The sequence below is a fragment of the Euleptes europaea genome, chromosome 9, assembly GCF_029931775.1.
Source record: "Euleptes europaea isolate rEulEur1 chromosome 9, rEulEur1.hap1, whole genome shotgun sequence".
Classification (NCBI taxonomy): Eukaryota; Metazoa; Chordata; class Lepidosauria; order Squamata; family Sphaerodactylidae; genus Euleptes; species Euleptes europaea.
Window position 1 is genome coordinate 6,208,786 of NC_079320.1, and position 1,153,433 is coordinate 7,362,218.

Sequence of the window (1,153,433 nt, forward strand, 5' to 3'; positions counted from 1 at the left end):
CTTTGCCCGGCATATTACACTGGTACGTTGGTACACCCTCTCAAAGGCTCAGTAAATCTTCTGAGGAACACAGCATCAAGACAACTTTTTTTTTCTTCCCTTGCTTTTGTGAAAGGGCTGGGAGACAGGGTGTCGCAGAGCACTCTAATAAATGATCTTGGAAGCTAAGCAGGGTCAGCCCTGGTTAGGACTTAGATGGGAGACCACCCAGGAAGTCCTTAACCACTTAACCTTGTTGACACCCCTCATTAAAGCAGGGCTCACGGGGCCCTTCCATAGGATAAGGTGCATCCAAAATGTCATAGAGTCATAGAACAGAATCATAGAATCATAGGGCAAAAATGCATGGTCACTTTAGCCTCCTTTATTCCCTGTTTCAGCCAGGTTTTAGCCAGGATCAAACTCATGTTCAGCGAAACGTGTGCGTTTGATCCTGGCTGAATCCTGGCTGAAACAGGGAATAAACGAGACTAAAGCGACCATGCGTTTTCGCCCATAGAGTTGGAAGGGACCACCAGTGTCATCTAGTCAAACCCCCTGCACAATGCAGGAAATTAACAACTACATCCCCCCCACACTCCCAGTGACCTCTACTCCTGCTCAGAAGATGCCCAAGATGCCCTCCCTTTCATGATAACCAAAGAGAATGAAGGTCCCCCCCCGAAAATTGTTGTAAATATGGTTAATTATGAATTAATTAGTAGCTTTTATGGAGGCAATTAAAAATAGCAGTACGATCACAGCTAAAGAGTGTTGATGGATTAATTGGCTCTCTGTTGCTCTTTCCATTGCGAGTGACATATGACAAAGTCCTGCTAAAGTAACTGAAGACTTTTTATACAGGCAAATGAAGAGCTGGGAAGGGGCCGTGGCTCAGAGGTAGACCATCTGCTGGGCATGCAGAAGGTCCCGGGTTCAATCCCCAGCATCTCTAGTTAAGGTAGTTGGTGATGTGAAAGAGGTCAGCCTGAGACCCTGGAGAGCGACTACCAGTCTGAATAGACAATACTGACCATGACTGACCAAGGGTCTGATTCAGTGGAAGGCAGCTTCTTGTGTGTAGCTGGTTCTCACTGAATTGACCATCTGATATCTCCTCTGTAGCATTTTCGACTGTGGGGGAGGACAGTCAAGCATTTGAATATGACTTCAGAAAAAAATCCCCCTCCAATACACAGAAAACAAGAATGTCAGAGAGAAGGTTAGGGTCAAACCATTCTCCTTGAAGTGCTAACTTTCTACGAGGAAGGAATTTTTTTGTATTGAGCAGCAGCTGCTTATTACATTTGTAGCCTCCTCCAAGAAGACCAGGCAGCGGCTCTTCTCTCCTTCTGATTTTCCTCACAACCATTGTGGGAGGTGGCTGGCCCAGGTTAGCCTGAAGCAAGGTTGCTACACAGAGGCAGGCAATGGCAAACCACCTCTGTCTCTTCTCTTGAAAACCCTTTGAGGTTGTAATCACTTAGTTGTGACTTGATGGCATTTTGCGCGTGCTAGAGAGATTGGATCATGCAACACAGCTGCTTAGAAGGACCCCAGCATGTTCTTAGGTGGCTGGTGGGTCTTCCAGCATGGCTGAGCACCTGGGCAAGAGCTGAACAGAACAGGACTTTCCAGCCTCATCCCCTCACACCGTAGCATACTAATCTCCCTGAAATGAAGACGAAGACAAAGAAGAAGAAGAAGAAGAAGAAGAAGAAGAAGAAGAAGAGTTGGTTTTTGTACCCCAGTTTTCTCTACCTAAAGGAGTCTCAAACCGGCTTACAATTTCCTTCCCTTCCTCTCCTCCAACAGACAGCTTGTGAGGTATGTGGGGCTGAGAGAGTTCAGAGAGAACTTTGACTACCCCAAGGTCACCAAGGGGGTCCCCCTATCTGCCCATTGGAATAAAGCCATTAAAAACACATTTGCAGCTTTCCACGGCTCCAGGGGGGGCATTTTTGGAGGTAGAGGTCCCAAACCTTCAGTGAAGCTTAAGGGGACCCTTCTTGCAAGAACCCCCAATTTTTGTTAAGATTGGGTCATGGGGCCTCGAGTTATGAGGCCCGGAAGGGGTCCCCCCATCAGCCCATTGGAATAAAGCTATTAAAAGGGATGTACTAAAATGAATGACAAGTCAGCCCTTTGGAAGCAATGGGAGAGGCTGCCCAGCCCATTGAAGAAATGGGAGAGGGGAATGTCGGTTGACTTGCATTGACTCCACTGAAATACATTACAGGGGATGTATCAAAACGAATGACAGGCTAGCCCATTTGAAACAACAGGAGTGGCTGCACAGCCCATTGGAAACAATAGGAACCAGCCAGAGAGAGACTCACTGACCCACAGTTAACTCCACACAAAGTTGGCAACCGGTGAAAACAGAAAGCACAGTGCCACACAGAGGCAATCAAGCCCACCCCCCAGCAGAACAGGTAAACCCACCCCCCTTTGGCTTCCCCCCTCACACACACATACACACACACACACACACACACACACAGAATCTCCCCCCCCCCCACATACACACACACAGGAAAAAAATTATAGAGAATTATAGAGAAAAACCCCCAAATGGGTCTTACTGTGGATGTCTTCTTCTCTTCCATCAGGAGCAGGGACTGGGAGTCAGGACTCAGGAGTAATCCAATATGATTCTAGCAGACTCACACACACATACTCTCTGGCCATTTATGCACGGGAGGTTTTGCCTTGGATTTGCCGCTCTCTAGATGCACATTAAGTATTGCCTCTCCCATTCATTCCAATAGGTGGATGGGGGGGACCCCATAACTCGGGATTAATTGCCTTTTAGTCAGATCCCCAGGCTGGGGTAATGGTATGGCCCAACTGCAGAGGCAACCAGACCCCCGGGCCGGGGTAATGGTATGGCCAACGCGAATGTGTTTTTAAAGGCTGTATTCCAATGGGCAGATGGGTGGGGGGACCCCTTCCGGGCCCCATAATTCGGGACCCCCTGACCCAATCTTCACAAAACTTGGGGGTTCTTGCAAGAAGGGTCCCCTCAAGCTACACTGAAAGTGTGGGACCTCTACCTCCAAAAATGCCCCCTCCGGAGCCCTGAAAGCCATGAATGTGTAATGGCTTTATTGCAATGGGCAGATGGGGGGACCTCTTCTGGGCCCCATAACTCGGGACCCCCTGACCCAATCTTCACAAAACTTGGGGGTTCTTGCAAGAAGGGTCCCTTCAAGCTACACTGAAGGTTTGGGACCTCTACCTCCAAACAAGCCCCCCCCCCAGAACCGCAGAAAGGTGCGGATATGCACACGCACCCCCCCCCCCCGGGGATCTCTCTCTTTCTCTCCCTAGGCCACGCAGCAGCTGGGCTCATGCACTCAACCGCGATTGATTGGCCAGAAGAAGACTCGGCTTGGCCACCATTGGCCGCAGGAGAATGCTGCTAGTTGCTTACTAACTAACGGTCATGCTGCTGATTTGGAGCCCCCGAATTTGCAGAATTTATTCAGCGTTTGCCCGAACTCGCTGAATTCGGCTCCTTGTTTTCCCGCCTTTTTTTAAAAAAAAATTTGGATCTATCTGAACCGGAAACCGACGAATCGGGAGAAATTCGGCTGTTTTTCGGTTCGGGACGAACTGAATCAACAGCCCTAATAACATGAGGGCAAATCAGGAACCTACAGCAGGAAGGGGGAATTGGTCAAAATCACACCTCCCCTTCGTCAACTGGGAATTGAGTCAGCATCCAATCCAGGGTGTGGAACGAACAGAAGTCCAAACTGATTTCAGAATACCAGAGCATTTTAATCATGCAGAGTGTTTCATATTTTAGGACATTCAAGGCACTTCAAAGTGCTCCAGTGGATGCACGGTTAATCCACTCCCCAAAATAGCTCAGATTGCAAAGAACAGGCACTCAGCAGGGGTCAAATTGGCACAGAAGGATTTTGAGGGCAAACTCAGATGGAGGGACAGTTGGCAGAAACTTCAAGGAGAGTTCTAGAGGGCAAATTCATTGCAATTCTTGTTTAGAGAATATCATCAACTTGCTACACAACTGGCAATCAACATTCACTCCCCCCCCCCTTTCCTTTGGTCCTGTTTCATAATTGCTGGCCAACACACTTGAAACTGTCTTCTTATACTTAGGGCTCTTCCAGGAAACATGTACAATCAAGGTACAGTATACATTTCATTTTTCTTTATACACATGTTGAGTAATCCTCATGTTACAGTCAACACATGTATACCTGAGCTTGTGATTTTAACCCCACATTTATCCAGGGACTGGCTTCTAGTTTCGTTTGTAAAGTACACACCCACTGGCATATAAATGCAGGGTGCACATGATTTCACTGTCACATGCAAACAGGGCTTCTGACTCAGGCCTGCTAAAATTCCTAGTAAAATCACGTCTATTCAGTGGGGCTTACCCCCAAGAAAGTGTTCTTAGGAGTGCATTGTAGGTCAGTCAAGGCTAGGACTGTCTCCGTAGATGTCCTTTACTTCAGGTTGGATCCCAGCAATTGGCAATTTCCACTGATTTCCTCCTTCCTTTCCCCCTTAACACATAGTTAAATTGTGGAACTCCCTGCCCCAGGATGTGATGGCTGACAACTTGGAAGGCTTTAAGAGGGGAGTGGACACAGTCATGGAGGAGAGGGCTATCCATTGCTACTAGTCAAAATGAATAGTAGTCATGATGCATACTTATTCTCTCTGGTATCAGAGGAGCATGCCTATTACATTAGGTGCTCTGAAACACGGGCAGGATGCTGCTGCAGTCATCTTGTTTGTGGGCTTCCTAGAGGCACCTGGTTGGCCACGGACTGCTGGACTTGATGGGCCTTTGTCTGTTCCAGCATAGCTCTTCGTGTGTCTTTATGTTCCTGTTGTAGACTCCTTCCATGTCATTCCTAAGGGTCCCCTATTTCTCAGCAGTAGCATTTTGTAGAGTTCAATGGACTGCAGTGGAAAAGGGGAGGCAGGAAAGTTCTGTTCCAGTGATGGAAAATTTAGCTGGGAACCAACCCACCAGCTGAAACTTTAACTAGAGATGCTGCGATTAGAACTTGTGATCTTCTGTGTGCCAAGCAGATGCTCTGCCACTGAGCCACAGCCCACTTCCCAGTCAATTTGATCAATCTTACTAAGTGATTAACCAGTATATGCTGGAAGTGAAAAGGATTTGAATCTTCCTTGCAGACTGTATATTCAACTGGCTTAATAGTGAAGCAGTGATACACAGTTACGCGTCTGCTTGCCCTCCCATTCCAATAATAATATTTAAAAACCAGTTCTGTTCAGGATATTTACTGATTTCTTTGTTTATTCCTTTAAATTATATCTCTGCATTATGATAGCAGTGCCTCTCAATGTGGCAAACAACTGAAGAAGGCATTTAAATATGTATCAAAGCACATATATTAAAACAGTGGAATCTTCAAAAACGGAACGAACAATTAAGCAATAAAACAAAGTAAGCTGCCACGAAAATTATAAAATGCAAGTTAAAAAAAAACAGATGGTAACAGTACAAATTTATAGCAATAGATTAAAAATACATTAGTAAGCAGTACAAAACGGAGAAACATTTGCAGCCTTTAAAACGGATATGAAAGCAGAAGATTTAACAATGGCACTCCGACGTGGAATATCACATTAAGCACTCAATTCTTGGGTGTGTAAAAATGTCTTAATCCAGCATCTAAAGTTTAATGAGGAAGGTGCCAGTTGAATTATGGCATGGAAGGAGTTCCAGAATTGTGGTGCCACCACACAAAAGGCTCTCTCCTTTGTACCACCTGCTTCACCGCTGAGTTTAGGGATGTGAGCACCATGACCTTTTGTGATGCTTGGGCAATCTCATAACTAAGGTTGCCTGACAAGAGGGCTGGGGGCAGGGACATGGGAGAATGACATCACTGACACAGCTACATCACTTTTAGGTACAACCTGGAAGTGACAAGGAATTGCTGGAAACCCTATGATTTTACCATAGAGTTTTTGGTGATTCCTAGAACGACCCATTGTCACTTCTGGGCAGTACCTGGAAGTGAGGTAGAGATATTGGTGACATCACTGTTTATACATTTTTCTACCACCACTAGCCTGATCTCGTCAAGTCTCGGAAGCTAAGCAGGTTTGACCCTGGTTAGTATTTGGATGGGAGGCCACCAGGGAAGTCCAGGATTGCTATGCAAAGGCAAGCAATAGCAAACCTCCTCTGTTTGTCTCTTGCCTTGCAAGCCCTATGGGGTTGCCATAAGTCAGCTGCAACTTGACAGCACTTTCCACCACCATAGAACAGGTAAAAGGTAAAGGTAGTCCCCTGTGCAAACACTGGGTCATTACTGACCCATAAGATGACGTCACATCGCTACATTTCCTAGGCAGACTATGTTTATGGGTTGGTTTGCCAGTGCCTTCCCCAGTCATCTTCCCTTTACCCCCAGCAAGCTGGATACTCATTTTACTGACCTCAGAAGGATGGAAGGCTGAGTCAACCTTGAGCCGGCTACCTGAAACCAACTCCCATCGGGATTGAAAGGTCGTGAGCAGAGCTTGGACTGTAGTACTGCAGCTGATCACTCTGTGTCACAGGGCTCCTCTAGAAAACATAGAACCACAGAACCACCACAGAACAACACCTTCATTTTTAACACTATGTTGTTTCAGTGCAAACTTTATCCCCAGTGAAATATGAGGATAGGTTATGCTATTAAAAGCTTCACCTGAAAAGTTTTTTGAAATGCACATGCAAATATTAGTCTGAAACAAATTCGTTCTGATCCACTTTCCATGGCAATTACTGCACGGTGCGCACATGATTAAATTTCCAGCTTGCAATAAGCCATATTTAATATTTAATGTACATTTTCCAGCCTGCCAAAATAGGGCTTAATAGATTGTAGATGAAGCTGTCATGAAATGCCACTGTGTTAAGGGGTGGGAAACGGTCCCTACCTCTGGGAATTTTGCCAATCAGTTTGACTGACATAATAGTTCTGGGCAAGTCCTCAGTAGGTGCAGAAGTGGATGAATGCAATTCCATTTACGCTATCTTAATAAATTCAGCCTGTATTCTGTAAGCACAGATATACATCCTTGGCTGCTATTGGGGGGAAAATCCCAAACACTGATTCTTCACCTGAGTGCATTTGCAAGCGAATTTTCCACAGCCCAGTTATCTCTGCCTGGTACATAGGGTTGCCAGCTCTGGGTTAGGAAATACCTGGAGATTTTGGGGTGGAGCCTGGGGAGGGAGGGGTTTGGGAAGGGGCCCGACCTCAGTTGGAAGAAGAAGAAGAAGAAGAGGAGAAGAAGAAGAAGAAGAAGAAGAAGAAGAAGAAGAAGAAGAAGAAGAAGAGGAGGAGGAGGAGGAGGAGGAGTTGGTTTTTATATGCCGTCTTTCTCTCCCACTTAAGGAAGAATCAAACCGGTTTACAATCTCCTTCCCTTCCCCTCCCCACAACACACTATAAGGTAGGTGAGGCTGAGAGCTTTAACAGAGCTGTGACAATCACAGAGTCACCATGGATGGTGCACCTTGGTGAATCTTTCATACCTTTTCATGACATGATAGCCATGTTTAAATATCTGAAGGGATGCCATGTTAATGAGGGAACGAGCTTGTTCTCTGTTGCTTCAGAGACTAGGACACAGAGTAATGGATTTAAACTAAGAGAAAAGCGATTCCACCTAAACATTAGGAAGACCTTTCTGACGGTGACAGCGGTTCGACGGTGGAATGTGCTGCCTCGGAGGGTGGTGGAGTCCCCGTCTTTGGAAGTCTTTAAGCAGAAGTTTGATTGCCATCTGTTGGGAGCTCTTTGATTGTGGGATCCTGCATGGCAAGGGGGTGGACTGGATGGCCCTTGTGGTCTCTTCCAACCTTGTGTGATTTTGTGATTTTTTTCTTTGCAAGTAGCTTCCACCTCAGGCCTCATACACACTGGGAGTGGCTGGAAAGAATATCCTGCATCCCTCAGCAACTGGCTGTACCTCCTTGGGTGGGCCAAATCTGAAAATCACCGATCTATGACAAACTCGCTTGGGATTTCTGGCAACTGGATTCTCCCAATATTTCTGTAAACCCAAGGTTACTGAGCGGGCATTGTTCAGTTGCAAAGAGAATAATTTCCCCTACACCTTCATCACAGTTGGCATTGCTTAAAAAGCCAATAAAATTATTCCATAATCCATTTCTCGCTCTTGGCTTAAACTTTGTTTATTTGGTGTCCCGCTGCTGTTCTGTCTTTGATAGCATCCTTCATTCTGCGCTGTTGTTTTGCTTCTCTGTTTTGTTTGAAACAGACAGCTAAATTCAGGGGACCTGGATCCAGGTGTGCCATTATCACCGCTTAAAAACCAAAATAAAATTTAAACAGGGCAATCAATACGGCTCAGCCTGCAGATATATTTGAGGCAATTTAGGTGAAATGTAAAAGTATTAACCAGGTAAAAAACCGACAAGTTTTTTTAAAAAATCTGAGCCTTTGGTCATTACCACACCAAGTATGTACAACATTTATAGAAATGTGTTATCTTTGTTTGTTCGCACCTGAAACCTTGGAAATGATTTGGGCTTGGAAATGATTTGGAAGAGTCAAATGTCTGTGTTTTCAAAAAATGCTTATATGATGATGTCTTTCCTTACCCTGTTCCAAAAATGACAATCTAAGATTCTTGGTACAAAACTGGAATACCCTTATGCTACAAAATCAGCAAACTACAAATAAACATAAACCAAAAAGGTGCAATGTATGCATACATCAAAAAGTATCACAACCACAAAGTATATGTCAGTAACATGTATTCAAAGACAGAGCAATACACAAATATACATCACATACTATAGAAATATTAAGACTGACACATGGTGTTTTCTTAATCTCTTGCAGGCGATATGAACAATGAATACATCAAAAAAGAAAGGTAAGTGGAAGAAATAGTAGTTCATATGGCTTGAAGCTTGTATATTATTCTTTTCCTTTTCCAAAGGAGAAAACTTCAAAGAAGAGAAGAGAAGACGGCCTGCCTGCCTCTTTTAAAGACGGTTTGCATTGCTCATAATGAGCTAATCTTTTTCAATTATCCAACATAAGCATTCTTATAGATTCATCATATAGTCAGAGTCATATCACTATCGCTTCCATCTTGGTGAAGTAAATCTTCTTATTTCCTCACCCCCTCCAGCTACCCTCCCTGCTCCTCCTAGAGCTTTGCCGATGATCAGCTGTTTTTCCCAATAGCGGTGGTCTTCTGGGGCTGCTTTTTTTTCTCAGCTGCCCCAGTGAGGCTCCTGACATCATCACGTAGGTGATGCCCATGGCTTCCCCTCCCTTCCCCCACCTGCTTCCGCCCACCCACAGCTGAGAGTGGGCAGGTAACAGGAATAATGGGCGGTAGATTGCCCACCATGAGTGGGCAGTTGGGAACCCTATGAATTGGTTCAAATAATTCCTTGCAGATTGGGCTCAAAGGGTTGTGGTTGGAGACCAGTTGTCATCACTCTGGGGACCTATCCTGTGGGGTTCCAGAGGGCACAGTTCTATCCCCCATGTTCTTCGATCTCTATGATTTGCCCTTAGCACAAATCATTCATAGTTTTTGGTTGCTGGTTGGTTCCAGATTTCTCCAAGCCATATCCTGTTGTATTGTTGATTGAATGGCCCATCCTCTTAATTGCAGTGACTCACTCAGAGTAATCTGCCTTGATACCCAGAGAGAAAAGTGGACTATAAATAATGTAAATAAATAAAATGAATAAAAATTGTTTTTCTAATTCTGTAATTTAATTCCAAAAATGTAATTCTCTTCAAGTCTTATGACCCATTTATGCCTATTTGAAAGCTACACAGGACAGCATCTCTGGGGGTGGGTGGGAAACTAGTCTTGTTTTTGAACAACAACAACAACAACAAAAAGGAGGGGTTGTCTTACATTCACATGCAAGTTACAGATATATCCAGTAATACCCTTTTTATATATAACATTTTGAGGAGGTGGAGATCATCTTACTTTCAGAGTTGTCGTCCTTTTGAGAACCGACGTGGTGTATTGGTTAGGAGCGGTGGACTCTAATCTGGAGAACAGGGTTTGATTCACCACTCCTCCACATGAGTGGTGAATTCTAATCTGATGAACCGGGCTGGTTTCCCCACTTCTACACAAGAAGCCATCTGGGTGACCTTGGGCTAGTCACAGTTCTCTCTGAACTCTCTCTGCCCCACCTCCCTCATAAGGTGTCTGTTGTGGGGAGAGGAAGGGAAGGAGATTGTAAACTGCTTAAATTCTCCTTAAAAGATAAAGTTGGCATATAAAAACCAATTCTTCTTCTTCTTGAAAATGTTTTATTTTATTCAGTTGGTACCCTGCCCTCTTCTGGGTGGGGCTTGTCGATCTTCCAGAATTAAAACTCATCTCCAGGCAACAAGGATCATTTCCTCTGGAGAATATGGCTGCTTTGGAGGGTAGACTCTGTGGAATTATACCCCACTGGTGTCCCTCCCCTCCCCAAATACCTCCCTCCCCAGGCTCCACCCCCCCAAATCTCCAGATATTTCTCAACCCTGAGTTGGCAACGCTACTTCACACACACACACACACACACACACACACCTCAGTTTTTTAAATCAAAATTCATTTCAAGCACTTAAGGTAAGCTGCTTCACATCTGTGCCACAACCACATATTTTTAAAATTATAATCTGCCTTTCCTATGGAGACTCATGGTCCATTAGAAAACTAGAAAACCATGCTTAAAAGGCTGATATAATATATACAAAATATTAAAATGTGAACAGTGACATTAAAAACTGTAGAATGCACCCAGTAAACTGCTGATGGTTTTCACTGGTGTCAAGGCTATAAACCTATCATCCTTTTATAAAAATCCTTGCCCAAACAATTCATTTCTACATGTTCTGCAGACCAATAAAAGGGTGGGAACCTGGCTGACCTCCTCAAGCAAGGCATTCTGCCATGCGGGAACCACAAGACAGGAAGCTCAGCCATGAGCAGCTGCTGATCTTGCCCTTCAGAAGGTTTGGCTCAGGTGAGCAAAGCTGTCTCAGTGGAGCTTATCGAGAGAGGCGGTCCTGCAGATAAATGTGAGACCTCAGCCATGAAGAACTTCATAAGAGGAAACAGCCAGCACCTTGAACTGAACCCCAAAGTTAACCAGTAGTCAATGAAGTGACTACAACATTGTTGTTATATGCATACTCTGCCTAGCTCCCGACAGTAAACGAGCTGCAGCATTCTGTTGGTATTTCTGAGTTGTCTTCAAGGGCAGACCCATGATGAGCGCATTACAGTGGTCTAGCCTCGAGGTTACCATGACATGGATTCACATGGATAGCTGAGCTAAGGGAAGCATTTATACCATTAATGTGAGCTACACCAAGAATCCTCTCCATGGGAAAGCAGTCTTGTCCAGAAAGGGCAGATGAGAGACCAGATAATTGGCCTCAACATTTTCCAATGATTTTTTTTTAAGTAATGGAGGAATAACCTCCTCCTTTAAGTGGCTGAGGGAAAACACATTGAGTTATTGTTTTACAATGACCATTAGAGGTTCATTATTCTGCTTCTTACAGGATTTCAGTGACCAGGATGGAGTAGCAGTAGTGGCCATCACAGACACCAAGATGTTGTCTAAGTCCAATTCAGTAACTGTGTTGGAGTGTGTTTCCAGGGGGTAGCTGTATTGGTCCACAGTAAAAGAGCAAGATTTGAGTCCAGTAGGATATTAATATGATGATGATGATGATGGTGATCAAGAAGAAGAAGAGGAGGAGGAGGAGGAGGAGGAGGAGGAGTTGGAGTTGGTTTTTATATGCCAACTTTCTCTACCACTTAAGGAAGAATCAAACCAACTCACAAACACCTACCCTTTCACTCCACACAAGAAACACCCTGTGAGGTGGGTGGTGCTGAGAGAGCTCTTAAAGGACTGTGACTAGCCCAAGGTCACCCAGATGGCTTCATGTGGAGGAATGGGGAAACCATCACGGTTCACCAGATTAGAGTCCCCTGCTCATGTGGAGGAGTGGGGAATCAAACCTGGATCTCCACCGCTCCTAACCACTGCTCTTAACCACTACACTACGCTGAAGGGAGTTTTGACTCTTGAAAGTTTATACTCTGGAAAATCTCTTTGGTCTTCAAGGTGCTACTGGGTTCCAGTCTTGGTCTATGCTGAAGCGATGCCTAAATGAATAGCGCACAAGACATTTTACTAAGCTATATGACAGCCAGCATCCCACTTGAAGTGTATTTGAGAGATTTTGTCCGTGGAAGACGAAAAGAAAAGAAAAATGTGCAATGTATCATAACTAATCGTCAGTTCCTCAAAATGTAAGGAGTCGAACCATGGAGCCAGCAAGAGCCAGAATACTCTAAATCTGGACTGTCAAAACATATGACTCATAGGCTGGATCCATAGGGTTGCCAGGTCCCTCCCTGTGACTGGCAGGAGGTTTTTGGGGCAGAGCCTGAGGGAGGGCAGGGTTTGGAGAGGGGATGGATTTCAATGTCATAGAGTCCAATTGCCAAAGCAGCCATTCTCTCCAGGCAAACTGATCTCTGTCATCTGTTGTAATAAAGTTGTAGTAACAGGAGATCTCCAGCTAGTACCTGGTGGTTGTGGTATGAACTACTCACTCAAACTGTACAGTTAAGCTGCAAAAATAAACAGTAGTTGGCTCTGCAGACTGTGATATATTGTAATAAAACATCAAACAATCATTTAAACGATGTAACAGAACACAGTGAAACAGTGAAAAAGTGACGGACAATGACAATGTTGTATACAAAAATGGGCCAAAACAAGCAACAAGTACAAGACAAGTGAAAATGGCGCAAGCAAACAAACGCAACAGTGAAGAGTCACAATAATTTCAAAATGTTCATGATAAGGAACAATGTCCAATAAAGTCAGCTTGGCTCTTGGATGGGTGCTTGCGCAGTCAGACAACTCGGAGGAAATGCCTTTCCAGATATACAGCAGCGCTTTCGTCACCAAAAGTGACTTCTTCAGCCTGATTGTAAAATGCAAAATTAACTATAGAAATTTCTTATAGACTCCTAAAAGTTATATACAGACATGTTACCTTTGAATATTTTCACTTGTCTTGTACTTGTTGCTTGTTTGGGCCCATTTTTGTATACAACATTGTCATTGTCCGTCACTTTTTCACTGTTTCACTGTGTTCTGTTACATCGTTTAAATGATTGTTTTATGTTTTATTACAATATATCACAGTTTGCAGTACCTGGTGGTTGGCAACCCTATGGATCCAGCCCCTTGAGAGCTCTTATTCAGCCCCCGAGCCAGCCACGGCAGCCACCCACCCCTAGTCCTAATCTGGTCTGGTGAGGCATGACCCGCATGACCAAGTGATACTTTTGTCATATCCGGCCCTCGTAACAAATGAGTTCAACACCCCTACCCTAAACAGAGAAAAACATTTGTTCACCCTTGTCCTATTAATTAATTTGTGTGTTTTTATCCAAAGCAGGTTCAAGAAGAAGAAGAAAGGTTGGTTTTTATATGCTGACTTTCTCTACCACTTAAGGAAGAATTACAGTGGTTTACAATCACCTTCCCTTCCTCTCCCCACATCAGACACTTTGTGAGGTATGTGGGGCTGAGAGAGTTCAGAGAACTGTGCCTAGTCCAAGGTCACCAAGCTGGCTTCATGTGTAGGAGCGGGGAAACCAACCTGGTTCAACAGATTAGCGTCCCCCACTCATGTGGAGGAGTGGGGAATCAAACCCGGTTCTCCAGATTAAAGAATCATAAAGAGATTGCTTCAAATTCAAATTGAACCTTGGTGAACATGACTGTAATCAGAGCCCTTATCTGGATGGCCCAGTCTAGCCATGAGATCATGGAAGCTAAGCAGGGTCGGCCCTGGTTAGTAATCGGATGGGAGACCACCAAGGAAGTCCAGGGCTGCTGAACAGAGGCAGGAAATGGCAAACCAAACCACCTCTGTTCATCTCTTGCCATGGAACCCTGTGGGGTTGCTATAAATCAGCTTTGACTTGATAGCACTTTTCATCACCACCAGATCCCAAAAGGATCAAACTGCACATTACAAAGAGGTTCTAGCAGAGGTCTGCCCAATGTGAGCATCCCACAACACCCCCAAATCTAAGGGTAGGGTTGCCAGGTCCCTCTTTGCCACTGGCAGGAGGTTTTGGGGGCGGAGCCTGAGGAGGGCAGGGTTTGAGGAGGGGAGGGACTTCAATGCCATTGAGTCCAATTGCCACAGTGGTCATTTTCTCCAGTGGAACTGATCTCTATTGGCTGGAGATCAGTTGTAACAGCAGGAGATCTCCAGCAACTACCTGGAGGGTGGTTTTTTTCTTCTTCTCTGCAATACCCCTATATGTCCTGAAACCCTTGCCAGAATGGTGCCATGGGACGTAACTTACAAAAATAGCAGTTTTGGAATTCTTGGAACTTACGTAATGAAACAAAAGCTTTTGTTGTATATTCTACCAGTAATATCAACCCTTTTATTGGTTTTAACACGATATTGAGTGCACTGGCCAAATTTGCAAAAGCTAGCATCTGGCTACTTTAATAAGCATGCATTCTGATTACCAGATGTCATAAATTCCATTTTATTTCTAAAAGTCCTAGAATTAGTAATGTACTGTCTCGCTGAGAACCACATTGATTTACCCTGTTCCGGCAAGAAGACTCATCAATTTTGAAACACGTGTTACATTTAAGGCCTCCTAATATATATATATATATAAGCGCTTAATGCAGTTATTTTTATCTTTGTGCCATTGTTTGAAACAGATAGCTTTTTGGACTGTGAGAATCAAAACAATAAATGTGCCAGTCCGCAGTTAACAGCTGCATTGATTAAAGAGGCAGGCGGAAAGCTGCAATCAGCTGATCAATTGGTTGAAGCCGTCAAAATGAATGCCCAAATCAATGGGAAAGGGCTTAAATTTTAAGAGAGCATTTGCTGTGATTGAGAGAAAGGGTTTTTAAAAAGATCATTAATGTGGACATCCTGAGAAACTCACCCAATACAATGGAAGGACAAAGGATGTTTACCCGAAATCTTGAGGAAAGTACAACTTCAACACGGCATCTGATCTGTCTTCATTACAACCAAGGTTTAAGATCCTCACTTGAGTCACCAGTTCAATCTAGTACATTCTCTCTCTCTCTCTCTCTCTCTCTCTCTCTCTCTCTCTCTCTCTCTCTCTCTCTCTCTCTCTCTCTCTCAACATGAACATGAACATAAGAAAGGCCATGCTGGATCAGACCTAGGCCCATCAAGTCCAGCAGTCTGTTCACACAGTGGCCAACCAGGGGCCTCTGGGAAGCCCACAAACAAGACGACTGCAGCAGCACCGTCCTGCCTACGTTCCAAGCACCTCATAGAATAGGCATGCTCCTCTGATCCTGGAGAGAATAGGTATGCATCGTGACTGGTATCCATTTTGACTAGAAGCCATGGCTAGTCCTATCCTCCATGACCATGTCTGTCTACTCCCCTCTTAAAGCCTTCCAAGTTGGCAGCCATCACTACATCCTGGGGCAGGGCCTTCCAAAATTTAACTATGCATACCTTAACTCTCTCTCCCCCTCATTTTATCCACACAACAATCCTGTGAGGTAGGTTATGCTTAGAGAGAATGGGTGGCAACCTGAGAGAAAGCCTTCTGGGTCACAGCACGGAAACTCTGGAACTCCTCTGTCCGCTTCAGTTGCTGTCTTCCATGACTGGGTAAAGATATTTTTGTTCCATCTGGCATTCCCTCGGTCATTCCCGTGGTTTATAGAGAAAATGGCCACTTTGGCAATTGGACTCTATGGCATTGAAGTTCCTCCCCAAACCCTTTTCAGGCTCCACCCCAAAAACCTCCCACCAGTTGCAAAGAGGGACCTGGCAACCGTATGATGAGGGCAGAAAAAGGGGAGTATAAACTTTGTTAATAATAAAAAATAGATAATGGTTAAAATGAAAATAACCAATCTCATTTGGAACCATTTACATTACCTTCAAACAGTCCCGCAGACAGGAGATTGCTTTTCTTCCTGCCTGAAATGTACTCCCCGTTAAAAGTCATAATGAGTTCCTGAATTACGGGGGATGCTAGATTGAAAATGTGTGCCAATAAAAACATACGTGGAATGAAATAACACTTAGTTATATTGAGGAGGTTAATGGAAGAGGGAAAATGCATGGAGCACTCAGTCTCGTTTGTGGTAATTTCAATTATTTTTGGTCCCGTAGGCCCTAATATTAATTTATAAGACATTTTTGTCTCCTTAAAGCGGTTAAGTCGGTGGATGTCGGCATGATAAAAATAAGCGTTCTAGCTTTATTTATGTTTCTGGAGAGGGGGGTGGGAACCTTGCAAAATTATCCATTCCCATTTTTTCATTTCTTGGTGCCGAATAAGAACGGGAAGTTGTGCCACAAAACACAAAGAAAATTCTGAGTAGTCGTAGAAGGTCACAGAGAGAGAGCACAGCTGCAGGGACAATCATGTAGGACACAACAACAATCCTTCATTCTATCTAACTGAGAAAACTCAAAGATGTTTTTTTAAAAAAAAACTCTAAAATCTTTTTACCACAAAACAGCTGGAAATTTCCAGATGGATGGTGAGATTCACAGTTGTATCTGTCTGTCTGTCTGTCTGTCTGTCTGTCTGTCTGTCTATCTATCGGTTGCCAGGTCGCTTGGATCCATTGCCCAGCCTAGGAGCAGGGATTGCATGTGCGTGCGGCCGCGCTGATGCAATCATGTCACTTCCGGTTTAAACCCGGAAGCACCATATCATGCCGGACCTTTTACCACTCAAAACCCCAGGTTTTATTTTTGCCCCAGCTCCACCCCAAAAGCCTCCCACCAGAGGAGAAGGGGGGCCTGGCAAACCTCATCTACCTACCTACCTACCTACCTACCTACCAACCTATCTATCTATCTATCTATCTATCCATCCATCCATCCATCCATCCATCCATCCATCCATCCATCCACTTCATTTTTATCCCACCTTTCCCCTCAATAGAGACCCAAAATTGCTTACATGATTCTCCTCTCTTCCATGTAACCTCACAACAACCCTGTGAGGTATGGCAGCTAGAGAGTGTGTGACTGGCCCAGGGTCACCCAACTAGCTTTTGTGGAACAATGGGGATTCAAACCTGGGTCTTCCACATCCTAATCTAACTGCTATACCGCAGTGGCTCTCAATGACACACATACTGCAACATAGTAATAAATGCTACACACTACAAAACCCATAATGCATCATGGCTATGAGTGAAGAGTGCATTCGTAAATGTATAATTTTCACAATGGGAAGAGGTCATATGACATCTGATGGACTCCATGTTACCAATCTGGATATGTAGATCATAGTTCAACCTTAGGGTTGCTAGAAGCCTTTTAATGGCAGGCAATTGCCCCCCAATTAACAGGCTCCCCCCCACCTGTCGTTCCTTAGCTGGTTGGTGGGGGAAGCAGTCCAGCTAAAGGGACATCCCTGTCTCTTCCGGGTTTGATGGGGATGCTCTAACACAGGGGTGTCAAACATATGGCCCGCGGGCCAGATCCGGCCCCTGAAGGGCTTTAATCCGGCCCGCGAGCCAAGGCAGCCAGCCCCCCCTTGTCCCCCTTCCCTTTATGAGTTTCCTTGGGCCGCGGACCAGCCAGCAACGTCCTCCCTTCCTTTCCAGCCTCAGCAACTCTGTGTGTCCACCCACCCACGTACCCCACCCTATCTTTCCCAGGCGCAGCGAGCCCAGCAGGCCCACCCTCACCACCCTGCCTCCCTTTCCCCGGGTGCAGAGAGGGCTGAGCTGCCCGGCGTGTCTTCCCTACCCCATCAAACTTGCCTTGCCCAGGCACAGCGAGGGCCAAGAGGCCCAGCTCACCCATCTTCGCCTCCCTTTCCACGAGTGCAGCAAGGGCCAAGCGGCCCGGCGCGCCCATCCTCCCCTCCCCGCCTCCCTTTCCCTGGGCGCAATGAGGGCCAAGCGGCCCGGCACACCTCCCCTCACCACCCCAACTTGCCTTGCCCAGCGCGCCCACCCTGGCCACCCCCCCTTGCCTTGCCCAGCATGCCCACCCTCGCCACCCCAACTTGCCTTGCCCAGCGCGCCCACCCTGGCCATCCCACTTCCCTTTCCCGAGTGCAGTGAGTGCCCAGCAGCCCGGTGCTCCCACCCTTTCCGGCCCATCCTGCCTTTCCAGGGTGCCGCGAGGGCCAAGTGGCTCCACACGGCCACACACCGACCCTGCCTTTCCTGGGTGTAGTGAGCCTCGAGTGTGTGCAACCACCCAGCCACCTCGCCCCGTCTTTCCCGAGCACAGCGAGGCCAGAGCGGCCTGGCGTGCCCAGCCACCCAGCCACCCGTGTTCCCTTCTGTGTGCAGCAGGGCTGCAATGCCCTGCGAGCCCACTGCGAGCTCACTAGCCAAGGCAGCCACCACCACTCAGCTTAAAATGTGGGGAAAAAAGGAATGGAGGGACTTGAGATCCTAACTTGATAGAAGACACAGGCATTTTATGGTATGTATGTACGTATGTACGTATGTATGTATGTATGTATTTGTTACGCATAGTCGGCCCGACCAAGTGACATTTATGTTATATCCGGCCCTCCCCACAAATGAGTTCGACACCCTTGCTCTAACACATTCCTACAAAATCTTGATGATTTGATTAGAATTTGGGGGGGGGGCATGCTAGAACGTCCCCGTCACTGCGGGATTTACCCTGGAGGGGACATTACTGTGCGCTTGTGAATCACCACTCCCACTGAAGCTCCTGCCGGTGCCAAGGGGAGACCTGGCAACTCCATTCATCCTACACTTCGTATTGGTACTTTGGTCTGTCTATAAATTCTAATCTCACATGATCAGGTGAAATACTACTTAGTATCCTGCTTCTCTCAAACAATCCTTGTTCCTGTTCCGGTATGGGCACCCGAATATTGTTGGAAGTGAAGGACTTTGTGCTGTCTCTTAACCCCAGACTTTAGAGGGGGGCTACAAGAGAGTCAAAGAGATAGATAGGTCAGGACACTGAAGATCTTTTCTTCTACTGCTCTGAAGCTATCCCTTTGATGTGTAGACTGCTACTATCAGGGAAAACTTCATTCCTTTCGCTTTCACATCTCCTCTGCCCACTCCACCCTCTTCTCCATCTTGACACCATGACAGCAGGACATGGATTCTGCATCTCCATCCATCCTAGTTAGTTAGTCTATATTAGAAACCTATCTCTAGCCTATCCTGTTTAGAATGGAATTGCTCACAATAAAGGGAGCATATTAATTTGCAAAGGCTCCCTGTGTAATTTGGTTGAATAGCAACACACAAATCAGATGACACTTTGCTGTGTGTATGTCAAGGTTGCCAACCTCCAGGTAGTGCAGGAATCTTAGGCTATAATTACTACAACACAAATGAGTGAAACATCAAAGTGTAATCAATGCATACAATAGTGGAAAGGGACAAACATACAACTATGTACAATGGTATTTCAATAGTCCACAAAGTTATGTATAAATGTGTTTTTTTCAATAGTCCATAAGGGTACATAGATCCAAGAAGATTCCAATAGCTGGTCACAAGAACTCAGCAGATGTGTAAAAGACTATTATGAAAGGAAGACGATCGTTTCATTCTTCATCAGTTCCATTCAATTCATGCAGTTCAAAAGGTACTGTTAGCCGAATTGCTCCTTTATATGGGGAAATTAGCTGAGCAATCGGTAACTATGTATTTTTATAGCGGTCTCGCACTCAACTATACCAGAATCCGTTTAATGAGACGTTTGAATAAAGACAGAGACTAGGAGTTCCAAATTAAACAGTGTTTATGTATTCAAGCATTCAAATGGTGCATTACAAGCATACAAGAAGTTAGTAAATTAAAGGCAGTAGTACAGGGACATTTGCCAATTTGGCAGGATATCGTTGACCCAATATTTACCTTATTTAGATGAGGTGTTGTCCAACTCACGCAGGCTACAAACAGATTGAAAAGGAAGACCGAGATGGGGGTAGGGGTTCCCGTGGGCTTGACCAGCAAGGCAGGAGCGTGGTAAGGCTCGCGAAACCAAACCAACAGAGTAACGGCAAAGGTGCCAGGAAAGACCTAAGGTGACTAGAATGGGCCAGGGGTATCCCAGTTATACTATTTTCTGGGGGCGGGAAGAGGGGTTTGACCCCTCCCAGGTTCCCAGGTGGCAAAAAGGTGAAAAAAAGGATTAAGCTGTGTCTACCGGGGCAGGGTAGTGAGAATTTGGAAATCTATTATAATTCCAATGGCTTTCACAACCCGAGATGGTCAGGAATCTCTCTGCTGATGTGATTTACATTCAGGAACAATAGGTGTGCTCTGTGCAAATGTCCTGGGGTCTCTGCAGCTGGGCAGGAGAGATGACTCATCTGGATATCAGGATTACTGCTAACGACCCATTGAGCAACGGAGGAAGTTGGGAGGGGGAGCAGCTCGCATTGAGTACGTGGCTGTCAGCTCTCTGCGAAATGGCTGCTACTGGAACAGAGGTTTTACAGGAACATGGCTCCTCTCAGGCTCACAAGAAACGGCCCTTTGCATCTGGTTCCTAATGGCTGGTTGCCTGGGCTGGCGAGAGCGGCTGTGTTAGTTTCAAATGAGCCGCGCCGCGACCGCCCAGTTGCGTTTGGGGCAGGCGCGCGGCTGGAAAGCAGTCAGTGCGCTTGCATACCGGGTTGCCAGGTCCAGTCCTGGAGATTTAGGCAGGCCCGTATGCTACCCTTTGTGTATCAGTTGTGGAACTGTTACATTTGCAATGACTTCTGTTTATTCCAACTATATCCTCTATAGATTTTAAGTCATATGGACTATTACATTTGCCAATGGATATAGTTATAAGATTTATCCCTAAGGGGAAGAAATTAATTTTTGAACCTTGTGTCTACCTTTTGAACTGCATGAATAGTCTCAAGAAGCATATCTGTGGAAGAAAGGGAGGTTGGCACCCCCTTTCATGGACTTACCTATAATACTGTTATTTGTTTGTAACAAGGCATAGTCCTCTCTTTGGTGTTACTTTTAAGGCAATAATTAACAACACATGTTTTTGCCTACATACTATCAGTGGTAGATATGTTATTAAATACCACTACTTTATAATCATTGTGTCTAGCTTGTGAAGTGCTGTTTCTAGTTTGCTGAGTATCCTACAGCACGCTAACCTTTGTTTACCACACCACCTGGAGGTTGGCAACTGTAAATAGGCAAGGCCTGGTCTGAGCCCTGCAAAGCCATACATAGCCACCGCCGGCAACCAATATAATAAGTGAAAAGTGAACCTAAAGCACAGGCTTTTTCCTTATGGGGTCATGTTAAGATAACTATACAATACAATAAGGAATTGTCAACAAATTCACAACTCCCCCCAACATTACAATGTTCTAGTGGTGTGGGGAGCATCTGGCAAATAGCTCCAAACCCTGCAGTCAAATTTTCCGTGTTACATTTAAGCAAACATTTACGTCCACTTGGAGTTATGTGAACTAATAACCAAATGAGCCGAGAGCGATGGAAACGGCTTTGGAAGAAAGTTGGGACAAGGTCAGCGTGTCCCAAGATGTTGCTTGGGACTGTTTGCGCTGCTGGCAGGGGGGGGGGGAATAGACCCTAACAGGAAATTTTTAAATCTTCATGGTACTTTGCACTTTTGTTGAAACTACTCAAATTCTGAAGTAATGGGAGGTGCCCTCCTAGGCTTGCCAGCTCTGGGTTGGGAAATACCTGGAGATTTTGGGGGTGGAGCCTGAGGAGGGGGGGCTTGAGGAGGGGAGGGACTTCAGTGGGGTATAATGCCATAAAGCCCACCTTCCAAACTGTCCATTTTCTCCAGGGGAATTGATCTCTGTCGCCTGGAGCTCAGTTGTAATAGCAGGAGATCTCCAGCTACCACCTGGAGTCTGGCAACCCTAATTCAGAGAGAGGGCCCATCTAGAATCTTTCTCCCTGATGTGGTGGGGATTTTGTTGTTGTGTTTTGATATAAAGAGTATTGAATATTTGAGCAGCCCAAGTGGGGACTGGAGATCTTTCCCTTTTACGATTGATCTCCAGATGATCAGTTCCCCTGGATAAAATGGCTGCTTTGTTGGGTAGGCTCTACCCTGCTGAGGTCCCTCCTCTCTCCAAATGCTGCCTTTCCCCGGGCTCCACCTCCAAATCGCCTGGAATTTGCCAAGCCAGCGTTGTCAACCCTAAGCCAGCATTGTATAGTGGTTAAGGGGGGTGGTTTGGAGAGGTGGGCTCTAATCTGGAGAACAAGGTTTGATTCCCCCCTCCTCCACATGAGCGGCGGACACTAATCTGGTGAACCGGGTTGGTTTCCTACACCTCCACATAAAGCCAGCTGGGTGACCTTGGGCTAGTCACAGCTCTCTTAGAGCTCTCTCAGCCCCACCTACCTCACAGGGAGTCTGTTGTGGGGAGGGGAAGGGAAGGTGATTTTGATTCTTCCTTAAGTGGTAGAGAAAGTTGGCATGTAAAAACAAATTCTTCTTTTTCCCCCAAAGTGGTCCACCCAGCAACAAACTGACCATGTCTGTGAAAATTCAGCCTCGATTTGCAAAGGAACAGGAAAGCATTCGGAGTTCTGCCAGGCTGATCTGATCCTGTGAGGGTTAACAGTAAGACAGACTCCATATTGACTGGTGGGAAACAGCCTGGTCCAGTTGCTGACAGGAGCAGGTTGACATGGATCAGTAGCCTTGAAGAAGGTCAGCTGTCCTCGGGCTGCAAAAATACTTTAAATACCACCAGAGGTTGGGGATGTGAACGTTGAGAGGAATTCCTAGAGAAGGAGCAGAAGAAAGTTCCCGGCTAGGGGGAGGAGAACAGCGTTTTAACCTTCAGGACTTGCAAAGAGGTTAAGAAAATATCTCAGTATGCCAAATGTCCCTTTTTAAAAAAAGGAATGATATCTGTGTTGGGTTTTTTTTTTAATTTTGATGTTTTGCTTTCTTAAGAGTGTTCAAAAAGCAGAGGAGGAGGAGGAGAAACAAGTTCTTGAGAAGACATTTACAGTAACAAACAAGCAAGCAACTATCAGAATTCCTCTTAGTAAACCAAGGCTGTTGATGTTTCCATATATATGGCACTGAAAGATGTGTATGACAAGGCTACCAACTAGGGTTGCCGACCTCCAGGTACTAACTGGAGATCTCCCGCTACTACAACTGATCTCCAGCCGACTGAGATCAGTTCACCTGGAGAAAATGGGCGCTTTGGCCATTGGACTCTATGGCGTTGAAGTCCCTCCCCTCCCCAAACCACGCCCTCCTCGGGCTCCACCCCCAAAATCTCCAGCCGCTTGCGAAGAGGGACCTGGCAACCCTATTCTGCGCAGAGATTTCAGCTGGGCTGAGCTCAGTGGAGAGGGAAGAGTCAGGTTAACAGAGGAATGGGAGGACCCAGACATTGCGAGGGCTGGCAGAGAGGTCATTTCTAATGGACAGAAAACTCATGCAGCACTGAGTCAGAAAGGGGGTGAACTTGAGTCCAAGTACCCATGCATAAATGACCCATGAGTGTCTATAGATGTAGTGTGGACAGAAATGTAGAAATTCACGTATTTGTTTGTTTGTTCCCTTTGGCACTGTTGTGTTCTTTTCCTTCTCCAAGCTGATCTCTGTCTCCTTTTCTTTAACATGAGACACGGGCTAAAACTCGAACTCCTGCCTTTATCATTTGTCTCTGCAATCACAACAGCTAGAAATGTTAACAGCGGATCATGCCCTTCAGGCGACAGAGGTGGCAAGCTGCTGACTCCAACACCTTTCTTTTAAAACCCCCGCATTGATTCACATGTTCTTGTGTGACAAGTTCTTAAGTTGCAGCTTCGGTAATTGGCTGCCAAGGTCAGGAAGACTTTTTTTCATCCTCTGGGAGGCGCTCTTCTGATGTTTGAAACACCGGGGATTTCCACAGCTGGAGGTGGCACAATGCCCCTGGCCACTGCCAGATGTACAACTCATGGAGCGAAGATCTTAGAGATCTATTTTTAACTTACTGTTTCACTGATTTTTTGAGGGTGGGGAGGAAGAAAACATGCTGGCAAACAGGAAAGGAACATCAGGTCAAGAACATGCTGACCTCGGTCGTGACAATAAAGGGAATATCAAATCCCTGAGCATGGAGGGATATAAGTATATAAGATACTTTAAATTGAAGCCCACCCTAAGAGGTGGTATTTCAGGGACAGCACTTCCTAGATTTGTCGACTTTTGGATGAGACTCAGCACATCTTTTGCAATATTTCCTTTGTTTATGAGTAGAGCACAAGTAGAGGACAAATTAGACCCAAGTATAGACTATAAGGAATGGTTTGAGTATGGGTTACCAGGTCCCCCGGGCCACCAATGGGGTACGGGGGGGGGCGGTAGGGTTCCCAGCTCCAGGTTGGGGAACTCCTGGACATTGGGGGGTGGAGCCTGGGGAGGGCAGGGACAAGAAGAAGATCCGGTTTTTATATGCTGACTTTCTCTCCCACTTAAGGAAGAATCAAACCGGCTTACAATCACATTTCCTTCCCCTCCCCACAACAGGCACCCTGTGAGTAGGGTTGCCAGGTCCCTCTTTGCCACCAGCAGGAGGTTTTTGGGGTGGAGCCTGAGGAGGGTGGGCTTTGGGGAGGGACTTCAATGCCATAGGATCCAATTGCCAAAGTGGACATTTTCTCCAGGTGAACTGATCTCTGTTGGCTGGAGATCAGTTGTAACAGAGGAGATCTCCAGCTAGTACCTGGAGGCTGGCAACCCTACCTGTGAGGTAGGTGGGACTGAGAGAGCTGTGACTAGCCCAGGGTCACCCAGCTGGCTTTATGTGTAGGAGTGGGGAAACAAATCCACTTCACCAGATTAGCCTCCGCCGCTCATGTGGAGGAGTGGGGGTCTCAAACCCAGTTCTCCAGATCAGAGTCCACCGATCCAAACCACCGCACTTCACCACTTCACCACACTGGCTCAGTGGGGTACAATGCTCTACAGTCCACCCTCCAAAGCATCCATTTTCTTCAGGGGAACTGATCTACATCACCTGATTACCTGTATTTTTACAGAGGTAGCAGTGATGGAAATGACTCCTGCCAGCCCCCTGTGCGCTGGTGACCTGAAATGCATCCACATTTTTTGTGGTCTCTGCCACCATCAATCTACCCTTCAGAAAAACTTATCAGGAGATCAGCTAGATTTGATTCCAGTAGCATCTTAGAGACCGACAAGATTTCTGGGGTACAAGCTTTTGCGAGGCAACGCTCCCTTCATCAGATGTGAAGGGTGCTTTGGTTCTTGAAAGCCTCTACTCCAAAAACCTTGTCAGTCTCTAAAGTGCTACTGGACACAAATCTAGCTCTTCTGCTTCAGACCAACATGGTTACCCTCCGAAACTAGTCCACCGCTGTATGGCTGTGGTTCTATTTTTTCCCCCCAATTGCTAATCCTGAGAAAAGCAAACAGGTTTGAGGGGCGTATCATTGCAGGACTGGGTTTGCATTCCAGGGGGATCAGCTGCCTTTTATTTAAAAAGAGAGAGAGAGAAGAAATTAAGCAAAGCATTAAACTCAATATGTACACATCTCCAATTTTCCCCATTGTGCAAATCTCTGCTTTAAACCTGGTTTTATCATACTTTTTGAAAGGCAGTGAGGAGATGGCACGCTAATCCTTCGGTACACAGCCGAGGTCACACAAAGGATATGTTCATTGAGCTGTAACTGTCTCACCCCTTATTTAAGAAAAGCTCAAATATTTGCTTGAACCTATCAGATATTTTTTAAAAAAGCATTTAAAAGAGCAGCTTAATATTTTTTTAAATAATTTTTTTATGTTTTTAAAACAACATAAAATAAAATGTACAAAAGACACAACGTACACACCTTATACAAATAATTAATGCTCCATACCTGCAACAAGACCCTCATCTACTGCTATTTGGAATGAATCTAAATCATTCTGTACCTTCTTGCATTATCCTAATAGCTTGTCTATAAATCTTAAGAAAACATAATCCTTTAACAGGAAGGAGATAGACAGATGAGTTACAATATTTAATTATAATTATTTAATTGTATACTGTCTCTCATTGAGCATAATATAAAAATGATTAGCACATCGTGACGATGATGATTAAATCTAATAATATATATTTTTGTCCATCAAAATGGTAACTTATATACAGTATAATATCTTGTATTACATATAATTAGGGTTGCAAGTTCCCTCTTCACCACCGGTGGGAGGTTTTTGGGGCGGAGACTGAGGAGGGTGAGGTTTGGGGAGGGGAGGGTCTTCAGTACCATAGAGTCCAATTGCCAAAGTGGCCATTTTCTCCAGGGGAGATGATCTCTGTTGGCTGGAGATCAGTTGTAACAGCAGATCTCCAGCTAGTACCTGGAGGTTGGCAACTGTAAGTGTGATAGAAATGCTGCATCAAAACAAATACTCTTTGAAGTGTACTGTGTTTGGACAGTTAATATTTTCTTTGGGTGGGAAGGGAGCGGGACGTTTAACACTGTATGTCTAAACTGAGAAAAATAAACATTCACCTAAGGGGAAAAAAAGAAAGATGCATAAATTCCTTTTCACCTCAGATCACGGGGCTATTGAATAAGACTTTAATGTGGCATTGGTGGCCACCGCAAATTAAAAACAGTACCAAAAGGGGGGGCATTTGCTGTGCTAACCTGAATTTTCTTCCTAATCTCATTGCAAGAGTTTGAAATAACATATGCTAAAGCGATCTGCTTCTGGCAATTTGAAATCAGTTCTCTGAAGTTCCAGTCCTAGGGCCGTGATTTCAGCTGGCCAAACCCATTTGTGGTCGATATCTCTGCATTTCATCTGCAGCTGGAGGATGCAAAATGTTTCCTTGGAAAGTTCTCTGGACACCAATTTCAGATTTCTCATGACACACGAGCCCGGGGTTTGATTTCAAATGGCGTTCAAAGCGAAACGCTTGGGGCCGCGGCTTGCAAAAGCTTTCTAAAAACCAAAGGTCAAGTTCTGGTGTTTACGCCATTTGAAATCCTATCATGTGCGGCATGATCTCCAGCAAGTTGACTTGGCCGTATGTTACACTGAGGCTTACGATTAGGGTTGCCAACTTCCAGGTACTAGCTGGAGATCTCTTGCTATTGCAATTGATCTCCAGCCAATAGAGATCAGTTCACCTGGAGAAAATGGCTGCTTTGGCAATAGGACTCCAGGGCATTGAAGTCCCTCCCCTCCCCAAACCCCGCCCTCCTTAGACTCCACCCCAAAAACCTCCCACTGGTGGCAAAGAGCGACCTGGCAACCCTAGCCTGGAGACTTCCCAGAATAACAACTGATCTCCAGATGGCATACATCACTAATTCTATGTGTCTATATTCGAGTCCAGTAGCATCTTAGAAACGAACAAGATTTTCAACAGGATTTGAAAAGTACCTGACAAAGGAAGCTTTGACTTTTAAAAGCTTGTATCCTGACAACCTTGTTCGTCTCTAGTCCAGCTTTTCTACTCCAGACCAACAAGGCTACCATCCGAAACTAAGAGATTAACCATTCCACACTGCAACATCTTGCCGATAGAAGCTAGGAGAAGGAGGAGGAGGAGGAGGAGGAGAAGTTGGTTTTTATATGCCGACTTTCTCTACAATTTAAGGAAGAATCAAACTGGCTTACAAGCACCTTCCCCTCCCCACAACAGACACCCTGTGAGGTAGGTGGAGCTGAGAGAGTGTGACTAGCCCAAGGTCTCCCAGCTGGCTTCATGTGTAAGAATGGGGAAACAAATCCAGTTCACCAGATTAGCCTTTGCCACTCATGTGGAGGAGTGGGGAATCGAACCCAGTTCTCCAGATCAGACTCCACCACTCCAAACCATCGCTCATAACCACTACACCAAGCTGATTCTCATAACAGAATAAACAGGATAAGAAAGGGAATTTATCTCTTTTTCATGTCTAATAACATAAGAGGTGAGGGCACCTTTGATTAGCAAAATCATGGGATTTTAATCCCTTCCTCCCCCCCCCCCAAAAAAAACCCCATGGTGTCAATCCTCATCAGTCCTCCATGGCTGCTAATGTCATTTGAAAAACTCTTGGACAATCTAATCACTTTGTTTTCAGACTCATCTAGTCAGATCCAGATATGCTTAGGAAGAAAATAAGTACAGTCGACAGACACGGTGTGGACACAAACAGCTTGAAAAATCACTTTAATGTTACTGGGGGAAATTGTGCCCCGGGAGATATTTCTTCAAAATTAAACCACACAATAAGTGACAAGGTGATAACAAAATATCAAATGTCAGCCATGGGATTCTCATAGCTGAAAGCTGCAGAGAGTTGGATCCGAAACAAACAGCTATTTACTCACAGTTTCAAACCCACTGATTTTGCTGGCTATTATTTTTTATAACGTTTTTTGTTGTTGATGCCAACCAGAAACTGGAACTTAGCAGACACCCAGGTGCAGTAAAGGAGATCAGCACCATACAGATGGAGGGGGAGGGGCTGTGGAGGGGCCGTGGCTCAGTGGTAGAGCATCTTCTTGGCATGCAGAATGTCCCAGGTTCAATCCCCAGCATCTCTAATTAAAGGGACTAGGCAGGTAGGTGATGTGAAAGACCTCAGCCTGAGACCCTGGAGAGCCGCTGCCAGTCTGAGTAGACAATACTGACTTTGATGGGCCAAGGGTCTGATTCAGTATAAGGCGGCTTCATGTGTTCATGTGTTCATGTTTGATGTGAGATACTCTTCCTCATTTTATGCTATGGACTTCACAGAAAAGGAGATGCATCTTTTTTTATGCAGATAGGGATGAGAATCCCCCTTGTGGGACATCCACATGTACCAGAAGTGGCCAAAGAATGAGAAGAACTCTGAATTCTGCTCAAGAAAGTGTCCATGGGCTTAAAAACAGAGCCATTCCAGTTCCACCCAAAACTTTTGGAATCTGGAATGGACAAAGGGAGTCATGGGAATGGGAAATACAATTTCCCCCATGCTGTCTCCTGACCACGCTTGCTTCTTTCTATTTCAGGAATGACCCTGAGCCCCAAGAAACCAAGAAAATATTGGATATAGTTTACTGGTCACAGTGCTGGACAGCGAGTCCTGGGTTCAATCCCTGGTCAATCATGAAGCTTGCTATGTGACCTGAGGGCAGTCACACTCTTTCTGCCAAATTCACATGGCAGGGGTATTTGAAGGATAAAATGGATAAAAACCACTTCTGGGTTTTCCCCAGAAGTGATATAGTGATGCAGCCAATGTCACTGTTTTTATAAGGGGGTCCTGAGATAGATAGACAAATAGGAGTGGGAAGAATTTTGCACTTTTTCCTTAAAGGTGGGGTAACATACTGGTCGCTGCAATGCAATTGTCTTCTAGCTGGTCTGTCTCAAATGCTGCTCATATCTTCTTCTGTTCTTCTATTCCATTTCTCACCCTCATTTCTTCTAATTCTGGATGAAGGGTGTTATTTGCCCACATCTTCCCAGTTGGGTGCTTGAAGTCTGCTTCCTAAATCTAAAGGCATGTGACCTTTCCTCTGCTTAATAATTAAAGGGCCATTGTTGAATTTTTTATTGTCTGCATTGTTGCAGTTATAAAAAAAAACCAAATTGAACAGCTGTCCTGATTAGGGGAATACGTAAAATATAGATTAGGGGAAATGTTCTAGTGTGAACATGTTGGCATGAAAGAGAGTCAAGTGAGCAATTGAGTATGATGGCTTTAGACTACTATATAGAAGGCTGGGTGAGGTCAGTATTTTTTTAAGCAGCAGCACAGTATCTATTTGTGTCTGAGTATTTTTAAATGCTAAGCTTTTATTGTTAGGAAGACACACAAATTTTCCCATGACTAGATTATGGAATTGTTTTTGTAAGAATGTTAAGTGCCAGCGTCATATTTTGTAAGAATGTTAAATACTAGAACTCCAGGGCATCCAATGAAGCTGATGGGCAGCAGTTTCAGGATGGACAAAAGGAAATCCCTCTTTATGCAGCGAGTGATTAAAATGTGGAATTTGCTGCCAAAGGAAGTAGAGATGGCCACAGGCATAGACGGCTTTAAAGGGGGATTAGACAGGGCCATGCAGGAGAGGTCTATCGGTGATTAAAGGGAACCTCCACGTTCAGAAGCAGTAAACCTCTGAATTCCAGAGGAGGCAACACCAGGGGAGTGCCTCGGCCTCTACGCCCTGTTGTTGGACCTCCAGAGTAACTGGTTGGCTACTGTGTGAGAACAGGATGCTGGACTAGATGGACCGCTGGTCTGATCCAGCAGGGCTCTTCTTTTTTTCCGTATGTTCTTATGCTGATGTGCTAGATTGGACCAAATGTCCATCAAGTCCAGCATTCTGTTTTGCACAGTGGTCAACAAGATGCCCCCAGAAAGGCTATCAACAAGGGCAGAGAAGCCAAAGCCCTCCCCAGCTGTTGCTCACAGTACCGGCCTTCAGAGGGTGACTGCCCCTGAATGTTTCCCATGTTGGCAGGCAACCTCCTACCCAAGCCTCTGGCTAGGGATTCCAGCCTCCAGGTGGGACCTGGGGATCCCCTGGAATTACAGCTCAGCTCCAGACTACAGAAATCAGTTCCCCCGCAGGAAATGGATGCTTGGGAGGGTAGACTCTATGGCTTGGAACCCCACTGGGATCCCTGTCCTCTCCCTTGGAGGCATGGGTTCGTATCTAGGGTTGCCGGGTCCCTCTTCGCCCCCAGTGGGAGGTTTTTGGGGTGGAGCCTGAGGAGGGTGGGGTTTGGGGAGGGACAAAGTGGCCAATTTCTCCAGGGGAACTGGACTTTATCAGCTGGAGTTCAATTGTAATAGCAGGATATCTCCAGCTAGTACCTGGAGGCTGGCAACCCTATCTCCATCGGACCGAGATACAGCTCCAGCTTCAAAACATCACTGATGTCATTGAGCAGGGCAACAACAGCCAGGCCTCCTTCTGATGTGCTTCAATGAGGCTCCACTCACAAGACGCACTAGTGTACATCGTTAACTACTCTTTCAATTATGTTTCCTTTTAAAATATTAACATGCAATTTGTACTGGCTAGATGGACATCTGACAGCTATGCTGATTCCGTGAATCTAGGCAGACCGTAAGATCGAGGGCAGGAAGGAGTGAGCAAGTGGTCGGCTCACATGACCCATTCTTACATGCCCAGGGCAATGCCGATAAGAACAAGAAGAAGAAGAAGAAGAAGAAGAAGAAGAAGAAGAAGAAGAAGAAGAAGAAGAAGAAGAAGAAGAAGAAGAAGAAGAAGAAGAAGAGTTGGTTTTTATATGTTGACTTTCTCTACCTTTAAGGAGACTCACACCGGCTTACAATCACCTTCCCTTCCCCTCCCCACAACAGACACCCTGTGAGGTAGGTGAGGCTGAGAGATTGTGACTAGCACAAGGTAACTCCGCTGGCTTCATGTGTAGGAATGGGAAAACAAATCCAGTTCACCAGATTAGCCTCCGCCACTCATGTGGAGAAGTGAAGAATCAAACACGGTTCTCCAGATCAGAGCCCACCGCTCCAAATTACCATTCTACACCACGCTGGCTCACTTGGAGGTCAGGAAGGAATTTTCCTCCAGGCCAGGGATCTTGGAGGTTTTTTGCCTTCTTCTGAGGTCCCTTCCAGCTCCATGTTTCTATATTTCTGCTAAAGAGCAATTTTAAAATAGGCCGAAGGATTTATGATGAGCTGGAAATAAATTTCATTTTTATTTCACTTTCCTTTTCTGGCAGACTTACAATGGAGCACCTCAGCAGGCACACAAAGCCAGAATGGTAAAGCCATGGTCAGCCCCATCAGGACTTATTTGGCTGCCAGCTTGTGAGCATGCCTGTCCAATTTTTACTTGAAAAGTAGCACACTTTATTCTGCAGCGCTGGGATAACAACTTTTGTCCGTGAGGATGTGAATCACAGCAGCTCTGCCATAAAATTCCAATGGGATGACCCATTCAGTTAGCAATAACCATCCAAAGAGTTAATTATAATTAGCTTTTTCTGGAGCAAATGACCTAAGGGGCACCATGTACCAGGCAAAGGTATCTTCTCCATCTGCCTGTATGTTCTTTTATGACTTCGTAGTACTGACTCACTGATACAGTTTTATAAATCAAATTATAACTAGGTTTGTACATTGGCTTGGGTCCATATAGTCCAAGCTCTTGAGTGTGAAGCCGGCTCACAAACAAGCTGCGATTTTCCATTCTGTGCAGATGAAATTATTTGAAAGTGGAGAACCTGTTAGATCATTCCAGCAAGTTCCAGACTGCAAATCCTATTTAATCAAAGAAGAAGGAGAGGAAGAAGAGTTGGTTTTTATATCCTGATTTTCTCTACCTTTAAGGAGTCTCAAACTGGCTTACAACTGCCTTCCCTTTCTCTCCCCACAACAGACACCTTGTGAGGTAGGTGGGACTGAGAGAGTTCTGAGAGAACTGTGACTAGCCCAAGGCCACGCAGCAGGCTTTATGTGGAGGAGTGGGGAATCTAATCTGGATCATTAGATTATAGTCTTCCACTCACGTGAAGAAGTAGGGAATCAAACTCGGTTCTCCAGACTAGAGTCCACTGCTTTCAACCACTACACCACCCTGGCTAGAGTTGGAAGAGACCTCCAAGGTCATCTAGTCCAACCTCCTGCACAATGCAGGAAATTCTCAACTGCCTCCCCCCTCCCACATCCATGGCTCAGTGGCTGAGCATCCGCTTAGCACACAGAAGGTCCCAGGTTCAACCCTCAGCATCTCCAGTTGAAAGGACCAGCTGCTGCCAGCCTAAGTAGACAATACTAACCTTGCTGGATCAGTGGTCTGATTTGGGGTAAGGCAGCCTCGTGTGATTGTGGCCATTTATGCTTGGTAATTAGCAGTGTTCCAGGCTGAAGTGCCCTACATATTTTTTTTATTTCTTCATGCTGAACCGTCATTCCAGACCTCACTGCGAAGCCCGCGCATACCTGCTTCGCATTTCTTAAGAACCCCTTTAACATGACCCTTTGTATTTGCTCCATTCCCGCATCAAAGCATTCACTGAAGGAAGCATGAAGAATCACAGCCGTGGTTTAGCTAGGCAAATGACTCTTCCTCATGGCTATGCAAACAAAGGAACGAAGGAGCAGGCGAGTGGGGGGTAGAATTTGTTTGACTTTCTGCTCTTGTATCGGGACTGTGAATAGCCATTTTAAAGGTCAGATTTTAAAAATCAGCATTGCGCGAGGAGCAGAATCGACCCTGCATAAATGGCCTACGTGTACTTCTGCAAACCCCATCTCATCTTATTCAGCTGCCTGCCATGTTATCAGCTCCTACCTGGATTCTCCACCCGCCTGAATTTTCCACCCACCAGCACCGTCTTCAGTTCACCTCTATTCCTGCCTCCATTCCATATTTCTCATGCTCGGTTTGCGCCTATCTATGCGACTGCTGATGAAACATCCCAGATTGTCTCACTCTTCCAGCAGAACACAAAGAGTTCCAACTTTGTCCGTTTCGTTTCTTCGAACCGAACATATTCATTTGTAAGATGGCGCAATGACCCTCCAGATTAGGCTGCACTTACGCTCTTGCGCAACTGCGTCAAATGTATTCCAAAGGCCGTTATTATGTGCTTACAGTTTTGTGTGACACGTGTAAAAACAACAGCTTGTGCATTGCATTGAATACCTCTAATTCGAAGTCTGTCACGGCGGTAGCCAAACTTGTATAACATGCCACCAAGATTGTGTTCATGTGGTTTGAAAGATTGTGCATAGAGGGAGAAAATAATGTCAACAAGGAGGAAGCCAAAACAAACATGCCTTTACCATGGAGAGGGTCACACCGATTGGCATACACATCCCCAAACATACCAGTTGCTTGTGCTAATGTTATTCCAACTCTTGTGAGTTCTGAAAGTCAATTTTTTCTCCTGTGTGTAGAAGTATGGAGGAGCGTTCCAGCAGTCTAGTGAAAAACTGGGGTGATAGCAAATTTGCAATGAATTTTGGATGTTTTGGGTTCTTGGTCATGTCAGGGAGATGGAGTCCCATGAATACATACAGTCATAGAATCATACAGTTGGAAGGGGCCATACAGGCTATCTAGTCCAACCCCCTGCTCAATGCAGGATCAGCCTACAGCATCCCTGACTAGTGCTTGTCCAGCCTCTGCTTAAAGACTGCCAGTGAGGGGGAGCTCAACACCTCCCTAGGTAGCCGATTCCACTGTCAAACAACTCTTAATGTAACACCCCCTAATATTCAGTTGGTATCTTTCCACCCACAATTTAAACCCATTATTGTGAGTCCTATCCTCTGCTGTCAACAGGAAAAGCTCTCTGCTCTTCTCTAAGTGACATTCTTTCAAATACTTAAAGAGATCAATCCTGTCCCCCCTCAATCTCCTCTTTTCCAGACTGACAGAATCATGCCATCGGTCCATCTAGAATCATAGAAGGGACCACCAGGGTAAACTAGTCCAACCCCTTGCACAATGCCAGAAATTCACAACTACCTCCCCCCCACACCCCCAGTGACCCATACTCCATGCCCAGAAGATGGCCAAGATGCCCTCCCTTTCATCATCTGCCTAAGGTCATAGAATCAGCATTGCTGACAGATGGCCATCTAGCCTCTGCTTAAAAACATCCAAGGAATGAGAGCTCACCCCCTCCCAAGGAAGCCTGTTCCACTGAGGAACCGCTCTAACAATTAGAAAATTCTTCCTACTGTCTAGACGGAAACTCTTTTCATTTACTTTCAACCCACTGGTTCTGGTCCAATCTTCTGGGGCAACAGAAAACAACTCAGCACCCTCCTCTATATGACAGCCCTTCAAGTACTTGAAGATGGTTATCATTTCCCCTCTCAATCTTCTCCTCTTCAGGCTAAACATACCCAGCTCCTTTAATCTTTCCTCATAGGACTTGGTCTCCAGACTCCTCACCATCTTTGTTGCCCTCCTCTGGACATGTTCCAGCTTGTCTACATCTTTCTTAAATTGTGGTGCCCAAAACTGAACACAGTTCTGTAGGTGAGGTCTAAACAGAGCAGAGTAAAGAGATACCATCACGTCGCATGATCTGGACACTATACATACGTTGATGCAGCCCAAGACCGCATTTGCCTTTTTAGCTACCGCATCACACTGCTGAGTCATGTTCAGTGTTTTGTCTACTAAGACCCCAAGATCCTTTTCACACACACTACTGCTAAGACAAGTCTCCCCTATCCTATAATTAAGCATTTGATTTTCCTACCTAAATGCAGAAGTTTACATTTATCTCTGTTGAAATGCATTTTATTAGTTTTAGCCCAATTCTTCAGCCTGTCAAGATCATCCTGAATCTTGGCTCTGTCTTCTACCATATTTGCTACCCCTCCCAATTTAGTATCCTCTGCAAATTTAATAAGCATCCCCTCTATTCCTTCATCCAAATCCGTTATAAAGGTGTTGAATAACACAGGGCCCAGGACAGATCCCTGAGACAGTGTGATCAGTATTGTCTACTCAGACAGGCAGCACCTTTCCAGGGTCTCGGGCAGAGGTCTTTCACATCACCAACTACTTGGTCCTTTTAACTGGAGATGCCAGGGATTGAACCTGGGACCTTCTGCATGCCAAACAGATGTTCTACTACTGAGCCACAGCTCCTCCCTGAAGCTGCCTTCTACTGGATCAGGCCTATCAGTCAAGGACACTCTTGTCAACTCTGATTAGTTAATGGCTCTCCAGGGTCTCAGGTTGATGGCTTCCACATCACCTCCAACTTGATCCTTTTCACTGGAGATGCTGAACATTGAACCACGGACCTCCTGGTGTTGGGTACAAAGGAGAAGCTCCACCACCGATCCTCTCTCTGAGTCAGGATGCAGAGGAGGAACTTCAAGAAACAAAAATGCACACCTTCATTCCAGTCTATTCCTCTACAATGTTCACCCTAAAGCTACACGTATCTACTGGATAAATCCAGTCTAAATTAAGCAGGAAGGTTGAGGGTTATATCTCTTCTTGTTTCATATCTGCTCCTTAAGATCTTTTGGAAATTTTAAAAGACTGAAATTAGGATTCTTGGATTTAGCCTATCTGTAAGAAACCACAACCAATTGCAAGGAGACTGTTGTGCTTCTCAGACAAATGCCCAAAGCATGGTTTAGTGGTTAAAAGCGGTGGTTTGGAGCAGTGGACTCTGATCTGGAGAACCGGGTTTGATTCCCCACTCCTCTGCATGAGCGGCGGAGGCTAATCTGGTGAACTGGATTTGTTTCCCCACTCCTACACACAAAGCCAGCTGGGTGACCTTGGGCTAGTCACACTCTCTTAGCCTCACCTACCTCACAGGGTGTCTGTTGTGGGGAGGGGAAGGGAAGGTGATTGTAAGCCGGTTTGAATCTCCCTTAAGTGGTAGAGAAAGTCGGCATATAGAAACCAAGCTAAAATATCACTATAGAAATGTTGTTGAACAATGTAATTTTTTTAAAAAAAATTCTGCAATATCATTTCCACTAATTAGGTAGCTGTCTGTTGGATACTTACTGTCACAAGCTTCTAGTTAAACTTTCCTGAACTTTTGAGTTTACTCTTCTGGGGATCAGAACAAGAGTCACATTTACTTTAGCCATCTGTTTCTAACAGCAACCAGCCACTGAAATTTTATAGGCAGGGGGTGATGATGAGAGATGCACGGGCAACTTGTTCTGAAGTCACTGGGGGCTTACATGTGCTTTCTTTGATTTGGGTATATAGGACAGACCAAGAAAGGGATCTTGGGGTGGTAGTGGATAGCTCGATGAAGATGTCAACCCAGTGTGCGGCTGCTGTGAAAAAGGCAAAATCCATGTTGGCCATAATTAGACGACGAATCGAGAATAAAACTGCTGCTATCATACTGCCCTTGTACAAATCTATGGTGAGACCACACTTGGAATGCAGCTCGGGTCATAGCACATAAAAAAGGATATTGCAGAGCTTGAGAAGGTGCAGAAATGAGCAACCAAAATGATTAGGTGACTAGAGCAACTGCCCTATGAGGAATGGTTAAAACAAGGCTGTTTAGCTTGGAAAGAAAGCAGTTAAGGGGAGACATGCATGGTATGGAGAGAGTGGACAGGAAGAACCTTTTCTCCCTCTCTCATAATACTAGAACACAGGGTCATCTGTGAGAGATTCAAAACAGATAAAAGGAAGTATTTCTTCATACAACACATAGTTAAATTGTGGGACTACCTGCCCCAGGATGTGGTGATGGCTGCCACCTTGGAAGGCTTTAAGAGGGGAGTGAACATGTTCATGGAGGAGAGGGGCTGTCGATTCGGTTTGTCCGAACCGAAAAAACAGCCAAATTTCCCCTAATTTGGCGGTTTCTAGTTCGGATGGAACCGAATTCAAGAAAGGCGGGAAAACGACGAGCCGAATTTGGTGAGTTCAAGTGGACACCGGATAAATTCGGCAAATTCGGAGGCTCAGAATCAGCATCATAACCATCAGTTAGTAAGCAGCATTCTCCAGTGGCCAATCGGTGGCCAAGCTGGGTCTTCTTCTGGCCAATCAGTCACAGTTGAGTGGGTGAGCCCAGCTGCTGCACGGCCAGGGGAGAGAGTTTGTGTGAGAGAGAGATCCCCGTGGGGGGGTGCGTGTGCACATTCGCTCCTTTCCGCGGCTCCGGGGGGGGGGGCATTTTTGGAGGTAGACGTTCCAAACTTTAAGCGTAGCTTCAGGGGGGCCTTCTTGCAAGACCCCCCATGTTTTGTGAAAATTGGATCAGGGGGCTGAGATATGGGGCCCGGTAGGGCCCCCCTCCTTAATGTGCATCTTTATTATATTTTACAGCACACTCGTGCCTTTCCACGGCTCTGGGGGGGCATTTTTTGAGCTAGATGGCCCCCCCGATCCAATTTTCACAAAACTTGGGGAGTCTTGCAAGAAGGGCCCCCTGAAGCTACGCTGAAAGTTTGGAATGTCTGCCTCCAAAAATGCCCCCCCAGAGCCGCAGAAAGGTGCAAATGTGTTTTTAATGGCTTTATTCAGCCGAATTTTTCCCCGAACTGAAATCTCGCGCCGGATTCCATGGAACCGAAGCGGGGGAGTTCGGACTTTGGCATTTGCTGGATCAAAACGGGCTGGATTTTGCTGGATCCGAATTTTACCGAATGTTTTCCCCAACAGCCCTAGAGAGGGGTATTCATGGCTACTAGTCAAAATGGATACTAGTCATGATGCATATCTATTGTATCCAGGATCAGAGGAACATGCCTATTGTGTTATGTGCTTTGGAACACAGGCAGGACAATGCTGCTGCAGTCGTCTTGTTTGTGGGCTTCTTAGAGGCCCCTGGTTGGCCACTGTGTGAACAGACTGCTGGACTTGATGGACCTTGGTCTGATCCAGCATGGCTTTGCTTATGTTCTTACATTCTTAATGTTTATCTCCATACTGTGAAAAGTTGGACCTGCTGAGTTCTGCAGATTAAAAGGCAGCTAAAGGTAGAAGACCAGGGCAGACTGTTTTCCCCCTAAGACAGCTGGTCACCCCACAAGTACTTTACAGAAAGGGTAAACTTGCTTTTGGGGGAAGAAAGAGTCTTGTATCCCATGTGAACTGCAAAGTCATAACTGTCTGCCGTTCTTTCGTCGACAGAAACGTCATAGCTTATGAGTCATTCCCCGAAGGCAGGCGTTTTTCTCCTCTGATCAGTCTTAATATTAGTCTTTATATCTCCATTTAAACATCGTAACATTTGCTGTTTGCAAAGTGATTTTATCTGCATGTGGAACAGGTACATGATGCTTTTTTAAAGAAAGAAGAAAGCCAAAGAAGTATCCAGTCTTTCTGGATTTCTATTATATATAGCAAAAAAATATTTTTGTTTGTCCTCTAGCCTTTATCCAGTTTAAGAAAAGGAACATGTAGCTCTTTGAAAATAGATTCAATAGTCTCGCAGACTGAATTTTTTAAAGGCTCGGGGCTCCTTGTTCCAAAAAATGTATAATCTTATGCAGAGTCACTCTAGTGTATGTCTGCTGAGATCATGGTGTTATCCTCTTATGCTGTAGTATCATACTGGCACATGAGTGCAAGATTCTTCTTGTGTATAGAGGCAGTGTTGTGTAGTGGTTAAGTACTGGCCTTGAATCTGGGAAATCAGATCCCCACTGTGAAGACAGAAGAACCGTTTGTTCTTTGCTGCTTTAATATAATCCATTTTGTTGTTGTGGATTTTTTTAATATGCCGACTTTCTCTACCACTTAAAGCAGAATCAAACCCACTTACAATCACCTTCCCTTCCCCCTCCCCACAACAGACACCCTGTGAGGTAGTTGAGGATGAGAGAGAGTTACTAGCACAAGATCACCCAGCTGGCTTCACATGTAGGAGTGGGGAAACAAATCCAGTTCACCAGATTAGCCTGCGCCGCTCATGTGGAGGAGTGGGGAATCAAACCCGGTTCTCCAGATCAGAGTCCACCGCTCCAAATAAGCCAAATACCCATACTGATAAATATGCACAATTGCACAGGCCCATTGCAACCATTCATGGGAAATTGAGTTTTCCCGCGATTCTTTGGAGAGGAAGTGGCCATTTCAGACTATGAAAAGTAAGTACTTTTAAAATTCTCCTGGGGGCATTTTTTAAGGTAGCACCACCAAATTCACAGTATAGCTTCAAGGGACTCTCCTTGCATGAACCCCAAAGTTTGGTGAAGATTGGGACAGGCGTTCCAATTGTAAACTGCTTCTCTATGGAAGAGGGGGTGATCCCTTCGGGACTCCATAAAATTAGACCCCCTGTCCCAATCTTCACCAAACTCATGCAAGGTGAGTCCCTTGAAGTTACCCTGCAACTTTGGGAACTCTACCTCAAAAAATGTTTTCCCCAGAGCTCATTAAAAAATTTCCCATAGGGGAAAGCCAAAGCAGAAAAAAGCCAAATACCTATTTGGCTGATTCAGCGATCCGCTATCTGGCTTTGGCTTTATTCCCAGTATTAATATTCTGCTTTAATTAAACCTGAAATAAGCAAAAAAAAAAGGCCTTTTGGACTTTATTTTCAGTTCGGGTTTATTGATATGCACGACTGTAGTGTGGACCATTCTGATGTAGCAATGTGGGGCAAACTGAGAGTTGCCTGGCAACTGATAGGAGGGAAGTGTGTGGGGTTATGGAGGCTGCGATGTTGGCTGCAGCATCACACCACTTCTGGCTTCATAGGTAGCATTAAGAATCAGTGGAAACTCTCTTGTTAAAGCCACAGAGTTTCTGGTAATTCCTAGAGCTACCTTTTGTCTCTTCCAGGTTCTGCTAGGAATCACCAGGAACTCGGTGGCCAGAACTTCCTGAAGGAGATGAGCCCTTATTATTCTTTTTAATGTTTCTTCTGGGGTGCTGCCCCCCACAACCCTCGCACCTGTCAGACTGGCTTACAATCACCCAGCTCTCCAGGTAGGGTTGCCATGTCCCTCTTTGCCACCGGCAGGAGGTTTTTGGGGTGGAGCTTAAGGGGCTGGGGTTTGGGGAGAGGAGGGACTTCAATGCCATAGAGTCCAATTGCTAAAGCGACCATTTTATGCAGGTGAACTGATCTCTATTGGCTGGAGATCAGTTGTAATAGCAGGAGATCTCCAGCTAGAACCTGGAGGTTGGCAACCCTATCTCCAGGAAATCTTCCCACCCTGAGCTGGCAACCCTAGAACTTCTCATCTGTGCTGTTCCCTGTTCCAAGCATGGGAAAACATTTGTGACTAGAGTGATACCCATGAAATGGTGGGAATACATGTGGAAACTAAACCCTAGAGAAAGTTTGTAGCTGAGTGGGTGGGTAGGAGTTCCCACTTCCCTTCCCAGTAAGCATCATGTCTTCTTTTTTTCCCATGAGCCTGGCTTCCTCCCGTCAGTTCCTTGTCCCTCTGGCTTCTGGTAAGGTTGTAGCATTGCCAACCTCCAGGTACTAGCTGGAGATCTCCTGCTATTACAACTGATCTCCATCCGATAGAGATCAGTTCCCTGGAGAAAATGGCTGCTTTGGCAATTGGACTCTATGGCATTGAAATCCCTCCCCAAACCCTGCCCTCCTCAGACCCTGCCCCAAAAAACCTCCCGTCGTTGGTGAAGAGGGACCTGGCAACCCTATAAGGTAGCCAACTCCAGGCTTCGAAATTCCTGGAGATTTCAGGAGGTGGAGCCTGGGAAGAGGTGGGACCTCAACAGGGTTTAATGTCAAAGAGTCTACTTTCCAAAGCATCTATTTTCTCCAGTGGGACTTTTATTTCCGTCACCCAGAGAGCAGTTGGAATTCCAGATCTATGGGCCCCACCTGGAGGTTGGCAGCCCTAATTTAGTCCTGGTGAGAGCTTGCTCATATTTATTAGGGCTGACAATTCTCAAATTTGCTCTTGAGCTGCTTGACAGCACATGGGTAGGGTTGCCAGCTCCTAGTTTGGAAATACCTGGAGATTTGGGGGGTGGATCCTGAGGAGGGCAGGGTTTGGGGTGGGGAGAGACTTCCATGGGGTATAATGCCACAGAATCCACCTTCCAAAGTGGCCATTTTCTCCAGGTGAACTGATCTGTCACCTGGAGATCATTTGAAATAGTGGGAGATCTCCAGCCACCACCTGGAGGTTGGCAACCCTACAGCATCCTTCCTATCACTCTGGTGTCATAGCAATTGCATCAAAACCTCTTGGTGGCAGCATGCCAGTGTATGAATTACTCTTTTACACTGAGCACCACCAACAGGGGATTTGGCCTCAACAAGTCTTCACTGGTGCAGCTATTAGAATATGATGAGTTGTATTAGAGTGCCACCAAGTGACCACCCAGAGCATTTGCAATCTTGTTATCTAATCCACCCACCACCCTATACTTTTATGCAGAAACTTGAAAAGTATGTAAGGGAACTCTGTTACCTGCCCCCCATCATCCAGAGTCAACCTTCCCTAAATTTAACTCCTCTTCCTTCTGATACCATCATCTTTCTTCTCTCTCTTCCCCCCTTTGCAAAAAGAACAGTTAAAAATGCCTTGTTCACTGCTAGTATAGAAGAAATGCCAACCATTTCATTATTTTTTTCTGTGCAAGGGAGTTAATACTGATTAATAGCCTTTCATTCAGGGTTGCCAGGTCCCCCCTGGCCACTGGCAAGAGATGGAAGGGGGGGTAGGGTTGCCAGAGCCAGGCTGGGAAACGCCTGGAGATTTGGGGATGGAGCCTGGAGAGGACAGAGATCTCAGTGGGGTACAATGCCACAGAGTCCACCCTCCAGAGCACCTGTTTTCTCCAGGGGACCTGAGCTCTGTAGTCTGGAGATAAACAGTAACTCCAGGGGATTCCCAGGTCCCACCTTAGGATTGCCAGGTCCCTCTTTGCCATCTGTGAGAGGTTTTGGGGGTGGAGGCTGAGGAGGGTGGGGTTTGTGGAGGGGAGGGACTTCAGTGGAGGGAAGGGACTTTGGTGCCGTAGAGTCCAATTGCCAAAGCGGCCATTTTCTCCAGGCGAACTGATCTCTATCGTCTGGAGATCGGTTGTAATAGAAGGAGATCTCCAGCTAATACCTGGAGGTTGTGCAAAAAAACCATTAAGTTAAGAATATCAGTATGCAACCACTGATTAATTTATATGCAATTTTACTACTCTTGAGGTACTATCTTAATTATACAATAGAAACCAGATAATCCTTCATACAAAATAATGAAACAGTGGGTGATGTAAACAATAGCAAGATGACTGTTTTACTATTTGCAAGACTATTGGACAACGTATACACGCAGAAAGATTCCCCTACTCCTAGAGAGATCCTATGCTGTCAAAGTCCCATATAGTCCTGTGGACCAAACTTCCAATAGTGTTGTAATTATTGTGTGATTTGCCAAGGACAGATTTCTTCCAGCTGCGTGGATCCTACACACCGCAAAACACCAAGATGCACTTGCCAAGGAAATGCACTTGCTTCTGTTACCAGCTGACTGTTGCTGGCCAATCAGACACACGCCTTTTTAGAAATATTGCTGCTAGAACCAGCTATGCATTTCTAAATACTTGGGCAAAAGCCCCTTTATGACAAGGCCCTAAGGTGGCTGAAAGGTGGGATGCTACTACTACTACTACTAATAATAATAATAATTTTATTTGTATGCTGCCCTCCCCTGGCAAGCCAGGCTCAGGTCTGATAACATCATATAAATACAAACATTACAAATATTACAAATATTATTATTACAATTATTATTACAATTATTACAATTATTGTGGTGACACTGTAGGGTTTTCAAAGCAAGAGATGTTCAAAGGTGGTTTGCCATTGCCTGCATCCACATTAATTAATAAATAAACAAATCAAATTAAGAGCTCTTTTGACATCAATTTAAAATAGCATTGCCCGGTATATAAGTTTCCTACTGCAAATATAGAATTTTAGAATTCCAGACTCTGTGATCTTTTCCTGACAGCACCACCTTTTTAAAGTCAGAGGGCATAAGGGAAAGCGCAAAGATCTTCTGTGAAAGAGACAATAGGCTTTGATGAACATAGCAGGACAGAAGCAACGGGAGACTCCGACGCAGTTTCTGCAGAACGTAGGTAACTCCCAATACAGCACTTATATAGATGATGTTCCATGATTGGCATGAGAAGAGAATGGCTGTGACGAAGGAACCATAAAAGCAGTATTTTTATGGCAATTGAGAACTTCTGGAAGCTCAAAAAAACCCGGTCTTTGATGGTCTTGATGAATGGGAATAAGAATCTCAGCCGTGCCCCTTTGGATAAAAGCCATCAATCGTGGTAATAGCTACGTAATGCTTAGTAAAGTTGAAGAATTACCAGAATACCTCCCCCCCCCCATCGCTCAAATAAAACACTTTGTAAAGTTCTTGTATACACTTAGCTGGGGCAAGTAAGAGGATGAATACAGATAGGTACAAAATTGTAGCTTACTATGAAAAAGGAGGAGGAGGAGGAGTTGGTTTTTATATGCCGACTTTCTCTTCCACTAAAGGGAGAGTCAAACCTTCCCTTCCCCATGACAGACAACCTGTGAGGTAGGTGGGGCTGAGAGAGCTCTAAGAGAACTGTGACTAGGCCAAGGTCACCCACCTGGTGTCGTGTGGAGGAGTGGGGAAACCAACTTGGTTCAACAGATTAGCGTCCGCCACTCATGTGGAGGAATGGTGAGCGTAGCAGCATTTGATAAGTAGATCTGACCCTCCCATTCCCTTCTTTGGGAAATGCTTTTGGGACCTAAGAACAATCTCATTATTTTTACTTTCTTCTTTAGGAATTCAGATGGTTTTCTCATCCCTTCAGTTTTGAGTGTCTACAAGGGTCTTTTGAGATGGCAGAAGATAATGAATAGGGTTGTTAAACTCCAGGTGGTGGCTGGAGATATCCCACTATTGCAACTGATATCCAGATAACACAGATCATCAGTTCATCTGGAGAAAATGTCTGCTTTGGAAGGTGGACTCTATGGCATTATACCCCACTGAACTCCCTCCCCACCCCAAACCCCGCTGTCCTCAGGCTCCACCCCAAAAACCTTCCACCGGGGGTGAAAAGGGACCTTGCACTCCCATGTATGGGTGGGGAGGGTCAGTGGCAGTGGGCCCCACCAGAAGCTCTAGGCCCTGGCAACTGCCCCACCGTAAGGTATGTTGACGATAGGGTTGCCCACCTCCAGGTGCTAGTGGAGATCTCCTGCTATAACAACTGATCTCCAGCCGATAGAGATCAGTTTCTGGAGAAAATGGCCGCTTTGGCAATTGGAGTCTATGACATTGAAGTCCCTCCCCTCTTCAAATCCCACCTTCCTCAGGTTCTTCCCCCACATTCTCCAGGTATTTCCAAATATGGAGCTGGCAACCCTACACCAACCCTGCACTGGACATTCTATCCATGAGCTCCCATGTATCTTGCCTTTTCCAAAGCGGGTGTGTGCCCCCTACCCCCCAGATTTAGATCAGTGTAGGTGAGAAGGGGGTTAAGGCCTTCTTCTTTCCTTACCTGAACATCCCTTGGAACTGTTATCGGCTTCAGAGTCCTCTTCACTATCTGTATAAGGACCTGGGTGTTTACTCCAAGAAGGCAAGTAGCAAATTGCTGGTACTATTTCAGTACAAGAAAATGGAACAGGGAGGACATAGAAGTCTCCTTCCTGTGGTTTAAGGAGGTTTAATATTTCTCTGGCTTGTTAGTTTGGAGGGTAGTTATGGTTGCCAACCTCCAGGTGGGGCCTGGTAATCTCCCAGAATTACAACTAATTTCCAGACTACAGAGATCAGTTCCCCTGGAGGAAATGGCAGCTTTGGAGGGTGGACTCAGGGCATTATACCTGCCTGAGGTCCCTCCTCTCTCTAAACTCCCCCTTTCCTAAGCTGCACCACCAGGAATTTCCCAACCCAATGTCGACAACTGTAAAGGCAGCATTATATTTGAAGGGGTGAGGGCAATGAGAACGGCATCCAAAGTCTACTTTACAACCTCCTTGTCAAAAGAGATGCTTAACCAGCGTGGAAAATGTTTAAAACCCTTAATTCTACAAAGGTCATTATACTCCTTTGTAGAACAGGAGATACCGTCACCTGGTGGGAAAATGTTGTCGTGCTAAAGTTGACGTGCCAGAGGTGTTAAAGTTTGGTTTTTGCTGTAAGCTTTTGATAAACTTTGATCAATCTTACCTAAGATGCCAGTTTCAGCCAAGACTTGGGCTAGAGACAAAACCACTGGGGGGACAACATTAATCACTTGCCATTTAAACTGTTAATTGTAGAAAACCAGAAGTGCTCAGCTGCTCTGGTATATGCAAACAAACATCCCTCCACCCACATCACGGTCCCAATTGAGGGAAGTTTTCCTGGATTATCAATATATGGATGTGTTGCTGCCGTTCTTTTCATACATTATTTTTAGAGTTACCATTTAAAGCCTGTTGATAGTAAATAGAAACAACTCACAATGTCATTTTCCCTCGGCTGTTGTGGTCTATTCACATGGAAAATATAGTCGACTGAAAATGTTACAAGTAGTTGAATGTTAGCAAACGTCTAACAGAGGGGCGGGGGTGGGAGAACCTTTGCTCCCAGGAGCAAATCTGTTCTTAATTGCCTATTCCAGCAAAGGTATTGTTCGCTTATCTAAATATCAAGATTATTCTGGTGGGAAACTTCTTCCATTTTCTTTCTGATCTGTTAAAGATGAAAGGTACAGTAACTAAAGCCATTAATCTTTCCAAGTGGTACATTGCCACCCTAAACCAATATGATTAATCCTCTGGGTTTATAAAAGAAATATTTCCAGAATCTAGGGCTGCCAGTTCCAGGTTGGGAAATTTGTAGTGATTTGGGGGTTGAGCCTGGGTAGGGTTGCCAGGTCCCTCTTCACCACCAATGGGTGGTGGGCGGAGCCTGAGGAGGGCGGGGTTGGGAGAGGTGATGGGACTTCAATGCCATAGAGTCCAACTGGCAGAACAACCATTTTCTCCAGGTGAACTGATCTCCATCAGCTGGAGATCAGTTTTAATAGCAGATCTCCAGCTAGTACCCGGACGTTGGTAGCCCTAAGCCTGGGGAGGGATGGGATCTCAGCAGAGTATAATTCTATACCACCTACCCCCCAAAGAGGCCATTTTCTCCAGGGGAACTGGTCTCTGTATTCTGGAGGTTAATTATAATGCCAGGAGATCTCCAGGCCTCACCTTACAGTTGCCAGCTCCAGGCTGGGAAATACTTGGGCATTTTCAGGGTGGAGCCTTCGGAGGGAGGGGTTTGGAGAGGGGAGGGACTTCAGCGGGGTACAATACTGTAGAATCTGCCTTCCAAAGCGGCCATTTTCTCCAGAGGAGCCTGGGAAGGGTGGAGTTTGGGAAGGGGTGGGACCTCAGCCAGGTACAATGCCCTAGAGTCCAGGCATTTTCTCTAGAGGAACTGATCTTTGTTGTCTGGAGGTCAGTTGAGATACCAGGAGACCTCCGGGCACCACCTGGAGGTTGGAAACCCTGCCCTTTTGGCCTGGCTTTTTTTAAGGATCTGGAGGCAGTGACTCTGTCCCAATACCACCTTTCATCCCCAAATACCAATTACTTGGCTGAATACAATTGGATTCATCAGACCACTTGCCTGGTTGGTCACTCCGAGAGCAGGGAATTTTTCTTTCTTTCTGTGGCTAAGAGCGGACCTTTAATTAGTTCAGAGAACGATGTGTGCTTGTCCAGTGACTGCGAAGAGAGCTCCTGAATGCTTAATTCTTTGCAGAGGCCTTTTTAGCCAGGTAATGAGGGGCAGGGGTGGTCCGGAGACATTACTTTCCCATTTGTCTGAGATGGGAAGGCTTGCTAATTAGTAGCAAGGGACAATCTTTTGAACCTTTCTTTCACTGCAATGGGACATCGGGGGCATTCGTTGAACGTTCACATCTGGTGCATTAAGGATGATGGTTTTTGTGTAACGGCCCTGAAATTCGGCAACATTAAATACTGCAGGACAGGTGAAATGACACTGCAGGGTTTTTTTAGCAACACATTTTTTTTAATTCATCGAAAGCCTTGCATCACAAGAGAGAGGGAGGGAAAGGTAATGCTTTTGCAGATTCTCAGTGTGAAATATTAGTACAAGCCATTAAACAGGCAAATCACATGTCTAGAAATGTCAGTGACCTTCTGGATTAAGTCTAGAGTTTTCAGTCCTTTTAGTAGGGATGCCAGGTCCCTCTTCGCCACCGGTGGGAGGTTTTTGGGGTGGAGCTTGAAGAGGGTGGGGTTTAGGGAGGGGAGGGACTTCAATGCCCTAGAGTCCAATGGCCAAAGCGGCCATTTTCTCTAGGGGAACTGAACTCTATCAGCTGGAGATCAGTTATAATAGTGGGAGATCTCCAGCTATTACCTGGAGGTTGGCAACCCTACCTTTTAGGAATGGGAAGAGGAGCCAGAAAATCCTTCAAAAAAGGCATATAAGAAGCATAGGGCTGGGGGGGGGAGAAGGTTAGAGGAGATTGGAGGCATTTATCTTGGATCAAGCTCAACAATAGATGTTCCTGTACTTAAACTATAAGCATACCATATAGCACTGCCTCCTCTCATACAAACCTACCCACTCACTCTGGTCATCTTTGGAGACCCTGCTTCGGTTGCCCCAACCATCTGAAGCTAGACAGGTGGCAACCCAAAAAAGGGCCTTCTCGGTTGTGGCACCAAACCTGGGGGTTCAAGCGCTGCAAACCCCCGAGAAAATTTTGAAATTTGACCAATTACAGGGACATTTTCAGGCCATATGAAATGGGTATTAGAGCATATTCTAAAGTCTATGAAATCTATCAACTGGCGCTATTCTAAAGTCAATATTAAGTACTTCCAATCATTGGCTTATGATTCTATCACTAAAAAACTCCATCAATTTTGTTGGAAATTCACTCATTAAAAAAATTTGCTTTAGGGGCCCCTCCGGGATTAGGAGCCCTGAAGCTTAAGCTTCATTAGTTTCACAGTAGATCTGCCTCTGCTCCTGACTTTCCTATTTCTGCGGGTAACATTCTTCCACATGTTCTTCTCCTGAGGTGAGTCCCCCCCCCTACACTGAGTTATTTGGCCCTCCTCCTCCTCTTGCCCTCCCAAGAGGTTTTCAAGAGTTTGGTCCATGAACTCCTCCCCCTCTTTTATACTCTGCAGTGTAGACAAGCGTGCCTCAAGTCCCCTCATTTTCTCCTCCAGTAAAGCCACCAACTTACACTTACTGCCTGTGTAATTGCAGTTACCCTCGAGTAGGAAAACAAAAATTCCACAAACCTTACACGTCACTGCCTCCGCTCTCTCACCAGCCATTCCGCTTTGATTCATTGCAGACACGGTATGGTTCCTTGCACAATCCCTCAATGATAACCCTAAAAAAAAGCTTCCAACTCCCGGTTTCAGAGTACACTACAAATACAAACTTTGTTTCAAGGCCCCCAGACATGACCCCCAGGCTAAGAGCCACAGGCCAAGAGCCCTTGTGCGCTCGCCCTTCGGCTCGCGCCAAACGCTTGCGCCTCTGGGAAGCAGAGCCTGTTTAAATACTCTCAGCCCCACCCCTCAGCAATCAACAGCACAGCAAGCCATAGCAGTGGTCCAGAGGAAGGAGGGGAAGAAGAGAAGGCCCAATGGAAGAATTTGAGAGGGGGATAATGAAGAAGAAGAGTTGGTTTTTATATGCTGACTTGGTCTACCACTTAAGGGAGATTCAAACCGGCTTACAATCACCTTCCCTTCCCCTCCCCACAACAGACACCCTGTGAGGTAGGTGGAGCTGAGAGAGCTGTGACTAGCCCAAGGTCACCCAGCTGGATTCATGTGTAGGAGTAGGGAAACCAATCTGGTTCACCAGATTAGCCTCCACCACTTGTGTGGAGGAGTGGGGAATCAAACTCAGTTCTCCAGATCAGAATCCACCGCTCCAAACCACTACACCATGCTGGCTAGGTGGTGTAGAAGTGATGCTGAGCCCCACAACTCAGTAGAACCCACAAGCCCCACAACCATGCTTTGCATGGACAAAGTTCCAGGTTCAAGTCTTGATGCAGTCTATTAAAGCACTTCAGACAGCCAAGCTGGGAAAAGAATGTCAGATTCTCAGCCCTGTACCATCAAATTCTGGGAGATTTTTTGGACAGTTCTTGGAGAGGGTGGAGTTTCAGGAGAATGTGAGCACTTCTGAGCAATGCTCTAGGAATTCCCCCAATCTCTATGGTGAAGACCATAGAGACCAGGGGAAATTCCTAGAGCGCCACCATCAATGTCTTTTCGTTCCCCTTTTTGTCTTCTGTTCTTCAAATTTTCAAGGGTGGAGGGTTGATGACAGCAGGCAAATGGCACACCCAGGCAGATCCCGAGTATCTAAGACCTGGAAGAGGAACTGCTACTTCTTTCTGGGAAGGGTTGCCAACCCCCGGGTGGTGCCTGGAGATCTCCCAGAATTACAGCTGAGTTCCAGATGACAAAGATTGTCCCCCTAGAGAAAATGGCCACTTTGGGGACCGGACTCTATGGCATTGTACCTCACTCTCCCCTCCCCAAATTGTGCCCTCCCCAGAATCCAACCCCAAATCTCCAGGAATTTCACAGTCCAGAGTTGGCAACCGTAGTGCTGGGCCAAATGAAGGAATGGTCTGGCTCAGTTTTAGGCACCTTTGTATGTTAATTTGGGTGGGGGGAGCCAACTAAATCTGCCGTTGCAGTCATCTAGGGATAATAAGTTCAGTTTCAGTGTTCACAAGGGATCAGAGAATGCCAAAAGAATTCCCTCTACAGCTCCTTTAAAAACAAATAAGCAAAAACATCAGAACAATTCCAACAGTAATTCCTGGGATGCGTGTACTGAATTGGAGGTTTCTGTAAAGTCAGAGCCATCTAGCAGAACATAATTAATATTTTTACCTCAATTTCTCTTACAATTTAAGGTCCATTCATTCTCTTCTGAAAGATACAAAGCCTGTTTTCGTAAACAGAAGCAGCTGAGTCTCTTTTCTTCTCCCTGGGTCCTATGGATTCCTTTAAACAATGTTTGCTGAATAATTTAAATGTGCTTTTTTGTAAAGCTCTTGTAGAACTAAATTCATACTTTTTTTAAAAAAAGGTTTTTGCTTGAGGTTCCTCTGGAATTTCCACAAGTGCTCTGTCTTGTGTGTGGGTTGTAATTTGGGCAGCATTCATTATAAATGCAAACTACTATGGCTGTCATTCAGCTATGTACAGGTGGCCGTTAGCATACAAACCAACTGTCCTTATTTAACGCAGAAACAACAGAAAAGGGAAAAATTGGCAAAACAAGATAGTTGGGACAAAAATGGTCTTCCCAATGTCACAGATATCCCTTTGGAGATCTGACAACTCTCCCCATTTTCAGTTGGATGAAAGACTAGCCAGCTCTTGTAACTGGGCAGCTACCAATGCATAGTTGTCTTAAGGTGAGATATGGTTGCCAACCTCCAGCTGGTGGCGGGAGATCTCCTGGGATTACCACTGATCTCCAAGTGATAGAGATCAGTTCCCCTGGACAAAATGGTCGCTTTGGAAGGTAGACTCTATGGCATTATATCCTACTGAGGTCCCTCCCCTCCTCAAACCCCACCCTCCCCAGGCTCCACCCCCCAAAATCTCCAGGTATTTCCCAACCCCGAACTGGCAACCCTAAGTTGAGAGTTGTCAGATTTCCCCCAATGGGATGTCTGTGACGCCAATCCTGCCTGAAAACTAAAGAAATGAAATAAATGGAACATCAGTATTGGTTAGAATCAATGTGCTTATACACTGCCTCTCTCTCTGAATCCAAGGTGATTCAAAATAAGAAAAAAATTAAGATACACTAAAAATAAAAAAAGGCAGTGGCGACTGATGAAATCACTAGAGGAACCATGCTGTGGAACATCTCATCCTTGGTCCACGGATGTTGTGCCAACTTAGTGCTCTTTAAAGGTTCTGTGATGACCACACCCTCACCCAGATTTGTCCTTTCGAGCAGCAAGGGATTAACTCGCGAGTCTAGGCTTCTCCTCACCTGATCAACTGGGGAATCTGCAGCCCTGGGTTCTTCATTGGTGATTGATGAAGGCATTGAGGAGATGTTTGGGCTTCTCCTCACTGGATCATCTGGAGAATCGGCAGTCCTGGGCTCTTCGTAGCAGCATTGGTGACTGATGAAGGCATTTCTTTCTCCTGTCCTGAGAAGTCATTTTTCCTTCTACTCTGACACTAACATGTGAAGTTACCAAGACTGGATCCACACAATGTTGGATGTTGTGCTATTATAATTCAGCTCCAAGATATTCTTGTCCACACTGGAAAATCTACCCTGCCCTAGACAGCCCTGTTTGGCTGATTTTGTCCGATCTTGGAAGCTAAGCAGGGTCAGACCTGGACCTTTTCCAGGAGAAAATGGAGGGAGGGTTAGGGAATGTACCAGCATCATGCAAGCACTCTCCCCATCACTTCCAGTAAAACCCAGAAGTGATTTCATGGGCACTCTAAGACTTAAAAAAAAACCCTCTGGTTTTTACCATAGATTTTTTGTAAATCCTAGAGTGCCCGGTGACATCACTTCCTATTTTTACCAGAAGTGACATTATAACACCAGTATAACACTGGAACATCAGGCCTCTATGCTCCCAGGGGTTGCCAGCTGCAGCTTAGCAACCCTAGAACTTGTAACACTTAGATAAGTCCTCAGTTGTGGGGCAGCTGTAGAGAATCTTTGTCTGCATATCCTAGTGCAGTTCCCTCCTGAATGTGATCCACAGATGGACAAACTGAAGAGGGCACTCTCAGTCCATTGTAGATATTTTTGGAGCCAGCAACAGACAACATGTTAGCAGTTTCATTAATGTAAATACTAACTCAGGGCATGTTTAGTCCATTTGAACTCTAGGGGGAATAGTAATGCATTCTCTCTGAAGTTCAGAGTTTATCGAATGCTCCTCTTGTTTTCCTTGCCTCTTGCTGACCCTCCCCTCTGCTTGTAAATTAGTTAATATATCCTGAAGGCCTAGGGTTGCCAGTCTCCTGATGGTGACTGGTAGGGTTGCCAACCTCCAGGTAGAACCAGGAGATCTCCTGCTATTACAACTAATCTCCAGCCGATAGGTATCAGTTCACCTGGAGAAAATGGCTGCCTTTGGCAATTGGACTTTATGGCATTGAACTCTCTCCCCTCCTCAAACCCCGCCCTTCTCAGGCTCCGCACCCAAAAACCTCCCGCTGGTTGTGAAGAGGGACCTGGCAACCCTAGTGACTGGAGATCTCCTGTAGGGTGCAAGGTTCCTCTTCACCATCAGCGGGAGACTTTTGGGGCGGGGCCTGAGGAGGGCAGAGTTTGGGGAGGGGAGGGACTTCAATGCCATAGAGTCCAATTGCCAAGCGGCCATTTTCTTCAGGGGAACTGATCTCTATCGGCTGGAGATCAGTTGTAATAGCAGATCTCCAGCTAGTACCTTGAGGTTGGCAACCCTACTAATAATTGGCCTGATTCAGGATACAGCAGCTTCATTTGCTAGCTAGAAAGCCAGTGAACAAAGAGGTGGTTGAGTTTTCCTTCCTGCTTGAGAGCCAGTATCGTGTAGTGGTTAAGAGCAGTGGTCTGGAACGGTGGACTCTGATCTGGAGAACCAGGTTTGATTCCCCACTCTTCCACGTAAGTGGCAGATGCTAATCTGGTGAACAGGATTTGTTTCCCCACTCCTACACATGAAGCCAGCTGGGTGACCTTGGGCTAGTCACACTCTCTCAGCCCCACCTATCTCACAGGGTGTCTGTTGTGGGGAGGGGAAGGGGATTGTAAGCTGGTTTGATTCTGCCTTAAGTGGTAGAGAAAGTTGGCATATAAAAACCAACTCCTACTCCTCCTGTTCCTCTTCTTCTTGCATTGATTTTTTTTAAATGCAAAATAGGATTGCCAGGCCAGGCAGCCAGTGGGAGACCAGGTGGGGACATGGGGGTACTCCCATCAGTCCCTTTGGTGTTCCATACTGACATCAGTCCCCTCTAGGAATCACTGAAAACTCTGCGGTAAAACCATAGCGTTTGGGGCAATTCCTGGAGAGGTTGCCAACTTGGAAGGCTTTAAGAGGGGACTGGACATGTTCATGGAGGAAAGGGGTATTCGTGGCTACTAGTTAAAATAGATACTAGTCATGATGCATACCTATCCTCTCCAGGACCAGAGGAGTATGCCTATTATCTTGGGTGAGGTGGAACACAGGCAGGATGGTGCTGCTGCAGTCGTCTTGTTTGTGGGCTTCCTAGAGGCACCTGGTTGGCCACTGTGCAAACACACTGCTGGACTTGATGGGCCTGGGTCTGATCCAGCAGGGCTTTTCTTATATTCTTAGGTGCGACATCACTTCCAGATTTTCCCAGAAGGGATGTCACACCATTGCTGAGGGCAATTAAAAAAATCTTTCCCAACTTGTGGCACTCCATTGGCCAGCAGGAGAAAGAAAACAAACTAAAAATTTATGTCAGCAATGGTGTGACATCACTTCTGTGCCACCCCTCTCTAGGATTTGCCAGAAACTATGTGGTAAAACCACAGCAGACTCACAGCAGCCCTAATACAAAGGAGCATTCCAATCAGGACCGCCCAACCCCCGCCATGTCTAGCATTGCAGTCCATTCTGTCCTTCCCCTTAGGGTTGCCAGGTCCCTCCTCACCACCGATGGGAGGTTTTTGGGGCGGAGCCTGAAGAGGGCAGGGTTTGAGGAGGGGAGAGACTTCCATGCCATAGAGTTCAATTGCCAAAGCAGCTATTTTCTCTAGGCGAACTGATCTCTATCAATTGTAATAGCACCCAGTTGTAGTAGGACATCAGTTGTAATAGCAGGAGAAATCCAGCTAGTAGCTGGAGGTTGGCAACCCTAATTCTCCTGCTTCTTGACAACTCAAATCTCTCACTCACTATGCTGCTCATGTTTCAACTCATGGGCCTCCTCTGACTTTTCAATAACCATCCCGATTGTTTACATCCTCATGGAAATAGCTCAACAGATGGGACGCAGCTGGATTGGCCTCAGCTTTCTTCTGAGATCAGACTAATGGTCCCCTGGGTCATTCTTGTTACCTTATGGGCAATGTGACATTTCCTTCTGGCAGTTCTGAAGGTCATCCTATTCCATTATCCACATGTCAGCAGAGAACACTCTGCTGACTCAACCCACCCTGTCTTCTCTTTCCTTCCCCTTGGACTTGAAAGCACTTAGCAGAGGAGGGTGTCTCTCCCAGATTCTTTGGTTTAACCCCCTAGTGCAAATGCATGTTCTTCTCCTGTTCACACTTCCCTCAGAGCTCCTGCCTTCATTCTATAGCTACCCTTAGGGCTGCCAGCTCTGCACTGGGAAATACCTGGAGATTTTGAGGGTAGGGTTTGGAGAGGGGCAGGACTTCAATGGGATATAATGCCATAGAGTTAGGGTTGCCAGATCCCTCTTCACCACCGACGGGAGGTTTTTAGGGTGGAGCCTGAGGAAGGGAGGGGTTTTTTTGGCGGGGGGGACTTCAATGCCATAGTGTCCAATTGCCAAAGCGGCCATTTTCTCCAGGGGAAGTGATCTCTATCGGCTGGAGATCAGTTCTAATAGCAGGAGATCTCCAGCTTGTACCTGGTGGTTGGCAACGCTACATAGCGTTCACCTTCAAAAGTGGCCATTTTCTCCAGGTTAACTGATCTTTGTCGCCTGCAGATCAGTTGTAATAGCAGGAGATCTCCTGCTACCACCTGTAGGTTAGCAACCGTAGCTATCATCCTCAAGTTCCACACGCTAGGGTTGCAAGCTGTGGATAGGAAAATTCCTGGAGATTTGGGGACATTGCCGAGGGAAGGCAAAGTTTGGGGCGGGAGCTCAGCAGGGATTTGATGCAACAGAGGCTACCCGCTAGGGTTGCCAACCTCCAGGGGGGACCTGGCAACCCTAATAGTTTAAAATAAAGTTATTGAAATGTGCCGTTTCTTCAGGGTGTTGGAGGTGTTACAGGCTTTGACATATTTGGGCATATAAACTACTGTATTAACGTTGTACATGTGCAGAATTGTTTAATGTAAAACCCTAACAGCTCATAAAAGCCCATTTAAAAAGATACAAGCCTGAGCATTCTTGGCCAAGGACAAATGTGACAAGCCAGAACAATGCTTGCACCTTATCCTTGAAAGACGTAAATGTCACAGAGCTCAATGCTTGTCCTTTCTCCTTGAAGGATCTAGAATACTGTTAGCATTCTATCCTTGAAGTGTTATGCAGGAATGCCACTAGTATTCCTGTACTAAAAGGACATCACCTTCACAAACGTCTGTCCTACATTAAATTACATTGAAGCAATTCAGTAAAAAGACTCATTTTTATGTGAGTAAAGTAGTTGAGTCCTGCTTAGTGGGTGACTAACTGAATAAGATAACATACCACTTCTCAGGAAGTGGTCGATTCTAAGAGTATAGTCATCTGAAATGCACTGACCCGCTTCAGAAGCTAATCTGGTGAACTGGATTTGTTTCCCCACTCCTACATGTGAAGTCAGCTGGGTGACCTTGGGCTAGTCACACTCTCTCAGCCTCACCTACCTCACAGGGTATCTGTTGTGGGGAGGGGGAGGGAAGGTGATTGTAAGCCGGTTTGATTCTTCCTTATGCGGTAGAGAAAGTCGGCATATAAAACCCAACTATTCTTCTTAATGATAAATTTAGCAGTTTCTCTAAATTCCCAGCTTTCATTTTTAAAAGAACAAGTCTCCAGCCCCCTTCCTTTACACAGAGATGCCTTTTCCCTTATATCTGCAATATATCCATATAAGCGTGTGCCAAAAAGTAAGGGTGGCCGGGTGCTGAGACTCCACCGGTGACAGCAATACCCTTCCTCGAAAATCCTGATTCCTGCCAGTGGAAAAGAAGGACCTGGTAATCCTACTTATGCTACTTAATACAGGGGTGTCAAACTCAATTGTTACAAGGGCCGGATATGACATTAATGTCACTTGGTTGGGCTGGGCCATGCCTAGCCAGCCAGCCAGGCTATATTGAGAGTGGTGAGAGTGGCTGCCTCGGCTCTATTGTGGGCTGGATAAGAGCTCTCAAGGGGTCCTGGCAGATCTCTAGCTTAGAAGGATCACCAGTCTTAGAGATCTGCCAGGACCCTTAAATGCCCCCCAGGCCTGATGTTCCCCACCCCTGCCGTAGGGTGTACCCTTAGGGTTGCCAACTCTGATTTGGTAAATACCCGAAGAATTTGGGGGGTTGAGCCTGAGGAGAGTGGGGTTTGGGAAGGTCTCTTGCCTTTGAACGTCTCTTGCCTTGAAAACGCTATGGGGTCACCATAAGTCAGTTGCGAGTTGACGGCACTTTCCACTACCACGTTGCAGAGCTGATGTGGAGCCCACTGTGGGCTGGTGTCCATTTTCATATATCAAGCAGCAAGCGTTTCCCCATAAGGACTGAAATGCTTGAGGGCCCAATCATGCTGGTTGGAATAATGAACTGTCAGCTCACCCGACAGGGTGAATCGAAAAGGTAAAGTGACATAATCAAGAAGGACAGAATAGATAATGTGCAACTCATTGCCAAAACCCTACCAAGGCCCCGGCACAAGTGAAGTCGGGACGTCCTTCACCAAGGTTTAAAAACAAAGCTTGTCATCAAAAATCAACACCATTCTCAAATTAGATACGTAAAGATTTAAATGAGGATTTGCAAATTAGCGATTCAAATAGGAAATTGTTGTTAAAGGAGTAAGCAAGCAAATAGTCAAACGTCTAACTATTTTGCAGGAATAAGGTTATAGCAAGGATTTCATGTCTTCCAAAAGATGGGAACATGTCTGCTGGCATACTTACTCCTAACATTTAAATTAAACAATATAACTTAAACAGGCCAGGCACAGACAAAAACACATATCCTGGGTGGGTCCTCTTTTAATGGGTAGCTTGTGATAGGCTCCATGCTTTGACCCTTGGTCCAAGAGCTGAGGTTGCCAACCTCCAGGAAGGGCCTGGTATTTCCTGGAATTACAACTGATCTCCAGGCTATAGAGATCCATTCCCCTGCAGAAAATGGCTGCTTTGGAGGGTGGACTCTATGCCATTATACCCCATCTTTAGGAATCTTCCTATCTGGGGTTGGCAACCCTACTCCTAATGTCGGTTTATGGGAAACGGCAGCAGAGGGAACTTATGATCTTTGTGGTCTGGCTGTGGGCCTTCTTGGGTCCTTGGTCAGGCACTGCAGGAAACAGGCCAATGGATTGTATCCTGACTAAACTTCCCAGAGGCAGAACAGAACTTGCCTGCCTTCCCAGTCTAACAGTGGCCCACTGATGAGAACATGACAAGCCCTGCTGGATCAGACCAAGGCCCATCAAGTCCAGCAGTCTGTTCACACAGTGGCCAACCAGGTGCCTCTAGGAAGCCCACAAACAAGACAACTGCAGCAGCATTACCCTGCCTGCGTTCCACAGCCCCTCATATAATAGGCATTCTGCTCTGATCCTGGAGAGAATAGTAGGGTTGCTAACCTCCAGGTAATAGCTGGAGATCTCCTGCTATTACAACTGATCTCCAGCCAACAGAGATCAGTTCACCCAGAGAAAATGGTCGCTCTGGCAATTGGACTGTATGGCATTGAATTCCCTCCCCTCCTCATGTAACGAGCACGGATTCTGCCCGTAACTCCAGAGAACTGTGAACTGAAAATAACTCAAGGCTTTTGCTCTTGGCTGCTATCCACAGTATCACAATCCTCCCCGTTTTATCAAATTAGAAAAGGCTGTCCCCTTCTCCAAGTTTTTTGATAATACAATATTATTTCTCAGACCATAGGTCCTTTGTTTCTCTGTTCAGGTAACCAGCAAATGAACTGACACCTGTGTGAATCTTTCTGCTTTTTATTGAAAAAGGGAAAGATTTGTTTTATTAAACAAGACAGTATAAAATAGAGAACTAAAATTATTGAACTTATACAGAATGTAATTAAGCAGGCAAGTACAATAAATTCTCCTAACATTATTTTAATGCATACTAAAACTAGTTGTCTGTTAGAATAAATCAGAATTCAATCTCTTATTCATTGCTCTTAAGGAATGTCAAATAAGCCAAAAGGATCCTAATATCTTACCAAGCAAGGGTCCTTCAATCTCTGATAGCTGAGCTTCAGTCCAAGGAAAATCTGATTTGGTCCTCAGACTCATGCATAGTTATAGAGAAAACATATCTATCTGATCAATCTTTGAAGTCACTTATCACAATCATGTGACTATTTCTAAGTGCCTGGTTGGCTATTGTAATAAGGAAAATCAGCACAAACACATCTGTTCACTTTATCACATGATGAATACATTTCTGAAATAGCTAGATAGAAGACCATAAGCTATCTCATCAAAATAACCTTTCAAAAACTTTCCCAAACTTTCCCAAAAATGTTCCCAGATTACATCAGCTAAAAACTTTCCCAAGCCTAAAACTGCAAGCAAAGGATGACATAGCTACAGGTGTCTCCTTATGCTGGGGATGAGAACATTGCTACTGCGACACTCAAACCCCACCCTCCTTAAGCTCTGCCCCCAAAACCTCCCACCAATAGTGAAGAGGGACCTGGCAACCCTAGAGAATAGGTATGCATCATGACTAGTATCAATTTTGACTAGTAGCCATGAATAGCCCTCTTCTCTATGAACATGTCCACTCCCCTCTTAAAGCCTTCCAAGTTGGCAGCCATCACCACATCCTGATCTCCTGGAGGACAAGAAACCCTAAGGAATGTCACGACGGAGATCTATAATAGGAGGGTAGGAAATGGCTGATTCAGTCTGCATCCAACCCATTGGCCTCATCCAGTAGGTCTTTTCTTGAATTCTTACAAGCTGGGAGACCTAAATGTATCTCAGAGCAAGGATGCAGGCTATATGCATCATACTATACTGAATGAGGACCACATTTCAATTAGATGTTCCCAAGCCCTCACGGGCTCAGTTCATGCTGTGATTGCATTAGCTGAACAGTCAAGGGTTGGCCCCCATCCCAATACCTCAAACATGTCCACTGTAGCAGCGCCACCTCTGTGCATGAGCAGAAATACTTTCTGACTTGAGTGTAGGATGTAGGGGAGATATGATAGAGGTCTATAAAATTATTCATGGTAAGGAGAGAGTAGACAGGGAGATGCTTTTTTCCCTCTCTCGTAATACCAGAACGCGGGGTCATCTGCTGAAGCTGGAGGGTGAGAGATTCAAAACAAAGAGAAACTGCTGAATTACAGTTGATATTCAAACTAAAGTCAATGCATTTACCCGGGCTGAATAAAGACCTTGCATTCATGGCTCCTTACCAATGCTGATTTCTCCGCACCCATCTCTCCCCTGGACATCACAGACTCTTCTGCACACCACACCTCATCCCATCACGCCTGCTATTCACATTGACATACTGTTAACATTTACATACTAATGCTTGTCTGAATTCACTCTCCTCTACTTAAAGACAGATGGATTCACATTCTAGCTGTATCTGAAGAAGTGAGCTGTGGCTCACGAAAGCTCATACCCTACCAGAAAATATTTTTGTTAGTCTTTAAGGTGCTACTGGACTCTTGCCCTTTTCTACTAAATAAAAGGAAGTATTTCTTTACACAATGCATAGTTAAATTGTGGAACTCCCTACCCCAGGATGTAGTGATGGCTGCCAACTTGGAAGGCTTTAAGAGGGGAGTGGACACATTCATGGGGGCTATCCATGGCTACTAGTCAAAAGGAATACTAGTCATGACGCATACCTATTCTCTCCAGGATCAGAGAAGCATGCCTATTATATTGGGTGTTGTGGAACATGGGCAGGGTAATGCTGCTGTGTTCATCTTGTTTGTGGGCTTCCTAGAGGCACCTGGTTGGCCACTGTGTGAACAGACTGCTGGACTTGATTTTTGGTCTGATCCAGCATGGCTTTCCTTATGTTCTTATGTTAACCCTTTCCTGCTATTCCATAATAATGGGAGTTGAAGACTACAAAAGACAGTCTTCAGGATAGAAGGCCTGGCTGATGAAGCAGAGTCCTCTGATTTCCCCTTTTCCTTAAGGAGCATCACTGTGATAAGACTGTTGGAGCCACAGGTAGGGAATCAGGCCCTCTCATTTGATTTTATCAACTGCTGAACCGACACTGTGGCTAATAAAACCGAGGCATGAGATAGCTTCCACTTAACTTGAGGGACCCATTTATAAGCAGGCTTAAATCGCCAAGAATGTCACATCTGAGCATCGCTTCAAGCCACTCCTTAATCCTGATTATCTACAAATATACTGCGGTTGCAACCGTTAACATTCTGCATTTGTAGCTGGGGATTGTTTCCTCTTCAGTTTCTATGGGGAGAAAAAGAAGCCAGCCCAGCCTTTGCGCAAGCCATTAATAACATTCTCCCCTGTAGCAGATCGTTCCTTAGTTTAGGATCAGAAGCCGTATGTTTTCCCATCGTTCATCTGCAAAGCTGAGAATGGGTTCCAGAGGTACCCATCAATAATATTTTGGCATGTTGGTGACGCCGTACTCCGGCTAGGGGGATTGTCTCCCTTAATTGTGCTATTTATCCTTGGCAATGTCGGAGAGTACTTCTCTCTTACTTCCACGAAGCCAACCAAGGGACAAGATTGATCGTGCCCTATCATACATTCTCATTACCTGACTGGAGAATTGTATTTATTTTGGGATTACGGCTGGGTCTCATCTGTCTCCGCGGCTGGTTGATAAGTAGCCATTTCATCTTTTTTTTCCCCCTTCTGCAATGTCCTCGAGATCAGGAAGCAAACCCCTGAGATGACATGAAATGATGCAGCAAGAAATGGCTTCTCGGATGTTCCCCGAAGAGATTCTAGGTAAGGAATTCCCCCTGGACATCAAAAAGAAAAAAATAATTTGTGTTCCTCTGTTAGGACCTGTTTCCGGCTAAATATTTGGAAGAACTTTCTGACAGAGTGGTTCCTTAGTAGAACAGGCTTCCTCGGGAGTTGGTGGGCTCTCCTCCTTTGGAGGTTTTTAAGCAGAGGCTAGATTGCTTCTGACAGCAATGCTGATTCTGTGAAATTAGGCAGATCATGAGAGGGAAGGCAGGAAGGGTTGAATCAGTGCTTGGCTCTCGTGGCCCTTTCTTACATGCCCAGAGCAATGTTGATCACCACTTTGGGGTCAAGAAGCAATTTTCCTTCAGGCCAGATTGGCCAGGGATCCCGGAGGTTTTCTTTGGCCATTTTCTGGGCATGGAGTAGGGGTTACTGTGTGTGGTGGGGGGGAGGTAGTTGTGAATTTCCTGCATTGTGCAGGAGGCTGGACTAGATGACCCTAGAGGTACCTTTCAACTCTATGATTCTATGTTTCTGTGACCTGTCCTGGGCTATTGGATGGAACTTCCATCACAAAGAAGGATCCACATGCAGGCCATGTCACACCTGTGGCTTTAAGAAAATTCCTTAAAGATTTTATATGCCGACTTTCTCTACCATTTAAGAGGGAATCAAACCGGCTTACAATCACCTTCCCTTCCCCTCCCCACAACAGACACCCTGTGAGGTAGTTGGGGCTGAGAGAGTGTGACTCGCCCTAAGTCACCCAACTGGCTTCATGTGTAGGAGTGGGGAAACAAATCCAGTTCACCAGATTAGCTTCCACCGCTCATGTGGAGGAGTGGGGAATCAAACCTGGTTCTCCATATCAGAGTCCACCGCTCCAAACCACCACTCTTTACCACTATAGTCTCTTTCCCCTGGCCCTAAGGTGTGCCTGGCTGAACAATGGGGCCAGCTAATCCCCACTGGGTCACCCTAAGGTAATTCAATCAGCGCTCTGAGCAGATCATTACTTACTGCACCTATCCCTGCATTCAATCAGTATTCAGGAGAATAGTCCAGGCATTCTCTTGGGTCCTGATGACTCATCAAACCTCTTCCATCTTTTTGTGTGAGCCCTAGAAAAGCAATCAATTTATTTGTCTCTGGCTTTCCTGTCAGCTTGCCTCATACTGCCTCAGGCACATTTTGGGATATAAATATTGGTCCTTTGGCCATTCATTGTGTGTGTGTGTGTGTGTGTGTGTGTTCTGGATCTGTGCACACACACACACTTGTGTGTGGGCTCTTTCCTTTGCTCCTGGAAACACTGGTCATTTTCCTCTTCAGCACTGCTTTTCCTGGACGACCCTTCAAGACTGGTAACTGTCACACTACCCTGAAACCCTATCCAACGTCCTTCGTTTTCTCTTAGTCAGCTCTTGTATGCTTTGTGTGCATATGTTCATTGCATAAAATATATCTCTTTCTTCTATTTTTATTCTTTAATAAAACCATATATTAATTATACAACTGCCTGCTCATTTGCAAGTTTTCACCCAGGATTATCCTGGTATGCATAGGTTATCGATCCCTGGTATACATTGGTTATCTCTCACTCTGCCTTCAACTAATTTCCCCAAACTAAAGTGAAGACTACCTACTTAGGGTAACAAAGCAGGATCAGCCCTGGTTAGTACTTGGATGGGAGACCATCAAGGAAATCCAGGGTTACTACCCGGAGTTAGGCAATGTCAAACCACCTCTGATTGTCTCCTGCTTTGAAAAACCTACAGGGTCGCCCTGAGTCCTCTGCAACTTGGCAGCCCTTTCCACACATATCTATGGGTATGTTGCACTGACTTGCATTGAAAGCGCCCTGTTGCTGTCTTAAGGAACAGCTCTACATCACATGCAAATAAAGCCACTTACCAGTTCCCCAGCAGCTCCTGCACTACTTTGATATTTAATCCACTTTGACAGAAAGGCAGTCTTCGTGTCCAAGTCATTTGGAATAGGGAGACAAAAGACAGAAGGGCATCAGGACTGAAGAGGGAAGGATGTGCTCTTTCTTGCCTGGCTGTGCTCTTGAGGGCCAACCAGTCGAAAGTCAGGTTTCCAAGATGGAGGCATGCCGAAGCTATCCAGAGAAATTAGGACCAAAAGAGACAAGCAAAGAAGAAGGTCGGGGTCCTGGGTAACTGGAATCCACTCAGCAAGGGAGCTGTTTAGGATGGTTCAAATTCTGGCTGCAAGGTAAAATAACACAGGCAGGCCACCATCCAATAAATGACAATATCTGAATGAATTATCTAATTGTTGCAATAACACTTAACAATGAATACTGTAATAAATGCTGAAAAGACCAAAAAGGTTCACAAGATCAAAATATCACCTTTCAAAACACAAGTAAATACATACAATCCTATCACAACTAACTCATCACAAAAACATGAAGAGGAATAACGTTTAAAAATGAAAGTGATGTTATATAGTCCTGTTGCTGAAAGTACATAGTGGAGTACTCAGATGAAAAGCACATCACAGAAGACACCCAACAGAAGCAGAAGACAGTCTTCTAGAAGCAATCCATTTCATCATCTGACTTCTTCAGTTCCAAATAGTTTCTAATATATACGTGCTAAATCTTGCCACAGTAGCCCATAGCTTACACGCAGCACTCACAGTCATGTGACTCATTTACTCCTTGGTCATTTAGAGATCAATTGTAATAGCAGGAGATCACCAGGTACCACCTGGAGTTTGGCTACCCTACATTGTATGGCTGAGGTCCCTCCCCTTCCCAAACCCTGCCCTCCCCAGACTCTACCCCCAAATCTCCAAGTTTTTCCTCAACCCAGAGTTGACACCCCTAAGACTCCAGATATCAGTCTCCCTGGACAAAATGACAGCTTTAGAGGCCAACCAGTATGGCATTGCATCTCCACTGAGTTCCCTCTTCTCCTCAAAGTCCACCTTCTCCCAGGCACCATCCCCAAATCCGCAGGAATTTACCATACTGGAGGTGGCAACCCTACAATGAGAATGTTTATTCTCAGCAAAGGAGCTGCATAGAATCAGGGTGCAGGAATAAGGAAGACAATGAAGGTTTTTTTTCATATGTGGTGAGGTTGCATAAGGGCATCAGTCTTTTGGAAATAGGTTGTAAAAATTATGTCAATTGGTTTGAGGAAACAAATTTCATTTAAGCCCGAAACCTTATTGTTGAACTATCTTCCCGAACTACCAACAGATAGTAGCATTACATATGTTAACTGCAGCTAGAATGGTCTTTGCTAGGCAGTGGAAGCAGAAAACCTCCCCTAAGATACATGATTAGTTGTCAAAAATAAAAGAAGAATATATTTTAGTAAAGCCAACCGCTTACCAAAAATAATGATATTAATAGTCTAGAGCTGTTATGGACAAGAACCATTCAAAGAATGGAAATGTCCATTTTATAATAAGATATAGTTTCGGTTAAGTGCGAAGGGACTACTGATCCAGGGTTGTAAAGTATTTTATGTGACTTTATGTGATTATGTGACTATTTGTTTTTATCTATATATTTACTGTTGACTGTTCATTTTTATTAATAAATGTTTTAAAAAACAATCAGGGTGCAGGCCACAACTTTGGTGGTTCCACTCTGTTTCAATCACCTTGGTAATTCACTCCCTTGCCTGTGAGGCCTAGAATCCCTGTGAACATCTCCGAATGCCGCATTTGGCATGTTAAGCTATGTGTGTGAGCATCAAATGGATGATGTTCAGATAACTCTTGGTGACGGCCGCATTTTGAGCTGTTGGCTGCTGAAACGTGGGTAATTTTGCACCCGATAGAAAAATGAATCAATTTCTTGTAAAATGCTGCCCCGCTCCCCGGTTTTATGGCCAAGAATGAGTCACGGGGCACTTAGGGAATTAAACTCTAAGTGAGCTAAGCCATTCACAAATCGATGCTTTGCGCGGCCCTCCTGTGACCAACAGAATGACAAACCTACAGGGAGGGGAGAAAGCAGCCAGGCCCTTTTCCTTTAGCTAAATATGAATGTGAGGGGGGGGGGTGTAAACTCTCCAATGTAGAAAAGAAAAGAAAAAATACCCCAGATGTTGAAATTACATATTATCACACAATGCTTACAAATTAACATATGTCTGTAAAGTAATACAAATAACATATATTCTTTAGGCTTCACAATATTACCATGTTAAACAATGTTCATAAAACATAGAGTCATAGAATCACAGAGTTGGAAGGGGCCATACATGGCCACTGTGGCAATTGGACTCAATGGCATTGAAGTCCCTCCCCTCTCCAAACCCCACCCTCCTCAGACTCCACCCCCAAAATCACCAGGTATTTCCCAATCCAGAGCTGGCAACCCTACCTACTACCTGATCCTTTAAACTGGAGATGCCATGAATTGAACCTGGAGCCTTCTGCATGCCAAACAGATGCTCCACCACTGAGCCAAAGCTCGTCACATGAAGCTACCTTATACTGAATCAGGCTTTCAGTCCATCAAGGTCAGTATTGTCTACTCAGACTGGCAGAGGCCCTCCAGGGTCTCAGACTGAGGTCTTTCGCATCATCTACCACTTGATCCTTTAATTTGATTCTTCCTTTAATGGTGCAGCTCCTAGCCAATAGGCTGTGAGCTAACCACAATGAACTGCTGGGTAGAATTACCATTTGATCATTTTAGCTGGAGATGGCAGGGATTGAACCTCAGATTGTCTGTGTGCCAAGCAAATGCTCCAACACTGAGCCACAGCCCCTCCCTATAGACAATGCTCATTTTAGTGGGCCAATGGTCTGAGGGGCTGTGGCTCAGTGGTAGAGTATCTGCTTGGCATGCAGAAGGTCCCAAGTTCAATCCCCAGCATCTCCAATTAAAGGGACTAGGCAAGTAGGTGATGTGAAAGACCTCTGCCTGAGACCCTGGAGATCTGCTGCCAGTCTGAGTAGACAATACTGACTTTGATGGACCAAGGGTCTGATTCAGTATAAGGCAGCTTCATGTGTTCATGTGTTCATGTCATTCAGTACAAGATAACGTCGTGCATTCAATCAACTTCATGTTCAACAAGTTTTTCTACTCAGTGTCATTTAGCCAAACCCCACACTACATATCTTGATCTCACATGGATTTCATCCCTGCAGATCCCATGATCTTAAGCATAACCTCTTGGGTGGTCAAAGGTGACCCTTCCTCCCTGTTACATCAGCAAAAAAAGCTGGTTGGATCCACTCCATTCAATTAAAAATATCATTTGAGTGAGTTGTTTATTTATAAAATGCCTTCTTATCGGACACCTGATTGAGGCAGCTCAGAAGATAAAAATGAGATAAAAACGTTAAATCAAACAATTAGAAACCTAGCCAATAAACCAAAAAACTGCAGAGCATAAATGCATATTAAAACTTGAAGCATAAAATCACATAATGCGGAGCATCATTATGAGATGCCTGGGAATATGGTTTTTTTAAAAGGATAAGATAGAATAAGGCAAATGGGGACTCTTATCTGTTTGCAAAATGGATAAGGATACATTTGCTGTTACAGTTTGGGTAAACCTTGGCATACCCATGCCTGAATCGGTCTCAGAATAGGGTCAGCATATTCATCTGCCAGCAGTAAACAATCTTTTGAACAATGTTCCTATCTAAGTGTAACGTTTCCATTCAATGGCAGTAAAACACAATTTTCCAATTCTCTGAAAAGCACAACGGTGTTTAGGAAGTACACGATTAAAGGGGAAAGACACAAACCAGCCGAAATTGGTCTTCAATGGGAAAGGCTGATACGTTTAGCCCTGTTTCCCTTGGCACAAGACCCTATCAGCACTCGAAATAGAATTGTTGAAGTTGCGGGAAAGGCAAAAGACCAATTCACATTGCAAAACTGTTCCATGTACTTGGGTGCGCAGAGCTACCTTGGCTGGACTGAGCTGAATATTCGCAACCTTTCGGTGTTTGCCTTGAAATATGCATTTAATTATGATGGTAACAACTCATAATAAAAACAGCAGATGAACATAAATATCCTGCTGGAGTGTAGAAGGTACAACGGGACCTTCTTTCTTATTGATCCTATGTTTACTTTGGCTGTTTGAGAAAGGGTAGTTGGTACCAACATACAATGGCTGCCATCGGGCAGGGCCAAAACACAACATGCTTGAAGGCTGCACAGATTGTTGGGAAGTTCCTAAGTGTCTTCCTAAAATGGCGGCAGCCGCTTCTGAATAGGTGTTTCGTCTAACAGTTACATGTGGGCCATACAGCTGCCTTATGTTGAATCAGACAATTGATTTATCATTGTCAGTACTGTCTACTCAGACTAGGGTTGCCAAACTCCTGATGGAGCCTGGAGATCTCCCAGAATTGCAAAAGGATCTCCAGACAACACAGATAAGCAGCTCTGGAGAAAATGGCTGTTTTGTAGGGTAGACTCTATGGCATTATACCACACTGAAGTACCTCCCCTTCCCAAACTCCACCCTCCCCAGGCTGCACTCCAAATCTTCAGGAATTTCCCAACTTAGGGTTGCCAAACTCAGGTACTAGCTGGAGATCTCCTGCTATTACCACTGACCTCCAGCCGACAGAGATCAGTTCACCTGGAGAAAATGCCACTTAGGCAATTGGACTCTATGGCATTGAAGTCCCTCCCCCAAACCCTCCTCAGGCTCCGCCCCCAAAATCTCCCGCTGATGGTGAAGAGGGACCTGGCAACCCTATCCCAACTGGTGCGAAGAGGGACCTGGCAACCCTACCTGGCAAAAATGGCTGCTTTGGAGGGCAGGCTCTGTGGCATTGTACCCTGCTTTGTTTCCTCCTTGGGCTCCACCCCCAAATCTCCAGGAATTCCCCAACCCTAAGTTGGCAACCCTACCACAAATAGGAGGCTGGCTTCCCTGCACCACCAGCTGCAGCTGTGATTCCACGAGCCGAAACAAGGTTGTGAGTATATTACAAATGTTAACAAGAGCCCCCGGCTTCCTTTCTCTCCTGAATGAATGAGTAACTGAGCAGACATCAGATGGGGCATTCTTTTCGCAGGAGGTGAATCCCGGTGCGAGTGAGTATATGCTTGTCTTTGAAGTTCACACACTGGGGGAAAAGAACCTCTCCGCAACATCAGATTCAAGCTTAGGGCACCCTCTTGTGTCTGTATTCCATAAATGCATGCCAGGCTTCATTTTATGACCACTCTTTTAAAAAAAATCATTTAGCTATTCTTGATGGACTTGTTTGAAAAGTCTCCCTTTTCCAGAACTCAGCAAGTCCTGATTTGAGTCATGAGATAAGACAAGATACTTAGGAATTAGTGTTTTTGATAATTATTATTTGACATTATTAATTAGGGTTACCAGCTCTGGGTAGGAAAAATTCTGGCGATTTGGAACTGGAGCCCTGGGAGGGCAGGGTTGGTAGAGAGGAGGAACCTCAGCAAGGTACAACACCATATAATCCACCTTCCAAAGCTGCCATTTTCTCCAGGGGCACAGATCTCAGTAGTCTGGAGATCAGTTGTAATGCCAGGAGATCTTCAGGTCCCACCTGGAGGTTGGCAACCCTGTGACAAATATATGTCCCTATATTTGTATCATAATGGTTTGGATGGAAATGTTTTAATTGCTTTGAACAGGGGACACATATGTGCATGCACACCCCACACACGCCACATCACAAATTGGGGAGGGGAAGAACCTCAGCAGGGTGTAACACCATACAGTCAATCCTCCAAAGGAGCCATTTTCCCAAGGAAATTGACCTCTGTAGTCCGAAGATCAGTTGTTGGCTCCACCTGGAAGATGGCAACCATCCAAATTAACTTCACAGGGTTGTTGTTGTGAGGATAAAATGGAGGAGAGAGAGAGAGACTGAGGTATGCCAGTTTGGGTCTCTATGAAGAAATGCATTTTTCTTTGGAGTTTGGAGCTGAGCCAAACCTTCACATGGAATTTGAAAACATTTTCCATTCTCTCTTGCAGAGAACAGGTGGGATGGAGGAAGTCACTTCAATTGCTTTCCAGACTCATCTTAGCCACCCTTTTAGAAATGCTAATAGGACTAGCAAGAGATAGAGGGATGGTCACCGAGAACATTTCTTTTGGTGGCAAATGACTTCCTGTGAACTGTCCTTTATTTGGTAACCAAAATCTGATTTCAAGAGATGGTCACAGTGTGGGGAAATGAAGCCACTACTAGGGGCAATCTTCAGTTTGAGAGCAGGTTTTCGTGTGTGTGTGTGTGTGGCGGGTGATACCAGAGGCAGTCGAAGTCATGACCAAGGCAGCTGTTATGAAGAAGATGGCTCATGCACACAGGTGAGGAGTCTTCTTCAGAAGAAGCCTAGTCAGCAGCTGTTAAAACTGGTGATTTTAGTTGGAGGGTATATCCCTCCGGATGGGACTGGGTGAGCCCCGTCTTTTAAATGACCCTTCTGCTATCCAGATTACTCCACTGAAGGGTGATGGATAGTTTGTTCAGACCAAGTTGGCTCCGATTACACAACCCCTACTTCAAAAGAGCCCCAACTATGGGGCCCTAACAAAACCAGTCAAAGACAGAAAAATGGGGGAAAGCAAAGCCGAAAAGCCAAATATCTATTCAGCTTTTTGGGAACCGCCTATTCAGCTTCGGATAGATTTCTATGTTTTGGTATTTGGCCGAAACAAAACCCGAATATTGCCGAAATGGCTAATTTCAGGTTCATTTTTAGTTCGGGTATATTGGTATGCACAGCCCTAACTGGGATCCCTTGCTCAATCTGGTGCTGTGCTGAGAGTATGCGTGTGGACATTTTCTTTTTCATAAATACTTTCTTACTGCTAATGTTGGTAGCAGTTCTCTATACCACATTAGACCTCCATAGCTCCAGGCACACTATTTTAAAAAGGAGTGCCAAGAGGAAGGGCAGTCAGTTGGCCAGTGGCTACTCCCACAGCAGAGCACAGGGCAGTCAGTTGTCCCCGTGGTAACCAGATTCTGGATAAAGGGAGACACAGAGATGAGGCCTCTGGACATTGAAGGGAAGCGGGGAGCCCTGGTCCTTTCAGTGGGCCACTCAATTGCATGGGCATATTGCAAACACTCATGGGAAACTGAGTTTTCCCATGATTCTTGGGTACATGCAAGGAGAGTCCCTTGAAACTACCCCAAAAATTTGGGACTCTACCTCCAAAAATGCCCCCATAGGAGCTTTGAAAAATATCCCAATAGACTACAATGGACCCAATTTTTTTCAGTAAATCTGGAAATAAAGCCGACATACCCCTTTACCAGTATGGGTATCTGGCTTATTCCTGGTTTACAAGAAAAAAATCAGGCCCAATAAACCCGAATCCAAAGTTTACCATTGTTGGGTTTTTTTTGCACAACCCTATAAGACATGCGTAGATCACCACAGAGCAAAGCAAAAATGGTTTTTATTCCGAACTGCCTTTTAGTTGCATGCAGACTTATGCTGATCTTCCTGATAAATGAATCAAAACACATGCAATTAATTGATTACACTGTCTTTACCCCAATGACAGCCCATTTGCTTACACTTTGACTCACATTTACAGCGTTTCCTTCTCTGCTCCCTTTCCTAGGCGTGGAAAAGCAGTTTTCAGATGGGTGATGGATGGCCCGCGGAATGGAAAAAGCTTTTCCCAGCTCCTCTTAGATGCCACACAGCCTTCCCGCCTTTCATCTGGGCATATTGCCGAAACCCTTTATTTCAACACCACTCAGTAGTGTTCCCAAGGGAGGAAGAGATCCATCAACCCCTTATCGATCTTGATGCTGTCAGCATAATTTCCTCATATTGATTTTCCTTTTGTGCGCCAGCCCTACCGTTGCAGGGTTGAAAACCCTGCCGGCTCGTTCAAGGGAGTGACAACGTTGCAAAAGGCCACAAGGTCGGCAGGCAATTCACAAATACAGAGAAGAGGCGACGACCGGGATTGAGTGCCGTTTTTGACAAACATCTTGCTTCTTTTCCTCAGCGGCACTCAAGATATTGAAAAGCAAGACTCAACACCTAGGGTTGCCAGCTCTGGGTTGGGAAATACCTGGAAATTTTGGGGGTACAGCCTGAGGAGGGCAGAGTTTGGGGAGGGGAGGAACTTCAATGCCATAGAGTCCAATTGCCCAAGCAGCCATTTTCTCCAGGCGAACTGATCTCTATCGGCTGGAGATCAGTTATAATAGCAGGAGATCTCCAGCTAGTACCTGGAAGCTGGCAGCCCTAAGCTCCCAACATTACAAAACTTCAGTTATCAGATGAAGGGGGGGCTGATTCAGATCAGGACTGTGGCACCAGGAAAACATGGGTTTAAGCCTTCCTCCCAGTCTGTTTTCTGAATCTAAAACTTTCCCTGTTGACACTATTGAGGCAAAGAAATTGGTTCCCACATCAGTAGCTGTATTTGTATCCCAACTGGATAAAGAGAGATGGGTCTAAATTGTTCTAAATTGGGAAAATTGATTAGAACATAAGAACCCTGCTGGATCAGACCAGTGGTCCATCTAATCCAGCATTCTGTCTCACACAGTGGTCAGCCAGTTGTCCTGTGGATGGCTAGGCTTGCTAGATGCTGGTTAATGGCAGGCAATTGCCTGCCAATGAACAGGCCTGCCTGCCGCCCCTCAGCTGGCCAGTGGGGAAAACAGGCCAGCTAAAGGGGGAAATAATCTCCATACATGCACAGCAGGGCTTGGCACGATAATGTCCCTTCTGAGGTAAACCCGGAAGTGATGGGGACGCTCTAGCATGTCCCTCAAAAAATCTCTATGGAAACCACTTCCTGGTTTGATGGGGATGCTCTAGCACATTCCTCCAAAAACAGTATGGTTTCCATAGAGCTTTTTTAGGGATGTGCTAGAGCAGTGGTTCCCAACCTGTGGGTCGCGACCCCCAAGGGGGTCGCAAAGTGTTTTCTGGGGGGTCATCGCCACGTAACCCAGTAACGGCCCCCTTTTGTGTCCTTCCGCAAAGGTTTTCCCCAGACCATTCCACAACCGCCCAGCTCCTCCGCCACCCGAAAAACACGGCTGGGCTCTTTTTGACTCACTCACACACACACACACACACACACACCCGCCCTGTCTCCAGCTGAAGCGCCAGGCCACCCGAAAAGCTCTGCTCTGCTCGCAGCCGCCCTCCGGGCTCATCTACCGCGCCTGCCCCGGCGCATGAGAAACTCCCGCTCTGTTCTGTTCTGCTGGCGAGCGAGCGCCCGACCTCACCTCTGACCTCAAGTGATTGATCGTTCTCTTGTTATGCGGATGACGCAGGCTGATGGGCTTGACGTTCTAAATTGTGTGTGTGTGTGTGTGTTCAGTGCCGTCAAGTCATTTCAGACTCATGGCGACCTTATGACTCACAACTTCTTTGCCTGCCCTCAATTGCATCTGCCAAGGTTTCCTCGTGGAAAACTTGACCATTCGATTATTATATATATATATATATATTTGCTACCATGAAGCTCTGATACGAACCCTTCAGTTGTGCTTGAACAATTATAGTAGTCAGGCCACCGTTCAAATTTGACTTCACTGGCCTTGTGTGTGTTAAGTGCCATCAAGTTGCTTCTGACTCATGGCGACCCTATGAATCAATGTCTTCCAAAATGTCCTATCTTTGACAGCCTTGCTCAGGTCTTGCAAATTGAAAGCTGTGGCTTCCTTTATTGAGTCAATCCATCTCTTGCTGGGTCTTCCTTTTTTCCTGCTGCCCTCAGCTTTGCCTAGCATGATTGTCAAAACAAAGGTAAGAAACAGACTAAATGTTGAGGATTACATGAGGTTGGCTTTAACAAACACTCAGCCATGAATTTTGAAGCTGGTTACAAGCACAACCATCGCATTAAATATTAATTAATTATTTAATGAAATTAGTTAATTAAATATTACGTTGGAATTATATTCTGAAAAATCTATTTTTAATGTGTTTTCTTTATCCTATTGAAAATGTCATTTTATGGCTTTATGCAAATGTGGCGGGGTCGCAGGTTATTTGGCAATTGTAAAAGGGGGTCGCGACTCAAAAAAGGTTGGGAACCACTGTGCTAAAGCATTCCCATTGCTTTCAGGTTTACCCTGGAAGGGACATTATTGTGTGTGCATGCTGCATGCTCGCAAATCAACCCCCGCTCCACCGACGCTCCCGCCAAGGGGAAGGGGAGACCTGGCAATCCTATGGAGGACCAACAAACAGGGCATAGAAGCTGAGGCCATCCCAAGAGAAGGTCTGCAGCACGCTGAATCCTGAAAAGCCCGACTATTTTTGGTTCTTGTAGGTTATCCGGGATGTGTAACCGTGGTCTTGGTATTTTCTTTCCTGACATTTCGCCAGCAGCTGTGGCAGGCATCTTCAGAGGAGTAACACTGAAGGACAGTGTCTCAGTGACTATTTTGTTCAAGCTATTTTGAGAAGGGGCTATCCGGTTTTGTTGGGATTTTCCTTTTCTGTATTTGGACACTAACCTGGTGAACCGGGTTGGTTTCCCCACTCCTCCACATGAAGCCAGCTTGGTGACCTTGGTTTGATTCTTCCTTAAGTGGTAGAGAAAGTCAGCATATATAAACCAAGTAGTTGCTAAGTAGTGTTAGGCAATGGCAAACCACCTCCAAATGTCTCTTGCCTTGAAAACCCTACAGGGCCACCATAAATCAACTGTGACTTGACGGCACTTTCCTCCACCACCACATATCACAGGGGAAGATCACTAATGGTGGACCAACTGTGCTTTACGGAAGCCTGTTCCCCCCATTTGTAGATCTCCTCATTGAAGTACCATTGATCAGTTCGAAGTAATACCAGGGTACTCTGGAATGCAGCCTGAAAGCCTCTGCCGTAACCCATGAACATTATGCATTCGTCGTTCATTTAAACCGAGGAAATTAACCGCCCAGAGCAGGGTTTATAATGATAAGTTATAACTGTGTTTGTTTGCAGTCTGCTGGCATTCAGCTCGTAGGCCAATATGGCTTTAACATTAAAACCGATAAGGAAGAACTCCTGGAGGGCGCTGATAGGAATCGGCAGATTTGTTTCTTGCCGGCCACCTAATCAGGATTTGCCAGCCGGGTAGAAATGTCTGTGCAGTTGGACATAAATACGTGCGAGAGCAGAAAGATTTTTGGTTAATTCCCAAGGAGGCGTGGGACTCGCTGGGGCCACCGTTGCTGTGGCAACCGACCCTGACAAGCTACCAGACGAGTTAATTTTAGGAAATCAACTACTTCAGAAAGGTGTTAAGTAAACACTCGGATAATGTCTTGAAATTATGTCAAACTTTTGCTTCTTCGCTTTTCAAAAAACCCTGCCTAGTTAACACAAAACTCGCGCTAGCTCATGTTCAGTTGGGATTATACCGTGTGAGTCAAGTTGTAGACTAGTAGGGGTTCCAACTCTGGGCTGGAAAATTCCTGGAGATTTGGGAGGGAAGAATTTGGATAAGGGAGGTACTTCAGTGTGGTATAATGCTATAGAGTCCACCCTCCAAAGCAGCCATTTCCTCCAGGGTAATTGATCTCTGTCATGAGGAGATGGGGGAGGGGATGTGGCTCAGTGGTAGAGCATCTCCTTGGCATGCAGAAGGTCCCAGGTTCAATCCCTGGCATCTCCAGTTAAAGGGACTAGGCAGGTAGGTGATGTGAAAGACCTCTGCCTGAGACCCTGGAGAGCCGCTGCCAGTCTGAGTAAACAGTACTGACTTTGATGGACCAAGGGTCCAATTCAGTATAAGGAAGCTTCATGTGTAACTCTTGGGGAGGGGCTGTGGCTCAGTGGTAGAGCATCTGCTTGGCATGCAGAGGGTCTCAGGTTCAATCCCCGGCATCTCCAGTTAAAGGGACCAGGCAGTAGGTGATGTGAAAGACCTCTGCCTGAGATCCTGGAGAGATGCTGCCAGTCTGAGTAGACAGTATTGACTTTGATGGACCAAGGGTCTGATTCCATATAAGGCAGCTTCATGTGCTCATGTGAGATCAGTTGTAATCCTGGGAGATTTCCAAACCCCATCTGGAGGTTGGCAACCCTATGACTAGTACACCAGATATACATCACCACTCAGTTTGGACATCATTCCCAAGCCATGGGGGGTTCTCAATAGCCAAATCATGTCTCGGTAATGACATTCTAATTGAGCCACAGTGCTGGAATCATGCAGTGATGACATATACCTGGTACCGGCCTATGACTCAGCTCCTCCCAGTGGAACAGTAGCTTCAGCAAGTACTCTTTCAACTGTGCACCGTGTGCCTTCCTCTCTTAATACATTCTGATTCTCTCCTCCCTGATTCTTGGCAATCATAGGTTGTGATGACACAGGGGTGGACCGGATGGAAAAAGCAGCTCTCGAAAAAGGCCCCATACCTAGGGCTGCCAACCGCCAGGTGGTGGCTGGAGATCTCCTGCTATTACAACTGATCTCCAGCCAATAGAGATCAGTTCCCCTGGAGAAAATGGCTGCTTTGGCAATTGGACTCTATGGCATTGAAGTCCCTCCCATCCCTAAACTCTGCCCTCCTCAGGCTCCACCCCAAATAAATTCCCACCAGTGGCGAAGAGGGACCTGGCAACCTTACCCATACCCAGCCCATCCAGGTTCCATCCCCCCACCAAAGGAGGGAGGGAGAAGAAGCTGGGATGGTCCCTTGCCACATGAGTGAGGCCAGTCTGGGCCGGTCTTGGTGCAGTAGTGTAGTGGTTAAGAGCGGCAGACTCTAATCTGGAGAACCCGGTTCAATTCCCCATTCCTCCACATGAGCGGCAGACTCTAATCTGGAGAACCAGATTCCTTTCCCCACTCCTCCACATGAAGCCTGCTGGGTGACCTTGGGCTGGTCACAATTCTCTCCCAACTCTCTCAGCTCCGCCTACTTAGGGTTTCCAGCTCCGGGTTGGGAAATTCCTGGAGATTTTGATGGTAGAGTCTGAGGAGGGCGGGCTTTGGAGAGGGGAGGGACTTAGATGCCATAGAGTCCAATGCCAAAGTGGCCATTTTCTCCATCTCCAACTTTTATTGCCTGGAGATCAGTTGTAATAGCGGGAGATCTCCAGCCACCACCTGGAGGTTTGAAACCCTGCACCTACCTCACAAGGTGCCTGTTGTGAGGAGGGGAAGGGAAAGTGATTGTAAGCAGGTTGAGGAAAGGCTGGGCGAGTTGGGAATGTTTAGTCTGGAGAAGAGGAGGTTGAGGGCTACATGATTGCTCTCTTTAAGTATTTGAAGGGCTGTCACTTAGAGGAAGCAGGGAGTTGTTCCTGTTGGCAGCAGAGGATAGGACTCGAAAGAATGGGTTTAAATTGTGGGAGGAAAGGTACCGGCTGGATATTAGGAAAACATTTTTTTACAGTAAGAGTTATTCGACAGTGGAATCAGCTACCTCAGGAGGTGGTGATCTCCCCCTCACTGGCAGTCTTTAAGCAGAGGCTGGATAAGAACTTGCCAGTTCTTTAAGCAGAGGCTGGATGCTCTAGGCTGATCCTGCAATGAGCAGGGGGTTGGACTAGATGGCATGTATGGCCCCTTCCAACTCTATGATGCTATGATTCTATGAGATTCCTTAAAGGTAGAGAAAAATTGGGCTAACACAACTGTTCTTCTTCTTCTTCCTGAGATCTTGGAAGCTAAGAAGAAGAAGAGTTGGTTTTTATATGCCGATTTTCTCTAACTTTTAAGGGGAATCAAACCAGCTTACAATCTCCTTCCCTTCCCCTCCCCACAACAGACACCCTGTGAGGTAGGTGAGGCTGAAAGTGCTCCAAGAGAACTGTGACTGGCCCAAGGTCACTCAACTGGCTTCATGTGTAGGAGTGGGAAACCAATCTGGTTCACCAGATTACAGTCCGCTGCTCATGTGGAGGAGTGGGGAATCAAACCCTGTTCTCCAGAATAGAGTCCACCACTCTTAACCTCTACGCCACACTGGTTCCCATGCTGGTACTTGGATGGGAGACCACCACGGAAGTCCAGGGTTACTATGTAGAGGCAGGCAATGGCAAACCTCCCCTGAACGTCTCTTGCCTTGAAAACCCTATATGGTCACCATAAGTCAGCTGAAACTTGATGGCACTTTCCACCACCACCACCACCAATGCTGAAAAATTCCCTGGCCATTCTCCAGCTAAGGGGCCACCACAGAAAGGTCCTTGTCTGTGCTCACCTCCAACCCTTTCTTCAGAAAGTAAGGGCAGACCACAGGGTTTTTCCGATGCTGCCTGATTTATTTTCTCCTTTGGTAGAGCAGCAGCAACTATATTTTCTCGCACTAGGGGCACCGTCATCCATGTTCTCTATTGTCAAGACTCCCGTTTCTCTCTCAAATGTCTTTCAAACCACTTCCCTAATCTACAGTGCTCAGGAATGAGCACCGTGTTTTAGCTGCAGCAACACTTTGACATTTTCCTTCCCATTTTATCGCCCATTATTCTTTCAAGCTCCCAATTTGTCGGGTGTTTTTTTTTTTTTTAACCATCTCCTTAAAACCTTTTCTTTAAATTGGCAAATGTACTTTTCTTTCTTGTTGGGATAATGGCTTGACAACCTCCCCCTCCCTAAAAAAAATATGTTGATAGGCTTTTTAAAAATAAGACCTCTGTGTGTTAAAATACCAATTCTTACTCCTCTCCGATATTCACCAGAATTGCTTCAGGCAACAGTTTAAAGAGGACTGCTTTGTGGATATTCCCCCTGGTTCTTTCTAAATATATCAGTGCTCAAAAGCCTGAAGTATTCCCAGGATCACAATCTGCCCACATAGCCAACTCCAAAAGGGAAGCTGTGCTTGGCTCTTGCACAAGAAATAACACCAAACAGCCCTGTATAAATTAAAATCCAGAGTTGTCGTGTACCCTCTGGGAGCAGGAGATCTCCCGCCCCTAGCAAGCCTTGCCAACTGGCTGGAGGGAGAAAAAATGCCTCTCTAGGTATCTCCAGAAACTCTATGGTAAAAATTAATTATCCCACTGTGCCAATCATCTCTGGGGGTTTTGCACCCTCCAGGTGGGGCCCAACATTTTCACTGATTTATATCTGATCTCCAGACTACAGAGATCAGTCCCCCCGGCAGAAAATGGCTGCTTTGAAGGGTGGGCCCCCTGGTATCATATCCCCACCCCTCTAGGGTGGTGGCTGGAGATCTCTTGCTATTACAACTGATCTCCAGCTGATAGAGATCAGTTCCCCTGGAGAAAATGGCTGCTTTGGCAAGCTGACTCTATGGCATTGAAGTCCCTCCCCTCCCCAACCCCCGCCCTCCTCTGGCTCCACAACCCAAAATCTCCAGGTATTTCCCAACCTGGTGCTGGCAACTCTAAGTCTAGGGTTGCCAACCTCCTATACTAATTTCTGTAAACCTCCAGGTACTAGCTGGAGATCTCCTGCTTTACAACTGATCTCCAGCCCAAAGGGTCACGCACAGTTAAAATCGACAAGGTAAAATAGCTAATAGTGTACAGTAAGCTCTCCGCTTAATTCTAATACTCTTGTCTGCGATGGCATCGGGAAATGCGATCTTTTCACATAATGATGCGGAGCGGAGAGGAGAGACTGGAAGCGATTGAAGGTAGCTCAGGTGCCTGACTCTTGATAGGAAGGATGGATTGCCAAACACAAGAGAGCAGCAGCGTGGGCAGGAGACGTGCGAGGAAAGCCAATTGCATCTGGAACGCATGGCACTGAGCCCCACCGGGTCATGGTTAACTAGCCATTAGAACCAGATAATGTCATCTCACTACGACAGGCATGGAGTTATTGGACTGTTTCCTGCTGGCTTGTGATGAAAAATAATTTTAGCCACATAGTGGGGGATGGCAATGGTAACCCAACATAGTTACCTCTTATTCTGCAGGAAACATATTCCAAGCAGAGACCATTAACAAGATGTTTCCTCACCAGTGGGATGAGCTCCTGTGAGTTCGTAGCTCAGTGAGTGGCCTGAAAACCAGTCTGGTCCAATGGAATGGGTGGACTCTGGTGGAGTGGCGGACTCTGATCTGGACAGCCGGGTTTGATTTCCCACTCCTCCACTTGAGCGGCAGATGCTAATGTAGAGAACTGGGTTGGTTTCCCCGCTCCTCCACATGAAGCCAGCTGGGTGACCTTGGGCTAGTCACAGTTCTCTTAGAGCTCTCTCAGCCTCACCTAACTCACAGGGTGTCTGTTGTAGACAGGGGAAGGGAAGGTGATTGTAAGCCAGTTTGATTTTTCCTTAAGTGGTAAAAAAAATCAGTATATAAAAATAAATTCTTATTCTTACTCTTATTCTTCCTGGCCCAAGGTCACCCAGTAAGCTTCCATGGCACGAGTGGGGATATGGACCTGGGAAAGCTAACAGCTTAACCACTACCCCATCTGGCACTCACTAGACTTCTACCATAGAATTTTCACCCAAATATCGGAGCATCCGCAGGTCACTGGCAACATGATGTCATCACTTCCAATGCAAGAAGGAAGTGACGTTGACACATCACCAGCAACAGAGGCGATGTTTGCTGCTGGTAAGTTCCCCCCAAACCCCGCCGGTTGCCAGGGGGTACCTTGCAACAATAAATGCAATATGGGTTTAAATTGGCTGATTAATGGGCTCACCCAGGAAAAGAAAGACAGTTAATGGATTTACAAGAAGAACCTCTTTGGCTGACAGCCCTAATCAGGGCACGCCTGTAAAATCCTTTTGTCTAACAATTGTACAGCTCATAGGCAGGAATGCAGACAGTGAATGTTGAGAGACTCACTTTGACCAAGTTTCTAATTCTCTTGAGCGCATCACCCGTAACACGAGAGAGGGGAGGGAAATGTGCTCAGAGCAAAATAATTGGTGGATGACTAATTCCTTCCTTGACATGGTGTGTTTTGCTCAGTGGGTTTCCTCAACAGGTGGTATTAAACTTGGCGTCAGCAGAGAGAGAGAGAGAGAGAGAGAGAGAGAGAGAGAGAGAGAGAGAGAGAGAGAGAGAGAGAGAGAGAGAGAGAGACTCTCATTCTTCGTCAGAGTCAACAATTCTCATGCACATGAAAACCAGGGCAACTGATTTTGAATCAGGTGGTTTTGTTGGTGATTTATTGAGTATTTTTCCATGCAATTCTTACTGAGATAACTTAGGGTCAAACAATGCGGAAACTGAGATGCTGAGACGTTTAATGCAAAAACCTCTGGCTGAAATGATCTGGGTTGAATTCCTCATTGACACATGAATTTACCTTTGTGTTGCTGTTCTGTGGTTGATTCAAATATCAGGCCAAGCACTTGTTATCTTTATTTAACACTCTGATGACCCACAGGTCATGGACAGAACTAGTCTTGCAAATATCATCTTAGATTTCCATCCCTGCATAGAAGCCACTGCCGCCATGACTTTAGCCACAGCCAAAGTAATACCAGAATCAGTGTCAGCTAGCAGGGAAGACACAGAAGAAAGGGAAGCATTGGGAAGAAGAAGAAGAGGAGGAGGCGGAGGAGGCGGAGGAGGAGTTGGTTCCTCCTTCCTTACTTACCTCCTCCCTTACTTAAAGGTAAAGGTAGTCCCCTGTGCAAGCACCGGATCATTCCTGACCCATAGAGTCACATCCGGACATTTACTAGACAGACTATGTTTACGGGGTGGTTTGCCCTTGCCTTCCCCAGCCATCTACACATTACCCCCAGCTAGCTGGGTACTCATTTTACCGACCTCGGAAGGATGGGAGGCTGAGTCAACCTTGAGCTGGCTACTTGAAACCGACTCCCATCGGTATCAAACTCAGGTCGTGAGTAGAGCTTTTGAATGCAGTACTTCAGCTTACCACTCTGTGCCACAGGGCTCCCACTTCCCTTACTTACCTGCCTCTAAATTAATTCCATGCTGCCCCAATTCTCCACAGCCCAGAGAATTGGAGAGGCATGGATTTCTCTCTGATCCTGTTTTCGGGTGTGGGTTTATTAACCTTAAATTTCCCCAAAAAAATCTGGGTTTTCCGGGGGGGTTGAAATATTTCGGGTTTCTTAAACCCGAACCCCAAAAATACTGATATTTTTTTGCACACCCCTACCTGTCACTTATGATAAATGTTAGTGTGTTTCTTGGGTTGGAGTGGTACTGTAGACCAGGGTTACCTAACCCTTTTAAGCCTGCAGGCACCTTTGGAATTCTCACATAGCGTAGTAGGCACAGCAACAAAACGACTGCCACAAACTGGTGGCAGCAGGTGGCAGAGCCAGCCACACAACAACGGCTGCAGCTTAAATTCATTCACACAGTGAAGACCCTTGTGCTATAGTGGCAGCTGCTGCTAAAGCAACATTTTCAAAAATCTGCACTGCTCATCAAATCTCCAGCGGCCAATGAGAAGCCTTGTAGGGCAAAAGCCCTGCTTGGCCCTGCCAACTTTCTAAAAACAGTTGATGGACACCAAGAAAAGTGTTGGCAGGCAATGTGGTACCCATGGGCACTACGTTGGGAACCCCATTATAAAATGAGAGCACCAGTTTGAAGCTGCCCCAGACTTGGTAGGATTCTAGTGGAGAAGCTTCATGTCCAGAAACTTTCCTGTACCTTACAATATACATTTTTCATTACAAGAGACCTGGACTGATGATGAGTTAATCTTAGATGGTTTTTATTCATTTACATTTTTCAAGCCTTGCTCATCTGTTGCCAAAGACTGAAAAAATAGAGACAGACAAGAAAAAGAAATTTAATAAACACAAAGAGGTATATTTCTGGGTTCTCTAAATGTCTTCTTTAAAGAGAGAGAGAGAGAGAGAGAAAGAGAGAGCGGAGCTCATAAACCTGGAAAAGATGCACCAGGGGAAAAAAAATCTTGCCTGAAGACAGATAAGGAAGATGAAATGATAAAGACGGAGCCAAGCTGTTAAACTAATTTAGCAAAGGAAAGAGTGAAAGAATCAAGAGACTAGCTTTTATCAGGGTGGGCTGTTCTGCCTGCACAATTTGCCCGGAGCGTGGCTGACCTTTAAAATTACATCTACACCCAAATGTTGTTCTGTGTTGCTATTTTGCCGGCTCTGTTTATCAAGCTGCTCTCTTTCTGTTTACCGTAGGCTTTGCGGAAGCAATTATACGGGAGATGAACAACGGCGGATGAAATTGGCATGAAGTAGTAGGAAAGAGCAAGGAGAGACAATTGGGCAACCACCAAGCTGGGGGAGGGATGGATTTTACACTAGGGACGGGCTTGAAGGTCTCAGCCCTGCCGTTTCCACCTGGACAATTGTCATTTCAATTTTGCACTTCCTTTGTTCCAATCAAATCCAAAGATTCTTTGTTTTTATGACATTTTTGGTTGTCTTTCACTGAACTTTCACCCTATAACGTACACATTTTTCAACATTATTTGCACATTGGTAAATCAGGATGGTAAGTTTTACATATCAATGGGGTCTGTTACCGTGGTGTAATGGTTAGGAGTGGCAGTCTCTAATCTAGGGAACCAAGTTTGATACCCCACTCCTCCACATGAGTGTCGGACTCTCATGTGAACCAGGTTGGTTTCCCCACTCCTCCACACGAAGCCTGCTGAGTGATCTTGGGCCCGTCACTTTTCTCTCCGAACTCTCTCAGCCCCACCTACCTCACAATATGCCTGTTGGGGGGAGGGAGGAAGGGAAGGCGATTATAAGCCACGTTGAGACTCCTTAAAGGTCAAGAAAAGCAGAGTATAAAAACCAACTTTTCTTCTTCTGTATGTATGAACACTGTATATGTTGAAAATACAAATTGTGCATAATGTAAAGATCCCCAAAGCTATTGAAAAAAGGTAATATATAAGAAATTACGTGTCAATGGCAAACACTGACATGTTAGCATTTGGTCAAAACTCTATGGTTTAACCATAGTTTTGCCTGAATGATAGAGCATAATTACCTCCTGCAGACTTAGGAGAGCAATCCTAAAACGGTCTCCTCAGAATCCCGCTCTGATTTATTCAGTGGACTTCCCAGGAAAGTGTTTTAGGACTAAACTGTTCAGCTATTTCAAGCCAGGGTCTTGGTTAATTCTTCCCTGGAAAGGAATATATGCAGATTAGCAGGGATGTGTTCTCCCCTCTGGGAAAAGAGTGCAACCTTACAGGCGTACCCTTCCGGAAAGAAAATATGCCAAGTGAATTTCAAAGTAGCGAAAATAATACCAAACCACCCTAGTCAAAGTTTCACTCTCTTCCAACCTCTTGACAGGCACATTGGTGGAAATGATCATTAAAAGCAATCCCCTGCATGCATTTGATGTGGCGTACATAGAGGCCTGAAGCAAAAGCAACATGAAGATGGATGAGTTTGTTAAAAGGGAAAGCAGGATTGAGGTATTGTGAGGGCAGAAAATGAATAGCGCTTTCTCGTCCCTAGGAAACAGCCACAAATACCACTTTCCTTAACGACTTGGGTCATTAGTAGCTCACCGGCTGCTGGAAAATAATGGCAGCCTGGTAGTAGGTGGACTGATAATGAAACTTGACCAAAGACCCAATGTTCCTCCCAAAAACAGTAACAAAATCCAGGTGATACCTTTTATCAGTGGTGGAAAGGGTTGTCATGTTGCAGCCGACTTAAGGAGACCCCATATGGTTTTCAAGGCAAGAGACATAGAAGTGGTTTTCCACTGCTCCCCCCCCCCCCGGACTTCCTTGGTGGTTTCCCATACAAGCATCAACCAGGGCCAACCCTGATATCTGATAAAATCAGTCTAGCCTGAGCCATCCAGGTCAGGGTAATACCTTTACATAAGAACATAACAATATAAGAAAAACCATGCTGGATCAGACCAAGGCCCATCAAGTCCAGCAGTCCATTCACACAGTGGCCAACCAGGTGCCTCTAGGAAGCCCACAAACAAGACCACTGCAACAGCATTGTCCTGCCTGTGTTCCACAATACCCATTAGGCATGATCCTCTGATCCTGGAGAGAATGGGCATGCCTCATGGCTAGTACTCATGTTGACTAATAGCCATGGATAGCCCTATCCTCCATGAACATGTCCAATCCCCTCTTAAAGCCTTCCAAGTTGGAAGCCATCACCACATCCTGGGGCAGGGAGTTCCACAATTTAACTACGGTTTAACGCAACAATTTAACTTTGGTAAGGCCAACCAAATTGACCCAAATTGATCACTGTTGGTCCTCTGCCTACAACCATTATGGACACACCTCCACAATGGGAAACCATTAGTATCAGTAGTAGGTTGGAATTGGATTGCCATTTTTAACCAACTTGTAAAATGTTTTTAATTCTACATTTTAATCCTGTGTTTTAATTCATATGATATTGTATCATATGTATTGACTGTTGGAAGATGCCCTGAGCCCGACTAGATTGGGAAAGGACGGGGTATCAATAAAATAACTCTGCTTGGACACCAGCAGCCATCTAAGGCAGTGGCCCCCCAAGCAAATTTTCCTGCAATCTGATCATTTTGCCCCTGCCCCGTAGACCAGATCAGACTTCCAGTTGCCTATTAGAACTCCACAAGTTCCGACTTAAATATATGTGTCCAAAAACCAAGAGATAGTCCAAATAAAGAAAGTCATTGGTTGAATTTCCTTTCTCCATCTGGAAGCTTTCCAAGCCACTGACAGGCTCGTTCACTTTAAATTAATTGCACCAATATTGTACAACATCTCGCTTTGGTTAATTATTTATCAAGGCAACATTTAAGAAATGTGTAATAATCTGTCAAGGGTGAACTGTGGTATCTCAGCCTCCTGGAGAGTTTCCGGTAGGGCAGTGACCTCCGCTTGCCTCCACAAGCTTTGGATAATGATAGCAATAGTATTCACTATCATTTGCTGGAGAGCCAGCATGGTGTAGTGGTTAAGAGTGGAAGTTTGGAGCAGTGGACTCTGATTTGGCGAACCGGCTTTGATTCCCCACTCCTCCACATGAGTGGTGGAGGCTAATCTGGTGAACTGGATTTGCTTCCCCATTCCTATATATGAAGCCAGCTGGGTGACCTTGGGCTAGTCACACTCTCCCAGCCCCACCTACCTCACAGGGTGTCTGTTGGGGGGGATAGGGAAGGCACTTGTAAGCCAGTTTGATTCTTCCTTGTGTGGTAGAGAAAGTAGGAATATAAAAACCAACTCTTCTTCTTCTTCTTCTTTTATTTTCATTGTACCTCAAGTTTTGTCGGTGCATTCCTTTTCCCTTAACCACTAAACCACACTAGGGAACCAGCATGGTGTAGTAGTTAAGAGTGGTGGTTTGGAGCAATGGACTCTGATCTGGAGAACTGGGTTTGATACCCACTCCTCCACATGAGCAGTGGACTCTAATCTGGTGAACGGGGTTGGTTTCCTTGCTCCTCCACATAAAGCCAACTGGGTGACCTTGGGCTAGTCATAGCTCTCTTAGAGCTCTCTCAGCCCCACCTACCTCACAGGGTATCTGTTGTGGGAAGGGGAAGGGATGGTGATTGTAAGCAAATTTTATTCTTCCTTAAGTGGTTGAGAAAGCCAGCATATAAAAACCAACTCTTCTTCTTCTTCTTCTTGAACACTTGAACACATGAAGCTGTCTTATACTGAATCAGTCCATCAGGATCCATCAAAGTCAGTATTGTCTACTCAGAACGGCAGCGGCTCTCCAGGGTCTCAGGCAGAGGTCTTTCACATAACCTACTTGCCTAGTCCCTTTAACTGGAGATGCCAGGGATTGAACCTGGGACCTTTTGCATGCCAAGCAGATGCTCTACCACTGAGCCACAGCCTCACACAGAAATTTTATTACAGTCAATGACCAGCACAAGTAAAATAGGTAAGTTACCAATTTACAGTAGTCTAAAAAACATCTGAATAAAACATGCTGGTTCATTAGTTAGTATAATGAATAACCACTTGGTAAGAAAAGGAGAGCACATATAATATAACTGTTTGCCTTCATTTTCAAAACTGCTGGTTAGCACAGCCTCTCCTCCATCGTATGTCAATTGCAGCGGCACAGAATCTAGCAACTGAATATGTTATATCTGAGTTGACATCTTGTAGCAGGGATGACATATGGAACTGTCCATACTGGCTGGAAGATTTATAAATAAGTGGTGAGATGAACCTTTCTCTGATAGCTGTATAATATTGACAATGAAAAAGAACATGTTCAAGGGTTTCTATGTATCCAGAACTACAGGGGCATTTTCTCTCCTCATATGGCATCTTTCTGTAGCGGCCTTCCTGGATGGCTGACGGGAGGGCTTGGCATCTGGCCAGGGTGAAAGCTCTTCGATGTTTTGGAATTTCAAGTCTGCTTAGATACTCCATGGGAGTAGTAAGGTATCTGCAGGGTTCACTGATAATGAAGTTTGGTGTTATGGCAAGATCTGTTTGACGCTCTGTGTCGATTATACGTTGTTTAATTGTTGCCTTAGCCAGATCATAGCCCATGTTGGTTAGTACCTGCAGTGTAAAGCCTAATGTAGACATTTTATCTGTCACCGCTCGTTTCCATGAGGATTGGAAATCATCCTTAATAATTAAAGGAGCAAGGCCTCGAGGTTGGCAGGATAGCCTGAGCCAGATGTTAATTGCGGCCATCCATATTCTGGCCTCAACTCGTGTAAGGCCTGTTTCAAGGCGTAAAGTGGCATTGGAAACATATTTTGGACTTGCAAGGTTGATCTCAGGAACTTAGATTGCACACGTTCTAGCGATGATATATTAGCACAAGGTCCTAGTTGTGTGCCATAAAGAAGCTGAGCAATCGACTTGGCTTCAAACAATTTGAGGGCAGCCGGGATGTAGTGGCCACCTTTGGACCACCACCTCCTCCTCCTCCTCCTCCTCCTCCTCCTCCTCCTCTTCTTCTCCTTCTCCTTCTCCTTCTCCTTCTCCTTCTCCTTCTCCTTCTCCTTCTCCTTCTCCTTCTCCTTCTCCTTCTCCTCTTTGAGTAACTGTGCATTTGGAGGAAATGAAGCAGGAGCTTTGAAGACCTGAGCTGAGTTACAACGCCACCATCCACGGCTGGCCAAGGGAGAGAACGCAAGGAGAGACTGGTGAATGAACTTCCATTCCGTAGATCCCCACCAAAGCTTCCAGGACTTATATGACCCTATCAGCCTATATTTAAATTTTTTCACCTCAGTGTGCATCACTTTATACTGCCTGACCCTAAACCTAATCTACATAGTTACCCATTCTGGAGAGATCCTCTTGGACCTATCTGCTTGGGATCATCCTGAATAATTTGCCCATTTTCAGTAATTGCATATAAATACAGGAAGCGGCTTTCCACAGAAGACCATTCACCCATGAAGTTCGGTACAGTCTTGACTGGCAGGGTCTCAAGCATGGAAATGTTCGGGAGCTACCCGAGAGCCTTGTAATGAGAGTTAAAGTCCAGGGGAGAGTCTGTGGATTAAAATGCATGCAGAATGGAGCTCCGTGCCACAAAGCCGTTCCCTCTCTCCACCGCATTAAAACATTTAAAGCAGTTAATATTAAACAGCCCACCACTTTTACAATTTTAAAAGCTGATATCCCTAAGGCATCGGCAGGAGGAATAAGCTGTCAAAGCAGTTCCAATTGTGTGTGTGTTTTTAAAAAAAACTAATTACATCCGTGTTTCCCACAAATCGGTTTTCTAATCAAACGGTGTTTCTGTGGCGTAGGGTGCATATAAAAATCTAAACAGCTATTCACCTGCTGGAAAATCCCATTAGCCCCAAAAGAAAAGGCAAACAAGCAGAGCTGAACTGAATGAATCTGCAAATTTCCTCCCAATGTGTTTTGACTCTCCTGGTTGGAAAATAATTAATGCTTCGGGCACCCGGAATGGAAGATCTACGGAATGGAAGATCGAGAGAGCCCTGTTCAGTTCAGGCCTACGAAACTCCCAAAGTGGGGCTGAAGACCGGGGTTGCCAGGAGGAGCTTGACAACCAGTAGTAGGGTTGGGGGTGAGGACATGGGAAGCATGTAATGCCGCTGACACTGCCGACGTCCCTACATCACTTCCTGATTGTCCATGGGGAGCTCTAAGAATTGCCAAAAACTCTATGGTCACTTCATAGAAATGAGCCCCTTGGTGCAGAGTGGTCAGCTGCAGTACTGCAGTCAAAGCTCTGCTCATGACCTGAGTTCAATCCCGATGGTTTCAGGTAGCTGGCTCAAGGCTCCCCAAACCCTGCCCTCCTCAGGCTCTGCCCCAAAACCTCCCGCCAGTGGCAAAGAGGGACCTGGCAACCCTAAGTGATGGCTAAAGGTACAGATGGCTTTAGAAGTGGATTAGACATTCATGCAGGAGAGGGGCTTCAATGCCGTAGAGTCTAATTGCCAAAGCGACCATTTTCTCCAGGTAAACTGATCTCTATCGACTGGAGATCAGTTGTAATAGCAAGAGATCTCCAGCTAGTACCTGGAGGTTGGCACCCCTAACAATGATGGACTACTAGGGTTACCAGGTCCCTCTTTCTCACCGGCAGGAGGTTTTTGGGGCGGAGCCTGAGGAGGGCGGGGTTTGGGGAGGGGAGGGACTTTAATGCCGGCTCAGAGTCCAATTGCCAAAGTGGCCATTTTCTCCAGGTGAACTGATCTCTATTGGCTAGAGATCAGTTGTAATAGCAGGAGATCTCCAGCTAGTACCTGGATGTTGGCAAACAAAGCTACCAATTGAATTACAGAGATCGAGAGAGCCCATAAATTTCAGAAATAACAGTTGGGGCTGACCCTGAAGTTCTGGGATAAAAGCCAAGGAGATGTGAAGGAAAGAACTGTTTAGTCGAGAACATCCCTCACCATCTACCTAACATTGTTAGAGGTTATCATAATTCATTGCCAGTTTTTATGGCTTAATTTCAGCCTTTCCTTCACAAAATTAACTGGCTACGGCAATTAGTGTAAAAAGCAAGTGATTAAAACACCCTGTTAATGCATCTCATGGCTTCAAACGATGGATCGTTTTCAATATTTGGCTCATCTCTTGACCCCCCCTAGCTTCTTATTGGTCAAATACCCAATTAGACCAAGTTGCTTGGACCGATTGATCCGGCGTCTAACTAAAACAGATGTTAACGCAGGCATTTCCGAAGTGCTGGAACGTCACGCCTAGGAGACCGAGGCATGATTCATATCTTACCTCTGCCTGAACTCGTTCCGTGGCCTCCAGCAAGCTAAGCGCTCTCTGCTTCAGCAATCCCATCTGCAAGGGGAGGGGGAGTGATAACATTACTGACCTATCTTGCGGGATTACTATAAGGATTATGGAGATGATTGCAGAGAATGCTTTAAGCCCTTTTAAGTGTTCAGATATAATGCTAAGTATCAGTATGTCCTGCACAGTAAAGTTTTGACCTTTTGAAACCCTATACAGATCGGTCACATTCGAATCCAGTAGCACCTTAGAGACCAACAAGCTTTTCAAGATATAAGCTTTTAAGAGTCAAAGCTTTGACTCTTGAGCGTTTATACCCTGAAAATCTTGCTGGTCTCTAAGGTGCTACTGGACTTGAATTTAGCTGTTCTACTCCAGACCGACCCAGCTACCCTCTGAAACTCCCTATATGGATTGGGAACTGCACCCATTTTTTCCACCATGATTTCTAGGGTTGCTGCCTTCCAGGTACTCAAAATCTGACACAGAAAAACTAAACATCAAGCTTTCTTCAGTTGCGCTTCATGGAGTCAGCGTTTGTATCCTAGGTAGGAACCTATGAAAGACGGTTGTGAAAGGATTCTTCAATATGTAATAAGGAACAAGAAAAATAGGTCCATGAAGCGGAACTGAAGAAAGTTTGAAACGGCCGTCTTCCTCTTCACCCCTGGATCTTCCCGTTGTTGGAGAAGAATACTTACCCATAACCTATACTGAGAAAAGAAATATATTTATTAGTCTTAAGGACTGAACATTAGGAACAACAAGAGATTATTTTTGTATGCGTATTGAGCATAGTTAAGTGTTGTTGTTGAATGAATGAATGAATGAATGAATGAATGAATGAATGAATGAATGAATGAAACCTTTAATGGCATAAGTAATATTACAATTGTTACAGAAGGTACATTAAGGTATAAAAACATAGGCCAGTAAATTCCAAAAATAGAAATTACAAACTTTGGGCTTTTTGAACTTTCATCACTTCCACTAGAAAATTGGCAACATCTACAGTAACCTCCGGATCGGAGTCATTTAATAAAAATTGACGTTTTGCTTGGGTAGATAGGTGATACTTGGAAAGAAGCCAATTTTTTAACCATTTCCCATGGGGTGTTTCATATAGAGGGCAGACCAACAGAATATGATCAATTGAATCCAGGGAATAGGTATCACAGGGACAAGTTTTTTTCCTGGATTGGTATTTGTTGATACCTTCCATATAGCATCCTTGAAGGAAAGGCATTAACCCTAGCGAGAGAGAAGGCTCTGAGGAGGGGTGGGATGTCCAGAGTGTGAAAATAATGGGGAATATTGTTGGTTAAATTCTTGAGACCCAACATTGCTGGGGAGCAGACCAAGGGTTGAGTGCAGAGTAACGTCTGATTCTCCATATCCAAGAAACACTGTTTAACAATTTTGAAAATATGGGCCTCAGTAGTTAAAGCCAGGTGTTCCACGGAGACTCCAGATGATCTTATTTTAGACAGAATTAGACAATCCCAGGAGGTATTATGAAGTTCTTTTAGCAGCAGAGACATCAGAGAACCACGCTCTGTTCTAAAAAACAGTTTAAGCCAATAACGAATGGTTAGCAGCCATGCCTTGGTTTCACACAAGCTTTGACCAAGTTCAGAGGTAATAGCATAATAAGAGACACAGCGAGGGAGACAAGTGTTGCTGTTGTGGTTTGTGTATAATATAGTTGTGTGTCTTATTTTGCAACCTTTTGATGTTGAGTTTTTCTGTGTCAGATATTGAATAACTGTTTGTGCACACAGAAGTATCGACTTTGTATCACTAGCATGACTTCCAGGTACTAGCTGTACATTTTCCCACTATTATGACTGGTCTCCAGCCAACAGAGATCAGTTCCCCTGGAGGAAATGGCCACTTTGGCAATTGGACTCTATAGCATTGAAGTCCCTCCCCTCCCCAAACCCCGCCCTCCTCAGGCTCCACTCCAAAAACCTCCCATCAGTGGTGAAGAGGGACTTGGCAACCCTAATGATCTCTCATTTCAGGGCATATTTATCTATCCCATCACCCCCGATAGCTAGTTAATATGTATACTAATTGTACACATAAGCTTTAAGATATTGTATCCTGTCTGCCCAGGAATTTCCACTTTGATCAGGTATCCAGGCCCTAAGGGCCTTTTCATTAGGGTTGCCAACCTCCAGGTACTAGCTGTGTTACAACCAATTTCCAGCTGATAGAAATTAGTTCACCTGGAGTCAATGGCCGCATTGGCAAAAAGTCCCTCCCCTCCCCAAACCCTGCCCTCCTCAGACTCCACCCCAAAAATCTCCAGGTGTTTCTCAACCCAGAGCTGGCCACCATATTGTTCATAGATGTTTGCTGATCATATACATGACAATGTCGTTTAATGGTTAGAGTGCTGCCCTAGGATCTCAGAGATCAGCATTTAGAACTTTATGAACCTTCCTGACCACCACAGTCGTCTTCGGAGGGCCTGGGTAGGGTCGCCAACTCAGGGTTCGGAAATACCTGGAGATTTTGGGGGTGGAGCCTGATGAGGGCAGGGTTTGTGGAGGGGAGGGCCTTCAATAGGGTTTAATGCCATAGATCCCTTCTTCCAAGCAGCCATTTTCTCCAGGCGAACTGATCTCTATCACCTGGAGATCAGTTGTAATAGCAGGAGATCTCCAGCCACCACCTGGAGGTTGGCAACCCTACCCAGCCTTCTGAGATTAGGCAGATGGCAACCCGGGGAGGGCCTTCTCGGTCATGGCCTCAAAGCTCTGGAACTTTCTCCCCAGGGAGATTTGTCTGTCCCCTTCCGTTACCGTCTTCCCCCAGCAGGCGAAGACTGTTTTGTTTCGTTTGGCATTCCCTCAACGATGCCTCCTTCCTAACCAGCACTTTAATCACGGGTTTTGAATGTATTTTAACAGGTTTTTAAAATTGCGTTAATGATTTTGGGAGGATTGGTCTTAATGGTTTTAAAGTGTGATTTTATCATCTCTGTTTTAAATTGTTAGCCACCTTGGTGGCTCTTGTGAGAGAGGTGGGATACAAATTTTGTAAATAATGATAATAATAATAATAAAATAATAATAATGATAATGAAACAATGACAATGACGACGATGATAAATCTTCCCCTCTGTCGTGAAGCTCCCTGGGTGATCTTCTGCCAGCCACCATTTCAACTAACCTACCTCTCAGGGTTGCCCTAGGGATAAAAATGGGGAGAGAGAGCTATGAACACCACCCTGAGATCTTTGGAGCAAAGACATACTAAAAATGCATAAATGGATGTACTTGGGTTTTAAAAAATTTATTTTTATTATTTTCAAAGGAATAGAGGGGTAAACATAAAATAAAAGGGATGAGGAGGAAATAGGGTATTAGAAGAAGAAGAAGAGTTGGTTTTTATGTGCCAACTTTCTCTACCACTTAAGGAAGAATCAAACCAGCTTACAATCACCTTCCCTTCCCTTCCCACAACAGACACCCTGTGAGGTAGGTGGGGCTGAGAGAGCTGTGACTAGCCCAAGGTCACCCAGCTGGCTTCATGTGGAGGAGTGGGGAAACAAATCCAGTTCACCAGATTAGCCTCTGCCGCTCATGTGGAGGAGTGGGGAATCAATCCCGGTGCTCCACAACAGACTCCACTCCAAACCACCGCTCTTGACCACTACACCACTACACGATAGTGCTTCATAAATATTATTACTACTACACTATCACTACTACACCACCACCAATATTATTACTACACCACTGCACAATAGTGCTTCATAAATGTTATATCTACTATTCAGTTATTTAGGAGAATTAAAAAGAAAAATATATACATATGTATGTATGTATACACTGGGTGGAAATATACACTCTAAAATGTGATACATTGGCAGCCCATTCCTGAGCCCAGTGGGACACAGGGACGGCGCTGTTGCGGAGCCTCCGAAGAGGTTTGGAGGCTGGCATGAGCAGGAAAAAAGGCCATTTAATACTTTTTAAAAAAAAATTGGGGGGAGGGGAGCCCCATAGACTAAAGTGATGCTGTGCCAACAAAAACCTAGTGCAGCACCACTGAGACATGAGGGGGCGTTCCTGGCCTCAAAGGGGTCAATAAGCTGCCTACTGGCTGCTCTGCCCTCCAGAACGCCCCAGGAATGCGCTGGGACAATAGCATGCAGACTTGTGCCAGCAGGACGCCAGCGGGAGGCCGAGCCGGTGTCCCAGGGCCGCACTGCCGCGGCAGTCCACAAAGGCCAGTGTGAGCACCCCAACGCCAGAGTCCGTGCCAGTCTTGGCGGCGCAAGGGGCTCGGGCGCCGGCACAAGTAGCACAGACACCAGTGCATCCACTTGCACACCTGCTATGGACTTTTGGCCCTGGGTCTCCAGAATGGGCTTTTATTCTCTATATTTCTATTACACTAAACAAGAATGAATTAAACAGCAAATTTTGATATTAACCATATTCAACTCCTTGTGACTTATACTGTTTTTACATAAGCATAATACAGCCTCCCAAACAGATGTACTTATTGAGCATCAAGTAATTATTTGCATGTGTGAATTGGGCATCACAAATCGATAGAGATAAGTGGATTTCTCTCAGTGTGTTCCTTTATGGCTCACTCTTTACTGTAAACACACTCCTTAATTCTGGAAAATTTCTTAAACACTTTCCGGAATTGGGGCATGCAAAGTTTGCTGCTGTTTTCATATCTTTCCGCTGGTTTGTAATCTCTTCCATTTGGTGAAAATGTAGACTCAGTGTGCGGCAGCAGCAAAAAGAGGCAAACTCCATGGTGGGGGTTATTAGGAAAGGAACTGAAAGTGAAATGGCCATTGTACTGTCCATTTGTAATGCTGCATACAGTGCTCAAAAAGGATATTACAATGGTAGAAAAAGTATAGAAGAGGTCAATAAAGATGGTCAAGGCATTGGAACACCAAAGAGGCGAAACAGTCTAGGGACTTTTCTGTATAGAAAAACAAAACAAACAAAAGCTGACTAAGGGAGAAATAATAGAGGTTTATAAAATTATGGGGTGGAGAGTGGAGAGAGGAGAAAGAGGGAACTTTTGCTCCTTTTTCTGCAAATCCTGAGCTTGAAACAAAACTCTTTGCAAAACCTCAGCTTCTCTGCTAGCTATCTGAAACAGAGTTGCTGTGAGTGTACAATGAAGTAGGGTTGTCAACCACCAGGTGGTAGCTGGAGATCTCTTGGAGTTACAACTAATCTCCAGGTGGCAGAGATCAGTTCACCTGGAGATTCCACCACTTTGGAAGGTGGAATCTATGGCATTATGCCAGTTTGAAGTCCTTCCCCTCCTCAAACCATGCCCTCCTCAGGCACCACCCTCCTGCTATCCCAACTGATCTCCAGCCGAGAGAGATCAGTTCACCTGGAGAAAATGGCCACTTTGGCAATTGGACTCTATGGCATTGAAGTCCCTCCCCTTTCCAAAACCCTGCCCTCCTTAGGCTCCACCCCAAAAACCTCCCACCGGTGGGGAAGAGGGACCTGGCAACCCTAGAAGATATAAACCACCCCACTCAAAACTTGTTGGTATGTATTCTCTTTCCACGGAATTCAGTCTGGTTTCAATTTAACAGGCTTCTTTGCAGAAGGACATTCTGGTTCACTTCATAGGCCTGCCACATTTCCACTGATTTTACCAAATCTGGGCTTAACCCTTTGCAACCAATCCAAATGATGAGATATCCACATTGGGGGAGGAGCTGTGGTTAAGTGGTCGAGAATCTGCTTGGCACCCAGAAGGTTGCAGGTTCAATCCCCGGCATCTCCAGCTAAAAGGATCAGGTAGTAAGTGGTGTGAAAGGCCTCTCTCTGAGATTTTGGACAGCCAGTCAGAATAGACAATGCCGACCTTGAAAGACCAATGGTCTTACTACAGTATCCCTGCCTCAGCTCCACCCCAAAAACCTCCCACTGGAAGAGAGGACCTGGCAACCCTACTGGTCCAGGACTAGGGTTGTCAACCTCCAGGTGGTGGCTGGAAATCTCCTGTGATTACAACTGATCTCCTGGCGACAGAGGTCGGTTCACCTGGAGGAAATGGATGCTTTGGAATGTGGATTCTATGGCATTATATTCAGTGAAGAACTCCCCTCCCCAAACCCCACCCTCCTAAGGCTCCACTCCCAAAATCTCCAGGTATTTCCCAACACAGAGCTGGCAACCCTATTGAGTACAGCTGGACATATTTCGGGCCAGGGATCATTAGTAAGTTGTTTTCTGTCTAGCGCAGCACTCTATGGTTAAGAAGTATAGTTGTTAGGTTATTAAGCTTTTGTGAGGCTATCAGGCATGCTTGTTTCTGCTTGTCCATCTGATATACTGATTGATGCTCCATCATGAACACCTCCGGGCTTTGTCCTTTCTTCTTCTCTTCCACTGATGAAGAAGAAAGACTCCATCTGGAAGACCCCATCTGCTGCTTTGAGTGCTGATCTATTTGTAAATAGTTCTTAATAAATACAGCTGTACGCAGTTATGTCTGGAGGCTGTAATTATCATTTTCTTTGTCATCCTTGTCTGTTTACCAAGCACAAGATGTGCCCTGCTGTACCAGACCAGAGGTCCATCTCGCTCAGCATCCTAACTGTAGCCAATCAGATGCTTCTGGGGACCCCACAAGCAAGGCATGAAGGGGGCTATGACCTATCGATAGGGTTGCCAACCTCCAGGTACTAGGTGGAGATCTCCTGCTATTGCAACTGATCTCCAGCTGATAGGGATCAGTTCACCTGGAGAAAATGGACGCTTTGGTAATTGGACTCTATGGTATTGAAGTCTCTCCCCTCCCCAAACCCTGCCCTCCTCAGGCTATGCCCCAAAAATCTCCAGGTATTTCTGAACCCGGAGCTGGCAACCCTACCTACCAACATGTGATATTTGTCCCGAATATTGGGTATAGTTTATATTTCCTGAACTTTGAGGTTCCATTTACTGTAGCTGTTGAAAAAGCTATCCTTAGAGTTGCCACCTCCAGGTTGGGAAATCCCTGGAGATTGGGGGGTGGAGCCTGAGGAGGGTTGGGTTTGGGGAAGGGAGGGGCTGCAATGCCATAGAATCTACCTTCCACAGTGGCCATGTTATCCAGGTGAACTGATCTCTGTTGCCTGGAGACCACTTGCAATCTCAGGCAATCTCCAGCCGCCACCTGGAGGTTGGCAACCCTATTCATCAATTTGCCTAACCCTGGTTGAAAATAATCCCAGCAATCAAAGATCAAGGTCACTGTTCAGACTTTAATTTTGGAGAACCCCCAAAGTAATCACAGTAATACCACGAGCTCATTAATCTATCATTGACAGGGGTGTAAGGATTAATTAGAGTCTGAACAGTATAGACTTAAATGACTTCTGTCTTTGCAGTCATTCTAACTGAGAAGCTTAGCAGAACATCTGCTTGGGCTTTGAGCTAAGGCACCATTAATTGCCAGCCAGCCAATCACGGGAAAAGCAGAGCAACCATCAGTCCTGTGAAGTCATTGCAGAGGAGAGTCTCCACCTGAAGATGACTCCAATATTAATTAGAAATAATTAATATTATTATTAGGATAGGCAATTGGTGGCCTGAAGACTCAATTGTACCCCTAGAGCAGGGGTGTCAAACATATGGCCCAAAGGCTGGGTCTGGCCTGTGAGGCACCCCCCCCCCCCGATCTGGGCTGGCGAGGCATGGCTAGGCCCGACCAAATCACATTTATATCATAGCCAGCCTCTGTAACAAATGAGTTCAACCCCCCCGCCCTAGAGGTTTCCTATATTCATCTTGACACTCTCTCCCACTCAGATGAACACAGGCAGATTGGAGTACAATGCTAAGGTGTGTAAGAAAACGCTCAGAAGGTCTTTCCATTTGCCCTCATCCCGGGTCATAGAGAGGTGAATGAGACAATATTCCTGTTGTTTTAGCTTTTGCTCAATACAAAAAATTGGGTGCTAACAACAATGAATTGACAACTCAGAGTTCATAACTCTGTTAGGGTACCCATAGGTTGGGGAAGGCCTAAAGCATTGCTCATGTGTTTGGAATATTATAATTTTCCAACATATGTAGAAGAAGAAGAAGTTGTTTTTTATATGTCTACTTTCTCTACTTTTAAAGGAGAATCAAACCAATTTATAATCTCCTTCCCTTCCTCTCCCCACAACAGACACCTTATGAGGTAGGTGGGGCTGAGAGAGTTTGGAGATAACTGTGACTGGCCCAAGGTCACCCAGCTGGCTTCATGTGTAGGAGTGGGGAAACCAACCCAGTTCACCAGATCAGAGTCTGCTGCTCATGTGGAGGAGTGGGGGATCAAACCTGGTTCTCCAGATTAGAGTCCACCACTCCTAACCACTACACTACACTGGCTGTACATATGAAGCTGCCTTATACCGAATCAGACTATTGGTCCATCATGGTCAACATCGCCTATTCAGACTGGCAGCGGCTCTCCAGGGTCTCATACAGAGGTCCTTCTTGCTATCACCACCTGATACTTTTAACTGGAGATGCCAAGGGATTAAATTTGGGACTTTTTGCATGCCAAGCACACATTCTACCACTGTGCCCTAAGCAACACCAAGAGAACTGAATTATGTGCCAATAAGGGTAGGTCTGAGTATAGAAACCATCCATTTTTTAAAAAAATCAGGAACTATTTGAGTTTTTAAAGCTTTTCTCTTATGAATGATCGCCCACCATGATGGCCGCCTCCGGGCTTGGATGGAAGTTCTAGTTAGCAGTGATGACCAGAAGCCATGACGGATCATTGAGCTAGTACATTGTCTGTCTTCTTCTCAGTTGGGGGATATAAATATCTCTCTCTCCAATTTGTTCTCTGCTGTAAGGATCTATGAGTGGAGAGTGAAATGAAATTTCAACTTTTAAGGTGCCGAATGTTAAACAAAGGGCTCTCTTGAGGAGAGTAACTCTTGGTTAAGCATCCATGAAAAAGCTGCAAGTTACGATTATATCTTATTAAGGACAGCTGTAGTGAACTCCAAGGGTTAATTAATAATGCTAAGATCTTTATGCAATTACCTCTCAGAAATATTTCCTTCTGAGTGTGATAGGTCTTGAACAGATACTGGTAGAAGGGTGATCACTGAAAGGCTGCACAGATTTATTTGTAAAATGATTTATGCATCCTCCTATTCATTTATAAAGTTGCACCCAAACACTCAACAGAAGCTCACGAGATGGCTTTCAACTTATAATTAAAAGTAACCATTTAATACTTAAAATGAATAAACATCATGAAAGCAAATGAATATGAGTAAACACCATGGACTCTAATCTGGAGAACTGGGTTTGATTCCCCACTCCTCCACATGAAGCCAGCTTGGGCTAGTCACAGCTCTCTCTGAGCTCTCTCAGCCCCACCTACCTCACAGGGTAGGATATTGGGGTCTTAGTAGACCAAACACTGAACATGAGTCAGCAGTGTGATGCTGTAACTAAAAAGGCAAATGCAGTCTTGGGCTGCATCAACAGAAGTATAGTGTCCAGATCACGCGAAGTGATGGTATCACTTTACTCTGCTCTGGTTAGACCTCAGCTAGAGTACTGTGTTCAGTTTGTTGCACCACAATTTAAGAAAGATGTAGACAAGCTGGAACGTGTCCAGAGAAGGGCAACAAAGACGGTGAGGGGTCTGGAGACCAAGTCCTATGAGGAAAGGTTGAAGGAGCTGGGTATGTTTAGCCTGAAGAGGAGAAGACTGAGAGGGGATATGATAACCATGTTCAAATACTTGAGGGGCTGTCATATAGAGGAGGGTGCCGAGTTGTTTTCTGTTGCTCAGGAAGGTCGTACCAGAACCAACGGGTTGAAATTAAAAGAGTTTCCGTCTAGACATTAGGAAGAATTTTCTAAGTTAGAGTGGTTCCTCAGTGGAACAGGCTTTCTTGGGAGGTGGTAAGCTCTCCTTCCCTGGAGGTTTTTAAGAAGAGGATAGATGGCCATCTGTCAGCAATGCTGATTCTGTGACCTTAGGCAGATGATGAGAGGGAGGGCATCTTGGCCATCTTCTGGTCACTAGGGGTGTGGAGGGGGGAGGTAGTTGTGAATTTCCTGCATTGTGCAGGGGGTTGGACTTGATGGCCCTGGTGGTCCCTTCCATCTCTAGGATTCGATTATTCTAGGGTGTCTGTTGTGGGGAAGGGAAGGAGATTGTAAGCCGGTTTGATTCTTCCTTAAGTGGTAGAGAAAGTTGGCATATAAAAACCAACTCTTCTTCTTCAAACACATAATCTCCCAGGGAACCAGAAGACAATGATCGGTGACAATCATAATGTCAATCAATCCAGGCCATAAAAGCGTTTCAAAAGTCAGGAGCATGAAAAACCATGAAATCAACCAAAGTCACTTTGAGGGAGAAGAGAGAGACAAACTGAAACACAATTCATGCAAAAGGTTTTGGGGAAAGATATGTGGTTTCACCTGGGCTGAAGTGTAAGGAACCCTAGAATTTTGCCATCCATCAAGTTCTTCTTCAGAGGTCCTGTTCTTTGTTCATTTCTCTCCACCTCAGATGACCCATGAATCTGTCCCATACGGAATCAGACCTTTGGTCCATCAAGGTCAGTATTCAGACTGGCAGCAGCTCTCCAGGGTCTCAGGCAGAGATCTTTACATCGACTACTACGTGGACCTTTTTGCTGGAGATGCCAGGGATTAAACCTGCAATGTTCTGCATGCCAAGCAGAGGCTCTACCACTGAGCGATGACCCTCCCACCTGCATGGGACACATGGTCTTCAACCATACCTTCCACCTCTTTCACTTCTCTTTGGCCTATACACTGAGCCCAGCATGCGCTGCTCCAACCATCTGCAATAGGGTTGCCAACCTCCAGGTAGTAGCTGGAGATCTCCTGCTATTACAACTGATCTCCAGCCAATAGAGATCAGTTCACCTGGAGAAAATGGCTGCTTTGGCAACTGGACTCTATGGCACTGACCCTGCTTAGCTTCCAAGTCCTGACGAGGTTCACAATAACCCTGTGAGGTACGTTAGGCTGAGAGTGTGCGACTGGCCCAAGGTCACCTAGTGAGGTTCTATGGCAGAGTAGGGATTCAAACCTGGGTCTTCCAGATCGTAGTCCAAACTTTAACCACTACACCACACTGGCTCTCTGGAAGGAAACCTCTCTCTCAAATAGACAAGTCATGGCAGTACTTCAGAAGCAACTGTAAGCCTAACAGATGGTCTGTTAGCTTTTCGTCCCCGCTTTCCTGTGGCGTGAAAATTAAAATAATGTTTCCTGAGTACCTGCCAGGATTTTGAAGCCAACAAAGACAGACACCACTATTTGCGCCGTTGTATCTGCAAACTCTGATCAGGGGACCACAGGATTAGATGGCATCGTCACTGTATCCCAGGAACTCCAAGAGGGCGTGCATCTGGTTTCCCCTGCCCCAACATCCCCATATGTCTTTTATTTTCTAAATGATACATTTAACGGTTCGCTTGCAACTGACAAGTGGATTTTGTGTCCAAATACTCCAACTTCAAGGAAGTTTGCCGCAGCGTGTCTCTTTCTCGAACGGCGAGCCATATGCTTGCACATCGCAAAGCGCTAATTAAACTAAATAGGCCTAAGCGCTTTTTATTTTTATTTTTTTTTAAAAAAAGACTCCACTGTATGCCATTATCAAAAGGCAAATATCATGCTGGCAAAGAGCTGTAATAGGCCGCGCCATCTGCATTTCAAATGTCCGCCGCCCACGCAGAAATCTTCTGACTTTGACAACACCGTTTAACCTTTCGGGCAGAATGCGGCACGTCGGCACCTTGACACCACCGTGGTGATGCTCAGCGGTTGCCGAAGTCGCTGAGGTTCATCCGCCAAAGTACCGGCTGCCAGATTACACTAATCGAAAATTGCATGACTCAAAATTGAAACGTCCTTGAAGAGCTGGGGAAAGAGAGTGATTGGGGGGGGGGGAGTCCAAATAAATGTGCCTGATTTCCCCTCCCGGTCCTCAACTCCCCACGCTATACTTAGGAGCGGGCAGCCTATCTTTAAAATGCTCGAGCATATGGGGGAACCCTCATCAAAACAAAAGTGTCCGCTGAATGAATGAGGCTGCAGTAGTTTAAAAAAAACACCCGAAGTTATGTGTAGAACTGTCATCGTTCCCCTAGCTGTCTATTCCTCGCTTTGGGGGATGCATTTTAAAAATTTAACAGCTGTCAGGATGAAAGTACCAAAATCTCTGAAGATCATGTTTGCAGGTGACTTGCAGGTGAAAATCAATTGCATCCTCCCCCCAAAAAAAGCAGTTGCTGCACATAATTGGCTAATTGCTCCTTTATCTATCTCAGGAAACCAAGGAAGATAGTTGAGGCTGTTTAAAGACTAGAGTAAAAATGCACAGGGTTGGTGGAAAGTAGGGTTGCCAGTTCAGGGTTGGGAAATACCTGGAGATTTGCGGGGTGGAGCCTGAAGAGGGCAAGGTTTGGAGAGGGGAGGGACTTCAATGCCATAGAGTGCACTTTCCAAAGTGGCCATTTTCTCCAGGGGAACTGATCTCTGTTGCCTGGAGATCAGTTGTAATTGCAGGAGATCTCCAGCCACCACCTGGAGGTTGGCAACCCTAATGGAAGGCAAGGAGGGGACTTTGCCAAACGCTGCCAAAGACTGTATGGCAGGGGTCCCCAATGGTTTTGAGTCTGCAGGCACCTTGGGAATTTGGAGAGGGAGAGCAACCCTAATTCATGAAATCCTGTGATTCAGCATGACTGTTCAGCCAACAGGGCTTTAACCATCTCCCAGCTCACTTTTTAATTCTCCCAGCTCAGGTGTAAAGGATCTGAGATTCTATCACACAATTTAAGTTTATTTGGGTGGAATTTAATGCAATTTTTATATGGTGTTGCCTATTGTCTCTAGAGCCAGCATGGTGTAGTGGTTGAAATATCGAACTAGGATCTGGAAAACCCAGTTTCGAATCCCTGCTCTGCTGTGGAAACTTGCTGTGTGACACTCTCAGCCTCGGCCCTGGTCAATATTTGGATGGGAGACCTCCAAAGAATACCAGGGGATTGACACGGAGGCAGGGAATGGCAAACCACCTCTGAACATCTCTAGCCGTGAAAACCCTACAGGGTCATGATAAATCAGCTGTGACTTTATGGCAAAAAAATATTGTTGTCTCTCCCCACTTTTCTAAATCTTCAGTATGGGAGATGGGTTCTAAGTTCAGATAGGATGCTTGAAACCAGACAAAGGTCATTTATGCATGGGAGTTTAACTGAGCATCATTGCTTGCTGGACGCACACTTTCCTGTTGGGAGTCTTTGCACTAGCAGTCTCCGAGCTCAATTCAAGTCCCCGCCCCTTTAAACGCTGATTTGTAATTGGCTTACTTTGTAGAACTTATTGCGAGAGAAAGTTCCCCACCCCAAACTGCGTAAAAAAGCATTTTAAGAACCAAAACATGGAGCAATCTGAAAGGGGGGGGAGAAATCCATGCCTCAGTTTTAAAAAGCCTTTCTTCTGCTCAGAGAGAGTTCAGAGGAAGCAGGAAGCATTTGAATCCCCGCCTCTTTACACGTTGCTTTATAATTGGCTGTGAGAGAAACCAAGCTTGTGTGTCCCGTTCTTTGCCTTCTGCATGGGGATTTCACCCAGGCTGAGCTCAGGGGAGAGGGAAGAGTCAAGTTATCAGAGGAATGGGAAATCCTGCAATTTGCAAGGGTTGGCAGCGAGGTCATCTTTAATGGACGGAAAACCCGTGCATAACTCCAAGGAACAACCGAGGCAGACGGGGGGCGAACTTGAGTGAAGGTACCCATGCATAAATGACCAAAGAAAGAAAGGTCTTACTTTTCTTGATGTATGCTCCCATTCATTTCCCCCTCCCCACAGCTTTCCCTTCTCTTACAGTGATTGTGAAGTGGGTGAATCCTTCCATCCAAGTAGGGTTGCCAACCTCCAGGTACTAGCTGGAGATCTCCTGCTATTACAACTGATCTCCAGCCAATAGAGATCAGTTCACCTGGAGAAAATGCCCGCTTTGGCAATTGGATTCTATGGCATCGAAGTCCCTCCCCAAACCCCGCCCCCCTCAGACTCTGCCCAAAAAATCTCTCACCAGTGGCGAAGAGGGACCTGGCAACCCTATGGATTGTGTGGCATAATACCTCACTGAAATCCCTCCCCTCCCCATACCCCACCCTCCTCAGACTCCACCCCAAAAACCTTCTGTTGGCGAAGAGGGACCTGGCAACCCTAATCTGAGACTTGCTTGCTATAAATGATTCATTGCACACTTTTGTCAACCTTATTAGTGCTTCTGGAATCCAGGTAAATGTCAAGCCATCCCCGTTAATCCCACATCCAAGGCAGCTCAGAATGAAACTTCATTCAGAAACAGCATGTTTGATCTCCGGGAAGATCTGTGTTGCTGGCATGTTTTATTTTGATGGGTTAGTGGCAATGCCTAACCTTCAAATGCACGGCAGCCCATTTTCCATAACGAAGGAAGTCCCAGGGGCCTGCTTTGTGGGTTAGATTCAAGATGATAAGGCAGATGAATCTTTTGTGCGAGCCAGCACAGTACTTTTTAATTTTCTTATATTTACAGCTAAGACCAGTGCGCCAGATTTTGTTTTCCCCATCACTCCATGAAACAAACGTGCAGTACTCAACAAATTATCCTCCCCCATAAGTAGGGTTGCCAACCTCCAGGTGGTGGCTGGAGATCTGCTATTACTACTGATCTCCAAGCAACAAAGATCAGCTCACCTGGAGGAAACAGATGCTTTGGAAAGTGGACTCTGTTATGTATGCATTTGTGTGTGTGATGGAATCAAGGAGAAAGCTCCGTGTAATTGCATCAGGGGAAACCCTGGGCAGCTTGGAGTTCCCCAAGGGTCCTGAACTGTATGCTCCCATTGTCTGCTGGGGTTCCCACCCCCAATCAAGGTTGTGGGGGGAGTGGCCGCAGGCGGCCAGGTGGGCATATAAGCAGGGGTCTGGGCACTGTATTTTAGTTCTGTTCTCGTTCACCTAATAAAGTGGTTGCCATTGGAACTCCGTCTCTGTTCTCATGTGTTTCCCCCACGTGGACTTAACAGACTCAATGGCATTATACCCCATTGAAGCCCCTCCCCTCCCCATACCCTGCTCTTCTCAGGCTCCACCTCCCCAAATCTCCAGGTATTTCCAAACTGGAGCTGGCAACTAAGATTGCCAGGTCCCTCTTCGCCACCAGCAGGAGGTTTTTGGGGCAGAGCCTACATTAGCAAGGGGGATTAGGAGGGGAGGGACTTAAATGCCATAGAGTCCAATTGCCAAAGTGGGCATTTTCTCCAGTGGAACTGATCTCTGTTGGCTGGAGATCAGTTGTAATAGCAGGGGACCTCCAGCTAGTACCTAGAGGTTGGCAACCCTACTGGCAACCCTATCCATAAGTAGGGGTGCCAGGCCTCTCACCTTCCCACTGATAGCTGGTGTGGGGGTGGGGAGAGGTCAAGTTGCAGCCAAATTATGGCAACCCCATAGAGTTTGCTAGCCAAAAGATGTTCAGAGGTGGTTTGCCATTGCCTACCTCTGCACAGCAACCCTGGAATATCTTGGTAGTCTCCCATCCAAATACTAACCAGGGCCAACGCTGCTTAGCTTCCAAGGTCTGGGGAGACTGGGCCAACCTGGGCTATCCAGGCCAGGATCACTGCTTGCTACTGTAATAAAAAATAAAATAACAATACAAATGTTTTCAGCCTCAGGGCCAGAATGTCACTTCTCGATACAACCTGGAAGTGACAATGGGTAGCTCTAGGAATCACCAGAAATTCAGTGGTTTAACTGAAGAGTTTCTAGCAATTCCTACTGAAGCGGGTCGTGCTGTTCAAGTGACCAGGCTCTTAGAATGGACCACTTCCTAAGAAGTGATATGTTATCTATTCAGGCAGTCATCGAGTAACCAGGACTCAACGACTTTGCCTACTTTTAAAAAGCAAGTCTTTTTATTGATATGCTTCCAGTATATTGTTGTTCAGGGTTGTACCCAGAAGTGACATAGTGACATCTGTGGCATCGCTCATGTCACAGGCCTCTCATGTTCCTGCCTCCAAACCCTCTCACTGTTTGCCGGGCTCAGCCCAGCAACCCTACCCATAAGACCAAACAGTCTCCCTGGTAACCTCCCCAGAGTTGGGAAGACAGTAAGGATGGTGGATTCGACCATATGTTACACAGGCAGCAGATTTTCATGCAGAAAAGGTCCCCTGCAACAATGCAGAGGACCTTCCCTCCCCCAGGAAGAGCAGGGTGCTTTATGCCCCTTCCTGCTCTTTAATCCACACTTCCTGCCAGTCTCCAAAACGCTGGGAGGCCAGATGGGAGTATGCATTTATCGATCAATCAGACAGGGTATGATCTTGGCTCGTTTGTCCCTCCGACCATCCATGGCCCCAGGCAACTGTTCCACCGCGCCCAGACTGATACCGGCATGAGCTATGTCAACAACATATGCTCATTTGGCGGAGGAAAGGGAGACGAGCATGAAAAAGAAATCTCTGCTCTGTGCCTTCTCAAGAGAAAGGCTGAGCCTTCCAAGAACATAGAACTAGAGTTGTAGAATGTGTCAGACAGTGAAATGTTTTCATTCTCAGTTCTATTCCATTTCTAGAAATAGCCGCCGTGATCATCTCGAGAGGACCCATGATTTGTGTATGGTCACAGTTCCAGATTTTGGGGGTCCGGAGGCAACATTTCCCCCCACTAGGGAAGCTACCCTGCCTTGTCCAGAATACCTAGGGTTGCCAACCTCCAGGTAATAGTTGGAGATCTCCCGCTATTACAGTTGGTCTCCAGCCGATAGAGATCAGTTCCCCTGGATAAAATAGCCACTTTGGCAACTGGACTCTATGGCATTGAAGTCCCTCCCGTCCCCAAACCCCACCCTCCTCAGGCTTTGCCCCCCAAATCTCCAGGTATTTCCCAACCCAGAGCTGGCAACCCTAATTCTGAGAGATCTCCAGGCCCCACCTGAAAGTTGGCTCTGGGTCAGGGAAATACCTGGAGATTTGGGGTGGAGCCTGAGGAGGGTGGGGTTTGGGGGAAGGGAGGGACTTCAATGCCACAGAGTCCAGTTGCCAAAGCAGCCATTTTCTCCAGGGGAACTGATCTCTATTGGCTGGAGATCAGTTGTAATAGCAGGAGATTACGAGCTAGTACCTGGAGGTTGGCAACCCTATTGGCAAGCCTCATTGAAGCAATCTGCTGGCAGGGAGCACGCTGCTTGTTTTGAGCCCAGATCTGCTCCCACGTAGATAACGCAGGCTCCTGATCTGTCCAGTTGCCACATATTCTGCCGAAAGAATGTGGGAGGAGAACCCCTCGCTGCATTTAAGTCCAGGAGCTGCTAAGACACAGATGTTCTTTTGATCCACCAACTCCCCTTTCTCAATGTCCAAAGGAAGAAAGGAAATAAATAAATAAAATAAACCCAGGGGATTCAGACAGCAAGGAACGAACGCGGCCAAACTCCCCTTTTAAAAAGAGCATGTTGCAGGATGGCCGGGTTAATTATGGATTGAGTGAGTTTCCTGCTTCGCTGGGAAATTCAAGGCCAGTTTATAGAGTTAGCATTTGATACTGGCCCTTTGATATTCTCCCCCCCCCCCTTCTGTTCACTCAGGGCACCTTGGCCCTCTTCTTCAGTTACGAAGTAACACCCGGGGTCTGCTGGGAATAGCCTGGCACACGCAAGCATAAAAATTGCACTCAGAGCCTCCAAAGGGGATTGTTCTTCAGCTGGAAATGCTAGAACTTGACACAAGTGCTATTCAGAGGAGACATAGGGGGCATCTTCATGGGAGCAGCTGCCGATTCAGACCTCCGCCGACCTCCCGTGGAAGCAAATCTGTTGGTTTACTTCAGCCAAAGTTGGAGGACAAATCGAACGCAGCGTGAACGGCAGAAGGAAAACCTGCAGCAGAGTAAGGGGAGAAAAAGACACCCATTGCTCTGTCTTGGCTGCCAACCTCCAGGTGGGGCCTGGAGATGTCCTGGAATCACAACTCCTGACTACAGAGATCAGCTCCCCTGGAGAAAATGGTGGACTCTGTGGCATTATAACCCACTGAGATCTCTCCCTAAATCCAAAATTCCCAGGAATTTCCCAACCTGGAATTGGCAACCTTAGCTGTGACAGAGAGGCCATTTTGGCAAAGATTTCCGTCAAACAAAGCAGCATCTCATTATCAGGGGTTGTCGAGTACTCTGTCTGGAAAGTGAGGGTCAATAGTTTGCTAGTGGAATATCCTTTTGTCATGCCAAAGGTCCCATATGTGTGTGTGTGTGTGCGTGCGTGTGTGTGTGTGTGTTAAGTGCCGTCAAGTCGCTTCCGACTCATGTCGACCCTATGAATCAGTGTCCTCCAAAATGTCCTATCTTTGACAGCCTTGCTCAGATCTTGCAGACTCAGGGCTATGGCTTCCTTTATTGACTCAATCCATCTCTTGTTTGGTCTTCCTCTTTTCCTGCTGCCCTCAACTTTTCCTAGCATGACTGTCTTTTCCAGTGACTCTTGTCTTCTCATAATGTGACCAAAGTACGACAGCCCCAGTTTAGTCATTTTAGCAACTAGGGTCTCTATCGGCTGGAGATCAGTTGTAATAGCAGGAGATCTCCAGCTAGTACCTGGAGGTTGGCAACCCTACCCATATTTGAAACCCAGTATCTCCACTTAACAGAATTAGGCAGTAGAAACTGAAGTTTTGGAGGGGGATATTTTGCCTGCTGCTCTCATTTTCTGATTGGTTGCCAACTCCAGATTAGGAAATTCCTGGATATTTGGGGATGGAGCCTGGGGAGGGCAGGTTTTTGGGAAAGGAGGGGCCTCAGCAGGATATCTGTCATCTAGAGGTCAATTCGCATTCTAGGAGATCCCCAGGCATCTCCTGCAGGTTGGCAGCCTGGCCAAGACCATCCCACTTTTATACACTGAGGCCCTAATTAGGGACCTTCATCAGCTTTCAGCTCTAAACCTTGGGAAATTGCATCCATCTTACCAGGAAATCATGAGGACCAGAACGCCATTGCAAAGTTTGGAGGTAGCTAGGTATAAAAATGTACTCATTTTATTTATTTTTCCATATTTCTATTTCTCAGTTTTCCCCTTGTTTGCCTAACCCTGCTTGTTCTTAGAATAGACCAGGGGTTCCCAACCTTCTGGTTAAAACAGCATCTGGAAAACATGGGCAAAACGCGCAGGGAGATGGAGGCGACCTCTGACAGGTGGATAAGGCATGCATAATCAAAAGGAGGCCCCCAAACAGTCGGCGGGCGAGACCGCAGGAAAACGGCCTTTCATAAAAGGCCTAAGGCAGAGTTTTGTTTAACTAAATACTTTTGTATGAGTCTATGCTGGGAGCAAATTTGGTTAATTTTTTAAAAGGTTGTACTAAAGGAAAGACAGTAAATGCTGTTGCTTGGGGATACATTTTGTGGCAATTTACTTGCATTAGATTTGGTCGCGTAAGGCTAATGGAGATTTAAGACCCAGATAGGAACATGACTCTTACAGAGGACTACATAAAATTGCATTGGCTCTTATCTTCTTGCTAGAATCTGCTTGCCTTTATGGCAATGGACAGCATCTGATTTTATCTTTCCTTGTATACAAATGTCATAAAGCTTATCTCCATATTTCCAGGAATGTGCTTCTCCTGTAAATACTGCAAGAGACAACATTGTTTTATTTGCAATTTCTGTAATAACGCAACATCCCATGCTTCTAAAAGCCTCACGTCACCTGCAAACCAAAGGCAGAGGCTTACTTTTCTCTCCGTGGTATACCAGTTCAATTTTGCAAATGTAGCCTGAAGGCTGTGAACAGATAAAAAAAACGAATCAATAACCGCTGGCAGGGATGGTAAATTAGCAAGACTGTCAATTGCATGGCTGTGTTGCTTGGGAGATCGAATGGAATTAATACCAGGATCGCTTTCTCTCCTTGGGAAAGTCCTGCCCCTCCAGAAATGTATCTATGCTGCTGTGGATTGCAATGTTAACAAAGACTTATGCCTGTGGAATTCCCCTCACCTTTTCTAAGCTGAGCTGGAGGAAGGCACAGACCAGCCCAAATACTGTGTCACTGCCTAAACCATGTTCCCTTCACTCTTCACTGCGCTCTTGGTTATTGTCCTGTTTTGCAGCTGGCAGGCAGAAGACTCCCTGAGGCAGGTAAAAGTCAGGGCAGTCAGCTGTCTTGATATCCTGAGGCACACCTGGAGCAGCTGCAAGTCTTGGGTGGTGGCCTATAGTCTAGTTATGAAGTTAAACCAGAAGAACCACTGTGTAGGCAACTGAGAACCATCTCCATCAAGGCCACAACAGGGTCATAGGCTTTGCTGGAGAGCCAGGATGGTGTAGTGGTTAAGAGCAGTGGTTTGGAGCTGTGGACTTTAATCTGGAGAACCGGGTTTGATTCCCCAGTCCTTATGAAGCCTGCTGGGTGACTTTGGGCCGGTCACAATTATCTCAGAACTCTCTCAGCCTCACCTACCTCACAATAGGGCTGTCGATTCGGTTCGTCCCGAACCGAAAAACAGCCGAATTTCCCCCAATTCGGCTGTTTTTCGGTTCGGGACAAACCAAACTCAAAAAAGGTGGGGAAAGGGGAGCCGAATTCGCTGACTTCGGGGGTTCGGTGAATAAATTCAGCAGATTCGGGGTTCCCCCCGCACCTTCACGGGGCTTCCATGAAGGGGGGGCCTTTAAACAGATCTGCACCTCCCAGCTGGAGGCGCAGATCTATTCCACACCCCCCCGCGCACCTTCAGGGGGATCCCCTGAAGGCGCGCGGGGGGGCCTTTAAATACCGTATATACCCGTGTATAAGCCGACCCGCGTATAAGCCGAGGTGCCTAATTTCTCCCCCAAAATGGGGGAAGATTAGGCACCCGCGTATAAGCCGAGGGTCGGCTTATAACCCCTCCCCCCCGCAGGCTTACCTTCTGGGCTCCTGGCGGCGGGAAGCGGCGGATCCGGCGGAGTGGCCGCTCCTGGTGGCGGGAAGTGGCGCGGGTGGCGGAGCGGCCTCCCTGCAGCCGCAGGGGGCCACTGGAGGCTGCTCCCGGCCGGGAATAGGCGACGGGGGCGGCTAAGCGGTCTCCCTGCAGCCACAGGGGGCCTTTGGAGGCCGCTCCCGGCTGAGGAAAGGTGGCGGCGGTAAGTTCCCCCCTCCCTCCTCCCTCCTCCCTCCTTCCTCCTCCCTCCTCCCTCCCCCCTCTACCGTATTGACCCACGTATAAGCCGAGTTTGGCTTTTTCAGCCCTTTTTTGGGCTGAAAAACTCAGCTTATACGCGAGTATATACGGTAGACCACCCCGCGCGCCTTCAGGGGGCTTCCCTGAAGGCGCGCGGGGGGGCGAATTTCCCCCCAAACTCCAGATCTCACCCTAATTTTGGGGATCCGAAGCGGGGGAGTTCGGACTTTGGCACGGCCCAAATCAAAACGGGCCGAATTTTGCCGAATCCGAATTTTACCGATTTTTTTTTTCAACAGCCCTACCTCACAAGTTGTCTGTTGTGGGGAGAGGAAGGGAAAGCGATTGTAATCCGGCTTGATTCTCCTTAAAAGGTAGAGAAAATCGGCATATAAAAACCAACTCTTCTTAAAAAAAACTCTTCTTTTTCTTCTAGTAACAACTTCACAACTCTAGGATTGTGCTAATTTGTTCTAGTTAGGTTCTATTCCTCCTTACATGGGTCTTCTGCTCAGGAGGGATAAGTGGGTCTGTGGTAGGAGCACCTGTTTGACATCCAGAAGGTCACAGGTTCAATCCCCGGTCTCTCCAGTCAAAAGGACCAAGTTAGTCACCCAGCTGGTTTTATGTGGAGGAGTGGGGAAAGTCATCCACCTGTCCGCCTGGGCAGCCACTGCCAGTCTGAGTAGATAATACTGACCTTGATGGGCCTCATTCAGTAAAAAGCAGCTTCATGTATTCTCATGTATTCTTCAACTGTTCTCTCAAACAGGAGCAGATTATACCCATAGCCACTGTCAGCTGTACTACAGAAGAGTTGGTTTTTATATGCCAACTTTCTCTACCACTTAAGGAAGAATCAAACCAGCTTACAATCACCGTCCCTTCCCCTCCCTACAAAACACCACCTGTTAGGTGGGGCTGAGAGAGATCTAAGAGAACTGTGATTAGCCCAAGGTCACCCAGCTGGCTTCATATAGAGGAGTGGGGAAACCAACCCAATTCACTAGATTAGCATTTGCCGCTCCTGTGGAGGAGTGGGGAATCAAACCCATTTCTCCAGATTAGAGTCCACTGCTCCAAACCACCGCTCTTAACCACTACACCACATTCGCTCTCATGTCAGGGCCGAGGCTGAGAGTGTATGACTGGCCCAAGGTCATCCAGCAAATTTCCATGGCAGAATGGGGATTTGAACCTGGGTGTCCCAAATCTTAGTCCGACCCCTTAACCACTACACCATGCTGGGTACCACAAATGCTAGCCAAACCACAAATGCTAGCCAAACATTGCCTATAAAAACGAGAGCAATTTCAGGCTGAGCATGGGGGTTTCCACCCATGGCTATCTTTTAACCTACCTAACTCAGTCACTGTTGAAGGGTTTCTCTCATTTAGGACAGAGAATTCTCAAGCATCCCACCCGTTTTCGATTTGCTTCCCTCCATTCTGCCAATTTTCTAATTTTCCATCTTGCAATTTATGTTTTTTAAAGCACAGCCAGTTTCCTACAGCCCTCCAATGAGCCACGGCAGGAGAGATTTCTGTCATTATCATGCAAGCAAATAAATTAGCATCCCAACAAACTGCTCTGAAAGCCGAAAGGCAGGAGCAAAATGGGGGTCACGGCTGAAGGCAATCATTTGCTTTTAAACGGATAAGAGATCCTGCAGGGAATTGATAGCGGCTTAGAATGTGTGTGACACCAGAGTAATAAATCAGAAAGGAGGCAAAAAGCAGCAAATTGCCCAATCCACTGACGAAGGTTTGTCCCCCCTCCTTCCCCAGACATTTGATATAAAAAATACAGCAAGCAAAGGACCTGGTATTAAAAAAGGTTTTATTTCCACTGCAGTAGAACACTTTAGTGTTTCCAAGTGTTATCTAAACACATAAGTCAATGGCTCTTCTTCAAGCGCCACAGTTAGTCCTTCACATCCTAACAAAAACTGGATCGGCCTCTGGTCAAAAGTGCAAGCCGGGCTCCCATTTCATAGCTGTCGCATTGCAGTTCGGAAGAATGAGCACCACCGGTCTGCAGCACTGAACAAAAACCAAGGTACATGTACTCATGATTAATTTCCTGGTTGGCAGATGTGGGCCTCGAGGCTGTCTAGAAGTCAGAGCCTCTGGCCATTTATGCATGACTGTTTCCTCACTAGGGTTGTCAACCTCCAGGTACTAGCTGGAGATCTGTGTAGACATTAGGAAGAATTTTCTAACAGTTAGAGCGGTTCCTCAGTGGAACAGGCTTCCTCGGGAGGTGGTAAGCTCTCCTTCTCTGGAGGTTTTTAAGCAGAGGCTAGATGGCCATCTGTCAGCAATGCTGATTCTATGATCTTAGGCAGATCATGAGAGGGAGGGCATCTTGGCCATCTTCTGGGCATGGAGTAGGGGTCACTGGGGGTGGGGGGGAGGTAGTTGTGAATTTCCTGCATTGTGTAGGGGGTTGGACTAGATGACTCTGGTGGTCCCTTCCAACTCTATGATTCTATCTCCTGCTATTACAACTGATCTTCTGCTATTACAACTATATCCTGCTATTATAACTGATCTCCAGCCAATAGAGATCAATGCACCTGGAGAAAATGGTTGCTTTGGACATTGGACTGTATGACATTGAAGTCCCTCCCCTCTCTAAACCCCGCCCTCCTCAGCCTCTGCCCCCAAAAACTCCCACCAGTGGAGAAGAGGGACCTGGCAACCCTAGTAATCTGCCTTGAGCCCCATTGAGAAAGGCGGACTATCAACAACATAATTAAAATTAAATCAATGTGGTGTGGGTCTGTAGTCCTTAAAGAGGACAGCAAAGTAATTGTGCCTTCTGGTAATGCCTTGGGGAAATCACTGTCAAATGGTGTCATCTTTTTCCAGCTTTTGGTCTCTGAAATAGGTAATCGGGGTTTTCCAAAAAGCCAAAAGAAATGAAAAGAGAAGTAATTATGAAAGAAACCTAGCAATATGTTTGGGCAATGGGTTCAGCAAATTCACACTGCTGAAACATCAAAGACGATGTTTTATCTATGGTATCTCATTAACATAAAATCTGTCTGAATGGTGTGGAAAACCTTTTTTTTTAATCTGGGTGCAACATTTCTGGCATCAAATTCTATAACTTATTAAATTACAGGCTATGTGATTCTCTTAGATGCCATTGGAATGTTATCTGCTTCTGTCAAAGAAATTGTTAACAAGTCCTACTGTGAACTGATATTGGATTTATTAATGTCTGCAAAAATCTATCTCCTCTATAAATGAGGGAACTGGATGAAACCTGGGGTTCCTTCAGTTAGAAAATGGATTTCCCAGTCACAAAACTAGAAAGCATGGCTACATTTGGGGGGGGGGGACTTTACAAATGTTTTGAGCTGTAGAGACCTCATTATTTTAGGTGAAAAATGAAGATGGGTCCCAATTCAAAGAGATGGTTATTACTTTTAAGGCCCTACATGGTTTGGGGACCCTCATACTGAAGAGGAGAAGACTGAGAGGTGATATGATAACCATCTTCAAGTACTTGAAGGGCTGTTATATAGAGGATGGTGCAGAGTTGTTTTCTGTTGCCCCAAAGGTTGGACCAGAACCAATGGGTTGAAATTAAATCAAAAGAGTTTCTATGTAGACATTAGGAAGAACTTTCTAACAGTTAGAGCGGTTCCTCAGTGGAACAGGCTTCCTCGGGAGGTGGTAAGCTCTCCTTCCTTGGAGGTTTTTAAGCAGAGGCTAGATGGCCATCTGTCAGCAATGCTGATTCTATGACCTCAGGCAGATCATGAGAGAGAGGGCATCTTGGCCATTTTTTGGGGATGGAGTAGGAGTTACTGGGTATGTGTGTGGGGGAGGTACTTGTGAATTTCCTGCATTGTGCAGGGGGTTGGAACTTGGACTAGATAATAGTAGTAGCAGAAGATCACCAGCTACTATCTAGTCCCATTGTCCATTGCTGTTCAGAGCTGCAGCAGTAGAATTTTTTTATAATGCAACCTTGTGTGCTTACCAGAATTTCTTACCAGAAATGGTAAAGGGTACCTCAAGAAATCAGCAGAAACTGTAAGGTAAAACCACAGAGTTTCCAGCGATTGTTAGAGCTACTTTCAGGGGTAGCTCTAGGGGTTACCAGAAACTCTATGGTTTTAGCATAGAGTTTTGACTGATTCCTAGAGCTACCTTTTGTCACTTCTGGTAAGAACTTCTGATAAGTACACGAGGCTGCTTTTTTAAAAGAAATCCTCCTGTGACACTGTATCTCCTCCACCCACCACATACACACACAACTTTTGTGCTGGTTGCTAGAAACTGCCCGGGAAACCTATCTTAAGAACATAAGAACATAAGAAAGGCCCTGCTGGATCAGACCAAGGCCCATCAAGTCCAGCAGTCTGTTCACACAGTGGCCAACCAGGTGCCTTTAGGAAGCCACAAACAAGACGACTGCAGCAGCACCATCCTGCCTGTGTTCCACCACACCCAAAATAATAGCCATGCTCCTCTGATACTAGAGAGAATAGGTATGCAGCATGACCAGTATCCATTCTAACTAATAACCATGAATACCCCTCTCCTCCATGAATATGTCCACTCCCCTCTTAAAGCCCTCCAAGCTGGCAGCCATCACCACATCCTGGGTCAGGGAGTTTCACAATTTAACTATGCTGTGTGAAAAAATATTTACTTTTATCTGTTTTGAATCTCTCGCTCTCCAGCTTTAGCAGATGACCCCGTGTTCTAGTATTATGGGAGAGGGAGAAAAACCTCTCCCTGTCCACTCTCTCCAAACCATGCATAATTTTATAGACCTCTATCATGTCTCCTCTCAGCCACCTTCTTTCCAAGCTAAACAGCCCTAAGCGTCCTAACCGCTCCCCATAGGACAGTTGCTCTAGTCCCTTAATCATTTTGGTTGCTCTTTTCTGCACCTTCTCAAGCTCTGTAATATCCTTTTTTAGGTGTGGTGACCAGAACTGTACACAGTATTCCAATTGTGGTCTCACCATAGATTTGTACAAGGGCAGTATGATATCAGCAGTTTTATTCTCTATTCCTCGTCTAATTATGGCCAGCATGGAATTTGCCTTTTTTACAGCAGCCGCACACTGGGTTGAAATCTTCATTGAGCTATCCACTACCGCCCCAAGATCCCTTTCTGGGTCTGTCGCTGCCAGCACAGATCCCATCAGTGTATATGTGAAGTTGGGATTTTTTGCCCCAATATGCATCACTTTACACTTGCTCACATTGAATTTCATTTGCCATTTTAATGCCCATTCTTCCAGTACGCAGAGATCCTTCTGGAGCTCTTCACAGTCCGATTTTGTTTTAACCACCCTAAATAATTTGGTGTCATCTACAAACTTGGCTACTTCACTGTTTAACCCCAACTCCAGGTCATTGATGAACAGGTTGAAAAGCACTGGTCCCAACACAGATCCCTGAGGTACCCCACTGCTCACATCCCGCCATTGTGAGAACTGACCATTGATTCCTACTCTCTGCTTCCTATTTTTCAGCCAGCTCTCAATCCATAAGAGGACTTGTCCTCTTAGCCCATGACTATGCTTAGCAGTCTTTGGTGGGGGACTTTGTCAAAAGCTTTTTGGAAATCCAAATGCACAATATCCACAGGCTCATTCCTGTCCACATGCTTATTGACGCTATCAAAAAACTCTAATAGGTTAGTGAGACAGGACCTACCCTTACAGAAGCCATGTTGGGTTTTGCCCAGCAGACCTTGCCCTTCTATATGCTTGACAATTCTATCATTAATAATGCTTTGCACCAATTTACCCAGAACAGACGTTAAGCTAACTGGCCTGTAATTTCCTGGGTCCCCCCTGGAACCTTTTTTATAAATGGGTGTTACATTGGCCATTCTCCAGTCTTCTGGTACAGAGGCTGATCGAAGGGACATATTAAATATATTTGTTAGAAGTTCAGTAATTTCCTATCTGAGTTCTTGAAGAACTCTAGGATGAATACCGTCTGGTCCCTGTGACTTGTTAGTTTGCAGTTTGTCTAGACGTTCTAGGACTTCCTGCCTTGTTACCACTATTTGCCTCAGTTCCTCATTTTCCCCTCTCCAAAATCTCTGTTCAGAGAAGGAATCTGCCCTGTATCTTCAACAGTGAAGACAGATGAGAAGAATTCATTTAGTTTTTCAGCAATCGCTTTATCCTCCCTTAGAGTTCCTTTACTCCCATTGTCATCCAGTGGTCCAACTGCTTCCCTAGCTGGTTTCCTACTCCTAATATACTTAAAGAATTTCTTATTGTTTGTTTTGATGTGTTTAGCAATAAGCCCCTCAAAATCTTTTTTTGCAGTTCTAATTATCTGCTTGCATTTCCTTTGTGCAAGTTTGTGTTTGCTTCTGTTCGCCTTGTTTGGGCAAACTTTCCAGTCTCTGAAGGAAGACTTTCTCTCTCTCTAATTGCTTCCTTCACCTTACCCGTTAGCCATGGTGGTGACCTCTTGGACTTATCACTACCTTTCCTGACCTGCGGTATACAAGCTAGCTGAGCCTCTAGTAATGTGGACTTGAGTAACCCCCAAGCCTTTTCAAGATATTTAACCCTCTTAACTGATCCTTTCAACTTCCTCTTTACCAGTTTTCTCATTTTAGAGAAGTTCCCTCTTTTAAAGTCAAAGGTAATTGTATGAGATTTCCCAGTCACTTTCCCACTTACATCTAAATTAAATTTGATGGCCATTGTGATCACTATTGCCAACTGGCTCAACTACATCCACATCCCGCACTAAGTCACCGGCAGCACCACAGAGTATTAAATCCAGGATTGCTTCCCCTCTGGTTGGGTCTATGACCAACTGTTCGAGGGCACAGTCATTTAGGATGCTGGAGAATATCTTTGCTGGAGAATATAGAAGACAAACACATCAGAAGAACAGCCGAATCTATAATGGAGGATATCACATTTTGCAGTTTAGCTGGGAGTTTCCCAACATCTACTTGACAAATGCCACTTAAGCCCTGGGCAGCCATTAGAGACGGGGTTCTGAACAGAGCAGCCTAAAATCAACTCATCACATTGATTTTTTTTGTCTCTGAATCTCTGCCTTAAAGCATAGCTCAGCTGAGGACATAAAGTTTTAATTGCCGTATATTAAAAAACTCAAATTTATAGAACTCTCTGGACATCCCTAGCCAGTGGAGTCAGAGTGGGGAAGGGAATCCTACTTAGCATTCACAGGCTCATATTCTCGAGTTCGATGCCAAATCCTGACCTGTTAGCTTACTTCTGGGAATCAGACGCTTTTGGAATGTGCTGGATACAATTGTACCTTTGCTGTTCTGTGTTAGCCCTGAAAGAATTTTGCGCCTTTTGAAAATTTTATGTCCTTCTGTTTGTTCGCGATGCTTTCAACTTTACCGCCATCAGCACATTGCAGGCTGGCTTGTCTATTCAGCAAAGTCATTCCTGGAAAGAGGCAAAGGTCAGAAATCAAGAGACTGAAATACGGGAGCTCTTTGCGTCCCTCAAGAAGAACAGAAATCTCTCAGCCTAGGTGAGCAGGAACATTTTTTGCTTGCAGGTCTTTAAATACTTCCAGTCTGATTGATTTTCACATTACCATGTTGGTGTAGTGGTTAAGAGTGGTGGACTCTAATCTGGAGAACCGGGGTTGATCCCCCCCCTCCACATGAGTGGCAGACTCTAATCTAGAGAACCATGTTCAATTCCCCACTCCTCCACATGAAGCCAGCTGGGTGACTGACCTTGGGCTAGTCACAGTTCTCTCAGAACTCTCTCAGCCCCCCCCAGCCCCCCTGTTATGGGGGGAAAGGAAGGAATGGCGATTTTCAGCCGCTTTGAGACTCCTTATGGTAGAGAAAACTGGGGTATAAAAACCAACTCTTCTTTTTAAATGTACCCCACCTTTTCGGCTCAAGTTTGAAGATTTCTGCAATCTAAAGAGCCTTTTTCCACCTTGTGATTCTTCTGATGGAAGGTGAACCAGGTAAGCTGAAGGAAGGCGCCTTAGGCTACAGGAAGGTTACTTTGAGGATGAATGGATCCACCCCGGGTTGCCAGCTTCTCCTGCTATTACAACTGATCTCCAGCCGATAGAGATCAGTTCCCCTGGAGAAAATGGCAGCTTTGGCAACTGGACTCTATGGCATTGAAGTCCCTCCCCTCCCCAAACCCCACCCTCCTCATGCTCCACCCCCAAAACCTCCCGCCAGTGGTGAAGAGGTACCTGGCAACCCTAGATCCACCTCAGTATCCATGCTTACTGAATGCAATTGGTATTGACTTTGGGAGGTATTGTTTGGCAATGGTTTGTTGTGATATGGGGAAATGTTCATCATCAAATAAACCACAGCATACTGTGGGTGGGGAAGAGAGATTCCCCCCCCCACTGCGGCACGTACGTAGCTCGAACTGTGGCACTTTCACATGATTAGGAAATTTCCCTACGATTAGGAAATTAAGGGCACGTTGACAGTGTGCATTAATAAGCAAGCATTCCCTGCCCTTTGCCCCCTGATATAAAAATACCTCTCCATTTTCTCAAAGGCAGGGTGACATTGACTGAACACTGCCACAAAGGCTATATAAGCATAAGCTACAGATCAGGAACAGTGTCTGTTGTTTTTGGAAGCCAAGGTAGTAATTAGAGACAAATGCAAAATGTCAACCATATTTTCATTAAAAACAACAACAATATAAACCTGCAGCATTGTTTCAAAACACACATCTTCACTGAACTGCTAAAATCGAGCAACTGTTCCGTCATTTATTGATATGGCACATAGCCAGACAAGATTCTTTCCTGTGCTTTTTCTATGGTGCAGCAGCCAGTGATGGGCGCTCCCACGTGGTGAAATGTGATAGACTCCACAATGAGAATAAACTGGAGTCTGGCAGAGAGCCAGCATGGTGTAGCGGTTAAGAGTGGTGGTTGGTTTGGAACAGTGGACTCTGATCTGGAGAACCGGGTTTGATTCCCTACTTCTCCACATGAAGCCTGCTGGGTGACCTTGGGCTAGTCACTTCTCTCATAGAGCTCTCTCAGCCCCACCTACCTCCCAGGGTGTCTGTTGTGGGGAGGGGAAGGTAAGGTGATTGTAAGCTGGTTTGAGCCTTCCTTAAGCGGCAGAGAAAGTCGGCTCCCTACTGAGTCCTATCGGGGGGGGGGTGATCTCGAAAGGTGGTGCTGAAGGATTCCTGCTCTGCCCCTTGGTCATTGGTCTGTGGGGTTCAGCAGGGTTCCATCTTATCTCCCCCCACCCCACCTGCTATTTAATAACTTCTCCCAGTGGCTTCAGATAGATATCAGGAGGTTTAGCTTGCAGTGTCACCAATAGGTACACATGAATACATGAAGCTGCCTTATCCTCAATTAGACAGGTTCTACGTTATCACAAAAAACAAACTCCTCTCATCACAATGCCTTGACCTGAGTGGCCCAGGCTAGCCCAATCTCATCATATCCAGAAGCTAAACAGGGTTGATCCCGGTTAGCACTTGGATGGGAGACCACCAAGAAGGTCCAGATTTGCTGTGCAGAGGCATACTATGGCAAACAACCTCGGTTCGTTTCTTGCCTTGAAAACTCTGTGGGGTCACCAGCATTTGGCTGCAACTTGATGGGACACAATTATTATGCCCTGTCTAGATGTCTCAGGCTAGCCCAATCTTATCTGATTTCAAAAACTAAGCAAGGTTGGCCAGGGTAAGTGTTTGGATGGGAGATCACCAAGGAAGTCCACAGTTGCTACACAGAGGCAGGCAATGGAACACCACCTCTGAACGTCTCTTGTCTTGATTACCCCATGACGGGGTCACCATAAGTCAGTTGCAACTTGATGGCACTTTACACCATGCATCCATCATCATAATAAACAAGCCATGGAAATCTTCATGAGCTACCAGTAGAATCTTTTCAACAGATACATACAAAATTCGAAGGGAAAAGGAGGCTGGCAGGAAAAGCATCAAGTGTATGTAAATAGAGCGATCATTGTATAAGAACATAAGGAAAGCCATGCTGGATCAGACCTAGGCCCATCAAGTCCAGCAGTCTGTTCACACAGTGGACAACCAGGGGCCTCTAGGAAGCCCACAAGCAAGATGGCTGCATCAGCAGCATCCTGCCTGTGTTCCACAGCACCTAATAGAATAGGCATGGTCTTCTGATCCTGGAGAGAACAGGTATGCATCATGACTAATATTCATTTTGACTAGTAGCCATGGAGAGGGCTATCCTCCATGAACATGTCCACTCCCCTCTTAAAGCCTTCCAAGTTGGCAGCCATCACCACATCCTGGGGCAGGGAGTTCCACAATTTAACTGTGTCTGGTCTGTCTGCTAAGCTCTGGGTGGAACAACCGAATGCTCCATTTTCATTTTAAAAAACCAGCGCCTGCGCACAAATCTTTAGCTATACAGAGTGGAATGAAAAGAAGAAGAAGCCGTGAACATCGGCTCTATTTGAATTTCATCCACACATCCCATCATAACTCTTCAGGTCTAGGTGGGAGAGACATGAAAGGCTGTCGAAGAGTTGCTGTTGAGATGCATCGAGAGCACTGAAGATGTGCAGAGAGCAAAGGAGCACATGAACGCCTGAAATGGCTTTCTTTTGAAAGTCCCTCCTGCTGTTGTGTTCCCTGTCCTATGCTTGTGAAGGTTTTTCTTTCCTTTCACAGAATCTACGATGGGTGGGGGGAGAGGAATCTTCTCCATATCCCCCCACCTTTTCCCCAGCCAGGCCTTGAAAAGGTTGCTTGGGCCTCAATCACACAATGAATAACTTCATTACCACTCTGGTGACATTAACCGCATCAAAGCTTTGCCTTTGGAGACGTGTGCATTTTTCACCTTTGTAAATAGAATCAAAAGAGGGAGAAGTGGTTGATGTCTCCGATGGAGGCAAGCATGCTCACAGAGAAATGCAGGCAGAGTTGGGATCAATCACAGATTGGAAGAATAAGGAGAAGATGGGGAGGCGGGGTTTGTCCACACAGAATGGCTATTATTTCTTCCCCTGGCAACTGTCTCATAGCAAAAGAAGAGAGACAAACCCAGGAACCAAACCCTGTAACAGACCTAACTTTGTCCCTGTATACACTCAAGGAGTAATATTTCAGGGTCTAAAAACATAGGGTTGCCAACCTCCAGGTACTAGCTGGAGATCTCCTGTTATTGCAACTGATCTCCAGCCAATAGAGATCAGTTCCCCTGGAGAAAATGGCCGCTTTGGCAATTGGACTCTATGGCATTGAAGTCCCTCCCCTCCTCAAACCCCGCCCTTCTCAGGCTTTGCCCCCAAAACCTCCCACCAGTGGCGAAGAGGGACCTGGCAACCCTATAATAACATCAGATAAGCTATCTCAGGATCATTCAATTTAATATATGTCACTGTGAATTTAGGCAGATCGGGGGGGGCAGGAAAGGTGTCTGTGTTTGGCTCTCGTGGTCCTTTCTTACATGCCCAGGGTAATGCTGATAGCCATCTTGGGGTCAGGAATTATTTTCCTCCAGGCCAGATCATCCAGGGATCCTGAAGCGTTCCCCCCCCCCACATCTTCTGGGCATGGAGTAGGGGTCACTGGGGTTGTGTGGGGGAGGTAGTTGTGAATTTCCTGCATTGTGCAGGGGGTTGGACTAGATGACCCTGGTGGTCCCTTCCAACTCTATGATTCTATGATCATGTCCCCTTCTACTATTTACATTGGACAATTGAGTTGGCCCCTATGTGAGAGAAACAATGGACACAAATCTGATATCATACATTGCAGTATTCAGGAACCAGTCAGGGAAAATTTTAATCTTCCTGAACATATTGTGGCAGATCCAAAAGTTTAAAAAAATCAAAAACAGGAAAATACCTTCAAAGAGATTATACAGTGTAAATATGCTTAATTAGAACTCATTGAGAAACTACACAACTTCTATCATCCTGGCTTAAACTGAGACTGGGATTTCCTTATTATCATATATTCTAATTAAAGAAAACATTCCCAAATCATCTGTTAAGGAATGCTACATACCATTCCTGATATCTGATTGCTGACTGTAAAAACCTTGCAACTGATTCAATTATTTTTGGATTTTGTGTGGTTATAAAATAGGATGTCCTAATTTCATCAGAAAGCCATGAGAACATAAGAATAGAAGAAAAGCCCTGCTGGATCAGACCAAGGCCCATCAAGTCCAGCAGTCTGTTCACACAGTGGCCAACCAGGTGCCTCTAAGAAGCCCCCAAACAAGACATCATTCCCTGCTTACACACAGTGGGTCAATGAATTGGAATTGGCTGCAAGCATTAAAAGAACAATTAAAAAGGATGTGAATCAAGTGATTCTATTTCACCATTCCCGCAAGGGCAAACTCTATTCAAAAATTGGATTTATTTTGAAATCTTCCATATAAAGTTCTATAGATTGTCTATTTGGCCAAGGTTCCCAACTCAAGGGGGACATCTATTACTTGCATGGCTTCTAAGCTCCTGCATTTCTATGTCTAAGAGTCTGCTCTTGATCACACCAAACGCTGACTTTTCTGTGAGGCAATACAGGGAAGCGCGTTAGTCTTTAAGGTGCCACTGGACTGCAGTTTTATTTTTCCACAACAGACTAGCACAACCACTCCCTCTGGAACCCCTCAATTACACAGCCACGCCGATCTGCGCTTGCACAGCGGCAGCAAAACCAATCTGAGAGATCAGTGAATACAAGCCGAGGCACCATCTTCTTTGGCACTCCAGGCAGTGAAGGGGAGAGAAAGTGACAGTTGAGGGCATATTCTTGTAAAAGGAAGTGTCAGTGTCTTGCGATGTGGCAGAGTGGCTCACAGTTTCTTCGCTGGGAGTAAAGCTGCAATTCCTGACCTCTCGGCTGGGAATCTGTGAGCGTTTTGCAGGAGAATCTGCTTTATTAATCCAGCAGGCTTTTTCTTTAAGGCCACCATAGCAATTATCACTTTCGCTAAGGTGCTACTGGTCTAGGGTTGCCAGGTTCCCCTTTGCCACGGAGGGAGCTTCGGAGGGAGCTTCGGAGGGAGGGGCAGATAAGAACATAAGAAAAGCCATGCTGGATCAGACCAAGGTCCATCAAGTCCAGCAGTCTGGTCATACAGTGGCCAAACAGGTGCCTCTAGGAAGCCCACAAGCAAGACGACTGCAGCAGCACCATCCTGCCTGTGTTCCACATCCCCTAATACAATAGGCATGCTCCTCTGATCCTGGAGAGAATAGGTATGCATCATGACTAGTATCCATCTTTACTAGGAGTCATGAATAGCCCTCTCTTCCATGAACATGTCCACTCCCCTCTTAAAGCCTTCTAAGTTGGCAGCCATCACCACATCCTGGGGCAGGGAGTTCCACAATTTAACTATGCATCCACTCATGCAAAAATGTCCCCTCCAGGTTTACCCTGGAAGCGATGGGGACACTCTAGCACATCCCTCCCCCCCAAAAAAAACCTCTATGGAAACCATAGAGTTTTTGGAGGAATGTGCTAGAGCGGTTTCTAGATCAAAATGAGCCTGAACTCTACCTAGAAGCTAAAATGACCAAACTGAGGCTATCATCACATTATGAGAAGAAAAGACTCACTGGAAAAGACAATCATGCTAGGAAGTTGAAGGCAGCAGGAAAACAGGAAGACCCAACATGAGATGGGTTGACTCAATCAAAGAAGCCACGGCCCTCAGTTTGCAAGACCCGAGCAAGGCTGTCAACGACAGGACATTTTGGATGGCATTAATGCATAGAGTCGCCATAATTCAGAAGTGACCTATCAGCACTTAACACACACACAAGTCTCCACTAATGGGATACATAATCAGGATAGCCTGATCTCATTACATCTAGGAAAGTAAGCAGCGTCAGCTCTGGTTAGTACTTGAATGGAAGTCCACCAAGGATCACTACTCAGAGGCAGTCAATGGCAAACCACCTCTGAATGACTTTTGCCTTGGAAAACCTACGAGGCTGCTGTAAGTCAGCTGTTACTTTTTGGCCAATAAAGGGGGGGGGTAGGATGTGTTTTTTCCTCCAGGCCTGATGGCAACACTGGGGACAGTCCTTTGATATTGTTTTCCCGTCTGCAAATTGCCAAATGAATTTTTACTCTGCTAGCTTGGTGGGTGATTCAGAATTGCTGAGAAAGGAAGAAGAAGCAGAAGCAGAAAAGTTTGTTTTTATATGCCAACTTTCTCTACCACTTAAGGAAGGCTCAAACCAGCTTACAATCACCTTGCCTTCCTCTCCCCACAACAGACACCCTGTGAGGTAGGTGGGGCTGAGAGAGTGTGACTAGGCCAAGGTCACCCAGCTGGCTTCATGTGAAGGAGTGGGGAAACAAATGCAGTTCACCAGATTAGCCTCCGCCACTCATTTGGGGGAGTGGGGAATCAAACCCGGTTCTCCAGATCAGAGTCTGCCACTCCAAACCACTGCTCTTAACCACTACAACCATGTCTGTCCTTGCTCTAGACTTTCCACTTCAGAAGCAGCATGAAAGAGATGCACCTGGCCACTCTTACATGTCTTATTGTGTAACCAGATCCCTGCCCCTCCACCTTTTCTTGATACAAAATGCATTAGAGCTGCCCTAGTTTCACTGAATGTTGTATTTGCTGCCTTGAGCAATGCAGGCTGGTGATGCCTGAGATTCTTGTAATCATTTAACAGCACTGAGACATGGGGATTTGCTCGGGCTTATGTGTAACAATGCCAAAATGTGCCTCCACGATGCGGCAGACGGGGAGATTCTCTATGGTTAACTCTTCACAGTCTGATTCGAGTCCAGTAGCACCTTGGAGACAACAAAACTTTGGGGGGTGTAAGCTTTTGAGAATCAAAGCTCCCTCTGTCAGAGAGCTTTGACTCTTAAAAGCTTATACCCCAGCTTTTTGGTCTCTAAGGCGCTACTGGACACAAATCCAGCTGTTTTACTGCAGACCAACATGGATACCCACTGAAATGATCTTGTGAGGGTAGGTTAGGTGGAGAGATTGTGTCCCCTGGCCAGCTTCCATGCTTGATTGAGGGACTCAAACACAGTAGTCATAAGAACATAAGAAAGGCCATTCTGGATCAGACCAAGGCCCATCAAGTCCAGTAGTTTGTTCACACAGTGGCCAACCAGGTGCCTCTAGGAAGCCCACAAGCGAGACGACTGCAGCAGCATTGTCCTGCCTGTGTTCCACAGCACCTAATATAATAGGAGTGGTCCTCTGCTACTGGAGAGAATAGGTATGCATCATGACTAGTATCCATTTTGACTAGCAGCCATAAATAGCCCTTTCCTCCATGAACATGTCCACTCCCCTCTTAAAGCCTTCCAAGTTGGCAGCCATCACCACATTCTAGGGCAGGGAGTTCCACAATGTAACTTTGTCCTGAATCGCAGTCCTGAATCTTAGTACGACACTCTAACCCAGTGATCCCCAACGTGGGATCCATGGGCACCATGGTGCCTGACAACCTTTTTTATGCTGCTCGCCAAGTGTTTTTAGGAAGTGGGTGGGTCCAGGTAGGGTTTCTGATTGATTATTGAAGATTGGATTGGTTGTGCAGATTTTTTAAAAAATGTTACTCTGGCTACAACTGCCACCACAGCCAAGGATCTACACTGTGTCACTGAAGTTTAACAGTGGCAATCATTTTGTGGCTGGCTCTGCCTCTTGTGGCAGCCATATTTGTCACTGCGCCCACTGTGCCATGTCTGAATTACAAATGTTCCTGGGGTCTCAAAAAGGCTGAGGACCCCTGCTCTAACCAGTACATTGCTTTCGGAGTGCTTCCTGGGCTGCAGTGCGACCTCTGCTTTCCATACCTGTTCTTGTGTGCATCCTTCTCAGCATCCATCTCCCCCCAAGATAATAGAATAGTTGCTTACCATGGCTAAGAAATGGTGTGTGTGTGTGGGGGGGGGGGGGTTAAGTGCAGTCAAGTCGCTTCTGACTCATGGCGACCCTAGGAATCAATGTCCTCCAAAGTGTCCTATCCTTAACGGCCTTGCTCAGGTCTTGCAAATTGAGGGCTGTGGCTTCCTTTATTGAGTCAATCCATCTCTTGTTGGGTCTTCCTCTTTTCCTGCTGCCCTCAACTTTTCCTAGCATGATTGTCTTTTCCAGTGACTCCTGTCTTCTCATAATGTGACCAAAGTACAATAGCCTCAGTTTAGTCATTTTAGCTTTTAGGGTCAGTTCAGGCTTGATTTTATCTAAAACCCACTGATTTGGGGGTTTTTTTTTGGGGGGGGGGGGTCCAGGGAATCTGTAACACTCCTCCAGCACCACATTTCAAAGGAATCTACTGTCTTCCTCTCAGCTTTCTTCATTGTCCAGCTTTCACACCCATACATAGTAATAGGGAATACGTTGGCATGCATTAACTTGGTCTTGGTTGCCAGTGACACATCCTTACACTTAAGAATCTTTTCTAGCTCCTTCATGGCTGGGGCGGGGTGGGGGAAGGAAAAAAAAACCCAAATTACTATTTTCCCACCATTGGGATATTACATGCAAAATGACAAGGTAACAAACAGCTCCTACAATTGCTGCGATTGTCTCTTTTTGTTGTTCAAGATTCCTTTATTTGGGGAAGAGCTACAAAGAGTTTTGTGTATTATGTTTGATAGGAGTGCAGTTCAGAAGCAGGGTTTTTTTCTCCATCTTCATTCTAGGATCAAACTGAGTATTTTTTCCCTGTGAAAAGCCAATCCTTCCTGACCTGTCTTTGAAATACAGAATGCCGGTACGCTGTCTGTCGCCCTCGTTCCTCTTTCTCACCTCAGTTGTCAAGCAGCCATATTAAAAAATTCAATGTGCCCTTCTATTTTCCATAGCCTCCACTTCTATTATGATGATGGAAAGGGTTGCTGTGTGGAATAAATTATACACCACAGCCATTGTTCCGGCTTCGCTCAGTAGCAAAACTGGGCTCAGAGTCTAGTAATGAATTTTAGAATAAAGAAATTCTCCCCCAATATGTGCAAACTCTTGACACTTTCAGCTCGGCCTCTGATTCTTGACTGTATGACAGTTTCCAGAGACAGGATGAATTCCCTTCCAGGGCAAACAACAAGATTACGGATGTGTCAGGAAGCATTTCACACCACCGTTGATGGTCAGTGGAGATTTGTGTTCAAGGTAAGGCCCTTGCCTATAACAAAAGAGGATAGATCAATGGCCTGGATCCGCAGAATGCTTTCAGAGACCGGCCCAGTGTCCTATCATTGATTTACTTATTTAACACGATGGGTAGCCGTGTCATGTTAGTCTGTCTGTAGTAGAAAAGAATATGATAGATTTACAAATTAGTGGCATGTCTGCACAGAGCCAAAGTTTCTAGTCCAGAATGGAAAAAAGATCTGAGTAGGCCAAAGTCCTCTGGGGTCCTTTTGAAACAGCAAGTGAACAATCTCAAAGGTAAGCAAAGGCAAGCAAAATCAATCTGAGAGCTGAGGTGGATAGAAGCAAGGAAAGAAGAAGAGGAAGAGTTTGCAAGACTTCAGGAGAAGTACTGGATCACTCCTACTCCTGGGACCTTAGCAAGCACAAACTTAAATGTTTCGGAGTTCCATAGTGAAGCTGGCTGTGCCCATTCCTGAATCAGCTTTTTTTCCTGCTGATTTGGATGCTCCAATCAAGGTCAGAGATCGGCACCATCTAAGACAGCAATCTTCAAAATACTGAAACCAGATCATGAATTCATGCTTATGGATCCCTTGCAAGCCGTTAATCTAGACATACTTCCTAACAATTTAAAGTGCAAAAGAAATACCCGTGCTCATTAGCTATTATTGGCCAACAACTCTGTGTATGCACACCATCTCTGATAGCCACCCCCCATTTCATAGATTCAGAAGCAGAGGTTCTCAGGTCTCCACAGAGAATAAAAGAAGATTATTTATAGAAGATTTATTAAAAGATTTATTTATAGTTATTTTTATTTTTATGCCCCCCTTCTCCATAGAAAACCATGGAGGAGGGGGTTGAACCCTTCAGGGGGGCATAGAAATAGAACCCCTGTCCCAAACCTTACCAAAATTTGGGGTTCATGCAAGGAGAGTCCCCTGCAACGACGTTGTGAATTTGGTGACTCTACCTCAAAAAATGCCCCCCCAAAGATCTCATTAAAAAAAAATCACATAGGGAAAATCCTGGGGAAAGCCAAAGTTGATTGGCTATCTGGCTTAGGCTTGTTTCCCAGTTTTAACATTTGGCTTAAATTAAACCCCCCAAAAAGGCCTTTTGGGGGTTTGTTTTCAGCTCAGGTTTACTGATATGCACTGTCCTAGTTCAGATACACACTCAGAGCCAATAGTATATGAGAGATGTTAAATGCACACTGCAGCAAACCTCTGCTAACTTTCTCAGGTCCTTAGCCTGGAAAAAAGGAACACCCGTCAGAGGTGCACCACACAGTACTCAGCTCAAACCCAACCTCTTTCTGACTATATATTACTCTTCCTACACACTTGACACTGAGAGACACTGTCCTTCAGTGTTACTCCTCTGAAGATGCCTGCCACAGCTGCTGGCGAAACGTCAGGAAAGAAAATTCCAAGACCACGGTTACACAGCCCGGATAACATACAAGAACCAATGAACTCTGACCGTGAAAGCCTTCGACAATTTGTGGCCCAATGAAACTCTTGCCAGGTATGCATTAAACTTTCTGTCTTTCTGCCCTTTGGGGACTGCAGAAAACTGGGAGGAGGGGTATTTGTGGTTTGATTTTTTCATATATTTATACCCTGCCTTTCTCCAGGGCTTTAATGGTGGCAAACTCAGTCCCAACAGGCACATATTGCACTAACAATCAATGAAACAGCAACACCAAATGCAGCAAGCGAGCCCCAAATGACGACAATAAAATATCCCAGGCAACTGCCCCATAAAGCTGCCTCAAGTCACAACACACTCGGATAAAAACCAATGTGCAGGCATTCCTAAGAATGGGGGAGTGGAGCTCCTCTGGAGAACTGATCCATAAAATGGCTCCCGTGACCCAAAATACCACAGAACAGGCTGAGGAGGAACAGACCAATCGGTGAGGGCACAGTGAGAAGGAGGTGACAGGAAAACCATAACTGGCAGATGGCTTCCTAATGAGAGATGGAAGAAGAAGAAGAAGAAGAAGAAGAAGAAGAAGAAGAAGAAGAAGAAGAAGAAGAAGAAGAAGAAGAAGAAGAAGAAGAAGAAGAAGAAGAAGAAGAAGAAGAAGTAGTCTTATATCTCTTTTTGTGTGCCATGGAATAATATTGGCCAATTATTTTCCAAGCATGATTTAACTAGCTATGAAAAGATCCAATTTACTGGAGGTTCAATTTTCAGAAGATGGTATTCTCAACTAAAACCATCTGATCAACATCAGTCAGGAAACACAAACTAGAACTATCAGAAATCTGATAAAAGGACTGATGATCAGTTCTCACAGTAACCTCTAAGTCCAATCAAATGAGAGAGACGTTATCAGCAAAGAGCCCGCATTCTAGCTAATTTGAACATCAGAGTCAACAGTGGGCTCAGACCTAGGTATTAATCAGTCACGAATCCCCTTAAATAGTTGTGCTGGATTGGATTCAGTCAATGCAATGGGAGCAGAGAAGAAAATCTGCCACTTTATAGGCCTGCAAATAGCCTCTCCGACATATTCTGACTTCCACTAATGATCCTCAAGTGATCTTCCAACCTTCTCCAAATTTTTTAACTCACTAATAAACTATGGAGCCAGGGCTCTACTGGAAAGGGGAAAGAGGACATGATTAGGGAACAACCTTGTCTTTTGCACCTTGTAAACATTCTGTGCTGAAACCAGAACTTCCCAGGTCTGCCAAAACTCTCAAAATTCTGCAAAGCAATCTAGAAACCAATTTGATTCAGAAGTCTCTGGGGACAATCCTTTCTGGTCCTCCACCTTTGTGGTGGGAAGGAGGCATAATGACAACCCTGGATAATCTGCTGACAGGTTTTTCAGCTCTAAGTCCCTATTGAGAAGGTATAGTGTAGTGGTTAAGAGTGGTTGCTTGGAGTGGTGGACTGATCTGGAGAACCGGGTTTGATTCCCCACTCCTCCACATGAGCGGGGGCCGCTAATCTGGTGAACCAGATTGGTTTCCCACTCCTACACATGAAGCCAGCTGGGTGACCTTGCGCTAGTCACAGTTCTCTTAAGAGCTCTCTCAGCCCCATCTCTTAAGAGCTCTCTCAGCCTCACAAGGTGTCTGTTGTGGGGAGGGGAAGGGAAGGTGATTGTAAGCCGGTTTGATTCTGGCTCAAGTGGTAGAGAAAGTCAGCATATAAAAAACCAACTCTTCTTCTCTTCTTCTTCTCTCTTCTTGTTTGTAGAACAATAAGTCCCCCATACAATCTTTGTCATGAGAAAATGAAGAAGAGAAAGAAGAGGAGTTGGTTTTTATATGACAACTTTCTCTACCTTTTAAGGAGAATCAAACCAGCTTACAATCGCCTTCCCTTCCTCTCCCCACAACAGACACCCTGGGAGGTAGGTGGGGAGAAGAAGAAGAAGAAGAAGAAGAAGAAGAGTTGGTTTTTATATGCCGATTTACTCTACCACATAAGGAAGAATCAAACCTGCTTACAATCCCCTCCCCCTCCCCAAAATGATACCCTGTGAGGTAGGTGGGGCTGAGAGAGTGTGACTACTAGCCCAAGGTCACCCAGCTGGCCTTACGTGTAGGAATGGAGAAACAAATCCAGTTCACCAGATTAGCCTCTGCTGCTCATTTGGAGGAGTGGGGAGTCAAACTTGGTTCTCCAGATCAGTGTCTACCCCTCCAAACCACCGCTTTTAACCACACCATGCTGGCTGCCTATATGGCTTCTTATCTGTTGCATACCTTCAAACAAAAAGAGTTCATAGAGAACTGTGGCTAGCTCAAGGTCATCCAACTGCCTTCATGTGTAGGTTGTGGGAAAACCAACCTGGTTCACCAGATTAAAGTCCACCACCCATGTGGAGGAGTGGGGAACCAAACCCAGTTCTCCAGATTAGAGTCCACTGCTCCTAACCACTACACCATACTGGATGAGTTGTCAAAGACCTGGCAAGCCTTATCCAACAGTTGGAGGCTGTGTTAATCTTTGTGACACACAGACCAGCTTTGGCTCAACCCCACAAGAGCTAAACGCAGAGAAGCTCATCAACATGGGCAGAAAGGAGTTGTGCACATCCTGATTGTTTAAAATGATATCATGCCCAGCGATTAGGCAAAAGATTCTGCCTCCTCAAAAGCAAGCAAAGGTTGAAATCCCCAAAATTCTGCTCAGTCTTTCCTTCCTTTGGAGCAGTGGACTCTAATCTGGGGGAACAGGTTCGATTCCCCACTCCTTTACACGAGCGGCGGATGCTAATCTGGTGAACTGGGTTGGTTTCCCCATTCCTACACATGAATCCAGCTGGGTGACCTTGGGCTAGGCACTGTTCTTTCAGAACTGTCTCAGCCCCACCTACCTCACAAGGGTGTCTGTTGTGGGGAGGGGAAGGGAAGGTGATTGTAAGCCAGTTTGATTCTTCCTTAAGTGGTAGAGAAAGTCAGCATATAAAAACCAATTCTTCTTCTTCTTTCAGGTCATTGCTTTCCTTCTTTTGCCTGTTCTGTTGTATCTGCTATTTTCCTGCGTTCATTTTTTTTTTTAAAAAAATTCCTATCTGTTGCATACCTTCAAACAAAAATCCTGGGCATGTTTTCATCAAAAAGATCTTCCTCCTCCCAACCCTACATTTCTGTTTGAGAATGGTGCCCTGTCTAATCCTATTTCTCTTCACGCGTCCATTCATCTCTGGAATAATTTCCCTTTGCTTGGAACTGTTATTCCTGTATCCTTTGTCATATTTTTTGTTCTGCTAAAGGCTTTGACGCTTAAAACCCCATTTTTTCAACCTGCAATAAAAAAACAACAAGAGCAAAGGAATAAAGAACAGAGGAAAATGCGTTATTTTTCTAAACAAAGAGATGTGTCTTCACTCCCCCCACCAGAGAAGTGCCACAAAAGAGAGAAAAAAATACACTTATTCAAATAGAGGAGCTGGTATAAATAAAACTAAACTGCATAGTCCATTCTCATTGTATTAGCCAATGGTTTGCAGAATGTCTTGACATTGAATTGGTGGAGAAGCATAAGAGAGGAGAGAACCAGATCTTGGATTTTAGTCCCTAACTCATAACACTAAAGATTTGTGGGTAATAAGAACATAAGGAAAGCCATGCTGGATCAGACGGATCCAGCCATGCTGGATCCTTTCATCTGTTTTGAATCTCTTGCCCTCCAGCTTCAGCTGATCACCCCGCTTCCTAGTATTATGAGGCAGAAAAGCGTCTCCCTGTCCACTCTCTCCATACCAGCCATAATTTTATAGACCTCTATCATGTCTCCCCTTAGCCACCTTCTTTCTAAGCTAAACAGCCCTAAGTGCTTTAACCACTCCTGAAAGGGCATTTGCTCTACCCCCCTAATCCCTTTGGTTGCTCTTTTCTGCACCTTCATCAATGGTGATTCCTAGTGATAGGTTCTGGACAATACTTCCCTACCTTCCATCCTAGTCTTCTGGTTGGTTGGATACCCTATACAAATTATTCAAGGTCAATCCAGTCCAAATTTTAAGTGTTCTTTAGATAACTTCCTGCAGCAGTAAGTGTACTGGAATTTCTGAGAGACTACATATCCCAAGAGCATCTGACCTGGAAATGGTTGCCTTTTCCTTACAGCGGGAGGGAGGGGGAGAAAAGGGGAGGGAAAATACAGAGAGGTGGTCTGAGAGAAATCTGCCACCAGGAACAGGTGAAAGAGAGAGAGCTGAAAGCTCAACTGTGAGGGCTGTAATTTACAATAAAGAACTTCTTGGAGTCCTGCCATAAAATGAAGCTCAAGGTAGATATAGGGTTGCCAGCTTCCAGAAGGTGGCTGGAGATCTCCTGGGATTACAATTGATCTCCAGGTGACATAAATCAGTTCCCCTGGAGCAAATGCCCACTTTGGAAGGTAGATTGTATGGCATTATACCCCACTGAAGTCTTTCCCTTCCCCACATCCCTCCCTCCTCAGGCTCCATCTACAAAATCTTCATGTATTTCCAAACCCTAGGTAGAGACTTTGCTTAAACCTGACTGTGTTAGGAAAGCCCAGGGAAGAAGGGCCTGGAACAACTGAATTCTTATTACTTTACTGGCAAGTACATAAGGCTTGGTTAAAGGCTCACAGTGAAACTCAACTATTGTTCTCCACCCCCATTTAGATTAAGCTTTCCTGCTTACTTACCATACTGAACACATGAAGCTGCCTTATACTGAATCAGACCATTGGTCCATCAAAGTCATTCTTGTCTACTCAGATTGACAGCAGCTCTCCCGGGTCTCAGTCAGAGGTCTTCCACTTCACCTACAACCTGATCCTTTCAACTGGAGATGCAGGGATTGAAGCTTAGACCTTCTGCATGCCAAACAGATGCTTTGCTACTGAGCCACAGTTCTTGTTGTTACAACCACATGTCAGTGCAGTTGCTGGAAACCAAAAGGATTCAGAAAGAAGACGCTAGCCCTGTATTGCCTTCAGTACTTGCCTCGAGTCTTGTTTGTACAGCCACACTACTAATTTGTATTGTCATTATAAAAGTTGATGCTTTCTTGTTCTGACTTGTCTAATCCACTTTATGCTTAGCACACTAATATGGACTCCAAACCAGGTCTGGAATACATTGACACGGGGCGAAAACGCACAGTCCCTTTAGCCTCCTTTATTCCCTGTTTCAGCCAGGATTCAGCCAGGATCGAACGCACGTTCGGCAAAACGCATGCATTCGATCCTGGCTGAATCCTGGCTGAAACAGGGAATAAAGGAGGCTAAAGCGACCATGTGTTTTCGCCCTTATAATCTACTGTTCTTGGGAGTTTGCACAAGGAGCTGTCCATTGTCCTGATTTGCTCAATCCAGCTATGGGTCATCTTTCTGTTACATTTTTAGCCCACCACATAAACACATGCACATGAATCTACCTTATACCGAATGACAGCAATGGCCCATCATAGTCAGTACTGTCTACTTAGACTGGCAGTGGCTCTCCAGAGTTTTGAGAAGAGGTCTTTCACATCGCCTACTACCTGATCCTTTTTACTGGAGATGCCAGGGATTGAATCTGGGACCTTCTGAATTCCAAGCAGATGTTCTACCACTGAGCCACAGCCTCTCCAAGAAGCTTGGAATGGGGTACACAGTTATTCCCTCTTCATTTTATCCATGCAACGACCCTGTGAGGTAGATTAGGCTGCAAAACCATGAATGTATTCACCATGCCCAAACATGTTCCAGGAGCCAGGCGTGGTGAAGTGGTTAAGAGCAGAGGACTCTAATCTGGAGAACAGGGTTTGACTCCCCACACCTGCACATGAAGCCTGATGGGTGACCTTGGGCTAGTCACATTTCTCTCTGAACTCTCTCAGGCCCACCTACCTCACAAGGTGTCTGTTGTGGGGAGAGGAAGGGAAGGTGATTGTAAGCCAGTTTGAGACTCCTTTCAGTAGCAAAAAGTGGGGTATAAAAACCAACTCTCCTCCTCCTCCTCCTCCTTCTTCTCTCCCAGAACCTCTCTCACACATTCAAAGGACAGTAACACATTCAAAGGTTTACAAGGGTGATTTGTCCTATCTTCAGACTTGTGCTTCTGGCTGTCACTTCAAATCCCTCTAACCCAGTCAGAAGTTGGCAAGAAATCCTGTAGAACAGCACTCTACTTCATCTGTGCCTTGGGCTACTATCTGGTATTCTGCCATTCTTCCAAGAAGCTCAGTGAAGAGTACATTGTTCTTCTCTAGTTCATTTTGTCCTCAGAAAAACTCTGTAAGACATGTGAGTTAAGGGGAGGGGTCATGGCTTAGAGGCAGAGCATTGACATGGCATGCAGAAGGTCCCAGGTTTAATCCCCGGCATCTCCAGTTAAAAGGACCAGGCAGTAGGTGACACAAAGGACCTCTGCCTGAGTCCCTGGAGAGCTGCTGCCAGTCTGAGTAGACAAAACTGATCTTGATGGACTAATGGTCTGATACAGTTTAGGGCAGCTTCATGTATGTTCATGTATGTTTGGCTGAGAGAGAATGATTGTCCAAAGGGCAGTTTCCTATCTGAGTGGAAATCTCAACTTTGGTTTCCCAAGTCCATATTCAAGGCTCTAATCACTATGCAATACTAGCTTTGAGAATTTATGCCACCCTGTGACATCTAGGAGGCCTTGAATTACTCTTGAAGCTTTGCCAGGCTTGAAGCTTTGCTTGAAGCTTTGCCAGAATCAATCACGGAATGCCAATTGCCAGAACAATGGTACCCAACTCTCCCGTTTAGGATTTTGTCTGATCAGAAAAGTTTCCTGATGGTGTGAAAAGCTCAAGACATGCTGAGGCTTTTACTGAGCTGTATTACTATATCAGGGAGTGAAAGAAAATGTTCAGTCCTTTTAAGCAGTTGGTTAGACTGCTTCCATGTTCAAAGGCTGTTCTGAATACCAGATGCTGGAGAACAATGATTGGTGGGGGCCATGCCTCTATGCCCTGTGAAGGAGAAGGTGGAGGAGAATAGTTGGTTTTTATACCTCACTTTTTTTAACTTTAAGGAGTCTTAAAGTGGCTTACAATCACCTTCCCTTCCCCTCCTCACAACAGACACTTTGTGAGGTAGGTGGGGCTGAGAGAGTTCAGAGAGAACAGTGACTAGTCCAAGATTGCCCAGCAGGCTTCATGTGGAGGGGTGGGGGAACCAATCTGGTTCATCAGATTAGCCTCCGCCACTCATGTGGAGGAGTGGGGAATCAAACCCGGTTTTCCAGATTAGAGTCCACTACTCTTAACCACTACAGTACACTGGGAATTGTTTCTTGAGGGAAACAATTAACAACAACAGCCGCAGCAAAGAATCATAAAGAGATTGCTTCAAGTGATTCTCTCCAGTCTAAAAAAGGTTACCACACATCAGACCTCACTGACTCCCTTAGATACTTAATGGGTCACCACTGGAACTTTGATCTGACCCTGCAAGGCAATTGTTGCGTTCTCAACCTTCGAAATAAAATCTTCATGCAAACCAATATAATACATACCTTAGATATTCCCTATAGAAATGACTTCAAAGATGTCCACATGATTGCTCAGAAAAATTGTTTCCTGCTTAATATAATAATGTGGTTTTGGTTGAAGGAGCAAAATAGAAATATAGGTATTATATTGAATGTCTCATCCCTGCTGTTCTGATATGAAAACTCTTATTTCAGTTCTTGACTCTAACCCATGATCCTTTATTTCTGTGTCCCTCTTCTTTTTCCTAGCATTCAATGTTTTCCAGTCAAATGCATGCTTTGGAGAGGGGCTGTGGCTCAGTGGAAGAGCCTCTGTTTTGCATGCAGAAGGCCCCAGGTTCAATCCCTGGCATCTCCAGTTAAACAGGACCAGGCAGTAGGTAATGTGAAAGACCTCCACCTGAGACCCTGGAGAGCCACTGCCAGTCAGAGTAGACAAAACTGATCTTGATGGACCAAGGGTCTGATTCAATATAGGACAACTTTTTGTTTCCAGGAAGGAGCTGTGGCTCAGTGGTAGAGCCTCTGCTTTGCATGCAGAAGGTCCCAGGTTCAGTCCCTGGCATCTCCTTCTAAAAGGACCATGCGGTAGGTGATGTGAAAGACCTCAGTTTGGGACCTTAGAGCAGGGGTGTCAAACATACGGCCTGTGGGCCAGATGCGGCCCCTTGAGAGCTTTTATCTGGCCCGTGAACCAGCCGAGGCAGCCACCCCTCCCCCACTCTCAATCTGGGCTGGCGAGACATGGCCCAGCCTGACCAGGTGATATTGATCTCATAGCTGGCCCTCACAACAATTAAGTGTGACACCCCTGCCCTAGAGAGCTGCTGCCAGTCTGAGTAGACAATACTGACCTTGAGGGACCAATGATCTGATTCAGTATAAGGCAGCTTCATGTGTGTTCACATGCATCTGTATTATTATTTGAACCTCAATTAATCAACATAAGATATATATTAACTGCATAAATGCATGTAGTCATTGAATATAAAAAAATTACAAAATACAAACAAATTTACAAAACCAATAGCAAAAAAAACCCCTACCCTAGAAAACTGAAGCCATTGGCAGAAATACAAATAAATAGAAACGAAATCAGGAACATTTGCTTTTCTCAATGGAAAGACTGAGATTGCGGCTCAGAATCAAAATCCCTGCTTTGCACTGCCATGTTACACTTGAGTAAAAGTGACGTGAACTACAACACAAGCCAAATGAGCAGGCAGCTCAGGCAGAACACCTGAGATAATTATTTAATGTGAACACATGAAGCTGCCTTATACTAAATCAGACCCTTGGTCCATCAAAGTCCGTATTGTCTACTCAGACAGGCAGCAGCGCTCCAGGGTCTCAGGCAGAGGACTTTCCCATCACCTACTTGCCTAGTCCCTTTAACTGGAGATTGAACCTTCTGGGACCTTTTGCATGCCAAGCAGATGCTCTACCACTGAGCCACAGCCCCTCCCCAAATACATGCATTCTCAAGAAATGCCTTAGGAGAGGGCAGTAGCCTCATCGTGCATTACAAAGAAGGTCATCCCTTCTAAAATATAACATCATTAAGAATCTAACATGTTTAAGGTGCCCTTGAAGTAAGGTTGCCAAGAGCCCTGGAAGAAGAATATCCTATCCCTTTAACAGAAGTTTAGTGTGCGGAAATAGGTAGCTGAACTGCATGGAGGTGAATAACATCATTTGGCAAATGTGTGTGTAAAATGCTGTCAAGTCAAAGCCAACTTATGGCAACCCAGTAGGTTTTTCTAGGCAAGAGATTAACATAGGCTTCTGTAAAGATAGGTCCTGTTTCACTAACCTTTTAGAGTTTTTTAAAAGTGTCAATAAGCATGTGGAATATTGTGTACAGTTCTGGTCACCAGACCTCAAAAAGGATATTGCAGAGCTTGAGAAGATGCAGCAAAGAACAACCAAAATGATCAGGGGGCTACAGCAACTGCCCTATAAGGAGTGGTTAAAAATGTTTAGGGCTGTTTAGCTTGGAAAGAAGGTGGTTAAAGGGAGACATGATAGAGGCCTATAAAATTATGCATTGTATGGAGAGAGTGGACAGGGAGAAGCTTTTCTCCCTCTCTCATAATACTAGAACACTGGGTCATCTGTTGTAGCTGGAGGGTGAGAGATTTAAAACAGATAAAAGGAAGTATTTCTTCACACAACACATAGTTAAATTGTGGAACTCCCTGCCCCAGGATGTGGTGATGGCTGCCAACTTGGAAGGCTTTAAGAGGTAAGTGGACATGTTCATAGAGGAGAGGGGTATTCATAGCTACTAGTAAAAATGGTTACTAGTCATGATGCATATCTATTCTCACCAGGATCAGAGGAGCATGCCTATTAAATAAGGTGCTTTGGAACACAGGCAGGACAATGGTGCTGTATTTATCTTGTTTTGGGCCACTTGTTTTGGGCTTCCTAGAGGCCACTGTGTGAACAGACTGCTGGACTTGATGGACCTTGGTCTGATCCAGCATGACCTTTCTTATGTTTTTATGTTCTTAAGAGGTCATTTGCCATTTCCTTCCTCTGCATAATGACCCTGGACTTCCTTGGTTGTATCCCACAACAACTCTTCTTCCTCCAGTGCATAATGGTTGATTTTGCACAAAACCCCAAATGCAGGAAATGCTTTCAGCGTGACAATAAACTCAATGAACTGATTTTTCCTCCGCCTGTACACTGCAATCCACATTGTCATCGACCTCATTTACATGTCAATACGATGTTGTCCAACGGGGAAATTTCCCTCAGCAGATGATAATTATAATAATTAAAGTGTGACTAGCTATGCCATGGTTGCAATTAGCCCCTTGATAACCAATTCAGTCTGCCGTGCTGATATGGCAAATGGCTGGACTGTCAATAATTTGTTCTGCTGAATGGTGGAAGTCATAATGCTACTATTACTCTAGTGATGGCCATACGTACATGCTGTGCCTGTCTCACTGGTGGTGGAAAGTACCGTCCAGTTGCAGCTGACCTATGGCAACCCTGTAGAGTTTTCAAGGCCAGAGACAAACAGAGGTAGTTTGTCATTGCCTGCCTCAACTGGAGACTTCCTTGGTGGTCTACCAACCAAGTACTAACCAGAAGTGACCTGGCTTGGCTTTCAAGATCTAATGAGAGCAGGCTAGCCTGGGCCATTGAGGTCAGGGAACCTGCTTTAGTAGGTTCAGATGAATTGAGATAGTTGCTGCTAAATCCAGTTTATATTATTCTTATACTTATATTATCCTTTTAAAAATGGGGAGCAGAGAAGGAGGATGCTGAAATTATATGTATCAGGAAATGAAATCTATCACAAAGATTATTAATAGTTCACATATATTATTGATAATCTTTGTGATATACTGTATTGAAAAGGTGTTAAAGGGGGGAACATTTAAATACGTTATGGATAGATGATAATAACATGTGAACTCAATTTTCAATATTCGGGAAGTATTTTTAGAAATGTATAACAGTAATCACCATTGCAAGCTTTTAAAATCTATTCTATTGCATTGTAATTCATTTTATAATATTGTTTAGGGTTGTGTATATTGATAAACCCAAACTGAAAATGAAACCAAAAAAGGCCTTTTTGCCTTCTTTTGGTTTTAATTTCACCCAGATAAACTGGGGATCAAGCCTAAGCTGGATAGCCAATTGCCGAATCAGCCAAATACGTATTCAGCTTTTTTGGGCTTTGGCTTTCCCCAAGCTTTTTCCTATGGGAATTTTTTTGATGAGCTCAAGGTGGGGGAGCAATGAGCATTTTTCGAGGTAGAGTCACCAAATTCGCAGTGTAACTGCAAGGGACTCTCCTTGCATGAAGTTTGGTAAAGATAGCTTTGTGCGGGCCCATTGCCAGCATTCATGGGAAACTGAGTTTTCCCACAATTCTTGGGTACGGATGCAGCCATAACAGACTATGAAGAATAAGAATTTTTAACATTCTCTGGGGGGGGGGGATTTTTCAAGGTAGAGCCACCAAATTCACAGTGTAGCTGCAAGGGACTCTCTTTGCATGAACCGCAAAGTTTGGTAAAGTTTGGGACTGGGGTCCAATTTTATGGGGTCCCAAAGGTGTTGATCCCCTCCTCCATAGAAAAGCATTGTAAACTTTACCATGCTTTCCTATTAAGAATGGGAGTGACTCCTTCAGGGGCCTATAAAATTGGACCCCCTTTTCCAAACTTTAACAAACTTTGGGGTTCATGCAAGGAGAGTCCTTTGCAAATACCCTGAAAATTTGGTTACTCTACCTTGAAACCCCCCCCCCCCAGGCTCCTAAAAATAAAATTCCATATATACTATAATGGACCCAATTTTTGTCGGGAAACCTAGAAATAGAGCCAAATATCCATTTACCAGTATAAGTATTCGGCTTATTTTGGGTTTACTGAAAAAAATCGAACCCAATAAACCCAAATCCAAAATTTACCATTTCCCCCCCCCCAGCCCTAATTATTATTGTGTTTATCAAGTATTGCCTAGGGTATCTTATGACTTATGTTAAGAATATGTTAAGATTTATTATAATGATAATCATCATTTAACTCTAATTCTTATATCACTATTTATGGCTCATAATTGCTGTCATCATCATATATTGTTGATTGTTTATTATATAATTGTTCATTATATTATACGTATGCCTTTTCTTTTCTTTTTCTTTTGATGCAATTGTAATTGTTGTTGAGATATGGTTTCTACTTTTCTTTTTTTCGCCTTCTGTTCATATTTTTTAATCCTTTTTTAAAAAGAATGTTATTGTTTGATTGCTCGCTGCAAGGATTATAAGGCATGCAGTCTGAACCCTCCCACCACCACCACTTGACACACAAAAAAACTCAAGCAGATGAATGGAAACATGATTGCATTTCCCTAATCTTCTCTCTTCACTGCCCTTGAAACACAGCACTGTTTGCCGGCCACACATTGTCAACAGTTTAGAAAAGCATTGCAGAGAAACCAAGTTGATTGCAATAACAAATCCCTGTTCTTTTTTTAAATAAGAACCAGACTGGCAAGCTCAGGGTGGCTGCAGAGGATGTCCAAACCTACCGGAGCCGATACAACAATTCTGTCAATCTGTCCAGGCAGAGCCCAACAACAAAAGAGGAATACTTTGTCATCGCCGAAGTCCGCTACGCCTGCAGCCTTTTCACTCTCCCTAACAAATCACATTTTTATGGTTACCTGACCATGAGGCTGAGTAATACGGCGAGGATAATGATTAATTGATTATCTGTACAGTGCCATCAACGTCTGCGGTGCTTTACGGAGCGAAGAAGACGCCGTCTGTGTCCCAAAGAGGCTTACAGTCTGAATTGCAACCCAGAGAAGTGGGAAACGAAGAGGCAGGTGAAACGAGGGTAGCAAAGAGGAGCGAGGGAATATATATGGACCGAGGCTTGTTTTCAGGAGAGACAAGAGACCAGAAGCTGAAATGTGTCCCTAAAAGAGGAGGTCAAGAAGAATTTGGAAGGAATGTGTTGGAATGAGGTTCCAGGCAGAAGGTACAGACCTGGGCATCTCCTGGAATTATAATACATCTCCAGACTACAGATATCAGTTCCCCTGGATAAAATGGATGCTTTGAAGGGTAGAATGGGGTTGCCAGCTCTGGGTTGGGAAATACCTGAAGATTTGGGGCATGGACCCTGAGGAGGGCAGGGTTTGGGGAGGGACTTCAGTGGGGTATAATGCCATAGAGTCCACCTTCCAAACTTGCCATTTTCTCCAGGTGAACTGATCTCTGTCCCCTGGAGATCAGTTGTAATAGTGGGAGATCTCCAGCCATCACCTGGAGGTTGGCAACTTGGTAGTGAACTCTATGGCATTATACCCCACTGAGGTCCCTGTCCTCCCCAGGCTCCATCCCCAAATCTCCAAGAGTTTCTCAACCTGGATCTGGCAACCCTACCCCCTGGATATTTGGATTTTTTTTTACAGTAAGAAGAAGAAAAGTTGGTTTTTATACTCCGATTTTCACTACCTTTTTTAGGAGACTCAAACCAGCTTACAATTGCATTTCCTTCCTCTCCCCACAACAGACATCTTGTGAGGTCAGTGGGGCTGAGAGAGTTCTGAGAGAATTGTGACCGGCCCAAAGTCACCAAGCAGGCTTAATAAGGACTGGGGAATCCCAGTTTGCATCTGCAACATGGAGGAAAAATTGAGAACAGAATTCCCAAGGATGAGTAGTCCTATTTAAGTTGGGGCTGCAGTGTTCAGGGAGAGGTAAATTTAAACTCCCCATCTTCAACCCATTCCCGGTGGCATTTTTCCTGATCTTAAATTGCCTCAGGGGACACCTATTTTCTCTGTTAAGAAAACTTACAAGAGCTGATGACTACATATAGGTTTGTCCACTGGATCTAATAGCTACTCTGCATGGTTGCTCCTAATCCAAAAATGCAGGGGGGGGGCACTTAAATCTCCTCTCTTCATGGATTTCAGACCCAAACCGAACTGGGCCTGTGTAATCCTGGGAAGCAGAATTTCCAGAATACATCTGATTGCAAATCTTTGTGAACTTTGCAACATGCAAATTGACCCTCAAAAAGAACCATGTTTCTCCCTTTATCACATGAACACACGAAGCTGCCTTCCACTGACTCAGACCCTCGGTCCATCAAAGTTAGTATTTTCTACTCAGACCAGCAGCAGCTCTCCAGGATCTCAGGCAGAGGTCTTTCACATCACCTACTTGCCTAGTCCCTTTAACTGGAGATGCCGGGGATTGAACCTGGGACCTTCTGCATGCCAAGCAGATGCTCTACCATTGAGCCATGGCTTCCCACTTGTATGTCAGAGGTTCCCAGAAACCAGTTCTTACTTTCTGGGAGATCCTTTGTCTGGGTACCTTATAAGTAGGATTGCCAATCTCCAGGTGGTGGCAGGAGATCTGCCATAGAGTCCAATTGCCAATGTGGCCATTTTCTCCAGGGGAACTGATCTCTATTGGCTGGAGATCAGTTATAATAGCAGATCTCCAGCGAGTACCTGGAGGTTGGCAACCCTACCGATCCAAATTGGCTGCCGTTTCCAGTTCAGAAACCACTGGGAGATCCAGATCTCCTGTTATCACACCCTTCTTCATTCCATTTAACTGCTGAAAAGAGACGAGGCCTGTTTGCTGCCCGAAGCATATTTGAAGAATACATTTCGGTGCAGGGCCTATCCAATTACTATTGTCGCAATCCTCTCTTGGCCGTTTGAACTACCCAAACAAGCAGTAATAACTCGTAGCCTGACATGAGAGGACATATGTTGGTCTGCACATCCCGGATGCAGCTGAGGGCTGGGGGAGGAAAGCCAAAGGCTGATGTCCAACCTGAAGCTTAATCTAAAATTCTCCCCAGGCGACGTCTGTGCTGATGTAGGCTTATCCTCCAGATCTGCATTTTGGAGTCTGGCGCAGAGCATCTGCTGCTGCTGCTGCGGTTCCAGCCCACATCTGTTATGCACATAGATCCTCCCCCTCATAACTGCAAGGCCCATCTGTCCAAAGGCCAGCCACAACCCAGGTGTTAAACAAGCATAGTGGAGAGTCAAGATGTTCTTTCAAAGGAGCTCTGCAGAAGAGTGGTAAAAAGGCAGAACTGGTTTCTGGCAATATCGGAAGCTACAGTTCTAATGCTGGTGTGTGGGGGTAGGGATGCCAGCCTCCAGGTGGGGCCTGGAGATCTCCTGGGATTAGAACTGATCTCCAGATGATAGAGATCTGTTCCCCTGGAGAAAATGGCCGCTTTGGCAATTGGGCTCTGTGGCATTGAAGTCCCTCCCCTCTCCAAACCCTGCCCCCCCTCTAGCTCCAACCCCCCCCCCCAAAAAATCTCCAGGTATTTCCTATCCCAGAGTTGCCAACCCTACCTGGAGATCTCCCAGCAATTACAACTGAGATCCATAGGGTTGCCAGGTCCCCTCCCCTCCCCTGCCCACATGCACACGCGATCACCGCTCCAGAGCAGCTGGGTGGATTGGCGGGCAATTTCCCTTTAAAACCCCCCACCTGGCAGCCCTAGATGTCCAGGCAACAGAGATCGGTTCCCCTGGAGAAAATGGCCGCTTTGGCAATTGGACTCATTGAAGTCCCTCGTCTCCCCAAACCCAGCCCTCCTCCGGCCCTTCCAGTCCAATCATCTTTCTCTGACATCAGCCAAAAAGAATATATATATATATATATATATATATATATATATATATATATATATATATATATATATATATATATATATCATGAAACAGTCTAGAAGCCGATGTATTGTTTGTTATTTATTTACTTCATTTTGACCCCACCTTTCTCCCTGGTGAAGACCCCAGGTGGCTTTCATCATTCTCCTCTCCTCCATTTTCTCCTCACAACAACCCTGTCAGGTAGGTTAGGCTGAGAGTGTGTTACTGGCATAAGGTCACCCCAGGTTGGTTTCCCCACTCCTACACATGAACCCAGCTGGTTGACCTTGGGCAAGTCACAGCTCTTAGATCTCTCTCAGCCCCACCTACCTCACAGGGTGTCTGTTGTGGGGAGGAGAAGGGAAGGTGATTGTAAGCCGGTTTGATTCTTCCTTAAGTGGTAGAGAAAGTCGGCATATAAAAACCAACTTCTTCTCCTTCTTCTTCTTAAGCTAGGGTTCTTCCTGAGGTGATAACTTTCCATGTGGAGGGATTGTTGTAACAGACATGAATCTTCCATGTTCCTAAGGACAAGTAACTAGGTCTCAGGCTAACCTGCAGCATCTGTGAAGATAAAATGGGCTAACCAGCATGGAGTGGTGGTTAAGAGCAACGGATGCTATCAGAAATATTACAAAAAGATATTCAAAGACCAAATAAAGACAAATGGAATTCCTTCTATGAATATATCAAAATTAAAAAATAACAATAAAATCTTAGGAGTTATATGAAAACTAAAATGGACGATCAAATGTATTATGTTAATAAATGACTGTAATATTGAACCTTATAAGGGGGTAGAACCATGCATTCTTTTTTTAATGTTAAATACTGTTTAACCGATGGTTTTCCCTTTCCGTTTTTTCCCCCTGTAACCCTATTTAATACTGAAAACTAATAAAAATATTTATATATATAAAAAAAAAGAGCAACGGACGCTAATCTGGAGAACCGGTTTGGTTTCCCCACTCCGTCACATGAAGCCATCTGGGTGACCTTAGGCTAGTCACAGCTCTCTTAAGAGCTCTCTCAGCCCCACCTACCTCACAAGGTGTCTGTTGTGGGGAGGGGAAGGGAAGGTGATTGTAAGCCGGTTTGACTCTCCTTGAAAGGTAGAGGAAGTCGGCATATAAAAACCAACTCATCTTCTTCTTCTAACCTTGTGTTTGTCAGAAAAGGGGGTGGGACATACCTATGACAAATACATTTTCAGATGCTCATCGCTGCACGGATTCGTGCTGGCTCCTGCCAGATGTCATCTGTCTTATCAGCTCTGTCACCGCTGTCATAGACGTTCCCCGCCTCGGCGCAGGGACTGAGCCGACGGCATTAATGCAGGCTGATAAAATCAGCACCTCCTCCCTCCGTTTTCCAGAAACGTCGCTTGTCTTACTCTAGCTCGTTGCTCAGTACGTTGATCCATTATACAGCTTGATTGGACGTAAGTGCTTTTTGCCCGATCCCAGCTTCAGCCAGAAGACAACTATTGAAAGTCCTCGTCTCCGATGACGAGACGCAATATTTCTGCTCCAGCCAAAATCCATTCATTTCTGGCTAGCGTTGGTGTTTGTCAGGCCCCAGAAATGCATCGCAGTTTGCTAACAGCTGAAACGACCGTCGATCCCGGCATCTGCGGCATAAGCCGCTTTATGAAAAGGTCCACCAAATAATCCCGCTAAGAGTTTTTCTTATTTGCTCACTCTTTGCCTTCTGATTCCTTCTGACCTTTTCCCCACGCTGCTAATTATCAGCATGCCTTTTTCTTTCGAGCCGGAGTGATGCTTCTCTGTGCTGTTATAGACTTCGGTTGACAGGCAGCTGACGGTCTCCCAGCGCTATTAAGACGTTCCCTTTGAAAACATGACCTCATCATGAACAATTTCAAATACTTTTTCTTTTCTTTTCTTTTTTGCTAGCTTTTCCTGTTTCAAAGCAAAGAAAAAAACCTTTCCGCGGGAGGCATTAGGTAATGCTTGACAGGAAAGATAGGCCCAGTGTGGTGTAGTGGTTGAGAGCGGTGGTTTGGAGTGGTGGAGTCTGATCTGGAGTAGGGGGTTGGATTCCCCACTCCTCCACATGAGCGACAGAGGCTGATCTGGTGAACTGGATTTGTTTCCTCACTCCTACACACGAAGCCAGCTGGGTGACCTTGGGCTAGTCACACTCTCTCAGCCCCACTTACCTCACAGGGTGCCTGTTGTGGGGAGGGGAAAGGAAGGTGATTGTAAGCTGATTTGATTCTTCCTTAAGTGGTAAAGAAAGTCGGCATATAAAAATTAACCCTTCTTCTTCTTCCTCCTCCCCCTCCTCCTCAGGAGGTGGTAAGCTCTCCTTCCCTGAAGGTTTTTAAGCAGAGGCTAGATGGCCATCTGTCAGCAATGCTGATTCTATGAACTTAGGCAGATTATGAGAGGGAGGGCACCTTGGCCATCTTCTGGGCATGGAGTATGGGTCACTAGGGGTGTGGGGGGTAGGTAGGTGTGAATTTCCTGCATTGTGCAGGGGGTTGGACTAGATGACCCTGATGGTGCCTTCCAACTCTACGATTCTATGAAATGTATTGAGGATTCTCATCATTCGCCCCGTTTTGAGCATTTAGTGAAAAACACACTTCCATACTTCATTTAATGATGAGTTGTTTCCATAAAATGCCCAGAGCTTTAAATCATCTCAGACTCTGAGGACTGTTTCAAATATCCTGGGATTGCACATGTGTTTACTTAAGGAGGATCATTATAGCAAATGTAGCATGTGATATAAATGTGCATATCACAGCAGGGACGGATTGGCTCTGGTGTAGATCTGATAGGAACGGCAGAAGGACGCGATACCAGCAGCACTCGCAGAAATCGTCAGTGGAAACAGGAGGTGCCAAAATGAGGATTTTCGAGGATGGCATTTATGCGCCTCCCACTTCAAAGGCTGGTTGCTTCATTTTACTGGAATAACAAACCCAAATCTCTCAGTCAATCACTTTCTTTCCTTGTGGTTTATTCATGCCGTTCTCAGGAAAGAACTGACCTGATGACAATGTAAATGGTGCTATCTGCGAACCTCGTAAAATCTGTTTATTACAGTGATATCAAATATAAGCTTGTTGAAATAACACAGTTACTTTAAAAAAAGGCTTAATGTTCCATCTTTCCTTTGCAGATGATATCAGCAGCAGGTGCGGAACTGAGTGAAGAAGACACAACCTTACAAGTATGGAAGCTTAAACCTTTTTTATTATTATTATTATTTTTTGCTGTCGAGTCACAGCTGACTTATGGTGACCCCTAGTGGGGGGGTTTTCAAGGCAAGAGTTATTCAGCAGTGATTTGCCACTGCCTACCTCCACGTCATGACCCTGGTATTCCTTGGAGGTCTCCCATTCAAATACTAACCAGGGCCGAACCTGCTTAGCTTCCAAGATTTGAGGAGATCAGGCTAGCCTGGGCTATCCAGGTCAGGGCAAATGGGATAGTATTAATAGGGTCTTTTAGAAGAGCATGTGTTGAAAATATTGCCCCCACAGGTGTTTACAATATGCAATATGACTTGGGGATAGGGTCACCAAATCTGGGTTGGATAATTCCTGGAGATTTGGAGGTGGAGACTGGGGAGGACGGCATTTAGGGAGGGGAAGGACCTCAGCAGGGTATAATGCCATAGAGGTAACCCTCCTCTCCAGGATCAGAGTAGCACGCCTATTATATTATGTGCTTTGGAACACAGGCAAGGTAATGCTGCTGCAGTCATCTTGTTTGTGGGCTTCCTAGAGGCACCTGGATGGCCACTGTGTGAACAGACTGCTGGACTTGAGGGGCCTGGGTCTGATCCAGCAGGGCCATTCTTATGTTCTTATGTTCAAAGCAGCCATTTTCTCCAGGGAAACTTATCTCTATAGTCTGGAGATCAGTGGTAATTCTGGGAGATCTCCAAGCCCCACCTAGGGATGCCAGCCTCCAGGTGGGACCTGGGAATCCCCTGGAATTACAGCTTTTTTCCAAACTACAGAAATCAGTTCCTCTGGGGAAAATGGCTGCTTTGGAGGGTGGACTATGGCATTGTATCCCACTAAGGTCCCTGTACTCCCCAGGCTCCATACTCAAATCTCCAGGAATTTCCCAATCTGGATCTGGCAACTCTACCCTCCATTCCCTGCCAATGGCCAGGAAGGACCTGGCAACCCAGGCCTCACCTGGATGTCGGCAACTCTACTGGGAAGCAGTGTTAGGGTTGCCATTTCCAGGCTGGGAAATACCTGGAGATTTGGGGGGTGGAGCCTGAGGAGGGTGGGGTCTGGGTAGGTGAGGGACTTCATTGGGATATAATGCCATAGAGTCCAATTGCCAAAGCAGCCATTTTCTCCAGGTGAACAGATCTCTGTCACCTGGAGATCAGTTGTAATAGTGGGAGATCTCCAGCCACCACCTAGAGGTTGGCAGCCCTAACCATGAGCCCTGGTGAAGTGAGACAGCCAACACTGACTCCACAAAGTTATATCGGCAACCTTGTTTAGCAAAGAGAAAAAGGACATTGGTTCTTGTAGGTTATCCGGGCTGTGTAACCGTGGTCTTGGTATTTTCTTTCCTTACGTTTCGCCAGCAGCTGTGGCACGCATCTTCAGAGGAGTAACACTGAAGGACAGTGTCTCTCAGTGTCAAGTTGGTAGAAAAAGGACAATTTGCCTGCCTTAGTTTGGATTAGGCACAAGTGCTAGACAGCAAACAGCAAACACCCCCTGGAACCTACTTCTTATTTGCACATGCTAATCACTTTCATTTGCATACATATCTGCAAAGAAGGCATCTTCCCCATTACAGCCGATCACATTCCTCATTAACTTAAGTAAATACCCCCTTTCTCCAATTTGCAAACACGGCGGAAAGCTAAATTCAACGTTGGGTTATGTAAGCAGACATCCCGGTTCTCTGTGGAATTTTTACTGTGCCAGCATGGGCCACCTAAAATGGAGTGGATGGAAAAAGATATCATGTATTCACAATGAACTCAAAGTAAATCTTTTAGAAACCTCATTTCTCAAGGCTGCCCTGGGCCTTTGTTTTGCAAGTACTGGAAAGCTGAACAGCTGTCGGCTAAGGAAAAGAAGGGCTGGATAGAGAAATATCATTTCCTGGAGGGACAAAATAGTGGTTGAATTTCCATTTGGCTCCGGCGGTTCTCTTTTTGAATCCACACGACCTGGAAATAATTTGTAAAATATTTAAAAAGAGGCAGATGGGTTCAGGCCTCCTTAGGAGGGTTGTTAGCTCCAGGTTAGGAAATACCTGGAGATTTTTGGGGTGGAGCCTGAGGAGGGCAGGGTTTGTGGAGGGGAGGGACTTCAATGCCATAGAGTCCAATTGCCAAAGTGGCCATTTTCACTAAGGGTCTGTCACCTAGGGTTGCCAACCTCTAGGTACTAGCTGGAGATCTCCTGCTATTCCAACTGATCTCCAGCCGACAGAGATCAGTTCACCTGGAGAAAATGGCTGCTTTGGCAATTGGACTCTATGGCATTGAAGTCCCTCCCCTCCCCAAACCCCACCCTCCTCAGGCTCTACCCCGAAAATCTCCAGGTATTTCCCAACCTCGAGCTGGCATCATCGGTGTAGCAGGAGGCAGAGCCAACCACACAATGTCAGGGAGGTTATGCATAATTCTAATAATAACTCTTCACACTTCGAGCCGAATCACTGTTCAAGAGGATGCTTTTGTACAGATGGCTCAGGATGGCCCAGGCTCGACTGATCACATCAGGTCTCAGAAGCTAAGCAGGGTCAGGATGGGAGACCACAAAAGAGGTCCATGGTGCTATGCAGAGATGGGGAAGGCAAACCACTTCTGTTCACCTCTTTTGAAGAAGAGTTGGTTTTTACACCCCAATTTTCCCTACCTTTAAGGAGTCTCAAAGCGGCTTACAATTGCCTTCCCTTCCCCTCCCCACAACAGACACCTTGTGAGGTAGGTGGGCTGAGAGAGTTCAGAGAGAGCAGTGACTAATAGGTTGCCAACCTCCAGGTGGTAGCTGGTGAACTCCCGTTATTAAAACTGATCTGCAGGTGATAGAAATTAGTTCCCCTGGAGAAAACGGCCACTTTGGCAATTGGACTCTATGGAATTGAAGTCCCTCCCCTTTCCAAATCGCGCTCTCCTCAGGCTCCCCCCCCCCCAAAAAAAAATCTCCAGGTATTTCCCAACCCAGAGCTGGCAACCCAAGTGACTAGCCCCAGGTCACCCAGCAGGCTTCATGTGGAGGAGTGGGGAATTGAACCTGGTTCTCCAGATTACAGTCCACTGCTCACGTGGAGGAGTTTGGAATCAAACTTGGTTCTCAAGGTTAGAGTCCACCTCTCTTAACCACTACACCATGCTGGCTCTCTTGCAAACCCCATGAGGAGTTGCTGTAAGTTAGCTGTGACTTGACAGCCCCTAATTATTGCCGTGACTTGGATAGCTCAGGGTTGGTCCTGGATAGTACTGGAATGGGAGACCACCCAGGAAGTCCAGGGATGCTATGCAGAGACAGACAACGTCAAACCACCTGTGTTGGCCTTGAAACCGCTATGGGGTTGCTGTAAGTCGGCTGCGACTTGACAGAACTTTATATGCACACCTTGGGAGCCAGCATGGTGTAGTGGCTAAGAGCAGTGAACTCTGATCTGGAGAACCAGGTTTGATTCCCCACTCCTCCACATGAGTGGCAGACGCCAATCTGGTGAACTGGATTTGTTTCCCCATTCCTACACATGAAGCCAGCTGGGTGACCTTGGGCTAGTCTCAGTTTTCTCAGAACTCTCTCAGCCTCACCCAACCCACAGGGTGTCTGTTGTGGGGAGGGGAGGGGAGGGGAAGCCGGTTTGAGTCTTCCTTAAGTGGTGGAGAAAGTCGGCATATAAAACTGGATCTTCTTCTTCTCCTTCTTCTCCTTCTTCTCCTTCTCCTCCTCCTTCTCCTTCTCCTCCTCCTCCTCCTCCTCCTTCTCCTTCTCCTCCTCCTCCTCCTCCTCCTTCTTCTTCTCCTCCTCCTCCTTCTTTTCCTTCTCCTTCTCCTTCTTCTTCTTGTCTACCACATCCATTGCAGTGATTTCTTGCATATGTAATTATGCAAGATTACAGTGTGCCATATACTAATGATACATTTCCTTGACTTCAGCAATGCAGATTCTTTTCCTCTTCCATCAATAGGAGGTGGGCAATCCTTCCTGTCTAGCAAACATTCTATGCCTTTTCTTTCTTTTTTTTCTTCTTTTTTTCTTTTTTGTAAACTCTGATATATTATTTTAAACAAGAGGAAAGAAATGTCAATTAAGGTAAACTGCTTCTGGGAGAGCGGCCGCAAACGTCAAACCATTTGGGTGTAAGCCGATGTGCAAGAACGAAAAAGAAGAAAGAAACTACCCACCCTTAATTGGTTGCTAGCTTTGCTCAAGACATATGGCTATTGAATTCATATCTGAAACTAAACCGCTATCTGAGGAACGCTACCTAGCAACACGCTTCCTAAAGACCATTCAAATGGAGGAGGTGTTTGTCATTATTTTGCTCTGTCCTCACAGTTACAAAACATTATTGGGCTGAATGACCCTGGGCACATTCCTTTAACTGGCAGGAAGCACTATTGAATCCTAAAGCAGCTTCCTTCTGAAATCATGACTCATATAATCTAGATTTTCTAGAGCTTCATCCTGTTTGAAGAAGAAGAGTTGGTTTTTATATGCCGTCATTCTCTACCACTTAAGGAAGACTCAGACCAGCTTACAATCACCTTCCCTTCCCCTCCCTACAACAGACACCCTGTGAGGTAGGTGGGGCTGAGAGAGCTGTGACTAGCCCAAGGTTCCCCAGCTGGCTTCATGTATGTGTGTGTGTGTAAAGTGCCTTCAAGTCGCAGCCGACTTTTAGCGACCCCTTTTGGGGTTTTCATGGCAAGAGACTAACAGAGGTGGTTTGCCAGTGCCTTCCTCTGCACAGCAACCCTGGTATTCCTTGGTGGTCTCCCATCCAAATACTAACCAGGGCTGACCCTGCTTAGCTTCTGAGATCTGATGAGATCAGGCTAGCCTGAGCCGCTTCATGTGTAGGAGTGGGGAAACAAATCCAGTTCACCAGAGTAGAGTCTGCCGCTCAAGTGGAGGAGTAGGTAATCAAACCCTATTCTTCAGATCACAGCCCACCGCTCCAAACCACCGCTTTTAACCACTACACCACACTGGCTCTCTTGCAAATCTCTCTGTCCTCCATGCATGTATTTCCACATGCTATATTAGGAGGGGCCCTGACCTGGATAGCCCAGGCTAGCCTGATCTCGTCAGACCTCAGAAGCTAAGCAGGGTCATCCCTGGCAAGTATTTGGATGAGAGTCCTCCAAGGAATACCAGGGTGGTGACATGGAGGCGGGCAACAGCAAACCACCTCCAAAGGTCTCCTGCCTTGAAAACCCCACCAGGGGTTGCCATAAGTCAGATGTGACTTGACTGCAAAAAACAAACAGACAGACAGACAGACGTTGAGAGGCATCTATAATTTTATCCTGACATCTAGCAACCATAGATCCCTTTGGCCATCCAGTTCAGTGCAATGAGGTGGGAAATGGAGCTCTTGCGGTAGGCAAGTCACTATGGAATAGGGTTGCCAGCCTCCAGGTGGAGACTGGAGATTTTCCAGAATTACAATTTATCCCCAGATGACAGAGATCAGTTTTCCTGGAGAAAATGGCTGCTTTGGTGGGTGGACTCTATGGCATTATATCACATTGAGGTCCCTCCTCTTCCCAAACATCACCCTCTCCGAGAGCCAGCATGGTATAGTGGTTAATAGCAGTGTTCAGTTTTGGGCACCGCCATTTAAGAAAGATGTAGACAAGCTGGAACGTGTCCAGAGGAGGGCAACAAAGATGGTGAGGGGTCTGGAGACCAAGTCCTATGAGGAAAGGTTGAAGGAGCTGGGTATGTTTAGCCTGAAGAGGAGAAGACTGAGAGGTGATATGATAACCATCTTCAAGTACTTGAAGGCTGTCATATAGAGGAGGGTGCCAAGTTGTTTTCTGTTGCTCCAGAAGGTCAGACCAGAACCAACAGGTTGAAATTAAATCAAAAGAGTTTCTGTCCAGACATCAGGAAGAACTTTCTAACAGTTACAGCGGTTCCTGAGTGGAACAGGCTTCCTCGGGAGGTGGTGAGCTCTCCTTCCTTGGCGGTTTTTAAGCAGAGGCAGGATGGCCATCTGTCAGCAATGCTGATTCTATTACCTTAGGCAGATTATAAGAGGGAGGGCATCTTGGCCATTTTCTGGGGATGGAGTAGGAGTTACTGGGTATGTGTGTGGGGGAGGTAGTTGTGAATTTCCTGCATTGTGAAAGGGGTTGTACTAGATGACAGTCGTGGTCCCTTCCAACTCTATGATTCTATGAAGTCCCAGGTTCAATCCCTGGCATCTCCAGTCAAAATGATCTGGTAGTAGGTGATGTGAAAGATCTTTATTGGAAATCCAGGAGAGCTGATTTCTGTCTGAATCGACTCTATTGACCTTGATGGACCAATGGTCTGATTCAGTATAAGACAGCATCTTATATGCATATATGTAAGATTACTCCATTTTTATCCCACTGTTACTCCAATCAGCTCTAGGCGGCAAACTAGGGTTGCCAGCTTTGAGTTAGGAAATTCCTGGAGATTTGGGGTAGAGCCTGGGAAAGGGGGATAGGGAGGGGCCTCAGTGGGGTCTAATGCTGTAGAGTCCACCCTCCCAAGCAGCCCTTTTCTCCAGGCAAACTGACCTCTGTAGTTTGCAGATCTGTCGTACTTCGAGGAGACCTCCAGGCCCCACCTCCACAGTCCTATGGGATGGATTATGTCAAGAGAGGGTGATCCATTTGGATCAACCAGTGAACTTCATAGCCAAGGAGAGACTTGAACTCAGGTCTTTCAGAGGTGAGTGCAACCCACAAACTGCTCTGTTGCATCTGCTGCCAGAAGGACTAATAATCTGCCCGAGGGCAAGGCAGAATTACCTGGACATAGTCTTTCAAAGTCATTTAGATGGGCGAGTAACCATAGCCGCTGTGACATGATGTACTCTCCTTCTGAAACAACAGGGGCTGTTTGAATATCTTTAGTTTCTCTGCTCCCAACTGTTGGGGGGGGGAGAACACTTCAAAGAACAAGCCCCCTCGCCTAAAGCATTAAGATCTAAAAACTTGCTGAAGAACATGGTTCCAATTCCCAAGCTAGACAGAGATCAAAAAACAGAGCTTCCCCAGTTCTCCTTTACAATAAAGCTAATCACATTAGACACTTCACAAGTAATAAATCTTTCATTTCCATTTCACTTTGATTCCCCCCCCCCTTTTTTTTCTGGTTTCAGCTGCAATGAGAAGCGGTTTGCACACACTCCGTTGCAGGCAAGCGGCTGCAGAGTACACATTTGGGACCGGTTTATACCTTGTGTAATAGCAACATTACATCTAGAGCCATTTGAAAATACCACCAATTCAGCCAGGGAGTGTGCAGGGTATTTTGAAGCGGAACATGGCACTCAGCCTCCAACTGGCAACTCTCTTGAACTCCTGGGAATGGATGCCGATTTCGCCACTCTGGCATCTTTGTATTAAACCTAGTTTAGACAGAAATGGGGTGGTGAAATGCAGAGGCGCTCGCGAATTGTGTCTCTGAACACGAGCACATGAAGATGCCTTTTACTGAATCAAACCTTTGGTTCATCGAATTCCATCTCATCTACTCAGACTTACAGCTACTCTCCAAGGTCTCAGGTACTTAGGGTTGCCAGCCTCCAGGTAGTAGCTGGAGATCTCCTGCTATTGCAACTAGGGTTGCCAGGTCCCTCTTTGCCACCGGCGGGAGGTTTTTGGGGCGAAGCCTCATTAGGACGGGGTTTGGGGAGGGGAGGGACTTCAATGCCATAGAGACTAATTGTAACCTGGCAGTGGCCCTCTACCAGACTGTGTACCTGGCCACCCCAAAAAGATACGTGTCACCACCGTTCCAGACAGGCAGCAAGCCCCAGACGCTAAAGGGGAGAGCTCACGCACTGTCCCGCGAGACAGGCACTAAGGATCCACAGGCAGGACGGCCCCTCCAAGTGAACCAAAGAGAATCCATTTTCCTGCAAACCCATTTGAGTGTCCAGCAGATGCCATTTCGCAAGGAACAACTAGACACGTAGCCAGCCCCCGCCCTCCATCTGCATGACTAATGATCCATCGGAAGCCCCCGAGGTATCAGCACCAAGAGATCGCACCTCAGGCAACCAGGAAGTGACTCACCCCAGACGCAGCTGTTCGTGCCTTTGTGTCAAACTCAATAAACCCATCAACGATTGTCTCCCGGGTCTCCTGGAATTGCGCAAAGTCCATAGGTTCGAGTTAGCCCGTCTAAATCACCCATCACCCCACCGTAGCAGCCGATCATTAACAGTATTGTCTGCCTTTGTTCACCACGGGAACCACAAGATGGTAAGCCCACCATCCCCCAGCCCCGAAAGAGAATAACTGGGGTCGCTTTCAAGCCATAAGCCAGGGGTGGGGAACCTTTTTTCTGCCAAGGGCCATTTGAATATTTATAACATCATTCGGGGGCCATACAAAATTATCAACTTAAAAATTAGTCTGCTATGTTTGGTCAAACATTTAGCCAAGAGGCATGACCAGAGACAGCTCTGAGAGTCTGCCACATAGAGCGACTCGCTTTTGAGCTCTGCTGTCCCCAGCTGGGCCCAAGAGATTCAGGCAGGGCAGCATCCTTCTGAGCTAGAGATCTACCAGGACCCATGAAGGGCCAGACCAAATGATTTCGAGGGCCTTATACGGCCCCCGGGCCTGACGTTCCCCACCCCTGCCATAAGCTATCTTTCTTTTACCCCTCTCATACTTGCTGTCACTCTGTTGGTGTGGGTTTTGCACAGCCCAGCCAATATACTCCCCCGACTTGCTGGTCAAGCCATGGGAATCCCCTTCCCTGTCTCCCTCTTCCTTACTAATCGCACGGAACCAAGGACATCTCCGCTACTAGATCAGGTGTAGCAATACCCCTCTTCAAAGGGAAAACTGCCACATTTGCAAACGTCTCTGTACTCCTACCTTTATTTCCTAGACTCTGGGAGTGTGTTGTGTACGTGTTATTGGATTGCTTGTGCACATATTTTAAAGTAAACTCCTTGAAAGAAACCATTGCTTCCACCTCTTGTTTGAATCTTGGAACGGACTCCCGTAAACAAAGGTTAGATCCCGAGGTTATGCCCCTTGCCGGTTATTGATTTGCTAATTTCCCCATATAAATATTCATAACCGAGCATTTTGGCTAACACAATGGCCCAAGCGGCCATTTTCTCTATCGGCTGGAGATCAGTTGTAATAGCAGGAGATCTCCAGCTAGTACCTGGAGGTTGGTAACCCTAACTACAACTGCTCTTCAGCCAACAGAGATCAGTTCACCTGGAGAAAATGGCCGCTTTGGCAATTGGACTCTATTGGACCCCTCCCCAAACCCCGCCCTCCTCAGGCTCCACCCCAAAAACTTCCCACCGGTGGCAAAGAGGGACCTGGCAAGCCTAATCCCATGCCCGTCTCCCCTTCTTAAATATTCACCCCAGACACTTTTTTTAAAAAGTCATCGGGGTGAGGGGTGGGAAATCATGGATCATGTAGTCCTGTCTACAGTATACAGTCCAGGGTTTACATGCATAATATATGAACAGGTCCTTTGTTACAGGGGTGGGGGAAATCCACCCAAAAAATCAACATGATAAAAAGGAGCGCACAGTTGCAGATCTTTCTAGCCGTGCACCAAATAAAAGTGACAGAGAAATGGTTAGCCTCAGTGTACACATCAAGGCAGGCTTTTTGCGTCTGTCCCGAGGGAAGTGCTTATTCCCAGAAACATTGGGCATTTTGCTCTGTTTCTCAGTGTTTCCAAACCCCCCTTCCTTTAAAACATCAGTCTCAAAGTGAATGAAAGAAAACTCAAAATCTCTCGGCTGAATTAAATGCTCTGTGACATCCAGCGATAAAATTCAGGCATCTACACAGAGGGGCAGCATTTGCATTTAATTTCTTTGCTTTTTAACATAAAAGCAAAAAAAAAATCTCCTTGAATTAATAGCAGCCAGCATTTGTGTTTTCATTGGTCGCCTTTTTTTGGCAGGTCTCTAACAGACGGCATAGAAACGGCAGAGATACTTTTCTTTATGCTATAATTGCTATGCCTTGGCAGGAAGGGAAGGCTAAGAAAACTCGCACAGAATGAGAAAAAGGGAATTTCCTGAAACGTTTGAGCAAAGCTGGAGAATTTCAAGTGGGCATTCCAAATGCAATCCGAAAAAATTCATCGCAAAGTTCTTCAATGATGCCTCTAATATGATCAAGATTGAGGGGATGGCTCAGTGTCCAAGGATCCGCAAGTTAATCTTAATTAATCTCCAGTTAAGTATCAGGGAGTAGATGATGTGAAAGATCCCAATCTCAGACCCTTAATACCTGCTGCCAATCTGAGTTAGCATTGCCAGCCCATCCCCCCCAGCAAGGGATTAGGGTTGCCAGGTCCCTCTTCTCCTCCGGCGGGAGGTTTTTGGGGTGGAGCCTGAGGAGGGTGGAGTTTGGGGAGGGGAGGGACTTCAATGCCATAGAGTCCAGTTGCCTAAGCGACCGTTTTGTCCAGGTGATCTCTATCAGCTGGAGATCAGTTGTAATAGCAGGTGATCTCCAACTAGTACCTGGAGGATGGCAACCCTACTACTGGGGGTAAATAAAGGTGCTATTGGCTTCCTGTCTTGAAAACCTCCAGACTAACAAAGACTACAGTCAACAATAGCCATGCAGATTAGCTTTGGATTTCACACATTAACAGATCACTTCAGGATACAATGGTTCCATATTAACACACCACACCCTCATTAGCACATTATCTTAATACTTACAGGACAATGGTTAGCACATTATCTTTGTTATTTTTTGCAGGACAATGATTCAGCTCAAACCCAACCCCTTTCTGACTATATATTACTCTTCCTACACACTTGACACTGAGAGACACTGTCCTTCAGCGTTACTCTTCTGAAGATGCCGGCCACAGCTGCTGGCGAAACGTCAGGAAAGAAAATACCAAGACCACGGTCACACAGCCCAGATAACCTACGAGAACCAAAGGCTTACAAACCTTGGAGAGAACACACACAAGCTTCCCCCCACCACGCACACAAAGATAACCAAACTGGCACCCCTGCTGAGTAATTCTTGAATAAAATATTGTCCTCAGTGTAGGAATGAAAAACCCTTGCCTCTTGATGTACAGAAAGACTCTCAGCCTTGAGCCCTACAGGTTAGATCACAGTTTATCTCAAGGGCAATTCTTAACTGCAGTTTGCCACAGCAATTACTTCAGCAGCTCTTAAAACATAGTCTAGAGAGTGGTGCATTTTCCGTTGGTCTCGAAGTCTGCAATGAAAATATTATTATTTTCTGAAGGTCTGGGGCGGGAGGGGGGTTTCTGGCAGTTTCCCCTGCATGCTGAAAATAGCGCTGCCTACATTTTAAAGCTTAAGCATCCAGCGCGTGCACATGGGAACAGAAACTCAAAAGAGTGGCAGGGATGGCGAACAGAACAAAACAGGGACAGGGTTCACAGCGGGAAGCACATCGGTATGGGTATAAGATCACTGGGAGATCACAGAGGCCCTCCTGACTGTCCCGCCAATCAAAGTAGCTTGCCTAGTAGTAGGATTGCCAACCTCCAGGTGGTGGCTGGAGATCTCCCGCTATTATAACTGATCTCCAGACAATAGAAATCAGTTCCCCTGGAGAAAATGGCCACTTTGGCAATTGGACTCTATGGCAGAGAAATCCCTCCCCTCTCCAAACCTCGGCCTCCTCAGGCACCACCCCAAAAAATGTCCAGGTATTTCCCAACTTGGAGCTGGCAACCTACCTGGTGGGCACATGAGAGAGGGCCTTTTTGGTGGCAGCCCCATGATTTATGGAACAACCTCCCCAGGGAGGTGCACCTGACCCCTTCATTGCTGATCTTCAGGACTCTGTTGAAGACAGTTTTATTTAGGACTGCATTTGACAGATTTACTTTTATTATTGGCAGTCCTAATCAGAGTTTTTAAGTGGTGAATTTTAATGTATTATTATCGTTGTTGTTTTATTCATATGGTTTTTATTGTGTTGTTTTTTAAAATCTTTTTATTCAAATTGTAAGCCGCCTCAAGTTCTGGAAGGAAGAAAGGCGGCTCATAAATGTTTTCAATAAATAAATAATGAATAAATATGGGACTGGGAGTAGACTTGTGCATTTCTTTTGTTCTGCAATCTTTGTAGAAATGGGGTGTTTTGTAATTATCATAATGAATATTAAAATGAAAAAAGTTCCCTATCTGAACAGCCAATACCCCCCCCCAATATTTCATTTTGTTTTGCTTTCTTTAGTTTCTCCTTCGAATGGTTTCACTTTTACTAGGCAAACAACATTTTCCTAATGAGGGCATAGACAGAAGAAGAAGAGTTGGTTTTTATATGCCAACTTTCTCTACCACTTCAGGGAGACTCAAACCGGCTTACAATCATGTTCCCTTCCCCTCCCCACAACAGACTCCCTGTGAGGTAGGTGAGGCTGAGAGAGCTCTGAGAGAACAGTGACTAGCCCAGGGTCACCCAGCTGGCTTCATGTGTAGGAGTGGGGAGACCAACGCGGTTCACCCGATTAGCCTCCGCCACTCATGTGGAGGAGTGGGGAATCAAACCCGGTCCTCCAGATCAGAGTCCACCACTCAAAACCACTGCTCTTAACCACTACACCAGGCTGGACAGAGCTGAGGCAGCTGGCCTATTTCTGCCCACTGGCTAGCAGAGGGTCAGTGGGCAGCCTGGTGAGTTGGCGGGCAATTGGGAACTTAGTTAGAGCTGAGGTAGCTGTGCTGAGAGTCAAAGCAGGAGACAGAGCTGCTAGAGAGTTGTTGCTGACCCCGTCCTCTGCTCCCAGCACCCACCCACCCTCACTCACTATCCTCTCCCACAGCAACCTCATCGACTGCTCTCCAGCAGCTTAGGAAAAACAAAATTCAGCACTCACCTCTCTAGCAGCGCTGCCTCCTGCTCTGACTCTCAGCGCAGCTGCCTCAGCTCTGAGCAGTTCCCAGAGTCCGCCAAACACTGATGGCAGTATCAACTAACAGTATTACTAGATGTACAGTAACTGTCTTTTAACCGTATTGTAAAGGGCACCTTTTAATATTTCCATTCCTTTTGCATTGTGATTTTATGCCAATAAAGGAATGATGGTTGGAGTAGGTTTCCAATTGCCCACCAACTAGCGTTGCCAACCATCAGGTACTAGCTGGAGATCTCCTGCTATTACAACTGACCTCCTAATGATGGAGATCAGTTCACCTGGAGAAAATGGCTGCTTTGGCAATTGGACTCTATGGCATTGAAGTCCCTCCCCTCCCCAAACCCCGCCCTCCTCAGGCTCTGCCCCCAAACCTCCCACTGATTACAAAGAGGGACCTGTCAATCCTACCGCCAACTCACCGAGCTGCCCGCTGACCCTCCGCTAGCCGGCTGGCAGAAGTAGGCCAGCTGGGACAGGGGGTGGCAATCTGCACATGCCACGCATGCATACCACGCTACTGGTGACGCTCTAGCAATCTCCCCCAAAAGTCTATGAGTCAAGTGCTTGGTGTAGGGTTGCCAGGCTGAGGGTTGGGGACAAGGACATGGTGGGGGGTGGAGTCATCACCATGATGACATCACTTCTGGAGGAAAACTGGAAGTAAGGTGGGTAGCTCTAGGAATTGCCAGAAATTCTGTGGTAAAACTAGAGAGTCCTACCATTTCTGGGGTTTCCCTGTATGTGACGTCATCACGACAGCGATGCGGCTGGGTTTGTAAACAATTTCCCCCTGCCAGCGCTTGGAGCAGCGGCAGGAAACAGGAGCTTGAAGTGAAGAATCCCCCACCACAACTGAAGGTTTGGTAGCCCTAGTTTTGTGCTTTGCTCTGAGCAAAATGTTTGTTTTCCTTCTTCATCCTTCCTGAATAGCCTGATCATCTGTTGAGCTTATTTTTCTCTCGCTCTGCCTCAGACTTTGAGGCTTCAAGCTGGGCAGCCGTTCCAACTGTGATTTGCAAAACATTAAAGCAAACACGCAGGAGGGGGGGAAGGATAATGTGGACAAAGTACGGCTGCGCTGAAATGAGGTGAGCCTTCTCGGGATCCAAAAGGGGAGCTTCCAGAGCCCCGAAACGTTTTCCGACAGATGTTCCTGCCCAAATTGTTTTCAATTGGTTTTTGCTCCTCTTTGGCGCTCCTCTAAGCAGCAGCTTCTGGGACGTTTTTCTTTAAAGAACTTCTTGTTATCTACGCAATCCAGCCAGTCAGGGGTCTTTTTGTCTACACAATCCATCCATTCTGTGGTCTTGTTGTCTACACAATCAGCCAGTCAGGGGTCTTGTTATCTACATGACCCGGCAAATCAAGGGTCATGTAGTCATAAGAATATAAGAACATAAGAAGAGCCCTGCTGGATCAAACCAGTGGTCCATCTAATCCAGCATCCTGTCTCACACAGTGGCCAACCAGCTCTTCTAGAGGTCCAACAACAGGGCACAAAGGCCAAGGTACTCAGAACTCAGAAACACCTTTATTGGCATAAACATCATAAATTACATAAGGGTCAGTGGTCAAAGGCAAATCTCCTCCTAGTAGCATAATAAAGAAAGTTCGCAACCAAGTCAATAATAATCCTATTCTTTGTTACAATATATTTACGGGTTTTAGGCCAAGGTAAAAAGGTAGTCCCCTGTGCAAGCACCGGGTCATTCCTGACCCATGGGGTCTTTGTCAATTCTCTCTACTCTGTGCATACTTTTAAAAACCTTGATCGTATCCCCTCTTGGTACTCTCTTTTCTAAACTGAGAAGTCTCAGACTCTTCAGCCTTTCCTCATAGGGAAGATGCTCCAACCCCTTAGAGCCAGCGTGGTGTAGTGGTTAAGAGCAGTGGTTTGGAGTGGTTTCCCCACTCCTCCACATGACGCCTGCTGGGTGACAGCTCTCTCGGCCCCACCTACCTCAGTGGGTGTCTATTGTGGGGAGGGGAAGGGAAGGAAATTGTAAGACGGTTTGATTCTTCCTTAAGTGATAAATCACAGTGGGTAGCCATGTTAGTCTGTCTGCAGTAGTAGAAAAGGGCAAGAGTCCAGTAGCACCTTAAAGACTAACAAAAATATTTTCTGGTAGGGTATGAGCTTTCGTGAGCCACAGCTCACTTCTTCAGATACTTTTTTGTTAGTCTTTAAGTTAGTCTTTTTGTTAGTCTTTAAGGTGCTACTGGACTCTTGCCCTTTTCTACTACTTAAGTGATAAAGTTGGCATATAAAAACCAACTCCTACTCCTCTCTTCTTCTTCTTCTTCTTCTTCTTCTTTTTCTTCTTCTTCTTCTTCTTCGTTGTCTGATGTTACTTCACTGGCAATTAGCTTCAGTTACAAGATAGTATCACTCAATCAGAGCATTGATGACCATTCCTTGTTCCCGTATATGAACGGGAGAGAATTTTACCCTCTTTTGGCAGGTCTCCTGGTGGCAGTTTTTCAAGGGAAGTGACGTTTTTTCACGAAACACTCCACCCTCCAATATGGCTCAGCCCTAAGACAACAAGAGCTGTGATCCGTTGACATGAATAGGAAAACCACACTAAGGTCCATAACTGGAGGGTGATTTATTTTATGGCTGCATTTCCATCTGCGCAACCTAAGGATATAGATAGTCTTCTTGGCAGGCTCCTGTCATAAAATCTCTGCTTGCTCAGAGGAAGAAGGCCCCTGCCAAAGGGGACTGAAATTAGCAAACAATTAACAGTCCTTTTTTTCCCTTTTCAAAATCAGTCAAGCTAAATTATCTGCCACTAGAGGAACTATCCTTAATGGGGTTTTGTTTTCGTTTTGCTTTTGGAGATCGGAAACGTCATCTGTCTAGAGAACAGGAAGACTTTAATGCCACAGAACCCCATCTAGGAAATAAATCTGATAACGGGATGCAATTATAAAGCCAACATTGATTGCTATGCATAAAACGCCTGCTCCATAACCAAATGTGGTTTCTAGTCTCTTGTCTTTCCTTTAGCATGCAAAACAACGATTATCATATAATTTAGGTGTCTGTTGTGGGGAGAGGAAGGGAAGGTGATTGTAAGCTGCTTTTAGACTCCTTAAAGTTAGATGAAAGATATAAAAAACAACTCTTCTTCTTTGTTCATTTATTTACTTCCTTCATACCCAGCCTTCCCTCTCAGTGGAGACCCAAAATGGCTTTCATCGCCCTCCTCCGTTTTTTTAACAAGTTTTATTAATTTTACATATAAACGGTAATACAAAGAAAAGAAGACAAAAATAAAAAAGGGGGGAAGGGGAAGGGGGGAGGGATACCCCCACTTTTTCTAACATCCTAATTGAGTTACAGATATATTCCCTTTTTCTGGTCATAGTCAATCTAAAGACATTTATGCATACATATTTGCTTGAGTTTAAGGTTAACCTCCATCAAACATTGGTTTAATTAACATTTATTCCCCACTAAACCAGTTTTGTGTTGTTCAAGAACTTTCTTTTTTTTCTGCCCTATAGTTACTTATGAGTTTTTCTTACTCTTTTTTATTCCCTTGTTCTCCCTTATCCTCTCTGGTTTCTATGTAATATTATGCATCAAGGGTTTATCGTTTCATCGTTCACAACCTTTCAGGAATATATAAAAGGGTTCCCAATGTTTTTGATGGTATTGGTATGTTCTGTCTTTTAGAAGATCGGTGAGTCTTGCCATATTGGCATATTCGCTCGATTTTTCCAGCCAGGTTGTAGTGTCTGGGATACAATCAGATTTCCATGTTGTCACTATTACTATTCTTGCCGCTGTTACTAGATACTCCATTTTTATCCTCACAATAACCCTGTGAGGAAGGTCAGGCTGAGAGTGAGGGAGAGGCTGTGGCTCAGTGGTAGAGCATCTGCTTGGCCTGCAGAAGGTCCCAGGTTCAGTCCCTGGCATCTCCAGTTAAAGAGACTAGGCAGGTAGGTGATGTGAAAGACCCCACCTGAGACTCCAGAGAGCAGCTGCCGGTCTGAGTAGACAATAATGACTTTAATAGACTGATTCAGTATAAAGCAGCTTCATGTGTTTTTCATGTGTGTGCGATTGGTCCAACTTCACCCAGCAGAGTAGGGATTCGAACCTGGGCCGATCCTTATCTGGCATTCTAACCACTATCACACTCCATGCCTGCACCAGGCACTGGTCTCAGGACAGTGGCCATGCCCTGTGGAATGGTGACATCAGAAGCCCCTGCCATTGCCTACTGCTAAGGGCACGAAGTCCTAAAATGCCGTTTCATCATGGTCCCAATAGGGATGACACTGCTGGAAAGATGTGTGTGTGCTTCTATCCCTGAGACCGTACACATCCAGTCCACAGGGTTAAACAAACAAGGAATTAATATTTTTTAAATTGGGGGGCATTTAAACCCCCAATATTTTTTTTAACTTTTCAGATTTTTCTGCAAACCTGAGGAGTACCTCAAGTTTGCAGAAAAATCTGTTTAGCATCGGTGTGGCCCTGATCTGCGGATTTAGGTATCCGCAGATGGGGGGCCACATGTCGCTATTAGATATATAGATAACAACAGAGACAACTGTGTTGGGTAGATCTGCCCTTTTTACACAAAGCTAAACAGAGCAGGCCATTTCCATGTTAGCACCTGCTACCCTTCTCCCCCATAAATTTAAATGGATAATTTTAAAGATCTGCCCAGCACTCTGTCAGCAACTTCAGTCAATGAGATGTACTGGTTAATTTGATGCACAAAATGTTATTTATGTATAGAGCACCCTCATTCTGTTCCACAACATTCCCAATGATGCCAAGCATTTCATAAGTTAAGAAAGTCATGATTAAATCCCATTAAGATTCAATAAGCGCCATATAGGTTAATTAAATCATTACAGATATATTCATTGTTTGGAGCTTCTTCTGTTGTGGCTATCATTGCCAGCCTGGTGATGGAAGAAATTGAGAACTTTGAGCTACATCAATCTTCTCCCTAGATTACTAAAGTTGTATGAAATTGAAGACAAATTGGAGAGAAGAAGGAAGGGAGGGAGGGAGGGAGAATTGCTTTATAGCATGTACAACATGTTCTCCCCTAGAGACTATGAAAAGGAAATCTATAAATTGAACATGAAGTAATTTCTTGCAGTTGTGTTTGGCTGTCTCTCTGCTTTAATATGTGAGTACTTGTGAGAGGGAGGGCATCTTGGGCATCTTCTGGGCATGGAGCAGGGGTCACCTTCAGCTAGTTGGTCACCCATTGGTGCCTGCTTGGTTGGTGAACCAGCCTTGGATTTCACGGTAGTGGTGCAACAGTTAAGAGAGGTGGACCCTAATCTGGAGACCCGGGGTTGATTCCCCACTCCTCCACATGAGCAGCAAACTCTAATCTGGAGAACCAAGCTTGATTCTCCACTCCTACACATGAAGCTTGCTGGATGACCTTGGGCTAGTCACAGTTCTCACCGAACTCCCTCAGCCCCACCTACCTCACAAAGTGTCTGTTGTGGGGAGAGGAAGGGAAGGCGATTGTAAGCTGCTTTGAGATTCCTTTCAGTAGAGAAAACCGAGGTATAAAAACCAACTGTTCATCTTCTTCTAATTTTGCTTAAAGTGTCACAGGCTGGGAATCAGAGCCTTGGACCGCTAAAAAGTTAATGTTCTTTAATGGCTCTGGTTGCTTCTTCAATGAAAGGTCAGTGTTTGGAGGTGTGCTGGTGGTAGCTCCATGTTCCGGAATAAGATACTCGCTAGAATTTGGAGACTGCATCACCTCTCCTGGCTGAGGGCAGGAGAGCAATGTGTAAGGATGTGTGGAGAAACAGCAGTTTGAAATTTTGGAGAGATCTGTGAGTTTGTTGAAAGAGGAACACTTTGGAATACAAAGTCAGTCTCTCTCTCTCTCTCTCTCTCTCTCTCTCTCTCTCTCTCTCTCTCTCTCTGGCATTTGATCTGGGTTAGTCGATTTACTGCCTTGTAAGAGTATGTTCAGCCCTGACCTGGATGGCCTCGGATAGCCTGATTTCATCAGATCTCAGAAGCTAAGCATGGCTGGCCATGATGATTACTTAGAATGGAGACCACCAAGTAAGTCCAGGGTTCCTATGCGGAGGCTGGCAATGGCAAACCACCTCTGAATATCTCTTTCCTTGAAAACCCCATGGGGTCACCATAAGCCAGCTGCAGCTTGACAGCACATTCTACCATCAAGAGCAGGGGTGTCAAACATTCAGCCTGGGGGCCGGATCTGGCCCGTTGGGAGCTCTTATCTGGCCCGTGAGCCAGCCGAGGCAGCCACCACCACTCCCAGTCCTGACCAAGTGACATTTATGTCATATCCGGCCCTCGTAACCAATGGGTTTGACATTCCTGATTAGGAGTATGTTTTTGTCTTCATGTTTTCCTGCTCATTCTGGTAAATCAGAAAAGACAGCATCAAATCAATGGGTATCTTATGGCACCTTAAAGAGTAATCCTGAAAAGCTAAGTAGTTTTCATTCTAAGTTAAGCTTTCCTGGAGATACATGTATTGGGTCCTTGCTAGGAATTCCGTTTTGGGGTTTTGGTGTGTGTGTGTGTGTGTGTGTGTGCGTGTGTGTGTGTGTGTGTGTGAGAGAGAGAGAGAGAGAGAGAGAGAGAGAGAGAGGCAGAAGAACCAAGAATTCCTCATACATTACACCTTTTAACCAGCTTGTCAAAACCGATTAGATTGCCAGTTGCTGCTGTGATAAATGGTCTCAGTACTTTTCTTGATTTCTTTGGAATTTTACATAATTATATCTCACTTTGCATACCCTGCATTTCTTGACCCTTTAGTCCTGCCGTTCACAATTTGTTTTCTTTATAACCTCGTATATAAATTTCCAACTAGCGAGAACCCATTTGTTGCAGGTGAGAAAGTGGGGTTTTGCTCAGGACAGCTGGAATAAGTTCCAAAACATCTTTCAAAATCAGGCCAACTCAAGAGGCATCAATCCAGAAATCCGCAGCATTTATAGAAGTCAGATTTTAATGCTCAAAGTTTGCCATTGGAGGAAAGTGCTGTATTTTCCTCTTTTTCAAGGTTGAATGTGTTTCCGTTACCTTCTGGAAACATATTTGGCCCTTTGAACAACGTAGCTAACATTCATTCCTGTTTGCACAACCACTGCTGGAAACTGGCTTTAGAACTGCTTCTCCCTAGAGCTTCAGAATCTTATTGATCCCTGACTCAGCCGGGGAAATTTTCACATCCCAACCCCCCTGTTTGGCTCGTCTCGATATTCATGACAATTCAAATGATTTGACACCGCATGCTTCCCGATTAAATGGTTTTATTTCCTTGGAGATGTTACAAGCCTACTGTTTCCCCCCACAAGCATTTATACCGTGCCAGAGATGGTTTTCCCTGCGTGAGTGCATTGTGCGCCTACGTCTCCCGTACCTGAAAATTCAACACAACCATCGAAATGAATGCTCAATCACTCATTGTCGCTCTCCACGGAGCTTTTTGCTGCTGCAAACGTCCCATCAAAATGCCGAGAGGAATCCAAACAGCAGAAACAAAGAACCGCTAACCAGGGTCAAGAAAACTGGAGCAGGACTCGAACGAAAAACAAGATTAAAAGATATTCCTGGCAGGGATGCACCATGGGATGTCACCACACGGACCAGAATAAACAAGTTGTTTAGCATGGGGGGGGGGGGAGAATGTCGACCACACACAGTCATGGGAATCACAGCAAAGCACCCGCCTTTCTAAGGATCTGAAGCATAAAGATGGGTTTTGTGATGCTCTGGAGGAACAGATTCCCTCTTTTCTGGCTAGTGAAACTCAAACTACTTCAATGTGTTGTACCGCCATCGTCTCCCCAAAAGACCCTATAGTGTCAAGCCTGTCCAAGTCTGGGGGTGGGGGGGCATCAATTTTTTTAAAGTTCAACATTCATTCTATAAATCTGTTTATTTGTTTGTCATATTTCTAACCCGCCTTCCCCATCCGCAGCCTCTAAAACCGAACAAAAATTAATAACATCTGCCTGAGACCTTGGAGAGCCGCTGTTGGTCTGAGTAGACAATACTGACTTTGATGGATTCTGATTCAGTATAAGGCAGCTTCATGTGTTCAACACCCATAAAGCATCCATAGAACAATTATATGAAACCCTAAGGTGTCAAATCATTAAATTAAAAATCAGAACCAAAGATGGCATGCCAGTGCCCCTTGTGCTGATTGTTAGAGTTGCCAGGTCCCTCTTCGCCACTGGCAGGAGGCTTTTGGGGTGGAGCCTATAAGGGTGGGGTTTGGGGAGGGGAGGGACTTCAATGCCATAGAGTCCAATTGCCAACGCAGCCATTTTCTCCAGGTGAACTGATCTCAATTGTCAGTTGTAATAGCAGGGGATCTCCTGCCACCACCTGGGAGGGGAGGAACTTCAATGCCTTAGAGCCCAATTGCCAAAGCAGCCATTTTCTCCAGGGGAACTGATCTCTCTCTGCTGGAGAACAGTTGTAATGGCAGGAGATCTCCAGCTAGTACCTGGAGGTTGGCAACCCTAATTGTAGCTCTGGTGCAGGAAATGTACTTGTTTTTTTCTTCTTCTCAATATACAGAATCCTGTTTTAGGCCTGGTTTTGCTAATTAACTTTGTTCCTTTCTGGTGGGTTCTGCCCTTGCTCAGCAGGCAAATAAGATTTGAAATTCTACAGCTCGGAAAGCGATGCATTTTGCTGCAAAGACCGCTTCAATGCACTGACATGGAGCCTCTTATGGCAGGATTAGTGGAGGAAATTGTACGCATTTAAGCCCCTCGCAACCTAGAGCAAAAGTTGTTTATGCTTTCCATTATAATCCGCCATATTAGCATCACCCTGCTGTTCTAGCGAATCCTCCGCTGCTCTGTGTCCCTTTATTATGCTGTTGTTGTTTTTCCCCCCACCGTGGCAATAGTTTAAAAGGGGTCAAACTGCCAACTATATGTACTATTCAAAAGCCGGAACTGTCTCGACGTTTTGAGCATAAGCTGAAAATGAGCAAAATAATTGTGGCTTCCACTAAATGAACCAAATGGGTGAGTAATGAAGACAATATAAAGTAAAAAACCTATAAGCAGATGCCCTCTAAGGCTTATTGTTAGCTACTCAGTAAGCAGAAAAGAAATCATTTCTGAGATGCTTTGGGAAAGAATTCATATCTACCAAATGGGCTATTAGTGGATCCTGGAACTGTGCCAACGGGAGAAGTGTGCCTGAATATATAGAATCACATAATAGAATGGAATCATAGAATCTTAGAGTTGGAAGGAACCACCAGGCTCATCTAGTCCAACCCCCTGCACAATGCAGGAAATTCACAACTATCTCCCCACACACACACCTCCAGTGACCCCTACTCCATGCCCAGAAGATGGCCAAGGTGCCCTCCCTCTCATGATCCACCTAAGGTCACAGAATCAGCATTGCTGACAGATGGCCATCTAACCTCTTCTTAAAAACCTCCAGGGAAGGACAGCTGACCACCTCCCAAGGAAGCCTGTTCCACTGAGCAACCGCTCTGGCTGCTAGAAAATTCTTCCTAATGTCTAGACAGATACATAAAAATATGCCTATAGACAAGCTGTTTTTTGCATTGTTTCTGCCTGAACGTTTCAACGTCTATTTGCACTTCTCATCCAGTGTCTGGTCCTAACACGTACCCACCTGCTGGATCTTTCTGAAACATTTGGGATGTGATACAGGTGACACCCAGGCCTGAAAGGCCCAGGCCCTAAAAAAAGGTTCAGGCCCTCATACTGGATGAAGGTTTCATTAAGCTCAAAAGGCCTGACTGTAGTAACATTTAGATTGTGTCTATAGCGTTCACAGGTAACAAGAGGAACAGCTGGAGTTTCAACACTGATAAGAACACGTCAAGCCCAGGTCAACCTTGTACAAAGTGACAGGGAGTTACTTAATGACGTAAAGTTGGTCGGAACACACCTCTTGTTAGAAAGTGGACCTCCTCCAAGGATGGCTGCGCAATCGCAGTGGGAGTTTAATTATACCAGATAGTGAGCTGAACGCATGCTTGGATAATAATGAGTAGACATGCCAATTAGTAATGTGCTTTCCAAATATGTATAATGGAAGGAGGAAATGAGATGCTATACCTGGTTTGTGATTGGGAGTGACGGGGTGTAGGGCTGTTGATTCGGTTCGGCCCGAACTGAAAAACAGCCGAATTTCCCCTGATTCGGTGGTTTTTAGTTCGGGACGAACCGAACACAAAAATGGAGGGCAACCGGGGAGCCGAATTCAGCGAGTTCGGGAGTTCACGAATAAATCCGGCCAATTCGGGGCGGCAGTAAGCAGCATAACCGTCAGTAAGCAGCATTCTCCTCCCCCGGCCAATTGGTGGCCAAGCTGGGTCTTCTTCTGGCCAATCAGTCAGTATTGAGTACTGGAGGAATCAGCTGATGTGCGGCCCGGCCGGGGAGAGAGAGAGAGAGGGAAATCCTCATGTGTGTGTGGGGGGGTGCTTGTGCACATTCTCTCCTTTCTGTGGCTGCAGGGGGCGTATTTTTGGGGGTACAGACACAAAACTTTCAGCAGAGATTCAGACAAGCCTTCTTAAGAGACCACCCAAGTTTTGTAAACATTGGGTCAGGGGGGCCCGAGATATGGGCTCCCCCCTTTTCCCTTCCCCCCTTTTCCATTTACGTGGCTGCAGGGGGCGCTTTTTTGGGGATACAGCCCCCAAACTTTCAGCATAGCTTCAGACAATCCTTCTTAAGATACCACCCAAGTTTTGTAAAGCTGGGTTCAGTGGGGGCAGAAATATTGGCTCCCCCCTTTTCTCTTTCCGTGGCTGCAGGGGGCGCATTTTTGGGGGTGCAGATCCCAAACTTTGAGCGGAGCTTTAGACAAGCCTTCTTAAGAGACCACCCAAGTTTTGTAAACATTGGGTCAGGGGGTCCTGAGATATTGGCTTTCCCCTTTCCCCTTTTCCCTATTGGGATGAATGGGATCCTGTATGCATCTCCAGAGCAAAACGTCCCGTGTTTAAATGGAATCGTCTTGGATTACCCAGTCCTCCCCAGCCCCTCCTGATGGAACAGAAGACAGCCACAGTAAGACCCCTTTGGGGGCTTTAATCTATAATTTTTCTCCTGTGTGTGTGGGGGGGGGGAAGCAGAGTCTGTGTGTGTGTGGGGAGGGAGCAGTTTCTGTGGGTGGGGGGAAGCCAAAGGGGGCTTTTGCCGGTTCTGCCTGGGGGTGTGTTTCCCCTCGAGTCTCTCTCTCCCTGGTTTGAGGGGGGGTTTCAGTTGTGTGTCTTCAGGTTTTCCCTCATTCATAAGAGCGGTTAGGTCTATTTGGATGCTTGCTCAAAACTGGTTTTCAAATGGTGACTTAAAGAATGCATTTGGAGTCCCATGCAAAAGGGGAAATTCCACCCCTCCTGCTCATTATGCATAGCTAGCTGCCTCTGTCCCTTTCCATGGTTTGCAAACTCCCAGGTGTCAGGTGTTGTTTTGCACAGTTGCAAAGGTGTTGCTTACAAGGTTGTGTTGTTTTGCAGTCGTGTTGCAATGCTTTGCAAACTTCTCAGCTGTTTTTCAGGGCTGGGAGCTTTGTGCGTGGGCAGCAAGCTCTGCTCAGACATGCACATTAAGGGTGGGGGGACCCCTTTTGGGGCCCATATCTCAGCCCCCCCTGACCCAATCTTTACAAAACTTGGGGGGTCTTTCAAGAAATGTCCTTTGAAGCTCCGCTGAAAGTTTGGGACCTCTACCCCCAAAACGCCCCCCCCAGAGCCGCGGAAAGGCGCGGTTGTGTTTTTAATGGCTTTATTCGGCCGAATTTTTTTCCCGAACTTTGAATTCCCGCCGAATTGCACGTACCCGAAGCAGGGGAGTTCAGACTTCGGCATATCCCGAATCTAAACAGGCCGAATTCAGCCGAATCCGAACTATACCGATTTTTTTTTTATTCAACAGCCCTAACGGGGTGCTTCTCTCTTCAACAGCCCCTTGAGCTGGTAAATGTCCCTGTGCAAGCACCAGGCCATTCCTGACCCATGGGGTAATGTCACATGCCAACATTTCCTAGGCAGACTTTGTTTACAGGGTGGTTTGTCAGTGCCTTCCTCAGTCATCTTCCCTTTACCCTCAACAAGCTGGGTACTCATTTTACCAACCTCGGAAGGATGGAAGACTGAGTCTACTTTGAGCCGGCTACCTGAAACCAACTTCTGTTGGGCTCGAACTCAGGTCGTGAGCAGAGCTTGGACTGCAGTACTGCAGCTTACCTCTCTGCACCACGGGGCTCCTTGAGCTGAGGAGGGGCGCCTTATTTGTATGCACAGAAATAAATGTGGGGTTTTTTTTCTTTCACCCTCCTGGTGTGTGGTTATTGGCTCAACAGCACCAGGATCAAACCTGTTGATGGTAACACAGGCAAGGTTGGAAGCTCTGGTTTGGGAAATATCTGGAGATTTAGGGAGTGGAGCCTAGGGAGGGCAGTGTTTGGGGAGGGGAGGGACCTCAGCAGGGTATAATGCCAGAGAGTCCACATCCAAAGCAGCCAATTTCCCCAGGTGAGCTGATCTTGGTGACGTGATGATCAATTGTAATAGCAGGAGATCTCCGGGTGCCACGTGGAGGTTGGCAAGCCTAGATACAAGGTCATTACCAGATGTCTGATCCTGACCTGTCTTTGTGAACATTAATATATGGCACTAACAGGAAATGCTTATTTGTATCCAAGGTGTGGAAACTCTTCCAGATGTTTTCCTGGATGGACATACAGCAGATTCACTAAAGCAATGGCCGGTTTCAGGAAAGCTGCCCAACTTACAAAATGAAAACATCTTGGACCGCAGAATTCCCCAGGAATTCTTCTTTGAACTGATTTCAGGGGCAACTCCAGAAACAGGCCATTAACATGGAAACGTCTAGCCTTATTAACTCTGCCAGTAAAGCCAAGGATGCATTAAGAATACCTCTATTTAAAGCTCTGAATGTCAGTGAGCAAACAAACAGGCACATTTAGCAGCAAGCCAAAAGCCATTGTTGTAAATCCACAAAGAAACTCTTTGAGCTTCCAAGTAAACAACAGAAACATCTGCCAACTCAGGGGAGTGGAGCGATCATCTAATCTGAAGGGACACATTGCTGAAGAGTTTCCCAGTTTCTCTGTAGTGACAAAAAGGCACTTAAGACACAGACAGTACCGCACTCAGAAGCAAGTCACATTTTATTCAACAGGGTTAACTTCCAGGTAAGTGTCCTTAAGATCCCAGCCTTAATAGTGCGCTCCTAGGCACAATTACTTCATGCTAGCCTCATTGCAGTCGATGGATTTAAACGGGACTATCTCCGATTCATTTGAAATGTGGTGTTGGAGGAGAGATTTACAGATAACCCGGACCCCCAAAAAGACAAATAAGTGGATTCTAGATCAAATCAGACTCACGCGGGGGGGCGGGGGGTGGGGGGGGCGGCAGGAGGCACGAATCCAGAAAACACAAGCAAAACGTGCAGAAATGCGAGAGGAAGAGAGTGAGGTGACCTCTGATGCAAACATGGGAAAATGCAAACATAATCAAAGCAAAGCCCCAAAGCAGTCAGCGAGGTGACCCCAAGGAATCAGCCATGCTAAAGTTGCCAACTTCTGAGCCTAGTAACAGTAGACTCAAGGCCCAAGCAATTGATGCATAAATGGCCAGAGAGTAGATTGAGAAGCTGTGAGCAATATACACATGCTCTTAGGTGCACCTGATGTGAAGGAAGACAGAATCCCTGTACTTGTAACCATTGTATAGAAGAGGATATTTCAGCTCGTGTGGTTTTGTTCTTTCCTGTCTAGTGAGCAACCCAAATTCCCAGAACAAATCTCCTGTCAATGATGCAGGGTCCCTGTCTTCCTTCACATCTGATTACCTCACATACCCAGGTTGAAGGACACTGGAAGAAATATTGAAGGTTGAAGTTTGCCGGACATGAGTAATGTGTTTTTATCCCCTGTTCTGGAAGGAGTTGAACTCCCTTTAAAGGAGCAGGTTCATAGCTTGGGGTGCTGGTGGACCTGGGCCTAGGGTTGCCAGCTCTGGATCGGGAAATACCTGGAGATTTTGGGGATGGAGTTTTAGGAGGATGGGGTTTAGAGAAGGGAGGGACTTCAATGTCACAGAGTCCAATTGCCAAAGTGGCCATTTTCTCCAGGGGAACTGATTTCTATTGCCTGGAGATAAGTTGTAATAGCGGGAGATCTCCAGCCACCACCTGGAGGTTGGCAACCCTACCTGGGCCTCCTGCTAGAGAATCAGGTGACAGCTGTGGCCAGGGATGCCTTTCAGCAGCTTTGGTTGGTGAGGCAGCTGCTGACCTTCCTGGGCAGAAAAGATCTTGCTACTATGGTGGGTGTCTGGTAACATCTAAACTAGATGACTGCCATGCACTCTAGGTGGGACTGCCCTTGACGACTGTACAGAAGCTACACTTGGTGCAGAATGCAGCAGCCGGAGGGTTGACTGGAGTGAGCTGAAGAGACCATATCCCTGCAGTCTTGTTCCATCTACACTGGTTTCCAATTTGCTACCAGGCTCAAGTTGCTGGTATTGGCCTTTAAAGACCTTATGACCTGGGACCAGCATACCTTAAAGACCACCTTTTTCCATGTGAACCTACCTATTCACTTATGGTCATCCTCAGAGGCCCAGCTTTGGTTGCCCCTGCCATCTGAGACTAAATGGGTAGGGTTGCCAGGTCCCTCTTCACCATCGGTGGGAGGTTTTGGGGTCAGAGCCTGAGGAGGGTGGGGTTTGGGGAGTGGAGGGACTCCAATGCCATGGAGTTCAGTGGCCAAAAAGGCCATTTTCTCCAGGGGAACTGGTCTCTATTGGCTGGAGATCAGTTATAATAGTGGGGGATCTCCAGCCACCACATGGCGGTTGGCAGCCCTATTAATGGGTGGCATTCTGAGAAAGGGCCTTCTCTGTCATGGCACCAAAACTTTGGAACCCCCCAACCCGGGAGATTCATCTGTCTCCCTCTATTGGAGTCTTTCACTAGCAGATGAATACTTTTTTGTTTTGTCTGTCATACCTCCTATAATGGTTGTTGGCCCTCCTTCTAGGGTTGCCTGTTTATTGCCTGTTAATTGAATTTTATATTTTAAACTGTATTTTAATCAGGGTTGCCAGGTTCCTTTTTGCTACCGGTGGGAGGTTTTGGGGGCGGAGCCTGAGGAGGGTGGAGTTTGGGGAGGGGAGGGACTTCAATGCCATAGAATCCACCTTCCAAAGCGGCCATTTTCTCCAGGTGAACTGATCTCTGTCGGCTGGAGATCAGTTGTAATAGCAGGAGATCTCCAGCTAGTACCTGGAGGTTGGCAACCCTAATTTTAATTGGTTAAATTGTTTTTATGTTTGCCACCTTGTGGACCCTGATCAGGTGGAAAGGTAGCATTAAAATGTGCTAAATGAATAAATAAAATACTCCCTAAAGGTAATGGGGGTGGGGACATAATCCTTCTGGAATGATTACAGTTTAAAACAAAATAAACCATGGGCTTTTACGCATGCTCCTTTTCCTCGCATCTAACCTCCTGTTTCTTTTGGGGGTGGGGTTTCCAGCTCTTCATGTGTTTTGCTCCCTCTAGTGGTCAATTCGATATAAAGTTGATTTTTATCAAGCGCAAAAAGCTGCTGATTTATGGAGAAACACTTCATTTAAAGTTATGTGGTGTCGATTTGACCATCTGAGGGAGCGAAACGTGCAGAACTGGGGAAAAATCTCAAAGGACAGGAAGTTAGACGCGAGGAAATGGAGAAAGCGTAAAAGCCCCTTGAGGCAAGACCGGGGATAAATTGAGAGTCACAGTTGTTCTGTATTAGTGTTGAATGTTCCAGTCAGCCTTTAAGCTAGGCATTGATTTCATAGCAGAGGTCATTTTGCAGGTTGTTTCAAATCAATATGTGAGATTCAGTACTCTGCATCTCTGCAGTTCCTGGCCATGGCAACCTCTCTTCACTGCCAGTTCTTCCTCTCATACCCCTCTCAAACAGCTTTTTTCCTTTTGTCATCGTTTTCTAGGACATATTCTATCCCAAAAATCCCTTCCTGGACCTTTTGCTACCTTGGCTCTGTGTCTTCTCAGACCCCTGCTTCTTCTGACCTTCCCTGACCCTTCTCCCTCTCTGAGGTCAGAATTGCTCAGCCAATCACAGCCAAGAGTGCGGCCTGCCTGCCCCAACCCGCTGTGACATTAGCATCCCTTAGCCAATCAGTGCGAGAGACTTCCTTACTGCTTCCACCACAATGACATTACAGTATTGACTAATCTAACTCTGGATTAAGAAATGCCTGGAGATTTGGGGGTAGAGTCTGGAGATAGGATTGCCAGGTCCCTCTTTGCCACTAGCAGGAGGTTTTTGGGGTGGAGCCTGAGGAGGGCAGGATTTGGGAAGGGGAGGGGCTTCAATGCCATAGAGTCCAATTGCCAAAGCAGCCATTTTCTCCAGTTGATCTCTAGCAACTGGAGATCAGTTGTAATAGCAGGAGCTCTCCAGCTAGTTCTTGGAGGTTGGCAACTCTAGCTGGGGAAAGTGATTCACATGTGCAGGTCAGGAAACCATACAGTTTGGGGAGGGTATGGCTAGAATGTTCTGCACGATGCCAGAACTTCCAAGGTAAGCCTAGAAGTGATGGTATCGGGCCATGAGTGTGCATGCATAGGGGGATTGCTCTCCCCTTTCTACTTCTGCCCACTGATCATCAGCTGGTCAGCAGGTAGCACAGTTGATTGGCGGGCAATTGCTTGCCACAACCGGACAGTTGGGAACCCTACCTGGGGACAATATAGTTTGAGGGAGAGCTCAGCAGAGGATAATGCCATAGAGTCCAAAACTGTCCATTTATCCAAGGGAACGGATCTATGCTGTCTGGAGATCAGTTGTCATTCCAGGAGAACTCCCCATTTGGATATTGGCAACCCTGGTGATCTATATTTCCAGTTGAAACCAATGGAAAAGAACTAGAAAGCCCGTGTTAATATATGTAACACAAAGGACTGCAGCTTTTCAAATGAAAATGAAACAAAGGAGATTGCACAACCCTAATACTTAAGGTTGCCAGCTCTGACTTGGGGTATACTTAAAGATTTTGGGGGTGGAGGTTAGGGAGGGCAGGGTTTGGGGAAGGGAGGGAGCTCAGCACACATGAACACATGAAGCTGCCTTCTACTGAATCAGACAAGTTGATTGTGGGATCCTGCATGGCAGGGGGTTGGACTGGATGGCCCTTGTGATCTCTTCCAACCTTATGAACTTGTGAACTTGAGACCCTTGGTCCACCAAAGTCAGTATTGTCTATTCAGACCGGCAGCAGCTCTCCAGGGTCTCAGACAGAGGTCTTTCACGTTACCTACTTGCCTAGTCCCTTTAAGTGGAGATGCCGGGGATTGAACCTGGGACCTTCTGCATGCCAAGCAGAGGCTCTACCACTGAGCCACGGCACCTTTTCAGAGTATAATGCCATGGAGTCCACCCTCTAAAGCAGCCATTTTCTCCAGGGGAACTGATCTTGGTTGTCTGGAGATCGATCGTAATAGCTGGAGATGTCCAGGTGCCACCTGGAGGCTGGTAACCCTACTACTGATGTTTCAGCAACCAGGATGCAAACCCAGGGATGCATACCCCCCCCCGCCCCCCACCGCCATTCAGGTCTTTAGGCCTACCAATTTCTTAATTCACTCCCTAGATCTGACAAAGCCAAAGAATGCCCCTGCCACACTGACCCAGCTAGTCTGTAACGTACCACAGTTCCTTTTGTCTGATCTGAATAGGGAGCCCTCATTGCTGTGCGGGCCTTTTGTTTCCCCTGCCTTCTCATTATCCAGAGAAATAAAAGCATCAATTGGCTAGTCTGCCATCCCTGGGAGTTGAGACTCCAGCAGGTTCCTTTAGTTCAGAGAGCTGGAAGTTTGCTCTGATCTGTGCCAAGAAAAGGGGCAGGATGGGGGGGGGACAGCTAGAACAGAAACCATGTGGGAGATGGAACTAGCCAGCAACTCTGCTGTATGCTGGAGCATCATATATTATGCAATAATGTCCCCGCCCACTGCTCATGCTCTTTTGGCGATACTAAGCTGAAGCATTCTGGAAACCTCTGAAATGCTCACTGTGGGCCACAGAATAAAGACAAAAGGCAGGCAGCCATTCCATCGAATCATAGGAAATCAAAAGGGTGCCTAGGCCAACTTCCTTGCTGTCTCCTAGATCTCCCTCTTAGGGTTGTCAACTTCCTGGTGGGGCCTGGCGGTCCCCAGAAGAAGAAGAAGAGTAGGTTTTTATATGCCAACTTTCTCTACCACTTAAGGAAGAATCAAACCGGCTTACAATCACCTTCCCCTCCCCACAACAGACACCCTGGGAGGTAGGTGGGGCTAAAAGAGCTTGAAGAGAGCTGTGACTAGCCCAAGGTCACCCAGCTGGCTTCACGTATAGGAGTCGCTTCCAACTCATGGCGACCCTATGAATCAAAGTCCTCCAAAATGTCCTATCTTTGATAGTCTTGCTCAGATCATACAAATTGATGGCCATGGCTTCCTTTATAGAGTCACTCCATCTCTTGTTGGGCCTTCCTCTTTTCCTGTTGCCCTCAACTTTTCCTAGCATGACTGTCTTTTCCAGTGACTCTCATCTTCTCATAATGTGACCAAAATACGATAGCCTCAGTTTAGTCATTTTAGCTTCTCGGGTCAGTTCAGGCTTGATTTGATCTAGAACCCACTGATTTGTTTTTTTTTTTTTTTTGGTGCTCCAGGGTATCCGTAACACTCTCCTCCAACACCACTTTTCAAAGCAATCTACTTTCTTCCTATCAGCTTTCTTCAGTGTCCAGCTTTCACATCCATACATGGTCTTAGGGAATACAATGGCATGAATTCCCTACCATGTCTTAGCACATCTGTTTTGATGGGTAGGACTGCCCACACATGGTGGGGGGAGGTGGCTGGAGATCCCTCACAATGACAACTAATATCCAGATGACAGAGATTAGGTCCTCCAGAGAAAACGGCTGCTTCAGATATGCCAGTATCTCCTGATATATCTTACTTCTGATGCCAACATCCCATGAACACATGAAACTGCCTTCTACTGAATCAGACCCTTGGTCCATCAAAGTCAGTATTGTCTACTCAGACCGGCAGCAGCTCTCCAGGGTCTCAGGCAGAGGCCTTTCACACCACCTACTTGCCTAGTCCCTTTAACTGGAGATGCCGGGGATTGAACCTGGGACCTTCTGCATGGAAAGCAAATTCTCTGTCACTGAGCCATGGCCCCTCTCCTTCTCTCCTGCATCCTAGCAAGGAACCATGCCCTCTTCCTCTCTAGCAGGGCCACCCCCAGAGGTTTTCCCAGACTTTAGTTGTCATACTTTGAAAAGAGCAGATCAAAACAGGTTAACAGGAAAGCGTTCGCCCAGCACGAGAAACGGCAGGGATAAATAATTAACGATACAAATAAAGAAAAGAGATCAATAATGGCCTCTTGAGCAATAATCCATCAAACAGACGCTCTGGATGGCAATCATGAAAGTGTTTTTTTATTGAATAAAATGGAGAGACCTAGACAACTGAGTAACAAAAATATTATAAAATGGTCCATGATCAATAAATGCAAGATAAATGACAGCCAAAGGACTATGCAACGTGTGAATCGCATTGATCTACACAGGCTACAAAGTGGAACACAACTTCCATAAAAGCCTCTGGCTTACACCTTCCTAAATTGATCAATCCAGCCAGCGTGGTATAGCGGTTAAGAGCAGCAAACTCTAATCTGGAGAGCCGGGTTTGATTCCCCACTCCTCCACATGAGCGGCAGATTCTAATCTGATGAACCAGGTTGGTTTCCTCACCCCTCCACATGAAGCCTGCTGAGTGACCTGGGGCTAGTCACAGTTCTCTCAGAACTCTCTCAGCCCCACCTACCACACAAGGTGTCTGTTGTGGGGAGGGGGAGGGAAGGTGATTTTAAGCCCATTTGATTCTCTTTAAAAGGCAGAGAAAATTGGCATATAAAAGCCAACTCTTCTTCTTCTTCTTCTTCTTCTTCTTCTTCTTCTTCTTCACCATAGTCCACTTTCCAAAGCTGCCATTTTCTCCAGGAGAACTGATCTCTGTTGCCTGGAGATGAGTTGTAACAGCGAGAGATCTCCAGGCACCACCTGGAGGTTGGCAACCCTATTTACAAATGCTGTCTAGGTAACCTGGGCATGGGGATATTCCAAGAGATCTTGGCTAACAAATAAGAGTCTCTCCAGAGGTAGATAAAACAAAGCCTTTATTTATTAACTGTGTCTTATTATTCTTTTCTCTGCCCTTTGTCTCTACCGTTGTGCTGTCGCATTTCTTGAATATTCCCAGACATTGCACATATCTTCTTCTGCCTCGCTGAGTTATTCTTCCTGTCTGGTCTCTTTGCTGTCATATGCTTTTCCACCCACACTGAGACAGGCTCGCTTCCTCCAGCCTTGTATGTTCATTCAGCTGCCCAATCCCTAAACAGCACATGAAATCAATGAGGAGCCACCGTCTCTGACAGAAGAAGAAGAAGAAGAAGAAGAGTTTGTTTTTATATGCCAACTTTCTCAACCTTTTAAGGAGTATCAAACTGGTTTGCAAACTCCTTCCCTTCCTCTCCCCACAACAGACACCCTGTGAGGTAGGTGTGGCAGACAGAGTTCAGAGAGAACTGTGACTAGCCTGATGTTATCCAACAGGCTTCATGTGGAGGAGTGGAGGATAGAACCTGGTTCTCCGGATTAGATTCCGCCACATGTGGAGGAGAGGGGAATCAAACCCAGTTCTCCAGAGTCCACAGCTCATAACCACTACGTCACACTGGCTCTTTCCGACTTTTAGCAAGGTTAGCATTGATTTTCTGATCCCATTCTAGAGTTGACAGCCTCTGGGGTGGGGGGTTATATAGTTGTACCTCCTTTAGTCCTAATCCCACATTTTGGGGGAAGGTGAGAACTAGGGCTGTCAAAAAAAAAAATTCGGTACAGTTCGGATTCGGCCGAATTTGGCCCTTGTGGGTTCGGTACGTGCTGAAGTCTGAACTCCCCCACTTCGGATCCGTTCAATTCGGCGGGAATTCAAAGTTCGGGAAAAAAATTCGGCCGAATAAAGCCATTAAAAACACAATCGCGCCTTTCCGCGGCTCTGGGGGGAGGCATTTTTGGGCTTAGAGGTCCCAAACTTTCAGCAGAGCTTCAAAGGACGTATATTGAAAGACTCCCCAAGTTTTTTAAAGATTGGGTCAGGGGGAGCTGAGATATGGGCCCTGAAAGGGGTCCCCCCCACCCTTAATGTGCATCTCTCAGCAGAGCTTGCCGCCCACGCACAAAGCTCCCAGCCCCGACAAACAGCTGATGAGAGCAAGGGCGGGGCAGGTGCTAAGACAAGCACGCAATGCAACACCTTTGCAACAGTGCAAAGCAACACCTGACACCTGGGAGTTTGCATACCATGGAAAGGGACAGAGGCAGCTAGCTATGCATAATGAGCAGGAGGGGGTGGAATTTCTCCTTTTGCATTGGACTTGGGACCAGGAAGATGCATTCTTTAAGTCACCATTTGAAAACCAGTTTTGAGCAAGCATCAAAATAACCTAACTGATCTTATGAATGAGGGAAAACCTGAAGAATAAAAATGAACCCCCCCCTCAAACCAGGGAGAGAGAGACTGGAGGGGGAACACACACCCCAGGCAGAACTGGCAAAAGCCCTTTTTGGCTTCCCCCCCCACACCCACAGAAACTGCTCCCTCCCCACACACACACACAGACTCTGCTTTCCCCCCCCCACACACACAGAAAAGAAAAATTATAGATTAAAGCCCCCAAAGGGGTCTTACTGTGGCTGTCTTCTGTTCCAGCAGGAGGGGCTGGGAGGCTGGGTAATCCAATATGATTCCATTTGTATCCAATATAAGATCCATATGTATGCATCTCTCGAGGGTGATCCATTCATCCCAATAGGGAAAAGGGGAAAGCCCATATCTCGGGGGGCCCTGACCCAATGTTTACAAAACTTGGGTGGTCTCTTAAAAAGCCTTGTCTGAAGCTCCGCTGAAAGTTTGGGGTCGGCACACCCAAAAATGCGCCCCCTGCAGCCATGGAAAGAGAAAAGGGGGGGAGCCGATATTTCAGCCCCCACTGAACCCATCTTTACAAAACTTGGGTGGTCTCTTAAGAGGGATTGTATGAAGCTATGATAAAAGTTTGGGGGCTGCACCCCCAAAAAAGCGCCCCCTGCAGCCACGAAAATGGAAAAGGGGGGAGAGGAAAAAGGGGTGGAGCCCATATCTCGGGACCCCCTGACCCAATGTTTACAAAACTTGGGGGGTATCTTAAGAAGCCTTGTCTGATGCTCCACTGAAAGTTTGGGGTCGGCACACCCAAAAGTGCACCCTCTGCAGCCATGGAAAGAAAAAGGGGGGAGCCCATATCTCGGGACCCCCTGACCCAATGTTTACAAAACTTGGGTGGTCTCTTAAGAAAACTTGTCTGAATAGCCCCTGAAAGTTTGGGGTCTGTACCCCAAAAAATGCACCCCCTGCAGCCACGGAAAGGAGTGAATGTGCACAAGCACCCCCTCACACACACATGAGGATTTCGCTCTCTCTATCTCTTTCCCCGGCCGGCCGCACATCAGCTGATTCCTCCAGTACTCAATCCTGACTGATTGGCCAGAAGAAGACCCAGCTTGGCCACCGATTGGCCGGGGGAGGAGAATGCTGCTTACTGAAGGCTATGCTGCTTACTGACGGCCCCGAATTGGCCGAATTTATTTGCGAACTCCCGAACTCGCTGAATTCGCCCCCCCCCCGGTTGCCCGCCAGTTTTGAGTTCAGTTCCTCCCGAACTAAAAACCGCCGAATCAAGGGAAATTCGGCTGATTTTCAGTTCGGGCCGAACCAAATTGACAGCCCTAGTGTGAACCAGAGCCGCATAATGGTTATTCATTGATGCATGAACAGCATTCTGCACATGCTCAAAGATACTTAGTCAAGTTGTACATAGGCAAGTTGAAGCAAGGTGGCTTGCAATTAACGATTAAAATCAGACTGGGTGAAACCAGGTATTATTTTTCTGCGCCAGGTCCCCTCCCACATTCCCATTTACCTCTGAGGCAATTTCACATGGTAAACAGAGAAGGCAACCACAAAATTGTATCAGTCTCATTCACATGTTCTGCCTAATGTTCTGCCCACTTGTCCCTACAAACATTGAAGAGAAGAGAACCCAACATATTTCTAACAGGCATTGCTCCGATATGCCACCTGTTGCTAAGGGCCATTATTCAGATACGTACATGGAGGTATGGACTGGTTTTCAGGTCTCACTAGGATCCCTCGTCTCATTTTCATATTATCCTGAATCTTGCTTGTCCCTTCAAAGTAAAGGCCACCCACAGGCTGTCCTTTGCACTTGCCCCTGCTTCCTTTTACAAGAAGACTTCAAAGTATCTTCACTTTGCACCTTTGAAGTCCATTCCAGCGTGGTCTCTAAGAAGTCCACTCTCAAAGCTGCCAAGGTACAGATTTATTGCAGCTCAAAAGGAAATCATTTCTGCAGATAAAAGGGCAAATGAAGGTATGGCAAGCCAATTAAGCCACAATTAATGATTCAGAAACTGAAGTGAACTCACAATCTGAGCTGCGGCTTCTCCCGGAGAGAAAAGGAACAGTCGGCAGCCGGGGTCCTCATTAACCACAGGGGGTCGGAGAGGCCAAAGGCGTCTGCTTGGTGATTTCACTGAAGTGAGTAAGGACACAGTTAGAGCTGAATAAGGTAGGGTTTCTTTCAAAGGGGTGAGCTCAGCGCTTGTGTTCTTGAGAAGTCACCATGTTGAAAACACTGTTTAAGAGACATGCAGTCAAGAGGAACTGTATCCTCAGTTCTTACACATAAACCTATTAAGTTGAGGGAGGGTTGCCAGGTCCCTCTTTGCCACTGGCGGGAGGTTTTTGGGGAGGAGCCTGAGGAGGGTGGGGTTTGGGGAGGGGAGGGACATCAGTGCCATAGAGTCCAATTGCCCAAGCCGCCATTCCCTCCAGGGGAACTGATCTCTAGCGGCTTGAGATCAGTTGTAATAGCCGGAGATCTCCAGCTAGTACCCGGAGGTTGGCAACCTTGAGGGAAGTTTCCAGATGAATCTACTTCATCCTTAACTGATCAGGATGTGGCTTTAAAAGGGGATTAGACTAGGGTTGTTCCGATGTTTGTCCTCAGGATGTAAGATTCCAGATATAATGGGGCAAAGAGCAACTAGGGGTACAGGAAAAGGGAGAGAGAGCTGAAAGGAGGAAATATCCATTTGCTGGGGAACAGTGCGGCAAAACTTGTGGTAGAGGTAGGGTTGCCAGTTCCCTCTTCGCCACCAGTGGGAGGATTTGGGGGCAGAGCCTGAGGAGGGCAGGGTTTGTGGAATGGAGGGACTTCAATGCCATACAGTGCAGTTGCCAAAGCGGCCGTTTTCTCCAGGGGAACTCTATCGGCTGGAGATCAGTTGTAATAGCAGGAGATCGCCAGCTACTACCTGGAGGTTGCCAACTCTAGGTGGAGGGTAAGGAAGAAGTATCTTGAGAGTATAGTCACAGACAGGCTGAGCTTTCTCTGCAATATATACCCAGAAGCAGAAGATCACCACATTTCCATGTGCTTGCAAGGAAGCATGCGTGTGCAATTCATAATTACATTACACCCTGAATGTATTTAACTAAGGTCCTTTTTTGTGTCAATATACACAACTGAAGTACAGTTGGAAGGAAGGGAGGGAGGGAGGGAAGAAGGAACAGACTTTGGAAAGGCCTGGCATTATTAGCATGTAGGAGAAAACCCTTCTTTATACAGGGGAATTCAGCTTCTGAAGCATTTGCAACTCATCCCAGGTGAGTTCTGGTTACTTGGTAGGAGAGAGGGAGAAAAGCATATGCTCTGCACATGCTTAAAGACACTCTTTCTTTATTATGAATGTGTATGTTCAGCAGGTGGATGAAAGTGCTGTCAAGTTACAGCCCACTTATGGTGGCCCTGTAGGGTTTTCAAGGCAAGGGACGTTCAGAGCTGGTTTGCCATTACCTGCCTCTACTTCACGATCCCAGATCTAGTACTAAATTATGCTTGGTTTCAACTAAAGTTCTCAGTAGAACAAAATGAATGATTTTCCCCAAGCACATTAAAAAGGTGCAAGAACCGAATCCTTCCTGACCCATGGGGTGATGTCACATCTTGACGTTTACTAGGCAGACTTTTGTTTATGGGGTGGTTTGCCAGTGCCTTCCCCAGTCATCTTCCCTTTACCTCAGCAAGCTGGGGACTCATTTTACCAACCTAGGAAGGATGGAAGGCTGAGTCCACCTTGAGCCGGCTACCTGAAACCGACTTCCATCAGGATCAAACTCAGGTCATGAGCAGAGCTTGGACTGCAGTACTGCAGCTTACCACTCTGCGCCACGAGGCCCAAGCACATTACATATTTTCATGTTCTCCTTGTAAAGCTACTGGTAGTTCTCATTTGGCATATAGTTAAAACGTTCTTTCAGTCTTGCAATATTTTTAAAAAATCTTTCTACAGAAGGTCCCTCATTTCCCACTATAAGGCTAAAAGCCAAATAAACAGGAGTCCTTTTGCTTAAAGAATTGGCGGTACTTGTCCCAAGTTCCTGCTGACTTTTCTTCCCAGACCTCTTCAAGTTGTTTATTTAACGGTCTTGCCTTTCATCCCTCTGCTGGTTTTATTGCAGGACACCGTGAGAGTCTCTCAAGTGTTCCCGAAAAGCAGAGATTTACTCTGTCATTTCTTTCTTCTTTGGCTACTCGCCCCATCCCTAGTCCCAGATGAGGTTTCCATTACATTAAAAATCTGCTTAGCTACCCAAAATCATTGTAGATGCAGCTTCCCCCACACACTATGCCGTTTTCTACTTCCTAGGTATGAAACAACATCCACCTGCCTATTTTCAAGACACTTCCTTCTTTCCATCAAATCTTTTTGCTTCCATCAGCATTAGGGTTCCCAGCTCCAGGTTGGAAAATTCCTTGATATTTGAGCTGGGAGCCTGGAGAGAGAAAGCAGCAGGGTATAATGCTACAGAGTCCAAACCAGCCATTTTCTCCAGGGGAAATTGGACTCTGTTGTCTTGGAGATCAGTTGTAATTCCGAGAGACCTCCAGGCCCCAACTGGAGGCTGGCAACCCTACCACCATCCCAAATTCAGTGGTCACTGCTCAAGATGTCCACCTCCTGGTCCCTTTGTAAGGCTCTGAAGAGACAGGGGAGAAGAGAGCCTGAGGAGGGTAGGGTACCTTGCCCTAGAGTCCACACTCCAAAGCAGCCACTTTCTCCAGAGGAACAGGTTGTAATTCTTGGAGGAGAAGAAGAAGAAGAGTTGGTTTTTATATGCCAATTTTCTCTACCACTTAAGGAAAAATCAAACCGGCTTCCAATCACCTTCCCTTCCTCTCTCCACAACAGACACCGTGTGAGGTAGGTGGGGCTGAAAGAGTTCGGAGAGAACTGTGACTAGCTCAAGGTCACCCAGCTGGCTTCATGTGGAGGAGTGGGGAAACCAACCCGGTTCACAAGATTACCATCCAACGTTCATGTGGAGGAGTGGGGAATCAAATACAGTTCTCCCGATTAGAGTCCACCACTCCAAACCACCGTTCTTAACCACCACACCACACTGGCTTTTGAGGTTGGCAACCCTACTGGCAGTGGCTTTTCGTGGGGTTATTTTTCAGCTCTGAAAGCTGCTAAACTGGAGATGCTAGTGGGTGAATCTGGGGATTTCTGCATTTCTAATACACAAAGCCACTCTGAATCCGGCCTTGGCTTGGGAGGGCAGGGTAGAAATTTAAATAAATAAATAAATAAATAAATTGTTCACTGGCTGAAGTCCAACACTGCAGGTGAATTTCAGAAGAACCTTGAAAAAGATGTAACATAAAGCACCCTGACTGGAGTTTAGTGTCCTTCATACATTGACTACAATGTCACTTAAATGAATAGTATTTGCTGCACAGTTACGTATTTCCAGTGGGACCTTGGATAGCAAATAAGTTGTTTGCCCACCCGTTAAGAATATTAATCTGACAGATCGATGGCATTCTAATAACATCAGAATGCAACATTGTGTGTGTGTAAAGAGAGCCAGCATGGTGTAGTGGTTAAGAACGGTGGTTTGGAGCGGTGGACTCTAATGTGGAGAACCAGGTTTGATTCCCCATTCCTCCACATGAGCAGCGGAGGCTAATCTGGAGAACCGGGTTTGTTTCCCCACTCCTCCACATGAAGCCAGCTGGGTGACCTTGGGCTAGTCAAAGCTCTCTTAGAGCTGTCTCAGCCCCACCTACCTCACAGGGTGTCTGTTGTGGGGAGGGGAAGGGAACATGATTGTAAGCCGGTTTGATTCTCCCTTAAGTGGAAGAGAAAATCAGCATATAAAAACCCTCCCTGAATCCAACATTAAGGAAGAGGGAATATTGTCCACAAACCACACAAACTCACAGTGAACCCACTGCAAATAGTCTTAAAGAACAAGCTTGGAATTGGCAAACCGAGGAAGCTTCATTTAGAAGTGTGGAAAAGATTAGATTGCTGGCATATATAAACACACACATGAATACATGAAGTTGCTTTATACTGCACCAGACCATCAGTCCACCAAGGTGGCTCAGTGGTACAGCATCTGCTTGGCATGCAGAAGGTCCCAGGTTCAACCCCCAGCATCTCCAGCTAAAAGGATCTGGTTGTAGATGTTGGGAAAGACCTCTGCTTGAGACCCTGGAGAGCTGCTGCCAGTCTGAGTAGACGATACTGATTTTGGTGGACCGGTGGTCTGATTCAGTATTAAGGCAGCTTCATGTGTTCAAGGTCAGTATTGTCTACTCAGACTCTCCAGAGTCTGAGTCGGACTTGTTTATTTACAATCACTGGCTCACCGATTAATTTACTTACTGTCTATTGGATTGGCTGACAAACAGCAAGTGGTGATGACAAGTCAGTGGAGGGGGGCACTAGGACTCTGCCCAGGCTACACTATGGGGAAGGCCGTGGCTAAGCGACAGAGCATTTGCTTTGCATGCAGAAGGTCCCAGGTTCAATTCCCTGGCATCTTCAGTTGAAAGGACCAGTCAGTATGAGATTTGAAAGACTTCAGCCTGTGACCCTTGAGAGCCGCTTCTAGTCAGAGTAGACAGTACTGAACTTGATGGACTGATAAGTCTGATTCAGTATAAGGCAGCTTCATGGGTTCATGTATAGCCAGTGTGGTGTAGTGGTTAAGAGCAGTGGTTTGGAGTGGTAGACTCTGATCTGGAGAACTGGGTTTGATTCCTCACTCCTCCACATGAGAGGCGCACTTTAATCTGGTGAACCGGGTTGGTTTCCCCACTCCTACACATGAAGCTAGCTGGGTGACCTTGGGCAAGTCATAGTTCTTTCTAAACTCTCTCAGCCGCACCTACCTCACAAGGTGACTGTTGTGGGGAGGGGAAGGGAAGGAGTTTGCAAGCTGGTTTAATGCTCCTTAAAAGGTCAAGAAAATCAGCATAGAAAAACCAACTCTTCTTCTCCTTCTTCACAACTTGTGATCCATCTTTTGGTTTATTTGCATTTTGTCAGCCAAACAGACCTCCTCGAGGTTCTTTGGCAAGAGGAGAAATTTCTCTGCATTTCATTACAGCAAATCAATTCTTCTTTGCTTCTTGGGTGTGTTTAATTGCCTCTATAAACTAATTTACATGTTACTTAAACAGGCCACAGAGCTGCTTTAGAGCACCATTGCTAATGTGGGAATTTTGTGGCATGGGATGACTACAGAATCCCAGTGTTCAGCAAGAACATGAAATCCCACTTCTCCCAGTGTTGCTGGGACACGCCACGTGAATTGCATCAATGAGAAAAAGTCATGCGTGCATGGCGTGCTGGATTTACAAAGTTTGAAAGGAGACAGCATGAAGAGGAACCCAAATTCAGCAGGTCTTGTGAAAGAACCCAATCAAGCTGCTGCTATGCTTAGCTACACTGTCAGTCAACACCAGTGACCATGGGTGGGTGAGAGCTAGCATAATGTGGTGTAGCGGTTAATAGTGGCAGACTCTGATCTGGAGTCCCCCTTCCTCCACATGAGTCCCCATACACAAATTGGGGACTAATCAGTTCCAAAGATTAACATCTTGTGCACAAGACTTTACTTGCTCTGGTTAGACCTCACCTAGAGTATTGTGTTCAGTTCTGGCCACCACAGTTTAAGAAGGATGTAGGCAAGCTGGAACCTGTCCAGAGGAGGGCAACAAAGATGGTGAGGGGTCTGGAGACCAAGTCCTATGAGGAAAGGTTGGAGGAGCTGGGTATGTTTAGCCTGAAGAGGAGAAGACTGAGAGGGGATATGATAACCCTCTTCAAGTACTTAAAGGTCTGTCATATGGAGGATGGTGCCGAGTTGTTTTCTGTTGCTCAAGAAGGTCGGTCCAGAAACAACGGGTTGAAAGTAAATCAAAAGAGTTTCCGTGTAGACATTAGGAAGAACTTTTTAACAGTGCGGTTCCTCAGTGGAACAGGCTTCTTCAGGAGGTGGTGGGCTCTCCTTCACAGGAGGTTTTTAAGCAAAGGCTAGATGGCCATCTGTCAGTAATGCTGATTCTATGACCTTAGGCAGATCATGAGATGGAGGCAGGAAAGTTTGCATCAGTGCTTGGCTCTCATGGCCTTTTCTTACATGCCCAGGGTAGTGCCAATCACCACTTTAGGGTCAGGGAGCAATTTTCTTCCAGGCCAGATTGGCCAGAGATCCTGGGGGGTGTTTTTTGTTTGTTTGTTTGTTTGTTTGTTTGTTTTTTGCCATCTTCTGGACATGGAGTTGGGGTCACTGGGATGTGAGTTGGGGGGGGTAGTTGTGAATTTCCTGCATCGTGCAGGGGGTTGGACTAGATGACCCTGGTGGTCCCTTCCAGCTCTATGATTCTATTAAAAAAAAATTAGGACTGTAGCTTTAAAATGACTCAGCAATGTAGCAGTATTCCCGAGTCATCTTGTGTTTTCTAAGTATTTATAATGACACCTTCATGGGCTAGAAGAAGGTGTGGAGGTTTTCTAACAGGGACACAACAGCAAATGAGTTTATGTTTTACCTGCTGCTTTTGTCCCAATTAATTTCACCATGGGGTTGCAGCTTCCCTGTCCTCTTGTTTGACACTTGCTATTTCAAGAATGCCTGTAAGCGAGATTCTCCAGCATGAAAAAGCCAGCCTGATCCAGGAGGCTTGTAAAAACACTGCGGCTCAAGAATCTCAGCTGCCACTTCTAACAAAGTATAAGGTCTCTCTCTTTCCATTTCCTCATGCAATTGTTAATATAAGGACTTGGAGCAGGTTTTATAGTCCATTTTTCCATTTTCTGGAATGGTCTGCTCGTTAGAAACCCAGAGGGTAGAAAAAGAAGGGGAGAAAAGTAGATTTTGGACTCATGAGCATAGATGGGGCAGCTATCACCAGCTGTGAGAAGGAATGAGCTTGCCCAAGACAGTGTGCAGAGTAGGGTTGCCAACCTATAGGTGGGGCCTGGAGATCTCCAGGAATTGCAGCTGATCTCCAATATTGTAGACATCAGTTCCCCTGGAGAAAATGGTTGCTCTGGAGGATGGGATTCTTTGGCATTACACTTCTATGAGCTCCCACCCCAAATCCTACCCTCCCCAGGTTTCACCACCCCTCCCAAATCTCCAGGAATTTCCCAAACTGGAGCTGGCAACCCTTACAGCAGTGCAGAGGAAGAGAGAAGCAGACATCCCTGTGAAGAAAGCAAATTGAGCAACGCAGGTCACAATGAGACCTGATGTAGGGAAATGGGAAGGCCTTGAAATGCAGCAGCGCTGGTATCCCTGACAGGGGCCATCTCAGGGGCTGTGGCTCAGTGGAAGAGCTTCTGCTTTGCATACAGAAGGTCCCAGCTTCAATTCCCAGCATCTCCAGTTAAAGGACCAGGCAGTAGGTGACATGAAAGACCTCTAGCTGAGACCCTGGAGAGTTGCTGCCGGTCTGAGTAAAAAAGACTGACCTTGATGGACTGAGGGTCTGAGTCAGTTTAAGGCAGCTTTATAAATATTATAAAATTATGCACAGGGTGGGGAGAGTTGACTTTTCATCCATCTCTCTCACACACAAAAACTTGAGTCACAGTTCACTTCTTCAGGCCGTGAGCTGTGTCTCACAAAAGCTCATGCCCTATCAGAAATTGTGTTAGTGTTTAAGGTGCTACTGAACTCTTGCTCCTTTCTAAGTTCAATTTGTTTGGTGGTTATTATTGTTGTTGTTGATTTACAGAAGAAGAAGAAGAAGAAGAAGAAGAAGAAGAAGAAGAAGAGTTGGTTTTTATATGCCGACTTTCTCTACTGCTTAAGGGAGAATCAAACCGGCTTACAATAGCCTTCCCTCCCCCCCCACAACAGACATCCTGTGAGGTAGGTGGGGCTGAGAGAGCTCTAAGAGAGCTGTCACTAGCCCAAGGTCACCCAGCTGGTGTTATGTGGAGGAGTGGGGAAATAAACCCATTTCACCAGATCAGACTCCAACGCTCCAAACCACTGCTCTTAACCACTACACCACACTGGCTTTCCCCATTGCATCCCCATTATTTGCAGGCCATCCGATGTTCCCCTGCTGTGAATGACAATGGAGAGGGTGCATAAGCTTGGCCTTCACACTCCATTGGAGATTCACCATTGGACTCAAAAGGAGCCAGTGAAGGCTCTAATTAAAGGAAGCCGGGAGGAGAGCAGAAACAAAAGGTCATCGTCAGGTTCCCAATAAGGACAAGAATACTTCTGTTTGTGGTCAGCTGTTTTGTGGAGGCAGGAACGAAGGCAAGCCAGCATTGTGATCCAATTACACTAATTCAAACAATCTTTCTCCTAATAACTATCTGGCTTTGTAATCATGTTGCCAGCGTCAACAACTCTGTTCAGAAAACAGGGAATTCCCCCAGAGCAGGGGAACTGTCAAAGCCTCAAGCTTCTCAAGTGGATAATTAGTCAGATCTAAAGTTGCACATAGATGCAAAAGGAAAGTCCGAAGCTGTTCGACGCATATAATAGGAACATGGAATGTGAGAAGCATGAATCAGGGTAAGCTTGAAATTGTTAAACAAGAAATGGAACGTAAGGACATTTCAGTCCTGGGAGTAAATGAATTAAAGTGGACTGGATTAGGACATTTTCAATCGGAAAATTACAAAGTGTTTTATTCAGGGAATGACAAAAAGAGAAGAAACGGAATTGCTTTAAAAGTGAGGCAAGATGTAGCAAAGGCAGTCAGGAGCTATAATGCAAAGTCTGACCGAATAATATCAATCAGACTTCAGGGAAAGCCTATCAACATAAGCATCCTTCAAGTTTATGCCCCAACTACAGTTTTTATGCCAGTGTTCAGGAAGAAATTGATCACACACCTAAACAAGATATGCTGATAATCATAGGTGATTGGAACGCAAAAGTAGGAAACAAAGCAGAATCAAATGTTGTTGGCAGATTTGGGCTAAGAGCACGGAATGAAGCAGGAGAACAACTCATAGAATTCTGTGAAGACAACAATATGTTCATTGCAAACACATGTTTCAGGCAACCACATAGACGATTGTATACATGGACATCACCAGACTGCCAGTATAGGAATCAAATAGATTATATAATTGGAAGCAGAAGATGGAGAAGCTCTATTCTCTCAGCCAAAACAAGACCAGGAGCCGACTGCGGTACAGATCATGAATTGTTAATATCAAAAATCCAGATAAAGCTTTAGAAAAATACCAAAACATTCATAGCATTAAAATACAATCTAAGCAATATTCCGGAAGAGTTTAAAGACCATGTAAGGAACAGATTTGCATTACTGAGTTCAAGTGAATATAAACCTGAAGAACTATGGGTGGTAACTAGAGATATTATCAAGGAAGAATGTGCAAAGACTATTCCTGTAGCCAAAAGAAAAGAAAAACCTCGATGGATGTCTGAGAAAACTCTTTAAATTGCCAGAGATAGACGAGAAGCAAAAGTAGAAGGTGACAGAAATAGACTCAGAAGTCTAAGTGCAACGTTCCAGCGACTCTCATGTAGAGACAAAGAGACCTATTATAATAACCAGTGTAAAGAAATAGAAGAGAACAACAAAAAAGGAAGAACAAGAGATCTGTTCCACAAGATCCAAGAAATCAAAGGGAAATTCAAAGCACGGTTAGGCATGCTGCAAGATCAGCATGGAAATACATTAACTCAACAGGACAAAATAAAGAAAAGGTGGGAGCAATACACTGAAGACCTATACAGAAGAGATGAAGGGATAAAAGATTATTTCCAAGAAGAATCTTTTGAAGAAGAACCTACAGTTTTAGAAAGTGAAGTGAAAGCTGCATTGAGAGCAATCAGGAGAAACAAATCACAAGGAGCAGATGGGATATCAATAGAGCTATTCCAAGCCACAGAAACAGAGCATCAAAATCTTGACAAGAATATGCCAACAGATATGGAAAACAAAACAGACTGGAAACGATCCATTTACATTCCAATTCCCAAGAAAGGAGACACCAAAGATTGCAGCAACTATCGGACCATCGCATTAATTTCTCACGCAAGTAAAGTGATGCTCAAAATCTTACAGCAAAGGCTGCTACCATATATGGAACGAGAAATGCCTGATGTTCAAGCTGTTTTCAGAAAAGGAAGAGGCACTAGAGATCATATTGCAAATATACGCTGGATACTGGAGCATACGAGAGAATTTCAGAAGAAAATCAGCTTGTGTTTCATAGATTACAGCAAAGCTTTTGACTGTGTGGATCATGAAAAGCTATGGCTGGTTTTAAAGGAAATGGGTGTGCCACTATATCTGATCGTTTTAATGAGCAACCTGTACTCTGGACAAGAGGCCACAGTTAGAACAGAATATGGAGAAACGGAATGGTTTCCAATTGGCAAAGGTGTCAGACAAGGATGTATTTTAACTCCCTATCTCTTCAATCTATATGCAGAACATATAATTAGGAAAGCTGGATTAGATTTAAATGAAGGTGGAGTGAAAATTGGAGGGAGGAACATTAATAATTTGAGATATGCCGATGACACTACATTATTGGCAGAAAATAGTGAAGATTTGAAACGACTACTGCTAAAAGTTAAAAGAGAAAGTGCCAAAGTAGGACTACAGCTGAACATCAAGAAAACAAAAGTAATTACTACAGGAGAATTACACAACTTTAAGGTTGACAATGAGGAAATTGAAATTGTTCAAGACTTTCTATTCCTTGGCTCCACCATCAACCAAAAGGGAGACTGCAGCCAAGAAATCAGAAGGAGATTGAGACTGGGAAGGGCAGCCATGAAGGAGCTAGAAAATATTTTGAAGTGTAAGGATGTGTCACTGGCCACCAAGACTAGATTAATTCATGCCATCCCTATTACTGTGTAAGGGTGTGAAAGCTGGACGGTGAAGAAAGCTGATAGGAAGAAAATAGATTCCTTTGAAATGTGGTGTTGGAGGAGAGTGTTACGGATTCCGTGGACTGCCAAAAAAACAAATCAGTGGGTTATAGATCAAATCAAGCCTGAACTGACCCTAGAAGCTAAAATGACTAAACTGAGGCTGTTGTACTTTGGTCACGTCATGAGACGACAAGAGTCACTGGAAAAGACAGTCATGCTAGGAAAAGTTGAGGGCAGCAGGAAAAGAGGAAGACCCAACAAGAGATGAACTGACTCAATAAAGGAAGCCACAGCCTTCAATTTGCAAGATCTAAGCAAGGCTGTCAAAGACAAGACATTTTGGAGGACTTTGATTCATAGGGTCGCCATGAGTCGGAAGCGACTTGACAGCACTTAACACACACACAAAGTTGCACAATTTCCAAGAGGCTTTTTCACGGGTTAGTTGGCCACCTATTTACAGGATTGGGGGGGGAGTCCTCGCACTTTTGGCACTTGCTTCCAGAAAGGGTGACCCAGTGCAAACACTGACTCCTGGAAGAAGATGAAGACGAAGACGAAGAAGAAGAAGAAGAAGAGGAGGAGGAGGAGGAGGAGGAGGAAGAAGAGGAGGAGGAGTTGGGTTTTATACCTCACTTTTCTCTACCTTTAAGGGAGTCTCAAAACAGCTTACAATCACTTTCCCTTTCCCACAACAGGCACCCTGTGAGGCTGAGAGATTTCGGAGAGAACTGTGACTAGCCCTGGGTCACTCAGCAGGCTGCACGTGGAGGAAAGAGGAAACCAACCCGGTTCACCAGATTAGTCCACAGCTCATGTGGAGGAGAGCGGAATCAAATCTGGTTCTCCAGATTAGAGTCCTCTACTCTTAACCACTACACCATGCTGGCTCTCATGCTGGATTGTGAGGAAGAAGGAATATCTGGGGATATTTTAGGGAGACCAGAAACAAGGTCTGGCAAGATAAAGCCCACCAGCCGGATCCCACAGGCTGGTTCCAGCAGCAGATCTGGGCTTTCAACCAGCAAAGCCTAGGTACAGGTGAAGACAGAGTTCCATCAAAGGATCCTATTTCCTAGCATGCCAGGAGCAAAAACCAAAAATCCATGTAATGCCTTTTTTATTAGGGCCAACTTCAATTACACAAATCAGTGTGCAAGCTTTAATGTTCGACAGAGCTCTTCATCATGCTAGACATTACTGGACAGAAACATTTTTATGGGGGGGAGCAGTTTTCTCATGTCATACCTTTAAGATCTCCCTGCCAGTATTTGGTGTTGATGCTCCTGTGCTAGTGAGGATAGTCAGAAGCAGGAATCCAGCACCTTGGACAGATCACAGGGACTGATGACTTGTTGCAACGCACACTTACTGTAAAAAAAACAACAACCTAATATCCCGCTTGTACATTTCTGCCCATAATTTAAACCCATTACTGTGAGTCCTGTCCTCTGCTGCCAACAGAAACAGCTCCCAGCCCTCCTCTAAGTGAGAGCCCTTCAAATACTTAAAGAGAGCAATCCTGTCCCCCTTCAACCGCCTCTTCTCCAGACTGAACATTCCCAACTCCCTCAGTGGGGTTGCCAACCTCCGGGTACTAGCTGGAGATCTCCTGCTATTACAACTGATCTCTAGCCAATAGAGATCAGTTCACCTGAAGAAAATGGCCACTTTGGCAATTGGACTCTATGGAACTGAAGTCCCTCCCCAAACCCCGCCCTACTCTGTCTCTGTCTCCGTCTTCAAAACCTCTCACCAGTGGCGAAGAAGGACCTGGCACCCCTATCCCTCAGCCTTTCCTCGTAGGGCTTGGTCTCCAGGCCCCTGATCATCCTTGTCACTCTCCTCTGTTCGATTCTGTCCACATCCTTTTTGAAGTGAGGCCTCCAGAACTGCACACAAGCCCCCAGGTGCGGCCTGACCAATGCAGTGTACAGGCGAACTATGACATCTTGCGATTTGGATGTTATGCCTCTGTTGATGCACCCCAAGATCACATTAGCCTTTTTTGTCACTGCATCACAATGGCTGCTCATATTTAACTTACAGTCTACCCATACCCCAAGATCTTGTTCACACACACAAGCTACCCAGGAGTATGGGTTGGATCCAACCCATCACTCTGAATATTTTTTCTTGGTCTTAATAAAAGATATTGTGTGGCTTTTCTTTGGGCGTTTGGCTTTGGGTACCAGCATAAATCCCACAAAAAAAAGCCATAATAAAAAGTAAAATCAGCCATCAAGTCACAACCGACTGACGGCAACCCCATCAAGGCCCCATCAAAGATGAGCAGAGGTCTCTTGACTCAAAAGTCAATGGATTTTTGAACAAACCTTTCATTTTCAGTAAACGTTTAATTGATAGGTGGTGGTGATAGTTTCATGTATGGCATAGTGTCAGGTATTGTTATTTCTGATGTAGATTAACTGTATTAAATTGATTTTCTTTCTGTTTCTTTTGAAAATTGCTTTGAGCCCATTTTGGAAAGGTAGCATCTAAATATTTGCCATAAATAAACACTGGAGAGAATTAAGCATCTCTTTTCCCTTCAAAGCTCTCCGCAAAATCAGTCTTTTCTGTGAAACCCTGGACTCAGATCCTCTCCACTATTAAAACAAAGGATTCAATCCCGCAAGGTTTTCTAGCAGAGAACATAAGGTTTTCTAGCAAGGTTTTCTAGTGGAGAAAAGAAGGCTCCCTTCAACCACCAAAAAAGCTATGCTGGAGATCATAGGATCTGCATGTGCAAATATCTTAGAGGACAGGTGGTGTAGTAGGAGGGGGAATTGAGAGACATTGAATGAAGAAGCTGATTGGATCCAACCCACCACTCTGAATAATTTTTCTTGGTCTTAATAAAATATATTACATGGCTTTTCTTTTAGGATTTGGCTTTGGGGTAACAGCAATCAATGTCCACAGGGACATGGTTTGAACCCCACAAAAGGGCCATTTTGACACGCTTATTCCTGCTGTTGTGCCATGACTCTTCCAATGCAAGGGTAATCAAATACACTTTGAAACCAAAAAAGAAATTTTATTTATTTATTTATTTACTTACCTCATTTATGCCCCACCTTTCTCCCCAATGAGGAGCCCCGTGGCACAGAGTGGTAAGCTGCAGTACTGCAGTCAAAAGCTCTGCTCATGACCTGAGTTCGATCTCAACGGATGTCAGTTTCAGGTAACCGGCTCAAGGTTGACTCAGCCTTCCATCCTTCCGAGGTTGCTCAAATGAGTCCCCAGCTTGCTGGGGGTAAAATGTAGATGACTGGGGAAGGCACTGGCTAACCACCCCGTAAATAGAGTCTGCCTAGTAAACATCAGGATGTGATGTCACCCCATGGGTCAGGAATACCTGGTGCTTGCACAGTGAACTACCTTTACCTTTTACGTTTCTCCCCAATGGGGGTCCAAAGGGGTTTCCATCATTCCCCTCTCCTCCTTTTTTTATCCTCACAACAACCCTGTGAGGTAGTTTAGCGTGTGCCTGGCCCAAGGTCACACAGCCAGCTTCTGTGGCAGAGTGGGGATTCGAACTTGTGCCCCCCAGTTCCTAGTCTGACACCATAATCATCACACACACACACACACACACACACACAAAAATAACATTGGCTCAATCACATGTGTAAAGATTTCTTCTTTGCAGTGCAGTATCAAACCAACTTGGTAATGTAGAAGGGAGACAACGGATCAAATGAACAGAAGGCTCCAGAAGCCGCGAGCGGTGCTTGCTCCAAGATTAATTTTAGAAATTCTCTGAAACTATGAGAAGTAGGAGTGGAAGGCAGCGAAGGGGGAGAGTCTGGAACAAAAAAGGGAAAGGACACAGAGACTGCTCTTTGCGACAGAAAGCGGCACCGAACTGGATAAATTAATGGTCTAACAGTGTAAGGCAGCTATATATGTTCACAGATTTCACAGGGGGGAGGAGGTGTAAGAGCATGAGTTGAAAGATTTTATATCAATCTGTCTTGAGAAAAATAGAGAGAGGAACAGAAAGAGAGAGGGAGAGAAAAGCATTATGAGCACCAAGGAGGAAAGAAGTTTGTAAAAGGAAGTCATATGTGCTTTTTGAGCGCGTGACTAGTAAACAGGACCAATTAATTCTTACTAAAATCAGTCATTTGAACCACAATCCAGTCATAGTTCAACTCTTTTAAATCTCATGGGTTTTGGTTGGAGAAATGTATGCACACTTGAGTGGGATCATGCCGGGTTTTCACTGGCAAAAAATGAAGGGGGTCTCTTTTGACCCCCCCCCCAAAAAAAGTCCTTGTTGGAAATTGTACAGGACACAGAATGTGATAAGAAGAGGAATCAGACCTGTCATAAGCCAAAGAGCTGGCCAAATGCCATCTATCGCATTGAATCCTAGGATCGTGCCAATGAAAATCAGTTGAGGGAACTTAATGATTATGCAATGGTATCACTGCATCTCAAGCGCAGGTGAGTGTTTAGAAAGGGGAGCCAGGAGAGGTGATAATGAATTGGGCAAATGAGACATTGGGAGACAATTGGGTGGTGGCAGCAGAGTCTTGTGAAATGTTTGTTGGAAGGGGGATAATCACATCACGGAAATCACGAGAATCAGCTGCTCTGTATTCTGATCATCAGGCGCTGATGATATAATTGTGTTATAATGAAAAGTGTTCCGTTGATTATTCCGCAGAGAACGTCTTTGCAGATAATATTCAAATGTGCTTTAATCTGGCGTCGTTTCAAAGAGAATGCAAACACAACGAGAACAGCTGGGCGGTGATATTAAAAAAACTGTCTGAAGCAACAGCCTGATTTCCACCCATTAACTCTGCAAAGTCCTTTTTACAGTTTGCACACATGACACAAACCCCAGCGTACTTGTGGCTGTGTGTAATAATAGCTTGTTATGCAATTGGAAACTCACAGCCCTTCTGGAATGCCGTTGTTTTCATTCTTCTGCTGCCTAGCATTTCCTCCTCAAGTGGCCAAAATCTGCACTGACACAATCAGACATGAAAATTCAAATCTGTTGCGAAAGGAAGACAAACGCTGGCCAAAAAAAAGTACTTTGCTACTTGTATAAATTATGTGTCACTGGCAACCAAGATCAAGGTAATTCAGGCCATCATATTCCCTATTACTATGTATGGCTGTGAAAGCTGGACAATAAAGACAGCTGATAAGAAGAAAGTTGATTCCTTTGGAATGAGGTGTTGGAGGAGAGTGTTACGGATACCCTGGACTGCCCAAAAAAAAAAAAAACCACACAAATCAGTGGGTTCTAGATCCAATCGAGCCTGAATTGACCCTAGATGCTAAACTGAGGCTGTTGTACTTTGGTCACATTATGAGAAGACAAGAGTCACTGGAAAAGGCAATCGTGCTAGGAAAGGTTGAAGGCAGCAGGAAAAGAGGAAGACCCAACAAGAGATGGATGGACTCCATAAAGGACGCCACAGCCCTCAATTTGCAAGATATGAGCAAGGCTGTCAAAGATAGGACATTTTGGAGTACTTTCATTCATAGGGTCGCCATGAGTCGGAAGGAACTTGATGGCACTTAACACACACACACATTTTGCGTTACAAAGACCTATATCTTATATGGCTTCCTAGACAGGGTAATATGTGCAGCCAATTGATGGTACATCCTATTTATATTTTTAATTTCAGTTCTTTTCCTAATACTAGAATTTATCAGCCCATCATACAAAATGAGCATCCCATTTTAGGGATCAGGTCCCTCCTCCTCAGCCTGATGGCTCCAGTTTTGAGACTAGGATTGCCAACCTCCAGGTACTAGCTGGAGATCTCCTGCTGTTACAACTGATCTCCAGCCAATAGAGATCAGTTCACCTGCAGAAAATGACTGCTTGGCAATAGGACTCTACAGCATTGAAGTCCTTCCCCTCCCCAAACCCCACCCTCCTCAGGCTCTGCCCCAGAAACCTGCCACTGGAGCGACCTGGAAACCCTACTTGAGACCTTCAATCTTCATTACAGCGCAGGAGCGGTGAACACAAGAGCAGGACGGCTTTAACAGGTCCCTGACTTGTGTAGACTTCTTACACAGCCTCCGATGAATCAGAGTTACTATAAACATTTGTTACTGAGTGAGACATCAGGTATTGATGAAATAACATTTGGAAGTATTTTTATCTCAATCCAGAGCACACTGTGCCAGAATTAGTTTTCACCCATTTGTACTTCCCAAATATTAATAGGGAGAGTTGCCCTTTAAGCTTCCCTCATTTTAAAACATTCCTGGCTTTGTCCATTTTGTTCTTTTAGTATTTAACAAATTGTGCTAGGAAGTGTGTGAAGGTCAAATTCTGTCAAGAAATGGAAAGCTTGTAGAGAAGGAGGCTGAACTGGAACTACAGAATCGCTGGCTTAACTCTCTTCCGTGTCCCATCGATTCTTACCAGAAAAGCATCTCCCCCCATCCTGAGAATTAATTGGAGGAATCTGTGTTGCATTCTTTTTCCTCCTTTTTTTTGGCTGTCAAGTCGAAGCTGACTTATGGCGACCCAGTAAGGTTGTCAAGACAAGAGATGTTTGGAGATGGTTTGCCGTTGCCTGCCTCCGCATAGCAATCCTGGATTGCCTTGGTGGTCTCCCATCCAAGTGCTAACCAAGGCTGACCCTGCTTACCTAGGGTTTTCAAAGCAAGAGACATTCAGAGGTGGTTTGCCACTGCCTGCCTCTGTGTAACAACCCTGGTCTTCCTTGGTGGTCTCCCATCCAAAGACTGACCAGGGCCGACCCCACTTAACTTCCAAGATCTGACAACATCATGCTAGCCTGGGTGAAGCAAAAATAAGTGCAGAGGCAACTTACCTTATTTTTTGGCCAGCATTCTTTCTGCTTACTCCAATCGGTGTTTCATATCCTCCTGTGTTCAAGGTACGGGACCATATGATAGAATATACTGTTCAAATAGCAGGCTTTCAGAAAAAGATCACACTTAAAGAACTATTGCAGTGGGTTCTTCAACTGCAGTTATGTCAGCAGAAAGAAAACTCTCATGTCCTGCTCTAGCTTTGGTTTTGATGTTTCTTGAGCATCCATTTGATATCTATTTGCTTTTATTATTGAAAACTACAAATAATACAAACACATAACCATACATCACAAAATTACTGCAATATTTACAATACTCAGAGACATCCACCATTTTCTTTTTTCTCTATCCTACATGCAGCTACTTAAATATGTTCCAGTCCTTCCTCTCTAACTCCATCCAATGAACTGTACTTAATCCAGCACTGGGTGAAAGAAGTATAGTTATTACTAAAATGATTTGTGGGTATTTCTTTCATTCCTACATGTATTTGTAAGCTATGACCTTAACCATTAACACCAACTGTGATATTCTGTGTAACTATTCTTTTCTCTTTGGTAGGGTTGCCAGGTCCCCATTGGCCACCAGCGGGGGATGGGGGGGTCGGATTGCCAGATCTAGGTTGGGAAACTCCTGGAGATTTGGGAATGGAGCCTAGGGAGGACGGGGACCTCAGTGGGTACAAGACCATACAGTCCACCCTACAAAGCAACCCTTTTCTCCAGGGGAACTGATCTCTGTAGTCTGGAGATCCAGTAGTTTGACTTCAGCTTCTCCTATGAATGGGTCCAGATCATCAGAGACCATTTTCTTTATATTTGTAGAAAACTACTCCTCAAGTTGGCTTAGGATCACAGTGGCCATTTTTGCATGGTAATTAGCAGCGCATTCCAGGCTGAATTGCCCTGCATTTTTTTTTTAATTTTACACACTGAACCGTCATTTTGGAAGTGACTGTGAAGCTGGCGCATATCTGCTTTGCATTAGTAAAGAGCCTATTTAATGCAACCTTTGGTTTTTGCCAGGAAGAATCCCCCTCAAGGAAATATGCAAAACTACAGAGGCGTGTTAGTTATGCACATGATAATGGATATGCAAACAGGTACAAAGGAGCAGGCGAGTGGGGAGGTGGAATTTCTCCTTTTGCGTCAGGACCATGAATAGGCATTTTTAAAGTCACACCAGCTCACAGCAGCAATCTCTACCACCATAGGGTTGCCAATTCAGGGTTGGGAAATACCTGGAGATTTTGGGAGTGGAGCCTAGGGAGGGTGGGATTTGGGGAAGGAAGGGATCAGCAGGGTATAATGCCATAGAGCCCATCTTCGAAAGCAGCCTTGTTCTCCATGGGATCTGATGTCTGAAGAGCAATTGTAATAGCAGGAGATCCCCAGGTGTCACCTGGAGGTTGGCAACCCTACAGCTTTCTCTCAGCTGCTGTTGGGTCAGGGTGGCTTCAGTGAGGGGGGGAGACCCAGGCCATCAGCCCACCCTGACTTTCCCCAGGAGCCTTAACAGCCAATCCACCTTGGATTGGGAAAGTAGATGAATTAAAAGACCTATTGAAAGCCAACTGGAAATCTTTTTTAAGCCTCACAACAGTGTTGCCTCATGACTTGAGCCAAGACATTGGGAATGACTGCCGTGTCCATTCAGTGTATGCCCAACAATGCTCCTTGGCTTCGGTCCCTCCCCTGTGGTACCTCAGTCAGTGTCTCTTCTCCCTGATGCTGATGGTTCCTGCAGTTATTGCTTCATCCAAGAGCCTCAACTGCCCTTCCCTTGGAACTTTCTGGAACTCTGACCTCTGTCTTGTGCTGCTGCTTCAATGGCTGCTTCCTTTACCCAGGGCCATGGTAGAAAAGGGCAAGAGTCCAGTAGCACCTTAAAGACTAACAAAAATATTTTCTGGTAGGGTACGAGCTTTCGTGAGCCGTGGCTCACGAAAGCTCATACCCTACCAGAAAATATTTTTGTTAGTCTTTAAGGTGCTACTGGACTCTTGCCCTTTTCTACTACTGCAGACAGACTAACCCACTGTGAATTATCACCAGGGCCATGGTGGCAGAATTCCAGAGAGGTGCTGGATACCTTCCTGAGCTAACAATTCAGTAAGAAAAAATACCTCTCTACTATTTTTTTCTAACTGATGCTAAGGAATAGGGATGCCAGCCTCCAGGTGAGACCTGGGCAGCTCCTAGAATCCTGCTTTTCTTTACTCAAAGTTGTTTACAGTACGAGAAAGACAGCCACCATGACCCATCATATGGATAGAACAAGTCTGTCATCTACAGGGACTGGAGGAGGAAAAGAAGTTGGTTTTTATACTCCACTTTTCTCTACCTGCAAGGAGACTCAGATTGTTTTACAATTGCCTTGCCTTCCTCTCCCCACTACAGACACCTTGGGCAGTAGGTGGGGCTGAGAGAGTCCTGAGAGAATTGTGATAAGCCCAACATCACCCAGCTGGCTTCATGTGTACGACTGGGGAATCAAATCCAGTTCTCCTGATCGGAGTCCACCGCTCTTAACCACTACACCATGCAGGAGAGCAGAAGGTGAGAGCTCCATCCTCGGTGGGAACAGTCTCTCCCCAAAGGCTATCTACTGTTGTTGAAACAGTTAAACCTATCAGGAACAGGAGACTGGGATTAGGGTTGGAGGGAAAGTCTTGAGCGCTAGATAGTATATATAGCAGGCGATCTCAACCTTCTTAAGCCTGTGGGCACCTTAGAATCCAGACACTGGATGGTGGGCACCAAATGGCTTCCACTAATGTTGCCAGGTCCCCCTGGCCACCAGTGGGGGATGGGGGAGTAGGGTTGCCAGATTCAGGTTGAAAAACTCCTGGAGACTTGGGGACAGAGTCTAAGGAGGACATGGACCTCAGTGGGGTACAATGACATACCGTCCACCCTTCAAAGCATCCATTTTTGATCTCTGTAGTCTGGAGATGAGCTGTAATTCCAGGGGATCCCCAGGTCTCACCTGGAGGTTGGCATCCCTAGCTGCCGCAAGAGGCAGAGCCAACCGCAAAATGGCTGCCACAAGAAATGGAGCCAACCACAAAATGCCAGGGAATGAGATCATGTATAACTTGAATAGGAACTCTTGAACATTTCAGGCAGCACCTCTATTTAACAGGATGACTTTTTAAATGAGCATATTGCTTACAAATATTTTCTTGCATACTCACAGCTTGTCTTCAGTCATACAATGCAGATTCTTGTGCTGAGGTGGCAGTTGCTGCAGAAAGAACTTTTTGAAAATTTGCACTGCCAGTTCAATCTCCAATGGCCGATCATAAGCCCAGCTGGGCAAACGCCTCACCTGGTCCCACCTGCTTTCTAAAAAGTACCTGGTGGGCACCAGGAAAGGTGTCTGCTAGCAAAAGAACCCTATTGTATAGAATCATGGGATGGTGTTACATGAATCTGGCAGTGGGGCATGCATGCCAATTTCCATTACCCCACTCCAAATTTCACCATTCAGCCTAAGAAAAAGAGTAATAAAACACCCCCAATCCTCATTGCACCATTCGCATTCAGGGCTAGATGAGAAAAACCACAGAACTTTTAACATTACATTCTCGCTATTCCAAACTGGGGCAGAAAAAATGACACATCAACTTAGGGTGGTCAAAGGTAAAGCCAAAACATCAGATTTCTATGAAACATGGCATGATTTTACTTCATACACTAATCAGAAAGACATTCAGCAACTATTGAATCACTTTCTCAGATTATGTAAAAAGGAATTAAATCCAAAATATATACAGTTTTAAAAAAATAAATCCCCAATGCCATTAATTAATTACTTTCTTATCAGTAATTGTAAGATAAAATGGAAAATGTGTTAAATACTAAGTCCTCCATCAACGATCTGATTCAGCTTTATATATTTGGGGGGGGGGTTTGTTATGTTGTTTCTATGTTTGTGTTTTAAAAGGTTTTTGTTATTCTTGTTGATTTGGGTGATTGTCTTCTATTTGGATTTTTAAAAAATTCACAGCTGATTTATGGTGACCCTGAATGAAGAGAACTTCAGAGGTGGTTTGCAATTATGTGCCCTCAGATAGCAGCTGTGGACTTCCTGGTTGTCTCCCATCCAAATACTATGTTAGCCAAATTGCTCGGTTATGAATATTTATATGGGGAAATTAGCATTCAATAACCGGCTATGGGCATGACCTTCAGGATCTAACCTGTGTCTACGGGAGTCCAAACCGTGATTCAAAGAATGAAGCGGTCAATGGATTTTAGTTTCAAAGGTTTATTTATTAATGGTATGTGCGCAAATGCTCGAATAACATGCTCACAACAACACAGAGATCCTAGGAAATAAAAAGTGTAGGTTTAGAGAAGTTTGCCCATGTGGCAGGCACTTTGATGATGGGGTAATACTGCACCTGTCCTGAAGCGGAGTTGTCTTGGGTTCCGTGGGCTAAGATACTGGGAAAGAGGGGTGAGGAAGAGGAATTCCCGGAGACTCGACCAGCAAGGCGGGAGGGGAGTGTGGTCAGGCTGTGCAAAACCCAAACCAACAGAGTAGTGGCAAATAAGCCAGGGAAAGACCTAAGGTAAGGTATGGATTGTGGGGACCCCAGATATACTCTTTACCGGGGGTGGGGTAATGAGATTACCCTCTCACGGTTCCCATTGTAAACAAAAGGTGACAAAAGGACTAATGGTCAGCTGCCGGGGTGAGGCGAGGGGACAATTGAGAAAACTATCCTATCTCCATTGATTTCCGCAATTCCAGGAGAATCGGGAGTTGCTTACAGATGAGATTAATGATCTAACACAAAGATGCGCATAGCCAGAGGAACGATTTTCATTGGTACCTCGGTGCCTTCCGATGGGCACTTAATCCTGCTGATGAAGCTGGGAGGGGGGGAGTGCTTGTGGTGGCTACGGCTTGACAGCTCCCTGCTAGATGGCTTCTGCTGAAACGAGGCATACAAGAAAATGGGTTCCCTCTGGTTCACCAGAGGGGTTGACCTGGCCGTCGTTCCTTGACCGCCAGTTTTGCGTGATGAAGTGAAGTGGGTCGTGCTGTTCAGATGACAGGCTCTTAGAATGTTTCACTTACTGAGAAGTGAAGTTATCTTATTCAGCCAGTCATTGATTAAGCAGGACTCAACAACTTTACTTACTTTTAAAAAACAAGTCTTTTTATTGATATACTTCTAGTAAAATATGTAAATGCAGATTATCAAGTCTTTAACACTTCTATAAAAACTCTTGTAAAAATACAATGTATATATGTAGTTACAATGTATGCAGTAAAAGCAAGCGAGTCTTACATACTATTCAATTTCAAAATCCAACTTCTAAAATATAACAGTCAAATTATTCTGATTCAGTTCAAAGTATCTAATTCACAAAGTCTAAAGTAAAGTATTTAAACCATACATACCAATCAGCTTTTTCTGAGAGCCTTTTGGAAGGTTCTAAATCTCTGGGCTAACTGTATTTGTATTTATACTGTTTCTAGACTCATTAAGAGTGAAGAGAAATCTTTTATCCCCACTTTCTTATCCATCAAGAGGGATACCTTTTATTCCCTCTTATCAGATATCAGGAGCAGTGCAGAAATGGCTTAGTAGCAGCTGCTCATGTCCTTATGTCTATATATGGACTTCCTTTCCTTTCAGTCCACTTAGCTTAAAGTATAAACACTCATTTCTGAGTTACATGATCACATTATATACATAATTTTTATACCATCCTCTTCGTTAGGACAATACGCATTAAATGAGACTACTTAGAAATCTGTAGCACAACATTTAACTATATAACTCATAAAACACAATTATAGCTTACATTGTCTCCTGCAAAGTGACATTGTTTACTTTGGTCAGTTGCATAGCCTTGAGCGAGATTACAGAAGAGCAAGAGCATTATTACTCATATCTTTGAGAGAACTTTAATGCCTTTAAGCTATAAAAAGCACAGTTTAAGCTATTAATGCACTCTTAGTACATTAAGATATCTTGAGACCTTGAGAAGGGCAAAAGTGTTCTGCTTTTGAGATTCTGACATCTGGCAGCTGAGTCAGAAAGGTGATTTTGGTCACATCTTATTGATAGATAAGGAAAGGTGCTTTGCTCGTCCTCTTCAAGGACAAAACCAGAGTGACATAATTAGTTAGCTCTTGATAGAGCTGACCTTGAGAGAATTCTGTCAGCCTGTCAGCATTACACAGACTTTCATTATACATTACACAAACCTCTGCAGTGGCTCAGTTTGCATGATGTGTTTAAGCTCTACATGGAATTACATGGAATTAATTCTGCACATGTTCACAGAATACCGTGACAGAAGAGGCTCCCTTTCCACTGTGACTTGGGCTTGCTGCTTGGTCTGGAAAGGCGGAGGCATGCATCTGCCGGGTTTGCCATGACCAGTTTGGGAGATTGGCAACCCGTTTGGTTACAATTAACGGGGGCCGACCCTGCTTAGCTGCCAAGTGCTGACAAGATTGGGCTAGCTTGGGCCATGCAGGTCAGGGCCAGAGATCATTCATGTTGCAACAGACCACTACAGGAGAAATCCCCTAAGTCTTTCTCTGTCACCTTCTGCGATTTCTCTCAGGCTTTGATGTGCAATACATGTATGGTGGCAGTATAATCCTCCTGGACTGTGGGTTGGAGCACCTTTATTTTCCAACAGTACCTTCAATATCAAGAGGGCAGTTTGGGCTCCTAACACCGTCATTCATTATTTTGGTCTTTTAAAATGCAATTAATTTGCTTTACACCACTGATAAGGAGTTTTAAACCACCGTGGGTTCCCATCTGGGCAAAAAAATGAGGACTGAATAACTATTGTCCTGGGTTTATGCTCTCTCTGGAATGTTTGCTGGGTGTTAGAAGCAGCCAATGAGGGAGCACCATGAAATAAAGGCTGGGGTTCCAGAATGTGCAAAGGGAATGGTGGTAACGGTAGGAAGACACTGAGGCTGGGAGAAGAGAAACTGAGTGAGGTACCAAAATTTCCAGTCAACGCAGGCCCTGGGAGGGGGTGTAGCCAAGGAACGTTGCCGGGCAGGAAAAGAGCAGTTAAACCCAATCTTTTGGTTCAGTCAAGGGGCCACAACTTTATTAGTTCTTAAAAGTCTTCAGTGGGCTAGAAGTCAATCTGTTTGTCTGTTGCCCAACCCCTAATATGGTAGTCTTTCTGCACATTGCAGAGTGTACAGGCCCATCTCATGTGTAGGATGCCTCAGAGTTCACCTTCCTTTCCTTTCCTACATTATTCCTTTCACCTGGGACTAATTTAAAAATTTTTTCCTGTGCTACTGCCATTTTCCTTGGCAAATTTCTCCATTTGAGATCATTATTTTTATCTCAAGGTGTGTGTGTAAAGTTGCCATCAAGTCACAGCTGACTCATGGTGACCCCATAAGGTTCTCAAGGCAAGAGATGTCCAGAGGTGGTTTGCCATTGCCAGCCTCTGCACAGCAACCCTGGACTTCCTTGGTGGTCTCCCATCCAAGTTCTAACCAGGGCTGACCCTGCTTAGCTTTCAAGTTTGGACTAGTCTGGACCATCCAGGTCAGGGCAGAGATGAGCTGAGGTGGTTTGCCATTGCCTGCTTCTGCATAGCAAGCCTGGATTACCTTCATGGTCTTCCATCCAAGTACTAACAAGGACCAACCCTGCTTAGCTTCTAAGATGTGATGCAGGCTGCAGGATAGAATCATTGAGTTGGAAGGTACCACCAAGGTCATCTAGTCCAACCCCCTGCACAATGCAAGAAATTAACAACTACCTCCCCCCACATCCCCAGTTACCCCAACCCTCCCCCTCCATGCAGGATCCCACAATCAAAGCACTCCAGACAGATGGCCATCTAGCCTCTGCTTAAAGACCTCCAAAGACAGGGACTCCACCACCCTCCGAGGCAGCACATTCCACCGTCGAACAGTCCTCACCGTCAGAAAGTTCTTCCTAATGTTTAGGTGGAATCACTTTTCTATTAGTTTAAATCCATTACTCGGTGTCCTAGTCTCTGGAGCAACAGAGAACCAGCAAGTTTCCTCATCAACATGACATCCCCTCAAATATTGAAACATGGCTATCATGACTCCCCTCAACCTTCTCTTCTCCAAACTAAACAAACCTAACTCCCTAAGTCTCTCCTCATAGGGCATGGATTCCAGACCTTTGACCATTCTGGTCGCCCTCCTCTGGACACACTCCAACTTGTCAACATCCTTCTTAAATTGTGGAGCCCAAAACTGGACACAGTATTCCAAGTGAGGTCTGACCAATGCAGAACACAGTGGTAATATTACTTCCCTTAATCTAGAGACAATACTCCTATTCATGCAGCACAGAATTGCATTGGCCTTCTTAGCCACCATATCACACTGTTGACTCATGTTCAGTTTAAGGTCCACTAAGACTCCCAGATCTCTTTCACGTGTACTGTTGTCAAGCCAACTCCCATCCTGTACCTGTGCCTTATGTTGTTTCTGCCTAGGTGAAGTACTTTACACTTCTCCCTATTGAAATCCATTTTATTGCTTATGGCCCAGCTCTCCAGTCTATTGAGGTCATTCTGAATTCTGACTCTATCCTCCGGGGTATTAACTACCCGTCCTAACTTGGTGTCATCTGCAAATGTGATTAGCATGCTCTCTATTCCATCATCCAAGTCATTTATAAAAATATTAAATAGGACCGCTCCCAGGACAGACCCCTGTGCTACCCCACTGGTCACTCCTCTCCAGGATGAAGTTGTGCACCCTTTGGGTTCGGTTGGTCAACCAATTCCCAATCCACCTAACAGTAGCAGTGTCCAGCCCACATTTTACTAGCTTTTTTTCAAGAAGATCATGAAGGACTTTATCAATGGCTTTACTGAAATCAAGGTACACTACATCTACAGCATTCCCTTCATCTACCACACTTGTCACTCTTTCAAAAAGAGATATGAGATTAGTTTGGCATGACCTGTTTTTGAGAAACCCATGTTGACTGTCAGTGATCACGGCATTTCTTTCTAACTGCTTACAGACCGTCTGTTTAATTATCTGCTCTAGTATTTTACCTGGTATTGATGTCAGGGCTGACTGGGCGATAATTGTTTGGGATTTCTCTCCCCCCCCCTTTTAAAGATGGGGACCATATTTGCCCTCCTCCAGTCTGCTGGAACTTCTCCTGTTCTCCAGGAATTCTCAAAGATTATTGCCAGTGGTTCTGAAATCACTTGAGCCAGTTGTTTTAACACCCTTGGATGCAGTTCGTCCATCCCCGGAGACTTGAATTCATTAAGAGTAGCCACTTTTCCTGTACTATCTCAGTGTCTATACTATGCTGTAATTCCCCTATTGCATCCTCTGCTCCATTATTCCCAGGTTGAGCACTATTCCCCTTTTGGGAGAAGACTGAGACAAAAAAGGTGTTAAGTAATTCTGCCTTTTCTGCCTCCCGTAAATAACTCACCATCCTCTCCACACAATGACCCAATCGTTACCTTGATCTTCTTTTTTTTTTATGGACATAACCAAAAAACCCTTTTTTTTGTTTGTTTCAACTTCCCTGGCTAGCCGGATCTTGCAAGATCTGATAGGTTTGGCCACACAGGTCAGGGCTGCTAAGGCAACAGCAAGTTCTGTATGCAGAACTGATTGCAGTAGAGAACCCAGTAGGACTACTCTTTAAATGTGATGTTCATCTGAAGGTCTGTTATTTGACTGTTGTGTGATTTGGTCCTACAGAGAATAGAGAGGGTAATGAGTAAACAAAATGCCAGCCAAAGCAGATGGTAAGTGGCTTCCACTTGATTTATCTTCACTGAAATGCAACATCCCCCCTCCTCCAGCTATCTAAGGGTGGGGATAGATGCTTTGACTATTTTCCCCTGTGACTCAGGAAAATGGGGGGTGGGATACATGTGTGTGGCCTTCACATGTGCACCTCCTGATGCAGGTTGTAGGATCTTGTAAATACATATATGCACATTGAGGTGGGAAGCAATAATTGTTGTATATTTAGAGCTATAGGATGCTTTAGAGCACCTAGAAGAATCCCTGAAACCATGGCAACTGTTTATTTCCACAAGAGGAGGGCAATTAAAATTCTCCAGAGAGCCTGGAGAAACAGGAATTGGATGTCTGCTTGGAGATAGCCCTTTGGGCTTACCTGCCAAAGGGAGAAGATGGATCACTTCACAGTCATACAAACCTGATAAGGGGTATGGAGATGTGGGCTACGTGCCCGGTAGCCTGATTGGAAGAGTTTGGGGCATCTCCCACAAGGGACAAGATTCCTAACTGTGGATTGTGGGGAGGTGTCCATCAAAGCAGGCAGAAAGGGTTAAAAGGTGGAATCTTCCTTTCTTCTTTGTTCAAATACTTCGCCCAGATGCAGTGACCAAATACTGGGAGTCAAATCCCTCTGCAAAGAGGGCAGTAGGGAGGTTGGGGGTGTGTGTGTTTGCTCCACCTCAGGTTATCTGCCATGTATTGTAATTTAGCTGGACTTATGTGTTTTTATTCTTTTCTTTCCTTAGACCTGTACTCACTAGGCATGACAGCTATTTTTCATGTTTGTGTTCTGGTTTAGTCTTTAGTAATAAAGTTTCTTTTCTGTTCATTAATGCACACTGTGATTGAAATCCTACCCACACACTTCAATTACTTATACATGCTTAGACCTTCCCTTGTAATTTCTTGGGAGTACTTCATTCTGCAAAGGGAAGTACTGCCTACATTTGGAAAAAAGCCTCGTATGTAAAAACCCTGGTGGATTGGGGAGGGATTTATTATAGGATTAAATTTGACAGAAAAGCAAAAACAAACAAACAAACAAAAACAGAACTCAATCTCTTATCCGAACAAAGATAAATTCTCCATTAAACACATGGCCCTGGTGTAGGGCAGCCAACTCTGGTTTGGGAAATTCCTGAAGATCTGGGTTGCAGGCTAGAGTGGGTAGTCTTTGGGGAGGGACGTCAGTGGGGTATAATGACATAGTGTTCACCCTCCAAAGCAGCCGTTTTCACCTGGCAACCTGATCTCTGTAGTCTGGAGATCTGTTGTAATTTTGGGAGATTCTTAGGCCCCCACCCAGAGGTTAAAAAAACCTAAACTGGTGAAGGAGTCCAAATGTGAAAGAAATAGCATCAACTGCCCAGGAAGTCCACAAGGGCCAGAAACCCTGGCCAAATAGGGAAAATAATAATGAACACTAGGACTATAGTTCATTACAGTGTTGAAGTGTTAATAAGTAAAAACATGGAAATCTTCAGTTTTGTTTGCAGCCTAGTAAAATTGGCATGAATGATGAAAGGACAGGATTACAAATCAGTATTGATAATTCATTTTCCCCATCAAATCACAGCTGAGTTATCGTGGAGTTTTCAAGGCAAGAGATGTTCAGAGGTGGTTTTAAGGCTGTTGATTGGTTCGGGCCGAACCGAAAAAGAGCCGAATTTCCCCCGATTTGGCTATTTTTTGGTTCGGACGAACCGAACTAAAAAAAGGCGGGAAACGGGGGAGCCAAATTTGCCGAATTCAGGGGTTCGGTGAATAAATTCGGCAGATTCGGGGGGCGCGCCTTCATGGGGCTTCCATGAAGGTGTGGGGAGGGGGCCCTTTAAACAGGTCTGCGCCTCCCAGCTGGGAGGCGCAGATCTGTTTAAAGGGCCCCCTGCCAGCCCTGCCGGGAGTCCCGGCAGGGCTGGGGGGGTCTGGAAACCCTCTGCGCTGCCTGCGCAGACAGCGCAGAGGGGCTTGCCAGCCCCCCGCCAGCCCTGCCGAAGTCCCGGCAGGGCTGGGGGGGGCTTTAAATAGATGTGTGCCTCTCGGCCAGGAGGCACAAATCTGTTTAAAGGGCCTCCCGTGCGCCTTCAGGGAATTCCCCTGAAGGCGCGCGGGGGGCCGAATTTTCCCCCGAACTCCGGATCCCCCTGAATTTCTGGGGATTCAAAGCGGGGGAGTTCGGACTTCGGCACGGCCCGAATAAAAACAGGCCGAATTTTGCCAAAGCCGAACTATACCGAATTTTTTTTCAACAGCCCTAGGTGGTTTGCCTTTGCCTGCCTCTGTGTGATGAACCTGGTATTTCTTGGAGGTCTGCCATCCAAATACTTGCCAGGATCGACCCTGCTGAGATCTGATGAGATCAGGCTAGCCTGGGCAGATAATACATAGGTCAGGGAATACCTAGCTTCCTGGACCAGATGTAATATTGGGACCACTGTATGGTAAGGCACCATGTTTGGAGAAGGGCACAATTGTTCTGATTTTTTTAAAAAAGATTATTTTTTTAAAAAAATAGCATTGATTCTTGTAGGTTATCCAGGCTGTGTAACCGTGGTCTTGGTATTTTCTTTCCTGACGTTTCTCCAGCAGCTGTGGCCGGCATCTTCAGAGGAGTAACACTGAAGAGACACTGTCCTTCAGTGTTACTCCTCTGAAGATACCGGCCACAGCTGCTGGCAAAACGTCAGGAAAGAAAATACCAAGACCACGGTTACACAGCCCGGATAACCTACAAGAACCAATGAACTCTGACCGTGAAAGCCTTCGTCAATAGCATTGAGTTGGAATTCAATACTAGGGCAGACACCAGAGTGGCTTCGGAAGCAATTAGTCAATAAGGATCTTGCAAACAACTGAGTGATTCAGAGAAGTAAAAATGGGTTTATCAGTTGACGACTCATCTTAATTTTCACCTTTATAATATACAGATTTTTTATTTTGCAGATAATCTGAAAAATCGCAAGAAGCCTGAAGAACCAGGAAAGAGTGGTGCAAAGGAAACAGGAAAAGGTGAGGGCCAGAAGGGTCTGTTAACTCTCCCATGACCATATATTTATTTTCCTTTTATTTTATGAGATTGGTAACTCGGCCTTTCCTGACCAATGTCGGGTTCACGGCTGCTTACATCTAAATAAAATAAAATTCAATGAAAATACAAGACACAACATATCATACCAATAAAAATTCCATTAAAACCTATAGTAAATCTTCAAAAAAACACATTTTTTTGTTAAAAAATTGGTTAACATTAGTACCGATGACGTTGCAGCCAGGAGGAAAAATGGAACAGGTAAATGCAAAGGTGGAGCAGGGAAGCCAGCCGTGATGAACCATCACTACCCTCAAGCATAGACCTGGTGGAACATCTCTATCTTAAAGGCCCTGCGGAATTGAGCTAAGTCCTGCAGGGCCAGGGTCTCATTCGAAAGAGAGTTCCATGAGGACAACTGGAGGAGGGCCTGTAGCTCAGTTTGGGGAACCTTTTTTCACCGGCCATACAAAATTATTAACTCAAAAATTAGCCAACCAAGCCCCAAGCAGGCAGCTCCCCAAGATGACCCCCCCTCAGTGGGGCCAAGCAGGCAGGCATCCAGCTGGTGGTGCACTCACCCACCTGGTGGCACAGGATGATCTGTTGTACCAGCGAGGCATAGCTGTACAGCCGCCCACTGGAGTTGCTCCTGCTCCGCTTGGTTGGGGCCAGATTCTACAGCCAGCTCCTGCTACCTCCGCCAGCAGGGATGAAATGATGACACACTGGCTAAGAACTCCCCATCCCCATGCATTCTGGGCCTGCCTCCTTTAACCCCTCCATTGTCTCCACTTCCACCCCAGCTCTCTGGTAGTACAGAGGGAATATGTTTCTCCATGGCCCAGGTGGGAAAGGGTTAATACAGTTTCTCGGGTGGTCCTAGCAGGTAGGGCTGTCGATTCGGCTCCATCCGAACCAAAAAACAGCCGAATTTCCCCCAATTCGGCGGTTTCCAGTTCGGATGGAACCGAATTCAAAAAAAGGCGGGAAACGACGAGCCAAATTCGGCAAGTTCGGGGCAATCATTGAATAAATTTGGCAACTTCGGGGGCTCCAAATCAGCAGCATAACCGTCACTTAGTAAGCAAATAGCAGCAAATAGCAACATTCCCATGGCCAATGGTGGCCAAGCTGGGTCTTCTCCTGGCCAATCAGAACAGGGATTCTCCCTTTTTTGAATTTGCCAGGACAAGAGTAAAAAAATTCCCATCCTCCTGCCCCCACTCGAGTCTGGAATTTCTTCCATTTTGGTGGTACTGCTCCGTCCTGACTGAGAGATCCCGATTAATCCCGATTCCTGCTTACTGGAATAGGACTGGATTGGGTTTACTTCTCGTCCCTGCTCCTGCTGGAAGACATCCACACAGTTTGATTTGGGGGGTTTTCCTCTATGTGTGTGTGTGTGGAGGTGTATGGGGAGGGAAGTAGATTCTCTCTGTGGGGGGCAGTTTCTGTGGGTGGGGGGGAAGCCAAAGGGGGATTTCCAGTTGTGCTGGTGGGGCCTTGTGTTGTTGACCGCTTGCCTCTGCGGGAGTAAGCATTGTGCTTTTTTTCTGCCCATGGCCAGTGGCCAGTCCTTGCCTGGAGTTGAGCCGGCCCGTGCGGTGGTGCACTTGTGTGAGTCTCTCCCTCTGCTCGCCAACCGTCCTGCTTCCTCCTTGGGTCGTGTAGGTGCTTTCTGCTTTGAGCCGAGCTATGCATATGCATAGCTAGCGCACCTCTCTGTTCCTTTCCATGGTTGCTCACGTGTTGCTTTGCATTGCAATGGTTAGCAAACTACCTCCACAAAGAGCCCCCCCCTGGAGCCTCGGGAAGCCATGAATGTGGATTTCAGGGCAGGATGCGAAAGCAGATCAGCAAACTGGAAGTTATCCACCAAACTACACAGCTCTCCTACAAGCAGCTGCAGAAGGGGCTGATCACCCCTCCCCTTTTCTCTTCTTGTTCGTGTGTTTCTCTATCTTTGACTGTACAAGGTGGGGTTACCTACTCGGCTTACCCCAGGGGTAAAAATTGGAAAGCAGGATGTGGGAACGTTCAAGGGTGGCGCTACTGTACAGCCACCGAGAAGGTGGATGCAAGGCAGCGCTGCCGCCCAGAGAGAACCACCAATTACAGTGTGTTTAAGAGGCTCTGACACACAAGATCTTGGAACAAAAGCTGGAGCAAAAAGAGAAACTTCTGCTGGAAGTCCCTCTGACCCACTGTCTCTCTGGTTTCTGGTCTGCCATCCCGCTTTGGTCGAGTCCCTGCCCGAAGTACAGGGTCTCAGAATAGTGAGGCTTTTTTGAAAATGCCAGGGAGCTCCTGGACGACCTTCTTCCAAGTTCAAGGGTGCCCCCTCTCCCCCCAAACAACCATAGCCTTGGAGAGTCAATCACCTGTCTGTCTCTTTAAAACTGTTGCCACCTCTTTAAGTGAAGCGCTGCGCTCTGAGCACCTGTCAGAACACTGAGAGTAGTCAGGTACCCAATGTGCCTCAGGGTTTGAGAATTTACATATGCCAAACCCTCTAGGGCAGGCCAAGCCGATTTTGCATTTTGCTGGCTTTGCTCTAGCGGAAGCATGCCTAGTTGTGCACATACAGCTATGTATGCATTTCTTTGTTTTCTTGGTTGTATTCTTTAACTCTCAAAGTGGAGTTGCCTCTTCGACATTCCCCGGGAAAAATTGGAGGCGGGAAGGAGGTAGCTGCTGGTGCCGTACAGCTGCCAGAGATGCGGGAACAGCGTGATGCTCTGTGCAGCGGACCTACGTGTCTGTGGCATTTGTGCTGGCCCTACGACAACAATATGTGGGCACCGCCCAGAGCTCGCCGATGTCTTGGACTGCCATCCCGCCCCTTGGGAGGACCCGTGCCAGTTGGCTGGGTCCCAAATGCAGTGTGGAGCTCACAAACCCCGGAGCCTCTGGCAAGACTCCTTTGCTTATCATGGCAAACCCCCTCTTGTTCCCCTGGCACCCTAATTCATGGAACGTTACAGAAAGAACTGCCTCTTCGAACTCTCTCACCTGTCTGCTTGCAATGCAGCAGTCCGAGCCCCACCCAGAGCACCACAGGCATAACTCTCCCAGCATGCTTAGAGGGTTGGCAATTTGCATATACCAGCCCCTCTGTGGCAACCTTATGTAAAATTGCTCCCACCCCCTCGGACTGATTTCCCCATGTCAACTCCATGGAAAGCCACGAATGTGTTCGTAATTGCTTCATTCCAATGGGCAGATTGGGGGGGGACCCCTTCCGGGTCCCCATAAGTCGGGACCCCCTGACCCAAACTTTACAAAACTTGGGGGTTCTTGCAAGAAGGGTCCCCTCAAGCTACGCTGAAATTTTGGGACCTCTATCTCCAAGAATGCCACCCCGCCCCACAGGTGCGCGTGGCCTCTTGGGAGGAGGAGGACATGACGGGAGCTCGGGGGGAGCTCGGGGCCCTCCTAATCAGCTCTCTTACCCGTTGCTTCCATCAAAGTCAGTAAGAGGGAGCGTGGGAGCGATTTACATGGGCTGCCAAAGCATGCTGGTTATAATACAGAGGTGCACACATGCTGCTGTCCTCTGCCATGGCGACGCTGGCTCTGCCATGACCCACAGGCTTCATACGAGGAACCCTGCATTTAGACTTTCAGTTATGGACTTTTCTTTCTTTCCTTGTTAGTGCACCTGGTGTTGTTTACTGAAGGGCACTGAAGATTTTGTGAACTGTGTTTGTAATTGTTTGGTTACTTGAAGTTGTATAGGTTGTGCTGTTATATTAAATGTTTTGGTGTTCTCCTGTAGGCAATTTCACATCTGTCCACAAGGAGTGCTGTCATTGTACTGAATTTAGAAAAAAAAACCTTATCCTCTAGTGGGGATTTGTGTCACCGGGGTTGTGCAGGGTTACAAAGGGGGAAAAACTGAGGATGCATGAGGTGAGCACATGCTTGTGCCCACATCTCCTCGGGGCCTGTCTTTGAAGGTTTGGGTGGAGCGCTCTTTCCCGTAATAAAGAATTCAGCAGCCTCACAAAGAAGCATCAGGTCACATCCTGTCATGAGTCAGCCTGCAGAGACCTCCTCAAGATGAAGAGGAAATAGAAGCCAGAACAGAGGGACATCCTCAGGCAGAAGTCCCACAGGAACAACCACAGGGCCTACAGCCTGCCAGAGTAGAGGATCAGCCAAAGTCAGGAGATGACTCACCATGCCTGCAGCCTGCCAGCTCAAGGACTCCAGCTGGACCTGACACCTTGCAACATGCAGTGTCTCCAGAGGCCTCGCAAAGGCCACTGGAGCAGAGAAGAAAACAGGTTCGTCTGGCAATGCAGCAGAGACGGCAAAGTGCTAGACTGAAGGCTTTACAGAGGAACCTCCCCAGTAGCAGTGATGAGGAAGAGCAGGGCTGAAGCACCACCTGTGAACTCAGCCTCATCAGCATCAGCTGGCTCTGCTACAGCAGCAGGGGAAGGGATTTAAGCCGTCAGTTAGGCTTGGCTGTTGTGCAAGCAACATGTCACCAACCTCTTTGTGTACCGGCCTTGTTTCCCTGCTATCCTTTGGATTCCTGGTATCCTGACTTCTTGGACTGGCTCTGACTTCCCTTGGACTTGGACTTGGACTTCCCTTGCCTGTATTGCTATCTCGGACTCTGCCTTCACTGTGAATGACCTTGGACTGTTCTCCAGACTACCCTTACAGCTTACAGCCCTCGCTCCTTGCCTGCACCACGACACATCCCCAATTGATTTGGCCCTTTGGAACTGTCTCCCCTTCCCAAACCCATAACGCCAAGTGGCAGGGGGACCACCAAGTGTCTCACGTCCAGGTGACTTCCCAGCTCCGCCATCACTCACACAGCCCCTTGGACTCATCATCATCATCACCATAACCCAGTGCCCAGTGCCCACACCAAATCTCACACTGATGCAGCCGCACCCCCACACCCCAGAAACCCTCTCACTGTCTGAGTGAGGCCTTCCTTCCGTGGGGGAAACGTGGGTTTGTGTGCCTTTCCGCCATGCGTGGCTACTATTGGGCTTCTCTGTCTGTTTGTGGGGGGCAGGGCGGGGAAGGTAGCCTAGCCACCTTCCTGCGAACCACTTTGCTGGCAGTGGGGAAGACCTTGTGAGTGACTGAGTTGACTGATTTAGGAACTGTGGTGAACCTCACTTGCTTCCTTGCGTTGAGGTTGTCCCCGTTGGCAATTCTTCTGCTTCTAGGTAGCTGCTTCTTTTGTGATGCTGTCTGTTGTGTAACTTTGTGTAAGGCAGGCTGTGGTAGTACACTAAAGTGGGATAGGAAACTTGTACTGTGGTGATCTTTGCTTGCTTCCTATTGAGGCCCATGTGTGAGAGACGTATATCAAATCATGTGCAACAATGTAAACATTTTTAGAACTTTTTTAACAAAACTAACTCTCTTACAACAGTTGCACAATATCAATTTTTTTCAAACTGTTGAACAATATTAACTGTTTAAAAACTGTGTTAGAAGACAGGCCATTTTTAATAAAAACACAAGAACAGTCAACTTCCGCTGCTTTCTGCCTCTGTGGGAAGAAATAGAGAAAGATGGGCTCGGATTAGTTGCAATAAAACAAGATTTCCAGTTTTTGGAGTGTGTCTGGTACTTCTTTAGTGTGTGTCTGGGAAGTTCTGCATTACCTAACCAGCTGTCATACCCGTTGCTTCCATCAGAGCTGACACAGGAAACTCAATCCGAGGGGGCGTGGGAGCGATTTACATGGGCTGCCAAAGCATGACGGTTATAATACAGAGGCACATGGTTCATAATCATCACCATCCCGTTAGGGGTAAAATATTGGGAGGAGCCCAGTGCTCCCGAGGGGGATCGAGCTCAAGGTCTCCTTCCTTTTAACCTGGGGTCTCCCCGCCAATGGGGGGACCTCTCCCTTATTTGTACAAAGATAGAACACCCTTAAACATCAGAAAATAAATACACAGACATGTTTGCATGGAGGGTCTCGTTTTCAAAGAGACAGAGCTGATTTCTAAGTCTCCCGGCTCTGCCACAGAGGGGCTGGTGTATGCAAATTGCTGGTTCCTAAGCATGCTGGGATTATTGTACCTTTAAGCGTTCTGGGCGGTGCTCAGAGCGCAGCTTTGCGACTTGACAGGTAGGAGAGATAAGAGAGAGGTTTTTTTAAACCTGCTGTGGAGTGGGATCTTTGGGGGGAGATGAGGGGGCAACCATATTATGCAAAGGGGTACTGCCGAAGGCTCCGGTGTCTGCAAGCTCCACGGCTACATTCTGACCCAGCCAACTGGCATGGGTCCAAGGGAGCGGGACGACCGTCCAAAACCTCAGCGATCCAAGGGCAGACAAGTCCCACCTTTGTAGAAAAGCTCCAGGGACTCCTCCTGATGGCCCATGTTCGCACAGGCTGTACAAAAGCCTGCTGAAATCTCCCACCCTACTTTTTCCAAGGGGTTTGGCCCTGCTGGATCAGACCAAGGCCCATCAAGTCCAGCAGTCTGTTCACACAGGGGCCAACCAGGTGCCTCCAGGAAGCCCACAAACAAGATGACTGCAGCAGCACCATCCTGCCTGTGTTCCACTGCACCCAAAATAATAGGTGTGCTCCTCTGATCCTGGAGAGAACAGGTATGCAGTATGACCAGTATCCATTCTAACTAATAGCCATGAATACCCCTTTCCTCCATGAACATGTCCATCCCCTCTTAAAGCCTTCCAAGTTGGCAGCCATCACCACATCCTGGGGCAGGGAGTTCCATGATTTAACTATGTGTTGTGTGAAAAATACTTCCTTTTATCTGTTTTGAATCTCTCACCCTCCAGCTTCAACAGATGACCTCACGTTCCAGTATTATGGGAGAGGGAGAAAAACTTCTCCCTGTCCACTCTCTCCAAACCATGCATAATTTTATAGACCTCTATCATGTCACCCCTTAGCTGCCTTCTTTCCAAGCTAAACAGCCCTAAGCGTTTTAACCGCTCCCCATAGGACAGTTGCTCTAGTCCCTAATCATTTTGGTTGCTTCGTCCAGTGTAGTGTAATAGTTAATAGCAATGGACTCTAATCTGGAGAACCGGGTTTGATTCCTGGCTCCTCCACTCTAACCTGGTGAACTGGTTTTGTTTCCCCACTCCTACACATGAAGCCTGCTGGGTGATCTTGGGGTAGTCACAGTTGACTCCGAACTCTCACAGACCCACCTACCTCACAAGGTGACTTTTAGGGGGAGAGGAAGAGAAAGTGATGGTAAGCCAGTTTGAGGCTCCTTAAAGGTACAGAAAATGGAGTATTAAAAAACAACTCTTCTGCCTCTTCAATCTTGGAGAAATGAGAGCAGCCTTTGGAGGGCTATCCCAGGTATACCAACATCGGCAAGGTGGTGGGTCAACAGGTCATAGTCAACTGTGTCAAACACTGTTGTAAGGTCTAATAATAATAGAGGTGCCGGCCCGCCTCAATCCTACACACAGAGGGATGGGCAGGAAACAGTCATGTTGGTGAGGAGCAAAGTGAGGAGGAAGGTTTCCAATCTCCTTAGGTCCAGGGGGGGTCCAAAAACATAAGAAGAGTCCTGCTGGATCAGACCAGTAGTCCATCTAGCCCAGCCTCCTTCTTCACACAGCAGCCAACCAGTTCCCCTGGAAGGCCAAACACACAGGGCATAGAGGCTGAGGCTATCCCACTGATGTTGCCTTCTGGCACTGGAATTCCAAGTCTGTGAATGTGGAGAGTGCCTTTAGTCACCATGGCTTAGAAACATTGATAGAATTTCTCTCCCATCAAGCTGTTTTACACCCTTTCAAGCTATATATGCTTGTGGTCATCAAAACATCCACTGGAAGTGAATTCCACAGTTTAATTATTCTTCAAGGAAATCCTGATTCTATTTCCAAAACTTCACTGGATGTAATGCGACAGAGGGAGAAAAAGCTGTCTTTTTTCTCTACCCGTGCATAATTTTATATAATTCTATCATGCCCCCCCCCCACTTTGGCCATCTTTTTTGTTGACTAAAATGTCCCAGATAGGGGTGTGCATATGGTAAACCTGAACGGAAAAAGTGTTGTTTAACTGTAGCTGAAAATCAGTTTCCCTGAGTACGGTCTCAGCTGGGGAGGGTGGATTATAAATGTAGTAACATAAATAAAAAATACAAAATAAATCCAGATCCCAAAAAAGCTGAAAAAATCAGATTTTTCGAGATCCTTTTGCGATCTCTAGCTACAGCACAGGAAATAAATTCCCTGATAAAATGTTTCTTTGTTTGTTTGTTTGTTCGTACTGGATTTCATGCGGATTTAAACATTACTTTTTTCTCAATTAAAGGCTATGGGAAATCTTTCTGGGGGCTCTGGGGGGGCGTTGTTTTTAAGGAAGAAGCACCAAGTTGGCATCCTAGCTACTAGTGAATCTCCTTAGAAGAACCACCAAGACTGGTAAATATTGGGTAAGGGGTCATATGGAGAAAGTATTCGGATCAATAAAATTGGACACCCCCCAAACTAATATTTAGGAGTTTATAGGGTTCGTCTAAGGAGAGATACCACCACCTGTGCAGCCAATTTGGTGCCCTTTACTTAAAAATGTGCCCCACCCCAAACCCTAAAAAGACAAAGTATGTGTTAAGTGCCGTCAAGTCATTTTAGCTTCTAGGGTCAGTCCAGGCTTGATTTGATCTATAACCCACTGATTTGTTTTTGTTTGGTTTTTTTGGTGGTCCACGGTATCTGTAACACTCTCCTCCAACACCACATTTCAAAAGAATTTACTTTCTTCCTATCAGCTTTCTTCAATGTCCAGCTTTTGAACTCATACATAGTAATAGGGAATGTGATGACATGAATTAACTTGATCTTGGTGGCCAGTGACCCATCCTTACACTTTTCAAGCTCCTTCATGGCTGCCCTTCCCAATCTCAATCTTCTTCTGATTTCTTGGCTGCAGTCTCCCTTTTGATTGATGAGGGAGCCAAGGAATAGAAACTCTTCAACAATTTCAATTTCCTCATTGTCAACCTTAAAGTTGTGTAATTCTCCTGTAGTAATTACTTTTGTTTTCTTGATGTTCAGTTGTAGTCCTGCTTTGGCACTTCCTCTTTTAACTTTCAACAGTAGAGGTTCAAATCTTCACTAGTTTCTGCCAGTAACATAGTATCATCGACATATCTCAAATTGTTAATGTTCCTCCCTCCAATTTTCACTCCACTTTCATCTGAATCTAATCCAGCTTTCCTAATGATATGTTCTGGATATAGACTGAAGAAGCAGGGAGATAATACATCCTTGTCTAACACTTTTGCCAATTGGAAACCATTCTGTTGCTCCATATTCTGTTCTAACTGTGGCCTCTTGTCCAGAGTACAGGGTGTGCATCAAAACGATCAGATGTAGTGGCACATCCAGTTCCTTTAAAATCAGCCATAGCTTTTCATGATCCACACAGTCAAAAGTTTTGCTGTAATCTATGAAACATAAGCTGATTTTCTTCTGAAATGCTCTCATATGCTCCAGTAACCAGCGTATATTTGCAATATGATCTCTAGTGCCTCTTCCTTTTCTGAATTCAGCTTGAACATCAGGTATTTCTCGTTCCATATATGGTAACCGCCTTTGCTGTAAGATTTTGAGCATCACTTTACTTGCGTGAGAAATTAATATGATGGTCTGATAGTTGCTGCAATTTTTGATGTCTCCTTTCTTGGGAATTGGGGTGTAAACTGATCATTTCCAGTCTGTGGGCCATTGTTTTGTTTTCCATATCTGTTAGTATATTCTTGTCGAGATTTTGATGGACTCCATTTCTGTGGTTTGGAATAACTCTATTGATATCCCAGCTGCTCCTAGTGATTTGTTTCTCCCAGTTGTTCTCAGTGCAGCTTTCATTTCACTTTCTAAAACTGTAGGTTCTTCTTCAAAAGATTCTTCTTGGAAGGAATCTATCCTTTCATCTCTTCTGTACAGTTCTTCAGTGTGTTTTTCCTTCCTTTCTTTATTTTGTCCTCTTTAGTTAATGTATTTTCATGTTGATCATTCAGCATGCCTAACCATGCTTTAAATATCCCTTTGATTTCTTGGATCTTGTGGAACAGATCTCTTGTTCTTCCTTTTTTGTGGTTCTCTTCTATTTCTTTACACTGGTTATTATAATAGTTCTCTTTGTCTCTACATGTGAGTCACCGGAACATTGCACTTAGACTTTTGATTCTGTTTCTATCACCTACTTTTGCTTCTCATCTATCTTTGGCAATTTTAAGAGTTTCCTCAGACATCCATCGAGGCTTCTCATTTCTTTTGGCTACAGGAATAGTCTTTGCACATTCTTCCTTGATAATATCTCTAGTTTCCACCCACAGTTCTTGTGGTTTATATTCATTTGAACTAACAGCCTATTCCTGAAAAGTTGGTGTGCGGAGTCGGTGGGGAAGAGGCGCAGCGGCACCTCTTCCTAAGCCGATTCACGCATGCCACAGGAACAAAAAGCCAAAAGCCCCATTGAAAACAGCGAGGCTGAGCCGCTAAATAGCAGGCGCAGCACCACCGTTCCCGCCACCGGCATAACCGGCTGGACCAGGAAAGGAGGCCGCCAAACAGGCAGCTCCTTCCCCCAGAAAGCCCCCAGAATGCCTCCCTGCACCGATGCAGCCTCTGTAGGCCATTGCCGGCACCATGGAGAGGCCGCACCAGCAGAGGGGCAAGGCGCGGTCCCATGGTACTCGCCCGCTGGTGGGACTGGCCTCATTGCCAGCGTAAGTACATGTAATCATGCAATTACACGTACTTATGCTAGTGGCGAGGTCACACAGCCTCCTATAAAGTTTCTGCCCAATTCTGAGGAATGGGCTGTAAGTATTGCAAATCTGTTCTTTACATGGTCTTTAAAATCTTCAGGAATATTGCTTAGATTGTATTTTGTGCTATGAATGTTTTGGTGTTTTTCTTAAGCTATATCTTGATTTTTAAAGAGTTTCCTCAGACTTCCATTGAGGATTTTCATTTTTTTTTGGCTAAAGGAATAGTCTTTGCACATTCTTCTTTGATAATATCTCTTGTTTCCACCCATAGTTCTTGTGGTTTACATTCACTTGAACTCAGTAATGCAAATCTGTTTTTTACATGGTCTTTAATCTTCAGGAATATTGCTTAGATTGTATTTTGGTGCTGTGAGTATTTTGGTGTTTTTCTTAAGCATTATCTTGAGTTTCTATCATAACAAATCATGATCTGCACCACAGGTGGCTCCTGGTCTTGTTTTTGCCAAGAACTTCTCCATCTTCTGCTTCCAATTATATAATCTATTTGATTTCTATACTGGCTGTCTGCTGATGTCCATATATACAATTGTCTGTTTGGTTGCCTGAAACATGTGTTTGCTATGAACAAATTGTCTTCAGAGAATTCTGCGAGGCATTCTCCTGCTTCATTCCGTGCTCCTAGCCCAAATCTGCCAACAGCATTTGATTCTGCTTTGTTTCCTACTTTTGTGTTCCAGTCACCTATGATTATCAGCATCTCTTGTTTAGGTGTGTGATCAATTTCTTCCTGAACACTGTAGCTGGGGCATAAACTTGAATGATGCTTATGTTGATAGGCCTTCCCTGAAGTCTGATTGATATTATTCCATCAGACTGCCTTTGCTACATCTTGCCTTACTATTAAAGCAACTCTGCTTCTTCTCTTTTTGTCATTCCTTTAGTAAAACATTTTGTGATTTTCTGATTGAAAATGTCCTAATCCAGTCCACTTTAGTTCACTTACTCCCAGGATTGAAATGTTTAAATGTTCCATTTCTTGTTTTACAATTTCAAGTTTACCATGATTCATGCTTCTCACATTCCATGTTCCTAGTATATGCATCAAGCAGCTTTGGACTTCTCTTTTGCATTCACTCACATCATCTACTGAACGTCCTTTCAGCTTTAGTCCAATCACATCATTAAGAACAGCGCTACTCATACTTGTCCTCTGCTCTCCACCAGTAGCTGATTGAGTGCCATCCAACCTGGGGGTCCCATCTTCCAGGACTATATCTTTTTTCTATTTTGGATTGTTTCATGATAGGGTTTTCAAGGTCAGAAGTGGTTTACTGGTTTCTTCTTCTGTGCAGTACTAACTGTGAAGGAAAAGCACCCTGCTTTCCTTCTATGAAACACTGGTTCAGGCTTCAGGCCTGGTATTCTCTGATATTAACCTTTGGAGCATTGAACATTGAGGGGCCTGGAATAACAAGCGGGCTCCTCACAGATCACAGTGGAATGTACTTTCGTTTTTAGAAGTACTCCTTAAAGGTCTCAAGGTTGGAGATAAACAGCTGCCCTGATTTTACAGCCATCGGGGGCAGCACCAACGATTTATCTCCTTGACAACGAATGGGCCCATTAAGCGTTATCTCTCAGTTGAGTCTTCCCAGGTGTCCCGCATAACTGCAGAATGCGGGTCAGCGGTAACACTCGTGACTGAGAGATGACCTGACAAATTAATTCAGGGCTGATTGGGATTCTCGCCATTTTATTGGCTAAGATGGCCATAGGCCGCTAAGATGGAGGGAATAAAATGAGCCCTGTTTGGACTTAGAAGCATGGAGGCTTTTGGGATGCGCGGGCGCATCCTGGAGTCTTTCATCACCTTTTGCTTTGTCCCATAGAACGAATCTATGCTTGACTGAGGAGACCAGCATGCTGACACCCAGATGCTAACTCGTGGACTGTGGTAACTCTTTTGCATCTCCAAAAGCTTTGCCAATTTGCCTGATTGCCTAAACCTAAGCCAATTGCCTTTCTGATGAAATGTGTAGTTAGATTATTGAAGCTTTCTTGTTTTATATGCTAACCTGCCTCACGTTTGTCTTTCTGTAACGAGCACAAACTTTTGAATAAACTTCTAGTTTATTATATTTGATGTGTCTAGTGGTTTCTGTGGTTTTCCCAAGCCTGAATCCTAGTGCCTAGACTGGCTTTGCCCATGCTATCTTTTGTGTAAACCTTTTGGACAGTGTGAACCACTCTGACCAAGTCTCAGCTTGGCAGAGAGACTCACCCTGTATTTGGAGCTTGGTAAGGGTTGCTCTGAGCCCTTTGCCTGGAGGCTCAACCTTTTGATTCAGAGCTGGTGGCAGCGATCCGTTCAGCTCAAGGCGGAAGCCTGGAGTTGAACGTTTTGTTTTGTAAATTACCCCAAACCTAAACAAAGTGAGCCCAGCTGGTGGAGACCGGTTGGCGCTCTCTTTTTGACATGGTGGCGTAGCGGTTGGATTCGAACTGGGAACCCAGAGATTGCTTTACACCTATTTTGTGCTGAGGATTACAGTGTGAGGTGGCTGGCAAGTGTTTGTTATTTTGTGAGGTGTGAGTTAGGAATTTGGCAATGGCAACAGGTAGGCTGTCTTTTGAAAACCAGAATGAGAGCAGCCTAACGACGGTTGACCAGACTGGTCTTTTGGACACTTCCTACCGGATGGGGGAAGAGGGGGGAGAACCCCAGAGACCTTTACTTGACAGAAAGGGACGAATTATTAAACCTCTGACTGAAGTAGGATTGCGAGACCTCGTGGAGCTCTCGGAGGATGAGTGGGACCTAGTAAGGCCAGACCCACAACCGTGTTGGAAGCCTATCAGTGGTGAGCCGGCAGTACGCTCTAAACAACCTGCCCCCCCAACTGTTGGGAATTTGGCAACGACTACTCGACCTGGCAGCTCGACCCAGCTTGCGGCTATGGAGGAAGAACTCCGAAGTGCCCAGCAGAGAGAGGAGGAGATGTGGCAGGAGATGAGACGGAAATGGGAGAGAGAGTGGGGCCAACCAAGGAAGCCGACGGCAGCTTTTTACAGCTCTGCAAACCACCTCGGTGAGTCTGGGGAAAGGAGGGGAGAGCCAGAAAGAGCGAAGTCCCCAAACATCCACCCTCGAGACCGAGAGGCAAGGAGATGGGAGCTGGAATGCTGTGTGCCCCGGGATCCAAAGCTGACGACTTACAGCCCGGAAGACTACATTGGTGAGGTTGGGGAAAGGGGGGAAAAGACTTTTCGAGCTAATTCCCCAGTACCCCCACCCCGAGACTCAGAGGAGAGGGGAAGGTCCAGGCAAAGAGACTGGGAGAGACGGGAGGAAGAGCAGAGGAAGTTTTCCCTGTGGGACACCCGAGAGAGATCCCGTCCCCTCGAACCTAGAGCCAAGCCAGAAGTCCCCTACAGCAGCCCATCCCCAGCGGAGCGGAAGTTTACCTGGCAGGGAGATGGTAGGGCAGGCGAGCTGACGGACCACAGACCCCTAAGGCAGCGGCAGCAGAGCCGGGAGAGGAGGAGAAGCAAGTGGAGAGATTACTATACCTCCGATGAGGAAGAAGACTTTTCCCCGCACCGTGGCCGAGGCCAGAAAGATCCCCTCGCTACATGGCGAGCCAATAGACATTTGCTACCGCCATACTCAGAGTCTTGTGATCTTTTGGCATATTTTTCACTTTTCGAATTGGCATGTCTGGATTTTAATATCCCGACTAATCATTGGATGAGAGTTTTGAGGGCCCAGATATCGGGGAGCCTACTTGACTTGATGGGGAACCTCCCCCTTAGCGTGAGTAATGATTATATGGCATTTAAGAAGCTAGCTCAGCAGCACTTCGCTTTGTCTGCTGAATCCTATCGTAGAGCCTTTAGAAAGATTGACCGAAATACCACTGAGGGCTACCCAGCCATTGCGTCCCGTTTGAATCGCAATTTTGAAAGGTGGCTAGCCTCAGAGAACATCCATACTTTCCAAGACTTGAAAGAGCTTATGCTTCTGGAACAATTTTTTCGGCTTCTCCCGGAGGATCTAGTGGCCCTTGTCAAGGATAAAAGCCCAGGGACTTTGACCAGTGCAGCTAGTTGTGCAGAGCAGCTGCAATTGAACAGGCAGAAGGGCTTTGGAAAACCAAGTAGCATGGGAGGGCAGCCACGAAACCCTGCTCCAACTCAGAGTAAGAAGTCGGGAGGGGAAGAGAGACGTGGGGGAAAGCCAGCAGAAACCTCCCCTACAGCTACAGTACATCCCCATGTGTCCATCGAGTCTGGCCTATGCTTCTTCTGTAAGAAGAAAGGGCACAAAAGACAGGACTGCCCGGCATTAAAGGAGAGGGAGAAGAAAAAATCAACCCCCCCCACTCCTGCTCCAAGAGTGCGGCTTGTGACTACAACTCAGCAGCCTGCAGCTGAAAATTGGGAAGAGGAAATCAGCATAACTGAGGGTGAGCCAGCGGCGGCAGTTTCAACTCCTCCAGCCGGAATGCAGACAGCCGGGAGGGAGCCGAGAGAAGCAGCCCCAGCCCAGCCTGATGCAAGCCTGCAGCCTGTGAGGATGGCCTTCATCGACCCGAGGCAACCCTGCTGGTCCAATATGACTTTTAGCTGCGAACTTCAGGTGAATAATAAAAAAGTGTTAGGGCTAAGAGACACCGGTTCAGAAATAAGCAGTATAAATGAGAATTTGTTAGAACCGGGACAGTTGAAAGAGGGACAACAAATGTGGGTGACCCCTTATGCCAGTGATCCAATTTCAATGAGGGTTGCTTTTGTAAAAATTGCTTATAAAGATGTGAATGAGGTTATGCCTGTCTTAGTCCACTCAAACAATTGTGGGCATCAGTGTCTTGTGGGAAATGATGTAGCATATAAGCAATATTTGATTGATAAAATGAATTTTGAAAAGGAGGAAGAGGGGGAAGGGGAAATTCCTTTACCTGTCTTGATTGCTAAGCCTCTCTTGCCAGAGAGCAGCTCCATGAATTCCTCCCCTTCCGATGTAAATGAGCCTGAAAGTGAGGGAAAGGGACCAGGAGAGCCTTTGCCTCTCACAATAGAAAATGTTAACTTTGCAAATGAGCAGCAACAAGATGAGACTCTTGAAAGGTGCCGAGAACAGGCCCAGACAGAGCCAAGGGCCTCTGGAGACAGAAGGGTACGCTTTTATTTTGAAAATGAGTTGCTCTATAGAGAATTTCATCCCAAGGACTTAGCTCCTGAATGTGCCCCTAGAAAACAGTTAGTTGTGCCAAAATCTCAGAGAGGCAGTGTGCTTCAGATGGCACATGAGTGTGCTTTTAGTGGGCATTTTGGAGTGAAAAGGACTTTAGAGAAGATCTCCAGACAGTTCTATTGGCCGGATGTGTATGAGGATGTTAAAAATTATGTGAGAACTTGTGATGTGTGCCAAAGGGTGGGGTATGAGCGAGATCATGCCAGGTACCCCTTGCAACCCTCTGTTATAGAGGGAGAACCTTTGAACACCCTTAAGAGGTACCATGAGCGAGCTCCTGGCATGTTTGCAGTAAAAGCTGAGCTGGAGGAACAGCCTTTTAATCTGCTTTCAGACTGCCAGCAACCTGGTGGGTTGAGTGAGCTAATGTTAAGCCCTGCTCTGAGTGTTTCACAGGCTGAACAGTTGTATGGTGTCTTGAGCAAGTTTGAAACAACTTTTTCTAGTTTACCGGGAAAGACCAGCATGGCTAAACATGCGATTGATACTGGAACTGCAGCTCCATTAGCTGTACATCCCTATAGAGTGTCCCCTCAGCAAGGGAAAGCCATTGCAGAGGAAGTAAAAGCTATGCTGGAGATGGGGGTGATTAGGCCAAGTAATTCCCCCTGGTGTTCCCCTGTGGTGTTGGTGAATAAACCTGATGGTTCTATTAGATTTTGTGTAGACTATAGGAAGCTGAATGCTGTGACAGTGGCAGACCATTTCCCAATGCCACGGATAGATGACTTGATTGAAAGGTTGGGGCGGGCCCAGTATGTCAGCTGTATAGATTTGACCAAAGGGTACTGGCAGATCCCTGTGGAGCCCGAGTCCATTCAGAAAACTGCTTTCTCTACTCCTATGGGACTCTATGAGTTTGTTACTCTCCCTTTTGGTCTTCGAAATGCCCCGGCGACCTTTCAAAGGTTAATTAATTCCCTGTTAAATGGTCTTAATGAGTTCTCCTGTGCGTACCTAGATGATGTGGCGATCTATAGCGACAGTTGGGAAGAACATTTGGTTCATTTGGAAAAGGTTTTGGAGAGACTGAAGTCTGCAGGCCTAACTGTGAAAGCCCCAAAGTGTCAATTTGGGCTAGGATCTGTTCAATATTTGGGCTATATCGTTGGCAAGGGCCTGATTCAGCCTCTAGAGGCCAAGGTGCAAAGTATCCAAGAGTGGCCTAGGCCCAAAACCAAACGTCAATTGCAGGCCTTCCTGGGCCTTATAGGATTTTACAGGAGGTTTATAGCCCACTTCTCTACCCTGGCCACTCCGCTGACGGAGTTATGTAGAAAAAGACAACCCATTAGGCTCGTTTGGACTGAGGAGTGTCAAACAGCATTTGCTGCGTTAAAGCAGGCTCTTTTGCAATCACAGGTGCTAATTGCCCCTGATCCTAATGAACAGTTTGTAGTCCAGACGGATGCGTCTGATTTTGGCCTTGGAGCTGCCCTGCTTCAGAAGGATCCTCAGGGAGAACTGAGGCCTGTGGTATTTTTGAGCAAAAAGTTGCTGCCACGAGAAAGGAACCTGGCAGTTATTGAACGGGAGTGTTTAGCTATTTTTTGGGCATTGAATAAATTGAGACCTTACCTATGGGGACAGCAATTTGAATTGCAAACGGATCACTCACCCTTATGCTGGCTGGATAGGGTTAAAAATACCAACCAAAAACTTTTGAGGTGGAGCCTTGCTTTGCAAGATTTTGATTTTAAAATAGTTCACATCAAAGGGAGGGACAACAAGGTTGCTGATCACCTCTCTCGAGCTTATGTGGACTCTGATTTGGTTTAGGTTAAGCTGTTTTAACCCTGTTTTCTCTTCTGTATTTGTGTAGTTATTGGGATATAGCCATTTTTGCACAATGCTGCTAGTAAAACCTAATCTACCTCATATATGTTTAGTTTCTGTATTAAACTGTGTAGGTTGTTGTGTGATTTTAATTGATTATGGTAGATTAGTTTTATGGTAAGATAAAAATAAGCGAACCGCGTATTTTCATCTCCCCGAAGGGAAGGATGTGAAGGAAAAGCACCCTGCTTTCCTTCTATGAAACACTGGTTCAGGCTTCAGGCCTGGTATTCTCTGATATTAACCTTTGGAGCATTGAACATTGAGGGGCCTGGAATAACAAGCGGGCTCCTCACAGATCACAGTGGAATGTACTTTCGTTTTTAGAAGTACTCCTTAAAGGTCTCAAGGTTGGAGATAAACAGCTGCCCTGATTTTACAGCCATCGGGGGCAGCACCAACGATTTATCTCCTTGACAACGAATGGACCCATTAAGCGTTATCTCTCAGTTGAGTCTTCCCAGGTGTCCCGCATAACTGCAGAATGCGGGTCAGCGGTAACACTCGTGACTGAGAGATGACCTGACAAATTAATTCAGGGCTGATTGGGATTCTCGCCATTTTATTGGCTAAGATGGCCATAGGCCGCTAAGATGGAGGGAATAAAATGAGCCCTGTTTGGACTTAGAAGCATGGAGGCTTTTGGGATGCGCGGGCGCATCCTGGAGTCTTTCATCACCTTTTGCTTTGTCCCATAGAACGAATCTATGCTTGACTGAGGAGACCAGCATGCTGACACCCAGATGCTAACTCGTGGACTGTGGTAACTCTTTTGCATCTCCAAAAGCTTTGCCAATTTGCCTGATTGCCTAAACCTAAGCCAATTGCCTTTCTGATGAAATGTGTAGTTAGATTATTGAAGCTTTCTTGTTTTATATGCTAACCTGCCTCACGTTTGTCTTTCTGTAACGAGCACAAACTTTTGAATAAACTTCTAGTTTATTATATTTGATGTGTCTAGTGGTTTCTGTGGTTTTCCCAAGCCTGAATCCTAGTGCCTAGACTGGCTTTGCCCATGCTATCTTTTGTGTAAACCTTTTGGACAGTGTGAACCACTCTGACCAAGTCTCAGCTTGGCAGAGAGACTCACCCTGTATTTGGAGCTTGGTAAGGGTTGCTCTGAGCCCTTTGCCTGGAGGCTCAACCTTTTGATTCAGAGCTGGTGGCAGCGATCCGTTCAGCTCAAGGCGGAAGCCTGGAGTTGAACGTTTTGTTTTGTAAATTACCCCAACCTAAACAAAGTGAGCCCAGCTGGTGGAGACCGGTTGGCGCTCTCTTCTTGACACTAACCAGGGTTAGCTGTAGTGGCACTGCCGTTGTCTACGAAAGATCATCTGCCAGTGTCACCTTCCACTACTGCTGCTGCCCAGTAGCTAACCTTCAAGGATTCCTCTGCTCCCATCCCCATTGAAACTGCCTGTACTCTTCTGTGGATGTGGCCATTGATCCTTTAAGGGGGTGGATGCATCTTCATCTGGTTTCTCAGCTGAGACCATTCCGTCTTGAGTGACTCTGCTAGGAGTTTAGTCTCTTGGCTGAAAAGTAGGATTCAGAGAGTAGGAATCAATGGTCAGTTCTCTCAATGGAGGGATGTGAGCAGTGGGTTACCTCAGGGATCTGTGTTGGGACCAGTGCTTTTTAACCTGTTAATGACCTGGAGTTGGGGGTGAACACCAAGGTGGCCAAGTTTGCAGATGACACCCAATTATTTAGGGTGGTTAAAACAAAATCGAACTGTGAAGAGCTGTAAAAGGATCCCTACAAATTGGAAACATGGGCATTAAAATGGCAAATGAGATTCAGTGTGAGCAAGTGTGACGTGATGCACATTGGGACAAAAAATCCCAGCTTCACATAGACACTGATGGGATCTGTGCGGAAAGTGATAGATCAAGAAAAGGATCTTGGGGTGGTAGTGGATCACTCAATGAAGATGTCAACCCAGTATGTGGCTGCTATGAAAAAGGTAAATTCCATGCTGGCCATAATTACACGAGGAATTGAGAATAAAACTGCTGATATCATCCTGCCCTTGTACAAATATATGGTGAGACCACCCTTGGAATACTGTGTACAGTTCTGGTAACCACACCTAAGAAAGGATATTGCAGAGCTTGAGAAGTGGCAGAAAAGAGCAACCAAAATGATCAGGGAACTAGAGCAGCTGCCCTATGAGGAACGGTTAAAATGCTTAGGGCTGTTTAGCTTGGAAAGAAGGCGGTTAAGGGGAAATATGACAGAGGTAATTAAAATTATGCATGGTTTGGAGAGAGGGGACAGGGAGAAGCTTTTCTCCCTTTCTCATAATACTAGAACACGGGGTCATCTGCTGAAGCTGGAGGGTGAGAGTTTCAAAACTGATAAAAGGAAGTATTTCTTCACACAACACATAGTTAAATTGTGGAACTCGCTGCCCCAGGATGTAGTGATGGTTACCAACTTGAAAGGCTTTAAAAGGGGAGTGGACATGTTCATGGAGGAGAGGGCTATTCATGGCAACTAGTTAAAATGGATATTTGCCATGATTCATACCTATTCTCTCCAGGATCAGATGAGCATGCCTATTATGTGAGGTGCAATGAACCACAGACAGGAGAATGCTGCTGCAGTCATTTTGTTTGTGGGCTTCCTAGAGGCACCCGGGTGGCCACTGTGTGAACAGACTGCTGGACTTGATGGGACTTGGACTGATCCAGGGTGGCTTTTCTTATGTTCTTCATCAAGATTGGAAAGAAAAAAAAACACCACCTTCTTCTATTGGGCAATTGGGCAAGATGGATTTTATTCTCTTAATTTTAGTTTTTTAATTGTGCGGGCAACTGCTTTTAGATTTTGCCTTTCCTGGTTGCTGGCTTACTATCATTTTTATTGCATTTTATATCTTTATTTAATAGGGTGATGGTGGAAAGTGCCATCAAGTTGCAGACAATTTATTGTGACCCTATATGGTTTTGAAGGCAACAGATATTCAGAGGAGGTTTGCCATTAACTGTCTCTGCATTGTGACCCTGGGTTTCCTTTGTGGTCTCCCATCCAAGTATGAACCAGGGCCATTCCTGCTTAGCTTCTGAGATCTGATGAGATCAGGCTAGCCTGGCCCATCTAGATCAGGCTTCAATGGATGGGGAGTGATATATTCTTTTTTAAAAAAAAATCACATTTATCTTTATAGGTAGATCATGTGCAAAAGGGGAAAGTGCAGCATTATACTAAGTAAATGAGATCAAATAGTGATAACAATAGCAGAATTTTCTCTCTTTTGCTTTCAAGGAAAGGATAGGTGGGAGGAACTTAAAACACATTTTATGCATCCCATCAAGCAAAAGTTGATCTACTTGGCAGTCCTGCTTCTGTTTCTTCTTGCCGTGGTGCTTATCATTCTTTGTAAGTTGAACTCAACCAGCAAAGAAGAGTTTTGGGAGTTGCACTGGTTGGCTTTATCTCAATGTGTACCTAAACACTCTTAGTAAAGAGTAAGTCCCATTAAACTCACTGCCACAGAACAGGTGTTGCAAGCAAGTAGGCAGGCAGGCAGGGAAGGCAGGATCCCCCACCCCCCTGAGTCTTTAGGGGGCCCCACTTGTTTTTTTCTGGCTCTTGCAGAGCTGAGGAGAGTTCATAGTGATTTAAAACTGGGGAGAGAAATGTATTTCTGTCTGCTGCAGCGACAAACATCCAGCCAACTACACTGTGCCATCCTATATGGTCACTGTGACTTCTTTACTCAGTGCCATTTCACAAGTGTACCTCTGTGGCTTCTCAGAAGCATTTGATGTCAAACTAGGAAGAGGCACTGAGGCTCATGTGCCAGGAATGCACAGATTCCCCCCCCCCGACCCCAGTGATCAGACCCCTGCTCCAACACTGTGTGGTTGGAGGTTGAGCGTAGGTTATATGGATGGATGGATTGAGTGATGGGTTGGAGAAAGTTATGTTCTTTGAAAAGTCGTCAACCAAATGCAGCCCTAGCACCATTCACACCATCCCTCCTGACATAGGCACACTAGGTCTGAACCATGTTTCTTCTTCTTTTCTCATTATTAGATTTAGTGAGACTGAGAACTGTAACTGAAAAATATAGAGCTGCGACAAAAATCCATAGATTTATTCAGCGCTACAATAAGACCTTGCAAAAGAGTAAACGTAAGTCAGTTCATTGGAATGCAGAAGACCCCTTCCCTGATCCATGGTGTCCCTTTTCCCCAAAGGAAACTAATTTGCAGCATTATTTGGGGGAAAGTGAGGGGGTGGTTGGGCTGCAGTGAAGAGCCCTCTAGGCCAACCCCCTTCTCAGAGTAGGAAATCCAGTCGAGAGTCTTCCTGACAAATGGCTGCCTGGCCTATGCCTGAAGGCTTGTAGTGAGGAACAGCCTACCACCATCCTAGGGAATTGTCTCCATTGCTGCACTTCTCTTCCCATCAGGAAATTTCTCTTAATGGTCAGCTACAATGTACCCTCAGTAACTGAAGCCTAATAGATCTCTTCTGGTCCTTTGGAGCAATAGAGAGCAAATCTTGATGTTCTTACTGAGCTTTGGTGACTCTATCAAAGTCTTCCAACAGATTAATGAAATGTCTTTAATAAGTAATCTTTGATGAGTCTGGTTCTCCAACCTGCTGATACTCTCAGTTAAAGGTGCAAGCACCGGGTCATTACTGACCCATGGGGTGATGTCACATCACAGAGTTTACTAGACAGACTATGTTTACAGGGTAGTTTGACAGTGCCTTCCCCAGTCATCTACTCTTTCGTTTCTTGTAGGTTATCCGGGCTGTGTGACCGTGGTCTTGGTATTTTCTTTCCTGACGTTTTGCCAGCAGCTGTGGCAGGCATCTTCAGAGGAGTAACACTGAAGGACAGTGTCACTCAGTGTCAAGTGTGTAGGAAGAGTAATGTCCTGGGTTGCCCTCCCGCCCGGGCTCCCGGGCCATACCAGCCTCCCCAGCCCCCGGCAGCAACGCCCAAGAGGGAAGGGAAGGGCTCGGGGAACCCCACTTACCTGGGAAGGAAGCGGGAGGGGCGGCATGCCGAGGCGGGCCCGAGCCTCCCCCCCCCGCACCTCGGCGAATGGGCCAGATGCCCCCGCAGCCGCCGACGGCCCCGCGCATCAGCTGGGGAGCGGGAGGAGAGGCACGGACGGACCCCGCCCAGTAACCAGCGCGGGGCGGCAGCCACGGCGCTACGGAGGGCCCGGGCCGGCCAGAGAGCCGGGATCCTGGAAAACTCCCGAAACCCCACCCATCAGCTAGCCGGCGGGGGAAGGGCCACAGGAGTTGGAGGCCCCAGGGCGGCGAACGGGCCAATGTGGCTCCCGGCCCAGAGACTGAGGGGAGTCGGCGGAGGAGAGGGGGAACAGAGTGGGCACGGGGGAGGAGAACTGGGGGAGAAGTTCCCCCCGAGCACGACCGGCTCAGGGTGGGCGGAAGAGCCAGGGCAGGGCAGAGACGAGGGCCGCGCCCGCAGGAGGGATTCTCCGGCGGAGGAGGGAAGAGGAAAGTGGGAGGAGTCATTTGTAGCCTCGGGTTGAGGCGGATGGGATGGAACACAGGTGGTGGCGGGGTATAAAGCAGCATGGGTGGAGGCCAATGAGGATGGCTGGCATATCACACTCTCTGCTTACGGAGAGCGAGCAAGCTGGCCAGCTCAGGGGAGGAAGGGTCGTCCTCCTCCTCTGAGTGGTCTGAGGCCGAGGAAACCCTACCTGCCCAGAGTGGGGTTCAGTCAGGCGGTGCCTCAACAGGGGAAGTCCCACCCAAAGGGGCCGCAGCCCCGGCCGGGATGCGACAAATAATATATAGTCAGAAGGGGGTTGGGTTTGAGCTGAGTCATTGTCCTGCAAAGTATTAAAGATAATGTGCTAATCAATTGTCCTGTAAGTATCAAGATAATGTGCTAATGAGGGTGTGGTATCAGCACATTATCTTGATACAGGACAATGATTAGGACATTTCCTTTAATACTTTGCAGGACAATGACTCAGCTAAAACCCAACCCCCTTCTGACTATATATTACTCTTCCTACACCCTTGACACTGAGAGACACTGTCCTCCAGTGTTACTCCTCTGAAGATGCCTGCCACAGCTGCTGGCAAAATGTCAGGAAAGAAAATACCAAGACCACGGTTACACAGCCCGGATAACCTACAAGAACCAATGAACTCTGACAGTGAAAGCCTTCGACAATACATCTACTCTTTATCCCCCAACAAGCTGGGTACTCATTTTTACCAACCTCAGAAGGATGGAAGGCTGAGTCAACCTTGAACCAGCTATTTGAAATCAACTTCAGTCAGGATTGAACTCTGGTCACGAGCAGAGTTTTTGACTGCAGTACTTCAGCTTACCACTCTGCACTGCGGGGCTTGCTATCAGCTACCCCACGTTTAGCCAGTAATGTTTAACCAGTTTCCTAATAGAGAGCCAGCATTGTGTAATGGTTAGGAGCACTGGACTCTAATCTGGTGAACTGGCTTGGATTCCTCACGCCTACGCATGCAGCCTGCTGGGTGACCTTGGGCTAGTCACACTTCTTTCCAAACTCTCTCAGCCCTCCCTATTTTTCAAGGTGTCTGTTGTGTGGAGAGGAAGGGAAGGAGATTGTAAAATGGATTGATTCTCCATACAAAATTAAGAAGACTTGGAGGGACCTTTCCTATGCAATGTGAAACAGCAACAAAAACAAACACATACTTTCATCATACTGGACAATAATGGTTATTGTCCCAAGTCAGCATGATAATTCTATAAGGACTAGCTAGCACTCTCCCAGTGACTCTTGTCTTCTCATAACTTCACCAAAGTATGGTATCTTCAGTTTAGTCCTCTTAGCTTTTAGGGAGATTTGATCTTGAACTCACTGATTTTGTCTTTTTGGTGGTCCAGGGTATTTGTAAAACACTCCTCCTTACTCTTAAAAATCCTTTCTAGCTTCTTCGTAGCTGCCATTCCCAGTCCCAATCTCCTGATTTCTTGGCTGCAATCTCCCTTTTGGTTGATGATGGAGCCAAGGAATAGAAAATCTGGAACACTTTCAATTTCTTCATCATCGACCTTAAAGTTGTGTAATTCCCCAGTTGTCATTACTTTTGTCTTCTTGGTGTTCCGCTGCAATCCTGTTTTGGCACTTTCTGCTTTAACCTTCACAGGAGTTGTTTCATGTTTTTGCTATTTTCTGCCAGTAATGTGGTGTCATCTGCATATCTCAAATTGTTAATTCTGCCAATTTGCCCTCCACCTTCACCTAAATCTAATCCAGGTTTCCTTATGATAATCCTTGTCTGACACCTTTGTCAACTAGAAACCATTCAATTTCTCCTTATTCTGCACTAACAGTAGCCTCTTCTCCAGAGTACTGCTTATGCATCAAGAGAATCAAATGTTGTGGCACACCCATTTGTTTTACAAACAGTCATAGTTTTTCATGACCCACACAGTCAAAAGCTTTGCTGCAATCTATGAAACACAAGCTGATTTTCTTCAGAAATTCTCTTGTGTGGTTCAGTAACCACTGTAAATTTGCAATATGATATCTAGTGCATATTGCTTTTCTGAAGTGAGCTTGGACATGTGGCATTTCTTATCTCATATATGGCAACACTCTTTGTTGTAAGATTTTGAGCATCATATTACATGTGTGAGAAAGTAATATGATGTTGCAGTTGTTGATGTCTCCTTTTAGGAACTGGAATGTATATTGAGCATTTCCAGTGTGGGCAAATTGTTCTGTTTTCCATATTTGTAGGCGTAACCTTGTTATGATTTGGATGGACACCACATCTGTGGCTTGGAATACCTCTACTAATGTGTGATTTATTTGAATTTACATCATTTTTGCTTTGATAAAATAATTTAAAAAATTGAATGAAGAAAAAAACAGTTCCCAAGGTTAACAGTCACCCTACAGCCAGGCTGTTGTACTCTGTATCATCTCCTTGCTTTCACCCAGGCTCTTGCTCTGCTTTCTCAGCTGATGTTCACTGCCCAATGCCCAGTTTTGGTGACTCCTACCTCAAATCCCCTTTCTTGCAGGGCTATATCCTGATGTACGGAGGCCACCCAGGCTTGGGGCAGTTGCTGCCCCAAGGCCAGGGATGCCCCCTTCTTGGTCCAGTGGAGTCTTGTGTCTCTACCAACCATGGACAGGTCCACCTTGGTGCCTTCTCTCCTCCTGGTAGGTCCTAGCCAGCTGCTTCCTTCCTCTCTCCTTCCACTGGGGCCTCTTCATCCTCCCTCTCCTGGAGATGCCCAGTCCCTTTTTCCGTGCACCTACTCCTGAGTAGGTCTTCTCCCCCAAGAAGAAGTTTACCCTTGAGTAGTGCTTTACATGTGGAACTAGTGATGGGTTCCCTCATCCTATCTGCTTCTCCCAGCCCTAAATAAAACACACATACATGGGCTTTGCTGTGTAGATGGTATATTGCTTAAGGGATCTCCTGTGTGAACAGCAAGGTCCGTGATTTAGGGAAGGAAGGGCAGATTTTGGCTTCTGACTCTCTACAGGGAAGCAAAAGGGTTCCCTTGGGAACACCCACAGGATGGAAGCTCAGCCTCTTGCTTCCCTCTGGTATTCAAACCACTAAAGCTTAAAATGGTGACTCTCTGCATAGTCCCATTATAGGTTTCTATGCTTGGTCACAACAGATGGTAAGAGAAGCCCATTGCAGATGATGTAACAAGGGAAAAATCAACACACATGGAAGGGAAACAGCACTGCCCCCTGCTTCTATGTATGTAGCCCCCGACACATACACACACACACACACGCATGCATGTTGTCCATTCACATATATAGGCCTAGTACACAGACTGTCATTTGTCCAGGGCTAGGATGTTGGGAACTTTCGATGTCTGTCTGTGATCCTCTTGACTTGGATTGTTGCAACTCTTTTAGCAGTTCAAACCATTAAGGGGGCTGAAGCTTCCGTGGGTCAGCTGGATTTCCTGTTATCGAGAAACAGAGATGTGCAAAAGTCAATCGGTAAGTGATACAGAAGAATCTGCAGGCAAAAAACTTAGGGTTGCCTAGCCTGGGTTGGGAAATTCCTGGAGATCTGGGGGTGGAGCCTTGAGGAAGGCAGTGTTTGGGATGGGAGGGAGCTCAGCAGGGTATAGGGTCAACCTTCCAAAGCAGTCATTTTCTCCAAGGGAAGTGATCTCTGTCATCTGGAGCTCAGTTGTAATTCTGGGAGATCAACATGTCCCACCTGGAGGTTGACAGCCCTACAAGAAACCCACTCTGAAATCCCTCCTGCTGTGCAAAGCCCTTTTCTAACCAACTCTTCCGTGACACCATCCATCCTCTCCTGATCGATGGCCACCAGAAGGCAATTGGAGAGTGGAAATGGCTGTGGAACAAGCCAGCTGAGTAGACCCTGTGGTTGTACAAGCCAGCACTGCAGGGGTCACTCAGCTCAGCAGTACAAGCAATAGGTATGAGCCCACCCATTGCTTCTTCCTAAGAACTGGCAGCAGCGCAGGAAATGACACACATCTCCAAAGGTATTAATAATATTCATTAATGCAGGAATGGAAGACTGAGTTTCCAAAGTAAACCTTAAAAGTTCATCTGCATAAAGAATAATTTTTAATTCCAAAGAATTATGAACAAAGCCATGAATATTATCACTTTGCCTGATGTCACAAGCCAGAGGTAGGGCTGTTGATTTGGTTCGTCTGAACTGAACAAACAGCCGAATTTCCCCCGATTCGGGGGTTTTCAGTTCGGATGGAACCGAACTCAAAAAAGGTGGGAAAAGGACGCGCCGAATTCGGCAAGTTCCGGCAATTGCTGGATAAATTCAGCAGGTTCGGCGTTCCCGGAACCTTTAAGGACCCGCCTTTAAGGACCCCCCCGCCCAATTTCCCGGGACTCCCAGAAAACCAGTCAGGGGGGTCTTTAAACTGCTCTGCGCTGCCTGGGCAGGCAGTGTGGAGCAGTTTAAACCCCCACCACCCGCCTTCCCAGGACTCCCGGGAAGGGGGACCCAGGCAGCGGAGCATCTTCCCCCTACCGCCCGGGAAGCTGGGTGGTGGTGGGGATTTAAACTGCTTCGCTGCCTGGGTCCCGACGCTCAGCTCGGAACCCAAGAAACCAGGCAGGGGGGGTCTTTAAACCGAATTTGTTCAGGAATGCTGAATTTCCCGCCGAATTCGGCATTCCCAAACAGAGGGGGCTCGGAATTAGGCCGAACCAGACCCAAGTCAGGCCGGGTTCAGCTGAATCCGAACCGGCCCGAATTTTTTTTTCAACAGCCCTAGCCAGAGGTTCTAGACATACATCAAAAATAAGAGGAGAAAGAGGGCAACCATTTATAGCAGTAGAGGGAAGGGTGCAGAAAATATGCCATTGGTCAGTACTCTAGATGTGGGACAAGAGGAAGACCTCATTTAGTCCATGTAATGAAGATAAATTTCCAGTATATTTTGTCCAAACATATTCAGCATCAAGTTTGGCAACTTGATAAGATCTCATACTATTTAAAGCAATCAAATCAGTGACCAGCCAAAAAAGATCCGAGACTTGCCTGCCTCATAGAAATTCTACCTGGACTATGTCTACCAAAGTTGTTACAACCTTTTGAAGTCTGTTAACAAGACTTCAGTTAGTATCTTAGCATCTACATTCCTCAAAGAAATAGGTGGGAAATTTGCAAACACCATGGTCATTGCCAGGTTTTGAAATCACAGAAATATATGCATGATAGAACAACAACGGCAATGAGCCAACCTCAAAAATCTCATTATACAACTGATATAGTTTTGGAACTAAACCATCTGGAAAAGGCATCTGGTCTTGGACATTTGCCCATATTTGTACTCATTATCCCTGCCTTAATTTCACCCATGCGCAAAGCTTCAGCAAGAAGCTGTTGCTAAATAATATCTCAGCAGGGAAGTTCAAGGTGAGAGAAAAACGTGTCCACATCTTTTTCTGAGATTTCTTTGCCTTTACTATACAATACAGAATAAAAGTTATAAGACTATGAATTGATTTCAATAGAGGCAGTACATACTGTATTCTTCTCATGTTTGATCAAAGGAATACAGTTCTGTCACCACAGTCCCCACCATAGTGCGGTATCGCAACCAAACTCACCTGGATTTTCTACCAGTAGGTCATTAAAAAACACACAACTTAAAGCTAAATAAGGCTTTGTTGAAGAAAGTTAGAAAAGCTATTAAAAACAAGGCATACAGTTTGATGGCAGTATGATACACAAAAATAACAAAGCTATCTCACTGGAGTCCAAACACAGCAAAATTGGTTCTAAAAGCAAATAGTTTGCAGAATGTCTTTCTGCAGCTAGGAGGGGAAATGATGAAGGGATCCAGGTTCTTTTCACTAGTGACACTTCCGGAGAAAGCCTAACTCCTGATCTCTACAAGAAATCATGGGGCTGTATCCACAGAACTTTCCAGGGTGTGGGTGAGTTCCCCCTTCCCATCCATACTAGATTCCCAGCTGAAACACCAGAACTAATTTAGCTAGCCTGAAAATCTGTCCTTGAAAAGAGGCCTCTGCAGAAGGACAGAAAATACTTCAGGCTGGAAAAATTACACCTATCTTTCTGCAGGGGCAGCACACACAGTCCTCCTTGACAAGTTCTTATTCTTTTGCCCAAAGGTAGCAATGGGTAGCTCCAGAATTTACAGTGATTCCTAGAGCTACCATTGTCTCTTCCAGGTTTACTGCAGAGTAAAATTCTGAAATTTGACAGAATGTCTCCTCCTGCCCCTCCTCATTTGAAATTTTCTTCATTATCAAAAGGGACTAGATTGAAATGGGCTCCAAATAAAGAGAATTTCTTTGAATAACTCGTTATCTAGTGAAATACCAGCATATAATTTGCACATTCGAGCTGGCTTCTACTAACCCTTTTTCTTGTTGACTTTCTCCCCCTTTTCATCTGCGGTCCTGACTTCACTGGAAGATGGCGTCATTGCGTTGGTAAAGGATGACTGGGTACCATTTGGTGGACACCTCTATAAAGTTCATCAAGTGGGAAGAAACTTTCAACAAAACAAGAAGTTTTGTGAGGATAAAAAAACCATGATGCCTGAAGTTCACTCTCTTGCTGAGCAGGTGAGAATAAAAAATAATCACACTAAAAGGCAGGAATAAAGCTTTACAAGATTACAATTTTGTAAGGCAATCTTTTGCTTGCTTACCAAGTTTAGTTATTTTCCCTATTTGCCTGCCTTGGGATATCCTACAGCTGCCTGTTTCTGTTTTGCCTGAATTTCAAGAGTTAAATGTAAGCTCTCCCATAATGAAGGTACTCAGTGCAGCCGGTGACGAAGAAGGACCTGGCAACCCTATTTACCATGGTTGACAGGAACAAATAACTTCCATTTCAGAAAAGGAAAATTTTATCCACCCCCCCCCCCCAGATATAAGTTAATAAATAATACCATGAGTAAAAGCCACCAGAGGAACAGCAAAAGGCTGCAGCATCTGACCCTAGAAAATATCAAATTGGACTGAATGCAGTCCTCTTTCCCTAGGTCTAACTGATCTCTGTGATGATCTGGGAAGTTCCAGGATTGTTGTTCAGGCTGTCTCCATCTGGGATTACCTTTGGCTCCATCTGGCTGGTCCCCTCTCCTCATACCTGGTGCTAGTGTGTCACTCCTTCAGAGTCCCCCAAAACCTCAAGCCTGTCTCCATGGGTTTCAAGCATGCCGGCGCCTCTAAAGCATGGCAGAATCTCCTCTCCAGAGTGGCTACCTCACTCTCCTAAGGAGGCCTTCCTCTTCCCATAAACCCTCCATTCCATTCACAGTGTGAGTTCCACAGGGAAGGTGAAGACTGGGAGATTATAGTAACCTTTAGGATTCCAGAAGTCGGCACTGCTTGTTCGCTGTCAGGACATTCCCTTCCGGCCAATCTCTCCTTTGGGTTGGCTGCATTACCATGCAAACAGCTTTGCTGCTGCAAATTCTGCAGCTTTGAATTTGGGGGTGGTGGTGGTGGTGGTGGTATTGTATCTAGAACCTGAGTGGAATTTAGATTCCCAGCAAAATTTATTGTAAATCTTACTCAGGCACAACGACGTCTGCATTATTCAGTAATGCTGCAATTTCCTTTTTAAATGGAATAAAAATAAGACTTCTTCAGGGGAATCTGATGCTATTGCAGTAGTCCTTTGGCTACAGAATTTATGCAATAACAACAGATTCCCCTGAAGAAGCCCCCTGGGAAAAACACATAGGGAATTTTTATTCTGAGCAATAAAAAAAATTTTCACCTATTTTGCACCATTGGCCTTAGCCTTGTTTTTATTTCCGGTTACTGTTGCGGCCCTTTTATTAATTTTTTTCTTTTTAAACCACTAGAATTAACATAAATGAAAGTAACATTCCTTCTTCTGGTTTGCCTTAAGGACGGGAAGAAATAAAAATAGCATATAATTCATTTACTTTGCTTCATTTCTACCCCAATTTTCACCTCAATGAAGATTCAAAGTGGCTTACAATGTCCTCTCCTCCTCCACTGTATCCTCACAGCATGGGTTTCTCAAGAACAAGTCATGTCAGACTAATCTTATCTCAAAATATTGTCGAGAGACACTGTCCTTCAGTGTTACTCCTCTGAAGATGCCTGCCTCAGCTGCTGGCGAAACGTCAGGAAAGAAAATACCAAGACCACGGTTACACAGCACGGATAACCTACAAGAACTAATAATCTTATCTCCTTTTTTGAGCAGGTTACTACCTTGCTGGATCAGGATAATGTTGTAAACATAGTTTATCTAGATTTCAGTAAGGCTTTTGATAAGGTTCCCCATAATATTCTTGTTGACAAATTGGGAAAATGTGGTTTAGATCCTGTTACTGTTAGGTGGATATGTAATTGGTTGACAGATGACACCCAAAGAGTGCTTGTTAATGGTTACTCTTCCACTTGGTGAGAAGTGACTAGTGGAGTGCCTCAGGGAGCTGTCCTGGGCCCTGTGTTTTCAATATCTGCAAAAATGATTTGGATTAAAGAATAGAGTGGATGCTTATTAAATTTGCAGATGATACTAAGTTGGGAGGGGTAGCAAATACAGTAGAAGACAGAGCCAAGATACAGGATGATCTTGACAGGCTGGAGAATTAGGCTAAAACCAATAAAATGCATTTCAACAGAGATAATTGTAAAGTTCTGCATTTAGGTAGGAAAAATCCAATGCAAAATTATAGGATGGGGGAGACCTGTCTCAGCAGTAGTGTGTGTGAAAAGGATCTTGGGGTCTTAGTAGATGAAACACTGAACATGAGTCAGCAGTGTGACGCAGTAGCTAAAAAGGCAAATGCAATCTTGGGCTACATCAACAGAAGTATATTTTCCAGATCACGTGAAGTGATGGTATCGCTTTACTCTGCTCTGGTTAGACCTCAACTAGAGTATTGTGTTCAGTTTTGGGCACCACAATTTCAGAAAGATGTAGACAAGCTGGAACGTGTCCAGAGGAGGGCAACAAGGATGGTGAGGGGTCTGGAGACCAAGTCCTATGAGGAAAGGTTGAAGGAGCTGGGTATGTTTAGACTGAAGAGGAGAAGACTGAGAGGGGATATGATAACCATCTTCAGGTAATTGAAGGGCTGTCATATAGAGGAGGGTGCCAAGTTGTTTTCTGTTGCCCAAGAAGGTCAGACCAGAACCAACGGGTTGAAATTAAATCAAAAGAGTTTCTGTCTAGAGATTAGGAAGAAATTTCTAACAGAGTGGAAAAGGCTTCCTCAGGAGGTGGTAAGTGCTCCTTCCCTATAAGTTTTTAAGCAGAGGCTGGATGGCCATCTGTCAGCAATGCTGACTTTATGACCTTGAGTTTATGAGAGGGAGGGCCCTTTGGCCATCTTCTGGGCATGGAGTCACTGGGTGTGTGGGGGGAGGTAATTGTGAATTTCCTGCATTGTGCAGGGGGTTGGACTAGATTACCCTGGTGGAACCATCTAACTCTATGATTCTATGAACCTTGAGAGGTAGGTTAGTCTGAGAATTTGTGACCGGTCCACCAAGTCTCCGTGGCAGAGAGGGGATTTGAACCTTGGTCTCCCAGATTGTAGTCCATCACTGTTACCACTGCTCCCATTCACAGCTCTTGGAGGTGGAAATGGCTTTTTTTTAAAAAAAAACTCTTTACACGAAGATTTCTTTCAATGGATTTTCAAAAGATGTTATGCTTGAGTTTTTTTTTTTTTGTTTTTTTTTTTTTCAAAAATAGGTAAAGCCTGCGTGGAACAACGTAATGCCAGCCCAGAAGGATCACAGGCCTGTTCTTGTACCTCTGCTCTAATTAAACTGAGATGTGTCAACATTGGCCATGAATGTAACTTGTTTGTTATGCCTGCAAGCCCCCAACTCCCCCTCTTGTATGCAGAGCTTGAATGAACCTTCACAGGTTGATTAAACCCCATGTCCACTAGGTTCAGATGCAGAGTCTCCACAAACTGGAGTCTGTTTGGCCCAAAAAACAGAATTCTAAGCTATGATTTAGCCTAGGTTTAGAGTTCTGGCTTGCTGAGAGGAACACCCTCCAATGTCCTTAGTGGCTTGCATTTGTACATGATGACAACCTGGAGCTTGATCAAACTGGGAAGTGTTCACCAGCTCAAAGCACAAGAAGCATAGGAAGGTTGAAATATGAGAGAAGCACATGAGCCCAGCAAAGAAGATGTGTTGGTGCCAGATGTCGAGAAACCTGTTCCATTAGAGCTGGGAAACATGTTTTAGTGAAGCCTTTATATGCCTTGGGAAACACTTTGAGAAGAGAATGCAGGCCCTCATCCTACGTGTGGCAATTGTGTTTTCACAGGAGTTTCTGGCGGAAGAAATCTTTATTAGACGGTATGCTGTCTGGCTTGGAATTACAAAGACAAATCAGAATCGCTGGCGATGGTTAAGTGGTGAGATAGCAAAAAAGTTGTGAGTTTCTGAACAAATTACCCTATGTGCTGCATTTCTCTAATTTTCTTAGAAATATCTTTCATTATGATTTCCCAAAGGTTTCTACTGAGAACTCATCACATTTGCATGCACTGAAGCTAAAACACAGATCAGGATTTGGTGTCCATAAAAACTGGGATTTCCTTTTGAAGTGTCTAGGAAGCCATATAAGATATGTCTTTTGTAATGCAAAATATCTGTGTGTGTGTGTGTTAAGTGCCATCAAGTCGCTTCCGACTCATGGCGACCCTATGAATCAAAGTCCTCCAAAATGTCCTATCTTTGACAGCCTTGCTCAGATCTTGCAAATTGAGGGCTGTGGCTTCCTTTATGGAGTCCATCCATCTCTTGTTGGGTCTTCCTCTTTTCCTGCTGCCCTCAACCTTTCCTAGCATGGCTGTCTTTTCCAGTGACTTGTCTTCTCATGATATGACCAAAATACGATAGCCTCAGTTTAGTCATTTTAGCTTCTAGGGTCAGTCCAGGCTTGATTTGATCTATAAGCCACTGGTTTGTTTGTTTTTTGGCAGTCCACAGTATCTATAACTCTCCTCTGTTAGCCAAAATGCTCAGTTATGAATATTTATATAGGGGAATTAACGTTCAATAACCGGCAATGGGCATAACCTGAAGGATCTAACCTGTGTCTACGGGAGTCCAAACTGTGGTTCAAAGAATAAAGCAGAGTCAATGGTTTTAGTTTGAAAGATTTACTTGTTACTTGTATGTACACAAATACATAATAGCATGTACACACCAACATACAGAGCCTAGGAAATAAAGAGAGTAGTATAGAGACGTTTGCCAATGTGGCAGGCCCTCTGAAGACGGGAAATACTGCACCTGTACAGAAGTGGAGATGTCCAGGATCTGTGAGCTAAGATACTGGGAAAGAGGGAAGAGGAAGAGGGGTTTCCAGGACCAGCGAGGCTGCGCAAAACCCAAACCAACAGAGCAACAGCGAGTATGCTTGTGGTTCCCGTGTGAGACAGCACCACATTTCAAAGGAATCTATTTTCTTCCTATCAGCTTTCTAAAATGTCGAGTTTTCACACCCATACATAGTATTAGGGAATATGATGCCATGAATTAATCTAATCCTGGTGGCCAGTGACATATCCTTACACTTCAAAAAAAATTCCAGCTCCTTCATGGCTGCCCTTCCCTCTTGTCTCAGTCACCTTCTGATTTCTTGACTGCCATCTCCCTTTTGGTTGATGGTGGAGCCAAGGAATAGAAAGTCTTGAACAATTTCAATTTCCTCATTGTCAACCTTAAAGTTGTGTAATTCTCCTGTAGTCATTACTTTTTTTTTTTTTTTTTTTTTTGATGGTCAGCTGCAGTCCTGCTTTGGCACTTTCTCTTTTAACTTTCAGCAGTAGTTGTTTCAAGTCTTCACTATTTTTTGCCAATAATGGAGTGTCATCGGCATCTCAAATTGTTAATGTTTCTCCCTTCACTTTTCACTTGTGAGAAAAAGTCTGGAGAAGTTGTTCGTTTGGTAGAAAAATATATGAATAACAGTTCCTGTGTGGTATATAGTAGAGTGTTTGCAGCTTCCTGAGTGTGGGGCTCACAGAAAAAGAAGAGTTGATTTTTATACCCCGCTTTCTCTACCATTAAGGAGTCTCAAAGTGACTTACAATCGCCTTCCCTTCCCCTCCCCACAACAGACACCTTGTGAGTTAGCTGGAGCTATGAGCCACTCCGGCTCATAGAAGTGCTCAAAGACAGGATCTGAGTAGGTGGTGTTAATTGTGTTGTAAGGGTGGGTGAGTGAAAAGTAGAATTCAGAGGGGGTTGTCTAACTTACACCTCACCTACTACCATAAGCAAATAATAGTCGGAATATTTGGCAACAACATGAATAGGATTGCCAAGTGCCTGGTGGCGGCGGGTAAAATCCCACCAATCCACGGGGCTGCCCACTGGCCACCTGAGGGTGCGTTGTAGGCGCATTGCAGGCTGAAGAAAAGTTCCCGCCGGTGGAGCAGCTGGCCCTGGTAAGCCTAAACATGAACTGGAACTTTACAACGGTGCCTGACTAAAACACACAGTGTCCTGTACAAGGAAAAAAAGGAGAAATAAGCCACTTGTTTAATTGAGATTAAAAACATCTCTTTATTTCACAAACAGATCTTTAGTGTCATCCCTTTAACCCCACCTATGTGCTGACCGGTCTTTCATACTACTGCCAGAACAGGAATAGATAAACACTCGATTGATTTATTGATTAAGTGGGATAGAGAGGGAGTTGGTGAGGCGGAGGCCTCTGGTGGCAGAGGAAACCTAGTTATAAGAAAAGGAGAGGAACGTGAGATCTCCCTTTCTAACTTCCCAGAAAGCAAAAGCACCACACCCTGCTTCAAGTGTTGCCTTGGCCATGAACTTACTAATAGGATGTATGCCAAACCTTTAAAGACCATCCCTGTCTGCAGTATAGTGGTAAGAATACTGGCCTATCCTATTAAAATCATTTAAAGATGCATATCCTATTAAAATCATTTAAAGATGCATATGAGTTTAAAAACACATTTTAAATAAATGGGCAAACACAAATGATGCAGGACAAATAGGAAAAAAGAAGTTGTCCAGGACTTAGGTCCTCTGCTTAGTGCCCACATCTACCTCAGGAACAGCTTGCCACACTTGAATGCCCTAGAAACCTTGCACTCTATTGACAAACCACTTCCCTTCCTTTCATGCCCTTTTAGTACTGTGTTCAAGTGGGGCTTAATGTGGTTATGGAGAACAGAATGATGACTTTCAAAGTAATAAGACATTTGTTTTAAATAATAAATAATAATAATAAATAATAATAAGACATTTATTTTAAAAATGTCCATCAAGTAAGCTGTTCAGCAATAGATAAAGCAAGGTGACAAAGAAGAAGTGCATAAAAGAGCCAGTGCAGGGAAGTGGTTAAAAGTGCTGGAGCCTAATCTGGTCTACCGGGTTCAATTACCCACTCCTACACATGAAACCTGATGGGTGACCTTGGGCTAGTCACAGTTCTCGCTGAACTTTTTCAGCCTCACCTATCTCACAAGGTGCCTGTTATGGGGGGGAGGCTATTATAAGATGAGACTCCTTAAAGGTAAAGAAAAGAGTTTATAAAAAATAAATTCTTCTTCATACACATGATTCACAGTCCCTCAGCAATTCATACCCTGAGTGATATTATTCTCACTGATATTATACCCTGATGCTGATATTAACATATTTTAAAGACCAAAGAAATCCCTTCTGTGCAAATTTAATATTTTGGATGAGGGTAAGCCAATTTAATTGTGCTTGTCGTGTAAACTAATTCCCTGTAACAAAACATGGAAGTGTGTTTTTAATTCTTTTTTTCTTATGAAAGTAGGGAAAAATATGAACAAAGTATTGTAAAAATTTCTGTAATGATGTGTGTGTACTGAATGATAGAATCATAGAGTTGGAAATGGCCATACAGGCCATCTAGTCCAACCCTGTGCTCAATGCAGGATCAGAGTAAAGCATCCTTGACAAGTGTTTGTCTAGCTGCTGCTTGAAGGCTGCCAGTAATGGGGGAGCTCACCATCTCCCTAGGTAGTGGATGCTAGTGCTGAAATATTCTTCATCTGTAATTTAACTCACTATTGAGAGACCTACCCTCTGTGCCAACAGGAACAGCTCTCTGCCCTCCTCTAAATGGCAGCCATTCAAATACTTCAAGAGAGCAATCCTGTCCCCTCTCAACCTCCTCTTCTCCAGATTGAACATTCCCAACTCCCTCAGCCTTTCCTCACAGGGCTTGTCTCCAGGCCCCTGATCATCCTCACCACTCTCCTCTGCACCTGCGCTATTCTGTCCACATCCCTTTTGAAGTGAGGCCCACAGAACTGCACACAGCACTCCAGATGCAGCCTGATCAATGTGCTGTACAGTAAGGGACGAATTCGTTCAGGCTTCCACGGATTACCAAGTTGTCCTCCAGATGCTCACAGACTGACCCCTTTAAAATATCCTCCAATATCTTCCCTGGGACAGAGGTCAGACTGACTGGTGTGTAGTTTCCTGGGTCATCACTCCTCACCTTTTTGAAGATTGGCATAACACCTACCGTCTTCCAGTCTTGTGGCAAATCTCCCATCCTCCAAGAAGTCTTGAAGGTGATGGACAATGTGTTGTGTATGTATTTAGTAGGGTAGTAAGCAAGGGGAGACTTAGGAGCTTGAGTTCCGCACGAAGAATCCTAAACCCTGCTCGCCCTATTGGCTAAGCAAACGGATCCTATTGGCCCTAAGCCAGCATGTCCCATTGGTCACCAAGAGGGTATTCCCCCCCCCATCACAGATCGGGGGGGAGTGGCCGCAGGCGGCCAGGGGGGCATATAAGCAGGGCACGTTCAGTGTGTAAGTTAGTTCTGTGCTGAAATCAAATAAAGCTGTGTTGTTGAACTCCTCTGATCTCGTGAATCCTTCCCACGCGGACTTAACGAATGGCTCTGCAATCTCTCTAGAAAGTTCTTTGAGCACTCTCAGATACAAACTGTCCTGGGGGATTTGTACTCATCCTATGCAGCCAGGTGCTTCTCAACAACCTCTCTGTCCATATCAAGCAGCAGCTCAGACGCCGTGCCTTGCCTATTCCCATCTCTAGATGAGCCTGCTTTCTTCTTCAGAGAAAAAACTGAGGAAAAATAGATGTTGAGCCTTTGTGCTTTCTCTCTTTCCTTTCAGAGTTTCTCCCTTTTCACTGAACAATGAAAATGTTTGCTCCTCACATATCAGAAGAAGTTTTCTTGTTGTAGCAAGCCTCCCTGGCCAGGCTCAACTCACTTTGAGCTTTGGCCTCTATTATGGCTGACCTAAAGTGTGTAGCAACACACAGACACTCTTCCAAGTTTTGGAGGGTATGCCCTTCCCTCCATTTCTTGAACATTTCCCTTTTCTTCCTTAGCTCATCATAAGAGTTCTCTGTTCATCCACATTGGCTTCTTGCATCCCTGACCATGTTTTTTTCTCATTGTAAGAGTGGCAGCTGGAGCTTGCATGGGTTGTTATTTTCAGAGAACCCACCCTTCACTCTCTGTTTTCTCTTCCAGAATTCTTGCCCATGGAATGACTCTCACCATGCCTTTGATCAGGTTAATTAAAGTCTGCCCTACTAAAATCTAACATAAACATCTAGCTACGAACTTCCTTTGTCCTCCGCTGCAAAAGCAATTCTAGGAGGGCATGGTCAGTCCCCCCTATAGTCCCTACTACCTTCACACCGTCTACCAATTCTTGTCTGTTGGTTAATATTGTCAAGTATGGTGAGGCCCCTCGTAGCTTCCTCCACCATTTGAAAAGGAAGTTGTCATCCAAGCAGGTCAGGAAGTTGCATGGCTATGGATGCTTAGCCGAGTTTGTCTCCCAGCACATATTAGGGAAACACTTGTCAGGGATGCTCTAGGATAATCCTGTATTAAGCAGGGGATTGGACTAGATGGTCTGTCTGGCCCCTTCCTACTTTATGATTCTATGATTCTATTCTATGAAATTGAGGTCACCCATAACTACAAGGTCATGTTGTCTGGATACTCTGTCAAGCTGCTCAAAGAGGGCAGCATCCACCTCCTAATAGTGGTCAGGCAGTTTGTAGCAGATTCCAGCCACAATACTATTTGTCCTTCCTTCCCTTATCCTCTCCCAGATACTTTCCACTGAACTGTCTCCCTCCTCCTCCAGTATTTCCTGTCAAGCAAATCCTCTCCTCACGTATAGCGCCACTCCGCCTCCTATTAGACCCTTATTACATGATCTACACAGCAGAAAAGTAAACATCCATCCATCATTTATTCATAATTGGTGTCTTCACTTTGCAGGTACTGGGCTCATGGTAAACCAGTTAACGAAAAAGGTCGTAACTGTATAGACTTTCATGTGTGCATCAAAAGAGAAAGGCCACACTGCTGGAATGATGTTTTCTGCCACGAAAGAAAACGTACTATGTGTAGGATGAAACCTGATCCACGATGGCTCTGAATGACAGTGTTAAAGTGACTTACAATCTCCATGCAAGCAAAGGATGTGGATCATGCCCCATGAAGCAATGGAATTGCAGTCACCACCCCACTCCTATGGATAAGGAGTGAAGCAGACCACAACACACCAAACACAGCACTTCAAAGACGTAGCCACAGAAAATGTGTGAGTTTTGTCTGCTTGCCATTGCAAAGGATAAATATAGAATATAGATCAACCTTTGTGTCTTGTCTTTGACTTTCTGAAATCTGGCTGATTCCACAGATTTTCTGATTAATAAGAAGGGCTTCCCATACAAGGGTTGGCCCACATTGGGGGGAAAGCCAACAGGAGCTGAGAAGCACCTTGTTCGGGCAGATTCATTGCAAAGGGCTTCTGATTATCCACATGGGAATGGGGTAGACATGAAAAAGGATAGTAAATAAATAAATTTATTTAATACAGTCCAACACCAATAAAAATAGAATCAATATAATAATTCAAACTTCCAGTATATCAAATAGCTTATAAGAAAAGAAACATTTAAAATTGTAAATTCACAGAATCAATATAATAATTCAAACTTCCAGTATATCAAATAGCTTATAAGAAAAGAAACATTTAAAATTGTAAATTCACATTATCTGTATAAAAATTATAGCTAAAAAGCCTATATGTGACTTACCCAAGTTTTCCTAGTCTTATAGGCTATTCATCCAAATTTAGCAACTTTAAAAGTGATCTCTTGATTCTTATCTGCTAGCATAACTGAGAGAAGAGTCCTTCTATTTTTACCGAGATGGCGGGAAATTATGGGGATAATCAGAGTTTCCCTAATATCACTATAGATCTTACAATCAAAAATGATATGCTCTAGGGTCTCAATATTCCCATCTCCACATATGCATACCCATTCTGTAGATGGTAATCTATATCTACCCTCAAGAAATGCTGAGGGCAGCATATCATACCATAATAAGGTAAAAATCCTTTTATGATCAGGGTTATCTAAATGTTTGTGGAAGAAAAAAGAGGGGAATAAAACTCAACCTTAAAATGGAAGCTTGATATATATATAAATACTGAAAATATAATTTATTCGAAGTGCTATGTAAAGGTTAAAAATATTTAAAATCATTAAAATAGCACAATGGCAATATCTAGAATTGATACCTGTAACCACATACCAAATGCATTTTGGCCAATTGGGTCTTCATCAGTGGTTAATTAAAACCCATGTTAAGCCTGCACACATTTACAGAAATAAATAAATACATACATATACAAACAGTTCAAATCAAACCAGGCATGTATATAGGTTGTCTGAAAAGATAAAATAATAATGGGTTAGTTTCTATCTTAAAGAGCCCATTATATAAGTCTTCAAAGAGATGTTTGAAAAATACTTACAAAATCTTTTACTAATTACTCAAACATCTGTTCAGATTGGTTCTAGTTGTAATACTGTAAAACATAATTAAACAGATTGGAAACCTCCGTTCAATTTTTAATCTAACTTGAATAATTCCTTTTCTATATATATTAAATACACCAAAGTATAAACACATACCTGGTTTGTATACATCTCTCATATACAATGTGTGCAGTTATCAACCTCATAGAGCAGTGTCAAACTGGTGATCCTATCCCACTCTAAATAGCGTTAAAAGGGTGATGTAAGCTCTATGACTCAGCACATCTGTAATTGGGTGATGCAATCACGCTGTGTCTCAATGGTTACAACTGATCCTGTACACTCAAGCCAAGGGATTTTACAAGTAGATCACAATGCTGTAAAGCTTGAAAAAGTCCCTTAAAGACAAAGATTAAAGACAAATCTTCATTTAAGCCTTTTCGAGGCTACCGTATGTTAGCCAAATTTCTCAGTTATGAACCATAAAATGGGGGAATAGCAAATCAATAACTGGCAAAGGTGAAACTAAGTGGGATATAACCTATGTATACCAGAGTCCGTCTCATGACCCCCAAAATAAGGCGGAGGCAATGGATGTCGTTTAAAAGGTTTTTACTCAATTATATTTATACGCATACAAGCAAAACAGACTTTCGCAACATACATACAGAGCCTAGGGAATAAAGGTGGTAAAAGCAGAATGTTTCCCAATGTGGCAGGGTCCCTTTAAAGATGGGGCGATAGATGTCTGATCCTGAAGACAACGTCCTGGGTTCCTTACAGCAGAGACAAGGGAGAAGAGGGCAAGGGGGGGTTCCTGTGACTTGACCAGCAAGGAGGGAGGGATGCATGGTTGGGCAGCACTTACCCAAACCGACAGAGTAACAGTAAGTATGCAAAGGGGGTATAGAAAGGAGCTGATTAGTGTGTCCTGGCATCCCCAGCTATACCCTTGTGGTTCCCGGAGTGAACAAAGACCTTGATGATCAGCTGAAAGGTGGGGTAATGGGCAATTTAGACAGGCTAAACTAAACCTAAACCATTGACTAAGCACATTCCGGGAGAGTCGGGAGACTGGTAGATGGGACAATCTGGTCTGAAACAAAGGTTTGCGCAGCTGCGCCCGGGTGACTCAGTCGCTTGACGCCAGAGGTGCGATCTCATGCCACGGTTATCTCGATTGCTTCCGAGGGGGCATTAATTATGTAGATGGAGGAGATGGCATATAACCCCAGTGATGATATCTAAAATGAATAGTGGAGATATGGGATTATGTTGGAAATGTGGAAAGGAAAGAGGTACATATATGCATGTATGGTGGTTTTGCAAAAAGATTTAAAAAATTTGGACAAAAGTACTGAGGGAAACGAATAATTTGATCAATGATAGAGTAAAAAGAAAGCCAGTATTCTGTTTATTGGGAATACCACCAAAAAATATGAGTGATAATGATAGGGTTATCTGCCAATATAGTTTTGCTGCTGCAAGAACTGTGATAGCCAAAGTTTGGACGCAAGTGAATAAACCTTCAATTAACATCTGGAGAGAGAAATTATGGATGTATATGAGGATGGCCAAATTAACGGAATTCCTACATGGGAAAGATATGGAAGAGTTTAAACAAACATGGTCTAAGGCCGCCTCATATTGGGATAAGTTGGCAAAAATGGATTTTACAGTTTTAATTAATGAGTTATAGAAATTATAGTAATTTTATATCTTTGTGTTATTAAAATAAAAACTGTTTAGACACTTCTTCGGAAGTTGGGTGAAGGGTCACTTTTTTGGTGGGTGGAGGGGGAAGGGGTATCTTTTTGAATTTTAGAATTTAGTAATCAAGATTGTATTAACTAAGGTATATAGATACCCTTCAGTATTTTGTATTTTATTTTATTATTTTTTTGCTTGTATTTTTATGTTAATTTTGTTGTATTTGATTTTGTTTATCTTTTGTTATAAAAATCAATAAAAATTTAAATTAAAAAAATTATGTAGATGGAGGGTGGGGTGGGATGCCTGCATGTCTGGTTGTCCCTTGTGAAAATGGCAGCTGGTGGAGACTCGGTCTGGGCACAGAGAAAATGGATTCCCTCTGGTTCTCCCTTGTCCGTTTCCCTCAATAGTACGGGAGCCTCTGTCCATAGCGTCTGGCCTTGACTCCCGCCTGGGGATAGCGGTGACATGTGTCTCTTTGGCACAGTGTGGGAAATGGCAACCATTTGGCTACAAGTCCCCCCCTTGGTGCCTGGAGACTTCCGTCGAAAGGGCACCACTGTAAGCTCTAGTCCCATGATAATCCCATAAGACTTCAGCAGACAGACAGTCCAAAGTGAGTTGATTTATTGGAAAATCCACAGGTAACAGAAGCTAGGAGTCAAATGGACACTAGTGAAAACCATGGGTACAGTACAAGGCATATATGGAAGAGCAAAGGGCAAATCGGGGTAGATCTGGATACCAAGGCAACCCCCCTCCCCGGAGCTGTCGGGGAGCTAGGAGCATTCCCACAGAGAGCAGTCTAAACACACTGTTTAGAGGGCACAGAGCTGGCCTTGGCCCGCACCTGGAGAAACCACAACATTCCTTTCTCAGACCATGTCTGACAACCACACACATCGGTTGCAGCGGGCTTGATTGAAGTTCTACAGTTGGTGCAGGATTCACAATGTGCAAGTCAAGGGTGCTGGGAACCACGTCTACTAGACTAAAACCCTGGTCAGATTAAATGGCAGCGTACGGAGACTAGGAGACATCCTTGAGAGAGAGGGAGTATGCAATAGACATTTGCATTATAGAGTCCAAACAGTAAAACAACGAGTTCAAATAAATGCAATAAAAGCAAACTTAAAGCTTGAATGAACAAACTATACTAACCTAATACATGATAAAAACTATTTTAAAGTTCCCGCTGGTATATTTTCCACAATAAACTAGTGGCACTCCCGCTAGAGTCCTTGGGTGCTCGTGACATTGCCTTTGGAGGAGGGCTGGAGCTTGGCGGTTTCTTTGGGGGCCATCGGCTTGGATCGGCACCTTCCGTCTCTAGTGGGGCGGCTCGGGCTGGCTCGTGCATTTTCACTTTCGGTCTTCAGCTCCCTTCACCTTCCTCAGGGCTAACATGGGAGGGTCAGTCCGAGGGGGCATAGGAGGTGATCTACATACTTTGCAAGGCATGCTGGTGCTTAAGGCAGAGGCGGTGATGGACGTGTGTAGGTGCAAATTTAAATACCTTAAGCCTGTGGCACTTATACCGAAGTTATCATTGCGTTCCACAGAACATCACAGAAAAGAAACATTGAGGAGGTAGTCAGGTGCCCACTTTGGTTAGAAGATAGTCATTGAGCAATGCTTCTCACCAAACATTGAAGCAAAATCATGACTTATTCCAAAAAACCCCACGTGTTGGCTATGTATAGCCCCCGCGGATGCAGACCCAACAACAGTCTTGTGGCTTGCTGATTGCATGGGCATTTTCCTCAGTTCGGATAAGCCATCCCGTTCAGGGAGAAAAATTGAAAAAAGGAGCTTAGTACTCCGGAAGGGGACTGAGTGAAAGTCCTCCTCCTTTTAACCTGAGCCTTCCCTACCACAAGGGGACCTCTCCTTTACTGGTTCAAAAAATAAAATAAAATACACAATTAACAATAAGTCCAAACTCCCCCAATTCGGATCCATGGAATTCGGCACAAGATTCGGAGTTCGGGGGGAAATTCAGCTGAATGAAGCCATTAAAAACCCATTCGGGTTAAATAACAATATTGGTGATTAGGTTATATGTGACAATGGGTATATAATGGTTATTAGGAATAAACATAAAATTATAAATAATTATATACCAGTCTAGTAAGAATAGATAATTTTCAATATAAAGGAGTGACTAGATTATGAATAGGTTAGAGGAAGCTGGGGCGGGGGGAGAGTCCAAACTATTAGATGTATTTAACAATGAAGGTATACATTAAGCTATATATTGCTATTTACTAACATATGGAAAGATAAGCTTTTTGAAATACCGTATACGATGGATTGTGTTATTATGGAAAAAACAATAAAAGTAATTTAAAAAAAAACACATTCGGGGCTTTCCATGGCTCCGGGGGGGGGGCATGTTTGTAGAGGTCCCAAACTTTCAGCGTGGCTTCAGGGGACCCTTCTTGCAAGAATCCCCAAGTTTGGTGACGATTGGGTCAGGAAGTCCTGAGTTATGGGGCTTGTAAGGGGTCCCCCCCTCCACCCATTGGAATGAATAGAAATAAATAGCCCATTCGGACTCAGAGTTTGCAAAACCATGCAAAGCAACATGTGACGTGACCTTGGGAGTTTGCAAACCATGGAAAGGAATGAAGGCGTGCTAGCTATGCTTAAGGAGCAGGTGGGGGTGGAATTTCCTCTTTTGCATCAGACTCTGGACTCGGAGTCGGGAGGGACTAGTCTCTGCACCGAGCAAATGCATTGTTTCAGTCACAATTCGAAAACCAGTTTTGAGCAAACAACAGAATAGACCATGCAAAAATGGCCCCAGACTATTTTCTGCCCTGCTCCTTTAGTCAAGGTGGAGGGAAGCCCCCACTTATGCAAACGACCCCTCCAAATGTGAGAAATGTTGTGTGCACCCCTTTTCTCTTTCTCTTTTGTATGTTTCTACTCTTTGACTTTCCAAGATGGGGTTGCCTATTCGGCATTCCCCGGGAAAAATTGGGAAGCGGGATGTAGAAACGTTCCCGGCTGGCGTTGCTGTACAGCCACCAAGAAGGAAGTGCAGCCTCAACAAGTTTGAATGCAGCGCACGGCCAGCCCAGGGCACTCGTCACAGGATCCGAGAACGGATCCAGCGAGAAGAAACTCCTGCTGAATCCAACTTCATTTCCCCGACTAAGTGTCTCCCTGGTTTTGGGCTTAACATCTCACCAGAGTGGGTCCCTGCCCGAAGAACAGGGTCCTGAGATAGCGAGGCTGTTGGAAAAGTGGTAAGGAGCCCCCAAGTAGCCTCCTTCCAAGATCATGGTGGCCGCCTCCTCCCCCAAAACAACATGCCCTTGGAAAGTCAATCTCCGGTCTGTACCTTTAAAACCTCTGCGACCTCTTTAAATGGATTGGAAACACCGCGATCTGACACCTGTCGGAATGCTGCAAGCATTAAAAGGTACCCAGCATGCCCCTGGCATCGAAAGATTTGCATATGTCCAACCCTCTAGGGCAGACCGGGCCAAATGCTTAAAGATACAATTATCCCAGCATGCTTAGGAACCGGCAACTTGCATACAACACCAGCCTCTCTGTGGCAGAGCCGGGAGACTTTGAAATCAGCTGTGTCTCTTGAAAAACGAGACCCTTGTTAAAAAAGTTGACATTTAAAACAAAAAATTGAAAAAAATATATGGTTGTGTGAAGTTGATCTACTATTAGTACAAACAGTTTAAATGGTTACAATGTAAAAAAGTTGAAATGCTTGCACAGTTTTCTAATAATTTCACATGGATGTTTATTTTTCTATAAAGTTTCAACGATTTCACAGTTTATTAAAAGGTTTGTATTTTACATTGCTTGTATTGTGGTTGATGGGGGGAAGAGGTCCAAACCCACACAGTGCAGCCCGCCTTACACAAAGCTAAACACCAGACAGCATCACAAACAAAGCAGCTACCTAGAAGCAGAGGAATAACCAATGAGCGACAGACCACAATGGGAATCAAGCACAGATCACCAAACTTCACCTGTTACCTCGGTCTCAACTCCTCCCCCACATCCATCAAAGTAGTCCGCAGGGAGCTGGCAAGCAGCAAACCCCCCACCCCCAGAAACAGGCAGAAAACCCAACAGTGGTTACAAATGCCCAGAACAGCACACAAAGCCATGTTTTCCCCTTGGAAAGAAGGCCTGCAGACTTGGCCAACCTGAGAAATCAGCAGTGGCTGAACATGGACTGACCCAAACATGACACAGGGTCTTATTCCAAGACACTGAAAGACTGGACAATTCTACCAACTATTTTGTCAGATTGCACAGAGAAGCCATTGAAATTCATAAACATCAGCACAACTTTAACAGAAAAGAAGAGATTTTAAGAATGAATAAGGCTTGGCTTCCTGTCCTGAAAACCTCCAGACTAACAAAGACTACAGTCCACAGTAGCCATGTGGATTAGATTTGGATACCACATGTTAACAGATCACTTCAGGATACATGGTTCCACATTAACATACCACACCCTCATTAGCACATTATCTTGATACTTACAGGACAATGATTATAGCATATTACCTTTAATACTTTGCAGGACAATGACTCAGCTCAAACCCAACCCCCTTCTGACTATATATTACTCTTCTTACACACTTGACACTGAGAGACACTGTCCTTCAATGTTACTCCTCTGAAGATGCCTGCCACAGCTGCTGGTGAAACATCAGGAAAAAAAATACCAAGACCACGGTCACACAGCCAGCATAGCCTACAAGAACTGATGAACTTTTCAGAAGCCTTACTGAAATCTAGATAAACTATGTCTACAGCACTCCAGCAAGGTAGTAACTTTCACCTTCTCTTCCCCTTCCCACAACCGACATCTTGTGAGGTAGGCGAGACTGAGACAGTTTGGAGCAAACTGTGACTGGCCCAAGTTCGCCCAACAGGCTTCATGTGGAGGTATGGGGAATCAAACCCAGTTCTCCAGATTAGAGTCCACCACTCTTAAGCACCACTCTTAACCACTACACCACCGTTTATTATATGTCCCATCTAGGGTTGCCAACCTCCAGGTGATAGCTGGAGATCTCCCACTATTACAACTGATTTCCAAGCAATATAAATCAATTCACCTGGAGAAAATGGCCGCTTTGGATGGTGGATTCTATGGCATTATACCCCATCAAAGTCCCTCCCCTCCCCAAACCCCACCTTCCTCAGGTTCCACTCCCAAAACCTCCAAGTATTTCCCAACCCGGAGCTGGCAACCCTAGTCCCATCATTCCTAAAGTAAGTGTAGTGGTTAAGAGCGGTGGTTTGGAGCGGTGGTTTGGACTGGTGGACTCTTATCTGGAGAACCAGGTTTGATTCCCCACTCCTCCACATGAGCGGCGGAGGCTAATCTGGTGAACTGGATTTGTTTCCCCACTCCTACACACGAAGCCAGCTGCGTGACCTTGGGCAAGTCACAGTACTATTAAGAGCTCTCTCAGCCCCACCTACCTCATAGGATGTCTGTCGTGGGGAGGGAAAGGGAAGGTGATTGCAAGTTGGTTTGAGTCTCCCTTAAGTGGTAGAGAAAGTCGGCATATAAAAACCAACTCTTCTTCTTCTTTCTTCTATATTTACACGTGTAATGGCAGAAAAAACTCAGGAACCAACGTTAAAACATTTATAAAAATAAGCAGAAATGCAGGACTCTGCCCCCCATGTTTTACTAATTTTTTAATCTGTATATTAAAACAGTCCCTGACCTAGATGGTATCCCAGGTTAGCCCTATGTCTAGAGCTGTTGAAAAAAAATATTCGGTAAAATTCGGATTCGGCAAAATTCAGCCCTTTTTGATTCGGGAAATGCCGAAGTCTGAACTCCCCTGATTCGGATCCGTGGAATTCGGCACCAAGTCCCGAGTTTGGGGGAAAATTCGGCAGAAAAAAGCCATTAAAAACACATTCACGTTTTTCCACGTCTCCAGGGGGGCATTTTTGGAGGTAGAGATCCCAAAATTTCAACGTAGCTTGAGGGGGCCCTTCTTGCAAGAACCCCAAAGTTTTGTAAAAATTGGGTCATGGGGTCCCGAGATATGGGGCCCGGAAGGGGTCCCCCCCAAAATCGTCCACAGGAATAAAGGCATTAAAAACACATTCGCGCCTTTCCGCAGCTGGGGTTGCATGTTTGGAGGTAGAGGTCCCAAACTCTCAGCGTACTTTGAGGAGACCCTTCTTGCAAGAACCCCCAAGTTTGGTGAAGATTGGGTCAGGGGCCCCCGAGTTATGGGGTCCGGAAGGGGTCCCCCCATCTGCCCATTGGAATAAAGCCATTAAAAGGGATGTACTAAAATGAATGACAAGTCAGCCCATTGGAAGCAATGGAGAGGCTGCCCAGCCCATTGAAGATATTGGGAGAGGGGAATGTCAGTTGACTTGCATTGACTCCACTGAAATACATTACAGGGGATGTATTAAAACGAATGACAGGCTAGCCCATTTGAAACAACAGGAGCAGCTGCACAGCCCATTGGAAACAATAGGAACCAGCCAGAGAGAGACTCACTGACCCACAGTTAACTCCACACAAAGTTGGCAACCGGTGAAAACAGTAGAAAGCACAGTCCCACACAGAGGGAATCAAGCCCACCCCCCAGCAGAACAGGTAAACCCACCCCCCTTTGGCTTCCCCCCCCTCTCTCTCTCTCTCTCACACACACACACACACAGAATCTCCCCCCCCCACATACACAGGAAAAAAATTATAGAGAATTATAGAGAAAAGCCCCCAAATGGGTCTTACTGTGGATGTCTTCTTCTCTTCTATCAGGAGCAGAGACTGGGAGGACTCAGGAGTAATCCTATCCAATACGATTCTAGCAGACTCACACATACATACTCTCTGGCACGGAAGGTTTTGCCTTGGATTTGCCGCTCTCTAGATGCACATTAAAGATTGCCTGCTCCCATTCATTCCAATAGGTGGATTGGGGAGGACCCCATAACTCGGGATTAATTGCCTTTTAGTCAGACCCCCGGGCCAGGGTAATGGTACGGCCCAACTGCCGAGGCAACCAGACCCCCAGGCTGGGGTAATGGTACGGCCCAACTGCTGAGGCAACCAGACCCCCAGGCCGGGGTAATGGTAAGGCCCAACTTGAATGTGTTTTTAAAGGCTGTAATGGGCAGATGGGGGGGACCCCTTCCGGGCCCCATAACATGGGACCCCTGCCCCAATCATCACCAAACTTGGGGGTTCTTGCAAGAAGGGTCACCTCAAGCTACGCTGAAAGTTTGGGGCCTCTACCTCCAAAAATGCCCCCGGAGCCGCGGAAAGGTGCAAATGTGTTTTTAAATGCCTTTATTCCTGTGGTCGATTTTGGGGGGACCCCTTCTGGGCCCCATATCTCGGGACCCCCTGCCACAATCATTACTAAACGTGGGGGTTCTTGCAAGAAGGGTCAGATCAAGCTACGCTGAATGTTTGGGGCCTTTACCTCCAAAAATGTCCCCCCCTGGAGCCGTGGAAAGGTGCGAATGTGTTTTTAATGCCTTTTATTCCTGTGGGCAATTTGGGGGGGGGGCCCATCCAGGCCCCATAACTCAGGATTCCCTGCCCCAATCGTCACCAAACGTGGGGGTTCTTGCAAGAATGGTCACCTCAAGCTACGCTGAAAGTTTGGGACCTCTACCTCCGAACATGCCCCCCCCCAGAGCCGCAGAAAGGTGTGAATGTGTTTTTAATGCCTTTATGGTTATGCTGCTGATTCGGAGCCCCTGAATTTGCTGGATTTATTCGGCGATCACCCCAAACTCGCTGAATTCGGCTCATTGTTTTCAGCAAATTCGGCTCATTGTTTTCCTTTTTTTAATTCGGTTCCCTCCAAACTAGAAACCGCCGAATCGGGGAAAATTTGAATGTTTTTCGGTTTGGGACGAACCTAATCGACAGCCCTACCTATGTCATCAGATTGTGGAAGCAAAACAGGGTCAGGTCTGGTTAGTACTTGGATGGGAGGCCACCAAGGAAATCCAGGGTTGCTCTGCAGAAGTAGGAAATGGCAAAACACCTCTGTCCTCTTGCCTTGAAAACGCCATAAGGGGTCACCATAAATCAACTGTGACTTGATGGCACTTTCCACCATCACCCTATGAAAACAGAATACAAGAAGAAGAAGAGCTGGTTTTTATACCCCGCTTTTCTCTACCTTTTAAGGAGTCTCAAAGCAACTTATAATTGCCTTCCCTTCCCCTCCCCACAAAAGGCACCTTGTGAGGTTGGTGGGGCTGAGAGATTTCGGAGAGGACTGTGACTAGCCCAAGGTCACCCAGCTGGCTTCATGTGACAGAGTGAGGAAGCCAACCTGGCTCACCAAATTAGAGTCCACCGCCCATGTGGAGGAGTGGGGAATCAATCCCAGTTCTCCAGATTAGAGTCTGCCGTTCTTAACCACTACGCCACGCTGGCTCTCTTCAAGGGCCATGTCATGGGGGTGTGGAGTGGGATGCCCATTTCAGAAATGCAGTATTGTGAGATTCCATACCATGTCCCTACTAGCTGCAGCCTGACATCTGCCATAGTCCTGGCAATGAAATGCAAATCATATCATCTGGCAGGCAATAAAAAATCTGCATGTTCTCTCTGGCTCATCAGTTTCTGAAGTGGTCCTCACTGTCGAATAAGCTAACCACCCTCAGAATAAATACAAACCATTCCATTAAAGTGTAATGATACTTAGCGCTTTAGAGAGTTCCAACTGCTTCACGAGGATGATCTGAGTAAACAAGCCAGTGAGAAGGATCGGTGTATTTACCTGCATCTTGCGGAGGGGGGAGGGGGCTGAAGTCAGGGAGGGGATGTTGTCCCCTGGACATTAAGCCAGGGGTGTCAAACATAAGGCCCGCAGGCCAGATCTGGCCCTTTGAGAGCTGTTATCCAGCCCACGAGCCAATTAGGTTTGCCAACCTCCAGGTACTAGTTGGAGATCTCCTGCTATAACAGCTGATCTCCAGCTGACAGAGATTAGTTCACCTGGAGAAAATGGCCACTTTGGCAATTGGACTCTATGGCATTGAAGTCCCTCCCCTCCCCAAACTCTACCTTTCTCAGGCTCTGCCCCCAAAACCCCCACTGGTGGCAAAGAGGGTCCTGGCAATCCTAGAGCCAATCAAGGCAGCCACCCACCTATCCACTCTCGATCTGGGCTGGCAAGGCATGGCCCGGCACGAGCAAGTGACATTTATGTCATATCTGGCCCTCGTAACAATTGAGTTCGACACCCCTGCATTAAATGATTCAATTTCTCTGCTCATCCTCCCTTCTTGCCTTCATCTGGGATGCTTGATCAAAGACTTCCCAGTAGGGTTGCCAACCTCCAGGCGATGGCTGGAGATCTCCTACTATAACAACTGATCCCCAGTTGACAGAGATCAGTTCCCCTGGAGAAAATGGCCACTTTGGCAATAGGACTCTATGGCACTGAAGTCCCCCCCTCCCCAAACCCCCCCCTCCTCAGGCTCCACCCCAAAAACATCCTACTGGTGGGAAGGAGGGACCTGGCAACCCAACTTCCCAGACCTGGGCCAGGGCCGGGGTCAGCATACCCCAAGTTGGGACATCTGCCAGGGCCCAGGGCTATGGGCAGGGCCTGCTGCCACTCCCCCCATCTACATGCCTCCTCTGTCACTTGCTCATGTGCCTTTTCCCCAGTTGCTCACAACTGCTCCATCTCCTGGGCTCCTATGTCAGGAGAATGTAGAATTCAAAAAGGGACAGACAAGGATGTCCCCTTTCTCCTTTACTTTTTATTTTGGTGTTGGAGTTTCTGTGTTGTAAAATTCGGGAATCGAAGGAGATAAAAGGTCTAAAAATAAGTAAACAAGAGTTTAAAATGAGGGCATTTGTTATTGATTTTGGATGATCCAAATCAATCAGCAAATGAATTGAAAGAGATATTAGATTTTTATGGTAAAGTTTCAGGTTTCAAAATCAATCAAGAAAAAACTCAAAACGATCTTCAAGAATGTTCCTGGTTTAGAGCAACAACAATTTATTGATGTAACAGGTTGGCAAAAAGCGAGTAAAGTGAAGTACTTGGGAATTTGGATTTCAATGAAAAATGCGGAACTGATTACAAATAATTATGTTAAACTGTGGGAAGAAATAAAGAGGGATATGATGATTTGGACAAATAAGAACTTATCCTTAATAGGTCGTATTTCTACAGTGCAAATGAATATATTGCCAAGATTGTTATTTCTGTTTCAAAATCTTCCGATTGTATCCCAAGTAAAATACTTTGATACCTGGAAAAAAGACTTTATGAATTTCATTTGGCAAGGCAATAAACCAAGGATAGCTTATAAATACTTGACTGACTTAAAAGAGAGAGGTGGACTTGCACTTCCTAATTTTAAACTGTATGCTGAAGCGGCTGCTTTCGTATGGTTGAAAGACTGGATGGACTTAAAAAATACACAACTACTAGATTTAGAAGGTTTTGATAACAGAAGTGGTTGGCATGGTTATCTGTGGTATAATAAAGTGAAATCTCATGCATCATTTCAGCAATTTGGTCAAATCGTCCCTTTATAGAATATGGACTAGATATAAACATTTACTAGAAGCAAGAACTCCACTATGGGTTTCATCACAGGAAATATTAACTTTACGTCCATTAAGACCTGCTCAGTTTTAACTTACCAAGATCTTCTGAGATGGGAAGGTACGAAGTGTTCACTTAAAGAGTATGAAGAAGTTAAAGATGTACTATCGTGGTTCCAGTATTACCAAATAAACTCTGTTTATCTACAAGATTTGAAAACTGGATTTTCTAAAACAAAATCAACTTTACAGAAACTTACTGGATACAAACAATCATCTTATATCCAAGATGTACAAGCTGTTATTAGAACTATATACTGAACAAGAACGAATAAAACCTACCATGATCAGTTGAGCACAAATGTTGGGTCATGATATACTCTTGCAGAAAAGAAAAGGTTAGCTGTTAATTAATCGCTTGGTCAGAACTGCAGACTCACTAAGAGGTGTTTTCAGGTGAGGCAGCCTGCAGAACTGCCTGCACCTGGACATTGTCATGATGGCTGACCGATTAACTACTAGGGTAAGGCACGGCCTTGCATTCCAGAAAGGGGAGAGGTTAACTAGCACCAGCTGGGGCCCATCTTGTTCCCTCCACCAAAAGCAGTTTTCAAAGTGTAACTATTTTACTGCTCCAAAATCCTAATAACACAAAACTCATAGGCCTCCCAGGCCTGAATCAAAGAAATAACACACTCCAAGAAATTGAGAGGCCTCAACTTCTTGACAATCTAGTCCAACCCTCTGCACAATGTAAGAAATTTAAAACTATCTCCCCCACTACACCCCCCAGTGACCCATACTCCATGGTCAGAAGGATAAGGAAAAAACCCTCCAGGATATCTGGCCAATCTGGCCTGGAGGGAAATTGCTTCCTGACCCCAAAGTGGTGATTGGCACTACCCTGGGCATGCAGAAAGGGCCATGAGAGCCAAACACTGATGAAAGCCTTCCTGCCTTCCCTCTCATGATCTGCCTACCTTTAAAGAATCAGCATTGTTGACAGATGACCATCTAGTCTCTACTTAAAAACCTCCAAGGAAGGAGAGCCCAACACCTCCCGAGGAAGCATGTTCCACTGAGGAACTGCTCTGTCAGAAAGTTCTTCCTAATGTTTAACCGAAAACTCTTTTGATTTAATTTCAACCTGTTGGTTCTTGTCTAACTTTCTAGGGCAACAGAAAACAACTCTGCACCATCCTCTATATGACAGCCTTCAAGTACTTGAAGATGGTTATCTTATCACCTCTCAGTCATCATACTGTTCATGCGTACTGGATGGGAGACATTCTTCTGGGTAGCAGTGTGTGTGAACAAGATCTTGGGGTACAAGTGGACCGTAAGTTAAATATGATAAGGCAGTGTGACACAGCGACAAAAAAAGTGAATACAATCTTGGGGTGTATCAACAGAGGCACAACATCCAGATTGCAAGATGTTATAGTTCCGCTGTACACAGCATTGTTCAGGCCATACCTGGAGTATTGTGTGCATGTCTGGAGGCCCCAATTCAAAACGGATGTGGACAGAATGTTTGGAGAAGAGGAGGTTGAGGGGGGACAGAATTGCTCTCTTTTAAGTATTTGAAGGGCTGCCACTTAGAGGAGGGCAGGGAGCTGTTCCTGTTGGCAGCAGAGGGTAGGACTCCCAATAATGGGTTTAAATTGCAGGCGGAGAGGTACCGGCTGGATATTAGGGGGAAAAAATTTATAGTAAGAGTTGGTTGACAGTGGAATCAGCTTCCTAGGGAGGTGGTGAGCTCCCCCTCCCTGGAAGTCTTTTAAGCAGAGGCTGGACAAGCACTTGTCAGGGATGCTCTATGCTGATCCTGCATTGAGCAGGGGGTTGGACTAGATGGCCTGTATGGCCCCTTCCAGTTCTATGACTCTATGATTCTATTCTACCACTGAAGAAGTCCAGGGTTTCAGAAGACTTGTTTCAAAAAGGCTGTGGACAGAATGGAGTGGATGCAGAGGAGAGTGACAAGGATGATCAGGGGCCTGGAGACCAATCCCTATTAGGAAAGGCTGACGGAGTTGGGAATGTTCAGTCTGGAGAAGAGGAGGTTGAGGGGGGACAGGATTGGTCTCTTTAAGCATTTGCAGGGCTGCCACTTAGAAGAGAGCAGGGAGCTGTTCCTGTTGGCAGCAGAGGATAGGACTCACAAGAATGGGTTTAAATTGCAGGTGGAAAGGTACCGGCTGGACATTAGGGAAATTTATTTTTTACAATAAGCATTGTTCAACAGTGGAATCAGCTACCTAGGGAGGTGGTAAGTGCCACCTCACTGGTAGTTTTCAAGCAGAGGCTGGTCAAACCCTTGTCAGGGGTGCTCTAGGCTGCTCCTGCATGGACCAGGGGATGGGGCTAGATGGCCTGTATGGCTCCTTCCAACTCTACAAGCTTTTTAAAGAGTTGAGAAATAAAAAAGACTCATTTAGGAAGTGGAAGGAGGGCCTTATAACCAAAGAGGAATATAAACAAATAACTAGTGCTTGTAGGGAGAGTGTTAGGAAAGCTAAAGCTCAGTATGAACTTAGGCTAGCGAGAGATGCTAAATGCAACAAAAAAGGGTTCTTTTCCTATGTACAGAGTAAGAGTAAGAACAAGGACAAGATAAGCCCATTGCGTGGACCAGAAAGTGAAATTGTAACAGGAGATGAAGAGAGGGCAGAACTCCTCAATTCCTACTTTTCCTCAGTTTTTTCTTGTGAGGGAAGTGGTGCTCAAGATGGCATAAACAGAACATGTGATGAGGGAAGGGATTTGCAGCCTAGAATTGGCATTGGGATAGTGCACAAACACCTGGTTTCTTTAAATGAAACAAAATCCTCTGGGCCAGATAAATTGCACCCAAGGGTACTCAAAGAACTTGCAGATGTAATTTCAGAACCTCTGTCCATTATTTTTGAAAAGTCTTAGCAAACAGGGGAGGTGCCAGAAGACTGGAGATGGGCAAATGTTGTCCCCATCTTCAAGAAGGGGAAAAAGGAGGATCCAGGTAACTACCGACCCATCAGCTTGACTTCTATACCAGAAAAAGTGTTCGAACAAATCATCAAACAGTCCGTCCTTGAGCATTTAGAAAGGATGGATCTGATCACTAAGAGCCAGCATGGGTTTCTCAAGAATAAGTCATGTCAGACTAATCTTATCTCCTTTTTTGAGAAAGTTACTACCTTGCTGGATCAGGGGAATGCTGTAGACATAGTTTATCTAGATTTCAGTAAGGCTTTTGATAAGGTTCCACATAGTATTCTAGTTGACAAACTGGGAAAATGTGGGTTAGATCCTATTATTGTTAGATGGATCTGCAACTGGTTGACAGATCGTACCCAAAGAGTGCTAGTTAATGGTTCCTCATTTACTTGGAGAGAAGTGACTAGTGGAGTTCCTCAGGGATCTGTGCTGGGCCCTGTGTTGTTCAACATCTTTTTAAATGATTTGGATGAAGGGATAGAGGGGATGCTTATTAAATTTGCAGATGATACTAAATTGAGAGGGGTAGCAAATACAGTAGAAGACAGAGCCAAGATGGAGGATGATCTTGACAGGCTGGAGAAATGGCGAGAACTAATAAAATGCACTTCAACAAAGACAAATGTAAAGTTCTGAATTTAGATAGGAAAAATCAAATGCATAATTATAGGATGGGGGAGACCTGTTTGAGCAGTAGTGTGTGTGAAAAGGATCTTGGGGTTTTAGTAGACCAAACACTGAACATGAGTCAGCAGTGTGATGCTGTAACTAAAAAGGCAAATAAAGTCTTGGGCTGCATCAACAATAGTATAGTGTCCAGATCACGCGAAGTGATGGTATCGCTTTACTCTGTTCTGGTTAGACCTCACCTAGAGTACTGTGTTCAGTTTTGGGCACCACAATTTAAGAAAGGTGTAGACAAGCTGGAACGTGTCCAGAGAAGGGCAACAAAGATGGTGAGGGGTCTGGAGACCAAGTCCTGTGAGGAAAGGTTGAAGGAGCTGGGTATGTTTAGCCTGAAGAGGAGAAGACTGAGAGGGGATATGATAACCATGTTCAAGTACTTGAAGGGCTGTCATATAGAGGAGGGTGCCGAATTGTTTTCTGTTGCTCAAGAAGGTTGGACCAGAACCAACGGGTTGAAATTAAATCAAAAGAGTTTCCGTCTAGACATTAGGAAGAATTTTCTAACTGTTAGAGCGGTTCCTCAGTGGAACAGGCTTCCTCGGCAGGTGGTAAGCTCTCCTTCCCTGGAGGTTTTTAAGAAGAGGTTAGATGGCCATCTGTCAGCAATGCTGATTCTGTGACCTTAGGCAGATGATGAGAGGGAGGGCATCTTGGCCATCTTCTGGTCACTAGGGGTGTGGAGGTGGGAGGTAGTTGTGAATTTCCTGCATTGTGCAGGGGGTTGGACTTGATGGCCCTGGTGGTCCCTTCCAACTCTATGATTCTATGATTCTAAGTCTATGAGATTTGAACCTGGGCCTTCCCACTCCTAGCCCTACACCCTTACTACTCCACTATCAATTGTTTGTTTATACATTGGATTTCTAGGCCACCCTCCCTGACCTAATCAGGCTCAGGACAGCTGCTGTACTTGATCCATTATGTGAAGAAAGAATGACAGTGTGGGAAGGGGGGGGGAGAATAGTGTTGACATAGCCATGTGTTCTTTATCAGTTTCATAGAATAGAATATGACACATATATATATGACTGAAGGATCTTGTGTGACTAAGGGATGCTCAGCATATTTGGCATTTCTCCGGAGAAACAGCACCCTGATTTATGCATCTGTTTATTTTTTATTTTGGTTGCATCTCTGTATGGTTACTGCCATCCTATTCATTAGATTTTCTGGCAACTCGTGACAGGCCTCACCGACATGTTACATAAACACGCATGCATGGCCAAGGAGTGTGGGCAGAAGCTTTCTACGTTTCTGGAGTCTGTGGGTACATCTACAGAGCATTCAGGGTTTTTAAAACCCATTTTACATTTTAAAAGCCATTTCTGGTTGTTCTATTCCCCCCATCACCAACAAACCTGGAGCGAAAAGAAGAGTGAGTTACTTATATGAACGTATGCAGATGCCTTATACATCAGTCCACCTGTGTGTGTGTTAAGTGCTGTCAAGTCGCTTCCGACTCATGTCCTCCAAAACGTCCTATCCTTAACAGCCTTGCTCAGGTCTTGCAAATCAAGGGCCGTGGCTTCCTTTATAAAGTCAATCCATCTCTTGTTGGGGCTTCCTCTTTTCCTGCTGCCTTCAACTTTCCCTAGCATGATTGTCTTTTCCAGTGACTCTCGTCTTCTCATAATGTGTCCTAAGTACGATAGCCTCAGTTGAGTCATTTTAGCTTCTAGGGTCAGTTCAGTCTTGATTTGATCTATAACCCACTGATTTGTTTGTTTGGCAGTCCACGGTATCCATAACACTTTCCTCCGACACCACATTTCAAAGGAGTCTACTTTCTTCCTATCAGCTTTCTTCATTGTCCAGCTTTCACACCCATACATAGTAATTGAGAACACGAATTAATTTGACCTTGGTTGCCAGTGATACATCCTTACACTTAAGAATCTTTTCTAGCCCCTTCATGGCTGCCCTTCCCAGTCTCAATCTCCTTCTGATTTCTTGGCTGCAGTCTCCGTTTCGGTTGATGATGGAGCCAAGGAATAGAAAGTCTTGAACAACTTCAATTTCCTCATTGTCAACCTTAAAGTTGAGTAATTCTCCTGTAGTCATTTTGTCTTTGTGATGTTCCTCTGTAGTCCTGCTTTGGCACTTTCTCTTTTAACTTTCAGCAGAAGTCATTTCAAGTCTTCGCTATTTTCTGCCAGTAATGTAGTATCATCGGCATATCTCAAATTGTTAATGTTCCTCCCCGCAATTTTCACTCCACCTTCATCTAAATCTAAACCAGCTTTCCTAATTATATGTTCTGCATACAGATTGAAGCGCTAGGGAGATAAAATACATCCCTGTCTAACACCTTTGTCAGTTGGAAACTAATCAGTCCACCTACATCGGGACTTATTTCCTCTGACTGGATCTCAGACAGAGAATGGTCTTTCTCAACACCTGTCCAATGAAGCTGTTTAATAGGAGATGCCATGAATTGCATCTGGGACCTTCTTCATGCAAAACAGAGATTCTTCCTCTGATCCACAGCTCCTCCCCCATTTATGGAAATAAGCCCCTTATTTTGTTCACTGCTCTTCGTCCCACCAGTGTTTTCCACCATCTTGTTTCCTACCAAGCATCAGAGCCCAACTATTGGTTGCTGACTTATATATGGCTTTTGCTAAAACATCCAAGGCATAACATACAGAATGGGTACTGTAAATGAAAGGTATTATGTATGTACACTATGTATGTATGTATGTATGCATGCATGCATGTATGTATGTATGTATGTATGTATGTATTGTGCAGCGGGTTGAACTAGATGACCCTGGTGGTCCCTTCCAACTCTATGATTCTATGATTCTATGTATGTGTTATATTTGTATCCTGCCCTTCGCAGCTAAAGCCGGGCTCAGGGTGGCTAACAGTATACAATTATTGCAATTAAAATCATTCAGGTAGGAACATAAGAAGAAGAAGAGTTGGTTTTTATATGCCGACATTCTCTATCACTTAAGGAAGAATCAAACCAGCTTACAATCGCCTTCCCCTCCCCACAACAAACACCCTGTGAGGTAGGTGGGGCTGAGAGAGTGTGACTAGCCCAAGGTCACCTAGCTGGCTTCATATGTAGGAGTGGGGAAACAAATCCAGTTCACCAGTTTAGCATCCGCCACTCATGTGGAGGAGTTCTCCAGATTAGAGTCCACCGCACCAGACCACTGCTCTTAAACACTACACCACTCTACAACATAAGAACCATGCTCGTTCTAACAGCACTTTACACACATACACGCACACACATACATACACACACAAGCAACTTCCTGGCTAATTAGCAGCAAACCTCTCCAGCCTGGGACGTTGTTTGACAACAATGGGCTGCCAAGTTGGTGCGCTCAAACACCTGCCACTTCCGCTCACTTCTTGTTGCCAACAGGAAGCTGCTTTTTTCAGCAGTGTAGTTGTATACTTGTCAACCTATTCCTGTTTCTTCAGTGGGTTGCTACTCCATATTCCGTCCTAATGCTGCAGTGCCATATAGCATAAGCAGCTTTTCCCATGTGCGCGTTCTCAACCACCAGACTGAGTTCCGCTCACCCTCGTTCCTTGCTTCACCGCTTTTCCGCTTGACAGGCAATTGTTTAAAGGGACTGCTAAATCAGCCACAAGTCGTATACATCAATCATACCTAAGCGCTCTGTTGTTGTGTTTTTTAAAAAAGTGCCGTTCAGCTTTCATCTAAAGAGTCCTTAGCAATGTTAATGGCTGCCAATCTGTTTGGATCAGCAGTGTTTTCACGCATGCACAGTACTGGGAAGGAAAAGTTGCCAAGCTGTTTGGCAGAACCAGGTTTGATTCCCCACTCCTCCACATGAGCTGAGGAGGCTAATCTGATGAACTCGGTTTTTTCCTCCACTCTTCCACATGAAGCCAGCTGGGTGACCTTGGGCTAGTCACAGCTCTCTTAGAGCTCTCTCAGCCCCAACTATCTCTCAGGGTGTCTGTTGTGGGGAGCGGAAGGGAAGGTGATTGTAAACTGGTTTGATTCTTCCTTAAGTGGTAGAGAAAGCATATAAAAACCAACTCTTCTTCTCCAATTTATCATTTTGCACATCAGCATGCAGAAGCTTTTATCATGATTCTGCAGAAGTGGGATTGCGTTGCAGGCAACCATACCTCCGACACCAGTTACCCGTATAATGCTTGTCAGTGCTTTTTTTCATCCAGCCCCTTCCCAAAAGCTGCAACAAAACATTTCAAGGAGTCTCTTTGGGGAAGATGTCTTAACTTTCAGCTAATCACTTGTTGCTCTTCACTGGGCCCCAGTAAGCTCATGAAGAAAGCCTGTCTCTACACATAATAATACCCAGGAAGTCGCAGTTTGTATAGACAGCTCTTTATGCAATGGAAATGGTCTCCTTTTTATCTTGTCAGTGAGAGATTGAACAATTCCCCACATTTCCTCCCCCATGTTTACATAGATTCTCATTTTGGTCAATATGTATTTGTTTAGTTGACAATCAATATAAGGATTCATGCAGTCATTTTTAAAAGCTGGAATCTCTCCCCCTGCTTAGTTTTGCTTTGATGAACATGATCGCTAAGTTTTCTGCTGATCAATGAATCCTGACAAATGCCATCGGTGCCCAGGGTACAGTGTGTATGCCCCTTTCCTTGCTTTGAGGACAGAAGGGAACATGTTACAACGTGTACAAATCTATGTTGAGACCACCCTTGGAATACTGTGTACAGTTCTGGCCACCACAACTAAAAAAGGATATTGCAGAGCTTGAGAAGGTGCAGAAAAGAGCAACCAAAATGATCAGGGGACTAGAGCAACTACCCTATGAGAAGCAGTTAAAACACTTAGGGCTGCTTAGCTTAGAATGAAGGTGGTTAAAGGGAGATATAATAGAGGTCTATAAAATTAGGCATGGTGTGGAGAAAGTGGACAGGGAGAAGCATTTCTCCCTCTCTCATAATACAAGAACGCAGGGTCATCTGCTGAAGCTGGATGGTGAGAGATTCAAAACAGATAAAAGTATTTCTTCTCACAGCACATGGTTAAATTGTGGGACTCCCTGCCCCAGGATACGGTGATGGCTGCCACCTTGGAAGGCTTTAAGAGGGGAGTGGACATGCTCATGAAGGATAGGGCTATCCATGGCTACTTGTCAAAATGAATATTAGTCATGATGCCTACATATCCTTTCAAGTATTAGAGGACATGCCTATTATATTAGGTGCTTTGGAACAGAGGCAGGATAATGCTGCTGCCGTCGTCTTGTTTGTGGGCTTCCTTGAGGTACCTGGTTGGCCACTGTGTGAACAGCCTGTTGGACTTGATGGGCCTTATGTTCTTAAGATGGACTCAACCTGTATTCAGAATTAAGAACAGACTCACGGGATCACATCGAGACCCATCACGTCTAGTATTAGAGAGCCATGTTCGAATCCCCACTCTGCCATGCAAGCTTGCTGGGTGACCTTTGGCTAGTCACATGTTCTCCACCAAGTCTATCTCACAGGGTTGTTGTGAGGATAAAATGGAGGAGAGGAGAATGATGTAAGCTGCTTTGGTCTGTATGGGGTAGAAAGGTGTGATATAAATCAAGTAAATAAATAAATAAATATTCAGTTTCCAAAAGTGAACAGAACTCTGGGTGGTGAATCAAATTAAAGGGTTCAATGCATCCAGCTTTTCCACTGGTGAAAAAGGCAGCAGGGATTACCTTTTGGACACCCAAAAACTATAATGGGAATCATGGGACCTACATGGACAAAGCCCATGTGGGATGGGCGGGGGGCGCTGCAGGAAGAAAAAGAATGGAGCAAGATTCAATGAGAAAGCTTGCTGGATCCAACCCCATAGCTTTCTCCTGATGGTTGCTGGTGTCTGGTCTTTGAAAGAATATTGTGCCTGGACATAGAAATTCCTAGCAGCTATCACAGCTCTGGCTATCTCTCTTCCATGAAGCTTGAGAGGGATGGATAAACTCTGGGATTCTTTGCTGGGTCCTTTTCTCTTTAAAGTTTAAACCCTCTGAGAATTCTGAAGTAGGAGCTCATCAAGGTCAGGAACCCGCATCCTAATGAGAATTTTGCAAGATGGCCAGATTCTCATTGGAACTCACAACAGGAAAACTGCATCCCCATAAGTGCCTTAAAAAAACCTTTCTGCTTGCCAGGAAATGTGGTGTGTGCCTTTAATTAACCCCATCTATCCCATGCTGTGCCCTTGTCCAGGTGTCTTAATGCATTTGCTCTCCCGCTGAAGCTAATTGGAAGAGATGCAGGATTTATTCTATATTCAGAGGCACAATCTGTGCCGGGCATTTGGCTCGCCCTCCCAGTATTCTGTACCCTTCAAGAAGATAAAGTCGTTCAGTTAGCCTAATGTAAAGCCAAACAGTGATAAGAGTCTCGGCACTGGGCACAATCCAGGGAAAGCTCTGCAAGAGATCAAACGTGGTGTAGTGGTTAAGAGCAGCGGACTCTAATCTGGAGACCTGAGTTCTATTCCCCATTCCTCCATATGAGTGGCAGGCTTTAATCTAGTGAACCGGGTTTGATTCCCCACTCCTTCACTTGAGTGGTGAACTCTAATCTAGTGAAATGGGTTTGATTCCCCATTCCTCCACATGAGTGGCAAACTCTAATCTGGAGAACCGGGTTTGATTCTCCATTCCTCCACTTGAGTCAGCCCTCTGAAGCTGCCATTTTCTCCAGGGAAGCTGATCTTTGTAATCTGGAGATCGTTTATAATTCTGGGATAATTCCAGGCCCCACATGGTGGTTGGCAACCCTATATCTCCTGGGAGGTAATATGTTATGGAAGACACCAGCTGTGATGTGTGACATTCCTGCCTTTTAAAGTTGATGGGATTTAGCAACAGTTCTACCAGCAGGGGTTTGCATTCCCTTTTCAAACCAGATGAGCTGCAGACCACTCCTAGGTGCAAATATTACTCATACCTCACCAATTTATTGTTGTATCTGTTTTGAATCTCTCACCCTCCAGCTTCAGCAGATTACTCCACATTCTAGTATAATGAGAGAGGGAGAAATGCTTCTTCCTGTCCACTCTCTCCAAACCATGCATAATTTTATAGACCCCTATCATGTCTCCCCTCAGCTGCCTTCTTTCCAAGCTAAACAGCCCTAAGCATCTTAACCGCTCCCCATAGGACAGTTGCTCTAGTCCCCTAATCATTTTAGTTGCTCTTTTCTGCACCTTCTCAAGCTCTGCAATATCCTTTTTTAGATGTCGTAACCAGAACTGTACACAGTATTCCAAGTGTGGTATCACCATAGATTTGTACAAGGGCAGTATGATAGCAGCAGTTTTATTCTCTATTCCTTGTCTAATTATGGCCAGCATGGAATTGGCTGAACTGAACAAGGAAAATGTCTTCTCTATCCAGTTTTCTCTGCATGTGCCAGTGGACGAATTCAAGAATCGGTGCTGTCAATAAGATATATGGCCCAAATTAAAGATGGTAAAGATTATGGCCCAAAGGGGGAGAAATGGCTTCTGAATGCATATTGCAAGCAATAAACACGAAGAGCTGATTTGAAAGCGGACTCGGGGCAAAAAAACCAAGGAAGTGAATTATTAATTATCGCCTTCGTTTCCTATTTTACAAAGCTAGTAGCAAGACTGACTGGTGGTTACTTTAGCTTTTATGGGCTTTATAGAGTTGCCAACATAAGACAGAGGAGCTGGACTTCAAATCCCCAAAGGAAACCAGGAAGTTGCTGCAAACACAGAAGACAAGGACAAATCTCGTTATGAGAACAATTAGTGTGAAATTACCAAGCCTGTGTTCATCGTTCTATAATTAAAGACCTTTCAGTGCTTCCAATTTAAGCACCAACATTGAATTAGCAGTCAAAAGTTCACTCTGGGCTAAAATTTGTAATACAAGGTTTCAGTCCAGAAGCCGTTACAACTTTTTTCTTTCTTTCTTTCCCAATTTAACTTACGTGTGTGATTTACTAATTAAAATTGACTGCATGTTTAAATGGAAGTGAGGTGGAAAGTTATTCCATTATATAAAATAATTGCTTGGTTATTTCTCTCCTTGTTTAAACTCTGAAATTGCATGGCCCATTCTCGACAGTGATTGTTCTTAAGGAGTGGTAATTACACGGACATTATGCTGGTAATATGTACAATTCAAGAATCTTAGAAGGTGCCCCACCGTACCTCTGGCTGTGACTGATTTTTTTCCCCAAGGGCCACAATCAATTATTCTAGAATCACAGTCCTTACATTCTGAGATGTATTTCTTTAATTTCTTTTCTAGACTGTTTCATGGTGGAAAGTGCTGTCAAGTCTGAGTAGACTTATGGTGACCCCAGAGGGTTTTCAAAGTAAGAGATGAACAGAGGTGGTTTGCCATTGACTACCTCTGAATAGCAAACCTTTTAGTCTCCCATCCAAGTACTAACCAGGGCCAACCTTGCTTAGCTTCCATCATCCAATGAGTCAGGGCTTGCCAGGTCTCTCTTCACCACCTGCAGGAGGTTTTTGGGGAAGAGCCTGAGGAGGGCAGAGTTTGGGGAGGGGAGGGACTTCAATGCCATGGAGCCCAATTGCCAAAGCGGCCGTTTTCTCCAGGGGAACTGATCTCTATTGGCTGGAGATCAGTTGAAATAGCAGAAGATCTCCAGGTAGTACCTGGAGGTTGGCAACCCTAGCTACCCATGTCAGGCCCAGTTTATTTAGGCAATTTGTATCCCACATTTGTGTTTTTGAAAAGCAACTAAGCATGGCTTACAATTGTAATCAATATCCAGAGGCATTTTTTCTTGAATCCAGAGACAAAATTATAAAACCTCATTATAAAATATATAGCATTTATCACAACAGAAACAATCATAAACACCGAATCATAAAGATCAAATCAGCAGCTGTTTTTTTAAAAAGACAGCGTAAAAATGGTATTCACTCCACATCAAAGGTTTTCTGGACAGGCATAGAGCCGGCTGAAAGGGGGAGGGGGAGGGGTGTGATATGCATGCGTGCACATGCAGGTTAGGGTTGCCAACCTCCAGGTAATAGCTGGAGATCTCCTGCTATTACAACTGATCTCCAGCCGACAGAGATCAGTTCAACTGGAGAAAATGGCCACTTTGTCCATTGGACTCTATGGTATTGAAGCTACTCCCCTCCCCAGATGGTGGCTGTAGATCTCCCAGTGTTACAACTGATCTCCAGGCGACAGAGACCAGTTCACCTGGAGAAAATGGCTGCTTTGGAAGGTGAATTCTATGGCATTATACCCCATTGAATCACTCCCCTCCCCAAACTCCACCCTCTTCCTCAAGCTCCACCCCCAAAATCTCCAGGTATTGCCTAACCTGGAGCTGGCAACCCTACTACGCACCTCCTCTTCTTCGAAGGAAGTAGGGCTACACCAACCTCCTCCATCACATCCAGGACAAGACCACCATGTTATCCCCTCGTGGGCTTTACTTCCTGGTGTGCAGAATTGGCTCAGCTATGACTTGAAGGGCCAGGAACACCCAACCCTTCAAGATCCTCTGCTGTAGATTTATAACATTTTTGATAAATGTTTTAAGGAAACAGCTCTTTAATAAACAGTTTCAGTGCTCCATTACTATACCATCACTATAAATAACAGCAATGGTGTAAGGGTTGCATATCAAAATCGGCTGTGTAATAATTCATTGTGAACAGACAGGGATATTTCTGGAAATGAGCACAACCTAGTTTTATTGTATTTTTAAAGCAGGTGTCCCCAACCTTTTTGAGCCTGCCGGCACATTTGGAATTCTGGCCAAGTGCAGTGGGCACAGCAACAAATCGGCTGCCACAAAATGGCTGCCGCAGGAGGTGGAACCAGCCACAAAATGATTGGCACAGCTTGCCTTCTATCACATGGTGAAGACCCTTGTGCTATGGTGGCAGCTGATGCCAAAGCAACATTTTTTAAAATATCTGCAAAACCAATCAAAGTTCCAACAGTCAATCAGAAGCCTTGCTGGGCAAAAGCCCTACCTGGCTCAACCCTATGGTTGCCAGGTTCCTCTTTGCCATCGGTGGGAGATTTTGGGGGTGGAGGCAGAGGAGGGCAGGGTTTGTGGTGAGCAACTTCAATGCCATAGAGTCTAATAGCCAAAGTGTCCATTTTCTCCAAGCAAACTGCTCTATCCACTGGAGATCAGCTGTAATAACAGATCTCCAGCTAGTACCTGGAGGTTGGCAACCCTACCCAACCCACTTCCAAAAAAAAAAAAAACACTTGTCAGGAGCCAGAAAAGGTGTTGGCAGGCACCATGGCGTCCACAGTCGCCACGTTGGGGATCCCTGTTTTAAAGTGAACCCTTCTTCTTTACCATTCTTTGGGCATTGCTGATAGTATCTTAATCAAGGGGACCATGTTTACGTTCATTTTCAGTTCCTGGATTTCTTTGCTTCCTTTCTCTGCCATCTAGAGTGCATGGAGAAAAGTCACCATTTTGACCCTCAGAATTAAAACGTGTCACCAACCTGTTGCAAGACACTTTAATTTAGGTGAAAGCAATCTTTCAGGCTTTGCAACATTCCAAATACAAAATCCAACTAATCCAGGGGAATTAATAGCAAGAGGGAACTGTTAGACATGCACCTCATGACTTTTAACTTCATGGATAATACTTAAAATATATTGTTATTGCAATTGCATCGCCGATGTCACCTTCTTGAGAATTCTCTCCCTGTTTGACATTCTGACAACAGTCCCCTCGGCAACCTGCGTGACTGAGAAAGCAGATAATAAAATATTTAACAAAATAATTTTAGACCGGTCTCTTTCATTGGTGACTTATCAACATCAGCTTGGATTTGTGCTTGCTAGATAGTCTCTTTCCTCTTCGGGGAAAGATTCCATTTGCACAAGGGTCTTTTGAAACCCATTGATCTAGATTAAATGGAAGTGCTATCAAAGAAGAAGCATACTATGCAGCACAGACTCTCTAGTGCACATAGAATTTATTCATAGGATCCAGGCTGTCATCTGCATCAGGCTGGGAATGCTGCTTTATGTAGTTGTATTGTTTTTCACATCTGATTGTTTTGATGCGCAACCTGTACTCTGGACAAGAGGCCACGGTTAGGACAGAATATGGAGAAACAGAATGGTTTCCAATTGGCAAAGGTTAGACAAGGATGTACTTTATCTCCCTAACTCTTCAATCTATATGCAGAACATATAATTAGGAAAGCTGGATTAGATTTAGATGAAGGTGGAGTTTAAATTGAAGGGAGGAACATTAACAATTTGAGATACGCTGATGATACTACATTACTGGCAGAAAATAATGAAGACTTGAAATGACTACTGCTGAAAGTTAAAAGAGAAAGGGCCAAAGCAGGACTACAGCTGAACATCAAGAAAACAAAAAGAATGACTACAGGAGAATTACTCAACTTCAAGGTTGACAATGAAGAAACTGAAATTGTTAAAGACTTTCTATTCCTTGGCCCCATCATCAACCAAAAGGGAGACTGCAGCCAAGAAATCAGAAGGAGATTGAGGCTGGGAAGGGCAGCCATGAAGGAGCTAGAAAAGATTCTTAAATGTAAGGATATGCCACTGGCCACCAAAATCAAGTTAATTCATGCCATTTTATTCCCTATTACTATGTAGGGGTGTGAAAGCTGGACAATGAAGAAAGCTGATAGGAAGAAAGTCAATTCCTTTGAAATGTACTGTTGGAGGAGAGTGTTATGGATACTGTGGACTGCCCCCCCCCAAAAAATCAGTGGGTTATAGATCAAATAAGACTGAACTGACCCTAGAAGCTAAAATGCCTAAACTGAGGCTATTGTACTTTGGTCACATTATGAGAAGACAAGAGTCACTAGAAAAGACAATCATGCTAGGAAAAGTTGATGGCAGCAGGACAAGAGGAAGACCAAGAAGAAATGGATTGACTCAATAAAGGAAGCCACAGCCCTCAATTTGAAAGATCTGAGCAAGGTTGTTAAAGATAGGATGTTTTGGAGGACATTGATTCATAGGGTTGCCATGAGTCGGAAGCGACTTGATGGCACTTAACACACACATTGTTTTTCAATGTAACCCAAAAGGTGTAAGGCACAACACCACACAATGGGCTGGATCCAGACCAAATTGGTAATTTCCACCAATTCTTTCTTCCTGCTGTTTGCAATGTTTCTCTATGGAGTGGGGCGGCCCCTTCCAGACTGATAAAATTGGACCCCCTCAACCACATCTGTTAAGTCTCTTGCCATGAAAACCCCAAAAGGGGTCGCCATAAGTCGGCTGTGACTTGAAGGCACTTTACACACACACAATCTTCACCAAACTTTAAGGGTCGTGCAAGGAGAGTCCCTTCAAGCATGCTGCAAGTTTGGGGACTCTACCTACAAAAATGCCCCCCCCCCCCCAGCCCAACCGGAAAAGCCGAATAATTCGGCTCAGCTGATTCAAGTGTTTGTTTTCCGGTAAACCAAAGCTGAAAATAAGCCGAAATGGCGATTTTCTGCTTTATTTTTGGCTCGGATTTACTGATATGCACAGCCCTCCAGTGAACTTACTGGCTAATTAGGCAGGGAACTGTTCATCAATTCTTGCAACCCAGAATTTCAACATTATTAAAGGTAAAGGTAGTTCCCTGTGCAAGCACCGGGTTAATTATAACCAAATGCTGTCAAGTTACAACTGACTTGTGGCGACTTTCACATGGGGTTTTCAAGGCAAGAGATGAGATGGTTTGCCATTGCCTGCATAGCTTCTGAGATATGACTGGATTGGACTCAGCTGGGGCATCCAGGTCAAGGCAAGAGACAAACAGAAGTTGTTTGCCATTGCCTGCCCCTGCATAGCAATCATGGACTTCCTTGCAAGTCTCCTAGCAAAGTACTGACCAGGGCTGACCCTACTTAGCTTCTGAGATCTGATGAGATCAGGCTAGCCTGAGCCATCCAGGTCCGGGCAGATGAGCAGAGGCGGTTTGCCATTGCCTGCCTCTGCATAGCAGCCCTAGTCTCTCTTGCTAGTCTGCCATCCAAGTCCTAACCACAGCCAAACCTACTTAGCTTCCAAGCGCTTGGACTAAGCTGGACTGTTTGCCAAGTTCAACACAGACCCAAACTGAATCCAAGATACCAGATCCTGTAAATTGACCCACAACTTAGGCTTCTGGCTGCATCCTTGGCAACATAACAGCACCATTCCTGGGGAGCTGGTTTTTGCCTGAGGAAAAAGAAGTACCATTGAATAAACTGCACAGATCTTGCATAGCAAACAAAGAAGCAGAAAATCCATCTGCCTGTAACTGTATTTGAAGCCAGTTGAAGCTAAAATACCATATTGGGAGCATTTGCTGATTGCTTAACCCAAACACCCTCTGCATTCCCACCAGAATGGGAACAAGCATGGAGCATAAACAGCGGCCAAGAACGGCGTAGTGGTAGAGATTACTTCCTCTTTAAAGGATTCATCTGTCTCCATTAGACTCTTCCAACCACAGTTTAAGTTATTAGCAAGGAAGCACCAGGCAAATGAGCTTCAGTCCAAAACTGAGAGGCTATGAAAAGAAACACACTCTTCCCCCCAACAAGACTTCAGTGCGTGTATCCTAGGGTTGCCAGCTCCGGCTTGGGAAATACCTAGAGGTTTTTGGGGCAGAGCCTGAGGAGGGAGGGGTTTGGGGAGGGGAGGGACTTCTATGCCACAGAGTCCAATTGCCAAATCAGCCATTTTCTCCAGGTGAATTGATCTCTATCGGCTGGAAATCAGTTGTAATAGCGGGAGATCTCCAGCTATTACCTGGAGGTTGGCAACCCTAGTGTATCCGCTTCTAGCATAAGGGGGGGAGGAATCCCCTGGAAACTTCTGGGACCAGCACGGGTCACCTGCCTTGTTAAGTCGCGCGGGCGATACACGAAGAACGGAGACGGAGTTCCAACAGCAAACGCTTTATTAAGAACAGGCAGAACAGAACTAACTGCAGTGACCAGACCCCTGCTTACATGCCCGCTTGGCCACCTGTGGCCACTCCCCCCACAACCGTGATTGGAGGGGAAAACCCCAGTAGCCAATGGGAACATACAGTTCAGGAGCCTTGGGGAACTCCAAGCTGCCCAGGGTTTCCCCTGATGCAGTTACAAGGAGCTTCAGTCCCTTGATTCAATCACACACACAAAATCAGTAGGAATTGTTTCCCTTTAACCCAATCAGTACATACACAATATGCCTGCTTAGCCTTTCATCCTAGGATGGATCTTACAGGCCTCCATGAGGACTAGAATTAGGGTTGCCAGCTCTGGTTTGGGAAATTCCTGGAGATTTGGGGGCGGCACCTGGAGCAGGAGGAATTTAGGAAGGGGAAGAAGCTCAGAGGGGATATGATTGCATAGAGTCTATGCTCCAAAGCTGCTACTTCCTCCAATGTTAGGGCACTCTGACAGCCCTAGGCTCCCCTGGTATGCCTGGCAAGGTTTACAGGACTGGAGCAGTGTGCATGGATGGAACACTGCTGTACAGCCAGAGGCAAACGGGGTCTGCTGGCATCCATCTTGTGTGCCAAGCTACAGAGCCGACTGGGCAAATTCAGGCTTGTTTGCCTGTTTCCCCTTGAGAGGACACTGGGTGTAACCTAGAGACAAAAGCCTAACTTCTTCAGCATGTGTTTAGCACTCTCCTGCAGCAGAGAAGGAACACCTCAGTAATCTCATCAGAGAAAGGACTCCATTCAGAGAATCGGGATGGACACAGATAAACTCATCAAGTTGCTAGCTGACTCACCCTCTCCTTCCCCTGACAGAACTCACCCTCATCTGAAAATCTATAGCAAATACTCAGGGATACTTAGCCCAAAGTACCTAGGCATTATTTCTGATCCTGTCTCACCTCCTGTCGTTTCAAAATAAACTCCTTAACTCATAAAGAGCAATCATACCTTTTGTCCACTGGCAATGACAGGCTATTACCAGACATTGCCAGGCATAGGGCCGACCCTGCTTAGCCTCTGAGATCTGAGGAGATCGGGCTAGCCTGGGCCATCCAAGTCAGAGGGCCATTATATTACAATTCTGGAATATTCCATCCTCCACGTAAAAGCTGCATTGTCCTAGGCACTCAGTCACAAAAGAAGAAGAAGAAGAGTTGGTTTTTATATGCCAACTTTCTCTACCAGTTAAGGGAGACTCAAACCGGCTTACAGTCACCTTCCCTTCCCCGCCCCACAACAGACACCCTGTGAGGTAGGTGGGGCTATGAGAGCTCTAATAGAGCTGTAACTTGCCCAAGGTAACCCAGCTGGCTTCGCTTGTAGGAGTGGGGAAACCAACCCGGTTCACCAGATTAGCCTTCACCGCTCTTGTGGAGGAGTGGGGAATCAAACCCAGTTCTCCAGATCAGAGTCCTCCGCTCCAAACCACCGCTCTTAACTACTACACCACGCTGGCTCTTAACCACTACACCACGTCAGCAGCCTGAGTCCAGATTGCTCGAGGCTAGAAAGCTGACCATTTGCTATATTGACCAGACAAAGGCCTAGGTCCAGGTACCTCTGCCAAGCCTGGCTAACCTGTTGCCTGCATACCTCCTGCCAGTTGCTGGGCCTGATCTTACACACCCGTATTCCTTTCTGCAACTGATCAGTTTTCTACAGCCTCAGTACGTCCAGCCCATATGTTGCTAGCAGATAAGGGTGAAAAAAAGGAGAATGGTAATTAACCCAGTGTACACAGTTGTGTCCTGAGAGCTAGGTTTACTGAGAACAATAAACACAAAGATGCCGGCAACGGAAAAGCAGCTATGCAATCTTCTGGGGCCAGCTCTTCCCCATTAGTGACAGGGATGCAGGGGGGACGGGGACAGGACATGACTCACTTCAGAGATGTTCATGTCTCCCAAATGTCATGCAGACACATGCAGAATGGATGAAGTGTGAGCTGAACTTGATGTATGAACGTAGCCGCCTACCTGGCCTGTCCCTTATAACCTGTGTGGAAGGAGGGTTGCTGGACTCTGATGCCGCAAACAAGAACTAAATGAATTACAAAGCACGGTTTCACGGCCTGTGTCCTGATTAGGGCTGCCAACCTCCAGGTGGCACCAGGAGATCTCCCGTTATCACAGTTCTAGCAAAATCTATTCCCCTGGAGAAAACGGCTGCTTTGGAGGGTAGACTCTATGGAATTATACCCTGGGGAGGTCCCTCCCCTCTCCAAACCCCACCCTCCCCAGGCTCCACCCCCAAATCTTCAGGCATTTCCCAGTCCAGAGCTGGCAACCCTAGTCCTAATTAGGCAACATTTGGGAAGCTGTGGATCAGTGTGCATCTTGAACACACCAAGCTGCTGTATATTGAGTCAGACAATTGGTCTATTAAGGTTTGTATTGTCTACTCTGACTGGCAGCCGTTCTACAGGGTTTCAGATAGAGGACTTTCACATCACCAGCTATCTGATCCTTTTCGCTGAAGCTGCCAAGAGTTGGACTTGAAAGGGATAAATAGTAAGGAATTAGATGTAGATCTGAAGGAATTGCTTTATTTTTAGCCACCAAAGAGCCAATCTACTTTTTACACTAAACAGAACGCTCCCCCGCATGTTCATATCACCTCTCTGAATCCTGGCCCATATCAGTACATCTGTGTAGGTGTCTTCTTGCTAAATGATGCTTAATTTAACGTTGTTTAGGATGGGAAAAGGCTAAGTAAAAACCTTATGTAAAAACAGGAGGAGGAATTTGCCTCTTACTTTGGGCTTTCTTTTTCTTTGCTGCATTTTCCTTCTTTGATTTGTGAATAATTTGTTTTAACTGTCAATAATTGTGAATAATTTTGCAACTATGATAGTGACTGGGAAAAAAACAACTGCAAGCAAAAGCACACCATTGATTTCATCCCCAATCATGTGAAGTCACTATTTGTACAACTGGGGTTTTATTTATTTCTGAGTTTCTTTTAAATTATTTCACAATAGCAGATTGTTCTATATGCCCTTTGGAAGAGTGGAAGGGGAACGCTGTTTCCAATAGTCCATACATCAAGATCCACTTTGAAATAATGTTTTGTTTCTTAGAAATCCTTAGAATTTCAACTATATATCATTAGGGTTGCGAACTGCCAGGTACTAGCTGGAGACCTCCTGCTATTACAACTGATCCCCAGCTGATAAAGATCAGTTCACCTGGAGAAAATGGCCACTTTGGCAGTTGGACTCTGTGGCATTGAAGTCCCTCCCCTCCCCAAACCCCACCCTCCTCAGGCTCTGCCCCAAAAATCTCCTGCTGGTGGCTAAGAGGGACCTGGCAACCCTGCATATCATGGATGCCCAAACAGACAAATAAGCATGTTCCACATCAAATTGTGCCTGTACTCTCCCTAAAAGCTAAAATGACTAAACTGTGTTATATGGATTTATGATTATGGCATTGTAATTATGCCAATAAAGGTTTGTGTCTGTTTTTGTGTGTGACTTAACTGTGGCTATCATACTCTGATCACATCATGAGGAGACAAAACTCAATGGAAAAGACAATAATGCTCGGCAAAGTGGAAAGCAGCAGAAAAAGAGGAAGACCCAACAAGAGATGGATTGACTCCATTAAGGAAGCCACTGCCCAGAGTTTTCAAGACCTGAGCAAGGATGTTAATGATACAATGTTTCAAAGGTCATTAATTCACAGGGTCACCTTAAGTTGGAAGTAACTTAATGGCACTTAATGGGGAGGGGGCATGGCTCAGTGGTAGAGCATCTGCTTGGCATGCAGAACGTCCCAGGTTCACTCCCCGGCATCTCCAGTTAAAGGGACTAGGCAAGTAGGTGATGTGAAAGACCGCTACCTGAGACCTTGGAGAGCTGCTGCCGGTCAATAGACAAGTAGACAATACTGACTTTGATGGAGCAAAGGTCTGATTCAGTATAAGGCAGCTTCGTGTGTTCAAGATCTAAGAAGGCCTTGCTGCTATTTGGTGGGATCTGATGAAACATGAACAGAATTTATTGTGGATATTTTTATCCTACCTTTCCTCCAAAAAGCTCAGAGAAGTACACATGGTTCTCCCCTCTTCTGTTTTATCCTTACAACAATCCTGTGAGGTAGATCAGACCAAGAGAGTAACTGCACCAAGGTCACCAAGGTCACTAACACTTGGTTCTCCCAAATACTGATCCAATATTCTAACCACACATGAAGCTGCCTTATACTGACTCAGACCATTGGTCCATCAAGGTCAATCTTGCCTACTCAGACTGTCAGTGGCTCTCCAGTTAAAGTTGCCAACCTCCAGGTGGTGGCTGGAGATCTCCCACTATTACAATTGATCTCCAGGTGACAAAGACCAGTTCCCCTGGAGAAAATGGCCGCTTTGTCCATTGGACTCTATGGCATTAAATTCCTTCCCTTCTCCAAACCCCACCCTCCTCAAGCTCCACCCCCAAAATTTCCAGGTAATTCCCAACCCGGAGCTGGCAACCCTGTCACCAATGTGTCAGGCAGAGATCTTTCACATCACCTACTGCCACCGTGGTGTAGTGTTTAAACGATGGACTCTAATCTGGAGAACAGGGTTTGAGTCCCTACTCCTCCACATGCACAGCGGACTCTAATCTGGTGAAATGGGTTGGTTTTCCCATTCCAACATATGAAGATGAGCATGCCTATTATATTAGGTGCTTTGGAACATAGGCAGGACAATGCTGCTGCAGTCATCTTGTTTGTGGGTTTCCTAGAGGCACCTGCTTGGCCACTGTGTGAACAGACTGCTGGATTTGATGGACCTTAGTCTGATCCAGCATGGCCTTTCTTATGTTTTTATGTTCTTATGAAGCCAGCTGGATGACCTTGAGCTAGTTATAATATTCACCAAACTCTCTCAGCCCCACCTACCTCACAAGGTGTCTGTTGGGAAGAGAAGGGAAGAAGATTGTAAACTGGTTTGATTCTCCTTAAAAGGTATAGAAAGTTGGCATATAAAAACCAACTCTTCTTCTTCGATTGAGCCCCATGGAGCGCACTGCAACTTACTTTTGAACAAACATGGATAAGATCAGGCTTGAATCTTTTCTTTCAGATGCCAGATCTTCTTAGAGTTATCATTCTGATCACTTCTGGAATTTCATTAAAATGTATAATGATATAGATTTCAGAGGGAGGCTAGAGATAAAAGAGTGGAGAAATTAGAATTTTTTTTATTGTTCAAAGGATATCTACTGCTTCTAAAGCCTTTGGAAAAGAAGAAGAAAATGTTGGAATTATTTTATCTGATACCCTGGAATGTTTTAAGGGTTATCTTTTCTTGATCCAGATTCCCAGAGGCATGCTACCTGCAAACACAAATGTACAACGCACAAAAATAAGGAAATTATGAGCCATTAAAGTGCAATATACTTTCGCCCCTTTCATCAAGCCCACCACTAAACCTCCAAGGTCAAACTTCGCAGGGGGTAGAAAGTCAGTTACGGCACAGAGACTTTGATGGGAGATGAATCTTTCAGTTATGAGGCTCAGTTCTGCTCTGAGGCCTCCACTGGCTTGCAAGTATGTGCATTCAGAAGGCCAACTAATTGAAATCCATATGCAAATGTGCCTTAATATATTGTCGAAGGCTTAATATATTGCCGAAGCCCAGATAACCCACAAGAACCAACAAATGTGCCTTGTTTATTAACCTGAGAATTTGGTCTGTCTTTTAGATCTGAATTTTGTGTGTGTGTGTGCGGTCAAGTTGCAGCCAATTTATGGTGACCCCAGGAAGGGGCTTCCAAGGCAAGTGAGAAGCAGAGGTGGTTTGCCATTAGGGAAACAAAAACTGTGCACCTGTCTGCAACCATTATGCTTATGTACCTATCTGAAACCACAGAAAAAGAGTAAATTGTCACAAGGTCATTCTTGCCTTGTCCCCACCCTGTCATTCCCTGAGCAAGGTAAACTCCCCTGGTGACTGAGAAGAAGGTTGTCACCACCTCTTAGACTTGGTATCCCATTAAAACAATACCTGGGACCCATGGGCGGATGGGTCTTCCTCTTCCTCTGATTAGAATGTTAGACTAGGATTTTAGATAGGGATGGCAGGGGAAGGAAAAATGGACCTGGAAAAGAACCCTAACCCTCCTTCCCCAAAAGGGAGGGAGGGAGAAGCTGCCTGGCCTGCCCCCAAGTCCTCTATAGCCCCACGTTCCCAAAGGAGGGAAGAAGAAAAGAAGAGTTGGTTTTTATATGCCGACCTTCTCTACCACTTAAGGAAGAATCAGATTGGCCTACAATCACCTTCCCTTCCCCTCCCCACAACAGGCACCCTATGAGGTTAGGGTTGCCAACCTCCAGGTACTAGCTGGAGATCTCCTGCTATTACAACTCATCTCCAGCCGATAGAGATCAGTTCACCCGGAGAAAATGGCTGCTTGGGCAATTGGGCTCTATGGCATTGAAGTCCCTCCCCTCCCAAACCCCGCCCTCCTCTGGCTCCGCCCCTAAAACCTCCCACCAGTGGCAAAGAGGGACCTGGCAACCCTATGTGAGGTAGGTGGGGCTGAGAGAGCTCTAAGAGAGCTGTGACTAGCCCAAGGTCATCCTTCTGGCTTTATGTGGAGGAGTGGGGAAACCAACCCGGTTCACCAGATTAGCATCTGCCCCCCCAAACCACCGCTCTTAACCACTACACCATGCTGAGAGGGAGGAAGGAAGAGGCAGCCTGCCCGCCTATCAGGCCCCATGCACCACCTTTGGTGGCTCACTGGGAAAATCCTGAAGAGATTTACCACGAAACCTAAGCAAGTTTACTATGTCTGCTTTACACATTGCATGCTTTGGTGTATGCTTGCTACAAGATGCATTTTTAAAATGAGAAAAGCAAGAGAAGAAGAAGAAGAACAGTAATATGTAAGCTTCATGTGACATGCAAATGCTTGTAAAGAAATTATGGTTTTTTCCCCCAAAGAAATAAATAGCAGTCTTGGAAATATTTGGTTGTGCGTGTGAGATGGGTGGGAGAAGAAGAGTTGGTTTTTATATGCCAACTTTCTCTACCACTTAAGGAAGAATCCAACTGGCTTACAATCACCTTCCCCTCCCCACAACAGACACCCTTGTGAGGTGAGTGGGGCTGAGAGAGGCTCTAAGAGAGCTGTGACTAGCCCAAGGTCACCCAGCTGGCTTCACGTAGAGGAGCGGGGAATAAAACTGGGTTCACCAGAATAGCTTCCGCATCTCATGTGGAAGGGTGGGGGATCAAACCCAGTTCTCCAGATCAGAGTCCACTGCTCCAAACCACGTATTTAACCCCTTCCCTGGAAGCTGCTTTTCAGCTGACAGCCCTTTTCCTGAGCTCCATTCCCCTCTCCCCATGAGTTTCTAGATGGCATTACAAGGCTAAATACTTGTGAGTTTCTTGGGGAGTGTGCTGCCTGGATGTCAACTGGTTGTAGCCAAATAAGTACGTGGACTTAGCCTTATGCACACAAAAGGGCAGCCGTGTTTGCTTGCCATAGCAAAATCAAACAAAAGTCCAGTGACCCTTTAAAGACTAACAGCATTTATTTCGAGATGAACTTCTGTGAGTCACAGTTCATTTCTCATAGTGAAAGAAATGCTGGCGGTCTTTAAGGTGCCACTGGACTTTTATTTTGTTAACCTTATCTGATCCTGCCTTTTCAGGTTTGCCTTTTTTCCTCTTTTTATGCTAATGTCTGCTCTAGCATTTGGTTTAACCATAGAGTTTTGGCTGAATGCTAGATTGGCCCTTGCCCCCCACCACCCAGTGGGAACTTGGCAACCCTATCTTCTATCTACCCATCCAGGCCAAGATCTACCTTGTTCATTGGAGAAGCACCAGTAGTTTATAGGCCTCTCCAGAGGGAGAGAGCTGCTTCATAAATTTCAAAGAAGTGGGAAGCAACCCATTGCTTCTGTTTCTTTTTTATCTTGCTTTTGCTGTAACACATAAAATGGTGACCCACATAACTCACTTGCAGTGAGATCTGTGAAGTCCAGATACCCTTTGGATTCTCACTGTGGGGGAGATGCAGGGGAAAAAATAACTCTCAGCAATTAAAGATTAGCAAATTCATCTCTGATGGCTAAAAAAAAGTATCATCCCACAAAATAGAAGATTATACTCTGTGCTTGTGTAGATGGAAAACTGGCAAAGAAAATGAAGGAAATGAATACAAATATTTCAACTAGAATCAATCCAAAACAAATAACATTTATGGGCATCTTCTCTATTTTAGAGCTGGGGTTCACCCGAACACATGAACACATGGAGCTGCCTTATATTGAACCAGACCCTTGGTCCATCAAAGTCAGTAGTGTCTACTCAGACCGGCAGCGGCTCTCCAGGGTCTCAGGCTGAGGTCTTTCACATCACCTACCTGCCTAGTCCCTTTAACTGGAGATGCTGGGGATTGAACCTGGGATGTTCTGCATGCCAAGCAGATGCTCCACCACTGAGCCATGGCCTGGTGCCCACAAACACCTTTCCTGGTGCCCACCACATATTGTTAGAAGGTGGGTGGGGCCAGGAGGGGCTGTTGTCCAGCAGGGCTTCTGATTGGCCACTGGAGATCTAATACATTTCAGTGGCACCTGCCTCCGCAGTGTTGGTTTCATTCTCTTACTCCTCTTTCCCAGAGTATTTTTTATTTTTAAATTAAAACGTCCCCTGCACTTTGGTTTCCACAGCGTTGCCTCTTGTGGCAGCCATGATGCAGTGGAGCCAACCACCATGTGTCAGAATTCCAAAGGTGCCCACCAGCGGACTAAAGGTTGGGGACCTCTGCTTTAGAGAATACACATGACCCTCAAAGTTGCTTTATTCTGAATCATACCCTTGGTCCATTGAAGTCAGTACTGTCTACTCAGACCGGCAGGAGCGATGGACTCTGATCTGGAGAACCGGGTTTGATTCCCCACTCCTCCACATGAGCCCTGCTGGGTGACCTTGGGTTAGTCACAGCTCTCTTAGAGCTCTCTCAACCCACCCACCTCACAGGGTGTCTGTTGTGGGGAGGGGAAGGGAAGGTGATTGTAAGCCGGTTTGAGTCTTCCTTAAGTGGCAGAGAAAGTCAGCATATAAAAACCAACTCTCCTTCTCCTCTCTCTCCAGGAGCTCTCCAAGGTCTCAGGCAGAGGTCTTTCATATCATGTACTACTTGCGCCTTTTAATTGGAGACACTGAAGATTGAACTGGGACCTTCTGCATACCAAGCAGATGCTCTACCACTGAACCACAGATGTAACCTAATAGGATAAGATAGTGTTTCTGTGTTACCCTAATAAGATAGTGTTTCTTTTGGTATGTAAATACTTAGTGTGTGTTTTATTTCTGTGTTTTAATGTGGGGTGTTATGTGTGTGTCGCTGTGGGGTAAAATGCAGGCCTGTAGAGTAAGAAAGACAGGTGACTGAAGTATGATTGGATGGTAGCTGTACCACGGGGGGGGGGGGGAGTTGACTGCTTTTTTCAGAAAGGCTTTGTGTGTGTGAGGGGAAAACAGAGCTGAGTGGGTTGAAGTGCTGTGAGAGAAACCTGTGTTCTGCATGGAAGTTATTAGCCTAAGTGGCAAGTTAGGAAATTAAGCTTTGTGGACATTATTAGCTTAATTAACAAGTGAGAAAATAAGCCTTTGTGGCTAGGTTTAACGAAGGAGCTTTGGAGCAGTGGTTCCCAAACCTTTTGATTCATGGAGCACTTTTCAGGAGAGAAATTCGTCACGGAGCACTAATTTTCACCTAGCACCTGTACACTAAACTGAATGACAGTAGTATTTTTCATTCCAATCTCTTCACAGAGCACTAGGAGATGTTATGCGGAGCACCAAGTGCTCCATGGTGCACAGTTTGGGAACCAATGCTTTAGAGAAAGAAGAACTGTGCCTATCAGAAACCATTATGCTTATGAACTTTACTAAAACAGTTATACTATTATATTTATAAATAAACTCTTAATTTTAAAGGAAACAACTACTTTCTTTAGAGTAAAGGACCCCCCTTTACCTCAGAGTCATCCCTATACATTGACTGTCCTTCCATTCTACCAAATACAACGAAGCCATCCTATTCTTTGGTTCCAACTAAGAACGTTAAGGCAAGAGCCTTTGGTGGTTCCAAAAATAACATTAAGGAGGTAAAGGAGGCAGCATAACACCTGTCACCTCAGAATACTACAGAGAGGTGCTTTTACAGGAATTATAGGAATTGGGGAGGGGCTGTGGCTCAGTGGTGGAGCATCTGCTTGGCATGCAGAAAGTGCCAGGTTCAATCCCTGGCATCTCCAGTTAAAGGCACTAGGCAAACAGGTGATGTGGAAGGCCTCTGCCTGTGACCCTGGAGAGCTGCCGCCGGTCTGAGTAGACAGTACTGACCTTAATGGACCAAGGGTCTGATTCAGTATAAGGCAGCTTCATGTGTTCATGGCACTCACTATAGGGCCATGGCTCAGTGGTAGAGAATCTGCTTGGCATGCAGAAGGTCCCAGGTTCAATCAATGGCATCTCCAGTTAAAGGGACTAGGCAAGTAGGTAATGTGAAAGACCTCTGCCTGAGACCCTGGAGAGCTGCTGCCGATCTGAGTAGACAATACCAACTTTGATGGACCAAGGGTCTGATTCTGTATAAGGCAGCTTCATGTGTTCATACAAAGTTTCCAAATCAAAATACACAGTATCCAGGAAGGATTGAGGTCTGGAGACTCTCACTTCAGAAATCAAGCACTGTACTGATACTAATGTTGTGGTACCATCACCCATTTGTATTATATGTTTGCCTTCTGTGCCTCCCAAGGTATCCCCTAAATGAATCTTGCATGCAATTAATTTGGAGTCCAGAATCTACAGCTTTGGGCTCCATTTATTATCGGTATGGTCTTCAGTGGCATATCCATGAGCCTGAAATGAACTATGTTTTTGAGCAAACGAGACAGTCTCTTATTGAGATGTATGCCAGCTGAAATTGCGAGGGCACACCACGACGTTACTAATGTGCCACTCAGGTGCCCTTCTGTGTAAGTAATATTCGGATTCGGTTGGGTTGGGCCATTTCCCTGTCCTTGAATAATCAAGCACTAAGTAGCGAATTAATCTTTCCTTTTCTCCTTTTGGATTGCAGTTTGTCCTTTGAAGTTGCATAGCCCAATGGTTTTTTCCTGTCCACGCATCTGCATTTGGACAGTCATATTAAATGAAATGATGTGTTTGTGTCTCTCGGTATAGTACAGAGAGTCCTAATAATGCCGGGTGCTTTTTAAGTGTTCTAGATGTTTCACTTAACACTATCTTGTTGTATACATACACCAACCAGGCTGCGTGGGCAAGTATTATCATCCCTCTGTTGCAGATGGGGCAGGGGTGGGGTTAAAAGACAGATGGCTTCCCTCAGGTAGGCTTGCCAACTTTGGGTTGGGAAATTCCTGGAGGTTTGGGAGTGGAGTCTGGGGAGGGCAGAGTTTGGTGAGGGGAGGAATGTGATGCCATAGAGTCCACCATAGAATCACAGAGTTGGAAGGAGTCATACAGGCCATCTAGTCCAATACCCTGCTTAATGCAGGATCAGCGTAGAACATCCCTAACAAGTGTTCATCCAGCCTTTGCTTAAAGACTGCCAGTGAGGGGGAGCTCACCACCTCCCTAGGTAGCTGATTCCACCATCAAACAACTGCAAAAAAAATATGTTTTCCTGATATCCAGCCAGTACCTTTCTGCCCGCTGTGTGAACAGACTGCTGGACTTGATGGGCCTTGGTCTGATCCAGCAGGGCTTTTCTTACATTCTCTCCAGGATCAGAGGAGCAGGCCTATTACATTAGGTGCTGTGGAATACAGGTAGGCTATTGTTGCTGCAGTCGTCTTGTTCGTGGGCTTCCTAGAGGCACCCGGTTGGCCACTGTGTGAACAGACTGCTGGACTTGATGGAACTTGGTCTGATCCAGCAGGGCCTTTCTTATGTTCTTAAAGTACATGGGACTTATGCTCTAGTAAGTTTGCTCTGCAATGCATCGTCCTATGCATGCTTACTTAGATGTAAGCCCATCAAGCAGGCCATTCCACCTAGTAGGAGCCACAACAGAGAATGTCTGGATACAGACAGCATTGCTCATACCAATCTGCAACCTTCAGAAGGCTTTGCTCAGATGAGCAGGGCAGGTGGAGCGTAGGAGAGGTGATCTTGCAGTACACCTGAACACACGAAGCTGCCTTATACAGAATCAGACCCTCAGTTCATCGAAGTCAGTATTGTCTACTCAGACTGGCAGCAGCTCTCCAGGGTCTCAGGCAGGGGTCTTTCACATCACCTACCTGCCTAGTCCCTTTAACTGGTGATGCCATTGATTGAACCTGGGACCTTCTGCATGTCAAGCAGATGCTCTGCCACTGAGCCACAGCCCCTCCCAGCTCCTAGGTGAAGAAGTGATTTGGAACATATGTAATGCAAAGCTGCCTTATCCTGAATCACACCATGATCCACTCAGCTCTGTACTGTCTATTAGCAGATTAACAAAATCTCAGGCGGGGATCTTTTAAAGCTCTGCTTCCTAATATCCATTTGATCTGGAGATGTTGGGTGTTGAATGCAGAACCTTGTGCCTGCAAAGCAGATGCTTTTGCTATTGAGCTTCTTCTGCTTACCTTGGAATAAGCACCACTGAACTCAGAGAGACTTACTTTTGAATAACCATGTATAGGAAGTGGCTGAAATCTTAGAGATCTTTATGTGAAAATCAGCTCCATTAGCCCTGACCTGGATGGCCCAGGCCAGCCAATCAGATCTTGGAAGCTAAGCAGGGTCAGGCCTGGTTAGTACTTGGATGGGAGACCACCGAGGAAGTCCAGGGTTGCTATGCAGAGGCAGGCAATGCCAAGCCACCTCTGTTTGTTTCTTGCCTTGAAAACCCCATGAAGGGTTGCCATAAGTTGTCTGTGAATTAATAGCACTTTCCACCACCAAGATAAATGAGCTCTAACCTGGACGGCCCAGGCTAGCCCAATCTCGTCAGATCTCAGAAGCTAAGCAGGGTCGGCCCTGGTTAGTACTTGGATGGGAGACCACCAAGGAAGACCAGGGTTGCTATGCAGAGGCAGTCAATGGCAAACCAGTTCTCTTCATCTCTTGCCTTGAAAACCGGACGAGGGGTTGCCATAAGTCAGCTGCAACTTAACTGCACTTTCCACCACCGAGCTCCATTAAAATAAATGGTACAGTCCCCCAAGTAGGATGTCAATCCTGTTCCTTAACAAACCACACACACACACACATAAATCCAAATAGGTACTGAGTGTGTTTTTAAGAGTGGAAAGCGGTGTGCCCAGGGCATGTTCCCTGAATATATTCCAGATGTCTTAAGCAACATCACTAATAGTAAACAAAGGTGGGTCTTGTATATATTTGAAGGACCACCCACTCAATGGGGAAAAAGAAACAACAAACCTCAACCAAAGAAAAACAAAAGGATGCCTGACGCTCTGGAGAAACAGAATTACTAATATAAAGGGCTACAAATATATTCTCTAACTGGAGAAATTTTTCTTTTGCAGGCTCCACCGTATAAGAGAAATAACACTATCTGCTTTCAGCAATTCTAAATTCAGCTTCCTATAAGGGATTCAGATTGCAAATGAGGGGTGGAAGTTTCTGGGGGGGGGGTTCTCCCCCCCCCCCGAATAAAACTACATCTGATACTTGCCTTCCAGCTATTGCACACACAAACTAAGCCAAGGCCTCGGTTGCTCTGAGTGACAGGCAGTTCAGAATCCGACAAGCGTTACCAGGGTCCCAGAATGCCAAACCTCAGCTTGTTGACGGCTCCTGGTACAATGGCTCGTTTTAAATGACTCGTGGGGGCTGATTGCTAGAATGTCACCCGCTGGGCTGTTGATACTAACACTTGTCACTCTGAGGTATAGAGACCTACAGGGGGATGGTTGTAAATGAGACAAGAATGGACTTGATTAAGTGACAGGCTGCAAAGGCTGAGGGGTTATGCCTGGGCCAGGGCCACAGAACTTGAGAACAGTAAGTAAATGCTCACATAGTGTAGTGGTTAAGAGTGGTGGTTTGGAGTATTGGACTCTGATCTGGAGAACCGGGTTTGATTCCCTGCTCCTTCACGTGAGCAGTGGCGGCTAATCTGGTGAACTGGATTTGTTTTCCCCATCCTACACATGAAGCCAGCTGGGTGACCTTGGGCAAGTTACAGCTCTCTCATCCCCACCTACCTCACAGGCTGTCTGTTGTAGGGAGGGGAAGGGAAGGTGATTGTAAGCAGGTCTGAGTCTTCCTTAAGTGGTGGAGAAAGTCAGTATATAAAAAACAACTTTTCTTCTTCTTCATGAATGAATAGTCCTCAACTTTTTTTAAAAAAAAGTCCTTCGTTTTAAGTCAATGAGAAAAAAAATGGTTTTCTGAGTAGAGAGTCTTTTTATAGTATAATGGAAACCCCACCTTCAGTCTGAAATCAAAACCCAAACTGATCAGTCTATGAAAGAGGTTAAGGGGAGATAGGATAGAGACCTATAAAACTCTGCATGGTGTAGAGAGAGTGGACAGGGAGAAGCTTTTCTCCCTCTCTTATATTAGAATGTGGAGTCATCTGCTGAAGCTGGAGGGTGAGAGATTCAAATCAGATAAAAAGAAGCATTTCTTCACACTTTGCATAGTTAAATTGTAGAACTCCCTGCCCCAGGATGTGGTGATGGCTGCCAACTTGGAAGGCTTTAAAAGGGGAGTGGACATGTTCATGGAGGAGAGGGCTATCCATGGCTACTAGTCAAAATGGATGCTAGTCATGATAGATACCCATTCTCTCCAGGATCAGAGGAGCAGGCCGAATATATTAGGTGCTGTGGAACACAGGCAGGGTGGTGCTGCTGCAGTCGTCTTGTTTGGGGACTTCCAGGAGGCACCTGGTTGGCCACTGTGTGAACAGACTGCTGGACTTGATGGGCCTCGTTCTGATCCAGCAAGGCTTTTCTTATGTTTCCACATAGTATTCTAGTTGACAAATTGGGAAAATGCGGTTTAGATCCTATTATTGTTAAGTGGATCTGCAACTGGTTGACAGATCGTACCCAAAGAGTGCTAGTTAATGTTTCCTCACCCACTTGGAGAGAAGTGACTAGTGGAGTTCCTCAGGGATATGTGCTGGGCCCTGTGTTGTTCAACATCTTTATAAATGATTTGGATTAAGGAATAGAGGGGATGCTTATTAAATTTGCAGAGGATACTAAATTGGGAGGGGTAGCAAATATGGTAGAAGACAGAGCCAAGATGCAGGATGATCTTGACAGGCTGGAGAAGTGGGCTAGAACTAATAAAATGCACTTCAACAAAGACAAATGTAAAGTTCTGCATTTAGGTAGGAAAAATCAAATGCATAATTATAGGATGGGGGAGACTTGTCTGAGCAGTAGTGTGTGTGAAAAGGATCTTGGGGTCTTAGTAGACCAAACACTGAACATGAGTCAGCAGTGTGATGCAGTAGCTAAAAAGGCAAATGCAGTCTTGGGCTGCATCAACAGAAGTATAGTGTCCAGATCACGCAAAGTGATGGTATCGCTTTACTTCACTCTGGTTAGACCTCAACTAGAGTACTGTGTTCAGTTTTGGGCACCACAATTTAAAAAAGATGTAGACAAGCTGGAACTTGTCCAGGGAGGGCAACAAAGATGGTGAGGGGCCTGGAGACCAAGTCCTATGAGGAAAGGTTGAAGGAGCTGGGTATGTTTAGCCTGAAGAGAAGACTGAGAGGGGTTATGATAACCATGTTCAAGTACTTGAGGGGCTGTCATATTGAGGATGGTGCTGAGTTGTTTTCTGTTGCCCCAGAAGGTCGGACCAGAACCCAACGGGTTGAAATTAAATCAAAAGAGTTTGCGTCTAGACATTAGGAAGATTTTTCTAACAGTCGGAGCAGTTCCTCCGTGGAACAGGCTTCCTCGGAAGGTGGTAAGCTCTCCTTCCCTGGAGGTTTTTAAGAAGAGGTTAGAAGGCCATCTGTCAGCAATGCTGATTCTGTGACCTAAGGCAGATGATGAGAGGGAGGGCATCTTGGCCATCTTCTGGTCACTAGGGGTGTGGAGGTGGGAGGTAGTTGTGAATTTCCTGCATTGTGCAGGGGGTTGGACTTGATGACCCTGGTGGTCCCTTCCAACTCTATGATTCTATGTTTTTAGGAACACCGAACACCAAGGAACAGAAACATGGTGACATTCAGGAACAGCTGGAGAACATTTCAGCCTCTCAGGACATGAAGTCACTATATCCAACAATAAAAAAAGTTTGACAGAAAGCTACAATTCGATAGGACCTTTTGGAGGAAATTTCATAGGGTCACCATAGGTCGGAAGCAACTTGGCCCTTAACACACACACAGTTTGAAAATGCTCAAAACGCAGGGAGGTTGGACTAAATGACCCTCAAGGTCCCTTCCAGGTCTATGTTTGTATGTAAAAGGAAGGTTCTGCAGATAGGGTTGCTAGGTCCCACTTTGACACTGGTGGGAGGTTTTTGGGGCACAGCCTGAGGAGGCTGGGGTTTGGGGAGGGGAGGGACTTCAATGCCATAGAATCCAATTGCCAAAGTGGCCATTTTGTACAGGTGAACTGATCTCTATCAGCTGGAGATCAGTTGTAACAGTAGGAGATCTCCAGCTAGTACCTGGAGGTTGGCAACCCTATCTGCAGAGGATAACAGCAAACCACCTCTGCTCCTCACTTGCCTGGAAAACCCCTTGTTGGGGTTGCCGCAAGCTGGTTGTGACTTGATGGCTCTTATGTACGTATGTGATCCATGTACAAGAGTGAATTCAAAGAACTGTTGGGAGTTGAGCAAAAGTCCAACACTCTGTCGCGACTGATAGGTCTTTTCAGGAATTGTAACTTGCAATAGCAAAACTCTGTGGTAGAAAAAAGTCTTCTTAAGGCGGTAATAAATGCTTAAGTCCCCTCATCTTTCCCCACTCATTCCAAAATGCAACCTGTGTGCTGTTAACGTGTTTTGCTAAATTGGCTGACTTGAGGTTTCAAAGCTTTTCTGGCAATCTCTGGCAACCTGTGCAAACTGGTAAACCCCAATAAGCAGTATTCCAAGTTAAGCTCAATACCAATGGCTTGGCTGACGTTACTACAAAATCTAGAAATGCTTCCTGGTTAGAATTTTTTTTCTTGCGTCATGGTAATCATAGAAGATTCACATCAGGAAGGGCATCATTTTGTGGACAAAGAACAATATAATTGCCATCATCATGTTCTCTGGGAGTTGGAAAAGGCACGAATGATCTCTGGCTTCCGAAACACGATAAAGAAAATGTTGCTTTCTCAATCATTCTCTTTGCAGACACAGCAATGATATTAGCTTAAGCTCTCAAGGAAGAAAGCTGCCTGGTAGCTAACAAGCAAAAGTATTTTGTTTCAATTTCACCAAGGCAGTTAATAGTAATCAAAGGACATCAGGCATTGTTTCTAAATAGGCCTGATCATAATGGAGAGAGACACTGTTCTATGTGCTGCTTATTTTTCTTCTCCCTTAGCCCATGGCCGCTGGCAGACTGGAAAAAAACCCTCCCACTACAACTTTAGAATCATTTAAGGAATTCAATCAGACAGGTTAGTTTGACAGGGGTTCCTGAAAGCCATACAAAAGGTTTGGTTTCCAGAAATCCTGACCTCATGCATTCAGAGGGATCTGCCATAAACAACTAAGGGGAAATGACACAAGGTACATAGACATATTTAAATAGGGTCCATAAAAGTCACCTTTGACTAGGGACAGAATGACAATAAATGTTTTCGGGAAAGGAGGAATACCGTAATCCAACTCAACTGACAACTCAATTTGCTGATCATGGTCCTTTTGTTTGGGTCGTGCCTCTTAAAAGCTTGTTCAGAAACAGAGTTTTTTTCCATAAGATAATTTCCGTCAAATTTGAAATCTTGTAGTAACACAGTGAAAGTGTCCAGAATGTGCATTTTAGCCCATTTTCAGTCACCATTTGTGGTTAGGAAGCCTTGGCGTATTGTGTGCAGTTCTGGCGGCCTCACTTCAAAAATGATGTGGACAGAATCGAACTGGTACAGAGAAGAGCGACGAGGATGATCAGGGGCTTGGAGACCATGCCCCATGAGGAAAGGCTGAGGGAGTTGGGAGTGTTTAGTCTGGAGAAGAGGAGGTTGAGGAGGGACATGGTTGCTCTCTTTAAGCATTTGAAGGGCTGTCACTTAGAGGAAGGCAGGGAACTGTTCCTGTTGGCGGCAGAGGATAGGACTCGCAATAATGGGTTTAAATCAGTATAGCCCGATCTCATCAGATCTCGGAAGCTAAGCAGGGTCAGCCCCGGTTAGTGTTTGGATGGGAGACCACCAAGGAATACCAGGGTCGCTATGCAGAGGCAGGCACTGGCAAACCACCTCTGTTAGTCTCTTGCTTTGAAAACCCTATGGGGTCGCCATAAGTCGGCTGTGGCTTGAGGGCACTTTACACCCAAACAGAAAGTTCTGCAGTAAGAGTAACCGCAGTCAGGTCAGCAGAAGGTTTGGGAAGAGGAATGGACACTTCAGATGTTGAAAGCCCATCCTTGAATGGTCAGCATCCCCCATCTTTCTAGTGCATCAACCAGTGAAAAATGCCCACTCTCCAACACAGGCAAGAGTTATCTTCCTTCTAAATGTCAGGAGAGGGCCTCTTCGGCTCCTCTGAGGTGTTATGACTTTCTCACGGCTTCTCGCAGCTGCCTCGCTTTGTTGTTCTAACAGACACTTTATCTCGTGCATTCCTCTCCCGTGGGAAACTGAGTTACTATGCCAACCTGCCATATCAGCTATGCTAATATATATTACTGATTTGCGCCAGCCAGCCATTCTTGGCTTAGTTAGTTTGAAAGCACTGTTAACCCGTTTGATTTTTCCAATAAAGTCAACTTGCCTTAGGACTACCTGTCTGGGTTGTTGCTTTTGGGGATTCTTCGGGCCAAGGGCTTACACTAAATTTCTACTGCTCCGTCACCTTTGTGATTTTGATACATTTTAAATTAGGCTTTTCCTGCCATTGCCTCTAAGGATGTTTTCCAAGAGGCACACACACATACAAACATGTGCGTGTATTCAACTGGATTATAGTAGTAACTGGGTCACCAACCTCCAGTTGGGACCTGGGTATCTCCCAGAAGACAACTGTTCTCCAGATGACAGAGGTCAGTTCCCCTGGAGAAAATGGCTGATTTGTAGGGCGGATGCTACACATGAAGCTGCCTTATACTGAATCAGACCCTTGGTCCATCAAAGTCAGTATTGTCTACTCAGACCAGCAGCAGCTCCCCAGGGTCTCAGGCAGAAAAGGGTCTTTCACATCACCTACTTGCCTAGTCCCTTTAACTGGAGATGCCAGGGATTGAACCTGGGACCTTCTGCATGCCAAGCAGATTCTCTACCACTGAGCCACGCCCCCTCCCCCTCTATGGCATTATAATCAGCTGAACTCCCTCCCCTCCCCAGCCTCCACCCCCAAATCTCCAGGAATTACCCAACCCAGAGGTGACAGGCATAGTGGTACATTAAGATAAAATAAAATGTATTCCAACACACAATTTGATAAATCTTTAATGTGCTTCCAGCACCCTGTTTAATTGTGCACTACAGACTACGAAGACTACACCTCTGGACATTTAATACTATCCCATCTAAGTACACTTATGTAGGTGCAGCATCTGCCTGATGATTCTGACAACCAAGATGTCGCTCAACTTAACATAGCCATCAACGGTACCATTCAATGCAGCTGGATAGCCCGATCCTTTACACACTTTTATGCCATGCACATCTGTATATGCATGCATGCAGAAACACACACATTTACATTCCTTCTTGCAAACATAATTATATTCCCACACACATTGACTTGTATGTTTATACACAAGGAAACCCTAACCAACCCCCTCATAAAGGGGTGCCAACTATGGTTTAAGAAATCCCTGGAGATTTTTGGGGTGCAGCCTGAAGAGGGCGGCGCTTGAGGAAAAGAGAGACCTCATTGTGGCATAATGCCATACAGCCTACCTCCAAAGGAGCCTAGCCATTTTCTCCAGGGGAAGTAGGGATGATGTCTGCCGAGGCTCATCGGCGGCAGCAGAGAGAGTGACATTGTGTGGCTGGCTTCTTGCAGCCTCCACGGATATTCACCTGGTGAAGTACTGAAACTCGGGTGGACACTCCCCCGGTGAAGAATCTTATTCTCCTCTCTTGTTTGCTTGTGGTTTGACTGTTACACACGTTGTTGAGCTGTCCTGTCAGGTTGTGGTTGAGTTGTCTTGTCAGGCTATAGAACATACATGGCCCTGTGTGTCTATAGTAGTAGAAAAGTGCAAGAGTCCAGTAGCACCTTAAAGACTAACAAAAATATTTTCTGGTAGGGTATGAGCTTTTGTGAGCCACGGCTCACTTCTTCAGATACAGCTAGAATGTGAATCCATCTGTCTTTAAGTAGAGGAGAGTGAATTCAGACAAGCATTAGTATGTAAATGTGAATAGCAGGCGTGATGGGATGAGGTGTGGTGTGCAGAAGAGTCTGTGATGTCCAGGGGAGAGATGGGTGTGGAGAAATCAGCATTGGTCATGAGCCATGAATGCAAGGTCTTTATTCAAAGGGAGATTGGAAAGAGAAACTGTTGAAGTACAGTTGATATTCAAACTGAAGTCAATGCATTTACCTGGGCTGAATAAAGACCTTGCATTCATGGCTCATGACCAATGCTGATTTCTCCACATCTATCTATCTATCTATCTATCTATCTATCTATCTATCTATCTATCTATCTAGTTTGATATTCAAACAAAAGTCGATGCATTTACCTGGGCTGAATAAAGACCTTGCATTCATGGCTCATTACCAATGCTGATTTCTCCACACCCATCTCTCCCCTGGACATCACAGACTCTTCTGCACACCACACCTAATCCCATCACGCCTGCTATTCACATGTACATACTGTTAACATTTACATACGAATGCTTGTCTGAATTCACTCTCCTCTACTTAAAGACAGATGGATTCACCTTCTAGCTGTATCTGAAGAAGTGAGCCGTGGCTCACGAAAGCTCATACCCTGCCAGAAAATATTTTTGTTAGTCTTTAAGGTGCTACTGGACTCTTGCCCTTTTCTACTACTGGTATCTGAAGAAGTGAGCTGTGGCTCACGAAAGCTCATACCCTGCCAGAAAATATTTTTGTTGGTCTTTAAGGTGCTACTGGACTCTTGCCCTTTTCTACTACTGGTATCTGAAGAAGTGAGCCGTGGCTCACGAAAGCTCCTACCCTACCTGAAAATATTCTTTTCGTCTTTAAGGTGCTACTGGACTCTTGCCCTTTTCTACTACTGGTATCTGAAGAAGTGAGCCGTGGCTCACGAAAGCTCCTACCCTACCTGAAAATATTCTTTTCGTCTTTAAGGTGCTACTGGACTCTTGCCCTTTTCTACTACTGGTATCTGAAGAAGTGAGCCGTGGCTCACGAAAGCTCCTACCCTACCTGAAAATATTCTTTTCGTCTTTAAGGTGCTACTGGACTCTTGCCCTTTTCTACTACTGGTATCTGAAGAAGTGAGCCGTGGCTCACGAAAGCTCACACCCTGCCAGAAAATATTTTTGTTAGTCTTTAAGGTGCTACTGGACTCTTGCCCTACTGCAGACAGACTAACACGGCTGCCCACTGTGAATTATCACCGTGTGCCTATGTTCATTTAATATCAGTACCGTTGCCCCTTGCTTTGTACAGCGGTCTTCGCCGCTGAAGCACCCTTTCCATTGGGCGACCCACCCGGAGACCGGCCACGCTACCCTCGGGCCCAATGTGGCGGGGGGCGTGGCCACCTCCCTCCCCGGCCCGCGCGGCCGCTGCTTAGCAACGCCGTTCCCACAACCGCCCAGCAACGGCCGCAACGGCCGCAGCAACGGCCGCACCTGCGCAGTGGCCGCCCCCCCCCCCAAGCACCCTCAGGCCGCCGTCCCTCGGCAGGGAATCGCGTGCCGCCGCCGCCGCCAGCCTCGCGCCGCCGCCACTGCGCAGGCGCGCTCCGGGGCCGGCCGGCGCCTTCTCCTCTCGCCTCAGCCGCGGCCTCCCTCCTCGCGGGAGGCGGGGCCGGAGGCGGGGAAGGGAGGCGGGGAGCGAGGCAGGCTGAGCCCCGGCGTCCGTCCGCCGCTCCTTCGGGGTGCCACAGCCGAGCAGGAGGGAGGCGGCGGCTCTCGGACCCACCCGCCCGCCCACCCACCGTGCTGAGGTGAGGCCAGGGCGCAGCATCCTCCCCCCCCGTAGCCTCCCCTCCCCCCTCCATCCCTTCTCTCCATCCCCCCTTCATCGCCTCCCCCCAGTCTCCCCCTCCCCCCTCGCGACGCCCCCCGCCCTAGCCTCCCCCCACCCCACCCTCCCCATCCCATCTGTCACCTTCCCTCTCCCCCCCTCCATCCCTTCCCTTTGTGTCAAGCCCTTCTTCTCCATCTTCGCCTCTCCTCTTTGCCAGACCACCCCCCCCCGCCCCCCAAATCCCTTCACCCAACAGCAGGCGAGCCTGTTCGGAGGATCTTGTGCGCTGCTCCCTGGGAGACCCGCATCCCGCCATCCATCCATCTGTGCGGGTCGTCTCCACCCCCCCCCCCCATTGCACACACGGTCTGTCTGTCTCACACACACACGCACCCGCGTGCTTTTTGCAGAGAGGGTTTTTTTTGCAGGCGGAGAATTCTTCAACAGACACCCCCTTCCATTTCCCCACCCCCCCATTTTCCCACCCACCCCCCCAGACAAAACCGAAAAGGCTTGCTTTGACTAAGTGTCATTCCTCCCCCCCCCCATTGTATTGTGCACTGGAGAGATGTAAAGGATGATGTTTGGGGGGGGGGGGAGAGATTTGTGCGCCTGCAATCTGGTTCTTGCATCCTAGTTGGGTCTGATGTACTCTTGGAGAGTCTGCCTTCTTCAGGCATTGCTGTTTGCTGTGGATGTTAATTTTTTTCTCTTTGTTTTGTTTAAAGCTCCTCTCTGTTTGCAGGGTTCCCCCCCCCCCCGCTACATTTGCAGCATCTCTTTCTGTTTCTGATTGTCTCAATGAGCGACCTCGGGAGTCGCGTGGCCAATCCGGCTTTTAACGCCCGCTCCCTTTAGGCCTCTTCTCATTGCCGAGCAAATCCATTGCTGGGCTTAATGTCTAATATTGGGTGGAGAAACCGGCCTGAGAGGATTTGGTTCCTTTCAAGACGTTTTGATTGGGAAAGGAGAACTTTAGGTTGTGATGATGGTCATAACAGCTGCATTCATCTCCAGCTGTTTTGGGCATGATGCCCTGGTCGGAGTACAAGCAATGGGGTGATAGGTGTGGAAATTTGGGCATGGGAATTCCACGATAGAAGGGTGTGGGTACGAAGCTGCTGTCCACCAAAGTATTCTCTGGACAAGGTTTGACTCTGCACTTCAAGGCTTGTGTTGACTACTCTGCAAAGTGACTCTATTAAAAAAGGTTTGAAAAAGAAGTTCTTGATTATTATTTTTTGAGTTCTGAGCTTAATACGCATCATAGCCTGCTTTTTGGATAGGCGTGGCTGCTGTTGACATCTCTTAGGTGGAGAAGGGTGTTGAGGGGATGTTGGACCCAGCTAAGAATTCACTTCTTAGCTGTGGGCTGTGTACGCTTAATACTGCCTCCCCCACCAGTGTATGGTCAAGATGGTGACATTTAGAGATGTATTGATAGGTAATTCCCGGCATTTTTTTTTGGAACATTTCCTATTAAACTCTTAAGAAGTTTATTTTGTATTTTGCCCACCTGGATGCGCGTTGTGGGATTTTGACATTTGCCAAATACTGTATAATTGACAGTGCCAAGCATATGAGCATTATTGCTGACACGTATTTCATAGATTATTCTAACTTGTCAAAAATCTTGCTGGCATTCTCTGTTGTCTGTTCGACAGTGGAAGGTAGAAAGATGGAATACAATGAAGTATTTTTTTTAAAGATGACTATAGATTTTTTGCTTTATTATCAGTAATAATGAGTAAATGCCTAATAAAGGTTATGATGATGATGAGTAATAATGGGGCAAGGCAGTCTAACTATTTAAAATAAATGTATACCACCATTCGTGATTATAATCCTGAAAAAGATACTTGAGTATTTTTTGAGTATATGTCTCAAAAACACACATATACACAAATTGAGAGGACTACACGTGAACTCTAAACATATGAAGCGTGCTTTATTAATAAGGTTTCCTACGCTATATCCCCAGTATATGCACCAACTGGTTGTATGGATCTTATTGGCTTATTGTTAATTTAATTGGGTTTTTATTGTGTTATGTTTTATGGAGTTTTGTGAAATGATGTAGTTATGAATAAGATTGTTAACTGCTCTGAGCCCGGTTTTGGCTGGGAGGACAGCGAGTTATAAATAGAATAAAATAAATAAATAAAGGTCCTAATACTATATTCACATACTTGACTCATGGATGTCAATAAATTTTTTTGGCATGAAGGGGTGTTCAGGAATGGGGTACATTGGATCTGCATTGGATGGTACCATTGATGGCCATGTAAACTTCTTGGTGTCAGAATTGTCAGGCAGAATTGCAGCCCTTATTTAGGTCTACTTGGAGAGATGAAATAATATTAAATGTGAAACATGCCATCAGTCCATGAAAAGTTGACAGTGCATTCCTAAGGAGAGTTACTCTAAGCCCATTCATTTCAATGCACTGTGAGTTACTTAAGAGATCTATTGTGTGTCCTTTATGGGTAAGTGGTTTCAGCGGGAGTGTGTATGTACCAAAACAACTTTCAAGTTCAATGTTTTTGTAGGACAAAATAAATATATTTTTTGTTACTTAAGCCTATCAAGATGTTGGTAAGATGATTCTCTGTTTGATCCCGTTATTATCCCCCCCCCCAGATATGTCTTTAAACAAGTACTGAAGGGAAATACATGGGGAAAATATTTATTCAGAGCCTAGTTAGGAATACAGTGGTAAAAGCTAATGTAGTGTTCACATCAAACTTATTAGAAACACCACACTGGTATGTCTGTATGTCACTGTGTGCCAGCTATGGTAGTCAGGCAGCCATCTGTTGGCTGTCCCACCACTCAGGGTGGCCCGTCTGGCATCGATCAGAGCCAGGGCCTTTTTTTACTGCGGCTCCCACTCTGTGGAATGGGCTCCAGTAGAGGTGAGGGCAGCCCTCTCCTTGAAGATCTTCAAGAGGCACTACTAGGCCTGCCTGCTTTCCAGGGCTTTCGAGGAGGCATGAATGGCAGGCGTCTTTTAAGGGAGGGGAGGGGGAGAGATTTGGGGCTGGTTATTTTATCTTGGTTTTAGCTGGAATGTTTTACCTATTATTGTAATCTGCCCTGAACTAAGAGGAAAGGTGAGATATAAATGTTTTAACAAATATAATTCCTATAGTAAGGTTTACTTCTGTTGAAATCAGCCAGATGGCTTCCAAATGTGTTCAGGGCTGAACTCTCACAGCTAATTTCCTGTTGTGTGGATGACAGGGTACCAAAAAAGTGCTTTATGTTGGAATGTATGATATAGAATTTGGGTAAGTAGACAAATGGGGGTGGAAGTTAAAGAATGATTTTAGATTTATTTGATGCTGTAGTAAATACTGCATAAGTGCAGATGTGCAGTATCTGGCTCATTATTTACGTCTTCTTTTGGGTGTTTTGGAAGAACAGTATGGAGTAAAAAAAAATTATTAGTGTCCGCACTCCAGTTATTGAGAGCGGATGGCAATGAACTGAGTAACTTACAAGGGATAGCTTAAGAGTGGATGCTTTGGAAGCTTACTCTATTTTGCTGTGACCTTGGCTAGTTTCTCATTGAACTTGGCTGTGCTTTTGGTCTCTATTATGAAATGGCCTATGGCAGTATCTGTTTCTAACCAGCTCTGAGCTAAAATAGTCTGTTGAACTTATGAGCACCTTGTGAACATGGTATTCTTTGTGAACTGTCTGTGAAGTTTCTTACCTCTGATAAGGCACCTTCCTTTCACATTAAGATGAACAAACTGGTAGATGTAAAGATCTAAAAACAAGTCCCCTGCTAGGTATAGGTCTGCCTTTGTCTACAGCTTGCAAAATATATCATATTTTATTTCTTCATTATATGTGTGTTTGTCACTTGCTGCTGAGAAACGTCCATTGACAGCCCTCTGATTTTATAAAGAGGTGAAGGTTAAACAGTTTTTGCACGAAGTAATTGGCGAGCCACCAAATCCCTTTTAATAACATCATATACCATGGAAAGAAGATCTAGAGAGAGATATTCTTCTCCATTGCACTGCCTGTCCCTGTCTTTTAAAATCTCTTTGGAATTAGATTCCTCAGTTCGTCTAGGGCCTAGACTCTAGGCAGCTTCTTCTATCACTGAGCTGTTCTTGGGATACTTTGTTGTAAAAATGGGTACTTGCCTGTTTGCTTTTTGATGTCCCTGCAAGATGACATATATGCTACAATATTTCTATAACACTTTCCAGCATAAATATTCCCAAACTGGTGTACATACAACTGATAAAACAACTAAAACATCATCAAAGAAAAGAACTTTGTGAGTTGGGGCTGGGTCCAGCCATGACAGAGGGATTTCCCTCTCCTTCACGTTTACATGCTGTCAGTGATCTTCCCCAGTCACTATTTACGTAGGAACATAAGAAAAACCATGCTGGATCAGACCAAGGCCCATCAAGTCCAGCAGTCTGTTCACACAGGGGCCAACCAGGCGCCTCCATGAAGCCCACAAACAAGGTAACATAGTTAAATTGCGGAACTCCCTGCCCCAGGATGTGGTGATGGCTGCCAACTTGGAAGGCTTTAAGAGGGGAGTGGACATGTTCATGGAGGAGAGGGCTAGTCATGATGCATGCATCATCAGAGGAGCATGCCTTTAGGTGCTGTGGAACATAGGCAGGATAATGCTGCTGCAGTCACTCATCCTGTTTGTGGGCTTCCTAGAGGCACCTGGTTGGCCGCTGTGTGAACAGACTGCTGGACTTGATGGGCCTTGGTCTGATCCAGCAGGGCCTTTCTTATGTTCTTAACTTTGCTGTTTAATACCTTGCAGCCAGTGATGAATGGAAAATTTTCTACAGAACATTTCTTAGAGATAACATATTTTTAAAAAACTTGATCTTCTAGGGGCATTAGAGAGAGAGAGAGTTGTATGTCTTGTCCTGTATGAACCATGTTAAAAGAACATTGAGACTGTCCCCTACCAAATATTTTACTGCCTCTGCTTCTGGCTCTTGGGGGGGACTTTTTTGAGATATTTATAGAGCACTTAAAATTAATAAAATATAGGAAAATTTTGTTTATGAAATATGGTAGATCAGATCCTCATCAATTTAAGACATTGGAAAAGCTTCTGATTCAGATTTATCTGAATAACTCACATTGCTGCTCACAGCAGGTAATTTTTTTTGTTTTTGTCCAGATACAAGCCCATGCTTGGACTCAACCCTTCCCCTCCCTTTGAGGCCCCAAAGCCAGGGTACTTACCTGATCTGTGGCCATTTGTCAGACTTCAGTAGCAGAGTGTACCGAGTTATTATAGGCATATTCCGCCAAAGGCAGCAGGTCGACCCAATTGGGTAATTCACAAAACAGCGCATGTAACATTCTACTACAGCGTTAACCCTTTCGGTCTGCCCATCTGTCTGCGGGTGATAGGCCGAAGACAAGCCCTATTGCACACCCACAAGTCCTAAAAATGCTTTCCAAAACTTTGACATGAAAACGGACCCCCTGTCACTCACGACCTTCCGTGGGAAGCCGTGTAATCCGAAGACCTGGTGCACAAATAAGCGAGCCAGTTTGTGTGCAGAGGGCATTCCCTCGCACGGGATGAACTTGTTTCGAGAAGAGATCCGTGATCACCCACAGAACCGTCTTCCCCTGGCTAGATGGGAGGTCAGTTATGAAATCCATCCTGATTACCTGCCAGGGTGCCTCTGGAGTCTCTAGGGGCTTTAACAATCCAGGAGATTTCCCCATTAAGCGCTTGCTCGTTGCACACACGGGACAAGATTTAATGAATACATCGATGTCCTGGCGCATTCCTGGCCACCAGAACTGCCTTCTTGCTAGGTGCAAGGTCTTCACGAACCCGAAATGCCCCCCCCGTTTTGGAACTGTGGCTCCATTCCAACACCTCCTGCCACAGCTCCAGGGGGACGTAGTGTTTATCCTTGTGGGTATCATTCCCGTCCATTACCTGGGATGGGAGAGATTTATCCCCCCGCTCCCGCTGAAGAGCCTCCCCCCACCTTCGTCTGACGGCCTCTGGGAGGCCCTCCGGGACTGCCAAGTATCGGGGGGGTAGAGGCAGCCGACTCCTGAGGGGAGATTGGGACCGGCTCCTCCGCCCTGTCTCCCCGCTCTCGCTGAGAGGTTTCCCTCTCCTCCCCTTTGACTGTGCCTGGAGGATCCCCTGGGACCGCCGGGGAGTCTGGGACTGACTCTCTCGCTGCTGCGCGGGTTTGGGCTCTGGTTAGAACTCCTGCGCTACTCCCCTCCGGAGTTAAGCCCAGGTGTTCTCGGGATCCCACCTGCCGTTCGACTCTACATTCATATTGCAGCATCTGGGACAGCCCGTCGGCCAGACAGTTTTCCTTCCCGGGCTTGTGTTTAATGGTGAAGCAGAACTTGGAAAAAAAGTCTGCCAAGCGCAGCTGTTTAGCCGATAGCTTCCGCTGACCCAATATAGCCTCAAGATTCCGGTGGTCGGTCCAGACCTCAAAAGGTTCAGCCGCCCCTTCCAGGAACTGCCGGCAGATCGTAAGGGCATGCTTAATAGCCATGGCTTCCTTTTCCCCAATCGGCCAGTTTAGCTCCGGGCCGGAGAATTTCATTGAGAAATAGGCACAGGGTCTAAGCACCCCTTGGTCATTCCTCTGAAGGAGCGCACCTCCCATTGCCTTCTCCGAGGCATCTACTTGAAGGGTGAATGGCTTAGAACAATCTGAGTGAGCCAGAATGGGCTCGGAGATAAAGCGCCTCTTCAGAGTCTCAAATGCCTCCTGACACCGGTCGGTCCAAGGTACTTGGTATTGCGCAAAGGTAGCTTCCTGCCCCCTCCCCTTGGTTTTAAGCAGATCGGTGATTGGCAAGGCTATTTTGGCAAAGTCCTGGATAAAACCTCTATAAAAATTTGTGAACCCCAAGAACTGCTGAACCTGCTTGCGAGTTCTGGGGGGGTTCCCACTCCCAGACCGCCTGAACCTCCTCAGGGTCCATAATCAAACCATGGGGGGATACAACATATCCGAGAAAAGACAACTGGCTCTGGTTGAATGCACATTTTGACAGCTTGGCATACAAATGATAGTCCCTTAAACGACGCAAAACCTCCCGCACCAAATCCCGGTGTTCCTCGGGGTCCCTGGAGTAGATCAGAATATCGTCCAGATAAACGATCACCCCTTTAAACAGTAGATCATGTAGGATCTCATTAATTAATTGCATGAAGCATGACGGTACCCCAGATAGACCGAACGGCATGACCATAAATTCAAATAACCCATAACAACAAGAAAAGGCCGTCTTCGCTTCATCCCCCTCCTTAATCTGGACCCAGTAGTAAGCTTCCGCCAGGTCAAGTTTCGAGAACGCACAGCCCTCCTGGAGAACACTCAGGAGGTCCGGGATTAAGGGAATGGGATAGGTGTTAGTCTCAGTAATCGCGTTAAGCCCCCTATAGTCTACACACAGTCTGAGATCAGAGGTCCCCTTTTTCTTCACGAGGAAGCAGGAAGAAGAGAACGCGGCTTTGGACAGCCGTATGAACCCCCGCGCCAAGTTCTTGTCAAAGAATTCTCGCAGCACCGCTTTCTCTTGGGGGCTCATGGGATAAACTCAGGGTTTAGACGGCTTGATGTCCTTAAGCAGTTCTACGGCACAGTCCGTCATGTGGTGAGGAGGTAACAAGTCACAGTCCATCCCCTCAAACACTTCCGCGAAGTCACTATACTCTGGGGGCAGCGTGTGCGCCTCAATTGTAGCTGCATCCCCTCCTTCGCCTCTGTTCCCAGTCGATGCTCGGGTTGTGTCCCGCCAGCCAGTTGCTACCGAGAACCACTGGGTAGGAGATCTTAGGCACTACCATGAAGTGGATCTGTTCCCAGTGGTCTCCCACCCCCAACAACACCTTGCGAGAGCGCAAATGGACCGCGCCCCCCCCCCCCCCGCAGATCACTCCCATCCATTTGATGGAAATGCAAGGGCTGGTCCAGTTCTTGAGTCCCAACCTTCAGGCGTTCCACTACAGCCTGATCAATCAAGGTCTGGGAACACCCGGAGTCCAGTATAGTAATGACATAGTAATGACAGCCACAGGTTCCCCTCCCTGGGGGTTCTGCAACACAACAGGCAGCAGCGGCGTTTCCCCCTGGTCACTCACCCTACTCGGAGCCGGTTTGGTTTCTTCCGAGGGTGCCCTCCGTGACTGCTCTCTCACAGAAGGCCGTCCTCTTTTTTTGCCGGCGAGGGATCTCTGGAGCGATCCTGAGGGCTAAGGCTGCTCAGATCATATGCCGGTTCCACTTGCAGGGCCGCCGTCCCGCGCCGGCTGGCAGTCCCCTCTGCTTTTTTCCGGTCTAGGGTCCGGGGTGGTGTAATCTCCCGTTCTCGGGTTGCTCGGTGGCCTGACCCCTCCGCCGATGCTCTGTTGCAACTTGCCGCGAAATGGCCCATCCTCCCACACTGGAGACATGCTCCTTCCTTGACACAGCGCACCCTTTCCAGGCTGAAGCCCCCTCGGTTCCTTCCGTCTCTCCGCAGTTCAGCTGCATTGCCCCCTTTGGCGGGTGTCGCGGGGGGTACCTTTGACGGGCGATCCTTGGAAAACTGGAGGGTCAGCTTGCGAATTTCCACCAAGGCCGCCAGTTTAATCCAGTCCTCTACCGACTCTGGATCTCCCAGGGTTAAACGGCCGTCCAGCACTTCCCAATGCAGTCCTTCGCGGAAGTGCTGGACCTTGGTGGCCTCACTCCATTCCCTTATCTTGCAGGATAGGGATTGAAAATCCTGGGGGTACTCACTTACAGAGTGGGGCCCCTGCTTCAAACGACGCATGGCAATCTTTGCCTTCTCCCCCTTATGAGGGTCCTTGAAGCGGTGACGCAAAGCAGACAAAGTCATTCAGGGACTTCAAGACCCTGGGCATAGTCTCTGCCACCGTCACTGCCCATTCAACCACCTCCTTTTCTAGTAGGCTGATCACGTACCTGACCCTGGCTTCCTCCAAGGGAAAGGTCTCTCCTTGATCCTTCATGAACCCGGACACTTGGAATAGGAAATGGGCTAGCTGAGTGCTGGATCTGTCGAAGGATACTTTCAGCTCCCTGGCAGTAGGGCGCCTGGGTAGGGGCGCCTCGCTACAGACGGGTGGTTCTGCGGCAGGCAGGGAACTGGCTTGTGGTTGCTGCGAGGGTTGTCCGAGCTCTCTCACTACCCCCAAAACTGCGGTCAAATCCCTCTGCAGAGCGTTCAGCTGCGCCTGCAGGTCCCGGTTCTGTAGGGTTAACCTCTGATTCTGGTCGCGTAGCAGGGTAGTTTCCTCTGTGGCAATGACTGCTGGGGTGGTCAGAGTGTGGATGATTGAGGGTCCCTCTAACCATTCTCTAGGTACGATCTCTCGGTCCCACTCTCCCCCTTCACCGTACCAGGCGGTTAGCGGTCCCCGGTAGAAACCGCCACAAGGGTCCGACGCCACCTGTTCGTTGGCCCCGACCCTCCGTCGTTGCTCCGCTAGCGTGGGCAAGGAGGTCCACTTTGGCATCCTAGGGAAGTCGGTACACCCGGGCGGACGCTGCTCCGGGGTCACTTCCTCCATACCAAAATCAATAAGGAGGGCTGCTCCTCGTTCGTCGCTCTGGCGGAGGGCTTCCCCCGTAAGGAGCGAGTGTGTGGATCGCGCAGACATACTAACATCAGCTATTTACTAAACACAAAAATAAAAAAGAAGGCTAAGAAATTTTGGGATTCTGACCTACTGTCAGACTTCAGTACCTCGTTGCATCTCAGCAATAGTAAACTTCACTCCAGACGTTGCAGAGAGTTTAAAGTTTTATTAAGAAAACAAATGGGTTCAGTAGGTCTATACAAACCTAAGGCCAGGATACAGACGGGGGAAATACAGGCCATCTTTATAGGGGACACACACTAAAATTGACTACACGTAATCTTTGAAATGCAAAACATCAGGGTTCTTTCAAGCTTCTAGAGGTGCCAGGTTTCTGGCAGAATTGAAACCTTGAGATCAGAGTTGATTTACAATTACAATAGGAAGGCTTTCGCACCTTCCTCCCAAACTGAAGAGACTTTCCCACGAGACGGGGGGGGGAAGGACATGGAGCTTGCTATCCGGGGCCCGACTGGGTGCCCTCCCTGACCCCATTGAAGGAAAGGCTCCAGATGACAGGCTGCTTGCTAAAGGCAGACAGGAGTATCTACAGGAGCCAGCCATCAGATGATAGAAGAGGGGCACCTGGGCCAGGGAAACAGGAGAGGCTGGGCCAGGTGTAGGGACTATTGGTTGAATCGGGAGGGGTGGATGATTGGCTCCTGAAGGACTGAGGAGGCAGGAATAAGACCAGAGAGGGAAATTAAAGATTGACTTCACAGACAGGCTGAGGAGGAAGGAAGCAGCGCAGCACCAGAGAGGGAGGCAGTGTGCTTGCTCCAGGGGAGGGAAGGCGAGTCCTGCGCTGCTCAGCTGGCACCCTACCTTCCCCAGATCTGAGGCCTAAGGAGCGCCAATATGAAGGGCATGACAGAAGAAAGGGTGGATGGTGACCAGCATGGTGTAGTGGTTAAGAGTGGTGATTTGGAGCGGTGGACTCTAATCTGGAGAACCAGGTTTAATTTCCCACTCCTCCACATGAGCGGCAGAGGCTAATCTGGTGAACTGGATTGGTTTCCCCACTCCTCCACATGAAGCCTGCTGGGTGACCTTGGGCTAGTCACAGCTCTCTTAGAGCTCTCTCAGCTCCACCTACCTCACAGTGTGTCTGTTGTGGGGAGGGGAAGGGAAGCAGGTTGTAAGCCAGTTTGATTCTTCCTGAAGTGGTAGAGAAAGTCGGCATATAATAACCAACTCTTCTTCTTTTTGTGGTAGGAGGTGCTCAAAGTTTTCAAAATTAGGAAAGTTTCAAAATCAAGTTACATGTGCTGCATACCACATGGTGCTCCTAGACTAGATGGAGTTATTTACTTATCCGATCTTCCCAATAGTTATTTAGAAGTCTTATATCCTAAAAGTTAGGATTACATTGGTTCAGTTTACTGATCACAGCTATTTTCAGGGTAGTTGGTAGTGATTCAGCTTGTCTTCTCTGCAGGTCACTGGGTACCTGGCTTATAACAGGGGCTGGTGGTAAATGCTCTGCAAATATTACTTCTGCTGTTCCATCCAGAGTGTTAGGATTTGTACACTGGTATGCGCATGGTAACTAGCTCATGGGATTATATCCCAGTAAGACTTATTTAATGCTGATGGGCTGCCGGGAAGCGACTTAACCGTGAACATGACAAAAGTTACATTTTTAGCTGAGGTTTGTGTGCTGGTTGCTAACTCATGTATCTGGGAAGTTTGCTGCTTGCTTGCATGACTGCAGGATGAGCATCGAAGTGGGAAAGTATCCAACCTGTATGTATGTTAGACGTATGTATGAATCTTTAGGAAACCCAGCATTGGAAGCAGCGTTTCCTTGCTTGGAAACACAACAGGATAAGTGAATTTCCCCCCTTTTCCATTTACATCCCTCTGGTAGAGAGAGGGAAAAATGCAGAGGCTAGTGTCTCCTTTCAGAAGTTTCTGTTGCTCTTTTCTGTTGCAAGGAGGCATAGAGGGAACTCAAGAGTTGCCTCTTCATTACAGTTCTGAAGCAAAAGCATAGGAATTCAACAATTAATTTCCAGAATTGTTATCCTAATCAGATGTAAGAAACTTCCTAAGACATAGGTCAGAGGGTTTAAAAACAACAACAGTGGGTTTCTTTCACATGAACATGCAAAACTCTGTTATTCTAACAAGGTTCATCTTGTTCAGCATTGTCTGCTCTTACTGGCAGTCGCTCCCCAGTGCTTGAGAACCAGTGTGGTGTAGTGGTTAAGAGCAGTGGTTGATTGGTGGACTCTGATCTGGAGAACCGTGTGTGATTCCCCACTCCTCCACATGAGTGGCAGAGGCTAATCTGGTGAACTGGATTTGTTTCCACACTCCTGCACATGAAGCCAGCTGGGTGACCTTGGGCTACTCACACTCTTTCAGCTCCACCTACCTCACAGGGTGTCTGTTGTGGGGAGGGGAAGGGAAGGTGATTGTTAGCCGGTCCTTAAGTGGTAGAGAAAGTCGGTGTATAAAAACCAACTCTTCTTCTTCCCAATCTCATAATCTGAAAATGCTTGGTACTATAATTACATTTTGGAAATAAATAGCAATAGGGGAAAATTGCGGTGTAACACAAATCTCCTCTTTTGTCATCTTTTTTTCTTCAGAGGCCAGTTATAAGCACTTTCACAAAATCTGTCATGTGAAAGGGAGTGTAGTGTTTTGATAATACCTGATGTATTTGGATTTTCCGAAAAAATGCTCATTACTAATCATCATGAATATCAAAAGAGGTGCAGGTTTCTGCTGAGAACAATATCAATACAATAAAAAGTTGACTATATTATCATATTAAATGGTTTCTCTGGCACTGCAATAGACATTTCCTTCTACAATGTTTGTAAATACTTTTGAAATTAGCAAGTGGTAAATCAAGGAAATTTGCAAATGGTGAATCAGTTCAAAGAACTCTCTTAATAGTGGTTTGGTGAGTTCTATCCAGAAAGGTTTAGTTGAGCTACTGTAGGTAACAACTGTGCTCTTTGCAAAGGATTCATGCTATCAAGTATGAACGCAATAAAACACTTTGAGGAGAAGAGTGAAAATTACTTGTAATTTGATTCAAATGAGATTACCTTGATGCTTGACTGACTCTGGGAAGTATCTTATCCATTTTGAGGGTATGCACCTATCTAAGGTAATGTTGACTTAAATTTTTAAGTCACTATAGCTAATTGATCAATATATAAAATAATCCTTTTTTTACATACCCTGTTTCTTCTCATCCCATGTAACACTGTTATGTTATAGGGCATCTTTTTCCTGTTTTAAGGCTGGACTTACTAAGGTAATGATGAGTTAAACACTAACCTTTTGTGCTTTACAGCTGAACCTTAAGACCCTGATGCTGTTCTGGTGCCCCTAGTTGGTATCCTCTGTTTGCTTAGCAGAGAGGAAACGTGTGGTAAAGACCTCACTCCATGGTGCAGAGAGCACAGCAATTGCACTGTCTGTAGGAAGTATTTCTTCACACAACGCATAATTAAATTGTGGAACTCCATACCCCCAGATGTGGTGATGGCTTCCAACTTGGAAGGCTTTAAGAGGGGAGTGGACATGTTCTTGGAGGATAGGGCTATTCATTGCTACTAGTAAAAATGAATACTCGTCACTATGCATAGCTATTCTCTCCAGGATCAGAGGAGCGTGCCTATTATATTAGGTGCCGTGGAACACAGGCAGGATAATGCTACTGCAGTCGTCTTGTTTGTGGGCTTCCTAGAGGTCCCTGGTTGGCCACTGTGTGAACAGACTGCTGGACTTGATGGGCCTTGGTCTGATTCATCATGGCTTTTCTTATGTTTTCTCCAGGATCAGAGGAGTGTGCCTATTCTATGAAGTGCTGTGGAACACAGGCAGGACAATGCTGCTGCAGTCGTCTTGCTAGTGGGCTTGCTAGAGGCACCTGGTTGGCCACTGTGTGAACAGACTGCTGGACTTGATGGGTCTTAGTCGGTTCCAGCATGGCTTTTCTTACGTTCTTATGTTGGGTGGGTGGGAAGAAACTCAGAGCACCAGCTTTTTGCTGTGTAAGGAAAATACAGGCCTAGGACAGCAATAAGGAAAGATACAACTTCACATTTGCTAATGGCATTCCTATCTGTTCCCCAGTAGTCCATTAGGGAAAGGCAACCATGTATACACATGATGCATGACTTTCACTCCCATCAAGGAAGCTGGCAAGAAGACAACGCCCAGCTTTTCGCCAGGAACAGGCCAAGCAAGCAGCAAAACAGAAGGGCTGAACTAGACCCTGAACTCTCACCCTTGGGAGCCATCCTCTAAGTGCATAATCAACCAGCCACACAAGAACAAGACATGACACAGAGCAGTGGTATTCACTTCACGGCTTTCAGAGAGCCACACTGACAATTTACCATCAACCAAAAGAACAACATTTACTTCTATTCTTGGCATGAGGCCAGTGCCTCTGGGAGGGTTGCAGCTTACCAGTTCCTCTGACAATGGCTGTTTCAAAGTGGAAACTGCCTGCCAACCGCATGCCCAACTGGGCAAGGACCTTGCCCCCTTTTCCCAAAACCTGGAGCAGGTGTCACATTCGGGAGCAGTGTTCAGAAGAGCCATGGGTGGCATGTTAAAGATCCACAAGTCAATCCTGAGTCATTGAGTGAGTATATCACTGGCATAGGGTATTAGGATGCCACCCTGGCATTGATAAAAGCCATACATCCCTGGGCTGAGATGGGCAGTAGAAAGACACAGTCATAGCATACCCAAAGTTTCTGATTAAAATCCCAGGAAGCCCAGAAAGGAGTCCCATGTACAGCTAAGATCTCGTCCCCTATAAACATAGCTACTTGGGGTGGACCATTGGTTCTGATTAGCTGGCTCACCTGCCCATCATTTTGGTCATGCATCATCTCCCTGCTGCACTGAAGGGGGTTCAGTAGCGTTGCCTGCTCCCACTCTTCCCAGCAACTGTTGTGCTCGGTCTGTATCCCAACCCCTGTCATGTAGGCATCATGGCTTCCTGGATGCAAGCAGTGATCTTGGGGAGTGTACAGTCAGAGGATCCTTCTATACTTTGCAAGAGCATGCTGCTGCAACTACTGGAGCACCCCCTGCCAGCATGAGTTGCATCCTGAAGTATGAACGGGGTGGGAACCAATCTGTATCTACCAAATCTCAAACATGCAGAGACGTAGCTATAATGCAATCCATGCATTAATTGAACAGCATCAGATGTGCTGGCAGCAAGGTAGGTGGGTGAGTTTTTCTGATCTCTTATTCCAGTAAGGCATATTTATCCTGTATATTTATCCTGACACTGCAGAACCACAGGTACAGTTGTCCCTGTCCCATAGTGTGGAAAGAGAGAACTATTCACACTGTGCTGAGCTCCTTGGAAGAAGAGCCATATTAAAATGTGCTGGATATGTGGTCATTCAACACCCAGCTGGGGAAGCAGAGGCTCTCCTTTGGTGTCTCTGTCCTTAAGGTGGGGACTCAAAGCATCATTAGATCCACAATCAGTAGATTAATCCACAGCTGAGCATAACAGAATCAACACTCTGCCGTAAAAAATGCTGTCAGTACTTTCCTCAGGTACTCAAGGCCGCCTTATACAGTTCTGCATTACATAATATTTGAATTTGTATCAACACGGGTGCCTTCCTGTGCATCCACAGAATAAGAGTGTCTACTGGAATGGCCTGAGAATGGGCCATAGCTGGTTCTGTTTGTTTGCAGGGGGGAATAAACCAGCAGACTCTAATCAGAAGGGTCACTTACCAGATGGGAACATACAAAGAGAAAGTCCTGGAGGTGCTTCTTCAGATAGTTCCTGAGGCCAGCAGTCGAGAGATGAGCCAGGTCTCTCCCTCAACTTATCCGGGCTCTACACAGCCGGCACTGTGTCAGCTGGGGGTCATCCATCCTCTGGAAGTGCTTCCAGAGGATGAAGGTTTAGGGGCACCAACCTTGACTAGCAGCTGCGGGCACCTCTGGAGCTGCCTGCCATGAGGAGCTCGGGGCAAGAAAACCTTTGTGGCAACCATGAAATGTCTAAACTTTCAAATAAAATGAGTAAAAATTTAATTGGGTTATTACATGGTTCCAAAGAGAATACCTTTCCAATTAAAATATTTGAGCAGTTTAGTTTGGAAAGATGGGGGGGGGGGGGAGCGCAGAGAGGGGAAAAAAAAACACCTAGTTTTTTTCCCCCTTGCTTGTAGGAGGGAAAATATCCCCTGTTTAAGTTGAATATGTTTGGAACCTCGATGTTGTGTATCCTTATGGGTTGGAAGCAGATTATTCTGTGATGGCTGCAGTGTATGTGGGAGCAGTCAAGACTATCCCTCTGCATTCTTTTCAGCCACACTTCGCTGGTAGAACAGGGAATTTTGTTTAATTACCCCTTCTTACATGCATGGCTTTTTCTCCACGCAGATTCTTTACTTTTTGCCACCCGCAGGGGATTGCTGTGCAAAGTTAAAGGTGAGAAAAATCTGCCTATGGCACTGCATGAGATAAAACCAACCATCCCCAACCAGCTTTTCCACTGGTGAGACAGAGAGGCGGGGATCCAAAGGGGATCCCTTTTTGATCACCAGGAAAGTTATGCTGGGGATTTTGATACCCACATAGTGGTGTAGTGGTTAAGAGCGGTGGTTTGGAGCGGTGGACTCTGATCTGGAGAACCGGGTTTGATTCCCCACTCCTCCACACGAGTGACAGAGGCTGATCTGGTGAACTGAATTTGTTTCCCCAATCCTACACATGAAACCAGCTGTGTGACCTTGGGCTAGTAACAGCTCTCTTAGAGCTCTCTCAGCCCCACCTACCTCACAGGGTGTCTGTTGCGGGGAAGGGAAGGTGATTGTAAGCTGGTTTTATTCTTCCTTAAGTGTTAGAGAAAGTCGGCATATAAAAATCCTCCTCCTCCTCCTCCAAAAACCGTGTGAGGCAAACTTTAATGGAAAAACTGGCTGGATCCAACCCAATGGCTTTAAATTCTAGTAATCCAGACACCCTGTTTTATAAAGCTGTATGGTGGCTATATGGCTGTCAAAGATAGGACATTTTGGAGGACTTTCATTCATAGGGCCGCCATGAGTCGGAAGCGACTTGACGGCACTTAACACACACACACACACACACACACACACACATATGGTGGCAAGTCATTTTCTGACTTATGAGTTGCTTTTGTTGTCTTTTTGTGAAAATTATGTTGGCTTGTTTATGTGACTGTTCTTGCAGGTGGTTTCTGATAATTGTATGCTGTGTACCTCTGACCTGTTTATTGGAGTGGTTGTATGCTGCTGAATCTAAATCCCGACGGTTCCCTCTGGTCTGCTGTGAAGACCTCATTCATCTCATCATGGTGTGCTCTTTTGCTTGGCCACTTCTGCTATGGGCCGCGTGGTTGAGGAATGTTCAGTTTAAATTGGGATCTTAGTTAGTAAAGCAGTCGTGGCTGCGCTGGTAATTAAGAATGAATCACTTTGGAAAGCTTTAAATACTGAGAGAGTCTTTTAATTGGACTTGGAGCCAGCACAGAGAGATGAGAAAGGAAAATATGACTTTGAAATAAAGTGGGAAGCTGTTTGACAAGAGAGCGTTTTTGTATTCCTTTTGGCAGCTTCCTTCGGAAGAGGTGTTATTTGGCTGCCGTATATAGTGTTGGATAGGAATTTCTCTGAAGCCAGTGACTTAAGTTTTTTGGGTTTTTTGTTGTTTTTTTTTGCTTTACTGACAACACACAGCTTGGCTCATTTGCTGGAGATAACTAGACTGTGCTAGTACTACATTATTTCTTTTACGGGTGTAAGCCTTGGACTGCAAATGTGTTGCTTAGAGACAAAATCAATTTGTTAGGCACTTTCGGTTGATGGGGAGGGAAAACTGTCTGGATTAACAAATAAATGCGTCTGTAAATTGGGAAAAAAATAAACAGGAGTTTTGCGGTTCCTTAAAGATTTAACACAATTTAAATCTACCCTAAGGTTTTAAAGACTAAAGCCTGTTTCTTCAGATGCTGTGAAGTTAATCGCCATAGTATTTGAAGAAGTGGGCTATAGTTCACAAAAATTTATGGCGGAATAAAGTTTTGTTAATTGTTAAGGGGCAATGAGATGCCTGCTGATATTTTCTGCAGCTGACTAACACAGTACCCCTGTCTTATTGGCAGTACATTGCATATCGCATGGGTATCGAATTCCTCTAAGTCTTGTAAGTTTTGATGTGACATTGATACATGATACATTGATACATGAGAGTTTTACCTGGGGCTCGATGCTCGCATGTCCCACACTTTTCTGTTGTGAATGCTAAAAATGCTAGGCACCAGCACAGTCATCTGCTTAAGTCCTGAAGTGTGAGTCTCTGCCCCTTGAAAACTCTGCTTAGTAATTGGCTATAGTGCTTACTGTGAGAAAACCACCCAGTTCCCCTCTTTCCCTCCTCAAAACCCAAGTGCTGTGTTAAAAAGTATATCACAAAAATGAGCTTGTTTAAAGGAATGGAATGAAGGGGGGAACCCAAACGTCATTTTAAAACCCATTTTTTTGTGACAAATCTACTCAGAAAGAACTCCGGCTGGGAGACAAAAAATCCAGAAGCATTTGAGTCCCCGCCCCTTCAAACTACTCTGTAATTGGCTGTAGTGCTTACTGTAAAAAAAAAAGTCACACACCCCAGCTCCCCTGTCCCACGCTTTGGCTTATGCATGGAGAGGAGTACAATTTGACCCAGGCTGATCTCAGGATAGATTGAAGAATCGGAATTTAACAACAACGGGAAGACCTTGGATTTGTGAAGTCTGGCTGCGGGGTCATCTCTAGGAGACGGAAAACTCATGCATAACTCCAAGGAACAACCAAGTCAGTCTGGGAGCGAACACGAGTCCAAGTACCCATGCATAATGGACCTTTGGTATCTCATTTTTACAGAACTGGCAAAATTTTGGTCTTGAGACTTTGTTGATGTTCATGAATCTGGAAAGTATAATAATGATGCTTCAGGCATGCAGGTGGACAAACACTGTGGGTTACTGATTGTTCCAATGGTATATATCATTTATATTTTTTTCAGTATCATGAAGTCAGCAGGCCATTAGAGGATCTTTGGAATAAAATTATTAGGATCACTGGTATTTTATTGTTTGCTCTGCCTGGCAGTAGCTCTCCCTGCTGAGAATCAGTTAACTGAAGAAGCCACAGACAGAACCTGGAACTGTCTGCATCCAAAGCATCATGTGCTCTGCCACCAAGCTTCTTTCCCCCTCTCCCAAAATAGAGGTAGTCAATCTTTTTGATATAATGAAAAATATTTGGAGCTTACCCCACCCCCTGACATTTTACTAAGTTTTCCTGTCCTAGAAATAGAAATGAAGGCATCAGCTAAGCAGAGCAGGAAAAAAATCCTGTGAAATAAAACTTTTTTTAAAAAAAACAGAGAAGCCTAGAGCAAATCTTTTTGTGATGGTTTCCTGAGTCTTCTAGGGGATGCACAAACTGCTCTTCAGCAGTTACCAGTAGCTCACATACTAGCTGTTAGAGACCCTGGTTGTAGGAAGGGTGCATTGAAGGATGTGTTGACAAGTACTACTGGGTATTACAGGATCAAGCAGAGGTTAATCTGTTTCTCTGTTGTTGTTTTAAGGAGTTTTATTCAACAGCAGTGAGCGCTTTTTGTGACATCTTGGTGCATTTCTTCACAGTTTGGTTTCCCAGAAGACGTGTGGGTCGCATACTGCACATATATATATGCAGTGTGTGTGTGTGTGTGTGTGTGTATATATATATATATATATATATATATATATATATATATATATATATATATATATATATATATATATATATATATATATATATATGCAGACTTATATATTGACAATTCTTCACCTTCAACCCAGCACTGTTCCTCATGAGACTATACCGTTGCTTCTATATGGGCTTGCAGAGCTACGTTTTAATGAATATTACTCGTAGTAGCTGCTCCATGTTCTTCCTTGGAAAATAATAAATTCACTTTTTTTAAAGAGTGGAGTACAGGTTGAGTATCCTTTATCCAGACATCAGATACTCTGACTGATCCAAAACTGGACCTTTTGAGCTGTCCTACAGGCATTACTCACAGGGCCTCAGCAGTACCATTGATGGTTCAATGTACACAAAATTATTAAAAAATACTGTTTAAAATTAGAAGTAGAGTTGGTTTTTATGTGCCGACTTTATCACTTCAGGAAGAATCAAACTGGCTTACAATCACCTTCCCTTCCCCTCCCCACAACAGACACCCTGTGAGGTAGGTGGGGCTGAGAGAGCTCTAAGAGACCTGTGACTAGCCCAAGGTCACCCAGCTGGGTTCATGTGGAGGAGTGGGGAAACCAACCTGGTTCACCAGATTAGTGTCTGCCGCGCATGTGGAGGAGTGGGGAATCAAACCCTGTTCTGCAGATTAGAGTCCACTGTTCCAAAACACCGCTCTTAACCACTACACCATGCTGGCTCTCAAATTACATTCAGGCTAGGTGTATAAAGTGTATATAAAACGTATATATAGACTTGGGTGCCATCCCCAAGATATCTCATTATGTATATGCAAAAATTCCAAAATATGGAAAGATCCAAAATACAGACCACTTCTAGTTCCAAGCAGTCCGGATAAGGGATACTCAGCCTGTATAACAAACTGCAAGGGCACCAGTAAACATAAGGGAATAACTCATGTTATTGTTGAGGGGAAAAAACTAAATAAGAAATACCTCTAATAATGTGTGCTGTCAAATCGCAACTGACTAATGGGGACCTCAGGACCATGGAGCGTCCAAGGCAAGAGATGAACAGAGGTGATTTGCCATTGCCTTCCTCTGCATCACAACCACCGTTGTCTTTGGTGGTCTCCTGTCCAAGTACTAATCATGGCTGACTCTGCTTAGCTTCCGAGCTCTGACGAGATGGGGCTAGGTTGGGCTATCAGGCTTCTCAACAAATGCCTCCACAAAGACAAAAAACAAATGGTTTGTAAAAGGTTGCTCCCTTCCCTCTCCCTTCTACTGTATAGCTATCAGTCAAAATCAGCAGGAGGTAGTTTCTGTGTGTCATAATAGGTAAATCTTTCAGAGCAGATGCATCATTATGCAGAGGCATGAACAGAATGAATACACACTTGTACCTAAAACTGCTTAAATTAAGCTACTGGGGAGACAAAAACTTGGTATTGACAATATTCACACTTGCTACAGACATTGCCTGGCTGGCTTAGAACACATAATCCAGGTACCTTGACTATGTGGGAGCTGCCACAAAGCCAAGCGAAGCTTTAGGGCAAGCAGAGGGAGTGACACTGTGACTCTTTCCCATGTAACAGGGAAACTAGCAGCTCATTCTTGAGCCTTGTGTCGGCCGGGGACAGCGTATCTGAGGCACTGCTGCGGTGCGTCCAAAGAGGTTTCCTGGCTGCTGCAAGGCTTTAAAAAGCCTTTTTAAAAGGATAACAATGAAAATGGGGCTTTTATCCCCCATAGGAAACAGCAATGCTGCTCCGGGAAAACCTGGCGCAGCAATGCTGCTGCTGGAGGGGGCTTTCCTGGGCTGGAGAGGCTTTGGAAATTGACTACTGTCAGTTCTGCCCCCAGGGAACACCCCGGGAATCCCCCCCCCCACACTGGTGCTGCATATCTCTTCCAGGATTTAGGTCCCAGAGAGACACTGGTGTCAGAGGAGCGGCGTGCAGCTCTGCGGCATCCAGGGGCCGATGGAACACCCCACCACCAGAGTAAGTGCCTCTCATTCCATAAGAGGCGATTTATGCTGGTGGCAGGGTCACACTGCCTCCAGAGAACTTTCAGCCCCCCACTGAAAGTGCACTGTTGGTCATCTTCCATGGGGAGGAGCTGCGTTGTGGGCTCCTTGCCTGTGCTCCAGGGCTTTTTGTGCTGTCTAGCAGTGTAGTAAGAAGAAGAAGAGTTGGTTTTTAGATACAGACTTTCTCTCCCTTTTTTAAGGAGAATCAAACTGGTTTAACAATCACCTTCCCTTCCTCTCCCCACAACAGACACCTTGTGAGGTAGGTGGGACTGAGAGAGTTCAGAGAGAACTGTGACTGGCCCAAGGTCGTGGAGTTGGCTTCATGCGTAGGAGTGGGGAATAGTGGTGGAAAATGTCGTCAAGTCGCAGCTAAGTTAAGGTGACCCCAGAGGGATTTCAAGGCAAGAGACAAACAGAGGTGGTTTGCCATTGCCTGTCTCTGTGTAGAGACCCAGTGTTTCCTTGATGGTCTCCCATTCAAGGGCTAAATTCAGGGCAGCATAGTGTTGCCTACTCCAAGAAGTCTCTGTGGTATAAGAGCAGCATTCTCTTAAAGATTGCATTCTTAAAAAACAACACCTCTTATCAGATACCACCAATTACAATAATTTCAGAGGGTAGCCATGTTGGTCTGCATTAGAACAGCTACATACTAGTCCAGTAGCACCTTAGAGTCTGACAAGATTTTCGGGGTATAAACTCTTAAGACTCAATGCATTCTGACAAAGGGAGCTTTGATTTTTTTGAAATCTCATGCCCCCCAAAAATCTTGTCGGTCTCTCTAAGGTGCTACTGCACTCATATCTAGCTTCCCGTAACCAGTATTTATAAACACGGGCAAAAGTCATTAACTAATTCATCTAAAGAATCAGAGTTGGAAGTGACCACCAAGGTCATCTAGTCCAACCCCCTGCACAATGGGAAAAACTCCTCCAGGATCCCTGGCCAATCTGGCCCAGAGGAAAATTGCTTCCTGACCCCAAAGTGGTGATTGGCACTACCCCGGGCATGTAAGAATGGACCCCGAGAGCCAAATATTGGAAAATATTGTAGTTTAACCTGCTGTTTGTTTTCAAGGCTGAGATACTTAAGCCAGCCTTTTCGGATACTGAAATGAGATTCTGCTCAGTGCACAGAGCGATGAATACATCCTCTGTCACCAATTTGTAACTGAACGCCGCGTAAAACAGCAACACATGTTCGCAGTTCTTAGAATTGTGCTTATATTGAGCAAAAGACTTTAATTAGTAATTTCTAACTTTGAAGAATAGCAGTATGTATTGTACAGATGCTACAAGGAAGTGGGAGTTTGGAATTATGCTAATCTCTGTGATTCAATGAAGAGAGTACATATGTACTAAAGCTGTTTCCTCTGCTAGTTTTTCTTCCTTCCAACCCTCACTGCAAAAAGCAATGAATAAATGTGTGCTGAAAACAAGCCCAACTTATCTTTAGCCAATACTTGTAGGCAGGATTCTGCCTGAAGCAAATTTTCACAATTTTGCCTCACCCCTCTGTCTCTATAGCCCACTTGCTAGCATACAGTTACTGTAGCAACGCCATCGAGGTTGGGGGGCGGGGGGAACCTCTCAGTGAATGGCCTGAAGTGCAGTGATCATGATCAGACCACACAGGAACCCTTGGGAGTTTCTACAATGCAAGTGTTGCTGGGCAGGATAGAATCATTTTAAAAAGCAAGGAAACATTGCTATGTGAACATCCTGGGGTCAGTGGTAGACCTGGCCATTTAAGTGCTGAAAGGATGTAGGGTAGATGTAATGGCTATTCATTGGCAAGGTTTTTTTTTACAGTTCTGTACGACCTCTCTGTAAACAAAAAAATACACTAAAAAAAATCCCCAAAGGAATCGTGTTATTTGTTCTGTCCTGACTTCTCATCGTTTTTCCATCAGCATAAAATTCTTATACTTAGCACATAAGGACATAAGAAAAGCCACCCTGGATCAGACCAGGGTCCATCAAGTCCAGCGGTCTGTTCACACAGTGACCAACCAGGTGCCTCTAGGAAGCCCACAAGCAAGACAACAGCAGCAGCATTCTCCTGCATATGTTCCACAGCACCTCATATAATAGGCATGCTCCTCTGATCCTGGAGTGAATAGGTATACATCATGACTAGTATCCATTTTTACTAGTTGCCATGAATACTCCTCTCCCCCATGAACATGTCCACTCCCCTCTTAAAGTCTTCCAAGTTGGCAGCCGTCACCACATCCTGGGACAGGGAGTTCCACAATTTAATTATGCATTTTGTGAAAAAATATTCCTTTTATCTGTTTTGAATCTGTCACCCTCCAGCAGATGACCCCGCAGTCTAGTATTATGAGAGAGGGAGAAAAGCTTCTCCCTGTCCACACACTCTATACCATGCATAATTTTATACACCTCTATCATGTCTCCCATTAACCTCCTTGCCCTTAGTGGATCTGTATCCTCATCACTTCTTACTATCTTCTGCATGCTCTATGCAATGCCTGTTGTTTGCCTCCTTATAATCTCTTCTACTCCTTCTGGTCTTCCATGCGGTGTGTATTGTTCAAACAGCCACCTCTTCAAGTTACCTTCCTCCCCCTTCTATGCCCAGCAAAACTGCTCCGGTTTGGAGCGGTGGAGTCTGATCTGGAGAACCGGGTTTGATTCCCCACTCCTCCACATGAACGGTGGAGGCTAATCTGGTGAACTAGATTTGTTTCCCCACTCCTTGGGTGACCTTGGGCAAGTCATGCTCTCTCAGCTTCACCCACCTCACAGGGTGTCTGTTGTGGGGAGGGGAAGGGAAGACGATTGTAAGCCAGTTTGATTGTGTTTTAAGTGGTAGAGAAAGTCGGCATATAAAAACCAACTCTTCTTCTTTGTCGTCGTCTTCATCTTCTTCGCCATTAATGTTCAATTCTTCTCTTGCTGTCAACTACCAACAAATCCTTCCCATCCACTACCCATTTCTCCTTCTAGACTGGAAGCTCCCTTTGCTTACTAGACAAAACCCCTTGGGAAGAAGGGGAGTGGTTCTGTTTCACATGTAACATATTGGGTTAACTGTTCTGTGGTTGCAGTTAATTGAAAAAAGAAGGCTATACGTTTTGGGCATGGTGGTGGTGGTCGAGCTGTCATTTCCATAGGGAAGAGAAGCCAGAGAACCAGTACAAAACAAGAGATTGCATACACTGTGGCCTGGGTGCACTTAGAGCCCCGCGCCTCTACGACGCTGGAGGGAGTGTGGTGGAACTGATGCCCCCCATATTTCCTCCCTCCTTTGTAGGGGTGTGGCAAGAAAAGGCAGGCTGAGTGAGCTGCTGAGCCCCACTCTGCTGCAGAGCTGGACGGACAGTGGTGGAGCTGGTACCAGCTTGCTCTTCCTCGCTTCTTCCTTTCTTCAGGGAAAATGGGCAGGGTGATCCTGGGGACAGTGCTTTGGGTGCCCCCAACTCCCCCTGCTTTCTGGCACCCTAGGCAATTGCCTAGGTCCACCCAGTGGGTAGGCTGCCCTGTCCAGACTTCATCTAGGACTTGCCCAACCCTACAGAAGAGCTCTTCCCTCATGTCTCCATCTCGTAACACTTCACTGAAGTCATGAACACACATGAAGCTGCCTGGGTATATGCGTTTTCTAGTTCACTGGTTCTAGATTGTCATGCTCTGACCTCTGTGTCTCTTAAGCCTGTCACAAATTAAATAGAATGAATGAGGGACTCACAAGCAACTTGCGGGACAGGATATGCAATCCCTGTGCTCGGCCCCTCTTTCTCCCACCCTACTGCTTTCACTTTCTCCTCATTTCCCCCTTTGGATCCTTCTGCCCTCCTTCCCTCAACCCTTCTCCTGCGGTTCTGTCCCTCTTTCCTTGGCAGCTGTGATCTTGCGAGATCTTAATCAGCTTGTTTTTTTGTGCAGGTGCAGGCAGTGCATTCCCAGTTTTGGGGTTTTAAAAAACGCTCACCACTTTATTTTTTCTGTATAACTGGATTTGTAGAAAAATCTGCCACATCAGTACATGGTCCCACTGTGTGGATTTTTTAAATCCACCAGACCATATTCAGCAATAGATATAAAGTCTTTTAAGACTTGTAGATAGTGTGATGAACCAGTGGCTCTACAATGCAGAAATACCGAGAGAGGCTAGATCAGTGGTGGCGAACCTATGGCACGCATGCCAAAGGGAGCACTCAGAGCCCTCTCTGTGGGCACGCGCTCCATCACCCCAGCACAGCGTTTGCCTGAATTCATTAGTAGAAAGCCAGAGGGATGCGGGGCTGGGCTGCTCCCCTCCCCCTTTCCATGTGTGCCTGAGGGCATTTCTCACATCACCCGCCCTACTGCCCAGCAGCCCAATGGGATGCGCTTCCTCCCTCCCCGTCACATGCGGCAGGGCGGCTCACATGCCAGGTGGCTCACATGCGGCGTGAGGGTGCGGCGCGGACGGCAGCCTGTTGAGTCTGTGGCAAAGGTTATTCCCGTGGTGGGGTTGGAGAGGAGCTAGGTTGGAGGGGAGCATAGCTCACAGCGTGGCATAGCTGGAGGGGAGCAGAGCGCTCGGGCTTTGTGGCGCCTCCCACCTTTCAGTGAAATCCCCTACTAAAAGAAGAACACCCACTTACCCAGCATGTAATTAACCTGTGGAACTCCTTGCCACAGGAGGTGGTGATGGCATCTAGCCTAGATACCCTTAAGAGGGAATTGGACAAATTTCTGGAGGAAAAGTCCATCATGGGTTACTAACCCTGATGGGTATGTGCTACCTCCTTATTATAGATGTGGGCCACTAAACTAAAACCTCAGTATTCAGGTTAAATTGCCGTGTTTGCACTTTGCGATAAATAAGTGGGTTTTGGGTTGCAGTTTGGGCACTCGGTCTCTAAAAGGTTCGCCATCACTGGGCTAGATAGAAGCCCATGAAAATATGCAGAAGAAAATCACTACAGCTCAATCCTATGCATGTTTACTTGAAAGTAAGTTCAGTTCTAGTCAATGAAGCTTGCTACCAAGTAAGTGTATAGTGGATTGCACCATTAATCTCAACTCAGTCTTGTCTTGATGCACTTCTTTCCACAGTCACCACCACGAGATTTTCATTAGCCACTTTGTTTTGATAGTTTTATCTCTGAGCAATTTTGTATTTCTTGACATAGCAATTCAGTCACTGGCTTCCTCGAGAGAAGAAAGAACATCTTTTTCATAAACTGGAGTTCTGGTGAATGAGACTCCAGACAACTGCGAATACCATAGCAGCTTAAGCAACTGGCTGGGGACAATTTCCAGACCGATAACTACCAGTTTGTATCTACCTATGTTTCCTCTCCACTTCCTATTATTTTAGTGTGGCAAGTTTGGCAGAACTGTGTTTCAGCAGATCTGCAAAATTTTCTTTTATGTTTTGACACAGATAAATATATACATTTTCCTGCAATCACAATAAATCTATTCTAGAAATTCCTGTTTTCTGTTGCTAAAAAAGAGGAGCTTATAAATATCAATTAGGGAGTATAAAATATGGCCCTTTCACGGGCTCTGCTTTATAGTCCTCTTTCCACCTGAGGTGAGGTGGGTGGACTCAAAATATAGGTCCCATTGACTTGCACCCATTGAACCTACAACCCTTCACCTGGTATTAACCCACCAAAATTTTAGCATTAAGCCAAAACTTTTTTAAATTCTTCCTGTGTTTTTTACCTTTTTATGGATGCTGCCATTCTTTCCTTTGAATATATACGGTATATACTGCTGTTTATGTCTCTGACATCCTGCTCCTTATATCTGATGGATTTTTAATGCTGAATCGTAGTATTACTGTGCTTGTTTTCACTCATATCGCTGAACCTTGTAGATTGCCTTGGGTAAATTTGTTTTGAAAAGAGCTATAAAATGTTTATTTTTTAAAAAGAAAATTAACAAACAGAAACTCAGAACACTGCACAGAGAATACTGCACAAAGCATATCATGGAAGAACTTCTGCATGAATTTAAAAGGCTTGGGTGCAACATGGGATGAAATTGGAACTCTGACTCTGAAAAGAAGACAGGCAAGGAGGGACCTGTGAGAAACTTCCTCACTGGAAAATTTCCTCACTGGTCCCTTTTTTGTCTTCTGGCTTCTGATACCTGCTCCCAGTCAGTGTGGTGTAGTGGTTAGGAGCAGTGGAATCTAATCTGGGGAATCGTTCCTACACATAAAGCCAGCTGCGGGACCTTGGGCCAGTCACAGTTCTCTCTGAACTCTCTCAGCCCACCAACCTCACAAGGTGTCTCTTGTGCAGAGGGGAAGGGAAGAAGATTGTAAGTTGGTTTGATTCTTCTTAAAAGGTAGAGAAAGTCAGCATATAAAAATCAACTCCTCCTCCTTCTATACCCTTTCCTCTCACTGCCTGCCTTGGAGGGTCCTACCACTGTACTGGATGACCTTTGATGTACCTTCCATCTATGTTTCTGTATTAGCTTCTATAAAGTGAGGTTGGTTGAATTTCGAGTATGAACCATCTCTGTTACAACGCCGTATTAAAAACTTTTAATAAAATCATTGTCTGGTGAGGAGCTGTGAATTTACATTACACAGGGAATAAAACTTGCACATTTGCTTTGAACTTACCTCTCTAAACCTGACCAGGAGCCCCTTCAAAGGGTGTTCTCTTACACATATACACTTGTGATTTGGTTTGGTTTCATATTCCTGCAAGTCGTGGAGTGGTTAGTGTGGACAATGATACAGCATTTGTGTTGCATATATTTCGTGGCTACCCTTGAGCAGGCAATCAAAATCCTCACCACCATAGTGATTTTTATTTATATTTACATTCTAGCCATCTTTTCTCCCTCTACAGTTACAGCTACCTTCTGGGTCTTGCGAGCCGTTATTATTGGGAGCAAATTTTAAAGCTGAAAGGAACCACTGTAGATTCAGATCTGAAATTACGTGTTCTTAGAATGATAGAATTGGAAGGGACCACCAGAGTCATCCAGTCCAACCCCCTGCACAATGTAGAAAATTCACGACTACCTCCCCCACACATCCCAGTGACCCCTACTCCATGCCCAGAAGATGGCCAAAATGTCTTCCCTCTCATGATCTGCCTAAGGTCATAGAATCAGCATTGCTGACAGATGGCCATCTAGCCTCTGCTTAAGAACCTCCAGGGAAGGAGAGGTCACCACCTCCCGAGAAAGCCTGTTCCACTGAGGAACCGCTCTAACTGTTAGAAAATTCTTCCTAATGTTTAGCCAAAAACTCTTTTGATTTAACTTCAACCTGTTAAACCTTCTGGGGCAACAGAAAAAAAAACTCAGCAGCACCATCCTCTATATAACAGCCCTTCAAGTACTTGAAGATGGTTATCATAATACCTCTCAGTCGTCTCCTCTCCAGGCTAAACATACCCAGCTCCTTTAACCTTTCCTCATAGGACTTGGTCTCCAGACCCTTCACCATCTTTGTTGCCCTCTGCTGGACACGTTCCAGCTTTACTTTACTTAGAGCTATGTACAACATTGTCAGTTTTAACTGTTTATTGTACACTGTTTAACTGTTTATTGTTTATTGTTTAACTGTTTATCGTACTACATGTGTTGAACAGAAGTTGAGAATGGTCTGCAGGGGTATCAATGGAACCTCATTTATTGCTATGTTTGCCAACCTCCAGGTGGGGCCTGAAGATCTCAACATAAGAACATAAGAAAGGCCCTGCTGGATCAGACCAAGGCCCATCAAGTCCAGCAGTCTGTTCACACAGTGGCCAACCAGGTGCCTCTAGGAAGCCACTAACAAGACCAGTGCAGCAGCACCATCCTGCCTGTGTTCCACCGCACCCAAAATAATAGGCATGTCCTCTGATACTAGAGAGAATAGTTATGCAGCATGACTAGTATCCATTCTAACTAACAGCCATGAATACCTCTCTCCTCCATGAATATGTCCACTCCCCTCTTAAAGTCCTCCAAGCTGGCAGCCATCACCACATCCTGGGGCAGGGAGTTCCACAATTTAACTATGCGTTGTGTGAAAAAATACTTCCTTTTATCTGTTTTGAATCTCTCACCCTCCAGCTTTAGCAGATGACCTCGTGTTCTAGTATTATGGGAACTGGAATTACAATTGATGACCAGACTATAGATTATTTAATTATAATTATATTATAATTACAATTATAATTCTCCTGGAATTACAATTGATGACCAGACTATAGAGATCTGTTCCCCTGGAAGAAATGGCTTTTTGGGAAGGTGGGCTCTATGATGTTATACCCTGCTGAGGTCCTACCCAAACCCTGTGTTCCCCATACTCCACCCCCAAATCTCCAGGAATTTCCCAACCCAGAGTTGGCAACCCTCGTTATTGCTTATACTAATCTATAGAGCACATTATACTATTTGTCTTTAATGTATTACCAGCACCATTTTTTGTCTGAAGCACAGCAGCATTTTGTAGCAGATCACCATAAATGCAGGTTTGAACTCCCCCATGCTGTAGCCAGGGTTATTCTTAGATCTTTTTACTGTTTTGTGATCAACTGGCTGAATTTACCAGACTATTCTGTCTTGTGTTCAAAAAATAAGGGCTCAGTAGTCGCTCCATGAATATGAAAGTGTGCAGCTGTTCCTGTGGAGGTACATGAGATTATTTGGAGCTAGTCTCATATGTTATTTGTAAATGTGTTATTTTTTCTAAGTGGCTAGGACCAAGCAGAGAGCCAGCGTGGTGTAGTGATTAAGGATCTGGGAAACCCAGGTTCAAATCCCCACTCTACCCATGGAATCTTGCTGGGTGACCTTGGGCCAGACACCCACTCTCCTGTATAACAGCCAACTCATGCCATTAATAGGCCTGCTATTGCTTAAATAAATAGTTTTCTTCTGTCTCCTACATAAAGTTGCCTTTGTACAAAGCAAGGGCTTTGCAGATCAAGACAGTCAAACATATTGTTTTATTGTTATAGAAAGAAGGAAGAAGAGAAGAGTAGTAGTAGTTGGTTTTTATATGCTGACTTTCTCTACCACTTAAGGAAGAATCAAACCAACTTACAATCGCCTTCCCTTCCCCACAACAGACACCCTGTGAGGTAGGTGGGGCTGAGAGAGCTGCGACTAGCCCAAGGTCACCCAGCTGGCCTTATGTGTAGGAGTGGGGAAACCAATGCGGTTCACCAGATTAGCATCCGCCACTCATGTGAAGTGGGGAATCGAACCTGGTTCTCCAGATTAGAGATCACTTCTCCAAATCACCGCTCTTAATCACCACACCACACTGGCTTTCATGCCCCTGGTATTCCTTGGAGGTCTCCCATCCAAATACTTGCCAGGGTCGAGGATGAGAGTGTGTGACTGGCCCAAGGCCACCCAGCAAGTTTCCACTGCTGACTGGGGTTTCGAACCTGGCTTTCCCAGATCCTAGTCCAACACCTTAACCAGTACACCACTATTGGTCTCCCGCAACCATGCTTACGAGGAAAATAATTTGAGTAACTGAATGCTACTACTCTCTGTCTCATTTCATAACCCCACATTAGCATAGTAAACACTTTTAAGTGCCTTTTTATTGTAGGTTCCGCACTGCAGAGTGTTTCTGCAGCTCAGATTTTAGGGAACATGAAAGTCTCTGTCTGTAAAATTGCTTCTCTTGCCTGTGATGTATTTCGTGGAAATCGTCTGTCACTGAATATCAAAGCAATTTGGGGGCAGGGGTGCTGCTTGTCAACTCTGATTGTTGGATACTAAAAATTAATTTGTATGCATGTAATCGTTCAAAAATGAATATATTTTAGTATGTCCCTGCTGTTTCATTAGGTAAGCTTTTTTTTTTTTTTTGGTTAACAAATTTACTTTGAATGAAGTTACCTTATCCAAGAAGAAAGTTGGAGGTAAATGCAGCGAATAATAGAATTACCTCACTTGTCTATTGAAGCACATAACCTTAGTTTCTTTCATTTCTGCTTAGACATACAGCAGCAGCACTGTTGGCTCCATTTAACATGAAGGATGAATATTTTTTTGGGGGGGGGGCAGCAAGCCTTGAACAATGTTAGGAATTGCTCAAGTCAAACACACTTGCCTTAGCACGTCCCCTTCAAACATTTCCACAGTTCAATGACCGAGCATGAAACAAAATCAATTCCATTTTTAATGGTTCTCTGTATTTTGGCTCTTGCTTATTTGGTGGCGCTGCCTTGATTGAGCGACCAGTGGCAGTTGTATGTATTACATTACAGAAAAGACAAAAATAAAGAAGATATGCTTTTAAGATCAGATTTCATTAGCAGAAAAAATATATAGCAGGGGTCCCAAACATTTTTGAGCCTGCAGGCACCTTTGAAATTCTGGCATAATGTGTAGGGCACAGCCACAAAATGGCTGCCTCATTAGGCGGAGCCAGCCACAAAGTGGCTGATTCAGCTTAACTCCAGTCACACCCGGGCGAGGTGTGTGGTGGGGCTCAGTCGCTGCCTCTTGTTGGGTTGGCTGGTGGGTGGGTGGGTGAGTGGGTGGGTGAACTGGGCCTGTTGGACTAGGCCCCCCAGAAGGGGAGTGGACTGTACCACCCTGGGCTGAAGGAGATCCAATGCCCGTGGCTCTAAGGTGATGATGATAATAATAATTAGTACTTTTTCCCCTTTATGGAAGTCCACTTCCCAGATTTTGGCTGTTATCTAGGATATGCTTCGAAATCTGTATTCCCCTCCCCTAAACAAACAAAACCCCTCTTATAGTGGATGGGCTGATATTGTAGACTTAACTTTCAAACACTTTACAATCCACCCTTAGTGTTTTTGGTGAATGTTGTTAATATTGGGGTGTTTCTGCATGATTGTTCATTACTTTTTGTAAGCTGCTTTGCACCTCTGTGATTAGAGAAGGTTGAAAAATATTCTAGGTAAATATTTATACCGACTTCATTTATCATGGCATTCAAATGTACCTAGGTGTAGATTGTTTCATATTTCTCCTCCGCTAACAAATATTCTGTTTTCGGTATTTTTGTCTTAATGAGAAATAGAAATATGAAGTGACTGCACCTCTTACATTCTCTGATACTCCTCTTTAAGGAGAATAGAGTCACAAATATGATCTAAAGAGCAGGAATATCAGCAAACATGTGGCTGAGCCCTTTAACCTTGCTTGCCATTCTATCAAGGATCTCAGAGTGGTTCTTCATTTAAATTAACTTGGCTAGATGGATGGAATGTTAGGTGGTAGAACAATCATGTTTAACAAGATATAACAAATGAAGGCCTTAGCAGGGACTGTGTATTTTCTTCACATAAATCAGATGGAATAAATTAAAGTATATGAATTTCATAGGAAGATTCAAATAAGTGCCCTTACTTTCTGTTTGTTCCATTTTATGAAGCAGGCTGTAGCCTGTGAAAGTTTACGTGCTTAAAATGTTTGTCATAAAGGTACTACAAACAGCAAATCTTTTTGCTTCTTAGATAAATAAGATCTGAACTTGGCTCAAAACTTGAATTTGACCAGCGAATATAGTATATTTCAATATTTTCCCCCTACTCTCTCTCCCTCCCCCCACCCCGTTCAAGACCCAGATGAATTGGATGAATTGCCATTGGCATTTTGCTGACCTAATCAGCTAATTTTATTCCGCTGCGTAGAATTTTTTAATTGAGAAGTTTGCCATGTGGTTTGAGCTGTGGTCCAACTACCATTAAACTACCGGACTATTAAAATTGTTAATATTCTCCTTACTGTGTCCAGCTGGCTCTGATGACAAAAAACGGGGGGGGGGATGGGGTTGGAACAGTTCCACTGCCGTGCTTGGCCTTGGCAAAATCAAGTTTAGCTTTCTGTAGACTTGCAGCACATTTCAGCTTTAGCAGATGGGCTTGATTACAATTCAAGCCTTGAGAACTTTCTCAGCATTTACAACCTAATCTCAGCAGGTGTAACCATTTTAGTAAAATGTTTTCTGAACTTGGCTCTTTTTAAAGATAAGATGGAATTCCCATAAGAAACATTTAATACTTCCATGAACCAACAGTGCCCTTTCCCTCTGATTTATCATAGAATCATAGAGTTAGAAGGGACCACCAGGGTCATCTAGTCCAACCCCTTGCATAATGCAGGAAAATCACAACTACCTCCCTCCCACACTCCCCGTGACCCCTATTCCATGCCCAGAAGATGGGGAAAAAACCCTCCAGGATCCCTGGCCAATCTGTCCTGGAGGAAAATTGCTTCCAAGTAGTGATTGGCATTACCCTGGGCATGTAAGAAAGGGCCGCGAGAGCCAAACGCTGATGCAGCCCTTCCTGCCCTCCTTCTCATGATCTGCCTAAATTCACAGAATCAGCATTGCTGTCACATAGTCATCTAGTCTCTGCTTAAAAACCTTCAAAGAAGGAGAGCCCACCATATAACCAGGAAGGATAAATACCAATATATTAGTGGTAGGCCTCACATATCTAGTGATTTTGTCCATATCTTCAAGCTGCACAAACAGCAAGTGTCCATAAATGCAGGACAGATAGACACACAGATATGTGCAGCTCAAATGTGTGCTGTTTAGGCATATTCAGGTTAGGACCAAAATCTGGATAACAAGTTACATATTTGTATCAAAAGGGAAGTTATTTAACAGGATCTATACCAGGGGCCCCTAGCAGTGGTTTGGAGAGGTGGAGTCTAATCTGGAGAACCGGGTTTGATTCTCCACTCCTCCACATGAGTGGCAGAGGCTAATCTGGTGAGCTGGATTTGTTTCCCCACTCCTACACACACATGCAGCTGAGTGACCTTGGGCAAGTTACAGCTCTCTTAGAGCTCTCAGCCCCACCTACCTCACAGGGTGTCTGTCGTGGGGAGGGGAAGGGAAGGTGATTGTAAGCCGGTTTGAGTCTCCCTTAAGTGGTAGACAGAGTCAGCATATAAAAACCAACTCTTCTTCTTTGAGCCCATGGGCACCTTTGGAATTCTGACACAGGGTGGTAGGCGCAACAAAAGAATGACCACCACAGGAGGTGGTGCCAGTCATAAATAACACACAGAAGAAGCCCAAGTGCATTGGGCAAGGAGAGTAATTGAAGACAAATACACTGACAAGTGGAGCAAAAGAGAATAAAAGCCATTTTTTCAGTGGCAGCTAATGCTGAAAGAGTGTTATTTTAATCTACACAGCCAATCAGAAGTCCTGCTGGGCAGGAGCTCCCTCTGGCTACACCCACTTTCTGAAAATACTTGGTGGGTGCCAGGAAAGGTGTTGGACACCGTGGCACCCATGGGCACCACTTTGGGGATGTCTGACCTATACTGTTATATATGGAGCAAGAAAATTAGTTTGTCTGGTGAGGTATTGTGGATCTGTGGTTCTGCTTTTGTCGAAACTGAATTAAAAGAAGAGTGGGTTTTTATATGCCGACTTTCTCTACCACTTAAGGGAAAATCAAACCAGCTTACAATCACCTTCCCTTCCCCTCCCTACAACAGACACCCTGTGAGGTAGGTGGGGCTGAGAGAGTGTGAGTAGCCCAAGGTCACCCATCTGGCTTTGTGTGGAGGAGTGGGGAAACAAATTCAGTTCACCAGATTAGCCTCCACTGCTCATGTGGAGGAGTGGGGAATCAAACCCGGTTCTCCAGATCAGAATCCACTGCTCCAAACCACCGCTCTTAACCACTATACCAGGGGTGTCAGACAGGCGGCCCATGGGTCGGATCCGGCCCGAGCCAAGGCTCATGCCCCCTGCCCTGCCGCCCTTTGTCGAATGTGGCCAGTCCCCGCGGGGGCCAGGCGAGCCACTGCTGCTCTTGTCCCTTTTCGGGAGCAACCGCCCTCTCCGCCATCCCCACAGCCGACCTCGTCTCTTCCCGGGCACAGCTGCCCTCTCCACCGCCCTCCCCTCCCTTCCGCCCTTGTCCCTTCATGGGGCGTAGCCAGGCCCCCATGGGGGACAGGCGAGTCCCCCTGCCGCTCTCCCCGCTGCCCTTGTCCCTTCCCGGGCACAGCCGCCCTCTTCGCCACCCTCCCCTCTTCTCTCCCTCTCCCTCTCCCTCCCCCCCTCTCTCTCCCCCCTGTCTCCCTTTCTCCCTTTCTCTCTCCCTTTCTCTCTTATTTGTTTCACTCTTTCTGTTTCTGTCTCTTCCTCCCTTTCTGGACACTACCACCCTGTCCAGATCTTGGCTGGCGAGTCCGCTGCGAGCTCGCCAGCCATGGCAGCTGCCCCACCCCACCGCAGTTTTAAAATGATTGCGAGGGACTAGAAATATTAACTTTATAAATATAAATATATAAATATTAACTTTATAGAGGACACAGGCAAAGCCAATTAATGATATCATTTTTTACTTAATTTTTTATTTAAAATACAAACATTCTTAAAACATTGGTTCTTGTAGGTTATCTGGGCTGTGTTTGATTTTATTCTTAAAACAATAACATTATAAAAGAAAAGAAAATGCTGTAAGAATTTTATTGTTTTAACTTGTTTGTATTTTAAGTAAAAAAAACAATATCAATAATTGATGTTGTCTGTGTCTTCTATAAAGTTTGTATCTCCTGTACCTGGCATTACATTTTATTTATTTATTTATTTGTTACGCGTCTTTGGCCCGACCAAGAGACATTTATGTTATATCCAGCCTTCCTCACAAATGAGTTCGACTCCCCTGCACTACACCATGCTGACTCTTTTTACATTTTAGTAAACACATTTTAGTTTCTTCGCTCTTCCTCTGTGTATGGTACAGGGACTATAGCTTTGATGTATGTGATAACTAATATTAATAGTGCAATTAGGATTGCTAACTGGAGGATGGGAAATTTATGGAGATTTGTGGGAGGGGGTGAATCCTGGGGAAGTGAGGTGCCTCAGCAGAGCATAATGGCATAGAGTCCACTCTCCGAAGCAGCCATTTTCTCCAGGGGACTGATTTCTGCACTCTGGAGAACAGTTGTAATTCTGGGAGATCTTAAGCCCCCACCTTGCAGGTTGGCAGCACTAAGTACAATCCTCTTTGTATGGGCGTTAGGTAAATATTTCATCTTCCTCACTGTCAAATTCTTACTTGGGTAGAAATCAGTGAAAGTTTGGCGGAGGTCCCGAGTGGTGAAATGCTAACATAAAGGCAGCGGTGTGTGTCCTGCTTTAGCAGAGATACTACTTCTAAAGCTGGATCTTTGACCTTTTTTTGTGTAGACTTGTTTTTTTGCAGACCATGATAAAATGGAATCAAATGCCGTTATTGAGCATCATAAGCTAGCAATTCCTTCACAGGTTGCGTTGAAGAAAAAGGGAGGTTTTTTTCTTGCTTTCTTGAGAGCTGTGTGGGGTATGAATGTGACAAGTTTGTGATTGAAAAGTTGAATCAACTCCTTGAAAGAAACGGAGAATATAGACACAATAAATCTCTCGGTATCTGTAATTGTGCCTATGATTCAGTACATTGAACATATTAGTCTATTGTTTTGTATCTGTTCTCTTGGAACAAAGATATTACAGTGTACCGTGTCTCAGACACTTTCCCCCCATTCTTTGTCCTTCAGTGTTTCTGTCGTGACTTTTAACAGCTTCAGTAGATATAGTTCTTAAACTGGTTCTATGCGCTTGCAAGTCATTTCTTTTACAGAAGTTCAGCTGGTTGAACACAAGCTTTGTTTTTAACTTTGCTAATTTTATTCCAATCAATCCTTGAACCCATGCAATGGGGAGTGATATTTTGTGTGACTAGTCATATTGCTGGTGAAAATTTGGCCACCAATATGACTGCTGGCTACCAAGCTAAAGTTCAAGGACTAAGCTGTGATTTCTGCTGCTGTGCTGGCTGGCCGTTGAAATGCAAATTTGGGTGGGGGACCATACACACACACACACACACACACACACACACAAAGCTGGCTTATACCGAATCTGACCATTGGTCCATCAAGATCAGTATTGTCTACTGGCTCTCCAGGGTCTCAGGTAGAGGTTTTTCACATCATCTACTACCTGGTCTGTTCAACTGGAGATGCTGTCAAGATCATTCTGGTTACCCGGGACATGCTTTAATACGAAACGGAATTTAGAAAAGATCTCAGCCCAGCGCATCTGTTTGGCGTTGAGTTTGCGATTTCCCTGCAGAGCTTCAAGGTTTTTATGGTCTGTCCACACTTCAAAAGGGGTGTCAGCACACTCCCAAAAATGTCTCCATACAGTTAAGGCGTACTTAATGGCAGCCGCCTCTTTCTCCCATATGGGCCAATTGAGTTCTGACTAAGAAAACCTTTTGGAAAAATAAGCGCAGGGTTGAAGCTGTCCCTCTGCTCCCCTTTGAAGCAGCGCCTCACCCATTGCCACATTAGAAGCATCTACTTGAACTACAAAAGGCTGATCACAGTCGGGGTGTTTGAGAATGGGTTCTGAAGTAAAAAGGACCTTTAAAGTCTGAAAAGCCCTTTCACAATTGGGGGACCAGTCCAACCGGCGGAGGGTTGGGTTGCTGTGGCGCCCTTCCCCTTAGTTTTCAACAGGTCTGTGATAGGCAGAACCATTTGGGCAAAGTCCTTGATGAACCCTCTATAGAAATTCGCAAACCCCAGGAACTGCTGTAGCTGTTTACCGGTGGGTGCTTCCCATTCCAGAAGCGCTTGAACCTTGGCGGGGTCCATAGCCAGACCATCATGTAAGATGATGTATCCCAAAAAACTCAATTTATCCTGGTGAAATTCACACTTAGCCAGTTTGGCAAACAAATTATTGTCCCGCAGCCGTTTCAGTACCTCCTTTACCAGTTTAACATATTCCTCATAGGTTTTGGTATAGATGAGAATGTCATCTAGATAGACGACCACCCCTTTGGACAGCAGGTCATGTAACACTTCATTTATCATTTGCATAAAGACACTAGGGCCCCCCGAAAGCCCGAATGGCATGACTAAATTTTCGAACATTCCAAAACAGCTGGAAAAGGCCGTCTTCCACTCGTCACCATGTTGAATCCGTACTCGATAATAAGCCTCGACTAGGTCCAGTTTAGTGAAGACCCGTCCCTCCTTCAGTTGGCTTAAGAAGTCTGGAATCAATGGAAGGGGGTAGGCATTAGTCTGAGTCAATGCATTGAGTCTACGGAAGTCGATACAAAGTCAGAGGTCACCCGTCTTTTTCCGCACGAAGAAAGAGGGGGCTGAACAAGGCGCTGTGGAGGGTTGGATGAAACCCTGCTCTAAGTTCTTATTAAAAAACTCTCTTAGCATGGACTTCTCCTTGGGACTCACAAGATACACCTTGCCTTTAGGTAACTGAATGTCCCCCACCAACTCAATGGCACAGTCCCTTTTCCTGTGTGCGTGGGGGGTAAGACATCGCAATTCCCTCCATCAAACACGTCGACAAAGTCCTGAGGTCATACAACTGCACCATCCAGCTGGCTGCCTCGCCTTCCAGCAGCGAACCCACGTACTGGACCCAGCTTTCCTCGGACGGAAATGTACTCCCTTGCTCCCTCATAATTCCGTCCACTTGGATTAAAAAGTAGGGCAGTTTCTCACTGGAACAGTCAAATTTGGCCCTCAGGTCCCGCTGGAAAGCCGGCAGCTGTGGTACAGGTGGTTGAAATGGTGGCGGCGGCGGAGGAGGCGGTAACAGTTGTTGAGGGAGTCCCGGGGGGGCGGTTGCCCAGGCAACGCCAGCTGTACTGGAACGTCGCCGCCATTGGGAGGTCTCGGGACATCATCTGGGGGGCGCGTTCGCCTCCACTCCTCCAACTCTTCCCACAAAGTCTTGACTACACTCTGCAACCCCGACAGTTGCTCCAACAGGTCCTGATTTTGCTGCAGGAGCCGCATGTAGTCTCCTTCCTCCGCTTGCCAGCGTGGTGATTGCCACACTCCGGTGCCCCAGTACGAGGGCTCCTCACGATCCCTCGAGCCCCCAGTTTGGGGATCGAAACGAGAGTCCATGAACGGAAGGGACCCCCAGTCCCCCTCCGGCAGCACTGACCCCATTCTGTACCGGCGTCGGGTGGTCACCTGCGAGGGTCTCCATGGGGTGGGAGATCCGAGAAGGACCCGGGAGCGAATGTCCGGCTGGCTGGGCAGTGGTTCCACAAACGGCCTTAGTGGGACCATTTCCTTCTCCACCGGCTCTTTCGGATCCGGCACCACGTTCTCGGTTTTGTCCTTCTCGGACTTTTTGTCGTCCGAGTTCCGAGGCTCAGTCTCATTGCCGCTCATAGTGGCAGGGCAGAGCTTTCCACTGAGCAACGCGAAAACTATGGGATTGCCAACTTAATGTCAAGATCATAAGCCCATCTCTGGTTCCTTCCCAAGGATCCACTCACAGCTCGAAGTCTGAAGTAAAACTCTTTATTAGAAAGACTAACAGGTACAGACTAAAGTCATGACAGCTCAGAGGCTTGGAATGTTGGCAATGTCCCTCAAGGGGAGCTGTAGGGTTTAAAAGCATGTCCAGGATACTCGCCTGACATTGCCAGGCAACTCTGATCAGGTTCTCACGGGCAAATACACGAGCAAAGACATAACAATAACCAGGTGCTGAAACAGCATAACATTCTGGGAAAACACTCTGAGAAACAGAATCAGGCCAAGAAATGACAGATGCCAGGGATTGCATGCAAAGCAGATGTTCTGCCCCTAGAGTTGCCAGTCACCAGGTGGTGGCTGGTTATCTCCTAGAATTACAACTGATCTCCAAGTGACATAGATCAGTTCACCTGAAGAAAATGGCCACTTTGAAAGGTAGACTCTATGGCATTGTCCCCCATTGAAGTCCCTCCCCTCCCCAAACCCCGCCCTCCTCAGGCTCCACTCCCAAAATCTCCAGTTATTTCCCAACCTGGAGCTGGCAACTCTATCTGCCACTGATCCCCAGCTAGCTAGTCCTGTGGCTGCTAACCATTATACTTTCATATACATTCAAGTATTAGAAGGAAAGTCCTGGAAAGTAATTTCATTCCCGTGCCTTCCAAGCACTGGCTTGTCCCAAAAGTATGTAGTTGCTTAAGAGAGAAAATTCCCAGAGTTTTTTTTAAAGAGAGTTTCTGCAGTAGTTGAGATAATGCTTTGTGTTGATTTTTAGGGTTTGGGCTCAACAGAACTTAATTTGCTTATGAATGCTGTTGATGATACATGTTTTCTGACATCTACCAGTAGGTGACTTAAAAAAAATAACAGTAGAAAGCCATAGCTGATATTTGTCTGAACTACTTCTTTGTATTTTCACTTAGAATCATGAGTTCAAATAAATTAATAAGCAAACAAATAAATAAAGAGTTGGAAGGGGCCATATAGGCCATCTAGTCCAACGCCCACTTACAACCACATGTCTTCAGTAATGGGTGCCACTTGTGAGTGTGTGTGTGTGTTAAGTGCTGTCAAGTTGCTTCTGACTCATCATGACCCTAGGAATCAATGTCCTCCAAAATGTCCTATCATTAACAGTCTTACTCAGGTCTTGCAAATGGAGGGCCGTGGCTTCTTTTATAGAGTCAATCCATCTCATCTTGGGTCTGGCTCTTTTCCTGCTGCCTTCCACTTTTCCTTGCCTTATTGTCTTCTCATAATGTGACCACAGTATGTTAGCCCTAGTTGAGTCATTTTGGTTTTTAGGGCTAGTTCGTGCTTGATTTGATCAAGAACCCACTTATTTGTGTGGGTTTTTTTTTTTTTTTGGGTGGTCCACAGTATCTGTAACATTTTCTTCCACCACCACATTTCAAAGGAAATCTACTTCCTGTCAGCTTTCTTCATTGTCCAGCTTTCATGCCCATACATAGTAATAGGGAATACCATGGCATGAATTTACTTACTTGATCTTGGTTTCCAGTGACAGATCCTTCATTTGCAAGACCTCAGAGCAGAACTCTTACCGAAGAACCTGGTGCTCCCATCTTCAAGTACTTGAAGGGCTGTCATATAGAGGATGGTGCCGAGGGAGGGCATCTTGGCCATCTTCTGGGCCAAGTAGGGGTCACTGGGGGTGTGGCGGGAAAGTAATTGTGAATTTCCTGCATTGTGCAGGGGGTTGGACTAGATGACCCTGGTGGTCCCTTCCAACTCTATGATTCTGTGCTCTGTTATGCCAGGATCCAAGTATGTATGATCATGCCTGATACTGGTAGTCTAAAATTGCAATGCAGGGGAGAAGAGGCCACACTTAGTTGACTACCAGAAAACATTTTAGGAAATGTTGGAAACCTTATTTAGTACTTGGAATCATCTGCAAGTAATTCGTGTCTCTCTATTAGCCTGATTCCTGTGCCCAAAGTCCCACTGGGCAAAGCTTGGAGGAAATAAATGCTGGCTTGTCGACAAAGGCCATCTTGCTGCCAAACCAGAGTGGTCTAATATGGGTTAGAATGCTGGCACTGCAGTCTGACATCTGGCACCATTCCTAGTTTGGATAAAATACTACCAGAGGTTTTAAAAAACGTCTTGGCCCTTTTGCCAGTTGTTGACTCATTCAAGAAGAAGAGTTGGTTTTTATATGCTGACTTTCTCTACCACTTAAGGGAGAATCAAACCAGCTTACAATTGCCTTCCCTTCCCTTCCCTTCCTCACAACAGACACCCTGTGAGGTAGGTGCGGCTAACAGAGTGTTTCTAGCTCAAGGTAACAGCTGGCTTCATGTATAGGAGTGGGGAAACAAATCCAGTTCACCAGATTAGCCTCCACTGCTCATGTGGAAGAGTGGGGAATCAAACCCGATTCTACAGATTAGAATCCACCACTCCAAACCACTGCTCTTAACCACTACACCATGCTGACTCTTCAGTGTTTCCTCAAGCCTCCTAATTGAATCTACCATACCTGGCTCTGGTTGAAAGGTATTTCAAGGCTAAAAGGGCTAGATTTGAGTCCAGATTCCATCTGATGAAGGGAGCTTTGACTCTGGAAGCCTGAAAATCTTGTTGGTCTCTCGGGTGCTACAGGACTTGAATCTAATCGTTCTATTGCAGACCACTACAGCTGCCCTCTGAAGACTAAAATGGACAGCTAGAGCGCTCACCCTGGCCGAGATATTTGCTAAGGATTTCTTTGACAGTTTGAAGCACCACATCTTCTCATGGTAGAATAATTCCTGCACTTTGATTTCTTTTGGGGTCAGGGCCCTTGTTATGGTCACCATTTTGAAACAGAATGGGTTTCAGAAATGGGGACTGTCTTCTTGGACTTGCTAGCAGCATATAATGCTGCTTGGCAGCCAAGTCTTATTAAAATGATCAAAGTGCAGCCTTGGTAAGCTGTCAGATTTCTGGAGCTGCTACCAGGGAGTTGGTCCAAATGGGGGGGAAATCCTACTACAACAGTAGTTTGGACTCTTTTTTTTATGAGAACCAACCAAAATAGCACAAAATAGCGAGCACAAGATCCCTTCATCAGACTGAGTGTTAAGTACAAAAAGAAGGGAGAGAATTCGCTGCAGGCTATGTTGGCAGAGCTCAAAAGTCTGCTGTTTATGGCTTTTCAGAAATGGGGACCAGGCGTTGCAAAATAAATTGGGTTACATGGAGCTGGCTGCAAATCAGATTTCAAAATTCCTCGGGGGCTCCTGGGTTGAAGAAGCGAAAATGGAGTCTCACCACTTTGAAAACGCAGCAGTTCATCAGGTCCCCCCTCTCAGCACTATTTGAAACACTTGCGTTCCTGTAAGGATGAGAACAACTATAGATGACACACTAGTTGGCTTGTCACTAGAAGCCAAATTGGGCAGCGTTCTCTGGTGGGGTAATGGCAAGTAACCTCATAGAGTCCCATTTGGAAATCATTCTCTTCCAGTTGTAAAATCGCATTCTTGAATGGGATTGAAATGTGCTATTTCTTCAAAAGGGCAACAAATTTATAAGTAAGAAAAAAAGCCAAAAGAGAAAGGGAAAAAAACCCTCCCCAAACCAGTAGCACAGTATCTTTTTATTAGGACCAACAAATATATCCCAAACTGGTGATATTATCATGATATTTATTGCCTTGGATCCAGCACTAGGGTTGCCAGCTCTGGGTTGGGAAACTCCTGGAGATTTGGGGGTGGGGCCTAGGGACAGTAGTAGGAGTGTCCTCAGCTGGGTATAATGCTATATAGTTCAGCCTCCAAAGCATCCATTTTCTCCAGGGGAACTGATCTCTGTCATCCGGGCTTCAGTTGTAATTCCAAATCTCCAGGCCCCCTTGGACATTGGCAATTCTAAGCAATGTGTCAATGCCAGCAGACCTGAGGGCCATAAGCAGGTAGCACAGCCAAATAGCAGTCCGAGGGTCAATATCAAAAGCGAAGTCCAAATGCCAAGTCAAAGTCTGTTCCAAGGTCAAGGCCACAAGAGTCTCAGGAGCAATCAGAGAACCCCAAGAACACAGGGTAGTAGTAACAAGTTGTTCCCACTACAGCCTGGATGCCAGCGTCTGCTTAAATAAGCCTAAGAGGTGCCAGCAACGGTTCCTCAGACTCAGCATTCTCTGCTCGAGGGAGCTCATTATTCTCATCGCTGTCAGCTGGCAGTGCTCTTAATAGTGCTTGTAACCTAGCACTCCTACGCTCATTTAAGAGAAGGTCTGTACCTTCTCCACTGCTGATGCTGGACACAGGTGAGTCCCCTGCCCTGGGTGGTGGTAGGCACGGCGGGGGGCATTCATCCATCTGTGCCTGCTCAGCTTGTTGCTGTTCCTCTCTTACACTGCCTTCTGCTTCAAGGTCCTCTTCATCTGAAGAAGCCTCAGCAGGCTGCCCCATGACACAATGCATAAGTGGGAAACATAAACAGATTTAGCACAGTTCTGATCTCCTTCAACACCAAGTGCTTTTCTCAGTATGTATTATGGTGGCTAGAAATTGGTTGCACAAGATTTTGAGCAAGTGGAAACACAGGTGAGGTTATGCTAAGTCTGATTTGGTCTTTTTGGCTTGCATAGGAGGTCTAGCACAAGTCAGAATTTTACACTGGAGCCAGCCCATTATATCTACACTACATTTGTTGTATTTTTGTGTTGGGTTCCAATGATTCGTTCTGTTCATCTGTGCTGGAACTCCATTATTTCCAAGGGAAACAGGAGAAAAGAAACGTCTTGGTTTCCATGCTGGTATTGGATAGCGAAAGAGAGCCCTGTGGTGCAGAGGGGTAAGGTGCAGTACTGCAGTCAAAGCTCTGCTCACGACCTGAGTTCGATCCTGACGGAAGTCGGATTCAGGTAGCTGGCTGAACTTTGACTCAGCCTTCCATCCTTCTGAGGTCGGTTAAATGAGTACCCAGCTTGCTTGGGGGTAAAGTGTAGATGACTGGGGAAGGCAATGGCAAACCACCCTGTAAACATAGTCTGCCTAGTAAACGTTGAGATGTGACATCACCCCATGGCTCAGTAATGACCTGATGCTTGCACGGGAGACTACCTTTACCTATTGGATAGCAAACTGGACCTGTGTATGTGATGGCATTTTGCATTTATTTCTAGCAAAGGCTTTATTGTGGGCTGGTTACCTGTACTTCAGCAAGCAACCAATCTGAAAAAAAGAGGTGTGGATTATTCATATTTGGCAGCAGAAACTAACATTCTTGTGCTTTGCATTAGGTGTACAAAAGGATCAAACTACAACTTGCAGAAAGAGACAAATTTAATCCCTTACTGAGAACTTCTGCTTGACACATGGTGTGCGTATCTTCTGTTAAACCAGCCGGTTGTAATTAGATCGCATTTCAGAGCAGCATTACTAACAGGCGCAGTGCCGGTTAGCCTAATTATCAAGAACTGATGGGGTGAAACTTGCAGAGCTATGTGTATATTGTAGCATAATGTTACAATTTAAATTTGATTTGAAGTTATTTCTATCCCACACCAAAGAGAAGGCAGCATCAGACATCAAGGAATTACTGCATTGCCTTGCTTTTAGTTAGTTTTCGTCACTTGTGAGAGAGATAATGGAGAAATGTCTGCAGCCAACTTAAAGATGAAACATTTTCAACATTTGTTCTAAGAAGAACACAGCTCTTTGGTCCTGACCTGGACGGCCCAGGCTAGCCCAGTCTCATCAGCTCTTGAAAGCCAAGCAGGGTTAGCCCTGGTTAGTACCTGGATAGGAGACCACAAAGGAAGTCCAGGGTCACTATGCAGAGGCCGGCGATGGCAAACCACCTTTGTTAGTATCTTGCCTTAAAAACTCCACAGGGCAGCCATAAGCCATCTGTGACATGACTGCACTTTCCACTACCACCACGGTTCTTTTGGTATTTTGTGTGTGTGTGTGTGTGTGTGTGTGTGTGTATACCGTGCGAAGAGCAACATGTGAAAAAGATGGCAGTGCCTAATGCTGAGGTGAGCCTAACAGGGCCCAGCTGCATCGCTGAGGACAACAGCAGTGCCTTGGATGGCCTTCAGCTCGCCTTCCACTCTCCTTCCACTCCAGAGGCTTGCACAGTGGCCACTGCCATTGGACAGAAATTATTCTGGCAAGGCCACTCTTCTTCCTCCCTGCCCCCCCCCCCAATCTGGGTGCAATAATAGTGGTGGCTTCCATGGAAAAGCAAGACCTGCTATTTTCATAGAATCATAGAGTTGGAAGGAGCCATACAGGCCATTTAGTCCAACCCCCTGCTTAATGCAGGATCAGCCTAGACTAGAGCATCCCTGACAAATGCTCGTCCAGCCTCTGTTTAAAGACTGCCAGTGAGGGGGAGCTCACTGCTTCCCTGGGTAGCTGATTCCACTGTCGAACAACTCTTACTGTAAAAAAAAGTTTCCTAATATCTAGCCAGTACCTTTCTGCCTGCAATTTATACCCATTCTTGCAAGTCCTATCCTCTGTTGACAACATGAACAGCTCCCTGCCCTCCTCTAAGTGACAGCCCTTCAAATACTTAAAGAGAGCAATCATGTCCCCCCTCAACCTCCTCTTCTCCAGACTAAATATTCCCAACTCCCTCGGCCTTTCCTCATAGGGCTTGGTGTTTAGGCCCCTGATCAATATAGGGTTGCCAACCTCCAGGTGGTAGCTGGAGATCTCTGCTGTTACAGCTGACCTCCAGGCGACAGAGATCAGTTCCGCTGGAGAAAATGGCCACTTTGGAAGGTGGAGTCTATGGCATTTAGTGCCATTGAAGTCCCCCCTCTCCACAAACCCTATCTTCCTCAGGTTTCACCCCCAAAATCTCCAGGTATTCCCAACTCCGAGCTGGCAACCCTGTTGGTATAAGCTGCCAAGATACAATGAAATAGCTTCTTGCTATAAGATAGAAACATCTCCTTTCCCAATAATTTGTTTTTTCCCCTCTCCTAAGGCTTGTACGGTAAAGACGTTATCTCAAGTCCAATTTCATGGCTCTGCAGAAGTGTTATAACTCTGTGGTTTCATTCCGTACCTCCCTGCTCTCTGACAGTTTTCCTTTTAGCACTTGTATCGAGCCCTCGAGTTTTCAAATGATCACCTGAGACCAGTGTTCCATTTGGCTCCAGGCAAATGGGTTAGAATATCGCCATACACACTACTTATTTTAGGCTGCCTGAAAACAAAATGATAGACTTCAGAGATTCCTTGCTTCATTTTTATGAGTGTGGGCATGCATTTTATATGAAGGTTTGGCTATTTTTAGAAATGTGTCGCTATCTATTATCTACAGCTTTTACACCATTTCCAGTGCGACCCTATCTGATAAAACCATTGTTTAATGAATATTCAATTTCTATGTAACTGTAATTGAGCAATGCCATAGAAGTGTTTATTTGCTTGGGTAAGTTGAAGATCGATATCGGTATGTGAACAAACATATTCACCTAGTGGAATGTTGCCGCTTTGAGTGAAATTAACACTTTTTAATGCATTGCCATGATTACTGGATAAAATAGCCGTTGGAGACAGGAGTACGCTTTGACTACTTGGTTGAAATATCTTTAGCTAGAGAAGTTATTGAGATTTCGAGTCTTCCAAGTATGTTCGGATAACAATGTGTATGTAGGTGAAAGTTAGCAGTTCTTTCAGGAATGTTCATATTCTGTCATTGATGAACTTCTGAGAAACTTCCAATCTGCTGGATGATCATCTTTCCAATTATAGTTGGGGATGGGGAGAAGCCAAGCCTTTGCATTTAAAAAAAGCAAATAACTTTTGGCTCTTAGTTTGCTCTCAGCTATTCTTCTATCCTTTCTCTCCTCTCCTCATCAGAGAAAACGGATACCTTTAGGAAGTACTGCCCACTCCTAACAGCCGGATGCAATTTCACCTCCCAAAGCTATCCAAGTCTCTCTCTGATTATGGCTGGAGGAAGGGTCGCTTGCTGGTGTGGGAAAACAAAAAACAAAAACAGGACAGCCGAAGAAACTAGGGGCACTGGGGTAAAGTGGCACACCTGTTGTCGTGGCTTCCAAGTGGCTACTTATGCCACAAACCGGTCCAAGGAATCCCTTGGCCAATATGCAGGAGATCATAGCATGCAAATATATGTGGAATGAGTGTGATGTTTCCCCAAGACAACCCACTGCCACCGAGGTCTTTGCACCTCAGTATCCTCTGTCCTAGCATATTCACAGGGAAGAAGGAGGAGGAGGGTTTTTTATATGCAAACTTTCTCTCCCACTTAAGGAAGAATCAATCCAGTTTATAATCACCTTCCCTTCCCGTCCCCACAACAGACACCCTGTGAGGTAGGTGGGGCTGAGAGAGCTGTGACTCGGCCAAGGCCACCTCGCTGGCTTCATGTGTAGGAGTGGGGAAACAAATCCAGTCCACCAGTTTGGCCTCCACCGCTCATGTGGAGGAGAGGGGAATCGAACCTGGTTCTCCAGGTTAGAGTCCACTGCTCTAAACAACCGCTCTTAACCGCCACACCACGCTGGCTTGAGAGAATCCATTGTTTGATATCAAGCCAGAGTTTCTCTATTAAGGCATTCACCGCCCCAGAATCTTGCAAGAGGAAGTAGCCTGGCTGCCGTAAGACCTCTGGTGCACATTAATCATGGTTCTTGGTTGTGACCCTTCAAGGCTCCTCATACCCAGGCAATAAGTAATGACCCATCTCTTCAGGGCAATAATGGCCATGTATGTAGGGCTGTGTCTCTCGCGGTCACCCCCGCCGACTGCTCTGATTATGCATGCTTTCCCTGATCGTTAGAGATCGCCTCGCTCTCCCTGCATGTTTTGCCCACATTTTCTGGATGCTATTTTAGCAGGAATCTGGAAGACAAGGGCAAAATGTGTGGGGAGAGGGAGGTGACCTCTGACAGTCGGGAAAGGAATGTATAATAAAGAAGAAGCACTGGAGCAGTGGGTGGGGGTGACTACGGAGAAGAAGCCCTGCATAAATGGCCAATCTCTCAAAGTAACTTCTCAAAATTTACCTTTTAATACAGACGTCACTGGAACCCTGACCCATTGTGGGCAGGCCTTAGTCATACCTACTGCTCATTTAACCCCTTCATCTCAACCAGATCTCTTCCTATTATGTCATCTGGGGGCACCCCTTATTAGTACCCATCATAAAGGAAGTTTGGAATCACCCAGTGGTAGCTCAGCTCTTGACATTCTGTGAGAGGCATGGTCCTAAAATTTGGCCCATTGGAGGTGCAGATCCTAATATCACACCAATGTTGCTCAGTAGCACTATTTTGCTTACCTGTTCCCTGATAAATCAAGGTGCTTAAAGGGAGGGGGTCCCTCGAGTTCCTCCATTTTGTAGTTGCTTCTGGTTTTGAAGCTTTCTTCACTACTGACGTGAGGCTGCAGGAATCCATCTTGAAGACAGGCAGACCATGATCTATCTTCTCCCATTGCAAATTCCCTCTTTCCTCAACACATTTCTTTTCATTCCTCTTTCTTAGCTTCATCGTCCCTGACTTCCAGCTGGCCAGACTTACACCCTGTTGACCCCCAAAGCGCCCCTCTTACATGGCTCAGGAATCCTTCCTTCTGTTCCCCTAAATCCATTCACCATTCATTCCTTCACATTTTCTGGTCCTCTTTTTGGACAACCCTGCACCTTGTTAGTTTTTCCGCAGACAGCCACATGGGAGGAACACAATTTTTGGGCACTACTTTAGAATAACTGCAGTTGAACTCTAGGATTTGCCAAGTGAACTCTTGATTGGCTTGTTAACTCTAAATTCCTACTATATTGATCACTGGAACAATTCTGTTTTACTGCCTCATGTTGCTACTGTTCAGAACGCGGGATCCTCTGCTGAAGCTGGAGGGTGAGAGATTCAAAACTGATAAAAGGAAGTATTTCTTCACACAACACATAGTTAAATTGTGAAACTCCCTGCCTCAGGATGTGGTGATGGCTGCCAACTTGGAAGGCTTTAAGAGGGGAGTGGATATGTTCATGGAGTAAAGGGCTATCCATGGCTACTAGTAAAAATGGATACTAGTCATGGCGACACATACCTATTCTCTCCAGTATCAGAAGAGCATGCCTATTATATTAGGTGCTTTGGAGCCCAGGCAGGACAATGCTGCTGCAGTCATCTTGTTTGTGGGCTTCCTAGGGGCACCTGGTTGGCCACTGTGTGAACAGACTGCTGGACTTGATGGGCCTTGGTCTGATCCAGCATGGACTTTCTTATGTTCTTATGTACCATCTTACGTTTCTTTGCTACAATAATGCCACTTCGTTGGTTAAGAATCTGTCTTCCCCTCACCCTTGGGAGAGTTATTTTTGCAAAAACTGGAGCTATGTATACAACAGACCTTTAAAAAATCCCCCAGGATCTTGTTCTACATTGGTTGAGAATGCTCACCTGTGTATTCCCTGTCGTGGGGGCCAATTTGGGTAACAGGGGAAAAAAAGCTACTCTTGCAAGGAGGAAATCTGAAAACCACCAGGTTAGGGACTTGTAGTTGAAGTAAAGCTATGTGGCAAAACCAGTCAAGAGCTTTTAAAAAATATAATGCATGGCAGTATTAGGTATTTTACAACTACATTTATAGTAAAATCCCTAGCTCACAGACCGTTTTTCCCTACTAAGGCAAGTCTTAGTTGCTATGGTACCTCATGTTAATTTTGCAGCTGTATTGAGAAATTATGTGTGCTTAGCCTGCTAGCTGCAGGACATTCACAATGTGCCTTCCTGCGGAAGAAAATAGGAACAGTTGCAAGTTCTCTTAGGCAGATTTGCAATTTGAACTTATTGTGGGGATAACTTTTTTTTTCTTGGGTGCCCTGTTGGAGTTGAGTTTGTGCCCCCAGCAGGTTGGATCCACCAGACTTTTTCCATGGACAGAAGGGATTTCTCTCTGTGGAACGTGATTTCCCCACCTCTCCTCTTCTGCTGCAGACCAAATCGCCTCATGAAATTATCTTGGGGTGACAAGGAACCTGGAGGGGGGGGGACATAATTGGAGGTTTACCATGGGGAGTCAATAAAAAATGCCTCCTCATGATGTGAGGAACCTCTACTGTGACTCCAAGCTAGAATTTTAAAAGAAATATTGCTTCAGTTTCCTATTCATAATGGTCAACATTATTTCTGAAATTTAGCCACGCTGATAAAATGTACCAGATTTTTTATATTTAAGAATGCAAGTAGAAGGTCTGGGTATTAATTAACGTCGATCCCTTCTAAGTCACAGCACTGTCTCTTGTACCTTCTTGTCCCCTTGATGTGTGACACAACTAAAAAGATCCTCTCTGTTGAGCCACATTTACTCTTTAAAAAAAAGATGTGAGATAGGTTGTGCATGCACAGTGATTATAGGTGCTTTTATGAGTGCCCCCTCCCTGCATTTTTAATCCCGTTAAAGCAAGTTTTTATAACTTTATCAGTGTCAGCTCTAAAACCAAAGTATGCTTGTATGGGTTTCTGTATTCATTGTCAATTAGCTGGCAGGGGTGAGGTGAAATTGTCTAGTCTGTGAATAGAATCATATAATACTAATAATAAATAATACATAGATAGGTAATAATACTTAGAATAATACATTCCCTTTACTTAAGTGCTGCCACCTTGCTATCATTGGTTTAAGAAGCCATTTTTTACTGTGGCTTCTTTTCTGATTTCTACAATCCAAATAGATGGCCCTATACAGTTGATTGTTTCAATTTATGCTGCGTAATCTGCTTTGAGAATCAGTGAGAAGGGTAGATTATGAATAACATAAACAAACAAACATGGAACAGAGGAATCATTTCAGAGAATTAAGTAAGATCAGAGATTGACTTACCGGTAATCTTGGATGTATGGGTTTTTACACTTCTGTCACCTGCAATCTCAAACCTTGAGGGGATCAATTCTGTTGACGATATTTTCGTTTCTTTACTACACAGTTTGTGTTTTGTATTTTTTACTTCCCTCCCCCGACTTGCCAGAGGACAAAAATTGATATATGTGCTAAGGTAGCATAGGGTGCAGCAATTAGCTTGTGGAGATTTACGGCGTTTATACTTTTAAATTTCATAAATATGCCAAATAGTGCAAGCTTAAATGATAAATGACGAACAGTGCATTTTATTTTTGTCTAAAACAGTAAAGTGAGTTCACATTTGATAGGAAAGTCAGTGCTATATTAAACTTGACTTGTCCTGCACTTGTATTAAAAATGGCTTTAACATTTCTAGTAATGTCACATCTCTAAATATGTTAATGCAGTACTTAATAGCAAAACTACAAGTTCCCTTAGAAATGGATACCTAGATAGTGGAAGAGAAAAAAAAAACCCCCCTCATTCTTCAGTGCATAACATTGAATGAATTGCTGTTTCGTTTGCAATCAAGGGACTCAACAATGTGGATTTCTTAGCCAGTCACCTCTCATGGAAGTATTTTTCCTGTTTCAGACCCCTTATGCACCCCCAAATCCATTCTTGAAGGCAGGGGGGCCTTGAGAATGGTGTGGGATGTAGTGCAAGATGTTCAAAGAAGGAATCTGTGGCAAATCACCACCTCTCCCGTCTTTTTGTTCAAGAGAAAGTGTATTCTACTCCCTCAAAGTCTTGGTTGCTAACTTCATTGCGCTTGTGGAGGAAGGCAGAGTAGAAATGTTTGAAATAAACCCATCACAAGAACACAAGAAGCTGCCTTCTACTGAATCAGACCCTGGGTCCATCGAAGTCAGAATTGTCTACTCAGCGGCTCTCCAGGGTCTCAGACAGAGAGGTCTTTCACATCACCCTTTAACTCGAGATGCCAGGGATTGAACCTGGGACCTTCTGCATGCCAAGCGGATGCTCGACCACTGAGCCACAGCCCCTCCCATCCTTTGGATGGTTGGACACAAGCGATGGGGCCTGTGTGCTCAGTCCTCCCCTCTAAAACTCATTCCCTTTCAGCTTTGGGGAGGGTCCATGGCTCAGTGGTAGAGCATCTGCTTGGCACGCAGCAGGTCCTAGGTTCAATCCCCGACTGAGACCCTGGACAGCCACTGCCAGTCTGTGTAGACAGTACTGAAGGTCAGATTTAGTATAAGGGCTGAAGGTCAGATTTAGTATAAGGCAACTTGATGTGATGCCAAACTCAGCCGCATGCCATAGTTTGCTTTGTCATTTGGGATTGTGCTTTCCCCCCTCAAACCAAATTGAAAAGGGTTTCCAGTTCTGATGTGGAGGTCAGTTTTAGGCGTAGTTGACTGACTTGGATAAGGAGGCATACTGAAATGGAAGGTGCACATGCAGGGGTAGGATGAGTGGCTGTATGGATCTGCAGGTTGTTTCTCATCCTCCAAACCATGTTTGAAGCCAGCGTGGTGTAGTGGTTAAGAGCGGTGGTTTGGAGTGGTAGACTCTAATCTGGAGAACCAGGTTTGATTTCCCACTCCTCCGCATGAGCGGCGGAGGCTAATCTGGTGAACTAGGTTCACTCCTCCACATGAAGTCTGTTGGGTGACCTTGGGCTAGTCACAGCTCTCTTCGAGTTCTCTCAGCCCCACCTACCTCACAGGATGTCTGTTGTGGGGAGAGGAAGGGAAGGTGGTTTTAAGCTGGTTTGATTCTTTCTTAAGTGGTCAAGAAAGTTGGCATAAAAACCAACTCTTCCTCCTCCATATCTGAATCCTGCTGCAGTACAACTGAACTCTGCCAGTAGCACATTGTCTATGGAGCTTTTCTGTCTGAAATACCGGATGCAAGATAATTTCTGGACCTCAGCCATTAAGTCTGTGGTAATGATCTTGTGTTAACATCTGTAACTTATGTAGAAACACTTGCAGCATTCGTTAAGGGAATCTTTTAAAACAGTTACCTTTCTCTAATAGTTGCTTGTGTATACAGAGATTTATCCACATCTGTATAGGTAGATGGGTATTTAGGTAGATGTGTTGCTGGCAACCAAGATCAAGTTAATTCATGCCATGGTATTCCCCATTACTATGTATGGCTAGGAAAGTTGGACAGTGAAGAAAGCTGACAGGAAGAAAATGGATTCCTTTGAAATGTGGTGGAATAGAGTGTGACGGATACCATGGACCACCAAAAAAATAAATCAGTGGGTTCTAGATCAAATCAAGCATGTCCCTAGAACTGAGGCTATCATACTTTGATCATATTATGAGAAGTTTTGCTGCTTTGCTCCATTCACAGTGTGTTCTGAAATTCTGTTTTCATGTCACTGCAATGAACATTCTGCTCAAACTATTTGTTTCCAGACTTTCTGTCTGCACCCAGCACTTTCTGCCATTCCTCATCTACTGAGGAACCCCTGCGTGGAATCTCAGCATGCTGCAGCAGGAAGATTCTGGTGCCCGTCTGGGGGGCACACTTAGTTGCTGTGGGGAACAGTTCATGCTGTCTGCATTTTGCTGTGACCTCCAGTGGGTGGGCCTACAACATACCCAATGCTGTCTCGTAGGCAAAGTTGTGCACCATTGTTGACCTTCAGATCGACGAATTCATGGAAAGTTACTCTGGAACCAGTTTTTCCCCAAGCACAAACTGCTGCCAAATATTGAAATAACTTCTCTCTGTTCAAATACTTGTGCATTTGCTAATATTAATGCGACTCTCTGTCATTTTTTGTTTTGTTTGATGTGGTTTCCTGTATTACCCATATGCTCGCGGTATATGCTTTGCTGACCACTTTCTCTGTCTATGTTAATTTGGTTTTGACTGTAGGATTAGTATCCCTGTAGTGAAAGCTGCTGTTGTCCAGCAAATTCTGCCAGGAGGACCCCCCCTTGTTATACTAAATTTGTCCTGCATTTATTGTGGTCAGCACATTTTCTATGGTGCTGGAGGCAGAGAGCTTAGCAACTGTTTGTTGACTTATTTCAAAGAACGGTTGTTGCAGTCTAGACAGTATTAGTGGGCTGAAGTAATGCTGTCCTGATTATACCATTAGGGTGACAAACAGAAAGCAAAATAAGACAAAGCCCTTGCAAAGTAGAAAAGTATGCATTTAGGACAATTTGCAGGAGAAAGGTACTGGCTTCCCTTGAGAGCATTTTATTCTCAACATAATGTTGCTAATAAGCAAAGATGATTGGGTCAGCTGGCACTGCTTAAGCCATGGAGCAGTGGTGGCCAGCTACCTTGGTAAGTGTGCCACAATCCCATTACAGTGTTCTGTACAGAGCCAGCATGGTGTAGTGGTTAGGAGTGGTGGACTGGAGAGTCCGGTTTGATTCCCCACTCTTCCACATGAGCAGCGGACTCTAATCTGGTGAACCGGGTTAGTTTCTCCACTCCTCCACATGAAACCTGCTGGGTGATGACCACCTCCTCCTTCTGCTTCTGCTTCTTCTTCTTCTGCTGCTGCTGCTATGTCCATACATGGAGTGCCTCCTCCACATGCTTTGCTCTTTTCTGTGGTTAAGTTTTTCTTTTAAAAAATTCATTGAACCAGGCAGAAGTTCAGCAAAGAAGAGCCTGAGAAAGATGTGCAACTGGCTCTGCCTTTGCTAGTGCTGAAGGGTTTTCCCCGCTATCTAGGAGAGCTTCAAACTCCTGCTCTCTGTGCCACAAGCTGGCCATCTGTGTTATCGCGTAGTCCATGTGAAACATGAAATAGACTCAAGCATTTGATGAAGTTGGATTTGTGGCACTTGCATCTACAAATAACTGTGTTCATCATTTACTGACCCTGGGCTTAGAGCCCAGCCTTTCCTAGTACTTGGGCTCCTTTTATCTTGCAAGTAGTTGGGACTTGTTTCCTACCTGAGTGCTGGTTTGGAAAATGGGTGTTTGTGAAAATGAAAATATGGTCCATGTACTGAATAACCATAGACAGTTCTCGCATGCATGACAATTAAGGTCAGACCAGTTTATAAATAGTGTTGGAAGCTTAAAACAGCTTTTTCGGTGTTGTATTGTTTGAGGGGGAAGAGTCACCAAAATAAAATAAAAAGATAGAGAATAATTTTAGAATCTGTCAACTAGTGCATAATGAAAAGATACCAAATATGTTTGAGAATGGATTCAAGGTCATAACACAAAGAATATAGGAAGCAGTGAGCTGTGCCGTGCTTTAACTGTTGCTATGGAGTTTTTTGTCACTGAGTTCTGTGTTCGTGCAAGGGACTGTAGGCATAGGCAAAGGAAGGAAGGCTATCTCAAATGAATAGAACACAAATGCATTGGAGGATGGTGTATATGCAAGGTGGTCTGATCTTATTTGTTTGGAATTGGGGAAAAATAGGTCGGGCCAAATTATATCCCCATTTTTAATTGTGACCATTTTTTTGTGTGGCCATTTTTATTGTGACCAAACCTTTCCCCTCTTCAACATTAACATAGAATCATAGAGTTGGAGGGGCCATACTGGCCTGTCAACCAACTTGGGTGCTCCTGAATTTTGGGACAAGGAGAAAAAGCTTTCTGTCCATTCTGTCTACCCCATGTATTTATTTATAAACCTCTATCATGTCCTACCCCCCAGTCATCTCTTTTCTAAATTGGCAACCTGTCTCTTTAAACAATACGTATCAAACAGCCATGCTTACCAACTCCTGTACCAACGAGGTGGATTAGTTCTTGTAGGTTATCCGGGCTGTGTAAGAGTGGTCTTGGTATTTTCTTTCCTGACGTTTCGCCAGCAACTGTGGCAGGCATCATCAGAGGAGTAACACTGAAGGACAGTGCCCTTCAGTGTTACTCCTCTGAAGATGCCTGCCACAGCTGCTGGCGAAACGTCAGGAAAGAAAATACCAAGACCACGGTTACACAGCCCGGATAACCTACAAGAACCAATGAACTCTGACGGTGAAAGCCTTTGACGAGGTGGATTAGATTTTTTAGTATTATTTCAAAAGTTAACAAAAACCCATCATTCATTTTCTGAACGCTTTAGAGGTATTTCTGATAGGGGGGAGGATTTGACCAGCCAACAGGAGACCAACTTCTGCACTTTTTCCAGTTCTGAGCGGCTAAGCCAATGGCGATGTTTCCCCTGTGCTCAGATGTGGGGAGTCACTTGGTCCTTCCGGGGCTGTGAGATAACCCTCGAGCTCATTACAGAGAGATGTGCCACCAGGATTCGCTTCATCTGGTTTGGCCCATTAATTAGTGATGATGGTTGTTACAAGACGATGTCTTGCTTAGCCATACTTGTCTAAGGGGAGAAGCTGGAAATCCCTTGGGCTCCCTGTGACAGAAAAAAAAGTACGTGAGTTTTGGGCTGCTTTAGGCACACAGAAAGTGGCAATAGCAAAATGAGGAGGAGGGAGAGAGAACTCCAACAGTTCTATTTCATATTTAGCCGTGGGAATTCTAAGTACTTTTCTCGTTCTACACCATGATCTTCTGGGAGAGATCAACTGAGAACGAAATCTAGACTCACTGATCAGGAGCCCAAACACTTATTTTGTTTACTTATTTAAGGGATTTTTATTCCACTTCTTCTGTAGCTAACACCATTAATCAATAAATACAGTATCCTGTAAAAACAGTAAACATCTTAAACAGATAAATACTGCAAGGAGGAGGAGGAGGAGGAGGGGGTTGGTTTTTATATGCCGACCTTCTCTACCACTTAAGGAAGAATCAAACCGGCTTACAATCACCTTCTGTTCCCCTCCCCACAACAGACACCTTGTGAGCTAGGTGGGGCTGAGAAGAGAGCTCTAAGAGAGCTGTGACTAGCCCAAGGTCACCCAGCTGGTTTCATGTGGAGGAGTGGAAGAATCAAACCCGGTTCTCTAGATCAGAGTCCACCGCTCCAAACCACCACTCTTAACCACTACATCACACTGTCATAGCCTAACTTCCAAAGCTGTCGTTATCTCCAGGGGATCTGATTTTTTTGTAGTAGTAAAATCAGTTGTAATTCTGGGAGAACTCCCAAGGCCCGCCTGGAGGGTGACAACTGTAACTGGCTGCAGCAGGTACGGTATGCTGAAACGCAAAGTGAACAAGGAATTGCCTTATACATCCTGCTCACTGTGCTCCTTTGATATATTTAAAATCCTATGTTGGCGTTTCTCTTCTCGGAAGCAGACATGCAGTCTGTCTCTGTCCTGAGTGTTTGCATGTCTCCTCCCAGTGGGAGACCTGCTAGTTCTTTCGGGCAATTCCGAGGAGTGGAGGCCCCGGAAGTCCTTCCCCTACTGTGTTCTGTGATACCTGGAGCCACTACTTGGAGTAACGGCAGAGAGTTATTCTCAAAGTAACACATCTCCCTATCTAAATAGATGTATTCACTTACATTTTTAATCAGCCCTCTGTCTGAAGAGCCAGGGCTAGTAATCATTAAGAACAATTTAATTACTTTTAGATATATTTTTTTTACAATTACTATTCATAGTTTGAAATCAGCCTGACATGAAAAAAAGCCCCAGCTTATCTCTGCCTCACAGTTTCATGGTGGTGGAAAGTGCTTTCAAGTCACAGCCAGCTTACAGCAACCCCGGAGGGTTTTCAAGAGAAGAGACGAGCAGAGGTGGTTTGAGTGTTTGCCAAATACTAACCAGGTCTGACCCTGCTTAGCTTCTGAGGTCAGGCTAGCCTGGGCCATCCAGGTCAGGGCCTCAGATTCTTACCCATATAAGAATGAGGTAGGTGAGGCTGAGAGTGTGTGACTAGCCAAAGGTCACCCAGCAGTCTTCATGTGTAGAGGTGGGGAAACCAACCCGGTTCTCCAGATTAGTGTCCGCCGCTCATGGGGAGGAGTGGGGAATCGAACCCGGTAATCCAGATCAGAGTCCACCGCTCCAAACCACTGCTCTTAACCGCTACACCATGCTGGCTCTCTTTGGAAGCAAGAGTCTTTGGAAGCAAAGCTCTATATCAGTGTGGTGCTCATGGGCGCCATGATGCCCGCCAATACCCTTCCTGGCTCCTGCCAAGTATTTTTATAAAGTGGGTGAGGCCAGGTGGGGCTTTTGTCCAGCAAGACTTCTGATTGGCTATCGGAGATTTGCTTGGCATTGATCTGCATTTGTGTTAACATTAATTAAAAGGCATTTGATTGAAGACCGAGATAAAGGGAGGTAGTTCTTTTGTGTCCAAAAGACAGAGAGGTTGTGTATCAGTGCTTCAGAATGCTCTTGTCTTTAAAAAAAACATTGTGGTATTTACAAAGCCACATACATCAGAGTAGCTGTCATGAAGCTGACTAGAAATGCAGAAGTGTGAATCCTTGGGGACTTCTGGGCTAGAAGACCTTTCTCTCTGCATCTACGGTGATGCTTTTTGGCACGATTTTGCAAAGCATGGGCTTGTATTGTCATTTCGGGTCACGGTGATCGCCAAGTGCGGTAAATGGGGAGGGACATTAAAATCAATGTGCTATTCAGCTACTGTTAGAGAAAAGAAGAGCAGCTCTGTTGGTGTAACTCTTGTTCGGGTGGCTTGATCTAAGGTGACTGCTGTAGTGCTGTAATGCACGGCCAATTTAATTGCAAATCATATCTGAGATGCATAAGTAACAGCAGCTCACAGTTCAGGAAAACACCCTGTTTGATGGGGGTTTGGAAAGTGCTGTACCTGATCACCATTGTTTACATCAAATATTCAGTGCAAGTGACTTCTAAAGACCATGGGGGTGGGGGGAAGCAATCCTGGGGACTGGTGGAGCCTGAAAGCTATGTGTGATGGGTGCTGTCGTAAGAAAAGGAATTGTGGGCGAGTGAGTAAAAAACTTGGCTAGATCCAAGCCATGGTTTAGAACCCTAAATTAGAATCCATCAGCAACTCACAGATTATTGAGCAGCCTTCATTTGGACGTCACAGGAAAACAAAGTTTAATTAAACCATGGTTTAATTAAACTATGTTTTCCTGTGGTATCTAAACACAGAGATTATGGTTTCTGCCTCACTTTATTGGGTGCTCCCTCTCTAGATATTTTTCAAAAATAGCCAGAGGGTCTTGATGCCAGCTTGTCCTCCTTTCCATGGATTGGCACGTATTGACGTCTATGGAAATGGATGATATGATAGCCAACTGGCTTTCCCTTGATGTACTGACACAGCTTATGCTCGCATCCTTGAATTGCTGTGCTGGCACAGGTCCCATTGAAGAGCACATGGGAAAACTCTTGTAGTGGTTTTCGTGGACTGGGCTGTAACTTGGTTTATTGGTGATTATTGCGTTGTGAAATTGAGTCCTTAGTTTGCTCCATAAAACAAGAATAGCAGGGAAATCTCAGTAAACTTCCACATGCTCCTCTCCCGATTCCCTCTACCAACCTTAGTTAGACCAGCTGTGCGATTTGGTTGTGGTTCGGTTAAAATCATTAAGTGGATAGCTCTAGTCTCAGGTTTAACCCTTCATTGCTCAATATCAACCATCTGCTTCCCACTGTTAATATTATGGTTTCTAGGGGCTGAATATGCTACTGGCGGTCTGCTCTTCTATATGCCTCTTATTTCCTCCAAAAACTAGATCACAAATTTTGCGTCTAATTTGGGGTGCTAATTGAAATCTGTGCTTAATTTTTTTGAATGGAACTGCGACAGTATGGTCTGTTTTTCATTTAGTACTTTTTTAGCCTACCCTCCCTCCAAGGCGTTCAAAGTGACATACGTTATTCTACAGCCAGTGTGGTGTAATGGTAAAGAATAGTGGTTTGGAGCGGTGGACTCTGATCTGGAAAACCGGGTTTGATTCCCCACTCCTCCACATGAGCGGCGGAGGCTAATCTGGTGAACTGGATTTGTTCCCCCACTCCTACACATGAAGCCAGCTGGGTCACTTTAGGCTAGTCACACTCTCTCAGCCCCAACTACCTCACAGGGTGTCTGTTGTGGGGAGGGGAAGGGGAGGTGATTGTAAGCTGGTTTGATTCTTCCTTAAGTGGTAGAGAAAGTCAGCATATGAAAACCAACTCTTCCTCTTCTTCTTCCTCTTCCATGCAAAACGCAGTGCAGGAACAGGCTTTGTGGAAGTGACCTGGGCAGCAGCATCAAGAGACAGGCAGATGTGCTTGTTGGAGGTATGTTGACTTGGAGAGCTCCTCTAGGCTATTCCTTGACACAAAGATTGAATGGACATAAGTCTGACATCAGAAACCACAACGTTCAGAAACCAGTGGGAGAACATTTTAACCTTCCAGGACATTCAGTTGCTGATTTAAGAGTAGCAGTTCTCTTACAAAGGGATTTCAAAGGGAGATTAGAAAGAGAAACTGCTAAATTGCAACTAAGCATGAAGCTCAAGACTATGAATTCTCCTGGACTTAATAGAGATCTGGGATTCCTGTCTCATTACCAGTGCTGATTTCTCCACGCCTACTGTGTGTGTGTTAAGTGCCATCAAGTCACTTCCAACTCATGGCGACCCTATGAATCAGTGTCCTCCAAAATGTCCTATCTTTGATAACCTTGCTCAGATCTTGCAAATTGAGGGTTGTGGCTTCCTTTATTGAGTCAATCCATCTCTTGTTGGGTCTTCCTCTTGGGTCTTCCACGCCTACTACCCCTGTGCATATCACACCTAATCCAATTACACCTGCTAATGTCATTTACTTGCTTTTGACATTTACATTGCCATTGTGTGTCTAATTCACTCGTCTTTACTTAAGAATAGTTGGAGTCACATTCTAGCTGTATCTGAAGAAGCGAGCTGTGGCTCACGAAAGCTCGTACCCTGCCAGGAATTTTGTTAGTCTTTAAGGTGCTACTGGACTCCTACTCTTTTCTACTGTTAGTGACAAACTAACATGGGCTACCCATTGTGATCTATCTCCTTGACACAGTAAGCTCTGGAGACTTTTCTCACGGGCAGACTTGCTTTGGGGGTCAGGTGCTGCCGCCTGCTATTTGTAGCTGAATGTTGGCATGCCAAGATATAAGCAAATCAGCTGGCGGAGAAGGCTCCCAGCTGCAGGTCTTTACTTCCCATGGCAGGCTGGAACATCTTTTCGCCATTTGCTCTGTTCAGAAATTTGAGCTGAGTCCTGCCGTTTTGACCAGCAGACTTGCAGTAGAGAACATTGAGATGATGTCTGATAAAGCATTGTAAATAACAAAGGAAGGAAGCTAGCAATTCTAACAAAGTTTTGCCCTCTCCGTTACAAAACCTAATCAGGGCCTCGATCGCTTGGGACAAGTTCTAGGTGGCATCAGCTGTTCCAGGGCGCATATCGGGGAAAAAGCAAAACAGCCTGTGGAAAACAACACACTCTTTGTGTAACTGTGAGTCAGGATCACAGAAAGTTAGAGTTGTCTCAGCAGGGTCAAAACTGCTTTTTTCCCACGTGGGTCCCAGATCCCCCCCCCCATCTTGTGTATTCATCTTAAAAAGGACATAACCTCTTCTGGTTTGAGGGAGCGTGAACTCATTTTTTAGAAGTTCACTACAGGAGAGAAGATGCTAGAGATTGAACCTGGAACTTTATGCATACAAAGCAGAAGTGCCAAAACAGCTGCAGGGTGTTTGTGCGTGCAGCTATTTTGTTACTTGAGAAGTTGGGGGGGGGGCAAGAGCATGTCAGCCCCCCTGCTGTGTGCCTTATCAGGATTGAGCCCTAGTGACATTTTTAATTACTTTAAAATGATACATTAACTTGTTCTATGAAGAAATGAAGGGGTTAATTGCAGTAAAAAAGCATAGATCATTGCCACTAAAGAGGATTAATTTTTGAATTAAGTAATTCGCTATACTGAATTGTTTAGTGTGATCTAATATGATACTGTATTGGGGAAGGGCTGTAGCTCAGTAGCAGAGCATCTGCTTGGCACGCAGAAGGTCCCAGGTTCAATCCCCGGCATCTCCAGTTAAAGGGACTAGGCAAATAGGTGATGTGAAAGACCTCTGCCTGAGACCATGGAGAGCCGCTGCCGGTCTGATTAGACAATACTGACTTTGATAGACCAAGGGTCTGATTCAGTATAAGGCAGCTTCATGTGTTCATGTACTCCTGATCTTCGTGTTTCAAATTCCAAAAATTTCTTGAGAGAATCTGACCATTTCTCAATTGCAGCCGCAGTGCTATTACCAAAAACGTTTAGTAGGGGAGAGGTCTTGTGAAATGGCACAGGGATGTATGGCCTAAGATTAGAAATTGGACATTGTTTTCCCAGCTTCAAGCTGCCTGCTCAAAACTGACATCAGTATTAAACAGAATATTTTTTTGGTCATGAACTCATGTGTAGTTGTGCTCCACTGAGTAAAATACCCTGTACAGGTTTCTGCCCTTACAGCTCCTTCCCATGTCCAACCACTTTGATGGGCAGCTTCCTAGCTCTCTCCTTTTTTTCCTGTGCTGCTGCCATTTTCCCTGGCAGTGTTTGCCATTTTCTTAGAAAAATACCCTTGCAACCCCATCAACATACCACTGTAGCAGACAACCATAAACTGAGGGATTTTTTTGGGTGGGTGGATGGGGGTGTCTAGTTTTACAGTAGAATGGGAAAGGGAAAGCTCCACTCACTAAGTTAGGAAAATGTGGAGAAAAAGCAGAGGAAAGCAATCCTCTGGGAAGCAGACTTGTGAGAGTGGTTTAGCTGGAATGGGGTGGCAACGGACAAAAAACAGAGCAAGCACAAAATACAGGGCAAGCATTTCATGCAGAAATGGCCTGAAGGTTCCTTAGATGGTACATGGTTTAGGCCAGGGGTCCCCAACATAGTGCCCAAGGCACTGTGGCGCCCACCAACACCTTTTCTGGTGCCTGCTGAGTGTTTTTAGGAAGTGGGTGGGGCCAGGCAGGGCTTTTGTCCAGCAAGTCTTCTGATTATCAGAGATTTGATTGGCTGTAACATTTTTTAAAAAGTTGCTTTGGCAGCAGCTGCCACCACAACACAAGGGTCTACACTGTGTTACTAAAGTTAAGATGTGGCAATCATTTTGTGGCTGGCTCCACCTACTGTGGCAGCCATTTTGTGTCTGTGTCCACTGTGCCTTGTCAAAATTCCAAATGTACCCACAGGCTCCAAAAAGTTGGCGACCCCTGTTTTAGCCTCTTCCTCCTGGGAGCAGAGACCTTGTAGTATCCTGGGCATGAGAGTCCTGGGGAAGATGTAAGAGAGGGCTTATTTCCAGTGTGCTACTAATGTTTTGATAGAGGGACTAAGCAAGCTTGATAACAACCTCTCTATGGAATTTAATGTTTGCTAGCTAGGGCAGTTTGGGGCTGGAGATGTTTTCCTTGAAGCACATTCTTGGGTGAAAGATCAGCTTTTTAGTTGAATTGATTTTGGCTGTTTTTGCAGAGTTTCGTCTAATATTTGCTGTGTCACAATTAATAAGGGCCTCGGCTTCCATAACTGAAGTTGGCTTTCCTTTCCTTTCCTTCTTTCTTTTCACTTGAGACAGTGCTCAGACATCTGGCAGCTTAAAAGTTTTTAACAACCAATGAAGGCACACCATGCCATAGCTGTGCCATCCTAAGAAGAGTTGCACCCTTCTAAGCTCATTGACGTTAATGGACTTAAAAGGAAGTAACTGCTTAGGATGGTATTGTAAGAATACTATATTGTTTTGAGAATAGATGGATGAGTTTCAGTGCAATGCCAAGCAAAGCATTCATTGGTTCATACTGATGTTGCAAGAACAAACACCAGCCTTGAAATGTTTGTATCATCAATAACATTTTTCATAAATTAGAGTTTCAGCTGTCTTTATTGTATGACACTTTTCAGCACCATTTATAAAGCTTCTGACAGAACTCTTTTTCAATGTATTGGATCAAGGGAGGGTATTCTTTCCACCAACACATGTAGCTGCATTTGAAGAACTGCTGCTTTACTTGTATTCAAAAATAACAATACTAGATCAAATAGCCTTTGCTATGAAGAAAGGCAGTAGTAACTTTTCTGACCTATATTTGTGAAGGAGTACTACTATTTGGGATACTATATAAGCTAAAAAAAAATCTCTTCTTCACAGAGATGACTTTTTTCTCCCTCCAGCCAACATGTCATGTAATGATGCAGCCAACGTCTCACCTGCTTATAGGATTCATCTGTTTGAAGTAGTCGGATACCTCATGTTGCATTGGCAGTATTCTGGGATGAGGCTGTGACACATTCTTTATAGAAGACATTGTGTGTCTTACATGCTATCAAGTTGCTTCCGATTTATGGCTGCCCTATGAATTAATGACCTCCAAAATGTTCCTATCATTAACATCCTTGCTCAGGTCTTGCAAACTGAGGGCATGGCTTCCCTGGTGGAGTCAATCCATCTCTTGTTGGGTCTTCCTCTTCCTACTGCCTTCAACTTTTACTAGCATCACTGTCTTTCACACTGAGTCTTGTCTTCTCATGACAAGAAGTTATTATAATCCCACAATTCTTCAATTTTCATCTCTCCAAAAAGTCCAAGAAACCAGAAATTTGGGCTTCAAAAATCTCCCAATAGTCTATTTCTGGGACCCTTTCTTTACAGCAGGCGTGTTCAGAGTACAGCAAATAAAAGGCCAATATTATCCCCTTTTGGATATAAAGTGGACTAAGAAACATCAGACTTTTGGATTCCTTTGTGTACCAGGATAAAAAAAAGGATATAGCTTGGAGAAACCTCTAGCTATTTTCAGATTATCATTATGCAGCTGCCAGCTGTTCAAAGGTGCAGAAGAGTTGGTTTTTATATGCCGACTTTCTCTACCACTTAAGGGAGAATCAAACTGGCCTTCCCTTCCCCTCCTCCCAACAGACACCCTGTGAGGTAGGTGGGGCTGAGAGAGCATGACTTGCCCAAGGTCACCCAGCTGGCTTCGTGTAGGAGTGGGGAATCAGGAGTGGGGAAACAAATCCAGTTCCCCAGATTAGCTTCCACCGCTCATGTGGAAGAGTGGGAAATCAAACCCGATTCTCCAGATAAGAGTCCACCGCTCCAAGCCACCGCTCTTAACCACTACACCATGCTGTCTGTCTGCTGAGGGGTGCATGTATTTGGCTAGGATTTGGCATGATAGCCAGTGCCCTCAAGTTCTGTCCTCCAGGCCAAGTTTGCCCCCATCTGCTGTTTAACTTTGTATGGTTGTGATTGACCGCCCAGAACTGTCCTGAGTCTCTTCGGTCAGGGTATATGAGCAAAAGAGTTCTCGCCGCCTTGGAAGGAGAACTGAGGCGCATTCTTTGAGAAAGGCAGCATCCTGCCTGTTCCTTATGTCCTACTGCTTTAAGTAGCAAGGGATGAGCACCAGCACCAGGTTATGGGAAAGTCTGCCCTATGAGTTGCATTCTGCTACCTTTTTCTCAGTCTTGCCCAGTTCTTCTCTTTACTGCAGCCCCTGTCCAAATTGCCTTGCATCCATGCAGGTCCCCCAGAAGAGCCTTGTGGTCAGGGGGGACCCATCCAAACCCCCAGAATAGCCTTGCGGTCATGGGGGCCCCCTCCTTTTTTCATCAGCAGAAGAGGTGTTTGGATCCAGCTCTATGCATCTTATAGTTAGGATTCATTTAAAAATATTCTAGGAAAAAACAGAACTTTTCAACCAAGAGGAAAATTGGCCAGGGGGATATAGAACTTAGAAAGGAAAATCACAGAGTAGTTTCTAGATAACTCACAGCCTACACTGACTTTCCCCACCTTACCATTAAGATGCACCATGCATTCCAAAGTGTGTAGATGAAAGCTGACAAAAGTTCCTTGTTGCCAGCCTGTAATTTATGGACCCTGTGAAAGAGGGAGGTTGATCAAAAAGTAGCAGCTTCTTGAACACCAGCTGGTTTGGCTCACATTTTGCTTGCCTGTTGTAAGAAGGGAACCAGTCGTTTGGCAGGAAGATAGGGTTGCATGCGAGCAGCAAAGGCCAGTTCACCAGGTCGTTGCATACACATTAACCTGCCCACTTTGTCGTTACTTCTTTGCCACTTTCCGCCACCAATTGTATAAATGACAAATGTGCAAGAATGGTCATATCACTGTAATTCTTTTTAAACAAGTGTTACCATTTGTTGTTCGTCTGCGTCTGTCTGATCACTGTTAGTGGCTTCTGATAAGTCTGGATCTTCAGCAGTTCAGACAGGTGCATTTCCCCCCAGCCCTGTAGGAGTTGTTCTTCCCCCACCCGCGGTGCTATTTAATTATCTGACCCAACCATCCATGACTTGAGGGGTGGGGACCATTTTCGCAAAAGTAGCAGCCGGATGGAAAGAAATGAAACTCGACAACTATGGTGATTGTGCATCTGTAGAGATGTTCAGCATGATATCCGAGTTCATGGAATCATAGAATCATAGAGTTGGAAGGGACCAACAGGGTCATCTAGTCCAACCCCCTGCACAATGCAGGAAATTCACAACTACCTCCTCCACACACACCCAGTGACCCTACTCCATGCCCAGAAGATGGCCAAGATGCCCTCCCTCTCATGATCTGCCTAAGATCATAGAATCAGCATTGCTGACAGATGGCCACCTAGCCTCTGCTTAAAAACGTCCAGGGAAGGAATGAGTTGGGTGAAGGCAATTTGCAAACGGAAGCTTGGCTCATGAGGGGTTGTTGACGGCTGATTTATGGTAATCCTATGGGGTTTTGAGGCAAGAGATGTTCTGAGGTGGTTTTGCCATTGCCTGTCTCTACATCACAACACTGGACTCCCTTGGTGGTCTCCTATCCAAGTGCTAGCCAGGGTCAACCCTGCTTAGCTTTTGAGATCAGGCTAGCCTGGGCTATCCAGGTCAGGGCATGAGTGATTGTAGCTGTCAAAAAATGTTTGGTTGCCTGCCAAACATGTTCACTGCGTAGTTCTTGGCATCCCCATGCAAAAACCCCTTGGCCGAGGGGGTATCTATGACTGTTTTTTTTTATGGTGCACTTTTAGGATAAGGTACAGTTCTGAAAGTAGGCTGCAAAGGTTTTCTGGGAAGTTTGCACCAAAGATATCAAACTGGAAGGAAATTACCCTAAGATGGACCATCAGATATTGAAGATGTTATGTATTATCTTCTCCCCTGTGGGGATAAATGTACACGGTCATTGACAGATAGGACTTACGTGATCTGTCCTAGCTCATGAGATGGAGTTTTGGTTTGCAGAGATCCTTACCGAAACAACCTTTTTCATAGCTGATAGTCTTTCCTCTTTCAACTAGAAGCAAAGTAGCATAAACAAATATAGACACATAAAGCTGCATTACATTGCATCAGACCATTGGTCTTTTCAAGGTAAACATTGCCAGCAGCACTCCAGGGACTCAGGTGGAGATGTTTCACATCATCTACTACCTGATTCTTTTAACTGTGGATTCTGGGGTGGCTCCAAACCACCTCTTTTAACCACTACACCGCACTGGAAGGACTCTGAATCACCCTGACTTGTTTGAGCAACTATATTGGCTATCCACTGGAGATTTCTGTGGATGGAAGGGGTTTCTGTCTGACTGCAGCCCAAACGAACCCCCTGAAATGCTGCTCCAAGGGGATGGCATGGGGCAAGAGTTTCAACTGCTTGGAGGAAAAAGTCTTTCCCCCTTAACAGAGACTGAAGGAATGTGATTTACCAAGTGTGGTGATTTACCTCCAGCCTGGAGAGCCAGCGTGGTGTAGTGATTGAGCAGAGGTTTGGAGCAGTGGACTCTGATCTGGAGAACCGGGTTTGATTCCCCACTCCTCCACATGAGCAGTGGATGCTAATCTGGTGAACTGGGTTTGTTTCCCCACTCCTACACATGAAGAGAGCAATCGGGAGAAACAAATCACCAGGAGCAGATGGGATATCAATAGAGCTATTCCAAGCCACAGAAACGGAGTCCATCAAAATCTTGACAAGAATATGCCAACAGATATGGAAAACAAAGCAATGGCCCACAGACTGGACATGATCCATTTACATTCCAATTCCCAAGAAAGGAGACATCAAAGATTGCAGCAACTATCGGACCATCGCATTAATTTCTCACACAAGTAAAGTGATGCTCAAAATCTTACAGCAAAGGCTGTTATATATGGAACGAGAAATTCCTGATGTTCAAGCTGGTTTCAGAAAAGGAAGAGGCACTAGAGATCATATTGCAAATATACGCTGGATACTGGAGCATATGAGAGAATTTCAGAAGAAAATCAGCTTGTGTTTCATAGATTACAGCAAAGCTTTTGACTGTGTGGATCACAAAAAGCTATGGCTGGTTTGAAAGGAAATGGGTGTGCCTCTACTTCTGATCATTTTGATGTGCAACCTGTACTCTGGACAAGAGGCCACAGTTAGAACAGAATATGGAGAAACGGAATGGTTTCCAATTGGCAAAGGTGTCAGACAAGGATGTATTTTATCTCCCTATCGCTTCAATCTATATGCAGAACATATAATTAGGAAAGCTAGATTATATTTAGATGAAGGTGGTGTGAAAATTGGAGGGAGGAACATTAATAATTTGAGATATGCTGATGACACTACATTATTGGGAGAAAATAGTGACGATTTGAAACGACTACTGCTGAAAGTTAAAAGAGAAAGTGCCAAAGCAGGACTACAGCTGAACATCAAGAAAACAAAAGTAATGACTACAGGAGAATTACACAACTTTAAGGTTGACAATGAGGAAATTGAAATTGTTCAAGACTTTCTATTCCTTGGCTCCACCATCAACCAAAAGGGAGACTGCAGCCAAGAAATCCGAAGGAGATTGAGACTAGGAAGGGCAGCCATGAAAGAGCTAGAAAATATTTTGAAGTGTAAGGATGTGTCACTGGCCACCAAGACTAGATTAATTCATGCCATTGTATTTCCTATTAGTATATATGGGTGTGAAAGCTGGACAGTGAAGAAAGCTGATAGGAAGAAAATAGATTCCTTTGAAATGTGTTGGAGGAGAGCGTTACGGATACCGTGGACTGCCAAAAAAACAAATCAGTGGGTTATAGATCAAATCAAGCCTGAACTGACCCTAGAAGCTAAAATGACTAAACTGAGGCTATCATATTTTGGTCACATCATGAGACAACAAGAGTCACTGGAAAAGACAGTCATGCTAGGAAAAGTTGAGGGCAGCAGGAAAAGAGGAAGACCCAACAAGAGATGAATGGACTCAACAAAGGAAGTCACAGCCCTCAATTTGCAAGATTTGAACAAGGCTGTCAAAGATAGGACATTTTGGAGGACTTTGATTCATAGGGTCGCCATGAGTCGGAAGCGACTTGACGGCACTTAACACAACACACACACACACATGAAGCCAGCTGGGTGACCGTGGGCCAGGGTGTCTGTTGTTGGGAGGGGAAGGGAAGGTGATTGTAAGCCGATTTAATTCTTCCTTAAGTGGGAGAGAAAGTCGGCATTAAAAACAAAACAAAAAAACCCAACCCCAAAACCAAACCAAGAAAGCTTCAACTGCACATCTCCACACATCTCTGTTTTCTTTAGCCCTGCTGGCTACACACATGGGGTGGGGCAGAAGCCTGCTTTGGTAGGAAGGGAAATCAGTGAACTGCCCCCCCCCCCAGTCCATTGAAATTATCTGTAGAATACAAGGCTTAATCTGTACTGTTAGTCCTTTTGGTTTGGCTAAAGGTTCTGACTTTCTTACAATTATGATAATTCTGCAAATTTACTTGGAGTGCACATTGTACTATCTGGGGGATAGCTCTGAAATGCTGTATTACAGCAACTTTCTCTCCCCCCCTTCCTCCCAATTATGCTTTGTTCTCCTTCTTGAACTCTACCTGTAATTAAAATACAAAAGCATTTGAGAACTAATTCTGGACATCATTTTTCTGTTATGCACAGCAATTATCAGAAATATGGTGAACATATCCTGTAGTGATACATGCTTAATGTTTTTTTTCTCCATTGTTCCTTTCATTTTCTAAGCTTTTCAAAACAAAAACCTTTTAAGGCTTTTTTGCAATTAATCACCATGGCTCTCTTATCAAGTACAGTATGTATCTTATGCACTAGAAATATGAGGCCCAGGAACATCTGAAGGTGAAGAGCAACTGTAATATTATTTGAAATAATGTAATATTATCAAAACCTCTTTATTATTTTATTTCTTTGCACTTATCACAATATTGCATTGAACACATGAATACATGAAGCTGCCTTATACTGAATCAGACCCTTGGTCCACCAAAGTCAGTATTGTCTACTCAGACCGGCAGCAGCTCTCCAGGGTCTCAGGCGGAGGTCTTTCACATCACCTACTTGCCTGGTCCCTTTAACTGGAGATGCTGGGGATTGAACCTGGGACCTTCTGAGCCACGGCTCCTCCCTGTGCTAATTCATAAAACAAAATACTTACTGTTCCATCCTAGTTACAGGGCTACTCAGCTAAATACTGTGGCGGGAATATCTTTACAGAGCCCTAGGATGGAGCCCAGCCCGAGAAGGTGGATCTTTCACCATTTCCAGCTCAGAATGGAGATTAGATGCTTTCCTGAAAGGGGTGCCATTGCCAAATGTGAGCTAATGGGGCCTGATATAGTAATTACTGGAGGAAATTCAATCTGTTATTGGAATCCATTCTGCTAGCTATGCTTGAACTGCAGAGCCAATACTGCTGGTTTGTGATATGCATTCCCCTCGCTCTTGGGGATTACGGAGAGTGCATTCAGAGAAGTGTAATAGACCCCTTCTCTATCAAATGGATTGTACGAAGAGCTTCACAGGTGATTTCTTCAAAAACCTTCAAGCGCTTTTCTAACTCCAATAGGGAAGGAAGCTGTAGGCATTTATTCAGAAGTGTGTTCCACTGGATTGTGAAGTAATTGAGTTTGTTGGAAAGAATTATGAAAACAACTAAATGTCAGGAGAAAGGCGTTGGAAAAATCAGAGCTCCAAAGGTTTTTCTTCGCAGTTGGCAAACAGATGTTTACCCAACTCTTCGTTTCTTTTAATGTCTTCTGCCAGCTTCTCTGATGTTCGCTTAATGCATGTAGCAAAGCTTTTCTTGCAGCAAACCTACACAATGTGTGACCCAATTCCTGTTTCTGCAGCCTGCTTGGTCCTCCAGTACATATGTGTGTGTGTGTAGAGCTCATGGCATGCAGCCGTGCATGGTTAGTGGAGTTGCATTAAGCTTGTTACTTACCCTTTATGTTGTGAATATTTCTTTTGCAGATCGTCATGGTAAAATTAGAACCTAAGAGGGTAAAGAGGATAAACTCATCTGAAACATGTTGGTCCTGATTTTTATTCTCTACCAAAACTGTGAATATATAGTAATTCTTTATTTACCCTGACTTAAAGCTGTCTGTGTTGTGTGTGTTATGGCGTGGTGTAGTGGTTAGGAGCAGTGGACTCTAATCTGGAGAACCGGGTTTGATTCCCCGCTCCTCTACATGAGCGGCGGACTCTAATCTGGTGAACCGGGTTGGTTTCCCCACTCCTCCACATGAAGCCAGCTTGGAGACCTTGGGCTAGTCACAGTTCTCTCTGAACTCTCTCAGCCCCACCTACCTCACAGGGTGTTTGTTGTGGGGAGGGGAAGGGAAGGAGACTGTAAGCCTGTTTGATTCTTCCTTAAGTGGTAGAGAAAGATGGTATATAAAAACCAACTCTCCTCCTCATTCTTCTGGCATCCTCTGTGCTTATGGTTTTATTGCCACCCCCTCTTTCCACCATCACAATCTTAACAATTATTGTATCCTTGGCCAGTGCTCACTAAGTAACTTCTAACATTAAAAAAATAAACTAGTTTGTCATCCAAACTACGACTCAGCCCTAGCAACACTAGCAAAGTCAGTGACTGCTTGAGTTGTATGCTGCTTTTAATGTGCAGGTTATATCCTGTCAGGGATGAACCACACAGCAGCTCTCAAGTGTTCTCCTTTACTCCCCCCCCCCGCTGAAGTTAATGGCAGCTATTCAGAATGTGAAGGGGTCGCTGGGTAATTATTTGCCGTTAAATCTGCTTCTTGCACCTAATGACCCTGGCACTGAGAACTGGACTTGCTCCTTGTTCAGTACATTGTGTCCTGCCAGGCTCGATATACCTGGTTCTTTCAGCCTGTTGCTTCAGAGTTGTCACTGCTTTTTACACTGAAGTTCCGTGGGGGGTGGACTTCTCCAAAGAAGCAGCAAAAAAGAAGTGACCTAAAGGGCATCTGCTAATCTTTGTAATAACTGTAAAAAACTCAATGCCTCCTGAGAGTAGGGAGATTCGTGTAGATAAGAAATCAAGGGTATATATTTGTGTGAATATGACGGGGCCCTGCAAAATGGGTTGTCACAAATGCTGGTCATGAAATAGTTAATGCGATCTTGGGGTGCATCAACAGAGGCACCCCATCCAAATCGCGAGATGTCATAGTGCCACTGTACTTGGCATTGGTCAGGCCGCACCTGGAGAATTGTGTGCAGTTCTGGAGGCCTCACTTCAAAAAGGATGTGGACAGAATGGAGCGGGTGCAAAGGAGAGCGACGAGGATGATCAGGGGCCTGGAGACCAAGCCCTATGCGGAAAGGCTGAGGGAGTTGGGCATGTTCAGCCTGGAGAAGAGTAGGTTGAGGGGGGACATGATATTACACCAGTTGAAACACAGTGCATTTTTTAAAAAAAATTTATGCACACAGTGCATTTATTGAAGCAACGTTATGATGCAGCCCTATTTCCATAGTAAAAATGGTCTCCTGAGCCATTCTGTTTTGCATAGTTTGTGAAAAGCCAGGCACCTGGGAGCCTTCCTCAGGCAGGCCATTCCACGAAGTGGCGGCCACCAGAGAGACGACACGTTTATGGGCAGTAGTTGATCTTTCCTGTCTGTAGCGTGGCACCTCCACAAGACCCTGCTCAGATAAGCAGAGTTGTCGTGCAAGGACACAGATAGAGAGGTGGTCTTGCAGATATGAGGGTCCAAGGCCATGAGCCAGTTCTTTTCTGCAACAAGGAAACAACAGTGCAATTGCTCATTTGATGACTTCACTCTATTTGCCAATACACATTCTCATGAAAGTGCAACGATTTGGCATCATTGCACGTTCCTCTGAGGGCATGCTAGTAGCGCCCCTGTTTAACTATATTGTTCAGTCTGTGGTTGGAGAAGAACTGACGAAGCACGAACTCCGTGTGGGTGTGAAACTGCTGCACTGAGCTGGCTGTGCTGTTTAGTTTCTCCAAGCTGTCTCAGCACTGATGCCTTAAGTCTACCAAAGAACAGAAACTTTCATATATCAAGCTATAGACTATAGCTTGTCACACATTCATTTTTCTGTATTTGAAGTGCAACTGCTAATTGAGAGTGTATAGCTTTAACAAGTTGTATGAACTCCCTTGTTGTTTATTGAATTGCTTATGCTGTGCTTGGGTGAGAATGTGTATTGGCAAATAGAGTTAAGTCGTCAAATGAGCCATTGTGAAGGTATATTTTTTTTTCTACAACCAGTTCTTTTCTAGCCAAATGATTTCCTGTAAGCACATTTGTTGGAAAGCTTATTGATACTATACTGTTTGGGTGGGGATAGTAAGGATGTGTCACTGGCAACCAAGATCAAGTTAATTCATGCCATTGTATTCCCTATTACTATGTATGGATGTGAAAGCTGGACAATGAAGAAAGCTGATAGGAAGAAAGTAGATTCCTTTGAACTGTGGTGTTGGAGGAGAGTATTATGGGTACCGTTTACTGCCAAAAAAACAAAACTAAATCAGTGGGTTATATATCAAATCAAGCCTGAACTGACCCTAGAAGCTAAAATGACTCAACTGAGGCTAACATACTTTGGTCACATTATGAGAAGACAAGAGTCACTAGAAAAGACGATCATGCTAGGAAAAGTGGAAGACAGCAGAAAAAGAGGAAGACCCAATAAGAGATGGATTGACTATAATGGAAGCCACAGCCCTCAATTTGGAAGACCTGAGCAAGACCTGTTAAAGATAGGACGTTTTGGAGGACATTGATTCATAGGGTCACCATGTGTCGGAAATGACTTCATGGCACTTAACACACACGGGATAGTTCTTGAAGTGATGGTATTGTGGTCCCACTTTGAAGGGTGTGTGGGTGGGATGGGGTGGAACTAGTTGGGTGGGTGGGTGGAGGTGGGCTGGGTGGAACTAGTTGGAATCACTGAGGGATATTTTGTTTATTTAAAACCAATTTAAACCAGTTTTTCGCTGGAATAGGATTTAAAATGCCATACCAAAAAAGAAAGAAAGATAACAGCTAACAGAGCCATTTCTTTACATTTCCATGAGCCACTATGAGAATGCTGGTTAAAAATCCTTTTTACCTTCCTTGGAACTTATAGAAATGATGGAGGCAACAAAACTTAAAGTATGTAATAAATTATGTCAAAAATGTGTCGTTTAAATGGTACGGTGTATGGTACAAAGCAACCCTCCAATCAATCTGCCTCATCTATTTCCATTTCCTTCTATGGATAAAAAATTATTCTTGCCTCTTCTGTCATCTTGGGTTATATTAGCAAGATCTCCTGGGGGCTGCGCAGTTTGTCAGTGAAGATGGCAGGCGCTTCTGCCGGAAGGGTGCTTCCTTGATATCTTTTTGCCTTTTCATTTTTCTCTGTATCTCTTTCTCGAGCTTTTTTGTGTATGTCCTTTTAACCTTTGGCTTCCCTCCCAATCATACTTTTTACTTCTTTGTGGTTTCTGCACACTGCTAGGCTTTGCGCCCGTGCAGAGAAACAGTTTGGAAAGTTGTAGAGCTAGGTTTCAGGCGCAAAAAATTCTCTCCTGTCAGATGCAGTTCTGACTATGCATGCCCATGGAGGAGGAGTCAGGCTTTCCCCCTTAGTTTTCTTTCATCCATCCCTGTTGTAGCTACATCAGTGAAAGGCTCTCAGCTTGTTGGTACTGATATTTGTTGCCAGTGAATTTCTATTTTTCCCATATGTGTTTGAGAAGAACATTACTAAGGGCGAAAACGCATGGTCGCTTTAGCCTCCTTTATTCCGTTTAAGCCAGGATTCAGCTAGGATCGAACGCACGTTTGGCGAAACGCATGCATTTGATCCTGGCTGGAACAGGGAATACAGGAGGCTAAAGCGACCATGTGTTTTCACCCTAAGACTGTACACTGCTTAGCAAAATGCCTTATTAATTACTCTTAAAACATGCAATTTGAAACATTACTTGACTTCTTTGTGTTGCATTGTGTAAATTGCAATAGTTGATCATTGTACCTTGAAAAAAATCTAAGCCGATTAGTAGAATATTTGTTTAACATTGATTGCAAAGTTTAATAAGTGCTTTTTTGGGTAGAATATTATTTTCTTCTCCCAGTCGGATGGAGATTTAATTAGAAATGTTAGTTTAGGCTTATTTGTATAATTGAATAGAACAAACAAAAGGGGAATAAAAAACTTAACCTTAACTAGACAAAGAACCTAAAGGTTGAGCTGAATATTATAACAAAATACTAATATTATTTATGAATCAGTGTACACTGAATTTAAAACACTGGGACTTACAATATAGAAGGTAAAAATTAATGTTTTGAGTATCAATCGGCAGACTTTAATTCTTTCTAATTAAGGTATAAACAAAGATGATATTGATGAGCGTTAAACTTTCTCTTTTTTCTTCCCCACCCCCTATTCAGGTTATTACTTTACAGCACACCTTTATTTGTATTTCTGGATGTGTTTCTAAAATATGTGAATGTATAATTGACCACTGAAGAAGGCCACATAGGCCAAAACATGTTTGGGCAATTTATTGGTCATTTACATTGATTGTTGAATCATTTATGTTGGGAAATCAGCAGCTATTTTTATATATTATTTTAATTGATCAGCCTGTATATTTAAGGCCCCGTGTTTTTAATTCAGTGTACACTGCATAATAAATAATATTAGTATTTTGTTATAATTTTCAGCTCAACTTTTAGGTTCTTTATTTGCATAATTGTAATGCTTGAAAGTGACCTCAAAGGGCAGATAATGCAGTCTGTGTTGTGTTTTGAGAATAAGGGCAAAAATATGCTTGGTTTGGAAACTGCTGTGTCCCCAAATTAAATGCTGAAGTAATGAAGGGTCAGAGGGAAGATTTGCAGGAGATGGCTGGTAGGAATGAGAAGTGCTTGTCTGTCTCCTGCAAAATGTAATCCCATATCAGTCTTTCCCTTGTTCATGCCTGCTTTTGTTTTTCAGAGACTGGCTGGGAGGGGAAAAAGCAAACAACTTTAAAGTGTTTTGGGAGGTATAGCTGCCAGAGGAAAACAGGTGCAAAAAGAGCTGAAGAGAGAGCCAGCATGGTGCAGTGGTTAAGAGCAGCGGACTCTAATCTGAAGGACTAGGTTTGATTTCCCACTCCTCCACATGCAGCCTGCTGGGTTACCTTGGGCTAGTCACAGTTCTGTCAGAGCTCTCTCAGCCCCACCTACCTCACAGGGTGTCTGTTGTGGGGAGAGAAAGGGAAGGCGATTGTAAGCTGCTTTGAGACGCCTTTCAGTAGATAAAAGGGTGTGTGTGCAAAAACCAACTCTTCTTCTACCCCTGCCCCTTTACCTTGTGAGGAAAGCACAGTACTGGAGACCCCATGTTTTCCCTATCACGTGTGGTTCTGCCTGAAGCATTGCTGTACAGCTTCTGTGCTGGTTTGTTAGTTACCTTGTGCTTTCCTGTACCCATTGCCTACTCTGTGTTCAAAGGAAGTACAGCATGATTATTCATTCTGTTGCAGTCCTACTGTGATTTGTGTCTCTCTTTGTGTGTTAAGTGCCGCCAAGTCGCTTCCAACTCATGGCAACCCTATGAATTAATGACCTCTAAAACATCCTATCATTAACAGCCCTGCTCAGGCCTTGCAAACTGAGGTCCGTGGCTTCCTTGTCTTCATATTGGGTCTTCCTCTTTTCCTGCTGTCTTCAACGTTTCCTTGCATTATTGTCTTTTCCAGTAAGTCTCGTCTTCTTATAATGTGACCAAAATATGATAACCTCAGTTTAGTCATTTTAGCTTGTAGGGAGAGTTCAAGTGTGATTTGATCTAGAACCCACTTATTTGTCTTTTGGTGATCCATGGTATCCATAAAACTCTCCTCTATCACCACACTTCAAAGGAATCTACTTTCTTACTGTCAATTTTCTTCATTGTCCAGCTTTCACACCCATACATAGTAACGGGAAATACTGTGGAATTAATGCTCTTGTACATCAGCAACAAGCCTTTACACTTAAGGATCCTTTCTAGCTTCCTTCACGGCTGCCCTTCCCAGTCTTAATCTCCTTCTGATTCCTTGGTTTCAGTCTCCCTTTTGGTTGATAAGGGAACCAAAGGATAGAAAATCTTTAACAATTGCAGTTTCTTCATCATCAGCCTTAAGTTTGTGTAAAACCATAGTCGTCATTACTTTTGTCTTCTTGATGTTCAGCTGTAATCCATCTTTGTCACTTTCTGCTTTAACCTTCATCAGAAGTCATTTCAAGTCTTCACTGTTTTCTGCCAATATTGTGGTGTCATCTGCATATCTCAAATTGTTAATGTTCCTTCTGCCAATTTTCACTCCACGTTCATCTAAATAAGATCAGGTTCTCCTTGTGTTATGTTCTGCATATAGATTGATGACATAGGGAGAGAAAATATATCCTTGTCTGAAATCTTTGCCAGTTGGAAACCATTCTGTTTCTCCATATTCTGTCCTTAACAGTAGCCCCTTGAACAGAGTATAGGTTGCACATCAAAACAAATCTTTTGTGATCTACATAGTCAAATCCTCTGCTGAGAGCTACTTTCAGGGCATACTGCACCATTTTTCTTGGTCTCGCTAAATGTGATTGGAGAGAAACTGTCCAAATAGCACTGCTGATTAGGACAGAGTGAAATAGGAGGGTGGTATATAAACATACTTAACTTTGCTTTTTGAGAGCACCTTTAACTTGTTACATCAGCCTTTACTCACATGCACGATGATATAAATAAGCCTGTTCTTTCTCTTAAGCCATTTCATTTTCCAGTTAGAGTCAAACTGTACGGCACAAAAGCTGTAATGCATTAGAAAACTATTTAATGAAATAAGCCTGTAGTGTAAACTTTGTTCAAAATTAAATTAAATTTGTATTATAAATTTGTATGATTTCACAAGTTCACGAGAGAGAGAGAGAGAGAGAGAGAGAGAGAGAGAGAGAGAGAGAGAGAGAGAGAGAGAGAGAGAGAGAGAGAGAGAGAGAGAGAGAGAGAATAGAATGTTAAAAGGCTAAAATTTAATTGGCTTTGGTGCACAACAGCCAGAGACCAGCCATCTTTGTGGCTCTGTAGTTTATCTGCCTGCTACATTTTTATCTTGCTCTTCTTCCAAGTGTCTTCTCCATTTTGCCCTCACAAGACTCATCATTCTGGGCATCACACTTAAAGAGACAAATTGGAACACATTCGGAAGAGAGCAATGAGTTCTAGAAAGAGTTCTGGAAAGCAAGTTGTATAAGGAAAGGCTGAGAGAAGTGGGTATGTTTAGTGTTGAGAAGGCTGAGTTTTCAAATACCTGAGGGTTTGCCGCAGGGAAAAAGAAAGACTTGTTCTCTGCTGCATCATATGGCAAAGCTAGGTCTACTTGCTCCAAGTCATAGGAGGTTAGGCTTCAGTTGAACGTTAGGAAAAACTACTTAATGGTGATAGTCGTCTGACAATGGAACTAATTACCAGTCAAACCAAGCAGAGGCGGGGCAGCCATCTGTTGAGGATTCTTTAGCTCTGGATTTCTTGCACTGAGTAATGGGATTGTACATACGGCCCCTTCCAGTTCTGTGATCTCACTGGTGGTCAGTCACAATTGTGTGTGTGCATGTGTGTGTAAGTGTCGTCAAGTCCCTTCCGACTTCTAGGATGTACAAGCTTTTATTGTTGCTATATACAGAACAAGAAAGAATCAAGCCAACAATGATTACCTGGGCACAAACAATTGGTCATTCTATTTCCTTGAAAAGTTGGGAAAGACTTTGGTCAAGAGACATGAAAAAGTTTCTTTCCCAATCGATAAGGGAAAATATCTATAAAATGATTTACAGATGGTACTTGACACCGAAAAAATTGTCTGCAATGTACAGTACAATGTCACCAAATTGTTGGAAGTGTCAGGATAAAGTTGGCTGTTTTCACCATGTTTGGTGGCTTTGTGATAAAGCTAAAAACTTTTGGGATATGATATACAATGAGCTAAGGTTAATTCTACAACAAAATATCCCCAAAACCTCAGAGATGATGTTGTTAAGAATTATACCAGACCATATTATAACACAACAAACCTTTTTACTCTATGCCACCACAGCTGCGAGAATGGTCTATGCAGCTAAATGGAAAATGACTGAAATACCGGACAAAACTGATTGGATTCATAAAATGTTTGAACTAGCAGAAATGGCAAAATTGACTGAGTTAGTAAATCAAAAAGACAATGATGAATTTGTTAAGGAATGGGAGGCGTGGATTGTTTATTGTAAAAATGAACTTAATGTGCAAAATGTTAAAGGTTATGACTTAAGACTAATTCAACTTGTTATAAGTTAAGTTAATTTCCTTGTTTTTTCTTTCTTTCCTTTTTTAATAACTGTAGAAGGTTTTATAATTTTTTTATAAAGAATTAGAAAATAATTGCTAAGAGGATTACGAAGATAAGTTAGAGATAGAAGAAGGAAGAGGGGAAGTCAAAGTAGGGGAAGATGATTGTTATATATATGTTAGATTTAATTGAGAATTAGAAAAGATTGAAAGGCAATGTTAATTGATTGTATGGAATGTATGAAAAAACAATAAAAACATTTTTTTTAATTTTTTTAAAAAGTCCCTTCCGACTCATGGCGAACCCATGAATTAGTGTCCTCCAAAACATCTTCTCCTAAACAGTCTTGCTCAGATCTTGCAAATTGAGGGCCGTGGCTTCCTTTATAGAGTCAATCTATCTCTTGTTGGGTCTTCCTCTTTTCCTAGCATGATTGTCTTTCCTTACCATCTGCAAAGTCCAACACCAGAGTCACACTTACTTGTGCATGTCACAAACTTGCCAAAGCTACGTAGATCTAGCTCTGGATCTGGATGGGTCACTTCTGGGAGAACCCTGTGTATGAATCTTGCATTTCACATAAGGACACAATACAAATGTAATAATAGTAATAATAGTAAAATGTTTCAGCAAAATAGCTTTGGCCCATAATTTGGTGATCTGTTTTTGATGGGGAAATCAGAGGAAAAAAATATTTTCAACATTATACTTTGCAACTTTACACTTTGATGGCAAAATATCCCACTGTTGTCATTTATACACTCACCAAGCTCTCCAGCTTTCATTTAGTTTTTTGTTTCAAGGCTCTGTCATTACTTTCTGAGAGACTGGCCTCAGAAGTAGGGTGGTTTTTTTTTTACTATATTTTTACTTGGCATTTGGAATTAAGTTGTCCTCTTGAAATAGGACAATGTAGTGAATTGACCCAATCCCTTTCCTATTTTTTTATGACCTCTAAAATATAATTGGGAATTTTTTTTTGGGTGGGGAAGGGGTTGCACGTGGCTTCTATGCAGCCTCTGAAATGAACTTGCTGTCTCTTGCCTTGAGGAGTCCTGGAGTTATTAAGCCTTTTGTGTTTCTCCCTGGGGAAGAAGGGACAAACAAATTGAGAGATTGTTTGGAGCAGAAAATGGATGGTAGATAAAGAGTTATGCATTTACCACGATGCCCTTCCTCATAATTGGGCTTCATGAAGCTACACACCATTATAAAACAAAACATCACAACATTGGTAGATAGTCCATCAAGTTGCAGTCAGTGTTGTTTGAATTTTTACTGGGTCAAGGAAAATAAGTGTAGTCTTGGGCCATTCACAGTAGCTAGTTATCAGCTACCTAATTCCTCCCTTTACACTGAAAACCTCAAGGGAAGGAAGAAGCATGTTCCACTGAGGAATGGCTCTAATTCTTCCTAATGTCTAGACGGACAGTCTTTTGATTTAATTTCAACCCGTTGGTTCTGCCCGACCTTCTGGGGCAACAGAAAACAACTTGGCACCATCCTCTATAGGACAGCCTTTTAAGTGCTTGAAAATAGTTATATCACATCAAGATAAACCCTGTCAATAGTTTATTGCACATTTTTATAGAAATGTTTATTGTACCTGAGACCTTTTGTGTGTGTGTGTGTGTTTGTTCATGTGTACACTATACCTAGTGAGTTGTCATTTGTGAACCCCTTAATGCTACTTACACTGCTGAGTAACACTGTTCATAACCAATTTTTCATGGTAGCATCCAATTAAAATTCTCATATGACTATGGTTCCTGCTTAAAGTCTTAACGGATTTGTCTTTCTTCTAGGGAGCATGACGTCTGCAACTTCACCTATCATTTTAAAATGGGACCCCAAAAGTTTGGAAATCCGGACCCTTACTGTAGAGAGGCTACTGGAGCCACTAGTTACACAGGTAAATTGCTCAGCACCATGATATCTGCTTCTTTGATTGTTTTGGTATGTTTTCTTATAACTTTATATAATGAACATTGTGGTATAGTGCAGTTACTGCTTTCCTGGCTCGTGAGTAAAACATTTAAGGGAGATCAGTTGATAATCTTTTTGGACGACTGGCACTGCGTATTTTGCAAAGTTCTTCTTTGGTACATTTTGCTATTGGAATATAAGATGATAGGGTATATATTCTTCAAGTTGCATGTTTCATAAGACATCTTTTATCTTAGTTTCATTGCAAGGGATTTCTCCACTTTGTTCAGCAACATGGGGTCATTTCACCACACCTGCCATAACTGAACATGTGTTTAAAAATGTAGATGATGATGAAAGCACCAGAAGGGCAGGGAATTTGAAAGGCTTTAAGAGGGGAGTGGACATGTTCATGGAGGAGAGGGTTATTCATGGCAACTAGTAAAAATGGATATTAGTCATGATGCATATCTATTCTCTCCAGGATTAGAGGAGCACGCCTATTATATTAGGTGCTTTGCAACACAGGCAGGATAATGCTGCTGCAGTCGTCTTGTTTGTGGGCTTCTTAGAGGCCCCTGGTTGGCCACTGTGTGAACAGACTGCTGGACTTGATGGGCCTTGGTGTGATCCAGTATGGCTTTTCTTATGTTCTTATGTTCTTTCCAGAATCAGAGGAGCAGGCCTATTATATTAGATGCTATGGAAAACAGGCAGGACAATGCTGCTGCAGTCGTCTTGTTTGTGGACTTCCTGGCGGTACCTGGTCAGCCACTGTGTGAACAGACTGCTAGACTTGATGGATCTTGGTCTGATCCAGCATGGCCTTTCTTATGTTCTTATGAATCTGTTTTATAGGCTAGTTGAACATTAATGATGATGGTTACACACTTAGAGAGTTCAGTATTGTGATTGGTTTCTGGTGGTTATATATTTTCAGCTGTTAAGTAGGTCATTGTCTCATAAGAAGAGTCCTGCTGGATCAGAGGTCCGTCTAGTCCAGCATCCTGTCTCAAACAGTGGCCAACCACTCCCTCTGGAGGTTCAGCAACAGGGCACGGAGGCCAAGCCTCCCTGATGTTGCCTCCTGCCATGGGATTCAGTGGTTGACTGCCTCTGAATGTCATCGTGGCTAGTAGCCACTGGTAGACCTGTCCTTTATGAATCTGGCTAATCCCCTTCTAATGCTGCCAATGCTTGTCACCATCACTACATCCTCTGTCAGCAAATTCCACATTTTAGTCACTCTCTGTGTAAAGAAGTATTTCCTTTAACTTTATTGTCTCCCTTTCAGTTGAAATTTAGATCATAAGCTTATTGGGCAAAGACCTGTCTTTCAGCTTATGTTTAAGTGTAAAATGTCATGTATATTAATAGTATCACTAATTCCTGGATTCTTAAAAGACATTCGCAATGTAGAAGAAAAAAAACACTGTGCCTCCCGAAACGCCCAAAGCATTAGAATAAATACACTCCTGCTTCTTTCAAGGTTGCCTTTACCCCAAATAAGTATTTTCTTCCCTTACTGTCTAGGAGCTTAAATCTGTAGCTGTGTTTAACCTTGGTACTGGCCTATTACGCAACCTTGAAATAAATGAGAAGTCTAATGGCTATTGCTGTTAAAGGTACACTTCTTTCTTTATCGGCCTAGCATTTGTGCTCTGTAGACCTCTTGTCAGCAGTACAGCACAAAATGACATTACAGCATTATCGCAGAAGTGTATCTCGCACACACAGGTACAAAATAAGCCGGCCCAGAATGAGAAAGTACTAGGAGACGAATGCACTCTTATTGGATAACACATTTTAAACGCTTATCTTTATGCACTGATATCCATGACCTGCTCCATTCAAGTGATATTTGCAAGCAAACCATAAGCTGGGTGATTGCTCATAGGGAGGGTAATTGACGAGACACAAACTGTATCCTACCTCTCACTTCTCAGACTGTGGAAATTGCCGTCCTTTTGGCTGTAGTTTTATACAGTGCAGAGCACAAAACAAGATGCTCAAAAACAAAGAGAACTTGCTTACAGCTAATTATTATATAATTGAATTTACTGAGTGATTGCAAAAAAATCCTTGGGATTAAATTGCACTCCTCCCTCCCAAATGCGGCTGTGAGAACAGTTCAGATTTGCAGCAGTGGTTTGTCATTAGAATATCCTTTCTAAATGGAGGAATTGTTATTTTGAACTTCAGTGATTTAATTTTGTCTAATAGTTATGAAGGTTTATTCACTGATGCTGCCTTTCTGTAGCTCTTAAATTAGATAGTCATTTTAAGAACGCCATTAGGAAAACATAACAAAATAGGATTGGTGAATGTTCATCAAGAAGATGAAAATGCAAAGTCCCTGCCTTTGGCGGGATGGGAAATGAAAATTTCCATTCTAAATAAATACCATTGGCAGTTCATTTTGCTTATTCATTGGGAGCCGGGTCAAGGAAAGAAATAATGTTCTATTTTTCAAGCATGCCTCATCCTTACTGCCCAGATGTCATTGGTTTAACTTGTAATATAGATAATTCATATATATGAAACAGATCACGGTGCTTCAACAGCAGATATTGTCCAGTGATTAGAATACTGGATTTGGATGTGGAAAACCTGAATAGCCCCAGACTAACCTCGTCAGACCTTGGAAGTTAAGTAGGGTTGGCCATGGTTAATACTTGGATGGGAGATCACCTAAGAAGATTGTGCAGAGGAAGGCAATGGCACACCACCTCTGCTCATCTCTTGTCTTGAAAACCACATGGGGGATTGCCATAAATCTGTTGCATCTTGATAGCACTTAATTATTAGATTTAACTTCGATTGTTATTTAAGTTGGATTGATCTGTGGACTAATTCTGAATGGCCACCTTAAGGGGACAGTTTGGGGATGCACCTTTGAAGTGTCACTATTATGCACGGCTAGGCTAGGAGTTCCATTTAGAAGAAGAAGAGTTGGTTTTTATATGCCGATTTTCTCTACCTTTTAAGGAAAATCAACCTGGCTTACAATTTTCTTCCCTTCCTCTCCCCACAACACACACCCTGTGAGCTAGGTACGGCTGAGAAAGTTTGGAGAGAACTGTGACTAGCCCAAGGTCACCCAGCTGGAATCATGTGTAGGAGCAGGGAAACCAATCCAGTTCACCAAATTAGCCTCTGCCCCTCATGTGGAGGACTGGGGAATCAAACCCGGTTCTCCAGATCAGAGTCCACCGCTCCAAGCCACTATACCACGCTGGTGTAGTGAAATGAAAAGCATCTCATTTACAATGAACTCTGAGGCTTTGGGAAGGGAGCTTTTGCCATCATATGGTTAAAAAAATGGTGTGTGTTGGGGAGGGGTGAGTAGTTAAACAGCTTCTTCCTGAACGGTAGTTCACTGGGGTTTAGGAGTTGTCCATCCATCATCTATCTATCCATCTACCCGTCCCTCCCTCTCTCTTAGAAATCACAACTCTCTCACTCCTAGGACTCAGGAGCTTCCATGGGGCTGCTCATTGTTCTCTGGCGCCATTAAAAAAAAAAAAAAACTTTGGAGGAATTAGCACAACTGTATTAGAGCTATGATTTAGAGTCCAAGAGTTGGATCTGAACTCGACTTGAATTATGTGATTTTCTTAACACTTCCATGAGAAGTTTAACATACTTTTGGACATACGTGTACAAATCATCTTGTCCCATTAACATTTTGAGCTATAGGAAGCTTGTGACATCAACAGGCAGTGCCAAAGCACAGTGAATACTTGTGAGGACCTGGGGAAGAGCTGTGGCTCAGTGGTAGAGCATCTCCTTGGAATGCAGAATGTCCCAGATTCAATCCCTGGCATCTCCAGTTTAAAAAGGATCAGGTAGTAGGTGATGTGAAAGACCTTTATTAGAAATCCTGGAGAGCCGCTGCCAGTCTAAGTAGACAATACTGACTTTGATGGACCAATGGTCTGATTCAGTATAAAGCAGCTTCATGTGTCCATATGATGTCAGAGAGAAGAAGTCTAGTCTCACCTGGATGGAATCCAAAATGGAGTGGTAAGGCTTCCATTCTGCTCACAGAAATTCCTTCCATCACTGGAGCTCTGCCACTGGTTTCAAGCCACAACCTTAGTCCTTGAACCTCAACCAGGAATGACTTTCCTAACCCAGCTGGTTTAAACTTTAGGCCAGGGGTGGGGAATCTTTTTTCCGCCAAGGGTCTTTTGGATATTTATAACATCATTCGTGGGCCATACAAAATTGTCAGCTTAAAAATTAGCCAACCAGCTGCCCCAGATGACCCCCCCTCCCCGGCGTGGGGAAGCAGGCAGGCATCCAACCAGTGGCGCACTCGCCCACCTGGTGGCCCAGGATGGTCTGTTGCACCAGCCAGGCGTAGCCATCCAGCCGCATGCCGGAGTTGCTCCTGCTCCACATAGTTGGGGCCAGATTCTACAGCCGGCTCCTGCTACCTCCGCCTGCAGGGATGAAATGAGGATGCACTGGCTAAGAACTCCCACCCCACGCGCATTCTGGCCCTGCCCCCTTTAACCCCTCCATTGTTGCCACTTCTGCCCCCAGCCCTCTTGTAGTACAGAGGGAATATGTTTCTCCATGGCCTGGGGGGGGGGGAAAGGATTAACACAGTTTCTTGGGCGGTCCTAGCAGCTCCAAGGCTAACAACTCTTCTGCAAGGGGGGGGGAAGGTTCCCTTTCTTGGCAAAACAAACATCTGCCTTGAATAGAGGCTAATCCTGTCCGCAGGAGGGGGCAGATCACCAGTCTTAGGTCTTTCTGAACTAGAGATCTGCCAGGACCCATGAAGGGCCAGACCAAATGATTTCGCGGGCCTTAAATGGCCCCCGGGCCTGACGTTCCCCACCCCTGCTTTAGGCCATACAAAAAGCTGCTTTAGAAGCACTAGAATTGCTTTTGCTGAATTGGGCACAGCTATAGCTTCAACACCAGTAGGAAGAACATAATGCAGAAATTATCTGTGGCATTGAAAGAAGCAAGTCTTGAGCACAATCCCTTCCCGGATTCACATTTGATTAGCCTGCACTTTCTTATTAGAATCTTGAATGTGTATTTGAAGTACAGTGTTCTTCTCTTAGTGATTTTGAGGGTTTTCCCCCTAGTGTTTATGTGGCCGTGCAGATGTCTGAAGAGTGATTCCAAATTGCTAAATGGTTGGAAAAGTAGAAGACATGGTGTGTGCATTGCCAATCCTTGATTTCTAGGAACATACAAATAGTTTAATGGACCTTAATGATATGTGAATTTGAAGATTAAAAGAATAAGAATTTAAGAATAATAGATTAAAGTAGATAACTTATGACAGTGAAGACAACTTATGACAATGAAGACAATAAGATATAGAGTATAAAACATAACTAGAGAGCTAGCAATAATTTTTTATTACCGATATAGCCTTTGCAATTGAAAGCGGAAGCCTTATGTATATGTATGCATATCTCTTGTTTGTTTTTTCTTTTTTTATGTTTATGTATTGCAATAAAAATATATTTTTAAAAATAAATAGTTTAATGGACCAACTTGTGTTTTGTACTGTGTATTACGTTTGAAGGTATAATTTCAAGCATAACATGTGGTAGATCAAGTGAAAACGTCAGCCCATTTTTAAGAACATTCCTTTTTATCAAAATGCTGTCCATAATATGTTAATCACATACAATTAAAATATGGAAATTTAATATGGTTCATGATGTACTTCCAATTTGGCCTTTGGTGCTGAGCAAATTTTCCACCCCTAATTTAGTACAGGAGACTGTGTCTTCTCTATGATTCACCAAGATCCCTGGTGTAACAGGATTTCACTCTGACAAGGAATTTAAGTCCTAATTTTTTGGAGCTTGACATCGCAGCTAAGGCTTCTAAGCTAAGGGGCATAAGCCACAGCAAATGGAATGTAGAGTACTGGGCAGAGCATTTCTTTGTGGATTATTATACCGGTTTGGAAGGAACTGAGTTAACTACATACTCACCTCATTCCAACCACAGGGTGAGGACAGAGTCACATAATGGTCATGCTGAAAGAGGCGGTATAATAAAGAGGGTCTCAAAGTGTTCCCCATTTTGATTAACAAGAGGGGAACCCCTCAGGAACAGCAAGGGACAGGAATTCCTGTGGCCCCCCCATCAGTTTTTCCCCTCCTTTCTTGCTCCATTCCGTTCCTCCTCTTTTCTGTAGAACAATGCTGAGGCTACTGGCTATCATATAAGGTGACAGGTAATCTTCAAAAGAGTTTGTTGCCCTCTTCCAATCATCAGGCACTAGGTGGGTCACCTGATGCCTGGGAAAGGGCTCTTTAAGCATGGCAGAAAATCCAAAGAAGGATTTATTTGAAAAGTGGGCCTTTGGTTTTCAGGGCTGCCATCACAACAGTAAATCTCACTTGAAATCTCTTAAGGCCTTCATGCAAGATCTCAGTTTTCCAAAGGTTCATTCTGGGGGGATTTTCTTTCCCTTTATCTTTTTCTCCAGACCTGAGGGTTGCCCTCAAATTGTAAAATCCTCTATTGTAACCCAGGGTTACAGGTGTTTTTTTAATATACACGGAGGGTGTTTGGATGTCCCTGTTAAATTACTCTTTCACTATGGTACTTTAGTTTCCTAAGTTGTTATGCTTACCGCAGGAACATAGAGTTGGATGGTCCCCCAAAGGTCAAGGTCATCTAGTCCAACCCCGTGAGGCCTGAGGCTGATTGTGCTTATCCTTCTCTCCTGGTAGTGTTTGAGGGAAGTCAGATAAAAGATACAAGATCTCATAAGAACATAAGAAAGGCCCTGCTGGATTAGACCATAGCCCATCAAGTCCAGCAGTCTGTTCACACAGTGGCCAACCGGGTGCCTCTAGGAAGCCCTCAAACAAGACAACTGCAGCAGCACCATCCTACCTTATGTTCTTATGTGTTCCACAGCACCTTATATATTCACCATGCTTCTCTGATCCTAGAGAGAATAGACATGCATTGTGACTAGTATCCATTTTTACTAGTAGCCATGAATACCCTTCTCTCTTGCAGCAAGGAACTCAATTTCTTATTGCAGTCTGTGTTTTCATATTTTTAACACCATTCCTCTTTTACTTAAAGCTTTTCCAATTTTTTTGACTTACCTCCAGTTTTCCTCAGGGGTGCAGGAACATCTCCAGCTATCTGTGCATGGTCCCACAATGTGAATGTTTTGATCTGCTTCCTGGGGCTGACTTGACGGGTAATATTTCAGAATAACATCAAGTATAATTGTGGGAAATATTGCACCGTTCTAGATTCCTAGCAGGAGGAACCCCAAGGGTGTAGGTAATTCAGTACAATATATTATCTTAAGATTCTTCTTGTAACAATGATATGCTCTACTTCATCTCAATGGATTTTTTTGCATTACAAGCTTCCTTGTCACTATTGCTGCTTTATAATGCCTGAATATCTGAAACTTTGCAGGAAGATTTAGCCATCATATCTTCCTGCACCTCTGTCTACATCACTTTATCAGTGACCAGAGGTAGCAGGACTATCCAATTACTAGCATAATCTCTTCAGGATCCTGCTGACATTTTCAAGGGACAAAATATAAGACAGGAGTCTCTGATAACTAATGCAATAAATCAGGCATTAGACCGCTGCTCTTAGGCACTATTGGATCTTAATTGTAGTCTTGGAGTCTCACATCTGAATAGAGGGGTGTGTATAGGCAAAGACTCAATATGGTACAACATGGTAGAGCATCTGCTTGGCATGCAGAAGGTCCCAGGTTCAATCCCCGGCATCTCCAGTTAAAGGGACTAGGCCAGTAGATGATGTGAAAGACCTCTGCCTGAGACCCTGGAGAGCCGCTGCCGGTCTGAGTAGACAATACTGACTTAGGTGGACTAAGGGTCTGATTCAGTCTAAGGCAGCTTCATGTATTCATGTCTTTGACTGGGAAGATTTGTTCAGATCTCTGCTCAGCAGTGAAGCTCACTGTTACCTTAAGGGTAACCTCAAGGCAGCGTGGTTAAGAGCGGTGGACTGTAATCTGGAGAACTGGGTTCGATTCCCCGCTCCTCCACCTGAGGTCTGCTGGGTGACCTTGGGCCATTTACAGTTCTCTCAGAACTCTCTCAGCTCATACAGAGGAAGGCAATGGCAAACTACCTCCAAATGTCTCTTGCCATGAAAACCCAACGGGGTAGCCATAAGTTGGCTGCAACTTGATGGCACGCACACACAGATTAATGAGAAGGGGGGAGAAGGCGATCTTCTGAACTCTTTGGAGGAGGGATGAGATAAAAATGGAAATAATCCACTGATGTTTAAAAAAAATAATCATCCAGTAGACCAACTTGTTTACCTATTGTCTTGAGATAGAATATCCTGTATCTGCATGATCTGTCTCTCTCTAGACAAGAGATTCCAAAATATCGTTAGCATGTTAGTCTTTTATATTAAATAAGAGCATTTCTATTACACACTGATGTAATTTGCTTAATGACATGGGCTGTTTAATGTTAGAAGTGGAAAAGCTAACTAGTCATCTCTGTTGTAAAAGGGATAAGCCAATTACCAGCGCTTGCTTTTGAGCTTAATCAAATTAATTTGCTTACACAGAGTGTTTTGGAAACAGTTATGTGTTTCTATTCTACTACAATGACTTGGAACACAGAGTTTGTTTCAAATACTTTAGAACAAGCCCTGATTTAATTCATTTCCCTTCTCCCTCTTAAAAACCTCTTGTGAGCTGCTTTTGACAACGAGACCCACTGCTCAGATTTAAAAAAAAAACCCACAACCTTCACATATTGAGGGAAGGAAAGGAAAATTAGTCTGTTATTTTATCTTTCGTTGCCTGCATTTATGGCTATTATTCTCGTATTTTCCCTTTTAATGCAAAGGAGAGCGTTCAGGCTTGCTTGTATTGCCAGTTGTAATAATAATAATATAACAATAATAACAATAACAATAATACATCCCACCCTCCCCAGGCAAAGCCAGGCTTAGGTTGGCTCACATCATAAATTAAAATACAGTATTAAGTATACGAGGATCTTCAGGATTTACATAGCAGCTCTCTGAGTTGCCTTGGCATGAAAAGAGTTCTCTGAGGTTTTGCTTTGGTATTGTATATAATGGTTGTTATCAGCATGAATGTTACCTGCACTAGTGTTTAGTATAACAATGGCAGGGGCCAGCTGAATGAAAACAGGTAATTTCACTGTTAAATGATGTTACTCAGTACACACCACGTTGGCAAATGTATCTTTCCTCCAGAGGCTAATTTGCAGACAGTGTAGTCAACACTGGAACAGCTCAAGTGAAATTTCCTTGCTGGCTGCTAACTTTCAATCTCCATGATCTTAGGTGGCACCTGCCCAACACCTGAAGAATAAACTCTCTGAGGCTGGCATTTCCTTGAGAGTCTGGTGGCTGATCATAGTGATGAGTGAACACCACCCAAGTCAATTCAAAACGGTCCTGGCAATTGCAAGCAACAGTGGAGCATGCTTAGGAAAGCTTTCCAAATTTTCTTGGAGGTTTCCTGTGTGCCTGTAAGCGCTTTGGGACACTTGCACGGCTGCTGCGACTCCAGAGGTGGCACTGGCGGTTGCTATTCCAGATGGAGGAATGGAGTTTGTTTTTCTCTTCTCGTAGAATCATAAAGTTGGAAGGGGTCATACAGGCCATCAAGTCCAATGGCCTGCTGAATGCAGGATCAACCTAGAGCAGAGGTTCCCAAACTTTTTGAGTCATGGAGCACTTTTCAGGAGATAAATTTGTCATGGAGCACTATTTTTCACCTAGCACCCATATACTGAACCGATTGACAGTAGTATTTTTCTTTCCAGTCTCCTCATGGAGCACTAGGAGATGTTTCGCGGAGCACCAAGTGCTCCGTGGAGCACAGTTTGAAAACCTCTGGCCTAGAGCATCCCTGACAAGTGTTCGTCTGGCCGCTGCTTGAAGACTGCCAGTGAGGGGGTGCTCACCACCTCAACTTCAATCTTAATAATTTTTCTAACGTTTTGAACACTTCTCTCCCCAATATCTTTACCACTGGACAGGACCACCAAAGATGAATCCAGAGGGGGCAGCCTGCTGATTGCTTTCTCAGCGGGTGCTGGATTTAGCTCCATCTAATGTTTAGCAGCACTTCCCTCTGCAATGCTGGAAAGTAGATTTAAGCAGATTGTGTGTGGGGGTGGGGAAGTAGTTCTGAGTTTCCTGCATTGTGCAGTGGGTTGGACTAGATGACTCTGGTGATCCCTTCCAACTCTATGATTCCTCACACAAAAAGATTGTGTTGGGTGAGATGGAAACAACGGAACATATGTTCTTGAGATGTCCTTATTACAGGGAGGTTAGATTAAAAAATTTAAAGCTTCTGTTAGATAGGATTTCTGATGAAACTGATGAAATTAACTAGATTTTCTGTTACCTGATAAAAACCATCAGATATTGTGTCAAGTAGCCAAATTCTGCTTTTTGATAAGCAGGATTCGGGAAAAAGAAAATAAAACCATTGTAGGTTAAACGGCCTTAAAGAGTAGAAGGTTGCATTTTTTAAAGTTTAAACTGCTGTTTTCCTTTTTTTTTTTTTTTGGCAATACTGGTCAATGACCATAATAATGGTCTAATCTAATGACCATAATAATGATATAATGTTTTAGGTTATATTTTTAAACTGTTGAAGTTTGTATAATTTTAAAGAATTTTAGATATTATGACCTATGTTGATTTTAATGTCGTTCCTCGCCCTGAGCCCAGCTTTGGCCGGGGAGGGCGGATTATAAATCAAGTAAATAAATAAATAAAAGTTCCAGACTCTTTAGCCTTTCCTCATAGGAAATATGCTCCAACCCCTCTATCATCTTGGTTGCCGTCTTCTGTGCTTTTTCTGGCTCCATAATATTATTTTTGAGATATGCCAAATCTTAGCAAAGTAATGCTGCTTGAGTTCTTGGCCCTTATAGTATCCTTCTAGTTTTTATTATATATTATTATTTATTAGCTTATGTTTTTACCCCACTCTCTTCCCAGCCAAAGATCTATAAATTTAACTGTAACCTGTTAAAAACATTTTTTAATTAAGATTTCTTTGCTGTGTTAATCCAGGTTTAGCAGAATTCAATCCCTAACAAAGGGTGTATCTGCATTGAACCTAAAGTGGTGTAACAATAGTTTGGTCTTCCTCAGGAATCCTAGCAATTATACTTCTGTGTATGCTAACTAGGTTCAAGAGAGAATTACTGGCTCCCCAGCCAATACCCACTATTCTTTGGGAGGAAGCAGAAATAGCTAGTAGTGTAGCATAGATTTATAAATATGCCCAGAGAAGATAGCCTGGCAGAATCACTTACCGTATTTTTCGCTCCATAAGACGGACTTTTTTCCTCAAAAGTGAGGGGAAATGTCTGTACGTGTTATGGAGTGAATGTGCGGACAGAGCCGGCTGGGCGCGCTGGAATGACACGAGCCGGCTCTGTGCGCCCCGCTCAGGCGCGCCCCACCGGCTCTGTGCGCCCCGCCCGCCTCCCAGTTGGCCGTCGGGGTGGGGAAAGCCGGCTTGCGTCGTTCCAGCGCCCCGATGGCCAGCTGGCAGGCGGGCGGGGCAAACAGAGACGGCTGGGCGCGCTGGAACGACGCAAGCAGGCTCTGGCGCCCCGCTTGCCTCCCAGCTGGGAGGCGGGCGGGGTGCACAGAGCCGGCTCGCGTCGTTCCAGCACGACGCGCACGCGCCCAGCCGGTTCTGTGCGGCCCCGCCCACCTCCCAGCTGGCCATCGGGGCGGGGAACGCCAGCTCGCGCCGTCCCGACGTGCACACGCCCAGCTGGCATTCGCTCCATAAGACAAGTTTTTAGAGGAGGAAAACAAGATTTTTTCTTGTTTTCCTCCTCTAAAAACTAGGTGCGTCTTATGGAGCGGTGCGTCCTATGGAGCGAAAAATATGGTATATGATTTCGAGCTAGCGTGTCTGCTTTCAAATATTTATGAAGGAAATGTGCTGCAGCTGTTGATTTTCTTAAAATATTGTGTTTGTTGAAATCAAATCAACAAACTGGAGTTTTTGCAATCATTTAATCATCTGAACCGTCAAGGCACCAACCTTTAGTGAGAGATCTCCCATCTGGTTTAGCTGCTCTGAAAATGAAAGCAAATGAAGAAAACATTGAGGCTCAATCTGATTGCAGCATTAGCAGATACAAGGAACACAATTACATACGAGCTTGGTATGCTTAATTTTCCGTATTCAGTCTCATGAATTAATTATCAATATCAACAAACTAGGGAGCAGAGGTCAACATCTTGCACCGATCACCAGAGATATCTGGTAGATCGGCAAAACATTTTTAGAATTTTAAACTCATTTTGAAGTAAGTGTTCTAGAGCCAAGCATACAACCAATCCTTCACTGTACTTTCTAACCCCATTCTGTAGAGGTCAGTGAAGAACTGTAAGTTCACTTGTAAACGTTCGTGGACAAGGAAAACTCTGGTCAGGTTTTGCGGTGCCAGTCAGTGGGTTGAGCTGGGCCCCGTACCATGAGTCAATGGAAAGCACAATCATGCTAGGAAAAGTTGAAGGCAGCAGGAAAAGAGGAAAACCCAGCATGAGATGGATCAAGACAATCAAGAAAGCCATGGCCCTCATTTTACAAGACCTGAGCAAACGGTTAAGGATAGCACATTTCGGAGATCATTAATTCATAGGGTCACCATAGGTTGGAGGCAATTTGATGGCACTTAAAACACACACACACACACACACACACACACACACACAGTTATTTAATATTAATAGTTATATTATTGTAAGTGTGCATTTGGTGGAGTGGCACACAGGGTATATAGGAAGCATGTGGCTCTTCTGGCTGATGATAAATGTAAATGTGGCACTAATATTTCAATAATTCCTGTATATTCTGTATCTGTGGGAGGGAAGGTGGCATGGTATAGCCTGATCCCAGAAGCTAAGCAGGGTCAGTACTTGGGAAACCACGAAGTTAGGGTCTGCAGAAGAAGGCAATGGCCAACCACTTCTCCTTCTCAGTTCCCTTGAAAGCTGCTTGCTGGGGTTGACGGCACTTATGTACGGTACATATACTGTATATGTATACAACATGGTTTCAAGATTTGTGGTTGCTGAAGTTTGATTAATTGTGTATATGATTAATATTATCATGACACACATAACAGTATGTGTGTTTCGTGATAATGTAGTGTTGAACAGTTCAGTATTTTCAATATTTAACTTGATATCCAGGTATTTAAGTAGCCATTTTATGTTTCTCTGCAAATAATGTTTTACTGCATAATTTGTTTTCTCTTTTCAACTTTTATTTTTTTCCCTGCATGCAGATAACAAAAACTATATAGCCTGGTATACTGGAGGTCTGTTTGTCTAGTATCAGGAATATTCCTAACTTTGCTGGTAGGAATGTTCATACCTTTACATTTGATAAATCTGCCAGAACAGTACAATAGCATACGCTAACTAAGTTATAGATCACATATTTTATGTCAGTTTGGGTTTGGTAAGTAAGTATTTCAATTGTTTTCCCAAATTTCTGCTCCCAATTATTTCCATGGCTTCAAAATTAAAATACAGTATTCTACATGTATGCATGTTTGGGATGATTTGCCTATAATCCACATAAGAGTCATCCTTCCCACCCAGCTGATAATATTTGTAGGTTAGCCAGTTCTAAAGGTATTTATGATTTCAGTGGATATGGCTGTTTCAGTTGGCTTAACCTATGTTCATTATAATGTTGATGTATGCTAGTTGCAAGCTATCAAACTGTATTCCGAAACCATTTTTGTCAGTTGTTTCAACATAAAGGTATGAGCAAATGTTTTGATGTAGAAAAGCCTGTCAAGGAAAAAAATATCTCTCTTTCTGCCGTGCCCGTATCTGTATCTGTTGGGGAAAACCCTTGGAATGTGATGTATGATTTGTCAGGGATTACTTTTTTGGGAGCTGCCTTTGAGAAGCGTGGTGTATTGCTTTTAATTTGAGCTGTTTGTGGCCTCTTTACACTTTCCTCAGAGTATAAGCAGAGCCAGTTTTCCCCCCTTCCACTTGCCCATGAATTTTACATATACCTCCTGGTTGTTTCAGAGCTCTTTGGCAGACTTGTGGCCCCAGGAATGAGGTCACATTTTGACTTTTCATTCAGTGGCCTCAGATTACTTTCTAAAAATCTACAGCTGCTCTCGGTGTGCTTATTTTGCAGGGATCTCAAACATTCTGCTGTGGACCCCAGTGAAGAACTCTTCTGAGTCTTCTCAAAGTTGAATATATATCTCTTTCCCTCACTGAGCCATTTGTGTGTGTAAAGTGCTGCCAAGTCTCAGCTGATTTATGGCTGCCCCTCATGGGGTTTTCAAGGGAAGAGACATCAGAGGTGGTTTGCCTTTGCCTACCTCTGTGTAGCAACCCGCCTGGACTTCCTTGGTGGTCTTCATGAACAAACACATGAAACTGCCTTATACTGAATCAAACCCTTGGTCCATTAAAGTCAGTATTGTCTACTCAGACTGGCAGCGGCTCTCCAGGGTCTCAGGCTGAGGTCTTTCACATCACCTACTTGTCTGGTCCCTTTAACTGGAGATGCCGGGGATTGAACCTGGGACCTTCTACATGCCAAGCAGACGCTCTACCATTGAGCCACAGCTGCTTCCTTGCAGTCCAAGTATTAACCAGGGCGAAACCTGCTTAACTTCTGAGATCTAACAAGATTGGGCTAGCTTTAACCATCCAGGACAAGGATCCATAGTTACCGATTCGTAGTCACAGCTTTCCAAAACATTTGGTATATGTCTGAGTAGCAGAGATGTTTTGTTTTTTTGGGGGGAGGATTCAGCCTTTCATTGTGATAATTAAAGAAGAGCTTTTAAATGGAACAGCTGGAAGAAAAGGGAACATCAAGCTGTAAAAACTCCAGTACTGTGGAGAAACTTTCAAAAGAGTGTTGGGATCTTTTTTGAGAAATCATCGCTCTTGGTTCACATAGCTGAAGCACAAGAGGATAATATATGCTCATAGAACCTAAAAACATGACAACATAAGAAAGGGCATGCTGGATCAGACCAAGGCCCATCATGTCCAGCAGTCTGTTCACACAATGGCCAACCAGGTGCCTCTAGCAAGCACACAAATAAGACAACTGCAGCCACGTTATCCTGCCTGTGTTCCACAGCACCTAATATAATGGGTAGGGCTGTCGATTCGGTTCGGCCCGAACCGAAAAACAGCCGAATTTCCCCTGATTCGGCGGTTTTTAGTTCGGGACGAACCGAACTAAAAAATGGCGGGAAAACGGGGGAGCCGAATTCAGCGAGTTCGGGAGTTCACAAATAAATTCGGCAAATTCGGGGCGCAGCAGCATAACCATCAGTAAGCAGCATTCTCCCCCAGCCAATCGGTGGCCAAGCTGGGTCTTCTTCTGGCCAATCAGTCAGGATTGAGTACTAGAGGAATCAGCTGCTGCGTGGCCCGGCCGGGGGGAGAAAGAGAGAGAAATTCTCGTGGGTGTGTGTGTGCACATTCGCTCCTTTCCGTGGCTGCAGGGGGCGCATTTTTGGGGGTAGAGACCCCAAACCTTCAGCAGAGCTTCAGACGAGCCTTCTTAAGAGACCCCCCAAGTTTTGTAAACATTGGGTCAGGGGGTCCCGAGATATGGGCTCCACCCCTTTTCCCTCCCCCTTTTCCATTTCCGTGGCTGCAGGGGGTGCTTTTTTGGGGGTGCAGCCCCCAAACTTTCAGCATAGCTTCAGACAAGCCTTCTTAAGAGACCCCCAAGTTTTGTAAAGATGGGTTCAGTGGGGGCAGAAATATGGGCTCCCCCTTTTCTCTTTCTGTGGCTGCAGGGGCGCATTTTTTGGGGTGCAACTCCCAAACATTCAGCATAGCTTCAGACGAGCCTTCTTAAGAGACCCCCCAAGTTTTGTAAACATTGGGTCAGGGGGTCCCGAGATATGGCCTTTTCCTTTTCCCTATTGGGATGAATGGATCACCCGATCCTGTATTAATCTCCAGAGTGGCAAATCCAAGGCAAGACCTCCCATGCTTAAATAGAATCGTATTGGATTACCCATTCCTCCCAGCCCCTCCTGATGGAACAGAAGACAGCCACAGTAAGATCCCTTTGGGGGCTTCAATCTATAATTTTTCTCCTGTGTGTGTGTGTGTGTGGGGGGGGGGAGCAGAGTCTCTGTGTGTGTAGAGGGAGCAGTTTCTGTGGGTGGGGGGGAAGCCAAAGGGGGCTTTCGCCCGTTCTGCCTGGGGTGTGTGTGCCCCCTCGAGTCTCTATTTTGATGCTTGCTCAAAACTGGTTTTCAAATGGTGACTTAAAGAATGCATTTTCCTGGTCCCGACTTGAGTCCGATGCAAAAGGGGAAATTCCACCCCCTCCTGCTCATTATGCATAGCTAGCTGCCTCTGTCCCTTTCCATGGTTTGCAAACTCCCAGGTGTCAGGTGTTGCTTTGCATGGTTGCAAACGTGTTGCTTTGCATGATTGTGTTGCTTTGCAGTTGTGTTGCTTTGCAAACTTCTTCGCACCTGCCCCGCCCTTGCTCCGCGCAGCTCAGCTGTTTGTCGGGGCTGGGAGCTTTGTGCGTGGGTGGCAAGCTCTGCTCAGAGATGCACATTAAGGGTGGGGGGACCCTTTCGGGACCCATATCTCAGCCCCCTGACCCAATCTTTACAAAACTTGGGGGGTCTGGCAAGAAGGGTCCTTTGAAGCTCTGCTGAAAGTTTGGGACCTCTACCCCAAAAGATGCCCCCACGGAGCCGCGGAAAGGTGCGGTTGTGTTTTTTTAATGGCTTTATTCGGCCGAATTTTTTCCACAAACTTTGAATTCGCGCTAAATTGCACGGACCCGAAGTGGGGGAGTTCGGACTTCGGCATATCCCGAATCCAGACAGGCTGAATTCGGCTGAATCTGAACTATACCGAATTTTTTTTCAACAGCCCTAATAATGGGCATGCTCCTCTGATCCTGAATAGTGCCTTTAATTTTAAATGAGCAAAAACCCAAGTGGTGCCAGCCACGAAATAAGTACAGCTTATTTCATCGTCATGACAGTAATAATAATGTCATAGTCGGGAAACGCCAGCTGCCACTGCAGGGTGCCACACCCTGGTGTCGGTTTTTATTTGTGGCTGCCCTTCTTGCACAGGCTGCTCACTGGACCTTAATTACATCCTAGCGGGGGTAGGCTGTTGTCGCAAAACCCCAAAAGGAGTCTTGCAACACCTTTAGAGACTTGACATACTTTTATCGTGAGCTTTCTGGGGATGCAATGAAGTCAGAAAATATGTCACTACATACGCACGACTGGAGAACCCTCAAGACTCGTGGGGGGATGGGATGCCCATCCTTACCAGGCTGGCCTGCCCACCTGCTGTGGCACAGCCTCCACCTGCCTGGCTCATGCAGAGGTGGCAGCTCCTGCTGCTCCCTCTCCCCCTCTTGCCTGCAGCATAGTCGCCTCTGCCTGACTGGTTGCTCATGATGGTGGGCACCCACTCTTCCTGCCAGCGTGATGTAGTGGTTAGGAGCAGTGGATTCTAATCTGGAGAACTGGGTTGGTTTCCCCAGTCCTCCACCTGAGTGGTGGACTCAAATCTGGAGAACTGAGTTTGAATCCCCACTCCTTCGCATGAGCGGCAGACTCTAATCTGGAGAACTGGGTTTGATTCCCCTTTCCTCCACATAAACAGTGGACTCTAATCTGGAGAACCGGGTTGGTTTCCCCACTCCTACACATTAAGCTAGCTGGGTGACTTTGGGCTAGTCACAGTTCTCTCTGTATTCTCTCAGCCCCACCTACGTTACAAGGTGTCTGTTGTGGGGAGAGGAAGGGAAGACAATGGTAAGCTGGTTTGATTCTCCTTAAAAAAGAGAGAAAGTTGATATATAAATACCAATTCTTCTTCTTCTCCTTCTCCTTCTCTTCCTCCTTCCGTCTGCAGCACCGCCACTGCCATCTCCCTGTCTTATGTGGCCAGAGGTTCCCCCCCCCCCCACAGGGTTTTCCAAAGTTCTCTTGCCTTGAAAAACCTACAGGGCCAACTGTGACTTGATGGCACTTTACAGACACACATGACATGCATACTTTTAATACGAAGCTTATTGGCGTGGACTATTTCACCCCCTGGTATTAAAGCTGTAAACACAGATCTCTCTACCTTTTTAAGGTACAAACTGAAACAATCTTGACTGGGACAAAATATTTAAATTCTTTGCCTTTTAAAACCTCTGTTACTTAATTTTTAATATTTTGGTTTTTGTACAATTTAGCCGTATAATAGGGATTGCATATAGAGCTAGATTTCAAGGTACCTCCCCCGATGTGAGGCATATTACAAATATTCTCCTGTGCTTTATCCTGGCAAAACAATGGCTTTGGAAAAAAAAGTACATACGATATGCTTCATGCTTTTGTGTTTTTAAAGTCTGGTATTATTTTGGAACTGTGGTGCTTTTCTTGATTTCGGGATTATCTACATTAACTACAGATGCTATTGAGATGCTCCTACTTAGGTCTCCGTTCCCAGTTGTCTTTCAAGACAGAGGTGTAAAATGTCGCATAGTTTCTTTCCTCACTGCTTGACATGCAAGTTAAAAACCTTGAAATGAAAACCAAAACATTGGTTTGGTTTTCTCAGAGTTGCCTAGTGTCAGTACATGGGTGAATCAAATCCAGAACAGGCAAGTTTCCCACTATTTAAAAACAATCAGCTGCATTATAATTGATAGCCTGCTTGCACTGTTGGCAGGTGAAGAAAGCAGTCTCGGAGGATCAGAAAGTGGGCTGCTATCTATGTGCCTCCTCCTGCTGTTCTACCTACCAATAATTCTTTTCTCTAGAACAATTTGCCCGAATATTGGCTGGGTCAAATGATGTGGATTGTAGTAAGGTCAGATCCAAAGAGGATGTTACTCTGACCAGGACTGATGGATCCAGAATCCAAATAAGACTGCCAAACAGCTTAAGTCAACTCATTTGGAAATGAATTTAACTTCGAGGCCAATATTATTAGGGATGGTCCTTAAAGTTCTTAAACCAGAAGGCACAGGAGAGACCTGATTTAGAATCAAGGTCATTAAAGCAAGCATGGGTGCTGCTCAGGTAGGGTGGCCAACCTTCACGGGGTGGCTGGAGATCTCCTGCTATTACAACTGATCTCCAGCCCATAGAGATCAATTCCTCTGGGGAAAAAATGACCACTTGGGCAATTGGACTCTATGGCATTTTAAAAAATATTTTATTGATTTTTTATAATTAAACAAAAAGTAAAAATAAAAAAAACTAAAATAAAATCATAATACAAACAAAAACAGAAACCATAAAAATACAAAATCACAAAAAGAGCACTTTTACAACCAATAAATTTACATTGTATAATATAATTTGTAAAATATATAGTGCCCTAATATCCACCACCCACCTTACCTGTGTACCCACCACCCTTGGACTTCCGGAGAAGTGTTTTGACAGTGTTTAAGAATCTATTATTATTTCTAATTTTTTTTAAAAAAACATTAATCTATAATTCATTAACTATACTTGTAAAATTCATTTTCGCCAATTTATCCCAATATGCAGCGGCCTTTAATCATGTTTTTTTAAACTCTTCCATATCTTTACCATGTAAAGAATCTGTAAGTTCGGCCATCCGCATATACATCCATAGTTTTTCTCTCCAATCTTTAATTGAAGGTTTATTTACTTGCTTTCACTTTTTGGCAATTATAATTCTAGCTGCCGCAAAACTATATTGACATATGACTCTATCACATTTATCTAAATTTTTTTTGGGATACCCAATAAACAGAAAGCAGGATCTTTTTTTATTTTTGTACTAATCAAATTGTTAGTTTCCTTTAAGATTAATCTCCAAAATCTCTTAATTTTTTTACAAAACCACCAAGCATGTAAAAATGTACCGTTTTCAGTTCCGCACTTCCAACATAAACCTTTATCATCTTTTTTCATTTTACTTAACAATACTGGGGTTATATACCATCTATAAAACATTTTATGTAAATTTCTCTTATTTCATTAGTGATGGTAAATTTATATTCCTTCTTCCACAGGAGATCAATAATATAACCTAGCTCCCTCATCCATTTCACCATCACTGGTTTAATCCTTTCGTGTTCTAGATTCATTTCTATCAACAATTTATAGACTCTTCCTATCATCCCTTTATTTCCCTTGGTTAATATAATTTCAAATTTAGATTTATTTTGATTAAACCCCGTCAAATTATCCTTATTAAATATATCTCTTAATTTATAATACATAAACCAATCTTTGATTTTAAGCTCTTCTCTACTTTTCAACATCCAAACCCCTTCTTTGCATTCTATAATTTCCCTATAAATATCAATATCCAAATTTAAGTACACACCTCTCTTCATAAAAGCTTCTACAGGGTTAATCCAGCCAGGGGTTTTACTTTCCAAAAATCCTTTATATTTCTTCCACGTTTGAAGTAGGCCAACTCTGATAATATGGAAATTAAATTCTTTATTTACTTTCTCCTTTTCATACCATAAGTATGTGTGCCACCCAAAACGTAAATTAAATCCCTCTAATTCTAATAATTTTGGATTCTCTAATAGAATCCAATTTTTTAACCAGGTGAAGCAAGCTGCCTGATAATACATTCTCAAATCTGGTAATCCCAGCCCTCCTGTTTCTTTCAATTCCACTAAATTGTTATATGCTATCCTATGTCTTTCTTTACCCCATAAACATTTTAAAATATCTTTCTTCCAATTTTTAAATATTTGTGCACCTTTCAATACTGGTAGATTTTGAAATAAAAATAGTATCTTAGGCAATATAATCATTTTAATAACTGAAATTCGCCCCCACAATGATAATGGTATTTTTTCCAAATTTTTTAAATCTTTTACTATCTGTTGCCATTGTTTTGTATAATTATTGTGAAATAAATTAAGATTGTTGGGTGATATCCGTATGCCTAAATATTTTATTTTATGTTCAATATTAAATCCTGTCTTTTTAATCAATATTTGTTGTTGTGAGAGAGACATATTTTTAACCAATATCTTAGTTTTATTTTTATTTACTTTAAAACCTGAAAGCTTTCCATAAACCTCCAAGATTTTATTCCAGTTATCAATTTGCTCAATAGGATCCGTCAAAAAACTTACAAGATCATCTGCATATGCTTTAACTTTATAATGATTTCTCCCAATTTGAATACCAACTACTTCCTCAGTTTGTGTGATCTTTTTTAATAACAATTCTGATACTAAAATAAACAACAAAGGGGAAAGAGGACATCCTTGTCTCGTTCCCTTTTGAATTTCAATCTGTGATGATAACATTCCATTTATCAGCAAATTAGCTGTTTGGTAAGTATATACATTCTTTATAGCAGTCTTAAAATTCATCCCAAAATTCATAAATTCTAATATTTTAATCATAAACTGCCAATTCACGTTGTCAAACTCTTTTTCAGCATCTAAGAATACCATGGCTACCGGAGTTGTATCCTGTTCTGCATATTCTAAAAGATCTATTACCACTCTCACATTTTGACTGATCAATCTTCCTGGTAAAAATCCTGCTTGATCTTCATGTATAATTTGATTTAATACCCTTTTCAATCTAGCTGCTCAGATTGCTACGAATAGTTTATAATCACTATTCAATAACGAAATCGGTCTATAATTTTTTACTTCTAACAAATCTGAGTTCATTTTAGGTATTAAAACTATATTTGCTTGTTTCCAAGTTTGAGGAATAGGCCCATTTGACAGAAAGGCCCATTTGACATAGATGGTGCTGATGTTATGGTTGATACAGATGCTCTGCGTGGCTGGGGAAGCTGTACCTGTAGCTTTGACTCTTTGAGAAATTCCCTGGCGTGCTTCTCTTTCTTTTCTCCCATTGATCTTAACGGCTGGACAAGATCCAATTTGTAATCCACAAAAGGAAGGGGGGGGCAGAGTTTCTTGTTTAAATCATCAACTTGGAAATATTTAAGTCAGATAAAAAGATTTAGCTTGGAGAGGATACTTTCACTTCAACTTCATCAGTGTTTATAGTTCATGTCAGTACAGCTACTATCTTATTTTTTGAACAGTCTTCCAATGCTGACAGTAACTTTTAAACTGCGTTACACCACTGGCGAAAAGCCAGAAGTCAATGAGAGTCACTTAATGAAGTTATAGACAACTCAGAGTTTATCTTCTGTGAAATTTTTTTTGCCAAACACCCCAGTTTTAATTCTTATGAAAAGTGAAAGTTATTTAAAAGTGAAACTTGCTTTTCTCAGTCGGAGTCTTCCACCACGTCTCCTGGCTACTGCTGTGAAAATGGCGCCGGCACCTTGGCTGAGCCCATCAGAGCGACCACCGCCGATTTCTCGGCGGCTATCGCTCAAATGACGGGCCGCCCGCCAGCTCCCGTTCCAGCATCCCCTCTTCCTCCAAGGGGTGCCGCTTGCCCGGTGTTTGGGGGCCAGATTTTTAGCCCCCAGGCAGCTTCATGCCGGAGTGCGATCCTCGCACTGCCAGCGGTGTCTCCGTCCGACCCCGGAAGTCGACTCTATGGCATTGAAGTCCCTCCCCACCCCAAACCTCACCCTCCTCAGGCTCCACCCCCAAAATCTCCAGGTATTTCCCAACCTGGAGCTGGCAACTCTATGCTCAGGGTATGTGTCAGAGCCGAAATTGGATGTTGTGATTAGATTCAAGACTTCCATGAAACTTAAAGTAAAAGAAATATATGTATTAATTAAGCTAACAACACATCAGAAAAATGGTGATACAATGAGCCTAGATGAGCTATGGTTACGAACTGTAAATAAAATGGAAAATCTTATAATCAAGGGTGAGAAAGGACAATGTGCTGCGATGACAGTCTTGCTGTTTTATAGAGGACTAAACCATGTATTTGGTGTGGTAGTATGAATGAGGATATTAAAATAAGCTGTAATCTAGACATTTGGTTAATTTTTTTTAAGTTTACATGTATATATATTGCATTTTTAATTATGAAGATTGCTGTATGGTTTTTTGTTTGTTTTATTTTTCTGTTGTCTATTTTATTGAATAAATAATTTTAAAAAAAGACTTCCATGAAACGTTCCTTTGGGTCAGTATGAAGAAATGTGAATGTTGAGCCAATTGTTTTCCCTTCCCAATGTTCCCCCTGAAAAACCACTGATGAGAGTCAGTGCACCATGCAGAATAGTAGGCCATGTGTAGCAATGAGGGGAATTCAGTCTCCTTCCTTCCTTTCTCTCTTCCTCTCTCTCTCTTTCTCTCTCTCCCTCTTTCCCTCTCACCTTGGAGCCAGCCCTTGGAGTACCAGTCTTGTACAAGGAAATTGTCATGTGGCAGCTGGAGTAGAGGCAGGCCCATATATTAGAGGAGGCATATGGAGGTGCACATACATAGAAGCAAAGTTGTGGCTTAGTTGTGGTTCATGTTTTTCTTGTATAGAGACCAGAGGAGGAAGCGTGAGGTGAAGCACAGAGCTGATGCACTCGTGCATTTATGATTCTTGACGTCTTTTCATTTAGTGACTTGCAACTGCATTATGATCTGCTTCAGCTGGCAAGCAGAATTGTGTTCAAGGCAATGCTAAATCCCTGTCATATCTCCTGTACATATAGGCCTGTACAAATTTACCCCTTTGGCAATCAGGCCTTGGGCAGGGGAGCTTTAGGTGGTCCCCTGCTGCCCTGCCTCTGATCATGGAGGGAAGTGCTGAGGTTTTCCAAATAGGGAACTTTGGTTCAAGGCCAGGTTCCTAATTAGGCAGACATCTGCAAAGATAGATATTTAGCCAACATCATCTTCTCTTCTCCCTCCCCCAGTTAGCCTTCCGATTCACACACCATGAAATGCACCAGGTAGTACAGTTGCTGCTGCAGCACAACAAAGTGCTCTTTCATCTTGGAATTCTGGGGGACAAATACAATCGTCGGGCATTACTGTTTTCAGGTTACAAACATCTTATGGTGTCCTTTGTTCCCTGACTCTGATCCTGAGTTTAAAATCCGCACAGCATTCCTCTTATGAATTCAGCAAGACTGTCTCTCTGATTTCGGCCCTTCCATATGTAGCGTGCAAATTATTTATCTCGCAGCACCAGAGAGATTGCACTGAAAGTTTCCTCAGAAACTTTGCTTCTGAAACAATAGCAGCCTCTCTTTGCTTTATCATGCAGAAAAAGTTACTCCTCTCTCTTTGGCTTTTGATAATACAATAAATATTCTTTTGGACCATGAGTCCTGTTTTTTGAGCAGCCCACAACTGGATTGACACAATAAAGGAAGCCACAGCCTTCAATTTGCAAGATCTGAGCAAGGCTGTCAAAGATAGGACATTTTGGAGGACTTTCATTCATAGGGTCGCCATGAGTCGGAAGCGACTTGACGGCACTTAACACACACACACACACAACTGACCAAAATACCTGTAGAATCTATTATATTTTATATTTTATTAATTAAAGAACAGATTCTTTTTTGAATTAGGCAAGACATTAAAAATAAAGACATAAGATAATTAACCCAACAGATAGAATTGGCATGCTAATACGATTAGAATTCCTAACAATATTATTACATATCATCACTGGTTATAATAGTTAAAACAAATCAGTTTTTAGCCCTTTGTTTCTACTTTTAGGGATTATCAAATAAATCCCCAAAATATCCAATCTCACCAGGAGATCTTACTTCTTCAATCTCTGCATTCTGAGACTTCAATCCAAAGAAATAAAATAATCAATCTTATCATTCTCTAAAGTTGATTCTCACAATTGTGTGATTATTACTAAAATATCTGTTTGGTTACTTCTGATAAGAGATAACAGCACAGATGCTGCCCATCCAGAAAGCAGACTGAAGAGAGGGAAGGGAGGACAAACAAACAAAACAGAAGAGTTTTTAGGGCTTGTATTTTACTGCTTCCTCTGTTATCTCTAGAGACTCTTTGAAATCAAGTAAACTTGCCATTCGCGCTGTGCTGTGGACTGTAGACAGGAGGAAGGTAATGGAGGTATTACAGAACAGGAATACATTTAAGTGCCATCTTGGTTTAAGGATGTTTTATTACTTAAAGGAGGTATTGCAATGCCTTTTAAATTAGGGGATGTAGGCATTCAGACAGATGTTCTCTTTGTAAAGATCCCTCTTTCTCTCTGATGGGAGGGACAAAAAAGATGCTCTTGAGTATACGGTTACACATAAAGCTGAGATTGCCCAGAAGTTTTATCAAAATCTGATGCTATGTGATAGATTTTTTTTCTCTTGCTGCTGCACTCCTAATATTACAACCTTCCAGCTAAACTATTCATGCCGTTACCTTGGTGAATTTTGGGCAGCCCCTGTAATAAAAGCCAATAATAGATGTAAGCAGGCTTGTGACAGTTTGACAGCATCTCAGTGGATCTGAGCGACCCAGCCGACTTACATCTTAGAGTACAATTTTTGGAAGGAGCTTGGGTGCGTTTGCAATTAGGCAGACATCTGCAAATAGGCATATTTAGGCAGGACCAGAAACCGATTCCTTCCCCCTTTTTCAACCTGTTGTGTGTGTGTAAAGTGCCGTCAAGTCGCAGCCGACTTATGGCGACCCCTTTTTGGGGTTTTCATGGCAAGAGACTAACAGAGGTGGTTTGCCAGTGCCTTCCTCTGCACAGCAGCCCTGGACTTCCTTGGTGGTCTCCCATCCAAATACTAACCAGGGCCGACCCTGCTTAGCTTCTGAGATCTGATGAGATCAGGCTAGCCTTGGCCATCCAGGTCAGAGTTTTCAACCTGTTACATACTACTTTTTAGCCTTCAGGCTTCATTAGCTGCACACAGCTGCCATAACCCGCATCAGATGGGATTGTTGCTATATCATGAAGGATCCTTATTTGATTTGGTATTTTTTGGTTTGGGCAGCAGGGAAGCACTTTCCCAAATCTTTCTGCAGTGAGGTTAAGCCAGTGAGCCGGTGTGGCATAGGGATGAGACAAAGCTAGGAATCTGTTCAAAACGTTCTTCTATTCTATTCTGAACTTATTAAGCAGCCTTTGGTATGCCATGCTCTGTGAGTTGAGGATAGGCAGTGTGGTAATAACAAGAAGAGGAAGATGAAGAAGAGGGGAAAAAAGGAAGTGTTGGTTTTTATGTACCGTCTTTCTCTACCTAAGTGGAAGAATCAAACCAGTTTACAATCACCTTCCCTTCCCCTCCCCACAGCAGACACCCTGTGATGTAGGTGGGGCTGAGAGAGCTCTAAGAGAGCTGTGACTAGTCCAAGGTCACCCAGCTTGCTTCATGTGTAGGAATGGGGAAACAAATCCGGTTCACCAGATTAGCATCCACCGCTCATATGGAGGAGTGGGGAACCAAACCACCATACCACGCTGGCTCGAGATGCGATTTTGCAAATATGAGTGTCCAAGGCCGTGAAGGGCTTTGTATAAGATAGCCAATACTTTAAATTGAGCCCAGTGGATGGGCAGCTAGTGGAGTGACTGTTGAATAGGAATAATACACATGCTCCTTCTAGCTTCCGATATTAGCCGAGCTGAGGCATTCTCCACCAGCTGGAGTTTCCAAATTGAATTTAAGGGGAGACCAAACATAGTGTGTGTTACAGTAATCTTAGTTTCAATGTTACCACAGCATGGATCCAGGTGGCCAGATAAGCTGAATCAAGATAAGGGGCCATTTTTCAAGCTAGTTTGAGTTGGAACAAAGGCTTTTTAAGCAACTGTTAACTTGCTTTTCCAGAAATAATGTTGGATCCAGTATGACCCTGAGGCTCTAAACTGAGTCGGCAAGGTTCAGCTGAATCCCATTGAAAGTGGGGAGCATAACATTTTCCACTGAAAACTTTTTCTGCCCGGAAGTGACATCACATCATCCCTAATGGCTGCTCCCCCCTACCCCCATTCTCCCACAGGTTGCCAGTCCAGGCCATGCGTGGCACAGTGGTTAAGAGCGGTGGACTCTGACCTGGTGAACTGGGTTCAATTCCCCAGTCCTTCACATGAAGCCTGCTGCGTGACCTTGGGCTAGTCACAGCTCTCTCAGAACTCTCTCAGCCCCATTGACCCCACAAGGTGTCTAATGTGCGGAGGGGAAGGGAAGATGATTGTAAGCCACTTTGAGACTCCTTAAAGGCCTCAGTTTATCTGGGAGGGGCCGTGGCTCAGTGGTAGAGCATCTGCTTGGCATGCAGAATGTCCCAGGTTAAATCCCTGCATCTCCAGGTAAAGAGGCTAGGCCCCTTTAACTGGATGTGAAATACCTCTAATGTGATGTGAAAGACCTCTACCTGAGACCTGGAGAGCCACTGCCAGTCTGAGTAGACAATACTGACTTTGATGGACAGTAGACAATACTGACTTTGATAAGGCAGCTTCATGTGTTCATGTGTAGAAAAAAGCAGAGTACAAAAACCAACTCTTCTTCTTCCTGCTCCTCCAAATATTGGCAGAAGGGTGCCTAGGGTAATATGAGCAAGAGAAGAAATGGAGGCAAATATAATGTGATGACTTCGTGCAGCTGTAGTTGCATATATATATTAAATATTTTGGTAGGGAAGTCACACATCACATTGTCTGTGCCTCTTTTGTGGGTTTAATGGTCTCAGGATGTTGGGCTAGCCACTACCGAATGCTTTGTATAAAGGAGAAGATAAATTCATGGTGAGTCTAGCTAGGGCTGTCACTATCTAATTGCTTCCCAGGAGCATCTGGCCGGTCACTCTTGGTGGCAGAGCAAAGGACTTGACGGAAATGATTGACTTGTGGGCTGCTACATGGATGTGACTAGTTTGTATAATACAGCTTGAAGTTCTGCCATTTCCTGCATGCTGTTTCCAGCTGAGCTCCAGCTGGTCGCCAGCTCTCTCACACGATTCTTGTCCTAGCAAGGACACTCTGGAGGAAAAAAACAAACAAACTCTCTCTCTCTCTCTCTCTCTCTCTCTCTCTCTCTCAATTGTATAAGGGTTTGTGTGTATGTAGCCTTTAGTGTATTACACTTCTTGGCTTTCGATTTGATCCTTGTTCACACAATCATTTTTGTCACAGTGGCAATAAAACTTGAGGATGTGAGGAGGTATTTTGGTAGGAGCTCTTAAGTGAGATGAGAGCACAGCCACTGATTGCCATTTACTTTGCAATTTATACCCAGTCCGGTGAAAGCTGATAATGCCTTGAGAGACATATCTTGGTGAACTTTTGGAAACATGTACTGAGCCAGCCCTTGGGAGGATGCAAGCTCAGCATTTTCTAGGGTTGCCAGGTCCCTCTTCACCACCGGCAGGAGGTTTTTGGGGCAGAGCCTGAGGAGGGTGGGGTTTGGGCAGGGACTTCAATGCCATAGAGTCCAGATGATTCACAAGAATTGGTGGCCACCTATCAGAATAAATGGCAAGCTGCAGTTTTATTTATTGATAAAAAAAATCCCACTCTATCCCTGCCAAAGCAGGGCTCAGAGCAGGTTGCATCATTGTAAAAAACATAATAATTCATAAAAGACACATTAATAATTTCACAGTTAAAAACTTCTGACTCTAAAACTAACGCTAAAACCTGACGACCCCCATTTCAGTGACACAGTGGTCAGTAGCCAGCCTAAAATGGAGGCAGTCAGGAATCCCCTACCAGATAAAATTGCCATAGGTACCATAGGAGGGCAAAGGGAAGCCAGCTATGATGGAAACTATTGCTGCCCCCAACCATAGGCCTGCTTTAACATCTCTCATTACCATGCAAAAAATGTGTTTGTGAACCAATCGTATATTTGCAAAGCTGCTTTTGGTTAGAACTTGAGCTTGTTTGGTCCATCTTAAGAACAAGGTTTTTTTTTTCTTTTAACAAAAATAACTTGCAGCTTGGTCTCTACTGATAATTTTTAATAAGACACAGGAGAATTCTAAGGGCTGATGATTCCTTGGACATCTTTGCTCTTCTGAATATTTCAATAGGTTAAAAGGACTATGATGAGAACTGTGCCCCCCCCCCTCCTGGGGCATAATGGAAATGAAGGATGAGAAATAAATGTAGCAAGTAATTTAATATTCCTTCTCCACAGAAGGTGTCTATTTTGTGCAAAACAGGGATGATTTTTATAAGGTCTTACAGACTATGTAATACGCAGAGTGTAACTTGTAACTAGGGTTGCCAACCTCCGGGTAATAGCTGGAGATTTCCTTCTGTTACAACTGATCTCTAGCCTACAGAGATCAGTTCACCTGGAGAAAGTGGCTGCTTTGGCCATTGGACTCTATGGCATTGAAGTCCCTCCCCTCCCCAAACGCCACCCTTCTCAGGCTCCTCCCCAAAAACCTCCCACCGGTGGCGAAGAGGGACCTGGCAACCCTACTTGTAACTTGAATTGGCTGCCCCTCAACAACTTGTCATGCAGACGCGTCCTCTTATTAATACTGTTCTGCTCTTCAAAACCCTTGCCGGCTCTGCTCACCATCTGTTAGCCCTAATAGATTTTTCACTAATAGATTTTTTCGCAGCTCAATTAACCAAGCAGTAGACACATTTTACTGGCTCTTTGATGATGTGATGAAATATTCTGATGGACGTATTATGTTCGAGCCGCATTTATCAGTCCCTTGAGACTCGCTGGCGAGGCGCGGGGAGAACAGAATGTGTGCGCCATGGAGCAGTCATGCTAAGGGGTAGCCGAAGTTCCATTGGGAGTGAAAACTCCGAGGTCATCAAATCTAACAAAATAGCGCAAAGGCATCAAACGCAGGGGTGGGGGGAAATGCTACTGGGGAAACGTTAAGCAATGGAAGGATGCAGCCAGTATCAAAGAGAGAAGAGTCATAGTAGACCATACACCGAACATGAGTCAGCAGTGTGATGCGGTAACTAAAAAGGCAAATGCAGTTTTGGGCTGCATCAACATAAATATCGGGTCCAGATCATGGAAAGTGATGGTATCACGTTACCCTGCTCTGGTTAGACCTCACTTGGAGTATGGTGTTCAGTTTGGGCACCGCAGTTTAAGAAGGATGTTGACAAGCTGGAACGTGTCCAAAGGAGGGCAACAAAGATATGGGGGGTCTGGAGACCAAGTCCTATGAGGAAAGGTTGAAGGAGTTGGGTACATTTGGCCTTGAGAGGAGAAAACTGAGAGGGGATATGATAACCATCTTCAAGTATTTGAAGGGCTGTCATATAGAGGAGGGTGCCGAGTTGTTTTCTGTTGCCCCAGAAGGTCGGACCAGAATTAACGGGTTGAAATTAAATCAGAAGAGTTTCTGGCTAAACATAAGTGTGTGTGAAAAGGATCTTGGGGTCTTAGTAGACTGAACACTGATCATGAGTCACCAGTGTGATGTGGTAGCTAAAAAGGCAAATGAGATCTTGGGCTGTATCAACAGAAGTATAGTGTCCAAATCACACGAAGTGATGGTATCACTTTACTCTGCTCTGATTAGGCCTCACCTAGAGTACTGTGTTCAGTTTTGGGCACCACAATTTAAAAAGGATGTAGACAAGCTGGAACATGTCCAGAGGAGGGCAACAAAGATGGTGACAGGTCTGGAGACCAAGCCCTATGAGAAAGGTTGAAGGAGCTGGGTATGTTTAGCCTGGAGAGGGCTGGGAGGTGACATGATCGCTGTCTTCAAGTATTTGAAGGGCGGTCATGTAGAGGTTTTCTGTTGCCCCAGAAGATCGAACCAGAATGAGTGGGTAGAAATTAAATCAAGTTTTCGGCTAAACATTAGGAAGAACTTCCTGACAGAGCGGGTCCTCAGTGGAACAGGCATCCTCAGAATGCTGAATATGTTAATTTAGGCAGGTCATGAAAAAGAGGGCAGGAAGGGATGAGCCAGTGTTCAGCTCTCGTTGTCCTTTGTTACAAGCCCAGGAAAATGCTGATCTCCACTTTGGGATCAGGAAGGAATTTTCCTCCAGGCCAGATTGGCCAGTGATCCTGGAGATTTTTTGCTTTCCTCCCTCTAGTGCATAAACATTTCTGATTTAGAAGAAGCTTGGATACTAAAGAGACATTCAGGATGAAAGGATCATAATATGGTTTAGAGGCTGCTGAAATAATTCTGTGTGGTGGTGCCTTCTGATTAAAAAAAAGACAAAGATTTGTCAATGCAAATCAGTGGTCACTTCATGATTTAAGAAGCTTGGCATGTCTAAATCCCTACTTATTGGTGGAGAGCATCTCCTCTCTCACCTGATGTTGATTAAAAATCTGAATGGCTCTTTGTCGACTTAGAATGATGCTCCAGGAAATTGTGTGAATTGATTTTCCAGGTTGATCTAATGCAGCCTAGAATTCTAGTTCTGGGTTCTCATTTGCAAATTAATTAAATCCTTTTATTGTTTGTAACTGAGAATAGAAGTCTTCATTATTGAAATAAAGCTCACTGTTATTAACGTTGAAGCTTATGTTTTAGGTGTAATGCCCAAGAGTCTGGTAAATGTAGATTTAAAGTTTGCTATTTTACTAAGCTCTGGTGACCTTTGCTTGTTGGAAAGATCCCTCTGGAATGTCCACGAATCAGCTTTTTGCATGGAAGTTAGCTTAAACTGAGGTGAAAAGTTCAGGCTAGTAGTGATCTTGCATGTGTTGAACATGATTTCTGGAATCAGCAGTTAAATCATAATTTCATATACAATCATATACATAACTTCATTATGGTACAATTAACAGTTACCTTCTCCTTGGTGCGAACTAAGTTGTGTTAGCATGTAAAGTACGCATGCAAGTGCACATGCGAGCAATACATTTTTCCTCCCTTGCCAAGGGCAGAAGCAGGTAGTGATGGTTTGCTTCAGCTAGATTCGTGCCCAGTAGCACCTAGAGACCAACAAGATTTTTGGGATATGAGCTTTCGAGAGTCAAAGCTCCCTTCCTCATATTCAGGTAAGGAGTGGAGATCTCTGGGTCCTTATATCCCACTCAGAAGTTGGGAAGGGTATTGCAGACCAACATGGCTACCCTCTGAAACTATCTTCATGGGTTTGCTTCGCAGTCATAAGAATATAAGAAAGGCCATGCTGGATCAGACCAAGGTCCATCAAGTCCAGAAATCCGTTCACACAGTGGCCAACCATGTGCCTCTAGGAAGCCCACAAACAAGATGACTGCAGCCGCATTATCCTGCCTGTGTTTCAAAGCACCTAATAGAATAGGCATGCTCCTCTGATCCTGGAGAGAATAGGTATGCATCATGACTAGTAGCCATTTTGACAAGTAGTCATGGATAGCCCTCTCCTCCATGAACATGTCCACTCCCTTCTTAAAGCCTTCCAAGTTGGCAGTCAGTCATTGATAAATCAAGGTGTGTGCTAACAAATGTATGCATGGTTTGAGATATCCTCAGCCAGATTACAAGCGCTGTGGGTGGGTTCAAAAAACCCATGGTGCTCCTGTTGATGTCACTAGAAGTGTCATGGGTTCCAGAAGCTCCTATCCCTCAACCCAATGTACTTGCTGTTGTACTGGGACTACAGCTAGCTGGCTAGGATAAAGGAAGAATCTTCTTGACGTGGGACTAGGGTTTGCAGCTCGGATTGGGAAATACCTGGAGATTTTGGGGGCAGAGCCTGAGGAGGGGGGTTAGGGAGGGGAGGGACTTCAATGCCATAGAGTCTAATTGCCAAAGTGGCCATTTTCTCCAGGTGAACTGATTTCTATCGCCTGGAGATCAGTTGTAATAGCAGGAGATTTCCAGCCACCACCTGGAGGTTACACACATATACATAAAGTACCATTGATGCACTGAACATAATGGTTTATGTGGTTCTTGAAACCAAATAAACCATTATGTTCAGTGCATCAGTGGTACTTTATGTATATGTGTGTTTCAGGTACCACTCCCCTTTTGGTATTGTATACCACCTGGAGGTTGGCAACCCTACGTGGGACCTTTGCTTGTTCCATGATCTTTTGAGGCATGTGGTGCATGCTGGGAAATGTGGTGCTCAGGGCACCTGCTGTTAGGACATCACCAAATCAGGCATCCTGAACACTTCACTCCCTGCCCCCAGTGCTGAACTGCTGGGGGAAGGAGTATGTTGTTGCCATCACAGCACAGCAACAGGTAAGAGCGAGAGTGGTAGAAGCTGGAGGCGGGGAGTTTTTCTCTGGCTCAGCTGGCTTGCTCACTCACAGCAGTTGCTTGCCCATGTGGGTAGCTCATCCACCCCAAAAGGGGAGAGGGCTGCCGCCCCACTGCGGAGGCCACTTGCCTGCACGGCCAACTTGCTCACAGCAGCAGCTGCATCCTATTCTAGTATGCACCTAAAAGAAGAAGAGTTGGTTTTTATATTCCGACTTTCTGTACCACTTAAGGGAGAATCAAACCAGCTTACAATCACCTTTCCCTTTCCCTCCCCACAACAGACACCCTGTGAGGTAGGTGGGGCTGAGAGAGCTCTAAGAGAGCTATGATTAGCCCAAGGTCACCCAGCTGGCTTCATTCGTAGGAGCGGGGAAGCCAACCCGGTTCACCAGATTAGAGTCCACTGCTCCAATCCACCACTCTTAACCACTGCACCGTGCTGGCACTCAGAGACCACTACACCGTGCTGGCACTCAGAGACGTTTTTACTATGTTGGCCATTAAAAAGGTAAAGGTCCCCTGTGCAAGCACCGGGTCATTCCTGACCCATGGGGTGACGTCACATCCCGATGTTTCCAAGGCAGACTTTGTTTGCGGGGTGGTTTGCCAGTGCCTTTCCCAATCGTATTCCCTTTACCCCCAGCAAGCTGGGTACTCATTTTACTGACCTCAGAAGGATGGAAGGCTGAGTCAACCTTGAGCCAGCTACCTGAAACTGACTTCCGTTGGGATCAAACTCAGGTTGAGAGCAGAGCTTTTGACTGCAGTACTGCAGTTTAACACTCTGCGCCATGGGGCTGCTATGTTGGCCATTGCTTGTTGTCAAAATCACATGGTACTTGCTTTCACTTATATTTTCAATTCTACATGAATTGTGATTCTCTCCCCCGCCCCTGCAGTTAAAAGAGGAGGACTGAAGAGATCTGATATGGTTTAGTGTTTAGGTGGTCCCATGCTCTTCCTTGGAGGTTGGAGGCTAATGTTGGGTTCTGAGATATTGAAGATCACTGTCATTGGCAAAATACTGCACTAGTACATTAGGTTAGCCTGGAGAAGAGACGACTGAGAGGTGATGTGATAAACATCTTCAAGTAGTTGAAGAACTGTCATATAGAGGATGGTGCGGAGTTGTTTTCTATTGCCCCGGAAGGTCAGACCAGAGCCAACTGGTTGAAATTAAATCAAGTTTCCGGCTAAACATTTGGAAGAACTTTCTGACAGCTAGAGCGGTTCCTCAGTGGAACAGGCTTCCTCAGGAGGTGGTGAGCTCTCTCCTTCCCTGGAGGTTTTAAAGCAGAGGCTAGATGGCCCTCTATCAGCAGTGCTGATTTTGTGAACTTAGGCAGATCATGAGAGGGAGGGCAGGAAGGGTTGTGTCAGAAAGTATGGCTCTCGTGGCCCTTTTTACATGCCCAGGGAAATGCTGATCTTCACTTTGGGGTCAGGAAGCAGTCTTCCTCCAGGCCAGATTGGCCAGGGATCCTGACGGATTTTTGTAGCCATCTTCTGGGCATGGAGTAGGGGTCACTGGAGATGTGTGTGGGGGGGAGTAGTTGTGAATTTTCTGCATTGTGCAGTGGGTTGGACTAGATGTCCCTGGTAAAAAGGTAAAGGTCCCCTGTGCAAGCACCGGGTCATTCCTAACCCATGGGGTGATGTCACATCCCGACATTTCCTAGGCAGACTTTGTTTATGGGGTGGCTTGCCAGTGCCTTCCCCAATCGTCTTCCCTTTACCTCCAGCAAGCTGGGTACTCGTTTTACCGACCTCGGAAGGATGGAAGGCTGAGTCAACCTTGAGCCGGCTACCTGAAACCAACTTCCGTCGGGATCGAACTCAGGTCGTGAGCAGAGCTTTTGACTGCAGTACTGCAGCTTAACACTCTGTGCCACGGGGCTCCTAGATGTCCCTGGTGGTCCCTTCCAAATCCCTGGTGGTCCCTTCCAAATCTATGATTCTATGAGTTTGTTAAAACAAGAGAGGGACACTGAATAAGTATTTAATGTGGCTGGTTGTTGTGCATGTGAATGAAGCATATAAACAATGTACTAGGGAGAGGGTGAAGCGTACACAAATACAGTAGGCCTTCAAAAAAGAGACACAATTAATTAGAAGATGTTCACGAACACAAAGAAATATGGAGTACTGGCTGCATTTCTCAGTTGTACTGAAGACAGTCAACAGAGTTTTAAATAAGATAGTTAAATAATCGAGTGTGTTAATAACCTGTCTTCAAGGAGAACACATGGTAAACTGGGACTGGCTGCATATTGCTTAATTAGCTCAATTAAACACCTGTCCAATTACTTCCAGCTCAGCAAAAAAAGCGAAAAGAAAAGCAGATTTAGTAACTAAAAATATGACAACTTTCAAAAGAAATGCAATAACCTGGAGTGCAGATTGTAATAGCTATGTATCTGAAACAAAATTAAAGATACATCTATTTGTTTTTGTTTTTTGGACCAATGGGGTATCCAAAGCATATAACAGCAAATGGAAAGTGGAGTTAGAATGGTGGATCCAAAGGCAGGAGAGCAGTGCTGGGGAGGAGCAAGAAAGTAGGGTGATAAGGAGAGGTGTAGCATACAAAAGGATTGTGGATGGCATGCATCACATGAACCGTCTTTATGTCTAAAATGTGCATGAGCCTGGTTGCCTGAGACTGTGGTTGCCAACATCCAGGCGGGGCCTGGTGATCTCCCAGAATTATCACTGATGTCAGAGATCAGCTCCCCTGGAGAAAATTGCTGCTTCGAAGGGCAGACTGTATTTCATTATACCCCAAAGTTCCTCCTCAGGCTCAACCCCCCCCCCCCGCCAATACTCAAGAACAGTAGGTCTTGACTATTACCAGGATGGCTTTTTATCCTGTTTGCCGTGATTGGCAATTAGCCCCCTACCTGCCTCGCTCCAACTTGGCCACAATGATCCATGAAAAGGTCACCTCCAGGCTGGATTACTGTAACTCGCTCTACGTAGGGCTGCTCCTACAACTGCTCTGTGGTACAGAAAGCGGCTGTGCAGGTCCTAACAAGGAACCCTTGGAGAGTATCTGTTCAGTCTATTCCCCCACAGTTGCATTGGTTGCCAATATGCTTCCGGATCAGGTTCAAGGTGCTGGTTTTAACCTTTAAAGCTCTTGATGTTCTGCAACCCTCATAACTGTGGGACCTGGGAGGGGCCGTGGCTCAATGATAGAGCATCTGCTTGGCAGGCAGAAGGACCTAGGCATCTCCAGGTAAAGGGACTAGGCAAGTAGGTGATGTGATGTGAAACACCTCTGCCTGAGACCCTGGAGTGCCGCTGCTGGTCTGAATAGACAATATTGACTTCGATGGGCCAAGGGACTGATTCAGTAGAAGGCAGCTTCATGTGTTCATGTGAGCACCGCTATGTCCCCCAAAGGATACATTGCTATAGTTCTCAAAATCTACTGGATGACTCTGGCCCGAGAACAGTCTGATTGTCCTTGACCAGAGCCAGTGCCTTTTCAACCATGGCCCCTGCCTGGTGGAACTCTCTGTCTGAGGAGACCAGGGCCTTGTGAGATCTGGCCTGGTTCCGCAAGGCCTGCAAGACGGAGATATTCTGCCAAGGCACATGGTTGAGGACTTTTGGCTGCTACATTACATCTACTGGTCACCAGGCAGAGCCCTCCCCTCTTCTATATGCTCCTCTCAGTCCCCCTCCCCACTTACTTTGTGGAGGGTTTGTTGTTCACGAGAGTCAGCTCTGCTGGGAGGTTAGGGCATCACTTTATTATTTGTATTATGTTACGGATTTTAATCTATTTTAAATGCTCCGTTTTTAAATGTATATTGACTTGTTGTTATTTGCCCCAAGCCCCACTGTAGTGGGGGACAGGCGGGATTAAAATATATACCAACTTGGCATAGTCAACCCTTCGTCAAACCCGTCTGTTCTCTTGTCCCCCTCCCTTCATGCATAGCTTGATAACTGAAGGCTTTCACGGCAAACCATAGTTTGCAGATTACATATGACCATGACTTTGTTTTTCAGGGGGACATACTTTTCTTCCAGTCCAAGAAACAGATATCTTCAAACAAACAAACAAACAAACAAAAACCCACGAATCTAATAAACCAGACGTAAAATGAAAAGAAATATTGGACGAAAGAAGAAAACACATTCCCGTACATTCATTTTAAAAATGACTGTTCTAAGTGCTCTCTGATGTGATCTGTTTTGGGACGAATTGGTCCACCGGCACCTGGTTTCCTCTCTGTCCCCCACCAACAGTTACAACTTGGGATGTTTGATCTTCTTTGTGTAAGAATATTTGAAAGTGGCCTTGAAAAGAAGAGAAGTGGAAAAGAAGGGGTGGAGTGTTGGCATCTACAGACCCTTTCCCCAGTATATCAGTTAAAAAACAAGATATTGAAGCCTTGAATAAAACTTGCATGCTTTCCACGCTGTGCTTTTATTTATATTCCCCCCCCAAAAAAAGCAATGAGAGCTCTGAAAAGCAATGCTTGGGGGGACGCTATTAATATAATCAGTCAGGCAACAAGGTAGTGCATTCGAGTGGAAGGGTGGCATTATATCCAGAAAGGATAAAGGCCTTACACTCAAATGTCAGGGCTGTCTTTTATTCAGGTCATTGGATGTTTCCCGGAGCTCAATGATAAATCAGAAAAGAGGAAAAATGATACAGTCATTTACATTTGGTAGTAAATAGCACTGCAAATGAAAATGTCCTGTTTGTTGAATGCAGAGAGATATGCTGAATGGTATCGCAAAAGCCATTGCGGTAATACTATTGTAAATTAGGAAATATCTGTCCTTTTTAGTTCCATCTGCTTTCTTTCTTTAGCTTTTATCTCTGGGCTGATTCTCACAACTTGATGGAGTAGCAGTGTTCAGACATGCTCTCCCCCACCACTGCAATGTCCCATAGGAGCATAAGAAGCATCTACCCATGATGACCTAATGCCGTCAAATAATGATGACTTTTGTTGTTGTTGCAAAATCATATGCTTTGTGTCTCTGCGCTTTGGGTAGGTATAATTTTGATAGGAATTCTACAGTTAACACGAAAGATGCACAATTATGTATAAATTGGGGTTTTTCGTTTGCAAGTTTAGATTTTTTTTACAGCTTATATTGATGCCCCTTTCAAACTATATTTGAGAACAACTAGATTGCATCTAGAGTGTATAAATTAGTAGATGTTTCGGACTGAAGCATCTACTTGCAATGAATTACCATGGCAGCACACGGGGAAAAACAACAATTTATACTAATTGTATTCTGGGGTATTTTACTAAAGGTAAAGGTAGTAAAGCACTGGGTTATTACTGACCCATGGGGTGATGGCACATCCCAACTAGGCAGACTATGGTTTGCCGTTGCCTTCCCCAGTCATCTACACTTTACCCCCAGCAATCTGGGTACTCATTTTTCCAACTTTGGAAGGATGGAAGGCTGAGTCAACCTTTATGCTACCTGAAATTGACCTTCGTTGGGATCGAACTCAGGTCGTGAGCAAAGCTTTTGACTGCAGTACTGCAGCTTACCACTCTGCACCATGGGACTCTGGGGCATATTATTACCCTAAGCCAAATTCCAGTGTGAAGCAGATGTTTTTGATTATCAGGAGGAGTCATCACGAGAGACTATGTCACTCTGTCGTATTTGAAATACTCCCTTGTGCAGTTTTTTCTTCTTCTTTTTTTTTGGAGGGGGACTCATTTCCCAAGTATTTAATAGGCTTCTTTAAAAAACAAAAACAACCCCTCCCCCCAAAACCCCCAAAACTGCCCTACAGTCAAAATCAGTACATTTCTGAGGTTGTTTAATACCCCAGTATGTCTCTCTGTGTGTGCATTTTTGCATTTACTTATTTGTATCCCAATTTTCTCCCGAAATGACCTGAAGTGGCTTACAAGACAAATGCATAAACCAGTGCACATCAAATATACAACACAAATACACCTCAGTCAGTCTTTGGTTTATGGGCTGGCTGAGTCACCAGGCCTAAAGGCCAAGAGCCCTCAAGCTTTATAAAGGCACCTGAGATTAAAAGAGAATAAAGCAGTCCTCAGCAAAGATGTAACATGGCCAGCAAAGATGCTCCTCCTCTTCCTTCCTTCCCTTCCTTCAGAAAGATAATTACAGTTGGTAAGTGGCTGTCCTTTGGGGATATTGTTCACTAAGAACAAGTCAGCATCGTTTAATGTGCTATTCCCTATTCTGCAGCAACCAAGGAGGCTCTTCTAGTGACACACTTTTACCACATTCCCAAAGCAAGAGAGTATACTCTTTGTTCACTCTTTGACCTGTTCTTTATTGGTGTAGACTTTCATATTTTCCCTAATGGATGTACAGAAATGAAGGAACTTCTGGATTTGTTTATGTGGATTTGTAATGAAGTCACAGAGGCGGGAAAGAACATTTGTGGAGGGCCCACTGCATTGGTTTCACTTGGAAATCCTAAGGAAGAAGAAGAGTTGGTTTTTATACCCCACTTTTTCTCTGCCTTTAAGGAGTCTCAAAGCAGCTTCCAATCACTTTCCCTTCCCCTCCCCACAACAGACACCTTGTGAGGTAGGTGAGGCTGAGAGAGTTCAGAGAGAATAGTGACTAGCTCGAGGTCACCCAGCAGGCTTCATGTGGTGGAGTGGAGAAAAAAACCCGGTTCTCCAGATTAGAGTCTGCTACTCTTAACTTCTACACCACGCTGGAGCCATATAGTACTTCTAGGACAGTCATCTGTTCAGCAGAATGCATTTGAACAATTGGTGGTTATTTGTATTTACTGGTCTGTGCTCTCACCTCTGCTCCCCTTCCTGATCTACCTGCTCTCGTGCAGGTACGTCAGGATTGTTCTTCAAAACAGGTTGTAGCATACGGACTTCTCCAAGCTGACACTGTTTATGCAGGGCTTTTAGTGCTGTCAATCTGTGAACTCTCCCAATTTTATAATTAGCATGCATACAGAGCGAGGTTATGGCTGTCAGGTTCTTCTGTTTACAAGTACCTCTCACCCAAGGCTAGAACCCACAGCATTATCTGTTCATCACATAGATGTGATGAAACCGACATAGATGTGATGAAACAGGCTTCCTCGGGAGGTTGTAAGCTCTCCTTCCCTGGAGGTTTTTAAGAAGAGGTTAGATGGCCATCTGTCAGCAATGCTGATTCTGTGACCTTAGGCAGATGATGAGAGGGAGGGCATCTTGGCCATCTTCTGGTCACTAGGGGTGTGGAGGGGGGAGGTAGTTGTGAATTTCCTGCATGGTGCAGGGGGTTGGACTTGATGGCCCTGGTGGTCCCTTCCAACTCTGTGATTCTATGATTCTGTGTCAATGGCACCCTTTGCTCAAGGTGCTGTCAAGAAATTATTCATTAAGACCAAAAGGCACCTGCATTATCCCTTTTCTGCTTTTTGAGACGTGCTCTGGACTCTCCCTCTGAGTTTAGCAAAAGCTAAGCAAGGTTAGCTGTCTTCCAAAAGGAGTTGAATACACCCACATTACTTTATAATCATGTTTGTCCTTTGAGTGCCTTGTTGTTTGAGTGTTCAAAGTCAGTTAGAGAAGATAAACATATTATTTAAAATAATGTACTTCCTAATTTGTCTTTTTGCAATTTAGGCCCATTCAAGTGTGGTGTAGTGGTTAAGAGCGGTGGACTCTAATCTGGTGAATTGGGTTGGTTTCCCCACTCCTGCACATGATGCCAGCTGGGTGACCTTTGGCTAGTCACACACTCTCAGCCCCATCTACCTCACAGCGTGTCTGTTGTTGGGAGGGAAAGAAAAGACAATTGTAAGCCACTGAGTCTCCTTAAAGGTAGAGAAAAGCGGGGTATAAAAACCAACTCTGCTTAAAGCATGGTTTTCTGAATACAGCCATGGTGTGTGTGTGTGGGGTGGTGGTGGTGATTCTTTCTGGGATCTAACACATTACTTTAGGAATACCCACAACAATATCTCCATGGGATCATTGTCTTTTTTGATGCCATGTCCTAAGCACTCTATAAGCATCTGTAATGCCACATGGTTCTTTGGATTCTGACCTCTGTCTTTTAAAATTCTCTTTCCGTAGCACAGAGATCTATCTCCATAGCACAGAGAATTATGCATTATAGAGTATTTGTAGATACCCCTTAATCCTGAGATGCTGACTTCTTTAAGCAGTCAGGTCTTTGAACATATAAGGAGAGCTTTTATTTCCTTAGAGAGAAACATACAGTCTACCTCAGTTCTCCCTGAAAGTAACTTTCTACAGACTTGGAAGGGGAAAAATACCCCGCATCTCAATAATTCTTTTTAGTTTTAACTTAAAAGGGGATAGACTAGGATTAATTTTTGACTGCTTCCCAAGTTTTACATCAGTGAATCCTCATGTTGCTGCAAGAGAAAAAACATTCTATACGGTTATGCCAAGAGGAAGCATGATTTATACTAGTATAAAAATATTTTCTTCTATTCACCATAGTTGGCTTCAAGACAGATTATGAAACCCTGGTTTGGTGAAAGTCTGCAAACTTTGGTTTGAGCTAACTGCGTGCAGGTAACACTTCATTGTGATTATCTCCATAAATGGAAGGGGAAGTAAGACAGAATCTACATAGCACACCTGATCTAATAGCAGTAGTTCAGGCCTTGACAAATTTTCTTTGGATCTAGAAGCTAGTCCCCCTTTCCCAAATAAGGCCTATTTCACACTTCAGGGTTGTTTTAATGATCACACTTTCTAATTATTCTCCCCACAGAATCTAATTCCAGCCTCTTTTCACAGTTTCTGGTAATATTATTAATCTGGGACAAAAATATTGTACTGTATAGATTAATAAATGGTCAACCGGGTTGTCCTTACAACAAAACGTGAAGCTTTTTGAAGAACTGCCGAGATCCCTCTCAAGTAAGGTCCAGGGGTTAATTTACAAATGCTTACTTATTTTAGAAATAAGAGCCATTAAGGCAGCTAACAAATTAAAAACATAATAAAATCACATTTTAAAAACAACAAAAACACACAATTAAAAGCAGAGCTAAACTATATATGAAAACATACAAAAACATTAAAAACATACAAAAATACATACAAAAACATTAAAAAGCACTTTTTCAGCTTTCAGGATGGTACACTTTAATGACCACGTTTTCTAATTATTCTCCCCATAGAACCTAATTCCAGCCTCTTTTCACAGTTTCTGGTAATTTTATTAATCTGGGAACAAAAATATTGTAGTGTGTAGATAAATATAAGGGCAACCTGGGTTGTCGTTACAACAAAATGTGAAACTTTCTGAAGAACTGCAGGGATTCATCTCAAGTAGGATCCAGGGGTTAATCTACAAATACTTATTTTAGAAAATAAGAGCTGCTAAGGCAGCTAACAAATTTAAAACATACATAATAAAATGACATTTTAAAACCAACAAAAACACGTAATTAAAAGCAGAGCTAAACTTAGGGTTGTCAGCTCCTGGTTGGGAAATATCTGGAGATTTTGGGGCGGAGCCTAAGGCAGCGGGGTTTGGAGAGGGGAGGGACTTCAATGCCATAGAGTCCAGTTGCCAAAGCGGCCATTTTCTCTAGGTGAACTGATCTCTATCAGCTGGATCAGGAGATCTCCAGCCACCACCTGGAGGTTGGCAACCCTAGCTAAACCACATACAAAAATATAACAATCTCTCTCTCTCTCTCTCTCTCTCTCTCTCATGCGCACGTACACACACACAAATTAGGATCTCATTGAAGCCACTCTAAAGATACAAACCTCATCAGGTCTCTAAGTTCCATTACCTGATTTGTTTTAATGCATTATGAATGTTACATTATGCCTTTTAATTCCATAAATCCTTGCACCTAACAATGAGGATTAGACAGAACTCCCTGAAGCTAACAGACCCCCCCCCCCCCACTCATATTATAGCTGGAGAGGGGAAGGGATTATAGCAGTCAAGTAGGGATGCTGCAGATTTCACTTTCATTGACACAATTGTTTGACAATTGAACTTAACCTGTTCAAACCTGCAATTGGGAAGGAGTACAATGAAGCAGCCTGCCGAAAAGCCACAAACATTTGTTAGATGGTTGAACTGATCATAAAATCAGCTCTCGTTTGAGACCAGTGAACAGGACATAAACCCAACCAGCAGGTGTTCCTTACAACCAAGGAAGAGAACTGAACAAGAACTGTTGGGAGCAGCAGTAGCCAAGCAAAAAGAGACAATAACAAACAAAAGGTTTGCATTTGTCAAATACTACACTGAAATTTCTAGGCACCAGATTTTGTCAAGCCCGGGGTAGCCCAATCCCATCAGATCTCCGAAGCTAAGCAGAGTTGGCCCTGGTTAGTATTTGGATGGGAGACCACCAAGGAACCCAGGGTTGCTATGCAGAGGCAGGCAATGGCAAACCACCTTTGAATGCCTCTTGCCTTGAAAATCCTATGGGGTTTTCTATAAGTTGGCTGTAACATGATGGGGGAGAAAACAAAACACCAAGAACAAAGAAACCTGCAGCATGGGAAGGGGTGGTGGCTCAATGAGAGAATATCTGCTTTGCATGCAGAAGGCCCCAGGTTCAATCTCTGGCATTTCCAGATAAAAATGTCAAGTAGTAGATGATGTGAAAGAGGCCTGAGACCCCGGAGAGCTGCTGCCAGTCCGAGTAGACAGTACTGACTTTGATGGACCGACGGTCAGATTCAGTACAAGGCAGCTTCATGTGTTCACTTTAAGCTACAGCAATGATGGTACACCTGAACCAGATCAAAATATATTAATATTTCTTAATTCCTCCCCCCCCCCCCCAGAAAAAAGCACTGGTGAGTCTTCCTGTCCTCAGACTGGAATTTGGTAGAAAAGCAACATTTAGTTTCAGGCTTTGGGTAAAGGATAGCATCTAGGATGATGAAAAACAAAACAAAACTAGAAGGCATATTTTGTGTGCCATTGAAAACACACTTCTTAAAAGTAAAGCCATAATATCGCACAGGCTTATTCTCTTGTATTATTCCATTATTTAAAGCAGGGGTCCTCAAACTAAGGCCCGAGGGCCGGATCCGGCCCCCGGAGGGCTTTTGTCCGGCCCGGGGACCAAGGAAGCCAGTCCCCCCTTACCCCCCTCCCCAGAGCTTTTCTGGGCTTCCTGGCTGTGTACGCACAACTGGAAGCCTCCCTCCTGCCCCAGTCGCCCCCTTCCCTGTTCCCTCTCCAGCCCAAAACCCCTTTCCTGGGCACACAAGGCATCTTGCTGCTTCGCGTGCCGCCCGGTCGCCCCCTTCCCCCTCTCCCTCCCAGGCCCAAAACCTCCTTTCCTGGGTGCGCGAGGCGTCTTGCTGCCTCACATGCTGCCCAGTCGCCCCCTTCCTGTCCTGGCGTTCCTGTTTTGGCCACAGTTGGCAGCGTTCTCACGGCTCGGGGCTCTCTCTCCTCCTGGGGGTATCCTTGTGGCCTGAAGGTAATTGTAGGGGCCCCTTGGGGGGGGGGCTGGGCATATCTCCAGGGAGAAGAAAAAGACTTGTGGCCATTTATGCACAGGAGGTTTTGCCTTGGATTTGCCGCTCTCCAGATGCACATTTTCCCCATCCGAATTCTCAGAACTCAAAAGTAAATCCCCCCCCCACCCCAGGGGAGAGTTTGGAGAATTCGGATGGGGAAAATGTGCATCTGGAGAGCGGCAAATCCAAGGCAAACCCTTCCATGAATAAATGGCCTTGGTTTTTACATGCCAACTTTCTCTACCACTAAAGGGAGACTCAAATTGCCTTACAATCCCCTTCCCATACCCTCCCACAACAGACTCCCTGTGAGGCAGGTGGGGCTGAGAGAGCGCTAACAGAGCTGTAACTTGCCCAAGGTCAGCCAGCTGGCTTCGTGAGTAGGGGTGGGGAAACCAACCAGGTTCACCAGATTAGCCTCCGCTTCTCACGTGGAGGAGTGGGGAATCAAACCCGGTTCTCTAGAGTCCCCGCTCCCAACCACCACTCTTAACCACTACAGGGGGAATGACCGGGCTTGTAAGGAGGATGCTTTTCCGGAGAGCCCCCTTGCGCCGCCGCCTCCTCCCCCGAAACAGTCCGGCCCCCAACAGTGTTTGAGGGACAGTGAACTGGCCCCCTGTTTAAAAAGTTTGAGGACCCCTGATTTAAAACATGTTTACTTATTAAAACAAAAACATCAATTTAAATGGAAAAAGAAAAGAAACAATAGCATCTTTTAATGTTTTCAAAGTAGGGGGCCTCCAGTGTGGTTCCCGTGGGTGCCATGGCTCCTGCTGACATCTTTTCTGGTGCTCACAAGTGTTTTTAGAAAGTGAGCCAGGCCAGGTGGGGCTTTTGCCCACATTTGATTGGCTCTGCAGGTTTTTAAATATGTTCCTTTGGCAGCAGCTGCCACCACAACACAAGGATCTTCACTGAGCGACTGATGGTAAGCTGTGGCAGCCATTTTGAGGCTGGTTCCACCTCCTGTGGCCACCATTTTGTGGCTGTGGCCGCCATGCTGTATCAGAATTCCAAAAGTTTCCCTTCTCTTAGCAGACTCTTCTCGGGAGATAACCATCCAAGTAGCTAAATACTGTCTCCGGATGTGTTGGATACGTAAACGGCTGACTGAGATCAATAATCCTATTCCATAGATGGCGCTACCTCCCCTTTTACTTAAATGTATTATTATTAGTATTGTTAATCTGCTATTAATACTCTTAATCTAACTTTAATTTCATTGCCTTTTACTTATATATGGATCTGATTCTGTATCAAAATAAATATTGATTGATTGAGTGAATTCCAAAAGTGCCTGCAGGCTGAAAAAGGTTGGGTACCCCTGGTTCAAAGAATAATGAACAGTAAGAGAAGTGTAGTGGAGCAAAACAGGCATGGTATAGCCCGATCTCATTAGATCTCTGAACCTAATCAGCATCGGTACTTGGATGGGACCACCAAGGAAGACTCTGTAGTGGAAGACAATGACAAACCCCCTGGGCTTCTCACTTGTCTTGAAAGCCCATTGTTGGTGTTTCCATAGGTAAGTTGCAACTTGACAGCACTTATGTATGCAATGGAAGTGGAAAACTTTGTTGAAACAAACAAACAAAAAACATATTCCCTCTGGGTCTCCATTATAATTGATAGTAATTTTTTTTTACCGTAAAGTCACAGCTGATTTATGGTGACCCCTTAGGGTTTTCAAGGGAAGAGATGTTTGAATGGAGCCAGTGAGGTGTAGTGGTTAAAAGCGGTGGTTTGGAGCGGTGGACTCTGACCTGGAGAACCGGGTTTGATTCCCCACTCCTCCATATGAGCAGCAGACACTAATCTGGTGAACTGGTTTGTTTCCCCACTCCTAAACACGAAGCCAGCTGGGTGACCTTGGGCCAATCACGCTCTCTCAGCCTCACCTACCTCACAGGGTGTCTGTTGTGGGGAGTGGAAGGGAAGGTGATTGTAAGCCGGTTTGATTCTTTCTTAAGTGGTAGAGAAAGTTGGCATAATAGAAACCAACTCTTCTTCTTCTGCTTCTTCTTCAAAAGTGGTTTGCCATTGCCTTCCTCTGTGTCATGACCCTGATATTCCTTGGAACTCTCCCATCCAACTACTACCCAGGGTCAGGGCTGAAAGTGTGTAACTGGCCCAAGGTAACCCAGCAAGTGGGGATTTGAACCTGAGTTTCCCAAGTCCTAGTCTAACACCTTAACCACTACACCATGCTGGCTCTCCATGTAGTAATTTTAAATGAGTGTTAATTTATCATGATGGTTCAATGTCTTTCCTGATCCTTCAGACTATCCTGTTTGTTCTTCTTCAGAGGGCAGGTGCTGACTGTAGTTTGCCAGTTCAGGAAGGTAGACTATAGTTTGCCTGGACCAGGAAATCAGGGAAAGAATAGGCGTGTGCTATCCTTTATTCCAACCCTGTTGGCAAACTGTTTTGGTCACTACGTCTAAACTGGGCCTGAAAATAAAAAATCCCAGACTTTTAAAAAGCAATTCATTTTTGCTAAAGATTGGAAACCTCTAATATATCTTAGAAAATATCTGTCATTATATATGTTTGTGCTGTGTAAGTATCTACATGCCATATTACAGCTACTGCTTAGAAAACTACCCTCAGTTTCAATGCAGCATTTGCCATATTGTCATGGGAATTGTGTGAGCTGCTCTTAAAAAGACATGCTCAGTCATGGTTTGAGGCACACAACTAATACAGTGCAGTCCTAAAGAGAGTTACTCCTCTAAGCCCATTCATTTACAATAGGCTTAAACCGCAGAAACTCTCCTTAGGATTGCACTGATAGTGTGGGTGTTTGGACCACATTGTTGTCTCTGTAGTTTAGAAGATATGTTAAAGAAAATTGCAGTAATTATGGCTACAACCATTTTCCAAAGCATTCTAGCTCTTTTACAGTCTCTACATGTAACACAAGCCACCTTTATCATCTTTGCACTATTAATATCTATTATCGTCAGCTGTATATATCTTGTGCCATTTCTAACATGATGAATGCCATTGTACTTTCATTTTTATAATTTTCCTGCAATATTTAGAGTTATTGAGAACATTTAGGAAATACAATAACAACTAAGTAGAAACAAAATAGGCAACCCTAATTTGGGACTTCATCTCGTAAACCTGTATTAGATTTGGTCATAAGATTGATGCTATTTCATTTTTCGTTCCAACAAAATGCAATACATAGATTAGAAATCAATTTTGATTAATCTTTGTGGGTTTTTTCTGAAATTATGTATTTACGGATATACTCTACCTCCTTTTTGACATAACAGAAAAGAAAATACCTTATTTGAAAACATTGACAGCATACTCTTATTTCCCCAATAGTAGAGATGTTACCAAAAGAGAGATGCTATTCTTATTTAAAAACAACAACAAAATATAAACTAACCGCCCTTAACGGTCTATACAATTTCTGTATCTGAAAATTATACATATGTTGAACCAAGTTAAACAACTCATTGTTAAGTACTGAAAGGAGCAGTGATATAGAATTTTAATTCCTGTATTCATCCTCATCGTCTAATACAATGTTACCAATGACATGAATTAATTAAGAGGGGTCATTTCCCTCTGTGATAAGCAAGTGACCGGAATTTTGTAGTCTGTAATTGGAAGGCCTGAAAGCAAATACTGCATTGCATCTTACAACCCTTGATTTCATTTCATTCTTTTTTTTAGTTATTTAAATATTTCCCTTGCCACAGTGCCCTAGGAAGTTTACAGAATATAAACATACACATTTCAAAGTTATGTAATAATTGTTATTATGTAATTACTAGTATCTTGCTTTTCTTTCCGTTGGGAATACAAATCATCTTAACAATACAAAAGAACAGAAATGCAATTTCTGTCCTTCAGTGTTACTCCTCTGAAGATGCCTGCCACAGCTGCTGGCGAAACGCCAGGAAAGAAAATACCAAGACCACGGTTACACAGCCTGGATAACCCACAAGAACCAAAGAAATGCAATTATCTATAAAGAACGATAAACCAAATCTGGGCACTGAATGGGGATGCCAACGATAGCATTTGCTCTCCCTTTCATAGAATCATAGAGTTGGAAGGGACCACCAGGGTCATCTAGCCCAACCCCCTGCACAACTACCTCCCCCCCACACACACCCAGTGACCTCTACTCCATGCCTAGAAGATGGCAATGATGGCCAAGATGCCCTCCCTCTCATGATCTACCTCCCTCTCATGATCTACCTAAGCATTGCTGACAGATGGCCAACTAGCCTCTGCTTAAAAACCTCCAGGGAAGGAGCACTTACCACCTACCGAGGAAGCCTGTTCCACTGAGGAACATGCTCCCTCTATTCTTGAAACGTCACAACAAGGGAAGGTAATGGTGAGCTGCCACCATGGTCCATACCACAGCATTGCTATCATTAGCAGTAAGTTAACTGCAACTCCTTCAACAGTTCAGTTTGAGTTTCTTCATTTTGACCTGATTCTGGGCACTAAATCTCATTTTGTGGTCAGTTCCGCTTAAGGTTATCAGGACGTGCCGGGCAACCACTGGGAGCTATTGGAGGGCAGAGACATGGGGGTGTACACCATAGCATGTGCTCTGATGTCACTTCCAGGAAAATCAGAAGGTAGCTCTAGGAATCACTGGCACCTCTTTAGTTTTACCCTAGAGTTTCCGGTGAGTCATAGAGCTAATCTATCATCACTTACGGGTAAAACCTGGAAGTGACACCATGGCACATGCACCACTTGACATTTTCACTTATTTTATTCCTGCCACCACTCTGAGCAGTGGCTGGCAGCACGTTTTATCGATGGGAGGCCTCCCACCATAGTGGGAGGCCTAGCAACCCTAATTGGGAGCCGGAGTGGTGGAGTGGTTAGCGGCGGTCTCTAATCTGGAGAACTGGGCTTGATTCCCCACTCCTCCACACGAGTGGTGGATGCTAATCTAGTGAACCAGGTTGGTTTCCTCAATCTTGCACATGAAGCCAGCTGGGTGGCCTTAGGCTAGTCACACTCTCTCAGCGCCACCTACCTCACAGGGTTGTGGGGAGGGGAAGGTGATTTTAAGCCGCTTTGATTCTTCCTTAAGTGATCAACTCAGCATATAAAAACCAACTCCTCCTCCTCCTCCTCCTCCTCCTCCTCCTCCTCCTCCTCCTCCTCCTCCTCCTCCTCTTCTTCTTCTTCTTCTTCTTCTTCTTCTTCTTCTTCTTCTTCTTCTTCTTCTTCTTCCCAGTGACTGAAAAAGAGTAGGAATTCAGTGTCTTCTGGGCTAATTCCCCGCCCCCCCTGCTCTTGTACAAACCCCAGATCGTATGGTGAATCTATCTCTCCTACCCTCTTCTCTGCTGTTTACAGGTAAATGCAGTGATACCTGTGGTTGGAATCTTGAACTGCTTTTGTTCCTCTTTTGTACTTGATATAGCACACAAGGCAGGTATCAGTGCAGTGTATGAAAGCTGCAAACAACTGCTTTTCTTTGTTTCAGCTGTTGCTAGTGCAGGCTGAAAACGTTGTCCATTGTGTAAAGCTGCAAGCCACCCGACATTTGCAAGTCATTGAATGTCTGTTATTGGTGACATTATACTTTTAGTGCTGTTTAGTGCCTGATCCCCTTTGTCCTCTTGCTTGAACTGCACACAGCGTGTTGTCATTGGGAGAATTGTTTTTAGCTGCATGCCAAATAGCTTCGAGAATTGCTGTAATTTATTCTGTGTGGTGATGGAAGGACAAATAAAAAATGTGCGTTTTTGTACAGCAGCAAAAAAAAAATGTAGAGCTTTTTCAACTGGGTGTATAGTTTATGTAATTCAGATTAGAGGATTCTTCTTTTTCTTCCTAAATTTGTTTAGCTAAAATATTGCCTATTGTGTGGGTTTTGTGTGAATCCTCGCTAATGATGCACCGATAAGCGTTTTCTGTTTTCTTCAGTTTTTATGCACAGCTTGGAAAGCTATTTCCATCCTGCTGATTTTTTTCTTCCTTTGGCAAATGTATCACTTTCATTTGTCTTCTTTATGCCATTTTTACTCCATTTTAACAGGTATCACATTCAGTGCCACTGGTTGCATGAAATTTCTTTTAAAAAAGCTAAGGAAACAAGGGGTTTCCCACAGTTTCCTTCCAAGTGGAGAAATTTCCCTCCAAGTGTAGAGAAACGATAAAAAAGAAGCCTGCATTTAAAATAATATTATATGGGAAAGGTTGTGGCACAGTGGCAGAGCATCTGCTTTGCATACATCTGCTTGGGATCTCCATTTAAAAGGACCAGGCAGTAGATGATATGAAAGACCTCTGCCAGAGGCCCTGGAGAACAGCTGCCATCCAGAGAAGACAATATAGCCCTTTAAGGTCCAAGGGTCTGATTCAGTACAAAACAGCTTCATGCTTACAGTTAACAGGAAAAATTCAGCAATGTTCCTTATATATACATAGCACCACAGCCACTCACCAGATTATCTATTTATTTAGGCAATGTATGTGCCACCTTTCTGGAGACGTGCTCAAGGTGGCTCATGAAGTAAAAACAAGACAATAAAATCATTTAAAAAGTTGGAACCATAAAAAAAGAATCATAGAAACATAGAGTTGGAAGGGGCCATACAGGCCATATAGTCCCACCCCCTGCTCAATGCAGGATCAGCCTAGTGCATCCCTGACAAGTGCTTGACCAGCCTCTGCTTAAAGACTACCAGTGAGGGGGAGCTCACCACCTCCCTAGAAAGTGGATTCCACTGTTGAACAACTTTTATTGTAAAACAAAACAAAACACCCACACCTAATATCCAGCTGGGACCTCTCTGTCCGCAATTTATACCTATTCTTGTGAGTCCTACCCTCTGCTGCCCACAGGAACAGCTCCCTGCCCTCCTCTAAGTGACAGCCCTTCAAATACTTAAAAAGAGTAATTATGTCCCCCCTCAATCTCCTCTTCTCTGGACTAAACATTCCCAACTCCCTCGGCCTTTCCTTGTAGGGCTCTGTCTCCAGGCCCCTGATCATCCTCGTTGCTCTCCTCTGCACTCGCTCGATTCTGTCCACATTCTTTTTGAAGTGAGGCCTCCAGAACTGCGCACAATACTCCAGGTGCGGCCTGACCAATTCAGTGTACAGTGGAATTATGGCATCTTGCGATGTGGATGTTATGCCTCTGTTAATGCATTCCAAGAACAGCCAGCAGTCTAAAATGATATTCATAAGACAGTCTTCAGGCTAAAAGGAGCTTAAAAAGATGGAACCCATCAGTTAAAAGCCTGGGTAAAAAGAAATGTTTTGGGCTAGCACCCAAAGAGCAGTGAGGTAAGCACCTCAAGTGGGGAGCATTCAAAAGGTGAGGGGTCACCACTGAAAAAGCCGTCTTTGTTCACTGCCTGCCTCACCTCTGCTGGTGAGGAATAGAGATCTTGGACTGGGGAAGGGGATTTTAACTGATGGGCTGGACAGAATGGGAGGAGGTAGTCTTTGAAGTACTTATTTGAAAAATTACGAGGTGAGAGATTCAAAACGGATAAAAGGAAGTTTTTTTAACACATAGTTAAATTGTGGAACTCCCACCCCAGGATGTGGTGATGGCTGCCAACTTGGAAGGCTTTAAGAGAGGAGTGGACATGTTCATGGCGGAGAAGGGTATTCATGGCTACTAGTCAAAATGGCTACTAGTCATGATGCATCCCTATTCTCTCCATGATCAGAGGAGCATGCCAAATATATTAGGTGCTGTGGAACACAGGCAGGATGGTGCTGCTGCAGTCGTCTTGTTTGTGGGCTTCCTAGAGGCCCCTGGTTGGCCACTGTGTGAACAGACTGCTGGATTTGATGGACCTTAGTCTGATCCAGCAGAGGTTTTCTTATGTTCTTATGAGGGGATGAAGTGAGTTGGGTGTCTGTGGAGGTTTTGGCTGCACATGTTTGCCATGATGTGTGTGGGCAAGCAGGATAGCAAACCCTTATGTAGAAACTACTTTTTTCTGCACTTTATTGCATGAAAGCATGGGAGATTTCGTTATCAGCAATTAAGGTTGCCTAATTTTATTATCAGACCCCCTAATTGTGATTGTGTTGTCTCATGAGGCCTTCCAAGCATAGCCTTGTTTCCCTTCTCACGGGTGACTTTCTTGAACACATTAGGCTGAGAATGGAGATATATCTTTTTGCTTGTGTGTGGGGTAAAGTAGTGTGCTTGAACAGGTCTTACCGTTAACAGACTCAATGCAATTAAGAGAGAATTAATGGGAATTTCCAAATTATCTCTTATTCATACCTGATAAATTGAAGGGCTGATAAATTGTTAGGCTGAGAAAGACTGGTCCAAGGTCACCAAGTGAGCTTCAATGACACGAGTGGGGATTTGAACCTGGGTCTCCCAGATCCTAGCCAAATACTCCTAACCACTACACCACACTGGATTTGTGATGCCACCCTCCTCCGAAAAAAAGTGTGTGGTCATCTAATGTCCTAGGTTTTTCTGTATTTTTTCTATAAACCTTTGATTTTCTTCCAAGCTGAGTGGATAATATGAAACATGATGTACTACCGTATATACTCGCGTATAAGCCGAGTTTTTCAGCCCAAAAAAAGGGCTGAAAAAGCCGGCCTCGGCTTATACACGGGTCAATACGGTAGAGGGGGGAAGGAGGAGGGAGGAGGGAGGGGGGAACTTACCACCGCCATCTTTTCCAGGCCGGGAGCGGCCTCCAGAGCCCCCCTGCGGCCGCAGGGAGGGCGCTCCGCCGCCCCCGCCGCCTTCTCCCGGCCGGGAGAAGCCTCTAGAGGCCTACTGCGGCCGCGGGGAGGGCGCTCCGCCGCCCCCGCCGCCTTCTCCCAGCCGGGAGCGGCCTTCAGAGGCCTGCTGCGGCCATGGGGAGGGCGCTCCGCCGCCTCCGCCGCCTTCTCCCGGCCGGGAGAAGCCTCTAGAGGCCTACTGCGGCCGCGGGGAGGGCGCTCCGCCGCCCCCGCCGCCTTCTCCCAGCCGGGAGCGGCCTTCAGAGGCCTGCTGCGGCCGCGGGGAGGGCGCTCCGCCGCCTCCGCCGCCTTCTCCCGGCCGGGAGCGGCCTTCAGAGGCCTGCTGCGGCCGCGGGGAGGGCGCTCCGCCGCCCCCGCCGCCTTCTCCCGGCCGGGAGCGGCCTTCAGAGGCCTGCTGCGGCCGCGGGGAGGGCGCTCCGCCGCCCCCGCCGCCTTCTCCCGGCCGGGAGCGGCCTTCAGAGGCCTACTGCGGCCGCGGGGAGGGCGCTCCGCCGCCCCCGCCGGATCCGCCGCTTCCCGCCCCAGGAGCCCAGAAAGTAAGTCTTGGGGGGGGAGGGGTTATAAGCCGACCCTCGGCTTATACGCGGGTGCCTAATTTTTCCCCATTTTTGGGGAGAAATTAGGCACCTCGGCTTATACGCGGGTCGGCTTGTACACGGGTATATACGGTATGTGGGGTTTTTTTTGACGGTCAATTGAAGATGAGAACCATTCTGATACTTCCAGAAGTCTTGAGACATGAATCTTGTGTGAGCATGTTTTAGAAATAGTTCCTGCAACATTTGAGTTGTGGTTTTAAAACACCTTTTTTATTTCTACTTTCAAGGTGACGACCCTGGTGAACACAAGTAACAAAGGGCCATCTGGTAAAAAGAAAGGCCGGTCTAAGAAAGCTCACGTGCTAGCTGCGTCGGTTGAACAAGCCACTCAGAACTTTTTGGAAAAGGGAGAACAGATCGCCAAGGAGAGCCAGGACCTCAAAGACGAGTTGGTGGCTGCTGTGGAGGATGTGCGTAAGCAAGGTAGGCAGAAGCGTCTGGGAGGAAAAATGTGGGATGATTGATGGGAGTTTTACCAGAGGTTTGTTGCTGGCTGGACCCACACTTTCCTGTTGGGAATCTCTGCACCAGCAGTCTCCAAGTTCAAATGAAGTCCCGCCCCTTTAAATCCTGCTTTGTAATTGGCTTACTTTGCAGTGCTCACTGTGAGAGAAAATCCCCCCTAAACACAATTGCCGCAAAAAAAACATTTTAAGAACAACAACAACAACAACAACAAAAAGAGCAATCTGAAAGGGGGGGAGAAATCCAACCTTCAGTTTTAAAAAGTCTTTCTTTTGCTCAGAAAGAGCTCCCAGGAAGCATCTGAATCCCAGCCTCTTTACACGCTGCTTTGTAATTCCTGTGAGAGAAAGCAAGCTTCTGTGCCCCGTGCTTTGCCTTCTGCACGGAGATTTCAGCAGGGCTGAGCTCAGGGGAGAGGGAGGAGTCTGATTAACAGAGGAATGGGAAGACCTGGACATTGCGAGGGCTGTCAGCGAGGTCATCTCTAATGGAGGGAAAACTCATGCAAAATTCCAAGCAACAACTGAGACAGACAGGGGGGTGAATGTGAGTCCAAGTACCCACGCATAAATGACCTACCGTATATACCCGTGTATAAGCCGAGGTACCAAAAATGGGGAAAAATTAGGCACCCGCGTATAAGCCGACGCCTTCCTGCAGCTGCAAGAGGCCCCCCCAGGGCGCTCCTGGCGGTGGGAAGTGGTGCGGGCCCGGCGAGGGCGGCGGCTCGGCCTCCCTGCGGCCACAGGAGGCCTTTGGAAGCAGCGGATCCGGTGGGGGCGGCCTTCCTGCAGCTGCAGGAGGCCCCCCCAGGCTGCTCCCGGCTGGGAAAAGGCGGCGGGGCGGCGGTAAGTTCCCCCCTCCCTCCTCCCTCCCCCCTCTACCGTATTGACCCACATATAAGCCGAGTTCGGCTTTTTCAGCCCTTTTTTTGGGCTGAAAAACTCGGCTTATACGCGAGTATATACGGTATGTCTCCGGGATAATAACTATTTCATTAGCACGATTTATATCGAGTGCTCTCTGATGTTTATATATAGTGCAAGAGCCATTCAATTTCCACACAAGTGCACACTAATGATTCTTTAGTGTGAACTAATGATTCTTGTTTCAGTTCCTTGAGCTGCTACCAGCTCTTGTTGCCTGGACGTCCCTTAGTCAGGAGAAGGAACTTGAAATCGTATTGTTAGCAGAGCTTTGTGCTCATCCAAAAAAACAGAGTCTTTCTTGGTAAACGGCACCTCTTGAAATCTTTAATTAGGCTGTTGTTTCATGTGGCTCCACTTAAAAAATACTTCTTCTTAGTTGGGGGGGGGGGGCAGGAAAGCACTGATTAGGCCAGTCACATTATTCCCCCCCCCCCCGCAATAAATCAGTCATCACCGCAGTCCTGCGTCTGTATGATGGGAGAAAGTTTTTTAACTGATTGCTTCAACTATCAGCCAAAGTACACTCTTTGATGAAGGATTATTTTCTTATCTGGAACTGCAGTAATTACTTTGATAACCAGTCCTAAAACGATACAACTTTTCTGTGTAGGTATAATTAAATCACACGAGCGTAGTTAAATTGTGGAACTCCCTGCCTCAGGATTGGTGATGGCCGCCAACTTGGAGGGTTTTAAGAGGGGAGTGAACATGTTCATGGAGGAGAGGGCTATTTGTTGCTACTAGTCAAATGGATATTAGTCATGATGCCTACCTATTCTCTCTAGAATCAGAGGAGCATGCCTGTTGTATTAGGTGCTGTGTGTGTGTGTGTGTGTGTGTGTGTGTGTGTATATATATATATCATTTATTGCTCATTAACAAAGTCATAAGTATATACATATAGCACATAGATGCCTAAAATGTATAAAATACATGAAGTGTATAAAGCTTATAATAAAATTATACATGTTCAACAAAATCTCTTAAGCCAAATGCCAGTGTCATTTACCGAGATAGTTATAAAACCATTACCTGAGTTAAATATTTGGTAACCTGATGGATTTTCTCACTATCCACCTTTAACAGTGCATTCCTGAGAGGAATGCCTGCGCTGGGCTTTGGAGGCAACGCTGCTGCTCTGCCTCCAAAGGATTTTTCAGCCCCGCCAAAATCTCCTCCCAGCGTCAAAAATCCATGCAACCCTCTTAGATACACCACATAAAACTAACGCCGGCGTTTATTGGCCGGACGTTGGCACGGCGCCATCCTGTCCACCGCAGGGCTTTCAACCTGGAGGCTCAGGAATGCGCTGTCAATCTGATAAGAGAAAAGGAACAATCCAGGGTTCAGAGGGAAGGTTGTACTTTATTAAGATAGTTGTGATCCACCTAGTTCTCTCCTTGTTCCAATTTTTGCAGAATAAAAGTAAGTGCCTTATGGTTTCTATTTTGCTGGTTCCACAATCACACAGGCTTCTCGGCCTTTTGGCTAAGATCAAGGGTAGTATTAGGGGCTGTGGAGCACAGACAAGATGCTGCTGTAGTTGTCTTGTTTGTGGGCTTCCTAGAGGCCTCTGGTTGGCCACTGTGTGAACAGACTGCTGGACTTGATAGGCCTTGGTCTGATCCAGCAGGGCCTTTCTTATGTTCTTATTTATTGAGTCTTATGAAGGCTGCTGCCTGGAACAGGCTGGGAAGTAGAAAATGGCTCTGAAGCAGACCACACTGAGTGCCCTTTGTGGTGCTACAAACCAGCACTTCAGGGGCCAGGGAACTCAGTGGCACCAAGCATAGATGTTGCTTCAACCTTTGCCTTGTCCTACAAAATGGCAATTTCCGTGGCTCTCCTTTCTCCTGGTCCTCAACTGCCCTCTAGGACAGTGGCCCATTGGGAAATTTCCCTGTTAAGTTACATGGCCAGTCCACCCCTGGCTGATATGATGGCGTGAAGATGTATAACATTTAGTGGAGTGAGCTGGTCCTACAGAGTGGCTGAACATCTGCTGTCTCATGAAACCCTTATGCTCAAACTGAGGGCCGGTTCATGTGTCTAAGGTATCTTTTGTCCCCCTTTGCTTCAAAGTCCAATACAGGAAACATGGCACCTCATATAAAGTTTGGACCTTCCAATTACCTAGTCACACCCACACCAGTGCAAAATAAATACAGAGAGATACAAGGTGGCCCAAGACTAGATAGTGAGATGTTTTCAAAGTTCACAGCATTAACTGTAGTGCAGAGGTGAGCCTTTTTACAGTTCCTGTAGAGATGCTGAGGATTGAATCTGGGACCTTAGAACAAAAGAAAAATCATGCTGGATCTGACCAAGGCCCATCAAGTCCAGCAGTCTGTTCACACAGAGGCCAACCAGGTGTCTCTAGGAAGCCCATGTCACTGGCATGATATGCGGATGAGTGGATATATTGTTCTTCATTACTTGGATTGGGGGGGGGGGAACACTGTATCATGACAGAAGGAGAAGGAGAAGAGTTGGTTTTTATATGCCGACTTTCTCTACCACTTCAGGGAGAATCAAACCGGCTTACAATCACCTTCCCTTCCCCTCCCCACAACAGACACCCTGTGAGGTAGGTGAGGCTGAGAGTGTGTGACTAGCCCAAGGTCCCCCAGCTGGCTTCATGTGTAGGAGTGGGGAAACAAATCCAGTTCACCAGATTAGTCTCCTGCTCATGTGGAGGAGTGGGGGATAAACGATCAGAGTCCACCACTCCAAACCACCGCTCTTAACCAATACACCACGCTGGTGCAACTTTTCTTTAGTGATGCTCTTAACCCCTTTCTGGTTAAGCTTTTCTGGTTCTAGGACAGACATCCAGGATGGGCAGAGCCAGCATATGTCAGCACAACAGTATGATAGCTCAGCCACAACAATAGCTCATTTTCTACTTTGCTCGCAATGCCATTTTCTGTCACTAGATAACAGTAGTTTCAGAAGGTAGTCTTGGTCTGCAGTTAGATTTGAGGCCAGTAGCCCCTTAATCTAGATGTCCACAGTTCCCTAAGCTTTACACTTCTCCAGATGAGAGCTCTTCTCCCACGAATGGAATTCCACAGAGCCATGATGGGATGGGGGTGGAGGGAAGAAACAGTTGTGGTTGTTTGTAACTAAAGTTCAAGAGTCTCTCTGTTCATTCGCGGAGCCCACCTGCCTTCCTCACTGTAAATGTTATTAATGTTAAATGTTATTAATGTTTCTCGGGAAACAATTGAGTGGGTCTGGCACTGTCGTCCCCCCCCCCATTTGCTTATCTGAGTTGCTTGACATCAAAACTTTCAAGTCAAGGAGAGGTGAAGGTGTGCCTCATGCTTCAGATCTCTAAAAGAGTTCACAAACTGGGCTACACAGAGAGCCCGAGTGGTATAGTGGTTAGGAGCAGTGGACTCTGATTTGGAGAACCGGGTTTGATTCCCTACTCTTCCGCATGAGCGGCAGACACCAATCTGGTGAATCGGGTTGGTTTCCCCACTCCTTCACATGAAGCCAGCTGGGTGACCTTGGGCTAGGCACAGTTCTCTCAGAACTCTCTCAGCCCCACCTACCTCACAAGGTGTTTGTTGTGAAGAGAGGAAGGGAAGGAGATTGTAAACCAGTTTGATTCTCCTTAAAAGGCAGAGAAAATCGGCATTTAAAAACCAGCTGTTCCTCCTCCTCCTCCTCCTCTTCTTCTTCTTCTCCTCCTCCTCCTCCTCCTCCTCCTCATCATCATCATCAATAGGTCCCACATGAGAGCCAGTCTAGTGTTGTGGCTAGTGTGTTGGACTAGGATCTGGGAGTAAAGTAAAGGTTCCCTGTGCAAGCACCGGATCATTCCTGACCCATGGGGTGACATCACATCCCAACGTTTACTAGGCAGACTTTGTTTATGGGGTGGTTTGCCAGTGCCTACCCCAGTCATCTTCCCTTTACCCCAGCAAACTGGGTACTCATCTGGGAGATGCAGGTTCAAATCCCACCTCTGCTATGAAGCTTACTGGGTGACCTTGAGCCAGTCAGTTTCTCAGCCTAAGCAACTTCATAGGATTGTTGTGGAAATAAAATGGAAGAGCAGAGACTGAGCTGTTTAGATGAAGGGTGCAATGAACACGCACTTAATAATAACAAATGTTACTGCACAACTTGGAAGTACCGTGGTGACAGGTACGTGAAACACTGCTTTCCTGTACCCAGCTTATCTTACACTGGAAATATATCTTTATCTATCAAAGAGCTGTTCACAGCAAGAATTCCTGACACATCTTCCTTCTTCCTGGTAATTTGTATTGAAAAGCTCTGAATATCAAAGTAGAGGCATTATTAAATTTAGTTGCGTGATCTCTGGCTGCTTGCGATGATGTACCCTTAAACGCTCATCACATTTTGTTGGGGGAAATATTCATAACCCGTTCCATAGTATTTGCTACCACTTCCAATTGTTATTCAGGCTTGCTGGTCCCCATTCTGTGAAATATAGCGCACTAAATGTCACTCTATGCAAATGTTCCATTGTTAGTCCTCTCAGGCCCTCTCAAAATCCATTAATTATCTTTCAGCTCTCAGAAAACAAGGATTGTGAAAGGCATTAAATTCCCTGCTTTGGGATGATATGAAGCACTTATGATGAATGAGTAGATGCTGCGTAGGATCCTGAGGAGTGATGGAGATATAGCTCTGGGTTTGCCTTTTTTGGAACTGTATTATGCTTAGCAAACAGGGGGAAAAGCTGTTGTGATGAGGGAGAAGCAAAACTCACAGCTGCCTCTTACAACTTAATCATCTTGTTACTCTCCTTCAGTGTAATCGGTCTGCCGCGGTGTATATTTTTGTGTTCACTAAATTAGCTCTATAACTTTCACATTGGCTTTTGTTTTTCTATCTATGGCCCTGTCTCTTCGGCTACCTCCCATCTATCCACACCATTCTCTTCGGCTCCTTATCTGACCTCCATTGCTTTTACCAAATTTCGATGGGCTTTTTCAACAGCTCGTTTTAATGCCTTTCCGCCAGCCTTGCTCTGCGGGAGATTCCAGCATTTACCTTTGGAGTCCAGGTTGTGCCCCTGTAATTCTGATGTTGAGACAATTACCCATATTTTATTGTATTGTGAATTTTATCAGGATGTCAGAAATAGGCTGACTTTGCCCTTGTTGACCAGAGTTTTTAGACATTCGGATGATTTTATTATTAAATATTTACTTGATGATAAAGATGCCAACATTTCCTACACAGTGGCAAAGTTTTGTTACATTGCCACTAGAGTACGAAGAGCTCGGGTTAGCGTATCAAAATTGTAATCCTGGCTCTGTATTGATTAATTTTAACAATGTTTATCTGCTGGTCAAATGACCGTAAATAAAAAAAATACACACCATTCTTCCATAAAGACTTTTCCATGGCGCATAAGGCATTGCTAAACTTCCATGGGTGGTTGAAAAAAACAAAAACAAACCTATGAAGCTCCTATTGAGTTTTTCAATGTTACAGATAAGGTTCAATTGGTATATTATACTTTCCCCCCCTTCTAAGGTAGTTAGAGTTTATCATATGTATTAGTACTAAATTACGGTTCTGAGGACCTATAATATTTTCAAGTATGTTGTTGTGCCTAATATCTACAGATGAATGTCTGGGTTTCTACTTGGCAGATCAGAGGAGTTTGTAGCAGTGACTCATTCACTATGGGAAAGTATTAATATATAAGTGCCTTCCATCACAGTCATCCAGGCATTATTTCACTGTAATTGGGACTGGCTTTGAATATGATGCAGAAGCTTCAGTGTATGCAGAATGCCACAAGAGAGACAGATGCCACTTAACAGAAATCAGGTCTCTTTGGTGCTATAACTATGGATGTGTGTTTGGATTCTCGCTGGTCCAAATATATTTTCTGAATTATTTGGGTTTCCGGATAGCATTTGGGATTTTTCAGGATACCGGTAAAGAGGTCCCAAAAATTATGGAAATATTTGGGTATATCTGGGGCCAGGATTTTAAGGCTCCTATAATGATTTTTCTTTGATTTTACAGTGTGCCTCTATCAGTGTCTTCTTGCCAGTTTTTGGTATTGGTCTGTCAGGTTGGTTTTGCTTGGAATCTCTGGTTCAGAATTGGCTGGGTTGGTCTTGCAACAGTGTCTGTTGATTACATTGTTTGTCTTGGATTCTCTGGTTTGACATTGGCTCTCTTGGGGTTCTTTGGAGGTTACCGCACTTGTATTCCCAGCGATCTATTAAGATCTACTTAGCCTTCGACAATATTTTGATCTATTAAGAGTTTGAAAATATTATAAAAAATACTGTTCACACTTTCATTGTATTCCCACCAATGTATTAAGAATTTGTTTGGCCCCTTTAGCTGTGAAGACGTTTTCCAACCATTTATAAGCTGTGGTATCCAACAACCCTTTTAAAGCGATGTTTTTTACAACATTTTCAAACTCTTAATACATCACTGGGAATACAAAGTGCGGTAACCCCCTTGGTTTTGTTTGCATTGGAGGCTTTTGGCAGTGGCTTCCCCCCCCCCCCCAGCAAATGTTTTGCTGACACCACTGTTAGGCTCCCTCCCACCCACATAAGTATCTTTGGTTATACTACAGTAGTATATTTCATAATGGGTGAACCTATTGCATCACAGTGATTTAAATTGTGATTTAACGGTTAGAGGAAGGATAGAGATTAGCAATGTTAAAGTATGCACCTTGTTTAGAAGAAGAAGAGTTGGTTTTTATACCCCGCTTTTCTCTGTCTTTAAGGAGTCTCAAGCAGCTTACAAATGCCTTCCCTTCCCCCCCCCACAACAGATACCTTGTGGGTAGGTGGGGCTGAGAGAATTCAGAGAGAACTGTGATTAGCCCAAGGTCACCCAGCAGGCTTCATGTGGAGGAGCGGGGAATCAAACCTCCAGATCAGAGTCCTCCGCTCTTAACCACTACACCACGTTGGCTCTCTTAGACTACTGCTGGTTTCCTATTGAAGTTAGTATCTCTTGGAGCACAGTGATTTCACCCAGATGTCAGTTCTGCTGAGTTATGTGGGACTTGCTCTGTGGCAAGTGTGTATAGGATTGCAGCCTCAAGTGCTTAATTGTATGCAGTCAGTTTTCAGTCCAACTGCAGTTTTTTTCTTTCTGTCTTGTGTTCCCTCCCATTACTCTTTCTAAGAAACACATGCCCTCTGAGACCTCAGTGGCCATTAGAAATCAACTGTATTTGCTCCATATGATGGGGTTCTACTTAGCATAGTCCTTTAAGGACACATTGCATTATTTCATATTATTGAAGGACAGACCATGAATTGTTTGGTTTTCCCCCACCCTTGTCTGTTTCAAGGGAGAACATGTTGAACATTAGCTTCTTTTGGGTCTCTTCACTGTTTTTTTAATTTTTTTAAAAAAGTTCTAAGACATAGAATGAACTGAGAATAAAGAGGTACCCTTGCTTGTCTTGAGAAGTTGATGTTCTTTTTATAGCTTTTGGTTTAACAATCCACCAGACTATCAAAAATGTTTTGTCATTTCCAAGCTGATAAATTTAGCATAATCTCTCCCCCCTCTCTCTCCCTCCCCTCCCTCTCTCTCTCTCTCTCTCGTATTCTGATCAGTGTCTTCCATTCTGTCCTTTCCATTGTATTTACAAACAGCTTAAACTGCCCTCTCTCTGACTTCTGTTTTACCAGGGTTTCACCGGCTTTGCTCAAAAAACTTCCATCTCTCTCATTACTTCCCTAAATTCTGCCCTCTGACAATGCATTTAAAACCTTGCTCATTTATGTAAATCCAGCCACATAGTTAATATATTTCATGATAATATGCCAATCAACAGTTGAAGACCTTGAAGAGAGAGAGAAGCCAATGTTTATGTTAAGGGGTATCAGGATATCTGTTCACCTGGGGCTTATGAGTGCTCTAAGAGGACATGGTAAAGCTTCAAATCCATTTCAGAGACAACCCTACAATCTTTCTGATCTGTTGGTACCCACATGTATTGCTAGCAGACTTCGTCTTAGACCCTGGAATTGACAGATGCTTGGGGTAGCTTTGAAGACAACAGGGACAGTTCGAACTACCTGCTTCCCTGTATTAAATATTTGGGCTACAAAACCAAGCAGAAGAGCAGATAGCCATCCTTTTCCAACACTGATGGTGGTGGTTAGTAGTCTTGGGAAATGGGGTAGTTGATCTTTCCTATAAAGTAGCCTGAGAACATCCTTCTCCTTCTTCCTTTCAACAAGTAATTGACATGGATATATAATAATTTGACTGTATGGTATTGTGCTAGCTGTTTGCCTCACTCTTTTGACAGCATTCCGTTTGTGAATCATTTATGCATAATACATCTTCTGATAAGAGAAGGTTATCTATATTGCAGTAGCATAAGCTGCCAGGGAATTTTGATTTTTGTCAGCAGCAAAATGTCAAGTATTAAAATTTTACCGGGAATCAAGATTAGGTCAGTGTTTGTTATAATCCATGAAGCTTCATGTGTTTTCTTTTTAATCTAACACCATTTATTTTCAATGGATAAGCAGAAGAAAATAGATGCAGCTGTCACGGAATTTGGTGTTTGGAGATGACTACATGAATCACAAGATTGTATACACATATATTATTTATTTATTTACATTATTTATAGTCTGCTTTTCTCACCTGGACTTAAGGTGGATTAGACAGAGTGAGTCAATACAGTTGATGGACGAGACATTCAGTAAACAATACAATGGGATAAGGCTTGTAGAACCAACCAGAAGTCTAAAAACAGAAGCAAAGCATAAGTATTAACATGACACATTAAATAATGCAAAATTACATAGTATGATCCTAGTTTCAACAAGGTATACACAATGGACCATAGACCTACTACAAGCATACCTTGGAGATATTGTGGGTTTGGTTCCAGACCACCACAATAAAGTGAATATCGCAATAAAGCGAGTCACACAGATTTTTTGTTTTCCCAGTGCATATGAAAGTTATGTTTATAGTATTGTGAGCTCTTGACCCATCGAACCAGAAATCACCACAGAGACAATCAGATTCCAAGCAGATGGCTTTACTGGTCAAATAGGCAATACAGTGCATTGAAGGCAAGATGACAGCTATGGTTTGTCTTGCCCGTTATTTGGAAATATAAGGCAGAGAAACGGCGGGAGATTACAAAGCATAAACAGAGCATTATTTCCCAGGAGTGGCGTCCCCAGGTATGTGTAGCCATCCTTGAAGTCTGGACGGTTCAGCAGAGAAACGAAAGGAAACATCTAAACCGAGATAACAGCCTGACATCCTGCTCCCCTTAAGGCCCCCTCCCATCCGGCAAGGGGGCTGGTCTGTCCGGGTAGGTATTGTGAAAAGCGTTGACGAGTTTGGGGGCGGAGACAACCCGTGCGCGAACCCATTCGTCATAGGCAGGGGGGAAGTGTTTCCAGCGGATCAGGTATTGCAAGGCCCCGTAGTGTATGCAGGAATCCAGGATTTTGGAGACTTCGAAATGTTCTTCCCCCCCCCACCATTATGGGCTGTTCAGGAGGCGGCTCCGGGTGCCATTGTGGGGAAGCAACAGGGGGCTTTAGAAGGCTGATATGGAAAACGGGGTGCACACGCCTCAGAGTTTTGGGGAGAGACAGTTCCACCGTGACAGGATTTATGAGGCGGATGATGGGAAATGGGCCAATGTATTTAGCATTGAGCTTATGGCACGGACGGGTGGAGCGCAGGTTCTTGGTGGAAAGGTATACCAAGTTACCCACTTGCAGTTCCCTACCGGGGGAACGATGCTTGTCAGCCTGCGCCTTGTATTTGCGCTTGGCTCGGTCTACGTTGCTAACCAGCCAGGGCCATGTTGTACGGAGGGTGTGTGCCCAAGAGGCAATGTCGGCATCCCCCTCCCCCTCTGATCCTTCTATTGGGGTGATAGGACCGAAGTCCTGTCCATACACCGCATAAAACGGGCTGAAACCTGTGGACAGATGTACAGCATTATTGTAGGCATATTCTGCAAAAGGCAACAGTTCCACCCAGTCATCTTGGTGGTAATTGAGATAACAGCGCAAATAGCATTCAAGTACAGCATTGACACGTTCGGTTTGACCATCCGTTTGGGGATGGTATGCACTAGACAACCCCTGCTCCACCCCCACCAATTTGAGAAAAGCTTTCCAAAACTTAGCAACGAAACTACTTCCGCGGTCGCAGATTATCTTGCGCGGAAACGAATGTAGTCTAAAGACATGTAGGCGGGCCAACTTCTGAGCGGAGGGGATCCCCGCACATGGAACCAAATGTATTTGCTTAGAAAATAAGTCAGTGATAACCCATAACACAGTTTTTCCCCCGCTGAGAGGGAGATCCATCATAAAATCCATAGCAATCACTTCCCAGGGTTTGCTGGGTATTTCAAGTGGTTGCAGTAGTCCTGGGGCTTGCCTTGAGATCGTTTGACTGTGGCGCAAACAGGACAGCTGCGAATAAAAGAGTCAATGTCAGAACGCATTCCCCCCCACCAAAATTGTCTGCGCAACAGGTGAAGGGTCTTAAGGAACCCAAAGTGTCCAGCTGTTTTTACTCCATGAGCCAAGTGTAAGACGTCTTTTCGGAGCGCTTTGGGTACATATAATTTCGAGTCTTTGTACCAAGAGCCTCCTTTTTCGATTACACCAGGAGGCAGGGTTTGAGCAGAGCGTTCCATAAGGCATTGTTCCCGAAGGGAATTTAAGAAAGACTCGGAGACGGGAACCCCCCCTTAATTACGGTGGTAGTAGGAGCAGTTATGGGGGTTGACGAGGGGGGAGCGCTTACATGCGGTGGTGTGCAGACTGCAGGCGGCTGGGCGGCCGGTTGGGTTGGAGGAGCTGGAACGCCGGCTATCGTGTGCTTCCGTTGTGGGGGCAGCTGGGCGGCCGGTAGGGCTGGAGGAGCTTGCGCGCCGGCTGTCGTGTGTTTCCACTGGGGCAGCGTTTGGGATCGGGTTTGTACAGCCAGTACGGGCAGGGCTTCTCTTTGCGCGGGCGTAAATAAAGAGTCTGTTGGCCGATCGAGTTTCGCCGGGTATTGAGGCAACCGGGAGAGAGCATCTGCGAGAACGTTTTGTTTTCCCGGGACATGCTTCAGGACAAAACGAAACTGAGCAAAGAATTCCGCCCAACTCTGTTGTTTCGCAGATAACTTATGGGTTCCTGTGAGGGCAGCTAGATTTTTGTGATTGGTCCAAACTTCGAAGGGGACTTTAGACCCTTCCAGGAATTGTCGCCATAGAGTAAGTGCATGGTGAACAGCTGAGGCTTCTTTCTCCCAAATGGGCCAGTTCAATTGGGAGTGCGCAAATTTCTTTGAGAAGTAAGCGCAGGGGTGAAGGAGACCATCTGGTCCTCTTTGGAGCAGGGCCCCTCCCATAGCTACGTCGGAGGCATCGACTTGTACAATGAACATTCGATTTGGGTCTGGGTGCCGTAGCACAGGTTCTGACGTGAAAAGGCGTTTGAGGGCTACAAAGGCGGTCTGGCATTGATCAGTCCACAGTATCTTAGCGGAGGGTAACGTAGCAGAGCTTCCTTTACCTTTGGTTTTCAGAAGGTCGGTGATGGGCAGCGCTATTTGGGCGAAGTTAGGGATAAATCCGCGGTAGAAATTAGCAAAGCCCAGAAACTGTTGTACTTGCTTGCGGTTGGAGGGAGGAGTCCAATCGAGGACGGATTGGACCTTGGTCGGGTCCATGCTAAGGCCATGGTGGGAGATTATATATCCCAAGAAAGTTATTTTGCTCTGGTGAAATTCGCATTTAGCCAACTTTGCAAAGAGTTGGTGATTGCGCAGGCGGTGCAGAACTTCTCGGACCAAAGTGACGTGTTCATCCATGGTTTTTGAATAAATAAGAATGTCATCCAAATAAACTACCACCCCGCGGTACAGTAAATCATGGAGGATTTCGTTGATGAGTTGCATGAAGACCCCCGGGGCACCTTTTAACCCGAAGGGCATCACAAGGAATTCAAACATTCCAAAACAGCTAGAGAAGGCAGTGAGGGGTTCGTCCCCCTCGCGGATACGGACGCGGTAGTAGGCTTCTACTAGGTCCAATTTGGAGAATATACGTCCCTCTTGTAGCTGCCCCCAAATATCTGAAATTAGCGGTATAGGATAGGCGTTGGCTTGAGTAACTGCATTGAGTTTTCGGAAGTCAATGCAGAGGCGCAGGTCGCCCTCCTTTTTTCCGACGAAAAACGCGGGGGCTGAGTTGGGAGCATTCGATGGGCGAATGAACCCTCTGGCAAGGTTTTTGTCCAAAAAGTCCCGTAGTACAGTGCGCTCGAAAGCGCTCATAGGGTAAATCTTACTCTTGGTTAATGTGCAGTCCTTCACCACCTCAATTGCACAGTCAGTGGCTCGGTGGGGGGGTAAGGCATCACATTCTTTAATGTTAAAGACATCCGCAAAGTCCTGGTATACATCAGGTAGGGACGGCGGTGATGGGATATCGGAGATTAATGCCGGAGCGGGTGGAGACAGCACCGCAACTTGCTGTCGGTGCTGGTCGCATTTGGGGTTGGCAAAGGAGATAGTGTTCGTCTCCCAGTCTATACTGGGACTATGACCTTTAATCCAGTTAATTCCCAGGACCACTTCAAATCGGATAGGGGCTATGGTAAAGTCTATTTGCTCCCAGTGGGAGCCAATACCCATCGCCACCCCTGTAGTGCGATGATCAACTGGGCCCCCCTTGAAATGGCTTCCGTCCATTTGGGCAAATTGGACGGGGGCTGGTAAAGCCTCGGACTTGACTTTGAGTGCTGCAAATGTGGCCTCATTGATTAGAATGCGACCGCAACCGGAGTTAATGAGTGCCTTAACGGGTAGTTGGGGACCACCTTTATAGTGTTGTAAAACTGCGTCCACATAAACGGTGGTTTCTACTTCCTTCACTTTAGTGGGAGCTTTCGGTTTAGCAGGAGATTCTGCAGAGGTCTGTGGAGACGCTCCACTCACCACAGACCGGAGCCGTTTTTTGACAAATCAAGGGGGGATTCCAGGTTTAAAGCTGGAGGATTCCATGGGTTCTCTTCGTCAGAAGAAGGAGAGTTGTCCCCCAATGGGGCATTTGTAATCCGGGACCCGGCGGGGTCATTCGATGTAGGAAGGATAGATGAGTCCTCAACGTGAAGTGCAGAGGGTGTGGGTCTTCCCGGCGCTGCGCTGCGGGTGGCCGCGGTGCCTCTGCGTTGAGGTCGTCCTCTAGCTCGGGCTGCCATGCTGGGATGAAAGAGTTCAGGGCGATGTGGGCAGACTGCCGCAAAGTGGCCCAGTTCCCCACAAGTGAGGCAAGCACCTCTTTGAAACCGGGTTTCGCGATCCTGGGGTGGACGCGTGGGTTTCCGTGGATTGGGGGGCGGTGCCTTGGGCTGGGGTTTTTGGACGCTTTTCTCCTTGTTTCTTTGGCGGACAAGGGAAATAAAGCGCCGGCGGCTTTCCACCTCTTCGGCTAATAGAATCCAATCCTCGAGGGTGTCGGGATCACCCCGCATATACGACCAGTTCAGAATGTCAGGGTGTAAGGCTTCCCTGAAATGGTGAATTAGGGTGGCTTCGGGCCAGCCCACAATTCTGCTTGCTAGTCTCTGAAATTCATCGGCAAACTCTCGAACTGGAGTAGAGCCCTGTCTTAGTTGTAGAAGCTCCGCTTTGGCTCGTTCCCCCAGAAAGGGGTCCTCAAACCTCCTCTGTAAGGCAGTCATGAAATTGTTGAGGGAACGGATAGAGCGGGATCGGGTGTCGAACTGGAGGACCATCCAGTCGGCTGCTTTACCTGTCAAAAGGGAAGCCACATAGCGAACCCGGCTGTCCTCTGTAGGGAAGAACTGTCCTTGTTCTCGCATATAGCTGTCTACCTGATGCAAGAAACAGGGCAGGGTTTCGAGAGATCCATCGTAAGTAGTTTTCAACTTGAGTTGTTTCCAAGGACTGGGCATGGGTTGGCCCGGTTGCACGGGTGCCCTGGGTGCAGATAAAACGGGACCTCCGGGAACCGGGGGTTGAACAGGCACATTAGCGGGTGGCTGGGCTGGCACTCCCTGAACCGGTACTGCGGCCCCCTGTGGAACGGGTTGTGCCGGGGTTGTCAGGGCCTGCTGTAACTGCCTGTTGTCCTGAAGCAAGCGTTCCATTAGCTCCTGGAGTTGATCTACACGGCCAGATAGCTCTCGATTCTGAGCTCGTAACAGGTGAACGTCCTCACCCGGGGCACCTGTACGATGAGGTTTGCTTGTCCGAAACCTTGTGGCCCATTGAGAACTGTCCCCATACAAGTCCTCTTCCTCAGACTCCTCGGAGTCTTGGCGTCGTTCCACGAGGCGGCGAGCGCGTTGGGTCGTGCGCAACGGGGCAAATACCGGGGAAAACGACAGACCCAATGGAGGACCGCTCCTTCCGGAGTCTTTGGGGCGGCCACGAGTCCGCGCCCGATCTGCAGCCAACTGCAGTTCTTTATCCCTTGCGGCTTGAGCCTCGGCTTCCGCCTTAGCCGCTTCAGCAGCTTCCCTATCTGCGAGAGCTTGTGCGCTTTCAAGTCTCAGAGCGGCAGCTGCGGTAATGTGTGGTAAAAGTTCCGTTTCCAGGAGCGTGAGTAGGGGGTCGGGCTCCCCACCTAGCAATGGTTGCACTCGGACCGCGACCGCGGGTGCATCGGCCCCGAACGTCAAGGTCAAACGTTGAGCCAAGGTGGCTATCGTGGTATCCTTTGTACAATCCGCAAAGAGGAGGGCCGTCTGGATAGCGACCCTCTTGGCTTCAGCTTGACAGTCAGCTGCATTGGGTACCAAAGAAAAACCTGCCGGTGCGGCTCCCGCCATGGTACCTTCCCCCAAGGCGACAGGACGCGTTAGAGCCGTGGATGAGAGAGTCTCACGGGCAATAAGCTTATCCAATAAACCGGTTAGTATTTGTAAGTCCTCAGTTGCCAGCCGGGCATCATCCAGCAACTGATCAAAATCCTGGAGGTCTAAACGAGCATGTATCCTCCGACGTTAACATCCAGAGAACCCTCACTAGAGATTGCCACTGTGTCTGGACCAGTCCACTCAAGCGGCAAACCTCTGAATTAGTCCTAAAGAGTTCAGCTACTATGTCCCGTAGAAGGGTAGGATCCTCTGATGAGGACTGCAGGGTTCCAAGAAAAAGTAGTCACGGTTCACTCGGAGAGCGCCCTCCTAGCTCCCATCCGAGTGGCAGGCGAACCCTCCCGGGCTCCAGCCTGACTAAAGAATCGATGAAGAAGAGTGGGAGATAGCTGTCATAATGTGAGCTCTTGACCCATCGAAACAGAAATCACCACAGAGACAATCAGATTCCAAGCAGATGGCTTTACTGGTCAAATAGGCAATACAGTGCATTGAAGGCAAGATGACAGCTATGGTTTGTCTTGCCCGTTATTTGGAAATATAAGGCAGAGAAACGGCGGGAGATTACAAAGCATAAACAGAGCATTATTTCCCAGGAGTGGCGTTCCCAGGCTTTGGTATGTGTAGCCGTCCTTGAAGTCTGGACGGTTCAGCAGAGAAATGAAAGAAAACATCTAAACCGAGATAACAGCCTGACAAGTATACTGTAGTCTATTAACTGCCCATTCCTGACCTTTTGGGGCTGGGGACAGCAGGGCCAAGGCGCCGCCACGGTGCCTCCAAACTTGTTTCCCGGCCGCCAAAAGGCTTCAAGAAGCCTTTCGGAGGTTTTTTAAATGGGGCAAAATGCCCCATTAAGAACAGCGCTGCTGTGCCTACAAAAAAAGCAGATGCAGCAATGCTGTTTGTCCCTCTGGCGTGCTGCGCTGAAAGAGGACAGGAAGCTTCCTATTGGCAGCTCCGCCCCCAGCACACCCCGGGAACACACCCTGGGATGCCTGCGCGGGGCTTTGTGCAGGTGGGATGCCAGCGGAAGGCCCAGCTGATGTACCTGGGTGGCGCTGCTGCAGCAGCGTCGAGAGACTGGCATCCAGGCCTCCCCCCCCCGGTCTTGGGCCCATCCTGGCTGGCGCAAGTAATGCCGGTGCAGGTTGCCTGAATGCCAGCGCCGCCACTTCCTGGCCTCCAAAGGACTTTCGTCCTGGAGGCTCAGGAATGGGCTGTAAGTCAGCAGTAGCATTATGTCTAAAAAATGTACTGTAATAATAATGAAAATGTTTGAGATATTGCTAGAATCAACAAAATGTGACGCTCAAATCACAGCTGTCTTGTAGTGACCCCTCAAGGGGTTTAAAAGGCAAGAGATGTTCAGAAGTGGTTTGCCATTGCCGGCCACTTAATAGCAACCCTGGTCTTCCTTGGTGGTCTCCCATCCAAGGACTAACCCTGGCTGACCCTGCTTAGCTTGCGAGCTCCGCCGAGCTAGTCAGAGCTATTCAGTGTGCTCTGCCTCCTGTTAAGCCACCAATACATACTTTCAATTACTTAGTGAATCCTGTGAGCACAAGGGCTCTGATGTGGAGTTCTACCTCTGGCCATAGTTTCCCCATTGCTCAAGTACCAGTAGATTAAAGGGTGTTGTGTGTGTACAGGAGAGTTGAATGCTGAGCTGGGTGAGGATCTTGTTGTCCTTTGCCATGTATGTTGTCCTTGGCCATGTGGAACTGTGGCTTAGGAACATGGGCTACCTGTGGCCAATAGCCAAACAAGTGCTCCACAGAGAAGGAAAGAAAGGCTCACAGCCTGTGATAGGATGTCTTAGTATGAGAGTATTGTTCCTTTGAAGATGTTTCTAGCAGGTGTCTTGGCAGAACTAGACATTCTTGATATTATAGAGCAAAATGAGTATTGAACTACCGCCAGGAAAAAAAAGAAAGAAAGGAAATTGCTATTGTGCCTAGGATGCAGGTGTGGTATATTATCCTGACTCCACAAAATAGGATCTATAATCCTCTTAAGCAGCAAAATGAAAGTAATATTCTAAATGATATAATAAACAAATCTGCTTGTGCAGGATGCTAGGGACGGCGTGTTCTTTTCCCCCCCTGTTGTAGAAGTGCTTCTGTTATGTCATATTTGAGGTTAGTACATTTATATCTCCTTTTCAGTCCTGGAACATAAAATCAATGCGTTTGATTCAACTTTATTAGACGGCGATTCATATTTTCCCCATTTTTTGGTGAATTGCTATCAAGAACACCTTTGTAGGGCTGTATACAATCCATTAACACTTTGAGCTGTTTTAATGTAAGATTTGCCAATAAACATTTTCAACATTTTTATTGCATTTCCTTTCCAACGTGGAGGTACAACATTACATGGCTCTAATGTTGAAAAGGAAAACAATATGTGTAAGGACTAATTAGGCTTCTACTGAAAGTGCATGTTTGGCCAAGTAGAGATGATGAAATTGTGGCACTTTGGGCCTGTGGTCTTTCCAGATGTTTTCATCCAGTTTGTCTTGGAACAGCCTTTCTTCATTTCTTCATTTTTGCTGTTGACCCACTTTGTGATTTATTACATCCTGCCAGTGTGTGTGTGTGTGTGTGTGTGTGTGTGTGTGTGTGTGTGAAGTTCATGTTGAATTTCATGTTGGGTCTTCCTCTTTTCTTGCTGCCTTCCACTTTTCCTGGCATTATTGTCTTTTCCAGGGACTCTTGTCTTATAACATGACCAAAGTACAATAGCTTCAGTTTGGTCACTTTAGCTTCTAGAGAGAGTTCAAGTTTGATTTGATCTAGAAAGCACGGGTTTATCTTTTTTTGGTCTTTTGGTACTCTGCAGTATACTAATAATAGTTTCAAGGGTATAAGCTTGACTCTAGAGGAGCTAAACTTTTAAGATAGTCAGTACTAAGCCATTGACTGAATTCAGATGAATGTTTAAAATATCTTCCCAAACTGAATCACCTGACTATAGTGGAATTAGTAAAACAGTGGTGTGTAAAAGAGGGAGGGTGATAGCACCAATGTGAGAGATTCGGGAGGAAATAAGAAAGGATGGAGATGAGGTGAAAAGCCAAGGACCTGAGCAGATTGTATTATGGAACGGTGTAATGGATATTGTTCTTTCTGGGCTGCTGAAGAAGAAGAGTTAGTTTTTATATGCTGACTTTCTCTACCACTTAAGGAAGAATTAAACCGGCTTACAATCACCTTCCCTTCCCCTCCCTATATCAGACACCCTGTGAAATGGGTGGGGCGGAGAGATTGTGACTAGCCCAAGGTCACCCAGCTGGCTTCATGTGTAGGAGTGGGGAAACCAATCCAGAGTCCACCGCTCCAAACCACCACTCTTAACCACTACACCACGCTGGCTGGAGGAAACTGTTTGGAACATGCTACTCTAAATTATTCTTTATTCTGCTAGTTCCATTTTGCCAGGGCAACTCTTTGGTTGCCTGACTGTGCTCCACTCATTCCCTTGTTCCTGTTAATGTGTCAGTCTTTGATCTCTTCCTGTACATCTGAATGAAGCCGTCTGAGCAGAGCTATAGGTTTCACTTCAGTATCATGTACAATACTCAGTACTCTTGATACAAACCTAAAAAAAGTGGCTAAATCACTAAACAATTAACAATTTATAACAACTAAGCTTTGTAATAATTTTATTCATGGTGTACCGTATATACTCGAGTATAAGCCGACTCGAGTATAAGCCGAGGTGCCTAATTTCACCCCAAAAATGGGGAAAAATTAGGCACCCGCGTATAAACCGAGGGGGAAATGCACCCCTCCCCCCCCGCAGGCTTACCTGACCGGGCTCCAGGCGCGCAGGCAGGCGGCGGCAGCCCCCTCCCTGCGCACAGGAGGCCTTGCAGGGTCAGCTGGCAAGCGGGAGGACTGGACTGGTTGAGGTGGGGGGGTGGGGGGGAAGAAACCGCCACCGCCCAGCAGAAGGCGGGGTGGGGTGGGGGTGAAAAAACTGCCGCCGCGCAGAAGGCGCAATCGCGCAAAAGGCGCATTCGGGTGGGGTGGGGGGTTAGAAACCGCTGTCTCCGCCGCGCAGAAGGCGCAATCGGGTGGGGTGGGGAAGAAGCAACCACCACCGCCGCGCAGAAGGCGCAATCGGATGGGGTGGGGGGTAGAAGGCGGGACAGCCAGCCCATCAGCTGGCCGGCAGGAGCGCGCTGGGAGAGGGCCCGGCAGGCGAATTACCGTATTGACCCGAGTATAAGCCGAGGTGAGTTTTTTAAGCCAAAAATCATGGCTAAAAAACTCGGCTTATACTCGAGTATATACGGTAAGTAACTGTGCAGATTTTATCTTTCAAGTACAATGAAAACAACTGATTATTTTCATTCTGTGGAAGATTGGTCTACATGTCCTACGAAGGACTTTGCTCTGACTTTCCTTGCTTCAGAGTGAATTAGAGACATTATTTCAGTCTACTTCAGTGTTGCCTATTCTTGTTCTGTTACTTTCAAATCAATTGGAAGCAGCTATTAATAAAATTGTATAATGGTGCATTGAAGAAGAAAAAACGTCTGCTTGTAGTTATGTCCCTTTTCTGGGAGAACAAACTATGAGTGGTGTAGTGGTTAGTATGTTGGGTTAAAGGTAGTCCCCTGTGCAAGCACCGGGCCATTACTGACCCATGGGGGGACGTCATATCCTGATGTTTACTTGGCAGACTTTGTCTATGGGGTGTTTTGCCATCGCCTTCCTCAGTCATCTGTGCTTTTCCCCCAGCAAGCTGGGTCCTCATTTTACTGACCTCGGAAGGATGGAAAGCTGAGACAACCTTGAGCTGGCTACCTGAAACCAACCTCCATCAGGATTGAACTCAAGTCATGACTAGAGCTTAGACTGCAGTACTGCAGCTTACCATTCTGCGCCACGTCCTATAATATTCAGGTTCGAATTCCCACATTGCTATGAAGCTGGACAACATTCAAGTCCAGTAGCACTTTAAAGATCAGCAAATTATCTAGGGAATTTCATTGTACTTGAAAGCTTTTGTGAGTCAGTGAAGGGAGCTCATGAAAGCTTATAAGCTGGGAAATTTAATGGGTCTTTGAGATACTGCTGGACTCGAACGTTTTCTACTGCTCCAGACTAACACGGGTACACACCGGATACTATGGAATAGTCATTTTGTCTGAGCCTAAATTACTTCACAAGGATAAATGAGGGTAAAATGGGGAAGAGAGAAGGATACACACTACCTTGAGCTCTTTGAGTGAAGGACAGGATAAATGTGTACTAGTAGGTAGATTGATATTAAAAATTTAAAGGTCCCCTGTGCAAGCACCGGGTCACTCCTGACCCATGGGGTGACATCACATCCCGACGTTTACTAGGCAGACTTCTTTACAGGCTAGTTTGCTAGTGCCTTCCCCAGTCATGTTCCCTTTACCCCCAGCAAGCTGGGTTCTCATTTTACCGACTTCCGTTGGAATCAAACTCAGGTCAGGAGCAGAGCTTTTGACTGCAGTACTGCAGCTTACCACTCTGCGCCACGAGGCTCTTCAGATTGATATTAGAGGTTTAAATAGATTCATGATAGGAGAAGATACTTTTTTGTGGTACAGTACCGACTGTCTCTGATTGTTTGAGATTTGCAAACTTTTTAGTCACATAGGACTATTAATACAAAAAATGTTTAAAGTTCATTAAAATTAATTATATAGTTTACATAATGCTACTGCACAACTTCTCTGAGACCTAAGGAAGACGCCTTGATCACACATCTAACGGACATTTTGAAAACTAGTGTTTAATATGTAGGTCATCAGTATTTGTATTTCTGTCTGTTGGTCTAATGTGTTTTTATCCCAGAGTTTATTCTTGTATATTTTTTCAGGAGAAGTACAGGCCAATGCTGTTAGAGAGCTGGATTTGGGACTGGGAGATCTGTATTCATGTTCAGTTTCAGTCTTAGATTTGTGGGATAGCTTTGCTAAGCCTCATTCTCAGTCTACTCTCTGTAAAGTAGGAATAATTTTCTTCACTGAATTAATGTATGGATGAAGGAGTAAAGATTGGGATGCTTTTCTGCGTATGACGTGTGCTAGTTAAATTATTGTGAACTTGGATTTCTGGTGGGCTGATAGGTTTGTAAGAAATGATATGGTTGTAAGAAATTGTCAGTTGCTGAACCACTTACCATATGCATGTCTTCCTCAAAAAGATCTCAGTCTTCTGTGCGATTTAGAGCATAGTAAGTAGCCTATTAAGGGAAGGCAGCATGGTATGGCCTGATCTCGTTAGATCTTGGAAGCTAAGCAGGGTCAGTACTTGAAACTGAGACCTCCAAGGAAGACTCTGCAGAGGAAAGCAATGGCAAAACACCTCTGGTAAATTATTTTCCTAGAAAACCACACTAGGAGCCTCTATACGTCGGCTGTGACTTGATAGCACTTTACACACACACACAAAGTAGCCTATTGAGTAGCTAGAATACTTTGTAGACATATTTTTTTTAGGAGGAACCTGCCAGCATTTTTCTGAATCTTACTTTTGTATCTCTCACAGCGCCCTGGCACGTAGGAATTCAACATTTGGTACATTGTCTAGCATATAAAGTCAAGAGAAAAACATTAATATCTTATTTTTTTTCTAGGTCAAGCTACTAGATTTAGGGTTGGGGTGATTTGAGAACAGTTCTGCTTTTCCTGTTCTCCTGCCCAGCCGCATTTCAGCTGCCTCTCTTCCAAATTCATACTCACCAAAGTCGATGCACAGCATTCTCATTGCCCAGATTGTGTCATTAGTTGTCTCCGCCATCATATTCCTTTTTATCCAGCAAAGACGCTTCTTGTACTTATTGACCATCTAGGAAAGGTCACATTTATTTCATCTGCTAATTTGCTTTTCTCAGCAAGACCAAACCTGTAGCTCATGCAGGGCGAACTAACCCAAGGACCTGATACAGACTCAGCGTTTCAAAGGCAAGGAAAAAGAAATCAAGTCTTCCTTCATTTTGACAAGTTCTCTCAGACTGCTTGAATGCGAGCCACTTCAGACTTCTCCAGATCTGTCATAGTAAAGAACTGAGAATCTAAAAAGAAGGATGTCAGTGTTGCTTTCTGTGGATGCAGGCATTGAAGAAATTTCAGTGGGTAATGGAAAGGAGGGTAGTATTAATAATAAAGAGATCAGAATAATAACAATAGAAGTAGTAGTAGTAGTAACAACAACAACAACATTTCTTACATGGAAAGGCTAAAGAACATGGAACTTTTAAGTTTACTGAAAAGACAATCAGGGTTATCCAAAATACTAGAACACGGAGAGACCCATTGATGGGCAATAGATTCAGGATGGATGGAAATAAGTACTTCTTCATTGAATGTTATTAAATTGAGGAATTTGCTGAGTTGGAGGTAGTGGTGGCCATTAGCACGGCTTGAAAGGGAATTAGATCCATGGATAATAGGTCCCTCATTAGGTACTATGCGTAATGACTAAAGGGAGCTTCTATATCTAGAGTAAGTAAACCTCTGAATCCCAGTTCAAGGGGAGACCTTGGCCTCTATGCCCTGTTTGTTGGCCATCCAGGGCAACTGCTCAGCCACTGTGTGAAACATGATGTTGGAGTAGAAGAACCACTGGTCCAGTCCAGTAGGGCTCTTCTTATGTTCCAATGAAGCACAGCAAGATTGACATCTACTGTTTGGTTATCTCCTCAAGTGAAACAGCCAACCTTCCATGTTACCAAGAACTGGTGGTAGAAAGTGCCATCAAGTTGCAGCCAACATATGGTGACTTCCCATAGGGTTTTCAAGACAAGAGACAAACAGAGGTGGTTTGCCATTGCCTGCCTCTGCGTAGCCAACCTGGACTTCCTTGGTGGTCTCCCATCCAAAAGCTATTCCTACTTTAAATGAAATACAATTCTCTTGTAGCTGTTGATTGGCTGCTGCTTGCAACACGATGCTTGAACAACATAGACCCCTATCCTGATGCAGCAGGACAACTCTTATATTTTTATTGCCACTTGCATGGCTCTTCTTTCAGTTTCTAGGCCAGGATGTTAAAACAAATTGTCCTCGTTGTGTTCATAGCATTTTTAAAGACAATCAGAAAAGCAGAGAGAGCAGGAAGAGGAAGGAGGCTATACAAAGGTAAAGGGAGAGACAGAAATTTATGGTAAAATATATCCATATTGACCTTGTGTTTGAACAGTGGTAAAGTCAGAAGACAACTGTGTGGGTAATAGCACAATCTGAAGTGGAATACAATTGAATGTGGTCGAGCTGTACAAGCATAATGAAGAGCATGGTTAGGATGATAGCCAAGACTCAACAAAAATTGTGCCGTTACCGCAAGGTGACATTTGTAAGGTGTCGTACATCAGTGTGATAGTTTTGTGGCCTGAATGGCTGTCAAGTTGCACATTCTTCTCCAGCTTCACCAGGGAAAGACGGTAGTTACGATAATTAAAATCCATACGTTTAATGGCCTGTGCATTATGTGAAGCTGGGGGCGATTGCATCTAAAAATGTTTAACGGCCTTAGGAAAATCCAATATGCTATATAATGTTTAAGTGACATTGATGTTGTTTTTGTGATCCCGAAGCTACTCAGTCATTACTGGCTCCTTTAAAACAAAACAAAAAAAGATACTCAACCGTAAGTGTAACGGGCCATTGTGGAAAGGAATGATGCGATGCCGCTATTGCCCGCTTTCATAAACATTATAGCACTAACGAGCCGCATGGGATAAATACTTGGAAGCTATTTAAAGTACATTAATGGCACTATTTGGAATTTAGAAAGTTAGAGTGGGAGTGTGACTCATTGTCAGAAGAATTGCTAATCACTGTTATTTACGGTGGTAGTGTACCTTGAGCTTCATTGAACATAAAGTGTTGGTGACGTTTGGCGCTGCTAAAGCTGACAGGTATGGGAGGATATCACTCTTCCTCTCTCTCTCTCTCTCTCCCCCTCCCCATGCCCTGTCAGTCACCTTGGGTGGAAGATGAGAACTATAGACAGTCCCTATATACACACATGGACTGCCAAAAAAAACAAATCAGTGGAAGCCTGAACTGACCCTAGAAGCTAAAATGACTAAACTGAGGTTATTGTATTTTGGTCACATCATGAGAAGACAAGAGTCACTGGAAAAGTCAGTCATGCTAGGAAAAGTTGAGGGCAGCAGGAAAAGAGGAAGACCCAACAAGAGATGAACTGACTCAATAAAGGAAGTCACAGCCCTCAATTTGCAATATCTGAGCAAGGCTGTCAAAGATAGGACATTTTGGAGGACTTTCATTCATAGGGTCGCCATGAGTCGGAAGCGACTTGACGGCACTTAACACACACATACACACACATACCCCCCCAACATCCTGGAAACATAACATTTATATCATTATGGGACTGGGTGGGGGAGAATTTGGATGGTGGACAAATAGTGAATTAAGGCAAAAGGGGTATCTGCTTTGCATTTGTATCTTGTCCTTCCTGTGAGGAGCTTTGAATGGTATATATGGTTTTATCCTAACAGTACTCCTCCATTTCCACATTTTTATATTTTTAAACTTACAATTAACAATAACAAAAACAAAATAACATAACATGACATCACACGTAACAAACATTATTTTAGCCATTACCAATCTACCATCCCTGAAAGGTATTTGAATCTGTAATAACATACATGTTGATTATACCCTATTTAATCCTTTATTACATGAATTTGTTATCTTCTTATCTGAAATGTTTTTATTAGTAACAAAAGTATAGTTCCACTTATTTAATCTCACAACATACATGTTGATTATATCCTATTTAAGCCTGTTTTACATGCATTATTATATCCTTACAGTACTCCTCGATGGGAGGTTAGGTACAGACAGAATAAGTGGGCCTTGTCAAGAAGTTGAGGTCCCTCAAATTCTTGGATTGTGTTATTTCCTTGGTTCAGGCCTAGGAGGCCTATGAGTTTTGTGCTGTTAGGATTTTGGAGCAGTAAAATAGTTACACTTTGAAAACTGCTTTTGTGGAGGGAGCAAGGTAGGCCCCAGCTGGTGCTCGTTAAAACCTTTCTCTCCCCTTTCTGGAATGCAAGGCCGGGCGTGTCACAGTAATTAATCGGTCAGCCATTATCTTAATGTTTGTAATGACATTCAGGTGTAGGGGGTTTCTGCAGGCTCCACCACCTGAATGCATTAATTAGTGATGCAATATTCTGACCAAGCAATAACCACAAATCACTTTCATTTTCTGATTGGCCTTCTATGAGCTCATGCCTTTGAGAAAATGAATATAGAGACAGCCCAGTCTTGAGAAAACTATGCACGCTTTGGGGTGCACAGTAGGAAGGCTGTGCTGGCTGCATCACAACCCATTTGATTTTGGCCCTACAGGGAAACTCTGGTCAACTTGACCTGCTTGGAGAAACCTTTTGGACAACCTTTTGAAACTTTTGAATGCTGGAAGCATCTTTGGAACTTGGTAACTATAAACCTGATGCAAGAAACCTTTGCCAATCCTTTTGAATTTAAAAGGCTTTTGAGTGTATTAATTAGCTAAGCTAAATAGTTTATTATTTTCTTGCTTAACACTTCATGACTTTTTCTTTCCGGTAAACCAGCTTGAATCTTATAAATAAATTGTTAGCCTTTAAATGGCTTGTGTCTGTGATTTTGGGATTCCAAGCCTAAATTCTAAGTGCCTTGTTTGAGTGTAAAAACCACCTACCAAAAGAACCTAAGACATTTTGGGAGTGTAATCTTTCCCTGGCAGGCCTCTACCTTGCAGGGTAAGCGTTGCACTTAACTTTTGAAGCTTGGCAGGGGTTACTCTGGACCCCGTGCCTGGAGGCTTAACTTTTGGTCCAAAGTTGGTGGCAGCTACTGATTAAACTGGGGGTGGAGACCCGGAGTTTTTGGGAAACTTTTGACCAAACCAAAGCAGCTCCAGCTGGTGGAGGCTGGTTGGAGCTCTTTGACAGGCCTAACCTTCTTGGCTGAGTGGCTTTCTGTTATTTATTTGCTTGTTTGTTTATTTTGGTGGTGGAGAGTACCATCAAGTTGCAGCCAATTTATGGCTACCCTGTAGGGTTTTCAAGGCAAGAGACATTCAGAGGTGGTTTGGCATTACCTGCTCTTGCATAGCGACTCCGAACTTCCCTGGTGGTCTCCTATCCAAGAACTAACCAGGGCTTGTATGCTGATGTAAATGCCTAATAAAGGTAATGATGATGAACTAACCAGGGCCAATCCTCTGCTTAAAGACTGCCAGAGAGGGGGAGCTCACCACCTCCCTAGGCAGCTGGTTCCTCTACTAAAACTCCACTCTCCTCTGCACCTGCTCCATTCTGGCCACATCCTTTTTGAAGTGAGAACTGCACACAGGACTCCCGGTGTGGCCTGACCAATGGTATAGTGGAAATGCAGTGAGCAGCGGAAATAAATTCAGCCATCCTGTGGTAGATAACATAAAACAGCTGCCAGAACAGAACTTATAAAAGGGTACATTGAGAAATGTAAGATGAATCCCTCTTTTAAAAGAGAAATAAGAGAATGAGAGGAATCAGTGGCTTTATCTAAAAAAGTGAATTTTGGGGAAAGAAATCCCCCTCCTCATAACACCACTAATATTTTCTCCTCTCTCCCCCAACTGGCTTTTGTCCTTTAGTCCATCCATTCTGGAGCATATTCTTGGGCTGGTTTTAAGGGTCATTGTGGTTAATTTAGAGTGCCCCATTTTTCTACACACCTGAGGAGTCCCCCTGAGTATGTTGAGGCCCCTCCCCTTGCCTCTGGGTGGCTCCATTTTATGGCTTTCATCTGCCACATAGGGGTCAATCATCTGAGCTATTAGATATAGATATGTTTATCTCTACCTTCCCCTTGTGAGCATTATGGCTGGATCATGGTTCCTGTCCAAATCTCCCTGTTCTAAATCCAGCACCATCCAATGCACCACATTCTTAGTTATTAATGCTCTTAATTCAGCATGTTCCTCCCTGATCTCGTTCTTGAAATGATCTGTCTCTCCAACCCCCAAGTATTCAGTCCTTGGAAACCCCAGTTATTTATCAGATTGTATTTTGCAAAGTCTAACATCCTGCTGCAATATTTATTTTAATTTATTAATGCAGGGTTTCCAAGAATAGATTGAAAACATAAATATTATGAGAAGAAGCTTTTCACAAAGGGGGTGGTGTGCACGCGTGTGCATATATCATGCAGTAAAATTTGGCAAGGTGGTGAAGGAAAACAAGGGTTAGGTCAAATATTATCAATATATTTACTGTACTAGGGAAATGAGTGATCCATTTGAAAATGTCAGGCTGCTCGGCGCCAGCCTTTTGCCTCCTAATCTGGAGAACCGTGTTTGATTCCCCACTCCCCCACATATGAGCGGCAGTCTCTAATCTGGTGTACAAGGTTGCTTGCCCCACTCCTCCACATGAAGCCAGCTGGGTGACCTTGGGCTAGTCACAGCTGTTAGAACTCTCTGAGCCCCACCAGGTAATAGGGTGTCTGTTGTGGTGAGGGGAAGAGAAGAAGACTGTAAGCCGGTGGTAGAGAAAACCAACTCCTCCTCCTCCTCCTCCTCCTCCTCTTCCTCTTCCTCTTCCTTCTCCTTCTCCTTCTCCTCTCTAAAGAGGCTATTCCACCAGGCAGGGGCCAGGGCAGACAAAGCCCTGGCCCTGGTTGAGGCCAGCCAGACACTCCTTGGGCCAGGGACCACCAAAAGATTGTTATTAGCTGAACAAAGAGTCCTTTGGGGAACATACCAGGAGATGTGGTCCCGCAGATATGAAGGTCCCAGACCGTGTAAGGCTTTAAAGGAAATAACCAGCACCTTGAATCTGATGCGATATTCCAGCTGGAGCCAGTGCAGCTGTTTAAGCACTGGCGTGATATGAGCCCACAACGAGGACCCTGTAAGAAGCCTCACCGCAGCATTTTGTACCAGCTGGAGTTTTTGAGTCAGCCTCAAGGGCAGCCCTACATAGAGCAAGTTACAGTAGTCTAGCCTGGAGGTGACCGTTGCATGGATCACTGTAGCTAAGTCAGGGCAGGAGAGGTAAGGCACCAGCTGCCGGGCCTGGCAGAGATGGAAAAAAGCCGACCGGGCCTCAGCTGTGTCCTGAGCCTCCACAGATAAGGAGGCATCCAAGTTCACACCCAGGCTCCTGACAGCGGGCATAGGTGTTAGTGGTATGCCGTCAAGAGCCGGGAGTCGGCACCCCGCTCCAAGGCCGCCCTGGCTGAGCACAGGACCTCCGTCTTCGATGGATTCAACTTCAGCCGGCTTTGCCTCAACCACCCAGTCACGGCATCCAAGCACCTGGCCAGTGTGTCCGGGGCAGAGTCCAGATGGGTGTCATCTGGTACTGATGACATCCCAGCCCGAAACTCTGGACAAGCTGGGCAAGAGGACGCATGTAGATGTTAAATAACATAGGGGAGAGGATTGCACCTTGCGACACCCCACACATTAAAGGACGCCGCTGTGACACCTCTTCCCCAGCATGGCTTTTCTTATGTTCTTAAGGAAAGGGGAAAGCTAGGGGACCTACTTGCGAGTAAACTTATATGGGTTGAGGAGCAATGGCACAATAGCAGGGTATGAGAAAGAAGAGCGAGAACACTCACATGGGGGCAATACCCAACAGGGAGGAGGTGGCAACTTAACAGAGGAAGGAACAACCGGGGAATAGAAAACACCAGAGGAGAGGGGTGTGGGAAGAAGGAGGTAAAGTGATTGGTGATGGGAGAGGATTGAGAGCCAGTGTGATATAGTGGTTAGGAGCGGTGGACTCTAATCTGGAGAACCGGGTATGATTCCCCACTCCTCCATATGAGCAGCAGACTCTAATCTGGTGAACTGGATTTGTTTCCCCACTCCTACATGTGAAGCAAGCTGGGTGACCTTGGGCTGGTCACAGTTCTCTCTGAACTCTCTCAGCCTCACCTACCTCACAAGGTGTCTGCTGTGGGGAGAAGAAGGGAAGGTGATTGTAAGCCAGTTTGAGACCCCTTAAAGGTAGAGATAATTGGGGTAAAAAACCAACTCTTCTTCTAAATACTCCAAGCAGGCGCCAGCCAGAGAGGAGATGGGAGTGTCTCAGCCCTGGAGCCTGAGCTGCCAGAGAGAGAGAGCATTATCGAAAAAAGCGAGGTACACTCTAGGAGGTTACAGAGCTGCAAAGGAGTGTGACTCCAATCTCTCTGCCCCCTCTGAGGCTGGTAGGAAGACAGTAGGTGCAATGGGGCTACGGAGGCCAAGAGGGACAACATGGCTGAAGAGAGCGAGCCTTACAGAAAATGCTAAGTCCATCCATGGAATCCACTTGGAAGTCCCACCCTGCTCTGAGGCAGAAGAACTCTGTTCTGAGGAAATAGAAAATGCTGCTGCAGTCATCTTGTTTTTGGGCTTCCTAGAGCCACCTGGTTGGCCACTGTGTGAACAGACTGCTGGACTTGATGGGCCTTGGTCAGATTCAGCATGCTCTTTCTTATGTTCTTAAGATTCCGATCACGCTTGCTTAGGTGACCCCCTCCAATTACTTTACTGAATTAATTACGGCTAAATTAAAGCTGATTCATTTTGGCGAGACCAGTGCCAACCTGACAGCTTTCAAAAGTACCAGATCAATAGTATGTCTTTAAATCAGCATGCCAGCTCTTCAACAAGAATGAACTTCTGGTGGTACAGAAATCTAGCTCATAATTCGTGTGGAGTCTTTCAAGTTTCCGAAACGAGATTAGTGAATCATACTTGGAAACTGGAGGCCCTAGTCCATAGCTGCTTCTACCATAATGTATATTGTGGCTTGGGGTGTATTAAAATGGGGATGTTAGCAATCAAAACATCTGCAAAGGAGAATTAATCATGGATGTAATAGAGCTATTGAGCTAGGAATAATGACCCGTTCAATCCGGTGACTGTTTCTCGACTTTTAACAGCATAACCATAAGCATCCTCATTCTTTGTTCCACGTTATCAGCCAAACACCCTTAGGGACTGTGATGGAAACTATGAATGCATCACCTTTTAGAGATCACTGCTTGAATGTTCTGTGGCTCAGTGGAAGAGCCTCTGCTTTTCATTCATGCAGAAGGTCCCTGGTTCAATCCCTGGCATCTACAGTTAAAAAGGACCAGATCCTGTTAAAAACTTCTACCTGAGACCCTGGATAGAAGAAGAAGAGTTGGTTTTTATATGCCAATTTTCTCTACCTTTTAAGGAGAATCAAACCAGCTTACAATCTCCTTCCCTTCCCCACAACAGACACCTTGTAAGGTAGGTGGGGCTGAGAGATTGAGAGAGAACAGTGACTGGCCCAAGGTCACCCAGCTGGCTTCATGTGGAGGAACAGGAAACCAACCCAGTTCACCAGTGGGGAATGAAACCCAGTTCTCCAGATTGGAGTCCACCACTCTTAATCACTACACCACACTGCCAGTTTGAGTAGACAATATTTACTTTGACGGACCAATGGTCTGATTCGGTACAAGGCAGCTTCCTGTGCATGTGGGGTTTAATTTTGTTCATGAACCACTTCTTTGCCTACAAAAGGGGAGTCTATGTACCAGTCTGAACACTGAGAACAACAGGGACATTTTTTAGTCACAACTTTTCTAAGGTTTGCTGTTCTCTAAGAGGGGAGTAGACATGTTTATGGAGGAGAGGGGTATTCATGGCTACTAGTAAAAATGGATGCTAGTCATGATGCATACCTATTCTCTCCAGGGTCAGATGAACATGCCTATTAGGTGCTTTGAAACACAGGCTGGAAAATGCTGCTGCAGTTGTCTTGTTTGTGGGATTCCTAGAGGCCCCTGGTTGCCCACTGTGTGAACAGACTGCTGGACTTAATGGACCTTGGTCTGATCCAGCTGATAGCATACGGGCCTGCCTAAAAACTCCTGGACTAGACCTGGCAACCCGCTATGCAAGCACATGACTACTTCCCAGCCGTGCGCCCGCTCCAAACGCTACTGGGCGGTCGCTGCGTGGTCCGTTTGAAACTGACACGGCCGCTCTTGCGAGCTCCGTGCAGCCAGCAGCTAGGAAACAGAAGCAAGGGCCATCTCCATTGAGCCAGAGAGACTCCATGTTCCTGTGCAACTACTGACCAGACCGCAGCCATGTCATGAGAAGCAGGCTGTCACATAGTCATTGCCAACCCCCCCTCTTGCAACATCCACCGCTTAATGGGCCATCAGCAGCAATCCAGATATCATGATGAGTCATTCCTCCAACCCAGCCGCAGCGACCCCAGGACGTTTGCACAGATCGCTCCCATTGTTCCTGAATGCTAATCTCGTCAGCAGAGAAGTTCCAGTTCATCACGGGTTGCAAAAGCCATCGGAATCAGAATAGATTTCCAAATTCTCACTACTCCACCCTGGTAGCCACAGATTAAGTCTGTTGTCACCTTTTTGCCACCTGGGAACCTAGGAGGGGTGAAACCCCCCTCCCTGCCCCCAGAAAAACAGTATAACTGGGGTGCTCCCAGCCCATTCGCTCTCTCCCCTCTCCCTTGGGCCTTCCCGTCCATACTGCCTGGCACTCTTATAGAGTGGATGTTCATGCTTGGACACATAGCCCCCCCCCCGTCCCCTTATTATCCCCCAAATCTGCATGGAATTCAGGACGGACAACTACTCTGCAAGAGAGGTGCAGTATATTTCCTCCTCTGCCTGCCACATGGCAAACGTCTCTGTACTCCTCTCTTTTATATCCTAGCCTCTCTGTATGTTTGTGTTGCACCATTTGAATGCTTGAATACATAAACACTATTTAATTCGGAATTCCTTGTCTCTGTATTCAACGTCTCATTAAAACAGATTCTGGTATAGTTGAGTGCGAACCCGCTATAAAAATACATAGTTACCAATTGCTCAGCTAATTTCCCCGTATAAAGGAGCAATTCGGCTAACACAGCATTGCCTTTCTTATCTTATAAAATCAACACATTTGTACTCTTCCATTTACAAAATTCTGTCTTAGCTCTGCCTATGCTGTCTTGTGCTCCTTATGCAGAAGAAAAGAGAAATTCAGGTAACTGGGACAGTTTCTGGCTTTCACAGGTTGGAACAGAGCTGAACTAACATGGCCTTTGCGCCAGCTCAGTTAAGAAATTGCCATCCAACGAGGAATAATTGGCCATGCTGTTGTCATTGCAACCTGATGTCGTTGTGCTGTGTATTGCATTTTCATGAATTGTGGCTGGCTACGGCACAGTTGATGTGAGGTGGTAAAGTCTGAGTGCAGAACAGGACACGATGGTGGCGAGAAGAGCTTATGGCCACCGGAGGGCTAGGAATGAAATTGGTGTGACAAGGAATTAAGGCAAAGCACGCAGTGAGGATTGTAGTCTGCCTTGGGAACAGTGGTGTAGGGGAAATGGCAGCCTTTTGGTTTGAATAGGAAGTTTTGGGAACTATGACACATCTATGACAAAAATATTATTTAGTTATATGATTAAAATTACATTTTTGGGGAGCCCACATAGGCACTGGGATATGGTCATCTTTAAAAAACAAACAAACAAACAAACAAACAAGCAAGGATAGATATATACAGATAGTGAATTTCTCTTGCATTTATACCGGTAACCTTTTCTTGCTGTATAATTGCAGATCAATATATCCTAATATTTCATTACGTTCAACAATAGAGTGGTTCCTCAGTGGAACAGGCTTCCTCAGGAGGTGGTGTGCTCTCCTTCCCTGGAGGTTTTAAAGCAGGGGCTAGATGGTCATCTGTCAGCAATGCTGATTCTATGATCTTAGGCAGATCATGAGAGGGAGGCCATCTTGGCCATCTTCTGGGCACGGAGTGGGGGTCACTGGGGATATGGGGGGGGCAGGCAGTTGTGAATTTCCTGCATTGTGCAGGGAGTTGGACTAGATGACCCTGGTGGTCCCTTCCAACTGTATGATTCTATTCTACGATTTCACATAAACAGTTAATCATTTTCCCCCTCTGAAGGTATGGCATATAGATTAAAAGATAACTAAGGGATGTTGATAGTTTTTGTGTGTGTGTTTTAGATCTAAGAGATTCACTCTTTTCTTTTGAAGTGTGGTTCTAAATATGGCCAACAAGGGAAAATAACAACAACCCCCCTCCCCCCCAACCTCTTGAAACATTTGTGGCTTTATTTAAATTCCCCCAGCAAATTCAGAGATAACAATAATTACGCTTAAAAACGGAGTAAAGGTAAAAGGTAAAGGTCCCCTGTGGAAGCACCGGGTCATTCCTGACCCATGGGGTGATGTCACATCCCGACGTTTCCAAGGCAGACTTTGTTTGCGGGGTGGTTTGCCAGTGCCTTCCCAAGTCATCTTCCCTTTACCCCCAGCAAGCTGGGTACTCATTTCACCGACCTCGGAAGGATGGAAGGCTGAGTCAACCTTGAGCTGGTTACCTGAAACTGACTTTCGTCGGGATCGAACTCAGATCATGAGCAGAGCTTTTGACTGCAGTACTGCAGCTTAACACTGCGCCAGCAGCCGCAGCAGCCGCTGCCGCCCAGGCGAGCCAGGCAACCATGGTCACGGCGCACACCTCCCATCCTGCCTCCTGCAGCGAGTGGATCGCCTGCCTGGATAAAAGGCCTTTGGAGCATTCCAGCGAAGATGTAGACATTATATTCACCCGGCTAAAAGAAGTGAAAGCTTTCGAGAAGTTTCATCCAAACCTACTCCAGCAAATATGTCTCTGTGGCTATTATGAGAACTTGGAAAAGGGAATTACACACGGAATAAGAGGACAAGTCCTCTTATGGATCGAGAGCTGGCTGGAAAATAGGAAGCAGAGAGTAGGAATCAATGGTCAGTTCTCACAGTGGCGGGATGTGAGCAGTGGGGTGCCTCAGGGATCTGTGTTGGGACCGGAGCTTTTCAACCTGTTCATCAATGACCTGGAGTTGGGGTTAAACAGTGAAGTAGCCAAGTTTGCAGATGACACCAAATTATTTAGGGTGGTTAAAACAAAATCGGACTGTGAAGAGCTCCAGAAGGATCTCTGCATACTAGAAGAATGGGCATTAAAATGGCAAATAAGATTCAATGTGAGTAAGTGTAAAGTGATGCATATTGGGACAAAAAATCCCAACTTCACATATACGCTGATGGGATCTGTGCTTGCAGCAACAGACCAAGAAAGGGACCTTGGGGTGGTAGTGGATAGCTCAATGAAGATGTCAACCCAGTGTGTGGCTGCTGTAAAAAAGGCAAATTCCATGCTGGCCATAATTAGACGAGAAATAGTGAATAAAACTGCTGATATCATACTGCCCTTGTACAAATCTATGGTGAGACCACACTTGGAATACTGTGTACAGTTCTGGTCACCACACCTAAAAAAGGATATTACAGAGCTTGAGAAGGTGCAGAAAAGAGCAACCAAAATGATTAAGGGACTAGAGCAACTGTCTTATGGGGAGCGGTTAAGACGCTTAGGGCTGTTTAGCTTGGAAAGAAGGCGGCTGAGGGGAGACATGATAGAGGTCTATAAAATTATGCATGGTTTGGAGAGAGTGGACAGGGAGAAGTTTTTCTCCCTCTCCTCTCCCATAATACTAGAACACGGGGTCATCTGCTAAAGCTGCAGGGTGAGAGATTCAAAACAGATAAAAGGAAGTATTTTTTCACACAAAGCATAGTTAAATTGTGGAACTTCCTGGCCCAGGATGTGGTGATGGCTGCCAGCTTGGAGGGCTTTAAGAGGGGACATATTCATGGAGGAGAGGGGTATTCATGGCTGTTAGTTAGAATGGATACTAGTCATGCTGCATACCTATTCTCTCTAGTATCAGAGGAGCATGCTTATTATTTTGGGTGCGGTGGAACACAGGCAGGATGGTGCTGCTGCACTCGTCTTGTTAGTGGCTTCCTAGAGGCACCTGGTTGGCCACTGTGTGAACAGACTGCTGGACTTGATGGGCCTTGGTCTAATCCAGCAGGGCCTTTCTTATGTTCTTATTATTCCGTCAAGGTGATATTAGAACAAATTGGTATGCTGTGCTGGCAGGATCTTTGGATGTGAAAGTTTCTGATACAAGCAACCACCAGGATGCTGTGACCATCTGTACCTTGGGAATAGGGACTGCTTTTGGAGAGTCAATCTTGGATAACACCCCTCGCCATGCAACTATCGTTACAAGGGAGAATAGCGAACTGTTTCGAATTGAACAAAAAGATTTCAAGGTGCTGTGGGAGATTCCAAAATTAGAGCAAAGTACAATTCCTCATGGGACTTCTTGTGCAAGGAGGCATAGAAATTTGGCAGCCCCTCGCCCGAAGGTGCTTGGCCGGTGGATGGCCTATGCTTTTATGTGCTGATTATCCCTAAATTGTACATTATCGTGTTTTAGTTCCCACCTGTGCATAAATTGTACTGTTTGTACATTGTGTCTCTCCTTCAATATATGTGCATATGATTTGTTAAAGACACCATTGAACTGAATCTTGCTTGCTTTATTGCTTGTTTGATATGTCACCTGGTTATATCAAAATTAGTATTAATGATTGATTTGTCCAAGTTAAATCTCTTTCCTAGATAATTTTTGAGAGTAAGCTGGTGGTTGATTAAAAATAGCAACAACATTAAAAAAAACAAAAACACTGCGCCATGGGGCTTCTTAAAAAAAAGTTGCTTGTAGTTGAATTTCAAATGACTCGTCTATTGTCAAGTTTATTTCTATTTCCATTTGTGCCGTTTTTTTACTGAAATGTACTTTAGCTATAAAACTGCAGACATCAGATTGGCTTGGTGAGTCCGTTTTCTGTTATGTTTCTCATGCAGAAACACGCGGACAGGCACGGCTCCATTTCAGAACAGTGTGTGACTCTGAAGTGTGCTGTGAAATGCTTTTAATGTAATTTTATTACAGTACTTAACAGAAGAACACCGGAATATTAAAAATTGAATTAATTAAGGCATAGAAATGTCAGGCAGGAATGTTTGGCATTTGGGGTATTTGATATCAATTTCATTCTCCAAATGTACAAATAATCTTCACAACGGTACATTGACCTATCTCCAGTTGATATTGAATACTATAGCAACAAAATGTAACGTGTTGTCTCCTTGAATAGGGAGGCTGATATTGTTCATAACTTGAGGTGGTTGTGAAGAATATTTTTGTATGTATGAATTTCCTATGAGTATTTTGGAGGTCTTTTATCAACTAAATGAGAGCAAAAAATCAACAATCCACCTTTGCTTTCATGATGACCACGTTGAACCAAACTGTGAGGATCAAATTAATTGAGTTCTGGGGATACCTGTGGGTGGGAAAGCAGTTGGGAAAGGGTTGAAAAACAACCTGAAGGGAAAAGGTTAATCCCTAAAGGGACACTAAAAATCTTGTTTGTCCTGTTGTGCCTAGAAAACGCTATCCAGATTAGGTCAGATCACAGGAAGGTACTTCTCATGCTTGGTATGAAGACTTTAAAAAGGTAAAGGCAGTCCTTTGGGGATTAGACAGCGAGTTTTGTCTAAGTCAGGACAACAAAACTAGTTAAATTTATTTATTTGTTTTCATAGTCACAGGGGACAGTGCTGGCCACTTAGCCAGTGTTATTTGGTCAGTTGGTCACGTGATATTCTGCTGCATTCCAAGAAGCAGCAGTTAAACTGCCCTCCGAGTAGTTGAGAGAGATGGGCTATGTAGAAACACTTCTTCCTCAAGTTATGAGCGACATGACAGTTGTTATTTTGTATCCCATGTTTACCCTCCCTATAATAAGTAAACATAAACTCACAGTAAATACAGAAACAAAAACCATGGGGCACATAAACCACGGATTCCGATGTCTGTACACTAATGCACAGAGTATGGGAAGCAAGCAGGAAGAACTTGAAGCCCTAATACAGGAAGGGGATTTTGACCTAATAGGCATTACTGAAAGTTGGTGGGATGTCACTCATGATTGGAATATTAAGATTGAGGGGTACAACTTGTTTAAAAGGGATAGATTGATAAGGAAGGGGGGAGGAGTAGCATTGTATGTCAATGATGTGTACACTTGTGAAAAAGTACCGTATTATTCGCTCCATAGGACACACCTGACCATAAGACGCACCTAGTTTTTAGAGGAGGAAAACAAGAAAAAATCATGTTTTCCTCCTCTTATGGAGTGAATGCCAGCTGGGCGCGTGCACGTCGGTACGTCGCGAGCCGGCGTTCCCCGCCCCGATGACCAGCTGGGAGGCGGGCGGGGCTGCACAGAGCCGTGCGTGTGCGTCGGGACGGCATGAGGCGGCGTTCCCAGCCCTGACGGCCAGCTGGGAGGCAGGCGGGGCCGCACAGAGCCGTGCGTGCGCATCGGGACGGCGATAGCCGGCGTTCCCCACCCAGACGGCCAGCTGGGAGGCAGGCAGGGCCACACAGAGCTGGCTGGGCGTGTGTGCGTCGGGCTGGTGTGAACCGGCGCACGCGCCCAGCTGGCTCTGTGCGCCCCGCCCGCCTCCCAGCTGGCCATCTGGGCGGGGAACGCTTGCTCGCGCCGTCCCGATGCGCACGCGCAGCTCTGTGCGGCCCTGCCCGCCTCCCAGCTGGCCGTCGGGGCAGGGAACGCCGGCTCGCGCCGTCCCGACGCTCATGCGCCCAGCTGGCATTCGCTCCATAAGACGCAGACATTTCCCCTCACTTTTGAGGAAAAAAGTGCGTCTTATGGAGCGAAAAATACGGTACATGAATCTGAGCATGGTAGTGCAGTCGAGACTCTATGGGTAAACATAAAAGGAATAAGAAATAATCGTGATATTCTCGTGGAGGTCTGCTATCGACCGCCAAACCAGGCAGAGGACTTGGATGGGATGCTCCTAGACCAGATCACAAAGTTCTCAAAGAGACGGAACATGGTGGTCATGGGAGATTTTAATTACCCGGATATCTGTTGGAAGTCCAACGCTGCTAAAAATGCAAGATCCAATAAATTCCTGACTTGTCTTACTGACAACTTCCTATTCCAGAAGGTGGATAGGGAAACAAGGGGGTCTGCTATCTTAGACTTGATTCTCACCAACAGGGAAGAACTGGTCGATGAGGTTAAAGTAATAGGCACCCTGGGTAGTAGTGACCACATACTCCTGGAATTTACAATCTTGGGGAGAGGAAAACCTGTACATAGTCAGACATGTAGGTTGGACTTCAAAAGAGCAAAGTCTAACAGACTTAAACTTATGCTAGGTAGAATCCCATGGTCAGAAATACTTAAGGAGAAGGGAGTTCAAGAAGGGTGGGCATTTCTTAAAAATAAAATACTGAAGGCGCAATTCCAAACCATTCCTATGAGAAGGAAAAATGGGAGGAGCCTAAAGAGGCCAGGGTGGCTCCATAAACAGCTTTTTAAAGAAATAAAAAAGACTAATTTAGGAAGTGGAAGGAGGGCCTTATAACCAAAGAGGAATATAAGCAAATAACTAGTGCTTGTAGGGAGAGTGTTAGGAAAGCTAAAGCTCAGTATGAACTTAGGCTAGCGAGAGATGCTAAACGCAACAAAAAAGGGTTCTTTTCCTATGTACAGAGTAAGAGTAAGAACAAGGACAAGATAAGCCCACTGCGTGGACCGGAAAGTGAAATTGTAACAGGAGATGAAGAGAGGGCAGAACTCCTCAATTCCTACTTTTCCTCAGTTTTTTCTTGTGAGGGAAGTGGTGCTCAACATGGCATAAACCGAACACGTGATGAGGGAAGGGATTTGCAGCCTAGAATTGGCATTGGGGTAGTGCACAAACACCTGGTTTCTTTAAATGAAACAAAATCCTCTGGGCCAGATGAATTGCACCCAAGGGTACTCAAAGAACTTGCAGATGTAATTTTGGAACCTCTGACCATTATTTTTGAAAGTCTTGGCAAACAGGTGAGGTGCCAGAATACTAGAGGCGGGCAAATGTCCCCATCTTCAAGAAGGGGAAAAAGGAGGATCCGGGTAACTACCGACCCATCAGCTTGACTTCTATACCAGGAAAAGTGTTCGAACAAATCATCAAACAGTCCGTCCTTGAGCATTTCGAAAGGATGGATCTGATCACTAAGAGCCAGCATGGGTTTCTCAAGAATAAGTCATGTCAGACTAATCTTATCTCCTTATTTCCCAAACTCGGGACCACAGAAAAAATTCGGCAGGTTCGGGATCCCCCGAAACTGCCTTTTCCCGCCTTTAACCCGGCGGGGGACAGGATTGCCTTCACTTCCCCCCAATATCCCGGGCGATCCTGGCCCCGGGATCGCCTTCCCTCCCCCCCAATCTCCCCCCCAATCTCTGCAGAGCAGTTCAAAGCCCCCCCGTCCCCTTCCCGGGGCTCCTGGGAAAGCAGGCGGGGGTCTTTGAACTGCTCCGTGCTGCCATGGCTGGCAGGTGGAGCAGTTCAAAGCCCCCCCGCCCCCTTCCCGAGGCTCCCGGGAAAGCGGGCATGGGGTGCTTTGAACTGCTCTGCGCTGCGCGGAGCAGTTCAAAGAGAAGAGTCACCCGCCTGCTGTTCAGAGAGCCCCAGGAAGGAGGGCCAGTTATTCAGCCGCATTTTCCCCCCAAACTCAAATCTCAAGCCGGATTCCATGGAACCAAAGCGGGGGAGTTCGGACTTCGGCATCTCCCGTATCAAAACGGGCTGGCTTTGGCCGGATCCGAATTGTATCGAATTTTGTTTTCAACAGCCCTAGTGTGAACCATAATCCACAAGATCACGATCTTTTCGCATTTAAACTCAACAAGTCCCCTGTGCAAGCACTGAGTCATTACTGACCCATGAGGTGATATCACATCCCAACGTTTCCTAAGCAGACTATGTTTATGGGGTGGTTTGTCATTGCCTTCCCCAGTTGTTACAAGCTGGGTACTCATTTTATTGACCTTGGAAGGATGGAAGGCTGAGTCAACCTTGAGCCGGCTTCCTGAAACCGACTTCCATTGGGATCAAACTCAGGTCAGGAGTAGAGCTTTTGACTGCAGTACTGCAGCTTACCACTCTGCGCCATGGGGCTGTAGTGCCCTGTTTATTAGGGCTGCCAACTAGAGGTGTGCATTCGGTAAGCCCGAACTGGAAGAACCCCCCGAAAAATACCTTTTTGGTATTTGGGGGGGGGGTTACGGGTTAAAATTGGTGGCAATAAAGGGGAGCTATTTTTTTCTGCATTATTTGGGGCTGCTTTGTTCTCACCGCCATTTTTTCCCCTGTTGGGCACAAATATTGCCCAAAAAATGGCTAGTGCTGCCGACCAGTATTGTTTTCATATTTCTTTGTGGGCTGCTATGGACATTTATCAGTCCAAGAGCTCGAATCAGTGAGCCCATCCCTTGGAGTTCTCTTCAAGGGCAAGATGGTAGATCGCGACTGATCAGTCCATCTGCCAAACGTAGACTGCCTTCTTGCAAATGCTTTGTACCTCAGTGGCTCAAGGCAGTTCATAAGACCAGGATGCTGGTGACAAAATTAACCACACTTAATATCCAACTTCAATATGTCCCCCCAATATGGAATTATTTAGCATCTTGCCTGATCATCTTTTTTGTTTCTCTCTGTGCTTGTGTTGTCCTTTAGGTGAAACAATGAGAATTGCCTCGTCCGAGTTTGCCGATGATCCCTGCTCCTCCGTCAAGCGCGGCACCATGGTCCGAGCAGCCCGCGCTCTGCTGTCAGCTGTCACCCGCTTGCTCATCCTGGCCGACATGGCAGATGTCATGAGACTTCTGTCTCACCTGAAAATTGTAAGATTTCTTAAATTTGCTACCCTCTGGTTATTTGCTTGACTGTGTGACATATGCTACAAAGAAAGGGAGAATTAGCTGGTTCTCCAGTGGTGTATATTAACAATGAGGCATATATGTGTAGATATGTGGTTATGTGTTACTGTTCGGTGGAAACTCTCATATTGCAAGAGCCCCGTCAGGCTTAATAGTAGTAGTTTATTGTTACGGTCATAGACCAGCACAATCAGGCTCAATATCATTTCCCCCCCTATATACGGAGAGGAAGACAGCTCTTTAAACAGAAGGTAGCCCTTCCTCCCAAAGTTCAGAAAGTAAGTTTTATGATTGGGAAGGGGAAAAAAAAACTGATGTGAACTGTGTGGGGTCCTCCGTGCATACAAATGTGTTGCACAGGCATTCTAGAAGTGTCCCATTGAACAAATAAAATTTGGAAACATCCCATTGAACATACAAATATTGGTTGACCATTTTTCAGTGGTCAACGGGGATTCTTGCAAAGCAACTCCATTTTGAGTTGAGGATGCTTTCCCTTCATTATATGCGTGTGTGCGCGCACACACACACAGGAGAATTACTCAACTTTAAGGTTGACAATGAGGAAACTGAAATTGTTCAAGACTTTCTACACCTTGGCTCCATCATCAACCAAAGAGGAGACTGCAGCCAAGAAATCAGAAGGAGGCTGAGACTGGGAAGGGCAGCCATGAAAAGATTCTTAAGTGTAAGGATGTGTCACTGGCAACCAAGAGCAAGTTAATTCATGCCATCGTGATCCCAATTACTGTGTATGGGTGTGAAAGCTGGACAATGAAGAAAGGTGATAGGAAGAAAGTAGATTCCTTTGAAATGTGGTGTTGGAGGGGAATGTTATGGATACCGTGGACCACCAAAAACAAACAAACAAATCAGTGGGTTATAGATTTAATCAAGCCTGAACTGACCCTAGAGGCTAAAATGGCTAAACTGAGGCTATCATTTAGTCACATTATGAGAAGCTCTGACACACTCTCTCCCAGGGAGACTTGTCTGTCCTATTCTGTTGGCAACTTCCATCTGACACTATTCTTAAAGACCAAGCTGGGTTAAAGTTTCACAAGTGGATTTTAGAATATGCAGATATCATGTCTAAGGTGTTTGTTTATTTATTTTTGAATCTCTGCCATATTTTGCACTGACACGTCCATAGATCCCAGTGTATATTGGTTGCTGGGTACCACTTGAAAAGGCAGCCTGGGCTGCTTTCTGGTGTTGTCTTACTGTTGTATGAGAATACATATTGATCATGTGTGTGCCGTGAAAAGGACACATGGCCAGATTTGGCCTTGCGTAGCTTATATGTAGTGGATGCAGACAAGTATCGGTCTGCACCTTCGCACATTTTCCAGGCAACCCTGTCATATGCAGACGCTGTAGACTACCTCCCTCGTGTGGTAGACTTGAATCATTGCAGTTTCTTATTTGTTATGAGATTGAGTACATCTAAATGCTGGAACTTTGATTGGAGCTAGAAACAGCGAGCGCTTAATGAATCATCACAGATGGGGGAAAAAACACATGCTAGCCACAGAGGAATTATAGAACAGCAAAAGATTTACTGTGGGTTTTTATTTGGTTTGCCGCTGCCTGCTTTCGCGCCTGCAGAGGCATATAACAAAATGCTTTATAATTGGAACTAACCAGAGTAATGATTGATTTTTTCCCCATTCTTCTTCATATCTACGTGTTGCAGATCAATTGGAAGGGGGGGGAGGAAGATCTGTTTGTGCAAACAGGATTGAGCAGAATGTTTTCAAAATCTGGCCTCTTTTCTTGATCTGTGAATTTAGGCAGTTCATGAGAAGGCAGGAAGGGTTGTGTCAGTGTTTGGCTCTCGTGACCCTTTCTTACATGCCCAGGGAAATGCCTATCACCACATTGGGGTCAGGAAGCAATTTTCCTCCTGGCAAGATTGGCCAGGGGTCCTGGAGGGGTTTTTTTTGGCCATCTTCTGGGCATAGAGCAGGGGTCACTAGGGGTGTGGGGGAAGAGGTAGTTGGGAGATTCCTGCATTGTGCAGGGGGTTGGACTAGATGACCCTGGTGGTCCCTTCTAACTCTGATTCTATGATTGTAAAGGCATGAATGTGCCACCCTTCTCTTTCCTTCTTGTCCTCAAATTGCTGTGCAACATTGTTCCTCAGGCCATGGTGCACGACAACTTTTATCTTGAAGGGAGAGGCATGTAGGCAAATTTGAATTCTCCCAAATTAGGTTTTATAATGGAAAATGCCAGATCCTTTCCTGCAGGGAAGATGTCCATCCCTGCATTAACAAATGCAGTGCTGTCCTGTTAAAATGTCAGCACATTACCCCATAAATATGTGCATAGTAAGTAACGTGTGCCTTGAATGTGTGACAGCGATTTCCACTTCGTAAGGCACACCAGCCTGATTTGGGTGACATGGCAGACTTGAGGTGGCAGACTTTTCGGACTCAGCAGTTGTTTGCAACTTTGCAAAGCTCTCTTTAGCCGGTGCACATGGAGTCCCCACTTGTTCAATGAACATACAGGGAAGAAGAACAGGAGTGAGTGCCCTGCCGCTGTCTCCATGCAATTGCTTGGTTGTCTGCAGGGACAATTGTGTGGAATAAGAAGAAGAGTTGACTTTTATATGTCAATTTTCTGTACCTTTTAAGGAGAATCAAACCAGCTTACAATCATCTCTGCCCCCCCTCCCAGCAGGCACCTTGTGAGGCAGGTGGGGCTGAGAGAGTTCAGAGAGAACTGTGACTAGCCCAAGGTCACCCAGCTGGTTTCATGTGGAGGAGTGGGGAAACAAACTCCGTTCACCAGATTAGCCTCCGCCGCTCATGTGGAGGAGTGGGGAATCAAACCTGGTTCTCCAGATTAGAGTCTGCCAGTCCTAACCACTACACCATGCTGGCCACCCAAACTCTCCCTCCCAAGGACTAGCCACGCTGGCTTTGGAATGTCACTGACCATGGGGAGGGAGAGTTCGTGCGGCCGGGAGGATCTTGGGGAGGCAAGGGGCGGCGCAAGCATGCTCCCTCCCTCCCCACCTGTTCAGTCAATGTGTGGGGCCATCACATGCACTGGGCTCCTCTTTCAGATGTTTGAATGAGGTGATGACACTGCATGAGGAGGTGAAATGTCAGCACAGTGAACGTTGCAGAGTCCAACTTTCAAAATGCGTCTGCGATCCTTTCATCGGTTTACAGGCATCACAGAACAAAATAAGGTTGCCAGCGCCTCTTAATGAGGGGTGGGATATTTTGCATGGTGTAGTGGTTCAGAGTTGTGGACTCTAATCTGGAGAACCGGGTTTGATTCCCCACTCCTCCACATAGAGCTTGCTGGGTGACCCTGGGCCAGTCACTGTTCTCTGAAATCTCTCGGCCCCATCTAATCCACATGATGTCCGTTGTGGGGAGAGAAAGGGAAGGCAATTGTAAGCTACTTTGAGACTCCTTAAAGGCAGAGAAAATCGGGGTATAAAAACCATCTCTTTTCTTCTCCTCCTCCTCCTCCTTGTCCTCCTCCTTCATCTTCCGCTTCTCCTCCTTCTCCTTCTCCTCCTCCCATCACAATTTTGTTTCAAGACCATAAAACGCAGTTAAGTATTGGCAGAGGAGGTCTGCTTTGTGAGACCCTGTAGAAATTCAAAGTATTGGAAGTGGGTCCCTTTGCCACTGAGTCATGGCACCTCCCCGAACGTACTCTCTAACTTCTGTGTATGACCCGGGAAATAGTTCTAGTGACCCTTTCTTCACTGTAGAACTAGATTCAAGTCCAGTAGCACCTTAGCAACCAATGAGATTTTTGGTGTCTAAGCTTTTGAGGGTCAAAGCTCCCTTCGTCAGATACAAGTAGGAATGGAGATCCCCGAGCACTTATATTCCAGTCAGAAAGTGAGAGGGGTGTTGCAAAGAAGGGAGTCACGATGCAGAGGTACAGTGCGATCCTTGTTGGTCTCTAAGGTGCTACTGGACTTGAATCTAGATTTTCTACTGCAGACCAGCAGAGCTACCATCTGTAACTTTGTTCATGGTATTTGTTTAAATTAATTTTCTATTACATTCAAGAATCTGAAAGCTTAATTGGATATTTCTGCCATGATCAATTTTAAGTAAATTCAGAATCCTTTATTGTGAGATTGGTGGCATTCTTCATGCTCATGTTGCCTTAAGCCAGGGCTGGGGAACGTCCGGCCCAGGGGCCATATGCGGCCCCCGAGGACATTTTCAGTGGCCCTCGGGAGCTCCAGGGCCCAGCCGCGGAGGCGCAACACAGCGCTGCCCTCCCCGAGGGTCTTCCTGGGGCCGCAGCTTGCGGGGGTGCTGCGGCGCCCTTTGGACCGCCTCTCGTCAACTGTTGGTCGGTGAGAGGAGGGGGGAGGGGGAGGGATGCTTCCTCCAAGGCTGCCCCCTACAGTTGTGGCGTGTAGGAATGCCGCGGCACACTGTAAGCCCCTCGAGACCGGTGGCTCCCAGCAGCGGAACATACGCGCGGGAGCCAATCGGGCTTGGAGGGCCTTTTGTGAACTCAGGGTGGGGAGGTGGGAGGGCATGGAGGCTGGGTCCTGGACTCGAGGGGCTGTGTGTGCTGCCATGTGTGTGTGTGTTGGAGGAGGAGGCGGGGATCCTGGGGCCTGGTTGCGCGGGGCTGGCGGGTGTGTGTGTGTGTGTGTGTGTGTGTGGGGAGGCTTTTCTCTCTTTTCTTCCTCTTTTTCTGTCACTATTTCTCCTTTCTCCCCCTCTCTCCCTCGTTTCTTTCTTTGTCTGTCTCCTTCCGTCCTTCCCCCCCCTCCATTTCTCTGTTTTCCTTCCTTCCTCCCTTCCTTCCCTGCAGATCAGCTGCTGGCTGCGCCCCCCTGGCGACTCGTTTGCTTGGGGCCCACCGCTGGCTGCCCTCCCGCCTGGGAGTGGGGAGGGCGGGGGGAGTGGGGGTGCCCTCCAGGCCTTCTCTGCATGGCCTCCCCTGTGGTTGCCAACCTCCAGGTGGTGGCTGGAGACCTGGCAACCCTAGCCTCTCCCCCCCCCCCCGCGCCGGGAGATCTACACTTGGTTATGGCCCCCGAATGATGTTATAAATGAGCAAATGGCCCTTGGCAGGAAAAAGGTTCCCCACCCCTGCCTTAAGCATTTGGGGAGGGGCTGTGGCTCAGTGGTAGAGCATCTGCTTGGCATGCAGAAGGTCCCAGGTTCAATCCCCGGCATCTCCAGTTAAAGGGACTAGGAAAGCAGGTGATGTAAAAGACCCCTGCCTGAGACCCTGGAGAGCTGTTGCCGGTCTGAGCAGACAATACTGACTTTGATGGACCTTTTGATGGTCTGATTCAGCATAAGGCAGCTTTATGTGTTCATGTGATAAATCATCAGTGTGTGTGTGTGAATATGTAGAAACAATATGAGCCCACTTTCTGCAAAAATCCTTCAGCTATGGCACTGACCACAAATGATTTTGGTTCCTGCTTTAACTGGATCACATCCCACAGGGCTTCCTCTTTTAATGTATTCTTAATTTTGTCCTGGTAGTAATATTGCATGATAACTCAGTCTGTCTCAAAAACAACTTCTAAGTAAATGTCATAGCTTCACAATCCTTTGTCCAAATACTTGCTACATCATTTGTTTGCTTTTCCAAGAGAGACGTCTTCATCTGTCATTCATCTTCCATATGCTGTACATTTAGCCTCTATATGATTAGCACTTCATGCACATGTGACTTATTAGTTTTCAGCCAGATGTGGGCCATCAACCTTGTGGCAGGACTGTTATGGTGTAGCTAAAAGAGAATTCTTAAATAATTTTGAATTTTCTCCCATGCCATTAAATCAGTCACACCCAATTGTTGTGTTCTATAAAAAAGAAAATATGTGCAGTAACTTTCCCAGGGAAGTTATGTACATTTAGAATTACTTGATATTCTGGAAAAAAACTGGATAATTTTTTGGGTTGGGTAAAAGATTTGTAGCGGTGTTGCTGCCAGGTGGCCAATTCAGGAATATTCATATGGTTTTGGGAATTCCATGTGTCCATAAAAAATTGTGTGTCTAAATATTTTAAGTTCTCCATTGTATTCAATACAAACTTCACCCATGTTCCGTTTATATTCCCTTAGCTGTAACTTTTAAAATTTTTCATTTAAGCTAGTTTTGTGGGGTTAAAGAAGCAGAAGATGCAGTAGAGGGATTACAGCATAGTATAGACACTGGGATAGTACGGGAATACCTGGCTACTCTTAATGAATTAAAGTCTCCTGGGCCAGATGAACTGCATCCAAGGGTGTTAAAAGAACTGGCCGAATTGATCTCAGAACCATTGGCAATAATCTTTGAGAATTCCTGGAGAACAGATATGGTACCCATCTTCAAAAAGGGGACAAAAGAAATCCCAAACAATTATTGGGTGATATCAGCGTGATATCAATACCAGGAAGGATACTAGAGGGCGGGCGGGCGGGTCTTTAAACTGATCTGTGCTGCCAGCCTTGGCAGCGGGGATCAGTTTAAAGACCCACCCACCCGCTTTCCTGGGAGCCCCGAGAAGGCGGATGGGTGGGTCTTTAAACTGATCCGCACTACCAGCTTTATTCAGCCAAATTTATTCGGGGACGTCGAATTCCTTGCCGAATCCCACAAATCCGAATAGGGGGAGTTCGGACTTCGGCATTTCCCGAATAAAAATGGGCCTAATTTTGCTGAATCCGAATTTTACTGAATTTTTTTCAACAGCCCTACCACAAACTAAACATGAGTCAACAGTGTGATATGGCGGATAAGAAGGCCAATGCAATTCTGGGCTGCATCAATAGGAGTATTGTGTCTTGATCAAGGGAAGTAATACTACCACTGTATTCTGCATTGGTCAGACCTCACTTGGAATACTGTGTCTAGTTTTGGGCTCCACAATTTAAGAAGGATGTTGACAAGCTGGAGCGTTTCCAGAGGAGGGCGACCAGAATGGTCAAAGGTCTGGAATCTATGTCCTATGAGGAGAGACTTAAGGAGCTGGGTTTGTGTAGTCTGGAGAAGAGAAGGTTAAGGGTTGACATGATAGCCATGTTTAAATATTTGAAGGGATGCCATGTTGACAGGGGAACTAGCTTGTTCTCAGTTGCTCCTGATACTAGGACATGGAGTAATGGATTTAAACTAATATAAAAGCGATTCCACCTAAACATTAGGAAGAACTTTCTGACTTTGAGGGCTGTTCGATGGTGGAATGCCCTGCCTCGAAGGGTGGTGAAATCCCCTTCTTTGGAGGTCTTTAAGCAGAGGCTGGATGGCCATCTGTTGGGAGAGCTTTGATTGTGGGATCCTGCATGGCAGGGGGTTGGACTGGATGGCCCTTGTGGTCTCTTCCAACCTTGTGATCTTGTGGGGTTTGTTTTGTTGTTGCAAAAATCCTCTGAGTAGTAATAAGAATTAGAATAAGAGTTGGTTTTTATATGCCAACTTTCTCTACCACTTAAGGAAGAATCAGACTGGCTTACAATCTCCTTCCCTTCCCCTCCCAACAACAGACACCCTGTGAGGTAGGTGAGGCTGAGAGAGTGAGACTAGCCCAAGGTCACCCAGCTGGCCTTATGTGTAGGAGTGGGGAAACAAATCCAGTTCTCCAGATTAGCCTCTGCCACTCATGTAGAGGAGTGGGGAATCCAATCCGGTTCTCCAGATCAGAGTTTTCTGCACTTAACCACCAAACCCTGCCGGCTCTCTCTGGAGATGAAGGATAGTGACAGGTAGTGGCTTAATATTTAAATTTGCCATGTACATTATTACAAAGTTTAAAATTTCACCCTTAGTTTGCTCAGACCTCAGATGTAACCTTTATTTCCATTTATTAGCAGGTATGTCTATATAGCAAGGCTTGTAGACAGGACAGATATAACCATTTTAATTAGAATGCCTAGGGCCTTCCCATTCAAGGTCCCCATTTCTGGCTGTTAATGTTCGTTTCTGCCTCAGAGGCTTTTCAGTTAATTTCCTAATTCTGCCTTTGGGATGGCGGTAGTGTGCCTGCACCCTTGGGCCCCACTTGGTTTTCATCTTTCTTTGTTGCGTATGTCAATGAACTGTGCAACTTTGTCCTCCCCCCCCCCCATCGGTTTAAATATCAGTATCTGGCTCAGGATCCCCATGAGTATCCATGTATTTTAAGTCTGTAACTGCTGGCAAAATTCTCCTGTCTCAATAATAATGTAAGTATCTTCTGTTAGAAGGCTCATTTGAAGGGCTGTCACTGAGAGGAGGGCCGGGAGCTGTTCCTGTTGGCAGCAGAGGAGAGGACTTGCAATAATGGGTTTAAATTGCAGGCGGAAAGGTACTGGCTGGATATTAGGATTATTTTTTTACAGTAATAGTTGTTGGATAGGGGAACCAGCTACCTAGGGAGGTGTTGAGCTCCCCCTCACTGGCAGTCTTCAAGCAGAGGGTGGACAATCACTTGTCAGGGATTCTCTAGGCTGATCCTGCATTGATCAGGGGGTTGGACTAGATGACCTGTATGGCCCCTTCCGACTCTATGATTACGAAATTAGAAAATAGTGCAAATGAAAAAAAGTATCAAATGCAATAATTCAAATTATCAGATAGCTGAAGGTTACCTAAGCCATTCCTTATTCATGACTTTTATAAGGTCATCATTTCACTGTTCCCTAAAAGATACACAATCATAGCAGTAAATGTGATGAATTTGAATTATTTGAAGGGCTGTCGCTTAGAGGGGGGCAGGGAGCTGTTCCTGTTGGCAGAAGAGGATAGGACTCACAATAACAGGTTTAAATTGAGGGCAGAGTGGTACCGGCTGGATATTAAGGGGGGAAATGTTTACAGTAAGAGTTGTTCGAACGTGGAATCAGCTACCTAGGGAGGTGGTGAGCTCCCCCTCTCTGGCAGTCTTCAAGCAGTGGCTGGACAAGCACTTGTCAGGGATGCTCTAGGCCAGTGGTGGCAAACCTATGACACAGTGCCAGAGGGGGCACGCAGAGCCCTCTCTGTTGGCACACGCGCCATCGCCCCAGCACATCTAGAGAGTTGCGAATCCAAGGCAAAACCTCCCGTGCATTCTGGCCATTTGGTCCCTCCCCTCGCCCACCGGCTGTGCTAAGACCCTGTGGGATCCGTCCGGGCCTGCCTCCCGCCTTCCTTCCCCCCCTGCTTCCCGGAGCCTCCCGATGGGCCTCCGAGCGGCTCTGGAGCAGCAGCAGCAGGCAGCGGCGGTGAGGTGGGTATGGAGTGGCGAAGCCAGGGGCTGCTGCTCCCGCTGCTGCTGGCCAACGTCCGCGGCTTCCCGGCGGCCGAGCTGCTGCCGCTGCAGCGCGCCTACGCCTACACGCTGGAGCAATACAAGGGCGAGGGCTGGAAGGAGAGCATCCACGCCCTGGAGGCCAGTCTGCGCCTCCACTGCCTGGTGCACGACAGCGAGGTGCACTGCAACCAGGAATGCGCTGGCAGCGGCAACAAGGCGCTGGCGGAGCCCTGGCTCGGGGAGCCGGCCTTTGGAGAGCCGGGCCCCGGCGCCGCGCCAAATGAGGGGCTGGCTGAGCTGGAGCTCTTCAGACGCGTCCTGTGGCATGCCTCCTGCCTACGGCACTGCAAGTGCGGCCTGCCTGTCTTCCAGCTCCGCTACCCGCCAGCCGCGACTTCCAGCGACGCACCCATTACCTGTACCTGCACTACGCGCTCTATAAGGTGAGGGGCGCACCCCCCGGAGATCATCCGGCCTCGCAATCCTGTGCAGAGCGACTCCGCTAGCATGGAATGAAGTGGGGATGTTAATGTATGAGTTGTTTTTTCTAAACTAAAACCTCAGTATTCAGGTTAAATTGCCATGTTGGCACTTTGTGATAACTAAGTTGGTTTTGGGTTGCAGTTTGGGCACTCGGTCTCTAAAAGGTTCGCCATCACTGCTCTAGGCTGATCCTGAATTGAGCAGGGGGTTGGACTAGATGGCCTCTATGGTCCCTTCCATCCAACTCTATGATTCTGTCTGTCTGTCTGTCTGTCTGTCTGTCTGTCTGTCTGTCTATCTATCTATCTATCTATCTATCTATCTATCTATCTATCTATCTATCTATCTATCTATCTATCTATCTATCTATCTATTTATCCAATCATTTGTTAATTTAGCCATCTCTTCTTCCAAGGATCTCATGGCAGCATATATCATTCTCTCTACCATTTTATTCTCATAACAGTCGTGTGAGGTAGATTTAGGCTGAAAGAGAGATTGAGCAGCCCAGCCCACACCAAATTTTCCTCATGTTATGGGGGTCTGGAATACATCAGGTCCTGCTGAGACCGATATGTCATATTAACTGCACCATCTGGATATATATTGTTGCTTGTTACTGATTTTACGGGCCTGGTTTTAACCATTGTTTTAACTGTTTTATTGTGTTTTTATGATATAACTTAGGTTTATGTGAGTTACCCTGAGCCTGGCTTCTGATGGTGAGGGTGGGTTATAAATGTAATAAAATAAATAATTAAGGTCACTCAGCAAGCTTCATGGCTATATCTTTCACACATGCTGACTAACGTTCTTTCAATCCAGTTTAGCAATCCTTCTCAAGTGTGTTTTGCCGTTTCACACAGCAAAATCCACTTGCAAAGTGCATTGAAAGTGCATTATTCAGAGGGTGTGAAAACAGCTATTATGTGGGGGTCTCCCAGATCCTAGTCTGACACTAGAACCGCTGCATCACATTTCTCAGATGAGGATATCTTGCCTGATTAAGCATTCATTTATGGGCTTTTCCTCATTCTCATTTTCCTCGCTTGTATGTTCCTGTTTTTCTGCTCCCCCCCCCCCCCCCGTTCTGCACATGTATTGCTCCCTGTGATGGTCAATTTGATATTACATCAGTTTATTTCTGGCCTATCTCCCTGCATGTTTAAACTTAATTTTTTTATGCCAGGCATAAACCGATGTAATATTGAATCGACCACTAGAGGGAGAAAAACCCATGCGGAACAGAAAAAAACACACACCCAAAGAAGTAGGAGTTTACAAGTGAGGAAAATAAGAATGTGGAAAAGCCCTAGGTTTCCTCAGAAGTTGGTATTGTCAGGGGAATGTTGAGTGGTCTGGAGTATTCAGTTATTGTCCTGCAGAAACCAGTCGTTAATTGTGGCCGGGGTGCATGGGGCCTTGGAGAGTCACAGAAGAAAGAGTCTTGAATAGGATTTCCGGGAGTACCCATGAAAATTGGGCTACTTCCTTTTTTTAAATTGTTTTATTGTTTTATTAAAAAAAATACATACAATTCATGCACATCACACACTTCTTAAATCCCATATCCATGACAAGATCCTCCTCAAGCGACAAACAGAGCGGGAACAATACATTCTGTATCAATTAATGCATTTCTTATCAATCTGAACTCACAGTATATTCTTTGCTATAACAAATGCTTAAACATTTACTCTCTAACTTACATTTAATCTAATTTATTTTTCTTCATTTGTAATTATATTACCTTAAAACATTCCTGGATATGCTGATAATTCCGTATCAAATCTACTGTTATATATTTATCAAACTCTCTAATGGTAATTAAGATATAAATGAGTATATATATTTATGTATATCTTTTTATATTATATTGTATATATATTATAATATATTAATATATTAAAATAACATTTTTCTATCTATGTATTATTTTTGATAAATAATCAAAATATAACTCCCAATTCTTTTGAAATTCTTCCATCAATCTTCTATTCACAATATTAGTCAATTTGGCTGCTTCCTTGAGCGCTGACATCTCAATTGCACATAGCCTGATTGTGATTTTCTGGTTTGATATTAAAGGCGAGTTCCCTTTTCACCTCTGACTGATGGTACCATGATGGTTTTTGAGGGCATAAAAACGTGTCTCCTGGGGAGGGGGGTGGGGGCTTTGGCGTAAAAAATGTCCTTCAGCCTTGAGTAGTGACATGACAGGAAAATATCTTCAGTGAGTATGTGTTGAGTTTTATCAGTCTGCTGACAAGTCCTATACTTTGTTCTCACTGGTGACATATATGGAGTCTCAGACTAGTAGCAACATCTTATTTCCATTTTGGGTGGAGATATTTAGCCCCCCCCCCCTCGGATTTGAAAACTCTGGCTTAGATTCAGGTAGTGTTTTTCAGTTCTTAAAGGTGAACATTTTGCTGTTTTGACAGGATTGTCTTGCAAAGTGTCATTGTTGCCAGCTGGTCTAGTGGTTAAGAGTGGTGGTTAGGAGCGGTGAATTCAAATCTGGTGAACCGGGTTGGTTTCCCCACTCCTCCACATGAAGCCAGCTGGGTGACCTTGGGCTAGTCACAGTTCTCTCTGAACTCTCTCAGCCCCACCTACCTCACAAGGTGTCTGTTGTGGGAAGGGGAAGGGAAGATGATTGTAGGCCGGTTTGATTCTTCTTTAAGTGGTAGAGAGAGTCGGCATATAAAAACCAACTCTTCTTCTTCATCATCATCATCATCATCATCATCATCATTGGTGGGAAGGATGTTTTTGCAAGCAGATGGAATTAAAATATTGAAATACTTTTTATTCTTGTCGTGATCCCCTGCTTTCACATAAACCACTGCGAGATAGTAATTTGCCATGACAGTTTTATTTGTTACTGTTATGACTATATTTGCAATGCCAGCTTGATGGCAAACCTCAGAATTTCCTCTTTTGTACAGTGAATCTGAACAACTGTGGTGGGTGTTTTTCTGCTTGATGGTGTGCTTGTCTGTTTGTGACAACTCCTAGCTTTTGGAATAGATTGTGTAGAAGCACAAGAATAAAATAAAATAAAAAAAATGAAGGTTCACAGTCACTAATACATCGGTACTGCTGCTCTTCATGTTGTACCTGCTGTGTTCTTTTGTATTTGAAAACTGGTGAATCATGTACCATGTGGTGGAGCACAGGGAGGTAGTTCTTTGCCTTTCCCTTCATTTACAGTATCGACTCCATATGTTACGGGGTGCAAGCAGGTGTATCCTAAGACCAGGAGCAAAATCATGCTGTCATCCTGCTTTTTTGGCAACCAAAATTAGCTTTTGGGAATCAGAACTCCACACAGAGATTTTTAAAATGTAAAACGAGTCTCCTTTGGGCAGGAGCTTCTTAGCTGAGCATAATCTAGATGCCGTGGAGGGGGCCTGACAGCTTCCTGCCTTCCTCTGAGGTCACATTGGCAGCAATTTCAAATAAGAGGGAAGGCTCTTAGCAGTAACAGGATGAGGGCAGAATAGCCTGGCGGCTTTCTACTTTCCCCCTGTGGTTGCGCTAACAACAATTGGAAGTGGGATACAAGGGCTTTTCTCAGTGGAAGTGAATCAAACGACGATGGAAAGTAGTACTTATCTATTTATCTACTGGGGAGGGGCTGTGGCTCAGTGGTAGAGCAACTCCTTGGCATGCAGAAGGTCCCAGGTTCAATCCCCGGCATCTCCAGTGAAAGGGACTAGGCAAGTAGGTGATGTGAAAGACCTCTGCCTAAGACCCTGGACAGCTGCTGCCGGTCTGAGTAGACAATACTGACTTTGATGGACCAAGGGTCTGATTCAGTATAAGGCAGCTTCAAGGGTACTTCCTGCCCTCTCTCTGATGGCCTAATTGGAAGCAATTAGAATCACAAAATCTAATTTTACTGGTATTTGCAGCAATCAAGGCATTTGCAAACTTGAAATAATCTTTTGAGACAGACTAGAGGCTTCTTTTACCCAGTGCAAGGTGTATATATATTCATGATAGACATCAGCCAGGTTTGTGAGGGAATTTAACACCCATTCAGTTAATCTCTCACTACAGTCCCAGGAAGCCTAAAAAATGTGGGCTCCCTCTTAATTAGGCTGCTTCACTAACTATATAGCTAAAGCATGAACAATGTCACAATTCAGGGCTTGGATCCAAATAGCTGTTTTAGGTGTGCCCAGGGACTTGGGCATGTCCAGCTGGCACAACTTAATATACGTTCTTTCTTTCTCTTCTCTTCCCCCCTTCCTGCTATCCTATGTTATAGGTAGAAGAAGCGCTAGAAGCTGTGAAGAATGCCACAAATGAGCAAGACCTTGCAAATCGCTTCAAGGAATTTGGGAAAGAGATGGTGAAGCTGAACTATGTCGCTGCAAGAAGGCAACAGGTAAGTATGTGGGGAAATAATGGCCTTTTATGCACAGGTTGTTTCCATTTCTGTCAAGCCCCGAGTAGTTTGGGGCTTTGTTTTCCGGTAGCCGGCTCTAGGTTGACTCAGCCTTCCATCCTTCTGAAGTCGGTAAAACGAGTACCCAGCTTGCTGGGGTAAAGGGAAGATGACTGGGGAAGGCACTGGCAAACCACCCCGTAAACACAGTCTGCCTAGTAAATGCCGGGATGTGACGTCACCCCATGGGTCAGGAATGACCCGGTGCTTCCACAGGGGACTACCTTTACCTTTTAAGTGCTGATATGTGTTGGGATATGTGATAACAATGAAGCCTTATGAAGGAATTTTAGTTATTGCATTTTAATCCTACCTTTCTTTGGTTGCGTAACTTAAGGTGGTATACACAGGATTCCCAGGAGACCTCCCATGCTGGTACTCGCCAGACTCAGACTTGCTTAGCATCCACCTATCCTCATCCTGCCCTTCCTCCAGGGAACTCAGGGTGGTTCATCAAAAACACATACATGTATGGTTCTTCCCTCCTCCCTTTTAGTCTCGCAACAAACCTGTGGGGTAGGCTATGCTGAGGGAAAATGGCATGCCCAGCAAGAAAATGGCTGGCTAGAAATGAGTTCCTAGGTCTTCTTAGTTAGACGCTCTAACTGTTGAAACTTTCTCAGGGGGAAAAGTGGTTGTGACACATACAGTTAATGCAATTAAAATATGTATATAAATAAAAGCGACAACATTCTGTGTACGGAATCAGTATTTTAAAGAATTCCTTTTAAGAATCCTGTGTATTCAGTGTTTCTTTCTTTAATTGGTCATTCCAGGCTTTGATCGCAGTAGAGGGTTTGCCTTTTAAAAAAATGGGTCACATGTAATTATAAAAAGCTTTTTGCAGTGTTTATGGGCACAAGACATTATCTGCTAGGCTACTAAAATAAATATATATTCTTTTAATGAGGAACCAGAATCCCTTATGTGTACACAGTGACTTTGATCATCTAATGATGGCGTTGTCAGGGGGTGGGGAGTCCTGCTCCCCACCAGTGGCTTGTCTCCTCTTCCTCTTGTTGGCCTCTTTCCCACACAGTCTGGAGCGGGTACCCAGCAAACTCCTTACCTGTCCCCTCCCAAGTCCTTTCAGAGACGATTCTGCAATTTCAGCCGGCCTCCTTGCTGTTCCTTGTCTCTCATGAAGCAGACAAGTCCCCCTTGTAAGCGAGAAACGGGGTTGTTGGTACTTCAGGGACCAGCCCCTCTGAGCCCCACCCAAAGGTGTCCTTGGCTGTAAAATGGGCAGGGGCTCTTTAAAGAGGCAGCAGCCTTTCTCTTACCCTATGGCCACTCCTGGTTGAGGATAGGGAGATCCCCAGTCTCAAAAAAACTTTTTAAAATTTCCCTTTCTGTGAAGGAAACAAATTCAGGAGTGTTGCAAAACAGCCCACAACCGCACTTCCAATGTTTGAAAGAGCTGGGGAATTTATCCGGCTGACCCAGATACCAAGTTAGAAAAAGAAGAGTTGGTTTTATATGCCAACTTTCTCTACCAGCTGGCTTCATGTGGCGGAGTGGGGAATCAAACCCGGTTCTCCCGATTAGAGTCCACCACTCCTAACCACCGCTCTTAATCACTTCACCACGCTGGTTTACTGGACCTTATGGAGAAATTCACTTCTCTCGCCTTAGCCTACCACCCCTGCTGGAGATAACAATCTTTCACTGCCCGCAGAAGCTTGTATAACTGTGCCTGTAATTGTGGAACCCTTCTAAACTGATTGACTTCAATGGATTTAGAAGGATTAGTATTGCACTGTGAATTCCCCCCCTTCGAGTCTTTAAACAGACACACACCTCTCTTCTCCATGTAGAGGGAAAAAAACCCAGACTTTTTCTGACCACCTGCTATGATTTACAGTGAAAGTAATGACACATTTTAGGAGTCCAACCTGTTATGTGAATTCATATCTAGGCAAAACTGTGACTAGCCCAAGGTCACCCAGCTGGCTTCATGTGTAGAAGTGGGGAAACAAATCCAATTCACCAGATTAGCCTCCGCCACTCATGTGGAGGAGTGGGGAATCAAACCCGGTTTTCCAGATCAGACGCCACCGCTCCAAACCACTGCTCTTAACCACTATACCATGCTGGCTCTAGAAGAGGTACAACACACCACAGGTAACTTGGTGAAGCTTACAGCTTTGTAATGCGTCACCTGGGTGACGCATTACAAAGCTGTAAGCTTTTCCAAGTGTCGAGGAACGCCTCCAGCCTCCGCTGGGCGGGTACCTCGTTTATTTAGAGGTGGTCAAAAGGTTCCCAAAACAAAACCACTGCGCTCAGGCGTCTCTCTTGAACTCAGTGAATTCTGCTGCTACCAGTCCCTGTCCAAAGATTAGCTTCCAGGCAAAGGCCAAGGACAACCCCCGCCAGCTATTCCCAAATGAAGTGTAACACTCTCTCTGCAAGGTAGAGGCCCTGCTAGGGGAGAATTAGCACCAGCAAAAGTTTACACCAGGTAGGTGGTTAACGACAAAAAGGCACTTCTCAGATTTAGTCTTGGGACCCACAGAATTACAAGACACGCCAATTAATAAGCATAAGGTTTATTCAAAGGTTGTGCTCGTTACAGAAAAAAAATAAGTTCGTGAAGCCTTTAGCACACTGGTTCCCAACTGGGGGTCCACGGACCGAACAAAAAAGTCCTAGTGGTCCCTGGACAAAAAAAGGTTGGGAACCACTGCTTTAGCACAAAACAAGAAAGCTTATGGTTTCTAACTACACAGTTTAGTTCAAGCAGTTTGGCATGGCACTTAGATTCAAGAGTTACATATTACCATAGGTTCAGAGTTTTCAAGAAGCTTGTTTCAGCATTCAGAGTTCCATCAGTCAAAAGGGTCCCCTAGGGCAAAAGAATCACAAAGGGTGATGAAGATTAGGACACGGCCAGCGTGTCCCAACGTCCATGTTTTCTGATTGAACATGGTTCATATTTATCCTCTCAATCTCAAAAGCCAATGGCCAGTTAGCCTATGAGAGAGCGAGGAGGCCAATAAACCCAAAATTAATTGTCATGTCATCGCTTTCCTCTTTGTTGTAACCGAGTGTCAAGGGGCAAGTGGCGTTCTGCAGAAATGCAAGGCACCTGGACACGTAGAGATAAGGATGAGCTGGCAGATTTGTAACCAAGGATACTGATAGCCCTTAATGACCTTCCATTAAGGGGGTATGGGAGTATACTGGCCGCAGCTGGAATTGCCAGGCCGCGACCTTCAAATGCATTCTCCAAACTGAAAGTAACCTCTCAAGCTGTAAATTGTGAGAGGCCTGTTTGTGCTGTATCAGACCTCAGAGTTTAATATCAGAATGCAGTAGGCCAAGAGGCCTGAACCATAAAATTGCAACCTAAAGAAAATTAGGGATACATTTTCTTTACACCAAGTTACCTGTGGTGTGATGTATCCATTTTATGCCGCCCAGCGGTACTCGGAGGAAAAGCAGGGCACGACTCAGATAAGCAGATCTTTTTTTAGGTATCCTCCAAGTGTTTTGAACAAAGATGATACAAATTCTGTAATGACTTATGCTTATTTATTTATTTTTTAAAAAATAATAACAGCAGCAACAACTTCTTGCAGGAACTGAAGGACCCCCACTGTCGGGATGAGATGGCGGCTGCACGTGGCGCCCTGAAGAAGAACGCCACCATGCTGTACACTGCCTCACAAGCTTTCCTCCGCCACCCTGACGTGGCAGCAACTAGAGCCAACAGGGATTACGTTTTCAAGCAAGTCCAGGAAGCGATCGCTGGCATCTCGAATGCTGCTCAAGCCACCTCGCCCACTGATGAAAATAAGGGGCACACTGGCATCGGGGAGCTTGCTGCCGCATTGAATGAATTCGATGTAAGTTTGTTCTTTGTCTGGTCTTGTCTTGTCTTGTCTTGTCTTGTCTTTCCTTCCTTCCTTCCTTCCTTCCTTCCTTCCTTCCTTCCTTCCTTCCTTCCTTCCTTCCTTCCTTCCTTCCTTCCTTCCTTCCTTCCTTCCTTCCTTGAAAAAAAAGTGGAAAGGGTTGGAGTGCCTTCAAACGAGTCCTTTTTTACTATTTGCCAGTTCCAAACACAGGAACCTCAAAAATTATATTGTATTTTGCCCAGAAATTGGGCAGCTTGTCTTAGCATTTTTTTAAAATGCCGCCTGTTGAATGTAAACAGCACTGAATAAGAAAGAACAACAAAACAATCACATTAAACCAGCAACAATTTACATCGAGGTTCAACTCGTTGGCTTATCAGGGCCCTTCCAGTGACAACTCTAAGTACATTAAAACCAGCAGGTGCCATAGCAAGGTCAGCGAGTTCATCTTAAAGGCCTCCCAGACTAGAAACACCTTCGTCTTAGTCTAGAAGGCCTGTGGGGGGGGGGGGATACCTCTTTCACCTCCAGTGGGAGATCATGCCAAAGGGGGGAACTTCTGAAAAGGCCCTCCCAATGAGTCTTCTCATGAAACTGCCTTATTCTGAGTCATACCATCAGTCCATCAAGGTCAATATTGTCTACTCAGACTGGTAGCAGGGTCTCAGGTGGAGATCTTTCACATCATCTGCTACCTGATCCTTTAACTGGAGATGCCGGGGATTGAACCTGGGACCTTCTGCATGCCAAGGAAGTGCTGTACCACCGAGCCATGGCCCCTCCGCAACCAACCTAATCTTGCTTGCTTGCTTGTTTGATTCCTAGAGGAAGGCACCGTCTTTGGTTCTCAAAGCTCTATCAGGTTGACGTGGGCGGAGACAGGGCAGCAGGTGCTTTGCAGCCAAGCTGTTAAGGACTTGAAAGGGCATTACCAGCATCCTGAGTCGAGCATAAGAGCTGATTGGCAGCTGATAGAACACCAGCTTGATACATTTTTTATGGCTGGTATTTCCTGTTTCTCCATAAACACAGGCATCCAGACCTAACCCTAAGCTGTGTATCTGTTTGTTCAGGGGGTGTGTTATTTCATCTACAATAGTTTGGACACCAATTTCTCTATCAGTTTTACCTAGGGTTGCCAGCTCCTGATTGGGAAATACCTGGAGATTTTTTTGGGGTGGAGCCTGAGGAGGGTGGGGTTTGGAGAGGGGAGAGATTTCAATGTGGTATAATGCCATAGAGTCCACTGTCCAAAGCAGCCATTTTCTCCTGGTAATCTGATCTCTGTTGCCTGGAGATCAGTTGTAATAGCGGGAGATCTCAAGCCACCACCTGGAGGCTGGCAACCCTAGTTTTACCCCAGTTCCCCAGTGCTTCCATTTTCTGTGGATTGAGTTATGTTATATGGATTTGCTCCAAAATAGCAAGAGAACTAGCGTGTGACCATTTTGTTTTAATGTATAATTATTGCTGGAATTCTGAAAATTATAGTTCTTGCAGTCAATGCTAATATTGGGCTGTTGTTGGCTTGGGCGTTGATCAATAAATCTTGCTTCTGCAGCTGTTGAATCAGCAAAATCGTGCCAGATACCAGTTTTAAAAGGGATAAGCAGTCCAAATAAATCTGGACATGTTAATTACATTAGACAGGCAAATTTAAAGTTTAAGTGCAGTATTGATTTGATTTTGAAGCAAAATGCATACGGATAGATAAGATACCTTGTCAGCTAGATATCATAGTTGCAGTTTAAGAGAAACCTAAGAAGAGGCCTTTGGTCATTAGGTAGCAGTTTTCCCCTTTTTGCTTGATACAGATAAGGTTGCCAGCTCTGGGAAATACCTGGATATTTTGGAGGTGGAGTCTGGGGAGGGTGGGGTTGTGGGGGGGGGGGGAGGAACCTTAGCAAGTTTCAGTGCCATAGAGTCTGCCCTCTGAAGCAGCCATTTTCTCAAGGGGGGCTGATCTCTCTTGTCTGGAGATCCGTTGTAACAGCGGGAGCTCTCCAGGCCCCACCTGGATGTTAGCAACCCTAGATACAACCCTGTTACTAATTCTTTTTAACAGTTAAATGATTTTGTGCATGTGTGTGTTATGTGGCTGGTATTTAATTCTTATAAATGTGGTTTTTATTACCATATATACTCGGGTATAAGCCGACCCGAGTATAAGCCGACCCCCCAAATTTGAGGCCAGAAAAGGGAATTTCTTATTGACCCGCGTATAAGCCGAAGGTCAATAAGAAATTCCCTTTACCGGTAATGCTGCACTCTAAAATGGTGGCCGCCATTTTAGAGCACAGGGACGATCTCGCCCCTGCCCTCGGTCGCCCTCCCGCCGGCCTCCCGGGCCCTCCAGACCCACCCCGACCCCAGTGCCATCCAAGGGGGGGAGGGGGAAGAGCCCCTGAACCCCCTACTCACCAGGAGAGGCGGCGAATTGGCCCGGAGGAGGCCCACGGATCAACTGGAGGCCCGCGGATCAGCTGTAGAGAAGGAGGACCAGCCCGGGTGAGGTGGGGAGGAAGAAACCGCCGCTGCCGCTGCACAGCAGAAGGCGTGGTGCGGTGGGGGTGGGCGGGGGGGGGAATCAGCTGGCCGGTGGGAGCGCGCTGGGGGGGTGGAGGTGAATCAGCTGGCCGGCGGGAGCGCAATTCAGGCGGCTCTGAAGGAGAAACCGCCCAATTAGCGTATTGATCCGTGTATAAGCCGAGTTGGGATTTTTCAGCCTTTTTTGGGGGCTGAAAAACTCGGCTTATACACGAGTATATACGGTATATTGATTTCCCATAAAACTGGTACCAATTTGTTGCTGACACAGGGGATACGACAATTGTACACTTTTATTTAACCAACCTTGAACTGAACTGTCATTAAGAGTGGAGAAACCAACCCGATTCACCAGATTAGCATCCGCCGCTCATGTGGAGGAGTGGGGGAATCAAACCCTGTTCTCCAGATCAGAGTCCACTGCTCCAGACCACCGCTCTTAACCACTACACCACGCTGGGACAAGGGATGGAGAAGGGTGGGACAGTAACAGCAAGGGAAGACCAGCCCGGAGGAAGTCCAGCCAGGGCAGATCTGCAGAGTCCCGTTCCCCCCCCCCCTGCGCCGCGAATACACTAGTCTTTCATTGGCAAGTTTTCCCCCCAGGAAAAGCACATCACCAGCCCCCTAAGGCCTGCAATGGGGGTGGGCATTTAAACAAAAAAAGAGAGGGGGGGCTTAGGACAACCTCCAACCAGCCATAATCCAAATGCCCTCCATGGAGTGGGGGCAGTCCTCTCCAAAGGCCACCCCACTCTGCAAAACTGACCAAATAATCAGCCCCTAAGAAGAGGGTGCGAGGGGGATGGTGGAAATCTGATTCACAGCCATATTGTATTAAGGAGGCATTCATGAGATTCCCCCCTCCCATTTTGCAAAGTTTAATTTTAGAGATAGAATGGAAAAATAAGAAAATAAGCGGGGAGCCTCTCCCTCCGCCACCACCCCCACCAGCGATCGCTGCAATGGCTATGTATGGGTTTGTTTGTTTTTGACACACTTCCATCAGCATTCCCCCTGCTGCCGTCTGGGTCGCACGTTTCAATCCCCAAGAGGAGGGGTTGGAGTGAGGATAGCGGGAGGAGGAGTGGCAGAGAGACAAGAACAGGGGCAGGGGGGTTAAGAGAGATAAACCCGAAAGTAGAGTGATTCATGATTTTTGCCTTAATTACCTTTGCTTTGGGTCCAAGGCAAAGTTAAAGTTCATGATAAAACAAATTCTGAGAAATGCGGAACAAGAGAATGGCGGCCGCGAAGTGACTGCTGAGGGATGAGAAAGTCATGAAGAACGCAAGAACATAAGAAAAACCCTGCTTGATCAGTCCAAGGCCCATCAAATCCAGCAGTCTGTTCACACAGTGGCCAACCGGGTGCCTCTGGGAAGCCCACAAACAAGATGACTGCAGCAGCATTAAGAAGTCGAAAGAAGCCGTGGAGCAGTCCCATGGGGATCGCACAGCTAATAACCAAGCATAAATGGCCAAATCTCCTTTTTTTGGTATCTGACAAATGGAGCTTTGACTCTAAAAAAAATAGACCCTGGAAATCTTGCTGGTCTTTAAGGTGCTATTGGACTCAAATCTAGCTCATGACTGTGGGTGAAGAAGAAGAGTTGGCTTTTATATGCCGACTTTCTCTCCCACTTAAGGAAGACTCAAACTGGCTTACAATCACCTTCCTTTCCCCTCCCCACAACAGACACCCTGTGAGGTAGGTGGGGCTGAGAGAGCTGTGACTAGCCCAAGGACACCCAGCAGGCTTCATGTGAAGGAGTGGGGAATCAAACCCAGTTCTCCAGATCAGGGTCCACCACTCCAAACCACCGCTCTTAACCACAGCACCACGCTGACAAGATCTTCTACATATTTAACTTATTTGCAAAAGATCTAAATCGATGGGGTAAACTCCCTAAAGTGATGTTAGAAAAGAGCAAGAGTCCAGTAGCACCTTAAAGGCTAACAAAATTTCTGGCAGAGTATGCCCTTTTGTGGGTCACAGTTCACTTCTTCACATACCTCAGTTATCTGTACCCCAGGTATCTGTAGGTGAGCCGTGACTCACCAAAGCTCACACCTTGCCAGAAGTGTTGCTAGTCTTTAAGGTACGACTGGACTCTTGGCTCTTTTCTACTGCTGCAGACAAACTAACACAGCTGTCCATCGTGACCTAAAGTGATGTTAGTTCATGTTGCAGAAGTAGACTCCCTCCTCCCCTATATGAGCCCTGTGTTTCCAATTGAGGCAGCACACATTTTAACCACACCAGAATCACCTGATGTTTGTCAGTGTTGAGCTGATGCTGTCCAGAAAGGACTGCATGGAACTCCACCAAGGGACATTGCGCAATGTGTTGAAAAACACAATGACTAATGGGGTAAGCTATCCTGCCCTGGACTTTCAGCATACTGTGTGCTCCCATAGGACTATTCATGCATCCTTCTCGCTGCAGGTAACAGTTTCTTTCTCACTTTCTCATCAGCTTGATAAACATCACTTTATCTGTGCATCAGTATGTGTAAATGTGCGTGCTTTGTACATTTTAAAAAAAGTTGTCAGACTTTTTTTCTGAAGAGGGAAATGATAGTTCATATACAAACATGAGTGAATGAATAGCCTTCCATTTAACAACCACAGTTTCCCCTTTGGTGTCTTGTTCCCTGTAGTGGTTAAGAGCGGTGGTTTGGAGCAGTGGACTCTAACCTGGAGAACCGGGTTTGATTCCCCACTCCTCCACTTGACTGGCGGAGGCTAATCTGGTGAACCAGTTGGTTTCCCCACTCCTCACATGAAGCTAGCTGGATGACCTTGTGCTAGTCACTGCTCTCTTAGAGCTCTCTGAGCCCCACCTACCTCACAGGGTGTCTGTTGTGGGGAGGGGGAGGGGGAGGGAAGGTGATTGTAAGCCGGTTTGATTCTTCCTAAAGTGGCTGAGAAAGTTGGCATATAAAAACCCACTTTTCTTCTTCCTCCTCCTCCTCTTCTTCCCCCCCGCCCATCCTGGAAATATTTCCCGAAGTAGCCTTCTGACTAATCTTTGCGCTGCCTTTTCCCTTGAGACCGAATGCTGCTTTTCCATAGTCTTACTGAATGCCTGTTTTCCCTAAGGTTGCTCCAGAATCAGTTTGTGCACCTGTGTGCTGGCAGACCAATATAATGTGAAGTTTGCATTACAGGCGTTTCAGATGAAGGTCAAAAGAGACCTTCTGGAATAAAGCAAGGAGAACACTGCTGCAGATGAATAAGACACAACTCCAGCTTCTTCTACCAACAGGCATAATGTTTGAAAGCTGCAGAGAAAATAGATTTCTAAAGAGGTGAAACTTCACTGAACAGCACAGAACAAAGGCCTGCCTTGTAGCTGAACTTGGGTGATACATCTCGTGAACATTTGAGCAGTCATCTCTGAATAATTTCCGCAAAGTCATTGTAACATTTGATGTGTCAATCTTAGCCGGATATATAATCATATATATCATATATATAATCAGTTGGTCTTGGAGGATCATTTGTGTGGACATCCAAGACGTCTAAGATTGATGTGTGTAGCTTGGTTTTCTGATAGCAAGTTTAGACATTTTCTCGCTCATTCTGAACTCTGCTCAAAACATTATGCTTTCTCATGTTCTATATGTTGTCCTTTCGCTGTCTAACTTAATTAAGGTTTGTGTTTAATTATTGTAGGGTTTTTTTAGATTAATGTAAGTTAGTTTTTACGTAACTAATTTTTAATAGTACTATCGGGTGTTGTGTGGCGTTAGACACCTTTTAAAGATTAATGATTGTTTGGGTACTTAGTAATGTGTTCTTTTACCACTTTAGAACAGCGGGCTATTTTAAGGAGGTGCCATGGGTTAAGTAGGTGATCAATGAGTAAAAGCAGTCAAGTTCCATTAATTAATGTCCTCCAAAAATGTCCAATCATCAACCATCTTGCTCAGATCTTGCAATGTGAGGGCCGCAGCTTCCTTTATTGAGTCACTCCCTTTGATGGGGCTTTGGCGTAAAACATGAGTGCAAAACTGGAGGGCTGAAAGGCACAAGTATCATCTTCTAAATGAAGCACAAAATTATTGCAGCTGTAAACAGAGAGGTACATTTTTTAAACATATGTAGGGATGATAAGAACATAAGAAAGGCTGTGCTGGATCAGACCCAGGCCCATCAAGTCCAGCAGTCTGTTCACACAGTGGCCAATCTGGTGCCTCTAGGAAGCCCACAAGCAAGATGACTGCAGCAGCACCATCCAGCCTGTGTTCCACAGCACCTAATATAATAGGTGTGCTCCTCTGATCCTGGAGAGAACAGGTATGCATCATGACTAGTAGCCATTTTTACTAGTAGCCATGAATACCCCTCTCCTCCATGAACATGTCCGCTACCCTGTTAAAGCCTTCCAAGTTGGCAGCCATCGCCACATCCTGAGGCAGGGAGTTCCACAATTGAGCTATGCGTCATGTGAAGAAATACTTCCTTTTGTCTGTTTAGAATCTCTCACCCTCTAGCTTCAGCAGATGACCCTGCATTCTAGTATGAGAGAGGGAGAAAAGCTTCTCCCTGTCCACTCTCTCCATACCACACATAATTCTGTAGACCTCTATCATGTCCAAAGCATGTGACTTGGATACAGGAAAGGTGTTGGTGACAGTGTTGCCCAACAGAGAGATTCTGGGATATATCTTTAATGAATATATTCCCTTTTCCTGTTTCCGTTTTCAGATCAGCTTCATTACTGTGACTCTGAGGTATATGAATGTATATGAAAATCTTCCCCTTCTCAGAACTATGTAAAAGTCCCCTTTGATTTCCAGCAGCTGACCCATTACCTGTCTTGTACCGATCTAGCCACAGTAATCCATGCGACAGTCACCTCTGGGCTGGCAGATCAGGATCAAGGTTCTGGTGTTAACCTTTAAAGTCCAGAACGATCTGGGACCATCATATCTGCGGGGCCACCTCTCCTATATGTGATCTTGGGGTGCATCAACAGAGGCATAACATCCAAATTGCAAGATGTCATAGTCCCGCTGTACACTGCATTGGTCAGGCCGCATCTGGAGTACTGTGTGCAGTTCTGGAGGCCTCACTTCAAAAACGTCTTGGACAGAATTGGGTGGGTGTAGAGGAGTTACGAGGATGATCGGGGGCCTGGAGACCGCGCCCTACGAGGAAAGGCTGAAGGAGTTGGGAATGTTCAGTCTGGAGGAGAGGAGGTTGAGGGGGGACAGGATTGCTCTCTTTAAGTGTTTGAAGGGCTGTCACTTAGAGGAGGACAGGGAGCTGTTCCTGTTGGCAGCAGAGGATAGAACTCACAACAGGTTTAAATTGTGTGTGAAAAGGTACTGGCTGGATATTAGGAATGCATTTTTTTACAGTAAGAGTTGGTCAACAGTGGAATCAGCTACCTAGGGAGGGAGGTTGCGAGCTCCCCCGCTCTGGCAGTCTTTAAGTAGAGGCTGGACAAGCACTTGTCAGAGATGCTCTAGTCTGATCTTGCATTGAGTAGGGGGTTGGACTAGATGGCCTGTATGGTCCCTTCCAACCCTGTGATTCTATGATTTCTATATATCCCTCAGAGAGCACTACACTCTACTGGAACAAATCTTTTAGCTGTCCCTGGCCCTAAAATTGTCTGGCTTTCCTCAACCAGAGCCAGGGCTTTTTTGGCCCTGGCCCTAGCCTGGTGGAACTCTCTGTCTAATGAGACTCGTGCCCTACGGGACTTAGCCCAGTTCCGCAGGGCCTGTAAGACAGAGATGTTCCACCAGGCTTATGGTTGAGGAAAACAACGGAATTACATCTTAGTCTGGCCTCCCTTCCCTTCCCGTTTCCTTTTTCCTCTCTCTGCTTTCCCTTCCTTTCCCTTCCTTCCCAGCGTGTAGTGGTTAAGAGTGGTAGTTTGGAGCAGTGGACTCTAATCTGGAGAACCGGGTTTGATTCCTCATTCCTCCACATGAGCGGCGGAGGCTAATCTGGTGAACCGGGTTGGTTTCTCCACTCCTCCGCATGAAGCCAGCTGGGTGACCTTGGAGATCTTCCCCTTGCTTGCCTTTACCTTCCCTATTTTGTGTTCTTCCTATCCCGGAGCCCTCCTGTCTCCATCCTTTCTCCTTTCTTCTCCCCCCCATCCCCTCGGACTGAGTGACATGGTGTTGGTTACTGGTGGACGGCCACCCTGCTATAACACCCCCCCCCCAAAGGTGAAGTGCTATTAGGTGCCATCTGTATTGAACTTGTATTAACATCATTATGATTTAAATTTGTTTTAAATCTTGTATTATATTTGTATGCATACACAAAGTTAATCGCCCTGAGCCCAGCTTGCTGGGGACGGGTGGAGTATAAATACAATATATTATTTATTATTATTATGTTTAAAATGGGAACATGAGAGCTTTCCTGACCTCTTCAGTCAGGCTATTCCACGGCTACTACAGAGACGGATCATTTCACAAGACTGTTGTCCCCGCCCCAGAAATTAGTCTGATTTGGTTTGAAAATTATTCAGGAATAGAGAAACACACAGCTATGTGTAACGTGTGTCGTTTAGCCCTTTGGCACAGACTTTTGCTTCACTGAGAACTTTCAAACGTTCCTGGAGGTGTTTTATTTCTTATGTCATCCTGACATCTAGTGGACAATATGCAGAAGCATTTCTTTTCTGAATTGGGAGTAAAACTTTAGGATTCAGACAGTTTAGGGTTTGGGATATGCTTGTTCTCAATTAGTCTAAACACTTTTGTTAGGGCAGCAACACCTTTGGCGAGCCTGCCCTTGCCTCGGACTTTCATGAGGAAGTTAGTCATTTCATGGGGCAAGGGGTGTGTATGTCTGAAACCATTCACCCGGTAACTTCAGTTAACATTTTGTCTTCCTCATTCCTCATTAATTTGAAGCTGTTAGACCTTAATAGAGAATTGATAGAACTTCATAAACAATTCATAGTGCTCTATTGTATGGGGTTCTGTCTCACTGAAGGGCTGGAACTTTGTAATAGCGACTGGGGTTGCTTCAGCAGGGGTCTTTCCCCATGTTTTGCTTCTAAATTTGATGCTGTTTTGGGGAGCATCCACCCAACATTATTCTCTAATCCTCCACTTTCCAGATTTTTCCTGTCCCCAGTACACTCTATCTGAAACTGGGTCTTTTTCTACACTTGATTGGCCTTACTGCAACACTGTTTTGAGGTGCATCCGTGTCACGTAATCCTCTATTTGTCCTGCTGCTACTTCCCCGTACTATGGTGAAACTATTTCCAAACTGTTATGATATCTTGTCTTTGGACAGTTTGCAGTCAAAGTGCCTTTCAGCGCCATGTGAATGGGACGGTTTGAATTTTTATGCAGGTCCAAGTTATACTGGCAGCATTTTCCTTGACTCAGCCTCCCCCACAAGAGCTTTTTGGAGTGCTTTAAAAAAACAAATCAAACAAACAAGAATTGCTAGATTGCTGTAGCTGTTTCACATGGTAATGATTGATCACCATTACCCACTAGTCCCCAATGTTTGCTCCTAGGGGCTCAACTCACTACACAACCAGACCAGGATTTGGGAACGAGGTACTTTAATCAGTGGTATTAAAAACTGATGATGGCATAAAAGTGAATAATATTTTTAATACTGTAAGCCAGACATATTTGTGGAGAGGTGGCCTGGAAATAACCTTAATAAATTTATACAGCAAAAGTTTTGAAATGATCTCTAGAGCTAGTTTGGTGTGGTGATTAGCGTGTTCTGGGAAACATATGTTCAAATCCCCCCTCTTCCATAGGGTTGCCAGCCTCCTGGTGGGGCTTGGAGATCTCCTAGAATTACAGCTGCTCTCCAGACAACAGAGCTCAGTTCCCCTGGAGAAAAGGGCTGCTCTGGAGAGTGGACTGTATAAGAATATACTCCACTCAGTTCCCTCTCCTCTCCTAACCCCGTCCTCTTCACGCTCCACCCCCACATCTCCAGGAATTTTCGACCCAGAGTTGGCCACCCTACGAAACTCTTTGGAGGACTTTGGGGCTACTCACATGCCGTCAGCTTAGCCTATATCACAGGACTGTTGTGAGGATGAAAAGGGAAAGAGAGAACGAGGTACATTGCCTCAAGCTCCTTGGAGGATGGGTGAGATACAAAAGTGCAAGGTAGATTAAACAAAACTAGGACTTTTAATGTATTAAAGCCAGCGTGGTGTAGTGGTTAAGAGTGGTGGTTTGGAGCAGTGGACTCTGATCTGGAGAACCAGATTGTTTTCCCCACTCCTCCACATGAAGCCAGCTGGGTGACCTTGAGCTAGTCACAGCTCTCTTAGAGCACTCTCAGCCGCACCTAACTCACAGGGTGTCTGTTGTGGGGAGGGGAAGGGAAGGTGATTGTAAGCTGGTTCGATTCTTCTTTCAGTGATGGAGAAAGTCAGCATATAAAAACCAACTTTTTCTTCTTCTTCCTCTTCCACTTCTATTCCTTCTCCTCCTCTGAAGGGAAGCCCTGAGGAGGTTTTCACACCCACACACCCATTTGCATGCCCAAAAGGGTTTCATTTGAAATGAAATGTCTGGCAACAGTTTGCTCAAGCTTCACAGTTATGATTGCCAACTTGTGATTTGTGTACAAAACCATCCGCAAGCCTCCGTTTCCCCTTTTCTGGCAGTCCCCAAACCTACACTGATGCACTGCGGCAGCCAAATAAATAATAATAATTTTAAAAGACACGCCATTGTCAATCCTGGTTCTCAGCACTGCAGATGTAGCCATCAATTCCCCTGTCTTTGTTGTATGGGAACTGTCGCCTTAAAAAAGCATGATGACTGGCAAAAAAACCTGCAACACGAAATAGAATATATCATCTGCAAATCAGCCAGCAAAAATAATGCATGCCTTTATATTTCCACTGCACTTATCCATGGCAGTTCAACAAAATAATAATCTTAAACTGTTGCTAGATATTTCAACTGGGGGGGGGGGAATCTCCACACTTGCATATTTCTACTGTGTTTCAAAAAGCATTACAATTAGGGACTACATGCTTCAAAGGACACAATCCCATAAGAACATAAGAAAGGCCATGCTGGATCAGACCCAGGCCCATCAAGTCCAGCAGTCTGTTCACACAGTGGCCAACCAGGTGCCTCAAGGAAGCCCACAAACAAGAAGACTGCAGCAGCATTATTTTGCCTGTGTTCCAAAGCACCTAATACAATAGGCATGCTCCTCTGATCCTGGAGAGGACAGGTATGCACCATGACTAGTATCTATTTTGACTAGTAGCCATGGATAGTGTTTTCTGTTTGAATTCCTCCCCCACTTCTCATAAGAACATAAGACATGCCCAGCTGGATCAGACCCACACCCACAAACAAGACAACTGCAGCAGCATTGTCCTGCCTGTGTTCCACAGCACCTAATACAATAGGAATGCTCCTCTGATCCCACTCGAATCCTGGCACTCAAGTAGTTGCATCATGTTGGTCACTGCAATGTTGAGTAGGCCTAGCTTAGGCATTGTCTCCTGGGTTCCTTGGCACTGGGCATTGCTTGGCATTAGCTTGGACATTGTTCACTGGGTTCCTTTGCGCCTTTTGTGGTTGAGTTCTGTGCCTGTTCCAGCACTCGAGTGAGTATGGCTGGCTTGAAGTCAGCAGTTAGTTAATTATTCAAACTTTTTTATTTATTTATTTATCTATCTATTTATTTATTTTTGGCTTTTATCGCACCCTCTATCCCACTGAAGTCAGGCTCAGGGCAACTGTTGAAACATCGTAAAATACAATAAAATAATTAAACACACACACACACATTCACAATTCAAATCAGTTTTGAATTAAAACCAACAATTCCAGCCTAAAATCAAGAGGCACTCAGTTTTAGCACACAGGACCCCACCTCTCAGCTGGAGGGGAAAAAAAAGTGTTTCCACAAAGGTGGCTAACAACATATTAAAAATAATTAAAATGACAACAACATGGAAATCTCAAGAACTATTTAAACAGCAGAAGATACCAAAAAAAGCCAACAATTCAGCAAGGACAATTTAAAACAACAAATAAAACATAGAAAACTTGAAACCATCGTATCTTTTTTCCCCATCTTGAACTTTCCCTCCTAACCTCACTCTATCAGCCTCTTCCCTGGAGAACTGTGGCCCAGTTGCACAGTGGCAGATGCCAGACCCAGTTGCGTGACTGGGAACCCACAAGGACATGTGAAAGGTACCTGAAAGGAAGGGAGGGAAGGGAAGGTGATTGTAAGCTGGGTTGATTCTTCCTTAAGTGGTAGATAAAGTCAGATAGAAACCAACTCCTCCTCCTCCTCCTCCTCCTCTTCTACTTCTTCTCCCCCCCCCCACTCCTCTACATAAAGCCTGCTGGGTGACCTTGAGCCAGTCACAGTTCCCTCCAAGCTCTCTCAGCCCCACCTACCTCACAAGGTGCCTGTTGTGGGGAGGGGAAGGGAAGGTAGTTGTAAGCCACTTTGGGACTCCTTGAAGGTAAAAAAAAGTGGGGTATAAAAAACAACTTTTCTTCAAAACTCATAGGCAAAAAATCTTGTTGGTCTCTACTGTGCTACCAGACTCAAATCTACCTGTTCTTAATTAGGGACTCATCCAAAGGGTCAAGAATAGCCAAAGAGACACTTGTTATGGCATTGGGGTTTACATGGGGCTGCTGGTTTTTCAAATGCATCTAGGATGGCCATAATTTTTAAAAAATCAAATCTGTGTCAGCCATGCTATCACAGGGACACATTTTCCATTACTTTGTCTTTGGCAGCTATGATCTTTAGGACAATTAATCATAATCTGAATTATGCTGTCAGCCTTTGATTTATGACTTTAATGGCTTTTGATTAATTACGAATGTAAATGAATTGGAACACTTTATATTAGTCATTCACTAACCGACTGAAAGTGAGTGGCAGGAAGGTTAAGGGGTGGCCATTTTCTCATTTTGGGTTACTTCATGGTAAGAATGTTCTTTTGAAAATCGTACACTTTTTTTTTTTAATGATGACTAAGAACTACGTGTTTCTGCCTTAACAGAAGTAAGCCTGGCAGTCTCTTTGCTTGCCTCTCTGATTTTTTTCCTCTTTTAAATGTAGAAACCACCTACTCATAGTGGCGTGAGCGAGACAAGAATACAAAAGGATCAATCGTGTTGCTAGCTCACTTTTTTCCAAATAGATTCAAATGGAAGCTGCAGTCTTTCGAAGCTGTGTTTGTGGGAATATTTTATCCGTTGGCATGACCATTTAAATTTGGCTCACCTGTTGAGCTGCAGTGGCAGAAACTTCAAAAACAGCTCATGTTGTATGTGTGGGGCTCTTCCCTGGCTACATGCACCTAGAAGAAGAAGAAGAGTTGGCTTTTATACCCCACTTTTTCTCTACCATTAAGGAGTCTCAGAGCGCCTTACAGTCGCCTTCCCTTCCCCACAATAGACACCTTGTAAGGTAGGTCGGACTGAGAGAGTTCAGAGAGAACTGTGACTAGCCCAAGGTCACCCAGTAGGCTTCACAAGGAGGTGTGGGGAATCGAACCTGGTCATCCAGATTAGAGTCCGCCACTCGTGGAGAAAAGCAGAATCAAACCTGGCTCTCCAGATTTCAGTCTGCCGCTCTTAATCACTACACCATGCTGGCTCTCTACACCCCTTTGCTTTGTAGGACTGCAGCCTTTATTTCCTTTGGATTTTAGCAAGGAAATAATAATGCAAATAGCTAAGCAGGGTCGGTACTTGGATGGGAGGCCACCAAGAAAGGCTCTGCAAGACGGTGGCAAAACCACCTCCACTTCTCATTTATCTTGAAATCCCCTTGCTGGGGATTGCTATAAACCAGCTATGACTTGACAGTGCTTAAGTATATAGTAATGCAAATCCTAAGCCAATGATGCAAGTCTAAGCCATTGAAGAAGTTGGTGATTTACTCTCTCTCTCTCTCTCTCTCTCTCTCTCTGTGTGTGTGTGTGTGTGTGTGCGCGTGCGTGTGTGGAGATTGCCATTTAACCATGTGTTTTTGTAAACTTGATGCCGCTGCTGTCCCTTCAGAAAACTAAGCATGTGTTCTGAAAGTGTCATTTGCCAGGTTTGTATGAGTAATTGGAAAACCTGTGTGAAAACGTAAGAACATAAGAAAGGCCATGCAGTCTGTTCACACAGTGGCCAACCAGGCACACAGATGCCTCCAGGAAGCCCACAAACAAGACGACTGCAGCAGCATTGTCCTGCCCATGTTCCACAGCACCTAATATAACGGACATGCTCCTCTGATCCTGGAGAGAATAGGTATGCATCATGACTAGTATCCGTTTTGACTAGTAGTCATGGATTACCCTCTCCTCCATGAACAGGTCTACTCCTCTCTTAAAGCCTTCCAAGTTGGCAGCCATCACCACATCCTATAGTGCTCCAATGAATATGCCATTTAAAGTGGTCCTGGGCCAAGCAAAGGTAGCAATTGGGGTTTATTTTCTCACATTAAAATGTTAAAGACACTGTTTCAAATGTCATATCCATTTGTGAGCTATGAAGTTTCATTTAGGGTTAAGAACATAAGAACATAAGAAAGGCCCTGCTGGATCAGACCAAGGCCCATCAAGTCCAGCAGTCTGTTCACACAGTGGCCAACCAGGTGCCTCTAGGAAGCCACTAACAAGACCAGTGCAGCAGCACCATCCTGCCTGTGTTCCACCGCACCTAAAATAATAGGCATGCTCCTCTGATACTAGAGAGAATAGGTATGCAGCATGACTACCGTAGTATCCATTCTAACTAACAGCCATGAATACCCCTCTCCTCCATGAATATGTCCACTCCCCTCTTAAAGCCCTCCAAGCTGGGAGCCATCACCACATCCTGGGGCAGGGAGTTCCACAATTTAACTATGCGTTGTGTGAAAAAATACTTCCTTTTATCTGTTTTGAATCTCTCACCCTCCAGCTTTAGCAGATGACCCCGTGTTCTAGTATTATGGGAGAGGGAGAAAAACCTCTCCCTGTCCACTCTCTCCAAACCATGCATAATTTTATAGACCTCTATCATGTCTCCCCTCAGCCACCTTCTTTCCAAGCTAAACAGCCCTAAGCATCTTAACCGCTCCCCATAGGACAGTTGCTCTAGTCCCCTAATCATTTTGGTTGCTCTTTTTTTCTGGTTAAAATATCCCAGTTATTCTTACAGATCAGTCAGTAGAGTTGCCTGCTACAGATTGGGAAATTCCTGAAGATTTTGGAGGTGGAACCTGGGGAGTATGGGATTGGGGGGGGGGCACCTCAGCATAGTATAATGCCATGGAATCCAACCTCCAAAGCATCCATTTTCACCTTTGGAGCTTTTGTGAAGTCCCACCTGGCCCTGCACATGCATAAGCCCATGAGTGCCCGCACAGAAGACCACTTGATGAACATTGGTGATGGGAAAGGAACTCAAGTTGCCAGGCTTCCGCCGTGGCAGAAGACCTCCCAGTGGCAACCAGCTCTTCCTGCTGCTGCTCTTTCAAAGCAGCAAGATATTTTTTTAAAGCCAGTCTTGCTTGCTGTGGTTTGTCCATAGAGTTTCCAGCGATGCCTAGAGCGAAATCACATAATTTCCAGTTTTCCCTGGAAGTGACATCACACCACACACAATGCTGGTGCCCCCCTCCCCCATTTCCCTACCCCTCATCTCCTGGCAGTTGCCTGACCTCAGCTGGCAACCCTAGGTGGAACATTGGCCTTGGTACCAAACCGATTAATGTGCTTCTAACCACATGTTGATGTATCTTTTCTTGGAGATATATGCCTTCTTCTCGTTCTTTGTTGAAAACGGTGTTCTAGATGTTCCTCCTTTGTTTTAGAAAAGAGCAAGAGTCCAGTAGCACCTTAAAGACTAACAAAATTTCTGGCAGGGTTATGAGCTTTCGTGAGCCACAGCTCACTTCTTCAGATACAGCTAGAATGTGAGTCCATCTCTATCCTTAAGTAGAGATGAGTGAATTCAGACACACAATGGCAATGTAAATGTCAAAAGGAAGTAGATGACATTAGCAGGCGTAATTGGATTAGGTGTGATATGCAGAGGGGTAGTAGGCTTTGTTTTATTTGTACTACTTTGTTTTATTTGCATCTCTCCATAATGTACCTTCGGTCTAATGTACAAGTTGTAGGTGTACACAGAGGGTTGCATGCTGCTTCTGCACACAGCTCTGTCTTGCCTCGGTCACAACCTGTGCTGGTTTGAGGTGGTGCAAGGCAGGAACGAGCAAAATTCCCCCCCCCTTGTCTTTTTTCAGCTGCCACCTTGACTACCATGACTTAGAAAATAACCCAGGGATGACCTAAAACCACTTATCATTGAGACTGAGGATTCTATAGAGTGAGACATGCACCGTTTGTGATCCTGTTTTGCTGCTTGTATTGCAAATCAAATTTCAGGTGGCTGCGGGAAGCATTAATGTGTAGATAGAAAGGTCCTTAATGTTGTAAGCTCCGGAAATGAAGGAAATTGTTCCCTCCCAAAACACACATTGTACAAGGTCATCTTTCCTAGTGCTTCTTTAACTGTTAATGGATCACTCTTACACGTCGGACAGCAAGTGCGATTAGAAACTCGTGACACAGAGTCTAATCTGTTTTTAAGGGCCATTCAATTCAGTAATCTGGTTTTGAGAGAGTTTCTTTCCTGCTCAAAATCTTCTAAGATAATCTAATCCTTATTGTTGGCATGATGACCTCTCCTCCTGCGAGGCTGTAGAACTGGCTCGAAGGAAGCTTTTAAGTGTTTTTTCCCTGTCATAATCATGACCTTAAGATAAATAAAAAAAAATAGTTGCTTTTTGCTGCCCTTCACCTTTTTAGTGAATCACAGGCCCGATAAACATTTGGCATTGTTTTAATACCATCAACACCACTTTATAGAGTAATATAAACAAAAGAATTACAGATACCGTGGGCTGCCAAAAAAAAAAAAAATCAGTGGGTTATAGATTAAATCAAGCCTGAACTTAGAAGCTAAAATGACTTTGGACACATTATGAGAAGAGAAGAGTCACTGGAAAAGACCATCATGCTAGGAAAAGTTGAAGGCAGCAGGAAAGAGGAAGACCCAACAGGAGATGGAATGACTCTATAAAGGAAGCCACAACCCTCAATTTACAAGACCTGAGCAAGGCTGTTAAGGATAGGACATTTTGGAGGACACTAATTCATAGGGTAGCCATAAGTCAGAAGCAACTTGATGGCAATTAACACACACACAAACAAAAGAGTAATGCAAGGAAAAATAATACAGGGTCTGACCCTAGGAGGTTACATTTTGAAGGAGAAAAGTATCCTGTCGTAGATCCCGAGTCCTCAACCATTTTGAGCCATTGGGTGCCTTTAGAAGGCTGACACAACATGGAGAGCACAGCCACAAAATGGCAACCGCATGAGGTGGACCTAGCCACAAAATGGATGCCACAGGTTGTTTTCGGTCACACAGTGAACATCCCTGTGCTGTGGTGGCAGCTGTAGTATCATAGAGTTGGAAGGGACCACCAGGGTCATCTAGTCCAATCTCCTGCACAATGCAGGAAATTCACAACAACCTCCCTCCACACACCCAGTGACCCCTACTCCATGCCCAGAAGATGGCCAAGATGCCCTCCTTCTCATCATCTGCCTAAGTTCACAGAATCAGCATTGCTGACAAATGGCCATCTAGCCTCTGCTTAAAAACCTCCAGGGAAGGAGCACTTACCACCTCCCGAGGAAGTCTGTTCCAATGAGGAACCGCTCTAACTGTTAGAAAATTCTTCCTAATGTCTAGACGGAAACTCTTTTGATTTAATTTCAACCTGTTGGTTCTGGTCCAACCTTCTGGGACAACAGAGAACAACTCGGCATCATCCTCTATATCAGTGATGGCAAAACTTTTAGAGACCGAGTGCCCAAACTGCAACCCAAAACCCACTTATTTATGGCAAAGTGCCAACACAGCAATTTAACCTGAATACTGAGGTTTCCTCCCAGCTGGGCGGCGGGGAGTCCAGGGAAGGGGGGGCGGGGGTTACTCCCAGCTGGGTGGCAGCGAGTCCAGGGAAGGCAGACATGATGGCTGCTCAACTTACCTGCGGGTGCCCACAGAGAGGGCTTGGCGTGCCAAGTCCGGCACACGTGCCATAGGTTCGCCAACACGGCTCTATATGACAGCCCTTCAAGTACTTGTAGCCAAAGCAACATTTTTAAATATCGGTACAACCAATCAAATCTCAAGTTACCTTGCTTGGCATAGGCTCCACCTGGCCCTGTCCTCATTCGAACAATACTTGGCAGGCTCCAAGAAACCTGTTGGTGGGCTCCGTTGGGGATCCTTATCCTCGATGTTCTGGGAAGGGGTGTCCGATGGTAAGGGAGAGGCCACTCAAGGAACCAGAAGGCTTTGCACTGCTGAGGGTGGCAGAGTTGGAAGTCGTAAGCAGTGGCAGGTCTACTATGAAACTTAAGCTTCAGGGCCCCTTAATCCTGGAGGGGCCCTGAAGCAATTTTTTTTAAATGAATGAATTTTTCATCAAAATCGATGGAGTTTTTTTAAGTGTTTGTTATTAAAATAAGGCTATTTTAGTGATAGAATCATAAGCCAATGGGTTGAAGTAATATTGACCTTAGAATGTGGCCTCAAAATGCCCCTGTAATAGGTCAAATTTTCTCAGAGGGCTTGCAGCGCCCCAACCCCCAGCTGTATGGGCTCACTGAGCTCGTCAGAATCTATTAATAGCCTACATTTTGGCAGCTGGATCCTAAAATTCTTCGTTGGTGCACATTTTAACAGATTAATAGCTCAGCCCTTAGGTTAGAGCCAATCAGAACCATAAAAAGACATCTGAATTCTCAATTCAGGGTGCACTCGTCTCTTTATCCTAACAAGTCCCCTCTGATGACCATCTACCTTTCTATTAAAGAATGAACCAATACATCTGCCATAGAACAACCCCATTGAAGAAGATAACAGCAGTTACTCAGACCTTGTTGCTGGTGGGAAGGGGCTCACTTTATGGCCCATTTTCAAGGACTCCACCCCACCACCCTCTTCTCCGCCATTTGGGCCCTGAAGTCCTTGCAAGGGCAGCAAGACCGTTTAGACCTTGTTGGATGTTGTCCAATGGTTGCTGGTTACGAAGGAGCCCCCATAACAGTTCAAGCTTTAGGGTCCCAAAAATGTCGGTCCGCCACTGGTCCTAGGCAGGGGTTTTATGGAATAAGGACAGAAAGAGAGTAAGAGATCACAACATGGAGAATTTGAGTGGTAAGGAGAAGGAGTTGGTGATTAAGAATCAGAGCAGGAGGTTGATGGGGTGAACAGGGGGATGGAAAATACTGATGATGGTCTCAGTGAAGTTTTGGGCAGAGGTGTTAAGGGCCGATGTGTCTCAAAGGAAGGTCAAAGAAAAAAAGTTTCAGTAGACAAAATGGAAGATGATCAGAAGAACTGAGGGGACGGCGTAGATTTTTACAGTTCAGTACCCACCATATATGACAGGCCATAGAACCTTTGAACTATCAGCACAGCCTGCCGTACATGGTAGGGCCAAAGGGGGTCTGTCCATCCTCGTTTCTGCACAATTAGCCGCACATAGTGAGTTGGTATCAAGCTATAGAAACTTTGCCATCTGTATTAATTTCCTTTAATCTAAGAAACTTTTTATTCGTTAACAAAGGATCTTTGGGAAGGCTTAGAGAGGTTCATAGAAAATCTAACAATGCAACATTCAGCATTCTCACTTGTTATGGGGGGGGGGTTAACGCGAGAATGGGCGGCAATGATCAATCATTATATGCCAGCTACCATTTGTGTGATCCAAGTCTGGAGAACTCGGATGGCTTGCCTAGTAGGTCATTTAAAGACACTAAGCACAACCTTGCAGGACTTCACCTAGTATAGTAAGAAGTTATAGAACACAGAGCAAAGGGGAGAGGCACATAAATAAAACCAGCTGGGCGGATAGTGATAAGATAGTGATTTGATATGATTGGTTCTTGACATATGCATCCCAATGTTTGCCAAATGTTCAAAATTTGGGTCTCAGCAAAAATGTAACAGTCATCATCATTATTTTTTGTTTTTATTTTTATTTTTGCTTGAAGGTCACCTTTTATGTTTTTCAGAATTTAGCACTTTCTTGATCTCTCTTGAGATGTTTCATGACAATGAGTACATAGGTCTCGGCATTTCAGAGTTCCATAAATATCTCAAGACTTTAGAAGATCAATGATGTTAGCTAATGAAGGAGTTACAAGTGTAACTATTTTTATAAAGGTGAATTTTCTACGTCACCTTTGAAGGAGGGGCGGTGGCTCAGTGGTACAGCATCTGCTTGGCATGCAGAAGGTCCCAGGTTCAATCCTTGGTATCTCCAGTTAAAGGGACTAGGCAAGTAGGTGATGTGAAAGACCTCTGCCTGAGACCCTGGAGAGCTGCTGCCAGTCTGAGTAGACAATACTGACTTTGATAGACCAAGGATCTGATTCAGTAGAAGGCATCTTCATGTGTTCATGTGAGTCCTGCAGTCCTCATAAATGACAATTAAAATGGAAGCTTGCACTTATCACCTCTTTGTTTTCTCTTTGTTTTCTCCCTCCCCCCCCCCAGAACAAGATCATTTTAGACCCCATGACGTTCAGTGAAGCCCGATTCCGACCATCTCTCGAAGAGAGGTTGGAGAGCATCATCAGTGGAGCGGCGCTCATGGCAGACTCTTCCTGCACCCGCGATGACCGGCGTGAGAGAATCGTCGCAGAGTGCAACGCTGTCCGACAGGCCCTCCAGGATCTGCTTAGTGAATACATGAATAATGTAAGTCGAATTCCACTTTCTGTTTCTTTTTCCCTCCGTGGATTGGTCAGTCATTCTGTGGATGCAATGAAAGGTTTATGTGTTTTGTGAAGCGTTTGTAGTTCTGACTCTCTCCCCCTCCGCCGGCATTTAGCAGATTATTTGAAGTTCCGATGCCTTTAATATCAGTGTTTCCATAATTTGGCGGGGGCACAGAAGATTCCTCTGTTGATGTGATGGGGGTTTGGCCTTGAGCGCTGCCTGGATTCTCACTTGCAAATAGGGTTGCCAACTCAGGGTTGAAAAATCCTTGGAGATTTTGAGGGGGGTGGGTCCTAGTGAGGGTGGGGTTTGGAGAAGGGAGGGATCTCAGCAGGGTATAATACCCTAGACTCCACCTTCCAAAGCAGCCCTTTTCTCCAGAGGAACTGATCCCTGTTGTCTGGAGATCAGTTGGAATCCTGGGAAATCTCCATGCCCAACCTGGAGGTTGGCAACTCTAACAAAAGACCATTATAGCTATAACAAATTACGGTATCGACACAACTATTGCACAGTCTTTTATCTTTCTCTAAAAAAGGGTGGTGGGGATAAATAACCTCTCGCTTCCCCCAGCACCATTTTAGAATGCTGTCTTGCTGATAGATGCACGAGTGGTTCTGTTTTTTTTTCTTAACTAGAAAACACCTTGCAGAATTATTGCATATTTCCAGCAACCTCATATGCCGTTATGAAAATGGTATACTTTGCTATAAGTGTGCGTGTGGACGTCAGGTAAAACGTAAGCAACTGTCTTATATTCTGCTGTCTTCATGACTTTTGTAAAAAGGCAGGGTACAGCCCTGATAAATAAATTAATCTTATTAACACACCCACAGTTGCAAGTCACATGGGGGGGCGTGTTCTAGGCTTGTGCATGGGAAGAAGTCAGGCAACCTTAATGGATGGATTGCTGTATGTTTGCTGACAGTCTAATTGGAACTAATAAGCAAATGTGACTTGTGTGGGTTCCCTGGAGCTGCTGAGTAATCTCTACCATTATATTGTGCACACAAATTAAATATTTGAAATACCTTAAATGCAGTGATTAGAATTTCCACCACAGTCTTTGCTAACAAAGGACCCATTATTTTATATTGTCACAGTCTTAACTGTACAACATGATGGATAATTTCCCCCCGCCTTCCTAAACAGTATATCGCAGCAAGATACCCTTAGATTTACCCAATAGTTGGCCACTTTACACTGTTGTCTGCATCCCAGGAATACATGGCATAAGGACCTCTACCAGTCTTTTTTAGCATTTGGTGTATTTCAATATAATGAAGACACAGTAGGCCTGTTGTCAAATAATATGTTCTACTTGACGTTCCTCATCACTAACGTTATATGACCTCTTTCCAGATGTTGCCATAGTTTTCTTTCAGTGTTCTAAAGATCTCTTTTGGGGGATGCTTTTTAACTATACATATCATACCATTCCATGCCCTTGATAAACAAGAATAATAACTTGTGTCTTTCAGTTTTGTAGTATACTGAAATGAATCGTCCCGGCGATTGGTGATAAAATGCATCACAAAATGATCTTTCTTTGTCCCCTTCAAGTTTCCATATTCCTATAGCAGGATATAAACACCCATAAAAAGGACAAGTTGTTTATCTTATCCTTTGTGAAAACCCATAACGTGTAACTTAAAGAAAATGAGGTGTTTTGACATCCTGTTGCTTTATTTAGTGTCTTGAAGGAACTATATTTCAATACATCAGGTGGCTTTTACCATTCAGCCAAGAGGAGTTAACTTTAAGGGATCTTTCTTTCCCAAGTAGAGAATTAAAGAGGCAGAAATGGCTTGCTATGTTTTATCAGGTGACAGTTAAGATGTTATTTGAGTGCAAATGACAATAAAAAGTAGCTGCTGGTTTATCTTGAGGTGAGAACTCTAAACCGAGTGAATCAAAGAACAGGTGATGATAATGCGCCGTATACCTTTTTGGCCTCGTTGCCTGTACAGTCTTGTCTTATGGAGTTATGGCTTTCTCAGTGGAAGTGCTAAAAGGCCTTTACAAAGATAGCTCAAGAGCTGATGGATTATTGTCTTCTTTTTACTTAACAGTGTCTGGTTTTTTTATGTGCAAACCTGTATGATAGCAGAAGACATTTGCCCTTTATGAAATGTTGTTTATTTTATTTGTTGATGCTACTTCCAGAGAAGCCTTTACAATTTAAACCTTTAGCATATAAATGTCTGTGTACTTTTACTAACTGTGCTAAATCTCACATAAGAGCTGCCAGTGAGCATTTTCTTTTTTAAATACAGCTTTTCCACTGCAGTTGCCGTTCTACCCATGGTGGACTTGAACTAGCAACAATTAATACTGGGGTAGCCACAATCATCACATACATTTCAGGCATTAGGTGCTGACTTAACAAGGGTATCAATCAGTCAAGACAGCATTTTATTATCCAGAACAATATGCAATAATAGTGGAAACATTTGTTTTCACATGCTTTTGTAAACCTCTGTAGTTTTAGAAAAGCCTGGAGCCGTACTTGTCACTTCCTAAATATTTTAAAGACAATTTTAATTAACTTGTAAATTATTTTCAAATGGGATCATTCCCCCCAGCAAAATCTAGATTTTACAAAAATCTAAACTCTGTCGTAGTATTCACAGTCTAAATAACCTGTTTGGTCTACAATTAAGTAAGTCTGAGATTGTTTTAAACGAATCCTAGCATTTTAACTGGTATTCTGTTTGCTTAACTTAAATGAGCTGTTTTCTTTAAACAAAATCATTCTCTCTAAATCCTTTACATAGCATCTCATAATACTAAAATTTTATATATATATATATATATATATATATATATATATATATATATATATATATATATATATATATATATATATATGAATTCAAGATGTCATGAACAGCAGAAATAAGTTGTCACAAGACACACAAATGTAAGCTGTATTTAAATAAGTGATTGGAAAGAACAGGGAAATATTCCAAAAAGAAATATGTTCAGTATGGACTGTCTTTTTAAAAAAATGAACAGAATCATTAAGATAAATTGGGAAGTTGGGATTAAGAAAAAAAATCAGTTGTCATGATGATAATGTATCCAAAGTGTCGATCAGCATTACCCTGGGCATGTAAGAAATGGCCACGAGAGCCAAACACCAATGCAACCCTTCCTGCCCTCCCTCTCATGACCTGCCTAAGTTCACAGAATCAGCATTGTTGACAGGTGGTTATCTAGCCTCTGCTTAAAAACCTCCAAAGAAGGAAGTTCTTAAATGTCACGCCTTTGGTCGTTCATGCATGGGTACTTTCACTCACGTTTGCCCCCGGTCTGTCTTAGTTGTTCATTGGAGTTATGCATGAGTTGTCCATCCATTAGTGATGACCTTGCTGCCAGCCGTCGCAATGTCCAGGTCTTCCCATTCCTCTGTTAACCCGACTCTTCCCTCTCCCCTGAGCAAAGCCCGGGTGAAATCCCCATGCATAAGGCAAAGTGTGGGGCACGCAAGCTCGGTTTCTTTCACAGCCAGTTACAAAACAGCATGTCCAGAGTTCTTTCTGAACAGAAGAAAATATTTTTAAAACCAAGGGTTGGATTTCTCCCCCCCTCCTTTCAGATTGCTCCATTGTTTGTTTGTTTTTTGTTCTTAAAATGCTTTTTTACAAGACAATTGGGTTGGGGGAAAATTTTTCTCTCACAGTAAGCATTACAAGTAAGCCAATTACAAAGCAGCATTTCAAGGGGCGGGGACTTGATTTGAGCTTGGAGACTGCTGGTGCATAGACTTCCAACAGGAAAGTGTGGGTCCAGTGAGCAACGAACCTCAGGTAAAACTCACGTGCACAAATGACCTTTGATTACCTGCCCCCCCAACACAGGTAATATTGGCATAATTTATGCACATGACTATTTCAGTTAAGTTTTTAGCATAACAGTTAATCTGCCCTTTGCAAAGTGGTACATTTTCATCTTGCATTTGTAAAGTACAAAAATCATAGAGTGTTGAATAGTTTTGTTCTATATAGAAGTATAAGGGGGAAAATAAGTTTTCCTTTTTTCCGCAGTTAACAGTAAGTGAAAGAGACAGTGTTTTACTGAACACTTAGTGGCAGCTGATCTAGAGGGCAGAACCTGTAATAAGAAAAAAGTTGATGGAAAATGCAAATCTGTGAACTCGCAAGACAGTCCCCAGAACCATATTTAACAGATCTGGCTGAGCCTCGTGCTTGAAAGTGGAGGGTGTTGTTGTTGTTTTTGTACTCCAGAATCATACAAGGTTAATCTGTGTGACAGTAAGCAGTAAATTACATTCATGAGATGGCAAAATGTCCATAGTTGTCTCCAAGTCAGTCATCAGTGATTGGTGGTTGAGGTGGATTGCTGAGTCATCGGGATTCTCTAGTTTAGTTACAGCAACCCAGACAGGCTAATATATCAACTGATCACAGTGCTGTGCTGCTTGCTTTGGAAAATTACACTATTAAAGGAATATGCTAACAATTTGAAAATGATAAAACCAAACTACTTTTTGATAAACCAGCAAAGGTTTTGTGACAGGTTAATGTCATAATGCTAATTACACTCCTGTTTCTCAATACAATTGACTCTATTGGTTGGAAGAAATGGGCTTTCTGGTGGATTTCTCCTTTATTTTATACTTTAAAGTAGGCGAATCATTGGAAGAAGAGTGTTAAACTATGTTTTCTTAGAACAGATAATAGAAATCCAAAATAAGTTGATTCACTGTCATTGATCACATTTTTAAGATTGTTCTCTCTATGTGTTTGAGAATGTGCCTACTGCTGCTAAAGGAAGAAATAATATTTCCTCCTGAATATTTTGTGATGAAACCCACACCATATATATGGGAATCATGAAGGCAAATCATTTTTGTAGCCCGTAACTTACGCAATTAATTCTAACTCAGTTATCATTTAAAATTGCATTATCAGACATATTTATACAATTTAAAAGTATAAATGACTTAATATTCTCCAATCCAGGTTGCAAACCCACCACTACTTAAGCGAACTGCAAAGTGTTGTATCCTATGCTGCCTTAGCACATGTAGCTTTGTTTTTGTCATGCGAGTCTTTGTCATCCCTGCCCCAGGATGTGGTGATGGCTGCCAACTTGGAAGGCATTAAGAGGGGAGTGGACATGTTCATGGAGGAGAGGGCTATTCATGGCTACTAGTAAAAATGGATTCTAGCGATGTTGCATACTATTCTCTCCAGGATCAGAGGAGCATGCCTATTACATTAGGTTCTGTGGAACACAGGCAGGACAATGCTGCTGCAGTTGTCTTGTTTGTGGGCTTCCTAGAGGCACCTGGTTGGCCACTGTGTGAACAGATTGCTGGACTTGATGAGCCTTGGTATGATCCAGCATGGCTTTTCTTATGTTCTTATGAGAAGTGGGGGAGGAATTCAAACAGAAAACACTATTTTTGTAGGTAACCAATGGCCAGAAACAAGCGGACAAGCGGATACCAAATTAGATCTTGTAAAACACTGGGTTGGAGCTAACCATCTTTTCCACTGGTGAAAAAGGTTATGTTAGTGATGATGGGTACTGTCTTAGAAAGCCATACAGGATGAAGTGTCTAGTCAGGAGGGGGAATTGGTTGAGTTTGAGTAAGAAAGCTGGCTAAATCCAACCCACTAAACAATTCAGTAGTATATTACCTAACAAATTATATCATATTAATTGTCAATGAAATTAGTCCCATTTAAACAATCAATACATCTTTGAAAATACTGCTTCGGAACTTGACAAAGGGAGCTTTGACTCTTGAAAGTTTACACCCTGAAAATCTTGTTGGTCTACTGTTGGTCGAATCTAGCTGTTTGAAAATATTGTCTATGTATATGTCTGCAGCTTGCACAGGAATTATCAGTATACCATATTGTAGACTGGGGGGGGGCATTCCTCCGTCTCTTTGTGCTTTTTCTCCTGGCCTCCACAGCTATCCGTACAAGTCATAACCGTTGCTGCCCAAACGCTCGTATGGGCAGACGTCCCTGAGCAATTTTTGAATGCCGTTATTTACAGTGAATTGCTTGCAACTCTGGCTATCCTGTTTTGGGCATGTCTTCATTGTTCCAGTCCCGAACGCTGGGTTGACGTCTTCCAGTAAGCACCGCTCAGAGGAGCAGTGTGGAACCCTGAGGAGAGCCGATCAAGCCTCTTAACAATTTGTTCCAATTTTTTGCTTCAACGGCCTCATTCCCTCCAGCGTTTTGTTGAAACGTTCAGCCAGTTTCCCACTCATGGACGGGGAGCCTGGAGCTTCCCCTGACTTAATATTTGAACAGACAGCATATTTCTTTCGGGAGGGAGGTGTGCTGTTTTTGGCGGTGGCAATTTTTTGAAGATCGTTTTGCCGGTTCACCTTGTGGGGATGACCTTTAAGGCCCCCCCCCCCAAAAAAATTAGTTTTGGCTTTTTTGTCCGGCTTCTCTGCCTGCTTCCAGGACGGGAGAATTTCAGCTGACAGATGGCAAACATGGTTGGAGAGGGGGAAATCACTGAAGGAGATAAATAAAATCTTTTGGATTTGGATACAGACTGTCTGGACATAGAGGGAGCTTTTCTCATGCCTAGTGTGTCCAGGCTGTTCTCTATGGCAGGAGGTCTCCCACAGGGAGCTCTTTTCACTTGCCGCTGCTGTGAGCAGCAGTGGGAGAGAGAAAATATGATGCCATTAATGTTGCTATGTCACTGCTTGGGAAACTTGAAAGTGTCACAGGGTAGCTCTAGAAATTGCTGGAAAATCTATGGTTTTGTTGTTTTGAATTGTGGCCCTATAGGATCAGCTACTGTTTGATTCCTATTCTTGCACGCCATGTACGGACAACACAGGCAGCTTATTTAATCTTTGTTTTTAAGCAGCGTTTTTTGAGTCATGGAGCACTTTTCAGGAGAGAAATTCTTCACGGAGCTTTAATTTTCACCTAGCACCTATATACTAAACCGAATGACAGTAGTATTTTTCTTTCCAATCTCTTCACAGAGCATTAGGAGATGTTTCGCGGAGCACCAAGTGTTCCGTGGAGCAGAGTTTGGGAACCACTGCTTTAAAGCATAGCTGATGTGATTCTCACTATGTTGTTTTGAGGACTCCAGACGGCAAAGACCATAGATTTTCTATTTATGGAGAAACCTAGATGGGTAACCTTTATCTTCATGGATGGAAAAAAATAGGTTGATAAATTATTTTGAGTGGGAAATCAGCTGAGGAAGGTAAGGCCTTTAGCAGATCCTTTTCCATTTCTTTACTCAAGCTCACCACCTCCTATGTTTGCTTTCCCTTTAATCTGAGAGACTATTCCATGCATCTCACTTGGAATCTAGTAGGTTAGTCCTAAACAACATAATTCTGGGATACAGTGGGTTAAGCCCTTTGACTTCAACCATTTTAGTTATATATAGATACCTAGTTTCCTAGTTGTGTGTAGATAGAAATTTGATGATAACTTCCATATGTTATGCATTTAGTATGGGGAACACTGTTGTTCTATCCATGTTTCCTGCTGCAGTTGCAGTGTGCAGAGTTGCCCTTAAAGTACACTTAGTTTAAAGAGAGAGACCATTAACTGTTTACCTGGACAGCCAGAAGAGGGCATACTTGCATCCTGTATTAACTTTCTGCCTAATTGAAATATCTGTATTCTGCAGTTGTACAGCCACAATAAAAGGTGAAATTTAATAATAATAAACAAAATGCAGAGCTTATTTATATGAAGTACGGAATCGTGAACAAGAGGCTGAGTTCTGAAGGCTTCTCCGGCACATAATAAAGACGTGAGCCATCCTACAAAAGGTTAGATTCACACGTCCACCCTCTTTTCTGTTATTTAACATAAGGGCATGTAGTGTTTGGGGGAAGCATTTTAGACCAGACAAACGGCTGGCTGTGTCCTGAGATCTTATGTGCAGCAGTTTGCTATCTTTAGGTGCACAGAATGCTGAGAAGGTGATGAAAATGTGTTCACAAGAGCATAATAAAAAGATAAAACTTTAGAAGACAGTGATTACCTTGCATACAAAGCTTATCCTGGATGTCGAGCAGATTGCTTCACAATGCAGTTCTTAACCTAAATGGAAAATGATTACATTTTATGGGGAGGGAAACCTCTCGACATTTTTGTATTTGTGGCTGAAAAATGCAGCCACGTTTGTGAACAGCCTCCGTTTCTGCAGCCTTTTGCTTCTCACAACAATCATAAAGTCAAAGTGAATCCCTCTTGGTAAGGGTTGCCAGTCTCCAGGTGGGGCCTGGAGATCTCCTAGAATTAAAACTGGTCTCCAGACCACAGAGATCAGTTCCTCTGGAGGGAAGGGCTGCTCTGAAGGAGGGACTCTAGGACATTATAACGTGCTGAGGTTCCTCCCTTCCCCTAACCACACCCTCCCCAGACTACACCCTCAAATCTCCAGGAATTTCACAACTGGGAGTTGGCAACCCAACTTACGATGCATTTCCGCGTTGGTCCATTCTGAAGCAGCAAGAGGCTGGATCCAAACACCAGTCCCACAACACTTTTAAAACAGGCTTTCTATTTTAATGCTCTCTGTGCTGGATGTACATCAAATCCAATTTGATTCCTTTCATTTATTTGCCATGCAAACATTAAAAAATAAATGTCGTTTGACTATGTTCTTTATCCCAGCATGCAGAGAAATGCAGCCATCACAGGGAAGACAGTTAGCTGTCAATATAGCCACAAATAACATCAGTGTAAGATGTAGCCTGTCACAATAATGCCATTATCCTCAGTAAATCACTGGATGAGCTGGCAGGCCAGTCAGGAAGACTTTGCTTGAATCCTGTGTGATGTTTCCTGGACATTTTATTTTTGCCCTTGTCTAGAAAGTAGCTTGTACATTACCCTGCGTTATCGCTGCACAACAGTTCCCCCTATGGGATAAAAAGAGGGGTAAAACACTCTAAATGAAGTTGAGCCAGTTGAGACAGAAGCTCTTGAGATAGAAGTAAGTTATTTGAGGTCGCAGACAGACGTTTTACCTCAACATTTTCTCTCTGTTGAAAAATCCAGAGCCTCATTATGTGTGCAAACATTTAAAGTATGAACACACATGAAGCTGCCTTCTACTGAATTAGTCCATCAAAGTCAGTATTGTCTATTCAGACAGGCAGCGGCTCTCCAGGGTCTCAGGCAGAGAAAGGTCTTTCACATCACCTACTTGCCTAGTCCCTTTAACTGGAGATGCCAGGGATTGAACCTGGGACCTTCTGTATGCTGAGCAGATGCTCTACCACTGAGCCACAGCCCCTCCCCTATGGTTATGCGCTCCAGGTTGGGGAATTCCTAGAGATTTGGGGACAGAGCCTGGGGAGGGGGCTCAGCAGGTTTGTGTTGCCATAGAAGATGCCATAGTCTTAATAGAAGCTACTCCCTGTAGTCTGGAGATCAGCTGCAATTCTGGGAAATCTCCAGGGCCCATCTGGAACTTGGCAACCCTACCTTAAGGTGTTCAGAACCTTTTCTAGGCCCTTTAATACATCAGCCGCCACTGAACCCACAGACACCAAGATCAAGGAACTAAACCCAATGCCAGTTCCTTTCGGACATAACATCATAATGCAGTCATGTGCATTATTATTGTTTATTAATTTTACCAGATTTCGTTTGCCGTTTATAACCCAGTAAAACAACTTGGTTTTCTCAATTGACGATTGGTGCATTTATCCTTGTGAGTCATGGTTGGATCATTATAGAGATCTATTTGTATTGTAAAGCAGGGAATCACTTGCGGTTCTTCCCTTGTTTGTGCTTGTGCGGTCAGAAACATCCATTAAATGACGAATGCCAACTAGATTGCACTGCCTACTTTTTGTTCCTTCACAGCCCCAGTGGCATGTATTGACAGACAGATCAAAATAACTACGGTAAATACAAGAAAAGGTGCTTTTATGGGCAGACACTGAAGGCACCTAGAGATCATATAAGAGTTGGCCCTTTGGATGCCTAATGCCAAATATTGTGAAGTTAGGGTAGTGAATCCAAGGTCAGAGGGGTGGATCGTACCATCCCACTGAGTGAAGCTTATTAATTTATGAATCAAATATTTATGCCCCACCTTTCCTTTAGAAGAAGAAGAGTTGGTTTTTATACCCCAATTTTCTCGGCCTTTAAGGAGTCTCAAACCAGCTTACAACCGCCTTCCCTTCCTCACCCTACCACAGACACCATGTGAGTATCTGTGGGGCTGAGAGTGTTCTAGCCCAAGGTCACCCAGCAGGCTTCATGTGGAGAAGTGGGGAATCAAACCTGTTTTACCAGATTAGAGTTCGTCACTCATGTGGAGGAGTGGGAAATCAAACCCGGTTCTCCAGATCAGAGTCTGCCACTCATGAGGAGGAGTGGGGAATCAAACCCATTTCTCCAGATGAGAGCCCACCACTCTTAACCACTACACCACGCTGGCTCAACTCTGAAGGTTTTCTCAAATCAAAGGAGCCTTTCCTCCAAATTAAGTGCTTAAATTGGGTGAAGGCTGTACAGAGGACATTGGATCCACCCCATTGTAACAGGTACGTAAAATCTTTGGAACTGATCTTGTGCTAGAGGTGGTTTGGCTTAGGTATAAGGCATCTCATAAGGGAATCCTTACAGTTGTCATTCTGCCCCAAGCAGTGTACGTCAGAGATGCTGAGAACGAAGGACTTCATCTTTTAATCTCTCTCTCTCTCTCTCTCTCTCTCTCTCTCTCTCTCTCTCTCTCTCTCTCTCTCTCTCTCTCTCTCTCTGCAGTATGATTGGACAATTGTGGTGCAATGTGAAATCAAAGAGCTTCAGCAGTCTTCTTTGTCTTTTAAAATGGACGTTGATTGAATTTTTTTTAACACTATCTAGAATTCCTTGGGGCACAATGCGCGGTAATGTGGTTACTGCGAGGCTTTCAGATTCATTGTCAAATAGTATTTTTAATCCAGGGATGAGATAAATTAGATTTTAATTGGGTTTTAAGGCTAAGCCGAATAAGAAGATGAGGTGGAATTAACCAGGGAGTCATTAATACAATAAAATCCCTGGTTTCTTTAGGCTATTGCGTTAAAGACCACGCCATATATCACTGATAGGAGATGTCATGCAAGGGTAGGGAGAGAAAAGATTGATCTTGATAGGCAGAGCAGAGGTTCAAATATAATCATGTTACCTTGAACAATGGAAATCCCAGGAAATCGGCCAACCCACGTTAGTTATATTACAGCATTTTGGAGACAACAAAATTGAATTTCACAGAGCAGATAAGGGGCCATTCAAGCGGAGAATTAGTTTTTTTTTTAATTTCTAAGAGGAAAAAGGCAAAACAAATTACTGCTTACTATGAGACGATAGTAACATTAGCCTATTTATCTCACTTATTAACAGGCTTATGATGTTTTCTAACAGTGCAGAATTTAATTTTCATTACGGACATGACCTTTTTCCTAATGATCACATTTTTTCCTCTCATTTCAATTTGTTTTTACAGAGACATGTTCAGATATCTGAAATTTAATTAAGGCTGTAAAACTCAAAAACACCAAATTTGCTCCATATTCCATTAGTCAAGCTAAAAACATATGTATTAACTATTACAGTTAAGTAATGCTTCACATGCAAAAAAAAAAAATGGTGCTGACCAACATAAGCTTATGGAAGACATTCCTTTTAATTAGGGATCCTTTTGGATTTCTCATTCCAACAGTTTCAACTGTCGTTCAGTTTTGCATTTGAATTAAGAAGAAGAGTTGGTTTTTAAACCCTACTTTTCTTGACATTTAAGGAGTCTCAAAGCGGCTTACAATCACCTTCTCCCCCCCCACACAACAGACACAGGTGGGTGGGGCTGAGAGAGTTCAGAGTTTACTGTGACTAGCCCGAGGTCACCCGACAGGCTTCATGTGAAGGAGTGGGGAAACAAACACGGTTCACCAGATTAGAGTTCGCTGCTCATGGGGAGGAGTGGGGAATCAAACCAGGTTCATCAAATCAGAGTCTGCCACTCATGGGGAGGAGTCGGGAATCGAACCAGGTTCTCCAGTTTAGAGTCCTTAATGGATTATATGTATCTGACCGTGCTGTTCTATCACTTACTTCTATTTTAGGCTTCATTGCCATGTGATTGTGAGGGCCGTATTGATGTGCAACCTTGAGCTCAGAAGCAAAGGGCTGCAGATATCAGATTATGTTAGTATAATGGTGGAGTTGCTGTGACCTGGATGGCCCAACATAACCTGATCTCATCAGATCTTGGAAGCTAAGCAGGGTCAGCCATAGATGAGAGACCTCCAAGGAATACCGGAGTTGTGGAGGCAGGCAATGGCAAACCACCTCTGAATGCCTCTTGCCTTGAAAACCCCATGAGGTGTCTCCATAAGTCAGCTGCAACTTGACAGCATTTGTGTGTGTGTGTTAAGTGCCCTCAAGTCACTTTACAACCCTATGAATTAATGACCTCCAAAACGTCGGTTAACAGCCTTGCTCTGGTCTGTGTCACCTTGTCGAAGATCTCCATGGATCAAGGTCCCACAGCATTCCTGAATAATGCTAAACAACCTTGGCATAATTTGCCAAGTGACTTCTTCTCTACAGATGATTTATTTTATTTATTTATTTTTTAATCCCTCCCTTTCCCCAACCGGACTCCAGCTCAGGGCGGCTAACAACATTTAAAATATACAATTAAAATGGATAACCTATACAACGTTTAGGTTAACAATTAAAATCCTGACCAAATATAAATACAAGACAGCACCCCCATTAAATTAATACCAATTAAGCTTACCAGGTCCACCCTCTCCTCCAGCAGGAGGTTTTTGGGGTGAAGGTGAGGTAAGATTGTGTGCACGGCCGCACCGATGCAATTGCATCACTTCCGGTTTACACCCGTTTGAGTGGTAAAAGGCCCCTTGCGATGCATTTACACCTAGAAGTGCCACATCGCAAGGGGCCTTTTACCACTCAGACTGGGGGGCCTAACACACTCAGTATATACAACGGTTATAAAACCGTGTTATCCATGTTAGATTGCACCTCATGCCTCCCGTATTGGCCCGGAAACGCATTGGAAGCGTCAAATTTCCGTGTTTTCCAAAAACGCTTATTCCACGGGGTATTTCCTCATGTCGTTTTAAAGACGGCAATTCAAAGGGTGCGTTCAGTCGCAGACGCTATTGTTTTCTCCGCCCCTTTGTTGCCAACACCCAATGCAAAGCCTTCCCCCTCCCCTCCCGTCTGCGTCCACCAATCATTTGCTTTGCAGCAGGACTCTTTTCATTTGCAATAACAGGGAGCTCGGCTACCAGCCCCGGCCGCCCCAGCAGAAGCCGGGCTCCAAGCCCCACTGCCCACCTTCTCTCTGGCTTCTTTCACCAGCCCCAAACTCCTGTGGCTGCAGGAGGATCCCGAGCCGCCCTTGCTGGGGCTTGAGCCTTTCGGATGTCCCCGGACTGCTGCTCCATTTCTCAGAGCACTGGGGAGACTTTTGCTTTGCCACAACTGCTGGGGGGTGGGATTGCGTGGAGGGGAGAGGAGGCAAAGTCTGAGCCCTCTCACACTTTGGGCATCGTGCATCAGTTAACCGCCCCCCCCCCGTTAAAAAAAGTGCGGCTGTTTCCGAGCCCCCCCCCCCCCAGAAACACACACACACAATTTCAGGGTTTTTTGCCTGAAGCCTGCTTGTGTGGGGGTTGGGGGTTATGGGTGCTTTCTTTTTGTTTAATTTTTTTTGTTTTTATTTTAAAAAGGCGCCTCTAGGCAGAGGCGGGGAAGGAACTTGGGGAACTGGGAAAGCCGGCTGCCTTCCTTCTTGGGAATCCAGCCAATCACAGCGTTCCATCGCACTAACGCTGGTGCACATGCGTACAAACAAAAAAAAGGGAGGGGGAGGCGAGGGCACCCATTTGATGCAATGCTCCCCCGTGCTCCTCCCCTACACTGTTTGCAAGTGCGAATGGGAAATTAAATGTCTTTGAAGCTTTGCCAATTGGCACAGTGCGATCAAGAATTACCAATACGCTTCCAAAACTTACAGCCTGAACACGATGATAATATGCAGTAAGTTCTGGGTGCGTTAGGCCCCTGGGAGTTTGAGTCGTAAACGGCCCCTTGCGATGCGGCGCTTCTGGGTGTTAACTGGAAGTGAAGTGGCATCATGGGCAGGCCCGCGTGCAAGCGTTGCCTGCCAACTCTCAGCTGGTCAGCAGGTAGCCAGGTGGATTGGCGGGCGTTTGCCTGCCACCACCTGGCACTTGGCAATTCTAATAATAATAGTGGGTAGAACAATCAGGGAGGAGACGAAAAAGGGGGAGAGGGGAAAGGGAAAAAGGTGGAGGGGAAAACAAAAGAGGAAAGAGGAGGGGAAGGAAGGGACAGGACGGATTCAGCTCAGCTCCCCCCCACCCATAGACCTTGAGCGCATACCATGGAAATGTAGTTGTAATTATTTGTTTCTTAGATACATAGTCTGCCATATCACGAGGACTCAAAGTGGGTCATTACAAATATGCAAGGGGAAAAAAAGTGTTAGCATGCTTGATTTTGTAGTCGATAGACTCCAAATTGAAGAGTTAGTTGTTTTCTTGGCCTGCTCTGAGTATATAACAAGAGTAGACTGTATCAAAGAGATCCACATGTTTCCATTGTAGAGGTAACAGACAATAAAACTTGAAGTCTCATTAGCTTGGAATGACCCAGCTGCATTTTTTTGCATTGGGGTCATTTCTTTACTAATGAGCCACTAAGCCAGATGGCTAACCCCTCAGTAGTCCAACCGCATTAGTGTGATTTAGATCTTTAGGCAAATTACTTCAGGTTGGGGGAGAAAAGCCAGTCCTAGCAGTGCAAAAAGAACTTTAATTGCAAGCGAACAAAACAAAGTGCCATTGAAAGACTCCTTCATAGGGAACAGGGATGGGTACTTTTCTCAACTACTCAACCCTGTGGAGATACATAGCACAATAAAATTGGTGCCCCATAGGCCAGGGTTTTCTACTGGTCACCAGAGCTTCTTGAATAATGCCATTCTATGGCAGTTTTGCAAATGGTCCACAAATCCGAAAACGGCTCCATGTGTTGTGCTTACCAGTTGTGTATATTACTCTTTGTGGTGTTTTCATGGAGTGTTTTCCTGTTAATCATAGTGTAGTGTTTCCTAATGAACATACCACAGGGTATAGATTTTCTCAAGGCCTAATCAGAGATTTGGATCAAGCTGTAGAAGCAAGATTCGAGTCCAGTCGCACTTTAAAAGCCAACACGGTTTTACGTGGCATAGGCTTTCGAGAGTCAAAGCTCGCTTTGACAGCTTTGACTCTCGAAAGCTTACACGCTATCAAATCTTGTTGGTCTTTAAAGTGCTACTGAACTCGATTCTTGCTTTTCCACTACAGACCGACATGGCTACCCAACTGAAACTGTGATCAATCTATGAAAGTGTGTGTTTGTGTTAAGTGCCATCAAGTTACTTCTAACTTACGGCGACCCTATGAATTAACGTCCTCCAAAATGCTCAGGTCTTGCAAACTGAGGGCTGTGGTGTCCTTGATTTGAGTCCATCCATCTCCTGTTGGATCTTCCTTTTTTCCTGCTGCCCTCAACTTTTCCTAGCGCGATTGTCTTTTCCCGTGATTCTTGTCTTCTCATAATGTGACCAAAGTACAATAGCCTCAGTTTAATCATTTGAGCTTCTAGGGAAAGTTCAGGCTTTATTTGATCTAGAACCTACTTAAGAACATAAGAAAAACCTTGCTGGATCAGACCAAGGCCCATCAAGTCGAGCAGTCTGTTCACACAGTGGCCAACCAGGTGCCTCTAGGAAGCCCACAAACAAGACGACTGCAGCAGCATTATACTGCCTGTGTGGCACAGCAACTAATAGAATAGGCATGCTCCTCTGATGCTGGAGAGAATAGGTATGCATCATGACTAGTATCCATTTTGACTAGTATCCATGAATAGCCCTCTCCTCCATGAACATGTCCCCTCTTAAAGACTTCCAAGTTGGCAACCATCACCACATTCTGGGGCAGGGAGTTACACAGTTTAACTATGTATTGTCTTTTTGATGATCCATGGTATCCGTAAAACTCTCCTGTAATCGTCTAATGAGTATATCTGAATGAATCATGTAGTTTTTAACATGCTACAAGATTCTCTTGGCTTTGCTGTAGCAGATTAACTTGGATGCCACTCTGGGATTTGCAGCTGTTTTAAAGGTAAAGGTAGTCCCCTGTGCAAGCACCGGGTCATTACTGACCCATGGGGTGACATCACATCCTGACATTTACTAGGCAGACTGTGTTTACGTGCCATTGCCTTGCCCAGTTGTATACACTTTCCTCCGAGCAGGCTGGGTACTCATTTTACTGACCTTGGAAGGATGGAAGGCTGAGTCAGCCTTGAGCTGGCTACCATACCACCACTCATTAGGATCATTCATGGTCTTCAGGATGTTTTGCATGCTTGCATAGTTGGCTGGAAGGATTATTCAGAAGGTTTGGACACATGAACCACTGATAATAAATCTTTTAAATACATAAATACCCGAAACCGACATTTTAAATAAATACATTATTGAAACTACTTCCATCGGGATCAAACTCAGGTTCTAAGCAGAGCTTGAACTGCAGTATTGCAGGTTACGACTCTGCACCTCAAGGCTGTTGGAAAGGTGTCTTACCTTCTTTAAAATCACTAATTTACTTTGGTTTTTTGGTTTTTTGGTTTGTTTTTGTAAAAGACAAGTGTGAAGGAGGAATACTTATTGCTCTTAGTCACTTTCCTTTTTGTCCGGGCAGTCCTTTCAGCTTCCTGGTGGTTGTCATAACTGAGCCAACACCTGACATCACCACCACTCATCAGGATCAGTCATGGCCTTCAGACTGTTCTGCACGCTTGCAGGGTTGGCTGGAAGGATTATCCAGAAAGATTTGGATGCATAAAAATCACTGATGAGACACATTTTAAATAAAGGTATTCCTTACATCGTTCATGCACCTTTTTTGACAGTGTAGGTAAGGTTATAGCAATCAGCAGTTCACTCTTTAAAAAAAAAAAAAAAATTCTGTGGTCAAAGGGAGAAAATTTCTTGTTCACAAAAGTGTCAAACTGCTCTGCAGGCCAGACAATATGAGCTATTCATCCTTTGCTTTTTCAAGTGCGGAATAAAATCAGGTCTTTCAGCATTTTAATAGAACCAGAAACTTCAAGTTAACATGCTTTAAGTTACTAATGATTCTTACCGAGAATTTGGATCCAGGGTATAGACTGTGCAGTATGAAACTTATATTGGACATTCCTGGGGGAAGTTTTTGCATTTAAAAAATCTACAGGGCTGAATATCTCTGTATGTAGTATGTCAGGGCAAAAAAGCTAAGCTTAACCCTGTTCCTGGACACATTCGTTGTTTTTACACAGCGGTCCCCCCAAAAAAATTCCATGTCATAATGTAGCTTGAAGTCACAGAGCTCAGGATAATATTTTCTACTTCATCTTGCTGATTAATTTAAATCTTCTATCTCGGGAATATAGCAATTGAGCTCCTTTGCTTATGGACAGATTTCTCTGGTTTTATCTTGGTTGGGATTAATTGTGCCTTAACTCATGGGGGGAAGGAAGGCATCATGGGACAGCCCAATCTTGTCAGATCTTGGGAGCTAAGCAGTTGGATGGGAGGCCACCAAGGAAGACTCTGAAGAGGAACAGATTGGAAAACCACCTCTGATTCTCACTTGCCTTGAAAACCCCTTGCTGGGGTCGGTTGCAGTTGCCAGCACTTTCGTACATAATTATGTTTTAACTGTTGCAATATGTTGTGAGGTGCTCCAAACCCGGCATTGTCGGGAAGGGGCGGGATATAAACCAGATAAATACAATACAATAAAAATAAAATAAAATAGGGCTTTGTACTGACCGTCTTCCATTGAATCTCATAGAACTTCAAGGAACAGAACCATAATTCCTTTCCATTTCTCAGTGTCTGCAGGGATTGGGGTTGAATTCCCATAGGCACATGTTTCTGACATCTTGAGGATTAGGGATGCTCTGAAAAGCACACTTTGTGCTTCAACATGAATGCAGCCAAACAGAGTAATAGCATAAGTGTGGCACACAACTGACCAGCAAAGACTTATGACACCACAAACTGATGTGAGAAAAGGTCTGTATGGTGAGCGCTGGATGCATTGGAGGAATGGGAGAGACCTAGAATGGTCATTTGGGGAGGGGCTGTGGCTCAGTGGTAGGTCATTTGCTTGACCTGAAGAGGGTCCCAGGTTCCATCCCCAGCATCTCCCACTAAAAGAATTAGGTAGTAGGTGATGTGCAAAACCTCTATCTGAGACCCTGGAGAGCCAGGGTAGGCAATACTGACCTTGATGGACCAAGGGTCTGATTCAGTATAAGGTGGCTTCATGTGCGTCCATGCATGCATTCACTTCTTTGCACTGAGCTGACTGCAAGCCGTTCTTGCCAGATGCTTTAGTTTCAGTTTAAGATCCTTTACAGAGACTGGTTTTCTTTTGGGAAAGTTTGCTTTCCCCCTTATTTCTCTGTTAAGGGAGTAGGTGCTGGTTTTCATACTTTAAAAAACCAAAAACACTACAACAACTAGCTTTTGGATGGGTATTGAAAACAGATATCTTGGTGTTAGGTTTGTAAATTGCTTTGTATGTGTTTCAGCAGCTAAAAAAACAAAAACTTATACATTCATAAGATAATGGGACAGAAATTACCTTCACTTTAAAATCCAGTGGCTTAGTTGAAGATCTTGCTGCTTATAGTCTTTCCATCCACAAACATCCTAGGATACTCCCCTCCTAGTTGTTCAGGTCTTACTTCAGCATTTATTTAAATTTAGGTGGGCAGCATGCTCCAAGTCTTCCATAATGAAAAATACCCATAACAGCATATAATGAAAATAGTGCTATAAATTCCTTTAAGACATTATAATATAATTGACTTCAAATGAAGAAGGGCAGAACTGCTGATGTTTGCATGTAATTTTAATTTCTTTTTTTTTAATGTAAGAGAATCAAGTTGGGGTTCCTACTGACCCTCTGGGGGGAGGAACTTTTAACAACTGAAATATTACATCTGACCTGTTGCTGTCTGTTATCTGTAGAGCCGTTGTCATTTTTCTGACTCCATTCAAGATATTATGACACATTAAAAGAGCAATTGTAAGCATGTCTACTCGGAATTAAGTTCAGGGTCATTCTATGGGACTTACTACTGGGACAGTGTCCTTAGGACATGTTCTCTGGAGGCCAGGCCTACTTTTATTGTTTCCCATGGTGGGTAAACCTGTTGTCCGGAGGCCTGGTTTACCAACACTAATTCATTTGGTGGGTAGACCTGCTGTCCAGATACCAGGTCTACCTCCTCTGATTACAATGGCAGATGTTGTCCTTAGGCCAGGTCTACCTCAATTGCTTTCCAAGTGACAACGTCAACCTGGAACATAATGCACGAAGGATGCAGTGAGACACAGATGATGCTTGGATATGAAATGCAGTCTGAGCTTTCATATTATCTTTCACTTTTGGAGGAGAGAGTGTTCCTTTTGCTCATGAGACCAGGTAAAGGTACATTGCTTGTTTGTGCACCATGCTGCTCTCTTATTCATATCATAGAATAAGAGAGCACTTACACACGCTGGCAAGAAGGTGACACCTCCTCCAATAATCTTTCAGCCCGTTTTTCAGGAACAGGCTGTAGGAGTCCCAACTATAACCATGGAACCCAAATGTGCTTTGCTCTCCGCAAGTCTTCTGCAGTCCAGACTATTTTCTTTCTGCAGCACTCAGCTTGGAAAATGTCCACCTAATTTCCTAAAGATTTTAGCTTGTTTGCACCGGGCTTTAACTCGATAGTAAATCTGGCCCTGTTATGCCTCATTTATCAGCAAAAGCATGGAGAGAAGCAGAGCGATGTGTCTCTCATTTACCGCTGTCAAAGTGATCTATTTTCTCACATCTTGGATACTACAGAATAGCTCGGGTTGCACATATTGCACAGGGCAAACGTGTCAGAATAAACGCCTCGGCAAACAAACATGGGTGTCAGGCACAACACACCTTAAATGTGGGGAGTTTCTTCCCCTCTCAGCATGGTATATGGGAGCTGAGCTGTCAAGCAGAATAACGGGAACAGTCATTTTTTACCTGTTGTTTGAGATAGGATCAGAGGAGGGCCATTTATGCATGGGAGGTTTTGCCTTGGATTAGAAGACATGAAGCTGCCTTATACTGAATCAGAAATTGGTCCATCAAAGTCAGTATTGTCTACTCAGACCAGCAGTGGCTCTCCAGGGTCTCAGGCAGAGGTCTTTCACATCACCTACTTGCCTAGTCCCTTTAAGTGGAGATGCCGGGGATTGAACCTGGGATGCCAAGCAGATGATGTACAAACTGAGCCACAGCCCCTCCCTAGAAGAACAGTTGGTTTTTACACCCCACTTTTCTCTACCTTTAAGGAGTCTCAAAGTGGCTTATGATCACCTTCCTTTCTCCTCCCCACAACAGACACCTTGTGAAGTAGGTGGGGCTGAGAGAGTTCAGAGAGAACTGTGACTGGCCCAAGGTCACCCAGCAGGCTTCATGTGGAGGAGTGGGGAATCAAACCCGGCTCTCCAGATTAGAGTCTGCAGCTCTTAACCACTATGCCGCACTGGCTGATTTACCACTCTGTAGATGCAAATTTTTCCCATCTGAGTTCTTGAAACTCAAAAATAAGCCCCTATGCAGAGTTTTGAGAATTCGGTTGGGGGGAAAAATGTGCATCTACAGAGCAGCAAGACAAAACCTTCAATACAGAAATGGCCAGGAGAGGAGCCATGCAAGAGCCTTTCCTGGCAATGTACCAAGGCAGCACAGAAGAATTATCAGTCTGTGGTCTGGTCACATTTGGAATTCTGGTCACTTTGTCTTAAAAAGAATGTTGTTGTTCTGGAAAAATCCAATCACAGCTCAACACAGTGATCTGAAGAGCGGAGTGCCTTCCCTGTGAAAAGAAGACAGAGCATTGGAGGGTTTTTTTAAAAAAAGTTTAGGCGGAAAAAAAAACTAAGGTGGGGGTGAGATAGGCATTTATATAATTATGCATGGTACAGAGAAAATGGAGAGTGAGGACTTTCCCCCTCTCCGCCCTCAAAGACTGGAATTCAGAGTTACCCAAGAAAGTTGATAACTAGTAAGTTCAGGACAAAGGATAGGAACTGGATTTTCATATGGCATTTAATTAAGCTGCAGAACTCACTGCCACGTGATGAAATGATGATCAGTCTGACTCAGTATAAGGCACACCTCCGCCAATGGTGAAGAGGGACCTGCCAACCCTAATCTGAATATCATGGAAACAGCTATGTGTGTGTTCATTGATTTGCACAAAGGTCCTCATTTTGGTGGCATCTCCTGAGTTCATGTTTTGACATAGGTTTGAAAGATTCCAGCAGATGCATGAACACCCTTCCTGAAATGACAACAGCGTTGGAAACTGCACCCCCTCCCACTTGTTATTTTGTGCATCAGCAAATGGCTTTTTATAGGTTTATACCGAAAACATGCCTTTGTGGGACGTCAAGCTGCGGGGGCATTCAGAGTATGGGTTGTTGCACGCCCATCCGGTCGCTCGAATGACAGGTTTCATCATCTTCCTCTGTACCGTCCTGTTGCCTCCACGCAAGCCGTCTTACTGAAACTTGGATCCAGCCACTCTCACCTTCTCTTCAGCTGTGGCGAAACACCGCCCACTCCCTCGCATTTTTCTTTCTCTTGACATTTAACTCGCCTGCTGCCATCTGCCATTTTGAATTGGCAGTTGCTGCATGACAGTTGCATCCAGACTGAGCTGAGAATCATGCAATGCTTTGCTGTGCTTTTATCCTGTATTTGTGGGGAATTTGCTCAAAAAACGAATATGGGTCTGGTGTGTGCCTCTCCTGTTGTATTATTAGTATTGTTGCAAATATTTTTTTTAGTGTATGCCACCTATGGAAATGGATGATTGATGATCTTTTTTTCAGAACAGGTCACCTGTTTATTTGTTTATTTAAAACATTAACTAGCTGCCTTGATTCTTTGATTTCGCCTTGATTCTTTGATTCTTCCTTAAGTGGTAGAGAAAGTCAGCATATAAAAACCAACTCTTCTTCTTCTTCTTCTTTCTTCTTCTCCTCCCTTCTCCCTCCCTCCTCCCTCCTCCCCCACAGGCACTGCCCTCAAATCTCTAGGGATTTTCCAGGTTAGTGTTCCAACCCTCTACTCAAGAGACACCCCCCCAAAAAAAAAACTGGTTCTGCAAATAGGAGCTGGCATGAAGCATACTTGGTGGTGGTGGGGTGGTGGCAGTAACAGCCACAAATTGTGGTTGGTAGCAAACCCTAGCAAATTTGTGAACCCCTCATTACAGGCAATGCAGATGCTGACTTCCAGTTGCAAACTTTTGACAGCTCTTATTACATTTGAATGTTTTACTTTGAATGAATGTCATGGCTACATCTTCCGCACGTCTTTTGTTCTATAAATGGCTTTGTATTCAATCTCTATGGCACTGACAGGTATTGATGTACTTTGTCAAGGAAGAAATATCTTCTGCAAGTAGGACTAAAAATTCAATGATTTTCAGCACCCTTTCTGAAGATAATAAAGTAATTTGTCTTCACTTGGGGATTACCGTCAAACCTTGAAGGTGGTGTGTGTGTGGGGGAGAAAACCACTTCAAATTAAAGGGAGTAGTTTTTAAAGGATAACAATTGTATTAATTTGCTCCCCTCCCCCCATGCTTCACAATAATTCTTTAATTGACTTTAATGGGTTGGTTCTCCAGTTAGAAATATTTGCAACCCCACATTTATTATACTGTACGTATGATTTTCGGTTTGATCCATTACTCAGTCGAGTCGCATTGTACAGCTTTGAGCCCAGTCTCTGGTGTTCAGCAACTGCAACCCCCCGCCCCCAGGCGTGCATGTCCCAATTCTCATGCAACAACTTTGCAGTTGCAATACCCTCTCAACAAAGAGTAACAAGCCTTATTTTGTGTCCAGGAGTTGGTGACATGAAGAAGGAGGAGGAGGAGGAGGAAGAGGAGGAGGAGTTGGAGTTGGAGTTGGTTTTTATATGCTAACTTTCTCTACCACTTAAGGGAGAATCAAATCACGGCTTACAATCACCTTCCCTTCTGCTCCCCACAACAGTCACCCTGTGAGGTAGGTAGGGCTGAGAGAGTTCAGAGAGAACTGTGACTGGCCCAAGGCCACCCAGCTGGCTTCATGTGGAGGAGTGGGGAAACACACCCAGGTCACCAGATTAGCCTCCGCCGCTCATGTGGAGGAGCGGGGAATCAAACCCGTTTCTCCAGATCAGACTCCACCGCTCCAATCCACTGCTGTTAACCACTACACCATGCTGGCTCTTAACCACTACTCCATGAGTAGACAGTGATCCATGCAACCAGTTCAAAAGGTGGCCATTTGATTTATTAATTTATTTTTTTACATACATGTCATCTTCTGGTCTTTGGCTGCTATTTTACTGTGGAAGGAGAACACAGCACAGAAATGTCAGGCACTCATGCAGGTCTAATTCTGCTCCACAGTATATGTGTGTGTGTTATAAAGTAAGTACCTTGCCCTTACATCCTTTGAGTTCTGTAGTGTACCCAGCATCCACTCTGTGTGCCATTTATAGCACAGGCAGATTGCCCACCTAGGAACTACCAGCTAGACCATAAGGGGCACGTTTCCATAACAGATGCTCCAAAAGGGTTGCCATCTTAGAGTGTCATGGGGGGTGGGGAAGCAGGTTGTAGCATCTTAGGCCCTTGAAAGTCTTGAAAGTGTCACAATATTATTTCCCCCCTTTTGTTAACAATTCCTCATTTTTATGTTTTCTGTCTCTTTATAGTTGTTGGTATGTGGCAGTTACTGGGTTACAACGAGTTTTCTTTTACAACAGGTTCCTGGGCTGCATGCCATATTCCCATTGCTAACTTTGTTTTATCATTCTGCTCTGCATTTTTTAAAAGGTTTTTGCACAGTAAGGGGAGAGGGTTATAATGAAGGAGCCTTCCCATCTGCAAGTGCTAACTAGCGCCTTGTGTTAACACCAAACCTGTTAGCGGAAGGGTATTGAGCTTACAGGGGCGGAAAGAGTCCTTGCCATTCTTTTTTGTTGGATTACATCATTTGCTACATTAAGTTCATTAGGAATATTCAGTAGCAAATAAAGGCCAAGGGAAATGGACCATTTTTCTTAATGAGTGATGAATGGTGTGGAGGCCATTTATTTCATTAGGATGAATAGCTAATAAAACCACAAATTAGTTTCTTTGACAACCTGTTAAAAATGTGTGGCACTGAGGTTTTGTTGTTGTTGTTCAAGTGCATGCATATATTTGGGGGAAATCGCTGTAGATGAATGCAACTCAAAATTATTGAAGCACACACACATACGCATATAAGATTTTCTAGGTAACATCCCTAATAGCTCATACTGGCCTGACCTTGTCAGAGCTTAGAAGCTAAGCAGGGTCAGTACTTGGATTGGAGACTACCAAGGAAGACCACCAAGGACTCTCCTCCTCCTCCTCTAAGGGAGCTGTGACTAGCCCAAGGTTACCGAGCTGGCTTCATGTGGATAATTGGGGAAACTAACCTGATTCACCAGATTAGTGTCTGCCGCTCATGTGGAGGAGTGGGGAATCAAACCCAGTTCTCCAGATTAAAGTCCATTGTTCCAAACCACCACTCTTAACCACTATACCACGCTGACTCTCTGGGAGCCCTGACAATTATGGGTTGATATATTGTGGGCTTTGTCCTCAATATTCTTTACCATGTGATATGAATATCCACATCAGCTGTTTCTCAGAATCTTGTTTCCAGAGTATGGCCTGGCTCAGTTTATTGTTGACCTCCGATGATGCTGGCTCAGAGTGTTTTTCTTCCATGATCTTTCACTGGGTACTGCTCATCCTTAGAGATAATTTGGATCATAAGAAAACACAAGTTCAGCTGCAACGCAACTGTCCTGTCAGCTCTGAGTCTGTGGAATAAAATCAGGTTTTTTTAAATTAATCGAAGCTCGGAAAGCTTGTCATCACCTGACATTTTTTGTGTATGTAAGTCATAGAAGAGACCACCAGGGTCATCTAGTCCAACCCCTTGCACAATGCAGGAAATTCACAACTACCTCCCCCCCCCATACTCCCAGTGACCCCTACTCCATGCCCAGAAGATGGCCAAGATGCCCTTCCTCTCATCATCTGCTTAAGGTAATAGAATCAGCATTGCTGACAGAGGGCCATCTAGCCTCTACTTAAAAACCTCCCGAGGAAGCCTGTTCCACAGAGGAGCCGGTCTGACTGTTAGAAAATTCTTCCTAATATCTCGATGGTAACTCTTTTGATTTAATTTCAATCCATTGATTCTAGTCCGGCCTTCTGGGGCAACAGAAAACAATCCGGCACCCTCCTCTCTATGACAGCCCTGAAGTCTGAAGGAGGAAGTCTGGATGTGCTTTCCAAATGCCATTAATCCTCACAGGTGTAAAAAGGTTACAAACTAGATAGTCCTACCTGCTTAAATTCAGGTCCCTTGTTTGTCAAAACCTGCCTTCCTTAATGTCACCAGCAGTAATGGACAGCAGAGACTTGTGATCTGGGTGATTGGAGGGGCATGTTAACCTGTTCCCTTAGGGAAAGTCAAGCAGAAAAATAAGAGTATGCGTCAAGGGGATATACTAGCTTATGTGTCCCAAACCTTTGGTATTTGCAGGTGCCTTGACATTTGTTGCTATAGGAGAAGGGTTTTTTCCCCTCCTCATCAAGGGCACAAAAAACCTTTTTAGTTCTTATTCGTCAAGCTTCTTGCAATATATCCCAGCGGCATCATCTTTTATAGACCCAGAGGATGAGGTTCATTTTTTTTTTTGCACATCATTTACATGGAGATTAGGGAGGGTCTGTGGCTCAGTGGTAGAGCATCTGCTTCGCATGCAGAAGGTCCCAGGTTCAATCCCTGGCATCTCCAGTTAAAGGAACTAGGTGATGTGAAAGACCTCTGCCTGAGACCCTGGAGAGCCGCTTCCAGACTGAGTAGACAATACTGACTTTGATGAACCACTGCTTTGTTTTGGGTTTTTTTTTTTTTTTTTTTGGTATGTTTTTGGCGGTCCAGGGTATCTGTAACACTCTCTTCCAATGCCACATTTCAAAGGAATCTACTTTCTTCCTATCAGTTTTCTTCATTGTTCAGCTTTCATACCCATACATAGTAATAGAGAATATGATGGCATGAATTAACTTGATCTTGGTTACCAGTGACACATCCTTTTCTAGCTCCTTCATGGCTGCCCCTCCCAGTCTCAATCTCCTTCTGATTTCCTGGCTGCAGTCTCCCATTTGGTTGATGATGAAGCCAAGGAATAGACAGTCTCAAACAATTTTAATTTCCTCATTGTGACCTTAAAGTTGAGCAATTCTCCTGTAGTCATTACTTTTGTCTTTTTGATGTTCAGCTGTAGTCCTGCTTTGGCACTTTCTCCTTTAACTTTCAGCAGTAGTTGTTTCAAGTCTTCACTATTTTCTGCCAGTAATATAGTATCATCGGCTTATCTTAAAATGTTAATGTTCATTTATTAGAATGTTTATAGTCTAACACTCCTGCACACAAGGTGGTTCACAAGAATGTAAGAAATGATTTTTAAAAATCCAGCCATTCAATACTAAAAGATCACTTAAAGCACAGTAACAAGAAAGTAGATAGCTCAGTTAAATCACCCATCAAAACCACTCACCATATACTGTAAAGGTTAAAAGTCTTTTTGAAAAGGAAGGCTTTAGGGCATTGGTGGGGGAGAGGAGCTGTCAGAGGTTGTCTATCTTAGCTCTACAGGGAGTGGTTCCATAAGGAAGCTGCAGCTACAGAAAATATCCTGTTCTTTGCCAATACTGATTTAACCTCACAGTGAGAAGGACCACTCAATGATGCTCATTTCTGAGATCTCAGTAGGACAGTTCGTTCACTCAGAGAGGGGTAATCATCCGGTACGTGGATCCTAAGTCATGAAAACCTGTCTATGTTCACACTAGAACTTTGAATTGGCTCCAGAAGGAAATTCTGCAGCTGCTGTAGTATCGGCTGAATGTGATCTCAGCAATTTACCCCAAAGAAAAAGTGGAAGAGCCGTATTTTCCGGCGTACAAGACGACTGGGCGTATAAGACGACCCCCCATTTTTACAGTTAAAATATAGAGTTTGGGATTGTCCCGAGTCCGCGACCTAGGGCCGGCCCTCGGGACTGCGCCCCAACCCCGCGGCCGCCCCCAGACCTCCTGGAGCGGCCCAACCCGAGTCCGCGGCCTGGGGCCGGCCCTCGGGACTGCGCTCCAACTCCGCGGCCACCCCCGGTCCTCCTGGGGCGGCTCAACCCCCGGGGAAACAACACCACTTACCGGGGAGGGAGAAAGAGGGGGCGGGGGCGGCTGGACGAGCTGGCAGCGCGCCGGGAGGCGGGGCTGGCGGGAGGAACAGGAGGAGGCCGGGGACCGACCTCCCGGCATGGAAGAGTGTGTGCCGACCCGGCCCGGCAGGAGCAAATCCTGGAGGCGAGGCAGGGAGGGAGCCTCCCCGGGCAGCGGGAGCCCCGCAGCCAGAGACGCTGGCTGTAGCCAAGGCTCAGCCCCGGGCTCCGGCGGGAGGGTGGGAGCCCGAAGCGGCGGGACGTGGCTCTCGGGGGGAGTCGGTGAGGGGAGAAGGCAGCGGGGAAGAAGAGGGGGACGGGGGCGAGAGTAAGGGCCCTCGAGAAGGGTGAGGCTAAAGGCGAGGGGAGGACTGAGCTGACGGCCCGCGGAGGGCGGGGCTAAAGGAGGGTTTGGAGGGGAGGGAAACCCATAAAGACAGAAGCTGAAGCGGAGGCCGGGGAGGAAAGGGGGCATGTTGGGTGTGCTAGGCGGCAGCCAAAACACCCTGTGCCGGGAGAAGAGAGTGGCCACCCCAGCCCCGGCCAGCCGGCCAGCCAGCCGCCTGCCTGCCTTGCACTGCCGCTGGAGCGCAGCCGAGCACCTCCCTCCGTGCACCCCAGCGTGCCTGGCTCTGACTCCGAGCCGGGCAGTGAGCGCCCTCGCCAGGCTCGCCTCCCCTCCCTCCTCCAGCGGACATGGACAGAGCGGAGGCGGCTCCCCAGGCAGATTCTCCAGTCTGGCTCGGAATTCAGCATCCGGCGTATAAGACGACACCCGGCGTATAAGACGACCCCCGACTTTTGAGAAGATTTTCCTGGGTTAAAAAGTAGTCTTATACGCCAGAAAATACAGTACTTGAAATGTCATGTTGGTCATTTATGCATGGGGGTTTTCCCTGAGGTTTGTTGCTGGCTGGACCCACAGTTTCCTGTTGGGAATCTATGCACCAGCAGTCTCCAAGCTCAAATCAAGTCCCCGCCCCTTTAAATGCTGTTTTTTAATTGGCTTACTTGTAGTGCTTACTGTGAGAGAAAATTCCACCCCCCCCAAACCCAAACCCAATCACCACATAAAAAAGCATTTTAAGAACAACAACAACAAAAATGCAGCAATCTGAAAGGGGGGGCAAGAAATCCAAGCTTGCTTGTGCTCAGAAAGAGCTCTGAGGAAGCAGGAAGTATTTCACTCCCCACCTCTGGACATGCTGCTTTGTAATTGGCAGTGAGCAAAACCAAGCTTGTGTGTTCCGCACTTTACCTTATGCATGGGGATTTCACCCAGGCTGAGCTCAGGGGAGAGGGAAGAACTGGGTTAATAGAGGAATGGGAAGTCCCGGGATCTGTGAGGGCTGGCAGCGAGGCCATCTCTAATGAAGGGAAAACTCATGCATCACTCCAAGGAACAACTGAGACAGACTGGGGGTGAACATGAGTGCAAGTACCCATGCATAAACGACTGTTGTCTTCAATGGTAGTCCAACACAGAACACATTTTGGTTACAGACTTATCCTCCCCGTTCTCCCTGACAAGGTTAATAGCAGCCCATGTACCAAGCTAGAACAAGCTGAGTTTTCATTGTACTACAGCAATCATCTAGTTAGGTCTCAGTAAATTCTCCCAGATACATCCTCTTATCTACAGTCAACTTATGTAACAGAGTGATCTTCCTTTTAAAGGGGCTGGTGTTAACCCCACATCAAAGTAGGATGGGATTTTCCTCGAGTTGTAGCATCCCAACCTCTTCTGGTGGATTGATCGCTGACCATGTAAATAACAGACATTGCTACACAGTCTGCCAAAAACATTTTAAACCACATGCAAAGTCTTTCCCCACAAACCTGGCAAGGCATAGAATGCCTCATACCTACTCGAGAGGTGCACACTAATAAACTCTCTGGCATCACCAAAAGATCCAGCAAAAAAGAGACTCGTCCCAGGACATCACTGTCCCTGGACCAATGTGGGCTGGTGGTACTTGGTCCAATGAGAGCACTTCACCTTCATCACACCCTAGCCAGGAGATGGCTGTCAAGTAAACATTTCAGACCCCAATCAGTCAACGTTGAGGAGGTAAATGCTAATGCCTCTCTTCCCCAATAACTGGGGCATCTGCTTGGCATGCAGAAGGTCCCAGGTTCAACCCCCAGCATTCTCCAGTTTAAGAACATAAGAAAGGCCATGCTGGATCAGACCAAGGCCCACAAAGTCCAGCTGTCTGTTCACACAGTGGCCAACCAGGGGCCTTTAGGAAGCCCACAAACAAGACGACTTCAGCAGCATTATTCTGCCCGTGTTTCACAGCACCTAAGATAATAGGCCTGCTCCTCTGATCCTGGACAGAATAGGTATGCATCATGACTAATAGCCATTTTTATGAGTAGCCATAAATAGCCCTCTCTCTCTCTTTTTTAAATTTTTATTATATTTTCCAACAGAAAAAATACAACAGAAAAAAAGAAAATATATATATATATAACAATATAGAAAACTATGTAATAAGAATGACATATATGTAAAAATTTTAAGAAATAAAAAACCCAAAATACATTCTTTACAATCTTATTACCTTTGCTCTACCATTTTAATTCCCACCGCCCTCCACCAGTGTACCCTTAATCCCTCCCACCACTGTGTTGAACTTCTGGAGAAGTGTCTAAGCAGTTTATTAATTCAATATTTTAACAATAATCTAGACTACTAAAAATTGAATCTACAACTCGTTCACTATATTAATAAAATTCGTTTTTGCCAGCTTGTCCCAATATGCGAAGGCTTTTGACCACATCATTTAAAATTTTTCCACATCCTTCCCATGAAAACCTCCAGACTAACAAAGACTACAGTCCACAATAGCCATGCGGATTAGCCTTGGATTCCACATGTTAACAGATCACTTCAGGATACAATGGTTCCACATTAACATACCACACCCTCATTAGCACATTATCTTGATACTTACAGGACAATGATTTACACATTACCTTTAATACTTTGCAGGACGACTCAGCTCAACCCAACCCCCTTCTGACTATATATTACTCTTCCTACACACTTGACACTGAGAGACAAGGTCCTTCAGTGTTACTCCTCTGAAGATGCCTGCCACAGCTGCTGGCGAAACGTCAGGAAAGAAAATACCAAGACCACAGTTACACAGCCCGGATAACCTACAAGAACCAAAGAATATGGGGTGGTTAGCTGGCTGGCTAGGTGTGTCCTGGTTTTCAGAAGTTGTATTGCTGTTTGGAGTCAGCTTTCTCCCTGCCTGCCTCCTATCATTTCAGCCGGTGTACTTATAAATAAAACATATTACAGAAACACCGGTTTCAGTAATCAGACTTCACTTCACACTTCCTGAGTTCAATCAGTACCTGTGCTGGATTTCAGAACAAGACAGAAATTTATATGGAGTACAAGAGTCCTGTGAACTAATTCTAGCAGTGCATTCTTGCACGGAAAGATTCATTTCTTAAGTTTATGGTGTGTATCTGTTGCCCTAGCTTGGCTGTGGTAGTCGAAGGCATATGCAGATTTGTGCATCTTTCCTAAATTTACAACACTTGGAAAAAAAGATAATTACCTTTGAAAATTTAAAGATAAGATGTGTTAATTAGTTTTTGAATAACAACTGTTTAAACATTGAACTGTGCATATATCAGCCATTTACTCCTCTCTGTGGTTTAACATGTCTAATATTTGACCTCTGAAGATTGGTTTCTGAGCATATGTTGAACATCTTTCTTTTTCCCCCCCAATATCCATGCCTTAGGCTGTGTTTAGAGTTCACTCATATTGAAAAACAAAACAAAACTAGTCAGTCATTTTTTTTACAGTATCATTATATAGTCCTTTATCCATCTGCATTTTGCTATTAAATGAATGACATGGAATCTTTAGCAGCAGATATGTGATATCCATTATCTTGTCCTTGCCTTTGAGAAAGCTCATCGGGGGGGGGGGGAGGGGAGAAGGGATGAGAAGAAATGAAATTATGTTGTGAATAAGCAAAGGTGCTTTTGCAGGTATAGATGGAGGGTGCACAGAAATAGCTGTAAATAAATTGAAGGGTGTGTAAACCAGTGAGGGAACTTTCTCAACTTTACTTGGCTTGCTCCTGTATGTCAAGGATTTAGCTTCTGTGATGCATAGGGTTGCCAGGTCCCTCTTCGCCACCAGCAGGAGGTTTTTGGGGTGGAGCCTGAGGAGGGTGGGGTTTGGGGAGGGGAGGGACTTCAATGTCATAGAGTCCAATTGCCAAAGCGGCCATTTTCTCCAGGTGAACTGATCTCTGTCTGCTGGAGATCAGTTGTAATAGCAGGAGATCTCCAGCTAGTACCTGGAGGCTGGCAACCCTAGTGATGCATGACCTGGTAATTTGAGATCAGAATACCACAATGCACCCCATCCCTTTTGAAGCATGCTTGGAAACTGTGTCTGGTTCACAGTTCAGTAGCTAGACTTTTAACTAGTGCCCATCATAGAATTCTATGACACTTTAAAAACACCATCTGGTTTCTAGGGTGAACTCAGAGGATTGTTTTTGACCTTTGAAGTCCTTTATGGGGTTTATTCAGGAGTATACTGGGTGGGGGCACTCCTCATATGCTCCTCCCTGTGCCTTAGGGTTATCTAGGGTAATGAGACAGCAGGGGAAAGTCTGCTGCAGTACAAGACTGTGTGTTGAGTCAGTGGGGGGAAAGTCATGGTAAATGATAAAGGGGACTGGATGGAACCGCTGTGCTCCTGTGCTCCTGACTCTGTGAAACTACCAGATAAGCACCAAATGTTGACGTGTCACAGCATGGAACTAGGATAAAAGTTCATTCCCCAGTACAATCAGGGCTCAGTCTTTATGCTTGTTAAGGCGGCTGAGCCGCAGCTGCAATAAAACTGTTTTCTCGACTAATGGTCTCAGGTCTCTCTCCTCCACGAACCCCCGTTTTGCCGCAACAGTAACCTTGCCATCAGAAGGGCATTGAGAGGTAACCAGACCAGGGCCTTTTCTGTGGTGGCACCTTTGTTAAGGAAATTCCTTTTAGAAGATCTCTCAGATCAGATGGTGTTCAAGAAGTCCTTTCAAGCCTAGGCTAAACTGAATTTGTGGACCATATTAAGTGTGATGGTTTGGGATTGTATTTGGATTTTAGTGCTTCTGACTTAAAGAGATTTATGCAATATTTTGTATAGCTTTTCAGTGAGAACCTGCCAGTGAAATAATGGATTTAGAGCTGGGATGTCAGTGGTTATTTTCCATTTGCGAGTGTGTTGGGGGGGGGGGGGAGAAGAGAACTGGTCAATGGGCTCATTATATTTTGATGTGCTTTAGACTGGGGCATTATCTCTCTTTCTAACATAAATCTGGATAATCTAACATAAATCTGGAGTATTCATGCTCATTTTTATTCAGTTTAATAGGGGCACATAATTTGTTTTGTCATGAACATTTATCTGTAAGGTAGTAGATATGCTTTTATGATATGATATCACAATTCTGCTTCACCTGTCCCGATAAAGCCTCTAATTACTGGGGTCTAGTTGGAGATGCTTGGGAGAAAGAGGGAGGGAAAGCCGTTCTGAGGGCACAGAATGCAAGACATGTGCATTGTAGGATGGGACTTTAAGGCAAGCGGATTTCCTCCATTGATCTCTGTGTTTGTCCTCGGGTTCCATAATCCCTCGCGCTTTGTCCTCCTTCCTAGACTCACCAGCCCCCCTGTAGCCAAACTGAGAGAACTCCCTAGGGACAGCCAGCTTGGTGTAGTGGTTACGAGCGGTGGTTTGGAGTGGTAGAACTAATCTGGAGAACCGGGTTTGATTCCCCACTCCTCCACATGAAGCCAGCTGGGTGACCTTGGGCTAGTCACACACTCTCAGCCCCACATACCTCACAGGGTGTCTGTTGTGGGGAGCGGAAGGGAAGGTGATTGTAAGCTGGTTTGATTCTTCCTTAAGTGGTAGAGAAAGTTGGCATATAAAAACCAACTCCTCTTCTTCTTGTCCTCAATGTATTGCTTGAGTTTCTTATTCTTCTCTGCAGCCCCTGCATCACCATTCCAACTGATGTATATCTGACGGCTTCCCTGCAGATACATATATTCAAGCTGAGCATTTAAAACAGAGAAATGCAGACTCTCTTTTGGCCTTTTGGAAAAAAAAAAGTATGCTAAACATTAGTTAGCAGTAGTGAAGAGAATACATTTGATTGCCGCAATTAAAGCAATTTGATTCCATCAAGTCGGGACACTTTCTGTAATACGATTAAAATCACACTGGCATGCATTCAACCCTTTTACACTTCAGCAGTGTACAATATGGCTTGAAAATCTAGCAGGAGACTGACAAATTCTGTCTTGCGAGGAGGAATAAAAGGTAAGCGCAATTAATCTGTTCTTTTGAGTCCCGGGCAAGTAATGTACTCCAACAAATTTCAGCTTTTTGTTTCTGTGCAGTCTTTGAATGCTGCTCAGTTTTGCTGGTGTAACTTTGTTCCAAGGCCAAAAAAAAAAAGTTTTTTTTTAATCCTAAGGTTATTTTAATTCAGTTTCTTTTGAGAGCTTAGTCATTGCTGTTCACACAGGGCTTGTTAAAAGAGATTTAGGTGACAGCTTCCTCTGATCTGTCTCTTAAGAACATAAGAAAGACCCTGCTGGATCAGACCAAGGCCCATCAAGTCCAGCAGTCTATTCACACAGTGGCCAACCAGGTGCTTCTAGGAAGCCACTAACAAGAGGAGTGCAGCAGCACCATCCTGCCTGTGTTCCACTGCACCCAAAATAATAGGCATGCTCCTCTGATACTAGAGAGAATAGGTATGCAGCATGTCTAGTATCCATTCTAACTAACAGCAATGAATACCCCTCTCCTCCATGAATATGTCCACTCCCCTCTTAAAGCCCTCCAAGCTGGCAGCCATCATCACATCCTGGGGCAGGGAGTTCCACAATCTTGTTTACCTTCTAATCATTCCCCTGATCCAGAAACTTTACCATGGGGGAAGATGGTGTTCAAATCCAGAGTTTGATGCAAATTGTATTGGAGATAGCAAAAGCCCACTTCCACCCCCTTTCTCTTTGCTCTGTAACCCTGAGAGTGGTATTGGATACATGATTAGACCCTGACAAGGGTTTAAGAGTACAATTCTCAAAGACATTGCCTTGTGCTGTTGCCAGTGTCCAAACCCAACCAGCATCTCTATGGGTAGAATGTGAGGCACTGTGCAAGCAGAGAAGTTTATCTAGGACCATTTTGTGAGTGTGGGGCTCTGATTGAGAAGCAGGACCATATTTGCATGGACACATGTCTAAGGTTCTCATGTAGCGGACCCCATGCGGAGTCAACCTTCATATCAGTGGCTGATGGTAGACTGATTTGAAAAGTGGAGCTGTTTTCAAGGCCTGCCTTTTCAGGGGAGCAGGAGGCATAAGCTAAATGCACAAGCTGATTGTGGTCAGTTGCTTTGACGTGAGCACCAAGCTCTCATCTCTGATGAAGGACTGTCAGAAGACACTGTTGTTCTGAATACAACTAAGGAAAAAAAATACTGTGTCAAATATTTAAGCTAGAAACACATTAATGCTTCTCCGAGTGCAGGGCTGCCTGTCAAGATGATGACAAGGCAGATTTCTCAGTCTGTGAGGCCAAGAGTCACTGTACAATAGCCAAGCCGACTTACAGCACAGTCCACAAGGGGAGCTGAAAGCACTGAGGAGATGGCATGACCCCAGCGCTGGCATAAATGCCCCTTGCACTGCCGCAAGGGGCATTTTTGATGGTGCCGAGGCACTTACCACAGTGCCAGGGAGCGCCACATCAGTGCCACACATGGGCACCGACACAGCTGCATGCATTGGTGCACCTCCAGCCAAGGGCTTGCACCAGCACCAAAGGGGGCATGCCTAGGGGCGGGACTGGCATTAGTCACCTCCCTGAGACCTTTTGGCATGGGAATGCCCACATTTGCCAGCGCTAACTTATGCCAGCAAAAACATAGGCACAGCCTGTCATGAGTCAGCCTGAGGAGGCTTCCTCGGAGGAAGCAGCAGACAGTGGAAGGGAAGAACCACAGCAGGCAGAGTAGGCACGGACGGATGAATGTTCCCCAGACCTACAACCATCCAAAGCAGGGAACTCACCTGCGTTCAACGGCAGCCCTCCACAGCCTCTGGAGCAGTGATGCTGAAAGTGCAGATCATTCCTACTTGAGAGTAGAAGGAGTGCTAGGTTGCAAGCGCAACAAAGAGCACTGTCAGCTGACAGTGATGAGGCTAATGAGCCTCCTCCAGTAAGGAGTGCTGAGTCAGAGGAACCAGGTATTCCTGGTTCCTCCTAGCTTATTTAAGCAAATGCTGGCATCCAGGTGGGTGTGGGGACAACTTGTGCTACCATGTTGTGCGCGGCTTTACCTAGTTCTGAACTCTGTGCCTATGACCCTGGACTGAATGCTGACTATTCTTTTGGACTACGTTTTTACTACTTGGAACTGAACTCTACAGATAAGGCAGCTTTGACTTTGGACCACTCTTGACCCTGCTTCCCTTCCTCTGGCCCTGGGGCTTGACACAGCCCATTGAGCTTCATGCAGCGATTCCATTGGGTTTTGGGGAATGTCCCTGTTGGGTAGCTGGCCATGGTGCAGCAAGCTGATTAGGAGGTGTTTTGGCTACACCATCCCCGGCCATGGAGCATCTTACCCCCTACTCAGGATTGTGCTTCCCGTCTAGGTTGTATACAAAGCAAGTGTCAAAGGATGGAACACACAGTCCTGAGCAGATTAGCTCCAGTCAAAACAAGATCTCACTGTAAGGGCACACTGCAGGGTCCAACAGAGCAGATAACTAGCTATTGTGGTGTAGTGTTTAAGAGCAGTGGTTTGGAGCAGTGAACTCCGGGTTTGATTCCCCACTCCTTCACATGAACGGTGGAGGCTAAACTGGATTTGTTTCCCCACTCCTATACATGAAGCCAGCTGGGTGACCCTGGGCCAGCCACAGTTTTAGTAAGAACTCTCTCAGCCCCACCTACCTCACAGGGTGTCTGTTGTGGGGAGGGGAAGGGAAGGTGATTGTAAGCTGGTTTGATTCTTCCTTAAGTGGTAGAGAAAGTCGGCATATAAAAACCAACTCTTCTTCTTTTTCAGTCTGAGAATCAGTGATGATTGTAGAAGAGGAATATCCTCCCTCTCTGCAATTCCCCTCCCTTCCCATATAGGCAAGGGTGACCTCTTGTCTTTTAAAAAAAGAATTATTTTTTTTAAATAAAGCACATACAACTGTCATATAACACACACTCCTAAACTTCATGTCTGTAACAAGATCCTCCAGTAAACAATAGAACAGTCCTAATACAATCTATGCCATCTAACATTATTCTTTAAATCTGTGCAAACACTCACTTCTTTAATTAGACATATGTATCAACAATTATTCTCCAGCCTATATTTGGTCTAAGTTATTTGCCTTATTTAAAATTAAGTAGACTTAAAATATTAATACCAACAGTCAATGTTCTTATGCTATCATTAAAACCAGATATTTCTTCATATCACATCTACTGTCTAATATTGTTTCTATTCATAACAACCTATAGATTACAGCCTCTCTCTCTCTCTCTCTCTCTCTCTCTCTCTCTCTCTCTCCTCTCTCTCTCTCCCCCTTTCTTAAATCGTAATTAAGTTTTCCATTATGCATTGGATACATTAAAAACAAACAAAAAAACCCTTTTTATCATGAGTTCTATAATGGTTATTGAAATAAGAGACACTTCCTCATGCACACAGGATGTGCTGTTAGTTTTTAACTCTATTTTTAAAATCTGAATTGGGGACACTAGTTGTAGTGTAAACTTTCTAAACAAATTGACCTCAGGGGAAGTACAGTGAGTGAGCCCAGGGGATATCAGAAGCTTTGGAGAAATAGGGTCGTCCTTATACAGTCCTTGATCTTGTCTAGCTAAACTCTGTAAAGCTTTTCAGCCCCAAAAGCCAATAATGCAATTCACATTGAGGCTTTTGAGAACAGTATTGTCTGGGTTATCTTTTTTTTTCCTTTCCTTTTTTTAAAGCTAGTGCAAAATATATATTTTTTGTATAATGCAAATACATTTCGCTTAGGTGTAGGGGAGAACCTTGGGGGAGATTGCCATATATTTAAAAGGCCGAGTAATAAAAATCTCAAGGGGAAAATAGCAAATGAAATACCAAAGCTTACAGCTGTGTTGGTTTAATGACAACAGGGGCTGAGAGGTTTTGCAGTTTTGTTAGACTAACATATAGCTATCCCCCCCCCAGCCCCGCTCATGAGATCTCTCTTCTCTCTGGGCTTCTATTGTTTGCTAAACTCAGTCAAAGCGGCAGTAAGTATTCCTGACGCAGACAAAAAAATAATTTAAAAAATCAATTTTAGCTTTTAAAATAATTTTCAGGGAACTGGTGTTTGGGACATAATGTATATATGTACAAACACTATGAGCTCTGCAAAGTTACATTCCAAATAGCATATCTGTGTTTTTGTTTTTGTTTTTCTTGTTGGTCTTTTGCGTGTGTGTTGCATCACTATTTTTGATCTAAATGAGCCATATTTGTTACAGGAAAATGTCTATTAGTCTGGGCTTCACCTTGAAGAAGAAGAGTTGGTTTTTGTATGCTGACTTTCTCTGCTACCTAAGGAAGACTCAGACCGGCTTACAATCACCTTCCTTTACCCTCCCCACAACAGGCACCCTATGAGGTAGGGCTGAGAGAGCTGTGACTAGCCCAAGGTCACCCAGCTGGCTTCTTGTGTAGGAGTGGGGAAACAAATCCAGTTCACTAGATTAGCATTCACCGCTCATGTGGAGGAGTGGGGAATCAAACCCGGTTCTCCGGATCAGACTCCACAGCTCCAAACCACTGTTTTTTCAGCCCATTCCTGAGCCACGCTGGCAGCTGCGCCCAAAGCCCTTTGGAGGCTGGTGACGGCCCACGCCGGCACAAGGGACCACAGCGCCAGCGTCTGGGAGGCGCATGCCGGTGTTTGTGGCCCCAGTGCCGGCATACTGGGCCGGATGCCGGTCTCCTGCCGCTAAGGTGGCAGCGCCAGGACCGAATGCTGGCAGAGCCTGCCGCCGGCATCCGGACACAGGCAAAGGCCGCGGCAGTGACCTGGGAGGCGTTCCCGGGGCGTTATGGCATCCCGGGAGGCGTTCCTGGGGCGTAACGGTATCCCGGGAGGTGTTCCTGGGGCGTTACAGCAACAGCCAGGGATGGGGCCGCCATTACGGCTCGGAAACATCCCCTTCCCCCGCCCCAATATACACCACCTTTTAGGTGGCGTATCTCCTGTGCAACCCTATGAGGGTTGCATGTTTTTTTTGTGCCGGGTGGAGGTTTCAGCCGGGCCGTTGCCTCCTAAGCCCGGTGCATGCATTCCTCTCAGGAATGCATTGTTTACCACTACACCATGCTGGCTCTGCACTGAATAAAAACATTATTGAGATAAGATTTCTTTTAGGACCCTTCCTTTCTGGGCCTCATTTATTCACTATTCCCATGATGATCCAACTCCCTAGCAAAGCTCAAATATTTTGACTGCATTTTATTTCTTGCAGCCAGGAGGCTTTCGTTTGCATTTGGAGATCGACCTAACTATTATTTCAAATATTGTAAATAGCATGTAATCACTCTCTTTCAGCTTGGCTATTATCCCCCGCACATACACACCTCCAAATGGTGAAATGACATTATTAAAAGAAATGCTCAGGCATTCTGTTATCACCTCTCATTCTGTTCCTCCTCCTTCTCTGTGTTTGGCATATTCACTTTGTGTGCATATGTGGGGACTGATTCTTTTTTACCCCTCAGTTATATTTTAGGAATTGTGAACTTGTTTGTAGAAATAATCACGATGGAAGCCAAACTTGCTGGCAGCAATGACAACTCATGAGTGAAATTCCCTGCGTGTGTTCCTTTGTAAATCATCCTTCACACTAATTCTAAACACATTTACTTGGAAATCCCATTGGATTCAACAGGACTGACTTTCAAGGAAGAGCCAGCGAACGTTGTCGGTGTGGTGAAACAATGTCGACCTCATCTGTGCTTCAATTCATTGTTGCAAATCCTTTTGTCTGTATATTTCTCGGCCCAGAGCTGCTGAAGACAGTGTCCCATTTTCTAGATTTATTTATTTATATATATATTTTCAAATTTATAGCCCGCCCTCATCCCCAGCAAGCCAGGCTCAGGGCGGGTAACAATAATTAAAATACATAAAATCATCAAGTATAATTAAAACATCAATACCTCAATAAAATATCAATAAAACCTTGTAATACACTCATATACAGGTGGCCTTAAATTTACCTAGGTGCCACCGTATAACAAAATATCAGCAGACCAACCCCCCATAGATGTTAAGAGGCAGGGGGAGGGATGGAGAGGCCAGTAATGATGGATCCTCTCGCGGCTGCCCTCAGTTATCGGCCTGACGAAATAGCTCCGTTTTACAGGCCCTGCAGAACTTAAGGTCCTGCAGGGCCCTGATGTCATTAGGAAGAACATTCCACCAGGCCGGGGCCAGAGCCGAAAAAGCCCTGGCCCTTGTTGAGGACAGCCTCACATTCTTCGGGCCGGGGACCACCAGTAGATGAAGAGCAAACCAAGAGCTTGCCTTCTTTCTCTCCTTTTGTGCACAAACTGTGCTCCTCCCTTCAAAACAGTCTTACCTTAACCATGTTTAACACTAGCCAAACTGCTCTGTGATCATTTTCAAACTCTGATCCCACACCCTGAAATTGGAATGATGCTTAGCATTATCTATGGTCAAACCCAATCAAAATTTATCCTTACCCACGGCCAAGACCATCAGAGAGTGATGACTGAGGAAGGAGTCTGAGATTCCACAGCCTGCCTCTCCCCACCCCCCCAATCACAGTGAAGATATTAGGGTGGGATAAGGGAGAAATGGGGAAGGATCTTGGAAGCTAAGCAGGGTCAGTACCTGGATGGGAGACTGCCAAGGAAGGCTCTGCAGAGGAAGGCAATGGCCAGCCACGTCTGCTTCTTGGTTGCCTGAAGAAGAAGGAGGAGGAGGAAGAGGAGGTTTTGATATGCTGACTTTCTCTACCACTTAAGGAAGAATCAAACCGGCTTACAATCACCTTCTATCCTCCTCCCCACAACAGACACCCTGTGAGGTAGGTGGGGCTGTGAGAGCTGGCAATCAGTATCCCTCTGATTGCCAGCCATCGGCTGGCAGCCCTAAGTTGGTATTGGGTGTTGCCTGCCGGCTTGCCTCACCACTGTTTATGTCTCAGCTGAGCTCCTGTGGTCCTGCCAGCCCTGCTGAGGCCCAGAGGAAGAAATGGGTGTAGCATATGCCCAGTGTCCCATCCATGACCCATGTGGCCACCAGATGGGTCTAAGCAAAGCACTTTCAAAGCACCCTGGGTGACTTGGTTTTCTTTTGGCTGCACAGGAGGAGTAAATAGGCCTTGTTTGGAGAAACAAAAAGGCATGGTGTTGTGATTTGGACAGGTCATGTAGTCCACTGTGGGCTGAGAGTTGGTTGGAGAGTCTTCGCACATAGTGCTTAGGATTGGAACCTTTGTGATCTGTTTGAGATTTGGGGAGAATAATAGAGTTGGAAGGGAGCATGGGGGTCATCTAGTCCAACCCCCTGCACAATGCAGAAAATTCACAACTGTCTCCTCCCCCCACACCCCCAGTGACCCCACACCCTGAAGATAGGAGGAAATAACCCTTCAGAATCCCTGGCCAATCTGGCCTGGAGGAAAAATTGGTTCCTGACCCCAAAATGGTGACCAACATTTCCCTGGGCATGTAAGAAAGGGCCACGAGAGCCAAACACTGACACATCCCTTCCTGCCCTCCCTCTCATGATCTGCCTAAATTCACAGAATCAGCATTGCTGTCAGATGGCCATCTAGCCTCTGCTTAAAAACCTCCAAAGAAGGAGAGCCCACCACCTCCCGAGGAAGCCCATTCCCCGAGAAACCACTCTGTCAGAAAGTTCTTCATTAAACACGGAAACTATTTCTCAAAGTCTGCAGTTGATTTTACTGCTTTTCATTATACTTTGCTGTATCTAATACTTTGTTTTTTGAGCTCTTTAAGTTTTTCTTTGAAATATAGATGGAAGCTCTTGTTCTGAAATTGCCATCCTGCTCTCTATAATCAAGACCTTGTCTGTCATGCTTGCTCACAACCAAGTTTTATTAACCCTGGAGTGAATTTAGTGTTCGGCTCTGACTGTGGGCTACCTGACATGCTGTATATAACAGAAATGAAAAGCACTTGATATATGGTCGAAGGGTAATAGACTTCTCTCACCCAGACTGATAAGTCATTACTAGTGCTTGCATTCAATAAATCACAATTTGCTCCTACACTGCAACCCTCGAGTGGGTGGTGAAGGGAAAGTTCATCTTGTTTCTTTAAACATTTGCCTGTCTTGCATTATCATATGAAAGAGAAGGGGAAATGAAGCAAAATGTTAATAGAATTATTGTGAGCTCGATACCAAAGTCAAAAGGCATATGGAAACGTTGATCTCACTTTTATGCTCCTTCCTATTGATCTATTTCATGTGAGAGTGTGAAAGTTGGAAAAATGATACATCACCCTTGATTGGGTAGGGACAGTGATATAATTTATTTCTCTTTCCCCTGCTATGGAATAATAAGAGGTGGTTTTTATATTCAGACTTTCTCAACGACTTAATGAAGAATCAAACCGACTGGCAATCACCTTCCCTCCCACTCCCCACAACAGAAACCCTGTGAGATAGGTGGGGCTGAGAGAGCTCGAGGAGACCTGTGACTAGCCCAAGGTCACCCAGCTGGCTTCATGTGTATGCGTGGGGAAGCCAACCTGGTTCACCAGATTAGCGTCCGCCACTCATGTGGAGTGGGGAATCAAACCCAGTTCTCCAGATTAGAGTCCACTGCTCCACACCACCACTCTTAAGCACTACACCACGCTGGCTCTCAACACACTACAGCGACATGTATGATAGAAAGCTGTTGGAATGGCTGGCAGTTTGTATATGGCAAAGTTACAAAGATGCGTCCCATTTGCTTCACAGTGGATGTTCCTGTGTCAGCAACCTTGGGTGGAACCACACCTAGTCAGGCACTGAAGGGCTTAGCAAAATGGTGGTGGTTATTAGATAATTTCCATGGACCTGCATCTTGTATACTCACCCATGTTCCGCAGACCTCAACTTCTTGCCATTGAGATGTGTTGCTTACATTCTGCTGCTTATCTCCATGTACTTCAGGTTTCTCCGTCATTCTTCTGTGTTTAATTATTAAATGCCATTTAGGCATGGGAGGTTTTGCCTTGGATTTGCCGATCTCTAGATGCACATTTTTCGGATCTGAATTCTCAAATCTGCATGGGCGCTTATTTTTGAGCTTTGAGCATTCAGATGGGGAAAATGTGCATCTAGAGAGCAGGAAATCCAAGGCAAAACCTTCCATGCATAAATGGCCAAAGAGTCACAATTACAGGGTAAACATACTTCAACCCCCCCCCCCAATGAATCCAGTTATTTTTATAATGGATATGTGGATATTTCATATTTCTTTCCTCTTTTGTATTTATTATTTAACTGCAATCTATTTGTCGTTGCTGTTAACAACATCACTTCTCCACTTTTTACTAATGACAAATGCCTAAATATTATGGGAGAAAAATTGTAACAGAAAATGATGCAAAAAATAAAGAATGCAGTTTGCTTAGTGGGAGAAGCAAAATCAAAACGGGGAATCGGAGGACGAAACAGCAGGGAGGAGAAATTTAAAACCATCCGTAGCCTATCCCCCTATTTTCACCATCCAGGCACACATTTATACTTCTATTAAATTACAGCACTTGCTAACTTTGTGGAGAAAGCTCTGCAAAAAAATTGGATGTGTAAACTTGGCCTGTCAGTGTATATCACTGTATTATTCTAAGTCAGACAGAGACCATTGCTTCGTTATCATCAGGGAATGGAGAAGAGTGAGGTCAATGCCAAATCTATACCTAGTTGGTGCCTGGCCAATTGTTTCTGCAAAGTTTTGCTAGAATTGATTCCACTGTTCTCTGTAAAATAGTGTTCCAACAGACAGTCACATAGCCAAAAGAGTGCAGCATTTAAGCATTCTGCAGGGTTAACTGCAGTAAGAAGTGGAAGTTAATGCTGATTCCACAGAGAGTGTTATCTAGGGGCGACCTTTAGATGGCAGTTAGCTACTGTTGAACGGTATTGACAAATCAGGCTAGATCAACACAATTAGTTTTGAATACATTTAACTAATTGTTCTTTAAATTAGATTCTAAAAGAGTTGGACTGTAAGCATTTTTGAGGGGGGGGGGAATACCAGGGCAGGAACTGCTGGATTGCTGTCAGTTCAGTTGCTTAATTTTAGACTGTTATCTGTTAAAGTTTACCCATAACGGAGGATCAATTGAACATTTGGCTGTGTGAACAGCAGAGCGGAAGGCAAATCTAGATACGTCGTGGTTGTGATATGGTATGTGATAAGATAATCAAATTTTCATCATGCTACACACTAGATCTTTAAGTTACAGAGTTTTGGGACTTGCTTTACAAGGAGTTCTTATTAGGAATTTGTGTTTAAAAGATCCAAGGCAACAGGAGAGAGAATGGGGATTATATGAAATTTCACATGGCACACCACTCTGAGTCTTTCTTTCTTTCTTTCTTTCTTTCTTTCTTTCTTTCTTTCTTTCTTTCTTTCTTTCTTTCTTTCTTTCTTTCTTTCTTTCTTTCTCTGAAGTAAGTGTATGACATTAGTGACAAATGAACCACTATGTTGTGGGATAATTCCCCCCCCCCCATTCAGTTAGATGATTCTCATTCTCAGAACACTGTGCAGCATGTTCTGTGAGAAGGAGGAGGAGGAGAAGAAGAAGAGTTGGTTTTTATATGCCAACTTTCTCTACCACTTAAGGAAGATTCAAACCGGCTTACAATCACCTTCTCTTCCCCTCCCCACAACAGACACCCTGAGAGGTAGGTGGGGGCTCAGAGAGCTGTGACTAGCCCAAGGTCACCCAGCTGGCATCATGTGTAGGAGTGGGGAAACCAACCCGATTCATCAGATTAGCCTCCACCGCTCATGTGGAGGAGTGGGGAATCAAACCCAGTTCTCCAGATTAGAGTCCACCGCTCTTAACCAGCATGGTGCCATGCTTGAGAGCTGCCGACTAATCTGGTGACCTGGGTTTGATTCCCCACTCCTCCCCATGAGTGTTGGACGCTAATCTGGTGAACCGGGTTGGCTTCCCCACTCCTACACATGAAGCCGGCTGGATGATCTTGAGCTAGTCACAGTTCTCTTCGAGCTCTCTCAGCCCTACCCACCTCACAAGGTGTCTATTGGGAGAGGAACGGAAGGAGATTGTAAACTGGTTTGAGACTCCTTAAAAAAGTTAGACAAAGCTGGCATATAAAACCCAACTCTTCTTCTACTTGCTCTTCTTCTTCCTCTCCTATGGTCACATCCCTCTTCTGCATCCGTCACATTCATCTCGCCTCACCTTTTAAAGTTCTCCATGCTAATCCACGTTTAATAAATAAACCAATCCCTGTTTTTTCTCATTACAACACTGCCTTTGACTTGCATTCTTTCAGATCTAACACTCTTGGCTGACCCAACACATCCGAGGTGGGCTTTCAAAGATGATGTTTCCTCTGCAGCCTCCCCAGGTTGCAGTATCATGAGAGGCCATGATAGAAACATGCCACTCCAGTTTCCTCCTTTTGTGTTGCTGCCCCACCACTGATTTGGGACCCCAAGCAAATGCCCGGCTTGCTTGTTCAGTGAACTGTAGGGTTGCCAACCTCCAGGTATTAGCTGTAGATCTCCTGCTATTACACCTGATCTCCAGCTGATAGAGATCAGTTCCCCTGGAGAAAATGACTGGTTTGGCAATTTGTCTCTAAGGCATTAAAGTCCCTCCCCTCCCCAAACCCCACCCTCCTCAGGCTCCACCCCCAAAATCTCCAGGTATTTCCCATCCCGGAGCTGGCAACCCTAGTGAGCTGGCCTAGCCTGCGTCTGTCTCCTTTAATGTCTTCCACCCTTTCCCCACGACTACCCCAAATATTAAGAGTTCCCTTGCAGAAATCCTTCATGTTGCCACTTCCCTCACTCCTGCAGATCCCTACAGAAAGTCACCTGTGCCATGAAGGCCTCGATTGGGCTCCAGGAACACTCATCCCTAAGGGAAACAAAGTAACTTTGTATCTGCATTTGATCATGTTGTCCCTTCATTTGCTCATGTCTGTTCCTTGTGGCCCTCCCTCCCTTTCTTTCTTGCATTAACTCTGCTGCAAAAAAAGGAGAGAGAGTATAAATTGCAAGTTTATTGTGATGTGTACCTGTTTTGTGTGTGTGTCTGTTTTGCTTATGTTGCTCCGTAATGAGCCGTATACACTGACATTCGTGTTTGAATGCAAGAATGAATACATGCAATTATCTGTCGGGCATGAAAACTGCCAGCATGTTTTCTTCCTGCTTCCTGTCCATTTGTGTTGCCATTAAACATTATTTCGGGAACTTAAAAACAAGCACACAAACAAAACATGTGCAGATCTGTCAAAGGCAGCCATACCACATTTAGCCTCGAAGTGCTTCCTGACAGTTCCACCAGTCTGTCTGAAAGAGGCAGAGCAAGGGAGAGAGGAGGCAATAAAAGTGAAGTGGGAAGACGCGAGTAATAGAAACCAGTAATGAAATGGCATGCATTCATTACACTGCAATTGAGAATGAGGGCATTCCACTTTAGCTTGTTGTGGTACTGTTAACCGAGACAAATAATGGAAATTGCTACCACAAGAGAATCAGTTATTGTTTAGGCATTAGGTAGCTCAGGGGTCGGCAAACTCATTAGTCAAAAGAGCCAAATATCAACAGTACAACGAGTGAGATTTCTTTTGAGAGCCAAATTTCTTAAACTTAAACTATATAGGTAGGTACACTGTTTATTAACTTAATAAACTTTAATTAAAGTTTTAAGTCTTAATTAAACTATAGGTACACTGAATAAAACTTGATATCATACTTAATAGTGATCTTATTTATTGATAAAAATTAAATTGTAAGTCCCTGCCATTTCCCCCTCCCCATCTGGAGTCCTCATCTGGAGGCCTGGTCTACCGCCATAAAAACCTATTGGTAGACCTGGCCTCCGGCTGAGTCCCATTGGGAGGCCAGGTCTACCCATTGGCTTTCTTGGCAGTAGACCTGGCCTCCGGAGGCCCATAAAAGCCAATTGGTAGACCTGGCCTCTGAAGAGGACTTTCCCCCCCTCCTCGGAGTCCAGGTCTACCACCAAGAAAGCTAGTGTGAAGACATGGCCTCCCAATGGGACTCAGCCGGAGGCCAGGTCTACCAAAGAAAGCCCGCCCCGCCCAACAGCTGATAGGTGGGCGGGGGTGGCAAGAACTGCTGAGCCGCTCGCCCAGCAATCGCGCGGCTAGAGGGGAGGGGAGGCTTTAGCCTCCCAACCATTGAGGGCAAGGGAAAGGGGGACCTGGCCATTCTCCACGGCAGGGGGGGGGAGAGACAGCGCACCCGCTCGCCTGCTCTCTCTCTCTCTCTCTCTCTCTCTCTCTCTCTCAGGTGCGCCGGCTCCGCAGCCCAGCTGCCGGCGCGAGCGGGCGCGAGATCAGGGGCTCCGAAGCAAGTTCGGAGAGCCGCACTCAATGGGCCAAAGAGCCGCATGCGGCTCGGGAGCCGCAGTTTGCAGACTCCTGAGCTAGCTGTCTGCTGGTTAATTCATAGTGTTGCCATAAGTTGGAAGCGACTTGATGGCACTTAACACGCATGCAGGTGCTGGCAAGAGAGGACATGTGTAAAGACTTTCCAGAAAGTGAAGAAGAAGAAAGTGAAGAAAAAGAGCCACTTTCCTTAATCGAGGGGAAGAAGAGGAGGAGGAAGACAGCGGTGTACTCTGATCTGGTGAACCGGGTTTGATTCCCCACTCCTCCACATGAAGCCAGCTAGATGACCTTGGACTAGTCACAACTCTCTCAGCCCCACCTACCTCACAGAGTGTCTGTTGTGGGGAGGGGAAGGGAAGGTGATTGTAAGCCGGTTTGGTTTTTCCTTAAGTGGTAGAGAAAATCAGCATATAAAAACCAACCCTCCTCCTCCTTCTTCCCCCAGTGGGTTTGATGGCTACCCTGAGGTTCTTTGGCCTTTATTTTTATAAGAAATTATACCTTACAGCTAGGGTTGCCAAGCCCAGTGAGGGCATGGGTTGGGTCTCTATGTAACTTCTGCAGAAATCACATATGTGACCTAGGGTAGCTCTAGGAATCACTGGAAACTCTATGATTTTACCATAGAGTTTCCGGCGATTCCTGGAACTACCCTATGTTACACCTCCAGGTTTGTGAAGTTGGTGATGATGATTTTTAAAAACTTTTCTCTTGCTGCTGAGAGCTATGCCAGGCAAGGAGGGATCCCAGCAGATCTCCCACCATAGCAGGAAGCCTGGGAACCCTTCTTTCAGCTTAAACCTTGCTAACACTTATTTCCATATGTTTGTTGCACTACTATGAGTTTAGCAGGCCTTTCTCCAGTATACAGCTTGCTTAACATTTCTTGCTTCATTCATTCTTGTGCCAACCTTTAAAGCCAGCTTAGAAAAAGGGGGAATTAACTTGCCTGTATACACACCGTTGCATACTTGACCTTTAGGGTTGCCAACTTCCAGGTGGTGGCTGGAGATCTCCTGGGATTACAAGTGAGCTCCAGGCAACAGAGATAATTTCACCTATAGAAAACGGTCACTTTGGAAGGTGGACTCTATGGCATTATTCCCCTCCCCTCCCCAAACCCTGCCCCTCAAAATCTCCAGGTATTTTAGGGTTGCCAGGTCCCTCTTCACCACTGGCGGAAGGTTTTGGGGGTGGAGTCTGAGGAGGGTGGGGTTTGGGGAGGGGAGGGACTTCAATTCCATAGAGTCCAATTGCCAAAGCAGCTATTTTCTCCAGGTGAACTGATCTGTATCGGCTGGAGATCAGTTGGAATAGCAGGAGATCTCCAGCTACTACCTGGAGGCTGGAAACCCTAAGGTATTTCCCATCCTGGAGCTTGCAACCCTACTGACCTTTCATAAGAAGGACATCCAAACAAGCAAATGAATATCTTCTCTGGAACTGGTTCTTCGGCATCTGAAGTTCCTTTGTAGGTAGCAGGGGTGGAATCATTTAACTGAAACTTGAATTTGGCATCTTGTTCTACCTCTGTGTGGCCACCCTCTCCCATTTTCTTATCGTTCTACTTTGATATGAGCTATTCACTAGGATTCCTCCTCCCCCCTTTATACTTTCAATTTTGCATGATGCTCATTGTTCTAGCAGTGGTGAAAATGACAATGCTTTTGTGATTTGCGCATCAAAAGAATACCCCACTTTCCTTTGTGTCTGACCTTTTAACGGGGGGAGTTTTGCGCTGCCTTACTGGACAATGACAGCTGAATGGCAAAGGGAAATCTAATCAGAAGGCAAGTACAATGTTGAAAGTAACTTCAAAGATATGATTAAACATGTTTATAACAATTGCTTTCAAAGGATTTTCATTTCTAGTTGTGTTTGAAGAATGTAGCCTTTAATGAAGTAAAATAAATTACACACTGGCTCCATTCAGCAAATGAGCACTTTTCTTCTTCCTAACTACCATTTATCTTCAGCTCCATTCACTGTAAAACATTCCAGCATTTCTTTAAATGTAGGTATTCGCCCTCCAAGCGCACATCTCATCTTCCCTTCTCTTTACACTAACACAATGGGCCTGATTATAATACTTTCATTAGATTATCAGACAGGAAAAAAAGGGGACATTTTTTTAGTTCCTTAATTAGATTTTAATCAAGGGAGAGGGAAAAATAATGCAAGACCAGTGTTCTATAACTGAAATGAGACCTTATTGCCAGCACTTTTTTTAAAGAGAACAAAAAACAAAAAAGGAAGAAGAAAAAACTGATGTAAACTATGTAGAACTAGAACAGGGATCCCCAACATGGTGTCCATGAGACCATGGCACCCGCCAATAACTTTTCTTGCACCCACCGAGTGTTTTTTAGGAAGTGCGTGGAGCCAGGTAGGGCTTTTGCCCAGCAAGGCTTCTGATTGACTATTGGAGATTCAATTGCCTGTGCAGATTTTTTTAAAAAATATATTGTTTTGACAGCAGCTACCAGCACAGCACAAAGGTCTACACTGTGTTACTGAAGTTAAGATGTGGCAATCATTTTGTGTCTGGTTCCACCTACTGCAGCAGCCATTTTGTGGCAGCCATTTTGTTGCTGTACCCACCGTGCCGGGTCAGAATTCTAAATGTGCCCACAGGCTCAAAAAGGTCTTGGCCGGGGAGAGTGGGGTAGTAAGTTGAAATAATGAATAAAAAGGTTCAAGACCCCTGAACTAGAGTGAGGCAAGTACGAGAAAGTTAAGCCCTGTGGATTTATATCTGTGCCCCCATAATTCATTGTAACCTACTAGGGCTCTGATCAAACAATAGGCATTTCTTCAAATATATCAAGAATAGGAAACTGGCTAAGGAGGCAGTTGGACTTTCACTTGAGAAAGGAATTAAAGGATTGCTTAAGGAAGATGGGGAGATAGCAGAGAACCTCCAGGTAAATAAATCCATAAATAATATATGTAATTTGTCACAAAAACTGTCCTCTGTCCCAGAGGACTGGAAATTAGCAAATGTCACCCCAATTTTTAAAGGGGTCCAGAGACTATCTAAATAATGACAGGCCAGTTAGCCTAAGATCTGTTCCAGGTAAATTTATAAAACAACAACAAAACAAACAAAAACCTGTCATTATGGACAGGAGGTACAGTCCATTCTAGCACTCAGTACTTTCCCACTTCATTACCACCTAATTCAGCTCCTTGTCTTGACTGGCCCTTGGAGTTCAGGGATCCACATCTTCATGCTGTTTAGTTATCCTATGGATCAGAATACATACGATTTTTCAGTGCTTTCAGTGCTGGAAGGATCTTATTTCCTGACTCTTCTATTAATTACAGTAAATGTTTTGTCTTGAGGATCCAAAGCGAGGCCAGCAGTTTCTCTTAAGCAGTAAAATTTCAAATGTAAGCCAAAAACAAACAGAAGGAAACAAAATCCACCAGTCATTTGTGTGTGTGTGTGTGTGGAAAGAAAACACCTCTGTTGGTTCTTGTAGGTTATCCGGGCTGTGTAACCGTGGTCTTGGAATTTTCTTTCCTGGAAAGAAAGGAAAGAAAATTCCAAGACCACGGTTACACAGCCCGGATAACCTACAAGAACCAATGAACTCTGACCGTGAAAGCCTCCGACAAAACACCTCTGTTATTTTCTTCAGGTTTGTGAAGCAGAAGCAGTTGGTTTGTGAGGTTAAGAGGCAATTTGAGGAAGGGTATTCTGAGGCTTCTCAATTACGTGATATTGATTAGCAAAGCTGGAGATATTAAGAATTAATTAAAATGGTGCGAGTAGATTGTTTTGGAAATCCAGTCAATTGGTTCTGGTCTAGTTTTGTTCCCTGTTAGGACTGCATTTGTTACTCCATGCACATGGGTCTCCTTTTATTGGGGGAAATTAGGTGGAGACTGATAGAGCTTTTGCAAGAGGCTAGCGTGGGGATCTTTTAAACCAATTTATACGCCAGATGAGCAAACCAATAGAAAAAAATCCCAATAAAGAAGCTTTTTATTAGTTTTAAGGATTTTATTAAAAGTAATCACATTCGTTGCACATTCACACAAAATTCCCAGCACGTACAAAGCTAGGAAAGCAAAGGTTTGAGGGGGTGGTCACAAGGATAAAAAGGGTCCCAGGGGGTTATAATTACCTGATCAGGAGAATTAAGTCCAGAATGGCAGCTGCAAGAGGGGAAGGGGGGAAGAGGAACTGCATGTAATGCAGGGCTCACGTTGTTGGGTCCAAGGGAAAAGAGCCAGCAATTTTACTGTGGCCAATGGGGCTATATTTATAACCCTAAATGTAGCTGGAGGCTATGCCTAGTAATGGCTGGGAATGGCTGGTCATTTGACAATAGGTAGAATTGAGGCACCCCGTTATACATTTGTGAGAGAAAATTGTAGGTGGATTTGTCAATACTGTTCTCAATTAATCCCTCCTCTAGGAGATCAACTATGTCCTTCTTGATACTTTTGGAAGGATTGGCAGCACATCTTGCATAATGAGCTGTATTGTTCAATTGTCTGTACGCCTCTTTAACATAGTCTTCCCTACCCCATACGACTATTGCCCCTCCCTTATCTGCTGGTTTGAAAATGATGTCATTACGTTTTGATAACTGTTGCAAAGTTAATTTTTCAGTTCTATTAAGACTGTGCCAAACATAAGTTTCTGTCTGCTCTATTGTTTATTTCTTCTAGAACTAGATCTTGCAAAACAAAGATCCTTGGGTTGTTGGTAGTCGGGTTAAAAGTAGATTTAGGCTTCGAAGATACATTATCTTTCTGTATATTAATACATTTATCCTCTTTTTGAAAATAATCTGCTAATCTGATTTTTCTAAATAATTGTTGAATTTCTGACAGTACATGAATGAAGTTAAGGGGTGGTGTTTGGACAAAAGATAGACCTTTTCTCAAAACTGCAAGCTCTTTAGGTGTGAGCATAACATTAGAGTGGTGTTGGAGGAGTTAAGGATACCGCGGACTGCCAAAAAACAAAAACAATCAGTGGGTTCTAGATCAAATCAAGCCTGAACTGACCCTAGAAGCTAAAATGACTAAAGTGAGGCGATCATATTTTGGTCACATTATGAGAAGACAAGAGTCACTAGAAAAGACAGTCATGCTAGGAAAAGTTGAGGGCAGCACGAAAAGAGGAAGACCCAACAAGAGATGGATTGACTCAATAAAGGAAGCCACAGCCCACAATTTGCAAGATCTGAGCAAGGCTGTCAAAGATAGGACATTTTGGAGGACATTGACTCATAGGGTTGCTATGAGTTAGAAGTGACTTGAGGGCACTTAATACACACATACATAACATTAAAGAGATTTACCACCTGTGGGTTTTCTGGTACTTTCTCCTGTGATGGGGTTTATGTTCCAGAGACAATACAAATGTCTAGTCATTGCCAGTGACAAAGGCTTGATTGCTCGAGATTGATTAAGAGGGTGCCATGAATAGACACAGGAGGTAAGGCCATCAGAAATGATGTCTGGATCCTTGAGAATTAAGTACCCAAGCATTGAGTTATAGAATTGGAAATTAAGGTGGGGTCTGAGAAGGTGAGTCAGAGACGCTGGGCTGGCTACAGGACACGATTAGGTCCATTTGAATGGAGTTGATGAGATCTGGCAGGATGTTTGCGATCGACTGCAGGGAAACTATAGGAATGCAGAAGGACCGTAGCTCAGTGGTAGAGCATCTGCTTGGCATGCAGAAGGTCCCAGGTTCAATCCCAGTTAAAGGGACTAGGCAAGTAGGTGATGTGAAAGACCTCTGCCTGAGACCCTGGAGAGCTGCTGCCTGTCTGAGTAGACAATACTGACTTTGATTGAACAAGGGTCTGATTCAGTATAAGGCAGCTTCATGTGTTCATGTGTGTTCAGAATGCTTATCCATTGTCTCTTTGTTTGCCTTCAACGTCTTCTTGGGGAAAGCATGGTAAAGCAAGTCATGGTAAAGCCCAGTCAGCTTGCTGCAGCATTGGCACAAACAAGATGGATGCCAGGAGACCCCTTTTGTCTCTGGCTGCACAGCATACTGTTCCATCCCTTGCACACTAGCTCCATTCCCAAATACCTTGGGGGTGTGCCAGGGCAGCCTAGGGCCTATTAGGATATCATAACACATTCATAATGCTTACCGTTCATAAGGCTGAGGGAAATGAAGGGAATAAAAAACCAAGGGAAGGCCAGATAAATGCACTGAGGGGGAACTGATGTGACCAGGTATGCCTGGAACATTCGAAAACAAGATAATATTGGGAGGTTATAATACATTTCTTTGGTGTGTCTCTTGGGGCTGTTCCGCATGCCGGCCTTACGCCTGATTTTTTTCCTGTGGTTGATCTCCAAGGTTTGAGATTGTCTTGGCTATGAATGCTCCACACCACCTACCCTTCCCTGTATTTTCCTGCAGCCTTCTAATGCAGTAAATTCATTTTTAGTCTGGTTGAATACTCATGAGATATTTGGAAAGAAGGCGATATACATTTAAATTCAGCCATATAAATAACTCCACACAGTGGTTGATCTACAAACATTATTTTACTGGTCGGCCTGATGACTTATAATAATTGCTTATGGCCTGGGATTTGGTTAGCTTTTAAATCTTTCTTGGCCCCATTGACAGGAGATGATTCTAACTAATAGCGGCCAGCCAAGAAGCAATTTATAAGCCTGCTTTAAATTCTAGTTTAAGATGATAAACTTAAGTGGCGGACTGGATATTATGGGAGGAGATGTTCCTTCAGGTTCCCTGGTCCCATGCCATTTAGAGCCTTAAAGGAAAGAACCAGAGTTTTTGATTATACCCAGAAACCGATGAGTACCACGCCCCCCACACATTGGGTCATTATCAGTCCAATCCTATATTTAGTTACTCCAGCAACTCTAGACTTAGGCTGGGGTGGGGGGACAAAGCAAAACTTTGCATAGGATTGGACTTCGTATCAGCAGGGATGAGAGAGAGAGACAGGGCTGTTGTTCAGTTTTCTATACTTGAGCCAGCATGAAGTAGTGTTTAAGAGTGGTGGTTTGGAGCAGTGGACTCTGATCTGGAGAGCCAGGTCTGATTCCCCACACCTCCACATGAATGGCGGACACTCATCTGGTTTACTGGGTTGGTTTCCTCACTCCTTCACATAAGGCCAGCTGGGTGACCTTGGGCTAGTCACAGCTTTCTCAGCCCCACCTACCTCTCAGGGTGTCCATTGTGGGGAGGGGAAGGGAAGGTGATTGTGGATGGGTTTGATTCTCCTTTAAGTGGTAGAGAAAGTCAGAATATAAAAACTTCTTCTTCTTCCGCCTCCGCCTCCTCCACCTTCTTTCCCTGGCTTCTTAACACTGGAATTGAAAGATTTCTGCAGTTTGTTCACAGTATCATCCCAGTTAAGTTTATGCTATGACTACAACCAGGGAGGCATACATACTTACGCAGTAGGGTTGCTATAAGCCATATGCCCATTGCTAGGGTTGCCAACCTTCAGATGGGGCCTGGAGATCTCCTGCTTTTACATCTCCAGACTACAGAGATCAGTTCCCTTGAGGAAAAAGCTGCTTTGAATGGTGGGCTGTATGGCCCTGAACCATGCTGAGGACCCTCCCCAAACCCCGCCCTCTCCAGGCTCCACTCCCAAAATCTCCAGCTATTTCACAACCCAGAGCTGGCAACCATACCCACTCGGCAGGACATGTACTGCCCTCAGTGGGCCTTGGCTTCCAGCATTACAGCAGCCAGCAGGGGAAAGAAGGAAACAAAAAATTAGTGTCAGTGAAACCACTTTTCTCTAGGAATCATTAGTTTAACCATAAGGTGCTTGGCAATTCCTCGAAAGGTGTGATGTCACTTCCGGGTTTCCCGGGTCTCCCCAGAATTAACATCACACTTTTTCTGACAGCTGTCCCTCAGTGGTCCCACTGGGGTTGCCAGATGGTAGCTGGAGAAAACAGCTGGAGAAAACTCCTGTTATCTCCAAGTGACAGAGGTCAGTTCAACTGGAGAAAACAGCTGCTTTGGAAGGTGGATTCTATGGCATTATAACCCATTGAAGCCCCTCCCCTCCCCAAAACCCTGCCCTTCTCAGGCTCCACCTCCAAAATCTCCAGGTATTTCCTGGGAAACCCTAGGTCCCATCAGCCTACTTTCCCCCCACCCATTCCCAACATGCCGTTGCTTCCCTAAAAAATGTTTGTGTGCAATGAATATGTCTCTAGGGTTAGAGAACCCCTTCTCACCACATTCAGAAGAACCTCCTGCATTTCTCCTTATGGGATCACTTCATTAGTTTTCCTGTAGCTTGGGGTTGCCAACCTCCAGCTACTAGCTGGAGATCTCCTATTACAATTGACCTCCAGCCGATAGAGATCACTTCCCCTGGAGAGAATGGCTGCTTTGGCAACTGGACTGTATGGCATTGAAATCTCTCCCTTCCCCAAACCCCACCCTCCTCAGGCTCCGCCCCAGAAAGCTCCCTCCAGTGGCAAAGAGGGACCTGGTAACTCTACTGCTGGCTGTAGCACAGCCAACTTCAGTGTGCACTTCATGTTAACTTACTCAAGCAAGGCTACACTACAAATAGGAAGAGAAGTCTTAACTCCCTCGGGGTGAATGACTGTTCTGATTAAGTGTAGATACACAAGAAATGCCAATTAAAACTTTAACTGGATAGTCAGCATAACGAATCAAAGTTTGTATCTCTAGTTAAAGAGGAAAAAAACCTTTCCCAACGATTGTTGTAGAAACCAAGGTTGATTGGGGGGGGGGGTCCAAATGTTATTGCTTTTGTTCAGACTCAGTCAGGAACCTTCATTTCATATTGTTATATTGTCTCCTAAATATTGTTTCTGAGTACCTTTTGGGTAGAGAGGGCAGCTGAAAACTGTAATAATTATTAGCTCTAAAATGATACTCTTCCCTGCTTTCCGGAGTTTGACAAAAACATGGAAAGTAATATAGAAGTCATAAAGGCCCACTGGAAATATGGTTCTCTCCTCATGCTCTTCCTCTCAGATATCAGTAATCTTCATAGTGCCATGTTAGGTGGGAAGTTTCATACTACAAAGATACATACACATGAACACATGAAACTGCCTTCTACTGGTCCATCGAAGTCAGTATTGTCTACTCAGACTGGCAGCGGCTCTCCAGGATCTCAGGCCGAGGTCTTTTGCATCACCTACTTGCTTAGTCCCATTGACTGGAGATGCCTGGGATTGAACCTGGGACCTTCTGCATGCCAAGCAGGTGCTCTACCACTGAGCCACAGCCCTCCCGGTACTTGACCACCCCTGTCTGAGGCATATCACTTGAATGAAGTGGCTTAATCCAAGGAGAAGTCTCATCTTACACACAAGAATGCAGAAATAGAGGAAATGTCACAGGGATCCTCCATACAGACATGTGCACCACATTCCCTCTTTTTAATCTTACAGCATAGAGTCATAGAGTTGGAAGGGGCCATAGAGGCCATCTAGTCCAACCCACTGCTCAATGCAGGATCAGCCTAGAGCATCCCTGACAAGTGCTTGTCCAGCCTCTGCTTAAAGACTGCCAGTTAGGGGGAGCTCACCACCTCCCTAGGTAGCCGATTCCACTGTCGAACAACTCTTACTGTAAAAAAACACACAAAAAAACCCCAATATCCAGCTGATACCTTTTCTGACCGCAATTTAAACCCACTAGAAGAAGAAGAGTTGTTTTTTATATGCCGACTTCTTCAATCACCTTCCCTTCCCCTCCGCACAACAGATACCCTGTGAGGTAGGTGGGGCTGAGAGAGCTCTAAGGGAACTGTAACTAGCCCAAGATCACCAACTAGCTTCATGTGTAGGAGTGGGGAAACCAACCTGGTTCACCAGATTAGTGTCTGCTGCTCATGTGGAGGAGTGGGGAATCAAACCCTGTTTTCCAGATTAGAGTCCACCACTCTTATACACCATGCTGGCTCTCGAAAGGGAAATAATGGGGCAGACATTGTTTGGAAGGCACCATTGCTCCCTCACAGGCCATGTCTCCATAGGGCTTCTGAGACCGGCCACTGGGCATATCCCAGGCCTGGCTAAGGTCTTCAAGGAGGAGGCCAGGGAGGACAGGCCAACTCTGGCTCCCACCTCAGAAGGAGTAGAACTAGAGGGGAGGTGGAATAGGGTGGTATCCAACCCCCACCCCTCTTTGTGTGAAGCCAAGGGAAGGAACTTAGCCAAACTGGGCCCTGGGGTATGATAGACGAGGCCTGGCTTCCTGCTCCCAACAACCATTCATTTGGGTGGAGAAGGCAAGCAAAGATCCTCCAAAAGTTTTGAGTATGGGATTGCCTGTTCCGTTGAAGTGAACAGAGAAATGGTTGTGTGTATATGGGGGATACATATTGGCCTCTGGATTGGGTCAATTCCCGTTCTCTGAATCTGGGATGTGCGTGCTGCCATTCCCTCATGGGAAACATCTGTACTCCATCATCGAATAAGTGCCTTGAAGACCAAGTTTGTAAGTTGCATTTGCCTGGGGAAGCATAATTTAAATTACTGTTTTATCTGAATAAGGCCAGCTGTAATAATATTTCTAATGGGAAAAAAAACACTGAAAAAATAATTTAGCAGAGATGATTTTGAGAAACAATGTGACTTATTTATCACTGGGAACTACTGCATTTCAAAATGAGTTCTGGGGGGGGGGAAACCCACATTGGAACCTACTTTTAAACCCGTTTCCTCATTAATTTTCAATTTGTAATGTACATTGTGAAGAAGCGTTTTAAATCATCTGGGGATGGCTCATAATAGATTTATCTCTTGTGCTCCAATATTCCTTTAACTGCAATAAAATGAATAGGCACACAAATGGGAAACACACACACACATAACATACACATATAAATAACTTGCTGATTATAGGACCTTTTTAAAGCTAATGGAATTAAATAGGCGGAGAAAAATATGTTGTAGACAATATGTAAGGTGTGAAAGGATGTAACCCAAGCTGGGAAACAAAACAAAACAAGATAATACATCTGTTGTGTTTTCTGTTAGAGACATACATAGTTATTAATTCAGAGTGTTTCTCTTGGGGGGGGGGGAGAAATTTAAACTTCAGTTTCAGTTTATGTTTGTTTAAATGTTTAAACATAATGTTTTACATGCATAGCTTAGGGGAAAAAAAGAGTTTCACAGTATGCAATTGCTCTGTGACTTCAGTACCCCCAACTTTCTCTGCGTTGTGCCCATTTAGCCATGTCTTGATGTTTGTCTCCGAAGAAGTGCTTTTGGAGTGATTTTGCCAGGAGTGTACTCATGAACCTTTTGATTTGGGAACAGTTCACTTGTGGGATTTTCTGGAGTAAGCCCATACACCAGAAACAGCTGGGAATGTGTGTTATACTTGTAATGAAATCCTTACTGAAAGAGTACTTGGGTGGAATGTGCTACTGCAGGATATCTAATTACAACTTGTAAATAAGCCTTTTGTTGCCTGGATCAAACCTTCTCCCATTCATGTCATAAGCAGTTAAGTTTTAGAATATTAATTTTTCATCTCAGGAATGCTTTCCCTCCCCTGCACACATGAAGCTTCCTTATACTGAATCAGACCCTTGGTCAATCAAGGTCAATATTGGCTGCTCAGACTGGCAGCGGCTCTCCATGGTATCAAAAAGAGGACTTTCACATCACCTACTTGCCTAGTCCCTTTAACTGGAGATGCCGGGGATTGAACCTGGGACCTTCTGCATGCCAAACAGATGCTGTACGACTGAGCCACGCCCCCTCCCTCCAAAGGACACAGCATGAACACATGAAGCTGCCTTCTACTGAATCAGACCCTTGGTCCATCAAAGTCAGGATTGTCTGCTAAGACCAGCAGCGGCTCTCCAGGGTCTCAGGCAGAGAGGTCTTTCACATTACCTACTTGCCTAGTCCCTTTAACTGGAGATGCCGGGGATTGAACCTGGGACCTTCTGCACGCCAAGCAGAGGCTGTACCCACTGAGCCACAGCCCCTCTTTATTGTGGCTCAGTGGTAGAGTATCTGCTTCACATGACAAAGGTTCCAGGTTCGAGCCTCATTATCTCTATTAAAAGCATCAGGCAGTAGGTGATGTGAAAGACCTCTGCCTGAGACCCTGGAGAGCTGCTGCCACTCGGAGTAGACTATACTGATCCTGATGGACCAATGGTCTGATTCAGTATCAGGTAGCCATATGTGTTCCCTGATTTCCTATACAATCAAAAGGATGGAGAATGCTTTTTTTCTGAATATGACTAAAAAAATGGAACTTTTTATTTTCTCTAATATCCTTAATATCTCGGTTACCTGAAATTATACAGCAGTTTATACCCCATCTCAAAACGTTCATTGTAAAAAAAATGATTAAAAGGACAATGAAAATGATCTCAGTAACGGAGGGGCTGTAACTCAGTGGTAGAGCATCTGTGTGACATGCAAAAGGTCCCAGGTTCAATCCCCGGCATCTCCAGTTAAAGGGACCAGGCAAGTAGGTGATGTGATAAGACTTTTGCCTGAGACCCTGGAGAGCCGCTGCTGGTCTTAGCAGACAATCCTGACTTTGATGGACCAAGGGTCTGATTCAGTATAAGGCAGCTTCATGTGTGTTCAGTAAGAAAATGTGCTTTTGTCAGTTTATAAAAAAATAATAATGAGTAAAGAGGTGTAAGAGTTTTATAACATTTCTCATGGTGTGCAAAACATAGAAAAGTAGCATATTTTGTCCATCTCCTACCACATTGATTCTTGGGGTCACTTAGTTTAGGTAATTTTCAAGAGAAGCATAATAGCACAACAAGAAAAATCTGAATCTTAACAAGCAAACAAAAAGTAGGCATTGTTGGGATGGAAAAGTGAATTTATAATATATTTCAGCATGGCGTAGTGGTTAAGAGTGGTGGTTTGGAGCGATGGACTCTTTTCTGGAGAACCGGGTTTGCTTCCCCACTTTTCCACATGAGCAGTGGAGGCTAATCTGGTGAACTGGATTGGTTTCTCTACTCTTTCACATGAAGCCAGCTGGGTGACCTTGGGCTAGTCACACTCTTTCAGCGCCACCCACCTCACAGGGTGTCTGTTGTGGGGAGGCGAAGGGAAGGTAATTGTAATCTGGTAATAGAGAAAGTGGTAGAGAAAGTCATCATATAAAAACCAACTCTTCTTCTTCTTCTCCTCCTCCTCCTCCTCCTCCTCCTCCTCCTCCTCCTCCTCCTCCTCCTTCTTCTTCAGATCCACAGGCATAAAATGGCACAGGACTACAGTCAAAATTTATTATATGCATATGATGGTTGTGGGGAGATTATCCAGTACAACAGTTTTTAATGACATCTTCTATGGAGCATAGGAACCAGTGAATTTTCACATTCAAGTATTAATGCTAAACAAGGTTAAAGTGGCTCAAAGACAGACTATTATGTGCTATCAAGAAATTAAAGCCTCAAGCACTCTATAAAATACCATTCCTCCAGTCCTCAGTGCAGTGCCCATTAACGGTGAAGGTTTTACTTAATCATAGAGCAATAGCTAAGTATGCTTGCTTGTAAGTGCTCACAGCAGTGGCTTCACCGAGGTTGTAGCTGTTTTGTAATTCTGCAGCTGCCTCTTCCTTTAGCAAAAAGACAAAGTTTCCTCATGCCTTGGAATAGTTTGTATAATCTGCTCCATTATTATCACTTCATTTATTTAATTGGCTGCTAAATATACTAATTAGGTTTGTGAGCAGTGCCTGGTGTGTGCTGCGGTAAAAAAGGAGGGGAAATCAGAATTGTTCTCTTTGCTTGCCTAAACGCTTGCAAATAATTAGCAATATAGTGCCTTGACTTTGATACGCTTTGCTGTATCAGCTACTCGACTGAAATTCAAGATTTTGCTGACACCACATGAATGCATTTGGATTTAGCTGAAGCGACCTTTACATTTTGAAATCATTGTTCTCCCCACCCCACCCCGGTGTTCATGGGGTGGCTGGGTGCTGAATGCATATGCCTTCTATTACTAATGCTCTAAGATATGCCTAGGAATTGCCTTTTTAAAAATCTCACTTAAGAAAAACAAAACATTACCGAAAGCAAATAATTATTTGTAAAAGGGTGCCACAAATTGCCTCATAGAGACACATCCAGATAACTTAAAGCCCTCTTTTGCAATGCCTTTTATAGAACAGTTTTCTTGTACTGAAAAAAGCAAACGTATACGGTTACTTTGGTTGGAATGGTTCTGCTGAACTGTGAGCACTGCTCCATTTGGCCTTTGGAGGCATCTAGGTGCCCAGCAACCATCGTTAGGCCTTTTATGCTTGGTAATTAGCAGCACGTTCCAGGCTGAAGTGCCCCACATATTTTTTTTCATTTCTTCATGCTGCACCGTCATTCCAGCCATCACGGCGAAGCCGGCGCATACCTGCTTCACATTTCTTAAGAGCCCCTTTAACGTGACCTTTTGTATTTGCTCCAACCGCGCATCGAAGCATTTACTGAAGGAACCATGAAAAATCCCAGCCGTGGCTTAGCTATGCAAACGACCATTGCTAACGGCTAGGCAAAAGAAGGAACAAAGGAGTGGGGGTGGGGGAATTTGTTTGACCTTCTCCTCTTGCATCAGGACCATGAATAGTCATTTTAAAGGGCGGATTTAAAAAAGCAGCTTTGAGCGAGCATCAAAATAGACCCTGCATAAATAGCCAGAGTCTCCGTATTGCACAGGACCTCTGTCCCAGCTCACCTGACCCTCGGAAGGGTTTACTTCCTCACTTCTCTTTGGTTCTCTGCCACCAACTGGCCGTTTGAGGAATTACCTTCCGAGGGGGTCCTGTGCTCCAAATTTTCCTTTCTGCATTGCCTGTGCCTAGTACCTGTGTCTCCCTCTACCCAGTGACTGGTTACCACAGAGAAGATTGACCACATTTGTGCACTCCTGGGGGAAGCAGTGATTTAGCAACCGACTGCCCCCCTTCCCCCTGGCACCGATTTTAAAGAATGTGTTTGAACGGTGAAGGTCTCTTTATTTTTATTTATTTATTTTTAATTCAGTTTATACCCCACACTCCTCTGACACCTGTCGGGCTCAGGGCAGCTTCCAACAACAATCACACACTATGATGATTCCATTTCAAACGTGATGCATTCACAATGAAATTAAGTGAATAAATCAATCAGCTTAGTTGGGTGGACTGATAGGATAGGTGTAAGATCCACCCCACTGCCATGGGAAGAACAGGGTTAAAAATATAAGTTCGACAGGATAGAAGGATGGTTTAAAAAGGGGGGGCGACACACACACAGAGCAGGGACAGATTTTTTTTTTTTAAAGGGTTGAAAAGGCAAGAAAAGTATCAGCCAAAAGAGCTTTCTTTGGGTTGGATGAGCACACGCTTCTCTGTGCTGCTTGGATGAGAGATGAAGAAAGAGAAAGGCTTCCTTTTTATTGTTAAGGTATTATTTTAACACATGGAAGTCAGAATAGTTGTCCCTGAAGATGTCGGCTAACGTCCCTGAAAGCACACAAAGAAGAATTTATCTTTTTTTAAAAAATGTTTTTTTATTACATAATAATAGCTACAATGAAAACAGAAAAAAATACTATTCACTATCCTTTTTCTTTCTTTGTATCTATTGTTATGTAATAACAATAAAAATAAAAAATGATATTTTCTACTTTGTGTGCTTTCAGGGATGTTAGCCGAGAGACGACATCTTCAGGGACATTTTAAACACCTTCATTTTAAACACCTCAATATTTGAATTTCATAACCATGTGAAGATCCTGATTGTAAAACCTCTGCACCTGCTGTCCATACTACTGAATGCTATCTTTTAAGAATTTTGTTGGATCTCTTAGTAAAGGGGGGGGGGGCTCTTACTAAATACAAGCTACTAGTTACATTAGAAGTGGATAGCTACAGGGTTGCTGTTCTGAAGAAGTAGATATTGGGTAAAACCAGCCATCCTGCAAGCTGTGATATTGTGAGATGCCACTATATATTTTTTTTTGAATCAGCTCAATGCCGCAGAAGTATTTTGGCCCCTTCCAGCTGTAGGGTTGCCAACCTCCAGGTACTAGCTGGAGATCTGCTATTACAACTGATCTCCAGCCAATTAAGATCAGTACACCTGGAGAAAATGGCCGCTTTGGCAATTGGACTTTATGGCATTGAAGTCCCTTCCCTCCCCAAACCCCGCCCTCAGGCTCCCCAAAAAAAACCTCCCGCCGGTGGCAAAGAGGGACCTGGCAACCCTCTCCAGCTGTCTTGCCCTGTAAACCGCTACAAATGTTCTGGGAGGATAATAGCCATTCTGTGATTCTGCTCAAAAGTAGGGCGGTGTATCTGTCTCTTATGGTCAGAGGTGGTTGCATAGAAGTTGAGGAGAATGGAAGCTGGATGTTTAGATGCTCACCTCCCCCAAGGACGAATGCAGTCTAGGGACATTATAGCGATAGACTCTGAGGCAACCAGAAGACGGCAGAACATTGTAGGGGGTAATACATTCTGCAGAGATGGAGGCAGGGCACAATACAGCCAGGGAGAAGCAATGCCACAGTAGTGTAGGTCTGTATGTAAGGCTGGGAAGTCTTTTGCCTCTTGGCCATATCCTTACGCTTAGGAGCTGCGGATTGGATTCAGGCCATACAGCTTGACCCAAGGTGCCCTACCTCTCAACAAAGGAGTCTTCTGTTAATGGATGAAATCCTTCTCTGAGTGGAAGAACATATTTCGGTCCAGCCCTGTGACTTCCCCCTACTCTAGCAGTTGAACTCAGGAAATTTTGCCTTGGGTTGCCAGGCCCCTCTTTTCCACTGGCAGGAGGTTTTTGGGGCAGAGGCTGAGGAGGGCTGGGTTTGGGGAGGGGAGGGACTTCAATTCCATAGAGTCCAATGGCCAAAGTGGCCATTTTCTCCAGGGGAACTGATCTCTATCAGTTGGAGATCAGTTGTAATAGCAGGAGATCTCCAGCTAGTACCTGGAGGTTGGGAACCCGAGTTTTGCGATATGTGTATTGTGTGAAGTCAGTCAACAATGGTACCTCAGTCACTGGAGGCAGTGCAGTGGGCTATTGACTAACATAAGACAGTCATCAGCATTATAGGCAGGTCGGGGAAATGTTAAATTCCGGTGTGCCACCTTTCAGGAGCGCGGGATCCATATACCCTATGCTGTCTCTGAACATTCCCTGGGCTTCCAGTGTGAATGTTCGCAGAAAGATGTCCAGACAGAAGCTTTAAAAAAGATGTGTGGTTATGCATTTCGCGTCCGCCCCTTTACGGCTTTGAAAAGATATATCAGCTCTCCTTGAAAACCAGAGCTTTAGTTCATAATTGGCTGTTTCTCATTGCAGCAGATGTCAAGGATCATAAACATGAGGGCATAGCCATATTGCCTGGTGCCACAGGTAAGTCTGAATCCAATTGTAGAACTGTCTGTCTTAATGACACCTTGCTTCTTTCTGGCAACCAGAGGATGTGAGAAAGCAGTGACTTAGTATATTTCCTGCAGAAAACCAAGGGATCTGTGACACAAAGGAAGCACATAATTGAAGGTGTGAGTAAAAAAAAAGAAATTGGAGCGCTTGCTGCAGTCCCAGCTAAGCGATAGACTGTGGTCTGCCGTCGGCTTCGAAGCAAATGGATTCCTGCCTCTCTCTCAATTTCTGTGTCTGCATGTTGCAAAAAGTCCATCTGTATTAGCTCAAGGGGATATGTGCCGCGAGGCAGGTGCTTCTTTCTTTAAAGTGACTCATGCTTAAAAAGGCCGTGCACAATCTCTGGCTCCATGGTTGCACAGACTTCTGGTGGGCAGGATAGTCATGGATTTCCGAAGGTGGGCTTGGGCGAATTTGGCAGGCGAGAAATGTGCGGCACAGGGTGCATGTGTTGTTTTCTGGTTTCCCCATTTTGATGCAAGAGGGGATGGTCTGCGTGTGGATAAGGAAGTGTTTTGAGATGGCTTGCCCAGTAAGACCTTCAGAATAAAATTCCCCGGCCTGTGGGGGGAAATGCTAATACATTTACAATTAATGTAAAGTGCTGCGCCTCTTTTAACATGAGCAAAATTAAGGACATTTTAAAACCTACGTTTAAAACATTGTGTTTATGTGCTTAAAAAAAAGATATTTTTCTCTCCCCCCTTTTGTTTTATGAAAGAAACATGCTATTTATTTCTTCCTCTTTCCTTACCTTGCAGACATAGCTTGCATGGGTTTCAAACAACTTCAGTTAAGTTGTTTATATTTTCTAGAATTCGGAGGACAGGCTCGAATCTCTTCTGTGGAGGTGGAGATTAGGGTTGAGGAGAGGAGAGAATTTTGATGTAACCGTGGAGTGTTTAGCAACCAAGGATGTTCCTTGGATGTGTATGAAAGGTACACAAATGCTTGTTCACTCCACCCAAATGCCATGGCCAGGTTGAAGGGGATGATGACATTTATAACCAGAAGAATACATGTGTGGGGGTTCCAATTTCCAGCATTACCTGAGGGTATTTCTGTCCTGGTTTGCTTTACGTAGCGTCTCAGTGGGTTAAATTTTCTACAAATAAAAGGACTGCTTTAAAGTCCTAGAGTTGAGTAATTGGTGCTTCCTGAGTCATAAGAGAAAACCGAAGCAACACATACAACTGCTCCTCATGGTTCTTTCCATTGCTCTCTGGCCTGCACTTTATATCACTACTATTATCATTATTATTATGGTTGTTGTTATTATTTTCAACCATCTTTGTCCAAAAGGAGGAAAAAAAATGATCTCAAGTGAGGGTCAACTGTGGGACCAGGTGATGCCTTCAGTCTCAACTATTGTGCCCACCATTTTCCTATACCTCTTAGAAATATAGAAGCATAGAGCTGGAAGGGCCTCAATCTTGTCCAATCCCTTGTACAATGCAGGAAATTCAAAACTACTTTCCCCTGCTCCCCCAGGGCCCTTGCTCTATGCCCAGAGGAAGGTAGAAAACCTCCAGGATCCCTGATCAAATTGGACTGGAGGAAAATTCTATCCTGTCCCCAAAGTGGAGATCGGCCTTACCCTGGGCATGTGGGCCATGAGAGCCAAACACTGATGCAACCCTTCCTGCACTCCCTCTCATGATGTACCCACGTGCACAGAATCAGCATCGCAGTCAGATGGCCATCTAGCCTCTACTTAAAAACCTCCAAAGAAGGAGAGCCCACCACCTCTGGAAGAAACCTGTTGGTAGGACTTGGTGGGAATGAGAAATTGGGGAGCAGTCCCTGGGTCTAAACACTCTGATATATTTGGAATCCTGCCACAGTTAGCCCCCACCTTCTGTATCCTGTCTGGATGAATCCAGGACATTTTTTTCACTCCATATACTGCCAGCTACTCTCATTTAGGGTTCTGCATTATGTATTTCCATCAAGAGCCAGAGTGGTGTAATGGTTAAGAATGGTGGTTTGGAGCGGTGGACTCTGATCTGGTGAACCGGGTTGGTTTCCCCATTCCTCCACATGAAGCCAGCTGGGTGATCTTGGACTAGTCACAGCTGTCTTAGAGCTCTCTTGGCCCCACCTACCTCACAGGGTGTCTGTTGCGGGGAGGGGAAGGTGATTGTAACCCAGTTTGATTATTCCTTAAATGGTAGAGAAAGTTGGCATATAAAACCAACTCTTCTTCTCCTCCTCCTCCTCCTCCTCCACCATCCTTTTCTGGTAAGGATGGGGACCACCTCTCGATTTCCCACAGTTTTGACATTTACATCAACAACCCTTGATGTTTCAGTCTTGCAGATTTTTTTTTTTTAGCTTATCAATTAAACTCTGCCAAGAAAATTAATTGCGTAGGATGGTTGGGGTTGAGAGGGAAAAAGGAGGCGATTTCAGGCTGATGTTAAGAAACACTTATTTCGTCTTGGCTCTTTTGGAGTGTTGCGTTTGCAGCTCCAGTCCCTCTACCTGACATCCTAATTGGACCCAGCAGCAGACATAAAATGAAGATGTAGAAATGAAATGTGAGCATGCATCCGGAACATTTGTAACACTTTCCTGATTTGTGGGTGTGTTCTGCTGCTTTGAATGGACTTAGCTGTGTGAGAAGGAAGTTGGCTTCCCCTTAGTAGAAAAACCTTCAAACCACGCAATACTTTTCTTGTATGCTTATAACCAGGTTTCTGGGCTCCCACAAGAGTGAAAGTGATTTTTACTTCTTCAATACAAGAAATGAAACATAAATGTGTGTGTGTGTGGGGGGGGGGGGGGTTCCCTCACTGTATAATTGCTTGAGAGGGATATCAACACTAAACTAGACAAGTGATACAGAGAAAAAAGCAAACGGGCTGCATATTTATTCCAAAGCACTGTGATTACTAGTAAAGATGTTAAAGACATCCATCTGTCTATCTGTCACAATTCTAACTTCTGGCTCTTCCTCTTAGAATAACAACCAGGTCAGATTGGAGCAAGCCAAGGCACTGTTGAACGGGAATTTTGTCCATCTAAGAGTCCTCCCCTCTTCACTCTCTTGAGGCAGCCTTTGATTTGGAGAGGGAGACGTACAGAAGCCAGATGAAAGTGATGTTGTGGTCAGAGTTAGGTTTGAACCAGGGAGTCCCAGGTTCAAATTCAGGTGTTCTCTGAGAGTTGTGAACCTTTATCGGCCCCTGGGTCTTAAGCTTTCCCTGCTCTCCCAGCGGCCTCTATCTAGGAAAACTGTGGCCCAGGTGTGTGATGCCAGCCACTGGACCAGGGCCCACTTGCATAGTAGGGAACCCTCACAGACTTCTGAGGGGGGCCTTCACTTTCCCCTGTGTCCCCCTCCCCGCACTATTTCATCTTTCCCTCCTCCTGTCAACCCCCATATCCTCTTCCCTTTTCCCTGCCTCACTCTCACCTTCTCAGCCATTCACCAACCTACCTTTTATCTGCCTCCCATCTTCAGCTATATTTATTATGTATTTACTGTATTTATACCCCACCTGTCTCCACAGTGGGGACCAAAGCAGCTTCCATTATTTTCCTCTTCTCCTTTTTTTCTTCTCACAACAATCCTGTGAGGGTGGTTAGGCTGAAAGTATGTGACTGGGCACAAATCACCCACAACAAAATGGGGATACAAACTTTGCCTCCCAGACCCTACACTGAATCTCTAATGGCTACACCACACTTGCTTTCTTAGGGTGGCAGCCAGCCCTAGGTGTCCCAGTTAAAAGGACTAGGCAAGTAGGTGATGTGAAAGATCTCTCCCTGGTGAGCCGCTGCCAGTCTGAGTAGACAATACTGACTTTGATGGACCAAGGGTTTGACTCAGTATAAAGCCACTTCATGTGTCCAAGTGTTGTTACTACTGCTTCAGAAAGTGCATTTTTGTAGCTGAGCTTACAGCCCTGTTTCCCCATTGTTTTGCTGGTATGTCACAGGGCTTGACTTGCTAGTCCTCAAGGGTTTATATATATTTAAAAAAAGGAAGAAAAAAAAGAAATCTAACAGTGGTTTTAAAGCTGTCACAAAGGTTTGAACCTTGAGAAGACTTCCTGGATTTGTTTTTGCACATAGTAGCTTCTTTCACATTTCCATAACACCTCTGGAATAAGTAAACTTTAAACTGAGATATGAGCTGACGGCTTCCCCCCTGCTCTCAGCCACCTTTCCTCTGTAGAACCTGCTTTACCTAACCCAAATGGACGGAGCTATCAGAGACCGCTGAGGGCGTCTTCCTCCTGCGTCCCCTCCTTGATTTCCTGGTTCTGCTCAAGTGATTCCCTCCCATGTACTCAGACCTCTGAGGGGCATCAGGGCTAGAGAGACATGGCTGGGGAGACGCTGGAGGAAGGAGACAAACGTGGGGGCAAGGAGAAGAAGACAGGGCCTTTGGGACAAGTGTCAGCTTCTGTGTGCTGTAGTGGGGAGAGGGGAAAGGAGGACAGCCGATGTACTCAGGGAACTGAGGCGGTTGGAGCTATCCGAGCACTACATACTCGGCACATCGACAGGTTACTTTGGCAGAAGTGGAATAAAAAACCTGTAGCGAGGCTGCTGTTCTCTTGCTTTGCCCGTCTCTTATTCTTATGTCATCGGGCTTCCTTGTAGCTGGAATGTGTAATCTATCACAGCACTATATTAATATTTTTTTATGCCAGTGTGGTGTAGGAGAGCCAGCACGGTGTAGTGGTTAAGAGCAGTGGTTTGGAGTGGTGGAGTCTGATCTGGAGAACCAAGTTTGATCCCCCACTCCACCACATGAGCAGCGGACGCTAATCTGGTGAACTGGATTTCTTTCCCCACTCCTCCACATGAAGCCGGCTGGGTGACCTTGGGACAGTCACACATCTCTCCGAACTCTCTCAGCCCCACCTACCTCACAGGGTGTCTGTGGTTTGGAGGGGACGGGAAGTTGTTTGTAAGCCGATTTGATTCTCCCTTAAGTGGTAGAGAAAATCAGCATATACAAACCAGCTCTTCCTTCTCCTTCTCCTTCTTCTCCTTCTTCTCTTATTTTTTGTATTGTTGCTTTCCAATCCTCCTCCTCTTCATCCCCCGTTGCCACTTTTTGTTGTTGGTTTGTTGATTTTTTTGTTGATTTAAATCTCCTTGGTACAATTACTCCTTTGCACCATGACCACAGTGAAACTGTGGGAGGTCAAACCATACCTAGAATATGGGCTCTCTAGAATCCCATGCAGTCAAGGTCTCAAGGTTCCAGTTACAAGCCTTACAAGCCTATGGCCACTGATGCAGGGCTGTTTCCCCGTGGTCACCTCACCGACTGCTTCGGGTCTTTATGTTGATTATACATGCCGTTTCCAACCATCAATGGTTGCCTCACTCTCCCCTTGCATTTCCCAGCATTTTGCCCGTGTTTTCAAATTTGGGATAGAATGGATCTCTGAAAACGGGGGCAGAATGCGGGGAAACGCAGGGGGAGAGTGAGGTGACCTCCCACGGTCGGAAACAGCATGCATAATCAACAGAAAGACCCAAAGTCATCAGAGGAGTGACAGCGAGTGAAACAACCATGCATAAAATACCTATGTCCAAGTTAGCAAACCATGAAGTTTCCAGTTGTTGTTGCTGTTGTTACATTTCTACCCTGCCCTCCCCAGCCAGAAGGCAGTTCACATCACAGACAGAAATTGCAACATTCACTGGAGGAATTGAGTACAGAATAGCTGGTGCCCAGATCTGAGGGGATGCAAGCTACTTTACACATTGGAGGTTTCATATGCAGAACATGTGCATATTGTGTCAAGACAGACACGGCACATAGTTAAATTGTGGAACTTGCTGCCACAGGATGTAGTGATGGCTGCCAACTTGGAAGTCCTTAAAAGGGGAGTGGGCAAATGTATGGTACTCCCTCCAGTTCCAGAGGCAGTATGCCTCTTGATATCAGATGCTGGGAAGCCTGGGTGGGAGGATTCTGTGGCAGTCATCCTGTTTGTGGACTTTCTAGAGGTAGGTGGCTGGCCATTGTGTGAATGGAATGTTGGACTAGTTGGGGCCTTTGGCCTGACCCGGCTTGGCTCTTCTTATGTTCTTAACTTAGAACGTAAGAATGTAAGCAAAGCCCTGCTGGATCAGACCAAGGCCCATCAACTCCCCCAGTTTGTTCACACAGTGGCCAACCAGGTGCCTCTAGGAAGCCCACAAACAAGATGACTGCAGCAGCATTGTCCTGCCTGTGTTCCAAAGCACCTAATATAATAGACATGCTCCTCTGATACTAGAGAGAATGCATTATGACCAGTATCCATTTTCACTAGTAGCCATTAATAGCCCTCTCCTCCATGAACATGTCCACTCCCCTCTTAAAGCCTTCCAAGTTGGCAGCCATCCTCACATCCTGGGACAGGGAGTTCCACAGTTTAACTATGCGTAATTTTATAGACCTCTATCATGTCTCCCCTTAGTTGCGGCTACTCAGGGTGTGAAATGCAATATAGGAAAGACCTTGGCGAGGTGGCAGAGCACAATGGCAGATTCTGCCCTTTGGCGTTTCCTGTTAACAGATCTCAGCAGAAGACTGGGTTAGATACTGTTCTCTGCTTGAGATCCCAGACGGCTGCACTGTAGGCAATGCTAAGCCAAATACACCAATGCTAAGAAAATGTATGCAGTATTTTCAGAAGTATCAAGAGACACACACAGTGACTCTCTCCTCTGAAACCACTGCTGTGTTGGAAAGGCATAATGACTTCCGAGGGAGAATCTTCATTGCAATAGGGGCCCCAACCTGACACGTGTCACACACATCATTGTGTTTGATCCTCCGTTTTATACCAGTCAAACCATTATGGCTTCTCCGAAGGACCCTTGGAGAAGAAGGTTGTTTTGTGCAGGTGTTGACAATCGTCTGTAGGAGAATGTATCCCCCCTCCCTCTCACATGGACCTTCCTTTTCCCCAAGGAGATAAAACTGATTCCTGGAAACGGCTCTGAAGTTCACCTGCCTCGACAAGACTTGCTGGCGTTTTGTATTCTGAGAGATACTTTGAGGATCCTCATAGCATGAAATGCGTGAGCAGCGGCGTTCTCCTTTGAGTGTTGCAAAATAGGCTTATTTAGGGTTGCGCTCATTCAGGCTAGCTGTTGCTGCTCCTACTGCCCTAGGCAGCATTCAAACCACATAATATGTGGAGGCGATAGAACTGCAATGCAGAGTGAAATGTATCTGTTTCCCGTCCTTGAGGGAGAGCTGCTTTAGTGAAACACTACCAATAAAAAAAGCGTAGTCCTGATTGGGAAAGGATGAGAGTAACAAATAGGAGTACTTTTTTTTCTGTTCCAAGAACAACATCCTGTTAATATATTGCTGCTCAGTCTTGGATTTTGTTCCTTTTGGTATTCATCTCTGTTCTGCATCCTTTGACAAATGATCCCCCCCCCTCTCAGTTAATTCAACAAAATATATAAAAGGATTTTGAGAAAATGATGAGATTGAGGTCCTTAAAGGTAAAGGTAGTCTGCTGTGCAAGCACCGGGACATTACTGACCCATGGGGTGATGTCACATACCGATGTTAACTAGGCAGACAATTTTTATGGGGTGGTTTCCCATTGCCTTCCACGGTCGTCTACACTTGACCCCCAGCAAGCTGGGTACTCATTTCACTGGCCTTGGAAGTATGGAAGGCTGAGTCAACCTTGAGCCAGCGACCTGAAACCGACTTCCGTTGGGATTGAACTGAGGTTGTGAGCAGAGCTTCTGACTGCAGTACTGCATCTTACTACTCTGCGCCACGGGGCTCCTACATTGAGGTCCTTTGGTTTGCTTATTTGATGGTGATCCTTATTTCCTCTTCCTTGTGGTTGTCCGAACTACTGTGAGTATACTCTGAGTATTCAACTTGTCCTTTGGAATCCCTGCTCCATTTATCAACTTGTTGAACAATCTGACATTGGCGAGAGAGAGAGAGAGGGGGGGGGGAGAGGAAGGGGGAGGGAGAGGGAGGGAGGGGGAGAGGGAGAGACTAAGAACGGTTCACTGGTTTGCCAGTGTAAATGACCTGATGATATCAACACCATTTTTACACTGCAGCGGCACATTCTTATGAGTACTATTTGTAGGTGTATTTTTGGGAGAGCCCTGGAGAGCTGCTGCCGGTCTGAGTCGACAATACTGACTTTGATGTACCAAGGGTCTGATTCAGTATAAGGCAGCTTCATGTGAGTCATCTGGAGAAGAAGACTTGTTATCTTGTGCTGGGAGTTGGTAGCTACTGTGTGAGCACTAGGTATACCTCTAGGAGAGAGAGGAAGTTAGGGAGAAGAGGGAACAGGAAGACGTTTCTGGAGACAGAATTAGTTCCATTTCTGTTATGAAGTCAATTTTACCCCTGCAGAAGTTGAATCAGCAGAACATAATTTCCCAGGTGGTTTTTTTTTATGTGACAGACTATGTAACACAACCCAATTTGCTATTTTTATGTGACAGAACAAACTGTGAAATATGTTACTGTTTTATGGATTTGTACGGCTTTAGCAGCAGTGTAGAAGGGATGTCAAACTTAAAATAAATGCAGCAGTTAAAGACCTTGTGTTCCGTAAATCGTACATTTTAAAAAGCCAAGTTAACAAAGCACAGCACATTTTCTAACATGCAGCGTGAAGGGAATGGAAGACCCCTTTCCCTTTTCTCATGTGCTAGTATTCCTCACGCAAGGCGGTTGTCACACAGAGGAAAACCCAGCCATGCAACACATCCTTTCCCAGTGTTGTTTTCAAAGAAGCTTTGCTTAAGCTGTCATCACATCTCCATTTTTTAATTTATTTTTAAAGGTATGCTAAGTGTGCCTAGTTCCTTCAGATCTGGCTGTTTCAGTATGTTTCTGACTTCTGTTTTGTTAGCATGATACATGCACAAGTTATTATTGCACTCAACATGGATAGCCAGTTACCTATATCATAGCAACCTAAGACGGATTGGCTAGGAGATCAGTACCATTGCTTACTCCAACACTGTATCAGGAACTTTTCTTTATATTACAAGTAATGTTGCCAGGTCCCTCTTCACCACTGGCAGGAGGTTTTTGGGGCGGAGCCTGGGGAGGGTGGGGCTTGGGATGGGGAGAGACTTTAATGCCATAGAGTCTAATCACCAAAGCGGCCATTTTTTTTCCAGGGGAACTGATCTCTATCGGCTGGAGATCAGTTGTAATAGCAGGAGATCTCCAGCTAGTACCTGGAGGTTGGCAACTCTAATTACAAGCCAGGCAGGACCTCCTCATGGCATTGAGGAGACGGGAATAGCATGTGCTCCTCAAATGACTAACAACCCATTCCTGAGGGGGGGGGTGTAGATCCGCAGTGGCCAGGAGTGGCACAGCTGTACCACGTCCTCAGAATTACATAAGAACCTAAGAAAGGCCATGCTGGATCAGACCCAGGCCCATCAAGTCCAGCAGACTGTTCACGCAGTGGCCCAACCAAGTGCCTCTAGGAAGCCCACAAACAAGACGACTACAGCAGCATTGTCCAGCCTGTGTTCCACAGCACCTAATATAATAGGCATGCTCCTGGAGATAATAGATATGCAGCATGACTAGTATCCATTTGGAGTTGTAGCCAAGGATAGCCCTCTCCTCCATGAACATGTCCACTCCCCTCTTAAAGCCTTCCAAGTTGGCAGCCATCATCACATCCTGGGGCAGGGAGTTCCACAGTTTAACTAGCCCAGCTGCCAAAATGAAATATAAACCAGTTAATATAGTACAAAGAAAATGCCCCCATGCATCAATGGGGCTGTGCCATCAAAAAAGGTGCCACAGCAACAGCACAGTGCCAAGGGGCGTTCCTGGGGCAAAAGGGGATGTCTGTCTGTCTGTATGTCTGTCTGTCTGTCTGTCTGTCTGAGAGAGAACACAGCTTGTAAATGCAGTGGGGTTGTTGTAAGCATTAATGCTTACAATCTTAATTCTTACAGCTTAATTCTTCAAGCTATTTCGAAACAAATATTGAGACACTTGGTGTCAGTGGAATCATTGGAGATTAAACTGATTAAAGATCAAAATGACATTTGAAAGGTTATGTAGGAGACCTCTCTGACATCTTCTCGCTCTTCCTCCAGTGGAGTCTTCCTTAATCTGATACGGGGAAGGGGGTAACCTCTATCTTCTCAGCTGTACACAGATTTCTCGCCAGTCCAAAGTGAATAGAACTGTAGTTCAAATGTTTGTCCTAGAGACACAGCGTGGGGATGGCAGGTCATTCTGCAGGGCCTCCAGGCAGGGCTCTCCAGAGATCGTATTTATAGCGGCAAACTTTTATTAATAAACTAGGCCAGTGCATCCCAGATCAACCCAGAATATTGGGGTTGTATATTTTTCTTGTGCATTTGTGTATGTGCTTCTTTGTATAAGGATACTGTTGGTTCCTTTAGTCCTCTCCCCAGTTATCTCTCACATGAGACCTTGGTCAAATATGCAATGAGGACTAATATGTTATTGATTCTGCATATACATTATTGATCTAGGTCCCTTCCTTGACAATAAGCAATGTAAAAGGTTAGAACAAACATCCAGTTCAGAAAAGGTGTTCCCCCCCACAGTTGTTGCAGCAGTTACAATCACCTTCCCTTCCCCTCCCCACAACAGACACCCTATGAAGTAGGTGGGGCTGAGAGATCTATGAATAGCACAAGGTCACCCAGCTGGCTTCCTGTGTAGGGGTGGGGAGACCAACCCAGTTCACCAGATTAGCCTCTGCCGCTCATGTGGAGGAGTGAGGAATCAAACCCGGTTCACCAGATCAGAATCCACCGCTCTTAACCACTACACCTAGAAGGCAGCATTTTCTTTTGAGGGGGGAAGAAGCATCTCACGGCATAAGAAATGCCATTAGAACGCCTCTGAAACTTTTCCTTCCAAATTTGTACAGGTTTCACACTGATCAGTGTGTCCAGGTGGCAGCAGTCTTATGTATGCAGGTGTCCCTGTAATTGGATGAAATGTTCATGTGCAAAATGTGAGGGGTATGCACACACACACACACACACACACACACACACACACACACACACACACATGCAGTGCTTCCAATTGAGGCTTCCTCAAAATTACTGTCATATTTTCCCACATGTAGGTTTCTTTCCCCCTTCCATGTGATGTTCACCTATAATAAGTTCTGCACTAGGTAGGAAATACAATTGATATGCCGTCAAATTGCTCCTGACAGAGAGATTTTAAAAGCTTTTAGAGTGGATGTAAAGAGGGAAGTTTTTTCTTCATAGAGTCCACTCAGCTCATCTATCTGCATTAAACATCAAACAGTTACACTGAACAGAGATGACATTTTAAATAAGAGTAAGTGCTGTTTAACTTTATAATGCCATGAAAATCTTCTTGTTTCATCATTCTGAGGGTTTTCCCCCCCTCCCCCCGTTAAACTTGGTGATTGGTTTGCTTTTCTTTTTCTTCCACTGTTTTGTAGTTTGTAAGATTAGCAAAACCGGACTGTCGATTTTCACTCAATTTTCTTGTTAGCTTAATGGGTGGAAGTTATCCACAGGTAGAAACCTAACATTTATTATTCAATACATTTCAAAATTTTGTATCACACTTTTACATACTTTTCAAAATATATAAAATGTGAAGTAGAATTATCAATATAACTCTCAACATGGCCACAGTTTTAAATACTTAATTTGAAGATTGGAGCTAAGGACACACACACAAGTGAAATCTAAAAAAAAAAAAAATACATTGGAGGGTTAATCTTCCCCCTCAAATAATACAAACAATGCCTGTAGCTTTAAGAAAGGAATGTCGTTGGCTGTTGCTGGGCAACCACATGATATTGCTAGCTTTCAGGCCATGGTTTCTATCAGTAAAAGGCAGGGGGAGGGGCAGAACCATTTGCAGGCCTGTTTTGACTTTTGAAGGAGGACATCTGGGGTCAGGCCTAGCAGCTAGGCTAGCCAGGTCCCTCTTTGCCACCGGTGGGAGATTTTTGGAACGGAGCCTGAGGAGGGTGGGGTATGGGGAGGGGAGGGACTTCAGTGCCATAGAGTCCAATTGCCAAAGCAGCCATTATCTCCAAATGAGCTGATCTCTATCAACTGGAGGTCAGATGCAATAGCAAGAGATCTCCAGCTAGTACCTGGAGGTTGGCAACCCTATGCCGGTGGAGGGAAGAATGGAAAGCTGACAACAGGGAGGCAGATAAAGGTAGGTTGGCAGGTAGGTGGAAAGGAGAGAAGAAAGCAGGAAAAAAGGGAAAGCCTATGTGAGCTTCTGGGGAAAATGAAGTGGCGGGGGAGGGGACAATGTAGGGTGAAAAGGTGATAGAGATGGCTTTCCCCCACTTTAATTTGTAAATCTGGTATATAAAGATGTTGTGTTGGATGCAAAACCAGCTTTAAAATTACTTAGGTCTAAGAGAGATCAAGGTCCGTTCAGTTCCATAGGAAGGAAGGAAGGAAGGAAGGAAGGAAGGAAGGAAGGAAGGAAGGAAGGAAGGAAGGAAGGAAGGAAGGAAGGAAGGAAGGAAGGAAAATAAAATTCCCAATTGTGCAGAGCACAAGGTTCATTATCTCATCCAATATCTCAGCAGGAAACACATGAGAAAAGAAGAAGTAAGCCCAGGGTGTTTTTGTTTTGTTTTTGGTCTCATGATTTTTCCAGGTACCCTGGTGATATATTTCTTACCAAAAAATTCACAGTTTACAATTCAGCCCATTCTAGCATTGCTTAGCTTGTTTTGTTTTCTTCAGTTAGAGGGAACAATATATATATATATATATATATATTTTATAAAAATGTGACTTGCATGAACTAAAATGGTTCTGGACGACCTGCCATAACCTCCACAATATCTTCCTGGCACCTGAAGGGCTGTCTGTGTCAACAAGCTATGATACTTGCTGTGTGAAGGGCTCTTCATGACAGGGGTTGAATTGAAATATATCACTGAACAACAAGATGCACTTTCATTTCCTCCCTGTTATTTCTGCTGTTTCTAGGAAAGCCAACACAACAACGAAACAATAATGACCTCTTTCTTTCTTCCTTCCTTCCTTCCTTCCTTCCTTCCTTCCTTCCTTCCTTCCTTCCTTCCTTCCTTCCTTCCTTCCTTCCTTCCTTCGTCTGTCTGTCTGTCTGTCTGTCTGTCTGTCTGTCTGTCTGTCTGTCTGTCTGTCTACACACTGGTTTTGGTGAAAGAAGTTCCTATTATCTCTTGTTCTTTTATGCATTTGAGAAGTGTTATTTTTAGGGCAAAAGTTGGGAGGAAAGGTGGCATGGTATAGCCCGAACTTGTTAGATCTTGGAAGCTAAGCAGGGTCAGTACTTGGAAGGAAGACCCCTCCACCCCCAGTGAATACTCTGCAGAGGGAAGCAAAGCCAAACTACCTCTGCTTCTGACTTGCCTTGAAAACCCATTGCTGGGGTTACTGTAAATTGGTTGTAACTTGACAGCACTTTACCCACAAACACACACACAAGAGGATGGGAAGAACAGCATGGTATAGCCCAGCCTCGTCTTGGAAGCTAAGCAGGTTGGGTACTTGGAAGGGAGACCACCAAGGAAGACTTTGCAGAGGAAGGCAATGGCAGACCACCTCTGCTTCTCACTTTTCTTGAAAGCCCCTTGCTGGGGTTGCCATAGGTTGGTTGTAACTTGATGGCACTTTACACACAGAGAGGAAGAAGGAAAGGGAGGAAGGCAACATGGTATGGCCCAATCTCATCTCGGAAGCTAAGCAGGGTCGTTACTTGGATGGGAGACCACCAAGGAAGGCTCTGCAGAGGAAGGCAACGGCAAACCACCTCTGCTTCTCCCTTGCCTTGAAAGCCCCTTGCTGGGGTCGCCGTAAGTTGGCTGTGACTTGACAGCACTTCATACCTGCACACAGGGTAAAAGTTAGAATCCAGAGTAAGTTGAAAGTTTTATAATCCAGCTGCTGGTGGGAAAAAAATTCTGCTGTGGCTGTCATGCATATCACAAAAAAAAAATCTACAGATATTCTTGGTGGGCTGTAGAATAGATTACTAATATAATAGAACAAATCCACATGTGACAGTTTGGTGGCATAGTAGACATGGAGAACATCGTCTAATGTACATATGACTCGTTGCTCCCCAAAATATTGATATTTCTATCAAACTTGGGCTGAAATTGTTTTACATATAAAGGGATGAGTGGATGATAAATAACTCCTAGGTATTACTATAGCTAGAGACTCACTCAACCAATCAATCAATGGCCATCTGCTATAGAGATAAGAAATCCTCTCCCCCCACCCCATATGAATTTGGTGGAAGCATTTTGCTTCAGTATGTGTTCTTGTTCATGGTATTTCTTGTTAGAAAGAAATCTTGTTCAACTGGCTAGCGGTTCTAGGGATTCTTTCTGGATCTTCCTCATCTACAAACATATTTTAATATATCAACTAATGAAGGGGTTCACATCTTCCTTTGGCAACTCTTAGTTCCTCTCTACACCCATGTTAGAATACTGTCCATCCCTAGGTCATGCTGAAAACTAAAAAAAAAAGAAAAAATCATTTTCTGTTGATTGTGCTAGTTTGTCTGGGCTGTACTACTGAAGGACATTTTATTTTCCTTTGGGGTTTGTCTGGGCTGAAAATGTACACATTTGAATATGCCTAGTTCAGATTTTGTTTGGGTGGCAGCAATACATATATTTTCCCCACTGTTCTAAAATACTGGAATGGTAGTGAATGTAATTGTCAGACCTGCCGAATATCAGGACTTTGCGGATGTCTTTAATGTACAAGAGTGCGATGTGCTACCCACCCCCCACCGCAGATCTGACTGTGCTATTGAGATGGTGGGGGAGGGGAAACTGCCCAAAAGCAAGATTTATCCCATGAGCGCTTCTGAAAGAACAGTGCTTCGTGATTTCTTAGAAACCTACTATAGAATCAGAATTCGAGATGGGGATGAACCCCTCACAGCCTTTTCCAGTTGTTTTGGTATGTTTTAATTTTTGGTGATGCCTTTTGGATTGAAGGGGGCTCCGGAGGTCTTCATGCAACTCATCAATGAGATACTACATGACTTGTTGTATAAAGGAGTGGTGGTTTATTTAGATGACATTCTTATTTACTCTAAAACCATGGATGAACACGTCGCCCTGGTTAGGGAAGTGTTACAACGGCTTAGAGACAATCAACTCTATGCTAAGTTGTCCAAATGTGAGTTTCATCAAAAAACAGTTGGCTTTCCTGGGCTATATAATTTCACACCAAGGACTCACAATGGACCTGGAGAAAGTACTGGCCGTAACCAATTGGGACCCACCCTCAACCCGTAAACAGGTTCAGAGATTTCTCGGGTTTGCAAATTTCTACAGGGGGTTCCTCCCAAACTTTGCTCAAATTGCGCTACCCATCACAGATCTCCTTAAGACTAAAGGGAAGGGAAGCACAGCCGTCCTGCCCTCGCCGAAAGTGAATTGGACACCCCAGTGCCAAGCTGCTTTTGACAGTCTCAAACGATTGTTCACCTCCGAGCCAGTATTGAAACACCCAGATCCGGAACAAATGTTCATAGTACAGATGGATGCTTCAGATGTTGCTATAGGGGGTGCATTACTACAGCAAGGGAGGGACGGTCAACTTCATCCGTGCGCGTACTTCTCTAAGAAGTTCACGCAGTCTCAGCTCAATTGGCCGGTCTGGGAAAAAGAAGTGGCCGCAGTCAAGCATGCCCTCACGGTGTGGAGACAATTCTTAGAGGGTTCTAAAATGCCTTTTGAAGTGTGGAGCGATCACAGGAACCTGGAAGCGTTAACGGGAGCTCGTAAACTGTCCACAAAACAAGTACGCTGGGCGGACGTCTTTGCCCAATTTCGCTTCGTATTGAAATATGTGCCAGGGAAGCAAAACTTGCTGACTGATACTTTGTCTAGACTGCCTCAATACCCTACCAAGATTGAGCGCCCCACCGAATCTCTCTTCATTCCTGCTCAGAGGGGTTTACTGCCCACTTTGGCAGTGCAAACCCGGTCGCAGACCTGGCTCCCAACGCAGACTTTGCGGGGGGGGAACCTAAAGCCCGACCACAATGGTTGGCCCATCTACCCCACTCTCCACGCCGACTCTGGCTCCACCCCTCAGGCCATCCTGCATTGCCAGTCCTGAGAAGCACGGGCCTGTCCGCCCAGGCGAACCAACCGCCCAAACCCCCTCGACGGCACCTTCCCCGGCATCAAAACCTGCTAGCATGGCATCCACAACGCCGGACATAGAGGGACTAACCGATTCCTTTAGAGAATCCCTCCGCCAGAATTGCCGAGCCGAACTCTCTGCAAAAACCCTCCCAACTCAGTTGGTTGAATGTGGGGGCTATTGGTATAGAGACGCCAAGCTATACATACCTAAGGTACTGCGGAGGGAAGTTCTGCATTTGGTTCATGGGGCCAAAACCGCGGGACACTTTGGTTTTCTTAAGACTTTACACTTACTAAGGAGACAATTTTGGTGGGCGGGCATGCACACTGATGTAGATTCGTTCATCCGCAGTTGCCCAGTTTGTGCTGCTGCCAAGAGACCCCAGGGCAAGCCGCCCGGATTGTTGCAACCTTTAGAAACCCCCTCCAGACCCTGGGAAGTGATTGCAATAGATTTTATGACTGACCTACCCCTCAGCGAGGGTAAAACTGTACTTTGGGTAGTCACAGACTTGTTCTCAAAACAGGTGCATCTTGTGCCTTGCGCAGGTATCCCGTCCGCCCCAAAACTAGCTCGCCTCTTTGTGACGCACATCTTCCGATTACATGGATTTCTGTGCAAGGTGGTCAGTGATTGCGGAAGTAGTTATGTGGCTAAATTTTGGAAGTCGTTCCTAAAATTGGTTGGGGTGGAGCAAGGACTGTCAACCGCCTTCCATCCCCAAACGGACGGTCAAACAGAACGGGTGAATGCTGTATTGGAATGCTACTTACACTGTTATGTCAATTATCACCAAGATGATTGGGTAGAACTGTTGCCCTTTGCTGAGTATGCGTACAATAATGCTGTGCACCAGTCCACTGGGTTTAGCCCTTTTCAAGCTGTGTATGGACAAGACTTCGGCCCCATTGGCCATGTTGACATGTCTGGGGAGGAGGGAGGTACAGATGTGGCTGCCTGGGTGCACACAATTCAAACAACCTGGCCGTGGTTGATAAAGAATCTGGAACGAGCCAAGCGCAAGTATAAGGCTCAAGCTGACAAACACCGGTCACCGGGCAAGACTTACGGGGTGGGGGATACCGTTTATCTGTCCAGCAAGAACCTCCGGTCAACCCGCCCATGCGGCAAACTCAGTGCCAACTTTGTAGGTCCATTCCCCATTTCCCGCATCATCAATCCGGTTACTGTAGCACTATCGCTCCCAAAGTCACTGAGACGGATTCATCCTGTATTTCATGTCAGCCTGTTAAAGCCACATTGTCCCTCCCCGGAATGGCATCCTGAACCACCACCTGAGGTGCCTGTACTGGTGTGTGTGTGGGAGAACATTTTGAAGTTGCTAAAATCTTAGACTCGCGTATACATCATGGGTCCCTCCAATATCTAGTTCATTGGAAACATTTCGGTCCTGCTCAGGATGAGTGGGTACGCTCGTGCAATGTTTCCGCCCCTCGCCTAGTCCGTGAGTTCCATGATACCTACCCGCACAAGCCGGCGCCCGGAAAATGAGGGGGGGGGCTTTGGGGGGGCAGAATGTCAGGCCTAGCCTGTGCAGTATACAGAGAATGCCAGGCATAATCTAACAGAGGATGTTGTGCTATCTCCAGGTGCTGGCCAAGGTCGACTCTACTGCCAACTATTTTTTTTGTCTCAATACTCTGTGGGAATCTTACCTCAGTTGGAGGGGGTTTCCATGGCATCCTGAATAGTTCTATGCTCTCTGATATAGGTCCTGCACCATGCTTTTAGTTTCCATTAGTGCCATCTTGATTCTTAGCTGCTGTTAACCTGTAGATCTTCAAATAAATCAACTCTCTTTTGGACTACTCGTCTGTGGATGTTTGTTTATGGGAATATCATGGGACAAGTGCTCACAGTAATAAATATATTTAATAGAGCATTTGGTTGCTCATGTATGATCATAGGCAACCGCTGTGTGGTAACTGATTGCTTCCTGCGCAGATCTTTGCACAGTACTTTGTGAGAATCTGCCTAAACAGTACCCTTGGTGTTCTACCAGCTGAAACTGTGATTCTTTTTATACAAGTCTCAGAAAGCTCAGCTAGGACTGCAGCCAGTCTATTTTGGGACGGAATATCCAGAGCAAGTAGACAGCACAGTTGAATTTAATTAGCAATAGCAGGGTTCTAGATGTCAGCACGTCCCATTACCTTTAAAACTCCCCTTGTTCATTATAAATAGACCACTCATCCTTTTCAAAAAGCATACATGATCTTCCTTTGAATTTTTAAAGTGGGAAGGGGTTGGTTGGTAGGGGCAAGAGGATATGAAGTAGGGGCAAGAGGATATGCTTTGTGAGCGACAACTCTTTGCCAAAGTTCTCAACCTTCCCCTTTCTCCACTAAAGCATTACATTCTGTGATGTTTGACTGCCAATTAGATCGGCACCTTCCTTCATGCCTTACCATAGTATGAGATCTGAGATTTGCAAGTGTGACAAGATTATACTCCTCATCCTCTGCCTACGAGAGGGTTGCCAGCCTCTAGGTACTACACAAGAAAAGAAGGCTCAGTGCTGTAAGGATAATTGGAGCAACCCAAAACAGCACTATAACACTATAAAGCAAATAAGTGAATTTTATAAAGTGCAAAGTGAATAAATATATACAGCATATACAAAGGGAGTACAACCAGATACAAAATTTACAATAACAATCCAATAAATATGACTTATCAAGAGGATGCCAAGGATCCTGATTCAACAGGTAAGTTCAAGTAATCAACCAATTAAGGTATCATTTGATATTAGAATTTTTTGAATCATTCAAATTCTTTTTAGGTTGCAGTTATTGGAACAAAGCCACAGGAAAAAGATGTCAGACGTGTTGTCTAGATCGGGACCACGTTTCGCATATGGCTTCTTCGGTGACCTGTATCAATAATAGATATAAGTATAAGTGCCTTAGTATATATAAGTATAAGTGCCTTCTGTCCTTTTGGAGACCTGGATACAAATCTTTGCGGTCCCTATGAGACAACACCTACTAAGGCACTTATACTTATATCTATTATTGATACAGGTCACCGAAGAAGCCATATGCGAAACGTGGTCCCGATCTAGACAACACGTCTGACATCTTTTTCCTGTGGCTTTGTTCCAATAACTGCAACCTAAAAAGAATTTGAATGATTCAAAAAATTCTAATATCAAATGATACCTTAATTGGTTGATTACTTGAACTTACCTGTTGAATCAGGATCCTTGGCATCCTCTTGATAAGTCATATTTATTGGATTGTTATTGTAAATTTTGTATCTGGTTGTACTCCCTTTGTATATGCTGTATATATTTATTCACTTTGCACTTTATAAAATTCACTTATTTGCTTTATAGTGTTCTAGTGCTGTTTTGGGTTGCTCCAATCCAGCCTCTAGGTACTAGCTGGAGATCTCCTGCTATTACAACTGATCTCCAGCCAATAGATATCATTTCACCTGGAGAAAATGGCTGCTTTGGCCATTGGACTCTATGGCATTGAAGTCCCTCCCCAAACCCTCCCACTGGTGGCAAAGAGGGACCTGGCAACCCTAGCCTGCACTGTAACATCTGAACATCTATGAGCCCCGGCTAAGTGTGAATCTAAAGGCCTTTGTGCTTTTTCTCTAGCAAGGAAGCTTTCTCTCTGTTACTAGAATGATCCCTTCACTCATACATATGAGGATTGGGTCCTCTGGAGATTTTAGTTTGACTGAGATTGCATTTCTAGAGGACAGACTAAAGCCATATTTAAAATGTCCCCCTCCTCACCCCACTGTCTGCATTTCCACCGCCATACTAATACACATACCTTTCTGTGTACCTAGCAGCTATATCTTGGTACCTCAGGACGTAGTCTGAAGGCACATGATTCGGCACCGTTGCTGAAGTTTAGCAGATCTGGGGTCTTATCTGTGCCTTGGACAGGAGACGTCTTGGTACTCCTGTGCAAGCTGTTTTGAATTCCAAGATGGAAGAAAGTTGAAGTATAAATAAAATACAAGAGCCAGCATGGTACAGTGGTTAAGAGTAGCAGACTCTAATCTGTTCAAACAGAATTCAGAGAACCTGGAACCTGCCTCAAAATTAGAAAGCAAATATAGCGAAGGGATCATATGGCTGTCCTGTGACATTCACTAGAGGGCCCCATTAGATGTCCATCCACAAACTTGAATGCTAGCTAAATGTTGGTTTTTTTAAGAAAACAAGTTTGACAGTTATAATGGAATCAATTAGAGCTCTTATCTTTTTGCAACTTGTTAATTAAACCACAACAGCAAATGATACCCTCGTGTAGAATTTGACATGCAATGTGGCGTTAAGTTGTTTTTAACAAACAAAGTAGACTGTAGTATCAATTTGGAAGGGAAGATAAGAGATAATATAATGCCAAATTAAGTGCAAAGTTTAGGCTTGAACAGATGACTTTTGTTATCTCCATAGAAGTAATTTAATGCTGGAAATTCTGAGCGCTGGCTTTACAAAAAGCCACAGGGAAATTTAGCATAGAGATACATTTGTTTGTTGCAATTTAAAAATGAGAAAAGCTGTTAGACATATGTAAAACATAGGGCAAGAGAGAATGATTGTTAGTTTGTTTGATTTTCATTTCCCATTTATGCAATTCACTTAAATTATTTCAACAAACAAGCAGTCCATGTTTAGTTAGAAAGCCATATGCAGTTGGGGGAAATAATAGATTGTCAAAGCTGTTACTCTGTAAGGGGTTTGATGTTTGCATTGAATTTGCAGGTGATAAAAAATTGGGAAAAACTGCAAACGCCATAAAGGCCAGGATTAACATTGAAAGCGCTGCTCAATTAAAGTGGTGGCCTTTAACAACAGTGTTGTTTGTGATGGATACGTGTGGAGGAATGTGGGGGGGGGAACACGACAACTATCAAATAAAAGATCAGTGCTTTAGGTGGCTCTTTAAAGGACCTGAAGTTTGTACAGGAACTGTAGGATTTTATTGGGAAATAATAATTTTTATTTAGAGCCAGCATGGTGTAGTGGTTAAGAGTGGTGGACTCTAATCTGGAGAGCCGGTTTGGTTTCCCCACTCCTCCACATGAAGCCAGCAGGGTGATCTTGGGCCAGTCACAGCTCTCACCTACCTCACAGGGAGTCTGTTATGCGGAGGGGAAGGGAAGGATTGTAAGCCGGTTTGATTCTCCTTTACGAGGTAGAGAAAGTTGTATGTGTCAACCACCTTTCTGCAGGAATATCTTCCAAGGTGCTTTACAAGAGAAAAATACAATTTTAAAAGTTAAATTCTGTTAGTTGTGGTGGAAGAAGGAAGCACTGGCCGGGGAAACATTTTGCCTTCTGGTATTTCTTTCGCCATTGGGCCAGTGGCATGACCAGAGGAGATGTTTTCCTGTCCCATGTTAACATAGAATAAGGGGTATGTGGAGGTTGTTTGTATATGGACATCTGATCTGAGTACAGAATACTTGACTCTGCACCTGTTTATTCACTTACTTGTTTAATATACTGCTCACCTTTTTAAATTGAGACTCAGGGGTGATTGCAGAGATATAAAGACCAGCATAATACATGCAATGGGACAGGGAATGGGGAATTTGTTGTGTGCCAAGGGGGTGAATCCATGCAGCCAAGCTCTAATATGGGTGGTTTGTAGGGAGTGAGGATCAGTCAGAGAATAGAGTCACAAAAGCTTTAAGAAGGGTATTTGGGGGAGGGGAGAGATGGGGAGTGAGGGTCAGTTGGTGGGGCGTTTATTCTGCACAAAACAGTTCCCAAAGGTGCCAAGGGTGGGGTGGAAGAAGAAGAAGAAGGAGGAGGACGAGGACGAGGACGAGTTGGTTTTTATATGCTGACTTTCTCCACCACTTAAGGAAGAATCAAACCAGCTTGCAATCCCCTTTCCTTCCCCACAACAGACACCCTGTGAGGTAGGTGGGGCTGAGAGAGTGTGACTAGCCCAAGGTCACCAAGCTGGTTCCATGTGTAGGAGTGGGGAAACAAATCCAGTTCACCAGATTAGCCTCCGCCACTCATGTGGAGGAGTGGGGAATCAAACCCGGTTCTCCAGATCAGAGTCCACTGCCTCAAACCACCTCTCTTAACCAATACACACTGGCTCGCCAATGAGGTTTGGGAGACTTTTGGGCATTGGCATGAGAGGAAGGGATTGGCTGGGCGCGAGACTCCTGGAGTGGGAAGGAAGGGAGAGAGTAAAGCAAGCAGAGGAAGAAAAGATTTCTGGTCTTTTTGTGTATGAATGGTATCTTTGACCGAGGACCATTAGTATGGTGATAAAGATAGTAATTTTGGATGAACTCCTTCTGATCCCCAGGGTTCTGGGAATCCCTTTTAAACCCCATTTAGAGAGCTTTGCAGTCACATGGCCTGAAAGAAGAGTCACCTTTGGATTAGTGTTCATGATTTGCCAGGGATGGGCTGTGGCTCAGTAGTAGAGCATCTGCTTGGCATACAGAAGGTCCCAGGTTCAATCCCCGGCAACCCCAGTTAAAGGGACTGGGCAAGTAGGTGATGTGAAAAGACCTCTGCCTGAGACCCTGGAGAGTCGATGCCGGTCTGAGTAGACAATGCTAGCTTGGACCGAGGGTCTGATTCAGTATAAGACAGCTTCATGTGTTCGTGTGTTTTGTTACTCACTTTGAATGGAATTTGATTGCTTTCTCTGAAAGAACCTAATTTAACTTTGTAATATTTGAGAATGGATTTCTAGGGTTTGGGTGGGTGGACCAAACTAACTTATCCCCCCCCCCTTGGGGTGATCTCAGCAGTTCACATGACTAGCCTCTGGCAGACGTCTCACAACTCTTTCACCTAGAGGATGCAATGAAGCATTCTTAGTTCACTGAGGTGGAGTGTGTTGTGCTGTTGTTCCACTGGCAATGGTTGTCTTGGTTTGTTTTTGCTAACACCTGGGCTAAAGATGCTACAGAACAGAACCCTCCAGCATGGGTGCTGCTCTGCTTATGGAGCTTTTGAAAGTAGACAGGCAGCTTCACAGTGAACAAGGGTGCCCAGGGAAGACATGGGGAGAAAACGTGGTGTAGTGGTTAAGAGCAGTGGTTTGGAGCGGTGGACTCTGATCTGGAGAACCGGGTTTGATTCCTCACTCCTCCACATGAGTGGCAGAGGCTAATCCGGTGAACTGGATTTGTTTCCCAGCTCCTCCACATGAAGCCAGCTGGGTGACCTTGGGCTAGTCACACTCTCTCAGCCCCACCTACCTCACAGGGTGTCTGTTGTGGGGAGGGGAGGGGAAGGGAAGGTGATTGTAAGCTGGTTTTATTCTTCCTTAAGTGGGAGAGGAAGTCGGCATATAAAAACCAACTCTGCTTCTTCATCACTGATGATCTTCACAACCAGAATCGATATGAATATATGAAGCTGTGCCTTTTACTGAGCCATCTATTCATTGAGCTGATTTCTATGCCATTTTTTTTAGAACAAGACCCCCATGGGGCTCCCAAAAACATACCACAGAACAGACATCATTAAATCATAATTAAAAAGAATGACATAACAATCATAAAATCAATCTACAGTAGCCACTGCTGTCTAATCAATCATTCCAAGGCTGTTCAGTATCTTTAGCATTGTTTTAAACTTTCTGTAGAAGGCCTGCAGAAAGAACCCCGGAGTTGCCTCTTGAAGAAGGGAGTACCACATCCCCAGGGGTCTGGCTTCCCATGAGTCTTCTGCCAGTCAAATTTCAGATCCTGCAGGTTCACATGAACACATGAAGCTGCCTTATACTGGTGGCGGGTATCAAAAGTTTCTGAATAATTAAGGATGGGGAAGTGGTTCGACAGTGGGTGGAGACTCTCCCAAGTTCCTGAGAAGCAAAATCACCTCTGTGGACATGAACACATGAAGCTGCCTTCTACTGAATCAGACCCTTGGTCCATCAAAGTCAGTATTGTCTACTCAGACCAGCAGCGGCTCTCCAGGGTCTCAGGCTGAGGTCTATCACATCACCTACTTGCCCAGTCCCTTTAACTGGAGATGCCGAGGATTGAACCTGGGACCTTCTGCATGCCAAGCAGATGATCTACCATGGCCCCTTCCTACAGGAAAACCAAATTAATTAATCTCAGGAGTTAGTTCTATCCCATCCATCCCCTTAGTGTCTTGCTACCATTGGCTGCAGGGTCTCCAGCAAAGATCTTTATCAAGTTACGGGAGAACCTTTTAACTGGCAGTGTCAAGAACCTGCAACATTTCTGTCTGCTGCTGAACAATCATTTCATATTTCAGAAAATGAGTTTTAAAATTAGGGAATGCTGCCCTTTCTGGAGGTTGTGTGTGTGTGTGTGTGCATGTGCACACATGCTGTCAAGTCGCAGCAGACTTATGGCAACCCCGTTGGGTTTTCAAGGCAAGAGACACTAGGAAGGTGGTTTGCCCTTGACTGCCTCTGCATGGGCTGCGAGAGTTCTGGGAGAACTATGACTGGCAGGCTTCAGCTAGAAGAGTGGTGAATCAAAACCAGTTCTCCTTATTACAGTCTGCCGCTCTTAACTACTACACCATGCTGGCTCTCTCTAGTCTTAGGGAGGAAAATTATTTCCCATTTCTGTCTTGTTTTATTTATTTATTTATTTATTTATTGCCTGTAGTCCTGTTCACACTAATTCCACGCATACCATCCAAGTTTCGGAATTAATTATTCCATGACCTATAGCAGCGAGTCACATCAAGTCTTCTGTAAACAGCCAATGGGGCACGAGGGAGGTGAACGTCCAAATCCCTGCTCGGTGCCACGAAACTCACTGGTTGGTCTTGAATCATAAGAACATAAGAAAGGCCCTGCTGGATCAGACCCAGGCCCATCAAGTCCAGCAGTCTGTTCACACAACAGCTCAACCAGGTGCCTCTAGGAAGCCAACAAACAAGACGATGGCAGCAGCACCTTCCTTCCTGTGTTTCACAGCACCTAATATAATAGGCATGCTCCTCTGATACTGGAGATAAGAGGTATGCATCATGACTAGTATCCATTTTGACTAGTAGTTATGGATAGTCCTATCCTCCATTCCCACTCCCCACGTAAAGCCTTCCAAGTTGGCAGCCATCCCCACATCCTGGGCAGGGAGTTCCACCATTTAACTAAGCATGGTGTGAAGAAATGTGTCCTTTTATCTGTTTTGAATCTCTTACCCTCCAGTGACCATCTCTCCACCTAACAAGATTGCATGAGGATAAAAGAAAAGGGGGGAAAGCCATGTGAACACTTTGAAGGAACTTTGGGATCCAAAATGCAGTAGAGAGAAACCCAAGCCATTTGACCACAGTATCAGGCATCTGGGTCTGTGTAGATCTGGGCTTAGCTGAAAAACTACCTGGGCATGGGGGGGGGGAGAGTATCAAGCTGTCTTTTGAAGGTCATTAAACTCTTGAGATTGAACTACATTATTTTTAATACACAATGCAGAAGAAGAGAAAGTGAGAAAAAAGTGTCATGGTATGGAGTGGAGTAGCAGGGAAGGCAGCACAGTATAGCCCGACCTCGTCAGATCTCAGAAGCTAAGCAGGGTCAGCTTTTGGATGGGAGACCACTAAGGAAGACTCTGCAGAGGAAGGCAATGACAGAACACACCTCTGCTTCTCCCTTTCCTTGAAAGCCCCTTGCTGGGGTTGGCATGACTTGGTTGTGACTTGACGGCTCTTTTGTAGAGTAGGAACTGTCCTAAAGGACATCCACCACACTTAGCCCTTGAACAGGAACTACTGTCAAGGCCAAGTTCTAGGTGCTCTAGCAGTCAGAGGCATTTGCCTGTCTTTAGAGAGCCAGCATGGTGTAGTGGCTAAGAGCAGTGGACTCTAATCTGGAGAACCAGGTTTAATCCCCCACTCCCCCACATGAAGCCTGCTGGGTAACCTTGATCCAGTCACAGTTCTTTCCAAACTCTCTCAGCCCCACCTACCTCACAAGGTGTCTGTTGTGGGGAGAAGAAGGGAAGGAGATTGTAAGCCGGTTTGAGACTCCTTAAAGGTAGGGAAAAGTGGGGTATAAAAACAAAATCCTCCTCTTCCTCTTCTTCTTGATTAAGGAAAGTGACTTCCAGCTCGTTGAAGGCCAGTGATTAATGGATGGGTTCTTTTGGATATTAACAAAAATGACAGTAATTTTTTTCGGTCGCTGTTAAAGTGGCATAGTTGTCAGCATGACTGTGGCATGCAAGTATTTATGTCTTGCACAGTAATCTATCATGTCAGTCAATACCATCATCATTTGAAATAAATGGTTGACTTTCTTTTCGGTGCCGGGAAATTCAGTTAAAAGTTCAGTCTTTAACTTAAAAAAAAAAAAAATCAAGCTGCATCAGAATCCATTTTTAAAAATTAAAGTAGTGCAAATATTTCAGTTTAGGTTGACATAACATATTGCCCTTTTGACACAGGGACATTGTATGTCTTATCAGTGGCTGTAGAATCCAAGAACACATTCCTAATGTGGTGAGGGGCAATTGGCCCACATCTTTGATCTCTGAGCAGCATAAGTGTGCTCCACAAGAAACATGTTGGGAACAGCATGATGTGTGTGTCTATATAAAGACTGACCCTTGTACTATGGACCAGGTCTATAGAACTTTTGGAATGGCCTCAAATCCCTTTGATTTCCTGCTTTTTAGGGGGATTTAAGGGGATTTCTGGAGTTTTCCATGGTGGGCAGAACGTAGACGTGATTTGCTTTTATCCAGGCATGAAACTGTCTCATCCTGAGTCAGATCACATGGCTATTGTGACCAGTCTCATGCATGCCAAGCAGATCGGGCAGGTCTATGCAAAGTATATGCTGTATCCCTAAGCCAGATGTTCTTCAATCGGGCTTCACCGCATTCCCCAAACACTTACTGTTTCACAGATATAGAAGGAATCGAGATGCTCTGAACACGTCTCTGTTTGAACTGTTCTGTGTTGACCTCCTATAATGGTTTTTCCACAAAGCACTGTTCAAACAGCTTCTTCATTCTTGAGCTTGAGAACTCCATAAGGAAAGGAGGGGCTGTGGCTCAGTGGCAGAGCCTCTTCTTGGCTTGCTGAAGGTCCCAGGTTCAATTCCCAGCTTCTCCAGTTAAAGGAACCAGGCAGGTAGCTGATGTGAAAGACCCCTGCCTGAGACCCTGTAGAGCTGCTGCTGGTCTGAGTAGACAATACTGACTTTGATGGACCAAGGGTCTGATTCAGTATAAGGCAGCTTCATGTGTTCATGTGCTTGTCCCAGTGATGATGTCTTGGTTGGGGGTGATTTCAGGGGTTACCCCCTCCTACTTCTGCAACACAGCTTGCTTCAGCAGCACAACTTCCTTTTGGTGTTAAAGAGCTGGTTGGCAAGCAAATTGAACGTGGCTCCTACAAACCCAAGCACATAGTGTCTGGGGAGGATGCGCGAGACAGTTAATCCAGCCCTGAGCTGGGATCATTATCGGCATTTCAAACGCAGCTCCTGCTGTCATAGAGGGGTCGGGGTTTGACCCTGCCTCCATCGAAACAAGATCAGCTTGTGGTAAGAAAGTCTAATTAGCACGAAATCCCCGGGCCTCAGCGACTCTCCTGGTGAACATCCGCAGGACTTGAGAAATGATTATGTGCGGACTGTTTGGGAGTGCCATAGTATGACAGGGTGAAGAGGCATCCTGGGATATTTTTCAGTGTGGAAAAGGGGTACGCAGGCAAGGAATTTAGGGATGGTTAGACTAGTTGAGCTCCTGGGAGCACGCTGGAAACACCCAAGAGGGTCGCAGGTAACTGGTGGATTTGATGCCTGCACAGTTATCATTTGCATGTGTGTGTGTGCTGTCAAGTCACAGCTGATATATAGCAACTCCTTAGGGTTTTCAAGGCAAGAGACATTCAGAGGTCGTTGGCCATCGCCTGCCTCCCTGTGGAGTGAAAAGAGTGATCACATTGCAGCTGTACCTGAAGAAGTGAGCTGTGGCTTACGAAAGCTCATACCCTGACAGAAATTTTGTTAGTCTTTAAGTTGCTACTGGACTCCTTCCCTTATGAATGTTACCCAACCACTGTGGTCAGCCCCTGTTTTAGGTGTCCCTGGCTTCTAAGATTAGAAGGGTGGCAACCCGGGAAAGGACCTTCAAAGGCATGACACCAACATTCTGGAACTTTCTCCCCAGGGAGACCCTTCTGTTGTCATTTTCCACCAGTGGACAAAGACTTTGTTTTGTTCGATGATCCCACACTAATCCCTCCTTCCTGTCCAGTGTTTGAATTGTTGATCTTATGTTGGTGTATGCATTTTCTTTCTGGTTTTAATTGTTGTAATGATGTGGGTTGTTGTTGTTGTTGGTTTAAATGACTGTTAAGATGTAATTTTATTGTGTGTGTTGTAATTTGTTAGCCACCTTGGCGGCCTTTATAAGGACAGAAAAGTGGGGTTTTGTAAAATACATAAAATGTTGGACATGTTTAGCTGCCCAGCCTAAAGGCAAACAGATTTTCTCTGCTCCATTCATTTATTGTCCCATGAGATAACTTTGTCATTTACTGCACTCCTTTCGTTGCTCTCTTGGAAACCACTAAGCTTGTTCAAGATACATGGAATTTAGTTACTTTCCAATGTTTTGTTATATTTATGTGGGCAACCCCCAACCATTTTGAGCCTGCAGGCTTCATCTCTGGAATTCTGACACAGTGGTAGCTACAACCACAATCGGCTGTCACAGGAGGTGGAGACGACCACAAAATGGCAGGGAATGAGGTTATGCATAGGGTCACTGGGGATGTAGGGTGAAGGTAGTTGTGAATTTCCTGCATTAGGCAGGGGGTTGAACTAGACGACCCTGTTGGTCCCTTCCAGCTCTATGATTTATATTTATGTGGGGTGTAGAGGTCAAGAGCGGTGGTTTGGAGCGGTGGACTCTGATCTGGAGAACTGGGCTTGATTCCCCACTCTTCCACATGAGTGGTAGATTCTAATCTGGTGAACTAGGTTGGTTTCCTCACTCCTTCACATGCAGCCTGCTGGGTGACCTTGGGCTAGTCAGAGCTCTCTCAGCCCCACCTGCCTCACAGGTGATTGTAAGTGGTTGGATTGGACACATGAAGCTGGCTTATACTGAATCAGACCCTTGGTCTATCGAAGTCAGTATTGTCTACTCAGACTGACAGCGGCTCTCCAGAGTCTCAGGCTGAGGTCTTTCACATCACCTACTTGCCTAGTCCGTTTAACTGGAGATGCCGGGGATTGAACTTGGGACCTTCTGCATGCCAAGCAAAGGCTCTACCACTGAGCCACGGCCCCTCCCCTTCTTCCTTAAGTGGTAGAGAAAGTTGGCATATAAAAACCAGCTCTTCTCCTCCTCCTCCTTCTCTAAGTCATTACAGATTGAACAAACACAGCATATAGCCAAATATTGACAATCCTTCAACAGTTGTAAAATAGTGGTGGTTTGGATCTGAAACGTATGGCATGAATATAGGAGCGTTTTAAGGTTGCTCCAGTTTTCATTTATGAGATGTTGAATGCACTTCTAGATGTGCCTGAAAACTGTCAGTCTTCATATACCTCTCCGCTCTAATGTCTGACCCCTGGAAAAATGTATCCATTATTTTATTTCATCCAAAATTCACATGCATGGCAATTTAAGGCATAATAGTCATTGCATGCCTACTTAGTCTACTGCTGGAACCAAATGCTGCTTTTAAGGTTCCTGCATTGAAAGAAAGACGGCAAGATAGTTTTCTAAAGAGAAAGTGGTCACATGAACAAAGACAATGAGCTTAAGAGTTTCTCTGACATAAGGAAATGGGTGGAAGTTGGTATTACTGGTAATATAAAAAGCAAATTATTAAATTGTAAAATAATTGTGGTCAAAATGACTGTGGAGATAGTCATAATAAATTAACATATAAATGCTGTGCATGTTTAATATTTACTTAACACTCCGCTGACATAAATGTGTACCGTATATACCCATGTATAAGCCGACCCGCGTATAAGCCGAGGTGCCTAATTTCTCCCCAAAAATGGGGAAAAATTAGGCACCCGCGTATAAGCCGAGGGTCGGCTTCTAACCCCTCCCCCCCCCGCAGGCTTACCTGACGGGCTCCCGGTGAAGGCGGTGGTGGCGGCGGTGGGCCCCCCGCAGGAGGCTTCCAGGGCGGGGGGAGCCAGGCGCGCCTGGCAGCCGGCTTCCCCCGGCCCTTCCAGGGCGGGAGGAGCCAGGTGCGCCCGGCGGTGGCGGCCGCGCGGCCTAGAGCGGCCGCAGCAGACTTCCCCCAGCCCTTCCAGGGCGGGGGGAGCCAGGCGCGCCCGGTGGTGGTGGCCGCGCGGCCTAGAGCGGCCGCAGCAGGCTTCCCCCTGCCCTTCCAGGGCGGGGGGAGCCAGGCACGCCCGGCGGCGGCAGCCGTGCGGCCTTGGAGCGGCCGCAGCAGGCTTCCCCCAGCCCTTCCCGGGCGGGAGGAGCCAGGCGCGCCCGGCGGTGGCGGCCGCGCGGCCTAGAGCGGCCGCAGCAGACTTCCCCCAGCCCTTCCAGGGCGGGAGGAGCCAGGCGCGCCCGGTGGCGGTGGCCGCGCGGCCTAGAGCGGCCGCAGCAGGCTTCCCCCAGCCCTTCCAGGGCGGGGGGAGCCAGGCACGCCCGGCGGCGGCGGCCGTGCGGCCTTGGAGCGGCCGCAGCAGGCTTCCCCCAGCCCTTCCCGGGCTGGAGGAGCCAGGCGCGCCCGGCGGTGGCGGCCGCGCGGCCTAGAGCGGCCGCAGCAGACTTCCCCCAGCCCTTCCAGGGTGGGGGGAGCCAGGCGCGCCCGGTGGCGGTGGCCGCGCGGCCTTGGAGCGGCCGCAGCAGGCTTCCCCCAGCCCTTCCAGGGCGGGAGGAGCCAGGGCGCCCGGTGGCGGCGGCCGCGCGGCCTTGGAGCGGCCGCAGGAGGCCCTCACAGGGCGCTCCTGGCCAGGCGAAGCCGCATGGGCCCAGCAGCGGCGGCGATGGCGGTGGTGGTAAGTTGCCTCCTCCCTCCTCCCCCCTCCCTCCTCCCCCCTCCCCTACCGTATTGACCCGCGTATAAGCCGAGGCCGGCTTTTTCAGCCCTTTTTTTGGGCTGAAAAACTCGACTTATACGCGAGTATATACGGTATGTGTGGGTGTACATGAGTATAAATATGGGCGGGGGGATGTGAAAACCCAGAAGTACGCAGAGTCTGCTTTTAATGCTTCACAGCTTTATCAGGAAGGCTGATGGCGTGATGTCTTTCTTATGCGAAAAATTCCAGAAAATGCTTCTAATTTATGACTTAAATGACGGGAGGTTGAAAATAAAATAAATGCAGGGCTGAAAAATTGTCTGAGATAGATAGAGTGGACCAAATAATCATTTGTTAGGGATTAATCTCCCTCTATAACAAACTGCTGTGCTAGTTTGTGGAGCCCAGCCTACAAATCAGCTTCCTTCTCCGCAGGTCTATATTTTATACCAGAGATTGATTGAAAAAAAATTTTTTCTTTAAAATAATACTGATGCAAGATTACGGCTAAACTCGCTATAAAAATCAAATCTTTCTCCCCTATGCAATCAATTAAAAAAAAATTGAGTTCCATCTTGAATGCTGGGACCCTGAAGGAAAAGCTCGACACAGGCAGGCAGGTTCCTTATTATAGACCTTCTTCATTGTTTCAGTCTCCCCCCCCCCACAAAAAAAAAATGACTCCGAGAAAGTGGAGAAAGTATGAAACAACAAATGTTTTCATATTTTCCCCATCCTTCCTTAACAGAGTTTGAAGTGGCTTCCTTCTCAGCTATGAGACCAAAACTGTGGAATTCTCTTCCAAGGAGATAGATCTGCCCCCCTCTACCATTTTCTTCCATCAGTGGTGTCCACTACCTTGAGAGCCCTAAGTGTGCAGGGTGATGAAGAAGAGTTGGTTTTGATATGCCAAGTTTCTCTACCACTTAAAGAAGAATCAAACCGGCTTACAATCGCCTTCCTTTCCCCTCCCCACAACAGACACCCTGTGAGGTAGGTAGGGTTGAGAGAGCTCTAAGAGAGCTGTGACTAGCCCACAGCTGGCTTCATGTGTAGGAGTGGGGAAACCGACCCGGTTCACCAGATTAGAGTCCGCCGCTCATGTGAAAGAGGGGGGAATCAAACCTGGTTCTCCAGATTAGAGTCCACTGCTCCTAACCACCACTCTTAACTGCTACACCACGCTGGCTGGTGGATACAAAGTTTCACATAAATAAAATGGTTTGGACTAACTTCTTGCCCCCCGTCTAATGAAATTAGTCAGAACTAAGATGTTAGGGGTTTTAGTTATAAGTAACCTGCACTGTTGGTTTCAGTGGGAGATAGGTTGCCAACCTCCAGAGAGGGCCTGGAGATTTCCTAGAATTACAACTCATCTCCAGACTATGCATGTGTAAAGTGCCGTCAAGTCGCAGACGACTTATGGCGACCCCTTATGGAGTTTTCCAGGCAAGTCAATAACAGAAGTGGTTTGCCACTGCCTTCCTCTGCATAGCAACCCTGGTATTCCCATCCAATTACTAACCAGGGCTGACTCTGAGCTGCCAAGATCTGAGAAAATTGGACTTGCCTGAGCCATCCAGGTCAGGGAGATCTCCAGAGTACAAAGTTCAATTTCCCTAGAGGAAATGGCAGCTTTGGAGGTTGGAATCCATGACATTATATCCCACTATTGTCCCTCTCATCTCCAAACCCCACCCTCCTTAGACTCCACCCCCAAATCTCCAGGAATTTTCTGGAGTTGGCAACCCTAGATGTGAAGACCCATTCTAAGCATGTAAACTAGAATCATAGAGTTGGAAGGGACCACCAGGATAATCTAGTCCAACCCCTGTACAATGCAGGAAATTCACAACTAGCTCACCAACATCCGCCAGTGACCCCAACTCCATGCCCAGAAGATGGCCAAGATGCCCTCCCTCTCATCATCTTCCTAAGTTCACAGAATCAGCATTGCTGATAGATGGCCATCTAGCCTCTGCTTAAAAACCTCCAGGGAAGGAGAGCCCACCACCTCCCGAGGAAGCCTGTTCCACTGAGGAACCACTCTGTTAGAAAATTCTTCCTAATGTCTATATGGAAACTCTTTTGATTTAATTTCAACCTGTTGGTTCTGTCTGACCTTCTGGGGCAACAGAAAACAACTCGGCAACATCCTCTATATGACAGCCCTTCAAGTACTTGAAGATGGTTATCCCTTCAAGTACTTGAAGATTTCCTAGAATTACAACTGATCTCCAGAATGTAGCCCTTCAAGTACTTGAATACGGAAGATGTAAGCTCCATTATGTTTACAGGGGTTTACACTCAACTGTGCAAAGGATTGTAGCCTTAGTCACAACTAAGTTTAGCTAGATAGAAGTCTTTGTGTACCACACAATCTGCCAAGAACAGCCTTTGGACAATGCCTTCCCTCCTCAGCGTGTTGGTCAAAATACTTGTATATGCTTGGTTCAGTTTGGTTCAGGGATCTTCTTTGTTGGTTCTGTTTGGAAGAATAATTAGTTTTCTCTTCAATTGAAGAGCTTTCCCTGAAGGTATTTTCTTGAGCTTCATTCAGGCAGGCATTTGGTGTCCAGAAGATCGTCAGAGGAATATTTCTAGCAGTAGGCTAGAATATATGTGAATACACTCAGCTGCCTCATGCCTGTGGGACAGGGTAAAGGATAAATGTGAAATAATGAACTCATCAAAATTCCCTAATTTGTTTTAGCATTCTAACAGCACCTTTTTGGCAGAACAAATAAGTCATTTTCTTCTTGGGGATTGCTTCTAGGATCACCACATTCGTGCTGGGGAAAGAGTTGGATGAGTAACAAACAGGAAATTCTGCAGAATTATGAGCACCACGATAAATCTTTTTTGTGTCTTTGATAGGTTCACATTCTGGGGCAAAACTTCAGGACTTGTTGCAACTTTTACTGTCTAAGCAGTACATGGTTATGGGTTATTTGTAAACATTTTGGCATCAATAAAACCAATTATTCTTTGTTCTCTTTCTCCCCTCCCTTTTACTAGATTTGGTACCTTTATTTTAGATGCTAAATTTAAGTGTTAGGAACCTGAGCTCCATGGAACTGATTAATGAGCTTTGATGCACTAAAATGAACCCTATGATTCTACAGCTGTATGGAGTACATGCTAAAATCAACATCCCAAGAATCTCAGCTCCAGGTTTATTTTTATTTTTTAAGTATATTTCCTTTTAGTAAGTACATATACGTTTTAACACATTTGTTCAATTCCTGGCCGGATTTCAAGAACTGGAATAGAGCTAAGCAGGATTTCCAGTAGCCACAGGGCATTTTTTTAAAGTTTCAGAAAGAGCTCCTTATCAGGGTAGAGGGATACTAAATTATGCAAATGGACATCATATATGCAAGAATGTTTAATTTGCAGATAATAGAATCCAGCTTGTCCTGGTTCAGAATGTGGGTTATGTAAGTTTAGAATTCTGATTTCACCCCACCCTAGTACAGATCTAACAGTCTGTGACTCTGTCTTGGAACCATTCTAAGAATGAGGATGTAGATGTTCGTTTAAATATAGGTTTAGCTAGCAAAATACTTTGTGTGATCCTTTGTGGTGTTCTGCCAAAGGTTCACGTGTTTATAGATAGTTTCATAGGGTAGCCCTGTTGGCCTGCAGTAGAACAGCTAGATTCAAATCTAGTGGCACTTTATAGACCAACAAGATTATCAGGGTATAAGCTTTCGAGAGTCAAAGCTCCCTTCATCAGCTTCATCCCTTCCTGAAAGCTTATTCCCGAAAACCATGTTTATAGGTTGTCCCTAAGTATCTGCTCTTTCTAGGATTTATATGTAGTTATCAACAACCTTTTATACCCATGAATACTGAGTTGTTGTTGAAGATTGACTGGAAGAATCTCACTCATGTTTCATCAAGTGTGTGTGTGTCTCTGTGTGTGTGTGTGTCTGTGTGAAGTACCACCAAGTTGCAACCCTCTTATGGTGACCCCATAGGGCAGCGGTTTCCAAACTTTTTGAGTTATGGAGCACTTTTCAGGAGAGAAATTAGTCACAGAGTACTAATTTTCACCTAGCACCAGTATACTAAACCAAATGACAGTAGTATTTTTCTTTCCAATCTCTTCACGGAGCACTAGGAGATGTTTCGCAGAGCACCAAGTGCTTTGTGGAGCACAGTTTGGGAACCACTGCCATAGGGTTTTCAAAACAAGAGACAATCAGAGGTAGCTTGCCATTGCCTTCCTCCATGTAGAGACCCAGGAGGACTTCCTTGGCGGTCTCCCATCCAAGTACTAACCAGGGCCGACCCTGCTTAGCTTCTGAGATCTGAGGAGATCTCAGGCTAGCAAATACTGTTCTGCTAAGCTAACTAGAGTGAGCTGGTGCTGATGGACAGCTCCAGACAGTCCCAGTTGGGAAATACACAGGAACATGGAGGGAGAGGTGTGAGAAGCCCTTTCTCAAGGCCGATACAAAACATACTGTTAGAAAATTCTTCCTAGACATTAGGAAGAATTTTCTAACAATTATACAGAATCAGTCCCTTGGTTCATCAAAGTCAGTATTGTCTACTCAGACTGGCAGCGACTCTCCAGGGTCTCAGGCAGGGGTCTTTCACATCACCTCCTTGCCTAGTTCCTTTAACTGGAGATGCTGGGGATTGAACCTGGGGCCTTCTGTATGCCAAGCGGATGCTCTGCCACTGAGCTACAGCACTTCCGGGTCACTCTGGCACAGGAACCCGACAGAGGTAGTCAGCTGGTGGTCTCTGCCTCCCGCAATCAGCCCTCTGATGTTACAGATGTAGAAGGAATAGAGATGCTCTGAATGCGTCTCCCTTTGAACTGTTCTGTGTTGACCTCTTATAATGCTTTCCCACAAAGCACTGCTTCCAGGAAGGCGTCACCAGCATCATAGAAGGCATGACAGGACAGCAGATCAATCTGCTCGCATATGAATTGTGAAGGTGATCAATTATTCAAGAGCAAATCCATCAACATGCACCGCAGCTGTATGCAAATAGAAGGAACAGCGAAAGAGGCCAGGCCGGCTTAGCAGTCTTTACATATTTACGGATGTGCCAGTCTTTGAAGTGCCCAAGAGCTCCTGTTTATTTTTTGCTGCAGCAAGCTAACATGGCTACCCCCTGGAAAATATCTGCAAGCTGCTCTTCAACCATAATGATTCTCAGAAGAGATTAAAACACCCATCCCCCCCAAAAAAAAGCTAATGCATCAATCCTCTGCTCATTTCATTGGAGTCAATCCTATTGGACTTAGAAGGGCTTAGTTTTCAGGAAGCCTTCTCCGTCTTAGATGTGAGATTCTGGAAAATGTCACCATGTTTCACATTCTGTGATTGTACATTTCGACCATTGGCGTACAGGATTTCCTACATGGTGAGGAGGAGGAGGAGGAGAGTTGGTTTTTATATACAGACTTTCTCTTCCATTTAAGGAAGAATCAAACTGGCTTACAATCTCCTTCCTTTCCCCTCCCCACAATAGACACCCTGTGAAGTAAGTGGAGCTGATAGAGTGTGACTAGCCCAAGGTCACCCAGCTGGCTTCATTTGTAGGAGTGAGGAAACAAATCCAGTTCACCAGATTAGCCTCCACCGCTCCTGTGGAGGAGTGGGGAATCAAACCCGGTTCTTCAGATCAGAGTCCACCGCTCCAAACCACCGCTCTTAACCACTACACCACACTGGCTCTCTTCAACCATACAGCCTTATGGCAGTAAGTCTGAGAACCAGTATGTTGCAATTATCTCTTGAGGTATAAGAAAATGGGAATGTTTACGTTCTAACATTCTTGATTGTAGTATAGGTTTTGTGTGTGTGTGTGTGTGTGTTTTCCCCAGCAAGGTTTCCATGATTATTTATTTATTTATTTATTTGATACCCTGCCCTCCCCAGCCAAACGCCAGGCTCCAAGCGGCTCACATAATATTTCAACATACCGTATTTTTCGCTCCATAAGACACACCTGACCATAAGACGCACCTAGTGGTCTGGGTGCCATGTCCCCCTAGTTTTAACCCTATAGCTGTAAACATAGCAGTTTCAGAGAAAAATACGGTATATTAAAATGGAATAAAACATTTTTTAAAAAATTAAAACAATTAGTACCCAGCTTGCTGGGGGTAAAGGGAAGATGACTGGGGAAGGCACTGGCAAACCACCCCATAAACATAGTCTGCCTAGGAAACGTCGGGATGTGATATCACCCCATGGGTCAGGAATGACCCGGTGCATGCACAGAGGACCTTTACCTTTATAAAATCCATAAATAGCACAAACAATATCCGATGGCACCCCCCTCCCAGATTGTAGCATAAAGTGACAGCAGGGCGAACAGATGAATTGGCCCCCACAAGGTAGTAAAAAGGGGGGTAATCGGAGTGGAGGGTTGGGGAGGCCAGCAGTTATAAGGTTTTTGATATATAAGTTATGTCATTTATAAGTTATAAGATCAAGTGTTTTGCCTGCCTGTTCTGAGAAGTTGGAGAAATCCAAGTATGACCATTGTGTCACACGAGATTTTTATCCTTACACCCATGGCCAGTTCTGACACAGCACTTCATTGTTTATTCCACCGCATGACAGCTCAGTTTGCTGTTGTCACTGGGTTAGATGCCAAAGGTTCCAACTTAACCAGTGCGAAAAGGTATCTGTCTGACTCCCCCAAAGTCCCCATGCATTTATGCATGTTTGGTCTGCTTTGTTATGCAGAGAGGTGACATTCTATAGGGGACAGCTTGGAGCTTGGCTGTTTCAGATGCACCTTTTGATCATTTGGTCTAACCATGTTTGGCTAGTTGTCTCAAGATCTGACACCTGCGGGGAACACCCACCAACGTTAACTAGTAAAGCCAGGCTGCAGTTTAAGTACTTGTCAAGGAAATTTATTTTGTGTTCTTTAAAAGCCAACCCCCCCTTCTCCCCCCCCCAAATGGTCTTAATTTAAAGGTGCTTGAAGTACATTAATAAAAAGCCACATACTCACATTTAAGCGATAGCAGGCTAAACTCGGAGGAGCTTTTCATGCAGAATTCTTCTTCTTTTTTTGCCGGTTCTTTCAAGGTCAGGCATGGTCCCCATCCCTCTTTGTGTGACAACTTCAGACAAGATTCACCAGTAGCTTTCCCTATAATTATCAAGACATTTCCTATCGAATAATTGGATTTCTATGATACAGTTGTCCAGCTACTGTGACCTATGGTGAGTGATTAAGGAAACATTTTTTCCCCTAGAACATCCGTTAAGAAAAGGGAAACCATTTACATATTGTTTTATGAGAATATCAATCAGAGCCATTGTTGAAGATGCCTCTGCCTCTAAGCAAAGCCCTTCCACGCTTTCGTACCCGCTGCCAGAGGAGCAAGGGAAGCGTTCGGCGGAGCCAACGGCAGCGGAACCAAATCGGTTTGCTGTCTCAGACAGGCATGACTGACAGTCCACATCGGATCAGTCAGCATTTAAGCTGTCCAACGAAGGGCAGAGAGAGAAAAAGTGAGAGTTCTTTTTTTTAAGATTGCTTTTGCTAGCCCTGCTGACACGGCCAGGGAGGAATGCCAGACCTTTGCGAAGGGTCCTGAAGGCTGAACCGATTGCCTTTGTTTAAAGAGTATCTGAGAGAATGTGCCCTAGCAAGAACTTAACAGAAAGAAGGGGGGGATCAGATGCTCTTTCCAACACTCTGATGTTTGTTTAGCAGTTAGATTGGAATACAATTATTAGTGTGTGGCCACAGCAGTACTTACAGAAACTCAGTGCAATCCTAGGGAGATTTACTTCAGTCTAAGGCCATTGAAATGACTCAACCTCAATCATATAGAGCAGTGGTTCCCAACCTTTTTTTGACCAGGGACCACTAGGACTTTTTTGTTCGGTTCAGGGACCCCAAGGTTCAAAATAAAAATTCTGAGAATTTGAAAATAAACTTTAATCATAACTGTTAGTTAAACATTAAACTTAGAATAATATTTGAATATATATATTTTATAATAGAGAACTTTTAATTGCAAATATTAATTTATTATGGGTTTATAACATTGTTTCGCGGACCTTAATTTAGTTCTCACTGGGGGTCCATGGACCCCTGGTTGGGAACCAGTGATATAGAGGATGGTGTCGAGTTGTTTTCTGTTGCTCCAGAAGGTCAGACCAGAACCAATGGGTTGAAATTAAACCAAAAGAGTCTCCATCTAGACATTAGGAAGATCTTTCTAACAGTTAGAGCGGTTCCTCGGTGGAACAGGCTGTCAAGAAGTTGAGGCCTCTCAATTTCTTGGAGTGTATTATTTCTTTTGGGTTCAGGCCTAGAGGCCTATGAATTTTGTGTTATTGGGATTTTAGACCAGCAAAATAAGTTTCCTTTTGAAAACTGCTTCTGTGGAGGGAGTAAGCCCCAGCTGGTGCTAGATAACCTTTCCCCTTTTTGGAATGCAAGGCCGTGCATTGCCATAGTAATTAAATGGTCAGCCATTATGACAATGTCCAGGTGCAGGTAGTTCTGCAGGCTTCCTCACCTGAACACATCTCTGAATGAGTCAGCAATTCTGACCAAGCGATTAATTAACAGCTAAGTGCTTGCGTTTTCTCAATTGGCCTCTATGAGCTCATGCCACTGAGAAAACGAATATAAGGACAAACCAACCCTTGAGAAAACTATGCATGCTTTGGGGTACAGCAGGAGAGCTGTGCTGGCTGCATCACAACCCATTTGATTTTGGCCCTTGAGGGGGAAACTTTGGTCAAGCTGACCTGCTTGGAGAAACCTTTGGACAACCTTTTGAAACTCTTGAATGCTGGAAGCATCTTTGGAACTTGGTAACTATAAACCTGATACAAGAAACCTTTGCCAATCCTTTTGAACCAAAAAGGTTTTTGAATGTATTAGCTAGTTATGCTAAATAGTTTATTGTTTTCTTGCTTAACACTTCATGACTTTTCTTTCCTGTAAACCAGCTTGAATCTTATAAATAAATTGTTAGCCTATAAATGGCTTGTGTCTGTGATTTTGGGATTCCAAGCCTAAATTCTAAGTGCCTTTGTGTGAGTGTAAAAACCACCTACCAAAAACCTAAGACATTTTGGTAGTGTAATCTTTCCCTGGCAGGTCTCTACCTTGCAGGGTAAGCGTTACACTCAATTTTGGAGTGAGTTGGGAGAGAATTGCCCTTATCTTCCCCCTGGAGCTCAACCTTTTGAAAGGGCTGGTGGCAGCTACTCCTTGGACTTGGGGCGAAAGCCTGGAGTTCAAGGTTTTGTCTTTTGGAAAACCTTTGACCAAACCAAAGCAGCCTCCAACTGGTGGAGACAGGTTGGGGAGCTCTTTGACACAGGCTTCCTTGGGAGGTGGTAAGCTCTCCTTACCTGAAGGTTTTTAAGCAGAGGCTTGATGGCCATCTGTCAGCAATGCTGATTCTATGACCTTAGGCAGATGATGAGAGGGAGGGCATCTTGGCCATCTTCTGGGCATGGGGTAGGGGTCACTGGGAGTGTGTGTGTATGTGGGGGAGGGGGTAGTTGTGAATTTCCTGCAAGGGGTTGGACTGGATGACCCTGGTGGTCCCTTCCAACTCTGATTCTATGTTTCTGTGATTCTATGGAGTAACTCTCCTTAGGATTTCATTGTAAGCCCCCCCCCAAAAGACCAGCTCTTCTTCTTCTCCTTCTCCTTCTCCTTCTCTTCCTCCTCCTCCTCCTCCTCCTCCGTCGAATCAGCCCCACAGGTACACTTGCTATATATTTCTTCCCACCAGCAAAGTCTGGAGATAACTGCTCTGTTCATTTGTCTCAGGATTTGGCCATTATTTACTAAGTCAGAAAGTCAATACGGTCCAGTGAATTATGTCCAGCATGATCCCCAGTTCTCCTTAGCCAAGAATTTCATTGTTTGGTTTTGGAGGTAGCTTTAAAAATGAATGCTTGGCTTTAAACTTGCAATCTTGATATAGGTTTTGAAGTACCCAGGTTTTTATTTATTTATTTTGGGGTTTTTTTGCCGGGGGGGGGGGGGGTAGAACAGCACAGGACTTTATGTGACTTTTTGTTTGTTTGATTTGATTTATTGGCTTCTTTAATGGGTAATTATAAGTTAGCACTTCCCACTGACAAGAACAGCTGCTGCTTTGAAGAAAAATACAAATGCATAAGATTCCACCAGGTTATTTGTATACTACCAGCTGAGATCTGTCTGTCTGTCTGTCTATCTAATCATTGGGGCAAGGAGAAGGAAGATATGTAACTGGCTAGATGTAAGAATTGCATGAAGGATACTGGAGATCTTCTTTCTGGGAACCGTACATGTTGGAAGCCAAAGGCCAAATCATATGTGAATGGCTCTCCTGAACTTTGAAAAAAATTAATTGCAGACATATAGATCCCAATTTGAATCAGGGCTAAAGCATGGGGGAGAAGAATTTCATTCTCTCTCCCCACATTATATGCAAAATATTAATCAAATTATTGGGTCACTATTAATTCCACGGATGGGATGAGGGTGTCTGTATACCTCCCTCCCTACACTCATGGGGCAAATAGCAAAATAGCAACAGAAACCCCTTACAGCAGGGGTGGGGAACCTCCGGCTGGCGGGCCGGATCCGGCCCGTGGGATCATTTTATCCGGCCCCTGGCCCGCCTGCCGAGGCTGGGAGCTCCACAGCCCACCTGCCGAGGCCAGGAGCTCCACGGAGCTAGCTATCGCTAGCCAGGCCCTCCTCTCGTCATTCAGGCTTCACTGGGAAGCGGGAGCGCATGCACAAAAACTGAAGGCTGATTGGATGATTGTGGGGGCGTTTCCCCTAAGTCTCCCGGCTTCCTGTTCCTTGCTTTCTGTTCCTCGTGAGAGAGAACACATGCGTCTGGCCGGCTCTCTCAGCACCCCTCCCCTTCGCGCAACCTACCAGCTTTTTCCAGGTGAGTGGGTGGTATGCCACCCACCTTCCGCTGGCTCGGTGGGCCCCTATGCTGCCCTCACCTTGCGCTCCCATGAGGCCAACAGCTCTCCAGCCATGCCGTCTTTGAACCTTCCTCCCCCTCCTAGCTTGTTTGTGAGCCGAGCGGCCGGGCGCTCCCCCAGCCGCAACCCCATACCATGGCCTGAAGCTGCTGGGGCAGCCGAAGCTACGCAGCTGAAGCTCCTGCCTCCTTCTCTCCCCCCCCCCGCCCCCTGTGTGCTTGCCGCGCCGCAGCTTAAAGTTCCCCGGGTGGCCAAAGCTCCCGTCTCCATTCTCCCCCCCCCCGTGTGCTTGCCGTGCCGCCGCCAGAGGGTCCCCTCCCAACCCTCCCCATGCTCCATTCCCCCTGGCCCGCGTGCTAGTCGCGCCACCACTGGAGGGTCCCCGCCCAACCCTCCCCGTGCTCCATTCTTCCTGCCCCCCACGCTTGCCATGCCGCCGCCATAGGGTCCCCGCCCAACCCTCCCCGTGCTCCGTTCTTCTTGCCTCCTGCACTTGCTGCACCGCCGCCAGAGGGTCCCCGCCCAGCCCTCCCCGTGCTCCATTCCCCCTGGCCAGTGCGCTAGTCGTGCCACCACCGGAGGGTCCCCGCCCAGCCTTCCCCGTGCTCCGTTCTTCTTGGCCGACATGCTTGCATTTGTGTGTGTGTGTGTCTTTTCCAGTGACTCTTGTCTTCTCATAATGTGACCAAAGCATGATAGCTAGGGTTGCCAACTTCCAGTGGCTGGAAATCTTTTGGGATTACAACTAATTTCCAGCTGGTAGAGATCAGTTAACCTGGAGAAAATGGCAATTGGACTCAATGGCACTGAAGTCCCTCCCCTCCCCAAACCCCGCCCTCCTCAGGCTCCACCCCAAAAACCTCCCACTGGTGGCGAAGAGGGACCTGGCAATCCTAACAATAGCCCCAGTTTAGTCATTTGAGCTTCTACGGATAGTTCAGGCAAGAGATAAAATACATCCTTGTCTAGCACCTTTGCCAATTGCATGCACCAGGGGCACATTTTGCCTTTGCCTATGAATTCTAGAGAGCCAGTGTGGTGTAGTGGTTAAGAGCGGCGGACTCTTATCCGGTATACCGGGTTTGTTTCCCGACTCCTACACATGAAGCCAGCTGGGTGACCTTGGGATAGTCACAGCTCTCTCCGAACTCTCTCAGCCCACAGAGAGGCAGGCAATGGCAAACCACCTCTGAATGTCTCTTGCCTTAAAAACCCTATGGGGGGCGGTGGGTGGGGGTCGCCATAAGTCAGCTGTGACTTGACAGCATGCACTCACACATGAGCACATGAAGCTGCCTTATACTGGATCAGACCCTCGGTCCATCAAAGTCAGTATTGTCTGCTCAGACCGGCAGTGGCTCTCCAGGGTCTCAGGTAGAGATCTTTCACATCACCTACTTACCTAATCCCTTTAACTGGAGATGCTGGGGATCGAACCTGGGACCTACTGCAAGCCAAGCAGATGCTCTACCACTGAGCTATGGCCCCCCACCCCACACACATGGATTCTAAGAAAGGGGCACAAGCAGCCTAGGCTGAGCCTGCTGTGAAGAGGAGCTTTCCTTTTACAGGAGGAATGCCAGTGTTTTAAGGCACACATTGAAGGGTTTTCTTTGCTGCAGTGACACTTTTAAGAGTAGCATAGGGGAGAACCTCTTTTCCTCCTGACAGATCAAGCGACAGCCCCCGTGTCCTCTTTTCACTCCTTTTCCTGACCTGCAGCTCTTCATTCCTCAGCTGGTGATTTACAAGCTCTGAAATGTCCAGGGCCCAAATGAGGACAGTAAATGCCTTATTTTACATCTCCCAGCCTGAGCGCTGAGCACCTGACATGTCTAACTGTCAGCATCGCAGATGATAGCCATATCAGAGCCTGCAATTGTTTTAAAGAGAGAGAAGGCTTAAACATGTCATAGTGATATGAAAGCCCCCCCCCCTCTACCAATGTGTGTGTGTGTGTGTGTTAAGTGCCGTCAAGTTGGTTCCAACTCATGGCGACCCTATAAATCAATGTCTTCCAAAACGTCCTATCTTTAACAGCCTTGCTCAGATTTGCAAACTGACAGCTGTGGCTTCCTTTATTGCAGGGGTGGGGAACCTTTTTTCCACCAGGGGCCATTTGGATATTTATAACATCATCTGTGGGCCATACAAAATTATCAACTTAAACATTAGCCGACCAAGCCCCAAGCAGGCAGCTTCCCCAAGGGGGGGAAAAGGTTCCTTTTCTTGGCAAAACAAATCATATCCGCCTTGAATAGAGGCTATTCCTGTCCGCAGGAGGAGGCGGATCGCCAGTCTTAGATCCTTCTGAGCTCGAGATCTGCCAGGACCCACGAAGGGCCAGACCAAATGATTTTGCAGGCCTTAAACAGCCCCCGGGCCTAACGTTCCCCACCCCTGCTTTATTGAGTCAATCCATCTCCTGTTGGGTCTTCCTGTTTTCCTTCTGCCTTTCGCTTTTCCTAGCACGATTGTCTTTTCCAGTGACTCCTGTCTTCTCATAATGTGACCAAAGTACGATAGCCTCAGTTTAGTCATGTTATCTTCTAGGGTCAGTTCAGGCTTGATCTAGAACCCCCTGATTTGTTTGTTTGTTTGTTTTGGCAGTCCACGGTATCTGTAACTGATGCCTGTGCTTAAAAACTAGTTCACAAGTGGTTAGTTGGCATTAAAACAAAGAATTTGTAAAATAAAACTTTGCAAAGGTCTGGTATCTCCTCAGATCAAACTTTGCAAACTTTGTTTACACAGATACTCTCCTTCCCTGGAGGTTTTTAAGCAGAGGGTAGATGGCCATCTGTCGGCAATGCTGATTCTATTAACTTAGGCAGTCCATGAGAGGGAGGACATCTTGGCCATCTTCTGGTCACTAGGGGTGTGGGGGAGGTAGTATGAATTTCCTTCATTGTGCAGGGGGTGGGACTAGATGACCCTGGTGGCCCCTTCCAACTTGATGATTCTATGATTATGTTTGTTTATGAAATTTTATGTGTGCAAAATATGTTGTATTAGGCCACTGAAGAAAGTCTGAGAGCTGAAATGTGTTTGGCATGTGCTTTTAGATTATCAACCTTGTATTTGTTGCCATGTCGGCTTGTTTTTAACATATGCATAAGCGCTTTATAAGAAATACCCAGCAGCTGCCACCACTCCACAAGGATCTGCACAGTGATACAGAAGTTAAGCTGTGGCAATCATGTTGTGACTGACCCCACCCCCTATGACAGCCATTTTGTGGCAGCCGTTTTGTGGCTGTGCCCACCACACAGTCTCAGAATTCCAAATGTGCCCGCGGTCTCAAAAAGGTTGGGGACCACTGCTGTATACAAATAAACTATTTGGGTATCTTTGATAATTACAAATGTTTTATGTGGTCCACCATCTGGTACGCCTTTAATAATTTGTGTTTGAATACATTTGTGTGTGTGTGCTTTTTATTTGTAATTCCATTAAAATGTCAGTGGCTCTGGGACAACCCCCCCCCCCCGGCCTTTTAACAGCACAAGATGAAGGAACAAGTTCTTAGTTTTATCTTCCCTGTAAATGTCATTCAGCATTTATCAATGTCATTGGAGCCCTTAGTAGATCTCATCTAGTTTTTTTTTAAAGCTCAACAATGATGCTTATTATTTATGATACCTCACAGACAACCCAGAGCTAGCTCATGATGAACACAGATTCTTCATCTCTTAGGATATGAAGCCCTAGTACAAAGTAATTCTATTTAAATTGTTGGTCTTCAGCTGATCATTTGTGACCTGGCCCAGAAAGGATAGAAGAAGAGTTGGTTTTTATATGCCACCTTTCTCTACCACTTAAGGAAGAATCAAGCCGGCTTACAATCACCTTCCCTTCCCCTCCCCACAACAGACACATAGTTGATAGTTGAACTCATGAAGCTGCCTTATACTGAATCAGACCCTCCGTCCATCAAAGTCAGTATCGTCTACTCAGACCGTCAGCGGCTTTCCAGGGTCTCAGGCTGAGGTCTTTCACATCACCTACTTGCCTAGTTTCTTTAACTGGAGATGCCGGGGATTGAACCTGGGACCTTCTGCATGCCAAGCAGATGTTGTACTGCTGAGCTACAGCTCTGAATAGCACTGTTGAAAACATTTCTTTTTTTTCTTTTTCTTTTTTTGTATATTTAAGGTTGGAGGCAGATGATGGCTTCCTCCCCACTCTCCTTCAATGATCTGAGACCCTCTTGGAAGAGGGATTGCTCTTTATGGAGTTAAGTGCCATCATGTCCCTTCTGACTTATGGTGACTCTCTGAATTAATGACATTCAGAATGGCCAACAGCCTGACTCAGATCTTGCAAACTGTGGGTCGTGGCTTCCTTTATTGAATCAATCCATCTCATGTTACCTATGCCAATTCCACATTCATCTCTGGTCTACTGATTTTTCAGGGGCTTGCATTGTTTCAAAAAAACAAAACAAAAACAATCGATCTTATTGGGTCAGGCACAGAAATGGGATGGAGAAAAATAGTGTTTACACTCAAGGGAGTGAAACTGTTTTCCAATTAGCATAAGGTAGCATTTTGTGCTGGGGTGGGCTGGCCATTGAATTTAGTGGACAATTCTTGAAGGGGCACTGCCCTGAGGGTAGGGTTGCCAACCTCAAGGTACTAGCTGGAGATCTCCTGCTAGTACAACTGATCTCCAGCTGATAGAGGTCAGTTCACCTGGAGAGAACGGCTGCTTTGGCAATTGGACTCTATGGTACTGAAATCCCTCCCCTCCCCAAACTCTGCTCTCCTCAGGCTCTACCTCAAAAATATCTAGGTATTTCCCAACCTGGAGCTGGCAACCCTATCTGGGGGGGGGCATTTCCTGTCCCACTTTTATCTTACTCCAAGAGTTTGGAGTGAGGGGAGGGGTTTGCTTGCTTGGGGTTTGCTTTAATTGTTTGCAAAGCACCTAGGATCATGCTCATGTTAAATTGCTCTGGGCCTCCGCCCTCTTATTCTTTGCACTGAATGCTATTAAATTGGACCGACTGGAGTCTTTTTCCATCCCCTACCCTCATATTGACTACTTTTGATTAGAAATGTCTGCTCCCATCTTTGCCATGCTTGAAATTGCTGAAGGAACAATGATTGTCATTTTGTACTTGCGTAAAGGGGGCTGCTATTCAACATTTTCTTCCTCCTGAGTGAGTCCCCTTGAGTTCAGTAGCACTTGGACCCCAGCAGTTACACAGAGAAGCAGGTTGCAAGAAGGACCAGGTTTCTTTCCCCACTCCTACACATGAAGCCAGCTGGGTAACCTCAGGCCAGTCACAGTTCTCTCCGAACTCTCTCAGCCCCACCTACCTCACAAGGTGTCTGTTGTGGGAAGAGGAAGGGAAGGTGATTGTAAGTCGGCTTGAGACTCCTTAAAGGCAATTGGGGTGTGGAGTGTGGAGGAGTGGGGAATTGAACCTGGTTCTCCAGATTAGAGTCCACCGCTCTTAACCACTACAAAATGCTGGCTCTCTTAGGGTAACATCTAGCCCCCAGGAAGTATGCCACAACCCTCTTCACCACTGGTACGTATGTTATGGTCCAGAGGAAAAGATCTAATCATCTACTGCAGTAAAAACAACAGAGGATCGTCAAAGTTGTATGAATGGTGTTGAGGGGTAGTTTTCTTGGCTGTCACTGCTCATTCTCCCTCCCTGTTCAAGCCTGCTTCAGTTCGGTGCTCCTATTCTGCTGCTGCCTAAGCCTGCTGCTATGAAATTTCATATGTCCTACTCACGGGAAGATTAGGCACGCTCAGCACTTGATCACAAAGTGATTTTGCCTTGATCGGATACTATGGATTACACATGAGGCGAGTTCCCTGTCAGCTTGCTTCCATGTTTTGTTGTTGCTGCTGCTGAAGTTCATCTTGAGTATTGTGCCAGGACACAGTGACATCTGCATAATAAGTCCCAACTCAAAAGTCTCAGGTTCTCCCCCCCCTTTTTTTTTTAACTATGTGGCTTGAAACCAGCAGGCCAGTTCTGAGGAAACAGTCTAATTGTGCAAGAAAACAGTCTAATCATAGAGACATACTGTATTTTTCCATGTATAAGACAATGTTTTTTTTTTCTTTAACAGTTTAGTAAAAAATTGGGGGTTGTCTTATAAATGGAATGCACAGATGATCGCTGCTCTCTTCCCCGCCCGTCAGTTAAAAAAAATAAAATAAGGGTCGTCTAACACATGGGGGCGTCTTATACATGGAAAAATACGGTAACATAATTTGTTAAAACACATCTGAAGAAATGATCCGCTTCCTAGTAGTGCCCAGCAAGTAGGGCACAAGTCCAACCAGTGAGTGTTTGAGTATATATATATATATATATTTAGGGTTGCCAACCTCCAGTTGGTAGCTGGAGATCTCCCGCTATTACAACTGATCTCCAGTCGACAGAGATCAGTTCACCTGGAGAAAATGGCTGCTTTGGCAATTGGACTCTATGGCATCGAGGTCCCTTTTCAAACCCCGCCCTCCTCAGACTTGCCCCCCCCCCAAATCTCCAGGTATTTCCCAACCCGGAGCTGGCAACCCTATATATATATATATATATATATATATATATATATATATATATATATATATATATATATATATATATATGCAGTATCCTTTTTTGCCTTCCTGTTAATACCGAGTATTTTCCAGAAGAAACTGTATTTTAGTTGTTCAAAGATTGCTGTGATTTCCCCCCTACAAGCCATTGTTAAGTAAAGCAGAACATTATGACAAGCTTTCTTTCTCCACCCCCCCCCTCCAAAAAGCAGCTGCCTAATTAAAAGATGCCTCCAGTGCTCCCACTGCCAGCAACGTTGGCAGGCACAGTTTGATTGCAGACTTGAACACGTGCTTCTGGGCTGTCTTTTTTTCTTTTTGTCCTACTCGTTGACTTTCTCCTCCTTGGCCACCAAGTGAGCCTCACAGCAGAATAATAGCTTGAATTGTGGGTCACAAACTTTTCAGCTGACACTTGTAGCCTTGTAGGCAGTGTACATTTGTTAAGTTGATGGTAACAGTTTTCACTGAAGTGCTGTGAAGTAGGTGATAATTGGGGCGGGGTAGTCTTTAGCTTTTCAATTTGGAGCACCTTCAAGCTGGAGCAAGAAGGAGGAGGAGGAGGAGAAGAAGAGCGGGTGTTTATACACTAACTTTCTCTACCATTTAAGGAAGAATCAACCCAGTTTGCCTTACCTTCCCCTCCTCATAACAGACACCTTGTGAGGTAGGTGGGGCTGAGAGAGCTCTAAGAGAGCTGTGACTGGCCCAAGGTCACCCAGCAGGCTTTGTGTGGAGGAGTGGGGAAACCAACCCAGTTCGCCAGATTAGAGTCCGCCGCTGATGTGGAGGAGTTGGGAATCGAACCCGGTTCTCCAGATTAGAGTCCACCGCTCCAAACCACTGTTTTTAACCACTACACCATGGTGGCTCTCACTACGCCACACTAGCTGAAAAATCTGAGACTTCTCTGTTGGATAAGAGACAACTAAGAGGAGACATGGCGGAGGTTTATAAAATTATACACAGGGTGGAGAGAGAGGAGAAAGAGAACTTTTTTCTCCCTCACCCCAAAAACTAGAATTTGAGGGCATGCAATAAAGTTTGTGAGTCCTGGCTCTCGTCGAGGACAGCTGCACACTCGTAGTGCCAGGGACCACCAGTAGATTATTATTAGATGATCATAGGGATATTCAGGGGAGTATACCAGGAGAGGCGGTTCCGATGATACGAAGGTCCAAGCCATGTAATTTGGGTATCTAACACTGAAACTGGACATATGGGCAGCCCTGCTTGTTTCCTTTTAGAAAAATCAGAAACCCCCTCCCCCAGGCTTAAAATATAGCCTCTAAATTTTGCTGCCGTCCATTTCTTGCTGAGTGATTCTCATGCCTAAACCCCCGTCAGATAAAGTTCCCTCTGAAATGTGATCCAAACATCATATATCAGAGTGGCAATAGCAGGACAGCAAGTCAATTTCTATTGCTTTAGAATTTGCCAAAAGAATCATGTAGGAGGCTCTGAAGAAAAGGGAACCAAGCTCAGCTCTTACTAAACTGATGAGGTGGCATGAAGCATGCACTTACACAAAACTTTGGGTTATGCTTTACTTTCTCTGTCCTTGGTATTACAGTATATAAAATGTGGTTGTGTTCATGGGTCAGAAACAGGTTCTGGAGCAGGCAAGGATTGCCAGATGCACATTATATAGACCTCCGCATAGCCCTCCAGAAAGAGTCTTGAATAGAGCTGTCAATTTAGGTCTAAGCAAAGCTATTTAGAAAGTTTCCATGTAATAGGGAATCAAGTATTACGCCTTCAAGGAGCTCCGTGCCAAACATATCCCTCTTTTGTTTGCTAAGTGCAGACTTTTCTGCCCCGCCTTCCTACCCCAGTTTTCTGGCAACCTCGGGAATGTGATTCAAAATTGGGAGGATGAAAGACATATTCTACCATTCCATATCCCCATTTCTCCATACCACTTTCTTAATAGTTCTTAAGTTTTAGGGAATCTGTTTGTATTCTCCTTCCCTGTTGAAATTCTGCACTGCAGACAGCGTGTCTAGAATCACACAGAAGAAAATCAATTCCCCAAAATACCACATATTAAGATGTTCAGATTTAAGTTATTCTAATGTAATATATTCCACTTTTCCCCTCCCAGCTTCGTAGCTTGGTGAGGTCCAGTTAAGCATATTAAAAGGAAAAAAAATCCTTTAGGGAAACAGAAAAGTCACCTTGGCATAGCTGGGGTGGGGGAAGGGTGTGCAAAAAAAACACAAAACAGTCTTGATTTAGCTGGGTATAAATCAGAAAACCAGCACAGTTTTCTGTTGCAATCACGGCCATTTCCTCAGCTGGTCGAGTCCTGAATGTCTTCCTTAGCCTTCCTCTTATGGGAAACCCAAATGAGCTATTTGAAGCTCATCACTGGACGATTGCCATCAATCAAGGAAGTGTGTAGAGTCACTTAACCACCTTCTTCATTCCTCTGCTGTCTTTGCCCCCTTCTTAACTTTCTGAGACTCTCTCTTTTCTGATTGTGATTCTGTATGCACTCAGTGCGAGATGTAAAAAATAGCATTATTCATAGTAAAGGACCAAGGCACTTATGTCTTCAGAGTTCACCCCCACCCCACCAGTGGAATTCTCAACTACTTAAGGGCAGAAGCAAAGGCCCACAGGACCAGATCAAAGACCCATTGAGGTTAATATCCTGTTTCAAACAATTACAAACCAGAAACCTCTGAGAAGCCCACAGTCCTGCAGGCAAGACCCTTCCCCATTTAGTGGAGTGTTGCTAGGTAACAACAACAGTAGTAGTAGTAGTAGTAGTAACAACCACAACCACAATATATTGTTGAAGGCTTTCACGGTCAGAGTTCATTGGTTCTTGTAGGTTATCCGGGCTGTGTAACCGTGGTCTTGGAATTTTCTTTCCTGACATTTCGCCAGCAGCTGTGGCAGGCATCTTCAGAGTACAGTGTCTCTCAGTGTGACACTGAGAGACACTGTCCTTCAGTGTTACTACTCTGAAGATGCCTGCCACAGCTGCTGGCGAAACGTCAGAAAAGAAAATTCCAAGACCACGGTTACACAGCCCTACAAGAACCAAACAACCACAATAGTTTTCCATTTTGCAGTTTGAATATCACCCCCTCTGATGCATTGGGATGGCTGGAGCAAACATGTATTTAGAGAGAGTTCTGCTATCATCATATCTGATATGACCCCTAACTCTTCCAAAGGTGATGGAAGTAGACTATTATAGATGATCATATTATTTTTTGCTCCCCTGAGGCTGTCTGTGTGGTCATTCAGTATGAGTCCCAACAGCTGTTTCCCTCAGAAGAAGAGCCTTCTGGATCAGACTGGTGGTCCATCTGGGCCAACATCCCATCTCACACAGTGGCCAACCAGTTCCTCGGGGGAGGGGGCGGACAACAGGGCATAGAGGTCAAGACCTTCATAAGAACGTCAGAAGAGCCCTGCAGGATCAGACCAGTGGTCCATCTAGTCCAGCATCCTGTCTCACACAGCGGCCAACCAGTTCCTCTGGGGGCCAACCACAGGGATTAGAGGCCGAGCCTTCATAAGAATATCAAAAGAGTCCTGCTGGATCAGACCAGTAGTCCATCTAATCCAGCACCCTTTCTCACACAGTGGCCAACCAGTTCCTCTGGGGGACCAACAACAGGGCATAGAGAATGAGGCCTTTATGAAAGCATCAGAAGAGCCCTGCTGGATCAGAACGATGGTCCATCTAGTACAGCCAGCTCCTCTAGAGGACCAACGACAAAGCATGGAGGCCTTCCCCTGATGTTGCCTCCTGGCACTAGGGTTCGGAGGTTTACTGCCTCTGAATGTGGATGTTCACTTTAGTCCTAGGTTCAATCCCTGACATCTCCAGTTAAAAGGTCTAGGCGGTCAGTGACATGAAAGACCTCTACCTGAGACCTTGGAGAGATGCTGCCAGTGAAGTGCCTGGTTGTCTTATAGAGTCCAATGATAGACAACAAGGAGGAGGTTAAGTTAAAGCAACAGTTCTTTATTTAGCTAAACACAGACCTGGGGTGAAATAACCCACTAATAAGATGCAGAGTTACTCACCAGAGAACAAAGGAAGCTCAGTATCATTTATGCATTCGGATGGGGCAGGCCTATAGCTGCTGACAAGCAGATTGATACACAAAAGCACCAATACAAATTAGGTGTCTACTTCACATTAATTAGCATAGCCTATAGATATTGCCTGAAGGCGTCTCTAAGCAAGTGCTAGGTCTTGTGATCTAGGAAGTAGAAAACACATTCCTGAGGTTTGAGGTAATTCAGAGCTCTCTACTGGTGAAAGGCTGTACCAGGCAAGCAATGTAATCTGTTGGCCTCTTATAGTTGTGAATGCCAACGTTCCCAAAGCTTCCATGTGTGTGTGTATGAATACATAGTGTTCTACACCAGCCCTTATATCTGGGCATTACACCAGTTTGAGCAAGCAATACTGACCCTTGAGGGGCCAAAGGCCTGATTCAGTATAAATCAGCTTCATGTGCATTCAAAGTTCAAATCCATAAAAATATCCAGGCCTGGTGATGGCAACAATTTGCTGCCTCGCTGATCCCATTTGAACAAAATTTGAGTAGCTGTTTTGCTGTTGGATAGAAGAGACCGCACTGGCCTCTGCAATCCTTGGTGGTCAGCACAGGGGAGCAGGAGATCCTTCCAGACCGAAGAGATTCCATCCCTAGGGTTGCTAACTGCCAGGAAGTAGCAGGAGATCTCCTGCTAATTCAACTGATCTCCAGCCGATAGATATCAGATCACCTGGAGAAAAATGGCTGCTTTGGCAATCGAACTCTATGGCATAGAAGTCCCTCCCCTCCCCAAACGCTGACCTCCCCAGGCTCTGCCCCAAAAATCTTCCACCGGCAGCAAAAAGGGACCTGGCAACCCGATCCACCCCCCCCCCCCAGGCTCCTGCTGAACCATCTTCTGCATGCAGCTCTCGCTAATCCTGCTTTTAAGAAAGTGTTCTCTTTCAGGCATCACAATATATTGGGCAGCCCTGATAAATACAACAGTAAAGTGTTGCTTTTATTTTAAAAGCCATAAATAAATCGCCCGGGAAAGATAAACTCACCCCTGCCCACCCCACAGTTTTCCTAGCATGTCTGCATTTAAAATGTGTCCATATAGTGTCCATGTGCATTTAAAATTTAAAATGTGTCCATATAGTTCTTCAGTCATAAACTTGATGGGGGGGGGGAGAAAACCCCTCTAATCGTCAGAAGTAAGAGTACTGAAGTTAACCGGGAGTAGGTAAGTGCTCTGAGAAAGTCTCGTAAAAACAGAGGCTTTTAAAAAGTGGAGGATGGATCTCATGATGATTTCCATCATTTAAGAGAAATTCTGAAATACTTGCCCTCTAGTGGTCACGAGCTTCAACTTCAACACATAAAATAAAACGGGGCCAAAAGAAAAGCATCGGTACCCCCTACCCAAAGCAATTATTTCAGCTGAGGAGTTTCAGACCTAAGTTCCATTTGCAGTCTGTCCCAGTCTGTCTCGGTAGCCTAAATCTCTGCTGGTCAGGAGACAGCATGCCTCATCTCGTTGAATATTTCTCCAAAATGTGTTTCCTATAATGGCCCTCGGATTAACCTCTTCTTGTATATATGAGATCTTGTTTTCTAACATAATTAACAATTATGTTTCATGAGTATGGGGGTTTGAGGGAGGGGAAACGGATGAGAAACTGTTATCCCCCCAATTGACTGTTATGTACCTTTTTAATTTTGTCTTGATTTCAGCGGGGATGTGTACCATCCATATGGTTGCCAACCTCCAGGTACTAGCTGGAGATCTCCTGCTATTACAACGGATCTCCGGCTGATAGAGATCAGGTCACCTGGAGAAATGGCCGCTTTGGCAACTGGACACTACGGCATTGAAGTCCCTTCCCTCCCCAAACCCTCCCCTCCTCAGGCTCAGCCCCAAAAAACTCCTGCTGGTGGCAAAGAGGGGCTGGGCAACCCTAATCATCCAGGGGGCTAGAAGTGTTAGCTAGATGTAAACCCCAGCTCTGGATTAATTCTGGATTAAGAAAATGTGGTGGTGGTGGAAAGTATCATCCAGTCACATGGAAACCGGCTGGATATTAGGATTTTATTTTATTTTTTACAGAAAGAGTTGTTTGACAGTGGAATTAGCTACCTCGGGAGGTGGTGAGCTCCCCCTCACTGGCAGTCTTTAAGCAGAAGCTGGAAAAGCCCTTGTCAGGGTTGCTCTAGGCTGATCCTGCATCGAGCAGGGGGTTGGACTAGATGGCCTGTATGTCCTCTTCCGACTATTATTCTATGAAACCCTGTAGGGATTTCAAGGCAAAAGACATTTATAGATGGCTTGCCATTGCCTGTCTCTGCGTAGTGACTAGGGTTGACAGCTCCAGGTTTGGAAATACCAGGAGATTCTTGGGGCGGAGCCTGAGAAGGGTGGGGTTTGGGAGGGACTTCAATGTCATAGAGTCCAATTGTCAAAGTGGCCATTTGCTCCAGGTGAACTGATCTCTGTCAGCTGGAGATCAGTTGCAATAGGGGGAGATTTCTAGTTGCTACCTGGAGGCTGGCAACCCTAGTAGTGACCCTGGACTTCCTTGGTGGTCTCCCATCCAAGTACTAACTAGGGCTGACCCTGTTTAGCATATGAGAATCTGACAAGATCAGGCTATTCTGGGCCATCTGGTCAAGGCAAGAGACATCATTAGGCCATCATGAGTGGTCTAATAGAATATGCGCACATAAACAATTTAAGAAGGATGTTGATAAGCTGGAGCATGTCCAAAGGAGGGCGACCAGAATGGTCAAAGGTCTAGAATCCTTGCCCTGTGAGGAGAGACTTAAGGAGCTGGGTTCGTTTAGTCTGGAGAAGAGAAGGTTAAGGGGTGACATGATAGCAATATTTGAAGGGATGTCATGTTGATGAGGGAACTAGCTTGTTCTCTGTTGCTCCAGAGACTAGGACACAGAGTAATTGATTTAAACTAAGAGAAAAGTGATTCCACCTAAACATTAGGAAGAACTTTCTAACGGCGAGGGCTGTTCGACCGTTGAATGCGCCTCGGAGGGTGGTGGAGTCCCCGTCTTTGGAGGTCTTTAAGCAGAGGCTGGATGGCCATCTGTCAGCAGTGCTTTGATTGTAGGATCCTGCATGGTAGGGGGTTGGGCTGGATGGCCCTTGTGGTCTCTTCCAACCTTGTGAACTTGTAATCAACAGATAAAATAATTTTGGGCATAGCCTGGGTATGTATTTAGGGATGTTTTCCAAACAAACTCTGTGCCTATGATGTTTTAAATTGTAAAGGCACACGACTGTGGAATGCTGTCTGAATATTTCTTTCTGGACTGGGCTGACCTTACATACAAGCCACCATGGTGTAGTGGTTAAGAGCTGTGGTTTGGAGCAGTGGACTATAATCTAGAGAAGGAGGTTTGATTCTCCACGTGAGCAGCAGACGCTAATCTGGTGAACCAAGTTGGTTTCCCAATTCTCCACATGAAGCCTGCTGGGTGACTTAGGCTAGTCACAGCACTCTTAGAGCTCTCTCAGCCCCACCTACCTCACAGAGATCTGTTGTGGGGAGGGGAATGGATGGTGATTGTAAGCTAGTTTGATTCTCCCTTAAGTGGTAGAGGAAGTCAGCATATAAAAACCAACTCTTCTTCTACAAGGTGTGCATACTAGTATCAACCAAATAGACATTTTGTTTGTGTATCACTTCCGGACACACACAGGCAACAACAGGGGATACACTTTGTTATTTGGGCAAAACTCTATGGTAAAAACAGCTTTTTTAAAAAGCTAGGTAAGATCCCATCCGCCCACCCCCTGGTAAGATTAACACATGAAGCTGCCTTCTACTGAATCAGACCCTTGGTCCATCAAAGTCAGTATTGTCTACTCAGACTGGCAGCAGCTCTCCAGGGTCTCAGGCAGGGGTCTTTCACATCAGCTACTTGCCTAGTCCCTTTAACTGGGGTTGCTGGGGATTGAACCTGGGACCTTCTGCATGCCAAGCAGATGCTCTACCACCGAGCCATGGCCCCTTCCCAAGAGTTGCGCATGAAGCTGCCTTATACAGAATCAGACCTTTGATCCATCAAAGTCAGTATTGTCTACTCAGACCGGCAGCGGCATTCCAGGGTCTCAGGCTGCGGTCTTTCTCATAATCTACTTGCCTAGTCCCTTTAACTGGAGATGCCAGGGATTGAACCTGGGACCTTCTGCATACCAAGCAGATGCTCTACAAACTGAGTCACCCTAGGTTGTTACAAGGATAAAATAACAGAGAGGAGAATGATGTCAGACACCTTGGGGGAAAAGGTGAGGTATAAATGAAGGTAATAAATATACGTGTCTGCTTATGTGGAGAAAGGAGGACTGTGTAATTCAGCCAGGATAAATTTGAAGAAGGCCATTCAAATGGCCTTTGATATAGAAACAGGAAGTAAACCACTCTAGCGTGTGGTTGGCAAGACTTCTGAATCCCCTAGACTTTTGACCCTGGCGTGGCGATGGGAAGCCCTGCTTTGAGGGAAGCCTCACTCCCCTAATTGACAAAGGCAAGTTTTAAGTAGCGGCCCGCAACACCGATGCCTTTGTAGTTTAGCCCACTGCAAATATTTATAAGCCCCACTGCAACAGCTAAGTGATTTGCCTTCCACGACCAGATCTGAGAGCCTTTTTTCGAGAAAAATACTCCAGGCAATTGAACTTGGGCAGCTCACAACCTGATGCCGAGAGTTAAAATAAAATTAAAGACCTTGTTACTCTATGAAAGACTTTCAAAAATTAATCTGCAACAACCCACATGGCACCAAAGGCTTAAATACTTTATTGACCAAACTGAGGCTTGCAGTCTCTCTGGCTGGAACTAGGAGGGCTGGGGGGATCCATTTATCTTCCCCCCACCCCCACAACACACAATTGCCTTGCAGTCATAAATCTTTTGGCTGGCTCTCTGAACATTGCAAATAGGTCCAGGCTTCACTTGTGCTCTGTACGAGCCAAATCCGAGGCTGCAGTTTTCTGTACAATTCATAGCGCAGCTGGAAATCGAATGGCATGCATATGGATTCAAACACCCTGCCCTGCATTTAACCTTGTATATGGGGAGATGGGGAATATTGTTTTGAGTCAAGTTAGAACCACTGATCACAGCATGGCTTGTGGAAATTCACCTGCTTGGTCTCTATGGTTGATTTCTTTTCTGTTCTTCTCTGTTACTTCTTTTCTTACAGAGATGAGTCTTGATCGTGGCAGTACATTCTACAGTAGACCCACTAGGTGGAGCAGGAAGTCAGCAAAGTGCACAGAGAAGTCCAAGATGTTCATAGCAAATGAATTACTAGATACATGAAGCTGCCTTATACTGAATCAGTCCATTGGTCCATCAAAGCCAGTATTTCTACTCAGACAGGCAGTGGTTCTCCAGGGTCTCAGGCAGAGGTCTTTCACATCACCTACTTGCCTAGTCCATTTAACTGGAGATGCCAGGGATTGAACCTGGGACCTTCTGCATGCCAAGCAGATGCCCTACCACTGAGCCACAGCAGACATGTGCATGCATACAGACATGTGTCTCTGTGCATGTGTGATGGAAAGGGGGGGGGTGTTAGTAGGCCATTAAACTCCAGTGTGAGAAAGATGCAGTCTACACCTTTTCAAAGGGAAGAGTGGCCTAAGGACAAGATTTTACTATGTGTGTACATTTAATAATAATGATAATAACTATCGGGGATGGGCTGTGGCTGAATGGTAAAGAGCATATGCTTCGCATGCAGATGTACCCAGGTCCAATCCCCGACATCTCCAGATAAAAGGACCAGGCACTCGGTGATGTGAAAGCTCTACTGAAACCATGACTCAGTGGTAGAGCATCTGCTTGGCATGCAAACGGTCCCAGGTTCAATCCCTGGCATCTCCAATTAAAAGAACCATGCAGTAGGTGATGTGAAAGACCTCAGTCTGTGACCCTGGAGAGCTGCTGCCAATCTAAGTAGACATGTAGAGAGCCAGCATGGTGTAGTGGTTAAGAGCACTGGACTCTAATCTGGAGAACCGAGTTTGATTCCCCACTCCTCCACATGAGCGGAGGACTCTAATCTGGTGAACCGGGTTGGTTTCCCCACCCCGAACTCTCTCAGCCTCACCTACCTCACAAGGTGTCTGTTGTGGGGAGGGGAAGGAGATTGTAAGCCTGTTTGATTCTCCTTAAAAGGTAGAGAAAGTCGGCATATAAAAACCAGCTCTTCTTCTTCATCATCTTCTTCTGCTGCTGCTTCTGCTTCTTCTTTTTCTTCTTCAACACTGACCTTAATGCTCTGATTCAGTAAAAGACAGCTTCATGTGAATAATAAGAATTATGAAGTTATACCTTTGCTTTTTTAAGGCTTCCTGTTTGTGTTGCATTTCACCCTGACATGTCATTTATTTTTCTCCTCCAATCAAGTCGTAGACAGCTTTTGTTAGAAGTTTGGAGAATGTGTGGCCCCTTTCTCCAAACTGTCCTTTAATCTTCGGAATAAGTGCATGGGAGCAAAAATAATCCTAGTCTTTAGTGTTGCTTAAATTATTTTTTTCTAAACTGTCTACCAGGACCTCGGTGGTTTTCTTGGGGAAACCATTGTTGCCACAGAACATGTACAGGGAATCCATCCCGTGAGATCAACTCCTTTTGTTCCTTCCATCCCATATCCATGATTTGGCTTTCCTCTAGGGGCTTGTAATTTCTACCGTGTGAAAGTGCATTTGGAAGAATGAATAATCATGGAAGGATCAAGGGAGATAAATGTTACCCAATAATTCTTCAGCCTGAGGTTGGGCAGAGGGGCAGAGGTATCCTGCATTTCTATTTTTAGATGTTTTAGTATGGTTGTGATATATTTTATGTCTGCTGTTTTATGTTGTTCTTGCCTGCCATGGGTGCTGAGATCCACGGGGAAAAAGATTAATGTTCCTAATAAACAGATTAGGCGCCCCGTGGCACAGAGTGGTAACCCGCAATACTGCAGTCCAAGCTCTGTTCACGACCAGAGTTTGATCCTGATGGAAGTCGGCTTCAGGTATCCAGCTCAAGATTGACTCAGCCTCCCATCCTTCCGAGGGCGGTAAAGTAAGTACCTAGCTTGCTAGCGGTAAAGTGTAGACGACTGGGGAAGGCAGTGGCAAACCACCCCGTAAACAGTGTCTGCCTAGTAAACATCATGATGTGACATCACCCCATGGATCAGTAATGACCCGGTGCTATCTTGGTAGTCCCCTAGTCATAAGTACATCAGAAAGGTCACGCTGGATCAGACCAAGGCCCATCAAGTCCAGCAGTCTGTTCACACAGGGGCCAACCAGGTGCCTCTAGGAAGGCCACAAACAAGACAACTGCAGCAGCATTGTCCTGCCTGTGTTCCAAAGCACTTGATACAATAGGCATGCTCCTCTGATGCTGGAGAGAATAGGCATGCATCATGACTAGTACCCATTTTGACTAGTAGCCATGAATAGCCTTATCTTCCATGAACATGTCCACTCCTTTCTTAAAGCCCTCTAAGTTGGCAGACAACACCACATCCTGGGGCAGGGAGTTCCACAATTTAACTATGCATTGTGTGGAGAAATACTTCCTTTTATCTGTTTTGAATCTCTCACCCTCCAGCTTCACCTTCTTAAAGTGTGGGCAAAATAGAAAGTGAATAAAAACAGTTAAGATTTGGTGGCAGGTATCCAAAGTTTTGGAGTCATTAAGGATGGGAAAGCATTTCAGCAATGGGTGGAGGCTCTCCCAAGTTCTTGAGAAGTGAGATCACTTCTGTGGACCTGTATGGAGGCAAGAGGCAGAAGCCATGCATGAATTCAATGGCCACAAGGAAGCTGTTCTCTCTACCTGCCCCTAGGTCAGGGGTGGGGAACCTTTTTTCTGCCAAGGGCCATTTGATATAACATCATTCGGGGGCCATACAAAATTATCAACTTAAAAATTAGCCTGCTATGTTTGGTCAAACATTTAGCCAAGAGGCATGACCGGAGACGGCTCCGAGTGTCTGCCACATAGAGCGACTAGCTTTTGAGCTCTGCTGTCCCCAGCTGGGCCCAAGAGATTCAGGCAGGGCAGCATCCTTCTGAGCTAGAGATCTGCCAGGACCTATGAAGGGCCAGACCAAATGATTTCGAGGGCCTTATACGGCCCCCGGGCCTGACGTTCCCCACCCCTGCCCAAGGTGCAAACATTAAGAGTGATTGGACAAACCTAGTTGTACAAGTCTGATTGCTTCCTTCGCAATTTGGCTATGGACACATTTACTTTGTTGTAAGCATGCTTGGGATCAGGCTGCAGTTTTGCACAAGCATCTGTGTCCTTGGCTTCTTTGATAAGAATGAAGAAGAAGAGTTAGCTTGTTTGTGGCTTCCTAAAGGCACCTGGTTGGCCACTGTGTGAACAGACTGCTGGACTTGGTGGGCCTTGGTCTGATCCAGTAGGGCCTTTCTTATGTTCTTATATGCCAACTTTCTCTACCACTGAAGGCAGAATAAAACCAGCTTACAATCACCTTCCCTTCCCCTCCCCACAACAGACACCCTGTGAGGTAGGTGGGGCTGAGAGAACTCTAACAGAGCTGTGACTAGCCCAAGGTCTCCCAGCTGACTTCATGTGTAGGAGTGGGGAAACAAATCCAGTTCAACAGATTAGCCTCCGCCTCTCATGTGTAGGAGTGGTAAATCAAACCCGGTTCTCCAGAATAGAGTCCACCACTCCAAACCACCACTCTTAACCACTACTCCAGGCTGGTTCTGTCAGCCTGACCACTGACAGAATTGCAGGCTTGATCTTGACTCATCCAGTGATGTTCTTCCTTCTCACTGTGCTCAGAATGCACATTATGAAGAACAGAAACAACTCCCCCCCCCCCATGAGAGCAGATGAACTGCAGATCGCAGCAGAGGAGGTTGCCTGGAACTGCCTAATAAGTAGAACATGCAGCAGATGTCTCGCGGATGCCTTCCTTCTATCCGAGATACTCAGGCACTTTACATTACCCCCCCCCCAGTTCTGCATTGACCTAAAACAAACAGAAAAAATTAAAAATGCAAACTAGAGATTTCCCACACTGGTGGGCCTAGAAAAAATATATATTGTATACTTGACTTCCTGTTGGAAATCCTTTACTTTAGTTACTTTAATGATACTGCTCATACAGCCAATTCGGCTCTGAACAGTATCACACTAAGACTTTTTTTAAAAAAAAGATCTCTCTGTCTCTGTCTCTCTGTTTGTCTCTTTCACTGTGTGTGTCTCTTAGGGCTGTTGATTCGGTTCGGCCCGAACTGAAAATCAGCTGAATTTCCCCTGATTCGGTGGTTTTTAGTTCGGGAGGAACCGAACTCAAAACTGGCAGGCAACCGGGGAGCCGAATTCAGCGAGTTCGGGAGTTCGCGAATAAATTCGGGGCCGTCAGTAAGCAGCATAACCGTCAGTAAGCAGCATTCTCCTCCCCCGGCCAATCGGTGACCAAGCTGGGTCTTCCTCTGGCCAATCAGTCAGGATTGAGTACTGGAGGAATCAGCTGATGTGCAGCCCAGCCAGGGAGAGAGAGAGAGAGAGCGAAATCCTCGTGTGTGTGTGTGTGTGGGGGGTGCTTGTGCACATTCACTCCTTTCTGTGGCTGCAGGGGGCGTATTTTTTGGGGTACAGACACAAAACTTTCAGTGGAGCTTCAGATGAAGCTTCTTAAGATACCCCCCAAGTTTTGTAAACATTGGGTCAGGGGGTCCCGAGATATGGGCTTCCCGCTTTTTCTTTCCATGGCTGCAGAGGGCACATTTTTGGGGGTACAGACCCCAAACTTTCAGTGGAGCTTCAGATGAAGCTTCTTAAGATACCCCCCAAGTTTTGTAAACATTGGGTCAGGGGGTCTCAAGATATGGGCTCTCTCCCTTTTCCCTCCCATCTTTTTCCATTTATGTGGCTGCAGGGGGCGCTTTTTTGGGGATATAGCCCCCAAACTTTCAGCATAGCTTCAGACAATCATTCTTAAGATACCACCCAAGTTTTGTAAAGATGGGTTCAGTGGGGGCAGAAATATTGCCTCCCCCCCTTCTCTCTTTCTCAAAAATGCAGGGGGCGCATTTTTGGGGGTGCAGATCCCAAACTTTGAGCGGAGTTTCAGACCAGTGTTCTTAAGAGACCACCCAAGTTTTGTGAACATTGGGTCAGGGGGTCCCGAGATATGGGCTTTCCCCTTTCCCCTATTGGGATGAATGGATCAGCCGATCCTGTGTGCATCTCCAGAGCAAAACGTCCCATGCCTAATTGGAATCATCTTGGATTACAAGTCCTCCCCAGCCCCTCCTGATGGAACAGAAGACAGCCACAGTAAGACCCCTTTGGGGGCTTTAATCTATAATTTTTCTCCTGTGTATGTGTGTGTGTGTGGGGGGGAAAGCAGAGTCTGTGTGTGTGTGTGGGGAGGGAGGGAGCAGTTTCTGTGGATGTGGGGGAAGCCAAAGGGGGCTTTCGTCGGTTCTGCCTGGGGTGTGTGTTCCCCCTCGAGTCTCTCACTCCCTGGTTTGAGGGGGGAGGTTTCAGTTGTGTGTCTTCTGGTTTTCCCTGTTGCAAAGGTGTTGTTTTACAAGGTTGTGTTGCTTTGCAGTTGCTTTGCAAACTTCTCAGCTGTTGTCGGGGCTGGGAGCTTTGTGCGTGGGCGGCAAGCTCTGCTGAGAGATGCACATTAAGGGTGGGGGGACCCCTTTCAGGGCCCATATCTCAGCCCCCCCTGACCCAATCTTTACAAAACTTGGGGAGTCTTTCAATAAACGTCCTTTGAAGCTCTGCTGAAAGTTTGGGACCTCTAACCCCAAAAATGCCCCCCCAGAGCCGCGGAAAGGTGCGATTGTGTTTTTAATGGCTTTATTCAGCCGAATTTTTTTCCCGAACTTTGAATTCCCGCCGAATTGAACGGACCCGAAGTGGGGGAGTTCGGACTTCGGCATATCCCGAATCTAAACGGGCCAAATTCGGCCGAATCCGAACTATACCGATTTTTTTTTAATTCAACAGCCCTAGTGTCTCTGTCTGTCTCTCTGCATAAATATCTATCTGCATAAACAACAGAGAATTAGTACTTTGTAATCTTCATCAACTGGAAGGGAAAAAAAACTTGGCAACTGCCAATGTAATGTTAAAATCCACCCCTGCTAAAAGAAACCTCAAATTATCCAGTTCACACCTAGGGTCCCAGATAAAAGGTTTTATCCATCTATCTCTTGCCACATTGAGAAAGAAGAAGAGCTGGTTTTTATATGCTGACTTTCTCCGCCACTTAAGGAAAAACTGTCTTACAATCACCTTCCGTTCCCCTCCCCAAAACAGGCACCCTGTAAGGTCGGTGGGGCTGAGAGAGCGTGACTAGCCCAAGGTCACCCAGCTAGCTTCATGTGGAGGAGTAGGAAATCCAAATTCACCAGATCAGAGTCCACCGCTCCAAACCACCGCTCTTTACCGTTACACCACACTGAGCAGGTCACAGCTGAAGAGAGAATGTTGAAGGGTGTCTGTTTGACCAGAGCCATGCTTGCTCAGAACACGGCACCTTATTTTAATGACCCCATAGCTCCCCTGAGGGAATGAAGAAGAAGAGTTGGTTTTTATATGCTGACTTCCTTTACCACTTAACGGAGACTCAAACCGGCTTACAATCCCTTCCCTTCCTCTCCCCACAACAGACACCCTGTGAGGTAGGTGGGGCTGAGAGAGTGTGACTGGCCCAAGGTCACTCAGCTGGCTTCGTGTGTAGAAGTGGAGAAACAAATCCAATTCACCAGATCAGCATCCACCACTCATGTGGAGGAGTGGGGAATCAAACCTGGTTCTCCAGATCAGAATCCACCGTTCCAAACCACCGCTCTTAACCACTACACCACACTGGCATTCAATCTAGCCAACATGGATAATCATCTGTCATTTGGGACTATCAGGAAGGCAAGGTATGTTGGAAGTAGATTTTTTTTTGCGTTGAGGTGAACCTGGGTTGCCTGTTTCTCTCTTCTCCCCCACCCCCACTATTTGGTTAGGCTTACCGGGCACGTCTGGCCGATGACGCTTTGCTCTCAGTTAACTGCACTGCCAGTATCATTTAACTTCAATCACTTAATTTACCTTATTAACATTTTTATTAGGTATCGCTGCAGATAATATATACTGCTCACCCTAGCAGTGCGGCGGGAGGCTTTTTTGGCGACTGCATTGATGTTGTCCAGGGAGTCCGACATGTTGTGCTTCCAATATCTCCCGGCCTCAAATAGCTAACCTTTTTTCCCAGATGTTTGGATGGGAATGGGTAAAGCAGGAGTATAATCTCTTCGGTAATTGCTCTGGTTTCTTGTCATCTCGATTCTGTTACACACTGGTTGGGTAACTGAATTTTTTACAGCACTTCTCTTTGAGTTGGGGGTTCAGAAATCTGGTGCACACACACTTTTACAAATCATCTGAAAACAGGATAATTGCACAACTCTCTCCAAGCGCAGGACTCAAAGTATATCTCCAAATGATGAATCATTCTCAGGTCACCCCAAAATGTTGAAATTGGGTGCATGCATAAATCAACATCCTGATGGCTACAATATTTTCATTGGGGGCGGGGGGGGGGGAGGTGGGAGTCTTCCTCTGGAAACAGAGGATTAGAAGTCTATATCTGCAAACACTTAAAATGTAATTGCAGGCTGAAATTTGATGTGCACCCGGCCTATAGCACAGTATTTGCTAGAGGTGTCTGAAAATGGGACATTTGTTCTCTCAGCTGTCAAAACTTTGGGACCTAAAGTTGACTTCCGAGTACAGGCCAGTGTGCTAGGACAGAGATGGGCCAAAATCACCAATGTGGCAGGTTACTGGGATGTAGGAGCCCGTTGCATTTTTGCCTGTGAAATTTTATTTGCAGCTAGTATGCCAGATAAAACAGGTAAAACAGAAACTGACCATACAGAGTAGATGTTTACAACCAAGGCACAACACAGTTAAATTGTGGAACTTCTTGCCCCAGTTTGTGGCGATGACTGCCAACTTGGAAGGCTGTAAGAGGGAAGTAGACATGGTCATGGAGGAGAGGGGTATCCATGGCTACTAGTCAAAATGGATACTAGTCATGGTGCATACCTATTCTCTCCAGGATCAGATGAGCATGCCTATTATATAAGGTGCTGTGAAACACAGGCAGGACAATGCTGCTGCAATCACCTTGCTTTTGGGCTTCCTAGAGGCACCTGGTTGACCACATTGTGAACTGAGTGCTGGACTGGATGGGCCTCGGTCTGATCCAGCATGGGCTTTCTTATGTTCTTATGTTGTTAAGGCATAGCTAGTAACCTGACATTTGCATTGAAGAAAAAAAATACAAAAATGTATAATGTGTGTTTGTATGCATATATATACGTGTGTACAAATATTTTCAAAATGAGGACCATTAACTCTACTCCAAAATAGTAAATGTAACTTCCTCTCTCTATATAAAATTTATTATGAGCCTTCACAATAGTTAGTTCACGCAAAGGGTGCCACCCGATGTCAGCTCACATACAGTCCTTTTTAAAGTGGTCCATACAACTGGCCAAGAATAATGAAAAGTTGAATGGCATTGGGGAGTTGAATTGGGGAGGTACTGTGGCTCAGTGGTAGAGTTAAAGGGACCAGGCAGGTAGGTGATATGATAAGACTTCTGCCTGAGACCCTGGAGAGCCACTGCTGGTCTGAGTAGACAATACTAACTTTGATGGACCAATCCCACCTTTTCCACAATTTTTTCCCCGAGTTGCTTTTTCCCGAGGCAAGCAGGACACATCAATCCTTTTTCCATGGCTAAGAAGGAAATGGCTCTGCATGCAAGTCTGAATAAGATGAGCCATCAGGAATTATTTCCCTTCTAATTTTGGCCAAATGATTTGTCTGTGTAGTGCAGTGGTTAAGAGCAGTGGACTCTAATCTGGAGAGTGGGGTTTGATAATCTAGAGAATGGGGTTTGATTCTCCACTCCTCCACATGAGCGGTGGACTCTAATCTGGAGAACCGGGTTGGTTTCACCTCCACATGAAGCCAGCTGGGTGACCTTGGGCCTGTCACAGCTCCCTTAGAGCTCTCTCAGCCCCATCTACCGGTGTCTGTTGGGGGGGGGGGGAAAGGGATTTTAAGCTGGTTTGTTTCTGCTTAAAAGGTTTTAAATTGATGTTTCAAATTGTTAAGGCTCGCAAATGTGGAATGCTGTCTGAATATTTATTTCTCTTGTAGGCTGACCTTACGTACAAGCCAGTGTGGTGTAGTGGTTAAGAGCTGTGATTTGGAGCGGTGGGCACTAATCTGGTGAACTGGGTTGGTTTCTCCATTCCTCCACATGAAGCCTGCTGGGTGACCTTGGGCTAGTCACAGGTCTCTCGGAACTCTCTCAGCCCCACCTACCTCACAGGGTGTCTGTTGTAGGGAGGGGAAGGGAAGGTGATTGTAAGCCATTTTATTCTCCCTTAAGTGAGCGAAAGTCAGCATATAAAAACCAACTCTTCTTCTTGATGTTGCATGAAACAACAGAGCCCGTTTCTTTCTGGTGCGAAACGATCCTGGTAGCCTTTGCAATTTATCCTGGCATGGCATAATGATTAATAAATACCCTCACCTGATGTTTATTGCCGTTTGTGACTCCGGATTTTTAAGGTGCAATTGAAGTGTGCATTTGTATTGATTGGGATTATGTTGGAAGGTCACTGGAGAGAAAGAAATAGGGTTACAGTTGTCTCTTCAGCAACAACAAAAGTTGATTAATTATTGTGTTAAGGGAAGCCTTTGCACCCAGTCTTTTAAAATGTATTTTGCATGAAATAATAATTCATGGCATTACTTCCCCTACTCCTTCATTATTCTAAAGCTTCTAAGGAAGAAAATTGTATATTGACTTAAAGTTAACGGTATATAGCATGGGGGGTTTCTCCATTTATGCCTCATTGGACTTTAACTTCTCATAAGCTATTAGGAGTTTAAGGTCACACCATCTGTCTTTCAGAAAGCCTTTTCCCCTTCTCTGTTCAGTGAGATTTCGGATGTGATATGACATCAGTATGTTCTATCAGGATTTAGCTATCTTCATTCAAGAAACCTGTGAGCTGAAACAAGTTAATCTATTTTGGCTGCCAGTCTTAAATGGTGCCTGCAGATGCTGAAGCTGACTCTGTTGGAACAGCTTTGTCAGGAGAGCCAGTGTGGTGCAGTGGTTAAGAGTGGTGGTTTGAAGTGGTGGACTCTAATCTGGAGAACCGAGTTCGATCCCCCACTCCTCCACATGAGCAGTGGACTCTAATCTGGCCTCTGGCCTTTATTTTTTAAAAAACTGTAGAAGAAACCCGATTCAGATATGTTTTCATGCTATCTACTTTGTTGACTTGATAATCAGTGCTGTTTTTGTTGTTTCATAGTAAAGGTGAATGTATGGAAGATTTTACCTACATTTCTGGGACTAGAAAAATTAAAATTAAAAAAAGAGAGTAAATAAGATACTCCTTCCACTATTAACTTTCTAGTACAAACACAGGAGTATAGGAAATGTCCCCCACCTCAAAAATTAAGTGTTATGTAGTAGTAGTAGTAGTAGAAGAAGAAGAGGAGGAGGAGGAGGAGGAGGAGGAGGAAGAGGACTTGGTTTTTATATTCCGACTTTCTTTCTCCACCACTTAGGGAACCATCATACCAGCTTACAATCACCTTCCCTTCCCCACAACTGACACCTCGTGAGGTAGGTGGGGCTGAGAGAGCTCGAAGAGAGCTATGACTAGCCCAAGGTCACCCAGCAGTCTTCATGTGGAGGAGTGGGGAAACCAACCCGGATCACCAGATTAGTGTCCGCCGCTCATATGGAGGAGTGGGGAATCAAACCGGGTTCTCAAGATTAGAACATAAGAACATAAAAAAGGCCCTGCTGGATCAGACCAAGGCCCATCAAGTCCATCAGTCTGTTCATACAGTGGCCAACCAGGTGTCTCTAGGAAGCCACAAACAAGACTACTAGAGTCCACTGCTCCAAATATTGAAGGATACATGCTGAAGAGGCTTCCTACCATAGCTGGCCTGCCTTCATTCCTTTGGCCAAGATGCCCAGGGAGCTGCACAACCAGGAGAAGGGAAGGAGGAAGTGGATGAAGGAGCTGGAAGAGATGAAGGAAAGTGCAGGAAAGAACATCCTAGAACAGGGGTGTCAAACATACGGCCTGGGGCGCCAGATCCAGCCCCTTGAGAGCTCTTATCTGGATTGCAAGCCTGCCAAGGTACCCCCCCCCCCGTCCCGATCTGGGCTGGTGAGGCATGACCCAGCCTGATAAAGTGGCTTTTATGTTATATCTGGCCCTCGTAACAAATGAGTTTGACACCTCTGGCCTAGAGGGCTAGGTGAGTTTGGTCTGCAGAAGAGCTTCCTAGCTATTATATATAACGGACGTATTTCTTCACACAACACATAATTAAACTGTGGAACTCTCTGCCCCAGGATGTGGGGATGGCTGCCAACTTGGAAGGCTTTAAGAGGGGAGTGGGCATGTTTATGGAAGAGAGGGCTATTCATGGCTACTAGTCAAAATTGATACTAGTCATGATGCATCCCTATTCTCTCCAGGATCAGAGGAGCATGGCTATTATATCAGGTGCTTTAGAACTGTCAGGTTCTAGGACTCCGTTGCCTCTCAGGAATCATCAACTTTACTCCAGACGTTAGCAGAGAGTTTAAAGTAGAATTTATTTGAAAGGAAGGGTACAGTAACCTATGAAGCACAACGTTACAATGGCGCCAAATCATTTGGAGGGTATTCTTATAGAGTACGCAAGCTAGCATGTTTACAAGTAACATCTTTGAAATGCAAAACATCAGAGGTTCCCCAATACCAAGAGAGAGAATTCACACCTTAAGATCAGAGCAGGATTACAATCAGGAAGTCACTTTGAAGTGGAGATCTCTCGAGCCTTTTGGCTGTTGCCTCTTCCTTCCCACGGGAAGGAGAGATGAAACGAAAGTCACCTCGCTATCCAGGGTCCGATTGCATGCCCTCGCTGACACTCCGCCTCCCCAAAGGCCCCCCCTCCAGATTTCCTGGTTTGTCCGGGTAATGGCGATGGAAATCCGCTACAAGGGTTGGAGCCTGTACGTGAACAGCGGACACCCACTCATCGTGACTGGAATTTAAATGTTTCCAACGCACAAGATATTCCAGTCGGCCCCTGCGCCTCCGAGAATCGAGCACCCTGGAGATTTCAAAGTGCCGTTCGCCCTGTACCATGATGGGAGTTGCCGCTTCGGGTTCGGGGTGCCATTCTGGTGCTTGTAGAAAGGGTTTTAGTAGACTCACGTGAAACACCGGGTGCACCCCTTGTAAGGATTTGGGTAGCTCCAGCTCTACCGTAACCTCATTGATAACTCTGGAGATAGAAAATGGGCCCACAAACCGTTGGCTCAATTTTTTACACGGGCGTAAAGACCTGAGGTTCTTAGTGGAAAGATACACCTTTTCTCCGACCCTCAATTCCCACTGAGGTGTTCTGTGTTTGTCTGCTTGTAGTTTGTACCTGTCTTTAGCCTGTTCCAGGTTTTTTACAAGCCAGGGCCAAGTGTTCCTCACTGTGTGAGCCCATTTAGACACCTCGGGGGGATCGCCTTCTGGCGGGGTAGGTACAGCCCCTAATGGTCCAAAATCCATTCCATAAACTGCTTTGAATGGGCTCACCCCGGTTGCAGAGTGCACCGAGTTATTGTAGGCATATTCTGCCAGTGGCAGCAGATCAACCCAATTGTCTTGGTGATAATTAACAAAACAACGCAAATAACATTCCATCACCGCATTAACCCTTTCGGTCTGCCCATCCGTCTGGGGGTGATAGGCAGATGACAAACCCAACTGCACACCTACAATTCCTAAAAACGCTTTCCAGAACTTGGACACAAACACGGAGCCCCTGTCACTCAGGACCTTCCGTGGAAATCCGTGCAATTTGAATATGCAGTGCACAAACAAGCGAGCCAGTTTATGTGCAGATGGCATCCCTTCACACGGCACGAGATGAACTTGCTTAGAGAAAAGATCCGTGATTACCCACAGGACAGTCTTCCCCTGACTGGATGGGAGGTCTGTTATGAAATCCATCCCAATCACTTGCCAGGGTGCCTCGGGAGTTTCTAGGGGCTTTAATAGTCCCGGGGGTTTTCCCATCAAACGTTTACTGGTTGCGCACACAGGGCAGGATTTGATAAATACTTCGATGTCTTGGCGCATCCCAGGCCACCAAAACTGTCTTCTTATTAGGTGTAAGGATTTAGCAAACCCAAAATGTCCCCCTATTGTTGAACTGTGGCTCCGTTCCAATATCTCCCGCCTCAGTTCCCTGGGCACGTAATGTTTGTTCTTACAGATACCGTTTTTGTCCGTCACCTGGGATGGGATAGATTCTTCCTCCCGCTCCCGTTGAAGAGCCTCCCCCCACCTTTTCTTGACTACCTCCGGGAGGCTTTCTGGAACTGCCCAGAGGCGGGGAATGGCAACATCCGACCCCGGCAAGGAGATGGGTATCGGCCTTTCAGCCTGGTCCCTTCGCTCTATTTGGGAGTTTTCCCCCCCCTCCCCAGCGGTTGTGGTTGAAAGTTCTCCGGGGACTGCTGGGGATGAGGAGGTGGGAGCAACCACATCTCGAGGGAGACTCAAACTCGAGTCTTGTGCCGCCGCGCGGCTTTGTGCTCTGGTCAGAACTCCTGCACTATTCCCCTCTGGAGTCAAACCCAGGTGTTCCCGTGTGAAGAGAGAACCCACCGGCCGCTCAACCTGACACTCATATTGCGGCATGCGAGACAGTCCGTCTGCTAAGCAATTTTCTTTCCCAGGCATATGTTTGATGGTAAAGTGAAACTTAGAGAAAAAACTCGCCCAACGTACTTGTTTGGCGGACAGCTTCCGCTGACCCAAAATCGATTCGAGATTCCGATGATCTGTACAAACCACAAAGGGCTCGGCCGCTCCCTCCAGGAACTGTCGCCAAACCGTGAGCGCATGTTTAATTGCCATGGCTTCCTTTTCCCCAATCGGCCAGTTTAGTTCAGGACCAGAGAACTTCTTAGAAAAATATGCGCAGGGTCTAAGCCTCCCTTGATCATCCCTCTGAAGGAGTGCGCCTCCCATCGCCTTGTCCGAGGCATCTACCTGTAAAGTGAATGGCCTGGAGCAATCTGGGTGCGCCAGAATGGGTTCAGAGGTAAAGCGCTCCTTAAGAGTTTCAAAAGCCGCCTGACACCTGGCGGTCCAAGGTACCTGGTATTGTGCAAAGGTGGCCCCTTGCCCCTTCCCTTTGGTTTTAAGCAAATCAGTAATAGGCAAAGCTATTTGAGCGAAATCCTGAATAAAATTTCTATAAAAGTTCGCAAACCCCAAAAACTGCTGAACCTGTTTGCGAGTTCTGGGAGGTTCCCATTCTAACACTGCCTGCACCTTCTCCGGATCCATGCTTAACCCTTGTGGCGAGATCACATAACCCAAAAACGACAATTGGTCCTGGTTGAATGCACATTTTGATAACTTAGCATACAAATGATTGTCCCTTAGACGACGCAACACCTCCCGCACCAATTCCCTGTGCTCTGCGGGATCCTTGGAGTAAATGAGCAAATCGTCTAAAAAGACTACCACACCTTTAAATAGGAGATCGTGTAGAATCTCATTAATTAATTGCATGAAGCACGAGGGCCCCCCAGACAGACCGAATGGCATGACTAAAAATTCAAACAACCCATAACAACAAGAAAAGGCTGTCTTAGCTTCATCCCCCTCCTTGATCCGGACCCGGTAGTAGGCTTCCGCCAGGTCAATTTTCGAGAAAATACAACCCTCCTGTAAAACACTCAGGAGGTCTGGGATTAAGGGAAGGGGGTAGGCATTAGTTTCAGTAATCGCGTTAAGCCCCCTATAGTCTACACACAGTCTGAGATCAGATGTACCTTTCTTCTTCACAAAGAAGCAGGGAGAAGAAAATGCAGCTTTGGACGGTCGTATGAAGCCCCGCTCCAAGTTCTTGTCCAGAAATTCTCGCAGCACTGCTTTCTCTTGAGGACTCATGGCATAAACTCGGGCCTTGGACGGTTTAACGTCCTTAATCAGTTCGATGGCACAATCCGTAGTGCGATGAGGAGGCAATAAGTCACAGTCCGTCCCCTCAAATACATCTGCGAAATCACTATATTCTGGGGGCAACGTGGGTTCCTCCAAGGCAGCGGCGCTTCCCCCTTCGCCTCCGGGTAAATCATCCCGGCTGTGTTTTTCGCACTGAGGAGCTCCAAACACCACCCGCCTTTGTTCCCAGTCAATGCTCGGGTTATGTCCCGCCAACCAATTAACGCCGAGGACCACCGGGTAGGAAATCTTAGGCACTACCGTGAAGTGGATCTGTTCCCAGTGGTTTCCCACCCCCAGCCACATCTTGCGAGTGTGCAAATGAACCGGCCCCCCCCGCAGGTCACTCCCATCCATTTGATGGAAATGTAAGGGCTGATCCAGTTCTCGAGTCCCAATTTTCAGACGTTCTACCACCGCCTGATCAATTAGGGTCCGGGAGCACCCGGAGTCCACGATAGCCACAACGGCCACCGGTTCCCCCCCTTGGGGATTTCGTAATACAACAGGTATCAGCAATGTCTCTCCCTGGTCACTCACCCTACATGGAGCCGGTTTGGTTTCTTCCAAGGGTGCCCTCTGTGCCGGTTCCCTCACAGAAGGCCGTCCTCGTTTTTTGCCGGTGAGGGGCTTCGGAAGCTATCTCGGGTACCACGGTTGTGGAGATCCGATGAGGTTTCCGCTTGCAGGGCCGCCGCCCCCCGGCGACCGTTCGTCCCCTCCGCTCTCCTGTGCTCCAGGTTCCGAGGTGGTGTCGCCTCCCGCTCTTGTGTCGCCCTGTTGCTCGTCCCTTCTGACGGCGTGTTGGTACATCTTGCTGCAAAATGACCCATCTTCCCACACTGAAGGCAAGCTCCCTCCCTGAACCGACGTGCCCTGTCGAGACTGTAGACTCCTCGATGTCTTCCCTCTCGCCGGGGACCTGCTGCGCTGTCCCCTCTCGTGGGCGGGATAGGGATCGTCTTCGAAGGACGATCCTTGGAGAACTGGAGGGTAAGCTTGCGGTTCTCCACTAGAGCTGCCAAATTTACCCACTCTTCCACTGACTCTGGATCTCCCAAAGTCAAACAGCCATCCAGCACTTCCCACCGCAACCCTTCGCGGAAGTGCTGGACCTTTGTGGCCTCACTCCACTCCCTTATCTTGCACGACAAAGATAAAAAGTCCTGTGCATACTCACTTACTGAGCGGGTTCCCTGCTTCAAACGACGCATGGCAATCTTTGCCTTTTCCCCCCGGTGGGGGTCTTCGAACCGGCGTCGCAGAGCGCACAAGAACTCATCCAGGGATGCCAAAACTCGGGGCATAGTTTCTGCCGCCGTCACTGCCCACTCCACTGCCTCCTTCTCCAGCAGGCTGATCACATATCTGACCCGAGCTTCTTCCGAGGCAAAGGTCTCCCCCTGGTCCTTCATAAAGCCGGAGATTTGGAGTAAGAAGTGAGACAACTGTGAGCTGGACCCGTCGAAAGATACCTTCAGGTCTCTGGCCGTAGGGCGTCTGGGCGTGGGAGCCTCCCCAACAACGAGCGGCCCTGTAGTTGGCCGTGAACCCGTTTGGGGTTGTTGCACGGGCTGTCCAAGCCCCCTCACTGCCCCTAGAACGGCTGCCAGGTCTCGCTGCAAGGTATCTAGCTGAGTCTGCAGGTCCCGATTCTGCAGAACGAGCATCTGATTCTGTCCGCGTATCAGAGTGGCCGCTTCTGCAGTGAGGGTCGGGGTGTGAGCGAGCGTGGGGTCCTTCCACCCTTCCCCTTCTCCATACCAAGCGGCCAGCGGTCCCCGGTAGAAGTCGCCTCCTGGTTCTGACGCTGCTCTCTGCCGCTGCCCGGTCTCCGAGAATCGGGGGGTCCACGTCGGCCTCCCAGGGACATCGGTAGGCCCGGGTGGGCGCTGCTCCGGGGTCGCTGCTCCTTGACCAACCTCAATATCAGCGGGAGTCTGCCGAAGCTCCTCTCCCGCGTTGAGCGGGACCGAGGGTGGTACCGACATCCTAGTACTACTTCTAACCCGAAAACAAAAAAGGTTGGGATTGTAACGTACTGTCAGGTTCTAGGACTCCGTTGCCTCTCAGGAATCATCAACTTTACTCCAGACGTTAGCAGAGAGTTTAAAGTAGAATTTATTTGAAAGGAAGGGTACAGTAACCTATGAAGCACAACGTTACAATGGCGCCAAATCATTTGGAGGGTATTCTTATAGAGTACGCAAGCTAGCATGTTTACAAGTAACATCTTTGAAATGCAAAACATCAGAGGTTCCCCAATACCAAGAGAGAGAATTCACACCTTAAGATCAGAGCAGGATTACAATCAGGAAGTCACTTTGAAGTGGAGATCTCTCGAGCCTTTTGGCTGTTGCCTCTTCCTTCCCACGGGAAGGAGAGATGAAACGAAAGTCACCTCGCTATCCAGGGTCCGATTGCATGCCCTCGCTGACAAGAACCCAGGCAGGACAATGCTTCTGCAGTCATCTTGTTTGTGGGCTTCCTAGAGGCCCCTGTTTGGCCACTGTGTGAACAGACTGCTGGACTTGATGGACCTTGGTCTGATCCAGCATGCCTTTCTTATGTCATGCAAAGTAAATGCAGTCCATCCACTGGAGTTAAGCTCTGTTTGTTGTTCGGCCCAACCAAGCAGTGAGGTGGTAGGAGAGAGAGGCTCTGACCTGATGACAACAGGTATTTAAAAAAAAAAATAAGCTGATAGAGCTAACTGTGAAAATCTGATTTATCACCCGTTCCTCTAGACTTCCTCTATATTGCTCATTCTGAGGGACTTTTTCTCAGTTTGGTGTAAAGTCAAGGAACTTTGAAATAGGTCCTCGGACACTTTATGGGAGCGCAGAACTCTACTGAGTTTAGTGGAGCTTGGTTGACTGATGCATTCCAGGGTTCTGACCTTCCGTGCCTGATTTCATTTATATCTGTTTGGTGGTAAATTCAGTGGCAGCAGCATCAATAGGCTTACTAGAAATACCCTCTTTAGGGCTGTCGAGATTACATTTTCATCCTCCAGAGCTGCCTTGCATTTTATAGATGTTCTACATTTGATTACCATCAAGGGTTGTTAAACAATATGCAATGACTTAAAAAAAAAGTTTCCTCTGCTGATGTTAGGTGTTTTCTAAAACAGTCTTCATCAATCTGATGAGCAAAAACTACCCAGGCTTTATTATATTTATGTACGCACACATGCGCACCCATACTATCTATATAAATTTAAAAGCATGGGTAGTTTTTGCTCATCAGCCAATCAAGCTGTTCTGTATATATTCAGACAGACATGTTAATGTGTTCTCTTAAAGCCAGAGCAAAGGGGCACAAGAACAGCTTGACTGGGTCAGGCCAAAGGACCATCCAACCCACGGTCTATCCAGATGCTTTGTGGAAGTATGGAAGAAGGAAAACGTGGGGCTTCCAGATTCCATCCTGTATCTGAAGGTCAGGATATGCAACATTGAGACCCTAATCTCTCAGTAACCATATATGGATGGCCAGTGTATTTCTGATTTTACTGGTGGAATTGTTGACCAATTCTACAAGAGTAGACGCTTCTTCCAGTTTAACTCTTTAATTTCTACTTAGAAGTAGGAAGATATTGGTGGTGGAAATTGCCATCAAGTTGCAACCAATTTATGGTGACCCCCGTGGGGTTTTCAAGACAAGAGATATTCAGAGGTGGTTTGCCATTGCCTGCCTCTGTGTAGCAACCCTATACTTCCTTGGTGATCTCCCATCCAACCATCCAAGTACTAGCCAGGGCCAACCCTGATTAGCTTCGTGTGTGTGTGTGTGTGTGTGTGTGTGTGTGTGTGTGTGTGTGTGCATGCGAAGTGCCATAAAGTCGCAACTGACTTACGGTGACTCCAGCAAAGGGCTTTCCAGGCAAGTGAGAGGCAGAGGGTGGTTTGCCATTGTCTTCCTCTGCAGAGTCTTCCTTGGTGTCTCCCTTCCAACTACCGACCCTGCTTATCTTCCTAGATCTGATGAAATCAGGGTAGCCTGGGACATTCAGGTGAGGGTGGGAAGAAATTAACTCCCTGAAGATCTACCCTGCCCCCAGAATATATAACAAATGTGGGGGGGAAATGATTCACCTTTATTGTGCTTTCTCTCATATTGGCCCATGCTAGCTATATTTTATACTGCCATACAGGTGGGTGATACTCTAGCAAGGATATACCTATTATATTAGGGACTGTGGAACACAAGGAGGACAATGCTGCTGCAGTCGTCTTGTCTGTGGGCTTCCTAGAGGCACCTGGTTGGCTGCTGTGTTTGGAGAGATTGGATAGGGAGAAGTTTTTCTCCCTCTCCCATATTACTAGAACACAGGGTCATGTGCTGAAGCTGGAGGGTGAGAGATTCAAAACAGATTAAAGGAAGTATTTTTTCACACAACGCATAGTTAAATTGTGGAACTCCCTGCCCCAAAATGTGGTGATGGCTGCCAACTTGGAAGGCTTTAAGAGGGGAGTGGACATGTTCATGGAGGAAAGGGGTATTCATGGCTACTAGTTAAAATTGATACTAATCATGATGCATGCCTATTATCTCCAGGATCAGAGGAGCATGCCTGTTATCTTAGGTGCTGTGGCAGGACAACGCTGCTGCAGTCGTCTTGTTTGGGGGGTTCCTAGAGGCACCTGGTTGGCCACTGTGTGAACAGACTGCTGGACTTGATGGGCCTTGGTCTGATCCAGCAGGGCTTTTCTTATGTTCTTATGTTCTTACTGCTGGACTTGATGGACCTCGGTCTGATCCAGCGTGACCTTTCTTATATTCTTATGACATGGTTCTGGTTGCATTTCTTATGAGTAAGCTGTGCTGAAGAAACCCATGAAACAGATAAGAGAAGTGTTGTGAGGATGAACGCTGAGGAATGACACCCAGAATTATCTGGCGGAGTCCTTAGGGTGAAATACGTTTTGTAGGTGGCTCTTCAAAAAGTCCCCAATCCATATTCTGGAGGATGACACTAAGTGTTATTACATTTAAAGTAATACTAATAACTTGGAGTGTCTAATTACACTGACAAATGACTAATGAAATTAAGGACTTTTTTGCAACATCTTAATTGTGGGAGGTGACGTGATATTTCACAACTTGAAGAATGTTGGATGGGGGCTAGAGAGAGCTGTTCCATACTAAAACACAATCAGAGTGGCAATTAGCAGGCACAAGGATTTGATTGAGAGCCAGTATGGTTTTATGATTCTAGTTTCAGACTACAAGTGGGGAAATCTGGCCTTAAATCCCCCCTCGACAATGAAGCCAAGTCATATACTCTCAGACTAGCAGCCGAGGCCAAACTGATGCAGGGCTTGAACGATATCTACTAAATGATTGCAACCCTCATGTAACTCGGTCGGTAGCCAAATTCCTTGTAATCTTGTTAAGTATGCCACACTAAATTGTCCTCCGTATTTTACATGCCCTATCAGATGTAGATATTTTAGATTTTGAGGCCTTTTACTTGTCTTTTACTCTCAGACTAATCTACTTCACAGTATTGTTATGAAGAGCTGTGTGTATCATTCTGAGCTCTTTTGAGTAAGTAGGGTTGCCATGTCCCTCTTCACCACTGATGGGAGGTTTTTGGGGTGGAGCCTGAGGAGGGCAGGGTTTGGAGAGGGGAGGGACTTCAATGCCATAGAATCCAATTGCCAAGGCAGACCTTGGCGAAAGAGAGGTGAAGCCCAGACAGCATGGTCTGCCAATTCAAACAGAATAATCTGCTTGGTATCAGGATTTGAATCAGAGAGACTTACTGGAGCAGTCAAGATTCTCCTGTAATGGCAAGATATAGAGCGAAAGACTTCTGACAAAGCTGATATGTGAAAGAAGGATAAATCGCAAAACCTTGTATACTTTGTTTTGTGTTGACAGAAGTGTTTTGGAAATGATAAGTTGATACTTAAAATTATAAATCACCCTTTTTGGAAAATTCTATAATTCATTAGATTCAGGTGTATGGTGGTATTTTTTTTAATCTTTATATATATGTGCTTTGGGTACCACTCCCCTACTGATATTTTATATAGTACCTGGAGGTTGGCAACCTTATGAATAAGGCTGGGTTAAAAAAAATAATATAGTAAAATGAATTATGGGGAAAATAATACTTAAAAATAAGGATTTAGTTGAGGGGTAGAGGGGTCTTTGAATTAATTGGAGTGTGAATTAGGAATCCCATTACCTTGATCAAATAGTTCAAGGAGTCAGATAAGGATGGGTCATTTGGGGGATGCTGAACAAGTTAAATTGGAACAATTTTATTTTTAATTTGGAAGAGGGGGGGATCCCCTGGAGTCAGGGAAGAGAACACAAGGGCAAGAATAAAGTTTGGAGAAATGGAAGCAGGGGAGAGCTAATAATCGTGGCGAGAAAGGTCACCCAGAAGAATGGCTTGATTATGCAGCTAATCAAAGAAATCAGGAAGGCGTTTATTTCTAGCAGTTTTATCTGCTATTGTTTCCTCCGAGCCTCCTGGAAGAATGCCACTCCGGCTCTCGAGAAGACGATAATTACGTGAAGGTGCAGAATGCCGCCTTCCCCTTATCTCTGAATTCTTCTGTGTTTGTCAGGTTAAAGGACACTTCGTTTTTACATGTCCACACTTCACCGAAGATGAAAGCCATGAATTCTAAGACATAATGAGTTGTTTCTACTGATGTGAAAAGGAATCGAGGGCTATTAAGGATCTCAAATGTAGCAAATCACATTTGGGACAAAATGAGATAGAGGTGTGTGTGTGTGTGTTTGTGTGTTTAATGGAGCCTGAGAGATTTGAAGTATCCAGGTTTCCATGAATATCCAGGAACATGGTGAAGTCCTTGAAAAGTAGTAATTAGTTGTTGAGGATACTTGCAATGCCACCATTCAGAAATGTTTAGTTAGATACCACAGAATGCCACGCATTAGAAAAGAGTTCAGGAAGTAAGTGTTGGCTTATTATTTAACCCTAAAGAAAACAGGGGAAGAAGAGGAAGTAATACATGGAAATATGCAAAAAAAATATAGACGTTTGGGGGAGGTGTAGCGCATGAAAATTCAGACTTGAGCTAGGTAGGCCAGAATTCAGAACAATTGCTTCCTGATGAAACTTACTTACTACCAAACCACCACTCTTAACCACTATACCACGCTGGCTCTCTGCAGCCTTTCCTTGTGGAACCTTGGGTTGTGAACTGCTCTCTGTGTTCAGATCACATCTAGCTTTATTTGTTTCTGTATTATGTTTGTACTGTGTGTTTTTGACTGTCATTTTATGTCACAGAGTGAACCAATGAAGGGAAGGGAATGTGGTTCAGTGGCAGAGCATCTGCCTGGCATGCAGAAGGTCCTAGGTTCTAGGTTCCCGGCATTTCCAGTTAAGGATCAGGGAGTAGGTGATGTGAAAGACCTCTGCCTGAGTAGGCAATACTGACATTTATGGACCAGTTACCTGATTTGGTTTAAGGCAGCTTCTTGTGTATAGGGGGTGGGGGAGCTCTTTGGTATAAATATGGCAATGTTATAGAAATAATTCAGGAAGTCATCGGCATGGCTTTAATGCTGCCTTTTAAGAGTCTGCAGAAATGCCGCAGAAGGTGAGGTCACGTAATAGTTCTTTAGCATATTGTAAATAAACCAGTTTCATTAGTGGGTCTGATAACTCTGCAAATGTGGAAATTAGGAGATAAAATTAAATTAACTCTGATTGCCTTAAACTTTTGCTCGGCTTTTTTCTCTAGCTAGCAGATGTACAAATATCACCTCTTCTCTTGTGTTCTGTTTGGAAGCCCCTGAAGCAATCTGTACAATAAAATGTACAATCTAAACGATGCTTATTGTTCTGTGGGCATGCTTTTAAAAATCATTATTGTCTCATCGGTGGTTGTGTGTGTGGCTACTATCATTCCTCTGCCATCCTTTTAAAAGTTGTATGAGTGTGTTTGTGCTGTTCTTGCAGTCCTAGCACACAAGGTAGATTCCATTGCTAATAGTATTAACATCCCAATTCAGGTCTCCACGAAGGCCGGACTGTGTGGCAACTCATTATGATGCAGTGGTTTGAGTGTCAGACTAGGACCTGGGAGATGCAGGTTCAAATCCACCCTCAGCCATGAAGCGTATTGGGTGACCTTGGACACTCTCTGTGTGCCTTGCTCTCTCATGGGGTTGTGGTGAAAGCACTATGGAGGAGAGGAGGACCATGTAAGCTAACCTGAGCTCCTTGGAGAAAGGACAGGATTTTATATACTGCAACTTTTGGGCAGTTTGGGGCACCACAAATTTAAAAGGATATAGACAAGCTGGAACATGTCCAGAGGAAGACAACAAAGATGGTGAGGGGTCTGGAGACCAAGTCCTATGAGGAAAGGTTGAAGGAGCTGGGTATGTTTAGCCTGGAGAGCAGAAGACTGAGGGGTGATATGATAACCATCTTCAAGTACTTGAAGGGCTGTCATATAGAGGATGGTGCTGAGTTGTATTCTGTTGCCCCAGAAGGTTGGACCAGAACCAATGGGTTGAAATTAAATCCAAAGAGTTTCCATCTAGACATTAGGAATATTATTTTTAAACAGTTTGAGCAGTTCCTCAGTGGAACAGGCTTCCTCAGGAGGTGGTGAGCTCTTCCCTGGAGGTTTTCAAGCAGAGGCTAGATGGCCATCTGTCAGCAATGCTGATTCTATGACCTTAGGCAGATCTTGAGAGGGAGGGCATCCTAGCCATCTTCTGGGCATGGAGAAGAGGTCCCCAGGGATGTGTGGGGGAGGTAGCTGTGAATTTCCTGCATTGTTCAAGGGATTGGACTAGATGACCCTGGTGGTCCCTTCCAACTCTATGAGTCTATGATTTTCCGAATATTCTGTCCTCATTAGGGCCACCAAGGCAGCTAGCAAATTAAAACATGCATAATATAATCACATCCTAAATACCATTAAAACTAGCAAAAAATCCACATCATTAAAACAATTAAAACCAGAATTAAAATGCATACAAAAACAACAAAAAACATTAAACATTGGTCAGGAAGGAAGGATAGAATACCCAGAGGAGAAATTGATTCCCATAATTGTGCAGGGGGTTGGAGTAGATGACCCTGGTGGTCCCTTCCAACTCTATGATTCATAATTATTTTCCGTCTGCAGAAGCGGCTTTGGGGACAGACCCACAATAGTGGCCACGTTTGCATTGACCCCAGAAGTGAGACCCTTGTAAGTTGTGTGTAAAGACTGCATGAAAAGCCACTTGATCATGACATCACATCCTACTCCTCTATGCACAACCCCCCCTCATTCCCCCACCCCTTGTTATGCGCCCCCTTGCTGGTGATTGGGCTGCAAGGTACCATGAAGAATCATAGAGTTGGAAGGGGCCATACAGGCCATCTAGTCCAACCCCCTGCTCAATGCTGGATCAGCCCAGAGCATCCGTCCTGACAAGTGCTTGTCCAGCCTCTGCTTGAAGACTGAGCGAGGGGGAGTTCACCACCTCCCTAGGAAGCTGATTCCACTGTCAAACAACTCTTACTGTAAAAAAATAAATAAATCCTAATATCCAGCCAGTACCTTTCTGCCAGCAATTTAAACCCATTATTGCGAGTTCTATCCTCTGCTGCCAACAGGAACATCTCCCTGGCCTCCTCTAAGCGACACCCCTTCAAATGCTTCAAGAGAGCAATCATATCCTGCCTCAACCTCCTCTTCTCTAGACTAAACATTCCCAAGCCCCTCAGCCTTTCCTCGTAGGGCTTGGTGTCCAGGCCCCTGATCGTCCTCATCACTCTCCTCTGCACCCGCTCAATTCTGTCCACATCCCTTTTGGAGTGAGGCCTCCAGAACTGCACACAGGACTCTAGGTGTGGCCTGATCAATGCAGTGTGCAGTGGAACTATGGCTTCTTGTGATCTGGATGTTATGCCTCTGTTGATGCACCCCAAGATCACATTAGCATCTTTTTTGTCACTGCATCACATTGGCTGCTCATATTTAACTTACAGTCCAACTGAGCCCCAAGATCTTTTTCACGCACACTTTGATATTTGCATGGCCCTGTGAACATTCTGTGTGGAAATGTCACATTTATGTTTCACCCTTTCAGTGCATTGTCCAGAGCCCTTTCCTCAACATGACTCCTCTCCTAAGTCCTCCTCAGTTCTTCCTGGGCATTGTCTTCTCCAACTTCTAGAGTTGGAGAAGAGTTGGAATCCTTGTGATCAGGGCTGGGGGTGGGGGAGGGAATAGAATGTCTAACTTTGTGAAAATCCTTTTTGTGTATGCGGGAGGGGGAGTTCTTTTCTTCTATCGAGATATTCATTAATGTTTCAGTATCCGCGTAATAAAGCGAATAAAGGGACTTCATTCCACTGCAGATCGAGATAGATTTCTAAGGACTGTAAATTATACACTGCCTGGAGATATGTGCGAGCTATCTGTTGGCCTTTTAAGCCAGTCTAAATTCAAAGGACAGAAATAATTCACATTGTGCTTGTTAATATTCCTGTGGCAGAACATCTGATAAACAGAGGAATATCACAGAGAACCCTTTCCTCCTTTATAATCTTAGGCACAGCCGTCTCTTTTCCTTACCCACCCCCCATAAGGCAGTGAGTTAATTAGTAAATCTAAATGTGCTGTCTGGGAGAAGAGATTCTTTTTCTCTCTCTTTCTGTAGATGAATAAATCCATGCGGACGGGCCTGTGTAACTCAACTTTAAGGTTGCAAAACAATTACCAGCTCTACGTGAGCACAGTCAGGCTTTCCCAGTAATGGCTATGAAGTCAGTTTTGTTGATAAATCCTTGCCTTGTATTAATTTTCTCTTCTGTTCATGCCTTCCTTCAGACGACTCTGACATTGCTACTGTTAGGTGGATTGGTAATTGGTTGACCAACCGAACCCAAAGGGTGTTCATTAATGGCACAACTTCATCCTGGAGAGGAGTGACCAGTGGAGTGCCACAGGGGTCTGTCCTGGGACCGGTACTATTTAATATTTTTATAAATGACTTGGATGATGGGATAGAGAGCATGCTAATCAAATTTGCAGATGACTAAGTTAGAAGGGGTAGTTACTACCATGGAGGGAACGGTCAGAGTTCAGAATGACCTTGATAGACTGGAGAGCTGGGCCATAAGTAATAAAATGGATTTCAGTAGGGAGAAGTGTAAGGTACTTCACCTAGGCAGAAACAACTTAAGGCACAAGTACAGGATGGGAGAGAGTTGGCTTGACAACAGTACATGTGAAAGAGATCTGGGAGTCTTAGTGGACCACAAACTGAATATGAGTCAACAGTGTGATATGGCGGCTAAGAAGGCCAATGCAATTCTGGGCTGCATGAATAGGAGTATTGTGTCTAGATCAAGGGAAGTAATACTACCACTGTATTCTGCATTTGTCAGACCTCACTTGGAATACTGTGTCCAGTTTTGGGCTCCACAATTTAAGAAGGATGTTGACAAGTTGGAGCGTGTCCAGAGGAGGGCGATCAGAATGGTCAAAGGTCTGGAATCCATGCCCTATGAGGAGAGACTTAGGGAGTTGGGTTTGTTTAGTTTGGAGAAGAGAAGTTTGAGGGGAGACATGATAGCCATGTTTAAATATTTGAAGGGATGTCATGTTGATGAGGGAACTAGCTTGTTCTCTGTTGCTTCAGAGACTAGGACACGGAGTAATGGATTTAAACTAAGAGAAAAGTGATTCCACCTAAACATTAGGAAGAACTTCCTGACTGTGAGGACTGTTCGATGGTGGAATGCACTGCCTCGGAGGGTGGTGTAGTCCCCGTCTTTGGAGGTCTTTAAGCAGAGGCTAGATGGCCATCTGTCGGGAGTGCTTTGATTGTGGGATCCTGCATGGTGCGGGGAGGGTTAGGGTCACTGGGGATGTGGGGGGGAGGTAGTTGTTAATATCCTGCATTGGGCAGGGGGTTGGACTAGATGACCCTGGTGGTCCCTTCCAACTCTATGATTCTATGACTCAGTGTGGTTTCCATGGGCCTCCTGGGTTAAAACCTGCCCAAGTTAAAACCTGCTTAGCTGTAATGATCTATTGTGTCCTCTCAAAATATCTCTGGCCCTGCATTATGAATGAAATATGATGGATACGAGTATGAATGCAGTTTGGTGGATCAGAGTGTGTGTGTTAAGTTCCGGCAAGTCGCATCCAAGTTATGCCAGCCCTATGAATTAATTACCTCCAAAATGTCATTGTTAACAGCCTTGCTTGGGTCTTGCAAACTGAGGGTCATGGCTTCCTTGATTGAGTGACTCCATCTCACATTGGGGTCTTCTTCTTTTCCTGCTACCTCCAAATTTCAGAGTAGTATTGTATTTTCCAGTGAGTCTTTTATTTTTATAATGTGACTAAAAGGTCAAAGTAGGAGGCTGTCAATCTTTGTTGCATCCAATCCTCCTCCTTCTCCTCCATGTGTTCTCTTGGATCACTAGTTCCCATGGCTACCTGTCAGTCAACTTTCGGACATTATCCAGGTGCTCCTGAAGCTGGAAGAACATTGAAATGACCTAACTGTCTCATGGGTCTTTTCCATGGAACTGCGATTTCTTTGGGATGGTCCTGTGTGATCTTCTTCTCCATGTGGTTGGTAACTTAAATATCCATTCAACTGTGCAGGAACTGGTGATAAATGAGTGTACCGCCTGGCTGGAATGCATTCGAAAAGTTACCTCTGTGATGTGATATCACAGCAGTGTAGATTCAACTTCTCCACTTGCCTAATAGCTCTCCAGACCACACACACAATGGCTGGAGAGCCAGCATGGTGTAGTGGTTAAGAGCAGTGGTTTGGAATAGTGGACTCTGATCTGGAGAACCGGGTTTGATTCCCCATTCCTCCACATGAGCGGTGGAGGCTAATCTGGTGAACTGGATTTGTTTCCCCACTCCTACACACAAAGCCCTGACCTTGGGCTAGTCACAGAGTCTCAGCCCCACCAACCTCACAGGATTTCTGTTGTGGGGAGGGGAAGGGAAGGTGATTGTAAGCCCATTTGACAAGGAGTGGGTGGGGGGTGTAAATTACTGAATATTCATTGAAGAGTGGAACTGATGTGTTAGTCACTTTCCCTTCTTCCATTAGATTTCCAAATGGGGTCCAATTGTATGTGTAGTATTCAGTTTATTCCCACCCCAAATATTCTATATATATGAGCACAGAGATTAAAAACAACAACAACAACAACAACAACAAAACTGCCCCCACAAATCTTGGAATCACATGTACAGGGTGTTTTAATCCCTGTACTCGTGTGCATTTGGTAAACATTAAGAAGTTGGGGGGGGGGAGAGATAACACTGGAAACCAGTAAACTGTTCATGCTCCAATTCCATAATTAATTTCAGAAATTCTCCAAGTTAAATTAAATGGCAGACCAAATGGGCAAAGTAAATCCACGGAACAATCATCAGATCATGGAAAATCCACACCTCTCTGTTGGAAGTGGCTCACCTGTCTTCTATTCTGAGGACTGGCCTTGGCCACAGTGGAGCTGATCCATTGATTTTCACCTTGCACTTGAGAGACCTGGAAACCGAGGAGCAATTCCCTGCTCATGTCACAGAGGAGGCTGGCGTAGCGACATTTAGACCTTTCAGAATGTGGATTGTCACAGCTGTGCGTATTTCTAATATCGGGAGACAGCATCAAAATCTCCTGGGATAGCTTGTCCATGGCTGAGCTAAATATTTGTGTGTGTGTGTGTGTGTGAGTGAGTGAGTGAGTTTTTCCTTCCCTGAACCCTGCCAAAACTTAAAATGCAAAGTAAATAAATATTGAATTTCAATATTTTTGATATGTTTCAGGACATAAAGCATTCTGACCAATATGTGTCATTAGCATCATAAAATGAGGTAGACGTAAGATGTTACATTTAGACATATTACTATTACCCCTTTGTTGTTGTTGTTCTTTCAAAAGAAGATATGATCCCCCTTAGGGGTAGGGTTGCCAGGTCTCTCTTCACCACTGGTGGGAGGTTTTTGGGGTGGAGCCTGAGGAGGGTGGGGTTTGGGAAGGGGAGGGACTTCAATGCCATAGAATCCAATGGCCAAAGCTGCCATTTTCTCCAGGTGAACTGATCTCTATCAGCTGGAGATCAGTTGTAATAGCAGGAGATCTCCAGCTAGTACCTGGAGGTTGGCAACCCTACCTTTCGGGGTGATGCCTTAACCCTTTCCTCATTGGCCATTGTCCCACTGAAAAGTTCCACCCTGACTTACTCTGCAGGGGGAAAAGGGTGTGTGGGGTTGGGGGGGTGACAGCTACCTGTATTTGTAAAACCCCACAGTTGTAAAAACAGATCTTATTTTCCAGTGGGAAAACTGCAGATAAGAGGAAGATTGCAGGGCCCTTCTTCACCTCAAATAAGGAGATGCATTTGGAAATGTTTTTTTTTTTTAAGCATTTTAAAACAATGATGCCATGAAATCATGACTGTCTCCTTCCATATGACCCTGTGTGCCAACTAGGTCATCAGCCAGCCATCTCTTGGCTATCCCACCCCTTTGGGCAACCAGTCTGGCATCGACAAAATCCTGAGCCTTTTCCATTGTGGTTCCAGCCCTGTGGAAGGGGCTCCCTGAAGAAGTGAGGCGGTCCCTCTCCTTGCATGGTGTAGTGGTTAAGAGCGGTAGTATGGAGTGGTGGACTCTGATCTGGAGAACCAGGTTTGATTCCTCACTTCTCCACATGAAGCCAGCTGGGTGACCTTGGGCTAGTCACAGCTCTCTTAGAGCTCTCTCAGCCCCACCTACCTCCCAGGGTGTCTGTTGTGGGGAGGGGAAGGGAAGGAGATTGTAAGCCGGTGTTTGATTTTTCCTTAAGTGGTAGAGAAAGTCAGCATGTAAAAAACCCAACTCTTCTTCTCCTTAGAGATTTTCAGGAGGTGCAGCAAGGCTCGCCTGTTTACCAGGGCTTTTGGGAGGTGGGGGGTTGAAAAGCAAGCTGCATTTATGGGGATCAGTTGTAATAGCAGGAGATCTCCAGCTAGTACCTGGAGGTTGTCAACCCTACTACCCCAACTAGTGGCTGTTTCAGTAGCATTTCCCCCTCCCCCCTCAAATGAGTTGACTTCCTCCTAGCAACAGTGATTTCACATAGCCAAACCTGTTCCTAGGAATAAGGCAATCAATTTTGGGAATGAAAATAAGGAATGTTGCCAAAGCAGCAGGTATTCAAGGCTGTGAGGAGGCATGGGAGGGGGAAAAAATGTAAGCGGGGGTGTCCGTAACCACCCCCGACTCCCACTTGAGTGCTAAAAATGTTTGCTAGTGAGCGTTCCGCTCGGCACTAATGAAAACCACTTTCCAAATGAAAAAGGTTCTCATCTGCTATTAATATTACGGCTTTACAGAAACACAATCGTGGTTATGCTTTTGTCAGAGTGAGGGAAGAAAGCATTATGTTTTACGTACCGTCCCGGCATAGAGGAAATTAAAAATGCATTGTGAAGTTGGAAGGAAGCTTGAATATTTAATGTAACTTTTTATGAGATATTCGAAGACCACTTTTTTTTTACATGTGACTCAGCAGAATTTTCCACCTCGAATCTATATTTTCATCTGTCTCTTTGCAACATTTGGCGGGACTTCTGCCTTTAAATCTGGCATGCTGATAATTGTGCATTCTGAGTGTGTGGCAAGATACTGGGATTTGTTTTTCACTTCTCTGGATCTTAATCTCTCACTCTCCCCCCTCCTCCGTCAGTGATAATTTGATGGTCCCTTCCGAAAGGAGGGGAAATGACCATTTAAGAAAATAGGCATGGATAGACAGGGTGACAATATAGGCACAATTGGGCAGGAGTAGGATTTGAGGGGATTGGGAGCAGGGAGAGTGACATCTAACAGAATTAGGGCAGTGGAACAGGTGGTCCTGAAAACAGTTTCAGGCAGATGAAAATCTGTAATGTACAGAATTACTGGCTGACCCAATTGACGACTGTAGTAGATAGTACTAGGCTAGATGGACCAGTAATTTGATATTTTACCGAGTTATTTGGTGTTGGGCTGCTATGCTCAGGGCGGGCCAACCACTCCGCAAACCTAGGTGATTGCCTAGGGCACCAGATTTTGAGGGGTGCCCATAAAGGTGAGAGAAGCCTCCTCTTTCCTGTGTGCCTTTCTCTTGGAGGCTAAAGATAAGCCTTTGTCTGCCCACCATCCTTCTTTACTCTCCTCCTTCTAACCCTGCCAAAGCTAGGGTTGCCAGGTCCTTCTTTGCCACCAGTGGGAGGGTTTGGGGCGGAGCTTGAGGAGGGTGGGTTTGGGGAAGGGAGGGACTTCAATGCCACAGAGTCAAAGTGTCCATTTTCTCCAGGTGAACTCATCTCTATTGGCTGGAGATCAGTTGTGATAGCAGGAGATCTCCAGCTAGTACCTGGAGGCTGGCAACCCTAACCCTATGTCTGCCTTACCTGATCATGAGATATTTGAGCTTTCTTTTCATTGTTCATGTGGGATACCCAGAAACCATAACTTGAATGGTTTCTGCAACACCTCTCTGGGTCACAATACCAGAAAATGGTAGGGGTGTATACTTCAAAAATGTCTGTGTTAATTTCCGATTCATAGAATCATAGAGTTGGAAGGGGCCATATAGGCCATCTAGTCCAACCCTCTGCTTAATGCAGGGTCAGCCTAGAGACAAAGCCCTGACAAATTCAGATTTGAGGGAGGGCATGTTTTAGTTACTCCAAAGTTTCCAAACCCTCATTACTATTTCAGTTATTTTATTTTTTCATGTCCCAATTGTTGAAGGGGTGACTTGAAAATGCAGGACCATTTCCCCCCCAATTCCCCCCACAGAGGCAGCAAGGACAGGGAGAGGAAGATGGCCCGCCAAACAGCTGTTAATTGGTGTCTCCCGTCCCTTTAACTTTTAAAGGAACTAGAAGCCCTGCCTAACAAGTGAAAGATGGGTGGGCAGAGGCCAGGCCTACCTTGCCACCTTGTTGGCCAGTGTGGTGTAGTGGTTAATACCGGTGGTTAGGAGCGGTGGACTCTAATCTGGAGAACCAAGTTTGATTTCCCCACTCCTCCACATGAGCCAATAATTTAATACTGCTTCACACTCCCCTTGTGTTGTGACAAAATTCTTAAGGCTTCATAACAGTTTTAATTATGTTTGTTTCTTCCATGCATTGCTGTGCATTGATCTATAAATAATAAACTATTTAGCATATGTACACCAGTAAGGGAGAGCCATAGAAACACAAGATTGTGTTTGTTAATGTCAACAAGTGATTTGGAAAACTTCAAATCCCTCGACAGATGAACGTTGCCCACAAGGATTTATCTTCTTCATGCTTTAACTAAAATACTACCCGCCATATTTTGCTATTTACGAATACTGGGGGAGAAGGTTGTAGCAAAATGACTTGCAGATGATAATTGCATTTTCCAGATTACTTATTTCTATAAATGAGATCAATTTGTTTCATGCTGCAAGCAGATACAGCATTGAATCTTTATATTCCCAGCTGAAACAAAAGAGAAGATTTATGTTGCCCCCTCCTACAATGATATATAGGACCGTTTGTCTGCAGTGAACTACACACAGTCACTTTTCCACAAACACACTGTGAACCAATCTGTGCTGTGCGACTATGTGAACTGGCTTAAATTCTGAATAGTGATGTACACTTGGGGGACTGGAATTTTTGGGATTGGATTTTGGGAAGGTTATGCATACCAATATTCCTGATTATTTGGGTCCTCAATACTGCTTTGGAATTCAGATTTAGGTGTCTTTTGGAATTCCAATTTTTTGGGGATCTCTTATTCCCTATGGGGGGGATCTGTCTTGGGGGCTGGGAGTGGCTGTTTTATTTCCCCCTCAAGCAACTGTTACCAAAATTACAGAGAACCTGAACACCTGAAGCTGCCGTATACTGAATCAGACCTGTGGTGCATCAAAGTCAGTATTGTCTACTCAGACCGGCAGCTGCTCTCCAGGGTCTCAGGCAGGGGTCTTTCACATCACCTACGTGCCTACTCCCTTTAACTGGAGATGCTGGGGATTGAACCTGGGACTTTCTGCCTGCCAAGCAGATGCTCTACCACTGAGCCATGGCCCCTTCCCTGGTACGGCTGGCCGCTAAAGACACGATCTCCCTCCCCATTTTTCTTCCTGCTGCCACAGGACCAATGAACTGATGGTATTTTAAGGCAGCTTCATATCAGTAAGTATGGAGTGCTTTAGGCTGATGGAAAGCTTCTTGTTCTCTGTCATCTGAAGCTCCCCCCCCCCAGCCCGGCTTCTTCTGTGTGCATCCTAACAACACATTTCCCCCCGCCCCCGTATATGTGCATGTATCTCACCAGTTCTTTCAAAATACCTGAGACAGTCCGATAGAGGTAGAGTCAGGAGGCACGAAGCACTATCTTCACCTTTGAGAGCACCATTGGAATCTCCATAACTCCTTGTTTAAGTCAACTACCATTTCAAATATGTGAGCAATATCTTCAGAAAGACTGATCATGAATTGAGACTTCAATTGTGGCTCCCTCCTGGTGAAGCCAGGTTGAACAGCAAAACCTTGGTCTGTTCACCTGGAAAAAATGGCAGTCTTGGAGGAAGAAGAAGAGTTGGTTTTTATATGCCAACCATACCTCCTAAGGAAGTATCAAACTAGCTTACAATCACCTTCCCTTCCCCTCCCCAAAACAGACACCCTGTGAGGTGGGTGGGGCTGAGAGAGTTTGACTAGCCCATGGTCACTCAGCTGGTTTCATTTGTAGGAGTGGAGAAACAAACCCAGTTCTCCAGATTAGCCTCCGCCGCTCATGTGGAGGAGTGGGTAATTGAACCCGGTTCTCCAGATCAGATGCCACCGCTCCAAACCACTGCTCTTAACCACTATACCACACTGGCTCTGGGTGGACTCTACGGCATTATATCCCATTGAAGTCCCTTCACAAACTCTGCCCTCCTCAGGCTCCACCCCCAAAATTTCCCAACCCGGAGCTGGCAGCCATAATCCATGTGTATCTATATGCACAGACAATTTATTCCAGGCATAGAACAACCCTATGTGCAGTTGGGTAGGTCATAGGATCAGGGCTCATGTAGTTATGATATCTTTCCTGCTAGCAAGAGAAGGAACATACTTCATAGTTCATTTCTAGTGACTTTTTTTTTTTAAGTGAAGGAATGTATGTATCAGGAAACAGCTGAGTTTTCTAATATGGATTTATTCATGTGCAAGAACTCTTGACCTAGTGTAGGCTGTTTTGTAAGTGCTTCCTTCCATCTGGCAATGCCAAGATGTTAAATGTTGCAGGTTTAGGGGGAGAACATCTTTCATTTCCATTCTTTGCATGACTAAAGTCATTCAATTATCATTCAATTTAATTAAAGAGCTTTTTTATGATTTAATTCTAGTGAAGGGAAAAATTATCAGCCATTAAAGTGATGATTAAATGATTTTTTTAAAAAAAACTGTTACTGAGGTAGAAAACAGGAGAAAATCTTAGAGATGAGTTTAGCAGAAGAGAATTCCTTCTGCTTGTCTGTAAAATGTGCTTAGAAGGGAAAATGAGCTGCTGAAGCATTCTTTCTTTTTAAATTTAATATTTGATTAATTAGTCAATAGTTCAACCCTTACTTTCCAAGAGTAACCCCCCCCCCCCGGTAATCAATGAAAGCATTAGGCTGTAGGTTTGAATAAGAAACGATGGCTTTTCAACAGTGGTAAAATGTTCTGAGATGTGAATGAGATAGCAGGTGCTGTCCGGAGTGACCAAGAAATTCTCCCTATTTTGTTTGTTCTTATATTCATTTTTGTTTGTTTACCCATTGGTTTTAATCAGAAACATACACTTCACTTGTAAAGCCTTTTAATCAGAAACATACACTTCGCTTGTAAAGCCTTTACACCCACTAGGATGGGAAGATGTTCCATTTGTCAGCCTGGTGAACATTGTGGTAGGCTTGGATTGTGGCCCAATGTGTAGAAGGCATTGTGGCTTGACTACTGCATTACATGTCACGTAGCGCTGCCCATGAATACAGCTGCAAACTTTTAGCTTTTCCAGAACTCAGAGCCTTGTGTGTTGTTTCAGGCTGGCTATACCTAATTCCTGAGCCATACTGAAGGTGGTAATACCAGCATTTCACCCCTTCCTTCTCTCCAAGTTAATTATAGGTGAAGGTATTGGAAGGTGCCAGTTATTCTGGAATAAAAGGTGCTAATAATACGTCAGCTCAGCAGCACTTGCAGGAGGATCCAACTACCTCCCCCAGAGGAAGTTTGTTGTGAGAAACGTTGAGATTCCTGTTTGTGCTTATTGTGTGTTTTTTCTCTATGACTTTTTCTTGTCCTAGCCCTTTGTGATGGCCGACAATATTCTAGTCTCATCCAAGTCCTCTGCCTGGTTTGGTGGTCGATAGCAGATCCCCACCATAATATCAAGATTATTTCTTACTCCTTTTATTTTTACCCATAGATTCTCGACTGGACTTCCATTCTCAGATTAATGTATTTCTTCACAAGTATACACATCTTTGACATATGCTACTCCTTCCCCCTTCCTTATCTGTCTATCCCTTTTAAACAAGTTGTACCCCTCAATCTTAATATTCCAATCATGAGTGACATCCCAACAAGTTTCAGTAATGCCTATTAGGTCAAAATCCCCTTCCTGTATTAGGGCTTCGAGTTCTTCCTGCTTGTTTCCCATACTCTGTGCATTCCTTGCATGCATGCCACTCCCTGCAAATCTTTATTGTTCTCGTCATACGATAACCTCTGATTTCGTCATACGAAATATGATCTCATCATACGATAACCTCTGATTTCCCCCACCCACACATTTGTCACCCTTCATTCAATGTTCTTGCTTTCTCCTTGTCTCTATTTTTATTTTTTCTTCGGAAAGCAGCCACTAGAGGGAGAGCGGTTACACGTTTCACAAGCGTGTAACAGCATTAGTCTTTCCATCTGTCTTCATAAGGACATCCCCCCCCCGTAAACCCATAGACATTCGTAATCAAATTATCAGCCCCCAACTGTCTCTTCCTGCTGCCATCTCCTTTTTTTCTTACTAGGACAACCAAAATGAAAGTATTTCAGTAATTCAGCTGGAAGGGTGATATTATTTACCGCATGGCTGACTATTGTTCAGTTCTCTTGTACATCTCACCGTGCTGTGTGCCTTTACCACTGCTACACATCAACAGTGGTCTTCAGCATGTAGAGAGGGGACCCATGAATTGGTCACACTCCAGTCTGAGATCAATTATGACATTCGGCAGTTTTCTTCAAAGTGAAAGTGGGAAGGTTAGGAAGTCAAGGCCAAACTGCAGCATTCCTGATCACCAAGGTTGTCAGCCTTAGCTCTCCCAGTGTGAGAGCCAGCGTGGTGTAGTGGTTAAGAGCAGTGGTTTGGAGCAGTGGACTCTGATCTGGAGAACTGGGTTTGATTCCCCACTCCTCCACATGAGCAGTGGAGGCTAATTAATTCTTCTGCTTCTGCTTCTGTTTCTGCTGCTTCTGCTTCTTCCCCTGCTGCTGCTGCTTCTTCTTCTGTTGCTGCTTTTGCTTCTTCTTCTGCTGCTGCTTCTGCTTCTGCTTCTTTCCGCTGTTACAACTGATCTCCAGGTGACAGGGATCAGTTCACCTGGAGAAAATGGTATTTCCCAACCCTGCAGATCACTCATAATCTGTTCACTCACAACATCACTTATTCCTTCCTCATAAGCTATCCCCTTCTCTGCACAATTACATGGAAGTGGCAGTAATGGACATCTAAATATGAATCCTGTACCATCTAGAGACCAACAAGATTTTCTGGGTATGAGCTTTCAAGAGTCCCTTTGGGGAGGGGCCATGGCTCAGTGGTAGAGCATCTGCAGAAGGTCCCAGGTTCAATCCCTGGCAGTTAAAGGGACTAAGCAAGTAGGTGATGTGAAAGACCTCTACCTGAGAAACTGGAGAGCCACTGCCCGTCTGAGTAGACAATACTGATTTTGATGGACTGGTCTGATTCAGTATACGGCAGCTTCATGTGTTCATGTGTTCATGAGAGTCAAAGCTCCCTTTGTCCCTTTGGGGGGATTATTATCTGGTTATTATCCATCTTACTGTTTTGTGTTTAAAATAAGTGTGCTTAGGTTCATTTGGCTCAGCAGAAGGTAGTCAGCAATTTTGTCCTTTCATATGTCCCCCCCCCCCCAAACTGGTCTTGTCTGCAAATGAACTGATTGCTAATATGTCGTTTTCCCCCTCCCAAAATACCTGGATCCCTGACAACTCTTTTGTATTATGTTTCTGTTTAAAAAGTGCATATTGTATGTACACATAATGCTTGCTTAATCCTCACAGCTGAATTCCTGAGGAGAGTATTCAGCAGGGCTATTTTACGTGGAACATGCAATGGCATGGGTCCATACAGCGATTGGGGGGCCTCCGCAGTAATGTACTTTATGGTTGTGCGGAGGGATGGTGGAATATTTTATTTCCTGCACCGGGTTGCTTTATCATTCCCTGCAGCTCCGAGCATGGAGCCGTGCTTATGAGCCCACTTAGGATAAGTGTAAAATCATTTTGACTTCCCCATTGTGAGGAGCAGTTAGTCGCTTGCAATTACCGGGATGGAGGGTTACAGCAACAGGGGGCAGGTTGCTCAAACTGGTGGGACTTGCTTCCGGGCAAACATGGTTGAAAGGAGATTAAGATTTCATAGCGCAGATCCTACAAGAAATGGCTGAAAAACCTGGTTGTCTTTAGCATTGGGAGTTAGGGGGAAAGTGACTTGAATGGTCCTGTCTAGCATGATCTTGGGAGCTAAGCAGGGTCAGCTCTGGTTAGTACTTGGATGGGAGACCACTGAGGAAGTCCAGGGTTGCTACACAGAGGCAGGCAATGACAAATCACCTCTCTTTGCCTCTGCCCTGACCTGGATGGCTAGTTGAATCTCATCAGATCTCGGAAGCTAAACAGGGTCGGCCCTGGTTAGTACTTGGATGGGAGACCACCAAGGAAGTCAGGGTTGCTATGCAGAGGCAGGAAGCAGCAAACCACCTGTGAATGTCTCTGTCCTGATCTGGATGGCCCACTCTCGTCAGATCTCAGAAGCGAAGCAGGGTTGGCCCTGGTTAGGATGGAAGCCCTGCTTGTGCCCTGGAAGCTTGCTGGGTGACCTTGGGCCAGTTCTACTCTCACAACCTAACTATGACGCACCCCCCTTTGAACCGCTTCAATATCCCACTCTCTCAGCCCAACTGTATATGCTGAGGGAAAAGGGTTGGCCTGAGTATATTTGTGAGGAGATTATTTTCCTTCTCCTCCAGTCCCACACCAGTATTTACCTCAAAGAGAAATATGATATAAGAGGCTTTTTAACTTAAACAGACAAAACAGGGAAGTTTATTGAACAGAAGTCACAGAGATTGATTTTCAAGGAAATGGAAGAATTGGAGGGAAAACTCAGTGTCAGATTTATATGCAAGATTACTTCAGGGAGATAGCTTAGATGTTTTCTTAAATCAGGTTCCTTCCGTTCTTAGTTTCAAGCTTAGTTCTGTCCCTCAGAACTGTTACTCAGATTCAGACTCTCGTACTCTGTCCCCAGCCTAGCTCACAGGAGCGAAGGAAGTTTGAGTTCCTTTCCCTCCTCAGAGAACTCACAGAAGTTTGGGGAAATATCCAAAATCCCCCTTCCAGTCCTCTCTGACTACCCCACCTTAGTAGCTGTAATCCTCCACACCTCCCTGCTACCGGAAAAGCTCTACCTCAGAAACTAATTCCCCTTTGTGACCTGAGAATGGGCCCTCAGTCTCTAACCCAATTCTCACTCCTGTCACTCCCACAGGTTGTGTGTATCAATAGCTTCGGCTTCAACAGAACCCTCAGGTTCACCGAGTACAGTCTCCTGCTCAGTTTCGCTACCAAGCTCAGACTCTATCACAGCCTTCTCTGGCTGGTTCCAATCTTCCACTACTTTCACAGCCTCCTCTCAGGCTGGGTCCCTAGCTTTGAATGTTTTCTGTCTCCCAGAGCTCAGAGTGTCAGCTCTCTGGCTCCGCCCACTCTTGGTCTGTCAGCCCTTGCTGTAGATTCACCCCTTATCCGTCACACTAACCTACCTCACAAGGTTGTTTTGAGGATAAAATGGAGGAGAGGAGAATGGTGTAAGCCACTTTGGGTCCCCACTGAGGAGAAAGGTGTGGTATAAATGAAATAAATAAACAAATATTTCCCAAGTTCTGCTGGGGAAAGCCCTAACCAGCATACATTGATAGCCATTTCCTGCCTTGCTTCAGAAAAATGAATTAAGTCATATCCCAGGGAGAGGCTGTGGCTCAGTGATAGAGCATCTGCTTGGCATGCAGAAGGTCTCAGGTTCAATTCCCGGCATCTCTAGTTAAAGGGACTAGGCAAGTAGGTGATGTGAAAGGCCTCTGCCTGAGATCCCGGAGAGCCGCTGCCGGGCTGAGTAGACAATACTGACTTTGATGGACCAAGGGTCTGATTCAGGATAAGGCAGCTTCATGTGTGTTCATGTGTTCAGTGTTTATTCTAATCACATACAATGAACTCATGTGGGCCAAACTCCACCACTCTATGCACATTCAGTTGAATGTGAGCATTCAGTCTGTGAATGTGCAAGTATGACAAAGCACAGTTCCTGTTTGTGAGAAGAGGACTCTAATCACGTGGATCGTGGCACATATATTCTAATGTGCATGTGTAGGTTGTGGTAGAGTTTTCCACCATGATTGTGGTCCCTTTTAGAGTCTTTAACTCAATAGTGATGTCACAACTTTTGTACAGTGCCCCTATATGGATTTCTGCTGTAGACAATTCCATCAATAGAGTGCAGTCCTCGTTGCTTCAAGCAATTGGAGGGCTCCCCAGGGGCATTTCATCATCAGCCCTTCGTTATGAGTTTGGTCTTAGCTCAATAGAAGCTTGTGCCTGGGTACGTTCCTTTAATTATTGGTTTCATCTATTTTTGAGGCCCCAGAGGATAGCTTGGTAAGCTTAACCCTTCAAGGACTCTTATAAGGCTCCCTGGCTCCAGAATTTTGAGCAGAAGCTATCACTTGTAAATTTGAAAGTGGAAGACCTTTACTCTTCTGCAGATCAATGTAAAAACATGTGGCCAAATTGATCTATGCTACAGATACGAGTTGCACTCATTTTGATGCTCGGAGGACATGTTCTCCACTTGCCCTGGGCCTGTTATCTAAGGGTAATCATCCTTCCTCTCTGGATTCTCTGGTTAGTCCAAAGTTATGTAGAATCTTTATGCGTTCAAGATTTAATTGCCCTTTTTCAATGGTTTTGCTGGGCCATATGCTAAAGATCCCTTTTTCAGACAGGCTCTGTCCCTGCCCTTTTCAGTCAGTGGACTCCTTGGTACATACCCTTTTGCATTGTCCTTACGTGTACCAACTTAGGCTAAAATAGATTATACCATGTTTTAACAAATGGACCACATCTTCTCGAGCAACTTTGGAGCAAAAGGTGCAGTTCCTCTTAGAGGACTCTGACCCTCAGCGTACTCATTTTGTTGCTCATTTTCTGTAGGCCGCAGAGAAGAGACAAAGGGAGGTGTTTTTAGAGAAGGATTTTATTTAAGTTTTATGGTTTTACTGTTCAAGACCTTGGTCTAGGAACAGTGGGGGAAAGAAAGAAAAATTGTGGTCCCTTCCCATCATGCTCATGTGTTTCATGTGATTGGGATATTGGGGGGGAGGGAATTGTGCGAGAGTTGTCAGAATGAAGGGAGCCCAATGAGTACTTAAAAAAAAAAAGCCAGATTCTTTGATTTTATTAGTGTGAACGAATGGCAGATTGGGTAGAACATTTACAAAATGAGGAGGAGGAAATTACTCAAATGACAATCAGTGGGAGATGCTATACAACATCGCCTCCTTAACCTGCAAAACAGAAACTATGGGGGCGGTTCGTAAACTTCCCTACCCATCATATTTTGGTACATAGAAATAACACAGGAGAGTTTAATGCTAATATGTGGATAGGGTGGCTCAAATTTCCCCGGGCTAGCAATACTCAGATCAAGGGTGCAAGCACAGAGTGGGAGAGGGGAACCAGTACAAACTTTACTGGAGCCCATTGTGGACTGAAACCCCTTGATTGTGCCATGGTCTGTTGGTGACATTTCAGAAATAAAATAGTCCTCTGGATTGCCATCAGGGATCTCTCTCGTTCTCTCTCTCTCTCTCTCTCTCTCTCTCTCTCTCTCTCTCTCTCTCTCTCTCTCTCTCTCTCTCTCTCTCTCTTTCTCGTTCTCTCTCTCTCTCTCTCTCTCTCTCTCTCTCTCTCTCTCTCTCTCTCGCATTCCACATAATTTTTTGGGTTTTATTTTTAGCAAGTTGACTCTGAATGTTACCTGAAGTCACAATTGTGGTTAATCTGTCCAAAGTTATGTGGAATCTTTATGCATTAAAGATTTAATTGCCCCTTTTCAATGGTTTTACTGGGCCCTATGCTAAGGATCCCCTTTTCAGACCGGCTGGGTCCCTGCCCTCTTCAGTCAGTGGACTCCTTGGTACATATCCTTTTTCATTGCCTAACGTGTACCAACTTAAGCTAAAATGGATTATACCATGTTTTAACAAAGGGCCTGCATTTTCTCCAGCAACTTGGGAGCAAAGGGTGCAGTTCCTCTTAGCGGATTCTGACCCTCAGCATACTTATTTTGTTGCTCGTTTTTGGGAGGCTGCAGAGAAGAGACAAAGGGAGGTGTTTTTAGAGATGGGTCTTATTTAAGTTTTATGGTTTTATTGTTCAAGACCTCGGATTAAGAACAGGAGGTAACAAAGATAGGTTAATCTGAGCCTCCCCTAGTGGCTGTAATGTCAGCAAACATTTTAGGGAAAACAGAAAAGAATTCCAGGAGGAGCAGAAACAGGCAAATTTCTCACAAGTGTGCATGTACACCTGAAGACCCGTCACCAAATTCCGCCTCCTTTTAAATTCAAGAAGAATTTATTGACTTCTGATTCAGATGAAATGTAAAATTAGTGCCATTTCTCCAGGGATTTCATGTATCGGCAAGTGGTAGGTGTGATGTAATTGCTCAAAATCCAAAAACTCCTGTTGCGGAGGTAGGGATTGTGTAATGAGGAGGAGGAGAAGAAGAACGGGAGGAGGAGGAGGAGTTCATTTTTATATGCTGATTTACTCTACCACTTAAAGAAGAATCAAACCAGCTTACAACCTTCCCTTCCCCTCCCTTCCCCTCAGGTGGGGCTGAGAGAGTGTGACTAGCCCAAGGTCACCCAGCTGGCTCTATGTGTAGGAGTGGGGAAACCAGCCCCGTTCACCAGATTAGCCTCCCCTGCTCATGTGGAGGAGTGGGGAATCAAACCCGGTTCTCCAGAGTCCACCGCTCCAAACCACTGCTCTTAACCACTATACCACGCTGGCTCTCAAGTAGGTACGCTGTACCTCAGCATGTTTCCATTACAAGCTAGTTGTCCCTCCCAGTAAGCCATTTTTTAAAATCTTCTTCTCCACTGGGCCAGCTTTACAAAGAATGTCTGAGTTCTTTTTTTAGAAATCCACCAAATACAGCCAATGTCAAACCTAAGCTTGGATTGGGCTCCTCTTGGTTTGTTTGTTTTTGCTTGACAAGTCATCGTCTGTGTTCAGGTTGAGAGCTACCTGTCAGTCAGATCTTACGCCTTGTAATATTTCCTTCAGTTATTTGGGCATGCCATTTGGAATTAATGTCACAGCATGAGTTGAAACCCTTTCAGGTGCTTGAGTCTGTGACACCTACGCCCTGGATAAGCACCACTCTATACAATATCCCGCCAAACGTTTGAAGATAAAACAATGGAGTTCACAATCATTGTTGGGAGGAGACAAACTAGAATATTGTCTGGCTAAATGGAACCTCTACACAGAGACAATATTTACCTGAACAAAGTACCTTCTGTCTCTTGTATCTACCAGGGTGCCAACATCTTTCATGTGCCCTTTTCACTAATTTGCTGGATTGGCAAATTAGTACTGCAAAGAGAGAGGCCAAGAGTTGCAGAATCCAGGTTGGGAAATTCCTGGAGATTTGGAGATGGAGCCTGGGAAGGTCAGGGTTTGGGAAGGGCCCTCAAAGGGGCATAATGCCAGACAGTCGACCTTCTAAAGCAGCCATTTCTCCAGGGGAACTGATCTCAGCACCACTTCCAGAAGAACACAGGCAGGATGCCGCTGCAGTTGTCTTGTTTGTGGGCCTTCTAGAGGCATCTGGTTGGCCACTGTGTGAACAGACTGCTGGACTTGATGGGCCTTGGTCTGATCCAGCGTGGCTTTTATTATGAGGAGGAGGAGGAAGAGGAGGAGGAGTTGGATTTTATATGCCAACTTTCTCTACCACTTAAGGGAGAATCAAAGCGGCTTACAATCGCCTTCCCTTCCCCTCCCCACAACAGACACCCTGTGAGGTAGGTGAGGCTGAGAGAATGTGACTAGCCCAAGGTCACCCAGCTGGCTTCATGTGGAGGAGTGGGGAAACAAATCCAGTTCACCAGATTAGCCTCTGCCACTCACATGGAGGAGTGAGGAATCAAACCCGGTTCTCCAGATCAGAGTCCCCCGCTCCAAACCACTGCTCTTAACCACTACACCATGCTGGAGAAGATGTAGTAGTAGAAGTAGTAGTAACATAGAGGTTTTTTGTGATTCCTAGAGCTACCTATGTCACTTCTGGATTTTTTTACTGGAAGTGAAATGACACTGCAGCTGGTGTTGCTACCCGCCCCCCCCCCCCCGGGTATCCCTACCCTAATACTTCAGGCTGGTTGTCAGCCAGTGTCTGGTAACCCTGCATCTTGAGCAGAACTAAGGAAGTAGACATGTGGCTTTAATTTCTGGGCAGCAGCTGCACATTGAATCTGACATCTAGATTCCCTCCCCCATGCATCTGAATCGCTGGCTGGAGCTTCCTACTTAATGAATGGGATTCTCTTTGTGTTGATGAGTGAACTGTTAACCACATAACCTCTCAGTGTGTAAACTGGTGAGAGTCCCATTTGGATGGTAGCCATTGGGTTAAGGACCACAGCAGACAGGCCTTAAATGACAACTGGGGAGGGGGCTGTGTCTCAGCAGTAGAGAATCTGCTTGGCATTCAGAAGGTCCCAGGTTCAATCCTCAGCATCTCCAGTTAAAGGGACAAGGCAAGCAGGTGATGTGAAAGACCGCTGCCTGAGACCCTGGAGAGCCTCTGCCAGTCTGAGCAGACAATATTGACTTTGATGGACCGAGGGTCTGATTCAGTAGAAGGCAGCTTCATGTGTTCATGTGTTCAGCTTCAGGTCCAGAGTGGAAGTAGCTGCAGCAGCTACACCAGAACAAACTGTCCAGGACCATAGTAACATTTATATGGTACTGGGGTAAACATTTGACGTTGGGTGTCCTCTTTAATTAAATGACCTTATGTACAATGGAAGAGAGAGAAAAATAGTGACTATTAATTTCTCCTTACTATTTTTTAATAATTATAGAAGTCTCTACCGTATTGTAATATTTGTGGTTCCAGTGCTAGGGTCGCCAGCCATCAGCTGGCAATTGGTGGGAGTCTGAGGGGGGGACTTGAGGGGCCCATAAGCCGACGGAGTTGCGTCACTTCTGAGGTAAACTCGGAAGTGACCCTAGTCCTATTATTATGTCAGTAGCCTTGAATTCTCCCCAAGTGAGTTTCGTGGGAGGTGAACCCTTCACATGAAGCTACTTTATACTGAATCAGATGATTGGCCCATGAAGGCCTGTACTGTCTACTCAGACTGGCAGCGGCTCTCGGGGTCTCAGGTGGAGATTTTTTCCCCATCAACCATCTGGTCCTTCTAAGCTGAGATGCCAGGGATTGAACTTGGGGCCTTCTAGAAGAAGAAGAAGAATTGGGTTTTATACCCCGCTTTTCTCTACCTTTAAGGAGTCCTTAAAGGCTTACAATCACCTTCCCTTCCCCTCCCCACAACAGACACCTTGTGAAGTAGTTGGGGCTGAGAGAGTTCGGAGAGAACTGTGACTAGCCCAAGTTCACCCAGCAGGCTGCATGTGGAGGAGTGGGAAAACAAACCTGTTCACTAGATTAGATTCCACCACTCTTATCCACTATGCCACACTGGCTCTTATGCCAGGCAAATGCTCTACCACTGAGACCTTGGTTTCCTAGTCACTGTGTGCCACACAGTTGACTAGTGGTCCCAGCGCAAAAATCTGGAAGGAAATATTTGAGACCAAGTGAGAAACTATAAATGGATCGAATTTAATCCTAATTGGTTTCCTACCCATCAAAAATAAAAATCTTTCAAAGACTGAATCCACTCTCACCTCCACATTTGTACTGAAGTGTCTCCCCCCTCCAATACCTCTCTTAGTAACCATCAGAGCATAAGAAGAGTGGCATTGTTCCAATGAAGCTGATCTGAAGAGCGTAATTGGATAAGCCCTTTCTCCACCAGTTTAATACATACGTGCATATTTCTTGTCTGGGACTTTATTGAGAAAACAGTTTGAGGTCTTCGGTTGTTAAACTCCGCCGCTGCACAGCTTGCCCGCAGGGAGGGGGGGAAAGAAAGAACAGAACAGCATGTTTTCCAAATGAGCACAGAGGGGCAGAAGGTGTAAACAAGGGGACTGTGTGCTTAGTCACTAATGGCATCAGTCAAGCATAATTTAATGTTGCACCATCTTCATTAAGATGATGGGGGAACTTGGGTACAACATTCAGTTAGTTGCTCACCTGTTGTTTCTGAGATGATGTGCTGGAGGTCTTGGTAGCGTCGTAAACTAGCGGGTGTCAGTCCCAGTCCCAGAGGGTGTTTACTGGGGGAGGGGCTGTGGCTCAGTGGCAGAGCATCTGCTTGGCATACAGAAGGCCCCAGGTTCAATCCCCGGCATCTCCAGTTAAAAGGACTAGGCAAGTAGGTGATGTGAAAGACCCCTGCCTGAGACCCTGGAGAGCCGCTGCCGGTCTGAGTAGACAATACTGACTTTGATGGACCAAAGGTCTGATGCAGTATAAGGCAGATTAGGGAGAACATGAGACTCCTTCTGACATTGTTGACACCACATGATGCTGCAGAAAGTGCTTCTGGGTGGCAGAGACTATAAAATAAGAGCCGTTCTCCTTTGCAGACTCCCCTACGTTCTCCCATGCGGACTGGACAGTCGGTGTTGGCCACTGAGTCTCCATTGCGAAGGCCATCAGGCATGGCAGTGCCGTTGTCAGGTGTGGCAATTAGCCATGCCATCAGGGCTGGCCAAAGGGCACCTGATGAGAACTATGACTTCGAAGAGAAAAGTGAGAAGTCATCCCATTGAGCCAGCGTGGTGTAGTGGTTAAGAGCAGTGGTTTGGAACGGTGGACTCTGATCTGGAGAACCGGGTTTGATACCCCACTCTTCCACAGGAGCAGTGAATGCTAATCTGGTGAACCGTGTTGGTTTCCCCACTCCTTCACATGAAGCCAGCTGGGTGACCTTGGGCTAGTCACAGCTCTCTTAGAGCTCTCTCAGCCCCATCTACCTCTCAGCGTGTTGTGCGAAAGGAAGGGAAAGAGATTGTAAGCTGGTTTGATTCTTCCTGAAGTGGTAGAGAAAGTCGGCATATAAAAAACAACTCTTCTTCTTCTTAAGGAGACAGAACACCCTCCCCCCCAAATTGATGGCAATACTAGACTAGATAGGTCAGTGGTCAGACTCAGTCTAAGGCCGTGCTTTGGCCACTCATAGGGTTGCCCACTCTGGTTGGAGAAATACTTGGAGATTTGAGGGTGGAGCCTGGGGAGGGTGGAGTTTGGGGAGGGGAGGGCCTCACCTGGAGGTTGGCAGCCCTATTCACTCAGCACAGTCCTTTGTGGGTGCTCCTACTAGCTCTGGTGCCACAGGCCACCTGTGTTTTCCTAGAGGTGGGGCTGGCCCTGAGTGCCATGGAAGTGGTTTTAGGAGTATAGCAATGGCAGGACCTAAACCAATGTAGAATCCAGTTTTGTTGTTGTTCCCTTCAGAAATACCGTGCTTAGCAAACAGATCACTGTGGGCTGTTGAGGGTTATCTGTGAGCTGTTGAGGGTTTATCTGTCGGCTGTTGAGGGTAACTGTGGGCTGTTGAGGGTGGTTGGGCTGGACCTGTGTGCCATGGAAGGGATTTTAGGAGTATAGCAATAACAGGGCCTAAACTAGTGTAGAATCTAGTTTTGTTGTTGTCGTCGTTCCCTTCAGAAATACCGTGCTTAGCAAACAGGTCATTGTGGGCTGTCGAGGGTTTATCTTCTCACCCACTAGGGTTGCCAACTGTGGGTTGGGAAATCCCTGGATTTTTTTTTTGGGGGGGGGAACCTGGGGAGGGCAGGATTTAGTGAGGCGAGGAACCTCTTTTTGGTATGATGACATAGAGTCCACCCTCCAAAATAGCCATTTTCTCCAGTGGAACTGATGGTCTGGAGATCAGTTGTAATTCTAGTAGATCTCCAGGCGGCATCTGGTGGTTGGCAACCCTAATAATCATGCTAAGGTACTTCATACAATTACTGTCGTAATTCTTGCAGGGTTTAGTTGATTGATGGGTCTGAATGAGATCTGAACTGGCCGTGACTGGACAAGGCAAAAGATCTTGGGACAGCAGTAGACAATTTAATGAAGACCTCTCAGTGGGTACTGAAAAAAAAATCAAACAGGATATGAAATTTCTCGTAATAAGATTGAAAATAACTTTGCCTGTATTGATGCTTTGAAATAAATCTGTGATACGGCCACATTTGGTATACCGTGTGGACTTCTGGCCACTGTTGTTTCAAATAAGGTTAAGAAAAAGGTAACATAAATGATCAAAGTGTTGGGGAACAGCTGAGGTGTTGCAGAGTTTTAGTTGGGGGAAGGAGATGGCTGAGAAGGTAGTGATAGTGGTTTATAAAAATGATGAATAGTGTCGGGAACCAGATATTTAAAGATTTTCTTCCTCCCTGGTGATATTAGAAGCCAGGCTCATCCAGTGAAATGGAGTAGGTTTAGACCAGACAAAAAGAGATACAATTTCACACAATGCATAATTAATGTATTAAATCATCATATGAGGAATTTATGGCTCCTGGCTCAGATCCCCCCCCCAAGTGGGAAGGCAAATTTATGCAAGAGAAGTCTATCAATGGCTATCAGTGTGCAAAGTCAAATCTAACCTCTACATATATACATGTTATGCCAATATGCGGGGAGGTGAGGGAACACTCTTTGGAAAGAGTTCTTATCCAACAGGGCTCCATATACTTCTTAAATCCTTTTTGTTTTTTTGTGTGGGTTTTTTGGGTTTTTTGTTTTGTTTTGTTTTTACTGTCAAGTCACAGCACGCTTATGGCGACTATGTAGGGTTTTCAAAGCAACAGACAGAGGTGGCTTGCCAGTGCCAGCATAATTATTTCCTAAAAAGAAAATTCCTAAAAGAAGAGGAAGTGTGGTAGGAACTATTGTAGAAGGAGAGGCATTTTCTGTCCTCTCATATGTATGAGGGGACGTACACATACACACACATATATATACATGTATGTGTGTGCGTGTATGTGTGTGTGTATGTATATATATACACATATACATATATACATATACATGTATATACACACACACGCACATACACATTTCACAGCATGGCAAACAAAATGCAATTTATACATAGTAAAAATCAAAGTTTTAATAATATGTAAGCAGTTGTACTGATTCTTCCCATAGTAACTTTCTAAATGCTCTATTAATTTCAAAAACAATGTTTAATATGGGTTCTGTTCTCCCCTTCCCCTACACCTGATATTGTATGTTAATTGCAGAAAACTGGTGACTCTTATTTACTAATCCACCAGTAGATTTCCTTTTGTGTGTGTGTGTGTGTGTGTGTGTTGAACTCCTGTTCTTTCTACAGTAATAATTAACTTGTTCTCATTTCTTGTCCCCATATCTTTCAAACACCCCAGCATTATGAGTAGTTCATCTACCAGAAGCCTAATCCTTGTGTGTGTGTGTGGGGGGGGGGGGGGGGACAAACAAACAAGCAACCCCAAAAACAAAACAAATGCTGTGCATCCTCTCTTCCACAATTTCTTGATGCCCAGTGAGGGTGGGCATAGAACAACATCTCCAGACGAAATGCAAGAGGGAGGGAGAGAGCGAAATAATGAAAAATTCACCCTAAAACCTTCCAGGTACTTTTTTTTGGGGAGTAGGAGTCAGGAAACCAACCCGGTTTACCAGATTAGCATCCACCGCTTATGCGGAGGAGTGGGGAATCAAACTGGGATCTCCAGATCAGAGTCCACCCCTCCAAACCACCGCTCTTAACCATTACGCCATGCTGGCTCAATGGGATGACTTCTCACTTTTCTCTCCAAAGTCGTAGTTCTCATCAGGTGTCCTTTGGCCAGCCCTGATGGCATGGCTAATTGTCACACCTGAGAATGGTTTTTGCCACACCGGATGGACTTTGGAATAGAGATTCAGTGGCCAGCACCAACAGTCCAGTCCCCAAGGGAGAACGTAAAGGAGAACGGCTTTCATGTTACAGTCTCTGCCACCCAGACACATTTTCCACAGCTACATGTGGTGTCAACAACGTCAGAAGAAGTCTCATGTTCTCTCTAATCTGGAATTTTGGTAATACGTCAGCAGTCTGGTACTGGGACTGACACCTAGCCATGCATACCTCATTTGCCACCATGTTTCCTTCTCCCTCATCATCTGGTCTCCTTTGGTGGCCTATTTTAGAGTCAGATTCCAGGTCACTTGTTGGGAGTTCCAATCGCAAAACTCTAAAGGTATGTGTAGGTTGGACTTTTAATGTTAGTGAATTCCAGACACTAACAGTGCAATTTTAATCAGAGTTACACATTTCTAAGCCCATCGACCTCCTCTTTTTAGGAGTCTTCAAGCACGTAGCTCTTTAAATAAATAAAATAATTCATCATGATGATGTGTGTATTCATACCTCTTACATTAACTAATAGCTACACACACAGCACAATGGAAATGATGCCAACTTTGAAAACTTCATGCTGCATTGGTTTTCTTTCAGTGGGAAGGAGTTCAGTCACGCACTTAACACTCCCAATGCAATCCACTGGGTGGTAGAATCGCTAATGTTTAGCCAGAGGGCTTTTCTGCATTCTAATTTTTCTCACTTGTAAAGTCCTGTTTCTTCTGGGGGGTCAGTTCCAGCCTCCAGCTAATAGCCAGTGTGGTGTAGTGGTTAAGAGCTGTGGTTTGGAGTGGTGGACTCTGATCTGGAGAACTCTGATCTCGATCCCCCACTCCTCCACATGGGTGGTGGAGGCTAATCTGGTGAACCCTGTTGGTTTCCCGCTCTTGCACACGAAGCCAGCTGGGTGACCTTTGGCTAGTCTCAGTTCTATTAAGAGCTCTCTCAGCCCCACCTACCTCACAGGTGTCTGTTGTGGGGAGGGGAAGGGTAGGTGATTGTAAGCCGGTCTGATTCTGCCTTAAGTGGTAGGGAAGGTGATTGTAATCCTTTAAGGACTCCTTACAGGTAGAGAAAAGCGGGGTATAAAACCCAACTCTTCTTCTTCTTCTAGAAGGCCCCAAGTTCAATCCCTGGCATCTCAACAGAAGAAACAGGAACTTACAAGCAAGGAAAATGACAATGTGGAAGAGCCCAGATTGTATTCAGTGCAACATTTCCTTTTGTTCTAGAGCTCTTGTGCAAGTAGACCCATGTGGGGGGGACTACATTAGCCTCTTGGGTAGGGTTGACAGGTCCCTCTTCGCCACTGGCGGGAGGTTTTGGGGGCGGAGCCTGAGGAGGGCAGGGTTTGGGGAGGGGAGGGACTTCAATGCCACAGAGTCCAATTGCCATAGCAGCCATTTTCTCCAGGTGAACTGATCTGTATCGGCTGGAGATCAGTTGTAATAGCAGGAGATCTCCAGCCACCACCTGGAGGTTGGCAACCCTACTCTTGGGCTCAATCAAACATAGTTAATATCATTCAAACTCTGTGTTATTCCCCCCTTTGATATATATTACCTGTAAAAATTTTTGCAATCATTATCATAAAGAAACAGCACACCTTCTCTACGCCCCCCCCCCTTCCATCGGAAATCAGAGTGTTATGGATAGTCAATACTGGAAAACGAGAAGAGGGGGGAAATGGTCTGATTAACAAGGGGAGGGAAGAATGAGTGTTCTTGAATACCAAAAACAGCAAGATCTTCTTAATATTAAAGAAAGAAAAAAAGTAAAGAATGAAAAGCCTCTGATTCGGAGAGAATCACCAGGTTTCACAACAAAGACATTCATTATTAAGCCAGACACACAGCCCCATTTAAAAATAATAATAATAATAATAATCTCTGTGTTCAGCTGGGTTTCTCACACCCACCCACCCAATTAAAGTTTTTGCCTTGCCAGAACACTGTGTTGTTTCATTAGTTTCTCATGGCATTACTTCTTCTTCTTTTTCTAGACAGTTTTCAAGACAACCCTCCATTCCCTCCTTTCCATGCTGCAGTAACGAAACCTTTTCACCAACTTTCGATTGTTAAAACAATTCCTCCAAATATCTGCCTGAAATAAACGGGGTGATCCAGCTGTAGGGGCACCAGTAATAAATCTGAAACATTAACCGTTAGATCACCGGCTTGTTCCAGACTGCCATGGGGGAAGGGTATTCTTCATCTCTAAATGCCTTGAAAACACTACGGGGTCGCCATTAGTCAGCTGTGATTTGAGGGCATAAACAAACAAACAAACAAAAACAAAACTGTAATTAAAAACATATATTAAATATTTTATCCTGCCCTTTTCCTGGCGGAAGCCGGTCTCAAGGCAGCTCACAACAGGAGTCAGGTTAGTCCTCCAAAAACTCCAGCATGGATGGATATTTTCTGAAGAAGGTAAATGCTCGGACTGGATATCCCATCCTCACATGAACCCATGAAGCCACCTTATACTGAATCAGACCCTTGGGCCATCAAAGTCACTGGTGTCTACTCAGACCGGCAGCAGCTCTCCAGAGTCTCAGGCAGGAGTCTTTCACATCACCTACTTGCCTAGTCCCTTTAACTGGAGATGCCGGGGATTGAACCTGGGATCTTCTGCATGTCAAGCAGATGCTCTGCCCCTGAGCCATGGCCCCTCATCATTTCCTTCTTCCTCATGCCACTTTTTGAAACACGTTCTATTTTTTTTTCAGTCTCCTTTCCTTGGGACTCCTTTCATCTCTGCTTACACATTTTGTACCGCTGTGTCTGCCATCATCTTGTGAAGTAGCATCCACTCGCACATAGGGTTGCCAACCTCCAAATACTGGCTGGAGATCTCCTGCTATTACAACTGATCTCCAGCCAATAGAGATCAGTTTGCCTGGAGAAAATGGCCGCTTTGGCAATTGGACTCTATTCCATTGAAGTCCCTCCCCTCCCCAAACTCCGCCCTCCTCAGGCTCCGCCCCCAAAACTTCCAGCTGGTGGTGAAGAGAGACCTGGCAAACCTACACATACACAATGCGCACACCTCATCTTTCCTGACCTTTAGCTATAACATCTCTGTTTTTCGGTACCTCTGTATGTGTGTACATGTCTGTCTATCGGTCCGTACATCTGTCTGTCCCTCCATCCCTCCGTCTGCCTGTTGTTCAGCATCTCTTGTGTTGCTTTTCTTTTCTCTTCTCTCTCTCTCTTTCAAATCCAAATACCTTTCTGTTCTGGCTGTGTGCTGCCTCAATACCATTGCTTCCCTTGGCTATTAAGAACAGCATTAAAGATTCTGTGTTTTGTTCCCTAGCAGAGGAAGGCATTTTGGGTGTCCTCCTCAGAAGCAAAGTCTTCACTTGGTTTGGGTTTTCCTCAAAGCTCAAGGAAAATGCCCACCCTTCCTCCTATGCACCTTCATTTCCTTGACAGTGTTCACAATCTGCTAAATGTGTTTCTGTTTCCCCCCCCCCTCCACTTGCAGGCAACAGGGACCACTTTCTCAGCCCACCTTAGACAAGACAGTTATTGATGTGCATCATGTGTAGCATGTTTCCCACCCGCTTAGAGATCCCTGCAGCTCCCATTAACTATTATAAAAGGGTACAGTCTGGAACCTTTCTCATTGGAACAAATATCTCTGTGTTTTGAACATTCAGAGCACATCCAGAATGTGATCCATTAACATTGATTTTGTGATATCCCCCATAGTATAGAAAAGGGAGAGAGACCTGAAAGAAGATGAATGAACTCTGATATGCATACAGTGTTGCAGACTTTAGCAGTCTCCTAAAATAGACAATGTGTGCTCTTGTATAAGTAGGGTTGCCAACCTCCAGGTACTAGCTGGAGATCTCCTGCTATTACAGCTGATCTCCAGCCAATACAGATCAGTTCATCTGGAAAAAATGGCTATATGGGCAATTGGACTCTATGTCAATGAAGATTCTCACTAAACCCCGCCCTCCTCAGGCTCTATCCCAAAAACCTCCCACTGGTAGCGAAGAGGGACCTGGCAACCCTATGTGTACGGACAAGTGTACATGTGTACCCTGTTAAGAGAAAAGTATTTTTGTTGTCGGCACCCAACAATCTGGTCACATACAGGTGAATCTCCTACAAAGTAGTCTGTTTCACCTGCACACAGACACACACACACCTTCTCTACCTGCCTGGGTACTTTCTGATTGGCAGATGCCAAACAGATCTTTCTGAATCTTTGTGGTTAGCTAGTCCAGTGGGGGAATCAAGAAAGATCTGTGAGGATTCTTCTCCTGGTTCTCCTGCCCCAAGTCTGCAGTGTTGTTCAATCAGATCAGTGATAGCTACCTGGAAGGAAGGGGGAAACGACATCAGTTTTAGTTGGGCTGCAGACAATTAATGTCTGTCATTTTGGTCTGCAATTATTACCTTATTTCTTGGGCCAAGTCCCTCACAGCCCGTGGAATACAATTTCTGGGTATATTGTGGCTTGTGCAGGTTTGGGCAATGATACTAGCTAGCTACAGTCCTCTTCAGGCTTCTTGCCTACGAGTTGATTCTTTCTATTCATTATCTGTCTGTCTGTCTGTCTGTACGTCCATCCATCTGTCTATCCGTCTGTCTATCCGTCTGTCTGTCTGTCTGTCTGTCATCTATCCATCTATCTGATCTCATCAGATCTTTGAAGCCAAGCAGGGCTGGCCCTGGTTAGTGTTTGGATTAGGCACCACCAAGAAAGTCCAGGGTTGCTACGCAGAGGCAGGCAACAGCAAACCACCTCTGAATGTATACTGCCTTGAAAACCCTATGTTGCCATAAGTCAGCTGCGACTTGACAGCAAAAATAACTACCGGTAACTAACTAAATAATACTAAAAGATGGTCAGGTTAGCTGGGAAAACTTTCAGAAGTGGTGCAGAGAGGTTTAAGCTGCCAATGTGAAGTGGAAGAGGATGAAGAATGAATGGATTGTAAAACTTAATTCTTGAACTCTCTGCATTTAAATTTTAGTTAAAAGGCAAGGCATTTTGCTTATTTCAGCAGAGGAGCCCTGTTATGAAATGCATGGTTGATGCCTCCCTATCTGTCTTTCTGTGTATCCACCTTATACAGTTATATGTACACACCATGTGGCTGTACAGTTGTGGTCCTGATAAAAGTTATTCCAGAGTCTTTTTATGCCCTGTAAATTTACAACAAACTTATATAGTTCCAAACAAAGGGAGGGGCTGTGGCTCAGTGGTAGAGCATCTGCTTGGCATGCAGAAGGTCCCAGGTTCAATCCCCAGCATCTCCAGTTAAGGGGACTAGCCAAGTAGGTGATGTGAAAGACCTCTGCCTGAGACCTTGGAAAGCCACTGCCGGTCTGAGTAGACAATATTGACTTTGATGGACCAAGGATCTGATTCAGTATAAGGCAGTTTCATGTGTTCATTCTTGAAAGCCGGCAAAAATGTTGCCACCTTCAGTAATCTATTCCCAGTGCAACTGGAGACAGTGAGCTAATGAGAAGTCTATGACTGATGGGGAAGGGTGGGGCTTGGGGGCGTTACATGATTGACACTTCTATACAGCTTGTCATTTTTTTGCAGCTAGAAAAATCTGCATGACCTTTCTGCAGAAAGCATCAAAATGTTTGCGCAGGAAGGCATCGGTGTGAAATCTGGGCAAAAATGGTGATATCCGGAGCACCCAATAGCTCTTTTCTCATGCTCGTTCCCAGGCTGTTCCCAAGGGAAGAGCTTCATGAGTCAAATCTGCATGATTTCATCTTAAACGTGAGCATTTCAGCAAGGTGCCCCCCCCCCCGTTTCTAAAAGAACGGGATGTTCGAGCAGCTCTGGAGAGGCTTGGTCTGTCGTTAGTCATTGGGAGTTTTACCCATTGGATTGCAATTGTGGCTGTTGGCAAACAGAGACAGCTACTTTCCTGACTCTGCTCCAGAATAATTCCCAGCTTTTTATCATTTGAGTAAATGCCAAGACCCTTAAGGGAAATGTAACGGGCTTTGGGGTGGGGCTTTCCAGCGGGGGATATGCCCTCTCCTCCCCTAAGGAGCCGCATCCATCGCTCAACATTCTCTGGTTCAATTTAGGTAGCAATAGCTCAGCACAAGCCAAAAGGGGCCTGGAGATAAACATGATTTCTCCTTTAAAACCCACACACACACACACACACACACACACACACCGGTTCTTTTGGAACTTGTGAAATGTCTCCTCTGCTAGATAAGTCCCAGCTTGTGATGTGAAAGACCTCTGCGGCTCAGTGGTAGAGCCTCTGCTTTGCATGCAGAAGGTCCCAGGTTCAATCCCGGGCATCTCCAGCTAAAGGGACTAGGCAGGTAGGTGATGTGAAAGACCCCTGCCTGAGACCCTGGAGAGCCACTGCCGGTCTGAGTAGACAGTACTGACTTTGATGGACCAAGGGCCTGATTCAGTATAAGGCAGCTTCATGTGTTCGTGTGACAAAGTTGAGGGTGCTCTTTTTTTTGGGGGGGGGGGTTGTCCCGTAACTGCTCTGCAGAGAGAGGGGGAATGTGAAGCCTAGCTTAGTTCTTCCCCCCTCAGCATTTTTATGAACACCCCCCCCCCGCTTCTTGCAGCAGGTGTCAGTGGTCTGCTTCATACATCTACTTGCTTCAAAGCAATGACATTTTAAGTTAATTAAATATGCGCTAATTCCGTGGCATTTGCTTCTACCTCCTCCAACTCCGCCACACATGAAATACGGGTGAAACATGGTGGCTGTTGTTATTATTATTTAAAAATCTTCCATCCATCCGCTTTACTCAGATGCTAAGCTGTTTGTTGATGATTGAACAGAGGGAGATAAAGCAAGCGAGAAATGCACCTGTCTGTTGTTTCATTTGAGAAAATCCACAGGTAGAACATGAAGGACTATGCAATATTTTAAAACAGTGGTCGGCAGGCTGGTCTCTTTACTAGAGGCGATGAGCTCAGAAAACAGAAGAAGGGGTGCAACATAAGGCAGTCACTTAGAGCAGGGGACAGAAACGGACCTACGAAACCAGCTTTGCATTCGCAAGTGCTTTTTTTTTTAAATGTTTGTCCTTAATCATATTCATACCACCAGTAAGAAAAAAAATAAATAATAATAAAAAAATCCCCAGCACATTGACTAATAAGGCCTGGTCCTCCACAATATGTATTGCCTCCTCCCACCACCTAGTAGTTTTCTCTTAGGGTTGCCAACCTCCAGGTGGGGCCTGAAGATCTCCTGGGACTGCAATTGGTCTCCAGACTGCAGAAATCAGTTCTCCTGGGGTAGACGGCGGCTTTAGAGGGCAGATTCTATGACATCGCACTAGGGTTGCCAACCTCCAGGTACTGGCTGGAGATCTCCCACTACTACAACTGATCTCCAGCCGATAGAGATCAGTTCATCTGGAGAAAATGGCCACTTTGGCAATTGGACTCTATGGCATTGAAGTCCCTCCCCTCCTCAAACCCCACCCTCTTCAGCCTCTGCCCCAAAAATCTCCAGGTATTTGCCAACTCGGAGCTGGCAACCCTGCATCATACCATGCTGAGGTCCCTCCCATCCCAAACCCCACCACAAATCTCCAGGAATTTCCCCACCTGATGCTGGCAACCCTCTTTTGCTACATCAGAGGTATACCCTTTTCCCAAAGGTGGTTCCCTACATTATGCAGAGCCTCCATAGCCACACCAAGAGCTTTTTCCCATTGCAACTGGGAGTGCGGCCTCTACTCACTTTTCCTCTGTGCTCTGTAGCCCCCCCCCATTTTTTGGGGGGGGGGGTAAATTAGAAACATGAAAAAGGACAATGGTAGAACATTTGACCCCATTCAGGAGTTAGGTGTGCCAAAGGAACAGCAGAAAACAGCAATATTAGACAGATTTTTTTCTGTCCTCCCCCTAGCCCTAGGCCAGTAGTTGAGACGGGGAGGGGGGGACACATTTCTAGTGCAATACAAAAGGAACTGCATTTTGGTGCCACTTGGATCAACTTATAAACCCTCTGCAGTGTTGACAGAGTGAAACAGCTGCCTATAGTACTTAAAGTATCCCCCAGTCATCCCAGGTCCGCATTCGACTATGTACAGATTTGACAGGTACCGTATTGAAAACTGGATTGTCATGTGTTTTGCCTTGTTTTTTTAATTCGACGGCAGTAGGGCAAACCAGCCATTAAGTTACCAAACCAAGGAGCTAAACGTCGATTTAAACTTTTTTTGCTTTCGCATGGCTTGATCAGCACCAAAGGTTTGCTGCTTTACTCTGGGTGGGTGAAAGCAATTAATTTCCCCCCTTCCTCTAGCAAACACACACACACACACACACACACACACACACACACAACATATTATAGGTTGGCAATTCAGGTAACATACACCAGTCTATTAAAAAACTGTAAATGCTGTTTTCCTTTTTATTTTAAACATATTTTTGTTGTAATTTTACAAAAAAGAAAAATCAATAGTTGGTACTTTCTTTCTTTTCTTTTTTTTTTTTACGCCCAGATATGTTCTGAATATTAACAGATCTTTAAAGAGAGCCGTTCCGTGAAATCTCTCTCTCTCTTTTTTTTTTTTAAGTGGACTGTCTTGAAGGTTTTTAAGCCACAGTAAAGCTAAAATTTCAAGTCTTTTTTGGGGAGGGGAACAGCTCCTCTCTCTCTCTCTCTCTCTCTCTTAATACTTTCAGCAAAGACGGGCACTGTGTATGCAGCTCTGACTGTCTTTTGCTTGGCCCTTTGCTATTTGGTTTCATACTGTTCCCCCACCGGAAAGAAAAAAGAAGAAGAAAAAAAAAAACAGCAATAAGCTCACACCTCACATTCTCTCGCTGGCTGCTGGTGGCAAGTACAGGATCCATACTCATTAATGATCACCAGCGCACCCTCGATGTGATTGGGTTTGTAATCGACGTAATACTCCTGGGCTGACATGGCAGCCATCTGATGCATGGTCTGCTTCTGCTTCTGCTTCCTACGCTGGGTCACAAAGCACTGCCTCAGTTGCCTAAGGCTGGCCGGGAAACACTTCCAGGAGACATACAACACCAAGACCACTATGAGGAAGGAGAAGATCAGGGCCATGGTCCCCGTGACCACCTTGTGGATCTGAACAGCGTTCTCGCTGCTCTCGCCGGGCATAGTTACCGTGACGGCATTTGTCGTCCTGGCCCCCTCAGTCTCCTGCATGTCGTAGTTCAGAGTGGCAGGGCTGTAGCTGAACAGTTGGTCACTGTTGTTCCCTACAGCCGGCTGCAGGTTGCCCTGGGTTGTCTGGTCCAGGGCATCTTCACACAAGTGAAAAGCATAGACCGCGTCCAAGACATCCTCACCCTGCGCGTACTCAGGGGTGGCGCAGAGCAAGTTACTGTCGTAGCGGCCCTTAAAGTTGCTCAGCCAGGAGGCCAAGGCACAGATGTTGCGGCCACAATCCCAGATGTTGGCAGAAAGGCTGATGCTAGTGAGGGCTTTCCAGGAGCTGAGGATCCTCGGGTGAATGTAGGTGAGATGGTTGGAATCCAGCTGCAGGGACTGGAGGTGAGGGACGCTCTCAAAGACATGTGGCTCAATGTATTCGATCTCGTTGCCTGAGAGGTCCAGCTTTTCTAATTTCCACACCCAGTCCAAGGAATTCACCACGATAGTGACCTTATTCCTCCGCAGGCAGAGGGAGTGCAGTGCCAGGAGCCTGGGGAAATGGGCCAAGTTCACTTTCACCAAGTCATTGTGTTCCAGGTGCAACTCAGTGAGTTTAAACAAGCCAGCGAAAGAGTTTCGAGCCAGGCTTTTCAACTGATTGTATCCTATGTCGAGAAACTTGAGGCTGCGGCAGTCCTGGAAGATGCGGACGGGCACAAACTTGATGGCGTTGGACCGCATGTGCAAAGTCGTCAGCTTCCGCAGCCCGTGGAACAGGTCCGGCTCCAGAGCCTGCAGATTGTTGTAGGATAAATCCACACTGCGCAGGTTGGGCATGGGCCGGAAGGTGGTGTTGGGCAGCTGGGTGATCTTGTTGGAGCTCAGGGTGAGCTCTTTCACTCGCCGCAGCTTGTGGAAGGCATTTTCCTCCACGGAGCAGATGTGATTGTGATCCAGATAGAGCCACGTGAGTTGCATTAACCCCGCGAACTGTCCGTCACGCAGCTCGGAGAGGCTGTTGTACCGCAACGACAAGCCCATCACGCCCGACAGGTTGTGCGGCATCTCCGTGAGGTTCAGCGACTCGCAGTACAATAGCCTGCCCTCACACCGGCAGAGGGACGGACACCCACTATTCACGGCTGGGAGCATTTTGGAAAAGAGAGCCAGCGCGCACAGGATCCACCCCGGGGGCTTCCTTAGCAGCCAGTTTAAACAGACACCAATAAGGAGGAAATCCATTAGCGAGAATATTCCCAAAGGCGCATGAGAATGTCCATGGAACCTTTTGTTCGCCAGTTTCCTTTCCGTTCCAATTCTACATCATACCGTATATCAAATAGGGGGGGAAGGGGTGGGGGCCAGGCAAGAATAAACGTAGCATGGGGGCCGAATATTTCACTTCGGGGTGTCTTTAAAAAACAACAAGGTAAAGCCAGCATGCAGAAATCTGTACAGTATTAAAGTTCAGAGGCATTCGAAAGGTACAAGGGGTTTCGTCCACGTTAGACGCTGCAGCAAAAAAGGAAAGAACAATTAAAAAAAAATATCTCTCTCTCTCTCTCTTCAGGAAAGAATTAAATTTTTAAAAAGTGTCTTACCCACCCTTTTCCAGAGAATGACAACCTCCATTCAGCCGCTTCCTTTGTGTTTGGACTTAATTATATGCAAGGCTAAAAAGGAGCTCTCTGTTGCCACCAATTCTGTCTCTTTTCGGCTCTCTGCGAGGTTGGCAGGCGCACAATGTCTCACTTTGCTCCGTCTCAAAGGGCAAGAGGCATGTCCAGTGAGCTTTTTTCTCCCCCTTCCCTATTTTTAAGCCGACTCCCAAGACCTCCAAGTTTCAGAAGTATGGGCATAAGGCATGATCTTCCTTCCTTTCTCTCTCTCTCTCTCCCCTCTGTCCTTTTTCCCCCCTCTGCAGTTAATACTGTGACGTGGGGAACGAGAGAGGAGGGGGGGTGCGGAATGAAAGAAAGAAGCCCCTTCCAAGAAAAAACAAACAAAAAACAAACCCAAAACTCTTTACTTAACAGCTCCCCAAGATCTGACAGTCTCTTTCATGTCCATCGTTGGAGAAGACCGGCGACCACCTTTTTACTCCACCGAGACGGCATCCTGTTCGCTTCGCCCACCGGACCGGCGAAAGATGGCTTTATTCCCCCATCCCTGGTTCGCTTGGCTTGTTAGAAGATGCTTAGAGCAGAGAGAGAGAAAACAGAGAAAGAGAACAGCGCGCATCCCTCCTTCCCGGCAGAGCAGTATGTAGCCACAGCATGCAGAGGCGCCCGGCGCTCGCTGCGTGTCGTAAGCTGTTCACGATTGTATGCCTGCGCCGTTGCTTCGCAGACATGGGCAAACGGGGGGGAAAGGAAAAGAGGGTGGGCATCTCACCAACATTTTAGGGAAACCGGTAAAGGAAGATGCCTTCTCTCTGATGAAACGGGAGAGACTTTGAAGCGCTGTTAACTCCGACGCGCACATGCATGCACACAGACGCACACACCAAGACAGCTGCAGTGGCAAAGGCATTTCTGAGGATGCAGCCATGGGATTAGATGCCCTTTCTCCTTATTCTTTGTTTCAACAGGGGTCCGAGCGTATACGGGGAAAGGGGATTCAGACTGGGGATAGGGGAAGATGAGTGTACCTTCCTGGGTTTTTGTTTGTTTGTTTGTTTGTTTTCCAGGAAGGATCTGTCCACATCCCAAGCCTTGGGTGCTTTTATGTTGTCTGAGATGAGGATTTGGCTCTCCCCCTCCCCCTCCCCCCCAGTTCGTTTTACAGGGAGAGGTGGGTGTTGAACACACTCCATTCCGTTTTCTCCTTTCGGTGTGCATGCGTCTGAGAGACGTAGATGCAGACGAGGTTGTTGTAAACGGGACCGGGATCGTGTGAGAGTGAATACGGCTTGGTCTCTTCACCATTTTGCATTTTTTAAAAAGCCTTTAGTACACGCTCTGGCTAATGGCATCTTTGTGGGGAAATCGCCGCTGGTAGATGCTTCGGCACACAAAACCGTTATTCATGTGCTCCGAATGCTGCATTTATGAATCAATCTTCCGTGCAGCTTGCTTCTGGGGAGTCTGTGTGTGTGCGTTGTGAGGGAGGGAGAGGCAGGGTCAGACCCCCCAAGCTTTCTAGAACTGGGCTGATGTTTTGTTCAGTGGACCAAGAAATGCCTGCCCGCTAATTTCAGCCACCCTTAGGTATGGGAAAGGCCATTGTTGACAGGCATTTTCTGCATCTTTTAGTGACTTGGGGGAACAAGTACCCACTCTGTTGCCAGGGAAATGCTGCTCAGTTTTGTGCCCGTTTTGCGGCACACCTGAACGCCTGCCCTGGCCGGTGTTTGTGAGCAAGCACTTCATGCTTGGGGGGGGGGGGGAGGATGGATACTTGCATTTGGATCCTAGAGCATTTGATGCTCTGCAGAGGCATTGAATAAAACTGTCATGCTAGATAACATTAAGGGTGCTTTTTCGAGGGGTATGCCATTGGAAATGGGACTGGGGCCATCTGGATGTAGTATCAAGGAGCAAAATCTCAGTTCCTTCGGAATTCCTCAGTTCCTTCATAGGCGTTTGGCACCCAGTAGAAGGCTGGGTCCAAAGAGTTAAAACTGACATTCGGGGAGGGGGGGATCCCACAGAACTTAGAGCAGGGTAAATATTGCCCAGGCTATAGGGAGGGAAATGCTGTTTCATACTATGAAATGTTGGAAACAGGGAAAGGAAGGAAGGAAGAAGGAGAAAAAGAGAAAGGGGAAGGAAGGAAGGAAGGAAGGAAGGAAGGAAGGAAGGAAGGAAGGAAAAGAAAGAAAGAAAGAAAGAAAGAAAGAAAGAAAGAAAGAAAGAAAGAAAGAAAGAAAGAAAGAAAGAAAGAAAGAAAGACAGAGAGAGAGAAAGAGAAAGAGGGAAGGAAGGAAGGAAGGAAGGAAGGAAGGAAGGAAGGAAGGAAGGAAGGCAGGAAGGAAGGAAGGATAGAAAGTTGGAAGGGAAGGAGGGAGGGAGGAAGGAAGGAAGGAAGGAAGGAAGAGGAAAGAAGGATGGAAAGATGGAAGGAAGGAAGGAAAGAAGGAAGGAAGGAAGGAAAGAAGGGAGGAAGATAAAAAGAAAGAAAGCTTTACTGCTACAATTTTCCATTTTCAGCATTCACTGTAGCCTCCTTATGTATTTTAAGGTGTGTTGCTGGACAGGAGAGCCAAAAGCAAAGCTCGAATCCCATCTCAAATGAGTCTGTTTTGCAAGGGTGGGTTGACTCCTCCTACTCCCCCCCCCCAGTTCCCTGCCCAGGCAGTCCTGTGTTGCTTATCCTGCCCAATGGTAGCAGTGGATAGGAAAACCAGTAGGGAAGCAGGTGAAAGGCAAATGGGGGGGGCAAAGGGGGGTGGAGAGATTGTGGAGTCTCTAGCCAGAGGCTTTGCAGATGTGCTGGACAACAACTCTGTGTAGCCTAGGAAAGTGTCAGGGTGCTGGCATTGCAGCTCTTCATGGCTTCATAGCAATCTTCTTGCCAGTCCCTTGCCATAAAATATTTGTCTATGTGTTTGTGTGCATGCATGCCTGTGTGCATGTGCAGGGAGGAGCTGTGGCTTAGTGGAAGAGGCTCCGCTTTGCATGCAGAAGGTCCCCTGTTCAATCCCCGGCATCTCCAGTTAAAAGGACCAGGTAGTAGGTGATGTGAAAGACCTCTGCCTGAGACCCTGGAGAGCCGTTGCCAGCAGGAGGAGACAAGATTGACCTTGATGGACCAATGGTCTGATTCAGTATAAGGCAGCCTTCTGTGTGTGAGAAAGAGAAAGAGAGAAAATGTGTTATCTGTTAAGCCACAATAATAATTTCTTCAGTCACTAATGTCTGATTTGTTGATGTGTCTTGGTTGCTCAGGGGTGCTGCAGAAGGGAGAAAAAAGAAACCACATGGTAATAGCGGGGAATGGGGGTTACTTGATTTACTTGAATCCCTGTAAACAGTAATGGGATTGTCGCTTTTCGCGGGCAGAATTGCAGAAATGAGCATGCAGAAATGATCCCAGATGATCAGCAATGAAAAAAACCCTCCAAACCTTCTTGAGACAATCTCTTGGATGTCCTGGGTCATGCGCACAGAGGATCCTTGCCTTTTGTGTGTATGTGAATTTCCAAATGACTTATCACTCTAACTCATGGCGAGCTGGGTGACCCTGTATGGTAATGAAAGCACCAAAAATAGCTTACCCACAGGTAAAGTAGAGAGGGCTCTGCCTTGTGGAGCCTCCAGGTGTGAAGAAAAATATGGCTTTGTAAAAACGGGGGAGGGAGGCAGCCTATAGAGAAGTGAACATGAGCGGGGGGGGGGGGGGCAGAACAGGGATAGCAGCTAAGAAATAAAGGAAAAAATCAGGGAGGGGGGAAAATCAGCCTGTTTATGTCCCTGAGAGTTCAGAGTATCCCAGAGGGTGGAGATTTTGGAGGAATGGGGGTCTGACTGTAATAGTTTGCGGCCCTCCCCCTAGTTTGTACTGAAAATGCTTAAAGCAGTTTGCAAAATTAAACCATGCATCAAGTACTATTCTTGGCCGTGAAAGATCTGGGCTTCAAATTTCTGTCTCTCCTCAGAGCCAGGAGTGTGGTTCTGAGGAAACCATCCCTCAGTCTCTGCTTCCAGCTGATAACGGGAATGTCTATTCCCCATGAGGGTGTTATTTGAGGGGGGGGGAGCAGATCACTGTGGACGTTGGTAGTGCTCTTTAAAAAGGGTACATTATTTCTGTTATTCATGGGGCATAAAAGGTCACCCATGCAGCAAAGGAGTCTCTTGACATAGAGAAATGGCCTCATGGGGGCAAATTATGCCTTATGCAGAGGAATGTGTTTCTTTTCCCCTAAATCTCCTCTCTTTCCTGGAGGCCACAGACTAGAAAGCAGGAGTTAACCCTTACCTAAGAAACATAAGAAAAGCCCTGCTGGATCTAGCCAAGGCCCATCTAGTCCAGCAGTCTGTTCACACAGTGGCCAACCAGGTGCCTCTATGAAGCCCACAAACAAGACGACTGCAGCAGCATTGTCCTGCCTGAGTTCCATGGCACCTAATATAATAGGCATGCTCTTCTGCTACTGGTGTGGATCATGACTAGTAACCATTTTGACTAGTAGCCATGGATAGCCCCATCCTCCATAAGAACATAAGAGAAGCCATGCTGGATCAGACCAAGACCCATCAAGTCCAGCAGTCTGTTCACACAGTGGCCAACCAGGGGCCTCCAGGAAGCCCACAAACAAGACAACTGCAGCAGCATTCTCCGGCCTGTGTTCTGCGGCACCTAATAGAATAGGCATGCTCCTCTGATCCTGGAGAAAATAGGTATGCATCATGACTAGTATCCATTTTGACTAGTAGCCATGGATAGCTCTATCCTCATAAGAACAAAAGAAAAGCCCTGCTGGATCAGACCAAGGCCCATCAAGTCCAGCAGTCTGTTCACACAGAGGTCAACTAGGTGCCTCTAGGAAGCCCACAAGCAAGACGACTGCAGGAGCGTTATCCTGCCTGTGCTCCACAGCACCTCATAGAACAGGCATGTTCCCCTTTCTCTATCACCCGCTCTTCTTTTTTAGATCCCCCCTTCCCCCCCACTCAAGCTCCTTTCTATTTCTACAGGAGAAAAGACACGGGGACCTGTTGCGGTTGCCATCATCCAGGTGGTTCCTGGAGATCTCCTGGAATTACGACTTATCTCCAGACTACAGAGATCTGTCCCACTGGAGAAAATGGCTGTTTTGGAGGGTGGGCTCTATGGCATTATACCCCTCTGATGTCCCAAACCCTGCTCTCCCCAGGCTCCACCCATAAATCTGCAGGGATTTCCCACCCCCTCATACACTCCTGATTGCAGCTTCCAGTGATTTTTTTTCAATTTTATACAAACAAGGGGGTGTTCTCTACCCAGGGTTGCCAGCTTTGGGTTGGGAAATACCTGGAGATTTTTTTGGGGGGTGGAGCCTGAGGAGGGTGGGGTTTAGGGAAGGGAGGGACTTCAATGGGGCATGATGTCATAGAGTCCAACTTCCAAAGTGGCTATTTTTTTCCTGGTGAACTAATCTCTATTGCCAGGAGATCAGTTGTAATCCCAGGAGATTTCTAGCCACCACCTGGAGGTTAGTACAAAAAGTAGAATAGTGCTGTAACAATAGCAACTGGGTAAGGGGAAAACAGCTCAAGCTCTAAATTTAAGAAAAAAACAATGCTATTTATAGAAACAAACTATACACAACTAAGTGCAACAAGACATATCAACTACAATGCCATGGAAATACTAAGCAATATCCAATTGAGACAGATTACAATGAAAACTTTAGAAATTCCCAAAGTTGGCAAGCAGGACTTGAGATGGAATGGCTTGAATTTAGAGCTTGTGCTATTTTCTCCTTACCCAGCCACCTGGAGGTTGGCAACCTTAACTACCACTGGGAATATTCCATTTTGGCTTCAGATATGGTGAAGACTGGACTCAAAGAATAATTTCCCAATGCTAACTTGTGCTGAAATAAACCTTCCGTGAAACTTAATCTGGAAGTGGCCTATTTTTTTTTTCTGTTCTCATTTTGGACTCTCATTGTTGCTGAAATCTTACACTTCCAGATTTGTCCAAAAGTTCTAAATGCTGCCTATGGCAAATTAACTGGTTTAAATGAGGTTTTTGTTTGTTTGTTTTTTAATTAAAAGGTAGCTATTTCTAGGCATGGGCACAAACTAAATATGTGCATATTTAAACAGACCAACTAAATTGGCCATATAACATAGCTGAGAAATAACATACAAAAATTACCTTTTTTTGTTTGCCGTCAAGTCACTGCTGACTTGGCGACGCCGTAGGGTTTTCAAGGCAAGAGACGTTCAGAGGTGGCTTGTCTTTGCCTGCCTCCATGTCATGACCTTGACATTCCATGGAGGTCTGCCATCCAAATAAATAACCAGGGCTGGCCCTGCTTAGCTTCTGAGATCTTACAAGATCAGGCTAGCCTGGAGCCACCCAAGTCAGAGCATTGGAATTACTGGTGCCATTGAAATTGGCTGTGCTTTTCATGCCACCAAAACTTTCATTTTTTTGTTAATTCTCTCTTCCAACTGCAACATATATTACATATTCATGTTTTACCAGTCGTGAAACCCAGGTTTTCTTGGGCCAGTCACTCCCTGTCAGGCTGTTTCACATGAACACGTGAAGCTTCCTTATGCTGAATCAAACCCTTGGTCCATCGAGGTTAATAATGTCTACTCAGACTGGCAGCGACTCTCCAGGGTCTCCGGCAGAGGTCTTTCACATCACCTACTGCCTGATCTTTTGGACTGGAGATGCTGAGGATTGAGCCTGGGACCTTAGAACATAAGAAAAGCCATGCTGGATCAGACCATGGTCCATCAAGTCCAGCAGTCTGTTCACACAGTGGCCAACCAGGTGCCCCTAGGAAGACGACAAAGAAGACGACTGCAGCAGCAGCATCCTGCCTGTGTTCTACAGCACCTAATATTATAGGTGTGCTCCTCTGATCCTGGAGATAATAGGTATGCATCGTGACTAGTATTCATTTTAACTAGTAGCCATGGATAGCCCATGAACTCAAATGGTAAAAGGCCCCTTGCAATGTGTTTACACCCAGAAGTGCCTCATCGCAAGTGGCCTTTTACCACTCAAACTAAGAGTTTGAGTGGCATAAGGTTCCTTGCGAGGTGGCACTTCCGGTTGCAAACCAAAAGTGCTGCGCGGGCGCATTGGCGCGCACACGTGCACCTTTGCCTGCCGACCCTGAGGTGGTCGGCGGGCAGAGGGGCAAATTACCAGGGATTTGCCCGCCACCACCGGGCACCTGGCAACCCTACAGATACTCCAGAAGCTCACCTTCTTCACTGTGTGCCAGTACAGGCTCATTGAGAAGAGATCTCATAGGTCAAGGAGCAAATCATAGATCAATGGTAGATCTCAGGCTTATCGGTCAATTCCTAGAACATTGGTTAGTGGTAGAACCTATGTATATTGGTCAAGGAATAGGCCATAAACTATTGGTAGAACCCATGCTTCCTGTTCAACAAACAGATCACAGATTAGTGGCAGAGCCCATGCTTATTGGTCAAGGAATAGGCCATAAATGATTGGTAGTACTCATGCTTGTTCAACGAACAGATCATGTATTAGTGGTAGCGCCCATGCTTAAAGTGCTAATGGTCCCCACTTCATTCCTTGGCATCTTCAGCTACCAGAGCAACAACAGTCTTTTGGCTTAGGCCTTAAACAAAGGTTAGTTTACCCCTCTGATTCGACGACACTGGGCTACATGGACTGATAGTCTGGTTCTATATGGCAATCTCAGCCAGTGTGGTGTAGTGGTTAAGAGTGATGGTTTGGAGCGGTGGAGTCTGATCTGGAGAACCGGGTTTGATTCCCCACTCCTCCGCATGAGCGGCGGAGGCTAATCTGGTGAACTGGATTTGTTTCCCCACTCCTACACACAAAGCTAGTTGGGTGATCTTGGGCTAGTCATACTCTGTCAGCCCCACCTACCACACAAGGTGTCTGTTGTGGGGAGGAGAAGGGAAGGTGATTGTAAGCCAGATTGTTTCTCCCTTAAGTAGTAGAGAAAGTTGGCATATAAAAACCATCTCCTCCTCTCCTCCTCCTCCTTCTCCTCCTCCTCATGTTTTCATACGTGGGCTGCTCCTCAGGTAACAAAGTCACTATAAAAAAGGCACACCTATCTCGTAAACTGCAGGCAATTATGTTCATCTTCACATCTGTGCATATATTATCACATACAACTATTGTACAATATGTTTTTACACTGTGCACACCCACACACACACTGTCAACCTGAGGATTATTCTAATTTCACAAGCATACACTCACAGAGAGAAAATGGCCCCATATGCAGTAGCCATCGCCTTACCTATAGATCAGTTATTCCCAAGTTTTGTAATGAATGCAGAAGACATGCAATCAACCAACAGAGCTACCTTATCAAAGTCATTTAAGCAACAGGAACAAACATAGAGGTGTGTGCTGGCAGTGTGCCAAACTTTCAGCATCTTCCTGGAAGGAGCTTTTTTTTTTTTTTTTTTTTTTTGTACAGTGATGATAGAGGACATTTTTGTAATTTACCATATATTTTATATTTATCCTTACTCATTTTGCTACCCACCCAAGACCTTGGAAATACAAGCTGATCAAAATGTCGTGTCTTATTATGGATTTTTTAAAGTCTGAGAAAATGAGCAGACAGGAACTGACACGCTCCACAAATCATTTATCCTATAAAAATGTTTTGAGGATGTCTCATCAAAGTCAGTAAACGTATTCCAGAGTAAGTGGTAGGTAGATTTGCATAGCAATTCTGGATTTTTTTAAAGTGATTTGTGCCACATACTCGTCAATGTGGCAGTGACTAAATTTGTTTAAGGGCACAAAGAACCTCTTCATAGCGTATCAGAGTTATGGCCTGTGTCTCGACTCATTGCATCCATTCCAAAACTTTTGAACCCTCAGCTCTGTCATCTTGTCTGCAAAGGCCTTTTCACTTGTATGGAAGGGAAATTTTTTTGAAACCAGAACTTTCCAAGACAAATGGTATTATCTCCTTGGTTGTCCAGTGAGGTCTGACCTTTCCTTCTCAGTTTATGTGTGGTAGTTAATTCGAATGTATGACACTCCTGTACACAGAGTAGTAATTTGTTAGTGTTACTGTATGTGAACAGTACTACATCTGCATCTTCCCTTGGAAGTAGTGGAGGGAGGTGAACCTCATAAGAACATAAGAAAAGTCATGTGGGATCAGGCCAAGGTCCATCAAGTCCAGCAGTCTGTTCACACAGTGGCCAACCAGGTGCCTCTAGGAAGCCTACAAGCAAGGTGACTGCAGCAGCAATATCCTGCCTGTGTTCCACAGCACCCAAGATAATGGGCATGCTCCTCTGATCCTGGATAGAACACAAAAAAGCCATGATGGATCAGACCAAGGCCCATCAAGTCCAGCAGCCTGTTCACACAGTGGCCAACCAGGTGCCTCCAGGAAGCCCACAAGCAAGACAACTGCAGTAGCATTATCCTGCCTGTGTTCCACAGCACCTAAAATAACAGGAATGTTCCTCTGATCGTGAAGAGAATATGAACCTCCCCAATTAACATTTCCATTTTCTTCTTTGTGCACCTTCAGAGGTCTACTGTATCCTTGTGCGGCCTTGGCACTGTGCCATAGGTCACTGATGTGTCTCTTTTTGTCCATTGTGAAGCTCAAACATTTTTTCCCATAAACTCCATAAGTTCACTAGCACAGAAAGCCTGATTTCACTGTCCCTATGCAGTAAGCATAGTGCTATATGTATAAACTCCCTGTCCCTCTGGTGTCATAAAGGAGTCTGTTGCCCCCTCATTTCACAGGGAAGTAAACCAGGATGGCAGGTTTAAATGGCATAAACCTATTTAGGCTTCTGGAATTGCAATTCTGGGTTCCAAAATGGAATCAGGAAAAGCCACTAGGTCTGACTTTGTATGTGTAGAGGTCTCCTATGTCCTTCATTGAATGGTTGTGTGACACAGTCCCACGTTAGTAGAGGATATTTCCGTGTGTGTGCGTGTGTGTGTGTGTGTGTGTGTGTGTGTGTGTGTGTGAGAGAGAGAGAGAGCATATATGGAGACCTAATAACAAGGGGGAACTGTTCCAACAGTGACCAGATAGGCATTGGAGAGAGCCAGTGTGGTGTAGTGGTTAAGAGCAGTGGTTTGGAGATGTGGAGTCTAATCTGGAGAACTGGATTGATTTCCCCACTCCTACACATGAAGCCAGCTGGGTGACCTTGGGCTAGTCACACTCCCTCAGCCCTACCTACCTCATAGGTTGTCTGTTGTGGGGAGGGGAGGGGAAGATAATTGTAAGCCGGTTTCATTCTTCATTAAATGGTAAAGAAAGTCAGCATATAAAAACCAACTCTTCTTCTTCTGTGGGCTTGAGACCACTTTGGTTCCAGTTAAGAGCAACCTCAGTGGTTGAGTATCAGAGGCTCATATTGTTTCCAAGCCATATCTATCAGCGTGCTCTAAGCATGGAGAATATGAATGGCGATTTTAATTTTCCTTTGTGGCTGGCAGGGGGCCAGATTCAAACCTTGATCTTTACTCCAACGTCTTTAATTTCCAAGCGCAGCAAACCATGATGCTTCTCATAAGACGAACATCAAAATAAAGAAATGGGGAGAGAACGGCAACTTCAGGACTCGCAAGCTAAATGAGTTATTTCTCTGATATTTACATCTAGAGCACCGCTGACATTTGGGAGGTGACCCCCACTAAATGGGTTTTTAAAAATAATTTCAGATGCATTAAGAAACCAGGAAGTTAGATTAATATGGGGTTCGACCCGTTCTTCTTTCTGTAAAAAAAAGAAAAGAAAAGAACAAAGAAAATCAGTTACTGATTTTCAGGCCAACAGAACTTGAGGATGCTGAGGTAAGTTTCATTAACTTCCAAGCCACTGTTTCGTCGTAGTTGGCACATCAAATGTGGTATGCTCTTTTAAGCAATGGATTTGTTCATTCAACTATTTACCTTGACAGTGTGCTAAATGCACTTCCCATGCACATTGACACTGTGGTTGTTGTTGCTGTCAACAGCTTCCTGGAGAGAACGTACAAGAGGGTGGCTATCAGGTCTGATAAGGAACTGTCCTAGAAGAAGAAGCAGAGTTGGTTTTTATACCCCAATTTTCTCTGCCTAAGGAATCTCAAAGCGGCTTACAATCACCTTCCAGAGAGCCAACATGGTGTAATGGTTAAGAGCGGTGGTTTGGAGCGGTGGACTCTAAGCTGGAGAAGCAGGTTTGATTCCCCACTCCTCCACATGAGTGGCAGAGGCTAATCTGGTGAACTGGGTTGGTTTCCCCACTCCTACACATGAAGCCAGCTGGGTGACCTTGGGCTAGTCACAGCTCTCTTAGAGCTCTCTCAGCCCCACCTACCTCACAGGGTGTTTGTTGTGGGGAGGGCAAGGGAAGGTGATTGTAAGCTGCTTTGATTTTGCTTAAAAGGCAGAGAAAGTCAGCATATAAAAACAAGCTCTTCTTCTTTTCTCTACTGTAAGGAGTCTCAAAGTGGTTTACGATTGCCTTCCCTTTCCTCCTCACAACAGGCACCTTGTGAGGTAGGTGAGGTTGAGAAATTTCGGAGAGAACTGTGACTAGCCCAATGTCACCCAGTAGGCTTCATGTGAAGGAGCAGGGGATCAAACCTGGTTCTCCAGATTAGAGTCTGCTGCTCTTAACCACTATGCACACTGGCTGTCAAGGAGCCAACTCAGGAGCCCCTGGGACAGCATAGAGGATATCACTGCAGTCTTCTGCTTTAGAGACCCATTGGTACTTTGGTGACATCTTTTGAAAAAAAAAAAAAAAGGAATGTATAAAACAGGCAAGTAGCGTGTGTATGTGGCATACAATAATCTGTTGACCCGACATTCATTCACTTTATGCCTCAATTGGTAAAACAATCTACATGGATAAATGCAGAATCCAAGTAGGTGGGTGCTGTGTACCTTTGTGGTAGAGCATGTATTTTGCTCTATCATCCTCGACCAAGGGTATCATATTCTGGGTGTGGATATATTGAAGAGAGCTTGCAGAATAATTGACAATGGCTATATGGACCAGGGGTCTGATGCTCAATAAGGATGCACAAGCCGTTGAACAAGCTCTTGGCTCTAAGCAGTGTTTCGCTCCTGTGAGATATGGTTGTATTTGTTCCTTGAGAGCCAGTGTGGAGTAGTAGTTAAGAGCGGCAGACTGTCATCTGGAGAAACGAGTTTGATCCCCCGCTCTCCCACATGAAGTCTGCTGGGTGACCTTGGGCCAGTCACAGTTCTCTCAGGACTCTCTCAGCCCCACCTACCTCACAAGGTGTCTGTTTTGGGGAGGGGGAGGGAAGGCATTTGTAAGTCGCTGTGAGACTCCTTAAACATAGAGAAAAAGTGAGGTATAAAAACCAACATTATTTCTTCTTCTTCTTCTTCCTCCTCCTCCTCCTCATCCTCCAAAACCAGGCTTGTGTTGTTGGTTGGCTTTGTTGGGAACCGAGGATGAGCCTGTTTCTATGGAACTGAGAGATAAGGTTCTTGGGTGAAGGTGGTAAATGAAGGATTGAACTGAAGGGAAAGGAAACATGGACTGGGAAAGGAGAGGGGGATATGGTAATGTTCAGAAAGCTGTAAATGAGTTCAGTGTTTGCAGATAAATTATTTAAAATGTGTAGCTTTCATCAGCCAAAACGTTTAAATGGGTCAGAACAAAAGTTAATCTGGGAGCACATGAACTCATCAAGCTGCCTTACACTGAATCAGACCATCAAGGTCAGTATTGTCTACTCAGGGTGGCAGCTGCTTTCCAAGGTCTCAGGCAGAGGTCTTTCGCATCACCTACCGTCTGGTCCTTTTAACTGGAGATGCTGGGGATTGCCAAGCGGATGCTGTACCACTGAACCATAGTTTTGGTTGCAGAAAAGAGCAACCAAAATGATCAGGGGATTAGAGCAACTGCCCTACGAGGAGCAGTTAAAACTCTCAGGTCTGTTTAGCTTGGCAAGAAGGTGGTTAAGGGGAGACATGATAGAGGCCTCTAAAATTATGCCATCGTCTTTTTTGTGGGCTTCCTAGAGGCACCTGGTTGGCCACTGTGTGAACAGACTGCTGGACTTGATGGACCTTGGTCTGATCCAGCATGGCTTTGCTTATGATCCTATGTTCTCTCCAGGATCAGAGGAGCAAGCCTATTTTATTAGGTGCTGTGGAACACAGGCAGGGTAATGCTGCTGTAGTCGTCTTTTTTGTGGGCTTCCTAGAGGCCCCTGGTTGGCCACTGTGTGAACAGGCTGCTGGTCTTGATGGGTCTTGGTCTGATCCAGCATGGTCTTTCTTATGTTCTTATGTTCCTTCTGTAAATGGGGTTAAAACAGGTTCAGTCAAGATAGGGCTGCTAGTTGTATAAGCCCTGTCTCAGAGGGGCAATAAGTGAAAGCTGATGTCTCTGGACCTCCCCCTGAATTCTCAGTGGGCAAAAATTGGCCAAGGGAGGGTGGGATACAAATAACGTTGTTGTTGGTGGTGGTGCTGCTGCTGCTGTTGCTGTTATTACATGTACCTCCTTTGGACTTTTAAAATAATTGGTCAGAGTGAACAAACGCTAGGTTCCCATGCATCCAAATCCCGATTTGACGTGGCGGTAGTACAAACATCTCCAGCAAATGGAGGCAGCGTGATATATGGGAAGACGTGTATATGATGGAAAGCTTCACCTTGGGCACGTTTCATCTCTTTTGACAAAAATGAAAAGCAACAAAATGAAGCAGCACAGATATATTAGCCCTCCTGTCCTTGGGCATGCTCATAAAATGGTTGTGATGCTCCCAAATCACCCAAGAACAGTCTCTGGGTTCAGTCCTTGGCAAAAGTGATAGTGGTGTGCTGAAGTGACCCTGTGCAGTTTGGAGAGAGATACCCTTTCCTGTTCCATCTGTCTGCCTGCCCCCCCTCTCTCTGTCTCTCTCTCTTTCTCTCTGTCTGTCTCTGTCTGTCTCTCTCTCTGTCTGTCTGTCTCTGTCTCTCTCTTTCTCTCTGTCTGTCTCTCTCTCTGTGTCTCTGTCTCTGTCTGTCTCTCTCACTCTCTGTCTGTCTCTCTGTCTCTCTCTCTCTCTCTGTCCGTCTCTGTCTCTCTTTCTGTCTCTCTGTCTCTCTATCTCTCTGTCTGTCTGTCTCTGTCTCTCTCTGTCTGTCTGTCTCTCTCTCTGTCTGCCTGTCTATCTCTCTCTGTCTGGCTCTTTCTCTCTCTGTCTGGCTCTGTGTCTCTGTCTGTCTGTCCGTCCGTCCATCCATCCATCCATCCATCCATCCATCCATCCGTCTCTGTCTGTCTTCTGGGAAGTGGAGCCAGGAAACCTTACAGACTCAATGTAATGCTAGTTCATGCTGCGCAGTCAAACCCCCCATTATGCCAGATTCCTACAATCACTCCAGCATGTGTATAAAAGATAGGCAAAACGGACATAAAGCAAAAACTTTGGCACACCCCAATACTAGGAACTGTCTATATAACATTTATTTCCTTCAACTTGCCAGCCGTGACAAGCGTGGAACTTGTAGTTCCAAAATGTAATACATGAGGCCTCAATTCAGGAGCCGAAGACCAAGAGTCAGAACTGTTTTCTTCAAGCTTTCAGGGATAAATTCTATTAAGGTCAACAATCTGGGGAAGGGAGAGCACAGCCAGTACATCTCCAACACTGAAACTGATATTTATCCACCAGGTTTTGTTCTCAGGTTGCATATAACTGATATAAATGTCACAACTTGTTTCAGTCTGAAAATGAAAAAGGAAATAAAAGTGGATCCTTACAGTGGTGATTTGACACTGTCACCATGATTCAGAGCCATGTCTGCTCTGTCAGGCATATGGGGCTTTCTCATGAACAGGGTTCAATGCCAAACACCTCATGGAGAACTCTCCCCTGTCATGGCTAAGTGGTAGAGCATCTGCTTTGCATGCAGAAGGTCCCAGGTTCAAGCCCCACATCTCCATGTAAAAGAACCAAGCAGCAAATGACATGAAAGACCTCTTCCTGAGACCCTGGGGAACCACTGCCAGTCTGAGAAGACAATACGGATCTTGATGGACGAAGGGTCTGATTCAGTAAAGGGCAGCTTAACATACATTCATACTTTTGTATGAGAGAGGGGCTGTGCCTAAGTGGAAGAGCCTCTGCTTTGCATGCAGGAGGCCCCAGGTTCAATCTCTGACATCTATATAAGGTGCTGTGGAACACAGGCAGGACAATGCTGCTGCAGTCGTCTTGTTTGTGGGCTTCCTAGAGGCACCTGGTTGGCCACTGTATGAACAGACTGCTGGACTTGATGGGCCTTGGTCTGATCCAGCAGGGCTTTTCTTATGTTCTCTCCAGGATCAGAGGAGCATGCCTATTACATTAGGTGCTGTGGAACACAGGCAGGATAATGTTGCTGCAGTCGTCTTGCTTGTGGGCTTCCTAGAAGCCCCTGGTTGGCCACTGTGTGAACAGACTGCTGGACTTGATGGGCCTTGGTCTGATCCAGCAGGGCTTTTCTTATGTTCTGAGGTCCCAGGTTCAGTTCTCAGCATCTCTATTCCAAAAGAGCCAGGCAGCAGGTGATATGAAAGACCTCCACCTGAGATGCTGGAGAGCCACTGCCTGGCTGAGTAAATAGTACTGGTCTTGATGGACCAAGTGTCTGATTCAGCAAAAGACAGTTTCACGTGTTCCTGTGAACAGTGAACTTTGCTTAGCTCTTACGGTTGAAGAGATTAGATGTTTGTTGGGGGGGGGTGGGACTGCTAGCTTCTCTCCCTTTAATGATTTCCCTGGATATTTGCTGCATACAATAAATTCTGTGTATTCCTATACCAACAAAATTTGTTTCAGTGAAAGGACTTTTTTATCTAGCCTTTTTTTTTTTTTTAGGAATTAAATGGTTACTATTTTAGCATCAGTAGCTACACACATTTTGCCTTCTGAATAATATATTGTGAGACCTCCGTGCTGAAAGTATCATTTAAGTGTTCATGGTGGAATCAAGCCTGTCTTTGGATATATTTGGGAGAGCCAGCATGGTGTAGTGGTTAACAGCGGTGGTTTGGGGCAGTGGACTCTGATCTGGAGAACCAGGTTTGATTCCCCACTCCTCCACATGAGCGGTGGAGGTTAATCTGGTGAACTGGATTTCTTTCTCCACTCCTCCACACAAAGCCAGCTGGGTGACCTTGGGCTAGTCACAATCTCTCAGCCCCACCTACCTCACAGGTGTCTGTTGTGGGGAGGGGAAGGGAAGGTGATTGTAAGCCGGTTTGATTCTTCCTTAAGTGGTAGAGAAAGTCTGCATATAAAAACCAACTCCTCTTCTTCTAAGGAATTATACAGTTACTATTTCAGTATCAGGAGCTACACACATTTTGCCTTCTGAATATTATATTGTGAGACCTCCGTGCTGAAAGTATCATTTAAGTGTTCATGGTGGAAGCAAGCCTGCCTTTGGATATCATGGCTGGCATGTGAAAGAGAACAGAGAAGTTCAAACGAGGGAAACAGAGAAGGTGTGTGCAGGAGGAAATAAGGTGTAGTCTTGTAAAGGATACTGGCTAAAGAGGCGTCAGGGTTGTCAGTGGCATTGGAGGAGATTTCACTAGGAAAGTGGGGAATGTGAGCTCTGTCAGAGGGTTTGGGAGTCCTTGGTGGTGTGCTAGCCATGCAAGAATTGAAAATATGTCAGTTGTCATTCTTTGCACATTCCAGTAGATGGCAACTCCAGTCTTCTTGACATTTCCAGTCTAATGAAAGAAGAAATTCCGCTCCCCCCCATCTTTCATCTATATACAAAGATAAGGCATATATAGATACATGACTCAGTTCTATTTTTACTGGAATCGCCCAGTAGCATCTGATTTTAGACCAACCAAGAGAGAAATGGCTTGTAAGCTCAAATGCAATTTAATTCCTTAACTCTCTATATGTTTAAAAAAAACACACCAATGATTCAAAGATTGGATTAGAAGGGTTGGTGATTAAATTGTAGGTAAATTTTAAACAAGATTAAAGACTTGGCAGGGTCAATCTGTACTTTAAAACATTTGGGCCAGATTATGTAATTGAAATCAATAAATTGTCCTCTCATGGTTTACTTTAGTATTTTGCATTGTTCTCTGTCCAGGGATCTCTTAGTCAAACCTGCAGAAAAACGAGTGTTGGTCTCCGGAAATGAGGAAAATCTTAGCCATGGATGTATTTTTAAAAGAAAGTGATTTTCAAACTTAGACCTGAATGAATCCCAGTCTTTTGAGTGAAGTAATAGCAATGTCTGTCTTGCACTGATGTAGTGATACACAAACAGGGGTCTTGGAGGACAGTTAGGAGGTCAGGAGGGAGAAGGAGAGACAGGAGGAACTGGGGGAAAATGCACTGGATGCCAAATTTGGGACTGCCTCTGTCTACTGTTTGACCTCACCTAGGGTATTGTGTTCAATTTTGGGCACCACAATTTAAGAAGGATGTAGACAAGCTGGAATGTGTCCAGAGGAGGGCAACAAAGATGGTGAGACGTCTGGAGACCAAGTTCTGTGAGGAAAGGGTGAAGGAGCTGGGTATGTTTAGCTTGAAGAGAAGACTGAGAGGGGATATGATAACTATCTTCAAGTACTTGAAGGGCTGTCATATAGAGTAGGGCTTCTTAAACTTTTTCCACTCGCAACCCCTTTTGCCTGAGAAATTTTATGCGACCTGGATATATAGGTGTATAAAATAGGTATACAAATCAAACATTTACTGATAATAAATCATAAAGAAATTTAGTTTAAAACAATGCTTTGGAATACATATACTTTTATCATTTATTGTTGCCAAATTTTTCATGACCCCCATATTAAGTTATGCTAACCCAAATGGGGTCACAACCCACAGTATAAGACACTTTGATATAGAGGATGGTGTTGAGTTGTTTTCTGTTGCCCCAGAAGATCAGACCAGAACCAATGGGTTGAAATTAAATCAAAAGAGTTTCCATCTAGACATTAGGAAGACCTTTCTAACAGTTAGAGCAGTTCCTCAGTGGAACAGGCTTCCTCGGGAGGTGGTGAGCTCTCTCCTTCCCTGGAGGTTTTTAAGCAGAGGCTAGATGGCCATCTGTCAGCAATGCTGATTCTATGTCGTTCGGCAGATCATGAGAGGGAGGGCATCTTGGCCATTTTCTGGGCATGGAGTAGGGCAGGGGTGGGGAACCTTTTTTCTGCCAAGGGCCATTTAGATATTGATAATAGCATTCGCGGGCCATACAAAATTATCAACTTAAAATTAGCCTGCTATACTCTTGGGCAGTCCTAGCAGCTCCATAGCTAATGACTCTTCTTCAAGGCAGAAAAAAGGTTCCTTTTCTCGGCAAAACAAACACATCCGCCTTGAATAGAGGCTATTCCTGTCTGCGGGAGGGGGCGGATCACCAGACTTAGATCCTTCTGAGCTAGAGATCTGCCAGGACCCACGAAGGGCCAGACCAAACGCTTTCGTGGGCCTTATACGGCCCCCGGGCCTGACGTTCCCCACCCCTGGAGTAGGGGGTCATTGGGTGTGTGGGGGGGAGGTAGATGTGAATTTCCTGCATTGTGCAGGGGTTGGACTTGATGACGCTGGTGGTCCCTTCCAGCTTTATGATTCTATGACTCGACTGTGCAGCAATAGACTCTGTACATAACCTGATCAGCAATAGACCTGTACATCAGTTTCTGTTTCTTGGGTTCTGGGGGATTCTTTGCAAGAGATGAAGCTGACATCCCAAAAGAGATTTATTTACCTTGCTCACAAATGTATTATATAAAGCTCAGTCAAGCTGACCAAGATTATGGGGTAGACTTTTTCAAGCATTATATATTGGAAGGACATTTCTAGACCAGCACAAAAATAGTAAGCCATTGGTAAATTTAGGTGAGCATCTATTCCCCAAGTATTATTTTACTGCTGTGTACAGATGGTTGCATGTGGTCACCTACTTATCCCTGGGGGGTTGGAGCCACGGCAACGTGGCATCTTCTCAAAAGTATCAAGTAAAGTCATGGTCTTCATAGCTTCTATATTTCTAATATGCATATCTATCCTTAGTTTTTTTTTGAGACCCAAAGTGAAGGGCATAAGCAGGGATTTCCCTCCCCACCCCACACACTCTTTTCTGTGCAGAATGGTCATAGTGTTCAGGAGTGCCAGTGTGGTGTAGTGGTTAAGAGTGGTAGTTTGGAGCAGTGGAGTCTTATCTGGAGAACCAGGTTTGATTCCCCACTCCTCCACATGAGCGGCAGAGGCTAATCTGGTGAACTGGATTGGTTACCCCACTCCTACACACGAAGCCAACTGGGTGACCTTGGGCTAGTCACACACACTCAGCCTCACCTACCTCACAAGGTGTCTGTTGTGGGGAGGGGAAGGAAAGGTGATTGTAAGCCGGTTTGAGTCTTCCTTAAGTGGAAGAGAATGTCGGCATATAAAAAACAGCTGCTGCTGCTTCTTCTGCTTCTTCTTCTCCCAGCCACATGTCACAGGAGGATGGAGGAGGAGAACGTGAGCAGGAGAGCTTCCAGTGCTTGTTCCCATCCTGAGAAACCATTTTTCATGATGCCTTCATGCAGCCCATCTCTCCCTTCCTCTCCTTTTGAGACTGTAAATATACTCCTCCTCCTTCTTCCTCCTTTTTTTTTTTTGTACCAAGGCTTTTAAAATTGTTTCCTTGAGCGGCTGTCATCTTTATCTTTCCCCCTTTAGTGTCTTTGTGCCTGGTGATCGCTTTTCGGCCCGCCAGACTTGCGGTATCAAAGGTCATCGTAGTTTCCTTAACACCCTTCCCTACAGGCTATAGACAGGCCTTTGAAAATGTACAGGCTGGTCCCCCTTCCTCTGCTACCCTTTGGGGGAGACAACTGATCTGGACCAGGAGGCAAAAAGGAGTGTTCCCTTGGCCTGCTGGTTCAGAGTGCCTCCAGTTTCCAAACTGCTTCCTCTGTCCGAAAAGCTTTTACGTTGTTAAATTTGAAATGATTCATGGGGGTTAAAGACAGGGGCCTTTTTACGCAGGGATGATTCCCATGGTCACCCCCCCCCCCCGCCGATTGCTTCGGGGCTTCCTTTGATTATGCATGCCTTTTCCGCCTGTCAGAAGTCGCTATGCTCCCCCCGCGCATTTTGCCCACATTTTACAGATTCTGGCTAAAACAGCATCTGGAAAACACAGGCAAAATGTGCGGGGAGAGCAAGGTGACCTCTGATGAGCGGATAAGGTATGCAGATGGGCGGATATGGTTTGCCAGTGCCTTCCCCAGTCATCTTCCCTTTACCCCCCAGCAAGCTGGGTACTCATTTTACCGACCTCGGAAGGATGGAAGGCTGAGTCAACCTTGAGCCGGCTACCTGAAACCAACTTCCATCGGGATCGAACTCAGGTCGTGAGCAGAGCTTTTGACTGCAGTACAGCAGCTTACCACTCTGTGCCCCGGGGTTCCTGTGCACAGTGGTAAAACAATACTTGGGAAATAGATGCTGACCTAAATTTACCCATGGCTTACAATGTTTGTGCTGGTCTAGAAATGTCCTTCTAATGTATAATGCTTGAACAAGTCTACACCATAATCTCGGTCAGCTTGACTGAGCTTTATATAACAAATTTGCGAGCAAGGTAATTAAATCTCTTTTTGGATGTCAGCTTCATCTCTTGGAAAGAATCCCTCAGAACCCAAGAAACTGACTTTTCAGGTTATATGCAGGTCCTGAGTCTATTGCTGCTAAGTGGTTTGTTTCTCATTATCACATTTAGTGCCACAGCAACGGCCACACCAGAGTCTTCATTAAAACTTGCTTAAGGCTAGCATTTTCCCCCGGGCCAATAATGAGTTTAGAGAAATGGATGTTGAAGCTGGATCTCTTGTATCTACTGAAATGAATTATGTCTAGTCCCCCCTCCCCCCACAGGCCAGCATTTCAAATTTGCCACAAGGTACCTTCATCACAAATTCTGTTTCTTCATGGAAAAGAGTGCATGCACCTGTTAGCAAATGCAGAGCATATATGTGTGTGTGTTTTGTTAAAAAGATATGATGCATATTCAGTACACTGTGCCAACCCATTAGGTTTCCACATACAGAGAGAGAGAGAGGCAACAGTGCATGATGCATTTCTGAAAGATTTTCTTTATCTTCCATGCACCGCTGAGGCATTTCACTCTTGTTAGGGTGTGCATTGTGCAATACAAACAGGATGTTAGGAGGGTGGCGACCCAGGGGAGGGCCTTCTTGGTCATGGCACCACAGCTCAGGAACTCTCCAGGGAGATTCGTCTGTCCCCTTTGGTTGCCATCTCCCACTGTTTCCTGGTTCCCTTTATCATTCCCTCAAGAATCAATACTTCCTAGACAATTTTTTAAAACAAGTTTTAATGGTGCGTGTTTGGGAAGGGGGGTTGATTTTAAAATGTGATTTTATCCGGTATGTTTTAAACTGTTAGCTGCCTTGGTGGCCTTTGTAAGGGCAGAGAGGTGGGATACACATTTTGTAAATAATAAATCTGCCTTAGCAGACTTTTCTGGAACATTAGTGACACAGCTCTTAAGCCAGCATGGTGTAGTGGTTAAGGGCAGTGGAGACCCAGCATGGTGTAGTGGTTAGCAGCGGTGGTTTGGAGCGGTGGACTCGGATATGAAGAACCGGGTTTGATTCCCCACTCCTCCAAGTGAGCAGTGGACGCTAATCTGGTGAACCAGGTCGGTTCCCTCACTCCTCCACATGAAGCCAGATGGGTGACCTTGGGCTAGTCACAGTTCTCTTTGAACTCTCTCAGCCCAACCTACCTCACAGGGTGTCTGTTGTGGGGAGGGGAAGGGAAGGTGACGGTAAACTGGTTTGATTCTTCCTCAAGTAGTAGAGAAAGTTGGCATAGAAAAACCAGCTCTTCTTCTTAAACTGAAGCACTTTTTTTTTTTGAGGGGGGCAGAAGTGGTAGACGTACTTGAACGCAGCACTAGTACAACATTTACCCTTTGATTACCTTAAAAGTATGTGGGTCAGCCAAAGAGTCTGTAGCCACAAGTAGACTTATAAACAACCTGAGCATGCAGGATCTGATGTGGTGAAAAGACTGTTGCCCTGATCTACATGGTCCAGGCTAGCCCAATCTCTTCAGATCTCTGAAGCTAAGCGGGATTGATCCTGGTAAGCACTTGGACGGGATTCCATCAAGGGAGTCCAGGGTCTCTATGCAGAGGCAGGCAATGGCAAACCCCCACTGTTCATCTCTTGCCTGAGAAACCCTATGGGGTCGCCATAAATCAGTCATGACTTAACAATAGTTGAAGAAGATGAAGAGTTGGTTTTGATACCCTGCTTTTCTCTACCAAAAGCAGTCTCCAAGTGGCTTACAATCACCTTCCCTCCCCCCACAAAAGGCATCTTGTGACGTAGGTGGGGCTGAGTGAGTTCTGAGAGAACTGTGACTAGCCTAAGGTCACCCAGCTGGCTGCATGTAGAGAAGTGGAGAATCTAATCTGGTTCTCTAGATTACAGCCTGCCGCTCATGTGGAAGAGTGGGGAATCGAACCCAGTTCTCCAGATTAGATCTGCTTCTCTTAACCGCTAGGCCATGCTGGCTCTTATTTGTTAATTATGATTAATATCTGGAGCAACCAGGAATTACATTTGCCTCCTAAATAACATGTACATCGTTGGCTTTCTTTACAATTATTTCCCCCTTCATTTCCTCCCGGTCGTTCAGACATGGCTGGCTAATGGAGCAAAGTAATACAATAAAGGGGTTGGTACAGTTTGGACTTGTCTGTTGCTGAGACAAATATTAAGTAGGGTGACTGGGAGAAATGGTTCAGGTTAGCTGAGCTGGAGATTAGAAAGCCCCCCACAGTTGGTATTCCATCACGTAGCTTCAATCAGTCGCCAAGCAGGTTGAACAGCCAAAGCTGGCTATCACCTCCCCCGGTTTCTTGGTTGTACCTTGGCATTAGGCATGAGTTTTCCATCCATTAGAGATGACCTCACGGCCAGCCCTCACAATGTCTGTATGGCCCGGTCTAGCCTGATTTTGTCCGATCTCAGAAACTAAGGAAGTCCCAGATTGCTATGCAGAAACAGGCAATGGCAAACCACCTCTGTTCTTATGAGGTCACCATAAGTTGATTGCGGCTTGATACAATTTTCCATCACCAACTTTACTAAATGTCTCTCTTCCTCTTGCATCAGACCCAGAATATGTTCCAGACATCTCTGTGCTTGATTTATTTCCTGCTGAAATGCATCTGGTGGATCGTGAGATAATGTTTCCATATCTGCAGGCTTTCATGTTGGCTCTTCTCCGCTTATTATCAACCTACACACTCCAAGGGGAGCCCCGTGGCTCAGAGTAATAAACTGCAGTACTGCAGTCCAAGCTCTGCTCATTACCTGAGTTTGATCCTGACGGGAGTCACTTTCAAGTCACCAGCTCAAGGTTGACTCAGCCTTCTATTCTTCTGAGGTCGGTAAAATGAGGACATAAGAAAGGCCATGCTGGATCAGACCAAGGTCCATCAAGTCCAGCAGTCTGTTCACATAGTGGCCAACCAGGTGCCTCTGGGAAGCCCACAAACAAGACAACTGCAGCAGCATTACCCTGCCTGCGTTTCAAAGCACCCAATATAATAGGCATGCTCCTCTGATCCTGGAGAGAATAGGTGTCCATCATGACTAGTAGCCATTTTTACTAGTAGCCATGGATACCCCTCTCCTCTGTGAACATGTCCGCTCCCCTCTTAAAACTTTCCAAGTTGGCAGCCATCATCACATCCTGGGGCAGGGAGTTCCACAATTTAACTATGTGTGGTATGAAAAAATACTTCCTTTTCTCTGTTTTGAATCACCCTCCAGCTTCAGCAGATGACCCCACATTCTGGTATTACGAGAGAGGGAGAAAAGCTTTTTCCTGTCCAATCTCTCAATTCCAGGCATAATATTATAGACCTCTATCATGTCTCCCCTTAACTGCCTTCTTTCCAAGCTAAGCAGCCCTAAGCATTTTAAGCTCCTCATAGGGCAGTTGCTCTAGCCCCCTGATCATTTTGGTTGCTGTTTTCTGCACCTTCTCGAGCGCTGCAATATCCAGTACCCAGCTTGCTGGGGGTAAAGTATAAACGACTGGGGAAGGCAGTGGCAAATCACCCCATAAACATAGTCTGCCTAGTACATGTTGTGATGTGACATCACCCCACGGGTCTTGCACAGGTGGCTACCTTTACCTTTACACTCTCCTGGAGAAAGAAACGACAACAAAAAGTCCAAAGCAGTACTGGATGTTTTTGATGTCATAGTCAAATTATCAGTTACCCAAACATGAATATTTGCTTTGGGATTAAGTGCATTTTATAACTAGCTGCCAACAAGATATAAGAGTATTTTGCAGTGCACATAGAGGCAAAGCTGATGAGGCTACCAAAAGAAATGATTGATGTGGAAAGAGATTGTTGGGTTCTTCTTGAAGAAGGATCAAATCTATTGGAAAGAAGTGCTTTTTAAAAAAACTCAGGAGGCTTAAGAAGTGCAAAATGGTCAGATGAAGATGAAACACCTCTTATAAATTGTGCGATTTTTTTTTAAAGAAGTGTTATAGCAACACAAATGGAAATTATCCTAGTTTGTGATGCATGAAATAATAGATTTCTACCTTTTTTCTGTAACTGAATGAGGAACATTGCTTTATGGGAAAATGTGTCTCCCATAAACTCACATAATGTGCACTGCTTCTGAGTCAGCATTTTTTCCAAGGCTACTGCACAAGCTCCAATGTCCTGTTAAGGTGAAACTCTGAGATGTGGTTGGACCACTTTGTTTAAAGGAGGTGTTTAATGTAAGGACAGAAATGTGTGGACACAACTGATTTAACATGCAGGGAAATGTGAGGGAAACCATCTTAACGCTGCAGACTTGGTGCATGGCCTAATGATTTGGGAGAGCTGTGAATGAGATTAGAAATTAGAAACTCCAGGCATAAAAGCTGATTTGATGGGTTTGGACAAGAAAAATAGAAAACAGAGCAAAACACAGTGAGGGAAAGTTAAAGTATGAAATTAGTAGAATTGCATTTAAATTAATTGTCCCCTTCTATTTTCTTAGTTCCAAGAGAGGTTTAAAAGGGATTGGATTTACACAATGGATTACAAAATGGCCAGGGTTGATTCTGTTCCTCGCTCAATGCTGATTTTTTTTAAATCCGACCTTTAAAATGACGGTGCACGGTCCCGATGAAAGAGGAGAAAGTCAAACAAATTCCACCTCCCACTCACCTGCTCCTTCGTTCCTTTGTTTGCATAGTCATGAGCAATAGTTGTTAGCATAGCTAAGCCACGGCTGGGATTCTGCATGCTTCCTTCAGTGAATGCTTCAATGCGGAAGAGGAGCAAATACAAAAGGTCGCGTTAAAGGGGTTCTTAAGATATGCAAAGCAGGTATGCGCCGGCTTCGCAGTGACAACTGGAATGAAGGTTCAGCATGAAGAAATAAAAAGAATAGGCAGGGCACTTCAGCCTAGAATACACTGCTAATTACCAAACATAAACGGCCAATGTCATTAGGATAGATTCTGAATCAGATTCCAGTCACTGGGGTTTGGGGGTTCATTGGTGAGGGACAGTGACCTTCTATCTATACAAACAAGTTATGTGTGTGTAAGAAATGTATATGGTTCTGTTGTGTGAGAATAAGACAATGAATTAAAAGCTTGATTTCATTTCCCTCACTGGTGAAAAAACGATGCAGAATCAATTTCCCACTGTTACATCTTCATGACTGCTCCTGCTCCCAAAAGAAATTCATACAGGCAGAAAGAGGTCATGCTGTATACTGTGTCCGACAAGGGAGCCTTGACTCTCGAAACCTTACACCTTAAAACTCTTGTTGGTCTCTAAGGTGTCGTGTGTGTGTTACCTGCTGTCAAGTCACTTCTGAGTCATGGGAACCCTATAAACCAATTACCTCCAAAACGGGGAGGAGCTGTGGCTCAGTGGTAGAGCATCTACTTGGCATGCAGAAGGTCCCAGGTTCAATCCCTGGCATCTCCAGTTAAAGGAACTAGGCAAGTAGGTGATGTGAAAGACCCTGGAGAGCCGTTGCCGGTCTGAGTAGACAATACTGACTTTGATGGACCAAGGGTCTGATTCAGTATAAGGCAGCTTCATGTGTTCATGTGTCCTATTTCTAGCAGCCTTGCTCAGGTCTTGCAAACTGAGGTCCATGGCTTCCTTCATAGAGTCAACCCATCTCTTGTTGGGTCTTCCTCTTTTCCTGCTACCTTCAACTTTTCCTAGCATTATTTTCTTTTCCAGTAAGTCTTGCTTGTCGTAATGTGACCAAAGGACAATAAACTCAGTGTAGTCATTTTTGCTTCTAGGGAGAGGTCACTCTTCAGTTGATCTAGAACTCACTGATTTGTCTTTTTGGTGGTCCACAGTATCCATAACACTCTCATCCAACACCTCATTTCAAAGGAATCTACTTTCTTCCTCTCAGCTTTCTTCATTGTCCAACTTTCACACCAGTACATAGTAACAAGGAATATGATGTCATAAATTAACTTGAACTTGGTCGCCAGTGACACAACCTTACACTTAAGATTCTCTTCTAGCTCCTTCATGGCTGCCCTTCCCAGTCTCAATCGCCCACTGGTTTCTTGGTTGCAGTCTCCCTTTTGGTTGATGATGGAACCAAACAACAGAAAATCCTAAACAATCTCAGTTTCCTCATTGTCAACCTTAATGTTGAGTAATTCCCCAGTAGTCGTTACTTTTGTCTTCTTGGTGTTCAGCTGTAGTCCTGCTTTGGCACTTTCTACTAAGGTGCTACTGGACTCAACTCTAAATGGTTCTACTGCAGACCAGCACGGCTACCCTATGCAACTATCAAGAAGGGGAGGGGCTGCAGCTCAGTGGTAGAGCATCTGCTTGGAATGCAGAAGGTCCCAGGTTCAATCCCCGGCATCTCCAGTTAAAGGGACCAGGCAGGTAGGTGATGTGAAAGACCTCTGCCTGAGACCCTGGAGAGCCGCTGCCAGTCTGAGTAGACAATACTGACTTTGATGAACCAAGGGTCTGATTCAGTATAGGGCAGCTTCATATGTTCGTGTGTAGCTGTAATCTATGTAGTGCAAAGACAAAAGGGGAAACCCTGTGACTTTTTTTTTTCTTCCGAGGGGAACAAAAGGACTTGTTCTCATCTTTAAACAGATGTTGGCTAGAGTAAGGAGACTGTTTCTAGGAAAAGGTTTGAATGCTATAATCTGCATTGTAAATTCAGATAAAAGCAAGACGTTTACTGGCATTTTGATGTTACTTTCTGCCTTGATGCATTGGCGAGCCGTATCATTATAACAACACAATTCTGCATTTTCAAAGGCATGCTGAACAACCTTAATATTAAACTTTAGGTTTCTTGGTAAACTAGTTATTAACTCACTGTTCTTCGTGCCGCCTTGGGCTGACATGACACATTTGAACCGAGGCCAAGTGTTTAAACTTTTTTGTGTGTGAAAGGGAGCATGGATTTTGGTCCTAGTACTCGAAGTACCCAAGCTTAGAAGCTAGTTGTGGATGTTCGGGGAAAGCAAATAAACAATATACTCAACTTGATCTTCCAAGACAGATAGAGAGTGATATTCTACGCAAAGGTCATATGGAAATAAATGTTTTATCCATCATTTCTGTTGGCTTAGACCGGCTGCATGTGAGCCTACTCACTGAGTGGCTGAACCATGAGCTTCTGTGATGTCATGGAATGTTCACTTTCGAGGTGTTAGAAGAGATAATTTAATCCCAACGTCCTGGGAGCAAGTACCACTATGGTGAAGGGGGGAAAGCTGGAGGAAAATCTTCCTGGTTGTATATTTTCCAAGAGAAGAGAATTAAGGTCTTATTTAACCTTTTACTTGTGTTAGGTAAATACAAATACAAATACTACTACTACTACTACTACCACTACTACCACCACTACTACTACTACTACTAATAATAATAATAATAATAGTTTTTGATGGTAGCCATGTTGGTCTGCAGCAATACAGCTAGATTCAAGTCCAGTAGCACCTTAGAGACCAACAAGACTTCTGGGTGTGAGTTTTCGAGAGTCAAGGCTCTTTTCCTCAGATATCCTCGCAGACCCAAAAATCTTGTTGATTTGTTGAACATAAGAAAAGCCCTGCTGGATCAGATCAAGGCCCATCAAGTCCAGCAGCCTGTTCACACAGCGGCCAACCAGGGGCCTCTAGGAAGCCCACAAACAAGACGACTGCAGCAGCACCATCCTGCCTGTGTTCCACAGCACCTAGTATAATAGGCATGCTCCTCTGATCCTGGAGAGAACAGGCATCATGACTAGTAGCCATTTTGACTAGTAGCCATGGATAACCCCACCCTCCATAAGAACATAAAAACAGCCATACTGGATCAGACCAAGGCCCATCAAGTCCAGCAGCCTGTTCACACAGCGGCCAACCAGGGGCCTCTAGGAGGCCCACATGCAAGACGACTGCAGCAGCATTATCCTGCCTGGGTTCCACAGCACCTAATATAATAGGCATGCTCCTCTGATCCTGGAGAGAATAGGTATGCATCATGAATAGTATTCATTTTACTAGTATCCATGAATAGCCCTCCATGAATATGTCCAGTCCCCTCTTAAAGCCTTCCAGGTTGGCAGCCATCATCACATCCTGGAGCAGGGAGTTCCACAATTAAACTATGTGTTGTGTGGGGTAAGGTTCTTGCTTTGTGCCTGTGGCATGTTTTACTATTTTGGGTTGTGGGAGATTGCTAGCAGTGGCTTCATATTGTCTGCAGCTGCCAACCTATTTCTTGAGTTAGAATTCCACCCCGATACAAACACACATACAGTACATTTTTTTAATGAAAATTATATAATGCAAGTTAACTGAGAAAGGCATAAACTCTCCTTTGTCACTGTTTTCTTTCCTCAGAAGTCAAATAAAATAACCATTTAAAGGCACCTGATCTGGGAATATATCCCATCCTCAGAGCGGCATCGTTCATGCCTTTTGACAAACCCCAGGACCATAGAAAATGAAAAATAACTCTCCGTTGCAGTTTCTCGTTCTTTTGCATGTTTCCGCAATTTGTTTCTGGTGTCAAAAGTGTATATTTCGGAGAACAGGATGACATTCGGGGAAGAGGACTTTGCTCTGAGAAGCTGTTTGTCACATTCTACTGCATGGGGCCTCATCTGTCACCAGGAATACCACCTCAGTCCGTCATCCTGTCAGTCATATTTTTAGCCAAAGACTTGAAGACACTGATCTCAAATGTCCTCTTCTTAACTAAATCACGACATGAAAAGTGCTTAAACTTCTCTGGATTTATTAGGTTTCCCTAAACAGAATGTTCATCCTCGATTTTCTTTTCTAAGGTTGTACCTTCATTTAAAGACGCGGAGCTCTGTTTCTTTTGTCCTTTTCAGAGAGAGAGAGAGCCATTTCTGTGCTAATCGAAAGGTTGTGATTATACAAGTTGATGAGCTGGATACGAAACTGAGCTGGATCCTTTTGGGTAGAGTTAGTTTTGCACAGAAGAATAGGAATGTTTCTGTCAGATTAAAAGTTCACACTAGGTTTGTTGCTTTAGAAAAGAGAAGTCCTGTATTTTGAAAGAACCCCATACTGCATAGGGAAGAGTCATACAAACATAAGAAAGGCCATTCCCATGTACTCCTTGGTGTTCAGTGCTCCTAAGAACATAAGAAAAGCCATGCTGGATCTGACCAAGGCCCATCAAGCCCAGCAGTCTGTTCACACAGTGGCCAACCAGGTCCCTCTAGGAAGCCCACAAACAAGACAACTGTAGCAGCATTATCCTGCCTATGTTCCACAGCACCTAATAAATTAGGCATACTCCTCTGATCCTGGAGAGAATATGTATGCATAATGACTAGTAGCCATGGATAGCCCTCTCCTCCATGAACATGTCCACTCCCCTCTTAAAGCCTTCCAAGTAGGCAGCCATCCCCACATCCTGGGGCAGGGAGTTCCATAATTTAACTATGTGTTGTGTGAAGAAATACTTCCTTTCATCTTTTGAATCTCTCACCCTCCAGCTTCAGCAGATGACCCCACATCCTAGTATTATGAGAGAGGAAGAAAAGCTTCTCCCTGTCCACTCTCCATATCATGCATAATTTTATGTCTCCCCTTAACTGCCTTCTTCCCAAGTTAAACAGCCCTAAGCATTTTAACCACTCCTCATAGGGCAATTGCTCTAGTCTAGTCCACTGATAATTTTGGTTGCTCTTTTCTGCACCTTCTCAAGTCAAGTTAGCATTCCAGCTATCTTTCTAGGCTGGGATGATTGTACAGAGAGCACGTCTTGCCCTCATGGTGGCTAGAAAGAGAAGGCTGGAAAGAGAGAGAATAAGCTGGAAGGAAGTTGTCTAAGAACAGCAATCTTAGGGTTGCCAGGTACCCCTTAAGCATCCCTAGACACACACACACACAATCCGTCCACAGTTATCTTTTACATGGGGCAGGCAGAATCCAACATAGTGACATTTATTATATACTTAAGTATGAAGTACGTGTTCAGGGGCTGTAACTCAGTAGTTGAGTATGTATTTTGTGCAGAAGACCAGCTAAATTATCTCCTATCGTGAAGACCTCTGCCTGAAACTCTCGACAGCCATTGTTCCTTGGGGTAGACAGTGTTGAGCATAATCAACCAGTGGACGAAGTCTGTGTAAGGTGGCTTCAGATTCCTTCCCATAAATACTGGGCGCTTTCACACATGTCGAAAAATGCACTTTGAATCCATTTTCAATGCACTTTGCAGCTGGATTTTACTGCCACTTATGCATGGCTGTTTCCTCGCGTTCACCCCACTGACTACTTTGGGGCTTTGCTTTGATTATGCTTACATTTTCTGACCGTCAGAGGTCACTTCGCTCTCCCCCCACATTTCCACACATTTTCCCGTTTTCTGGATTCGAGTTTAGCCAGCATCCAGAAAACGTCGGGAAAACGCAGAAGTACGCGGGGAGAGTGAGATGACCTCTGATGCTCAGATAATGTATGCATAGTCAAAGCCAAGCCACCGAAGCAGTTGTCGGGATGACCATGAGGAAATAGTCATGCATAAATGGTCTGTGTGAAATGGCAACATCCAGTTGCAAATGATAGTTAAAGAGCATTGGAAGTGGATTGAAAGTGCATTATTCAGCATGTGTGAAAGAGCCCACTGTGTGCATACGTGTACACAATGTTTATTAGACGGAATCTGAAACAGCCCTACAGAGACTTCATCCACTGGCCGGCTGCTCGGCGTCTTTTATTATTCTAAGATTGTATTGATTTCATCCGCTGGTGTCTCCTCCTAGTCCCAAACTTGGTTGTTTTTAAAACCTTATGAAGTGTACTTTAAAATTGCCAGGGGCTCTTTGAGCTGACTTGAAAGATTACACTCTCAACGTCTTGCTAAGATAAAGGAGGATGGGAAAGAACCGGGAACGAAGACCTTCCTTTTGTTGGCATTTTGGTTTATGCTTCCTATCAAATGCTTTTTTCAGGGGACTATCATCCTAATTACCTGAAAGCTCACTCAAGATCAAACCGTGAAACACACGCACCCCTTCCTAGGATGCGAACAGTGTGTTTATTGAGATCAAGCCAGCATCACTACATAGGTAGTTCATTTTAAGTTCTATGAGTGCCTTTTGATATCCCCCATCCCGAATGAATGGGCCAAGAAGCCATCTCCTTTCATTTCTCCAGCAGGAATTATCTGTTACTGCTTTGATTCTTTTTTTTTTTTTAATTTGAAAAGATAGCTTGCTTTTATCTCTTTGGAGTGAGCATCCCATATAACTCCTAAGAAGGCCTGCTATTTATGTTGGTCATTTAGGCAGATGAAAAAAAGATTATTTATCTGAAAAAAGCTTCTGTGTGTTTCAGTTCCTATGTGCTGCTGAACTCCAAACGTTGATCTGTTAACCCAGTTTTTCCAGAGTCTCATTTTAAGTAAGTAAATATATTCATTCATTTATTTAAAATCCATATTGGAATGGGAATCTAAAATAATTTCAGAGCCAACTGTAGTGGCAGAATATGTCAGTTTCCAAAAACAATTACAAATATTTTGTATTCTTTTCTTTTTTTGTCCAGAGTAGAGTTCTTGTTTTTTTCTGATGAGCATAAGGGGAAGGGCTATGGCTCAGTGGTAGAGCCTCTGCTTGGTATGCAGAAGGTCCCAGGTTCAATCCCCAGCATCTCCAGTTAAAAGGACCAGGCAAGTAGGTGATGTGAAAGACCTCTGCCTGAGACCCTGGAGAGTGGCTGCCGGTCTGAATAGATAATACTGACTTTGATGGACCAAGGGTCTGATTCAGTAGAAGGCAGCTTCATGTATTCATATTGTGTCCTTTGTAGGGAGGCGGCATGGCTCAGTGGTACAGCATCTGTTTGGCATGCATAAGGTCCCAGGTGCAATCCTTGGCATCTCCTGTTAAAGGGACTAGGCAAGTAGGTGAAGTGAAAGACCTCAGCCTGAGACCCTGGAGAGTGGCTGCCGGTCTGAGTAGACAATACTGACTTTGATGGACTGAGGGTCTGATTCAGTATAAGGCAGCTTCATGAGTTCAGCCAACCATTCTATGGGTGCAGTGGTTATATACTTACAGTGAATTTTATTTTATTTTTTAATTTGCCATTTTATATTCTTGAGCCATCCCCTTATAATTTTGGAGGGCCTCCAAAAGGGTGTAGTAGCCGAGGCCTACCCCTGATAAGAACATCAGAAGAGCCCTGCTGGATCAGACCAGGGGGCCATCTAGTCCAGCATCCTCTTTCACACAGTGGCCAACCAGTTCCTCTGGAGGGCCAAGAACAGGGCATAGAGACCGAGGCCTTCCCCTGATGTTGCCTCCTGCCACTGGGATTGAGAGGTTGACTGCCTCTGAACGTGGAGGTTCCCTTCAGTCACCATGGCTAGTAGCCCCTGTTTAGGGTTGCCAACCTCCAGGGACTAGCTGGAGATTTCCCGCTATTACAACTGACCTCCAGCTGATAGCAATCAGATCCCCTGGAAAAAATGTCCGCTTTGGAAGGTGGACTCTATGGCATTGAAGTCCCTCCCCTCCCCAAACTCCGCCGTCCTCAGGTTCCGCCAAAAAAAACCTCCCACCGGTTGCGAAGTGGGACCTGGCAACCCTACCCCTGATAGATCTCTCCTTGAACGTATCATATCAATGGAGGCTCCATTTTCTCAGATTACGGGAAGAGGAGCCAGTGGATTAATTCTGTGTGGGTCCCGGGCAAAGCGAAGGAGTCCTTTCTGATCATCTGCACAAATCAACTATTAAGTGCTGCTGCAGAGCAGAGGAAAACAGGTCCCGGGAGAAGTTTTCGAATCAGTCGTTTCCTGACTCTATTGTTGTGCTGAGATATATATTCTGGCACATCCCTGACAAGCTTTGTTACTGTAATTGAAAATCAAGGTAGAACCTCGGATCCTTTCTATTCTCAGGACAGAGAGAGGATGGCACACAGCAATCAGCCTCCAGTCTAATAAGCTATTCTTGGAATAACAGTAATCATATGATGTCCCTCCGGTTCGGCCCGTCGAAAACATAACAGGGAAATTTTTTTGTCATTCTAATAATTACCCTCAAAGAGCCGTGGACAAAAGAAACAGAGAAGTCACTTCCGATAAGTGAAACCGGTGACGGGAACGCTAACCATTAAAAGGCCTCAGGTAGAGAGGGCATGGGGGAATAACGGAGGACACAGATCAGTTGTGGCAAGGGGGAGATTTGCTGAGTTCGCACAGCCAAGCCGGGCGTCCGCGCTCCGCTGCCCAGCGCAGCCCACGGTGCAGTCAATGCTGGACTCGGAAGAGGACTTGACATGCCGCTTTGGAAGGGCGTTAGGCAAATCCGTGGGGAGAAACTGCAGACTGGTATGCATTCTGTGCTCCCTGGGGGTGGGGGTGGGGAGATATCATTGTGAGTTAAATAGTGGGGTTGAAAAGTATGTTAATGTCATAAACACAAGGTCACGGTAGCCCTAGTAGCCTCCTAGAAGAAGAGTTGGTTTTTATATGCCAGCTTTCTCTACCACTTCAGGGAGACTCAAACTGGCTGAGAGAGCTCTAAGAAAACTGTGACTAGCCCAAGGTCACCTAGCTGGTTTCATGTGTAGGAGTGGGGAAACAAATCCAGTTCACCAGATTAGCCTCCGCCGCTCATGTGGAGGAGTGGGGAATCAGACCCTGGGTCCATCAAAGTCAGTATTTAACAGAAAAGAAGAGAGTTTAAGAATGAATAAGGCTTGGCTTCCTGTCTTGAAAAACCTCCAGACTAACAAAGACTACAGTCAACAATAGCCATGCAGATTAGCTTTGGATTTCACACATTAACAGATCAGGATAGAATGGTTCCATATTAACATACCACACCCTCATTAGCACATTATCTTGATACTTACAGGACAATGGTTAGCACATTACCTTTGTTACTTTTTGCAGGACAATGATTCAGCTCAAACCCAACCCCTTTCTGACTATATATTACTCTTCCTACACATTTGACACTGAGAGACACTGTCCTTCAGTGTTACTCCTCTGAAGATACCAGCCACAGTTGCTGGTGAAACGTCAGGAAAGAAAATACCAAGACCACGGTTACACAGCCCGGATAACCTACGAGAATCAGTATTGTCTACTCAGACCGGCAGCGGCTCTCCAGGGTCTCAAGCAGAGGTCTTTCATAGCACCTACTTGCCTAGTCCCTTTAACTGGAGATGCCGGGGGTCGAACCTGGGACCTTCTGCATGCCAAGCAGATGCTCTACCACTGATCCGTAGCCCCTCATCCCTTCTTGCTCATCCCTTCCTGCCCTCCCTCTTGTAATCTGCCTATGTTCGCAGAATCGAAAGGAGGGCTATGGTAAAGGAAGAGTTTCCTTTACATTGGGCTGGTTTTCATTTTATTTGTGTCAAATGATTGCTAAGGAAATGTCAAAAATTTCCCTTCCAAAGGAAATATATGAGCTTTAATTAGTGCACACATGAAAGAAAAAACAGGGGGTTGCTGTTTGTGCCACTTGCTCTATTTCCCCTCCCCCTTGGGTAACACTTTTAATTAAGATTTTTTTTGATGGAAAATGTCATAAGTCAGTTGGCTTCTCCAGCTGCAGAGGGTCCCAAAAGGACCCTCCGCACTGGCTTTGCACTAATGCCCCGTAATTGTGTTTCACTTTCCCTAATTAAACTGACAAGCAACTTGAATTGATATCACTTAGAACATTGATTTGAGGAGGTGGCAGAAATGGATCGCTGTGTTGCTTGTCTCTGAGGTGTGGTATCCAGGGCTGGTTGCAGTAGCACCATGGCGCCTGAAATAGCAGACATGAGAACTTGAGAATGAATCTTTCTTCTTCTTCTTCTTCTTCTTCTTCCTCTTCTTCCTCTTCCTCCTCCTCCTCCTCCTCCTCCTCCTCCTCCTCCTCCTCCTCCTCCTCCTCCTCCTCCTCCTCTTACAATTGATCTCCAGCCGATAGAGATCAGTTCACCTGGAGAAAATGGCCGCTTAGGCAATTGGACTCTATGGCAAGGAAGTCCCTCCCGAAACCCTGCCCTCCTCAGGCTCTTCCCCAAACACCTCTCGCCGGTGGTGAAGAAGGACCTGGCAACCCTATCTGCTGCCTTTCTACATTCATCTCTGGCAACCAGGAGGTAGAGCGCAGAAGGGAAAACGAAAGGAATCCGTCTTGCGGTCTGCATCTGGCAATTAGGAGTGTGTTGTGGGTGATGCTGGGGATGGTAATTAGGAAATTAGCTCCTTCGATGAAACGCTCGTTGCTGTCTATGGTAAAGACATCTGCAAGCTTTCCTTTGAAAAGGCCAGTAGCGTTAATGTTTGCTGCTATCAAACTTTTAAAATTGGCAATTCACTAATAAGAAAATGTATGTTTTTATATATTCAAAAGCCTGTCCCCCCCCCCTTCACCCCAATCAGGTTGGTAGTCCATTCAAAGGAAAACACGTGCTCTCAAGATCTTCCACATGAGCAAAGTCCCCCGCCCCCATTCATGCTAAGTCTATACCTTGGTAAGACCATAAGAACATAAGAAAAACCCTGCTGGATCAGACCAAGGCCCATCCAGGCCATCAGTCTGTTCACACAGTGGCCAACCAGGTTCTTTTAGGAAGCCCACAAACAAGACGACTGCAGCAGCATTCTCCTGCCTATGTTCTACATCACCTAATATAACAGGCATGCTTCTCTGATCCTGGAGAGGATAGGTATGCATCATGACTAGTATCCATTTTGACTAGTAGCCATGGATAGCCCTCTTCTCCATGAACATGTCCACTCCCCTCTTGAAGCCTTGCAGGTTGGCAGCCATCACCGCATCCTGGGGCAGCGAGTCCTACAATTCAACTATGTGTAGTGTGAAGAAATACTTCCTTTCATCTGTTTTGAATCTCTCACCCTCCAGCTTCAGCAGATGACCCCACATTCTAGTATTATGAGAGAGGGAGAAAAGCTTCTCCCTTTCTCCTCTCTCCATACCATGCATAATTTTATAGACCTCTATCATGTCTCCCCATTTATCCAGCCCTATTTCTATTGCATGATCGCCTGCTATCTACTTACCCAAAGAGATAAAGTTGCCTTATATCGAGTCCATCTAATATAGGGTTTTCTCTGGAAAACAAATGTCTGGGAAGGGGTCAGGTGTTTTTTGTTTGTTTGTTTTTTTGTTTTTTTGGGGGGGTCCCAGAAATTGCACTTGGACCTTCTGTGTGCAAAAATTGTTCTCACCACATCTTAGGGTTGCCAACCTCCAAGTGGGTCCTGGAGATCTAGCAGAATTTTTAACTGTTCTCCAGATTACAGAGATCTGTTTCCCTGGAGAAAATGGCTGCTGTGGAGGGTGCACTCTATGCCATTACGTTCCACTGAGGGTCTTCCCCTCCCCAGGCTTCACCCCAACCCCCTTCCATCATAGAATCATAGAGTTGGAAGGGGCCATGCAGGCCATCTAGTCCAACCCCCTGCTTAATGCAGGATCAACCTAGAGCATCCCTGGCAAGTGCTTGTCCAGCCTCTGCTTAAAGATTGCCAGCGAGGGGGAGCTCACCACCTCCCTAGGAAGCTGATTCCACTGTCGAACAACTCTTACTGTAAAAAATAAATAAATAAATTCATAGCAGCTTTCTGGTTTTTTGAGTGAAGCACCACTACCTGAGATCCTGTTCCAGGAAATGCCAGGAACACATTCTGGTGCATCTGCCTCTAAATCACATGACCTACAGCTAAGCTATGTTGGAAAGTGTCCTCAAGTCACAGCTGAATTATGGCGACCCCTCATGGGGTTTTCAAGGCAAGAGAAGAGCAGACGTTGTTTGCCATTGCCTGCTCCTGCGTAGCCTTCCTGGACTTCTTTGGTGGTCTCCCTTCCAAGTACTAACCAGGGCCAACCCTGCTTAGCTTCTGAGATCTGATGAGACGGGACTAGCCTCTGCCATCCAGGTTAGAGCTCATTTATCTTGGTGGTGCGAAGTGCCATTAAGTCGCAGACAACTTATGGCAAACCTTCATGGGGTTTTTTAAGTGAAGAGACAAACAGAAGTGGCTTGCCATTGCCTGCCCCTGCATAGCAACCCTGGACTTCCTCGGTGGTCTCCCATCCAAGTACTAACCAGGGCTGACCCTGCTTAAGTTCCAAGATCTGACAAGATCGGGCTAGCCTGGGCCATCCCAGTCAGGACACTGCTAAACTATAGTCCCCTCCAAAGTGAAAATACCCCCCACCAAGGGAAGGGCAGTAAGCAAGAAGAAGAAATCCAGAGTTTTTGCCAGTTCTCTGGGTACTTGGAAAGACTTTGGAGAGCTGGAAGAGTGAGAGGTTATGATTTCCCTTCCTCGCATTGTCTGGAGGGGTCTTTATTTTCCAGCCCTGTAACTATGCTGTAGAGAAGAAGAAGAGTTGGTTTTTATACCCCAATTTTCTCTACCTTTAAGGTTTCTCAGCCCTGACCTAGATGACCCAGGCTAGCCTGATCTCGTCAGATCTCAGAAGCTAAGCAGGGTCAGCCCTGGTTAGTATTTGGATGGGAGACCACCAAGGAATACCAGGGTTGCTGTGCAGAGGAAGGCACTGGCAAACCACCTCTGTTAATCTCTTGCCATGAAAACCCCCCAAAAAGGGGTCGCCATAAGTCGGCTGTGACTTGATGGCACTTTACACACACACACATGGTTTCTCAAACCAGCTTACAATCACCTTCCCTTCCTCTCCCCACAACAGACTCCTTGTGAGGAAGGTGGAGCTGAGACAGTTTGGAAAGAACTAGCCCAAGGACTAGCTGGAGATCAACCGGCAGGCTTCACGTGTAGGAGTGGGGAAACCAACCTATTCTCCAGATTAGAGTCTGCCGCTCAGGTGGAGGAGTGGGGAAATCAACCCTGTTCACCGAATTTGACTCTATTGCTCATGTGGAAGAGTGAAAATCAAACCCGGTTCTCTAGATTAGAGTCCACCGCTCTTAAGCACTACACCACGCTGGCTCTCAAGAGTCGTGTGTGCATGTTTCTTTTTCTATTAACTCACATGCTTGCGAGTACATGCTATCCTTGGATCTTAATAGGCTTCTGGGTAAAGTATTTGAAGCTGTATATTTAAATTAGCCTTAAAGGATACATCAGGAGCTTGGGTTCTACGCATTGAAGGATTCCCCCACCTTCCTTAGCATGCTGGGGATCCCTGACCTGGGAGTCATTGATGTTGGTACAATTGAACCACTGAGAACCTGGTATACTGTACCAGGTGTGTGGAATCTTTGTTGTTTCCTTTAAACCGAACACCCCAGCATCACAACCCAATCAAAGCACACCACAATACTCACTGAAATCAGTCCACAGGAAATACCTGTTTGCCCTTAGTGTTCTCACCCATAGAAGTGGACCAAAAGCCCCAAGTGAAATCTTCTTCAGCTATGGAAATTGGTGGGTTTTGTTGGTTTGGTGGGTAGGGTTGCCAACCTCCAGGTACTAGCTGGCGCTCTCCTGCTGTTACAACTGATCTCCAGCCGACAGAGATCAGTTCCCCTGGAGAAAATGGCCGCTTTGGCAATTGGACGTTATGGCATTGAAGTCCCTCCCCTATCCAAACCCCACCCTCCTCAAGCTCCTCCCCAAAAATCACCAGGTATTTCCGAATCCAGAGCTGGCAACCCTAGTTGTGGGTGAGCCACAGCGAAACTCTGGAAGGAGAAATGGGCGGGTGAGCTCTATATAGTTGTGACAACCGATGAAAAACAGGCTGGCAGTCTGTGTTAGAAATCCATTCCTGAAGCATGAAAAATTCTTAAACAGAAAGAGAAGGCTTTTGATTTTTATCTGGTTTCCTCAACTAGATGTATGTTTCAAGAGGTCTCATCCATCCACTACCGAATGTGTGTCTGATCCCAAACTATCCCCCTTCCCATTATGCCGCCATGGCTCCTGTATCAAATCTCTCTTTTTCTCACTATGTTAATTTTGAAGTGCTCAAAGGAATGAGTCTAGTACCTCCTGATAATTCTCCTTCTGTTCTGAACCTAAAACATATGCCTGCTTTAAATTAGAGGCACCTGTTTCCCACTTCAAATGTAATAAAGTGGGTGCATTTTTGAAAATGTATTTTACCATAAATTCCTTCACTAAAATTGAGAATTGTTTACAGCACTCTGGGATGTGGATTATTCTGCGAGTTTGGTGGAAATCCTTTTTGGCACCTGCTTAAAGGATAATTTGGACTCCCCCCCCCCTTAATTGCAGTGATTCATAGTCTCTTTGGAAACAGTCTCTTTTGGTTGTGTGAATGCCAGAGGTACACATATTTATTAAATATACCTACTTTGGTCATCTAAACGTTAACAGGTAGTAAATTGTCACTGGAAATAGGTAAAAACTTGCACTGTACACTGAAAACATAATTGGGCCTAACAACTCATTGTTCAATTGTGGAACTCCCTGCCCCAGGATGTAGTAATGGCTGTCCACTTCGAAGGCTTTAAGAGGGGAGTGGACATGTTCGTGGAGGAGAGGGCTATTCATGGCTACTAGTTAAAATGGATACTAGTCATGATGCATACCTGTTCTCTCCAGTATTAAAGGAGCATGCCTTTTTTATTAGGTGCCATGAAACACAGGCAGGATGCTGCTGCAGTCATCTTGTTTGTGGGCTTCCTAGAGACACCTGGTTGGCCACTGTGTGAACAGACTGCTGGACTTGGTGTGCCTTGGTCTGATCGAGAATGACTTTTCTTACATTCTTATGTTGTACATGTCCTTTTGTCTGTTGCAGGAAAGCTGTCTAGCTCAGTGGCAGGCCTTCTGCTTTATGTGCAGAGATCCCCAATTCAGTTCCTGGCATCTCTGGAAGACCTTTGCCTGAGAATTTGCTACCTGAACCTACAGTCTGACTTAATGGTTTGCCATTGCCTGCCTCTGCGTTGTGATGCTGGCTTTCCTTAGTGGTCTCCCATCCAAGTTCTAACCAGGGCTGACCCTGGTTCGCTTCCGAAATCTGATGAAATCAGGCTAGCCTGGGCCATCCAGGTCAAGGCAGAGACAAACAGAGGTGGTTTGGCAATGCCTGCCTTTGTGTAGCAACCCTGGCTTTCCTCGGTGGTCTCCGATCTAGGTGCTAACTAGGACCCTGTGCTGATCTTCCGAGAACTGACGAGATCGGGCAAGCCTGTGACATACAGACCAGGATGACTATATACTGGCTACTTAATGGATTGCTTCCAAACATGACTTGCAGGTAGCTTAAATAAAATCACTGAAGGCAGATTTGATATTCCTTACTTTGGATCATTGAGAGCTTGTAATATTTATTTGTTTGTTTGGATATTGATATCCTGCTTTTCCTTTTGAAGTTGGAAGTCTTTCTCCAATCTAGATTTGTGTCCAGCAGCAACTTAGAGACCAACAAGATTTTCAGGGTACGAGCTTTTTAGAGTCAAAGCTCATGTATCAGTTTCGGCTCTGGATGACTGTGAAGCTGCCTAAACACATTGAATATAAAATAACAGAATATAAAATAACACAGAAATAAAACCACCACTTCCTCAAATTTGAGAAGGTGCAGAAAAGAGCAAACAAAATGATCAGAGGACTAGAGCTACTGCCCTATGAGGAGCAGTTAAAAAGCTTAGGACTGTTTAGTTGGAAAGAAGGCGGTTAAGGGGAGACATGATAGAGGTCTATTATGCATAGTATGGAGAAAATAGACAGGGAGAAGCTTTTCTCCCTCTCTCTTAATCCCAGAATGCCGGGTCGTCTGCTGAAGCTGGAGGGTGAGAGATTCAAAACAAATAAAAGGATTTCTTCACACAACACATTGTTAAATTGTGGAACTCCCTGCCCCAGGATGTGGTGATGGCTGCCAACTTGGACGGTTTGAAGAGGGGAGTGGACATGTTCATGGAGGAGAGGGCTATTCATGGCTGCTAGGAAAAATGGATACTAGTGATGATGTACACCTATTCTCTCCAGGCTCAGGGTAGCATGCCTATTGTATGAGGGGCCATGGAACACAGGCAGGAAGGTGCTGCTGAAGTTGTCTTGCTTGTGGGCTTCCTAGGGGTACCTGGTTGGCCCCTGTGTGAACAGACTGCTGGGCTGGATGGCCCTTGGTCTGATCCAGTGTGGCCTTTCTTACGTTCTCACGTTCTTATGAACTGTTCCAAAGACTAGACTTTTAGACTTTATTTCCTCTTCCTGTTGCATTGCTCCTGGTCAGTCATGAAATATGAGACTTCTTTCAAAGAACAACAATGTTTTTCCAGTTGGAAAGAAATATTTTTGTTGGGGGGGGTTGTGTATTAGTGGTAATGCATGCCTTAATGGAAGAGTGTGATGTTGAGGCTCTGAATGAGCTGTGAATAATGGACTCATCTTCCCTGACGATTGTGGAGGTGGGGGGAAGAGGGGGGATTAGGAAGAAGAAATGAATATTAAGGCCCTATCGCTGTTGGATCGATAGACAATCTGTCCGGCTCTCTCTTGCTGGGTAAATTACGTGAGGATGTTTTGGGCAGACAACATGTAATAATACTGTTGAAGGCTTTCACGGTCAGAGTTCATTGGTTCTTGTAGGTTATCCGGGCTGTGTAACCGTGGTCTTGGAATTTTCTTTCCTGACGTTTCGCCAGCAACTGTGGCAGGCATCTTCAGAGTAGTAACACTGAAGGACAGTAATAATATGTTTGTCATTGAAACTGTTCACCAACCAGCGTTAGTTTTCACTTCTGCATCAGCTGCAAAAACTCTGGGCCTTGGTGTTAGAAAAGAAGGGCACTTTCTGAACACCTTCTTGAAGAACTCTTTGGAAAAGCGGGGCCACTTTGGTGTTTGAAATTGAACCATTATCTGGAGCAGGCAGCAGAGGGTCCTTTTGTGGAGGAAAAAGAGGACTTTCAAACCCTTTGTTTGAAATCCTCCCCCTACGTGGCCTTGTTATCTGATGGCACTTCTGGCTTTGCCTGCTAGGACTGCCAACCTCCAGGTACTAGCAGGAGATCTCCTGCTATTACAACTGATCTCCAGCCGACAAAACCTCCCGCCGGTGGCAAAGAGGGACCTGGCAACCCTATTGCCAGCCCATAACAGCACACTTATGTGTGGATTCTAGGAAGGGTGTGTGTCATGCTCCCTTGCTAGGGTTGCCAGCCTCCAGGTGGGGCCTGGGAATCCCCTGGAATTGCAATTAATTTCCATACTACAGAGATCTGTTCCCCCAGAGGAACTGACAGCTTTGGAGAGTGAGTTACCTTGTGGTAAGCCCCTGTTCAGCTGTCTCCTCTTCTCAAACCCCACGTGAATAAACTACTATTTATTTGTAGTAACTTTACTATAGCAAGAGACATTAGCTTCCAGCCTTGGATCTTCTAAATGACTTCTTTGGAAAAATGTGGGCCCCGTTGAACGACAACATCTTATCAAGCAGTATCCCATGGGGTTGCCAGGTCCCCCCTCTCTTCTGGCTGGGGTGACAATCCCGTGCCTGACGCGAGTATGTCACATCCGGGTTTACCCTGGAAAGGCCGCATTGCGCTGGGATGCTTTAGCACTCAGACCCCCAAACGATTGTGTACTAAAGAGTCCCGTCTTGATGTGGCGCTTCTGGAGGTAAACCCCAGAATGATTTGGATGAAGGAATAGAGGGGATGCTTATTAAATTTGCAGATGATACTAAATTGGGAGGGGTAGCAAATACGGTAGAAGACAGAGCCAGGATACAGGATGATGTTGACAGGCTGGAGAACTGGGCTAAAACTAATAAAATGCACTTCAACAAAGACAAATGTAAAGCTCTGCATTTAGGTAGGAAAAATCAAATGCATAATTATAGGATGGGGGAGACTTGTCTGAGCAGTAGTGTGTGTGAAAAGGAACTTGGGGTCTTAGTAGACCAAACACTGAACAGTAGTGTGATGCGATAGCTAAAAAGGCAAATGCGATCTTGGGCTGTATCAACACAAGTATAGTGTCCAGATCATGCAAAGTGATGGTATCACTTTGCTCTGCTTAGACCTCACCTAGAGTACTGTGTTCAGTTTTGGGCACCGCAATTTAAGATATCGTGTCCAGAGGAGGGCAACAAAGATGGTGAGGGGTCTGGAGACCAAATCCTATGAGGAAAGGTTGAAGGAGCTAGGTATGTTTAGCCTGAAGAGGAGAAGATTGAGAGGGGATATAGTAACCATCTTCAAGTACTTGAAGGGCAGTCATATAGAGGATGGTGCCGAGTTGTTTTCTGTGCCCCAGAACCAAACGGGTTGAAATTAAATCAAAGGAGTTTCTGTCTAGACATTAGGAAGAATTTTCTAACAGTTAGAGCGGTTCCTCAGTGGAACAGGCTTCCTTGGGAGGTGGTAAGCTCTCCTTCCCTGAAGGTTTTTAAGAAGAGGTTAGATGGCCACCTGTCAGCAATGCTGATTCTATGACCTTAAGCAGATGATGTGAGGGAGAGCATCTTGGCCATCTTCTGGGCATGGAGTCAGGGTCACTGGGGGTGTGGGGGGGAGGTAGTTGTGAATTTCCTGCATTGTGCAGGGGGTTGGACTAGATGACCCTGGTGGCCCCTTCCAACTCTGTATAATTCATAAATGCATACAATGTATATGTATGGTGACTAATTGGGTGAAATAAAGAAGCTGAAACAGATGGTGATCTAAAAAACCCTTAGCAAGCCCCAGGAGCTTTTGATTCGGTGTTGTTTCATTTTTGCAGAAGAAAACGTGTGGGGGGGGGGTGGAATTGCAGGGTCATTAACATATTTTATTACAGCTTTCTGTCACTTAGGGTTGCCGACCCCCAGGTGGTGGCTGGTGATCTCCTGGGATTACAGCTGATCTCCAGGCAATAAAGATCAGTTCACCTGGATAAAATAGTCACTTTGGAAAGTGGACTGTGCAGTAGGGCTGTCAAAAAAAAAAAAAATTCGGTACAGTTCGGATTCGGCCGAATTTGGCCCTTGTGGGTTCGGTACGTGCCGAAGTCCGAACTCCCCCACTTCGGATCCGTTCAATTCGGCGGGAATTCGAAGTTCGGGAAAAAAATTCGGCCGAATAAAGCCATTAAAAACACAACCGCGCCTTTCCGCGGCTCGGGGGGGGGGGGCATTTTTGGGCTTAGAGGTCCCAAACTTTCAGCAGAGCTTCAAAGGACGTATATTGAAAGACTCCCCAAGTTTTGTAAAGATTGGGTCAGGGGGGGCTGAGATATGGGCCCTGAAAGGGGTCCCCCCCACCCTTAATGTGGATCTCTCCGCAGAGCTTGCCGCCCACGCACAAAGCTCCCGGCCGACAAACAGCTGATGAGAGCAAGGGCGGGGCAGGTGCTAAGAACTTTGCAAAGCAACACAACTGCAGAGCAACCCCTTTGCAAATATGCAAAGGGCGGGGCAGGTGTGAAGAATTTTGCAAAACAATACAACTGCAAAGCAACACAAGCACGCAATGCAAAACCTTTGCAACAGTGCATAGCAACACCTGACACCTGGGAGTTTGCATACCATGGAAAGGGACAGAGGCAGCTAGCTATGCATAATGAGCAGGAGGGGGTGGAATGTCTCCTTTTGCATTGGACTTGGGACCAGGCAGATGCATTCTTTAAGTCACCATTTGAAAACCAGTTTTGAGCAAGCATCAATAACCTAACTGATCTTATGAATGAGGAAAAACCTGAAGAATAAAAATGAAGCCCCCCCTCAAGCCAGGGAGAGAGAGACTGGAGGGGGAACACACACCCCAGGCAGAACCGGCAAAAGCCCCCTTTGGCTTCCCCCCCCACCCACAGAAACTGCTCCCTCCCCACACACACACACAGACTCTGCTTTCCCCCCCCCCCACACACACAGAAAAGAAAAAATATAGATTAAAGCCCCCAAAGGGGTCTTACTGTGGCTGTCTTCTGTTCCAGCAGGAGGGGCTGGGAGGCTGGGTAATCCAATATGATTCCATTTGTATCCAATATAAGATCCATATGTATGCATCTCTCGAGGGTGATCCATTCATCCCAATAGGGGAAAGGGGAAAGCCCATATCTCGGGGGGCCCTGACCCAATGTTTACAAAACTTGGGTGGTCTCTTAAAAAGCCTTGACTGAAGCTCCGCCGAAAGTCTGGGATCGGCACACCCAAAAATGCGCCCCCTGCAGCCATGGAAAGAGAAAAGGGGGGGGAGCCAATATTTCAGCCCCCACTGAACCCATCTTTACAAAACTTGGGTGGTCTCTTAAGAGGGATTCTCTGAAGCTATGACAAAAGTTTGGGGGCTGAACCCCCAAAAAAGCGCCCCCTGCAGCCACGAAAATGGAAAAGGGGGGAGAGGAAAAAGGGGTGGAGCCCATATCTCGGGGGGCCCTGACCCAATGTTTACAAAACTTGGGGGGTATCTTAAGAAGCCTAGTCTGATGCTCCGCTGAAAGTTTGGGGTCGGCACACCCAAAAATGCGCCCTCTGCAGCCATGGAAAGAAAAAAGGGGGGAGCCCATATCTCGGGACCCCCTGACCCAATGTTTACAAAACTTGGGTAGTCTCTTAAAAAAACCTGTCTGAATATCCCCTGAAAGTTTGGGGTCGGTACCCCAAAAAATGCGCCCCCTGCAGCCACGGAAAGGAGCAAATGTGCACAAGCACCCCCTCACACACACATGAGGATTTCCCTCTCTCTCTCTCTTTCCCCGGCCGGCCGCACATCAGCTGATTCCTCCAGCACTCAATCCTGACTGATTGGCCAGAAGAAGACCCAGCTTGGCCACCGATTGGCCGGGGGAGGAGAATGCTGCTTACTGACGGTTATGCTGCTTACTGACGGCCGAATTGGCCGAATTTATTCGCCGAACTCCCGAACTCGCTGAATTCGGCCCCCCCGGTTGCCCGCCAGTTTTGAGTTCGGATCCGTCCGAACTAAAAACCGCCGAATCAAGGGAAATTCGGCTGATTTTCAGTTCGGGCCGAACCGAATTGACAGCCCTACTGTGCAGAGTTATACCCTGTTGAAGTTCCGCCCCTCCTCAAACCCTGCCCTCCTCAAACTCCACCCCCAAATCTCCAGTGTTTCCCAACCCACAGCTGGCAATCCTACTGTCACCTGAAGATTAGTTGCAGTACCAGGAGATCACACTTGACTGGAGATTCTGGCATGTCACTGGGGAAAACAAGACAAATGGAGTCTAGACCTTTACTGGGCTTCCTAGAGGCACCTGGTTGGCCACTGTGTGAATAGATTGCTGGACTTGATGGACCTTGGTCTGATCCAGCATGGCTTTTCTTATGTTCTTACCCAGATTGCTATGGGTTTCCCATGAGGTGCCCTGTCCTGCCAAAAAGTCCCTATAACAAGTTTCTGGTTCACTATAGGTTATCTTTATCCCAGGTGTGTGGGATGGACTTCTGAAACTTTTTTGTTTGTTTGTTTGTTTCCTTGCCAGTCAGATGTGAAACTGGTGGTGCTCAAGAGGACATTTGTGGATAGCAATAGGATGTTACTACAGGGGTTAAACAAGGTTGCTTTTACCATGTCAGTTTAATTACTGTGTTGCAAGAGCCAGTGTGGCGTAGTGGTTAAGAGCAGTGGACTCTACAATGAAGAACCAGGTTTGATTCCCCACCCCTCCACTTGAGTGACGGACTCTAATCTGATGAACCGGGTTAGATTCCCCACTCCTACACATGAAGCCAGCTGGGTGACCTTGAGCTAGTCACAGTACTCTCTAAACTCTTGCAGCCCCACCTACTTCACAAGGTGTCTGTTGTGGGGAGAGGAAGGGAAGGAGATTGCAAGCTGGTTTGATTCTTTTTAAAAGGGTAAGTCGGCATATAAAAACCTCTTCTTCTTCTTCCTCCTCCTCTTCCATCTTTGCTTTAGTTTATTGGAGACCATTTTTTTTAATGATTTTCTTACTTTGGGATATGCCTCTAATTATCTTTGTGGGGTGGGCAATGTAGAATTTAGAAGGGAGGAAAATCCTTTAGGAATTCCAGTTCAAAATCACTGTTGTGCATTTTGGAAATAGTAACATTTTGAGAGTTTGCTAAATAAAGTAAACTTTAATGAACACGTATACTTTCAGCACACAGCAGATGGTCCATGACAAAGCTGCCTGAAGCGAAGATAACATAACTTGCCCTTGTTACACTTTAAGCCTTTTATAGTGTCGTTTATTCTCTGTCTTCCAATGTGGAGTTTGAAAGAAAAATACTTGGATTATGGAACAAATAGAGTTGTTGTTGTTTCTAGTCTTTTGCCATTTTTAATATACAAAGTACAAAGTTCCTGTTTGCAGCCCTTAAGTGATTTAATAAATATCCTCCAGCGTCGTGTAGTGGTTAAGAGCAGTGGTTTGGAGTGGTAGACTCTAATCTGGTGAACCGGGTTGGTTTCCCCACTCCTCCACATGAAGCCAGCTGGGTTATCTTGGACTAGTCACACTCTCTCAGTCCCACCTACCTCACAGGGTGATTGTGGGGAGGGAAGGGGAAGGGAAGGTGATTGTAAGCCGGTTTGAGTCTTCCTTAAGTGGTAGAGAAAGCCAGCATATAAAAACCAACTCTTCTTCTATGACCATCCTCCTTGAATGCTCCATATGAATGGTTTGATTGTAGCCTTGTCCAGGTGAGAGATCCCAGCATCACATCTGTGTTGAAAAGGCCTTTAAAACATGCAGTTTAAAGATGAGCATGCAGTGTGTGACGGGGTGGGGAACCTTGTAATGCAAGTAGTCTCTTTTAACATTCTCCCAACTCTAGTGATTTGTGTTTGCATTGACAGGTTGTTGTGAGGAAGTAGCTTGTACATTAGGATTCCCAATTCCAGGGTTGGGAAATTCCTGGGGAAGGCATAATTGGGAAGGGGAGGGACCTCATGAGGGAATAATGCTATAGAGCCAACCCTCCAATGCTGCCATTTTTTTCCCCCAGCCTGGAGATCAATTATAATTCTGGGAGATCTCCAGACTCCTGTTGGAGGTTGGCAACCCCTTTTATACAACATGTTCATTCTTAGTGCTTTCTTCTTCCAGACCCTTCATCCCCAAACCAGCATATTTTGATGTGATAGGTGTTGCTGCAGAGAGGCAGTAGGTGATGTGAAAGATCTCAGCCTTAGAACCTAGACAGCTGCTGCCAGTCAGAGTAGACAATACTGACCTTGATGGACCAAGTATAAGGCAGTGTCATGTGTTCAAGTCTCTCAGCTGTAGTTGGATCCAAGTAAAGCTAAGGTAAGGGGCAGTGAGGGCAACTCTAACTAGAAGGCAGATAATTTTCCAGCATTAACCTTAAGTTAACTAGACCTAATTAACCTTAAGTGCCTAGACAGTTTTACATTCACTGTACTCTGGCTTGGATCCTAGGGTTGGCAGCTCTGGGTTGGGAAATACCTGGAGATTTTTGAGGGTGGAGCCTGGGGAGGATGGGATTTGAGGAAGGGAGGGGCCTCAGCAGGGTATAACACCACAGAGTCAACCCTCCAAAGCAGCCATTTTCTCCAGGGAAACTGTTGCTCATCATCTGGAGATCAATGGTGATCTTGAGAAATCTCTAGGCCCCACCTGGAGGTTGGCGACCCTGTTCAGATATGGTTTTAATCTTCTAAGAAATTTGTGACTCTTTAAAGAAACTGCAGTCACTGCATACTTGAAGCCACCTTAAATATTTATTTGCTTTTAACTTTCAAACCTTACTGTTAGTTAGTTTTTTTTTAAACGGGGGGGAGTTGGATGAAAAGTAATGAACTGTGAGAGTAATTTTTCACTCTACCATATGTTTTTAAAAAAATCTACATTGAGGATCTTTTTCTTTGATATTCGTGTATGTGTACGGGGGGATGTTCTAACTGGTAGTTTCCTTTATCCTGCTCGAATGTCTGCCAACGTGAGCCTTGTTACGGTAGTAAGGAACATTTTCCTTCTGTCCTCAAGCTGTTTGCTGATTATTATCATGTTGAACATCACAGCTGGTTGGCAGGATGGAGATTAGAAGTTCTTAATATTCATTTTATAGGAGTATTGGTTTTATGTATTTTGTTTAGTTTTTTGTTTTTTGAGCAAAGGCTACAGTACAGAGATATAATGCATTAGCACAAAACTTTGGTGTGATCTACTGAGCCACCTTAATCTCCCCTCTTCATCCTTTTTATGGTTTGTTTTAAAGTAATTTGGTGCACTCAGCCCTTATCCCCTTAATAGCGCGTTATAAAACTGAATATGGAAAGAACCTTGGATTTCAGACAGAGGCAAACAGTTTTTTTGTTTGTTTGTTGTTTTTAAAAAAGTGGATTGCAGAAGTTAACATAAGAAAGGCCATGCTGGATCAGACTAAGGTCCATCAAGTCCAGCAGTCTGTTCACACAGTGGCCAACCAGGTACCTCTAGGAAGCCACTAACAAGACAACTGCAGCAGCATCCTGCTTGTGTTCCACAGTACCTAAGATAATGGGCATGCTCTTCTGATCCTGGAGAGAATAGGTATGCATCATGACTAGTAACCCTTGGAGAAAGAGGCTGCTTTGGAGGGTGGACTCCATAGAATAAGGAAATCCCCCACCCCCAAAAAAAATCTCTGGAACATTGCTGAGCACATTTATTGCTTAAAGCGAAGCTTCTTAAACTGTGGGTCATGACTAGGGTTCCCAACTGCCCGGTTATGGTGGGCAATCTACCACTCCTTGCTGCTGTTGCCCACTGACTCTCAACTGGTCAGCGGGCGGAAGTAGGCGGGGGAAGAGAGGTGGCGTGACTGGCATCATCTATGCTATGACATCACTCACCATATAAGCGGAAGTGCCAGCCTGAGGTTTTTCCTGCCCCCTCCTGTTCCTCAGGCTCCAGGCAGCCAGCTCCAGTCAGCCAACAGCTCAGCTGTTTGGCGGGGGTGCAGACTTTCTCTTTCGTTCTGCTGTATCTCTGCGGCTTCCTTGGCCGCCCAAAAGGTGCAAGCCTTCTCTGCCTTTCCTCCCAGGGAAAGCTGCTTGAGAAACCAGGGACGTCGGGCAGAGCAGCAGAGAAGGCTCGCACCGCTGGGGTGGCCAGGGAAGCTGCGGAGATAAGGCAAAACTAAAGAAAAAAACCATGCTGCTGCCAAACAGCTGAGCGGCGGTAGGTGGGGGAGCATCTTAGCTGCTCTGCCCAACGTCCATGGTTTCCCAAGCAGCTTTCCCCGGGAAGAAAGGCAGAGAAGGCTTGCAGTGTTTGGGCAGCCAAGGAAGCCGCAGAGATTAGGAAGAACAAAAGAGGAAGCCCTCAGCCCCACCAAACAGCTGAGCGGTGCGGGGGGGGGGGCGAAACCGAATGCCTGGAGACTGAGGAACAGGAGGGGGCAGGAGAAGCCTCATGCCAGCACTTCTGCTTAAATGGTGAGTGATGTCATCGCGTAGATGACGCTGGTCACCGCCCCCAACCTTGCCTCCCTAAATTTCCTGTCGGTTGTTTGGTGGGGCCTGGAAACCCTAGTCGCAACCGCATATGGAGTCACATAACTGAATGTGGGGGTCACAAAAAATTTGGCAACAGTAAAAGGTTTCTGAATGCACAACAACCAAAAATTAATTCAAAATCAAACATGTAATGAATCCGAGGTGTTCCTGGCAGGGCTTGCCCGTGTTGCATCACATGACTTCACTGCAGCCGTGGTTCTGAACATACCACATGCGCACTTTACACTGTGCATGCCATCACGCCACGCAACACCAACGAACGCTGCCAGTGTTTTTGCAGTGTTTTTACTGCACATTCAAAGTTTTCTGCTCTTACAGAAACATAATAGTTTGATTACGGAAAACACTGAAGATGCTCTCCATCCTGCAGGATCAACTATTCCGCCAAGATTTAATTCTTTATGTAAACATAAATAAGCACATCCATCTCATTAGTGTGCAAATTTGCTTTTGTCTTTAATAAATGGTAAAATTATATGTATACCAAAGAACTGTTTTAAAATAAATTTCTTTATCATTTATTATTCTTTTCCCTTTCCTTTTATCCCTTAGAAGCTCCTTGATCAATTGATCTTGAGCAGCATATATCTAGTGTTGGAGGGATATAAGGACTGAAACAAATCTTGCCACTGACAATGTAGCCTTGGGGTCCCTATCGCTTAGTAAAAAAGGCATTATGTCAGTCACAGAGGCATTGGATTTGTATGTTAAAAGGGGAGAAATATAGTGCAATCGAAGTTCCTCGTAAAAGCGGCATTCCAAAAGGGCATGGGCTAATGAGTCAATAGAGCCAGAAGAGCAAGGGCAGATCCTGTCAGAGTATGGTATATTCAGAATTCTGCCCTGCATTACCATAAAAGGATTAGCATTCAATCTAGCCAAGCAAAAAGCTCTACAAAGACGAGGAGTTGTCAGATAATATGTATAGGCAGGCAGACCACGTGGAGGGGGTATTCCGAAGAACTGGGATGAACAGACGCGACTAGCATGAAAAGTAGTGCTGATTTATTATCAGTAAATGTTTGATTTGTATACCTATTTTATATACCTATATATACCCGGGGTCGCGCAAAAAATACTTGGGCGAAAAGGGGTTGAGAGTGGAAAAAGTTTAAGAAGCCTGGGCTTTAAAATGAGCTGTTGGTGGAATTTATATGTTTTCTTTCTTCTTTTTTTTTCAACCAGACTGGAAGGAAGGAGAAAGGAGACCCGCTGAACATCGCCATCGACAAGATGACCAAGAAGACGAGAGATCTACGGAGACAGGTACTGTTTGTTCTTGGCTGTGCTCGTTAGCTGTGACGAAAGCCCCGGTCGGTGGGACCGTCGGCTGCTGGAGCGGTAATAGAGTTGGACAGATGTGTCCTCTTTATGGCAAGTACCTTCTTGCAAGGCTCGGTGTGGGCCTGCCCCCTTCGGGAAGCATACGCTTCGCGAGCACAAGCTGCGGAGGCAGGAGTGTTGATCTGCAAATGCGCTTGGCCAGCAGTCTTGTTCTTGGAAGCACAGTGAGGCTGCATGTAGTCTGGCCACACACACCGACAGATCTTGGAAAATCACCATTTTGTTTTATTACCGGATAAATCTAGATACTTAGTCTCTCCTGCGGCTTATTTTTCCCATTTCGAGCCTAATAATTATAGGAAGGCCTCTACCCTTACCAGATGCCAAACTCTTCCATCGGCTGTTTTAGAAGGGAAATATAAGAAGACCCCAAGATCAGAAAGGTTTTGTCCTTGTGGGACTGGGGACATTGAAACCATCGAACATGTACCGATACATTGCCCATTCTACTGTGAAGTCCGATCAAAGCTTATTTCCCTCTTGCTTGGCAAATTCCCTGAAGATCCAACCGAGCTTTAGGCAAAGAAGCTCCTGTTAGGAGAAAATGCACAGCTTACGCTCCAAGCTGCCAAGTTCTGTGCTGTTGCTATTAAAATATGCAATACTTTGTTGGAAAATTATTGTTAATATACTTTATAATTTTATAAGTTTTAAGGTGATAATGTTAACCAAGGGTTGTTTTTTTTTGATCGTACACCTTTATTTATACAAGCAGTTTGTAGTCCTACTGTACAAAACTATCAAGTCTAGATAGCCTGATGTATCAACAAGTGATTTGTCAATTGACCGTATTAATGAAAAATTATCCTATTAAAAACACACACACACACAGTATTTTTTTCATATTTTTTCCCCAAATTACTTTCCTACCATATGGGCCCGAAGCAGACCTCAAGGTGGTGGTGGAAAGTGCCGTCGAGTCGCAACTGAGTTACGGCAACTCCCTAGGGGTTTTCTAGGGTCTTCATCCCTGCTTAGCTTCTGAGAACTGACGAGATCAGGCCAGCCTGGGCAATCCTCGTCAGGGCACCCTCAGGGTCATTCACAGCAAAAACCTCATAAAAATACAGCTTCAACCTGCCATGTTCCCCTCTTGAACAGGAAAAAAAGCATCCGGATGATTAAAGCACAGCTGAAATCAAACAGGCCCGCCGTCTATTTGAAAACCCTCTGAAGAAGAATGCTTGAAAAATAAAATCCAAAATACTTGGGATCAGAATCAATTAAGCATGACATCTATTTGGCCTGGTTTCTTTTTGCTTTCTAATCTGGCTGTTTGAAGAAAATGAGCTTTTGTGTAACTGGAGACTTTGCCGAGATCTCTTGTCGGCTGTTGAATAGATGTCTTTCCTTTGGCTCAAATCTTTGGTTCTGAAAATTTTTGCAGACGTGGCTGGGGGAAGTGAAGATCAGTGGACTGACTATTTAAAAATAATTTCTTCTTTTTTCCTCCTGTGCAACATGAATGTTTCTCTCCAGTCTTTTAAACACTGTCTCGGCAAAATAATGACATGTTTTCACTGGGATCTGTATGTTAAGAGAGCCAGTGTGGTGTAGTGGTTAAGAGCAGTGGTTTGGAGCGGTGGACACCGATCTGGAGATCCCGGTTTGATTCCCCACTCCTCCACATGAGCGGCGGAGGGAGGTATTTGAAAGAAGTATCAAATCACTAACAGGGAGATGGAATCTCTTGACATTTTACCGCACTCAGTACGGAGATCTGGCCACAAACATGTATGGTGGCAGCAAATGAGTGATTTTGTTTAGCTTTTCCTGAGTGGTATAATAGTGGTTATATCACTATGGTATTATAATATATCCTTTTGGAAGGGAGGCCTCTATAACGGCACACAGTATTCCAGGTGTGGCCTGACCAATGCAGTGTTCAGCGGGACTATGGCATCTTGTGATTTGGATGTTATTTCCCTGTTGACACACCCCAAGACCGCATTAGTCTTTTTTGATACTGCATCACACTTAGTGCTCATATTCAGCTTACAGTCCACCCATACTCCTAGATCTTGTCTGCACACAGCAGTGAGCAAATATTTGTGGAAGCGGCTGTGCTTCTCATTTTTATGGCAGCGTTTTAGATATTTTATAGACGTCTTTTAAACTTACGTGGCAAGACCTGTTAATATTTTATTGCATGTTTTATTCATCAGATCCCCCTGAGGAAGTGTATGTGAAACACTTAGGGGCAATTCAAATATTAAATACTTTTTGCTTGCACTAATTGCTGTTTTTTTTGTTTTTTGTCTGTGGTCACTGGCAGCCATCATTTTGTATCTTCCCTATGTGCAGTAAACATATAAGAACATAAGAAAGGCCCTGCTGGATGAGACCAAGGACCACCTAGTCCAGCAGTCTATTTACACAGTGGCCAACCAGGTGCCTCTAGGAAGCCTGCAAACAAGATGACTGCAGCAGCATTGTCCTGCCTGTGTTCCACAGCACCTAATATAATAGGCTTGCTCCTCTGGTCCTGGAGAGAACATAAGAAAAGCCCTGCTGGATCAGACCAAGGCCCATGAAGTCTAGCAGTCTGTTCACACAGTGGCCAACCAGGGGCCTCTAGGAAGCCCACAAGCAAGATGACTGCAGCAGCATTGTCCTGCCTGTGTTCCACAGCAGCTAATATTATAGGCATTCTCCACTGATCCTGTAGAGAATAGATATGTATCATGACTAGTAGCCATTTTGACTAGTAGCCATGGCTAGCCCTATCCTCCAAGAACATGTCCACTCCCCGCTTAAAGCCTTCAAAGTTGGCAGCCATCACCACATCCTGGGGCAGGGAGTTCAACAATTTATTTCACAGTATTCCACAATATATTTCCCCTGCATCCTCTCCAAGTATTACTCAGGGTGATCGGTAAGGAATGGAGCCAGGCTGCGAACAAAATGCTTTAGGAGAAAGCTGGCATGTACTAGCAGCAGCCTATAGTGCTGGCCGTCGGTCCCTTTTTCCAAGACGGGGAGTTTGAAGTCTGATGGGAGGTTGCACCAACTGGCAGGAGTCTTTGCTCTTCCCCTACAGACAAGCTTGTCAAACATAACACAACAAAAGTCTCTTTCATGGCAGGCTACGGCAGGCAGGAGCATTCCGCCACAGCGGGGCATTCCCTGCTGCCAGTTATTTGGTTTCATGCATTATCTCTTGGAGAAATGGAAAAGAGAGAGAGAAGAAGAAAAAAAGTTGGTAATTGATAAACAGTGCACATTGTCCTTAGCCAGCAGACACACACCATGTTCGACAGGCTGTGATTTCTTCAGGGTAGGGTTGCAAGCCTCCAGGTTGTAGCTGGAGATCTCCCGCCATTACAACTGATCTCCAGCCGATAGAGATCAGTTCCCCTGGAGAAAATGGCCAGGACTCTATGGCGTTGAAGTCCCTCCCCTCCCCTCCCCAAACCCTCCCTTCCTCAGCCTCCGCCCCAAAATCCTTCTGCCGGTTGCAAAGAGGAACCTGGCAACCCTACCTCAGGGGCATCAGAAGGGATAGAAGTGAGGAGGGCAGATAGAAAAATGTGGGTTTCTTCCTTGCAGGGTGTGAGGCATGCCAAGAACCAACCTGGGCTGCACATCCTCTGTGCCTTCTGCCTGGCTGTGGTTGCCGCAGTGCGCTGACAGTTATGACCGTGGCTTTCAGCCATTGGCCATGCAGCCTGGTTTCAATATTTTCTGAGCCAATCAAATATTCACCTTTGCCTTTTTTCAACCATTTATTTTTGTCTGTTTGTTTTAGGTTTAATCAATTAATTTGTTTGAAACATTTTACTGCCACCTTTCAACCCGATCAGGGTCCACAAGGTGGCAAACATAAAAACGTTAAAACATTTAAGCAATTAAAAATGCAATTAAAATGATAAAAAACAATTCAGTTAAAAACACATAAACAAGAAGAAGAAGAGTTGGTTTTTATATGCTGACTTTCTCTGCCGAATCAAACTGGCTTTCAAGCCCTTTCCCCTCCCCACAACAGGCACCCTGTGAGTTAGGTGGGGCTGAAAGAGCTGTGACCAGCCCAAGGTCACCAAGCTGGCCTCGTGTGTAGGAGTGGGGAAACAAATCCAGTTCACCAGATTAGTGCCTGCCGCTCATGTGGGGGAGTAGAGAATCAAACCCGGTTCTCCAGATAAGAGTCCACTGCCCCAAACCACCGCTCTAGACCACTACACCATGCTTAGCTTCCAGTATGTGATGAGATCAGGCTAGCCTGGGGTGTCCAGGTGAGGGCATCCATCTCCTAGCAGGAAGGGATTTTAAAGAAGTATCAAATCATTCACAGGGAGATGGAATCTCTTCACATTTTAGCCAGCTCAGTACGCAGATCTAGCCATAAACATGTATGGCAGCAGCAAATGATGGGTTTTGTTTTGTTTTTTCTTGAGTACTATCTCTTGGAGGGAGGGAAGAATGTATGGTATGCCCTGATCTTATCAATATCGGAAGCTAAGCAGGGTTAACACTTGGAAGGGAGACCACCGAGGAAAATTCTGCAGAAGAAGGCAATGGCAAACCACCTCTGGTACTCCCCTGCCTTGGAAGCAAGTCAGTTGCCACTTGACAGCACATACATTTGTTCTATCTCTGGGAAAGAATGAAGGGTAAGTGCTTGTTTGAGATTCTTGCCAAAAGACCCTGCCGTCATTATACCACAAGGTACTTGACCCAAGAATTGATGTAAGCCTGGTGCAGGGTTATGTTCAAACAGTATTTTTTTTAAAGCGGCTCTGCTTGGTTAGAAGCATCCAGCTGATTGTAGCAGCTGTCGGTTCTTATAGGTTCTCTGGCCATCCGTAGATAGCCATTCTTCTCTCTGTACCCCCACACCTGTCTGCTCACCTTCTGGCATCACAGTGTTGTTCTTGCAGCACCAGAGAGAGAGAGAGAGAGAGAGAGTGGGAAAGGAAGCTGCTGTAACTGCTTCTGTCCGACTTCCTCTTCTCTGGGGCTGCAGAAAGAATCTGTTGTGCCAGAAGGCAAAGGGGTGGCGGGCAGGGCACAGAGAGGGACTAGAGGTCACCTGTGTAAGACAGACCTCTCTCTCTTTTTAAAAAAATTTTCCAAACATAAAACAACACATACAACACACAATATTTGTAACAAGACCTCCTTCACTTACAATTTGGAGCGGGTCTAAGTCATTTTATACCGTCTGAGAGCCAGTGTGGTGTAGTGGTTTGGAGCAGTGGATTCTGATCTGGAGAACCGGGTTGGTTTCCCCACTCCTCCACATGAGCGGCAGAGGCTAATCTGGTGAACTGGATTTGTTTCCCCACTCCTCCACATGAAGCCAGCTGGGTGACCTTGGGCTAGTCTCAGCTCATAGAGCTCTCTCAGCCCCACCTACTTCACAGGGTGCCTGTTGTGGGGAGGGGAAGGGAAGGTGATTGTAAGCTGATTTGATTATTCGTTAAGTGGTAGAGAAAGTTGGCATATAAAAACCAACTCTTTTTCTTCTTACATCAGTCTAAAAACTCATACTTAAATCATATGAAAAAATAAATCTGTTAACAAAATGAACACTAAGTATATACTGACACCTTCATCCAGACTACTTGAGTTACATTGGTTCATTATTATTATGTAGTACTAGTACTTTATATGAAACCTCTCAATTACACTTCATATTTATTTTTAAATCTGGTAGTATAAACTTTTAACCTATCAGAATATGATTTCCACGGAAGGCATACAATTTAAACTTCTAAGCATTTATATCTAGTATATTAATCTAGACCAGGGCTTCTTAAACTTTCTCCACTCGCGACCCCTTTTCGCCCAAGAATTTTTTACACGACCCAGGTATATAGGTAAATAAAATTGGTATACAAATCAAAGGTTTACTTATAATAAATCATGAAGAAATGTATTGTAAAACAGTGCTTTTACTGTTGCCAAATTTTTCACGACCCCCACATTCAGTGACCCACATTTTAAGAAGTTTTGATCTAGAATACATTATGTCTGTTCTCCTTAATCAATATGTTTGATTGTTTATTATTTAATACCTACAATTGCATATCCCTTTAAGAACTCTTACACACATTTTATTCTGCCACATATTCATAATACAATTTCCAGTTCTTTTGAAATTATTCCAGTGGTCTTTTATTCACGATATTTGTCAGCTTAGCCATCACTGCATATTCTGCTAGTGTGTCAGCCAGAGCTGCTGCTGCTGCTGCTGCTGAGGAGGAGGAGGAGGAGGAGAAGAAGTTAGCAACCAACTCTCCACTGTGATTTTGGCAAAATCATTGAAATTTCCCAGTGTCTCCATTTCTCTTTCTTAAATGTGGGGAATACAGAGTTCTTCCAATTAGAAAATACATTTGTGAGAGAAGCTATGAAGGCACGGAGCTGCAGTTCCAAAACATCTCCCCTTATCCTTTCCATAGGAGAGGACACTTTTTTGGCTCTTCTCGTTCTCTGGCTCTGGCCAAGCCGCGTTGTTGTTCCCGTTCCTGCCCCTCAGACATCCTGGCTGCATTCTCGAGGTCATTCAGCTCTCCCCGTGTGCTTCCAGCAGGATCCTGACACCATCTCCTCCTCATTAGGAGCAGGCACATGCTTCTGTTTATTAAGACCTTTGGCTCTGCTCACAGATTTGTAGAAGTACTTCAGAGATGCAAGATAATACATAAATATGCTGTGGCGGGATTTCTTTTCTAAGAGGGCACGCGTGGAATTTAAAATCCAGTTGAGACAAGCATCAGCCACTTACTGATCAGGAAAAAATATATATAAGAACATAAGAAAAGCCATGCTGTATCAGACCAAGGCCCATCAAGTTCAGCAGTCTGTTTACACAGTGGCCAACCAGGTGCTTCTAGGAAGCCCACAAACAAGATGACTGCATCATTATCGTGCTTGTGTTCCACAGCACCTGATATGATGGGCATGGTCCTCTGATCCTGGAGAGAATAGGCATGCATCATGACCAGTATCCATTTTTACTAGTAGCCATGGATAGCCCTCTCCTCCATGAACATGTCCACTCCCCTCTTCAAGCCTTCCAAGTTGGCAGCCATCACCACATCCTGGGGAAGGAAGGTTCACAATTTAACTATGTGTTGTGTGAAGAAATACCTCATTTTATCTGTTTTGAATCTCTCACCCTCCAGCTTCAGCTGATGACCCTGCGTTCTGTTGTTATGAGAGGCAGAAAAGCTTCTCCCTGTCCACTCCCTCCATACCATGTATAATTTTATAGATCTCTATCATGTCTCCCCTTAACCGCCTTTGTTCCAAGCTAAACAGCCCTAAGCCTGATACATAAGGTGATACATAAAGATGCTTTAGCAGAGTGTGTACTCAAAGAGGGCATGCGTGGAAGTTAAAATGCATTTGAGACCAGTATCTGCCGCTTACCAAGCAGGGGGGGAAAAAAAGATGCCCAGATGTCATACTGGAGCTTCCTTGCAGTCCAGATTGTTTCACAGTTCGACCTTCCCTTGCTAAAGCTTCATTGTGTCACAAGAAATGACAAATCTGTTGCCCCCCGAGACAATATGCTGTGTGATTAGGGGATTTGGCCTTGTCTTGCTCTACTAGACCCCTTTCTGGAAAAGCCGAAGTAAACGTGAAGCTCTTAATCGTGTAAGCTCAACCCTGAACCCAAGGACATCATATCTTAAGAGCAGAACAAAATTTGAGTCAGGTAGCACCTTAAGAGATCAACATTTCCCAGGGTATAAGTAGGGTTGCCAACCTCCAGGTGGCACCTGGAAACTGCCTGGAATTACAACTGATCACCCCCATCTGTCTTGGTTGTTCTTTGGAGTTATGCATGAGTTTTCCCTCCATTAGAGATGACCTCGCTGCCAGCCCTCACAAATCCCAGGACTTCCCGTTTCTCTGTTAACCCGATGCTTCCCTCTCCCCTGAGCTCAGCCCGAGACCCTGGAGAGCCGCTGCCAGTCTGAGTAGACAGTACTGACTCTGATGGACCAAGGGTCTGATTCAGTATAAGTCAGCTTCATGTGTTCATGTGTTCAAGAACTCACTGTTCTGGGCACACTAGCTATTTCCTTTAATCACTGTTCTTATGCAAACGCCACCAGTACAAACAACTGATCTCGTTGAGAGCCTCCATTATGAAGATCACAAACTGTCTCAGAACTAACAAGGCTGGGAAAAGCTGTTCCTTCTGTGTGTACATGAGCTTCGGAGCATCTGTGTTGATCACTCCCCCTCCCTTTGAGGAGAAGAGGTCAAATTGTATTCCAGTCAAATGTTTATCCCAAAATCCTGCTAACCTTGGTTGGGTTATTCTGTTGAAAAATATTATTAGAAGCATAGGCAGGAGTCAGTGAATCCATCAGGTCTTGGAAGAGCATTGATTATTCACTGATGCACAACTGACCCATTGGATTAGAAATCTGTTGAGGGATCTGCATGTGTGCATACTCATGCTCACTTACTCTTAGAGGAACATAGTTCCCTCTTCTTGATCCCTGCCACATTGGAATGGCAAAAACAGGACCTATGGAGAAAAATGAACACGTGTTAAGGCCTTTGGTATGGTATAGAAGAAGAGTTGGTTTTTATATGCCAGCTTCCTTTACCACTTAAGGAAGAATCAAACCGGCTTACAATCACCTTCCCCTCCCCACAACAGACACCCTGTGAGGTAGGTGGGGCTGAGAGAGCTCTAAGAGAGCTGTGACTAGCCCAAGGTTACCCAGCTGGCTTCATGTGTAGGAGTAGGGAAACCAACCCGGTTCACCAGATTATAGTCAGCCGCTCATGTGGAGGAGTGGGGAATCAAACCCAGTTCTCCAGATCAGAGTCCACTGCTCCAAACCACTGCTCTTAACCACTACACCACAATGGCTCTCTGTCTACTGTGCAATAAATTCATAGCTAGTACCCATTGGCCATGTGGAGGCAATATTAGACGTGCCATATTTTGTACCCGGAAAAAATGCAGTCATGTCTATTCCCCTCCTGTTGCAGGGCAATCCCATGCATGCTCACTCAAAAGTAATCCTATGATGTTTAGTGGAGAATAATAATAATAATAATAATAATAATAATAATAATATGCCTTTAAGTCGCAACTGACTTATGTTGACCCCTCATGGGGTTTTCAGTGCAAAAAGTGAGCAGAGGTGATTTGCCATTGCCTTCCTCTGCACAAACACTCAGGACTTCCTTGGTGGTCTCCTATACAAGTACTAACCAGGGCCAACCCTGCTTAATGTCTCAGCTCTGACCAGCTTGGGGCTAGGCTGGGCTATTCAGGAATTTACATCCAGGTCAATGAGTCTATTGCTACTGTAGGGACCATGTGAATATGGTTGTGCAATCGTCACAACTGTCTATTGGTCATTATCCGTTTCAGAATTAGGATCTGTGACACACGCCTCAGTCTGTGGTATTGCCTGTGTGGTGTAGTGGTTAAGAGCGGCAGACTCTAATCTGGAGAACTGGGTTCAATTCCCCACTCCTCCACATGCAGCCTGCTGGGTGACTTTGGGCCAGTCACATTTCTCTCCAAATTCTCTCAGCCCCACCTTACTTAAAAGGTGCCTGTTGTGGGGGGGGGGGAAGGCAATTGTGAGCCGCTTTGAGACTCCTTTCGGTAGAGAAAACTGGGGTATAAAAAACAACCCTTCTTCCTAGGGTATGTTCATCCAGCATTTTCTTGTTTTGATTACTGCTTAAAGCCTGAAATGGCTTACTTTGCATAGACATGTAATTTCACAGACTTGTTTGCCTCTGCGTATGTGTTTGTGTGAGTATGTTACTTCCTTGCTGGCTCCATAATCCCCTTCGAGGCAAAGCCAGCAACAAAGTGCTTTTTTTTTTAAAGACCAGCTTTAAAAAAAAAAAAAACACACAGCTGCAAACAGATATGGGTATGCCCAAAAAGCAAAAGCTACCTACACCCATTGTATTGTGTGCATGTGTGTGGCAGATCACAGCTTGTGGCTATCACATGCTAACTGTGATAGCTTGTGGCTATCACATGCTATCACATCAAAACGGATGGGAGGAGGTATTTTTTCACACAACGCATAGTTAAATTGTGGAACTCTCTGCCCCTGGATGTGGTGATGGCTGACGGCTTGAGGGGCTTTGGGAGGGGAGTTGACATGTTAATGATGGAGAGGGGTATTCATGGCTATTAGTTAGAATGGATACTAGTCATGCTGCATACCTATTCTCTCTAGTATCAGAGGAGCATGCCTATTATATAAGGTGTTGTGGAACACAGGAAGAATGCTGCTGCAGTCATCTTGTTTGTGGCTTCCTAGAGGCACCTGGCTGGCCACTGTGTGAACAGACTGCTGGACTTGATGGGCCTTGGTCAGATTCAGCATGCCCTTTCTTGTGTTCTTATGTTCTTAACTGTGGACTGTAAATTGTTTTGATAAGATCTGAGTTCTCAGCATGTGAGGGCACAGTGGGCTGGTTCCTTACCTTCACTTCCAATCACGTGTTCGGTTGCCTCTTTCCCTGTCTTGTTTTTGGAGATGGTTTATCACTGTGTGACATGGTCTGTTTTTATCACACTCTGAAGCGCTTCGGAGAATACGGAGAGAGTCTTTTAATGCTGATTTACTGCTTTGGGCCAGCTGTAATTTCCTTTCAGCCTAATTATGGGGCTCTGATTGGTTTGCTCTACTCATAATGTTTGCTGGGGCCGTTTGTTCCCATATTTCAGAAGGCTACATGCCATTTGTTAAAACATGGACCAGCTCGAGACAGTGTAGGTCCAGACTTAATTTCGACAGTTCAGATCATCCAATGCCTTGTAGAATACATCCCAGGAAGGAGCCACATATTGAAGCACCATCTCCTTCCATATGTCCTTGTGCACCAACTACAAACCTCGGTGTGGTTAAGAACAGGATCTTGGTGTCCGGGTGGACCATAAGTTAAATATGAGCACCCAGTGTGATGCAGTGACAAAAAAAGCTAATGCGATCTTGGGATGCATCAACAGAGGCATAACACCCAAATCGCAAGATGTCATAGTTCCACTGTACACTGCATTGCTCAGGCCACACCTGGAGTACTGTGTGCAGTTCTGGAGGCCTCACTTCAAAAAGGATGTGGACAGAATGGAGCGGGTGCAGAGGAGAGCAACGAGGATGATCAGGGGCCTGGAGACCAAGCCCAAGAGAAAAGGCTGGGGGAGTTGGAAATGTTTAATCTGGAGAAGAGGAGGTTTAGGGGGGACATGATTTCTCTCCTTAAATATTTGAAGGGCAGGGAGCTGTTCCTGTTGGTGGCAGAGGATAGGAGTCACAATAATGGGTTTAAATTACAGGCAGAGGTACCGGCTGCATATTAGGAATTTTTATTTTATTTTATTTTTAACAGTAAGAGTTGTTCGAAAGTGGAATCAGCTATCTAGGAAGGTGGTGAGCTCCCCCTCACTGGCAGTCTTTAAGCAAAGGTTGGACAAACACTTGTCAGGGATGCTCTAGGCTGATCCTGCATTAAGCAGGGAGTTGTACTAGAAGGCCTGCATGATCCCTTCCAACTCTATGATTCTATGAGTGCTGGACTAGTATCTGGGAGGCCCAGATTTGAATCCCTGCTTCTGCCATGATGGAAGCTCACTGGGTGACGTTGAGCCAGTCATATTCTTTCAGACTAATCCACCTCACAGGGTTGTTGTGAGGATTAAATGGAGGATAGGAGAATGAGGTAAGCCACTTTGGGTCCCTATTGGGTAGATATGTGTGGTATAAATAGGGTTGCCAACCTCCAGGTATTAGCTGGAGATCTTCTGCTATTACAACTGATCTCCAGCCGATAGAGATCAGTTCACCTTGAGAAAATGGCCGCTTTGGCAATTGTATTCAATGGCACATGAACACATGAAGCTGCCTTATACTGAATCAGACCCTTGGTCCATCAAAGTCAGTATTGTCTACTTAGACCAGCAGCTGCTCTCCAGTGTCTCAGGCTGAGGTCTTTCACATCACCTACTTGCCTTGTCCCTTTAACTGAAGACACCAGGGATTGAACCTAGGACCTTCTGCATGCCAAGCAGATGCTCTACCATTGGGCCATGCCCCCTCCCCAATGGCACTGTAGTCCCTCCCCTCCTCAAACCTTGCCTTCCTTAGACTCCACCCAAAAATATCCAGGTGTTTCCCAACCCGGAGCTGGCAACCCCAGGTGTAAGTGAATTAAATAATAAATCAGGCAGCCATCTGTTGGCTGATCCACCTCTTAGGGTGGCCCGTCTGGCATCTACCAGAGCCTGGACCTTTTTCATCATCACTCCGGCTCTGTGGAAGGGCTCCCTGAAGAGGTGACACACACACACCCCCGCCGCCTTGGTGATCTTCAGTAGGCACTGGAAGACCTGCCTATTGCCCAGGCTTTTGAGGGAGTATGAACTGACAGGCATCTTTTAAGTGGGGAGGGAAGTTTGGGGGTTTATTTTATTTTTAGCTTTAAACTGGGTTTTTTAAAAATATATATATATATTAGTGTGAGCTCCCTTGAACCACGGGGCAAGGTGAGATACAAATGCTTCAATGCATGTAATTAAATTAAAGTACCCTTGCTCGACTGTTGGGTTGAGGCTAGCGCTCTAGCTAAGTGTGGCGCCTCAATTTGAAACAGCCGCATTCTCACCATGCCACACTAAGGCTGTGCTTCTGAAGCCTCTCCACATGGCCCAGACAAGTTCCCGATTGTTAGGAAACTCTGCCTCTTTTGAAGGATGTGAAAACGCAGTCGGAGACGATTCGCAGGAAGTCTTGCTTGTAGCTCCGATTGCAAATTGCCTTCCTCGCCTTAGGCCATGGCCGCTTCATCTGTTGTCCGAGCTCACCGTGGGCTGGTGCTGAAGTACCAGACCCAGGTGGAAGGGACGGCACAGCCAGAGGCGCTCTGGAAGTTTGCACTGGCAAGCCTGACTGTTCTGGCAGGGGATCGACTACCGTAGGAACATTTTACTTTACTTTAATGATACTGTTCATATGGCCAATTTGGCCCTGAACAATGTAACACTAAGATCAGAATTAAAAAGGAACTAGATAGGCAGGCAGACAGACAAATAGATAGATAAAAAATAAGGATATTCATAATTTTAAAAAAAATCTTGATCGACTGAGATAAAAACTTGGCAACTGCCAATGTAGTATTAAAATCCACTCCTGCTAAAAGAGCGCTCAGGTTATCCAATTCACAAACAGATTCCCAGATAAAAGGCTTTATCTATCTGTCTCTAGCTTCGTTGAGCAGGTCACATCTACACAAGGAATACTGAAGTGTGTCTATTTGGCCAGAACCACATTGACATACTCTCTCGCGATACAGTACCCTATTTAAATGACCCATTAACTCCCCTGATGGAATGGCATTTAGTCTACCCAACATAAATAACCGCCTGTATCGTGGGATTGTTAGACAATTAAAATACATCCGGGGGGTGGGGGGATTGCGGCAAGTGTAGACCTAGGTATAGAGGTGAGCATACTCTACGTGCTCTTATTGTAGTAGTACTGAAATCCAGTTTTTGCCAGCAGCTCAGGACTGAAGGAAGAGCTGTCGATGACCCATGATCCTTTAGGTCAGGAAGAGAGATTCCTAAAGACTGGATACGACGTTTGACCAGTTTACTCCATGAGGTCTGGTAACAGTCAGCTTTAGGTAGGTGTAAATATCCGTTCGCCTCCTTGGAGAATTAACATTTTTAAAAACACTCTCATGGACTTCTAGGTTTTGTGGGCATTTCTCACCCACCTCCTATGCATGTGGCTCTTTACAATTTGTCCTTTAAAAAAAATTGGACTCTAATTTGGCATAGGTATTTATTGATTGATTCAGACTTTGCAAGCTCTCAGCTCACAGGCTGTTGGAGGGGGAGTAATTTGCTTGCAGTCTGCAGTGTGTAGCTGTTCTGCTACAGCAGCAGATTCTGCCCTTGCCAATGATCAAACAGACAGACAAATATCAGGACAGAGACTCGAGTATGAAGAAAGAAACCTTTGTCATCTTTATTCAAAGGAATAAGCAAAGATCTGCCGTGTCTAGCAGACCTGAGCATTGCATGGCGTCAAAAAATCACATTTGTAAAAGTCTGCTTTGCAGGTTGCACATCGGTTTCCTTCATGGGCCATCAAATGTATGGCGACTGCATTCGGATCCACAGATCACACAAAATAGATAACAACACCTGTTTGCCTGGGGGCAACGGCACTTAGACCCACACTGTACATTGGGGGACTGCCGTAGCTCAGTGGTAGAGGTTCTGCTTGGCATGCAAAAGGTCCCAGGTTCAATCTCCGGCATCTCCAGTTAAAGGAACTAGGCAAGTAGGTGATGTGAAAGACTTCTGCCCGAGACCCTGGAGAGCCGCTGCCGGTCTGAGTAGACAATACTGACTTTGATGGACCAAGGGTCTGATTCAGTAGACGGCAGCTGCATGAGTTACAGGCAGGCACAGGGCAATCAATTTTAGACGAGAACTTAGCAGTTTAAAAATTGCCACAAGGGCGTGATCCTGATCAATGTCATGGCACGGTGGCACCATGAGATCTTGTTTCCCTCCATGCCTTGCAAGTGCCCAAACGCCCCTCATGGCTGTTATCGCACTTCAAAAGAATAGGGTGGTGGGGGCAAGATCACATGCTGTTGCTGCTGTGTCAACTTTAAAAAAATTTTTTACATTATTTATAGTCCGCCTTTCTCACAGGACTCAAGGTAGATTACACCTAATAAGTCCATACAATCGACAAAACATTCAATAAAGAATGTGTTAGGATTGTAGAAGTCCAAAACTGACCAGAAATCTAAACAGCAGAAACGGAGGAGAAGGAGGCGGAGGAGGAGGTGGCGGAGAAGAAGAAGAAAAAGAAGAAACATGACACGTTAAGTGGTGAAAAAATTACATATTATGATTCAGGGTATCAGCTTTTGAGAGTCAAAGATCCCTTCAGATCTCCCTCTGATGCTCGGAAGTGTGCACCTTGTGGGTTTCCAAGACTCGACTGGACTAGAATCTAGTTCTGCTGTATACCAGCACAGCTGGTCACCCACCTGAAACTTCCCTCGAGCAAGTGGTATTTAGGAAAGCAGAAATGGTCTGTCTATGCCTCTTTTCCTCTGGCAAGTGGAACCTAGTGATCTGCGGTGCTCTCTTAACCTTCCCAATGCATACTGCAGTCAATACCTTGATTAACGCTAATGCTTAGGTTGGCTAACTGCGGGCTCCTAGCACCATTTAGAGCAATTAGTAAATATTTAATACATTCCCTTTGTTTCAATATCTCTTTATGTAGCTGTTTGAGCTATAAAGCACAAAGCAAGCTGTTCTGAACCGAGTACCTGGTCACATTGCATCATTTTTGCGAAGACAATTAGAGCGTTCCCCCCACCCTCCCCGAGTTACGGCTGTTTGCCAAGCAGATTGTGTACTCAAGAACAAACGTTATTTTCGACAAGTCCAAATTCTGTGCAGATACACCCGAGTGTTCATATTCAAAAATGCATATTAAACACTTCTGCAGAAACATTTCTTTTTTTCCTCTTTGCCATAACTTATTTTGCTTTGGGAACTCAGGCAGTAGGAAGAAATCAGCTTCCTATGAAACAGGACCCAAGGCCTCTTTCTCTCTCCATGTCATAAGAACATAAGAAAATCCATGCTGAATCAGACTGAGGCCCATCAAGTCCAGCAGATTGTTCACACAATGGCCAACCAGGTGCCTCTAGGAAGCTCACAAAGAAGATGACTGCAGCAGCATTCTTCCTGTGTTCCACAACACCTCATATAATAGGCATGCTCCTCTGACCCTGGAGAGAATAGGTATGCATCATGACTAGTATTCATTTTTACTAGTAGGCCATGGATAGCCCTGTCCTCCATGAACATGTCCACACCCCTCATAAAACCTTCCAAGTTGGCAGCCATCACCACATCCTGGGGCAGGGAGTTCCACCATGCTTGTTGTGATGATAAAATAGAGGATGGGGGTCATCATATCCTGCAGTGCTCTCTACCTATGGAGAGAGGATCTTGGAAGAAAGAGCACAAGAGACACATATTTACTGAATATAAGAACATAAGAAAAGCCATGGTGGATCAGACCAAGGCCCATCAACTCCAGCGCAGTTCACACAGTGGCCAATCAGTCATCCTTAAAATTGTAACAAATTTTAAAAGCGGGAGGACATAGGACCGGACTACACATTCCTGTTTGTAAAGTGTACCGTCTGGGGGACCTAGGACCGATGCCGTAGGGGAAGAAGAGCTCCTGCCCCCTCTCAGCCGGTTTTCCATGCAAAAACAGTGCTGAGGAGTTATTTCCCTGTTCTTGCTCCTCCATGTCCACAGATACTCCACTCAGCTGTTTAAAAACAGTAATGTGTGGTTTGGCCCTTAGACAGCTGGGCTTTTTTTGTGTGTGTGGTGAATGTGACAGATGTGTGGGAGAAAGCTGGTATTGTGGATGCAAGTTCCACCCCAACCCATGCACGATCGCAATGTATGCATATGCATAGCTATCGCCAACATTTTTGTTCAGGATTCCCCTTCTGCTTACAGAGCATTATGCGTGCACGCTTCAGCTCTCTCTGTGCGGTCCACTGAAGCTTGCAGCCCTGATCCCGCTGTCCCTTGCACACATCCCTTTTTTTGAGGCAGCGACAAAAAAAGCTAATGTGATCTTGGGGTGCATCAACAGAGGCATAACATCCAAATCGCAAGATGTCATAGTTCCCCTGTACACTGCATTGGTCAGGCCGCACCTGGGGGCTTGTGTGCAGTTCTGGAGGCCTCACTTCAAAAAGGATGTGGACAGAATTGAGCAGATGAAAGTGACGAGGATGATCAGGGGCCTGGAGACCAAGCCCTACGAGGAAAGGCTGAGGGAGCTGGGAATGTTTAGTCTGGAGAAGAGGAGGTTGAGGGGGGACATAATTGCTCTTTTTAAGTATTTGAAGGGCTGTCACTTAGAAGAGGACAGGGAGCTGTTCCTGTGGGCAGCAGAGGATAGGCCTCGCAATAATGGGTTTAAATTGAGAGTGGAAAGGTACCGGCTGGCAACTAGGATTTTTTTTTTTAACAGTATGAGTTGTTCAACAATGGAATCAGCTACCTAGGGAGGTGGTGAGCTCCCCTTCACTGGCAGTCTTTAAGCAGAGTCTGGACAGGCACTTGTCAGGGATTCTCTAGGCTGATCCTGCATTGAGCAGGGGGTTGGACTAGATGTCCTCTATGGCCCCTTCCAACCCTATGATTCTAAGGTCATGCATTCTGTCCTCTTTGTATGTCTGAAAAGGGCAAGAAGCAGCAGTTCAAATACGGAATTGGATTGTTTGAAGGAGTGCAACAGTCTTGCGTTTCAGAGGCAATTCCCACGATGCAAGCTGCAGACGCTGAGCTTATCCAATTGATAGCTCTGGGAGTCTGCCACTTCCCTGATGATAGCCTTGTTGCATTTAATAGTTTTTTTTTTTTTAATTACATTCAGTTTGCATCACAGAGAGAAAAACATTCAACCTGAACCAAGCAGCACGGAGGAGGAAGAGAGATAGTGTGTCATTGGTGGAGTTCAATGGCATCTGCTATATAGCTGATCTGTTAGATTTGAGTCCCGTAGTACCTTAGAGATCAGCAAGAGCAGGGTGCATGCTTTCGAGAGTCCAAGCTCCCTTCATCAGATCTACTGTTTCTGACGAAGGGGGCTTGGACTGAAAAGCTTACACCCTGAAACTCTTGTTGGTCTCTAAGGTACTAAAGGTAAAGTTAGTCCCCTGTGCAAGCGCTGGGTCATTCCTGACCCATGGGGTGATGTCACATCCCAATGTTTACTAGGCAGACTATGTTTACGGGGTGGTCTGCCATTGCCTTCCCTAGTCATCTACACTTTACCTCCAGCAAGCTGGGTACACATTTTATCGACCTCGGAAGGATGGAAGGATGAGTCAACCTTCAGCTGGCCACCTGAAACCGACTTCTTTCGGGATCAAACTCAAGTCGTGAGCAGGGTTTTGGTCTATGGTACTGCAGCTTACTACTCTGCTCCAAATCTAACTGTTCTACTGCAGACCAACACGGTTACCCTCTGAAACTATCTTGGGGAGGGGTCGTGGCTTAGTGGTAGAGCATCTGCTTGGCATGCAGAAGGTTCCAGGTTCAATCCCCACCAGCATCCCCAATTAAAGAGACCAAGCAAGAAGGTGACGTGAAAGACCTCTGCCTGAGACCCTGGAGAGCTGCTGTCAGTCTGAGTAGACAATATTGACTTTGATGGACCAAGGGTCTGATTCAGTACATGGCAGCTTCATGTGTTCATGTGTACAGCTGTTCTCCAGATCATTTTTTTTGGGCGGGGGAAGGGCCGTGGCTCAGTGGTAGAGCATCTGCTTGGCATGCAGACAGGCCCAGGTTCAATTCCTGGCATCTCCAGTTAAAGGGACTAGGCAAGTAGGTGATGTGAAAGACCTCTGCCTGAGACCCTGGAGAGCTGCTGCCGGTCTGAGTAGACAATACTGACTTTGATGGACCAAGGGTCTGATTCAATATAAGGCAGCTTTGTGTGTTCATGTGTGATTCAGTATAAGGCAGCTTTATGTGTATCTTCATCTGTTAGTTTGTCGTGAAATTCCCACAAACATTTCCCCTCTACTCATGTTGTGCTGCACAAATTATGCACCCACATACATTCCATTGCTCTTTTTTTTGGGGGGGCGGGGGCTTTGCAACTTGTTAAACAGAACATACCGGCTGTATTTTAGACTGCAGTTCCCAGTTTGGTAGGTTTCCCTCCCCCACCCACAGTTGACAGGAAGGCTCAGTGTCTTCCTTGAGGTGTGATTACATTTCAGTGGGAAATGCTCGCTTCTGTTCACACCAATCAATATATGATTGCAACCGTCCTCTAGCGACAAGTAATAAGGTTGTCAATGGCTCCTGGAGATCTCTAGCGCTAAATAGGGAGCCACTGGAAGCAAATGTTATTTGCGAACAAAGGTTCAGTAAACTTTTCTTACCAGCGAGCGGGGGACAGTAGATAAAACTTGAATAATCAGTGAGAGTCATCAGTCTCCTGCTGGGGTATTACCTTCTCATTTCCGTATTAGGTCATTTAATTCCATGCATGGCCATAAGCAGTACTAAGGCATATGTGTGGGACAGAAACAAACCAAAAAAATTACAATGGAAAGTGTTAGTCTGGAGGACTGTTTAACCTCCCTCTGAATGCAATTTGAACTAGGACGGAGCAATAAAACAATAAAATAACAATAAAACAGTCACTGGAACCACCAATGCCTAGGGAGCTTCCAAAGAAGAAGAGGAGAACAGTCGGTTTTTGTACCGCAATTTTCTCTATTTTTAAAGAGTCTCAAAGTGGCTTACAATCACCTTCCCTTCCTCTCCCCACAACAGACACCTTGTGAGGTAGGAGAGGCTGAGAGAGCTTAAAGAGAACTGTGACTAGCCCAAGGTCACCCAGCTGGCTTCATGTGGAGGAGTGGGGAATCAAACTCGATTCAAATTAGACTCCATCACTCTTAACCTCTACACCTCGCTGGCAGGACATAGAGATAAAGATAGGAAAGATCAGGATTAAGTCATTGTTCCAGTCTAGGCCTCTCTAGGAAACTTCTGAAGTTATACAGATAGGCCATTTATGCTTGGTAACTAGCAGCGTGTTCCAGGCTATGAAAACTCATTGCTTGAGTGAATTAACTGGCTGTTGTATCCATGCCAAAGATGAATATTGTTAATCTTATGAAAGAACCAGAAACATCAGCCATTGGTTTGTTTCTCAGCTTCGTTGAAAGGCATAAATACATAGTGTGTGCAGAGGAACCATGTGAAATGAGCTTTTCAACAGTTATTTACATTGATGAATTGCTCTAATTGGATCAAACAGACTAGTTCTGCTGATCTAATACTTTGGAATATCTTGTCTGGGACAATTAATATTCCCTTGCCGTGCATCCGTTCAAGCTATTAAAAGAACGCCTTATGTTCACACTCCTGTCATGTTTAACAAATGATTTTGTCAAGACATTCCTTATAGGCTATTGTTGATGGATTGCTAAAATTTTGGGTATCCCGTTGCATATATAAAAGCTGTTAACTGTACCTTTCAACATTCATTCAAGGGCACTCCAAACATTCAGTCGGTCAATTCATAAAGTGATTCAGATCCTGAATTATATAATTTTATTTCATTTATGTTATTTATATTCCACCTGTTTCACTGAAATGCAAGGCGGATTACACAGTGCAAGTTAAAGCAGTCAATAGGATGGGACATCCAATAATGTTTTATTTTATTTATTGATATATTTACGTTATTTATAGTCCCCCTTTCTCACTGGTACTCAAGGCAGGTCAATCCCAAAATTCTGATTCCCTGCCTTTTTTAATGCAAAAAACAGACTAACTTATATTCAATAGAGGGTCATGGATTCTCATTAAGATACCAGGCAGCCTTAAACAAGGTGAACTCGAAACTACCAAACACGTGCTATTTGAATGTGAGCTGTATGACCATGTATGTACAAGACTACTAACGCCATTACTTGTAGAATGTCCTAGAGCTTGGAGGAAACAACGCCTTAAATTATTACTGTCAGATGCAAGTGAGGTTTTAACCAGAGTTGTTAAATTGGCCTGGTTAGCAATAAGAAGAAAACAGAGCTGGACCAAATCTATACAATAGTTATGGAAGTATGGGATGAATATTGGTTGGGATCTCATAGACTGTTATTTTGTATTAACCCTATGATTTTTTCTGAATTGATTATTTTAAAAGTTATGGTTTTAAATATTTGGGCTGTGGCTCAGTGGTAGAGCATCTGCTTGGCATGCAGAAGGTCCCAGGTTCAATCCCCGGCATCTCCATTTGAAGGGACTAGGCAAATAGGTGATGTGAAAGACCTCTGCCTGAGACCCTGGAGAGCCGCTGCCGGTCTGAGTAGACAATACTGACTTTGATGGACCAAGGTTCTGATTCAGTATAAGGCATGTGTTCAAATATTTGTGATTTTACTATATATTATGTAACATCTTTTAATTGATGGTCCATGACCATAATAAATTATACGATAAGATACCGGGCTGCCCCACTTTAGCGTGTGAATTTGCGGTACACTTAGATTGCATTTTAAAAGCAGGTATTGGTTTTTAAAGAGAATATGTCGGGCTTGAGCTAGTGAAGTGCTTGGTGCAGCAACTTCCATGACCAATCCAATGTTAGTACATCAAAATGTCTAGATCTAATAGTGTTGTACGGTGGGTTTTTTACAAGCCCCGTGGCGCAGAGTGGTAAGCTGCAGTACTGCAGTAAAAAGTTCTGCTCACGACCTGAGTTCAACCCTGACGGAAGTTGGTTTCAGGTAGCCGGCTCAAGGTTGACTCAGTCTTCCATCCTTCCGAGGTCGGTAAAATGAGGACCCAGCTTGCTGGGGGTAAAGGGAAGATGACTGGGGAAGACAATGGCAGACCACCCCATAAACATAGTCTGCCTAGTAAACGTCGGGATGTGACGTCACCCCATGGGTCAGGAATGTGTTGGTGCTTGCACAGGGGACCTTTACCGTTTTTGTTTGTTTTTAACGGTGGTTTTACAAATTGCTTTTTTAAATGGAAATATAAGGATAGTATACAAATACAAAAATCTGATTTTAAATTAACTTTTTAAAAAATAATATCTTTATTTTATCTTCCATCCTGGCCAAACTACACAGAGGCAGTTATAGGTGTTCCTTCCCGAAGCATAGGAAGAAGTATTCTTAGCAAAAACATACACATCTGAGAAATGAACTATGAAATTTTAAAAACGGTAATAAAATGCAGCCAAAATATTACCTACAAATGCCAACCTAATCTTCTCTTCCGTCATTCTAGAAACTGCATCTCAGTGTTAAACGTAATGTAGTTTTCTGAGGTGTCCACAAAGATGATTAAAACCTAAATAATTAATCTGTGTGATAACAGTTGTTCCCTGATTGTGTGACAGTCCTGTTAGATCTTTCCTTAAGCTTTGGAGTTTAATCTTTAAAAAAAATGAGGGTGGGAATGCTCCGCTCAGAGCCCATGGCTTAGGAGCCGGGCAACCTGAGGGTGTGACAAGAAAAAATTAGTCTCATTAAGTGATGTATCTTTGGGTCGGACTGCAGGTCAAGCGAGATAATCACTCACTGTTATAATCCACCCCTCACTGATCCTGGCTGCGATCACCACCATGATAGGCAGAGTTTGGTTTTCTTCCTCTAAAAGGAAAAGTGGAGACTGCCTGTTCAGGGTAAGAAGGAAAAACCCATTCCACTGTTGGAAATTTTAAGAACATAAGAAAAGCCATGCTGGATCAGACCAAGGCCCGTCAAGTCCAACCGTCTGTTCACATGGCGGCCAACAAGGTCTGGCTTCATCCAAGTATCTGTGATCCTCACCATTTTGTGCAGGCTGTCCAATCAAATGCCCTGACCAGGATGGCCCAGGTTAGCCTGATCCCATCAGATCTGTGAAGCTAAACAGGGTCAGCCCTGGTTAGTACTTGGATGGGAGACCACCAAGGAAATCCAGGGTTGCTACACAGAGGCAGACCAATGGCAAACCACCTCTGTTGGTCTCTAGCCTTGAAAACCCTATCTGGTTGCCATATGTCAGTTGTGAATTGACCACATTTAATTATTGCCCTGACTTGGATGGCCCAGGCTAGCCTGATCTCATCAGATCCCTGAAGTTAAGCAGAGTTGGCTCTGGTTGTTAGTACTTGGATAGGAGGCCACCAAGGAAGCCCAGGGTGCTATGCAGAGGCAGGCAATGGCAAACCACCTCTGTTTGCCTCATAATAATATAAGAAAAGTCACGCTGGATCAGACCAAGGTCCATCAAGTCCAGCAATCTGTTCACACAGCGCCCAACCGGGTGCCTCTAGGAAGGCCTCAAGCAAGATGAATGCAGCAGCATTGTCCTGCCTGTGTTCCACAGCACCTAATATAATAGGCATGCTCCTCTGATATTGTAGAAAATAGGTATGCATCATGACTAGTATTCATTTTGACTAGTAGCCATGGATAGCCTTCTCATCTTAAAGCCTTCCATGTTGCCAGCCATCACCACATCCCGGGGCAAGGAGTTCCATAATTTAACTATGTGCGCCTTGAAAACCCTACATGGTTTCCATAAGTCAGTTGGGAATTGACCACTCTTAATTATTGGCTTGACCTAGATGGCTCAAACTTGCCTGATCTCATCAAATCCCAGAAGCTAAGCAGGGTCGACCCTGGTTAGTACTGGGACAGGAGACCACCAAGGAAGTCCAGGGTTGCTATGTAGAGACAGGCAATGGCAAACCACCTCTTGATTGTCTCTTTCTGTGAAAAGTCACCATAAGTCGCCACCAAGGAAGGGCTAGAAACCACACTTCCCTAGTAGTTTGGTTAAACTGGCAAAAACATATTTACAATGTCAACACAGAGCTAAATGTCTCACTGCTTACCACCCTCCGCTTTCTTTTATCACAGCTCCGGAAAGCAGTGATGGATCACATATCGGATTCCTTCCTTGAAACCAACGTTCCGTTACTGGTTCTCATCGAAGCAGCCAAGAGCGGCAACGAGAAAGAAGTGAAGGAATACGCGCAAGTTTTCCGCGAACACGCCAACAAGTTAGTGGAGGTAAGCCGGGCTTCTGTCGACAGCAGCATTAACGCCTTGTCTTGGCAGTCGTGTGGCGAAAGCGTATTTGAACAAAACAGAGGTATTCAAGAATCTCGAGGTCTTAGCTGGGAACCTTGGAAACAACCAGAATCGCCTGGCAACCCGACAAACTCAAACCAGCTGAGTTTTGTTTACCCGGGGGGGTCCCCAACCTTTTTGAGCCCGTGGACACATTTGAAATTCTGGCACACCACAGTGGGCACAGCAACAAAATGGCCACCACAGGAGGCAGAGCCAGCCAAAAAACGATTGCCATGGCTTAACTTGAACAACACAGTGTCAATCCTTGTGCTGTGTTGACAGCTGCTGCCAAAGCAGCATTTTAAAAAAAAATCTGCACAGCCAATCAAATCTCTAGTAGTCAGTCAGAAGCCTCGGTGGGCAAAAGCCCTACTTGGCCCCACCCACTTCCTAAAAACACTTGGCAGGAGAGGGGCTGTGGCTCGGTGGTAGATCCTCTGCTTGGCATGCAGAAGGTCCCAGGTTCAATCCCCGGCATCTCCAGTTAAAAGGACTAGGCAAGTAGGTTTTGTGAAAGACCTCTGCCTGAGACCTTGGAGAGCCGCTGCCGGTCTGAGTGGACAATACTGACTTTGACGGACCTTGATGGTCTGATTCAGTAGGCACCGCGTTGGGGACCCCTGGCTTAGCAGAATCAGCATCATGTTAGTATTGTAGTTCATACATGTGCAAAAGAGCTCGGTTGTTCAGCTGAGGCCCAGCGTGCCCTTTCATATGTTGCTGTGTGAAAGGACTGTCAGGTGTGCATGTGTGTAAGGTAGAGGAAGGGGAGATAGGTGTGGCACAGAAATGTTTTAGCATCGCTATTTCCCTACACGGCTGCTTCACCCCACAGCAGAACCCAGTTCAAAGGGCAGCCCATCCTGTGTACCAGCATAAGCCGCACAAGTTGGAAAGAAAGTTGGGAGCTCTGCTAATGCCAGACTCCAGCAGGTCCTCGGTTGCCTCTGGCTTCATCCCCTGAACATCTGGATTTATACCAAATCAGATCATTAGTCCGTCTAGCTCGGCATTGTCTTCACCCCATCTGGCAGAGGCTCTCTATGACCTCAGGCAAAGATATCTCCCAGCTCTACTTCCTGGGGTCTTTTTTAATTGGAGTTTCCAGAGATCAAACTTTGAGATTTTCTACAGGCAGAGCATGTCCTTGTCATGGACCCTGCCTTGGGAGCTGAGGACTCTGAAGCTGAAGTGGAGGAACAGGTTGCCTCTGGGCCCTCAGTACCTCCATTGCAGCCAGTAGCACAGGAGCCTGAAACAACTCAGCAGGAACCACAGCTAGGCAGGGAGATGGAACAAGGGCAGAAAGAAGCTACTCTTCCCCCAACCCCTGCAGTGGAAGCTGAGAATGGCAGCCCTCCAAGCTCACCTGAACCTGATAGGCGTATCAGGACTCGGCAGCGTGTGGTTCTGCAAGGTAGAAGGAGAAATGTTCGCTTGGAGAGGCTAAGCAGAGAGAACGGGTGCTGAGTCGTTTCAGGATGAAGCCTATCCTGGCAGTGCACTGACTGATAAAGGCAGTGCAGGCGTGCTTTCACTTTGCGGAAGCAACCGTGCAGTTTCTCTGTGTTCCAGCTACCGCTCATGATTAATCTCTCCGGCCATTGACCCCTGCCTGCTTTGACGACGCCTCCGACTTCTGACCTCGGTAGACAGCATAATCTTTGTCGCCTGCTCCGAAAGGGGCTAGATACCTCCCGCACGTCTGAGGACTGCAGGCACCGGCTGGCCCTTGGCCTACGCCGGCACAGTCCTGGACCAGTGAATTATGATGTCCCACTCTGAAGAAGAAGAAGAGGAGTTGGTTTTTATATGCCAATTTTCTCCAGCCAGCATGGTGTAGTGGTTAAGAGCAGTGGTTTGGAGTAGTGGACTCTAATTTGGTGAACTGGGTTTGATTCCTAGGGTTGCCAACCTCCAGGTACTAGCTGGAGATCTTATATTACAACTGATCTCCAGCTGATAGTTCTCCTGGAGAAAATGGCAGCTTTGGCAATTGGACTCTATGGCATTGATGTTCCTCCCCTCCGTAACCACCACGCTCCTCAGGCTCCACCCCAAAAACCTCCTGGTAGTTGCAAAGAGGGAACTGGCAACTGTATTGATTCCCCACTTCTCCACATGAGCAGCTGATGCCAGTCTGGTGAACTGGGTTGGTTTCCCCACTCCTACATGTGATGCCAGCTGGGTGACCTTGGGCGAGTCATAGTTCTCTCCGAACTCTGTCAGCCCCACCTATTTCACAAGGTGTCTGTTGTGGGGAGAGGAAAGGAAGGAAATTGTAAATTGGTATGATTCTTCCTTAAGTGCTAGAGAAAGTCGGCATATAAAAACCAACTCTTCTTCTTGAAGTACTTGAAGGGCTGTCATATAGAGGATGGTGCCGAGTTGTTTTCTGTTGCCCCAGAACAGGGGTCGGCAAACTCATTAGTCAAGAGAGCCAAATATCAACAGTACAACGACTGAGATTTCTTTTGAGAGCCAAATTTTTTTAAACTTAAAATATATAGGTAGGTACACTGTTTATTAACTTAATAAACTTTAATTAAAGTTTTAAGTCTTAATTAAACTATAGGTACACTGAATAAAACTTGACATCATACTTAATAATGATCTTATTTATTGATAAAAATTAAATTGTAAGTAACGTATCCATAACATTAAATCATGACAATGACTTATGAACACTTAATGTGAACAATGGCCTTGCATCTCCTTGGAAAGTTTGGGTAAGTCAGGTTTGTATGTTGTTGTTTGTAATTTTAGGCATGATTCCAGGTACTCATCAATAAGACGACTTCTCAATTTACTCTTGATAAGGTTCATGCTTGAAAAAGCTTGCTTGCATGAATATGTAGAACCGAAAAGGGAAAGAACAGCAAACGCTAGTTTTTTCAACTGATCATATGAGTCAGGAATACTATTCCAGGTGTTAAAAATCATCATGTCTTCCTTCTCCAAGTCTTTCAAAGCAGACCACTTGTGCTGTGAACTGGCCGAGGGGCCAGGGAGGGCACCTCGGGGCTTAGGCCCCTCCATCGTTGGCAAGCCCCCCTCTACACTGCAGGGAGTGCCGTGCTCTGGCGCTCCCCTTGCCAGCCCGGGAGGAAGGAGGGCCCACGCAGCAGGGAGGGGGGAGGTGGCGGCCACCAGGGCAGCTCGCTCTCTGCCTCCCCCTCCCCTCCGGGCTGCGGGCGGTCTCAAGAGTGGAGAGAAAGGCACCGCGCGGGGCCGAATGCGGGGCCAGGGAGGGCGCCTAGGGGCTTAGGCCCCTCCGTCGTTGGCAAGCCCCCCTCAACACTGCAGGGAGTGCCGTGCTCTGGCGCTCCCCTTGCCAGCCCGAGAGGAAGGAGGGCCCACGCGGCAGGGAGGGGGGAGGTGGCGGCCGCCGGGGCAGCTTGCTCTCTGCCTCCCCCTCCTCTTTGGGCTGCGGGCGGCCTCAAGAGTGGAGAGAAAGGCACCGCGCGGGGCTTCCTCGTCCAGGCGATGCGCGTCCTTTGGCGCAATGCAAATTAGAGGTTGGGATGCTCCGTCACAACCCCTCCCAATCCTAAAAGAAAACTTGGGCTTACCGAACAAATATCGACACGGCGGCCGCTCCCTCTGCTGCTTTAAAAAATCCCAATCCCCACAGCAGGCCTGCCAGCGTCAGCGGCACGCGGTCGCTGCTTCGTCACGCGAGCGCCTCCTGCGCAGACTCTCTCCCCACAGCAGGCCCGCCAGCATCAGCGGCACGTTGTCGCTCCTTTGTCACGCGAGAGCCTCCTGCGCAGACTCTCTCCCACCCCCTTTTGGTACTGCCATGCTGGTATTTGTCTCGTTCCCCTCCCCCGCCCCCCATCTCGACCGACATTCACAACCTGCGCGCCCGCACGTGAGAAGAGCCGCACTCAGGGGCCCAAAGAGCCACTTGCGACTCTGGAGCCGCACTTTGCCAACCCCTGTGCCAGAAGGTCAGACCAGAACCAACAGGTTGAAATTAAATCAAAAGAGTTTCTGTCTAGACATTAGAAAGACTTTTCTAACAGAGCGGTTCCTCAGTGGAACAGGCTTCCTCGGGAGGTGGTAAATGCTCCTTCCCTGGGGGGTTTTAAGCTAGGGTTGCCAGGTCCGTCCTCTCCTCTGGCGGGAGGCTGTTCTCGGATAGCGTGCGTGTGCGTGCGTATGCACCAAAGCACGCACGTCACTTCCTGTTTAGAACCAGAAGTGCTGCCTCGCAAAGGGCCTTTACCTCTTAGTTTGAATGGCCCTTTACTACTCAAACTAAGAGGTATAAGGCCCCTCGTAAGGTGGAACTTCCAGTTCTAAAACGGAAGTGACGCATGCGGTATGCACGTGCACATTTGCCTGCCGAACCTCAGGTGGTTGGTGGGCAGAGGAATAAATTGCTGGGGGTTTGCCCGCCACCAGTGGGCACCTGGCAACCCTATTTTAATGGATGAGAGGGGTATTCATGGCTATTAGTTAGAATGGATACTAGTCATGCTGCATACCTATTCTCTCTAGAATCAGAGGAGCATGACTATTATTTTGGGTGCGGTGGAACACAGGCAGGATGGTGCTGCTGCAGTCGTCTTGTTTGTGGCTTCCTAGAGGCACCTGGTTGGCCCCTTCCAACTCTGTGATTCATCTATCTTTTAAGGAGACTCAAACCAGTTTACAATCACCTTCCCCTCCCCACAAGGCCAGTGTTGGTCCTGGAGTTTGGTAAAACGGATTTCCTTACGTGATTTCACCCTGCAGGCTTCTGTGTTTCACCATAATTCTAGTCAATGGGTGGATAACCTGTATTACTTGTACCTCGTCAATAACATCTCCAGCATCCGCAAGCAGATTTCACTTCAAACTTTGCCAGCCGAGCAGTACAGCAGGGCGGTTGTGTGTGCCAGGCGCACAGCCAAAGAGATATTCCGGCGTGCTGTCGCTAACAGAAATAGATTAGAAAGTACGTTGGGCAGCTATTGGATTGTCTGTCCAAAACCCTTAATGCAATATTAAAAGTGGAAGGAGTGATGCATTTAGAGGTGGATTCGCAGGGGGAAGACCGGTCCTTAAACTCCCCTCATAGGAGGAGATGGAATTGTGGTGGCTTTCTCTGCAGGCTGAGAGCTTTTATGTTCTTTGACGATTATATGGTTTCACCATCTATGTGTTCAGTGTTTTGTTTACTAGGGATGAGCCATCCCTTAATTTGTTGCTGTTCTGTGGGTCTGTTGTGACTTGGTTTCTGCTCCGATTCTCTTCAGGCAACAAAGCAGAATTTCAGGAAATGAGAAAGATTTCTCTCCGGAAATATTGTGTCAAAATACATATTTAAAATTAAATGAAAGCCTTCTCCAAAAGAAAGAAAGGGAAAATTATATCCTTCTTTGGCAATAGTACGGTTGCAATTCTCGTGAAATAATCTTTCCAAAACTAATGTTTATGAGCCGAAAACCCTTTCCTCCCCTCCAATATTATCGACATATAAAGGGACAGTTTTGAAGGGGTTTGTTTCCTTCTTTTGTGTGTGCATTCCAGAAATACATTTCTAAAAGGACAAAATGTATAAATGTGAGTTCCACTTGAGTATTTCTGGATGTGTGTGTGTTTTTTTAAATAATATTCTGTATTTATGACCACTGAGGAAGGCCTGTTCAGGCTGAAACGCATCTGGTCTAACATTGATCATTTACATTGATTGTATTATCAACTGTGTATAAGAATTTTATAACTGATATTTTTATGTGTTGCCTGCATTCCAGGCCCTACGTGTTAAACGCTTTTATAGTGTACACCTTGCAATAAATGTAATTATTTTGTTATGGTGTATGGTTTGTAGCTCAACTTTTGAAGCTCTCTCTACATATTTGGTTGAGTATTTTGCCCTTTTTCATTGTTCTGTTCAGAGTTTTTAAGAGGCACCGATGCTTAGAAATTCCAGAAAGAAATCAGAAGGAGATTGAGACTGGGAAGGGCAGCCATGAAGGAGCTATAAAAGATTCTTAAGAGTAAGGATGTGTCACTGGCCACCAAGATCAAGTTAATTCATGCCATAGTATTCCCTATTACTATGAATGGGTGTGAAAGCTGGATAATGAAGAAAACTGATAGAAAGAAAGTGGATTTATTTGAAATGTGGTGTTGGAGGAGAGTGTTATGGATACCCTGGACTGCCAAAATAAATAAATAAGTGGGTTCTAGATCAAATCAAGTCTGAACTGACCCTAGAAGCTAAAATGACTAAACTGAGGCTGTCGTACTTTGGTTACATTTTGAGAAGACGAAAGTCACTGGAAAAAACAATCATGCTAGGAAAAGTGGAAGGCAGCAGGAAAAAAAGGAAGACCCAACAAGAGATGGATTGACTGAATAAAGGAAGCCACGGCCTTCAGTTTGCAAGATCTGAGCAAGGCTGTTAAGGATAGGACGTTTTGGAGGATGTTGATTCATAGGGTCGCCATGAGTTGGAAGCAACTTGACGGCACTTAACACTCACACAATGCTTAGAAAGGCATGCCTGCATACATGCCAGCTCTCATCACATTTGGGGGCTGTATGGCCCCGCAGATGTCATAAAAGTCAGGCCATGTTCTCCACCATATAAATGGGTGGATGAGTAGTTCAGGGAGGCGTATGAATGTGAGTGTGAAAAAAGATGGCCTCTTCTCATCCCAACATACTGTGCAGACATTTTCTATTAGAGCAATCAGGACCAAAAATTATGTAGAGAGTTGCATTAATATTTTCAGTATCTGATGAAGGGAGCTTTGACTCTCGAAAGTTTAAATTCTGGAAATCTCGCTGGTCTTTAAGGTGCATCTGGACTTGAATCTTGCTTTTCTTCTGCAGACCAACACAGCTCCCCACCTGAAACTGATTCATATCTTCATCTTGGGTAACAGGCCCAGCTGTAGCTGTAGCTCAGCCAGTTTCTGTCACATAGTAGAGATCAGAGTTGTATAGAGAGCCAGCATGGCGTAGTGGTTAAGAGCGGTGGACTCTAATCTGGAGAACCGGGCTTGATTTCCCACTCCTCCACATGACGCTAATCTGGTGAACCAGGTTGGTTTCCCCACTCCTACACATGAAGCCAGCTGGGTGACTTTGAGCTAGTCACAGTTCTCTCTCTCTTAGCCCCACCTAGCTCACAAGGTGTCTATTGTGGGGAGCGGAAGGGAAGGAGATTGTAAGCCGCTTTGATTCTCCTTAAAAGGTAGAGAAAATTGGCATATAAAAACCATTACTCAACCTCTTGATTCAAAAGGAGCCTTTGAAAAGAGCAGATTAAAAATATACAGCAACTGGTTTTCCCAACAATTTTTGACTGAGAAATTGACTTGATTTCCCCTTCTACACTCTTCCTGCTTGCCATAGTGAATATTAATTGTAGCTGGTTTGGCTGAAGGAGACAGCATCAGAATCAAGAAAGCATTTGCTCTCTGGACAATGGCCAGAGGTAGAACAGATCAAATATCCCTCCTTAGAAGACAGGAATACACACACAGTTGTTATTTGACCTAGCAGAGCGAATGACAGCCCTGGATTAAGGTCCCATCCACCATAGGCTCACAGAACCTTGAGGAAAAATGTTTGTCCCCAAGTCCCAATTTCCCTTCTTTAAAATGGGAACAATGCCTCACAAGGTCATTCTAAAGGTTCCCAGTGTTACTGAGAACTTTTCCCCTTCCCTTTTAGCTTACCCTATGACATTGCTCTGCCTTAGATTCAGGACAGACTTTTTTTAAAGGTAGTTCTTCCTATAATGCAAAAGGGGTTGGATCCTACTTTCTTTCCTGCTTGATCTTGTCTACTTGCCTTTCTTACTTCCGTTCCCATGTCACATGGCTTTAAGAGTTCCGTGATCCCTGGCGTAGACCTTCTCATGATCTAAACGAGGCCTTCCTCCCTCTTTCATCAGCAGCAAAGTTGGCAGGATCCAACCCAATTTATTTATTGAATTTGCTTCCACACTGTGTTATGTCCTTAGCAGTCGTAAGTCTTGGCTGTAAATCTGAACGAGACCCTGCAGTTTACCTGTGGCGTGCAGAATTAGGTTCCAAAGTACTGAGTCAGCAGTGGCTGTTTTCTGTTTAAAACCTGTGTAGCCAGCCTACTTGGGAAACCACTTGCAGAGCAACTTGCAATTTAATTGTGCAGGGAAGGGGCTATAGCTCAGTGGTGGAGCCTCTGCTTGGCATGCAGACGTTCCAGGTTCAATCCCCGGCAGCTCCAATTAAAGGGACTAGGCAAGCAGGTGATGTGAAAGACCTCTGCCTGAGACTCTGGAGAGCCTCTGCCGGTCTGAGTAGACAATGCTGACCTTGATGGACCAAGGGTCTGAGTCAGTATAAGGGAGCCTCACTTAGGGATGATAATTCTTTGGTGGAGGGGCCATAGGTCAGTGGTAGAGCCTCTGCTTGGCATGCAGAAGGTCCCAGGTTCAATCCCCGACATCTCCAGTTGAAAGAGCCAGGGAGCTGGTGATATGAAAGAACCTGAGAACCTGGAGAGCTTCCGCCAGTCTGAGCAGACAGTACCAACATTGATGGACCGATGGTCTGATTCAGTATAGTGCAGCTTCATGTGTTCATGAGCTTCTACACCAGGGGTGTTGAACTCATTTGTTACGAGGACCAGATATGACATAGGTTATTTATCCATGGGTACTTGGACTCACATTTGCCTCCTGTCTGACTTGGTTGTTCCTTGGAGTTCTGCATGAGTTTTCTGTCCATTAGAAATTACCTCGCTGCCAGCCCTCGCAATGTCCAGGTCTTCCCATTCCTCTGTTAACCTGACTCTTCCTTCTCCCCTGAGCTCAGCCTGGCTTAAATCTCCATGCAGAAGGCAAAGCACTGAACACAGAAGCTTGCTTTCTCTCACAGCCAATCACAAAGCAGCATGTAAAGAGGCGGGGATTCAAATGCTTCCTGCTTTCTCAGGGCTCTTACTGAGCAAAAGAAAGGCTTTTTAAAACCAAGGCTTGGATTATCCCCCCTTTGTTTCAGATTGCTCCGTTTTTTGTTTTTTGTTCTTCAAATGCTTTTTTATGCGGCAATTCGGTTTTGGCGGGCGGGATTTTATCTCACAGTAAGCACTGTGAAGTAAGACAATTACAAAGCAGCATTTAAAGGGCCAGGACTTGATTTGGGCTTTGAGACTGTTGGTGCAGAGATTCCCAACAAGAAAATGTGGGTCCAGCCGGCAATGAACCTCAGCACCTTTGTGTGCTGATTACTTTCCTTCCCCCCTCCCCTTGTGCAAGTTTCCAGGGATGTCCAAAATAATCAGTTGCCAGCAAAGAGCACTTGTTGGCGGCAGAGCTGTATAAGCCTATATTTTATGGTGATTAAAATTTGATATAGTACAGGCAAATCAATAGAATCGCAGGGCAGGATAGTCATTTGCAGCAGATGGAACTAAAGAACGGCACTTCTATTTCTGCTTTATCGTCTCTTTGTCTATTAGGTTTTCAGCAGCCATTCATTAATATCCCCTTGACCCACGCGGGTGTCATTTGGGGGAAAATTTCTTTGGGGTTTGCAAAGTCAGGATGCCGCATCTTCCTTCGACTCTCTTCTTCTTGAAGTGGTGGTGTGTGGCCCAAGATGGCTGAAACTTACAAAAAGGGAAGAGAAAGAAACTCAACCTAAACTAGACAAAGAACCTAAAAGTTGAGCTGAAAATTATACAAAATACAAATGTATTTTATTATGGAAGAAGAAGAGTTGGTTTTTATATGCCAACTTTCTCTCCCAGTTAAGGGGGATTCAAACTGGCTTCCAATCACCTTCTCTTCCCCTCCCCACAACAGACATCCCCTGATGTAGGTGGGGCTGTGAGAGCACTAACAGAGCTGTGACTTGCCAAAGGCCACCCAGCTGGCTTCATGTGTAGGAGTGGGAAAACAAATCCAATTCACCAGATTAGCCTCCGCCGCTCATGTGGAGGAGTGGGGAATCGAACCCAGTTCTCCAGATCAGACTCCTCCGCTCCAAACCACCGCTCTTAACACTACACCACACTGGCTCTCATTAAGGCAAGTAATTTTGCCCCTTTTCTAAATCAAATCAAGCCTGGAATCTCCCTAGAAACTAAAACGACCGAACTGAGGCTGTTGTACCCTGGTCCCATTATGAGAAGAGAAGAGTCACTGGAAAAGTAAATAATGCTAGGAAAAGTTGAAGGCAGCAGGAAAAGAGGAAGGCCCAACATGAGAAATTGTGGCCCAGCGCCTGATTTCTCAAGATGACAGCGGCGTTCCGCAGTTTCACTGCACTCTCACAACCCAAGTATCCCAATGTAATATTTGAATCAGCTCGCCTTTGTAGAGCACACTGCTCTTTGTTGTGCCGTAGCAGCTGTTAGAATGAGGACGGGGCAGCCACAGTCAGTGGAAGGAACATCTTTATGTCTTCCTTTTGTACAAATCTATGGTGAGACCACGCTTGGAATACTGTGTGCAGTTCTCGTCACCACACCTAAAAAAGGATATTGCAGAGCTCAAGAAGGTGCAGAAAAGAGCAACCAAAATGATTAGGGGACTTGAGCAACTGTCCTATGGGGAGCGGTTAAAACGCTTAAGGCTGTTTAGCTTGGAAAGAGGGCGGTTAAGGGGAGACATGATAGAAGTCTATGAAATTATGCATGGTATGGAGAGAGTGGACAGGGAGAAGCTTTTCTCCCTCTCTCATAATACTAGAATGCGGGATCATCTGCTGAAGCTGGAGGGTGAGAGATTAAAAACCGATAAAAGGAAGTATTTTTTCACACAACTCATAGTTGTGGAACTCCCTGCCCCAGGATGTGGTGATGGCTGCCAACTTGGAGGGCTTTAAGAGGGGAGCGGACATGTTCATGGAGGAGAGGGCTGTCCGTGACTACTAATAAAAATGAGTGCTAGTCATGATGCATACCTATTTTCTCCAGGATCAGAGGAACACAGGCAGGACAATGCCGCTACAGTCATCTTGTTTGTGGGTTTCCTAGAGGCACCTGGTTGGCCACTGTGTGAACTGACTGCTGGACTTGATGGGCCTTGGTCTGATCCAGCATGCCCTTTCTTATGTTCTTAAAATGCATTCTGTTTGTCCTCCAGTGTGGCCGATACTGTCCGGAGGCATTTCCTCTTTCTGCTTTTTTTCTATCTTATTAGGGTGCCTGAGAGGTGAACAGATGGGAATGATGCAAGTTGGGAATGATGCAAGTTGTCATCCCCAAACACTTTCATAGTTTGTGGCAACGTATGTGGTCCCCCTCCTTCATTAGCTAAAACCATCCAGGTCCCTGATATAAAGACCAGACGTGTCTAAGGAATAAGCTGTGGGTTCTGCCAACCCAGGTCTTTGGCGTACGGCTGCAGGAGTTGGAATATTCTGGCACAAAGAAGATGCAGTTGCAGTTTCTGGCTGCAAACCTCCCCCAGTGGAAAACTGCCTTTGCAGAGTCGCGTTGGAGGAGGGGGGTGGCTCAGACAGCTGGTGTTTTGCCGGTTTCAATCCATCCTTCAACAACCTTTATCAGCAGGGCTGCTATGCAGTGCAGGGAATCTAGCTCCGCTTCACGGAGGTGTAGTTGGGAGGACTAATCTGGCCAATGATACCTCAATGAATTTTTATTAGTAGAAGAGTTGGTTTTTATACCCCGCTTTTCTCTATCTTTAAGGAGTCTCAAAGTGGCTTGCAATCACCTTCCCTTCCCCTCCACACAACAAACCTTGGGAGGTAGGTGGGGCTGAGAGAGTAGGGAGGGAAATGTGACTAGCCCAAGGTCACTCAACAGGCTTCATGTGGAGGATCAGGCATTCAAACCCAGTTCACCAGATTAGAGTCTGCTGCTCATTTGGAGGAGTAGGGAAATCAACCCGGTTCTCCAGATTAAAGTCCACCACTCTTAATCACTATACCATGCTGGCTCCAATACTTTGCAAGCATCAAATATCATCACTGTTTTTGCCATTTTCATGGTTTTTAAAAAGGGTCGGTGTCAGGCTTTTTTGCGTCCTAGGCAAGGCTAACTACTTGTGCCTCCCGTTGGAAACCAATTTTCAAAAAACAAATGTCTTGTAGAAAAAATAAAAGCACAAAAATTTAAATTGCTACTTTAAAAAACAAAAGTGCCCCTCAGGTCAGTTCTGCACCCCTTTCAGGTCTGCGCCCTAGGCGACCGCCTAGTTTGCCTAATGGTAACACCGGCCCTGGCTTCAGTAGGTTCATCAACAGGTAACCACTCAGCGGGTGGTGCAGGAAAATGCCATTAAGTCGCACCCAACTTACAGCAACCTGATAAGTTTTTCAAGACAAGAGATTAACAGAAGTGGTTTTCCAGTGCATGCCACTGTGTAGAAACCCTGAACTGACTCAGTACAAGGCAGCTTTGGATGCTTAGGTGTTCATATGGCTTTTGGGGATGGGCTCAGTGGTAGAGCATCTCCATGGCATGCAGAAGGTCCGAGCTTCAATCCCCAGCATCTCCAGTTGAAGGTAATAAATAGGTGAAGTAAGATCATAGGAAAGGCCATGTTTGATCAGACGAAGGTCCATCAAGTCCAGTAGTCTGTTCCCACAGTGGCCAACCAGGTGCCTCCAGGAAGCCCACAAGCAAGACAACTGCAGCAGCATTCTCCTGCCTGTGTTCCACAGCACCTAATAGAATAGGCATGCTCCTGACATGAAAGACCTCAGCTTGAGACCCTGGAGAGCAGCTGCCAGTCAGAATAGACAAGACTGACCTTGATGAACTGATGGTGTGACTCAGTATAAGGCCTCCTTCATGTGTTTATGTGTTCATGTGGCATTTGGGGAGGGGTCTTGGCTCAGTGGTAGAGCATCTGCTTAGCATGCAGAAGGTCCCAGGTTCAATCCCCAACATCTCCAGTTAAAGGCATCAGGTAATAAATAGGTGACATGAAAGACCTCTGCCTGAGATCCTGGAGAGCTGCTGCAAATCAGAGTAGGCAATACAGACCATGATAGACCGATGGTCTGACTCAGTATACGGCAGCATCGTGTGACTTCCTCAGTGGTCTCCCATCTAAGTACTAACTAGGGTTAATGTCTGAGTTCTGGTCCATCTAGGTCAGGGCAGTCTCTCACAACCTGACTTGAATACAACCCGAGTTCTGCTGCCCTTGATAACAGTCCCAGACCTCATCGCTGGTGTAGAACGTAGCTGCCTGCCTCACTAAAGCGATACATCTCTGAGATGACCAACTTGTGGCTACTGTAGCGTTGAGCTTTATCAGCTGTTTGTTTCCACCCAGCAGCGCCCACTAAAATTCTCTCTTCCACTTGGCTTCTGGGCGTCCGACTGTAAGGTCACCTGTGTCCTGTGCCCTATCAGGTTGTTACTTCTGGGAGATCTCCAGGCCCTGCCTGGAGGCTGGCAACCCTAGACTCACATGTAGGTGTTACCATAAGCACAGAAAGTTGCAGCCCTGGTGCTGTCTGAGCCAATAACCACACCAAGGGGGTGAAAGGGAAAGATTTTATTTGTGATCACAAATAGGTGGCCAAGCATCCAAAAGCCAAGCACCCTGTTGTTCTACAACACTCACAATATAAGGCATCCCATTTCTTCCTTCACTTACGTGTGTGTGTGTATGTTAAGTGCCGTCAAGTCGCTTCCGACACATGGCAACCCTATGAATCAATATTCTGCAAAACATCCTATCCTTAACAGCCTTGCTCAGATCTTGCAGTCAGGGCCGTGGTTTCCTTTATAGAGTCAATCCATCTCTTGTTGGGTCTTCCTCTTTTCCTGCTGCCTTCCACTTTTCCTAGCATGACTGTCTTTTCCAGTGACTCTTGTCTTCTCATAATGTGACCAAAGTACGACAGCCTCAGTTTAGTCATTTTAGCTTCTCGGGTCAGTTCAGGCTTGACTGGATCTAGAACCCACTGATTTGTGTTTTGTTGTTGTGTTTTTTTGCAGTCCATGGTATCCATAATATCTCTAGTCGCCACCCATAGTTCTTCTGGTTTACATTCACTTGAATTTAGTAATGCAAATCTGTTCTTTACATGGTCTTTAAACTCTTCAGGAATGTTGCTTAGATTGTATTTTGGTGCTATGAATATAATGGTGTTTATCTTGATTTACGATATTAACAATTCATGATCTGTGCTGCAGTCGGCTCCTGGTCTTGTTTTAGTGGAGAGAATAGAGCTTCTCCATCTTCTGCTTCCGTTATACATATTAGGAATTTTACTGATTCTAGACTCCTAATTGGCACGCTGGATCACAAGTCCTTGAGCATGGGCAAAGCTTCCTTGGTTATATAACTCCCCCTGCAGCTACGTGTCCATCCTTAGAGGCGGCCCGCTTGCTGACAAGAGGTGTGTTTTGGCAGTTCCTACGTCATTAGGTAACTCAAGTTCACTTCAGAAGGGCAACTGGACCATGTTGTGATTTTCAGCACTTGCTGTGAAACCCAAGATGTTCTTATCTTATCATTCCCTGCCAGAGCCGTGGATGCAAGACACAGCTTGTTGCAGCTAAGCAAGTGCAGCTACGCTTAAACTTATCCTTATTTTGGGCCTTGGTCTTTTTAAGCCTTGGTGTCATGGGGCAGGCTGCTGAGGCTTCCTCAGACAAGGAGAACCTTGAAGCAGCAGGCAGTGGAAAGGAGGAACAGCAGCAGTCTGAGCAGTCGCAGACAGAGGAGTCTCCCCCCCCCCCGCCTACAACCGCCCAGAGCAGGGAACTCACCTGTGTCAGAGGGCCAGCCACAGGCAGGGTCACCAGAGAGTCCAAAGTCACTGCGGCAGAGGTTCAGAGCACTCCTACACAAGCATAGAAGGACTGCTAGACTGCAGGCCAAGTGAAGAGCTCTCCCTGCTGACAGTGATGAGGCTAATGAGCTGCACGCAGCAGGGAATGCTGAGTCAGAGGAAAAAGCAACAACTGGTTCACCCAAGACCTATTTAAGCAGGCACTTGCATCCAGGCCAGTGTGGGAGTAATGTGTGCCATCACCCTGTGCTAACAGCAACTATACTGGTTTCTGAGTGCTGTGTGCCTATGACCCTGGATTGAACTCTGACTATTCTCTTGGACTATGTTTACTACTTGAGACCAAACTCTGCAGGTAACCTGGCTTTGACTTTGGATTGCTCTTGACCCTGCCTCCCTGCTTGGGGCCCTGGGCCTTGACACATGGTCTCATAGGAAATGGTGATTGAACATGGCATGTATGCTTAGTAATTTCATTTTTCTTGGTGTTCTCAGCATGCCGAATGATAACCCAAGCCATTTCCCAAATGCTTCCCACATTTATGTTCTTATGCTGAAAACTTTCAAATATCTATTTGTTTTGTTTTGCTGATGGACTCCAGTCCAGCCCAGAAATGCCCATCTGTCAGTCACCTTTGTCCACTTCATCTCACATTGCCAAAAGAGCCAGGCTAGTGAGTGATGCATAGGTCTGAGCGCAGTTGATTTCCCTGCAAAAATCCACTTTTGGCCAGAAACCAACCAATGGAAAGTCACAAGGCCCCATTGGCACATGAACACATGAAGCTGCCTTATACTAAATCAGATCCATGGTTCATCAAAGTCAGTATTGTCTACTCAGACCGGCAGCGGCTCTCCAGAGTCTCAGGCAGAGGTCTTTCACATCACCTACTTTCCTAATCCCTTTAACTGGAGATGCCAGGGATTCAACCTGGGACCTGCTGCATGCCAAGCAGATGCTCTACCACTGAGCCATGGCCCTTCCCTGATCAAGTGTCCAAGTGCACACTAAGATTGTGGGTTTGCTTAGTTTTGCACTTAGTTTTGGCATGAGGCAGAGTCAGGCAGCATCCTGATGTGGAGACGTTTGCTTCTAGCCATGCAAACGGGGACGTCTCGATACATGATCATTCATGGTTGGGTTTGGAAGGCGAATGTCAAAACTCTCATTCTCAGATTTTGATTTTGTTCCATTGCAATCAGAACCATGCCACTACAAATGAAACTGCAATCCGCAAGTGTGCCTGTGTTCTGGAAAGCAATCTTGTATTTTCTTAGGGCGCTTTCCCTTTAGGCCTTGCTAATGCAATAGAATCTAAATAACACTTTAGCTGCTGCGTGCGTTGCTTGAGTGAGACAAAGCAAGAACTGGACTGAACTCAACTGTGTGTGTGTTAAGTGCCGTCAGGTTGCTTCCGACTCATGGCGACCCTATGAATCAATGCCCTCCAAAATGTCCTATCTTTGACAGCCTTGCTCAGGTCTTGCAAATTGAGGGCTGTGGCTTCCTTTATAGAGTCAATCCATCCCTTGTTGGGTTTTCATCTTTTCCTGCTGCCTTCAACTTTTCCTAGCATGATGGTCTTCTCCAGTGACTCTTGTCTTCTCATAATGTGACCAAAGTATGACAGCCTCAGTTTAGTCATTTTAGCTTCTAGGGTCAGTTCAGGCTTGATTTGATCTAAAACCCACTGATTTGTTTTTTGGCAGTCCACGGTATCCGTAACACTCTCCTCCAACACCTTATTCCAAAGGAATCTGCTTTGTACCTATCAGCTTTCTTCAGTGTCCAGCTTTCGCACCCATACATAGTAACAGGGAATACTATGGCATGAATTAACTTGATCTCTGTCACCAGCTACACATCCTTACGCTTCAGAATCTTTTCTAGCTCCTTCATGGCTGCCCTTCTCAGTCTCAGTCTCCTTCTGATTTCTTGGCTGCAGTCTCCCTTTTGGTTGATGATGGAGCCAAGGTATAGAAAGGAATGATGAAGCCAAGGAATAGAACTCAATTGTACCACCCAAATGCTACTGAGCTTACAAGCCTGTAAGCAAACCAAAAAATCGAATCTGGAGCTGTCCTTGGCAGCCCAGTCATGGGTGTCACCTAAAGCTGCCACCCCCGGCTGCCCCCTCTCCAATCGCTGCGCCACCGTGGTATAGTGGTTGAGAGCAGCGGACTCTAATCTGGATAACCAGGTTGGTTTCCCAATTCCTACACGTGTAGCCAGCTGGGTGACCATGGGCTAGTCACAGTTCTCACATAACTCTCTCAGCCTCACCTAAGGTGTCTGTTGGGGGGGCAGTGTGATTGTAAGCTAGTTTGATTCTCCTTAAAAGGTAGAGAAATGTTTATGCCTGGCCTGGGGTTTTTACCTGAGGTTCATTGCTTGCTGGACTCACACTTTCCTGATGGGAGTCTATGCACCAGCAGTCTCCAAGCTCAAATCAGGATGTATTTAAATCCCTGTCCCTTGAAATGGTGCTTCGTATTGGCTGTAGTAAGATAAAAGTGTCCTCCCCCCCAAAAAAACCTATAGCCCTCTCCTCCATGAACATGTCCGCTCCCCTCTTAAAGCCTACCAATTTGGCAGTCATCACCACATCCTGGGGCAGGGAGTTCCACAGTTACACTATGTGTCGTGTGAAGAAATACTCCATTTTATCTGTTTTGAATCTCCCACCCTCCAGCTTCAGCAGATGACCTCTTATGAGAGAGGGAGAAAAGCTTATGTGGCTTATTATACTTACCTTTTTCCAGATGCACAATTACGGTTCCTTCAATTGCCATATTGTATCCATTCCAGGGTGTAATTAAACATCTTGCTTGGTCGTATTTTTTAGTTATGAATGGCTGCAGCAGCTGACGGGAAAACGTAAAGGTTCCCGCTGTAGCAAAAGGTTGAGCCAGGATCTCTGGGCTTGATGCATGGAAGCGGCAGAGTCGTCCCGGCTTGAGCGATTGCCTCTTCCAATCTACCTGGTCGCTCTCATCCATTCCGGGAGGCTGACAGCTCAAGGCATGATTGTGCATTATAACGTCCTGGCCCCAGAATTGTTGGTGGACAGTCAGGTCAGTAAATAACATTATGAAGCAATTGGACTGCTCTGGTTCACGCAGGAGGAGATTGAGTTTAGAAACTGATGGAAAGAAGAAAGAAGGAAAAAAGGAAGAAGGAAAGAAGGAAGGAAAGAAAGTTTTTATAGGCCGACTTTCTCTACCACTTAAGGGAGAATCAAACCAGCTTATAATCACCTTCCCCTCCCCACAACACACACCCTGTGAGGTAGGTGGGGCTGAGAGAGCTCTAAGAGAGCTGTGACTAGCCCAAGGTCGCCCAGCTGGCTTCAGGTGTAGGAGAAGGGAAACAAATCCAGTTCGCCAGATTAGCCTCTCATGTGGAGGAGTGGGGAATCAAACCTGTTTCTCCAGATTAGAGTCCACAGCTCCAAACCACCTCTCTTAACAAATACGACATGTTGGCTCTCAGCAACACACACACACACACTGCCATCGCCAATGTGATGATGTCATTTCTGAGGAATACCTGGAAGCGATAACAGTAGCTCTAGGAATTGCTGAAAACTCTATGATAAAGCCATAGAGTTTCTGTTGATTCCTAGAGCTACCACCATCACTTCTGGTTATTCCCCACTAGTGACATCATCGCTCTGGGAACGCTGCCCCCACACCATTTCCCCACCACCCACTCTCCCACTGGTTGTTAGATTCAGCCTGGCAACCCTGGGGGCTGCACAGCTGTAATTCAATTGGACAAGGCAGGAGAGCTTCCCAGTGCAGTGAAGGCAAGAGGGTTAGGATTTTGGTTTTGCTTGGTCACCCAAATAGTTTGAGCTGGCCTTAGAAACTTAGAATGGACACCGGCAAACCAGGAGCAAAGAATCACCTGCCGTTTGTTTGGGGTGCTATGGTATGATAACCATCTTCAAGTACTTGAAGGGCTGTCATATAGAGGATGGTGTCAAGTTGTTTTCTGTTGCCCCAGAAGGTCGGACCAGAACCAACGGGTTGAAATTAAATCAAAAGAGATTCCGTCGATAGGAAGAATTTTCTAACAGTTAGAGAGGTTCCTCAGTGGTACAGGCTTCCTCAGAAGGTGGTGAGCTCTCCTTCCCTGGAGGTTTTTAAGCAGAGGCTAGATGGCCATCTGTCAGTAATGCTGATTCTGTGACCTTAGGCACATCATGAGAGGGAGGGCATCTTGGCCATCTTCTGGGCATGGAGTAGGGGTCACTGGGGGTGTGGGGGGGAGGTAGTTGTGAATTTCCTGCATTGTGCAGGGAGTTGGACTAGATGACCCTGGTGGTCCCTTCCAACTCTAGGATTCTATGACATCCATGGCAATGACTGGATCTCAGGGAGCTCCTTTGCGGCGTATCAGCGTGAAGGCAGGAAAAGTCTCCGTTTCTCTCTGTGAATAATTACTATTTTCTCATGCTCAAACACCTTAAAGGAACGGTCGGATGGATTTTCTTCAAAGCCCCAGCACGATTTCACCCACGGGCTCGGCAGCGAGCCTGAGAAAATTTCAGCCTCGGGGCAACAGCTCGAGAATGTTTATATGAGGATGAGAATAAGGGCTTAGCACGAGAGCGCCATCTCAACCTTAACAGTGGTGTCACGGTGGATCGGCTACAGCACTCTTCAGTAAAATTGTGTGTTTCTTTCCTGATCCGCTGGTAGCTTTTAAAACTTCAGAGGTTTGGAGGGGGGGGGGTAGGGAAACCCTCCATACCAGTCTGCCATTTTGGTATCTGATGGCTAGAAAAATTAGCAAAGGGTAGAGAGAAGCAAGAATGGATCGTAGGAATCGAGTGATATTGATCAGGTGCATCAATGAAAGTGTCTCACATAAGTTGGCTGTGTAAGTTCTGCACCAAATACACTCCCTGACTTTTATATCTCTGTCTATGAGTACTGAGTTGTCTTTCCAGGCTGAATTGTATCTCAGTTCTAGTAAGGGTTGCCAACCTCCAGGTACTAGCTGGAGATCTCCTGCTATTACAACTGATCTCCAGCCGATAGAGATCAGTTCCTCTGGAGAAAATGGCCACTTTGGCAATTGGACTCTCATGGCATTGAAGTCCCTTCCCTCCCCAAGCCCCGCCCTCCTCAAGCTCTGCCTCAAAAATCTCCAGGTATTTCCCAACCCGGATCCGACAAACCTAGTTCTAGTGATTGTTTGAGATCGGAGAAGAAAAAGGAGAAGAGTTGGTTTTTATATGCTGACTTTCTCTACCACTTAAGGAAGAATCAAACTGGCTTACAATCTCCTTCCCTTCCCCTCCCCACAACAAACACCCTGTGAGGTAGGTGGGGCTGAGAGCTGTGACTAGCCCAAGGTCACCCAGCTGGCTCCACGTGTAGGAGTGGGGAAACAAATCCAGTTCACCAGATTGGCCTCCGCCACTCATGTGGAGGAGTGGGGAATCAAACCCTGCTAGAGAGGGGGAGCTCACCACCTCCCTAGTATTGAATGTTACCACAAATATTTGTGGGATTGTTAAGGTCTAGGTGCTCTGACCTGGATGGCCCAGGATGGCCTGTTCTCATCCGATCATGGAAGCTAAACAGGGTTAGCCCTGATTAGTACTTGGATGGGAGACCAACAAGGAAGTTCAGGGTCCCTATGAAGAGGCAGAAAATGGCACACCACCTCTGTTCAGGTCATCCCTTGAAAACCCTGTGGGGTTTCCATAAGTCAGCTGCAACTTGACAGTTCTTTCCACCACCAAGGTTTCTCTGGTCCGATACTTCCAAATGCCTGTTCCTCCCTGGCTTTTCATAGACGATGTGGTTACCCTTTACCATCTGCCGAGTTCTGACCTGTGGATTGGTGGTTTTGGAGGGGCCGTGGCTCAGTGGTAGAGCATCTGCTTGGCATGCAGAAGGTCCCAGGTTCAATCCCCAGCATCTCCAATTAAAGGGACTAGGCAAATAGGTGATGTGAAAGACCCCCGCCTGAGACCCTGGAGAGCCGCTGCCGGTCTGAGTAGACAATACTGACTTTGATGCACCAAGGGTCTGATTCAGTATAAAGCAGCTTCATGTGTTCATGTGTTTTGATTAGCTCATCCTTCCCTTCCTATTTCCCAAGTCAGTAGGATCCCAAGACTGTATATGGGTTGCCCTGTTCCTTCAGCTGATTCCCCAATGAGTGGCAAGCTTTGATACCTCCCCAATGTGCTGCACACTCTCCCACATTTCATCCTGTGTACCCATAGCCAGGGCACTGCCGGACACATGTTATTAAAGGGCCATCCTGAAGCACCTTTCTCGCACATTTAGCTTGCTAGCAGCCTATCACCCGAGCAAAGAATGTTTGTTTTCTTCTTTTTCCTTCCATAAATATTTTGTACCTTTCGCTGCTTCGTGTTAATACCTGATTGCTTTATAAAAACAAAAACAAAAAAAATGCCTAGAACTTATTTTGTTCACAGATTTGTGGGGTGGGGGGAGAGCTACATTACTCTTTACGTGGTCCCTGCTATTACGATTCAAAGCAGGCATCCCATATTTCAGTTGTGAACAAGGTGGACTCGTCCTGCATGCAAACAGATTCCATCAAGCTGCGCTTTCATCTGAAGGAGCTAAGCAATCTCTCTGTGTAGAAAGCCAATGAAACCGGTATCTTCATGATGTAGGATGTGAATACCTTGGAAAATAATGATTTTGAACAGAGGGCCATCTGGAGATGCTGTGCTTTTTCCACCTGTCGCCCATTTCCCTGTGCAAAATCCCCTCCCAACTTATTTCCCACCCAGAGGGTCAAACTACATTTTTGGGTTTTTTAAGAGTTGGGTGCAGCTTCCCTGGACGTTGAATATTCTGCACATGTGTTGGGAAAGGGTATTTAGAGGAATGTTGGATCCACTCTGTTGGTTTCCCTGATCCGCTGTGCTGACTGTGGGTTCCAGCAGTTTAACTCACTTCCAGTTGAAAAGCTGAACATATGTTTTGGCTTCTGCCCTGAAGATCTTGAATTTTGTTTGGAAAGAGTAAAGTTATGTTGAGCAGACAATCTTCAGATATTTAAGAGGCTAACAGGAACAGAGACCGGTGCATCTTATTAGTGGGATAAGAATATCAATGGGATGAGAATTCCTTGGTCTTTCCTTCCAGTAATCCTCGGGAAGCGGTAAGCTCTTCTTCCCTGGAGGTTTTTAAGCAGAGGCTACGTGGACATCTGTCAGCAATGCTGGTTCTATGACCTTAGGCAGATCATGAGAGGGAGAGCATCTTGGCTATCTTCTGGGCATGGAGTAGGGGTCACTGGGGGTGTGTGGGGGGAGGTAGTTGTGAATTCCCTGCATTGTGCAGGGGGTTGAACTAGATGACCCTGGTGGTCCCTTCCAATTCTATGATCATAGAATCATAGAGTTGGAAGGGACCACCAGAGCCATCAAGTCCAACCCCCTGCATAATGCAGGGAATTCACAACTAGCTCCTCCCTCCACACCCCTTCTTCTCTATGATCTATGATCTTCTCTATGATCTATTTGTAATTTAGATTACCTAATGGATGCATTTCTTTTTCTGTTCCTGTATAAAGATGCATCATTAGTCTTCATTCTGTTCCAAAGGAATGTATTTATTTGTTTATTTTATTAGATTTCTACCCTGCTCTCTTCCCGGCCAAAGCCAGGAATGGAATCCATAGAATGGAATGTAGAATCCGTGCTGGTTTCTGCAGAGGAAGCAGTCTTCTAGGTCTCGGGGAACTCTATCACATTTGTATTCTGGTTTTCCTCCAAGGAGCTGAGAGCAGTATACCTGGCTGTCCTCTATCCTCACGACAACCTAATGAGGTAATCAGGCTGAGGCATTGCAATGGGCCAACGGTCACCCAAGGAACATTATGGCTGAGTGGAAATATTGAGTTCAGATCTCTCTGGTCCTAGTTCTTTAACCACTATGCAACACTGATTTTCACTTGGCATAGGTGTTATAACTGAGTCCTGGCACTTCAAACGGTTTCTGATGTTCCTTTAAACAGCTTTACGCTCCATTGACTTTAAAAAGAATAAAAATTCACGGCATATACTGTAATAGGCTCTTAATACTATTCAGTCAACCTTAATGAATAAGGAAGGAAAATAAGAATTTGCTTGAATTGTAGTTCTTCTCTCTAGGGCGGGGAAATGACTCCCAGTGTGATTTCTGGGGGAGGTGCGGAGGTGCTGCTGAAGGGGTTAACAGTGGGTCCTCAGAGTCAACAGAATGAGCTATGGGGGAATAATTTGGTTGTAAGAAGCACATGTTAAGAAGCACATGGGGAGTCAGCATGGTGTAATGGTTAACAGAGGTGGACTATCTGGAGAACTGGGTTCGATTCCCCCACTCCTCCATATGAGCGGCAAACTCTAATCTGGCGAACCGGGTTGGTTTCCCCACTCCTCCACGTGAAGCCTGCTGGGTGACCTTGGGCCGGTCATAGTTCTCTCTCTCTCAGCCCCATCTACTTCACAAGGTGTCTGTTTTGGGGAGAGAAAGGGAATTGTAAGCCTGTTTGAGTCTCCTTAAAGGGAGAGAAAATTGGGGTATAAAAAAACAACTCTTCTTCTTAGGTTCAGAGCTTCATCATCAGGTAGTTTTAAGCCAAAATCAACAGGTGCACATGCAGACACCAGTAGGGTTGCCAGGTCCTTCTGATCTCTGTCGGCTGGAGATCAGTTGTAATAGCAGGCGATCTCCAGCCACCACCTGGAGGTTGGCAACCCTAGACACCAGCCATCTGAGATTGTCGCTGTATCTTGTAGACTGCATCTCCACTGACCAAATTCAGTCCTTAGATATCGAATCTGATGTTGATTGATTTTCAAAGTTCAGTGTGAGACTGTTAAGGAGAATCTGATGTTAGAAGTAGAGACCATTTTAGGGCTAGTAGAAATTGCTTTGGTAAGGAAGTGTGGATCGATAATTATTTTTTCCCCTGCTGTGTTTGGAGTCCTTTCCAGTTCATATTTGGTTATTATTATTATTTCCCTCCAAGTGCAGTGTTCCCGCTTGCCCTTTTCTTTCCAAATGCAATTAATGAAAGCACGTTTACATGTGTTCTTCTTTCCCCTAGCCCTGTATTGTAATCGTGACCTTTTGTTGTTCTGGTAGTAGAAGTCGAGAACTCCATTTGTGTTCTTGTGTATAAAATAATGAAAATCCGGGTCTTGTGATGGGAAGTGATTTAGGGCTTATGTATGGTATTTGTGGAGATCTTTCAAAGGAGGGAAGATGAAAGGAGGGAGGAAATGGATGCTTGAACTGAAATATATGTGTGTCCTGAAAAAAAAAATTTTTTCATGTGGATTTCTCAGTCTTCATGGTATGTAGGCCATGGCAACAACCTATAACAGGGGCCCCTGGTTTTTATGAGCCTGCAAGCTCCTTTGGAATTTGGACACAGGGTGGTGTGCACAACCACAAAATGGCTGCCTCAGAAGGCGGAGCCAACTACACAGAGGAAGCCTCAGTGCAGAGGAGAAGAAGTGTTAAAAATACACGGGGAAAGAGGAATGAGAGAATAAAACCACCATGGTGGCAGCTGCCACTGAAACGTTTTGTTTCTTTTAACCTGCCTAGCCAATCAGATTTCCAGTGGTCAGTCAGAAGCCCTGCTGGACAAATAGGGTTGCCAGTCTGGGTTGGGACTTCAATGCCATAGAGTCCAATTGCCCAAGTGGCCATTTTCTCCAGGGGAACTGATCTCTATTGGCTGGAGATTATTATAACTGATCTGGAGACCCCTGGCCTGTGTCCTACCACTCCACTTAGCAGTGTCTGAACCCTTCTTCTAGCTTAAGGATCCTTCTTCCCGCTCAGGTGGCCATTCAGAAGAAGAGTCACATACGCTGGAAGAAGGTCCTCAAAGCTAGAAGAAGGTTGCAGACTTCAGCAAGCTGAATGGTAGACTACAGGCCGATGTGCGCTGTATCCTTCCTCCTCTGTCGGTAGCAGGTATGGGTAGGGTTGCCAGGTCCCCACTTGCCACCGGCAGGAGGTTTTTGGGGTGAAGCCTGAGGAGGGAAGGGTTCAGGGAGGGGAGGGACTTCAACACCATAGAGTCCAATTGCCAAAGTGGCCATTTTCTCCAGGGAAACTGATCTCTGTTGGCTGGAGATCAGTTGTAACAGCAGGAGATCTCCAGCCACTACCTGGAGGTTGGAAACCCTAGATAGGGGTGCTGAGCTGGTGTTTGATCTTCGGATGGAGAGTCGTGTCATCCAGTGTGAAAACTCACAATGGAAAGAAGTGTGTTTTATATCTATATTCGTCCTCTTGAAAATGAATGCAGGGATTGGGGTAAGCAGAACTATAAACATGTAGAATTGTATGCTGGGTGTGCAAATTTCATTAATGTCCCATGCTGATGGGTCCAAACCCACAGGCTGAATTTGCCCATCCAGCAATGAAGAAGAGTTGGTTTTTATACTCCGATGTTCTCTACCTTTTTAAGTAGACTCAAACTGGGTTACAATCACCTTCCTTTCCTCTCCCCACAACTGAAAAATTGTGAAGTAGGTGGGGCTGAGAGAGTGTGACTGGCCCAAGATCACCAAGCTGGCTTCATGTGGAGGAGTGAGGAAACCAACCCGGGTCACCAGATTAGAGTTCTCCACTCACATGTAGGAGTGGGGAATCAAACCCGGTTCTCCAGATTAGAGTGCACCGCTCATGTGGAGGATTGGGTAATCAAACCTGGGGTCAAGTGATCTTGTTCAGTTCTACCACTCTGAACTCTGTGGTTCTGATCACTTTTCCTAAGTGACAGTAAGTAGCGCAGAGGCATGTATTTTATGCTCACTCGCAAGATGTGAAATTGAAAATGCCTCAATACATCTGAGAAAGCCCCTGACTGTCAAGGAACTGATGATAATTGTGTGATAAATACACTTGTATCTCGCCGCGAGAGACTGGCATAAAAGTGGGGGAAATGACCGAGGGGTGCAGAAGAATGTCAGCTCAATGAGAGAGAGGTAGAGATTTTCAACGAAAGGGGCCCCTCTGTCCAAACATTAGACAGTTCATTGAGTTTTGTTGGCAACGGCGAGACACTCCATCTACGCACGGAGAGGATATTCTCCCGAGCCAAGGATGAAGAATGCGGGTGACAGTGAAGAGCGACAACGTTATTCCAATCGGGCTGTCAAGAGAGAGTGCTTGTTATGAACGAAATTGAGGCAGAGTTGGGCTCGAGGTTCAATATTCAGCAAGTTTCAGAAGAAGCCGAGGGCCATCCCAGACCCAACCTCCACAATGCAGCAGGGCTTGAAGGGATTCTAGGCTGAGATGGTTAATAATGAATTTGTATCCCCACATTTCTTAAAATACTAAATCCAGACACATGCATCTTACATACACTGAACAGCAAGAAGATGTTGCAAATAATTGTCAGTGCAGGGGTGAGGAAAAGAGGAGGAGGAGGAGGTTTTTTATGCCAACTTTCTCTACCACTTAAGGAAGAATCAAGCCGGCTTCCTCTCCCCACAACAGACACCCTGCGAGGTAGGTGGGGCTGAGAGAGCTCTTAAGAGAGCTGTGATGAGCCCAAGGTCACCCAGCTAGCTTTGTGTGTAGGAGTGGGGAAACAAATCCAGTTTACCAGATTACCAGTGGAGGAGTGGGGAATCAAACCCAGTTCTCCAGATCAGACTCCACCAATCCAAACCACCGCTCTTAACCGCTACACCATGCTGGATGGAAGGCTGAGTCCACCTTGAGCCAGCTACCTGAAACTGACTTCTGTTGGGATCGAACTCAGGTCGTGAGCAGAGCTTTTGGCTGCATACCGCGCTTACCACGCTGTGTCATCTGGGAAATACCTGGAGATTTTTGGGGCAGACCCTGAGGGGGGTGGGATTTGGGGAGGGGAGGGACTTCAACCCATAGAGTCCAGTTGCCAAAGCGGCCATTTTCTTCAGGTGAACTGATCCCTATCGGCTGGAGATTAGTTGTAATAGAGGGAGCTCTCCAGCTAGTACCTGGAGGTTACCTAAAATAGATGCACACAATACGGATGTCAGGACAGCTCAAACTAGCCAGGTTGCCCACGATGCTCCTTCAGGTAACCTTAAAACCTACACGGCTGATAATCTGCACAGATTGACTGGAATCAGAGCAAGACTGCATACAGCAGAGCCTTTTCTCTGGCTTCTTTTGTTTTGGATTTGGGATGTTTCTAAAAGACAAAGGAAACAGCAAGGCCTTTTAGTAATAAGCAGTCATCAACTGATAAGGAATTCACATGAGGATTCCTGCAGTTTTTTTTTTTAAAGGCTGTCTGTGGAAGTAAATGAGTTTGTTTTAACATGTAGAAATAAGATTACAATGTCTGTGCCAAACGGAAATTATATGTAACCCTTTCCATTCAGGCATCGCTTCAGACTGACCCCACAGCATCTGGAGTTTCTACTCATGTTGATAGTTACATTTGGATCCCTCTCTCCGTCTGTCTCTTTCTCCCTCTCTTTCCCATTTTGCCTTCCAAAGTTTAAAAAGGGTCATAGCTAGAAATTGAGATCTGAGATTTGTTAGTAACGAATTTGTAAAAGAACATACAGTGAACATAAATAGCATCTGAAAATAGCATCTGAAGAAGGGAGTTCATGCTAGAATAAATGTAGTTAATCTTTAAGAAGAAGAAGAGTTGGTTTTTTGTATACCCCACTTTTCTCTACCTTTAAGGAGTCTCATAGTGGCTTACAATCACCTTCCCTCCCTCTCCCCACAACAGACACCTTGTGAGGTAGGCGGGACTGAGAGAGTTTGGAGAGAACTGTGACTAGCCCAAGGTCACCCAGGAGGCTTCTTGTGGAGGAGAAGGGAAACCTACCCCGTTCACCAATTAGAGTCCGCCGCTTATGTAGAGGAGTGGGGAATCAAACCTGGTTCTCCAGGTTAAGTTCACCACTCTTAACTACTATACCACATTGGTGCCACTAGATTTCTATTTTAATGTATCTGCCCTTTCTAGTTTTAAAGACGTGCTGAAAAAAAATTCCTCTTTGCTTATTTGTGTTTTTTACGGTCCACTTTATAGAGAGGGGTGGGAGGTTTAATAAGTAATCTTGTTGTAGCTAACTGTGGCTTTAGTTACGGGTGTTTGATATTGAATTTTAAATGCTGTTTTATTGATTGGAAGCTGCTCAGAACTCACCCAACCAAGACAGATTAAAAATTAACACAAAATAGTAAGAATTGTATCTTCTAGATTTTACATGGGGGATTAAACCCAACCGTGCAGGGAGAGCATTAAACTTAAAGATGCTTGTGGGCATTGAGAACTAATGGCTGCAAACTGGACATTGACCCATCTGGTCTAAAAACCATAAACCATTCTGGAACAATCTAGTGTTTTTGAAGCAAAGCACTTCCTCGGTTCAAGACAGCATTGGATACATCTGTGAAATGCAGAACTAATGTGAGTGTAATGGGGAAAAGATTGAGCAGTAGAGCAAGAAGCTGCAGTCTACTTTGGTTAGGGTTACCAACCAGGGTTTCCAACCTCCAGGTAGTGGGGAGAAAAACGGCACCTCTGTACTCGTACCAAAAGGTTTAGAAAAACAGTACAGGAAACTGTATATACACAAAGTGCAAATATTTATAAGCTACTGAGGTGAAACATAGACCATATACGTGACATATATACAACACAATTATATACAATATGTACAGTTCACACAAAAAATATAGAGAAATTTCCAAAGGTCTCAACTGAGTACCAAAAATATATAGAGGAAGTTCCAAAGGTCTCAACTGAGTTACATATTCATAATTCCTTCCCACACAGGGTAAGTATAAGCAATGACAATCAGACGTCAGTAAAGTACATCACATAGTGCAGCTAGTCACTATGTGATGTACTTTACTGACGTCTGATTGTAATTGCTTATACTTACCCTGTGTGGGAAGGAATGATGAATATGTAACAGCACTTTTGTATTAAGGACCGAAGAAAGATTTCCACTGCTGTGGATCTGAAACGGCCGTATCCATCGATGATTGTGGCTCTATATGAACTTTACACAAGGATTACAATATTAGCATTCATTTGGTACTCAGTTGAGACCTTTGGAACTTCCTCTATATATTTTTGGTACTCAGTTGAGACCTTTGGAAATTTCTCTACATTTTTTGTGTGAACTGTACATATTGTATATAATTGTGTTGTATATATGTCACGTATATGGTCTATGTTTCACCTCAGTAGCTTATAAATATTTGCACTTTGTGTATATACAGTTTCCTGTACTGTTTTTCTAAACCTCCAGGTAGTAGCTGGAGATCAACTGCTATTACAGCTGATCTCCAGCCGATAGAGATCAGTTCACTTGGAGAAAATGGCCGCTTTGGAAGGTGAACTCTATGGCATTATCCCTAAGGTTGCCAGGTCCCTCTTTGCCACGGGGGGAGGGTTTGGGGGGCAGGGTTTGGGGGGGAGGGACTTCAATGCCATAGAGTCCAGTGGCCAAAGCGGCCATTTTCTCCAGGTGAACTGATCTCTATCGGCTGGAGATCAACTGTAATAACAGGAGATCTCCAGCTAGTATCTGGAGGTTGGCAACTCTATCTCCCGGTGTCCATAAGGAGATGTGCAGATGTGTCCTCTATTACATCTGAGTGTCCGAGTTATCTTTAAGGACAATCCCATGTTATGCACATTGTGCACATTTTCCCCCAATTACCAAACATTTCATATGCAATAGTATGTAGATGCAATCAATTTGGGTCCGTTTCTCGTTTCTAATGAAGGCTTTTCTGTCATTCGCCCCTGGCTGCTTCATTCCCCCCCCCTTTTTTTGTCAGTAATTAATATTTTTGACACAAAGTACAAATACTTCCACAAGAGGTGCGAAACAGCATTGTCGAGTTAACATATCCTCCCCAAATTAGGCCGCTTAATTATATGACATTCCCCTTGTTAGGTGGGTTTGGGACGCTGCTAATTAAAAGACCAAAATCGCTTGATAACGCCAGCCGTGGTTCCGGTGCTTATTACGGAGAGATGATTATCTTCGTTAATTTGAAACCTGCCTCCAAGCCAGCAGGTGAATGTGAAGGGAAGAAAAACTTTCAGTCCTTCACGACTCTCTACAAATTGTTCTCAGCTTTGATAGAATAATTATTAGTTAGGCTGTGCTGATGCGAGATTTTGAAATTTTCTTATCTAGAGGTTTACATGATTGGACCTTTCAAGTATAGAAGTAAATAACCAAACTTTTTTCTTCTTCTTCTTTCTTCTTGTTCTTTTCTTGTAATACATGGAGGCGGCTCAATTAGTTGAGGACTCTAGGACTTCAGTGCCTAGAGTCCACCATGTGAACTGATGTCTATCAGCTGGAGATCAGTTGTAAATGCAGGAGATCTCCAGCTACTACCTGGAAGTTGGCAATCCTACCCATCAAGTCCAGCAGTCTGTTCACACAGTGGCCAACCAGGTGCCTCCAGGAAGCTCACACGGAAACCCTACTTGCAAGGCCTTGGTGGTCTGAAGAAGCCTGGCCCTCCCACGGACCAGGGTGGTGGTATTCATGGTTGGGAGAATTCCAGCTTACCCTCATAGGTCCAACTTCTTCCTTCAATGCCCTGTGGTAAGGGTGCAGGAGCTATAGGTGGCAATTAAGTCTATTGGGCATAATCCCAGGCCTGGGAATGGGACCAGAGCCTTGATGGAAATAGACAGAGAAAGGAAGGGGTAGAAAGACCTGGATGGCCCAGGCTAGCACGAGCTGGGCAGATTTCGGAAGCTAAGCAGGGTCAGCCCTGCTTAGTACTTGGATGGGAGACCACCAAGGAAGTCCAGAGTTGTTGCTACACAGAGGCAAGTAATGGCAAACCACCTCTGACCATCTCTTGCCTTTAAAACCCTATGGGGTTTCCATAGGTTGGCTGCAACCTGACAGCAGTTTCATTAGAACATAAGATCATAAGAAAACCCATGCTGGATCTAGGGCTACCAGCTCCGGGTTGGGAAGTATCTGGAGCCTGAGGAGGGTGGGGTTTGGGGAGGGGAGGGACTTCAATGTCATAGAGTCCAATTGCCAAAGTGGCCATTTTCTCCAGGTGTTCTCCAGGTGATCTATTGGCCTGAGATCAGTTACAATAGCAGGAGATCTCCAGCTACTACCTGGAAGTTGGCAACCCTAGCTGGCAGCCATCATTTTGTATCTTCCCTACATGCAGTAAACATATAAAAACATAAGAAGGGCCCTGCTGGATCAGACCAAGGCCCATCAAGTCTGGCAGTCTGTTTACACAGGGCCAACCAGGTGCCTTTGGGAAGCCCACAAACAAGACAACTGCAGCAGCATTATCCTGCCTCTGTTCCACAGCACCTAATATAGTAGGCATGCTCCTCTGAAACTGGAGAGAATAGGTATGCATCATGACTAGTATCCATTTTGATTAGTAGCCATGGATAGCGCTCTCTTCCTTTAACACATCCACTCCCCTCTTAAAGCCTTCCAAGTAGGCAGCCATCACCACATCCATTACCACCAGGCAGAACTGCAGGTTGTAATCTGGGATTTGGAATTCTGTACTTGCAAGCAAACTTTGCAGTGAAGCACAACCTTACCTGTTCTTGGTGTCTGCCTTTTATTGAAGCAGCTAGAGAATGATGGTAGGCCAGGGTGGAAAACAGGCTCTTGGTTAGGGTTGCCAGCTCCGGGTTGGGAAATACCTGGAGGTTTTTTTTGTTTTGTTTTGTTTTTTGTGGGGGGGGGGGGAGCCTGCAGAGGGCAGGGACTTCAATGCCATAGAATCCAATTGCCAACGCGGCCATTTTCTCTTTTTTTATATATATAAAATTCTTTTTTTTAATTGAATCACATACAATTTCAATATTATCATCTTCAAAGTTTCATAAATTAAAACATTTTCAATCTAATCAGCTTAATCTATATTAACTTTTCTTAACTTTCCCTCTCCCCTCCTCTATCAGTTTAATATCTATATAATCCCCTCTGTATTTTTTTTCTAATTCATTATAATACATTATATCATTTCCATAAATTACATATCATTCTATATGCTTTAATTAGTGAGTACTTCATCCTTTCTACTTTAATCAATTGAATTAGATTAAATCATAACCTTTAACCTTTCCCATATTTAATTCATTTTCACAATATATTATCCATGCCTCCCATTCTCTCACATATTCTTCATTGTCTTTTTGATTTACTAAAGCAGTAAGTTTAGCTGTTTCTGCTAGTTCAAACATTTCATTTATCCAGTCATTTTTGTCTGGTATCTCAGACGTTTTCCACTTAGTTGCATAGACCAATCTTGCAGCAGTGGTGGCATATATCAAGAAAGTTCTTTGTGTCAAGATATGTTCTGGTATCATACTTAACAGCATCATCTCCGATGTTTTTGGGATATTTCGCTGTAAAATTAGTCTTAGTTCATTGTAAATCATATCCCAAAAGTTTTTAGCTTTGTCACAAAGCCACCATATATGATGAAAAGAACCAACGTCTTCTTTGCATTTCCAACAGTTTGGTGACATGGTACTGTACATTTTGGCTAGTTTTTTCGGTGTCAAATACCATCTGTAGATCATCTTGTATATGTTCTCTCTCAACGACTGTGAAAGCACAAGTTTCATATCTCTTGTCCAAAGTCTTTCCCACTTTTTCAATAAAATATCATGACCTAGTGTCTGTGCCCAAGTTATCATCGTAGGTTTAATTTGATCTTGTTCTGTATATATTAATAACAACATCTTATACATCTTTGAGATTAAATGGTCATTATTCTCCAGTAAAACTTGTTGTAATGTTTATTTATCTTTAAGAAAGCCTATCTTTAGTGGCCATTTTCTCCAGGGGAACTAATACCTATCGGCTGGAGATCAGTTGTAAAAACAGGAGATCTCCAGCCACCGCCTGGAGGTTGGCAACCCTACTCTGAGTGCTTGGCAGCTGCTTCCCCTTTCCAGAGTGGTTCCTAGTGCCCCTACTCTGTTTTCTGACCTTCTCCTTTACACATAACGCAATAAGCAATATAGAGTTTCCAAGTACTGGAGAAGAAGATGGAAGGCAATCTTTCACAGGTCTTTGAAACCTTTACTTATTTGTGTATTTCATAGAATCATAGAGTTGGAAGGGACCACCAGGGTCATCTTGTCCAACCCCCTGCACAATGCAGGAATTTCACAACTACCTCCCCCACACGCACCCAGTGACCCCTACTCCATGCCCAGAAGATGGCCAAGATGCCCTCCCTCTCATGAACTGCCTAAGGTCATAGAATCAGCATTGCTGACAGATGGCCATCTAGTCTCTGCTTAAAAACCTAAAGGGAAGGAGCACTTACCACCTCTTTATTTGTTCATTTATTTATTCATTATTTTCTGGAGCTTGTCGCAATTTGCATTGCCTTGTGGGAGCAGCTGTCTATGAGACGAAACCCCACCACAAGCTGAGTTCAGCCACATGCTGTCAGTTCAGGCCTTCTGTTTGTTCACCTACCATGTTAGCTGCCAACAATTTGTCATTCTGGCGGCTCGGGTGGGAGGGGGTGTTTAAGCAATGTTAAATCATAATGGGGGGTTAGGATAAATAAATAAGCTTTGCTTTTGACAGGACGCCAAATGTCCGCACGTTGGCCACGAGACCGAGGCCTCGCTTTCCCTTCTCAGCACTGTCTGCTTATTATTCAGGTGTTATCCGAATGCAGTTTTCTCCCTGTTCGATATCACTTTATAAAGCACGTTGCATGTGCACTGACCCTCGGTAACTAAATAAATCCCAGTTTTGTAGCTTGATAAATAAGTACTGGTAGGCAACCGTGCAAATACACGAGGAGAGGAAAGTACCGGGAATTAAAATAAATCGATAGTTAAATCCATGTTTCCGAGAGGAAATGAGAGGGAGGAAATGCAGCTTTTATGGGCATTGATAATGAAATATATGCAATGTGTCGAGCGGATAAAGTGATATAGAGTTTATTCAGGCTTGCAATAACCCTGTGAGGTGGGCCATATTTCTTCCTGGTTTGCCGATGGGGGATTCAACTCATGAACACACATGAAGCTGTCTTATACTGAATCAGACCCTTGGTCCATCAAAGTCAGTACTGTCTACTCAGACCGGCAGCGGCTCTCCAGGGCTTTTACATCATCTTCTTGCCTGGTCCCTTTAACTGGAGTTGCCAGGGATTGAACCTGGGACCTTCTGCATGCTAAGCAGATGCTCTACTACTGAGCCACAGCTCCTCCCCTAAACTCATGAAGAGGAGGAGAGTGTGTAGGGCACAGGTCTGTACCTCTGGCCCTTAGGCTGATAAAACTTTTTTCATCAAAGAAATTGTTCAGTTAATACCTCTCTCCCTTCCCGTGGATCCCCCCCCCCCATATGTCTTGTTTGTGGCTTCCTAGAGACACCTGGTTGGCCACTGTGTGAACAGACTGCTGGACTTGATGGGCCTTGGTCTGATCCAGCAGGGCCTTTCTTATGTTCTTATGTATGGAAATCATAGTTAAGGCCCAGGTAAAAATGGGCAAATTTCATTTGCAGGATGAAAATGTTTAGGCTGGACAAATGATCCTTTTGTATTGTGCTTTCAAACAGGCAAATTCACAAGCAAAGCTAAGAGAGGCGGGAAGGGATTTCTTGCCACCCATCTTCTTTCGCATCAGTGTTCAGAGTTTCTCTGCAGGTCCTGACTTTTTTTCTGTAATGTGGTAAAGCTTCCTGAGTCTGTTATAAATCATCTTTAAAGATGGTCCCAGAGGATCCATTCAAGTTTAACTGCTTTTCCGTTTTCTTCTGTTGATTTTGCTCATTTACTAGGGTCTTGTGTCTTGTTGGCTGGTGTTAAACTTTACAAAAATGCAGGAGACGTTCTGTGTTCTAAGCTGATCTTGTGAAAACCCTTCAGTGTTGTAATTAGGATTGCCATTTTTGCTTTAAAAACAAAATACTGCTTTTCAAGCCAGAGGTGTAGGGCTGCCAGGTCCTTCTCCGCCACCAGAGGGGTTTTTTGGAGCGGAGCCTGAGGAGGGCAGGATTTAGAGAGGGGAGGGGCTTCAGTGCCAAAGAGTCCAGTTGCCAAAGCAGCGATTTTGTCCAGGTGAACTAATCTCTGCCACCTGGAGATCAGTTGTAAAAGCAGAAGATCTCCAGCCACCACCTGGAGGTTGGCAACCCTACCGAGGTGGGAATGGAGCTCAGGGCAGTAGCTGAAAGATCAGTTTCTATCAGCTGAAGATCAGTTGCAATAGCAGGAGATCTCCAGCTAGTACGTGGAGGGTTGCACCCCTACTTAGTAAGTATTGGGATTTGGGTGTTCAGAGAGGAGCCAGTCGTGTCTTCAAGTTTCTTCAGTAGCAAAATGAAAGAAAAATCTATGTTGGGATAGCTATCTCTAAAGTTTAGCAGCACTTCATCTACTTATCTATTTCATTAGTATCCCATCCTTCCTCCAAGGTTCCCACTTTTTCATTGTATCCTCACAATAACTTTGTATGGTAGAATAAGCTAAGTGAAAGTTTTATGGTTAGGGTTGCCAGGACCCCTGTGGCAATAAGAAGGAGCTTTCTGGGGCTGGGTGATGGGACCCGGAAGTAGGGTTGCCAGCTCCAGGTTGGGAAACACATGGAGATTTTGGGGGTGGAGCCTGATGAGGGCGAGATCTGGAGAGGGGAGGGACTTCAATTCCATAGAATCCAGTTGCCAAAGTGGCCATTTTCTCCAGGGGAACTGATCTCTGTCGCCTGGAGATCAGTTGTAATAGCAGGAGATCTCCAGCTATTACCTAGAGGTTGGCAACCCTACTCGGAATTGACGTGGACACTCTAGCAATCTCCTCTGAAAACTCTATGGTTTCCATTGAGTTTTTTGGGGGAGTGTGCTAGCACGTCTGCATCACTTCTGGGTCAACCCAGAAGTGAGGGGAATGCTCCAGCAATCTTATCCGAAAACTCTATGGAAACCACAGAGGTTTTTTGAGGGGGGAGTGCTACAGTGTCTGGGTCACTTCCAGGTTTACCCAGAAGTACCAATTGCTCCCCACCTTCAACTGACCCTCTTCTGCCCACCAACCAGCTGAGGGTCAGTGGACAGCCCAGATGATTGGCAGGTATTTGCCCACCAACTCTGGGCAATTGGCAAGCCTATTTATGGTGGAGTAGATATTTGACTTTTGGATCTGAACAAATGAATCGAATTTAATGTTGTAAGCATAGGTCATAACATAACATAATTTTGGATCTCTCATCTTCTGGTCTATGCTGTAACTATACAACATAGCCTAATAATGGCTTCTTGGGACGGGGAATGTTACAGCACAGCCCGATCTCGTCAGATCTCAGAAGCTAAGCAGGGTCGGTACTTAGATGGGAGACCACCGAGGAAGACTTTGCAGAGGAAGGCAATGGCAAGCCACCTCTGCTTAATCAGTCGCTTTGGAAACACCTACAGGGTTGCCATAAGTCGGCTGCAATTTCGCAGCACTTTGCACACACTCACAGTGGTTGCTTGCCAGAACACTATGACCTTAGGCAGATCATGAGAGGGAGGACAGGAAGGTTTGCATCGCCGTTTGGCTCTTGTGGCCCTTTTTGCCTGCCCAGGGTTGCGGCAATCGCCACCTTTGGGTCAGGAAGCAATTTTCCTCCAGGCCAGATTGACCAGGGACCCTGGAGGGTTGTTTTTTGGGAGGGTTTTGGCCATCTTCTGGGCATGTACTATTGAAGTCCTTTGCCTCCCCAAACCCCATCCTCAGGCTCCAACCCCAAAATCTCCAGGTGTTTCCCAACCCTGAGCTGGCAGCCCTAGGTATGGTAGGAGACATCAGCGGAGTATAATGCCATAGAGTCCACCTTCCAAAGCTTTTTCTCCAGGGGAACGGGTCTCTGTTGTCTGGAGATCAGTCGTAATTCTGGAGATCTCCAGGCCCCACCGGGATGTTGGCAACCCTAGTGGACTCCCACTCCAACCTTCAGGGTGCTCCTTTTTCCAACTTCATGAAATTGTCCCCACCCCCATTTGTTTAAATCCAGGGAACATTTACTTTGATCACCGGAGAGGAGAGAACATTTATTTATATATGTTAAAAGTTATTCTGCTTAGAAAACAGATTCTTAGTTAAATTTGCCTTGGTGTTTAATGCCTGGGATTTCAGAATGTATCATCAATTACCATCAGCATTACAATTCGGATTTGTTTAACCATTAACATTTAAGGTTCACATTCCTGTACTTTCTTGTTTGCCTCAACAGAAGGAAAATATCACCACTTAGTCTTAATCATTCGGTATTACATTAACATAAGAACCATTGTGTTTAAAAATAGAGGCATTAGCATTCCATTTAAATATATGTTGTTCTTAGATATCACACTGCATTGAACAATTTATAAAGAGCAAAAGTCAAGGAGAAATATTACTCACAAAAAAAAATGTATAGCAGTAGAGGATTCTAGATGCTGTTTCACATATAGGAAAGAAATTGAATATTTTATTTATTTAAAATATTTTAACCACCCCCTTTTCTCACCAAAAAGACCCAAAGGTACCTGCTAATACGAGGGATGTGAGTAATATTGATGACTTTCGACTGTGAGATTGGGGAAATCCAGGTTCGTATCCCCACTTTGCCATGGAAGCTTACTGGATGACCTTGGGCCAGTCACATACGCTCAGCCTACCTCACAGGGTTGTTGTGAGGATAAAATGGAGGAGAGGAGAATGACGTAAGGAGAAAGGTGGGATATAAATTAAGAGCCAGCTTGGTGTAGTGGTTAAGAGTGGCAAACTCTAATCTGGTGAACCGGGTTGGTTTCCCCTCACCTCCACATGAAGCCAGCTGGGTAACCTTGGGCTAGTCACAGTTGCTCCAAACTCTCTGAGCTCCACCTGCCTCACAAGGTGCCTGTTGTGGGGAGAGGAAGGGAAGGTGATTGTAAGCTGCTTTGAGACTCCTTAAAGGTAGAAAAAATCGGGGTACAAAATCCAACTCTTCTTCTTCTATAAATAATAAACCTTTGTATCTGCAGATATGTGTCCCAGATATAGCACCAAGTTTTTGAACATTTATTGTAGCAGGCAGGCAGGCAGGCAGGCAGAAATGAAAGAAATGAATGAATGAATGAAAGAAAGAAAGAAAGAAAGAAAGAAAGAAAGAAAGAAAGAAAGAAAGAAAGAAAGAAAGAAAGAAAGAAAGTTGTTTCTAAACAAAGGTTAAACCCAAAAGCACAAAATGAGGAAGGATGCGCAGATAAGTGCTTTGAAGGGGAATAGTGATAACTAAACCAAATTGTGCATCAGCTGGGATCCTAAATAACGATTCAGGAAACTTTGCCCTCACCAAAATGGCAGCTCTGCTTTTGGAGATTTGTTTCTCAGGTGGAACATCATTTTCTTCGCGATTATTAGGGAGGTTTCGGTGATCAGCCACAGAGGTATGGTGATAACATTGCGACGTTTCTGGAATCCTCTTCCAAACTTTGCTGTTCTGTTAGAGGAGACCGTACATAAATAATGAATGAAAGCACAGACCGTTGCCTTCGCTTGAACTTTCACTTTCTAGTTGCTCGGCAGGGAAATGGAAACGAAATAGCCCACTTCGGCAGTCATGAACAGTAAACCTTCTGTTTGCCCAGAAGGGGAGGGGAATCCACCATCTGCTCCTGCCATCTACACAGGGCAGCAGAGGTTGCCTTCCCACCCAGAGCTGAATATTGCCAAAATGGCTAATTTCGATTTTATTTTCAGTTCGGGTATATCGATATGCACAACCCTAATTCCAACCTTTCGAAGACTTTTCATCTGGGCCAGATATAATGCTTTACCTTCAACAAATTATTTTGCAGAATCTTAGATAGACCAATCGAACAGAGAGTCTATCCATGTGGAAAGGCAAAGACAGAAACACTTACCCATTTTTTATTCCATTGTGATTTATATTCTTCTTTAAGATCTTCTTTTGTTACTCCATTGATTTCACACTTTCCTGTATGTTCTCACGACTATCATTTAATTTATCTGTTGTTCGGTAAAGAGAAGGCTGTTACCCTATCCGTGGGTTATTATTTAATAGCCATTCAGAAGATACACCAAAAGTTATAATCAAGTTATGCCTAAATGCCCATTTGTATAAAGGCGCCCATTTTGCACTGAAGCTGGAATCGCCTTCTTTATTCTAGATTCTAGGGTTGTCGTGCTTTGCTTGGCCCCCAGTGGGAGGGTTGTGGGCAAAGACTGTGGGGGGGGGGGCGCTGTGACACCATATGCACCATTATTTCACTTCCGGGGGAAACCTCGAAGTGACTTAGGGTAGATCTAGGAATCGCCCAAAACACTATGGTAAAACAGATGACATAGATTTTTTAAAAAAATTATCCCGCCACTGTTTGGAATAGTGACAGGCATCTTAGATTGCCAGCAGGAGACCTCCAGCCATACTGGGAGGCCTGGCAGCACTGACTGGAGAGAGAGAGAGTGTGTGTGTGTGTGCATGTGCGTGTGTAAAGTGCCATCAAGTCGCAGCCGACTTATGGGGACCCAGTATGGGTTTTAAGGGCAAGAGACTAACAGACATGGTTTGCCATTGCCTTCCTCTGCACAGCAACCCTGGTATTCCTTGGTGATCTCCCATTCAAGTACTAACCTGCTTAGCATCCAAGACCTGACAAGATCAGGCTAGCCTGGGCCATCCAGGTCAGCAGGAGGAGGAAGGAGAAGAAGAAGGAGAAGGGGAACTGTGATTAGTCCAGGGTTACCCAGCAGGCTTCGTGTGGAGGAATGGGGAATCAAACCCGGTTCAGCAGATTCGAATCCGCCGCTCTGAATCACTACACCACACTAGTCCCATCCATGAATTTCTGCAGTTTTACTGTTTTTACTCTGTGTGGGGTTTTTTTTTTTCCATTTTAATATTAGCCAATTGTTTTTTTTTCCTTCACCCTTTGTGCTGTATAGAATGGGTTGCTGAAAACATTTCTTTAACTTAAAGTTATTAGCAAATCATTATGAATTTTTTTTGTAAATGTTTTGTTTGTTTAAGTATTGCAACAAGCTTTTTAATCAGAGGGCTTTGAAATGGAGAGAAAGGCAGACCAATTACGTGCAAACAGTCTCATGTATTTATGAGCTAATAATGCTCCTTTGAAAAAGGTAATCTGCTTTTCATGAGTTAAACTGCAAATCTCAGAAGACCAGGATAAAATGTGAGACCTAATCAGTGATATTATCCCCATTACAGTCCTTAATCAAATAGACCATATGGTTTGGTTTACTGCTCGGATGAAAATTTGTGCAGTTCCGTGAGCTCTGCAATAAAGATTAAACTAGCCAAAAAAGCAGAAAAAATGCAGACTTTAATTTGGAGATCCTATAATTTAGGGAGGTGAACTCAGTGCATTTAATAATTAATGCTGCACTAGCCACAATCTTCATGAAATTATTACTTATTTTTTCACCGCAATGGATGTGTTCTTTCTCCCTTTCAAAGAAAATTGTCCCCTTTTTTGTTTGTTTTTGTGTTGAAGTGTTGCAAGAACAAACCTAGAACTCTTATTTTAAGAATTGTTCCTGAGACTGGTTTTTAGCAGAATCTTGAAGTATCTGTTTTAGCAAACATCAGCTTCAGAGAAGTTCAGGTTGCCAGGTAACTCTGGCAACCTGACTGGTGGGGGTGGGGGGACTTATCGGCAGTGGGTACCGGCATCTCAGCTGACCAGCATCTCAGCATCGTCACCAGCAACACAGCGATGTCACTTCCGGTGCACGCTGAAAGTGACGTCTTCATGTTGCCAGTGATGTGGGGACACTCTGGCATTCGGCAAAAATTCTGTGGTAAAAGCCGCTTTTATCATAGAGCTTTTGCCCAAATACCAGCCCATCCCCGCACACTGTCCCTGAGATGACATCACATCCGATATGCCAGAGGTAACATCGCTGCTTTGGTGGCGATGATCCTGAAATGCCAGGTCCCTCTTTGCTACTGGCAGGAGGCTTTTTGGGGTGGAGCCTGAGGAGGATGGGGTTTGGGGAGGGGAGGGCCTTCCATGCCATAGAGTCCAATTGCCAAAGCAGCCATTTTCTCCAGGTGAAATTATCTCTATCAGCTGGAGATCAGTTGTAATAGCAGGAGATCTCCAGCTACTACCTGGAGGTTGTCAACCCTATGCATGCCTCCCCACCACTGCTGGTAAGCCCCGCTGCTGTCCAGCTGAATGGCAGTGGGGAAAGCCAGGGCTCTGGGGCAGAGGATCCCCCCCCTTCCCCCAGGGAGATGGCAACCCTATCGGTTGGCTCTTCTTTTATGTCTTCTTTTCATGACTTCCTTGCTATTTTGCTATTCATTGTCACTGTATTTTTTTGTATCTATTTGATTTTATTGTAACCGTTTTGCATGTTATGTTGTCACAGAAAAAGGAGATGACCCTTTTCCGCAATAAAATCTACACTAGATAAAAATTGAAGCCCCTACTCCTGGTTATACAAATGCAGCTACTGTGATTTAGGGTGATGGGGTGATTTGAAAAAAGGTGGCATCATTGTTAGGGTTGCCAGGTCCCTGTTTGCCACTGATGGGAGGTTTTGGGGGCAGAGCTTAGGAGGGTGGTGTTTATAGAGGGGAGGGACTTCAATGCCATAGAGTCCAATTGCCAAAGCGGCCATTTTCTCCAGGTGAACTGATCTCTGTTGGCTGGAGATCAATTGTAATAGCAGGAGATCTCCAGCTACTACCTGGAGGTTGGCAACCCTATTCATTCTGCAAGTCATAATTGGGATTGTCAACTCCTGGTTGGGAAATTCCTGGAGATTTGGGGGTGGAGCCTGATGAGGGGGGTCTGGAGAGTGGGGGGACCTCAGTAGGATATAATGCCATAGAGTCTACCCTCCAAACCATTTTCTCCAAGGGGACTAATATCTGTAGTGTGGAGATGAGTTGTAATTCCAGGAGATCTCCAGGCCCCACCTAAAATCTGTTGCAAAGCCTCCTCTCCTCAAGAGTCTGTATTTGACATTTGCTATTTAACTGGCTCACAATTAGCCTGAAGCATGAACACATGAAGCTGCCTTATACTGCATCAGACCTTTGGTCCATCAAAGTCAGTATTGTCTACTCAGACCAGCAGCGGCTTTCCATGGTCTCAGGCAGAGGTCTTTCACATCACCGACTCACCTAGTCCCTATAACTGGAGATGCTGGGGATTGAACCTGGGACCTTCTGCATGCCAAGCAGGTGCTCCGCCACTGAGCCACAGCCCCTCCCCTCTGCGTGGTACACTTTGCAGATGACACCAGGAGGCTTCAGAGAACCTCGAAAGGATCTTTGCAGATGGGAAGGCAGAGTCACAGAGATGCCTACGTGCAAAAACCGGACTCCCGAAAAGTTCTCTACCTGAGGCCTCCTTTGGAAACAGTTTTGAAATGCCAACCAGAGACGGAGCCGAAAGTTCAAAAATAATAGGTTTGCTTATACAAATTTCCCCAGCTCTCACGAACTGACGATCTGAAGGCAATTGCTGTTACTGTTTCTGGCTCATACATAAAACCAGGAGTGCTGGGAGTTTGTGTAACCAGTTTCGTACCTGTGTGGTCTGCGTTCCTCAAGTTGCCCCCCCACACACACACACAAAAAAGCCAGCTGCTGAATTAGCTGATTGCCGATAAATATGGAATTTGCAGAACAATGCCCTGGCTCCTATGAGTCATGACTCCAGCAGTCTTTGCAGCTTAGAATTATGTGCATGCTCTCCAAGAGGAGGGTATGCGTCATATAAATATGACCTTTTCGAAAAGGTCCCTTTAGTAGAGGGGACACCTCGCTGTTGTTTTTGAGGCATCTTTTAAGAAGCTTGAGGAAGGAAAGGGGGTGTCACTTGGTTGTTTCTCAGACAACGTGCTGTCTCCCCCCACGACTGCATTGCAGTTCCCAAGTAGCAGTGCAGCAATGCACATTTGTGAAAAAGCAAGACAACTCTTAATTCTTAAAAATGGAGTTTTTGTATGAGCATTCATCGATGCAGCTCAAAGTGCACAGAGGGAAGGTTGTCCAGTGCAACCGTCAAAATGTTACCTTGCATCGGCTTAGGGTTGCCAACCTTCAGGTACTAGCTGGAGATCTGCTATTACAACTGATCTCCAGCCGATAGAGATCAGTTCCCCTGGAGAAAATGGTTGCTTTGGCCATAGACACTATGGCATGGAAGTCCCTCCCCGAACCCCGACCTCTTCAGGCTCTGCCCCTAAAACCACCCGCCGGTGGTGAAGAGGGACCTGGCAACCTTACGTAGGCTGCTAAGACCCCAGAAAAGTAGTCATAAAAATATATACATTGGTTGGTTCTTGTAGGTTATCCGGGCTGTGTGACCGTGGTCTTGGTATTTTCTTTCCTGACGTTTCGCCAGCAGCTGTGGCAGGAGACACTGTCCTTCAGTGTTACTCCTCTGAAGATGCCTGCCACAGCTGCTGGCGAAACATCAGGAAAGAAAATACCAAGACCACGGTCACACAGCCCGGATAACCTACAAGAACCAATATTGCCTTTGGCAATATTTTTATATACATTGGTCTCCCATTTGTTCTCAGGCCAAGTTCATGATATTGTTTTTGACCTTCACAGCCCTACACAATCTTGATCCTGCCTGTCTACTACTCTGTCTACTACTCATCCCCTATAACTACTCATCCCTGTTATTCACCTGCACTAGGGCTACCAAGCCCCCAGCCACTCGGAGCAGCAATGGGAGATTTTTTTAAAAAGGCATCTGTGTGTACTTGCCAGAGGTAACAAAGGGTAGCTCTAGGAATCAGCCGAGACTCTGTGGTAAATCTGAATGGAGGGAGGTGTCCGGTGGGGTGCCACAGAATTTGGTTCTGGGCCCGATACTTTTCCATATATTTATAAAAGATCTGGATGAGGGTGTGGAGAGACTACTCGTTAAATTTGCAGATGACACCAAATTGGGAGGAGCAGCGAAGACACCAGGAGATAGAGATAGAATTCAATGACATCTGGACACACTGGAAAAGTGGGCGGATGTGAACAGGATGCAGTTCAACATGGATAAGTGCCAAGTTCTACCTCTGGGTAACAAAAATGAGGGATATGCAGAATGGATGGGGGATACACTTCTGGGCAGCAGTGTGTGAACAAGATTGTGGGGTGCGGGTGGAGCGTTCGTTAAATATGAGCAGCCAGTGTGAAGCGGCAAAAAAAAAAGCTAATGCAATCTTGGGGTGCATCAACAGAGGCATAATATCTACATCGCAAGGTGTCATAGTTCCACTGTATGCTGCTTTGGTCAGGCCGCACCTGGAGTCCTGTGTGCCGTTCTGGAGGATGTGGACAGAATGAAGCAGGTGCAGAGGAGGGCGACGAGGGTGATAAGGGGCCTGGAGACGGAGCCCTACAAGGAAAGGCTGAAGGAGCTGGGAATGCTTAGTCTGGAGGAGAGGAGGTTGAGGGGGGACATGATTGTTCTCTTTAAGTATTTGAAGGACTGTCACTTTGAGGAGGGCAGGGAGCTTTTCCTGTGGGCAGCACAGGAAAGGACTCGCAAGAATGAGGTTAAATTGCAGACAGCTGGACATTAGGATTTTTTTTTTTTTTACCGTAAGAGTTGTTCGACAGTAGAATCAGCTACCTAGGGAGGTGGTGAACTCCCCCTCACTGGAAGTCTTTAAGCAGAGGCTGGACAAGTACTTGTCATGGATGCCCTAGGCTGATCCTGCATTAAGCAGGGGGTTGGACTAGATGGCCTGTATGGCCCCTTACAACTCTATGATTCTATGAAAGGAAAAAAATAATTGAAAAATCACAGGTTGGATCTCACACTCTATCTTGCCCGGGTCCCCTCCTTACTATACCCCTGTCCCCTGTCTCTTGTTCATATAGGTACCGCGACCCACCCACCCCCAAAGAGCATAGCCTTCTTTTGGCAGGCAAAGGGAACAACTTCTTTTCCTCAGAAGTAACGCCGGTTGGATCCTACCCAAGGCCACCCGTGCAATTCTTACGATCTCCCACCCCATTAAAAAAAAATACCCACTAGGCTTTGTGGAATGAAACTTGGCTCTCCTTGGCACAGAACTCATCTACGCTTTGTTGTCTCGCAGCAAGCGCAGAAAATAATTATGCCTGCCTTGAAAGGAGAGAAGGTTCATCAGCATCTCAGTCAAGATTACATGCACAATTTGAAGTGCTGCGTGTGGGTGTTTGGAGTTTGCCCCCTTAAACGCTGGGGCTGGCAAAGCCTTTTGTTCCGTCACCTCCCCAAAGTATATTCAGTATGTTTATTTTTCCCCTCGTGGGGAAAAGAGGGGGGGACACTCAGAACTGTGGGGGGAGCGGGGAGGGGAATCCAAACTCCTCTCGAGATTAAATGTCATATAAGAGCCCTCGATTTGGGGAGAGAGGAGCGAAAAGAGATGGATGTGCCCATTTATCTCTGACCTTCTCGGAAGGGATTCTGTCAGGTAGGTGCTATAAATTTCCCCCCCTGCAAATGGAAAGAGTGTAAATGCACACCATCAGGGTATAAAAAGTGTTTATCCATGTGCCTTGGGAAAAATATAAATCAATCAACTTAATTTCTTGCTGCTGCTTCCCGGACTGTTTCACTTCTACCTGCCTGGCCAACAGGAAGGTCTGTTTGCAGGGTGGGCTGGTGGGGGGGAGGGGTTGTTCCCCAGCCCACCTGTCCCCCAGACTGCTGTGTTTATATACAAAATGGCATGCCCATCTATCAGTGCTGGGTTGAAGAGTACTGGGAAATGCCTAGGGTTGCCAACCACCAGGCACTAGCTGGAGATCTCCTGCTATTACAGCTGCTTTCCAGCCGATAGATATCAGTTCACCTGGAGAAAATGGCCGCTTTGGCAATTGGACTCTATGGCGTTGAAGTCCCAACCCTCCCCAAACCCCGCCCTCCTCAGGCTCCCCCCAAAAAACCTCCCACAGGTTACGACTTGGCAACCCTAGAAATGCCACAGAACTATGGAGTGGTGTGCTTATTTTCTAAAATGAGAAGTGCCAGTCTCAAGTTAACCAAAAGTCTTATTCCGAAACTCTTCTCCTTAAATATGTATGGACTGTCGAAGGCTTTCAAGGTCAGTCCACAATAGCCATGCAGATTAGCCTTGAATTTCACACATTAACAGATCATTTCAGGATACAATGATTCCATATTAACATACCACACCCTCATTAGCACATTATCTTGATACTTACAGGACAATGGTTAGCACATTACCTTTGATACTTTTTGCAGGACAATGATTCAGCTCAAACCCAACCCCTTTCTGACTATATATTACTCTTCCTACACACTTGATACTGAGAGACACTGTCCTTTAGTGTTACTCCTCTGAAGATGCCTGCCACAGCTGCTGGCGAAACGTCAGGAAAGAAAATACCAAGACCACGGCCACACAGCCCGGATAACCTACAAGAACTAATGTATGGACTGGTTTAGCACATATATATATACTGAATCAGACCATTGACTCATCAAGGCAAGTATTGTCTACTCAGACTGGCAGCAGCTCTCCAGGGTCTCAGGCAGAGGTCGTTCACATCACCAACTGCCTTAACGGGAGATGCTGGGAAACGAAGACACTACTTGGGGCAACCTTCTTTTTGAAAGCAGGTTTTCAGGGGGGGAGTGATATCGAAGTCAGCCGAAGTCTCGACCACAGGGGCTGTTCTGAAGGAGACTGCTTATCCGCGCGGGTGAGGAAGTTGCCTTCAGAAGCAGCTGTTGAAGCCGTTTCTTTTTAGTTGGAGGATATATCCCTCCAGACGGGACTGGGTGAGCCCCATCTTTTAAATAACCCTTATGCTTGATGCACATCCACCCACTGAATGGTTGTCAGACCAAGTTGGCTCCAATTGCACGACCCCTACCTTAAAAAAAAGTCAAAACCAGATCCCTAACAACCAGTCAAAGATAGAAAAATGGGAGAAAGCACAGAGTTGTGCATCTGAGCAAAGGCAAATACCCGAACCCGAAAAAGCTGAATAATTATTCGGCTTTGGGCAGATTCCCAGGTTTTGATATTCGGTCTACTTGAAACCCGAGTATTGCTGAAATGGCTAATTTCGGGTTTATTTTCAGTTTGAGTATATTGATATGCACAACCCTACTCAGCACCTTCCTCTATATGACAGCATTTCAAATACTTGAAGATGGTTATCATAGCACCTCTCAGTCGTCTACTCTCCAGGCTAACATACCCAGTTCCTTCAATCTTTCCTCATAGGACTTGGTCTCCAGACCCCTCACCATCTTTGTTGCCCTCCTCTGGACACGTTCCGGCACATTGTTCCACCAATGAAGTCTAGGGTTGCTACACAGAGGCAGGCAATGGCAAACTCCCTCAGTTCACCCCTTGCATTGAAAACCCTATGGAGGCTCTGTAAGTCAGCTGTGACTTGACGGCCTTTCCCAACACATGGCATTCAGTCCAGCCACATTCACAACTAGTGAGCTTGGTTGAAAATAGAACATCTCCCTGTATCCTGTAAATGTAGAAAAAGCTTTTCAGCTCAGGAAAGCCACCTCAATTCACCCTGACCCATTTTTACGTACATGCTTGAAAACAAGAGTGTTGAATGCCGCACTGTCTCTCAAGCCCTTGGTAGGCGAACCCTTTGTTTTATTTTGAACTCTTCCGAGGTTTTGCCGCTCCCATGTTGTCAAGCCGTAGGGAATAAAATGTTTTTGCAGAACTCCCATGAAAAAGTAGCAGAACGCCTACGTGCCGGATCCGCCATCCTTCTTCCTTGTACGAATTCTGAATGTAACCACATATGTCCCTTTGCTTTGAATTACCCTGGAATGTCTCACTCATTTGAGTACCTTTCTACAACGTGAGACTGCTGAACTTGAGTTCATTCCCAGATTCAGAGCAATAGACACCCCCCAGCGCTGAATAGGGACATAGAATTCTTATCTCACTACCAAAGCTAATTTTCTGCCCCTAAACATTTCTCTGCCCCGGCCTGAGTGGCCCAGGCTAGCCTGATCTCCTCAGATCTCAGAAGCTAAGCAGGGTCAGCCTGGTTAGTAATTGGATGGGAGACCACCGAGAAAGTCCAAGGTTGTTGTGCAGAGGAAGGCAATGGCAAACCACCTTCAAACGCCTCTTGCCTGGAAAACCCTACAGCAGGGATGTTGAACTCAATTGTTATGAGGGCCGGATATGACATAAATGTCACTTGCTCGGGCCAGGCAGACTGGGATACAAGGGCTTAGAGGTCTCCATTCTGACTTGCATTTGACAAAGGGAGTTTTTACTCCCGAAACCTTCTACACTGAAAATCTTTTTGATCCCTAAGTTGCTACTGGACTCAAATCTAGCTGTTCTCACCCTTAAACTCAAGAAAATGGGAATCCCATTGGAATCTCTCTACATGTCTGATGAGCAGCAAGCTTTCAGATTATGGAAACAAAAGATTCTAGACATTGAGGGGCAAACCTTGTCCTCATTAGCACGCAGGTCTGCTCCCCATCAGAGCTTGGTATTTATCCAACACTTGGAGCCCTACCAACCTACTTTTCCTATTTTACTTCCCCACAACTCTGACCTTCATGTTAGCACACCTAAACATCTTTCTGTCTGAAATTCTTTGGGGCAGATCCAAGAACTTCCCGATCTGTAGTTGGACTTTCCTATGTTCGCAGAACTCACCAGAGACAATGACTCGTGACTTATGAGTCTTTACGGGAAGTTCATATGGAACTGTTGATAAAAGATATTTCATATCTCTCCGCAAAAGACAAAGTGGCTTTCCTTTTGGCTGACCGGCACTCTTGTACTACAGAGAAGGTAACAAAGTTTCTTCTTGCTGCCATGAGAATTTGAGGAACTAAGCGTAACTTACTAGATGGCTACCATGAATGAAATTTTGTTTATTTGTTGTATATTTTATTATTGGATATCCTTTTTTTACTATTGTTTTGGAACCAATATGTCAATAAAGGTATTAATTGATCGAGCTGTTCTACTGCAGACCAACATAGTTCCCCTCTGAAACTTTCTACAGTCTTCATTTTGGATTTTATGCAAGCTGACAAGACGTTTCCTCCTTAGCATGGGCAGGCAGGAATTTGTGACAGTGCTTGAAGTCAAACCTAAGCACAGTTGCATTAAAGGTGTAATTCTTCCACCCAAAGGAAGAAGAGTCAAAGTTCGCTCACTGGCGATACAGTCAGAGAACTCTGGTTTCCATTAGCCTTCCGCCAGCTTGATGCTTCTATTGCCATTTCGAGGTACCTATTATGGTGCCATTAAAGTGGCTTTGAGATTATATCTAGTATACCTGGGAGAAGGTAAGATATATAGTGCTTTTTGAGCCTCAGGACAGTTCTTTCATCTTGATGATCATAAAGGGGGGAGGAGGGAAGCTTGAAAGATGGCTTGTTTTATTTGTGACGCGAGAAGGCGCTTTTATTCAGCCGAACTTTAATGTTCTTTGCTGGTGTTTAAGGCCTGGATCTTGTGTTATGAGTTTCAGAGGAAGTGTCTGCATTTTGTACCCTGTGCTTTGCATCTTAAGTACCATTTGTTGTATCTCTTCGAGGTTTTTTTGTTTTGTTTTTCATGAAGATTAGAGTTTGATGTATATCAAATGGCCTACTAGTGAAAACAGCAAATCGGCAAGAGGATGTTGTCTTCAAGGAGTGTTTTTTGACACGAGCATTCGGAGGCTGCTAGCTAAAAAGACCAATCCATTTGTATCTCTCCCCCATCCCCGAAATAAAGCAGAGAACGCTCACATTTTAATCAAGGGAAAGATCGGGATGTGCCTGGAAGATTTTCCTTGGCACCTGGGGGTCTCTGTTGCTGGCCTGGGTTTTTGACACTGGGAGCATGAGAGACATGTCCTTGATTAGTGAAATTTGGGTGGGGGTGGGGTCTTGTACAGATGGATGGGGCTTTGGCAACGTTGCCTGGTGGAACATATTATTTCCATGAGGGGAGATGTCACAGAGAGATGGGGGCATTTGAACTCATTCATGCATCATTTCCAACTGGTACCTTTGCCTCTGGCCACAATAAATAATACCAAAGTGGAATATTTATTACAGATGTGTTAGTTTAAACCGTCACTCTCCACAGATCCAAACAAACTATTGCTTTTGTAAGAGCCTCCCTGCATTTATATATTTTTTAAGTTTAGTATTTAAAAGTGTTAAAACTGAAGGCCTACCATGATGGGAGAGAGACTTACCGTGCAATTCTATGCAGAGTTGCTCCAGTCTAAGCCCATTGAAATGAATGGGTTTTGAGTGGAGTAACTCTCCTTAGGATTGCAGAAGAAGACGAAGAAGAAGAAGACGACGACTTTCACCACCCCTTAAGGAAGAATCAAACCAGCTTACAATCACCTTCCCTTCCCCTCCCCACAACAGTCACCTTGTGAGGTAGGTGGGACTGAGAAAGTTCAGAGAAAACTGTGACTAGCCCAAGGTCACCCAGCTGGCCTCTTGTGTAGGAGCAGGGAATCAAACTTAGTTCTCCAGATCAGAGACCACTGCTCCAAACCACCGCTCATAACCACTACACCACGCTGGCTTTCATGACTCATGATAGGATCTTCCCCATGTTGTTTTAAAGGGTAAGAGTCATCTTGCAAAGGGGATGGAAGAATGAGGGGCTTACTTTCTCTGTATGGTTTTGCCAGTCAAAACTAACACACATATGCACACATGTTGGTGACGCTAGCCCAGGGAAGGGGAAAAGACAAGTACTCTGTTTGTCAGGCTTCCTGCCCTCCCCGTTTCCAATCTGATCAGAGAGATTGGTTTCAACTGGGGAAACTGTGCAAAGGAGAAACCCAGTTTTCCCTCACCATGGTCCCAATCCAAACTGAGGCCTAGGACTGTGTTAGCCAAAATGCCCGGTTATGAATTGTTATATGGGGGAATTAGCGAATCAATAACCGGCAATGGGCATAACTTGAGCTGGGATGCAACCTTTATCTACCAGAGTCCATATCATGACCAGTAAAGAGGCAGAAGCAATGGAATTAGGTTAAAAGGAATTTACTCAGATTATATGTTCACACATAACATACAAAACTGCACATACACATCACATAACATACAGAGTCTATGACTTTTGCCATGTGGCAGGCAGAGGAGGAAATTACTGCACCTCTCTTCAGAGTAGTTGTCCGTCCGGAATTCCATGCAGCTTTGGGGGATAAAAAGGGGACGGGGGGGGGGGGCTAGGTGTCCAAGCATGAACACCCACTCTGGCAGAGTGCCAGGCAGTATGGAGGGGAAGGCCCAAGGGAGAGAGAGAGAGAGAGAGAGAGGGATGGGAGCACCCCAGTTATACTGTTTTTCTGGGGGAGGGGAGAAGGGTTTAACCCCTCCTAGGTTCCCAGGTGACAAAAGGGGAAAAAAGGATTAAGCTGTGGCTACCGGGGTAGGGCAATGAGAATTTGGAAATCTATTCTGATTCCAATGACTTTTGCAACCTGTGATGAGCTGGAAGTTCTCTGCTGATGAGATTAGCATTCAGGAACAATGGGAGCGATCTGTGCAAACGTCCTGGGGTCGCTGCTGCTGAGGTGGAGGAATGACTCATCATGATATCTGGATTGCTGCTGATGACCCATTAAGCGGTGGATGTTGCAAGGGGGGGGTGCTTGACACTGATTTCCTGACATTCTCTTGACATGGCTGCAGCTGGAATAGAGCCTATACAGGAACATGGCTTCCCTCTGGTTCACCGGAGGCTGCCCCTGCATCTGCTTCCTAACTGCTAGCTGCACGGCGCTCGCAGGAGCGGCTGAGTCCGTGACGACGGAGCGCGCAGCGGCCGTCCCGTAGCATTTGGGGCGGGCGCGCGGCCAGTGGAGTAGTCCAGTGTCAGCACAGCGGGTTGCCAGATCCCGTCCGGTAGGGGGGGACAGGCCCGTATGCTAACAACTGCCAGCTCCAAGTTGGGAAATACCTGGAGATTTTGGGGATGGAGCCTGAGGAGGATGGGGTTTGGGGAGGGGAGGGACTTCAATGGGGTATATTGCCATAGAATCCACCTTTCTCCAGGCGAACCCAGTTCTCCAGATTAGAATCCGCCGCTCATGTGGAGGAGTGGGGAAACCAACCTGGCTCTCCAGATTAGAGTCCACCGCTCTTAACCACTACACCACACTGGCTAAACCATGCTGGGTAAGCCCTGTGCCAGAGGGTGGGAACCCTCGGTAATTTCCTGGTGCACCGTTCAGTGTTGTTCCCATTATGCTATGATGTTCACTTTTGAGACAAACTTAGAGGCAATTCCATGGAAATTAATTGTTAGAAGAGAATGCAACTTCGCATTGAACAAGAGCAGATTTTGACTGAGGGCAGACCCCACAGCTTCTGACACTCTTTCAGTTTCCATGAACTGTTCTACTTCAGCATCTCAGGCAGGGTCTTGAAGTTGCCAGATATACTTCTCCCACCACCAAAGTCTATCAAAGCAAGCCTAGGCAAGGAAGGTGCCCGGCATTTATCTTCAGAATATGTATGGTCGTTTATGCCTGGGAGTTTTACCTGAGGTTTGTTGCTCGCTGGACCCACACTTTCTTGTTGGGAGTCAAAGCACCATCAGTCTCCAAGCTTGAATCAGGAAGTATTTGAATCCCCATCCCTTGAAATGCTGCTTCGTAATTGGCTGTAGTGACAGAAAGGTTCCCTCCCCCCAAACCCAATTGCCACATAAAAAAGCATTTTAAGAACAAAATGCTGGGCTTTAATATGCTATATTTTTAATGTCTCAGAGTTAGATAGTTTGAATTTTATACTTTTATAACTACTTTTTTAGATATATTATATAGCACTTGATCAGTATTTAGGCTTGTTATATGTTACTGTAATTGACCAAGTTTATCTCTCATTGAAATTGCCATATTGTTTTTGTATATCAAACGGTTTACCCTTCCCTTTTTTCCTTTTTGTATCCCCTTAATTATATTTTTTTTTAAAAAAAGAACATAAAACAAAAAAATTGGAGCAATTAGAAAAGAAGGGGGGGGGTACATCCAAGCCTTGGTTTGAAAAAACCTTCTGCTCAGAAAGAGCTCCAAGGAAGCAGGAAGTATTTGAATCCCTGCCTCTGGACATGCTGCTCTGTAATTGGCTGTGAGCAAAACTAAACTTGTGTGTCCCGTACTATGCCTTATGCATGGGGATTTCATCCAGGCTGAGCTCAGGGAAGAGGGAAGAATCAGGTTAACAGGAATGTGAAGTCCTGGGATTTATGAAGGCTGGCAGAGAGTTCATCTCTAACGGATAGAAAATTCATGCATAACTAAGGAACAACCGAGACAGACAGGGGAGAAGGTGAACGTGAGTGAAAGTACTCATGCATAAACGACCTATGTGGGATAAATGGCAGGCTTTGAACAGGAGAGCTGGTCTTTGTGAAAATGAGTACCCATCTAGAGATGGCTATCGAACCCAATTCCCCCAGCTTCTGCAACACAGCAGTGCTTTGGAAGATACGTATTTTTTTTCCTGATAGCCTGTTTGCTATTGTTATGGCGGGGGAGCTGGAAAGACAGTGCAGATCGTTCTTCTGATACATAAGACAATCCCGTGAGAAATCTCACCGAGAGCAATTTACCAACTACAGAGTGAGGTGTGAGCCATTTGTCAGTTTGTAAAGCAGCCCTGGAAGAACGATAGAAGTGAGTTTGCTGGTGGAAGTTATTTGCACGGGCTTCTTCTCCTCGACAAGAATTAGTCGTTTTAATATACTGAGGATTCTTCTGCTTCGCCTGAGCTGCCTAAGCCAGTAAGTGTAAGAAATGCGGCACGTGCCTACAGTAAAGTGTTCTATGCTCACAGATTGGCCTTCACCAGAAAAGGAAAGAGGTTCCCATAGACTAGAGTGTGGAAAATTTGAATGTCATCATAGCTGTGCTACTTTACGCAGCATATATGTTTGTGTGTCGCTTCCGACTCATGGCGACCCTATGAATCAGTGTCCTCCAAAACGTCCTATTCTTAACAGCCTTGCTCAGGTCTTGCATTTGGGGGTCACGGCTTCCTTTATAGAGTCAATTCTTCTCTTGTTGGTTCTTCCTCTTTTCCTGCTGCTTTCAACTTTTCCTAGCATTTGTCTTTTCCAGTAACTCTTGTCTTCTCATAATGTGACCAAAGTACGACAGCCTCAGTTTAGTCATTTTAGCTTCTAGGGTCAGTTCAGGTTTGATTTGATCTATAACCTACTGATTTATTTTTTGGCAGCCCAGGGTATCCATGACACTCTCCTCCAACATCACATTTCAAAGGAATCTACTTTTTTCCTATCAGCTTTCATCATTGTCCAGCTTTCCCACCTATATATAGTAATTGAGAACACAATGGCATCCTTACACTTCAGACTCTTTTTTAACGCCTTCATGGCTGCCCTTCCCAGTCTCAGTCTCCTTCTGATTTCTTGGCTTCAGTCTCCCTTTTGGTTGATGATGGAGCCAAGGAATACATTTACATGTTGGCTATTTGGATGGGGGGGGGGAGTCCATGTGAGCTGTGCATGGGTGACAGGACATGTGGCTTGGCAGGAACAGTGTGAATCCATGCACCCGGGCTTATCCATAGAATGAACCTTTTCTTGTAATGATTCCACTGTTCACAAAGGCCACTTTCTCCTAGCCCAAAGGGGAAGAAAAAACAAACAAACCCTAATCGGACTGTTATTGTCTAATACCTAGTAGATGTTGATTTTTTAAAAAGTGATGCACATTAACTTATGCTTATAAATAACTGTGTTTAGAAATGATGCCTAAGATAGGCAGATGGATATCTAATGCTTTGTGATTTTGTATGCACGGAGCTCCGGTTATTCTCCCCATTATATTCTGTCTTGCCCTCTTCACTCCGAATATAGAATCAAATTTCTTACAGTGTTCCTAAACTCTCCCTCAGAAGCAGAGAAGCTGCTTTTTTTTCTTTTTTCAGGTACTGACTTGCTCATTTCATACAGGGTCTCGTTCTTTGCTTTGGCAGCCAAGCAAATACAAGCGAAAGCTGTATCTGAGGGCCAAAAAATTTTAACATGAGAAGAAGGAGGAGGAGGAGGAGTTGGTTTTTATATGCCGACTTCCTTTACCACTTAAGAGAGACTCAAACCGGCTTACAATTTCCTTCCCTTCCCCTCTCCACAACAGACACCCTGTGAGGTAGGTGGGGCTGAGAGAGCTCTAACAGTGCTGTAACTTGCCTAAGGTCACACAGCTGGCTTCATGTGACGGAATGGGGAAACAGATCCAGTTCACCATATTAGCCTCCATAACTCATGTGGAGGAGTGGGGAATCAAATCCGGTTCTCCAAATTAGAGTCCACCACTCCAAGTACTTTTAGATCTGGTTATTTTATTGATGTTATTTATTATTTATGTTCTATCTTCTTTGTGATTGATTGTAATGGCCTTTGGCTACATGCAATAAATACTATCGTATCACGTCGATATCTAATGGGGCTGAGTCATGTTCTTGTCTTGTGGCAAGCAGATCTAAGGAACTCAACCCAAGGAGTTGGAGATCCATTTGTCTTCTTGTGGGCACATTTGTCTTGGAACCTCTGCTTCCAAGGTGGCTTGTGTCTCAGGTTCCAAATGAAAAATGAAAGCTTGAGTAAAAGTTATCTGCATGCACACATGAAGCTGCCTTATATTGAATGAGACCATCAAGGTCAATATTGTCTACTCAGATGAGTAGCTACTTAGGCAGAGGTCTTTCATGTCATCTACTGCCTGGTCCTTTTTAATTGGAGATGCCAAGGATTGAACCTGGGACCTTCTGCATGCAAAGCAGAAACTCTTCCACTGAGCAATAGCCCTTTGTCTAAGGGCCAAACTACAAGTGACAGCGGGCACAAGTCATAAGAACAGCCATGCTGGATCAGACCAAGGCCCATCAAGTCCAGCAGTCTGTTCACACGGTGGCCAACCAGGTGCCTCTAGGAAGCCCACAAACAAGGCAACTGCAGCAGCATCCTCCTGCCTGTGTTCCACAGCACCTAATACAATAGGCATGCTCCTCTGATCCTGGAGAGAATAGTTATGCATCATGACTAGTATCCATTTTTACTAGTGACCATGAATACCATGAACGAGGTTGATACTTGCATGCATACTCTGTAGGAGAGACCAGTACAGCTCAGACATCCTATACACATGCCTGGGCTCGTATAAAGTTATCTATCTATATATGGTCATACATTTGTATATTACTTGTGTGTGCATTGTATGAGTTTTCATTTGACCATTGATGAAGGCCTGTAGGCCGAAACACATGTGGTCTGTGTGGTTTAGGTCTATCAGCCTCATGCGTTGCCATCGTGCCTTGTTTTATAATGTTTAATGTTTTGTAAACCGAGATATAAGCACCTTAAAATAAAAATATTTTTCTATTATATAATTTTACCTTTTCCACCCAACCTTTTCCACCCAACCTTGGGTACCCAGCTTTTGGTTTTTTAGGTTGGGTTTCTCCCCCCCCCCCTTTTTTTTTTTGTTTAAGGCTGGACCACATCAGGTGAATTCTCTATTCTTGTTTGACCTTCGGTATTCCTCGGAAGGCAGCTGATGTACATTCTCATCAGCTCCTCAAATCTGAGACTAACATGCAATCGCCTCTCCCCTCTAGGTGTGTTCCTTCCCCTGAAACAGTGAGAGAACAGTTAAATTGTAGCTCCCTGCCCCAGGATGTGGTGATGGCTGCCACCTTGGAAGGCTTGAAGAGGGGAGTGGACATGTTAATGGAGGAGAGGGCTATTCATGACTACTAGTTAAAATGGATGCTGGTCATGATGCACACCTATTCTCTCTAGTATCAGAGGAGCATGCCTGTTATATTAGGTGCTGTGGAACACAGGCAGGACAATGCTGCTGCAGTCATCTTGTTTGTGGGCTTCCTAGAGGCACCTGGTTGGCCACAGTGTGAACAGACGTCTGGACTTGATGGGCCTTGGTCTGATCCACATGGCTTTTCTTATGTTCTTATGAGAAGCTGTCCATGTTACCTCAACCCTAATATTCCACTGCTTTGAATTGCAGGTTGCCAATTTGGCCTGTTCAATTTCCAACAATGAAGAAGGAGTCAAGTTAGTCCGCATGGCCGCCACCCAGATTGACAGTCTGTGCCCGCAGGTAAGCCAGAAAGAACCCTTGGGTCCATTAAAGAGCATAAGGTGTTCGACACGGGAAAAAACACTCGGTACGAAGATTAGAGTCTTGCATTTTCCATTATATTGCTGATTGCCTTGCCTAAATAGTGGGGGTGGGGGAGGATGCATTTGTATACCAAGCCTCACTTAATGAACAGAACGATCAAAGCACACAGCTGTGCTTTTAACGCACTCTTTAATCAATTTGTTCTTTTTTCTGGAGAAAAGGGCCTTTATATTTCTTTTTTGCCGTCGCTCATAAGAGCTGGTTTCTGACTCGCAGGTAATCAATGCGGCGCTCACGCTGGCTGCCCGGCCCCAGAGCAAAGTGGCCCAGGACAACATGGACGTCTTCAAGGACCAGTGGGAGAAACAAGTACGGGTGCTCACCGAGGCAGTCGATGACATCACATCGGTGGATGACTTCCTCTCTGTCTCAGGTGCCTCTCTCAGAAGAAAAAAAAACTAGAAGAAAATGTATTTTTAGCAATGTAAGGCAGGGATCCCCAGCGTCTAGACATTAGGAAGAATTTCTCAAAAGTTAGAGCGGTTTCTCAGTGGAACAGGCTTCCACGGGAAGTGGTAAGTTCTCCTTCCCTGGAGGCTTTTAAGAAGAGGCTAGATGGCCATCTGTCAGCAATCCTGATTCTGTGACCTTAGGCAGATGATGAGAGGGAGGGCATTTTGGCCATCTTCTGGGTATAGAGTAGGGGTCATTGGGGGTGTGGGGGGGAGGTAGTTTTGAATTCCCTGCCTTGTGCAGGGGGTTGTACTAGATGACCCTGGTGATCCCTTCCAACTCTATGATTCTATGATTCTACGTGATGTCTGTGCGCACCATGTAGGGGTGCCAGGTCCTTCTTCGCTATCAGCGGGAGGTTTTGGGGGTGGAGCCTGAGGATGGTGGGGTTTGGGGAGGGGAGGACTCCAATGACATAGAGTCCAATTGCCAAAGCGGCCATTTTTTTCCAGGTGATTGCTATCAGCTGGAGATCAGTTCTAATAGCGGGAGATCTCCAGCTAGTACCTGGAGGTTGGCAATCTTATTTCCATGGCACCTGCCAACGCCTTTCCTAGGGCCTGCCAAGTGTTTTAGAGAGTGGGTATGGTGAGGTGGGGCTTTTGCTTGTGACTGGCTGTTGGAGATTTGATAGGCTGTGCAGATTTTTAAAGACAAGGAGTTGGTTTTTATACCCCGCGTTCTTCTACCTTTAAGGAGTCTCAAAGCATCTTACAATCACCTTCCCTTCCTCTCCCCTCAACAGACCCCTTGTGAGGTAGGTGAGGCTGAGAGAGCTCGAAGACAACTATGACTGGCCCAAGGTCACCCAGCAGGCTTCATGTGTAGGAGTGGGGAAACCAACCCTTTTCACCAGATTAGAGTCCACTGCCCATGTGGAGGACTGAGGGATCGAACCCAGTTCTCCAAATTGAGAGTCCACCGCTCCTAACCACTAAGCCATGCTGGCTCTAGATGTGATAAAAGGAGATCCACAGACAAATCTCCTGCTGGTGTTTCTGTTTTAATTTTATTTTCCCTTTTTTAACCTCTCACCCTCCAGTTTCAGCAAATGACCCCGCATTCTAGTATTATGAGAAAGGAAGAAAAGCTTCTCCCTGTCCACTCTCTCCATACCATGCATAATTTTATAGACCTCTATCCTATCTCTCCTTAACCACATTCTTTCTAAGCTAACCAGCCCTAAGCTTTTCAACAGCTCCTCATAGGGCAGTTACTCTGGTCCCCTGATCATTTTGGTCGCTCTTTTCTGCACCTTCTCAAGCTCTGCAATATCCTTTTTTAGGTGTGGTGACCAGAACTGTACACAGTATTCCAAGTGTGGTCTCACCATAGATTGTGAGAACAGGCCTCCATACGATTGGGCTTATGCCTGGAGTACCCTGGTCACTCTAAGGGCACTGCAGATTTCGCTAAAAACACTGTTGACAGTTGAACTTGCCATGTCTGAAGGTGGCTATCGGGTGTGAGCAAATCGCCTAGTCTTCTTGGTTCTTGCTGAGCCGGTTAGCATCATGATTTTGCCAAACTGTGCTCAAATAAAGAAACAGACAGTTGAATCTGGCCAGTGGCCATTAGTGTCCTTACCTGGACAAACACCAAAATGTTAGATAGTTTCAGAGGGTAGCCGTGCTTTTGTGGTGATTACCCCTCCCCTTGACCACTTCTGGGCTTCGTATTCATTACACATGTCTTTTCTGACCTTTAGAAGTCACTTTGCTCTCTCCCCGCATTTTCTGGATGCCACCAGAAAATGAAAACTCAGGGAAAGAATGAAGTAACTTCTAAAGAAAAGACGTGCATAACGAAAACGAACCCCTGAAGTAGCCTGGGGGTGTTCATGATGGAAACACTTTGTGCATAAAAGCCCCCAAAATCTTGTTGGTCTCTAAGGTGCTACTGGGCTCAAATCTAACCAAAATGTAAGATTTTATTAAGACACCACATTTGTTGATGACTGATTTATAGAACTTGTGGGTGATCTCGTTGTCTATTTAAAACAATTATCTGCTGAGCGAAAGAGTTCGGCAGCAAGGGATTGGGGGTATTGGAACTCAATCTGGTTGTGTGAGAACACCCACGTGGGAAAATCCAATTGTACTCCCACCTGCTGAGCACTCACCGAAAGACCCAACAAAGTATCAAATGGATTGTCAGAAAATCGAGTCTCGGTCCACAACCCAAACCAGCGGATATTCGAGCATCTCTATGTCACTCGTGGCATTACGTCCACAGTGAAAAGGGGCCACATTCTCAACCCCTCCACTATGGGAAGAAGGTCATGGGGATGCACACTAACCCTTGAAGCCGCAGGGTTAGGCTTGTCCAAAATAACTTGATAGTACAGATGCATTTACGATCCAACGAAATGATCCAATCGAGCTATCCTATTGATGCATCCCCAGGGCAGGTCTAGCTTTGGCTAGCTGGTGTTCAGTCTATCTGAAATCACACAAGAAAACTACTTTTGTAGTCATAAGAACATAAGAATGACAACATGTAAAAATGTGGGGCTAGTCAGCAGTTTGGACATAGATTAGACTGATCTAGTTGACAGCTAGTGTCATGTGACTGAGCCAGCCTGAACCGGCTTGAGTGGCCTGAAAAGGGCATTTCCAGGATGACTCACAGTGACACAGCAAATGTATGTGATTGGTCGACTGTATGGCTGTAAATATATATAAGTCCATGAACTACATGCAGATACGTGGTGGAGGAATTATAGATGTATGGCGGAGCATTTTGCTGGAGAAAACTGCATTCTGGACTGTGTAAATACTGTAAATAAATTGTACATAGCAGTACTGGTGTGGACTGAATTGCTGCCAGGTATACTCCTGCATTCCAGCTCAGCTGCGTGCGTCAAAGAAAGGTCATGCTGGATCAGACAAGTCCATCAGGTCCAGCAATCTGTTCACACAGTGGCCAACTAGGTGCCTCTTGGAAGCCTACAAACAAGATGACTTCAGCAGCACCATCCTGCCTGTGTTCCACAGCAACTAACTTAATAGGCGTGCTCCTCTGATCCTGGAGAGAATAGGCATGTGTCATCATGACGAGTATCCATTTTTACTAGTAGCCATGAATAGCCCTTTCCTCCATGAACATGTCCACTCCCCTCTTAAAGCCTTCCAGGTTGGCAGCCATCATCTCATCCTGGGGCTGGGAGTTCCACAATTTAACGATGTGTAGTGTAAAGAAATACTTCATTTTGTCTGTTTTGAAAATCTCTCACCCTCCAGCTCCAGCAGATGACCCAGCATTCTAGTATTATGAGAGAGGGAGAAAATCCATAATCGATGGTCAATGTTTAAATGAGCTCTAAATTAACAGCCTCATATTCTGTTCTCCCTTCTGAAAAAAAAAACGTAACGATAACAATAACGATTTAAGTGCAATGGAAAGTATAAGCTGTTTGAAAAGAGTCGTATGGTGTTTGGAATCAGTTTGGATAATTAACATTTAAAGAAAATGGTACAGCTTGGTGTAGTGATTAAGAGCAGTGGACTCTAATCTGGAGAATTGTGTTTGATTCTGCACTCTTTCACATGAAGCCTACTGGGTGATATTGGGCCAGTCACAGTTCTCTTAGAGCTTTCTCAACCCCACCTACCTCACAAGGTCTCTTTTGTGGGGAGAGGAAGGGAAGGCGATTGTAAGCCATTTTGATTCTCCTTAAAAGGTAGAGAAAATGGGCATATAAAAACCAGCTCTTTTTCTTCTACATTGTCTGCATAAAATTCAAACAGAAATGAACAAGACACATTCTGAAGCAGCTTTGGTTCTTGGTTGACCTCTACCAAAATTGAAGAGGTCAGGGACAGAGGCCCGCCTTTTCTGGGACCATCTGTTCACCGTGAACCTTGTCATTTGCTACGGTGGCTTCAAGTGGACGAGACCCATTTGGCAGTCTGAAGCAGGACACTCTTTGCCGATGGAGAGAGCAGACTCCTCTCAGCCAAGAGTGCTATTCCTGTTTGAAGGTGGCAGTGGTCTCTTTGCTAGCAGAAGGGCCGAGATGTCCCCAATGACTCCAGTTAAAAGGATCATCTCAGAAAGGAAAGGAACCCTGGAGAGTTGCTGCTTTCCAGAGTAGACAGTGCTAAGCTGTGTGGACCCATGATGTGATTCATTAAGAGGCAGCTTCATATGACTGTTTACATCAAGGGTGTCAAACCTAAGGCCCACGGGCCAGATCCCCTTGAGAGCTCTTATCCGGCCCGTGAGCCAGCCAAGGCAGCCACTCCCTTTCACTCTAATCTGGGTTGGCGAGGCATGGCCCAGCCCAACCAAGTGACATTTATGTCTTAACCAGCCCTCGTAACAATTGAGCTCAACACCCCTGATTTACATGTTGTTATGCATCAGTATGGATAATTCTGTGGATACTTAAATCTGGAGATGGGAGCCAAGAAGAGGCAAGACAGCTATTTCTACATATCTGCAAAAAGCCCCAGGTTTGCAGAAAAATCTGACATCTTAAAAAAAAATACATTGGGGGTTACCTCTCAATAATAGAAGCAGCACCTGTGCCTTTAAAAAATGAGTTCCCTCTGCAGTGGCTGTATTGGTAGTTGCTAGGCAACCACAATAATAGTGCCAGCCTTCAATCTATGGTTTCTGTCAGTACAAGGAGGGGGAGGGGCATGGCTCTTTCCAGGCCATTTTAGCCTTTGAGAGAGGACGTATCAAGTGTGTGCTGTTGTAGGGGTGTATTTTATTTGCAGCCCGCCTTTCTCGCTGAGCCTCGAGGTGGATTGCAAAATAAAACGCAATGCAGTCATACAGCATAAAGCGTTCAATGAGTCGCAGCTCGAGAAAGGAGAGGCTTTAGCGGAAGGAACTCGGAGCCAAACTCAAGGCGATGGCACCCAAGGGTCCGTCCCGTCGCTGCCGACGCCATTTTAGAAGTAGTTGTAGTTTGGAAAAAATACCATGAGGCCCCAATCTGGATGGAGCGTGTGGCACAGTGGCCCAAGGAGCTCTCCCTCCCGCCGCACACTTTTTCAAGTGCAGAAACAGAGGCTATTTCTGCATCTAAAAAGGCGTGGGGGACGAAAGCCTGTGTGGGGTAGTGTTTAAGAGCGGTGGACTCTAATCTGGAGAACCAGGTTCGATTCCCCACTCCTCCACATGAAGCCTGCTGGGTAACCTTGGGCCAGTCACAGTTCTCTCAGAATTCTCTCAGCCCCACCTACCTCACAAGGTGCCTTCTTTGGTGATTGTAAGCCACTTTGAGACTCCATACAACAGAAGAAAAGTGAGGTATAAAAACCAACTCTTCTTCTTCACAGTCACTATTATCTACTCCTTTAACTAGAGATGCCATCAAAGCCAGTATTGTCTACTCAGACCAGCAGCGGCTCTCCAGGGTCTCAGGCGGAGGTCTTTCACATCACCTACTTGCCTAGTCCCTTTAACTGGAGATGCCGGGGATTGAACCTGGGACCTTCTGCATGCCAAGCAGATGCTCTACCACTGAGCCACGGCCCTTCCCCTCCCTCTTGAATCTTGAATGTTACATTTACTTCTACCACTACTGTCTCCCCCGTTGCCAAAATTTGTATATTGCAAGTCCTTTGGGGCGGAGACCTCAGTTATTATTAAATTCTTCCTACGATCGTACCCCTCGTCATCAAATACAAAACCGTACTCCTCGAAATTGTGCCTAAACTCCCAAGACGAGACAAGTATTCAAATCAAGTGAGCTTATGCAAAATAAGTCAAATGGAATGCATAATTTCCCCTGAGTGCATGATTTGTTTTTTTCTCTTTAAGGAGGATTTGCTGGTTTTGGAAAAAAAATTAACTCAAGGCTGATGAAAATAATGAAGGCTAGGCCGGCGCTGAGGGAGGCTGGGTGTCATGGTAACCAGCGTTCCCACAGCTACACCCAGCAGAGTTCCTCTTCACTTGATGTGAGCCCAGGGTGTTGAGCGTCTGCCTTTCAGACTATTCCACCCATCGAAGCCTATTATCATGCACTCTAGGTTTGCTTCCCATGAGGAAAATACTGTGGTCAGAAACACCACTCTCTCTGGCGCCATTAGCCATCAGGCTGAACGTTTTAGTAGACTATCGTGTGGGTGAGATATTTGTCCTTCCGGGGTGGACCATGGTGGCCTAGCACAGCCTTTGGGTTTCCTCGGTTATGCACAGTTAAATGTTTCTCCTGTGCACTTCTCATAGAATCATAGAGTTGGAAGGGACCACCATGGTCATCTAGTCCAACTCCCTGCACAATGCTAGAAATTCACAACTACCTCCCCCCACACCCCCAGTGACCTCCTACTCCATGCCCAGAAGATGGCCAAGATGCCCTCCCTCTCATGATCTGCCTAAGGTCATAGAATCAGCATTGCTGACAGATGACCATCTAGCCTCTGTTTAAAAACTTCTCAATGCTCATAATTGCTTGTGCACAATCTTGTACATCAGTACACAGTAGGGTTGCCAGCTCTTGGTTGGATAATACCTGGAGATTTGGGGGGGGGGGTGGAACCTGGGGAGGGTGGGGTTTCGGGAGGGGAGGGACCTCAGTGTGGTATAATGTCATGGAGTCAACCCTCCAAAACAATCATTTTCTAAAGAGGAACTGCTCTTGGTCATCTGGAGATCAATTGTAATAGTGGGAGATCTCCAGGTACCACCTGGACATTGGCAGCCCTAGTACACAGAGAACACATTAAGCTGCCTGATACTGAATCAGACCCTTGGTCCATCAAAGTCAGTATTATCTATTTAGGCTGACAGCGGCTCTTCAGGATCTTAGGCTGAGGTCTTTCACATCATACTGCCTGACCCTTTTTTTTTAAACTGGAGATGCCGGGGATTAGAACCTGGGACCTTTTGCATGCAAAGCAGATGCTCGACCATTGAGCTATGGCCCCACCTCATTGGAAGACTCATTCAGCCATGGATTAGAATAATAGAATCATAGAGTTGGAAGGGACCACCAGGGTCATCTAGTCCAACCCCCTGCACAATGCAGGAAATTTACAACTACCTCCCCCACAAACCCCCAGTGACCTCCCACTCCATGCCCAGAAGTTGGCCAAGGTGCCCTCCCTCTCATGATTCATTTCACTCACAGCCCACCTTCTAAGTTAGGAAGCATTGAGAGGGATCCATCAGGAGGTGCTTTTGCCCGTGGAAGGGAGAGAGTTTTAACACGTTCTTCCTTGCCCCCTGAGCTCCCTCAAATGCTGCTCCTGTGGAAGAGATCCCTTAGGATCTACAGGGAGAAAAATGGAGGGTCTTCGATAAGAGGGGGGATTCTGAGAAAATTGCTTCTTCCTTTTCTACTGGCGGAAGTGCCTTTTGCCAGCAGAAGACAACCTTTGACCCCGTGCTGCTGAGATCTGTATGAAGAGAGTACTAATCAAGAGAGTTGTTGGCATGCGTTGCCACCTTAAAGTGGGCTCTGGGACATTTTCTTTGGCTGTAAGTGCTAGCCCAAAAAATTAGGAGCCAGGCTCATTTTTCAGCTGGCAGGTTTTCATATTTTAATGGCCAACTTTTCTCATTATTGCGACCATAAAACCCAGTCCTAATTAATACGTACTCTTATTACAGCTATGACAATAGTGTTGTGGTATAGGGCCGTGACTCAGTGGTTGAGCATCTGCTTGGCATGCAGAAGGTCCTCAGTTCAATCCCTGGAAGCTCCAGTTAAGGTAGTAGATGATGTAAACAACCTCTGCCTGAGACACTGGAGAGATGCTGTCAGTCTGAGTAGCCAATACTGATCTTGATGGACCAAGGGTAGCTTCATGTATGTTCATGTATTGTACATTCACTGCCACTGAGATAATGCAAATTTACACATAAGCAATTAGAGCCAGCGTGGGTAGTAGTTAAGAGTGGTGGTTTGGAGTGGTGGACTCTGATCTGGAGAACCAGGTTTGATTCCCCCTTCCTCCATTTGAGTGGTGGAGGCTAATCAGGTGAACTGGATTTGTTTCCCCACTCCTACACATGAAGCCAGCTGGGTGACCTTGGGCTAGTCACACTCTCTCAGCCCCAGCTACTTCACAGGGTATCTGTTGTGGGGAAGGGAAGGGATGGAGATTGTAAGCTAGTTTGATTCTTCCTTAAGTGGTAGAGAAAGTTGGCATATAAAAATCAACTCTTCTTCTTCTTCAATTATAAGAACTCCATGTGCATTTTTTAATATATAACTACTTAAAAACATTCAGGTGAAAAATAATAAATATGCTTTGGGTTGGATCCAGTCATTTTTTTCCCATTCCATCTCATCTGATTCCCCTCCATATTATAGATCCTGCGGCACATGTTTTTTATCCCTGCAGTTTTCATGATCCAAAATATGGCCTTTTTGGTAGCCAAAGGCTTTGGAAGACCCCTTCCTCCATTTTTCATGAGTGGAAAAAAAAAGTGGGATCCAACCCTTTGTACTTCCACTGAGCATTGCTACACGACGCCACAATAAAATCAGCGCAGAAAACACTCGGTACCACAATTATATTTCTAGGCTCCAGCGCAACCTAGCACCTGGGATTTGTTGAGTCTGGCCTTAAATGAATCCTCTTGATGAATGACAATCGACATGTTCTTTTGTGCAGAAAACCACATTCTGGAAGACGTCAATAAATGTGTGATTGCTCTGCAAGAGGGAGATGTGGACACGCTGGACAGAACCGCAGGCGCGATCCGTGGACGAGCTGCCAGAGTCATCCATATCATTAATGCTGAGATGGAAAACTATGAAGCTGGGGTTTACACAGAGAAGGTGCTGGAAGCAACCAAGTTGCTGTCGGAAACAGGTGAGTGTGGATGGCAAAATTATCTGTACTTGACAGTGTTCGATCTATTTGTATAACTTCTTCCAACGCAATCACCATTCCTATGTTTGAAGTGGTTTGGCAGGCCTAAGCTATATGCCACGCTGTCTGTGGGCCCTGCGTATTGCTTGTCCACTTCCCTAACTAGGCAACACCCCCTTGCTTGCGGGTTATTTGGCCTGTGGCGGCTGTAGACTTTCAGTACTACTTGATCTATGTTATCCCTTTTATCATTTTTTGCTCTTAAAATGGAACCATTTCAGAATGATTTAAGTATGCTGATGAATATTTTTTTGACATCTACATCTTTTAAACTTTGGGAGAGGGGGAATATCAAAATGCATAAAGATGTTCACTGCAGTTCTGTTTTGAGGATCAGCAAGAGATTCTATAATTTATTTCCATTAAACTTTTCATTAATCAAAAAGAGACTATTGTAGAAGCTTTGAGAGTCCTTGAAAGTTAAATGTTATACAACTCTTTTTGTCTTTTTTCTTTTCTTTCTTTCTTTTCTTTCTTTTCTTTTTTTTTCTTTTTGACTTATTTTTACTAAAATTCTGGGCAGGCATTATGCAAACTTTTTGACCATTTGGTTTTTATAAAACTAATGCACCATGATAAAAACACAATAAACTAAATCTGTGGCAGACACATTAAATACTTGTATGTCATATTTAATGTGCTCTTTCATAAAGCTCCAAGAAGAATAAAGAGCTAAGAGCTCCATAGTAAATGTGTCCCTGACCAAATCTCCCTTTAGGCTTTTTATGCAAAAAAAAAGCAAAGCAAAAGCAAGACGGATCTAATTGTTGCAGTGTGCTGACAGAGAATGTCTAATTGCAGATGCTGGATTTTAAACATGCACGCATTCTGCTGTTTTGTTTTATTTTGGGGTTTCTTTCCACAGTTGCAAGAATGCGCAAAAATGGGCTCTTTCCCCTGGTATACTTTGAAGTATTCTCCTGAAGACTATTCATACTAGCACTTTTCTGTTACTAAGTAACAAACCACTTACTAGGACCTCTCAGAATTAGCCGAGTGTTTACCTTGTCACCAAGTACCATGCCAGAGATTGTCAAAAAGAAGCTTGTTCGCATGTTTGTTCTCTCTCTGTCTCTCTCTGTCTCTCTCTCATCCTTCCCTCTGGTTCATGTCTTGGTCTCCGATAGACTTCCTTGGTCAGGAAGAGGCAGCAGACAAACTCTGGAGTGTAGTGATGTCTAGGGATGGCTCCAAATGCCTTGTCCGTTTTTCTTTTCTTCTTTTTTACCCGAAAATCCTTTTGCCAGTTTTGCGTCTCCCTCATGTGAACTGGGAGGGAAGGCAGCATGACAAAGCCTGATCTCGTCATATATCAGAAGCTAAGGAGGGTCGGTGCTTGGATGGGCTGTGGCTCAGTGGCAGAGCCTCTGCTTGGCATGCAGAAGGTCCCTGGTTCAACCCCCTGCAACTCTGCTTTAAAAAAAGAAAAGAAAAAAGATCGAGCGTTACGTGATATGAAAGACCTCTGCCTGAGACCCTGGAGATCCGCTTCCAGTCTGAGTAGACAATACCATTAGGGTTGTCAACCTCCAGTTACTAGCTGGAGATCTCCTGCTATTACAACTGATCTCCAGCTGATAGAGATCAGTTCCCCTGGAGAAAATGGATGTTTTGGCAATTGGACTCTATGGCATTGAAATCCCTCCCCAAACCCTTCCCACCTCAGACTCTATAAAGGAAGCCATGGCCCTCAGTTTGCAAGACCTGAGCAAGTCTGTTAAAGATAGGACGTTTTGGAGGACATTGATTCATAGGATCACCATGAGTCGGAAGAGACTTGATGGCACTTAACACAACACACACATGTGTGTGTGTTTGGTGGGGGGGTTGACAGTCAATTAATGTCCTGGCTATAGGAATAACCTGTGGCTGTTCTTCCTGCTGCTCAAGGACAGGATTAGACCTTGAGTTTCTTGTTGTATTTTACGGGCTTGCAAGTGAAACCATTTTCTATTCCATTTATTTTGCATTTATTCCCTTTTTTAAACGCGGTGTCTTTACAGATCTGTAGGGGAACTCATTTGAATGATAATAGCCAGGGAGGAGGGAAAACTCAGTGCCACCCACTTCCTTAATTATTATTTACACTTTTGGAGATCTGTTCGAGGAAAGCATCTGGCTGTTGAGCTGTAAAAATTTGTGTGCCGTTGTATTTTCCAACTATTTTGTAGAGCATGGAAGGTATGATTCTGAACAGTCGTTTGGAGGCATCTATAATTAGGAGTAAAGTCTTTTTTTTTTTTTTTTACTACAGGTTAGGAAAGTATGAATTCAAAGAAACTGGCATGAACTAAACTAGAAAAGGAGGGCCTTGCGTAGACTTAATTTAAATATGATCCCAGCAGGGCAGAAGAAATTATCTGTCCTGCTTTGCCTGCACCAAATGTCTTGTTTAAACTGGGCTACAGTAAATGTAATGCACATGTGGTACATGTAATGCACATGTTCCTCTTGTAACGCAAGAAATACTAGCATGGCACACTACCGGGCTATGAACTTCTGGTGTGCTAACATTGCACAGGTAGAGAGTGATGGCCCTGGTTAGTATTTGGACGGGAGACCATCAAGGAATTCCAGGGTCGCTATGCAGAGGAAGGCAATGGCCAACCACCTTTTTTCTTCTCTGCCCTGATCTGGATGGCCCTGGCTAGCCTGATCTCCTCAGATCTTGTAAGATCTGCTCCATGCAGGTGAGACACAAGGTTGTTCGAAAACAAATCGAAAAGATGAGGAGCCAGAACACAGCCCTGTTTAATCCCTTCGTTTGATCAAATTTTAGAGGATTGGAGGCCTTTCCTATTGCACTGGATTTGGCAGGTAGAAGACGAGTACAGATTGAGTATGAGAAAAAAGTAGGCAGGAATCTATACCCATCTTTGCCAGCTTTTCCCAGAGAAGACCCCTAGGAATTCAATCAAAGGCACTTTTCAGATCTAAATAGGCTGCTTAGAGTTTCCTCCCTTTGTAGTCACTATATTTTTTGGCCAATGTGCCAGGACTATGCAATGGTCAAGTGTGGATTTGCTACTCGAAAAGCCAATCTGCTCGGGGCCAATTATGAGTTGCAACCAGTTTATTAATTTAGTTAGGAGAAGACCGGCGTAAAGCTTGCCCACTACCAAGAGCAAGCTAATGGGGCGAAGGTAGCTGAGTTGAAGCTAGGGTTGGCAGGTCCCCCCTAGCTACCGGTGGGAGATGGAGGTAGGGTTGCACACCTGCAGGTAGTAGCAGGAGATCTCCAGCCAATAGAGATCAGTTCATCTGGAGAAAATGGCTGCTTTGGCAATTGGACTCTATGGCATTGAAGTCCCTCCCCGCCCCAAACCCTGCCCTCCTCAGGCTCTGCCCAAAAATCTCCCACTGGTGTAAAAGAGGGACCTGGCAACCCTAGATGGTGTAGTTATATTTGCCAACAATGGTTGCCAGCTATGGGTTGAGAAATACCTGGAGATTTTAGAGGTGGAGCCTGGGAAGGGCGGGGCTTGGGGAGGAGAGGGGTCTTAGAAGGGTATAATGCCCTAGATTCCACCCTCCAAAGCAGCCATTTTCTCCTGGAGAATTGTCCGTGGTCATCTGGCGATAAGTTATAACAGCAGGAGATCTTCATGTGCAAACCTGGAGGTTGGTAACCCTACTGCCAACCTCCAGGTAGGGCCTGGACATCTCCCAGAATTACAGCTAAAGAGTTCATTTCCCTTGATGGGGGGTAGAAATGGCTCATCTGGCCAGAAACAAACTAGAGGGAGGGGTCTCACATATGCTACTGCTCTTCACTCAATCACTATCTGGAATTTGATAACATGGGTCTCTTTCAGGAGAATGTTACGGATCGTGGTTAGAATGTAAGTAAAGCAGTCTGAACGGTGAAAGCCCTCTGATAAATGTGGATGATGAAAAGGCTTTGAGAGGGAGAAAGAGAGAGAGAGAAAAGATTGGAGATGAATGATAGAATATCAGTCTTTTGATTTAAAGAGTGAGAAAGAGCCACCGGGATATGATAGGAATATGAAAGGAAGCAGGAAAAATGAACAAGTGCAGAAGGAAGAGACTGTAAATAGGTTTGAAGATGCATTTTCTTATGCCCCTTGACCTCTCTGTTTGCCTCCCTTTACATTTCTTTGCAATTTCTCTCCCTCGGTTATAATAAGTAATTCTTTTGCCCTTCCCCTTCTGTGCACTTGGACTATTGGAAGCCTCATCTGCTCCTGACCCCGTTCAATAGAAATAATGAAAAGGGAAGAACCAAAAAACCTCAACCTTAGCTAGAGAAAAAACCTAAAAGTTGAGCTGAAAATTATAACAAAATGCTGATTATTATTTATTATGCAGTGTAGATTAAATTAAAAACACTGGGCCTTAAATGTACAGGCTGATCAATTAAAAGAATATATAAAAAACAGTTGCTAATTTTCCAACGTAGTTGATGATAAATCCCATTCACCATTTTTCCTGAAAATAGCACTAAGGGTTCTCTATTGCAGCAGACTGAACTTTTCTTCAAGTGCCGCTGTCTCATTAGACTCCCCCTTTAAAAAAAATAACGCACAACGCTTGATTACTGCTTTATGCCAGCCGTGAAACCGCAAATGTGCATAAACCCAAATATTTGTGCATTTCAGTGATGCTAAACTGCATTCTCTTAATGAAAAAGAATAGGACTCTTAAGAGACCCTGACATCTCCAGAATCTTTTCCCCTGCAATTATACGTAACACCAGATTTTTTGCCACCCCAGGCGAAAGAATTTGAACTCTAGGCTACATCTTAGGTTGAGCCAAGTTTTGTGTGCTTTAATTGGTATTTATTTGGATGCATATTTGATAGTTAATGGGTTGGTCTGGCAGTGGTCCATCGGATAATGAAGGAGTGTATTTACTTCTGAAATTTCAGAATCTCATCTGCTACAGCATGGTGTAGTGGTTAAGAGCGGTGGATTCTAATCTGGAGAACTGAGTTTGATTCCTCACTCCTCCACAGGAGCAGCAGACTCTAATCTGGTGAACCAGGTTTGATTCCCCACTCCTCCATATGCAGCATGCTGGGTGACCTTGGGCTAGTCACAGTTCTCTGAACTCTCAGCCTCACCTACCTCACAGAGTGTCTGTTGTGGGGAGGGGAAGGGAAGGTGATTGTAAGCCGGTTTGATTCTTCCTTAAGTGGTAAAGTAACTGGGCATATAAAACCAACTTTTCTTCTTCTTCTTCTTCTTCTACTTCTTCTTCTTCTTCTTCTTCTTCTTCTTCTTCTTCTTCTTCTTCTTCTTCTTCTTCTCCTCCTCCTCCTCCTCCTCCTCCTCCTCCTCCTTCCTAGATAAAAACCAATTATTATTATTCTTCTAAGAGAAAATGAAAGACATTGTTTTGACAGCAGTTTATTTTTTTTCTTTACCATTGGATAGGGGCTACCTTTAGTTAATTTCTGAATGAGCCTCCCTAATCACAATCCAAACCCACCTCCCACCCCCAAAAAGAGCCCTGTTGGATTGGACCAGTGTTCACATGAACACATGAAGCTGCCTTATACTGAATCAGACCCTTGGTCCGTCAAAGTCAGTATTGTCTACTCAGACCAGCAGCGTCTCTCCAGGGTCTCAGGCAGAGGACTTTCACATCACCTACTTGCCTGGTCCCTTTAACTGGAGATACCAGGGATTGAACCTTGGACCTTCTGTATGCCAAGCAGATGCTCTACCACTGAGCCACAGCCCCTCCCCAAAGGGTCCATCTAGTTCAGCATCCTGTCTCACACAGTTGTCAACCAGTTCCTCTGGAGGACCAACAACAGGGCATAGAGGCCGAGGCCTTCCTTTGATGCTGCCTCCTGGCACTGGGATTCAGAGGAACCTGGTTGGCCACTGTGTGAACAGACTGCTGGACTTGATGGACCTTGCTCTGATCCAGCATGACCCCTTGATGGGGTCAACCCAGAAGTGATGGGGATGCTCTAGCACGTGCCTCAAAAAAACTCTATGGAAACCAATTGCCCACCCTGAACAGGCACCTGACAACCCTACCTTGAGTAGATAGGAATTCTTTTGGCCATGTGTGACGGATAAGGGGTGAATCTGCAGCAAGGGCTGACAGACCAAGAGTGGGCGGAGCCAGAGAGCTGACACTCTGAGCTCAGGGAGACAGAAAACATTCGAAGCTAGGGACCCAGCCTGAGAGGAGGCTGTGAAAGGAGTCCTAAGATTGGAACCAGCCAGAGAAGGCTGTGATAGAGTCTGAGCTTGGTAGCGAAACTGAGCAGGAGACTGTTCTCGGTGAACCTGAGGGGTTCTGTTGAAGCCGAAGCTATTGATACACACAACCTGTGGGAGTGACAGGAGTGAGAATTGGGTTAGAGACTGAGGGCCCATTCTCAGGTCACAAAGGGGAATTAGTCTCTGAGGTAGAGCTTTTCCGGTAGCAGGGAGGTGTGGAGGATTACAGCCACTGAGGTGGGGTAGTCAGAGAGAGCTAGGCTGGGGACAGAGTTTTGAGAGTCTGGATCTGAGTAACAGTTCTGAGGGATAGAACTAAACTTGAAACTAAGAACGAAAGGAACTTGAGTGAAGAAAACATCTAAGCTATTTCTCTGAAGTAATCTTGCGTATATAAATCTGACTGAGTTTTCCCTCCAAATTCTGCCTTTTCCTTGAAAACCAATCTCTGTGAGTTCTGTTCAATAAACTTCCCTGTTTTGTCTGTTTAAGTTAAAAAGCCTCTTGTGTCATATTTCTCTCTGAGGTAAATACTGGTGTGGGACCGGAGGAGAAGGAAAATAATCTCCTCACAAATATACTCAGGCCAACCCTTTTCCCTCAGCATATACCATGTGACTGCTACTCATTCCTTCATCCCTCTGAGCAGGTTATCTTTTTGAAGGAATTTTATGTATCATGGGGAGGGCTTACTCAGTTGGCTTAATACGTGATTTATTGATTTGCTGAATTCCAGCTTTAAAAAAAATTGGTCAGACTAGCGACCAGCAGCAACATCTAATGCTTGATTCTAAAGAAGCATTATGCTAGCACGTGTGGCTTCTCCACAGGACTCTAGTGTGATCCAAAGAAGTGCAAAGCCGCAGCACTTAACTCACACAAGGTGGAAAGGAACACAAAGAAACAAATCTCCGTTCAGAACAGAGTTGAGTGTCTTAAGAGAGGGATAAATCAGCATGCGCTCCCAAGGTTAAATCACTGTTTTTAAAAAAATAGTTGGAACAGCTGTCCCCCAAAAAAGTGTGCTTTGGAAAGCAAAAAATAATAATAATAAAATGCCACACAGAATGGGAACACGTGGGTATAACTGAATATATTTCCAAAGGCTCTTTGCATCCAGTCCGTCACAAGTGGTTGTTTGAGAAATCTCTTGTCGAGAGGCAAAATAAAAACCTCGGGTGAATTAAGACCTTGTGGCGGAGAATGGGGAGTTAAATATAAACTTCCCCTTCTTCAAGTGAGAAGAGGGTTAATCTGACGACGGCCTAGAGGCTGGGAACACGGCTGGCATTGTGTGCCATAATTAGGTAACAGGTGCCAGCAAAGGAACTGGATTTATCAAAAGATGGGGCTTCAGTGCATGCGACACTCACAGGAAACAGTGAGCAGAATGACCTCAATTCAAGGTTAAAGGACAGTTGCCACCTCGTCCAATTTTTACACCAGCTTGACACCAGCTTTACACTATCCCTCCCTCTGTCCTGCCTCGGCTGCACTCAGTGTTTTGTTTGGTTGGAAGTTTAACCTCCTGCTAGCCCTTTCTTTGAGATCCAGCATGGTATAGTAGTTAAAGGTCATTTATGCACAGTCGCTTTAAGCTCCTTTATTCCCCGTTTCAGCCAGGATCAAGTTTTTCAGTATGCACGATACCTCATTCCTTGGAAGCTCAGTGCTGTTTCAACGCAAAATGAACCCGGCTTTCCCCATTCCTCTTCTGGCCCGAATTAAACCATTGATCCTGGCTCATTCCAGAGTCACAGAGCGTGCATACTGCATTAGGGGAAAACACAGAAGATTGGCTTCTCTCACAGCCAATCACGAAGCAGTGTGTAAAGAGGCAGGGATTCAAGTGCTTTCTGCTTCCTGCTACCTCGGAACTCTTTCTGAGCAAAAGAAAGGCTTTTTAAAAACGAGGCTTGGATTTATCCCCCCCCCTTTCAGATTACTCCGTTTTTTTGTTTGTTTGTTTGTTATTGTTCTTAAAATAGTTTTTTAAGTGGCAGTTGGGTTTGGGGGGAAGGAAATCTTCTCTCACGGTAAGCCAATTACAGAGCAGCATCTAAAGGGGTGGGACTTGATTTGAGCTTGGGAGATTGCTGTTCTGTATTCATGGCTCGATTAGCACACAGCTTCGTCCCTGATCATTCAAATCAATGCATACAGTTTTCCCCAACCTGGGTTACTTTAATGTGCAATGAACCCAGGTCCAAGCAGGGAGATCCAGCCCATGCATAAAAGACCAAAGTGTTAGGTGAAGATTTGGGAGATCCAGGCTCGAACCCCTGCTCTGCCAAGGAAGATTTTCGGGTGACCGTGGGCCGCTCACACCCTGTCAGCTTGGCCTTGGTCACAGGACTGTTGTGAGAAGAAAATAGAAAAGGGAGATTGCTGTAAGCTACTTTGGTCCCCATTTGAGCCAGTGTGGTGTAGTGGTTAATAGTTGTGGACTTTAATCTGGAGAATCAAGTTAGTTTCCCCACTCCTCCACATGAAGTTTGCTGGGTGACCTTGGGCTACTCACAGTTCCCTCTGAAATCTCTCAGCCCCACCTACCTCACAAGGTGTCTGTTTAGGGTTGCCAGGTTCCTCTTCACACCGGCAGGAGGTTTTTGGGGTGGAGCCTGAGGAGGGCAGGGCTTGGGGAGGAGAGGGACTTCAATGTCATAAAGTCCAATTGCCAAAGTGGCCATTTTCTCCAGGGGAACTGATCTCTATTGGCTGGAGATCAGTTGTAATAACAGGAGATCTCCAGCTACTACCTGGAGATTGGCAAACCTAATTATCAGATGATTATAGCAATCTTTGAGAGGTATACCAGGAAAGGTGGTCCCAAAGATACAAGGGTCCCAGACTCCGCCACTACGTTTCTCATTTTCATTTTCAAAGAGTGAAGCAGCCCCCAAATTTCCTGCCGAGCTGTAAAGTTGCCAACCTCCTGGATAAAATGGCCACTTTGGCAATTGGAGTCTATGGCATTGAAGTCCCTCCTCTCTCCAAACCCTACCCTCCTCAGGCTCCACCCTCAAAACCTCCAGGTGTTTCCCAATCTGGAGCTGGCAACTAAGGTTGCCAGGTCCCTTTTCGCCACCGGCAGGACGTTTTTGGGGCAGAGCCTGAGGAGAGGGGGTTGGGGAGGGGAGGGACTTCAATGCCATAGAGTCCAGTTACCAAAGCAGCTATTTTCTCCAGGTGAACTGATCTCTATTGGCTGGGAAAAAGCAGAAGATCTCCATCTAGTACCAGGAGGTTGGCAAACCTACTGGCAACCCTACTGAATGGCAAGTCGGTTCTGAATCTCCCACTTTCAAACTTTACAATGGTGAAGAATGGCTTTTAGCATGTCTTGGTGTTGATATGCTTTCAGGGCCAATTTTACAAAGATAGCTTTTTAAATAAAACCACACAGAGGCTTATCCTTGGAGAAAAATCTTGAGCTAGCTTTCTATGTTACTTCTCCAGGGATCTTCTCATGAGCCAATAGCTAAGGTTTAGGGATGGGGGGGGGGAGATCATGAACGACGAGAGATTTTAGAAACCAAGGCTATTTACTTTGAAAAGGGAAGGAGAAAACGCTGCAGAGGCACCAAAGGGGCACAATAAGAGTATGCATGTGCATATGCCTTTGTTGTTGCTAAATTGTGCTTTAGATTCTCCCTGAAAACTCTGAAGGTCTCAACCACTGCTTAGAAACAAGGGATAAACAATGAGGCTGTTCCCAGAGGGTTCTGCTGTGAGCCTTAGAAGAACAGTGAAAATTGTCTACGTTCTCCACAAACGTCTTGAAACGTTTAAGTGGTGTGCATGTTCTGCACTGTGTTTCTCAAAACGATGCACACACACGGTTCCAGCACACACATTAGGGTTGCCAACCCCCAGGTAATAGCTGGATAGAACTGTCGATTTGGTTCCCTCCAACAAGAAAAACAGCCGAATTTTCCCTGATTCGGCGGTTTCTACTTCGGATAGAACCGAAGTCAAAACAGGCGGGAAAACGAACCCAACTCAGCGAATTCAGGCGAACGCCGGATAAATTCGTACACGTTCGGCGCCCCCAAAGTAGCATTCTCCCATGGCCAATCGGTGGCCAAGTTGTGTCTTCTTCTGGCCAATCAGTCGTGGATGAGTGCGCGGCCCGGGGAGAGAAAGAGAGACTGGGAGTGTCACTGTTTGTGTGAGAGAAAGATCCCCGTGGGTGGGGGGGGTGCGTGTGCACATTCACAGCTTTCCACAGCTCCAGGGGGCATTTTTGGAGGTAGAGGCCCCAATCTTTCAGTGTAGCTTGAGGGGACCCTTCTTGGGAGAACCCCCAAGTTTTGTAAAGATTGGGTCAGGGAGTCCTGAGAGATGGGGCCCAGAAGGGGTCCCCCCAAAAATCGCCCATTGGAATAAAGCCATAAAAACACATTTGCGGCTTTCCACAGCTCCGGGGGGGATTTTTGGAGGTAGAGGTCCCAAACTTTCAGTGTAGCTTGAGGGGACCCTTTTTTGGAGAACCCCCAAGTTTTGTAAAGATTGGGTCAGGGGGTCCCAAGAGATGGGTCCCGGAAGGGGTCCCTCCCAAAGTCGCCCATTGGAATAAAGCCATAAAAACACATTTGTGGCTTTCCACGGCTCCGGGGGGGCATTTTTGGAAGTAGAGGTCCCAAACTTTCAGTGTAGCTTGAGGGGAAAGCCGCAAATGTGTTTTTATGGCTTTATTCCAACGGGCGATTTTGGGGGGGACCCCTTCCGAGCCCCATATCCCGGGACCCCCTGACCCAATCTTTACAAAACTTGGGGGTTCTCCAAAAAAGGGTCCCCTCAAGCTACACTGAAAGTTTGGGACCTCTACCTCCAAAAATCCCCCCCCGGAGCCATGGAAAGCCGCAAATGTGTTTTTATGGCTTTATTCCAATGGGCGATTTTTGGCGGGACCCCTTCTGGGCCCCATCTCTCAGGACCCCCTGACCCAATCTTTACAAAACTTGGGGGTTCTCCCAAGAAGGGTCCCCTCAAGCTACACTGAAAGATTGGGACCTCTACCTCCAAACATGCCTCCCCTGGAGCCGCGGAAAGGCAAGAATGTGTTTTTAATGGCTTTAAATGGCCAAATTTATTTGTGAACTCCAAATTGCGTGCCAAATTCCATGGATCCGAATCGGGGGAGTTCGGACTTTGGCATTTCCCAAATAAAAATGGGTTGAATTTTGCCGGATCCGAATTTTTCCGAAATTTTTTTTTTTAACAGCCCTATAGCTGGAGATCTCTCGCTACTACAGCTGATCTTCAACCTGTAAAGATCAGATCACCTGGGGAAAATGGCTTCTTTGGCAATTGGACTCTGTGGCATTGAAGTCCCTTCCCTTCCCTCACCAAACCCCGCCCTCCTCAGGCTCTGCCCCAATACCTCCCATTGTTGGCAAAGGGGGACCTGGCAGTCCTAACACACATACATGCATGTCTTCTGCCACATGAACAAATGATGGTCTCCCTAAAATGACGGTCTCAATCAATCAATGACAGATAGAGGAAAGAAGTCTGGACACAATGTATGAGGAACATACTTATCCAGATATTTGGCCTTTGAAGAAGACCACTTCCTACTTTTTCCTGAGCCATCCAAGATGCAGTCAGTTAATGTGTGATTAGTTTCTGGCTTGAAATATGTCCCTGAATGGTAGACTTCATATAAAACGTTGCAAGTCATGTTTAAAATACATGCATGCGATCTTTCACATGAACAAATGACGGTCTCCCTAAAAGGTAGGGCTGTTGATTCGGTAAAAACCGAATGAAAAATACCGAATGAAAGCAAATTCGGTAAAATTTGGGTTCAGGTTTACTGAGTCTGCAAAATCCGGGAGGTTGCCAAAGCCAAATTTGCCATTCCTCAAAAAGCCAGATAAAAATCTGGGTTTTTCGGGAATCTCTTTCCGCGGCTCCTGGGGAGGCATTTTTGCAGGTAGAGGTCCCAAATTTTCAGGGTAGCTAAAAGGGTCTCTCCTTGCAAGAACCCCCAGGTTTGGTAAAGATTGGTTCAGGGGGTCCAGAGTTAGGGTGTCTGGAATGTGTCGCCCCATCCTCCTCCATTGAAATGCATTGGCAAAGTGGCTGTGTTCAGATGCTTTAGTGTGATCTTTGCAACATATCTCAATGGAGAAGCCGGGCTTTAAACAGTGGGGAAGTTTGCCCTGTGCCTCCAGAGATATACAATGTATCCGGACATCTTGCGATGTATTCTTGCGAGATTTTTTCCTTCTTATTTTTAATTGCAGAGTCTGTGCAAGCACAGACATGGCATCAGCAGTTTTGGCGTTTTCTGGTCCCCCCCCCCCATAAAAAGGGAGATTGAAAAACCACAACTATCGCTGGGTGCCCCATTGTAGTTTTGTGCGTTTTTTTCAAAATTATTATGATTAATGCCTTACTCTGCTCTAGTTAGATTTCACCTAGAGTACTGTGTTCAGTTTTGGGCACCACAATTTAAGAAAGATGTAGACAAGCTGGAACGTGTCCAGAGGAGGGCAACAAAGAGGGTGAGGGGTCTGGAGACCAAGTCCTACGAGGAAAGGTTGAAGGAGCTGGGTATGTTGAGCCTGAAGAGGAGAAGACTGAGAGGGAATATGAGAACCATCTTCAAGTACTTGAAGGGCTGCCATATAGAGGAGGGTGCCTAGTTGTTTTCTGTTGCCCCAGAAGGTCGGACCAGAACCAACGAGTTGAAATTAAATCAAAAGAATTTCCATCTAGACATTAGGAAGAATTTTCTAACAGAGTGGTTCCTCAGTGGAACAGGTTTCCTTGGGAGGTGGCGAGCTCTCCTTCCAAGGAAGTTTTTTAAGCAGAGGCTAGATGGCCATCTGTCAGCAATGCAGATTCTATGGCCTTAGGCAGATGATGAGAGGGAGGGCATCTTGGCCATCTTCTGGACGTGGAGTAGGGGTCACTGAGTGTGTGTGGGGGGAGGTAGTTGTGAATTTCCTGCATTGTGCAGGGGGTTGGACTAGATGACCCTGGTGGTCCCTTCCAACTCTATGATTCTGTGATTCTATAGAACTCTCTCAGCCTGCGGGGAGGCAGGCAATGGCAAACCTCCTCCGAATGTCTCTTGCCTTGAAAACCCTACGAGGTCACCATAAGTCAGCTGTGACTTGACGGCACATGGTGAGATTTTATTGTTGTTACCCGCCCTGAGTCCAGCTTCGGCTGTGTAGGGGGGGGTAGAAATTTAAAGTATAAATATAAATAAATAAATGGGGTACCAGCCTAATCCTGGTTGGTCTGGCACTGTTCAAGAAAGTGATGATGAAGCTTAGGGGGGGAAGCCCCATAAAATGTGTTCACATGGCACACTTATAGAGGGGTTTTCGGCCCCTGGAAAAATGTGTATATCAAAATCCAGTTACCTTCTCATTGGCAAGCTTTGCAGGGATTTCAGCTATAGATGAGAATGTTCACGGCATGCCGAATTTATTCGTGGTGTCAAATCGCATAATACCATTATAGCATTATGGTGAAAAGGAGGCTTTCTTTTTAATTATGCTCACAACAATCAAAATGTTGGAAATTAGCCACTGAAAACTTTGTAGATGGGATTTCAATGTAATAAAACTTCATGAAATATTTAGAATCCGCTGACATAAATTTTACAGCTCTTCTAGAATGAGGCTTTGACAAACACTTGAAGCTAAATAAAATGTCTTGTAGAGTTCTTTGTTCTTCTTGTTATAATTTGGAATTGAAGGTGTCTTTGTTTTGTGAGCCTTGGAACCATGTCGGTCTATTTCTTTTTCAAATCACTCAATTTCCCTAAAGACAGTTTGGGATATTTATTTTTCCCACAGAGAGGGAAATTTACTTTTTTTGAGAAATACCAACTGCAACAGAAGAGGAATTGTGCTGAACTAACACAGAGAACTCCCTGGGTGTATTTATTGCCGTAGAACATAAATTGGCTATTGGTCTTGGCTGTTGGTTTTTTAATTTATATTTTGTGTGACTCTTCTTTTTAATCCATATGCCTGCATATGCATCAGAGACTATTTTAAGAACTTGCACCTTTGATGCTGTTCATGCGGTTCCTTCCATACCTTTCAGCTGGTACTTATGGAATTGGTGCAGTATCTATTGACAGGTCGTACTCTCAATCCAGACCCAGTGTGGTGTAGTGGTTAAGAGTGGTGGACTCTAATCTGGAGAACTGGGTTTGATTCCCCACTCCTCCACATGAGCAGTGGACTAATCTGGTGATCTTCACACAACACATAGTTCAATTGTGGAACTCCCTGCCCCAGGATGTGGTGATGGCTGCCAACTTGGAAGGCTTGAAGAGGGGAGTGGACATGTTCATGGAGGAGAGGGCTATTCATGGCTACTAGTCAAAATGGATTCTAGTCATGATGCATCCCTATTCTCTCCATTTTCAGAGGAGCATGCCTACTATATTAGGTGCTGTGGAACAGAGGCAGGATAATGCTATTGCAGTTGTCTTGCTTGTAGGCTTCCTAGAGACAACAGGTTGGCCAGTGTGTGAACCGACTGCTGGACTCGATGGACCTTGGTCTGATCCAGCATGGCCTTTCTTATGTTCTTATGAGTTTATATCTCCACTCCTCCACATGAAGCCATCTGGGTGACCTTGGGCTGATCACAGTTCTCTCTAAACTCTCTCAGCCCCACCTACCTCACAAGGTGTCTGAGGTGGAGAGAGGAAGGGAAGGTGATTGTAAGCCAGTTTGAGACACCTTAAAGGTAGAGAAAACTGGGGTATAAAAACCAACTCCTCTTCTTCTTCCTTCTGTATGACAGGGCCACTATGGAAGGATCATGTTTGGCATGCAGAAGGTCACCGTTCATTTTCTCCAGGGGAACTGATCTCTGTCATCTAGAGATCAGCTGTAATTCCGGGAGATCGCCAGACCCTACCTGAAGGTTGGGCAACCCTACTTCATACCCTAAAGTGGTGGTGATCCCCACCCCCTTCTTTCCAGGCTCTTACACTGCAAAGAACAGTACACATTAGCAGGATGCCAACAAAGCTCTGAAGCTGCATTGAGTCAATAATCCCTTGAGTCAGTAATAAACCCTTTAAATTACCCCAGGCTTCATTCCTGATGCTTGAGCTGTGATTATTGTGGCCCTTTGCAGATGGCCAGGCTTAAAAGTAAAATAGTCCCCTGTGCAAGGACCGGGTCATTCCTGACCCATGGGTGACATCACATCCCGACGTTTACTAGTCAGACTTTGTTTATGGGGTGGTTTGCCAGTGCCTTCCCCAGTCATCTTCCCTTTACTCCCAACAAGCTGGGTACTGAGCTTGGAAGGATGGAAGGCTGAGTCAACCTTGAGCCGGTGACCTGAAACCAACTTTCATTGGGATCAAACTTGGGTTGTGAGCAGAGCTTGGACTGCAGTACTGCAGCTTACCACTCTGCACCACGGGGCTCTTGCAAGACCATAAAACATGATGCGGTTTTCTTTTCTGCTGAAGCTCTCTGCATTCCATGCATTTGAGGGCCTAGTTCAAATCAGATGTTTGGCCAGACAGACAGACAGACAGACAGACAGACAGATATTGGAATCAGCTAGGTAGGGAGGTTGTGAGCTCCCCCTCTCTGGCAGTCTTCAAGCAACAGCTGGGATGCTCTAGGCTGATGAGATTGGGCTATACCATACAGCCTTCCTTCCCTATATTCCCCTAGCTCCACCTGTATCATATTCTCTTTCTCCATATCCTGGTACCATGAAATCATCTTATAGTGTGGATGGGAAGGGAGAGGAAGATGAGGTCTTGTCAAAGGGCATCCAGTGAGTTCAAAACAGAAATGAAGTTTCAGCTGGAGACCTCTTGACTTGTTTGCAGCTCTATGACCACAAATATTTAAAACTCCCCTCCACTCACAGTTCACTCCCCTGTTCCCTGTTCAACCTTGTCAGCCAACAAAAAAAACCCATAATAACATTTCCAGCAATTTTCAAAAGTGACAAATTGTTCCATTGTGTTTCCCGTGCCTGTAATTCAGCTGTGAAACCTGCATTTAATGTGCTGTGTGCTGGAGGTGAAATCGGCTCTCCCCGCTTTCTTTCCCACTTTAACCATATTCACAACTGGTGCTCACTACTCTTTGGCAACCCTGAAGCTCCTTTGCATATTGTGAGAGGGGGCAGTTCATTTGCGCATCATTTTGGCTGGGTACCGAATCCAGGAGAAGGATGGGGGAACCAGGGAAGAATGGCTGAATAGCCACCAGACTGCATCTCCGTTGCATGCTGTGGTTTTACTTATTGGCGACTGAAAGCCTTGCTCCTGCTTCCACTTACAACAGCTTTTAGTAGACATTTGAGCGTTGACCTTCCTGATCCTAAAAGCTGCTAGCTGTGACCCAGACTACTCCCCATCATTTCATCTGGCCTTGCGCTTGAGTAATGCCTCATGCTTCCAAGCTGGTCTTCCACGTCTCAAGAGAATCTTCTAGATACCGTACTAGGTACGTTTTCTGGATCACGCAACATCTTTTAGTAGACATTTGAGCTTTGACCTTACTGATCCTGAAAGCTGCTAGCTGTGATCCAGACTACTCCCCACCAAGGCCTATGAGGAAAAGTTGAAGGAGCTGGATATGTTTAGCCTGGAGAGAAGACTGAGAGGCCATATGATAACCATCTTCAAGTACTTGAAGGGCTGTCATAGAGAGGATGGTGCCGAGTTGTTTTCTGTTGCCCCAGAAGGTTGGACCAGAACCAATGGGTTGAAATTAAATCAAAAGAGTTTCCGTCTAAACATTAGGAAGAACTTTCTAACAGTTAGAGCAGTTCCTCAGTGGAACAGGCTTCCTCTGGAGGTGGTGAGCTCTCCTTCCCTGGAGGTTTTTAAGCAGAGGCTAGATGGCCATCTGTCAGCAGTGCTGATTCTATGGCCTTAGGCAGATGATTAGAGGGAGGGCATCTTGGGCATCTTCTGGGCATTGAGTAGGGGTCATTGGGAGTGTTTTTGGGGGGAGGTAGTTGTGCATTTCCTGCAATGTGCAGGGGGTTGGACTAGATGGCCCTTGTGGTCCCTTCCAACTATACGATTCTATGAATGTTTGCCGCCATCCCTGTATACTGCTGAACATTGTGTGCATAAAATTTCCATTTCCTAAAGACCGTTTGCAGCTCTTCGCATTTCAGTAGAAGTCAGCATGGTCGCCTTCTCAACTTTCCCCCCCACTTTTGGCAGCTCCAAAAGCCAGAACCAGGTCTATATATTGCAGAAATAAATATTGAATGTGCCCATTATGCACATATTCATAAACTATGTATGCATGCCCCAACCATTAATACTTGGAATTGCTAACGTATAGCCATTAGCATCTTTCATGTTATACACACTGCTGGAATTTAAAAACGGGTTGCTCTCCTGTGCACCTTAAGGCATCTCGGCCGTCAGATTTTAGCATTGTAAGGAAATCTCTTCTTATTTATAGCAGCAGCATCATTTAGATACAATGTCACTGTGGATGGGTAGTTCCTGGGCCATTTGACTGCAAATTAACATTGGTGTTGTGTTCTTTTTGCACATTTCAGAGTTGTAAACTTCCAGACATGCCATGGAACATTCAAGAAGGCTTGCGTCCCAGTTCCAAAAACACAAGTCACTGCTTTTTGGATCCCCCCCCCCCCCCAGCAACATTAGTGCGGGCTTAATTCGGAAGTTCTGCAACCTTTTGCGGATTCAGGCTGTTCTCAGTTTCATCCAGTTCATATTAATCTTCTGGAAGGTTTGCAAGTAGGGTTGCCAGGTCCCTCTTCACCACCGGCGGGAGGTTTTTGGGGCAGAGCCTGAGGAGGGAGGGGCTTGGGGAGGGGAGGGACTTTAATGCCATAGAGTCCAATTGCCAAAGCGGCCGTGTGAACTCATCTCGATTGGCTGGAGATTAGCTGTAATAGCAGGAGAACTCCAGCTAGTACCTGGAGGTTGGCAACCCTATTTGGGAGTGTGCTAAGATCCAAATCATTCTGGTCATAAATAAGCGTGTTGATTTGTACACTCTGCCTGGCTCTTGCTGAGAGTTTCTTTGGCTAATAAATATATTTAAGGATAGTGGTGTTTCTCATTATTCTGTTCTCGCAACCACAGTGGTGGATTGGGTGGGGTTGCAGCATTGAGAGAAAGGTGTTCTGCAAATGCCCAGAGGCAATGCTCTCTAGGTCTGGCTTCATGTAATCCAGTTTAAGTATTGAAAACCTTTTTTCCCCCCTTTTTGAACATGCCCTCTTGAATAATTCCATTTTGCATAGTGTATGGAAAGCCAGGAGAGTGGGAGCCTTCCTGACCTTCTCAGGCAGGACGTCCCACATGCCCCTTCCATCTCTCCCTAAAGGTAGGTGGGTGGGTAGGAAAGAAAGAAGGAAAAACATACGAACGCACATGAAGCTGTGTTATACTGAATCAGACCATCAGTCCATCAAGGTCAGTATTGTCAACTCAGACTGGCAGCGGATCTCCAGGGTCTCAGGCAGCTGTCTTTCACATTGCTCATCTGCCTAGTCCCTTTAACTGGAGATGCCAGGGATTGAACCGGGGACCTTCTGCAGGCCAAGTAGATGCTTTACCACTGAGCCACAGCCCCTCCCCCTCGCCATCAGGTCACAGCTGACTTAAAGGGTTTTCAAGGCCAGAGATGCTCCAAGGTGGCTTGCTCTTGCCTGCCTCTGCGTAGCAACCCTGGTATTCCTTGGCAGTCTCCCATCCAAATATTAACCAGGACCACAAGCCTACTTAGCTTCCGAGATTGGGCTATCCTGGGCCATGCAGGTCAGGGATAACAAAGTTTGCTAAATTAGAAGCTACTTGTTGAATCTAACCATGAGAAAGGAGGAATATGTGCCAGGCCTATTCACATAGTGTTAAAGCAGAGTTTGGCATTCTGTTTGAACCAAGCATGAGAATGTTAGTAGAGTTTGCTGGTTAAGACCAGTGATCCATCTAGTCCAGCATGCTGTTTCTCATGGTGGCCAACCAGTTACCCTGGAGGGCCAAATTAGGTTGCTAGTTCCAGGTTGGGAAATACCTTGAGATTTTGGAAGCGGAGTCTGAGGCGGGCGGGGTTTGGAGAGGGGAGGGACTACGATGCCATAGACTCCAATAGCTAAAGCAGCTATTTTTCTACATGGGAACTGATTTCTACCACCTGGAGATCAGTCGTAAAAGTGGGAGATCTCCAACCACCACCTGGAGGTTAGCAACCCTAGGGCCAAACAGGCAGGGCATAGAGATAGGGTTTCCATCTCTGGGTTGGGAAATACTTGGAGATTTTTGGGGGTGGAGCCTGAGGAGAGCGGGGTTTGGGGAGGGGAGGGACTTACATGGAGTATAATGCCATAGAACCCACCTTCTAAAGTGGCCATTTTCTCCAGGTGAACTGATCTCTGTCGCCTGGAACTCAGCTGTAATCTCAGGAGATCTCAAACCACTTCCTGGAGGTTTGCAACCCTACGTAGAGGCCAAGGCCCTATCCTGGTGCCGCTTTGCATCTCTGAGTTCTGCTGCCACTGTAGATGGAGTTGCCAACCTCCAGGTGGTCCGCCGCAAAATTAAGGCTCAGTGCTGTAAGGATAATTGGAGCAACCCAAAACAGCACTATGACAATTTTCTTATGCAAAGAATAAGTGAATTTTATAATAGTGAAAAAGTGCAATATATATATACAAATATATACAAAATGGAGGTACAAGATACAAAATTTACAATATGCAGATCGGATATGCAGTGTCATCCAGATTGGAACCACGTTTCGCTTATGGCTTCATCAGCTTCCTGTATCAGTAATGGAAGTATAAATACCCTAGTAGGTGACGTCTCATGAGGACCGCAACTGGTTTGTATGTAGGACAGAATTCTATTACTGATACAGGTAGCTGATGAAGCCATAAGCGAAACGTGGTTCCGATCTGGACGACACGTCCTGATATCTTCCTCTCGTGGCTTTACTCCAGTTGTGTTATATTCAGTTGCTTGAAACCTAAAAACAAATTTTGGAATTACCAAAGACTTTATATCAAAAGACACCTTAATGGGTCGTGTACTTTGACTTACCTGTCAAATTAGGATCTGTGATATCCTTTCAATGGTCATATTTACTGGATTGCATATTGTAAATTTTGTATCTTGTTGTACCTCCATTTTGTATATATTTGTATATATATATTGCACTTTTTCACTATTATAAAATTCACTTATTCTTTGCATAAGAAAATTGTCATAGTGCTGTTTTGGGTTGCTCCAACCTCCAGGTGGTGGCTGGAGATCTCCTGCTATTACGACTGATCTCCAGCCGATAGAGATCAGTTTATCTGGAGAAAATGGCTGCTTTGGCAACTGGACTCTATGGCATTGAAGTCCCTCCCCTCCCCAAACGCCGCCCTCCTCAGGCTCTACCCCCAAAATCTCCAGGTATTTCTCAATCCGGAGCTGGCAACCCTATTGAGGCTGCCTTCAGTCGCCATGGCTAGTAGCCACCCATGGACCTCTCCTCCCTGAATCAATCCAACCCCCCTTTTTAACTGGCCTTTTCTGCATGGCTGTTTCACTCACCGTCACCCCTCCGACAACTTTGTGTTGATTATGCATGCGGTTTCTGGTTGTCAGAGGTTGCCTCGCTCTCTCCCTGCATTTCCATGTGTTCTGCCTGCATTTTCAAATTCATAACAAAACAGGTCCCTGAAAATGCGGGCAAAGTGTGCGGAAATGCTTGGGGTGAGCAAGGCAACCTCTGACGGTCGGAAATGGCATGCATAATCCCAACAAAAACCTAAAGTCGTCTGAGGGGTGACGGCGAGGGGAATAGCCATGCACAAAAGGCCTGAAACTGTAAGGCAAGGAGATTTTCTTCTTCGAAAATTTACCTGGTTGGTGTGAAGCTGTTTGTCAGACTTTTCCATGTCCTGGACGCTGCAAAACAGCAGCGGGTTTCCAGGCTGCCAGGGAGTGTATTGACGCCCAAGGGCAAGGGAGAAAACGAACATGAAAAGAGGCTTCTCTCCTGACCGCCTTCCGTTTCCTTTTATCTAGTGATGCCGCGTTTCGCCGAGCAAGTCGAAGTCGCCATCGAAGCCCTGAGTGCCAACATCCCTCAGCCGTTTGAAGAGAATGAGTTCATAGACGCCTCCCGCTTGGTTTATGATGGAGTTCGTGACATCAGGAAAGCTGTCCTGATGATAAGGGTACGTACGGCGCCCAGGGAAATAAGAGTGTGGGCTTCGCACGCCGGCATCGTGGCAGGCGAGGGGAATGGAAGAGCCGCTTGGGCTTTGCGCAGCCCTGCAATCTGCAAGAGGCTTGCTCCATCCAAACCAATGTGAAACGAGGGCTGAAGGAGCTGATGCATACAATTGGGGGGGGGTGGTATTGGTTTATTGCATTTGATCATGACGGGTCCCTTTATCCGGGGAGCTCAGAGCAGCTAACCTATGAGATTGATTTGTCTAAGAGAGAGAATCAGAAACTGGGGTGTTTACACTGGGATACAGCAATATATGTGTTTATATGGTTATAAACACATATATTTGGATGGTATGTGCAGGCCAGAGTCTTTCTGGTTTGGTTTGGAAAAGAAGAGTCAAGCTTCGGTCTTTATAATGAAGAAAAAAGCATGAAGACTCTGGACTGGCCAAGCATAACATCGATGCTGAGATCTTCACCCTAGCAATCATAGTGGATTATTCCACCATCCACTATAATATACAGCATGGTTTACTTGAGTGAACCCCCTCTGATGTGCTGTTCTGCCTCCTTCTTGCATTTATATTGGAAGAATTTGAGCCAATCTGTTACAGGAGAAGGAAAGCGTCTTCTTTCTTAATGTATGTGGCTGGAGTAGGTACAATTCTGATCCTTTCCAACTATTTCCTTGTTTTATTGATAGGGTTGCCAGGTCCCTCTTTGCCACCTGCGGGAGGTTTTGGGGCGGAACCTGAGGAGGGTGGAGTTTGGGGAGGGGAGGGACTTCAATGCCATAAAATCGATTGCCAAAGCGGCCATTTTCTCCAGGGGAACTGATCTCTGTCGGCTGGAGATCAGTTGTAATAGCGGGAGATCTCCAGCTAGTACCTGGAGGTTGGCAACCCTAAGTAAGAGCCAGACAGAGTGTATAAATCTATGACCGGATGGATTTGAATCTTAACACACCTTAGCAGGAGATCTCCAGCTAGTACCTGGAGGTTGGCAATCCTATTTACTGATAATTCATTTACAATAGACTTTGGCAGAAGTGCAACTTTATCTATCCTGGTCTTCATAACCTGGCCAGTTCTACATATGTGAGAGAGGGTAGCTTCTAATATTTTGTCATTGATTTCCCCAGCTGAAAGTAGCCACAGATATAAAACAGGTCCAGAAAAGAAATTTGATCAGCTGTTTAGTTCTGATCAGCTGTTCTGCATTGAACAGCTGTCCAAAGCTAAGCATCTAGGACCCAATGTGGCGCCTGCTGACACCTGGTGCCTGCCAAGTGCTTTTAGAATGTCGGGCAGGGGACTGGCCATTGGAGATTTGATTGGCTGTGCAGACTTCACAAATGTTGCTTTGGCAGCAGCTGCTACCACAGCACAAGGATCGTCACTGCGTGACTTGAAGGTAAGCTGCAGCAGTCATTTTGTGGCTGACTCCACCTCCTGTGGCAGCCATTTTGTGGCATCCAATTTAGTGGCTGCGCCCAGCACACTCTGTCAGAATTCCAAAGGTGCCCGCAGGCTCGGAAGGGTTGGTGACTCCTGATCTGGGAAAACCCTTCCCTTTACAGTCATACCTCTCTGTCAAAGAAATTACCGATTCCTCAAGGCATGTGAATATCTGGTTTTACCGTCATCCAGTTGTCTGCAATTGGAACCATTTGTCTCTCATTAATGTCTGTGCAGAGCTTGCTGTAAGAGATAGGTGTTCTTAGTATTGGAATAAATAAATAAAATCGACCTACTGTGTCTCTAAGCTTCCAAAGGGACAGTTTTCAGTGTTTATTCAGGTAAGGAAATTGTCATTTCAGCGTTGACTAACCAGCTGATTTGATTTTATCGAGCGTCCCTCTGCCCGCCCCTACTAACAAGCTAAATAGCATAATAATTGGAGGAAACAATTTGTGTCTGGCTTTGCAGTTTTACCCTCTCCAGCTTCATTAAGATCCTGAACTTGTGATACCCCTCTAAAGAGACAGGAAGGGGTGTCTTAGAAGATGCAGGGGTGCATATCCGTTTTATACTTGGGGGTCCAGTGCCGGGTGCCCACATTCACACTGAGCTCTGTGTACACCTGAGCCATCTCAGAACTCTCTTTGTTTAATGGGGGGGGGGAGTCATTTTTTAAACTAATTTTGTAATAATTATTTATTAAACAATACAATAGGGACGATATACAGCAACGTACATGTAACATGAGTAAAATACAGCTTAAACTGGACCCCAAGACTAGAGAATTCAAAACAGATAAAAGGAAGTATTTCTTCACACAACTGTGAATTGTGGAACTATATGGTCATACATTTGTATATTACTTGTGTGTGCATTGTATGAGTTTTCATTTGACCACTGATGAAGGCCTGTAGTCCGAAACACATGTGGTCTGTATGGTTTAGGTCTATCAGCCTCATAAGTTGCCATTGTGCCTTGTTTTATAATGCTTAATGTTTTTTAAACTGAGATATAAGCACCTTAAAATAAAAATATTTTTCTATTATATAATTTTACCTTTTCCACCCAACCTTGGGTACCCAGCTTTTGGTTTTTTAGGTTGGATTTCTCCCCCCCCCTTTTTTTTTTTTGTTCAACGCTGGACCACATCAGGTGAATTCTCTATTCTTGTTTGACCTTCGGTGTTCCTCGGAAGGCAGCTGATGTACATTCCCATCAGCTCCTCAAATCTAACATGCAATCACCTCTCCCCTCTAGGTGTGTTCCTTCCCCTGAAACAGTGAGAGAACAGTTAAATTGTAGAACTCCCTGCCCCAGGATGTGGTGATGGCTGCCATCTTGGAAGGCTTGAAGAGGGGAGTGGACATGTTCATGGAGGAGAGGGGTATCCATGGTTACTAGTAAAAATGGATACTAGTCATGATGCATACCTATTCTCTCTAGGATCAGAGAGCATGCCTATTCTATTAGGTGCTGTGGAACACAGGCAGGATGGTGCTGCTGCAGTTGTCTTGTTTGGGAGCTTCCTAGAGGCACCTGGTTGGCCACTGTGTGAACAGACTGCTGGACTTGATGGACCTTCGCCTGATCGAGCATGGCCTTTCTTATATTCTTAATTCATTGGAAAAACTGACCCAAAACTATAAAATGGAGGAGCTACAAAACACAGTGAAATGGTACAATCCATAGAATGGGCAGGATGGTGAAAACTGCCTAAGGCCTCTGCAAAACCACAGAAGTGTGAGAACATGCCCCCTTTCTTTCCCCTTTCCAATTCTTGATTTGTTTAGCTTAATGGACACACATGCTCACATATGGATTCTTCCAGTGGCTGACAAAAAATCAGAATGAAAAGCAATCACATTTAAAAAAAAGCTATGCATCTTACTTCATAACTAATAAGGTCTTTTATGCATGTCTGTTTCATTCAGCGTCACCCCTCCGGTGATTTTTGGTCTTTGTGTAGATTATGCATGTCATTTCCAACCGTCAGATGTCGCCTCGTTCTGTCCCTGTGTTTCCCACATTTTCAGAGACCTGTTTCTAAGAAGAGGCTAGATGGCCATCTGTAAGCAATGCTGATTCTATGACCTTAGGCAGATGATGAGAGGGAGGGCATCTTGGCCATCTTCTGGGCATGGAGTAGGGGTTACTGGGGGTGTGTGGTTGGTAATTGTGGATTTCCTGCTTTGTGCAGGGGGTTCGACTAGATGACCCTAGTGGTCCATTCCAACTCTATCATTCTATGATTAAAATGTCTTGTAGGCTCATCAAGGCTGTCCGTCAGAAGCCATCCCACCATAATTGTTGAGGGTACACATTGCAGAACAAAGGAATTATCTGTGATGTTTGTTGGTCTGCATGTCAGAATTCCCCTCCCTCCCAAATCCAACTTCAATAAATGGGGAAATTCATCTCTGTTTCGCTATATTTTCCCGACCACATGGAAGAGAATCAAAAGTGTATGGAAATATTAGAAATATCTGTGCCAGGGGGAAAATACTTCCCTCCACAATATGAAGAGGGAAATAGTTCCAGTGTCATCAGCTTTGTCAGATGATTTCGGCAGCTGAAATTGAAGGAGAAAGTAATATACTAAGCTGCTCCGTTTCTCCCATCATTTTATAGGTTCCCCGTAACATGTTGTTTTGTCACTATTACTTTCAGGATTTCCCCAGTAAGAGTTATTGGAATGAAACCCCCTGTATAGCTTACAACAACAGAGAAAGGGTCCATTTTTTCCCCTCATTTTCGTTTGGCCTAAAGGCAGCCCAATTACTCTGCGGCCGTTGGCCGTGCTTTTGTATCTCTTCGATCTGATCAGTACAACTCAGGGAGAGCAATCTGTTTGAAAAGCGACGTGGAATCAGAATGTCTAGCAGTCTGTTCACACAGTGGCCAACCAGAGGCCTCTAGGAAGCCCACAAACAAGACGACTGCAGCAGCATTACCCTGCCTGTGTTCCACAGCACCTAAGATAACAGGAACGCCCCTCTGATAACTGGAGAGAATAGGTATGCATCATGACTAGTAACCATTTTGACTAGTAGCCATGGATAGCCCTCTCCTCCATAAGAAAAGCCCTGCTGGATCAGGCCAAGGCACATCAAGTCCAGCTGTTCACACTGTGGCCAACCAGGGGCTTCTAGGAAACCCACAAACAAGACGACTGCAGCAGCACTGTCCTGCCTGCATTCCACAGCACCTAAGATAACAGGCATGCTTTTTCTGCATAACTGGAGATAATAGGTATGCATCATGACTAGTAGCCATTTTGACCAGTTGCCATGAATAGCCCTCTCCACCATAAGAACATAAGAAAAGCCCAGCTGGATCAGACTAAGGCCCATCAAGTCCAGCAGTCTGTTCACACAGAGGTCAACCAGGTGCCTCTAGGAAGCCCACAAACAAGGCAACCTGGCACCTTCTGCATACGAAACAGATGTTCTATTACTGAACCATGGCCCTGCCCCAGGGAACATGTACATCTAAGAGGTAATTCAGGTGCACCTTAAGAACATAAGAAAGTCCATGCTGGATCAGACTAAAGTCCATGAAGTCCAGCAGTCTGTTCACACAGTGGCCAATCAGGTGCCTCTAGGGAGCCCACAAACAAGACGACTGAGCACCATTATCCTGCCTATGTTCCACAGCACCTAATATATTCGGCATGCTCCTCTGATACTAGAGATTTCTCTAACAGTGGGCAACATGGTTGCCGTAGGAGTCTCTAAAGGGCATTGCCTGAAGGACTCTCCAGAGGAGAGAGTCCCCTAAGCGACGTAAATAAGTAAAATAAATGTCCTAAGATGAGACTGGATTCTCCCTGAGCTGACTTTCCAGTCTGGTGTGGGGAAAAACCTCCTCGTAGCCTTGGGTAGCTGCAGCTGCCTGAATGATCTAATCCATTCCTTTATTTCCAGCCTTTCCATTTTCAAGGTAGTTAATAAAACGAAAAGGATACGTAACGGCGCAGTGGCAATGAAGGGATGCCAAGCGAGACACCTCCGTATGACAGTCCCTTAACATTTCTTTTGTGCTTTGTTCTGCAGATTGCTTAGTCATGTTCAGCTACGAACATCTTCCAAAAATGCAGGTTGCAGATTTTGAAGAGAAAAAAAAATCAATACCAAAATGTATTTTTTTTACTCTTGCATTAATTAACACTGCTAGTTTTCAGCAGCCTCCAGTGAAATAGCTGGCAGCCGTTAAGCATAGGGTTGCCAACCTCCAGGTACTAGCTGGACATCTCCTGCTATTACATCTGATCTCCATCTGATAGAGATGAGTTCCCCTGGAGAAAATGGCCGCTTTGGCAATTGAACTCTATGGCATTGAAGTCCCTCCCCTCCCCAAACCGCACCCTCCTCAGGCTCCGCCCCAAAAATCTCCTTGCATAGACTTAATTTAAATATGATCCTAGAAAGGCAGAAGAAATTATCTGTCCCATGTTGCCTGAACCAAATGTCTTGTTTAAACTGGGCTACAGTATATGTAATGCACATGGCGTACATGTAATGCACATGTTACCCATGTAACGCAAGAAATACTAGCACGGTATGCTACAGGGCTATGAACCTCTGGTGTGCTAACATTACACAAGTAGAGAGTGATGGGCCTGGTTAGTATTTGGACAGGAGACAACCAAGGAATTCCAGGGTTGCTAAGCAGAGGAAGGCAATGGCAAACCACCTCTGTTCTTCTCTGCCCTGATCTGGATGGCCCATGCTAGCCTGACCTCATCAGATCTCGTAGGCTAAGCAGGGTCAATCCTGGTTAGTACTTGGATTGGAGACCACCAAAGTATTCCAGGGTTGCTATGCAGAGGAAGGCAATGGCAAACCACTTCTGTTAGTCTCTGCCCTGATCTGGCCCATGCTAGCCTGATCTCATCAGCTTTCATAAGCTTTTCAGGGTCAGCCCTGGTTAGTACTTGGATGGGAGACCACCAAGGTATTCCAGGGTCACTATGGAGAGGAAGGCAAGCCCTGGTTAGTATTTGGATGGGAGACCACCAAGGAATACCAGGGTTGCTATGCAGAGGAAAACAATGGCAAAGCACTTCTGTTAGCCTCTTGCCTTGAACACCCCATAAGGGGTCGCCATAAGATGGCTGAAATTTGACAGCCCTTTACACATACGCAAGGTGCTACTGAACTTGAATCTGGGTCCTCTACTGCAGACCAACCCAGCTGCCCTCCTGAAATGATTTGTCAGAGGTCACTTTGTTTGGGGCTCTTTGGTGTCTCAGCAGCATTCTATCTTGCATCTTCTCCTTTCAGAAGATTGTTGCCATCCATGGAACACTTTGGACTGTCTAACAGATCTTCAGCGCCTTTCTTTATTTAGAACACTTACAGCCTACTTTTGTAATTCAAATCAATAAAACTCCAAACAAAGTTAATTAAAAAAAATAAGAGCAACCATGAGAACGTAGAAATATTCAGGACGAAATGTAACTTGAAAAGGCTTTGCTGGAAACAAAAAGTATTCAGCTGGCACTAGAAGAACTTTCCAGAAGGAACTACTTGTGATGTGTTAGGAAGTGAGTACCATAGAGTTTTGATGCTAGAATGTCAACGTGGTCACTTCACTTCCGGTCATGCCAGAAGTGACATCATCCTTCCAGGACAATGCTCCCATTCCCCCCAATTTTTCCCGCCGGTCTGTTGAGCAGTAGGGGTAAAGGATCAGCGGAAGGCTGAAATGAAATAATTCCCTTTTCCCCCTCAAGTAGGTACCTGGGTATTGCTATCGCTCTGCATAATTCAGGGCCCATTACGTTGTCTGATATTTTGGGCTCTCCTAGTAATGAATGGATGCATTTATGCTTCAGTGTGTGTGTAATTTACATTTCAGTTGGAGGAATGGTATGCCATTCCTAGCTCAAGGTGACTTTTCCCAAACATCTTCTTAATCTCTGGAAACAAATTTGCAGTCAGTTTGCCTCAGCGACATTATTGGTCTTCCTTTTTTACAGAAGCCAAATGCAATTATTTTGAAATATTACATTTCGGGGGGTAAACACATCCCCTGGGTGTTCGTTTGCAAAACATAAGTTCATCCCCTTAACAGAGTTAAAAGAAATCACAGCAAGGTGATGATGAATCCGAGTTGTAAAAGAACAGGGTTGGAAAAGCTTCATTTTTCCCCGGACAACTCAATTTGGGGGCTTGCCGGCTTTCGCAGACAAGTTAATTTAAAATGAAGGAGAAACAGCGTTCCCTGGGCAGGTACTTGATGAAATAGAAAGTTAGTGTATGCTGGGGTTTTTCTCTATTCTTTGTAAGCGTCCCACCTCTTATTTTTCTCCCTCATTTGCTTTCCTGTTTTTTTTTTCTCTCTCTCTTTTTAAATCCAGACTCCCGAGGAGCTCGAAGATGATTCTGATTTTGAGCAGGAAGATTATGATGTTCGCAGCCGAACGAGCGTTCAGACCGAAGACGATCAGCTTATTGCGGGCCAGAGCGCAAGGGTGAGTGTGCAGTCCCAGCAAGGCATTAATGCCGCTCCAATCTCCAGATGAGGCAGTGCGGGTTGGCGCCTCGTAGTAATGAATGGATGCAGTACGGGTTGGCGAGCGGATTCGGCAAACGCAACCTCGAGATGGCTGCAGATTGGGAAGCGGCAGCTTGCATTCTCCAGTGTTGCCGATTATTCTTGACACTCTTGTTCAGTGGAGTTGTGAAGTTGATTGGGGGAAAAAACAGAAAGTTTCACGGAAGTTTCATAATGTTCATTTTCAGCATGAGCAACATTTACGCTTGGAATAAAGGAATCTGGGCTCTGATGCCAAATCTGATGCTTCTGTATAGAGTCCCGGTATGATTGCTTTTATGTTTGAAAAAGAGTAGGTTTTTAGATCTCATGGTTATTGGGGAAAGTGAAGGCTTTGGCTGTGGTTAGGGTTGCCAGGTCCCTCTTTGCCACCGAAGGGAGGTTTTGGGGGCAGAGGCTGAGGAGGGTGTGGTTTGGGGAGGGGAAAGACTTCAAAGGAATATTATTCCATAGAGTCCACCCTCCAAAGCGGCCATTTTCTCCAGGGGAACTGATCTCTATTGGCTGGAGATCAGTTGTAATATCAAGAGATCTCCAGCTAGTACCTGGTGGTTAGCAAAAAGAACAGCACTTATGGAAAAGAATGCAGAGAACTACTGAAAGCTTAACCATAAATATCAATATAATATAGAAACATGAGTACAAGAGCAAAACACAGGAACAGTGTCCCTGTTATAACAACATAAGGATGGTAGAGTCCAAGAATGGCAAGAATAAAGGATAGGTTTCCGGTATTAAGTCCTATTTTGCACAGGCTTTTTCAGTTATGGCAATCCCACGACGATCAATCATTATTCCTCAGAACATGTGTTCTATAGAATACATACATATATCATTATAAGTGAAAAATATTATTTACAGGGGCATAACAAGTCAAAACTAACAAGCCTATAAGTAAGTTCATACTTACCTAGGATCAAGGCATGTAGCCATACAATACAAGCGGATGGCGAATCTACGTCATCTGCTGAGGGGTGTATGCCAGAACTGAAAAAGCCTGTGCAAAATAGGTCTTTAAACCCCTCTGCGCTGCCTGCACAGACAGCGCAGAGGGGCTTGTTGGGGGGCCCTTTAAACAGTTTAAAAGGGCCCTCTGCGCGCCTTCAGGGAATCCTCTGAAGGCGAGCGGGGGGGCCAAATTTTCCCCTGAACTCCGGATCCCCCCCGAATTTCGGGGATCCGAAGCGGGGGAGTTCGGACTTCGGCACGGCCCGAATAAAAACGGGCTGAATTTTGCCGAATCCGAATTCAACCGATTTTTTTTTTCAACAGCCCTAGTACCTGGTGGTTGGCAACCCTAACTGTGGTATAGATAAAGTTGCCGATTACAGGTTGGGAAATTCCTGAAGATTTGGGGGTGGAGGCATGAGAGGGAGGAGTTTGGCGAAAGGAGGGATCTCAGTAAGGTATAGGGTCATAGAGTCCACTCTCCAAAGGAGCCATTTTCTCCCAGGCTATGGATCTCGGTAGATCAACTGTTATTTCAGGAGATATCTAGGCCTCTCCTAAAGTTTGGCAACCCTATATCCACATGAATCAGCCTTATAGTGAATCAAACAATACTAATTTTGATGGAACAAAGGTTTCATAGAATCTACGATTCTATGATTCTATGAAACCTTTTGTTCCATCAAAATTAGTATTGTCTACCCAGAGTGGTATTGTGTCTCCAGGGTCTCAGGTAGAGGTCTTCACATCACCTGCAGCTTGTTCCTTTTAACCAGAGATTCTGGGGGATTGAACCTGGGACCTTCTGTGTGCCAAGCAGAAGCTCTGCCACAGACACAGGCTTAAGTGCATTTGGGTATGTGCAGGGAGGTAGTAGAGCTGTATCATTCTGTGCAGTGATGTGGTTCGAGAGGCAGTGGAGAATAGTGTAAGGATCCCTCTCCTAAACATTGTGAAGAGAGAAACAGTCCACTGGTGTGCACAGACACGTTGAATCCTCTGCGTGTAGCCTTTGAATTGAGGTACTAAGCATTCTGAGAAGGGGCCGTGGCTCAGTGGTAGAGCATCTGCTTGCCATGTGGAAGGTCCAAGGTTCAATCCTCGGCATCTCCAGTTAAAAGCATCAGGTAGTCAGTGAAGTGAAAGATCTCAGCCTGAGACCCTGGAAAGTGGCTACCAGCCTGAGTAGACAATACAAACTCTGACAGACCAAGGGTCTGATTCAGTAGAAAGCAACTTCAGGAGCCTGGATGGAAAGTCAATCACTATCCCATGAATTCTACCTTGCCTTTGACTCTGCCTTTCTGCTCTTCACACTCTCTGCCATTCGGATATGGGAATTTTACTGATGTCCTCTGAGTGCGATTGGGGAAGAGGTGACTGGCACTCCCACTCCTTTCATTTACACTATTGCTTTATTCAAAACAAATGGACATTAGTGCATCTAAGAAGAGGAGGTTGAGGGGGGGGAAATACAAAGACTTGGTTTTTATATGCGGACTTTCTCTACCACTTAAGGAAGAATCAAACCATCTTATAATCACCTTCCCTTCTCCACACAACAGATACCTTGGGAGGTAGGTGGGGCTGAGAGAGTTTGGAGAGAACTGTGACTATCCCAAGGCCACCCAGATGGTTTCATGTGGAGGAATGGGGAAACCAACCCAGTTCCCCAGATTAGCCTCTGCTGTTCATGTGGAGGAGTGGGGAATCAAGCCTGGTTCTCCAGATCAGAGTCCACCTCTCCAAACCATCACTCTTATCCACTTCACCACACTGGCTCATGATTTCTCTCTTTAAGTGTTGAAGGGCTGTCACTTAGAGGAGGGGAGGGAGCTGTTCCTGTTGGAAGCAGAGGACAGGACTCGCAATAATGGGTTTAAAGTACAGGCCGGACGGTACCGGCTGGATATTAGGATTATTATTTTTTTACAGTAAGAGTTGTTCAGCAGTGGAACCGTCTTCCTAGGGAGGTGGTGTGCTCCCCCTCACTGGCAGTCTTTAAGCAGAGGCTGGACAAGAACTTGTCAGGGATGCTCTAGGCTGATCCTGCATTGAGCAGGGGGTGGGACTAGATGGCCTGTATGGCCCCCTTCCAACTCTATGATTCTATGAATCTATCTCCACCAAGAGCAAAGTGACTTGACAGGGCTTGCAATGCCTCTCCCCTCCCAAGACACAGAAGCTAGGGATAGGGTTTGGAGATGCTCATCCTCAAAACGTCCTCTTACAATTGGGTCCTTTTTTCTTTTTCTGCGTCTGACTCGAGTGAGGAGCTTTAGCTTCCATCTGCTGCCTTGTCTTCCGTGTCAGAAAAGAGTAATATCTGAAGCTGCCCTGATTCTATCATTCCTTGCATCAGCTGTCAACGGGAGCTAAAGTGGCAGCATCTGCCATGTCTGGAATATTCCGTCACAACGAGCTTGCTGGAAATGGAATGTTAGAAAAACCACTGAGAGATGTGGTCCGCATTAGCCAGGATGTGCTAATTCGCCTTGCAAATTGTTCCAGGTTTCCTCTGCAAATTACTGTTGTTGTTGTTAATCCAGATTTATATCCCACTCTCTATCCCGGCCAAAGCCGGGCTCAGAGTGGGTGACAACCATTAAAACATAATACATAATAAACTAGGTGTAATACAGTATATAATAATTCCATTACAGTTTAAAACCAAATATTCCAGACAATAAAATCAATCAAATAGGTGCCCCATTATTGACACACTGTTCCATGGCAAGCTAGGGGGGGAAAGCAGTCAGGTTCCCAGCAGAGTAAGCAGAAGACTCATATAAGTAGGGTTGCCAACCTCCAGGTACTAGCTGGAGATCTCCTACTGTTATAACAGATCTCCAATTGATAGAGATCAGTTCACCTGGAGAAAATGGCCGCTTTGGCAATTGTATTCTATGGCATTGCAGACCTTCCCCTCCCTTCCCCAAACCCCACCCTACTCAGGCTCTGCCCCAAAAATCTCTAGGTATTTCCCAACCCAGAGCTGGCAACCCTACATATAAGATGGAAAGAAGCGGGAGAGAGGCCAACTATGTTGAAAATAATTGCTGCCCTCAACCATAGGCCTGGTGGAACATCTCGGTCTTGCAGGCCCTGTGCGACTGTACCAGGTCCCTCAGGGCCCTGTTCTCACTGAAGAGAGAAGAAGAAGAGTTGGTTTTTATATGCCGACATTCTCGGCCACTTAAGGAAGAATCAAACCGGCTTACAATCACCTTCCATTCCCCACAACGGACACCCTGTGAGATAGGTGGGGCTAAGAGTGTGACTTGCCCAAGGCCACCCAGCTGGTTTCATGTGTAGGAGTGGGGAAACCATCCCGGTTCACCAGATTAGCCTCCGCTGCTCATGTGGAGGAGTGGGGAATCAAACCCAGTTCTCCAGAGTCCGCTGCTCCAAACCACCGCTCTTAACCACTACACCATGCTGACTTGAGAGAAAAAGTTCCACCAGGCTGGGAACAGGACCGAAAAAGCCCTGGCCCTGGTTGAGGACTTTACTGTTATTGGTCCTGATGTTTAATTTGTGTATGTGAGTATGTTTAGCTGCTAGATGCTATCTATTTTTTATTTTCCCCCAAAAAAGAAAAAACCCAGCTAATGATTATAAGTACAACCCTACCTGAGTAGCAGCACTGTAGTAGGGTTGTCCATGAAACAGAACATCCCATGTTAATGGAATGAAGACTCAATATCAGTGTCCCACAGTGTGGCTTCGCATAGTTAAATTGTGGAACACCCTGCCCCAGGATGTGGTGACGGCTGCCAACTTGGAAGGCTTGAAGAGGGAAGTGGACATGTTTGTGGAGGAGAGGGCTATCCATGGCTACTACCATGCATGCCTATTCTCTCCAGAATCAGAGGAGAGTGCCTACTATATTAGGTCCTTTGGAACACAGGCAGGATTATATCAGGTGCTTTGGAACACAGGTCTGATCCAGCAAGGCCTGTCTTATGTTCTTATGTCCTCTCCAGGGTAACCCCAGAAGCCAGATTGGATTTTATGACTTGTATCTATCAGGCAAAATTATGTAAATGTGCATTGATATTTTGCATAATGTATTCTGCTTCTGCTAATCAAGGGGAGAAGTTTTTTTAAAAACCCACTATTCAAGTATGTGATCTCCTTTTCAATCTTTCTGGCTAGAAACTTAAGTTATTTCTTCTACAGAATGTGTGTGCCCTTAGGTAGACTACCCTGTGAAAGAGGTCAGCAGCAGTTGTTCCCATTTCAAACATGATCAAACATGTTTCCCATAATGAAATCAAGAACCGGAAACAGTGACGCAGAACATAAGCAGCATAAAATGATTTACTGCATTGTCCAGTATTAGACACTCAGTGGAAAAGCTAGATTTGAGCCCAATAGCACCGTAGAGACCAACAAGGTTTTCAGGCTATAAGCTTTTGAGAGTCAGAGCTCCCTTTGAACTAAAAAATTCGCTATAATTCGGGTTCGGGTTTAAATGGCCTTTTTCCCGGGAAATCCCGAATCCCCTTATGGGTAGGAATTCGGGTTTAAATTTGGGATTCCCAAATAATTCAGCCACTTAAAACCATTTAAACACATTCACTGCTTTTTGCAGCTCTGGGGGGGGGCATTTTTGCAGGTAGAGGTCCCAAATTTTCAGGGTATCTTGAAGGGACGCTCCTTGCAAGAACCCCCAAGTTTGGTGAAGATTGAGTCGGGGTACAAAGTTATGGGGTCTGGAAGGGGTCACCCCCCATCCTCCCACATGGAAATGCATTGGGAAAGTGGCTGTGTGACTCTTTAATCTGATCTAATTTATCTCAATGGGGAAGCCGGGCTTTAAACAGTGGGTGGGAAAGTTCATCCAGTGCCTCCATAGCACCTTAAAGACTAACAATATTTCTGGCAGGGCATGACTTTTCATGAGTCACAGCTCAATTCTTCAGATAACTCCAGAGCTGTTACTCACAAAAGCTCATACCCTGCCAGAAATGTTGTTAGTCTTTAACATGCTACTAGGCTTTTGTTCTTTTCTAGAGCTCTCTTTGTCAGAGAGCATTGACTCTCGAAAGCTCATACCCCGAAAGTCTTGTTGGTCTCTGAGATGCTACTGGGTTCGAATCCAGCTCTTCTACTGCAGACCAACACAACCACCTTCTCGAAACTGTTGGTGGAAAATCTGAGTCTTCAGTATCTCTTGACAAGAGGCAAGAGAAAGAGCCAGGCAAAAAAAAAAAAAAAACCATCTCAGGACGAGTTAGTTCTGCAGTGCTGGGGAAACCACTGAGAAGACTCCTTTAAAAAAGGAAAGGAAGCCAGCTGAAATTAACAGGATTCTGGCGTCTTCACCCAAAATTAATGCTAGTACTTTTGTGCATTGCCGCTACAGAAATGCGCTGCCCAGGATCTATCAGGCGATGAAAATGTCCTTGCCAGGGAAAGACCGGAGGCTACTAAGTAGCTATAAAACTGCTGTACAGAAGCCGTTAATGCTATTCAGGCTCATTGTAGATCCTTGATTAGAAATAAATAAAATGGTAATGTGCACGCCGCATTTGCCGCTCACGCACACAGCGAGTGAGAGCACACTGTTTTAAGGGAGGGGAAAAAATACGTCTGCTATTGAAAGACTCCAGGCAATCAAGGTTGGAGTATTGACTAAGGCGCAGATCTAAGTGTAATTCGGTAAAAGAGGCCCGGCTTTGTGGATGCGGTGTGTCGTCTTGGAAATATCGACGAGTGTCAGATGCATAAAACAGGCTCCGTGTTTCCTTTCAGATGTGGAGAGGAGGGGGCTTTTTTTCATTTCTTTGCCATTTTCTGCGGGGGGGGGGGAGTTTTTCACGTTAACATTTCAGGCTGCCGAGTTGCACTGATAAGGCCTAATTAAAACTCCAGTGCTGAATTTTAATTTGATTAATGGCAGTTTTCCCTACGTCTCCCCCACATCTCCTGTTTATAGATAACCATTTTTTCTGTTCTGGTTTTGGAAAAGGTCAATTATGAATTTTTTAAAAAGCCAAGAGCATTTTAAGAATAAGTCGAGAGTGAGGCTGCCGCTGATCGAAAGTGACATAAACAAGAAAAAATGTAATGACACTTAAATAGATGTCACACCCCATTAAATGTGTTGCGGAGTTCAGTAGAACCCCTGGAGCCAAACAGCACCTCGGCCTGGAAATCGTCGTTCAAAGTGCCCATTTGATCTTCAAAAGTAATTATTATAATTTTGCTATTCTATGTTGTAACTTTGTGGCTGTTCCTTTTTCTTTCTTTTCTTTCTTCTTCCTTTTTTTTTTTAAGAAAGTTGGAGCAAATTATAAAAATAATCAGTTCAGGACTAGTAGATGTACATCACCCTAGAGATACATGAAAAGCAAAATGTTTAAAAAGATTCATCTGTTTCATATTTTTTTGAGGGGGGGGAGATTGCTAACCTCTACATGGTAGCTGGAGATCTCCTGGGATTACAACTGGTCAAGTGGCGACAGAGATCAGTTCCCCCTGGAGAAAATGGCCGCCTTGGAAGGTGGACTTTATGGCATTACGGTCACGCCCCTTCCCAAACTCTACTCTTCTCAGACTCCACCCCCCAAATCTCCAGGATTTCCCAACCTGGAGCTGACAACCCTACATGCAGCATATCACCAATATACCATAACCCTACAAGCACTGGAGAGTTGGCCATGGTTTTGCTGTCCCAAGCAGGCAGGAAAATAAGAGGTTTATCAAACCCCTGGTTGACTACTGGACTTGACTGGTAACCTGTAACATGATGGGTATTTTACTCCCAGTCTAGGCTTGCCAACTCCAGGTTGAGAAATTCCTGGAGATCTGGTGGGTGGAGCCTGGGGAGGGCAGGGTTTGGAGAGGAGAGAGACCTCTGTGGGTTACAATGCCATAGAGTCCATCCTCCAGTGCATACATTTCCTCCAGGGGAACAGATTCTGTGGTCTGGACATCAGTTGTAATTTTGGGAGGTCTCCAGGCCCCCACCTGGGGGTTGACAAACCTAATTTCCACTAATGCAGAAGCCAGTGGCTTAAAAAAACAAGATAGGAGCTATCCAACAGTTAAAGTTTGTTGTTGCTGAGTAGGGTTGCCAGCTCCAGGTCAGGAAATACTTGGAGATTTTGGGGTGGAGCCTGATGAGAGCAGGGTTTGGGGAGGGGAGAGACTTCAATGGGGAACAATGCCATAGAGTTCACTTTCCAAAGCAGCCATTTTTCTCCAGGTGAACTGATCTCAGTTGTAATAGCGGGAGATCTCCAGCCATCACCTGCAGCTTGGCAAACTCCCTCCCATTCCCAAATACCCAGCGTGGTGCAGTGGTTAAGAGCAGTGGACTCTAATCTGGAGAACCGGGTTGGTTTCCCCACTCCTCCACATGAAGCCATTTGGGTGAACTTGGGCTAGTCATGGTTCTCTTAGAGCTCTCTCAGCCTCACCTACCTCGCAAGGTGTCTGTTGTGGGGAGAGGAAGGAAGCTGGTTTGATTCTCCTTAAAAGGTAGGGGAAATCGGCATATAAAAACCTTCTTTTTCCTGTGTTCTTTTTGGCCACTCTGATGATTGAAATCTGGGATAAGCCACTTTGAGAACAGCCAAGTTATTTGGACCTGTAGATGTTGTTTCCTTGATTCCTGCTCCATCAGACTTTTAAGACTTAATATATTAAAAAAAACTCTCTTTAATTGGTCCGAAGAAGCTTCTGCCAGCTATTTCCTTGACACGTTGCATCAGAGACATGCAACCTTTAAACCTGAGAAAATGTTTAATAGAGATCATAAACTACCCCTTTACAGGAATGTGCTGGATATAATTCTGGGAACAGCTAATATACTGAAATCAGGGCCCAGCTATTAGAGACTAATTTCAAAGTGGTGAAATCGTAGTTAAGGCCTCTTTAAAAACTGCTAGGCAGCTCGTGGTTTAGGATGGTGTTCGGGTTCAGACGGTGGTCCCCACGATAACATCCTTTACTCGGCAACGTGGACAGGGTTTCTGGGGCGCAAACGGTGCTGTGCCCAAAGTGGCCCATCGGATTTGCTTGTTACATGTGATCTTTGGGAAACAACCAGAAACATTTTGATGTGGCCATGATGTCACAGAAAATGGAGAGTGATGTTAGAAGGAGCAAAAATGAGCAGTACTGTAAGGGGGGGGGATCCTTAGATATTTGTGTCAATTGTCTGAGTGGGATCACATCGCAGAGCTTTCTCGATACAAGTCTACAGGGTGGGTTTAATAGATCTTCAGCCACCACCTGGAGTTTGGCAACCCTTTCCAGGTGGGACCTGGGGGTCTCCCAGAATTACAGTTCATCTCCAGACTACAGAGATCCCTTGGCGAAAATGGCTGCTTTGGAGGGTGGACACTATGGAATAATACCCCACTGAGATCCTTGCCCTCACCAGGCTCCATTCCCAAATATCCAGGAGTTTCCCAACCTGGATCTGGCAACCCTACTCCACCCCCCGTCCCCCACCGGTAGCCACTGGTAAAGCCTGTGTTTACCACCTGAAAGTAAACTAGGACTTACTTATTTATGTTGCATTGGATTAGAGGATTGTGAGGTTACACATACATGTGAACAATATGGAATCGACCTGTGCATATTCGGTATGAAATTAACACAGCTGGCAAGTTTGGGGCTTTCCGCAGCCTTCACAGCTCCAAGAAACCAAAATCTGGAACCCCAAAAGGTGACATAGCCAAAGAGTTGGGTGTCTGCAACCACTAGGGTTGCCAACCGTCAGTTACGCGCTGGAGATCTCCATCTATTACAACTGATCTCCAGCCGATAGAGAAGAAGAAGAGTTTGTTTTTATATGCCGACTTTCTCTACCACTTAAGGGAGACTCAAACTGGCTTACAATCATCTTCCCTTCCCCTCCTCACTACAGACACCCTGTGAGGTAGGTGGGGCTGAGAGAATATGACTTGCCCAAGGTCACCCAACTGGCTTCATGTGTAGAACTGGGGAAACAAATCCAGTTCACCAGATTAGCCTCCCCCATTCATGTGGAGGAGTGGGGAATCAAATCCAGTTCTCCAGATCAGAGTCCACTACTCCAAACCACCGCTCTTAACCACTACACCACGCTGGCTCCCATTTTCCCTGGAGAAAATGGCCGCTTTGGCAATTGGACTCTATGGCATGGAAGTCCCTCCCCTCCCCAAACCCCGCCCTCCTTGGGCTCCACCCTAAAAACCTCTTGCCGGCGGTGAAGAGGGACCTGGCAACCCTAGCAACCACTGATTTCTCCTAGCGATAATAATGATGAGCAGAAGCAAAGTCTCCTAACTAGTTTTCTGCTGCAAACACGGGCTGAAGTTTGGCAGACTGGTTGCTCCAGTTACGGAGAAGTGGGTGGAAGCTGATTTGTCAGCATTTGTGTTGTTAAGGTTTATTTTTTTCCCCAAAAAGAAAAACACCTTATTTGTTTTTCTCCAGGCGATCATGGCTCAGCTTCCCCAGGAGGAAAAGGCTAAAATCGCCGAGCAGGTCGAGATCTTCCACCAAGAGAAGAGCAAACTGGATGCCGAGGTGGCCAAGTGGGACGACAGCGGCAACGACATCATCGTGCTGGCCAAGCAGATGTGCATGATCATGATGGAGATGACAGACTTCACCAGGTATGTCGCCGGCCTCGTATCCCTCGTGCGGTATGACGAGGAATGACTGCCAGAATGCCAGGGTTGCCAACTTCCAGGTGGTGGCTGGAGATCTCCCGCTATTACAACTGATCTCCAGCTGATAGAGATCAGTTCACTTGGATAAAAATGGCTGCTTTGGCAATTGGACTCTATAGCATTGAAGTCCCTCCCTTCCCCAAATCCCCCCTTCCCAGGCTCCACCCCATAAAACCTCCCGCTGGTGGCGAAGAGGGACCTGGTAACACTAACTGAAGCATATCACTTATATATACAATACACGATCACTCTGTCTTGTCTTGTCTTGTCTTGTCTGTCAGTCTGTCTATCAGGTTGCCAACCTCCAGGTTCTAGCTGGAGATCTCGCTATTACAACTGATCTCCAGATGATAGAGATCAGTTCACCTGGAGAAAATGGCCGCTTTGGCCATCGGACTCTATGGCATTGAAGTCCCTCCCCAAACCCTGCCCTCCTCGGGCTCCGCCCCAAAAATCTCCCAAGTATTTCCCAACCCGGAGCTGGCAACCCTACGCGGGGGGGGGGGGGCGGGTCGGGTCTGGAAGCACCCAGATCACCTGGCCTGCCAATGCAGTGACCTATTGATGATGTGGGATGGGTTAGTACAGTGATGGCGAACCTTTTAGAGACCAAGTGCCCAAACTGCAACCCAAAACCCACTTATTTATCGCAAAGTGCCAACACGGCAATTTAACCTGAATACTGAGGTTTTAGTTTAGAAAAAAACAACACATACATTAACATCTTTTGCCTTAAAAGAAAAACACAATAACAGAGCTTTCAATGATACAAACAACTTTTTATTGAAAGGTAAAAGTTTTCATTTGGCATGCTTTTGAACAATTAATGTTTGTTCAAAGCCCCTAACCTGGGCGGCGGGGAGTCCAGGGGGCAATTCAAAGCCCCGGCCGCCCAGCTGGGCGGCGGACAGTCCAGGGAAGTGGGGGGCTTTGAACTGCTCCGCACTGCCTGCAGGAGGATGCCGCTCCACCCAGACTAGAAGGCAGGGTCCCCTCCTTGGGCTTGATCCATGTCCTTGGATGGGATTCTAGCAGGAAAACCTGCCAAATTCTACCAGGGCCCCAATTGTACAGATAGGGAACTGTCCTCTGCAGAAAATTATTCTTATTGCACAAATGCGCACAGAACTTGGCAGAGCTAAGTGAGAGACACAAATCTTTGCCCCAGGGAGCTTACAACGGGATATAAACAAGGGCAACCACACAGACTTGGGCTTCACCAAAACTACATTTTCCTGGGTTTCTCTGGCATCAAGGGTCATCTGGAAATCCTAGTCTACTGTTTCCATACCAAGGGGTACTCCTAACACTTCACACCCCAAAGGGTCCCCCTTACACTCTCATACAAATTCACCTCCAAAATTAAGTACCGTCCAAGTTCCCCTCCTCCCTCCGCCAAACATGTATGCAAAAACGAAGCAGAAAATCAGTTCGACCCTTGCTCTTTGCAGAGGTGCTGCTCTTATCCATCATCAAAGGCCTGCTGCTAAACCAAGGGTAAAGGGGAGGGATATCAGCAAATCTTAAGACCCCAGCGCAGGACAAAAAGAAGTCCACAGTACCAGTCACGTAATGGTGTCGACCATGAGAGAGTGAGCCAGCTGTGCGGAGACTGTAGACCAAGGACTGCAAGTAAGGGGGAGGGGGAGATCGGGGGAGCACAGAACAAATGTGCTGGTCCCGGTGTACACGGCTTGGCAGAACACAAGGGGGAAAACACAAGACACTGTTAAATACAAGAATGATTGGGGGGGGTCGTCGAGAAGAGGGCTGATTTGAGAAAAGCAACCCGGCTTGCAAAAGTAAACATTCCCGACGCGATTCGGTGCAAGAGAACAAACGGAAACTGGGAAAATGCAGAATTCGGTGCAAAAGCCCGTTGCAAGAGACCCTGCGGGGCTGCAAGAAACGCGGGACAGAAAGGTAAACAATAGTTGCAACGCACTGCAAGAGCGGCGAGCGGCAGCCGGTGCCGCAACCCACTGCAGGAGGGGTGGGGAGGAGAACGACAAAAGGAACTCCTCTCCAATTCAGCTCGGAGAGGAGGAAAGGGAACCGGCGCCCCTCTGGCCGCGACGCCCCGCCTCGCCGGGCTGCCTCTCACCTGCATGGCTCTCGTGAAGAAGATGCCCGCCCCGCTTGCCCCCACTCCGCCCACCTGCTCGCTCTCCCAGGGGCCCGGTGAGAAGCGGGCGGCACTAAGGGGGACAGCAGGTGCCCCGCCTCCCTTTATACCCGTGCCCATCAGCGCCCTCTGGCAGGCATCCTCCTGGTGGCCTCTTAAAGCGCAACGGCGCAGGCCCGGGGCCAGGTGGAGGCCAGCTCAAGAGGAGGAGGCGCTCTGCAGCCTCAGAGCAGCACGCCCGTTACATATTCGGGGCTGTGGAACACAGGCAGGAGTGCACCAGGCAGCGCCGAGCAGTTTAAAAACCCCGCCGCCCAGTTGGGCGGCGGGCAGTCCCCGCGCATGCCCACAGAGAGGGCTCGGAGTGCCAAGAACGGCATGCATGCCGTAGGTTCACCAACACAGGGTTAGTACAACAGTAGGTTTCGGGCAGACAAAAGGAAGTAGTGTTTTTCCACATGGCCTGTCATTACTGTTTGGAGCTTCCGGCCACAGGATGTAGGGTTGCTAGCTCCAGGTTGGAAAATACCTGGAGATTTTGGGGGGCGGAGCCTGAGGAGAGCAGGGTCTGGGGAGGGGAGGAACTTGAATACCATAGAGTCCAGTTGCCAAAGCGGCCTTTTTCTCCAGAAGAACTGATGTCTATCAGCCGGAAATCAGTTGTAATAACGGAAGATCTCCAGCTATCATCTGGATGTTGGCAACTCTAATGGAGGGTCAATAGTTCAGATAGCTTTACTGGTAGGGTTGCCATATTCCTGGAGATTTGCAAGTGGACCTTGGGGAGGGCGTAGGGTTGTCAGCTCCGGGTTTGAAAATACCTGGAGATTTTTGGGGCCATTTCCAGATTTCATCTTTTTTTCTTCTTCTTTCTACTTGCTTCTGTCAAGCAATGTGTGTGTGTTAGGTGCTGTCAAGTCACTTCTGACTCATGGTGGCCCTGTGAATCAACATCCTCCAAAATGCCCTATCATTAACAGCCTTGCTCAGGTCTTGCAAACTTAGGGCAATGGCTAGGGCTGCCAACCTCCATGTGGTGACTGGAGATCTCCTGGGATTACAACTGATCTCCAGGTGACAGAGTTTAGTTCACCTGGAGAAAATGGCTGCTTTGGAAGGTGGACTATATGGCATTATACCCCATTGAGGTCCCTTCCTTCCCTAAACCCTGCCCTCCCCAGGATCCATCCCCCTCCAAATCTCCAGGTATTTCCCAGCCTGGAGCTGGCAACCCTAGCCATGGCTTCCTTTATAGAGTGAATCCATCTCACGTTGGGACTTCCTTTTTTCCTGCTGCCTTCAACTTCCCTTAGCATTATTGTCTTTTCCGGTGACTCTTGTCTTCTCTGACAAGCAATATCTGCTCCTTTTTATTTTATTTTTAATTTTAAAATTAAAAATAATAATTAAAACCACCAAAACAACAATGTTGGGAAGTCTACATGTAAGCATCTGTAAAAGATTTCCAAATATCTAAAAATACGTCCATGCTCAGTTGTCATCTATATGCCATATGTAGAAATGTTGATAGTTATTGGGTTCAAAGCATAGCCTTAAGAGACACGTCTTGTAAATTACAATGGCAGCAATTAGGCAATCCTTTACTGAAAAGCAGCAATATCTGCACGCACACACTCTCATGCGCACACACACACACACACAGGAATCTTGATGTGATTCCTGTTAATGAAGGGGTTTAAAAAGTATTGCAGACACCATTGTGTTCTTTGAGAACCAACAAGTAGGGAAATCTGACCTGCATGAAGATTGTAGTGATTTGTACACATGAAGCTGCCTTATACTGAATCAGACCCTCAGTCTGTCGAGATCAGTATTGTGAACTCCAGACTGGCAGTGGCTCTCCGAGGTCTCAGGCAGAGATCTTTCACATCCCCTACTGCCTGTTCCTTTCAATGAGAGATGCTGGGGATTAAACCGGGGACCCTCCACATGCCAAGCAGAGGCTCTGTCACGGAGCTATGGCCCCTTCCCAATCTTATGAACACATATGAAGCTTCCTCATACTGAATCAGACCCTTGGTCCATCAGGGCCAGTATTGTCTACTGAGACTGGCAGCAGCTCTCCAGGGTCTCAGGCTGAAGTCTTTCATATCACCCACTGCCTGGTATTTTCAACTGGAGATGCTGGGGATTGAACCAGGGACCTTCTGCATGCCAAGCAGATGCGCTGTCATTGAGCCATGGCTGCTCCCCGCTCTTATGACCACTTATGAAGTTGCCTTATACTGAATCAGACCGTTGGTCTATTAAGGCCAGTGTTTTCTACTCAGACTGGCAGCAGCTCTCCAGGGTCTCAGGCTGAGGTCTTTCCCATCACCTACCACCTGATCCTTTTACCTGGAGATGTTGGGGATTAAACCTGGGACCTTCTGCATGCCAAGCAGAAGCAATAGACCTTCCCTAATGTAAATAAAACTCAGAAATCAAAAATGGAGGGTGTTTTTTGTGGCAAATTGCATTGATAATGCAAATGAGATCAGGGAATTCAGAACCCCTATATGTGGGGAGGGATTGACATGGGGATAATTATGAGGATAATTTTCTATGCATCTACACAAAGCTATGGGTAGCCATAGCTTTGCACAGGCCCATTGCAAGCATTCATGGGGAACTGAGTTTTCCCACGACTCTTAGGTACGGATGTGGCCATTACAGACTGTGAAAATTAAGAAATTTTAAAATTCTCCTGCGGGAGGCATTTTTCGAGGAAGAGTCACCAAATGCACAGCGTAGTGGCAAGGGACTCTCCTTGCACAAGCCTCTAAGTTTGGTAACGTTTAGGACATGGGGTCCAATTTTATGGGGTCCTGAAGGGGTCGACCCCCTCCTTCATAGAGAAGCATTGTAGTTTCATGCCTCCCCCAGAGCTCATAAAAAAAATTCCCATAGGGAAAAGCCTGGGGAAAGCAAAAGCTGAAAAAAGCCATATACTTATTTGGCTGATATGGCGATCGGCTGTCCAGCTTCAGCTGTATTCCCAGTTCTAATATTCAGGTCAAACCCAAAAGAAGCTGTAAAGGCCTTTTTCTGGTTTATTTTCGGTTTGGGTTTATTGAGATGCACAACCCTAATCATGACCCTCTCCCCACAGAGAGGTTCCTTTTGTTTTGCTGTGTTTTAGAAAGACTTGCAGCGTAATAAACAAGGGAGCCGTGCCTTCTGCCTCTCTTTGTAATCACTCTGAGAAGAGCAGGTGGGCAGTTTTCCTCCAGGACTCTGACCCATGGCTTGTTCTTCCCTGTTGTACACCTCTTGGTGCTTGGCTTCCGTTTCCTGTCTGCAGCTCTTTTGGCCCACTGTCTTGTTTCGACACAAGTGGGGTCATAACTTTGATCCACCCGCCCAATCCTGGTTCCCAGGACTGGGCCCAACAGCAGAAAATCTAAGAAAACCGCCAATAGTGCCCCCCATGTCCACACTCCAAAATAGTGGCTGAGATCTTGCAATGTATTCTTGCGAGATTTTTTCCTTCTTATTTTTAATTGCAGAGTCTGCAAACACAGACATGGCATCAGCAGTTTTGGTGTTTTCTGGTGTGTCCCTCCCCCCCCCCCCCCGCACAAAACAGGGAGATTGAAAAACCGCAACTATTGCTGGGTGCCCCATATTAGTTGTTTCTTTTATTGCACAGACTGGGCCAAATTCAGGTTGAGAGATGCAATGGAAGCAGTGTTTAGTCATGTGCTTCCAGTCCATAGTAATATATCCCAGATGTTGATTTGCCACCTCAGTCTTTCTAGGATGTCCGAAAGCCCCTTCAAGTTGTTCCCAGCAAAGCTGGAAAATACATCACCTTCGTTTCAGAATGAGAAAATATTTTCATGGGTTTGAGGGGGGTGTCATCTTTTCTGACCAGCATTTCACCTACACCCCTCTTTTTTAGTCTTGCTTTTCATAACCAGCCGGGGGGGATTGATTGTCATCTAACTGCCCGTTTTCTCCATACACCTTTTCTGCCAAAGTTCAAAATGAACTTCAAGTAATAATGCTTTGTTTAGCGCCAATCCAAGAGCAGGTGCTCTCCCGATCTTTCAGCATTTCCAGCAATCAGCTATAATGGTGGGAACTCCACTTATGTAATTTTGAATGCCAAGGAGATCAAAGGCGAAACGTACAAGAATTGTCGCGGTAATATTACCCCCTGTCGCTGGAAGGTTTGCAAGAGGGGCATAATGATGAAGTTCAGTAGTCGGTGCTCAGAGCCACGCTGTCTCGGCATACAAAGGTTGCACTCTGATCTCTAAGGGTCCATCCCATGATCTCTCTGTGTTATCTTCTTTTAAAAAAATACTGGCCCAACTATCATTTTCCTAAATTAATCTTTCATTAGGAGCATGGCCGTTGCTTCTTCCCATGTATTATGGGAACAATGGTATGGCAGGATTGTATGTTTTGAGCTGAAGCAAGGAATTAAAAGGGAGCTCAGATTTCCACTTGGAAAGCTCACCTGGTAACACATCAAAGTGAGGGCTCCCCTTTGACAAATCACAACTACCTCCCACCTACTCCCCAGAGACTCCTACTGTAGGCATGTGGGGGGGGGGGGCAGAGTTGTGAATTTTCTGCATTGTGCCGGGGATTGGACTAGATTACCCCGGTGGTCCCTTCCAACTGTATGATTCTATGCTCTGCACTGAAGCGTTCAATTTAGGTGTGCATCTGTTTACAATGTCGACTGAGAGAATCATAGAGTTGGAAGGGACCACCAGGGTCATCTAGTCCAACCCCGGCACAATGCAGGAAATTCACCACTACCTCCCCCCCCCACACACACACACCCAATGACCCCTACTCCATGCCCAGAAGATGGCCAAGATGCCCTCCCTATCATCATCTGCCTGGATAGTGATTATATGGGAGACCACCAAGGAATTCTGGGGTCACTACGCAGAGGCAGGCAATGGCAAACCCCCTTTTGTTCATATCTTGCTTTGAAAATCCTACAGGGTTGGTGTAAATTGGCTGTGACTTGACAGCAAAAAAAAAGAAAAGAAAGAAAGAAAAAAAGAAACAGTTGCCATGAAAGTAGAAAGCCACGTTTTGGAGGACATTGTTTCATAGGGTTCCCATGAGTTGGAAACGACTTGACGGCACTTAACAAACACAAAGCCATGACAAATGCTCGTAAAAATCAACAGCATTTTCACCGTTGAATATGAATATATCCAAGAGTGGGCAATGCATCTTTGTTGTGAATCTTGCTCCCTGCCCGCTTTCCCCCAGGGAATCTGTCCCCTCTCTGCCGCCTTTTGTATTGGATGTGGTACCTTTTGCAGTAAGCACTGGTCGGGGAATAACTGAGGTAGTTATGTTTTTGTGTTGTTGTTTTTTAAGTTTTGCATTCCACCAGGGATGTCATCTTAATGAGCACTTAAAAATGCACATACTATTAAGTGTAGTTCACGAGCTTGGAGGCGAAATCAAAGAAAATGCTGGCAAAGCATTCCAGAGCATACACGGAAATCCAGCAGCTTCCCATTTTTAAAAAAAACTAATCAAGCTATGCTGTAATAGGTAGTTTAAAGGTGATGTCGTTCTAAATTGGGAAGGCGTTCAGAGTACAGTTCTTTAAACTGGGTGGGGGGGGAGAAAAATATGAAAACCCTTCTACAGCATCCTAATGGTGTTTGTTTCCCCAATTTAATGAGATGCTGCCATAATTACCTTGTCTGTTTTAGGGGTAAGGGACCATTGAAGAATACGTCTGATGTCATTAACGCCGCCAAGAAGATTGCTGAAGCTGGCTCGAGAATGGACAAATTGGCTCGCGCGGTGGCGGATCAGGTAATTTCACCACTGTTCTCGAAAGGGATTTGCCTGGCGGCTCCAAGCCTTGAAGCCATTTTGCCCAGACATTAGGGTATGTGCCCAGCGTTCTGATACCTCTCCTTTATAGAAAACACAGGCTGGCATTCATGAGCCTTTTATCCTGCCAGGAGGAAGTCTCCTTTGGTGTCGGATAGCTTAAAACTAGCTTAAAACTAGGATAGCTTAAAACTAGCTAGTTGGATAGCTTAAAACTTTTATCCTGCCAGGAGGAAATCTCCTTTGGTGTTGGATAGCTTAAAACTAGCTGGTTTTCCTCAGACATTTCTCAAGGAAAAGCTACAGTTCACACATAGCCAGAATAAGGAGCTGGACTAGATGGCTGGAAAGCTGTAATTAGCTGGAGCACCTAAAGTTCAAATTGGGCAGGGGCCAGTTGGAAATGAATTCCCTTGAGTTCAATATAAGCTGAGCCCATACTTTCCAGGGAGTCCAACTTCAGCTTGTAAAGGACAGCAACCATTCTCACTTGAACACATCAAGCTGCTTTATACTGACTCAGACCCTTGGTCCATCAAAGTCAGTATTGTCTCCTCAGACCAGCAGTGGCTCTCCAGCGTCTCAGGCAGAGATCTTTCTCATCACCTACTTGCCTAGTCCCGCTAACTGGAGATGCCGGGGATTGAACCTGGGACCTTCTGCATGCCAAGCAGATGCTCTGCCACTGAGCCACAGCCCCTCCCCAACCAAGCCTTGGAACCCATGGTTGCCTAGCAACAACCACTGAGGGAACTCGTTGCTTAAAGCCACAGGCACTCCTTTTGTCATTTGCGACTTTTTTAAACTCCCCAATGCATTTTTTTTTTTTTAGATTTTTTCTGCAAACCTAGGGCCCTTTTTGGGTTTGCATCAAGCTCCTAACACTTGGCTGCAGCCTTTGTCCATATCTCATGAAAAAATGTCACCTAGCAGCAAGGGCTTTCAATAGCAATGCAGGCCCCCTCTTTATTGCGTGCATATTTATTCAGACCCTCCACTGTTGTCAGGGAACCTGAAAAAGTGGAATTCCCAGTGCCTGTCCCAGTTCAGCTAGTCCATGCCTTAAACCTGAGGCCTCTGTCATGGCCGCAGTGCACCCTGTTTGGGGTTGCCAGGCTGAGCCTGGGACAGCTTGGGGGCAGGGACATGGGGGGTTGGGTATGACATTGGCAATATTGCCAACGTTGCTATGTCACTTCCAGGTACAGCCAAAAAGTAACAATGAGTGGCTCTAGGAATCACCAGAAAGGCTGTGGTTTTGCCATAGAGTGCCCAGTGATTCCTAGAGCTACCCTTTGTCACCTCTAGGTTGTACCTGGGAGTGACAGCACAACATTGGCGACATCACTGTTTGTTTTTTAAATTCTCCCAACACCGCTCAGAATGCCAGTGGGCAACAGAGTTTACCAGCGGGAATAAAGAGAAGAATTGGTTATTATAAGCCAATTGTCTCTGCCTTTTAAGGAGAATCAAACCGGCTTATACTCTCCTTCCCTTCCTCTCTTCTCAACCGACACCTTGTGAGGTAGGTGAGGCTGAGAGAGCTCGGAGAGAACTATGAATAGCCCAAGGTCACCCTGTAGGAGTGGGGAAACCAATCTGGTTCTCCAGATTAGAGTCCACCACTCTTAACCACTACACCACGCTGGCTCTCCTGTAGCGGGAGACTTGGCAAACCTACCACCCACCCCGATGTCACTCCTCACTAGCACTTGCCTCCTGCCCTTGCAAAGTAACTTTTGGGGAAGGAAGAACCTGTAAACAGATCATCCCTGTGAGCTCTCAGGGAACTTTTAGAGGAGAAAACTATTTTTTCCCCTACAGTTTAGAAAGCTAGGAAAAACTAATTTAATTTCGAAGAGAGCTGCAGGGACCTCACTGTGTGTGATGTATAAAGAAACCAGAGCATCTACTGGGCAGGAATCGGAGAACAGATGAGACTACAGGAGGAATAATTTAAAGCAAAATCAGTAAAGGTTAGCTGCCCTTCTTCAGCACCTTAAATATGAGGAGATTTTATGGAACTTGGGAGACCTCGATGCCATGTAAACTTTTTTATGGACTGCTGCATTTTTAATTACCCTTCCGAAGAGAGAGAGGAGCTGTCGATTTGATTTGCCGCAAAGCACTTCAGCCGAAACCCCTTTGTCAGCTCTCGAGGGAGTTGGTTTTAAAGTTCCTTTCCCCTACCAGGCCTCCAGAGCGGGATAAACATGACTTGCTAAATTGTTACTAACTGGGGAAATGTCTCTTCGGGATTCACACATGAAAGATGTGGCGACGATTGGACAGGGAGAGAGAGACTGGCCAATTTTATGGCATTGTCCTGTATACAGAAAAGATTAACCTTAACTATCCCCGAGAATTCTCACGGCACTGGCTTTATTGATTTAAGAAAAGAGGAGGGAATAACCAGTGCTATGGCTGTTAGGGCGTCCGTTCAGTAGGTTCATTTTGCTGCAAAGATCCATCTGAGTTCTGCTTTCCCCTTGATGCTAGTGTGCACAGTGTACATGCTATTTTGCCATTGGGTGTCTGAATTCACTCTTCTTAAGGACAGATGGACTCGTAGTCCGGCTGTCTCTGAAGAAGTGATCTGTGGCTCACGAAAGCTCATACCCTGCTGGAAATTTTGTTAGTCTTTAAGGTGCTACTGGACTCCTGCTGTTGTTTAACCATGTCAGTCCAAGTAGCTTTACTGGTGCTTTTCTCTGCTTCATGCTTCATCATTTTGTCCTTTCCTGCCCCTAGTTCCACTCCCACTTCCTGCAAGGATGATCAGGGGCCTGGAGACCAAGTCCTATGAGGAAAGGCTGAGGGAGTTGGGAATGTTTAGTCTGGAGAAGAGGAGGTTGAGGGGAGTCAGGATTGCTCTCTTGAAGTATTTGAAGGGCTGTCGCTTAGAGGAGGGCAGGGAGCTGTTCCCGTTGGCAGCAGAGGATAGGATTCACAACAATGGGTTTAAATTGCAGGAGGGAAAGTACCTGCTGGATAGTAGGAAAATTATTTTTACAGTAAGAGTTCAACAGTGGAATCGGCAGCCTAGGGAGGTGGTGAGCACCCCCTCACTGGCAGTCTTCAAGCAGAGGCTGGACACACACTTGTTAGGGATGCTCTCGGCTGATCCTGCATTGAGCAGGGGGTTGGACTAGATGGCCTGCATGGCCCCTTCCAACTGATTCCATGAGCAGAGGGTTAACTAGAGGGCCTGTATGGCCCCTTCCAACTCTATCATTCTATTATTCTAAATTCCTTTCCAATGTTCTACTTGCAAATTACAAAACCCACTCAGCCCTCTGACCTGATCCCCTTCTTCTTCCTGATCTTTTCATCTTCCCTGGATTGTTCAGTCCCACCCCTTTTCTTTCATGCTTGCCTGCCTCAACTGGAGTCTGACCTTGGCCTAGCTGTTCACTTGCATGTCCCAAATTCATCATATCAGTCCCGCTTTCCAAGGACATCACAACTGCTGAGCACACATTTTGCGATCCAGCTAAGAAATGGACTCACTGGTGCAATATTATGCCATTTGATAAATGGCCGACCTCAAAGGCAGGATCTGTCCAGGAGCTCCCTGAAGCTGCTTACCCGGGTTTGTTTCCTGAAGGCTGCTCAACTGAATGTGCTGGGGCTCAAACCAGAGAGACAATGCATGCAAAGAGTGCACTTTAACCTTCCACTCGCAGTCCCCGGGATGTTCATAGATCATTCTTGCCATTGGGTGTTAAAGATACAGCATTGAGAATCACATGGACATATGAAGCTGCCTTATACTGAATCAGACCCTTGGTCCATCAAAGTCAGTATTGTTACTCAGACCAGCAGCGGCTCTCCAAGGTAGGGCAGGGGTCTTCCACATCACCTACTTACCTAGTCCTTTTAACTGGATATGCCGGGATTGAACCTTGCACCTTCTGCATGCCAAGAAGATGCTCTACTAGTGAGCCACACTCCCTCCCCTTGCTGGATTTCAGTGGCCGAAAACAGCATCCTTTTAGATGCAACTAATAATCTTAATGATGCATGTGGTTCTTTACTGCATTGTTGGTTGGAGGCAGTGTATCATCTCTTGTTATGCAGCTGTCACCATTGTCATCCCTCTCCCCTCCCAAGGTGTCTGGAGCCAGAGTGGTGTAGTGGTTAGAGTATCAGAGTAGGATCAGGGAGACCAAGGTTCAAATCCCCCACTCTGCCACAGACGCTTGCTGGATGCCCTTGGGCCGATTCACACCCTTTCAGCTGAGCCTCCCTTACCTAGTTGTTGTGAGGATAAAGTGGAGGAGGAGGAGGAGAAGAAGAACAAGAACAAGAACAAGAATTGGTTTTTATATGCCAACTTTCTCTACCACTTAAGGGAGAATCAAACCGGCTTACAATCACCTTCCCTTCCCCTCCAAACAACAGACACCCTGTGAGGTAAGTGGGGCTGAGAGCTGTGACTAGCCCAAGATCACCCAGCTGGCTTCATGTGTAGGAGTGGGGAAACCAACCTGGTTCACCAGATTAGCGTCCGCCACTCATGTGGAGGAGTGGAGAATCAAACTCAGTTCTCCAGATCAGACTCCACCGCTCTTAACCACTTCACCACTTTGAGGAGGAAGATGGGTATAAGCCAAGTAAATAAATAAATAAAAGTGTCTCTTACGATATTGACTTTGATACCTTCCCAGCATTGATGTAGTTTACCCAAATTTAATGTCACCTGTGCTTTTCTGATTTAAACAATGTGTCACCGGAATGCCAAGGAGCCCCGTGATGCAAAATGGTAAGTTGCAGTACTGCAGTCAAAAGCTCTGCTCACGACCTGAGTTTGATCCTGATGGATGTCGGTTTCAGGTAGCCGGCTCAAGGTTGACTCAGCCTTGCATCTTTTTGAGGTCGGTAAAATGAGTAACCAGTTTACTGGGGGTAAAGTGTAGATGACTGGGGAAGGCAATTGCAAACCACCTCGTAAACATAGTCTGCCTAGGAAACATCAGAATGTGACATCATCCCATGGGTCAGTAATTGCTTGCACAGGGGATTACCTTTACCGTTACCACCAGAGTTCCACCGGTGGTGTTCCACTGTTGAAGCACAATTGTCATTTGCTAGCAAAAGAAAGAAAAGTACTTTATTTCCTCCTTATTAATGGTCTGCAGACCCCAATCTCTTGTAAATGTAGTCCTTATTGTACCATAAAGAATGTGCATTACGCATCAGTAAAGCCTTATGTTTAGGGCCAATTGAGCAATGTCCTAAGGAAACAGTGATACAGATTATTCTGTCTGCTTTACAGCTCATCAGGTAACTGACAAACAGTGCTGCCGGTGGTCTTTTTTTTTTAGCCTGTGTGTCCCTCTGTACTTTAACACACAGTGTTTTACCAGGGAGGAGAACTGGCCTTTGTTAAATGTGTTGCCAAAGGCTTAAGCAAAATGAATGCCTCTAATACGGCCGTGCACAGCTGTTGCTAGTATATCAAGCGTTCAGACCGTAATAAATCACATCGCTTCTGTTTTCTCTCTCTTTTCATTTGTAGTGTCCCGATTCGGCCTGTAAACAAGATCTGTTAGCGTACCTCCAGCGTATTGCTCTTTACTGCCACCAGCTTAATATCTGTAGCAAGGTGAAAGCCGAAGTCCAAAACTTGGGAGGAGAACTTATCGTCTCTGGGGTAAGACACCTCTTCATCTTTGCATGTCCTATTCATTATACTTGCAGATTACCCCCCCCCCTTTGGAGGGTGACATTGCATTGAAGAGATGAAATTCTGTAGCTATCCATAAACAAATTCCCTGTATGCTTTAAAAAAAACACAATTATCCCCTGTTAGGGCTGTGCATATTGATAAACCTGAATCGAAAATAAACTCGATAAAGGGCTTTTCGGCTTCTTTCAGTTTTAATTTAAGCCAAATATTAAAACTGGGATTCAAGCCTAAACTGGCTAGCCGATTGTCGAAAAAGCCGAATAGATATTCGGCTTCGGCTTTCCCCAGGCTTTTTCCTATGGAATTTTTTCTATGAGCTGTGGGGGAGCATTTTCCAAGGTAGAGTCACCAAATTTGCAGTGTAGCTGCAAGGGACTCTCCTTGCACGAACCCCAAAGTTTGGTCCAGTGGGTCCAATGTTATGGGGTCCCGAAGGGGTTGGCCCCCCTTCCGTAGAAAAGCATGGTAAACTTTGCTATGCTCTCCCACGGGGAATGGGGGCGACCTCTTCAGGGGCACATAAAATTGGACCCCTTGTCCCAAATGTTATCAAACTTTGGGGTTCATACAAGGATAGTCCCTTGCAGCTACTCTGAAAATTTGGTGTTTTTCACCTTGAAAAACACCCCCCGAGTTTCTAAAAAAATAATTCCATATATACTATAATGGCCCCAATTTTTTGGGGGGGGGGAGAACCCAGATATAAAGCAAAATACCCATTGAATAATATGGGTATTCAGCTTATTTCAGGTTTCCCCCCAAAAAACTAGATTTAATAAACAGGAACCTGAAATGTACAGGAAAACATTTTTTTGCATGGCCTAAATCCCCATTCATCCAGACTTTCTGTCCTGGTCAGCAATTAATTCTTAAGTTTTGCATTTAGCAAAGGCTGAAGGATCAGTCCCTCCCTCCTTTTCCAGAGTGACCTTAGGGTTCCCATTCCCCCAGTGGGGGCGGGAGATCCTCTGCCCTCTGCTTCAGTAAAAAAACACACGGAAGTGACAGGTAGCTCTAAAAATTGCTGAAAGCTCTATGGTTTTACCATAGAGTTTCAGGAGATTTTTGGAGGTTCCTTACATCACTTTTGGGTTTTCACCAGAAGTGATGGGGTGTCGCACATGATGCTGTGGTTTGTAAAAAAAAAAAAAGTTTCTCCCACTGCCACTCAACAGCTGAAATCTCTGCCCCTCCACATCCCTTCCCATAGCCCTCCCTCCAGTTGCCTCTTAACCATGAGGAGAGTCTGGGACACAGTCTGGCCTTTAGCTACTCTGAGATGTCTTTTTTATTATTATTTATTTTCACATTTGTAGTCCTCCCTTCCCAGCAAGCCGGCTCAGGGTGGGTAACATCAGTTTAAAATCCAACAGTCACATAAACAAATAGTACTAATAATCATCATAAAATCAGAATTAAAATTTAACTTAATCCACAAATCGAAGACAGCGCCTAAACTCCCCTCCGCTATGCCATTTCATACATATGAAGGGGAGGGGTGGGGGTGGCTAACAAAGATGGTATTCGCAGCTGCCCTCAGTTGTAGGCCTGGTGGAAAAGCTCTGTCTTGCAGGCCCTGAGGAACTCTTTAAGTTTCCACAGGCCCGTAATGTTCCATGGCAGAGCATTCCACCAGGATAGAGCCAGAGCCAAAAAAGCTCTTGTTGAGGACAGCCGCACATTCTTAGGGCCAGGGACCACCAATAAATTATCATCAAATGATCTCAATGGCCTTCAGGGGGTATACCAGGAGAGGCGGTCCTGGGTCCTAGACCATGTAAGGCTTGAAAGGTCAAAACCAGCACCTTGAACCTGATTTGATGCTCCAGCTGGAGCCAGTGTAGTTCGGTGGGAGGCCCCAGTAAGGAGCCTCACCGCTGTGTTTTGCTCCAGCTGGAGCTGTCGGGTCAGTCGCAGGGGCAGCCCTATGTAGAGCGAATTACAGTAATCCAGCCTAGAGGTGACAGTTGCATGGATCACCATGGCTAGGTCAGGGCGGGAGAGATAAGGCACCAACTGCCGAGCCTGGCAGAGATGGAAAAAAGCTGCCTTGACCATGGCTGTGACCTGGGCCTCCATAGATATGGTCATCTTCATGACCTTTGGTCATCTTCATGACCTTTGATCATCTTCATGAACTGTCCCAAAGGCCTTACCAGAGTTGTCCCCTTAGGTGCTTCCTGATTGCCTGCGCTCTTTGCATAGGGGTGAATGCCAAAGGTGAATAGGAAGAGGAGATCCTTGGTAATTGAGCTAATAATGAGCCTAGGTGAATTTCTGGGCTGCCATTTGCCAATCCTTCCTTTATGGTTACTTATAAACAGTGAGATGTTTTCCCTTTTCCTTTTTTCCACCTTACTTTCCCTGTTAAAAAAGTAGTCATCCTTCCAAAATACATTTTTATAATTAAGGAACTCCCTGCCAAGTTGTAAATATTATATTAATTAGAGCTTTCTTTGCAAATTGGCTCTTTGTAAATCTGCTTCCTTTGGGGAAACACCATAATTTCCTTCCTTTGTGCCTAAGACTACATACCTCTGTGTCAAGGGCCTACTTATTTTTAAGAGGGGGAGGAGGCTAGCCTTCCCCCAGGTCCAATAAATACTGCGTTAAGCAAAATAATAATTTAAAAAATTGTTCTTAAGCAGTTTTGAAACATCAGCAGAACACATTATTTTTGGACCCACCTGATGTTTTCAAATACAAGTTAATTTCAAAACCTAGGGTGATAATCTAATACTTTTTGGGTGCTAAATTCAGGTCCAGTAGCACCTTAGAGACCAAGGAAATTTTCAGGGCAAAAGCTTTCAAGAGTCAAAGCTCCTTTAATCAGAATCGTGACCTCTAAGGTGCTACTGGACTCAAATCCAGCTCTTCTGCAGCAAACCAACCAAAACTGATACTTCGGGGGGGGGGGGGTCAGTTCCCTAACTCTACCTTTCAGGCAAAGTCTCATTTTGATCCTCAAAGCCCTTTAAATTTTACCCCATGTAGGAGCGGCTCACATGTAGGTGTTGTGACAAAGCTAAAAAAATCGACTGTGGTTGGAATCCAATCACATAGGTCTTTCAAGCAGTGATTCCATGGTCAAAAACCAACCAATCAGCTCAAGTCCCTCTCCTCTGGTTCATTTAAAAGTTTTAAATTGGTTTCTGTGTAGCCACAGCCTTTCTTCTTTAGAGCTTCACAGTTGCAATTAGAGCTCGGTATGTTTCAGGGACAGCCAGGAAATGAGCTGTGTGTCCGAATGTGTTTTTCTGCTCACAAATTCAAGCCATGTTGATAAAGCGGTGGCAGAAAATGGCGCTTTCCAAACCAGCTTAAGAGCCTGTAAGAAAACTGAAGGATAGCATGGGGGAAAAGGGTGAGAAGAAGAGAGCGTTCAAGTGATGCTAGGAAACAGTTTACTGAAATACAGCCAGTGCGTTATAGGTGTGAAACTCTTATCCAAGAACAAATTGCCTTATGTGATATTAGCCCAGAGTAGAAACTCTCTCTGCAAGATTCATACAAAGTGAGTATCCATTTAGAGGAAGTCACTGGTATAGTCATGGGTAACACCGCACAGATCACACAAGCATTCACCATATATGTTACAGGTAAGAGTCTGATGGCTGGATAGTGTGCATATTATCTGGATAATCTGCAGATGTCTCAAGGGTCTTTCAAATGGTGCTGACCTAAAAGGAAATGATTTTTGCAAACATTTTTGAAGGAAGCATTCTCACCCCTTCTTTTTCTCCCTGTTCAAGAAGCATTCCTTTCCACCTGAATAGGCTTCATTTCCCCTCATTAACATGTTGCTAAATGTGTTTGACTAAAGGAGCGATCCTAAATTGGTCTATTTAGAAGCAAGTACCCGGTTATTCAGTGGGGTTTACCCCGAGGAAAGTGTCCTTAGGATTGCAGCCTGAATAGCGCCATGATTTCATAATATCAATTACATGATCCCTGATTGCAAACCCCATCCAAAAAGCATTGCCCTCGCTCTAAATTGGCTCCATTGGCCCACATTGATGTCAACGTGTGAACAGTTGGCTTGGTGTGATGATAGCATATGTGATCCCTGATTGACTGGGTTTGCTCTATGAAGGAGAGATAACTGTTAACGAGGAAAACCTGGCACCAAAGCAGCAGCAGAGATGGAAAACAAAAACGGCAAGCAAGCAGTGCCATAAAAAAGATGAACATTTGCGTATTTAAGTTTTTTGGGCAGAGGGGAGATATTTTTGCTCCCCTGAAACACGATTCTGACTTGAAAATTAAAACGGGAAACCATTTACAGCAGCCATGCTTGCAAATGCCAAGATTTTGTCATTTTTATCTGGCTAATCTGCATGAGATACCGTTTGAATCATGTAGTGGATGTTCCTTTATATGTACTAGATTGGATGGTGCATACCTTATCCCCAAACAGTACGTTTTTATGGAACCAAATAATTCACTCATCACCCTGTTTAATGTGCACATACCTCAAGTTGGCTTGGAATAGGGAAACTTTATCAAACAGAATCCAATTTAGGAAGGTAATATGTTGTTGGAACATTCAATCAAATTGCTCACCTACTATGTTCCAAATAGATCAAATGAAGCCTGAACTGACCCTAGAAGCTAATAATGAATAAACTGAGGCTATAATACTTTGGTCACATTATGAGAAGACAAGAGTCACTGGAAAAGACTCAGTTTGCAAAACCTGAGTAAGGCTGTTAAAGATAGGATGTTTTGGAGGGCATTGATTCATAGGGTCGCCATGAGTCAGAAGCAGCTTAACGGCACTTAACACATGCACACACATTCCAAAGGCATAGGACAGTAATGATTAAAGACAAAAAGCAGAATTTAGCAAAGTTAAGTACCTAAAGGCCCATTGGTATCAACGGTAGAGTTAAAAACAAATGCTTAAACATGTAAAATGTCAAAGCTGAAGCCCCCCCCATCCCACCACACATTGCCTGACAGATTAATGATGGGGAAGTGGCTCTGTAGTGGAACATCTCCTTGCATCCAGAAGGTTCCTGGGTCAAACCCCAACATCTCCAGTTTTTAAAAAAGGGTCAGATAGTAGGTAATAGGATAAAAGATTCTTTCCAAGAAGAATCTTTTGAAGAAGAACCTACAGTTTTAGAAAGTGAAGTGAAAGCTGCATTGAGAGCAATAGGGAGAAACAAATCACCAGGAGCAGATGGGATATCAATAGAGCTATTCCAAGCCACAGAAACGGAGTCCATCAAAATCTTGACAAGAATATGCCAACAGATATGGAAAACAAAACAATGGTCCACAGACTGGAAACAATCCATTTACATTCCAATTCCCAAGAAAGGAGACATCAAAGATTGCAACAACTATCGGACCATTGCATTAATTTCTCATGCAAGTAAAGTGATGCTCAAAATCTTACAGCAAAGGCTGCTACCATATATGGAACGAGAAATGCCTGATGTTCAAGCTGGTTTCAGAAAAGGAAGAGGCACTAGAGATCATATTGCAAATATACGCTGGTTACTGGAGCGTACGAGAGAATTTCAGAAGAAAATCAGCTTGTGTTTCATAGATTACAGCAAAGCTTTTGACTGTGTGGATCATGAAAAGCTATGGCTGGTTTTAAAGGAAATGGGTGTGCCACAACATCTGATCGTTTTGATGCGCAACCTGTACTCTGGACAAGAGGCCTCAGTTAGAACAGAATATGGAGAAACGGAATGGTTTCCAATTGGCAAAGGTGTCAGACAAGGATGTATTTTATCTCCCTATCTCTTCAATCTATATGCAGAACATATAATTAGGAAAGCTGGATTAGATTTAGATGAAGGTGGAGTGAAAATTGGAGGGAGGAACATTAATAATTTGAGATATGCTGATGACACTACATTATTGGCAGAAAATAGTGAAGATTTGAAACAACTATTGCTGAAAGTTAAAAGAGAAAGTGCCAAAGCAGGACTACAGCTGAACATCAAGAAAACAAAAGTAATGACTACAGGAGAATTACACAACTTTAAGGTTGACAATGAGGAAATTGAAATTGTTCAAGACTTTCTATTCCTTGGCTCCACCATCAACCAAAAGGGAGACTGCAGCCAAGAAATTAGAAGGAGATTGAGACTGGGAAGGGCAGCCATGAAGGAGCTAGAAAATATTTTGAACTGTAAGGATGTGACTCTGGCCACCAAGACTAGATTAATTCATGCCATCATATTCCCTATTACTATGTATGGGTGTGAAAGCTGGACAGTGAAGAAAGCTGATAGGAAGAAAATAGATTCCTTTGAAATGTGGTGTTGGAGGAGAGTGTTACGGATTCCGTGGACTGCCAAAAAAACAAATCAGTGGGTTATAGATCAAATCAAGCCTGAACTGACCCTAGAAGCTAAAATGACTAAACTGAGGCTGTCGTATTTTGTTCACGTCATGAGACGACAAGAGTCAATGGAAAAGACCGTCATGTTAGGAAAAGTAGAGGCCAGCAGGAAAAGAGGAAGACCCAACAAGAGATGGATTGACTCAATAAAGGAAGCCACAGCCTTCAATTTGCAAGATCTGAGCAAGGCTGTCAAAGATAGGACATTTTGGAGGACTTTGATTCATAGGGTCGCCATGAGTCGGAAGCGACTTGACGGCACTTAACACACACACACAGTAGGTAATGTGAAAGACCATTGCTTGAATCCACCTTGTGAGCCACCCTGAACCACAAGGAAAGATGGGATGTAAATGGTTCCAGAAATAAATAAATTCATATAATCCATATTAAATAATAAGTACTAGAGGATAAAATATAGATATAATAGCATGGAGAAGTAATATTGGTAGCTTAATAGTTTAATGTAGACGTTTAAGAAAGTTAAGTATGGTATACTATGAAGTTTTGTTATCTTACTAAAAGTAGATTTTAATATAAAGTTAAAGGTTAGTCTTAAATGCTTGAATAATAGAATATAACAGAAAATATTGATAATATTATAATATCCTAGTATTGAAAGGAAGGTAGTAGTAAAAATTGTCTGAACTTAGAAGAAATTAAGGCACATTTGTTATGTTATGTGTTATATATTTAGAATGCATGTTAAAAATGTATGTTTGATTTTATTGTGTATGTTAAGCATAATTTAAAATAAAAATTATAATAAAAATTGTAAACAAACAAGCAAACAAATAAGAAAGAATGCTGGAGAACCACTTGCAGGCAGAGTAACCTTGATTGACTAATGGTATGACTCAATTGAAGGCAGCTTCATGTGTTCATGTAACTGGATCACAAAATAATACATACACTTCCAGAGTTTCTAGAACTAGCACTTAAACAACTTGAGGCGGAGGGATGAAAAGGACATGTTTTAAGCAGCATTTTGCAAATTTTAAGTAAACTTTGCCAGTGAAAATTTGGATTTAAAAAATCACCCAATTTTTGTTTAAATTTACAATGGTCCATGGAAAAATAGTCGGGTTAAATGCAATACTGGCTTAAATTTGATACCTCAGTGTCGAATTCAGCGATGTTGCTGAAATTTGTATTCACGGGAAATGAATTCCCGCTGTGTTTAGAACACTTCCACATGCTCCGATGCATCCCCAAGGAGCGAGGGTTGCACATGTATGGTACAGCTGTGGAGAACCCCTTTCCATCTCTCTGTCCTCTCTAGATGTGATATGCAGATGGCAGCAATGCTCTTGGGTATCATCTTCGCAAGATGCTCAATACACTGTTTCATGTGGCTACAGATGAGCCCATTTAAACAAGATAGAACCAGAGAGGAAAACATAGAAAAGCAAGGATTCCCTCTGCTATTCCTTTGGGCCCGATTTGTAATTCTGGATTTATCCAGCCAAATCCAACCAAAGCTCCCAGGTCTTCCTCAGATGCCTGCAGTAACACAAGAACATCCTGTTCCTTTCAGTGTTGGGAATGCTTCTGTGTATGTAAGGGGTTGAACAGTCCCAGACAATGAAGACAGTTGGCTGTAGGTTGAACGGTATCATATGCACATTATTCTCCCGCCAGGCTTCGTCCGTAACATATATGAATATAAAAGCCAGTGTCCAGGATTCCATCACCTTCTAGCATGACCAAGAAACAGAACCCAGAATGGAGCCATACAGAGAGAAAATGCTTGTTCTCGATGACCAGGGTCACCCAGTCCAGGAAACTGAATTAGTCCTCGAGTCCGTAGCGCCACCCCACCCAGTTAACCCCTTTACTTATCTCTCAAATAAATGAATGGTTGCCATCCACATCTAAAGTTCTACCCTTGAGGGACAGCATTACAATTGAGGCACACCTGGGCTCTAGCCCTGATCCATGTTGGCCTGATTCTCATTGATGGAAATACTGTGGTTGTGTCCACGCACCACTCCCCATGGGTCATTGCAGTATGGAACCCCTAAGTCCACACACGACAGGACGAGGGTAGCATTTTGCTAGTATATAATAAGGGCTGGGCTTGCAAAGCAGGATAGCCGTTGTTTTGCCCGGTATTTTATTTAGGAATTCCTATCATTAAGGCCTCCTGGGGATCCCAAGATGACGATTCTGAAATGTTCTCCTCCAAAATAGGCTCTCTCTCTCTCTCTCTCAATACGCATTGCAGAGGATTGTAATTTTAAAGTCTTGATGTTCTTACAGCTGCAGCGATCCCCCCGCTTCCGCCTTCTCTCTTTCTCTCTCTCACATAACGGGCTCCGATCTTTCTCCTCTGGCGTAACAGGACCCACTTCTCATCTTCATTAATTACCATCACTTCCACCCGCCTCTTACCAGACCCCCCCCCTCTCCACCGCAAGCACATGCATCAGCTTGGCTGTTGTGCTTTATTTTCCGTTTCCTGTCTTTGCTCTCGTGTCGTCCGCAAAAATAACTGGTGTTGGGCCGGCCTCTTCAAAAGCTTGCGTGAGTTGTTGTGTGCATCTCATCACACGCTACGAAACCGAAGCAGCCAGACTGCCGGACTTCTTCATTCCTGGTTGGGCAGTCTTTAGCATCTGCTGCTTCTGGGCTTCCATCACCACTGTCTTTAGATATTTTTCTTTTTCATCCAGCCATAATCCAATGCAATGCTAACTCCATCTTTGTAAATTATTTACCTCTGGCATTGCCGTTAATGATATGTGTCAGAAGCCCAAAGCCAAATCTGAGATTGCTGGTATCGGCTTCTGTTGATCTTTCCACTGTGAATTGGTGCAGGAAGATTTTGCCTGCTGTTTCTTGTTGTTGTTCTTTTGGGGAGTTTCTTTGTTTAAGGTGTGGGGGGGAAACACATGAGCTCAATACCTTTCTTGCAGTCTGCAATTTTGACTTACAACTTCAGAGTCCTATGTGATGCAGAGATCTGGATTCCAGCTTCATCTCATCCATAGCCTACTTCCTGCTTCCATCTTGTTCTTCATCCCCTCTTGGATAGCAAACTGCAAATAAATTGCACTTTATTTGCATAGAATGGGGGGGAAGTATACTTGCTCTGAAGTTTGCATATAGTACTGTGCTCATGTGCCTCACATAAACAATGGAAGATCCATTGTATGTTTTAACATTTGTAGCCCACTCTCTGCTCCGGGCTCAGGTTGGAGAACGGCACCATACAGGTATACACCACCGAAGAGAAGATCAACGTGCATGTATCACAGTCAGATTGGATTTGCGGCGAAACATCTCCTGCACACTTGGTAGAAGGATTTGTGTGTTTGGTACAAAGCCTTTTATATTTTTCCTGGCTCCTTTCCCCCCCAGTCCTTTAGGATGTTCATCAGTCATTGTGGATATGGGAATTTGACCTTTCCTGGAATTTTTCATCACATTAAGCAGCAGTAGAACAGAAATTTGAACGGATGCTGGGAAATTATAATAATTCAACAACTGAGCAGGGGATGGGTTTGGCTTGAAAGATTGTGCAATAGAACAGCTGATATGCCTGGAACTAACATTGCTAACATGGCAGTCTCTTGATTCAGGAAATCATACCTTATTAGACATACACATCTGGCCAATTGAATGTTTACATCTGCACAACTGTGCATATTGATAAAAATTGTTTTTATGTGAAAATATGTTTTTTGGGGGGTTATGAATACATGCATCATAGCAGACACCATCTTAGAAAAGGCATTTGCCTTCTGTGCCTCTTCTAAGATGGCATCTACCAACCATGGCTTTCACATTCTAACCACAGAGATAGAGACTACAGTCTAAGGCAGGGGTGTCAAAATCATTTGTTACGAGGGCCAGATATGACAAAATGTCACTTGGTTGGACCGGGCCATGCCTCACCAGCCCAGATCAAGAGTGGGGAGGTGGCTGCCATGGTTGGTTTGTGGGCTGGATAAGAGTTCTCAAGGGGCCAGATTTGGCCCCTGGGCCTTATGTTTGACACCCCTAGTCTAAGGCAATTTATGCATGGGAGCTTTTGCCTTGGATTTGCGAGTTTCTAAATGCACATTTTTCCAATCTGAGTTCTCAGAACTCTGCATGGGGGCTTATTTTTTGGGTTTTGGGAATTCTGATAGGGAAAAATGTGCATCTAGAGAGCGGCAAATTCAAGGCAAACTCTCCCATGCTTAAATGGCCTAAATCTCCAGTAGCCACTGTTTGCCATGTCATTTTTTTTCCCTACAGGAGCCAAACGGTTATCATTATGACTCTGTCATTAAAAAACATCACATGTAGTTTGCATTGGAAGTTCAAGTAGAAAAAACTGTTCAGTTTTAGACAGGAAGTGTCACTAAGGGCAACAGTGGAGTATGACTTGCTAGTCTTTTCCTATCTCCCTGGTTCTAAGTGGTTCTGTAAATGTCACAGTTGCTAAAATGGAGAGACCGTGGGATGGAACAATGCTTTAATGGATTCAGAAGGCAAGCAACATGCTTGTAAGGAGGCACAGCTTAGGTCTTTAAAAGCTCATTCCTGAGCCTGGGGGCCGAATGGGCTTAGGAAATGTCCTGCCCCCTATGCCGGCATCCATGCCACTTGTGCTGTGCAAAGTGGCATGGACGTTGGTGTAGTGCCACTTGCAGCAGCGCCCCAGGACTGGCGCAGCTGCACTGCCCTTGGACACCGTTTTTGCCTCCCTCCAGTGTTCTGTCGATGCAAGTGCTCGCACCAATGTCCTGGGAAGCATTCCTGGGGCGTTGTGGAGTGCAGGGCCGCTGGTAGGCTGCCTCCTAACCCCCTCCAGCCCGGGAACATCCCCCTCCGAATCAGCGTTGCTGTGCCAGGTTTTTCTTGGTGCAGCCTCGCTGCTCTCTATGGGGGAAAAGCCCCATTTTTGATCTTTTACATTTAAAAAAGACTTTTTTTAGCCTTTTGGCAGCCGGGGAACCTCTTTGGAGGTACCGTGCAGCACCTCGGCTAAATTGTCCCTGGTCGCCACAAAGCTCAGAATGAGCTGCCCATGTTAAAGGAAGTCTGAGGTGAGTAAAAGGAGGTCTGGAAGTCTGAGGTCTCAAAAAGCAGTGTTTCCGAAGCAGTGTACCCCTGGTCACCCGGTGTTAGGGACAAATCAGCAGCAGAAGGTACTCTCTCTGCCCAGCTTTTAAGGTTCCGCAGACCTCTGGACAGCCACGGTTGGAAACAAATTCTACACTGTATGGAACTTAGTCCAACAAAGTGTTGCAGTGAACTTTAAGGGAACCGATGCATTGATCTAAAGGCCAATTTGCTCAGTGACTGAAAGGATTTGGGGTTTTTCCAGCTGATGAAAACAACCTGGATTTTATATTTAGGTCTGCATGCCAACTAGTGAATCCAGAACCAGATGTTCAATTTTTACACCTTTCTAAAGAAATCTCAAAGTCTCTGAAGACTTACAAAACTATATCACATCCCCATGTAATGGGATGAGCAGTGCTGTTGGATGGATCCGTATGTGAGTCTGTCAGTTTGTTTAAGCCTATTGGAGATTACCATTGGAAAACAGATAGCATGCAGCCCCTAGTAAATAGCAGATGGTGTGTGTGTGTGTGTGTGGCCATGATGGTATTGCTTGCTTTCATATGTTAAAGGTCAGTTAACTGATATGCTGTTTTGAGAGTATACCCTTTTTAACATAGTCATCATATAATCATCAATATATCTAATTCTCAATGTGGCCAAATCTATGGACACTTAAATCTGGAGATTGGGGCCATGAACAGACAAGACAAATGTGAGAAAAGTTAACCTAGGTCAATCTTTCTCAAACTTTAAATAGCCAAGGTAAACACAATTTTTAGAAACAAATGAAGAGATCAGCTGGGGGCCTGCAAGGAAATCATAGAAAGGCAGGGACAAATAATATATGTGACTGGTCCAAGGTCACCCAGTGAGCACCATGGGAGAGAGGAGATTTAAATCTGGGTCTCCCAGATCCTATCTTAAACTCTAAGCACAACATCACATTGGCTTTCGTGGGATGGCTGCCGTTGAATAGTAGCAAGCAGCCAGGCCTGGGTGAGATGTGCAACTCAAGTGGTAGTAAGTTGCCCAGTGGTTGTTGCTTGGCCTTTCCCCAATGAGTTCTCCATTAAAGGCAAAACAGCCCTGGGGGTGTGAAAACACCTTTTACTGACAGAAACAAAGGCTTGAAGACTGGCAATACTGTTGGGGTTGCCAAGCAACAGCCACTGAATGCCTTCATTTCTCACAGCTATAGGCAGCCCTTCTATCATTTTTTTGGGGGGGGGCGTTAGCTACACCTTTTTAAGATTTCATATTTTTCTGCAAAGCTGGGACTATTCTCAGGTTTGTCTTGACTGTTCATAGCTCCAACCTCCGGATTTAAGTATCTACAGATTTGACCACATTGAGAATTAGATATATTGATAAATATATGATGGTGTTAAAAAGGGTATATCCTTAAAACAGCATATCAGTTATATCTATGGTTGCCAACCTCCAGGTGGAGGCTGGAGATCTGGGATTACAAATTATCTTCAGAATATAGAGATCAGTTCCCCTGGAGAAAATGGCTACTTTGGAGGATGGACTCTATGGCATTATACCTTGATGAGCTCCCTCCCTTTCCAAATCCCAACCTCCCCAGGCACCACCCTAGGATTGCCAGGTCCCCCCCAGGCCACTATTGGGTGATGGGGGGGATAGAGTTGCCACATTCAGGTTGGGAAACCCTTGGAGATTTGGGGATAGATCCTGGGGAGGACATGGACCTCAGTGGGGTACAGTGGGATAGAGTTCACCCTCCAAAGCATCCATTTTCTCCTTGGGAACTGATCTCTGTAGTTTGGAGATGAGATGTTAGTCCGGGGCACCCCCAGGTCCCACCTGGAGGCTGGCACCCCTACTCCACCCCCAAATCTCCAGGTATTTCCCAAGCAGGAGTTGGCAGCCCTAGTTATATCTGAGCTCATCAGGTGTCCTTTGTGTTTCTGAATTAGGGCAAATAATGTAGAAAATAAGAATTATTTATTAAGAATAAGAATTAAGAATTTATTAAAAACCTTTGTGGGGCAGATGGAGCAGCAATAAATCAATCAGAACATTATGTAGGCCTTACTGAAGAAAACACATCTGCTTCGGTAAACGGTATGGTGTGTTGTTTGTTTTTGTTTTTGAAAAACAACAACTCGATTCTTCAAAAAAATAGCAGTTGTGACATTCTTCTTATGGCATGTCATGCCAACTTGTGACTTCAAATTGCCCTTGTTGTGCATGTTTTATCTGCCATGCACAATGGGGCACCTGCATTCTGCTGAATGAGATGTTTAATAAATAACTTCCCAGCCATTTCTGTAGTTGTCAAGCCATTTCAGATTGGAATAATATTTTAGACTTCCCTATCCGAGCATTGCAACCAGACTTCCAGAGGAAACGAAGAGGGGGTTTGTCGGTTTTGCAAATTTGGCTTTGACAGGACCCAAATGCAATTGCCCTGTTGCATATAATGGTGGTCTGAAAAGTGAACTAATGAGTGAGTTGAGTAAGTTAGTGCACCTGTTGTTCAGTTTAGGCATCTGTCCGATTACCATGTCTGCAGGGTGTGGGGTAACCAAGTTGCTTCCACCAATGCTTTGAGTCAGAGTTCTGTGAAATCAAGATCCTGACCCAGTTGGGGGGGGGGGGGAGATTGCCTGTCAAGATGGAGAAGAACCACTTTTAGGTTCTCCAGTAACTTGTGACCACTTTGAATTATGATGTTTAAATTTAGCTAGGAGAATTCCAGTCCTTTAAAAAACCCAGAAATATCTTAAGAACATAAGAAATGCCATGCTGGATCAGACCAAGGCCCATCAAGTCCAGCCATCTGGTCACACAGTGGCCAACCAGGTGCCTCTAGGAAGCCCACAAACAAGACGACTGTAGCAGCATTGTCCTGCCTGTGTTCCACAGCACCTAATATATTCAGCATGCTCCTCTGATCCTGGAGAGAATAGATATGCATCATGACTAGTAGCCATTTTGACTAGTAGCCATGGATAGCGCTCTCCTCCATGAACATGTCCACTCCCCTCTTAAAGCCTTCCAAGTTGACAGCCATCACATCATCCTGGGGCAGGTAGTGCCACAATTTCATGTTGAGATATCATGGAAGCTTATATAGAACAGAATTCAAGTCGAGTAGCACCTTAAAGACCAACATTTTCTAGGATATAAACTTTTGTGAGTCAAAGCTCACTGGTATCTGATGAAGTGAGCTTTCATTCATGGAACTTTATACCCTAGAAAATGGTGCTGGTTTTTAAGGTGCTACTGGATTCAAATTTTGTTCTACTACTACAGATTAACATGGTTTATGCACCTGAAAATAAGCTTAAATAGTCCACCTAGCATTGGGTCAGGCAGACCAAAGCAAGAGTCCTGGTAGCTAGAAAATTTGGTCCAGGGCTTATGGAGGTATCATTGTAAATGTTCTGGAAGATAGGAATGGCTGAAATCAAGGTCTGAGGAAAACCAGACGTACCTGAGTTATGGGATATTGCTTATTTTTGTTCTTGGGTTAGCCAGTCCATCACCTGTCTTATGTACGTCCTGTTCCTAGTGGTTCTTGGTACCCCTTCCTACAGTATCTCACTTGTATATCATAGGAAAATACACATTTTGCAGAGTTGATGCTAATTATATTAGAGTTGACTAGAACCAGCATGGTGTAGTGGTTCAGAGCAGTGGTTCAGAGCAGTGGACTCTGATCTGGAGAACCAGGTTTGATTCCCCACTCCGCTGCATGAGCGGTGGAGGCTAATCTGCTGAACTAGGTTGGTTTCCGATTCCTCCACATGAGCAGTGGAGGCTAAACTGGTGAACTGGATTTGTTTCTCCGCTCCTACACATGAAGCCGGCTGGGTGACCTTGAGCTAGTCCCAGCTCTCTTACGAGCTCTGTTAGCCCCACCTACCTCACAAAGTTTCTGTTGTAGGGAGGGGAGAGGAAGGTGATTGTAAGTTGGTTTGATTCTTCCTTAAGTGGTAGAGAAAGTTTGCATATAAAAGCCAACTCTTATTATTATTATTATTTCTGATCAATGTGGCACCACCCACGTTTGGTTTATATGCCACCAGTTCCAACCATAAGGGAAAATGGCTGTCCAGATTGAGTGACTGCCAATGGCCACCAGTAGCATGAGGAAAGTCTGTGCTGGTACTGGGAGGGTGAGAGGCAAAGGCTAGAACACTCCTTGCAGAGGTGGCCCATAGTCTATCAACTGAGAGCTGTATCGGGTGCGTTTTTGTTGTTTGACATCTAAGGAGAGGGAAAATAGAAGTTAGCGAAAGGAGCAAGTGAAAGGGATGAAAATCACAACAAGCAGACTTTAGTCAGCCATATTCATGCTCAAGATCTTTGGTCATATGAGCTCAATAATAAAGGAAAATCAACCATATGCAGTCAGAAAGTATTTTGTGTCTCTGTGTGATTCCATTCATGTGTACAGGATAGTTAGGAGAAACACATTAGAAAACCTGGTTGTACTCTTCAGCTTGTAGCAATCCCTGTGGCCACTGCAAATTGCTAAAAGGCTGCAGCAATTGCAGAAAGAGTCACTGGAAAAGACCGTCATGCTAGGAAAAGTTGAGGGCAGCAGGAAAAGAGGAAGACCCAACAAGAGATGGATTGACTCAATAAAGGAAGCCACAGCCTTCAATTTGCAAGATATGAGCAAGGCTGTCAAAGATAGGACATTTTGGAGGACTTTCATTCATAGGGTCGCCATGAGTCGGAAGCGACTTGACGGCACTTAACACACACACACACAATTGCAGAAATAGTGAGAAAATGTACAGGCCATGACATCTGACTCTCCATATCATGTGGGTAGCCATATGATATGGAGCTGTGGCTCAGCAGTAGAGCATCTGCTTGGCATGGAGAAGGTCCCAGGTTCAATCCCCGGCATCTCCAGTTAAAAGTGATGTGAAAGACCTCTGCCTGAGACCCTGGAGAGCTGCTGCCAGTCTGAGTAGACAAGACTGACTTTGATGGACCAAGGGTCTGATTCAGTATAAGGCAGCTTCATGTGTTCCTGTGGTCAAGTGTAGGGGTATTGCTGTGGTCTTATGTTGTGTTAGCAGATTACAGCAGATGTGGAAGAAGCAAGGATGGCACTCATGGATTTGTTCTAGTAGGTAAATATGCTGATATTTCTATGGTGAACGGTACGTGCCCACAAACATCCAGGGTGAACTTAGAAAGAGGATATCAGCAACTACCAGTTCTGAGTGGGGGCTCTACAATTTCTGTTTCAATACCAGAACATATTTGCCTGAATTTTCAAACTCCAGGTTTAATTTGCATCCCGAAGATAAAGAAGAACGAAACCAAATAGGTCTCAGCTTTCATCACTGGTCTTCTTACTGTCTAAAGAGAAGGATGCTTATTTGCTGTCCTGAAACAAGTTAGGCTTTTTCTTCAGCTTTCTTCAGTGCAACAGTAACTCTTTGCAAGTAAACCATCTCCCCTACCCGTTTCAATTCTGTGTACCGCAGACACCATCTTTCACCACACATTTGTTTTCCTACCAAATCCTGTCCGTTCTTATAATGTTCAAGCTAAATAGTTCTTTCATGTGAAATCAGAGTACAACATATTGATTGGCTGCTTCAGTTATTTAGGTTCAAGATAACCTAAATTACGAATCCAGAGTTACAGTACTCTTCTTATAAATGCCAAATCTTGATATGTTTGTGATAATAGTCTTCTAATTAAAATTACTTGCATATTGAAGAGTTGTCCCCTACTTCGGCTTGATATTCAATAACATCTTCTTGTTGGTCTTTGTTAATTTGGTAATTCCTGTGTATTGTTCAGTGTGCTGTTCCCTCCATACTGAAATATACTGTATCTTCCAAATATTTTAGTTACTTCCTTTATTTGATGTTGGCTCCCATGCAGCCAACTTCTCTCTCTCTCTTTCTCTCCCCCCTTCCCCCCCTGCATTAAGTCTTACTCTCAACCCTTCTTATTACGTATCATGTCTTGACAAACATTGTTTCCAAAACTGAGGACCCCAGATCAGGTTGTCAACAGTGGCCTTATCAGTGCTAACTACCGCTGATGCTTGTTTAGATCTTTTTCCGATCCATTTGAAGCAGTGTACCGAATTTTTTTTCTTCCCTATAAACTAAGAAGGATCTTTGTTGCTGCTCGACATCTCTGTTAACTCCAACATTTTGCTAGGCTTTAAAACACAGAGGTGAGAAGAGAGTTTGAGGGCAAAGGAGAGAACTTGATTAAGGGAAATGGGGATAAACCCAAATGCCAGGGGTGGGTTGAGATGTTAAAATAGCACAGGACCAAGTAGGTTTGCCAGGTCCCTCTTTGCCACCGGCTGGAGGTTTTTTGGGGGATGGAGCCGGAGGAGGGCGGGGCGAGGGGAGGAAGTTCAATGCCATAGAGTCCAATGGCCATAGCGGCCATTTTCTCCAGGGGAACTGATCTCTATCTGCTGGAGATCAGTTGTAATAGCAGGAGAACTCCAGCTAGTACCTGGAGGTTGGCAAGCCTAGGACGAAGCCATGTGACAATCCCTGCACTGCTAATGCCACCTGTGCCAGTGGATTGGGTCTGGCCAGCAATGTTTATTTATTAATTAATTTATTTTATTTCTTTTCATTTCTGTCCCTCCCTCTCCAACCGAAGCCAGGCTCAGGACGGATAACAACATTAAAACCAGCAAACAAGCACAACAGACAACCCCTATTTCAGTAGGAAGATATGTTTTGAATCACCCCCAGTGGAACCGTTGACTACTGGCTGAGCCTGTAGTTCAAACCCTTTTGTAATATAATTGATACATCCCTTTGCCTTCAGTGGAAGTTCCATAAATTTGTTTTTGGTTTACTCTTACTGTTACTCTTCATGATAATTAAAATACATTTTAAAAAACACACACCCTATACTGTAAGAGTGCTAAATTCTATCTGGGATAGAGATAATGCAATAATTAAAATCCTATTAGGGAAAAATATAAATAGAGATGGATGCTAATGGGGACTTTCAAAGAGAAGATAATTATGTTATTCCAGATAATCCTACAGCTGTCGAGAGAGATTTGGCTACATTTCAAAAGACTCAGCAAGAGCTCCTTGGCCAATCCAGATATATACAGTATCCAAGTAACAAGAGTGAACATACATTGAAATAAAATCTATGGACAATATAAATATGAGCCAGATAAGAGTCAGATAAGGGGTGGAGCTTCTTGATTGTCCTTCAACCGACACACTCTATCATGGATGATATCAGAACAATCGCCATAGTATTCCCTATTACTATTGATGGGTGTGAAAGTTGGACAATGAAGAAAGCTGACTGGAAGAAAGTTGATTCCTTTGAAATGTGGTGTCGGAGGAGAGTTTTACGGATAGCGTGGATTCTCATTAAAGACAAATCAGAGGGTTCTAGATCAAATCAAGCCTGAACTCCCTCTGGAAGCTAAAATGATTTAACTGAGGCTATCATAGTTTGGTCAAATGGTGACAAGAGTCATTGGAAAAGACAATCACCCTAGGAAAAGTTGAAGGCAGCAGGAAAAGAGGAAGACCCAACATGAGATGTATTGACTTTATAAAGGAAGCCACGGCCCTCAGTTTGCAAGGCCTGAGTAAGACATTTTGGAGGACATTGATTTATAGGGTTGCCGTGAGATGGAAGCGACGGCACTTAACCCACACACTTGGGTTCTGTCCATAAAATGTATAGTGAAAGCAGCCTGAAGTGTGTAATACTACCATGCAATTTCAATATATTTTTTTAAGTTTGCAAACTTCCATTTATTAGGAACTATGCGTTTCTTAGGGAAAATATGCCTTCTTTCAAGTAATGTGGTCCTGAACTTGAGTGCTTCACTAAAAATAGTATCATAGAGTTGGAAGGGACCACCAGGGTCATCAAGTCCAACCCCCTGCACAATGCAGGAAATTCACAACTACTTCCCCCCACACCCCCAGTGACCCCTACTCCATGCCCAGAAGATGGCCAAGATGCTCTCCCTCTTATCATCTGCCTAAGGTCATAGAATCAGGATGGCTGACAGATGACCATCTAGCTTCTGCATAAGAACCTCCAGGGAAGGAGAGGTCACCACTTCCCGAGGAAGCCTGTTCCACTGAGGAGCCGCTGTTAGAAAATTCTTCCTAATGTTTAGATGGAAACTCTTGATTTATTTTCAACCCATTGGTTGTGGGATGACCTGCTGGGGCAACAGAAATCAACTCGGCACCATCCTCTATATGACAGCCCTTCGACTTAGCGCTTGCTAGTATTGAAGGTTCCACAAGAGTCCTGCTTATATCTAACACATGGGTAACCAACGTGAGCTAAGGGGTATAAAAACAGTGAGAAATTACACTTCCTGGTCAGCATGAAGGCCCGCCCGTGGATTTGGCTTCACCTTGCCTCTGTGGCAGTGCGCAGCTGCCTTTTTCCTGACACAACCCCACTCCGGCATTGGGAGGAGGACAAAGCCCACCTTTGTACTAAGGAATGTGTCCCATTATCTCATACTTTGGACTTACTTATGGCCTACTTGCCGCAAAGTCTGGCCACCTTTTGTTCCAGCATGTTCCCTTGACCGGTCACTTGCCACCGTCCTTCCATTCCCCGCCAGCCGGCAGTTACCCCCATTGATTCCCATGTAGGTCCCATAACTTAGCCTTCCAGCAAGCTGTCTTGAAGCTTGGCTTACCTGTGCTAAGGGAGCGAGACCAAGGAATAACTCCGCAGGGTTACTCATCACCACAGAGTCCCTGATTACTTTACTGAGCCTAGCTCTTTCAGCACACGTCCCCCCACACACACACACACCCCTCACCCCCAGTTCCCCCTTGACCCCCTCCCCCTGCGTTAGGGCACCATATTTCTCTCTCTCTCTCTCTCTCACTCTCTCTTTTCTGTATCTCTTGGAAATCAGACTGGAGTTCAGAGCACTTTCACTACCTTTTATGAGGTAGAGTGTGATGTCATAGATGGGGGCAGGGCTAGTCAACTTTCTACCCACCTACCCACCTGTGCTGAGGGAGCTACGCTTGCAAACGGAGGCGGTGACTCTTCCATGGTGAGTAACCTTGTTTCTGAACTGTATACATTGTCTGTACTAGCTTGAAGCGGTTTTGGGTCTTGGGGGGGAAGGAAGGTTGTGGGGAGAGGGGTTCTGGGTCGGAACAACCCCAAGAACGCAGACGTTGCCCACTGACTTTCCATCCTTGGTGAGTCACAAGCTAAACTCTAGCATAAAGCTGCCGGCAACTACAGAAAAGCTGCCCTCAGCGATTCTTGAGGGTAGATACAGAGGTTTACCATCTACAGAATGTTTATGCTTATATGGAGATGGGAATATCGAGTCTCTTGAGCATATCCTTTTTTTATTGTAAGAGCTATAGTCATATTAGGGAAACTGGGATTACCCTCATAATTTCGCACCATCCCGGTAAAAATAGAAGCACTTTTCTCTCAGTTATGCTAGAAGAAGAGAATCAAGAGATCATTTCCAAAGTTGCCCAATTGATCGAGGCACACATACACAAAAAAGTTTCCAAATTTGGATGGGTAGCCTATAAGACTAGGAAAACGGGTTAAGCCATATACAGGCTTATTAGGTATAATTTTTATGAAGATGTTGTATAAGTCTGTGGATTTATAATTTTTAAATGTTTCTTTTCTCAAAACTTTTTTGATACTGGAAGTCTGAATTATTACATGGATTTTATTCTACTGGTCTTAGACTGTATTAAATAAATTTATTTATGTAAACTACAGAAAAGCTATTTTGGCCATATCTTAGGGGAGGCTAGAGCAGGGGTCCCCAAGATGGTGCCTGTGGCTGCCGTGGCACTCTCTGACACCTTTTCAGGCGCCCGCCAGGTATTTTCAGGAAGTGGGTGGGGCCAGGTAAGGTTTTTGCCCAGCAAGATTTCTGATTGACTACTGGATTGGCTGTGCAGATTTTTTAAAAAATGTTGTTTGGCCAGCAGCTGCCACCACAGCACACGGATCTACACTGTGTTACTGAAATCAAGTTAATCATCTTGTGGCTGGCTCTGCCTCCTGAGGTCGCCATTTTGTGGCAGCCATTTTGTTGCTGCACCCACCACGCCTTGTCAGAATTCCAAATATGCCCACAGGCTCAAAGGTTTGGGGACTTCTGGGCTAAAGGATGGAGAGGCTATTAATACATTGTCCAGGAGAGCCAGTGTGGTGTCGTGGTTAAGAGCGGTGGTTTGGTGCGGTGGAGTCTGATCTGGAGAACCGGGTTTGATTCTCCACTCCTCCACGTGAGTGGCGGAGGCTAATCTGGTGAACTGGATTTGTTTCCCCACTCCCACACACGAAACCAGCTGGGTGACCTTGGGGTACTCACAGCTCTTTAGAGCTCTCTCAGCCCCACCTACCACACAGGGTGTCTGTTGTGTGGAGGGGAAGGGAAGGTGATTGTAAGCCGGTTTGATTCTTCCGTAAATGGTAGAGAAAGTCGGCATATAAAAAACCAACTCTGCTTCTTCTCCATTAAAGTGGTAGTGGTTGCATTAAAATGGTACTGGAACATTTTCTGTTCACAGCTGGGGGGAATTCATTAACACAGCTGAGTACTACATCTCTTCCCTCCTAGCTTCCAAAACCCAGGGATTTGTATCCCCAACCCAAAAGAGGATGTTCCCATAGTTTTCTAAAGAAAGGCAACGATCCATTCGCATCCCTGCATTAATTATTGTAATCATGATTATTGACATAACCAGAGGTGTATTTCTATTTCCAGGACAGACCCATGGTGCTCATCTCATGGGGAATTTGTTCTTTGCTGACGGGCTTGTCTCCCATAATATTTGACAGGTGTCGACTATTTCAGGCAAGGAAAGCTGTTGTGTGGGGAAAAAAAGACACTCCTAATGCAAAATATGAGTATCTGAATCCTCCTTAATTGGACTGCTTGGAAGATAATTGGCCTTTTTTCCCCTCTACAGTTTTTCATATTAGTTTTATTGCTGCTAGTAAAATTAATAATTTAATTTATATTTTTCTTGCCTCCCTTATCTATTTAAACATTTCTACCCCAGTTTCCTCCCCTCTGGGGACTCAAAACAGCCAATACAAAGAAACACAGCAATATAGACAACCAACCAACAACAGCAAAAAAATATGCAGTGCAAAGCCAACGATGTTTGCTTATTTTTAAAGAAAGAAATAGTGAAGTGTTTTATGGTCTCACCTTTTGAGGGAGGAGGAAAAAGAGTGTACTGCTCTAGAAGGACCAGCCACACATACTTGAAGGTTTTCTGCCATCCCTAATGGAATTCAAAGAGGAGAGCGGCTGTTAACTTAGAGCTGTCAGGTGCTGTCACTTCGAGGAGGGCAGGGAGCTGTTCCTGTTGGCAGCAGAGGAGAGGACTCACAATAATGGGTTTAAATTACGGGCAGAAATGTACCAGCTGGGTATTAGGGAAACATTTTTTTACAGTAAGAGTGTTTAACCGTGGAATCAGCTACCTAGGGAGGTGGTGAGCTCCCCCTCACTGGCAGTCTTGAAGTAGAGGCTGGACAAGCACTTGTCAGGGATGCTCCAGGTTGATCCTGCATTGAGCAGGGGGTGGGACTAGATGGCCTGTATGGCCTTTTCTATGACTTCTAGGGGACATTGGGGAATAATTAGAGATAGAGAAGGGATTCTTTTTGTGGCAGACCAATGAATACGGGTTTGACCGATCCCCAAAATATCTCCTCTGGAGTTTGCTTGTCTCTGATGAGAGGGCATGACAATTCAGTATTGTCATGTTTGCTGAAAAGCAATGGAACGTCTGCTTTTTGCTACTTGATGGTTAACAAGGCATTCCTTGGAATTCCAAAGACAGCATTGCATCTTGATCTACAACCTTTGTTAATGTGAAGAACTCCCAGTTAAGCCAGTTTGTTAAGTTTCTGGCCCCTTAGTAAGAGGAGTGGTTATGAGTCATATAGAAGAACTAGAAAGCATCCGTAAAGGAGACGTACAGGATTTGTGGGTAGGAGAGGATTTCTGTTTCATCAACGATGGTTCATGCTGACTTACTTCTGCTAGTCACTCTATAGGGTTGCCAACTCCAGGTTGGGAAATTCCTGGAAATTTTGGGTGTGAAGCTTGAGGAGGAGGAGGAGGAGAAGAGTTGATTTTATATGCCGACTTCCTCTACCACTTAAGGCAGAATCAAACCCGCATTTACCCTACCCTTTTCCTTTATAATAAAATTAAAATTAAAAAGAAAATTTACAATCACCTTCCCTCCCCCTCCCCACAACAGACAACCTTTGAGGTAAGTGGGGCTGAGAGAGTTCTAAGAGAGCTGTGACTATCCCAAGGTCACCCAGCTGGCTTCATGTGTAGGTGAGGGGAAACCAATCCAGTTCACCAGATCAGCATCTGCTGCTCATGTGGAGGAGTGGGGAGGAAGAATCAGATCAGAAATGCCAACCAAGAATCAGGAGAAGGGAAGGTGATTGTAAGCCGGTTTGAGCCTTCCTTAAGTAGAGAAAGTGACATATAAAAACCAACTCTTCTTCTTCTTCTTCCTTTAAGCTTCAGCTGCAGGAATGTGTGTATGAGAAGGGGAGATCTCCTGGCCTTTCGGGTTGTTTGTCACAGACCTTGCATTATTTAAGCTCAATTCATGTTTCAAACAGCATACAAAGCTTGCGGTTTTTATGTCCCCGGGTTCTTCTATTACCGCCGGATCCCTCCTTATATCCCTCAGCATGTTTAGAACGACAAAGCAGACAGCAAACATTTTGCTTTGCTTTATTTTAATTTTTACTCCAATTCTGCCTCCTGGGTACCCCTTAAAGCTGTCAAGATATCAAGGCTTACACGCGGAAAGGCCGAGAAGTGTCATGCGAGAATTTTCGCCTCTAGGGCTGGTAGAAAGCTTGCTCCTCTCGTTTACTGAAATTTCATTACCGCTTTGCTTGGGGTCTTGTCTTCTGTTATGTGGGGAGTAAAAAGTGGCTGTGCCTACATATTTGTGTCAGAGGTCAGCGGTTATGGCCCATTTTACTAGTGAGGGTGATGTACTGTTGCCCCCTATTATTAGACGGCTCCAAAGAACAAGGTTATCGGAGAAGGCTGCTCTCCGTTGGGATTCCAGGCTATGGCCGGTATGAATTGTTGACTTGTATATGTTAGGCAGGGGGGGAAAGGGCGGCAGCTCAGTGGTGGAGCATCTGCTTGGCATGCAGATGGTCCCAGGTTCAATCCCCAGCATCTCCAGTTAAAAGGACCAGGCAGCAGGTGATATGAAAGACCTCAGTGGCTCAGTGGGAGAGCATCTGCTTGCCATGCAGAAGGTCCCAGGTTCAGTCCCTGGCATCTCCATTTAAAAAGTACCAGGCAGTAGATGATGGGAAAGACCTCAGTGGCTCCATGGGAGACCATCTGCTTGGGAAGCAGAAGGTCCCAGGTTCAATCCACATCTAGAAGGACCAGGTAGTAGGTGATGTGAAAGAGCTAAGCCTGGAGAACCACTGCCAGTCAGAGTATACAATACTGACTTTGATGGACCAATGGTCTGATTCAGTAGAAGACAGCTTCATGTGAGAGTTCCATTCAGGGGAGGGGCCGGGCTTAGTGTTGGAGCATCTGCTTGGCATGCAGCAGGTCCCAGATTAAATCTCTAGCATCTCCAGCTAAAAGGACCACGTAGCAGGTTATGTTGAAGACCTCCACCTGTGATTCTGGAGGGCCACTGCCAGTCAGAGTAGACAATACTGACTTTGATGGACCAATGGTCTGATCCAATAGAAGACAGCTTCATGTGAGACTTCCATTCAGGGGAGTTCACTCCTTTCCCCAAACTCCATCCTCCCCAGGCTCCACCCCCAAATCTCCAATCCAGAACAGACAACCCTAGTCATTGGTCTTAGCAGCTAGGAGGCCTGATCTAGTCAGAAACAGATCATATTTGCCTTCCTCCTTGGGATGTCAACTGCACAGGAGCCAGACCAGACAAGTAAGTTGACTGGAATGAAGGAAGTCTACAGCAAACCTAACCCTAATTTAGAAGAGTCACATGACTTGCTCAGGCCTGCAATCTTTTCTGATCTAGAGTCACTCCTTAAAACATAAGAACATAATAAAGGCCATGCTGGATCAGACCAAGGCCCATCAAGTCCAGCAGTCTGTTCACACAGTGGCCAACCAGGTGCCTCCACGAAGCCCACAAACAAGACAACTGCAGCAGCACCATCCTGCCTGTGTTCCACAGCACCTAATATAAAAGAAGAAGATGAAGAGTTGGTTTTATATGCCGACTTCCTCTACCTTTTAAGGAGAATCAAGCCATCTTACAATGACCTTCCCATCCCCTTCCCACAACAGACACCCTGTGAGGTAGGTGGAGCTGAGAGAGTTCTGAGAGAACTATAACTAGCACAAGGTCACCCAACTGGCTTCGTGTGGAGGAGTGGGAAAACCAACCTGGTTCACCAGATTAGCATCCGCCGCTCATGTGGAGGAGTGGGGAATCAAATCCGGTTCTCCAGATTAGAGCCCACCGCTCCAAACCACCACTCTTAACCACTTTACCACTCTGGCTCTAATAGGCATGCTCCTCTGATCCTGGAGAGAATAGGTATGAATCATGACTAGTATCCATTTTGCCTAGTAGCCATGAATAGCCCTCTCCTCCATGGACATGTCCACTCCCCTCTGAAAGCCTTCCAAGCAAGAACATGGATCCCCAAACATTGTCAAGCCTGCGTGCCCTTTTTGGAATTCTGTCACAAGTTGATGGGTGCAATTACAAAAGGGCTGCATCTTCCCCACATGTGGGAAATTCACATTGTTTCACACTGAATGTGCATCTTTGGGGGAGGATGTTGCAACGTGACAGGCATATTTCAGACAGGATAGATACAGAGGGAAAACCTGTTTCAGCTAAAGCAAAAGTGCCTATTCTTTATCCCAGAAAAATACACTCAACAACTTTGCTAAGAGAGCATGGTGTAGTGGTTAGGAGTAATGGACTCTAATCTGGAGAACCGGGTTTAATTTCCCACTCCTCCAACTGAGCAGCGGATTCTGATCTGGAGAACCAGGTATGATTCCCTCCTCCTCCACATGAGCGGCGGACTCTAATCTGGTGAACCGGGTTGGTTTCCCCACTCCTCCTCATGAATCCTGCTGGGTGACCTTGGGCTAATCACAGCTCTCTCTGACCTCTGTCAGCCGCACCTACCTCACAAGGTGCCTGTTGTGGGGAAGGGAAGGGAAAGCGATTGTAAGCCGCTTTGAAACTCCTTAAAGGCAGAGAAAATCTGCATATAAAAACCAACTCTTCTTCGTCTAAAAAAAAGAGCGATACAATCTCGGGATGTTCCCCCCCCCCTCCCTCCAATAAGCCAATGCTGAAGAAAGAATCAAGCTTCCAAGTTTCGTGGAGACACTAGGGGTATTTTAGCATTGCATTTAAAAAAAAAAAAAAACTTTAAAGTTATGTTTTCCCAGCTACTTTCATTATCTAAAACAGTATCACTATCCATTTTCCATCGTTGCAGCCTCCCTGCCAGCTGTCAAAAACTCTGCGGTCTCCTCTTCTTGACAGTCAGATGCCTTTTGGAATCTTTCCCACTCTTAGGGAAAGTGAAAACGGAACCCGCAATTGTCAGGATCCATTCTCCTTTCCCTTCCACCTTGCAGATTTTGTGACAGATGCGTGGAAGGAAAGACGGTGTCGAGCGGGTCTCTGTCATGCTGGAAGGCGGCCAGGGCCTAAGAGGGAGGCTCGTATCGGAAAAGCGGGACGCCGCCGCTCGCCTCGCGCATTTCCATTTCAAGTGCTGGGAGTTGTGCTCCCGTTGCGGCCTGTCAGAGGAATAAATGTTAACAATCGGGGAAGAGAGTCCCTAGCACGATGCCCGTGGGTGCTGTGGTGCCTGCCAACACCTTTCCTGGTGCCAACCAACCGTTTTTAGAAAGTGGGTTGGGTGTGGGGGGGGGGGCTCTTGCTCAGCAGGACTTCTGATTGGTCACTGGAGGTCAGATTGGCTGTGCAGATTAAAATAATATTGTTTCTGTTGCAGCCTCCGCCACAGTGTTGCTTTTATTCTCTGTCAATTCTGTTTCCTGACTTAAAAAAAATTATCACTCTCGTCTCCCGCTCTTGGGTTTCCTTCACATGGTTGGCTCCTCCTCCTGTAGCAGCCATTTTGTATTCACTTGGGTTTCCTTTTCATGGTTGGCTCCTCCTCCTGTAGCAGCCATTTTGTATTCACTTGGGTTTCCTTCTCATGGTTGGCTCCTCCTCCTGTAGCAGCCATTTTGTATTCACTTGGGTTTCCTTCTCATGGTTGGCTCCGCCTCCTGCAGCAGCTATTTTGTAGTCACGTTAACCAACCTGCATCAGGATTTGCAAAGGTGCCCACAGGCTCAAAAAGGTTAGAGACCCCTAACACAGGCCACTTCCATAACATGGATTCTAGAACTGCATTGCTCTAGAAGGCCGTCTGAGCCTGGATTACTGCTAATGGATAACATCTCATGTGTATATAGCCGATCTTTTGACCCATCTCTGTGAGGAGGAGGAGGAGGAGGAGGAGGAGAGGAGGAGTTGGTTTTTATATGCTGACTTTCTCCACCACTTAAGGAAGAATCAAACTGGCTTACAGTCACCTTCCCTTCCCCTCCCCACAACAAACACCCTATGAGGTAGGTGGGGCAGAGAGAGTGTGACTAGCCCAAGGTCACCCAGCTGGCTTCATGTGTAGGAGTGGGGAAACAAATCCAGTTCACCAGACTAGAGTCTGCCACTCATGAAGAGGAGTGGGGAATCAAACCCGGTTCTCCAGATCAGAGTCCACCGCGCCAAACCACCGCTCTTAACCACCACACCACACTTGCTCTCAGCATCGGGGGGGGGGGGGAGAGACATAGACTTTGGCTCTGAGGAAAAAAATAGAAAGATGAAACTCTTCGGCCTGTTTTACGGCTGATGGCCGTTGGCATAGTTCCATGGAAATCCATATGGCTGATGGGCTTACTGTAATGTCTTTTCCCTGGTTGGATGCCACAAACAAGTTTGTTCCGATGAAGAGTGCATCAAAATGAATCTGGTGACACGGATTCTGACTTTGGAATATGATTTAGAGCAGGAAGAAGTTGTGAGTCACCTTCCCCCAAACCCCTTGAAATTGAATTTGACATGCTAAATCATGGTTCCCAACAGAACTGCAAGGAAGAGACGAATCTCCATGTTGCTACCCTCAGCCTTAATCCCTTAGGACCAAGTTACTGGTTACATGATCTTGGGGAAAGTAGCCCTGTGTAAGAAAAAGAAGAGTTGGTTTTCTCTACCTTTTTTAAAAGGAGAATCAAACCAGCTTACAATCTCCTTCCCTTCCTCTCCCCACAACAAATACCTTGTGAGGTAGGTGGAGCTGAGAGAGTTTGAAAAGAACTGTGATTAGCCCAAGGTCACCCAGCTGGCTTCATGTGTAGGAGTGGGGAAACCAACCTGGTTCACCAGATAAGAATCCACCACTCATGTGGAGGAGTGGGGAATCAAACCCGGTTCTCCAGATTAGAGTCCACCACTCTTAACCACTACACCACACTGGCTCTCAGTCTCATAACTGTTGAGAAAGAGTGATAGAACCTGTGGCAACCTAACCCCCTTCATCACTTATCTGTGCATGACTTCTCTTTTCAGCCATCACGTTTGATTGCACGTGAGGGTCATACATGCTACATGCAGCCCTCCTGATAGGTGTTGATTGCTGTTTTTTTCTGAAAAGGGCAATATGCATATCATAGAATCATAGAATCATAGAGTTGGAAAGGACCACCAGGGTCATCTAGCCAACCCACTGCACAATGCAGGAAATTCACAACTACCTCCCCCACACACACCCAGGGACCCCAATGACATTCATTCTGTATGTATGGTCACAGCGTCAGGAACGTAATGACTGAAAAGCGATTTTGTCCCTCCTGAATATGTTAAGAACATAAGAGTTCTGCTGGATCAGATCAGTGGTCCATCTAGCCCTGTATCCTGTCTCACACACTGGTCCACCAGTTCCTCTGGAGGTCCAACAACAGGCCATAGAGGCCAAGGCCTTCATGAGAACATCAGAAGAGCCCTGCTGGATCAGACCACTAGTCCATCTAGTCCCGCATCCTGTCTCACACAGTGGCCAACCAGTTGCTCATCAACATTACTGGACACATAAAGCTTCTGACTGGAGATGCTGGGGATTGAACCTGGGACCTTCCGCATGCCAAGCAGATGCTTTGCCACTGAGCCACGGCCACTCCCCTTATACTTGTCTTATACCGCGTCAGAACGTTGGTCTATCAAGATCAGTATTGTCTACTCAGACTGGCAGCAACTCTCCAGGGTCTTAGGTAGAGGTCTTTCACATCACGTACTGCCTGTTTCTTTTTAACTGGAGATGTCGGGGATTGAACCTGGGACCTTCTGTTTGCCATGCAGAAGTTCTACCACTGGGTGAGCCTGAGTTTTAATGTGGGAAAGGGTTAAAGAAAGAAAAATACGATTGTGTTTATTTTGGTCCAGTGCTGATATTCACCACTGTAGCCACATCTAATCTGTGGATCCAAATTCTAATGATTCCCCACACACACACACATTTTTACAGTTTGAGGATATTTTATGCCCTTACGTAGAGTAATTCACACAGCCGTTTTAACGATACAGATTTATATATCAGCTTTTCTGATTTGAAATTAATATAATTAGAATTACCTGTTAGGAGCAATTATCATATACTACAGACTCAGGTGGAACGATATCTATTCTTCAAGGACTCTCTTTTCAGTCAGATAATTCACAGGACTGAACTAAAATTTTAAGGCGTGTTAAATTATCTTTTATGATTGCATTTGTGCCTCATCCCCCCCCCCGTTATTATAAATTAAATATCTACTTATATTAAAAAGAGAGTTTCATGCATGCAAAATGAGATGCAATTTCATTTTTAAATTTTATTGTTTAAAAATTACATTGGCTGAAGCAATTAAATCATTCAGTTAAAGAAATAGATCTTTCTGAATGCAAATGTGTGTCTGATCTGTACTTGCTTTAGGTACATTTGAGATATTTGTGGGGTTACTTATTTGGTATTCTTCATTCAGGATTTTTTTTTTTTTGCTGTGTTTTTCCCCCACCCTGAACATAGTAGCCGATCGTTTCTAGGATATTAATCTTTGGTCTCAGAGATCCGAATAGTTCTTATGCTCAGCTGTCCATAGCTCCGTATGTCTGTCACATGCTAGCTACACTGATAGCATTGGCAAGATAACATTTGTAGGCCACATTAAAATTCAGAATTTGTTAAATACAACTAATTTTGCTTGAAAGTCCCACTGGTTTTCTTACTAATAATTGGAAAAATGCAAATGAGCGCAACTAATCAGTGGATTGGCCGGCTGTAGTACCCAGCTATCTACCTTAATGAATTAAAAATGCATCACATCCAGATATGTAAATTACTTCAAATGTGATGAGGTGGGGGGGGAAGGAAAGAAAGGGGGAAATAAATCCATTTCACTCCCTTCTTAAACCTGAATCCTATGCGAGACTCTTGAGTCATAGTGTATTCCAAAATGGGCAATTTGGATTTTGCTTCCCTTTAATTAGCAGAGATATTCAGCTACTTGTTGTGACGAAGTGGCAGATTTATTTATTTACTTACTTCATTTTTACACGGCCCTTCTGCCCCATGGGGATGCAGAGTGGTTAACATTGTTCTCCCCTACTCTGGTTCATCCTCACAACAACCCTTTGAGGTAGGTTAGGCTGAGGGTGCGCTTCTGGCCGAAGGTCACCCAACGAGCTTCCATGGCAGAGTGGGGATTCAAACCTGGTTATCCCAGATCATAGGACAGCACTCTAACAGTATACCATGCTGGATCTCAGATGGGAACAAGGTGGGGGAAATCCTTCAGAGGCAGACTGCATTATTCTGTGCAGGTCAACGTGGTAGTGGCAGGAAATCACATTCTTGAATTGTTCCCTTTTTTGAAAAAAAATGCAAGTAGAAAATCAAAACAGCATAAGAACATAAGAAAGGCCATGCTGGATCAGACCAAGGTTCATCAAGTCCAGCAGTCTATTCACACAGTGGCCAACCAGGGGCCTCTAGGAAGCCCACATACAAGACAACTGCAGCAACATTGTCCTGCCTAGTGTTCCACAGCACTTAATATAATAGGCCTGCTCCTCTGATCCTGGAGAAAATAGGTGTGCATCATGACTAGTATTCATTTTAGAACATAAGAAAAGCCATGCTGGATCAGACCGAGGCCCATCAAGTCCAGCAGTCTGTTCACACAGTGGCCAACCACTAGGAAGCCCACAAGCAAGACAACCGCAGCAGTGAACAACAAGATTTTGAAGGGATAAGCTTCTGAGAGTCAAAGTTTCTTTCATCAGATACCAGAGAACTGATCTTTGTAGTCTGGAGATCAGATATAATTCTGGGAGAACTCCAGGCCCTACCTGGAGGTTGAAGAAAAATAGAAAGCACTGATGGCTACTGGAAGCATCAATAATACTTTTTATCCCAATAATTCAGTCATATAAACCAAACAATATACAGTAGAACAGAAAGCAAAAAAAGTCCCGTAATGAATGTAAATTCCGCCGGGTAAGCTCTCCCGATCCGTTCAACTGAGGCGGCACTAGCGGCGTGAAGAGCCGCAGATGAGATAGGTTCCACAGGCAAAGTAGTTGCAGTTCGATGCAGGCTGTGTGTAGCCGAATGACCCGAGCCCGAGATGGGATTCCGGTATGTTCCTATTTTGCTGTTGCTTTATCCATCGGGCTTGTGATGGCATGAGAAAACAATATTTAACTCCAATGCCAGTGAATAATATCACATCTGTCATGGGGAAGGCTTGTAGCGTTCTTGACAGATGTGATATTATTCACTGGCATTGGAGTTAAATAGGAACATACCGGAATCCTATCTCGGGCTCGGGTCATTATAAAACATTCAAAAGAAAATTCCCCTAAAGAAAGGGCATTTTAGCCCCATTTTTTGTTGTATTCTACTTTAGACCAAGTCTCGGCTTGGAATTATTCGGCTACACACAGCCTGCATCGATATGCAACTACTTTGCCTGTGGAACCTATCTATACCCGGCGGAATTTACATTAATTACGGGACTTTTTTTGCTTTCTGTTCTACTGTATATTGTTTGGTTTATATGACTGAATTATTGGGATAAAAAATATTATTGATGCTTCCAGTAGCCGTCAGTGCTTGCTATTTTTCTTCAGCTTTCCTACCTGAAGGTTGGCAACCCTTTCCCCATTATCACCCTTCTCCTGATTCTAAGCATGGGAGGGATGCTTAAAGAGCATACACAGCCCTGGTTGACGGTCTGTGGTACCACACAACCTGTATCTGTCCATCATTGCAGGTGAAGACCAAGTTCCTACTAGCGTCATAAACCTGCATCTGAACTTCCCCACTTCAGACTATTGAAAGAGCTGAATTCTCCTCCATACACCCCCACCACCTGCATGCACATCTAGAAATCTAGTGTCTCAGGGAGAAGGCTAGGCTTAAACCCATCTGCCTGACATGCCACTTTTCTATCAACGGGATTGTTCTGAAATTGGCACAGGTTTCACTACCTCAATCAGAACTAATTTTCCTGGTTTGGGGGAGGGGGAGACAAGCTGAACATTGCAAAAGCCCTTTACTCCCTCCCTTCACCAAGAACCCATATCTGTTTTTCCTCCAGTCTGATGGTAGCTGTTTGTAAAGAGAATTGTCTTCTTTCCCGATGCAAGGCGTTATTTCTTTGCCATTACAGCTGTCATAACAGTGTAACAAAACCTTTTATTTCTCCCTGTATGCGAGTTTCCCTTCCTGCTTTGGAGTTATCATGTCATCTTGTTGCGACGCAGCTCCTCTTCTTTTTTCTGCCATCTCTAGTTGCGTTAATGTTCCCACCAGTCAATCCTGTTCTTGAAATCCAAATATAACAAGGGTTTCAACAGGTATGTGCGTGCGAGTCAAACACAGGTATGGCGACAGCCATTTAATTGACTCTTACTCGTCTTGTTTGCTGAATTTGGGAAGGTGCATTTCATTGGTCTGGTGGAAACACTCAAAAGTTCATCAGATTTTTCTCCTAAGGTGGATTTGGCTCATATTTTTATCGGCAGCTCAGTGCATCATAACTGGCTCTTCCCTTTTTGACCACACAGCAACCCTGTGTGGTATGTTAGGCTGAGGGAGAATAGCCTGTTCAAGGTCACCCAGTGAGTTTTGGCCCTACATGGGGGTTGAAACTTGGGTCTCCCCGGTCCTAGTTCATCACTGCCTTCACTACACTGCATGGACCATCTGGAGCCTCCAGAGGCATTGTCATCTGAGGGTTACCAGCATGGGTTTTGATCACATTATAAGAAGACAAGAGTCACTGGAGAAGACAATCATGATAGGAAAAGTTGAAGGCAGCAGGCAAAGAGGAAGACCCAACAAGAGATGGATTGACTCAATAAAGGAAGCCACGGCCCTCGATTTGCAAGATCTGAGCAAGGCAGTCAAAGATAGGACATTTTGGAGGACTTTCATTCATAGGGTCGCCATGAGTCGGAAGCAACTTGATGGCACTTAACACACACACAGCATGGGTTGCGTAAAGAGTGGTGGAAAGAGAAATGACTCTTAGACACTGTGAGACACAGGACCCTTTCAAACTGCCCTTGTGATCCATTTGATCAGACAGTTGCTAATGGGTTTTTTGTGTCATTGCAGACACAACCGTTTTGGCTCCCGGCTGCTAACGGATTTTTTCACCTTTTCAGACAAAGCTGCTTGTGTCCCACTGGCATCCCAGTGTTCAGCTGTTTTGTATGAAAACTGCTTTCTCCCATTTTCAGTTCTTCCTTGTGCTTCTGAATCGCTGCAATGTGCTGTTTTAAATCAGACATCCGAAAGGATCACTTTCCCCCCAGCTTTTCTAGAGGCACATTTTTTTTTAAATGTTCTAAAATTAATGCTATAGTGCTATAGCACTATAGCAACTTAATGCATCCGAATGCTGGTGATATAGCAATTCAGTGCTATATCCTCAGCATTTGGATGCACTGGATTACTAAAGTGCTATAGCACTATAGCACTAATCTTAGAATGTTGCTTTAAAAACCAAAAAAGAACATGCTGCAAAAAAAAGGCAGCAGGGGTGGGAAGCGCGGCACTGTTTGAAATTACCAGAGTGCTTCACAGCGCGTTAGAGAGGGCTCATAGATTGAAACAAGCTGTATGAAACCTTTACTTGGAATTGGGCCAACAACTCATAACATCTAGTTTAGAGGGGAAAATTCAGTGAAATCACTTTTCTGTGCTGATGCAAGCCTCAAATAGAAGAGAGAGAGGCAATTTCACCTGATTCGCGCTCCACTAACTCCTTCCGTGAATTCTTCCATTGACTCCAACCCTGTGTTCCAATGTGTGTCACCATAGCCTTCCTACATGGAACTTTATTTGCCACATTGCTGTCCACTCACTGAATTTAGAGAGATCCTCCCAAAGCTCCTCACAACCCACCTTGGTTTTCACCTTCCTGAATGATTTGAGATACTTTGTACAGGTAGGTTCAGATGTAGAATCCTCTGACTTGATCATGACCAAATCCAAATTACACCTTAAGGATTGAAGATCAGGTCTCCCAGAGTGTCACTGATGCTCAAAAAACATCTGTGGAGAGATATGGATCAGGTCCTTAATGATGAGATAAGGTGGGGAATAATCTGTCCATGCAATTTTCTCAAGAGCAGTTTCTTCCTCCTGTCTCTCTTCTGCAAGGGGGGGGGTATTTTTCTTGGAGAAATATCATGGGGAGACAAGAACTCTGCTTTTTCAATGGCTGGTCCCCCATCCAAAATCAGCCTTCTCCCCCTTCCTTTTGAGCATAAATCTCATGTTAAGAGAACCAGTCATGGATCCTCAGTGCCGTGTGTCTCTGAATAAGAATATGATATAAAAATAGCAATCACATGGGCAGTCCATATGGGGGTAGACCCACAGCGGCCATGAGCGATGGAGCCGCACCACCTCCTCAGAGAGAAAAAAGTTTTAAAAAATAACAATAAAGAAAAAGGGAGAGAGGTCCTATTGAAAGCAGCAAGGCTGCACTACCAAAAAAGGTGGCGTTGCCCCACTGCCGCTCAAGGGGCTGTGGAGGCTGCCTAAAGGCTGTTCAGAGACAGTCTACCTTTGAATGTCAGTTGCTGATGAGGAGCAATAATAAGGAGAGTCCGGTCTCCCTGCATCTGCTTGTGTGGCATTTGGGGCACCTGGCCAACCGCTGTAGGAAAGAGGATGCTAGACTAGATGGACTAGATGCGATCTAGCAATGCGCTTTGATGTTCTTAGGTGAAACAGTCTTACACAGCCCCATTTAAAAAAATCATTGGACTGTAACTCTGCGAGGGCAGAGATGAGCGAGGAGGATGATCAGGGGCCTGGAGACCAAGCCCTATGAGGAAAGGCTGAGGCAGTTGGGAATGTTTAGTCTAGAGAAGACGAGGTTGAGGGGGGACAGGATTGCTCTCTTTAAGCATTTGAAGGGCTGCCACTTAGAAGAGAGCAGGGAGCTGTTCCTGTTGGCCGCAGAGGACAAGACTCGCAATAACGAATTTAAATTGCGGGCAGAAAAGTACTGGCTGGATATTAGGGGAAAATGTTCATAGTAAGAGTTGTTTGACACTGGAATCCACTTTCTAGGGAGGTGGTGAGCTCCCCCTCACTTGCAGCCTTTAAGCAGAAGCTGAACAAGCACTTGTCAGGGATGCTCTAGACTGATCCTGCGTTCAGTAGGGGGTTGGACTAGATGGCCTGTATGGCCCCTTCCAACTCTATGATTCTATGATCAGGGGCCTAGAGACCAAGCCCTGTGAGGAAAGGCTGAGGGACTTGGGAATGTTCAGTCTGGAGAAGAGGAGGTTGAGAAGGGGAGATGATTGCTCTCTTTAAGTATTTGAAAGGCTGTCACTTAGAGGAGGGCAGGGAGCTGCTCCTGTTGGCAGCAGAAGATAGGATTCACAATAATAGGCATAAATTATGGGCTGGATGCTACAGAGACACTGTCTTTCAGTATTACTCCTCTGAAGATGCCTGCCACAGCTGCTGGTGAAACGTCAGGAAAGAAAATACCAAGACTACGGTCACACAGCCCTACAAGAACCTATGGGCTGGATATTAGGAAAACATTTTTTTACAGTATGAGTAGTTCAGCAGTGGAATCAGCTGCCTAGGGAAGTGGTGAGCTCCCCCTCACTGGCAGTCTTTAAGCAGAGGCTGGACAAACACTTGTCAGGGATGCTCTAGGCTGATCCTGCATTGAGCAGGGGTTGGACTGGATGACTTGGATGGCCCCTTCCAAGTCTATGAATCTATGATTCTTTTCTACCACTGAAGAAGTCCAGGGTTTGGGGAGACTCACTTCAGAAAGGTTGTGGACAGAATGGAATGGGTGCAGAGGAGAGCAAGGAGGATGATCAGGGGCCTGGAGACCCAGCCCTACGAGGAAAGGCTGAGGGAGTTGGGAACGTTTACTCTGGAGGAGAGGAGGTTGAGGGGGAACACGATTGCTGTCTTTAAGTATTTGAAGGGCTGACACTTGGAGAAGGGCAGGGAGCTGTTCCTGTTGGCCACAGAGGTTAAGACTCGCAATAACGGGTTTAAATTACAGGTGGAAAGGTACCGGCTGGACATTAGAAATAATTTTTTGACAGTGAGGGAAGTTCAGCAGTGGCATCAGCTGCCTAGGGAAGTGGTGAGCTCCCCCTTACTGGCTATCTTCAAGCAGAGGTTGGTTGACCCCTTGTCAGGGATGCTCCAGGCCCGTGTTGGCGAACCTATGGCACACATGCCTCAGCCGGCACACCGAGCCCTCTCTGTGGGCATGCGCGGACCCATCGCGTCTGCCTAGGGCTGTGCCATGTTGCCTGGTGAGGGCGCTGAGGGAGGTGCTTATTCTTCCCAAGCCCATGGTCCCCAAGCCTGCGCTGGCACCCTCCCTCTCTCTCAGCTGAGCTGCTGCCGCAGCTCAGTTGTTTGTCGGGGCCTGCCTCTTCAGTTTGGGCCGGGAGGCTGTGGCCGAGCACCTTGCCATGCCCCTCCCTCTCAGCTGAGCTGCGGGGGCACCGCCCGTCTTCAGTTTGTCTGGGGCCCCGCCCGTCTAAAAAAGCATTTAGAAAATTCTACAACATTTGCAGACATTCCTACAAGCCATCAGGAAATCTACAAGGAATTTTCTAGCATTGTAGCAGCTGCAAAGGTGAATTTTAGTAACAGATTTTTACAGTTCCGTAAGATGGAGACAACCCTGTGTTTTCTTACTTCTCCAGATAAAGCCAAATTTGAAGAACTTGATCTTTCCTGCCTACACTGGTTAGATTTAGAAAATCTGGAAAGGGAGCTAATAGAATTTCAAGAAAGCTCTCTTTGGAAAAATAAATTCTATGACCTGCGTGAAACACTTGAGAAGATAGAAGAGATGTCAAAGGGCAGCACAGTTAGTTCTGAAAATGAAATCCTTAAAGTGTGGAATTCTCTGCCAAATAATTTTAAGTCAGTGAAAGCACTTGGGATTGCTTTCCTTACTTTGTTTGGATCATCTTATGCTTGTGAGCAGCTGTTTTCAGCTTTGAATTATATCAAATCTGACACCAGAAACAGGCTAACAGATGGCTGAGTGCTGCATGTGTTGCTCTCAAACTTACAAAGTATGAGCCAAGGGTAGACAAATTATCAGCATGCACACAACAGCAAAAATCACATTAATTGTTCAAAAAAATTGACGATGTCCTCAAAGATGTCACAAAAATGGTGAATTACATCATGGCTCGTGCTCTGAATTGTCGACAGTTTCAAGCACTTCTTGAGGTTCAAGCACAGTATAATTGTTTACTTATGTACAATAATGTCCGGTGGCTGAGCAGAGGACGAGTCCTGGAGAGATGCATGCCAAATGCAAACTTTTACCTTTCAATAAAAAGTTGTTTGTATCATTGAAAGCTCTGTTATTGTGTTTTTCTTTTAACGCAAAATATGTGAATGTATGAGTTGTTTTTTCTAAACTAAAACCTCAGTATTCAGGTTAAATTGCCGTATTGGCCCTTGGCGATAAATAAGTGGGTTTGGGGTTGCAGTTTGGGCACTTGGTCTTTAAAAGGTTCGCCATCACTGCTCTAGGCTGATCCGGCATTGAGCATGGGGTTGGACAAGGTGGCCTGTTTGGCCCCTTCCAACTATATGATTCTTGGCTCACGTGCCATTTTACTGTCAGAGCTGAGGAACTAAGCTGGCCCCGTGAAGAATGTGTACACTCACCAATCGCCCTCCTGTGACAACCCATTCTTGTTGTGAGGGGGCCATTCGACAGCCTTACTATGTTTGATGACGGATCTCGCTGGTAATTTAAAATATCCTAATTTAATAGAGTATGAGCGGCCATTTGCCAGCAAACACACAAGTTGTGCCATAAATCACGCCACAGAATGGAAAAGGGGGCCATTATACCGCATGATCTATCACGGCTCTCTGTTGCGTTGGCAGGTTGTTGCCATTGTAATGTTCCTATCCATCTTGAAAACTTGTTTTTTTTTCCCCCTTTCGGAAAAGGGAAAGATGGAAAAGAAGTGTGTCTTTGTGTGGGAAGGGAGAGAAATGTTCCTGAATCTGGAGATTAAAAATTAATTACCACTTTGGGGGAAATTCGTGATGATGAATCATTTCAACCAATCAGTTTTAAGTCCTTAATTGTCAGGAGGTGGGTTAGGTTTCCTGTTCTTCCCCCCTCCCCGTATCACTATGAGTAAAGCTGGAACTTTGTAGACATTTTTAATGGCAATATGGTCAGGGAGCAGCTGATTCTGTAGCCTTGTGGAAGCTTGGCTGGCAACCAGCAGAAGCCTTCTGTAAGCTGTGCTTTGTTTTTTTCAAGGAAGAACAGAAGGTAAAGATACAAATTTTAAAAATGGCATGGCTCCCTAGTCCAAGAGGGCCCACACAAAAATCCTCAGGTATTCTTTGTACCTTGCTGTCCCCCACAGCTAGAATCTTGTGTCGGTGAGTTCTGCAGACACTTCTGGCTGGGCGACAGCCTGATGCCAATTTTATTGAATAGCCCTCTAAATAAAATAACGGAAGGCCTATTGCCTTCTCTCTGGTTTGGTGCAAAGCAATAAAAAGTTCACAAAGAAAACAAAAATGTTGTATGATTTCTCTTTAGCAAAGTAAGCAGACTGAAGTGGGAAAGGGAGTGGCTAAAGAAGCAATGGTAGAGTCAGAGAGGAGGGGCTGAATGGAAGAGGTGTGGTTAGGGAAAGGGGAAGTACCAAAGGGGAAAGGGGGCCAGGTTATACTCTGTCACTCAGGGCCCATAAAAACCTGGAACTGGCCCTGAACCATCCACACAGATAGTTGTCAGATGAACTTCAGTGCATGCCGACTAATCTTTGGTTTGGAAGTAGGTGTATACTTGGTGTGACTTTCATCGACAGGTTGTTTCTGCGTAGCGTCCTCTTCTACCAGATGATCAGCTCCATTCCCTGACCACCGTTCTTCTCCAGGGAGGACTTTCAGTAACCCTTTCATCTCTTTTTTTGTTTGTTTGTTTCCTGTCCCTAGCTGGATAGTGCCACGTCTCTCATCCAAGCAGCTAAGAACCTGATGAATGCCGTGGTCCTCACCGTGAAAGCCTCGTACGTGGCTTCGACCAAATACCAAAAGGTCTACGGCACAGCGGCGGTCAACTCACCGGTTGTGTCTTGGAAGATGAAGGCCCCGGAAAAGAAACCCTTAGTCAAGAGAGAAAAGCCGGAGGAATACCAGACCAGAGTGAGAAGAGGTTCTCAGAAGAAACACATTTCTCCCGTACAGGCTCTAAGTGAATTTAAAGCGATGGATTCCTTCTAATTCACTCCGCTTCACCTGGAAGAGTTTTCTATTTCCTTCTTTGGGTTTTTTTTGTATGCGTACCTGCCAACTCATATGCATCTGGCATGGCGGGGGAGGGGACGGGGGCGGGGGAAGCAAAGATAACGAAGCAGTGTCAGTTTGCATGCAACCTGAGAATCTATTAAAGTTTTTCGGCAATCTGTATTCTCCCCGTCCCAAAAGACACATGGTGTTCTTGTGTTCAAATGGTGTTCCAAGTGGTGTCCACCAAGCTAATCTCTTTTCCCAGGAAAGCCAACAGAAAAAAACAAAAACGTAATTTGGCCCATCCCTCCTTCCCCCAAAATACATGGTGCCGTAAGAGCAGGTGGTGGAAGGAAGGGGAGAGAACTCTGAAATAACGGGAAGCAAATCCTTAATGCATGCGAGAATCATTCGGTTGGCAGGTATATGGGTAAGCGGGAAACCTGGAAATTGCCGTGGTAGACCATAAAAAGCTTGTATTGCTTTTGTTACGATGCAATCATGTAACCAGCCCAGTATGCTTGACTGTGTGGCCCAGATAATGAGGCAATTTAACTTGGAGTCATCTTCATTATGGTATGTGAAAATTTTTTAACAAAGGCGATCAAAACTAACACGTCTTAACCCACATTTTCTTCTTTTGTTTCTAGCAGTGTTATGATTACGCTTCTGTTTCGACAGATCCCATTCAACATGAACAAAGTATTTTAATTTTTATCCCTTTCCCTTCTTTTCTTCTTCTTCCTTTCTTTTGCCGATTGATTTCTTTCTGGTGGAGTATGAAGCACAAAATGGTGGTTGACATTGCCTTTTTGTATTATTATAATTATATTATTAATATTATTAGAAATAGACAAGCCAGTGATGGAATGTGTAGACACAGGGGAACTGACAAATGTGAGAACTTAGAGGCAAATACGTAGGTGTAGCTTTGGATTACAAGGTATCTGATATACCGTCGTAACTGCTAACTCTCAATAAACTTATTTAACCTTGGAATTCTCAGTTTGGCTCCTAATGTTCTGCTGGCCATCTGTTTTCTATGTGTATGAGAGGGAGGGCAGGAAGGGTTGCGCCAGCGCTTGGCTCTCGTGGCCCTTTCTTACATGCCCAGGGAAATGTCAATTGCCACTTTGGAGTCAGGAAGGAATATTCCTCCAGGCCAGAATGGCCAGGGATCCTGGAAGATTTTTTTGCCTTCCTCTGGGCACAGAGCAGGGGTCACTGGGGGAGTGGGGGGGGGGTTAGTTGTGAATTCCCTGCATTGTGCAGGGGGTTGGACTAGATGACCCTGGAGATCTCTTCCAACTCTATGTTCCTGTGAATTGATTATTCTAATTCCATTGTCACCGGTATGGTGCTGTACCTATTGCCTTTATTTCACGGTCTGACAGTGGTATTCTTCTGTTTTTAGACACATAATCCTGCCCATTATCTTAGACAAACAAATTAGCATCCAGCCATTATTTTTATTTTTTAGTTATTTGAAATCTTTATTCCCCACCTCTTCGTATCACTACATTGAGGTGGCTTCCAACAGAAAAAAAATGGCCAGTCAGCTGCCTTGCTGGACTGGAGACCTACCTGGCCCACCCACTTTCTAAAGACAATTGACAAGCACCAGAAAGGTTTCAGTGGGTGCCCTGGTGCCCTCGGACACCACATTGGGGACCCCTGGGGTAGAACATTATAGATACGCTACAATTCTTCAACAGAAGGCTGAGATATGAAGACTCAATATGTGACTTGAAAACACACAACGTAGTTCTGCTAAAGGTAAGCAAGTATGGATTCTGAGCTTTGATGAGAGGCTGTCTGAGAACAGCCACTCTGAGCCTGGCCTTTGGCTGCGGAGGGCAAGGTATAAATAAAACAAACAAACAAATAAATAAACCATCCGTAAGGTGCCATGAGCTCTCCAGTGAAAGAGCGAGGCCCAAGATATGAAATGCCAAGATGCATTGATATAAATTGCACTCATTGCTCACACTGTAAGCATGTCAGAATGTGAAAGGTTTTCTGATAGTTGACGATCTCATGGTGGAACAAGAAAACCATTCACTGCTAGTGACAATGTCCTGCTAATTTGCCAAATAGTCCCTGTCAGAACATAAGAAAGGCCCTGCGGGATCAGACCAAGGCCCATCAAGTCCAGCAGTCTCTTCACACAGTGGCCAACCAGGTGCCTCTAGGAAGCCCACAAGCAAGACAACTGCAGCAGCATTATCCTGCCTGCGTTCCAAAGCACCTAATATATTAGGCATGCTCCTCTGATTCTGGAGAGAATAGGTATGCATCATGACTAACCCATTTTTACTAATAGCCAGGGATAGCCCTATCCTCCATGAACATGTCCACTCCCCTCTTAAAGCCTTTCAGGTTGGCAGCCATCACCACATCCTGAGGCACGGAGTTCCACAATTTAACTATGCATTGTGTGAAGAAATACTTCCTTTTATCTGTTTTGAATCTTTCACCTTCCAGCTTCAGCAGATGACCCTGCGTTCTAGGATTATGATTCTCCCTGTCCACTCTCTCCATACCATGCATAATTTTATAGACCTCTATCATGTCTCCCCCAACCACCTTTTTTCCAAGCTAAACAGCTCTAAGTGTTTCATGACTATTTGTAAAAAAAGAAGAAAAAGAAAGAAATAATAGCTGCCCATAGCATGTCCTAGTGATTTAATCCTTAATGAAGACAACCACCAGGAAAATTGAGAGAGGTTCTTGGATCAGTCTCTGCCGTAGACTGCAGCTGGTATATAAAAACTCCACTGCATTGTGTGTTTTGATTTTTCATCTCTCTTGATATTCTTTGGATATTTTCACAGCTGTAACATCAATGCCATTGTTCTTAAACTTGCCTTGGTTGATACGAATGAAACGGTTTGATTTTGCTGCGAATGGCTTCAGGTGCCACATGAGCATCTGAGAATGAGGTTCAGAAAACAACAAGTGATTAATAAACATAAACCTACATTTCAAAAGTGTCTCAGAACCAGTCATAGATCCATCTAAGAGTCATATGATTAATATGTTTCAAGCATTGGATGCCTTTTTGACCAATTGACCTTTATGGTTGAAGTAGACCTCGCATCCCATTGTGGCAGGCTTGCTGACACTATGAATATACCACATTTCCAATTGTAGAGGTCACTTGCGTGCTCAGCTGATTGGTAGAGAGATGGCCAGTGATCCAAACGAACATGTGTGTGTGTTAAGTGCTGTCAAGTCGCTTCCCACTCATGGCAACCCTATGAATGAAAGTCCTCCAAAATGTCCTATCTTTGACAGCCTTGCTCAGATCTTGCAAATTGAAGGCTGTGGCTTCCTTTATTGAGTCAATCCATCTCTTGTTGGGTCTTCTTCTTTTCCTCTTTTCCAAAGGAACATAAAACCAGGATAAAGTCATCTGACAAGCACACAGTTAACAGGGTGCTGGAGCCATCATGGTGTAGTGGTTAAGAGCAGTGGAGTCTGATCTGGAGAACCGGGTTTGATTCCCTACTCCTCCACCTGAGCAGTGGAGGCTAATCTGGTGAACTGGCTTTGATTCCCCACTCCTCCACACGAAGCCAGCTGGGTGACCTTGGGCTAGTCACAGCTCTCTTAGAGCTCTCTCAGCCCCACTTACCTCACAGGGTGTCTGTTATGGGGAGGGGAAGGGAAGGTGATTGTAAGCCAGTTTGAGTCTCCCTTAAGTGGTATAGAAAGTCGGCATATAAAGACCAACTCTTCTTCTTCTTTAGGCAAACAGAACTTTCACAAGAAAGTGAAAGATAGATAAGCCAATGCTAGATAAACCAATGGTGGGCATAGTCCAGTATCCTATTTCTAACGGCTAGCTAGAAGCCTCATGGAATCCAACTAGAAGGTCACCCAGTGTAGATATCTGGAATTAACAGGTGTACTGCCATGGAAGGAGCCCCGTGGCACAGAGTGGTAAGCTGCAGTAATGCAGTCCAAAGCTTTCCTCGTGACCTAAGTTCGATCCCGACGGAAGTTGGTTTCAGGTAGCCGGCTCAGGGTTGACTCAGCTTTCCATCCTTCCGAGGTCGGTCAAATGAGTACCCAGCTTTCTGGGGGTAAAAAGAAGATGACCGGGGAAAGCACTGGCAAACCACCCCATAAACAAAGTCTGCCTAGAAAATGTAGGGATGTGACATCACCCCATGAGTCAAGAATGACCCGGTGCTTGCACAGGGGACCTTTACCTTTTACTGCCATGGACTTCCATTTTCCTATCATGGCTAATAGCTCTTGATATACTTATCTTCCAACAATACATGAACACATGAAGCTGCCTTATACTGAATCAGACCCTTGGTCCATCAGAGTCAGTATTGTCTACTGTGACCGGCAGTGGCTCTCCAGGGTCTCAGGCGGAGGTCTTTCACATCACCTACTTGCCTACATCTACTCCCTTTTTTAAGTCGTCTAAGCCATTGGCCAAACCACCTCTGTTTATCTCTCGTGTGGAACGCGCCCGTGGATGGGGTTGCCATGAGTTGGTTGCCACTCGATGGCCCTTTCTTGAAGCCAGTGGCCACCAGCACACTCCGTGGAAGCGAATTTCACAAATGAACAATGTGCAAAGAAAAGTATTCTTTTTTTTGTCTCTCCTGAATCTACTGCCAATCCATTGAACTAGCCAATCTCAAGGTTGAGTGTTCCAAAAGTAGGAGATTCATTTTCTCTGCACCATGCAGGTTATAATAAAATACCACCTCTTAGTCGCCTTTTTTCCTAACTTAAATCCCTCCCCCCCTCACAATTTCACACTTTTCTCGTGGATTGGTCTCTATATTTCAAGAGTCCTCCACCTCCAAGTGTCAGAAAGTACATTTTGCTCAGAAGCTAAAGACTTTTCCACATGTCCACCCCCCATCGGTTCTAGCCCCATATTGCTTCTTTTTATTCTCTGATTTCTGCATGCATTTTTGTGCCTTTCGTTTTCACTTCCACTTGTTTGTTTCCCCCCCCCCTCCCCTGGGGTTTTTCCCAGGTCTTTTGAAACATCTTTCAGGGTGTTTTTTTTCCTGGAAGCCAATTTTGAGTCCGCTTTTTCCTAAGACGTAATGTTCCTAGGACGTAATGTTTCCATCTTTGCCCCACCAACCTCCAGTGCACTTCTCAGTTATTGGACTGTTTTCATTGTTAAACCACTCCCTCCCCACACTCCCTAAAATATCAATATAATATATGAATATAACTCAAGCAGGTTGTCTGAATCCCCAACTTTTTTTTTTTAAGTAAGTCTTGAGCTCCTTCCCTCATGGAGATATGTGTTTATCCTTCTATCTCTGTCAGGGAAGAAGATACAGACTTTAATTTTTTTAAAAAAGTAAAAGAATGAAAGCTGGGGATTCAGATAACCTGCTTAAACTATCATTACAACGCTACAGCATTATATCAATATTTTAGGGCATTAAAAAAATATAAGGGGGTTGTCTCCTCTCCTGGCTAACCATACCCAGCCCCTTCAACGTTTCCTCATAGGACTTGGTCTCCAGACCCCTCACCTTGGTCTCTTGACAGTTGCGTTCTTGTCTAATAAAAGCTCTGGAATTATACCCCAAACATTCCTGTGGCCATTCACACTGGCAATGGCGTAACCTCGCAAACATTCCTGGGATCCAAGAATCAAAAAGCCGCCTCCTAGATTCTGAGATATTTGTCTTGGCTAATGGTTGGAAAGAGCCTTCTTCTTTGAATGGAGACCAGCCGGAAACCATGTCCACGTGATTCGAATTTCAGTCAGTCCTGACTAGGGTTGCTGTAGCGTTTTGATTTCAATGTATTTGGTTTTACTTAAATGAGGGAAACTTGCAACTGGTAATTGGTGAATATAATCTTATGTTTAAAAGCAGAGCCCTCGTGCTGATTTTTTGGTATAACCTCCAGGTAATAGCAGGAGATCTCCTGCTATTACAACTGATCTCCAGCCAATAGAGATCAGTTCACCTGGAGAAAATGGCCACTTTGGCCATTGGACTCTATGGCATTGAAGTCCCTCCCCTCCCCAAACTCCGCCCTCATCTTCCTTTATTAATCTGTGTCATCCAAGAGACATCTTTATTAATCTGTTTGATCCAATAGCCAGCACGGTGTAGTGGTTAAGAGTGGTGGTGTGGAGTGATAGACAATCTAGAGAACCAGGTTTGATTCCCCACTCCTCCACATGAGCAGCAGACACTAATCTGGTGAATCAGGTTGGTTTCCCCACTCCTGCACATGAAGCCATCTGGGTGACCTTGGGCCAGTCACAGCTCTGGAAAGGTGATTGTAAACTGGTTTGATTCTCCCTTAAGTGGTAGAGAGTCAGCATATAAAAACCAACTTCTTCTTTCTTTTTTTCTTGGCTGGGGGTAAACAAACTAAGCAGGCCTGGATAAATGATTGCTTGTGAAAGTGACAGTAAGTCAGCGAGATCGGGCAACTTGGAAAAACGAAAGGGAATGAACCATCACCCAGGGTAAATTATTCCGTTTGTCAAGAAAATGGCCTTTGCTGAGTACAAGCTTTGTGTGAGGGTCTCTGTCTATGTGTCTCTGCTTTCCATCACCTGCTTTTGCTTTGTTATCAGTGAACTCGTAAAAGCAGTTCACACCTTCTGGTCTCAGGCGCCAGGCCTGATTGCCCCTAGTATCTTCCCCCCCGCTGTTCTTCCTGTCAGTACTCCCTCAGGCCGATGCGGCCTTGGAAGTGTGATAGCTTCACCAGACTTCCTGGGACTCGTCTGATGTTTTGTATTATGCCAAGCTTGTAACTTCCCATAACAATAAGTGTGAACCCCAGTGCCCCAGTGCCCTGGAGTCAATATATTCTGTAAACCCGAATAGCCCCTCACTTGCAGCTTTCTACCTGTGCCTGTCTCATCTCCTGATGTCTTCAATAAATCCTTTGTTTCTTTATCAACGTCTGAACATTTGATTTGGAGAAGTAAACTCAGAGAGAGGGGATCTCTCACATTAAGCTGCAAGTCTTTGCCTCTCGGACTGCTGCTGTACCTTTTGGGACAGAATGCAAGGCGATGAGGAAAACACCCCTACTACCCCCGATGCACCGAACGAACCGGTGGTGCCGGAGAAACCGGACCCCAAGGAGGAGGGTGCCAAGCCAAAGAAGCCTAGGGATCCCATCCCCGACCAAGGCCGGGACGGACGTCCCCGAGGACTTTTTAACAATTGGCTGGACTCCCCCAAGGGTTGGTCTCTCTCCCGAACCGCGGCGAAGGATCGCCGGTTGGCCTTCCCCAGCACGGGACTCGAAGGGGACCCGGCACGCAAGGAGGCCCTGATGGAGGAAGAACGCAAGCAGTGGCAGGAGGATCGCCAAGCTATGCAGGAGCAGATGGAAACCATGCAGCGTGTGATGGGTGAGATGGCAGCGGCCCTGGACGCGCTGAAAGTGCAACCGCCCGCCGGCAATCTCCCGGACGGAGCACCGGCAGCCCCTCCCGCGCCTCCTAGCCTCCCGTCCCGTCGGGACCTGAAAGTCACGTATGACGGTTCAGGGGACCAGTTGACCTTTTTCATGGTCCAAGTGGACATTTTTATGCGAGAACAAGGCCGAACCTTCACCTCCGAGGAGTCCCGGGTGCAGTACGTGGCTTCCTTACTGCAAGGGGAGGCGGCCGCCTGGATGGTGCTGCAGTATGAACTCCGCTCACCGGTGCTGCGAACCCTGGACGAGTTTATGGTAGCACTCCGAAACCGCTTTGAGGACCCGACTCTGGGAGAGCGGGCTAAAGCCTCCCTGATGCAACTGCGCCAAGGGACCAAGTCGGTGGCGCAGTATGCAAGTGAGTTCCAGTCACTGGCCAGCCGAATCCTGGACTGGAGTGAGGCCACTTTGGTACAGTGTTTCAGGGAGGGCCTCAACCCGGACCTCCAACATTGGGCCTTCATGCAAGGGAACCCCCCGGATGTGGAAGGCTGGGTTCGCCACGCTGCCGACATCGAGAATCGCAAACAACTTTTGACCTTGTCCAAACAACGCATTGGACGAGACCCGAGACCCCGGAGCGACCGGGGCCGAGACTTCCGACTGGGGGGCAGCGGGGGTCCCTCGGCTGCTGAACGCCGTAAGCGTTTTGAGACCGGTGTCTGCCTGACCTGCGGAGGTAAGGGACACTTTGCGTCACAGTGCCCCTCTCGTTCGGGCCGTCCCAACCCCCCACGCCAAGCCCCGACTGAACCACAGAAGGCGACTGCCGAGGACCAGCCCCGCCGCAGGAGCGGACCGCCGGGCCGACGTTCCGGCGCACCCTCCGCTCTCCATGCGCGCCCCCAGGACGGAGCCTCCACTTCTACTGGCCCGACGGGGTCCCGGATTACAAGTACCACTTTTGATTCGGACGGGTCCCCGACCGCCACCACTCCTTCCCCCTCTTCCAGCGAGGAGGAAGAGTGGGAACAGCCGGCAAAAAACGCCGTCGGTCTGCTGTAGAGGGGGCTCCGCAGCAGACCGCCCCTGTTGTTGTGCAAGGAGCTCCACCGATGGTAAGCGCCCAAGAGGACAATGTATATGTGCGTGTTCACCTTTCCCTACCAAAAGGGGGTCCCAGTTTAGAATTCCCCGCTTTGGTTGACTCGGGGTGTGCCCGCACCATGATTAGTGAGGACACAGCCAAGAAACTGGGAGTCCGGCGCAAGCGGCTTCCGGGACCCCTCCGCTTTTCCCAAATGGACGGGAGTGATTTTAAACGGGGCCCGGTGACCCACAGAACTGCAGCCGTGATTATGTCCGTGGGGGAACATTGGGAACGCTTGTATTTTACCATCGCCCCTATAGTAACCCCGGTGGTATTAGGGATGAACTGGCTACGGGGACACAACCCGTCCATCGACTGGGTTGAACGGGTGCTCTCGTTTCCCGAAAACCCCTGTAGATTACATGACAAGGAACGGGTTGTCCGGTCTCCGGCCGCCGCTGTGGTAGGGTCACCCCCCCCGGCCACCGTTCCTCCTCAACTGCCCACTGAATACTCGCAGTTTGCGGACGTCTTTGATGTTAGGGAATGTGACGAACTACCCCCCCACAGAGAGACGGACTGCGCCATCGAAATTGTGGGGGAAGGCAAACTGTCTAAAGGGAAGGTTTATCCCATGAGCCCTAGTGAAAAGGCGGTGTTACGGGACTATCTGGATGCCAACTTGGCGAGGGGTTTCATACGCCCTTCCAAGGCTCCTTATTCGGCCCCAGCCTTCTTTGTGAAGAAAAAGACGGGAGATTTAAGACTGTGCATTGACTTTCGTAGGCTAAACGCCGTCACCCAGTCTAACGCTTACCCTCTCCCTCTTATTCCCGACCTTCTAGCACAATTAAAGGAGGGCCGAATCTTCACCAAACTGGACTTAGTGGAAGCATACCACCGCATTCGCATTAAAGAAGGAGACGAACCCAAAACAGCCTTTTCCAGCTGTTTTGGAATGTTTGAATACCTAGTCATGCCTTTCGGACTTTCGGGGGCTCCCAGTGTGTTTATGCAATTAATTAATGAGGTTTTGCATGATTTGCTGTTTCGGGGGGTGGTGGTATTTCTCGATGACATCCTTATTTACTCTGAAACCATGGAAGAACATGTGCGCCTAGTGCGAGAAGTGCTCCAGCGGCTGCGGGAGCACAAACTATATGCTAAGGTGTCCAAATGTGAGTTCCACCAACCTTCCATTACATTTCTTGGGTACGTGATTTCCCACCAAGGGTTAGAAATGGACCCCGCAAAGGTCCAGGCGGTGTGGGATTGGGAACCCCCCACTACCCGCCGCCAGCTTCAGCAGTTTTTGGGATTCGCTAACTTTTACCGCAACTTCATTCCCAACTTTGCCCAAGTTGCGCTTCCCCTCACTGCCCTGTTGCGTACCAAGGACAAGGGGGCTAGCGCCGCGCTTCCCTCAGCCCGTTTGCAATGGTCCCCCCAGTGCCAGCATGCTTTTGAACGTTTAAAGCTGCTTTTTTCATCCGAACCCGTTTTGGCCCACCCGGATTGCACCAAGCCTTTCGTGGTGCAAGTGGATGCCTCGGATGTGGCCATGGGCGGGGCCCTATTGCAGAGGGATGAAGGGGGGCGGTTGAGACCTTGCGCCTACTTCTCCAAGAAGTTTTCCCAGTCCGAAATCAACTGGGCTATTTGGGAGAAGGAGGCGGCGGCGGTCAAACATGCCCTCACCATATGGAGGCACTTTTTAGAAGGTGCCGAGCTGCCGTTTGAAGTGTGTACCGATCACAAGAATCTCGAGGCTCTCAAGGGAGCGAGAAAGCTCAACGCCAAACAAATTCGGTGGGCCCAATTCTTCGCAAAATTCCGGTTCACCCTCAAGCATGTCCCTGGCTAAGAGAATGCCCTAGCTGACGCTTTGTCACGACTTCCCCAGTATCGCAACGATTTCGATCGCCCAGTCGACTCCCTGTTCACTCCCGAGCAGCGAGGGGAGGTTCCTAGCTTAGCCGTCACTACCCGGTCCCAAGCCCAACAACCTGACACCCCCCCTACGCTCAAAGGTATCCCGGAAGCCTTCCAACAGCGACTCCGGGACGCCTCCTTACAGGAGGAGGAGCACCATCTCCTCCCCACGGGCTTGGAACGAACCAACACCTGGTGGGTGCAAGGGGGAAAACTATATGTCCCATCCTCCCTTCGTAAAGAGGTATTGGGACTTGTACATGGTGCCAGGTTGGCGGGTCATTTTGGTTTCATAAAAACTCTTCACCTGGTACGGAGGCAGTTTTGGTGGCCCGGTATGAGATCCGATGTAGAGCTGTACGTGCGCAGCTGCCCCACTTGCGCCACAGCCAAAAGACGGATGGGAAAACCCCCAGGGCTCCTCAAACCGCTTGAGAACCCCTCCCGACCCTGGGAAGTCATCGCCATGGATTTTATCACCGACCTACCTCCAAGTCGGGGAAAGACGGTTCTCTGGGTAATCACGGACCTCTTTTCCAAACAGGTCCATTTCGTTCCATGTGCAGGTCTTCCTTCAGCCCAGGGCTTGGCTAAACTGTTCGTCACACACGTCCTCAGGCTACACTCGATCCCGAGGAAGGTCCTCTCCGACCGGGGGGTCCAGTTTGTTGCCAAATTTTGGCGAGCCTTCCTGAAGCTAATGGGGGTGGAGGAACAGGGCCTTTCTTCCGCCTATCACCCCCAGACGGATGGTCAAACGGAACGAGTAAACGCGGTGGTAGAATGTTATTTGCGCTGCTATGTAAATTTCCACCAGGACGACTGGGTCGACCTGCTGCCATTTGCCGAATATGCGTACAACAATGCGCCTCATTCCTCTACCGGCTTTAGTCCCTTCCAAGTAATATACGGGACGGAATTCGGTCCTTTCGGTTCCGCTCCCGTCACGCCAGAGCTCCAGTCCACCCCTGATCTTCAGGAGTGGATTCAGGTAGTCAAATCTACCTGGCCATGGCTGCTCAAGAATCTTGAGAGGGCAAAAAGCAAGTACAAGGAACAGGCAGACAAACACCGGTCTCTGGGATGGGAACTTAAGGTGGGAGAGCAAGTCTATCTGTCCACTAAAAACCTCCGCTCTCTGCGTCCCTGCAAAAAATTGAGCGACCGTTATGTGGGACCTTTCCCTATTACCAGAGTAATCAATGAGGTTACCGTGGAACTGGAACTCCCAAAGACCCTCAAGGGGGTCCATCCAGTCTTTCATATAAGCCTTCTCAAACCTTATGTGCCAGCTCCCCAGTTCCACCCCCCTCCCGCACACGAGATTCCTACCGTGGTAGGGGGAGATACCCATTTGGAAATATCCAAGGTTTTAGATTCCAAATGGAAAAAAGGGAAACTGTTTTACTTTGTTCGGTGGAAAAACCTTGGGTCCGCTCACGACGAGTGGGTGGCCGCACCCCACATGGCGGCCCCTCGCTTGATCCGAGAATTCCACCTCGCTTATCCCGATAAGCCTCGCCCTCTCGAGAACCCTGGAGGGGGGCCTTAAGGGGGGCAGAATGTGAGGGTCTCTGTCTATGTGTCTCTGCTTTCCATCACCTGCTTTTGCTTTGTTATCAGTGAACTCGTAAAAGCAGTTCACACCTTCTGGTCTCAGGCGCCAGGCCTGATTGCCCCTAGTATCTTCCCCCCCGCTGTTCTTCCTGTCAGTACTCCCTCAGGCCGATGCGGCCTTGGAAGTGTGATAGCTTCACCAGACTTCCTGGGACTCGTCTGATGTTTTGTATTATGCCAAGCTTGTAACTTCCCATAACAATAAGTGTGAACCCCAGTGCCCCAGTGCCCTGGAGTCAATATATTCTGTAAACCCGAATAGCCCCTCACTTGCAGCTTTCTACCTGTGCCTGTCTCATCTCCTGATGTCTTCAATAAATCCTTTGTTTCTTTATCAACGTCTGAACATTTGATTTGGAGAAGTAAACTCAGAGAGAGGGGATCTCTCACACTTTGGTTTAATGGCGGAGTCTCAGTTTCGAAGGGGCGGGGGAAGAGACCCTTGGCAATGTATTACTGATGAATGCAATGAAGAATAGGCAGCCCTGTGGTTATACACAAAAATGTAATCACGCACAGAGGGTCCAGAGATCCTCAGAAAAAATATATATACTCCTTCACAGGATATTACTCTGCATAGACTGTATCAGGATGTTAATTAGCTGGTCTCAGCATCTGCTTTGTGAACTCCATATTTTCCTACAGTTCATTACTTCTCAAAGCCATGTCAGGCAGTTAATGAAATGCACAGTTTCCTGTTTTCCTGCATCTTGCACAACCAGTTTGATGGGATGGTGGTCTTTTACTAAGGATATGCAACCCATCCCAAAAAAGGTTGTTGTCAGCTTTTGGGTCTTTTGAGGAGGGACTGTGGCTCAGTGGCAGAGCATCTGCTTGGCATGCAGGTCTCAGGTTCAATCCCCGGCATCTCCAGTTAAAGGGACTAGGCAAATAGGTGATGTGAAAGACCTCTGCCTGAGACCCTGGAGAGCCGCTGCTAGTTGGAGTAGACAATACTGGCTTTGATGCACCAAGGGTCTGATTCAGTATAAGGCGGCTTCATGTGTTAATGGGGAGGGGCTGTGGCTCAGTGGTAGAGCATCAGCTTGGCATGCAGATGGTCCCAGGTTCAATCCCAGGCATCTCCAATTAAAGGGACTAGGCAGGTAGGTGATGTGAAAGACCTCTGCCTGAGACCCTGGAAAACAGTTGGTTTTTATATGCCAACTTTCTCTTCCACTTAAGGCTTACAATCACCTTCCCCCCCACACACACACGCAACAGGCACCCTGTGAGGTAGGTGAGGCTAAGACAGTTCAGAGAGAACTGTGACTAGCCCAAGGTCACCCAGCTGGCTTCATGTGCAGGAGCGAGGAAACAAATCCAGTTCACCAGCCTCCGCCGCTCATGTGGAGGAGTGGGGAATCAAACTCGGTTCTCCAGACTCTATGGCACTTTACCCCACTGAAATCCCTCCCCTCCCCAAACCCTGCCCTCCTCAGGCTCCACCCCCAAAGTCTCCTGCTATTTTCCAATAGGGTTGCCAACCTCCAGGTACTAGCTGGAGATCTCCTGCTATTACAACTGATCTCCAGCCGATAGAAATCGGTTCCCCTGGAGAAAATGGCCGCTTTGGCCATTGGACTCTATGGCATTGAAGTCCCTCCCCAAACCCCACCCTCCTCAGGCTCCATCCGCAAAACCTCCCACTGTTGGCGAAGAGGGACCTGGCAACCCTATTTTTCAAGCTGGAGCTGGCAACCCTAATATTGCCCCTCCCCACCATGGCTGCATGCTAATCAATACCATGAAGAAGCAGATCCTGCATTATCTGCTGTCATGTAGATCGGCAAATAGAGTAAGAGATGCGGCAACTTTTCTCTTTATAGTAGCAAGAAAAAGTAATTAAATTTCACCCCCCTCTTTTTTAAAAAGAGTGAAATGGTAGATGAATAGTCAATGGCTGTTAAATCTAGGGAAAGAAGAAAACCATGAAGGCATATGCGAGATCTGGGATCCTGAATCAGACGTTCTGGCTTGCATAGAGAGATGATCTGACCTTGGCTCATTAGCTACATCCCTCAAGTATGCCAAAGTTTGCTCTTTATGGCTGCTGCAGGGTGGACCCTGAACTTCCTGCTTCTGGCTCTCCTTCTGCAAAGCTTCCTGCCATGGGGTGGGGGTGGGCGGTAAAGCCTGGGCCTTGCCTTGCCTGTTAGCATGTACAAGCAAAGCCTTTTTCACTTTCTCTGTGGCAGATGGTTTCCCTATCATAGGATGAGGGAGGAAATCTTCCTCCTCGTAGCATATGCAAGCAATGCCTTTGTTCTAGCTTAGCAGCTGACCCAAACAAGATTCATGTTTAATTAGTATTAGAAAGCCACCCCAAAGCCAATGATATTGCACAGCAATTGCTGGAAAATGGAAGATTTGCGCACAGAAATGTCAGTTAGGTTATTCCATTTGGCTGGAAGATCAGCTAATTGTTCTGGTTGGATAACATCCCTGCTAGACACATTTCTGCTGAGCTGCTGTCACTCCTTTCTGCCCCTCCTGCCCCTCATTGCCCAGAAAAATGAATCAATGGTCACATTACAGTATTTTCAACTAAATGACAGAAATATTTGTGATTCATAGCTTGTACTGCATTTATGAATTGGGTGTTCCTTGAATCAGGTCTTGATTAATACATTTCTGAATTAATATCCCTGTTTTTTAAACACATGTTGGCATTTCCTTTATGACTAAAGGCCAAGGAATGATTGTCAACAGTCCAAAAATATTAATTATCTTGGAATGTAGCTCCTACTCTATGAGGACTTGTAGTGGTTGAAAGCGTGGTTTGGAGCGGTGGACTCTGATCTGGAGAACTGAGTTTGATTCCCCACTCCTCCGCATGAGCGGCGGAGGCTAATCTGGTGAACTGGATTTGTTTCCCCGCTCCTACACACAAAGCCAGCTGGATGACCTTGGGCTAGTCACACTCTCTCAGCCTCACCTACCTCACAGGGGGTCTGTTGTGGGGAGGGGAAGGGATGGTGATTGTAAGCTGGTTTGATTCTTCCTTAAGTGGCAGAGAAAGTCAGCATATAAATACCAACTCTTCTTCTTCACCGAGTGAGCACATCCAATAATATCACAAATAAAGAGCACAGGGAAATGGACCGGGCTGATATTATGAGAGAAAATGCTCTAACTTTTTCATGTCTTCAGCCTTCTAAGCTGTTGCTTGCGCTCTTTTGCTTCTGACAGGTGGAAAGACTTTGGAGCATTGCGTGGAAGAACAGTGTTAATTTCTGGCTATCTTCCCATGGAAATATCCTGTTTTTAGCAGGCTTTAAAAGTCCTGGCATACAGTCTCCATGATATGGCCGTTCGTTGCAACTGGAGAGATGCCAGGATTCATCCCGCCTCCTCTGGGGAGGTCTTATTGACATCCTGTTAAGACTGGCTCATATACTACATTCATCAATGTCTCTTCCATGTGAGTCTTGCATTCAACGAAACCTGACACGAGAGAGCATTTCAACATGTGATTCCCGTGGTGCAATCTAAATTGCGATGGTCCTGGGAGGGCTGTAGTGTATCATTTTCTCTGAGCAGGTGGACCAGCTGTTACGAAGAGTACCCACTGGACCTTTTGCAGCTGTAAATTTGAAATGGGATCTTACATTGGAGCAAGAAAAACTGAAAGCGGAGCATAAGAACATAAGAAAGGCCCTGCTGGATCAGACCAAGCCCATCAAGTCCAGCAGTCTGTTCACACAGCGGCCAACCAGGTGCCTCTAGGAAGCACACAAATAAGACAACTGCAGCAGCATTGTCCTGCCTGAATTCCAATGTGCCTAATATAATAGGCATGCTCCTCTGATCCTGGAGAGAAGAGGCATGCATCATGACTAGTATTCATTTTGACTAGTAGCCATGGATAGCTCTCTCCTCCATGAACATGTCCACTCCTCTCTTAAAGCCTTCCAAGTCGGCAGCCATCACCACTACATCTTGGGGCAGGGAGTTCCACAATTTAACTAAGGCATGCTTCCAAGATTCAAAGAATACCATAGTTGGCTGGGTTTTTTCTTTTCTTTTTCAGAAGCAAGGATAGTGACATTGCAAGATTTCCCAGGGCCGTTTGGTTTTTCCTTTTGGCACCAATTCCTACAGGATATAATCCCTACATGAGGTGGCTCAGTTGACTGTATATTCTGCGTGCCTTTGTCGCTTCCGACGTCGGGTGACCCTAGGAATTGATGACCTTCAAAATATCCTGTAATTGACAGCCTGGCCCAGGTTTCCAGACCGAATGCTGCGGCTGTGTTTGTTGAGTCAGTCCATCTCACATTCAGTCTTGTTCTTTTCCTACTTGTTACAGAAACAAGCTGCCTTAGCCTTGCTAGGCTTCAAAACGTTTCCAGATTGACCTCTAACTGACTCACTTCAGCCTTCAGCTTGGTTCAGCCTGGAGGAGAACTATGCCTGCGTTTTTCAGAAACAGACATCTGTCTAATGTGTAGGAGCAAGATGCTTTTGAGAGCCGGCGTGGTGTAGTGGTTAAAAGTGGTGGTTGGGAGTGGTGGACTCTAATCTGGAGACCTGGGTTTGATTCCCCACTCCTCCACATGAACGGTGGACGCTGATCTGGAAAACCGGGTTCGATTCCCCACTCCTCCACATGAGCCGCAGATGTTAATCTGGTGAAGCGGGTTGGTTTCCCCACTCCTACACATGAAGCCGGCTGGGTGATCTTGGGCTCGTCACAGCTCTCTTAGAGCTCTCTCAGCCCCACCTGCCTCACAGGGTGTCTGTTGGGGGGAGGAGGAGAAGGTCATTTTAAGCCAGCTTGATTCTTCCTTAAGTGGTCAAGAAAGTCAGCATATAAAAACCAACTCTTCTTCTTTTGTTTTTGTTTTTTGTTGTTTTTTAAATACTTTTTATTTTTCAGACAAACAAAACAAAACATATAAACATGAACATCCAATTCTTACATTATAATGGAGCACTTTATAATTTCTGTTCTATTATACCTTCTTTGAATATTTTATTTGCATTTCTTAAATTCTTACATTATATTAATTTTATTAGTTAACAGCTGTATACTCCAGAAATACTTTCCATTTCTTGTAAAACTCACTAACTTAGCCATAGTTGCATATTCTGCGACTTTATTTGTCCATTCAGTTACATCTGGGCAGTCTTCTGCTTTCCACAGGCTGCTCTTTCGTGAGGACTGACCTCGTTGCTCAAAATTGTTTTGCCAGTACCAAAGCCGTAACAAATTGTGCTCTCACTTAGAAAAATGGACTTTTTGGGAGGAGGAAGACAGAGAGCCTAAAATTATTCCAAAGAGACTGCTCTAACTATGCTCATTCCTTATCCTGCCATCTTTAATTTTGTTTAATTTTTTTCATAACACTTTTCTATGGATGGAATGCTTCAGGGCCTCTTTATTATTTTGAAGGAGAATAATCCTGTTAATAGATTCTCCCCTTTTTTCCAGCAGACTAAGGCTGGCAAGCTAAGGCAACTGGATAGTTTTGATGGCTTCCACATCCCAGCCTGATTAGCCTCTCCTAAAGTGACATTTGTGACTAGGGTTGCCAACCTCCAGGTACTGCTGTGTTCCGTATGGAAAAATACCGAAATAATAAACAAAATTACAAATAAACCTTATTTACTTTTACTGTATGTTGTATATACGTCATATAAACTTACAATCATTTAGTTTCTCACATACATATACCTCCAGGTACTAGCTGGAGATCTCCTGCTATTACAACTGATCTCCAGCCGATTTATCTCAAATTTGAAGGCGTTGAAGGGGTGACGGCGAGGGAAACAGCCATGCATAAAAGGCTTTGCTCATCCCCTACGTTTTGGTTCTCCCTGAATGGCAGGATACCGATTGCATCTAGGCAACTCAAAATCTCGCATGCTAAGATGTCAACAGGAATCATCAAAAGCAGACTGAAATCACAGTAGGGATGATTTAGAATTTTTCAGCCCTGCTGTGTTGACTAGGAAAAGCCCTGCTTCAGTTTTGCTGCTTCCTTGTGCCAGCCAAAGCTGGGCTTCTTTATTTCTATGCTTCTTTATTTCTTTATTTTTCAGTCTCTTTGCACTGAACATTTCCCATAAATGAATACCTTTTAACATGCGTTGTGTGTCAATGAAACACTATTGTGCAGATGTGCATAAATGGCATATATTTCACATATAAATGTCATGGACACTGCAAAGAAAATCTGACTAGAAAGAAAATCTCACTAGAGCCAGTGAGGTTTAGTGGTTAGGAGTGGTGGACTCTAATCTGGAGAACCGGGTTTGACTCCCCACTCCTCCACATGAAGCCTGCTGGGTGACCTCGGGCTAGTCACAGTTCTCTTCAAACTCTCTCAGCCCCATTTACCTCACAAGGTGTCTGTTGTGGGGAGGGGAAGGGAAGACAATTGTGAGCCAGTCTGAGTCTCCTTAAAGGTAGATAAAAGTGGGGTGTAGAAAACAACTCTTCTTCTTCTATATGCATAGCACAATGCTCATCTATTAAACCAAGAGAAAAAACTAGAGGCCATCCAGTCCAGCTCCCTGCTTAATGCATCCTTAGAGCATCCCTGACAAGTGTTTGTCCAGCTGCTGCTTGAAGACTGCCAGTGAGGGGGAGCTCACCACCTTCCTAGGTAGCTGATTTCACTGTCAAACAACTCTTACTGTAAAAAAAAATATCCCCTAATATCCAGCCGGTACCTTTCTGCCTGCAATTTAAACCCTTTATTGCGAGTCCTATTCTCTGCTGCCAACAGAAATAACTCCCTGCCCTCCTTGAAGTGACAGCCCTTCAAATACTTCAAGAGGGCAATCTTGTCCCCCCTCAACCTCCTCTTCTCCAGACCAAACGTTCCCAAATCCCTCAGCCTTTCCTCATAGGGTTTGGTCTCCAGGCCCCTGATCATCCTCGTCTCTCTCCTCTGAACCTGCTCCATTCTGTCCACATCCTTTTTGAAGTGAGGCCTCCAGAACTGCACACAGTACTCCAGATGTGGCCTGACCAATGCAGTGCACAGTGGAACTGTGACATCTTGTGATTTGGATGTTACGCCTCTGTTGATGCACTCCAAGATTGCATTAGCTTTTTTTTGCCACTGCAGTGTGAAACCTCAGCCTTCCGCAAAAGAGTCCTCATCCGAAGAGAGATGCCCCAGACTGTCCAGCACAGCGCCATCTTCCCAGCGCCTGCCTCAATTTGCTGCCACCGATAAAGTGAAAAAGCTTAATTGCCTTGATCCACCTTGAAACAAAAATGTGGCCGGTCATTAAAAAAAGTCAGAGCGAGTCCTTTATTTCTCCCTCCCCGCTCCCCATACCGGAGGACATGATAAATCATTAAACGGCAGAAATAACAATCTGTATCCTAGCAGTCTCAGCCTCGGCAGCCAGCAATGAAGGAGACAATGACTCAAAGATTGCGCATCACGGCTCCTTTGCTTTCACCCTTAATTTTGTTATCTCGCCAAAGACCCTTTCCCGGCTGCCTCCTCTCCCTTTCATTATCTCCCGCTATAGTTTTCATTCTCTCTCCTCAGCTAGAAGAAGAAGAAGAGTTGGTTTTTATACCCCGTTTTTTCTTTACCTTTAAGGAGTCTCAAAGCAGCTTATAATCGCCTCCCTTCTCCCCCCCCCACAACAGACACCTTGTGAGGTAGGTGGGGCTGAGAGAGTTCAGAGAGAACTGTGACTAGCCCAAGGTCACCCAGCAGGCTTCATGTGGAGGAGCACTGCAATGGCAGAGAGTCACAAAAAAGATGAAAAAGCCCCCCCCCCAGCCCTTTCTGCTGGTGAAAGTGGGGTGGGAGGGAAACCGGATGCTTCTTCTCCCCCATCACACTGCCGAGTGAAGGGCACTTTTTCAGGTGAGTTGCCCCAATGAACATCTGACTGTGAGCACAGTCATGCACCTATGATCCAATGCATGTTGGATATATCATAAGAACATAAGAAAGGCCATGCTGGATCAGACCAAGGCCCATCAAGTCCAGCAGTCTGTTCACACAGTGGCCAACCAGGGGCCTCTAGGAAGCCCACAAACAAGACGACTGCAGCAGCACCATCCTGCCTGTGCTCCAAAACACAGAATAGAATAGGCATGCTCATCTGATACTAGAGAGAATAGGTATGCAAGTTCTGCAATATTGTGTCATTACACTCTGAGTTATCCTCAAAGGCAGGCTTGTATAGGTCTTCCCAATATGATTGGGCAGGTTATCACCTGAGCCAGTTGGGGTTGTCTGTCTGGGCTGGGTCGCTACAGAGTTCTCTGAATGCTAGTCCCAAAGCGGAAAAGGCCCTACCCTGGCTGTTCTGCACGGCTGCCTCCGAGCAGTGGATAAATCCTATGAACAAGTTCCATGTGTGCTAGGCAGCCTCTGCCATGAAATACATTTCCCTTCTGCTAGCACTTCTGTTTTCACACAGGCACATGGATCTTGTTCCCAGAAAAATGCAAGTGGGAGAGGAAGCTACTCCACAAGACATTGTCAAACGCACATGGAGTTTGCCCACAGGATCCAAGCCAGAGGCTCTAACTTGCCTGCACGGTATAGTGGTTAAGAGCGGTGGTCTGGAGCGATGGAGTCTGATCTGGAGAACCGGGTTTGATTCCCCACTCCTCCACATGAGCGGTGGAGACTAATCTGGTGAACTGGATTTGTTTCCCCACTCCTACACATGAAGCCAGCTGGGTGACCTTGGGCTAGTTACACACGCTCAGCCCCACCTACCTCACTGGATGTTTGTTGTGGGGAGGGGAAGGGGAGGTGATTATAACCAGGTTTGATTCTTCCTTAAGTCAGCATAGAAAAACTTCTTCTTCTTCTTCTTCTTCTTCTTCTTCTTCTTCTTCTTCTTCTTCTTCTTCTTCTTCTTCTTCTTCTTCTTCTTCTTCTTCTTCTTCTTCTTCTTCTTCCTAGCTGCCCTATTGCTTCTCTGGCAGTGTTCCATATTTCCCCACACCTTAAAGACTAAGTCCTTTTATGCTTGGCTGTTTCCCTCACCGTCACCCCTCCAATGACTTTGGGTCTTTGTTTTGATTATGCATACTGTTTCCAACCATCAGAGGTCACCCCGCTCTCCCCCTGCGTTTCCCCATGTTCTACTCACGTTTTCAGGGACCTGTGTTATCTCGAGATGGAAAACGCGGGCAAAAAGCAGGACCGCTGATGGTCGGAAACGGCATGCATAATCAAAACAAAGACCCAAACTCATTGGAGGGGTGACCTGGAGGGAAACAGCCATGCATAAAAGGTCTAAGGCAACTAAAAAACACTCATTATCTGATCTCTTTTTAAAAAGAGAGAATCAACCAATGGCCATTCCCAAGAACACTTTCTTAATTTCCCTTATGCGCATATGGAGCATTCTTTAAGTCCATTTTTCTTCCACGGGGACCGTTAAATAAATGCTGATGCTCCTAGCAGTTCCCGGCTTGCATGCTCCTCTGTGAGTTTTTTGAACAATGTAATTGGAAAACAGAGGACATAAAACACTTCTGTCAGAGAGAGGGCTCCAATGGACAGGAGAATATTTCTGAGGCAATCTCTCCTGTCTTTGGACGACACTCTTGCAATTCCCCCCCCCCCCCGCCCTGCAGTTTCTTGGCGGAAAGAAGAGAGAGAGATGTCTTTGTTTAGAAGAACAGCCTCCTATTAAATTTAATTACTTCCCCTGTGGATTAAGTAGGGGAGGTGTGACTTTCAGATGAAAAGGTAGTTTTTTCCCAACTGCTGGGGTGATAGGACAACCACCGGCAGGGGAGACTTTGAAACGAAATACTTGGCCGCGTGTGTACTGCCTCCTTCCAAGGGTGGGAGAAAATTCTTCAAAGAGTTTACATTTTAATTGTTAGCGGGGTGGGGGGGCAGTCTAAGAAACCAGACTACACCTCTCAACAAGGAAAACGGTAACGTCTGCCGGGTAACCTGACTTCTTCATCTTCGAAAAGGGAAAACCGTGAATGACTAAACTCGTTTGAACCACAGCGAGGTTCTTTTATCATTCATGAATATTGCAAACTGGAGAGGCTGGCTGCTTGTCTCCTCCTCTGTTCCTCAGTGGAACAGACTTCCTCGGGAGGTGGTGAGCTCTCCTTCCCTGGAGGTTTTTAAGCAGAGCCTAGATGGCCATCTGTCAGCAATGCTGATTCTGTGACCTTAGACAGATCATGAGTGCGAGGGCATCTTTCTTGGCTATCTTGTGGGCATGGAGTAGGGGTCACTGGGGGTGTGTGGGGGAGGTAGTTGTGAATTTCCTGCATTGTGCAGGGGGTTGGACTAGATGACCCTGGTGGTCCCTTCCAACTCTATGATTCTCTGATTCTAAGATGTTTCTGGGTCTTCTTTTCTTTGCAAGCATGATTTGTTTTAAGTGAGCCTAAAGTTTGGGACCTGCCGTGACCTGGATGACTCAGACTAGCCCAGTCTCACCAGGTCTCAGAAGTGGACCCTGGTGAGTACTTGGATAGGAGACCACCAAAGAACTCCAGGGTTGTTACGCAGAGGCAGGCAGTGTCAAACCACTTTGTGCACATAGAGCCAGCGTGGTGTAGTGGTTAAGAGCAGTGGACTCCGATCTGGAGAACCGGGTTCGATTCTCCACTCCTCCACATGAGCGGCGGAGGCTAATTTGGTGAACTGGATTTGTTCCCCCAGTCCTACACATGAAGCCAGCTGGGTGATCTTGGGCTAGTCACAGCTCTCTCAGGGGGTCTGTTGTGGGGAGGGGAAGGGAAGGTGATTGTAAGCCGGTTTGACTCTTCCTTAAGTAGGAGAGAAAGTCGGCATATAAAAACCAGCTCTTCTTCTTCTGTTCGTCTCTTGCCTTGAAAATCCTACAGGGTCACCATAAGTTGGCAGCGACTTGAAGGCACTTTCCACCACTGCTGTCTCACCACAAGAGGGCATCAGCGCACAGAACTGCGGGGCTCATGTTTCCTACCCCAGTAGATACAACAACGTAAACTTTAGGCAACCGTTCAAGACTTCTCTCTCCCTCTTTTCACATTCAGTCTTGTTCCCCGGACGTTCGTTTTGGAAGGGTAGCAGGTTTTCTGCTTGGAATCGCCATAAGGATCCTCTGTTGCTAATTGCATTTGATTGGGCTTTTGTTAGGGGGAAAAAAATCCACGCATCATTTGATGTTCCTGTAGACTCTTGCTGTTCGAGCTGGAGGGTGGGAGAGGGGAGGGAACCGAATTCTCACTTCTTTCACACACTTTCAGTGGGCTAGCCTTTGAAAACCCTCGTTCTCGGGCCTAAATGGCGTATAATTATATTGTCCCATTGGCCCTAGAGCTATAAATTAAATTAGACGATAATGCGCTGACATCATGTTCGTGCACATTTATTCTGTGGCCAAGAGTGAGCTTGACCCAGCTTGGAAACTCTGTTGCTGTGGATAAAATCTTTTCCCCCCCTCATGTGCGATCAAAGAATAAAGAGCTTCTTTTGAATGAGAGGCAAAAACTCATTATCATGTTTAACTTTTCATTGTGCGGCTTTGTCGAACTGCCTGGCGATTCTGAAAGCGACGGGCTCTCCACAATCTCTTGGTGAGAGTATTAGAATTTCTCAGGGAAGGGCTGCGCTTCAGTGGGAGAGAACACGTTTTGCATGCGGAAAGTCCCAGGTTCGATCCCCAACATCTCCAGAATATTTTTTAAAAAGGATTTCACGGAGCAAACACTAAGAAAGGATAAGGCACACGGCACGTGAAGCTACCTTATTCTTGAAAGCCAGCATGGTGTAGTGGTTAGGAGTGGCGGTCTCTAGTCTGGAGAACCAGGTTTGTTTCCCCATTCCTCTACATGAAGCCTGCTTGGTGGCCTTGGGCTAATCACAGTTCTCTCTGAACTCTCTCAGCCCCACCTACCTCATAAGGAGTCTGTTGTGGGGAGAGGAAGGGAAGCCGATTGTAAGCTGATTTGAGATTTCTTACAGGTAGTAGTAGAAGAAGAGTTGGCCTTTATATGCCGACTTTCTCTACCACTTAAGGCAGAATCAAACCAGCATACAATCACCTTTCCTTCACCTCCCCACAACAGACACCCTGTGAGATAGGTGGGGCTGAGAGAGTGTGACTAGCCCAAGGTCACCCAGCTGGCTTCATGTGTAGGAGTGGGGAAACAAATCCAGTTCACCAGACTAGAGTCTGCCGCTCATGTGGAGGAGTGGGGAATCACACCCGCTTCTCCAGGTCAGAGAGGAAGCGCATCTTGGCCATCTTCTGGGCATGGTGTAGGGATCACTGTGTGTGTGTGTGTGGGGGGGGGGAGGTAGTTGTGAATTTCCTGCATTGTGCAGGAGGTTGGACTAGATGACCCTGGTGGTCCCTTCCCACTCTATGATTCCATGACTCCAAACCACCACTCTTAACCACTACACCACGCCAGCTCTAGAGAAATGTGGGGTATAAAAGCCAACCCTTCCTCATCTAAGTCAGACCCCTGGTCTAACAAGGTCAGTATTGTCTGCCCAGTTGGACACCTCTCCAGTGGTGGTCTTTCCAGGAGAGGTCCTAGGTGGCCCTGGGGCCTCAGGCAAAATTCAAGAATGGGCCCCCGGAATCACTATGAGGTGCTGCCACCCCCCAAATGAGGGATGGACGGAGAGAAGGAGAAACAGGTAGTCCAGACTATCTGTCCGGCTATCAGCTCTGGGCAACTTCCTTGCAGTGCGGACCAAGATGGCCGGCTGCTCATTGGCACACCGATGTCAGAGCAAAGGGCAACAAAGAACGGCTCCACCACTGTGATGGCACTGCCCGCATGGTGCAATGGTCAAGAGCGGCAGACTCTAATCTGGAGAGCCGGGTTCGATTCCCCACTCCTCTGCATGAAGCCAGCTGGGTGACCTTGGGCCAGTCACCGTTCTCTCCCAACTCTCTCAGCCCCACCAACCTCACCAGGTGTCTGCTGTGGGGAGAGGAAGGGAAAGAGACTGTAAGCCCCTTTGAGACTCCTTAATGGTCGAGAAAAGCAGGGTATAGGAACCAACTCTTCTTCTTCTCTTTCCTGTAGCAACTGGAGCCCCCCCCTACCCCAACTAACTTCCTGTCTCAGCAAAGCACCACACCTGTAGCCTTCAGGGTCCTACTGTCGCTGCCACCTCTTAGGAACATGAAGAATGCCCTGCTGGAACAGACAGGTGGTCCATCTAGTCAGGGCCGGTTCCCGGTTTGGTAGGGCCCCCTATGCCCACTACCAGCCCCCTTCTTGCCCACCCACCCGCAGGTGCCCCCTCCTGCCTGGGTGCACAAGCTCTCTTGTCACAGCTCACGCCAATGGTAGGCTCTTGGCATGACGGGGCCAGGTGGCAGGGGCAGCTAGGAGTGCCACTGTCATGGCCACCAGTAACACTTATGCACTGAGCACCGCTCACATGCCCTTCTGCAGTCATTCACACACACACACCCAGCTCCACCACAACAAAGCTCCGACTGGTGGCGAGGGGGGACCTGGCAACCCTATCTGGAGATCACTTGTTTATCCAGGAGATAAACAAGGGAAGGGCCGTGGCTTAGTGGTAGAACATCTGCTTGGCATGCAGAAGGTCTCAGGTTCAGTCCCCGGCATCTCCAGTTAAAGTAGGGTTGCCAACCTTCAGGAAGTGGCTGGAGATCTCCAGCCAGTAGAGATCAGTTCACCTGGAGAAAATGCCACACCACTGTATCTGCATCCATCTCAACCAGCTACCACGCCCACGGGCAACCAACAACAAGCGCAACGTGCTGCCCCCAGCCCTGTGCAGCACCAGGCTGGCCAGCCACCCCACTTGGCCAGTGCCCAGCAGCAGCAGAACCTTTGCCACACTGACCACTACGCCCCCTTCTATAGCACCAGGGCCAAGAGCTCAGTCTCCACAAAGTGGCTTTCCCCAGCAGGCTGTATGCGCCATCTATGCTCACCAGCAGCTACAGCATGGCTATACCAACATGGCCCATGTCACCCAGGCTCACATCCAGACTGGAATTGCAGCCGCCTCGCCCCCTCATTCTGGAGCTCCCCAGGTCATGCTGCTGCACCCCCCACAGACCCATGGTGGGCCTCCCCAGGGAGGTGTGCCCCAGAGTGGTGTGCCCACTCTCTCCGCCTCCACACCCTCCCCATACACTTATATAGGGCACCACCAAGTTCAGTCTCATCCTTCCCAGCAGCTTCCATTCCACCCCCCTGGGAATGGATGTCCACACTTCTCCCTGTGACCTGAGACCCCCAGCCAGCCTTGGCTCAGTTGCTGGCCCCCCGCCTGAGCCAGGCCTCATGCCCATGGCAGAGAGGCTCCGGGGTGGGGGGAGGTGAAGTCCGGCCTGGTCAGGACACCCCTTTCCAAGAAACTTCCTTTCCGTTGGTTTAGTGAAGCCCGCATGGGGAGCTGTCAGCCAGCCAGATGGAGCAGGGCCCCTTCCCCTCACCTGGAGAAGGGCAGGGTTTCTTTTCAGTTATTTATGACTCCATTCAAGCTCTTAGAGCAAATGCCACTTTCCCACATTAACTTGACAAGGACATGACCAGATGGACAAACCTTGACTTTTTATTAAGATTGATCTCCAGCCAATAGAGATCAGTTCACCTGGACAAAATGGCTGCTTTGGCAATTGGATTCTATGGCATTGAGGTCCCTCCCCTCCCCAAACCCCGCCCTCCTCAGGCTCCGCCCCCAAAATCTCCAGGTATTTCCCAACCTGGTGCTGGCAACCCTAAGTTAAAGGGACTAGGCAATAGGTAATGTGAAAGACCTCTGCCTGAGACCCTGGAGAGCCGCTGCTGGTCTGAGCAGACAATGTTGACTTTGATGGACCAAGGGTCTGGTTCAGTATAAGGCAACTTCATGTGTTCATGTGAGATCTCTAGGCACCACTTGGAAACTGGGAAACCTACCAACTCCTCTGCAGGCACTAACCCCAAATCTCCAGGAATTTCCCAAGCTGCAGCTGGCAACCGGACCTAATGCCAACGAAAACAGCCCCACTGTGGGATATGTAAGATTTTAATTAATTTAATTCTAGCATATTAGAAAAATGTTATTTTTCTATTATATTTGTAAGCTGTGGTTATTTATATAAGTCAGTAGAAAATAGTCCTGTCTAACTTAAACTGAACAAAGCAGGTGATTTTTCGTATCTGGTACAGGATATCACCAAATAACAGATGAGATCATATACATGTGACCACAAAAATGAGATCAGAGTTAGGGTGGATTTGAGAGGAGGAAATATTCAAATCCTCTTAGAACAAAGAACTCTGGAAAAGTATAAATATGAGAACTAGGCGGAGTCTGTTAGGAGACTTTCACTTTTGAACCCGAAAAGGGCTGAAATGTCTTCCTCTTTTGCCTGGCAAAATAAAAAAAGCTTTTTTCTCCCTTTGCTTCTTAAACCTGGCGTCGTCTCTACTTTGTGATAATAAATCTGGTCACAGAGGAGAGTGTATATTTACATCCAACACCTCCAGGTACTACCTGGAGATCTCTTGCTATTACAACTGATCTCCAGCTGATAGAGATCAGTTCCCCTGGAGAAAATGGCCACTTTGCCAATTGGACTCTTTGGCATTGAAGTCCCTCCCCTTCCCAAACCCTGCCCTCCTCAGGCTCCACCCCCAAAACCTCCTGCCGGTGGCGAAGAGGGACCTGGCAACCCTAGGCTGCCTGGACCGATAAGCGTGAGATGGATGCAAGAGAGAGGAAATGCAATCAAGCAATGAACTGTTCTGCTCCTCTTAGCAGGTGGCAAAGGTTTGAAAGACGACTGAGCCAGGGCCTTGTGGACGTCCCCACCGGGTGCTGGTCTCTTGCCAGCCAGACATTTGCTTTTGTCTCTCTTATCGAGTGCCTGAAAGAACATGTCGAGGCTTCCGACACGAGAGGGGGGCTTCTGTAAAAGGCAAACAAATTGCTTGTAGTGTCAGAACAATTGCCAGCTTCCGCGGTCACAGCAGCAGCCGAAAGAATGGGCTCTGGGCCGGCGGCTCTTTCCCTCCGCAGATCGCTCCCTGAGCTCTCAATTATTGACACAACACGACATCTACCGTTGTGCGTCCAGGAGTTTTGCCTGGAAAGAAAAGTCCTATTATTCAGCACGCTTGGTGAGGTCTTAGGAAGTAAACATCCCTTCCTGGTGGCTTCAATTCTTTTGGAATTGGTCAGCAGCCGTTGTTTGTTCCTTGTGTTTTTGATCTGAACACATGGAGCTCCCTTCTGCTGAATCAAACCCTTGGTCCATCAAAGTCAGTATTGTCTACTCAGACTGGATGCGGCTCTCAGGGACTGCTCATTAAATTTGCAGGTGACACCAAATTAGGAGGAGCAGCGAACCCACCAGGAGAAAGAGATAGAATTCAACGAGATCTGAACACACTAGAAAAGTGGGCGGATGGGAACAGGATGCAATTCAACAAGGATAAGTGTTGTTCTATGTCGTGATAATTTTTAAACATATTAGCTTATATTAAATGAGTTTGGGTTAACAAAATAATAACCACATGCATACCTTAATATTATAATCTATAGTCACACAAGACCTGACTTTTAGCTGACATCGGCTCCAATTAGGCTCTTGACCCTAAAGGGCACAGGAGCTAGTCACCCAAAGCACATTGCGTGCTCCAAATCAAGGCCGTTCAAGCAGGCGGCAAATTGTCTGCCCACTCTAGGAGGAGATTGTTTTGGGAACATTGATGGATGGACAAGACAATCAGATATCAAAACTGACATTGAAAGAATTATTATGGAACAAGATATTTCTAAACAATTAAGTCATGATTTGCAGAAAACTCATTTCCTAAGAATGTGACAGGGAGGGGTCATATGGGACCCCCTCTCCTCTCTATAAAGGAACAACCCAAAACCCCAGTTCTTTGTCCTTCCACTGAGAGACCACAGACCCTTTGAATGGTTGCCATCTCTGTCTCTCTCTCTGGAAGTGACCCAGGGGCCTCTGTTTCTGTTGTCTGTCAATATGTTTACGTTTGTTAAGTACTGTCATATATGTTAAATATTGCTTTCTTCTTTGCTTCATATTCTTTCTGTAAGTTCAATAAAACTGTTTACTACTTATATTGCTTGAATGCTGTTTGAGAATGACTGTGGAAGAATGCTTCTCTGTATGCAAGGTCCTTTTTCTAGCCAAATCTTTCTGGGTTGCTTTTTGGTAAGTGAAGCAGGCAGAGAGGGACATGCACAATGAACTAGAAGGTGGGGGGGGCACAACAGATTCGCCCCACAGATTACATCTGGGGAACAGAAATAAGGGACATGCAGACTGGATGGGGGATAGACTTCCGTGCAGCAGTGTGTGTGAACAGGATCTTGGGGTATGGATGGCCGGGAGACCGAGCCCTACGAGGAAAGGCTGAGGGAGTTGGGAGTGTTTAGTCTGGAGAAGAGGAGGTTGAGGGGGGACAGGTTGCTTTCTTTAAGTATTTGAAGGGCTGTCCCTTAGAGGAGGGCAGGGAGCGCCGCATCACAACGGGCCTTTTACCACTCAGACTGGGAGTTTGAGTGGTAAACAGCCCCTTGTGATGTGTTTACACCTGGAAATGGGCACTTCCGGGTGTAAATTGGAAGTGACGCAATTGCATTGGTGCGGCTGAGCACACGAGTGATCTTTGCCTCCCTTCCACCCCAAAAAACCTCCTGCCGGAGGAGAGGGGGGACCTGGCAACCCTAGTCCTGCCTGTGTTCTAAAGCAGCTAATATCATAGGCATGCTTATCTGATCCTGAAGATAATAGGTATGCATATTGAATAGTATCTATTTTGAGTAGTAGCCATGAATACCCCTCTCCTCTATGAACATGTCCATTCCTCTCCTGAAGCCTTCCAAGTTGGCAGCCATCACCGCTTCCTGGGGCAGGGAGTTCCACCATTTAACTGTGTGTTGTGTGAAGAAAGTCTTCCTTTTATCTGTTTTGAATCTCTCAGCCTCCAGCTTCAACAGAGGACCCCACGTTCTAGTACGCTGAGAGAGGGAGAAAAGCTTCTCCCTGTCCACTCTCTCCATACCATGCATAATGTTATAGACCTCTATCATGTCTCCCCTTAACCACCTTCTTTTCAAACTGAACAGCCCTAAGCTTTTTAACCACTCCTCATAGGGTAGTTGCTCTAGTCCCCTGATCATTTTGGTTGCTCTTTTCTGCACCTTCTCGAGCTCTGCAATATCCAATACTGTTGGACCATTGTTGCCTGGCTCCCCCCATCTGCAATATGGGGACAATGAGAGTGACCTTTCTTGCATGTCTAGGCTTGCCAACCTCCAGGTGGGGCCTGGACATCTCCCAGAAGCCCAACTGCTCTTGTGTTGACAGAGATCAGCTTCTCTGTAGAACATGGCTGCTTTGGAGGGTGGACTGTATGACATTATATACCACTGAGGTTCCTCCCTTCCCCGAACCCCACCCTCTCTAGGCTCTACCCCCCTGCCGCCAATTTCCAGGAATTTCTCACCCTGAGATGGCAACCCTATGCATGTTTGTAGCAATAATTCCCAGATAATGTAAGTACCAGTGAAGCAATTTGAATATTCTAAAAAAAGAGCTGCTCCTTGTTATTAAAGATCTGCATTGCCGGTGGCTGGTTTGTCGCTGGAGAAATATTGCTTGATTTGTTTCTTCTATTTATGTCGATTTCATTTCACACCAAGGGCTTTTGTGTCTTCAAATGTCCCGAATGTCAAATTTTCAATGGAAAAAAAAATATTCAGTGCCCAAACAGCTAATGTTTTATGATTGTGACTGAAGGTTGTTTTTTTTTTTTTTTTTAAATACCTCTTCCTGCTTCAGGGGAGAGAGGCGCAAACTCTAAGGTTGCCAGGGGGTGGGGGGGTAGGGTTGCCAGATGCAGGTTGGGAACCCCCTGGAGATTTGGGGATGGAATTAAGTACCCGAAGGTCAAGGAAAGAATCAACATCCAAGGCCAAGATTATACAATGTAAAGGTTATAGCAATACAAAATATGTATATATTTATTACAGGCTAAAATCAATAATATATATAAGGCCCTGCAATAGCCTGCCAAACCAACATGTTCATGTAAACCTACCACCCAAATAGACATAAAATCACAGAATTAGACTTTGACCAAATGCGTTTCGGCCGAATGGCCTTCTTCAGTGGTCAAAACAATCACAGTTCCAGACTACAAATGTACGTGACTTTCTAAAAATCTTTGTGACTGTTGGTATGTTGTGATCTGCAAGACTTCCTCATCTGCTGTAGGCTTCCATACAATTGGCAACTAATCCCCATTTGTGTTTCCCTCTTAAACGAGATGTTATATTACAGCCATAAATAAAGTTGTCAACGTATCATGGTGACATGGTCATAAAGGTGTCTCAACGTCTGGAGCAGCCTGGGGAAGACAGGAACCTCAGTGGGGTATGATGCCATAGAGTCCACCCTCCAAAGCATCCATTTCCTCCAGGGGAACTGATGTCTCTAGTCTGGAGATGAGCTGTAATTCTGGGAGATCCCCAGGTCTCTCCTGGAAACAGGCATCCCTAATGAACTTCCAGCATCCCTCTTTCCTTGGACTGACAATTGGCCCCAAATAACTCTTTCTGTGGCTCAGTGGCAGAGCATCTGCTTGGCATGCAGAAGGTCCCAGGTTCAATCCTCGGCATCTCCAGTTAAAGGGACTAGGCAAGCAGGTGATGTGAAAGACCTCCGCCTGAGACCCTGGAGAGCCGCTGCCGGTCTGAGCAGACAATACTGACTTTGATGGACCAAGGGTCTGATTCAGTATTAGGCAGCTTCACGTGTTCATGTGTTCACTTCTATAGCCACAGAACAACCATCTGTTGCATACCAGGCCTTTCAGGCAAGTGAGATACGGGGCGGGTGGCATCTTCCACTCTCAATAAAGACAGAGACCGTAAAAGATTCCCATCTAAAGAAACAAGTCTATTCTCTTTTTTTCTTTTCTTTTTACCCTCCCGTAGGAGGCAGAATCAAACTCACGCCCACTTGTTTTTATTCTCTTGACATTCTTGATGTGCGTTGGTGAAATAACCGTAACGCAAGAGGAGCTAGCCGCAGGGTGCTTGTTCGGGCAGGGGGGTGTATTTTGGAGATGCAGACAATGTTGCTTAACCGCAGCATCAGAGGAACGACGCGCAATCCGCAACTGGGCTCCCCTCGAAACCGGTAAAGAGAAGGCAGAATTAGTGACCTCATCCATCGATCAACTGGAGATAAGCTGATTAGATGCGAAAGTCAATATTATGGATATGATGGGAAAGGACAGACTTAACAAGCATATTCTAAAGAGCTCTTTGGTCCAACGATAGCTGTGCTTTGCATTGGGAGGGATTCAGACAGGGTTGCCAACTCCAGGTTAGGACGTTGATTTGGGATGTATCATAAGAAGAACATAAGCAAGGCCATGCTGGATCAGACCAAGGTTCATCAAATCCAGCAGTCTGTTCTCACAGTGGCCAACCAGGATCCTCTAGGAAGCCACAAACAAGACGACTGCAGCAGCATTTGTCCTGCCTGTGTTCCAAAGCACCTAATATCACAGGCACCTAATACGGCTTTCATTATTATTCCCCCCAACGGTTCCTCGCATACTTGTGGCTAACGAGAACCTCCATGTTCAAAGGCAGTCTCCCTCAGAATTCTCCATGCCAGGGACAAATCCAGAGACATCAGACTGGCTACTGTTGCAATCAGAATATTGGACGAGTCTCGCCCAGCCTAATCCAGCAAAGAAGTGTATAAGTCCTTGATTCTTTATATACTAGTAATACCGCTCAGCCTCTTCTCTCTGGCTTTGAGCCCTTTGCCAAGGATTTCCAAGCCTGTCAGGAAACCAGTAGGGCCAAGAATGGAGTATTGTCTACTCAGACTGCCAGCGGCTGTCCAGAGTCTCAGGATGAGGTCTTTTCCTTGACCCACTACCTGACCCCTTTAGCTGGAGATGTTGGGGATTGAACCTTGGACCTTTTGCACGCTAAGTAGATGCTCTACCACTGAGCCACAGCCTTCTAAGAAGAAGAAGAAGAAGAAGAAGAAGAAGAAGAAGAAGAAGAAGAAGAGGAGGAGGAGGAGGAGGAGGAGGAGGAGGAGGAGGAGGAGGAGGAGGAGGAGGAGGAGGAGGAGTTTTCATATGCTGGCTTTCTCTGCCACTTAAGGAAGAATCAAACTGGCTTACAATCACCTTCCCTTCCCCTCCCCACAGCAGACACCCTGTGATGTAGGTGGGGCTGAAAGAGCTGTGACTAGCCCAAGGTCACCCAGATGGCTTCGTGTGTAGGAGTGGGGAAACAAATCCAGTTCACCAGATTAGCCTCCACCACTCATGTGGAGGAGTGGGGAATCCAACCCGGTTCTCCAGATCAGAGTCCACCGCTCCAAACCACCGCTCTTAACCACTACACCATGCTGGCTCTCCAACTTTTTTCAGATGATGAAATAAATGCACAGAGGATGAATGGGGACGGGGAGATCTTGTGGTTGAAATGAGTTGGCTATGCGTGTATCTGGCTGACAGTTCCACTGAGCATCTGTAAGCATTTGACCCGTTTGGGTTTTGTGTATGTCTCTCCTCCCTCCCGCTGCAAAATAATATGTTGAATGTACTAATGAATGCATCCTCTTCTCAGGTTTCTGCAGCTGGCACACGCATCCTGGCTGCTGGGTTGGATGAGGGTTGGAAGGAGGAAGGAAAAGGTGATTCTCTCCGCCCCAGGCTGCGAGTGATATTCTGACATTTTGATCAGCTCCCCCTTTGGAAGATGCAATGTGACTCAAGGATGCCCCTGGCCCAGCCGCGTTTTGCGCAAGCCTGTCAAGCATATGTTCCTCGCGCGGTGCAATCAGATCTCATTACGCTCTGGAAGCATCTCCTTCCATGACAGTTGTCAAAACAAGAGGTGGCAAAACCCTCTCCATTTTTTTTTGTTTTTTGGAACCATCTCTCCAAATCTTTGCCAGTCACAAGAGATTAGGAAGAAGAACGTGCGCAAGAGAAATGCAGTTATGAACTTGAACAGATTTGAAAGCCAGCGGAGAAGGTGCCGCTTATTCGGAAGGACATGCTTCCTCCTGTGTTGTAGTGGTATGGTCATAGTGGGTGGCATCTGTTAGAGAGCCAGCGTGGTGTAGTGGTTAAGAGCGGTGATTTGGAGTGGTGGACTCGGATCTGGAGAACCGGGATTGATTCCCCACTCCTCCCCACGAGCGGCGGAGACTAATCTGGTGAACAGGGTTGGTTTCCCCACTCCTACACATGAAGCCAGCTGGGTGACCTTGGGCAAGTTACAGCTCTATTAAGAGCTCTCTCAGCCCCACCTACCTCACAGGGTGTTTGTTGTGGGGAGGGGAAGGGAAGGTGATTGTAAGCCTGTTTGAGTCTCCCATAAGTGGTAGAGAAAGTCGGCATATAAAAACCAACTCTTCTTCTTCTTCTTCTTCTTCCTCCTCCTCCTCCTCCTCCTCCTCCTCCTCCTCCTCCTCTTCTTCTTCTTCTTCTTCTTCTTCTTCTTCTTCTTCTTCTTCTTCCTCGAGTCTACCCTTCAAAACAGCAATTTTCTCCAGGAGATTGGCTCTCTGTAGTTTGGAGATTAGTCATAATTCCAGGAGATCTCCTGGCCCTGTTTGGAGGTTGGCAACCCTAGCCAGGGACCGCAGAGCTTTAGAAACCAAGACATATCATAGGATGAGTAAAATATCACCCTGGGCTGCCTTTCTGATTTTGCCCAAAGCCCCATATTGATATTAAAAAAATGCTATTTCATCCTAATTTATTCATATTTATTGCCTCTTCTTATATGTCCTCTTGTGATTTATAGCTCTAATATTTGCTGTCTATTGGACAATCCTTTTAATATAAGGTGCGAAATGAACAGGGGGTGGGAAAATATGCATTGGAGGAGGGGGGGAGGGTTCTTGCATTTGTACACATTGTATTGGATTACTTCTTGATCAGTGAAGCAAAGGTAAATCTGAAGCCTTGGCGACGAGAGAGGAAGAGTCAAGCAATTTTGCACTACCAGACGGAATTAATTGAAGACAACATTCCCTGAATAGCGGAGAAGAAATCCTCCCGCCGCTGACTGACAACCTGTAATAGTCATTAGCAGCACACGCGAGCTCAGGAGCTGGCCCAAAATGAAGGTGGGAGATTAAATGAATGTAAAACAGGCCCTGGCACTTCAGCAAATTAGACCCGAGTCGGGTCGTGGATAAGCTCGCTAAATAATGGGAAAGGGGTAATATATTGAAGTCTACAGACTAAATTAGAAGTCCGGAGATGATACCTTCTGATATTTATGCACAGCCTTTTATCATAATAGATCCCCGAGTGTTTTGCAAAGTACGCCGTGGAGGCAATGAGAGTTTCCCCCCTCTTTTTTCCTTTTTAGCCTGCCGTTGAAATGGTTCTCTTCATAGTCTTTATAGACTTTCTATTACTTAGGTACCTAGAGATCTGTTTATGGAATATATTAGGCAGCGTGTGGATGTATTTTCCTTATAGAGTTGCCAGCTCTGGGTTGGGAAATACCTGGAGATTTGGGAGTGGAGCATGAGGAGGGTAGGATTTGGAGAGAGGAGAGACTTCAACAGGGTATACTGTCATAGTCCATCTTCCAGCATGGTGGTTAAGAGTGGTGGTTTGGAGAGGTGGACTCTGATCTGGAGAACCGGGTTTGATTCCCCACTCCTCCACATGATTGGTGAATGCTAATCTGGTGAACTGGATTTGTTTCCCCACTCCTACACGTGAAGCCAGCTGGGTGACCTTGGGCCAGTCACTTTCTCTCAGCCCCACCTACCTAACAGGGTGGGGAGGGGAAGGGAAGGTGATTGTAAGCCCGTTTGATTCTTCCTTAAGTGATTTGATTTGATTCTTCTTATGTTCTTAAGTGGTAGAGAAAGTCGACATATAAAAGCCAACTCTTCTTCTTCTTCCAAAGCACCCATTTTCTCCAGGTGAACTGATCTCATCCAACCCTCATCCAATCCAGCAGTTATAATAGCAGGAGATCTCCAGGCACCACTTGGAGGTTGACAACCCTAATTTCCCTCCACATCACATTTATGCTACAAATGTATAGGGATACTTGGAATGAGAGGCACTCTAACCAACCAACTCTGCTAAATCACTTGTCTTGAAAACCCCTTGCTGGGGTCACTCTAAGTGGGCTGTGACTTGACGGCACTGTAGACCCATGATGGTTCATAGAATAGAATCAGAGATTCATAAAGTTGGAAGGGGCCAAACAGGCCATCATGTCCAACCCCTTGCTCAATGCCGGGTCAGCCTAGAGCATCCCAAATAAATGATTGTCCAGCTGCTGCTTAAAGACAGCCAGAGAGGGGGAGCTCACCACCTCCCTAGGCACCCAATTCCACTGTTGAACAACTTTTACTGTAAGTATTTTCCCCTAATATCCGGCCGGTACTTTTCCACCCGTAATTTAAACCCATTATTGCTAATTCTATCCTCTATTGCCAATCTAGTGGCGTCTTCATTGCGAGTAATGAGGAAGAAGAAGAAGAGGAAGAAGGAGGAGAAGAGGAAGAGGAAGAAGAAGAAGAGTTGGTTTTTATATGCCGACTTTCTCTACCACTTAAGGAAGAATCAAACTGGCTTACAATCACCTTCTTTTCCTCTACCCACAACAGGCACCCTGTGAAGTAGGTGGGGCTGAGAGAGCTGTGACTAGCCCAAGGTCACCCAGCTGGCTTCATGTGTAGGAGTGGGGAAACCAACCCAGTTCACCAGATTAGCCTCCGCTGTTCATGTGGAGGAGTGGGGAATCAAACCCGGTTCTCCAGATCAGAGTCCGCCGCTCCAAACCACCAGTCTTAACCACCACACCATGCACATTGGCTACCTTGGATAGTTCTCAATTTACTGTGCTTGTTTCCTGATTTATAACCCCCGCCCTAGGGCACTTTTTATATTCTTATAGACAGCTTTGGTGCCAGCATGGTATAGTAGTTACGAGAGGTGGACACTAATCTGGAGAAATGGGTTTGATTCCCCACTCCCCCATATGAGTAGCGTGGTGGACTCTAATCTGGTGAAGGGCTGTGCCTCAGTCTGTAGAGCATCTGCTTGGCATGCAGAAGGTCCCAGGTTCAATCCCCAGCATCTCCAGTTAAGGCAGGGAAACCAATCCAGTTAACCAGATTAGCCTCCGCCGCTCCTGTGGAGGAGTGAGGAATCAAACCCAATTCGCCAGATCACAGTCAACTGCTCCAAACCACCACTCTTAACCACTACACCACGCTGGCTTCCTGCCCATGTTCACACTGGAACCTGCAAGATTTTGGATCGTGGCCATGTCTGGGCGGTGGGGGGGGGGAAACTCCCCTGATTTAGAGGAGTATCAGGTCGGGAAAGTACTTAAAAGCATCTTAACAAGAAACAGGAAAAAAGCTTCTGCCAACGTCTCAATGGGAGCAGAAAAGGAGTCAAGACTGAATCCATAACTCTTCACAGGTTTGTCAGCAAAAGGTAGAAGGAAGGTTTCCAACTGGGCTTTGTTATGGATATAATTACAATTATTACCTCATCAGAGAATTAGTCAAAGGGCACACGGGTCAATGAAGAGTACTTCAGCAGATCCTTGGCATTGCATTAACAATGAGAAACGAAGCCGAGCGGGCAGCGCAAGCCAAAGAGCTCAGCGTCTGGCGTGTTGAGTGGAGGTGGGTGCCACATTCGCCTTGACTAAGTGGATTCTTGCTGATGCTTCACCCTTGTTTGGGCAGATACAGTTGTCAGCTGCGCTATTGTCAGGTACTTGAGGACCGGAATGGAGAACTTCAAGTTCTCAAGTTGAAACTAAGTAGTAAGTGGGCTGATGTGTGTTCAGGTATCAGAGCCTTAAATATATAATTAGGGTTGCCAACCTCTAGGTACTAGATGGAGATCTCCTGCTATTACGACTGATCTCCTGCCGATAGAGATCAGTTCACCTGGAGAAAATGGCCGCTTTGGCCATTGGACTCTATAGCATTGGAGTCCTTCCCCTCCCCAAACCCCGCCCTCCTCAGGCTCCACTCCAAAAACCTCCCGCCGGTGGTGAAGAAGGACCTGGCAACCCTATTTATAAAACACACACACACACAGAATGATTTTTCATATGTGCTGACTGGCTGGTTGATTTGCTGAACAGCATGTAGCCAGGGATATACAATTATTTCTATTCCTTGGCTCCATCATCAACCAAAATGAGGCTTGCAGCCAAGAAATCAGAAGGAGGTTGAGACTGGGAAGGGCAGCCATGAAGAGCTAGAAAAGATTCTGAAGTGTAAGGGTGTGTCACTGTCAACCAAGAACAAGTTTGATTTTATGCCTCTGTTGATCCACCCCAGGATCGCATTAGCATTTTTTGTCGCTGCGTTAATTCAAAGTAATCTGTAAACCCATCATGTTCCCTATCCCAGAGGAGTTGAAACAGTGTATGGGTCACAGGCTCTTTGTGTATGGACTACAGATAAACAAAGGCCTTTATTCACAGTTTGATACATCCACTGACTGCATAGAGAGATCAATATAAGAAGAACTTTATTTGGCCCAGAGAATTTGGCTATTAAAATGCAGTGTTCATCCAGGAATTAATGATTGGGTTAGGAGAGGAAAGAATTTCTGGTACAGAATGTTTGAGGAAGGGAAGGAAAGACCCCCAGACCCTAGTATCGGTTTCACATTTCTTTAGACGCAATTGGCAAAGAATAATTTGATCGTCTTCTGCAGGGGATTTCTGCTTTCCCGGGGGAGGCGTTAGATGCCATCGCTCCAATTTGCTAGTTAAATTTTTTACACGCGGCTTGCGACGGAGAATTGATTGGAACTCATTTAACTGTTACATGAGCTACACGTCGGTAAATATAGAGACTGCGCTGGTATTTGCTGAACCCCTGAGCCACAAAATGCATCTCCCCCCCACCTTCATTGTATTCCAGACAGACTGGCACCATTATTCTGTGAATAATTAACTCCCAAATTTACTGAGCCTTGCACATTCTGTCATAAGAATTAGAATCACATCCTGTTATTTAGATTTGTTATTTAGATTTGAAGAAGAAGAAGAAGAAGAAGAGGAGGAGGAGGAGGAGGAGGAGGAAGAAGAAGAGTTGGTTTTTATATGCCGACTTTCTCTACTACTTAAGAGAGAATCAAACCAGCTTACAATCACCTTCCCTTCCCTTCCCCTCAGCAGACACCCTGTGAGATAGGTGAGGCTGAGAGTGTGTGACTAGTCCAAGGTCATCCAGCTGGCTTCATGTGTAGGAGTGTGAAATAAATAAATAAAACATAAAACTGATACATGAAACTGATTTGTACCAAGTCCAACATTGGTCTATCAAGGTCAGCTCTGCCTACTCTGACTGGCAGTGCCTCTCCAGGATCTCGAATGGAGTCTTTTATATCATCTACTACCTTATCTGTTTAGCTGGAGGTCACATGGTTTGAACGTGGGACTTTCTTCAAGCAAAGTAGATGCTTTACCAACTGAGCCACCACCATCCCCTTCCTAAAGATGTAAGATATCCCAAAGATATAGTACAGGTTGAGTATCCCTTATCCGGAAATCCGATATCTGAACTGATCCAAAAACTGGACCTTTTAAGCCGGCACGCAGGTATTACTCACAGGCCCTCAGTAGCACCATTAATGGTTCAAAGTACACAAAAAATATTTAAAATATTGTTTAAAATTACATTCGGGCTATGTGTATAAAGTATATATAAAACATATATAAAAAATAAATGAATTTCAAGATATCTCATTACGTTTATGCAAAAATTCCAAAATATTCCAAAATATGGAAAGATCCGAAATACAGACCACTTCTGGTCCCAAGATAAGGGATACTCAACCTGAACAAGATGAAGATACAAAGAAGATACAAGAGGACCTCCAGCTTTAAAGGAACTCTGCTATTATGGAATTCATAATCCCCTCCCATGTACAACATCCACATGATTCATGCCATTGCTTCCTCTTCTAATGCATCTGAGACAATCACATGGAACTGAGACAGCAGGGGAAAGGTCTGGTTCAGTATAAGACAGCTTCATGTGTTGAGACAGTAGGGGAAGAGTCATGGTAATTGATAAGGGAACCGGGTGAAGCCTGCGCTCCTGACTCTGTGAAACTACCAGATAAGCTACATAGGCGCAGAATGTTGACGTGCCACGTCTTAACTCAGAACTGGAATAAAAGTTGTTGCCCCAGTACAATCGGGGCTCAGTCTTTGTGCTTGTTAATGTGGACTGAGCCGCAGCTGCAATAAAACTGTTTTCTTGAGTAACGGTCTCGGGTCTCTCTCCTCCACGAACCTCCGTTTTCCCGCAACAGAACAAACAGGCCGTACAATAATTTGGTCCAGCAAAAATAATGGGCAGAATTTAAGACAGTGGATTCTAAAAAAATCAGTGTCACCCCAGTCCTATCCAATATGGACCATCCCTTTTGGGAAAATGAACATCGCTACCGTGCTTCCACCTTGCCATCGGTGTGGTGTAGTGGTTAAGAGCGGTGGTTTGGAGTGGTAGACTCTGATCTGGAGAACTGGGTTTGATTCCCCACTCCTCCACATGAGCGGCAGACGCTAATCTGGTGAACTGGATTTGTTTCCCCACTCCTACACACGAAGCCAGCTGGTTGACCCAGGGCCAGTCACAGCTCTGTTAGAGCTCTTTCAGCCCCACCTACCTCACAGGCTGTCTGTTGTGGGGAGGGGAAGGTGATTGTAAGCCGGTTTGAGTCTCCCTTAAGTGGTAGAGAAAGTCAGCATATAAAAACCAACTCTTCTTCTCCTCCTTCTTTTCCTCCTTCTCCTCCTCCTCCTTCTTCTCCTCCTCCTTCTCCTCCTTTTCCTCCTCTTCCTCCTCCTCCTCCTTCTCCTCCTCCTCCTCCTTCTCCTCCTCTTTCTCCTCCTATTCCTCCTCCTCCTCCTCCTCCTCCTCCTCCTCCGTAAAGTGAAGCTAGGAATGCTTTTCTCACTGAGACAGGAAAGGACTTGATGAGTCCCATCAATATCAGAATGTGATCTCTTCCCCAGACTTGCTGTGCCAAAAAGGCTAAGCTGATTACTCGTGGAGAAGTACACAGATCAGGCACAGTACAAATGAATTTGCTATCAGACTCAACATCACACGTCGCACGACGCTTGATATCCGATGCAGTTTTCTGGGCTATATTGCATTATGGATCTGTAAACTTCTTATTGTTTTTGTTTCTGTGGAGCGGCCGTGTGAGCGTACTTAGCAGATGAATGATGCCTTCTTTCCTAAGAAACATTGTTTGGTGTGTGAGTAGCAGGCCATTAGTTGATTGAATCGATAAACGTGAACATAAGAACATAAGAAAAGCCATGCTGGATGAGACCCAGGCCCAGCAAGTCCATCAGTCTGTTCACACAGTGGCCAACCAGGTGCCTCTAGGAAGCCCACAAACAAGACAACTATAGCAGCACCATCCTGGCTGTGTTCCACAGCACCTAATAGAATAGGCATGCTCCTCTGATCCTGGAGAGAATAGGTATACATCATGACTATTATCCATTTTTACTAGTAGCCATGAATACCCCTCTCCTCCATGAACATATCCACTCCCATCTTAAAGCCTTCCAAGTTGGCAGCCATCACCAAATCCTGGGGCAGGGAGTTCCACAATTTAACTATGCGTGCCACTTGTTAGTTGTTGCAGAAGAATACGGATCTAGCAGGACAAGCTTCTGAACCCATGTGGACATAGGTTCCACACTGCTAAATCTATGGTTGGCACAGAAAGGGAATAAAACATACTTGCTCCTCTCCTAGGCCTGTCTCAGTTCTGGTGTCAGAGGAGGAGGAGGAGGAGGAGAAGGAGGAGAAGAAGGGTTGTTTTTTATAACCCAATTTTCTCTACCTTTAAGGAAAATCAAACCAGTTTACAATCTCCTCCTCTTCCTCTCAAATTGGCTTACAGTCTCCTTCCCTTCCTCTCCCCACAACAGATACCTTGTGATGTATGTGGGGCTGAGATAGTTCAGAGAGATCTGTGACTAACCCAAAGTCACCCAGCTGGCTTCATGTGGAGAAGTGGGGAATCAAACCCCGTTCTCCAGATTAGAGTCTGCTGCTCATGTGGAGGAGTGGGGACTCAAACCCGATTCTCCAGATACTGTAAGAGTCCACCACTCTTAACCACTACACCATACTGACTATTCTTTTACTATATACTGATCATAATTGCTATTGTTTTTTATTACATATTGCTTATTATATCATTGTTATATATTTTTTCCCTTTCCCCCCTATGTTGTAAATAATTTGATTGTAACTGCAGTCACGATATGGCTCTTTATCTCTTTTTTCATGTGCTGTTTATACTTTAAAAAAACTTTTTTAAAAAGTACTGAATCTCAGGGACAATCCTGGGCCTCAGAGGTAGGTTTCCAACTTGAGCCCCAGCTTGAATAAAACATGGCCGCTGCATCTACTTAAATACACAAATTTAATCATCAGCGGCCCGTGCAAGCAACCCAAGGTACAAGCATAATTACCGTCTCAATCTCCTCAAAGAAAGAGAGCGATCAGGCCACTGATCTCTGAAAAGTTGTAAAACCATCATCATAAATTGGCAAGTAATTTATGAAGGTGTCTAAATAATGGGAAATAATCAAGAAGAGATTAGAATGATGTAGAACTGCCGATTCCCACTTTGCAAAATAAAACCAGGAGCGGTGCAGCACAGCTTACCAAATTAATAGGACAAATTATGTGCCATCGTGGCTTTTTTTTTTTTTTAGTCTTCATCTGCTCTGGAGACAGCTGGATATTAAAATACTAGCAAAGCATCCAACAGTACGATTGCGGCCAGGTAAGGTAGCCAACCTCTACACGGGGCCGGGAGATCTCCCAGAATTACAACGGATCTCTAGACTTCAAAGATCCATTCTCCTGGGGAAAATGCCTGCTTTGAAGGGCAGAGTCTATGGTATTATATTATTTCTTTCTTTTCAAACTGCATAATCTGCCTTTTAGCCCTCACAAGGGCCAACAAGACAGCTAACAAGTAGAAATATGCATAATAAAGTAATTTTTGAAACATCATTAAAAACAATTACTCAGCCAGCACGGGGTAGTGGTTAAGAGCGGTGGTTTGGAGTGGTGGACTCTAGGGCTGTTGATTCGGTTTGATCCAAACTGGAAAACAGCCAAATTTTCCATGATTCGGCTGTTTTCAGTTCGGATAGAGCAGTGATGGTGAACCTATGGCACTTGTGCTAGAGGGGGCACTCAGAGCCCTCTCTGTGGGCACACGTGCCATCGCCCCAGCACAGAGTTTGTCTGAGGTCGGCGCTGGGTGGAGAGTTTCCAGCCGAGGGCTCGGGAAAGGCTCTTGTTAATTGGGGTGGTGGTGCTGAAACTTCCCCGGCTTCCCTATCCTCCCCCCCTCCCGATTTTATTCCAGTCTCTTCCGAGGAGACTTTGAGGAGGAGGGATGAAAACTGGCAAACTTACCGCTGCTTTTAGCTGAGCCGGGTTCTCCATCGCCCCTAGTGTTTAGTGCCTGGTGAGTTGTTTTTTCTAAACTAAAACCTCAGTATTCAGGTTAAATTGCCATGTTGGCACTTTGCAATAAATAAGTGGGTTTTGGGTTGCAGTTTGGGCACTCGGTCTCTAAAAGGTTCGCCATCACTGGGATAGAGCCAAATTGAAAAAAGGTGGGAAAACGCTGAACCGAATTCAGCTAATTCGGGGGAACGCCAAATTAATTTGGCAAAATTCGGCGTTCCCTGATTCGGCCTTTTCCCGCCTTCTCTGGACCTGCAAACAAAGAGCTCTCCTGGAAGGCAAACAAACTTGCCTGCCAGGAGAGACAACCAACCAGCAGTGGTCAATAGGTGGCCAAGCTCGGTCTTCTTCTGGCCAATCAGAGAAGGGATTCTCCCATTTGAACTTCTCTGAATTGGCTAGGAGAAGAAGAAATACTCCCTGGCTGCCACGACTTTGCTCCTTCCATCTTGCTGGTGTTTGCTGCTGCTGCTGCGCTGAACCTTGGGCTCCTGAGGTGACCTGCTGCCTGCTGCTCCTGGCTGGATTTGGACTGGATCACTGACTCCCTGACTGCTTGCTCCTGCCTGCTGGAAGAAAAGATATCCACAGTTTGGCCCATTTTGGGGCTTTTCTCTATAACTGTTTTCGTGTGTGTGTGTGTGTTGGGGGGGAGCAGATTCTGTGTGGGGGAGTTACCTGTTCTGCTGGGGGTGGCCTTGCTGGCCTCTGTGGGAGTGTGATTTTTGCTGTTTCTACCGGTTGCCACCTTTGGCTGGAGTTAAGTGGGGCAGTGTGAGTCTCTCTGCCTGGCCCCTGCTTCTCCTTTGTTTGGGGTTTGCCTTTACTGGTTTAAGGGGGGGTGTTACCTGTTCTGCTGGGGATGGCCTTGCTGGCTTCTGTGGGAGTGTGATTTTTTCTGTTTCTACCAGTTGCCACCTTTGGCTGGAGTTAAGTTGTTGCCAACTCTGATTTGATTAACCGCTTTAAGCTTAGGCGTTGTTGGGTGAGGACTGGAGGTGACTTCACCGACTGTCCCACATTAATAAGATCTGTTAGGGAGTGTCTGGCCTACATTGGGCCCACACATTTAAACCCTAGGTGTAGGGCCAGTCAACTTCTCAACAACTAGGCTCAGCTAGGTCTTTAAAAGGGCAAGGGATATTGATTTTTAAACAGATTACAAGGTCAAACAGTTGTGAACTTTGCTTGCTTCCTATTGAAGTGATGCGTCATCTCACCTGTGTGATTTCTGCATGCGGGGGGATCCAGGGTACCTTGGTGGCAGTTAACTTGGGTTCCTGAAGTGTTGCGTCGCCTCACCTGTGTGATTTCTGCCTGTGGGGGGGATCCAGTTCATCTGCCTCATGGTAGTGATTCCCTGGTGTGAAATCAGGCTACAGATTGGGGTGGGGGCTTCTGCTGTGGTGTGGTTGGCTTAGGGTTAGTTAGGTTTGGTAGGGGAGAGCAAAAGGGCCCCCACTTTTGATTTTGTTGTGGTTTGTTGTGTTTAGGGTTTTTGTCAACAGTCTAGACTTCTCAGTGTGGTTGTCCTTGTTGGTTGTTCTGCTTGTAGGTAGCTGCTTTGTTTGTGATGTTGTCTGGTGGTGTTAAACTTTGCACTAGTTGTTAGGTAGGGTAGAAGAAAATGGGGTAGGAAAGTTGGAGGCTGTGGGGGTTTTTCCCCCACAGCTCCTGGGGGGCATTTTTGGGGGTAGAGGTCCCAAACTTCCAGGGTGGCTTGGAGGGACCCTACTTGAAAGAACTGCCAAGCTTGGTGAGGATTGGGTCAGGGGGTCCAGAGTTATGGGGTCTGGAAGGGAGCAACCCCCCTTCCCCATTAAAACCAATGCAAACTTTTTGCATTGGTTTTAATGAAGAAGGGGGGCTGCCCCCTTCCAAACCCCAGACTCTGACCCAACCCTCACCAAACTTGGGGGTTCTTGCAAGGAGGGTCTCTCCAAGCTACCCTGGAGGTTTGGGACCTCTACCCCCAAAAATGCCCCCCCCAAGAGCCGTGGGGAAAAAACCTAACATTGACTTCCTTTTCTTTTCACACCTTTTTCATGCCTAGCCTGAGAACTAGGTCACTCTAATTAACCTACCCTCTTTCCCCCAAAAAATTGGGTTGTATGGAGGTTTTTTTTTGCATGTTGGAGTTTTTTTGAACAGCTCCTGGGTGGGCATTTTTGGGGGTAGAGGTCCCAAACTTCCAGGGTAGCTTGGAGAGACCCTCCTTGCAAGAACCCCCAAGTTTGGTGAGGATTTGGTCAGGGGGTCCGGAGTTATGGGGTCTGTAAGGGAAAAAATAGCAACACTAGGGCTACAGCATTGAAGTGATTCATACCTGAGAGAAGTGGATTACAAACATTTTGATTAATTGGGCAGTAAGCTATATTAGGGCTACCCCATAGGGTTTTCAAGGCAAGATGCCTTCATTTTCCATTGCCTGCCTCCGTGTCACAACCCCAGTATTCCTTGGAGGTCTTCCATCCAAATACTAGCCACGGTCAGAGCTCAGGGAGTGTGACTGGCCCAAGGTCACCCAGCAAGCTTCCATGGCATGAGTAAGGATTCGAACCTGGGTTTTTCAGGTCCTAGTCTGACACCTTAACCACTTTACACTGGGTGGCCGTCTTGGGGTCTCTCTGTCTCTGTCTCTCATTTATAATATAAGTACCTATGAAAATGCAGATAGCAACCAGCATCATAGAAGAGGCATTTCCACTCCAAGCAAAGGAAAACAGAGAATATGGAACAAATGCATCATCTAAAAACCACGTAAGTATGTTTCTTTGCATGATTGTTTTTCTCATATGCAAATTCCAGCTGATTGGATTGATTAATCAAGTGATTACAACTCATACAATTAACCAATGAAGACTTGTCTAATTGGGCAAAGATCATAATAAATACTAAGTGTTGGGGTCTCAGAACTGTTAAACGGCCCCGCAAAGCTAGCTAGTGCTCCAGGTAATTCATGGGCTAGTGGGCTGAAAAAGAGTGAAAAAGTAACTTGCCTAAGACGATCTAGTACAGGTGAGACAAGTGACCTTCTCGGAATGGGGGGGCGCCCTCTTCCTCCTGTTACCCTTCCTCCACCTCCTCTTCCCTATCTTCTTGTCCCTTTTCTTTACATTTCCCTACCTCCTGTAAGAAGGATGTAGACGAGCTGGAATGTGTCCAGAGGAGGGCAACAAAGATGGTGAGGGGTCTGGAGACCAAGTCCTATGTGGGAAGGTTGAAGGAGCTGGGTATGTTTAACCTGAGAGGGGATATGATAACCATCTTCAAGTACTTGAAGGGCTGTCATAGAGAGGAGGGTGCTGAGTTGTTTTCTGTTGCCCCAGAATGTCGGACCAGAACCAACAGGTTGAAATTAAATCAAAAGAGTTTCCGTGTAGACATTAGGAAGAATTTTCTGACAGAGCGGTTCCTCAGTGGAACAGGCTTCCTTGGGAGGTGGTAAGCTCTCCTTCCCTGGAGGTTTTTAAGCAGAGGCTAGATGGCCATCTGTCAGCAATGCTGATTCTATGGCCTTAGGCAGATCATGAGAGGGAGGGCATCTTGGCCTTCTTCTGGGCATGGAGTGGGGATCACTGGGGCTGTAAGGAAGAGGTAGTTATGAATTTCCTGCATTGTGCAGGGGGCTTCCCAGGTCTTAGTCTGACACCTTAACCACTACACCATGCTGGCTCTCTGTCAGCAACCCAAAAATGGCATCCAAAATCTCACCAGTATCCTGAGACCTCAGAGACCATTTTGGTTGGCTGTAGCAATCCAGCCAGATAAGGAAGATGACAGGAATCATAGATTCATAGAGTTGGAAGAGACCACCAGGGTCATCTAGTCCAACCCCCTGCACAATGCAGGAAATTAATAACTACCTCCCCCCCACACCCCCAGTGACCCCAGCTCTATGCCCAGAACATGGTCAAGATGCCCTCCCTCTCAATTTAATTCAATTAAAAATATGTTTTATGTATATTCAATTCCTGTATAAATATAAATTATTTTGATAGTGAACAGAAAGAAACACATATCAAATTCATATTGTTATGCAATCTAGGGTATGGTAAGTCATAGATATTTGACAGGTGCTCATATAAAAAGTTTGAAACAGTACAATCAGAAAAGCAGCAACTCTGCCTTGCCATTCAAAGGATTAAATATTAAAATGCATTTGCCAGTTAAATTTGACACATCTTTATAAACCTGCTAAGGAAATAGAAGCTGTTACAATTTAGAGAGAGAGTAGCCAGTCACATTTGGGCTCTCCACAATGTAACCATGAGTTGTGTGAAGAAATACTTCCTTTTATCTGTTTTGAATCCCTCACCCTCCAGCTTCAGCAGATGACCCCGCATTCTGGTATTATGAGAGAGGGAGAAAAGCTTCTCCCTGTCCACTCTCTCCATACCAGGCATAATTTTATAGACCTCTATCATGTCTCCCCTCAGCCGCCTTCTTTCCAAGCTAAACAGCCCTAAGAGTTTTAACCGTTCCTCATTGGGCAGTTGCTCTAGTCCCCCAGTCATTTCGATTGCTCTTTTTTGCACCTTCTCAAGCTCTGCAATATCCTTTTTGAGGCATGGTGACCAGAACTGTACACAGTATTCCAAGTGTGGTCTCACCATGGATTTGTACATATGCAGAAAAATGAAATTATTAAGACCTGCGGTGACAGAACTGACTGTATCCCCTTCAGACTGGAAGTGAATGATTACGTTTTCCAAAGTGTCTTTGCATTAATAATCCCCTGTAAGTGAAATACTAACTTAAGGACTACGTTATGCCTTTCCCCCCTCCTTGATGTGCTATTCTTTTGCAGGGAATTGCAACATGGGGGAATATTTAGTACATTACCCTCACCTTCAGTCTAAAGTAGTACTGATTCTCTCCCCCACCCCTCCACCTCTTCTTTTCTTTTTTTGCCATCAGGTCGCATCTAAATGACGGCGACCTCGGTGGTGTTTTCAAGGCAAGAGACGTTTAGCGGTAGAAGAAGAAGAAGACTTGGTGTTTATACCCTGCTTTTCTCTAAGGAGTCTCAAAGCAGCTTACAATCACCTTCCCTCCCCCTCCCCAAAACAGACACCTCATGAAGCAGGTGGGGCTGAGAGAGTTCTCAGAGAGTTGTGACTAGCCCAAGGTCACCCGGAAGGTTTCATGTGGAGTGGGGAATCAAACCTCGTTCACCAGATTAGAGTCCGCCTGCCACTCATTTGAAGGAGTGGGGAATCAAACTCGGTTCTCCAGATTAGAGACCGCCACTACTAATAGGGTTGCCAACCTCCAGGAACTAGCTGGCGATCTCCTGCTATTACAAATGATCTCCAGCCGATAGAGATCAGTTCACCTGGAGAAAATTGCCGCTTTGGCGATTGGACTCTGTGCCATTGAAGTCCCTCCCTTCCCCAAACCCCACTCTCCTTAGGCTCCGCCCCCAAAACCTCCGCTGATGGCAAAGAGGGACCTGGCAATCCTAACTCCTAACCACTACACTATGCTGGCTACACCACCTTTGCCATTGCCTGTCTCCACATCATGACCTTGGTATTCCTTGGAGGTCTCCCATCCAAATACTTGCCAGGTCTGACCATGCTTAGCTTCTGAGAGCTGATGAGTATCAGGCTGACCTGGGCTATCCAGGTCAGGGCCAGATTCTTCTACCACGTCATAATTCTACCATCTTATTGTGCTCTCTCTGCTATGTATGCCAGGTAGACCAGATCTCAGTCTGGACACCTCATTTTCCTATTTGCACATCTGTGCATTGAAATCTTGACTTTTACTACCCCGATTTTATTGAACAAATCCACATTAAGTGATTTAGAGTATGAGTCTTGAGAAGAGAGATGGAGGTCAAAGAGATCTCCAAACAATGACACTGACTCTTCTCTTGGAGGAGTAAGATGGTAAAAAATATTATAACCTGTGCAGCTGCTATGAGCATGCCAGTCTGTGAAGGGGCATTTGATATTATCGAGGGGAACAAAGTGTGTGTTATTGAGGTTAGTGATTGCATACCTTTGGGAAATTAGTGGCATTATTCTGTTGCCCAAGCAGTGAGAGTTGAAAATGAGACGATAACACATATATCCAGTATTCTTTAAAAAAAGAGAGAGAGAAAAAGCTATAGCCAGAATTATTGTTGCTGTTAGTATTTATATGACTATCTGCCTTCATGGTGTTTTAGGACATTGAAGTCCCTTCCCTATGGCATTGAAGTCCCTTCCCTCCCCAAACCCTGCCCTCTTCAGGCTCCATCCCCAAAACCTCCCTCCGGTGGCAGAGGGACATGGAAACCCTACAGGAAGTATCATAGTTGTGTCTGCAGGGAGTGTTCATTTGGAAATAGCTGTCTTCCTTATAGGAGGAGTCTTGGCTTGGAACCACCTAACATTCACAACCTTTTGTGATTGACTGCCTCTACATGGCAGTGATCAGGGAGAGACTGTGACTTAGTAGCAGAGCATCTGCTTGGGAGGTCAGCTCCTTGGTGTGCAGAAGGTCCCAGGTTCAATCCTTGGCATCTCCAAGTAGTAGGTTATGCAAAAGACCTCATCCTGAGACCCTGGAAAACTGCTGCCACTTTGGGTAAACGATACTGATCTTGATGGGCCAAAAGGTCTGATTCAGTATAAGGCAGCAGCTTCATGTATTCACAATTCTGCTGTGGCACCCTATATCTCTTCTCAAAACTATAAAAGGGCCCACAGGTCCAACAATTGGGGGTGCCCTCAAATTAGTATTGGACTAGAATCTGGGAGAACCAAGTCCAAGTGCCCCATTTGGGCTCACCGGGTGACCTTGTAGCAATCTAGCTACAATCTTGTAGCAAGATTGTTGTGAGGATTAATTGGAGAAGGGAGAACCATGTATACTGCCTTGAAGACAAAATCCTATGAGGAAAGGTTGAAGGATTTGGGTATGTTTAGCCTGGAGAGAAGACTGAGGAGTGTTATGATAATCATCTTCAAGTACGTGAAGGGCTGTCATATAGAGGATGGTGCCGAGTCGTTTTCTGCTGCCCCAGAAGGTCGGACCAGAACCAACAGGTTGAAATTAAATTAAAAGAGTTTCCGTCTAGACATTGGGAAGAATTTTCTAACATTTAAAACGGTACCTCAGTGGAACAGGCTTCCTCGGGAGGTGGTAAGCTCTCCTTCCCTGGAGGTTTTAAAGCAGAGGCTAGATGGCCATCTGTCAGCCATGCTGATTCTATGACCTTAGGCAGATGATAAGAGGGAGGGCATCTTGGCCATCTTCTGGGCATGGAGTGAGGGTCACTGGGGGTGTGGGGGGAAGTAGTTGTGAATTTCTTGCACTGTGCAGGGGGTTGGACTAGATGACCCTGGTGGTCCCTTCCAATTCTATCATTCGAAGTTCTTGGTGAAAGAGTGGGATAAAATGGATTAGATCACTACAGAGAAGAGCAGCTAACTGTAGTAGAGGAGGATGATATTTCACAATTAAGGCTTTCTTCAGGAGAGAGAGTCAGCCTCCCCCATCAAAGCAATAATTTTCACCTGAGCAGCTAAAGAGCCAGCGCAGCCCTGGAGTAAATAAACGTTCAATGATCAACTATAAAAGAAACACGCCTGAAAATTAATAGCTTCTAATGCAATGTAGTAAAGAATTTTGTGGCGTCGCTGAGACTTTGGGCCTTCAACAAGCTGCCCTTCTGTCGGTCTCGAGCAGAGCAAGCCGAATGCCTTGTGCCGTTGGTTCTGCTTCGAGTTCCTGTTGAAATATCACCTGAGGAATTGGGTTTTTCCCTCAGAGAGGAGGAGGAGGAGAAGAAGGAGGAGGAAGAGGAGGAGGAGGAGGAGAGTTGTTTTTTATATGCTGACTTTCTCTATCACTTAAGGAAGAATCAAACCGGCTTACAATCACTTTCCCTTCCCCTCCCCACAACAGACACCCTGTGAGGTAGGTGGGGCTGAGAGAGCTCTAAGGGAGCTGTGACTAGCCCAAGGTCACCCAGCTGGCTTCACGCGGAGGAGTGGGGAAACAAATCCAGTTCAGCAGATTAACCTCCGCCGCTCATGTGAAGGAGTGGGGAATCAAACTCGGTTCTCCAAACCAGTGGCCACCACTCCAAACCAACACTCTTAACCACGACACCACTGTGCCAACTTCAGTGCCAGTGTGGTGTAGTGGTTAAGAGAAGTGGTGGTGAACTGGATTTGCTTCCCCCACTCCTGAACATGAAGCCAGCTGGATGACCTTGGGCTAGTCACAGTTCTCTTAGAGCTCTCTCAGCCCTGCCTAGCTCACAGGGTGTCTGTTGTGGGGAGGGCAAGGGAAGGTGATTGTAAGCTGGTTTGATTCTCCCTTAAGTGGTTGAGAAAGCTGTAAAAACCAACTCTTCTTCTTTCACAACATGTCCAGCTGTTCGGCATAGCAAGACGTTCATGTTGGGGGAGCGGGGGAGAGGCAAATTCAATGCTATAATTTTGAGTGCATTTCTTATGCCGTCCTTAGTGGCCTGGTGCCTGGGTGTCCCGGTGCAGCGGCGCGGGCCTCTGCCATTGCCATGAAACCTACATCCCGGAAGCGACAGGCCATGCCGGTGTCGGGGGGGGGGGGTTCCTAGGGTGTTTCAAGTAGGGTTGCCAGGTCTTTCTTCACCACTGGCGGGAGGTTTTTGGGGTGGAGCTTGAGGAGGGAGGGGTTTGGGGAGGGGAGGGACTTCAATGCCATAGAGTCCATTTGCCAAAGCAGCTATTTTCTCCAGGTGAACTAATCTCTATCGGCTAGAGATCCGTTGCAATAGCGGGAGATTTCCAGCTAGTACTTGGAGGATGGCAACCCTAGTTTCATGGGCCGGAGCTGATGTTAGTCAGATTGCTAGCCCCTTTCGCCCCAGGAATGGCCCCTTGAGAAGTGGTGGGGCAGTGCCACCTTTTTGGTGGTGCAGCCCCACTGTTCGCTATGGCCAGGTAGCCTCCGCAGTGGCCAGGTAGCCTCTGATAAGGTGGCGGATCCACCGGCCCCTGCCAAGAAATGGGCCACCTGGAAATAAATTGGCTCATATTTATTTTATTTCATTTAGCGCCTTCACAGGCTTCATCTCAGCCTTTGCAGGCCCCCGAGGTACCTAACAGTATAAAATATCAAGTACAAAAATAACATTCAGTTCAAAGCAAGCTTTGTATTGAAACACCCAAACCAGTCGTTGCAGGGGAAAATAGGCAAAATGCAGTCAGCAAGTGCCATCCTCTATCAGTTTAGTCGAAAAGGCTTCCAGAATTAAATAACATATCTCAGCTGCCAGGCCTCTGGACCCACTGTCCATCAGGTGCCCTACGTTCTACAATCTGCCCCCCACTGTTTCTCCCTTCCAGAGGGCCTGTGTGAAATTTCCCTTCACTCGGAACGTGTAGCAGGACTTTTTGAGAGCCAGCATGGTTAACACAACGCATAGTTCAATTATGGAACTCCCTGCCCCAGGATGTGGTGATGGCTGCTGACTTGGAAGGCATTAAGAGTGGACATTTTGATGGAGGAGAGGGGTATTCATGGCTACTAGTCAAAATGAATACTAGTCATGATGCATACCTCTTCTCTCCAGGATCAGAGGAGCAGGCCCATTCTATTAGATGCTGTGGAACCCAGGCAGGATAATGCTGCTGCAGTCATCTTGTTTGTGGGCTTCCTAGAGGCCCCTGGTTGGCCGCTGTGTGAACAGGCTGCTGGACTTGATCCTTGGTCTGATCCAGCAGGGCTTTTCTTATGTTCTCCTGTGGTGTAGTGGTTAAGAGCGGTGGACTCTAATCTGGTGAATGGGGTTGATTCCCCCACTCCTGTACATAAAGCCTGCAGGGTGACCTTGGGCCAGTCACAGTTCTCTCCGAGCTCTCTCAGCCCCACTGACCTCACAGGGTGTCATCTGTTGTGGGGAGAGGAAAGGAAGGCAATTGTAAGCCAGCTTGAGTCTCCTTAAAAGGTAGAGAAAATCCAGATCCAAAGGTAAAGAAAAGGCAGATATCTCTGGATAAGTCAGCTGTGACTTGATGGCAAAGAAAAAAGGCTGCCCAACTGTCTGTAGCTGGAATTGGTTCCCAATGCCTTGATGAAATATCCCTCGGAGCAAGGGATGTGATTGTATTAGGCACTCCTTGAAGCTTTATGCATTCCAGTGACACCCTGCCTCAGTGATAGAATTTACCTTTGTCATGGCAGATAGGGTTGCCAACCTCCAGGTACTAGCTGGAGATCTCCCGCTATTGCAACTGATCTCCAGCCAATCGAGATCTGTTCCCCTGGAGAAAATGGCTGCTTTGGCCGTTGGACTCTATGGCATTGACGTCCCTCCCTTCCTCAAGCCCCGCCCTCCTCAGGCTCTGCCCCAAAAACGTCCCGCTGGTGGCAAAGAGGGACCTGGCAACCCTGATGGCAGGCCAGGAGTGTTTTTGAGACTCATTTTAGGGATCCCCATGGTGCTTAGGCTTTCAAGGCGGGTGCCCTTCAGAGCAACCAAGAGGAGACTGGGGATCATCAGATTGAGGGGTCTCAGCAGGCGGCGGGGACAGGGACATCATAACACCAGGGCTTCCAGAGACAGGGCAGGACAAAAACGTCGTTAAAATGCATGGAGTCATTCCATTTTCTGTTCAGCGTCTCTGGATATGAGATCGCAGGGGAGTCCTCATATATGCTCTTTTGTTCTTTGTGGCAGAAGGTTGGAGTTGGGCTGACAGCAGATGTAGGAGCTCAAAATGTACCTGGGGTTTGGGGCGAGGGGGCTCGTCCCCGGAAAGAGCAGACAGGGCTGAGAGAGGCGCCTGCTGATGAGATGCGCCGTTCCGCAGCCCCTGCTCCAGAGCTATGCACCAGGAGCTGACTCGTGAATTCTCCTCCACGTCTTCCGTGTTATATTGCATGACCCCCAAAGCTGCTGACTCGCGCTCTCCTGCGCTGCCGCGTTCTCCCTCGACGACCTGTTTCTCATTGGCAGTCTTAAAAGTTGAGGAATAGTTCAGCTTTTTTAATCAGTCCTTGCTGTCTGGACACAGACGTATTAGAAGCTGAATTTAATGGAATTACAGTCTATGCTTACTGACCTCTCTTACCAGGGTGATAAGTTAGGCCCAGGGGAAACTGGGGGATGGGGGTGGGTGGGCAGGGATGGAGAACCCATCCAGCAAATAAATGAAGCTACTTTTCTTTCTAGGGACTGCTGTTCAGATTGGGCTCATGAACTTTTCTTTTCAAATTCTTCTGATGTTTACAGATATTGATGGTTTAGGACTTTTCTTTTTAAAGAAGCCATTGGAAGAAATGCCCTGACCTGGATGGTCCAGGCTAGCCCAATCTCAGTAGATCTTGGAAGCGAATCGGGGTTGGCCGTGGATAATGCATGGATGGGAGACCACCAAGGAAGTCCAGGATTGCTATGCAGGGACAGGCAATAGGGGGAAGGGGCCATGGCTCAGTGGTAGAACATCTGCTTGGCATGCAGAAGGTCCCAGGTTCAATCCCTGGTATCTCCAGTTAAAGGGACTAGGCAAGTAGATCATGTGGAAGACCCCAGCCTGAGACCCTGGAGATCTGCTGCCGGTCTGAGTAGACAGTACAGACTTTGATGGACCGAGGGTCTGATTCAGTATAAGGCAGTTTCGTGTGTTCATGTATTCAATCAACCTCTGTTTGTCTCTTGCCTTGAAAACCCTATGGGGTTGCTATAAGTCAGTGGCCTCCTGACTGCACTTTCCACCACCGTGGTAATTCATGCTATGTCCTGTGAGAATATAAGACCTGGTGTGGGGGTATCTCGGAGGAGCTGAGGGTACTTTTTGTCTGCAGAGGTCAGAGTTGAGGGATGGTGGGAGGGCCAGTGGTGGGGGAGGGGTAGGAGCCAACAGGAGTTGGGGTGCAGATTTTATATCATTTGAGTGGCCCTTACTGCAGAGAGCCCTTCTGATAGTGGAAGAACTGTCTTGCATTGTTCAGAATTTTGTGAACACAGTGTGAACTCATGCAAACGGCCACTTACACCAGTGGTAGGACAACCTTGACTACAACCAGATGAACGTGGGGGCCCTCTTTACTTCCTCAGACAGCTGGAACCGTGGCTTTAAAAGAACTAAGAGATTCTTGGAAAGAAAAGAAGCAGCTTATTATAAGGCGCCAATGAATATCATTATTACAGGCTGAAGAAGCATAACTCTGCAAAAAACGTTTGGAAATTCCGGAAGGCGTTTCCCATCATTTCCACCACATCAATGCTTCCAAGAAAACGGGATTTTTCTCCCTTATGTTTGAAAAATATATACCAGGACATAGTCTAGTCCAAATGGACATTGTTTAAGCTTCATGTATTAATAACTTTTCTACAGGAAGAGTTACCTATGTGTATATAATTAGTGTTTAGTTTTGTATGTAAGTTTCCGTTTACGCCCCACAATTGTCTTCACTATTTTTGTAATACACTGTTTGATACTTTTGCATATAGAGCTGAGTACTGTTTTTTTTCTAACTAACTTACTTTAAAAGGACCACGGCTTAAAAAGAACATACACAATTTTACAATACATACCCTGATATACACAAACATTGTTCGAAATAAGAAAAATATAAAAGCCTTTTATTTTGTGTGGCTTTGCGTAAAATATAGTTAGTCCAAATGTCTTATAACATGGCTTTCGGCTCACATGGCCCATTGGTCCGGAATCTCTCGACCCCGCCAGAACCACTGGACCTTTTAAGACATATGTAGGATTCTACCTGTTGTGGTTTCTGTTACTGCAAGACAGTTCCTCATGTGGTGTAAGAAGCAGCATGTGTGTGAGAGACAGCGGGTTTATTTTATTTATTTACTTTATTTATAGCCTGCCTTATTTGGTGAGACTCGAGGTGAATCGCAAGATATAAAACACTATAATCAGACTAAGACATCCAATCAGCAATGCAATAGGACTTAGGAGTGCAGAAGTTAGGGAAACAATGCCAAAACGAGAAAGGTTATCAGACGTAATGTACCCAACAATGCAGCAAATCGAAGTAGAAAACAAGGCAGTAAGAGCAGGATAAAGCATACAATAGACGTTGGAAGAGACTATGGTCGTATTCCTTTTTATGAGGAAGCCTCCTCCTGAATTATTCCATCATACCAAAGCTCTATTCCCTTTGTAAGAATGCCTTCCGAAACAATTCCCTTAGACACAATCAGTGGAACGCTCGAAATAACATGTTGTTTGAAACCAACCAGGCCATTCCTTGGGTGCTGCTATCAAAGTAATGTTTTCAGAACTCACGGCAATTTGTACGGCTGCTAGGTCCCTCTTCGCCACCGACGGGAGGTTTTTGGGGCGGAGCCTGAGGATGGTGGGGTTTGGGGGGGAGGGACTTCAATGCCATAGAGTCCAATTGCCAAAGCGGCCATTTTCTTCAGGGGAACTGATCTCTATCGGCTAGAGATCAGTTGTAAGAGCAGGAGATTTCCAACTAGTACTTGGAGGTGTCATTACACATTTGATATTGAACCATCATGCTGTTTTTTGTTTTCTCTTTACCTATTATTTAGCATAGGTTATTATTATTATTTTCATTAGTGAGTACCTGGAGGTTGGCAACCCTAGCCATTAGCACGAAGGTAGAAAATTCCCTGGATGCCATCGTTCCCCTTCAATCACCCAGGTAATTACGGTAATTTTCTTTCCAAAGTCCAGTGAAAGCTCTTCTTTTTTTTAACCCCCCTTCCCTGGTTTTTTTTTTTTTTTTTGCTTTTGAGCGTGCACAAAGAAACACAAAGCCAGCCTGTTGTCTCACGTTGGGGTGGGGGGGTTATGACCTCTCAGGCAGGTGAAGATCTGAAACTAACTCTTTTGCCCCTTGAGAACGGCTCGGATGAAGGATGAACCCGGCAGGACAGAGGAAGAACAATCAGTGATCCCTGCTGACTGCAACCTTTTTCTTCTTCTTCCTCCAGAGCAGGCAGGGAAACAATAGCAGCAAGAGAAGTTTGGGGAAATGAGGTCACTTGTACAATCGGAAGAACCGTTCGGCTAACACAGCTGACCTAGTAGGGGCTTCGGACTTGTGTTTCTCAAACGGCCTCTTCTTCCGGCCAGCCAAAAACCAACACAAAACACAAAGCTTTTGAAAACAGTTAGTGATACAATGGAGGAATTTGCCTGACCAAAGGCAGAAGGAAAGAAGGAAAGTTCTCCTGGCCACTGAATTTTTGTACAGCAAATAAGAACATGAACACAACTGGAGAGTACCAGTACTCCTAATCTATCTTCCTATTTTTATGAGTGGTAGACCAAGTAGAAAGGCACATTCCCAATTGTTTGGCCTCAGAATCTGATATTCGGAGAGATTCTAGTCCACTAGTACCAGGGTTTCCAACCTCCAGGTACTAGCTGGAGATCTCCTGCTTTACAACTGATCTCCAGCCGATAGAGATCACCCGGAGAAAATGGCCACTTTGGCAATTGGACTCTATGGCATTGAAGTCCCCTCCCCAAACCCTGCCTCCTCAGGCTTTGCCCCAAAAACCTCCCGCCGGTGGCGAACCCTAACTAGCACCTTAGAGATTGACAAGATTGTGAGGGTATAAGCTATCAAGAATCAAAGCTTCTGTCGTCAGATACCCTTCTGACAAAGAGAGCTTGGACTCTCAAAAGCGTATACCCTGAAAATTAGGGCAGCACATAATGAATTATGTATGGAAATGATGGTTTGGTTGAAAAACGGCCAAGCCAACCTCCCTAAAATTTAGGATTGCCATCCTCCAGGTGAGCCCTGGATATCTCCTGGATTCTCAACTGAACTCCATACTACAGAGATCAGTTCCCCTAGAGAAAAAGGCTGCTTTGGAGGGTGGAGTCTATGGCGTCTACCCCACTGAAGAGCCTCCTCATCCCAAACCCCACCCTTCCCAGGCTCTGCCCCCAAATCTCCAGGAATTTCCTAATCTAGGCTTGGCAACGCTAGCCATCTCTAATTCATTTCCAACCCTAGGAAAGCAGGAAAGTCTTCAAGCAGTGGCTGGACAAACACTTGTCAGGGATGCTTTAGGCTGATTCTGCATTAAACAGGGGTTGGACTAGATGGCCTGTATGGCCCCTTCCAACTCTATGATTCTAGGAAAGCACCTCTGATCATCTCTTACCTTGAAAACCCTACAGGGTTGCTGTAAGTCAGCTGTGACAGCAGAAAAACAACAACAACAACAACAACATATATCTGGAAAATGCTTTGAGTGGATGACCAAAAAGTAGTACCTAAATATTTAAAATAAATAAACATATAATATATGTATAATGTGTATTGCTGATTAACTGTTATTCAGATAATGATTTTTGGGGTGAAAAAATTAGTTCAAGGAAATAGGCAATGGCATAAAAGTAAAGGGTCACAGGATGGATTCATACAACGAATTGAAAATGAACTGGGGATTTGGGGGCTGAAATGTCATTATGAGAAATCTGAAATTATCCCCACTCTACATCATGGATGAACCTCTAAACTGAGGGCTTAGCAAACCTCTCCTCTTAGCCTGCCTCCATCACAAACTGCAAACAAAACCTCAACATGCCAGGACATCTATTTTCTCATTAAACTCATTTGCTTTACCACACTTGCCTATGTGGAAATCCTGCTGCAATAGTGAGCAAACTATACCTCTAGACCTCCTCTCATTGATTTCGCGGTGCTTCTAGCAGTCTTAACGGCTGTCTGTCTGTTTGCCGCGTCCGTTTGTGAGTTGAAAAGTGTAAATTGTTTCCTGCCGCTGCACAAGATCTCTCTCCCTTAATGATACAGAGGAAGACAAAGTGCTTAGGAGGCTGATGGAAGGAAAGGCCCTAGAAAAAGAAATACTTCAGACATGGCGTGATCTATGATTACTGGGAGTAAACTCAACCGAGATTCATGGCCCACTTGCTGGTTAGTCCACCAGCCTCTTGGTCATTATTTCCTGAACCACAAATCTCTGAGGAAGCGTCAAGATCAGTTTGAAGTCTATAAGTCTGATAACAGGGCAATGGATGGGGAAATTTCTTAGTTCTTCCAGCTTTCATTACAAGTATGAAAAACTGGCGTTAGGCTATTGCATGCAGCTGGGTTGTTAAAGATGGAGACGTGAACATGGATTCAAATCAGACTCGTGGATGATGAAGATCAGCTTTTGAAAGTCTGGGGAAAGAAAGGGGTCTGGTACATCAGTAGTAGTAGAAGAAGAGATAGTTTTTACAAGCTGACTTTCTCTACCTTTTGTTGTTCTTTGTTAAGTGCAGTCAAGTCGCTTCTGACTCATGGCGACCTATGAATCAATGTCCTCCAAAATGTCTTATCTTTAACAGCCTTGCTCAGGTCTTGCAAATTGAGGGCTGTGGCTTGGTTTATAGAGTCAATCCATCTCTTGTTGGGCCTTCCTCTTTTCCTGCTGCCCTCAACTCTTCCTAGCATGATTGTCTTTTCCAGTGACTCACCTTTTCATAATGTGACCAAAGTACGATAGCCTCAGTTTAGTCATTTTAGCTTCTACGGTCAGTTCAGGCTTGATTTGATCTAGAACCCACTGATGAGGGCTTTTTTTTGGCAGTCCACAGTATCTGCAACGCTCTCCTCCAACACCCCATTTCAAAGGAATCTACTTTCTTCCTATCAGCTTTCCTATCTCTACCTTTTAAGGAGAATCAAACCGATTTCAAATCTCCTTTCCTTCCTCTCCCCACAACACACACCTTGTGAGGTAGGTGGGGCTGAGAGAGCTCTAAGAGAACCGTGACTAGCCCAAGGTCACCCAGCTGGCTTCATGTGGGAGAGTGGGGAAACCAACCTGGTTCACCAGATTAGAGTCTGCCACTCATGTGGAGGAGTGGGGAATCGAATCCGGTTCGCAAGATTAGAGTCTGTTGCTCTTAACCACTACATCACACAGGCTCTCAGTTGTCTGGACAGAGCAGGATAATCTAGGTGGGCATCTGACAGCAAGGCTGATTCTGTGAACATTGGCAGTTCATGAGAGGAAGGGCTGGAAGGGATGAATCAGTGCTTGGCTCTCATGGCCCTTTCTTACATGCCCAGGGTAATGCTTGGTCACCACTTTGGGGTCAGGAAGGAATTTTCCTCCAGGCCAGATGGGCCCAGGGATCCTGGAGGTTTTTTGCCTTCCCCTGGGCATAGAGTTGGGGTCACTGGGGGAGAGAAGGGTGGAGGTAGTTGTGAATTTCCTGTGTTCTGCAGGAGGGTTGGATTAGATGACCTTTGAGGTCCTTTCCATATGTCTCTATGTTAGAATGGGCCCCAAACGTCTCTCTTTCTCTTGCCTTTGGTCAGACCTGCTTTCCCAAAGCTAAGTAAATGTGTACAGGGAGAAAGTTTAAAATATTCCTGGTGCTGCATTTTCCATCTTCTTCTGAAACCTTGATCGGTGATGCTACGGGGACATCAAATTCAGCAGCGCAATGTTAATCAAGGGCAGCGACTTTTTATTTGAAGTGAAGAAGGGTTGTGTCAGGGAAGATGTAGCCCTTTGATTGCTTATGGCCACCTTTCCTTGACAGTGATTAAAATCCTGGCTCATCTGTTACAACGGCTTCAAGAAACAGAGGCAGGGAGGGGCCGTCCCCAGTAATGGTTAGGCTATCATTCAATCTTTCTTCGAAACACATGAACACACATGAAGCTGCTAGATACTGAATCAGACCCTTGGTACATCCAAGTCAGTACTGTATATAATTCAGGGGTGTCAAATATAAGGCCCACAAGCTGGATCCGGCCCCTTGAGAGCTCTTATCTAGCCTACGAGCCAGCCAAAGCAGCTGCTCCCCCACTCTTGATCTGGGCTGGCAAGGCATGGCCTGGCACGGCCCGACCAAGTGACATTTATGTCATTTCCGGCCTCAGTAACAACATTAGGATTGTGCATATTGATATACCCGAACCGAAAATAAACCAGAAATTAGCCATTTTGGCAATATTCGGGTTTTGGGTAGACTGAATACCAAAACCTGGGAATCTGCCTGAAGCTGAATAGGCAATTCCCAAAAAAGCCGAATAATAAGACAATGGCAAATCACATCCAGCATGGTCTAGTGGTTAAAAGCGGTGGTTTGGAGCAGTGAACTCTGATCTGGAGAACCAAGTTTGATTCCCCAGTCCTCCACATGAGCGGCAGACCCTAATCTGGTGAACCGGGTTGGTTTCCCTATTCCTACACATGAAACCAGCTGGGTGACCTTGGGCTAGTCACACTCTCTCATCTTCACCTACCTCACAGGTTGTGGGGAGGGGAAGGGAAGGTGGGGAGGGGAAGGGAAGGTGATTGTAAGCCGGTTTGATTCTTCCTTAAGTGATACAGAAAGTCGGCAGATAAAAACCAACTCTTCTTCAAACATCTCTTGCCTTCAAAACTCTACAGGGACGCCCTACGTCAGCTGTGACTTGATGGCGCTTTCCACCACTGCCAAGACTGGCGGTGTTTGAAGACACAGCCCAGTTCAGCCTTCCAAAATACCTCCCTCGTTCACAGATGGCAGCCGTGCCACTAACATCCATTCAATATGTGCATCTGCAATCCTGGCTTGGCCACCCATGGGAGTAGATATCACAAGAGGGATGCATTCAGCTCCACCTGTGATTATCCTGTAGTTCTAATCTTGAATCCCTCCTTTCTTTCCTGCTTTGTGCCAAAGAAGAACCAATTCAACAAAAAGCCACTCCCTTTGGACTCACTTGTCTTGAACGTTTTCCATCAGAAATAAATGAATTTGTTTGCATATGTTGTAATGATTTCTTACTGCTAGCCGCAATCATTAGAAAAATGCGAAAGCAAAATGCCGCACTGGAAGCAAAGAAAGAGAAAAAGGGAAATGTTGACAAAATAAGAAACTGATAAAATGTGACCTATTCACCATTCGCTAAAGGTAGGGCACGATTCACCAGTTTTTCTTCATTTTTAATACTTTATTTCTGTTATTTACGGTCTGTCTTTCTCAATTGGACTCAAGGTGGGTTGCACAGACTGAGTCAATGCAATTGAGAGACAGGACTTTCAATAAAGATTGGGCTGTAGAACCAACTGGAAGTCTAAAAACAGAACGGAAGCAAAGCATAAGTATTAACATGGCACATTGAATGACACAAAATTCGATCGTAGGATCCTAGTTTCAGCAAGCTATGCATAGTAGTATAGACCACATTCCCTAATAATTTTGCCAAGCAACTTTGTGAACTATTTAGTACAGTGCCACTCTGATGCCTGTGTAGAAAAGCCTGCTTGAATAATTCAGGGCACTTTCACACAGCCCAAGTAATGCACTTTCAATCCACTTTCAATGCACTTTGAAGGTAGATTTTACTGTGTGAACTGGCAAAATCCACTTGCAGTGGTGCAGTGAAAGTGGATTGAAAGTGCATTATTTGGGCTGTGTGTCCATTTGGCATAGTTTGTGGAAAGCCAGGAGAGTGGGAGCCTTCCTGACCTCCTCAGGCAGGCCATTCCATAAAGGGGGGCCACAACGGAGAAGGCATGTATACGGGCAGTTGTTGATTTTGCCCACTTGCAGGTTGGCACCTAAAGAAGGCCCTGCTCCTGAGAAAAGCATAGGGGGAAAACGATCTTGCAGATAGGAGGGTCCAAGGCCATGAAGGGCTTTGTACGTGCGGCTAATACCGTAAATTGAGTTCGGTAACTGATGGACAGCCAGTGAATAATATGTGTGCTTAGGGTTGCCAGGTTCCTCTTCGCCATTGGCAAGAGGTTTTGGGGGCAGAGCCTAAGGAGGGTGGGGTTTGGGGAGGGGAGGGACTTCAATGCCATGGAGTCCAATTACCAAAGCAGCCATTTTTTCCAGGTGAACTGGAAAGTCAGCTGGAGGTCAGATGTAATAGCAGGAGATCTCTAGCTAGTACCTAGAGTTGGCAACCCTACTGCTAGTGGACTCGAATCTCTCAGAATATCAGATTCTGAGGCCAAACAATCAGGAGCGTGCCCTTCTTCTTGGTCGACCAACTCTTCTTCTTCTATGTGGAGGCTGCCCTGACCAGATATCTCATCAGATCTCAGAAGCTAATCAGGGTAACCCCTGGCTAGTATTTGGATGGGAGACCACCAAGGAATACCAAGGTTGTGACACAGAGGCAGGCTATGGCACACCACCTCTGTTTGTCTCTTGCTCTAACCTGGATGAGCCAGGCTAGCCTGATCTTGTCAGATCCCAGAACCTAAGCAGGGTCAGCCCTGGTCAATATTTGGAAGGGAGACCACCAAGGAATACACCAGGGTTGTGACGGAGAGACCGGCAATGGCAAACTACCTTTGAATGTCTCTTGCCTTGAAAATCTCATGGGATCACAGTAAATTTGTGGTCATTTATGCATGGGTACTTTCACTTACATTCATCTCCTGGTCTGTCTCGGTTATTCCTTGGAGTTATGTATGAGTTTTCCGTCCATTACAGATGACCTTGATGCCAGCCCTCACAAATCCCAGGACTTTTCATTCCTCTGTTAACCTGATTCTTCCCTTTCCCCTGAGCTCAGCCTGGGTGAAATCTCCATGCATAATCCAAAACGTGAGACACCCGAGCTTGGTTTTTATCACAGAAAGCATGCTGCCAATTACAAAGCAGCATGTAAATAGGCAGGGATTCAAATGCTTCCTGCTTCCTGGGAGCTCTTTCTGAGAAGAAGAAAGGCTTTTTAAAAATGAGATTTGGTTTTCTCCCCCCCCATTTCAGATTGCTCAGTTTTCTGTTTTTTCTTCTTAAAATGCTTTTTTATTTGGCAATTGGGTTTTGGATGGGATTTTCTCTCACAGTAAGCACTACAAAGTAAGCCAATTACAAAGCAGCGTTTAAAGTGGTGGGGGCTTGATTTGAGCTTGGAAACTGCTGATGCATAGATTCCTAACAGGAAAGTGTGACTCCAGCGAGTAACGAACCTCAGGTAAAACTCCCAGGCATAAATGACCTCTGACTTGATGGCAATAAATAAATAAAAATGTGGAGGCTGATAATGGAAAAACCACAGCCACATGGCTAGGGTAAAATTGTAACCATGGATCAAGTGGTAGGAAAGCGTGGGGTGGAGGGGGGGAGGAATCCAAGACAAGGATGTGAAGCCGACATTTAACTCTGGCATTTCCAAAGCTTGCAGGCAGACCGCCTGGCTAGTGTTAGAGAAGGAAGTTGCTTCCAGGTCTGCCACTAGTTTGATCCCATATGGTGGCTCTTACGGAAACTGTGGGGGTCTATTTCTTCACCAGTCTCTTATGCAAGATTTACTTGGTATGCTGCATCTGCTATTTGTCTGCTGGAGATGAAAATACACGCAAAAAGTTGTAAATCATATTGTCGTGGTTGAGAAAATCTCTCCCCCCCCGTTTTTGTACTCTGAATATCAAAGACTGCAATCAGAAGTAGTTTATGTGCAGTAGAACAATTCTTCCTCTTGTATTGCCAAGGTCAGTATACTGCAGAGTTATTTTGATGCCTCCGTTCCCGTTATGGAAATTTGTATACATGTTTCCAAAAATTGCCAATTTTCTCTTGCTATCAAAGGCACTTTCTCTCCTCCCCCCCCCCCGTGACGATTTGGCTCCCTATCTCTTTTTCCAATCTCATCTCCCAGTCGCTTGTATCTTGGGCTCATAAGTCACTCTCTAATAATGCAGTCATATCTCGCCTCGTTGCTTTCTTATTTATGTATTTTTAATGTTCCCATCATTGCGTTTTCTCAGTGCAAACAATTTTAAAGTAGCCTCCACGTCCGGCCATTTGCTAGTATGAGTTTGCATTGGGTTGATGGTTGATTTTCTGAGCAGTGGTATGGTGCAAAACCCTCCCCCAAACAACAAAAACAGAAGAGATTCTGAAAACAATGACCATTGTGATATGTTTATTTAGATATTTATACTCCTCTTTGCTCTTCAATGGGCATCCAAAGTGGCTTACAATACCATGCTTCCTCCTTCATTTGGTCTTCTCAACAAAAACCCTGGGAGGCAGGTTAGGCTGAGAGTGTGTGACTGGCCCAAGGTCACCCAATGAGCCTCTATAGGAAGAGTGGAGATTCGAACGTCTGTCTTCAGCATAGTGTAGTGGTTAAAAGTGTTGGTTTGGATCGGTGGACTATGATCTGGAGAATGGGGTTTGATTCACCACTCCTCCACATGGGCGATGGAGCCGGAGGCTAATCTGGTGAACGGGATTTGTTTCTCCACTCCAACACATGAAGCCAACTGGGTGATCTTGGGCTAGTCACAGTTCTCTTAGAGCTCTCTCAGCCCCACCTATCTCTCAGGGTGTCTGTTGTGGGGAGCGGAAGGGAAGGTGATGGTCAGCCGGTTTGAGTCTCCCTTAAGTGGTAGAGAAAGTCGGCATATAAAAACCAGCTCTTCTTCTTCTTCTCCCAGATCCTAGTCTAACTCTTTAATCCACACCTTCCGGCTTGCTGATACATGCAATTTTAAACCACAGAGTTTCTAGAGATTCCTAGAGCTATCCACTGTTACTTCCAGGTTGTACCCAGAAGTGACAAAGTGGTACAGAGGACACCGACATTTTTAAAAGAAGCAGCAGGCAACAACAGTGATCGGCAGGAAGCCTCCTGCCACAGTGGGGGTCCTGAAAGCCTGAATTTTCTTAGCTGCATGGTCATTCTTTCCCTTCACAAAAAAGATGTGATTCCAGATGTCCCTATCAATGTGTGATTTGATTTCAGATGCCTTCTCTGAAACCATGGGGACATGGGAGAGCATGTGATGTCAGTGACATCAGTATGTCACTTCCAGGTACAACCTGGAAGCGCCGATGGGCAGCTCTAGGAATCCCTGGAAACTCTAAGGTAAGACCATAGAGTTCCAGCGATTCCTAGAACTTCCCATTGCCACTTCTGGGTGGTATTTGGAAATGACGCACTGGCACAGAGGATGCTGGTGTTTTTAAAAGTGGTGGCAGGCCACAGCAGTGATCAGCAGGAGGCCTCCTGCCACAGTAGGAGGCTTGGAAGCCCTAATTTCCTTACATGGCCATTACTTCACTTCAAAGGCAACATTTCCAAAATCGATGTGCGCGTTGATTTCAGACACCTTCACTGAAGCCAATGCAGAGATCTCCTCATCGGCGGCTTTTACACCTGTTTCTTTTTCACTCCCAAGCAAAACCAGACCTCTTCATATAAAGGTGTGACTCACCAAGAGTGAAGCAGAACCGCACCTGCTGTCATGCCTTCTTGCTGTGAATTGTAGAGTCATAGATACCTGTCTGTTGTGCATCCTTCAGAAATGCCACCGCCAATGAGCTGGCGTTAATGGAACGGCCAGCACCCGAAGCTCTCATTGCACCGTCAGACTTTGGCAGAGAGCGCTAAACATCGGTTAAATACCCGTATTTGTAAATGTTCTTTTTAATCAATGAACCGCCGCCATGCCTATCCATTTTACTGTCAGCATCCAGTCCCTGCAGATGCCTTTGTGTGAGATCAAGAATTTCAAATGCCAATAAAAGTTAACGACTGACGGTTATTCTATTGTGTCACTGGTACTTTGGGAAGGAGGACTGATCTACCCCGATGCTGCATATTTTGCAGATAAATGTTCACTTGCTCCAATTGAGAACTCATCTATGCTCCATTTTGCAGATGGAACTCTTACCCAAGGCTGCCCAACTGACTTGGTGATGGTTCAGGTTTCCAGGAGAGCCAGTGTGGTGTAGTGGTTGAGAGCGGTGGACTCTAATCTGGAGAACCGGGTTCGATTCCCCACTCCTCCACATGAGCAGCAGACTCTAATCTGGAGAACCAGGTTGGTTTCCTCACTCCTCCACATGAAGCCTGCTGGGTGACCTTGGGCCAGTCAGTTCTCTTCAAACTCTCTCAGCCTCACCTACCTCACAAGGTGTCTGTTGTGGGGAGAGGAAGAGAAGGAGATTGTAAACTGGTTTGATGCTCCTTAACAGGTAGAGTTAGTCAGCATATAAAAACCAACTCTTCTTCTTCTCCTTTTTCTTCTTCTTCCAATGGTTACTGGAGTTCCCAGCTTTAGCCATTCAGTGAGTTAACTAGCTGGGAAGGTGAAGGGAATCAGCTGACACAGGGTGTTTTCGGAAGCACAGCAGAGATCTTTGATGTTCATCTTACTATAAAAATACTTAACCGACAAGGAGATAATGAAGGGGAGGCAAGAAAGGCTCGAGTGGTCGCGACACTGTGCGCTTCAGAGATCTTTCATGGGGTGTATTACAGTCGGCAAGGAGAGTGGAAGAGATTTCAGTATAAATGCCACCGGGTTCTCGGCGTGCTCATACCAGACATCTCTGTTTTTTTCTTATTTAACCAACAGGTTTAATTAGCAGTGACTAAAATCCCTGTCCAAAGTGCAGGCAGATTAAAGAAAGTGCAGCCTAACTGAATCACTCCCATTCAAACACGGTTTATTAAATGCTTCCACTCCTCTGGCGTTATTAGACAAGCATGAAAGGAGAGAGACACGGATTTAAAAGTGAAACTGTCCAGCGGTGTCATGCGCCAGCTTAGGCCGGAAAGCTCTGCAAAGCTCATTTCGCCCAGGTCTTAAAATCCATATGCTTGTTAGTGAGAAGTGGGCTACTTCCCAATGTGAAAAATGGAGTTTATGTTGCATGCCCTGTGTTTATAAACTGCTAATTTACATCGATTCACCTCTAATTTCCTAGCTCCATTAAGTTCCATAAGGTATGCATATGTTAAAGCCGGCAAAAGTTGGAAATCGAGGTTTTTAAATCCATTTATGAAGGGGGCATGCGGGTTTCGCAGCAGATTGGGCTGGTTCAAATTCATTTGGCCTGGAAAAAGGAAGTGGACAGCAAATGCAATCTTTGTGGAAATGCCTAGACCGATCAATCCCAAATGAATAACGAATGAACCGCAACGAGATGTAGCATTCGCAAGTCCAATCAAAGAAGTACATTTTTTTAAAAAAGTGAGCTTGATCGGGTTGGTTATAATACTTATACAGCCATTACCGATAAGAACTTTAAAGATCATATTTGTTGAAATTTATATCCAATGGATTTTGATATGACTGTGGGTTTTTTGTGTGTGCAAAAGAGTATATATTTGAAGACGAGTTGGTTTTTATATGCTGACTTTCTCTACCACTTAAGGAAGAATCAAACTAGCTTACAATCACCTTCCCTTCCCCTCCCCACAACAGACACTCTGTGGGGTAGGTGAGGCTGAAAGATCTCTAAGAGAGCTGTGACTAGCCCAAGGTCACCCCATTGGCGTCATGTGGAGGAGTGGGGAAACCAAGCCAGTTCACCAGATTAGTGTCCGGTCCGCCACTCAGGTGGAGGAGTGGGGAATCCAACCTGGTTCTCTAGATTAGAGTCCACCACTCCAAACCACCGCTCTTAACCACCACATCACGCTGGCTTTGTACATTCGTTTTGTCTAAGTGTATACATAAAGGCCCCAATTCAGATACACATACTTTATTCAGGAAAAGTAAATGGCAAAACCGCAACTCATGCTGATAGAAATCATGACTGGACTCATTCCATTCTTGCTATTTGTCCACCTAAAATCCCCCCGCGGTTTTTCTCCAAGTAGGAAAAATTGTGGCATCCCTGTATTTTTCTCTCCTATGTGGGAAAAAGACTTCTGAGGTGGGAAATCTGAGCACAGAACTGTAAGAAGGGAAAGGGTTAAACAACTTGGCATCGCCTCTTAAATTCAGCCTTCTCCAGCTGCTTTTCATGTTTTTTTAAAAAAGGACAGAAGAGTCACACAACTGTCCATTTTATGTACTTCAGTCGTCAATATAAGCTGGCTCCCATGAAAAGTATTGTGTTTTGTAGTCCTTTGAAGCATTTCCACCCGAGGTCCTGTATTTATGGTGGCCCATTCAGCCATGGGGAGGAAAGACAGTATGGCATAGCTCGATCATGTTAGATCTCAGAAGCTAAGCAGGGTCAGTACTTGGAAGGGAGACCACCAAGGAAGGCTCTGCAAAGGAAAGCAATGGCAAACCACCTCTTCTTCTCACTTTCTTTGAAAGCCCCTTGCTAGGGTTGCCATAAGTCAGTTGCGACTTGACAGCATTTTACACACATGCACACACAGGAGGAAGTGAAGTGAAGGAAGTCAGCATGGTATAGCCCACCTGCATCAGATCTCAAGAAGCTAAGCAGGGTCCAGATTAGAGGCCACAGCTCCAAACCACCACTCTTAACCACTACACCAAGCTGGCTCTCTTAAGAGCGATGGACTCTAATTTGGAGAACCAGATTTGATTCCTCTCCTCCACATGAAACCTGCTGGGTGACCTTGGGCCAGTCACAGTTCTCTCAGAACTCTTTCAGCCTCGCCTACCTCACAAGGTGCCTGTTGTGAGGAGGGAAAGGGATTGTGATTGTGAGCCACTTTGAGACTCCTTAAGGTAGAGAAAAGGAGCCCCATGGCGCAGAGTGGTAAGCTGCAGTACTGCAGTCCAAGCTTTGCTCACGACCTGAGTTCGATCCCAATGGAAGTCGGTTTCAGGTAGCCGGCTCATGGTTGACTCAGCCTTCCATCCTTCCGAGGTCGGTAAAATGAGTACCCAGTTTGCTGGGGGTAAAAGGAAGATGACTGGGGAAGGCACTGGCAAACCACCCCGTAAACAAAGTCTGCCTAGTAAACATTGGGATGTGACGTCACCCCATGGGTCAGGAATGACCCGGTGCTTGTACAGGGGACCTTTACCTTTTTAAGGTAGAGAAAACTGGAGTATAAAAACCAATTCTTCTTCTTCTTCTTCTTCTTCTTCTTCTTCTTCTTCTTCTTCTTCCTCCTCCTCCTCCTCCTCCTCCTCCTCCTCCTTCTATGGAACTTGCCATAAGCATGCATGTGTGAACTAAATGTCTCCTTACTGTTAGCTTCATGCGTATGAATTTTAATTAATTCACTGGGATACTGACAGGGTTAAACCACCTGGATTTCTGCTCCACAAACCAGCCTCCCTTTTTTAGCTCTGGGCTGAAGTTTCTTTTACCATCTGCTCTCTTCCACTTGACACCTCGATGTCGTCTGTGCAATTACCAAAGTGTGAAGTTAAACTGGTGATTCATCCCTATGGCCGGGAGAGACAGAGAGTTAATCAGCCAGAAGTTCACAGGTAACTTGCTATTGCACATTACAGATTTCACACCTATTTGGATAATCTTTCCTTTTTGGGAATCGCTATTTTGAATTAAGATGCAAAAATGGAGAAGGATGAATGCGGCGGGGGGGGGGATACAAGGTCAGTCACGTGTGGATCAAGGTCGGTGCGCGTAAACACACATTAGTAAAGGTTGACTGCATAAGTTTTGTTCTCACATGAAACCCTTAATTGGTTTTTGTTGGACTTGTTAAGTCACCCATTGACTTTGGTGACATATTTTACAGTTTCATGCTGGTAACACTGGAGAGCCCATCTGTGGCCGGCAGCCCTTGGCTCCCCCACACTCCAGCGGCCACCGGCCTCCCCACAAACTCCGGCTCGCTCTCACCCTCCCTAGCACAGGCAGGCAAACTGGGGTTCTGCGAGGTGAGTCGGAGCCACGCTTTCCAAACTGATATTACAAGACATACAAACACATAGACATGAAAACAAACACATCAAATTCTTACATTATAATGGAACTTGCTCTATAACTTCTGTTAACTTCTGTAAGACACAGCTGTCCACCAGGCCTACAACTGAGGATAGTCACAGATACCATCATGGTGTGGTTAAGAGGCTGGTTTGGAGCAGGGGACTCTGATCTGGGAACCGGGTTCGATTCCCCACTCCTCCACCTGAGCGGCGGATGCTAATCTGGTGAACTGGATTTGTTTCCCTATTCCTCCGCATGAAGCCAGATGGGGGACCTTGGGCTAGTCACACTCTCTCCGCCTCACCTACCTCAGAGGGTGTCTGCTGTGGGGAGGGGAAGGGAAGGTGATTGTAAGCCAGTTTGATTCTCCCTTAAGAGGTAGAGAAAGTCGGCATATAAAAACCAACTCCTCCTCCTCCTTGCCTCCCCCCCTTCCAATATGGGTAAATAATATCTACTGGAAGGGGTGCCACTTGTATGGTGCTCATAGTTTAGCATTTCTGAGCCATCTTTGTTATGGGTTTTTTAGGATTTTATTGCTGTTTTATTGTTTTACATGATTATTGATTGTATGTTATGTTTTAATAATGGTACCCACCGGCTTGCTGGGGAGGGTGGGATACAAATTTGAAAAATAAATAAAGAATAAATAAATATTATATGATACCTTCTTTGACTGCTATAATTGCATATTCAATGACAAATTTCTTACGTAAATTTTAACCTTCTGTTAGTTTCATCAGTTAACTACTATATACTCAAGAAATACTTTCCATTTTTCATAAAAATCAGAGGTTGACCTATTATTCACTAAAGACATTAACTTAGCCACAGTTGAATACTCTGGTACTTTGGTTCTTGTAGGTTATCCGGGCTGTGTAACCGTGGTCTTGGAATTTTCTTTCCTGACGTTTCGCCAGCAGCTGTGGCAGGCATCTTCAGAGTAGTAACACTGAAGGACAGTGTCTCTCAGTGTCAAGTGTGTAGGAAGAGTCAGAGAGGGGTTGGGTTTGAGCTGAGTACTGTCCTGCAGACGTAATGTGCTAATCATTGTCCTGTAAGTATCAAGATAATGTACTGTGGTATGTTAATATGGAAGCATTGTATCCTGAAATGATCTGGTAATGTGTGAAATCCAAAGCTAATCTGCATGGCTATTGTTGACTGTAGCCTTTGTTAGTCTGGAGGTTTTTCAAGGCAGGAAGCCAAGCCTTATTCATTCTTAAACTCTCTTCTTTTCTGTTAAAGTTGTGCTGATGTTTATGAATTTCAATGGCTTCTCCGTGCAATCTGACAAAATAGTTGGTAGAATTGTCCAGTCTTTCAGTCTGCAGGACAGTACTCAGCTCAAACCCAACCCCTCTCTGACTCTTCCTACACACTTGACACTGAGAGACACTGTCCTTCACTGTTACTCCTCTGAAGATGCCTGCCACAGCTGCTGGCGAAACGTCAGGAAAGAAAATTCCAAGACCACGGTCACACAGCCCGGATAACCTACAAGAACCAATGAACTCTGACCGTGAAAGCCCTCGACAATACTCTGGTACTTTATTTGTCCATTCAGTTACATCTGGGTAATCTTCTGCTTTCCACTTTCTTCCATACACTACTCTTGCCGCTGTCACCATATATTTAAATAATTCATTATATATATTTTGGCATATTGTCTGGCAAAATATTTAACAACATGTTTTTGAATCTAGGACAAATTTGATTTTTGACATTCTTTGCATTTCATCATGTATAATTTTGGGTAATGAATAGGTTTGCCAGGTCCCTCTTCATCACCAGCGGGAGGTTTTTGGGGTGGAGCCTAAGGAGGGCGGGGTTTGGGGAGGGGAGGGACTCCCATGCCATAGAGTCCAATTGCCAAAGCGGCCATTTTCTCCAGGGGAACTTATCTCTGCTGGCTGGAGATCAGTTGTAATAGCAGGAGATCTCCAGCTAGTACCTGGAGGTTGGCGACCCTAGTAATGAGAGAACCTGCATCAATATAGACCCCCCTCATAAAGACTGCTTCCAGCCTGAAGACTGTTTTATGAATATAATTTTAGATTGATAAATGTTATGTGCTGTTTTGATGCCCTGACTTGTTCTATTTTTAGTTTGAATCACCTTGTTATATTGTTTTTGCTTTGTGAGCCACCTCAAGTACACCTTTGGAGAGGTGGCATATACATTTTCTAAATAAATAAAGAAAACCTTATTTTTGTGCAGTGATTCCAATGTTCCAAACAGATTTAACAGGGACTACATTTTTTTTTGTTTTTGCTACAGATAGCAACATTTAGATCTTGTGTAATAAAAAGGGTGCGACTGACTACACAAAGGCCATTTATGCAGGGTCAGTTTTGATGCTGGCTCAAAGCTCTTTTTTAAATGCGACCTTTAAAATGCCTATTCACGGTCCCGACGCAAAAGGAGAAATTCCACCCCACACACACACACACACTCGCCTTCTCCTTTGTTCCTTCCATTAGCAATAGTCGTTTGCATAGCTAAGCTGCGGCTGTGTCATTTTGCAAGCTTCTTTCGTGGGATTCTTCGAGGTCGCGTTAAAGGGGCTCTTAAGAAACGCGAAGCAGGTATGCGCCGGCTTCGCAGTCACTTCCTGAATGATGGTTCAGCCAGGGCTGTCTTAACAGCATTATGGGCCCCTGGGCAAACCGGTGTGCTGGGGCCCCTACGACAACCACTCACAGGAATAAAAAGTAAATGGTTGATAATATTAAACATATATTTATTTTATTGGCACTTCAACAAAACTGGTGTTAAAACATTAAAAACATGCTGTACAGCAGCAACTAATCAACATGATAAATATTTGAACAATACACAAGGCTTGAAAAACACAATAACACTCAGTAAACCACACAGATTAGAATATGAAATTACTACGAATTTATTATAACAAGCATTTGCGGCATTTCTTTTCAGAGAATGGCTTTATTATTGGCTTGGAGTCAATGGTCTTCAGGATGTCATTTTCCATGCACATGAGTGAAAGCCAGTTCAAACGATGCTGCCCCATTGTGCTACGAAGCAGATTTTTTATAAGTTTCAGGCTTGAAAAAGAACGTTCTCCTGTACAGTTGGTCACCACCATGCACATGAACCCTCTGAGTGCAATTTCGACATTCGGGAATACAGATTTCCAATTGTCCGAAATTATTTTTCTGTACAGTGCAGGGAGAGTCTCACAATTTTCATCAAGAGCCATGTAGTGCTTGAGATGCTCACATTCATTTAAAAGGTCATCGTAATTCAGGTCTTTGTGATACATATTAGCCAGATGTTCACACTTTTTCATTAGTGCATGAGAAGCAATGGTTTTCAGTTAACATACACAGATTAGCATAGGGCCCCTATGCTCGGGCCCATGCGTTAAGATGGCCCTGGGTTCAGCGTGAAAAACTAAAAAAATATATATGTGGGGCACTTCAGCCTGGAACGTGCTGCTAATTACCAAGCATAATTGGCCTAAAGGTCTTTTCCTATCAGAAAGAAGTGTATATACGTGTAGTAAAGCAGATCTCTTATAGCTCCAACATCATAACAGCAAGAACTGCTGGTTACAGAAGTGTTCACACTTTATCTTCCCAAGAACCTAGGGTGGCCAGTCTCCAAGTGTGGCCTAGAGAGCCAGTGTGGTGTAGTGGTTAAGAGTGGTGGACTCTAATCTGGAGAAGCAGGTTTGATTCCCCACTCCTCCACGTGAGCGGCAAACTCTAATCTGGTGAACCGGGTAGCATACTGAGGATTCCAGTAGTCCTTTGAGAGATCAAAGAAATAGAAAGCACACCCTTGAATCAGGATATGATGAACAGCGTAGCCCCTTACAAGCCTACAAACCCTTCATGGAGGGTGATTGTTGATTATTCTGGCTGCCCATGGCTGGCATTTATTTCAAAGCCCTTCGGGCATTCTGGAGGAGCAGTTATTGATTGCTAAAGAGCTCTCTGTCCTTTTCTTATATGGAAAAGCTCTACATTTGATGATTGAAACACTTGAGCATCCAAACGTACTTGAGTTCTTGGAAAGAAAATTATTTAGTGTTCGTGTCATTAGCCATTTCTAACTCAAGCCGATACCCAATCTCTTATGTAAACTCGGAAGGAGCCGTTCAGTGATACAGTTCATCAAAATGGGCGGGGTGCTGGTAATCTCTTTTGAAGGGTTGACATGCCTGTTGGTATTACACAGTTGCCAGGTCCCCCCCTTGCCACTGGTGGGAGCTTCCTTGTGGTGGGACTGGGGGTGGGGTGGTTGGCGCAATAATGTCATGGGGTTTTCACGGCAAGAGGGGAGCAGAGGTGGTTTGCCATGGCCTTCCTTCACATAGCAAACCTAGTCTTCCATGGTGGTCTTCCATCCAAGTACCGACCGTGGCTGACCCTGCTTAGCTCCCAAGCTCAAGGTGGGTCTATACATGTTAGGCAGGCAGGCATGGGTGAGCCTCCAGCTACTCTGGTCTGAAGCTAGGATTGCCAACCTCCAGATACTAGCTAGAGACCTCCTGTTATTACAGCTGATCTCCAGCCGATAGAGATCAGTTCACCTGGAGATAACGGCCACTTTGGCAATTAGACTCTATGGCATTGAAGTCTTTCCCCTCCCCAAACCCTGCCCTCCTCAGGCTAGGGTTGTCAGGTCCCTCTTTGCCACCGGTAGGAGGTTTTTGGGGCAGAGCCTGAGGAGGGCGGGGTTTGTGAAGGTTAGGGACTTCAATGCCATAGAGTCCAATTGCCAAAGCGGCCATTTTTTTCCAGGGGAACTGATCTCTATCAGGTGAAGATCAGTTGTAATAGCAGGAGATATCCAGCTAGTACCTGGAGGTTGGCAACCCTACCGCAGGCCCTGCCCCAAAAACCTCCTGCCGGTGGCAAAGTGGGACTTAGCAACGCTATCCAAAGCCATTTAGAGATTTCCATGTTAAAATCAGCATTTTGGATTGTGCCTGAAACCAATTAAAAGCTGGTGACATTTCCGCAGAACAGCCCTGCCCTTGGATTGTTATGTGGGCAGCCCAGGACAGGGTGAACCAGGAAAAATAGCTTGGGGCCAAGGGCATGGGCCAAAAGCATGATTTAATAACACTGTTAAAGCAAGCATCTCTCTGGATCTGTTCAGTGCATGTATGGGAGACCGACCTCCTGGGAGCCCAGGGTTGTTAATTCTAGGCTTGGAAATTCCTGGAGATTTTGGGGTGGATCCTGGGGGACAATGGGTTTTGGGAAGGACCTCAGCGGGATATAATGCCATAGAGTTTACTCTCCTAAGTAACTCACTCTATGTAGGGCTGCCCCTGAGACTGATCCAAAGGCTCCAGCTGGCGCAAAATGTCGCAGCGAGGCTCCTTACGGGGTCTTTACCATGAGATCATGTAACACCAGTGTTGAAACAACTGCACTGGCTCCAGCTGGAGTACCGGATCAGGTTCAAGATGCTGGTTTTAAAGCCTTACACGGTCTGGGACCATCGTACCTTCGGGACCGCCTCTCCTGGTATACCCCCCAAAGAGCCTTACGCTCTACCCATAGTAATCTGCTGGTGGTCCCCGACCCAAAGAATGTGAGGCTGTCCTCAACAAGGGCCACGGCTTTTTCAGCCCTGGCCCAGGCCTGGTGGAATAGTCTTCCTAGTACAGGGCCTTAAGAAGTTCCACAGGGCCTGAACAACGGAGCTGTTCCACCAGACCTATAACTGAGGGCAGCAGCAAGTTTATCCATCATTACTGGCCTCCCCATCCTTCTCCCCCCCCCTTAACATATATGGAGTGGGGGTTGACCTCCCTGTGGCCCTGTTACACAGTGGCATCTGACTTGTTTTAAGGCCATCTACTTTATGGTTTTCATATGAGTTTTTTAAATTATCGTGCAATAGTTTTATGTATTTTAGAGGTTGTTACCATAGGGTTGCCAACCTCCAGGTACTAGCTGGAGATCTCCTGCTATTACAACTCATCTCCAGCCAATAGAGATCAGTTCACCTGGAGAAAATGGCCACTATGGCAATGGGTCTCTATGGCACTGAAGTCCCTCCCCTCCGCAAACCCCACCCTCCTTACGATCTGCCCCAAAAACCTTCCGCTGGTGGCAAAGAGGGACCTGGCAACCCTATGTTACCCGCCCTGAGCCCAGCCTTGGTTGGGAATGAGGGCAGGCTAGAGATCTCTGTTGTCTGGAGATTCGTTGTAATTCCAGAAAATCTGCAGGTTGCACCTAGAGGCCGGCAACTTTACCAATAGATGCCACTTCGATTTCATGGGGAAAAGGTGGATTATAAATGCAAAGAGCAAGGAGATGGGCTGTACACAGCCCACAGAGTTTACGCCCTTATGCCCCTCCCCTGGTTGGATTATTCCATTCTATTAAATATTTTCAAGTGTTTGCAACCATTATAGACCTGGTCAAAGCAATTTATTGGTTGCTCTTGGCTATTACAGAACCATTTCAGACACCGTAAAATAAGTTCAATGTACAATATTAAAATATATACGCTGGGAAAATCCAACAATAAAACCCTAAGATTTAAAATCGGCTGCATAATGCTTCCAAGAGAGATCTAAATGTATTTGCCAAGATAGCTGGTACCAAAATTATTTTGTTACTTTTATTACCCAATAAAAAATGTCAGCAGGAAGCATAAAGGGAAGGGGGGAAATACAAATCTGAAAGCATCTAAACTCAAACCACCTTCTTAAAAAATTCTGAAAGAAAGTATAGTTTACACTTCACTGGAGACGCCTCCAATTCTAGCCCTGCTAGTGTTTAGGGGAAATTAAATTCTATGGCTACCACCATGAACACTATCTTAGAAACAACATGACCCTAAGGTAGGGTTGCCAACTCCAGGTTGGGAAATTCCTGGATATTTGAGGGTGGGATTGGAGAGGGGAGGGACATCAGTGGGATATAATGCCATCGAGTCCACCATCCAAAGCAGACTTTTTTTTCTAGGGAAAGTGATTTCTGGAGATCAGCTGTAATTCCAGGAGACCTCCAGGTCCCATCTGGAGAGATGCTGAAAAACAAACCTGGGAACGTCTACATATGTAGCATGTATTCTGCCACTGAACTACGGCTCCTCCCACCTGGAGCTGCCTCCTGGGCCTCAATATTCTAGCATGGAGTCATCCTTTGCCTTAGGAAAGAAACCCAGATGTTTACTTACTTTATCTGTAGCAGACATTTCTCACTGAGAGAAAAGTTAGATTACAAAAGATAAAAACATGGCAATCAAGAAACAAACATCCAATAAGTAACGCCAGGACTAGCCCTATGAGACCAACCCCTATGAGGAAAGGCTGAGGGAGTTGGGAATGTTTAGTCTGGAGAAGAGGAGGTTGAAGGGGGACATGATTGCTCTCTTTAAGTATTTTTTTTTTTGAAATTTTTATTGGTTTTTATAATAAATTTTCCATGTTAACAAACAACAATAAAAATAATATAGAAAATTAAGTCATAAGTAATGTTGTTATAGTTATTTAAGTACTTAATAAAATAAAAAAACAAAGGAAAATTTGTTGACTTCCCTATCACCTCCGTCCGCCTCTTAATAAAGTATTCTATCCCATCGTGATATAGTCTGATCATAATTACTCTTATATCTCAGTTAAATTTCAATCACAATATTCTGTTAATATAATTAATTACACTTCTTTATATTAGCAATGTCATCTAGATCAGATTAAAAGGTACTCTTCCATTTTTCCCAGTCCTAGTTCATATTCACAATATTTCATCCAAGCCTCCCATTCCCCCATAAATTGAACATTGTCCTTTTGGTCTAAAGTAGCTGTAAATTTTGCCATTTCCACCAGTTCAAACATTTTCATAATCCAGTCTTCTTTCCCAGGAGTGTCTGCCCCTTTCCATTTTGCTGCATAGAGCAATCTTGCAGCTGTTGTCGCATAGATCAAAAAAGTCCTTTGTATTAACAAGTCATCAGGTATCATGCTTAATAGCATCATTTCTGGTGTTTTGGGTATATTTTTTTGTACTATTAGTCTTAATTCATTATAAATCATATCCCAAAAATCCTTAGCTTTGTCACAAGTCCACCACATATGATAAAAAGAACCAACTTCTTTATTACATTTCCAACATTTAGGGGATGTCACTTTATAAATCCTTGCAATCTTCTTAGGTGTTAAATGCCATCTATACATCATTTTATATATATTTTCTCGAATTGACTGCGCATTTATTCCTTTCAGGTCTTTCACCCATAATCTCTTTAAGTATTTGTAGGGCTGTCGCTTAGAGGAGGCAGGGAGCTGTTCCTGTTGGCAGCAGAGGGTAGGACTCACAATAATGGGTTTAAATTGCAGGAGGAAAGGTACTGGCTGGATTGTTCAGCAGTGGAATCAGCTGCCTAGGGAGGTGGTGAGCTCCTCCTCACTGGCAGTCTTTAAGCAGCGGCTGGACATGCACTTGTCAGGGATGCTCTCGGCTGATCCTGCATTGAACAGGGGGTTGGACTAGATGGCCTGTATGGCCCCTTCGGACTCTACGATTCTATGATTATGAAATTAGAAAATAATGCAAATTAAAAAAATTCAAGTGCAATAATTCAAATTATAAGATAGCCGAAGGATACCTAAGCCATTCCTCATTCATGACTTTTCTAAGGATATCATTCCACTGTCCCCTAAAAAATACATGATCGTAGCAGTACATGCGATTAATTTGGTTAAATCAAAATGATCATGCTTTGATTAATAAAGGAATACCTTGTTAATTGGAGAATGCAGACCGGACTTTCCTTTGGCAATGGAGCGTAAATCGGCTTGACACATTAATTGGATCTCAGTTCATTGCTTTCCAATTTATCTTTCTCTCTCGCCACTTGTGGTAATTATATCTTGGAAGCGGATCCCCCAAATTTGTTATGGCATGCGTGTGAACAGGAAACAAAGCAGTTCTCATTGATTAATGCTCTTCAGAACGAAGGTTCCCAACTCCAGGTTGGGAAATTACTGGAGAATTTGGAGGTGAACTGTTCGGAGCGTGGAGTTTGGGAAGGGAGTTCAGTGTAGGGTTGCCAACCTCCAGGTGGTCTGGAGAAAGAAAGGCTCAGTGCTGTATGGATAATGGAAAGAATCCAGACAGCACTCACACAATATATTAAAGTGCTAATTTATAAAAAGTGGAAGTAGGTGCAAAAGTGAACAATATACACAACAAGATAACAAAAAGATACGCATATAAATATATAAAAGACAGTCCAGCAGAAAAACAGATTCAATATATAAACATCCTGAGAATCAGGTGAGTGTCTATTCCTGAATATCCTGTGTAGCAGGTAAGTCAGTCTTAATAATCAAATATAGACTGCTCTATGTTTATAGACAGTGGAAAGCGATGTCCCAGGCGAGAGCCACGAAGGGAAGAGGACATGTTGTCTAGATCCAAATCATGTTTCGCTCATGGCTTCATCAGCTATATGTATCAGTAAAGTGCAAGGAAAAAACACAGTCTCAAATAGGACCAGAAGAAATTCATGTAGGTCTCAAAGTGGACAAATGCATAACACAAAGTTAAAGTGTGGAACTCCCTGCCCCCAAATGTGGTGATGGCTGCCAACTTAGAAGGCTTTAAGAGGGGAGAGGACATGTTCATGGAGGAGAGGGCTATTCATGGCTACGAGTCAAAATGGGTACTAGTCATGATGCATACCTATTCTCTCCAGGATCAGAGGAGCATGCCAAATGTATTAGCTGCTCTGGAACACAGGCAGGACAATGCTGCTGCTGTCGCCTTGTTTGGGGGCTTCCTAGAGGCCCCTGGATGGCCTCTGCGTGAACTGACTGCTGGACTTGATGGGCCTTGGTCTGATCCAGCATGGCTTTTCTTATGTTCTTATTATTCCTAGAGCTATCCTGTGTCACTTTGGGAAAGAAGATAATTCACAGTGGGTAGCCGTGTTAGTCTGTTTGCAGTAGTCAAAAAGGGCAAGAGTCCAGTAGCACCTTAAAGACTAACAAAAATATTTTCTGGTAGGGTATGAGTTTTCGTGAGCCACAGCTCACTTCACTTCAGAAGAAGTGAGCTGTGGCTCACGAAAGCTCATACCCTACCAGAAAATATTTTTGTTAGTCTTTAAGGTGCTACTGGACTCTTGCCCTTTTTGGGAAAGAAGTCCTTCAAGTACATGAGCCTGCATTTAAAAAAAATAAAAATCTCCCTCTGCTGTTCCAAGTGGCAGCAGGCATTGGAACCCAGGGGCAGGGTTCCCACCCCAACTGGCAACTTCGCAGACCTAACTGCAACACAGTGGTCCCATGGCAGATATACACCAGTTCCTTGACAGATGTATCAAACACGGAAAGGGTTCCTTTAAGATTGACGTTTCAGAATCCTTTTCTTGTCGCTTTCAGGACTTTGTGACAGTAATTTCCTGAAGGGAGAGAGAGGAAGCCCTGGACAGGAAATATGTCCTCAAACCCAGTTCTGTCAATGGCTCCTTTATGCAAGCACAGCCCAGCAGGAAGAAGAATCGCTCTTCAATAAAGAGCCATAAATGTCAGATGAAAGTTGACTTTGTTGTTTATTAAATGTATGTTAATACTGTTGTTGGAGAGCTAAGTGCTCTATTGATTGCTAACGGGAGCTGGAAACTCTGGTCTCCAGCTGCCTGCCACTCATTGCCAAGAACGTTATGCTCATGCAAAAATCCACCGAGAGAGCAGTTTTTTTTGGGGGGGGGATGGGAAGGCCAAGGAATTGCCAGACTCCCTGGGCATCACGTGGGTCATTCCAAAGCCCTCCAATTGACCCTACTCTCCTTGTGTTCTGAGTGTGGGAACAGAAGCCATTCTCTTTCTCAGACAGACTGGAATTGTCCTGTGCCAAGCAATTCCATCTCCTAACGGGAGATTCGGTTTTTTAAAGAGAGCAAGCATGGTGTAGTGGTTAAGAGTGGGGGTTTGGAGTGGTGGACTATGATCAGGAGAACTGGGTTGGATTCCCCACTCCTCCACATGAGCGGCAGAGGGTAATCGGGGGAACTGGATTCGATTCCCCATTCCTCCACATGAAGCCAGCTGGGTGACCTTGGGCTAGTCACACTCTCTAGCCCCATCTACCTCACAGGGTGTTTGTTGTGGGGAGGGGAAGGGAAGGTGATTGCAAGCCGGTTTGATTCTTCCTTAAGTGGTAGAGAAAGTCAGCATGTAAAAACCAACTCTTCTTCTTTAAAGAAGTCAGCACCATCTAACAGCAAAGCCGTTGAATCTGGTCAACCAATTTTGAAAATCTCATGCTGGACTAGATGGACCCTTGGCCTGATTCTGCAGGGATGTTATTACATAAACCGCTTAGATCTAGGTTTGGATCCTAAGTTGAGAGAGCAACATTGCATCTGAAGAAGGCAAGTGTGGTGAAGTGGTTAAGAATGGTGGTTATGAGTGGTGGACTCTAATCTGGAGACCCGGGTTTGATTCCCCACTCCTCCACATGAGGGGTGGACTCTAATCTGGTGAACCAGGTTGGTTTCCCCACTCCTCTGGAGTGATCATAGGTCACTCAACAAGAATTTTGACAAAATCCATTGAGATGATCTCATCAGGAGGTCACCTCACATGAAATCTAGGATGTTTGATGGCGGTAAGCCTGCCATGTTTGTATCAGTCTTAATAATTGAGTGCCATTAAGTCACAACCAACTTACAGCAACCCCTCCTGGGGTTTTTTAAGGCAAGAGATGAGCAGAGGTGGTTTACTGTTGCCTTCCTCTGCATAGGAACCCCGGTTTCGGAAGGCTTTAAGAGGGGAGCGGACAAGTTCATGGAGGAGAGGGGTATCCATGGCTACTTGTCAAAATGGATACTAATCATGATGCATACCTATTCTCTCCAGGGTCAGAGGGGCATGCCTATTAGGTGCTGTGGAACACAGACAGGATAATGCTGCTGCAGTCGTCTTGTTCGTGGGCTTCCTAGAGGCAGATAAAATTGAGCTTGGAAGTGGGAATCGGTCCCGCAGAACGCCAGTCCACCTTCTCTGCTCTACATCCAGCACAAGTCATTGTTTGCTACTCCAGTAAAGTTTTTTGAGCTTTATAGAATCATAGAATCATAGAGTTGGAAGGGATCACCAGGGTCATCTAGTCGAACCCCCTACACAATGCAGGAAATTTACAACTACCTTCCCCTTCACACACACCCAGTGACCCCTGCTCCATGCCCAAAAGATGGCCAAGGTGCCCTCCTTCTCATGATCTGCCTAAGGTCATAGAATCAGCATTGCTGACAGATGGCCATCTAGCCTCTGCTTAAATACCTCCAGGGAAGAAGAGCTTACCACCTCCCGAGGAATCCTGTTCCACTGAGGAACCGCTCTAACGGTTAGAAAATTCTTCCTAATGTCTAGACAGAGCAAGACAGGAACCAGGGTCTGGCATTAGGCAAATGAGTTGCAAAAACCCAATGGGCATTTTCACAATATAGTGTGATTAGGGGCTATTGACAGAAATATCAATCCAGGATGGTCTTCTTACCTTGGTTTTGTTTTTGGTTTTTTTAAATGGATGCATCATCCTATATTTGCAAATCCATTCCATTTGGAAATCTAAATTGATTAGAATTTAATCCTCACTGAATGCAACGATGAAGATAGCAAGCTGCGGGAAATAAATTGGATGTGATTTATAATACGGAAAGTCTCAGACAAAGACAAATGCATTCAGTGGGTTCACAATAACAACACTGTGAGGGATGCACAAATAACTCGATCTCGAAATGTCAAGTGACAGATTAATTCATAAATGAATATTTAGTCAAGCAATCATTGACTTGCTTTCCCCCCACTAACCGTAATTGAAGTGCATTACATATTTTTAACTGCCAATGTTAAATAAAATAATTGCATAATAAGAATAAAATTATTTCCAAGGGGGATGGCATGGAGGCGGCTTTTAAAACATGTTGTGATTGGAAAGGCAAAATGAGAGTTGCCAGCCAAATCTAAAAAGTCACCTTTCACATTGTCACAATATTCACATATGTCAAACAGTCTGCAAACAACAAAACCATTTGGTGAGCCATTCTAGAATGGGTTCCCCAACCCTTCTGGGCCTGTAGGCACCTTTCGAATTCTGATGCAGTGTGGCGGACGCAGCCACAAAATGACAGCCGCAGAATGGCTACAGCAGCTTACCTTCAGTCGCACAGTGAAGATCCTTGTGCTGTTGGAGGCTGCTACTGGCAAAACAACGTTTTTTAAAAAATCTGCACATCCAAACAAATCTACATGCCTAGTCTATTAGGTGCTTTGGAACACAGGCAGGAGGAGGATGCTGCACTCGTCTTGTTTGTGGGCTTCCTGGAGGCCCCTGGCTGGCCACTGTGTGAACAGCAGGACTTGATGGGCCTTGGTCTGATCCATAGGGTTGCCAGGTCCCTCTTCGCCATCGGCGGGAGGTTTTTGGGGCGGAGCTTGAGGAGGGTGGGGATTTGGGGAGGGGACTTCAATGCCATAGTGTCCAATTGCCAAAGCAACCATTTTCTCCAGGTGAACTGATCTCTGTCGGCTGGAGATCAGTTGTAATAGCAGGAGATCTCCAGCTAGTACCTCGAGGTTGGTACTACGGATCCAGCATGGCTTTCTTATCTTCATATGTTCTTAGGGTCTCTTATTTTGGAACCCAGAAACATTCCAGGAAAAGCACAAAGAAATCTTGCATTCACTTCAGATACAAAACTGGGTCCAATGTGTGTGTGTGTGTGGGGGGGGAGAGCCTGCGTGGCACAGTGGTTAGACTGGGGCAACTAGGTTCAAACCCCCACTGTCTCTGTCATGGAAGCTTGCCGGTGACCCTGGGGCCCATTACAATCCGTCAGCCTAACCCGCCCCACAAGGTGGTTGTTGTGGGAAGAAGGAGAAGAGTTGGTTTTTATATGCTGATTTTCTCTACCTTTTAAGGAGAATCAAAGAGGCTTACAATCACCTTCTCTTCCTCTCCCCACAATAGACGCCTTGTGAGGTAGGTGAGGCTGAGAGAGTTCAGAGAACTGTGACTAGTCCAAGGTCACCCAGCTGGCCTCATGGGGAGGAGTGGGGAATCAAACCTGTTTCTCCAGATTAGAGTCAGCAGCTCTTAACCACTACACCACTTTCTTTCTTTCTTTGTTTCCCAATCTTAGGCTGAGGTCATGAACAATAAAACCATAAAATTTAAATAAGACCTTTCTCTAAAAACACCTCCCTTCGCCTCTTCTCTGCAGCCTCCGAAAAACAAGCAACAAAATAAAAACACTGAGGGTCAGAGTCCTCTAAGAGGATCTGAACCTTTTGCTCCAAAGTTGCTCGAGAAGATGTGGGCCATTTGTTAAAAATTGGTGTAATGCATTTTAGCCTGAATTGGTATAAGTAAGGACAGTGCAAAAGGATATGTACCAAGGAGTCCACTGATTGAAGAGGGCAGGGACACACCCGGTCTGAAAAAGGAATCTTTAGCATATGGCCCAGCAAAACCATTGAAAAGTGCAATTAAATCTTGAATGCATAAAGACCCTACATAACTTTGGACTAACCAGACAATCCAGATAGGAAGATTAGGTAATATGCCCAGGGCACACAGAAACCTGTCCTCTGAGCATCAAAATGAGTGTAACTCTTATCTCTAACACAGATCAATGTGGCCATGGGTTTTTTACCTTGATCTACCGAAGAAGAGTGAAGGTCTTCCACCTTTAAATTTACAAGTGATAGCTTCTGTTCAAAATGCTGGAGCCAGGGAGCCTTCTAAGAGTCCTTGAGGGTTTACCAAACTGGTTCTCCAGATTAGAGTCCGCCGCTCTTAACCACTACACCACACTGGGAGGAGTAATGGGAGACCGATGTGATAAGCCACTTTGGGTCCCACTTAGAGGGCTGCAAGCAGGATAGAAATAAAAATAACAAATAAGCAAGCCCCTCCCTGCATGAAAAAGAAATGTGTGCAACTTTTGCAACCTTGCAGATTTCCGAAGATGCGGTGTACAAAGATCCTGACCTGCGTTACCACGGTTTCCAATACAGTGTAAGAAAAGTGGTGGGTCAGTGAGCACATGGGAAATGTACACATGAACACATGCCTTATACTGAATCAGACCCTTGGTCCATCAAAGTCAGTATTGTCTGCTCAGACCGACAGCGGCTCTCCAGGGTCTCAGGCAGGGGTCTTTCACATCAACTCCCTGCCTAGTCCCTTTAACTGGAGATGCTGGGGATTGAACCTGGGACCTTCTGCATGCCAAGCAGATGCTCTACCACTAAGCTATGACCCTTCCCCTTATAATCACAATCAGACATTATTCGTAAGCCTCCTCCACCAGAAAACCTTGAGCTGGAAAGACTGTACAGCCAGCTGAAAAAGCATCATTAGTTGATGCTGCTGGTGCCTCGGCCGTCCCAGATGTCTATAGGATCAATGAGGCTGAGTTATTAAGCAAGCCGTAGCAACTCCAAATAAACAAGCTTCAAGGACCAGGAGGGATTTGTTGGCAGCATTAAAGGAAGAGTTGGCAGAAACCTGCACGGGAACGGGATGCTTTTGTTCACATTAAGAACTTGATCCCTTTCAGGAGACTTTTGGAAGATAAAATATAATGGGAGGAGCACGTTTCATTTCAGACAGGAAAAATTCTTAGTAAGGTAGGAGGGTTGTGGTGTCACTCGGGTGGATGGGCAACGAGCAGCGGTCCAGCTGGCTGGGTTTCATTAGAACATAACAAGAGGCCACTGGCCCATCTACTCTAGCATCCTGTTCCACAGTGGTTGACCACTGGAGGACCAACAAACAGGTCACAGAGGTAGGGTTGCTAGGTCCCTCTTTGCCACCGTGGGAGGTTTTTGGGGTGGAGCCTGAGGAGGGTGGGGTTTGGGGAGGGGAGGGACGTCAGTGCCATAGAGTCCAACTGCCAAAGCAGCCATTTTCTCCAGGTGAACTGACCTCTATCAGCTGGAGATCAATTTTAATAGCAGGAGATCTCCAGCTAGTACCTGGAGGTTGGCAACCCTACACAGAGGTCAGACGTTTCCTAGGGTTACCAACCTCTATGTGAGGCCTTTAATCTCTCAGAATTACAATTCATCAGTATTGGATTGAAGTAGGGATGCCAGCCTCCAGGTGGGACCTGGGAACTCTCGGGAATGACAGCTGATCTCCAGGCTAGGAGAAGAGTAGGCTTTCATATGCCGATTTTCTCTACCTTTTTAAAGGAGAAGCATAAGAAGAGCCCTGCTGGATCAGACCACTGGTCTGTCTAGTCCAGCATCCTGTCTCACACAGTGGTCAACCAGTTTCTATGGAGAAGAAGAAAAAGAATAGGTTTTTATATGCCAGCTTTCTCTGTCACTTAAGGAAGAATCAAATCAGTTTACAGTCTCCTTCCCTTCCTCTCCCACAACAGACACTTTATGAAGTAGGTGGGGCTGAGAGAGTTCGGAGAGAACTGTGACTAGCCCAAGGTCACCCAGCTGGCTTCATGTGTAAAAGTGGGGAAACCAACCCAGTTTGCCAGATTACAGTCCGCCACTCAAGTGGAGGAGTGGGGAATCAAACCTGGTTCTCCAGATTAGAGTCCACCAGTCTTAACCACTACACCATGCTGGGTAAAAAGATCCGTTCCCCCAGAGAATATGGCTGCTTTGGAGGGTGGACTCTATGGCAATGTACCCCACTGAGGTCATCCCCAGGCTCTTTCCCCAAATCTCCAGGAGTTTGCAAGCTGGATCTGGAAAACCTATCCCCCATCTCCCATTGGTGGCTGGGGGGACTTGGCAACCCAGTGTGGTGTAGTGGTTAAGAGTGGTGGTTTGGAACGGTGGACTCTGATCTGGAGAACAGGGCTTGATTCCCCACTCCTCCACATGACTCAAGAGGTGGTGCGATGTTCTTGGCATTCATTGGCTGATGCTGGTAGGAGGCAGGAAATCACTAAACATGATGCTGTTTGGCACATGGGAACATTCCTAAATACCAGCGTGGTGCAGTAGTTAAGAGTGGCGGACTCTAATCTGGAGAGCTGGGTTTGATTCCCCATTCCTCCACTTGAAACCTGCTGGGTGAACTTGGGATAGTCATGGTTCTCTCTGAACTCTCTCAGCCCCACCTACCTCACAAGGTGTCTGTTGTGGGGAGAGGAAGGGAAGGAGATTGTAAGCCGGTTTGATTCTCTTTAAAAGGTAAAGAACGTCAGCATATACAAACCAACTCTTCTTCTACAATAGAGGCTGAGGGATAATTGGGACACTATTTTCCCTGTGGCAGATATTTGCTATCCCTGGAGAGCAGGTGAAGACTGCCATGAAACCGTGGTGTTTCTTGGAACAGGACGGAAGTTACCTAAGTTTCCATTCTGGTTTCTGAAGATTCGGCTTTCGGCTTTCCAGCTGGTGACTCCAGTTTACCTTGTTGACATCCTGACCTTTCTTGAGGTATGGCTTTAAAAATCCCATAAAAGTTTCTACCAGACGAGAAAAGTGCGATCTCTCTGATTCTTTGATCGACAGGTCTGATGGCGGTGCCGCAACATTTCCGTCAGTGAAAATGAAACCACGAGCCGAGAGATGCTCTTTGCGCATTAAGGTGAGCTGCATGCCCAGTGACATTTTGAGCCCAAGGTGTGACTCTGGAATGATAATGAGAATGTCTGCTTTGTTTCAAATAAGGGGCATCTGAGTGACATTTCGAATCAAAGGCAGTTCCTTGGTGGCAATGGAAAACGCCAGAGGTGGAAGAGCTAAGCTAGGATTTGCAAGAGAGGTGAATTTGCCTTTTGGGTGACAAGGCTTTAAATAACCCCCCTCCATGTTTTCCAGCAGAAGGCAGTATACCGATCTCCACCCACCCCCAACTCAAAACATGTATTTATTTAAAAAATGCATGTCCTGCTTTTTCAAACTGATATCCAAAGCAATTCACTTTGGGTAAATGGTATAATCAACTAACCTAACAAAACAATCTATGAAGAAAAATGAGGCAGCAAATGAATTATGAAGAACAATAACAAAAGCATATCCATTGTCAGAGTTCAGGAAACAAATCAGTGACACATGCACAGAGGGATAAGCTTGCCAACCTCCAGGTAGGGCCTGGCATTCTCCTGGAATTGCCACCAGTCTCCAGATAAGGTTGCCAGGGCCCTCTTTGCCACTGGTGGGAGGTTTGTGGGGAGGGGGGAACCTGAGAAGGGTGGGATTTGGGGAGGGGAGAACTTCAATGCCATAGAGTCCAATTGCCAAAGCGGCCATTTTCTCCAGGGGAACTGATCTCTATGGGATGGAGATCAGTTGTAATAGCTGGAAATCTCCAGCTAGTACCTGGAGGTTAGTAACCCTTTCTCCAGAGTGCAGACATCAGGTCCTCTGAAGGAGCTTTGGAGGGAGAAATCTGTACTTGCAAAGTTCCCTCCCAAACTTCCCTCTCCCCAGGCTCCACCCACAAATCTTCAGAGTTGGCAACCCTAAAAATAGCACGCTATAAAGTTGACAGCATGTCAGGATTGCAAGAAGCATTGACTAACTGCAGACTTTCTAGTAACTGACAAAGGGTTAAATCTTTTCACTCAGATTTATCAAATTCTCCCCCTTAGTAGGGATTCAATCTCACAAAAACAAAACTGATGAAAAGGGGCTGTGGCTCAGTGGTAGAGCATCTGCTTGACATGTAGAAGGTCCCAGGTTCAATCACCATCATTTCCAGTTAAAAGAACCAGGAGGGAGGTGATGTGAAAGACCTCTGCCTGAGACCCTGGAGAGCCACTGCCAGTCAGAGTAGACAATACTGGCCTTGATGGACTGATGGTCTGATTCAGCATACAGCATCTTCACATGCGTGGCTAGGTTTACCGGCCATTAGCTGCCAACCAGCAGGAGAGGGAGGGGGCGGGGGGGAATGATGTCATGCTGACAGCACAGTGTCACTTCTGCTGAATACCCAGAAGTAACCCTACTTCACCAATGTGATGACGGCATGGTGCTCCAGGATCAGCCAAAACTCTATGGTAAATCTGTAGAGTTTTGTCCAAATCCCAGAGCGTCACAGCTGTGATGTGTTGTCACTTCTAGGTATTCACTGGAAGCGACACCACACCATCAGAGCAACACCACTTTGCCAGAAATTCCCCCACAAACATTTTTTTTTTGGTCTCGCAAGAGACGCATTTCGTCCCCAGCTCCCCCTGTGTGTCGGGACTGGCTGACCCGTAGATCAGTAGCCCAGTGGGATTCCTCACCATACAGGTCCTCCTCATCCGAGAAGTCCGGCTCAGTGAAGCTGAGCTTTGGGGAGTATTTTGTGCGCGCACACCAGTATGTGTGCACACTCGGCACAATACAAGGATGTACCCTGTAAGTGCCAGCAGCGTGGGGGTACACTCTAGCCAATTCCTCCAAAAACTCTATGTTTTCCATAGAATTTTCAGAAGAAATGGCTAGAGAGTCCCACATGATGCTGGCACCTTTGGGGTATCATGCCAGGAGCGCATGTGCCCATGGGACCACTCTCTCCTTTCCCCTTCTGCCCGTCAGCCATCAGCTGGCCAGGGGGCAGCCCAATTGACTGGGGGGCAATTGCCCGCCACAACCAGGCGGTTGGGAACACTACAGGGCCCTGACGGTTTTCAGTTGAGCATATTTGTACTGCAGATTCATCTTTACTCAACCCGTTTCCTTCGGTTTAAGCAATGCTGCTTAATTCTTTATGGGGGAGAAAAGCCATATTCATAATCTTCAATTAAGATTGTTTTCCAAAAGACGTTCTGCTGAACAACCATCTGCAGTGACGGCATGCGGCATCTGTACTTAAAAGTGGCCACCTGTGATCTTCACAATGGGTCTCTCTAAAGATTCGAGACATCCAAGCAGCTTTGGCTTTGTGATTTTGCTTCTAGCGGTTTAGAAGTCGAGACAGATTAACCAGCACCTTGAAGAGGAGGTTGAAGAGGTTGGGTTGGGAAGAACTCGTCACTCAGAGTTAGAGCATATGCTTTGCTCACTTGGGGGATCTCACTTTCAGTTTGCCACCACATTTCTTTGCAGTACTTAGTAGCATGTTTGATCTCCAAATATGGACGAGTATTTTTCTTTACAAGTGTTTTTCTGTACACAGTCCATCTTGGTCTTGCAGAACACATTGGGTTAATAAATATTCTAATGTGAAGAAGAGTTGGTTTTTATACTGAACTTTTCTCTACCTTAAGGAGCCGCAAAGCGGTTTACAATCACAATCCTTTCCTCTCTCCACAACAGGCACCTGAGTAATATAGTGGTTATAAGACTCTAATCTGGAGAACCAGGTTTGATTTCCCACTCCTCCACATGAGCGGCAGATTCTCATTTGGTGAACTGGGGTGGTTTCACCAACTCCTACACATGAAGCCAGCTGGGTGACCTTGGGCCAGTCACAGTTCTCTCTGAACTCTCAGCCCCACCTACCTCAAAAGGTGTCTGTTGTGAGGAGAGGAAGGGAAGGAGATTGCAAGCCAGTTTGATTCTCCTTAAAAGGCAGAGAAAGTTGGCATATAAAAACCAACCTTCTTCTTGTAAGGTAGGGAGGGCTGAGAGAGTTCTGAGAGAACCATGACGGGCCCAGGGTCACCTAGCTGGCTTCATGTGGAGGAATGGGGAATCAAACATGGTTCTCCAGATTAGGGTCCGCCACTCTTAACCACTACACCACGCTGGCTTGTGTTGCAACTGACTCATGGCAACCACAGTCACAGGGTGTTCCAGGAAAGAGAGGAGCAGAGGTGATTTGCCATTGCCTTCCTCTGCAGAGCCACCCCAGTCTTCCTTGGGGTTCTCCCATCCCAGTGCCAAGTGTGAAATGAATGCAGCCCTCGTTGGGTTGATTGGTGCCGTTTCCCTTAGCAGGTCTAGTTAACCCCACTGGTATAGTGACTGAAGAGGAACTTTCTTTATGTCTTAGGATGCTGCAAAAGATAAAAATCATGTCCCCCAGACTGTTATTAATTGTCGGTTTACGGGAAAAAGATCAGCAATGTACCAAGAAATGGATCTCTAGGGGTTCATCTCCCCACCCCCCGCCAAATCTTGTTGATGAAATTGGTGAATCATTATTTTCAAACTATGTCTTATTCCTTCATCCAAGTGGCATCTTGTTGGTCTTAATTCAGACTTTTAATTAACATCAAAGTAAAACATTCCCTAAGATGCTGTATATCAGCCATAAAGCATAGGAGCTGAGTCTTGGACTCAGTTACTTATTTAATTACTTCTTGCATTCTGCTAACGGATTAGTAGTCCCACTTATCTGTTTTTATACTGACATGTGAATTGAGTGTTGATAAGATCATCTTACCTGATTTGGATGGCCAAGGCTAGCCCGATCTCGTCAGATCTCAGAAGCTAAGCATGCTCAGTAGGGTTGCCAACCACCAGGTACTAGCTGGAGACCTCCTGCTATTACAACTGATCTCCAGCCAGTAGAGATCAGTTCCCCTGGAGAAAATGGCTGCTTTGCCAATTGAACTCTATGGCATCAAAGTCCCTCCCCTCGCCAAACTCCACCTCCCTCAGGCTCTGCTCCCAAAACCTCTCACCAGTTGTGAAAAGGACCTGGCAGCCCTAACCGTCAGGCTTGGTTAGTATTTGGATGGGAGACCATCAAAGAAGTCCAGGGTTGTGATGCAGAGGCAGGCAATGGCAAACTACCTTGTGATGCAGAGGCAGGCAATGGCAAATATTTCTCGCCTTGAAAAACCTATGCAGTCACCATAAGTCTGCTGCAACTAAACATCACTTTCCACCACCAAGATCACCATACCTGCATTCTTCAAAAGGTTAATATTTTCCACTGCTTCTCATTACATTTGAATCCTAATGCACCAACCCTTCTGGGGAAAAAATGCACCCTTCTGGGGAAAAAATGCACACAAATAATGCTTGTTCATGCAGCATGAAAAGTTACAAAACACTTGATGCAGCGCGCTGACATCAACTTCATAGCTAGTTCTGGCTAGGACGTGCTGTGGCTCAGTGGAAGAGCCTCTGCTTTGTATGCAAAAGGTCCCAGGTTCAATCCACGGCATCTCCAGCTAAAAGGATCAGGCGCTAGGCGATGTGAAAGACTTCTACTGGAGGTATGGTTACTAGGTCCCTCTTTGGCACCAGTGGGAGGTTTTTGGGCCTGAGGATGGAAGGGTTTGGAGAGGGGAGGGACTTCAATGTCATAGAGTCTGATTGCCAAAGTGGGGGGAGGGGATTCTTCCTTAAGTGGTAAGGAAAGTCAGCACATAAAAATCAACTCTTCTTAAATGATTCAGTCTAAGAAATAAGCAAACATACCTTGTGTAGACAAAATAAATGGTATGGCTCACCCACATATATATTACCATTTTTCAAATGTATATAAATGTTGTGATTAATGAAATACAAATTAATTGAAAAACATTTCTGAATTCATAATAGATTCTTGTCATTATGTATTTTCTCAGTGAACAGATACTAATATTTATTTATGTATTTATTTACATTTGTACCTCACCTTTCTCCCCTATGGGGATGCCGGGTGACTTACACAGTTCTCTCTTCCATTTTATCCTCATAACAACCCTATGAGGTTGGTTAGACCAGGGAAGTGTGACTGGCCCAATGTCACGCAGAAAGCCTCCATGGCAGAGTGGGGGATTCTAACCGGGGTCTCCCAGATCTTTGTCCGACACTCTAACCACTACACCACACCAGATCTGATAGTACAACTACTATCATGTCGGGGGGTGGGGGAGTCTATGAATTTTTTGACATTATGCTCAAAAATGCTGAGGATCGCTGATCTGGGTTTTGTATAAGAGGAGATTTCCCATGGAAATCTGCTCCTGCAGGGATGGGAAGATAAAATTAAAAGTGATTTTTTTGGCCTAAGGATTTTACACATGATTAACTTCCGTAAAAGGTGGTTGGTAGGATTAAACAGTTTAAAAAGGTTATACAGATGGCAATCAACTTTTCATTCTTGGGACACGACAGGTTAGAAATGCTAATACGTTAACTCCCTTCAAAATAATTACACTATCCTCTTCCGCTGCGAGCCTTTGGGTATATTATCAATCTGAATAAATAAAACACTTTGCAAATATTTGACAGATCTGCTCAAGTCAAAATTATTCTGTTGATACATTAGGACAGAAGGAAGATTGCTACAAAGAAACCATTTGCCAGGAATAAATTTTCTCTTCCCTTCTTGCTTCCTAGATGAGGCAAGAGCTCCTTGAATTCTATGAATTTTAAGCAAAGCAAGAGGCCTCCCAAATATATAATGGACCCAAAGCCAGGGTCAAGAACCTCCAGGTCCTGAAATTATTTGTGAAATCCCACAAGGGCAGCAAGGTCCTGTGGAGGCTGAGAGAGGTCACAGCCAAAGCAAATACTGCCTTGTCAGTACAGTTAGCCAACGAGAAAGGTAAATGAAAGAGAGAGAGAGGGGCTTTTCCTTCGGATAAGTGTTTTACTACTGGAGACTAGTTGGGAGTTCAGCAAAGAGCTGGACATTGCACAGAAGCTTAATTAGAAGAAGAAGAGTTGGTTTTTATATGCTGACTTTCCCTGCCACTTAAGGCAGAATCAAACCAGCTTACAATTACCTTCCCTTCCCCTCCCACAACAGACACCTTGTGAGGTAGGTAGGGCTGAGAAAGTTCGAAGAAAACTGTGACTAGCTCAAGGTGGCGCAGCTGGCTTCATGTGGAGGGGTGGGGAAACCAACCCAGTTCTCCAGATTAGCATCCGCCGCTCGTGTGGAGTAGTGGGGAATTGAACCCTGTTCTCCAGATCAGAGTCCACCACTCCAAGCCACCACTCTTAACCACTTCACCACACTGGGGATGGGGTAGGGTTGACAGTCTCCTGGTGGGGCTCACATTCTTCCTCTGACAAGTTACACATTCTGTTTAATAGATCAACAATTTCACACTGGAGTTCCCTAAGAACTCATGAGTACACGCCACTGAGGCCTGTTCTTTCTGCCCTATTGTTGGCCCTCTGAAGTAACTGTTGGCCACTGTGTGAGATAAGATGGTAGACTAGATGGACCACTGGTCTGATCCAGCAGTGGTCTCCTGATGTTCTTACATTCTACCATACTAATATGATGACGAGAATTAATTGACATTTGTTCACAGCAGTAATGAATGAGGAATCCCAAGTCTCTGTTTAGGCCAGGGGAAGAGGTCGTGTACAATCTCTCAATGAATCACTAACACAACTCTTGTGTGGGGGTTTTGATGATAAAACGGAGAAGGGGAAAACTGTGAGCACCACCTTGACCTCAGTGGAAGAAGGATTGGCTAAAAATGCATTAAATAAATGTTTTGCGTGTTTATAGTAAATTGCACCCTTGATGAGAGGGGTACTTTACAGAAGACGGCAGCTTTGTCTGGAGCTTGGAGAACCCATATGAAATGCAGGTATTTTCAAATGGCCGTGTCTCCTGACTGGTTATACACTCTCACCAAGGCAGAGACTGAAAACAATGTTATTGGAATTTTTGCATGTGCCCTTTTAATTCAAGAAGTCACCTCATATGTCAGCTTGGGATTTTGTAACTACCCATGTGGCAAAGTCTTCTCATAATATTAGCATATATTGTGTTGGTTTTGCTGTTAACACATGTCAGGGAGAGATGCAATTAATTAGTGTGGAGTCAGATCAGAGTAGCTGGTTTACACAGCTGCTATGAACAGATGCTACAGTCCTTTGACATTGATCGGGAATCTACCAGATATCCAGGTAGACTGAATTCAGAGTGCCAAATGGTTCAAGTGTTGTGAAGCAGTTACTACAACACAGGGAGCTGTATTTCTTTCAAAAAGAAGAAGAGTTGGTTTTTATACCCCGCTTTTTCTCTAAGAAGTCTCAAAGCTTACAGTCACTTTCCCTTCTCCTCCCCACAACAGACTCCTTGTGAAGTAGGTGGAGCTGAGAGAGTTCAGAGAGAACTGTGACTAGCCCAAGGGCGCCCAGCAGGCTTCATGTGGAGGAGTGGGGAATCCAACCCGGTTCTCCAGATTAGAGTCCACCGCTCTTAACCACTACACATCTCTTGGCCAGCACAGCTCTTCACAAATTCCAACTGAAACCCTTAGTATTACACTCTAACCACAGGTTCCTACAAATTGTAAAATAGTTATTTGCACTATTATTACAAACTACTTACACTACCCATTAAAATTATTGGCATACCGACATTCTCAGCAGCATCTGACGGATTTTACAGGCCGCTGCACAAAACTTTGCCGTTCCTGCTGTAACCTGTGGATTTTCATCTACTGTATAAGCAACCTTTTAGTATACTCCAGACCTGAATGGCCAAGATGCCGACTAAGTTGGGGGAGAGGAACTTAGAACGAACCTCTTGGTATAGTGGACAGCGCAGTAGAACGTGCTCCATTGTTTCAATTTCCTTTAAAGAACAGGGACATTCCCTAACCTCCAAGGGAACCTTTCTATATCTCCCATCCCAAACCGCCAAGATAAGAGCTTGGCATCTAGCAATGCTCTCCTGTATCTGAAGAACTCTAATTGGGAATGGTAGGCGGCAGGAGAGGCTATATATCAGGACTGTTGTGCAGACAGAAAAGTCGGTGCCTTCTCTAGAACTTTTTGGCGCTCCGTTTCCAGTATCCTTTGTTTTATAACTTGCCTTGCCTGATCATACTCCATTTCCAGGGCCGATTGAGGGGGAAAGCCCATCTCAACCAACTTGCCTCTGACTGCCTTCAGCCACATAGATTGGTAATTATCTAGAACAGGGGTGGGGAACCTTTTTTCTGCCAAGGGCAGTTTGGATAGTTAGAACATCATTCGCGGGCCATACAAAATTATCAACTTAAAAATTAGCCGAACAAGCCCCAAGCAGGCAGCTACCTCAGATGACATCCCCCCTCCATGGGCAAGTAGGCAGGCATCCAACCAGTGGTGCATTCGCCCACCTGGTGGCACAGGATGGTCTATTGCACCAGCTGGGCAAAACAAACTCACATCCACCTTGAATAGAGGCTATTCCTGTCCATGGGAGGGGGCAGATAGCCAGTCTTAGATTGTTCTGAGCTAAAGATCTGCCAGGGCCCATGAAGGGCCAGACCAAATGATTTCGCAGGCCTTAAATGGCCCCCGGGCCTGATGTTCCCCACCCCTGATCTAGAAAAATCAAGGGGATTAGGCCTTGAAGTTTTAGGTTTAACTTGAGCCAGAGGTAGGTAGAAGCAAGACATGGCCTAGCCTCTACTTGGCATTGTTTTATGTAGAGGCTAGAATAAATGAAATCAGCAGGAATGTTGGCCAAGTTGGGAGACGGAGTGGGTCTGACTATAATGCTGCTTGCCCCCAAAATTGGGGCAAAGTTTTTTTATTGATAAAGACCAGTCATTAATAGAACCTAATTTAACCCAGGGAGAGGGAAGGCAGTAGGGTTGTGAGAGCCAGTGTGGTATAGTGGTTAAGAGTGGCAGACTCTAATCTAGAGAACTGGGTTGGTTTCCCCACTCCTACACGCTGCTGGGTGAAGGCGGTTGTAAGATGGATTGAGTCTCATTAAAGGTACAGAAAATCAGGGTATAAAAACCAATTCTTCTTAGAATCATAGAGTTGGAAGAGACCACTAGGGTAATCTAGTCTTTTTCTTCTTCTTCCTCTTCCTCCTCCTCCAGGTGGGACCAGGGGATCCTCTGGAATTACAGCTCATCTCCAGACTACAGAGATCAGTTCCTTTGGAGGGTGGACTCTATGGCATTGTATCCAACTGAGGTCCATGTCCTCCACAGTCTCCATATCCAAATCTTCAGGAGTTTCCCAAGCTGGAAATGGCAACTCTATCTCCTATCCCCTGCCGGAGGCTAGGGGGGACCTGGCAACCCTAGAAGGTGGCATGGTATAGCCCAATTTCATCAGATCTTGGAAGCTAAACTTGGAAGGGAGACCTCCAAGGAAGGCTCTGCAGAGGAAGGAATGGCAAACAACCCATCCTTCTCACTCGCCTTGAAAGCCCCTTGCTGGGGTCGCCATGAGTCAACTGTGATTTAACGAAAGTTTGCGCGCTCGCGCGCGCACACACACACACAATTTAATCCAGATGCCCACTGTTCGTGTCTTCATTTTGAGTGCTGCTACAAATAATAGTACCCGTAAGAAGTTTTGTTTAAATGCTGTCAGCTTGGATATAACAAATCAGACTCTATAACAACAAATGCAAAGAAGAAACTAAAACTAAAAACATCAGGTGGAATAAAACCCTGTGATTTTTCAGTTGCCTCTGTTTGACAGCTCAGGAACTAAATGATAATATCTCTTACCAGGAATGAAGGACAGGATTAGGGGTTTGAAAGTACTTCCAATTGCTTCCCAACTGGTTTAGGGAATATGTCTCCAGAAGGCAGTGTGGGTATTTAAAAGCCACTGAAAAAATATGTTGAAAAAGCTTGTTCTCGGAAAAAGCTAAATGCGGTTGGAAAGGTGTAAATACATGCAGTGTTAACTTGTCAGACCTTATTTACTGCATTCAGAGCATGAAATGTATACATCACTTGACTCATAACATATCAACTTGTAGTAGGAATGTAGAAGGACATTAATTTTTGGTACTTATAGGTTTCATGTATGGCCAGGAGGTTAATATTCTACCTGTCTAACTATGCCAAACCCAATACATTCGCTGGATTCTTTTTGCTCAGCTCTAATGTCTTTGAAATCAGTTTTTAAAACATGCATGTGTATGTGGGCAGAAAAGGTGACCTGCTTTTCATGTAAAACATGCCCTCCATCCTAGAATTCACCCCAATAATTCAGCCATTTGTGACTGCACTCTGTCCATGAGATGGAACCTGGCTGCAAGCTGTAACTAGCAAAAAGAAAACTGCAGTAGATGAGTCATCTCTTTCCCAAGCACCGAGCATTCCAGCTCTGCACAGAGCAAATGGCTCTAGCCACAGCAGGCCAAAAGGTTTACCATCTAACACCTTTCTAGAATGTCACTCTGAAAGGGACAGCCAAAAGGCTAGATAATATTTTCTTCCTCTTGCTCAGGAAAAGTGAGAATGGTCTCAGAGGGGGAATGGATTCAGGGCGGGTTAAGATTATTAGTTATCAGGACAGGAGGAAGATGCTCTCTTCCCATCTTGCTCTTCTGTTTGAATTGACACAAGCCATGAAAGATTAAGCCTCTACTTAGGGACTCCACCTTGATCATGTGTTGAGGGACAATGAGAGATATCCCAAGTCTCAGAACTAAGGTAACACTTTACTTTTAAATCCTGTAACTTCAAGTATTACAAAATTATCTTCCTTTGACACTGTTTAGCATGTATAGTGGTTGACATGTTTTCACCTTTTCTTTGCATCCTTGCTCAGCCTGCTTCTGTACAGACCATGTGTATGCTTTTGATGCATATATCAAACTTTCTTGTATTTGGAATGCTCAAAGCCTGATTCCTGTACACACCCAGCACTTATTTGGTCTTACTTTTAAGAGTTGTAAAGGGAAAGGGGAGAAGCAGAGATTACCATATCTGAAGCTCAAAGGTGCAAATCCATGTTCTAGCTAGTCAAAGCGAAGTTAGAGCAACTAGGCATAGGGTTTAAATGGCAAAGCAGATACAGATGTACAAGATCATCTAGCAGATTTTTTGGTGGCAGCAATTGCTATCCAGAGAGAATTGGAGAACCCCCTCGATGGCAGTGGGGACTTTTCTGATTTCTCATGATAAGAAGGAATGGGGCTTGCAAGTCCATTCCTTCCACACAACATCAGCATCTCACCCATAATGATAAACTACTTAACAGTAGCATGGACCCTGGACGAAGGCCTGCAACAAACCAAGGTGCCAACTTTGCTCTCATATAGATCCTAGCAACACCATCACTGGGCCCAGCAACGTCAGCCAGACTATCTCAGGTTCATACTCCTGTTCATCTTCTAACATGATTTATGCCATTAAATGCCAGCAATGCATTGGACAAGCAGGCCAGTCCCTGCGACAAAGATTAAATGGACATAAGTCTGACATGAAACCACAACCTTCAGAAACCAGTAGGGGAACATTTTAACCTTCCAGGACATTCAATTGCTGATTTAAGAGTAGCAGTTGTCTTACAAAGGGATTTCAAAGGGAGACTAGAGAGACTGCTGAGTTACAACTAATAATGAAGCTCAAAACAATATATTCTCTTGGATTGAATAGAGATCTGGAATTCCTGTCTCATTACCAATGCTAATTTCTCCACTCCTGCTACCACTCTGCATATCACACCTAATCCAATCTCGCCTGCTAATATCATTTACTTGCTTTTGACATTTACATGCTATTGCCATTGTGTGTCTAATTCACTCTTCTTTGCTTAAGGATAGATGGACTCACATTCTACCTGTATCTGAAGAAGTGAGCTGTGGCTCATGAAGCTCATAACCCTGCCAGAAATTTTGTTAGTCTTTAAGGTGCTACCAGACTCTTGCTCTTTTCTACAGCATCAGTACAGTGCATTTGATCTGAACTGAGCCCAGGAACTGAAGGGCAGGTGAAACTTTTCATGGCATGGAGGCAAATAACATCACCTAGTAAATAACATATTATTAAACCTCTATTAAAGAGACAGGGCACTTTCCCCCCCACCCCCAGGTTCTAGGCAACCCTGTCTCTCCCAGTTGGAAGCAATAAAGACACCTACAGCCCATTCCCCACCTTTTGGTGTCCGGGGATGGTATGGCCGAGGAGCAGCTGCAACACCTCCAAAGCTGTTTCACAGCCCCCAAAAGGCTTTTTAATGTTTAAATGGGGCAGGTGCAGCACTGCCATTCCTGGCAATGCCGTTCTCCCCGCCAGTGTGCCAGGCCAAAAGGGGACAGGAAGCTGCCTACTGGCAGCTGTGTCCCCCAGTGCAGGGCTTTGCACCGGTGGGACCCCAGTGAAAGGCCCAGCCAGCATCACTGGGTGGTGCTGCCATGGGAGCGCCAGGAGACCGGCATCCAGGCCTCCCCGCTGGCATTGGGGCCATTCTGCATGGCGTAAGTGGCCCGGTTAGGGTTGCCAGGTCCCTCTTTGCCACCAGTGGGAGGTTTTTGGGGTGGAGCCTGAAGAAGGTGGGGTTTGGAGAGCGGAGGGTCTTCAATGCCATAGAGTCCAATTGCCAAAGTGGCCATTTTCTCCAGATGATCTCTATTGGCTGGAGATCAGTTGTAATAGCAGGAGATCTCCAGCTAGTAGCACGGTCACACAGCCCGGATAACCTACAAGAACCAATGAACTCTGACCGTGAAAGCCTTCGACAATATTTAGTACCTGGAGGTTGGCAACCCTAGGCCCGGACGCCGGTGCGGGCCCCCCCCCAAACACCAGCACAGTCCCTTCCTGGCCTCCAAAGGACTTTCGTCCTTTGGATCAGGAATACGCTGCTAGCGCTGAAGCTACATAGAATCATAGAGTTGGAAGGGCCCACCAGGGCCATCAAGTCCAACCCCCTGCACAATGCAGGAAATTCACAACTACCTCCCCCCTCCACCCCCTAGTGACCAGAAGATGGCCAAGATGCCCTCCCTCTCATCATCTGCCTAAGGTCACAGAATCAGCATTGCTGACAGATGGCCATCTAACCTCTTCTTAAAAACCTCCAGGGAAGGAGCGCTTACCACCTCCCGAGGAAGCCTGTTCCACTGAGGAACCGCTCTAACTGTCAGAAAATTCTTCCTAATGTCTAGACGGAAACTATTTTGATTTAATTTCAACCCGTTGGTTCTGGTCCGACCTACCAGAGTCTCCTGTAAGCTGGTTACAGAGCAGGGCGGAAGGGTGATCTGCAATGGGATAGATAAGCTCACTCCTACTCACCAAGCCTCCAGGGATACTACAGAGCCTGAGATTTGGTTGTTGGAGCTCTGTGTTGTCTACTCTGATTAGCAGGATCTCGCCAAGGTCTCAGGCTGAGAAAGATCTTTCATAATCCTTGCTCCTTGAGACACTGTGGTTAGACATCCCCGGAACTGGAGCTGAGACATTCCACATGCAAAGCGTCGCCTCTTTCACAGCCCCTCCCTGTGTACCACTTAAATACAGAATCAGTTTTTTACCTTTCCTATTAAATTTAATTGTTCGGCATGTAGAAGCCGTCGATGCATCTGGGCTTCTTTCTTCCTCCTTAAAAATGATTTTATGTGGAAATTAAAGTCTCCAGAGGTAAGTAGATTATAATAGATCCCTGTTCTTAGGCCTATGCTGCTGTATGCCAGCGTGAATTAGAATAATTCCCACCTTCTGAGCCCAAGAATTACATGTCATTTTCCTCTTTTACTTAATGAGATTAAGAAGCTCTTCAGCAGTTGCTTTCAGAGTGATATTTTAGAGCAGATTGCTTCAGCAGGGAGACTTGTACTATAGGTTTACCAGGGCAATTTTTGTCTTAGCAGTTTGATTCCAGGAATAAGTCGAAATTGGTTAGATGAGGCTGTCTCCTAAACATATATCCACAGGAGAGTATTCTTATCTGTATTCCATAAGCTTCTGCTAAAGCCAAAGTGATTTCTCAAGATCTCCTCTGGAAAAGATAGCTTGGTGGTTATGGCTGCCTTTAACAATTAAATACTCTGTGTGAACCATGTGACCTGGATGGCCCAGGCTAGCCCAGCATGGTGTAGTGGTTAAGATCAGTGGTTTGGAGCGGTGGACTCTGATCTGGAGAACCGGGTTTGAATCCCCACTCCTCCACATGAGCAACAGAGGGTAATCTGGTGAACCAGGATGTTTTCCCCACTCCTACACATGAAGCCAGCTGGGTGATCTTGGGCTAGTCACAGCTCTCTTAGAGCTCTCTCAGCCCCACCTACCTCACAGGGTGTCTGTTGTGGGGAGGGGAAGGGAAGGCGATTGTAAGCCGCTTTGATTCCTTAAGTGGCAGAGAAAGTCAGCATATAAAAACCAACTCTTCTTCTTCTTCTTGCCCAATCTCATCAATTCTCAGAAGCTAAGCTGGATCGGCCCAGGTTAGTACTTGGATGGGAGACCACCAAGGAAATACAGGGTTGCTCCACAGAGGCAGGCCATGGCAAACCACCTCTGTTTGTTTCCACCCTGACCTGGATGGCCCAGGCTAGCCTGATCTTGTCAGATCTTGGAAGCTAAGCAGGGTTGGCCCTGGTTAGTACCTAGATGGGAGACGACCTAGGAAGTCCTGGGTCACTATGCAGAGGCAGGCAATGGCAAACCACCTCTGTTCATCTCTTGCATTGAAAACCCTATAGGGTTGCTGTACGTTGGCTGCAGCTTCATGGCACATGCTGCCACCATTGTGAACCACACTGGTAGGTATGCATTTTCCTCTAACCTCCTACCCTATATCACATCCCATTTTGCTAAACCAAAAGGTTCAAAAATTGCATAAAACTACTGGGATGGCACTGTAGGATATTTTCAGAGCCCCAGAAGACTCTAACAATTTAAATGACAGAAACTCTCCTATAACACTAATCTTTAAAAATAGCAGTGTAATCCTAAGAGTAGCAGTGTAATCCTAAACAAGGCTAGGGAGGGACTGTTGCTCAGTGGAAGAGTCTACGCTTCGCATGCAGAAGGTCCCAGGTTCAATCCCCAGCATCTCCAGTTAAAAAAGGATCAAGTCATAGGTGATATGAAATACCTCTGCCTGAGACCTTGGAGACCTGCCGCCAGTCAGAGTAGACAATATTGACCTTGATGGACCAATGCTCTAATTCACTATAAGGCATTATCATGTGTGTTCAAAGATATACCCTTCCATGGCCATTGACCTCCATGGGCTTAGAAGGGCTGTTGAGGATTGCATTACAACTAAATGAAGTTTGGGCCAGAAATGCTACTTGTTTATTTGGGGACCCTGTGTGATACCCATTTTTTTTCACTGGAAGCATCACTTCCGAATCTCTGCTGGGATTGCCAACTTCTTTACCAGCTTCTGTTTTCGTGTCTTCCGCAGCAGCCTGATTGGTTGACAGTCTCTAGAAATGATATAGTCAATAATAAACCCAGGCATTACGGTCTATCAGAAGAAAAGAACGTTTCGATTCTCTTAGAAAACCGATGCCCGACATTCAACAATGTGAAAAGTCCCCCCTCCCCACCCCAAAAAGCCAATATGGAATATTTCCATATGGTGTAATTGCGACCAGAAAGGCATCTCGTTAAAAGCACATTTGTTCATTACATCTGTCAGATAATGGCAATTAAATAGCCTCATTTCTATGGACTATTCAGCTTTGAACTGGCTGCTTCTCACATAGCATGCTATATTACCGGTATGCAGAAAGCTTTCTAAATAATGTTCGGGTGTGTGTGTGTGTGCACGGAGGCAGAGTACTCGTATCGCTTGTGGGACCTTCGTATCTGTGGGACTGCCTCTCCTGGTGTGTTCCCCGGGGGACTCTTTGCTCAACTAATACCAAACCTTTGGTGGTCCCCGGCCCAAAGAGTGTCCGGCTGGCCTCAACCAGGGCCAGGGCTTTTTCGGCCCTGGTCCCTGCCTGGTGGAATAGCCTCTCTAGTGAGACCAGGGCCCTGCAGGACCTTAAGAAGTTCTGCAGGGCCTGTAAAACAGAGCTATTCCGCCAGGCCTATGGCTGAGGCCACGTACGGTTCCCTATACATGAATGCTGGCCTCCCCAACCCTCACTGCTGTTATACTTTTCCCTTTAACGAACTGGGACTTTAGTCCATCTGCTCACCAAGTTGTAATTTTATGTTTTACACTGTAGAGGCGCCTTAAGTCATTTAGGATATTTGTTTTATATAACTTTTTATGGGGCTATTTTAAATGCTGTTTTAACAGTTTTTTATTGATTAAATGGGATAATATATTCCTTGTAAGCTGCTCTGAGCCTGGTCTTGGTTGGGGAGAGTGGGATATTAAATTGAAATAATAAATAAATAAATAAGATTTGGACTTAGCACTAAGACCAGCTGAGATGATTTTGGCCTATGAGATTCTCCACAGGGGAACGTTTGGCCACCTGAGGGATTGTAACTCATCTGGACACATATGGAGATGCTGGTCATATGTCCACATGTTGATGGTGAGGGGACACATGGCTGCCAAGATTTGTCCAATTACATTAGCTTCAGAATATCAGCTCTGATGGGCTTGTAATGCTCATCTTCAATACAAAGGCAAGAGTTAAAGGCCCAAGTCCTTTCTCCAGCTTTGATTGGCTGACAGCATTCAGATAAGTCAGTCCTGGGATACATGGGTGGTGCAGGGATGTTGGTGAGTGGCTTTAAGTTGAACCGGAATTGGGCTTGGTGGGTGGAGGTCTTCACTCAACCCAGTAGCTTGAATAGCCCAGCTTGGCCTGAGTTGATCAAAGGTTGGAAGATAAGCAGGGTTGGCCACAGTCAGGACTGGGATGGACGACCATTAAGGAAGACAGGATTGCTACGTGGAGGAAGGCAATGGCAAACCACCTCTGCTCACCTCTTGTTTTCAATACCCCAGGGATAAGAAAATAAGAAAAGTCATGCTGGATCAGACCAAGGCCCATCAAGTTCAGCAGTCTGTTCACACAGTAGCCAACCAGGTGCCTCTAGGAAGCCCACAAACAAGACGACTGCAGCAGTACCATCCTGCCTGTGTTCCACAGCACCTAATATACTCGGCATGCTCCTCTGTTCATGGAGATAATAGGCATGCATCATGACTAGCATCCATTTTAACTAGTAGCCATGAATAGCACTCTCCTCCACGAACATGTCCACTCCCCTCTTAAAGCCTTCCAAGTTGGCAGCCACCACCACATCCTGGGGCAGGAAGTTCCACAATTATGCATTGTGTGAAGAAATACTTCCTTTTACCTGTTTTGAATCTCTTACCCTCCAGCGTCAGCAGATGATCCCGCAATCTAGCGTTATGAGACAGAAAAGCTTCTCCCTGTCCACTCTCTCCATTCCATGCATAATTTTATAGTCCTCTATCTTGTCATGGGTTCACTATGAGTATGTTGCACCTCAATGGCACATTATTCATTCATTACTCAACCCAGTTCTGATTCGACCTGGGAAGGTTTCCACAACATCTACCATTTATATATGTGTTACTACCTACATGGAGACATTGATTCAAAGAGTCAAAAATACATGAAGACAAGAGTCACTGGAAAAGACAATCATTCTAGCAAAAGTTGAAGGCAGCAGGAAAAGAGGAAGACCCAACATGAGATGGATAAAGGGAGCCACGGCCCTCTATTTGCAAGACCTGAGCAAGGCTGTTAAAGATAGGACGTTTTGGAGGACATTGATTCATTGATTCGCCATGAGATGGAAGCGACTTGATGGCACTTAACACACACACACAGGTTTAACAGCCATTGGATATTCATCTACCATTTCACACTTTAAAAAGGGGGTGGGAGATGAAAATTATTATTTTCTTGACACTATAGAGAGAAGAGTTGCCACATCTCACACAATTCACTGATCTACTTGACAGCAGATAACAAAGCATCCGTTTCTCATAAAGTGTCATTAGCTGTTTGATCCAGGGATTAATATATTTATTTCGTGCAGTATTATTTTGTGAACATGCTAAAACAATGTGGGCTAGGGAGTCTATTAGATCTGGACAAAATGGGCCATTTGTGTTCTTCTGCAATAATATTATTGTATCTCCCTTGTGTCTTAGCTGAGTCTAAGGCATTACACCTTGCCAATAAGAAAGCTCATCTCAATTTATGGATTTCTAACCAGCGAAAAATGAAATATTTCCATTTGCTCATCTAATTCCCCCCCCTGCAAGCGAGTAAAACTCACAGCTGAGAGAAAAACCGACTGTAGCACTGAAACAAGCTTAATATGCAAATGATGGTAGCAATGTTTACAACATATGTTGTTATGGAATTGATTGGTAATTAAATTAGATCTTTGAAATCTTTAAACTTCGTTTTAATCTTCCGGTTTCATTAAAGCGACACGAAGGAGCAAAATTAAGTTTCATTTGGTTTATTAGCTGATTGGTTATTTCCTCCAAATTAGAACACCTGTGGCTATTTGCTCATTTACCATCAACATACTATAAAAATACATTTTAAAATATTTGTTGCGGCATGTATAGTGGGAAGAAACAAACCACAAGGTAAGACCAAGGTAGTAGGGTGCCTATTTATAAAGCTCTGGTTTGGAAAACACTTCTGGACTTGTAGACTGAACACAGTGTACAATGGTGTCTTGTACCATCAGGCCATTGGTCCATTTAACCCCTGTGTAATCTACTCTTGCTGGCAGCAGCTCCCAGAGAAAAGATTTTCCCAAACTTTACAAGAGATCCTTGAGCTGACAATATCAGGGACTGAACCAAGAACTTTCTTCATGAAAATCACAAATTTATTACTAAACCCTGACCCCTGCTATAGTGGTGGAAAGTGCCATCAAGTCAGCAGATTTATGGCAACATGGAACCATCAATGGTGCTGCTGAGGGCCTGTGAGTAATGCCTGCATGACGGCTCGAAACATCTGATTTTCGGATCAGTCTGGACATCGGATGTCCAGATAAGAGATCCTCAAACTGTACTGGCTTTGACAGACTTATGGTCTGGTTCATTGTGAGACAGCTTCATGTGTTCAGTATGGAGCTTACTCTCAACTGGATATATCATTATTATAACTGCAGTGGGCATATCTGCCTAGGGCTTGGCAGATGCCTCTAACGTGATGATATAATCGAGCTATACATCTTTATGGTGAATCTGCAAATTCTTTTCACTTAAGCCTAGAGAAGATGAGTGAAAGAATTCAAAGGATTTCCAAGGGAAAGGGGAAAAAAAATCTTGGGAGCACCTAGTCAATGGATCTGCTAACTCATCCCAAAGTATTTTTTAAAACCGAGATTGAGTATATTAATTTGGAGTTTTGGGGTCCTAGAGAAATAGACATTTTACATTTCTGCAAATGTGAGATATCCTATGAGGTTAAGTCCTGAAATGGGGTGGGTACAGAATAAGCCCATTATGCCACCCAAAAAAAAAAAAGTATTCCATTCCTGTGGTATAAATAATGCTCTCTGTGCTCTTCATTTCACAGTCCTACGTTTCAGATGTGAATAATTTAGAGGAGGAAAACGTGAGATAACGCTCCGTCTATGTGGGAAGGGAGATAAATTTAGGTCTATAATGAGGGACAGTGCAGTTATGTGCCAATGAATACCGGTTGTTAAAACGTTCTCCCCACTACTGAAAGCCGACATATCTTGCAAAATGTTCGTGTACCCACATCGTTCATTGCCCTCTTTTTAGGCTTCAGTTCCTTTCTTTAAAAAAAAAAAAAAGAAATCCTGTGAAAGTTACTTTTTTTAAAAAAGCAAACGATGTATTAAGCAAATCACATTCACGAGTTTCTCAGTAGTTTCTCAGACCTGAGTTTCTGTAGGCCGTAATTCAAAGATAATGAAATTTGGTCTGTCCCCTCGGACTTCAGTCATTTTCCCAACAAAGAATGGGGCTTTTTAGATGACACAACAACAGTGAATGGGGGGGAGGAGCACGCTGCATACTTACCTGGGAGTAGGGTTGCCAACCTTCCAGTGGGGCCTGGAGATCTCCTGGAATTACAATGAATCTCCAGACAGAAAATAGCTGTTTGGAAACTGGACTGTATGGCATTATACCCCACTAGGGTTGCCAGTTCCCCCCTTGATTGGTGGGAGGTTTTAGGGGGCTGGGCTGGGTTGGTTTTGGGGGTTTGAGTGCTAAAGCAGCCACAACGATGCAGCGCTTCTGGGGGTACACCTGGAAGGGACGTCATCGCATGAGCACAGCTGCACGCACACACGATCACCGCTCCGGAGCAGGTGAGTGGATTGGCGGGCAATTTCCTGCTGAAACCACCCACCTGGCAACCCTATACTCTGCTGAGGTATTCCCAGGCTCCAACACCAAAATCTTCAGGAATTTCCCAACCCAGAGCTGGCAACCCTACCTGAAAGTAATCCCCACTGAATAAAGTAGGACAATTCTCAGTAATCTGGAGAACTGGGTTTGATTCTCCACTCCTCCACATGAGCAATGGCCTCTAATCTGATGAACTGGGTTGGTTTCCCCACTCCTACACATGAAACCAGCTGCGTGACCTTGGGCTAGTCACAGTTCTCTTAGAGCTCCCTCAACCTCACACCTACCTCACAAGGTGTCTGTTGTGGGGAGAGGTAGGGAAGGGGATAGTAGCCTGGTTTGATTCTCCTGAAAAAGGTAGAGAAAATTGGCATATAAAAACCAACTCTTCCTCCTCCTCTTCTGTGTGATCAATATCTCCTGTATCTGGTAGTGGCTCTCCGAGTTCTCAGGGAGAGAAGTGTACTTTGCATCTCCTGCTACCAGACAGCCTTTCACTGGAGATGGTGAGGATTGGTCCCTTCTGGAACCTTTTGCATCTACAGAGGCAGGATGGACTGTTATTCATTATAGAGCTCATACTTTGCAAGCAGAAGGTCCCAGGTTCAAGCTCCAACATCTGTAGATAAAGGATCTCCGGCAGTAGGTGTTGGTAATGACCTCTGATTTTCTGGAGTGCTACTGCCAGTCAGACTGCACAACAATTCGCTGGATAAACCACATGCCATTGAGTGTTAGGCAGATCAGTTGTATGTCACGATGATACTAAGCAAGAAAGGAAACAAGTTTCCTTGTTTAGACAATTTCGAGGCAAAGAGCTGGTCTTCGAATCCATCCATCTCTATTATTTATAGAAAAGGTAGAGGCCATTCATTTTGCAACTGGTTCTACATTTATTATGTCCTCTTTTCACATTTTCTCCTTGAATAGCCCCCTGTTTGCCTTTAAGCAGGCAATTATAATTTATGAAGTGCTTTCCTTCCTTCCTTTGTTAACTGAACTTGTCAGATTTTTTGGTATTCTAAATCCTTTTGTCCTTTCTCCCGAGCTTTTGAGACACTTCGCTTTAATTAGCCAGGGATTAATATCGGGCAGGTTTATGGTTCACCAGCCACGTTGATTTTTGCATTGTTGATGAGTTGAAGCTCTTCCATTTGGCCTGTTCATATTTTTTTTCCTCCCAAATGAGTTTTGCCTGAATACCATTGACTGTTTTTAGACAAAGGGAAAATATATACTTTACCAAGAGCACTAATTAATCCCATATGATCAGGGTTGCCAGTAGGGCTGTGCAAAGAAATTTTTTTTGGTAAATTTCGGGTTTGGGTTTATTGGGCCTGACTTTTTTGGGGTAAACCTGGAGAGCTGCTGCCGGTCTGAGTAGACAATACTGACCTTGATGGAGTGAAGGTCTGATTCAGTATGAGGTAGTATGAGTCATGTGTTCAACCTCTGAGAACAGTTGCTATGAGAAATAAAAAATTATTCTTAGTTCAGCTCCCTTTCAATCGAATATTGAACGTGGGGCCTTCTGCATAGAAAGCAATTGGTCTATTGATGACCTAGGGCTCCTGCTTAGGGTTGCCAGCTCTGGGTGGGGAAATACCTGAAGATTTTGGGGGTGGAGCCTGGGGAGGTGAGGTTTGGGGAGGGGAGGGACCTCAGCAGGGTACAATGCCATACAGTCCACCCTCCAAAGCAGCCATTTTCTCTTGGGGATTTGATTTCTGTAATCTGTAGGTTAGGGTTGTGTAAAGCAATATACCCAAACTGAAAATGATCCTGAAATTAGCCGTTTCGGTAATTTTCGGGTTTACCAAATACCAAAGCCTGAGGATCTTCCCGAAGCCAAATAGGCAATTCCCAAAAAAGCCAATCTGGAGCTGGCAACCCGACTAACAAAGGGAGCTTTGACTCTTGAAAGCTTACACCCTGGAAATTTTGTTGGTTTCTTAAGATGCTACTCAAATCTAGATGAAGACTGTTTTATTTAGAAGAAGAAGAAGAGCTGGTTTTTTTTTTTAACCCCTTTTTTCTCTATCTTTAAGGAGTCTCAAACTGGCTTACAGTCTCCTTCCCTTCCTCTCCCCACAACAGGCACCTTGTGTGGTAGGTGGGGCTGAGAGAGTTCGGAGGGAACTATGACTGTCCCAAGGTCACCCAGCTGGCTCCTTGTGTAGGAGCGGGGAAACCAACCTGGTTCACCAGATTAGAGTCTGCCACTCTCAACCACGACACCACATTGACATTTAATTAAAGCGGTCTTAAATTGTGATTTTAAATTTTGGTTTCATGGTTTTTAAAAATGTTTTTGTGCATTTTAGTCTTATTGTTAGCTGCCTTGAGCTCCATGGGAAGAGAGGCGGCTAACAAATATTTCAAATAATCAAATAATGAATAATAATTCTACTATTGACCATCATGACTACCCTCTGAAACGGAATAGTTAGTTATAGCTGCCCTTTTGCAGTCACCAAAAGATTGCCATGCCTAATTGGACAAGCCCTCCTCATAGGGATGCCAGCTTCCAGGTGAGAGCTGGAGAGCTCCTGTGATTACAACTAATCTCCAGGCAATAGGGATCCCTCCCCCTGAAGAAAATGGCTGCTTTGGAGGGTGGCCTCTATGGCATTATACACTGCTGAGATCCTTACCATCTCCAAACCCCACCCCTTTGGCTCCACCTCCAAAATCTCCAGGTATTTCCCAAGAAGGAGTTGGCTACCCTGCCTACTCACCTTGTGTCTAATTTTAGATCACACATTTCATTTTTATTTTGGAGTGAACTGCTTTTAAGTGTGCTTCAGTCAGAAAGATGCTTTCAGTCGATGAATAAAGCAGAGAACTGGGCTGAAATGAGAAATGAGTTCAAATCTCTGCCCAGCCATGGAGCTCAATGAACATCTTTGCACCACAAAGCACTGTGGACTTCAGAATATGCTATCTTTTCAAGCATTTTTTTTTTTTTTTTTACTGAATTAGATACAGCCTTCCAGGTTGAAAAGCTTTCATTGTGCTAAAATTCAAAAAGATCTGGCTCACTGTGAAATGAGAAATTTAAGTGATGGTAAAAAATGAAACAAGCAAAGCTTGGCAGGTCTAAATATTTATAGACTTCGGTAAAAGCCTTTTTGAGCAGCAGCTGATCTTGCTTCACAAATATCTTCCTAATGGATATTGTTTCTTCATACTCAGAATTTTCCTCTAGGTGACCAGCTATTGTCTGCTATTGATTTCAACCACCCTGCTATTTCCAAAAACAAACAAACAACAAAAATTAGGAAAATCATCTCTCTCTTCAATGCTGGGTAGGCATTACCAATACTTGCAAAGTACCAGGTCTAGTTGTGGCAACTGAATCTTTCTTTTGGGGTTCATAAGAACCTAAAGCATATTCCGAACATGAGATATACCTTGTGAGCAAGGTTTGTTGTCTCTTGTATGCCACATAGCGTTGCCAACCTCCAGGTGGTGGCTGGAGATCTCCCACCATTACAACTGATCTCTAGGCGATAGAAATCAGTTCCCCTGGAGAAAATGGCTGCTTTGGCAATTGGACTCAATGGCGTCGAAGTCCCTCCCCTGTCCAAACCCGCCCTCCTCAAGCTCCACCTCCAAATTTCCAGGTATTTCCCAAACCAGAGCTGGCAACCCTAACATCACAGTGGTAGACTTCTTTGATTTGTTTTGCCTATTTTCATTGCTGGCCTTTTGAATTTCTTTTTTTCCCCATTAGAATGTAATTTTTATTCCAGTTTGTGCCATTTATATTCATTTATTGTAGAAAAAAACATGGCACACAGAAACAGAAAATGGCATGGAAATAAACTCACGTGTTTGGTGCATGTATGGGAGACATAGGATCTGAACAGAGATTTTGCATCAAAATGGTGAGGTTGAGCAGTTCACCAGCAGCCCCAGTACTGACGTTCTTTCCCCAATACATCTAGGAGCAATACTTTTGGTACAAGTTGTTAAATGCAGGAGTGCATGCGATTCCACATTGTGATACAGGGATGGGATCCAAAGGTGTATTCGATACCAGCTTCACCCAGTACCACTTTATCTATTCAGACCTGTCTGGCATACCATAAATGATGCAGAGACAAGACCTTACTATTAGGCATATAAACCCCCCACCCTCCTGCCATTAACTTTTCCTTTCCCTAGATTTAACAGCAACTGGCTATCCATCAACCACTTCACACTTTAAAAAGGGGAAATTAAATTTTATTTTCCCTTGACACTATAAAGAGAAAAGTTGCCACATCTCTCACACAATGTACCGATCTATTTGACAGCAGATAACGCAGTATCCACTTCTCAGAAAGTATCATACACTGTTTTATCCAGGGAGTGATATATTTATTTCGTGCGATATTATTTTGTGGACATGCTAAAACAATGTGGGCTAGGGAGTCTGATCCAGACAAAATGGGCATTTTCGTTCTTCTGCAGTAATTTCATTGTATGGCCCTTGTGTCTCGGCTGAGCCTAGGGCATTGCATCTCACCAATAAGAAAGCTCGTCTGAACTTAGGAATTTCTAACCAGCAGAAATAGTCTAACAAGCCAATCATTTTTAAAACTGTCCTACGTCATGAAGAGCTCTGGACAACTCTGAAAGGGTTTGTCCTTTTGTTGTTGTTTTGGTTGGTCCTAATAATAGTTGTTACAGAACTTTTCATTTTAGATTCTGGATTCCTGATCACTGTTCAGGAGGAAAAAGGCCAGGCTCAATCAGGTCCTCATTAAGGGAGGGTTGTGGAGGAAAGGCAGAATCCCAGAAGAAAAGTTTAAAAAGAAAAATAAAGCTTCACCCACTTACAAGCAGTTCTTTCCACAGAGTTCCTAGCAATTCCTAGAGCTACCCAGAAATGAGAAGATTACCATAGAGTTTCTCACAATTCCTAGAGTTATCCTTGTCATTTCTTTTAAACATTTCTCCCCTGGATGTTCACCCCCACCCCACCCCGTTTGTCCCCAGTTTCTGCTCGCTGGTAAGGTGAGCATCAGCGGACAAGGGCCACAATTACCTGGAAGTCTCCAACCATAAGAAGGAAAATGATAACCCTTTCTTCTCACCCATCAGCTGACCTGAGTAATGCCAGCTTCTTATAAAGAGCTGTGTTGGCACCTCTTTAGTGACTGCAAGGATGCTCAGATTGGGACCAACAGATTTGTGTAGTTTTGGAAATGCTCTGCCAGTATGTCTAGCTCAACAGATTGAAAGGTTCAGCTTGGTGTTCGTTTGGGTTTGTGGCTCAATTATAGTCCCATCGGTTTTGAAATATATGCATGACTGGAAGTGAAGAAAATATTGCTTTCTGGAGATTTATGGTTCTGATTTATGACTTCTGAATATAAGGCTGGGATTTTATGAAGACTTGACTGTCACACTAGAGATTATTTTGGGGGGCTGAAATCATCAATTAACTGGGATATCTGGGCATCACACTAAGCTTTGTATCTGAATTTAATGAAATAAATAGCACTGAATTTTTCTCCCACTGAAATGGTGCACATTTCAGTCTGACTCAGATTTAACAGGAAAACTAAGCATTTTGCTTCGATCTCCACTCTTGAAATAAATGGGACTTAAAGTACTTAACTTTGGCTGGATCATTCCTTAAGATTATCATCATCATCATCATCATCATCATCATCATCATCATCATCATCATCATCTTCATCATCATCATGAAATAATGTACAGTATTCAAGACTTGTTGCAGGTAAGTAGCTGTGTTACAGCCCATTCCTGGGGGGGTGGGGAGAGTCTTCTTTGAAGGCAGCATGACCTCGCCGCCAGCGTAAGTGCATGTAATCATGTGATTACACGCACTTACTCTGGCAGGGAGGGCAGTTCCACTAGTTCCACTCTCTGTGGCTCAGGCCACGGTGTAGAATGGCCACGCCGGCACAGGGGGGGAGTTCCTGGGGTGGGCCGGGGGGAGGAGCTGCCGGTTAGGTGGCTTCCTACCCCCGTTCAGCCTGTTTTAGCAGGCGCAGCCTTGCTGTTTTCAAAAAAGCCTTCTTAAGGATTTTTTCGTTCTCACGGCATGCGCAAAACGGCTTAGGAGGAGGCTCGGCTGCGCCTCTTCCCCGCCGTCTCCGCACACCACCAGCTCAGGAATGGGCTGTTAGTCTGTAGTAGAAGAACAAAATCTGAGTCCAGTAGTGCCTTAAAGAACAACAAATTTTCCAGGATACCAGCTTTCATTAGTTAAAGCTCACTCCATCAGATACAAACTGAGTTTTTACTTACAAAAGTCTATACCATGGAAAACGTTGCTCTTTAAAATCTTGTTCATGACTCATCTGTCCCTAACTTCCAAGTTCATCTGGTGCAGAAAAAGATGAGGCATAAAGATCTTTAAAATGAATATTATGGTCACGTTGATTCTCAACATGCCTTGGGGCCATGCAGGGAAGGGAAAGGGTTTTTAAACCTGGAAACAACCATTTATTATTTGCTTTGAATTTTAAAAAGGGAAAAGAGGGGAGGGGCTGTATCTCAGTGGTAGAGCATCTGCTTGGCATGCAGAAGGTCCTAGGTTCAATCCCCCAGCATCTCCGGTTAAAGGGACTAGGCAAGTAGGTGATGTGAAAGACCTCTGCCTGAGATCATGGAGAGCTGCTGCTGGTCTGAGTAGACAATACTGACTTTGATGGACCAAGGGTCTGATTCAGTGTAAGAAAGCTTCATGTGTTCATGTGTTTTTAAAGGACATATTTTTCTCCTTCACAATGCTAATGGAGAGATGGTTTCAAACTGTGAAACCGAGTGACATTTGAAGGGTTAACCCCCCCATCCCTGCACAGCTGCAGAAGCCTGCAATTTACATTTTATAGATGGATGGAGATTCATGGTCATTGTCACATCTGTTTGTGCCCTGATTCTATAATTGGCAGTACCCAGAACATGTATTAAATGAATATATTTTAAAAAATCTGTGAGGTAGGTGAGGCTGAGAGTGTGACTAGCCCAAGGTCACCCAGCTGGCTTCATGTGTAGGAGTGGGGAAACGAATCCAGTTCACCAGATTAGCCTCTGCTATTCATGTGGAGAAGTGGGGAATCAAACCGGGTTCTCCAAATCAGAGACCACTGTTCCAAACCACCGCTCTTAACCACTACATCACGCTGGCTCTCCTCATTGCCTTATACTTTGTAGTTGCAGCCACCAACCTGTGTCAGAAGCACAATGGCATTTCCTAGGGTTGATATCTGTAACCACTTACCAAACACATTTCGGCTTATTGGGCCTTCATCAGTGGTTAATTAAAACCCATGTTAAGCCTGCACACATTTACAGAAATAAATAAATAAATACATATACAAACAGTTCAAATCAAACCAGGCATGTGTATAGGTTGTAAAATCTATTACCAATTACTCAAACATCTGGTCTGAATGGTTCTAGTTGTAATATTGGTTTGTATATGTCTCTCATATACGATGTGTGCAGTTATCAACCTAGTATAGACTGCTACCTTTACATAGCGCTTCGAATAAATTATATTTTCAGTATTTATATATATTTTCTTTCTACCCAACCTTGGGTACCCAGCTTCTGTTTTCAGGTTGGGTTTTATTCCCCTCTTTTTTCTTCCACTTGTGTTCTACATGTTCATCTTTGCAGTGTCTGTTATGCTTTAATCATACAACTGATTTTCCAAAAGAGATTGCCAGAGCTTCCAGTGTAAGCCAGCGTAGTGTTGTGGTTGAGAGCGGCAGACTCTAATCTGGAGAACCGGGTTTGATTCCCCACTCCTCCAAATGAGCAGTGGACGCTAATCTGGTGAACCGGGTTGGTTTCCCCACTCCTCCACATGAGTGATGGACTCTAATCTACCTCATGTACTTACCAGAAGTTCTTGATGGAAGTGACAAAGGATAGCTCTAGGAATTGCCAGAATCTCTGTGGTAAAACCATAAAGTTTCTGGCGATTCCTCAAACTGCCTCGGAAGTGACAAAGGATAGATTTAGGAATCAGCAGAAACTCTGTGGTAAAACCATAGTTTCTGGTGATTCCTAGAGTTACCCCTTGTCACTTCTGGGAAGTACATAAGGCTACTTAAAAAAAAAAAGTTTCCTGCTACGACTCCAAGCAGTGGCGTGCAACGTGACCTGTGGGTAAGTGATCCTCAACCCCCACTGTGGGGTTGGCAGGTCTACCTTTAAGACCCAAGCCAAACTTTTATCAACTGATCCCCCAAGTTAAATGCCTCTCTCATTCACTATTCCCATCTATGACATAAGAAGGGCACATTTCCTTTATAACTGACAGCTTGGCTGAGAAACCGTGGTGATGATCAGAACCAAACATTTAACTTTTTTTTTATTAGCACACATGCTGCTTTCAAAAATTATTATGTGGAAGCTGCAATAATTGTTATTAATCAGTCCATTAAAAGTAATGGTGTGTGGTGCTCATAACTTTAATAATGTTCCTGAGTCTTTCTCAGCTGCCTCGTTTATGCATTGGAAGCCACATGGTCTGGAAATGAATTCCTTTGCACGAAGTTGAGCTCTGTGTGAGATACGACTGCATAAATCCCTGATTTATTTGAATAAATACAAGGAGCAATTGCTCAGAATTAACTGCTTCTTATCGCTCTACAAGAAGAATTAAATTACTAAGAGGAGCTGGTCTTTACGGGAAATACTAGTGTGCTTTTTATTTTAATTAATTAATGTATTTAGAAGTGTGGCCCCCAGTATTCAAAGTTATGTCAAACTGTGACACTTTAGAAGTTAGGAATGATATCCTATGCATACCTAAGCTGTTGAAGTTTGGTGGGACTTGTTTCTGAGCAAACACGGGTCTTTTATGCATGGCTGTTTCACTCGCCGTCACCCCTCCGATGACTTCGTGTTTTGGTTTGGATTATGCATGCCGTTTCTGACCGTCAGAGGTCACCTGGTTCTCCCCCTGTGTTACCCTGTGTTTTGCCCACATTTTCAAATTCAAAATAAAACAGGTCCCTGAAAATGCCAGGGGAAACACAGGGGGAGAGCGAGGCGACTTCTGACGGTCAGAAAAGGCATGCGTAATCCAAATACAAACCCAAAGTCATAGGAGGGGTGACGGCGAGTGAAACAGCCATGCATAAAAGACCATGGTTAGGATTGGACTGAACAACGCTGTGTTTATGCTGGTGCTTCAGATTGGGTACATGGGTTTCATTTCCATTTGCTGTTGTTGCTTTTTCTTCATCATCATCATCTTCTTCATGGACATCTTGACACTTCTGATGCCAAGAGGCCTTCTCAATGTCTCCCCATTATCTGAAGGGTGGTAAGTTCATCTGATGCTAGGAAGCTCCTTCTGGACTGAATTTGTAGTGGCCCAAATTTCAATGAGTCAGTTAGAATTGGGTCTACTAGCAAGTTGAGCCCAATAACATTTTCTCATCCTTTTTTAAAAACAGAAATGAAATTTATATGGCACAGTGGAATTACAATACCAGGACAGTACAATTAATAATAAAATATAGAAAAAAGTCACCAGAACAAAAATGGCCTCCTATGAAAAAGTTGAAAAATTGCCACAACAGAGATATTGTGAGAATCCCTAATGATAATCCGTGTGTACAAGGCTCAAAGGCAAATTTATCTAAAACACATTGAATGTCAGAACTCATGCCCACATTTTGTAACAACATTCAGAAGTGCCATAATTATCACATTTCATTTAAACAGCGTATACATCCAATTCTGCCAACATTTTCAGGCTTTATTGATTGAGTTTTTCCCTGACCCCAAAGATGTAACATGAAAACGAGCGTTTGCCCTTTCCGGAAGGATCTGCAGTTCTGGAAGTTTCAGGGAAACAAACCTTTGTGTTCACAAAGTATTGATAGGTTGAAGAAGGCACGAACTCATAAACCCCATGAATCATTTGCAAATTACGATAAATGATAAAAGTGAGGTTCTTTCGTGAAATTATCTCTTGTCGTGTTGTGGGAGTAATTGGGCAGGTGTTTGATCTGTGTGGGAAGCGGAACATGTCTCACATGATTGCTGACAAGCGCATACTTCTAATAACCATCCATGTTTATGAACATCAGTGTACAGTGGGGGAGGGTTTCGGGCATAAAATGCAAATTTTCATCACGTTTCAGTTAAAAACTCACATCTTATTCTGTCACCTGGTAATCGCCGCATGTGACATATACATTTAACTAAGTCCTACTTTCCCATTGCTGACCTTCCAAATGATCATGGAGGGGCAGAGAGGCATACAAAAATGTTTGAAGACTCCCAGCTGCATAAAAACTGTTTGTCAATGTGAATTGCTGGGGGTAAAGTGTAGGCGACTGGGGAAGGCAATGGCCAACCAACCCATAAACATAGTCTGCTTAGTAAATGTTGGGATGTGACATCACCCCATGGATCAGTAATGTCCCGGTACTTGTGCAGGGGACTGCCTTTACCTTTATGTGAATTTACTGTCCAGTGAATATATGAAACTGTCTCCTATAAAGTGAGGGGTCTGGAGACCAAGTCCTATGAGGAAAGGTTGAAGGAGCTGGGTATGTTTAGCCTGAAGAGGAGAAGACTGAGAGGGGGTATGAGAACCATCTTCAAGTACTTGAAGGGCTGTCATATGGAGGATGGTGCTGGGTTGTTTTCTGTGGCCGTAGAAGGTCAGACCAGAACCAACGGGTAAAAATTAAAAGAATTTCCATCTAGACATTAGGAAGAATTTTCTAACAGTTCGAGTGGTTCCTCAGTGGAACATGTTTCCTGGGGAGGTGGAAAGCTCTCCTTCCCTGGAGGTTTTTAAGAAGAGGCTAGATGGCCACCTGCCGGCAATGCTGATTCTATGACCTTAAGCAGATGATGAGAGGGAGGGCACCTTGGCCATCTTCTGAGCATGGAGTAGGGGTCACTGGGGCTGTGGGGGGAAGTAGTTGTGAATTTCCTGCATTGTGCAGGGGGTTGGACTAGATGACCCTGGTGGTCCTTTCAAACTCTATGATTCTATGATTCAAAGTCAGACCTGTCTAGCTTAGTATTTTGTACACTGGCTAATAGCCCCTATTTGAGGCTTCTTATGCGGGAAGTGTCTTCCTGACAGTGTAGTTGGTGTGATGGAGAAGGCATAACTTTACTTCCCAGGTAGGGTTGCCAACCCCAGGTGGTGGCTGGAGATCTCCCACTATTACAACTGATCTGCAGGCGACAGAGATCAGTTCCTCTGGAGAAAATGGCTGCTTTGGCAATTGGATTCTATGGCATTGAAGTCCCTCCCTGCTCCAAACCGTGCCCTCCTCAGGCTCCACCCTCAAAATCTCCAGGTATTTCCCAGCCTGGAGCTGGCAACCCTAATCTGAGGAATACTTCTTTCAATAAGCCCTCATCTGACTTGTGCAAAGAAGTTCTGAAGCACAAAGGCCGTCCATACTGATATTTGACTGGACTGTCAAATGGACAGTTATAGTTACAATTTGCTGAAGCCAATTGTTAAGAAACACATATCAAGACAGGTCTCTACCCACAAGCTCAGGATCTTAAGGTTAAATGAGTCTTGAGTCTTGAGTAGGGCGGCCAACCTCCAGGTGGTGGCTGTCAATCGCCCACTATAACAACTGATCTCCAGGCAACAGAGATCAGTTCCCCTGCAGAAAATGGTCACTTTGGCAATTGGACTCTATGGCATTGAAGTCCCTCTCCTCTCCAAACCCCACCTTCCTCAAGCTCCGCCCTGAAAAACTACAGGCATTTCCCAATCTGGACCTGGCAACCCTACTCCCAGGCCATCCCTGCCCAGAGATGTTATCCCTACAGCCAGGCTGCAGAGTGGGTTACTGTGCCATGCTGGGACCAGCCCACCTCGCTTCTTGGCCTTCACGAGCGGCATCTGCCTCCGCAGGGAGCAGCCGAACCATGGTGACTTCTCCCCAGCAAGCCGGTAGGTCTTCTTCCCTCTCTTCCCTGTTCCCAGATTCACCAGTGCAACCTCCATGGGATCTGGGTAGGGTTGCCAGGTCCCTCTTCACCACCGGCGGGAGGTGTTTGGGGCGGAGCCTGAGGGCAGGGTTTGGGGAGGGGATGAACTTCAATGCCAGAGTCCAATTGCCAAAGCATCCATTTTCTCCAGGCGAACTGATCTCTATCGGCTGGAGATCGGTAGTAATAGCAGGAGATCTCCAGCTAGTACCTGGAGGCTGGCAACCCTACCTCCAAGGAATAACAGGGTGATGTGGAGGTAGGCAATGGCAAACTACCTCTGAATGTCTCTTGCCTTGGAAACTGCACCAGGGGTCGCCATAAGTCAGCTGTGACTTGACCGCAAAAAACAAGAACACATATGGCAAGTTTTTCATTTCAGTCATCTAACCTGTCTTTGTAGTATATTATGATTTTTCACGGTGTGAGTAGGAGGTGATTGCACTGCTTATGTTTCTAGTGTAAGTCACCGATGAAGACTGCTTTCCAAAACGTGTACAGCACTTTGATTTCTCTCATTGCCTGGGGATGTTTGCATTCCGTTCTTAAATTGTTATTATATTAAATTATCTGTGTAGTGCTTTGTGCACACAACTGAACTGGTTACTATTTATGTATTTCATAATGTATTGTTCTTTTGTTTTCTCAACCTTTTGGTTTACCCCATTTTTCTTGGTTGGATATTCTTCTTCTTCTGCCTGGCAACTAGGGTTGCCAAGTTCCAGGTACTAGGAAACAACAGCACCAGCTCAATAGATCATAGCCAAAATATATAGCCTAGTAACACATATATCGAGAATTTCTATATATTTTTACCATTTACTGGTTGTATCCTAAACAAAAACAATTCACATACAATACCAATCAGTCCGGTAGTATAAGGTTACAACAAAAAAGTCCACAGGTGGGAATAAAAAATAAGAAATAATACAACCAGATTGCAGTTCAAGTCCCAGACTTTCAAAAATAATGTAGGTCCAAATTCAACAATAGGTCCAAACTCAAACAAAATAGATCCAACTCAAAATGGCACCTCCGGATGAGTGACCGTTTCGCAATATGAATTGCTTCTTCAGTTGATTAATACTGCCTTGACGAACATTCAGTAGATTGCTTCTGTCTTGATGAACATTTCCCTTATGGATAATGTATGTTTAAATGGGTACAAAGACCTCTGAAAAATACACACACACACACACACACACACACACACACACACACACACATATATATATATATATATATATATATATGCATCACAAGCCATAACATATAGTATACAAACAAGAACTACTCATTCAAAACAACGAATGCCATTCATCTTACCAATAGTAGACCAGCCGTGCCTCACGGTTCCTCAGGCTCTGCCTAGGCTGGTGCCGAGTGCAGAACCCGTACAGACTAAATCTCTGAACTCCAATAGCCTACACCTGGGGATGTTAATAAGTGAATTTTAAAGGAAACAGCTCAGATCAAAATCATTATTAAGACCTGATGGAGACATCGTTTTAAATAAATGAATAAATTTCATTTCGTGTCTATGTAATAGTTTAGCCGCATCTTATTGACAATAAGGGCGAGGTTTATGTTGCCATAGGGCAAAAAACAAAAGATCTTTGTCTGAGTGGCCTTTCTCTAGATAGTGGTTGGTTAACGGAGCCTCCCGTGTCAGGGAACGTATCCTTGCCCGATGCTCACCAATGCGAATTTTTAATTGTCTTGTCGTTGAACCGATGTATAATAAAAAATATGGATAAAAAATTCCGTACACCATGTGGGAGGAGCTGCAATTAGTAAATTGATTAAGTTTGAAAGTGAAGTTTGTGCTAGAGGAACTGACTTCCTTTATTGGCAGGCAATACGGGCACATGGCACAAGAGCCACATTTAGAGTGACCCTTTGGTTTCGACTCCGTTTTACTGTCCAGACAGTCCGTTTTTATTAAATGGTCACGCAGGGATTTGGATTTCCTTAATCCAAATAGAGGAAACTCATTGCACCCGGGTACATTGTATAGAACGTGCCAATGCTTATGCACAATCTTCTGAATTTCATGAGTCAGATGATTAAACTCTAAAGAGGCAAAGATTCTCGGCTTCCTGGACTGGCTGCGTTTAGATGTTTGTAGCAACTCATGCCTAGGAATAGTGGTGGCTCGGGCTAAGGCATTCTGTGTGATCCGGGGTTGAAATCCTCTGTTCTGAAATCTATTACAAAGGTCAGAAGCTGCAGAAACAAAATCTTGTTCAAAAGTAGAATTACGTTTTAATCTAAGAAGTTGACTAAAGGGTAAATTAAGTCTTAAATGGAGGGGATGATGTGAAGAAAAGTGAAGTCTTGCCCCTACATCCGTAGGTTTTTGGTACGGTTTCACAGCAGTCTTATTCTCCATGGTCCTAAAGACCATCAGATCTAAATAGGCTATAGATTGTGAATTCATGGAGCCAGTGAATTGTAAATGTACATTCAGAGAATTGATCCATTGAGAAATAATGAGATAAGAAGAATCATTATCCAATATACAAAAAAGATCATCAATGTACCGAACGTAAAATAAAACATGATCCCGAAAAAGCGGGCTTGTCAATAACAATTCAGTCTCAAATGCCACCATATAAATATTGGCGACCGATGGGGCGCATGCTGCACCCATTGACACACCTTGGGTCTGTAAATAAAATTTATCTTTGTACAGAAAGTTCCAGGTACTAGCTGGAGATCTCCTGCTATAACAACTGATCTCCAACTGATAAAGATCAGTTCACCTGGAGAAAATGGCTGCTTTGGCAATTGGTCTCTATGGCACTGAACTCCCTCCCCTCCCCAAACCCTGCCCTCCTCAGGCTCTGCCCCTCCCGCCGATGGCAAAGAGGGACCTGGGAACCCTACTGACAACCCTAAACCAGAGGCTTCTAAGAAAAGGTCGCTTTTGAGGAGGGATTTGGGGGCGTAAGAGAGGTAATGTTGCATAAGCGTGGGACTGCAAGTGGAAGATATATTTTGGATTCCTCGTCGATAAAATCATCCCCACACCAGCAAAAATGAGCATGTTCTGCCAAATGCTCTATGCTACTGGGTCTCCAGCACGTAAGTAGTATATAGGTACGGATTTTTTTTTTTTTAACGTGGGAAAAGGATTCAGGCCTTCAATCTCCCACCTGCTGTCTGAAATCATACCACCCGGCAAGAGCCGAATCATGGGGAGGAGAGAACTTCTAATCACCTGTTTTTAGCCATTTTTCTAAAGTGGTACTTAAGAAGGCGGGATGAGGAATCAGCTTTAAAATAATGGGTCTGCTTTTCAGCCAAAGACCATCCGTTTCAGTGCTTCCTTGCTAAAGGAGCCAGAGGAAGAAGCTGCATGACAGATAGGGTTGCCAGGTCCCAGATTTTGGGGCAGATCCTGAGGAGGTTGTGGTTTGGGGAGGGGAGGGACTTCAATGCCATAGAGTCCAATGACAAAAGCGGCCATTTTCTCCAGATGAACTGATCTCTATCGGCTGGAGATCAGTTGTAATAGCAGGAGATCTCCAGCTACTACCTGGAGGTTGGCAACCCTAATGACAGACCATGGCAAGTTTGAACACATGAACAAGTGAAGCTGCCTTATACTGAATCAGACTCTTGGTCCATCAAAATCAGTACTGTCTACTCAGACCGGCAGCGGCTCTCCAGGGTCTCAGGCAAAAGTCTTTCACATCACCTACTTGCCTAGTCCCTTTAACTGCAGATGTCAGGGATTGAACGTGGGACCTTCTACGTGCCAAGCAGATTCTCTACCGCTGAGCCACAGCCCCTCCCCAGATTGACAGGGTTACGGCCACAACATAAGTGACTGGAGAGGCAAATATTCAGGATGGATGTTTTTTTGAATTGGGGGCTCATGGTGCGCTCTGAAAGCATCACCCCATTTCCAAGTCATGCCCAGGCACCATTGAATCTGGGGCCAAACTGGGTTCCCTGTGCTGGCTGGCTGCCAACTCCTGGTGTTGGGTTACAGCATCTCTGTAGCACTGAGGAGAAGACACTGCCTGAGCACAAAGGTTGCACAGGGAGGTCAGGAAAATCCAGTCTGTAATTCAGAATGCCAGAAATCAGAGGCCGTATTTAGCCAAAGCAGAATCCACATGCAAAGAGGGAGGGGCTGTGGCTTAGTGGTAGAGCATCTGCTTGGCATGCAGAAGATCCCAGGTTCAATCCCTGGCATCTCCAGTTAAAGGGACTAGGCAGGTAGGTGATGTGAAAGGCCCCTGCCTGAAACCCTGGAGAGCCATGGAGAGGGGTTGTGGCTCAGTGGTAGAGCATCTGCTTGGCATGCACAAGGTCCCAGGTTCAAGCCCTGGCATCTCCAGTTAACGGGACTAGGCAGGTAGGTGATGTGAAAGACCCTCGCCTGAGAGTTTGCGAGTTGAAAGGTAAGTACCACATTGCTTCTTCACTGCTATTCTTCCCAGCCTCCCCTGTTCTAGCGCGCCTGACTGAGCTAGCCTTCACCCTGAGAAGACTCCCTGCTAGGGTTGCCAACCTCCAGGTACTAGCTGGAGATTTCCTTCTATTTCAACTGAACTCCAGGCAATATAAATTAGTTCCGCTGGAGAAGATGGCCACTTTGCAATTGAACTCTATGGCATTGAAGTCCCTCCCCTCCTCAAACCCCGCCCTCCTCAGGCTCCACCCCAAAAATCACCCGGTTTCTTTTTGTTTTGTTCATTCTTCTTAAATATTGTGATCCTTTTCATTTCATCCATTTTTACTGCGAGTTTCCAATCAATTTTTTATTTTAAAAACTTTTTTTACATGACAAATACAGCATAAGCAATTTATACACTATTTATATGCAAATGCTGCAAAAATAAAATTAACATTGCAGACACAAAATGGGGGGAAAAAACCCTGTTGGGAGCCAAAAGAGGATGGTGCGAACCCAGAGGCTTATCGGTTTAAGACTCATAGTGAATCCGAAAAGTATGCTGTTAAATTTTTTTTGCCAAATAATATACCAAAAATGTATAATGAACTATTTAAGTATATGGTGACAGCAGCAAGAGTGGTGTAGGGAAGAAAATGGAACACGTTTTCTAAAGGATGTGTGCAGAATCGGACAGAATGGAGGAGGTGCAGGGGAGAGCGACGAGGAGGGTCAGGGGCTTGAAGACCAAGCCCTAGGAGGAAAGGCTGAGGGAGCTGGGAATATTTAGCATGTAGAAGAGGAGGTCAAGGAGGGACATGATTGCTCTCTTTAAGTATTTGAAGGGATGTCACTTAGAGGAGGGCAGGGAGCTGTTCCTGTTGACCCTCACATACTGTCAGATGTGGACCGAATCGAGCGGGTGCAGAGGAGAGCGAGGAGGAAAATCAGGGGCCTGGAGACCGAGCCCTGTGAGGAAAGGCTGAGGGAGCTGGGAGTGTTCAGTCCAGAGAAGAGGAGATTGAGGGGGGGACATGTTTCCACTCTTGAAGTATTTGAAGGGCTGTCATTTAGAGGAGATGTTCCTGTCAGCAGCAGAGGATAGGACTCACAATAATGGGTTTAAATTGTGGGCGGAAAGGTACTGGCTGGATATTAGGAAATTTTGTTTTACAGTAAGGCAGAATCAACCTGGCTTACAATCACCTTCCCCTCCCGCCCCCCCAACAGACACCCTGTGAGATAGGCAGGGCTGAGAGAGCTCTAAGAGAGCTGTAACTAGCCCAAGATCACCCAGCTGGCTTCCTGTGTAGGAGTGGGGTGGGTTTTGGGGTGGAGCCTGAGAAGGGCAGGGTTTAGGGAAGGGAGGGACTTCAGTGCCATAGAGTCCAATTGCCAAATGGCCATTTTCTCCAGGGGAACTGATTATTTCTGTAAAAAAACTATTTTATTTTGAGTATTCCTGCAAAAGAAAGTGGTCTGTATGATCTTATATATCATGATTCATGTGAAGTAACATAATCAAATTGAAATACTTACCATACATTTGTGAAAAAGAATATTTGTGTTATTGGTTTTTATTTAAGAGATATAAGTTTTGCCATAGTGACTACATCCTCTTGACTAACTACCTGGAGGTTGGCAACCCTAGCGGGCAGGTTCTTAGTTCTGACTGCTGCACCCCCAAGAAAACGCAATAACATGTCTCCACTTTCTTTAAAAGCAGAGCACAGATTTGTTCTCTCTTGGCTTCTCTCCTTTAATTAATAGCCTTTGATTTCTGAACAGGATCATCTTCTTTTCACCTGATATTAATTATTTGATTCCCTCTCTTTGTCCTTATCTTGTCGGGGTTGTTTATGAAGTTGAAATGCCGGGATGTGCAATTAGTGGCACTAGAGAAATTAATACTTTGTTTCAAAGTAAATCACCTATTAGATGTATCATTTCATGCATTAGTACATGATTATAAGGCAATCGTTTAATATTTCCAGAGTGGGAGATTCGCACCTGCAGTATGGAAATTATCTTTCTTTATTTTTAGATGTGTAACCTGGCCTTTTGAGAAGAGCAGGCAACAACCTGATTATCTAGCCATTTAAAAGACTGATTTTTTGGGGGGGGGGAGAGAAGAGGTAAATTGGGTAACATACATTAAAATATAATCATTTGCCGCTTGCTAATACTTGGTTGCTATTTGATTATTCAGACATAGCCTCATATAACTTTTGGAAGATGCTGAGATTCAGGATCTGGAGAACTTCAAGTTCTGCGTTTCAAAGTTTCTAAACAATCATAGTGATTATCTGCTGAGAAGACAAGAGTCACTGGAAAGGACAATTGTGCTAGGAAAAGTTGAGGGCATCAGGAAAAGAGGAAGACCCAACAAGATATGAATTGACTCTATAAAGGAAGCCACAGCCCTCAGTTTGCAAGACCTGAGCCAGGCTGATAAGGATCGGATGTCTTGGAGGACATTGATTCATAGGGTCGCCATGAGTCAGAAGCAACTTGACAGCACTTAACACGCGCACATTGATTCATCGACACAAATACATCCACAAAATGTGTACATTTTATGGGGGGGGGGGAACTGTGCAAGGAAATAGAAAGTGGGGTGAAAATACAGACTCATGAGTTTGATTTAGAAACCAAATTGAAATGGGGATCTTCAGGTTGAGCAAGCAGAGAGGAACCATTCAAAAATATTTCTACATCCTGGATCTTAGGTCAGCCCGTGCTACAACTGCTCCAGATGTATTGTGGGAGGGTCCGGTCCACGTTTCAGAGGTAGGCCATCTGCTTGACATGCAGAAGGTCCCAGGTTCAATCCTCGGCATCTCCAGTTAAAAAGGATCAGGTAGTAGATGACGTGAAATGACGCCTGAGACCCTGGAGAGTCACTAGCCAGTCTGAGAAGACAAATCTGAGCTTGGTAGACTGATGGTCTGGTTTGGTAATGGACCGTTCCATGCATTCCACTGTGGAAATCTGGAAAAGGAACAACTAAACTGAATTTCTATAAGTAGGCATCTCACACACATTGTTTAATTCTTTCCTGGTGTTTCCGCAATGCTCGTGTTTGTTTTTACTAACAGGTTTTCTGCCAGGCTCTTAAATTTTTTTTTTTAAAAGACATACAAAGACATATCTGACTTTTTTTTTCTCTGAAGAGCTCGCTTTGCAAGAACCAAAATGAGAAAAGAACTCTAGGCAACCTTTGTTTTAAGACAACTCAAAGGGGAAATGATGTGGAGAGGAACGTCTGATGTATGCGGGATATATATTTTTATGTCTAACAAAAGAATAAAAACAAAAGTATGAGTTAATCAATGTGCACTCAATAGATTTCATGCAGAAACTGTCTGAACTGTTGGCTCCAACGGTTTTCTGATTTTCCATCAGCTGCAGCATCTCATCCTCAAAATAAAGATAGATGTCCAAGGGAAAGGGTTTTTTTTTTACCCCCACCATTGGAAAACACATAGCTCAGTCTTGAGGCATACATTTTCATGAAGAAGGTCTCAGGTTCTACCCCCGTGATCCTCAATTAGATGATCTCAGCTAGCAAAAATGTCATAGACCTCTTCTGGAGACCTTCCACCACCTGTCAGATTACAGGAGATCAAACTTGATAGATGGATGGTTCAACTTGGTACAAGGCAGCTCCTGATGTTTAACGATACATGGCCTCACCGGTGTGTGTGGAGAAGGAAAAGAGATATGGCACACTTTTAACTGAAGATGGGTGGAAAGTTTGGTCAAGTTGCAGCCAACTTGTGGTGACTCTGTAAGGTTTTCAAGGCAAGAGACAAACAGAGGTGGCTTGCTATTGACTACCTCTGTGGAGCAACCCTGGATTCTCTTGGTCGTCTCCCATCCAAATACTAACCAGGGCATACCAAATATGGACAGAGCTTTTTAAGGTGAGGCCACGGATGGCAAATCCAACTCTTTTGTGGGTAAATGGGAAGGCATGCCAGTGATGATAGAGCAGACTTTGGCGACTAATCAGGGAGGATTTCCAATTTATTTTATTTATTTACATCCATCTAGGACAGTATTGCCTACTCAAACTGGCAGCAGCTCTCCAAGGTGTTTGGTAGAGGTCTTTCATATCACCTACTGCCTGATCCTTTTAACTTAGGGTTGCCAACCTCCAGATGGTGGCTGGAGATCTCCCGCTACTACAACTGATCTCCAGGCGATAGAAATAAGTTCTCCTGGAGAAAATGGCTGCTTTGGCATTTGGACTCTATGGCATTGAAGTCCCTCCCCTTTCTGAACCCCACCTTCCTCAGACTCCATCCGCTAAATCTCCAGGTATTTTCCAACCCGGAGCTGGCAACCCTATTTTAACTGGAGATGCCGGGGATTGAACCTGGAACCTTCTGCATGACAAACAGATGCTCTACCCCTGAGTCACTGCTCCTGCCCACAGGGAACCTGATAGTATGTGAGAGAGGACTTTCAATTGTGAGGAGAGAAGCAAGTCCTTTTCCTTTGTCACATGATAATGCAGGTATCTGATGAATGGGGGGAGACAGGATTCCAGGGACACCGTCTGCCTGCTCAAGGGGTGATTGAGAATCCCATTGGAATGATGGATAGACGGATCCCTCCTCATTAGCATTCATCTACTTCCCTGCTTGGCACATGCAATCAGATTGAGTAATAACTTTGACAAAGTGCCCCACAAAGTCTTTGAATATCCAAACGGAGGCCCCCAGCCTGTTCTTCCTACCGGGCTTTCCGTGGGCATCTGTTTTTCACAGGCGTTTACAGTTAATGAACAAATGGCTCCGAGAATAACGGCATTACAAGGAAACACACATTTCATATTTTACTGCCTCATCCCTTTGGCTGGGGGAGCAATAAATAAAAAGCACAGCGACTCGTACAGGATGTTGTTCAAGGAAGGATGGAAGTGGCGCAGGATGTTCCAATCAAGCTGAGAGCTTGTGCCACCCAGTCAGAGAAAGTTTGACCCGGCAAGTCAGCTACAACTAGGGTTGCCAATCTCCAGTTTCTAGCTGGAGATCCCCCACTATAATTTATAACTGATCTCTAGCCAATAGAGATCATTGGACACTTTTGCAATTGGACTCTATGGCATTGAAGCCCTCCCCTCCCCAAAACCTGCCCTCCTCAGGCTCTGCCCCAAAAACCTCCGGCCGGTGGCAAAGAGGGACGTGGCTACCTTAGCTACGACTGAACAGTGTGGCTTTGGCAAGGGAGGCCAGGTATATTTCTAGGTTTGCCAGATCTGGGTTGGGAAATACCTGGAGAATTTGGAGGTGGAACCAGAGGAGGGCGGGGTATGGGAGGGGAGGGGAGGGACTTCAATGGGTAGGATTTCCAAACTACAGGTACTAGCTGAAGATCTCCTGCTGGTGGTGAAGGGAGACCTGGCAACCGTATCAATGGGGTATAATGGCATAGACTTCACCTTCCAAAGTCAATATTTTCTCCAGGTGAATGACCTCTGTTGTCTGGAGACCAGCTGTAATAGCGGGAGCTCTCCAACCACCACCTTAGGGTTGCCAGTTTGTGGTTGGGAAATACTCAGAGATTTTTTGGGGTGGAGCCTGTGGAGGACAGGGTTTGGGGAGGGGAAGGACTTCAATGGGGTATAATGCCATAGTGGTCCTTTTCTCCAGGTTGTCATTGTCTCCAGGTGAACTGATATCTATACAACTGGTCTCCAGCTGATAGAGATCAGTTCACCTGGTAAAAATGGCCACTTTGGCAATTGGACTCTATGGCATTGAAGTCCCTTCCCTCTCCAAACCCTGCCTTCCTCTGGCTGTGCCCCAAATTTCTCCAGGTATTTCCCAACCCAGAGGTGGCAACCCTACCAATCTATGGTGTGGGCCCCAAGCCAAATAAGGGCCTCTCATGGCTGCTAGAACCTTATTATATATGCTGGGATAATCTGCTCCTGGATCTCCCAATGTTGCATCTAGTTTGGCCTTAAATCAGATGCTCAGGCAACGATAGGCTTGATAATAAAAAGAGATAGCTGGATAGTTTTTAGATAGAATCAATACTGAGTTGGCTTTCTGCTGTGCTTTTGAATGCAGAGTATGATATGCCGTTTCAGAGAATATTTGCACACACGATTCCTTTACTTGTATGTATTAAGATATTTGTGATGTGCAACAGAGATTCAGGCATACATTGTGAAAATCTCATATCCACTTTTGGTGATAAGTGTTCCAAGCATATGAGGCAAGTGAGAGGGTTCAAGGGCTAACCACAATGTCCCCCAAATATGGTTGCCAACTCTTTGTTGGGAAATTCCTGGAGTTTTGTGGGATGGAGCCCAGAGAGAGTAGGGTTTAAGGAGTGGAGGGACCTTAGTGGGACATCATTAGGGTTGCCAACCTCCAGGTAGTAGCTGGAGATCTCCTGCTATTACAACTGATCTCCAGTCGATAGAGATCAGTTCCCCTGGAGAAAATGGCCACTTTGGCAATTGGACTTGATGGCATTGAAGTCCCTCCTCAAACCCTGCCCTCCTCCGGTTCCACCCAAAAAACCTCCCGCTGATGGCAAAGAGGGACCTAGGCATCATGCCATAGAGTCCACTCTCTAGAGTAACCATTTTCCCCAGGGGGACGGTTCTCTGTCATCTGGAAATCAGTTTTTATGCCAAATCTCCAGCACCGTCCCCCCCAGAAGTTGGCAACCCTATCCCAAAACCATGAGACACAAGGATAATGTCCAACAGGTGATCCAAGATGTGAAGAACTCTCCAACTAGAAAATGGCTGCTCTGGAAGGTGGACTCTATAGCATTATACCCCATTGAAGTCCCTCCCCTCCCCAAACCCTGCCCTCCTCAGGTTCTGCCTCCAAAACCTCCAGGTATTTCCCAACCTGGAGCTGGCAACCCTACCAACTAAAGGTAATTTCAAGTAAAGACCTATTGGGAAGAGATGTTTTAGTTGGAATTAGATTAGTGGTGGTAGAGAATTCCATCAAGTCACAGTTGACTTATCGTGATCCTGTAGGGTTTTCAAACCAGGGCATAAATAAAGGTGGTTTGCCATTGCGCATGCAAGTCACGCGCCTCTCCCTTTATGTAGCTCTCTTTTGCTCATCGACCCTCAGCTGGTTGGCAGGCAGCCTGGTGGATTGGTGGACTTTTGCCTGCCCCCATTGGGCCATTGGTAAGCCTAACGCTATCATTAATTTTTTAGAGGAAAAGCAAGTTTCATGCTATCTATCAGCTGGTTGGTGGGGGGACTGGTCAGCAGCAGGGGAAGGCCTCAGCTAGTGATGAAGCGACATCACTTCCTGTGTACACTAGAAATGATGTCATTGCCTTGCCGTGAACACAGGATGCTCTTGTGTTTCGAAAGCAATGCGATGATGTCACTTCCAGTAAGCACCGGAAGTGACGTCACTATATCACATGTGACATCACTGCTACACCAGCCTAGACCTCCCTCCACTGCCAATAAGTCACCCTACCCACCGCCAGTTGCAAGAAGGGATCTGGAAACCCTACCCTTTCTGGGATCTGGAAACCCTACCCGGTGGTTTGGAGCAGTGGAGTCTGATTTGGAGAACTGGGTTCGATTCCCAACTTCTCCACATGAGCAGTGGAGGCTAATCTGGTGAACTGGATTTGTTTCCCTACCCCTACACACAAAGCCAGCTGGGTGACCTTGGGCAAGTTACAGCTCTGTTAGAGCTCTCTCAGCTCCCCATACTTCACAAGATGTCTGTTGTGGGGAGGGGAAGGGAAGGTGAGTGAAAGCTGATTTGAGTCTACCTTAAGTGGTAAAGAAAGTCGGCATATAAAAACCAACTCTTCTTCTTCATCATCTTCTTCACCTAAGCGGCGTGGAAGGGAAAGCGAGCCTAAACTTCAGTGAATGTTTTAATTTGGTTTGTAAGGGCTCAATGTGTTCTGAAACAAACCACCAAACCCCCTAGTTCTGAATTCCAGCCATGGCACTGCTTTGTATGGTGCAGTGATAGGGTTGCCAGGTCCCTCCTGGCAACTGGCGGGAGCTTCACAGGGGCATGGTTCGGGGCGGTTTCCATAGAGTTTTTTGGGGAGAGTGCTAGAGCATTCCCGACGTGATGCTGGTGCTTCCGGGTAAACCTGGAAGTGATGTCAGCACACTGGGTGTGCGGATCACTCCTCCCTTTCAGCTGGCCTGCTTCCCCACGTCGACCAGCTGAGGGTCAGAGGGCAGCCCGGTCAATTGGCAGATGATTGTCCACCATTACCAGGAAGAGAGGAACCCATCTCTCACCCAGGGTGAGAAATTCAAAACAGATAAAAGGAAGTATTTCTTCACACAATGCATAGTTAAATTGTGGAACTCCTTGCCCCAGAATATGGTAATGGCTGGCAACTTGGAAGGCTTGAAGAGGGGAGTGGACATGTTCATGGAGGAGAAGGCTATCCATGGCTACTAGTCAAAATGGATACTACTCATGATGCATACCTGAGGAGCATGCCTATTATATTAGACACATTGGAACACAGGCAGGACAATGCTGCTGCAGTAGTCTTGTTTGTGGGCTTCCTAGAGACACCTGTTTGGCCACTGTGTGACCAGACTGCTGGACTTGATGGACCTTGTTCTAATCCAGCATGGCCTTTCTTATATTCTTATGTTATGTTCTTATGCAATGACCTCTCAAGAGTCCCACATATAACTTCGACTGCACCTTGGACGTCTCTGAAGTAAACAGATCTTTTGTTCCAGGTAGGTCACCAGGCATATCTTCTGAAAGAAAAATGTTTTATTTTTTACTTCAAATACTTGACTTTTCTTCCAAGGCACTCAAAATGTCTCACCATGGGTTCCAACGAGGTCTCCCATGCAGGCAATTTATTAATCCCAGAACTGTGCAGTTTTTCAAGCAGAACTTAACCCTCAAGCAGAACTTAACACTCAGACCTCTGGGTCTTGAAGTCTGCTACAATAAAGTAAAGGATTTCCATCTATCCTAGGGTTGCTGAGCTCCAGGTAGGGCTTGGAGATCTTTAGGAATTACAACTCATCAAACAGAGATCAGTTCCCTCGGAGAAAATGGCTCATTTGGCAGGTGGATTCTATTGCATTATACTCTGCTGTGGTCTAGGGTTGCCAGCTCCAGGATGGGAAATACCTGGAGATTTTGGGGGCAGAGCTTAAGGAGGGTGGGGTTTGGAAGGGGGAGGGACTTCAATGCCATAGAGTCCAATTGCCAAAGTGGCCATTTTCTCCAGGTGAACTGATCTCTGCCACCTGGAGATCAGTTGTAATAGTGGGAGATCTCCAGCCACCACCAGGAGGTTGGCAATACTACTGTGGTCCCTCCCCACCCCAGATTCCACCTTTCCCAGGATCTATCCCCAGATCTCCAGGAATTTCCCAACCAGAAGCTGGCAACACTAATCTCCTTTCAAACTCCCTCAGAAAAAGTTAGGCCTTTTATGTAGGGACGGTTTGCCACGGTCACCCCCGCCGACTGCTTTAGGGCTTCCTTTGGATTATGCATGCCTCCACATTTTCCAGATTCTGGCTAAAACAGCATCAGGAAAACAAGGGCAAAACACGCAGGGCGAGTGGGGTGACCTCTGACCGGCAGAAAAAGCATTCATAATCAAAAGGAAGCCCCGAAGCAGTCAGCGGGGTGACCACAGGGAAACCTCCCTGCATAAAAAGCCTTAGATTAAAGAGTTTCAAGACAAATGGAAAGCTATGTGATCTCTAAAAAATGGGGAATAGAAAAGGAGATTGTATGTGTGTATGTATGTATACACACACACACACACATACACATACATACATGTTGTAAATTTTGATATATTATACTGAATATATGCCAGCTATTGGGGGAGGAGACTTAATTTTCAATGTTTGTGAAGTATTATTAGAGATAAAAACAATGATTAATACTGAATGTATTTTATCTATCTTACTTCATAGCTCATTTTAAAACATTGTTTAATATAAATATTATATTTAATAAGTGTTAAACATTATTTCCTTACTATATACTGCTCATAATTGCCTTTGTCCTTTATTACAGATTGTTCATTATATTATCATTATTATATATACATTTCCTTTGGTGTAATTGATTTACCTGTAAATGTGGTTGTGATATTACTTTCTTTTTGTCTTTTCTCTCATGTTTTGTGTACAATCTTAAAAAAAGGAGAAAAGAAAAAAAGAAAAGAAAAAGTTAGAAATTGAAGTTTTGTCATTTTTTACCCTGAGGGATGCAAGTGTCATGTTATGTGCAAAGTAATGAAGTGAACAAAAGTTCTGTGGATTCTAGCTGAAAATACCCAGCTCTCTGTTGTTTTTATCAAGCTGTGGTTGTCATGCACATTTACTAGACTAAGCTAATAAACACCCCATTTAGTCCATTCATGATATATTGCTGACTTCCCTAATTAACCATCATTTATATGGTTTATTTATACTTCTCTTCGGGAAGCCATTTTAAAAAGCATACAAAACAACCCCTGGCATTGCTATTGTTGGCCTGTTTCGGATAATTAAAAAGTTCCACAAGCAAAGTAATACAATACCTTCTTTTGGACCAACCAACCTAGCACAAAAGACTGTGCCTGATTTCCAGCTCCCTTGAAGTCTTCATTAGGCTAGATGACTACTGAAGTTTCCATCCATGATGGTGTTGTGACCGAGGGATGATCTGAGACTAAAATAATATAAGTCACTTGCTGGCATTGGTAATCAGATCCATAAGTGGGGCTATGGCTCCGTGGCAGAGCATCTTCTTGGCAGACAAAAGAAGAAGAAGAACAGGAAGAGTTGGTTTTTACATGCCAACTTTCTCTACCACTTAAGGAAGAATCAAGCCTGCTTACAATCACCTTCCCCTCCCCTCCCCACAACAGACACCCTGTGAGATAGGTGGGGCTGAGAGAGCTCTAAGAGAGCTGTGACTAGCCCAAGGTCACCCAGCTTAATTACACATTTAGTGGAATAAAGCTGTTTTAGAATCCAAGATGGCTGGTCTTTAGAGGAGAGGGAATTCCCTGCAGAAAAGACTCCAGCCCACTTGTGTCCATCGACCGCTCAGCTACACAAAGGCAGTGATAGTTCTGGGAGGACAGCTCCGTCTCTAATTGGGACCAAAAAGGGGGGGCGGGGGCGGGTAGGATGAGAAACTGGGGAAAGGTAAACCCATCCTCCTTTCTCACACATGCACCTAGCTAACGTGGACCAGAGACCATCTCTTTCAGTATTAGACTGGGGAAATTCCAGTAACTGGAATCTCCCTGACGAAAGAAGAAGAAAAAGAAGAAGAGTTGGTTTTTATATGGCAACTTTCTCTACCTTATAAGGAGAATCAAACGGGCTTACAATCACCTTCCCTTCCCCACAACAGACACCCTATGAGGTAGGTGAGGCTGAGGGAGTGTGACTAGCCCAAGATCACCCAGCTGGCTTCATGTGCAGGAGAGGGGAAACAAATCTGGTTCATTAGATTAGCGCCCACCACTCATGTGGAGGAGTGGGGAATCAAACCCCCAGTTCTCCAGATCAGAGTCCACCACCCCAAATCACTGCTCTTAACCACTACACAACGCTGGCTGGGCAACACTGAAAACAAGATGTTGGACTGGCTGATCCCTTGATATGTTGAAAAACACACTTTTATCTGTAACTTTTTTGCTTTCCACTTGAGAGCAAGTTCTCGCTAAATTTCAGACATCCAGGGGGAAAAAAAGGTTTCAGAGAGTAGCTATGCCGGTGTGCAGTATAACAGCTAGATTTGAGTCCGGGAGCACAAGATCACCAGGGTATGAATTTTCGAGAGTCAAACCTCCCTTCACCAGATAATGATGAAGGGAGTATTGCCATGACCTGACGAAGGGAGATTCGACTCTCAAAAGCTCATGCCCTGAAAATCTTGTCGGTCTCTTAAGGTGCTGCTGGACTTGAATACAGAAAAGAAAATGGTCTCTGTTTCATTTCTCACTTTCAGAGCAGGAACAGGGTGGCATCTGACAACCCCACAATTTGAGTTGCACATTGATCATGGAGATTTGCATCTGGCTCTCCCAGAAGGCAATTATTACATCACAATCCGTCCAACACACAGCTTAGAAACTCAAAGCAATCGCAATGCAAAGCTTGTGAAGGAGAATCCCGTAACATGCAGTCTTTCAGTGAGAAGAAGGTACTGGTCAAGAGGAGGAGGAGGAGGAGGAGGAAGAAGAAGAAGAGTTGGTTTCTTTATGCTGACTTTCTCTTCCACTTAAGGAAGACTCAAACCGGCTTACAATCACCTTCCCTTCCCCTGTGTAAAGGTAGTCCCCTGTGCAAGCGCTGGGCCATTACTGACCCATAGGGTGAGGTCACATTTTCTAGGCAGACTATGTTTACGAGGTGGTTTGCCATTGCCTTTCCCAATCACCGGAGTGAATTTTGGGGAGGAATATATAGGTACAGTCCATAGCAGAAGTGGGCCATTTTGCAATGGGACGGGATCATCTGAGTCTTCTGCCTTGATGGCCAATGTGTGATCTTTTGTTACCCAAATTACATGATTTCCCTCCTATTTTTAAAATATATTTTATTGACTATTTAAACAGTGTGTTGTGTGTGTTAAGTGCCGTCAAGTCGCTTCCGACTCATGGCGACAGTACAAACACTTAAACATAACACATACAGTGTTACTACTCTGAAGATGCCTGTCACAGCTGCTGGCGAAACGTCAGGAAAGAAAATTCCAAGACCACGGTTACACAGCCCGGATAACCTACAAGAACCAATAACACATACACTTACAGATTAAAACTTCTTTCAAGGAGATTAGTGAACAATTGTGAATAAGCCAATAAATGATCAAAAACACTGGATTATACCATGAATTCTACTTGATAATAACTATTCTAATTTGCATATAAATCATATAAGCCTTTCAGTCTTTCACTCTACCGGTCTTCTGATTAATTAAAGCTCTAGCTTATCCCTCTACTATGGCTCTACTAAAAATTCTTCTCCACAATTTACTACCTACTTTCCCCTGTCTTCATCTATCCTTAAACCCACTGTACCTCGAGTACAAATATTTTATCTTATACTTTCAGGTGAGCATAATCAAAATAACACTTCCATTTCTTTTGGAATTCATCCATCATTCTCCCTTTCAGCATGTTGGTTAATTTGGCCATCACCGCGTATTCCAGTATTTTTTGCTGCCATCTCTCCAATTTAGGAATGTCCTCTTGCTTCCACACCTTTGCCAGAACCACTCTTGCTGCAGTCGTCATATAACTAAATAGGTCCCTGTGGTTCTTTTCCAGATTTACTGGATCTGTTACCAATAACATGTTACTGGATCTGTTACCAATAATTTCCTTATCTTGTTGCCCCACCCAAGGTATCACTGATGACTTCTGTGATGGAGATGGCGAGGCACAGATTTGGAGCAAGCTGTTTTATATCAAAACAGCGGGCCGCACCATCCATCTCTTTCTTCTTCGCCGAAACCCCCAACCTAGCTCCAGTGAACCACTTGCGGAGAGGTGATTAAAGAACCGTGAGAAGAACAGCAGGTTTGTTTAATTCTGCCTTTTCATGCTGGTGCCCAAACAATGGGAAAACAGCCATCAACAAAAGCTGTTTGGTGGAGAGGAATGATTAGCATAAAACTGGCTGGGAAAAGCTCCCAATTCATCAAGGAGGTCGATTTAGATGAATTTCTATTACGCGGCGGGGAGCCTTCGTCGCTGAAATTGAAAAATGAGATGATAAAGAAATGGGATATTGATGGAGATTATACGTCTCTGCCTTTGCTTGGGTGAGAACAGGTTGCATAGGTGAATTGTGGAAACTGGATGGATAGCTATAACTTGCATTTTATTTTTTAAAAATAAATACTGCTTTGAATAATCACCATTTGCATTGCCAGGCCCCCTTTCAGCTAAAGAGTTTGAGTGCTTAAGGCCAAATTCTCAAGTTTGCACCACTCGTGATTGCCCATCCATAGCAGAGAGTCTCTTAAAATGGGAGATTACTAAAGTTTTGCTAGTCATTTTCATCTATCTTTTAAACTTTTATTTTCTGTCCCCCCTGCAGACTCAGCACTGGCAGCAACGTGTAATGCAGTGAAGTATTTGTTGTATACAATTTAAAACATGTTACGGATGTCTTTCTAGCGCTTTGACTATTTTCTGAATCATTTTCAAGGCATCTGTCACCGGAAGGTCTCAAAGGCTGGAAAAGTACAACTGCACCAATGGAATACCTGTAAGCTCCTGACCCTTCGAACCAGAAATCACCACAGAGTCGTATAGAATCCAAGCAGATGGCTTTTACTGGTCAAAAAGGCAATACAGTGCATACAGGGAACTATGGCAGCTATGAGAGTCTTACTAGCCGAACGATAATATAAGGCAGTAAATGGCGGGAGATTATACAACATCAGCATACACAGACAGAGTCAACTTTCCCAGGAGCAGTATTCCCAGGCCTTGGTATGTGTGGTCGGCCTTGAGGCTAGACAGTACAGTACCGACACAGAAACAATACTGAAACCGAGATAGCAGCCTGACAATACCAAAACTAGATATCTATCTATCTATCTATCTATCTATCTATCTATCTATCTATCTATCTATCTATCTATCTATCGATATAGATATAGATATAGATATAGATATAGATATAGATATAGATAGAGGAGGGCCGCCAGCCTCCGCTGGGCATTCCTCCTTGAAGGTGGTCCCAAAAACTATTTTTAACCAAACACTGAGCACAGGAATCCCCTGGGCTCAGCCAGTAGGCTGCCACCAGCCCTTATTCAATCAGTTTAGCCCCAGGCAGAGGATAAGGGTAGCGTCTGCCTGCTGATGCCAAATTAGTGTGTAACACTCACCCTGCAGAGTAGGAGGCTCGGCAGGGGAAGAACTACGCAGACAAAATGTTTGGGTTTGGTAGGTGGACCCACAAAACAATAAGGTGCTTAGATTTAGAGCTTGAAGCCCGCAAAGCCAAAGAACACAACCAAATATAGGTTACATATTTATTTCAAAGATTTGTGCTCATTTCAGAAAAGCAAAAGATTCGTGAGGCAGTTCAGCAGAAAACACCAAAAGGCTTAGATAGCAAACTACACATTAAGATTCTTAGGTTCAAAAGTTTGGCAAAAGATTAGGCAAGTTTCAAAGAGGTTCACCAGTTCCACAAAAGTTATTGCATCTTGATTCAGCATCCAGAATCGTTCCAAAAGTCAGTCTGACAGAGTTCTGCCCTATAAGGATAAATCAAAACGGGTTTTGATGAAGCTCGGCATGCTGACCGCATACCCCAAGGGTTCATAGCTTATGGCTTGCAACTTCAATATAATCATACACTCAGTGCTGTAATAGTATAAACTAGCAATCCCAAAACAGCACATAGGCTCCAAAATATTTCAATATGTCTCAGTTGCGTTTTGGACTCTTTGAGGTCGAAAGGAATGTTTGAACTGTGGAGAAACACATGTGGTTACTTTGGCAATCTACCATAAATATCAAGATAATTATTATCGGGACATATTTCTACTACAATTTTTGGACCATCAAGCAACATTTTTAATGAGCTGAAGAAGGCTTCTACAAAATGCAGCTAGGATCTAGAGGGCACGGATTCTTTCTGGACTGTCTTCTTATATAAATTGTGACTGATTCATTTATGTTGCCTATATTGTATCCAACAGGACCTGTGCTTCCTGTTATGTAATTGGTGACCATACACCTGAATGACTTGTATATATAGATTAGAATAGATTAGAATTAGTATCAATATCCAAATACATGGTTTATGAATTAATAAACAAAATTGAGACATATTGAGACATACTGAAATATTTTGGAGCCTATGTGCTGTCTTGGGATTGTATGGCTTGCAACTGGCTACATTTATTGTCCCAATCTCAGTAGAGTGAGCTCACAAGATCCAATGAGATTGCGAAGAAATCCATAAACCAGTAATTAATGACGTGTCAAACATTGCCCCACTATTGCATGGGGGGGTTGAAGGTGGGCCTGGGTCTGCAGTACTCAGTCCTGGCACCCAACAGCAAGAGATAAGACCTTGTCCGACAGATTTGTTGCCCTGGTAACAAATGGCCTTCAATTTAGGGAGGACTGAGTAGGGCTGCAAATGGCCCATAGCTGGGTGTTATCTTTCTCTCTGTAGGAGTGAATCTTCACAAGTGAAACCGTTCCCACCGCTGTAAATTGTCAGCTGGAACGCTTGCATTCCAACTGTTCAGAGTTTAATATCAAACTTAAGCAGGCCCAAAAGCCTGACCCATTGAAATAGCTTCAGCAAGGAATTGTGGGAACCGCAACTCCTTGACAGGGAGGGACTTCAATGCCATAGAGTCCAATTGCCAAAGCAGCCATTTTCTCCAGGGGAAATGATCTCTATCGGCTGGAGATCAGTTGTAACAGAAGGAGATCTCCAGCCACCACCTGGAGATTGGCAGCCCTAAGTAGGAGTTGGAAGGGACCTCCAGGGTCATCTAGTCCAACTCCCTGCACAATGCAATAAATTCACAACTACCTCCCCCCCACATCCCCAGTGACCCCTACTCCATGGCCAGAAGATGGCAACAAAAACCCTCCAGGATCCCTGGTCAATCTGGCCTGGAGGAAAATAGCTTCCTGGCCCCAAAGTTGCAATCAGCATTTCCCTGGGCATGTAAGAAAGAGCCACGAGAGCAAAGCACTGATGCAAACCTTCCAGCCCTCCCTCTCATGATATCTACCTAAGTTCACAGGATTAGCATTGCTGACAGATGTCCATCTAGCCTCTGCTTAAAAACCTGCAAAGAAGGAGATCCCTCCACCTTCTGACGAAGCCTGTTCCGCTAAGGAACTGCTCTAACTGTCAGAACGTTCTCCCTAATGTTTAGCCAAAAACTCTTTTGATTTAATTTTATCTGTTGGTTCTAGTCCAACCTTTTGGGGCAAGAGAAAACAACTCTGCACCATCCTCTACAAGAAAGCCCTTCGAGTACCTGAAGATGGTAATCATATCATGAAGATGGTTATCATATCAAGTCACAACTGACTTATGACTACCCTGGTGGGGTTTTCAAGGCAAGAGATGTTAAGAGGTCTCTCATCCAAGTTCTAACCAAGGCCAGCCCTGCTTAGCTTCTGAGATAGCCTGGACTATACAGGTCAGGGCATACATATATACCTTTTCATATGCAACTAAATAATGCTTATTCCCCTACATAGAAGTGTGAATGACAAAAACCTGCAGCTAGACAGCTAATGAGATTCACTAGAATCTGGGAGATCCAGGTTCCATTCTCTGCACGAGCTTGCTGGGTGACCAATGGGCCAGTCACTGTCTCTCATCCTAACCTACTTCTCAGGGTTGTTCTAGGGGTGCCAACCTTCAATGGGGTCTGGAGCTCTCCTGGAATTCCAAGTGATCTCCAGACTAAAGAGATCAGCTCCCCCAGAGAAAATGGAAGGTGGACTCTATTGCATTACATCCCTGCTAAGCTTCCTCTGCTCCCCAAATTCCCATCTCCCCTGGTTCCAACCCCAAATCTCCAGGGATTTCCCAAGATGGACTTGGCAACCCTAGGTTGCTGTGACAATAAAATGGAGAAGGGACAAATGATCGGTATTGTGTATGTGTAAGTTACACACGAGGCCGGAGACAGAGTTTCAACAACAGCAACTGCTTTATTCAGTTAGCAGGGAAGAGAGAACTAACTTAACTGCAAAACACCCCAACTTATATACAGCTCTGAACCACCCGGAGCCACCATCCCCCAGTCCGTGGTTGGAACTTGGATGGCCAAAGTCCACCGTCCAATAGGAGAAACAGACGATGGAGCCTGGAGCAAAGCCTCAAGCTCAACACAGTTCAGCACAGTTGAGTTCAACAGTTCAGCAGCTCAATAGTTCAGCATAGTCCTTGCACCAACTAAATACATTATAATCGCCATCACCATTTGCTTCTTGGAGTAAGGGTGGGATAAAAATGTACCAAATAAATACAATTAAATGCAAATTATATACACCTCTCTCTCCCTCTCCCTCTATCCACACATACACATTTGTAAAGGCATGTAAATAAGTTACTGGCATTTGATCATCTTGGTATTTCAGATGCTTTCATTGCTTGCTGTGGAGATATCATGAGACTTCTGAATCACTGCATATTAATAACACACATTAAAGCATCAAGACGCTAATAACAATGGCCCAGATACAACTGCAAAACACATTTAATCAAAAGAAATTCCAACCTGCACAGCTGTTGCTCAGACCTGAAAGCAGTCAATGCCTTAAGCAACATTTCATCAAACTTCACACTTCCTTTTGGTTTCTTTAATGGCCCTGGAGGTCTCCAAAGATAACCAGCCAAACAAACCCACAAAGCAATCCTAAACAAAGTCACATCCTTCTAAATCCATTGTAGTTGATGGGCTTAGAAGGGTTAGGGTTGCCAGGTCCCTCATCGCCACTGGCGGGAGGGTTTTGGGGTGGAGCTTGAGGAGGGAGAGGAGGGACTTCAATGCCATAGAATCCAATTGCTGAAGCGGCCATTTTCTCCAGGTGAACTGATCTCTATCAGCTGGAGATCAGTTGTAATAGCGGAGATCTCCAGTTAGTACCTGGAGGAGTGCAACCTTAAGAAGAGTGGAGCTCTGTTTAGGATTATACTGTCATGATCAACTGCAGTCAGCTGGGGTCTCTTCTGTTCAGCATCACAGCTCCAAAGTCATATTTCTAACTGTCCTTTAAAAGAAACTGGATCGCTTTGGCATCTTATCATAAAAAGGTGGGACACTGCATGTGCTTGTGGCCAGGAGATGTCAAGATCGGGAAGGGGGGGAGGTCAAAGAAGGAGGCACAGAATTGTGCACATTTTCTGTGTACTTGAACAAAACATTTCCTGTGACTTTGGTTCTTGTAGGTTATCCGGGCTGTGTAACCGTGGTCTTGGTACGGTTACACAGCCCGGATAACCTACAAGAACCTACAAGAACCAATGAACTCTGACCGTGAAAGCCTTCGACAATATTTCCTGTGATGTCTATGTGTTGTGATATTACTAGTACAATAGCACAACAAGATTTGCATCCAAGTGGTGGCATACAATGAGACCTGGGGGTAGGGTTTCCAGCCTCAAGGTGGTGGCTGGAGACTTCCCGCTATTACAACTGATCGCCAGGTGACAGAGATCAGTTCCCCTGGAGAAAATGGCCGCTTTGGCAATTGGACTCTATGGCATTGAAGTCCTCCCCGCCCTCCTCAGTCTCCACCCCCAAAATTCCCAGGTATTTCCCAACCTGGAGCTGGCAATCCTACTGGGGGGTAAGGGATCCTTCAACCCCACAGGGGGCTTGGAAGCCCTATGTATCCATGACTCAACATCAACATGTGTCATCCATATCATGTATTTTGGCCCTAAGAAATGAAAGCATGAGCTCTGACCTGGATAGCCCTAGACTAGACTGATCTCGTCAGATCTCAGAAGCTAAACAGGGTTGGCCCTGGATAGAATTTGGATGGGAGACCTCCGAGGAATACCAGGTGTGTGATGCGGAGGCAGGCAATTGCAAACCATTTCGGACATCTCTTGCCTAGATAACTTTACGGGGTCACCATAAATCAGCTGTGATGTGATGGCGCGCGTGCGTACACACACAACCAGACATGAGTGATAGTAGGCATAGCAGTTGATGTAACTAGTAAATTAGCCAAAGCTGAAAAAAAGGCTTCCTTGATCACAGGTGCTATGCGGGGTTCTAGAAACTGGGCTGAATCAAGGAGAACCTTACGACTGGCTGTGTGCGCACATTAGCAAATCAGCATTTGTCACAGCATGCCAGGAAAGAGGCCATAATGTTGGTTCTTTGCTCGTGAATCAGTATGTTCCAAGATGCTTCCTTTCACTTGCATAATTCTACAGCACGACGGTATGCAATTTGCTCCTCAAATGGGATGTTATCAAGCTTCTTTTGATTGGATGTGGGATTTCATTTCTTTTTCCCCCCTGAGAATTCTTCCAGTTAGTATTGCTCTTCTTCCAAAAATGTGAGATTTCTTGATTTCTCCTCTGATTGAGCACTTATGTGCTTGTTTGCATTCAGAGCAGCATTCAGTTCTTTTTTCTTTTCTTTTCTTTTCTTTTCTGCCTAGCATTCTTTCTGGTTCTACTCTTCGCTCTGACTGAGATTACTACATCTGCCTGGCTTCCAAGTCTTTCCACATATTTCAGTTGTGATTCTTCTTCTTCTTCATTTTTTTTTAAAAAAATTCTTTCCCCATTTCATTTCGAAGCTCTTCTCGGCTGTGAAATCTTTCTGCAGCTGGGGCAGGCTCTGTTTTTGACACGGATCGTTCACTGACGGCGGGGACCATTTAAACAGAAGTGATATCTATGCAGAGGAATACACTAACTCTAAAGTCATACTAACTCATCCCCGGTTACAATTGCGGGCAGGGACGCTACCCAATTTTGTAGCCATGCTATTTCAACTTTTTTAAAAAAAATCCAGTTTCTGACATAGGTTTTTTTTAGCACTCTTTTCCTCTGACCATTCTAACAAATTGAAATAGGAATGTTGCTGTTATTTTGGATAGCAGTTCCTTCTGATGCACAGCCAGCCTTCCTCTTAAGTAACCTTTTTCCAACTTGTGGCTTTTTCTCCAGCGGAAGAGACACGTGAACGGGAGGAAGACTCCAGCTTAATTTTGTACTAGGCGAACAAAGATTGAGAGACCATGTGGTTAGCATTATTTCAGAGCAGAGTTGCCAGCTGCAGGCTGGGAAATACCTGGAGATTTTTGGGGTGGAGCCTGAGGAAGGTGGGGTTTGGGGAGGGGAGGGACTTCAAGGGAGTATAATGCCATAGAGTCCACCTTCCAAAGTGGCCATTTTCTCCAGGTAAACTGTTCTCTATTGGCTGGAAATCAGTTGCAATCCCAGGGGATCTCCAGCTACTACCTGGAGGTTAAGAACATAAGAACATAAGAAAGGCCCTGCTGGATCAGACCAAGGCCCATCAAGTCCAGCAGTCTGTTCACACAGTGGCCAACCAGGTGCCCCTAGGAAGCCACTAACAAGACGACTACAGCAGCACCATCCTGCCTGTGCTCCACCGCACCCAAAATAATAGGCATGCTCCTCTGATACTAGAGAGAATAGGTATGCAGCATGACCAGTATCCATTCTAACTAATAACCATGAATACCCCTCTCCTCCATGAATAGGTTGGCAGCCCTATTTCAGACTCTTTCACATGCCTTGAGCAAAAGACTTAAAACCTGTACATTTTGTGAGCCTGCTTGATACTTAACCAATCCCAACTGTAATGATCTGGATTGGCTTAAATGTTATCCTACTTCAAAATATTGTCGAAGGCTTTCACGGTCAGAGTTCATTGGTTCTTGTAGGTTATCCTGGCTGTGTGACCGTGGTCTTGGTATTTTCTTTCCTGACGTACATCTGACGTCAGGAAAGAAAATACCAAGACCATGGCCACACAGCCCGGATAACCTACAATAACCCATCATCCTACTTTACTTCCTTCTAGGGTTGCTAGTTTAGGTTAGGAAATACCTGGAGATTTTGGGGGCGGAGCCTGAAGAGGGCGGGGTTTGGGGAGGGCAGGGACTTCAATGCCATAGAGTCCAATTGCCAAAGCGGCCATTTTCTCCAGGTGAACTGATCTCTATCAGCTGGAGGTCATTTGTAAAAGCAGGAGATCTCCAGCTGGTACCTTGAGGTTGACAACCCTATACACATGCCTTTTCAAAGGCCCAGGAGTAGAGGCAAATTTAAAAAAAAAGGCTGCTGGCAGCCTATTTATAGCCCAAAAAACGGGGCTGCGCATAAAAATTATAGTGGGAGTAAATGTGATTGATTAAAGCTCTTGTTGTCCTTTCGAAATGAAATCGCAAGCAGAAGGGAACTTCCATGGCGAAAGGCAACCGGTTGTCGTTAGGATTGATGCTAAATGATCCTTCACGTCTGCCTTATCTCGCGCTCTGCTTTTTTGTTTTTAAGTAGAATTTTAATAACGGCGCCGTGATGGGGTATTACGGCGATAAGATCCTGCCATCGTTTATGTGGGCTGGTTAATTTACAGGAGTTAATTTTCAATGCAGCCGCACTGTTAGGAAATCGGCCCTGCTGGATTGATAACCTTGTCTTTAGGATTCTTCTCTCTCCCTGCCCCCCTTCCTAAACTGATCTATACTTTTTCCTACATGCCTGCTTGTAATTTACTGTTGGTAATTATGCAATTGCAAAGGGGGGAAAGAGAATGGAGGAAATACCCACTGGACTATATCCACAACAGGTTTTTTTGGTTTAGTGTGATAGACTTTTATAGATCTGCTGCTCTATAAAACAGAATGAGTCCTATTGTGTTTTTTGCCTCATGTCGGACCATTCCTTTGAAAATGCATAATAAATAATGTGGCATGAGAATTGTAAACTACAGTAAATTTGATTGAGGCTGGTGGGGGAAACTAGCTATGAACATTTCATCATGGCCATTCATTTAGAGGTGAGGGACATAAGAAAAGCCTTGCTGGATCAGACCCAGGTCAATCAAGAAGAGGAAGAGGAAGAGGAAGAGGAAGAAGAAGAAGAAGAAGAAATGCCTGTAGGGTAGGTCTATCAATGACTCCAACCATGGTGCCTAAAGGGAGCCTCCACATTTAGAGGTGGTCAACCTCTGAATCCCAGTGCCAGGAGGCAACAACAGGGGAAGGCCTCATCCTCTTGAAATTGAATTGGTGGAAATTAAATAAAATGGGTTGAAATTAAATCGAAAGAGTTTCCATCTAGACCTTAGGAAGAACTTTCTCACAGAGCGGTTCCTCAGTGGAACAGGCTTCCTCGGGAGGTGGTGAGCTCTCCTTCCCAGGAGGTTTTTAAGCAGAGGCCAGATGGCCATCTGTCAGCAATGCTGATTCTATGACCTTAGGCAGATCATGAGAGCGAGGCCATCTTGGCCATCTTCTGGGCATGGAGTAAGGGTCACTGGGGGTGTGGGGGGGAGGTAGTGGTGAATTTCCTGCATTGTGCAGAGGAACTGATCACCCACTGTGTGGAACAGGATGCTGGACTGGACGGACCTCTGGTCTGACCCAGCAGGGCTCCTCTTCTGATGTTCTTCTGATACAGAACCAGTTTTCAAAAAGGCCAAATTCTGCTGTTAGTAGCATTGCTTCAAATGGCGACGGAATCTGATTGGGAAGGAGGTTCTGATCCAAACTGCGATTTACACCTGGCCCTGAAAGTTGCTTTTCACTGAAAAGTCGCTGGCAAACACTATGGGCTGTTGCCCACTCCACATAATGAATGGCCCTCGGCGTGTGAGATCTCATTTAAAGAAAACCATTTTGTAGCAGGTGTCTTCAAGCTGCTTTGGCTGACATCGGGATGATTCTAGATGTTGGCACCACTGTCTCTTCTTGAAACCTGCCAAAAAAAAATTCTCTTAATAGAGAAAAATGTATAAGTATTCTTTAGATTAGAAGTTGTCTGTCAGCATCTTCCCAAAGAGAATTTGTACAGCCAGCTGAAAGCCAAGGGAGGAGGGGTGGTGGAGGAAATGGGGACTTGGTTAAAGTAATGATAATGAAAATACTGACAAAGCATGAAGTCTTGTATTTGGAAAAAAAAATAAGGATCTAAAGGTATGTCTGCACTGCGGGGAACATCACCTGCATTTATTTGCATCACTGGGAGAGCAATTCTTGCTCCCTGGCACCCAAATAAAATTTCTCGATTCAAATTATGAAGCTGCCGATTGTGAACTGCTGATCTACTCACTTGTAACTCTTCCCTCCTCTTATTGATGGTTACCCTATCTACTGGGCTGTCTGATAGAAGCAAGCATGAACAGCCATCCCACCAGGTCTTGAAGCTCCAAGTGCCAGAGGGGCTAGAGCAACTGCCCTATGAGGAGCGGTTAAAACGCATAGGGCTGTTTAGCTTGGAAACAGGTAGGTTAAGGGTAGACATGATAGAGGTCTGTAAAATTGTGCATGGTGTGGAGAGAGTGGACAGGGAGAAGCTTTTCTCCCTCGTAATACTAGAATGTGGGGTCATCTGTTCTCAGGGTTTAACACTGCAATACGCACGGCGGAATAGCAATGTTTTCGTGCGTGGAAATACTTCCATCTACCTTGACATCTGCTTTCTCCATCTGGAACTGGATGGAAAGTTTCTCTGACCGTGCCAGCAGTCTGGGAGCATGGCCTGTATCCATCGTTGCACTCCAGGTTCTTTTCACTAGTTGGACAGCAGAACGGAGAGACAATCAACTTTTCATTTTAGCAATGGCACCGTGGGAGCAGCTGTGAGTGGTTGCCACTGTGCATGGCGGTCTGCATGGGGCTGCCCTTTACAACCTCTCCCCCGGCAGATAGGATGAACGCTGTATCCCTAAACACAACCTGTTTTCTGTATGGCAGCTGCAAAAGAAAGAAATGGGGCAGTACAGGGAATGGAGGGCAGGGATGCTCTCCCAGATTCTCCTCTTTTGATGTATCCCCTCAGTTTTGGCGCTCCAAATTATCTACTTTTTTTTGTTCAAGAAGAAGAAAAAGAAGAAGAAGAAGAAGAGGAGGAGGAGTAGTAGTAGTTGGTTTTTATAATGCCAACTTTCTCTACCATTTAAGGAAGAATCAAACCGGCTTACAATCCCTTTCCCTTCCCCTCCCCACAACAGACACCCTGTGAGGTAGGTGGGACTGAGAGAGCTGTGACTAGCCGAAGGTCACCCAGCTGACCATGTGGAGGAGTGGGGCAACCAACCCGATTCACCAGGTTAGCCTCTGCCACTCATGTGGAGGAGTGGGGAATCAAACCCGGTTCTCCAGATCAGAGTCCACCGTTCCAAACCACCACCCCCTAACCACTACACCACACTGGCTCTCAGCGTGGTATTGACACATTAGTTTCCATTGTTCCATGCTGGGTCAGACCAAGGCCCATCAAGTCCAGCAGTCTGCTCACACATTTCTCCTCATTATTGATGTGCACACATGCATCACAGTAACCAGACAGGGGCAAAATCCTGCATATAGAAGGAAATAAATCAATAGATCACCCTGTTTACAGAAAGCAGTGAACGCAAGTCCCATTGATTCTGAGTCTGATTGTACCCTAGCTCCAGGATTTAATAAACCCAGCAGGCTTTGGATGTGTTTTCCTGGATAAGCAGCCCCCAACCCCCACTTTATTGTACACTGCTCCTGAATATACAGAGCAGGGGGACTACACTTCAGACATGGCCAAACCCTTGGGTGCACTTGAGGATCGTGTCCAAGGATTACTGCAGTTCAGAGAAGAGACATTATTCTCAGAATCAAAATGGAAATTTTCATCCAAGCAAATACGTCTACTGTCACTATGTAGTTCTTATTGGGAGAGAGGATGTGGCTCAATGGAAGAACATCTGCTTTGCATGCTGAAGGTCCAGGGTTCAATCCCCAGTATCTTCAATTAAAAAGTAGGTAGTGTGAAAGACCCCTGCCTGAGACCCTGGAGTGCTGCTGCCAATCAGAGTAGACAATACTGACCTTGATGGACCAAGGGTCTGATTCAGTATTAAAACTGTATTATGCCATTAAAGGTATTTGTATTGTATTGTATTGTATTGTATTGTATTGTATTGTATTGTATTGATTCAGTATAAAGCAGGTTCATATGTGAACGTTGGGTGATGTGAAAGATGTTTGCCTCAGACCCTGGAGAGCGGCTGCCAGTCTGAGTAGACAATACTGCTCTTGGTGGACTGATGGTCTGATTCAGTATAAGGCAGCTTCATTTGTGTTCATTCCTGTTCGGAATGAATTTATTTGCTAACGTGTCATTCAGCTTGAAATCTGGAGAAGGCCCATTATGGGCAGACACTCAATTCATCTGACAGAGAGATGGAAAGCATTAGAAACTTCAGCTGTCTGGACCATAGAATCATAGAATCTTAGAACTGGAAGAGACCTCCAGGGTCATCTATTCCAAGCCCCTGCACAATGCAGAAATTCACAACTACCCCATGCCCAGAAGATGGCAACAAGCCCTGCAGGATTCCTGGCCAAACTGGCCTGGAGGAAAATTGTTTCCTGACCCCAACGTGGCGATCGACATTTTCTTGGGCATGTAAGAAAGGGCCATGAGAGCCAAGCATTGATGCAACCCTTCCTGCCCTCCCTCTCATGATCTGCCTAAGTTCACAGAATCAGCATTGCTGTCAGATGGCCATTAAGCCTCTGCTTAAAAACTTGCAAAGGAGAGCCCACCACCTCCCAAGGAAGCCTGTTCCACTGAGGAACCGCTCTGTTAGAAAGTTTTTCCTAATGTTTAGCCAGAAACTCTTTTGATTTAATTTCTTCCCGTTGGTTCTGATCTGACCTTCTGGGGCAATAGAAAACAACTCAGCACCAACCTCTATATGACAGCCCTTCAGTTACTTGAGTAGTACCAGGTTGCTACTTCTGGTTCTTTTAGCTTGTGAATGTGGCCATTAGGAATAAAATACGCCACTTTGTGTGTGTGATAAGTGCTGTCAAGTCGCTTACGACTCATGGCGACCCTATGAATGAAAGTCCTCCAAAATGTCCTATCTTTGACAGCCATGCTCAGATCTTGCAAATTGAAGGCTGTGGCTTCCTTTATTGAGTCAATCCATCTCTTGTTGGGTCTTCCTCTTTTCCTGCTGCCCTCAACTTTTCCTATCATGACGGTGTTTTCCAGTGACTCTTGTCGTCTCATGACGTGACCAAAATACGATAGCCTCAGTTTAGTCATCTTTAGCTTCCACTTTGGGGCATCCAAATATGTTTTCATCATGTATGAAATGAAGGCTATTTTTAATTCTTGGATTCTCCAAAAAAGATACATTTTTAATAGGAATGTAAAATTAATTTACATTTATAAAACGGTCTTCTTAAGAAGCAGAGCAGATGGGGATTTCTTTTATAAGATCATAGAAGAGCAATATAATAGGCAAAATATATTTTAAAATATTTCCTTTAGTAAGGCTCTGAAGTTGCATGCTTCAAAGAAACAAGAAAAGGAATTTTCAATGTGATTTAAATATTGGACAATTAAAAGTCAAGCCAGCTTTTTAGCAACATTAGAACAGGGTCAATTGCTTAGCATCTGTGTTTTGCATATACGATGTATTTTCTTTCTTATGAAAAAGACTGCTTTTGCCATGCAATTTTTTTTTTTGAGCCGTTGTCTGGGTTCACTGCAGGTAGTCCTCCTGAGTGATAATTGAACTGGGTCCTGAGATCAAAGGGAAGCGGAACATTGGCCAGGTAGATGAAGGAGGCAAGGAAGATAGTCGGTTCACAAATACAGAATTTTATTATTATTTAGAATGTTATTATTATTATTATTATTATTATTATTATTATTATTAGAAGAAGGGTTGGTTTTTATATGCCGACTTTCTCTACCACTTAAGGCAGAATCAAACCAGCTTACAATCACCTTCCCTCCCCTTCCCCACAACAGACACCCAGTGAGGTAGGTGAGGCTGAGAGAGCTCTAAGAGAACTGTGACTTGCCCAAGGTCACCCAGCCAGCCTCGTGTGGAGGAGTGGGGAAAACAACCCAGTTCACCAGAGTAGCCTCTGCCGCTCGTGTGGAGGAGTGGGGAATCAAACCTGGTTCTCCAGATCAGAGTCTACCGCTCCAGACCACTGCTCTTAACCACTATACCATGCTGGCCATTATTGATACAACAGCTTGACTTGGACACTAGACTGAAGGTTATCTGTCACAATGGTGGCCATTTGTCAAAGTCTGTATGTACTTCCAGAGGAGTAAAGCAGGGGTGTATTTCGGCCCCCACGCAGTTTAATATTTATATCAGTTCTCTGGTTGAGACTCTTGTTGACTCAATATACCATCCTCCTAAACTGGCATTGCATTCTCTTTCATGTCTTCCACATGCAGATGATGTAACACTATTGTCTTTAATGCCTATATGCTTAAAGCGATTATTGAGAGCAATAGCAGAATTATGTGATGATGAAGAAGAAGAAGTTGGTTTTTATATGCCGGTTTTCTCAACCTTTTAAGGCGAATCGAACCGGTTTACAATCTCCTTCCCTCCCCCTCCCCACAACAGACACCTTGTGAGGTAGGTGGGGCTGAGAGAGCTGTAAGAGAGCTCTGACTAGCCCACGGTCACCCATCTGGCTTCACGTGGAAGAATGGGGACTCAAACCCAGTTCACTAGATGAGAGTCCGCCACTCATGTGGAGGAGCGGGGAATCAAACCTGGTTCTCCTGATTAGAGTCCACCACTTTGCAAATCAAACCAGTGTATCACGCACAATAGCGCACTATGCTGGCAACAGTAAATGATCAAGTAGGATTGTCGTAGGATTGTCAGTTAATTGTCTGTGAAGAACCATCGGCAGTTTTTTCCTTTGGCCGTTTATGCAGGGCTGTTTCCCCGCGGTCCCCCCCGCCGACTGCTCTGGTACTTCATTCTGATTATGTATGCCTTTCCTGACTGTCAGAGATCACCTTGCTATCCCCGCACGTGTCTGCATGTTTTCCCTACGTTTTCCGGATTCTCGTTAAAACTGCATCGGGAAAACACGGGCAAATCACGCAGAAACGCCCGGGGAGAGTTGAGGCATGCATAATCGAAATGAAGCACCGGAACAGTCGGTGGGGGTGACCGCAAAGGAAATAGCTCTGCATAAATGGAAGCCAGTGTGGTGTAGTGGTTAAGAGCGGTGGTTTGGAGCGGTGGACTCTGATCTGGAGAACTGGATTTGTTTCCCCATTCCTCCACTTGAAGCCAGCTGGGTGACCCTGGGCTAGTCACAGCTCTCTTAGAGCTCTCTCATCCCCACCTACCTCTCAGGGTGTTTGTTGTGTGGAGGGGAAGGGAAGGTGATTGTAAGCCGGTTTGATTCTTCCTTAAGTGGTGGAGAAAGTTGGCATTATAAAAACCAACTCCTCCTCCTCCTCTTCTTCTTCTTTTTCTTCTTCTTCTTGAACAAAAAAAGTAGATAATTTGGAGCGCCATTATAAAAACCAACTCCTCCTCCTCCTCCTTCTTTCTCTTTCTGATCTGCAGCCATGTTGAGCTAGAAGCCCCTTTCCAGCCCATTTATTTTATTTTATTTTACAACTAAAATGGGGCCAGCTGGCATTAAACAAGGGTCCATATATTGTGGTGTGCGCTCCCCATTCTTCTCCTCCTTGCCATGGGTCATCAATAGGAAATGTTCCAGGTTTTGAGAAGCTGGTTTTCTTTATCATTAAGGCTAATGAAAGCAATGTAAGCGGAGGCAGGCAGATGGCGCAGAGACGAAGGAATCAAACAAATCAAATTCCGATAAGCTGCCTTGAAAGAAAGTTATCCTGTCTGTAAATATTTTTGTGATTTAGACTATTTTGCCAGAGTCATCTGCTTTTTTTTCTCTTTTCTTTTTTTAATGCGGCTGTGTTTGTCAGACTGGGAACCTTGCCAAGTACCACATTATTGCTTTGCAGGTAAAAAAAGTAAAGTTTTTTTTTTAAATAATAATTCATGGCTATAGAATTTGGTCTGTGATTCCTTAGGCAATATTCAGTGCACACATCTTTACCAATCAGAAGCAACCGTCTCAAAGGATGGCAATGCAGATCAGACATGTTTTCCAGGTTTAATGCATAACTGATACCATTTTGAGGTTTACAGTGTATGTCATTATTCTTATTTATCTGTCTGTCTGTCTCTCCATCTATCTATCATTTGTCTGTCTGTCTGTCTATCTGTCTGTCTATTTCTCCATCCATCCATCCATCCATCCATCTATCTATCTATCTATCTATCTATCTATCTATCTATCTATCTATCTATCTATCTATCTATCTATCTATCTACCTACCTACCTACCTACCTACCTATCTATCCATCTATCCATCTATCCATCCATCCATCCATCCATCCATCCATCCATCCATCCATCCATCTATCTGAAGATAAGAAAAGCCCTGCTGGATCAGACCAAGGCCCATCAAGTCCAGCAGTCTGTTCACATAGTGGCCAACCAGGTGCCTCTAGGAAGCCACAAACAAGACGGCTGCAGCAGCACCATCCTGCCTGTGTTCCACCGCACCCAAAATAATAGGCATGCTCCTCTGATACTAGAGAGAATAGGTATGGAGCATGACTAGTATCCATTTTAACTAGTAGCCATGAATAGCCCTCTCCTCCATGAACATGTCCACTCCCCTCTTAAAGCCTTCCAAGTTGGAAGCCATCACCACATCCTGGGGCAGGGAGTTCCACAATTTAACTATGCGTTGTGTGAAAAAATACTTCCTTTTATCTGTTTTGTATCTCTCACCCTCCAGCTTCAGTAGATGACCCCGCATTCTAGTATTATGAGAGAGGGAAAAACGCTTCTCCCTGTCCACTCTCTCCATACCACGCATAATTTTATACACCTCTATCATGTCTCCCCTTAACTGCCTTCTTTCCAAGTTAAACAGCCCTAAGTGTTTTAACCGCTCCTCATAGGGCAGTTGCGTCTGTCTGTCTGTCTGTCTGTCTGTCTGTCTGTCTGTCTGTCTGTCTATCTATCTATCTATCTATCTATCTTGCTGATTTATCAGTACACAAATAGCATTGAAAAATACACACAGTTTGTGGGGAAATTTCAGTGCCAGGAAGTAGAAATGAAAGAATCACTAGTTTCATTTTCACAACAGAGAAGATAAACTGCAGCAGGGATTTGGCCCTTGAAACAGCAGGAATGAGCAGCTCTAAGTGATTGCTACTGGATGCCCTGCCAAGGTCACGGATAGTTCCAATCTGGAGCATTTTGTCTCCATCCCAGCAACTGTGAGATCATTTACTAGAGCGGAGAGCTTGAACTGGAAGCTAAGGTGGAGCTAGGACTTGTCGGGAAATGGTGGCATTCCGTCGACCAGGCAAAGACAGACGTTTATTCTTCTAATTTTTATATCGTACCTGGACAATTCAAAGGCTTTTGGTGGTCTGGGGCCCATGTAGTACACCCTACTATTTTCTATACCAGAAGAAAATTCTCAGACCCTCACACATCAAACTAGGTTTGATCCTAGGGTTGCCAACCTCTAGGTACCAGCTGGAGGTCCTAGAGGTTAAAACTGATCTCCAGCTGACAGAGATCAGTTCACCTGGAGAAAATGGCCACTTTGGCAATTAGACTCTATGGCCTTGAAATCCCTCCTCTCCCCAAACCCCACCTTCCTCAGGCTCCACCCCCAAAATTTCCAGGTATCCAACCCGGAGCTGGTAACCCAGGTGGGGCTTGGAGATAAGGGATCACAACTGATCTCCAGACTACAGCAATAATTTCCCCTGGATAAAATGGTTGTTTGGAGCCATTGAACCCTGGTAAGGAATTTCCCATCCCAGAGCTGGCAACCCTACCGCCACCCAGTTATGGTTCAAGCCCCAGAGACCTTGACAGTGGCTGGAAATGTAGGGTTGCCAACCTCCAGGTACTGGTTAAAGGGAAAAAACAGCACCAGCTCCAATTAACAATAATCAAACAGAATTTTATAATGATTACTCAAAAATAATTCAGTATTGGTGTACTATTCTGTACATTTGTCAATGATATAATCAGAACAGTCACAACCAAGGTGTCACAGGTTACCCCACCAATGAAAAATAAAAATATTATAAACATCAAAATGAAATAGAGTCCAAAATGTACAATTCAAGTTCAAATCAAAGTCCAATACTGAGTCCTCTTGAGAGAAAATGAACTGGTTCCGGGAAGATCCAGAAACCATCTGGTATGAAACTTGTAATAATAACAGTGTTCATCAAGGTCCAAAGTCCAACAAATCCAAGACAACACCTCCGGATTTGAGTGTGTTTCACCTGGAAAGAGCTTCTTCAGTTGATTAATCAATTTTCATAAGGGTACAACGATCTCAGCTTCTTCAGTTGATTAATCAATTTTTATAAGGGTACAACGACCTCTGTAATAAATAAATATATCCAACAGAACCATATTGTATCCAAATTCCAATTAAGAAAATTATTATTAATAAAGAACCACATATATATACATACCAATGACCAGCGGCCCCATGGGCTCTCCTAGCTTAATGCTGGTAGTGTTGGCTCAAAAGTAAACACTAATTATAGACAGAAACCAGCTGAAACTAATTGCAGAGGCAAGCGGAGAAGGAAAGAGCAGGAATGAGAACTAGTGAGTCTTAAAGAGATGCCTTATAGGAAACAACTTAGATCAAATTCATTGTTTAGACCTGCGGGAGAGAGAGTTTTGAATAAATATATAAACTGCATTTCACGTCTATGGAGAATCTTTGCTATGTCTTCTTGTTGAAACCTGCGTGGTCTGTATTGCCATAATGCAAAAAAAAACGCAGGTCTGTGTCGGAGTGGCCCTTCTCAAGGAAGTGGGCTGTGAGCGGTGCCTCCAGGGTCTTAGAGCGTATCCTTGCTTTATGCTCCCCAATACGCAATTTTAATTGGCGGCTTGTTGACCCAATGTAAATTAAAAAACAGGGGCAAGTGACCGCATAGATAACATTGTTAGACAGGCAATTAGTAAATTGTCGCAAGGTGTATTTAAAATTGGTGCCTGTTGCACTGACTTCCTTAATGGGAAGGCTGTTTTTTCCCTTTAACCAGTGTTTTCTCAGCACACGTTGTGATTTATTGAGAAACCTCCAGGTACTAGCTGGAGATCTCCTGCTATTATAACTGATCTCCAGCTGATAGAGATCAGTTCCCCTGGAGAAAATGGCCACTTTGGCAATTGGACTCCATGACATTGAGGTCCCTCCCCTCCCCAAACCCTGCTCTCCTCAGGATCCACCCCAAAAACCTCCCGTCACTGGTGAAGAGGTACCTGGCAACCCTATGGAAAGGGTATAGGGAAGGGAATACAGACTAACATTCTTTTATTTCTCACCTTCTTCAGCTTTCTAGAAGTCCAGTTTGCATTTTTCCTGTTCCTCCTCTTTAAGGCCTGACCTCATGGTGCATGATCCTGTAGGCATGTTGTGGAGGGCTCGGACATCCAAGCCCAGGGGGAGGTAGAGAGGCCCTTAGGCAGCCATCCCTCCTGGGGCGAATGTGCCATTCAGTCTGCACAGAATGCAGGAGCCTCTACATTCTGTCATCGTTACATAAAGTTGCCAACCTCCAGACACTAGGTGGAGATCTCCTGCTATTACAACTGATTTCCAAGTGACAGAGATCAGTTCCCCTGGAGAAAATGGCTGCTTTGGCCATTGGACCCTATGGCATTGAAGTCCCTCCCCTCCCCAAACTCTGCCCTCCTCAGGCTCTGCCCACAAAATCTCCAGGTGTTTCCCAACCTGGAGCTGGCAACCCTATCTTTACACAGAAAGTTGATTGAGGATCTTAGAACTCTATCAATATTTGACACATGGCATATAGATGGCAAATGTGCGTGGACATACGTTTAAATATTTGGAAACCATTTATAGAAACGTATGCATAGATCTGCCATCACTGTTGTTATATTTTTGTCTTTATGTATATCTTTTTTTTCCTTTAAGTTTTTTTTTTCTTTTGGGGTGAAAAAAAAGGGGGGGAACCATAGAGTTTCAGGTGATTCCTAGAGGTACCCAATGCCACTTCCAGGTTTTCCCTGGAAGTGATGTTGCAGTGCAAAGGGCCCCACACTCTTCCCATGTGCCTCCCTGCAGAGCACCCACTGTTTTCCAGAACTGGCTTGGCCCAAACTCTCTAGCCTTCTGCCTTCCATGTTCCTACCTAGAATCCTTCCTTCCTAGCTCACGGCCGGTGGCAAATGGAACCCCTTTCCGGTTGTCCAACCCTTCCATGATTAGTAAACCAATCACTTCCAGAGGTTCCATGATCCCTCCCATTGATGCCCAAACCACATCCCTGAGGGTTTCGTTGGAATTTGTGAAGAGTAACAGTTTGTAAGCCATATTTTCCAACTCTTCTTGCGAAAGAAAACAAGTCTGACAATACAAAAATTTAAAAGCAGGCAAAATCAACATGGATTTGAAAGACTAAAGGACATATGTACCAGGGCTTTCAAACATATGGTGAAACTATAATGGGAACACTGACAAACTGCACATTTAAACAAAAATGCTTTGTAAAATCCATGCATACTGGCATCATGATTCGAGATCTGTCCCAAGCAATCTGGGGAACATATTTCTCTTCTGTTCCATGAATCTCTCAATGCTTGCTTTTGAAATGGACAGCATGCATACCATCAATCAATATTTATTTTGATACAGACTCAGCTCCATATATAAGTAAAAGGCAATGAAATTAAAATTAGATCAAGATTATTAATAGTAGGTTATTATTAGTGTTGCCAGGTCCCTCTTTGCCACTGGTGGGAGGTTTTTGGGGTGGAGCCTGAGGAGGGCGTTGTTTGGAGAGGGGAGGGACTTCAATGCCATGGAGTCCAATTGCCAAAGTGGCCATTTTCTCCAGAGGAACTGACCTCTGTCGGCTAGAGATCATTTATAATAGCAGGAGATCTCCAGCTAGTACCGCGGGGTTGGCAACCCTAATTATTACTATTAATAATAAATGTAAGTAAAGAAAAAAAAATCGATACAAGCTTTGAGTTTGGGGAGGTGCCTCTACACTCAGCTTGTGCATCAGCTGGTCATTGGCAGCTCCAATCGGGTTACTCCGGCACAGCTTGCCACATTCCTTGCTGTACTTTGTACACAGTTGGTGAGCAACAATATTCATCTCAGCTGCTTCCCAGCCCAAATGAGGGTGGAAACAGCTTCGGCCAGTCAGGAGTCTAGCTCCTTCATAGACTGAATGAGGCCGAAGCATGGATACTAGTTATGATACATATTTATTCTCTCCAGGATCAGAAGAGCATGTCTATTCTATGAGGTGCTTTGGAATACTCGCAGGAGAATGCTGCTACAGTTGTCTTGTTTGTGGGCTTCCTAGAGGCACCTGGTTGGCCACTGTGTGGACAGACTGCTGGACTTGGTGGATTTTGGTCTGATGCAGCATGACTTTTCTTATGTTCTTATAGAGGACAGGGCTAGCCATGGCTACTAGTCAAAATGGATACTATCATGATGCATACCTATTCTCTCCAGGATCAGAGGAGCATGGCGATTCTGTTAGGTGCTGTGGAACACAGGCAGGATGGTGCTGCTGCAGTCGTCTTGTTTGTGGACTTCCTAGAGGCACCTGGTTGGCCACTGTGTGAACAGACTGCTGGATTTGATGGGTCTTGATCTGATCCAGCATGGCCTTTCTTAGGTTCTTATGCCAGAAGCAGGTAACAGAACAGCTCCAGGATCTTTCTTGTCTCCACCAGGTAGTCCTGGATGATGTGGTCCATGAGGATATGAGCCCACTCATCTTTGCTAGCATGGTGTAATGGTTAAGAGTGGAGGACTCTAATCTGGAGGACCGGGTTCGATTCCCTGTTCCTCCACATGAAGCCAACTGGGTGACCTTAGGCCCGTCACAGTTCTCTCTGAACTCTCTCAGCCCCACCTACCTCACAAGGTGTTTGTTGTGGGGAGAGGAAGGGATGGAGATTGTAAGTTGTCTTGAGTCTCCTCAAAAGGAAGAGAATGTTGGCATACAAAACCCAACTCTACCTCTTATTCTTCTTGCCAGTGGCCAGGTAATCTGCAATCTCCTTCCAGTTCTACCCTGAAGATGACGGACACCTAAATTTGGTGCTCCTCTGATGATAATTATTTGAGTATGAAAGAAATACTAGTAAAAAGATAAGTGCTTGTTGGAGACACTCTAGTTGAAAATGGCTTTATCTTATCTGCTTTCCTGGGATGTTTGGGTGAATTATGAAGCTCCCTCGGCAAAAGAAAGCAGACAGGAGGAATTGCTCCAGTTGGACTTGTTATTTATGAATTTAAGAGCTTAAGAGTTACGTCTTTGAAATTTTGGAGCTGCAACTTACACCTATTTGATTACAAACTTGGGGAGGGGCTGTGGCTCAGTGGTAGAGCATCTGCTTGGCATGCAGAAGGTCCCAGGTTCAATCCCCGGCATCTCCACTTAAAGGGACTAGGCAAGTAGGTGATGTGAAAGACCTCTGCCTGAGACCCTGGAGAGCCGCTGCCGGTCTGAGTAGACAATACTGACTTTGATGGACCAGGGGTCTGATTCAGTATAAGGCTGTTTCATTTGGTTAATTGAATTCCATTGCACCTGAGACTTATATAGTGAAGAAGCAGCCTTTTCTACAGTTAAGTGTAAGATATAACTACTCTAACAAGTTGCTTAACAATTGGTGTATGGCTGCGTGACTGGTGTCTGGTATGGCTCATAAGCAGAAGAAAAGATCTAGGCCAGCCAGTGAACTTTTTAATGGCAGCCCTCCTTTTAAAGCAACCAGAACGGGATAATGACCTGCAGCAGCGACGTTAGATAAAGCAGACAAGTCAACAGGACTTTGTAGCCCAATTTTAACTTTGAATAGTTATGTGCTTCTAAATGAGGATGCTATTTTAAATCCACCTCAAGAATGCATCGATGATTTACTTTTCCCTGAAGAAATCCATACAGGTAGAGTATCCCTTATCTGGTCATCCCATACCTAGACTGATCTGAAAACCGGACGCTTTGAGCTGGCATGCAGACAGGTCTATGCTGCCTGCTTTCAATGGTTCCTCTCACCTAAAAAAAATAAAATAAAGTGTACACTGCATCGTAGGTGGAGACCGAAAGCCTGTTGTTGTTAGTTAGAGCCAGCATGGTGTAGTGGTTAAGAGCAGTGGTTTGGAGTGGTGGACTCTAATCTGGAGAACTGGGTTTGATTCCCCACTCCTCCACATGAGCGGCGGAGGCTAATCTGGTGAACTATATTTGTTTCCCCGCTCCTACACACAAAGCCAGCTGGGTGGCCTTGGGCTAGTCACACTCGTTCAGCCCCACCTACCTCACAGGGTGTCTGTTGTGGGGAGGGGAAGGGAAGGTAATTGTAAGCCGGTTTGACTCTTCCTTAAGTGGTAGAGAAAGTTGGCATATGAAAACCAACTCTTCTTCTTCTTCTTAGTTTGTTGTTTATTGTTGCTCTTGTTTGACAGCTGATGCAAGCATTCTGGTGAGATAGCTACACCTTTGCTTTCTGATTGTTCACTGTTTACACAATTGTTAAAAATATTGTTTAAAATTACATTCAGGCTATGTGTATAATAAAATTACATTCAGGCTATGTGTATAAAGCAGATATAAAACGTAAATGGATTTGGGTCCCATCTCCAAGATTTCTCTTTATGTTTATGCAGAAATTTCAAAATATTCCAGTATACGGAAAGATCCAAAAGTCCTGTGGGGGGGGGTATGTTGCTGTTCCTATGATTCCTCTTGGGCTTCCTGATAAAAGTACCACAAAGCCAATAAAATGACATAGCCAAAGTCAGGATTAGTCCTTAGGAACCCTCAGTAACTCCATCTATTGAGAATCGACTCTGCTTCTCATCTGCACTACCCCATCCTTGTTTATTTTCTTGGTCACACTACAATGTGACATAATGTTGAGAGAGAAGGATGGAATGATGAGATCTACCTTGAAGTGAGGATATCATTGGACGAAACCCAGAATCATGGAAAGGACCATACAGACCATCTAGTCCAACCTCCTGCTCAATGCAGGATCAGCCTAGAGCATCTCTGACAAGTGTTTGTCCAGCTGCTGCTTGAAGACTGCCATGATACAACAGGCTGCTGAAGCGTCCCAATGTGAATACTACACATTCCACATTAAGCTCTGTAACAGAAGCAAGGCAGAATTTAAGGGAGAGCCAGGGAGGTGCAGAAGTTAGAATGTCACACTAGGATCTGTAAGACCCAGGTTCGAATCCCCACTCTGCGACGGAAGCTTGCTGGGTGGCTGTGGGCCAGTCACACATTCTCAGCTTCTTCTTCTTCTTCTTCACAGGGGTTTAGTGAGGACAAAATGGAGGAGAGGTGAACAACATGAGCAGCTTTGCGTCCCCACTAGAGAGAAAGGTGGGGTATAAATGAAGTAAAAATAATAATAATAAAATGTAACATATAGATTTGCAGAGGGCACTGTTTGTGGATGGGGAAGGCGATGTGTTCATCCAACTCTCCTCCTTTTTCGGTTCAGTTAATGTAACCTCATCAAATAATTGTTACTGCAGTATATGCCCCCCTTTCTATCTCTTCTTTAATGCAATCATCCAACTCGGAATATAAAATTGTTCTGTCATAATCCCTTCCTCACTCATCCCCTCAGAAATAGTGTGTGGTGTTTAATCAGCTAATGCTATTTCCCCCCAAAGCATCCAGAAGATAAAGTCGCTCTTAATCTTCCATCCTAGATCTAATCAAGTCAATTCAAATCCATTCATTCCTGTGACCTGCTTTGAAATGCAGTCAACCTCTCGCTCGCTCAGCCCATCTTTTCGCCAGCATCAGATCACCAAGGTGGGCTTTGATAAGTCAACTCGTTCACTGGCTGTTTTGCTTATGTTGGAAATGTCTGACATGTAAATATTTAGGAATGGGACCTCTCGGACTGACAGCATGATTTATGTGGGAGATTGTTTGAAACTGGATGGTGATAGGATAGCCAAAATTGATAGATAGGATTGCCAGCTCCACATTGGGAAATACATGGAGATGTTTTGGGCAGAACCTGGAGAGGGCAGGGTTTGGGGAGGGGAGGGACTTCAATGCCAAAGCGGCCATTTTCTCCAGGGGAACTGATCTCTATCGGCTGGAGATTAGTTATAATAGCAGGAGACCTCCAGCTACTACCTGGAAGTTGGCAACCCTATTGATAGGGTTGCTAGCTGTGGGTTGGAGAACACCAGGAGATTTTGGGGGGTGGAGCCTGAGGAAGGTGGAGTTTGGGGAGGGGAAGGACTTCAGTGGGGTATAATGCCATGCAGTTCACTTTCAAAGCAGCCATTTTCTCCAGGTGAACAGATCTCTGTCACATGGAGATCAGTTGTATTCCCAGGAGATCTCCAGCTACTACCTGGAGGTGGGCAACTCAAAACATTGATCTTAGAGATTAAGAAGAAGAAGAGTTTGTTTTTATACCCCAATTTTCACTACCTCAGATAGGTTTACAATTGCCTTCCCTTCCTCTCCCCACAACAGACACCTTGTGAGGTAGGTGAGGCTGAGAGACTTTGAAGAGAAGTATGAATAGCCCAAGGTCACCCAGCAGATTTCATATGTAGGTGTGGGGAAACCAACCCAGTTCACCAAGTTAGAGTCCACCGCTCATGTGGAGGAGTTAGGGTTGCCAGGTCTCACTTCACCACCGGTGGGAAATTTTGGGGTGGAGCATGAGGAGGGCGGGATTTGGGTAGGGGAGGGACTTCAATGCCATAGAGTCCAATTGCCAAAGCAGCTATTTTCTCCAGGGGACGTGAACTCTTATCAGCTGGAGATCAGTTGTAATAGCAGGAGATCCCCAGATAGTACCTGGAGGTTGGCAACCCTAGGAGGAGTGGGGAAATCAAACCTGATTCTCCAGAGTAGAGTCCACCACTTCCGTATTCTCATTGCACTGGTATAAGATGGTGACATAACCTAAGATCTGAAGGGTATCTGAAGGACCGTTGTCTCCCATATGTTCCTGCCCAGGAATTAAGATGAAAATGAGAGGGCCTCCTGACTGTTCCATCAATCAAAGAAGCTTGTTTGGTGGATACATGAGAAAGGGCTTTTTCAGTGACAGCCCCATGATTTTTTTTTTAAAAAAACACCACCTCATTAGGGAGGTATGCCTTCCCCCTCACTTTTGATCTTTAGGAGGCAGTCAAAGATTGTTTTATTTAGGACTGCATTTAGTTAAGTTTATTAGAAGTCCTGAGTTGTGGTTTTAAATGCTGGATTTTATGATTTTAATTTGCTTTACTTATGTGATATATCTTGTAAGCTGTCTTGAGCTCCATAAGGAAGAAAGGTGGTCAATAAATGTTTTAAATAAATAAATAAAATAAAAATATAGTTTTTAAAGTTTATGGAGATAGAAATGTAACTCAGCTTGGGCCTGTGGCTCAGTGGCTCAGTGGTAGAGCATCTGCTTGGCATGCAGAAGGTCCCAGGTTCAATCCCTGGTATCTCCAGTTAAAAGGACTAGGCAAGTAGGTGATGTGAAAGACCTCAGCCTGAGACCCTGGAGAGCCGCTGCCAATCTGAGTAGGGCTGTTGAAAAAACAAATTCGGTAAAATTCGGATTCAGCAAAATTCGGCCCGTTTTTATTCGGGAAATGCTGAAGTTCGAACTCCCCCTATTTGGATCCGTGGAATTCGGCATGAAATTTGGCGTTCCCAAATAAATCCGGCCATTTAAAGTCAATAAAAACACATTTGCGGCTTTCCACGGTTCCGGGGAGGCATTTTTGGAGGTAGAGGTCCCAAACTTTCAGGGTAGCTTGGAGGGACCCTACTTGCAAGAACCCCCAAGTTTGGTGAAGATTGGGTCAGGGGGTCCCGAGTTATGGGGTCTGGAAGGGGTCCCCCCATCCGCCCATTGGAATGAAGAGGAGCCAGCAATCCTTAATGTGCATCTAGAGAGCTGAAAATCCAAGGCAAAACCTCCCATTGTTTCTGGGGCAGCCAGAGAGAGACTCACCGACCCACACTGACCACCAGGTGAAAGTGGCAACCAGTGAAAACAGCAACAATCACACTCACAAAGAGGAGATCAAGCCCCCCCCCAGGACAGGTCACCCCCCCTTTGGCTCCCCCCCCCACACAGTAGAAGCCAATCTATGGCTTCTAAGAGCCGATGTAACTACACCGAAAGTGCATCCAACAACGCTCAAAGAGTAAGTAAACAGCGTAACTAGCATGGGTAACGTATCTTTTCATTTCAACACAGCCAAAGTGCATCTTATAACGCTACTAGCGTAAGTGCAACCTGCACAAATTGTGTATCTTCAGTATTGATAGATTTCATGCTGCTGGATTCAAATCTTCCACAGAAACAATCACACTCTCAAAGAGGAGATCACCCCCCCCCGGACAGGTAATCCCCCCAAATCACGCTCGCAAAGAAGAGATCAAACCCCACCCCCAGCAGAACAGCCCTCCCCCCCAAAACCAGAAGATGCAAATTCCAAACGAAGGAGAAGAACGGGCCAGCCAGAGAGAGACTCACTGACATGGGATGTACTAAAACGAATGACAGGCTAGCCCATTAGAAACAACAGGAGCGGCTGCACAGCTGCACTCAACTTTGGCAATGGGCAAAAAAGGCAGAACGCACACTCCCGCAGAGGCGAGCAGGCACCCCCCACCAGAACAGGCAAAGCCCCCCCTCAAACCAGTACAGCTCTTGGCTCAACCCCAAACAAACGAACCAAGGAGGAGGAGGTGTGGGTGCTGAGAGGAGGGAGACTCATGCCACACCACCGCACTGACTCAGCTCCAGGCGAGGGTGGCAATGGGCAGAAAAAGACAGATTGCACACTCCTGCAGAGGCGAAGGGGCACCCCCCCGGCAGAATAGGCACCCCCACACACACACAGAGAATCTGCTTCCCCCCCCCACACACACACACAGGAGAAAAGGTATAGAGAAAAACCCCAAAAATCAAATTGTGTGGATGTCTTCCAGCAGGAGCAGGGAGGAGAAGTAAATCCGATCCTATTGCAGTAAGCAACAGCAGCTCAGCTCAGGATCTCTCAGGAGCAGCAGCACAAAAATGGAAGGAAATGAATACAGACTCGGGACGGGACGGGAGTTTTTATACTCTTCTCCTGGCCAATTCAAAAGGGAGAATCCCTGCCTGATTGGCCAGAGGAACACCCAGTTTGGGCCACCATTGGCCGCGGGAGAATGCTGATTTGAGGGTGCCAAATTTGTACGAATTTATCCGGCGTCCGCCCGAACTCGCCGAGTTTGGCGCGTCATTTTCCCGCTTTTTTGACTTCGGCTCTATCCGAACTTGAAACCGCCGAATCGGGGAAAATTCGGCTGTTTTTCATGTCGGGTGGAACTGAATCGACAGCCCTAGGCCTGAGTAGACAATACTGACTTTGATGGACCAAGGATCTGATTCAGTGTAAGGCAGCTTCATATGTTCGTATGTATGTATTTATTTGAGTTAACTTTTTATATTCTGCCTCCTCAAATTAAAAAGCCTCCTCATATTAAAATCAGATTAAAATCAGGGGTGCTCAATCCCAGTCATCACAAAAGCTGCTCATCACAGCATTTGAGGAGAAGATCAAACAGGATCATCAAGTTGATTTGGTGAGGGAGCTCGATGCACATGCAATCAAGGAGTTCAATTAAGGTGAGTTTAGCAGGTTTGGCTCATGTCAAAGCATCCCTCATGAAAATACAGCAAGTTACAAACCAAACCAGGAGAACACAGACAGCAATAACTCATAGTCTGTACCAAAAAATGCCAGCAAAGTAATGGAGGCTGAAAAAGTGGACCTAAATAATGCCAAATTGATAAACCCGAACCTGAAAAATACCCATAAAAATTGGCACAGACCCTTAATAGATAGATATATGTGCATACAGATTGTTATGGATGCTGGCTTGCTGCTGCTTTGTTTGGCGACTGACCCAGAAGAGTCAGACAATATTTTCTTAATGACAACAAATGTCATGGACAGTGTTTGGATGACTTACCCTGGGAGAAGGTGACCCATCCTCCTCCAGCTAAAGAGAGGAGCGGGCATATCTGTGAGAATAAACAGAAATTTGACTGGGGGAGGGAGAAAGAGACAGAGGAAGCTGTATGTTGGCTGAAGGTAAAGCAAGTCGGGTTGCAGAGTTGTCTGTCTGTAGGAAGAACAGAGACACTTTTTGTGGTGGGTGGGTTGCAGAACCATAATCGTAGCTGCATGGAATTCTAGCATCTCATTCACTTCCTTTGAAAGGCTGAGAGAGAATGGCCTGGGTGAGAGTTGTGGTTTCACATCCACAGTTGTTGCTATGAAATCAAATGCTTTGCAATGCAGTGATCAAGTGTTAAAATCACATCTGGTGATGGAAACTGCTGTTAAGTCGCAGCTGGATTACGGTGGATCTGTGGCGTTTTCAAGGCAAGAGATGAACAGAGGTGGTTTGCCATTGCCTGCCTCTGTGTAGCAATTCTGGACTTGCTTGGTGGTCTCCCATCCAAGTACTAACCAGTGTCAATAGGGTTGCCAGGTCCCTCTTTGCCACAGGTGGGAGGTTTTGGGTGGAGCCTGAAGAGGGCAGGGTTTGGGGAGGGGAGGGACTTCAATGCCATAGTGTCCAATTGCCAAAGGGACCATTTTCTCCAGGTGAACTGATCTCTATCGGCTGGAGATCAGTTATAATAGCAGGAGATCTCCAGCTACTACCTGGAAGTTGGCAACCATAGTGTCAACCTTGTTGAGCTTTTAAGATCTGATGAGATCTGATGAGACCAAGCTTACCTGGGCCATTCAGGTCAAGGACGAATCACATCTACTACACTTCAAAGTGTCTTCTCCACTCATAGTTCAACAGAGATGTGAAGTTGGTTCTTCCACATTCAAGTATAGAAGGTCGAATTCTTCACATCCATTCCACGAACAGTTGCTGTTTCCTCAAATGCTGAGAACTTTCCATGAAACAGACACTCTTCCATTGATGGAAAGATCTCTTATGTCAGTGGAAAGTTGCATGCATCTGAGCAAAAAAAGCACTTCCGTTCATAGGATAAGTCTGCAAAGATCCACCCCAACATTCAGTCCAGTATGCTCTTACTTGTCACATCTCATCTATTTATCTGTTCCTGTTCTTCTTTCCTTTCTGCTGTCTTCTAAGATCGGTTTGATGATCTTAATGTGTCAGGAAATCAATGCTAATCTGGATCTCCTTTTTTTTCTTTCAAATGTCCAACTAATAGCCTGGACGAATGATAGTAAATGACTTCCGTGTATGGATATTGATCTAGCTGTACAATTATATGATAACCGTCATCCTTTTCTCCTGTGCCTCTTTACTAATCTGTGACCATTTTCATTTAGATTTCCTTTTTGCTGGCACATGGATTTTAGATCAGTGACAGCGTATCTTGACCTTTCGTCTTCCTGTCACATGCTAATGCACTGATTTTAACGACAAGATGCCAGGAATGATACAGTGAAGTGATTGGTAACCTTGGTAACATACTAGGTTTCAGCTCCATTTGGACCTCCGTGACATGTAAGAGTATGTCTACAGGACCCTCTTGTTAGAACTGCCAATTCCTTTTCATAATATGGACTGCATTTTCCAACAATTGAGCAGCAGCATTTGAAGAGGCAACATGAAAACGGATATAGGACCGTCAACTAAACTTGGGGGGAATAAATAACCTCCATTGGCCCACAGCCTACAGCCAAGTATTGTTAACTGGAGACACATCGTAAGGTCTTATCAGGTTGAGATCTGTGACCTCCAGTGAGCTACAGTCAAGTACTATTAATTGGAGACCCATTATAACTTCTTATCAGGCTGGGTGCAAATTCTAGAGATGTGTGACCCCCACCCAACCCCCAAGTCATTTTACTCAACTTAAGGAAGACCTAGGAGCCCCGTGGCACAGAACAGTAAGCTGCAGTACTGCAGTCCAAGCTCTGCTCACGACCTGAGTTTGATCCTGACGGAAGTGGGTTTCAGGTAGCTGGCTCAAGGTTGACTCAGCCTTCCATCCTTGCTGGGGGTAAAGAGAAGACGACTGGGGAAGGCACTGGCAAACCACCCTGTAAACAAAGTCTGCCTAGTAAACGTCGGGATGTGATGTCACCCCATGGGTCAGGAATGACCCGGTGCTTGCACAGGGGACATTTACCTTTAAGGAAGACCTGTTTGGAAAGAGCCTCAAGTGAGTAAATGATCCCTCCAGGAATGGTGACCTTCATATTGGTAGAAATAATCTGTTTAATAATTATAGGTTGTATCTCAGTCCATAAACTCATTTGCTGAATTACTTGGGGGAAGAATTACAGGTGGCAGTCTGTTTGTACAAAATGTATTAGCAGCGATAAAATTAGGGTCGTTACAGATCTGTCCCATTTCACTTTGGTATGTTGCCCCTGTGAACCTCTTCAGGCCAAGTATTACCTTGCTGGTGTTTGCAATTTGCTTTTACATCCTTTTTGCCCTGTTTATCTCCATATATTCCTCCAAGGATCTTATGGTGGCATCCACAGTCCTGCTCTCCTGTTCTGTCCTCACAGCAACTTGGTCACATACTTTCAGCCTAACCTACTTCATGGGGCTGTTGTGAGGATAAAATGGAGGAGAGAAGAATGATGTAAGCCACTCCGAGTCCCCCATTGGAGAGAAAGGTGGGGTATAAATGAAAAAAAAAAATTCACTGGCCAAATCTCATTCAGAACCTTTTTCAGCTGATTAAAGATTTAAACCCACATCTCTCAGACTAACACTCTCAACCAGGGGTGTCCAACTCATTTGTTATGAGGGCTGGATATGACATAAACATCACTTGGTCGGGCCGGGCCATGCCTCGCCAGTCCAGATCAGGGGGCAGGGGCTGCCTTGTCTGGCTTGTGGGCTGGATAAGAGCTCTCAAGGGGGCAGATCCAGCCTCCAGGCTGTATGTTTGACACTCCTGCTCTAAGCACTACACCATACAGGGTCATGTATATGTTCTGTGCCCTTAACACATCTATATATCTAATTCTCAAGTGTGGCCTCCATCTGCAGATACGTAAATGCATGGATCGGGGCCACATTTATCCAAAACAGATTTTTTTGCAAACTTGGGTGACCCCCCCACCCCAAGTTTGCAGAACAATCTGAAATCTTTAAAAAAAAAATACACTGGGAAGTTTAAATTCCCTCCAAAGTATAATAGTGTTTTCTACACGAGTGCAGAGAATGCTCTTTCCTACCCTCAATGTGGTGGCTGGTAGATGCAGTGGATCCCAGTAGTTGCACTGGGCCTGGCGTCAGCTGCAATTAGGGTTGCCAACCTCCAGGTACTAGCTGGAGATCTCCTGCTATTACCACTGATCTCCAGCCAATAGAGATCAGTTCCCCTGGAGAAAATGGCCGCTTTGGCAGTTGGACCCCATGGCATTGAAGTCCCTCCCCTCCCCAAACCCCGCCCTTCTCAGGCTCTGCCCCCAAAAGCTCCCACCGGTGGTAAAGAGGGACCTGGCAACCCTAGCTGCGATGGAGATTGGGACCTGCCACAGCTGCCTCAGAACCTGGGACCTGCAGCGGGTCCGGTAGTGGTGAAGAAGCCCAGGAGCGGCGGGGGGCCCGGTAAGAAAGTGGGTGGTGGGTGGGATATGACTCCTGCGAGTCTCACGTGCCCACTCTTGTGATGTACATAACAGCAACATTGAAAAAGGTGTTAATTTTAATGGGGGAAAATTCAGTAAAAGGGTGTGAAATGAAAGATGCAGAGTTTTAATTCACAGCGGGGGAAAGAAGTAAAATTGCAACTGGGATGTTCAAGTCCAACCAGCAGGAATAAAAAATTCAGTTTCTTTCCTGGTAAGAATGACCTTAGCAAGGTACTGTGGAGAGGTAAACATTCCCACGGTGATTTAATGAATACACACAATTTTGGATACCATGGAGGTGGACTAATTAACTAACAAGTTACATAGAAGAAATGAATAAAGCTGCTTACATTTGATCTGGCAGAAAAATTAATTAATTGAAATATTTTTATCTGGCCCTTCCAGATGTGCAGGGTGCCCTCAACAAATGTACTGTCTAGTAACTTTGATAATAGTAACTGTGCACTTATCACACCAGAGAGAGATAATTCTTTTTTTTTCCTTTGAAAAATTTCACTAAATATATATTTTTAAGCAAATAAATCTCTAATCTATCTGAAGGCGAACAGAACACTTTAACGGAAGTATGTGTGATTATGGACTAAAATGTGCCTTCCCCAGTCATCTTCCCTTTACCCCCAGCACGCTGGGTACTCATTTTACCGGCCTCGGAAGAATGGAAGGCAGAGTCAACCTTGAGCCGGCTTCTTGAAACCAACTCCCATCGGGATTGAACTCTGGTAGTGAGCAGAGCTTGGACTGCAGTACTGCAGCTTACCACTCTGCGCACAGGGTTCCTAGTGATTATGGACTACCTCCGTTTAAACATCCTTCTGAATGCAATTGTGTTATTTACTTTGATATTCCTATTCATGAGCAAGAGCATCAGTGAACATGACTATCATAGATAGAATTTTTCATCTAAAAATGGATTTGGGGGGATATAAAGTGAAGTCAGGACTAATGGAGTCTTATTTCTACCTTCTCTCTCCCCTCCCCCCAGGCGCCTGTGAATAGAGCCTCATTTATTTTGATTTTATTTACATATGGAAGCAATTAGATGCTCTCTCATCAGCTATCATAATGATTCATCTTCTCGGAAGGAGGGAGAGCTTTCTGAGGAAGGGGGTCTCGTTCGAAAGAGGACGCCAAGCAAGCGGCACAGATGGTCTTAGCTTCAGTTTTGAAAGGGACAATCCTAGGACAAAGGCATCACAAGCCGAGCAAGTTAACACCATTTCATTTTCATCAAGCTCTCCTCTGCTCCACCCTCAAAGCAAATAAGGAAACCTCTGGCCGCACGCGAGCTTTTCAGCGCCAAAGGTCTGGCCACGCACGGCAAACTGGGGGACATTGCTTTGTGCGCAATGTCATGACCATTATTTTGACCTCCCTCTCCTCCCTCTGGCTCCATAATGTGTCTGTCACACGACGAGAGGAGCGGGAGATAAACAATGACAATGAGCATACCAATATCAGGGACAATCTTTATGACACTTTGAGGACAAAAGGGAAATCAAAAATTAAATACATCTAATCTGTTTAGAGCCTAATGATGCTCACGGAACAGGACAGAGGTCATCGCTATTAACTGGAAAGGATGAATTCAGAAGCTGATGATTTATTTGAAAATGCATTCGACTTGGTTCAGACATTGATACCATTGAAGGATTGCCAACCTTCAGCAGGGGCTGGCGATCTCCTATAGAATCATAGAGTTGGAAGGGACCACCAGGGTCATCTAGTCCAACCCCCTGCACAATGTAGGAAATTCACAACTACCTCCCCCCCACACCCCCAGTGACCCCTACTCCATGCTCCATGGCCAAGGTGCCCTCCCTTTCATGATCTGCCTGTCATAGAATTAGCATTGCTGACAGATGGCCTTCTAGCCTCTGCTTAAGAACCTCCAGGGAAGGTGAGCCCACCACCTCCCAAGGAAGCCTGTTCCACCGAGGAACCACTCTAGCTGTTAGAAAATTCTTCCTAATGTCTAGATGGAAACTCTTTTGATTTAATTTTAACCCGTTGGTTCTGGTCTGACCTTCTGGGGCAACAGAAAACAACTAAACACCATCCTCTATATGACAGCCCTTCAAGCATTTGAAGATGGTTATCATATCACCTCTCAGTCTTCTACTCTGCAGAATTATAACTGATTAATAACTCCTCCCAGAATGATAACTGATCTCCAGTCGAGAGTGATTGGCTCCCTGGAGAAAATGGCTGCTTTCGAAGGGAGTTTCTATGGCATTATGGCCCACTGAGGTCCCTCCCCAAATATCACCCTTTCCAGGCTCCACCCCCCAAATCTCCAGAAATTTCCTGAGCTGGAGTTGGAAACCCTATTTTGGTAGCATTCTTTGTGACAACTGCACAGTCATCCAGTGCCAAAGCTCTCTTGAGATCCACCCTGGGGCCCTCGAGAAAGATTTCTTGCACCACTCTTCTCATACCACCTAGACCCAACTCCAATAGTACCGTATGTGAAACCAGAACACACGACATGCCTGGTTCCATAGGTCTGCAAGAAAGGGTGCTTCCACACATGCTGAATAATGCACTTTCAATACACCTTCAATACAGTTTGCAACCCCAATATTATATGAAACCAGATCACACAACTTGCCTGGTTCCATAAGTCTGCAAGAAAGGGCGCTTCCACACATGCCGAATAATGCACTTTCAATCCACTTTCAATCCACTTTGCAACTTCAATAGTATGTGACACTAGATCACACAACTTGCAGGTTCCATAGGTTTGCAAGAAAGGGCGCTTTCACGCATGCCGAATACTGCACTTTCAATCCACTTTGCAGCTGGATTTAACTGAAGCAGCAGAAATCGACTTGCAAACTATCATAAAAGTGCATTGTGGATTGAAAGTGCATTATTCAGGATGGGTAAAAGCACTCAACCCCCCCCCCCCCAATTTCTTCTCCTTTGTTGATTACTGTGGTTTTTGGGTCAGAGACTGAGGAGGGCGGGATTTGGGGAGGGGAGGGACTTTAATGCCAGAGAGTCCAATTGCCAAAGCGGCCATTTTCTCCAGGGGAACTGATCTCTATTGGCTGGAGATCAGTTGTAATAGCAGGAGATCTCCAGCTAGTACCTGGAGGTTGGCAACCCTAGTATTGATTATGCCTCTCTTGTTCCCTGCCCAGTATACACATCATGAGAACGTGTGGCTCAGTCAGGCGTGGCAGAAGATAAAGTCAAAGCTGAAATGGTATCTCGTCTTGTTACTGTTCATGTCTGGTTTGACACCCCCCTGCCATGATTGCAGATGCAAATGTGTGCAAGTGATAGGCATCCACAAATATTATGAGCAAACAGAAGAAGTTCAAACACCTAAGCCCTCCTGTGGGTGTGAAAATGTCTATAAAAATCCACCAGGGTTTGCAGTGAATCTCTAATTCACCCCGAAAATGTCTGATTTTTTCCGAGACAGAAACAAAGAATGGATTAGCAGTGACTGAAACTAAGCTGGCAGTTTGGGGTTTGGTTTTACTTTTCCATACCGTTCAAAATGCGGATGGCTTTCTGTCATTTTATGGGTGGCTGAAGTGGCAGGACTCCCCCCTGAGCTCAGCCTGAGTGAAATCCCCATGCATACTGAGGGCTGCCAACCTCCAGGTACTAACTGGAGATCTCCTGCTATTACAACTGATCTCCAGCTAATAAGAGATCAGTTTCCCTGGAGAAAATGGCTGCTTTGGCGATTGGACTTTATGGCATTGAAGTCCCTCCCCTCCCTAAGCCCTCCCTTCCTGAGGCTCTGCCCCCAAAACCTCCTGCCAGTGGTGAAGATGGACCTGGCAACCCTATGCATAATGCAAAGTGCGGGACACCCAAGCTTGGTTTCTATCACAGAAAGCATGCAGCCAGTTACAAAGCAATGTGTAAAGAGGCGAGGATTCAAATGCTTCCTTCTTCCTCAGATTCAAATGCTTCCTTCTTTCTAAGCAAAAGAAAGTCTTTTTAAAAATGAGGTTTGGATTTATCCCCCCCTTTCAGAGCACTCCTTTTTGTTGTTGTTCTTAAAATGTTTTTTATTTGGCAATTGGGGTTTTTGTGGGGGATAAAGCAGCATTTAAAGGGGTGGGGACTTGATTTGAGCCTGGAGACTGCTGGTGCATAGATTCCCAACAGGAATGTGTGGGTCCAGCGAGCAACGGACCGCAGGTAAAACTCCTATTCACATAGGTTTGCCAACCTCCAGGTACTAGCTGGAGATCTCCTACTATTCCAACTGATCTCCAGCTGATAGAGATCAGTTCCCCTGGAGAAAATGGCTGCTTTGGCAATTGAGCTCTATGACATTGAAGTCCCACCCCTCCCCAAACCCCCCTTCTCAGGCTCCGTCCCAAAAACCTCCTGCTGGGGGTGAAAAGAGGGACCTGGCAACCCTACATGCATAAATGACCATAGAGTTTTAGCTTGCGTGAAAAAGCGTTTGTCTGTTACTGTTAGCAGTTCTCTGTTTTAGACCAGGAGGCTAGAAACATTTAAAAAATAAAAACAAATGAATCGAAAGGGCCCACCAGTTTCTCCTCAAGAGTCGATATGCATTCCAAACCCTTCCTGTTTTCGGAGGACGTGTGCTAACTCAAACCACTTTCTCACATAGCAAACTTCTGGTGTCAAAACACCTTTTAAAAGAAAATAGTTCCACGTCAAAACATGAGAATGCGGGGGGGGGGAAAAACACACCTCGTAGTGTCAAAACATCTTTATCCTCAAAATAATCTGACATCAACCATCGCCAACCATTAATTAGTCAAGAAACTCACGAGGTGCTCTAAATTTAAATCCGCAGCTGCAGAGGTAACCTCGATGGCTCTTTCCGTGGGCCAAGAGGATTTGAAGTGCTGCATGAATCTGATGTAAATGGTGTGCTAAGCAATTCTCCTCAGCACGCCGTTGAAGGAAAGCGTGTTTTGTCTTGGGCGATTGTGCCAGGGATGGGAATAATGGAGACAGCATTCGTGTGAGGTTCAAGGCCCACGAGGCTTTAGCAAATCTGTATACAATGCCAATCCGTATAGAATGTCTACTGAATTATTCATGATATGTTAATCTGCTTTCCGAAGCTGCCCTTTTTCTCCAGGGGGAACTGATCCCTGTCATCTGGAGATCAGTAGTAATTCCAAGAAATCCCCAGGCCTTACTTGGATAGCTGGCAACCCTAAGAGAAATGCACATCCACGTGCAGCGTAGAATCAGGTTTCATCTGGACACTTCTTCATCTGGACACTACTCAGCATCTATACAGCCTTAACCTAAATAGCCCAGGTTAGCCTGATTTCATCAGATCTTGGACCCTTACAACTCTATGTTTCTAAGTTCTCTGCTCCTCAGTTCCTCCTGAACTCTGGAAAGTATGTTCCTAGAGGTTACAAGTTTGGAGGGTGTATTCAAAAGGAGAAAAAAGGGTTCTTCCTGTGGTTTTTCAGAGGGGAGATTTCATCTCATTCCCCTCCCTGCTGCAGCCTCCAGCGGACATGGCTGCTAATCTATCCGGGTCTTGCAGTCCTTAGAATAATCTTTTCTGGGACTGGATAGGTCTGTCAACATGAGCCACCATAGCTAAACGGAACCCACACATTCAAGGGCAGTATACCAGCGAACAACAGATGCTGGGCAACGCATTTGCCTTCAGGTCCTGCCTGTGGGTTTCCCTGAGCCACCTGGAAGCCACTGTTGGAAATAGGCTGTTGGTCACTTGATCTGCTCCACCAGGGTTTATTCTCACATTTTCATGAGGAACTTGCTTCAGTTTTTCATCTGCTAATTATGGGCGCTCATTATTTCACTTTCAACCATTTATTATGTTTATTTATTTAAAACATTTTATGCTGTGTTTCTACCCGATCAGGGTCCACAAGGCAGCAAATATAAAAACATTTAAACAATTAAAATATAGTTAAAAATATAAAATTTAAAAAATATATAAAAACCACATAAACAAACAACACTAGAAGGAGGGCCAATAACCATTATTGGAGTATGCCAGACAAAACAAAACAAAAAATCATCACCTGCTGGCAAAAGACACCAATAGAGGGAGAAGGATGAATCTTCCTGGGGAGGGAGTTCCAGGGCGAAAACGCATGGTCGCTTTAGCCTCCTTTATTCTTTGTTTCAGCCAAACATGGTTGATCGAACACATGCCTTTTCGCCGATCCTGGCTGAAACAGGGAATAAAGGAGGCTAAAGCGACCACGTGTTTTCGCCCCCAGAGTTTTGGTACCATGACAAAGAAGACCCTTTCTCGGAATGCTGCCCATTTAGTCATCGATGGCAGGGGTAACCGATGCTGGGCCTCTGAAGATACTGGAATGAATGGGAGAAAGCAGTCCTTGAGGAATGTTGGTCCCAGGCTGTATAGGGCTTTTCAAGTCAATGCTAGCACCTTGAATTGCATCCACAAGCAAATTGGAAGCCAGTGTAGGTGGACAAGGCTGGGGTGATATGGTCCCTACAGCCCACTCCAGTCAACACTCCATCCGCATCATCCTGTACCGACTGTAGCTTCCAGACAGTCTACAAGGGCATCCCCACATAGAGCGTATTGCAGTAATCTAATATAGATGTCTCCAGGGCATGGCACCACAGTGGCCAGACCTTTTCTGGCCTTGAAAGCACAGCTGGCTCGCTCTTATGTCTCTCTCTTCTGCTGGAAAGCTCTGGGAGATGACATGAGCATCTCTGATAATCTTTCATCCAGGCCCTTAGCAGGCTGAGGTTCACATAGAACTGGACTAACAACCCAAATCCTTATGTGCTCCAAGACCCGTTATCTGGTCTTTCTTATGCTTTCTTATTCATAGAGTGCAACCTGAACAGCCTGTGCTAAAGGATAATGATACATCTCAAAATAACCCGAAAGTTCTACCTTATTTGTTTTTAAAATGACACACATCATTATAAAACCATTTATGGTACAGTGCGTACGTCAATCAGGATCTCCCATTTGATTTTAATCGGGAGAACTGAGGACAGCAATTAGTGTCACCATCTGTTATTTTCTGTCCCTCCCCCAGCAAACATTTCCTTTTTAACACGATTTCCATTGTTTTCAAATACTTCAGCTTTTCTGCCATAAACTCTTCCAAATGTATACTAACAGTGCCATCCTAAGCAGAGTTACACGCCTCCAAGCACATCGACTTCAGTCCACCGAGAAAAATATAAGTCTGCTTGGGCAGAAACTGTTTGTAGTGGTGTGCACTCATCTAAAGCCAAACTGAATTCCCACAAATACCTTATTGTTATTTTTTTTGGGGGGGGGGTTAACCTGAAAAAAGGCGGCAAATAAAGGGAGCCGAAAAGCAGATTTTTTTAGTATTATTCGGGGATGCTTTGGCCCCATTGCCATTTTTAATCCCCCTCTCTTTCCCTCCCTCCCTCTTCTCCTCACTTACTTGCTAGCAGGGTTTGCCTCCGCCTCCAAGGTCCACATGGATGGTGGAGGCGGCGGCACAGAACTGGATGCTCAGCCCAGCATTCAGCTCCGCACTGCATATTTTTCGGGTTTAATAAACCCCCCAAATTTTGAAAATCTGGGGAAAGCCAGTATTGTCATTCGGCTTTTTCTGGATTGTTTTTGAAAAAATCTGGGTCTAGAAGAAGAAGAAGAAGAAGAAGAAGAAGAAGAAGAAGAAGAAGAAGAAGAAGAAGAAGAAGAAGAAGAAGAAGAAGAAGAAGAAGAAGAAGAAGAAGAAAAGTTGATTTTTATATGCTGACTTTCTCTACCACTTAAGAAAGAATCAAACTGGCTTACAATCACCTTCACTTCTCCTCCCCACAGCCAGGGCTGTTGAAATTTTTTTTGGTAAAATTCAGATTTGGCAAAATTCAGCAAGATTGGGTCAAGGGGTCCTGAGATATGGGGCCCGGAAAGGCCCCCCCCCCCAAAAAATCCCCAATTGGAATAAAGGCATTAAAAACACATTTGTGCCTTTCCGCGGCTCTGGGGGTGGCATGTTTGGAGGTAGAAGTCCCAAACTTTCAGTGTAGCTTCAGGGGACCCGTCTTGCAAGAACCCCCAAGTTTTGTGAAAATTGGGTCAGGGGCCCCTGAGTTATGGGGACTGGAAGGGGTCCCCCCATCTGCCCATTGGAATAAAGCCATTAAAAGGGATGTACTAAAACGAATGACAAGTCAGCCCATTGGAAGCAATGGGAGAGGCTGCCCATTGAAGATAATGGGAGAGGGGAATGTCGGTTGACTTGCATTGACTCCACTGAAATACATTACAGGGGATGTATTAAAACGAATGATAGGCTAGCCCATTCGAAACAACAGGAGTGGCTGCACAGCCCATTGGAAACAATAGGAACCAGCCAAAGAGAGACTCACTGACCCACAGTTAACTCCACACAAAGTTGGCAACCGGTGAAAACAGTAGAAAGCACAGTCCCACACAGAGGCAATCAAGCCCACCCCCCCAGCAGAACTGGTAAATCCACCCCCTTTGGCTTCCTCCCTCCCTCCCTCCCTCACACACACACACACTCTCTCTCCCCCCCACATACACACAGAGGAAAAAAATTATAGAGAATTATAGAGAAAAGCCCCCAAATGGCTCTTACTGTGGATATCTTCTTCTCTTCTATCAGGAGCAGGGACTGGGAGTCAGGACTCAGGAGTAATCTAGCAGGAGTGATTCTAGCAGACTCACACACACATACTCTCTGGCACAGGAGGTTTTGCCTTGGATTTGCCGCTCTCTAGATGCACATTAAGGATTGCCTGCTCCCATTCATTCCAATGGGTGGGTGGGGGATCCCACAACTCGGGATTAATTGCCTTTTAGTCAGACCCCTGGGCTGGGGTAATGGTACAGCCCAATTTCCGAGGCAACCAGCCCCCGGGCTGGGGTAATGGTACAGCCCAACGTGAATGTGTTTGTAAAGGCTGTAATGGGCAGATGGGTGGAGGGACCCCTTCCGGGCCCCTTAATTTGGGACCCCCTGCCCCAATCGTCACCAAACTTGGGGGTTCTTGCAAGAAGGGTCACCTCAAGCTACGCTGAAAGTTTGTGGCCTATACCTCCAAAAATGCCCCCCCCGGAGCAGCGGAAAGGTGCAAATGTGTTTTAATGGCTTTATTCCAATTGGCGATTTTTTGGGGGGGACCCCTTTCGGGCCCCATAACTCAGGACCCCCTGACCCAATCTTTACAAAACTTTGTGGTTCTTGCAAGAAGGGTCCCCTCAAGCTATTGTAGGACCTCTACCTCCAAACATGCCTTCCCAGAGCCGCGGAAAGGCACGAATGTGTTTTTAATGCCTTTATTCCAATTGGCGATTTTGGGGGGGACCCCTTCCTGACCCATATCTCGGGACCCCTGTCCCAATCTTTACAAAACTTGGGGGTTCTTGCAAGAAGGGTCCCCTCAAGCTACACTGAAATTTTGGGACCTCTACCTCCAAAAATGCCCCCCCGGAGTTGCGGAAAGTCGCTAATGTGTTTTTAATGGCTTTAAACAGTCGAATGCTGCTAGTGGCTTACTACCTGACGGTTATGCTGATGATTCGGACACCCCGAATTTGCTGAATTTATTCAGCGATCGCCCCAAACTCGATGAATTTGGTTCCATCCGAACTATAAACTGCCGAATCGGGGAGAATTCGGCAGTTTTTCGGTTCGGGACGAACCAATTCGACAGCCCTACCCACAACAGACACCCTGTGAGGCAGATGGGGCTGAGAGAGCTCTGAGAGCTCTCCCAAGGTCACTCAGCTGGCTTCGTGTGGAGGAGCGGGGAAACAAATCCAGCTCACCAGATTAGCCTCTGCCGCTCATGTGGAGGAGTGGGGAATCAAACCCGGCTCTCCAGATCAGAGTCCATTGCTCCAAACCACTGATCTTAACCATTACACCATGCTATTAAACCAAAACCCAAAACCCCAAAAAATACCGGGGGGAAATGCTGCACAACCTTACCACTTTGTGTCCCCGCTGGGGAGAAAGGCCCCTGCCTTGATACATGAAGTAAAATAAGTAAAGTAACCAAATAGAGAGAAGGGAAAAAGTCTCATAAGGATACTATCATGTGAACCAGGCTGGCTGTTTCCTAAGCATTCCTTCCGTGCATGCCCTTCCAATGAAGATCCAGGGGACCGTCATAAATATCTTGTAAACTAGGCAGTCGGTTTCCGATGAGTTCCACCCCATCGTGCATTTACAACAAAGATCCTGGACCAGCTGTAAGCCCATTAAACTCAGAAGTTCACAGGTGTTCAGAGGAGCGATTCTAACATAAAAGAACACTACTGCTTTTCAACAGCCACCCCCTCCCATCATCCCCTGACAGTCTGTTTCAAATCTGGCACATTAAAAACAATCTCTCACCAACCAATCAAACCGGGGCGGGGGGGATAAGATTGGTAACTATGAAGTGCAATGAAGCAAGACAAGGGACGGGGATAAGAATCAGAATGTCAAGCATACACTGTCAACAGAGGTAGTTCTCCAAATTTCACAGACGAATAGCTCAGTGGTATGATGCCTGATTGGCATGTTCGAGGTCCCAGGTTCAATCCTCAGCATCCACATGTATATGACAGCAGATGCTGGGATACACCTTTGCCCGACACCCTGGAGAGCAACTGCCAGTCAAAGCTGACACTGCTCAGCAAAATCAACCCAGAGAGCCAGCGTGGTGTAGTGGTTAAGAGCGGTGGACTCTAATCTGGAGAACCAGGTTTGATTCCCCACTTCTCCACATGAGCGGTGGACTCTCATCTGATGAGCTGGGTTTGTTTCTCCACTCCTGCACATGAAGCCTGCTGGGCGCCTTTGGGCTAGTCACAGCTCTCTCAGAACTCTCTCAGCCCTCCCTCCCTCACAAGGTGTCTGTTGTGGGGAGAGGAAGGGAAGGTGAAATTGTGGAACTCCCTGTCCCAGGATGTGGTGATGGCTGCCACCTTGGAAGGCTTTAAGAGGGGGGTGGACATGTTCATGGAGGAGAGGGCTATTCATGGCTACTAGTTAAAATGAATACTAGTCATGATGCATACATATTCTCTCCAGGATCAGAGGAGCGTGCCTATTGTATCAGGCCTTTACTTGTTCTGAAGTAGGGGTTTGGCAGATGCAGGCCAGAGGCCTTGGCTTCTTTGAAGTAGAGGTATGGCAGCTGCAGGCCAGAGGCTGGCTTCCTGTCAAGGCCAGGTTCTGGCTGCTGGTCAAGGTTTTGTTCTCATGCTGTGAATCCTGTTTATCCTGTCTCCGTGTTATGTCTCTGATTCTATGAGAACTGTTATCTCTTAGTATGGTACTGTGGTTTCACTTTGTATTGCTTTTTTGCCTTGAATGCTTTTATACTGTAACCCATCTGCATTGACTCTATTAACAGCCTCTCCTGCGTGAGAGGCAGTCAACTTCTTCGATCTGTCTTTTTGCTCCTAATAAATTAGCATTGCTTAGGTTCACCTGCCTGAGCGTGTCTGTTTATGGGATGCTAGGGATAGACGCCTGAGCTGACACTGTGTAACACAGGCAGGATGGTGCTGCTGCAGTTGTTTGGGGGCTTCCTAGAGGCACCCAGTTGGCCACTGTGTGAACAGACTTCTGGGCTTGATGGACTTTAGTCTGATCCAGCATGGCCTTTCTTATGTTCTTACGTGATTGTAAGCTGGTTTTAGACTCATTAAAAGGTAGAGAAAATTGGGGTATAAAAACCAGCTCTTCTTCTTATAATCTGACTCAGGGTACATTAGGTTCATAAGTCAAATAAACACATGACTGTGCCTTCTACTGGATCAAACCGTCGGTCCATCAATGTCAGTCTTGTCTACTCAGACTGGCAGTGGCTGTCCAAGGGCTCAGGTTAAGGTCTTGCACATTGCCTGTTACCTGATCCTTTTTTAATTGGAGATGCAGGGGATTGAACCTGGGACCGGATTTTCCACTGAGCCACAGCCTTTTGCCATTGGTGGAAGATCTACATAAAGGAGCTTGCAATTAGGAGGTTTGTGGCATACCTTTAAAAATCATCGCTGAAACAGGAGAAAAAGCAGCTGTGTTTCTTATGTCCTTTAATTTGATGCTATCGGTGTTACCTAGGGTTGCTAACCTCCAGGTAGTGGCTGGAGATCTCCAGCTATTACAAGTGATCTTCAGCTGATAGAGATCAGTTCCCCTGGAAAAAATGGCCACTTTGGCAATTGGACTCTATGGCATTGAAGTCCCTCCCCTCTCCAAACCCCACCTTCCGCAGGCTCCACCCCCCAAAACTCCAGGTATTTCCCAACTCAGAGCTGGCAACCCTTGTCTTACCCCAACCTGAAACTGGCATGCGTAGGCATCCCTACCACTGTGTACTTCGACAATCTAGGGATAGCTTTAGGCCTGAGTTATGGTTGCCAAGTCCCTCTTTGCCTCTAGTGGGAGGTTTTTGGGGCAGAGCCTGAGCAGGGTGAGGTTTGGGGAGGGGAGGGACTTCAACAACATAGAGTCCAATTGCCAAAGCGGCCCTTTTCTCCAGGGGAACAGACCTCTATCGGCGGGAGATCAGTAGTAATAGCAGGAGATCTCCAGCTAGTAACTGGAGGTTGGCAACCCTAGCCTAAGTATACACTGGCTTGCCCCTTCCCCAAAGGAGTTGGAAAGAAAGATCCTTCTAATAAGCAGTAGGAAACTTGATTGACTAAAAAGTAGACAGATCAAGAATGAAAGGAAAGAACACAATTAACCAGTGGCAGTTCATCAATGAAATTAATGACAAGCTCGGTCCTAGTGTGATTATCCCTAGCCCTTTCTGATTCCCTTTGGGGGAGGGGACAGATGGAGGGGTGTGCATGCTTGGTCCTGGGAGGAACCAAGAGAAGGAAGCTGCAGAGAAGAGAGAAGAGAGAAGAGAGAGAGAGAGAGAGAGAGAGAGAGAGCGAGAGCGCAATAGACAACTAGGCAGCAGATGAAGGTGGCTAGAAATTGAAATTGCCTTGGGCTGAATCCAGGAGGACTATGCTTAAAGATGCTGACCTATGAGGAATGGTTAAAATGCTTAGGGCTGTTTAGCTTGGAAAGAAGGTGGTTAAGGGGAGACATGATAGAGGTCTATAAAATTATGCCTGGTATGGAGAGAGTGAACAGGGAGAAGCTTTCCTCCCTCTCTCATAATACTAGAACACGGGGTCATCTGCTGAAGCTGGAGGGTGAGAGATTCAAAACAGATAAAAGGAAATATTTCTTCACACAACACATAGTTAAATTGTGGAACTCCCTGCCTCAGGATGTGGTGATGGCTGCCAACTTGAAAGGCTTTAAGAGCGGATGGATGAGAGGGCTATCCATGGCTACTAGTCAAAATGAATACTAGTCATGATGCATACCTATAGGAGCATGCCTATTATATTAGGAACATGCTTATGATATTAGGTGCTTTGGAACACAGGCAGGACAATGCTGCTGCAGTCGTCTTGTTTGTGGGCTTCCTAGAGACACCTAGTTGGCCACTGTGTGAACAGACTGCTGGCCTTGATGGGCCTTGGTCTGATCCAGCATGGCTTTTCTTATGTTCTTATGCTGCAAAGGGTGAGAATAAGAGGAAAATTGCTGGTTGCAGATGTACCCAGAGAGGGGGGAAATGTAAGGCTCTAGTGGTGAGAAGGAAAGAGAGAAAGAAGGAAATGGGAGCAGGATAAAGTGGTGGGATAGACATGCAGAGGGCTTGCAGGAGGAGGTTCTTGGGCTGGATGAACCAGCAGAGAAGAGAGATAGAGAGAGAGCTAGCACAAGGAAAGAGAAAGGGAGGGAGAGTTATTAAATCATACTTTGCCTGACCCTGTTGTCCTTGTGCTGGAGTGGCAGTGGAGGTCAGTGTGGAGCTGCAATTGCAGTGTGGGCAGCTGCAATCCCAGCCCTTATGTATCTGACTTCCCTTTGGTTTTTGGTGAATCCCCTGATAGTTCTTGGCACCAAATTAAATTAACCTGATCTGCTAGTTTCAGGCTTCAAGAATATTATTGCCTTTGGTAGTCTTTGTTTGGGGGGGGGGACTGTGATGCCAGATGGTCCTGATATGATTCACTCAAACACAGTGATAGAATATTTGCTTGCTAGGGTTGCCAGGTCCCTCTTCGCCACCGGCAGGAGGTTTTTTGGTGTGGAGCCTGAAGAGGGTGGGGTTTGGAGATGGGAGGGCCTTCAATGCCATAGAGTCCAATTGACAAAGAGGTCATTTTTCTCCAGGTGAACTGATCTCTATCAGCTGGAGATCAGTTGTAATAGCAGGAGATCTCCAGCTACTACCTGGAGTTTGTAAATTACACTGCAACACTGATGGCTAAATAAAGATATAATTATTCTAGAAACTGATAGATATGTAATCTATTAGTTTCTTGAATAATTGTATTAATATAGCATCTTTATTTAGCCATCAGTGTTGCAGTGTAAATTACTACTTCAGAATTACAGCACGAGGTTTGCTTTGAGTTCTAACTACCTGCAGGTTGGCAACCCTATAACCAATACACCATGCTGGCTCTCATAGCTATTCTCCCGCAGAACAAAATGGCTACCCTCCTGAACCCAGTTTGTGGCAGACATGCTAAGAACTTTGACATGTACTCCAAGGTCACTGAAGATTACGGCTGCTTTTGCCTGTCTGAGAAGTGGCAGGATCTCCCAGGGTCAAGCTATTGTTAAACTAGACCAACTTGTAAGAAGCTGCAATCACTTGCCGTTGCTCTCCTCTTTGTGCCTGCGCAAAGACTGACATTGGCTAGATTGCATGTAAGTATGACTATTAGTAGTTGAAAATTGATAAAGCAATTTGCTGGAGTCATTTTTTACACTGAATCCATTTTCAGTTCTACTTCCTGCTCTTCATAGCTAGAAAACCTCTCAACGACCAAAGTATCATTTCTGTTCAAAAAGCGAATGCTTAAAAAAACCCACACTTGATCATTTCATATTTGATGAGCCAATTGTCCAAATCTACTTCAGCTGAGGAAGAATCCACTTGATTTTGGTGTAGGATTTTGAGTGTTGGACTAGGATCTGGGGAGACCCAGGTTCAAATCCCCACTCTGCAGTGGGAGCTGGCAGAGTGACTTCAGGCCAGTCACACACTCTCAGCCTAGCCTACCTCACGGGGTTCTTGTGAGGATAAAATGGAGGAGGAACCATGTGAACTGCTTTGGATTTCTATTGGGGAAAAGTGGGGTCAAAACGAAGTAGGCAGATCAACAAATAAATAATCTCGACTAGGTCAGCGATTATTCAGTAGAGCGGGGACAGGTGAAGAATCTAAGTATCCCCAGATGTATTTGGTTGTGTGTGTTAAGTGCTGTCAAGTCACTTCCGACTCATGGTGACCCTATGAATCAATGTCCTCCAAAATGCCCTACCTTTGACAGCCTGGCTCAGATCTTGCAAATTGAGGGCTGTGGCTTCCTTTATTGAGTCAATCCATCTCTTGTTGGGTCTTCCTCTTTTCCTGCTGCCCTCAACTTTTCCTAGCATGACTGTCTTTTCTAGTGACTCTTGTCTTTTCATAATGTATTTGGTTAGCCTTGTCTAAATACTCTTTGCTTCCTTTGAAAGTCCTCAGCTTTTGAATTTGTATACCAGTCATTCCCAGCCAAAGTTTTGCTTAAACTGGACCTTACACCCCAAATTTCTCTTTTTGGTGAAGTTAGAGGACAGCAGCTTTAGATGAGTTATCCTTTAATGATGAAGAACATAAGAAAGGCTGTGCTGGATCAGCCCAAGGTCCATCAAGTCCAGCAGTCTGTTCACACAGTGGCCAACCAGGTGCCTCTAGGAAGCCCACAAACAAGATGACTGCAGCAGCATTATCCTGCCTGTGTTCCAAAACACCTAAAATAACAGGTCTGATCCTGGAGAGAATAGGTATGCAACAACAAATATCAACATGAAATCATGGGCTAATATTGATTCAAGTGATTTTGTGAATAATATATAATAAATTTAATACAAACACAAAATTAATATAATTATAAACAGCTTGTATGTATCCCTGTTCTAGCCTCCATATATCTGTGCTGAACATGCCAAATAAATATAAAAACACATAATTACAACAGTGTGACAATATACCCAAACAATATCACAGCTCAGACCATACGCGTTTCGACTGTGAAGCCTTCTTCAGTGGTCCGAATAATACAATTCTATGCCATTTTGAAAGGGCATGAATATATAAGAAAATTGCAATCCTTAGACTGCTTAAAAACCTACAGGGAAGGAGACCTTACCACCTCCCGAAAAACCCTATTCCACTCAGGAACCGCTCTAACTGTTAGAAAATTCTTCCTAATGTCTAGATGGAAACTCTTTTGGACTAGATGACCCTGGTGGTTCCTTCCAACTCTATGATTTTATGATTCTTTGATTCTATGACTGAGTAAGCTGACATTTGCTCAGTCTTGATGACTGAGCACTTTGAAAGGAATGATTCTATAGCAGCCTAATATTATAAAGGCAACTCTGGATGAAATATACATAAACACATTTTAGACTTTACAATTTACAAATATCAGCTTACTCAGTCTAAGGATTGCAGTCCGAGGGAACTGTGACTGGCCCAAGGCACTGCTTGATGATATGCCAATAAAGGTATTGAAATTGAAATTGATTGGCCCAAGGTCACCCAGCAGGCTGCATGTGGAGAAGTGGAAAATCGAACCTGGTTCTCCAAATTGGAGTCCACCACTGATGTGAAGGAGCAGGGAATCAAACTCAGTTCTCCAGATTAGAGTCCACCGCTCTTTACCACTACACCATGCTGGCTCTCAAGGTGCAACCCAGTGTTCAGTCTGGTACCCATTTGCTTGTCATGACTCATCTGTTTATCTGTACCTCTCTGTTCTTCTTTCCTTTGTGTTGTCTTCTAACAGTGGTTTGAGGACCTTCGCATGTCAGGAAATCAATGCAAATCTCGATATACCTTTTTTCCCCTCACACATCCAACAAACAGCTTGGATGAATGGATGGATATTAATATGGATGGATATTGATCTGGCTGCATGCTTATATAATAGCCTTCTGCCTTTTCTTCTGTGCCTCTTTATTAATTAGCTACTGTTTTCACTTAGACCTCCCTTTTGCTGGCAGATGGGTCTGACAAGATCCAGCTAGCCTCCTCCACATGAGCTGCGGACTCTAATCTGGAGAACCAGGTTGTTTTCCCCATCTCTACAAATGAAGCCAGCTGGGTGAACTTGGGCTAGTCACAGTTCTCTCTCAGAACTCCCTCAGCCCCGCCTACCTCACAAGGGGTCTGTTGTGGGGAGAGGAAGGGAAGGTGATTGTAAGCCGGTTTGAGTCTCCTCAAAAGGTAGAGAAAGTTGGCATATAAAAACCACCTCTTCTTCTTCTTCTACTACTACTACTACTACTACTACTACTACTACTACTACTACTACTACTACTACTACTACTGGCCATCATAGACAGATGCCATCTCCTGGAATGAGGCCGGCAAACTTAACTATTAATACTCATAGAATATTTTTTCTCACATTTGTGTGCATGCTTAATTTTTGTGAATCCCATGAGTCTGGCTTCATTTTCAGGTATTAAAAATGCACTTTAAAAGAAAATACACCCTCTAATTTGTTTTTGGTTTTTTTCCCCATTTTGAGTTTCAACAAAAGTAGAGAACAGGGTGTTGTCTTCCCCCCTCCACATTACATTAAATAGGATCCTAGGGAATAGCAATTTTAGCTCTTGTATGCCCGTGGGAAGGAAGTCGCAAGTATCAAGAGAGGATTTCTTCCCCCTTTTTCTCATCCAAAGGTGCTCCAACAGATTCTTGCCGCAAAAAGCAACAAGAAGAAGCCTCATTAACAGCTTTCACGGTTGCCACCACGGTGTGATGGGGAAGAACACTTTTAAAAGTCAACTCACTCCTACTCCATCAAGTAATAATGGCAGACTCCTAATCCCTTGATTTGAGCTCTTGCTAGTTTAAAAATGGAAAATATTAAATTATTACTCAATTTCAAGGAGGATAAGGAGGAGCAGGCTGAAAACGAGGGAGATAATCGTCTTGAAAGAAAAAAGGCACGACACTTGATGCTTTAATAACAACAATGAAAAAAAAGATTATCAAACAGTTTTCTGAATTACTTTGATTTATAAGTTCTAACATCTCTGAAGTGTTTCAGCTACACTTATTTAATATGGCTATCCATTTCTTGACAGTGCTAGTCAAGGTCAGCACCAGCAGTTAGTGTGGACACTGTCTGAGGCTGATAGCCTTGGAGAGGACCCACCACCAACTGGAGATGAAAGATTAATCTTCCATTTCTCGATGGGAGATGTGCCTAGAGGCAGTAGAGAAAGCAGGGTATAAAACAATAAGCCTCTACTATGAGAGCCAGCATGGTGTAGTGGTTAAGAGTGGTGGTTTGGAGTGGTGGACTCTGATCTGGAGAACCGAGGTTGATCCCCTACTCCTCCACATGAGTGGCAGAGACTAATCTGGTGAACTGGATTCGTTTCCCCACTCCTACACATGAAGCCAGCTGAGTGACCTTGAGCTAGTCACAGCTCTTAGAGCTCTCTCAGCCCCACCTACCTCACAGGGTGTCTGTTGTGGGGAGAGGAAGGGAAGGTGATTGTAAGCCAGTCTGAATCTCCCTTAAGTGGTAGAGAAAGTCAGCATATAAACACCAACTCTTCTTCTTCTCCTTCTTCTCCCTGAGACAGAATTCCAAAGGTGCCCACTGGCTCAAAAAGGTTGTTGACCCCAGAACTACTTCTGCTTCCTTTAGCTACCCCTCTCAATAGTCTCAGAGGTCCCTGTGATACTATTCATGATTGTTTTTGACTTCCCTAAACTGATGGAGCAAGAATGCCATACTGTGTTCTCTCCAGTCTACTACAAATGTGGTAGGTAGGGTTGCCATGTCCCTCTTCACCACCGGCAGGAGGTTTTGGGGGGCAGAGCCTGAGGAGGGCAGGGTTTGGGGAGGGGAGGGACTTCAATGCCATAGAGTCCAATTGCCAAAGCGGCCATTTTCTCCAGGGGAACTGATCTCTATCGGCTGGAGATCAGTTGTAATAGCAGGAGATCTCCTGCTACTTCCTGGAGGTTGGCAATCCTAGTGGTAGGGGAAATGGGGAGCCGTGACAAGGGAGGGAGGATAATGATGATAAGTTACTTTCACTGGAGCAGATAAGGAACTGCGATTTCAGCTATGCTGAAAATTTGTTCTCTAATTTCAACTTTTATTTCTACTTCTCAGATGGCAAAAATTACACATACACATGAAGCTGCCTTATCCTGAATCAGACCATTGGTCCATCAAGGTCAGTATTGTCTACTCAGCCTGGCATCGGCTTTCCAGGGTTTCAGGGTGAGATCTTTCACATCACTCACTCCCTGGTCCTTTTAAACTGGAGGTGTGGGGGATTAAACCAGGAACCTTCTGCATGCAGAGCAGAGGTTCTTCTCACTTAGGGTTGCCAACCTCCAGATGGAGGCTGGAGATCTCCCACTATAACAACTGATCTCCAGGCGACGTGGAGATATTTTGGGGTAGAGCCTGAGGAGAGTGGGTTTTTGGAGGGGAGGGATTTCAATCGGGCATTAATGCCATAGTGTCCAATTGCCAAAGTGGCCATTTTTTCCAGGTGAACTGATCTCTATCGGCTGGAGATCAGTTGTAACAGCAGGAGATCTGCAGCTAGTACCTGGATGTTGGCAACCCTATGAATGGGAATACTATTACAATCAAAAAGCACATACTGTCTTAACTAACAAATGTATCACTGCCTTTTAAGGGAGGGGGGAAATCATTGTAGCAGTGAAAAAGAGCCATAGCAGCCAAATGTGTGCAGTGAAAATAAATTTTAAAACCAGTGCCGATGATGGAAACCAACAAACAGAAATGAAATACATTTCCCTCCGGTGAGATTTCCCCCCTCCTTTCGTTGTATTTCCTGTGATCTGAAAAATGTAAATACCCAAGAATAGCATTTGGCAAATAACATTCTCTTTGTAACAGTTTGGAGGAAATAAATAGCTATAAAACTAAATTAATTCCCGAAATGAAATAAAGCTGTTAAGATGCATACTTGAAGCTTTGGCATTTTCCGTGCAACTGTTGATGAACAAAGACCAAAACGGATGCTTTTCTCTCCTTACATCCTTTCAGTGAGGAAACACAATCTCGCTGCAAATTCTGTTCAATCATTCAATTAAAGTTTGCCCTAAGTTGTTGTATTCATTTTAAAATACACCCCATTTGGATTAGGGATGGGCCGTTGTTTCCTATTTAATTTCTTTTTATATTAATGCCCAGTTTTGGGCAACTTGTTACCCAAATCGCTGTACACGTCGAGGTCCTATAACCAGCAAAAAGGTCCCCTTGCTAGCACAGTGCAAAATCATATATTTAGGAGGTATGCATTCTGAGATCGAGATTCAGACCAACACTCTAAAGAATAAAGGGGACTGAGCTTTTCAAAATAAAAAGGGACTTTTATTTACTTAACAGAAGAGAAAATGAGTTTACAGGGTAGAAGAAGAAGAAGCAGATCATGAGAGGGAGGGAATCTTGGCCATCTTCTGGGCATGGAGTAGGGGGCCCTGGGGGTGTGTGGGGGAGGTAGTTGTGAATTTCCTGCATTGTGCAGGGGGTTGGACTAGATGACCCTGGTGGTCCCTTCCAACTCTTATGATTCTATGATTCTAAGAAGGAGGAGGAGGAGGGTTGGGTTATATACCCTGCTTTTGTCTACCTTTAAGGAGGCTCAAAGCAGCTTACAATCACCTTCCCTCCCCGCCCGCCCCCCAAACAGACACTTTGTGAGGTAAGTAGTGCTGAGAGAGTTCAGAGAGAACTGCGAGTGGCCCATGGAATGGGGAGGAATGGGGAATTGAACCCTGTTCTCCAGATAAGAGTCCGCCGCTCATGTGGAGGAGTGAGGAAACAAACCCAGTTCTCGAGATTAGAGATCCCCTTCCTGATGTCCTCAAGCTAGATTGTAGCTTGGTTCTCCTTTCTAACCTTTCAGGAACAGCATCCTTTCATTCCTTCCATCTACTGCTGCCTACAGCAGCATCGAAATGTCTAGGACTAATTGTCATAGGAAGTTCCTTATGGCTACCTAACAATAAGTCTAGAACTATGTTTCAAAACTCCTTCCCACTCCTCAGCCACTGGTGACAGACGGAGAGGACTCATCTGATCCACAGTCAAAATTAGCAACACTGGGTCAGTTGAGATTAATGAATGACGTCCTTGAAAGAATTGTGTGTGTACGTATGGCTCACAAAATGTAAATGCAGGTAATTTGCTTGACATTTTAGATATCCAATTTCCAGCCCTTCGAAAAAGACACAATTGTTGCTTGACAACACCTTGGTAATGAAGGGGGACATATATTCAAAGTGACATCATTAATAGTTCTGAAAAGGATGTTAGCTTATGGTTCTAAAATGAAAGCAGTTACACTTTTGAATGTTTATAACATTGAAATCAATGAATAGTGCCTTTAAATTCAACTGGAAACTAGGATGCATTTTACCAGTTTTTCAGTTCGATCACTCCAGATTATCTTTCTCACTGCAGCTTCCTTCCTATATGGCTTACATCTAGGGTTGCCAACCTCCAGGTACTAGCTGGAGATTTCCTGCTATTACAAGCTGGAGATCTCCTGCTATTACAACTGATCTCCAGCTGACAAAGATCCGTTCACCTGGAGAAAATGGCCGCTTTGGCAACTGGACTCACCCTCCTTAGGCTCTGCCACCAAAACCTTCTGCAGATGGCGAAGAGGGACTGGCAAGGCAACCCCACTTATGTCTGTGAAGGTCCATGATTGTTGGCATAAGATTTTTTGGAGGCCAAAAAGGACCCCTGTTGCTTCTTTCACCAGCAAAAAAGGTCATAAAATGATAAAACAGAATAATAGAATCATAGAGTTGGAAGGGACCACCAGGGTCAATGGCAGGTAGTAGGATCCAACCCCTTGTCATTGCTTCCTGTACTGCTTTAAATATCCTGTAGGAATTTGAAATTCCATCCCTACCCCTATTCTAAAAACAAACAACTAATTCCTTCCAGAATGTTCTTCTAGTCTCTCTCTCTCTCTGGTTGGGGAGAACAACATTGCAAATAAAAGAAGTAAATGTAGAAACACATGGGAAAGAATATAACCTCTAGAAATATCCACTCTGTGCTGACAAGCTGTTCCTCTTGACCTGGCAGACTCTAGCTTTGATTTCCAAGGCCTCATCCACCTAACTTCCCAGGACTGGTTCTCAGGAGACTGGGAAGCTCTACACTTCACCACTCCAGGGAAGCATGTGTAAAATGTTAGTGGCTGGGGTCTTCATGGAAGGTCTTCTCCTTGTTGGAGGAGGAAGAGGCTGAACAGTTGGGCTGAGAGTATATTTGGGACAAAATGGGCATCAGAAGTGCCACCTCTAAACTGATCCTCATGTATGCCACCTGAAAAAAGGACTTTCTACCTGCTTTAACATCCACCCAGTCTTAGATACAAGGGATGCAATTTTTATTTATGTAAATATATATACTGTGTATTCCATCAATGGTGGCTCAAGGCAGCCAAACAATGGAGATGGGCTGTGGTTCAGTGGTAGAGCATCTGCTTGGCATGCAGAAACTCCTAGGTTCAATCCTTCAATGAAGCCTACTGAATGACCTTGGGCTAGGGGCAGCTCACTCAGAACTCTCTCAGCCCCACCTACCTCACAAGGTGTCTGTTGCAGGGAGAAGAGTTGGTTTTTATATGCCGACTTTCTCTACCACTTGAGAAAGAATCAAACCGACTTACAATCACCTTCTTTTCCCCTCCCCACAACAGACACCCTGTAAGGTAAGTGGGGCTGAGAGAGCTCTAAGAGAGCTGTGATTAGCCCAAAGTCACCGAGATGGCTTCATGTATAGGAGTAAGGAAACCAACCCGGTTCACCAGATTAGAGTCCACCACTCACGTGGAGGAGTGAAGAATCAAACTCGGTTCTCCAGATTAGAGACCACAGCTCCAAACCACAGCTCTTAACCACTACTCCACACTGGAAGGGAAAGAAATTGTAAACCGGTTTGATTCTCCTTAGAAGAGAGAGAAAGTCGGTATTTAAAAACCTCCTCCTCCTCCTCCTCCTCTTCTTCTTCTTCTTCTTCTTCTAATTGAACCTGCCTTTGAATGAAGCAGACCGTTGGTTTATCAGAGTCAGCATTGGTCGTTTATGCATGGGTACTTTCATTCACGTTCACCCCCATGTGTCTTTGTTGTTCCTTGGAGTTATGCATGAGTTTTCCCTCCATTAGAGATGACTTCTCTGCCAGCCCTCACAAATCCTGGACTTTCCCATTCCTCTGTTAACCCGATTCTTCCGTCTCCTTTGAGCTCAGCCCAGGTGAAATCTCCATGCATAAGGCAAAGTGTGGGACATGCAAGCTTATTTCGCTCACAGCCAATATACAAAGCAGCATGTACAGAGGCAGGGATTCAACTGCTTCCTGCTTCCTCAGAGCTCTTTCTGAGCAAAAGAAAGACTTTTTAAAACTGTGGCTTGGATTTTTTCCCCTCCCCTTCTTTTCAGATTGCTCCATTTTTTGTTTTAGGTTCTTAAAATGCATTTTTATGTGGCAATTGAGTTTGTGAGGGAGGGAACTTTTCTCTCACTACAGCCAATTATGAAGCAGCATATCATGGGAAAGGGATTCAAATACTTCCTGCCACCTTCAACTTTTCCTAGCATTATTGTCTTTTCCAGTTACAAGGCAGCTTACAATATAAATAAAATACATAAAATAGAATACATAAAAACACATAAAACCCAAATTTAAAACCATGTTTTAGGACTTCTGTGATTAAATGCAGTCCTAAATAAAACTGTCCTGAGCTGCCTCCTAAAGATCGAAAGTGAGCAGGTCGGGGGCACCTCCTTGGGGAGGTTGTTCCGTAATTGTGGGGCTGCCACCCAAAAGGCCCTTTCTCGTGCACCCACCGGATGCACTTCTTTGATTGACGGGATAGTCATAGAATCATAGAGTTGGAAGGGACCACCAGGGTCATCTAGTCCAACCTCCTGCACAATGCAGGAAATTCACAACTACCTCCCCCACACACACCCAGTGACCCTACTCCATGCCCAGGAGATGGCCAAGATGCCCTCCCTCTCATGAACTGCCTAAATCAGGAGGGCCTCCCCCTGTGATCTTAATTCCCAGGCAGGAATGTACAGGAGAAGACAGTCCTTCTGATACACCTGTCCCTAGCCTGGTAGGTTGACCTTTGGGATGTGATGAAATCAACATTTGCCACCCCTGGAAGCTTTCTCAGGTCTTACTGGTAAAGCTCCCACTGCTCGATGAAGCTCCCAGACCAATCAGGAGGTTCCCAGGGACATACCTAACCTCTCTTCCACCGTGTCTAAATGGATAATCAATCCCTGAAATAAAGAGAGATGAAAACGCTGGCTTACTGAACTCCACTTTCATATATTTCTTTAAATGCTTAATGAAGTTTATTACCTGTGCAGGTCCCATCGAGCATGTTTTATTTAATACCGATACGATTCTCAATTATCTGTCCCTCATATCACCGCAACTGTAAGTCGTGTAATTTGTTTTCTATCCCAGAGGGGGAAAGGAGAAAAAGCAAGAGAGAGGGAGCCAGGATTTCATCATGTTTCCCTAATGATGACCCTTGCCGCTTATCTTCTATTAGCGGCAATTGAATCCTTTATTACAGCCCCTATACATGCCCCCGTTAAAGTCTCTGCAGACTCCAGTGTATTAGTCACAGCACTTCATAAATCAATCCCAGGACTGACGAGCACTCATCACTTCTCCAGTCCACTAAAGCCGCCATCAGCAGAACAAACAATTGATATTTATTAGTTACAATTGCCTGTACTTAATCCTACTGAGTTCCAATGAGGTCCATTGCCAAGTCCCTGGAACTGTGTGTGCTGTGATTGACCAATGGCTACTCTGCAGTTTTTGTGGGTTGTAGCAGTTCTTTCTCAGCTATGAAGCCTTGGCAGTGACCCACACGGAGGAGGAGGAAGAAGAAGAAGAAGAGTTGGTTTTTAATACAATTGTGTCTTTTTCGAAGGGCTGGAAATTGGGTTTCTAAAATGTCAAGCAAATTACCTGCATTTACATTTTGTGAGGCATACATACACACACAATTCTTTCAAGGACGTCATTCATTAATCTCAACTGACCCAGTGTTGCTAATTTTGACTGTGGATCAGATGAGTCCTCTCCGGTCTGTCACCAGTGGCTGAGAAGTGGGAAGGAATTTTGAAACATAGTTCTAGACTTATTGTTAGGTAGCCATAAGGAACTTCCTATGACAATTAGTCCTAGACATTTCGATGCCGCTGTAGGCAGCAGTAGATGGAAGGAATGAAGGGATGCTATTTTTGAAAGGTTAGAAAGAAGAACCAAGCTACAATCTAGCTTGAGGACATCAGGAAGGGGATCTCTAATCTGGAGAACGGGGTTGGTTTTCCCACTCCTCCATGTGAGCGGGGTATAAAGGGAGATACTCTACCATTGAGCCACAGCCCTTCCTACGGCTCCTCAATCAGGTCAGTAGAAAAATCTCTGCCCATGATCCAAAGAACAAGCAAGCACACTGTGGTTGTGTCACACAAGCAGGAAACAGCATGTATCTAATTGCAGTCACCATTGTTTGCATACCAATAACAAGGTCAAAAGTTGGGTGGATCCTCAATCAGCATCCTTGGTGATCTTTAACGACATTGGGGTTATTTCATTCTGTGCATGCATGCATATTTGTCATGGCCGAAGAGGAACCTCTGAGAAGAGAAACACTGTGAATGAGCATCCTTGGGGGAAAATGAGGTGTCACAGTAAATGGCTGTCAGAAGCAGTTACGGCATGACCACGTTCTCTTTGCCCTCTGTAACGTCTCGCAGGGGTTGCCTTACATTGAGGCGTCATGACGTTTGGTCTTCCTTTGCCATCAGTGGTCAATGTGGAGTGGGAATGAAGAGACACAGAACATTTGTGACAGCAAGCTAAAGAGGAAGCCGGCATTAGTGACACTGCCATCCTTGCCAATAATGCGCATCACAATTGCCCTGCTTGCAATGTTCATTTTCTCTTGATTCAAGCACTCCCCAATCTTGTTGGACATGTCTTTTATTTACTTATTACATTTATCTTCCCCTTTTTTCCCTTGGAAGGTGTGTATTTATTCGTAATTAAAAATAAGCAGTATTTTGAATGGATGCTGCTGGGTACATTCATCATCACAGAGAAGCAGCCGACTTATGGCAAGCCTGTAGGGTTTTTCAAGGCAAGAGGGGCCGTGGCTCAGTGGCAGAGCCTCTGCTTGGCATGCAGAAGGTCCCAGGTTCAGTCCTCAGCATCTCCAGTTAAAGGGACTAGGCAGGTAAGTGATGTGAAAGACCTCAGCCTGAGACCCTGGAGAGCCGCTGCTGGTCTGAGCAGACAATACTGACTTTGATGGACTGAGGGTCTGAATAAGTATAAGGCAACTTCATGTGTTCATGATTAGAGGCAGTTTGCCATTTCTTTCCTCTGTGTAGTGACCTTAGACTTCCTTGGTGGTCTCCCATCCAAGTACTAACCAGGGCTGACCCTGCTTATCTTCTGAGATCTGTCAACATCAGGCTATACTAGGCCATCCATGGGGTTTTCAGGTCGCTCCTCATCACTGGCAGGAGCTTTGCTGGGGTGTGGCTGGTGGCTGCAATAGGTGCGTGTGCAACCCATGCACCGTGGACGCGCTAGCAATCACCTCCGAAACTAGTTTCAGAGGCGATTGCTAGAGCATCCATGTTGCGTCTGGGTAGAGAAAAGTGGAGTATGAAAACCAACTATTCTTATTCTTCCTCACCACTGCTCCTACATGCTGAGAATGGTTCATTTATCCTTGCTCGCCACTTCTTGTCATTTAACCAGATTTTAATCCCTAATAGGACCTGTCTGTGGCTCAGTGGCAGAGCCTCTGCTTGGCATGCAGAAGGTCCCAGGTTCAGTCCTCGGCATCTCCAGTTAAAGGGACTAGGCAGGTAAGTGATGTGAAAGATCTCTGCCTGAGACCCTGGAGAGCCACTGCCGGTCTGAGTAGACAATACTGACTTGGATGGATCAAGGATCTGATTCAGTATAAGGCAGCTTCATGTGTTCATGTGTCTTATCCCATGACTGCTAAGTTTATTCAGGAGTCTTTGGTTCTATTGCTGTGCTGTCAGTTCCTTGGAGTTAGGCCATTTTTCTGCCAAAAGAACATAGGGCTATCTATGCTGGCATTGCAGGGCCAGGCAGCCTATCATTCAACACAGCATAAAGCGATATGCGTAGCATAACAGTAGTAGCAGCAGCCAATTAAAATCCCAGGAATCAGAGGCTATTAAAACATTTACTGCAGGGATCCACCTCATCACAAGCGGCAGCCAAGTTTACCAGGGCTGGCAAAGTGGATAAAAGGTTGCTAGGGAGACCTGGTTATTTATGACATTATGTTAATGCTGTTTTTAGATTGGCTGCCAGCATGCTTTTTACTCTGCCATTGTAGAGGCTGTAAAATCTACAAACATATTCGGGATGCTTTGATTGTTCCTATAATGTTCCCATAACGAAGGGCTCTCCAGGGAAGAATAGAATGTCTTACCTTTATACTATGTTATCAGATAAGAATCAGGAGATGACTTTGAAAGTGACAAAATCTGGCTGGCTGGTCTTAAAGATCAGGAAATCTTGGTCTACACTGGTTCAGGGAGGATCATAAGCTGTTATTATTATATATCCTCTTTTACTCATTTTGATTTGTTGTAGTATTATTTTATTCTATCTTTTAGTGGTGACGAATGATTATCAACCATAGGGAGTCTGATTGATGATATGATATTTATATTTATAACCTATGCTACACTTTTAATTCTATCGATAGAAAAGAGCCAGAGTTCAGTAGCACCTTAAAGATTAACAAAGTTTCTGGCAGGGTCTGCGCTTTCATGAGCCACAGCTCACTTCTTCAGATACAGCTAGAATGTGATTCCATCTATCCACCAACAAGTGAATTAGATGCACAATGGCAATGTAAATGTAAAAAGCAAGTAAATGATATTAGCAGGTGTGATTGGATTAGGTATGATATGCAGAGGGGTAGCAGGCATGGAGAAATCAGCATAGGTAATGAGATAGGAATCTCAGAACTCTATTAAGTCCTGGAGAATGCATAGTCTTGAGCTTCATTATTAGTTGTAACCTAGCAGTCTTTTTTAATTCAATGTATATTAAATCATTCTGGTCTAGGACCATAATAAATATTACTTACTGCCACTGTAGTACTGGCTCTGCCTGTCTGCAAACAAGATTATTAGAAATATACAGTCTTTTAGTTGTTATACAGTCAGCAAAATTAGCTTGCCGGGGATGTCACAGGAGCGTCATAGATGGAATGCATTGGCCTTTGTAAGAATCCTTTTGTAAATATTTATTTTATTACATTTCTAACCTGCCCCCCCCCCCAGCCAAAGGTTGGGCTCAGGTAAGGTTAAAAAAAGGTAAAGGTCCCTTGTGCAAGCACCGGGTCATTCCTGACCCATGGGGTGACATCACATCCCGACGTTTACTAGGCATGTTTACAGGGTGGTTTGCCAGTGCCTTCCCCAGTCATCTTCCCTTTACCCCCAGCAAGCTGGGTACTCATTTTACCCACCTCAGAAGGATGGAAGGCTGAGTCAACCTTGAGCCGGCGACCTGAAACTGACTCCCGTTGGGATCGAACTCAGGTCGTGAGCAGAGCTTGGACTGCAGTACAGCAGCTTACCTCTCTGTGCCACAAGGCTCTTTGGGCTCAGGTAGGCTCACAAAAATAACCACATATAATGAAAGCAGAATAAAAACATTAAAACAGCATTAAAATAGCCCAATACCATCTAATAAATAAGGACAAAAGTTGACCCAAACCAAAAAAGCAGCTTTGCATAATGGAATGTAGCTCACAACACCAACAAGGACCCATAGGTATTGTATTCAGGGGTGACTTTCCAATGGATCATTTTGTGCTTGTGAATATTTTGTGCCTATGATCCCAACTGGTCTCCCACTTCTCTCTGGCTGAAAATGGTGAACCCTCTACAAGAATCTCTGCAATGATCTATAATTTGTCAAGACAAATGTTTTCAGTAAATCTGGCTTCCATTTTCTCTGGCTGGGCCAGAGGTATTTCTGGTTCCATTTTTATTTCCATTTAAACATAGATATATCCGTCACTTGCATCGTCTCCACACCTTTCTCTGATGAAGCGCTGCTCAGTGCAAGAGGAGAATGACTCCGTTAGGCTACAAAATAGCTTCTGAAACTGGTTAGACTAAGCTGCTCCCGTAATTTCCTTTGACTGGTTGTTACATCTTGTAGCCGAAGTCCATTAAGGGTGCTCTCCTTTGTCATACAGGAGAGTTCAATATCAAGAAATGTCTGGCTCCCTAATGGAACAGCAAAGCCAAAATCGAAAACATCAGAAAAGTACATTTGTTAAAGACATAACACTCGCTTCCGCCTTGGTTTGCGCTGAACAGATGCCAGGTCAATAATGGACAAGAAAATTTTTGGAAAGCAAACTTGGTCCTGAGAAGCAAGGCCAGAATCACTGTTCAGCTAAAAACATCACAATGTAGTAACAACCACACAGAAAGGGGTCCCACTGGTGTAAATAGCTACATGTGGGTAATATTGACTAGAACGCTCAAGTTTATGGACAGATAGATTACAAATAATATAAATAAATCAGCAATATCAGCTATCAGAAGAAGAAGAAGAGTTGGTTTTTATACCCCACTTTTGTCTACAATTAAGGAGTCTCAAAGCAGCTTACAATCACCTTCCCTTCCTTTCTCCACAACAGACACCTTGTGAGTAAGTGGGGCTGAGAGAGTTTGGAGAGAACTGTGACTAGCCCAAGGTCACCCAGTGGGCTTCATGTGGAGGAGTAGAGAATTTAACCTGGTTCTCCAGATTAGAGTCTGCCGCACATGTGGCGGAGCGGGGAATGAAACCCGGTTCACCAGATTAGAGTCCACTGCTCTTAACCACTACACCATGCTGGTTCTCACTACACCACATTGGATCCTGCCATCTTCTACACTGAATCTCATCCAACTTTCCTCTTCACTAGGGGTGTGCAGAACAAAATTGCTGAGCAAAAGATATATACAAAAATTGCAGGTTCAGGTTGGTGTAGTGATTTCCTGGAATAGTAATACAAATCTGGGGATAACAACAGCAACAACAAAACCAGACTAATCCGTGTGTTTTTGGTTTTTGTTCAGGTGCTTACCAGCAATGCAGCATGCACTTGTGTTTTTCTTTTACTCCACCGATTTCCAATCAGATCCTTGCAAGAGAGGATCCCAAAGTACTCCCAGCCAACCACCCCTGGAGACAAACTGCAGAGAGCTGCCACTCTCCTTTGCTTCCTCCTGTGTGGCTGTGGAGCTCTTTTTTCTCTCTAAAAGTAGAATGTGTGAAGGCAACTTGTTCCATGGGACATAGAATTGGAACACTTTGTCCAATTTGCTTGATGCTTGGCAATTGGACTCTATGGCATTGAAGTCCCTCCCAAACCCTACCCTCCTGAGGCTCCGCCCCCCAAATCCACCCAACCTGGAGCTTACTCCCCAGAATCTTCCCTGGCGGTCTCACTTCCAAGTACCCTTCTTAGCTTCCGAGATCTGATGAAACTGGGCTATACCATGCCTCCTTCCCGCTAATATACTTAACTACTATTTATTTATTTACTTTAATTACGCCCTGCCTTTCCCCCAATGGGGAACCAAAGTAGTTTATTGAACCCCCTTTGGTTACCCACTAAAATTTCTCTGTCAGCAGCTTACATCATTCTCCTCTCCATTTTATCCTCACAACGCATGAACACATACATGAACACATACAGCTGCCTTATACTGAATCAGACCCTTGGTCAATCTAAGTCAGTATTGTCTACTCAGACCAGCAGCAGCTCTCCAGGATCTCAGTCAGAGGTCTTTCACATCACCTATTTGCCTGGTTCCTTTAACCAGAGATGCTGGGGATTGAACCTGGGATCTTCTGCATGCAAAGCAGAGGCTCTCCCACTGAGCCATGGCCCCTCCAACAACCTTGTTAGATAGGTTAGGCTGGGAGTATGTGACTGGCCCATGGTAATACAGCAAGCTTCCATGGCAGAGGAGGGATTCAAACCTGGGTCTTCCAGATCCTAGTCCAACACACTAACCACTCTAACCACTACACCACACAGATAATGTAATTATCTGAGAGTCCCTTGGCCAGATGAGGTTTCTACTTACTCTTCAGTCGGTGTTCCTATTTCATACTGGCCTGTTTGGGAGTTGTTTCCCTAAATGATGTTTTCCATTCCCTTGAATAAACACCAATCTATTCTTATTACTGATCCCTTTCCTGGAAATTTGTTGAGATTCTTCTGCTATGTTATTAAAAGAAAGAGACATACGTTTGAGCAGGCTAAATAATATAGTGGTTGCAAATCCATCTCTCCCCCCCCTCCAAAAAAAAGCTGCAGTAAACAACAATTGAAAAAGGAAGATGGGAAGGAGAGTTTGCCCAGCTCCTGAGCAAGATTATTCTATAAGACGTACTCACAAAGAGACAACCTCATAAATCAGGAGAACTTCGACAAGCTTTTCTGCAGTGCACATAACTCACCTAGATACTCATTAGACACTTTTGAGTTTCATTAAGAAAAATACATCATCCCACGTACATTTGCCACCCAAATACATTTCCAGGCTGTTTCCCAAATAAGAAGTGTGGTTCGAAAGCTATCTTTTCAGACACCTTTCCTTTTTTTCCCACTGAAAGCACCACAGTATACGATAAAGAATGGCAAGCTGCAGATGGGTATCACGGAAAGCGAGAAGCAAAGTAAACCTCGCTAGTCACCGGGGATCTCCATAAGCTTATTGTCTCTGTAGGCCCTGATTGCCATCACTTGAAGCCAAACACTTTAGAGCAGGACCATTTTGGGATTGTAAATCACAGTTCAGTGCTAGTGCCTGTGTTTGGCACATCAAAAGTCCCAAGATCACTCTCAGGCACATCCAGTTAAAAGGATCTCAGGCAGAAGTGTTGGGAAGGTCTTTTTCTGCCTGCCAGCCTGCCAAGTGACTACCAGTCAGAAGAAGAAGAGGAGGAAGAAGAAGAGTTAACTTTTATATGCTTTCTCTACCACTTAAGGAAGAATCAAACCGGCTTACAATCACCTTCCCTTCCCTCTCCCCAACAGACACCCTGTGAGGTAGGTGGGGCTGAGAGCTATGACTAGCCCAAGGTCACCCAGCTGGCTTCATGTGTAGGAGTGGGGAAACCAACCCGGTTCACCAGATTAGCATCCGCTGCTCATGTGAAGTCAATATATAAAAAACCAACTCTTCTTGTTCTTCTGCTTCTCCTTCTCCTCTAATATGCTATAACTTTATAAAATTTATTTATTTATTTATTTATTCCATTTTTGCCAGAACAAACTTTATAACATTGAATATACTGCTTTTTATTCAACCTTTCACTCTCATAATATATGTACTTTGAACTTACATAATAAAACTAACCATTATTAAATCTTTCTAACTCATTTATGAGTTATGAACACTTATGAACTCATTTATATTGACTAAATTCTATGATATACTTTTCAACTATAGCATTATGACTAAGCATTTTCATTTCTATTTGTATGTAGTTTACGAGACATATGCATAATATAATTTCCAATTTTTAGGGAATGCTTCACTGGGTCTTTTATTTACATAGTTTGTCAGCTTGGCCATTACTGCATTCTCTGAAAACTTATCTTTCCAATAGGGTTGCCAACCTCCAGGTACTAGCTGGAGATCTCCTGCTATTACAACTGATCTCCAGCAGATAGAGATCAGTTCACCTGGAGAAAATGGCCGCTTGGGCAATTGGACTCTATGACATTGAAGTTGCTCCCCTCCTGAAACCTTGCCCTCCTCCGGCTCTGCCCCAAAAAACCTCCTGCCCAGTGGCCATGAGGGACCTGGCAACCCTGCTTCCCTGGCAATGCATTTGACTTTGGTCTGTTGTGGGGAGAGGAAGGGAAGGCAATTGTAAGCTGCTTTGAGACTCCTTAAAGGAAATCAGCATATAAAAACCAACTCTTCTTCTTGATCTCCAGTGTTGCATCATGTGGGAGAAATTAGTGCTAGATAAACAGGACAGCCTGCTATGGGACTATAGGATGAGTTGTTGATTAGAGTGGATTAAGCAGCACGACTAATCAGAAGTGAAGAGTTATGCGTCATCCTACCTTTCCACTGGCATTCCTTTAATTTCCATTTTTACAAGTAGGCTTGCTGGGAGGGAGAAAAAAAATGCCAAAAGCGGTTGCTGAAGTTTGGCTAAGCAGCTATCTCCAGAGGAAAGGCTGTGGTTGATTTTAGCAGCTCTGCCCTGCATGCTTGGCATGCAGAGGGTCCCAGGTTCAATCCCTGGCATCTCCAGTTAAAGGGACTAGGCAAGGAGGTGATGTGAAAGACATCTGCCTGAGAGCTGCTGCAGGTCAGAGTAGACAATACTGACTTTGATGGACCAAGGGTCTGACTCAGTGTAAGGCAGCTTCATGTGTCATGCATTACCAGGAAGGCGGATGGGTTACTTCACAAGGGTCTAACGACCCAATAAGCATGTGCAGGATCTTTGGAAGTCTAGAAATCATTTTTTTCATTTCTCAGCCAGGCTCATTGTTTTATAAAACATAGAACCAGAAGGGACCTCAAGGGTCATTGAAAGACAACCGGGCATGCATTCAGAAGGATCTACTCAAGAGAAGGTGCAACCACCAACCCACTCAAAGTTCTAACTTCTAGAGATGCTGGACAGGATGTTAAATCCTCAAGGATACTAACTGTATCGGCTCATGCTAACATTATTTGAAGAAAGCACTCCCCCCACCCACACACACACAAGCAAGAAGAAACCCCAGAACTGGAAAAATGGCAAGATAAAATGGAAGAATATGCAGTAATGGCGAAATTATCTAACTTGGCGAATGGCAGAACGATGGAAGAATTCCAGAAGAAATGGGGGCTTTATTTTGACTATATAAAGTAAAAATTATGACTTAGCAAGGAAGGGTGATGGCATACTACTGCATAAAAGAACAGTGCATAAGAATTACAGTATATAAGAAATAGTCTAGTTTGGAGCAGCAGATGGAGAATAAAAATAACCTATAGAATAGGAGATATGAATTGTATTAAGTATCGTATCGATGGAGAGCTAGAAATGCAGTGATAATATTGATAAAGGATTTAGATAGATCATTAATTAAATATCCAGCTTGATATGGATGACTAATTCAAAACGAACTCCCTGGAAGATTGATTATACTGTACGGATGTGAATTAATATGTTATGTGTGTTTTCTTTCTGAAATTTTTTAATAAAAATATTTTTTTAAAGAAAAGAAAGCATCCTTCCCCAATGCAACCCTTCCCCCTCCCAAACACACACACACACACACACACACACACACACACACACACACACACACAACAAAAACACCAAGAACAAAATAAGGCAGCAATTTTCCAGGTCAGGTACCATTAAAAAGGAACTCTTCATGCTAAGTAGAAGCCTGTTGTATTTGCTGGTAGACAGTAACAACTTCCCCATTTTGTGAACAGTGTTGTGGGCATATCTATCCATCTAGTACATTTGCCATCCCTTCTTCCAAGGAATGCATGGTGGTATTTGTGACTCTCCCTTCCCTCTTTTATCCTCACAACAGCCCTGCAAGGTTTGTCAGGCTAAGAGTATGTCAGTGTCCTAAGGTCACCCAACCAGCTACATAGCAATGTGGGATTTTGAATGTGGCTGTCAAACACGAAGAAGAAGAAGAAGAAGAAGAAGAAGAAGAGTTGGTTTTTATATGCCAACTTTCGCTACCACTTAAGGAAGAATCAAACTGGCTTACAATCACCTTCCCTTCCCCTCTCCACAACAGACAGCCTGTGAGGTAGGTGAGGCTGAAAGAGCTGTGACTAGCCCAAGGTCACCCAGCTTGTTTCATGTTCAGGAGTGGGGAAACTAATCCAGTTCACCAGATTAGCCTCCGCTGCTCATGTGGAGGAGTGGGGAATCAATCCCGGTTCTCCAGATCAGACTCCACCACTCCAAACCAATGCTCTTAACCACTATACCACGCTGACAGGTCAAATGTTCAACTGTTTCCCACAAACTCTTGCAGATAGTTTTGTGACATCATTTCTGGCTTCTGATTTTTATCCCCTCCCTTGCAACTACACCTGGGCTCTAGTTGGTATCAGTCAAAGCTTGTAGTGGGGGCAGTGAGAACAGATTTATGCATGTCAGATTGCTGCATGAGCCATGGAAGAGCCAGCATGGTGTAGTGGTTAAGAGCAGTGGACTGTAATCTGGAGAACCAGGTTTGAATCCCCACTCCTCCACATGAAGCCGGCTGGGTGACCTTGGGCTAGTCACAGTTCTCTCCAAACTCTCTCAGCCTCACCTACCTCACAAGATGTCTGTTGTGGGGAAGGGAAGGGAAGGCAATTGTAAACCGCTTTGAGACTCCTTAAAGGTAGTGCAAATTCTTCTTTTTCTTCTTAAATCAGCATGCCCGCACAAAGTACACTATTTGGTGAGGGTAGCACCCCCCACAAAAGAACATACGTGATTAATCCTTTGGACCACATCAGTCACTGGGAAACCTAAGTGTTCGTTGTGCTGAAGAATATTGTTAAGAACCATTAACTTGTCTGTAGTTGGTAGGGATGCCAAAGTACAAATCCAATTGTAAAAAAAGAGAGAAAAGAACACCAGCCATGTTGGATAGGACCAGTGTCATGGCTCAGTGGTACAGTATCTCCTTTGCATGTGGAAAGTCCCAGGTTCAATCCTTGGCATCTCCAGTTGAAAGGATCAAGTAATAGGTGATGTGAAAGACCTCTGTCTGATACCATGGAGAGTCACTACCAGACAGAGTAGACAATACTGACCTTGATGGACTGATAGTATGATTCTGTATAAGGCACCTTCATGTGTATATGGATGTGTAATTTTTGGGGAGGGGTTCTGGCTCAGTGGCAGATCATCTATTTGGCATTCAGAAGGTCCCAGGTTCAATCCCCTGCACCTCCAGTTAAAGGATCAGGTAGGAGGTGATGTGAAAGGCCTCTACCTGTCACCCTGGAGAGTTGCTGCTACTCTGAAGAGACAATTCTGACCTTGAGGGACTGATGGTCTGATTCAGTATAAGGCAGCTTCATATGTTCACATCAACATAAAACTCATGTGTTCACATGTTCACCTAATCCAACATTCTATTTCATCCAGTGGGCAATCAGGTGCCCCCAGATGGTCAACAGACAGGGCACAGAAGCCAAACCGCTCCCTAAATGCTGCCCATGCACACTTTTATGCAGAGAGCAACTGCCCCTAAACATGGAGGCTCCATTTCATCATTCTTGCTAGTGTACCTCTCCCCCATGAATTTAATCCCCTTTAAAAGCCAACTACATGTGTGGCCATCAACACATCCACAAAGAAGAAACAGCAACGCTAGACCTCGGTAGCTAGCATTGGTATAGCAGGCCGGCAGAAATTGTGACTCAGTGTGCACCAGGCACACATGGCGGCCTGCCAGGGTCTCAATGAACTTAGTATCCTCCTCATCTCCCAGGGACTGGTTAAACAAGAAAGCTTTCAAGCACATGGCAGAGCATTATAAATGTCTTGTAGGCGAAGTTCAGCTGGGAGAGTTCTGTTGAATAAAATAATAATCACAGTAAATGTGTTGAAAACACGGTCAGCTGGATCCTGCTCTCTTTTGCAGGGAACATGAGTGCAGAAGGGATTTTTGCCACCTGCCTCTTCTCTTAGAGACCCACGTGTTGCAGAGTGGTAAGCTGCAGTACCGCAGTCAAAAGCTCTGCTCACAACCTAAGTTCGATCCTGACGGAAGTTGGTGTCAAGTAGTCGGCTCAAGGTTGACTCAGCCTACCAACCTTCCGAGGTTGGTACAATGAGTACCTAGCTTGCTGGGGGTAAAGTGTGGATGACTGGGGAGAGAACCACCCTGATGGCAAACCACCCTGTATACATGTTCTGCCTAGTAAACATCAGGATGTGACAACACCCCATGGGTCAGTAATTACCCAGTGCTTGCACAAGGGGCTACCTTTACCTTTTACGTGGGGTCACCTGATGAAGCTGGAAGGTGAGAGATTCAAAACAGATAAAAGGAAGTATTTCTTCACACAATGCATCATTAAATTGCGGAACTCCCTGCCCCAGAATGTGTGGATGGCTGCCAACTTGGAAGGCTTTAAGAGGGGAGTGGACATGTTCATGGAGGAGAGAGCTAACCATGGCCACTAGTCAAAATGGATAGTAGTCATGATGCATTCCTAGTCTCTCTAGTATCAGAGGAGCATGCCTATTATAT

General features: G+C 45.2%; 2 protein-coding genes and 2 non-coding genes across 4 annotated transcripts; 2 read left to right on the forward strand and 2 right to left on the reverse strand.

The window, feature by feature from the left end:
* Positions 1 to 310,850: 310,850 nt before the first annotated feature.
* Positions 310,851 to 944,595, forward strand: CTNNA2 (catenin alpha 2). The gene is made up of 19 exons (XM_056855155.1): positions 310,851 to 310,874; positions 390,174 to 390,280; positions 444,428 to 444,623; positions 486,009 to 486,175; positions 500,192 to 500,311; positions 503,956 to 504,222; positions 525,365 to 525,568; positions 760,341 to 760,421; positions 783,972 to 784,124; positions 840,945 to 841,037; positions 841,338 to 841,494; positions 850,160 to 850,360; positions 871,653 to 871,804; positions 879,624 to 879,737; positions 890,207 to 890,388; positions 898,270 to 898,375; positions 903,918 to 904,052; positions 924,419 to 924,562; positions 944,143 to 944,595. The coding sequence occupies exons 1-19, from the start codon at positions 310,871 to 310,873 to the stop codon at positions 944,428 to 944,430; spliced, it is 2,871 nt and encodes a 956-aa protein (XP_056711133.1). The 5' UTR covers positions 310,851 to 310,870; the 3' UTR covers positions 944,431 to 944,595.
* Positions 551,546 to 551,620, forward strand: TRNAA-CGC (transfer RNA alanine (anticodon CGC)). Its single transcript has one exon. It is a non-coding gene; the product is annotated as a tRNA-Ala (tRNA).
* On the reverse strand, positions 706,249 to 707,928 carry LRRTM1 (leucine rich repeat transmembrane neuronal 1). The gene has a single exon (XM_056855154.1). The coding sequence runs from the start codon at positions 707,815 to 707,817 to the stop codon at positions 706,249 to 706,251; it is 1,569 nt and encodes a 522-aa protein (XP_056711132.1). The 5' UTR covers positions 707,818 to 707,928.
* On the reverse strand, positions 818,070 to 818,141 carry TRNAA-AGC (transfer RNA alanine (anticodon AGC)). Its single transcript has one exon. It is a non-coding gene; the product is annotated as a tRNA-Ala (tRNA).
* Positions 944,596 to 1,153,433: the final 208,838 nt, after the last annotated feature.

Excerpts from the sequence above, each read along its gene's own strand:
- CTNNA2 (XM_056855155.1), top strand. Across the intron at positions 850,361-871,652 it reads CAAGTTGCTGTCGGAAACAG|TGATGCCGCGTTTCGCCGAG; the intron begins GTGAGTGTGGAT and ends CCTTTTATCTAG. Across the intron at positions 924,563-944,142 it reads GAGGCGGTGACTCTTCCATG|CTGGATAGTGCCACGTCTCT; the intron begins GTGAGTAACCTT and ends TCCTGTCCCTAG.
- LRRTM1 (XM_056855154.1), bottom strand. The coding sequence starts at position 707,817 with ATGGATTTCCTCCTTATTGGTGTCTGTTTAAACTGGCTGCTAAGGAAG.